General features: G+C 37.1%; 2 protein-coding genes, 1 long non-coding RNA gene, 1 other non-coding gene and 2 pseudogenes across 9 annotated transcripts; 4 read left to right on the top strand and 2 right to left on the bottom strand.

The window, feature by feature from the left end:
• Positions 1-21,954: 21,954 nt before the first annotated feature.
• Positions 21,955-22,428, top strand: LOC105709112 (large ribosomal subunit protein eL29-like; annotated as a pseudogene).
• Positions 22,429-179,939: 157,511 nt separating this feature from the next.
• On the top strand, positions 179,940-865,918 carry FGF14 (fibroblast growth factor 14). 4 transcript variants are annotated; one of them, XM_021677373.2, is made up of 6 exons: positions 179,940-180,879; positions 188,575-188,648; positions 697,436-697,546; positions 703,685-703,788; positions 856,858-857,056; positions 862,774-865,918. In XM_021677373.2, exons 3-6 carry the CDS (start codon positions 697,495-697,497, stop codon positions 862,908-862,910), a joined length of 492 nt encoding a protein of 163 aa, XP_021533048.1. In that variant the 5' UTR covers positions 179,940-180,879; positions 188,575-188,648; positions 697,436-697,494; the 3' UTR covers positions 862,911-865,918. The 4 variants fall into 4 exon arrangements, with proteins under 4 accessions (XP_021533048.1, XP_012296356.1, XP_064227846.1 ...); XM_064371776.1 differs by lacking the exon at positions 188,575-188,648 and adding an exon at positions 522,507-522,564 and having other exon boundaries at positions 180,831-180,879; XM_012440933.3 differs by lacking the exon at positions 188,575-188,648.
• LOC135272987 (uncharacterized) lies at positions 599,576-607,977 on the bottom strand. Its single transcript, XR_010340880.1, has 3 exons — positions 607,765-607,977; positions 606,479-606,585; positions 599,576-599,785 (listed from the first exon to the last, which is right to left on the bottom strand). It is a non-coding gene; the product is annotated as an uncharacterized LOC135272987 (long non-coding RNA).
• On the top strand, positions 803,617-803,781 carry LOC135272989 (U1 spliceosomal RNA). The gene has a single exon (XR_010340892.1). It is a non-coding gene; the product is annotated as a U1 spliceosomal RNA (small nuclear RNA).
• On the bottom strand, positions 852,156-1,129,525 carry ITGBL1 (integrin subunit beta like 1). 3 transcript variants are annotated; one of them, XR_010340881.1, is made up of 15 exons: positions 1,129,269-1,129,466; positions 1,128,105-1,128,322; positions 1,023,504-1,023,650; positions 1,015,346-1,015,468; positions 1,011,466-1,011,606; positions 1,007,366-1,007,506; positions 992,223-992,369; positions 894,909-895,025; positions 878,625-878,771; positions 871,064-871,177; positions 869,979-870,086; positions 867,813-868,943; positions 863,920-864,046; positions 862,660-862,860; positions 852,156-852,296 (listed from the first exon to the last, which is right to left on the bottom strand). XR_010340881.1 is itself a non-coding variant. In XM_012440932.2 (11 exons), exons 1-11 carry the CDS (start codon positions 1,129,364-1,129,366, stop codon positions 869,995-869,997), a joined length of 1,485 nt encoding a protein of 494 aa, XP_012296355.1. In that variant the 5' UTR covers positions 1,129,367-1,129,525; the 3' UTR covers positions 869,204-869,994. The 3 variants fall into 3 exon arrangements, 1 of the variants encoding a protein (XP_012296355.1); XR_010340882.1 differs by lacking the exon at positions 863,920-864,046; XM_012440932.2 differs by lacking the exons at positions 852,156-852,296; positions 862,660-862,860; positions 863,920-864,046; positions 867,813-868,943 and having other exon boundaries at positions 869,204-870,086; positions 1,129,269-1,129,525.
• LOC105709113 (alpha-1,3-mannosyl-glycoprotein 4-beta-N-acetylglucosaminyltransferase B-like) lies at positions 936,684-938,317 on the top strand (annotated as a pseudogene).
• Positions 1,129,526-1,153,433: the final 23,908 nt, after the last annotated feature.

Below are 1,153,433 nucleotides of genomic sequence, written 5' to 3'. Positions count from 1 at the left end.
CTGAGAAAGGTTGAACATTTCCTTCTCCTAAGAAACGTAACATAAATGTCTTTGGCTTTCAGCCTGGAAACAATGCTGTCCACATGCTTTTTAACTGAGTGGTTATCTCATCAATCCATGTTTTCCACAGCGATATGGTTTGACTCCCCACCCAAATCTCATATTGAATTGTAATCCCCACATGTTGAGGGAGGGACCTGGTGGGAGGTGATTGGATCATGGGGGCAGTTTCTCCCATCCTGTTCTTATGATAGTGAGTGAGTTCTCAAGAGATACAATGGCTTAAAAGTGTGGCACTTCCTCCTGCCCCAGTTCCTGCCACCATGTAAGACATGCTTTGCTTCTTCTTAGTCTTCTGCCATGATTGTAAGTTTCCTGAGGTCTCCCCAGACATGTGGAACTGGGAGTTAATTAAACCTCTTTTCTTTATAAATTACCCAGTTTCGGGTAGTTCTTTATAGCAGTGTGGAAACAAACTAACACACACAGGTTTATCATACACTGTAGACATAACTCCAGCACTTTCTGGAGTGGCCTTGTATACACAGGATGATGAATTTCTATTCCTTTTCCAGGATGTACCATACTATTGCTCCACTAATATTAAAGTCATGGCCAACAGCTCTGAACTCATGCCTGAATGAAATTTCTCCATTGGTTTTCATCACAGTCTTCTTGTGCTTAAGAACGCTAGGCAGCACTTCTCCTTGGGGGCCATTTTAAAAAGCACAATTACCAACAAAAGTTCAAAAAACATGCAAAAAAGAAAGTTTGGCATTAAATAGAACTTGAAAAAGATACAGATTGTTTTCCTACTTTCCTTTTCGGAGAGCTTGTTGTGAGTGTATAGGAATGTGACTGGTTGCCGTGAGGCTTGCATATGGGTCTCAGAGTCGTAACAACCTATTTTGAGCTGCTAACACCTTGACTTGAATTGCATGTGAAAGTTCTACATGTTTACTTCCCCTACATTATTTTGTTGATTTCAGATTTTGTATTTTTATATTGTGTACCTATGAGCAAGGTTTTGTGGTTATAGTTATTCTTAATACTTTTGTTCTTCAGCTTCAATACTAGAATTAAAAGTGGTTTACACAGGGCCCTGTGATGGAGATCACAACTGGGATTCAGACAGGCACTGCTACATTTGTGATGCTCATATAAGTGAAGGAAAGAGAGTGATGATGGGCAGCAGGTGGTCTACTATGGAGCTAGAAGGGAGCGGGGAGAACCAATCTTGCAGGTTACATTACGCCTTGCTCAGAGTGGAGGCGGTGGGAGGGGGTGATTTGGCCCATGGATCCCTGATGTGTGCCTGTGTTGAAGAGTTGATGCCCCCACTGTCCTGTCAGAGTAGCCAAGGAAGGGTTTCTGCTTCCAGTGGGAATGTGACATGATGACCTTTATAGTTACTTCTAACTTTCACAGTTTGCACACTGCCATGGTTAAGTGCACAGAGTGGAGCTAGCCTGGATGGGTTTGAGTCCTGGCTCTGTCACCTGTCAGCTCTGTGACGTGGGGCCAGTGACTTAACATTTCTGTGCCTCAGTTTCCTCATCTAGAAAAAAATAGAGATGCTCATCTAACAATAATACCAATTCCATACGGATGCTGCAAAAATTAAATGACTTTGTATAAAATACGCAGAACTATTCCCAGCACATAATGAGAGCACGAAAAGTGTCTGCCTTTTTGCTTAAATGGCTGTGATATTTACAACTGGCCACAATTGATAGTTAACTGCAAGTCTGCATATTGAGAAGCGTGCTGTTCTGATAGTAAACTTTTAAAATATGTGTTCACCTTTACAATGATAATTCCACTATAATTATCATGAGCAGGAGTATACATTTCTTTATTCTTTTATCGATATAAAATTTGATCCAATATTTATTTTGTGTGTATGATTAAATCCTAGAAAATACGTCTTAAAAGCAATTCATTATTTTTTTTTTACAATAGCATTGGTTTTGCAATAGTGCCACCTTGTGGTTGAATTCCTTCTTTACAAGCCAGTATCTTCTCTAGACTCGTCCTGCGCCTTGGTAAATCGTGATTTTGTTCTAGGAGGTACTTGAGTGAGGCATGGTAAACAAGTCCCAGCAGACCACTCCTGAAGACGTTGGCTTGATATGTGATGGAAGATGAAAAAGCATACAGAATGCAGGACTACACAGAGAAAACAGAACAGAGAAGTTATGCCAAGCATATAAACAAACCAACACTATGGATCGGAATGCTGTTTTCTTTGGACTGATCAAGGCTCCTTTGGAAAGATACAATGAAGCTGAATAAATTGCAGAAATGGTCAAATAAAATGATTGTGTCCAAAGACTAGGGTTTTTCTATAGTCTGGAACAAACAGAGCAATGCAGTGTTTCATGACTGTTCTGGAAAAATAATTATGATATTGTGGGGCAAAGGAGACTCTCAAAGTCAAAAGTTATGAAAGATAAAGCCACACTCTACAAATTATAGCAAATATGGGGACATATTAGGGTGAAGGAGAAGGAAAATAAAGTGTGATCATACTATATAGTAGGTATTTTATCTATACGATCTAAATTTAATTATCTAGACAACCATGCCTTACAATTGGTCTTATCATCCTTTCAGATATCAGAAAACAGAAGCTCAAAAAGGTAAGTATCTTGCCAGCGCCGTGGCTCGTGACTGTAATTCCAGTACTTTGGGAGGTCAAGGTTGGCAGGTCACCTGAGATCAGGAGTTTGAGACCGGTCTGGCAAAACCCCATCTCTACTAAAAATATGAAAATTAGCTGGGCTTAGTGGCGGGCACCTGTAATCCCAGCTACTCTGGAGGCTGAGGCAGGGGAACTGCTTGAACCTGGGAAGTTAAGTATCTCAGTCAATTTTATAGAATAATGACAACTGTGTCTTTGACTCCAAAGACTGTGCTCATGTCAATGTACCATATGTTCCCCCATTTTCATTTTATTTTAATTAACTACATAATTTATTTATTTATTTATTTATTTATTTTATTTTATTTATTTATTTTTTTTTGAGACGGAGTTTCGCTCTTGTTACCCAGGCTGGAGTGCAATGGCGCGATCTCGGCTCACCGCAACCTCCGCCTCCTGGGTTCAGGCAATTCTCCTGCCTCAGCCTCCTGAGTAGCTGGGATTACAGGCACGCGCCACCATGCCCGGCTAATTTTTTGTATTTTTAGTAGAGACGGGGTTTCACCATGTTGACCAGGATGGTCTCGATCTCTTGACCTCGTGATCCACCCGCCTCGGCCTCCCAAAGTGCTGGGATTACAGGCTTGAGCCACCGCGCCCGGCCAATTTATTTGTTTTGAGACAAGGTCTTGCTCTGTTGCCCAGGCTGGAGTTCAGTGGTACAGTACTAGCTCACTGTATCCTCAAACTACTAAGCTCAAATGATCCTCCTGCCTCGGCCTCCCAAGTTACTGGGACCACACCACCATGCCTGGTTAATTTATTTTATTTTTTTGTTGAGACGAGGGTCTCGCTTTGTTGTCCAGGCTGCTCTCAAACTCCTGGCTTCAAGTGATCTTCCCACCTCTACCATGCCTGACCTATTTTACTATTATTTTTAAATTTTTAGACAAAGAAGAAAAAAGAGGTAATATGAGCGAATATTCTTTCAGCATTTACTTTGTACTATGCACTATACTAAATTCTTTTACATTTGTGGTCTCAGTTACATTTATTTATTTATTTATTTATTTATGGAGACAGGGTCTTAACTCTCACCCAGACTGCAGTGCAGTGGCGCCATCTTGGCTCATTGCAATCTCCACCTCCTGGGTTCAAGCAATTCTCCCATTTCAGCCTCCTGAGTAGCTGGGACTGCAGGCAGGCACCACCGTGCCCAGCGAAATAAATTTTTTTTTTTTTTTTTTTTAGAGACAAGGTCTAGGCTGGTCTCAAACTCCTGAACTTAAGCAATCCTTCTGTCCTGGCCTCCTAAAGTGCTGGGATTACGGGCTGAGTCACCACACCTGGCCCCCTCAATTACTTTTAAAGTTATTTATTCAGTTACTTTTCCTCGTTGCCTGTAGCCAAAATTCTCACTCCCATCCCCATAGGGTACAATTCTAAGGAGTGCAGTGCAGTGCACTCTTTTGCATGTATGTGGCATTGACAAAATATGTATTGCTGTTGTATGTGCCTTTGTTCTAATTTATGTTTGTTGTATTGTCTTATTTTGTTTCTTTCTTTGTTCACTCAACACTGTTTTAAAAATCTCCATGTGTTGTCCTGTGTACACCATTCGACTACTTCCAGCAACTGGCTAGCGATCTATTATGTGCTTGCGGCTGGGTTTACCTCTCTCTTTCCCAGGATGGCAGAGCTGGGACTGTCCTCGCTTATGCTTCATACAGAGCTGCGTGAGAATTCCTATGAGAGTCACACCCAGGATTCATCCTTGCTAGGCCACAGTGAGCAGTCTACATGCATTTTAACAGGGACCTGTCTGACTGCTCCCCAGAATGGCTGCTGAGAATTGGGCCTAGGGCCACCAGCAGCACAGGCAACCCTATCTCTGTGTCTCTCTGCTAGCAGTGGAATTATCCAGTTTTCTAAGTTCTTCCTGTCTGATTAGTCTAAAATGAAACCTCATCTTTGCTTTAATTTGCAATTCTGATATCCAGTGTTTTTGAAATGTTCTTGATAAATGTAGTGGGCCTTTGTTTCCTCGTCAGATATTTTATCCATTTGACTTATTCTTATTGATTTGCAGAAGAGCATCACATAAGGTACTATTATTCTCATTTTTAGAGATGCAAGAACTCTCTCAGTGAGGTTCAGTGACTTGTCCGAGGACATCAGAGTAAGCAGTGAAGCAAATATTTGAATCCAGAGTCATGCCTCTGAAAGCTGGATATTAGGGGACAACTTGGTGAATTGTCTATTAACCTTAACCTGTCTTTCTTAACCTTGTTATAGGGTTAAAAAAAAAACAGAATTTTGATTGTTGAGAGAGAATATGGCTTAAAGCAAAAGAATGAATTTGTCTTTGATCTGTTTGACACCTCCTTTCCTTTCTCTCTCTCTTCCATATTCTTCTTTAGAAAATAGTTTATTTTTCATAAATTAAAACCCAAAGAAGATTAACCACCCACAATTCTATCAGAGCCAGATAGGTACTACACCATGCCAAGCGCCATTCTCCCTTACCTTGAAAATATGTGTAAGAAGCCGGGTGTGGTGGCTCATGCCTGTAATCCTAGCAATTTGGGAGGCTGAGGCGGGCAGATCACCTGAGGTCAGGAGTTCAAGACCAGCCTGGCCAACATGATGAAATCCTGTCTCTACTAAAATACAAAAATTAGCTGGGCGTGATGGCATGTGCCTGCAATCCCAGTTACCTGGGAGGCTGAGGCAGGAGAATCGCTGGAACTTGAGAGGCAGAGGCAGCAGTGACCTGAAATCGTGCCACTGCACTCCAGCCTGGGTGACAGCGAGACTCTGTCTCAAACAAAGAATAAAAAAATTAAATATGTATAAGGTCTCTAGGATGTGCCATCCCCTGTTCTAGAAACCACGAAAAACAAAGGACACAAAATTTCAGTTCAACAGGAGGAGTAAGTTCAAGAGATCTGTTGTACATCATGGGGTGAATATAGTTAATAACAATGTGGTGTATACCTGCAAATTGCTAAGAGAGTAGATTTTAAATGCTCTCACCATAAAAAGCTAAGTATGTGAGGTAATGCATATGCTAAATAGCTTGATTTAGCCGTGCCTCAATGTACACTTATATCAAAACAGCATGTTGTATATCATATAGATACACACACAATTTTTACTTGTCAATTAAAAAGAAAGGCCACTTTCAAAAAAGGTATTTAAAATTAAGTAATCCAGTAAAGAAAACAGAATTTTGAAAGCATTCTAATATTTTAACGAAAATTTGTTTTAATTTATAATTTTTTCCTCTTTATTTAAATGTTAAACAAAATTTTGAAAAAATCAGGCTCCAATAAGAGCTAGGAACTGTGTTTCATTGCTAATAGCAGAGGTCTGAAATAACAGTTGCTTAAGCAAAATAAAGGTTTATTTTTCTTTTCTAAAACATGGAAGGCCGGGCATGGTGGCTCATGCCTATAATCCTAGCACTTTGGGAGGCCTAGGCACGTGGATTGCTTGAGCCCAGCAGTTCAAGACCGGTCCGGGCAATATGGTGAAAGCCTGTCTCTACAAAAGATACAAATAATTAGCTGGGCATGGTGGCATACACCTGTAGTCCCAGCTACCCAGGAGGCTGAGGTAGGAGGAGGGCGAGGCTGTAATGAGCCGAGATCGCGTCACTGCACTCCAGCCTGGGCAACAGAGTGAGACCCTGTCTCAAAAATAAAAATAAAATAAAATGTCAGTGAGATGTAGTTGGTTCTTACTGGCATGCCGGTATCGGGGAGTCAGGCTCCTTCTGCATTTCTGCTTTGTTCTTCTAAGCACCTGGATATTCATCCTTAGGATTTCTTCCTGGCTGACAGAGGCTGCTGGAGCTCTGGCCTTTTATATCCACGTTTCAAGAAGGAAGAAAGAAGAGAGGAGGACAAAATGGATGTGTCTGCCAGTTGAGTAAATATTTTAAAATAATTCTCTACCTTCTTTCATGTCGCTGACTTCTGTCTACAAGGGAGCCTGGGAGATGTTTAGCTGCTTTCACAGACACAATACAGAGGTTGTTTAATAAGAAGGAAAACTAACTATAGCAGTATCTGGCACAGCTCCTGATTATCTTTTATTCAGCACAAGATCACTCACTGTGAATGTGTGCTTAAATATACTGAATAACACCTTAAGAAATAAAAATTTTAGGCTGGGCACCATGGCTCATGCCTATAATCCCAACACTTTGGGAGGCCGAGGCAAGAGGATCGCTTGAGCCCAGGAGTTCGTGTCCGGCCTGTGCAACATAGTGAGACCTTATTTCTGCAAAAATAATAATAATAAAAAAAGTTAGTTGGGCATGGTGGCTTGTGCCTGTAGTCCTAGCTACTCAGGAGGCTGACGAGGGAAGATTGCTTGAGCCCAGGAGGCAGGGGTGGAAATGAGCTGAAATCATGCCACTCCAGTGTGGGCGACAGAGGGAGACACTGTCTCAAACAAAACAAAACAAACAAACAAACAAAATTTAAAGTTCCAGGTGTTAAAGAAATGTTCAAACCTATGAAAAATCTCTCCATCATACTACCTGATCTCAAAATCTACCACACTCTAGCAATCAAAACAGCATGGTACCAGCATGAAAGCAGACATACGGGCCGATGCGACAGCATAAACAGCCCAGAAATCAATCCCCCCATTTATGGCCAACTGATCTTTGACGAAGTTGCCAGGAACACACAAGGGAGGAGGAGTAGTGTCTTTAGTAAATGGTGTCGGGACAACTGGGCATCCACATGCAGAAGAATGAAACTAAACACTAATGTCACACCACATAGAAAAATAAACTCAATATGGCTTAAAGAGTTAAATAGACAAATGGGATTACATCGAACTAAAAATCCTCTGCACAACCAAGGCAACAATTATCAGAGTGAAGAGACGACGCATAGAAAGTAGAAAATATTTGCAAGTCATATATCTGATAAGAAATTAATATCCAAAACATATAAGAAATTCAACTCAATAACAAATAACCAGATTAAAAAGTGGGCAAAGGACCTGAACAAACACTTCTCAAAAGAAGATAGACAAATGACTAATGGGTGTATGAAACAATGCTCAACATTACTAATTATTAGGGAAATACAAATTAAAACCACAATGAGATGCCATTTTACACCTGTTAGAAACGCTGTTACCAAAAAGATAAAAGTTAATATGTGTTGGCAAGGAAGTAAAGAAAAGGAAACACTTTTACACTGTTGGTGGGAACGTAAATCAGTACAGTCATTGTAGAAGACAGTGTGGATGTTCCTAAAAAAATTAAAAATAGAATGACTGTATGATCTGGCAATCCTACTTCTGAGTATATATCCAGAGGTAATAAAATCAGTGTGTTGAAGAGAGATCTGAACTCCCATGTTTATTGCAACATTATTTACAACAGCCAAAATATGAAATCAAACTAAGTGTCCATCAATGGATGGATAAAGAAAACGTGGCATATATAAACAATGAAATACTATTCAGCCTCAAAGTAGAAGGAAATTCTGTCGTTTGTGACAACGTGGAAGAACCTGGAGGACATTATCCTAAGTGAAATAAGCGAGGTAAAGAAGACAAATGAGGCGTGATCTCACTTGTATGTGAAATCTAAAAAAGTTGAACTCATAGAAGTGGAGAGTAGAATGGTGGTAACCAGGGCCTGAGGGTGCGGGTGGGGGTGGGGAGATCTTGGTCAAAGGGTACAAAGTTTCAGTGAGAAGGAGTAAGTTTTGGAGATCTATTGTGCAGCATGGTAAGTATAGTTAATAATAGTGTACTGAACACTTGAAAACCGCTGAGAGACATTTTAAATGTTCTCACCACATAGTAAGTGTGTGAAGGATGTGTTAGTAAGCTTCATCTAATTATTTGACAATATGTACATGTGATCAAAACATCATGCTGTACACCATATATATGCAATTTTTATCTGTCAATTAAAAAATGCCCTAAAGGGAACCTTTCAATGTACTCTGGGTCTAATTTTCACTTCTGTAGTAGCTGCTTCATGGGGTTGGGTTGAGGGCAGTGTTGGAGAAAGAGCAGGTCAATTCTCATTTGGTCACTCATTCATTCAATAAGCAATATTTAGCACCAATTATATTTAGGCATTATACTGTTTTTTGTGGGGGTAATTACTACATTCTTATAGTGCTTTATAGTTAATAAAGGACATTCATCTGCTTTTTCATATTTAATCCACGTGTAACACCAAGAGACAGGAAGCAGGCATTATTTCCTTTTACTATAAATAAGGACCTTGAGGAACAAGGAGGTTAAATGAGAAGTGCCATTCATAAAATCGGTGTGGGTCAGATCCAGGACTTAAGCTGGGGATTTTCACCTCCTGTGAATTTTCCACTCCTCCGGCTTTAGAAATTGGGTGCTATTGCCAGTTAGGGGACCAAGGCAGTGCACTCTCTCTTTCTCTCAAAATGTGGGGTGTGTGCAGGTCAGGAACTGCCAAAGCTGGATCTTCTGGGCCGCTAGGGCACCTGCTTAGCTCTCTGATAAGCATTTGACTGTAGCCATTTGCATTTATTTAAATCAGTAATTCTTAGCTCCCATCCTCCCAGCCTTTTCCTCCTATTAAGAAGTTAAAATTTCAGACAACTGCCATAATTATACCCAGATGTTCACAAATGTTTCTCCTCCTTTTATTTTGGTAAAAATAATACATTGCAATGATTTGTATTTAATACAGCTATTAAGGTTCAGCGGTAATAATTATTTACTGCTAAATTCGGATACAAGATACATACAATTCCACGACTTCGTCATTCTCTTTCTCCCTCAGAAAAAATTATTATTATTATTATTTTATTTTTATTTATTTATTTTTTTGAGTCGGAGTTTCGCTCTTGTTACCCAGGCTGGAGTGCAATGGCGCGATCTCGGCTCACCGCAACCTCCACCTCCTGGGTTCAGGCAATTCTCCTGCCTCAGCCTCCTGAGTAGCTGGGATTACAGGCACGCGCCACCATGCCCAGCTAATTTTTTTGTATTTTTAGTAGAGACGGGGTTTCACCATGTTGACCAGGATGGTCTCGATCTCTTGATCTCGTGATCCACCCGCCTCGGCCTCACAAAGTGCTGAGATTATAGGCGTGAGCCACCGCGCCCGGCCTCACAAAAAAATAATTAACGGGAGGCCGAGGCGGGTGGATCACGAGGTCAAGAGATCGAGACCATCCTGGTCAACATGGCGAAACCCCGTCTCTACTAAAAATACAAAAAAATTAGCTGGGCATGGTGGCGTGTGCCTGTAATCCCAGCTACTCAGGAGGCTGAGGCAGGAGAATTGCCTGAACCCAGGAGGCGGAGGTTGCGGTGAGCCGAGATCGCGCCATTGCACTCCAGCCTGGGTAACAAGAGCGCAACTCCGTCTCAAAAAAAAAAAAAAGAAAAGATAAAGAAAAAACAATTAACATGAGTGAGAGTTTCTTTATTTTAGGAAAACCTGTTAATTCACTCTGACATGCAAAACTCAATAACTTTGTCACTGCACTGAATCTTCCGTCCAGTCTCAAGATTAGAACCCCCTCCCCCGCAGCCTGCCACCCACTTCTTAAACTGCTCCTGGTGACTTCATTAGGAGCAAAAACTTAATTGAGACAAATCTCACAAATGATCAAGGGAGTTTCCATTGAGACTCTGAGGTTGAGAATCTCTGATCTAAATGTCCTAAACTCAATGAGCATAGATGCACTATTTATTTTCACTTATTCAACCATTTGAAATGTACTGAAAATACCAACATTCTTACAGCAAAGGCCACTAGCGGCTTCCTCAATTAATATCTGGATGCATGAAATTCTTTGTCATACTTTGATACTTTTAAGCAAAAAGGACACACTGATTTTCAATCATGGAAAATAATAAAGGGTGCTTTTTTTTAGACAAAAATGGGTACTGCAAAAGAGTTAACTGATAATTTCTTTTGTTTCTAAAGTTGTTGAATGTCTCAATACAACAAAAGCAGTCAGAGTTTCTGTTGATGTCACTATGAGGCACACAGACTGAAATTTAGTCTTGGATTGATACGTAGATATTAGAAAAACATATTTTTTTCTTTATTCCTTCTTTACATCTGATAACAAGCAAAGCTCTTAAATTGCATGCACATATTTATGTGTCACATGTAAAAACTGTTCATGCATCTGGATAGGAGTCAGTCACCAAAACCAAAAGTAGGTTGGACAGGCCAGATCTGGCGGCTCGTAAACGTAGATTTCCTTCAAAGAACAAGGACCTGAGCCGTGCTCCTAACAAGGAAGAACCTGTAGATGTCTCCAGTTCATCTTCTATATTTGCACTTGTGAGATCTTAGTCAGCGGTATTACTTATCTCCTACACAAAAGTATTTCAAGGTCTGTGGGAGTTTTCTCCATTTAAAGTTAATCAATCTTTATTAATCTCAGTTTATAGCTTCTCAGATGCTTAAGTTGGTGAAGACTTTTTTTTAAAATTTAAGAAAAGAGAGTTCCTTATTTGTCCTCTTTCAAATATTCTCAAAGGTTCGAACTACATGGCTACTAAAAATGATTAACAGAGACTTAGATTTTCATTGAATGTCTCTGAGAAACATCTGCAGCATAGCATTTCATGATACAGTAAGAATTAAATCCTCATGTAACACCAAGAGACAGGAAGCAGGCATTATTTCTTTTTACTATAAATAAGGACATTGAGGAACAAGGAGATTAAATGAGAATTACCATTCATAAAATCGGTGTGGGTCAGATCCAGGACTTAAGCTGGGGATTTTCACCTCCTGTGAATTTTCCATTCCTCTGGCTTTAGAAATTGGGTGCTATTGCCAATTAGGGGACCAAGACAGTGCACTCTCTCTTTCTCTCAATATGTGGGGTGTGTGAGAGGAATGTTGACAGGTTTAGGCTTTGGAACTTACTATGTTTCCCCTGAACCTTTTGAAAACCCATACGCTCTGCACTTTTATACTGAGGCGAATTACAATGTAATTTGTTCAGCTAAATAAATCATTTATACGGGAAGAATAATATTTGTGCTAAGCTCTAATTTACCATAAAACAAAGAGCTAGATTTAATATAATTGTGTTTCTGCATAAAATAAAATCAATACATACATTTTGTCCTAAAAATAAGTTATTAAGGCTGGGTGCGGTGGCTCATGCCTGTAATCCCAGCACTTTGGGAAGCTGAGGCAGGTGGATCAACTGAGGTCAGGAGTCTGAGACCAGCCTGGCCAACATAGGGAAACCTCATCTCTACTAAAAATACAAAAAAAAAAAAAAAAAAAATGGCCAGGTGTGGTGGTGGGCACCTGTAATTTCAGCTACTCGAGAGGCTGAGGCAGGAGAATTGCTTAAACCCAGGAGGCAGAGGTTGCAGTGAGCCGAGATCATATCACTGCCCTCCAGCCTGGGCAACAAGAGTGATCTGGCTTGCCACTACAAATGCTCCAGACCACTAAACTGGATTCCTTTTCTAAAACTGCAAATCAGATTTCCCCACCTTGCCTTGGTATCCTCAGATATCACCTTTGCCAATATTTTCTTCATTATTTCCCATCAATCAATGATGGAACTAATACGATCGACAATTTTTTCACCAGTAAAGGGCACCGTCCACCAGCATTTCTTTGCTGCGTCCTCCCAGGACCCAGGGCCTCGTGGCTTCTGTGGGTTGCTTTCCAGGCCCCCGTCTGGCTCCTGAATGGTCCTGTTCTCTGTGAGCCAGCTAAGGCAGTGCCCTTTGTCTTTGCCCCTGTTCTCCCCGATCCTGTCTCCAGGATTTTTTCTGTTATCAGCGAGTGCCAGCAGTGAAGAATATCGATTTTGATATCTATGCCTGCACTCTAATTCCACTTTGCAGCAAGCCATGGTGTTTGCCTTAACTTAACTTCTATGTAAAGCTGCTTTAATTTTCTTAAAACTCACTACTTACATTTAAATTGATTCTGTCAGTCAACAAATATTCTCTGTATACAGCATTTAAAAGCTTCCTGCAAATGCAATCCCAATGAAGAGTTCAAGTTAAAAGGGGCTTTCAATACACTGTCGCAGGAGACTCAGTGGAGGAATCTCAATGGGATAAAGGCATTCATACACAGTCTGTGGTAATAGTTTCTGACTATGGAGACTTTTCAACATCTTTAGATTAAAAAAACTATATATAAATATAATTTTTTGAATGACTTTCAAGGAAAAAAGAATGAATAATATTTCTGCAGTACTTAGCTTCAAGGCTTAATGGGGGTGAAGTACTGGAGGAGATATTTTCTTTGATACGGTAAATGAATTAGAAAAGTGTCCCTTCCGGGGGCATTTAAAAACCTGGAGATGCAGAAACTTGTAAAGCAGGTTAACAGGTGGGAGTTAGAGACTGAGAGATAGAGAGAAAAAATGAAAGCAGGAGATAGAGCAAGTGTACTTTCATTTTAGTATTTAACAAATATAATCAGGCAGTGCGGGTGACTGCACTGAACATAAGGCCATCATCAGAGTGTTGCAGGATCTTTGTGCTGAACGAGAGGGAGGAGCATGGCTGTCAGGAATAGCTGGAACAGAAAGGTCCCGTATCACGTGACTACCATGCAATGAGACTGGCACGTGTCCCTGTTGTACAAGATCCTTATTAGATAGACTGTCACCCACAGCTCCTGTGTCTTTCACAACTCTTCCTTGCTGAGGGATTGCCCTCCCTCTCTCCCAAACTGAACGATTTAACTGAATTCCCCAGGACGCAGAGGTCCTTAGTTGAGGATGAAGGAGTGCAGCCACGCTCGGAGGCATGCCTTCCAGGGCAGATGTCAACACAGTAAAGACTGTCTTCTTTGCTATTAGGCAAGACATGAACTGTAGTAATAGCTGCTGTGTGTCGTTAAGACATCTTTGATCCAGTAGATTCTCAGATTTGCTGAGCAAACTGCCTTGAGCAGAATAGGTACTCCATAAATATTTATGGTAATACTTTCTAGGATTTCTATTATCGATGTCATCTTTGTAGCTCACCATTCTGGCTGGAGAAATGGAAATTCAGAGAAAACAAGCAAGCAGTTCTGTCTTCCATAGTATGAATATACCTAAAGAGATGAGCTAATCATAAATTTCTTACCAGACTGCAATTTCCCAATTGTTTATGCTGAATTCTGTTGAGCATACATATGTGATGACTGCTCAAACGATTCCCTGTGACACCCCCTCAAACGAGAAGGCATCTGTTTGGTCTCAGTTGGGAAAGCAGGCTAAAAATGTCTCCACTTTGGCATTAAATCAGCTTATTGCAACAGTGTACGGCTCCAAAGTAGATGTTTCTTGCTTTTCTCTTTTAGAGAAGTTATTTCATTTATAATCTATTTTTGGATAATCCAAGGACTTTACACGTTGGATTTGACCTAAATGCCAAGGTAAAGACAAGTTTCTGCTAGTAACAAACGGTAACTTGTTTTTTTTTTTGTTGTTGTTGTTGTTGTGGTTTGTTTCTTGAGACAGAGTCTTGCTACGCCTTGCCCAGGCTTGAGTGCAATGGCACAATCTCAGCTCACTGCAACCTCTGCCCCCTGGGCTCAAGCGGTTCTTCTGCCTCAGCCTCCCGAGTAGCTGGGATTACAGGCATGCACCACTGGGCCCAGCTGATTTTTGTATTTTTAGTAGAGACAGGGTTTTACCATGTTGGCCAGGCTGGTCCTGAACTCCTGACCACCTGAGATCCACTTGAGATCCACCTGCCTCAGCCTTCAGAAGTGCTGGGATTACAGGCGTAAGCCACTGTGCCTGGCTGGTAACTGCTTTAATTATAATATAAGGTGATCAGAAAGAAGAATTTCTTATTGTTTGCAAAGACTCCTGAGATAGAAATCATAACGACACACGGACAAATTAGTTTAGTAGAAAAATCACTTCCCATCCTAAGCCAAAAATATGCCATTTAACAAACTTTAAACCAAAAGGATGACTTTCATAGGTGGTTTTTTAACAGTAAGCTCAAAGTTACTTCTAAGCAATAACTTAAGATTCTCATCCCTTTCTAAAGTAATGAAATCACTTATTTAGTTAGGATAGGTACCACTTCTATGATATGGTTACATTAGACAAGTCATTTTTTTTTAATTATTTTATTTTATTTTTTTGAGATGGAGTCTTGCTCTTTTGCCCAGGCTGGAGTGCAGTGGCGCAATCTTGGCTCACTGCAACCTCCGCCTCCCAGGTTCAAGAGAGTCTCATGCCTCAGCCTCCTGAGTAGCTGGGATTATGGGCATGCGTCACCACACCCAGCTAAATTTTGTATTTTCAGTAGAGACAGGGTTTCACCATGTTGGCCAGGCTGGTCTCCAACTCTTGGCCTCAAGTGATCTGCCTGCCTCGGCCTCCCAAAGTACTGAGATTACAGGTGTGAGCCACCACACCCAGCCACAAATGACATTTTAATGCTTTAGTGACACACTAGAATTTACTCCTAATTGGTAGCAGCAATGCTGGAGTGTAGTGATAGATAAGAGTGTATGCTGGACAGTGTTGGAATAATAGATATCTTCATAGTGGAAGAAGGTCTCTCCCCAAGACAGCCCTGGTAGTCCTTCAATTTTGTTTGCCATCATGAGAACATTTATTACTTTTATACACTAACATAGAACTGAACTCACATTTCACAATGTGGTAGGGGATTTCATGCCCTTTTTTGTTTCTGCCAGATTCAGGGCAGTTACAATTCCCCCCACTGGGCAGCTGTGTTCTCTCAACACCAGATGAGTGGTCATACTGATGAGAGTTGAGATGTGGGAACCATGGACAGCAGAAAGTAAGTGCCCAGGGGAGAAAACAGAGTCATTGGTGAGGGAGGGAGAGTGCGTCCAGACAAGGGGAAGCAGCACTGGAGCCTGTGGAAGAACCTGGGAGAGGGAGGTCAATGTGCTGGAGGAGCTACACTCCAGCAAAAACAACCTTCGCAGCCAGCGGTGCCTTGGACTATTCCTGATTTCCCTGACTCCTTAGAGGTGTCAACATTACGGCAAGACAGCTCAGGATATGCCTCTGTTTACTGAAGTGTGTGCAACAAGGCTGTGTTACTTAGGAGACTTATTAAAGATGCAGTGGCTTTCACCTGATTAGGTGAGAGCTGTCAGCCTCAGAGGTTATCTTCAGAACTAAGGAAGTATTGACCTTCCAAAACTCTATCAGGGAAGAGACAGAGCAGAGTCAGAGAACTGATGGAACCAGGTAAGCAAGTACCACCAGGGCCTTTTTCCCCGGTCTTGACTGCGTGTCCACTCAGTAGGTGGGCTTCCTTCTTCCTTATTTCATGTGCTTTCTGCACATGATGGGACACGTGTCCACTGAATCCTTGAGTTTTACATGTCATGGTTTCACTAATGAAAGACTGTCCTTTTCTTTCTCCATAATCAATTCAAAAGTTTTTTTGGATTTTAATGCCAGAGAGGGGTTAATTTGGATTTCTGGGTCAGATGGTCAAAAATCCCAAAAAAATCGCATTGAACCAGCTTAGCTTAGAAAGCCAAGCCTGTATAAATCAACTGTGGCCAGGGATTTGGGGTCAGTGAGAGCATGGAGCTGCCATTCCAGCCATGGGGTGAGCAGGCCAGCTCCTCGAAGGAGGGAGAAGCACTGGGAAGAGGTGCCACAGATTTTTGGCTATAAGAATAGGATCATTCCATTTGGTCATGAAGTAGCAAGTTATTTTTCGAATTAGGATTATTGCCACATGAATGGTCCCAATTTTATTTTCACTAAATTCTCAGCCCCACCTTTTGTTTCTCTTGTTCTTACCAAAACTCGTAGTGCATAACAGGAGCTAAAAAGATATTTGCTAAATTGAATGAGACTTATTTTCATGTCAACTATGACATACACATATTGTTTACAATTTTCTGTTAAGAATTACAGAAATTAGTATTCTAAATTTTCTTTCAACATCTGTTACAAAAAGTCTTTTTGGTGAGGAGGCATATTCACTACCCTTTGTATTTGCTTTATGTATACCCATGAAGTTTACAGATTAAGGAGGGCATCAGCCTACTTTCTTTTTGACATTTACAGTAAGGTCACCCACAGCTTGCAAAGTGGCTTTTTTTTGTGTTCTTTCCTGCTGGGCTGGGTGGTGGCCCACACAGGGCACCAGTGTCACACGTCAGGGCTTAATGCCACGTTCTATGAAGTAGGCTTTAAAGAGAAAGGAAAACCAAGGCAGAGTCATGAAGAAGAGAAGTCATGAGTTCCCCAGCCCCTTCCACCTGCTTTATCCAGAGAGAAACGTTCCCAAGTCTGCTGGATACACAACAGGGGTTGAATTTCAGCAGCGTCCCTTTTTTATGGGGCAAGAGTGAAAGCATCAGGGGGAAACTCAGCCTTGGTTTGAAAACCAGGCAGTCTAGATTTGGCTGCCAGCGGAATAGAGGAATTTTCTGAGGAAACAAACTGCTGAGAACCTGGTGACTTTGGGGACCTGGGAGAATGAGGCCATCAGAACTACGGGAAGATGAGATTGGGAAAGGCTCTTCCATGGGGAGAAGAGGATGCTTATGCTGCTTGCTTAAACCGGCTCATCATCAGGTCAATCAGAGTGGGACAACCCTGTCATGCTGGGGGCTAGGGAAAATAAGATCCCTTGGTTTAAAAGCAGACTGCTTTTAAACCGAGGGATCAAGGTGCACTGGATATTTTTCATTTACCCATCCAGGTCCACCTTCGGACCTTCTTCATTCTTCTCTGTGTTCTGAGAGAATGACCTTTATTGTCAATGGGTTTCCTTTCTTCCTAGCTCCTAGTAAATGGGAGGCCCTGGCAGAGATGGGATGGAGATAAGACAGGAAGGCCAGGGTATTTATTTCCATTGCTTCGCCCTTCCTGGATTTCTGTGGTTGACTGCATCCTCCCATCCCTTGCTGGTTGTCCCTCTTCTATTGTGACTGTGACTGCTCCCTCTGGCTTCCGCACATTCTCCCTGCCTTTGCTCCTTTGCTTGTAGTGGTAACTGCTGCTCAAGGGGCTGACCCTGAAGGCAGCCGCTGGGCTACAGGTTTCTGATGTGGGACCTTGGTGGCACATTGCCATGTCCTCTGCACCATGTGGCTTCTGCATCTGTATTCTACTTCCCCCATTGTCTTAAAAGTCTTTTCTGGATTAAAATTTCTTTGGTTCTAATCTTAACTTTTTGTTCATATTTAATGATCTAAACTTCTTCTGTAAACCTAAACAAATAACATTTATTGAAGGTCAACTACGGGTCTAATAGTATGTTAAACATTTCCATAAATGGTGTCTTTTACTTTTTTCCACAATAACTATACAAGATGTATAAGGAACCTCATTAGGAGGCTCAGAAAGATTGAACTTAAGACACATGTCTTTTTGACTTGGACACCTGCACGCATAAACACTATGCCATGCCTCTTAAACCTTTCATGAAACAAGGCAAAAATAACTTACTTTAGTTAAAAACAAGGACATAGCTAACTTGGTAGTTTGTCAGTACTGAGCACTGGAGGAAGAATGCCATGGGAAGTCAGCACCGAACAATCACGTTAGAATCAGTGAACCTGAGCTATAGAATCTCATAAAACATTGTATTAGAGTGTTGCAACTCCAGCTTGAGGGTGTGGAATTTAGTGTACTCAATTCAGACTGTAAGAGTCTAAGTTGGATTTGGATAGATATTGCAGAATCTTAATCACAAAAAGCTGTGTAAGAAGTTAGGTCTGCTAAGTTCTTTTTCTGTAAGAAGCTGCTCAGGAAATGGCTCACATGGACTCATCCTGGAAGAAGCTCTCAGCCCTTGGACCTGATATCATAAGCCCAACTGATGTTGCAAGCCCAATAAAGGTAATTCTGCTTTCTTAGTTAAGGGATTAAACTACATCTTGAAAAGGTTTTCAAGTAAGAAGAAATGATAAATAAATTTATAATTTGGTGGAAGTTGGATCCACATAGGTATTATCGGAAGTTCTCTAGCGAGTCTATTTTTTGCCTGTTTTTTCTTTCTCTGCTTTTAAATGTTGAAAGTAGTTAAGAGCGTGGGCTTCAAAGTAAGTCCTTAAACTCCTTAGGTTGCCCAAGACCCTTTCAGGGGATCCTCAAGGTCAAGATTATTTTCATAATAATATAAGTTGCTGTATGTTCCCCCCACCCACTATGTGTTATTTGTGTGTTAGGAGCCTACAGTTTTTTAAAAAAACAACTGACAGTTTTTTGCCAATCATAAAATTTTGGTTTTCTTTTAAAAAAATTATTATACTTTAAGTTCTGGGATACATGTGCAGATCGTGCAGGACTGTTACACAGGTATACACATGCCATGGTGGTTTGCTGCATCCATACCCTCCGTCATCTACATTAGGTATTTCTCTTAATGTTATCCCTACCCAATACCCCCACCTCCTGCTATCCCTCCCCTAGCCCCCTCATCCCCCAACAGGCCTCAGTGTGTGATGCTCCCCTCCCTGTGTCCAGGTATTCTCATTGTTCAACTTATGAGTGAGAACATGTGGTGTTTGGTTTTCTGTTCTTGTGTCATTTTGCTGAGAACGATGGTTTCCAGATTAATCCATATCCCTGCAAAGGACATGAACTCATCCTTTTTTTATGGCTGCATAGTATTCCATGGTGTATATGTGCCACATTTTTTTAATCCAGTCTATCATTGATGGGCATTTGGGTTGGTTCCAAGTATTGTAAACAGTGCCACAATGAACATATATGTGCATATGTCTTTGTAATAGAACAATTTATAATCCTGTGGGTATATACTCAGTAATTAGATTGCTAGGTCAAATGGTATTTCTATTTCTAAATCCTTGAGGGATTGCCACACTGTCTTCCACAATGGTTGAACTAATTTACACTCCCATCAACTGTGCAAAAGTGTTCCCATTTCTCCACATCCTCTTCAGCATCTGTTGTCTCCAGATTTTTTTTTTGAGACGGAGTCTTGCTCTGTCACCAGGCTAGAGTGTAGTGGCATGATCTTGACTTGCCGTAACCTCCACCACCCGGGTTCAAGCAATTCTCCTGCCTCAGCCTTCCAAGTAGCTGGTACTACAGGCACGCCCCACCACACCTGGCTAATTTTTGTATTTTTAGTAGAGACAGGATTTCACCATGTTGGCCAGGATGGTCTCAATCTCTTGATCTCATGATCTGCCCGCCTTGGCCTCCTAAAGTGTTGGGATTACAGGCGTGAGCCACTGCCCCAGCCTGTTGTCTCCAGATTTTTTAATGATCGCCATTCTAATTGGTGTGAGATGGTATCTCAATGTGGTTTTGATTTGCATTTTTCTAATGACCAGTAATGATGAACTTTTTTTCATATGTTTGTTAGCTGCATAAATGTCTTCTTTTGAAAAGTGTCTGTTCATATCCTTCAGCTACTTTTTTATGGGGTTGTTTGTTTTTTTCTGGTAAATTTGTTTAAGTTCTTTGTAGATTCTGGATATTAGCTCTTTGTCAGATGGGTAGATTGCAACAACTTTTTCCCATTCTGTTAGTTGCTGGTTCACTCTAACGATAGCTTCTTTTGCTGTGCAGAAGCTCTTAAGTTTAATTAGATCCTGTTCGTCTATTTTGGCTTTTGTTGCCATTGCTTTTGGTGTTTTAGTCATGAAGTCCTTGCCTATGCCTATGTCCTGAATGGTACTGCCTAGGTTTTCTTCTAGGGTTTTTATGGTGTTAGGTCTTATGTTTAAATCTTTAATCCATCTGCAGTTAATTCTAGTATAAGGTGTAAGGAAGGGGTCCAATTTCAGCTTTCTGCATATGGCTAGCCAGTTTTCCCAACATCATTTATTAAATAGGGAATCCTTTCCCCATTGCTTGTTTTTGTCAGGTTTGTCAAAGATCAGATGGTTGTAGATGTGTGACATTACTTCTCAGGCCTCTGTTCTGTTCCATTGGTCTATGTCTCTGTTTTGGTACCAGTACCATGCTGTTTTGGTTACTGTAGCCAAAAAAACAAAACAAAACAAAACAAAATTCGGTTTTCAAGATAAAATTAGATACTGAAGTCTGTCAACTGTGAGTTTGACAGTTTCTCAGCACTTACTGAGATTAGGGGTGATATTGACACTTTTTTGATATTTTGAAGTAAAATGTGTCCACATTTGGAAGAATTAATTAACTCAATGAACCAATATATTCCAAATGACCAATGTATGATGTTACAAAATCATACTATTTGATTGCAAGAAAGACCAGTGGATTTTAATGTTACAGAGTACAAAAGGTTCATTAATATGATTTCAGATCATTGCAATTAACTTTTACGAAACTATCACTTGTAGAATTCTGGTGTAGTATCAAAGAAGAATAGCCATAATTATTTGAAAAGGTTATTAAAAATACTCCTACCTTTTCCAAATACTTATTTCTGTTAATCTGAATGCTCCTTATATACTTTAACCAAATCAACATGTTACAGTATATTGAATGCAGAAGCAGATATAAGAAACCTAGCAAAGTTATCCTTCAGAAATGAGGGAGAAGTAAAGTATTTCCCAGACAAGCAAAACCTGAGGGAATTAATTATCACTAGATCAGCCTTACAAGCAATGCTTGAGGGAATACTACATTTGAAGTCAAAGATTATATCATCTCTGTTGTGAAAACATACAGAAGTATAAAGCTCACTGATAGAGTAAATAAAGGATAAAGAGAAGAAAAACCCTTATAATTCCAGAAAACCACAATGATAAACAAAAAAATAAGAAAGAAAAAAGGGATATACAAAACAATCAGAAAACAATTAACAAAATGACAGGAGTAAGTTCTCATCTATCAATACTAATCTTGAATGTAAATAAATTAAATCTTCCACTTAAAAGGTATAGACTTGGTAAATAGACTTAAAAAAATGACCCAATTATATACTACCTACAAGAAACTCACTTCACTTATAAAGAAACATATGGACTGAAAATAAAGGAATGGAAAAAGATATTTCAAAAGCAAAAACAAAAACAGAAACCAAAAGCAAGCAGGAGTAGCTGTATTTATCTGAGATAATACACACTTTAAGTCAAAATGGTAAAAAGAGATAAAGAAGTTTATTATATAACGAAAAAAGATCAATTCAGCAAGAAGATACAACAACTGTAAATATATATGTACCCAACACTAGAGCACCCAGATATATAAAGCAAATATTGGAACTAAAGGGAGAGCCAGACTATGATACAATAATAGTTGGGGACTTCAACATCCCACTATCAGCACTGGACATCAATAGATCTTCCAGACAGGAAATCAATAAAGACACATTGGATGCTCTCTTTAGGTTCTAGGTGCTTCAGGAGCCATGGCTTAGGTGCAGATATGGCCAAGTCCAAGAACCACACTACATACAATTAGTCCCGAAAATGGCACAGAAATGGTGTCAAGAAACCCCGATCACAAACATATGAATCTCTTAAGCGGGTGGACCCCAAGTTCCTAAGGAACATGCGCTTTGCCAAGAAGCACAACAAGAAGGGCCTAAAGAAGATGCAAGCCAACAATTCCAAGGCCATGAGTGCATGTGCCGAGTCCATCAAGGTCCTCGTAAAGTCCAAGGAGGTTAAGCCCAAGTTCCCAAAGGGCGTCAGCCTCAAGCTCGATCGACTTGCCTACATTGCCCACCCCAAGCTCGGGAAGCGTGCTTGTGCCCGCATTGCCAAGCAGCGCAGGCTCTGCTGGCCAAAGGCCAAGGCCAAGACCAAGGATCAAACCAAGGCCCAGGCTGCAGCTCCAGCTTCAGTTCCAGCTCAGGCTCCCAAAGGTACCCAGGCCCCTACAAAGGCTTCAGAGTAGATATCTCTGTCTGCCAACGTGAGGACAGAAGGACTGGTGCAACCCCCTGGGTTGCCATCTGCATGGGGCTGGGGTTCTCCTGTGCTGTTTGTATAAATAAAACTGAGACAGGAAAAAAAAATAAAAAAGAAACATTGGATTTAAACTGTACTTTAGACCAAATGGACCTAACAGACATTTACAGAACACTGCATTCAACAGCTGCAGAATACACATTCTTTTGATCAGCATATGGAACATTCTCCAGGACAGACCACAAAATAAGTCTCAATAAATTTACAAGGATTTAAATCATATTAATTATTTTTTTTTCTGAACACAATGGGATAAAACTAGAAATCAATAACAAGAACTTTTGAAACTTTACAAATACATGGAAATTAAACAATATGCTCCTGAGTGACCAACAGGTCAATTAAGAAATTAAGAAGAAAAGTAAAAAATTTAATTAAGCAAATGAAAATAGAAATACAACACAGCAAAACTTATGGGAAATAGCAAAAGCAGTATTAAGGCAATAGTTTATAGCAATAAATACCTATATCATACAGCTAGAAAGATTTCAAATACCTACTAATGCATCTCAAAGAACTAAAAAAGCAAGAACGATCCATACCTAAAATTAGGAAAGAAACAATAAATATCCGAGCAGAAAGAAATAAAATTGAAACTAAAAAAATTACAAAGGATTGACAAAATGAGGTTTGCCTTTTGAAAAGATAAAAAAAATCAACAAACCATTAGCTAGGCTAACCAAAAAAAAAAGAGAGAAGACCCAGATAAATACAGTGTGAAACAAAAAAGGAGACACTATAGTGGTTACCATGGAAAGAATCTGAAGTCCTAGCCAGAGCAATCAGGCAAGAGAAAGAAATAAAAGGCACTCAAATTGGAAAAGAGGAAGTCAAACTATCTCTGTTTGCTGATGACATGATCTTATACCTAGAAAACCCTATAAAGTCTCTGCCAAAAGACTTCTAGATTTGATAAATGAATTAAGTAAAGTCTCAGGTTACAAAATCGATGTACACAAATCAGTAATACTGCTATACACCAGTAATAATCAAACTGAGAATCAAATCAAGAACTCAATCCCATTTACAATAGTCACAACAAGAATAAAATACCTAGGAATATACTTAGCCAGGAAGGCAAAAGATCTCTACAAGGAGACCTCCAAAATACTGATGAAAGAAATATAGATGACACAAACAAATGGAAGCACAGACCATGTTAATGAATTGGAAAAATCAATGTTGTGAAAATGATCATACTGTCCATAGCAATCTGCAATCAATGTAGTTCCTATCAAACTACCAATATCATTTTTCACAGAATTAGAAAAAACAATTCTAAAATTCATATGGAACCAAAAAGGAGTCTGATTAGCCAAAGTAATCCTAAGTAAAAAGAATGACTCTTGAGGCATCACATTATCTGACTTCAAATTATACTCTAAGGCTATAGTAATCAAAACAGTATGCTACTGGTATAAAAGTAGACACATAGGCCAATGGAAAAGAATAGAGAACCGAGAAATAAAGCCAAATACATACAACCAACTGATCTTTGACAAAGCAGATCAAAATGTGCTGGGGAAAGGACATCATAGTCAATAAACAGTGCTGAGAAAATCGGATAGACACATGTAGAGTGATGAAGCTGGATCCTTCTCTCTCAGCATATACAAAAATTGACTCAAGCTAGATTAAAGACTTTAATCTACCACCTGAAACTATAAAAATTCTAGAAGAAAACCATAAAAAACTCTTCTGGACATTGACCTAGGCAAAGGATTTATGACTAAGGTAAAAAATAAATGTGACAAATTAAAGAAATACATAAATGGGACCTAATTAGACTAACATGCTTCTGCACAGCAAAAGATATATATTAATAGATTACACAGACAACTTACAAAATAAGAGAAAATATTTGCAAACTATTCATCTAACAAAGGACTAATCTCCAGAATCTACAAGGAACTCAAACAAATCAACAATAGAAAAATAAATAATCCCACTAAAAACGGGCCAAGTGAAATGAGCAGATAGTTCTCAAAAGCAGATATACAAATAGCCAACAAATACATGAGAAAATACTCAACATCTCTGATCATCAGGGAAATTAAAAGTTAAAATCTCAATAAGATACCATCCTACCCCAGCCAGAGGAACCATTATTAAAAAGTCAAAGGCAATAGATCTTGGTGCAAATATAGTAAAAACGGAATACTCACACACTGCCGGTGGGAATGTGTATTAGTACCACCTTTATGGAAAAATAGTATGGAGATTTAAGAAATATCTAAAAGTAGATCTGTGATTCAATTCAGTAATCTCATTACTGGGTATGTACCCAAAGTAAAACAAATTATTATATCAAAAAGCCATCTGTATGTGTATGTTTATCATCACAGCACTATTCACAACTGCAAAGATAACGGAATCAACCTAAATACCCATCAACTGACAACTGGATAAAGGAAATGCGGTATGTGTTTACAACATGGAACACTACTCAGCCAGAAAATAAATGAAATAATGTCTTTTGTAGCAACTTGGATGGAACTGGAGACCATTATCCTACATGAAGTAGCTTAGGAACAGATAATGAAATATTACATATTATCATTTATAAGTGGGACGTAAGCCATGTGTATGCAAAGGCATACAGAGTGGTGTAATGGACATGGGAGACACAGAAGCAGGGGGAGGGAGTGAGGAATGAAAAATTAGCTATTAGGTACAATGTACACTATCTGGGTGAAGGATACACTAAAAGCCCGCACTTTACCTCTACACAGTTCGTTCATGTAACCAAAAACCACTTGTACCTCTAAAGCTATTGAAATAAAGAAAAAGAAATACAAATAATTATTTGACCTGCTTTGAACAACTATATGCCCACAAATTGGAAAGCCTAGTGGAAATAGATAAATTCCTGGACACATACAACCTACCAAGAATGAACCAAGAAGAAATAGAAAGCCTGAACAGAACAATTAAGAGTAATTAAATCATTAATCAGTAATGAGATTGAATCAGTAATAAAAAGTTGGATAACCATATGCAGAAGCATGAAACTAGACCCCTATCTTTCATCACATACAAAAATCAACTGAAAATGGGTTAAAGACTTAAGTGTAAGACCCTAAACTATGAAATTACTAGAAGAAAACATGAGAAATCAGGATATTGGTCTGGGTAAAGATTTTATGAAGATGACCTCAAAAGCACAGGCAACAAAAGCAAAAATAGAAAAATGGAATTATATCAAACTGAAAAGCTTTGGAGCAGAAGAGGAAACAATCAACAGAGTGAAGAGGCAACCTGCAGAATAGGAGAAAATATTTGCAAACTATTTATCTGAGAAGGGATTAATACCTAAGAGGGTGATAAAGATTATCCCTAATATCCTTGGCCTCCATTGGGATTTATTCCTCTCTAGAATTTCCCTGCCCTTACCAAGGGCCTTGTGACACCTCCTCTTTGACAACCCCAAACCCAAGGATGCTAATTATTGGGTTCTTCCTGGAGACGCTTCTGATAGCTCTTGGCACTTTATTGAAATGTGTCTGTCCTATGTCCTATGCTCCTAACACCTGTTAATGGGTTTTGGAAATATATTTTAATATCTAAATTTCTATTGTGCATAGAAAGGATTACTATGCTTATTTGTGTTGTAAATAACATGTTACTTATTAAAAGTTTAATTTAAACTTTCAAAAATATACCTTTTATTATTTAAATTATTTAAACTCTTAGAACTGATAACTTCAGTAAAGCTTCCAGATACAAAATCAACATACAAAAATTAATGTTTCTATACACCAACAATGAGCTAGCAAGAAGAGAAATCAAGAAAGCAATCTCATTTGCAAAAAATCTTACTATTAAATTTATAAAATCAAACTAGTAAATTCTATACAAAAATATGAACAGTTATCACTGGTTCTTTAATGAATATTCAATTAATTTGTAAATGCAAATCGATTTACCTTAGATAACACTACTTACATACTTCAGACATGTCTTATGATATTTCAATTAACACAGGAAAAAATATGGTTCTCTCAAATACTTCAAAAGACAGAATTACAAATCTAACAAGGAAGATTTTCTGAGGTTCTTAGGAAACTTCTATGTCTTTAATAAATCAGACATGAAAAATATATAAATCAAATTCTCTTAACTTGTTAGTTCTCAGATTTTGGTCTCAGGATTATTTTAACTCTTAAAAAAAAGTATAGAGAATCTCAAAGAGCATTTGTTTTCGTGTGTTTTTTGTATTGACATTTACTGTATTAAAATTAAAACACAAATTTATTTATTTATTTATTTATTTATTTATTTATTTTTTAAATTTTTTTGAGACGGAGTTTCGCTTTTGTTACCCAGGCTGGAGTGCAGTGGCGTGATCTCAGCTCACCGCAACCTCCGCCTCCTGGGTTCAGGCAATTCTCCTGCCTCAGCCTCCCGAGTAGCTGGGACTATAGGCACGCGCCACCATGCCCAGCTAATTTTTTTGTATTTTTAGTAGAGATGGGGTTTCACCTTGTTGACCAGGATGGTCTCGATCTCTTGACCTCGTGATCCACCCGTCTCGGCCTCCCAAAGTGCTGGGATTATAGGCGTGAGCCACCACGCCCGGCCAAAACACAAATTTAAAATTTTTATTTATATAGTTAACATAACCCTAACCCTACTTTTGTAAATATTTTTAAGACTGGAGTTACGCAGCTACAAGCCAAGGACACCAAGGAGTGTCAGCAACCACTAGGAGCTGGAGGAGGCAAGGAAGGATTTTTATCTAGAGCCTTTGGAATGAGTGTGGCGCGGCAGACACCTTGGTTTTAGACTTCTGGCCTCCAGAACTACTAGAGAATAAATCTATGTCATTTTAAGCCACCAAGTTTCTGATAATTTGCTACCACAGCTCCAGGAAGGCCTCTAACATATGGTATTTAATTGCGATAAACTCTTACCCACAATCATATGCCTCTTTAAAAACAGGGTCCTACTTTCAGAACTATATAGATCTGTCACCATCAAAGCTCTATTTAGGAGGTATAGTCTCATGACTCAAGTGATTTTCTTGATATGGATAACAAATCTCTCATAATGGTCTAATATTTAATCAAGCTTGAATGCACATTTTAAATTTTATATCTTCTATATCTGCAAATATTTCAAGGTGGTAATGACATTTTTTTCAAATGAACTGTCAGGTTTTCGATTGGGTTTGATCTCACTTATTTGTAAAATCTACTCATATTTCCTTTTGACATTGATCCCCCTCTTCCTAATGGCCTGTCATTTTTCAGTGTTTGGACTACATATTTTTGGCACATCAATCAAACTTGCTCCTACTTTGTATAAAATATTACAGGTTAGTCATGACTGGGTAATAATAGCTACCATTTATGGAGCACATAGTATTTATGTGTGCTTAATATATGTCATTTCTAAATCCTTTAGCTATAGCAATATATATATCTATCCCTATTTATTTATATAATCCTATTTATATATAACATCTCTATAAAGATGTATCTTATATATCTTTAAATATATAAATACATATTATATAATATATCTCTAGATATATAAATATATATTTGTATATCTAGATATATCTTTCTACATATCTATATATTGATAGATATATCTATAATCTGGGCTTTATATATATTGTATATAAATATATATCTATAGATATATTTAAATATATATTTACATATTTATATTACATATATTATATAAAAATATATATCTATAGATATAAATATATATTTATATTACATATTTATATATCTATAGATATACAGAAATCTATATTTATATATAGAGAGCTATATTATATAATATAATATCTATAGCAAAGTTAACTGACAGCAAATATAGGACAGAATCCTAATTTACTGTCTCTTTGACGTCAAAGTCTCAAGCCTTTCTACCAGGCTATTCTGCTTCCTCAGAAATTTCTGTAAGTTAGCAATTTGAAATTTGAACAGAGAAACCATACCTCCCATATGTTTAGTTAACCTACCTGTACAACAACATATGCAGCCACAGATAAATGTTCACACATGAATTCCAACTTGACTTAGTTGAAAATATCCTCCCCAGTTGGGGCAGCAGAGTTTGGGAACTTAAGCTCCTAATCTCTGGAAACCAACCGAGTTCTCGGTAGGAATTCTTGGTAGGGTACCTGATGAGGTAGGGGCTTACGGTCTTGAAAGACATCCCAAGAGTTTGCTCCCCATTGCCCCCCAAAGCAGTTTGCTACCCAAACTCTTGGCTGGATTAGACCCTGGCCTCCAGACTCTCTTCCTTCTGCCTGCTAACTTCACGAAGAGTTTTGAGGTGCAATGATTTTGTTTGCAGGCTTTCCAGTTCATTTAATTGTTGATTCTGATGGGGATTTGCTTTCCTCTGGTCTACTGCTGAGTAGAATAAAATCTCACAGCTTTTCCTAAATAATTGAAATAAGCACAGAACCCTTTAATCATGTTTAATGATTTCTAACCATAAACAGTTATGGAGAAATACAGGGAGAAACAGGGAAAAAGTAACAACTTAGAAGAAGTCTTACTAAAGCAGCTGCCCTTGATGTTCATTGGATGCTCACTCTCTTAAAGATTTTTCCTTTGCTACAAACTCATCTCTACTTTTAGGAGCTCCAAGCAATCTTCGCTTCCCCTTTTCTTCCAGAATTAGGGGCTCCAGTCTCACTTTCTTCAAAAACAAAGCTCCAGCCCACGTCTTCCTTTCTCAATCGCCTGGTTCTTGAAATTGAACGTCATCCTTTTTATTTTGGAGTTTTTTTGATTAGCCTCTTGGGGGCAGCAATCCCTCAGTACTGAGTGCCATTTTCCTGGACGGATGATGTTAATTCGAGGGAAGCAGCAGCGACTAATTTGTTTTGTCTTGTCTAATGGAGTTTGTTGTGATGTCACTATTTTAATTCTATGCTTCAACCCACTAACTAAAATAGTAAACCTCTGAATCAAAGTCAGATGTCTTCACAAATTAACAAAGAACAAATTTGCATGTTCAATGAAAGGAACAGTTGATAAATTGGCTCACAGCTTAATTTAGCTCACTTTCATTTTTCTGAAAATCTATAGAGTAAAATTCCATTTTTTCATGAAATCACCCAAAGAATTAGATTGTTAACTGTCTTATGTGTTTATTTCTATACCTGACTGTAACCTCCATGAGGCCGAAGGCAGTAAGATATTCTTTTCATTTATTTTTTAACGAGCCCAATGCTCATAAATGCATAGGTAGTTAATAATGTGAAAGCTACTGTCTCGAATTTCAATCTCATTTGTTTGTTTGTTTTAGAAACAAGGTCTTGTTACGTTGCCCAGGCTGGTCTCCTACTCCTGGCCCCAGGCAGTTTTCTTGCCTCAGCTTCCCAAAATGTTGGGATTACAGGCCTGAGCCACAGTGCCTTGCCTCAATTTTTAAAAATGAATATTTAAGTGTCTCTTTTAGGGCAGGCGTAATGCCAGATAATTGGGACACAAAGATAAATAAGATATACTCCCTTTATTCTCAAAGAGCTCACATGTCTTATTTATTTTTATGTCCTAAATCTTTATTATTGACTTGAATCAGTAATAAGGACACATGATTCCAGATGAGAATGATAGCTTCTATTTATGTCTCCATCTAACCCACACTCCCAGTCCAATTAATCCCATTTGGTATCATCTTCACTAATTCCCTGGGTAACATTTTAGGATTCCTTTATGCAGACAGAGCACATACACACACACACACACACACACACACACACTCTCTCTCTCTCTTTTATATTTTCTTTATTTTTCTTTCTTTTACAAAAGCAGGTAAACCATCCTGATCTTGTTTTTCACTTAATATATTATACTCTAAAGATCTTTTTACATCTGTACACAGAACGTATTCCTATTCTATTTGGTAATGGCTGCATAATATTCCATTGTGTGATTGTTTAACCCAAGATTCCTCACCCTCGGTCTTAGTGAGAATTAGGGCTGGATAGCTTTTGTTGTGGAGGCTGTCCTATGTGATACAGGATGCTTAGCAGCATCCTTGGCCTTTACCCACTAGATGACACGAGTGTCCCTCTCTCCAGCTGTGACAACCAAAAATAAATCACTCTTGGTTGAAAACCCCTGGTTTAAACAATCTTCTAATGAGGAACATTTTCGTTGCTTTCAAATTTTTATCATCACAAACTATGCAGTAATGAGTAATCTTGTACACATGTGATTTTGCACATGTGCAGGGATATTTGTAGAATAAATTACTAGCTATGGGATTTCTGGGTTAAAGTGAAAGTGTATTTTTAATTTTGGAAACATTGCAAAATTTCCCCCTGTAGAGATTGTGTCATTCTGTACTCCCATCAACAACGTATGAGATGCAATCACCTTTCTATGTGATAACTGAAAACATAAAGAAACGTGTATGAATGAGGTATGCCAAAAGGTCATTGCACCCCTCTTGGTAAAGAAATCTGTGTTCGTGCTAAGGAAGATTGAATGACATGCAAATTCCGTGTTTTGTACAGGTATCCTTCTGCCTAGGTTTACTCCATCAGCCTATTTAGGGAGAGGCCAATAATAATTTTGGGGCTTTGCCTTCCAAGGATGAATGGGATTAAGTCACAAGGAGGCTTTGTGACTGGCTTTCACCAAGGAGCTGTAATTTCTAGGCTCTCAGTCTTGAAACATCATTAAAAGAAACCTGACTTTCCTCCATTTAGGTACCAAGTGGTGGTTCAATAGATTCCCTGCAGAAGCTGAACTCTAAGCTCAGTAGGGAGGATGTTTCTCTCTACCTTCAACAAAAGTGAGCAGGCAGGACCTCCAGGATGTTCAAACAATTGATGTTTTCCTCCTGTAAACAGAGGGCCTGGAGCAAAGCTCAATATTTAATAAGGAATAAAAGGGTCTAAGGAAACTATGACTAGTTTCTTTCTTTTAGTGTTCTGACATTTCCATTCTTATTGAGATCCAAGGCCTAAAATACACCAATATGTACCCGAGAAAGAGGAGTACATCAAATTGGGCAGATCCCAAAACACTATGAAAAATACAACATAGAGATACGAGAATGAACACAGTTCTAGGGGAACACAAAGAATGAACCAAAAGAGGCTGGGGAAGTGATGAGGGAGAAGGGGAGAAAGACATTCTAGGCAGAAGGAATGGTATCCTCAACCACAAGAATCAAGACTGTTGCACTCAGACACTGAAAGAGGCTCATAGAGAGAGGTGAGCAATTTTTTTTTGAGACAGGGTCTTGCAGTCTCCCTCTGTTGCCCAGGCTGGAATACACTGGCACAAACTTGGCTCACTGCAACTCTGCCTCCTGTGTTCAAGCGATTCTTGTGCCTCAGCATCTCAAGTAGCTGGCATTACAGATGCATGACACCATGCCTAGCTAAGTTTTATATTTTTTGTAGAGACAGAATTTCGCCATGTTGTCTGGCTGGTCTCGAACTCCTGAGCTCAAGTGATCTGCCCACCTCTGCCTCCCAAAGTGTTGGGATTACAGGCGTGAGCCACCACACCCCGCTCAGAACAGTTTTCCATGACAAAGAAGAGGCTCAGGGTTATGATAAAGGAAACATGGCGCTAATAAGAGTTTGTTAGCACAAGAGTGGGGCAGAATAGAGTTTGGTCTGTGTGCAAGACAAAGACAGTGGCTCACTGTCTTTGGAAGAAACTCACCTGAGTGGGAAGAAACTTGTGGCCTGGACTTAGACAGTCATTGCAATGGCCCAGCAGAGAGAAGATGGAGGAGTGGGCTTAGGCCCAGAGGAGCAACCAGGGCAGAATCCTCACGGGAGATGTTTCTCTTCACTCAGCAGGCTCCGTCCTTATTCTTTCTCCATTGTGAGGCTAGAACTTAAGTTGGATCATATCACCTCTCTGCTCAGATCCCTCTGATGGTTCCCATCTCATTTTAAATAAAGACCTAATTGGTTAAATTTGCAGCAGGGCCCTATGTGATTGGCTAGACCTAGACCCTAGAGGGAAACAGGAGCTTTCCAGGAAAGAGGGCGTGTGCACAGGCTTGACCTTCCACCTGCACTGGCTTCTCTCCCTTTCCATCTTTTAGTTACATAGGTCTGGGAAGCACCAGGACTGTTGGTTTCTGCACCAGTCAGGACAGAATTTCATGTGAACTTGTTGGGAGGAACAGGGAATTGGGAATTTGATGTATGTAAATCGTTTCCATCCTAGCCTTTAATGTAAGTGGTAGTGATGAATGTAGCAAATGGGAAAAAAATGCAAATTAATTCTGATACTCTGATAGTTGAGCTCCTTGGTATGCTGTTGTAACTAGCAAAACATATTTTATTCAGACTTTGATTGCCACTAAGTCACAAACGTGTATATTTGCAGTAAGCTTCTTTCCCGGTTTTCTTTTGTGTTTATCTTTTTTCATTCTGTTTGTTTGTGACCTTTTATCTTGGATTGTCTTAATGTGGTAGGATGAATAATGGACTGCAATGATGTCCACATAACCACTTGGGACCTGTGAATGTTACAGGGAAAAGGGACTTGGTGGATGCGCTTAAGGATCTTGAGATGGGGCGATTGTCCTGGATTACCTTGGTGGGCTCAGCGTAATCACAAGGTCCTTATGAAACGAAGGAAGGAGACATGAGAGAAAGAAGGTGATGCGATGATGGAAGCAGATTGGAATAAGGTGCTTGGATGGAGGAAGCGGCCATGAGCCCAGAAATGCAGCAGCCTCTAGAGGCTGAAAACACAAGAAAATGGATTATCTTCTCAGATCCTCTGGGAGGAATCAACCCTGTGACACTGTGACTTTGGCCCAGTGGAACTGACTTCATATTTCTGGTCTGTGTTGCTTTAAACCACTAAGTTAGTGGTAATTTGTTATAGTAGTAATAAAGAACCAGCAACCTACTGACAGCATTTTTTATGGTGATCTACCTAAGAGGTATAGTCTAGTGATCAAAAACATGGCCTTGGGAGTCAGGCTCCTGGCTCTACCATTCACTGTGTGTGTAGATTTAGCCACATTATTAAATCCCACCAAATGCCATTTTCTTCATCTTTAAAATGGCATATTGATTCGTGCTCTACAGAGATTTGTGCAGATTTTGGTCTGACACTTGTGAAAATGCTTAATCCAATATCTAGCGTGGAGTAGGCCTTCAAAAATTCAAAATGCAAGCATTGGAGGAGAATGCTTGTATTGGGAATTTGACGTGTATAAATCAAATTTTGGGCAGATCCCAAAACACTATGTAAAATACAACATAGAGATACGAGAATGAACACAGTTCTAGGGGAACACAAAGAATGGATCAAAAGAGCCTGGGGAAGTGATGAGGGAGAAGGGGAGAAAGGCATTCTAGGCAGAAGGGATGGTATCTTGAACTGCAAGAATCAAGACTGGTGCACTCAGACACTGAAAGAGGACTGTCAGAGACTGATGGAGACTCTATCCAGTCTGCTGTGCATTCAAAATAGGGTTCAATTTATTAAAATTCCATTTTGATTCATGTTATCCAGGACCCAAATAACCTGCAGATGTGATATGTTTTCAAACTCTTTTTAGTTCCTTCTTTCCTTCTTTCATTAACTATGAAAACCAAACATTTTTAGTTTTTGGATCATAGAGAAGTTACAACTTATCGTGGGGAAGTTTTTGCCTCCCTATATGTCATTTTTAATGGCTTAAGATAGTAATCTCACTTGCAATATCCCTTATTTAAAAAACAGAAACATTTAATGGAGCACAGTAGTTTAAACACAATTTAAACGACATCTTAATAATTTCTTTATCAAGTAACAAAAATCTCAATTTAGATAATACAGAAATGAATAATCTCAACATCACAGGACTTCCGAGGCAAGGTAGCTTTCAGGGTTTGGTTCAGTGGCTCAACAGTATCATCAGAAATACAGGCCTTTTTTTTCTCTCTGCCCTGACCTCTTCGGTGCTGGCTTCATCCCCAGGCTGGTGGCATTGATATTGCTGCAGGCCTTCCCTGCAGGCCCCCACAGAGGTCAGAATCCTGAGCCAATGGCTGGCAAGGAGACTGAGATTATACTAAAGACAAGGACGGAGTCAGCTTTCCCTGTGACCCCTGTGGCTGCCTGAAGAAAGGTACTCATAAGAACTATTTTGCAGATCTATTTGCAGATCTATTCGGGAGGAAGAATGGGAGAGTAAATCTCCTGAGATCTTTGGAGAGTTTTTCCCTTTTATTTTTGTTTTTCTAATGGGATCCCTCTGTGGAAACTGCTTCAAGCTTTTCTCAGGAAATCTTTCTACTTGGACACTTATAAATGGTTAAGTACAACTTCTGAAATAAAATTTTTAATCTTTTAATGTTTTTAAATTTAAAGAGACACACATGCTTTTCTAAAATTTAAGCAAATTATTTGGGTTGAAATATACTATAGAAAGTTCATGTGAGAGGCAGATTTACGAATAACTAAGAGCTTATTGAGGAAATATTTTATCACTGTAGATAGAGCACTGATGGTCATTGAATAAAATAACTCCACTATTCAATAAAAAAGTAAAATTTTCTCTGTGCAGCTGGTAAGTGACATGGCAGTGATACACACACACACTCTGTATATGTGTATGCACATATATGTGTGTGTATATACTATATAGAGAGAATATGTATGTATATGTAGATGTATATACATCACTATGGTTTCATTACAATGACAATAGGACTCTGTGTTCTCATGTCGATAAAATGTCATTTACTCTCTTCTAAAACTCTCATATGATTGACAAGTTTTAGTTGTCTACATTGTGAGTTTTTCCTCCTATTTCTTCTGGTTCTACTTGACTACATCCCAAGGCTTGCTCTCTTTGGACCATATTCTATATCTGTTATGATCCTTTTCACTTTATTGTAAAAAGAGACTAAGGAGTTAGCTATATTTCACTCAGAAAAATAATGTTACAATGTTGAGAAATATTAGGAATTGAAGAAATGTAAAATAAAATCATATTTTGGGATCTTGTTTTACTTAACTCTGTTAGCAGCCTTGCAGCCTCAAATTATTCTTTATTTTTCCAAAGAGGGATTGTTTAATTACAATAATTGAGATTTTCCATTTCCAGGGCAATTTAAAGTGTTTGTGAAGGTTTCATATTGACTCATTATTATTAACCTCAGGGAGCAGAGAAATGTAGAGAAACAACGTGTAAGTGGAGAGAGATCTTTAAAGCTGGAGAGACAAACGTATGAGAATATAAGCTATTTCAAAAATAAGATGTTTAAAATAAACAGCTTTGGGAGAGTCATAAACACAGTAGCTTGACCCACAGCAAAGCTGACTCTGACAGGCTTTAAATATTGCTGGGATAAAATTAATATGTTTGAACACACCTCAGGTTCCAGGTTGTCTTTAAATTACTTTGTGTGTACTATCCCTTCTCAAAATATGAATTAGCCATGCCAATATGTATACGTGACACTCCTTCATAATCACTACTGTGAAAACATCAAGGCTAATTACACAATTTTTATATCATACCATTGATCTGAGATCTTTCCCCACCTCTCTATGGAAACCTGACTCCCCTCAGCCATCCATCTCCTCTTAAGAGTACTTTAGGGACCTTCAACTCTGCTCTTAAGGATACGTGGCCATTTTTATATGTAGTCAAAATCAACATCTGCAATGGTTGGCAATTTTCTTGTATGTTTCTTTCGCTTGAACATGGAATATACGAAGGCAAAGTCTGCTTTACTCACTTATATGTCTGTCATGTGCACCATTTATGACACATGGTTTTCAGTCAACATATTGAGGAAACAAAATGGAGGAAGGTATTAAATGCTTTTCCCAACTCAGTTTTCCTTTTAAACACTTCTAGGGTTGTCTTTGAAATATTTGCATATTAAATAGTACTAGATTTCCATGTCACTTTAGCAGGTGCTATAAAGGTGTGGCTGGATCCTTCTTTTTGTTGAATTCCTGGGGTGGAAAGAACGCAGATGTAATGCCTCTCTGGCTGTCTATAACCCCAGTGGGAATTACATAGATGTTTAAGATAGAAAAGAATTCCCCTGAAATATTCAGATGATGGAGTCTTGAGCATATTCAAGCTGTTGTGGAGAGGTGTAGATTAAGCATTATTTGTTTAATTTAGGTTGAATAGAGCGCACAAATGGCTAATTCAAGATAAAGTGTACTTTGGGTAATGTCCAAATATTTTACTTTATTTTGTTATCAAATAATCACCAAGTCTGGTTTCTTTTCTGTTGGGCATATACAATGGAAACCTTTGCTGTTTTTGAGTTACCCAGGTAATTGTTTTCAGGTTCCTTTTATTTTAGATCGATAATTTTCAGGGAATTAAATTCATTTTCTATGACAAAATGGTAACAAGCAAATTGGTCAAATTGGTGAGCTGGTGAGGGGAGAACCCTACAACAGACATTTCAAGAGGAAAAGAAGGAGCTGAACAACTGATGTGGAAACAGAGGTGTGACCCTAGAATGTTGGTTTGTGCTCTTTCAGTCTTTTTGATGTAGGTGTTTAGGGCTTCGAAGTTTCCTCTTAGCACCGCCTTTGCTGAATCCCAAAGGTTTTGATGGATTGTGTCATTACCGTCATTTAGTTTGAAGATTTTTAAATCTGCATTTTGAGTTCGTTTTTTACCCCATGCTCATTCAGGAGCAGGTTATTTAATTTCCATGTACTTGCATGGTTTTAAAGATTCCTTTTGGAGTTGATTTCTCATTTTATTCCACTGTAGTCTGAGAGACACCTTGATATAATTTTAATTTTCTTAAATTTATTGAGGCTTGTTTTATGGCCTATCATATGGTCTATCTTGGAGAAAATTCCATATGCTGTTGAATAAAATGTGTATTCTTCAGTTGTTGGATGAAATTTTCTGAATATATCTGTTAAGTCCAATTGTTCCAAGGTATAGCTGAAATCCATTTTTGTTGTTATTGTTGTTGTTGACTTTCTGTCTTGATGACTGTCTAGTGCTGTCAGTGAAGTATTGAAGTCCCCCACTACAATTGTGTTGCTGTCTATCTAATTTCTTAGGTCTATTAGTAATTGCTTTATAGATTTGACAGCTCCAGTATTAGGTTCATATATCTTTAGGATTGTTATATTTCCCTGTGAACAAGGCCTTTTACCACTATATAATGTCCATCTTTGTCTCTTTTAACTGCTGTTGCTTCAAAGTTTGCTTTGTCTAATACAAGAATAGCCACCCATGCTTGCTCTTGGTGTATTTCCATGAAATACCCTTTTCCACCTGTTTATTTTAAGTTTATGTGAGTCCTTATGTGTTAGGTGAGTCTCCTGAAGGCAGCAGATAGTTGGTTGGTGAGTTCTTATTCATTCTGTAGTTCTGTATCTTTTAAGTGGAGAATTTAGGCCATTTACATTCAATATTAGTATTGAGATATGAGGTATCATTGCATTCATTCGTGCTATTTGTTGTCTGTGTACCTAGTTTTTTTTTTTTCTTTTTAACTTGTATTTTTTTTTTTTACAAGTATGTGTGCTTTATGCTTTAAAGAGGTTTTGTTTTCCTGTATTTCCAGGATTTGTTTCAAGACTTAGAGCTCCTTTTAGCAGTTCTTGTAGTGTGATTTCTCTCAGCATTTGTTTGTCTAAAAAAGACTATCTTTCCTTCATATATGATGCTTAGTTTTGCTGGATACAAAATTCTTGGCTGATAATTGTTTTGCTGGAGGAAGGCGAAGATAGGGCCCCAATCTCTTCTAGTTTGTATGTAGGGTTTCTGCTGAGAAATCTGTTATTAATCTTATAGGATTTCCTTTGTAGGTTACCTGGTGCTTTTGTGTCACAGCTCTTAAGATTCTTTCCTTCATCTTAATTTTAGACAACCTGATGACAATGTGCCTAGGTGATGATCTTTTTGTGATGAATTTCCCAGATGTTCTTTGTGCTTCTTGTATTTGGATGTATAGGTCTCTAGCAAGGCTGGGGAAATTTTCCTCAATTACTCCCCCAAATACGTTTTCCAAAGTTTTAGATTTCTCTTCTTCCTCAGGAACACTGATTATTTCTAGGTTTGGTCATTTAACATAATCCCAGACTTCTTGGAGGCTTTATTCATTTTTTTTTATTCTTTTTTGTCTTTTTTGGGTTGGGTTAATTCAAAGACCCTGTCTTCGAACTCTGAATTTCTTTCTTCTACTTGTTCAATTCTATTGCTGAGACTTTCCAGAGCAGTTTGCATTTCTATAAGTGTGTCCAATGTTTCCTGAAGTTTTTATTGTTTTTTTCTTTATGCTGTCTATTTCCTTGAATATTTCTCCCTTCACTTCTTTTTTTTTTTTTTTTTTTTTGAGTTCCTTGCATTGGGCTTTGCCTTTCTCTGGTGCCTCTCTGGTTAGCTTAATAACTATCCTCTTGAATTCTCATTCAGATAAATCAGGAATTTCTTTTTTTTTTTTTTTTTTTTTTTTTTTTTTTTTATTGCATTTTAGGTTTTGGGGTACATGTGAAAAACATGCAAGGTTGTTGCTTAGGTGCATACGTGGCAGTGTGATTTGCTGCCTTCCTCCCCTTCACCCATATCTGGCATTTCTCCCCATGCTATCCCTCCCCAATTCCCCACCCCCCCGCTGTCCCCCCCACTCCCCCACAACAGACCCCCATGTATAGTGCTCCCCTCCCTGTGTCCATGTGTTCTCCTTGTTCAACACCCGCCTATGAGTGAGAACATGTGGTGTTTGATTTTGTGTTCTTGTGTCAGTTTGCTGAGAATGATGTTTTCCAGGTTCATCCATGTCCCTACAAAGGACGCGAACTCCTCGTTTTTAATGGCTGCATAATATTCCATGGTGTATATGTGCCACATTTTTCCTGTCCAGTCTATCATCGATGGGCATTTGGGTTGGTTCCAGGTCTTTGCTACTGTAAACTGTGCTGCAATGAACATTCGTGTGCATGTGTCCTTATAGTAGAACGATTTATAATCCTTTGGATATATGCCCAGTAATGGGATTGCTGGGTCAAATGGAATTTCTATTTCTAGGTCCTTGAGGAATCGCCACACTGTTTTCCACAATGGTTGAACTAATTTACACTCCCACCAACAGTGTAAAAGTGTTCCTATTTCTCCACATCCTCTCCAGCATCTGTTGTCTCCAGATTTTTTAATGATTGCCATTCTAACTGGTGTGAGATGGTATCTCAATGTAGTTTTGATTTGCATTTCTCTAATGGCCAGTGATGATGAGCATTTTTTCATATGCTTGTTGGCCTCATGTATGTCTTCTTTTGTAAAGTATCTGTTCATGTCCTTCGCCCACTTTTGAATGGGCTTGTTTGTTTTTTTCTTGTAAATCTTTTTTAGCTCGTTGTAAATTCTGGATATCAGCCCTTTGTCAGATGGGTAGGCTGCAAAAATTTTTTCCCATTCTGTTGGTTGCCGATTCACTCTATTGACTGTTTCTTTTGCTGTGCAGAAGCTGTGGAGTTTGATTAGGTCCCATTTGTCTATTTTGGCTTTTGTTGCCAATGCTTTTGGTGTTTTGGTCATGAAGTCCTTGCCTACGCCTATGTCCTGAATGGTTTTGCCTAGGTTTCCTTCTAGTGTTTTTATGGTGTTAGGTCTTATGTTTAAGTCTTTAATCCATCTGGAGTCAATTTTAGTGTAAGGTGTCAGGAAGGGGTCCATTTTCTGCTTTCTGCATATGGCTAGCCAGTTTTCCCAACACCACTTATTGAACAGGGAATCCTTTCCCCATTGCTTGTTTTTATCAGGTTTGTCAAAGATCAGGTGGTTGTAGATATGTTGTGTTGCCTCCGATGCCTCTGTTCTGTTCCATTGGTCTATATCTCTGTTTTGGTACCAGTACCATGCTGTTTTGATTACTGTAGCCTTGTAGTAGAGTTTGATGTCTGGTAGTGTGATGCCTCCTGCTTTGTTCTTTTTGCTTAGAATTGACTTGGCTATGCGGGCTCTCTTTTGGTTCCATATGAAGTTTAAGGTGGTTTTTTCCAGTTCTGTGAAGAAGGTCATTGGTAGCTTGATGGGGATAGCATTGAATCTGTATATTACTTTGGGCAGTATGGCCATTTTCACGATATTAATTCTTCCTAACCATGAACATGGAATGTTTCTCCATCTGTTTGTGTCCTCTCTTATTTCGTTGAGCAGTGATTTGTAGTTCTCCTTGAAGAGGTCCTTTACATTCCTTGTTAGTTGTATTCCTAGGTATTTTATTCTCTTTGTAGCGATTGTGAATGGCAGTTCGTTCTTGATTTGGCTCTCTTTAAGTCTGTTATTGGTGTATAGGAACGCTTGTGATTTTTGCACATTGATTTTGTATCCTGAGACTTTGCTGAAGTTGCTTATCAGTTTCAGGAGCTTTTGGGCTGAGGTGATAGGGTCTTCTAGATATACAATCATGTCGTCTGCAAATAGAGACAATTTGACTTCCTCCTTTCCTAATTGAATACCCTTTATTTCTTTTTCTTGCCTGATTGCTCTGGCTAGAACTTCCAGTACTATATTGAATAGGAGTGGTGAGAGAGGGCATCCTTGTCTAGTGCCAGATTTCAAAGGGAATGCTTCCAGTTTTTGCCCGTTCAGTATGATATTGGCTGTCGGTTTGTCGTAAATAGCTTTTATTATTTTGAGATACGTTCCATCGATACCTAGTTTATTGAGGGTTTTTAGCATAAAGGGCTGTTGAATTTTGTCGAAGGCCTTCTCTGCATCAATTGAGATAATCATGTGGTTTTTGTCTTTGGTTCTGTTTATGTGGTGAATTACATTTATAGACTTGCGTATATTGAACCAGCCTTGCATCCCCGGGATGAATCCTACTTGATCATGGTGGATAAGCTTTTTGATGTGCTGTTGTAATCGGCTTGCCATTATTTTATTGAAGATTTTTGCATCTATGTTCATCATGGATATTGGCCTGTAGTTTTCTTTTCTTGTTGAGTCTCTGCCAGGTTTTGGTATTAGGATGATGTTGGTCTCATAAAATGATTTGGGAAGGATTCCCTCTTTTTGGATTATTTGGAATAGTTTCAGTAGGAATGGTATCAGTTCCTCTTTGTATGTCTGGTAGAATTCGGCTGTGAACCCATCTGGGCCTGGGCTTTTTTTGGGTGGTAGGCTCTTAATTGCTGCCTCGACTTCAGACCTTGTTATTGGTCTATTCAGGGTTTCGACTTCTTCCTGGTTTAGGCTTGGCAGGAGGCAGCTGTCCAGGAATTTATCCATTTCCTCCAGGTTTTCTAATTTATGTGCATAGAGTTGTTTGTAATAATCTCTGATGATGGTTTGAATTTCTGTGGAATCTGTGGTGATATCGCCTTTGTCACTTTTTATTGCATCTATTTGGTTATTCTCTCTTTTCTTTTTTATTAGTCTGGCTAGTGGTCTATCTATTTTGTTGATCTTCTCAAAAAACCAGCTCCTGGATTTATTGATTTTTTGAAGGGTTTTTCGTGTCTCTATCTCCTTCAATTCTGCTTTGATCTTAGTTATTTCTTGTCTTCTGCTAGGTTTTGAGTTTTTTTGATCTTGCTCCTCTAGCTCTTTCAATTTTGACGATAGGGTGTCAATTTTAGATCTCTCCTTTCTTCTCATGTGGGCACTTATTGCTATATATTTTCCTCTAGAGACTGCTTTAAATGTGTCCCAGAGATTCTGGTATGTGGTGTCTTCATTCTCGTTGGTTTCGAAGAACGTCTTTATTTCTGCCTTCATTTCATTGTTTATCCAGTCAACATTCAGGAGAAAGTTGTTCATTTTCCATGAGGCTGTGCGGTTCTGGGTTGGTTTCTGAATTCTGAGTTCTAACTTGATTGCACTGTGGTCTGAGAGACTGTTTGTTATGGTTTCCGTTCTTTTGCATTTGCTGAGGAGTGATTTACTTCCAATTATGTGGTCAATTTTAGAGTAGGTGTGATGTGGTGCTGAGAAGAATGTATATTCTGTGGATTTGGGGTGGAGAGTTCTGTAAATGTCTATTAGGTTTGCTTGTTCCAGGTCTGAGTTCAAGTCCTGGATATCCTTGTTAATTTTCTGTCTCGTTGATCTGTCTAATATTGACAGTGGTGTGTTGAAGTCTCCCACTATTATTGTGTGGGAGTCTAAGTCTCTTTGTAAGTCTTTAAGAACTTGCCTTATGTATCTGGGTGCTCCTGTATTAGGTGCATATATATTTAGGATCGTTAGCTCTTCTTGCTGCATTGATCCTTTTACCATTATGTAATGTCCTTCTTTGTCTCTTTTGATCTTTGTTGCTTTAAAGTCTATTTTATCAGAGATGAGAATTGCAACTCCTGCTTTTTTTTGCTCTCCATTTGCTTGGTAAATCTTCCTCCATCCCTTTATTTTGAGCCTTTGTGTATCCTTGCATGCGAGATGGGTTTCCTGGATACAGCACACTGATGGGTTTTGGCTTTTTATCCAATTCGCCAGTCTGTGTCTTTTGATTGGGGCATTTAGTCCGTTTACATTTAGGGTTAATATTGTTATGTGTGAATTCAATCCTGTCATTTTGGTGCTAGGTGGCTGTTTTGCCCTTTGGTTGATGCAGATTTTTCATTGTGTTGATGCTCTTTACCTTTTCGTGTGTTTTTGGAGTGGCTGGTACTGGTTGTTCTTTTCTATGTGTAGTGTCTCCTTCAGGAGCTCTTGTAGAGCTGGTCTGGTGGTGATGAACTCTCTGAGTTCTTGCTTGTTCACAAAGGATTTTATTTTTCCTTCACTTATGAAGCTTAGTTTGGCTGGATACGAAATTCTGGGTTGAAAGTTCTTTTCCTTAAGGATGTTGAATATCGGCCCCCACTCTCTTCTGGCCTGTAGGGTTTCTGCTGAGAGATCTGCAGTGAGTCTGATGGGCTTCCCTTTGTGGGTAACCCGACCTTTCTCTCTGGCTGCCCTTAGTATTTTCTCCTTCATTTCAACCCTGGTGAATCTGATGATTATGTGTCTTGGGGTTGCTCTTCTAGAGGAGTATCTTTGTGGTGTTCTCTGTATTTCCTGGACTTGAATCTCAGCCTGCCTTGTTAGGTTGGGGAAGTTTTCCTGGATAATATCCTGAAGAGTATTTTCCAGCTTGGATGCATTCTCTTCGTCACATTCAGGTACACCTATCAAACGTAGATTAGGTCTTTTCACATAGTCCCATATTTCTTGTTGACTTTGTTCATTCCTTTTTACCCTGTTTTCTCTAATCTTGCCTTCTCGTTTTATTTCATTGAGTTGATCTTCGACCTCTGATATCCTTTCTTCTGCTTGGTCAATTCGGCTGTTGAAACTTGTGCATGCTTCACGAAGTTCTCGTGTTGTGTTTTTCAGCTCCATCAATTCGCTCATATTCCTCTCTAAGTTGTCCATTCTTGTTAGCATTTCGTCAAGTCTTTTTTCAAGGTTCTTAGTTTCTTTGCATTGGGTTAGAACATGTTCTTTTAGCTCACGGAAGTTTCTTATTATCCACTTTCTGAAAGCTGATTCTGTCATTTCATCACACTCATTCTCCGTCCAGTCTTGTTCCCTTGCTGGTGGGGAGTTGTGATCCCTTGTAGGAGGAGAAGTGTTCTGGTTTTGGGTGTTTTCATCCTTTTTGCGCTGGTTTCTTCCCATCTTTGTGGATTTTTCCACCTGCTGACTTTGTAGTTGTTGTCTTTCTGATTTTGGTAATTTTAAGTCTGCTGTGGCAGAACTCATAAACCCCCTGCTCTTCCCCCGAGGTGTTCTGTCCCAGGGAGTTACTGTTTTCTGATGTTCCCCTGTGCGGTTGCTGTTTTCCCTGCCCACAAGGTGGCAGCCTAGTCACACTCAGGTTGCAGAGGCTTCGCTAAGCTGCTGTGGGCTCCACCCAGCTTCCGTGTGAACTTCTGGGTGTAGTTAGAACTGCTTCCGCTATGTTGGCCCGCCCCTGTAGTGACGGAGTCTCTGTAGTGGCGGATTGCCTTGGTACAGAACAGCAGGGTGCCTATGGAGAACGCCCCTCCTCCACAGAGCTGGACCGTCCCGGTTTCAGTTGTGTTTCAGGTCTTCTTGCTGGGTAAGAGGGGACACCGTCTCATCCGATCTGCCTCCGGAGCCGCTGCGTTGGCTAAAGCCGCGGCTCTGAGATTCGTGGCGCTGGCCTGGCTCCCCGTTTCAGCTCCCCTTGCTGGCTTATAGGGGACTCAGACTCTCTCACTTTATACAGTGAGCTGTTGCCTCAGGGTGCCGGCCCAGCGGCTGCGCCGTTCAAGCCAGCGGCGCCAGCGGCGCTGGCGACCCGTGTGGCTTCTCTGCGTGTGAATCTCCTGTTCTGTGGGCAGTAAAAATCAGTCTGGAAATACGGCGTCCACTCACCCTCTGTGCTTTCTCTCGGAGCTGCATTCCCGAGTTCCTCCTAAGCGGCCATCTTGGATCTCCCCCCTAAATCAGGAATTTCTTCTTGGTTTGGATCCATTGCTGGTGAACCAGTGTGATTTTTTTGTGGGGTGTTAACGAGCCTTGTTTTGCCATATTACGAGGTTGTTTTCTGATTCCTCCTCATTTGGGTAGGATCTGTCAGAGGGAAAGTCTAGGACTGAAGGTTGTTTTTCAGATTCTTTTGTCCCACAGGGTGTTCCCTTGATGTTGTACCCTCCCCCTTTTCCAATGGATGTGGTTTCCTATGAGCCAAGCTGCAATGATTGTTATCTCTCTTCTGGGTCTAGCCACCCAGCAAGTCCACCAAGCTCTGGGCTGGTACTGGGGGTTGTCTGTACAGAGTCCTATGATGTGAACCATCTATGGGTCTCTCTGCCGTGGTTACCAGCACAGTATTTGGGATGTCTCCTGGGTCCTGCAGGAGCAGTCTGCCTCCTTCAGAGGGTCTGTGGTTCTTCTTGGGACTTCAGGTTTGTTCTTGCAGTTGTTCTGGAGCTAAAATTCACAATGCAAGCTTCCACATGCTGTTCTGTTCCTCCAACATGGAACTGCAATCCAGTCCTGCCTCCTGTCCACCATGATGATCTCCTGTTTGCCTATTCAAATGCATCTAGTCAGTTAATTGTTCAGCTTAGACCAAATTGAACCAGAAAATCACCTAGATTCAAATTCTAAAGGAAAATGTAATCAAAATAAGACCATACCTTAATACTAATTCTGTTAACTGTGATACTCTCTACTTTGGTGTTTTCATTTTTTGTTTGTTTTTGTCTTGAGTCAGGGTCTTGCTCTGTCACCCAGGCTGGAGTGAAGTGACACGATCACAGCTCACTGCAAGCTCGACCTCCCAGGCTCAAACAATTCCTGTAGTCTCAGTTCCTCAATCTCCTCAGTAGCTGGGACTACAGGCACTTGCCACCACAGCAGGATAATTTTTAATTTTTTTGTACAGAAAAGGTCTCACTTTTCTATACAAAAAGGTTCAGGCTGGTGCTGAACTCCTGACCTCAAGTGATCTTCCCACCTCAGCCTCCCAAAGTGTTGGCATTTCAGGCATGAGCCACCATGTCTGGCCAAAATTCTCCACTTTGAATCTTACCCATGGCCTTTATATATTTTTCAATTAAAAATAGTACACATGAAAAGAAAAAATTTGCTTGTTTCCAGATACTCCTCTATATAATTATTTAGTTTTTAAAAATTTAGAAAAGTTTAGTATATACAACGTATCATTCATGTACTTCTAATATAACTTAAAACAACATTCGCTAACTTCTGGAATAGGTCTTGTTTTCTTTAGTTTATAAAAGGAATTGATCTTTTTTGTTCAAGTTTTTTTCCATTTAATGACTCTATGTTGAAGAATTGACAGGTTTATCTAGGCAGCATTCCTCATACTTTAATGGGTATGTGAAACATCTGGGACTCTTGTTAAAATGCAGGCTCTGCTTTAGTGGGTTTGGGTTGAGGCCTGAGACTCTGGATTTCTGAGTCTCCCCGTGGTTCCAGGACCACACTTCAAGCATCAAGGACATAGGGAAATGCCTTTATTTGCAAATCTTCAGGTGTTCCAGCACTGCTTGAAAACCTGCTAGCTGAACAGAGTTGTTGCCAGCCTGTGAGAACTGTCCATAAAATGCAGATTATAGGAATTTTGCACCTTGCCTGGACTTACTACTATTTTAAAAGTATTGACTATGAACACTTTCCTTATCATTCTAAATTTTAAAATATTTTAATAAAAGTCAACGCATTCTTTTAAAGAAAAACAGCCTTCATTTAAAAAATCATACTTTCACCTGAATTGCCAAAGCAATCTTGAGCAAAAAGAGCAAAGCTTGTGGTATCAGACTACCTAGCTTCAAAATCTACTACAAAGTCTACTATAAAATTTACTATTAAGACAGCATGGTACTGGCATAAAAACAGACACATAGACCAATGATACAGAATAGAGGACCTAGAAATAAATACAGGCACTTGTAATTAATTGATTTTCAACCAAAGCAGCAAGAACTCAAAATGGAAAACAGACGGTTTTCTTAGTAAATAGTGTTAAGGCAGTTTAATATCTACAAGCAGAAGAATAAAATTAGACCCTATGTCACACTGTAAAAATTAACTCATAATAGATCAACAACCTAGATGTAAGATATGAAATTGCAAAACTACTAGAAGATAACATAGGAGATAAGCTCCATGACTTGGGTCTGGATAATAATGTTCTGGATATGACCCCAAAAGCACAGGCAGCAAAGCCAAAAGTAGACAAATAAGATTACATAAAACTAAGAAGTTTCTGCACAGCCAAAGAAATAATCAAGAGGGAAGAGGCAACTTATGAAACAGGAGAAAATATTTGCAAACCATACATCTCATAAGGAATTAACATTCAAACTTTAAAAGGAACTCAGACAACTCAATAGTAAGAAAGCAAACAACTCAATTTAAAAATGGGCAAATGACCTTAATAGATATTTCTCAAAAGAAGACATGCAAATGGCCAACAGGAATATGAAAAAATGCTAAACATCACTAATCATCAAAGAATGCAAACTAAAACCACAGTGAGATACGACCTCACGCCTATTAAAATGGCTGTTGTCAAATATAAGAAAGATTACAGGTGTTGGTGAGGATGTGAAGAAAGGGAACACTTGCACACTGTTGGTGCAAAGTAAATCAAAGTAAATTAGTACAGCCATTGTGGAAAACAGTATGGAAGTTACTCAAAAAATTAAAAATAGAACTACCATATGATTCAGCAATCCCAGGACTAGGTATATAGCCAAAGGAAATGAAATCAGTATATTGGAGAGATATCTTCACTCCCATGTCTATTGCAGTACTATTTATGATAACGATGGTATAAAAACTACTTAAGGGTTCATGATTGAAAGAATAGAGAAAGAAAATATAGTATATATACACAATGGAATAGTATTCAGCCATGGAAAAGGACATCGTGTCATTTGGGACAGCCTGGGTAAACCTAGAGGACATTATGTTAGGTGAAATAAATAAGCCAGGCACAGAAAGACACATATTGCTGATCTCACTCATATAAACATTTCATAAAGAGTTGTGGGAAGTAAGAAGTACGAGAGATTTCCCACTGAGCAGCATAAGGGTACTTTTTGTTTATAAATAATATTCAAGGGTCAAGTATTAATAATGGAAATCCCAATTCAGCTTCAACTTCAGCTTGGTGGATGTATGGGAAGAGGTATTCAGAGCTGCTGTGCTGTGAAATTTTTCATTTTTGTGTAATAAAATATTTTAAAATGCAAACATATTTTTTATGGATATATTTTTGACTTGGCAAATGGTTTGGCCTATTGTTTCTCAAACTGTTATTCTCAAACCAACAGCATCTGCATAACTTGGGAACTTGTTAGAGTCGCAAATTCTCAGGTCCCTTTCAGAAATTCCAGGGGCGGATCCCAGCAATCTGAAGTTTAACACTCTCCAGGTGATTCTGATGTACGCTAAAACTTGAGAATCACTGTTTAGTTAAAATAAACCTCAAAGGGATGCTTTTACCCCACACTCCCTCCTGGGGACATTTGGCAATGATTGGAGACATTTTTGGTTGTCACAACTTGTGGGTGGTGGTGTAGGGGGGTGCTACTACCATCCAGTGGTTGGAAGCCAGGACTGCTACTTAATGACAACGAGTTCCCCACAATTAGCCGCCCCCAAATGTCAGTAGTGCTGAGGTTGAGAAATTCTGGAATAAATCCTTTAGGAGGAATTTCCCAAAAGTGCCTAAATTTAGCCAACAGAAAGATCGTAGATTAACAAAGGTCTAGAATTCGAATTCTGGCTCTGCTAATTAATAGTTTTGTGGTTTCATGTAAATCCCTTAATCTCTCAGTTTCAGTTGCCTCCTTTATAAAACGGGAATAATTTCTGCCTATTGCATGGATTACTATGAGGATCAAATGAGATAATGTGTATGAACACACATTGTAAACTGTAATGCTAATTAAATCGAACTGAAGGATTTTTCCAGTGGGAGGAAGATATAGACCAGAAGTGGGCGTAGGATGCTAAAAAAGCTTTGAGCATCTGATTCAGCTGTCTGAAAATAACCAGATTCTTTAATGTGAATCTGATTTGTGTTGGAGATTTTTTCCCTCAGTGTTTCTTCCTTTCCTGTAACTACTTCATCTCAGCTTTTTTTACTTTCAGTCACTGCATGATACAGAAATAACTTGCTCCTGGCTTCTCTTTATACTAGGGGTTCTCTAAGTTTAGCCTGCATCAGAACCACCAAAGGATTCTTGTTAAGGCTTGTCAAAACGAAGATTACTGGGTTCCATCCTTGAGTTTCTTACTCAGTAGGTCTGAGAGGAACTCAAGAAATTGCACTTTCTGACAAGTTCCCAGGTGATGCTGATGCTGTTGGTCTGGTGAACACATTTTTAAGAACTACTCTCTGCCCTATTACTAACTGGAGGTCAGAAGATAATGGTTAGATTGCTAATTTCTAATTGTCACTGGCGAGCTTTTGCTATGCACATCTCAATTGTTCACTGCCCAATGTCTTTTGACATAAGGAATAACTTTTATTTTCCTGGCCAAGTGAAACCATTTACCTTATTTATTCCTTGTCTGAAGGCGCATTTATTTCTCTTTCCTATTCTCAATGATGTTAACAATTTTAGCAATTTAGTATTGACGATGGCTTCAGCTTGTTCTCAGTTAATTGAGGCCACTGTGCTTTAACAATCGTATGTAACAGCAGAGGAGGCACACTTGGCTTAAACAAAGACAGGATGTGCCAGTGTGCTTCAGATAAAGAATAGTTATTCAGTGTTTGTCCTCAATCCAGGAATTGCTGCACTGTCAAAAAAAAAAAAAAAAAAAAAAAAGCAAAGCCGTGAAAATGAAGGGACAGGTCTGATCTGAAATCTTTGTATTTGAAATGTACATGTGACCAGTGTGGCTTATATACTATTTGCCTCCAAGTAAATCGGGGTGTTTGTTTAAATAGCAGTTTCCTAGGCTCCACCCCAGCAGTGAGGATGGTAAATATCAGATGCTATAGAGGGTCTCTGAGAAAGGGCCTTGCACCTGCTGTGCCTCAAGGTGGGGAGTACAAAACGCTCCAGATGGTTTGGGGCAGTGATGGCACATGGCACCAAGTGGAGAGTCCTAGGTGACAATGGCGCCATGCCACCACAGAGGAGCCAAGGTGGAAACTGCCGGCCCAGTCAGAAGAGGCTTTAGAGTGTGAAATGTGTAAGGTATTCAGTCCTGGGAGTCTCTGACGTTTCTTCTCAGATGCAGGCAAGCAACCAACAGTTCCTCGAATTCCCAGGCAATAGCTAAGAGACACCTGGCAGACCTGAAGTGACTTTGCCATCAAATAAAGAAACTGCCAAGGGCTGGCCAGAAGTTCGTGCCAGAGGCTGTAGGTTCTCAGGGTGCTTGAATTTTGTCTTTGGGCACAGATGAGCTTCCTCTGGGGGAGGCGGGGGTGGTGCGAGAGCCAGAACACATATGGGCCACCTGGGGACAAAGCCAAGCGACCTGCAGCGGTGCAAGCTGAGAACCCGCATCTAGGCTCACACCCACATTTCTGGGCACACGGTGGACGTGTTGCACTCAAGGCCACGTCAGGATCTGCAAGTCCATGTTCTTACATATTTGAGGAAAAAAATTGATTTGTGGGCAACTTTTTCAAGGTATGAAGTACACATAAATTAGAAGCAAATTTACAAAGATTTATTCTGATGGAGAAGGCATCTTTTGGATCAAGATTATAAGCTCCCAAAAGGGGTCATCAAAGATATCAGCAGCTTGAACATATTACAGATAAATTGTGTATAGATTGAAAGTATCTTACTGGGCTCAACACAGCCTCGTGGGTTTAATGTTCCAGGTGTGCCCTGTTAGGTGTTAAGACCCACTTGAGCCTCACGCACCATAAAGAGGGATCTAAGAGAGAGAGAGAGGGTGTGTGTGTGTGTGTGTGTGTAAGGGAGAGAGAGAGAGAGAGAGAGAGGGAAAATTTCTGTGACATCACAGTTGTCAAGGAGGCGGCAATAGGAACAAAGCACTTTCCAGGTATTGAAACTGAGCTATGAAACTGTGTTGTTCTATTGAAAGCAGAAGGTGATATCAGCAGTTCTGTGAAATGAATAGGTCTGTTACACGGGAGAGAAATGTGGCAAAGTAATGTCAAGTATTCAGTGTGAAATGTGTAAGGTACTCGGTGTGGCTTGTCTCCCATTGTCTTGCTTCCATGACTTTTCTCTGTGTGGACTTTGCAACATGAGGTGTGCACCCCTGGAAATGAGAGAAGGGAGAAAATCTGAACAGACCGATGTGGCCAACAGAATAATGTCCTCCAATGATGTCCGTGTTCTAATTCCCAGAACCTGTGGGCATGTTTCCTTGTGGCACAGGGGACGTAGCAGATTTGCATAAGGATCTTGGCATGCAGAGGTGATGCTGGACCTCTAGGTGGGCCTACTGAAATCACAAAGGTCCTTTTGAGGGGAAGGGAGGCGAGAGACTGAGAGAAGGTGATATGGCAGTAGGAGTTGGAGTGATGTGGTTGCTGATTCTGAAAAAGGACGTAAGGGGCCATGAGCCAAGGAGCGTGGCAGCTTCCAGAAGCTGGGAAAGGGAGAGGAATAGATTCTCCTTAAGAACCTTCAAAAGAAGCACAGCCCTGCAGGTGCCTTAGGCTTAACCCAGCACAGCTCCTTTTGGGTTTCTGACCTCCAGGAGCGTAAGTTGATAAACGTGTGTTGTTTCAAGCCTCTAAATTTGTGGTAATTTGTTACAGCAGCAATGGAAAGCTAACACAACTCAATTTCAACCTTAACTTCGAACTCACCAAGAGTATTCTCTGAATTTGAACAGATAGAGATTTAAAGTGGAAATTCAGTTCATCGATAGAAAACTATCTTGAGAACTCACTTTAATGACACTAATTTATAATAATAAATGCTGACTTGATGATTTAAAATAGAAAATACCAAGCAGGGCAGCAATCTTTCCTTACTTCTTTGAAGGTGTAGTCTGTTGTTAAGTAATTACATTCATTTTCCAGCATGCCTTATCTGTATTCCCGGTAAACTGAATATTTAATAATATATATTCATCCACCTGCAGAGGATGAAGGTATGCCACCACAGATATTATTACATTGTTCTGCAATTTGGAGACTTAAAAAATTATTTTACTTGTTATAGTGCAATAACTAAGTATTTAATTTCACTGACTGTTTAAAATGAACTAGAATGGTACATTAATGGGTGATTAATATTTTCAAAATCATAAGCTCCTCTATGAACTTTTCTGTGATGAGAGCAGTTGTAGGCAAGGTAAGAGTCTATATTTCATGTAACTTTCAAGAACCAGGTTTTTTACCTCATGGCGCCCCTTCCCATATGCTTCTCCAACTTCTTTGATGAATTAATAGAAATTTAGTATTAAAAAATGACTGTTGAAGACCAGCTAACTCATTTTCCCAAATTCATAGTACATGGCTGTGGATTAAGTATCTTCAAGTGTCCCCAACTAGAAGGTAGATATGCCAAGGTCAGGGAAGCTGCCATCTGCAGGAAGAAGCAGACAGCATTTTTCCTGGCACCCAGGTTACCTTCCTGCTTTCCCACAGCACTCAAAGTAGCTTGTCTTCAACATCTTTTGGGAGCAATTTAGTTGGAACTGGAGGCCATTATTCTAAGTGAAGCAACTGAGGATTGGAAAGCTGAACACTGCGTGTTCTCACTTATAAGTGGGAGTCAAGCTCTGGGTATGCAAAGCCGTACAAAGTGGTATAACGCACATTGGAAAGTCAGAGGAGGGGAGGGTGGGAGGCCGGTGAGGGATGAAGAGCTACATATTATGCATAATGTACACTGCTTGGGTGATGGGTGCACTAAAATCTCAGACTACACTACTATAAAATTCATCCATGTAACCTAAAACCGTTTGTATCCTAAAGCGATTCAAAAGTTAAAAAGTAGCTTGTCCTTTCCTCCAGACTTTTTCTTCTTCGCTCCTCTCTATAACCTGATAAATCTGCGTTCTCTGGTGTGCCAGCTGCTCCCTGCGGATCAAGTTCTCTAAGGCGGCATGGCTAGAATGGTATTTGCGTTTTAGGGGAGAGCTCTCAAGCATAGAGCAGCCCTGCTTCTCCTCTCCAGCTTCGTGCCCTATTTCAGGCACTCGTCATCCCTCACCGGTTAGAGTGACTTGGCTTTGCTTGCTTTGACTCTGCCCTGAAAATATATGTTCCACATTTCTGGCAGGTTTTTTTTTTTAAATAATGATAATGGTAGGACCTTTATGTGTTAGACTTGTTTCTAAGCTCCTTCTATGTATGAATTCCATTCTCATAGCCACCCAGTGGAGCAGATTTTATTGTCTCCATTTTATTCATGTTCCTCCTTCAAAATTCAGAGAAGTTAAGCAGCTTGCTCAGGATCACAAAGTGGTTATTTTAGGATTTGAACTCAACAGTCGGACTGCAGAGACTTTGCTAAATTAGCATTCTTCTGCCCCTCTAACTCACATCACTACTCTGCTAAAAAATCCGTGATGATTTATACAGCATCCATTTCCCACTAACCTTGAGGGTTGGAGAGCAGGCTGACCTCACTGCATGTCTGCTCTGTTGCATTTGCTGAGCCACTAAACTGCTCTGTGCTTCTGGATTGCGTCTGTAAAATGGGAGTAATAAAATCCATTTCAGAGTGGTCACCAGGAACTGACCTGACAACACAGGCAGAAAATTTAGTATTGTGCTTAACATGCAGAAGAATTCAACAAATGGTAGTCATTTTAATGCTATAAAATTGCGATTATTTTGTATTTAAAATAATCCACTCTCTACCCCAGGCAATATATTTCCTGCAGGAATGACTCTTCTGCCAGTGTTCCTAATTAGAACTTAGTGTGAGTTACTGGCAATCTTTTCAATTTGGGATAGAGCCTGTTTAACTCATTTCTCAACTGGTATTTATTTGCCTGATTGCTGGGTAGACTCAGTCAACAGTAGTCAAAATTCTCATGGTGTGTTAGATATTTCTAGGTCCAGGTATTATTTATCTAAATTTTGGATGGGTTAATTGATGTTAAGATACACTGAAAGGAAAAAACAACCTTAAATGTCAATCATAAAGAGGCCTATGGAATAGGTAATTTAGGTATCTAATAATCCATTGAAATATATTTTAGGTAGGTAGATTCACTATGTTTTTTTTGAGATGGAGTCTCACTCTGTCACCCAGCCAGGAATTTAGTGGTATGATCTTGGCTCACTGCAACCTCCGCCTCCCAGGTTCAAGCAATTCTCTTGCCTCAGCCTCCTGAATTCCTGGGATTATAGGCGTGTACCACTGCACCTGGCTAATTTTTGTATTTTAGTAAAGGCAGGGTTTCACCATGTTGGCCAGGCTGGTCTTGAACTCCTGGCCCCAGGTCATCCACCTGCCTCGGCCTCCCAAAGATTCACTTTTGCCAAGTACCTTCTCAACTTCCTTTCTCATTAATTTTCCCCATACAACCTAGGCTTAAGCCATATTTAGTTACTAACAATTTTCTAAGCATGATGAGAAGTTTTATGTCTGTCTGAGTCCATGATGTTATTTCTACAAGAAATGAAAAGTCCTGAGAAATCCTCTTCATCTGAAATGTAAATCTGTCTTGCCCCTGCCCTTGCACCCTCTTTAAAAAAACTCCATCTCCAGGCTGGGCATGGTGGCTCATACCTGTAATCCCAGCACTTTGGGAGGCCGAGTCAGGCAGATCACAAGGTCAGGAGATTGAGCATCCTGGCCAACACAGTGAAACCCTGTCTCTACTAAAAATACGAAAAATAGCTGGGTGTGGTGCCATGTGCCTGTAATCCCAGCTACTAGGGAGGCTGAGGCAGGAAGGCAGAAGAATCTCTTGAACCCAGGAGGTGGAGGTTGCAGGGAGCCGAGATTGCGCCACTGTACTCCAGCCTGGGCAACAGAGCAAGACTCCAACTCAAAAAAAAAAAAAAAATTCCACCTCCAGCTAGCACTTATCGTAGCATGGCAAGCATTACATTGGCTGAGTTCAATACAATTGAATCCAATAATAATTCCTCATTACCTGTCAGGCTATGCTAGTGCTGAGGGGACAAAGAAAGACGTGCAGTATCTTTTTCAAGGACGTTTGGAATAAATGTTAAGCAAAGCAATTCCACATGTTGTGATAGATGCACACATACGTTTTTTTGTGGAGATGAAAAGGAGTAAGTAATTCCACTTGTAGAGGCAGAGACAGCTTCACGGAGAAGTGGCACTTGAGTCTTGAAGAATGGGCAGGCGTTTTCAAGGCTCACAAAGACAAGAGCAGTCAAGTTAGAGGGAACCCCTGTCCAGGAGCATGGAGGCACAAAGTAGCTTCAGTAAAAGAAGCATATCTAAGGGAATAGCAAGAGGTGACTCCAGAGAGAGAAGCAGGGGCCACAAACCAGCGATGGGCATCCTATAAGAAACTGAAAGCCATTGAAGCAGAGTGATCTGGATGTGCCTGAGAAAGGTAATTCTGCCAATGGTATGTGGAATGCCTGCAGTGGGGCAGGGTAGAGGCAATTTCAACATCTCAGAGAGAAGTGCCCTGAACAAGGGCAACGACAGCCAGCGTGACGCTGAGATTCGGAAGTAGAATTGACAGACTTTGAGGCTGCTTAGCGGTTGGCAGTGAGTGACATGGCAGAGCCAGGAATAATGTTTAGCTTTCTCATTTGGATGAATGAATGATTGCCATTCATTAGGTTTGAAAATAGAGAAATCAATCAGATTTTAGGACATAAGAATTGAATTTGGTTTCTGCCAGTCTAAGTCTGATTTGACTATGAGATACTCAGGTAGGGGTGTCTGTTAGGCAGTTTGTTGAATGACTCTCACATCCTGGGACCTGGGCTGAGGAGAGTTTTGGAATCATCTGCAGATTATAAATTAAAAAATGCAAATTATGTAAAACTAAGGCCTGGTACATGGCAAACGCTATTACGCATGCATGTAGGTGATAGCAAAATCCACAGTAGGGTATGAAATTCCCCTCAGCCAACAAGGAACTTGCTGAGCAGACTCCAGAAGACCTGTGATATCTGGGGACGACTTTGATGACCTTGGGGCAGCTTGAGATGGAGAAGAGTTGGTCAGAGGGAAAGGAGAATACACAGGAGCCAGGTAAGTTAGACCAAAAAAAGAGAAGAAACATTTTAAGAAGGGAGTGCTGTGTGCCTGCCAGCTCTCTGCTTTTCCCACAGTGAGCTTTCAGGGCAAAAGCATTCTCTCCCTTTCTTCCTCTTCCTTTCTGTCTCAACCTAGATTTCAACTGAAATCCATGGCAGCTGTGTGTTTCCTATAGCAAGAGCTCTGGGAATCGTGTTTGCATAACAGAAGTCCACTTTATAAGCTGCTAGAAGTTCTGCTGGGCATAAACAGTTTGCCCATTATTTTGCATTGTTAATCCTCTGTTTTGTTGTGTGGGACTTTATTCTATATCTCTTCCTTACTGTGATTTATGAACACTTGAAGCCTCTAAAACTCAAGCATAAGAGAAATGATCTGATGTTACAATTTAAATGTTTAGTCACTATTAGCTCTCAATCAGATTTTTGGGGCATCATCTCTAAGGAGAGGAAATGATCTAATGTCTCATTTTGCAAATTAGATTTTTTTTAAGGTAGGAACTCTGAACTGCTTCTTTCTTGCTCACCATATATGTCCCCAGTGACTATATCTGAGCAGGTGATAAATAGTTGAATAAATCAGTAAATTTTGTGTTAAAATAATTTTCTTTTCTTCTTACTAGTATCTTTCACAAAGGTAAGATATGGAGGTCTAAAATGGATTATTTTCCCAGTTGGTGTAATCTATTACAACTACGATTACTATTTATTTATTTTAATAGCTTATTGGGGATATAAATAATATACAAAGAACTGCATCTATTTGATGTGTGCAAAATGTTTAGGTTGGACATATGCAAGCCCCCGTGACTCCGTTACCACAAATCAAGGGAAAAGACACATCTAACACGTCCCAGAATTTCTATACGTTCTTTTTTATTTGTTTTTTTTTTTTAGAGTTACAAACTTAAAATTTTTTATTGTGAATTTTATGTACAGAGTATGTTATATTGGCTCTCTATTTCTGTGTGACAAATTACCCCCAAAGGTAGTGACTAACCAACTTAATGTCTGTGGATCGTGAATTCAGGCATGGCTCAACTGAGTCCTCTGCTTCAAGGCCTCCCACGGGCTTCAGTCAAGGTTTCCATAGTTGTCTCACGACTCAGGTGGGAAAGGATATGCTTCCTAGGTCAGTCTCATGGCTGTTGGCACAATGCTGTTCCTTGTGACCTACTGATTGGAGGCCACCCTCAGATCCTTGTCACAAAGGCCCTGCCAACATGGCAGCTTGCTTTGTGGAAGTATGCACACAGGATGGCAGTAGAGTCAGCAAGATGGCAGTCACAGTCTTATAACTTAGTCAAAGAAATAACAACCCATCACTTTTTTTTGAGACAGGGTCTCGATATCACTCAGGCTCGAGTGCAGTGGCATGATCGTAGCTCATTGCAGCCTCAACTTCCTGGGCGCAATCGATCCTTTCACCTCAACCTCCTAAGTAGCTGCGACTACAGGGCGCACCACCAAGCTTGGCTACAAACCATCACTTTCGCTGTATTCTGTTAGAAGCAAGTCACTAGGTTTTTTTTAATAGTAAAAACACTTAAGATGAGAGCTATCCTCTTAGTAAGTTTTGAAGTGCACAATGTGATTGTTAATTTCGGCACTGTGTCATATGGTGGAGCTCTAAAATGTATTCATCCAGCGTAACTGAAACGTTGTATTTATTGAACAACAACTCATGCTATTTTAATATAAGGTATGCAACGTAATCAGTAATAAAGCACTTTAACTTACAAGGTGTTTGATCGGCCTCCAAAATCAATGAAAGAAGCCCTTGGAGTGTTCCTACCTGGTTTCTAATTTTGTTCTTGTTTTTGCATTATGAAACACATATGTTATCCCACGCCGTCTGTAAAGTTCGCTACAGTAGCCGCCTGTGGAACGTGGAGACAAAGGTGGTATCCACACTTCGGATAGAGATGTAGGGACGTATAAGAGCAGTGCTCAGAATGACAGATAAACGATGTCACCAAGAACTTGCAAGAACTTAGCCTCAGAAACATGCAAGGAAGTGCCTGAATTTCCATTGTCACACAGAATGAGGCTTAAGCTTAAAGGGCGTTAAAGAAAGAGCAGGTGGCCTTGGAAGAGTAGAAAACTTGGTAGTACCGCGGAGATACACGAGAAGAAATTCAAGCGCATGGCATGTAGCAAGAGCGCAAGTGCTCAGTAAGAGGAAGTGATTTAATGCGGATGAGCTATCGCGATGATTCTCCCAAACTACAGCTTGTGTTTGGGTGGCCCCTTGCCATGTACATTGTGATGTTTCTTGCTGTAATCCCCAAATAGCCACGTGGGAAAAGCAGGATTAACAGAATTATCTTGTATTTTACAGATTTTGACATAGTGACTCAGAAGTTGTAATGTAAAAACCATAGTCACCAAACGGTTTCTTTGCAGAGAGAACTCAGAGGATGACCTCCATCTCAATACCCTTAATGTGTTTTAGTGATACATTAATTGAGGGAAATGTGGACTTTTTTGTTATTTACAAGTTCAATTTGAAGAAGGCTTAAACACCCTCCTTGAGGAAAGGCTTGTGTTGATTTTATTCTTGTGGCCTCACTCTGTTTTGTAGATTATGACATAATGTGTATTTGTTGAGTGAGTATTGGTTATATATTAAGGCACATTTTTCATACCTATGCTCTTAAAATGACTGACATTTTAACATGGAAAGCTGTTCCGGAGATCCGTGGCTCTCCCTTATTTCTGATATGGCAAGGACATAGGTACACAATGATTGAGGCATGTGTTCAAGGTCCTACATCAAATTAATGACAGAGATAGAACCAGACCCCAACATCACTACCTCCCATAACATTTTGTTGTCATTTCACGGAGTGTGGACACAGGATACAGTCTTTAAAAATTAGTGTTTCATTATACACTTATGTTTTAAGTAAAGTGTTTCTCCATTTTTAAAGGCCTTAATAATTGTTTTGCAAATCTGTGACCCTTTTCTTTGGGTTTTAGCCACATCGAACTACTCACTTTCAGTCCCTGAACAAAACATTCTCCCACCTCTGTGCCTTTGCTTATGTGGCCCTGCTCCCCAGATATGTCCTTCTTCTCTCCTACTCAGTCTTCAAATCCCAGCTCAGTAAAGACTTCCTGACCTAACCCGATTGATTACTTACTCCTTCCTCTGAGCTCCTGAACATTCCAAATATAATTCTAGACTTGGTTATAGCACTAGTCACCACAGTGTCTGACAGACACCATCCTCTCTCATAGCCTGCTATTGTTAATGATAAGTTGAGGTCTGGAGGGATACAGATGTGCAAATAATTCAGGACCCTGACTCATTTATTTCTTCTTATATAGAACCAGGACGACCAAATTTACCCAAGAGAAACAGATTCTCCATTTTTTTTTTTATGGTTTTTTTTTTTTTTTTTTTTTTTTTTAGATGGAGTCTTGCTCTGTCACCCAGGCTGGGATGTAGTGGCACAGTCTTGGTTCACTGCAACCTCTGCCTCCATGGTTCAAGCCATTCTCCTGTCTTAGCCTTCCAAGTAGCTGGGATTACAGGTGTGTGCGACCATACCCAACTAATTTTTATAATTTTAGTAGAGACAGGGTTTCACCTTGTTGGCCAGGCTGGCCTCGAACACCTGACCTCAGGTGATCTGCTTCCCTTGGCCTTCCAAAAGGCTGATATTACAGGCGTGAGCCACTGCGACTAGCCAGATTCTCCTTTATATTGATATGTGGCATATTCAGGCCATGGAACCCTTCTGGACCTCGGGACACAGTATTTTATACTGGATTCTTGACTCGGCCTTTCTCCTTAAATCCAGCTAGAACAGTATCCAATACTTCGGAGGTATTGTGGAAGAAAATGCTGTTCTTATTATTCAAAAGTCAGAACTTCCAACATTTTGAATCAAAAGCAGATCTTTTCCCATAGTTTCACTGTTTCTCTGGGAGACTGTCACTTTGACCCTGACTCCTGCTTTCTGCTCTAGGCTAGCCTTGAGGAGGCAGAAGGTGGGGCCCATTTCCTGGAGGAGGATGGCTGGAGCCGGGTCTTGAAAAGTTACCAGGAGACATCTAGATGAAGCAGGTGGAAGGGAGAAAAGAACCCTGGTATTCTAGGCAAAACAAAGTTGTACAGGCCTCAAAAAGCATAGCGGGATCTGGAAGCCACAAGAAGTTCAGTATAGAGAGTGTAAGAATCAAAGAGAAGCTGCTTGTGGAGATGAGGGAGGGCTGGTTGGCTGGCACTTGATGGAGGTCTAGGATTTGATCTGCAGATTACTGGCGGTCAAGAATGGACTTTAGGCAGAGAGAATATTATTAGATCAAATTTCCATCTAAGACTTCTGTCAATATTTAGCAATGATTGTAAAGAATAGGCTTTAGTCTTTTTTTAGTTGTGTAGTAACTTTATTTGTTTACTTTTATTTTTTTATTATATATATATATTATTGCATTTTAGGTTTTGAGGTACATGTGAAGAACATGCAAGATTGTTGCATAGGTACATAGTTGGCCATGTGGTTTGCTGCCTTCCTCCCCATCACCTATATCTGGCATTTCTCCCCATGTTATCCCTCCCCAACTCTCCACCCACTGCTGTCCCTCCCCTAGTTCCCCCCAACAGACCCCAGTGTGTGATGCTCCCCTCCCTGTGTCCATGAGTTCTCATTGTTCAACACCCACCTGTGAGTGAGAACATGCAGTGTTTGTTTTTCTATTCTTGTGTCAGTTTGCTGAGAATGATGGTTCCAGGTTCATCCATGTCCCTACAAAGGACGTAAACTTATCGTTTTTTATGGCTGCATAGTATTCCATGATGTATATGTGCCACATTTTCCCTGTCCAGTCTGTCATCGATGGGCATTTGGGTTGCTTCCAAGTCTTTGCTGTTGTAAACACTGTTGCAATGATCAGTCATGTGTGTGTGTCCTTATAATAGAATGATTTATAATCCTTTGGATATATATCCAGTAATAGGATTGCTGGGTCAAATGGTATTTCTATTTCTAGGTCCTTGAGGAATTGCCACACTGTCTTCCACAATGGTTGAACTAATTTACACTCCCACTAATACACTAATACTTTTACACTGTAAAAGTGTAAAAGTATTCCTATTTCTCCACATCCTCTCCAGCATCTGTTGTCTCCAGATTTTTTAGTGATCACCATTCTAACTGGTGTGAGATGGTATCTCAAAGTAGTTTTGATTTGCATTTCTCTAACGACCAGTGATGATGAGCATTTTTTCATATGTTTTTTGGCCTCATATACGTCTTCTTTTGTAAAGTGTCTATTTGTATCCTTTGCCCACTTTTGAATGGGCTTGTTTGTTTTTTACTTGTAAATCTATTTTAGTTCTTTGTGGATTCTGGATATCAGTCCTTTGTCAGATAGGTAGATTGCAAAAATTTTTTCCCATTCTATTGGTTGCCAATTCACTCTAAGTACTGTTTCTTTTGCTGTGCAGAAGCTGTAGAATTTAATTAGGTCCCATTTGTCTATTTTGGCTTTTGTTGCCAATCCTTTTGGTGTTTTAGTCATGAAGTCCTTGCCTATGCCTATGTCCTGAATGGTTTTTGCCTAGATTTTCTTCTAGGGTTTTTATGGTGTTAGGTCTTATGTTTAAGTCTTTAATCCATCTGGAGTTAATTTTAGTGTAAGGTGTCAGGAAGGGGTCCAGTTTCTGCTTTCTGCACATGACTAGCAAGTTTTCCCAACATAATTCATTAAACAGGAAATCCTTTCCCCATTGCTTGTTTTTGTCAGGTTTGTCAAAGATCAGATGGTTGTAGATGTGTGGCGTTGCCTCTGAGGCCTCTGTTCTCTTCCATTGGTCTATATTTCTATTTTGGTACCAGTGCCATGCTGTTTTGATTACTGTAGCCTTGTAGTATAGTTTGAAGTCAGGTAGTGTGATGCCTCCAGCTTTGTTCTTCTTTGCTTAGAATTGACTTGGCTATGTGGGCTCTCTTTTGGTTCCATATGAAGTTTAAGGTGGTTTTTTCCAGTTCTGTGAAGAAGGCCATTGGTAGCTTGATGGGGCTAGTCTTGAATCTGTAAATTACTTTGGGCAGTATGGCCATTTTCATGATATTGATTCTTCCTAACCATGAGCATGGAATATTTCTCCATCTGTTTGTGTCCTCTCTTATTTTGTTGAGCAGTGGTTTATAGTTCTCCTTGAAGATGTCCTTCACATCCTTTGTTAGTTGTATTCCTAGGTATTTTATTCTCTTTGTAGCAATTGTGAATGGCAGTTCATTCTTGATTTGGCTCTCTTTAAGTCTGTTATTGGTGTATAGGAATACTTGTGATTTTTGCACATTGATTTTGTATCCTGAGACTTTGCTGAAGTTGCTTCTCGGTTTCAGGAGATTTTGGGCTGAGACGATGGGGTCTTGTTAATATACAATCATGTCATCTGCAAATAGAGACAATTTGACTTCCTCCTTTCCTAATCGAATACCCTTTATTTCTTTCTGATTGCTCTGGCTAGAACTTCCAATACTATATTGAATAGGAGTGGTGAGAGAGGGCATCCTTGTCTAGTGCCAGATTTCAAAGGGAATGCTTCCGGTTTTTGCCCATTCAGTATGATATTGGCTGTGGGTTTGTCGTAAATAGCTTTTATGATTTTGAGATATGTTCCGTCAATACCTAGTTTATTGAGAGCTTTAGTCTTTAATAGGAGATCTATAGCTATAGAAATAGGAAGACTCATTTTTGCTAAAATGTATGTAATTTATTCTTACTAGAATGTAAGCTATGTAGCTTCAGAAATAAGGAGAATACCTTGCTAGAATGTAGTGTATAGTCTCTTTTTCTCTTGTCTCATACATATATATATAAATTTTCTTGAGGTAGAGTCTCATTCTGTTGCCCAGGCTGAAGTGCAGTGGTACAATCTTGGCTCACTGCCACTTCCACCTCCTGGGTTCAAGCAATTCTCCTGCTTCAGCCTCTTGAGTAGCCTGGCTAATTTTTATATTTTTTAGTAGAGACTTGGTTTCACCATGTTGGCCAGGCTGGTCTTGAACTCCTGGCCTCAGATGATCCATCCTCCTTGGCTTTGCACAGTGCTGGGATTACAGGCGTAAGCCACCATGTCTGACCTCTCTTTTGTAATATTAATGTGTGCAGAAAACTCTTAAGTAAACTTTACTGCTATTTATTAACTATTTATGGCAGACAATTGTTTTAAAAAAATCAATTTGTTGGACTGAGACAACTCTCTTGTCAACCATTGCCTTGTCTATCCAGTCAAATATTTATTAAACTCTTAAAATTTATGAAGAGCTGAAATCAATGAGAAGAATACAACAATGAATATAAGAACAGATTGAGGCTTGGCTGTGTACCTGCATGCACTATGCTAAATGCTTTACATGCACTTTCATTTATTTCATAAAATTAATTTTATACTTTATTCTATATAAATTAATTGTATACTTTATTCTGTTAAATAGCCCTTTATCTACATGCTACTTTTAAACTCACTTAAATGCAAGTCACCTATTTGACTTCTATTTCAACAAAAGTATCAATACATTTCTGAGGACCCTGTATGCATAAAGCATGAAAGTATAATTTCTGACCATAAAGGTGTTATGTAATCTAGTTGAGTAGATAACATAATTACAAACATACAGGTGTTATAGGGCATCTTAACAGTGCTCTATGTACAATTGTTGGAGAAATTCAAAGGAAAGAGATATGCATACCAGATTAGGTAATTCAATTGGTTCTCACTGAGTTTGATAGGCTCCCCAATATCACATTTAAATAATAAAGCTGTAGCCTAGTTAAAGTTTTTCTTCGGTAATATGAGTAAAATATAAACAAACCTTACTTTGATCTATAATCTGGGCCTTAGAAACATACTTTTTATCCCTTGGCCTACCAGGCTTATTTTGGCATTCAAACAGAAGCCAAAGACCAGAAACAGTCCAGGTGGTGTTTGCTTGTAACTTACATGAGGATGTGGGAAGGACAAGAAAAGAATTTAATTTCCTTGCAAAAACATAGAGCAGCTGCTCTTTGCAGCAAGAGCATTGGCTTCAGCAGGCCATTATATGCAGGATGCATTAGGTACAAGACTGAAATTGTAGAACCTTATAATTTGTATGTATGTGTGTGTGCACATGTGCCTGTGTGTTTCCAATTGGCCTCCTTGCTGAATGACACATAGTATAGTTGTTGGGGGGAAAGATGAAAAGATGAATCAGATTAACTAGTTCCTTTAAGAAGCAGTATTTCTACCTATAAATATGCCAGTTATGGAGATTCTCTTTCCTCAAAGCTTTTCCTTCTTGGAAGGAATTCTTAATACCCTGCAGCAGCGCAGGTCATTAAACTCCAGGTGGAGTTTTGAAGAGTTCTTTTGAACCTGGGACAACCTGTGTTTTGTGGAAGGTAAGTGAATGTTTTCAGCAGAGTGAAATAATGGTTCCATGTCCCTGTGATTGGACTAGTTCAAATGTAACAGTCAAGCAAAGTGTTGAAAAGTAGTTGCATCTTGAAATTATTCGTGCTAAAATAAGCAAACTGAATTTTTCTTTTAAATTCCTGTATTTTCTTGTTTCCTAGTTATTTTATACATTATGCTAAATGAAAGTAAGTTTCCTCAAATTCTAATATATTCTAAATGTTCTCATTTCTCTAATGTTATCCTTTATGTTTCATGTTTTTGTTACATTATTACATTATGCATCAGAGATGAGTGAAACTGCTAGTTAGATAATAAAGTTTAACTGGTTTTACATTTCTATAAGTTTAATTTTATAATCAATGATAATGTAAGAATGCGATTTCTTCTATAAACTGTGCTGATATCCAAGTTGTTGAAGAAGATATATGTAGAACATATATATCTTCATACATATAAAAGTACGTATGTAAATCTATGTATTTAAAGATCTGAGTAGCTCCAAGACACTCCTGGATACAAGGTTGTTAACCTAAAGTCCATGAATCACCTGAAATTTTATGTATACTTGTATGAATTTGCATTTTTATGAAAATTGAATTCAAAGCTTTCATTATGTTCCTCAAAGGATTTGTGATTCAAAAAAGATTATGAATTACCATATTGAATAGTATTTAAATGCCTTGATAATGCTACCCGGAATTATCTTAATTAGGAAAATATTTTTTTTCTATTAATGAAGCTGAAGTATTTTCCCCCAAAGTCTGTGTTATAATAAAAACACAATGAAAAATAGATTTGACATTTTCATTCCTTTTCTTCTTACAGTTATGATACCTCTATGTATTCATGATGTGTGCTGACATTTTGTAGATCAGAGCTTCAAGTTTTATGGCTCAGTAGTTAATTTAAAATAGTCTGGATTTATATTCATACATTTTATATCTTTGAATCTACAATGTCCTGTTAGATTCCTCATTATTTAACTATGTTAATGGAAGATGTCTGAAAAATTTATCAGAATTTATATGCAATTTATCTGCTTCTGTTATTAACGTTGCCAAAAATAGAAGACTGACAATTTTCGCTTCAAAGTAAATTTTGCCAATACATAAACTATGTAGTGATTTTTTTCGGAAAGGGATTTTCTTAAGGTACTTTCTTAGCAGAAAAGACATTTGCAGAATATACTTGACCAATTCTGACATTTAAAGATGGTTATAGACAGTAAAAATTTTCTACTTCAAAATATTGAAAGGGTCAGATACTTAGTTGTTTAAAATTTGAGTTCCTAGTGTATTGCTGGGCAGTTTTAGGCACTGAATACTTAGATTAGAGAAACTCAAAAGGTATCTTGCTCCAAATTACCCATTTTATACATAAAGAAATGGAGACTGTCCTAGGATGGTCCTAAGTTAGCCAACAGAATCAGAGATCACCTATTTTGGCTTTCTTTAACCCACATCCATGCACCAATAGATTTGGAGATTTACCACCTGGCACTTATGTAATAAGAAAAAAGTCCCAAATATTTTGTGTGGTGAGTAACAGTAGGAGTGGTACCACCTGTGCAATCCCATCTTTTTCAAGCCTTTGTCATAAACAAGGACACTTGCTTTCCAGACATTCTTCCGCTCTTAAGGGTCTTAGGTCATTATATGGCTATCCCAGGTCTCCATCCCTTCACAATCCCTGCCCAAATGGAACCTAAATAAAACCAGAGTACATCAGAGGCTTCAAATACTGTTGTTTATGAGTTGAGATTATTAGTTATCAGAGTTTCTAAATTTAAGGTCAATGAAAGAACACCAAAACTTCTGCACATGTAATTAAAGATGTTCGGAAGCTTATTTTGGAAAACATTTGGCATGTTAAACATTTAGGTGGCTAACTCACCTCTTTTCAAAATGAACTTTGAGGCAACTGTGTCATAAAATATAATGTTACCACCATGAGAATGAAGGCAGCATTCAGGTAGGAAACAGTGACAGTGTTGGAGTTGTTCATAAGTGGGTTAGAATCCATTTCAGGATTTAGCCTGTTTTTTCATCTGATAAACAAAAAGCTGGGAGTAAGGTTTAAATGGTTCTTGACTATTCAATGGTATATACATTCTTCTACATGCTATATGGAAGGTGTATAACTCATGACAGGTGCTCAGTGGATAGTGACCACGTCTCATTCTATACACTAAAAAGGTCAGACTTAGGATGAGAGAAATAATTCTTTTAACATTTATTTGTATGTCATAAATTAAAATCAAAACTAGAAAGGAAAATCAGACTATTAGACTGGTATTTTTGTAATACTTAAGATTGTTTAAAAGTAACACATGGACTGAACATCATTAGCAATACATCTTTTTAGCTTCTTTTAGAAGCTAGAACAGATTCTCTGTCTTGCTTAGAATTGAAAAATAATAATAGCAGCGAAACAGCCTCACCTTTATTGGGTAACTAATATGAATGTCATTCTACAATGTTTGAAATTCAGTTAGATGTAAACAAAACGAGTCTTTGTAGCCACAGTTCAGCCAGTAAGTAACAATTTGCAGCAGATATCATGACAGGGGAAGTAATAGGAATTGTTGAGACTGATTAAGAATACAAACTCTGTTTTATCATCAGTCCTCCTTGTTCCTCTTCCCTCTTCCTCTTTTACTTCTCCCTCTCTTCTTTCGACTTCTCCTCCTCCCCCTATCTTTCTTCTTCCTCATCTCCTTCATTAGTATTCTAACAATCCAATGTTTACTCAAAAAAGATTATTTTATGCAATTAGACATGTACCTGGGCTCCATCTTTCTAAAATCCAGCAATGACTCTAACACAGTGTCTAGTAGGCATTGAATAAATAGTGTAAAGGCTGGAAGGCTCCTGACCCAGGAAGAGGTGATATTTCCACTCGAGCCTGAAGGCAGGGAAAAGCTGAAGTCCCACCTCAAGGCAGTCAGGCAAGAGGAATTCCATATTATCTGGGGGAAGATCGGCCTTTTGTGCTATTCAGGCCTTCATCTGATTGGACAAGGCCCCCACCCACATTGGGGTGGGCGGTCTCCTTGATTCAATCTCTCCATTCAAATGTTATACTCATCTATAAACACCCTCATAGAAACACCCAGGATAACGTTTGACCAACATCTGGGCACCTCATGGTTCAGTCAAGTTGACACATAATATTAACCATCACAATGACCTTTACAGTTTTAAAGAACACAGGTCAGAGATTTTGTAGAATGTCTTTAGGTTTGAATTTATCTGATGTTTTTCTCATGATTAGCCTGGGATTATGGGTTTTGTGGAGGAAAAATCACAGAAGTAAAGTGCCAGTCTCATTGCATCATGTCAAGGGTATGTGCTATCAACATGATTTATGGAGGTGGTGTTAACCTTGGTCACCTGGAAGAGGGAGGGTTTGTCAGGTTTCTCCATTGCCAAATGGCCCTTTCCCCCTGTTTGTCCTGCAGTCTTTGAAAGGAAGTCACTATGTGCAGCCTACACTTAAGGAAGGAAGAAGAGTTATGCTTCAGCCCCTTGAGAGTAGAGTAGCTACATAAAGTATTTTGATTTCTATCTTCCCCCATTTATTTATTTATTTATTCAATCACTTATTTCTATCAGTATGTACTCATAGCTTTGTATTTCCTACTTTGGGTTATAATCCAGTGCAATTTCATTGATTTTCTTCCTCAAATTTTCCCAAGTTTGTCCATTGGGGATTGTTTTGGATGGCAATTGATTATGTTTTTAACCAATCTGATCTGGGAAAAATATTTTATTAATTTGGGTTTTTCAGGTTACAGATGAGATTGGGTAATTTTCATAGGTTTATTGTTCTTTAGTGTTGTTTCTTCTGTAAAATAATTTTCCATCCTTTGCCCAAATATAAATTTAATTGACTTTATATTTTTAATTCATCGTTTATATATTTTATATGTAGATATACATATATACATGACTTGTGTAATCTTATTTATCTTTTATTAAATATTTTAGAAATATATTATCCTATTTCTTGTCTTTCATCATATAGAAATTGCAAGTTTTATAGTCAAATTTGCCAATACTTTCTTTTATGGTTACTGTTGTTTTTCTTTTTTTTGTATTTAAGATTGTGAAAATGTTCTCATATTTTCTTTTGTATTCTGCTTTATGTTAGTTTCTATATTAATTTGAAATTTACTTTCTTTGTAGATAGGGATTAAATTTTACTTCTGCTTTTCTCATGGATATACCCAGTTGCTTCAGCACTATTCCTTGAAAAGACCATTCCTTTCGCAGTTATTCAGAATGCCATTTTTTTTTTCTCATAGGCTCAACTTTTCTATATACATGGATTGTTGCTAAAATGGCTACTCTATTCTGTGATCTATTCTCTTTAAAATAAAATGGTGTGTATTTCAACTTTGTGAAGCTGAATTAAAACTCCTGTGGCTTGACTTTGGACTGTAGAATTCTTGGCCTAGTTGTTGAATGTAAGATATGGCATATGGAGTCTTTTACAGTAAAAATATTTTGGTATGGTACATTTTAAGATGACACACAGCCTACATTTGTGAATAGCATTTTCCTGAAAAACACAATTATTCTTGGCTTTATTTAGTGTCGGGTTATGTTCAGTCAGGGTTCAGGTGGGAGAAGAAAACCCATGCCAGGAAGAGGAAATTTAGCATAGGAAACCAACTAAGGGGTTAGAAGGGTTGAGAGAGTGAACAGAGGAAAGAAAGGCAGCCCGAAGAATAGCAATTACAAGAAAGGAAAAGGGAAGAGGTGATATTGCTGGAAGAGCTCAAGCTACCCGGATGGTACTGGGGCCACCTGATGGTAATTAGACCTGGGGTCAAAAGGACTGGGAGAAGGAAGCTGGGCTGAACAAGGAGATGCAGCTCCCACTGGAGACTCCTGAAGCGTAGAGAAAGGTGAAGAAATGCTCTGGTTTCTTCACTCCTCTTACCCTTCAGCCTACCATCCCTGAGTATCAGAGAGCCTGTGGAACACAGACCTGCAATGCCAAACAAGCAGGAGAAGGTTGGGAATGGATCCAGGTCTAAACAGGCACTAATCACCAGTGATGGCTACATGGTTGTATTAGTCTGCCTGGGCTGCCACAATGAAAGACTGGGTAGCTTACACAACAGAAATTTTTTCCTCACGATTAGAGGATGGAAAGTCCAAGATCCAGGTGCTGGCAAGGTTGGTTTCATTCTGAGGCCTCTTCTCTTGGCTTGCAGATGACCAGCTTCTCTCTGTGCTCTCACGTGGGAGAGGGAGAGAGAGAGAGAGAGACAGAGAGAGAGAGAGAGAGAGAGACAGAACGAGAAAAAGAGAACTCTGGTCTTTCTTCCTCTTCTTATAAAGACACTAATTTTATCAAATTAGGGTTCGGCACTTAAGACCTCATTTACCCTTTTTGTTTTTTTTTTTTTAAGAAATAATAGGGCCTTCTAAATATACAATCATGTCATCTGCAAATAGAGACAATTTGACTTCTTCCTTTCCTAATTGAATACCCTTTATTTCTTTTTCTTGCCTGACTGCTCTGGCTAGAACTTCCAGTACTATATTGAATAGGAGTGGTGACAGAGGGCATCCTTGTCTACTGCCCTATTACAAAGGGAATGCTTCCAGTTTTTGCCCATTCAGTGTGATGTTGGCTGTGGGATTATCGTAAATAGCTTTTATTATTTTGAGATACGTTCCATCGATACCTAATTTATTGAGAGTTTTTAACATAAAGGGCTGTTGAATTTTGTTGAAGGCCTTGTCTGTTATCTATTGAGATAATCGTGGTTTTTGTCTTTGGTTTTGTTTATATGGTGAATTACGTTTATAGACTTGCATATGTTTAGCTAGGCTTGCATCCCTGGGATGAAGGCTATTTGTTCATGATGGATAAGCTTTTTGATGTACTGTTGTAATTGGTTTGCCAGTATTTTATTGAAGATTTTTACATCTATGTTCATCATGGATATTGGCTTGAAGTATTCTTCCATTGTAGTAGAACCTTTAGTTTTTTTCAGTGTTATTCAGCTCTCAGACTAAAACAAAATACATTTGCCGGTCACCTTTGCAGTTAACTGAGGTTTTGAGACTACATGCCAGTCAATAGGATGTGAGCAGAAATGTCATGAAGCCACTTGTAGTAACAGTATCCCTTAATATACTTAGGATGTGCCCTTTGTCCTTCCCCCTTTTTAATCTCTTCTGTCTTGCAGCCTTCAATTGTAAATGTAATGGATACAGCTTTAATCCTCATCTTGGCAAGGAAGATGAGGGCTCTACCCTGTTGATGTGGAAAGACTGGTCTTGAAGGAGGCTGAAACCCAAAATATTTCTGGAGGAGGGTCATGATAACAATCCTGGACTTTATCATGAAAGAGAAATAAGTCTCTGTCTTCTTCAAGCTACATTATTTTGATCCTTGTAAGTGATAATGAACATAACCCTAACTGGTACATTGCTCTTATATAACACAAAGGTAAACTGTGAAAGTCAAATGAAAAGACGTATTCAAAAGACTTTGAAAAGTAAAACCTTATACTAATCTAAGTGGTAATTATTACAGACTTTAAGTTTTAGCCCTATTATTTTAGAATTTCCTAATAGATTCATTTGGTTCTCTATAAAGTCAGTTTTTCATATATGTATTTTTCAGAGGACTTACTAACATATGTGTCACCCAAGTATGTATTATCCAAGCAGCAGTTGAATATTTTAATCTCTTTCATTCATATTCAGAAGGCAAGAATTTTGATGTATTTCCAAATGACCTTACCCTAGAATTGTTTGGTAACTGTGCATGGAGAGTTATGGAAGAATAGAGACAGGATATAAACACTGGATGTCAGAGCTGTAGTATTAATTAATTACTCATTGTTCTTATTTATTATCTATGTTCCAAGCACTCTGCTAGGAACTCAGGATAGTAAAGTAAATGAAATAGCTCAGGTTTTCATGGAGCTCATATGCAGAGTGTAAGATAGACACTATCCAAGTAATCAGACTGAAAAAAGAAGTAGCAGAGGTTTGGGGGCTAAATCAGCATAAAGCAGGGAGCCCTAATCACATCTCATGGGTCAGAGAAAGTCTTCTGTAGGAAGTGATATTTGAGTTGAGACATTAAGCAAGAGTAAGAGTGAGGCAGTGAAAGACTAATATTTCAGGAATAATATTTCAGACAAGTATTCTAGGTAAGAAAATAGTTTAGGGAGAAGCATCAGGGGCAAAGAATTTAGAGCTCCTTTGAGGAACTGAAAAGTCTTAAGCATGCCTGGATGTAGTGTGAGCAGAATGCTAAGTGTGGGTCCAGGAAAATGTGCGGAGGCCAGACCCTGGAGATTTTTTAACTGTGTGACTATGTTACAGAGTTTGGATTGTGTCTTGGAGACTGTGTGGAGCCACTAAAGGGCTTTTCATTTATAAGAAGTCATTTAGTTAAAAATGGAAAGAATGGCTTAGGGAGTGAGAAGGAGGGGCAGAAGATGGAAGGCAGAGAGAAGAGTTAGGAGGTCATTGTAATCAGTCTTTTACTGAGAAGGATTCATTTATCATTCATTCAGTTGAGCAAGAGGTGCCAGTCTGGAGGAAGTGAGGAGTCAGAGGTAACAGATAAATGAAGGGTTTGACTTGGTGGAATTGGATTGTTTTAGTCTGTTCTCATCCTGCTAATAAAGATATACCCAAAACTGGGTAACTTGCAAAGGAAAGAGTTTTAATGGACTGACAGTTCCACATGGCTGGGGAGACCTCACAATCATGGCAGAAGGCAATGAGAAGCAAAGTCACATCTTACAAGGTAGCAGGCAAGAGAGTGTGTGTAGGGGAACTCTTCTTTATAAAACCATCATATCTCATGAGACTTTTTCACTATTATGAGAACAGCTTGGGAAAGACCCTCTCCCATGATTCAATTACCTACCACTGAGTCGCTTCCATGACATGTGGTAATTATGGAAGTTAACATTATGGAAATTAACAACTCAAGATGAGATTTGGGTGGAGACACAGGCAAACTGTGTCATTCCATCTCTGGTCCCTCCCACATCGTATGTTCTCACATTTCAAAACCAATCATGCCTTCCCAACAGTCTTTCAAAGTCTTAACTAATTTCAGCACTAACTCAAAAGTCCACAGTCCCAAGTCTCATCTGAGACAAGTCAAGTCTCTTCTGCCTATGAGTCTACAAAATCAAAAGGAAGTTAGTTACTTCCTAGATACAATGGGGGTATACACTCATTTCAAATGTTGGCCAAAATGAAGAGACTACAGGCCCCATGTAAATCTGAAATCCAGCAGGGCAGTCAAATCTTAAAATGATCTCCTTTGACTCCATGTCTCACATCCAGGTCATGCTGATGCAAGAGGTGGGCTTCCACTGCCTTGATAACTCTGCTCCTGTGGCTTTGCAGGGTACAGCATCCCTCCTGGCTGCTTTCATAGGTTGGCTTTGAGTATCTGCAGCTTTTCCAGGCACATGATGCAAGTTTTCAGTGGATCTATTATTCTGGAGCCTGGAGGATGGTGGTTCTCTTCTCTTAGCTTCATTAGGTATTACCCCAGTGTGACTCTATGTGGGGGCTTTAATGCCACATTTGCCTTCTGCACTGCCTTAGCAGAAGTTTTCCATGAGGGTCCCACCCCTGCAGCAAACTTCTGCATGGATATCCAGGCATTCTTATACATCCTCTGAAATCTAGGCAGAGGTTCTCAAACCTCAATTCTTGACTTCTGTGCACTTACAGGCTCAACACTACATGAAAGCTGCCAAGGCTTGGGGCCTGCATCCTCTGAAGCCACAGGTCAAGCCCTTTTAGCCAAGCCCTTTTAACTTGGCCCCTTTTAGCTACAGCTGGAACAGCTGGGACCCAGGGCACTAAGTCCCTAGGCTGCACACAGCAGGGTTTCTTGGACTTGGCCCATGAAATCATTTTTTCTTCCTAGGCCTCAGGTCCTGTCATGGTAGTGAGGGAAGGTGTTCTCTTTCCGGGTCCACAAGGGGGCATAGTTTTAAGGGCAAGAACTTCCTAGCACCATGCCCCTCCTCCCATCTTTCTCCATCCAGGAGATTTAACGGTCTCTGTTTTCATTTTCGCAGGCATGGGAAAGAATCAAAAGTCAATCACTCCAGCAGAAGTCCCAAAGAACTCCTTTCATTGGTCAGAGGTCTTAGAGAATGTGGAGGTTCCTCCCAGTTTAAAAGTCCCCTTCTTCCACATCCCTTTGGACTCCATGTTTGGGTCCCCTTCCATGAACACTCCCTTTGTGGAAGCCATCCTTCTCTCTTTTGGATTTTCCCTCTGGGGTCCCCTTCCACACTTTTTGTGGAAGTTTTCTCTCTTCTGCTTTTTTTTTTCTCTTTTCTCTGCCTAAATAAAATCACCTTTCTGCAACACTTCTTGGGTCTGGTATTTACTTTACGAGCTTACTGCACACCTGCAGTGGTCCCCTCTCTCATTCTTGAGATAGCAGAGACCAAGAACCTACAACATTCTCTCGGGGGAGCTGTGCCTCCTCCACACCCCCAAAACCTGGTTACAGTAGGGGCTGCCACGAAGTTCTCTGACATATCCTGGGGACATTTCCCCATTATCTTGACAATTAACCTTTGGCTCCTTGTTACTAATGCAAATTCCTGCAGCCAGCTTGAATTTCTCCTAAAAAATTGGGTTTTGTTTTCTATTGCATCATCATCTGCTAATTTTCCAAACTTTTATGCTCTTCTTTCCTTTTAAACATTAGTTCCAATTCCAAACCATATCTTTGTGAGTACATAAAACTGAATGCTTTTAACAGCACCTAAGTAGCATCTTGAATGCTTTGTTGCCTAGAAATTTCTTCCACCAGATACTCTAAATCATCCCTCTCAAGGTCAAAGTTCCACAGATCTTTAGGGCAGGGGCAGAATGTTGCCAGTCCCTTTGCTAAAACGTAGCAAGAGTGACCTTTATTCCAATTCCCAACAAGTTCCCCATCTCCATGTGAGACCACCTCAGCCTGGACCTTATTGTCCATATCACTAACAGCATTTTGATCAAAGCCATTCCTCAAGTCTTTAGGAAGTTTCAAACTTTCCCACATCTTCCTGTCTTCTGAGCCCTCCAAGTTGCTAGACAGTTCCAAACTTTCCCACATTTTCCTGTCTTCTGAGTCCTCCAAATGGTTCCAACCTCTGCCTAAGTTCCAAAATTGCTTCCACATTTTCAGGTATCTATACAGCAGCTCCCCACTCTATTGGTAGCAGTTTACTGTATTAATCTATTTTCATGTTGCTAATAAAGACATACCAAAGACTGAGTACTTTACAAAGGAAAGAGGTTTAATGGACTGACAGTTCCACATGGCTGGGGAGACCTCACAATCATGGCAGAAGGCAAAGGAGAAGCAAAGGCATGTCTTACATGGCAGCAAGTAAGAGAGCAGCATGTGTAGGGGAACTCTTCTTTATAAAACCATCGGATCATGAGACTTATTCACTACCCTGAGAACAGCCTGAGAAAGACCCTCTCTCATGATTCAATTACCTCTGCAGAGTTCCTCCTATGATACTTGGGAATTATGGGAGCTGCAATTCAAGATGAGATTTGGATGGGGACACAGCCAAACCATATCATGGATGAATAATGGGATGTCAGTGTGAGGATGCAAGATTGCCTCAGATTTGTGACTGTGGTAGACACTGGAGGAGAAGTAGTTGGAAGACTGGAGAGTTGCTGGAGGTAATGCTGATAATAGCAATCAGAACTGCTGAAGGTTTCATATGTGTCAGATACTGTCTAGATACATAACATGTGCAAGCCTATTTAATAGGCACCAGAACCCTATGAGGGAGATGCCATTATTATTCACATTTTATGGTAGGGGAAACTGAGGCACAGAGTGATTAAAGGCTGTGTTCTAGGTTACATAGCTAAGAGGTGTTTATTAGTCCATTCTCATGCTGCTATGAAGAAACACCCAAGACTTGGTAATTTATAAAGAAAAGAGGTTTAATTGACTTACAGTTCTGCATGGCTGGAAAGGCCTCAGGAAAGTTACAATCATGGCAGAAAGCACCTCTTCACAGGGTGGCAGGAGAGAGAATGAGTGCCAATAGAAGAATTGCCAGATGCTTATAAAACCATCAGATCTCATGAGGACTTACTGTCATGAGAACAGAATGGGGAAATCTGCCCCCATGTTTCTATTACCTCAACCTGGTTCCACCCTTGACACATGGGGATTATTACAATTCAAGATGAGATTTGGATGGGGACGCAGAGTCAAACCATATCAAGGTGACAGAACAAGAATCTAATCCAGGCAATTGGTCTAGAAGCCATGCTTAATCTTTTCTAAGTAAATGAATTGCTTTTGGAGTCTGGGTTTGGACCTCAGATTAAACCCAGGGCTGCCTGTGTGTGGATGATAAAATCACAGAGAACAGCTTCAGTCACAATCATAACATTTTAGTTTTTATTCCACCCTTTGGCAGAAAAATAACTGGATGATCTGGGGGAAAAACATGGAACAAAAATATCAAAGAATCTTTGGTCTAATAGTGTCTTACATTTGTTCATAACATTTTGTACTTTTCAAACTGTTTCCATAAATACTATCTCATTTATTTTGCAGAATGACTAGCAAAGCAATGATTATTATTCCCATTTTACATGGATGAAGAAATTTAAGCTTGGAGGGATTAAGTAAACTCCAAGCCCAAATATCTTATAAAGTGGAGCACCCAAATTTAAATTCAAGTCTTCTGATTTCTTTCTGTTCAGGACTATTAGGGAGAAAACTGTGAAGAATGCAATACTTTCTAATCTCAGTTAAAACAGTTAATTCCAGGTAGTTTTCTTCTCGCTAAAATCATCTTCACGTGGCTGCTGTGCCATGTCTACTTTATTAATTGGAATTATAGTCAGCCAAAATAATTAAACATTTCAGTATATAGAAAGGAAACTTATTTATTTTAGAGATGATCAAATCCAACTTACTAATCATGAAAGCCATCTGGACATTGGCGTTCATTATTTTTCTTCTTTGGGTAGATATTTCTAAACTGACTTTAAGCAATTGTCTTTTGGTATGTTTTTTTTCCTTGAGTCAACATTTAAGAAACAGTGTTTGAGAGTGGGCTTTGGCTTTGAATTATAAAGAGAGAGTAAGGGGGAGGCAAAAAGCCTGACTCATTTTCCAGAATTATACATGTTGAGGAGAGCAGCACAATGAGCATACTGCTCAAAACATTCGCAGTGAATGCTGAAGGAAAGGACCCATGGTAGTGCATGCTGTCCACTAAGATCACTGTCATGTTTCAACTGGCTAGAGGCTGGTCTTTTTGTTCTTGATTTCTGCCAAGGTCCTATTTTTGCAACCTGCACACTGTCAATAAACATATATGGAACAATATTAAGAGATAGCAACTTGGCATATGATTTAATGAGAGCTAGGACAGGATTAGAGTGTATTGAAAAATTGAAGATGATAAGGTTGTGAAGTTAATATCATGTGTTTCTCTGTCAACAAGAAGCTGAACTAAGGCCTTAGAATCATTGACTCAAAGAAGGTTTATATGCAAGTGGGTCTCAGAGAACTGATAAAAGAGGTTTTTAATTGATTGATTAAATATTTATCCAACATTTTCTGTGTACTGTGCTCCACGAGGAGCTAGGGAGACAGTGGAATATGACACAGACGCGGTGCTTATCCATATAGAGTTTACAACTTAATGGGAAAGACACACAATTAGACAAGGAAGCATCTGCTTGGCCTGCCAAACCACTGGTTATCCAGCCCTCTCATTGTTCCATCTAGTGACTGAACTATTCTCACTACATAATGTGGTGGTATAAAGCCCAAAATTGGGGCCTAGCATTATAGGTGCCTTGACATTTGGGGAATACTGGGAGAGCCTCAAGTGGCCTAATTGCAAATTCCACTACTTCCTCTACTCCCATGCATGAGGCCCCCTCGTCAAATAACCCTTCTTATCATGGGGACTATGAACAGTGCCTATTAGTCCCTGAGTTGTGGACCTCAGTTCCCTGCCAGCCTGCAAAATTATTCAGACAAGCAGTTACACCCTCTGCCAAAAGTCAGGGGCCACCTCCCCGTCTTGTTACGGCACAGCCTGACACCCATAGCCTCCGGTTGTTCACTCGGTCCCAGAGTGCAGTCCCTGCGTGGCCATGCATGGTGGTGTGGTGTCTTTTTCTCCCAGGTTGTGAGTACATGCAGCTAATGCACTGCTGTAAATCTCATCTGTCCAGTGCTGGGTGTTGTGCGTTTGGTCATAATCCTAGGGTAGGAATCCCTTCCTCAACAATGGGCTGAAGAAGAGGTGATCAAAACAAAGATACTTTAGACATTGGGTTAAAATTTAGTTTTTAAAAATAACATTTACTTATTGCAGGGAATTGAGAAGTGAATGGGAGTTCAGAAAAAATCGACATAAATGTAGATTACTCTTGGAAGTGGTAGAATTCCAAACAAATATACAAAGGGGAACACTTAATATTGCTGTCCCCCTTCCCTCAAAACCTTATTTTCATAAACTCGGGGATGGTTCAATAACATTGAAACTTGTTTGTCGATTAGTTGTATTAATCTGAGATATGAACCAACATAATTTAGGAACATTTTAAAGGGACAGAGATTGAAATTTCATATTGTTCAATTCAAATGGTTGGCTTACTTGGAAGGTTCAATTTTTCGTCTGTCAGTTTTCAATCCTAAGTTTGATTTTACAAGTCTTGCAGAAAATTATTCATCTTTGTGTCAGAAATCTGCTGGGAATGGTTGACACACACTTATAATGCATGTCAGGATAAAAATGAGGGGGCTTATGCCTGTGGCAATATTACCACTTGCTTTCCTGAAGCAATGCTTTCCTGACTAAGGACAGACTCATCACTTGTCTCATCTTAATTAACTTATATTTTCATTGCAGTTAAAAGCAAACACATCGCAGTCTGGCAACCCTGAAGATGAATGCTCTTCAAGTCAGATGCGTGCTGTGTTTGTCTGGCTACATGCCATGGCATCCGTGACGATGGTGGTTTATAATTACCGAGGACAGTTTTTACTTAACTGGACAAACAGTCATTGGAATAAAAATGCGTAACGTTTAAAAAAATAATCAACACAACCATATTGTGCCACAGAGTAAGTAGAGTTGGAAATGGTGAATCACCCTCATTGTCAGCCTCATATAGTCAGTGGCGACTAAGGGTCTTATTGAAAGGTAGTGGGATGACACCTTGACCTCCAGGCTGCTTCACTCTTTGAGTTCATGGATTGTGAAGTTCTACTTTGAGTTGTTTCTACCCGATCCTGGTATCCTTAACTTTAGGGGTATTAGAATGGTATTTTATTAAGGCAATGGATGGCGAGCAAGGAGATAAAAAAGGAGGATCCTAAGGGAAAAACAAGATGAAATTGAGAGCAGGGAGGCTCTAAAGTCAATTTGTACTCACTTTAACAGTCTGTCTGGAGACCTGCAGATAAGAGAAGGGAAAGAAAGGGCAGACAAAAAGACACGGTGAAATTTGATAGGATAGAATAGTTATAGCCACCACTTACTGAAAGTCTGTGCAGGGACAGGCAGTGCACTAGATGTTTACATAGACGGTACTAACTCAATAGGGTTTTAAAGCTTGGCAGCATCTTGGCATCACCTGGGAAGTTAAGAAAACAAAACAAACTGACACTGAGGTTCCCTCCTAGAGATTCTAATTTAATTGGCCTAGGGTTAGGCTTCAGCATCTGGATTTTCAAAAGCTTCCCAGGCGATGCTAATGTTCACCAAAGTTTAAGTACTGCTCAAATTAATTCTCCAAACAACCTCAGAAAATAGGCATTATAATCCAAATTTTAATAGTGTCACAAATAAATAAGATTCAGAAGCTACATTATTAAAAACCAGGCCGCCAAACAGTGCCAAGGCCAGGACTGGAAATCTCCTCTGCCCGACTCTGTGCTTTTCCTGAGGTGATCTACTGCTCTGATTATAGTGGAGGGCAGGGCAGGGAGAGGAAGGAGACCCTGCTTTTGATAAATAAGAGCTGATGATATAGCTTTGCTGCTCATTATTCATTTTTTATATTAGGAGCAGATTGTACATGTAGAAACTAGGACTTCAGCAGCTTAAAAAATGCTACCATCACTTTACAGCCCCATGTTCCTAAGTTAAACTGATTTTTCTATATTTAGAGACATCAGAGCTGAGTTTGGTTCTCTGAGCTCCTTGACTGCAAGAAAAGAAAGGTTATATTGGAATTATGCTTCAAAGATCGAAATCGGTTCTCTTCTGTTTTATGAATGAATTGCAGTGAATATATTTGGCATTTTATAATTTGTCTTACCACTCCCATTATCTTTTTTCTAGTTCACTTTTCAAGTGACAGAGTAATTTATTGACTGTCTTTTAAAAGTTCCATTTCACTGAGCAAATGGTGAATATAAAAATCTGCCACTTGACCTAACAATGACTCAGATATTCAAAAGCTTCATTTGATTAAAAAGAACTCACGGAAATGGAGGCCGATAAATGTGAGAATGTAAGGAAATTGAGAAAATTCCAAGATTTGTTCTTTCAAAAATCAGCAGGAGGCAATCTAAATTACATTTTCTTTTTTTTTTTTTTGAGACGGAGTTTCGCTCTTGTTACCCAGGCTGCAGTGCAATGGCGCGATCTCGGCTCACCGCAACCTCCGCCTCCCAGGTTCAGGCAATTCTCCTGCCTCAGCCTCCCGAGTAGCTGGGATTACAGGCACGTGCCACCGTGCCCAGCTAATTTTTTTGTATTTTTAGTAGAGACGGGGTTTCACCATGTTGACCAGGATGGTCTCCATCTCTTGACCTCGTGATCCACCCGCCTCGGCCTCACAAAGTGCTGGGATTACAGGCGTGAGCCACCACGCCCGGCTAAATTACATTTTCTTTTAGAGTGACCAGAGGCTGGGTTTGCTTATGCCTTGTAAATTACATGTTTTATGTCACATTTTGTCTCCACTGACTTCACCTCAGGAGCCAAACCGTATTACCATATTTCAAGAAACACTCTCAATAAACATAGCTCCTCTATCCCTCCTGCCAAAATTCAGAGCTGGTTACTTGCAGAAGGACTTGAATTTGTAGCTCTAAGCCAAAATTAAACTTCTATATTCTTTTAGGAGTTATGTCATTATGAAAGGTCTGATAGTGACTTATAAAAGCCAGACTGGAAATAACACAAATGATCCTCAGTAGAAGACTATTCTACACTTATAAAATACCTTTACTATGGAATATTATGAAACTTGCATGTTATTTTTTTTAAGTGTGATAATGGTATTGTAATTTTGTGAGACAATAGAAAATTTGTGTTACGAACTCCACAAATGTTCTAGTTTCCATTGGTTTTGGGAAAATATTACTTATAACTTTCATTGCTTAAGGTAGCCAAGGCACTATTTAACTGACATGACTCACTTTAGACTGGTTGGGATTTTAGCAAAACAAGGTCTTGTTATTTTAATTCTGTAAATAACATTGGAAAGGAGATTTTCAAATGTCTGCAAGCTTCTAGAAAGGACTTTCTCCAGGCCAAATTTGAAAGATAGTACCAGTTTGTGTTTGGAAACTTCCTTTGATTCCCACACTATTTGTTTTCATATTCTGCTTCTTCCGATGCAGGGAGCAGTGTAAATTTTGGGGGCACTTACCTGGGTCTACCTCTTCTGTCAGTGCGATGCCACAGGTCCAGGCCATTCAGGACTTTTGTGCTCCTTCGCTACACTCCGTCCTCTTTACTTCTGCTTATCTTTATGTTAAATATATCTATTTTTAATTGGGAGAGTAAGATGTGAAACATGCAATTTGGGGGAGCAGAATTTGAGTCTTAAACTAGGTGACACTGGAAAGGAGCTGAAAGGGTCTTCAGCAGGTCATACCTCTGGCTTGCTGCAGACACAAAACATAAATGCTCTCTGAGTGAAAAAATTCTCAGTCATAGCCTCCAGTATTTCTACAGATTAAGATCAATGAAATACGAGTTTCTATTAATCATATTATTAGATATAGAATACAAAATGTTTATAAAATATTTAACAAAGAGCAAAATTTTAAAAAATCAATGAGGTTATTCAAAAAATGACCAGTAATGTATAAATATAATATAGCATGATAGTTGGGTTGATCTTACATGTGCAATGATAAATGGCACAAACACTCTCTGGAAGATCGTTTGGCTGTTTCTTAATAAAGCAAGCATGCATTTACAATGCAAACTAACAATTACATTCTTGGGCATTTACCCTAGAGAAATGAAAATTTCTATTTACACAAAAACATGTGCGTGGATGTCCATAGCAGTTTTATTCATCATAGCTCCAAACTGGAAACAAGTAAAATGCCCTTCAATGAGTAAATGGGTAAACATATGTACTTCTATATCATGGATCACTATTCAACAAGAGATAGAAACTATTGATGCGTGCAACAACTTGAATGGATCTCAAGGGAATTACGCTGAGTCAAAAATCTAATCCCTAAAGGTTACATTAGGTATGATTCCATTCAGATAATAGTCTTGACATGACCACACTATAGAAATGGAGAACAGATAGTAGTTGCCAGGGCATAGGCAAGGGTTGGGGGGATGGGGAGGAAGCAAAGCTGATGTGGATACAAAAGGGCAGCCTAAGGGATTCTTGTGATGATGGAATTGTTTGTATCTCAAATGTGGTGGTAACAAAAAGCCACACATGGTAAAATTACATAGATCTAAAGATACACAAACGCACGCATGTGCACAAATATGTGTAAAACTGGTGAAATCTGAATAAGATGGGGGAATACTATCAAGGTCAATTCCTGGTTGTCACATTGCACAATGATTCTGAAAGCTGTTACCCTGGGGAAACAATGAAGCATATATAAATTTTTTTGTATTATTTCTTATAATGGCATGTGAATCTATAATTATTTTAAAATGAAAAGATTAATATTACAAAAAGATACCTTTTTACAGTAATAAAAATGTAAGCTATGTTGACATAAATCTAACAAAATACATGCATGTGCTGTGTGGACAAAATTATTATTTTTTTCTGTTGGATTTTTAAATTTAATTTATTTTTTATTTTTGTGGGTACATATTAGGTGAGTATATTTATAAGGTACATAAGATATTTTGATACAGGTATAAAATATGTAATAAACACAGGAGGGTAAATGGGGTATCCACCTCAAGCATTGATAATTCCTTTTTGTTATGAACATTCTAATTGTACTCTTTTAGTTATTCTAAAAAGTACAACAAATTATTGTTGACCATAGACACCCTGTGGTACTAGCAAGTACTAGATCTTATTCATTGTATCTAACTATATTTTTGTAGCCATTAACCATCCCCATTCCCCGCTCCCTCCTCACTACCTTCTCAGCCTCTGGTAACCATTATTGTACTTTCTACCTCCATGGGTTCACTTGTTTTAATTTTTAGCTCCCACAAATAAGTAAGAATACGTCATGTTTGTCTTTCTGTGCCTGGCTTATTTAACTTAACATGATGATCTTCGGTTTCATCGATTTCATTGTGAATGATAGCATCGTAATCTTTTTTATGGCTTAATAATACTCCATTGTGTATAAGTGTTCATCAACAGATGAACACTTAAGTTGATTCCAAATCTTGGCTATTGTGAATAGTGCTGCAATAGACATGAAAGTGTAGATATCTCTTTGATATACCGATTTCCTTTCTTTGGGATATATACCTATCAGTGGGTCATATGGTAGTTCTAGTTTTAGTTTTCTGAGGAATCTCCATACTGTTCTCTATAGTGGTTGTACTAATTACATTCCCACCAACAGTGTATAAGTGTTTCCCTTTCTTAACATTCTCACTGGTATTCATTATTGCCTAATTTTTGGATATAAGCCATTTTAACTGGAGTAAGATGATATCTCATTGCAGTTTTGATTTGCATCTCTCTGATAATCAATGATGTTGAGCACCTTTTCATATACCTGTTTGACTTTTGTGTCTTCTTTAGAAAAGTATCTGTTCAGATCTTTTGTTTAATAGGATTACTAGATTTTTTTCCTATTGAGTTGTTTGAGCTCCTTGAGCTCCTTATATATTCTGGTTAATCCCTTATCAGATGGATTGTTTGCAAATATTTTCTCCCATTCTGTGGGTTGTCTCTTGATTTTGTTGACGGAATGTTTCTTTTGCCGTGAAGAAGATTTTTAACTTAATATGATCCTATTTATCTATTTTGTTTTGATTGCCTGTGCTTTTGGAGTATTACTCAAGAAATTGTCGCCCAGACCAATGTCCTGGAGAGCTTCCCCAATGTTTGCTTGTAGCAGTTTCATAGTTTGAGGTCTTAGATTTAAGTCTTTACTCCATTTTGATTTTATTTTGTATATGGTGAGAGATAGGAGTCTAGTTTCATTTTTCTGCCTATGAGTATCCGGTTTCCCCAGCACCATTTATTGAAGAAACTGTTCTTTCCCCAATGTATGTTCTTGTCACCTTTGTTGAAAATTAGTTCACTGTAGATGTATGTATTTATTTATGGGTTCTCTATTCTGATCTAGTGGTCTATGTGTCTATTTTTATGCCAGTACCATGTTGTTTTAGTTATTGTAGCTTTGTAATATAATTTGAAGTCAGGGCATGTGATTCCTCCAGTCTTGTTCGTTTTGCTCAGAATGGCTTTACTTATTCTGGGTCTTTTGTGGTCCCATGTACATTTTAGGATTACTTTTTCTATTTTTATGAAGAATGTCATTGATATTTTTGTATAACTGCATTGAATCTGTAGATTTCTTTGGTTAGTGTGGACATTTTGACAGTATTGATCCTTTCAACCCATGAACATAGAATATCTTGGTGTGTGTGTTCTCTTCAATTTTTTTCATCAATGTTTGGTAGTTTTTATTGCAGAGATCTTTCACTTCTTTGGTTAAGTTTATTCTTAGATATTTTATTTGTAGCTACTATAAATTGAATTACCTTTTTGACTTTTTTTCAGATTGCTGTTTGCATATGGAAATCCTACTGATTTTTGTATATTGATTTTGTATTCTGCAATTTTACTGAATTTGTTTATCAGTTTGAATAGATTTTGGTGGAGTCTTTACGTTTTTCCAAATATGATTATATTATCAGTAAACAAGGACAATTGGACTTCTTCCTTTCCAATTTGGATCACTTTTATTTCTTTGTCTTGTCTGATAGCTCTAGCTAAGACTTCCAGTACTATGTTGAATAACAGTGATGAAAGTAGGCATCCTTGTCATGTTCCATATCCTAGACTCAAGGCTTTCAGTACCCTCCTCCCATTCAATAGGATACTAGCTGTGGGTCTGTCATGGCTTTTATTGTTTTGAGATATATTCCTTCTACACCCAGGTTTTAGGACCTAGACTGACTTTTAGATTCATTTGGGATGCCAGAGTGCTTTATCCCACAGTGGTTGGGCTAGCTGGAACTCAGACTCTGACTGCTGGGATGGACTATTCTCTTCTGGTTAGGGATGGTCTAAATGCTCCCTTCATGGGTGCCTGGCCAAATTCTGCCCTTTGTTGCTTTCTATTGAAACACAGCAGCACTGGGTTCCAATGTAAAGTTCCACAATCACTTTTCTCTTTCTCCTTCAAGCACACAGATTCTCTCTGCACCTCATGGCTGATGCTGGGGAATGAGGGAAGAGTGGTGTTGTCAGTTCAAGACTGTTATACCTACCCTTTTTAGTGTTTCTTTCCTTAATATCTAGGTACTGTGATCACTCTCCTGATTTTTGGTTCCTATGAAGGTGCTTTCTTGTGTGGATAGTTGTTCAATTTGGTGTTTCTGTTAAGGTGATTATCTCTGGAGAGTTCTATTTCATCATTATTCTTCACCTCCCTCAAAATTATTTGCTGTATTAGGAGACACCATGAAAGATCTAAATAAATGGAGATAAACACATTAATCTATTAGAAAATTTAATATTATATCAAGTCACATTAATAGACATCATACATAAATGAAAACACAAATGGTCAACATTATAAAAAGATGCTCAATCTTATTAGAAGTAGGAAACGCCAGTTAAGACAACAATGAGATACCATTTTATGTTCACTGAACTGGAAAAAGAAAAGTCTATTAAAGTGAAGTGTCAGCAAGGAGATAGAGTCATGGGAGGTTTTTGGACAGATTTTGCACTGGTATAATAATGTACATTACTACGATGCTTTTTGTTTGTTTGAGACAGGCTCTCATTCTATTGCCTAGGCTTGAGTGCAGTGGCATGACCTTGGTTCACTGCAGTCTCAACCTCCCAGGCTCAAGTGATCCTTCCACCTCAGCCTCCCAAGTAGCTGGGACCACAGGCATGCCCCATGATGCTTGGCTAATTTTATTTTTTATAGAGATGAGGTCTCAATATGTTGCCTAGGCTGGTCCTGGACTCCTGGGTTCAAGCAATCCTCCCATCTCGGTCTCCTGAAGTGCTGGGATTACAGGTGTGAGCCACCACACCCAGCCTACAATACCTTGGAATTCAATTAAGTACTGATGCAAGAATGGCCTCGAGAAATAGACCTCTTGGACGCTGAACTAGGAAGGAAGAAGTGTTTTATTATTACAGCCAGGAGCAAGGTGACAATTTGTCTAACAGCCAAGTTCGTTTAACAAAGAGAAGCTCTGCCTTTATATAGGCTTACATTCTAGATATTACATGTGAAAGGATCTTAGGTTTACAGCCTTAGAAATTACATGTGAAAGGGTCTTCGGTTTACAGTTTTAGAAATTACACGTAAAAGGATCTTAGGATGATGAAGGAGTGGGGTGGGGGGTTGATCTTGTTTAAGTAATAACAATGTCTTCCAGAGAGATTCACCCATACCATGCCTGCTATCTATAGGAAGGTGATTTAGGAGGCGCCAGTCAGCCAGGCTTTTCTTCTATTGAAATGCAATGTGGACGTCGAGGGGGAAGTGATCCTAGATGCTTGGATCTCCTTCCTCAGTACTAGCTGGTAAAGTTAAATATTCATATAACCTCTGATATGGTTTGGATTTGTGTCCCAACCAAATTTCATACCAAATTGGAGGAGGAGCTTGGTGGGAGGTGATTGGATCATGGGGGCAAATGTCCCCCTTGTTGTTCTTGTGATAGTGAAAAAGCATGTGGCACATCCCCCTTTGCATTCTCTCTTTCCTGCCACTATGTAAAGAAAGTCCTTGCTTTCCCTGCACCTTCCACCATGATCGTAAATTTCCTGAGTCCTCCCAGTCATTCTTCCTGTTAAACCTGAAGAATTGTGAGTCAATTAAACCTCTTTTCTTCATAAATTACCCCATCTCAAGTAGTTCTTTCTAGAAGTGTGAGAATGGACTAATATAGAAGATTGGTACTGGGAGTGGACGTTGCTGTCAAGATACCTGAAAATGGGGAAGTGACTTTGGAACTGGATAATGGGCAGAGGTTGGAACAGTTTGGAGGGCTCAGAAGAAGACAGGAAGATGTGGAAAAGTTTAGAACTTCCTAGAGACTTGTTGAATGGTTGTGACCGAAATGCTGATAGTGATATAGACAGTGAAGTCCAGGATGAGAAGGTCTCAGATGGAGATGAGGAACTTACTGGGAACTGGAGTAAAGGTCACTCTTGCCATGCTTTAGCAAAGAGACTGGCTGCATTGTACCCCTTCTCTAGAGATCTGTGGAACTTTGAACTTAAGAGAGATGATTTAGGGAATCTGGTGGAAGAAATTTCTAAGCAGCAAAGCACTGAAAATATAGCCTGAATGCTCATAAAAGCCTATACTCATTTGCATAATTAAGAGAAGTGATATTTACAAGAGAAACAGAGTGTAAAAGTTTGAAAAATTTGCAGCCTGGCCATGTGGTGAAAAAGAAAAGCCCTTTTTCTGGGGAGATATTCAAGCCTGTGGAGGAATTTGCATGGGTAAAGAAGAGCTGAATGTTAATAGCCAAGACTGGGGAAAATGTATTCAGGGCATTTCAGAGACCTTCACAGCAGCCCCTCCCATTACAAACCTGGAGACCTAGGTAAGAAAAATGGTTTCTTGGGCCAAGCCCAGGGTCTAGCTACTCTGTGTAGCCTTGGGACATGGTGCCCTGCATCCTAGCTACTCCAGCTCTAGCTGTGGCTTAAAGGGGCCAAGGTACACCTTGGGCTGTGGCTTCAGAGGGTGCAAGTCTCAAGTGTTGGTGGCTTCCACATGCTGTTGAGACTGTGGGTGCACAGAAGCAAGAATCGAGGTTTGGGAGTCTCCACCTAGATTTCAGAAGATATATGGAAATGCTGGGATGTCCAAGCAGAAGTCTGCCGCAGGGACAGAGCCCCCATGGAGAACCTCTACTTTCAGTAGCAGAGGTTCAGTGCAGAGTGGACATATAGAGTTGGAGCCCCCACACAGAGTCTCCACTGGGGCAATACCTAATGGAGTTGTGAGAAGAAGGCTATCGTTCTCTAGACCCCAAAGTGGTAGAGCTGCCATACACTTGCACTGCACATGTGAGAAAGCCTCAGACACTCAATGCCATCCCATTAAAGAAGCTGCGGGGCTTTACCCTGAAAAGCAACAGAGGAAGAGCTGCCCAAGGCCTTGGGAGCCCACCTCTTACATCAGCATGCCCTGGATGTGAGAGATGGAGTAAAAGGAGATTGTTCTGGAGCTTTATGATTTAATGACTACCCTGCTGGGTTTCAGACTTGTACGGGGCCTATAGCTCCTTTGTTTTGGTCACTTTCTCCCACTTGGAATGGGAGAATTTACCTCATGCCCTTAACCCTATGGTATCTTGGAAGTAACTAGCTTTTTACAGGCTCATAGGTGGAAGGGACTTACCTTATCTCGGATGAGATTTTGGTCTTGGACTTTAGAGTTAGTGCTGAAATGAGTTAAGATTGGGGGACTGTTAAGAAGGGATAATTGTTTTCTGCAGTGTGAGAAGGACATGAGATTTGGAAGGGGCCAGGGTTAGAATGAGATGGTTTGGATTTGTGTGCCCACCCTAAACTCATGTTGAATTGGAGGAAGAGTCTGGTGGGAAGTGATTGGATCATGGTGGCAGGTTTCCCCTTTGATAGTGAATGAATTCTCATGAGAGTCGATGGTTTAAAAGTTTGTGGCACTTCTCCTTTCACTCTCTCTATACCTCTCTATTCTGCTGCCATTTGAAGAATTTTCTTGCTTCCCCTTTGCCTTCTGCCATGATTATAAGTTTCCTGAGGTCTCCCAGTCATGCTTCCTGTTAAGCCTGTGTAACTGTGAGTCAATTAAACCTTGTTTTTCATAAATTACTCAGTCTCAGGTAGTCCTTTATAGCACTGTGAGAATGAACTAATACAACCTCTTTGACAGAAATTCCATCTTTAGAGTACATACTAGAGAAACTCTTACTCATCTGTCAGATGTGCATATGAATTGTCTTTACAACATTGTTTGCAGCATCAAAAAGGAAAGTAAGCCTAAATCTTATTGATTAGAAAAAAGATAAACTGTTTTACTTTTTGTACAGTAAAATATGACATAGCAAACAAATGAAATATAGCTACATGCAATAACTTCAATGAATCTTAGAGAAATCATAGAGTGAACAAAAGGCAAGCTATATGAGAGAATCTTTACTATGTCATCATTTTCATAAATCTTCAAGACAAGCAAAATTAAACATTATATTATATTTATTATATGTTTACTTGGTCCTTTCAGGTTGCTATAACAAATTTCCATAAACTGGGTGGCTAATAAACAAAAAAAATTATTTCTCACAATTCTGGAGGCAGAAAAATCCAAAATCAAGTTGTGGATGAATTCACTGTCTGGTGAAGGTCCACTTCCTGATTCATAAGTGACTGTCTTTTTGCTGTGATCTCACATGGCCAAAGGGACAAGAAAGCTCTCAGGTACCTCTTTTATCAGGGCCCTCATCTCATTCATGAAGGTCCTCCCCTCATGACTGAATCATCTCCCAAAGGCCCCACCTGTGAAAACCATCACATTGGAGATTATGTTTCAACATATGAATTTTGGAGGGACATAAAAACTTAGTCTATAACAATATCATTACAGGCCGGGCGCAGTGGCTCAGGCCTATAATCCCAGCACTTTGGGAGGTCGAGGCGGGTGGATCACGAGGTCAAGAGATCAAGACCATCCTGGTCAACAAGGTGAAACCCTGTCTCTACTAAAAATACCAAAATTAGCTGGGCATGGTGACGTGCACCTGTAGTCCCAGCTACTAGGGAGGCTGAGGCAGGAGAATTGCCTGAACCCAGGAGGCGGAGGTTGCAGTGAGCCGAGATCGCGCCATTGCACTCCAGCCTGGGTAACAAGAGTGAAACTCCATCTCAAAAAAAAAAAAAATATATCATTACGATATATTTTAAAAATGAAATAATAAACAATTAAGAGTAATGATTACCTCTGAGTGGTTACAGGAACAGGGAAATGCTGGGTAATAATAATACAAGGAAGGACCATGTGTAAAAATACAAGCTCTTGCAATGTTCTGGATCTTAAGTTATAAGTTTATAGTGTTCTTCATCACTTATGTATGTGTTACATATATTTTCATGTATCACATATTAAATAATACATTTTAAATAGAATAAATATCCCATACGAAAATTTCAAAGACAAGTTCAAATGTCAGTAAAAATTTATGTTCCTACCTCATAGCATAGTATCTATTGACTGAGAAATTGTATAAGGAAAATCTATTGTGATTTTCATACACTTTTTGAACGAATTAGTATATCATCAATCATAACTGTATGTATATATACACATATACATATATATATATTTGAACTGTGACATACAGTTAGCTCCTTATACAGTTCTTTGAGTGCTGAATGAAATAATAGATGTGGAGTGCTTAGAATGGTGGCTGGCACATATTAAATGCTCATTAAATGTCAGTTGCCAGTGTTATATATTCCATTTAAAAACAAAGTTTGGGATACCTATGGGTTCAGCAATTCTGTAAAATCATTCCAAAGTTTTAGCTCGTGTGTAGGGAACCAGTGAGTTTAACTCATCTGTGGTAAGCAGAATAATGGTCCCAAAAGATGTTCCTGTCTTTATTCCTGGCACCTGTAACTATGCTGGATTATATGTCAAAAAGAAGGGCTTGGTTTTTTAAATCTGTTCTTGTTTCCCCCATTTCAAGGTATGTAGCCTTCTAGTCATTTTGAAAATTTTTGGGGGTGCAGGGGAGCAATTGCTTTCAATCTGATATTCACTTTATATGGCCACATTTTTCTCAGGCAGGGCTGAGTCAAATTGCTGACCCAGTGAGTAAAAGAAGCTTCCCTAGGAGACAAGTTATAAAAGGCCATCTGCCCAGGTGCATCTTTTTTTTTTTTTTTTTTTTTTTTTAAGTTTCCATTTCTGTGTTCTAAAATATAGGGATGTCTAGATATAGGCATGAGGGCATTTAGGGCCATTCCCAGTCAAAATAATGAAGCAGAATCTCAAAGCTGTTCAATCTGTGCTTATCCATGTAGCCTCCCTCCTTGCCCTGACAGCTTAATTTTGGCATTTTGGTCCCAGCTCCCTTCCAGTACTGCTGCTGCCTGTACTGCACCTCCCTCCCTCTCCCTGCCCAATTCAGACATGCTCATCCTTCTAAGCAGCCAGGCCCACAGGCTTCCCATTGATTGCCTACATTTTGGAACTTTCTGCTTTGCTTTTCCTTAATTGAGAGTTATATATACATATAAATTGAATTTAATACAACCTGAGTGAATAAAACCTGAATTTAAGTCTGGAAATGTTTCCAGTGTGGAGCTCAGCTGCTTTCTACCTGCTGGAAGAGGCTGCAGGAGAAAGATAGAAGAGAATTTGGGGTGGGTTCAGAGCCCTGGCTTTAAGCATAACCACTGCTAGGAGCAGTACTGGTTACTCCTGTAATTTCTTAAGCAGTCAGGCAAGATTTGCTTGACCTCATGGTTAACATTTTTTAGAAGGGATAGAACAGTGTTTTGGGAAAAGAAGTATTGCACTGTGGTTGAGGGCAAAATTAGGGATGCGACAGACAGAAAGTTGGTCATGAGAGGTAAATGGACTCTTCTTTGTGATATGTTTTCCAAATTTTCTACAATGGATGTGTATTACTTTTATTTAAAAAAAAAAAACAGTAAAAATATTTAGTGGCCGTGTATATATGTCCCAACAATGTGTTGAAGAGTGAAAGTTTCAGAGGCCCATAGGGAAGCCGCTGTGGAAGGGCATCTGGCATCCTTCTTTTTCTAGTTTTCTAAAGTGTACCAAATATAAAGTACTTTTATGTTGAAAAATCAATTTAAAGTTGTTCTATTTGTAATAAGGTTGCCCACTGATGTCCATTTGGAAAGCACGCTTGACAATTAAAAAGTAAATGTGTATGGATTTAGTGATAACTAATGACACATCATGTTGTTTACTTGGATATTAGTAAAGTTCCAATAACATGGTTAAAATCTACCAAGTTTTCCTTCAAAATGTTATATTTATTTCTTCAAAAAGTATTCAAGAAGTCATTTTTTTATTTAAAATTTTTTTTTATTTTCAAAGGTTATTGGGAAGCAGGTGGTATTTGGTTACATGAGTAAGTTATTTAGTGGTGATTTGTGAGATTTTGGTGCACCCATCACCTGAGCAGTATACACTGCACCCAGTTTGTAGTCTTTTATCCCTCACCCCCTTCCCACCATTTCGCCCTGAGTCCCCAAAGTCCATTGTGTCATTCTTATGTCTTTGCATCCTCATAGCTTAGCTCCCACTTATGAGTGAGAACGTAAGATGTTTGGTTTTCATTCCTGAGTTAGGGAAGTCATTATTTTGAGTTAACTTCATAGCACTTTGACTTTATAGTCTTTTTCTTTGGTTGGTCAAAAATTAATTGTGTCATTCAGTTGAAACATTAATATTGCATAAGAAGGCAAGACATTTAGCAAACCTAAAAATAGTTTAAATGTAATTCTTGAGTTGTCAAGAGACTTACTATTAATTATTTAGAGGCTTTTTGAATTTTTGAATTGAAATCTTAGTCATTGTTTAAAATAGATCACTTATATAATTCTTTCAGTTATTCATTTATTCATCAAATATATTTTGGTTCTCAGCTATGTGCAATATATTCCTTGAGCTATGTGAATGGGTGCTTGTCTTCAGAGCTTACAGCCTAGTAGAGGGGATAGGATGCACACAAGGAATACTTAAGAATTAGAAAGTGGTAGGTCCCACAGGAATTAAGACAGGTTAAGGTGGTTGCAGTATGTGGGCAGGATAGGGACAGACATACTAAGACCATTCTTAGCAAGAGGAAGAGCACAGCAAAGGAAGGAAGGCAAGAAACCCGAGATGTGATTTGGGAACAGCAAGTAGAGGCTACATGTCTACAGAAAAACTGCTACTGGCCTCTAGCCACTATGTGTATATAAAGTGAATGGTAAATTTGTAGGTTCTAGGATTCCTGTTTTGTAATAACCTCTAACCTATTAAATATGACAAGTAGTTTTTTGTTTGACCTGGTAGATGTATACTACTGAGGACTGAGTGTCATTGTTTCATTCCCAAGGCTGTCTCACTTTCTCTCATGGTTGTTGATGAAGCAAGATCCTCTTTCTTGGTTTTCATGCCTGTGATGGTCAGCCTTGTGTGTCAACATTGCCAGGCCATAGATCTGAGCTATTCAATCAAATATAAATCTAAGTGTTACTGTGAAGGCATTTCATAGATGTAATTAAAGTTCATTATCAGTTAACTCTAAGTAAAAGGGCATTATTCCCAGATAATCTGGGTGGGCCTGACTGAATCAGTTGAAACCCTTAAGAGGAGAGCTGGCCGGCTGCAGTGGCTCATGCCTGTGATCCTAGGACTTTGGGAGGCTGAGGTGGGCAGATCACGAGGTCAAGAGATCGACATTATCCTGGCCAACATGGTGAAACCCCGTCTCTACTAAAATATACAAAAATTAGCTGGACTTGGTGGTGTGTGCCTATAGTCCCAGCTACTTGGGAGGCTGAGGCAGGAGAATCGCTTGAACCTGGGAGGCGGAGGTTGCAATGAGCTGAGATCACACCACTGCACTCCAGCCTGGTGCTTGGTGACAGAGCAAGACTCTGTCTCAAAAAAAAAAAAAAAAAAAAAAAAAAAAAAAAAATGGAGAGCTGAGGCTTCCCTGAGAGAAAAGAAGTTGGTACCTGTGGACTAGAGCTTCGGCTAGTGTCTTCCCTGCCAGCCTGCCCTGTTGATTTTGGGCTTGCCTGGCTGGCTCCTGTAAGTGTGTAAGCCAATTCCTTTCAATAAATGTCAATGAGTGTCTCCTACTGGATATACTTCTCCAGTTGAACCATAATATAACACAAAGGTTCTTCTGCTTTTTTGAAATTATGCTCCTTGGTTCCCTTTACTGAATGTTTGTTTCCCTTTCCTCGTGGTCTAATATATGTCAAATTCTCCTTTTCTTTTCCCAAGCTTTGTTTATTACTTTCCATTGCTAACTGTTAATCCTCTTGCTTTTTACATGCTTATTTTACTCCATATGTTTAATCTTTACTCCTGTATCAGCCCGTTCTCACACTGCTATGAAGATACTACCTGAGACTGGATAATTTATAAAGAAAGAAGGTTTAATTGACTCACAGATCTGCATGGCTGGGGAGGCCTCAGGTATCATGGAGGAGGGCAAAGTGGAAGCTAGGCACATCTTACATGTCGGCAGGCGAGAGAGAGAGTGGAGGAAAAACTGCCACTTTTTAAAACATCAGATCTTGTGAGAACTCCCTTGCTGTCACAAGAACAGCATGGGGGAAACCACCCCCATGAGCCAATTACCTCCCACCAGATCCCTCTCTCTACACGTGGGGATTACAGTTAGATTACAGTTAGATTACAGTGGGGATTACAGTTAGAGATGAGATTTGGGTGAGGATACAGAGAGCCAAACCGTATCAACTCGCTAGCAATCCTTGGCTCTAGTATGTTCTTCCTCTCTTTCTTTTGGCCTCTCTGTTTCATATATATCAATGTCTGTTTACCTTTAGAAAGTCAGTTCCACAAGACAGGGAGTCTTTGATTGATTCACTGATGTTTGCCAAGCACTTTAGAACAGTGTTTTACACATAAGAGTTGCTTTTTGTTTATGAAAGGATAGATTTTATTAAATTAAATAATCATTAAATGACAGATTTTATTTCCTTGTAAATCTTTACACCTGTACATTGTTCACTGAATGATAATGACAGTGCAGGAAACATTTCTCTCTGCCTCACTGTGGGGTTTGTTGGTGAAAGGCAGTTATTTTGGGGGTTTCTGCTTTGAAGATTCAAGCTCTCCAGGTGTGTAATCTCAATATCCAGACATAGGACCAAGTATAAGGCAGATAGATACTGACTGTACATCTGAGTTCTTCCTTCCACTTCAGCATTAGCAACAGCACAGGTACTTTAACCTCTATCTATCTGCTGTCTGCATTTCTCTCTCAATCAGTTCCAAACTCAGAGACATTTGGAGAGGTATGCTTAATTCTATCCCCCAAATTCTACAACATGTACTGTGGAACAAATCTATTTTTAGTCTTCTTTGGGAAAATAATTCATTTTCCTACTTAAAATTTGTTTTTTTGTTATAGTAGCGCTGCCAGTCCCACAGTAGTCTTTCTTTGTTCGAACATGTGTATGATTGCAAGTGAGAATTCTTCCCGGACAATTTTTTTGAATTGGGATTAAGAAAAGTAAAGCTACTCCTCTCTGGTGTCATTTCTGATATTTTATATTTTACTTTTTTTCATAAAATTAAAGATATGGCCATCTTTCTGCAAGATTAGTTATGAATTTTGGAAAGCCCTCTGAAGGAAATTATAGAGGGAATTGACCAAGCACTCCCTTATACTGTATGGTATTGCATTGGCACCACTTGAAACAAGACATACTTGGTTCAAGAAGGCCCCAGTGTGCATACTTTCATAGGGTTTTCTTCACTAATGCTAAAGGCGTAAGGCAGGGAAGGAAGTTGTGGGGTGGAATCGGATGGAGGCCCCTAGAAAAATTCAGCTTTTGAGTGGTTCAGGTGGTAGGTAGTAAGATATCATTCAGTCTCGATTATTGAGAAAGAATTTGCACAGTAAAATTAATTGACACCAGTCACTGCTTCTTGTGCTCCAAATGCCTATATCTTTGTCTGCTTTCTCAGGTAAACAATCTGTGGCTACTGTCCTTTGAAGTCTTTCTAGAATTCTCACTTTGGGCATCCTGTTATGGCCTCTCGTCCTGGTTCATAAACTGAATCTGACACTCACTCAGTGTTTCCTTAATATTAACTCTTGCAAGCCACAAACCCTGCTGGGTATGTTAATATCCACTTTCTTTTACCAAACGTAATATTACTTAGCTCCTTTAGTAGTTTAAATATTTCAAATTGTTCTCTAGTAGTAAAATAGCACTGCATTTTGGTTTGGGAGAACATAAAGATTTATAGTCTTTTGAAATATTGGGCTTGTCTTACTTTCATTCAATACAATATTTATCACTTTTGGTCATTAGAACATAATGTTCATCTCAAAAAAAGTCAATACTTTCATGTGCCTGTGAACATGAAGTGCTGTTAGATTCTAAAACTGATTCAAGTAGACAATAGAGTGACGAAGCAATGTGAGTTTGCCTCTTTTTTGAAAACCTCCCACTTGTAGAAATTTGTGATTTCTGAGCCAAGCTGAAAGACTTATTAATCTCTCTGGTAATCAGATAATTATAGCAAAGAGTACCATAGTTAGAACTCAGCAGAGGGATATTTGAAGTCAAGTATAGGGCAAAATCAAAGGAAACACAAACAGAACATTAAAATATTTTAGGTAGATGTAATAAAGTTACTTTAGTTAAGAACAATAGGCATAGAAGTGTCACCCGGCCTCATTCCTGCTACCCCTTCTGTTCCTTTTACACTGGTGAACTTTCCAGCAAATGCATTGTCAAGGCAACGTCATTGCTCATTTGTTGAATGTCTGTTGCGTGCCAGGCCCCGTGCCAAGAATTCTGCTAAATATGAACATGAGTAAAACATGGCTTCTTTTGAAGGGGAGCTCACGGTCTCCTGAAGGAGACAGACAGATATGAGGTTTGTTAAGTCAGAAAGGTGTAAGTATGTCTGATTCCACCTTGAAGAAAGGGTAAGCCAGGGTGTTCCATGCCACTGGGAGATTTTGGCCTGCGTGGAATGGGGTAATTCCCTGTTATTCTATTGATTTGCATTTGGGTAATTTTCAGTTTTTGGCTATCATGAGGGAAATTGTGGGGATCGCTCCAGCGTAAGAGACCCCTAAGTGTCTCCGCCATAATGGACCTTGAGCCCAGATGCATTTTTCTCCCCTGGAGGCAGTCGAGCTGAGGGAAAGAAAGAATTGAAAGAAGCTTGAGTTTGCAGAAGTTTATCTCTGGTCCACTTACCTAAGGGCTGGGTGAAAGCTGTGTGGTTTTACTAGGCTTGAAGTACCTGCTCTGGGCTAGTTTTGTGACTTTGTTTACTCTCTATTGATGGGTCCTGTGCTTGTTCCTGTGACTGCTATTTGCAAAGATAATAGGTCTATCGCCTCTCTGGTGCCTTGCATAGATCATTAACATTTTAACTATAGGTTTCCCCACCCTATAATGAGACCCACCTGCATGATTTGATTCTACCCATTGTGTTTTCTGCTGCCTAAGCTTGTAGCCCAATGGCTTTCTCTTCCCTTTCATAAGATAATGGCATCTGTTCCAGTAAATGAGATGGGACAAAGAATGCTTATGTAAATGAGGTGGGGCAAAAGAATGTTTCTGTGAATGAGGTAGGGCAAAGATATATACTAACTATGTGCACAATAAAGTTGCTGGTTTAGGCATTGCTAAATTGGGCAATTGCCTGGCCAGCCCTCCAGACTCCAGCTCTTTCTGTCTCTCTTTTCTTCCATGCACTCTCTCTTCCAGGTATTGGGACCCTCTTGCAGGTCAAGATACCCCAGCAGACGTGCCATTCTCACAGACCCCAACAGGAAATGATTGTAGTAAGTGGACCAGGAGAAAAGCTAAGGCCTGAGTGAAAATGGCTGCAATTGGAAATCTCAATATAGGAGGTAAAATTAGGGGCCAAGATCTGGGGAATACTAGAATATAGTGGGAAGTAAGCAAAATGTCAAGAAGGAGGCAGGAATCTTTAAATATGGCCATAATTCGAGCTCAGGTATCAGAGGCTTTCTACTTTTTTCTTTGTTTAAACAATGTTTTCTTTACTTTTTAATTGAAGTATAACATGAAGAGGAGTACACAAATCATAAAATATATGAGTTGTTCAATGAGTTGCCACACCGTAACCAACCATACCTATGTGACTACTAGCCAGGCATATTAGTCAGGGTTCTCTAGAGGGACAAAACTTATAGGATAGATGTACATACAAAAAAGAGTTTATTAGGCAAACTGACTCACAAGATCATAAGGTGAAGTCCCACAATGGGCTGTCTGGAAGCTGAGAAGCAAGGAAGTCAGTCTGAGTCCCCAAATCTCAAAAGTAAGGAAGCCGATAGTGCAGCCTTCAGTCTGTGGTCGACAGCCCAAGATCCCCTGGCAAACCACCAGTGTAAGTCTGAGTCCAAAAGCTGAAGAACTTTGAGTCTGATGTTCAAGGGCAGGAAGCATCCAACATGGGAGAAAGATGAAGTCCAGAGACTTAGCAAGGTCTACTTCCACCCTTTTCCAGCTGCTTTATTCTGGCCACGCTGGCAGCTGATTAGATGGTGCCCACTCAGTTTGAGGGTAGATCTGCCTCTCCCAGTCCACTGACTCAAATGTTAATCTCCTTTGGCAACACCCTCACAGACACACCCAAGAGCAATACTGTGTATACTTCAATCCAATCAAGTTGTCACTCAATATTAACCATCACACCAGGTCAAAATTCGAACATTACCAGGGCTTTACAAACACCCCTGACCCCCACTATGCATCCCTGTCCATCATTACCCACTTCTTCCCTCCCACTATTCCCACTAGTCACACATTTACCCATTTTTGAAATCTCTTTATTAATATACATATATATATATATTTTTGAGATAGAGTTTAGTTCTGTCACCTAGGCTGGAATGCAGTGATACCATCTCAGCTCACTGCAACCTCTGCCTCCCAGGCTCACACGATTCTCCTGCCTCAGCCTCTGGAGTAGCTCTGATTACAGGTGCCTGTCACCACACCTGGTTGTCTTGTATCTTCAGTAAAGATGGGGTTTTGCCATATTGGCCAGGCTGGTCTCAAACTCCTGACCTCTAGTTATCTGCCCAACTTGACCTCCCAAAGTGCTGAGATTACAGGTGTGAGTCAACGTGCCTAGCCTGTTTATTATTTTGGAACAGTATTCCACAGTACAAATATAAAAATGTTTTAAAAAATGTATTCTATTGATTAGCATTTGGTCAATTTTCAATTTTTGGCCATCAAGAGTAGTACTGCTATCAAATCTTACATGTGTTTTGGGTGAACACATAGGTACTTTATACATTGAGTAAATGCCTAGAAGTGGAATTTCTGAGTCATGGGATATGAATGTTTAATTTATTAGATGATGCTAATAAGTTTTCCAAAATGATTGTAGTAGCTTATACTTCCACCAGCAGCAGATGGAAGTTCCGGTTGCTCCACATCCTCATCAATCTTTTCGTTTGTTTGTTTTAGCCATTTAGGCAGATTGTAGTGATATCTAGTGATCTCATTCTGGTTGCAAATTATATTTCCCTAACAACTAATACAATTGAGCACATTTGGCCACTGACATGTCATCTTTTGTGAAATACCATTCAAGCCTTTTGCTTCCTGCCTTTCTTTTTAAAGATTGGTTTCACTTTTTTCTTATTAATTTGTGTGTTTAAAAAAATGCATTCTAGACATGAGTCCGTCAGTCCTGTGTTGAATATGCAAATTCCAAATATTTCCTCTCCCTATCTGGGTTGCCTTTAACTCTCTTAAATGTGCCTTTTTGAACTGAGTTTCTGTACATTCATAATTTTTAACTCTTTAAAGTTAGCACTTTAACACTTTTTGTGTCTGCTTAAGAAATTGTTGCCTACACAGAGGTCATTAAGATATTCTCTGATGTTTTTGACTAATACTTTATTGTTTTACCTGTAACATTTAGATCTGCAGCCTACATGGAGATAGATGTCAAATTAATTTTTTTCAGGTGTGTATCCAATTGATCCAGTAATAATTTATTGAAAGGATCATCCATTCTCCCCCTACATTGCAGTCACCTATGCCATAATTGCATATGTGTGGCTCTATTTTTAGACTTTCTATTCTATTCCGTTAAGTCAGTTTGTCTATCCTTGCATCAATTCCACACTGTTATACTTCTATATTTTTATAATAGGTCTTAATATCTAGAGGTATAAATTGTCCAGCTTTGTTGTTCTTTAAAACTGTCTTGACTATACTTGGCCCATTGGATCACTATATATATTTTAGAATCGAACTGTCAATTTCAAGAAATAAAATTCTACTGGGTTTTGAATGAATCTATTGTATTAATTATCTATTGCTGCCTAACAAATTACAAATTACCACAAAACTTAGTGGCTTAAGTAACAACATTGATTAACTCACTCTTTCTGTAGGTCAGGAATCAGGGCATGTTTTAGCTGGTCCTTTGGTGCATGGTCTCTTGTAGACTTCAGTGAAGGTATCAGCTGGGGCTGTAGTTATTTCAAGGCTCCACTGGGGAGCAATATTGTATACTTCCAATCTCGCTCCTGTGGTTATTGGCAGGATTCAGTTTCTCGCTGATTGTTGGCCAAAGGCTGACCTCATTTTCTTGCCATATAGGGCTCTCCAGAATGGCATCTTGTTTCGTCAAAGCATGCAAACCAAGAAGGCAATAGAGAGAGAATGCCAGCAAGATAGAAGTCTTTAATGGAAGTCACATCTCATCACTCTTGGCATATTATATTGATTATACACAGGTCAGTAGGTCCAATGCATAATTAAGGGAAAGGTATTTAAAAAGAGTGAGAATAGTAGAAGATGGGGCTCATCAGGAATGTTGTTAAGTTGTAAGCATTTTTAATATATCCTGAATGCTAAACCCTAATCAGATACGTGGTTTGCATGTCTTTTCACATTCTTTTTTACTGTTCTTTTATGCACAAAAGTTTTAAGTATTAATGAAATCCAATTTATCTATTTTTTTTTTCTTTTGTTGCTTGTGCTTTTGATGTCATAGTTAAGAATCTACCAAAACTGAAAAATGTAGGCCCTCCAATTTTGTGTTTTATTCCAAGAATATTTTAGCTATTTGAAGCCCCTTGCAATTCCATCTGAATTTGAAAATCATGTTTTCTATTTGTGCAAAAAGGCCATTGGAATTTTGATAGGCATTGCATTGAATCTGCAGATTGCTTTGGGTAGTATAGACTTCTTAACAATATTGTCTTCTAATCTATGAACAGTAGATGTTTTTCCATTTATTCAGGTCTTTAATTCCTTTCAGTAATATTCTGAAGTTTTTAATATACAAATGTTTTGCTTTCTTGGTTAAATTTATACCTAGGTGTTTATTCCTTTGGATACAATTGTAAATGGAATTTTTTTTTTTTTGCTTCCTTTTTGGATTGTTTATTGTTGGTTATTCTTTTGCCTTTTGAGTCTCATGAGAGCTCTGCTCAATTTGAGCCTCTTTTACAATCTTCAAAGTTTTCAGATGCCTCTAAAGGAAAAGTAGTCCAAATGCTGCACTTAGCACCTTGGCCTTCCCTCATCTTCTGAATTTTGGACCTGAAATTACATGCTATAGAAAAATATGTTGTCAAGTAAGACGTAGGCCGTATGGTATTTGGTTGGGTCAATTGTGGTTCAGACCAAAGGGTCAGACAGAGATAATACAAGTTTAGCACATAAAAAGTGAGAAAGATAGAGCAAATAGACCTGCAACCATCCTGACTTTGTCACTCTATTAAGGTTTCAGTGAGAAGTTTTAAAACCCTTTAAGTGTCAAGTTTGTTATCTGAATGGAAATCACTACCTCATAGAGTTGCTTTGTGAATTAATGATGATAAAATGAGTAAAACTGTTCACAAATAGTAGTTATCATTCCCAATTGCCGTGTTATAGACAGAAAGTAGTGTGAGGATAGACTGATAAAACCAGAGTAGCTCAATTGATCCAATTTGATACGTGTTTTTTATTATTTTATAACGCTGCCTATCCATCCTAAAGAATTCAGCATTTGCCAAATTGATCTAACAAAATTTATTTAAAATTTTAAAATGATGTTATAATTTATAATGTTTTAATTAAAAATATTATATTTGATTACATTAAAAAATAATTTCAAGGTGAAAGTTTCTTTTGAATAAAACTGAATATAAGCAAGTCTTAATTTAATCCTATATACTCAAATTAGTGTCAAATTGGGGACATCCATCAGATATGTGGGCATCCAAATGCTCTATACGCAGCAACAAATGTTTAAAACAAGAAATGGAAGAAAAAAATTAAAAAGAAACATTAGCACTTGATCATATAAGCATGGATTTAGGTCTCAATTGTAATTATGATTTTTGAAATGTTCTGCATATATGTTGTACATTGTGCATTAGAAGTTAAAAAATAAGTAGGCAAGCTGGAGCACAACACTTAAACATTAAATATGGAGATATTTTCTAAAGCCTTCAATTACTTTTTATATTTATTTTTTTGAGACAGAGTTTCACTCTTCTTGCCCAGGCTGGATTGCAGTGGCTTGATATTGGCTCACTGCAACCTCCACCTTCTGGGTTCAAGTGATTCCCCTGCCTCAGCCTCCCAAGTAGCTGGCATTACAGGCATGTGCCACCACACCCAGCTAATTTTTTATTTTTAGTAGAGATGAGGTTTCACTGTGTTGGCCAGGCTAGTCTTGAACTCCTGACCTCAAGTGATCCACATGCCTCGGCCCCCCAAAGTGCTGGGATTACAGGAATGAGCCACCATGCCCAGCCAGCCCTCAATTATTAAACATTTATAAAATCAAAAATTCAAAAAATGACGGTTTTATTTCTATCTCTGCTTCTGTAAATTTTGCCTGTCTCCAAACTTTGCCATCTGTAAAAGTAAAGTCTGACACTGAGCAAAGGAAGGGTAGATGAATTTGCTTATCTCCATCACTACTGGTGGAAAACAATTTTTTTCCCTGTCCAAATAGTTATTATCTCTATTTTCTTATGTAAAAGATAACACATCATTTTTTCATTAGTTCAGCTACAAGCCATTTGAACAACTATTGATATGATTAAGTGCTTACTGACAATTTTGGCCAACAAAATAATGAGGACGTATGTCAGCCTCTGAATATTTGTTGATCAAAAGATCTGACTTAACCATATTGAAAAGAAAGTTAAGAACATCTTTAGAAATGTTTTCTTTGTTACTTTATGATTGAAGTTTTAAAAATAAGCATGATACATTTTCTAAGTTTATTTGAGTTTTTGGTTGTTATTGTTAAAAAGTAAAAGAGGTTTCTAAGGTCAAATGAATTTCAGAACCTTGGAAAATTCAACCAAGATAACATATTTTGTTGTTGTTGTTGTTTTTATTTTTTACTTCAGGACAATGCAAAATTTGTACTATGATAATGTCCACTGTGAATCTCCAGGAAAGTGAGTTTGGGGTGGAACTTATTAGGTATCAGTTCCCAGAATCACAGACTATGTTTCTCAATCTCTTTTCTTGGGAACATTTAGGAAAATTTCTATAAGTACTTGAATTTAAGAGAAAGTTAGCTTAGTAATCAATCATCCATAAATTGATCCACTTCAAAAATTTTGTGCTTCAGAATCTAGCAAAAATGTTATTGAGATGTTTTAATTTAATTTGCCATTATCTGTTAGATTCTGTTATAGAGAAAACTCATATCTCAGGATCCCACGTAGTAAGAAATTCAGCATCAATGTATGATGAAATGATATGCTAAAAATGCCTTTTATTGAATATATTGGCTATGACTCTTTCAATGGCAAGTAATAAAAATCACTTGAATCATATTAAACAGTGCAAAGAAGGACTTATTATAATGATACAAATTTATTCTGTATCTAATTTATTTTTTATCATTATAACCCAAAGACAAGAATGCAGCTGGGTGTCAAGATTGTCTAGAACCATGCTGTCTGATAGGAAAATGATGTGAGCAACAGATGTGGGCATATCTGTAATCTTGATTTTTCTAATAGCTGGATAAATTTAATTTTAACAATATTTTATTTAATCCAATATATCCAAAATATGATCATTTTAATATGTAATCAGCTTGGAGATATTAATGAGATATTTTCTATTCTTTTGTTTTTGTACTAAGTCTTTAAAATGTGGTGTGTATTTTTACACTTAAAGAACATTTTTATTTTATTTTATTTTTAAGGAACATTTTAATTCTAAGTAGTTACATTTCAAATATTTAAAGGCCTTATGTGGCCAGTGGCTACTGTAATGCACAGTGCAAGTTTAGAACAAAAAATGAGCAAAATTTAGAAACCTAGGTAATTCTCTTTCAGGTTTAAAATTTCAGAATAATTTATTCTGATGAAAACATTCTAAATTTATTTATAACTGTTCAAAGACAAGGAATGGCACATGAGATTGAAAAAGAAATGAATCTATATGTTGTTATTTTCAGGAGTTGCACCTAGAATAGAGGACAAAGTTTGAAAAGTAAGAACACAGAAAAAGATTTATTAGGCAAATATTGATTAAACAAAACGGATTAGAATATCACATGACATAGGTTCTCAGGAATAAAGAGGTATGAAACATAATGATAAAGTTTTCAATTCACCAAGAATATGTAATAACTCCATACTATGTACATAACATAGCCTCAACACATACATAGTAATAACTGGAAAAACAAAGACATTCACAAAACAATTGTTCTAGTGGACTATTTAAAAACACCTATTGTAATTGATAGAGGAAGGAAAAATTAGAAAGTACACAAAATATTTAAACAATGCAATCAATGCACAATCTTGATCTAATGGACATATATAGAACTCTGCAAATGACAAAGTATACACATTTTTTTCAAATACACATTTAAAGCTTTCATTTGTGAAAAGGATCAGCATACTACACCATAAATCTCAATGTAACTTAAGAAATGTTATTATACAGAATACAATTCAGTAAAAACTAGTAATGAAAGATAATTAAAAAGTACTACACACTTGAAAATGTAAATATGCAGTTTTAAATAACATATGTATTATAAAAGACATTTTAATGGAAATTAGAAATCATCTAGAACCAGTAATAAATATACTACATGTAAAAACTTGTGTGAGACACTTAAAACTATACATAACAAAATGTATATCCCTAGATTTTTATATACATGTTACAGAAGAAAGGATAAAAATTAATCAAGTCTAACTTAAGAAATAAAAAATGAGCAGCAGAAGTTCAAAGAATCCTGGGAGTCCAATTATAGCAATCAGTTTCCTTTTCTTTCCCATATAAATTTCTCACATAATATTGTTGATTCTACTTTCTCATTTTCTCTGATGAGTCTTTCTTCTTTATTTCCTGTGCTGTGTATAGGTTCAGCCTTCCTCATGGCTCCCTCATTTCACTGGCTTTTTTATCTTTATCACCTGTGTACCCCATGCTTTTAATCCAGTCTCCATAACACCAGAGGATCTTTCTAGATCATAAATCTGATAATTTTAATCACCAGTTTAGAGTTAGTCTTAGTGCAAATTCTTTGTGTATCTACACACTAAAGAGCTTTCCCAACCTGGCTCCGTGGGATTGTATCACGATCAGCCTAATCATGGTCTAATCATAATTTTTCTCCTGTCCAGAGACTGATTAATTCATAGACATATGACCAACTCTGGCCAGATACTGCTGAGGGTAGTCCTCGAGGGGCTTTTGGGAAATATGCAGATCTAATAAATAGGGTTGAAAGAAAATACTTCTTTTTCTTTGATGGACACATCATGTCTACTTGACTTGGGAGCTCTTGCTGCCCTTTGGATTATAAAAAATTGTGCTGACATGCTGAAGATGGCAGGCTGAAAAACATAAGGCTCTCTTGTTCAGTGCCATTTTTCTGGCACTGAATTGTCCTATTTTTGAGCAACTGACCATATTTAAACCACGCTTAGTTGAAGCTTCTGCTACTGGAAGCTGAAAGCATTCTAACCAATCTAGGCTCTCAATGACAGGATAAAGTAGGTATTTCTTAAAACTGTATGTTAAGACCTGAGCAGCCCTATTTTTCCAGCCTAATTTCAGCTCTCTAATTGGTTCTATTGGTCTATTTGTCTGTTTTTATGCCAGTACCATAATGTTTTGATTACTATAGCTTTATAGTCTATTTTGAAATCAGATAGTGTGATGCCCCCAGCCTTTTTCTTCTTGCTCAAGATTGCTTTGGCTATTCAAAATCTTTTGCTGTTTTATACAAATTTAGAACTTTTATCTATTCAAATAAAAAATGCCTTTGGAATTTTGATAGAGATTCCATTGAATCTATAGATTCCTTTGGGTAGCACAGACATTTTACAATATTAAGTCTTTCAATCCATGAACAAGGGATGTCTTTCCATTTGTTTGTGTCTTTTAAAGTTTCTTTGATTAATATTTTGTAGATTGAGTCAATTGATTTTTGAGAAAAGTACCAGGAACACACAATGGGAAAGTGTATCTCTTCAATAGTTTTGGGAAAACTGAAAATCCACATGCAGAAGAGTGAAATTAGACCCTTATCAAATACCATATGTAAAAATTAACTCAAAATGGATTAAATACTTAAATGTAAGACCTGAAACTGTAAAACAACTAGAAGAAAACACAGAGGAAAATATTTATGACATTTATCTGGGCAATGCTTTTTTATATGACCCCAAAAGAACTGAAAAGCCTAAGTGAAAAAAGCAAAAATAGATAAATGGAATAACATCAGATTAAATAGCTTTTTCACAGCAAAGGAAACAATCAAGAGAATGGAGAGACAGCATATGGAATGGGAAAAATATTTGCAAACTATACATCTCACAAGGGATTAATATCCAAAATATATAAAGAACTCAGACAACTCAGTAGCAAGAAAAGATAACCCAATTAAAAAAATGGGCAAGCGACCTGAATAAACATTTCTCAAAAGAAGGTATATAAATGGCCAATAGGCATAGGAAAAAATGCTAAACATCACTAATCATCAGATAAATTCAAATCAAAACCCCAATGAGATATCATTTCACATCTGTTAGAATGGCTATTACCGAAAAAACCAAAAGATGGCAAGTGTTGGTGAGGACATGGGGAAAATGGAACCCTTGTACACTGTTGGTGGGAATGTAAATTAGTAAAGCCATTATGGAAAAACAGTATGGAGGTTCCCCTCTGAAAAAGAAATGGAACTATTGTATCATTCAGCAATTCCACTCTTTCATGTATATCCAAAGGAAATGAAATCAGCATATCAAATAGCTATATACATTCCCATGTATATTGTGGCATTATACACAGTAGTGAAGATATGGAATTAGCCTGTGTCTATTGTCAGATGAGTGGATAAAGGAAATGTGATTATGTATACATCACCCTCTACATATATGCCAAATGTGGTATGTATATGAAATATATATACATATATATACTCACACACATATAATGAAATATTATTCAGCTTTAAAAAAGAAGAAAATCCTGTCATTTTTAGCAATATGCATAAAACTGGAGGAGACCATAGTAAGTGAAATATGCGAGGCACAGAAAGCTAAATATTACATAATCACAATTATATACATTATCTACGAGTTGAACTCAGAGAATTGGAGAGTAGAATGGTGGTTATGGGGGCTGGGGGTGTGAATGATGGGGAGATGTTGGTCAAAGGGTACAAAGTTTATTAGAAGGAATAAATTCTGGAAGTCTATAATACATTATTATTAACTATGTTGACAATTGTTACTAATAATGTGTGGTACATGTGAAAATTGCTAAGAGAATATATTTTAAGTGTTCTTATAAAAAATGTGAGGTGGCGGACACATTAATTAGCTTGATTTAATCATTCCACATGTATACATACATCAAAACATCACGCTGTACAACTTAAATATTTATAATTTTTATTAGTTACACCTCTATAAGTTTGGGGAAATAGTTCTAAAAAAGTTTACTGTGGTGGGTTTTAATATTTTCACATTCTTTATATTAATGGGGAAGTATCAAATTAAAAAAAAACAAAATAAACATTTAAATCCTTGTTCTAGAATTTTCTTTCTCAAGGACCTGGGCAAGAAACACTTTCCTTTTTGGTAGCTGATATGGTTTGGCTCTGTGTTCCCACCCAAATCTAATTCAAATTGTAATTCCCATAATCCCCATGCGTCAAGGGTGGGACCTGGAGGGAAGAGATTGGATGATGCAGGCAATTCTCATGCTGTTCTTGTGATAATGAGTGAGTTCTCAAGAGATCTGATGGTTTTGTAAGTGTTTGACAGTTCCTCTTTCACGAGCTCTTCTCTCTTGCCTGCTGCCATGTAAGACATGCCTGCTTTCCTTTCTGCCATGGTTGTAAGTGTCCTGAGGCTTCCTCAGCCATGTGGAACTGTGAATCAATTAAACCTCTTTTCTTTATGAATTGGGCATTTCTTTATAGGAATAGCCTTCGGCATTTCTTTATAGCAGTGTAAGAATAAATTAATACAGTAGCTTTTCAGATTTTATTTTTCCCTGATAGTGTGGAGTCCCATCACAGTTATTTCCTAGGTTAGGTTTGGTTTTTCTTCTGTTTCTCCTGGTCATACTTAGTGGACTTGTTCCAACTGAAAACTTAGGTCTTGTCATAATTCTTGAGAATCTATGCTTATAGTACTTTGAATATTGCTTCTTCTACATTCTCTCTAGTATTTCCTTTAGGTGTCACTAATAGATGGATATTGGAAATTCTAAAGTCACCTCTTTTATGTCTGTTAACTCTTCCCTCTCACTCTTTCCTTCTCTTTAATTCTGTGAACTGTGTACTTGAGTACTTCCTTGATTTGAGTTTCCAGATAGCTAATTTACTTCTTATGTCCAGCCAGCAATTCATTTGTTGAGTTTTTATATTTAAAGTTTAAACAGTTAGGTATTTCTGGTCTTTTTTATTGTGGTAAAATATATATAACGTAAAATTTCCTATTTGAACTATTTTTAAGTGTACAGTTCAGTGGCATTAAGCACATTCACAATGGTGTGCAACTATTACCACCATCTAGTTTTGGTACTTTTTACCCTAAACAGACAACTCTCCCAGCCTCTGGTAACTTCGATTCTACTTCTCGTCTCTATGCTTATTCCAGGTACCTCATATAAGTGGCTTCATACAATATTTATCTTTTCTTGTCTATGCTTATTTCACAAAGCATAATGTCTTCAAGTTTCCTTTAGGTTGTAGCATGTGTCAGAATTTACCTTTTGTAACTAAATAATATCTCATTTTTTGTATATACTGCATTTTTCTCATCCATTGATCTGTTGGTGGACATTTGTGTTTTCACTTTTTGGCTATTGTAAATAATGTTGCTATGAACATTGGTGTACAAGCATCTGTTTGAATCCTAAACAATTATTTTTTAAAAGAAATATTAGGATATCTAAGTGTTACTTTTCCATGAAAATCTGCTTTTGTTTAATAACTTTCTGTTCTTATTTATTGTTTGACTTTCTGTCTTTACAGTCTAAAGTATACTTACCTTAAATCTTTTGTTGTTCTCTTATTTCTGTTCAGATATAAGTTCTTCAATTCATTGGGTGTTATTTTGCTATTGTGGTTTTACATACATGTCTTTCATGGTGTAGGCATCCCTTATAGGCTTTTTGGTTTTTTTGAGCTCACTTTATGCAATGGAGTTTTCCAACAAGTGTCCTAGTCTGTGTCATTTCAATGGCTTATGTCACAGAAATTGTCTAGTCATGGGGCATTAAAGGCATGGTTTCCTGCAAAGAAAGTGACATATTATTGGGTGAGAATATCCTGGAGTAGTTTGGATTTAGCTCTGAAGCTAATGTATTATTACTTCCTCTGAGGTTGCCACAAAACTTCTGGTGTAACAATTCCTTTCTTTGCATTTTGAAGGTAAGTATGTATTCATTAATGAAGAATTTATACATATATTTTCTTTCTCTAGGTGTAGAGCAGAAAGAGATTTTGCTTCATTCATATCTTCATTTTGAAGCTGTCATCCTTTTGCTTTATTATGCCAGACCTTTCTTGCATTATTTTCTGTTCCACTTTCTTAGTGACTGTATCTTCCTGAACTTTATCCAGGTGTGCTGATTACTCATAAAGTTTCTTCTGAAGTCTGTGGGAATGTGCTTCCAGGAGACTGCTCTTCCCCAGAATCCACAAATTGGATGTTGTTAACCTTCTCTTGCTCTGCAGTATGATTTCATGAGACTCTTGCTTATCTATTTTCATATACTAAGATCTGATTAGACTCAATGATTGTAGACACAAACAAATGGATTGTTCTCTGCACCACTTTCCATTTGTTGATATTCAGATACAATTCTCACCTTAAAGCCCAGGGCTGTGAATGGCAGCAGGAGGCAGACAGATTCCTGGAAGGAAGGGGGAGGGTCCCAGTAAGGCCCCACCTTCAGGCCAGGGAGGGCCTTAAGGCTACTGCTGGGTCTGCCAGTCCCAGTGGACTGGAATGGGGACCAGTGTTATCTCTTCCAGGTTACCCATGGCTGACCTATTGGCATGCACTTCCTCCCCTTTGAGGTCCATAATATCCCCAGGCTCAGCCAGAGCAGGGCAGAGGACAGAGAGGATGGAGAGATGTTTGCAGAGTGTAGTTACCCACTCTGCTGAGAGCTGGGATGTCTATGGTGACCTGCCTGCAGAGAAAAGCCACCCACTCCACGGCCTCCTCTCTGCTGAGAGCTGCAGAGACAACAGAGAAGACCTGCCTACAGAGAGGAGCCACCCTCTCCAGGGCCTCCTCTCTGCTGAGAGTTGAACACTGGATGAGAGGAGCTGCCCCCTGTGAGTCTCCTCTGAGCTGTCCTCACACTCAGTAAAGCTTCTCTTTGTCTTACTCACTCTCCCCTTGTCTGTGTACCTCATTCTTATCCTGGATGCAGGACAAGAACTCAGGCAAAGGCACCACTGGCCACTAGCTAGAAAAGCGACACCCTAAAGATCCCATAACACAATCAGTGACAAACCTTGGGATCAGGCTTGTTACCTAGGGCAACGACAGCCTCGAGTTTCTCTTTAGTAGTGGGTTGTGTGAATGACTACTCTTGTTGACATCAGTTGATTTTGAATTTTCAATGGGCTGTAATGAGTTGCCATTCCTTGTATTCCCTGAGTGCCTGGCTGGTTTACCTTTTAGAGAAGCAGCATAGCAGAGAAAGGAGAATATGTAGGGGACAGGGCTCTCTATCTTCTGGCCATGTGACCTTTAAGAACTATCTCATCTCTCCAATGCCATCTCCTTGCATGTAAAATGAGATTAATAATAAACCCTCCAGGAGATTGTTGAGAATTTAAGTGAAATTATGTAAAGTGCATTCATACATATATAGAGTAGACATTATTGTAAACATATTTTATTTCTTGTTTTAGAACTAGTTATTTTATTAAATTATATTAATACACATTTCAAAGAGATTTCATTGTTGTTTCCAAAGCATGTACTTGTTTCATTTTCTACATTGAACTCATGAGAATGTGAATTTAACGTATCTAATTTTAATTTTAGCAGACATCCCTGCCCATTTTTCAAAAGAGGGAGGAAAGTGAGGTGGTGAGGGTGAGGAGGGTGGGAAGCAGTAATTTACAATGGCTTCAAAACAATAACAGCTGAAGCTGAGTTCTGCATAAACTGGTAACTTCAAGACTGACAGTGAATTTTAATTATTGTTTTTAGTTTAATGTGTGATTTTTTTTTTTCTGCTTGGCCTACACTTTGTGCCATGACACTCTCTGATAGTTACCAATGTATTTCACTTCTTTTGTTAACAACTTTTTCTTCTTCTCCTCCTCCTCCTTTTTTTTTTTTTTAAAGTGACTCTCAAGACACAGGTTGCCACACATAAAGTCAGTGCTCAGGAGATATTTTATTCACCAGAGTTCCTCACAAACACATCCTCAGGGGCTTTGGCTGAGGCCATCTGCAAGTTTTGAAGACCAGATTTCAATATGTTGGTGACTGGACTCGTGCACATTCTGTCCTGTGTTTTGCAGCTCCTCCTACAACAAAGAATCTTCCTCTTAGAATTTAGAAAAAAGTCCAAGTTACACCAGTTCTGCTTTGGCTACATTCCTTTTGTTTCAGCTGCTGCTGTCTCCTGGGTGAGACAGTGAAGTGGACCCATTCTTTCATCATTATTTATTGAGAAATGCAGAAACATTTGTAGAGAAAGCACTATGGGTTCAATAGATTTCCTGGTAGGGAAGTCAGCCAGACAAAGACATTGAAATGAGATGTTATCATGTAGCCAACAACTGCAAATTTCCAAGAGCTCTCAGTTGAAAATGTAATTTTGGCTTTCAAAAATCTCATGAGAAACATCTGAGCTAGAATGATTTTCAGAGGGCTCTCTCAGAACTCTAAGATTTTGCTTGGATGATCTCGGTCAACTCCTGAAAACAAAAATAAAAGTTTCTGAAATATAATAATCTTTTATAATGATATATTAATAACTTTTAATATAAATAACTTGTTAAATATAAAGTATATAATCATATATAAATGATATATATTTCTATAAAAATTATATACAAACTCATATAGATGTGAAAAAGATAAGCTACTATGAGCAAAATAAAGCACATATTACACCATAGATATTTCAGGGTGAGATTGGTCAAACTGCCTCACAGACCAAATCTGATCCACAGCCTGTTTTTGTATTGCCTGCAAACAGAGAATTGGTTTTTGCATTTTAAGTAAACTATATTTTTAAAATAATATGTGACTATATGTGGCTCCCAAAGCCAACATGTTTAATAGCTGTCTTTACAGAAAGTCTGCTGAGAATTCATGTAAAAGGTAGTGTAACTAAAGCAGCAATTATCTATTAAAGAAAATATTATATTTTTCAGAAACATGAAGTAGAAGCTTAAAGATAGCTTGTTCAAATGGGGAAAGGATTCCCTATTTGATAAATGGTGCTGGGAAAACTGGCTAGCCATATGCAGAAAACAGAAACTAGACCCCTTCCTTATATAAAAATTAAGTCAAGAAGGATTAAAGACTTAAATGTGGAACTCCAAACCATATAAACCCTAGAAGAAAACCTAGTCAATACCATTCAGGACATAGGCATGGGCAAAGACTTCATGACTAAAACACCAAAAGCAATTTCAACAAAAGCCAAAATTGACAAATGGGGTCTAATCAAACTAAAGAGCTTCTTCATGGTAAAAGAAACTATCATCAGAGTGAACAGGCAACCTACAGAACAGAATAAATTTTTGCAATCTACCCATCTGATAAAGGTCTAATATCCAGAATCTCTGAGGAACCTAAACAAATTTACAAGAAAAAAACAAACAACCCCATCAAAAAGTGGGTGAAGGATATGAACAGACACTTCTCAAAAGAAGACATTTATGTGGCCAACAAATACATGAAAAAAAGCTTATCATCACTGGTCATTAGAGAAATGCAAATCAAAACCACAATAAGATACTATCTCATGCCAGTTAGAATGGCAATTATTAAAAAGTCAAGAAACAACAGATGCTAGAGAGGATGTGGAGATAATAGGAACACTTTTAAACTGGTGATGGGAGTGCAAATTAGTTCAACCATTGTAGAAGACGGTGTGGTAATTCCTCAAGAATCTAGAACCAGAAATACCATTTGATCGAACAATCCCACTACTGGGTATATACTCAAAGGATTACAAAGCATTCTACTATAAAGACACATGCACACATATGTTTATTGTGGCACTATTTACAATGGCAAAGGCCTGGAACCAACCCAAATGCCCATCAAAGATAGACTGGATGAAGAAAATGTGGCATATACACACAATGGAATACTATGCAGCCATAAAAAAGAATGAGTTCATATCCTTTACAGGAACATGGATAAAGCTGGAAGCCATCATTCTCAGCAAACTAACACGGGAACAGAAAATCAAACACCGCGTGTTCTCACTCATAAGTGGGAGCTGAACAATGAGAACACATGGACATCACACATCGGAGCCTGTCAGAGGGTGGGTGGCAAGGGGAGGGAAAGCATTCGGATAAACACCTAATACATGTGGGGCTTACAGCCTAGAAGATGGTTTGATAGGTGCAGCAAACCACCATGACACATGTATATCTATGTAGCAAACCTGCACATTCTGTACATGTATCCCAGAACTTAAAGTAAAATAATTTTTTTAAAAAAGCTTGCTCAAAGTTGTCTCATTGGTAATAATCTTGTATCTGTGCCTTTAACATTTCACTTCATGTAACTTCTATGAGAGTCAAATAGTGAAACATTATTAGTTCTGAAGGAGTAAGTTGTGACTGATGGGAAAGAGACTTGTAATCTGATTAAAACAAATGTCAGTTCAGGTCAAGAAAATAGCTAAAGTAGCATTGTTAAAGTAATGTATTATGCTCTGGTGGATTGTTGATATTTGGATGAGTTTATAATCAGATATTTTTAATTTGACCATCCACCAAAATGTGTTGATGTAAGATGACAACTCGCTCAGCTCAGCTTGGATGCTGAAGTCAGCAGGTCTCTGCTTCCCACCAGCTGCCCACACTTAACAACTGTCTCTTTCCCCACCTCACTTGACCTCTTTGCAGGACTCCTTTCTTCCTTCTAAAAATTCTCTTTTGCTTTGTCATCACAGAGACTGATAAGAAGGAGAACCACAACCCTGGTTCTCCTTCTACTTATCAATCTCGGACTGTGTAACCAGCTTCCGTTCCTTGACTGGACCTCTACGCACAGGAGTCCATCAGCCTTTGCTCTCTTTCTGCTCATCCTCGCCTGGCTGACCTGAGCCAGCCAGTCTGGTGCATCCCACTTCTGTCTATGCTTTCATCCACTCTTCTCAGCTTCAAATCTACTAACTCTAATATCTAGACCATGTGTGAATCTCTTTGGTGTCTTTTTTTTTTTTCTTGATCATCACTCATATAGTCCTGTCTTTTTCCACATCTGGTAATTTTTGTTGTATGCTTAACATTGTGTATAAAACAAGTTCAGAGGCTCTGGATGACATTCTATCCTACAGGAGAAGATTCTCCTTTCCTCTGTTAGGTAGGGTAGAAGCTTGGTCACTTCATCCCAGCAAGAATTTAGGTGGTCAGCCAGGAGGCTGAGGCAGGAGGATTGCTTGAGGCCAGGAGTTTGAGACTACCCGGGGTCACATAGTGAGACCCTGTCTTTAAAAAAAAAAAAAGAAAAAACTGGGCGTGTGGCATGTGCCAACAGTTTTAGATACCTGAAGGCTGAGGCGGGAGAATTGCTTGATCCTAGGAGGTAAGTCTGCAGTGAACTATTATCATTGCATCACTGTGCTTGTCTGACAGACCAAGACCCTATCTCTAAAAAAGAGAAAAGAAAAAAGAAAAAAAAAAAAAAAGAAAACAGAATTGAGGTGGGTTGAAGCGGGATTGCAGTTTTGGCAAAACTCAGCCTACTTCTGGCTTGACTCCAATTTTAGAGGTTGGTCTCCCAGACTTTATTAGAGGTTTTCAGCTTAGTTCTATAGCCTCTCATTCCACATAGTTCAAATGCTGGAAAATACAATGAGAGGGACTCCAGGTGTGTATTGTCTTCCACGCAGCCCACAGCTCAGCAAATGCCCTGTCGTGCATGTGTTTGAGGCTCCCTATGTCCCAGACATTGTTACTGCCAAACCTTTGCTGAGTTCTTTCCACCATGAGATCTCTTCCTGGATTCCAGACAATCCTCAGTTTATGCACAGAATCGACGAATATCTTTAGAGAGAAAAATTTCTAGAACATGTTAGATTAATTGGAAATGGGTCTTCCTCTCTTATGCATATAACAATAGGATAATTGTCGTTTATCAGGCTTTTTCTCATTGGAGTGTTGTTGCCACGAACACTACATCACTACATCCCACATAGAAGCAGAAAGCTTCTGGGAATGATATTTACAATTTAAACTTTCCTTTTACCTCATCTCCCCACATGCAAGAAATCACCAAGTTCATCAACTTTACTTCCAGTAACTCCCCAATCTGTTCACATCCTTCCAATTTCAATTTTATCACATTGTGCAATGCCTTCATATCCTGTCTGGACTTCTGTAATACTTTCAATAGTATTTCACATCTTCCTTCTCCCTTCAATACGGTGCATTCCTCACTCTTCATTGAGAGGTATTCTTTAAAGTTCAAGCCTTTATGTCACTTCCTTGGTCAAATCCCTTCAGCAGCTTCCTATTCACCAAAAGTCGAAAATCCTTAAAAGTTCCTACTGCTGTGGCATCTTCAAATCTCTAGGGCCTCAACTCACAACTTGTGTCCTTCTCTTTTCTGTATTTTCTTTTTTTTTATTGCATTTTAGGTTTTGGGGTACATGTGAAGAATATGCAAGATTGTTGCATAGGTGCATACATGGCAGTGTGATTTGCTGTCTTCCTCCCCTTCACCTATATCTGGCATTTCTCCCAGGCTATCTCTCCCCAAATCCCCACCCCCCGCTGTCCCTCCCCTATTTCCCCCCAACAGACCCCAGTGTGTAGTGCTCCCCTCCCTGTGTCCATGTGTTCTCATTGTTCAACACCCGCCTATGTGTGAGAACATACGGTGTTTGATTTTGTGTTCTTGTGTCAGTTTGCTGAGGATGATGGTTTCCAGGTTCATCCATGTCCCTACAAAGGATGTGAACTCATCGTTTTTGATGGCTGCATAATATTCCATGGTGTATATGTGCCACATTTTCCCTGCCCAGTCTATCATCGATGGGCATTTGGGTTGGTTCCAGGTTTTTGCTATTGTAAACTGTGCTGCAATGAACATTCGTGTGCATGTGTCCTTATAGTAGAATGATTTATAATCCTTTGGATATATACCCAGTAATGGGATTGCTGGGTCAAATGGAATTTCTATTTCTGGGTCCTTGAGGAATCACCACACTGTCTTCCACAATGGTTGAACTAATTTACACTCCCACCAACAGTATAAAAGTGTTCCTATTTCTCCACATCCTCTCCAGCATCTGTTGTCTCCAGATTTTTTAATGATCGCCATTCTAACTGGCATGAGATGGTATCTCAATGTAGTTTTGATTTGCATTTCTCTAATGACCAGTGATGATGAGCATTTTTTCATATGTTTGTTGGTCTCGTGTATGTCTTCTTTTGTAAAGTATCTGTTCATATCCTTTGCCCACTTTTGAATGGGCTTATTTGTTTTTTTCTTGTAAATCTGTTTTAGTTCTTTGTAAATTCTGGATATCAGCCCTTTGTCAGATGGGTAAGCTGCAAAAATTTTTTCCCATTCTGTTGGTTGCCCTATCGTCTAAACTGAAAGAGCTAGAGGAGCAAGATCAAAAAAATTCAAAACCTAGCAGAAGACAAGAAATAACTAAGATCAGAGCAGAACTGAAGGAGATAGAGGCACAAAAAAACCCTTCAAAAAATCAATAAATCCAGGAGCTGGTTTTTTGAAAAGATCAACAAAATAGACCACTAGCCAGACTAATAAAAAAGAAAAGAGAGAATAACCAAATAGATGCAATAAAAACGATAAATGGGATATCACCACAGATTCCACAGAAATTCAAACCATCATCAGAGATTATTACAAACAACTCTATGCACATAAACTAGAAAACCTGGAAGAAATGGATAAATTCCTGGACACTTGTCTCCTCCCAAGCCTAAACCAGGAAGAAGTCGAAACCCTGAATAGACCAATAACAAGGTCTGAAGTCGAGGCAGCAATTAAGAGCCTACCACCCAAAAAAAGCCCAGGTCCAGATGGGTTCACAGACGAGTTCTACCAGACATACAAAGAGGAGCTGGTACCATTCCTTCTGAAACTATTCCAAATAATCCAAAAAGAGGGAATCCTTTCCAAATCATTTTATGAGACCAACATCATCCTGATACCGAAACCCGGCAGAGACTCAACAAGAAAAGAAAACTACAGACCAATATCCATGACGAACATAGAAGCAAAAATCTTCAATAAAATACTGGCAAGCCGATTGCAACAGCACATCAAAAAGCTTATCCACCATGATCAAATAGGGTTCATCCCGGGGATGTGAGGCTGGTTCAACATATGCAAGTCTATAAACGTAATTCACCACATAAACAGAACCAAAGACAAAAACCACGTGATTATCTCAATTGATGCAGAGAAGGCCTTTGACAATATTCAACAGCTCTTTTCTGTATTTTCTAACCATGGCAGCTAGGCCCTGTTCTGATTCATATGCAGATTCTTTCAAATATGATTTTCCATTTGTCTTGAACACTCTCCCCACCCTGGCCTTTTCTCCTAGCTAATACTTGCTTGTCTTTCAGTCCTACTTTAAACATAAATTTTGTAGGGAATCCCTTGTTAACCCCATAAAATGAACCACATATTCATAATATATGCTCTCATAACACTGTATATGTTTCCATTTTAGAATTTATTATGATTGTAATATATTAATTATGGAAATATATGATCCATTTCTTTAATTTCACAAAGAAAGGAACCATACCCGTGTTGTCCTCCACTAGTACCACTATTACAGGGTATCCAGCACTGATTAGGCATTCAAAAACTCCTGGTGGAATGAGGGAATGAAGAAATAAATCAATGAATACATTCATAAATATTATAGAAACACATCCAACTATATATCAAATCAAATCAACTCGTGGTGATGAAATATATCATTTGAGGGGTTTTAAGAGCTTAATATTACTCATATATGGACAGCCATGTTTGCCAGGAAGAAAGCCACTTAGTCTGTTCCCCTTTATAAAATGCTTCTTCCCACGTCTTCACCTATAATGTCCAATGTACGCACACACACACACCGTGTCATACAGACTGTAAAGGCTGCAGGAAACTCCCTATTCTGTGCTTCACATCTGACTGGCTACCCCGTCACTTCCTCTCACTGATGCCGGGGATCTGTTGCGCTCTTCCTGCTACTTCCTATTTTTGCAGCTGTTAAGGCTCTCCTTCCTCTCTCCTCACAGTGGCCAGTTTTGTATACAGAATAAAAGGAAAGAGAAGCCTTCCGTCTAACTGAATTGTAAAAATCCCCAGTCTTCTAGCTGAATTCCTACAATCACAATGTTAAAAATTGTTGTTAGGCTTAAGAGTCATAGAGTTTAGTGACAGGAAGAAATGAAGGGTCTGTGGTGGAAATTCTGAAATACATTGCTAACAGAAATCTTACCCTCTCTTTGAATGTTTGCCCCAGCACTGATTCACAGCTTGAAGCCTCATAACTAGAGAAACTCACTTGTCTGTTCCCTGTATAAAATATAGGATGAAGAATGTTCTATTTTATTATATACTTGAAAATCACAAAGAAAGTAGATTTTATGTGTTCTCACCATAAAAAACAAGTGTGTGAGGTAATGCATATGTTCATTTGCTCAATTTAGCCATTCCACAATGTGTATATATTTCAAAACTTCACATTGTATACCACAAAGATATACAATTTTTATTTGCCAATTGAAAAACTAATTTAAAAGACTTTCCATTCATGGGATACATTTGAAGGTCTTCTGCCTATTCTCAGATTCTCCATTCTCTTGGCCCATATAGTAAAACCCTCCCCATGTATTATGAAAACCCCGGCCATAAAAGCTATACGTAGGCCTGTCATCTGATCCCTGCCCCTGTACGTGTTATCTTCTATTCCATCTTTGGCACCCATGGCCAATGATCAGTTCAATCTTATTTTTGGTCTTGGCCAGGGTTGTAGACATCTACAACAATGATACATATCACCACTTTCCTCCTCTTTTTAATAATCTGATAGGTAATCACAAATCTCAGTGGAACAAGGAAACTTAAAAAATGCTAATCATAGCTAAATTGAACCTTCAAGAATGAGAAATGTTTCTAATTTTGACTGTCAGAGACTCCTTATATCTCTTGGTCTTTATACATTTAACATTACCAAAATAAATTTTTGAACATTTTGATTTCTTAAAAAAAGTGTCCTGTACCCATGAGCAGTTACTGTCCTTCTTCCCCCAAACTCACCAGACCTAATCAGCCACTAATCTGCTTTCTGTTTGTATGGGTTTCCCTATTCTGAAAATTTTGTGTCAGTAGAGGCATACAAAATGTTGTCTTTTGTATTTGGCTTCTTTCACAGAATAATATTTTCAAGGTTCATCCGTGCTGTAGCGTATATAAACACCTCATTCCTTTTTATTGCTGAATATATTGAATGAACATATCACATTTTATTTTTCCATTCATCAGTTGATACACATTTGAGTTGTTTCTCTCTTTTTCCCCTTATAAATAATGCTGCCGTGAACATTCATGTACAATTTTTTTGTGAGGGCATATGTCTTCATATCTCTTGGATACATATATATATATATATATGACTGGATATTTATATACATAAATATCTACTGTTAGGCAGAGACAATTATCTCTATCTATGTAGATATAGATATCTTCATGTCTCTCTCTCTCTGTATACTATATATGTATATACTATCTATCATCTATCCATCTGTCTATCTATCTATCTATCTATCTATCTATCTATCTATCCATCCATCCATCCTAAGAGTAGAATTGCTGGGTCACATGACAACTCTATATCTAACCATCTGAGGAATTGCCAGACTGTTTCTTTCCTTCCTTCTTTTCTTCCTCTCTTTCTTTCTTTCTTTCTTCTCCTTCTCTTTCTTCTTTCTTTCTTTCTAGGCATCTCACTCTTGTCACCCAGGCTGGAGTGCAGTGGTGTGATCTTAGCTCACTGAAACCTCCACCCATTCAAGTGATTCCCCTTCCTCAGCCCCCCAAGTAGCTGGGATTACAGGTGCCTACCACCATGCTCGCTAATTTTTGTATTTTTAATAGAGACGGGGTTTCACCATGTTGGCCTGACTGGTCTCAAGCTCCTGACCTCAGGTCATCTGCCTGGCTTGGCCTCCCAAAATGCTGGGATTACAGGTGTGAGCCACCGCACCTGGCCCAGACTGTTTTCTGACATGGCTGCACCATTTGACATTTTCACCAGAAATGTGTGAGGCTTCCAGTTTTTCCACATTCCCACCAACACTTATTCCTGAATTACTCTTGTTTACAGCCATCCCAGTGGGTGTGAAGTGGTATCTCATTATGGTTTTAATGTGCATTTCCCTAATGACTCAGGATCTTGCTCATCTTTTCATGTGCATATTGGTTATTTGTATATCTTCTTTGGAGCCATGTCTATTCAAGTCCTTCGCTCATTTTATGAACGGGTTGTTTGCCTTTTTATTGTTGAGTTGTAATAGCTTTTTATATTTCCATATTCTGGATACTAGACCCTTAGTAGAGGATTTGCAAATATTTTATCCCATTCCATGGGTTGAATTTTCACTTTCTGGAGGGTGTCCTTTAAGGCCAAAGTTTAAAATTTTATCTTTTTTTTTTTGTCACTTGTGCTTTTGGTGTCGTATCTAAGCAGGTTTGTCTACCTAATCTTATAAAAGCAGCCAGAAGCAACAACACACTATCTCCCAGAAATGTTTTCCATTTTTGGATATATGTTTCCTTCTTTCTGGCTTCTTGCAAAATTCCTGATGAGGATTCTAATTTTATAGCCCCTATCTTGAAACCTCCTCCAGTATCTACTGCATCATCATCACCCTTCCCCGCTCCCTGTGTGTCACCATGCTGCTAAAACCTCTTCTGTTCTTCTCTTCCCAGGTCCAACCCCTAACAAGTCTTCTTCCAGTCTTTAATTGGCTTCCTACCAATAGTAGATAAACCAGCAAACCCACACAAATCATCTCCCCAATAATGCCATCCTGACCACCAGCAAGGCAACCTTTCCTATTACCTTGAAGAGTCATTTGACTCTTCTTTGTCCTCAACTCCTCTTTCTATACCAGGCTCTGCATACTACTTTGTATAATAAAAATGGCCATTAAGGTATTTCCCATATACCCCACATATCAAAAACCCAAACATTCACTCTTAGAATGGGAAGAAGATGGCAATTTAAAAAATAGTAGTCTAATTTTTTAAAATAGACCACGTGTATTTTGGTAGGAAGGAGGGGATATATGGCAAAAAGAAAGGAGTATTTTTTTTCCCATCACAATAGAGGTGTCATCAGTGTAATGTGGCTTTGATACACTGTCTCATCCACTTAAAAGTAACAGCAACAGGAGAATAGGGCATCAGGCACAGTGGTAGCAAACCTAGTTAGTGTTTTGCAGGCATCATGAAAATCTCTGTAAGACATTTTTATATTTTACCTGAATATAAGGGAAAAATATGTTGGACAAGTTAAAGGAGAGTTCTTGTTCAGAAACGCATGTGAGACACCCGGTTGTAATTTGTAGAAAGAGTTGGGGAGCGTGTGGAAGCAGAATTGCAGATTCTAAATGACAAGTGGGGTCAAAGAGAAAAAGAGGGCAATTTCCACAACACTTCTGAGCCTGCAGATGGTTGGCTTCATGCAGAAGTGAGCCCTTGGATGAAGCTGAGAGGTGGATTGTGGTTATTTCTAATTTAGAGAAATAATCAAATGGTAACTTTTTAATTTTTTATGCTGACTCCCTATAAAACGAAATAAACTTTATAAGTCCCAGGACAATAATTCATTAATTGAATCTGACAATAGCACCTTGCAGAACATATTTATTGATTTCTCAATTTTTTGAAGTACAGTTGCATTTACTAAGATGCTTTCAAGGCAAGACAGAATATTAAAGACTCACAATTGAGAGAACTTACATAAAATTAAATAAGTCAGGTCAGGTGCAGTGGCTCACTCCTGTAATCCCAGAACATTGAGAGGCTGAGGCGTGTGGATCATGAGGTCAAGAGATTGAGACCATCCTGGCCAACATGGTGAAACCCCGTCTCTACTGAAAATACAAAAAAAAAAAAAAAAAAAAAAAAAAAAAGCAGGGTGTTGTGGTGCCTGCTTGTGGTCCCAGCTACTTGGGAGGCTGAGGCAGGAGAATCACTTGAACCCGGGAGGCGGACGTTGCAGTGAGCCGAGATCACACCACTGCACTCTAGCCTGGCAACAGAGTGAGACTCTGTCTAAAAAAAAAAAAAAAAAAAAAAAAAAAAAAACAAATCAGTATGTGCTCATTGCAGCACAGTTTACAATAGCAAAGACCTGGAACCAACCTAAATGCCCATCGATGATAGACTGGACAGGAAAAATGTGGCACATATACACCATGGACTATTATGCAGCCATCAAAAACGATGAGTTCGCGTCCTTTGTAGGGACATGGATGAACCTGGAAACCATCATTCTCAGCAAACTGACACAAGAGCACAAAATCAAACATCGCATGTTCTCACTCATAGATGGGTGTTGAACAATGGGAACACATGGACACAGGGAGGGGAGCACTATACACTGGGGTCTGTTGGGGGGAGTGGGGGGACAGCGGGGCGTGGGGAGTTGGGGAGAGATAGCAAGGGGAGAAATGCCACATATAGGTGAAGGGGAGGAAGGCAGCAAATCACACTGCCACGTATGCACCTATGCAACAATCTTGCATGTTTTTTCACATGTACCCCAAAACCTAAAATGCAATAAAAAAAAATTCAAAAAAAAAAAAAATCAGTATGTGCTATCATACACTTGAACACTTACTAAAAAGAAAAATTAATTGGCATTAGAAGCATTCTATTATTTCATATTATTTTAAGAAAACTGTATTTTGTGTGTGTTTTTGTGGAAAAATAAGAAAAATCCATAGAGCTATAGTCATTCCTATGCACTGACTCAAACATGGGCCAGTTTAGAAGTGTTGTTTACCTGTTACGGCACAAGGCAAATGTTTTGAGTAATATGATCTGTCTTCATTTCTGTCTTACTTTCGTTTTGTGGGGTATTATAAATAAATAACAATTCAAAGTCGAGTGATTCAGGACCCCTGATGGTACCATCTAATTCAGTAGTCACCAGCCACATGTGTCTCTTGAGTACTTGAAGTGTGGCTGATTGAGAGATACATTGTGAGTGTGAAATGCCCTCCAGGCTTCAAAGAAATAGTATTTAAAAAGATAGAAAATATAACATTGATCATATTTTTATACTGATTACATGTTGAAAATATATTGGCTATATGGGGTTAAATAAAGTCTATTATCAAAATTACTTTCACCTATTTCTTTTTATTTTTGTTAATGTGGCTACAAGATCATTTCAGATAACTTAGTGGCTTGGATGATATCTGTTGGGCAGGCTGCCTGCAGGAATGCCAAATGTTTTAAGTATTGTTAGGAACTGGAGGGTGCAGCAGGCCGGCGTGGCTCAGGCGTTGTGGCATCTGTGGGTCCTTCTGCCTCGGTTATTTGGTGGAAAGGAGCTGCCTGCCGATTATATCCACCCAAGCTGTAGATCTGGTTTTATCCAAGACCTTCCAGAAGGGACCAGGAATGCACTGGCTCCACCCCTGTCCAATGGACCAGAACAGGCCACCGTTTGAGGACCTAGATCAGCACCTGCTCAGGCTGCTTTTGCATCCTTGTTAACAGCTTCAAGATGCTCACATCTGGAGGGAAGCCCAAAGACGGCAGTGTTTGCAAGTGAACAAAAAAGCCTACAAATGGACATGTTTGTATCAATCTGAGAAGAATTTTGAGAAGATTAAAGGAAATTATATGTAGAAAATCTAGATCAGGTAATTCACTTTTGATAGCATAGTAGGAAGTATTAGAAACTTTGGAAAAGAGTAATAAAGAATCCTGGGTGGTGAAGATATTGTGAGCTATTCAGTAATGAAGTGATGTTTAATGTATTGTGCAGAGCTGCACAGTCCTTGGAGTTGCTTCAGGAGCTCAGAGAGCCTGAATGAGAGTCTGAAATGGAGAATGAAGGTCACACCTGTGTCAGTCCCAGTGCAACCAGGGAATCTGCTCTTACCAGTTTATATTTTAATGCATGTGGTTTATGGATTTCATCAAATATCAACTAAAAAGTCCTCTGCTCTTTAAAAAGTTGGACAGCCATTGATACCAAGAGGTTAACATATGTATTTGATGTAAACTGAAGTGTGTTTTTAAGTTTAGTAATGTCATTTTGCCTCTTTCTTAATCTCTGGGTGGAAATATTTATTTGAGGATCCTGAAACCTGGCTTTAAAAAGTAAAAGATCAAATGTTTTTACCATAACACTCAGAGAGCATTTTTATTTTATTTTGTGTTAGTTTAAGAAGAAAAGGAGTTTATCTAGGGATAGTTCACAGTTCTTGGGATTTCTGAGAAGTTCTCAAGAGCACAACGGAGGTGGGGTATGTCTGCCCCATAAAGCCTCCAGCTTCTGCCACTCAGGATCACCACCCCCACAATGGCTGCTGAGTGTAGGGTTCTCTGCCACCCTTCCCTGGAGTGCACCATGACACACCCTCCTCCAAATTCTCCAAACTGGCCTCTTGAGCAGGTGTGTCTGCTTGGAGGAGCCCATCCCTGTGCCTGTTGTAGCTGTGATGGAGGTGGGGAAGATACCAGCTTCTGTGTTGGTGACCCGTAGCTCATAAAACAGAGTTGCCCAAACATGGGAGAGGCTTCAAAGCCTTCTTCCATACCCATGAAAGCGCCTTCTCCTCCACATTTCTGTATTTCCTGTGCAGAGCCTTGCTTGCCCTCTGGAGTCCCACAATATTTTGCATGGACCTCCACCACATTATTCAGCAAGCTGATGGTCAAGTGGTCTGCAGCAGTCTGTGAACTCCAACTATTCATGTTTGGATCCTCATTCCAAATAGCATTGTGCCTGGCACAAAGATATTTAGCTAGCGTTTGCCAGTGAACAAAAAAGTGAATTAACTGCAGTAGATTAATTTTCCTAAAGTAACTCTGCTCACTTCACTGTCAGCTTACCATAAAAAATGGTAGGGTACATCAAACAGGTGCTTGGAGAGACGGACGCATTTGTTCACCTACAGCTGCAAAAAGGTTTCTTTGGGGAGATAAGAAGAAAATTCTGAGAAAGGTTGATCATGCTTTCTCATTACTATTTTAAATAAATACACGTATTTCACTATTACCAACATAACAGCTTCCTTGCCATGAAAGGGGTTGAGTCTTAGCCTCTCAGATTTGGCATCTTTCAGGGTCCCCAGTGAATAAAAATCAAGGGAAGAAATAGAACTTTGCAAGTTTCAGACTCAGGGTGGCATCCCCTATTACATGGCCAAGAACGACTAGAATGCGGCCAACAGGTTGAAAGGCTGTGTCCTCCCTTGCCTTCCCGCCTCCTTTCACAGACCCAACCTCTTTCTCTGTACATTTATCTAAAGTTTGGGGAAATAAGAAAGAGAAGAGGAAGCCCCAGTCTCACAGAAAAGTAGCTGAAATGACACAGAAAAAAACCACAAAGCAGTGCTTCGATTTCGTTTCATTTTTAAAAGGCTTTACCTTATGAATATAAAATCTGAAGATGTTTCTCTCCCCAAATTAGAACCCCATGAACTACAGAGATGAGTTATTAAGATTTCTTATTTTTTTATTTTTATTTTTTGAGATGGAGTCTTGTTCTGTCTCCCAGGCTAGAGTGCAGTGGCGTGATCTCGGCTCATTGCAACCTCCACCTCCTAGGTTCAAGTGATTCTCCAGCCTCAGCCTCCTGAGTAGCTGGGATTACAGCTGAGCGCCACCGTGCCTGGCTAATTTTTGTACTTTTAGTAGAGATGGGGTTTCACCATGTTGGCCAGGCTGGTCTCAAACTCCTCAGGTAATCCACTCACCTCATCCTCCCAAAGTGCTGGAATTATAGGCATGAGCCACCACGCCTGGCCGAGTTATTAAGACTTTTATATTTCCTTTAAGCACCTACTTTAATGCCCTTTGAATTTCATATAGAAGGCACAGATTTGGATATGAATACTATATGTAAATATGTAAATATGATGCTGGTTAAATGACACATGATGTGAGGCTTGATGTGCTCCCTTTTTCACTTAATATTGTGTCAGTGCTTTCTAATGTCATTGAAATGTGGTGAAGGCTTCATTCTTAATGCCTGCCTAGTATTTCTGAGTATGAATTCATCATATTGATTTATTTCCCTTTCATGTAGTTTATTCCAAATTTGTCATTGTTAGAAACATTCAGGGATGAAGCCAGTTGCAACCTTGGCTGTAAGCTTTTATGCTGACAGTCAAATCAACAAATCACCATATCCTGAGAAGAGGAGAAAGAACGTGAAATTTCTCACCGTCGTGGCACTTGATGGCTGTAATTATGACATTGATCCCATATCTCATCTCCATTGGTAGATATGGAAACTGAGGCTCAGATTGTTAAGAGAACATGTCCCAAGTCACACAATTAATCAATGGAAGAAGTGAGATTTGAACCCAAGTCTACCTCACCTCAAAATCCACACCTTTTCCTCTGTGGCGTGCGTTCTTGTTCTGACTTAGGAAATTTCCCTCTGTAACTCCAGTGGGGCTACTGAGTGTAAATGGGTATTGTGAAGGAAGATTCATCTTAGAGCTGTGGTCAGTATGCCCTGTTCCACGAGGCGTACAAAACAGTTACCTCCCTATTATTCTCCAAATCAAAGGAATCAGGCCCTCCTCCTACAATCATCAAAGATCTTTTTTTTTCTTACCCCTGGTATTTTACTTCTATCAATTTTCACACCTGGAGCACACATACAAGCACGCACCCCGCTTCCCCCCACACACTCCCCATGACAGGTCAAGAATCTCAGGCTATCCCAGTTGAAGTGTCAATCCCCTTGTCTACCGTCCCTCCTGTAGCCATTGCTGCCACATGGTGTCACTGTTGAAGCATAGGCACACTAGCTGCCCCGGTACTGTCTCCTTTGTCCCCAGAGCTGGGCATGGCCCTCCGTACCTCCATGTCCCCTCTCTAAACAACCTGTCACCTGGGAATCCGATACAATCCCTGGCTGTCTCTGGCTCAGATACTTCTTTCCATGGGGCAGAGTCACCATCATTCATTGCATTTATATACAAGACACACAGGTATGTGAGCTTTCTGTCTCAGGTGTGCAAACTTAGCCCATAGCCTCTTGGACTTTACATACCAGGGATCTAGGTTCAACTTCATCCATTGGTAATGTGGCTACTTGAGTTAAGACAAGTAGTGGGGGTGACCTGCCAAAGATAGTGCTATCAGTATTTTTCTTCCTTCAGCCAAAAAAAAAAAGGTTCTTTTTTGTTGTTGGCTATGTGGAGAGCTAGTTTACTCATTCATATGGAATGAAGGATGAAGATTTTCCCTTAAACCCCTTCTCAGAGAGGGGATAAAAGCCTTTATGTTTTTGGGGTCTAAGTACTACTTTCTTCTAGAGAAGAGAAAAAACATTTCTTTGTGTCTCAAAAGTCCAGGCTTGTCTTGGGCAAATACGTTTACTTTCAGAGAGAAAAAGTTGGTGTTTCAGGGGTTGAAAAGAAAAGCAGCGAATTCTGTTTTGTGAGAAATAAATGTCTGCTGTTTCAGAGACCCACTCTGTGGTTTGTTATAAAATTCCAGGAAAAAGGGCAAGACGGTGTGGATTTTGTTATGGGCAGGTGACATGCATGTTCTGGCACAATAATGCTGAGTGCTGTGCCTAGTGCTGTGGCTGGGGTGCCTGATGCAGGTACCATGTAGGAGAGGAGGCAGAGACACGAGCCATCAAAGAACCTGGTTGCTCTGAGCCTGCAGCTGGTGACAGCCCCCTTTTGTTGTGATTGGGAAGGCAGGTTGCAAAATCAGAGAAAGAAGGGGCTGTAGCACCTGTGGGAGCTGAGCGACATCCAGATATTTCCCTTCTTAGGAGTGCACATTTGGAAGGAGGCAAATAGTGTCTGGAAGCCAGAGGTGTCTGGGACGTGGAAGATATTCCTTTTCTTTGAAAATCTAAGGGGAAGTGGGAGAATCCCCAAGAGTTTAAAAGTGGACTTTGTGTCAATCTGCCATTTGGATGCCAAGCCAGATTAAATTTAAAGTGGAGACATTAAAGTGATGTGAAATTGCACCCCAGTGTTGAGTAATAGTCTGTGGAATTACTCCACATGATACAGCCACCTATCCAGATTCAAGCCTCCACTCTACTGAACAATTTTACCTACCTCTTGTCAGAGTGGAAGAGATCAGTCTCATCACATATGTTCAGGATCCCATCCTGTCCAGGTGGCTCAGGGACTTCTCAGTGATGACCTTCTCTTTCTTTGTCTTGATCTTTTTCCCATCAGTTTTTTAAATACACCCTAGTCTCTTCCATCTTAATACACTTTCATTATTTGCCAAATTATCTTTGCATTAGCCCCGCATTTGTAGCTACGACACGGACCAAAGCCTTCAGGAATGGTCCTGCTCTGTTGTCTGCCAGAATAACTGCTTATGACCTGAATAACCAGTAGCCATATCAACAGTAGAAACGTTTGGGAGCATAATGGAATGCTAGAACCCAAAGCCAATCTGCCTTTAAGACATAATCATCAGTAGCCATAGTATGCCTCTATTCACAGTTTGCTTCGGTTATCCCAGATGTCAAAACCTCTGAGAACATTCGCTACCACTTGATATTCCATTTATGTTCCTCTCTGTATACCCCTAATGTGTCCCAATCCCACAACCTTCCCCATCACCTCAAACCCCATCACTGTGTCTTCTGGAATTCCTGCTCTGTGACTGGCTGACTCCTCCTTGTCTCGGTCAGCTCAAGTTGCTATAACAAACCATAGACTGGGTCTCTGAAACAGCAGACATTTATTTCTCACAAGTTCTGGAGTCTGAGAAGTCCAAGATAAAGGTGCTGGCAGATCTGGTCTCTGGCGAGGGGTCCCGTCCTGGCTTGCTGATGGTTGCTTTCTCGCTGTATCCTCACACGGTGGAGCGAGAGCGAGCTCCAGCCTCTTCCTCTTCTTACATGGACACTAACGCCATCATAAGGCTTCACCCTCATGACCCTGTCTAAGCCCAGTTACCTCCCAAAGGCCTTATCTTCATATATCACCACATTGGGGATTGGGATTTCAACGTATACATTTTGAAAACATTATTTGGAGCACGTACATTCTGAAAAACATTTAGTGCGTAACATTCTGCCCCGGCCACCCCCTCTAATTCATGTCATTCTTGCATGCAAAGTACATTCATTCCATCCCAACAACCCCAAAGTCTGAACTTGTTCCAGCATTAACTCTAAAGTCTGAAATCCAAAGTCTCACCTAAATATTATGAAAATCAGAGATATGTGAGACTTGATGTACAATTCATCCTGAAACAAAATTCAACTCCAGCTGTGAAACCGTGAACCTGTGTAAGTTTTGTGTTTCCAAAATATAATGGTGGAGAAGGCATGGGGTTAGACATTTCCATTCAAAAAGAGTTAAATAGTGAAGTAGATGATGATGGGTCCCAAGCAAGTCCAAAACCTAGCAAGGCAAAATCCACTGCATCTTTAGATGGAGAATAATCTTCTGGTTTGATATCGGCCTTCTCAACCCACAGGAGCCACTGGGGCTGCTATCCTGCCTCCTCAGTTCTGCTAGGGGGCAGGGTGGAGGTTGTGCTCCAAGACTTCCAGCGGCCCCACCTTCAAGACTTCGGGTGGCCACAGTCTGACCTGTTGAAATAGAAACTGAGGAGATTCCCTCCACTCCCACCCTTTGAAACCGGAGGAGGTAGCCCTGATGATCTCTGCAGAGCCTTCATGTTCATTCTTCCCTGGTCTTGAAGAAGGGTACATCCAGTGGAATAGCTCTATGGTCTGTTTCTGCAGGGTCAAATAAGTCGAAAAGCCTTCCTTCATTTCCTCCCATTTTCCCCTCCATCCTCAAATATTTTTCCACTGTTCCTTCCAATCAGGGCCTCTAACAGAAATGTGGCTGTTATCTCAGCACACAACTTCCCCTAAAGCCCTTCAATTGGAGGCATTTTCCCCCTTCTTAATTCTCATCACCACTTCTGAACCATTAGGCTCTCTCTTTTTCTTTTGCAAAATTTCATGCTTATAACATCTGATTGATTCTATGATGGTATCAGTCAGAGACCCAGCTAGGAAACAGATGGCATGCTCAAAGTAGAAAAATTCAAAGAGGGGTTTAATAAAGGAGCATTCACACAGATACAAGCAGGCTATAGAGAAACTACAAGGAATAGTGCAGGAACCTGGAACTAGTAAGAGCCATCACCGCAAGGGAGGCAATAGGGAGTTGTTACCAAAATCTAGAGTAAGAGACCCATGTAGAATTGGCTGCTGTATTGGACTGTTTTCATGCTGCTGATAAAGACATACGTGAGACTGGATAATTTCTAAAGAAAATGAAGTTTAGTGGACTCACAGTTCCACGTGGCTGGGGAGGCCTCACAATCATGACAGAAGGCGAAAGGAGCCTCTTCCATAGCAGCAGACAAGAGAGAAATGAGAGCCAAGCAAAAAAGGAAACCGCTTATAAAACCATCAGATCTGGTGAGACTTATTCTCTATCACGAGAACAGTATGGGGGAAACTGTCCCCATGATTCAATTATCTCCATGATTCAATTATCTCCCCACAGCTTCCTCCAACAACATGTGGGAATTATGGAAACTACAATTCAAGATGATATTTGGGTGGAGACACAGCCAAATCATATCAGCTGCCTGGAGCATTTAATTGTTTCCCCTTGAGCCGGGAAACAATTTGATGCCACCCAGGGAATAAGTAATCAGACCTTCTTCCTTTCAGTGTCCCAAAAGGCTCCCCACTGGCTGAACCCCACCAGAAACCAGGGAGCAAGGGAGCTTTCTGAAGTGTTCCATGGGGGGCTCAGTGGGGCACAGAGCAAGGGCAGAGCTGATCTGATGAGCACACAGACATGGCCCACAGCAGTCATTCTCTTCTTTTCCTCACTGCTGTGGTCTACCGACCTCCCGTTCTAGTAGATATTTAATAATTTATTATTACATTTTAAAACCTTCTTTTCTCTCCTTCTGTCATGTTTTTTGGCCTGGTAAAACCCCAGTTTGTGATGACTCAACCATCCAAGCACATTTCAGTGCTTACATACAGACAGCTGAACATTGCAGGAGGAAATTGATGCGGCCAGGCAGACTCGTGGCTTCCCTTTAAAGTAATCACATAAAAATCCAGGGGCCACTCATCCCTGATTTACAACCCACCTGCATTTTTCTTGTAAGTTGCTTTTTTCACTCTTTAAGTGAACTATTTTCTGCCTTTTCTCCTCAAACTTCTCATTTCTCCTTCCTATACTTTCATCCCTACTCTTAACTTTGCCTCCTGTTTCACTTAAACATAGAAATCGTCAGCTAGGAGTCTCTTCATCTTTATACTTCCAAGTCCAGAAACCTGTCTGCATTTAAATCCATGTCCTTCTCTCTAGAGGGAGGAAGACAGTTTTTATAAAGGCACAGGGCCCACGTTTACCTATGTAACAAACCTGCACATCTTGCACATGTATCCCAGAACTCAAAATTTAAATTTAAATTAAAAAAAGTGCAATGCCTCTACCCTTTCATTTGGGTTCTGAATACCATATCCTTTTAGCCTTCTCACAAGCTCTGATTAGTTCTCCACCTTCAGCTTTACTTCTCTTTCAACTGAAACCATTTCTGCACAAATATTAACAATCTTTTGTACCTTATATCTGAAGGAAGTAGAGTCGGTCTTCTGATTTGCCCTTCCTTCAACTCTAACTTTATTTCTCTACATCACTTCTTCTGAGTTGGTTTTTTTAATAGTCCTCTCCTTGATTTCCTTTCACATAATTGGCAGCTTTTCCTCAGGCTCCTTTCTTGGAATCTCCTGCTCTATCCACCCTCTAACTGGTGGCGCATCCCAGAGACAATCCTGTAATTTCTCTTTTTCAGAGCCCCCATGCATTCTTTTAAATACAGATAGTCCCTGACTTGCGTTGGTTTGACTTAATGACTCTTCCACTTCGTGATAGTGTGAAACTGATATGCATTCAGCAGAAACAGTACTTCAAGCAAACACACAACCATTCTGTTGTTCACTTTCAGTACAGTATTCACTAAATTACGTGAGATATTCAATACTTTATTATAAAATAGAATTTGTGTGAAATGATTTTGCCCAACTGTAGACTAACATAAGTGTTCTGGGCACATTTAAGGTAGGCTGGGCTAAGCTGTGATATTTGGTAAGTTAGATGTACTAAACGCATTTTTGATGTACAATATTTTCAACTTAATGATGAGTTTATTGGGGCATAAGCCCATGGTAAATCAAGTAGCATCTGCATCAACATACCAATGATATTTTTTCCTCTAAGATTATGCAGTGGCACAGCGACAGGAAGGAGAGGAGGAATACATGAACTTGAAAACTTGTTTTCTTGAGAACTTCTGCACACTTCCTGCCTTTCTGCATCCCAAAAGAACCCTCGTGAATGAGGAGTCTTACAAAAATCCAACCATTCTCCTGGAGAGAACAGTTTGCATTCTCATTGGCCAATCTTCATGGCCAAAGGCACAGAGGGCAGACCTGGGTCTCACCTGCTCCCACTCTCTTCTCCCGTCGTGGCAGGCACATGGCAATACTCTTTCCCAGCTAATTGGAACACAGCCGCATAAGCTTTCCCCAAAGAGCTGTCACATCATCACTTCCAATTTATTTAGTCTGTCATACCAGATGAACCTAATTTCCATCCTTGGCACAGTTTCCTAAATTTAATGATCTTTTCATTAAAGAAACTTTCTACTTCTCCAATTTAGGGAGTCCATTGAAATAACACTTGTTTTAATATTATGAGTAATTGCATGGAACATCTCTAATGTCTACATCAACTAACCAGTCTTCTTATTTAGGTTGATAATATGATTTTTTTCTCCAAATCTTTTCCTTTCTGAATGCTTAAGTTCACAGTTTATAAAAATCTATAGCCCTTTCTATCATAAAAGGGGTCAGTCACTGTATTAGTCCATTTTTACGCTGCTGTGAAGGAATACCCGAGACTGGGTAATTTATAAAGAAAAAAGATTTAATGGACTCACAGTTCAGCATGGCTGGGAAGGCCTCAAGAAACTTACAATTATGGCAGAAGGGGAAGGGGAAGCAAAGCACCTTCTTCACAAGGTGGCAAGAAGAAGTACAAGCAAGGGAAGTGCCAGACGCTTATAAAACCATCAGATCTCATGAGAGCTCATTCACTATCACAAAAGTAGCATGGGGGAAACTGCCCCTATGATTGAATCACTTTCCATGGGGTCCCTCCCACAACATGTGGGGATTATGGGAACTACAATTCAAGATGAGATTTGGGAGGAGACACAGCCAAACTATATCAGCCATACAGTATCTTAGTTATGATGTACCAGGTTTGCCTACTGTAAGTCTTAGCATAGCACTAAAAACAATATGCCAGGCGCAGTGGTTCACCCCTGTAATCCAGCACTTTGGGAGGCTGAGGGGGGCAGATCACGAGGTCAAGAGACTGAGACCATCCTGTCCAACATGGTGAAACCCTATCTCTACTAAAAATACAAAAATTAGTTGAGTTTGGTGGCACGTGTCTGTCCCAGCTACTTAGGAGGCTGAGGCAGGACAATTGCTTGAATCCGGGAGGCAGAGGGTACAGTGAGTTGAGATCATGCCACTGCACTCCAGCCTGGCAACAGAGCAAGACTCTGTCTCAAAAACAAAACAAACAAACAAACAAAAACCAAAAAACCCAATAGATCCATATAACCTAAACGACACACAGGTGTGGAATCTTGTTTGCTCTGTTGGATTTCCTTGGAGTAGACGCAATTCTCTATCTTAATGAAGAAATAAGGAGTCTGAAGCAAAAAGTCCAATCTGCTACTTATCTTTTGGGTTATCAAAAATGTTTCTAGAAATAGATTCTAGAAAATAACTTTTTTTCATTTCTCAGCCTCAGATCCTCTTTCCAATTACATAAGAAAATATTCTTGGCAGGGATAATATTTGGTGAGCTCATCAATTTCAGTTAACAAAAAAAGTTCAGGGAATAATTATGGAGCTCTGTCCTCATGCAATAAGAAGTCGTTTGTCTCTATTTTGATTCAATCCCTGTTTTCTCCTTAAAATGGATGTGTTTTAAAACTCTCATTCACTCAATAAGATACACTTGAATTCTTTGGATGCTAGATTTAGTAATTATTGTCTCTTATATTCTAAGCACTTTGGGTCTGAGAACAAAGATGTTTGCAAATCCATATACCAGGATAATAGTGGTAATAGGCTTCCTAGAAATGAATAGGGGTTTTTACTTTACAACTTATATTTCTGATGTCATGGCATGAAAATTCATATCCTCAAATCTATTTGCGTTTTTGTTTTCTTATCTAGCTTAATAAACACTTACACTAGTACTTTTAAAAAAATTTATTTCCCCATAAGTTATTGGGGTACAGGTGGTATTTGGTTACATGAGTCAGTTCTTTAGTGGTGCTTTGTGAGATTTTGGTGCACCCATCACCTCAGCAGTAAAACTGCACCATATTTGTAGTCTTTTATCCCTCACCCCTTTCCCACTCTTCCCCCAAGTACCCAAAGTCTATTGTATTATTCTTATGCCTTTGCATTCTCATAGCTTAGCTCAATGACAATGTACAATGTTTGGTTTTCCATTCCTGAGTTGCATCACTTAGAATAATAGTCTCCAGTCTCATCCATGTCACTGTGAATGCTGTTAATTCATTTCTTTTTATGGCTGCATAATGTTCCATCATAAATATATACCACAGTTACTTTATCCACTCATTGATTGGTGGGCATTTGGGTTGCTTCCACGATTTTGCAATTGTAAATTGTGCTGCTGTAAGTATGTGTGTTCAAGTATCTTTTTCAAATGATGACTTCTTTTCCTCTGGGTAGATACCAAGTAGTGGGATTGCTGGATCCAATAATAGTTCTATTTTTACTTCTTTAAGAAACCTCCACACTGTTTTCCATAGTGGCTATACTGGTTTACATTCCCACCAGCAGTGTAGAAGTGTTCCCTAATCACTGCATCCATGTCAACAACTGTTTATTGATTTTTTGATTGTGGCCATAATTTCAGAAGTGGCATAGTATTGCAATGTGATTTTGATTTGCATTTTCCTGATCATTAGTGATGTTGAGCATTTATTCAAGTGTTTGTTGGCCATTTGTATATCTTCTTTTGAGAATTATCTATTTATGTCCTTAGCTCACTTTTTGATGGGATTGTTTGTTTTTTTCTTACTCATTTGTTTGAGTTTATTGTACATTCTGTAGTCCTTTGTCAGATGTATATAAATTGTGAAGATTTTATCCCACTCTGTGGGTTGTCTATTTACTCAGCTGACTGTTCCTATTGCCGTGCAAAAGCTCCTTAGTTCAATTAGGTCTCAGCTATTTGTTTGCTTTTATTGCATTTGCTTTTTGGTTCTTGGTCATAAAATCCTTGCCTAAGCCAATGTCTAGAAGGGTTTTTCCAATGTTATCTTCTAGAATTTTTATGGATTCTGGTCTTAGATTTAAGGTTTTAATCCATCTTGAGCTGATTTTTGTATAAGGTGAGAGATGAGGATCCAGTTTCATTCTCATACATGTGGCTAGCCAATTATCCCAGCACCATTTGTTGAAAAGGGTGTCCTTTCCCTGCTTTATGATTTTGTTTGCTTTGTCGAGGATTGGTTGGCTGTAAGTGTATTTCTGGGTTCTCTATTCTGCCCCATTGGTCTATGTGCCTATTTTTATACTAGTACCATGCTGTTTTGGTGAATATGGCCTTATAGTATAGTTTGAAATCAGGTAGTGTGGTGCCTCCAGATTTGTTCTTTTCTCTTAATCTTGCTTTGGCTATGCAGGCTCTTTTTTGATTTCATATGAATTTTAGAATTGTTTTTTTTTCTAATTCTGTGAAGAATGGTGGTGGTATTTTGAGGGGGATTGCACTGAATTTGTGGATTGCTTTTGGCAATATAGTCATTTTCACAATATTGATTCTAGCCATCCGTGAACATGGGGTGTGTTTCCATTTGTTTGTGTCAGCTATGATTTCTTTCAGCAGTGTTTTGTAGTTTTCCTTGTAGAGGTCTTTCACCTTCTTGGTTAGGTATATTCCTAAGTATATTATTTTTTGCAGCTATTATAAAAGGGATTGAGTTCTTGATTTGATTCTCCACTTGGTCTCTGTTGGTATATAGAAGAGCTACTGATTTGTGTACATTAATCTTGTATCTGGATACTTTGCTGAATTCTTTTATCAGTTCTAGGAGCTTTCTGGAGGAGTCTTTAGAAAAATTTTCTAGGTAAATAATCATATCGTCAGCAAACAGTGACAGTTTGACTTCCTCTTTACCAATTTAGATGCCCTTTATTTCTTTCTCTTAACTGATTTCTCTGGCTAAGACTTCCAGTACTATGTTGAAGGGGAGTGGTGAGAGTGGGCATCCTTGTCTTGTTCCAGTTCTCTGAGAAAATGCTTTCAACTTCTCCCCATTCAGTATTATGTTGGCTGTGGGTTTGTCATAGATGGCTTTCATTACATTAAGGTATGTCCCTTGTATGCCAATTTTGCTGAGAGTTTTAATCAAAAAGGGATGCTGGATTTTGTTGAATGCTTTTTCTGCATCTTATTGAGGTGATCATGTGATTTTTGTTTTTAATTCTGTTTATGTGGTGTATCACATTTATTGACTTGTGTATGTTAAACCAGCCCTACATCCCTGGTATGAAACCCACTTGATCATGGTGGATTATCTTTTTGATATGTTGTTGGATTCAGTTAGCCAGTATTTGTTAAGGACTTTAGCATATATGTTCATCAATGATATTGGTCTCTAGTTTTGCTTTTTGGTTGTGTCCTTTCCTGGTTTTGGTATTAAGGTGATACTGGCTTCATAGAATAAATTAGGTAGGGTTTCCTCTTTATCTTGTGGAATAGTGTCAAAAGGATTGGTATCAATTTTTATTTGAATGTCTAATAGAATTCTGCTGTGAATCTGTCTAGTCCTGGCCTTTTTTTTTTTTTTTTTTTTTGGTTGGTAATTTCTAAATTAGCATTTCAATCTCACTGCTTCTTATTGGTCTGTTTAGGGTATCTAATTCTTCCTGATTTAAGCTAGGAGGGTTGTATTTTTCCAGGAATTTATCCATCTCTTCCAGGTTTTTTAGTTTGTGTGCATGCAGGTGTTCATAATAGCCTGGAATGATCTTTTATATTTCAGTGGTGTCAGTTGTAATATCTCCTGTTTTGTTTCTTAGTGAGGTTATTTGGATTTTCTCTCTTCTTGTCTTGGTCAATCTTGCTAATGGTCTATCAATTTTATTTATCATTTCAAAGAACCCACTTTTTAAATTTATCTTTCGCATTGTTTTTTCGTTTCAATTTCATTTAGTTGTGCTCTGGTCTTGGTTATTTTCTTTTTTCCTGTTGAGTTGGGGTTTGGTTTGTTCTTGTTTCTCTAGTTCCTTGAGGTGTGATTTTAGATTGTTTGTTTGTGCTCTTCCAGGCTTTTTGATGTGGGCCTTTAGGGCTATAAACTTTCCTCTTATCTGTATTCCAGAGATTTTGATAGGCTGTGTCATTATTGTCATTCAGTTTGAAGAATTTTTTATTTCCATCTTGATTTTGTTTTTGACACAATGATCATTCAAGAGCAGGTTATTTAATTTCCATGTATTTGCATGGTTTTGAAGTTTCCTTTTAGAGTTGATTTACATTTTTTTTTTCCATTGGCATCTGAAAGAGTGCTTGATATAATTTCAATTTTCTTAAAATTATTGAGACTCATTTTTGGCTTATCACATGGTCTATCTTGGAGAAAGTTCCATGCACTGTTGAATAGAGTGTGTATTCTGTGGCTATTGGATGAAATGTTCTGTATATATCTGTTAAGTCTATTTGTTCAAAGGTAGTTTAAATCCATTTTTATTTGTTGACTTTCTATCTTGATGACCTGTCTAGTGCTGTCAGTGGGTATTGAAGTCCTCCACTATTATCGGGTTGCTATCAGTAATTGTGTTATAAATTTGAGAGCTCTAGTGTTAGATGAGTATATGTTTAGGATTGTGATATTTTCCTGTTGGACAAGGCCTTTTACCGTTATATAATGTCCCTCTTTGTCTCTGTTAACTGCTGTTGCTTTAAAGTTTGTTTTGTCTGCCATAAGAAGAGCTACCCCTGCACACTTTGGGTTTTCATTTGACGAAATGCCTTTTTCCACTCCTTTACTTTTTAAGTTTGTGTGAGTCCTTATGTTAGGTGAGTCTCCTGAAGGCAGCAGATAGTTGGTTGGTGAGTTCTTATCTCTTCTGTGGTTCTGTATCTTTTAAGTGGAGCATTTAGACCATTTACATTCAATGTTACTATTGAAATGTGAGGTACCATTGCATTCATCATGCTCTTTGTTGCCTGTGTACTTTGGATTTTGTTTTTTGTTTTTTCTTTCTAACTTGTGTTTTTGTTTTATAGGTCCTGTGTGATTTATGCTTTATGAAGGTTCTGTTTTGCTGTGTTTCCAGGATTTGTTTCAAGATTTAGGGTTCTTTTTAGCAGTTATTGTAGTGGTGACTTGGTAGTGGTGAATTCTCTCAGTATTTGTTTGTCTCAAGACGACTATATCTTTCTTTCATACATGATACTTAGTTTTGCTGGATACAAAATTCTTGGTTGAGAATTGTTTCATTTGAGGATGCTGAAGATAGGGCCCCTATCCCTTCTAGCATGTAGGGTTTCTGCTCAGAAATCTGCTGTTAATCTACTAGGTTTTCCTTTATAGGTTACCTGGTGCTTCTGTCTCACAGCTCTTAAGATTCTTTCCTTCATCTTAACTTTGGATAACTTTGTTGACTATGTGCCTAGATCTCTTTGTGATGTATTTCTCAGATGCTCTTTCTGCTTCTTGTAGTGACATGTCTAGGTCTCTAGCAAGGCTGGGGAACTTTTCCCTGTTTTTTTCCAAGCTTTAGAATTGTCTTCTTCCTCACAAATACCAATTGTTCTTAGGCCTGGCCATTTAACATAATCCCAGACTGACTTCTTGGAGGCTTTGTTCATATTTTCTTACTTTTTTCTTTGTCTTTGTTGTATTGGGTTAATTTGAAGTTCTTGCTTTGAACTCTGAATTTCTTTCTCCTACTTATTCAATTCTATTGCTGAAACTTTCCAGAGCATTTTGCATTTCTAAAAGTGTGTCTAATGTTTCCTGAATATTTGATTGTTTTCTTTTCTATGGGTTTTGCTAATATTTTTATTTTATTGTACTTTAGGTTCTGGGGTGCATGTGCAGATCATGCAGGGTTGTTGCATAGGTACATATATGGCAAGGTGGTTTGCTGCCTCCTTCCTCCCATCATCTATATCTGGCATTTCTCCCTACGTTATCCTTCCCCACCCTCCTCACCCTCCACTGTCCCTCCCCTAGCCCCTGCAACTTAACCCAGTGTGTGATGCTCCCCTCCCTCTGTCCATGTGTTCTCATTGTTCAACACCCACCTATGAGTGAGAACATGAAGTGTTTGATTTTCTGTTCTTGTGTCGGTCTGCTGAGAATGATGGTTTCCAGATTCATCCATGTCCCTACAAAGTACACAAACTCATCATTTATTATGGCTGCATAGTATTCCATGATGTATATGTGCCACATTTTCTTTGTCTAGTCTATCATTGATGGGCATTTGTGTTGGCTCCAGGTCTTTGCTACTGTAAACAGTGCCACAATGAACATATGTGTGCAATTGTCTTTATAATAGAATGATGCATATACCCAGTAATGAGATTGCTGGGTCAAATGGAATTTCTATTTCTAGATCCTTGAAGAATTGCCACACTGTCTTTCACAATGGTTGAACTAATTTACACTCCCACCAACCATGTAAAATTGTTCCTATTTCTCCATATCCTCTCCAACATCTGTTGTCTCCAGATTTTTTAATGATTGTCATTATAATTGGTGTGAGATAATATCTCAATGTGGTTTTGATTTGCATTTCTCTAATGACCAGTGATGATGAGCATTTTTTCATATGTTTGTTGGCTGCATATTTGTCTTCTTTTGAAAAGTGTCTGTTTATATCCTTCACCCACTTGGATGGGGTTGTTTGTTTTTTTCTTGTAAATCTGTTAAAGTTCTTTGTAGATGCTGGATATTAGCCCTTTGTCAGATGGGTAGATTGCAAAAAGTTTTTCCCATTCTGTTGGTTCCCTGTTCACTCTGAAGATTTTTTTTTTTTTTTTTTTTTTTGTGCTGTACAGATCTCATTTGTTTATTTTGGCTTTTATTTCCATTGCTTTTGATGTTTTAGTCATGAAGTCCTTGCCTATGCCTATGTCCTGAATGGTTTTGCCTAGGTTTCCTTCTAGGATTTTTATGATGTTAGGTCATATGTTTAAATCTTTAATCCATCTGGAGTTAATTTTAGTGTTACGTGTCAGGAAAGGGTCCAGTTTTAGCTTTCTGCATATGGCTAGCCAGTTTTCCCAGTACCATTTATTAAACAGGGAATCCTTTCCCTATTGCTTGTTTTTGTCAGGTGTGTCAAAGATCAGATTGTTGTAGATGTGTGGCATTACTTCTGAGGCCTCTGTTCTGTTCCATTGGTCTATATCTAATTTTGGTACCAGGACCATGCTGTTTTGATTACTGTGGCCTTGTAGTATAGTTTGAAGTCAGGCAGCATGATGTCTCCAGCTTTGTTCTTTTTGCTTAGGATGGACTTGGCTATGCGGGCTCTCTTTTGGTTCTATATGAAGCTTAAAGTGGTTTTTTCCAGTTCTGTGAAGAAGGTCATTGGTAGCTTGATGGGGATAGCATTGAATCTCTAAATTACTTTAGGCAGTATGGCCATTTTCACATGATTGATTCTTCCTAACCACGAGTATGGAATGTTTTTACATCTGTTTGTCCTCTCTTATTTCCTTGAGCAGTGGTTTGTGGTTCTCCTTGAAGAGGTCCTTTACATCCTTTGTTAGTTGTATTCCTAGGTATTTTATTCTCTTTGTAGCAATTGTGAATGGAGTTCACTTTTGATTTGGCTCTCTGTTTGTCTGTTATTGGTGTATAGGAATGCTTGCGATTTCTGCACATTAATTTTGTATCCTCAGACTTTGCTGAAGTTGCTTATTAGCTTTGGGAGATTTGGGGCTCAGATGATATGGTCTTCTAAATTCACAATCATGTTGTCTGCAAATAGAGAAAGTTTGACTTCCTCCTTTTGTAATTGAATACTCCTTTATTTCTTTTTCTTGCCTGATTGCTCTGGCTAGAACTTCCAATACTATGTTGAATAGGAATGGTGAGAGAGGGCATTCTTGTCTAGTGCCAGATTTCAAAGGGAATGCTTCCAGTCTTTGCCCATTCAGTATGATATTGGCTGTGGGTTTGTTGTAAATAGCTTTTCTTATTTTGTGGTACATTCCATTGATACCTAGTTTATTGAGGGGTTTTAGCATAAAGGGCTGTTGAATTTTGTTGAAGGTCTCTCTGCATCTATTGAGATAATCATGTGGTTTTTGTCTTTGGTTCTGTTTATGTGGTGGATTGCATTTGTAGACTTGCATATGTTGAACCAGCCTTGCATCCCTGGGATGAAGCTTACTTGATCATGATGAATAAGCTTTTTGATGTGCTGTTGCATTCTCTTTGCCAGTATTTTACTGAAATTTTATGTTCGTCTTGCCCTGCCTCAAATTGCCCTCTTTGGGTTATACCCACTGTCCAACCAGACCCACAAAATGAACCTGGTAACTCGTTTGGAACTATGGAGACTACTTGGCTTCTGTGTCTCTCTTGCTGGGAACTGCATCCCCGAGCTGCCTCTATTTGGCCATCTTGGACTATCCTGTTTTTTCTTTAAGCTATCTATTTCCTTGTATATTTCTCCCTTCATTTCTTGTATTATTTTTTGTATTTCTTTGCACTGGGCTTCCCCTTTCTCTGGTGCCTCCCTGATTAGTTTAATAACTAATCTCCTCAATTTTTTTTTTGAGGTAAATCAGGAATATCATTCTGGTTTGATTCCATTGCTGGTGAACTAGTGTGATTTTTGGGAAGTGTTGAAGAGCTTTGTTTTGTCATATTACCAGTATTGGTTTTCTGGTTCCTTCTCATTTGGCTAGGCTCTGTCAGAGGGAAGATCTAGGACTGAAGGCTGTTGTTGAGAATTTTTTTTCCCACGGAGTGTTCCCTTGATGTAGTACTCTCCCCCTTTTCCTATGGATGTGGCTTCCTGTGAGCTGAGCTGCAGTAATTGTTGCCTGTCTTCTGGGTCTAGCCACCCAGTGAATCTACCCAGCTCCAGGCTGGTACTGAGGGTTTTCTCACAGAGTCCTGTGATGTGAACTGTCTATGGGTCTCTCAGCTCTGGATACCAGTGCCTGTTCCGGTGGAGGTGGTGGAGGGTACAGTGGATTCTATGAAGGTCCTTAGCTTTGGTGGTTTAATGCTCTATTTTTGTGCTGGTTGGCCTCCTGCCAGGAAGTGGTGCTTTCCAGAGAGCATCAGTTGTAGTAGTGTGGAGAGGCATCAGTGGTGGGCAGGTTTCTAGAACTCCCAATATTAAATGCCCTTTTTTTCCACTACCAGTGTGGATAGGAAAGGACCATCAGGTCGGGGTGTAGTGAGGTTTGTCTGAGCTCAGACTCTCCTTGGGCAGGTCTTGCTGCAGCTGCTATGGGGGATGGGGGTAAGATACTCAGGTCACTGGAGTTGTGTACCTAGGAGGATTATGCCTGCCTCTGCTGAGTCATGCAGGTTGTCAGGGAAGTGGGGGAAAGCCGGCAGTCACAGGCCTCACCCAGCTCCCATGCAAACCGAAGGGCTGGTCTCACTCCCACCATGCCTTCCCCAGCAGCCCCAAGTCTGCTTCCAGGCAGAGGTCTATACAGGCTTGAAAACTTCCCTGAGGCTTTCCGCCTCCCAGCTGCAAAAGAAAAGGGCTTCAGTTCTCCCCCGGCATGTGAAGTCTGCATGCTGGATTTCCACCCTCCCCCGTGTTCTGGCCAGGAGGCTTCTTGCCAGTTCAAATTGTTACAAAGGCCAACTAGAGAACTCCTTCTCCCTGTGGAGTTTTACCCCCTGCTCTTCTGGCCACCATCCCAATGGATCCCTCTGGTGCCAGCAGGAATGGGCTGCTTGGGGACCCAGCAAGCTCCCAGTGTCTTTCTGTTGCTTCCTCTACCCCTGTATTTTGCTCGGCTCAGCTCTCTAACTTGACTCAGCTCCAGGTAAAGTTGGAAACTTCTCCAGTGGGGGTGTGTGTTCAGGAGAGGAAGGTCTCCCTTTCCCACTTCTGCAGTTGGGGCACTCACAGTATTTGGGGTGTCTCCCAGGTCCTGCAGGAGCAGTCAGCTTCTTTCAGAGGGTCTGTGAGTCCTCTCAGGATTGCTGATTTGTTCTTGCAGTCTATCTGGAGCTAAAATTCACGATGCGAGCCTCTGCATGCTGCTCTGTCTAGTCTAGTCCTGCAATCTAGACCTGCCTCCTGTCCACCATGATCCCTGCAAATCCCCACTAGTACCTCCTAGTTTAAAATTTGTCTTGGCCATATGAGGTTTAAAAAACAATGTAACCAAATGATTTGTGAATATTCTATTTTATACGCTGTCTTGTTTAGTATGTCAGAATCTATTCTTATTTGCCACTCTTTCCCCAAAGCCTGAAAGAATGGAAGAACAGATTCCACATGGTGCCTATGAGACATACTTATGATATATTCAGTTGTCAATAATGTCTGGCACCAGATGTTGGGGCAGAGGGAGCGAGGCTTCTATAGTAAAGCTATTGAAGAGAGGTAGAGAGAAAAAAAGTGTTAATAAGATTAAGTCAACTTAACTCTTTAATTTCACTTGTTGAACTGTCAGTATAAAGAAATATGGGTCTGACTTGTTAAAGGTTAAGATGAATAGCAACCAGTCTATTTCAAGATCTAATATTTTCATACCAATATTAGAAGGTGAGCAAGAACTGAATACTAGGTAACCTGTAGCATTAATCCTTGATTAGAAAAGATTTTTCTCCCAAACTACCATTCAGTAATAGTAATTTATGTTCATAAATCAATGTGAGTGGTTTTCTTGTTTGATTCATTGAGCCATGTCCTTACGATTTGACACAGGGAGAAATAATTCCAAAGTTTTTCCAGGTAAGGCTTTAATAACAGCAAGGGTTTGTCTAACTATTCGTCTGGTTTTGGACACAAATTAACAATTTCCCCCTTTTAAGATATAAAACAAAAACATTTTAACTTTTTCTAGTTAAATAACACAGCAATGAGCATCTTTGCTTATAAAATCATACTTTGTGTAAATTATTTTCTTGACAGTGTAATTTCAGTTAAAAATTTAAGACAGAAAAAAATCCCACAGGAAAAAATATAGTAAGGCAGGAAAACAAGTAAGAAAAAAACCCAAAACAAGGTGCTATTTTTAAAATCTCATAAAAACAAGAGAAGAGAAAATTCCATGAGCTTGGAAAAATGTTAGTAAAGCTAGCTAACTAATCATTCTTCTAAAATTTAGAAAAATAAAAAGAAACAGTGAAAAAGTATTGTGATAGATCCCATGCTATAACAAAGAGGAAAGAAGGCTCATGCTGGAAAGGCATGTTTAGGAAAAGAAAAAGGAGTGTGTGTGTGTGTGTGCGCGCACGCGCAATTTCTATCTCTATCCATAAAGAGGTCAAGAAACAATGACCAGCCCACTGTGAACACACATCCACAGCATCCAGACTGTGGTCTTAAAGATTGTTTTATGAAAGAGGAGTTCTTGGAAAATTGTGGACAGGGAACATACAAAATGAAACTGGGACATTTTGACATACCAGATCAAAAAGAAGCTATAAAAAGCTACTAGGTTTGTGTCACAAGGACACAGGAGTCAATTCAAAGAGGCTTGTATTCACCAAGGGTAGGAGAATTTGAACCTTAATAAGGATACAAATTTCAATGGGTTAAAACTATCAAATGTTTAAACCTGTGAGTTTGTAATGACTGTCAACAAGAGGATATCAATAATTTATCCTGCCTATTCTATATAACCCCTATCCCTGGGTAACCAAGTAGCAGATGAGGGGAAGTGTCCTTTTACAAAATTATTATAGCCAATAAGTGAAAAAATATGACAGAATTAAAATATTACCATTTGCAAAGAATTAAAATATTACCATTTGCAAACTCCAGTGAATTAAGGGTCCTAGGCAAATGGAAAAGACATAATGTGCCTCTTGATGAATGGACACACCACCACTCTTACCTTGCCAAAGGGATCAAGTTGATTCTGATCAAGACTCTGCATCCAGCTGCCGATGTGCAGGAAAAAGCAACATGTTGCACTGAAGCACCAGTATGCCCTTAGCAAAAGCCAGACGATGGGGAACTACAGCTCACAAGATTAGGCTCTTCCAGCAAATGAGTTAGAAGAGAAGAAAGAAGATAGATTGAAAGGAAGTTAAAGGTATCAATTTTAAGAAATTAGGAGGCTGAACTATAGTCTCTAGGGGTGTAGATTAGGGTAACAACACAATACAGAAATAATGTAAGGAAGTGAGTCCTCTAAAAGCTGTGGGAGTAATTCCTCGTGGAGGAAGAGAGCCGTGGTTGGTCCTGGACACTCTGGGGGAATTCTTGAGTGGCTGGAGAGTTCTTTTTCTTTTTCTTGCTCTTTATCCTTTACTTTTCTTTTCTTTTTTTTTCTTTTTGAGACAGGATCTCACTCTGTCACCCAGAGTGGAGGGCACTGGTACAATCTCAGCTCACTGCAGCCTCTGCCTCCCTGGTTCAAGTGATTCTCCTGCTTCAGCCTCCCCAGTATCTGGGATTACAGGCATGCACCACCATAGCCAACTAATTTTTGTAATTTTAGTAGACACGGGGTTTCACCATGTTGGCCAGGCTGGTCTTGAACTCCTGGCCTCAAGTGATCCACCTGCCTTGGCCTCCCAAAGTACTGGGATTACAGTTTGAGCCTGGCCTTTTTTTCTTACTATGGAGTCTCACTCTGTCGCACAGGCTGGAGTGCAGTGGTGGAATCTTGGTTCACTGCAACCTCAGCCTTCTGTGTTCAAGTGGTTCTCATGTTTCAGCCTTCCAAGTAGCTGGGATTACAGGCCCTGGGATTACAGGTGCCTGCTACCTTGCCCAGCTAATTTATTTTTATTTTAGTAGAGATAGGGGTCTCCCCATGTTGGCCAGGCCGGTCTCCAACTCCTGAGCTCAAGTGATCCACCAACCTTGACCTCCCAAAGTGCTGGGATTACAGGCATGAACCACCGTGTCTGGCCTGGATAGTTATTTTTCTTGATCTGCAAAGTGGGTACAGAGATCTTAAAAGAGACAAAATCAGAAGCAAAACTGGCTGATTTGCAAGCAAGAATGGAAAAGAATAGAGTTAATGTAAATTCAAGTAATTGTAGGATTGAAAAGAGAACTGTTTCTCAAACCTAATCATTAAAAGATAAAATTGAAGTTTTTTTTTTTTTTTTTTTTTTTTGGCTTCATCATCTACCGACTCAGAAACCTAGAGGGATGTTTTGAATACAACCTAACTTTACATCTCAAGGAACTAGGAAAAGAAGAGCAGAGTAAATTTAAAGTTAGCAGAAGGAAGGAAATAATAAAGATCAGGCAGAAATAAAGAGTAGAAAAACTATAGAAAAAAATAAACAAAAATAGATATTTTTTTTAAACTAGGGAAACCCTCAGCTAGACTAAGAAAACAGAGAAGAGTTGTAAATAAATACAGTAAAAATAAATGTGGAGGCTAATTAAAACAGCATTAAGATGAGAATCGAATAAGAGTATGGTTGTCATATTCAAAATTTTTGAACAGATTAAAGTTTTCCCAGTAAATTCTTTCAGTTGGATAAAATGGCTCAAGAGAAAGAGATTAAATATGTAACTCTCCCGTCTCTGTCTTGTAAACACACTATATATGCATGTATATTACGTGTGGGACATGGAACAAGAAAATTGATTGGAATCAAATAGGTAATAAACTACATTTCTGAGAGAATTTTGTTGCGTAAAAGGTCACCACTTGGACTAAAAGAGACTGTAGCTGGTACTTAAAAAGCCACACAGGTACCCATACTTCTGCTAGAAGGAAGCTGGCTAAGAAAGCTGCTCAGCTCTCAAGGAAGGCATTTTCTTTAGTGCTCTCTCAAGCTGTGGTCGAGGAGGATAATGGACAAAAGGAGGACCCATCAGAGAGCTGAACAAAGGTGCACAAAGAACAACGGGCTGGGAAGGTCGTGTCAGAGAAGAGAGCATATCTCACCCTGAATACGAGCCCCCTCAGCACATATACTCAGCACAACTTTGGGATTGTTATTTACTGGTGACTTCTCCTATTTCTGCTCTCTCAGGAGATAGTATACTGGTGTTATCCCTTCCTGTTGCCTTTTCGGAGTGGAGTGTAAAGGGTAGATACCTTGTCTCTAGTTATCGAACCTCCAGATCAAACGCCAGGTCTAGACCCAATGTAGAAGCTGTTGTGTGTCACTTGGAGATCCTGGACTTCAAGAGTAGTGATTGGATGGAAATTTTGGATATGTCCTTTGGGTACAGATTGAGTGTAAATTGCACTGAGAAGGGAGAGGAAAATACATATTTGGCAGGCCCTGAAAAATTACATGATTGCTTATCAGTTTCTGTTTTCTATATCATAGAAGAAATTGCATTTCTTAACTATAGCAAGCTCAAGTGCAGTTATGAGATTTACCTTAGGCAATGTATTATGAGTGGAAATGATGTGTTTTACATTTAAGAGTAAGACTTTAAAGCTAGTGTATGCTTCTCCATATCCTCCCCTCCCCTCCTGCTATAATTATTGAAAATATTCCGATAGTCTGTCATACTATGTTACTGACTGAAGACACAAGTGATGAAGTTATCTAAAAGATATTTTGAGGGAAAAGGTAACATTATCTTCATCTGGAGAGGGTTTTTTTTTTTCTTTTTCTTCCTTTCTGGGAGCATTAGAAACAAGAATTCCTTTAATCAGTTCCAAGACTTGAGATTATCTGCCCATCCAGTTGATCTAAACTTGGTTCAGTCATGCTGACTTAGAGCCAACCCTTGGCTGGCTGGGCACTCTCTGACATTGCCCTACAGCTCTGGGATGTTGCCACAAGCGTGACTCAGTCCATTAATAGCTACGTTTTGATGACAAATGCTTCTAGAGGAAGAGGTGCCATATAGAGAGCTAAAGTCTCTTGATTCTTTTTAATACTCTTGACCTAGCAATTCTTTTTTTTTTTTGAGACGGGGTTTCACCATGTTGGCCAGGTTGGTCTTGATCTCCTGACCTCGTGATCCGCCCGCCTCGGCCTCCTAAAGCGCTGGGATTACAGGCGTAAGCCACCGCGCTCAGCCGACCTAGCAATTCTTTACATTTTGTTATTCATTAAAAGGAAGTTGATTCTACAAAATATACATATTTCAAAACAACATGTTGTACATGATACATAATATATATAATTTTTCCTTGTCAATTAAAAGAATTTTTTATGTCTAAAGAAAGGAAGATACCTTTAGCTGGAGGGTTGGAATGACTTATCTAGTCTTCTGTTACTTTAGCTGAAGCAAACTTTTATTATCTGTATTTCCAAGTTCTCTTGGAGGCACTCAGTATGTTATCCAGGTAATGACTATATTTGGTTTCCTTAATGATCTCCTGTGCTTTATTATTTAGTATAACAAATATTTTTCTAATTTATCATGGTTTTGTTTTTCCTTTGGCTTTCTAAAAACTCAAATTTGAAGCTTAATCACATTGGTCCAACTGAGTCTTCATTGATTTTATACATAATTTTATTGCTCCATATTCTTGCAAGTGTCCTGTAATAAGTTAATTTTAAATACAAAGAGAAAGAGGCAAGGCAGAAATAATTCATCAAAAACACAAGATGCAAATTAAAAAATGGAAATGGTTGATTTTATTTTGAGGGAACAGGATTATACATCACACAAATAAAATGAACATGCAAAACATAACTCTGAATATTCAAGAGATCATTGATAATATTCCAGACATTACTCAATGTCAGGCCTCCATGTGCAAGCCCAGACCCAGAAAGTCTAAGTCCTGCCTGCCTTGGCTGATCATCCCCCACCCCCCATCTGTGTGTGCCATTATCCCTGATAGCCCAGCCATGCTTCCCCTGGTTAAGATGGTTTACCCCACCCTGCCATCTTAACTGTTATTATGAGAATGTGAATATTCCTCACCCCACTCTGCGATCTTAACTGTTATTATGATAATGTGAATACTCCTCACCCCACCATCTTAACTGTTCTTGCTCTGTGAATATCCCTCTGCCCCACCCTACCATCTTCACTACTCTTACGCCTTAACCCACCTGCCATTGCAACTGAACTTATGGTAATGTATATTCCTTGCCCCTACCCCCACCACTGTAACTGATCTTACTCCGTAATGCCCCTGCCCCAACCCCAAAAGATTTGCCCCAACCTGTAAAGCCAACTCCTATCCCACTGCCCTTTGCTGACACCATTTTAGGCCTCAGCCCACCTGCACCCAGGTGAATAAACAGCCATGTTGCTCACACAAAGCCTGCTTGGGGATCTCTTCATTCAAAGCGCATATTTTAACACTCAATATAATTTTTATCTGAGTAACTCCCTAGCTGCATTTGTTTCTTCTTAATTTTTTGAAAGAAAATAGGGAGTTTCTGAGAATACTTTATTAATTTGTGCATTACCTAGAGAAATGAACACTAGTGGTTATCATGCAATCATAGTCTAAATTTTTAGTCTAGATTGCCTAACACTTACATAACTCATTGTCCTATTTGTCTCTGAAGTCAATAGTTCAATGCCAGCTCCAGTCATGTCAGTTATTCCATCTCTTTCATGACTTTGTAAGCTTCTAATTGCCTACATTAAATTCTTAATTCACCCAGAGTGATTTCTCTTTCCTGAATCAAACATTGACTGATATAGTCTTTGTTTCCTCTGAATTTACTTTAATGTTCATTTGAAAGCCATGATGGAAATCTGTTCTTTTGCTTGCCAATACCAGTACTCATTTTTTTAACCCCTTCCCCCATTTTATCCATGTGGTTTGTACGAGCATTGCCATGTTATTAGATATCCCACATCCAAGACTATTTTTAGTTGGAATTTCTAAATTTGGGTCTGGAGAACAAGTCTTGAGTTTTTTCTGTTGGTAAAGCTGTGAGATATAAGACGTAGGAGTTTCCAGCAGCCATTTTTCCCACCCTTGTGAAGGAAGCTGCTCTGATAGAATAAAGCTGACACATTGAGAGGAATGGAGATAAAAGGCAGAAAATTCTTTTGCTTTCAACTTTGAGATCAGTGAAATTTTTGCTCTTCTCAGATGTAATGGAGTCAACAGAGTTGTGTTTCTTATCACTTACAACCAAAAATGCCTTTAATTAAAAAAAAATCATGTCATGTGAAACCACTCGGTGGAAATGACTATTCTTCAGTTGGCCAATATATGGATGCTAGAGTTTTAGGAAAAGGAGTTTATTAAATGATAGCAATTACTAAGCAGTCAGTAGAGATGTTAGAGCTAATATTTTTCATATTAGAAAAAAATAGATACACATCCCTTGCTGCTTCTTCCATTTAATCTTTATTGACAAACACTTATGATTAAAGGTAGGTGAAATTAAAATGGTAGAGTTTAGATGGTTAATAAATATAGCACAGCAAATTACATCTTAAATTATTCTTTCTGTTCCAATCACATGATAGTGATGGATGTAATATAAAAACCAGAAACCAAAAACTACATAGCCACGATAAAAACTTAATATTGAAATATTCACAGACCAGTACAGGATGTGGTGGCTCATGCCTGTAATCCCAGAACTTTGAGAGGCCCAACTTTGTGAGGAACAGTTTGCCAATCCTACCCACACCAAACCTACCCTTGTGCTGACCAAATACCCTTCCCAAGCAGGATGAGTTCCTGAGCACCTGACCCGCCCTCAGGTCAGTGGAATGGCTACATGCTAACTCACAGGACCTAGAAAACAGCCCTGCAGTGCCCCCATACCCTGAAGACATGCCTCTGGACTTCCCAATGGACCTGCACTTCCAATATGGGCCTGAGAAACAGTTCTGCAGGCCATCCCAAGAGGACATGTCCCCAGGATCATCCAAGAGCTAAAAGCCCACACTCCAGATCTGAGAAATAGCCCCATGGGCCACCCTTGGAAGGCATGCCTTTGAGCTGGTGAGCAACCTTGAATCTATGTCTCAGACCTGACAAGCAACTCTGTGAGATACCCCTAGAAGACATGTTCCCAGGCCAGCTGAGCAGCCTTGTGTCTATATTCAGGTCCTCCAAAAAAAAAAAAAAGTGTGAGCCACCCTTGACAGAAACATCTCCAGGACAGCCAAGGAGTCATGCACTTATGTCCTGGACCTGAGAAATAGCCCCCAGGATAACTCCAGCAGACATGTCTGCAGGCTAGTTGAATAGCTGTATATGTATGTCCTGAGCTGGAGGAAATGCCCATCAACCACCCCCAATAGACACACATCAGGCCAGTTAAGAAGTATGTGATTACATTCTGGGACTGACAAACACTCCTGTGGGCTGCTTCTTGCAAATACACCCCGAGGCCAATTGAGAAGTCTTGTACATGCATCCCAGGCCTGAGAACTTCTCTGCAAGCTGCACCTGGCAGGCATGTCTTCAGGTCAGCTGAGTAATCATGTGCCCGTGTTCCTGGCCAGAGTAACAGTTCCATGGTCCTAATCCTAGTGATCTAGACCCTAAGTTGGCCAATACACTGTGTGCTTGCATGTACCCCAGTCTGAAAAACAGCCCAGCCAGCTTGCTCCTGGCAAAGATACACCACCATTGCCACAAGTTCTCTCAGTCTAGGCCACTGAGAAACACATAAATGCCATTAGTTGAGTGGATTACAGCTGAAGATATTACATGAAGACTAACTACTGCATCCACCTAGAACCAATGCCAATGCAGTCCACTGAAGTGATACCCTAAGACCCATTTACACAAATAATTCTTTTCCTATAAAGCCTACTCCATAAAATTGGAAGAGATGACTATACAACAGATGTGTAGAAATCAACATAAAAACACATCAATCATGAAAAAGCAAGGAAACATGTAACCTTCAAAGGAAAACAATATAGACCCCAGTCATAAGGAAATACATGAAATGTCAGAAAAAGAATTCAAAACAATAAACTTAATGAAACTCAGTGAGATACAAGAGAATGAATACAATCAATTCAATGAAATCAGAAAAACAATTTATAATTGGAATGAGAAATTCAACAAAGAAATATTAAAAATAAATCCTATTGAAGAATTCAATAAAGAAAATTAAAAACTACAATTGAGAGCTTCAACAACAGACTAGACAAAGCTGAAGAAAAGGTTTCTGAACTTGAAGAAAGGCCTTTTGAAATCACACAGACAGAGGAATAAAAAAAAGAATAAAAAAGAATGAAGAAAGCCTACAGGACTTATGAGACACTGTTATGTGAACAAATACTGGTATTATGAGCATTCCAGAAGAAGAGGGGGAAAAGGTGACAAAAACTTATTTAATAAAATAGTAGCAGAAAACTTCTTAAGTCTTGGAAGAGAGATAGATATCCAAGTCCGGGAAGCTCAAAGAAGTCCAAACAGATTTAATGAGATCTTTACCATAGCACATTATTGTGAAAAGTCAAAAACAAATAAAAACATTAAAAGTACTATGAGAAAAGCATCAAGTCACGCATATGGGAATCTCCATTAGATAAACAGTGGATTTCTCAGCAGAAACCTATACAGGTTGGGAAAGAATAAGATGATGTAATCTAAGTACTGAACAAAAAAAACCTTCCAACAGAAATATGCCCAGAAAAGCTATTTATCAGAAATGAAGGAGAAATAAAAGCTTATACATGCAAGCAAAATCAGAATTTATCACCACTAGACAAGCCTTACAAAAAACACTCAAAGGAATCTTATATCTGGAAGTGAAAAAACAATAGCCATCATCATAAACACATCTAAAACTATAAAACTCACTGCTAAAGCTGATGCACAAAGGAAAAAGAGAAAGAAATAAAAACTTATACAGAAAACCACCCCACTGCAAACACAAACAATAAGAGAGGAAATAAGGAACAATGAATATACAAAACAGCCAGAAACAATTAACAAAATGACAGGAATAAATCCTCACCTATCAGTAATAACCTTAAATGTAAATATATGAAATTTCCCATTGAAAGATACAGACTACCTGAATTCATGAAAAAAATAAGACCCAATTATATGTTGCCTACGAGTAATTCAATTCACCTTTAAAGATACATATAAACTGAGAGTGAAGGGATAGAAATAGATATTCCTTGCAAATGAAAACCAAAAGTGAGCAGGAGTAGCTATACTAATATGAGACAAAACAGACTTCAAGTTAAAGCTGTATAGACAGACAAAGAAGAACATTATATAGTAATAAATGGATCAATTCAGTCAGAAAATATAGTAATTGTAAATATATATGCGCCCAACACTGGGAACACCCAGATATATAAAGCAAATATTATTAGATCTAAAGGGAGAGATAGACCCCAATTCACTAATAGCTGGAGGCTTCAACATCCCACTCTCAGCATTGGACAGAGCACATAAAAGAAGATCAACAAAGAAACATTTTATTTAAACTGCACCATAGACCACATGGACCTAATAGACATCTATAGATCATTTTGCTCAACAAGTTCAGAATATACAGTATTTTCATCAGCACATGGAACAGGATTACCCAGGACTGACCTTATGTTTAGGCAGAAAACATGTCTCACTTTTTTTTTTTGACTTTAAGTTCTGGGATACATGTTGCAGAACGTGCAGGTTTGTTGTATAGCTATACATGTGCCATGGTGGTTTGCTGCACTTATCGACTTATCATCTAGGTTTTAAGCCCCACATGCATTAGGTATTTGTCCTAATGCTCTCCTTCTCCTTGCCACCCCCCTACACACACAGAGACCTCAGTGTGTGATGCTCCCCTCCCTGTGTCCATTTGTTCTCATTGTTCAACTCCCACTTATGAGTGAGAACATGCAGTGTTTGATTTTCTGTTCCTGTGTTACTATGCTGAGAATGATGGCTTCCAGGTTTATCCATGTCCCTGTAAGGACATAAACTCATTCTTTTTTATGGCTTCTGCACAGTGTTCCATGTGGTCTGTTCAGGTTTTCTGCTTCTTCTTGGCTCAATCTGATGAGTTGTATCTGCCCAAGAGTTTATCTATTTTCTCTACATTTACATGTATTTGTGTATAGTTGCTCACAGTAGACTCTAATGATCCCTTTTATTTCAGTGGTATCTGTTGTGATGTCTCCTTTTTCATTTCTGATTTTATTTATTTTAGTCTTCTTTCATTTTCCTTAGTCTAGCTAAGGAGAAAATATAACTTAAAACAAATCATCTTACTAGGAATAAAGTGAGATATTAATTAACTATAAATGAACAATTTGACAGGAAGTCATAAAAGTCATAAACTTGTATATATCTAATAATAGTCTGTTTTAGTATGTGTTGAAGTTTCATCTAAAGTGTATACAATGGGCCAGGCACATTCTCCCATTCCCACAATCCCAGCACTTTGGGAGACTGAGGCAGGAGGATCACGTGAGCCCAACAGTTCAGAACAGACCAGTCCGAGCAACGAAATGATACCCTATTTCTATGAAAAAAAAGTTTAAAAAAGTTAAATACATATAATAAGAAGGAAACATATACTGTTCTCAAGTGTACATAAGATATATACTAAAGTAAACCACATACTCTCTCTTTATGATGGAATACTAAACAGCAATAAAAATGAATGAACTACTCATTCACCCAACCATGGGATGGAATCCTAGAAATATTATTGAGTGAAAGCAACCAGTAAAAGAGTGTATACTGAGTTAGTCCACATATATTCAGTTTAGGAAAAAGCAAAACCAACTGTAAGTTAGAAAAGTGGTTATTTCTGAGGGCAGGTAATGATTAAAGAGGGCTAAGGAGGTTAACATTCCATATCTTGACTAGGGTGCTGGTTGTGAAAATTCATTGAAATTTTCATTATAATTTGTGCCTTTTATGCATGCTTGTTATACTTAAAAAAAAGTTTACTAAGAAAATTACTATGTACCAAGCCCTAACAGAAGTTTTAACACATCATATTCTCTGAGCATAACACATTTGAATAATAATAATAATAATAAAATATGGTCATCAGAGATAATGAAAATACAGAAATTATGCTAAAAAGATAATTAGAAGCTTATACATTACTGTGAAGAACAGCTTAAAAATAAAAATATACTTAATGATTTCCCCCACAAATTAGTCTAATTTTTAATATACCAATTTAATATTGAACAATGTGAAAGGTGAATGAGGTGTTTTGCAGAGGGCTTGCTAGTTAACTTTCTTAATTTTTATAGTTTTATTGTGGATGGAGGTGGTGGAGAGGAGGTAAAAAAAATGATTTGTTGGCCTCTGGAAATGGTGTAAAAGCCAAACTCCATGGGATTTTACTCAGCTCCATTTTGCAGAAGTGATCCAAACCTGTATCATGTCCTTACATCCCAATGCCAAGGTTTCCAGAGAGACATCAGTGAAAACACTTTCCGCAGACAGCATCATGCCTCTTTTTTTTTTAGATGAGAAAAACAAATTGTCACCGTAGGAAAACTTAAGTTCAAAGAGCTGTGTTTGTGTGTGTGCTCATGCAAGGTACAAGTTACAGGGAGAGAGATGGTCTGAGTTTCAAAACATTCGTTGGTTGGTGTTATGAACTGAATGCCTGTGCCTACCCCAGATTCATAGTTGAAGCTCTGATTCCCAATGTACTGGTATTTGGAGGTGGGGCCTTGGGAGATAATTAGATTAAATGAGGTTATGAGGAGGGGTCTTCAGGATGGGGGAATGCCCTTTATAAGAAGAGACACCAGAGAGTCCTACTCTCACCCAACTCTATGCACCAAGGAAAGGTTATGTGAACTTACCTCAATCACATGCAAGCCAGGGCTAGAACTGTCACCAGAAACCAAATTGTCTGGAACTTTGTCTTGGGCTTCCCAGCCTCCAGAACTGTGAGAAAATAAGTTTCTGTTGTTTAAGCCACCCAATCTATGTATTTTGCTATGGCAGCGTGAGCAGACTAAAATAACTGGTCTCATGTAGACAAAGCCAAAATCTTCTAGAGCCTCAGAAACAGATTTTCTAATACTCCCAGAGACTTGCCAAATTTAATTCTAATGAATTGGCTGGCTAAATATTGGAGATAAAATCGGCAGGCATGGGTGATACAGATTTGCAACATTAAAAAAATTAACTATCAGAACTATTAATTCTCCAATACTTTAGTTACAGATAAGTGTTAAACTCTACTTTGGGTTAAATGCCATTCAATGCTGATTTTTGTATGTTTAAGATAAATATTCTTCACATGCAGAAGATGGCATACCACAGGTTGGAGAAATGTGGTATTTGAGAATAGACTCACATACAAAGAATTTAAAAATTTTCAGTGAGTAGCACCCACTTTTTAAAGAATGACAAAGAACGTATTTAGAATATTATCAGGCACATTATCTGAACTCTATGATTTATCTTCAAGGCTCATCTTTGTAAATTGATTGAAAATAGCTGCTTTATTTAAGTAGCTGCTTCCTTGTGACACCTGAGCACATTAGTGTGCAGACAAATACTCTGAAAGCCAAGTATTTCTCCATTTTCAAAGGGGTAATAAAGAGTATCACCTTTGGAATTTAGTCTTGGGTAGAGTCTCTGCTCTACTTAGATGAGTCACATTGGGGTAACTCTAAACTGTAGTTTTCTTCTCAGTGAGAAAAGTAGTAGTAGTTTTAGTGTTGTTGAAATTTTAAGTGAGAGTTGCATACAAATAACTTACCATTGTACCTGGTACTTAGTAAATGCTCAAAAAGATTTAGTGCTTATAATTTCAACATCATCATCACCATCAAGTAGGAAAGCTCTGAATTACAATAGTTATGTATTCTCCCTTCTGAGTAAGTAAATTTCTAAAATATTAGACACCAAAAAAGTGATATTTAAATATAAAAAACTCCCAAGGCTAACTTACCTCTTAAAAATGATGTATCCTCTTCGAGACATCTTTTCCATTAGAGTAATATTATTAAATTGGTTTGATGAAATATATCTCGCTATTTCAGGTGTGACCACCTCCAGCAATCCTCCATGAACTCTCCGAGAAGACATCAGTTCATTGTACTTACCAAAGGGTCTTTGGGAAAATAACCTATCTTGGACCATGGCTCTTCCTGGGAGCTTTGTTACTTTCCTATTTTGACTTTCGGAGCTCTGCCTCCAAAGCTGTTTTTCATGGCCAGCTGTGTTTCAGAGGCACAACATGCCAAGAATGGTTCCTTCTTTCTTAAGGTTCAGTTAATTCCAATGACTTCAGAATAAAGATTCCAGCATAGGTGCAGGGTGTGGGACATAGGAGCATTATTGGACATCAAGATATATACAGGGTTTCTTAAGGCTTTTTCTTCTTTTTGCTTTTAATTGATTTAATTTTTTGTTTTAGTGTTTAATTGAAGTATAACAAAATCTAGAAAAGTGCTAAAATCACAAATGTCCAGTGAATTTTAAAACATGTATATGTATATGCCTTTGTAACCAGCACCCAGATACCTTTCTGTATTTATTAGTTTTTCTAAGTAAGATATCTTATCTTCTAACAACATCAATTGGTTTTCCTTACTTTGATATTTAAATAACTGAAATTATACAGTATATACCATTTGTGTCTATTTTGTGTTCTTTTGAACATTATTTTTGTGAAATTTACCCAAATGTCCACATTAATATAGTCGTAGTTTTCCCTTGTTATTGCTATAGACTATTCGACTGTGTGACTATAACAAAATGTATTTATCCATTCTTCTCTCGATGGCCATTCAGATAGCCTCTTGTTTTATGCTATTTCAGTTGGCGTTGTTAAGAATGTATTATTAGGTGGTTGGTGCAAAAGTATCATGGTTTTTATCATTAAAAGTAATGACATTAAAAGCAATGACAAAAACCACAATTACTTTTGCACTAACCAAATAGTTGCACATTTCTTTTGGGAGACAAATAAGCACCTTACTTCTGAGTATGTATGCAGGTACGGAATAAGTAAACGATAAGTATACCTATGTTCTATTTTAGCTGCTGCTGACAAGCAGTTTTCCAGAGTAGGGTTTTCAATTTCCACTCCCACTCATTTTACGAATGCTCTAATTGGTATTTTCTCAATATTCTCTGTCTTTTCATTTTCATACTCATATACAATCATTTAAACTATTTTGGGGGGTGTGTACGATCTCAAAGCCCTTTGAAAGCTGAGTAGTTCTTTTGAGTATATTTTCAAATGTTCATTGGCCATTTAGATGTCCTCTTTTGTTAAGTGACTGTTCAGATGTTTTGCCTGCTTTTCTGTTGGGTTGTCTATATTTTCTGTATTGATTTGCAATAATTCTTTATGAATTCTGGATATGAGTCTCTTGATAGGTACATGTTTTGGATATAACTTCTCTAACACTGCCGGCTGTCTTTTCACCCTTAATAGTGAGTTGTTAACAGAAGCTATTATCATTATTTATATTTTTCCCTCATGGTTATTTGTCTTGTTTAAAAAACTGTTGTGTACACCAAGGTCATAAAAATGTTTTCCTATATTTTTTCAGAAAGCTTTATTATTTTACCTGTTACATATAGATTTGCAGTAAATCTGGAATAATTTTTGTGTAAAGTGTGATGTATGGGTCAATATATACTTTTTAAAACATTTATACAGTTGATCCAGCATAATTTTGTGAAAAGATCGTCTTTTTACATTGTAGGACAGTGCCACTTGGTCATAAATCAGGTAATAGTATGACTGTAGGTCTGTTTTTAGATTCTCTGGTTTGTTCTATTGGTCTATTTGTTTATTGTTGCTCCGATGCACCCGTGTCTTAATTGCTATGGTTTTAAATAGGTCCTAATTACTGGTAATATAAATCCTATAGTTTATTATTCAAGATTCCTTGATTATAATTGCCCCTTCATATTTTCACATAAGTTTCAGAATCAACTTGATCATGTTAGTTAAAATCATGCTAAAGTTTTATTTGGGATTGCCATTAAACTTTGTGTAGAATTGACAAGTTTACAATTTGAGTCTTCAATTACATGAATGCAATATATCTCTCTGTTTATTTAGGTCTTTAATTTAAAAAAACTTTTGACATGCTGTGTGTAGAAGTTTTGCACATCTTTTATTAGATTTGTTCCTACATAACTGATCCTTCAGGAACTATTGTAAAGAGTATTGTTTATTAAATTTTATTTTTCATTTTTAAATATATCCACCTTATATTTAGAGACCTTGCTAAAATTACATATTAATTTTAACATCTATATATATGTACAGAATATTTCTTATGCCTTTTATGTGTAATGACAGTTTTATATTTTCCCTGTAAAAGTTTTTCCTTAAGTCTCTCTCTACATTCTACAAGCCCGTAACTAATGCAACTTCCTACTGTCTACTATAACAACTTGCACCTTGTGAAATGCAGCAGGTGCATTATCAGGAAATAGAAGACAAATGAAACTTACAGTGACATCTCTGACCTAAATTCAAAACATTTATTTTGTTAAATGCTAATTTTTTTAAACTTTTATTTTAGGTTTAGGGATACATGTGCAGGTTTCTTATGTAAGTAAACTTGTGTCATGCGGGTTTGTGGCACAGATAATTTCATCACCCAGGTACTAATTCTAGTACCCAATAATTATTGTTTTGATCTTCTCCTTCCTCCCACTCTCCTCCCTCAAGAAGGTCCTAGTGTCTGTTGTTCCCCTCTTTGTGTCCGTGAGTTCTCATCACTTAGCTCCCACTTGTAAGAGAGAACATGTGGTATTTAGTTTTCTTCTCCTGCATTGTTTTGCTAAGGGTAATGGGCCTCCAGTTTCATCTATGTTCCTGCAAAAAACAGGATTTTATTCTTTTTTATGGCTGTATAATATTCCATGATGTATATGTACCACATTTTCTTTCACCAATCTGTCCTTGATGGGCATTGAGGTTAATTCCATGTCTTTGCTATTGTGAATAGTGCTGCAATAAACATTCACATGCATGTGTCTTTATCGTAGAATGATTTATATTTCTGTGAGTTTATAACTAGTAATGGGATTGCTGGGTCCAATGGTAATTTTGTTTTTAGCTCTCTGAGGAGGTGTCACACTGTTTTCCACAATAGTTGAACTAACACTCCCACCAACAGTGTATAAGTGTTACATTTTCTCTGTAACCTTGCCAGCATCTGTTATTATTATTATTTTTTACTGTTTAATAATAGCCATTCTGACAGATGCGGGATGGTATCTGATTGTGGCTTTGATTTGCATTTTTCTAATGATCAATGATATTGAGCTTTTTTTCATATGCTTGCTGGCTGCATGTATGTAAGTCTTCTTTTGAAAAGTGTCTGTTCATGTCCTTTGCCCACTTTTTAATAAGGTTTTTCTTTTCTTTTTTTGAGACAGAGTCTCGCTCTGTCACCAGGTTGGAGTGCAGTGGCACAATCTTGGCTCACTGCAATCTCTGCCTCCTGGGTTCAAGGGATTTTCCTGCATCAGCCTCCTAAGTAGCTGGGACTATAGGCATGTGCCTCTATGCCCAGCTAATTTTTGTATTTTTAGTAGTGATGGGGTTTCACCATGCTGGCCAGGATGGTCTTGATCTCCTGACCTCATGATCCACTTGCCTTAGCCTCCCAATAGTTTTTTTCTTATATATTTGTTTACATTCCTTATAGATGTTGGATATTGGACCTCTGTAAGATGTATACTTTGCAAATATTTTCTCCCATTTTGTAGGTTGTCTGTTTACTCTGTTGGTAGTTTCTTTTGCTATGCAGAAGCTCTTTAATTGGGTTCCACTTGTTAATTTTTGTTTTTGTTGCAATGGCTTTTGGTGTCTTCATCACAAAATCTTTGCCTGTTTCTATGTCCAGAATGGTATTGCCTAGGTTGTCTTCCAGGACTTTCATAGTTTTAGGTTTTACATTTAAGTCTTTGGTCCAACCTGAGTTGATTTTTGTATGGTGTAAGGAACGGGTCCAGTTTTGATCTTCTGCATATGGCTTGCCAGTTATCCCAGTACCATTTATTGAATAGGAAGTCCTTTCCCCATGGCTTGTTTTTGTCAGTTTCATTGGAGATCAAATAGTTGTACATTGGAGATCAAATGGTCATATATGTGCAGCCTTATTTCTGAGCATGAAATAGATTTTGTTTCATTAGTCTATATGTCTGTTTTTGTGTCAGTACTGTGCTGTTTTGGTTACCGTAGCCCTGTAGTATAGTTTGAAGTTGGGTATTGTGATGCCTCCAGCTTTGTTCTTTTTGCTTAGCATTGCTTTGGCTATTTGGGCTGTTTCTTGGTTCCATATGAATTTTAAAATAGTTTTCTCAGTTCTATGAAGAATATTATTGGTAGTCTGATAGGAATAGCATTGAATCTGTAAATTTCTTTGGGCAGTATGGCCGTTTTAATGATATTGATACTTCATAGCCATGAGCATGGAATGTTTTTCCATTTGTGTGTGTCATCTCTGATTTCTTTGAGTAGCGTTTTGTAATTCTTCTTGTAGAGATATTTCACATCCCTAGTTAGCTGTATTTGTAGGTATTTTATTCTTTTTGTGGCAGTTTTGAATTGGGTTGTGTTCCTGATTCGGTTTTCAGCTTGGCTGTTGCTGATGTATATAAATGCTAGTGATTTTTATATATTGATTTTGTATCCTGAAAGTTTGCTAAAGTTGTTTATCAGCTGAAGGTGCTTTTGGGCTGAGACTATTGGGTTTTTTAAAAATGCAATCATGTTGCCTGCAAACAGAGATAGTTTGACTTTCTCTTTTATTATTTGGATGTCCCTTATTTCATTATCTTACCCGATTGCTTTGGCCAGGACTTACAATACTATGTTGAACAGGAATGGCAAAGAGGTAAATGCTAGATATTTTAATTTATAACACATATTCACAACTATCAAAACATTTCCAGACAGTGTCATGTTTTCCAGACTTTTTATTACCAATGGCATTGCTTAGGTCTTTCCATGGGTATATAATTAATAAATGAAACAAAAATAAAACTTAATAAATCTTGTACTGGAAACCTAGGAAAAAGATAGAAGCAAAACTTTCTAAGAAAAAAGGAAATCCAAGGCATCACTAGGTAGATCTTTTTATAGACAAGGAACTAGAGTCTGGTGTATATCATGACAGAGTAGTGGATATGGAATGAAGTCTTCTGCCAATAATAATTATAAGAGCTGGACAAATCCAACTTAAAAAATCTGAAGGCACTGGAGAGCCATGAGATGTGGCAAAACCCAAAAGGAGTACATCCTTAAAAGAATGAGATCTTGGAGACCATCCTGGTCAACATGGTGAAACCCTGTCTCTACTGAAAATACAAAAAAATCAGCTGGGCGTGGTGGTGCATGCCTGTAGTCCCAGCTACTCGGGAGGCTGAGGCAGGACAATTGCTTGAACCCAAGTGGCGGAGGTTGCAGTGAGCTGAGATTGCACCATCGCACTCCAGCCTGGGTAACAAGAGCAAAACTCCGTCTCAAAAAAAAAAAAAAAAAAAAAAAAAAAAGAATGAGATCTACATTTTCACAGATTTCTTTGTGGACACTTTCTAGTTTTGAATGCTGTGAGTGAGTTCAGTGCAATGGGAACAGTTTTTCTGGACTGAGACATAAACAGGAGATCAAGACTGTCAGGGAAGCCAGAAAATTGAAAGGCAAAATTTGCACAATGGAGAAAGGCACAGAGGAAGAAACAACAAAATCTGCATGAAAATTTTCTTCCAATCTTGACTTTTAAGCTACTCAAATACAGGACATGACTGCAAGAAACCCAGTAGAATGCATCAACTTGAAAAATAAATAGCTGAGAAAATATTTTAGCATCTGCCTCATGCTGTGGAAGGAGAGATTGCAGTTTAAGTCCCACAAGTTCTAAGAGGCTTAAAAAATAACAAACAAGGCTTATAGTTTTGACCTCAGAAGAGCCACTCCCTTGACAGGATTAAAATAATCTGCTAGTATTCTATCTGATTTCCAAAATAAAAATACATTTTTTTTTGCAGGAATAAAGCAACAGTTACAGTTTCCCCAAGTTTCTATACAAAATGTGTCATTCAATTAAAATACAAAGCATGGAACAATGCACTTGAAACCAAGAGAAATAACACATTATAGACACAGACCCAGAGAAGGTTTACTTACTGGAGTTTTCAGACAAGTATGTTTGAATAATTATGCTTCATATATTCAATAAAACAGAAGAGAAAAAAATTCAGCAGAGAACTGGAATCCATAAAAAAAAAACTGAAATTCTATAAATAAAATAACTTAAATTTAAATTTCAAGACATGAGATTAACAGCAGTATGAAAACAATAGAAAAATATTTGTTATCTGAAAGATAGGTCAGTAGCAAGTTTTCATACTGACACAGAGAAAAAACATGTAAAATATAGAAAATAATTTGAAAGACACATGGGAAATTCTGAAAAGAAGTAGTAAATCTGTAACAGGAATTCTAGGAGAATAGAAGAAAATTAATGGGGTAAAAGCATTATCTAAAAAATTTTCCAAATAGTTTAAAAGACATCGACTTACAGGTTTAAGAAGCCCCAATCAAATAAATGCAAAGAAAATCACATCTAGTCACATCATGTTCAAATGGAAGAAAATAAAACACAATGAGAACAATGTCAAAGCGGTCACAGAAAATAAAACACATCACCTTTAGGGAAATAGCAATAAGGATATTGCTTACTTGCAAACAAACAAGCCCATGGACCATAAAAAATAGTAGCAACATATTTAAATTGTTTAATGAAGAACTTGACCTATAATTTTATACCTGGCCAAAATATCCTTAAAAAGGAATGTGAGATAAAGACATTTTCAGACAAGGAAAACTGAATAATACAGTGCAGAAAAGAACAAAGATACCTCTGAAAGATAAATGGAAATAAACATTGATTATACTTACAATACATAATTTAAAATCTATGTAAAGGTAAACTATATGCAACATTAGTGCAAAACATGAGAATGAGTTAATGAATTTAAACTGTTATAAGTTTCTTGCATTACTAGTGAAATCTCTAATAGTGTACTTTTAATTCACTTAATTACTTGAAATTGGAAGTAAGTATCTTGAAACAAGACACTGTGTTACAAGTGAATCACTTGAAATTAGAAGTAAATGGGTAAAACTTCTTTTTTTTTTTTCGGAGACAGAGTTTTACTCTTATTGCCCAGGCTGGAGTGCAATGGCAGGATCTCAGCTCATTGCAACCTCTGCCTCCTGGGTTCAAGTGATTCTCAGTAGCACACACCTGTAATCACAGCTACTTGGGAGGCTGAGGCAGGAGAATCATTAATATTATACTGCACTTCAATTAGCTAAATTTGAAGTTCCAAGAAAAAGAAAAGCTAATGTCTGACCTAACTAGACAAAAGCAAAAATATATGTTGAAATTAAAACTTTTCATTATACAAGTGATCAATAATTATTTCACATATTTTAGCATAAATCAACATAAGAATATTTTAATTGTTAACAACATTATGTAAATTGACTTCAAAATCTTTAAGAAAAATGCAAAGAACTTTTTTTGAAATTCATAAATTTAGATTCATCACTCAATTTATGCAATACTCTTTGAATTAAATATTAATAATATTGTATTGACACAAGATTTGGTAAATTGCAAAACACAATTTTAAAACTAATATACTTTTGCTTCAAAGTCAAATCAATTTTTATAGAAAGAACCTCAATAAGTGCTGTAAATGTGAGTGAGATTATTAAAGGAAAATGATTCTTAGTAGTTAATTCAGTTACTGGAAAGTGTTTAAGTATATTTTGAACATCTTGGGTATATGAATCTACTTTTTCAATTGTAATTTTATGAATCAATATAAATCAAATAATTCAGATAAAAAGTTAGCATTTTAAGTGAGATATACTGTAAGTGTGAAACACATCCTGGATTTTAAAGACAGGACAGGAAAAGTAAAATAATTCTTAATAACTTAAAATTGATTTAACATTGAAATAATAATATTTTGAATATATTGTTTCAAATATAACATATTATTAAAATCAATTTCTTTTTTTATTTTGCCTTTTAAAATATTGGCACTAAGATTTTAAAATTATATATGTGGCCTCACATTATATTTCTATTAGACAGTTCTGATATAGATGTTTTTATGACAGTATTAAAGGACTGAAACTAATCAACATTTAGAGAATACTTCACCCAACTACTGAAGAATATACTATTTTTTAATGGGTTCATGGAACACTTACCAAACAGAACATATTCTGAGCCAAAGTCACTCTTTAGATATTTCAAAGGATTCAATCATATAAATGTGTTTTATGGACCAAAGTGGAATTAAACTAGAAATTAGCACCAGAATATAAATAAAGCTTGAAAATTAAATAATATACATATTAATAACCAAAAAATCAAAGAGGAAATTAAAAATAAATTAGCACATATTTTTAAATGAATAAAAATAATATGACTTCAAAAACTATAGGACGTAGGATGTAGGAGATGTCCGTAAAGTGGAATTTATAGCACTAAATGTATATATTAGAAAAGTCAAAAGGTTGATAATTAGTAATCTAAACTTCTCTTTCAGAATATTAGAAAAAGAACATCAAACCAAACAAAAAGGTAAATGGAGATAAGAGAAGAAATCATTGGAAACTAAAAGTTGACCAACAATAAAGACAGTCAGCAAAAATTACTTTAAAAAAAGACATTAATAAAATTAGTAAACCTGTAGCAATAGTGATTTTTTTTAAAGATAAAACTTGAGTGACATTACTAGAAATCAAGTGGGGCATCATTACAGATCCTACAGACAGTAAAACCAGAAGAGGATGTTTTAAATAACTTTATGTCAATTCATTTAGTGTGGAAAATCCCTTGAAAACATAGCAAAACAGAAATAGAAAAATGTAAATAAATGAAAATATTTGAAGCATTCTATATTTGTTAATTATATTGAATCTGCAATTAAAACCTTTTCACAAAGAAAATTACAAGTTTAGATGAGTTTGCTGGTGATTTTTTTTTCTTGCATACTTAAAAAATATATCAATCTTATGTAAATTTTCCCAGAGAAGAAAAAAGAGAGCTTGTTTTCTAATTCATTTTATGAGGCCAGTATAACCTGATACAAAGATTGAAAGATGGTATTTCATTAAAAATTAAGAACTTCTGATAATTAAAATACAACCTTAGAAAACTGAAAAGGTAAGTCACTAGCTGGGAGGAAGTATTTGCAACACATATACGTGACAAAATATGTGAACTCATAATGTAAAGGACTCCCACACATCAATAGTAAATAGTAGACAACCTAATAAAAAACAATTATATGACTTGAAAAGACATCTCATAAAAGAAGATAAATGAATGATTAATAAGCATATGAAAAAGTGATACACATGATTACTCATCAGGGAAGTATAAAATAAAACCACAATGGGGTACAACTACACTAGAATACCTAAAATATAAAAAGAGATTATTCTGCTGTTGATGACAGTATAGAAAAATTGTAACCCTTGTATGCTGCTGGTGGGAATGTAAATTTTCAGAGTTATTTTGAAAAACTGGTAGTATTTGATAAAGTTGAATATATTGCTAATCTGTAATCTAGGTAACTACTCAAAGAAAATGAGTTATCATGCCCACCCAGACATAAACAAGGATGTTCATAATCCTGATATGGAAAATACCCTAAAGTCTATCAATAACAGAGTGGGCAAACAAATTGTGGCATATTCACAACAGAATAGATCACAGCAAAACAAATAATGAACCACTGCTACATGTAACAATATGGATGGTTCTCACAGATAAAATATTGAGCAAACTATGCCATCCACGAAGAGTACATTTATGATTCCATTTGCATGAATCTCAAGCAAATGTAATCCTTGGTAAAAGAAATCAGAATAGTATTTCCTATGGGAGTAAATTTACTGGAAAGGCACACAAAAGAGCCTGTGGGGTACTACAAATGTTCTGTTATTACATGTATCGTGGATGCCCAAATATAAACACATGTAAAAAGATCAGTGTACATTTAATATTGTACACTTTTCTGTATGTATGTTATGCTAATTTAAAAAAGATAAGGATAGTAATCATGCCCAATTTTGAAATTAAAGGAATAAAAAATGCTAACCAAACATTTTTATTCTCAAACTTGGCCATTTACAGAGATATTCCAGTGTGGCTTTTTCAGTTTAGTACTTGCTCTGCACTATACAGCATTCCGTAAATCCATGTAGCTTTTACAATTAAATGACCGTTTTGGGTCTGGCTCTTTTCTCCAGAATCCCTTCCTATTGTGGATTCCTTTGGTCACAGAAGAAAACTTCCACCACATCCTGCCTCTTCCCTTTCTTCATCTCTTTCATTATGCAGCTTTTCTGCGAGGTTACCCCAAGTTCTAAGCAGCTTGCAACTTCCATCTGCTTCCCAGACTCGGAGAACTCATGACTCAAGGACTCAGAGCAGGGCAGCATAAAGGGAGTAAGAACTGTGGAATGAGAGCGCACATGTGAAATTCTGGCCATATCACTTATTGGCTGGGATTCTGTGGGTAAACCTTTAACCTCGTCAAAATTCACTATCCTCAGTTATAAAATGGCCTCCAATTTCAGTTATTGTGAAGTATCAATTTATACTTGGCAAAATGCCTGACATGTATTAATAGTAAATAAATGCTCAATAAATATTAGCTATTGCTTCCTAACTGTGATGTAAACTTGACAACAAGGGAGATGAAAGCTGAAGATATGCACTAAGCAGATCCATGACTTAACAGTTTATGAGGCTCACATGTCAGGGCTCACGGATTATTATGGTTTCTCTGTGGCACAGACTGCCACTTTCCAGGATAAAAATAAGGTCACAATCAAAGCCTATCTTTAATAATGACTAGAATTTTCCTGAGGGTACCTTGGAAATGATCCTTAGTAAAGTCTACTCGGGGCCACCTATGTTATTTCTTTTGCAGCCATCTCGAACTGATCAAAAGAGAGACACAAGTAACCAAGGCTATGCTGTGTTTCCTCATGAAAAGGGATAGCATGTTTCATAACTTTGCATTTTCTGTGTAACGTGCATCCCAAAGTAGTACTTACTGGCTGAGTCTCAACCACAAAAGGGTACTTACTGGCTGAGTGCCACTTTGGACAAGTTACTTAACTTCTCTGTGCCACAATTTCTTCATTTTTGTAGGATGAAGCGTACCTATCTAATGAAGTTATGGTGAGAACAATGTCTGGCACAAATGAAGCCCTTGCTAAATCTATCTGTCATCACCATCATCTTTATTATTGTTATCATCATATCTTGTGACAGTAAAATCCCACACTGTAATTTCTTCTGTTAGCTCTACAGATGTGTTATCCATCTTTCTCTGCTCTGTGGCCCAAGAGCTTGGACCAGAAAGACTCCATCACCTGGGTGCTCCTGTCTTCTATTTTCCAGTTGTGTTTGATAAGGGGAGGCAGTAGCTGGAAGGAAAATATCAGAGTATTTTTTTCCCCATGTCCTCCCCTCCCTGTTCCTCCACTTTGGTCTTGGAAGTAGACTTTTCCCTTGACTCATACAGCTCATAATGTCTGTCTCTTCTACTATTCTGGCTCTCCCTGCAATCCTTGATTTCCCCTTTGAACAGGGTAGGGGTAATGATTTTCCACTGTTGCTGGTGTCTGGTGGACCTCAGCATCACTTGCTGGTTTCCTTAATCCTGCTCATATTGCTATAGATAGTCTCTTCAAAAAATTCTCAGTGGGCAAGCCCTTCTGAATGGAACTGACTTCTGACTGAGATTTATTATGAATATAGTGTTAAAAATAAAACTACTCTGATGTCCCTCTCTCTGCAGCCTCCACATTCAGCCATGAATCCATGGAAAATGGGCCACAATCAATAAATTTCAAACTTCGTACTGTATTCAAAAATCACCATTCCTTGTGAATCTGAGTCTGTCTTCTTTGATCCAGCTTATGTGTCTAAACAATTCTCTGAGGATGGATCTCCTGGGTGTCATGAGTACTTCTTGTGGGCCTCCTTGGCCCACGGGTACATAGCCAGGGAGGCCAAGCATCCAACACTCTATGCAAATTAGAAAAAAAGTCTCTTCTGGAAGAACCAGTTTTAAAAAGGTACATTTTCTAGGTTGACCAATGAGAAAAAGAATATCCTTTGGGCTAACCAATTAAAAATGGCAGCCAGACAGCCACTTTGGGATGCACCAGTTAGAAAATGGCAGCCCCTTTGGGATGAGCCTATTAGAAAAAGATGCTTTTCCTAGCCTAGGCTTTTGCCATCCCACCAGGGCAGTGACTGGGCAAATGGATGCAGGCTGCATTTTAGTTATAATTCATGCCCCGTTGGTCATCTGATGCTTTTGAAGTTTCAGTGTTCAAGAGTTAAACTGCAGTGCTTTGCTGTAAATAGTTGTCTTTTCCCCAATACTGCAGAAAATAAAATAGAAACATTATTGATAGATTTTTAAATTTTAAATTTTAAGTTTTCTCCTAGATTCTACTTGATATTTTGGCACCTGCTGCTGCTAATGTTCATACCAAAATCTGATAGAGATGGTGTAAGTTTTATCACAAAAGTGTATTTAGTAACTTTAATTTTATCCTAACACTATTCCACATGGCTTTATGTTGAGCACCATTACATCCAATCCTCCACTACTTGAACATACTTGAAAACCTTTACTTTAAAATGTTACCTTAATGGAATAAAATCAGACCCAATTGACCAATGGCCTTTAAAAATAGATACATTCCTGAACATGGGAATAAAGCATGTGCCTATTTTAAAGGATAAGATGACGATAAACAAAAACACGTATCTTAATGTGTATCAGAGTTTGAGAAATATATGTTGATTAAGGGAAAGTAATTGATATTGAGGTTAAATATAATTTTTGTCTGCTTTTATTCTAGTGTTACCCGAATTATAAATTCCTTAAAAATAACCTAATATATGGGTCTAGATATCCTTGACTCGTATATATTGTTTATTTTAATATTTATTAAAACAATTAAAACTAAGTTAGTGGTAAGTAGCATTCTGAGTCCTCATACATAGGCGTTTGCATTCTATTATTTATCTCATTCGAACCAGTAATAAAGTAAAAGTGCATTGTTGTCAAGATGCCAATACTACATTAAACCCAATTAATGTTCAAATGCAACATTTTAAGCATTTTTCACATCTTCATAGACAATTCAATTACGTGCATTTAAATCTGCAATATTATAAATGCTCAGGGGTATCTCTCTTGACATGAAATAGGATTTTTTTTTCTCATAATGTAATCGTCTGAATCTGAATTGTTGTGGAAATTAAATATTTTGGACATAAGCAATTAAATGTGTATATATCTGAGATTACTAAGGTGCTGCCTTAAGCAAGTTCAATAACCTTAACTTTTCACCTTTGGAAACTTACTGTCCAACAGACTTGCACCATTTATTTTTTTGAGTATAAACTCTCTCCGAGTTGGCATTTTTCTTCATTAAGTAAAGTGTTACAATATATGACACATTTTTCTGAATTGCAATGTTTACATTTATTTTGAACAATAGCTTTATGAATGACTCATTTTAACTTTATGACAGGAAATGTGAGTTTACAAGTGCAATGATTTTCATGTTTTTTTAACCACTTGTCCTCAAGTTCTGATAAAATGTTTTTCCTAGATTTTCTTATGTGAGAGTTGAATTTGATTTTATAAATCTCTTATTTGAAGAAATATGAGAAATAAATCCAACTAAGTCATTTTCATTCAATTCAAGTGAAAAGTGCTACAGGTTCAACTTGATTCTCTCCAAAACTGGCCTTTTAGAAGCCTGTACTGGGGGGCTAGGTAAGCACTTATAGAAGGAGATAATCCCTGTTTATATGTTTCACAGTGTGTGGTAAAACATGTGCATATTGGATTGAAGGTCTCATCGTCCTACTAGATGTTTAGGGATCAAGTAAACCATTGCAAACTCAAAGCAAATTCGTTATCAGTAAGCTACCAGCTATTTATAATGGCTTAGAACCTAGGCAGAGAAAACACTGTGTATCCATCTGGGATCAGTTAGGAATACCAACGTTACTTGATGTTTTCCGGTTTCAAAGTGTTTTGATGGAGGAATTGGAGACTTAGAACTGTTGGGAAAGCTGGGTAATGAAAGTCAGGGAAACTATCATTCATGAGCTCAGCCTGAAGCACTGGAAGTGGATGCTCTTAAGAGTTAATTGGGAAGTGGATGAGATTTTTGTCTGCAGCAGCAAAGCTATGGTGTTTAAGAATGTGCCAAGAATTGACTGTGAATCTCACACTGCCTTCAGAGAATAATGACTTCTTCTCTTCTGCCACCCAAATCTCTTGTTTGAGGGCCTCTCATTGGAGAAAATGATCCTGTAAACACAAAGAAAGGGTATTCTGGGAGATTTATTCCTGGCTTCTTCAGGTGAGCTTGGAATGAGGTGTTGGTGCAAAATTCATCAACCATGGAATTTTCAATTGTGGAAAACTCATCATTTGGAGGGAGGCTCCTCTTCCATTTAGGTACATATTCAATAATGTTGTTTGTATTCTCCAGTTATCCAAGTTTTATAACCTATTGTCCAGGGTAAATAATATTCTAAATTTTGGAATATATAAATCTCCTCAAATTGAAAAATTTCAGCAGACAAATTCCTCCTGTAATTTAAAAATGATATATCCAAAGTTGTCCTATTCAATGGCTATATAAATTAAGAAACTGGATTCTATGTATGCAAAATATTGTCTGCCCTTAGAATACTTCAAATCACAGTCAACAATTATTTTCAACTGGGCGCATACTTGCCTCGAATAAGGCATCAGAAAAATTTGGATGAGTGGGAAGAAAGTAGAGTGTAGTTTGAATTAGTTTGCAAAAGTGACCATTGCTTTTATTTGGTTTTAGTCAAGGCATTAAAGTCATATTGAAATTTAAATCACATTCATGAAAGTTTAGTAGGTTTATTAATAGGAGGCATGCGTCATAAAGATCTAGAGGCATTGATACAAAGAGATATGCTGCAAATGTCCAGAGATTGTTTAAGGCCAATTCAACTTGTAAAAAGATCCTCTCACCTGCCTCAGAGGATGCAGAGGGTCCTCTGAACTCTTGCTGGGCTGTACAGGGAATGGGGGTTTTATTGTCAGTCATATCTATATAGACTGTGATAAAGTTCCTTTCAGTTAGAAGTGAAGCCTTGTGGAACATTGCCAAGAGAAGCTCATATTTCTGAGGACTCAAGGGAATTCACCTGCTTTTATCTGTATCTCTTGGCAGGTTCTTCACTGTTTTATTATACTTTCTGAATTTAATTGGAACAAAGGAGGATTTTTTTCTTAAATTATTTTCTACTATTTAGGGGTCTTAAGAAGTGCGCATTAATTTTGCCTTTTCCTCCTACTTCTGAATTGAGATTCAATTAAGAAAAATGGCTACACAAATTAGATGAAAATAAAAATATTATTAATATTACTGATAAGTTTTGTTGAGGGCTGGACACTTTCCTCGAGGACAAGAATTTGACTCTCTAGATATTTCTACCACATCTGGAAATTGCAGTGGCCATCTAAGGAAGGATTTGGATTTGGAGAGCAGACACATTTATCCAAAACTCCTGTTGTATCTGTTTAACCTGAAATTTTGTCCTTTGCAGCAAAATAGATGCAGCTGGAGGCCATTTTTCTTATGGGACAGATTATAGTGCAAGTAATTTACTTGGGAGGGAATACAGCAGGTGAGTTGGGAGTGGATCTAGGGAAGAGGAGAAAGTCAATAGTGTGATGATAAGCCAGCTACTCCAGTGGGAGACTGTGTCTTTATCCCCCAGGGAAATTGTGGATGGATGTAACACATGCTTCATCATAATCCCTCCCAAGAGGCAAAGGAGCTGGAATATTTAGTGATGGAGAAATTCTCCTAGGGAGTGTTAATCCCCAGTCTTTTCTTTGAGTGCCTAGATAAAGGGGCCTTCTGTGGTTTGAATAAAAAACCCTGGAGATCAGATGAGATTGGGTGCATTCAGGATGGTATGGCCGCCAAAGCAATTGCAACAAAAACAAAAAACTGACAAATGGGACTTAATTAAACAAAAGAGCTTCTGCACAGCAAAAGAAACAACCAACAGAATAAACAGACAACCTACAGAATGGGAGAAAATATTTGCAAAGTGTATCTGACAAAGGACTAAATCCAGAATTATAAGGAACTTAAATCAACAAGAAAAAAGACAAATAACCCATTAAAAAGTGAGCAAAGGATATGAACAGATACTTCTAAAAAAATATTAGCAGCCAACAAACATGAAAAATGCTCAACAGCACTAATCATCAGAGAAATGCAAATTAAAACCACAATGAGATACCATCTAACACTAGTCAGAATGGCTATAATTAAAAAGTAAAAAACAGCCTGGTGTGGTGGCTCACGCTTGTAATATCAGCACTTTGGGAGGCCGAGACACTTGGATTACAAGGTCGGGAGATCGAGACCATCCTGGCCAACATGGTGAAACCCCATCTCTACTAAAAATACAAAAAATAGCTGGGTGTGGTGGCACGTGCCTATAATCCTAGCTACTTGGGAGGCTGAGGCATGACAATTGCTTGAACCCAGGAGGCAGAGGTTCCAGTGAACCAAGATCGTGCCATTGCACTCCAGCGTGGTAACAGGGCGAGACTATATGTCAAAAAAAAAAAAAAAAGACAGAAAGAAAAAGGAGAAAAAAAGAGAAAACCAAACCAAACCAAAGTTGTAGAGAATGTGGAGAAAAGGGAGCACTTACACCTTGTTGGTGGGAATGTAAATTAGTAAAACTTCTATGGAAAAGAGTCTGGAGATTTCTCAAAGAAGTAAAGACAGAACTGCCATTCAACACAGCAATTCCATTAGTGGGCATATACCCAAAGGAAAGGAAATTGTTTTATCAAGAAGACACCTGTACTCCTGTGTTTATTATGGGACTCTTCACAATAGCAAAGTCATGGAATCAACGTAAGTGTCCATCAGTGGTGGATTGGATAAAGAAAATGTGGGACATGTACATCCTGAAATACTATGAAGCTATAAAAAAGAATGAAATCGTGCCCTTTGCAGCAATATGGATGCAACTGGAGGCCATTATCCGAAGCAAATTAATGCAGGAACAGAAAACCAAACACTGCATGTTCTCACTTATAAGTGGGGGCTAAAAAATGGGTCCACATGGCGATAAAAATGGAAAGAGCAGGCACCGGGGACTCCAAAAGAATGGAAAGGCCAAAGGCTGAAAAACTACCTATTGGGTGCAATGGTGACTATTTGGTTGACAGATTCACTAGAAGCCCATACCCCAGCATCACCTGATACACCCATGTATCAGACCTGCACGTGTACTCCTGAATCTTGGGAGAAAAAAAAAGAAAGAAATCTCGAGCTCAGAGATAGAGCTACTGGCAGTTAGAGATGACTCAACGCTTCTCAAATGGAGGAGCTGAGGCTGAGGAGTATAAAAGCTTCTTGCAGGCAGGAAAGCTTCTTGCAGATAGAGAGAAAAGAAGCGGCTGGGCCCTTAAGTTGTTTCTCCTTCATTGAGAAGTTGGGAGGGGAAGAGAGACAGACTCAAGTTACCTTCCCAGACTGTTCCCTCCAGGAGAGAGGAGCAGAGGTTTTTTACATCATGAGTCAATGTAGGAACATGGGGAGAGGAAGAACAGGGTATTAATGAGTAGTATAGAGATGTGAAATTTAGAATTATTCCTTAAAAGGTGAAAATAATTGTTAGCAGCAAAAATAGAGAAGGAATAATTATGCAAACACCATAAAGCTTCATCTTGTTGAAAAAGGTTTACAAGGAATATGTAGACACTGAGTCCTTATATACACATTGGTCTTCTTTTCCTGTCTCTAGTCCCTTGATGACCAACTCTTTCAATCACTTTGCCCTTCTACTTCTTCCAGTGATCAAAGCTTTTTTTGTCACAGTTATAGGCTCTAAACTGCCATAGGTTTTATTTGATGAGCAGAGAGCAGGGCAGAGAAGGAGACAGGAAAAGTAAAATCTGACAGTGGGATGTTTACACTGGTGCTGGGAGTAAGCAAGGGTGGTTTGCAGGAGGCAACTAAGAGATAAGCAGCTGCTGTAGTGAATGGAAAGAAGAGGGGCAGGCTGTGGATAAAGCCATAGGTGTATGTTATGTACTTACGTTCTTTATTCTTCTAAAATAAATAGCTACCCCAAATTTGTGTGTTGTTATCAACACAAGGCCAGCCCATAAGAGAGTAGAGAGAATAAGCTGCTGTAACAAATTCACACGAAAACACATTGTCTGCTGTGTTGAGAATGGTTATGTTCCCCGAAATCCAGATGTTAAAACTAAATGTCCAATGTGATAATATTGAGAGGTGGGTCTTTTTGGATGTAATTATATCAGGAGGGTGGATTTCTCATGAATGGGATTTGTGTCCTTATAAAAGAGACCCAAGAGAATTTGTCCCCTGCCACCATTTGAGGACACTGCTAGAAGGCACTTTATATAGGAAGCAAGCCCACACCAGACATTGCCGGCGCCTTCATCTTAGTCCTCCTACCTCCAGAACTGTGAGAAATAAATATCTATTGTTACTATGTTACCCAGTTTATGGTGTTTTGTTGTGGCAGTGAGAATGAGCTAAGACAACCTCAAACAAGATAAAAGTTGCTTTCTCTGTGAACTCTGCAGAGCCAGGTTGGCAGGGTAGGTTGGTGTCTCTGTCCAAGGTCCTAGCTTTCTTGAACCTTGATACTGTACCACTCTTGGTGTGTGTCACTGTCCACGCTGTCAAAGCTACTCACTATTTTCTTTCCAGCTCACAGGAAGGATAGAAGAGAGACATGGAAGGCAATAAGCTTCCTTTGAAAAATATGACCAAGAAGTTGAACATATCACTGCTGCTCAAACCCGATTGGTCAAAATCTAGTCACATGACCATACTTAACTATAAAGGGGCTGAAAATTATATTCCTCATCTGAGTACCCATGTGCCCCTCCAAAACTGTAGTGGGGGTGGGGTTCAATACTAAAAGGAAGAGTGCAATAGAAGAGCAACAATTGGAAGCAAATATTAAAAGCATGCTGCAATCGTTTTACAGATTTTTTTGCTGATTAATTTCATGACAGTTCACATCCTACATTAAAATAAAATGCATATGCTATTGTGTCATGAAATTCTGGTAATTACACTTACTTTTAGATTTGTTTACTATAATATGCTGAAGGGAAGTTTAATTTTTAAATGAACTTGTTTATGAGTACTGTGTTTATTTTTCTTTAGCCTTATGAAAACAGTCTTACAGATTTTTTTCTCCTATATACTACCGAGTTTACTATCAATTCTTACTGTTTCAGTGAGGTTTTAAAATCTCATTTCTACTTGTATGCATTTCAAAACTTGCATTTTTCCCCGTAGCTTTTATTTTTGTCATATAATATTGATTTGAATGTAGCATGGCAAAGGGTAAGCAAATATTTTGATATCTTCCAAAACAAACCTTAAATAATTGTCTGGAACTCAGGTCAGCATCATAAGTATTCTTCGAATCATCCCTATCTGGAGTCCCCAGAAATCTGGGTTAACTCTTGGACCACCCTTGGTCTTTATTGTATAACTGAAAATCTGGTTCAAGTTCATGACTTAGTATCCAGCATGGAATCTTGTACAGTTATTTTCACTGAGCAAATGCTTAATAAATATTGGTTGAATGACTGAATTGGCCTACTCAGAAAACATAAAAAATTGAGGGTCCTTTGGACCAAAAGTAACCTGAATTAGTGTTAGTCATCTTTTCCAGACAAAAAGAATTGCTTTTTTGGGGGTTTAATAATGTGAATAGTAGCCTATGTAACCTAAGTAAATAATATATCAATAAATATAGAAAAGAAGTATAGAAGGAGCAAAATGTTATACATTATAAAAAATTTCTCATTCCTTTAAATAGTATAAAACATGAGAAGCAACTAATACCTTGCTTGGCATAATAGATTCTCAATAAACAGTAGTCACAGTTAATTATCTTACATGTTTTTCCTTAGGTCATGAGTGAAAGTTTTCCACCAACATGTAGCAAAGGAAATGATAGTTTTCTGGCAGTTATTCTTTATTTCAATAGGGAACAAATTCACTGTCAGAATGTAGAGAAGAAAGTCAAATTCTGATATTCAAGAAGAGCTGGTTTGAGACATACTGTCTTTATACAAATTAGCATTTAAGAAGATCCAATAATTACAGAACATCTCCCCAAATTTTACTCTACTTGTGAAATATTCCAGGGAACTCAGAAAGTTTTAACATAACATCAGAGCCTGTGAGTTTGGAAGGCCATATTTGTATTTCAACTATTTCTTTGGCATTTGCCGAGTGATAATATATTGGGATATTCTGGAACCCCCCTAGGGGACACCAATATGTTATAGAAACAGCATATGGTATCTGTCTCTGATTGATGTCAAAAATTATTTTCTAATTATTTGGCAATGCTATTCCATTTTTCCTCTTTCAAAAAAGAATTCCACTCTTCAGTTTTTTTTTTTTTTTAAGTCTGTTTCTTCTTAGTAAGTCATTGGCATTAAATTCAGGTCTTTTTAGTATTCTCTTTTTACTTCACAAACCTTTTTAGACCATATTTAAATCTTAGTAATTTTTAAAAGCTGTATGACATGATCCTTTTGACACATCAAGGCCATCACGATATAGCTTTCCAGTGTCTTAACCTTAATAGGATTTACTGGTTTTAAATTCTTCTATCTTATCTAGAGTTGACTGATTCTTCCCAAAAGGTTAGAATATTAACGCTAATTTTAGCATCCTAACTAATAGAAAACCCTAGAAGTGGTAAAGTTGTTGACTCCATTTTCATTTTTTGACAACTGATAATCGAGGAGTTAGTTGATTTTCTTTAAAATCAAATCAGTCTTTTCCATCAATCCTCAACCATATAAATCTACATCTAAGTTTATATACCATGCAATGGAGGCAGTAGTTTTAATTTTTTGAAATTATGATGAAACTTCTAAATATATATTTTTAAATTAGAGTTAAAATTTTTATGTCAATTTACCTATAAAAATAGAAATAAGCTGGCGTAAGTTTAATTTACTTACCTACGGAGAATGAGAGTGGTCAGTTTTACTTCTCTAAATCCTTATCTCACAAAAAAGATGAAATGCTAATTTTTAAGTTAATTTTGAGCAGCGGGTACACTGGAGTTTGTTATATTATTTTTTGTAATTGTATTACGTTGCACATTGTATTTTCCTCCAAATAGATTAAAATAAAGTAACAGCTTGGTCCTAAACCCTTTGATTTTCTGGGCAAGTAGGAAGCTGGTTTACATCTTGAAGAAAATAGAAAATTTGCCTTTTTTGTTAGGTTAGATTGTAGTGTAGGTGAGATGTGTAGATGAGAAGTAAATGAGGGTAAATTTAATGTAGGCTTAATTAATGAGTGCAGAAACATGCAAAGAATTAGGGCGTGATTTAGGCAGGGACTTTCTGCACAATTATTTAAAAGTAATGTGTTGTCTGTCTATAAAAGGCATATATGACCCTTCCCACAAAAGTACAGTTCGCCACCTAGATTTTAGTGGTTGTCCTTTTAATGGCTGTTTCTGGTAATATTTGTTATATACTTAGTTTATATTTTTTAAACAGCCCATTAAGTAGGAGTCCAATAATAAGAATTAAAGGAACTTGAGTTTTCCTTAATGTTTTAGATGCATTATGTGCTGCTTTTGAAAATGTGAAGGTGGAACTAATTTTGGCTGGGTGCGGAAGTTTACCCTGTTTCTCTCTATTTTCCCCCACCTCCAACCTCCCAACATGAATTTTCTAAGGTTTGCTCATTATAATTGTTAATTTTTCTTTTCAAAATTCACTTTCAACAGAAGACTGTTAGATTGGCTCCAAAAGCAAACAGCAGGCCGACCGGTGCTTGGTGGAGGAATGAGAGGGTCGCGCGTTGGCTCTGGGGCTGGGGCTGGGGCTGGAGCTGGCGGGTGGAGAGACTTCAGGAGGGGCCCTAGCCGAGAGACTGCAGTGACACTGCCCTCCCTGGGCTGGTTGAAGCATCTCACTGGTGACGGGTCTGAAAGCACGTGGCTACGTCATGGAAAGCCAGTCTTTTCAATGCAAACTTCAACTCCTCCTCCTCCTCCCTCTAATGCCTGTAACTCACATCCGAGGCTGTGCGAGGAATCCGGAGGGGAGATTTTCCTCATGCTCACGGTTGTTGGAAACTGGAAGAGTGAGAGGAAGGAGGAAGGGGATTTGTGGCGCTCTCTACCTACTACAAGACTGACAAGGGGAGGGGGCAGCTAAATTTGCATCTTTTCTTCGTGGTGATTGAGAACTGCAGGTTCGAACCGATCCCACTGAGCACTGGCGATTGATTATAAAAAAAAAAATCGACCCTGGGAGAAGGGAGGCTCTGTCTTCGGCTGTCAGACTCAATCTCGGAGGTGGTATTGGTGTGTGAGTGTGTGTGGTGGTGTTTTTTTTTCTTTTTTTTTTCTTTTTTCTTTCTTTCTTTCCTTTTTTTTTTTTCCTTTTCTCCTAGGGGCTACACAATGGCAGTCTTCTCTCAGTAAGATGAATCCTGCTTTGCCTTCTGCAGATCCACCCATCCTCATAGCGATCAAGTAAAAAGGCTATGGTTTTCTCTTTGGGGATCTTTTGTGCATTACTGTTCTCCCTGATTAGTTTTGATCTCAGTTGGGATTTCTTTGCTTTTTTGTTTGGCTTCATGCTGAAAAAGGATTTTTTTTCCAACCTTTTGGTAATAATCCGGTGGTGATCGAGGGGGGATAAATCATTCACCCTGGCCGAAAAAAAACAATCACTGAGAAGTCTCAAAGAAATATACCACGTGAGGGGAAAAAACTGGGAGAAGATCCGGAATATTATCGTTTTTCCTATGGTAAAACCGGTGCCCCTCTTCAGGAGAACTGATTTCAAATTATTATTATGCAACCACAAGGATCTCTTCTTTCTCAGGGTGTCTAAGCTGCTGGATTGCTTTTCGCCCAAATCAATGTGGTTTCTTTGGAACATTTTCAGCAAAGGAACGCATATGCTGCAGTGTCTTTGTGGCAAGAGTCTTAAGAAAAACAAGAACCCAACTGGTAAGCAAAACATGCATCGTGTTATGTTTTTCCTCATAATAACCTGTCTGTTGCTCATCGAGCTAGATCTGCATTTCTGCTATGCAGGAAGGCAGGGAAACATACCAGGAACCAGGACAGTGTTGCATATAGAGGTGTTGCATGAATAAACAAGTAACAGCTGGATCGGCGTCTGCGAACCCCAAAACCATTATCAGCATCTCTTGGCTGTGACACAATCCATCACTAGGAGGGAGGAGGAAACTTTTTTTTTTTTTCTAAATGTATTTGGTTGCCTAGGTTTGGTGGAATAGTGAAGGGCTATGGCTTAAGGTTGTGCTCCAGGCAGCTGAAGCTTCGGTAGTTGCCAGGAAAAAGAACCGCGAGCTCTCCTTACTTCTGCAGCAGGTTCGGGGGACGTAGCTGGGTGTTGAGAACCTGCTCTAGACTTTCTGATTAGCTTGCACAATATTCGCCACCACGATCACCTTTATCAAAGTAAAAGAGGCCCCCTCCCTCGCGTCCCCGCTCCTCCGTCAGCCCCCGCGTCCCTCCCCCGTCCAGCTCCGGGTGCCCGAGCATTAACTCATTCCCCCTGTCTGCCTCTGACACATCCTGCCACTGGGAATACTTGAGCAAGGCTTGCGCCTGGAGGGAACCCCAGACTGAGAAGACAAGCCCAGCCCCTCTAATATTTGTAATTGAAGTCCCCCTTTAGAAAGCGGCATCAAAGCCCTGCGTCGGGGTTCCACAGGGCCAGGGGTGGGGGTGAGCCAGGCTGTGGGTTCCTGCTTTTAAGCCTACTGATGATCATGCGCCCCGATTTCAAAGGGCTCCAACAGGGAAACTTGCAGTACATTACATAAGGAATGCAAATGCATCTGATATGGGGAGTCGGATCCCAGGGGTTCCCGTCCCCACGTCTCGGCCTGAGGCGATGGGGGGCGGCCGCGGAGCTGTGGGCGAGCAACCCAGGGGAGGCCAGGCTGGAGGGCTGCATGGTGGTGGCGGCGGCGCTGGAGAGGAGGCTGGACGCAGCCTTCCCCGGAACCGCTCACACTGGCAGCCGGGCCTGTGGCGTCCCCCGGCTCCATCAGGGTGGGGAGGGACCCAGGATTGGGTATTCGTGTCTGGGGTTGTGTTTGAAGGAGGGAGCAGGGAAACCGGCCGTCCCGCAGTGGCAGCCCGGGCTCCCGAGGCTCCTGACGCTGGCACTGCGGTGCAGTAGATCACGGCTCTCCACGGCCTCCCTGACACCCTGGGCTCAGCCGGGGGCCGCACTGGCACCCAGAGCCCCAGCGACTGGGGCAGCAAGTGGCTGCTGCCCTCCAGCCTCCGAAGCTTGCCAACGCCACGTAGCTGGGGTGGCGCGCTCCGAGGGGGCTGCCGCCTGCGGGTGCAGTGGGAGGCAGAGGAGGACAAGGAGGAGGTGTGGGTGGGCGGGGACCGAGGCAGTGGGTGTGGAGGCTGAGACCGTTTGCGGCCACCATTCCTGCAGCAAAGGAGAAACTGCGAGTTGTTAGGTAGTCCAAAAGGGCAGGGGCTCCTGCGCTGGGGCGGAGAAGGTTGCCCCCAGCTGGTACTTCGGGGTGGCAATTGAGGCTCTCGTAGTAGCCTCTGGCTGCTCGGTGGACTCGGTGCTGCAGTGGGCTCTGGGCTCTGCCTCAGTCCTCCTCCCTGTGTTCTAGCTCTTACACCTTTTCTGTTCACCCCGTTTTCTCCTCCTCCGTCCTTTTACCCTTCTCTCTTCTTAACTCCTGAGCGTTTAGCAACTCTGAAACGACACATCTGAGAATTGCCCAAGGAGAAAACAGTGTTGTCACCTTTCCACCCCCATGTCTAATTCAGCTATGAGATGTACCCCAAGATGTACCCCAAGTCCCCGATATCAAACCTGAAACTTGCTGATGCTTGGCTCACACAAAACCAACCTACATCCGCAACACTGTCTCACAGTCTAATGTGAAGACCCTTTTTGCAAGACTTCCCAAAGTGAGACAGGCCAAGGGCTGCAGTGGGAAGGGGAGGCGTCACTGCTTTACACCGTAAAAACAGTGGTCTTTTGAAGCCTTCTTCTTGTGTTCTGTGAAAAGATTTAACTCTCTTCTGAGAAAGGAATACCGTAAAAGCATTTTTTATTTAGATGTGATCATTTGTCTAAGGGACCTTGAAATCAGTCCTTCCCTAGTACTGGAGAGTGGGAAATAATTGAGCACGGAACAGTAAGTTTCTTTGTAGGCCTTCATAATTTTTTTTTTTTGTAAACAATTTTACTGGAAACACTAATTTCTCCCTATACACAATTCACAATCTTTTTATTACACTTCCTTCATCCCATCCACTTTCGTCTCTCTGGAATAGTTTTTCCCCCCTTCCAAGGCATTTTTAGAAACTGTTGAACAAATGACAATTTATTTTTAGAGCAATTTATTTTGCAGCTTATGAATGCTAAAGTATTTGGGTATGAATTGATGGGTTAACTCAAAGTGTATCTAAGAACATCACCAACTATTCTAATAGGATAATTTAGTCTTAGATAACCAGGGATATGGGTTCTAACCTGGGAGTTGGTGCATGTAATATATGATATATGAGATATATATATATATATACACACACACACACACACACTTATAATATATATAACAATGTATATATTACATATATTTAAATAGAACGTTGATGCACCACATTATTTATCTTACCTTCTAAAACTTTTAGCCTGTTAAGTTTGAATCAAACCCATGCCTAGCCATTCTCTTTCAGTATTTTACATTGTGAGTTCCATTCTCCTGCTATTAACATGAAACCTAAAACCTTTTGCAGGTTTTTGATCCCAAGATAGCAGTAGAACTAAAAAGTTAATTGGGTAATGAAAATAAAACAAACACGAAAATTCTCTCAACTATTACAGCCAAAAGGAATAGATTGACTACTACCTATTATGTTATCTTAAATTTAAAAAGAGGACAATTAACTGGTTTAAAACTAAGGAACTTGGGAAAATACTGCCAAATACCAGTGAATTTGGTGTAAAGCACCTAGTATTATTTCAGAGATAAATATTTGGTTAATTTTGCTTCCTAAACCTTTGAAAGTTATGAAATAACTTACTGATTATTTCCAATTGTTTAAACTGTCAACAAGTGTAAGTAATTTGGTCAGGCGTTCCTGGGAGGAATTTCAGAGCATTGCTATATAATCAGGTTGGCGTGAAAATAAGCAGATAATAGAGTTATGAATTTAAGGACAAAGTTATTCATCTACCCAAAAGTTATTGATTAGCTCATTATTAATACTTAAATAAGACACATTCATTAAATAGTGCTTTGGGCTTGTTTTATGTAAAATTTAACTGGAAGAGAACATGAAAAATGTGCTCGCACAATATATGCTTTTAAAAATAAATCGCAATGGCTTAAAAGTCCTGGATATAAAGTAAATTTGCTATCTTCATAAAAACACCCAGTCTAACAACTATAATCAGAGAACACACACACACACACACACACACACACACACAGACACACACTCTTGAATGTCCTACTTTCCTAGCAGAACAACAGCTATGCATTTAGAATAAATGTTACCTGCTTCAACTTTCACTGTATGAGTCATGCAAGGTGACTGTATTTTAGGCAAATCATTAAATAGGGAATACTAAGTCCAAGGCATTTATTTTGCCTGAAGGATATTTCATAGGTTTCTTTAAACCAGTATGATAGTTTGGATTGACCTATGTCTATAATAGGCCCCTTTTGGAAATAATCTGGGTCACTGCACTTTAAGCCAAGGGTACTAAGGAAAGAAATGTGGTTGAAAAAAGAAAATACACAATAAAGATAAATACTAAGGTCACGTCATCGTGGTCTCTTCAGGCACATAATGTAAAACAAGCAAAGGAAGCCACAGACCCTCAAACAGATACACCCACACAACCACACACAGGACCCTCAAACAGATACACCCACGCAACCACACACAGGATACCCCCAAACTTCCATGGCTTGATAGGATTTTGGAAAGCACAGATTTTAAGATAAATCATGATCTAAGAGGATTTTATTGAGTACAAATGTCAGTGCCAAGTGTTAGTACGAAGCAGATGCCCTAGACCCAGTTCTGCACAGCACACTGAGAACATTCCATAAACTCTCTTTTTCTGAACTCAGTCTCCCGCTCTATCTTGTAACTTTGAGATGGAACATGCAGGGCTTGGCAGGACCCACGATCATTGTCTATTTCCTACTTGTCTGGCTGTCTTTCAGCTCTGCTTTTGCCTTTCACTAAGCTGTTTTAGGTGCCAAAACACCTGGTATGCCCCTGTTACTCATTTAAATATATGTTATTTTTAAAAGCTACTTGCTTTACATCTAGGGCTGCCATGGTGTTTGGAAGTGAGAAAATAGGAAGAGAGGAAAGAAGAGTAAGCACTTTTTACTCCTATACCTTCTTAGCCTACCGACTCATCCTAGGTTCCAGTAGAGCTCGGTGAGCCACACATGGGCCACAACCTCTGCATGTCTAAACACTGACTATATTTCAAATGAAAACATCAAATTCAGACTGCACGGCTGAAACACCAAACAGATGTAAGCTGCTTCTTCTAACATGCTTGGCTTTGAGTGGGATTCAATGTAGTATGAGTTGGCCTTGGACTCCATCCAGGAAGCTTTAGTTACTGAGGTAGCAAAATGGGTTTTGCAGAGCAGTGCCACTCCAGGAACCAAAGGATGGCATTTTAGGTAGGCTTCCAAGTACTTCCTTGTTGGGAGAGTGGATTTTTCTTTTTTGAAATGCATATCCCAGTTAATAAGTGTAAAATTCAATGCGTGCTAATCTAAACTTAGTTTTAACAATGAAGATGACTTTGGCTGTACAAGTTGTTCTCATCTTAGCATCCCTAAGTGAGAAAATTTGTTCAAATGCTGCATTGCTTTCTGAAGGTGCTAAAGCTAATTCTATACTATACTTCACATTTCCCACAATGAACCATTCCTTTAAAATGTTCAAACCCAGTCTTCCATGTTTTAGCAACACAAACATTGGAGACTTTTGTGAAGTGTTTTTATACATATGGTAACAAGGACAACAACCAATGTTTTCACTCCTTTGCACATTTTGGCATCATACCTCACTCAAATTGACTCACAAGCTTTCTATAAATACCACGTAGATGTCTCAAAATGGAAGCATTTATTCAAAATAGTTTCTTTTGCCTTAAGGGGAAACAGTTGGGATATTTGAACAGTCTAACAGGAGCTGTTATTGAGTGTTAAACAAGTCATTGTACTGTGCCTGTATTTTTAATAAAACCTTTGAGCCCAACTCAGTATTATCTCCAGGAGGAATTGTGGGACAGGGAAACACCGATGTACACATCTGCCTGCTCAGTGCCATAGCCTGCGTGGTGTTCCTTTGGACTTGCATACCATGTACCAGGTTTAGTTATGTGTTTAACCTGGGTATGAAGGGCAGGAAGTTTTCCGAGAGAGACTTCTCAGTTCCTCCGTATACCTCTAGAGATGCAATAGCTCTTTTGTATCTGGACCAACTATGTCCTGATGTTTTTTTCTGTGTAGCTCTCTAGTTGCCACTATTTTTTTTTTTACTTTGGTCAGAATGTGCAAGGTAGGATGATGAAGAGAAGGGAACAAAAGGAGGGATCCTTGGGGACTTCCTAAACGTGAAGGCAAAAAAGGATGAATATCGCAGACAGGTTTTACAGGAAACAGTGAAGTTCTTGTTTGACCAATCTAGTAACATCATGTAAGAAAGTCACCCAGGAACTGCTGGGCACCACTCTGTCACTGTGTCTTGACAAAACCTCTGCTCATGACACATGGGAGGTTTTCAATATACTTTAATAAAAAGTGAAAAATAGGTGTCTCTGGGAAAGTGAACTATGGGACTGCAATGGGCAGGACTATACATTTTACTTGGTTAAATTCGCTTAATGCTTACTCCTTCTCCAAAGTGCCAACCAAGAATTTGACTACTATAAAATGTAAAGAAAAAAGCTGTTAGTGGCTCTTCATCCGCCAAGATAGGGTGCCCTGAAACCCGGTCCTGCAGACATTCCCTTGGCCCACATTTTATAGCTTCCTTCTCGGTCTCAAGTCTTAGTCTACTCTTCCCTCCCGAGCTTCTCGCAAAATACACAAGCTCAAAAGCTCATGGCCTTCTCCCCATCTGGCACTCTCGGCCTCAGAATAGCAAACATTAGGGCACCATTAGGTTCACAGCTTCACCATTAGGCAGACCCTTCATTTTCTTTTCTAATCTTTAATTTTCTTCTCAATAAGGAAGACATTCTGCAAAGAATAAACTGTTCCTCTTTTGAGGAGATCCTTTCTCTGAAGATGGTAACTGGGAGCCTCAATCGCAAAGAACCTCGAGTTCCAGTTGCTTTGGAAGGAGTTTCTGGCTTAGTATTTTGTTCTTTCCCAGTTCGAAAAGCAGTCATTTTCCAACCTCACAGGTTCCTGCACTCGCGCCCACCACCCTCATCTATTTCGCTTCTTCCTTTTTGGTGCCACTTTAAAAGGTGCAGGGTGCTGGGCCGCTGTGGCCTCGGGCTGAGAGGCGGGGAGTTGCTATCAAGGACCAGAAAGTTTGGCAAAAGCCAGGGCCGTGGGCCCAGGCCCTGGGCTTCTAGAGAAGTGTGTCATTATTTGTTTTCTGCAAAGCCGCGAGTGGGGCCATGCTGCAGCTGTGCCTCCAGGCCTGGGGCCCCTCGGTAATCGGGCTGAAGCTGGCTTCCGAGTCTGAGCTGCTTTGGCCCTGAAAAGCGGGGAGCCCAACGGGGAAAGCGGGCTTCCTCCTGGTTTTACCCGTTGGCCCAGAGTCCCCGGTCCTGCCGCCGCCCTCTGCTCACGGGGATCAGCCATCATCGCGCTCCCAGCTTTGGAGCGCGGGGGTCTCCGCTACGCAATGCGGCGGAAGCGGCCCGTTGGAGCCGCCGTACCGCGGGAAGTTTCCGTTGCCACGGAGATGACCTCTGACCCTAGGGCGTCTCTGGGACCCGGCAGCCGACAATGTTGTTGCTATGGAAACCATGGCGGCCGGAAGCCGCTGCGCGGGAGCGACTTGGCGCGTGGGTCTGGGCTAGGGCTCCTGCCCGGGCACTCTTCCCTGGTGGCCGGCAGTCAAGCAGTGAGCGACCAGCTCTACCGCCCGCGGGGCACGCGTTTGCAGGTCACTCCGTCGGCGTTGACGCGAGGGTACCCCGTGTGCACTGCTGGACCTGAGGGTTGGAAAAGCCACAGGTGGCTGCCTCTGCCCGCCCCGTCACGCCTCGCGCTAGTAAGCGCCAGCTCTGGACCCGAGACCGATCTGAAGGAAAGGGAAAGGAGCTGGCGTTTCTGGAGATTTTGCCTAAGCTCAGGACTGGGAGAGGACGAGCCGAATTCTGGTCTCAGCTTCCCCACTAGCTACTGGGAGACCCTGGGCGGGTCCTGAAGTTTTCTGGGGTTTAGTCCCCTCGGCTTCTCTAAGAAGGATATTGATTAGAATAATCCCAGATCAGCCCTAGCTCTAATATTCTAGGTTCCTATAACCTTCACACCCAGTCCTGATTGTAAGTGAACTTCCCTCACCCCTTTCCTGTATCTCTCCCGGACTGTGTTGACTATGTTTAAACTGTATTCTAAATTCAGAGACTATCAGAGATAGAGGGTGACCTTAGCGATCACAAACAACCTTTTCCCTTTACAGGTGTGGCAACTCCTTCCCAGTGGAGGAAGCGACTGTTCCAAGACCGAGTTTTGGAATTGTAGGCACAAACACAGGTAGACACTTTGAGCCTTGGGTGAAGAAACACGTATTTTACTGGTGACACTAGGAAGAGCTCCTCATGCACTTCATAGAATTGTGTGGTTGGTGCTGAAATAGATGGCATTCCATTTATCCATTATATCCCCCAGATATCTTTTCCTTAGAGAGTTTTTAGATTTTTCGGGGTAGGGGAGGGTGTCTCCACTGGTTTGTTTTCCCTTCTCATCTCCATGCTATTGGGAAAAATCTCTTTTTTATAAACCTCATTTGTTGTAAATTAAGAAGTTGAAAAGATTATTTTCAGAGCTTATTACAACTCTGAATTTATGAAGTATTTCTTTTAGGACCACATGCTCTTTATCACTTTGTCAGTAACTACAATCTCTCTTTAAAAAAAAAACAAAAACAAAAAAAAAACTTAGTAAACACTTAAAAAGTGCTACTGTGTTTGAACTGTTGATGCTGGAGATACAGGGGTGAAGAAGAGTTCTTCCTTCAAGGAATTGGCAGGAAAGACAAAAAACAGGATCAATTATGATGTGAACAGTTCTGTGTAGGTGGACCAAGGTGCTATAGGGCCAAGGAAGAGGGGCATGGAAAGGTTTCTGGAGGGAATAAAACTCAGACTGAGTCATGAAGAATGACTAAGAGTTAGCCACGTGGAAAAGGCAATGGTTAGGCTGTCAAGGAAGAGAAAAAAGCATACTTTAAGCATTGAGGGCGTCAGAGATTGTGGTGCAGGCTGAGAATATCAAGTACAACTGAGAAACAGAGGGTGTTTGTAGGGAGTGGCAGGTAGTGGGGTTGCAAGGTAGTGAAGCACAGATCGTGAGCTCTCTTCTGTGACGTGATCATACCTACCCTTGAGACAACCATTATGACTACAGTGTGGAAAACAGCTTTGGGTTGGGCAAGGTTGAAGGTAGAAAGGCCAGGGAGGAAGAGCAGTGAGCAGTGGTGAGACGTCCAGAATAAGGCAGTGACAGGCACTAGGGAGGAAGTGAAGTCCATTTGTCTTAGTGGCCAGTTTAAATTTGGGAAGGAAGTTGAAGGAGGAGTCTGAAATTTTTTGATTCCAGGTTTTTTATTTGGACAGTTCCTGTTGAGCTAGTCTTCTGGCTATTTGCCAACAGAACACTTCCATCTCCTTGAGACATGGAGTAAAAACTTGGCTCTCTTTTGACTGTTTGCATTGAGGGGCTGAGGTAGCTTTTAACAGCAAATAGGAGACTTAGACAAGCTTCTCTTTCTAGATTAAAATTTAAATGGACAGTTCTGGGAGAGTTACCATGGGATAAAAAGTTCATCTTGATTTAAAACCTGAAAATCCTAAGGACTGGGAAAAAATGCTTTACAATAAAGATAAGCCAAAATGATTTTTTTAAAAATGATCATATACAATTCTTTGTTAATGGCAGATTTTTTATGCACACGATACTTTGTTTAGTTTGAGGAGTCAAGTAGTGCAATTAGAAGCCAAGTTTTCAGATTAACTATTCAGGTCTGGCAAGTCAAAAGAGAAGGAAGTGTGAACTTTATTGAATTTACATATGTAAGTGTGTGCACCTGCTTTTTAGATAGAATGAATGTAGTTGTAATTAAAATGCCTTTTTTCCCTCTTGTAACATTTTGTTGTCTGCACAATTACAGTGGATCACTGAAGTGTGTGGTAACCTTATCTGTAATGCTGCCTCTTAAAGTGTAGCTTGGGAGGGATTGTAATATCTGTTCCTTCCACTTCCTGTGTGAAGCACATGTTATAATATTGTACTTAAAAAAATTAGAAATGTGAAAATAAGAAGCGTTAAAGACAAAAACAAAAATAATCTCTTAATTGTAGTCTTTTTTAACAGCCATTTATTTGAAGGCTGAAACTCATCATCTTTAGTCGTATTACTGCCGTATACCAGATGCTGTAATTTTTAAGCAAAAAAAGGACCCTGTTTGCCTTAGACCTGAGTCACATTTCTATGTAAGCACTCAGTAGTAACCATCATTTGGCCACAGCATTTTATTGTTGGAGCAAATTGAAAGCAGCAACTCAATATGCTCTTTCCTCCTTTATTGCTAAATGACTTGATTAGTTTCCTGAGAATTTATGTTTCTCGTTAACTTGATTATTCTTCTTAGATCTTTAAACTTTTTTTCAACTCACATGACAAGTAACATAAGATACCTCACATCTCAGACAAATAATAATGACTGCTAAATATTGAAATACTTTTAATAAAATTGATAGTAAATATTAGAAGTTTTTCAATGATACAGTTAAATCTGATATAGGATACAAATTGTACATCATTGCTTATTATTATCTCTCTTATAATTTCCTTTTAAAATGTTGGGAATAATTTTAAAGAACACAGTGCTGAGGCCATTCTGGTACATGTGTGGCAGATGTGCCTCTGTATGGGGGATACAGTGACATGAATGCTACAGAGAGTGTGTGGTCCGATATGCAGCCATAAAGTCCACCCAGCTTTGTCAGACCCTTGCCCTTTGTTGTAGCAAAGTGCTTTTCCAGCACTGATATTTCATCCCTTTTTCTCCTTTTCCCTGTATTTGTACTATCCGATTCTAGATTTTATCCCTTTACATATTTTTTTTTGTCATGTTTTTCAAAAATTTTGTCATCAACTTACTCTTCAGGCAAGATCGGGATTAGTGTTCAATTGGATTTACCTCCTTTACATTCATTATATTAGGAAAATAGACCTAAAATAGTCGTCACAAAGTAAATGAGAAACATCTGTCTGAACTTGAAACATTAACCCAAAGTGATGTTTATTTGACTTAAGTTTTTTCTTTAGGTACTTCAGATTCACAACCAGAATGTGATGTGAATCTGTTGCTTTGATTATATAATTAAGTGACTTTTGGGCCATTATAAATATCCCACCTAGTTTTCTCATTAATGAATGTATATTCTACTTACTAGATTTTTAAAATTATATTACTCTTCTGCTTTAACAGAAATGTCCTGAATTATTTTGAATCCTGTGTTATTATTAGTTGGTAACAACTAATCTTTAGAGAATGCTTCTATATACTAGGCACTCTACCTATACTATCTAATTTCATTCTCAAAATCACATATAGGAAATTCTTTTATACTTCTGTTAAAAGTTATGAAGCCCAAGCATGAAAAGATTAAGGAAGTTACTGGAGAGAACCTAGCTAGTAACTGAAAGATCTGAGTATAAAACCAAGTAATCTGACTCCACAATACATACACTTAAATTCCTAAATCGCAGCTACCTCTCTAGGAAAGATGTTGAACAGAATGCTTGTGAAAGTGATCAGTATTTCTGCTAATGTTTTTATGAATTATTCTGTCCTGAAACTAAAATGGACTGTAACATATTCAGTGTTTAGCTGTCTCAAAGTTTTAATGCTTTCTTATTGAGATATAATTTATACACATTAAAATGCACAGTCTTAACTTTATGGCTTAATGTATTCTAACAGTTGTGTGCATCATTGTAACCACTACCCTAGTCAAGATATGGAATATTCCTATCACCCCCCCCAAAATTTTCCTTATTTCCGTTCAGTTCCTACCCATCCCCACTCAGAGAAGCAACCATTATTTTGATTTCTCTCTCTTTAGTTTAAGCTGTAGTAGAACTTCATATCATTAAATTATGAAGTCTTCACACTTTTGAGTTTGCCTTTTTCGCTCAACATATTGTTTTCGGGATATGACATTGCATGTTAGGTATGTAGAATTCAATGTGGTAGCTTCTGTTTTATTTTGTAAACTGGAAACCACTAACATCTAAAAATTGTCGGGAACTACCAAGGGTCCCAGAGTTTACCCAGCTTGCTAGTCTGCCGCAGTTACATGATGCTGACAGAAGACAGGAGACTCCTGGGTCAGAGACAGGCGACTTTATTATTCAGAGCATAGCAGGCAACATGAGCTTCATGTGCTTGTCAGTTCCCTGTATGTCCCCAAATCCTTTCAGGGGCAATGCTGATTGTCCCAGGTGGATGCTTGCTCACAGTGGATTTGTGTCATAGCACAGGAACACTGAATTTAGGAAATACCCAGTCTTTTAAGGGACTTCTAGCAAAGCTGCCCAATCTTTCTCTGCAGGGAGGTGTTATCTTTATCATCCTGGTCACGAAACAAATCTGTCCTCTAACCTGGAATGACGTACCATCTCTAAATGACAAGGTGGTTTGCTATGCAAATATTTTTGCAAAGACAGTCTGGTACAAATGCGGTTAGAAGACAAGCAGAAATGACATGAGAAAATTCTTATTTAAATCTCTTTCTGCAAGGCAACTGTTTTTTCCTTTTCTATTTCTCATGGTACTGCCACACTTACTGCTCTATTGATGTATTTACTCATTAGAAAAATAATTGTTATTTGGAAATTATCTTAAAAGTGATCATGAAGTTTTGAGAAGATAATATACAATCGTATATGGTAAATTTCTCTCCATTTATTAAGTAACTAATATGTGGTATGTTAACATCACATGTTAGTTACTGAGAGAGATTTAAAACATTCTATAAGGGTTTGGTCTTTGACCCATAAGTAATAAAACTAAATTTATGGAGAATACTAGACGTGAGAAAGAATTCTGCTAGAAGACTCATCTGGGATAAAAGGAGAAGAAGGGGAAATATTTTAGAGAAGCATGACCTAAGTTGACTCTTGAATGTGTGTTTCCTTTGGTAGGAGAGAGAAGCATATTTTTGGCAAGGGGAGTAATGTGAATGAAAGTCAAAGGCTGGGATTATTTATTGATAGAGTGAAAGGTACATGATGGGGGATTTGTGGGAAGTTAATAGAATCATATTTTAGAGGATTAGTGAAATCATATTTTAGAGTCCAAAAGCCTTGTAGAGGAGTTAGCCTGGATGTGGTGAAAATTAGTGAACTAGGGAACTTTTCCAAAAAGAGAAGTGACGTCTTTGAGAATTGCTCAATTATAATTGGGGAGTGTAACTGTGGGGAGGGACAATACTAGGAGGAAGGAGGGATTTTTGTATAAAGAAAGCAATCAAATGAAAATGTCCTTATGTTAGTTTGAAATGCGAAATGGGAGCTTGGATGAAAGGATGGTTCTGGGTACGTAATATGGGCAGGAGAAAAATTGCTCAGTAATTAGGAAGGGATGAATTGAAGGCATACGTTGAGAAACTGTGGGCCAGGAAGAGCACTGCTTGGTTGGAATGTAGAAGGATGGGTGAAACAGAAAGTGTAAATGAGAGACGTAGGAGTCACTGTGGTCACTGTGGTGCCTCATGCGAGAAAAGGCCTCCATCGACACTTGGAAGTCATAGATAGTTTGTTGAGAATGTGAGACAGGAAATGTAGTTAGCAGCTACATTTATGTTGTTGTTACGTGTAGTTGATAATTGCCTGAGCATATAATATAGATCTTTCTATACACCTTGAGCCACTTTGCAGTCTTAATTTTCTTATGTAATTTGAAGTCACTTTGCTGACCCTGGTGACTTTATTGGTTTTCTAAATAAGGGGAGAATGGCTTTGATTACTTTCTTCAAGATGTACTGAACAACTTTGTAGTACTGACATGCTCTCCTTAGCAGCATTTTATTTCCCTATAAAATGATGTTTTCTACATTGAGTACACATGGACACAAAGAAGGGAACCACAGACCCTGGGGACTACTTGAGGGTGGAGAATGGGAGGAGGATGAGGATCTGAGGATGAAAATAGTACCTGTGGGGTACTATGCTTATTACTTGGATGACAAAATAATCTGTACACCAAATCCCAGTGACACACTATTTACCTACATAACAAAATTGCACATGTACCCCGAATCTAAAATAAAAGTTAAAAAAATGTAAAAATGAAAGATAATGTTTTCTAGTACAGCTCTGCAACTAAGAAGGACTAAAAATGTTATAGGCTATTTGGAGATTATATATATATATTTACCATTTTGGATCATATTTTCTGTAAGAATTCCAGTATGCTGCTGTGGCTCTAGTATTGATCATACGTTTTAGTAACCTTTATGATCATTGCTTAGAGGAGATACGCATTAAGGAACAGTTGGCTAAAAGCACAACTTTTAGAAATAATTTTTGGTTTCCTACTCTGTTATAAAATTTGAATTTGTGTTTTAAGGGGTCAGTATCTGTCTCCTGGATGTTTAAATGCTTAAGAATGACACAAAATTTATCAAGTGATATTTTAAGGAAGATAACTTTTGTGAAAGTAAGAGCAATTAAATTCTTAATGGCTATTCAGACTTTACAAAAATGTAACCAATAATGCCTTATTCTCAGCAGTTGCAGTTTTTTTGATTTAGAACTGGGATCCTTATTAGAAATCATAGTTTATAAGACTGATATTTATAGGGCCACAAGCATGATTCATACAAGAAGGGGAAGGGTCCATTTTAGGTGTTGATAGCAGTAGTACACATACTGTGGTCGGAGCAAATTGCCAGCATAGATGCAAATTCTATCATTTTAGTTGGTGAGCGAGTAGTGATTTAATCAAACTTTTTGCAACTGAGGGTGAATGCAATAGACAGCTGCATGGTACTAAATCCTGCAGCATTAAGTAAAAAGTTTGAATTTTGTATGAACATAGCTTTGAATAAAAAAGTAAAATGTATACCCTTTGCACATAAAGGTGCCATTTTGGAGTCCCAGGCCAATCTGTGTCATATGGAAATGTGCACACTTTCCTACCCAGCTTCTCTGGTGCCAATTAACTTGTATCTGTGAGAGCCTGAGGAAAGGAAGTTAGGGTCATTCAGTTCACTCTGTGTCTTACAACCTTTCTCTCACTTTTATTATTGAAAGCAGAAGGAGGCATTATGTTTGTGCATCTTGATAACAATTTTTGCTTAACTATGCTTTTTCCTTTCAGTGTTACAGTTTTGTTACAAGACAAATCTTTGACCATTTAAAAAATATATCCTTTCAAATTTATATTTGGTAGAAATACTTTTAAATATTATTGTAGGGGCTGAGCGTGATGTCTCATGCCTATAACCCTAGCACTTTGGGAGGCTGAGGTGAGTGGATCACTTGAGGTCAAGAGTTCGAGACCAGCCTGGCCAACATGGCAAAACCCTGTCTCTACTAAAAATATAAAAAATTAGCCTGTCTTGGTGGCACACACCTGTAATCCGAGCCACTTGGGAGGCTGAGGCATGAGAATCTCTTGAACCTAGGACGTGGAAGTTGCAGTGAGCTGAGATTGTTCCACTGCACTCCAGCCTGGGTGACAGAGCAAGACTCCATTTAAAAAAAAAAAATTGTATATTTTGTTAGGAGCTATTCTTGTCTTTCTCCCCTTTGGAATTCAAGAAAATTAAGGAAAATTATAGGAGTTAGTACTGTTAATAAATATGCCAGTATAAGTTCAAGGAACTTTAAAAATTTTGTAAAAGTGATGTTCAGATAATATACATCGTATTTATTTCCTAAATGCTATATTACATTATGGCAAAATGCTTGTATTTTAAATAATTTCACTATTAAGCCTGCTAAATAGTGAAATAGTGCTTTAACACAGTACTTCACAGGTTAAATTGTGGTTTGAGTTTTCCCAATTTTAAAGGCAAATACAAAGCAAGTTGAATGTATTTATGGGTGTGTGTGTGTGCTAGACATTTAGCTTGGGATGATATTCTAAGTGTTTATGCACTTACTCCATCTGTTGGCCATTAGAATCTTTCACCCAAGAGAGTCACTCAGAAAGGATTGATATTACCAGTAGTTTGAAAACATAAATAAATAGCTCAGAAGTGGGTTCAGTACAAAAATAACTTTTCATGTTTTAAATTTGTGATTTTGAAAATAAAAATGATATTTCATATTCATACCAGTTCATTTCATGGATTCAAGTAGCTTTTGTTGAGATTATTTTAAATTAAAATTTAGATGCTGAGATCTATAGCATAGGATGTAATTACAGAACAAGACATTTTTAAATATATCAATTTCCTATATCAGGCTTACTAGTCAGGCTTCTTGGTTATTGGTATTTATTTATTGGTACAGTTTAACCAGCACTTTAAACTTCTCACAAGTAAGTAAGCCACATAGACAACTTAGAAGTAAGAATTGGAATCTTCAAACGTGGTATATTTTAGTCACAGTATAGGTTCTTCTATAGGATCAGGGTTGTCTGATAGCGTGATTTTTCTGTATACTAAAAGGATTTTTAAGTTGAAAAGATAGTAATATGAGGAAAATACTAATAGCTGTTACAACTATAAAGTCGGTTATGACTGGAAATTGATTTATTGTCCAACAAAGCTGATTGACAATGCCTTTAGGATCTTTGTGCAGTTTTTGTTCTTTTTAAGGTAGAAAATAAGATGCAAAAGAAAAAATATCTAGTCAATAGGTCTTTAGGCTGTTCAAAACTTCAAAGGGAGGAAACGGAACATTCTGAATAATTCTGTTGGCTGCTGTCTCTATATGGTCTTTGCAGGAGTTTAACATATCCCATATAATTGATTTCCCTTGTATGTGGTTAGACATACTTCACAATAGTTAACGAATACTTTTACTTTATAATCTCCCAAGAACTGCTATAACTCTTCCATATCTCCTTATTAATCTTTTATCTAAAAGAACAAAAGGTAAAAATCTCTGGTTTAGGTGCTGTCCTACATTATGTTTTGTTTATTTTGTTTGTTTGTTTGTTTTTAGTTTTCCTTTAGATAATTTGTAAGCAGGGAGGAGATTCCAAGGCTTTGCTTCCAAGGCTTCCTTAAAATTAATCAACTTGTGATCACTTTGAGAGCTGATCTCCAAGTTGATATGTAGACTTGTGGTGTGTATCTGTAAGGGTAACATTTAACAATTTTTTTTTCTGATTGATATTGTAGGGTACAGTAATATCATAGAGTAATCTTTAATTTCTGTGGCTCTGACACTATAGGGCCCAGGAAGAGGGCATGGCAGGCTTCCTGCAGAGAATAAAATTCTGACTGAGTTACGGAGAATGACTGAGAATTAGTCAGGTAGGAAAGGCACAAGGTAATTGTTCAAGGAAGAGAAAGAGTAAACCTTAAACATTTTTAGGGCCATGAGAGATTGTGGTGAGTAACAAGAATGACAAGTATAGATAAATGAGGCATAGGAATTTGAGTTGATTTGCCTTCCAGTAGACATAATGGTATGTGAAATCTGAGAGTTTTACCTTATCAAGAATATTTATTCTTTGTACCTCCCAAATATACCTGTAGTACTCCTTCGTCATATAATGCAAGAGACAGATTTTCAGCCATTTTTAAATTTACCACACATGATAGATAATATTCTCATGTCTAATACACTTTCATAAATATGTTTTCCTACCCACGAGTTTTAGCTTCCCTTTTTCTCTACATCTCAAAAATAGTATTATAAATCATGTAACAAAAACATTACTAGAAGAATAGTTTCAAATATATTTTGATTATAGAAAAAGCAAACACTGAAAAACACTGGAAGTTTTTTAACAACTTACTTGCATAACATTGTGTCTGAATATGGCATGTGAGTGATGGGACACCATGACTGAGAACTGGTATTAGATTTTAACATATGAATGTTAAAGAAGACCAAGTTCTTTAAAAGAAAATTAAAATTTTTTGTAACATTTTTAATGTGTGATATCCCATTTCAGAATGTGTGATATCCCAACCCTTCCTGAATTCCTTCTACATGAAGGATGGGTGTGCTTGACCCCATGGGTGATACATGAATAAGACAGGATCTTAGTCTTTCCAAGGGAATTAGAGGCACCAAAAAGTTGGATAAAGATGAAAGAATTGTTGGGGATGGTCAGTCGTGGAGCTAAAGCAGTGATTGATAGAGGTGGGAGAATAAATGGATCCATCCTCCTTCCCTTTTTTCTCCCATTCCCTTTCTCCCCTTGTCAATGCCAGTCATGTCAGGAGATTCTACTTATTGGACCATATTAGAAATAGATTTGGACTGGAATATTCCAAACTGAAGTTGAGTACATTTTTAAGTTGAAAAAATAGTAATATGATAAAAAATAGTAATATGATGAAAATAGTAATAGCTGTTACTACTATAAAGTAGGTTATCACTGGAAATTGGTTTATTGTCCAACAAAGTTGATTGACAATGCCTTTAGGGTCTTTGTGCATTTTTTGTTCTTTTAAATATGTTGACCACAGATAAACATATTTGTCTGAATAATAAGACAACTTTAAAGAACTTTTTTGTTATATAAGGAATCTAAAATAATTTGTGGTAACAATTCAATTATAGTTGTAATTACATTTCTTAAACCCAGATTATGACTTATAAACCTCACTTTTATAACAGCTTTATTGAAATATAATTCATATACCATAAAATTTACCCTTTTAAAGTATACAACTCAGTAGTTTCATATGAATGGAATAATTCAATATGTGGCTTTTTTCATTTAGAATAATGTTTTCAAGGTTCAAGCATGTATAAATATTTCGCTTTGTTTCGTTATTGTGTAGTATTCCACTGTGTGGATATACCCCTTTTTTGAATTCATTCTTCAGTTGATGGACGTTTAGGTTTTTTCCATTATTTTGCTACTATAAATAGTGCAGCTATGAACATTTATGTATATATTTTTGCATGGACATATGTTTCAGTTCTTTTGGGTATGTAACTAGCAATGGAATTACTAGGTCAGATAATAATCTATATTTAACATTTTGAGTGACCACCAAATGTTTATTGAAACAGCTACACATTTTACATTCACTCTAGCAATGTATGAGGGTTGTAATTTCTCCATATCTTTGTCAACACTTATTATTATCTGTTTTTTTTTGATTGTGCTAATGTTGGTGGATGTGCAGTATATATTGTTTTGATTTGCATTTCCCTAAGGACTAATGTTGAGCACCTTTAAAGTAGTTACTTACTAGTTGTATATCTTCTTTAGGGAAATGTCTACTCAATTTGTTTGCCCATTTTTAATCAGGTTGTCTTCTTCTTTTTGAGTTGTAAGAAATCTTTCTGTATTCTGTATACAAGTTTCTTATCAAGTATATAATTTAGAAGTATTTTATCCCGTTCTCTAGATTTTCTTTTCACTTTCTCAATGGTGTCCTATAAAGCACAAAGTACTTAATTTTGTTGAAGTCCAGTTTATTTGTTTGTTCTTTTATCACTTACATAGTTGGTATAATATCTAATAAATATTTTGCTAACCCAGGATCCTAAAGATTTGGTCGTAAGTTTTTCTCTGAGAGTTTCGGCCCTTATATAGGTATGATCTATTTTGAGTTAATTTATTATATGCTGTGTGAGGTGAGGGTACAACTTCATTCTTACACTTGTAGACATCTAATTTTTCAAGGAACATTTGTTGATAATCTCATGAAGCATGTAAATCTCATTTTGAATTGACATATAACCAAAATACCTTTTTACCATTATTTGTTTTACCAAAGAACAATCTAAAAAGGTCCTGGTATTTCAAAGAAATAAATTATTATGTACTGCATGAAATGATAATAGACACTGTAAACATTTTTGTTAACAATGCATGCCTACTTTTACTGTAGCTTAGCTTAGAACTTTTAAAAAATTAATACTCTTGTGAAACATATAAGCACTTTCATGAAATTAATACCCTCCTGAAACTGGAACATGTTTAGCCCATTCAGGGCCCATTCTAAGGAATTGATAACAAAATTCCTTAGACTGGATATTTATTAATTGCTCATGCTTCTGGAGCCTGAGAAGTCCAAGATTAATGCACCAGCAAATTCAGTGTCTGGTGAGGGCTTGCTTTCTGCTTCAAAGGTAGTGCCTACTTGGTGCATCCTCACATGGCGGAAGGGAAGAACAAGCTCCCTGAAGCCTCTCTTACAAAGACACTAATCCAATTCCTGAGAAGAGAGCCCTCGTGATCTAATCATTTCCTAAAGCCTCCACCTCTTAATATTAATTATATTGGAGATTAGGTTTCAACATACTAATTTTGGGGGAATGTAGACATTTAGACCACAGCAAACAGACTATTTGTAGATAATAGTGAACAATTTTTATACACAGATGATTCCTGACTTAGAATGGTTCGATTTACTATTATTCAACTTTACAATGCTGTTTATTTGGTATTCAGACTGCCCATACAACCATTTTATTTTTTGCTTTAAGTACAGTATTCAGTAAATTGCATAAGATATTCAACACTTCATTATAAAATAGTCTTTGTGTTAGATGATTTTGCTCAACTGTAGGATAATACATGTTCTGAACATGTTTAAGGTACACTGGGCTAAGGTAAGATGATTATTAGGTTAGGCATATTAAATGGATTTTTGACTTATAATATTTTCAGTTTACAATAGGTTTATTGGGACATAACCCCGTTATTAGTTGAGGAGCATCTATATTTATCTTTGATTAAAAATTGCTCTGAGTCTTTATCTGTGTTTATTTTTCAAAGCATAGGCATTTCATTAATACACTGACAATATGGTGCTATATTTACTTTTAATTTGTCTACTTAGTTTTAAAGTTAAATGTAATGAAAGTCAGGATTCACTATGAGATGTAAATTACACTTCTTGTATTTAAATTTACTCTGGTTTCCTTATTAAATATCTTTTGCAAAACGTAAACATTCCTTGATTTGAATGTCATCTAAAATTGTAACAGACCAGCCTCTCCTGCTGCAGTTCTCTGTGCTTTGTTAGGAAAATACCTGACTCAGTAGATTAAAGCCCAGTTGTCATAAGTAGGCAGAGCCTCTCCTGAAGTAGGTGGACATTCTCAGGCTCAATCTTGTGAGGAGACTTGCAGACATGATCTTGAACCTCAAAAGTGGGAGTAAACTAGATAGCAAAACGGACTTCATGCTCTATCTCATATATTTCTTGGGTTTGGATATTTAAGTTGCTAGATATAATTGGGCATTTGGGGCAGGTTGGAGCTGAATAGGGAGGCACTTATGTGCTGAACTTTAAACTGAAAACAGGTAAACTATATGCCAGATTATTCAGTTCCATGACTTTCTATGTTTACTTCCTTTGTATTATATCCAAATATTTGGTTAGCTTGTATTTAAAAATTTCACTCTTGCCTTGGCTGTGCTCTGAGAAATTAAGAAAAGGGACACTTACCTTTGCTTAAACCAGATTATTAAATACAGAGAGTATTAAATTCAGAGCCTCACTCAGTCTTCTCTCTTTTGAAGCCATCATTGGTGAGCTATCTAAAGGGAAAGATGAATCTCGGGAGGCTTGAGCAAGGCTTTCAGAGGCCTAGCTGGCTTTCCAGTGAAAACTTTGGAGGCTCTTGGTTTATTTTCTTAAGGAATATGGCAGTTTTTCTCTTCAAAGATGAATCTTTTGTTTTATGATAGCAAAAATATTTTCTTTTCAATTACATTGCCAGAGAAAAGTACAATTATGTGAGATGACTTTTGCTTTACCTTTCTTGTTTACTCATTAGCTAAGTAAACAAAGTTTGGCCTCAAACTTTAGAAGAGGGTAGATTTGTTAACATGAACATGTTAGCATGTTGGTGTTCTTTTTGCCTTAATCTATATGCACATGTTACAATCAGAAACATTACACATGTTTGACCATTGAATTATCTCTCTCTCTTTGTATGTTGGATGTCTATGTGTGTGTGTGTGTGAACTAGAGAGCAAAAGGTACTTCATACATACATTCATATGTACATATATATACATATGTATATATATGTGTATATATATAAATGTGTGTGTATATCCATATTACCTAGGTGTACAGGTAAATCAAATGTAGAGAATAAAACATATTTACCTTTGCTGTTTCTTTTCCTTTAGTGTCAAGACATACTACTTGATGCCTTGTGGGTTTGCTGAATGAATATAGTTAGAGTAAGATTGATTTCACTGAAAATTATAGTGGCATGTTTCTAATGCCTTTAATTTAGATATCTCCAGCCCAAACTTGAAAGTAGAGCTCTAAGTGCAAATAACCACTTTATAGAGATTTTTGTTGATATTATTATAATGTTAAAAAAGAAAATGTTTAAAGTTGGAATTTTGATTTACCTGGGTATTTCCCTTTAATAGAAAACGTCCTCTGGAATGAATGAAAAGGCTCAATCTCTTATGTCCTTCTTCATAGGATAGATAGAACTTTTGGTACGACTCCTAGACGGATGATTGTATCTTCTTTTGGCTTGTACTGGTTGAAGTGTCCCCAATCCTATTGATATAGATGGGCCAGTTTTGTGTAACCCTGTCTAAAGGCCACTAAATGCCTCTGTGTTCTTGTCTTACTTTGACAATTATTGTTAGATAGTTGTCTGTTTTAAAAATCAGTTTTGTTGCTGTTATTTTTCTTATTGATAAAGACAGAACTCTATGAACTTTGGGGTTGAAGATGAAAATCCTAGCTGTGATTTCTCTGTGCCTCAGGATTGTTTTTGTTTCATTTGTTTTTGGTAGTCTTTTAAATATGTTGTGCTTAAAAGAGAAAAAAATACACACACACACACACACACACACAGACATATATAACATTAAGTATGGTTATTTAAGTTGTTATATATATAACATACTTAATGCAATGCCTAGAATGTAGAGATTTATTTATTCTTTCCTGTTCAATTCCTTATCAGAAACAATGTTAGTTTCTTTCCTTCATTCTCTGGTAAATGATCTATGCTGAAAATTAATATTTTAATTAATTTATATAGTATTTAAAGCTTTTACGTCTAGCTAGTGGTATAGGGTTTATAAATCAATGAAGTTTTTAATTTTTAAAGACTTAATTTTTTTGGAGCAGTTTTTGGTTTATAGCGAAATTCAAAGGAAGGCACAGAGATTTCCCGTATACCCTCTGCCCTCACAGACGCATCACCTCTCCATTACCAATACACCACACCAGAGTGGTGCATTTGTTACAACTGATGAGTCTACACTGACACATCATCAGAATCCATAGTCAGAGTCCGTAGTTTACATTAGGATTCACTCCTGGTGTTGCATGCTCCATGGGTTTGGACAAAAGTATAATGTATTCACCATTATAGTATCATGCAGAGTATCTTCACTGCTCTAAAAATCCTTGTGCTTTTTAAAAGTGTCCAAGGTAAGGTTGAAGGTAGACGTATTCAGAGGCCTAGTAAGAGCCTTGTTCTGTCACTGAATCTTTTTTTGTATTTTATAGGCCTAATCAGTTCCTGACTTGCAAGCCTTTAGGACCTAAAGGGGCTTAGAACATTTTGTGTTTTGCCTACAGTGAGACTGGCTATAGACAGACAGTTCCAAAGTCTTATATTTTCTTGGATTTTAAAGAACATTGTCAAACATCTGTGATAGAATATTAAAATGCCTGCTTGTATGTACTCGAGTATTAGTCATGTGTATATGCCAAAATGGATATTTAAAAATATTTTCTAGGCTTTCAAAATATATGTATTTCACTTAATTTTTATTATTCTCTTCCCTAATTATTTATACCTAAAAATAATTACCTCAAAAACTTTGAGGTAAATTTTATAGTCATTCCCATTCTCTGATGCATTTTACTCTAGTTATAAATGAACAAAGCACATACTAAAGCAGCCTAAGTATTTAAGACTTAGCTTTGCTATTGGTGATTCTGCTCACACCTGAACACTATAAATAGTCTGTCCTGTCAATTTTTTATATTCATGCAAATTGTAGCCTTTCCTTTATTCCTACTTGGCTACTTTGTGCTCTGTCATTCACTTCTTTTTCTTAGGAAAAAAAAGTGACCTAGATATTTGAAGTCTAGCTTGAATTTGCCTTTTTCAAGGACCTTGTAGGAAACTCTCTGCTCCATAAATAAAGCATCCTGTCTTGGGTGGTAGAGAGGTTGGGTCCAATGAGCACATTTCTCATTGCAGGCTTCAGGTCACTGGGGCTGTTCCTCACACCTGGCACCAGTAGGCTTGTGCCAGTGACAGTAAACAAGAAACTTCTCCCTTTCTTGGGAATATTGTTGGAAAACATGGAATTCCAATGTGCTCGGAAAATATGGTTTAGAGAAACTTGCAAGTGAAGATGACCTGATTCAAAATGTCAGTCAACTAATTAAATAATTGATTTCCTATTGAATAATATCCCAGCAGCAATTAAATTTCATTTAAAGTTACTTCATACTTACTTGGATACTTTGTTTCTTTAGAATGTCATAGAATTACAACAACAGTTTTCTTTTTTGCAGGACAGGCAATGGGTGAAAAGAAATGTGGTTAAGAGAGCTGTGCACTAGACCATTGTGTATGCAACTCAGAGAGGAGGCCTGGGGTATAAAGTCATGGTGATACCATCAGTGTCTGACTGATAATTGAAAACTTAGGAATGAATGAGAGCTTGGAGGAGAGGCAGACAGTGGAAGGAAAAGAGCACAGAACAGGGTTGTGATAGTCTGTTCTCACGTTACTAATAAAGACTGGGTAATTTATAAAGGAAAGAGGTTTAATTGCCTCACAGTTCCACATGGCTGGGGGGGCCTCACAGTCATGGCAGAGGTGAATGTGGAGCAAAGTCACATCTTACATGGTGGCAGGCAAGAGAGCTTGTGTAGGGGATCTACCATTTATAAAACCCATCAGATCACCTGAGATTTATTCACTACCACAAGAACAGTATGGGGGAAACTGCCCCTTGAATTAATTATCTCCATCTGGTCCTGCCCTTGACACATGGGGATTATTACAATTTAAGGTGAAATTTTGGTAGGGACACAGCCAAATCATACCAAGGGTCCTTACGGATTCCAATATTTAATGAAATCATAGGCCCAGCCAGGCATTTTTATTGACAGTAGAACCAGCAGATTTATTCCTTAAAATTTGAATATCAATGTAGAGATGTACTCTTGATACTACAGCTTCAAAATTAATATTTTTTTTTCATTTCAGTTAGGTTTGAACTCAATAAAGAAGATACATTCAAAGAAAATAGGTATTAGTACATCCTATTGTTTTGGTTATGATTTTTGATTTTACATGTACAGTTTTAAATTTGTTGTTGATCTTTTTAAGGAACAAGATTGGAAAAAAACAAGACAGATAGCTTTTATTGATACTTTATTTGCTGATTTGGGGTTGGGCTCTCTTGAGACTAGAATTATTTATCTTGCATAAAAAGAAACTCACATGAGTATTTTTCCTTACTGGAATTTGGAAGATATAGCCTAAAATAGAAACTAAAGTTTATTTTTAAAATTGTAGCCTCTGATATAAGCAGTCTTATTTATTGAATTTCAAGTATTTGTTTTATTTCACTCAGAAGGTGGGTTTTTATATGTATAATTTTTATTTTTTTATTTATAAAGCCTTGCCTAGTCTTCTACTTCATTATTATTAAATAATGATAAATCGAGTCAAAGAGTTGATTTCCCGTCATTCATTTACTCCAAAGTCTTATACTTTGAGTTAAAAACATTTTATTATTTGTATAACACTATGTGCTGGCTGATTTTATCACTGCTGTGACTTGTACACTGTGCTAGAAATTAGGGTACAGGACCACAAAATACTTAATCCTGGCTCCAGCTGAGCACCTGCCCCTAGATCGATCCTGCTTAGTAGTGAAGATTAACTAAGACAATATGGATATAGATTTCATTTGTGAGGTGTAACTGGGCAGCAGGGGTATTACTTTTTGCCAGTATGAATGACCTTTCCTAACACTGGATGTTTCCAGTTCCATTTGGGTACAGTGAGCTGAAATGATTGGCCAGATGTTATGGCTTATTTATCTAAAGTCTCCCTTTAACTTTGGTTGTGTTACATTACTCTGCCTCTTTAAACTCTGTTTTGTTTAGTTCAAACAAAGAAAAAGTTTAACTGCCTGAAGCAGAATTTAGTAAATATGTATTTATTAATCGACATTCTCTCACATCTCAAGTATTCTTTATCTTGCAGAATCAGCATGATTCACTGGCAAGCTTGTATTTTTATGAAATTGCTTCAAGTTATTGGAAATTTAAATTGCATAAACTACCAATATCTCTTGAATCACTTAAAAATTTACTTTAGCCCTTAATTGAAAAACTGCTAGAAGAAATTGATTTGGTTTCATATAACATAATTCCTTTTGGTAAATGTTTAGTGAGGCTAAGGAATCTGACACATATGCTTTCTCACTTATATATCTTACATATACATACACACACATATATATGTGTATATATATAAGATATACATATTAAAATATATGTAAAATATCACCTGAAACTTTTAAATTTACTTTGATGTTTATTATTCTTCAATAAAATGAATAAGATATGGACTTTTGCACTGATAAAAAACACATCTGCCTGCCTTTCTCCTTCATAGCTGAATGTAATCATTTAAATGAACCATCATGCACTTAGACTTCAAACATACCTTCCCTACTTTTGTAGTACAACCATTTGTGCCTATTAGATTGTTAAGTCCCCCAAAATTCTGGGACTCTGGCTGACTCATTAATAAATGTCCAGTACCCACAGGAGTGTTTTGCTGACAGTTGATTCTCAGTATATTTTTAATAATTGAATTGATCAAATTGTTTATTCTTAAGGTCTCTACAATAGACAATCAGAACCTGAAAGAGAAGTATAAATAATAGCTGTGTCTTCTTTGTACTTTGACACTACATCTAGGAAGAAGTATGACTGTAACAGTGTATTCCTAATTTGCATATTCAAAGACACTTCAGGTCTGTTCTAGTATGATGTCATAGTAAGGGTCACACACAATCAAACATAGACTCTTAGAGTTGAAAGGATCCTGAAATGTCATTATTCCAGCTTTCCATCCAATGCTTGAGTTCCTTCTGTTGCACTTGTTCTAAACTTTTGCTGTGTATTAGAATGAGTTTGAAAGGTTTAAAAATCCCAGTGGTCAGGCCCCACCTCAGCCCAGTTATATAAGAATTTTCAGGGGTGAGACCTAAGTGTTGAATTTTTGTTTTAGAACCCCATAGGTGATTCCAGTGTGCAGTCAAGGTTGACAGCCATTGTTCTACAAGATCGCTACAAAAATACTTTTCCAATCTAATTGAACTTCTTTGAAGATGAGCACCTCACTACTGAAGTTAGACTTGTGTTTATTCCATTTATTCAAATAGTAACTTAATTATAAGAGTGTTTAAATTATAAGCTGGTTAAATTAAAGAACACAAATCAAGCTCACCAATTTTAATATTCAGCTGTTGATAAACAACACTGAAGAGTGACATTTAAATTTGAACTATCTTCTTTGAAGTAGTATTGCAGCACTTTTGAATGACTTCCAAAAGGCTGATCATAAAAATCACTTCATTCATTTTCAAATTTTACTTTAGCAGCAGTGAAGTTATTTGGTATGACTCAGATGAACATTCTGCTCTGTCTTGGAGTTATTATGGTCATTTCATTTTCTGCAACTTGGAGAAACAGAGAAGTGAGGAGCAGACTTGTTTTTACTTGTAACTTGCTGATTTACCTTACAGTGTTTATAGTACAAAATTAGGTAGGCACTTTTAGAAATGTGCTAGCTTCACAGGAAGGTAATTTGCCATGTAGAAAATTTCAAATATACTGAAAGAATTGAGTGGAACAGTGAAGGCTTGGTTTTATAAAGCTCTTTGATTTTAGAGAAGAATTTTCAGAGAAAGCGCCATGTGACCACATACACAAACACACAAACCTGTATTCTTGCTTGGGAACAACTTATCTGTCCTGAGACCATCCACCTGTATGTCAGCTCTTCTGAGCACCTTTACCTTTCTTTTGGTTCGTTAGTAGGACCTGGCTACTATAAGTCAGTATATAACATCACTGATAAATATTTAAGTAGTTCTAGAGTCAGAGCTGTGTTTGAGTTTCACCTCCTTTCCTACACATGGTGTAGCCTTGGTCAAATTATTAATTTTATCCTTAATTTCCCTATTTTTACAGTAGAGAGAATGCCATATATCTTTTAGGAATGTTATGAGGATTTATAGTAGTCATGCATATGAAGCTTCACAGTAGCTTCTGGGTTATAGAAAGCGTTTATAGACTTAAATTTTGTAATATATTGGTATATCAGCATTGCTGGGCAGACTACAATGATGATAAATTTTCTGTTTTTTCTGACAGTAGTAGGAAAAAATCCTGAGGCTAGTTCTGTGGAGAACATCATCTTTTTGCTCCTTTATAAAAAACTATTCTGAGAAATGATCTAAGATTGTTCCTTTACCAAAATGAGTTTCCTTTTGGAAGTCCTAATGCCACAGCACATGAGTACGCATGAGTGTCTTTGAGGATGTAGAGGATAGAGGATGGTTGAAGCCCCTAGATTTTCTCTGGGGAACCAGGAAAGCTAGCTTTTATAGTAGCATGTGTCAATCAGGACTTTCCTAGCACGTCTTCATTGCTAGTCTTCTTGTCTGCTACCTTGTAGAGTTGCCAGATAAAATAAAGGACAGACATTTAAATTTGAATTTCATCCTAATAACTAGATTTCTGTTAGTATAAATATGCCTCAAATGTTGTATGACTTCTGTATTTATACATTATTTATCCGAAATTAAATTTTAATTGAGCATCCTGTAGGTTTCTTATTTTTTCTAAATCTGACAACCCCTACCATAAGCTATGTAGGAATTTGGGGGTTAGATGTTGGGCAGGTTTTACCCTAAAGTAAAATATTCCTATTTTTGAATAGAGTAGAGAGAAATACTTCTTAGTAAGTGAAAAGGCTAAATTGTAGCATTAAAATGGCTTCATTTGTTAAAATACTACAAATATAATTATTATAAATTAATATTAATAAATAAAAGTAGACAATGATGATCCAGATAGAAGAACATCTTCCTAGTTATGTAATCCCAAGAACTTAAGGGAATCTTGAAAAGTGTCTTCCAACTACATATTTAAGACATGTGACAGAGAATGTGTGATAGTGTAAGTGTATCCTTTTTAAAGGAAGTTTGAAATTAAGAATGGTTGAAATGTGATTGTTCTTTACTTTATTTAAAACATGTATAAACATTTTACATATATTTTACATATATGTTAATATGGCAATTCCTAATTACTCCATAACCCATTGAATTCTCCCTTCTGTAAACTTGTAGAGCATTTACTTTGTTATGTATTTATTCACATTAAGTAAGCATCTTCTCTATGTGCCAAGAATTATGTTTAGTGCTAAAGATATAAAAATAAGAGCAAATCTCTGTCCATGTGGAGCTCATCATACAGCTCTGGAAACAGATACAATGTTGACATTGTGATGCAACGTGAGGAGCTATGAGAATGAAATCAATTGCTTCTAAATCAGAAAAAGTAGACTGACAGAGACTTCACTGGAGAAGGGACATTTAGACTGGATTTTCTAGTATGAATAGAAGTTTGCTGGGCAAGAAGGGAATACGTCTATTTAAGGCAGAGAAGGAGAGAGAGAGAGAATGAGTAAAAATGAACCAAAAAACCCCCAAACGCAACAACCCAGCCTGTGAAGGAATCTGTTGTAACTTGGAACTAGTAAGAAGATGGCATGGGGTGGGGTACCCGGGAAACAGGGTAGAATGTATAGAGTTGGTGATTCAATTTAAAGACAGGCAAGAGGAGCCTGTGAGGAACATTTTATATCAGGTTATACATTTTGATTTTATTGTATAGTCAACAGGGTTTTAAATAGGACTGAGGCTTTAAGCAGTAAGGCCTAATTGTTTTGGGAATATACCTGGAAAATGAAATAAGATGTGGCCAAAAATTGTTGCAAAATTCTTGGGATACATGAGGATAATAGGAATAGTGTAGTTGCACTAGAAGTGGAGAAATCTTTAATGTGAGGCATTTATAAGTTAGCATTAATAGGATTTGAACAACTTTTTGTTGTTGGGTTTTTTTTTTTTTTGGTATGAGGAAAAAGATGTGAGGATAAAAAACAGTTATAGTTCATGTATTGTGTGTGTTATTTCCCTAAGGCCTTAAGGTCATTAGAGATAGGGTCTGTCTCCTAATAAACAGTACTCAGTACATTCTTGTTCAATTTAAATAAGAAACATAAAATGTTTAAGATGGGTGTATTTGTATGTCTGTACTTCATTATTATTTTGACAAATCTATTCGGTATTAGAGGAAAAATACAGGATACAAAGTAGCAAATCCATTATTTTATCCCACTTAGTTAAATAAAATAATCCAGTTGTCTGACTCATAATGATTTTATCGAAATTAACCTTTGTCTTTGATAACTTCTGCCCTCTGATTCTTATCATTTGCTTTATAATCATGGCCAGGTGTGGTGGTGTATGCTGATAATCCCAGCTATTCAGGAGGCTGAGGTGGGAGGGTCAAGACCAACCTGGCAACATAGTGAGACCCCATCTCATAACAAGCAAACAAAAATGTTTGTATCAAAACATCACATGTACCCCGTAAATATATATATATATTACCCATAATAATTAAAAATTTAAAAATTAAATAAAAATATGATGTATAGTTCTTTTCATTTTTTAATGTGTCAATAGAATTTTCTTTGGGGCTGGGCATAGTGGCTCACATTTGTAATCCCAGCACTTTCGGAGGCTGAGGCAGGAGATCACTTGAGGCCGGGAGTTCAAGCCAGCCTTGGCAACATAGTGAGACCCTGTCTCTACAAAAAAATTTTTAAAATTAACTGGGCACGGTGGCATATGCCTGTCTTCCCAGCTACTCAGGAAGCTGAGGTGGGAGCATTACTTGAGCCTGAGCGGTTGAGGATGCAGTGAGTTTTGGTTGCAACACTGTCTTAGGCAACAGGGCAAGACCTTGTCTCAAACGAACAAACAAAAAGATTTGTTCTTTCTGTTTGACAGTTAAAGAATTCAATCTGGATAAGTCTGAGACAGACCAGATTATGGACTTTGAATTCGTAGTTTTAGCTTTGTCACTCAACATTAAAATCATAAAACCTGTGACAAAGAAGCAACAAGCAGTGATGCTTTATATGTAAGCTTTGCGTGTGGGGACTTTCTTGTTCCAAGAAATGTATCACTCTATACACAATGTATTATTTAAATGTAACATAAATTATATATTTTTCTGTATTATTTTTATATTTATGTATAGTTTTATATTCAAAAATGCTATTTGTGAGTTGAGTTTTACATGGGCGTATTAAGGTAGGCATACCAGTTGATGAGGTCTTGTGTGAGGTCTTCAAACACATACAGATTATAAGGCAGCAATGGGTAACCTTGAACAGGTAAGGAGCCATAGGTGGCCCTATGGTAGGGAGGGAGTGCGACATTGTAGCATCCCTTTGGATAATGTCTGCAGCCAGATCCTGTGTCACCATGACTCAGCACCACACAGACATCAATTGCACAGCACAGGGAACACACAGAAGGCAGAGCTGCTCTGTCACATGGTGATTAGTTGGAGATACCACACCTGTATTCCCACAGCGCATCTCATTCCCCCGTATCTTTGGCTACCACGGACGAAAGCAGAATGGATCTGGGCAATTTATTGTCTTTTGCTGAGTTGAGGGAGAGCAGGAGAAGGCATGCTGTTCCACTTTTTCTGTGCCACAGTGGGCATGTTGGCCATTGCTGGGAGCCTTTCAAGGAAAGACAGTGACAGAACACCAAAAAGTGTCAGGAGTTTCCACGTGGCTGAAAAACCACATTCCGTCAGCCAGTGTTCTAGTGTTAGGCTATGACTTGGACATGTAACTGGGCGAGCGATTCCAGTTTTACATGAAAAGGCACACATGATTAGTTTTTCAGTGAGGAAGTAGACAAGTTGCACTAATCTGTTGACTGAGAGCTTATAATATACTCATGATGAAATCTCCCTGGAGCAAGTCCTGTGAAACAGTGTAATGACTGTTGGCATAGGATGGCTGGATTCTCTTTAAAAAATTCTTGTTACTCATGTTTATTTAGGTCCAAAGGATCCATTGTACTTTAGCTTTACATGCTATTAAATTTAGAGATGACACAAGTCAGGGCACATCTTACATAGTTCTTTTGGTGGGACAAAAGACCTGCTAGAATAAGGTGGCATTTATGGGCCTGTAATATTAACATTACAAAAGAAGGGGAATTGCATTTTCTGTATATGTAAGAAAATAATGACTAATTTAGAGTAATTCTCAAATGAAATCATGGCATTATTGCCAGGATTGGTAAATCTTTTAATTAAGTTATTGTCGTTCCTTTCATGCAGCTGCATTTAATGTCTTAAGCAGGCAACATGATATTTTCACAGGAATTATCAAATAAACTCAGTATGTTAACTTCCCAGGGACTCTGAAGCTTTGAATATAGAGGAGGAGGAGGTCTGATGAGGGGAAAAAGACCTTCTGAACCCCCTATGGTCACAATTCAGGGGAAAGAAGGAGAAGAAACTTAAATATTTATTAACCCCTTACTATCTGATAAGAATTTTAATGTATTCTCTTTATTTTTGAAAGCAAAATTAAAGAATAATATTATCTTTGTGAGTTGAATATTTCTGTGAGTTGAATATTATTTCAATTTTTTTTTTACTAATGAACAAAGCTCAGAGAAAGTGAACAGAAACTGACGTATTAAAGTACCTACCTTGTAGGTACTGTGTAGGAAGTTAAGATGTGTATTTTCTCATTTAATTATCGAAATAAACATTATTTCATGTATGTGAATTAAAATAGGCTAGATGATACTTTGGTAACAAATAGACCCAAAATCTCAGTGGCCTCATAAAGGTTTATTTTTCACTCACACGAAATTCACTCTGATGCCAGGGGACTTCCCAAGCCAGTTCCTCTCGGGGTTCCTTGGCAGTCGAGGCCAAGGGAAGGGAAGTAGGACCATAATTCGGTCACACTCCCTGGAATGAGGACTCCTTGCTTGTTGCTGCAGGGCAAAGTGACAGGAGAAGTGTGCACAGGTTCTTAAGGCCTCAGCCTGGAACTTAAGCATGTCCTCTTCCCTCTTAGCCCATCCTCTGCGGTCTAGTCACAGGGACTGACCACGCTGTGGGCAGGCTGGGAATTGTGAGGGAGAAGATGGATAGCAGTGACCCCAATTGGCTCTGCCACGGCACCGTCACCCCCATTTAACAATGAGAAGACTGAAGTTCAGAGAGGTTAGATTATGTTCCTTGATCGCCCACTTAGCAATCTGTAGACTTAGTTCTTGAAACTAGATCTTTCTCAGTGCAGTGTCTGTTTTTATGCCTTCTACTTCATCTCACCCCACACACACTCTGAGTAAGTTGGTGGTTTGGAGTTAGGTATGGGTTTGTGGTTGCCAGCCTTCAAGATGGCTTCTGTCATCGTCGCCCCCTGGGGTTCACACCCTTGTTGTTCCCTCTGTCAGTGAATAGGGCTGACCTGTGTAACCAGTATGGTATTGCAGAAGAGACAAAGTGTGACTTCTGGGATGAGGTCATAAAAGACAATGGTGTTTTCACATGTCAGAGCTCTCTGTTAGATTACTTGCTCTGGGGAAAGCCAGCTGCCATCAGGTGGGGACACTAGAGCAGCCGCAGGGAGCGCCCATATGGCAAGGAACTGAGGCCTGCTGCCAACACCCAGGACCAGTTTGCCATCCATGAGAGTGGACCACCTCAAAAGTGGGTGAGTGAACCCAGGGCAGCCTTTAGATGGCTGAGCTGAGGCCAACATCTTGATAGCAAACTCATGAGAGACCCCAGGCCAGAAACACTCGACTAAGCTACTCCCGAATAATTCTTGCCACTCAGACATTGTGTGAGATGATAATGCTTACTGCCATTTTAAGAAGCTAAGTTTTGGAGTAATTTATTATGTGGCAGTAGGTAACAATACAAACGTTTTTGGATTATTTCCTTTCTTTGTGATTTTCCCTCAACTCTGGGACAATTCCTACTTTTAACAGTGAGTTTTAAATTTAGCTAAATGAGAAAGCAATTGCCATACAATACAATGAAATTTTAGTTGAATGCACATTATTTACTTTAATCTTGTAGTTCTAGGCAAGCTCTGTATGAAGGTCTATACTAAAAAATGATATACTTTACTAGTTCAGAAGGGAAAAGTTTTGAAATTTACTTTCCATCAAATGTATATTTTTCGTTTTTAAGATATTATCTGCTTGAGATTATTTTATATTTTAAATTACATTGCAAAGTTTGAGAAAGAACAAGCCAAGTACATTTTTAATAAGAGTTTATTGTCAGGAGGAAGACAGAATCTAGAAGTAACTGCTTGATTTTGGCAAGGAGAGTGTTGTCAGTGTTTCAATCAGTGCTTGCTGCTGAGGCAGGGGAGAACGTGTATAAAGAGGTGGCTCCCGCAGTGCAGGACAGGAAGCCACCACGTAAGCACCACGTCCACGTGTAGGTCGCAGGCTTCATTACGTCCTGAGTGCCGTGCCTCAGCATTTTATGTGATTGTCTATTGCCAATACTTAGATTATGTTTACAAATATAATGGTTTTAAGGAATATTATAATTCAGCATCTTGACCACTGGTACTAGTATGACATGTTATAATATACTGTGCCTTTAAGTTTTTCAGTCACTCATGATTTACTCTTTAATGTTGCACAATCTTTCCAAAATGGTCTCTAAGCTGGGGATGCTTGTGTTTCCCTGGGAACCAGGAGGGGAAGACTGGGTATGAGTCAGTAGTCTGTGAACTCCAGTGAAAGGCAACAGAATACTATTTCTATTCTACTTAACATTCTCTTAATATTGCTGTTTCAATAACCTTGTGTTGGATGAGATAAAATTTTCTTAATGAAAACCTTTTCACTAACTATTGATGCCTATTTGCCCCCTAACCCCATTAACAAACAGTTCCTATATATACACTCTAAACTTTCTATCTTAGCTTACTTTTTGCCAGTTGGGGAAATGGTAGTGGAGAGAACATCGTTTAGATCAAACAACATATTATTGTTGGAAATATGGTTGTCTCATGGAAACTTAGCCAAGTCAGGGGAATAGTGACTATATATTATATTCATATATATAAATTTTGTATGATTACATATACAAAAATATAGACACATGTACATTTTCACGTATAACTATATAATTATAACTATAACTATATCTATATACAGACACACATATACATAAACAGGTGGAAATAGGGGATCCCCAAGGAAGTGGGGACTGAAATTCAGACATGAGGACCTTAGCAAGGTGGGTGAGACAGTGAGAACTGATGAGAGATTCCCTGAAGGAACATCTAACAGATTTTAGTGGACAAAGCAAAACAAAGAATCAAAGATAACACAAAAGTTTCTAATAATAAGTCATACTTTAACAAGCATAGGGAAATATAATTACAGAATTTTGATATACATAATAATTTTTATGAATAGAATCCAGAGAGGTGGCTACAGCAGGAATTAATATCACCACTTTGTAAGTGAAGAAACTGGCTCAAAGAATTTTAATTGACTTTTTTAAGGTTCCATAGTTAGTTGAGGATAAAGCCAAAATTGGAATCTGGGGGTTTTGATTTCAGATCTTTTCATTTCCATGGATTCCTCAACTGGAATTCCAGGCATGGCCCTCTAGGTTCCATGCAGTGCTATCTTGTCATGCACAGGCTGTGTGTGTATGTGGATTTTCCCGATTAGAGGACCCAGACTTTGAGATTCTCAAAGGGGCTGTGACTTGATAGAGCTTAAGAACAACATATCTACAACCATCCGATCTTTGACAAACCTGACAAAAACAAGCAATGGGGAAATGATTCCCTGTTTAATAAGTGGTGTTGGGAAAACTGGCTAGCCATATGCAGAAAGCAGAAACTGGATCCCTTCCTGACACCTTACACTAAAATTAACTCCAGATGGATTAAAGACTTAAATATAAGACTTAACACCATAAAAACCATAGAAGAAAATCTAGGCAAAACCATTCAGGACATAGGCGTAGGCAAGGACTTCATGACCAAAACACCAAAAGCATCGGCAACAAAAGCCAAAATAGACAAATGGGACCTAATCAAACTTCACAGCTTCTGCACGGCAAAAGAAATAGTCATTAGAGTGAATCGGCAACCAACAGAATGGGAAAAAATTTTTGCAGCGTACCCATCTGACAAAGGGCTGATATCCAGAATTTACAAAGAACTAAAACAAATTTACAAGAAAAAAACAAGCCCATTCAAAAGTGGGCGAAGGATATGAACAGATACTTTACAAAAGAAGACATACATGAGGCCAACAAACATATGAAAAAATGCTCATCATCACTGGTCATTAGAGAAATGCAAATCAAAACTACATTGAGATACCATCTCACGCCGGTTAGAATGGCGATCATTAAAAAATCTGGAGACAACAGATGCTGAAGAGGATGTGGAGAAATAGGAACACTCTTACACTGTTGGTGGGAGTGTAAATTAGTTCAACCACTGTGGAAAACAGTGTGGCGATTCCTCAAGGACCTAGAAATAGAAATTCCATTTGACCCAGCAATCCCATTACTGGGTATATATCCAAAGGATTATAAATCATTCTATTATAAGGACACATGCATACGAATGTTCATTGCAGCACTGTTTACAATAGCAAAGACTTGGAACCAACCCACATGCCCATCGATGATAGACTGGACAGGGAAAATGTGGCACATATACACCATGGAATATTATGCAGCCATCAAAAACGATGAGTTTGCATCCTTTGTAGGGACATGGATGAACCTGGAAACCATCATTCTCAGCAAACTGACACAAGAACACAAAATCAAACACCGCATGTTCTCACTCATAGGCAGGTGTTGAACAAGGAGAACACATGGACACAGGAAGGGGAGCACTACACACTGGGGTCTGTTGGGGGAAAATAGGGGAGGGACAGCGGGGGGTGGGGAGTTGGGGAGAGATAGCCTGGGAGAAATGCCAGATATAGGTGAAGGGGAGGAAGGCAGTAAATCACACTGCCACGTATGCACCTATGCAACAATCTTGCATGTTCTTCACATGTACCCCAAAACCTAAAATGCAATAAAAAAATTAAAAAAAGGAACTTTGTTTCTTCCCAGTGACTGCCTGGCTCAAGGGACCAAAAGGATGATGAAATGAGAGGGATGGTCCTACTTAATAATTAGATCATGGAAAAGTACCTTCCCACAATGGAGAGACCTAGTGGTGTAAAGAGTTCTGATCGTGGAATAAAAAAGAGCAAATGTGTTGGAATTTAGGTAAATGTTTAAGGGAAAACTCTTACTTGGGACTGGGCTAACTCTGCATCCCACTTAGGAAAACAGGTCAAACTGAACAGTTTAGGCCATGTGGATGTTGTGATTAAGCAACAGTTTTCAGCTCAGCCATGTGCAGGAGGTTACTGGTTTTTTGGACATTTCTCCCATAGTTGTTTTGTGGACACTTCTCCCATAGTTGTTTTTGCACTCTGTTGTGTGCTGATGCTCAACTGCAGAGGAACCGAATGGAGAAGTTTGGAGAGTCTGTGGTTTCTGACCACTGGCTGTGGTGCTGTGGATGGTTCCAGTGAAGGGTGGATGCCTTTTGTTGAAAACTAGCTTATATTTTGTCATAGAGGTCTGTCTCTGCAATTTTATAGTCTAAAGTCAGACCTGTTTATACTTCATAAGTAAAGTATCATTGGATTTAATTGCAATATAGAAATGTCTATTGAGAGGTCCTTCAATTGCCATAATTCATTTTTTTCTCAGGAGTAGTAAGTAGGAAATATTCTTAAGCATGAAATAGTGAAGAACTAAAGTGGAAGGGCTGGAATTTGAAACTACCTGAACAAACTCAGCCTATAGAAGAACCCAAGTTACTGTGAATATGTGAGCAACCTTCTAAGGTTGAATTGAGTCCACCATGAGGTTGTGGTCTGTTATACAAATTTCAAAACCATGAAAACAAATCGACATGAAAATAGTGTCATGGTAAAGCATCCTTGGTTGCTTTTAAACCTCAAGCATCGTGCCCGGAAACATATTTTAGAGCACAACTGCTTTTGATCATTTGAGTGTTCACTAGGAAATCAGTGCATCGCATTAATACTGATGCGCACATTTATCCTGTTGAAATTAAAAGTTTAGTGCAAAATCCAGTGGCACTTACAGCATTATAATGAAAAAAGTTGCAATAACAGAATTTCCTTCAGATCAACAACTACGTACCTCGGTACCCAAATGATCTAAAACTGTTAGCTCTGCTTCCATCTCAAGTGCAGACAAGGAAGCTTAAAGTGTGTTTTGGGGCTGAGATATTAAAATACGACAAAATTATAGTCAGGATCTTTCTTCAGTCAAAGATCCATTGAATGATGCCTGACAGGATCCTGCAGGGCACTGAGTTCCATTCCCCTGAAAAATAGAATTATCTCCCTGTTTAGTGTTAGACATGAAGGTAAAGAATCTTGCCTATATGTGGGAGCAGATAGAGAAGAAATCAGTCAAACTATTCAGAGTGGCAACAGGACAAATAAAAGAGCTCACGACAGCAGTCACAGGCAGATGATGAAGACATCACATTAGAAAAATAAAGAATAATATGTTTTCTCCGGTTCAAGAAATGCCTTTTGTTTTTCCTTCTGGCATAATAATAATAAACATTAATCTTAATGGCAGAATCCTGCAATGGGAAAAAGAGTCTCTTGTCACAGAATTCAGTGGCGGTGTACTGGAACACATAGCGTTCTAGTTGAGCATGTAAGGCACCTACATTTTTAGAGCACTTTACAAAGCTCTTTTAACCCTTATTATCTCAGCCAAATAGTCTGGAATCCTACTTCTGATTTCCCAGTTGACCATGTGAAATACAGAAACTTGCTCAACCTCTGCCAGAATCACTTTCTTTTCCTTGCAAAATGAGGAAATTATTGCCATCCCAAATGAGTATTTTCTTTTCAATTCTGAATAAGAGTATGTTTTCCCTATAAATAAATTAGCAACTCTAATAACTGAAGGTCGTAATTAACTGATCTAAATGTTACGTCGATTAAATATTCAGTTTGAATTTTGGAGTGTGTTAATTTTACCTGTGATTGGTGCAAAATTACTGTGGATTTTGATTTCTTTGTTACTTAAATATTTTTCTTTTACATGTATATATCTCTTAAAACAAAAAATTTTATTGTATTTCATGTTATCACAATGAAATATTAAAGTCAGTTTTTATGCTTAATGGTTCAGTATTCTTAACATGCTCACTATTTTTAATTCGTTTTTTCCTATAGAAAGTAAATCATTCTTTTTTTCAACACTTCAATAAAGTAACCTGTGTGAATTTAATTAACATTTAAGTTTTTCCTTTATAATATGATTAAAGATAATTCAGTATTATTTTAATCTGATTTTTAAAATTTTATGCTGCAAAATCATTATTTAAAATTTGACTTTTTTTTCTATACTTGTATGGACTTTAGAAATGAATACCAAAATAAAATCCTTTTTCTTTCTTCTTTTGGCATTGAATAAAATAGTGGTGTGGGGACTGTGGGTTCTGTCCCCATTAAACTCATAATTTGACGGGAAAGAGAGACACAGATTTACTGAACATACAAGTGCTATATCAACAAAGTGCTACTGTATATAGAAGTAAACAGCTGATTTTGCCTGCAGGCAAGATTAACTTTCCATATCATTCTGTTTATATTATAATTATCCTGTTGATAAGGTATTATAATGAATAAAGTTTCCATCTCATCTGCTAAATATTTAACCTCTTAGAGCAGAAGCACTTTTATTTATCCCAGTATCTCCATTCCTTACCTTGAGTTATGCTCAATAAACATTTACTGAATTCAGTTTGGTGGAGAGAAGTTAGAAGAGCCCATAGAGGAGATAACATTTAGCAAATGAGATAATACTCCACATAGGCTTGAATAATAATGAGCCAGGAAAAGGAGAAAATAGAGGTGAGGAGAAAAGTACAGTCCCAGCAAAATCACGAGGGAATGAAAGCTTGTAAAGTATTTGGAAAAGGGTGACCTAGTGTTAAGGAGTGGCTAGAAATGGAGATGAAACTGTTAGACCCAGGCCATCATTACAAGGGCCTGGACTATCATGGCAATGAATTTAGAGTCTTCTGGAACAATCAGATCACATCCGTTTCTGGCAGTAGTGAGGACAAGTGAAGCCTGAAGGAGACTGGTTTATTAACGCCATGAAACCACCATGTCAGCCCTGGACTGCTTTACATGTCCGCTGTTCAGAGATTAAAAAAATTCTATCTTTAGGCAAATGCTATTAGGTTCTCTGTTATTATTAGTTAAAATCATTACCTAATGAATACCAGGAAGACATCCCATGGTTCAGTTTGGAAGATGTAAAATCTGAAGTTGTTTTAAGAGTCTAGAATTCAAAATAGTATTCAAAGGTAAAGATAAAATTTTGGAAATGAATCCCACATGAATTCATAGCTGAAACCATGGAACTGAAGAACACCAGCGTTTACAGGGAAGGCAAACAAGGAGGGAGTAGCAAATGGTACATAAAACATCCAGGGAAAAGAGAGCAGCATTTCTGGAAGTAGATTCTGTTACAAATCCCTGTAGGACTGGTCTGTAGGTGTGCTATGAAAGAAAATTCACAACCAACACACAGCTCGGCTGGAGTCTGAGGCCTAAAATCCCCATGGCCAGTCTACATCTTAGGCACCATTTCCTAAGACATTTTGGAACCTGAATGCTTTGAACATTTTGAGCATCAGGCTTTGAAGCCAGTTTAACTTCCTTTCTTCTTCATGCTGTCTTCCCCAACTTGATGTTATTCAAGTGAATAATATTCTGCTTGTTCTTGGCTCACTTCCTCTCCTGGACCACAGACAATTGCAGCTGAAGAGTGCTGAGCCTCTGATGTGCTGTTGATGGTGACATTTGCATTTCTGTCTTGAAATGAGATGCTTGAAAAAGAGCATATCAATTAATACAGCTGTGTTTTATAACTTTTTAATTTATGATCAAGACACTGAGATACTATTTGATTAGTAATTTTTACTTGGAGATCTTGACACGTACTCTTTTTTAAGTTCTCCAATTTAGACAAGGATATAATTTGATGGGAGATATTTTAGAATTACCTTCAAATGAAACAGCAATCTAATCCCTTCTTTGCTTTATAAATTATGGTCTTCTTTGCTTTGCAATTTATGGCTCATGTGAGTGTGTGTGTGTATATGTGTGTGTGTGTGCATGTATGTGTACTGTCCAGCATTTAGAATGGAGTATACAGTGGGAACCGGCTTGGCTGAGACATGAGAACATAAGAATTATATTCTGACTGAGGATAAAAGTCCATCTAGGAGAAGTGTTCTCAGGTGTGAATGGTTAGCTGGGCAGTATGATAATTTTGCTTCTTGAAATTGACTTCGAAAGGTGTTCGTACTCTTTTCTCTAATTTTTCTCAACTTACTGTGGAGATATTACCTGTGATTTATGTAAACTCCAATTGAGTGTTTGTATCTTCATCTTGTAATCCCTCTTAAGGGTAATCATTTTACCAAGTAACCAGTATTGCATGGAATAACATTTTATTTGTCTTAAAATTATTTCCTGAATATTTAAAGGACACAGGTAAGCTCTGTCATTTCTTTTTAACTTGCTCTACCTCATCCATGACAAGTAAAATTTTCAGTCAAGATGCTGCCATCTAGACCAGCATGCTTGGGTTTATTTACCTTTGAGGAGATGTAAGTAGCACACATTTTTGGGCAAGTAATTTAATGATTTTGTAGGCTAATTTTCAAATATGTGGAATGTTCCCAACAAGATCTTCTGGAAATTGTATGTTATGCCATAGTTTTAAAATCACCACAAGCTGATGAAAGGCATGATCTTGATCCTTCTTCAAATGAAGATTTTGCACATAGCATATACTTTTTGTGTATATGCCAAGATAGTGGCTGTAAGTAATATTAACTATTGCTTAATGAAAGTAAATTTAGAATGGCTGAAGGGGCAAATGAGTAATGAATCCATATTTTTGTGTTATAGCTACTTTTGATATTTATAGCTTTTTAGCTTTGTTTTAAATACATCATCATTTTTTTTGTTTGAAATTATATTTTTATTCAAAATCCAGTCTACTCATTCTGTGGTATTCTATATACTATAACATTTTCTTCTGTTATTTGTAGGGCTTAGAAAAAAATTCTAAACACAGCAAGTTACTTTCCCTGTCGACTGTTTTTTTTTTTTTTTTTTTTTAAACATAAATTTGATTTTGGTTTATTTTCTCTTCTAAACCACTATAATATTTTCCCAGTGCAATTATGTTGAGATTTTCAGAAAGTTAACATAAAGGAAGTGAATTCTCTTTTTCCTACTCTACTTAATGCAAAATTTCACTTAATAAGATAATTTCACTGAGATATGAAGTACTAAAAATGAAGTTGTTATTTGGAACAGCAGCTTGTAACTTTAACTAAACCACTGCACATTTTCAGATGCACTGTTACTAATTTTCAAATTCATCATATTATTTTGCCTTAGGGAAACTGAATGGTGGAAGAGCTGCCTTTTAGCTAGTGTTACCCAGAAAGAAATGCAAAAGTGAAAACTAGCAAGATGTATAGTAGATGTATTGCTGCATCTACCAATCTGTTACCTAACTCCCACTTATAAGTGAGAACATGCAGTGTTTGGTTTTCTGTTTCTGCATTAGTTTGCTGAGGATAATGGCTTCCAGCTCCATCCATGTTCCTGCAAAGGACATGTTCTCATTCCTTTTTATGGCCGTGTAGTATTCCATGGTATATATGTACCACATTTTCTTTATCCAGTTTGTCATTGATGGACATTTGGGTAGATTCCATGTCTTTCCTATTGTGAATTGTGGCGATGCACATTTTCCTTGTGGCTGGCACATATCAGGCGATTAAAATCTTATCTGAATCTGACTAATGAAGATTTTCCAAGGGTTTAACTCCATTCATTATAGAATTAATCTCAGATGAGCATTTAAAACATTTGAAAAAGAAAATTTTATCATCTCAAATCTTTTCAATATCTTTATTATCTTTAATTTTTGTTAAGAAACGTATCTTGTGGTCCATGCAGAGAATGGTTTTGTGTTAGGAAAGTAAAAACAAAAACACACTATATTGTGTTTTCAGGTGGAGGACAGGTCAGACCACACACATACACACACACGCACGTGCACAAACACACACGTACATGATACTACTTGTACATTAACTGATGACCAGCTTGTGCAGTCTTCACTGTACTCTCGACCTTTGCTAGTTTAATGGTAGCAAACTGTTTTCAATCCTCCTAGGAAGACAGTATGTAATTACAAGCTTGTAAGTTGAGAAACCTCATAAGTTCACTGGGATGTATTGGAATATAGAATCTTTACAACTGTAGTAGTGTCAATCAATGTCTACTAAGTACAAAAAATGGCCCTCAGTGAAGGTCATAGACAGTGATGATAAATTACTTGTTTCATATAGTTAATGTATTCCTGAAAATATATAAATGAAACATATTTTTGTTAATGATTCATATTTCAACTGTTTATATGCAATAATTATTTAGAGGAAACCAAAGGTTTAAAAAATTATGTTCTATGATAATTTTCAAAGGTAAATAATTTTAATACAAAGTTCAAGATTTTTAAATATGAAGTTCAAAATTTTGTCCATTAAAAATAAGATTTTCCTGATGTGAGGTCAAATTGGAAAAGACTCTGGTCAAAATGGAAATAATTAGATTGCTGTTGGTCAAAAGTCTTTTCTTCTGATATCTCTGCCCATACAATTGTTTGGTATGTAACTGCTGGTATAATTCCTGTATATCTACAGATATGTACATTTTGCTCCAGAGGATGGTAAGCTAAACCTTGAGGGTTAGTGTGTGTGTTTTTCTGTGAGTGTGGCTATCCTGAGTCATATAGAAAGTAAGTATAATCAGTGAACCCATTTTCAATAATAATACCTTGCCCACCAGACAAGAACATTGGCAAAAAGTGACATTTAATGAACACATCATCCTCCAGGCACCATTTTAAACACTTCATTTATACCAACTCATTTAAACCCCACAATGTCCCTGTTATTACTGTCCACATTTTATAGGCTATGGAATTGAAGCATAGAGAAATGATTTAATTTGCTCAAAGTCCCCTAGCTAGTATCTGGTGGATTCAAGATTCAAATTTAGATAGTCTGACTGCAAAATATACTGTTTTAACAGCTACATTGAGTTGCCTTTTTACAGGGAGAATAAGAACTCCAGAATTAAATATGTATTCTTTTATTTCTGGACCTTGGCTACTGCTATTGGCAGAACTTCCATGTATCCTAACAGACATATTGTCAGTGTCCTCATACACTCTCCTCTGGGGCCCACTCCAGAAAGCTCTAGAGTGTGCATGCAGGTGTGGCTCCTTCCTCCTGGAGATCTTCCATGGTACACCTTGAAGGACCATGAGGGACATATGATGTATGATGCACGTCGTACACCCTCGAAGTGTGCAACCTGGTGTCCTTGATGGTATGTGAGGAGTTTACCACGATTAAGAGCTCAGATGCTTTCATTAAAAAAACATAATGGAAGTAGCCTGTGTTAAAATCAAACAGCTTAGGTTTTATGATTTAGAATGTACACTGGTCCCTGCTCCTCCAGCACTTTCTAGAGATAGTCTCTTTTAACAGTGTGAAGTGGAACTTTCTAGATATTTAAGAAGTATTTACAGATATGAATATCTCTCTCTATATATATCTATATGCATTTTATAGATTAAAATCATACTTTATATGTTGTTCTGGCATTTTATTTTTTACTTGATAAATTATAATTATCTTCCAATCAGAAGTCCATGTAGATATGGGAATTAGCTCATTTTAAAAACAGCTGCTGGGTATTCCAGAATATAAATCAACTCAATGTAAATAATAATGTCATTAAAAGTAATAAAATAATTTATGTAACCAATGCCCTACTATTGGAAATTGGGTTGTGTCCCAGTTGTGTGATTCAATGGGACAATAAACAATGGGACTTAGACACTGAGGGTAGAGAGGCATAATCTTGCCCTCAGGCATTGGTGCATTCCTGCCTCTTAGCCCATCAGATTTTTATCCATGTAGCAAATTTTCATGGTTTTTCATAATAATAATGACAGATTTTGGGTAACATATAACTTTTTGGTAAGAAGCTTAATGTACTCTATGTGGTTGATTGACTTATGAACTTTCACTATATTTTGTCAGGCAAGAGGTAGGAATTAACTTTCTGAATCCTATATTTTTAAAGCAATTACAAGAGTTTCACACCTGAAGTTCTAAATTTATGTGTGATTGCTTCAGAGTTATCATCATCTTGCAAAGAACTCTTCAATGTTGTTTAAAGTTTCATAGTTGGGTTTTAAAAAGTTTTGCTCTCAGTAAGGAGCAAAGAGTTGTATTAAGGAAGAAGTGATGTTTTCTGGGTCTGGCTTTACATTCAGCGGAGATGTTTTAAGTGTTTGTCAGCAGGTAATCATTTAAGTCTCCTTTCTTTGACCTTTGTTAAAATGTTTATCTCTTTTTCTCGAATTCTCCACTTAAAAAATCTGTTATAACCTAATATTAGGTAGTGAAGCCATTTGGTGAAAAGTTCTGAAAATAATAATCCTGAGCAAGTGACTTCTAAATGGCAATTAAGTTTAGGTCCGGGAGAGATGGAGACATTGTGCTAACTCAACTGCTACTCTTTCTGTGCAAAGTTGCATGAGGTTTTAATAGCATAGGTTGTTACCTGAGATGGAAGAAAATCTTAGACTTGAATTAGTGCTAAGATGATCTATAATTGCATTATTTTGTTGAATTGGTATGAATACTTTCTGTAATTTTTAGAAAAATTAAGGAAGAATTATTTTAAATATATTCACATACATTATATTCAAAGTATGCTGCACAAGGTTTTCAGAGTATGAAGACACAAACTACAGTGGAGACTATACTGTTGTTAATAAATTATAATTTTGTTAACTATTTGAGTAGAGTTACTCAAAATTCTGTTCCTTCTACAGAATATCACTGTAGGAGGAAGGGCAGATTGTGTTATTTGGGGTAACGATTTAATGCACCTTGTCTCATATGAGATGGGGAATTTAGACTGTCCTAAGGCAAACATTCCCACTGTGTCAAAACTACAAACTTCCAGCCAGCAGCACATACTTAACTTTCCAGGAATCACCATCTGGAGGAGGCCTCAGTAATACCACAATACCTTGTTGGTTTGGACATATCTCATTGACTCATTCTTTGGAATGTGTCACCAGCATCCAAGCAACTTTAGATGGAGGCCTTCAGTATTGTGAGTCCAGGGATATCTGTGAAATATGGTTGTGCAAATTTCATTGAACAGTATGTTAATGTGACCTACAAAGCCTAATGCATTTGTTTTTTGTCATCACCTACGTTAAGTCCACGCTTTATTGGAATCTGTGTTACAAAACACATCAGTCTATTATTCCATCCTTGTTACTGAATTTTTCTACTTCCGTCATTCATCCCTCACTCAACAAACATTCACTGGGTACCTTTTAAATAATAGGTATTACATACAGAAAATACAGCAGTGAAAAAGACATACCTTTTTCCCTCAAGACTGTCACAAAGGCAAATAGTTCCTTGACAGTGTGAAACAGGCTAAAAAATATGTAAGAATATGGGTCTTGATAACACAAAGAAGGGTATGACCAGCTGCAACTGAGGAGTGAGAGGAGGTCAAAGAAGTGTTACAAATAAGGTAACTCAAGGTAGGTCTTGAGGGATTAGCAGATTTTACCAAATAAATAGGAAGGAAAATACTTTCTCTCCAAGGAGAGAATAAGCACAGAGGTGTGTATTTAACACATTATGTAAGGGGAAATGCAAACGATTCTTTTGAACAATATTGATGAAACTGTGAACCAAAAGTATCTGAGATGGGACTTAATCAATTTAGAAGTTTATTTTGCCAAGGTTAAAGACACACCTGTGACACAGCCTCAGGAGATAAAAAAGTTACATACCTCCCACACAATTTGCCTACAAGGAAATTCCCTGTGGGCCTCAAGATGATGACATGTGCCCAGTGTGGCTGGGGTACAGGTTGGTTTTATATATTTTAGGGAGACACGAGACATCAATCAATATGTGTAAGATGTAGACTGAAAAGGTGGGACAACTTGCAGTAGGTAGGAGGCTTCCAGGTCATCGGTTGGTAAGAGACAAGCAGTGGCATTCTTTTGAGTCTTTAATCAGCCTTTTGCAGAATACAGAATTTACATGTGATAGAGGAGATAGAGGAAGAGTTACATTTGTCTTAGTCTGGCTCAGTGAATCTACATTTTTATATAAACAATAGGTGAGAAGAAACAATCAGATGTGCATTTGCTTCAGATGAGCAGAGGGATGACTTTGAGTTCTCTCCTTTGTCCTGTACCTTTGAAGATAAGCTATCAATTTACATTACCAGGGTCCAACAGAACTCTTTTAGGGTAAAGATCTTGAGTCCCAAAAGGAATTTCCTCATGGGCAAATTGTGAGGTAGGTATGTAGGTTTTTTAATCTTTGTTGTTATCTTATTTAGGAATAAAATGGTAGGCAGTTTTGCCTGATCAAATTCTCAGCTTGACATTTCCCTTTGGCTTAGTAATTTGGGGTCCTGAGATTTACTTTCCTTTCAAAAAGTATATACTCCAGACATGATGAATGTAGACTAAGGGTGGGAAGCTTCCAGAAGGGAACCTAGAGAAGAAATGAGAATGAAGTCAAAGTAGGCTTCCCATAACTATCAAAATGAACTTAGAAGAGCCTGATGGTTGAGGTGGAAGCCACAGAAGGATTTTAAATAGGAGACTAATACAGTTAGGAAAAACACTCTGCAGGGTGGAGAATAGATTTGAGGGGTCGAGAGTGTAGGAAGGGAACAGTGAATGAAGAGACTGTTGCAATCAGTAGTCTAAGTGGGAGGTAGCAAGGTCCAGGAAGTGAGGATGGATTGAAGCAATCCATCTACTTTGCAAGAAGGCAGAGTGTGGGAGTACTGGGGAGTGATTCAATTTGAGAGGAATAGAGGTGTGAAAAGGAAGCTTGAATTATTGCATGATTGTACCAGGAGGCACCTGAGGAGGAACTTCTGTGGAGAAGATAATGCTTTCAGTTTAGGACATTGTGGTAAAGCTTTTCAGTAGGCAGCTGGGTATCTATGTCAGGAGCTTAGAAGAGGGGCCTAAGTTGTGGGCACAGCTTTGGGGTGATCACATTGAGCTGGTATTGAAGCCACAGGGGTTGATGAGATCACCAAGCATTTTAGATGAGAAGACAAGAGACGATACTCAGAATTTTGGATGACACCAATAGTGAAGACTTGGATGGGGAAGGGGAGCTGGCAAAGAGATTGAGGGAGAATGCACAGAAAGACAAGAAGTTTATTATCAAACTGAATATATTTTCTTTATGCCTCCCTCCTTTCATGGCTGTGTCTAGTATTTTTCCATGAGTCCAATATATATTTTTACTAGTTATATTGCTTTTATTTTTAGATATAATGGTTTTTTAATTCCTTGTGACTTGACACTGGATGCCAATTATTTTAGACAAGACACTTTGGAATTTAAACCATATACATTCACATAGTGTTTATAGAGGATGAAAGACACTTTCTTTCAGGACAGGAGAGATGCACAAAGGGAAAGGGAAGAGGAGTGAGAATTAGAGAAATCTATTGTAAGAGAGGATATTTTGAGAGGAAAATTTTCTCTCCTAAAGACACATTGTTTTCTTACTCACTGTATCCTTACATCTTAAAAGAATCCCTAGTTTATGTAATTGCTGATGGCTAATGATGGACTTGTCCTGGTGTATAAATAAATGTAGATAAGGTTTATGAGCCATTTATTAAAATGACTTGCCACCTTAGTAGCTAAAATTCCCCCCATGTTTTCCTCAAGGAGTCATCCAATCCTGATGTTTTCTATGGAACCCAAAGCTATTCTGTAGGTATTTCAGTTTTCAAATGAATGTTGCAGATGTGTGTGTGTGTGTGCGTGTGTGCGTGTGTGTGTGTTTGTACATATAAATACAGATATTCTGGTTGTTTGGGTGCTTTATAATGGTGAAATCTTTAACTTGCAGCTTTCAGTAAGTTTCAAAGGCTCAATAATACACCATAATGTTTGACAGCTTCCCAGCCTTATTCATATAATATGAGGTGTATCTACTTTACCAAAAAACTGCGTTTCAAACATTTGCTTGCAGTTAGGTTGCAGAACACTTTTTCCCCATGGAAATAATGTCAGAAGTGGGACTTGCATTCAAGCCCTGCTTACTGTGGTTGTTTGAAATATGTTCTGAAACTCTTTGACAAAACCTTCAAATGGTGGAGCTAATTCCTCTCCCTTCAGCATGCGCTGGATTTAGTGACTTACTTCTAACGAATAGAAAAAAAAGCAGAGACGACTGAATGTGGCTTCAGAGACTAGATGACAAAAGGCACTTTAGCTCTCTTTTCTCCCTTTCTCCTGGATCCCTTGCTCTGGGCCAGCCAGCTGTCACATCCTGAGGACACTCAGACAGCCTGTGGAAAGGCCCCCATGGTGAGGAATGGAGGTCTCCAGCCAAAAGTCATGTGAAGACACCAGCTTGGAAGTGGACCACCAGTCCCTGTCAAGCCTTGAGAAGACTGCTGGCCTGGTGATAACCTCACTGCACCCTCATGAGCCAGAACCACCCAGCTAAGACACTCTGCATTTTTGACCCATGGCAACCGTCAGATAATACAGCTTTGTTGTCTTAAGCCACTGAATTTTGCAGTAACTTTCTACTCATAACTAATACACCCACAAAAACCTGTTTAATTCAATTTAAATACTCTCAGATTTCCAATGAAAAACTATTAAAATATAATCTCAGGCAGAGGAGACACTGTAAACCTGAATAAAGAATATAATATGAAGACGTGTTTAAGGGGAAAGAAAGCACATTTAATTAGAGAATGGTGAGGAACAAAATGGGGATTTTTTTTTCTTTTTTTTTACTGTTTGGATTTAGGTTTCAAAGGGAAATTCTGGGTTTTTAATGGTATAATTTTATTATAACTGTATTTTTACAAAATTTTTGTCTTTTTTGATTTACAAAGGAAAGAAATATAATGACAGATTGAGAAGGGAGGAAGAATAATTTTCCTGAGGGAAGAGTTGGAAGAGAGGTAGAAAGGGCGATGGGGAGAGAGTTCCGTGAGGCCTGAGAAAGGAAGTGGAAGCTCTTAGCAATCGTGGTGAGAAGCACGAGAGAGTACCTGGTGCTGGCCCGCAGGTCTGAAGAGGAATAAAGTGGGTATCGTGGTGGATACTTCCACCCCCATAAGAGGAGAATCTATTGCTCCCCAAAGCTGGTTAGGTTGGAATGACCTGGAGTTTACAGTGCTGAGAGGGAGGCAATGGCCCGTGACCATGCTTACATAGAAAGCTTGCAGGAGTTCAATGGACAGTTGAGGGAAACTTGAATGAATATGGCTGCATCTTAGGCCATTCCTTACTTCAGTGGCAGCTCTGTCATTCCCACATAGCTTCCTTTGAATTTCCATATCATCACTTTACACCTGAATACCTGGACGGTTGTCAGGAAGTACAGTACTTGTCAGACTGACTGCTCAGCCCCTTCTTGTGTTCTACATAAAGGCCATGGCTTTTGCCGTGTACAAAGCTTGACTTTTGCAAAGTACAAAGAGTACTTTTATTGTCCTAAAAAGTTCTGCAATTTGCTAAGGAGGGTATGTGAATGAACCACACAAGATAGGCAGAATTGAGAGTTGGAAAACGAGACCCATCGGAGTTTCTACATGGGTAGGAAACGTCACGAGGCATCTGCCTTTGCTCCACTTAGCTGGAAGGACACTTTTGTGAAGCCAATAGATTCTTTCTTTAAGCCTGTTGGGAGGTGATTTTTTTGAGAGGGTTTCACTCTGTCACCTAGGCTGGAGTGCAGTGTGATGACACAATTGTAGCTCACAGCAACCTCAAACTCTTGAGCTCAAGGGATCCTCCTGCCTCAGCCTCCTGAGTATCTGGGACTACAGGCATGTGCCACCACACTGGCTAATTTTTAAAATTTTTTATTGAGACGGGGGTCTCACTATGTTGCCCAGATTGATGTCAAACTCCTGGCTGAATTTTTGAGATTAAAGTATCTGCTTCATGTTATCATACAAGGATCTGGTAAATATGTTTTAATGTATTATTAATGAATGTTTTCACAAGTGTGTGTTTTTAACAGCTCACCATAGTCCATATTCACTCTTACCTCTTCCCCATTTTTTTCTCAGGTTTGCATTTGAAAGCAGCGGGGCATAATTCAGTGTGTGCGCACATGTGTATATATAATTTTTCTCCCTTAGTATCAGCTTTATTCTGAGGAGAAAAGTGGGGTTCATCGATTCCATGGGACTACTGATTAGTGAAAATAATATTTTAAAAATATGTATAGATTTGTTGCACCATAATTTCCCATTTAGTGAAAGTACAAATTCCCAGAATTTGTCCTAGTTTAACCTAAACGCATGGGTTCATAACATGTTATATTTAGGTAAAACCAAGGAATCAAACATACTCAGGGTTTTTATCTTTCTTTCTAGAAAAATTCAGTTCTCAGCCTTTTGGCTTTGAAGTTTCTATGGATAAAAAGAAAGTTAAAACTGTTTCTGGAGAGATGAATTTTTATTATATTTCTGGAGCTAAAGTTTGCAGATTTTTATGACTCCCGATCAAGTGGCATTATTATGGAAACTCTCTTAATATGCTTGTGCAACACGCTCAAGTCAGAAAACATGAACTGCTAATAACATGACATCAATTCTGTTTTCAGGTTTGTAAGCAATAAAATGAATATGATATTCATCATTGACGTGGAGAATGCAGCTGAGAGGGTTGTGTTGCCCGGGAAAAGCCACGTGTAATTAAATTGAGTGTATGGAGAGAAGACATGAAGAAGTTTGGCTATAAGTGGGAATTGACTATGTCAGCACAACCAGAATTTCACAAGTGCTAGTGGAACCCATTTGGGTTGGAGGAGTGGAGGAGCAAAGAGATGATGGATGGTGTGAATTAGGTTCCGGGGCAAATGATCTGGATCATGGTTTCTGAACAGTAGCACTAGTGACATTTTGGGCTGGAGAATTCTTTGTTCTGGGGAGCTTTCCTGTGAATTGCCTAATGTTGAGCAGCATCTCTGCCCTCTACCCAATACGTGCCAATATCGTTACTCCACTCTCCCAGTTTTGACAACCAAAAAGGTCTCCCACTTTCTCATATGTTCCCGAGGGGCAAAATGGCCAGAGTGGAGAACCAGTGTCTAGTAAAACCAGAGGGAAGCATTGGGATAGAAACCTGGCTTAAGTTTTCAGTAAGAGAAGATTGCTGAGTAAGAAGTAACTTTTTCCTAAAGGGATGCAAATGATGTTAGAAAAAGAATTGGTAAAGGAAAGTGACCCTGTGTCTGATGTGGCCTCCTACAAACCCAACACCCAGGTAACTTGCTCAGCCTGGGCTGGGGGAGGATTCTTCTTCAGTTTCCTGGTATCTTGATGTCTCTGATTCATTTGATCCCAGGTGGAGCTGAGAGAGATTTTATATTTCAAACTGTGGTTTCCAGGTGATGCTGATGCATTGCAAGGACGCCACATTTTGAGAACCACTGCTCTGGAATAACCACCTTTGGTGCTCTCTGGTGTTAGAGTTTTCTTGATTATGTTTGTGATTTTTCTCTATGCCCAGGCTTGCTACCCTTAGGTTTTCTTATGTTGGCTCCTTCTGTTTCATCTTTGCATTGCTCACTTCCTGCAGTCCTTAACTGTCTTGCTTAATTCACATTCTGCACTCATGGATGAAGGGAGAATGACTCTTCTTTCTTTTTCATCTCTCACTGGGTGTCTGTTTTTTTTTTTTGCTTCAAACTACAGGAGACTCAGTTTCCCTCATGCTGTATCCTGTAGCATCTTCCAAGGCTGCTCATCTTTTAGGAAACTGGTTCCTTAAGGCTAGGCTTACATATACCACGGTTGTCAATAATGTATGGTTCTTAACATTTTATATGCTGTTTTGACTGTAGTAACACATTTTTAAGGAATATCTGACTTTTAGATCCTTTTCTGAGCTGCAACTGATTTCTTGGAACTCATTTTTCTACAGGGGACATTTGAATTATTTTGCATAAATGAATAATTTTACACTTGCCCACATCAAAGCTTATCTGCGAATTTCTTGCCCACTCACACATCCTCATGAGATGTGCTTATCAGATTGCATGTTTTTTTTTTACCCAGAAAATCTTACTCAGGGTCCTATGCATTCTTAGAGATATTGCTGTATCTATTGTTTCTTTCTTATTACAATGGTTTTTTGTGTGTTTGTTTTAGAGAGAGATTGACCCCTAGGAGATCATCACTGTTTATATTTTTATAAACATTCCCTTTGCTACATGTTGTTAAAGGACTCCCTATTCATGACAAAACAGAATCATAGGATTCCATTCAAATTTCAGGTTAAAAGTAGACTGTTTCCTCTCTAGCATCACCTAGAGTTCCGAGGCCTGATTTCACTTCGGAACTGACCCCAGTGACCCACTGTAAAGCTGACAGTTCTGTCACTCTGGATCTTGCAACATGCTCCTGTTAGGTGTGTTTCATGGCCAGGGCAGTTGGGATTGCCAGAGCCTTTAGGAGTGATTGCTTCTTATGCAACAGCGCAAGAGGACTTCATTGATTTCTGCAGCAGGCCTTACTTCCTCCCACTCTGTACACTTCCTAAAGCCTCCTTCTGCCTTTACAGACTCAGCCCCCTCCTGGCCATGTCAACTCCTGATCATGTGTCAAGTGTCAGCTTGCACACGTCCACCTCACCAGCTCAGGGGGGTCTTCTGTGACACGAAGGACAAGCCGCCATACTGGGTGCTCCTGGAGCACCTGCATGTCTCCTTTAGGACACTTTGTACAGTACTATTGTTTAATTATTAGCAATAATGTGATGAGTTACTCACCCGTGAGTTCTCTGTGGGCGGTGACTGTTTTTTGAGTCATTGTAAATGCCTGATGTCAAGCATAGGGCCTGGTGCCTAGAAGGACCTCAGTACTGACTGACTGGTGGGTCTGCTTCTCCTGTCCACTCTCTGGAATAACACTGAAAAACCCAGCTTCTGAACTTTGCCATTTTGACTGACCATGGTCATACATCTCACCCTGTATTTCCCCTTTGTTTTCGAACTCTGCTCGGTTCCTTAGCTTTTCTTCACAGGACGTGGTCTCCAAACCTCCTACCACCCTGGCTATCCACTTTTGGATGTTCTGTTGGAAGCAGTGTTCTGTGCATCAGCACAAGACACATGAAAGTGGTTTTCTCCTCCATTAGACTGTGGATGTTCTTACAAACACATCAGAACTGCTTTAATGATTATAGCACCTAAGTCACATTGTTGACTAATGCTAAAATTCTGATTATTGCAATGCTTCAGCTATGCACATGATGCATTTTAATTATATAAGCAGTACATAATCACTATAAAAACTAGAAAAATCAGATGAAAAATAATACCTTAAAACCAGCAATTAATGCCACCACCCAGAAACATCCAGTGTTGAAATTTTATAACCTTAAAGACTTTTCCCATGAGCTATCTATACTGATATATATGCATAAATGTTATGTGTAATGTGTTTATGTATATGTATGTGTGTATATTCTGAGCTTATATGTTCTGTCTCTCTCTATATAAAAATATGTATGGCTCTGTATGCTGCCATATATGACAAGGTCTCTATGTTAGTAAACAGAGTTCTGTTCTGTCTTGATAATCAATGTGGCATAGTGGATACGAATCTAGGATTTGAATTCAGGTGGATGTGGGCTGTATCTCCCACTGCTTACTAATTATATGACCTGGGATGGGTCTTTTCTAAGGTTCAATTATGTAGTTATTTATGGTTAGTTATACAGTTATATAGAATTAGGTAGTTATGTAACTTATTTATAATAGCTGTCTGGTTTATTTAGCTGTATAGTATTTCATTTTATGAATATACCTATTTACAATGTCTTTAAATTAGGTCTACTCCATCCTACCATTTAATTTTTGAATTCTGAAATTGAATTTTTTTATTTTTGTGCTTGTTAAATTTTATTTTATTAATTTCAACCAAAATACTTCAGGATTTGGGATAATTTAAAGATACTTTTCAATCTTTATCTTTTGAATCTATGTGTTACTCCACATTTCATAATCAGACATTTAATACAAATTATAGACAAAAATGTTAAGTGTGGTGAAGAGCTATATATTCCATCATTGTTACCATTATAGTAACCCTCCCCATTATTGTCTTAGGGATATGAATACACTAATAACCAGTACACTTTGATTAATATTATTAATTGGCTATTGAATCTATCCACTGGTTGGTCTGCCCCTTTTCCAGTCCTACAGGAGAGCAAGAGAAATCCTGCCTGGAGCCCTGAAGGAAAAGAATATATAATCTTTGTTGTACTCTCACAATTTACCTCTCTAAGAAGAGTTTCATAAAAGTAAATAAAGTTAGTTTAGTCTAATACATTTTTGGTGAACTCACACTCCTCCCTGAAATTTTCACAGCTTTCTTAATAAGGTAGGAGCCATGGTCACATGGGTAAGATGTCAACTCTTCTAGAAAAGAACAACCCAGGGCAACAAATCTATACCAACATATAAATATGAGATAAGCGTTTATCTGGCTTTTTACTTTAGAAAGGGATGGGGGAAAAGGCATGCTTTGTAGGGAAAAAGGAAAGAATGGAAAAAAAAGGGTTAGAGAGGATGGAGAACATTTTTCATTTTTATTTGCTTTATTTGACTGGTGGGTCTGCTTCTCCTGTCCACTCTCTGGAATAACACTGAAAAACCCTGCTTCTGAACTTTGCCATTTTGACTGACCATGGTCATACATCTCACCCTGTATTTCCCTTGGGACAGCACTGGTTTGTTAATAAAAGAAGGGGAGGACATGCCGAAATAGTGCTATGTTTAATAAACTCATCATAGCATTTCCTCCATGTAAATACATGCTATTCACATAGGCTGTAAGATGTATGTGCTTGCTATTTCTTGTTCGCCTTGGGTAGTTCATGTGATGCATAATACTTATTATTAAAATGACAATACTCTTAAATAATATTGTGGTTATGTTCTCCAAATCCTTTTTACTTCTTCAATATACCTGAGTAGGTAGGTAGAGTATCTCTTAAAGGGGAAGAGGGATGTAGAAAGACTAAGTGATTCTCCCCAGATGTTCATAGCAAGTTGATATTGGAATTAAGACCATAAACCAGAGGTTATATTATAGGGCCCCTCACTTGAAATTCAGTAAAATTTTTCCCCATCCTGCCTTAGGAGAGTGAGCCAGCCTCACGTACTGGTTCCAGAAGAACATCCAGGCCCAGGCCTTCCCTACTTCAACATCCACAGCTTCTCATCCAGGCGCATCAAGCTTCCTAGTAGTTGCTCCTTGCACCAATGCTGCCCCACACCTTTGTATATTATTTTAGGCCATGTAGATTCATGTAAATAAAATGCCCTTTGCACCTCTCTTTACCTGGAAAATTATTGCTGTGTGTCAAACTCTAACTTTTCTTCTCCAGAGAGCCTTCTTTGAACCTCATGTGTGTGACTGTGCTAGCCCTGGACCTTGTGAAGCCCTGGACCTTTTACTTGAGAGGGCAGTGATCTCTTACGTGCCTCTCTCCTTCCTTACTGCAAATCCTTTGTATATCCAGAGACTTACAGGTAGTGAGAGCTCAAATACTGTGAAAGTGGGCTAAACTGACAGGTTGTCTTATATTAAATAGGATATGAGAGCAAATCTCAATCAACGAACAAATAAATACTCTTGGACTACATTCTACTTAGAAGGAAATTTAGTTTGATTTTTAAAAACACATTTTTCAAATGCTCTAGTAATAGATGTTGTGTTGTTACACATCTAATTAGTGTTTTGCCCAAGTGGTCAAGCATAGGTATTCTTTATCCAGAAGGAACATGTGTTATAATCTCAATAGCTAATAGGTTTAGTAAGGTTCTTTAGAGAAGTGGTTCTATTTTAATTCAGATTCCTTAAGAAGTTGGAGGATCTTTGCCAGAGATTGTAGCATTTTGACAGTATCTATCTTTTAAAAAATATTCTGACATCTAAGTGATTTGATTAATTTAGTTTTTAATAGGTGTGAGGTAATTTAAAAAATATTATAGCTGCATGATAATTTATTCATGTAGGATCATTTTGTAAGTGATTGGGTTTCATTTCTTCTTTTCTGGTAGAAGTAGAAAAAAGTACGTGGATTGCTGCTAACTTAATAACTTTCTTTTTTTTTTTTTTTTTTTATTGCATTTTAGGTTTTGGGGTACATGTGAAAAACATGCAAAGTTGTTGCATAGGTGCATTCATGGCAGTGTGATTTGCTGCCTCCCTCCCCCTCACCCATATCTGGCATTTCTCCCCATGCTATCCCTCCCCAACTCCCCCCCCGCTGTCTCCCCCACTCCCCTGCAACAGACCCCCGTGTATAGTGCTCCCCTCCCTGTGTCCATGTGTTCTCCTTGTTCAACACCCTCCTATGAGTGAGAACATGTGGTGTTTGGTTTTGTGTTCTTGTGTCAGTTTGCTGAGAACCCAAATGCCCATCAATGATAGACTGGACAGGAAAAATGTGGCACATATATACCTTGGAATATTATGCAGCCATTAAAAATGAGGAGTTCGCGTCCTTTGTAGGGACATGGATGAACCTGGAAACCATCATTCTTAATAACTTTCTTTACTGATAACTAAGAATGGAACAGATCTTGCTGTGAATTATATAAGCAGCTTTAAAAGTGATCCATATTCTTTCTGTGACAGAGTATGAAAAACACAAAGCAGAGAATATGGTTATGAGAATATTTTTCTGCAAAAGCTTAACCACGTTGTATTTCATAGTATAGTCAGAGAAAGATTGGGTTAGAATAATCATAACAGTTGCTGAAAAAAATGTATCTTAATGTCAGCCTTGAATGGCTTTTCTTTTTCTTGCTAAGGAAATCTAACAGGATATTAAAAAATATATTAACCTTCAAAATGTGTTTAGATTCTGCTATGCTTCTAAAGAGGCAATATGAATGTGAGAGCTATGTTTAGTAGAAGTTTTGACCCATAGAATTTGTAGAAAGGGGTCACTTAAATTTAGTTTGGAAGCCAACAGTCTCGCATATGACTGTCTCTAATATCACACTCTTCTAATCCATTCTCTATGCAGCTGGTACAGTTATCGTTCTAAAAGCAAATCTGATTATGTGATTCATCTGTTTAAAGTCCTTTAGTGGTGAAATCTAGATGCCTTAGCTTGGCAGACTAGGTTCTGCTTGAGCAGGCCTTGCAACAACTGCCTTAGAAATCCATGCTTGAGCTATAAGGGGCAATCACAATGCCCAGAATTCCTCAGCCAGTGGCTACTTATTATTTTGCAGCCATCCCTGTCTACCTGAAATGCATGGTCTCTGTTCATCCTCCTCAGGAATTGACCAATCCGTCCTTTGCACCAATAATCTGCCCCTACATCATGGTTCTTTCAAGCCACTTTTAACAATTTGTGTATTCAATAACCCTTCCCTCTTAGACTCTAAGCTCTTATTATCTCTGTGTGATCATTACCCTTCCCTCTTTGACTCTAAGCTCTTATTATCTCTCCGTGGACAGGGCCTGCTTGGCACTTAGTTGAGTTGATTTATAAATAGATTCACTGATACCCAAGACATATTGACTATGCCTACTCTCAAAAACAGTATCCTTCATGGAAGTTTTGCCAACAATTCCAAAATAGTCTTCATCTTACACTTACTGATTTTGTATTAGTGTTGTAGTTGAAAACATTGGAGATTAGTTGCTTGGGTTTCTAATTTTGATTCATACTCAAATACTTCTATTCCTACAGAAGAAAATATTTTAGGCTAAGGAAATCAGCATAGTTGGCAAAACTCTCAATTTTGAGCCCCAACCACCCCACATTTTATCCATGAAAAAGTGCCTGTTGACCCATTTTGCCCTCCACTGGTGTTCCAAGATGGGTTTGCAATTGTGTGGGAAGCATATAAAGGAAAGTGACATCAACATTTTTTGGCTAGATTCCTGTTTGCCTTCCTATGACTATTACGATTGGTTCTATGTTATTTTGTTCCTTGAGCCATCATTAATCTTGATTACTAGATTATTGTTATTCCTGAGTTACTTAAAAAATGTAGTCATATATTAGTATGTTCAGTATTATATGTAGTAATAGAATTAGTCACTGCTATTGCTGCAGGCTTAAAACTAATTACCAAAGTAGACACCATCACTGGAATGTAGGTTGAATCAGAGAGTATTAACTTTTTCCATTTTTCTTTCTTTCTTTCTTTCTTTTTTTTTTTTAAGTTTAGAAAGCTCAGGCCCAGAATCTTAACTTATATAGGATTTCATGGCAAGTTAAAAATAAAGTCCTGAGTCCCATGCAAAGCATTTCCAAAATGCCTTCCTCCCCTTTCATATTTGAAAATCATTCCAGTAGCACATTAACGTAGGAACTATTCAGGAGTCATTAGGCTTGGAGCTAGGAGTTATGCCACTGCTTACTTTCCATTGCTTTTCATTGTCCCCCTGCAGAAAAGTGCCCAGGATGATAAGTCCTCAATGAACTGAGAGATCAAGGCACATAACTCCCTTATAAGTTATGACTTTATCTAAATGGTTTTACACTTGTAGGTGTTGCCTTAAAAGTATCAGAAAAGATTGATTTTCTTCTTAAGTCAACAGAAACTTTGACTGCATGAGTGATTCCCAGTCTGTTATTACTTGTGTTAATGAGTGGACTTGTTGTTTTTCTATAGCTTTGGAGGCTTCATATCAAGCAGGTTCAGTTTGGATGACAGCATGGAGCTATGGAGAAGCTAACCACAGAGGCAAGGGAGAGAAAGCAGTCTCAGAGACAAATGCAAATAGTCTTGGGAATCCTTTCTGAATGTTAACTCATTAGTCTCTTCAGGGCACCTATCCGGTATTTTCCCTTAATAGGTCAACTATTGTTGCTTAATGGCTTTAATCATTTTGTAGTTTCAAGTGAAAAGAAGAGTAATACCATAGCTGTGTGTCAGCTTTCTGTCTTATTCATAGGAAGAAGGAAATAAAAAGTTCTTGTTAATGCCCTGTCTTGGAAACCTTGAAATATGGTAGCCTTCTTAATCATACAAATATTTCAAATAACAGCTTTGTCAGCCTTCCTGCTTTGAGCTCACAATAGGGACAGTAGGTAGGCTGGGGAAGGGGAAAAGAACAGCCTTTAATTATACATCAACAGCCCTTTCAGGGAAGGAACTATATGTTTTTTGTATTCTTCAAAGCCTGCTATTGTCTTCAGCCCACAATCTGCACTTTGAAGCATCTGCTGAATGAATGGATGGGTAGATGAGTGAATGATGGATGGATATTGTATATCTACCTTCTGTTATTTTGAATGAGGCAGGATCTCAAAATAAATTTGTCTCCTCATAATGGAATGCTTTTTCTTTCTTTTTTATTTGCATAAAGAATTGTCCTCTTACTCTTCTCTAGTCTCATATAAAAGCATTTTCTCTTCTCTGTAAAGCTATTCACCTTTATTCTGGATTACATCCCATCCTACTTCTTTTTTTGTTAGAAAATTATCAGAAACAAAATTTTCCAGGCTAGGGGAGTCTTTTTTCCCCACTTTTACTTTTGTTAATTTTGCCTTGAAGGTACAGTGAAAGCAGCATCTTCTCCTTGAAACTTCTGCCTTACTAAGGTTATTCTACCTTACTCTATTTCTATTTAACACATATTTAGTTTTCTTAGCATAATTAAACAGGCAACAAGTGTAAGAGCACATATTTTACTTAATAAAAATCTCAGCATCAAATTCAGTGATGAGCACATAGTAGTTGATTAGCAAATCCTTCTTGATTGAGTAAACTATTACTCATGCATGGGATATTCTTGCTCTCTTGAGTAAATCTGATTGCCATTTTATTACAAACTCTGAATGCCCACGAAAGTACATTCATCATGGAAATTTAACTGATTGCTTGCCTTTAGCTACTGTAATAAGAAGCCTTTTGCATTTTATGACTGCCTTCTTCATCCACATATAGATTTTAAGTTTGGACACTTTCTCTATTTCTTCTCTTATTTAAAGGTCATTCTAGTTGTAAGTTATTGTTTCAGAATCAGGAAATATGATTGCTGGACAAAAGGACTGATGAGGTAATATGAAATCTCTGATGGTAAATTAAAAGATATTTTGGGATGCATCACAAGGTTTTGGGGTAAAAGGCTTGTATATTTTGTGAACCTTCTGGAACTGATGAACACTCTCCTTTGGCGTGTGTGTGTGTGTGTGTGTGTGTGTGTGTGTGTGTATGTGTTTGTACTGTGGCAAGGATGTGCAGGCAAATAATTGCTAACAATCCTAGATGTAACTCAAAAGAGAAGCAAGATTTTTACAGCTGTGCTTTTCCGTCTTAGTTTCTCTCAAAGAAAAGTATATTTTGATGTGAAATGCAGTCGCTTCTGATTCTAAACTACATGGCTCCCCTCTAAGGGATTCGCCAAAATGGCAAAAGATGTGGGGACAGGGGCAATTTGAATATGAAAACATTGCAACTGGAAAGAAATTCAGGGCTGTGCACTACCAGACAGAATTGTAAATGAGCTGAATTTGGTTGAATTTTCATTAGTCTAGTAGGAATCTGAAGATACTAATTACTGTGTTTTTTTCTGTCTCTTTTTTAAATGAACTAGACAAGTCCAAGTGCCTTTGAAATTCTATTAATCTTGTATCCAAACCCTATGGACTCCTTCTTTATTCCGTGTGTCATTAACCTCGATTTTGCCTCCAGCTGCCTCCTACCAAGCTAGTAAAAATGGAAAATGGAAAATGGAAAATGAATTGTGATGAGTGCTTAACTCACTTTATATGGTGTGGTGCTTTTTTATTCTTGTTTACTGTGAGTTATGTAGCCCGTGCTATCATTTTGCAAATTTCTTGAACCTATTTTATGTGGGACCTTCTGTCTCTAGGATCTCCTATTATCTCTCATCATGATGACTTCTTGGTAAAGGAAGAAAATATGTGATATTGCATGTCTAAAAGTGTCTTTTTCTATCCTTCTTTTCGATTGATAATTTTGCCAGGTGCAGACTTACAGAATAAAAATTGTTTTCCCTTGGAATTTTGAAGAAATCACTGCATTATATTCTAACTTTCAATAATATTGAGAACTCTGATGCCACTTAAAAAATCCTTTGTATGCAGCCTTTTCTCTCACCTCTGCCCTTGGAATTCTTAAATATATGATGTAGATATTTATTGATTTTGTTAGACATTTTTAAGGACTTTTAACTTGAGAGATTTACATCTTTCAGTTGTATACATATATATTTTTAAATTATGTCTTTGATAATTTCCATACCTAATGGTTTTGTTTGGTCTTTCCTGAAACTCCTGTTAGATTTTGGGCCTCATGGCTTTTCTAAATCATTCCTTTACGATTTTTTTTGTGTGTGTTTATAAGCCCTTTGTTTATCTTTTTGTTCTTTTTTGGAACACATTTCCTTGCATCTATATTTTTTAATTTTTACATTTTTAATTTTTGTGGGTACATACTAGGCGTGTATATGTATGGGGTACATGAGATGTTCTAATATAGGCATGCAGTATGAAATATGCACAGCATGGAGAATGAGGTGTCCACACCCTCAAACATTCCTTGTCTTTAATCTTCTAATCTTCTTATTGGATTAAAAATTACATATTTATATTTTTATTTTCAGGGAACTTTTCTCTTTTTGAGAGAGATTCTCACTCTGTCATCCAGGCTGGAGAGCAGTAATGCGATTCAGCTCACTACAACCTCCACCTCCCAGGTTCAAGCCATTCTCCTGCCTCAGCCCCCTGAGTATCTGGGATTACAGGCATCCACCACCATACCTGGCTAATTTTTGTATTTTAGAGGCAGGGTTTCACCATGTTGGCTAGGTTGGTCTCGAACTCCTAGCCTCAAGTGATCCACCCTCCTCAGCCTCCCAAAGTGCTGGGATTACAGGCGAGTGAGCCACTGCACCCAGCCCCTTTCTTATTTTTTTGTTGTTGCTTTTTATGATATGTTGTTCTTAATTCATGGATGCAACATCACATCTTTGATGATATCAATGGTAGGTTATTTGAATTTTTCATTTTTGTTTCTTGCTTTTATTTCCTATGTTATCTATTTAAAATTGGAGGCTTTTCTCAAACATGGTAATCCTTGCATTTCTACTCATGTTCATTAAATACAGATGGGAAGCTTTGTGAAAAAGTTACATTAGTTCATTGAACAGCTTTTCTGTAACCAGCCAGATCATTTTTGGTTGGGGCTCCCCAAATGTCAGTCAGCATGTGCACATTTTCCCCCACTCTCTTCAGAGCAGGATTCTCCAGGCTCCTTTTAAGGAAGCAGAAACTTAACTGTTCACATCCTATAGCTGGGCAGAAGGAGGGGCATGGATGTCAATGTTTCTCACCCTCAGCCTTCAATGTTCCTAAGATTCTCAGGCTCAGTTTCTCCAACAAATATTTCTCAATGCTCCTGAAGGAAGGAGCAACAGGTAGTCACGTAATAGGTTATGTTGGAAGTAGGGAATGCAAGAAAATAAATGTTCCTTATGGAGACTTTAAAAATATCCCCTTGTATGCATAGCTCATCTAGTTCTAAAACAACAACAACAACAACAGCAAACAGACAAAATATTACTATGTTTTCCAACCCTTTCCCTCAAATGTACAGGCATACCTTGGAGATATTGAGACCACTACCATAAAGTAAATGTAGAAATAAAGTGAGTCACATGAATTCTTTGGTTTTCCAGTGCACATAGAGTTATGTATACACTATACTAAGTCAATTAAATGTACAAAAGCATTTTGTCTAAAAAGCAATGTACACATATTAATTTAAAAATACTTCATGAGTAAAAAGAAATGCTAACAATCATCTGAACCTTCCATGAGCCATAATCTTTTTGCTGATGGAGTGTCTCACCTTCATGTTGATGGCTGCTGACTGGTCAGGGTGGTGGTTGCTCAAGGTCGGGGTGGCTGTGGCAATTTCTTAAAATAAGACAACAGTAAAATTTACTGCATCAGTTGACTCTTCCTTTCACTAGAAATTTCTCTGTAACTAATGATGCTGTTTGATAGCATTTTACTCACAATAGAACTTTTAGAATTTGACTCAATTCTCTCAGACCCCACTTCTGCTTTTTCAACTAAGTTTATGGAATATTCTACACCCAATATTGTCATTTCAACAATGCTCACAGCATCTTCATGAGGAGTAGTTTCCATCTCAAGAAAACACTTTCTTTGCTCATCCATAAGAAAAAACTCTTCACTCATTCAAGTTTTATCATGAGATTGTAATAATTCAGTCACATTTTCAGACTCCACTTCTAATTCTAATTCTCTTCCTATTTCTGCCCTATCTGTAATTACTTCCTCCACCGAAGTTCTGAACCCCTCAAAGTCATCCATGAGGATTGGAATCAACTTCCAAATTGCAGTTAATGTTGACGTCTTGACTTCTTCCCATGAACCAGGCATATTCTTAATGGCATCTGGAATTGTGAATCCTTTCCAGAGGTTTTTAATGTACTTTGCACAGGCCCATCAGAGGAATTACTATCTATATTGGCAATGGCCTTACAAAATGTAGTTCTTAAAGGATAAGACTTTAAATCTGAAATGCTTCCTTGACCTATGGGATGCAGAATGCATGATGTGTTAACAGGCATGAAAACAACATTAATCTCCTGTACAATCCCCATCAAGGCTTTTGAGTGACTAGGCGCATTGTCAATGAGCAGTAATATTCTGAAAGGAAGCTTTTATTCTGAGCAGTAGGTCTTAACAGGGACTTTAAAATATTCAGTAAACCATGGTGTAAACAGCTCTGCTGTCATTCAGGCTTTATTGTTCTATTTATAGAGCACAGGTACATAATTCTTAAGGGCTCTAGGATTTTCACAATGATAAATTAGTATTGGCTTCAACTTAATACCACCAGCTGCATTAGTCCCTAACAACAGAGTCCGCCTCTCTTACCTGACTTTGGAGCTCTGAAGCCAAGCATTGACTTATCTTCTCTCGCTATGAAAGTCCTAGATAGCATCTCCTTCCAATAGATGGCTGTTTCGTATACATTAAAAATATGTTGTTTAGTGTAGACACCTTCATCAGTGATCTTAGCTAGATCTCCTGGATAACTTGCTGCAACTTCCACATCTGCACTTGCTGTTTCATTTTGCACTTTGATGCTATGGAGATGACCTTTTTCCCTCTAAACCTTATGAACCAACCTCTTCTACATTTTTTTCTTCTGTGGCTTCTTCACCTCTCAGATTTGAATGGAACTAAAGGGAGTTGGGACTTTGCCCTCGATTAGGCTTTGGCTTAAGGGAATGTTGTGGCTGGTTCGATCTTCTATCCAGACCACTCAAACTTTCTCCATACCAACAATAAGGCGGTCTCACATATCATTCATGTGTTCACTGGAGAAGCACTTTTTAATTTCCTTTAAGAACTTTTCCTTTGCATTTACACTTGGCAAACTGGTGCAAGAGGCCTAGCTTCAGCCATCTTGGCTTTCAACACACGTTCCTCACTAAGCTTAATCATTTCTAGCTTTTTATTTAAAGCAAAAGACTTGCAATTCTTCTTTTCACTTAAACACTTAGAGGCCATTAGGGTTCTTAAATGGCCTCATCTCAATAATTCTTGAATTTCAGGAAATAGAGAGGCCTGAGGAGACAGAAAGAGATGGGGGAGACAGAAAGAGATGGGGGAACAGCCAATTGCTGGAGCAGTCAGAACCTATCTCATTTATCAGTGAAATTCATGGTCTTAAATGGGCACAGTTTGGGGTACCCCAAAACAGTTATAATAGTAACAGCAATGATCACTGACTACAAATTACTATAACACATATAATAAGAATGAAAAGTTTGAAATATTGCAAGAATTACCAAATTGTGACACAGAGACACAGAGTGTCTTGGAAAAATGGCACTGATAGACAGGTGCGACACAGAGTCCACAAACCTTCAATTTGTAACAAAGCACTGCATCTGTGAAGCGTGTTAAAGAGGGGCACAGTAAAATGAGTCATGCCTGTATTCCTTCCTTTCATTGTATCTGGTACTTACAACTCCTAAGCTTTTTTTGGTTCTTCAGGGTAAAATGGAGTGTGTCTTATTGGTCTCCTTCTTTCGTAGGTACTTGGGTTTTTCCTTCCTCTTTTCTATGGTGTTTTCACTGTATTTTATTTCTTGGTGGAATGGGGTTTGGTGGAATTTTTGTCTACTAAAATTACTTGATCTTAACAAAAGACTGCTTTTATTGAAAAGCCTTATGGTTATTTATGGAATAGGCCAGTGCATAGATATAGATGCATAGATAGCAATTAGAAGTAATTTAGGAAATCCACGAGGTCCAAATCTAACAGGGGTTTCAGTAGGAAAGAATGAACAAAATAATCCTATTGAAATGATCAAAGAATAATGAAATGAAGGCTAGTGTGGCATGTTTGTGTATCTCGGAAAATGTTGCTGTCTCTCTTTCCAGTAACTTCAGAGATTGGGCCAAGTAAAGCAGGGAGTCTAACTAGGAATGCAGATAAATAAACTGATATGTAATGTATTAACAAGTCACCATGAGCTACCTTCATTGTACAGATACGCAGAAGGAGCCCTGAAGGAATATGGATATGCAATTATAGGAAAGTAGGTTTTGATGGAAGAGGGTAGAGATAGGAAAAAAGCAGAAGATACGATGATGGTTCTAAGATGTGGCTTCTAGTCAGTGAGGGTCTGCTTGGTCACTTGGGGTCTTACTCTATATTGAAAACAAGTCCTTTCTTGAGAATAGAGTGGTGCTTCCATCAAAATAACTGCCGAAATGGTCCTAGATCCCAGGAATTCTCTTGTTATCATAACGGGTTATTTTGAAAAATCTAGGACATCCTTCACATGATCATCTCAAGGATAACTAAAAATGCAAGACACGTTTTAGGGTACAAAAAGCAAAAATTCAAAACATCTTAGAAAGTCAAATTATTTCTAGTTGAGTTCATAAATACTGTGCACATAACATGAAGTTAGAATTCTGATCACAGAAGCCTTATACGAATACATTCTTTTATCCCAACTAATCTGTAGTGATTGGCAGTTCTTTGTAATAGATCATAAATCTTGGTGCAATGTGAGGATGATCTTGAGGCCAAAGAGAACATCTCATTTGTTTTATTTCACTGAGTAGAGAGCTACATGACACTGCTGTTTCTGAAGAGTAGCCATCATCTGCATGCCTTGCTGCAGAGAGTTTTTCTGGCTGCAGTAATTTAGGGGCATCAGAAAGCCAAGTTTGAAGATTCACTAACATACCATCAGGCTAGTGCTAAACATGTCTTCTGAGGTGGGTTTTATTTAGTAGGTTGTATGCAGCGTGCATTTTTCTTGACTTATGGGATCTGCCTATCTATATGTCTATCAGATAGGACTAAACCACAGATGTTCAAATCAACTTAACATTTGCCTAGGGAAATAAACTTAAAAATAATCATGTCTGCCCCAATCCATGACTTGATTGGACTTGGCTGCTAACACAGAAGATGAATGGGTGGGCTGCTTAGGCTGAGTCTTCCGGTTTACTTTGGGTGGCTCATTAACAGGGCTGAAGCACACCCCTTTTGACGTCATCTTTCTGTGCATGTTCGGAGAGACTGAGACCTGAACAGATGGCCTCTATATGGGCTCCCATGACTACCAGGCATGCCAAGCAGGCAGATGAGTGATCTGGCTTGTTCTTTCTCTTTTAGATTGCTGTCAGCCAGGGAAAAGTGGTGAAAATAAATCAATGGCTCCCTCCTCCAGACCCAGCGTGTACCCTTCAGTCACCAAAATAAGAAACATCCTGTGGTGGCTTTTGGGTGATTTATCTGGTGGGAGGAGCCCTTTACACGCTGGAGATTACCATAACAAATGACCCAATACCTTTTTTTTTTTTTTGTCCTGGACCAAATATTGGCTCTGAATGGCAGCAGCGGGTTTGGAGTCAGCATCGTTTATTCACTCCTAGATGCTTTACATCCTTTCTGAATGAGCTCAATATTTTTGGTGACCGGTTGATAACTGTTTACGTGTCCCATTATCAGAACACAGAAATCATAAATAAGAACCATGCTGAACGTCTCTGACATTGCCTTTCTGTTCCTGCTGCACCGAAATTCCAGGGGCCTCTTCTTGTGTAACACCCATGGTTTTGACTCTTCAGTGAGTCCATAGGAAACGGTATAGCAGGGAACTCAGTTTAAAACCAATGATATAAGCTTTACATCTTGTTTGATCTTCAAACAACTAGTTGACACTGGGCTGGACTGTTTTATGGGCCAGCTTTCTTTTATTTAGAATAAAGACCTTCCTACCTTGCTTGCAAATCTGTGACTCATATTCTCACAGACACACACTGATTTTCTAGTTATAAATCATGGACATTTGATGTGTTTTCAAACAATGAACATTTCGCATATGTGAGAGCCACGTTGGGTTAAGGTAGAAGGGAAGTTTTACTTTTTGGCATGAATTACATATATATAACCAAGAGGCTTTTCAATTTTGGAAGTTTCATATGGCCCGTGGGTGGCATGTTGGATATCCCAAGATTTACTTAGTGCAGTATGATAATCTAGTTCCCAAATTTTACATAGCTTAACACATAGAATTTGTAATGTTTCTAGAAATACCGCATATAGAAATATCTTCATAAGAGTTCTATGTTGTGATCCCCTTTGGTTATTTCTCATTAGTTAGCTAGAAGCATTATGGAACAGTCAGGTCAAGTCAAGTCCCAGTAAAAAAATGGAACTTCTGGTCTTAATTCTGATTTGTTTATAACTGAGCTATTTCTTGAGAAATAACACTTATCACGTCTTTTCACTGATGCTTAAAATATAGATGCAAAATAGAGCTATCTGACTTGCAAGGCTTTTGGAGGGCCTTCTTTTATAAATGTTAAGAAACTTATAAGTAAAAATTATTATTAATAACTGACATACTTAGACCTGTCAAGAAGGATGATAACATTTCAACCAGCCCTTGAGAGGAGACAGGTCTGCTGTGAGTTAGTCATCATCTGTGGATGATGTATTTGAGGACATGATGCACAGAAGTTGAATTTATAAAAAAAATGTTGGTAAAGCTCTTTCTGGAGAAATCATGGATTGCAGCCTTAAATTCTGGGAAAATGGAATTTTCCTTTAGTTTTACAAATGTGGCAGGAGGGATCCTCACTCTTGCATTTTTGGATTCTCATTAATGTTTCATACACACACAGAATTAATAAAATCTGTGATAATTAAAAATATAATTTTAGATTTAAGATATATTTTTGAAATGTTAAAATATAATGGTATCTCACGATAATGAGTGTTTTACTTCTACTGCATCAATCGTGCATTTTCTTTGGGGAAATGGACAGTCAACTCTTTGTTCAGACTTACTCTTTTTCAAATGTTTATTTTTTATTTATTGAAATAGAATGTGATCTTTAGGCTCCACTGTCCTAGCACAGCCCTGGAAGTCTTAAAAAAAAACTTTACAAAGTTTCTCTTCTTTTCCTCTTCCTACAAATTACAATCAGCCACCTAACATGCCATGAAGTCACTGGAACCCTACTGACTCTGCTGTTTAGTACAAAGAGGAGAAAAAAGGAGACCAAGAAGTAAAGTTACTTATTCAAGGAGAATTTGGGCAGAGCCGCAACCAGAATTCAGGTCACCACACCCTTAATTCAGTTCTTGCACAAATATTTATTGTGTTGGGTGCTGTGCTGATTGCTATTTCTGTGTCCTTTCTATTCCATTAAGCTGCCTGTCTGTCTCTGCTATGGGGAATTTACTCTAAGGGAGTTTTTCCTTTCCATGAGGAAGCATTTTCTTAATGCCTGTTCTCTTCACATAAACTCAGTGGATCTCCTCACTTTCCTCGTTTTTAACATGAGGATGCCGTACTACCAATTCTAAACTTTTATGATTCTCTTTTCACCGATTATGTATGAAAAATGCATTGGAACCCTGAAAATCCTTCACTGTGCATTTCATGTAGTTTGTGTTCATTGTACTGTGTTTTAGTTATTTTACTTCATCTTGTTCTTAAAGACGGAATGAGAAATAATACTATAAATCAATCCCCTTGGAGATGCAGTGCTCAAAGGAAGAGTGAAGTTATTTTAATCGGATGTTGACATTTTGCTTTAGGTCTCTTCACATGATTGTAGTGGTTTTCTGCACTTTGCCGGGTGGTATGTGCACTCACATGTTAAGAGCATTGTGAACTACTGTCCTCAGGGCCTAGCACAGTGTGAATGTACAATAATGAGGCAAACGTTTAATGAATACATGCAAGCTGATGATGCACACATGTGATGGAGTAGAACAGCATTTCTAATATGGGCCCAAACTATTGGGATTATATCAATATCCATGTTAAATTGTATAAGCTGAAACTATGTCTTTAGGGACCTTGGGATATTAAAATATGAGAAAATGGAGCAGTTCAGGTTTTAATCGTTAAAACGGCTTTCTACCTTTTGTTCTGAGACAATGTAAAAGTGGCCATTCATTTGTTGGTTGTTTTCTGTGTTCTGAGGAATTTGCTGACTGCTTGATATATAACATTTATTTACTTTAATAATTCTATGACATAGTTTATTATTCACATTTTACAGTGAAGAAAACTGAATTGCAGCGAGGTTGGATGACATGTTTAAGCCCTCAAACTGCTGTTCAAATGGAGGATGGCCTGATTCCAAAGCCCTGCTGTTAATAAAGCACTATGCTATAATTCTCTCACATCCATTCATTAATTTATTTACCACATATTTATTGGCATATTGCTGTTTTAGATGCCAGAAAAATAGCAGAAAATAAAGTAGACAAAGAATCCTGATTTCATGGCACTATCCTACTTGTAGGAGAGAGACAGATAGTGAAGAAATAAATACATGCATGGAATGTGGCATGGTAATGGGAGCTTTAGAGGACAATGAAGCAGTGAAGGGAGGAGGGAGTGATGATCAAGGGTGTGGAGCTTGCAGTTTTGAGTAGGGTGGTCAGGAAGGCCTTGCCAAGAAAGTCACCTTGCAGCAAAGGCATGAACAGAGGTATAATTAAAATGGGAGTGGGTGTGATTGGAACTTTATTGTAGATAGCTAAAGACTAACTGGAAGAACTGGAAGGAGCAAGAATACAGGCAGCATTTTGGAGTTAGGTGTCCCAAAATTAATCCTGTGTCAAGCGAGTGTGGGATTTTTTTTTTAATTTTATAAGACTTGAGGTATTATAGTATGATTAATTGGTAAAAGAAAAATCGGTGGTGCAGGAGAGAGAGTTGAGAATTGCTTCAGCAATGTTCTTGAGTACGTGAGATGGGATAGGACCCAGTACAAAAGTGTGGGATTTGATCTTAGATGAGAACAGAGAAAATTGGTTCACAGTAATAGGAAGGAAGGCAGAGGATAGGAGCACAGATGCTGGTAGGTGAAGAAATGAACTTGTGGGAGTTGAGGGCATTCTCTTCTGTTTACTTCTGTTTTCTCATTGTAAAGGCAAAATCAGATCTTGAGCTGAGAGCGCAGATGGGGAGGCTCTGCTGAAAATCGGAGGGGAGAACAATAATGAATTGTCCTTATAAGAGGGTTAGAGTGACAGAAACACATCTCTGCTGGTTCCTTGCCTGCCAGCATTAAGGGTCCACTTGGGGTTAGAGGTTGTGTGATCAGCGTGAGAATAACTGGTGTGATTGTGGGTTTAACTTTGGGGGAGTGAACATGATACTCAAGTCAGGTTCAGGATTCACAGATTAGGTGGTGAAAAGTTAGATTTAAATGTGGTCAGGGTGTTTCCAGAAGAGTGTAATAAAGAGATAATAATTATGAAAAATAATCTGGGAAGGTGGGAAATAAGGACATAAGGTGGGGGCGGGTGAGGGCCATGGAAAGGGTGAGGAGATGAATGGATTGTACAGCATGGTGGGGTTAAGAATAAAGGAGCAAGGTGGAAAACAGGAGGTGCTGGTCTGAGCGGGGGTGCTTGATAATGAGGTTATTCAGGAGATTCAGTCTTCTTGGATACAACCATGGGTCTGAGCAGCTGAAGTTGAACAGAGCACAAGGTTGGAGGAAAGATCTAGGGAACTGAAAGGCCATCATGAGCTGGAAAGAGAAATCACCAAGGATTATTTTGAATACTCTTGGAATGAACTAAAAGTTGAAGAACTCCAACAGGGAAGGGAGTGGCCAGGAGGTGGTTGCAACATGGAGCAAGTGGTTGATGGTTTAAAGGTCGGTTCACATTGAGTCCTGCTCACAGGCAGTGCAGAAGAGCTGTGGGTCTTTTGGGAAGGGAAATGGAGAGACATCTGGCAAAGAAGGACAAGGAGGCTTTTGGCACTACTGTTGGGGTCATGTGAAAAAAAGCAGCCTTCACTCATAGGGCTAAGAAGCAGCTGAATCTTCAGAGGAGAGCCATGTCTCAGCCTTGGAGCAAGACGCTGAAGGGTGGAGTCACAGAAGTTGATCAAATATGGGGTTATACTAATAACCATGAGCTTTTGTACTAATAGCCATGAGCTTTGATAGTGCAACCCTCTATTTGCTCAACTGAAAGTTGAAAGTGAAAGAACTTCAGCAGTGGGGGCATGGTGCATAGGGCCAGGGAGGAGGATGTACAGAACCCTATGGGATGACAGTCTGAGAGGTCAGGAATGAACTGGAACTCCTGGGCTTCTTAAAAATGGAAAATAAACTTAGGCTGTAGGTGGTCTAGACAGCCTATGTGGTAAGGCTTGACGTGATGAGGGGAGAGGAGACTGGGGGCGTTTGCCAAGAGCATATAGGGCTTCAGGATTTTCCTATTCCTGCAAATGATGGTATCATTTTCACTGGAACACAAGAATATCTGAAATACTCTTATAACTCCTTGAATATGAGCAGTGTTATGGCTCCATCTTAATTTATACAAGATATTTATACAAAGGAGCTCATTTTCTTTATTTGTGAGAATGCTCAGCTATGGAACTAAGGATTTTTTTCCCCTTTACCAGTCTACATTATTGCTCCTCCTTCATGTATCACACGATACAGCTATTCTAAGCATCCACAATGTACCAGGCAGTGCTCTAGAGCTTTAAGTGTGGGAGTAGGTGGGAGCTCCATGAATGGATAGAATCCTTGCTTTGAAGAGTTCACAGTCTAGAGGGGCAGACTAATATTCTAGCAAATAACTATAAGGGGGATGGAAACCTGTGATTTACGTGGGTTAATGGAGGAGGTAGAGACGTGCTTAGGTGTCAGTTTTTCTAGCAATGTGGAAGATAAAGTATTCTATCTAGAGGACAAATTTCACCCATTTTAGCCAGACCATTCACAGAATTTTACAGCTGCTTGCAAGTAATTTGATTTCTGCCCAGTTAATGCTTGGCACAAAGTTTAGGCATAGTTCATGTTCAGTTTTTTTGATAAATAAGTGAATAAATAAGAAATGTACTTATGAAAAATTTCAACCTTCAAAATGATTAACTTGAATAAGTTGCAAATGTTTGTTTATGTCAAAATTCAAGTACAAAATGAAACAGTGAGACTTGACTGCCTTTCATTCCAGAAGGGAGAATGGAGAAGACCATTTGTCCTCTGGTTTAAGATAATAGGAGACTCGTGAGTTTAGGCCACTTTCATTTTTTTTTTTTTTTTTATAGCAGTGAATAGGAGACTCCTGTGATCCCTAGTTCACATTCCAGCATTTAGTCTCATTTTTGTTGTTTCTGATACTTCCAGGTTTCTTTATCCTGCCTTTTGCTTATAACCTATTTTCTTTTTTTGGAAGCAAGTCCATTCTTGATATATGTTGTTGTTGTTGTTGTTGTTGTTTTTTGGAGACATGGTATTAGTCTGTCAGGTTAGGGCGCAGTGGCATCACTGTGGCTCATTGCAGTCTCGACCTCCCAGGCTCCAGTGATCCTCTTGCCTCAGCCTCAAGTAGCTGGGACCACAGGCACGCACTACCATGCCTGGCTAATTTTTTGAATTTGTTTTTGTAGAGGCAAGTTCTCACTATATTACCCAGACTGGTCTCGAAGTTCTGGCTTTCAGTGATCTTCCTGCCTTAGTGTCCCAAAATGCTGGAATTATAGGTGCGGACCACCACGCCCAGCTGATCTCCTCTGTTTTCATGATAGTAGTACTGTTGCCTTCTGTTAGATAAAAGAGATTTATATAAGTGATTTGGCCAAATCTATTTATTTGAATTAAGAGAATTGTTTGGAGTTGGAGGCATCTGTTAGTCATTCAATGGATGTTTACCCTTGCATTGAAGATTGATGTAAGAGCTTATGTGAGATAACCATATTAATTAGTGCTGACTTTTAAGTGGTTTTATGTTGTTGTGCATGGACTTGACCCCCTACTCCCTGCCATGTCACCTTGGATCCTCACAGATGTGTTACAAACCAGCCACATGGGAGAAGCTGTGTTTATAATTTTATATTAACATTAATGTTACTGAAAGTAAAGAAAGAGAGACTTAAATAGTTTGTGCAATTTGAGGACCAGAAATCCACCCCAGACCATAATGACTGGCAGACCATTATTTGCATTTTTGAACTTTATTTTGATGAGGATGCCTTGAAATGTGATCATAGTTGCTGGGAAATTCTATTTATTTAACTTGTTTTAATTTGAGCTTTTGGGTTTGTGCTGTGTTTATTCTATGCTAGGTTGAAATATTATTACAGTTTAACACATGAGCTGAACAGAACCTTCCCTTTCAGTTTCTGTGTGGCATAATTAGGGTTATCTTGATTGTTTCAAAATCATATTCTACTAGTTTATATATTTTAGTTTTAATGATCCCTCTTTTTTAGTCACAGTCTCCTGTATCTGAAACATTCATTTGCTCATATGCATTTCCTTCTTTTCTCTGCCTCCCTCCCTCCCTACCTCCCTGCCTTCCTCCCCTCCCTCCCTCCTTCCATCCCCTCCCTTCCCCTCCTTCTATTCTCTCCCTCCTTCCTCTGCCTTCCCCTCTTCTCCCTCCCTCCCTCCCCTCCCTCCCTTCTTTTCCCTCCCTCCCTTCCTTCCTTCCTTCCTCTTTTTTGTTTTAAGCTATTTTCTTGTGTGCATGTTTCTTCTATCCCCTAACCCCATTTCATAACCAACTTATAAATAGATAAATACTTTTTTATTCCTTCAGTCATGAGGAAGTAGTGCTAAATATTTATGCCATTCATTATTTATTTACCAATCATTAATATGTCCCAAGAAAATAGTTTATAAGGCCAAGGAAATCATAAGCAGAGGGTCAGTATTCTTCTTTTGGTTTTGATTTATTTAAATTGAACTTAGGCTATATAATAATCTGTATAAGTTTGGCCTAATTATACTGATAGTTTTATTTGCATTGTGTAGTTTGTCACTTTAGCATATTTAATGGCATTTTTAAATAAAATGTTTTGCTGACAAGTTTTCAGTCAAGAAATTTATTGCATTCGCATTTGATGCCTGCATATGATGTTTTGATTATTATTTCTGGGCTTCTGGGCTTGCTTACTCTTTACAAATTTCATTTAGTCATTTTTTGAGATTATGCTTTGAAATTTGAATTGAACAATGCTCATAGTGATCTGAATTTATCTCACATTTCAATTCTACAAGTAACAGAGATGATTAGTTTTCCTTTACTCTTAAAAATGCCCAGTTAGAAGTGCTTGGCTGTTTTGTTTTGTTTTGCTTTTAAGCATCACCTATGTCCATTGGAGAAAATATGAAAAAATTATAGGCATTTAGGATTTATTAAACAAACACATTTTGTTTGTTCACACTAGTCACAGTTTATATTCACCAGAGTACATCAGTGGACAGATGAATGAAAAACAAACACAAATGAAGGCACAAAAATCTGTGTCTTCATTGAGCTTACATTCATTTTGGAGTAGGTAGGAGAAAACAGACAAAATAAAAGATGAACATGGTAGAAAGGTAGAGCATATAGTGTGATAGAGGATGGTAATGTTAGAAAAAAAAATAAAGCTTAGGTAACTGGGATCAAGATTACTGAAGTGTGGGTGAAGTTGCAAATTTAAATTTAAAATTTTAAGGACAGTGCAGGCCTCTTGAAGGAAGAAAGGGCATTACCCATGATACACTCCAGATGATAGAATTCCAGGCAGAGGAAACAACCTGTTAGTGTGCCTCTTTGCACATTCCAATAATATCACAAGGCCAGGATGGCTGAGTGGTGTGTACAAGAAAGTGTGATAAGACACAAGATCAGACAGGAAATGATTATCAGAAGGAATTACAGTGTTTGAATGGCCCAAAGCAATATTGTAAGGACTGTAGGTATTGTTTCTTGTTAATAAAAAGAGAGAAAAATAATTTTCTAATAATGCTTGTCTAAATTTTTTTTTCTTCTGTTGATAACCTTGATCTAATTGGATGCTCTCTATTTCTTTTCAAAATTATCTGGAAAAAAGTAATTCCAAGTTTGATTAAAAACGCAGTAGAATTTTTTCATCTTTCCCTTGGGATCCTGTATTCCTTGTTTCTGTAGGGTGACATTTGAGAGCTGTTTGTAGAAGTCTGGTCCCATCTCTTATTTTCAGGTTCCTTCCATTTCCTTTGAGCATTTTCTCTTTGATGTGCTATGATTGCAAGGATCTTTTCCTCTTTTTATAAAAAATCTTTTGATGGTGCTGTGTGTGCATGTGTATGTGTATGCTTATGATATTGGATTTAGAATCACAGTAAAGTTTTTAAAAATTCACCTTTTAACATTTCCAAAATTATCAAAAGAAATAACAACAAATATCCATTAATGGTTAGCAGGTGATATGGTACAGTGAAAAGAGAGTGAGTTTTAAGGAGTTCTTACTTGAATGTATTCGTATTTGTATCATGTTTTGAACACACAGATCTTCTCATATAAAAATGCAGTATTTGTCTTTATTAGAGAAAAACAAACTGCAAGTGGGCCAGACACTTCACCTTATTAGCCTTAGTTTCCTAATATGTAAAACAAAGTTAATAACAGTTACCCTATTGTTGTAGAGATTAGAGATCATGTCACCTGACGCTCGGTGACAATTATCCTCCCATGAACTGACGTTTTTTGAGGGCCTGCGCTGTTCTAGCCACTGTGTCAAAGACTTTGCATGCGTGATCTAATCTCACCCTCACAAGGATGATTAGCATGAAAACTCCACGAGAATGGGAAGGAATCTAGGTATTGTTCACTGTTGCATCTCAGGATGCATAGTGCTCAGCATGAATTAGACACTCAAGACCTATTTGTTGAATAAGTAAAAAGAAATGCCCATTTTACAGATGAAGAAACTGAGGCTTGGTGGGATTGGATAAATGACTCAAAGGTCACATTGACTAAATGGTAGAAACAGAATTTGAACCCAGTCAGTCTAACCCCAGAGCCCAAGCACTTAATCACAACACATATGATGCTCTATTATGGTGTGGGGACACTAGGGAGAAGCTTCTCTCCCTCCATTCCTTAAGCCCACAGCTGCTTCTCTCCACTTTTATCTTAGAGTTAGGATATGGCATTAGACACACTGAATTCTACAGCTATGATTATTGTCCTTGAGTGTAAAAATATTACCATAGCTCTCTTTTTCCCATAACATCAGACAAGGATATATATGGTAATGCCTCCAGATGTGTGCCTGTGCTCACATACAGCAGCACATGTGCAGCAACTCACACACACACACACACACACACACACACGCATATTATATGTTGGGACCCTTTGAAGAGTCATCTGATATCTGACATTCTGTTAAGCTGCAATTTGAAGACTTAATGAAATAATCACTGACCTGAACTAAATTTGTTTCCTTTAGTTGTATATTGCGAGTGGGAGAGCAGCAAATTAAATTTCAAAACCTAAATTCAGATCTCTCATGAGTATGACTTTTTATTGCTACTAAGAGGTTAACTTAATTTCAATTTGTTCTTAATGATTGATAGAATATTGTAGGTTGTTTATCTTTTCAAGGCTCAAAGGTTAAAAAACAGAGAGAGAAGTCTGGTAAAACCTTACTGCTATATTCACAAAGGAGCCAGTAAAGTTTTTTGAAAAACAGGACTCTTAGTAAATTTAATCTTGATTACTACACAAATAATCATGATTTCAATTTGGCTCTGAGATAAGCTTTTGATCTTTACCAATGTCATATCAATGTCTTTCAAATGGTGAAACCAGTCTTTTATGTATTTATTTGTTAGACAACTTATATAAAAATTTTAAAACAAACTTTAATGATATTGAATTAGCTAACTTCATCAATAACAAAGACAGGAAACAAAATAAAAAGGAAGTTAATGAACTATAGAAAATATGATTTTATAAATCCTTAATAACTACATATAATCCTGATTTAATTTGAGGACTCAGAATTCCAGGTATTCTTAGAGAAATCTGTGACTAATGCAGCTTAAAAGGTCTCAAACTGACATGAAACAATTTTCCTCAGTGTTTCTCATATACTGGGATGTGTCAAATGCTGACACAGTATTAACAATAATTTATAAATTGACATTGCAGCAACTTTTTTAACCTTACACTTGGGGAAAAATGGAAAAAAAAACCCATTCGAGTCAATACTAACCGAATTTACATTACGAGCAGAAACCACAGAGCTTCTATTTCACCTTTATGCTGTTTGCCAGTTTAAGAAATGCTAGCATAAGGATCAATTTGTGAGAAAAGCAAGGATCAAAGAGATTAAAGTAGAACATTTATTTAGCTTATAATTTGTTTTCAATATCACATGGCAGCCTTTTAAAAGAATATTAAGTTTGGTAACAGACTGGAAAGAGGTAGAGATGGGACAGAACGGGAATGGATGCATATTTATTCCTATAAGAGGCATGTAGAATTAGAACATATATTATAATGCATGTTTTAGGAATAATTTAGACACTGTATGAAGCTACAAATATATGAATCCTCTGAAATTCTAAAAGTTCCATGCGGCCCTGTATTTTACGTTGTTTTTGCCAAGTTAATGATAATAATTGTACCAAAAGGAAATCATGCAGAAGACAGAGAAAGAGCTACTGAACCACAACTTTATTTATAAGTATGAGAAGACTTCGAATTTAAGACAAAGTTTTAGATAACTTTTCTAGGATTATATGCATCTTAGGAGTCCAATCAATAGTCACCGAAGTGCTCTATCTTCATAAATGCCCGTGACTCACCACCAGCCATTAAAATCATGGCAGTTACGGGATCCCCGAAAGCCTCAGGGATAAATTACACATTGGCATTGTGACAGACAGGCCTAATAGGTCTTTCCCACCAGTAATAAATACGTTCCTGCACTCTATGCCAAGGTACATTTTATTGACTTCCTCTGATACCATGGTGAAGCTTCAGTCTTGGGAGTAAAGGAGGTTTCCATTTAAAAATGCTTCCTGGCAAGTATTAAGCCACTGAGTTAACTGCTCAAGAAGTTCATGGCAATACTCTGCACATCTTAGCATGGCATTTCGAGAGCAATATGTAGGTGTGTTTAGTAAAGCAGTGCTTAAGCTGTTCCTAGAAGGCAAATCTCCAGCCCATTAGTTTTTCATTACAGTGATTGCTGGAAGGAAAAGGGCTTGTGAACCACCCCCTTGTGTTCCAGGGTTTGGGTGCCTCTCTCCAATCTCACCTTTCCTAGGCTCAATCTAATCCTGTCTGGGTCAAACCACTCTGGCTTCGATCTGACTTAGGAAATTTGGTCTGCTGCCAGTACAGAGTAGAAAAAGGTTTAAATGTAACTTTGTACCTTTGGATTTGAAGACGGTTAAAATGTGACATTGGCAGGGGGTACTAAATTAATCTGAACCAATTAATTAGGATAAACCATGATTCTTTATTAGTTATGAAATCACAAACTACTCAGAATTGATAGAGTAATCATATACTTAATACTCCTGGTTATGAACCAGATGTGGAATCTAATTTTGTTGTATTTGGTATGCCCTACCCAAGTTTAGAAAACACATTAAGACCCAATCAAAATTAGTGAAATGTAAGCACATTTTGGCAGTAGCTCCCTATTCAGTTACCTTCGCTTGTAATAATCTCATTACACACAAACATGCTTTAAAAAATAGAGTATGGAAAAGTCTACTAACAAGAATTTATCAAAACTTTCCAATCATTAGCACTTTAAAATATATGAATAAATGAAAAGTTGTGTTCATAATAACTCTGGGAAGCATTACGTTTCAAATTCATTTAAAAATTGTATTCTATATGTTGCATTGCTAAACACTTACTTTTTGTATTATGATTCTTTCAGAATTGCAAATTATATAGTAACTCCATATATGGAGTATATGGAGTTACAGGTAATTTCAAGTTAACCAAAATGCCATACCATCTTATTTATCTACAACCATGGAAATTAAAACAGTCCATATAACTTGAATTTCTAGCACTGAATTGAAACCTTTTTAGAGCTATAGCTTTCAATTCAGTCGTTTTATTGATAAAAAATGTGCTGTATAGCAATGAAGGGGTTTGTCCAAGGATATATAGAAGTTTTGCAGTCAAGGAGACACCGTGTTCTGGTCTGACTTGCAAATTGGTACCCTTACTTCTACAACATGTCAAGCAGGAATCAGACATTCCAATATTTTTGATTGGGCTAAAATTTCTCTACGTGTAAACTATACCAGCTACCCAGGTTATAAATTGAGCTCATCTTAGAGAGAGGCTATTTTGAGTATAGCCATACTGGTTCAATTGTGAGTCGATTTTATGTAGAGTTGTCTAAGAATTTACTGTGAAAGATGAATGGAAGGGACGAAGTAATAGGAAATGAGGTATTGCTCCATAAGAAGTTCACAATGAACACTCACTATTCGTTCTCCTATCTCATGTTGCTGTTTTCTAGATTTTGGCATAACATGCACCATCTTTAGCCCCATTCAAGGGAACATGTAGGTGAATAGATAGATGCTGCTCAGCTGTTTCTCCATGTGCCTCTAGGGAGTCCTCCCAGATTGCCTTTCAAAGAGCACAAACTCCTAGGGGAAATACAACTTTGCCTCCAACCTTTAATTGTGAACCAGCAAACCAGATCCCTTTCCTTTATGACTGTATGACAAAATAAGTCTCCAAAACAGGAGGAAACGGGAATGAAAAAGACCACTAAAGAGGAACTTGGTCTACCTGCCATTTTCCCTAGGATAACTCCAGTCCCACAGCAGAGACTCAGGATGCAATCATATGGCAACTCCAGAGCAGCACCAACTGAATGCATGCCAGGGAGGTGCCCAGAAATTTTTGCAGGGTCAGGAGGTATCAATCATGTCTTTACCTGGAGAACACAGGGTTGTCTGCAACTTTTACCATTGATTTTTACCTTTGCTGACTTGAGAAGTCTCATGAGTGTTATTATTTTTTTTTTGTAGTTTACAAGATTCTTTCACATAATCTCTTTCATTTCACGCTCATGCTTTGGGTAATAGAACTCATTCTTTCCCTTTTTGATCAGTGGCAAGACTGGGACTCAAATCTAGGACTCCTGATTATCTCCTGAACTATTGTTCTGTCAGTCCCCTGCAGCTGCTGCTTTGAGAGCACACACACGCACACAGAGGCACATGCATGCATTCTGAAAATGGAAACTATACAGGTGTGTATCTTTCTCCAAAAATACTGTGGTAGGTACTCTCAGAAACAACACCAACAATATGCTCCATAAACTTGGAATCCGTAGTCCAATGGTGATTTGGGGATATCAGCAAAGTGGCTTTCGTCAGTATGCATGTGCATATATATATATATATACACACACACACACATATGTACATATATACATATGTGTATGTATAGCATTTGGCACATCTATGTCTATATCATCTCTATTATATATTTCATCATCTACATATCAGTCACTATCCTTAGCTAGTGCCCAAGTTCTCCAAAAATTGCACAGTTGCTATCAGCAAAAGCCAATAGAGCTAATTGTTTTAGAGTTAATGGAAGAACACAAGCAACCTGTCATTTGGCTCAAGTACTGAGAAACTTCTTTACATTCAGACTTTCCCAACACTGCTTACGTTTAAGTAGCAATTATAAGATCACAGCTAGGTTTGGCTCCGAGCAGTGACAACAAAATTGTTATTGTATCCCCTGGCTGCATGATATATGCAATCCATGGCTTCCCTCCCACTGGCCATGCCTCACCATAGGGCAATCATGCTGTGGTATCTGCACTGCTGTGTGCTGGTGAGGGCAAATCCCAGAGAGGGATTGGGGAAGGCATGAGGCATGGCATTTACAGGACTGTGTTTCCAGGTTTTCTGGGAAATTTTCAGAGGTTACTGATGGTGTCTGCACCTAAGCAGAGCAGGGGGCGCGTTCCCAGTCCAAGTGTGCAATTGCCAACCTTTTCCAACTGTGATTAGACATGGATTCATGCATCTAAATTTAGTCCATCATTTGCATATGTAATTAATTATAATATGGTTAGTTCTTTCTGGTCTCCCTTTCCTATAAATTGAATTACTCAGGGACTCTCATATGATACTAAAATCTTTTTAAAAAGTACATATGACATTTTGAAGGATAAGACTAACTGCTATTTATAGCACTCCGACTGCAAATTCAGAGCCTTCTGCTGTGATCAGACAGTGAGGAGTGCCTTCGTCTTTCAGCAAGCAGCCTCAGAAAGCTCGCAGCAGCAGCTTCTCTCCTCAGAAGTCTTCAATGCTCAATGGTGATCATGAAGATCGCGCCACCCCAAGTCATAGACTTCACTGGCACTTGGAAAGGATGATTCACTCATGCATTCATTTATTCAACTAGCATGTGTATTGAGTACCAACCTCCTGTGTGCCAAACCTGTCTCAGATAATCTACAGGTAGCCATCAACGTCACTCCTGGAGTTATGGGTTGAAATATGCCCCTCCAATTTATGTGCTGAAGTCCTAACCTCCAGAACCTCAGAATATAACCTTACTTGGAAATGCTGTTGTTGCAGATGTAATTAGTTACGATGAGGTCATACTAGAGTAGGGCAAACCTTCATCCAATGTGAGTGTGTCCTTACACAAAGGGGAGATTTATACACAGATAGGGAATCAGGGAGAATGCCAGTTGAAGAAGGCACAGATCATGGTGATAATTCTACAAGCCAAGGAAAACTGAAGACAGGCAGAAAAAACACTAGCAGCTGGGAAAAGGCATGGACCAGAGTCTCCCTCCCAGCCCTTGGAAAGAATCCACCCTGCTAACACCTTGATCTCAGACTTCCAGCCTCCAGAGCTGCGAGACAATACATGTCTGTTGTTTAAGCCACTTGGCTGATGGTGCCTTGTTATGGCAGCCTAGGACACAAATGCATCTGCGTGCCCAGTTTGGGTTGGGTGGGTACTCTAAGACTGAGGATTCGCAATTGGGACCCCTGGCGCCAGCAGCTCCCTATGTGGATAGGGTTCAAACTGAATTCTGGCTCCTTCCAGGGGTTTAGATCTTCCCACTGCTTGGCCCTAAATGCCTGCAGGAGTGCTGAGGTGTTGATCCTCTCATCCTTCAAGATACCTGGGAAAGACCTGGGTGACTGGGGCCTCTAGCTCCCTCCATTTACTGAAATGCCAGATATTATTATCTATTTTTTTCAGATGTGATGGTAACATAATGAATAAACCCTAGTCTAAGCAACCAAAAATCAAAAATCAAGCATGACTGTGGCCGATTTTGAGTTTCAAGGCCCTTGGATGAGGGCCCAGGCACAGGGTACTGTCAGACTTTGACGTAGCTGAGGTCTGTGGTCTTGCAATTGTTGTAGTAGGCTAGATTGTGGAAGGCGGGGATTTATCTGAGTTGGACTCTAAATAGGGCAACTTACTGAAAGGTGCGGGCAGGAACCAAGCAAAGGATTCCATGTGGTCAAACTGGACTTTTGCAGTCTGGCTACTGCCCAGTGTGTGGGAGGGGGACAGGAAATCAGGTTCTCAACAGAAGGCCAAGCAGGCAAGTTGCCACGTTTGGTAGAAGCCAGAAGGGGTGGGATGTTCCCTCCCCAGTAGTGAAGGGAGCGCAGGTCCTGGCCAGCACTGAGGGATCTGCTGCTCTCCTGAGTCCTCAGCTTACTCAAGCCTCTCAAGTATGTTAAAAATTTGGTCCTATATTTTGGGAAGTGTTTAGAAAAAAACAAAGGGTTAAAAACCAGAATGTCTGAAAGCTATAGAGAAAAAATGCATTCATTTATATTTAAGAGATAAAATTTATTACAGAGACAGGAGCAGAAAACCAGGAGAAAGGATGAACATTCTTTTTTTTTGAGATGGAGTCTCATTCTGTGGCCCAGGCTGGAGTGCAGTGGCACCATCTCAGCTCACTGCAACCTCCACCTCCCAGGTCCGGTTCAAGCAATTCTCCTTCCTCAGCCTCCCAAGTAGCTGGGATTACAGGCACGAGCCACCATGCCCAGCTAATTTTTGTATTTTTTAGTAGAGATGGGGTTTCACCGTGTTGACCAGTGTGGTCTTGAACTCCTGACCTTGTGATCTGCCCGCCTCAGCCTCTCAAAGTGCTGGAATTACAGGCATGAGCCACCACACCCGGCCTGGATGAAACATTCTTAACTCTTTCTTCAGTGTGTATAAAGGAACAAGTAACATATCAATTGGTTCATAATATCCATATATATTTAATTCCTCTTGTTTATGGAGATCTTTTTTTTTCTGATAATTATCACAATACAGAACGCGGGTGGAAATAAAGGAATAACAAAAGAATACAAATTGCTGAATCAATGCTGCAGATGTTTATGTAATGTTCAAATTCTTCAACTCTAGAAAAGGTCTTAAGATTCTTACTCATAACCTTTTTGCTCTTATTTTATTACAAAGCTAGTGACTGTGTTGTGTGAATTAATGGTTTCTTGCAGATTAAATGTAGCAAGTGTTAGGGTAGGGTAAATGCATCCGTGCTAGAGGCAGGCATACTCATATCAGTAAGGTATCTATCTATATCACATGTCTAAGAAGGTAAATGATGGAGTGAAATGAATTAATGAATGGAAAATGGCCTAAAACAGGATGGAGAGCAGCCATACAATCAAGAAACAATTCACCATCATGAGTATCATGAGGTGAATCTACTGCATGTTGGAGCTACCCTGCTACATCTCAATCATTCTGAAAGATGCCAGCATTTAATATCAATAATCACAATGATTACTCTGAGAATGGATTACATTATTTTTACTATAATTTCTCAGGTGTTTCAGGGGTTGTGTGATTAACTGTGCAAGAAAGTAGTTAATATTTTCAAAAATTCTGATTTTTAAAGATATCTGTTTTAGACATCTGAACAAAAATGTTAAAGCCTACAATAATACCATGCACAAAAACTACATGTCAACATTTGTAATATTTTATATGCATATATATACACACATACACATACAGAAATAGTTCAAGGGAGCTATTCCAAGTAATTTGTAAATGTGTTTAAGTTGTCCTAAGTGATTCTCAATGTTTTAACATGTTTAGTTTCATAGTCAACTTGCATGATGTATGTGATTTCTATGTGCAAGATATTCTCCCTTTTAAAAACGTATTCATTTATTTTTAATTGATAATAATTGTACATATGTATAGGGCACAGTGTGATGTTTTGATCTATGTATACATTGTAGAAAGATTCAGTCAAACTAATTAACATATTCATCACCCCACCAACTTACCATATTTTTGTTGACTGTTCAACCCTTAATGTGCATGTTGAGAGACTATTATTGGTAACATTTCTTTTGACATAGCCCACAACTGATTGTAACAGGATAGTGTGCCATGAAAACTGGTTGAGTACTGTGGCAGGAAGGTCAGGTGTTTAGGATTTGAGAAAACTAAATTTTTCTCCAGGCACAAAGCTTACCCTTCTGCTAATTTCTGTTGTTTTACAGTCCACTGGGTTTGATATAGCACTCCGGGGGGCTCCTAGTTTAGACCCGTGCCTCCTGGCAGGACATATTTTCCGCTAATGAGACAGCACTGGCCGAATGCTTTATTCTTCTCTACACAGTGTAGCTGTGGGATTGCATAGGGCTCATTATGCACCCAAGTAGTCATGTCCTAGTTTCTGCTCTTTCACAGTGCTGGTATATTCATGAAAGAGTGTAATGTAATATACAACAGGTTTTTTTTTTTAATATCTTGGGATATTGTAAAAAGGAGTAATTTTCTAGAAAAGTAAGAGGAGGGAATTAAGGCTTCAATAAATCTGTGTTAGGCTCACTGCTTTGCTGTATTTGAGGTCTTACCTAGTTTATTTCAAGCTTGGGATTCTCCCTAAGGAACAGAGTACCCAAGCTGCTATACTTTAGATGCAATCATATTTGGGACAGAAAATTCCAACTCTTGTTTTGTGAAATGTTAGGAGATCCTCAACTTTTTCAAGAAGGAGTACAAGACAGCTAAAAGGAAAATGCATTTTAAAATTATTTTAATAAACAAACCCATGCCACTGAGTCCCTTTTTTGCAATATTGGGGTATGACCCAAACTGTGCCAAATAGAAGGCGTTTAAACACAAACGGTTGACAGTACTGGCTTTCAGGGAACTTAGTCAAGTAAAAGAGGCCTGCAAAAAATGCAGTGAAATGTTACAGGCACTGCCTACAGGGGAGGGTTGAGAGAAGTGATAGTTTTTGAACTTGAGGTAGGGCTTCCAGGGACTGCTCTACCATCCACTGAAGGGGTGCAGGCCGGGAGGCACCTTGGAGGCAATTTCTTCTGTCTATAAAAGTGTGACTGACGCTTAGAGCAATATGTGTTTCTTTTCAAAAAGATCACTTTTACAGAAAGGGTGAATGGCAGGTCTTAAAAGATTTTTTCCTTGCTACTCATGGTCTTTGACCTATTTATTAGATAAGGTGTGTGTGTGTGTGTTTATGTGTGTGTGATATAACAGTCATACAATATACATATATATTGCCACATCACCATATACAAACATATATACATGTTTGTACATATATATGTATATCCTATGTATATATGCATATATGTATACACGTTTGTATGTGTGTATGTAACATGTGAATCTTTTATTATACATTAATATATTATTTATAATAATGTATATATTATATATTAATATATGTATAATTTTGTATATATATTATGTATTTTTATATATAAATTTTTAGCTAAAGATAATATAAATTAGATCAATAAAACATTATATTTACTCCCATGTCAACAAATACTTAACCCTTCTGGCAGGTATGACCAAGTACTTGCTTTTAGAGCTTGGTAGGAAATTCCTGAGTTAATAAAAAGATGATTTTTTTCTTCCTGAAAACAGAAATTAACTTTCAGAATAAATACAATAACTCTTGCGTAAACAACTTTGAAAAAGTGACTGGCATTTGTTTAGTTGCATGTACATCTACCTGTTCATTCACCAAATATTTTCTGATTGTTTACTATGAATAATTATTTTGTGAGTTTCTGTGATAATAAAACTAGACTGTCAGCTCTCTGAGGGCAGGAAAGCTTTTTCGTTAGTTGTTGGATCCTTATGTCCAGCACAGTATCTGGAAAACGCAGACATTCCATATAGTATTAATATTTTTGGTTTGTTGAAGTAACCTATACTGTAAAGACACATGGAATGGTCCTGTCGGTTCAGGAAATATGTATAGCACAATTGAGGACATATTCAGAAGGAACTAGTAAGTAGTCAATATAGAAGGTATGTTGCTTGATTTGTGCATGCAACATATGTTTTGGGCCATTGGTGGAGAGAAACAATTCCAGCTGAATAAAACATGACTATACACAAGTGAATATACTTTACTGATGACTTCAATTTGCAACATTACCAGGTCAGGCAAATCACAATGTTGCTAACTGACTTCAATAAATTTTGATTGTACAAGCAGCAGAAAGAAATTTCTGTCTCTGATTTTTCAACTGATCTCTCAGAAAATTAGCCATTTTTCTTTCAATATGTAATGCCTCATGAAGATGGCTTACATGGCCGAGGTGCGTTTTCTTAAGTGGACTAAATATCTTGGAAGTCTGTGTGTTGTCTGTGTCTTCCTGCCTCAGCCTGGCAGAGTTGTTTCAAAATGGCTGCATTTTCTGCCCGAGTGATGAAAAACAGTTTTGGTAGTTTTAGAGAAAAGAATTGGTATTTTAATTTCTCTGTCTTGAACATGTAAGTACTACTTTGTGGAGGAATTTGTGATGTCATATTGTTGCTTTCCATTTGGACTGTTGAAGAAATCATGAGGGTTGATGACTATGAATGATTTTCCATAGACATGAACCTGAACAGTTTTGGTGAAAATCTTCTTCAATGAAAAGAAAAATATATTTCTTTTTGGGTTGGGGCTGAAAATAGACATTTTAATGTTATGTTATCAGTTTAAAAATCTATTAAAACTAACAATGTGAACTATTTTGAGCTCTTAACCCTGCCCCCCTACCCCTTAAAAGGTAAATGGAGTACTTCTGAGAGAGCTCCCAAAGAATCTCTCGTTTGGACCACCAACTACAATTTTCATTCTCACTTTCTCACCATTTCCTGTAAAATCAGGACCGTTTCTTCAAGGATGGTCTGCATTCTCATATGCTTTTCCCTGAGATGAGAATGCCCTTCTCCTGGCTCCAAAGAACAACTTCTGCTTTTCTTACAAGGTTGACTTTAAATTTTACCTTGTGAGACTCAGACAGTTTCTGAGTTCTCCACTTCTGTTGTAATTGATAAAGAGACCAAGCACATAATTGTAATTCAGCCATTTCCACGCCTGCTTTCCCTGTGTGTGAGTGCCTCCAGGCTCAGGATTGGGTTTTATGTCACGTGGTGCCTTCCAGGAGCAGTGCCCTGCTCGTGGTAAGGTTGAAGACACTGTGGAGTTGATGGTTGGATAGCTGAATGTGAACCTTGTAGGGGAGCCTTGCTTGGCCTTGCCTTTTCCCCTGGAGAACTATAAGGCTATCAGTGCTTGGAAGGTGATCTATTGTCCTTGAACTAAATGTCTGCTCCTGTGGCCGTGGCTCAGGAAGGAGCAGGCTGGTCCGCCACATGGGGAGGAGAACTCCCTTGCTTTTGTCAGGGTTGCATCTCCTCTCTACCTCACTTGACTTTTTACACAGCTGCTGAGTGACTTCCCGTGGAGTTGTGGACCGAAAGCGATATCGGGCTGTGGACGGAGACCAGAAGCAGTACTTGGATGAAAAAGCTAAACATTTCTTATTCTTCATATGTTTCTGAGGACGGTGTTGATAGCAGAAAACAATCAGCAAGAACTTCCTGCTATCAGAAGCTTTCAAATCCATGCCCTGAAAAAGAAACAATAAACCTCCTTCTCCTATAAGTTCTCATTTCTATATTTTTCCTAGGGCTAGCACTCATGTCTGTATCCCTTTAAGCCATCCAGGGGGCAGGCAGTTGGAATTCCTAACCATGCTAGGATTAATAGTACAGTGCTATAATGCCATTCATAAGTGTTTGTGGGGAGTAGAATTTCTAGTGGATTTGATTTTTTTTATAAAACATACAGACATTTTAAACATTGACCTAAGTATCAGTCCTATTTATTCTTTTAAATGACATTATTTTGGTGACCTTAGATCTGAATTTCTCCTTGGTAAACAGTAATAAGTATTAGCCTCAAAAGTTTGTTGTAAGAATGAAAGATAATTCTGTAAATGAAACCTCTTTGAAAATAGTATTTTTGAAAATTGGTGTTGTCCAGATGTAGGTTGCTAATGTAAGTTATCTCCCACTTAAGATTTTTTTTCTGTTTTCATTTAAATAAGCAAGCAGAGTTTACCTTTTTTTGTTTGTTTGTTTAGGTCTTATACTTGTTCATTATGTAATATAATGGAAAGTTGGAGAGCACAAAAGAGAGGACAATAATGGTTTCATAAATCATGAACAACCTTAAAGAGAATGGAATGCTTTAGCAGATAGGGAACTGAAGTTCAGAGTAGGTAATATACCAAACGTCAAACGGTTCTTAGCAGCACAGCTAAACTAAAACTCAGGTCACTTGGTTCCTAAATTCAAATTTTATTAATCCATAAATATGAAGCATTAAAATGTATGAGCTAAGTTAAAATGTTGGAAAATATGAGACCCTAGTAACATGCAGATACCATTTCCCTTTGGCTTACCTCAGTATTTGAAAGAGACTTTTTAGCACATCGGTAAGTTGTCTATTTATTCTTATGGCAAATGTTGTGATACGCCTTCTGCATTTCCAAGAACTATAAAGGGATGGAGATAACTTGTTCTGCTCTCATCTATGATCACAGATATTTGAGAAGTGTTTGTAGTTGTGCCTTAAAATAGCTCAGTTCTTGTTCGTTTTAAATATCCTGTGTTACACACTGTCTTTTTAAGCCCTTTACTTCTCCTGACCCTTAATCTCTTCAGCTTATTTTCCCCGATCTCTCCTTTCTATGGCTTTATTTTTGGTTCTGATAGTATGACAGCACTTCTGAATTGTAATGGGAGTGTTTTTCCACACCTCCAACCTGTCCCAAATGCATGAGGTGACTTTTAAATCGGCCCGATTCAGCCGTGGGGAAGGATGGACTCTTGCCAGCAGGGGCATTGTAGCTCGAATTAAAGATACTGTTCTTTCTTGGGGAGAATCATTGACAAAATTTAGTTTTATTTTAAAGAGCTCACATAGAAAAGATGTTTTCTTCAGCACTAATCAGATAACTGCACCTAGTATATCATAAAGCTCAACTCCCCAAGGCCCAGAAACCAGGGCAAGAGAAACTCCTAATGCAATGTGATCTGTTCATGACCTTCTTAGAAAAGAACATCTTCGTTCTCCCTAAGGAATGCATGTCCAAATGCATCTTTCTTCACACCCTTAAGAAATAACCTCTTCCCTTGGACCATGCTGAACGTAATGAATGGAAGAACACTGAATGAGGGTGCAACGGAGCAGTCTACCCTAGTTAATGGCTGACCAAATCCTTTTTAAATTGTGTGTGTATGTATGTGTGTGTAAATTTTAATGGAAGTGGGCCATATGGGGCACAGCTGGTCATATTAACAGAGGCAATGCTGGTTTAGTAGAAGGACACAGGCTCGAATTAGGTCATGCCCTGGATGCAGTTCTTAGCTCCTGAAAATGAGACCCTGGCAGTGACTTTCCGCCTCCAAGGGGGAACAATCTGGTCTGGAATCTGGCCCCAAATGATTAGTTAACTCCTGAGACCAGGGACATCACACCTGGTGAAGGCCAGGTCTTCTTTCACCTAGACCTTGGTGCTGGTTACCTTATAGACAAAGGAAGGGGGAGTTTTCTAGCAGTTAAACACAGACACACACACGCACACGCGCGCACACACACACACACACACACACACAGAGAAAGGGGGTGTGGGTGGAGAGAGAGGGGGTGGGGGGAGAGAGAGAGAGAGAGAAAGGAAAGGTTTTATTCCTTGCCTTCCTCTATCTCCTGGCCCCAGAAAGGCACTTTTCAGTCCCTTGTGGGCACAGACTCTGAAGACAGATACAACAAAGATGCATATGGCAGCTCAGCTCCTACTTGAAGCAAAAAGGCTTCATTCTAATTTCAAAAAGTAAGTTCTCTTCTCCTTTCATATGTATTAGTTCCATTCATTCCTTGTGCTCCTCAAGGTCACTTCTATTTTGAAAATTTGGGAATTCTGCCTCTTAGGAATTCTCACTTTAAATCATTGGTGATCCAAACAAACAAACAGTAACAAAAAAGACTCTAAGTGAGGGAAGGGGGAAGGGTGTGTGTGTGTGTGTGTGTGTGTGCACACGCACATGTGTTTCATTTTAAACAAGACCAAATAAGGCAAGAGTAAAACTATGCTCTTGTTTTTCCTTCTTCTCATCTTCTGGGCTTGTTAGAATTAAAGGCTTTTCAAAGTTTTCCCAATTCAAAGCCAAGCCATTTAAAGATAAACTGATGCCAGAATGACAGAGCTATTATAGAAGGAAGGAAACCTCCTTTTATAGGGTAAGAAAAGGAGCTCTAAACTGGTGAAGTGACAGCTTAGAGTCACACAGAGATGTTTGTGGAAGTGAATGCATTATATATTTTTAAGAGATATCTTTGTAGGGGTAAAAAAAAATTAAGAGGTCATGGAGACCCTATCAGAGGTTTCTATCCAGATGAGTTTGCTAGATTCAAATATAACTTGTCCAAGAGTAACTGAGAGTCAAGGCCTAAAGCAAATGCAGGATGAAGATTGAGAGAGGCTTCTGCCATCATATATGAAGAAGGAAGGGAAAAGAGCCAGGATATGTGCTCTAAGAAGATTTTAAATTCTGAGAATTTTCATTCATATAATCCCTTTGATGGATAAATATGTAGCTGCTAAATCCTTTGCAATTTTATAATATACAGCACTAATTTTAGCATATTGTTTATTAAACATTTCAGTGCTCACCTGAGTTTTGCATTTGATTATTGAATTTACTTTTTCTTGATTCTATTCTTTGTACCCAAACTGTTATGATTCTTTTGTGCAAGAGAAATCACTTGTGGGCAATAAAATGCAACTTTCTCATCTCTTTGATTCTTTCTTAACAGATCTAGGCAGAATCCCATTTGCTCTCTGGTACTCTGCAGTACCAGAGACTATGAAACTGCATGTAGGCTAGTGCAGGCTGATAGCCCCGTCATTTCAGCCAGTTAAGTGAATGCCTTTACCTAGCTGATGAAAGAATGGGGCTTTGGAGACATTCCAGAGCCTCCTTTATGCTTGTAGGAAAACGTGGTAGCGTTTCCAGGCATGCCGTGTGCTCAGTGAGTTTGGTGCAGTGCAGCAAGCTTGTGTAATAGCACCCGTGTTGATTGGCTCAGTGCTCTACTTGAAGGACTGGGAAGCACTCACACGTTGCTGTGCGAGGGGATCTGTGTGTGTTATATGCATGTGTGCATTTGTGTGGGTGCATGTTTACTTTTCATTTAATCCTATTAACCAAGTGTCAAGTACATCTGCCATTACTTACTTAGCAAGGTTACTATTTCTGGTGTCCCATTTTTATTCAGGTCTTGGAAAACTCACTACATTTCTGCTGATACTTTGGAGTGCTCTTTTTCTAGGGTCTGGTTTTTTTTTTTTTTTTGTTTTGTTTTTCCCAATAGGAAACCCTCTTAGTTCATATACAGGTGGCTCTGGAGTCTGGATATTTGCCCTCTTCGGCCCCCAGTAACACCCCAGGTACTAGATCCCACCCCAGTCTTATTGTTTAGCACATTGCCAGACTATAACCACTCTCTTGTGTGAGGACAGACTGGCAGATTTCAAAGAGCAGAATCATAGAACTCAGAAGACATCTGTTATATTGTAGACTGATCCTTTTATCTTATAAGTGAGGAAATGAAGGCAGACATGTAAAATGACTTGTTCAGGTCACTCAGGTAGAGCTGGGGCTAAAAACTAGATCTGTTACCTTTTAATCCAATTCTTTTTTTTTCTGACATATTTGCATTGAATTTTACTAGAACTTTATAAGAAGTTGATCAGACTTCCCCCCCTTATACATCCTGTAAATTTCTTTAGGGCCATGGTGTTACTGAAGCCCTTTAAACATCTCTTCCAAGTTGTAAAGTATAAATCAGTACCCCTGGAGAAATTATACCTGTTTCGATGTTGGTGCTCATTATCCTGATATCCTCGCAGTGGACCTCCAATACATGTTGAGTCAGTTTTGTAATCAGGATTGAATTTAAAAAGTGGGAAGATGATTGAAGCTTTTTGTGTAAACACAAATATCCTCAGTTGTCCACTTGGCAAATGTGCAGTCCACTCTCTGCCAATGGAGACGATCTTGAATATCCTTAGGGAGACATCTGGCTTGATTTGACTGTGTGGAAAGCTTTTAGCTGAAATAGTCCTCTGAAGGTTCTTAGGGAAAGGACATCTTCAGGTAGCAACACATTGTTGATGCCAGCCCAGGCTTCTGGTGTCTCGAGGACACCCTGGATGGCTGAGAGGGCCCATTCTGAGGTCAGTTCTGGCTTTAGCAGCACTATTTGTTCATTGTGAAATACTTCAAGAGTTATTAAACTTTCCTAGGCCTGGGGTTTCTTATCTGCAAAATGGGGTGGTGTTGAGGTATTAGTATGCTAGTTAAAGGGAAGTACTTGGGCTATTACCTAGGACATAGTATATTTCTAATAAATGCTTGCTCCTGTTAGAGAGCTACAATGGGGTTTGAGTGACTGTGGCACTTTATGGATATCCTTTGTGTCTCAGTTCCCTCATCTGTAAAATGGGAATGATAATAGAAGTTGCTTTATAAGAGTGTTGTAAAGATTAAATGAATTAATATCTGAAAATGATTAGTACAGTGCCTATCACATCCTAACATACATGTACATATGCTAAAAATATTGATTATTATTGCTATGTGAAACGTTTAGTATGGTAATTAGTACATGGTGTCTTCTCAATAAATGGTACCTCTTATTAGTCTTATTTTTACTTCTTCTGTTTCAGAAGAACTAGTTCATAAAAATAAGTGGTACCAACATTTCTGGATATTGCACAGAATATAGTTTTATAAACCCAAGGTATAAGCCAGTTCTTGTGACCCCATTTTTAAGTGTCAAACAGAATTTGTGTATTAGTTTCTTAATGCTGCTATAACAAATTCCCACAGATTTGGTGGCATAAAGCAGCACAAATTTATGATCAAACCATTCTGCGGGTCAGAAGTCTCCTATGGTTCTCACCTGGCTAAAATGAAGGCATCAGTGGCCTGCATTCCTTTCCGGAGGTTCTCAGCAGAGTTCATTTCTTGATCATTTGGGTGTTGGAAAAGTTAGGTTCCATGTGGCTGTGAGATCGAATTCTCTATTTCCATGTTGGCTGTCAGCTGGAGGTCTCTCTGATTTTCTAGAAGCCTCTCTGCCATCCTTGCCTGTGGTCTGCTACATCTCAGAACCAACAATGGGGCATCAAATTCATGTCGTGCAGCCACCTCTTTGACCACAGCTGGGAAATTTCCATTTTTAAGGCCTCTTACGATTTGGTTGGCCCACTTTATACGATTAGATTGGACCCAGAGAATACCTGGGTCATTCAGGATACTCTCCCCATCTCAAAGTCCTTACCCTTAATCACATCTGCAGTGACCTCTTTGCCATGTATGATAAAATGGGCACAAATTCTGAAATTAGGATGTGGGCATATTTGCAGGGGGTGGTCTGTATTGTGCATACAAGTTAGAATGTGAAAATATATGACTCTGGCCTTTTTCTGATAGATTGTGGATAATTCAAATTAAGTATGCCATGCACTCCAAATTTCATTTTCAGAAGGTTAAAAGGTCTGAACACATTGAGAATGGGTATGCTAATTTCTTTCTTCATTCTTTTGGCCTTATGGACCCTTGAGACATACTTATTTGATTATTACTTTTTAAGCAATGTTTTTGGCACATGGTCTTATTTTGCAGAAGCTCCAGCTTGGTGGTGTAGAGACCCCTCTTACCTTGTCAAAAGCCGACTGTCCATTGATGAGCTTCTGCTAAAAGATCAAATTCCAAGGTCATAATTTTCATGACATCCTTTTCTGTAGTGCCCTGTTCAGCCTGTTTAATATCTGACTTTTTCCAGAAGGCATGTTTCTTCTCTTTGTCTTCCCCTCCATCATCGGCCTTGTCTCCATCATAATGTGTTTTCCCTGCCTTGCAATGTGTATGTGTGTGCTTATGTCTCCCGCCGACCATGAGCTCCTCCATAGCCAGGATTGTTTCTTAAACCTCTTTGTATCCTTAGCACCTAATACAGTGGCTGGTGGAAGATAAGCATGCAATGTGTGTTGGTCATATTCCAGTGTACTGATTAAAAGATGAGTATTTGTCTGATCTGTCACTCAATAGTGATCTGTTGGCCAAAACCAGGATGCAAAACTTGGGGCCAGAGGCAGAGCCATAAATAGACACAGTTCTGGTACCCTAGGGGTTTACAGCCTAATTTCTAGGGAAGCATAAAAGCGGTACATCTCTGACAAAATGAGTTGTGCATTCCCCATTAGGGGATGAATGCTAAATGCTTCATTTGAGGGCAGGGCAGGCCATTGAAATTATTTAACTTTTATCTCCTAAATGCTTCCCCAGAGCTTCAAAAGAGAAGCCAAATATTATCCTTGTGTGTGCTGTCTTCAATTTTAGATTTACAACGTTTCTTTTTTGTAATATGTGATATATCAAGACCAGAGTAAATATTGGCAACATTAGGTGCATCTATAATTGGGTATACCCTATTCATCTGTTTACTGGAATATCTGAAAATTGATTGCAGTTGACAATTTGGGTTCACTTGGCTGAGTTCACTCTCTGTAATATCACTCCAAGGAAGATGTCGTAAATCAGGAAGAAGAAAAATTAGTTTAGAATGACTGAACTCATATGTGGAATGATTTATGTTCGACTTTCTAGTTGGTTTAGCAAACTTACATAAGAAAGTAAAATACTGAAATAATTACAATGCTATTCTGATATTAACACCAAGCTTTCATCCTTAAGGCAAATATTTGTGTTTTAGTCCTGGTCTTGGTATTTTCTTTCATAGTCACGCCCTGACATTGTCTTTAAGCTTCTGTATTGTACATCTGTTTCTGTCCTAAGCAGTCCACATTTGATTGGTTATTACTGTATTTTAAATCAGGGATCTTATATTAACCACAGAAAATTATGCTTCTTATTTTTTCCTAAAGTTCAGGATTTAAAGTTTAAAGTCATTGGAGCTCTGTGTTTTTTTAAAACAGGCATTTGTGCTATTATACAAATTTATTGAAATACTGATATTTTGGGCTCTAGTGACAGAAGAAAAAGTCAGCTAAAAGCTTTTCATAAAGACTCACAAAACTCAAAGCTTTGTAGAAAGACAAAACATTACTTTTTCTGTTTTATATACCCAATACATTTTCAATGCTGAGTTGAATTTCTACACAATTTTCTTTGTCACAGACTCATGACTTTTTAGGTTTCCTTTCCTTACAAATGGATTTTATATGCACACTATTTTAGTTATTTTTTGCTGCATAATAAATTTCCCCAAAACTCAGTAGTTTCAAACAGGAATAAATATTTATCATTTCATACAATTTCTGTGGGTCGGGAATTCAGGAGTGTCTTAGCTGGATGGTTCAGGCTCAGAGTCTTTTGAGAGGTTGTGGTTAGAGTACCAGCGGAAGGCACAGTCGCCTGAAGATTGACTGAAGCTGGACCACCCTCTTCTAGGTTGGCGCCAGCACTTGGATGGCAGGTTGGTGCTGGCTGTTGTTAGGAGGCTCCAGTTCTTCGCAAAGTAGACTTCATAGGGCTCCTTTTGTGTCCTCACAACCTGATCACTGGCTTCTTCCAGAGAGAATAATCTAAGTGCAAGGCAGATACCCCAGTGTCTTCTATGGCCTAACCCCAGCTACACAGGTTATCCTATATGATATGAGCGGGGCCCATAAAAGATTGTGAATGTCCAGAAGTGAGAATCGCTGGAGTCCCTCTTGGAGGCTGGTTATGACCACTGATTCCTTTACCTTACTTCTTAGGCCTATCTGGCTGAGTAATGATGATTCTGCAAAATTTGAAAGTATAATTTCAATTTATTTAGGCTTGAATAGAGAGCCCATGTTAGGAAGCATCAGGAGCTGGTAGAGCGTAGGGTTAACAGTATTGGATATAGTAGGGCTGAATTCATGATTAGAGTAGCAACAGGAATCTGGGGCAGGAAGACAATTCCAAATTAAAGTAGGTATTGAACCAAGTAGCATCTCAGGGTAGCTGCTTCCTGTAAGCAAGAAGTTCATGGGGTGCAGTAGGAAGACAGGACTCTAGAGACTGCATTTCAGAGAAGGCAGGTATATAACTTGCTATTTATCTTTAGAGAGAATAATGTAATATGCTTTTCTTCTTTGTGTGTATGATGATGATTTGGGTTCAGCAGTGACTTAGAAAACTGATTTTAATAACTTGAACATTTGCATCAATAAACACCAAGCAACTTTTGAGGGCTAAATTGAAGATATGCAACTCCAAAGTCACAGCATCCATTTTGCAATGAATAATAAAGACATACTGCATGTCTAAAATCACTGTTGGTAAATTTGTTGCTTAGCAATCTACACAGCTTTTTGAATCTGTTAAGTTGTCATTCAGTGTTTTACCTACTGTGTGCAGTTTGGATTTTAAAGACACTAATTGCAGATGCTTATTAAGTGTTTAATGTACACTAAGGCTATTATCTAGGTTTATGGCAGCGACACAACTATAAGATACATAGAATAAATTTATAAAAACAATGAGATGTGAAGTGAAACAGGCTTGAGTGTCTGTCTCAAGTCTGCCACATACTAGCTACAGCTGTGGGACATTTGGTGAGCTATCTGATTTCTGTTAGCCTTAACTTTCTTATTTATAAAATTAGGGTTTAAAAGAACCTACCTCAAAGATTATAGTGAAGGTTTAGTAGACAGTACCTGCCAAATACTGAATATACCTAAGAGATGGTGAAAACTCAATAAATGTTAGATCTTATTATTCATATAAATACCTTTTTAAAATTTCAATTCAATCATTTATTTGGCAATTCTTTATTGATTTCCTTTTATGTACCTTTCATTTACAGTTTTGAAATCTGTGAGGGAGAACTGAAAAAAATGGTAAATCCTCATCCTAATGGTGTGTTTACAACCATAAAGGAAGCACAAAAATACAAAGTGTTTAAGATGGTGATAAATTCTATAAAGAAAATAAAACAGAAAAGGAGGAAAGCAAGTGCCGTCAGGGAGCAGTTGCTGTTTTGTGTAGGATGGTTAATGAAATCCTCATTGACATTCGCCCAGAGGACCGAAAGAAGCGGTGGAAAGAGCATACAGGTGTCTGGGGAAGACACTCCAGGCAAAGGGAGCAGCCAGCGCAGAGGTGCCGAGGTGGGAGCATGCTTGGCTTTCGTAACATCAAGGAATCCGCTTTGGATGGAGCAGAGTGAGTCGGGGAGAAAGTGGTAGGAGGACGACATCAGAGAAGCAGTGCTGGGGGCAGCTCATTTAGGGCTTTGTAGGGCATAGTGAGGGGTTTGCCTTTAACTCCTACAGGACAGAAAGACACTGAAGGGTTTTGAGTGAAGGTGTAGCATGATCTGACTTATGTTTTATAAGGACCACTGTGGCTACCATGTAGTAATAGATGGCAGCAGCCAGATTTAGAATGAAATATTAGAGATTGTCCAGGCACAAGATAATGGTTGGGTGGACGAGGGTGTTTTTGGTGGAGGGAGTAGAAAGAGGTCAGATTCTGGGCATATGCTGAAAGTAGGCTTGACAGGAGTCAAAGATCATTCCAGTTATCTTGGCTAGAGCAACTGGGCAGAGACAGTTACCACTTACTGAGTTTGGGAGTTTGTGGGAAAATATCTGACCATCAGGAGCAAATATCCAGGTTCAGACATGCAAAGTTTAAGAAGCTTTTTAGAGACGTCCAAGTGGAGGTCATGAGCAGACAGTTGGATTTCTGAGCCTGGAATTTGGGGCACAGGGTGGCGGCTGGGGATGTAAATTTGGGAGTTGTTAGTAATTGAATCCATGGCTTCACCTGGAAATCAGTGTAGATAGTGACGAGGCGTGGTTTGGAGCTGGGCCATTGGGCATGCTGATGTTTACAGCACAGGAATTTGAGGAGGAACCTTGAAGAACCTCTGTTAGGAGGAAAAGCAAGAGTGATTCCTGAAGCCACATGGAAGAATGTTTTAAGAAAGAGGGGAAATTTGTTATATCAGATGCTGCTGATGTATCAACTGAGATATAACTGAGGATTAACCACTAATGTGTCTTCATCACAGTGAACTAGGTACTCCGTTCAACACTCTGCAGAAAACAATTAAATATGCTAGATATAGTGTTTTAAAAACTTTTTGCATTCTCCTTGAGCTGGCAAGAAAGCAAAGAATACTCAAGGAGAGAAACTGCTGTGGTAATGCTCTTGAACAGGCAGTGTGAGGAAGGATCTGGGGTAGAGGTGGAGGAGGAGGCCTTATCTAAAAGTCTAGACATTTTGACAAAAGTAGCAGAAAGGAAGACAGACTGTCTGGGTGCAGATGCAGGTGGCTGTAAGATATGGCGGTGGGAATGTGTAGTGTTCTTACAATGACACTTCCTGTTTTTTCTCAGTGAAGGCAGAAGTAAAACCATTATCTGAGAGTAAAGAGAGAGAGAGAGAGAAAGAGAGAGAGAGAGAGAGAGAGAGAGAGTGTGTGAATTACTGGAAGATTTGAGAAGAAAGGAGGTATAGAATAATCTCCAGGGAATATTGTAAGATTGCCTTCCAGCATGAAAGGCCCACTTGAGGTTGGTAGTACCACTTGAGGTTGGTAGATTGACAAAAAGTGTGCCTGTGAAGCTGCATGTTTCCCCCAGGTGTGCATCTGCGTGCCTGCAGAGGCGGAGTGGGCCCTGACTGGTAAGTCCAAGTTCAAGAGGAAATGGGGAAAGCAAGATGAGAGAGCAAGAGGGAGAGGACAGAAGCTCAGATATCTAAGCCTTCTCTTTTTCTTCTTTGTCATGGATTATAATCCACCTCCTTTATTAATTTATATTTTTCTCTACCTCCCCCAGTTGCTGAGGAGCCCATGTTTTATTATTCAAGGTTTCCAACATACTCTTAGCAGGTTTTATTGTCTCCAGCATAGAAAATCCATAACTGTCACTTGAATTGTGTTTTCCCATTTTTCTTAGTCATTATACATCAGCTACATTATGTGAAATTTTGTTGAAAACTCTTTTTAAAAAGTCAGCTCCATATGCATATGTATAACGAACTATTCTGTTCCAAAGTGCTGCTTTTGATTATAGATATATCAGCAAGGTTGAGGTAAATTAAACTTTTAACAGTATGGCCAATTTTTTCAATTAAGTAGATGGATGAAACTAAATATTTCAATAAAGCATTTGGCCTGATCTATTTCATTTGACTGTTTATATTTTATCAAATTGACTCATCGCTTGCCAATTTTCCACTTTATTTTGAGGAAAGCCTAGAAGATGAAAAAAAGACAATAGCCTGATAGCCTTTTTCTTTTAAAAATAATTTCTATATAGCGATTATCAATTGAAAATTTTGTTAAGGTTAAAGAGGTGTGAATGTGTCTGTGTGCATATTGGCAAGGACGTAGTAGATTCAGGAAAATGTGGACTATAAACCAATTTAGATCAATGTTCTGTGATGGGCAAAGGATCCCTAAAGACCCTCTCATGTGTGATTATGTGAAATATAAAAGGCTAAGAACTAAAATAATTGCCTTTAGATATAGTAATATATAACCTTAGTTAACAAATATGCACTGTATATCTTCTTGTGCCAGGTATGGTACTGGGAACTGGGTACAGCATGTCAAACAAATGGACAAACGAGTGTAATATTCTTACCATTATTTAGTTTAAAATCTGATGGGGTTGTAAATTATAGTCCTTAAGGAGATAGACTGGGCACACTTAGGTAACTGATTGGGGTTAGGGGTTAGGGAGAAAGGGTTATAGAAGATGATACAGAAGTTTTGCTCTTGAGCAACTGAGAGGATGAGTTTGATGTTAACTTCTTTAGGGAACACAAGAGGACTGTAAACTCTGGGCAAAGATTCTTTTCAGACATGAATAATTTGCTGAGGGGTACATACAGACATTTGTTTAGAAATGCCCAGCAGGGATTTGGTGAGATTCCCAAGGCATAGATTACATTTAACATGACAAGGCAGATATGTATAATGATGCTGTAGTTTTCAGCTGGAGAGAAGGGAAGATTTGAGGAAGCAACAAGAAGGTTGGTGGGAGAGAAGAGTTATGAACCAGGTTCTAAAGAGAACGATGCTTATTGTTGCTCATTTATAAAACAATCAGTTCTGGTATATTTTAGGTATATAGTTGATTCTAAGCTTTGAATATGAGGTTTGTATTTTCTTCACACAGCCGATTTTAAATTATATGAGAATGTGGCAGAAACTAGAAGTGTACTTTAAAACTATGATTTTGGTGGTAAAACAGGTAGCTTAAAAATATCAGTTAAATAAAATTTAATTTCAAACACATGAATGATGAAATACACATATCCCAGAAGTTTGTTTAGCGATAAGATCAGCAAACTTTTAAAGATTCCATTCAATTTTTGTGTTTAGTTTACATATATGTTTTTCTCTCATATTTGTTTTTACTCATATTTTATGTTACCCAAGTTGATGTGTTCTCAAAAGTCTAACCTTCCTAGGGCCTAGAGAATTTCTTCTGTGATGTCCAACTCATCTTTGCTTCTTTCCTCATATTGTGCTTTTAGTCTCAAGGTTAATGCCTGTAGGAAGCAAAGAAGGGAAAAGAAACAGAGCTTTTGCCTCTGGGGCCTCCTCCTTCCTTCTGCCACCATCCCTTTCCCTCTCCACCTCCTGCTGTCCAGCCAAGTCCTCTTGCCGAAATTGGGAAAGGTGCAGGTAGAAAATCACGCAGCCCCAGTGGTTCTATTCCCGTTTGATTTTCCTCGTGATCTCCTGCCTGCTTGCTGGCTGGGATTTCTGACAATAGTATACTCACAGTGGAAACAGAAAAGGTCCATCCAAACCACAGGCTGAAATTCTCCCGACCTTTAAATGTGCACATTGTTTTATCCTAAGAAGCACTGCTTTCGGATTGTTTGCACTGCTTTCTATTCTTAAGGTTTGGTTGCATCCATTTTGACTTCCCTGGATTGGTTTCTCAAGTATAATTTTCATAAATACCCTCTTTAAAAAATTACTTCTCCAAACCTTACTTCAGGCTTAACCACCCTAATTTTTAAGAAGCTTTTTGTTTTCAGGGAACAGCTGAATTTGTAAATAGCCATTGAATTTCATTCGTTGTATCCTGGGAGCATCTTGCTCTTCCTTTGCTTAGAAAATTCTAACAGCTTGGAACTATTCAACTTTGAATAGGATCAGTTTTCTACCGACGTGGAAAAAACTGCTTTACCGCCATAATTGAGAAAGATAGACTCTGTTAAGGAAGGTAAAGTATGTCTTAGTGATCTTGCTTTCAGCATAAAATAAGAAACAGATTCACATCTAGTGTAATCTGTCTAGTGCAGAATTTATTACCTAGAAGCCAAGAGAGAAGCACATCACATTTATTCAGTTCTCATCTTTACTCCTACTTAGAATTCTTAGAAAATAGAGTCACTTAATTTTGAAGAAATGATGTTTTTTCAGACACTGGATTTAAACAAATAAAACTTTTTTTTTGAGACGGAGTTTCGCTCTTGTTACCCAGGCTGGAGTGCGATGGCGCAAACTCGGCTCACCGCAACCTCCGCCTCCGGTTCAGGCAATTCTCCTGCCTCAGCCTCCTGAGTAGCTGTAAAACAACATTTTTAAGTTCTTTTGTTCTCGGGGATATTTTTCCTCCAGCTTTCACATGGCACTTTGCACTTCATCTAAGAAGCCACTTAACTAATTTGCTTCTTGTAAGCAGCACAGTATAATTAGGCAATCACCCTTGTGTCTAGAGTCCGCCAGGGAAAAAAGGTGACAGAAGCGCACAATGCATTTATTATAAAACAGTGCAAAATAAAAACCGGAATTTACCAAATAAAGGAAACACAGCCAAAGACAAACTGTAAAATATTAACACATAAAAGGTAAAATGAAAAATCATCTTTAATAGAATGGCTTTGTTAGTCAATTAGGATCAGGAGCAATGGGTTAATTGCAAAGACAAATTAACAAAAATAGAGAGTAAAACAGGACAGTTATTAAAAATGATACACACATACCTTAAACATCTCATTTTACATTAAACATATAAATGCTCATTCATCAGTACTTTGAGATAGCTCCACCGTGTGTTCTTTGATTAGGATTGAACTGATCTGAGTTCCTGCAGAAGTCACTCCCACGATCTATGATTTCTAATTTTGGTGTTTTTAAGTGGAGCAGAACTTGAAGAACATACGCAAGCTGAGTGCAGCATCCTTCTTGATTTCCATGACATTTTTTTCCCAATCTTTTATGGCATGAGAACACATAGACTTAAATAAATACTCTTAGCCATTTGTCTCTGCCAGGTTTTGCCAAATCAGCCAATCTATTTTTCATAGAAATAACTCTTTTGCATTTATACTTGTGATTTCAAAAATTCTTAACTTGCATAATGAAAATAACAGTACTATGTGTATAAATAAAATTAGGGCCATGTGCTGTTGAGACTAGAACTTCTCTGCATGGACAGTCTGTGAGGGCATCCCAGCCATGATGGCCAGCTTTCCATGGGCATCATCACATTGATCTGTAAAACAGAAGAAATAAAAAATAGTTTTAGTTAATTTAATAATACAATCATTAATGACTTCCTGGGATCAAGCAATCCTCCCACCTCAGCCTCCTGAGTAGCTGGGACTGCAGGTTCACATCACCATGCCCTGGTAATTTTTCGATTATTATTATTTTTTAAATAGAGATAGGGTCTTGCTATATTGCCCAAACTGGTCTCAAACTCCTGGGCTAAAGCAATCCTCCAGCCTCAGCCTCCCAAAGTGCTTAGATTATAAGCATGAACCCTTATGCCTTTTAAAATTTGTAATAAACCTTTTAATTCAGAATAGTTTTAGATTTACAGAAAAATTGCAGAGAAGGAGTACAGAGAGTTCCCATTATATCCCACACCGTTTCTTCTTACATAGCCTCTTATGTAAGTATGCTGCATTTGTCATAACTAATGAACCAATATAACTAATAACCAGTATAACCAATATAACGATATAACTAAAGCCCGCAATTTACTAGGATTTCATTAGTTTCCACCTAAAGTCCTTTTCCTGTTCCAGGACCCCATATAAGATACCATGTTATGTGGAGTTTTCTGTCTTTTTAGGGGTCCTCTAGACTGTGACAGCATTTCAGACTTTCCCTGTTTTTGATGGCCTTGACAGTTTTGAAGAGCCCCAGTTCAAGTATTTTGTAGACTGTTTCTCAATTTGAATTTTTTATATATTTTCTTCATGTTTAGAAAAGGATTATGGGTTTTGGGGGGAGGGAAATCCAAGGTAAAATGCCAACCTTGTCCCGTCACTTGACGGTTAGCTACCAATACTATCAATATGACTTATCACCATTGATGTTGACCTTGAGCACCTGCCTGAGCTAGCGTAGTCATGTTACTCCACTGTAAAGTTACCTTTATTTTTTGTTGTTGTTGATTAAATGATTCTAGTAGGTAGATCATGTTTAAGATAACTTCCGCTGTATTTCTGTGATTTTTATGCTGGGGTAATTTACTATACTAAACTGGGAACATGTAAATTATTTCAACTATGTTCCCTCCATGATAGAATTCAAGAGTTTGGCCTCTTTATGAGGCTTTCATGAGTAGATGAAAGGAGTGCACTTAACATTGTCTTAGCACTGCTACTGAATTCTCGTTTCCCTGGGTTGTTTCACATTTCTTGAGCTCTGCATCTAACTGATGTAAAGACAGTCTCCAAAGCTGCGTGTTTTGGGGGAAGTGGTTTGGAAGGAAAAATGGAGCACTGTGGATGCAAAATTGTGCTTCTACAGTTGTGTGATTTAGGTCTTCAAGCTCAAGACTAAATATGCCATTCTTTGGTTGAGTTTTAGTTGAAGCTGTGGTTAGCATTTCGATGACAATTTAAATTTTTTCTTACTACTCTTGAGTGCACTTAGCAAAAATTTACTTGCTAGTTGCCTTGCAGTACATCAGGGGATGATCAAGGCCAATCAAGTGTCCATCAGTCCATTGCCCTGTTCTGCAGACTGCCCCGAAAATACAAAGTGATTCCAACGTGGTGTAGAGAGGGATTTTGTGCACCAAGCTGCGAACCATGATAACTCATAATCTTATACTTTTCAGAAGAAGTTGCAGAAAAGCTAAGGAACAATTTTTTAATGAAGAGCCAGACTCCTACACTATGTCAATCTATTGGAAAACATTTTAATATAGAACACAAAGAGATCTCTAGAACTCAGAGACCATCTGTTGTCTTTGTGGGCCTGGGAGACATGATGAAAAATGTCACACCAACTTCGTTTTACCTAAATATCTGTGAAGGGGATGCAAAAACTTTTCATCGTGGAGTTGAAATTTACTTACCTTACTTAAATAACAGTGGTTTTCTAACCTTCCTACAGGAACTGAAACAGTGGTTCTGACAGTTTAAACTCAATCCTCTACCATCAACATTAAGGCAAAACAAGACTGAGGCAGATTCTTCTGTTTTTTTTTTTTTCTTCTATAGTTCAAAAGGACTTTATTTTTCAACTTCAACTTAGGTGGATAGGGAACTCAGGAATCTATTTTCTCAATCTCTGTGTCATCTGGATGGCCTCAGTGTGAACTTGACCTAGAGCTGCTGAATGTTGTAAATGTCTTACCGCCCATTCAGACATTATTTTATCATTTCTGTCATTGTCTTGGTCTCTGCCTGTTGTTGAGGTATTTGCTTCCACTAATAGGGTTGTATGAAGCAATGTGTTTTGAGGGAGAAGCAACATGGTGCTGTGAAAACACCTTTGGAAAGAAAATCCTACGACTTGGACTTTATGTTTCTCTCTGGTACGTCTAATTCTACAATCCCAGGCAAGATCCTAGCCTTTGATTCTCAGTGCCCTGGGGGAGAATGAGGGAAGAATTATGTCTGCTCTACTGACCTTTAGAAAGTTAGTTTTAGGATCTATTGTGTAATAATGGTGCAAAGATATCACAAAACACACTGTACTGTACAAGTCAAAGGACAAGAAAAAATTTAAAGCTGCTAAGAAGGGTCAAGGAAAAGTCTAGAGTAACTGGAAGAATCCTCTTTGTCTACACCACGAACCATTAGACATCACAGTGCATGGTGGAGTGAAGATCTATACTGTTCAAAAAATGTTGATGAGAGGGACAGAGAAGAAAGTGAATTTGTAGATACTGTTGAGAACATCTCCATGCCCCAAACGTAGATAAAAATGCACTCCAGTGGCACCAGAATCCACGAGAAGTACAAATAACGGAGTAACAAATGCCTGGTGATAATCATGATAATGATGATGAATGTACTGTAGAAGTTGGACAACATGGTTTGTTTTTTTAAATTATACTTTAAGTTCTGGGGTGCATGTGCAGATCTTACAGGATTGTTACATAGGTATACACATCCCATGGTGGTTTGCTGCCTCCATACCCCCGTCACCCACATTAGGTATTTCTCCCAATGTTATCCCTCCCCAATCTCTCCACCCCCTGCTATCCCTCCCCTAGCCTCCCATTCCCGCAACAGACCCCAGTCTGTGATGATCTCCTCCATGTGTCCGTGTGTTCTCATTGTTCAACATCCACTTATGAGTGAGAACATGCAGTGTTTGGTTTTCTGTTCTTGTGTCAGTTTGCTGAGAATGATGGTTTCCTGCTTCATCCATGTCCCTGCAAAGGACATGAACTCATCCTTTTTTATGGCTGCATAGTATTCCATGGTATATATGTGCCACATTTTCTTTATCCAGTCTATCATTGATGGGCATTTGGGTTGGTTCCAAATCTTTGCTATTGTAAACAGTGCCACAATGAACATACGTGTGCATGTGTCTTTATAATAGAATGATTTATAATGCTTTGGGTATATATCCCATAATGGGATTGCTGGGTCAAATGGTATTTCTATTTCTAGATCCTTGAGGAATCGCTACCCTGTCTTCCACAATGATTGAACTAATTTACACTCCCACCAACAGTGTAAAAGTGTTCCTATTTCTCCACATCCTCTCCAGCATCTGGGACAACATGGTTTTTATGGTTCTTTCTAGTTTTAAAATCCTATGGATGGCCAACTTAAAATAATCAAACCAATTACTTAAAGTAATCCATAAATTCATGGGAGAAAAACAAATCAAAGTAGGTATTTTAAAATATTTTGGATAATAGCGTTCACAATCAAATCACTTCAATTTTCAAGATGAGAACATTAACACAGAGCTTACTCTGTGCCAGACATTGTTTTAAGTGTGATTATAACTCATTTAGTCCTCACAGCAACCTTAGGAGGCAGATCAGGAAACTGAGGCATGGCGAGAGGCATCTTTGGATGACAGAGGTCACACAGATGGTTCTGAGGGAGCCAGAACTTGGACAATGGCAGTCTAATTATGTATACTAAGGAAAAGTGAAACTAGAAAAATTTCACTAATATTATCAGAAGAAAACAGCTATTTTGACCATTGCAGAAATAGTGGAAATAAGAAAGGAAGGGAGGGCAAACAGAAATTGACAATCTAGTTATAGCAACTACTCAAATATTCAAACACAAGTGACAGAGTTCCAGCCAAGGGAATGCTATGGAGTTAAAATAATGCCCTTGGAATTAATATTTGGAATGTATTTATTTTTAGAGATAATATGAGATAATTTCCTTGCTCATATTGAAACTTTCTTTTTTTTTTGAACAAAGCAGTCTTGTAGTTTTCCTGATCATTCAGGATGTATGTTTTTTTTGGACCAAACAGTCTTCTAGAAAAAGACAGCAGAAGATGAAGATTAAGCAATGGAGAAAAGGCCTGTTATTTTAAGAAAATTAATTGTTAAAAAGTCATAGGAAAGACATTTTATTCGAGTAAGTATGTTTTCCCATTGACTTGAGTACTTTAGTTGTACCAGAACATTCATAGATTTATGCCATAAGATTTTGACTAAAGAAGCCTCTTGTATTATGATTGCATAACAACTGCTGTGTTTCATTTGTTAATAATTTTTGCTTGGTATTTGTGGATGTAAGTGTTTGTCCATGTTTTCATATTCCATATTTCAGGTTTCTACTTCTACATCTCCAGCCCTGAATACTCATGGAAAATCGCTGTACCTATGACAGGTTGCATGATTTTTCCTCCTCTGTGCACTCAATTTGTGTATTATTGTATCAGATGACATTTTGAATCAAGTGCTGCTAGTACCAAGCTGCTATCATCAGCCGATGCCAAAAATATTCGTTATAACACTTCTCAGCATGCAAGTGAGAGCACTTCAAATCACACAGACAGAATTTCCAGCCATTGTTCTTTTCTTTTTTGCTTATTATATAGCAAAAAGAATGAAAACAAAAGGGGATTTATTAGAAAATAAGGCTTCAGTAAAATGTTATAAAACATGAGATTTATTGTTTGTGAAGGTCGAGTGAAATTCAGTACCACATCATAGATAGGCCTCAGAGGCCTATTTGCCCCTTCTTTTCTCTTTTCTCAAATGTTTCTCAAGTGGCATCTTTTTTTCAGTCTTTGATTACATTAAGGTGCAAACTTTTTAGCCATCTGGAAATAAGCAATACTGTCAACAGAGAACCAGAAAATGAAAAGTGCCGCCGGCCATAGGCCTTCTCTACGGCCTCTTTATGTTACTGTGCCGATCAGGACAAATGCAGTGCTCACGGTAGCAGCAAGGAGAGTGAAAATCTGTGTTCTCCAAGGGAAGACAATTAAGAGACAAATTCCATCAGGAAGGTTCGTCACTTTCTGATATTGAGAGTGCTGAGCCTGCACCTATTAGCAAATTTCATATAAATTCATTCATTTTACAAAGTGAGCGCTGAAACTTGGAAGCCAACTGACATGATGCCAGGGATGGCATGGCAAGGAAGAGAGAGCCTTCATGGCAATTTTGAATACCCGATTTCTTGCTTTCATTGTCTTCTCCAGGGGAAGAAACCCGGAGCCTGTTAGTTGGGGGGTAAGGGGCAGGAATGGACACCAGAGATGGACCGTGGGATGGTGAGAAGGGAGCTGCAATTTGCTAATCTTTTTACTCCTACTGACTGTCAATCATCTTGCTTTCCTTATTCATGGATCCTGGAAAGACTTTGAGCAAAGGGCTGGTGGAGTCATGCAAATGTGATCTTCATTTCGGCTTGATGAATACATACCAAGTGCTCTTTAAATCTGTGGTTCCTGCACGATGTGCTGTGACCTCAGGCTAATAGAGAGGTCCAGATGTCACGTGTGCCAATTGGAAAGAAATGAGGACCACCTCTATGGCCCACTGTGTTTAAAAGAGACACCAAAACAACCCGTTGGCATTCATTGCTGTCTAATACTTGACCTGTCCTTTTCTTTATTAAGGACTGGCTTCATATTTTAAAAACTGTATTCATAAAAAGCTATTTCCCAACCTGCTGAGTCTCAGGCCCATTGTTGTAGGTGAGGTGGTTTCTTTTGTTTGGTATATAACATTTTGCTGACTTTCGACTCGGAAATTGCAAAGGCTTACCCAAAACCCTGAAGGAAAAGCTAAGAATTTATATTTATTAAGCACTTGGTAGGTGTCTGACGCTGTAGTAAATATATGTGAGAGCCCAGAACAAGCTGATGTCCATGTACATATGTTTAAAAAACATAATGATCTAGTCTTATCTGTGAAAACTGCTTCAGATACTGATCTCACTCTTTCCCATTACATCTGAAATTCTGGAAGATAATATCCCAAAAGATTTATTCTCAAGAATAACAATACATTAAAATCTCCTGCTTTGAAAATGCTTTGAAATTATTTTTTTTTTGTTATAGAGTATAAGTTAGGAAATGTCTGGCAGGTAAAATCAGACTTCCTCTAAACCCTGTCAGTTTTTGTCAATCCATTCTAAATTCCCGAAAAGCAGCCCTTTTATTAACAGTGACTATGAAGCCCCACCAGACCTGGGCTTTCTCGAGTGGCATATAATCAAGCTGTTTTCAAAAATTTAACAGCAAATATCTGGGATGATGTAAGATAAGAGAATGAGAAGGCTGGTTTAGTACTGACCCCTGGTATATGTTAAATCATGAAATGCAAGCCAGAAGAACAAATTGGCAGGGGCTCCGGCCAGCCAGCCATTCTGCAAGCACTTGGGATTGGTCAAAGTGAGAGTCCAGGTCACAGACAAGGCCGGCTCTAATCCAGACAACTGTGGAGTCAGCATTAATGTGCTGACTCACTGCAGTGACTCTCAAGCATTTCTCTTATCCTTTAAATGCCTCCAAGTTTTGTGCTTGTGGGCACTACAGGCATCATGTGGGCAAGAAGGAGGGTCAGCCTGGGGTCCTACAGTAGGTGATAGGACCCCAGGTAGTAGGACCCCATTGCACCTTCGAGGTGGTAAGAACCAGAGCATTGGAGGAGTCAGGGCAGAGGTGCAGACACCTTCCTGGGACCTGTTGAATCCTTTCAGGTATACATAGCTGCTAAACTCTGAGCTCTTTTTTGCCAGTCTTATTCTTAAGATATGATTTTATTTCAATTAAGTCTTTGACATTCTTTCCTTGGTTTCCTCAGTAGAGCATACCCCACAGCATGGCATTGTGTGGGAACTCTCAGCTCGGTGGATGCTGATTTTTCTGGTTCTAAGAAATTTTATTTATCAACCCATCATTTAAATTTATACCTATGCAGTTATTTATTTACTTTAGTGACTAGAGAACTGATTCTTGACACAGGGAAGAAATACAGTCCTTTAAGCTTCTTCTAGCACCACTGTGAAAACCTCCACACTTCTTTTCCTCCCAAAGCCTATGAACATGTTAGCAAGTTCCTCTCTGCCTTCTGCTGAGAACTCAAAATATAGTTTCTCTACTCTGAAGGTAGGACCAAACCCAACGTCTAACATTCCCAGGGTGATATTTGTAAAGGTGGTTTCAAAAGAAGAAAGGCTTAATTGTAACTTGTAAATGATGGTTCATGAAGGAATGTAGGTAATTTTATAAGATTGTTTTGAGTTAGTTGGTAGAAATAATTTCAACAACGTGTGGTTGAAAGTTAGAAAATTTACATCAATGTTGCTTTTTAGCAAAGCATCTTTTTACTGCTTTTAGAGCAGTGCACAAGAAAAATGCAGCATACCACCTATAAAATACTATTGCTCCATTTAAATGTTTTCTTTGGATTTTTTCTTTTTATGTGAAAGTGATACAAAGTGAATAAGAATAACGTCGTTTTTCAAAATATTATTGTTACAGAATTTGTATTTGGTTTCTGCAACATCTTATGCTCCCCTAAAGAACAATTTAAACTACACAGGTTTTTATAGGTCCATAGAGTAGGTCTCACAAAGACAGAGTTATCCTTTGCCGTTTCTATGTCATTTTGTAGGCATGGTAGCTATGGCAAGGGCTGGTGACAACTGTGTAGGGTGAAAATGACTATGTGATTTAAAGGATTATGGAGGGACGCAGCAATAAATCTGCTCTGGGGGGAGTGACAGTAGCCCTGGACCTAGCTCAGGGCTGTTACCCTATCACTCACTCCAGACTAAAGCTGAAGACCACAGCCAAGTCTTGCATATGCAGAAGGACACAATGCTACATTGGGACTGGGCTCAGGCACAGCACTAGAATTTAGTGGAAAAGTTGGTAGTTGGCACCAGAACAAAGTAGATCAGGTCCAGAGAGCCAAAGATGTGTTTCTCTCAATCTTAGAGACTGTTGACTGTTGCACTCAGACTGCTCCAGGAATGTAGCAGTGACAATTTTGATAATGTGCTATGTGGCTTGTTTCCATTTTGTCTTAGTCTGCTCAGGCTGCTATAAAACATACCCTAAGATGGGTAGCTTATAAGCTAAACAGAAATTTATTTTCCAGTTCTGGAAGCTGGGATGTCCAAGATCAAGGCACTGGCAGAGTGGGTGTCCGGTGAGGGCTCACCCTCTGGCTCATAGACCGTGCCTTCTCCTTGCTTCCTCAAGTGGTGGAAGGAATAGGGAGCTGTCTGTTTCCTTTATAAAGGCACTAATCCCATTTGTAAGGGTTTCACTCTCATGACCTAAGCATCTCCCAAAAGTCTCACTTCATAATCCCATCACCTTGGGGATTAGACTGTCAACATGTGAATTTTGGAGGGACATAATCATTCAGTTCATTGTACCATTTGAATTATTTAACTGAGCTTTTCTTTGAAAACTAAGTCCCTTTCTAAATATCCTGAACTTAATAGAAATAATTTACCACTTTAAGTCTACCATGTTTTGACTTAACTAAAATCTTAGAGAGATAAAAAGGGAGAGAGAGAGAAGGGGGTGGAGAGACAGAGATAAAGAGAGAGAAAGAGAGAGAGAGAGAGAGAGCACAACAAAATCATTCACACACAAACAAGGTGACCATGTTATTAAAAGAACCATAAATTATTTAACAGTGATTCATCCTCTAAGCATGGGTTGAGCATCTGCAGTGTATAAAGCATTGTGTAAGGCCTGGACCTATGTTGGAAAATTGAGACATGACATAGAGTCTGTTCCTATAGGTATGAAAGTCTAATACAGGGGTCAGTAAACTACGATCTGCAAGCCAAACCTACCTGCTACTGGTTTTTGTACAGCCCACAAATTAGACTGAAAAACACCCAAAGACTAATATTTTGTGTTATATAAACAATTATGTGAATTTAATTTAGGTGTACAGACACTGAAATAAAATTTTATCAGAGCATAGCCATCCTCATTCTTTGACATATTGCCTATGATGGTTTTCATGTTATAATGTCCAACTTGAGTAGTTACATCAAAAAACTTTTGGTAAACAAAGCCTAAAGTATTTAATTTTAGCTCTTTACCAAAGGAGTTTCAATGGGTTTTCTAATGGGCTAGAAAGCCACTAATCAGATTATCACATCATTAAAATTAAGACTGTAGGAAAAGCTGGGAATGAATGGTGTATAAATATATGAATGTGTATAATGAGATCTAGAAATATAGTTAAGGCAAGCAGACCCATGGTGGCTTAAAACCTTCATCACTTTTTGTTAATTTTTTACAGGGCTTACAAGAGACCACACTCAAGGAGTGATGAACAAATTGTAATTGGTAACGTAATTCTAGTAATACTAAGTGTTGAGGAGTTTCTGACTGAATCCATACTTCTCTGATGTTGAAGGTGTTATAAGGCAAATGGTCAAGAAATCAGTTTAGTGACATCGTATAATACCCAGGCTTTCATTGGCTCACTTTGGCATTTATTGGTTCTCCAACTGAAAAAAAAAATACAATTTGACAAATTCAGAGAATATAGAAAAAAATGTTGAAGGATACAAGCTTTTAAAAATGAGAAAAGAGGGGCAGGTGTGGTGGCTCATGCCTGTAATCCCAGCACTTTGGGAGGCCAAGGTACCAAGGTAGGCAGATCACTTGAGGTCAGGAGTTTGAGACCAGGCTGGCCAACATGGTGAAGCCCCATCTCTACCAAATATATAAAAATTGGCTAGACATTGTGGCAGGCGCCTGTAATCCCAGATACTCAGGATGCTGAGGCAGGACAATTGCTTGAATCCAGGAGGCAAATGTTGCAGTGAACCAAGATCATGCCATTGTACTCCAGCCTGGGTGACAGAGCAAGACTCTGTCTCAAAAATAAAAATAAAAAATAAATTTTAAAAATAAGAAAAGGCATCACATGTATGGATACATAACACTATAGGAAATGTATTTTACTCCACAAATAAGCAAAAAGTGTATGCTTTAGCGTCATGAAAGGACTTTTTAAAATTTATGAGAGTGATGTTGTTTTCTGAGAGATTCAAAGTACTTGTTTTGTTTTAATTCTATGAATATTATGGAATAGTGAAAAAGTAAATCTCTTAGGCTGCACTTAGAATTAACACAAAGCTAACTCTTTGAGCCAGTTTTTTTGCTAATTATTGTGAATAACAGGATATGTGAGAATAAGGCTGTCCACTCAGTTGTGACAAATTGTTTTCACCAGTTTGCAATATACTTTAGTTCGCATTCGCAATATTACATAAACATGGCCACTTGATTATGATTGAGGATAACAAAAAAGCTAGATAAAATGAAGTCATTGTTTCAAAGTAGTATTGATATAAAATAAACTGTCATAGTCATATAGAAGAGCCTTTGAATTTTTAGACTCTTAGACAGATCCAGCTTCAAAGACCTCTGTATTCTCTGATGCAAATTCTTTTTATCATTCATCCTCAAAAGATATGAGTTCATTTGTGTGGCTTCAAAAGACTCTCATTTATTTATTGAAACAACTGCGGAATGCCTACTGTGTGCCAGGCACTGCATCTGATGTTTGGAATAACAAGACGATTAGAGAGTTTCTGCTGTGCTCAGGTACTGGGAAGACAAAGGTAAAAAGTTGGACTCCAGTGGCCAGAAAATTATCCCCTCCTAAGTTAAGTCTGTAATAAGATAAGGGGTTTAGCATGGAAGTAAATGGAATAATATTGTATGCATACATTTTATCTTTCACTTTTAAAATTTCATTTGATGTCTTAGGTCTTCTTGGGCCTTAAAGATTAAAAGCAAGAACATTTAAAAATTGAACATTCAGTATTATAAATTTGATCAGTTAAGGTATTTTCTCGTTGTGGAGCATAAGTTACTATGTGATCTGCCCTACTGTTCTGGTCTGAAATTTAAATAAAACAGAAGTCGAAAACATTTTAGAGAGGAGAAGAAACAAAGGCAGGCATAAATACAGATGTTATCAGAAAGAATTATCCTCTAAATTGCTTGTCTATCTTTTAAACAGTTACTAGGAAACAGATGTGGTCATAGTGATTATAGTGATTATATCCAAATAATGTCATAAATGAAGGTGGCTCTGATATTTAATCTCCAGTCACATTCAATTTCATACTCTTAGTATTACACCAGATACAGTACATGCAAGAATGTGGTGTACATACATATTAACAGAATGGTCAAAGCAAAACCAAAGCCACGGACTGTAGCCTTAAATTACTAGACTTCTTCCTAATTACTATCACTATTAAAACTCAAATATCACAACCATTATCAAGTATATGTGAAAGATAGGGAGGGATTGACCAGGGATGCAATGTATTCTCACTAGGCTTGAGAGAAGAAAAATAATGTTTGCCTTCTTTAGAAATGAATCCCAGAGATTAGTCCATAGTGTGGCTTCTGTAGGATTACACAAAGTACCTTTGACACATATTATGAAATATTATTTATTTTAAGTAACTAGTACTGGATTAGGATTATGATCTTTTGTTGTAATACTGCAAACAATTTCTGACTCAACAGTGAAATAATTCATTAATCAATAAGGATTTCTTAAGCATTTTTCATGTACCACAAATAGTGGGTTGATGGAAGTCATGAGATTCATTGATACATTTATTTAACAAGTATCCATTAGGCAATTTGTATAAGACAACACCAGATGAGCACTCTGAGTGAAGTGATACTCATAGATAGAGAGAAGTAATACTACATGGTCACTGGCCTCAAAGAATTCTCTGGTGAGTTACTTATGCAGAGAAGCAAAAACATTTCAATGACATCTGTGACTGAGTGTAAAATACAGATGACAAATGCTGTAGCTATTTAGGTCTTTAAGAGGAACGGGGGCATTTTGTGGAAGAGGTGGAACTTGATCAGTTGCTATGTGATGAGAGCTTTGGGCAGCAAGGGATTGCTTTCTGGGGAGGGAGAGGGGGCAGACTGGCGGGCTGGGGAGAACGTGGTCAGGGAAGTTGGTGCCAAGGAATTAGTGCTCATAATGCAGGAGAGAGCTTGTGGACGAACCTGGTAAGAATATTGCAGATGATCTCTTAAGAATGCTGGCCCCTAAATAAAAACATTCATGAATGAGACGACTTAACTCCCTTTACAAAATCGGAGCCTGTCGTGAACAATGAGTGCTATTTTGCTCTTGGAGGATGTTTTAGGAGCCTCAGATCAATGGTTCTGCATATAGAATCCAGTGAATTTTCCTTCCTTCTTGATGCTGCTTTGCTACTAAATCCTGTTTCATGAGGGGTTCCCTCTTCTTGGTTTTCCTTACCAGTCCTCTATCTTGTGCTATGATCCTTGCAACTCTGCAACCCTTTGCCTTGAAGTATCGGCCCTGACTTCACGCCCTGTGTTACAAGCTGTTGTGACCTTGGGCGAATTACTTTCCTTCTCTTTGCTTCCATTTTTCATTTGGAAAATGGGAATAAAAATATTACCTACCCTATTGTAAGTTGTAAGGATTTAATATATTTAGAACAGTGCTGGGAACTGATTAAGTGCTATTGCTGTATTAAAAGCCATTAAAGTATTATTTGGCTAGTTCACAAAGATTTGTCTTGTTCATTTGCTGAATAAACACAGATCTAAAAGAGTAGAGAGTGTGCGAAGAAGAAATGTTGGAATATAGTGCGCTCTCAAATAGTTTAATATCAAAATGTAAAAGAATTCAGGGCAGAGAATTTGCGGTATTCTTAGTGTAACCTTCCAGGTTATTGATGAACCAACCTTATTGTTGATATGATAAAAGTCTCAACTAGCATTTATCCCATCAACTGTTAGTTCAATCTAATTCCTGAAATTCATGGATGTAAACCATTTTAAGAAGGTGAGTTTTCTATACTTCTTACTATCTCTAGAAAAATAGCTACCAGAAATACATTCATATAACATCATACATTCCAGAAATTCTTCTTAATAAAATAATTCTTCACTTTGAAGCAGAATACATAACTGAAAATTTGTATTAATCTCAGTACCAAGAACATTAATTAAATCACCAAAGGGATTTATTATGGAGTCATGAGTATTATCCTTTGCTCTGTAAGAAATTTCCTCTGACATTAGGAAAGTAGAAGTAGGTGTGTTCTTGTGGCTACAATTTCTAAATGAATAAATATGTTAAATCATAGGGTCCTCCAACATTCATTCTTTTTCTGTACATTTTATGTTTTTGGTGACTCTTCTTTTCATCCTTTTTGAAAAATGTGATGTATACAGCTGAAAGTGGTGAGAAAGAGAAAGGGAGGTGGGAGAGAGAGAGAGAGAAGGGAGAATGACAGGGTGAGAGAGAGCGAAGACTAAAACATTGATTATTTGCAATAAGAACCATTGAGGGTCTTCTTTACTCTTGAGTAAGAAATACCATTTAATTTTTTAAATGTAGGGTTGTTTGCATCAAAACTATGAGTAAGCACTTATGTTTGATATTCCTGCTGGAATGCTTTAATTTTGTGTGTCTATTATTTTATAGCTGACTGTCAAACTCAGATGGCTTTCTATGCTTGTACTTAATGCATAGAATTGTATTTAATCTAAAAAAATTTACACTGAAATTAACATTGCATATTTATTAAAATTTTAGAGTACAAAAATATCTTAAGAGAGCATCTAGCCCAATTTCATTATTTTCTAAATAATATTTTTTTCATTGTTTAATGTGAGAGGTCATTGCACTGTTTATTCCTTTATTATTCATATTATGCAAAGGTTAAACTTCAGCCAAAGTAAACTTTACTAATGAATTTTTTCATTAAGACTTGGCTACATTTATCATTAGGTTCTGCCTTATTTATCTAGCAACCTGAATCATTCCTGTAGTCAACAAATTTTATTGAGGACTTCATAGAGTCCTTGATGAGGGACAGTCCTTCATAAGATCAAGATAATCTTATGAAGTTTTATAATTGATTTTGTCAGAGTTGAAATTTGGAGACATTCTGGCTATGCCATCTAAAATATGCTTTTGTGTATGCAAGATCTATTTCCTAGACTTTGAGATGACATCAAGAAAGCTGCTCTCTCTTGCGGGGGAAAAAGCACCAGTTTACTCCAGTGTTGCCTGAAGTTCCAGTGCCAGCACTTCTTCTGCATTACTCACCCTTCACTATTTTTTAAATCACAGAAATGTAGAATAGTAAAGATCATCTAGTTATAATACCTACTTTTTGCCTGTGAAAGCAAGTGCCAACAATGATTGACTACTTACCACATACTGACATATGTATGCATTATTTCATTTGAACCCCACAACAGTACTGCAAAATGCATTATTTTCATCTGACAGAAGAAATGAGACTCAGAAATTGAGACTTGGAAAGATCAACTGACCTGCTTAAGGTTACACAGCTAGTAAATGGCAGACCTGAATTTAAGGATTAGGGAGTGAAACAAATTATTTAATGTAATTTATTGTCTCCCTTTTGCACACACGCTTTAGAGAAAAGAAATTTTGTTTGCATTTTTTCAGTGAAGTATGGTTGGACAGTGAGTTCAGAGAAATAATTTACTGTAAATCACTGAAAATATTAAAAAATGATTTAATAAAGGAATTTTCTAAGAATGCTTGGAATTTACACCAAATCCAAAAGGTATGGTGAAATGAAATTGATGGCAAAGGACTGTTTTTCAGTGTGAACGTTTGAAGATGTTAGATAATTCTGGCAAAACACTTCCTTCTAGACCACTTAATATGCGTCTTCCATAATCTTACTCACATTCATCAGGTCTTTAGCCCAGCAAGTCCAAAAAGGGGTTCTGGAGCTTTCATAGCAGAAACTACTAATTATTCTTTATTCTCTATTCTCTTCTTCTTTTAAAAATAGTAACAGAGGTTTCACCTGAGCATATGATCATGTCTCTAAAGACTACATTTCCCAGCCTCCCTTGTAGCTTGTTGTGATCATGTGATCAAGCTATAGCCAATGGAATTTTAGTGAAAATTGTGTGACCAATTCCCAGGTCATTTGCTCAAAATAGAAAATGCAGTATGTCCCCTTCTTTTCTTGTCTCCATTGAGTGAAACATGAGTGTGATGGCAGGAGCTGGACTGTCATGGATGAAAAGTTGCCTTTGCAGGACCACTGAGCAACAGGAGAGGAAGGAGCCTTGAAACCATCATACAAGCTTTGGGCTGCTTTTGTTCTCTCAGAGAAAGAGGTAAATGCCTACCTTATCTAAACCTGTTTTCAACATAGACAATCCAAATCCTAAACTTTTTCAGATATTAATAAATAAGTTTTGGAAACATTTACATTAAGAAGCTAGAGAGGTTTCTTTTTTATTGCATGACTTCTTAGAACTTTTATTGGATAGCCATGTGATCAAGCCTTGGCCAATGGAATATGAGTGAAAATAGTGTGACCTAATAGTGGTTGAAATGAATCTCGAAGAAGAGGTGTGAAGTGTTTCTAATATTTATTTGATTATGAAATTTATTTTTAAAATTGAACTTCCTATGGACTGCACAGATATGTGGAGTGGATTTTGAGAACTGCAGCTTTAGCAAGTACAACTTTAGAAAGCTCTTAGTGGCTGAGCTTAAGATAAATGTTGAAGGCAGATGTGGGCGTGAGGAAGTTGTGATATAGAGAGCCATTCAATTCCACATATCATTGTGGAGCACTAAGTGTTGAGGAGATAAAGATATATTTTGTTGGAAAGAAAATGAAATCAGTTATTGTTACAGATACTCAACTGACATTAAGACTAATGAAATAATTTCTGAATATGAAGTGGCTCAGGTTCCTTGTGTGATAACCTGTGAGAAGTAGGGATAGGAGAAGGGGCAAGATCGTCCTCTGTGGCATCTTCTGAATTTACATATGTGTGGGGCTTAAAAGTCATATAGTAGAAGAAGTTGCTGGATTTGTAGTGCAGACATATTATTTTCTTTCTTTGGTATAGTTGTGAGAGGTGCCTAGCAGAAAAACAATAAATCTTGACCAGGTCATCTCTCATGGCCATCACTGTTTGGGGCACATAGATATTGAGTTATTTACTAAGATATCTAGATGGACATGTACTGCATGGTTTTGGAAATAGAGACTTGAAGTTGGGAGAGATGAGAAATCTGGAGAAGTGTTTTTGGAAGTCCTTTCAGTGCCCCTGAACTTGTACCTCTAAACTTAAAGTTAATTAAAAAAAAGCAGTTAGGATCAGAGCAATAGTGGAATACATAAGAAAAACAGAATCAAAGATTCCAAGGTGAGGTGAGTAGTTTTTGTGACAAGGCTGCATTTAAGGAGCAAATGTGGAGAGAAGGAAATGAAGGGAAGATTGCTGGTTTTGATCATTAGGAGGTTGTTGGTGATCGTGGTGGAGCAGAGTCAGGTCAAAGCAATGTTTGCTCTGCTTTGAAGAGTGGATAACTCTGAGGAGGGAGATGAGGTAGGGCCAAAACATGCTAGAACACTGATGAGACATACCCTCTCTTTGCTGGGCTGATGAATAGAGTTTTCAGGGAGAGGGCCACTCTTGCTTCCTCTTTACTGGACATTTGTTAATCTAGAAAAGCATTCAAGGACCGATGGCAGCACAGGCTAAGGGACAGCCCTTACTACCTCCTGAGCTTACTCAGAGCCTGCATCCAGGTAACTCAGTTTTGGTGCTACTCTATTTTATAACCAGTAAAAAGAAAGTGTTACTTTTCATCAGAACAATGGCTTGATTTCATTTAGAATTCCTTAAAATTATTTTATATTTGCCTTTGTGAAAATATTTATACTGAAACTCAAGCATGTGGGGAAAAAAGGAATAAAAGAAAGTAGTATTTTAAATGAATGAAATCTAAGTCCAGTTCTCCAAGAAGCTTCGAAAGCACCTCTTTATCCTGTTTATTTTATATTTCTCCTCTAGGGATTGTGTCTCTTCATTCATGGAACTATGATGTTAGGTTCCCTTGAAATGTACATAGAGTTGACTCAAACTCCCAACTTCATATTCTGTAGGAAGCTCAATGTCCTCCCCACGATTTCTGGTGTTTCCCAGGGGCACCTGTTCTCATGTGCACTCTAGATCTGTTTTCATATTCCTACTAAACTCTAGATCTTGTTTGTTTGTTTTTTCAAATCTTAGCTCCTGGAGCTTTTCTTATTTCTTTGTCTCAGACATACTCCAAAATAAAAAAAAGAAAACACCATTCAAAGAAGGCATTGGTGTGTCTAATGGCTTCACTGAAGGTTTGCAGTGACTAAGTTTATCTTGCAGAACCAAACACCCATTCAGCTGTTGTGCTGCATTGCTGCCACTGTAATTTTTAAAATTGACCTCCTTTTCTCTATGATCAAACATCCTGTTACGTTGCTGGCCACTGCCCCCTCCACTCTCCCTGATGGCTTGCCCTCTGTCTTTTTTTCATATCTTCTCTGCCCTTCAGATCCTATGAACATCTAATGGAGCAGTCAGCATCAGTTGGTTTTGCAGTTTTTCACATAAAACATTTCCTTGGGCCATAATCCCCCACTTATAACAATCTCTTCAGGTATTTTCCTAAACAAAGGCGGTTCTCTCTCTTTGGGAAACTCTGGTACCAGCTGTTAAAATAACATTTGTTTCCAACCTGCTACATAATTTTAAAAAGTTAAATATGCTATTTATTCTTCAGTAGCTGACATGTCTGGATAATGCTGAAATAATTGCCTATTTTTCCTGCAGCATGTGGTCTGAGTAGGGACTATTATTTGAATGGAGTGAAAAAAGAAAGGTAATTATTATTTAATATGTACAGAACTGCATCCATATTATGCTTAAATGATATTTGTAATTATTATTTATCATGTATAAAACTTCCTCCCTGATATATTAAATCGTGCACAGAATATAGCTTTAGGTCTGGTCTCTGGGTAGCATGTCTCCAAGTCAGTCTGTTTCCAATAGATTTAAATGTGGGAAATAATCTGTATAACATTAGAGAGAAGACTTGGAAGGCATCTGTGCATTCAGCAGGGAGAATTAATGGCCAGACATTTTCCAGGGGAGCCTAGGTGTATTTCAAATAGAGTTCCCAAAGGGTTTTATTCTGAACAAGATGTTAATGGTTATATTACAAAACTTAGACTTTTATACTGTGTTGTTTCCAGGAAGGGTTCAATTTTTATTAACTTACTTTTTTTAAGGGGAGCAAAGCTGAGGAAAGAAAAATATAATTTAGTATGCTTTGGGCACTGTGCCAGCTATTTTATGTGTAGCATTTGATTTTGTCTTCATAATAATGTAGAGACATAGCTTAATGTCCATGTTTTCAGATGAGAAATGTGGCACTGAGGGAAGTAACTATCTGTACCACAGTCACATTTAGTAAAAGGGTAAAGTTAGGATTCAACTCTAGTCTAATCACACCGTGATTGTTCAGAACATGGAAATCTAAGTCTCCATTATTCACTTCTTGAACTTAAGACGTCCTGTTCCAGTCTTTCTTTTGAAAGATATGAGCACAACACTTTGTAATTCTGTAAGAGGTGGGGCAAGTCAAATGTCATTTGTCGGGAGAATAAAGCTGTTGCAATGAAGAAGTTGAGTCACTATGACTTTTTCCTCTGTATGTTGTTTTCCTGTTTGTTACACATCAATATTCCTGTTCTTACATTATCTTTTAAAAATGGGAATTATGTTAAAATAACATGCAATAATAGTCATACAATCTTGTTTTTTAGAGAAATGGTGTATTTAAGTGATTCAGAGCAGGGCCCCAGGAGTCAGACTGCTGGATTTGAAAGCCCAGTCCAATCTGTATTTACTGTGTGACCTTAGGAAAATGACAGCAGGTTTTCTGCATGGCTTAGTTTGCTTTTTTTTTTTTTCCAACTTTTTATTTTCAACAAATTTAAACCTACAGAAAAGTTGAAATAATGGTACAATGAAACATTTAATTTCAAAGAACACCCAGATTTCCTTCACTTAGGTTCATCAGCTTTTAAAATTTTGTGACAATTGCTTAGATTTTCTATCTAAATAGATGGATAGCTAGACAGATGTACATATATGAATCTACTATATCTGAATAGATAGGTAGATGTAGGATATGATTATTTATTCATACACCTACATATGCTTACCTCTTTTATCTATTTAAAGTAAGTTATAAACATCACTGCACTTTATTCCTAAGTAGTGAAGCATGCTTCTCCTGATAAAAGGATATTCTACATAACTGCAACGAATACATTCTTATTGTTGAGTTTTTAAATGGATTTCAGTGGTTTTATTATATTTTTGTATTCAGAATATCCATACGTCTTATCAGTCTTGTCTACAAACTTAAGAAATAAGATTTAAGCCAGTACTGGTATCTTTAAAGATGGTAAAAGATAACAATAGTATTATCTCATGAAACTACTGTGAATATTAATATGTGGAAATATATGGAAAGTGCTTAGGACAGTGCCTGGCATAAGTTTATTAGAATTAGTGTTACAAATTGGTGATCAACAATATAAAAAATGAGGAACAAAATAATAGACACAAGTAATATATTAAAAAGACACTCACATAATATGTAACTCACAGTTGGAACATGAAGAAGCAAACTCTGGCAACTGAATTAATTGAATATAAGTGCATTTTGTTAAAATGTTGCTAGTTGTAGTGTTAGTTTAATAGCCAAAAGGCAGAAATAACCTGAACCTTCAACATTAAGAAATAGTTAACAGATAAGCTAACATATGATGATAGCTACCAAAATGTCATGTTTTCCATAAAACATGTTTCCATGTAAGCATACTACTTGGGAGAAGAATGAAAACATTGTATAAACCTTAGTAAATCTATCATCTATTTATCTATCTATACAAACATACATAAATATATAGCGGTTTGGAAGAAAATATAGCTGTATGTTAAATAATCTCTTGATGGAGTGATTATGTTAATTTTAATTTTTAATTTTTCCAGTTTTCTTCCACTAGTTCTCAGTACCTTCACAGTCATAAAATAACATTTAAATAAATTAAAATGAAACAATCCAGTTCATATATAAGTCAAAAATATATAATATCACTTTTGCTTTTTGTGACTTTTATATCCAACTGGTTTATGTAAGTCACAAAATATGTCACATCATGTTCGTTTCCTGGGCACTTTTTGTGCAGGGTCACTACGGGGAGCTCAAAATGCGCTCAGTGTTTATACTTCATCATTACATCCTCGGCAGATGGTACCAGACTTCTGTATTTGATGGAATTTGATTTTCCCTCTCACAATTGCTGTTTGCTTTCAGTCATTTAGCTTGAAGTGTAACAAATGAGCATTATGATAGCAGCAGAGAGGAATTTTTCAGAGTAATGCATATACTGGAGCTAATTATATATATTTACACAAAATGTATGTAGAATGAAGCTTTCTTTTGGGGTCACATGTCTAAAAGCCTGAGTTTTAGAGTAACCTGATTTTGTTTCCAGAGGGAATGAGGCATTTGGAACTTATGCTCAATCACCCTCTGTTTCATCTACCCCATCAGCTGGTGAAATGCATGAGTTTATAGAAGACTAACTTCAGGAATGGCCATGGCTGATGTCAGTACATACCACTGTATTGTTTGCGCTTAGCTCGAAGCCACATTTCCAGCTTTCAACTTGTCTGCTGCTTCCTCTGTGACGGGCAACCCCAAGCCTCAGGAGATGGCTGCCAATTAGCTCTAATTCTGCACAAACCGTTTTACCTCACTGGGCATCCGTTGTGTTTTCATATGTGAAGAAAGGCACTCTTCAGAACCCATAGCCTGTGACTCAGTGCCTCTTTTAATGGGCTGTGGATGTGAGTGGGATCATCTAAAGGATTTTAGCTACATTTTGTGTCATTTCATTAGAATTCGATTATGGAAGCTGGTAGCAGAGCCACTTCCACCGAATAGTAGGTGTGTTCCCACCTTGAATGCGGTTTTAATGCGGGTGTTTAAAGACCACAGTCCAAGAGAAAAGCATGTACTCTAAGGATCGTATTTGATTCTGGGCCAATCATTCTCCAAACTGAATTGAACAGTTATGATCCCATTTGTGCACAATTTGCAGTCTAATCCATGTAATAATGATTTGGACAGGGATATTAAGGATGTAAATTAAACAATTGCACATTAAATTAGGTCAGTTACAAAAGTAGGCTAGGAATGCAGGAGCAGTTTTGTGGGTTCACTATAGTGGATGTCCACATGTGGCAGAGAAGGGTTTGAATGGCTGTAAAATTAGTGTAACAAAGCAGAGTTCAGTAGTTGGCTTTCTTCCTTTTTCTCAATAAGATCTGGTAAATGGCTGAGCTTATGAAAGGTCTTCCCTCTCCTGGGATCCTCCCCTGCTTTGGATGCTGTCCAGCGGGGTAATGGGAGGCTGCAGAGCAGAGCCCAGGGCTGGGCTCCCAATCCGCCTGGAACTCCTCCAGGTCCCTCCCCTGGGAAAGGGAATAGTGTCTGCAGGCTCCAGGTTGGGTTGGTAAGTTAAGCTAATGAAGAATCATCTAAATGATACCAGTGGGCATGCATTGGGGCCAGTGTGCTGCTGTTGCCTGGGAGGGAAGGCACTGGGTGCCCTGCACACTTCCCAGAGAAACCTGAGAGGCGGACAGTCTTTCCTTTAGGACAGTGAGTCATGGTTTTCCAAGTTTTGAATAACTTTCAGTTTAAGCTCAACTTTGGAATTAATGAGGAATGTGCAAATTTAAAACAAAGAGACACTGCAGTTGTTTCGATTAGGAATATAAAGTGAATAGTGATTTCTAAAATAGATTTTCCTAACAGTCATTCTAAAATAGATTTTCATCAACCACAATCTCTGGAATCTGTTTAAAATAAGGTGGGTAAAAAACTGGCCATATTCTAGTAATATAGCAGTTGATAAAATTAATCTACAAAATATTTGAACAGATAAAGGAATTACAATTTAAAATGATAAAAGTTAGGCAACATATTAACCTTTCCATCATCTTTCTAGGCTGACATGCTTTTAGCAAGCACCCTTAGCTTCAGAGTCTATGCTTCTTGGCCTCTATTAATTTTAGATAGGTGACCATCAGCACAGATACCTGTTAACATACTACCAAGTTAGTCAGTCACTTCATCCTATTATTGTTTGCAACACTGAAGCCTCATAATCTCTAACTCTTTGCATAATTTACTGTCAACTTTAAAATGTCATGTTATTATAGTAACTAAACACATCATTCTTGTGTTTCTGGTTGCTTATATAAGATGTTGCTTAAATAAAGAATTCTCTAAAAACATTAGGGCTCAAACACACATCTCTTTGTAGTTTGTTTATACTGTTTCAGAAAGAAGAGTACGTATACCATGACAGTTATGTGTTTTGTAGGCAAGCTGAATAATGCACCAAAGGCTTTGAAACTTCTTAAAAGGAAAAATAATTCTTTGAACTGACAGTGAGAAACCTTTTCAGAGCCGCAGAATTTCTGTTTGATAGCCTGTGTCAGACACAATGAACATGAAACTTTCCATACATCAAATATGTCAGTAGTTTGGGGATTTTAAGAGGTCTTTGCTGAAGTGCTTTTGATTTCAGAAGTGATGAGCCAATAATGTATATATACACACATACATATATGTATGTATATATATTTCCAAGTTAGGAGGATGGAAATTTCCGGAAGTCTCTAGTTAGTATTTTTTAGTAGTTAAGGTAAAAGCACTGTTAACTGAGATTTTATCTGTGCACTGGTGTTATATTATCTCAGAAGTATGCAATTCTCAGGCCAATCTTCAGCCTCTATGTAACTAATGGCAAAACTAAGTCTCAGACTGAACAATTTGCTGAAAACCATTTCATAGGGAATGACTCTAACTTTTATAGTCATTTCATATCCCACAACACTGCCTAAAAGTAGAATATTCCACCTTAATCTTTACAGTAGTAAGATAGTAGCTCAAGAAGCGTGTATGAGGGAAGTTTGTTTTGTTCATTAATTTTTACTGTTCATTGCTCTTAAACTCAATTTAAGATTATGTTTATTTTATTATTATGTTGCTGAGACCAGTCAGTGGTCTCATTCTGTCTTGTATCTATATTTCATTTCAAATAACGCTTCCTTTTTGCTACTCTTGGGAAGATTGTAGAAGAAGTTAAATTTGAGCCTGAGTAGTCTAAGCTAAGCAGAGGTGGCAATTGGGAAGAAATATTTTCTTGGAGGATCCATAAGTTTTTGCACTCACACTACTCACAGGACAGGACTTTAGAAGTCCTATTTGTGTTCTGAAATCCAGTTTATCAAGCATAAAAGTCCGAGACCCAGATTCTATATCTAATGTTCTTTGCAAGGATCCATGTCAGGCATTGGGATTATTGGTAAGTTATTTCCCAATGGAATGCCTTTATGGCTGAATACTTAGCTCTTTACTTTCAAATTCATTTTTATCATCTTTTTCAAACATTTTAAATGTTATGTTTGATGTAAAGATTAGAAGAGAAATCCCTTCAATTTTAAATGCAAATTTTCAAAGGATGTAAAAAATGTAATAGCCCCTTGTCCAGACATTATGATTTAAATTCTTCATTAGATAGTATTTTTGGCATGTTTTTTAATTTATAGAAATACCAAAACAAAAATGAACCCTTTGTAGTTTTAGAGTGGCAGAGGGAAGAGAGTGAGTGCTGCCTACTCTCAATAGGCAGATTAGTAGCTTCTGTAAAACATTACAGGAAGTATTACCCACAAGGTCAAAATGCAGAGAAAATCGTTAATCTCTGTCATTTGCTATGAAGATAAAAGGACATGATTGAATGCATGCAGGAGAATATGCTAAGATTCTGTCATACGCAAAGTATGATCCTGGTATGTTCACAGAAAATCAAGATACACTTAATAATTTTGGAATTTATAGGTACTTATGAATTGAATGCTATTACTACTCTCTAAGTAATTTATTATATAATGATGAGTAAAAACAAAACTAAAACTATATTGGTTATAATACATATAGGCATGGTTTCTATGTTCCATAGCTGAGGCTCAAAGGCAGAATAGTTCAAGTCAGACATAACCAGAATATGGGTTAAATCAGTGGATTTCAATATTTCTTCCACCAAGGGCCAAGGGCTTTTTTTAGTATAAATGTGTGTGCATGCATGTATGTGTGGGTTTGGACCCTTTGTTTGGCAGGCTTTTAACTTTCTAAACAAGCTACATTCTTTAAAAAATATATTAGATATATGACTGTAAATCAGAACTTCTGAGCAACGTTTCAGAAAATTGGCATTTTCTTCTTCTTTATTGTTCACTTGCAACCTGCATTTTGCTGGACACAGCATTCAAAATCCAAACACACAGCATCCTTGTTTTCATGAATATTAAAATATGGGTGTGTGTGGGTAGGGGTAGGGGACAAATATATAACTCATAAAATTCCAGATCCATTAGAAAGCAAGCTGACATTTTAGTTAGTTTGTCCAAGGTTGCCACAGACACATGCAACATTCCTGTACAACTTAATAAAGTGAAAATCTTTCTGACATTCAGAGTTACAGGTGCCCAGGGTGGGATTCACTATGGGATTCAGTGATGTTACTGTACTAAGTATCCAAAAAGCAATGCTTGAAGAGAATGAATGATACAAGGAATTGCAGAATGCGGTGGGAGCCCCATGTGTAGTCAGGCACAGGCAAGGGATAGTGGCAATGGCAGATCTGCTATTGAGCATTTGCTACGTGCCAGTAGCTTTCCATGTGGTATCTACAGCTCTCAGCAAAACCCCTTAAGGTGACTACTATTGCTGTCAGTTTCCTTTTTCTTTTTTTCTTTTCCTTTTCTTCCCTCCCTCCCTTCCTTCCTTCCCTTCTTCCTTCCTTCTTCTTTTTCTTTCTCTCTTCTCTTTTCCTTTCTTTTTTCTTGAGATGTCTCTTTCTTTCTTTCTGTTTTCTCCTTCCTTCCTCCCTCCCTCCCTCCCTTCCCTTCCTTCCTTCCTTCCTTCCTTCCTTCCTTCCTTTCTTCCTCCCTCCCTCTTTCTTTCTCTCTCTCTTTCTCTACTTCTTTCTTCTTTCCCTTTCCTTCCTTCCTTCTTTCTCTCTTTCTCTCTTTTTCTTCTTTCTCTCTCTCTCTTTTCTTTGGTCTTGCACTGTTGCCCAGGTTGGAGTACAGTGGTGCAATCACAGTTCATGGCAGCCTCAAACTTCAGGGTTCGAGCAATTCTCCCACCTCAATCTTTTCAGTAGCTGGGACTACAGGCACTCATCACCACACTCTGCTAATTTTTGTATTATTAGCTTGGGTCTCACTATGTTGCCCAGGCTGGTCCTAAACTCCCAATTTCAAGTAATCCTCCCTTCTTGGCCTCCCAAAATGCTGGAATTACAGGTGTGAGCCACCACGCCTGACCTATTTTCACCATTTCTCATATGAGAAAATGAAGCCTGAGAAAGTGGGTAATTTGCTCAAGGTTCCATGGGTAGAAGTAGCAGTAACTGAATTAAGATCCAATCACACTGCCCCTTGACTGTATTGATATTATGTAACTGAAGTTATTAGGAATAAATGGGAAAAATGAAGGGGAAGAAAAAGGCAAAAAGAAAAAAAAAAGAAAGAAAAAAGAAAAAGAAAAGAGTTCTTGGAAAGAAGTCTTGAAATTGGACCCGTAGAAAGAGAAAAGAAATTAAAGATTTTTAAGAGGAAAAAAGCATTTACTATGAATTAGGAAAGCAGCTTGATCATTTAAACAAACAAGAAAAATCACTAATTTCTGCTTATGACATTTCAGGTGTTCTAAATTAGTACACACACAAGCTGTTACTAAAATTAAATTAGAGAATGTAACTATTTTTTACTTCATTCTTCTTTAGATCACAAAATTTACCTTTCAGCAGGCACAATGCTTATTTTTATCATGAGGCGTAAATGAACACCTTTAGTCATTTTGATGGTAGGCCACTCTAAATCTTCTAATAAGCAAACCTCTGAACAGGTGGTGAGTCTTCAGATTTCCTCTTGGTGAAGGCTATGCACAGGAAGGAAATTACATGTTGTGGATTAATTCTGTCTCATGCTGCTATGTCTTTTTGTCGTGAATTCTATTTCCTATAAACACAATTAGTTGACGGATCAGTGGGTTGCTATTATTAACTAGGTTAGGTCTATTTTTTTAGTGTCCCTGTCCAAAAGTTACTCAGCACGGGCTTGAACCACACCATATGTCCAGCGTAGCTACGTTTTTGTCAAAATAATGCAATGTAGTGATGTCCCTTATATGCCCTTCAGCTAAGGGGGAAGTCTTTGCCTTTTTCTAAGGACAGACATTGGAATTAGCTGTCATATCACTGGTTTTTATTTGTTTTACGACAGGTCATAGGATGTGATTTCAAATGCCAACCTAATCTGCTTTATTTTTAAAAACTCTTCTTCTTTGAACTCATGAGATGTATTTGTTTATTAAATTAAAATACATTTGAAACTATCCTTAAAAATCTTATCAATGAATTTCTCTCCTTATTTTAAAATGAGCTGTACATAGTACAGTGGTTAAGCAAGTTGGGTCTCATGTCAGTGTGACATAATTCAAACTCTGGCCTTATAATTCAAACTCTGACCTATAGATTAGTCAATATCTATATGATCTTGGGCTAGTTATTTCACATCTTTGTACCTCAATTTTCCTATCTGTAGAATTGGGATAATGACAATGACTACCATTTCTACTACAGAGTTTCATGTGTGTATGCATTTTTATTTAAAATAAATAAATTAACGCATATGCAGTATTTAGGACAGGACCTTGTATGCAGTAGTCATTCAATAAATATTAGATATTATTACTACCACCCCTGCTGTCACTATGTCCTCATTTAGGAATATTTACTTTGCACCTGCTTTGTGCCAAGCACTGGACTTACAAGGGTGAAAAAATTATGGACAAGGTCTCTTCTATCTTAGAGCTTATATTCAATGGTGAGATACAAGTAATCATAATTTTTAAGCCAAAAAAGTCAACCATTAGAAATGCGTGAATTAATATAGAGTGAAATGATTAAAAGACAAAGGGGTTCATTAGACTGAGTGGTCCAGGAAAGCTTCTCTGTGTTTGTGACATTTAAACTCAAATTTCATGATAATAAAAAGCAAGTTAAGAAGGTGAAAGAGGGAAAAGCGTTGAATGGGGAGGGAACCGTCAGTAACAAGGCCATGGGACGGAAAAACCTAAGCGGTGTTTGAGGAAAAGAAAAAGGTCAGAGTGGCTGGAGAGTGTGGGCAAAGAGGAGGGAGTAAAAAATTCAGCCAGGCGTTGGCGCATGGACAGTGTCTGGACAGGCTAAGGAGTCTTGAGTGTTACTTTTTGTGCAACTGGAAGCCACTGCAGAGGAGAGACAGATCACATGTATGCTTCAAAAAGATTCTTCTGAGTCCTCACTGGAGAATAGAGTATTGGGTTGGGCAAATGAAGAAGCAGAGACTTAGGTTAGAAACAATGTGAGAAATGATGGTGGCCTGGTCTGAGGAGGTGGGAGCCAGGGTGGAAAGAAGAGGAAAGGTTCAGATTAAATTTTTGTAATTATTTTTGTGCCACATTATCTACTTGACCACACATCAGACAGGCACCCAAAAGTGCCTGATGAGAGCAATCGTCATTCATAACATTTATTGCAGACCCAGACGCTGTACTAGTTATCAGGAATTTAAGCTTATAGTCTTGTAGGGAAAATGGACATATGAAAATCAAAAAAACCCAATGTGATATTAACTCCAGTGAGCATGAATAGATGGTACGAGTACTCAAAGGAGCTCACTCATCTGGGGCTTTCCAAAAAAAATTCATGGAAGAAATAATATTTGATTTTAGCTTCCAATGACGATGGGTTGAGGTTGGCATGTTGGGAAATGGGCAGAAATGCACTCTGGACAGAAAATGGAGGTGCATGGCTCAGAATTATAAATGATCATGGAGTATTTAGAGAAAATGACATGAATTGCTGTGACTGGAACACAGCAAATGGACAAGACTAAGAATGATGAAGAGAAGGATGAGTATGATGGAGTTTTATTTTGCAGGAAGGAGTGCTGGGGAACTGGCAAACCAATATGAGATATAAAAATTGTTAAAAATTTGGCAAAAATTCAGAATTTAATTTCAGGAAAAATTTCACTGGATACCAAATTAACTAAAAACTGTATGTCATATTATTAATTCTGATAACTACCACAAAACCAAGGACATTCACTAAATCACTCCTTCACATAGCAAGATGAAACTAATAGTATCTCTGCAGGGCATGCAGAATAACTAATATGATTATAGAAACTGTGACTTTTTAAAACCATTTTACTGCTTATTGTATAAAAGTTCATTCATTCATTTCTTTCAGGAAACAACATAAGCAAGGAAATACTACTTTAGTGCATTTATTCAATGGTAACAATGATACTTGCTTTAAATCAAATTTATCTGACAACAAATTTTAAAAGCACTTTACACAGAATATATACCCAGACATCAGTTGCTACAAACATGACAAAGGACTAATATATTTGCTCTATCATGAATTCATAATAATCAATTAAAAAACATTAAGACAAACAAATAAATGACAAAGAGTTTGAACAGACAATTCAGCAAGAAGGAAAAACAAATGCCCAGACCCAAAATGCAATGCAATGTATAATATGTATTTATATATGTCTACATATTTATGCTCTCTTATAGTTTAAAGTGTGTAAGTGAAATTCAACTTATATTGTTTACAAAAGTAAATTCTTGGCAAGCAGCTTGACAATGTGTATAAAAATTCTTAAAATATTTGGCAAATAAAGATCCTTGTATATTTGGTAAATAATTCTGTTTCTATCCTAAGAAAACAAACTTAAGTAAGTAAAGTGTTACAGTAATGAAAACAGCTGAAATTTCTATTTATAGAGAAATGTTTTGAGATTCAGTGGTAAAATCACTTCATATAATATTATATAGATTTTGAAATATGATTTAATAAAATATGTAATAACATAGGAAATGCTTCCAATATGGCATAAAATAAAAATCAGAGTTAAAATTATGTTTATGCTTAAAATACATGAAATACCTTAGACACATACACACACATGAGTGTGCACACACACAAACATACACAGAGAGATTGAGAGAGATGAAAGACATTTACTATGTGAATGTTTTTAAATGAAGGAATATGGTTCTTTTTTTTTCCCTGAATGTTTCATATTTTCTTGAAGCAGCACATATGTTATAACATCATTTTACTTAAAATTTTATAACTTTCTTGTCAAATAACTGATTAATTCTATTTTAAATTGTAAAAATTTAAGACCAGATAATATTTTAAAACTTGCTCAGGTACAGTACTAGGTACTGGTGAAATAATAAAAAAAAAACTGGTCCCTGCATTTGAGTAGTAATTCAGCTGGGTGTGGTGAGATGCAAAGCTCCTTCCTGGTCAGGCCTCTAGCTTGTGGACATCATCATAACCAGGCATTCCAAACAGATGGTATCTGTCCACTGGTTTCTGATTTTTTTTTTTAAAGGGTAGGTCTTGCTATGTTGCCCAGGCTAGCCTTGAACTCCTAGGCTCAATTGATTACTTTGCCTCACTCTCCTGAGTAGCTAGGATTACAGGTGTGTGCCACCACGTCTGACTTCCATCAACTTGTGTTACAGATTGCCAGGGTGGAGCTGGGTGTGATGGCACACGCTTGGCAGTCCTAGCTACTTGGGTGGCTGAGACAGGAAGATCACTGGAACCCAAGAGTTCAAGGCCAGCTTGCAACATATTGAGACTCCATCCCTAAAATAAAATAAAATACAAAATAAAATAAAGATTGCCAGGGTGATAATTTAACTTGCCCAAGAACTTCACCAAATCCCTATTTACATCTGAATAAAATTCTCTATCATATAATTTTTCTTAATACTGTTTTTATAAGAGATGACAAACAGTTGATCACCATTCTTTATATAACAGCCTACCTAACATTAAAAGTAGAATTACGCTTTCTATGGTCTTCCCTAAACAGTCTGCCTGTGCTATCCATGCTGAGAGATTCTTTCAGAGTTAACACAAAGAACTTTGTTTTACAATTGTAGTCTATTGCTGGTTATGAAACTTCTGATATATTAGCAGAAATTGCCTTGACTGTTGAATTCCTGTATGTCAGCTGGTCTCCACCTAGGGCTTTGGGACTTAGGCTTTTCCTGATGAACTGTTTTTCACTTTTCTAATATTTGTGCCTAACAAGTCATTCAATGCCTGTTTCAGACCACATTTTTCTGTATCACCAAAACATTAAGCTTGAATTATGTTTTTCTCAGTCAGATGTTACTTCACCATTTGATGAGAAGGTTGTATCTCTCCAAATTGCTAATTGTTAGGTGACATGGTACACAATCTAAATCTTATTTTGCAAGCATAAATAACATCTCTATTTTCTCAGTAACCTATTGAACCACCTTCTTGTTATAGAAGCAGATAAAATTGGTTTCCATGGTGAGCTTATCATTAGACTTATCATAAGATTAGTCAGTCTTTTGAGGGAAATATTTTTTCTTAATTTGTTTCTATTTGAATAATGTAGCATGTTTTCCCCTAATGTATTTTAGTGACTTAACTTAAAAGATTAAATTTTTGGCTAGAAATTTCCAGGTGACATTTGTAGTCTTTATAAAGTTTTGATTTATAGAATTTAAAGTATAAAACCACATTCATTATATAAAATTAAAATATAACAGATAGGTCAGGAATGAGAAGTGAAATTCTCTTTCTCCCATCATTCTTAGCTTATTTTATTAAAACCTTTGTTGAGATTTTCATATGTATTTATATTTATATTCATATGTCCTTGCTTATTCTAGACATTTTCCTGTATCCACAACATTATATATGTATATCATGCATTATAACTTACATAATTAATCTATATATTTTGGTTTTACTCAAATGATACCAGAGTATAACATTCTACAGTGTTTTCACCAAAAATGTCATGCGAAAATGTTCACATCACTCATTTTTACATCTTCCTTATTGTTTTCACAATAAGGAAAAAGATTTTTACAACTACACATTATTTTTGTGTGTGTATTATTATGAATGATTTCACTAACCCTTAGTGAGTTAGTCAGTGATACTGAGTGCCTGCAATGTGCTTGGACTCATATTGGATGCCAGGGAGACAGTGGTGAACAAAGACCAAGCCTTTGTCCTCAAAGTGCTCACAGTTTTGTGTCCTTAAGGTTAAGATTTTTACTATTATGGCAGCTTTTCTATTCAGAATACATTTTATTCCATTTACATTTATTGATTTTATAAATGTGTTTGGTCCTATTCTGATGTCTTAGAAGACTGTATTTCATGACTTACTGCTTCCTTCTTATCTATTTATAGCTGAATTGAATGTACTCTTGTTTTCTGTATTTTTTGAGGCATAAAAAATGTCAGCTGAACTAACCAGCTTCTTTTAGTAGTTTTCTCAGTATCTTTAGATAATGCATTTGAATAACTATTTTTTGATTATTAACTTTATACAATTTATGTCTGCTTTGAAACTTAGAAATCACTGTTTGTATTTTCTTTTACCCCCTAATGTTAGTACTTCACACGATTGTTTGTAAAATATGAAGGATTATAACATTTACATTCTGCTCTGTAACCACAATTCTCTTGTTTATTTAAATCTACTTTTTCATTTATATTGATCTAGCAATAGCACTCATCCTTTATAGAGAACACATTATTTAAATTTATCTCTTGCTTGGAGATCTCATTCTCTCTCCATGTATATGCTTCTTTCTCAATACACACACGCACACACACACACACACATATATCTTTCTCTCTCTCTCCATATATATAGCCACATATAAAACCATAGCTATGATACATGTATCCTTTACATGTATGATACATAACTTTAAAAATGGCCAATATATTCATATGTCCTTGAATGTTCCAAAAAATTATTATTTTTGTCTGTCTACTTGACTGAAAATCTTGGCTGAGTATACAATGTGGAGTCATTTATTTTTTTCTGTTAGAATTTTGCCAGAATTTCTCCACTGCATTGGTCCTTGGAAGTTGATATCTGAAATGCTCCCAGTTTGCTTTTTCTTCATCACACTGTGCCTAGTGCAGTGTTCTGTGCTGGAGGCAGAAAGAGGGAAAAGTCTCAGATCCCTCCATTGAGAAGCTCCCCGATTAGGGTGTGGTTGAGCTCCAAATCAGTCATCTGGCTCATGGACATAATTCTAAACCAATAGTTTTGAATAGAAAGTTCATCCTTTGTCCTAAGGTCCAGTAACTTCACTAGAATCTTCAGTTGACTTTCCACATCATTTCTTTGTAAATACAGTGTGATTCTTTAACTTCATCATCTTTTACTTTAAGAAAGACTTCTTTTGTTAAACCATTGAACTTTTTTCTGTTTCTTTGTTTTTGTTTGTTTTCTTCAAGAATATCAATTTTGACCATTTGGTCACTTTTTGTCTTCTGTAACTGTTGTTTTCTGTCTCCAATGAGTTTATATGTTTATTCCTTTATTTTTGTGTAATTTGCTTTTCAGGCTTGTCTTTTACACTGCTTACTGGTTTCAGCAATATATATTTCTCTCTTTTCTTTTTCAAGTGTAGTTTTCATCTGAAAAATGATTATACAGATATTTTCAATTTATTTTCTGAAATTGGTGAGTTCACATTTATCTCTGTTATTTTTGATCCCTCTTTTTTATCTTCAATATCTATTTAAAATTCTTTACCCAGAATCCATGGTCCATGTTGCATGTTTTCTTTAGATTCTTTAAGATTATCATTTGATATAAATTTGCTTCTGCTTATTGGGAACAATTCTTTTATAAAATGTAGTATTTATCTGATCTTTGCTTCTTTCTCTCCCTTTCTCTTTCTCTCCCTCCTGTATTCTCTTTTTGGGATGAGCAGATCATCCACAAAGAGGATGAGGCTTGTCGTAACTCGATGTTTAAATTACAGCTTTTTATTTTGTAATTTAGAGTTTGCTTATCACTGATCTGGTGACCTTGGTGTGCAATTACAAAGACGGAGCCTCCTCTCTCTTCAGCTCTTCTAACTCCATATAGCTCCAAGTTTCTTGGTGTTAGGAGTGTTAATGGGAAAAACGAAACAAAAATGGCCAATATTTGTCATTCATCTTTAGTCAGCCTCTTCTACTGTTCTGAGAAGTAAAAGTTAAGCCTATTTTTTCCCACCCCTAGTAAAGGATCACTAATTAGACCTTTTAGAATTTACCAGTTACTTTTAAGAAATCTGCATCTCAGTCAAGATCTAGAGAGATGAGTTGTCCCTTATTTCTTCTCTCATTTTATATCAATTCAATTGTATTTTGCAACAGTCTTCTTATTGGGGCTGTCATAGCTTCCTAATTTTGTTGCATTTTTAATTTTATCTAATTTTTAATTATTTTAATCAATTTTTAAATGACGATGCAGAAAGTAAACAAATATTTTTTCTTCTTATATTTTACAAGAAATCTCCATTAGTATGCTTCAAAATAAAGTAATCAACGTAAGTATTTGCATCAATTTAAAATATATTTTTATTGATTTTTAAAAAGAAGCACTTTTCAGTGTTTTCGGTTCTTAGGTAAAGTGTTTTCAGTTCTCAGGGACAAATGTATTCTGGAATTCTAATTTTTATTTCTTCACTTACCAGCTGTGATTCTTCTATTTAGTCATTAAATTTTTCTCAGTCTTAAGGGGATAAAAATTCCTACTTACCTCACAAGGCTATTTGGTGAGAATCAAACAGAATAAGACGTGAAAATTTGGAATGCTACCAATTTAATGCAAGTATCAGGTACAGTCAATATTTACATTTTACATATGGAAAAACACTTCCATTTTTACATATGGAAAAAAACACAAGTCATAGCTTATAGAAGACCGTAATAGATTCTGCTTTTTGCTTGAGTTATCTTCAGATGAGTTATTTTTCACCAAGTCTGATGGAGATTGACAAGAGTGCACATCAGCGTGTCTGTGCTTGCAATTACTTCCCTTTATCCTCACCTTCCACCATGCTTGCTAAAAGAGATAACGAACCTGTCAGTTCTGTTTCTGAGCATTTGCAAAGCAGAAATGGGTATGGAGAGTTAGGGAGTTTATACAAGAAAGAGCCAAAACTTACTTACACAAAAGCATAATGGAGAAATAAAGGGTAGTGGAAACTTCGTTTTGGATGGAAGTTTTGATGGAGGATGAGAATGAGAAAGGAAGAGAGAGGCCAAGTTAAAGAGAGAGGAAAGGCATTTTCAATTGTGTTTTTGGTTATGAATTGAATTTCTTTTAATGTTTTCAAAAGATACGAGAGAGTATTAGAACTATTTTTAATTACTTTGGGGTAAAGGACTGTGTTTCTGTATTTATGATATGGAATGACATAGGACTTACATGGGATGCCTCCCATTTTCTCCTGCTATCTACTCTCAGCTCTTCTCCATCCTGTGCTGTGCTCTGGGAGACTGAACTTCACCTTTGGCCAATGGGCTGCATAATCAAGCAGCTAGCAGGACAAGAGTGAAATTGGGGATTTCATCCTAATACCCTCCTCCTGACAGTTACTGTGGACCAGCTGTGTCCCTTGACCACAGGTCATGGTCTCTCTGAGGGAAATTTCTCTGACTCCAGGTTCAAAGAACCACTCCCCTCTTGCCCTTTTTGACTCAGGTGTCGTAGTTTCCCACCATCTTTAGCTCCCAGGTAGTGTTACTATCCTTTGTGGTTTCCGTACAACCTGTATAGATTCATAAATAATTCTGTTGTAAACTCCCTGCTCAAGCAATAAGAGTGTGTTATTTTATGCTAGAACCCTGAACCACACAGGACAAATGAGGCCTTTAGACTTATTTGGTTTGTAGAAATATGTTCTAAGTGTATATTATTGTCCTAGAAAAAACACAGATGATCTAGTGGCCATACAACTCAATCAGCTGAAATGGCCAGAACTTTTTTTTTTTGTCCAGTTTTCATGCTTTAAGTGGGAGCCTACCAAGTCAGATAACTGGATATATGACTTCATGTCATTAGTAGATGTTAATTTTATGGAGAAGGAGGAAAGAATGCAAACCTATTTTGAGCATCAGCTTTCCATTGATGTCAGTGTTCAGCATTTCATTGTCCTATATAATCCTAATATGAATATTATAAGAAAGGTCTATTTTTGCTTCATTTTAGAGATGAGTATCATGAAGGTTAGACAGCCTTAAATTGTTTCTCCAACTCACAGGAACTCTTTTAAAAATGCAGGTTGTTAGGACCATCTAAGATATGCCAAAAAAAAAAAAAAAACCAAGAGAAAAACCTCTGGGGGTTCTAGATTTGGAAAGGTTATATTAGCCCTCACCCCTCACTTCGTGATTCTGATCTGCAGCCAGTTTGGAAAAACTAAAGTTTCCAAGTATTTCTTGCCCTATCCATGAAAAAAAGTTTTCCCAACAATGTGATACTAAAGATCAGCATCTACTTTATGACATTCACATCTGTTTGCTCAGTGGAGTTTACCCTGCCCTCAGCCACAGCTACTACTGAGTGCATCCACAAGCCTACTGCTTCTAGGGAGAATCACATGCCAAACACCTGACTCAAATGGACCCTTTTCCTCCATGTGTCCTGATACAGTTGCTAATAAAACCATTCATCCCATCTGTAAAGCATTTGGGTCATCACACCAAACAGGCCATGGACAAAAAGGCTCCTACACATCCCCAGCTCAATAAAACCTACTGGGTACCCCCTATTTTATTTTTAGAGTAATAATTTCTTCTTTATTTAAAATTAAATGGGAAAAATCATTTTGTCTTTAAAACCTTACGAAAATCTTTGAAAATTAGACTAAGCTTAATTTGAATTCTAGGAATGTACTTTCATATTTCCTTATGTGTGATGTATTTTTACAGAAGATATTGGACACTCAAAGCTGATAGCCACCCTTGTTAGGAAGGAATCATTTAGTCATTATTTCTGAGGCCTGCTGTCATCCTTCCTTCCTCAGTTTGGGAAAGAGAGGGTAGTATAACGGGTTATTTTGGAATATGCAAGACATGTGCTGATGAGCTATAATTACATAGTGACATCTTGGGAACTGCTATTTGGATGCTGCTTCCAACTAATTTATTTCTTTAAAGATGCTACATTCACATTGGTTTTCATTTACTTTCATTTTTTTTTCCCATTTCTTTAAAACTGGGAGCACTGCTATTGGCTTAAATATCTCAACAATTTTCTTCTACAACATCCAGCCAAACTGAATTAAAACTTGTTGTAACAGCCAAGAAGCTAAAGGTAAAGCTCCTTAAATATTTTCTAAAATTATCTAATTGCTTCTTAAAAGACTTTTCCTTTGTTTTTGCTGCCTTGTTTTATCCTGATTATCAGGCAGTCCAAATGGATCTTACCAGGATCCTATGGTCTTTTTGCCCTTACTGGGCCTGATGTCATTTTCTGTAGACATTGATCTAAAATAAAATTACATGAATTTGTTTAGATGAAACAATTTAAATTATTCACTTTTCAGGTATCTGAGTGTCTCCTATGGACACAGTTTCTGCCCCCAGTAGCTGACAAGTTTTTGGGACAGGGACAGGGAAAGAGGTGGTCACAATAGTGGACACAATGGGAGTGCCTCTCTGGAGGAGTTAGGAAAGGCACTGGCAAGTAACTTCTCTGTTGAGACATGTGGTATAATAGGCGTCATTCAGAGAAGGGGATAGGGCAAGGAAGAACACTTTAAACATGGAAACAGGATGTCTCAGGAGGAAGTGCGAGCGAACAGGCTACACTGGGGGTGTACTGCAAGTTGCTGGGTAGGATAAAGTTTCTGAAGGCAAACCCAGCCCATTTACAGAATGTCTTAAAACATGGCCAATTAGTTTTCTCTTGGTCCTGATACCCATTTTGCTTCTTGGCATCTTAACAGCAAAATGAACAGTAGTCAATGTGATAGAGATAGCAAAGTTGTCTCTTTAGTCACTCTATTAGCATGTTGTAGTGAATTGGAGAGGAGAAGCAGCTGCAGGTTTGCAGAGGACATCAAAACACAGCAATTGCTGATACTCCCCATGGAGCCATCATGAAAGCTCAGCACGGAGGGTCTCTAGAGAGCCCAGCAGCCTGAACCGCTGCTGTGCCAGTGCCTGGAGGGCATTACTTTGCTTTCCACTGCATTTGATCCTCAGTCTTTATTTGATACTGAAACAAACTTTCAGTAAAAAAAAGTATGGTTGGGTATCCAAGATGATTGGTGAACTGATCTATTTTATACTTGAGGTAACTTGAGATTTCATTTTAACTTGATATAAATATCTGAGAATTTGAGTATCAGTTACCCATTCAAAAGATAACTAGATTTCAACTGTGTCCCAAGGAAAATTTGCATAAAATTATTCTCTCCACCCCTCCTCTCCTTTCTCTTTTCTTTTTCTCCCCTCCTCCTTCTCCTCCCTCTTCACTTTTTCATGTTCTCTTACTCCTCCTCCTCCTCTCTTTCTCTCTTTCCTGAAGATCAAGGGCTTCACTTAGTGATGTGCTCACCTTTAACCAACATGCAAATCATGAATCTCCTCAAAGGGGATCAGGAACATGGGAAACAGCTCCCCCTGTCCAGTGAGGATTGAAGAAGTAGTATTTATACTTACGTTTTTAAAAGATGCAGAAAAAAATGCTCCTGCTTTTTTTCAGAGCTAAGACAAAAAGCAATGGATGTCATAAAAATAGTTACTGGAATCAGAGGCAGATTCTTCTGACTCTGTCACAGACTAGCTATGTAGCATCTTGGGTGAGCTGTTTTATCTAAAAAATACAATATTTGAGCTGTATGGGATGTTCAGTGCTTTATCTTTATCTATAACCCTGCTTCATTTGTTCATTCATATAACAAACATATGTGGAGAACGTAGAATGTTCTAGGTGCTATGCTGGGTTCTGGGGAATGTGAAGGTAAAAAAGTCCCACCTTGATAGATCAAAGACTGGATGGGGGCAAGGCTTCCACAGGAGTAATAAATCCAGAGATAAGCAAATTTACAATGATAGTCGGATGAGATACATGCTATGGGACAAGTGGGCATGCGTATCAACAAAAACAAGGAGGAGTGTCACTTAATAGGGACTGGGAACCAAAGTTGCAGTCAGGGAAGTTTTTATAAGAGAAGGGATGTTGGATCAACAATACACAATGAAACTCTTTCAAAAAACAAAACAAAACAAAAAAACAAAAATAAAATTATTTAGGAGAGACGGCGATGGGGAGTGTGCTCACAAAGGGAGTGTAGTCTGTTCAGGAGCTGTGAGGAGCTCAGTTTGTGTCCACAGGGCAGGAGTGTTGATGACTGGTGGGCATGGACCTGGAAGCATGAGCTGAGGCCACAGCCCCACGCAGCCTAGCATGTCATGCTTTGGATCTCATCTGTAGAGTGGTGGGAGCCACTGAAGTCTTTCAACAGAGGAGTAAGATCATTATATTTGCATTTCAGGACTACCTCTTTGTGCCTTGGTAGCACCCTTCACAAAATGAGCAGATGATTGAGGAGATTATTTCTAACTTTTTCAGATCATGTTCCTTTTTTGAGAATATTAAATTTTTCTCTAGAAAAAATGCACATATGGGTAAAACTGTCCATTAACTTCCTGGGGGGCATAAAGAGCCCCTGAAGTCCAACCCATGGATCACAGGATAATCAGCTCTCCATTGTAATGGTCTTTGTTTACTTTTCATATTAGTTTTTCTTGATGGTATTTGTCCCAAGCCTACTTAACTGATCCTGACATTTTTTACATTATTGTTTGTATGCTCCTTCATTCAGTTAATGAAACCAAGAGCACATTTCTCACAAAGCTCATGTGCAGCCCCTCTGACGTTACCCACAGCACAATAGGTGGAATCAGTGATTCATTGAGGCAGCTATCATTCTAGAGAGCTTGAGGTCAGGGATGGTGGAGTGACCTATCTGCTTCCATCTGCTGCCATATTCTTCTTATGGGCTCCAGTCCCCAGACTGAAAGTATGGGGGCAAGAAATAACCACTCATGTAGGTATTTGGCAAGCAATACCCATGCTCCCAGAGTCCTAGGCAGGCCAATGTCTAGGGTGAGGCAGTCCCAAAAGGGAACCAAGACAGAGAGCCTGAGCCAATTGTGGCAGAGGGCAGAGGAGAGGACATGGCGGGCCTGGGCAAGCAAGATGGGGGGAGGCAAGCACCCTCCATGGCCGCTCGGCCTCCTGGCCTCACCGTTGTGTGGTGCACAGTACAAATGGCTAGTCCCTCACACGAGGGCTGAAGCTGCCACTGTGCTCCTAGCTTGATATGATTTGGCTGTGTCCCCACCCAAATCTCATCTTGAATTGTAGTTCCCATAATTCCCACATGCTATGGGAGGGACCTGGTGGGTGGTAATCGAATCATGGGGACAGGTTTCCCCATGCTCTTCTCATGGTAGTAAAGAAGTCTAATGAGATCTGATGACTTTATAAGAAGACACCCCCTTTGCTTGGTTCTCATTCTCTCTTGTCTGCTGCCATGTAAAACTCCCTTTCACCTTTCACCATGATTGTGAGGCCTCCCCAGCCACATGGAACTGTGAGTCCATTAAACCTTTTTTTTTTTAATTACTTAGTCTTGGATGTGTCTTTATCAGCAGCATGAGAACAGAATAACACACAGGTATGGTGGAAGTGGCTGAGGAATTGGGCCAGAAAGGGACATTGGTTAGTTCAGCTTGAAGAGCTGGGAAAAGAAAAGAAAGAAGACTGAAAGTGGCCCCTCCAGGACACTGCAGACTATCAGCCTTGTCAAATGCTTGGATTCTTGCGTGAAGCTCTCCTTTTCCTTGTGGCTCAGTGGCAGCAAGTACGAAAAATAGAAGTATTGATGGAAAAAATACACATTGTCAGAAGATGGGTAGTTGGGGACTCTATTGGTTAGAAATGCACATGCATGCAAAAAGGAAAAAAAGATGTGGCATTAAAACCATCAGCAAACTATTGAAAGAATTTACTTCCAGAAAATGTCTGTATTCTTGGAGGTAATACATTTCTATCTGTGGTCGGTATGTTTTTTTGTTTTTTAATAGGTAAACCATGTATATCTACCATTATACTCTGATGCTGTTGTCGTGAGAAAAATGCCAATTTTAAGCTAGCTGAGCCTTAATTTTGTAATAATCTTACTGTCCTTATTATGCCAATTATTATGCAAGCCAATTCTCCTTTTTCCTTATATACCAGATCAAGTTCAAAACAAGCCACCAAATTCAGATAGAAACATGTTAATTCCATGTGAAAAGTGAAGGCAAATGGATATTGTTTTATTGAGCAAAAATATCATTTATTTTTTCAACACATTTTCAGTTCATGATCAATTATTTTAATTCAAACTACTTAGATTTAATTTATAAACCCGATATTGCATAACATGTAACTTAAAGTCAAACTGTTCTACATGGACTACTTTTATTGTTTTGTCAGTGTCAACTCTTAATTTTAAATAATGCAATGTCACCCATTTGTTGAGCTTCCCTTATGTTCTAGCATGAGCAATTACTAGTAAGTTATATAATAATTTAGGACAGATCTTGTGGAGGAAGTAAGTTCTGCTTAAAATGTGGGAAAGTCTAGATGTGTTAACTCTTTCGAGCGTCTAACTCCGTAGTTCCGAAGGGAAGTTTGAGAAGCGTTCCAACAAAATTTGATGAGTTGCTAGGCACCTCTTCTGTTTTAACTTCTACATTAACTATTTTTTTCTTTTCTTTTCTTTTTTTCTTTCTTCTTTCTTTCTTTCTTTTTTTTTTTGGAGACAAGGTCTCACTCTGTCGCCTAGGCCGGAGCGCAGTGGCATAATCATGGCTCACTGCAGCCTTGATCTCCTGGTCTCAAGTGATCCTCCCACCTCACCTCCCTGAGTACTTGAGACTACAAGGTGTCCCACCATGCCTGGCTATTTATTTTTATTTTAATTTTTTGTAGAGATGGGGTCTGTCTGTGTTATCCAGGCTGATCTTGAACTCCTAAGCTCAAGCGATCCTCCCACCTCAGTCTTCCAAGATTCTGAGATTACAGGCATGAACCACCATGCCTGGCCTATTAGCTACTTTTGAAAGACTTCTTGAATGTATGCGACCTGGGTTCTCAATCTTCTTTTCATTTTTCCTTCTCTTCCATCAACTTATACTATCCCTTCATGTTTCCAAATCAAAACACTGCTTAGTCCTGATTTATAGTTTGAGTTATTGCTGTGCCTCACCTGTTCCCAAGTAGAAACTGAGTGGTCTTGGATAGTTTTCTGATCAATGAGTTATTTTTTTAACTGATAGTCAAGTTCAAGTTTATTTTCTAAAACCTATTTCTCCACCAGAATCAGTCCCACTATCAAGCATGCCTTATAAACGTTTCCTGACATTAAGTTTAGAGGAAGATACACTGAAGTCCCAAGGTTACAGTCCTAAAAGCAGTGTACTCAGTCACAATTTTAGCCTTTAGAAGTTAGGTGACAGTGGGTGTCGTTTTTCCTCTCTGTAGATCTATGGTCTTCACTCAGGTAGACATGTACAAAATCAGGCACTAGTAGCCTTTTCTCTCCCAGCAGAAATGTCTGAGACAGAAGAAAGGCTGTTTTTCTTCATCTACTTGCCCCCCAGAAGCAGAATTCCTTGATGAGATAATTACTCACAACTTACCCAGGAAATTACATTACTTTGTAATCTTGCCTCATTTATAAGCAAGGGTAAATCTTCCATTACAAGACCTTTCTGACTGTATCTCTGCCTGTGGGTTAATAAGACAACTGATTATACATGACAGTCTCTTTTCTTTCCTGATTATAATTCTTATTTATTCCTTTAAATGGATCGCTTCCCCCTCTCATCTGCTTTATCTTTTCTTTATTGTGTGACAATCTCATGTAAAAAGCAAAGGCAAATGGATGTTATTTCTTTGGGTAAAAATGCTATTTATTTTTCGACAATTTTTGGTTCATGTTTTGTGACTGACTGAGTAGTTTTCCTATCACTGTACTTGATACTGAAAGATGGTTGGACACTTGTGATTTCCTCTCTGGCCTTTCCTCTCCCTTTCAAGATCAATTCCTGCTCAAATTTAATCAGAATAAGTGGCCAAAGGAGCAATAGATTATAGAAGAATCATTTACTCTCTCTGGAACTCAGTGATGAAAGAGGGAGATTTTGAGGTGATCTACAGTATATTTCTGGCGGATGAGGTCTAAATAATTCAGTGTTGATTCATGGACGCAGCACTGTGAACAGTGACCAGAATAAAAGGGTTTTCAAATTTGACTTTTTGTCCTAAAGCAAGAATCATTATGGTAAACTGACATGCAACTGTCTCAGATCAGTGATTTAGAGACATCACCTAGCTAGTTCCTAAAATAGTCTATTAACAATTAATTAAAAAATAAAGCAAGTTGGTGAGAAGAGTCAGTAGCCTGAAATCTCTATATTTCCTCCAGGCCTCCAGGACTTCAGCTATGGCAGTGGTTCTCAACTGGGAGCCATTTTGCTCCTCAGGGGAAATTTGGCAATGTCTAGTACATTTCTGGTTGTTACAACTGGTGGATGGTGCTACCTGCATTTAGTGGGTAGAGGCCAGGGATGGTGCTGAGTTTCCTCCCATGCACAGGACAGCCCTCCACTACAGAATTCTCTAGCTCCCCAAATGTCAAAAGTTCTGCTGTTGAGAAACCCTGATCTGTACCAACGGCTAGGACCACGTGGTAGGTCTTTCTTACAGATAGCCTCAAACAGAGGTCTTCTAGAGACTTCTGGCCATCAGAATTCTTAGGAATCTTAATGAAGTGTAAAATTGCTTCTGAGTCCAGGGTTACTTGGCATGGCAAAGAGACTCCAGGACTCTCTTGGAAGCTCCTATTAACCCAACTGTGAGGACCTTGGTTCAGCCCCTGAGCTCCACCTGTAACTTATTTTCAGCTATGACCTCAGATCTGATCCAGATCTCTAGTAGATCCCTCAGGCTGACTTTGCCTCTCTAACACTTTGGGACAATGGCCAAACCCTCCCAGATACCCTGCATTGTGAGTTTGTGCCAGAGGCACTCACTGTGAGATTAACCAAAACATTAACCAGGTTAACTTTATAAAGACCACTATCCATGTTATATTTTTGAAAGTTTGGGGATTGTTTGAGGTTGTTAACTTAGTGAGCAATTTTTCCAAATAATGGAAAAATTCACCATCATCAGTTACTCTTGCCCTCTCTTGCTGGGGTGGAAACCTTACTGCTCTTAGGTGGTGTCACCGTATGCTGTGTTCCTTGTCTGCCTTCACTTGACCTATATTAGTTTAAAATCACATGAGGTGAGGGAATAAAATCTTCACCTTTACTGAGTGGAGGGGACAGGAAAGAGACTTGTGTCAATGAAATGGAAATTTTCCTATACCAGGTTACTTCTAATCACAAGGGTTCCATATTTAAGAGGGTTATATAGCATTTACAGTTTGTTTGTAAACAGTACGGTTTATAGTTTCAGCACTTTCACTTCCAGTCAGCTTTCTGTATTCGATTCCACATCCCAATCCAACTAACCACAGATTGAAAATATTTGGGGGAAAAAAACCCATATAGAATAAGAATACAATAAAAATACATGTAAGAATGCAGCATAACAGCTATTTACAAAGCATTTATATCGTATTAGGTATTCTCAGTCATCTGGGGATGATTTAAAGTATATGGGAGGATGTGCCTAGGTTATATGCAAATACCATGCCATTTTATAACAGGGACTTGAGTATTTGCAGATTTGGGCATTTGTGGGAGGTCTTGGAACCAGTCCCCTCAGTTACGAAGGTACGGCTGTATTTCATGAAATCCTCGCCTTGTTAAGCAAGTTACTATTATTACCAATTCCATTTTATTGATGAGGGAACTGAAGCTCAGCAAAGTTGTACAGTGGTTAAGTGGTAGAACCTGAATACTGCTTTCGCTCCCTGAAACCAGTGAGTTTCCCACTCTATCTAGCAGGACTAGACTTTGCCTCAGTGACCTCAGCCATGTAAAAAAGTGCATGTCAACCCTTAGGATGTGTCCTGCTCCAGTTCTTCCCATGCAACCTACATTTGGCAAGTAGCTCATTTTTTTCTATTTGGTTGCAAAATGTGCATAATGCCTTTCCCAGCTATCTTCTTTCCTAACATGGTCCAGACAGATTAGATTAGCCACATAGATATACAGGTGTCTGGGGTCAGTAAAATATTGTGACTGGGCCAGTACAGCATTATGTTGATAATTTTATCAATTTGTGGATCATAGCCTGTGTAGACTGAAATGCAGAAAAACAAAGAAAATGAGTTTGTGGATTTATAAATTTCATTTCATATTTATCAGTGATAATTAAATAATGGTGTACTTTTGTCAATATAGGGATAATTGTTTGGGGATTGAATGAGGCTTGGTAGAAGGAGAGATTTGGTAACATCATTTAGAGGATGCAGGAAGAGAAGTCTAAAAAGAGTCATGTAAGGGGCGAGGCATGTGATTTCCTCTGAAGCACCAGGGAGGCTGGGTTCCAATTGCCCTGACAAGAATTTGGAAAAGGTGTCTCCTCTGGTTGTGCAGAGCATAGCTAGTAGAAAAACCAATATCCCATAGGCTCAGAATGGGATGGCTAGCATCTCTACCAGACTTTAACCCTCCTCATCCCTGGTTTTCATCCTTTATGCAGTGTGCAAACTTTACTGTCTGCAATAGCCCTCAGGACGAAAGAAACGCTGTTTCATCATGAGATCCTGTTTCTTGACATTTTAAAAGATTGAATTTGGAAGTGAGTAAAACAAAATCCAACAAGCCAACAGAAAATGTTCTTGGGGAACCAACAAAGCTTTTACAAAGTACAGAGGTTTAGAGTGCCATAAAAACTCACAGCCCTCACTTAGAGCCTTCTGAATTGGGTGCAGCAGCTGACAAGTGGATTGCAAGACAGGAAGTAAAAGGAATTTTCAAACATCCAGGCCTTAAGAATTCAGCAGCCCAGAGGGAACCTTGTACTGCTATCTCCATAGCTCCCAGAGACAAAGCTATTATACCAATGAGTAGTGATTTGATGTCGCATTCATGTTTACAATGAAAACACTGTGTAATAAAAATCTGAATTATGTTGATACTTTTAAATGTTAGAGTTTATAGAAGAAAGCTCTGGTTATCCAGAAAATTCACATATGTAAGATGCTTAATTTCTCAATGAGGTTAGCTAAGCAAAGGTATGCAGAAAAAGTACTCTAAAGATATTTTGCTATAAAATTTATAAATAAAAGAATAACATGAAACAGATCCCTCTTTGGAATAAGTCATTATGTACATAAGTATTCCTAAATATGTTTTAGGGGATAGAGATTTAGTAATATACCAAAAGTCTAGAGCAATGATTTTCAAACTCTGTTTAATGAAATACTAATCTTAGTTTATCAGGATGTTAATCAGCATTCTCTGAAACAAATATTTCTCTTTAAATAAATTTGGGAACTATCAGGATTAACAAAGTGAACAGGCTTCTTTATTGCAGGATTTCTCAGGGCTTTTAATATGTCACAACGCACTGTGGTTCCCCAGAAGAGGAACGTAATATTCAATGTCAGTCACTCTTACGTCTAAACTCATTAAAAATCAACTCTTCTTTGCCTACCCTGTTCCTTTACACATTGGTGGGGGTGATCTGCTTTTCATTTGGAGGAGACTTGGATGAGGCCAGGATAGTTGATCACTTTCAGATAATGAAATTCCTCTTGCTATAAAAACAGACTTAATTCCAAAAGCATATGCACAATATACTGTGCAATAATTAAGATTCCAAAGAAGTGCATTAACCTTGGACTTCTCCCAGGTCTGAGGAGGTTCAGATTGGAAGCCTGTGTCCCAGGGAAATTGTGGCTGTCCCCTCCTTGCTCACTTCCTCCCTTTGGCAATTGCACTTAGCTTTTTGATAGGGTATAGTGTTGGTAAGAGGCTAGGCAGGAAGACAGTTGTGACATAGCTCTGTTGCTTTTTCTCAGCTTGGCCGATGGTAAGGCTCTCTTCTTCCATGATGGTGCTTTCAGGGGCTTCCTCTCCAACAGTTCCACTGACAGGGAACACATGCTTCTTTATACCCTAAGGGTGGTCTTCTTACATAAGCAGGATCAAGACCATCTCCTCCTTTGTGGCCGGGCCTGGTGCAGGGAGAAGTACTCAAGCTTCCCCTCCTCATGCAGTCTGGAAGTGCCTGATGCTCTTAGTCCACTGTCAGAGAGGTTGGTCAGTCCTCCCTCCCAGCCCATAGTAATTGGTTCTAGAGTCCATGAGAGATTTCTCATGAGGAGGAGGAAGAAAATGCTCTGGACTCGCTAACTCTGAAGAAATCCTTTTTGTATCTTTGAATTGCACCAAGGAATTCAAGAGATGTGAAAGAGTTTCCCAAGACTGTTGCTTAGGAATTGGGAAACAGGATGGTAGTGCTGTCTTTCACTCGGATATCTGAGGATCACCAGATTGGCGACCTGGTTGAAATAGACACAGGTGAAATCTATTCTAATATTCAGTGTTACATATTTCAACACAGAAGCTAACAAAAGATACCCCCAAACGTGCATGTGCCTGTGTGTGTACATGTGTGCGCGTGCGCGTGCGCACACACACACATACCCCTCTCAGTACCATACTGTAATTCTCTGAGCTGTTGGCGACTCTCACACATAGTCTGCATTCCGCACTCCCTGCTCTGTCCATGACCCTCAACAACAGCTACCATCATTTCTGCAAAACTGCTGTCTTCAGGGCCAACCCTTTCTTTCTGATTGTGGTCCATTTACATTTTTTCAGTACTCATGCTCTCTGATCATTTTAGGAATTTTCCTTTTGATTTGAAAAACATTTTGCTATCAAAGTTCTATCTACTTTTCTAACCAGTTCTTGCTCACTGTATCTCCTTTTCCTTGTTCTCAAGTAAGGGAGTAACACAGGGATAAACCCCCACTCTATCCTTTTTGGAAATCTCATCCATTGTTGAAAATGCTCTTAAATCTTCATCTTCAGGCCGTGACTTCCCTCTAGCCTCCATTCACATGTTTCCAGGTTCATATGTCTGCAATGAGCATTACATGGCTCTACAGAGATGCCCCATCGTACCTAGAACCCATGTATCCCAAACTACATTCTTTCTTTCCCAGGACGTCACTTCCTGCTCTTCCTTAGTCTATCAGTGGCACTGTTATTCTCCTGATCATCTAGGCTCAAAATTTTGGGGTTTGGACTCCTTCTGCTCCCTTGCTTTATATGTAATCAGTCATCAAGTCTCAATGGTTCTTTTCTTTTAATGCTTTTTTATCTTTCGTTCTACTACCTGTTTTGTTCAGCTATTTTTCACATCATGAAAAATGGCATGCACATTTTTTCCTCCCTTCACCTTTTCTTTCTGCATGTAATATGTTTTGCATATTTCACCTGAAGTCATCCAGAAACATGGCTTTCATTCTATTAATCCTAGTACAAAATACATGGCTCACAATTTCCTGACAAATTTAATCCAAACTTAGCCCAGAATCCAAACCTGTTGGTAATCTGGCCCCAATTTTCCTCTCCCGCGGTATGCTCCACTTTTCCCTTTATACAAACACTGTGCTTGAGTCAGACTGGTCTCCATATTTTTATACTGAACACATCAAGTCTACTTCCCACCCCTCTGCTCTTCCTGGAGTGTTGAATATCTCAAATAAGATATATGTACTCTAAACCTTTGTAAAATGCATGTCTGCAGCATTGCCTCATTTTATTTGTTTCCTCATTTTACTTTACTTGGTAAAGAAGTATACACTAATAATTTCTAAAAGAGAGTCAAAAAGAAATGGACAATGTTTTCTACTTCCTTATATATTCCATAATGCTGAAAACCATGCCTTGCAAGCAAAGTATATATTTTTAAAAAGCTTTTATTTTAGGTTCAAGGGTACATGTGCAGATTTGTTACATAGATAAAATTGTGTCATGGGGGGTTGTTGTACAGATTATTTTGTCACCCAGGTACTAAGCCTAGTACCTAATAGTTTTTTTTTTTTTTCCTGTTCCTTTCCCTCCTCCTACCCTCCACCCTCAAATAAGCTCCAGTGTCTGTTGTTTCTCTCTTTGTGTCCATGTGTTGAAGTGAGAACATGCAGTATTTGGCTTTCCATTCCTATGTTAGTTTGCTAAGGATGATGGCCTCCAGTTCCATCCATGCTCCTGCGAAGGAACATGGATGTGTAGTATCCCATAGGATTTTATGACTGTGTAGTATCCCATAGGATATATGTACCACATTTTCTTTATCCAGCCCACCATTGATGAGCATTTGAGTCCATATCTTTGCTATTGTGAATAGTGCTACAATTAACATACACATGCATGTATGCCTTTATGGTAGAAGAATTTATTTTCCTTTGGGTATATACCCTGTAATGAGATTGCTTGAGTTCAATGGTAGTTCTGTTCTTAGCTCTTTGAGGCATTGCCACACTGCATTCCACAATGGTTGAACTAATTTATACTTCCACCAATAGTGTATGAGCATTCCTTTTTATCCGCAACTTTGCCAGCGTCTGTTATTTTCTGACTTTTTAATAATAGCCATTCTGATTGGTGTGAAATGGTATCTCGTGGTTTTGATTTATGCTTTTCTAACAATCAGTGATATTCAGGTTTTTTTTTCATATGGTTGTTGGTCTCACATATGTCTTCTTTAGAGAAGTTCCTGTTCATGTTTTTTGCCCACATTTTTATGGGGTTGTTTGATTTTTTTCTTGTAAATTTGTTCAAGTTCTTTACAGATGCTGTATACTAGACCTTAGATGTATAATTTGCAAATATTTTCTCCCATTCTTAGGTTGTCTGTTTGCTCTTGATATTTTCTTTTGCTGTATAGATGCTCTTAAGTTTAATTAAAACCTATTTGTCAATTTTTGCTTTTGTTGTGATTGTTTTTGGCATCTTTGTCATGAAATCTTTGCCATTTCTTACGTCCAGAGTGGTGTTGCCTAGATTGTCTTCCAGGGTTTTTATAGTTTTGGGTTTTATATTTAAACCCTTAATCCATCTTGAGTTGATTTTTGCACATGGTATAAGGAAGCGGTCCAGTTTCAATCTTCTGCATATGGCTAACCAGTTTTCCCAGCACCATTTGTTGAATAGACAGTCTTTTCCCCACTGCTTGCTTTTGTCAGTTTTGTCAAAGATCAGATGGTTGTAGGAGTGCAATCTTATTTCTGGGCTCTGTATTCCATTCCATTCGTCTATGTGTCTGTTTTTGTACTGGTACCATGATGTTTTGGTTGCTGTAGCACTGTAGTATAGTTTGAAGGGTTACGTGAAGCCTCCTGTTTTGTTCTTTTTGCTTATGATTGCCTTAACTATTTGGGCTTTTTTTTTTTTTGGTTCTGTATACATTTTAATGTAGTATTGTCTAGTTTTGTGAAGAATGCCATTGGTAGTTTGAGAGAAATAGCATTGAATCTATAAATTGCTTTGTGGAATATGGTCATTTTAAACTAATTTGATGTTGATTGATTGAAACATAATGAAGCCAAGCATTAATTGTCTAGCAAACCTGGATATAAAATTTTCTCATTTTCCCCAGTGAAAAACAAGCATTTGTGTTTCTTTCTGTTGAAATTTGCTTTGCCGTCTCTGTCAGTGTCAACTCCATCTCCTTTAAGTGCTTTTGAATGGCATGGGGATATAACCTGAGGTTTTGCCGTCATGCTTTCAAACCAACTCACCTTGATTTTCAAAAGGTAGCATAGACAGTTACATCTGTGTAGCATTGCTTGATTTCTTTTGTTAATTCAACATTTGAAGACTGATTGGCAATTTGAAAATCTTAACATTATAATGACTGCCAAATGCTGTAACAAGTTTGATATTGCTGGTAATTTGCTTTATCAATTTTCATGTTTAGTATGATCATTCTTAAACTTTTTGAGAATACTATAGCAAAAGCAGTAGTCTAGAGGTAAAGGAGAAATGAATCATGTGAATATATTTCCCAGTGGCCTATCTGATATCTTTGCTAAATTACTTGAACTTTCTGTGCTTCACTTCTTTTCTAAGACAAAAGAATATGAAATGTCTACCTATCACAGTTTTAGAACGAAAGGAATGAAACAAAACATTGATAACGTTTTATTTACCATGATCAATTGCAAGTAAAGTTTTTCAAGTGGTAAGTAGGAGAAATGAAGGCATCCGGTTTATACCAGATTGTAAGCTGCTAAGTTAATGTTTTTCTTACTATACTTTAAAATTGCTTGCAGTCTACATTGATCTGTCTTGCACACAGATTTGTTCCTGAATATTGAGTAAAAATTTACATTTTAAATATCAAATGGCCCTTTAAAAATAATCTCAATTCTCATATTTATTTTTTGAGGGTAATAGAAGCCCTCAATACATGCAGTATGCTAATTAAATGAGATAATGCTGAGAGGTGTTTATTTAGTCCAGAGGATAGTTTGTGTTCAGTAAATGCTATCATCATATTAAAATTATTTTTCATTAAGTCCTTATAGCAATTAAAATCTAAAGGAAATTATATAGAAATATAAATGGTAGCTGAATTTGAGTGTACGGATAACTTTTTTCTACTTCTAAGTTACCATTACCTATTTAATAAATTTACTCCTTCATTTAGAAACCTTTCCATTGAATCCTTCCTATATGCCAGGCACTTTGATGAGCCCCAGTCATGAAAATATAAATAAGACCAACATGATCTTTCCCTGGAGAAACTTGATCTGCATTTTTAAAAGACTCATCATAAATACTTTAAAGCAATTTCAGTAATTGTTCTCTAATGTTTTCTAACTACCAGATTCTAATAGAAGTGTTTATATTTACAAACTGCTATAAGCATAGAAAGACACACCTACATTATTCTTTTGGATCTGAATTCTTACAAGTAACTCTTTAGGAGAGGCCGTCTGTGTACCTTGTCTTTTTATAGATATGATCACATGACTCCCTCAAACTCAGGTACGCAGTAGATGGCATTTGGGATTATTTAAAGAAGGTGTACACATAAAGAGCTGATGTGTCCACTGGTTGGGATTTCTGAAAGAATATGTGATAAATATATCTGCTGGCATTCCCTAAATGAAAAGCAACTGCTTTGCTTATCTTTTGATGTTGATTAGAGATAGTTGGTAGTTTCTGCATTTTATAAGAACAAATTGGTGGTTTTTCTTCTACCTTACTGAAGGGCTATTATTGTGAAATTATATCATTTCCAGGTTTAGACACATTAAATCTGTTTTCCTCTATGTAGTTATGTGTGTTAACAGAAACATCTGTGGTTCTTCCTTGGAAAGGTATCCTAGGATGTAATGGATCCATCCACATGGCCTCTGCTGGCATGGAGCACAGCTTCCTTCTCTGTGCTTGACCAGGCACATTTCATTTCACTTTCAATATTCTTTACTTGAGAAGAAGATATATTTGCCTCAGTTGTGTGACAAAGTGGCACCCTGATTTTCACCTGATTAAAATATTTAGTTTGTCGTATGCAATGGAATGAAAAACCTAAAGGACTTGAGATAATTTGTATAGATTCACATGACATTTGTACACTTGGCTCTCATCCGTTGTTTCCACAAAAGCCTTCAAACTTCTTTAATTTGATAATAATATAATTTTAAGGAAGAACTTTTAAGATTAAAAGTGCTGTGCTTATTTATTTATTAGCTCATGCAATTGTGCATGTGAATTGTTCAAAAAGTAGAACCCTAGGAAACCAGAGAGGATGTGGGAGCTGTGTGGAAACCATGGCATTCCTATTTCAATGCATCAGGGATGAGGTTTTTATTGTACACCCAACTCGCAAATTACATTTTTCAATGAAAGAAGAACTCAGGAGAAATATAGAACTCAAAAATGCATAATTCAGACCCAGCATGGATCGACAGTGCTCCACAAATTCCAAGAAGATCCAGTCTCAGAGTAATAAGTACCTGTTTAAATTGTGTAGGACACATGGAGAATGCAGACCTCCTTTGTAGTACTCTCACTAAAAACTTAGAATTTAGGGGAAACTTTGAAGGAATCACACAGGTAAAGAATTAACACTTACTAAATATAATGATGGGGGGCTTCTATAGGGGGAAAAGCATCCCAGTGCAAAACAGTATGGGATGAGAATAGTAAGAGATTCTAGAGAGCATCTGCTTAGTCTAGACAACCCAAGAAGAGAAACCTGAGCGGGACTTGAAATGAAAGGGTTCTCATCAACATAGTTGCCAAAGGATTTTTCAGTGAGAGGAACTGTTCTTTATAACTGTAGTCTGTAAATATGTTCATTAATTAAAGCTCTACTGCTAGAAACTTCACTCTTGTGACCACCTATTTGCCAGTTACCAGGCTAAACACTTATTTTAGCATCATGTGCTAGATTGTCATACTCTCTTATTATATACATTTCATCAAGGGCCAGAGAATTGTAAAAATATGCCAAAAGTCACATAGCTCTTAATTGTGAGACCTTAAACTGAAACCTTGGTCTTCCTGCCTCCTTTCCATTTTATCATACTTTTTATCACACTGATAACCCAACTTACTTTATATCAGTACTTTAAAATTAGTTTTTTTGTTGTTAATTGTTTCAATTGAACAATTCAATTATGTGTGGTCATAAACAAATTTGGGCTTAGATATTTATCACCAAGGACTTGGGCTCACACAATTAGATAATCTATTTTGGACTTTAAACATTTTTAAATTATCAGGATTCCATATTCAAATGGAGTTACTACTGGGAAAGGTGGCATTAAGAGGCAGAATATGGTTGAACAACTCAATTTCTTCTGTATTTGTGATGGTAAAAGCTAAGCTTCTATGACAAAGAGACAGTCGCTTTAAGAAGATAGAAAGTTATTTTTCTCTTATTATAGTTCAACCAATTTAGTCTGACAGAGTTGCTCAGCTTTGTTATGTCATTCATAGACCCAGGGTATTTCTATGTTGCTCTACTATCCTTTAGGGCTTTGTTATAGCTGGCCAGCATTATGTTCCTGTTCTAGCTTATGAGGAAATGAGAAAAAAGGAATGGTGGAGTATATAACTGAGGTTTTATGGCCAAGCTTTGGAAGTAGAAGACACCGTTTTTACTCAGTTCTGTTAATAAGAACCTAGTCACATGACTAAGCCTAAAGGCAAAGGAGGCTGCAAAATGCAGTTCTAGCTGTGCAGCCCAACGCATAGGGCAAGAGTAGAGAACCGATTTTGAGGGAAAGCCTGTCTGTCACACATTGGAAGGAGTAGTATTCTAAAAAGACAGGACTGGTTAAACAAATGGAATTCCTAGCAAAATACTGTGAAAAGGACAAAGACTATACATAAAGTGGATCTCCCCAGAGGAGATAATGCATGTGCTATGGCTTGAATGTGTCCCCTCTAAAGCATATGTTGGATACTTAATCCCTAATGCAGCAGTGTTAACTGGTGGGGCCTAATGAGAGGTGATTAGGCCATGAGGGCTCTGTCCTCAGGAAAGGATCAATGCTGTTATCATGTGAGTGGGCTCATTTTCATGGAATGGATTCCTTATAAAATAACAAATTTGGGCCCCTTTTCTCTCTATCTCTCTTGCTCTCTCTTTGACTTTCCACTTTCTGCTATAAGACGATACAGCAAGAAAGCCCTTGCCAGATGCTAGCCTTGATCTTGGACTTGTCAGCCTCCAGAACCACAAGCCAATTAATTTCTGTTCATTATACATTACCCAATCTCAGGAATTTTGTTACAGCAGCAGAAATAGACTAAGATACCATGTCACTTCTTAGTGTGGTCAGGGCTTGGCTCTTCCTGCCAGTCAGGGCTTTGCTCTTCCTGCCTTTCTTTTTGTCATATTTACAACCTAAGTGCAACTTAAATGTAATATTTTCTGTATTGCCTGAGGAATATTCAAGAAAGAGGGAGTTAAAAGTAGGATGCCTTGGGATCTCTGTGAGCTAATAACTTATTTACACAGTTTACAAATCTTTTACATGTATTTTATTTTATTTTAGTCTCCAAAACTAGGTTATTTTGATAAGGCTCATTATATAAATGCTTTATACTTGAAATTCAGACAATGACTTAAAGGAAGAGGGGTTTAATTTCAAATCAAAAGCCACTGTACCTTTCATTATCCTCACTTTGGGGTTTCAAAGCCAAAAGAGAGCATTTAGTTGATATTTTTATTTTCAGGTTGCCAAGAATAAAGATTCTTTAAATTTTAAATACAAAGCAAGCAGAACTTGCATGGCTTGTAGAAAATTATTTCCTAACTAAAAATAAGACTTCCTGGCAGGAGCTATTTGCTGGATCAGAGCTTTAGGGCTTCTCACTGGCAAAACTTTGTCCCCAGTGGTTTGTCTATCCTCATTGTACTCTAAACAAACTCTTTCTTCATTAAGTGGATGGCTCTTTAGGTAATGGGAGGATAGGTTGGCTGCTACTCATGGAAAGGATTTTTTAATAATAGAAAAAAATAAACTGTCTCCATGCTCAAGTTCCTGAGCCCAAATTAGCAAAGCAGGTGGACAGATCATATTTTTTCTCTAGCATAACTCCAGGAGGATTCTGAGCTGTCTTTGTTAGCTGTCCCAGTTCCTTTTGACTGATATTCAACAAAGAAATCTGCATCTTTTAACTTTATTGTTGTTTCTTCTAAAGAGTCTTTTTTACAGTGGGGAAAGAACAAGGCTGCTGTGTTTGACCGTATGGATTGTATGGGGTACAATTGCAGAACAACTTGGGAAAGTGAAGGCATCAAGAGACCCCTACAAGATCTTGTTTACTAGGGTAAAGGGATATAGGATTTGAAATTATACTCCTTTTTTTTTGTTGTTATAGGTTGTTTCATGCATACATGGAGTCTGTCCTATCTATGCAAAAGGGGGAAAAAAAAACCAGGAATTGGATTGCTATTGAGATAGAGTCTTCTAGCTAGAATGTTCAAGAGTGCCCCTTTCTCTACAATGGTCAAACCATCCACTGTTCATTATCAACCCGGTGGGATATATAGAGTCGAATACTTTTAATTTGTATTTTTCTGATTCCTGGTAAAGCTGAACATCTTTATTCATGTTCATTTGACATTTGCATATTCCCCCCACCCTCTGCCACCCCGAGAATTATCTTTTCAGAACCCTTGTCTACTTTTATGTTCGATTGCTTCCTTTTCTCCTAATGATTTGCAGAAGCACTTTTCATGTTATGGACCTTAAATATTTCCTATTGTGTATTTTGATAATATTTTTTTCTAATAAGAGGGGACAAATTTTTCTCTTGTATTGTTTCTCCTAATTTTGTTTTTTCCATTAATGTTCACATCTTCAGTCCTTCTGGATTTCGCATGTTATTCTATGGTAGGTATTTTTAAAACTATTAAAAAATTTTTTAAAAAAATACTTCGGTTCCTCAGATTTAGATTGGGCATGAAATTATTTTATCAGTTTGAAAATCTTTTTTTAATTATTTACTTTAAGTTCTTGGGTACATGTGCAGATTGTGCAGGTTTGTTACATAGGTATACATGTGCCATGGTGTTTGCTGCATCCATCACCCCGTCATCTACATTGGGTATTTCTTCTAATGCTATCCCTCCCCTAGACCCTCACCCCACCCCCTGCTATCCATCCCCTAGTCCCCACCCTATTTTTAAAAAATTTATGGGTACACAGTAGGTGTGGATATGTATGGAGTACTTGAGATATTTTGATGTAGGCATGCAATAAGTTATAATCATGTCAGGGTAAGTGGGGTATCCATCTCTTCAAGTATTCATCATTTCTTTGTGTTATAAACATTCCAATTATACTTTTTGGTAATTTTTAAATGGTAGGTATTTATCTTTCCTCTCCTGTGCCTGTTTCCTCCAGCAATACTTATTGAGTAGTTCATAGCTAAGGAGAACTGGCACTGCAGTAGTTGGACTTACAAGTTGTGTGTTTTCCAAGAAAGGGTGTTTTTCTATGAAAGAGAGAGACTATAAACCAGAAATGGTGAGAAGCAGAAAAATTGGTCTATTATTTTGAAAGATGCAAATGTCAGCTCTTGAATTTGCTGTAAAATATTTATTTTAGTTGAGCAATGTTAACAGTAGAGGTAGGAAAGGAAAGCATGCTTTGCAGAGTGAAGGCATGTCTTTATTATATAATGTGTGAGCTGGGGAAAGCATTATTTTATAGAGCAGGGAGTAGCAAAGATAACAGAATGACTGCATTTGGTTGGCCATATGCTTTATATTCTGTTTTGAATTAAGATCGCTATATATAGAGATATTTTATCTGTACCTTCTAAACTCCTGTTCATAATCTTGCTAAGCGTTATGTATGTTATCTGTAAGAAGCATTTTCTCCCTGTGATGCTGATAAAAAAGTAACAATGCAGGTGCAGGAAGACAGCCAGCATTTCTGGTAATATTCTTGAGATAGACTGTGCTATGAAGTGGTAAAAGCATTGTGTTAAAATTTCCATTGTAAAATAACACATTTTAGAAGTGTGGCTTTTAAAGAGAGCCTTTCCCCAATCAGAACAAAATGCTAATATATCCTTTGCATTTATCTTTTAAAATTACATTCTAGATTTCTTGATCCTAATTACATACTTTAGATGATTTTCCTGCTTCCAGTGACATTTGTTGAAGGTGTGTTTTCTTAAACTTTGTGTTGAAAAAAGGACTTTCTGCTCCTCTTTTTAGATGAGGAAATCAGAAATAATTCAGACAATGTCAGAAGGATTGCAGTAAGAAAAGTAAATACTAAGTCATAAAACCCAGGAAAACTGTCCAGGTTTTCTTGGTCATGTAGTGGCTCCATTCATTTGCAGAGCTCCAGAAATCAAAGGGACCACTTTTGGTTAGGGGCATTATTTCATAATCATTTTTTTTTACTTGTTAGTCACATGTGCAGCTAATGCTATAAATGCTTATGCCCCATTTAGCAGTTTCACCAGCCTCATTCAAATCCCAAAGCAGAACATTGGTTGGAGTCTTCCATAAGCTTTGCTACTCAGTGTGGTCTTCACATTAGAAGCATCAGCATCTCTTGGGAGCTTGCTAGGAATGCCCAACCCAGAAGCATTGGGTCAGAATCTTCATTTCTTACAAGATTAATATTTGAGAAACACTGTTCTTTAGCACTAATAGAACACATATAATTTGGCATTTAATTTCTATCATCTTTAGTTCATCTGATAAGTAAGCTAGACCTTTCTTTCCTTCCTTCCTTTCCTCCCTCCCTCCCTTCCTTCCTTCCCTCCTTCCTTTTTCTTTTCTTTTCTCTTTCTTTCTTTCCTTTCTTTCTTTCTTTCTTTCTTTCTTTCTTTCTTTCTTTCTTTCTTTCTTTCTTTCTTTCTTTCTTTCTTTTCTTTCTTTCTTTCTTTCTCTTTCTTCTTTCTTTCTTCTTTCTTTCTTTCTTTCTCTCTTCTTTCTTTCCTCTCTTTTTTTTCAGAGTCTCACTCTGTCACCCAGGATGAAGTGCAGTGGCGTGATCTGGGCTCACTGCAACCTCTGCCTCCTGGGATCAACCAATTCTCTTGCCTCAGCTTCCCAAGTAGCTGGGACTACAGGGTTGTGCCACCATGCCTGGCTAATTTTTTGTATTTTTAGTAGAGACGGGGTTTCACCATGTTAGCCAGGATGGTCTCGATCTCCTGACCTCCTGATCCACCTGCCTTGGCCTCCCAAAGTGCTGGGATTATAGGTGTCAGCCACTGTACCTGGCTGACGTTTCTTTAAACACAAAACAGGCAATATAAATAAAAAAAAACCAGTTTGGCCACAGTGTGATGAAGCAGAAAAATCTGTACAGTAATTCGGTAAAAGAAATTTCCACAATGCAATTGCTACTTCAGGGCTTTGGAGTCTGGCAGATGTGGGCTGGGATATTGGGGTTGTCATTTTCCAGTTTTGTTACCAGCAAGTTATTGAACTTCTCTCTCTACCTCAGCTACAATTAAGTGTTCTGCCTCTGAGTTCCAAAGTCTTTTGAGTTCATCATGCCTTCCACTACATTAAGCAGATGGGCAACATAGGTCATAGGTTTACAGAACTATATTCAGTCCTGCTATTCTTTTCAACAATTTACATTTTATTTTATATGTACTACCTTTCTAAGGACAGACACAGAAACCAGACACATAAGTCACATAAATGAGCAAGAGGTAAGGGAAAATTAGGGGAGATCTGTTTAAAAGCACTGTTAGTTTATTTTAATAGTTTAAATAGCATTAATAAATCTCTAACTAATTCCGTTAATAAGTCTCCAGCTAATTTGCTCTAAAAATGAATCAATGATCCTGGCTGTCTGCCATATCACCGTCTATACTTCAAATCTGTCTTCTTGGCTTTAACAACGTGGAAATACTTCCGGTGAAAATATAATGCCCTGACTCATTGACAAATTGTAAATACGTACATTATTATAAACTGTGTTCATAAAATACATCTTCAAGAAAGAGGGAAGTTCAGTTTCTCTTTGAAATATCATCTGACTGAGATGCGAGATAAATGACTTTTAATGGAAAGAAAACAGTGTCAAGCATGCTGATGAAGTGTGTATCTTCTACAATTTAGAGTAACATTCCAAAAAACAAATATCACTGCAATAAAAGTGCATCTTGAAAGGATGTACAAGACAGATTGGAAGATGGAAACATTCTTTATATTCTACACATTTTAAATCATCTCTGGAAAGGTACTTGCAACCTGTCTTATTTTGAATTGTGGCATTTGTTCTTGGCATTTTTAATTCTCATTTTTTCATTTTAATTTCATTTTCTTTAATTTCATTTTTCTCATTCTCTTAAAGCCATCACTTTATATATTCTTGTTAAATTCTTTCTTTAATGTATTTTAGAATATTTTGACTGAGTGCAGCCTTTACAATACAAATTTCTTATGTCCTAGTTATTTCATTTAGTTAGCATGCCAATTCAATTAAGACACAAATTCAATGATAATAAAGAAAATATTTCCCATTAAGCACATGCCAGGTACATCAATGGTAACTAACTAGATTTGGGGAAGTATAACTAGCTGCATAATTAAAACTTAAATAGATCTTAAGAACATGATTATTTAGGTAACATGTGTCCCTAATACCAGTCCAGAGTGAATGCTAAGACAGATTTCCTCAATAGATCTGCTCCAATAATCTGCATGTCTATAATTGTAAGTCAAATCACTTCTTTCTTGAAATCAATGCCTCACTTTAAAAAGGTGCTTTAGATTTGTTATTTTTAACTCATAATTACTATTTGTTAATATACAGAAGATTGAGTTTTCAGGGATTAGTTCTACACTGTAAGTATTTTTCCTTGAAAGTCTGAATATAATTTTTTAGAAATGTATTTAATTTATGGCTTAGATAACTTAAAAGTTCTAGTAATATCAAAAAATTTTTAGCTTGATTTGAATCAGGTTTGTAACTTTTTTTTTTGGAAATGTAAAAAACCTTAAGTAGTTTAGAAACCCAGTGCAAATACTCCTTCTGCTGAAACAGGGTTTGCACCAAAGCAACAAATCTTAAATTGTGAATTGTGACATTCACTATTCCTCAAGGGGATGGGCGTGCATTACTCACAGAGGTGAGGGGTAGGCTCTATTCCCAGGGATTTATTCTCTTCCAGAGCCTCCCCAGGGCTTTTGCTGGAGCTGGAGAAAGACATATCCAGCCCAATCCCCTCTCCTGTGCAGAGGGTGTCCTGTTGCCTGGATGCAGGGAACCCACCTCATTTCTTTCAGATGTTCTCAGAGAAAGAATGCTCCACTCTGAGGACATGTGAGTCTCTAGGGTTCCTAAATGTGGGCAAATGTGTGTGGGAAGGTCTCAGGTGAGTAGGAGTGTGAGATAACACTCTATCAGAAAGTTTTCCTTGTGATAGATGACATCAGCTGAGCAAACAACAGAGAAGATGGGAGTCCTGCAGCCCCCAGTGTTCCTGGCAGCCTCCTCTAGGCCTGATTTGCAAGCATTTACCTGTGAGGCATGATTAGACAGGAGAATGGCATTCTCAGCACCCAGTGTGGCCCCCTCTGTGGCCCCCTCTGTGGCCCCCTCTGTGCTCCTGGCAGTCCTGCGCAACCAACTCTCAGCACTCTAGTGCCTTACAGTCCCTTCCTGCTGAGAGGCCCTCGGAGGGCTCAGCACTCTCCGGTCTGGCTTCTCTGAGCCTTTCTCACCAATGAGTTCTGCATGAGTGAAGGAAATCACCCTGCACCTGCTCTGAGCCAGTGGTGCAAATGAGGGTTCCACATCCTATGTCCATGTTGACTTACTAGACACTCACTTTTTTTTTTTTTTAAATTGCATTTTAGGTTTTGGGGTACATGTGAAAAACATGCAAAGTTGTTGCATAGGTGCATTCATGGCAGTGTGATTTGCTGCCTTCCTCCCCCTCACCCATATCTGGCATTTCTCCCCATGCTATCCCTCCCCAACTCCCCCCGCCCCCCGGCGATCATTAAAAAATCTGGAGAAAATAGATGCTGGAGAGGATGTGGAGAAATAGGAACACTTTTACACTGTTGGTGGGAGTGTAAATTAGTTCAACCACTGTGGAAAACAGTGTGGCGATTCCTCAAGGACCTAGAAATAGAAATTCCATTTGACCCAGCAATCCCATTACTGGGCATATATCCAAAGGATTATAAATCATTCTACTATAAGGACACATGCACACGAATGTTCATAGCAGCACAGTTTACAATAGCAAAGACCTGGAACCAACCCAAATGCCCATCGATGATAGACTGGACAGGAAAAATGTGGCACATATACACCATGGAATATTATGCAGCCATTAAAAATGAGGAGTTCGCGTCCTTTGTAGGGACATGGATGAACCTGGAAACTAGACACTCACTTTACCAAGAGGCTGCAAGAAACTGTGCTTACTTTAGCTTTCTTCATTCAGCGCGAGTTGTTTGACCCCAGGCACATTTCTAACTTCTACTTAGAGGGTGGACAACGCACAGCCCTGGATGAGGGGAACCAAGCAGTACCCAGAGATCAGGCTCTTCTTTCCATACCCTGGAAAGCTCCACCCACTTGTACTGTTTGGCTTCCCGGGGCAGTGCACCTTGTTCTTTTCTTGCCACCAATTGTTTACTCTTCTAATAGGGTCAGGCTTCTTGTTTGCATCCAGTGAGAGTTCTCAGTCTGTCAATCAGTCATCAGGCATTGATGGGCTATTTACTGCAAGCAAAAGTCTTCCTGAGGCTGTCGGAGGATTTTCCTTCTGGAAGGGCCTGTAATTTTAGGCCATTCTTAATTATTTCTTCCTGTTTTCATCCCTTATCTGCTGATCCTGTTACCAGAAAGTGTTCCTGATCCAGACCCCAAGAGAGGGTTCTTGGATCTTGTGCAACAAATAATTCTGCAAGTCCACAGAGTAAAGTGAAAGCAAGTTTATTAGAAAATTAAGGGATGAAAGAATAGACAGAGCAAGGTGTTCCCCAAAGCAAGAGGAGGGACACACTCATCTTAGGTTTGATGCTTGTTTACATATAAGACAACAGAGCAGGCCAGGTGCGGTGGCTCATGCCTGTAATCCCAGCACTTTGGGAGGCCAAGGCGGGCAGATCACCTGAGGTCAGGAGTTCGAGTTGGCCATCAGCCTGGCCAATGTGGTGAAACCCCATCTCTACTAAAAATACAAAAATTAGCCGGGCATGATGGTGGGTGTCTGTAATCCCAGTTACTCGGGAGGCTGAGGCAGGAGAATTGCTTTAACCCAGGAAGTGGAGGTTGCAGTGAGCCGAGATTGTGCCATTGCACTCCAGCCTGGGTGACAGAGTGAGACTGTTTCAAAAAAAAAAAAAAAGGGATAACAGAGCAAAAAGTCATGGGGGAGGTGTGCTCTACTACAGTCTCCTGACAAAGGATTGCTAAGCTTTGTGTAACTATTGTCTTCCACAAGAATCTATGTTACCATCTTTAAAACGAAACTTACTCCTAAATTATGAATGCTTTTGTTTTTAAGATATCGAGATATCAGGACATTTTCTGGGTCTGTTAAAAGTTCTGAGTCTATTCAATAAATACTATTAATCTGTTCCCTTAATTGTAAACATCCTATGACTAAAAATGCCTAACCTGGGAATGCAGCCCAGCAGGCCTCAGCCTCATTTTACCCAGCACCTATTCAACATGGAGTCACTCTGGTTTCAATGCCTCTGACAATCTCAAAGTTATTTATTTATTTATTTATTTATTTATTTATTTATTTATTTATTTTTTATTGCATTTTAGGTTTTGGGGTACATGTGAAAAACATGCAAAGTTGTTGCATAGGTGCATTCATGGCAGTGTGATTTGCTGCCTCCCTCCCCCTCACCCATATCTGGCTTTTCTCCCCATGCTATCCCTCCCCAACTCCCCCCCCGCTGTCCCCCCCACTCCCCTGCAACAGACCCCCGTGTATAGTGCTCCCCTCCCTGTGTCCATGTGTTCTCCTTGTTCAACACCCTCCTATGAGTGAGAACATGTGGTGTTTGGTTTTGTGTTCTTGTGTCAGTTTGCTGAGAATGATGGTTTCCAGGTTCATCCATGTCCCTACAAAGGACACGAACTCCTCATTTTTAATGGCTGCATAATATTCCATGGTGTATATGTGCCACATTTTTCCTGTCCAGTCTATCATCGATGGGCATTTGGGTTGGTTCCAGGTCTTTGCTATTGTAAACTGTGCTGCAATGAACATTCGTGTGCATGTCAAAGTTTTAAAGACAGGGATCCTGCATCAAAATATCCACCTGTCTTGAAGAGACACATTTTTCTCTAGAAAATATGTTTACAAGCTAAGAAATAAGGGATCAAAAAAATAAACAAATGTTCTTCTTTGATCCTGATCCCTTTTGACTATAAATGTGGAACGTGTGTATTGCATATCTTTATATATCCCTAGGAAGTTCTTCTCAAATGTTAAGGTGCACACAAATCACCTAAGGATGTTATTACATGAGATGTCGGTGGCGCCTGGGGTTTTCTACCTCGAACAAATTCCCAGGTGACCAGGGCACTGAGGACCCACAGATCAAACTTGGAGCAGCAAAGCCCAAAGCAAAAAAATTATCAGTGAAGAACTGTATTTGGTTATATTGATAGCTGAGTGGAGATTAGATCTCTGAATTATTCATAACTTTAATTGATTCATTTGTAAAACTTTAATGACACGCTAGAATTTTAATATTATCCTACATGATTAATATATCATATTGTTTGGAATGATTAAACATTACAGAAAAATATAAATAGATCCCGAAATTTAATTTCCAAAGGAATAAATGCTGCCAAATGATTTTGTGTTTTTTTGTTTCAGAAATTCACTGGGCATATATGCAGTAGACTTTGTGAGTAAACCAAATTTATAAATCAGATAATTTTCAAATGATACATTGATTTGACCAGACAAAAACAAACTTGTTCTGTGGGTTCTCTCAGCATGACAGATAGTGTATTCTATGCGGAAATCTGACATACAGCTGCATATGAGGCAAAGTTCGTGTTCCTCTTCTCCTACCCAAACAGTGCTTTAAAGCATCACTCACCCATATAGTTTTTTCTACACGAGACTTCTCTATACATAGAAAGTAAATGGAATTCCAGGTTCCACTGTATCATAACTCATACACATCATTGGGGAAATAAACATTTATGTTTCAGAAGCTCAGATATCATTTATGTAATATAAATTTAATGTGTCTGACATATATATGTGTATATATGTGTATTAATGAAATATGTACAGAACTTGAGAGAATAATTCTGAACACTTTGAAGATAGTAATATAACTCAGCATTTCAGAAAAAATCTTGAAAATTGCCTATTATTTAAAAAATTATTTTACTTCATTTTTAATTATGATAAAATGCACAGAACATAAAATGTGCCATCTTAACCATTTTTAAGTGTATACTTTCATGGTGTTAAGTACCTCCACATTGATAGTGGTGATGGTTCCATCTCCAAAACTCTTTCCATCTTGCAAAACCCAAACTGCCTATTAAACCATTCCACATTCTTCACTTTCCCCAGTCCCTGGCAACCACTCTTCTACTTTCTGTGTCTGATTTTGACTAATCTAGATACCTCATACAAGTGGACAGTTGTCTACCATAAGTAGTCAAATACGGAAGACCATAATTTATTTTACAGTTGAAGATAGATGCTTAAAAACTTGGCAGGTAACCAATTAGAAGCACATTAAAAGTCAGCATGATGCAAATAGAGGCTTCAGTTTCTCACCGATCTCATTCTTTAGTGCATCAACAACAATACACTTCCTCAAAAAGTGGCTGGATTTTCTACTAATTTATGAAGGCAGTATAATACCATAAAAGACAGGGAGTCACGTATTTCATCTACAGAATTAGGGAGTTGCACCAGAGATGATCTTCCAAGTTCACTCATTTGCTTAGCAATTTAATTTGAGCTCTTCCTGGTAGCAGCTCTGTTACAGATGCTGAAGGTACAGCTGTGAACAAAACAGCTGAAACTTTCTGCCCTGGTGGAGCTTGCATTTGAGTGGGGGAAGCTAGACACACAACAAAAAACAAGGTAAATTAAAAAATGAGGCTGGGTGCAGTGGCTCAGGCCTGGAATCCCAGCACTTTGGGAGGCTGAGGTGGGTGGATCCCCTGAGGTCAGCAATTCGAGACCAGCCTGGCCAACATGGTGAAACCTCGTCTCTACTAAAAATACAATTAGCTGGGCATTGTGGCACATGCCTATATTCCCAGCTACTCCTACTCGGGAGGCTGAGGCAGGAGAATCACTTGAACCCAGGAGGTGGAGGTTGCAGTGAGCCAAGATCATGCCACTGTACTCCAGCCTGGGCAACAGAGCAACACTCTAAGAAAGAAAAAAAAAAAAAAAATATATATATATATATATATTAGATACTGAGAAATGCTTTGTTAGAAAAATGAGCCATAAAGGTGGGACCAGAGGATGCTGCACTGAGAAAGTGAGAGGGGCGAGACCTCAGGGGAAGAAGGGGGGAGTGCACGGATGTCTCAGGCAGAGCAGGCAGCACCGGGAAAGCTGGGGGCACCAGGCACACTCCTTTTGCACCACCATATAATTTGGTTAAAGCCTCTCCTGTTTCACCTAACATATGATAAGCACATTTCAAGATAAAACTACTTTTTATTGCCATCAAATGTAAAGTCAGGCTTTCTTAATATTCATCTTTAAAGGCATTTCATTGCCACATGGCATGTGTTACAGTGTTTAACTTAAAGCAGTTGTAAAAGAAAAGTCTGAAGAAAAAAGTCTACAAAGATTTGCATCATGTTTATTTTTGTGTCTAAATATATGTTAAAATATAGATTGATTATACTAAGGAATCAAGAGAAGATCATAATTCCTCTCATGACTTGGAATTTAGAATTCTTACATTTTCGCATAAAAATCAACTTGTTAATTCATAATTTTATGTTTTATTTCTATATGTCAAAAGAGAAGGGTTCACACTGATATTTGCAAACGCTTTTCTGAAAATAACACATTGTAGATGTGGTAGTTTTTATTCGCAACAAATAAGAAAACCTAACAAAATATAATTGTCACTGAATGTTTGCCTAAAGTTATTTCTTTTTTAAATTTCTTATGATAGCTTGATAGGGCACATAGCATTGCAACTTACTGTTCAGGTAAAGTTGTTGTTGATGTGCATGTGAAAGTTAATTTTAGTTTTATTCTCATCAGCCTGTAGCTCCATATGACTGTGATTTTTTCCTGCTTCTAATCACCCAATAGCTAAAATAATATGTTAAACAGTGTTAACAGTAGTTAGGTTTGTCCAACGTATGTGTAACGCATGACTTTGGATACTTAGATGTAAAATTTTGTGAGATTCATTTATTTAATTTCATGTTTATAGTAGTCTGCTTCTTTTTTCCACCCCCTGAGTTGGAGCCTCGCTCTGTCACCCACGCTGGACTGCAGTGGCATGATCTGGGCTCACAGCAACCTCCGCCTCCTGGGTTCAAGTCAGTCTTCTGCCTCAGCCTCCCAAGTAGCTGGGACTACAGGCATGTGCCACCATGCCTAGCTAATTTTTGTATTTTTAGTAGAGATGGGGTTTCACTATATCTGCCAGGCTAGTCTTGAACTCCTGACCTCGTGATCTGCCCGCCTTGGCCTCCCAAAGTGCTGTGATTATAGGCGTGAGCCACTGCACCTGGCCAGTAGTCTGCCTCTTTCCATTGATTATCAAAACAAGTGGGAAAAAGGATTAAAAATAATAATAATAAAATCCCTCTGTAAACCACAGCACATTCTAATATGATTTGCACTTTAGTCTCAGGGCATTTTCTCTATCACAATCAGCAAAAGATAATAATAGTATTAGTTAATTGAGCATTTTTTATGTGTCAGAATTTTTGCATGCATTCTTTTGTTTAGTCCTTGTAATGACCCCAGTAAGTCAGTAGGAATTACTGCCATACTGACTAACTTGCAGATGGAGAAGCAGAGTTTTAGAGAGCTTAGGTAATTTGCCAATGTGTTTCAGTCAGAAAGAGGTGGAATCAGGTATCTGAATTTAGACTGTCCTCTTGATATCACTGATTAATGAGATCTTACTTCTCTGTGCTCATTCTCTAGCAGGTTCTCATGAGTAATGAGATAGCCATTGGACAGATCGCAGGAGGGAGGACATAACATATGCTGTATTTGGCTGGTTTGTCAGTCATCAAATGTTTCAGAAGTAACATAATTCGAAAACAGCATAATTAGCATATTTCTATTATATCTCAATAATTATGCCTTACAGTTCTTTAATTCTATCTATGAAGCCGTTTACCCCATAGACCCTGCCTTCTGCTCTTGCTTTAAATGATTTTTCTCATTTCTAAACATTTCTAGTTTATTCTTGTAGCCAACTCACCTCCTGTCACTGCCGTTCACAAAGACTGTTTTTCCAGATTCACAGGATGCCAAAAGGTGAAGGAGATTACTTTTTAAAGACATAAACAGATCAAAATGCAAAGCAGAGCACTTATCTTATGTGACCTTGATAAGCTGTCGATTTGCAACCTGCTGTTCCATGTAAACAGCTCTTTCACCATTAATTTAAAATTCCGGACTTAAAAAATGATCCATATATCTCACAACATATTAAATCTGTATCCTAGAGAGAGAAACTGAGACAAATATTTTTAGTGGTGACTTGGCTCACCAGATTGGCAGATATCAAAATATGATATTGTAGAAGAAAAAGGGAAGGGAAATAATTTAGTGGAAATAATATATTTTGAATCAAGATACCCAAGGTCAGATTCCATCTTCTCCACTTACCACCCCTGAGACCTTGAGTATGTCGTTTTAACTCTTTATGTCTGTTTCTTTGCCAGGTGAATAGAGATACATTTTACCCCCCATTAGTTTGAACATTAATGATACCTATAAAATACGACTGTATCCATCTATAACTATACATTTATTTAATAAAAGTTTCAGTAGTATTATTGCATATTTTTTCAATGCTCTTTACAGGTATTATGGCAGATTACAAATAAATATTCAGAGGGTTTCCATCTACTCAGTCTTACAATTGAGATGGGTTAAGGTCTTTCAGGAATAAACAACACAAGTTTTTTCCAGAATAACTAGCACCATAATAGAAGTATTAGCAAAGTGCACACATATCTCCTTTTTTCTGAAATGCTCTTTACCCTTTCTACCTGCTACTGCTTGCAAAGTCCCCTAGAGTCATGTCCCTCATGAGGCCCACTCCCCAGCACTGGAACTGGGCTAGAAAGGGGGAGCTGATATAAATGAGCCACTTTTTCTTTGTACTCCCAATATACCTTTTATGGAGCTCTAATATAGGACCCTTTTTATTTTAGTTTGTAATTGCAGTATTTGTTTATACCTTTCTATTCTCTGGCGGACTGGGAGTTCCTTAAGGACAAATATCATGTTCTTAACTTTGGTATCTGTCTTAGTCTATTCTTTCAGGCTGCTATAAGGAAATATCATAAACCCAGTGGCTTATAAACAACAAGCATTTAATTCTCACAGTTTTAGAGGCTGGGAAGTCCAAGCTCAAAGCACTGGCAGATTCAGGGCTGTGTGATGAAGGCCTGGTCCTCACAGACAGTGGCTTCTAGCTGTGTCCTCACATGGTGCAAGGAACAGGCTCCCCTGGGCCTTCTTATAAAAGCACTAATTCCATTTATAAGGGCTCTGCCCTCTTGATATTATCTCCTCCCTGAATTCCCACCACCTAATACCATCACCTTGGGGGTAAGGATTGCAGTATGTAAGTTTTGGAGGAACGTAAACATTCAGACCATAGCAGTATATCAGCGATTAGTACAGTGTCTGGAATAGAATAATCATTCAATGAATACTTATTAAATAACAGAAGGCTATTCAGTTTGAGGAAGGCTTCCACACCATGCTCAAATAATTCACCCTAAGTTCACCTCTGATCTGTCCACTGTCACAATTCAGAGTTAATCTGGAAAATTTGGAATTAAAACTTCTTTAGTGTTCATTAAATTCTAAATCTCCAATCACAGCCATTGGTAAGCACACATTTAGCTGTTGGAATTGTAAAACTTATTTTATTACACCATGATCAAGTCCTGAGAAGGCTTGAGTTGGATAAAGAAGGAGAATCTAGAAGAGGAGGCTGAGAAGGAGGGACTAGAAAGAGAGGAGGACAATCACGAGACTGGTGTCTTCCAAGTCAAGAGAGCAAACCATATTCAGACAATCCTGATTAGCCACAACTTTAGGATCTTTTATACCTTCCTAGTAGCAAGAAATAGTGGAAAGAATAATGAACAGTGCCCACAAAATATAAGTTCATTTCTCCCATTCATCACCATCTCTCTGCACAACACATCATCTGTGAAACAGGGATAATAGTCGTTCCTAAGCTGTAAGCTTGCTGTGGGAATGAAGTTGTAAAAGTCATATGAGATTCCCTGCATGGAGCCCTGTGCACGTCTTAAGTGCTAAATAAACATTAGGTATTAGTACTCTTGTTGGTTGCATGATTTAAATGAAATTAGGAAAACAGAGCATAATGTAATCATGTAAGATTTTGGAGTCTAGCAAAAAAAGGATATCCATAAAACTCACAAAGTCTCCTGTGAGTGAGAATTCCCAGGCAGCATTGGTTCTTCTGGGTCTTCTAAGCTTTAGGGCAAGGTTGGACTCTCATATTACCTGGGTTGCATAACCATTCAGGATGCAGCCAAGAAAAACAGATTTTCTGCTTCTTCAATATAGAAGGAAATGAGAATATGAAATAATGGAACATTAGAAGAAAAGGATATTAGGAGGAGAGAAGACCACGTTCAATAGTCTTGAGAATTGTATTTTTAAATCAACCCAAAATATATTTGAGACTGTGCTTAAAATATACTTAACAATGGAAGAGGAGGTTTTATATTTTAATATTCAGCTTGCATAGGACAGAGGTGTGCTATGTTTAGAAGACAGTATAGCAGAACTGTTAAGAGCACACTTTTAGAATCACTAAAACAAAAATTCTGGCACTAGCTCTTATTTACTGTGCAATAACAGGAGGATTCTTGACTTACCTCAGCCTCAGCTTTCTTATCTGTAAAATGGGAATTCTTATAGCTAATTCTTTGGGATACTTTAAAGATGAAACAGGATAATGTTAACAAAAAACTTAGCAAAGGGTTTGGTGCCAAAGAAAGGATTAATGAGTACAGATAATGTTAGTATAATTGAATATGATAGATGAATGAATGGATAGGAGGACATTATTTTCCATCTCAGGGAAAAGGATATTAAGTATTAATTAGGCAATTCTAGTGTCAACCTTCTTTAATCATATGTTATTCGATTAATACTTCTGAGTACGTTTAGGGGCAGAGACCACCTTCAGTGTTAGAAAGGAAGCTCATGAGATTTTGATTGACTTTAGGATTCTATTTGTTTTGTTTCCACCATTTCCTAAATGGCTCCGTGTACCACATAGGAATGTATCTTAACTTTTTAAGCTACCATTGAGAAACTAGAAAATACATTTTGTGTTGGTAAAGAAAAACTGTCCACATACCTGAGGGTAACTATAGTAGGATAAAGTTAACATCATTTATTTTTGATGAAAATAAATCTTTGAAACGGGGAAAACTGCCATGAGGAAGAAATCAAAAGAGCACGTTTCCATTTTGCCATTTCACAGTTAGCAAACATGAAAGAAAATGTTGGTCAACATGAACGTTCAATAAGAAAAGTTGGCTGTTACTCAATGAGGAATGGAGAGTATCATATGCAGTTTCCCTTGGTAAACATATTTCAAATAAAGAAATCTGGAAGTGTCTGTGAGTCAAAAATGTGGTGCATGCAATATATGATGTAAAACAAAGGCGGGTGGTTTACGTAGCTCAGCAGACAAGACGCCAGATGGTATGTTTGCTTGATTGAAAGTACCCACCTGTTATTCTGTGAACACAATGGGCAGAATCCTACATTTTCTCATCCCCTTTATTGAAAGGACTCTTATTTTTTCATACTTAATATTTTTATATTACCTGTATCTGTTATTCTTGGTTGCAAGAAATCCTTTTGGGAAGGCAGAGTATAAATAATGTAGTTTTATTAATACATAAATATCAGTAAAACTTTGCATTAGAAGATGTATGACTGATGTTGGATACACTTGTGTGATGTAGACTAATATTCGTGGTGGTAGACATCATATTATGTTTGCCAAACATGAATACCTACTACATGTCTTTGTGAATGATGTCAGGGTGGGGATGCATAGAGGACAAAAATGTACACAATTTTGTGTCTGCCTTCAGAGAGATTACATAGTAGGAGAGGAAGACACAGTATTAAAAAATGGAATAAAGGCAAGCGCCTCAAATCTTTTGTCAATTTTGACTGGAAGAGAGGCTTAGGAAAGATGAGACATTTAAGCATTGCATGGAGGAAAGAAGAAGTAGGTCTTCCTTGGCAGGTGGACATTCCAAACTGAGGAAAAAAAAAAAGCAAAATACCATAAAGCAAGAGAGTATGCAACAGTCCTGAGGAGCAGCCTTTAGGATTCCCTAGTTGGATGGAATGGGAGGTAGAAAGAGATAGGGCTTGAATGTTATTATAATAATATAGGCTTTGTTTTGAAAAAATAGGAATCCATTAAATACTAAACTGGGAAGAAAAATGGCCAGGACTAGACAGGCAGTAATACTTGAAAGTAAGCTTCAGGAATTTGAAATGATAGAATATAGGAAAATTGGCTCTTAAATGTATATTTGGGGAGGAAATGGAGTTAAATATGGTTGTAATGTTCCCAGCTTGGATAGCAAGGTTAAAAATTGGTACCATTAACTAAGATAAAAAAACGCAGGAAAAGGAGAGGTTTGAAAAGGGGATGGAGGAAGGAAGGTAGAATGTGTGCTTACACGGATAAATTGAATTCTGGTGGCTTTTCATGAGAAAAATGTGCTGACAGCACTAGAAATAAAGACTTGGCTTAAGTGGGCTGGCAGACATAGATTTGAGAATCATCATAATCAAAGAGGTAATTGTAAGTATGAAAGTAGATGATGTTCCCTGAAGAGATCAGGTACAATGAGAACAAAAAGGCCAAAAGCTGGAAGAATAAGCAGATTTCAGAGATGAAGATAGAACTTATAAAAGGAGACTGAATAATGTTCAGAGAAATAGGAGGAAAACCAGGAGGAAGTATTGTTGCTGAAGTATTGAAGATGAAATGTTGAAGAACATTTCAAAAATATTACATTCCAAAATATTACCTATTGTCAAAAATTGAATAGATTAAGAAAATAAGAGTATTGAAATAGGCATTATACAGACAGCAGTAAGAATAGTTTCAGGAGATGAATGGGATAAGTTTAAGATTAGCATAGCTAGCTATTATTTATTGAGCCCTTTATTTGTTCCTGGTCTATTAACCAGAATCCTCACAACACCCCAATGAGATAGGTCTCAGCATTAGTTCATTTTTCAGTGGAGAAAACAGGCATGGAAAAGTTAAATAGCTTCCTCAAGATTACAGAGCTAATGAATGACCAAGTTCTGATTCAAACCCAGGTCATCTGGCTGCAGAGCCCACCTTTGAACCACTACACATAGCATCTTAGGATGAGAAGTCAGATGCCTTGCCAGAAGTGTGCTCTAAGGGATGGGCCAGCTGGCAGGCTTCTTGGTGGACTATTATTTGGAGGAAATTGCAACACACATGAACCAGAGTATAATCGTCCCAATGTCAATTCAATGTCAATGTCAATGTCAGTTGAAGTTGACAAGAACTTTAAGTGGACAAGTAAAATCTCTTCCTAGGATGCTTTCACAAATGCAAATAATGAATAAATATGCAGCCATGGCCTCAACTCAGGGACTATCTCAATGACAGGTGCTGCAAGTGGTCAGTTACAATTTGTACATCCTATAACCGAAAAGATGCATGACAGAATCTTGTTTTCAAGGAAAATATAATTTACTTTATTATCTAAATGTTAATTGTTTTAATATGTCTCCAAGAAGTATTCTGGTTTGTGATGTTGCAATAGAAAACCTAACATGAGATATATTTTGCACAGCCAAGAGTCAAAACAGTTTTTATAAATATTTTTGAAACAGCCTTTTAATCTGTAGTTTTCTTCTGCCTTTAGTGTATACCCAGGGACACTAATATTATCTAGTTAGAGGTAATTGGAAATGAGCAAAATGAAGGACAATTCTAAATCAGTTAACCTGTTCTAAATATCTTCTGCGTTTAGTGTATACCCAGGGGCACTAATATTATCTAGTTATTATCCTAATCAGGATAGATTTAGTTCATGAAATAAATCCCTTATTGAACTGATAGAGAGACATACAATTTGCATTCATAAAAATTGTCTTCTCTAGCACAGCATAAAATAAAGGAAGATAAAATAATGGTTTGAAAGGGCTTGAAATAATTAGCCTGTCCAGAGGACTAGTCTGGTTCAGCTCTGAATGAGCAAGTAGTTAAAAGTGGAAGCGTAGTTACCCTGCCTAGCAATGTCACATTGAAGACGTAGATATTGAAGTACTGAAGATTTAGGGGAAAGTCATGGTTGAAGGAAGTTTTTTTGGAGTTCAAGGGCTTGTCCATGGGCTATGGGGAAAGGCTAGTGAAGAGAGGAGAGAGAGAGAGAGGGATTGAAAGAGGAGCTGTAATCAAGGAAGCAGCTTTCAGAGCTCAGAAGGCCTGGGGAACAAAACTTACAGGAGGAGCGGCTTTCGTGGAGGAGAAGAGCTTTCTGAGTCAAGAGGGAAGACAGGGCTGAGACGTGGGGGAAGTGTTTGCTGTGTTGGGGAGAGGCTGTGACTGTGACCCTCGGAAGGGCTTCTCTTCAGGGAATTCTGCTGGGAATTGGGGGGGTTGGCACAGGGAAGATATTTAGAACATTTCTATGAAGGAAAGGAAGCAGAGGGTAAAATGCTTATGGCTCAGCATTGAGGATGAGGTTGCAGTTCAGTGCACCAACTAAGATGACACTGTGTTAAACATTTCCTCCTCAAGGCATCTTTTAAGACAGCCATGATTATTGATTATCAACGTATTTGCTCAAAGGGATAAAACTAGAGCTAATGTTTGAGTAATTATATAATGTCTTAGATGGAAATTTATTATGTAGTGTAGTTTCATTATGCTCAGACACATGAGGATACTTAGCAGCTTACTGAATAGTTTAAAATCTATTTGGTATACATTACACAAGTTAGCATCTAGAAATACTGTCTTCAGCAATTTTTGGTACTTTTTAAAATTATTTTTTATCAATTTCAGTTGGATAGAACCCTGAACGTTGTCCTCTCTTTGTCCTAGGACACCTTGTGGAAATGATAAATGGGATCTATTAATTCAACATAACAACATTCGAGTCTATAATATGATGGTGCACCAAAGAGTTGACACTCTCTAACCCTGAACACAGGGTTGTACACAGTACAATTAAATAACTTCTTACTAAGGAAAAGACCACTTCTCTACCACAGAAGTGATCCTGAAGTAATATTTTTATAATACTAAAAGTTCCTTTAATGTGGTATTTCTTTACAAGCCTTACAAAGACCCTGCCAATGTAATATAGGAGAGAGCTCCTCTCATCCAAGGGCTGTTGGAATGCATAGAAATGTGTGAGAACATTTTGGAGATAAGTTTTTTTTAATTTTTATTTCAATTTTTTCTATTAATGATAGGGAAAAGTTATATAATGAAAATAATCTTGATAATGTTTCACAACCAAATATCGTTATTAGTTTCAATATGTTTACATATGAAAAGAGAAGCCAAATGACAGAAATATCATGCTGTTTCAGAGGCTGTAGAGACGCATCTCTCACCATCCTGATTAACTTGTAGCTCAGTACAAGTTCTCATTACCATTGTTATTCTGTCATTTATATAAGAATGAAAAATATAATACCATTTTAATATAATAATATTCTGGCCGGGCGCGGTGGCTCACGCCTGTAATCCCAGCACTTTGGGAGGCTGAGGTGGATGGATCACGAGGTCAAGAGATCGAGACCATCCTGGTCAACATGGTGAAACCCCGTCTCTACTAAAAATACAAAAAATTAGCTGGGCATGGTGGCGCATGCCTGTAATCCCAGCTACTCAGGAGGCTGAGGCAGGAGAATTGCCTGAACCCAGGAGGCGGAGGTTACGGTGAGCCGAGATCGCGCCATTGCACTCCAGCCTGGGTAACAAGAGCGAAACTCCGTCTCAATAATAATAATAATAATAATAATAATAATAATAATAATATTCTAAGGTAGGGATTTTTTTTTTGTTTTGAGACAGCATCTTGTTCTGTCATCCAGGTTGGAGTGCAGTGGTGTGACAATAGCCCACTGTAGCCTCAAACTCCTGGGCTCTAGGGTAGAACATTTTATAAGTTATGCTGATAAACTATGGTTGCAACGTTTGGGATAGATATTGATAGAGATTGGAACAGATAGAATAAATGTGAATTATGACAGTAGATTGAAAAGATAGGCAAAGACCCTGATGATTTTTAAGTGTTTTAAAAGTAGAGTAAAACCCTTCAGAAAGCCAGAGACCATAATACATGACTGTCACCATGCAGAGGAAAAAAAGCAGAGTAAAACTATCATATCAAAAGTAGATAAGAGGGGGCCTAACACAATTCTAGTCCATCTTAAATGACATTTAAACCACAAAACTCACAAGAGTACTTGCGGTGGTCCCAGGGCAACACTGAAAATGGAATTAATTTGGAATATATACAAATTAATAATTTTGGTGCCTTTTTGATCTTCAGTAGACATGACAGTTTTTACTCTTGAACTCACAAGCTCCCAATTTCTGTGCATTGCCCTCTCCCCTAGCCAGGTGTCTGTCTCTATGTCTAGTTAGTCATCGATGTTGCTTCCACGTAAGGTGGTCTTGCATAGACCCTTACTCCCACTTATACTAAATTTTGGTTAAAATGTGAACTTGTGGCTTTAGCATTTTTCTAGGGTGATTTCTCTCTAGATAATTTGAAACCTATATTTGGAACTGTAGAAAATGAGGTTTTAAACAAAGTGAAAGCTAGCATATTCCAGGATAGTTTAACTGACCCAAATAGCATCCTGATAGATGATGAAAGACTTCTATTGAGAGCTGATTTCTAAATAGTCTCTTAAAATATGATTTCAATATATTTCCTCCATTTTCTCCTAAGTAGGGTCTTGGGCTGCGTTAATGGAGGCCTTGACCTGGATTTTGGTATGCAATCAACACTTTGGGCTGGACAGAAGCTCTTGGAGGACTATGTTCATTTCTGATGCTGTATTTCAATTGATTAGAGGAGTGTGTGTCCATGAAGAATGATCAGGATAATCACAAAGACCACTCAAGGAGAATGGGATGCTTAACCTGGGGAAGTAACATCCTGAATGAGACAGGATTGCTGACCTATATCTTAAAAGAATATCCTCTAGAAGTAGTAGAACAAGCTATTCTGCATTTTTCTTAACAAAGTTAGAACCAGTGGGGAGGAGGTACAAGGAAGATGATTTCAGCTCAACAGATAATTCTTTAACAGCTAGGGATGCCCTTCTCTATAATAACTAGGATTGTCTTAGGAGCTTGTGACTACTGGCGGTATTTAAGCTTGGGATGGCAAACTATTGGTCAAGATTTCTTAATTTGATATAAGGCTGCAATGCATGTCTTTAATAATGCCTTGAACTTTCAAAATTATATACATTGCCAAATATTTGTTGAGCAGATGTCTGCCAGATACTGTGCTAGTGCAAAGCTGAATATAAAATGAACCCTGCCAGAAGGTCTAAGCAATTAAATTAGGGGAAATGGCATGTATAAGACTAAGTGTTTAATACATATAAGTGTAAGTTATGTAATAACAGTGTAAGCAAAAACCCTAGGAATAGCAGTGGATGCATTCAGCAAATACTACATACCTACAATGCTGTAGAAAGGCATTTTGCTATGTTCTGTGTTCAGTGTGTGACTGGGCTTCATAGTCTCTGAAGACTGCATGGGGTAAAGAGGATTTGGAAATCTATAAGTTTCAAAATTGTACCAGTTGTTGAGCATCAAAAAGTATTATTACTAAAGATAAACAATTTCTGACTTCTAATCATTTTCTAATCTGTGATAAAAATTTCTAGTGTCTACAGAATTAAGTGCTATCAGACAATCAGCTGACATTTATTAGATGCCAAGTTTATTTTAGTTAGTATTGGAAATATAAAAACATAAGACAACCATTTTACTTTCAAGGAACTTGTAGTCTAGTTAGGAAAGTAACAATGATATACAATAATTAATATTTTTAAAATTTGACAAATGTTTATTGCACCATAATTCTACATTTGCAATTGAACTTCAGCATGACTTTCATCCTACCTTTTTATAAATTATCTGTTAGTTCAAAGAGCTTGTGATCACATTTTCACTTATAATCTCTGTGTGTGTGTGTGTATGTGTGTGTGCGTGTGTGGTATCATTCCTATCAACCCAGCCCTCAAACATATATTCTGAAATGCTGAAATGGCTGTGCATGTTTCTATTATATGCGGTCTCCTTTTAAAAGAAAATTCTACCTTTCAGATACTCAGCTCCTTAAGGACAGGGATTCTAGCTTGTTTTTTGTATCCCTTTCAGTGGAGCAGTGATAGAAAATGGATTTAGATTTATCATGTTATCAAATTAATTTCTTCTTTTACTCAGTTTTCTTAAAAGAACAAATTTTCCTAAATTTAACCTTCAATTTTTTTTTTTTTTTTTGCTTTTGGAGGGTTTGGGTTCATTAGATAATTGTGGCTTCAAATTTATTTCATTAAATTTCCATCTGAAAAAAAAATCATTTAATCCTCAAATTTAGTTCTCTTTTGATAAGAGTTGTCTCCATAAAACAGTTTGCCTAAAATCACATAGGTATGTTTGCAAATATTCTCTTATTTAATTATTTGCATTGTTAGAGTACCTAGAGTTAGTTGGACATTGAAGACCAAGCAAGGGCTCTTGTGAAAAATTCTTTCATAGAATCTGTTGTATGTCTGCTCTCCCTCTAACATGATGAATGTTAATGCTACCATAACCTATTTACAGAGTGCTCTTAAACTGTCATTCACTTTTATACCTGTTCTCTCAACACCCCTGTGTAGTGCATTCCTTACTTTACAGACAGGAAGAGGAATGTCAGGGAGATTAAGTGATTTGTCCAAGATTATACAGCTAAAGAGAGGCTGGGCTGAGACCAGCATGCCCATCTCATGAGCATGAGTAAGAGCCAGGCAGGCTGATGTTAACTTGTATATTCTCATGCTCTGGAAGGTATTGTGCATGCCATGAATTCAGTAAGGAGCACATTAGTAAATGCAACTTGCAGGCGTGGTGTGAAATGGCTGTTGATGCCAGGAGAAGGTACAGCAACCTAGAAAATATGCTTTTGAAAAATGTATATAATGCCTTTGAAAACTCTGTTATTTTAAAGCAAGAACATGATCAAATATTTTACTTTTGTGCATTAGACAGGGAAGACTAAGGAGAATGATGGCAATATTTTAACCATCTGCAGTGATTTAAATTATATGTTGGTGAGTACAATAATCAAAAATATATCTGATGTCTTGGAAGTTTGAGATATTTAGTCGTTCTGCTTAAATTTCTGTGTTTTTAAAGTAATGACTACATAAAATATCCTGTTTGGGATTTTATGTGTAGATCTAGAGTTTATCCTGTTGATGACTAAAAGTGAGACTTATTTAGAAATGTTGTCTTTAAAATCTATCTTCTTAGTGAATTGCTTATATAACATTTTTATTTCCATTCTTAAATGGCAAATATAATCACATATTTTTGTTAAGAGAATTACTAAAATAAGATTACAACTTAGATGCCTCTTCTCAAGTAAAAGCACTTTTCTCTTACAGGATTGGGTCATATGAGCAGAAAAGTTTAGAATTCAAAAAGACTAAATATAAAAGACATTTTAGAAATTCAATTTTCATCCAACTTTTAGCTTTTATGGAAGGGAAAATGGAAATCCAGAACTCTAGGGTCACTTGGCTGGAATGTTATTATTCATATTAATAATTATCACATGAAAACTACTTTATATGGAATTATTACATCAGTTACATCACTGTTATTATATCACACTTAATGTTGTGTTATACTTAGTCTTATACAAATGTAGTTTTCCTATGATAATAGTTAGTATAAATGCTACTGTTAACAAGATTAAATTGAGCCATAACCACACTGTAAATTACAAGTAATGTCTCTGGGTTAGGTTTCACAAATACATATTTCTTGAGAAGCTCTGAACATGTCTCAGGCTTAACTAAAAGAAACTCTTTTGCCTTTTAATTGCCATTATTGGCTTCACTTTGATCATTTTATAGAATTCAGAACTGTGAATTGTGAAGTGGGGCTTGAGATATATAAACTGAGTATATTTTAGTATCAATTTCAACAGTTGAACACCACCAAAATGGTAATCCAGCCTTCCAATTTCAGGAGGAAGTTAAAAAGTAAACATTGTAAATTTCTGCCTGAAGCATATTACTTTTTCTTTCATGGTTGGAAGTGTCATATATCCAAATTCCAAACCAATTTCCACAAGCTGAGAAGGTTCAGCTCTACAGTTAACTTTAGCAAGATTTGAAATGGAAGAATTTCCCTCAGCAGTAGATACCTAGGGAGCAGGGGCTGATGTCAAGTTCTAGATTAATAAGTCCTTCTTCTGTCTCTGGGGTAACCATTGCATGGAAGTAGCAGCCCCAGGAGTTAGGACAATGAAATGCACCTCCACGTAAGCAGGCAGTGGAAGACTCCTGAAATGCTAGGAATGGATACAACACCCAAAGATCAGCACAGGAAACAGAATGTCTTTTATCCAACCAGCATAGCTACTTTGAAGCAAGAGAAAGAACTAAAACAGATTTACAAGAAGAAAACAAACCCATTCAAAAGTGGGCGAAGGATATGAACAGACACTTTTCAAAAGAGGACCTATATGAGGCCAACAAACATATGAAAAAATGCTCATCATCACTGGTCATTAGAGAAATGCAAATCAAAACCACATTGAGATACCATCTCACACATGTTAGAATGGTGATCATTAAACAATCTGGAGACAACAGATGCTGGAGAGGATGTGGAGAAATAGGAACACTCTTACACTGTTGGTGGGAGTGTAAATTAAGTTAACTATTGTGGAAGATAGTGTGGATCTTCCTCAAGGACCTAGATACAGAAATTCCATTTGACCCAGCAATCCCGTTAACTGGGTATACACCCAAAGGATTATAAATTGTTCTATTATAAGGACACACATACACTATGTTCATTGCAGCACTGATTACAATAGCAAAGACCTAGAACCAACCCAAATGCCCATTGATGATAGACTGGACAAGGAAAATGTGGTACATATACACCATGGAATACTATGCAGCCATAAAAAAGGATGAGTTTATGTCCTTTGTAGGGACATGGATGAACCTGGAAACCATCATTCTCAGCAAACTGACACAGGAACAGAAAATCAAACATCTCATGTTCTCACTCATAGGTGAGTGTTGAACAATGAGAACACATGGACACAGGGAGGGGAGCATCACACACTGTGGTCTGTTGGGGGGGCTAAGGGAGGGACAGCAGTGGCAGGGAGGTTGGGGAGGGATAACATGGGGAGAAATGCCAGATATAGGTGACAGGGAGGATGGAGGCAGCAAACCACATTGCCTTGTATGTACCTATGCAACAATCCTGCATGATCAGCACATGTATCCCAGAACCTAAAATACAATAAAGAAAAAAAAAGAAAAAGAGGACAATTTGAGATAGCACAACAGAGTGATTAGAGTCAACAGTAATTTATTGTACATTTCAAAATAACTAAGAGTATAACTGGAATATTTGTAACACAAAGAAATGATAAAAGCTTGAGGTGTTGTATACCCCATTTTCCCTGATGTGATATGTGATTATTATGCATTGTATGCCTGTATCCAGATATCTCATGTACTGCATGAATATATACACCTATTATGTATCCATAAAATTAAAATTAAAAATAAAAAGAGGACAATCTGAATATTATGCAGACATGAAAATTGATGAGTTAAAAATGAATTTGCTCTTAAGGGAGCAATTTATAATCTTAGATTTGTAAAAATAAAGAGAAAAGAGTATACAGGTTTATATTACTATATATATACATAAATATATATATTACTATATATATAACATAACATATATATTTTACTATATATAACATAATATATATATATTACTATATATAACATAACATATATATATTACTATCATAAGAATCAGGATAAAAACACCCCAAGGTAGTGACATTAAATGGATGTGCCGTAGGTGCATGTGAAAAGAAAAAGATAAAAAAGAATGAGAGTTATGGCACCTAGCTTAATTTGGTGGCCCTTTAACATAGAAATAAATATGGTGGGACTGAATGATGGGAATCCCTGAATGATGATATTTTTCCTCTAATATTTAATATTTTCTTCCTTTTAACTTTTCTTGCAACCACTCAGATAATTGAGTTCTTCACAATTAAACTAGGATTTCTACCTATTCCTGTTAAAGTTTTCAAACCAAAAATTGCTTTCTCCTCTTGAATTCTAATTTCCCATGACCAGCTTTTCTCTCTCATCTGCTGCAGGTTCGGCATGGACCTGGCAGGCTCTCTTCTTGTGGAGTCAAGGTCTATTCTGACGTAGTCAAAGCTCTAGCTCTCAGTGATATTTGCTGAACAAATCAGATGGAAGGAAACCTCTGCTTTGTGGTCAGGGCTTTTTATTCAAGCAGAGCTCTGGCATTCAGGAGAAAATAGGGATTTGATGAAAGATCTTCTTTCAAGCTGAGATCGATTTCCTCTTGGAATCAATACTGCATTTGCAGAGTTGGGCAAAGCAAAATTGATGATGGTCCCAAGGCAGACTGTGCTAGTAAAAAATGGAGCACACAAATACTTGAGAGAACTCTCTCTTGAAACAGGGGCAGAATTTGGCTTCTGAGGGGAATTTTCTAAACCATTTTAAATGCTAATTTTTAAATATATGTGGGTATTTGTTACTGTGCAATATGGGCTTGATCTGCACAACCATCATGGACTTGGACTGGTCCTGAACCCTGCGACCAGTGTTCCGGGCCTTCTCAGCTTACTCTGGTTAGCGGTTCTGCACCAGAGCATTGCCCTCATCAAGGCAGCACTTCATCTAGGCCCATCTCACCTGCAGCGCTTGCCGGGGGACCACACATTTGCCGCGCTGATTGCATGTTGCTCTGCCTGTGGAGTTGTGTGAAAAGGGGGTGACTTCTGACATCCTTATTAATTACGTTTCTTTGTCTGAGTCAACATCTTCTTTCTCTGATTCTCATGTTTGCCACTATTCTGGGAACTTAAATTTAATCACACAGAGTGGGCTTTTATTTGATCCCCATTAATAATTATGAAACATAATTTCCTGAGCATTGAAAGGACTATTTATCTCATTTTTGACAAATGATCTTTAAAAATATAAAAATGATTTTTAGCTGATAGTAAATTGAGGCATTTTCTGCACATTAGTTGTAACACTGAGACTGGGTCTGTTAAATTCTTGACTACTGTTTTCTTTAGAACAGAAACGTCTCTGAAGATTTTGATAGTGACTTATCCTTCTCCTTGGAAAAATATAGCAGTAAAACTATGTGTGTATATATTTTATTTTCTTACTCCCAAAGTATCTTAGAATTGCAGTGCTTTAAACTCTTCTTTAAAGAATATCAAGTTTTCTTTTCTGGGAATTAGTGGTTAGCTCATAAAGTTTTAAATTGCCATTATATTAAGAATGTTCTCTACTGGGTGTATATGTAAAGGAAATGAAATCAATATATCAAAAAGACATCTGCACGCCTATGTTCATTGTAGCCCTATTCACAATAGCCAAGATATGGAATCAACCTAAGTGTCCATCAGTGGATGCATGGAAAAGAAAATGGGCATATACACGGTGGAGTACTATTCAGTCATAAAATAGAATTAAATCCTGTCATTTGTGGCGACATGAGTGAACCTTGGAGGACATTATATTAAGTAAAATAAGCCAGGTTTAGGAAAACAAATACAATATGACCTCATTCATGTATGGAATCTAAAAAGTTGTGTTCGTCGACTTGGAAAGTAGAGTAGTGATTGCTAGAGGCTTGGGAGGGTCGGAGGAGAGGGGGCTGGTGAAAGGTTGGTCAATGGTACAAAGCTACGGTTAGGAGGAATAAGTTCTGGTGGTCTGTTGCATGGTTGAATGACTATAGTTAACAATGATGCGTTGTGTCTTGGAAAATAGCTCTCAGAGAGGTTTTAGAATGTGCTGATCACAAACAGTAAATGTTTAAGGATATGCTAATCACCCCAATTCAACCATTACACAATTTACACATGTATCAAAACATCATTTGTACCCCACAGATATGTAAAACTATGATGTGTCAATCTTACAAAAATGTTTACAATTTAATTTTCTTTTACTATTGTTAAAATGTTTTATCTCCATTACTTAGAATACTGTGCAATGTGATCATAGAGCCTCCCACATAACATTCGCTAATGCATTTGCTTCTTTACATCTGTTACCTCAGTGCTGCTATGAATACGTGATTGTCCTCACTTTTTTTTTTTTTTTTTTGAGACGAAGTCTTGCTCTGTCGCCAGGCTGGAGTGCAATGGCGCAATCTCGGCTCACTGCAATCTCCGCCTCCTGGATTCAAGCGATTCTTCCGCCTCAGCCTCCCGAGTAGCTGGGACCACAGGCAAGCGCCACCATGCCCAGCTATTTTTTGTATTTTTAGTGGAGACGGGGTTTCACCATGTTGGCCAGGATGGTCTCGATCTCTTGACCTCGTGATCCACTCGCCTCGGCCTCCCAAAGTGCTGGGATTACAGACGTGAGCCACCGCTCCCGGCCCGAATGTCCTCACTTTAAGGATTGTCCCCACTTTGAGGAAATGGAGTTTGGGGAGAGTTGATGATTTGGTTAAGATCATCGGGCTCGTAGATGGTGAGGCTAGGTGCAGCCCATTGTATCTGGTAGAATGATGTGGCTTTCCCAAACCTCATCTTGTATTAGCTCAGAGCTACTCAGAGGTCTAGAATGAGGCACATAGATTTGGGCTCTGGATTGAGAGACTGACATAGCACCTGCAAATTCTGTTTATATCCCAGCAATGTGAATCTCCTTTTCTTTTTTTACCACACTCTCATAGGGTTTTTCGTTTTTCTTTCTACCACTGCCTAACTGTATGCACCCTTTAGTCTCTTGGCTCTTCTGTTAAAATTGACTTTCTCAGTCTGGGCATCTTCTCTTGTGGCTCCATTTCACATTTCTGAATCTAGCTGCACCTCTGTCTCTTACTTTTCTTTCTCCCACTCCATCTGCTTTGGCCACTTGAAAATTACAAAGTCAACTTCTCCTCATCAATGAATGAGAAGAGGAGACATGTGGCTAAAATAATGTACATAGCATCATCCCTATTCCCTTTTCACTCAGAAATAAAAGTTTTCAACCAGTGTTTATTGAGTATTGTATTTAAATATTCAATACTGAGTATTTACTATTAGATTAAATTAATATTTTAATTTAATATTTAATGCTGAGTATTAATGTCAAATAATATTGAGTATTTAAATACAATACTCAATAAATGCTGTTTGGGAAGAAGAGTTTTAGATAATTCAAAAACTCACAATCTACTTTTGAAAAGCATATTAGGAAGGATACAAAATGTTCTAATCAGAATTATATAAACAGCCTAAACATACACACACAGTAGCATGGATGGTAAATATGTTTGTGGGTTGTGGATAAGGGGCTCAGAGCTCAGATAAAAGTTCATTGGTTTAATCTGGATGTTAGGATCAAATATCACTTAATTAGAAAAGCTTGATGCAGGCATAGGAATTGGAGATGATTTTTATTTGGGAGCATAGGCTGTCTAGGAGAGTTCTTTTTACCTTTTCTGAGTTCTGAACCAATTTGCTTGAAACATATGTCACATTTATATTTTATTTTTAAGAAGTACAGAGAAAAAAAAATAAAGGAGTAAAAAGCAGTGCCAGCTTCTGCTTAAAAGATTATTTTTAAAAAGCTGGAATCAAATCAGTGAACTTCAAGTACATGTGTTATGTTATCAGTTATTCTAACGCAAAACCCATGATATGCTGATGTCTCCAGTGCCAGAGCAGGCTGACCTCGGAGGCTCTCTGGCTGCTCTGTACTCCCTCTGCCTCAGCTCTGTGCAGCTGGACCAGAAGAGTGGGAGCAATTAACCTGTCAGCGTCTCCCATTTTTAGTACCTTATCATTTGCATATGAACCAAAAGAAGAGGTAAATTGTGAAATTTTGAACTTAATTTTCCTAGAAGAGTGAATAGTGATATGCTTCTCCTTCATAGCATGTGGGTGGTGACATTCAGTTCCCACCAAAAAAGAATCTGTTTCCCACTCCTTTCTTCATAGGTGAGTTGTTCTTTCAGGTTTTATGGGAACTCTTCAGGCTGATGAGTAAATGGCCTTTTCATACCAAATATGAGCAAATTAGGCAAGATAAAACCTCTAGAACAAGCTTTCTCAACCTTGACATCATTGACATTTTGGGCTGGATAACTTTTTATCTGGGGGGCTGTCCTATACATTCATAGATGTTTAGCTGCATCGCTGGCCCTACCCACTTCATACCAGTGGCAGACCCCAAGTTGTGACAATGAAAAATGTCTCCAGCAGTAGCCAAATATCTCTGCCAGTTGCAATCTCTTGATCTAGAAATATAAATTATGCATAATGATCTTAACAACCCAGTGAGAGGAGATCATTCCAGATGGTTGCCTGGCTTCTGTAGGGAGTGGTGAGGGTTGAAACTAAATGGTATTCCAGGGATTGTGACTTAAAGGATGAATTTAACACACTTAATGAGTATTTTTGTTATGTTTATTGTGTGATGACCAGTTCGCTCACATAGTTTCATAAAAGGGTGTGGATCCTTCTTGGGGCTACCAATGATGTATTCTGAGGAAGGAAAACCTATACACATTTGTATATATATATTTTTAAGCTTCTGAATCTTAAATCTTAAATGGTGGATCAGAGTCTCAAAGTAAGAATAGAAGGCGACAATAAAAATAACTCTGCATGATTGCTTAAAAATAAACAGAACTTTTTTTTTTTTTGAGACAGTCTTGCTCTGTCACCAGGCTGGAATGCAGGGGTGTGATCTTGGCTCACAGCCGCCTCCAGCTCCAGGTTCAAGCGATTCTCCTGCCTCAGCCTCCCAAGTAGCTGGAAGTACAGATGGATGGCACCACACCCAGCTAATTTTTTGTATTTTTTAGTAGAGACAGGGTTTCATCATGTGGGCTAGGATGGTCCTTCATCTCCTGACCTCGTGATCTGCCCATCTCAGCCTCCCAAAGTGCTGGAATTACAGGCGTGAGCCACCACGCCTGGCCAAACAGAACTTTTAAAAATGACAACACATCATCATTTGGCTGAAAGTAATTAATGGCAAAGGAAGGGAATTAATGAGCAAGTCCAGGGAGTGAAAGTTTCTTCCTAAGGAACAGCAATGGACCAATATCGTTAATTTTGCAAGTGCAGACAACTCAAGTATTAGAAGTTATGGAGTGAAATTCAAGACAGTAAAGGAAAAGGTTAGGCTAAGGCCAAATACCATGCTGCAGTGGATGGACTCGATGCTTGTTTCCCACGGGTCAGTCATTTCAGGAGAGGGGCCACCTTGTCTATCGGACCTGACTCCTGAGTGATGATCTGAATTCTCACCCAGAGGCTTTCTCAGGCCAAAGGTACCGTCAGTTTTCCTCCTTCTTGAGGCTGGAGCATCTGAGTAAAACCTGTTAGCACCATAGACTGAGATGTCTCCTAGTTAAAGGAGACAGGAAGACCTACAGGCTGTTTTTCATTAGTGCCGTCTAAACAGGCTGGTAACTGATGGCTGGGATAGACAGAGAGGGTATATAGTGTTTTCTCACTTGGCTTGGCTGCTTGCAAGCAGAAGCAAACACTGTTGAGGCAGCTTGTTGGGGAGGGAGGAGAAGGAATGATTCCATTTAAATTGTTGAGTCTGTTTCTCCTCACTCATCAGTGCCACCTCCCTGATTTATTGCTTTTTTCGTTAACATTGACAACAACAATAATTATCTAAATGTATACAGTATTTCAAGGCTTCCAAAGGGCTTTCTTCTTTGGGCTTTGATTTATTGGCAGCTGCTCCAACAGATTCTTAACTTTAAAGTCACCTGATGAGTCCATTTCTGTACTCCTGAAAAATCGACTTGAGATATATGCTGTATGACATTCATTTCACCTACCATTTAGTGATTCTTTGATCCTACTTCCAACCCTGCCTGTAGCTGGGGAATGCAAAGTGCTTTGACAATCACAAGCGAAAGGAATGTTCTAGGAGAAATTATGTTATTTTTGAAGTTACGAGGTTCTAAACCCTTTCATTTATATTTTTCCCAATGTAAATTACTGTATTAACATATAGTCCCCCTTAGTGGAAAGAAGTAAAGCTCTGTTAATATTTATTCTGTTTGTAAAAGGTAATGGCAGAAATCCCTGGGTCGTTCACTTCATTTGATGTATACTGATCCTGAAATTGCAAGGCAGACGGGACAAGTGCTGGCTGCAGGCATGAATCTCCTGCTTAGCAGGCTGCCTTAGAGCTGTTTTCTAAGAAATCTCCATCTTTGTTATTCTTTCTTTCAAGGTGTTGTATAATTTTAAAAGTGGCAGTTGCAACAGTATGTAAAAAAGGCTGACAGCTGGCGGCATTCGGCTTACTTTTCTGTCCCTTTTGTAGAAAGCTAAGTGTTTTGCACTGTGGGGGGTGGGGAAGTAGTCACGTACTTTATTTGGATTTCGTTGCAGCATACACCCTGGTTAGAATAGACTCCTACTGGAGCAAAGCTTTTTGTAAGCGATGCTTGGCAGTGCCGGTAGAAGCCCATCTTAATTCAACTCACTTAACATGTGTTGAGATGCCTGTAATGTCAGGGTGTGTGTAAATGTTGAGGAGGTAGATAGTTATTTGCCCTCCTCAATTGTCAGTCTTGTAATTAGTTCTTGTTAATTTGATAATAATGTTAGAAGCATAATTCCTTGTTTTCTTCATTCAATGCATATTTCCAAAGCTGTGCCAGAGTATGTTATATGTAGCTCTGAAGTTGTTAAGAGGAGAAAGAGATATGGTTCCTCACCTCCAGAAGCTTAAAAATAGAGGCAGAGAAAGGCAAATAGTGAAATGAACAGAATAGCTGGAGACAATGCTGCCCAGGGAGCACCATACCCTCAGAGCTCTCCTGTGGGAGGTGAAGGGTGGAGGTCGCGGGAGATTCAGGTTCAGGGATGCTTTGAGATCCCTTTAGTAAGTTTCTGAAACTATTGCATTTTTAAACTTTACTATGTTTGATGAATTTGTGTGATGCTCAGGGTTGATACTCTCCATCCATTTGCTGATAGCCTGGAAAACAGATTGACCTACCTTAGTGCTTTTAAAAAGCATGTCATATTAAACCACAAACAAATGAAAAGTTTTGAGGGAGGCCTGAGACGGCAGAGAAGGAAGTCAGTGGGAACGAGTATGGAATAACATGCATAAAGGTCACCTATTTGGGCAGACCAGTTGTGGAACTGGTTGGGGAGTTGGAATCATGGTCATCTGTTTATTCCCTAACATCCTCTAATGAGAGAAAACGTGGACATGAAAAGACTTCTAAATGCTCTTTCAGAAAACAACTGAGCAACTGTGAAAGGGAAATTTAAGCAAACTCAGAGAGCTTGACTTAACAGAACAGAAATTTACGATTCATATGGGAAAAATTGAGCAAAATTATGTGCATGTCAAATTGAACCAAGAAGCTTTACTAATAAACCTAAGTCTCAGAGTTGAAGTCCTCCGATGAAAAGGGACCTAGAGTGCTCGCCCAGCTCCTCTGCTCTGCCTGGCAAATTTTTCTGGGTATGAGTAAAGCTGTCTGTAACTTCGCTGATCTTGAACTCTTGTTGAGTTAGAGTTTAAAAGAGCAACCAAATCTCATTGAAAAAGTATTGAACAAAATTAAAATGTGAAGTAGATTTGAGAGCCAGCCATTTCTCTGGGCCCACCGGTGTTCCTGGCGTACAAGGGTCCAGTGTGTGTTTGTTGCAGCCAAGTGGCAAAAGATGCATTAAGCAGGGAAAAAAATGTCTGTTGGCTTCCCCTCCCACCACTTAATTCTAACTTCAAAAAGTTTTGGAAGTAATTCAACCAAAGACCTGATTAATTTTGAGCTAAAATGAAAGATGCAAAAATAATATTTGAAAGTAACAAAGAGATCATCTGAACACATGCATATTGATTAAAATGAGGGGAATAAGCACGTTTACACTAGGGCAAGACATTCTTAAAATGCTGTTGTTTAAAACATTCTTTAAAATGTTTTTTTAGATAAGAATGGGGTAAATCACACATATTATCAGTAAGTTTTTTTTTTAATAAAAATAGATACAGGTTTTTAAGAGTGTGTTGTTAATTAACTCTTCCTTCCTGTAAAGCTATTTTGACCAATCTGTCTCTTGTTCTTGGTAAAATAATGAGTGATTTTCATGTTGTTCCCTTTTGCAGTATTACTATAATATTTTCTTTTTTACTAAGATGGGTTCTTTAAGCAGAGAGATGAGAAAGAGAAAAAAATGAAAATAAAGGGAGGAGGGTCAGTAAGAGAAGTAAGCAAAGATGGTCATAGCGGTTGCAAAACAGAGAGAATCCAGGGGTCTTGCCTCCCAAGTGGTTGTTCACTGCCTAAGACAAGAATTGTCTCATTACAGTCAAAGCAATACTGCATTGGACTTACACTACAATTGAGACTATGATTATTTTCACTCAATACAATACACTATTTTGCCCTTCTAGATTTTGGTGAGTTGGATTTTTCTCTACCTTGAAAACCCCTCATTTTCCAATATTATCTGTCCTTGGTGGTTTTAATGTGATCAGTTTTTGTTCTTTTACCATTCTAAGTAGGATTCTTAAGATGCTTTCTTGACATTTAATTAAACATGTTTCTGCTGGTAGTTCTGAGGTGCTGGATAGGCAATCGTTTCAGGCCCATGAGAAGCACACCATTTATAACAATACATAGCTGAGATTTGGGAAGGGACTTTAAAACAGGGGCTCTGTCAACTGTTTTGCTTTTACACTACCGACCCCAAAAATAATTTTGGAAATCTTTCTGTCCTCCTGAACCTTTTTAAATGAAGCCTACAATTTATATCATACGTTTAATGCTACCTTCCCAAATTGTGTAGTTTTTAATGTAAATGTTTCCGTTTTAGAATAAAAATGTTACATCTCTCTTTTAAGGGTATATGATTATATCTGGAAGCTACTGTGATTTGTTAATTACTGCTATTCATTTAAAAATACATAAATAATCTCTTTTTTAACATATGGAAATTTTTCTATTCTTTCCTTTCCCCCATGAACTCGTATTTCCATTTAACTTTCTTCACAGAACTTAAAGTAATGTAACTATACCTCAAAGGCTTTTTATTGATCACTCTTTCATACCTCTCTATAATGAAAATATTTATATAAACTTAAAAATATTTTTTCTGAATTAGATTTTCATTAGGATCATTGATAAAAAATAACCTAATTTTAGATGTAGATAAATTTTTAGATTTGTTTTAAAATACCTCTCTTAATGAAACAGATGGGCTTTAAAATTTTTAATTAGTCATTCACTGGGGTGACATTATTTATTATTAAATGAGAAAAAGGCTCAATATTGTATATTTTAGTTTTTTATTTTATAGTTTTAAGTGCTGAGAACAATTGTTTTTATAAATGAATTGATGAGAAAAAGATATATCTATCTTTCTTCTCTTCCCAGTCTTTAATCAAAAATTTGTTTATTCTCCTTTTGTTCGAAAGGTGCTTGCTTTTCATTGGCTAGGTATCCTTAATCTATTGTAGGTGTTAAAAGTTTGAATCAAGATTGCTCTAGCATGAAATTGTACTTGGTAGTGCGTGCTACAACTAAAAATTGCCTTTGTAGGGATACTATGGTCCTTTTCCTAGCTCCCTCCTTCAAGTCAGAAGCATGATTCCAAATGCTGAGAAAATGGGCAACTGATGGCTTATAGCTGCCCCTCTTTGGGGAATTGCTGTCAGCCAAAGGGAACTGTGTAGCCCTAGGTTAACATGCAGGTCTACAGCCATGTCTAGCTGGTGCAGAGGTACAAATGCCTGGATTCAACTGGGACAAATCTTTGTTTTTTAAATGTACGTTCATTTATTGTATAGTGCAGAAAATCCAAACTTCATGAAGAACGTGCATGACAAGGAAAAGATCTCCTATCCACCACGCCCACTCAGCTTCAGACACCAACAGTTTTTGACTGTTTCTGTTTACATTTATTCTGATACAAATCTACAAAATTCTAAATAATATGCCTAGAATGGCTCTTTCTGGATGCACGATTTCACGGAAGTGGAGGATTTGGCTCATTACCAGTATCCCAAGGTTTGTGCTTCAAATGAACCTGTCACCCAGATAGGGGACCTAGGACCCAACTGGGAACAAAACTGCAGGGTTAACCCAGCTCTAGAGCTCCTTGCAGAATTGGCCTGAGGCTTCTTTTGCAACCACTGAGCTTTCCCCTCCATCCAGTCTTGCCTTCCTCATGTCCTCACAGGCATGTTCTTAGGATTACCTCTCATAGCTCTTTTCATCTCCAAGTCTGTTCCCAAGAAACTCATTGTAAAATCCCCATTCAAGCAATCACACTACTGGGGTGTGACTCTGCTGAAGGGAGTTACAATAGCAATAGCAAAGACTTGGAACCAACCCAAATGCCCATCATTGAAAGACTGGATAAAGAAAATGTGGCACATATACACCATGGAATACCATGCAGCCATAAAAAAGGATGAGTTAATGTCCTTTGCAGGGACATGGATGAAGCTGGAAACCATCATTCTCAGCAAACTGACACAAGAACAGAAAACCAAACACTGCATGTTCTCACTCATAAGTGGATGTTGAACAATGAGAACACATGGACACCAGGAGGGGAACATCACACATTGGGGTCTGTTGGGAAGTGGGGGATAGGGGAGGGATAGCAGGGGGTGAGGAGTTTGGGAAGGGATAACATTAGGAGAAATACCTGATGTAGGTGACGGGCATATGGATGCAGCAAACCACCATGGCATGTGTATACCTGTGTAACAGTCCTGTAAGATCTGCACATGTACCCCAGAACTTACAGTAAGATAAAAAACATTCCAAACCATTAAAAAAATCATTTTAATTTGGGTAGAAATAATACAGTGGGCCAATTTCATATATTGTGGTTAGTTTTGGTAGCATGTTTTTATACTGTTTGTGTTATGAAATATCTGTACTCAACAGGGGGACAGCTGTTGAAAATATGACCCACTCTTAATAAATACTCTCTTTGAATTTTTGCTAATGAGCCAATAATATTTCGGTTATGTCTTGGATGATCTTTCATTCCCAAGTGTGAGGTAGGATAAACTCAAGTGTGCAATATACTCACATTTTAAAATGTGATAATCCTCACATTTAAAATGCCTCAACATAAACTATGTTGTAGTTAAAGATGTGGTTTTTAACAGGGAATATATACACAAACACACATATTCCTTAGTAGCATGGAGCCAAGGGAAAAGCAAACTACAGTTCATGAATAATGCAGAATTTTTCTGTTTATGCAATTTCCATCTGTTGTGTGCATGGTATTTATGATATTCACAAGATAAACTGATAGGAGTGTGTGATCTACTAATATGTATATTTCAGAAGCTTTAATTACTGTTTTTATGGAAGCATGATGCTGTGTACTTTGACTCCAGGGAGATGAAAATTAGAAAATAAAATAGCAACACAACCAACACAAATGCTCCTGAATATCAAGCTTTTTATTTTTAAATGAGTGATACTTGATTTGTGTCTTACCACACTCCAGGATCTCAGAGGGCTTGCCAACATTGCTTTCTGATCTCAGGTTAGATGAAAAAGGAGAACAGATTTGAGTGGAATGATTCTGTCTTTCCCTATGCAAATCTCTCACCGTACCTGCTTTTTGATGACTATGCGCTGCTTTAGTTGAATAAGGAGAGGTGACGTTTATGTTTTTCAAATGCTATATTAACCTTGGAGATGAACTTGGATAACTTATCTTGGAAATTAAAGTTTTAATGAGTGACAGTCCCTAGAGAAAATTACAGAAAAACATATTTTTTCCTCTATAAATCAAAGGCATAATCCTACCAAAAATGTTTGTGAACTCTATAGATTTATGAGCTGATGTGATTTAGTGGCAAGTAGTGAAGACAGAAGAACTGGCTTCTTCTATCATTGGGTAAGAAAAATCACTGGTTCACTGTGTAGCTATGAACAGATTTTTTAGCCTCTTTGAACTTCGCTATTGTAATTAGAAAAATGCAATGTTTGGGCTAGACATAAACATTTAGCACAGACATTTTTGAAAATCCTATATGCACTTGATTTTCACCTTCAAAACATTCATTTCAGGCTACTATGTTTGAAAGAGCTTTTAGGTCTATAAACACTATCTTTTTTTTTTTTTTAATGAAAATTGACCTTTTTTTTTTTCTCAAGGACAGATATTGCAAAAGTTGTTAAAATGTCCTTGTTATTTTTTTTTCCAGACAGCATTTTTCAAATGCTTTTCAGGTACTTTGACTCTTCCCCTCATTTGTTTTTTAAAAAAAGTTTAGTAAAAGAATTTGGAGCCTGCCTCCTCTCATTTTTTAATAAGCCTGGAAAGAGGTTAATTTGCTTGTTTATAAATATGGCTTTCTTTGCTGAATATTATCTGTCAATTTCCCTGAGTTTAGAAACTTAGAGGTGTAAAATGACTTCTCAGAGGTCCTTGCATTAACTAAATTGAGAAAATGTTAAATCTAAGGTTTGGAGGGGAAAATTTACTTCTGACCATTTCATCAAATACAGCCTTTTATGAATTATTAACATTTAGATAGTCAGTGGTGTGATGTCAGATGAAATAGCGCCCCACATATTTGTCTTTTACCTGATAAAATGACGTCCTAATTTTTACCTGATTTAAATATTTAGCTTGTTGTACACAATGGCATGAAAAACCTAAAGGATTCAAGATAATTCAAATTCCTGTTGATTCACATGATATTTTCACACTCAGCTCTCTCATCTCATTGTTTCTGCAAGCACCTTCAAAACACTTTAATATGATTATATATATATATATTTGAGACAGGGTCTCACTCTGTTGCCCAGGCTGGAGTGTAGTGGCACGATCTGGGCTCACTGTAACCTCCACCTCCTATATTCAAGTGATCCTCTCACCTCAACCTTCTGAGTAGCTGAGACTACAGGTGCACATCACCGTGCCAGGCTAATTTTTGTATTTTTTGGTAGAGATAGGGTTTCACCATTTTGGCCAGGCTGGTATCGAACTCCTGACCTCCACTGATCTGCCCAACTCGGCCTCCCAAAGTGCTGAGATTGCAGACATGAGCCACTGTGCTTGGCTTGATAATAATATAATTTTAAGGAAGATTTTTTTTTCATTTAAAGTGCTGTGGCTTATTTATTTATTTATTAGCTCACAAAACTGTGCATCTGCATTGGTCAGAGTAGGACCCTAGGAAACCAGAGAGGATGTGGGAGCTGCATAAAATTCATTGCATCGGTATTTGTATGCATCAAAAAATGAGATATTTACCGGATGCCCAACTGGCTCTGAAAAGGGCCTCTGAAGAAACAAATAGCATGTAGCCCCCTGCCTCGTGTGTGTGTGTGTGTGTGTGTGTGTGTTTGAAGACTGAATAGCGTGAATTAGTTAAATGCTTTATTTCCATTCCAACACCTACATGAATTTACCTGTAACCCTTGTAGCCATAATCTATTGCTTTTTGTGTGTGTGTGTGCCATAGGTAGGTTCTTGAGCTACTTTCTGGGTTCTGGGGGAAGCCAAATGAGTTTATCTGTAACACTTGTAGCCATAATCTATTGCATTTTTTTTGCCACAGGGAAATTCTTGAGCTACAGTGACTGGTCCATGTTGCCCCAGCTGGATAGTCTAGTGTGTGATGCTCCTCATGGCTTCCACTGGGAGTGTGTGAGTCGCTGCTTGCCTGACCTAATTTCCACTTCCTATTTTGAATGTGGGCTCCTATTTTTTTATTTGTAGACATACTGGATTACGGGGGAAGTTTAAACAATTTATTTGTGGACATTTCTTTTTGTCTCTCAACCTTTCTTGGAGGAGACATGGCAAAATACTTTCATGAGTATTTCCCTTTCTGAAGACAGTTTATACCACTCCAGTCTAGTATTTCCCAATTGGAGAACTCTTGCCTTCTGGAGAATATATTCCAGGTTATCAATTTCTTCCTGTGGTTTATTAATTCCTCCCCCTCTGAACCTTGAAGGCAAATTGAGATCAGGAACCATGTTATACTTTATAGTTCCCACAGCACAATATTTATGACATGTATAATGTCTAATGCCCACATACAGTACCTGCAGGTACTTTAGTTAATTGCTTTGTTTCCATTTCAACCAAGTCCAATTATTATTATTCACTATAATAATAGTAATAATTACTATTAAGATTTTCTTGAGTGTGTGTGTGTGTGTGCGCCTTGTTTTATGTTAAGCATTCCATGTACATCATGTCATTTAGACTTTATATCAGTTTTGTAAGGTCAATATTAGAAATACTCTCCATTTTATAAATGGAAAAACCAAGGCTCATAGAAGTTAAATAACTCTCAGGTTAACACGTGTGTGTTCATATGCACATACACACATACACACCGAATGCCATGTGCCAAGGCGCTTCTTCTGTAAGTTTCTGCTGGCTCTGTAAGCAGGAGAGAAGAAAGCTATTCTTAGAATAAGCAGGAGAGAAGAAAGCTGTCTTCAAGATGAGGCCGAGTGGAGGTGTGCAGAGAAGGTAAATACATATACTCTGATTTGCGTCAGTTTTCCCCTGAAGTACAAAATCAGCCTAACTTGTACCAAGACATTTTATCTCTTTTTGTAGAATGCTCCCAGATTGTCTACTTTATCTCCTTGTGTTTCATGGCTTTGATCTTATACCTTGTGATATAATCATTTTGGCCATTTGTCCTTTTCCTGCCTTAAGTTTTATTATAAAGATTTGCCCCAAATCAAATAAAAATGTTTGAACCTGCACCAACCATATGCATGGGTCATGCCCAACTCACTCTGCCCTGCCTTCTCTGCTTTCCTGGCCACTGAAGTGAGGTTTGGCACAGAAAGGTGTGATTGTGCTGGGTGGGAGATGAGGTTGTCCAGTTTGTCCAGCCCAAATCATAGCTTAGATATCTGAGGTGGGAGAATAGGAGTATGAGGGAGTGTGTGTGCATTTCATCCTGGGAAAATTGAACTAGGTGGACTGAAGACAAGCAGTTTTTGAGCAATCATTACGTATAGTGGAGGCTCAGACAAGCTTGACTGAAATGGGTCAGACAGCGGTGTGCTGAACACAAATACTACCTACCTCCCTGTTTACCTGGGTCCTGTGAAACCTGCCCGAACCTGAAGCTGAGTCAAATCACAATTTTGGATATTGTTGGCATGAATTCAGTTTGCACTGTGGTAATTGAAAGTTTTAATTGGAGCACACATTCAAAATCCACGTTGTTCTGCAAGACCTTGGCCGTCTATAGTACCTGGTCACATAGTCTTTCCCACTGAGCTTAAACTGGTTGTTCTGACAGAAGCCACTTATCTAATTAAGTGAACAGTGCACAGAAGGTAACAAATAGGCTTTAATTAGCAGTTGTTTCCAATTATACAGTCCAACTTTAATGGGGGAAGGGGCACATGGTCTCATTACATTAAATTGTATTTGTCCTAATGCAAATTGGTGTCAAAACATGTGTTAATTGGAAGAAAAACATGAAGTCTGTAACTTCATTCCATAATAAAAAATTAGGCTTCATGAAGTACACTTAAAAGCAAAGTAGAACAATGTTTAAAATTAACTGTTTCAATAAAATTTTATTTTTTCTTAATAAAGGTTTTCCAGATATGAATATTCTTGATTTTAAATATAATAAAACACAACTAAATTTCACTAATGTCCTCTTATTGGTCTCATTTTGCATTAAAATCAAGGAATTATGTAATTTACTTTCAAAGAGGTCATAGATGCACCGTACTAAATTATAACTAGAGGATCCGAGGGCAAGGGCTCTGTGCCTGCCTGTTCTTGGGCGACCCAGTGCCTCTCCCCCGAGGCAGTCGTTCTGTAGTTGTTCTAATATCTTCCTAGGGTTATTCAGGATTTTATTCTTTCTTATAAAAATTACAACAAAAGTCTTCATATACATCACTTAGTTCAGGAGATTTATGACTGTGTATTTACAAAGCAGATAAAGCAGATACTCTTTTTTTCTTTGGAGGGGCTGACATTTAATTAGTTGTTGATATGCACTTGGGAGATGCAAGCTAATTTATTACAGCATTTACGCAAATAAAACATAATTAAGAAGACAAATATACTGCTATCAAAACAAAGGAAAAACACGTACTGCAATAAAACATTGAACTGGAGTAGAATTTGCCCTGTGCTTTAAATGGTGGTGGCTGTGGCTCTTCGTAATGCTGCTGGAATAGAGTTTCCTGTCTTCCATGCCCATCTCTGCCTTGGACTTCTGTAAATCCTGATCTGGTTATTGGTTATCTACCCTAAGACTGAAGGTTTGGACAGCCCTACCTCCTAAGCACCAGTATCGAGGTCTGTGGGTTCCTTTGCCCATTCTCCACTTCTTAGAGAGTTTTGGACAGTGCATTAAAAGCACAGCAGTATTGCAGTATTCTAAGTCTGAGTTCTTTTCTTGCTGGTGGTTAGAATAATGCCGTGGAACTCAGAAAAGGAGATTTTACCAAACTGTCTACTATGTAAGGATAGCACTTCTCTGCAAATGCTTTTGAAGGTATGGAAAAAAGTGAAAAACAGTAACTCTAAGCACACCAGGCCAGACCTTTTCTAAGATGAGAATGCTCTCATTATGAGGCTTCAAACTGCTAAGATGAGTAAGTTTAATTCTGTGAAACAACTACAAAGAGCTATTTCCCCCCAGTATGGCATTTGTCATAAACATCTGGCATAAACTGAATGTTTTCCATGTTATACGAACAACAGGCTAGTGGTGATGCAAAATGTTCTGTGATTCCTCCTGCTGCCCTCTGGCCATTACCCTCACTTATCTAAACCTTTCTCTGTAGTATCATAACCTTGCTTCCTGCTCACGGGTCACCTTTTGTGCAAGGGAATGAGAACAAGTGTTATCAACTCCATACCATTTCTTCTCATCAATGGCTGCATCCTTACAGTCTCTTGGCATTAACTGACTGTTCCCTCACGATGATCATCTTTCTTGGGGTCCTGGCTAATGGGAATGGATATTAGTCGATTCTTGCATTGCTGTAAAGAAACACCAGAGACTGCATAATTTATAAAGAAAAGAGGTTTAACTGGCTCATGGTTCCGCAGGCTTTATGGAAAGCATGGTGAAATCTCCTTCTGGGGAGGCCTCAGGGAACTTACAGTCCTGGCAAAGGTGAAGGGGGAGAGATTGGGGGAAGTGCCACACACTTTATACAACCAGATCTCATGGGAACTCACTCACTATACCAAGGGGGCGTGGTGCTAAACCCTTCATGATTCCATCACCTCCCACCAGGCCCCACCTTCAACACTGGGGATTATAATCTGACGTGAGATTTGGAAGGGGACACAGATATCAGGGAGGTACTTTGTCCTTCTGTTCATATCGTCCTTCCCTGAATGACAGAAATGGGGAAGCATTATTCTTTAGTTTTCAATCCTTGCCTCTCTCCAGAGGAAATTCATCCCTCAGTATTCTCTTCAGCTTCAGGATCACAACAGTGCCAGATTAATGTTTTTTTCAAACATTTCCCTCTGCTATCCTCTTCACCTTGTCTTACACATCACGCTTAGTAGGTCATCATTCAACTTCTGGACCATCTAAGGTGTTGCATCCTCTAAAATCTTGCTAAAGAATCGGATGCATGTGCTCAAAAGCGATTTCATTATCTGCCTTGGAAATGATTTTCAGTGAAACAAAAGAATTAAATTTGTGATTTTTTTCAGCCAACCCCTGTACTTGGGGAATTTATAATCATTTTGGAGGGATTTGAAAAAAAGATGGTAGCTGCTTTGCTTTCTACACGAAGGGCGTTTCTTTTTCTCTTTTCCTGTGAACTCTACATATTCACTGATAGATTTTTAAAATCCCTTGGGACCTTTATTATTCTCTTGCCGCTTTCTCCATGTTGTCTTTACTTGTCATGTTGGGGAATCCTAAAGTAGAAATGGATTTAACGGAAAGTAAGTAATAGGAACTAACTTGAGGAGATTGCCCACTAGATCTTAAATTTTAGCATTCTCATTTCAAACTTTTCCTGAGGAGACTTTTGATAAAGAAGACATTAGTCTTTTTGTTTTTGATGTGTGGTCTTCTCACTGCTGTTGTTTATATCTGCCACGTCTTCAAGTTGTCAGGGTGCTTTCTGGTTGCAATGACCCCTCCAGATGAAGCTGACACTCCACCTACTTGGTGCTGCCCACAAATAGTAAGTACAGTCTCTGAATGTCATTAGTAAAAATGAACTCCGATTTATTAAGGAAAAAGCTAACAGAACAGCCTGGTTGAAAAAAAACCTCAAGTGGGAATTAGAAGATCTGCATTTGCCAACGGCTACTTGGCTGGCCACTTTCTTGCCTTCACATTTTTCTAACATATAATATGGGAATCATGATTGCTCCCTGGGGGTCTTGGGAATGTTCTTACTCAAGTATTTGCTGAGCATTTTTTATGGTATATAACACCTTGCTAGAACCTGAGAAAGAGAAAGATATAAATGAAAAGGATTGCTGTCCTTTAGGAATAAAAAATACAGTTGAGGAAGCAAAATATACATACTACGTAAACCAGTTAAGCACCAGTGAGGATTATTTACCTCTTTAGAGCATTTTATAGTTTTCAAAGCTGTAATATGTGGATATACAAAATTATATTTATATATAAGTGCATATATATTCATGTATAAATATAAGGATTAAAGGAAATTCTACATATATGAAAGTATATGCATATAAATATATACATATATTTGTGTGCATATATATGTGTGTGTTCACAATTTCATTTATCCCTATTAGCAACCCTATGCAGCAGAGAGTAATGATTAATGATTCCATATCACAAATGACAACACTGAGGCTACATGATATTAAGTAAAATACAAGTAAAACAGGATTTTAGCACCTGTCTCTGGGTTCTAAGCCGTGTGGTCTTTCCATTGCGCATACATTATTTTCTTAATTCAGGATAAGGGTGCATTCCCGGAGTGTAATATGTCCAGTAAGTGCTCTGGAAAGCTTGATTGGAGGAAGTGGGCTTAGGAGAACCTTGGGAAGTGCAGAAGAAAGGGGGGTCTCAGACAGGGAGAGAAGCACACACTGAAGTCTGGCCTGTGGCACACTGAGAAGGAACGAATTGTGAACGTGAAGGATCTGTGAGTTTGGGTTTTTTTCTGAAGGGTTGGATTACATGAGTGAATATATTGCAGTAGATGAGATTGGGGTGTAGACTGGATGTGGAATGGGGTCAGAGAGGTGGGTTAAAGGCCTTTTGTACTCCTCAAACATAAAATGCCTATGGGAAAATATGAAAAGAGGCTGGAGAGATGGACCCTTTGGAAAGACTGTGTAATGAATTCATCTAGTCTAGTGTTAAAGATTGGGTTTCTCGCTCCACCACTAACTAGGTTTGATACCTAATCAAGTTGTTTATCTTCATCAAGTCATAAAAGTACCTGCCCCTTGGGTTGTTGTGAAGATAAATAATCCATAGAAAGCCAATCTTAACTCACCACCTAGCATTTAGAAAACATTCATTAAATGTTAGCTAGTTATCCTACTAATAGAGGTAAAGTGGTAGAAGGAAAGATATAAAAAGATAATATATTGTATGAACGTGTTTTAATTCCTTGGAAAAAAGACAAACACTCTATTAAACCAAGGCTGTAGACTGCTTTAACTAAAAAGCAACCAATATCAGTCTTCTCTGTGGACAAGATTTATTTTAGTTTAAATGGATAGTTTCCACTATGAAGCAATATTAGTGACTCACGGCAAAGATAATAAAATGGAGAACCACCTACACATCTTTACAAACTTTAAACTATTTGTAATAGTGAAATAATAGTGTTTCAGGTTCTGATTTATATCAGCTTAAGCCAGTTCCTTGTATATTTCAAGTCCTTCATTGTCATTGTGACATTCAGACGTAAGAAAATAATTTGGGGTTTCACCGAGGCAGTTGTAGTTTTAGAGTCTGACAAAGAGTGAGGAGTGAGCACTTACCATTTGTTCCATGAACTTAAACATTTGATCCCTATGGAACAGCTGAGGATGTCTATAAGCTGTGTCGGATACCACATGAGGAAGGCGTTGAATAAGGGGGAAGGCTCCACTCATCCCACAGGGTTAGTATTTTACTGAATCTTTAAAGCATTTGACTAATCAAATCACTTTGGCAGATTTTCCTTTCAATATTTAAATGACAGTCAATTCCAAGTGCAATATTTAAAAAGTCCAAAAGGATACAGAATTTATCAGGTGGAACATAAATTTTCTCTGGTCTTTAGAAGGAGGACTGACATTACCACACCCTTGTCTCCTTACTCAGAAGAACGCTCTGTTCAGTTTTCCCATAAATTACCTGGCTACATTTTCCAATTCAGTCTCCTACGACTTCCTAAAGGCAATTTTAAGACTAAGCAGCTGCCAATAGAATATAGTTTTTGTGGAAGCAGAAAGGCCCACCTGCCTGAAATCTTCACTCAATGGCTAGGTCATCCTCTCTAGAAGGCTACAATTAAAATTAATGTGTTATATTTTGCATTGGTGTATATTCATTTGTCTGAGAATTCTATAGTCAGAAGACACATTGCATACCATTGTAGTCTAACTTCCTTTTCCAGTTGGGACAAGAGACCATCAGCCCCAGGAGATCAGGTTTCATTCCTCTGATTCTTGCCTAGCACTGTGCCGTGGCTTCTGATGGTGCCTAAAGAAAGCATCCCTGTTTGATGCTGCCGCTGCAACATCTACCTCCAAGGGGTGAGGTACAGAAACAGCACATTGGAAGGGAGTTCCAGAGTCAGAAGACAACTCTGCAGGGTGGGTGGGGAGGGCTGGTGGAAGGGTGAGTGGGGGAAAGGAGAAAGCTGGGAGAGGAGGAAAGAGCTGGTGCCCAGTTAAAAGAGGACCATGGCTAGATAGTGAAAGAAGAAAAAGTTGTTGCTTTGCTGTAGTTTCTGAGGCTATTTCTACTCAGACAGCATGTTTCAAAATATTGGTTGCCCTCTATTTAGAGATTTCTCATTGATTAATGCCACCTTAAATCAGGAGTGGTCTACTGTGTACCATGAGGCTTTTCTGTGTTTTGATTCTGAGACCCTGAAATAATTTTGTAATGATCCAAAATTCCTTTGGATGGGCTGTTGGGAGACTGTTTCAAAACACTTTTATCTTTATAATATAAAATTCTTTATATATTTTGTTCATATAGCATATGTATATCTATATGTGTGTTATGCCATATATGTTATATATAATTACATATAAAAGATATCTATATATGTGTATATTTATATTTATATGTATTGCTTTATGTATAAATATATGATTATGCATAAATAGATGTATTTATTTTAAAGGAATTGAGAGATTTATTTCATATGATAGAGGCATCTAAAATTGCCAAATTTTAAAGATGCAAGAGAGCTCAACCAGTTCATCTTCCTTCTTTTATAGGTAAAGAAACTGAGAGAGCCAGGAAAGTCAAGTGACTTGGCCAAGGTTTCAAGAAAGGCAAGAGCCCCAGCTAGAGCTCAGTTTGTTCTTTTCAGACCAGGATACCCTCCAGTGCACCCCTGGGTCTAGGGCAGTAGCACTTGTGCTGGTAAAGGCGTTGGGCTCTGGGTCTTGAAATTGTTCCCTACTCATGATTGTGAGATGCACCCCCTCATACTTTGACTTGATATCCCCTTTAGAAGGACCAAAAGGAGAAATGTGAAGAAGCCGTTGGCTTAGAGAGAATGTGATAAAATCTCAGTAGGAAAACTAACTATGGTTGATTTGTACATTCATCAAATGTAAATGAATACCTGTTCTTAAAATGGAATGCCTTTAACTGTGTCTTGAGAACTCATCCTAGCAGATACCATTCACAAAAATAGGTCTTTCCTTTCTATTTTCTCTCCTAATCATTGAGACCACTAGAGTCCATCTTGCTTTAAGTTTATATGGTAAAAGCAGAAAAAACAGTCTGTACTCATGTGTAGACTCTTTTCAAAGATAAACCACTGGTCACAGTCATTCTAGTCTCCACCACTGATTTATCTCTGAAAAGGGCCTGATGGAGGGGGACAGATGGAAAATGGGGAGATGTTGATCAAAAGGTACAAAGTTTCTGGTAGACAGGAACAGTAAGCTTTAGTGATCTTTCACACAAAATGGTGACCATAATAAATACTATGGCATTACATATTTCAAAATTGCTCAAAGAGTAGATTTGACATGGTTTTGCCACAAAAAAATCAGATGTGAGGTGATGAATGTGTTAATTAGCCTGATCTAATCCACATTGTACATATATATCAAAACATCACCTTGTACCCTGTAAGTAAATACAGTTATTACTGGTCAATTAAAAATAAGATTTTAAAAAAGATGAACTACTAAGAGGCTGTTTATCAGATGTCCTTTAGTACCAGGCAAACTGAGAACCCTGCTGTTTGGATAACGTTGCTGCACCGGAAGGATATTTTTTCTTTCCTGAGGCTTTTTGTTTGAATCCTAATTTCTTTACAATTGTCTCATTCCTTTCTCCCAACCCTGCCTACTTCTGTTAGCTGTTCTGGGAAAAACAGCAAATGACTTTAACATTTTCACCCAGTGGCTGGAGGCCACAAGACCAGGACACTTAATATGATATGGTTAGCTTTGCTTCAAATTAAAATTGGAACCAGTAATGTCTTAATTCTCTTGTCTAGACGATTGTCACGGCTGTAAATTATCATCATAATGGCCATTGTATGGTTTCTAATGACTTTACAAAAACATTGTTTGCCAATCCTATACACTTTTTGAACATGCTGTTTAGTTTATCCTAATTAATCTATTAAGAGGTGACACATACATCCTGCTTCCTCTCTCCAAAGAGACATTTGTGAATTTAATTCCTTGCTTATTGCTAATACCACTTTGTAATCTCAATACTGATCTAATTCTGTCTTCTGTCTGTCTGCAACAAATTTAATCAGAAAAATCATTATCCAAATGTGATGTTCTGTGTCAATATAATTACTGATAAGGTAAGCTTTACATCTGCCATTTGCCACATGTGAGTTTTTAAATTGTTGTTTTGATTTTTTTTCTTTTTTTTTTTTTGAGACAGGGTCTCACTGTCTCTTCCAGGCTTGTGTGCAGTGGTATGATCTTGGCTCACTGCAACCTCTGCTTCCTGGGCTTAAATGATCCTCCAGTGTTAGCCTCCAATTAGCCACCATGCCCAGTTAATTTTTGTATTTTTGTGCAGATGGGGTTTCACCACGTGGTCCAGGCACATGTGTTCTGTATGTCTTTCTTTGTTTGTTTCTCTCTTCTTCCGTTATTTTCTTCTTTTATGCTAAATAGATGTTTTCTAGTATAACATTTTAATTCTCTTAATGTTAATATTTTTTATTGTATTTTACTTTATTTTATTAATGGTTGCTCTGAAGATTATAACTAATCTCTTAACAATTTAGTTTGGATCAAAACCAATCTAATGTCAGTAGTATACAAAATTGTGCTGCTACATAGCTCTACTTTTTCTCCTTTCTATGTGCTCTCATACATTATAAGAATAAATATTTACAGATTATAAGTCCATCAACACCATTTTATAGTTGTTGATTTGTATAGTTTCCTTTTAAGTAAACAGGGCAAAAAAATTACAAACCAAGGGTATATTAATACTATTATTTATGATTATTTATATTGTTGCCTCTACTGGTGCTGTTAATATTTCCTCATGTGGGTTCTATTTAGTGTCTATTGTTTTTTCTTTTCAGACTGAACAACTCCATTTAGCATTTCTCATAGAGTAGGTTTATGAGTGGCAAATTATTTCAATTTGTTTATATAGTAATGTCTTAATTTCTTTTTCATTTAGAATTTTTATTTGACAATATTTTTCTTTCAGTACTTGGAATATGCCATCCCATTGCCTTCTGGACACCATAGTTTCTGATAAGTAATCCACTGTTCATCTTATCAAGGACCCCTGATTATAACAATTTGATTATGATGTGTCTGGGCACGGATCATTTTAGTTTTAGTTTATCTTACATATATTCTGTGTTTGTTTTATGTACACTTTAATGATTTTCAAATGAAGTTTAGAAAATTTTGGTCATTGTTTTCTCAAATAACCTTTCTACTTTTTCTCTTTTACTTCTCTTTCTAAAGTTTTCATTATGTGGATGTTGCTACACTTGATAGCATCACTATTTATAGTATTTATCCTTAAACAGTATAAGAATAAATATTTACAGGTTATAAGTCTGGTTTCAAAATCCAGGAGCTGGTTTTTTGAAAAGACCAACAAAATAGATAGACTACTAGCCAGACTTATAAAAAAGAAAAGAGAGAAGAATTGAATAGATACAATAAAAAATGATAAAGGGGATATCACCACCAATTCCACAGAAATACAAACTACCATCAAACTACTGTATGCACATAAACCAGTAAATCTAGAAGAAATGGATAAATTCATGAACACTTACATCCTCCCAAGACTAAACCAGGAAGAAGTTGAATCCCTGAATAGACCAATAACAAGGTCTGAAATTGAGGCAGCAATTAATCGCCTACCAACCAAAAAAAGTCCAGGTCCAGATGGGTTCATAGCCGAATTCTACCACATGTAAAAAGAGGAGCTGGTACCATTCCTTCTGAAATTATTCCAAACAATGCAAAAAGAGGAAATCCTCCCTGACTCATTTTATGAAATCAACATCATCCTGATACCAAAACCTGGTGGAGATACAACTAAAAAAGAAAATTTCAGGCCAATATCCATGATGAACATAGATCCAAAAATCTTCAATAAAATACTGGCAAACCAAATACAACAGCACATCAAAAAGCTTATCCATCACAACCATGTAGGCTTCATCCTGGGGATGCAAGACTGGTTCAATATACACAAATCTTTAAATGAAATCCATCACATAAACAGAACTAAAGACAAAAATCACATGATTATCTCAATAGATGCAGAGAAGGTCTTTGACAAAATTCAACAGCCCTTTATGCTAAAAACTCTTAATAAACTCCATATTGATGGAATGTATCTCAAAATAATGAAAGCTATTTATGACAAACCCACAGCCAGTATCATACTGAATGGGCAAAAACTGGAAGCATTCCCTTTGAAAACTGGCACTAGACAAGTGTGCTCTCTCTCACCATTTCTATTCAGGAAGTGATAAAATTGGGTACTTAGCTAAGGAGATAACTAAGCGGAGTGTTGAAGGAGAGGCTTGGTTCCTCCTGTTTATGGTAAAATGTGAAAGGAGAGAAAGTTCAAGAAGAAATTGTTAAGCAAAAAGGAACCAGAGTCGAAGATTTGGAAAGTTCTCAGCCTATTCATATTGCAAAAAAAGAAAAAAGCTTGTTGTGAAGACAACATGAAGGGTGTGGTTGAACAATTATATGATAAAGAGAGCATGGTAATGACTCATGGACTGAATCAGCCATCTCAGAAGAGGCCAGGAATAGAGATCAATTATACAAGCAAAAATGCTGTCAGTTGGAACTAAGGGGTCAAAAGAAAATGAGATGAAATAAAGGCTGTCAGACTTTTAGATCCTACAAGAGCAGACCAGAGGGCTATTGGGCTGTAATCTTGTGCTTTTTAAGAAAATGAAGTAGTGACCCCAAAGGCAATTCAAAGATCATCAGGGTAGTGTCCTTTGGGGCAAAGGGTGGGACCATTACCTCAATTTCATAGGCCATATGGCCTGTGACTAAAGCCTTGAGGGTGGAAGCAGGGCTATGTAAAACCATGGAGGCAGGATCCACTATCCCTGTAGGTCTAGAAGTGATGGCATTAAATGAAAAAGAGGTATCTTGAGCCTTAAGAGTTGATGGAATTTGCCTTGCTTGGTTTTAGACTTTCTTGGGACCTGTGTCTTGTTCCCTCTTTCTTATTTTTTCCTTTTGTAATGGGAATGGCTATCTCATGCCTATTCCACTATCTGTTGTAATTTGGAAGCTACATAACTTGCATGATTTTACCAGTTTACAGCTGGAGAACAATTTTGCTTTGGGATAAGTCTTGCTTATATTTGATTTAGATACTATTTAGATAGACTTTGTACTTTAGAATTGATGCTGGAATCTGTTAAGACTTTTGAGGCTGTTGGGATAAAAATAATGTATTTTGCATGTGAGAAGGACATCTTGAGGGTCCTGGGCAGAATGTATGGACCGAATATTTGTGTGGCACTCAAAGTATGTTAATACGGTGATATTCAGAGACGGGGCTTTTGGGTGGATAAATAAGGTTAGATGAGATCATGTGAATGGGAACTCATGATGGGATTAGTGCCCTTAAAAGAAGAGATACCAGAGATGTTGCTCATGTCTCTGTGCATGTGAACCAAATCAGCATAAAGTGAGAAGGAAGCCTGGGAAAGAAACTTTACAAGAACTTGACCATGCTGGACCATTCTAGCCTCTAGGACTGAAAAAATAAATTTCTGTTGTTCAAGTGATCCATCTCTGATATTTTGTTATGGCAGCCCAAGCAGACAGACCCTATGGGCAGCTCAGTCACCACATTTTCCACGTAATGTTTTGATCAGCTTCTCATTTGCCCAAATTTTATAGATGTTTCAGGCAACTATGATGTTAAGCAATTATCATGGATGGTTTTTAACAAATTCCTGGGGAAAGGTTGTTTAGAAGGAATGATCTCTGAGTCCGGTCATGTAGAGACAAGCCCTGCTTATAGAGGTTTCCAGGAAACTACCAGCCAGGTCAAATAATAACAACAACTGGTAAGGGAAGCTTTTGAGGAGCTTCAAATCTGTTCTTCCCTCTCCATTGGTTGGTAGCTACTGTTTTTTTATGGCTGTGCTTATCACTGCTATCATGTTTACCAGGCTGTTGGTTTTCAAAGCTATTGTGGAGATGAGAAGAGAGGATGGGAGTAGGGTGAGTTAAAACGCCAGAAAGGTCACTGTTCTCATTGAAATGCAGCTGTTTCTTCTTTAATAAAGAGTCCTTGAATTCCTCTGTTGGTTAGTTGACAGAGTTCTTAAAATGTTGATTTTGATAGTGTTGCTAGTGTTTTTATTGCTATTATGGAGGAGCAGATATTTGGAAATATTGTACTGCAGCATTCTTGGAATGCACCCACACCCCAACTGTATTAATTTTTGTTGAGTATCATTAATTTAATGGACTTTTTGTTGTCTCTCTAACATTGGTTTTATCCTTATCTATTAATGTGAGGTTGGATTTGTAGCTGAGCCCACACTCAGATCCAGGGATGACCTCCAGTTGTTCAAAGCCAACATTCTCACTCTCAACATGATTGAAATTTTGAGTCCAATACTCCTGTGTTTTAGGGGGCTGTTCTGTGCATTGTAGGATCTGTAACAATATCCCTGGACTCTACCAATTAGAGACCAGTAACACTGTTGTAGTTGTGACAACCAGAAGTTTTCCAGACATTAGCAAATGTCTCCTGCAGGACAAAATTGCTTCAGACTGAGAATCACTGTTCTAACCACATTAATATAGTTTTATTATTTTAAACACAAAAATTGATTCAAGTAAACAATACTTACATCCTAAAGCATATGACAACCCCCTGCTCACAGTTATTGGTTCAGAAATGGAAATGTAGCCAATTCAAGCCAGGGAGTTAGGAGGGAAGGTTGCTGGAAATAACTAAAGGAAGTTTCTTTTTTTTCTGTTTTTCAGTTGGGTTGTGTGAGGACGTGAAATCCACTGGATAACCAGCCTTAAAAGGAATCTAAAATGACACATAACATGTGATATGTTTTGGATGTGTGTCACCTCAACATCTCATGTTGAAATGTGACCTCCAAAGCTGGAGGTATCTAGTGATCTAGGAACAGCACCCTCATGAATGGCTGGGTGCCATCTTTTCAGTATTGAGTGAGTTCTCACTCTATTAGTTCATGCCAGAGCTAGTTGTTTAAAAGAGCCTGGCACCTCCTCCCTGCTCTCTTGCTCCATCTTGCCATGTGATCTGTGGGCTTCTCTTATGCCCTCCAACATGATTGTAAGCTTACTGAGGCCTCACCATAAGCTGAGCAGATGCTGGTGCCATGCTTGCCTTAGCTGCAGAACCATGAGCCAAATAAAACTCTTCTGGTTTATAAATTACCCAGTCTCAGGTATTCCACTATGACAATGGAAAATGTAGTAATACAATGTGTCTGGCACAGAGTACATATTTATTGTCATTATTATGCACAGATTGGGCTTATGGCATGACCTTCGCTCTTCCTATGAGACCTGTTTTATTCAAACTCTTTGAACTTAAAGGTACTTCTAAATGTTCTAAGGGATTCTACCTCCATAATACCTCTTTCAAATTCAGTTCTTCTTTTTCATATCAACATTCTAATTCCATTTTACCTCTTAATTCTTATTTGGTTAAGTGGAATTCTTTTCATAAAATGTTCTGATTTTTACCTCTCTCCACCTTATCCTGCCAATAGTGCACCTCTGATTTTATCATGGCTCTGTTCAAGATGTTTCAAAGATTTTCTTACTATCTACACATTAAACCCTTTATCTCAGCCTGTTTCTCAATTTGACTAAAACCAACCAGCCTCTACTTTTCTTCTATGATCTAATCTTTTGACCAAATGAGAATGCTCACCATTTCCAGAGTAGGGTCCTATGTTTCTTGTCTCCTTCCTTCCTTCCTTCCTTCCTTCTTTCCCTTCCTCCCTCCCTCCCTCCCTCCTTCCTTCCCCTCTCCGTCCCTCCCTCCCTCTGTTCCTTCTCCTTTTTCTTTCTCTTTTTCTTTCCTTTCTTTCTTTCTCTTTCTTTCTTCTTTCTTTTTCCTTCTTTTCCTTCTTTCCTTTCTTTCTCTTTCTTTCTTTTTCTCTTTCTCTTTCCTTCCTTCCCTTTCTTCTCTCTTTCTTCCTTCCTTCCTTCTTTCCTTCCTTTCTTCTCTTTCTCTCTTTCTTTCTTTCTCACTCTTTCACTCAGGCTGGAGTGCAGTGGCCCAATCTCAGCTCACTGCAACCTCTGTCTCTTGGGTTCAAGTGATTGTCCTGCCTCACCCTCCCTAATAGCTGGGATTACAGGCATGTGCCACCATGCCCAGCTCATTTTTGTATTTTAGATTAAGAAGGGAGTTTCATCATGTTGGCCAGGCCGGTCTCAAACTTTTGGCCTCAAGTGATCCACCTGCATCAGCCTCCCAAAGTGTGGGGATTCCAGAAGTGAGCCACCGCATCTGGCCTCCATTCATTTTCTTATGTTCTTTCTGGCACCAATACATTAAAGGTAGTAATTATAGTGAAAATGCATTGCCTTTATTTAGCACTAGCCCTCTGCCAGGTACTGTGCTTTATCTCATTTAATTCTCCAAAACAAAAACAAGACAAAAGAATGTGTTAGGTACTTTTATTGAGACTGCTGGAACATAAGAGGAAATTACAGCTTGGAGAGGTTAAAAAATTTCCCAAGGTCACATGGATAATTGAAAAAATCTGAAACTTAAACTCAGATCTTTCTACTTCTTCATATTCTTGTTCCTAGCCAAAATGCTATATTACTTTCACTTTGCTTGTCTTTGTTGCCTCTCTCTGTTATTATCTGTTGAAATTGTTTTTTTTCCCCAGTCTGAATTTTTATGTTATTCATAACATGTGTTCTAGTCTTTTAATCCAGAGACATTTTTTTATTGACTCTAAGCTCTCACTGACCCCAACAGAACACCTGGTACTTCATGATAGATGGTCAATATATGTTTTAAATAAAGGAGATGGATTTTTAAGTTGGAGCATAGGTATCTGGTTATTTTATTTCACAATTGCTGTAAAGAGAGAAATAAAAATTGTTCAGTATTTTGCAGAAAATAGGCACTGTATAAATATTTGTTAAACTGAATGAACTGCTGAAAATTCAGTAAATCAGCCTCTTAGGGGTCTACTTCTCTTTCTGCTGTCCTTATTGTAGATCATAGCTATATATGTAATAGCAAAATGTCAAATCATTTACTCAATATACGTGGGATGCCCAGTACTTTCCGTGTGAACTGTGCGGGTGAGCAGACCGCAGGTTCTATTTGTTCTGTAACTGATAGCAGAAAACGGCCCAGTCTTAAACGTTTGCAGGGGAATTCAGAATTTCCAGCTACACAACCAGCTGTAACTATGGCTTCCCTGCCACAGAGGTGCTGTTTTATATGCTTTCAGACTGAAAACAAATCTGTTTCATGGTATGTCTGTTTTGTCTGTCCTCAAATGTGCATGGTACTGAAGAAGAGCAAGGACAGGGCATGAAGGTGGAAAAGAGAGGAGAAGCAGCAGCAATGAGGAGAAGATGAAGGGCAATGATGGAGACTAGATTAAATTAAATGCCACAGCTCCCAATCCTTGGAGGCTATTGTGGATGCTGTCATCCTGAGTCAGCAACATGAATCAATAAGTCAGAGCTGGCTGAACTCTGGTGTCCCGCAAGTTCTATTCAAATGAGGAATTCTAGGATTCTATTTTATTTAAAAAAATTCAAAATTTTGGATATAAGTCATTTTATCAATAGCAGAGTTTCTCAAACAAGAGTATGTGAACCTTTTCCCTATGCCTGTGTATTCTCCAAGAAAATGATCAATTTTATAATTATATTTTGATCATAGCTCTAAAAAAGTAATATATGCATGTCAGGGTTATCTGGGGTTCCTGATGCAGTTTGATCATGCGATTTTTGTAGCACACTTTTGATGAATTAATAATCTGATTAGACTGAGGCAGTGCTATTTATTTATCTTGAGTTAACAGGAAAAGACTAGATTTGTCTTCCATATGGAGTTCAGGCATTACTTGTGTATCCCCTACAGGTACTCCACCTGAATAACTCAGGCATGTGCCTGTTAGTGCTCCATATGTGCACCACATGTATAACTCAGGTGTGTGTCTGTATGTTTTCCATGGATTATGTATAAAACTCCGACGTGTGTCTGTTTCCTACGTGCGCTGTGTATCTAACTTAGGTGCGAGCCTGTCAGTGTTGTGTATGTGCACTGCATGTATAACTCAGGTGTGTGCCTGCATTGATTGCATATGTGCACTATTTATATAACTCAGGTGTGTGTACGTGTTTTCTATGTTCACTGCATGTGTAACTCAGATGTTTGCTTGTTTGTGTTTCCTATGTATGCTAAACATGTAACTCAGACATTGCTCTTATGTTCTCCATATGTACACTACAGATATAACTTAAAAGTATCACACCACTGGTGATTTTATAAAAGTTGGAATAGACAAAAACGTTGAGAAAATTATATTTATAGACATGTCAGGCTTTACATATGCATGTATTTACATATTCACATTGAGAATTATAATTTACTTTCAGTGAAATAATGTGTTTATTTTCATCAATATTATTGATTTTCACAGTACTTAAAAATTTTGATTGCTTTTAATTTACAAATTAATTTTAGTTTTATAGTTGTTGCAAAAGAACCATGAGAATAGGGCAGGCAGGTCATACCTAGTGGTATATGTTGATATTGTTGTAAAAATAATTTGTCAACATTGGCAGTCAGTGAGATCTTTTTCCTTTAAAAGAGGTCTTTACATTACTAAGTTGGAAAAGAAAAAAAACTATACTGTTTGATTTTGAAAGTACATATAAATCCTAATCTGTTGACCCCAATGAGCTGTTTTAGAGAAAATGTTTGTTACCTAGGGAAACACTGAGCTTATAAGTGGCAATATTCCACTTTCTATTAGAGTAGCTGCCCTCTGTTGTGTAAACTATCAGTTCTAGTTGTTGAATCATATAGAATTTTTACCTGGAAAAAAAATTACATCATGTTAATGCTGGTGAATTTTTGAGCTGTATTCAAGGAAATGTGTCCAGGCAATGAACTGTGTCCAGACTGGGTCACCAAATCTAGTAAATGTACTTTTACTATTTTTTTATTTGAATAAATACAGCATGTTAATAGAATGAAGAGGCTCTATCAAAGCCCTTTTTCCTTTTTTGGTGTGAAAGGGCTAAACAGTGACTTCACAACGTTGCACTCATTTCTAAATGTATTATCTCTTATCATCGCAGTAATGCTGTGAAGATGATGTCATCTCAGTTCCACATGTGACAGATTTGTGAGCCAAAGGACCAAGTGAATTGTGCCAATCATAAATATGGTGGATCCAGCTCCAAATACAGGTGTTCTAACTTCAAGCCTTGGGCTCCTTTCACTATATCATGTGGCTCCTCTAAATTAAATTTAAACTGATTTCCTGATAGACAAATTTATCTAGAGAAGGTGTAATATTAACTCATATGGAGATCTTTAAGAGATAAATTTCACATTCTGGCTCTGATATAGTTTATTATTGTGAGTATGAAATATGTATATATTTCTGCTGACTGCCAGAAAAGATTTAGATAAAACACAGAAATATAAAACAGGTCTTTAAACATGGATTAAATGCAAAAGTCAAGTAATAGAGGAAGAAAATATGGAGAAAATAACTTTTAAAAGATCTTTGCTGAAAAAGTTAAAAGACCACAGTATAAAATTTTCACTCATAACTTCCTGGGAGAGGAATTGAAGAGCAAAACTTTTATAATATAATTGGAAATGAAAGCTTTGGTAGAAAGATTTTTCTTTTCTTAATGTACAAGAAATTTATAAGAGGTGAAAAGACTTTAAGAAGCATCTCAGAGGAGAGCATGGCCAGGGTATATTCTAAAATTTTAATTCTATTATATATAACAATTCAATTAAAATGAAAATGAAAAATGCCACATTATGTGGCATTTAATTTGTGGAGAGGTTTAAAATGTTTCTTCTCCTAGAAATGGCTCCCTCTTCAATAATTTATGTCACCATATCTTAATTTCTCTTTCCACTGTCTCGTGGCCTTTCCAAAATCAATACAGTATAAATAAAAATATTGTTTTCCTGCAAATTTTCTTATCTTTCTTCTCATGAACATAAGGCCTCAGAACTATGAAAGAAAATGGATGAGAACAATATATATTTTTTCTTTTTATGATGATTATTTTATATATTTTTTCTTTTTATGATGATTATTTTAGCTTTATGTTCTTTCTGAGCTTAAAGATGAGGCATGTGCTTTGTAAAGAATTTGGAAACATATGAAGAATTAGGAAATGTGTTCATTATTCCAGCAATAGTAATTTCTTAGTGTATTTTTTTAAAATAAATCTTTAGTTCACCTGAGAACATATGCTTTCTTTTCTTAACATTTTTAATGTTATTAAATTTCCCCATGTTATTAAAAAGCTTTTTTTTAAATGGCCACATATTGATATATTCTGGCTTATTTAAGCATCTAGCTAATGTTGAATACTTGAGTGATGTCCAATTTACCATTGTTATTATAAACGCTGCATGTCTGTGGATAACTTTTGTGGGCATTTTGGCTTATGGTAGTTTCTAAGAAGAATTAATAGGCCAAAAGATATGAATATTCTAAATTATTTTGATACACATTACCAAATTTCTTTCCAAACTCTCATACCAATCCGCGCCCCTATCCACAACGTCAGAGTGCTTGTATTTCATGGTGCTCTCATCTACATGGATGTTCTTGTTAATTTCTTTCATTGATAGGCAAATGCTGCATCACATTGATTTAATTTACATTATTTAAAAAGTTGAAGTATTACTGCTCGTATTCACTAGTCATTTCTATTTATCTTTTGAAATTGTCCAACTAATCTTCTTACCTCTCCATTATCATTCATCACCACTCTACCTCAGGAGAACAGAATCGTGAAAATGAAAGACATTTAGAGCTGGAATGAGCATGATCAATCCTCACTATACATGTGAGTCTAGAAAGATTCAGGGACTGGACCATGAGCCCGTCCCTGGGATACTGAGTGACTGAGCAATACGTGCTTCTAAGCCTCCTGCCTGTCTCCATTATTTCCTCCTCCTTCTTTTTACTGCCCACCCCTTTCTTCCATGCACCCTTCCTTGTCATGGTGTTCTCACCTCAATGTAAATGTTTTGAAATCTTTGTAGTATCCTGGGTTAGTAGGCTTGCATGTGAACCTGGAAATGGAAGTCAGTACTGGCCTGTGTTCCAGGTTGTCTGATGTCCCATCCCCACCTTTTCTTACCCATGGCTATTTGTATGGCTACGTGTCAGTGAGTACAGCAGGGGCTCCATTACTGGGTCCTCTGAGTGACAGAAACCCAGTGATTTCTCAAGACTCCTACAGGATGTGCAAAGAAGCTGAGTGTTCCTTTCATTGTATATCTTGATATTTACTCTATCTCCTAGAAAGACAGTCATGGTTAAAATGTACCCAGCACCCTGTATGATGAGCCAACTGAGTGAGCATCTGTGTGCTTCCTGGTCAGTCCTCACAGCAACACCACGAAGGAGATGCGATGGTTCTTACTTTACATCTGAGCCCTAGGAAACTGAGTCCCACATCTTAAACTATTTTCCCACCATTACATAGCTAATAAGGAGAGAGTGTTTGAATCTAGGTCTGTCTAATTCCCAAGTCTCATATGGCCTCTTTGCTATAGTTCTTTGTCAATTTGGCAATGGGTAAGGACATCTTAGCTTGTACCTGTTCTATGCGAATGTGACCCATAGATTGACTCACATAGTATGGGAGCAAAAGTTAAATGCACCTTCCATTCTGACGGCAAATGACTGAGTTCACTGAGGAGCAGGGGCAAGGCTAGGGTTCTCATTCTCAGCATATGGTAGACATTTAATGATTTGTTATTACTGAATGAAAGATGATTTTCATTAAGCGACCTGATTCTCTCATATAAAAGCAGGGTTAACTAGTCTGTATGGCAGGGACAATCTGGCAGTACTTATCCTGCTTTATAATGACTTGATAATGTCTTTCTTTAGCAATTGATTTATGCTTTCTTAACTTTCCATTCTTCAAAATGAGGCTACCAAACTGCAAGTCGTGTGATTAAGATGAATATGTTTTGAACTCATAGAAAAGGTGATTAATTTAACTTTATGGATAATATAATAGAAATTTTGAATTCTAAAAAAATCCTTAGGGTACAAATTCTGAACATATAGGTGAGTCTTATTTTTTTAAATGGGAAAATATTTATTTTTCCAGTCTTGCACATCCCTATCAAATGTGATTTTTATATAGTGCTACATAGGAACAGTGCTATGAAGCGTCTACCTGCAGTCAGGCGGTGTCCTGTCCTTCACTCTGGGATGAGCTGGCTTGCTTGTATTCTGGAAATAAAAGTCAGCACTGACCTTTGTTCCAGGTTATCTAATATTTCATTCTGATCCCATACTTAGCATGCATTTCTTGTCCCAACTGTGCCATGGTGGCACATGATGAGCTTCACAAATGAATTTTTTAAGTGCATGAGTACAGTCATAGGAAGAATGGATATGTTTCTTTTAATTCTTTTTGAGATCTATAATTATACAAGTCTTTATAATCAATGTGCTTCTCTAATCTGAACTTCAATGAACTATTTGGCAAGAAATGTAGTATTTATAAATAGATGAGCCACATTAAGTATTTTCCTTTCAACAAACTTGAAATTTGCTAACACTCAAAACCAGACGTCAACACGTTTTGTAAAGAACCAAATAGTAAATATTTTAGGCTTTGTGAGTCAGGATGCAAAATCAAACACATTATGTAGGTACTTACTGAACAAGAGACACAACAAATTTTCACAAAATTCAACAAAGTTAAAGTAAAAAAATTAATAAAGAACAGGGTTTTTTTTTTTTTATAATACAAACCTATTGTATTAGTTTTCTATTGCAGCCATAACATATTATCAGAAACTTTGTAGCTTACAGAAAACAAATTCATATTATTTGGTACAGTTTCAGAGGTCAAAAGTCCAACACAGTTCTCACTGGGCTAAAATCAAGGTGTCAGCAGGGCTCTGCTCTTCCAGAGGCTCTGGGGTAGAGTCTGCTGTCTTGCCTTGCAGATGTTAGAAGTTGCCTGCGTTCTTTGGCGTATGGCTCTTCCCCTCCTATTCAAGGCCAGGAATGTAGCGTCTCTGCAAACCTGCTTCTATGGCCACATTTCTCTCTCTACTGCAGCCTGGAAAGGCTCTCCAGTTTTAAGGATCCATTGATTACACTGGGCCCACCTGGATAACTCAGGATACATTTTGCAATGCAGAGTCCCAGAGTTAGTTTTCCAGGGTTCTCGTAACAAAGTGCCACAAAATAGGTGGATGAAAACAATGGCAGTTATTGAAAAACTTTTTCACAGTTCTGGAGTCTAAAAATAAAAAATCCAGGTTTCAGTAGGGCCATGCTCCCTCTAAGATTCTGAGTAGGATCCTTTTTTTTTTATTATTATTCTTTCTTCCATAGATGCGGTAGGCAGAATAATGGTCTCCAAAGACCACCATGTCCTAATCCCCAGAACCTATGAATATGCTACCTGACATGGTAAAAGGGATTTGGCAGCTGTGACTAAGGTTATGGACTACTGTGGGTCCGGTGTAGTATGTACAACATAGCAACAGAGTTTCCTATAGCATAGATTTAAATATATTTTAGAATCCCTAAAATATAAAGAAGCCGACCAACCATAAAGACTTTTTGAAAAGGGATGAAAGAGCTGTGCCCATCAATCCTTGGCATTTCCTGATTTGCAGCTGCATTGCTTCAACCTCTGCTTCCATCAGCACAAGGCCTTCTCTCCTCCTACGCCTCCATCTCTTCTCCTTTCCTTATAAGGACATCAGTTATTTTGGATTAGAGCTTACCTTGATGACCTCATCTTAACTTGATAACATCTACAAAACCCCTTTTTCCAAATAAAGGAACATTCATGGGTATCAGGGATTAGGACTTCAGTATATCTTTGTAGGGGACATGGTCCAACCCATAATAGTCCATAACCTTAATCACATCAGCCAAATTCCTTTAACCATGTCGGATAACATATTCATGGGTTCTGGGGATCAGGCATGGACATCTTTGGAGACCATTAGTCTACCTACTGCATTTAATAATAGGAGCACTGAAAATCTTTTAAACATTTTCTTTTTCTTTTTGAAATAACATTCTGTTTAATTGAGATTCAAAGTTAGCATTCTTTATCATCAAACTGATTGCAAACCTGGAAAAATTATTCCCAATTATGGGTCGAAGAAAAACAGGTAGAGAGCTAGATTTGGCCCACAGGCTGTAGTTGGCTCACTCTTCCTCTAAACAAAATCTTATTAGGCCTAAACCTATTAGAGTGTTACTTGAAATGCCATTTAATATAATGTAAACATACTTTAAAAAATATATTAGAAATTAATCCCAGTTGGGCTTAATATAGTTCTAAAATATATTAGAAATTAATCCCTCATATGTGGGAGTGAACCACATGATAAAACAGACCCTTTTGGGTAATGTGAACAAGGTTTGCCAGATTTAGGACTCATAATATATATCTTTGATTTATTTCAAAGAAATACTATTATCCTACTACCTGTGTATATTTCTCCAGGGTAATATGTACAACCTAGCCACAGAGTTTCATATAGCATATACATTCTTCCCAGGTAATTACTAATAACAGAATAATAATACTAGGCTTCTCACTTAGGAAAACACTATTTAATTGGTAAAAGCATATTTTTAAGATCTAAAATAGCTTCTCTTGGCTGGGTGCAGTGGCTCATGCCTGCAATCCCAGCACTTTGGGAGGCTGAGGCAGGAGGATCACTGGAATTCAGGAGTTCAAAACCAGCCTGGCCAACTTGGTGAAACTCCGTCTCTATTAAAAATACAAAAATTAGCTGGGTGTGGTGGCAGGCGCCTGTAATCCCAGCTACTCGGGAGGCTGAGGGAGGAGAATTGGTTGAACCCAGGATGCAATGTTGCAGTGAGCTGAGATCATGCCACTGTACTCTTACCTGGGTGACAGAGTGAGACTCTGTCTCAAAAAAAAGTAAAAAAAAAAAATAAAATAAAAATAAATAAAATAGCTTCTCTTACTCGGTATTACAAATTTCAATATTTGAGCAGAATTATAGCATGGAGATGATAGTAAATAGTCCTAATGATTAACCTACATAGTGTCTCACAGAAAAGCATCATCAATTTTATGTGATCTGTGACATTTAACTAGCTAGTCTATTGTCTTGCCTTAGAAGTCAATGTTAACCTTTCTCTCCATTGATTTCCACAGAAACTCTCTGTTTGCCAGAAACACATTAGATTTTTCTTTGCATTAGCAGTGAGACATGAAGTTAGTGGGGTGTCTAGTGGGGATGGTTAAGTGGTTAGGTGGGGATGAGGAGTAATCACATGTGTAGATATGATTAAGTTTCTCTGGCAAATATATTTTGGAATTCATATAATATAAAGAATCTGACCAACCATAAAGATTTTTTGAAAAGAGATAGAAGAGGTATGGTCCACTTAATCCTATTCACAAGGAATAAGATTGGAAGAATTATATACTTCAAAATTTTAGTTATGTATTTGGAGTTTTAAAGATTTATTATTGACCAGGCATGGTGGCTTATGGCTGTAATCCCAGCACCTCACCTGAGGTCGGGAGTTTGAGACCAGCCTGACTAACATGGATAAACACCATCTCTACTAAAAATACAAAATTAGCTGGGCGTGGTGGTGCACACCTGTAATCCCAGCTACTTGAGAGACTGAGGCAGGAGAACTGCTTGAACCTGGGAGGCGGATGTTGCAGTGAGCCAAGATCATGCCATTGCACTCCAGCCTGGGAGACAAAAATGTCTTCACTTGTGAGCTTTAGCTTAGAATAGTGATAAAGAATGTGGTCTTTATCACATTCAAGTGAACATACAAGCGTTTAAATTTGGGATATGTTACTTCACAACAGATCGCTTAACCACTGTAAGTCTCAATTTACTTCTCTGAAATGTGTATAAAAGTAGTACCTAAGTATAAAGGGTTTTGCAAAGTACCTGGTGCATAAAAAGCATTCAATAAGTGTTATTCATCTGCTTGTTTAGTATGATTACTGATGGTGGTGGTGGTGGTGTTAAAAGGTACCCTCTATTCCTGCACATATCTGTTAAGGAATGTGTAGGCCTAGGGCTGGCAGAAGATTGTATAGTCCCCAAACCATTAAGCAAGTGATTAAGTAGCTGAGAGACCCCAGTTTATGATGGAAACACTTGCACCAGGAGTGAACAAAGTGGCTGAAGAGGGGGTCAGGTCTGGGACCATTTCTGGGACGGAGTATGTGAGGTTGTGGTAAAGGCAGAGATGGGGCCATGCTCTGCTGACACTGGGATAGCATTGATTCTTGGGAAAAACTGGATGATTTTTCATTGTACTCACCTATTTCTTTACCACTTGCTGCAGGAAGCCCAGGAAAGAGTGGGGACTTCCTGTTACAACGCCACTTCTCTGCTATTTGGTATGTGGCTGTGCTATTGCCATGGGTTGCATGACTGAATCCTGTTCTGCCAACAACACTTGAGATTACTTTTACTTTTCATTCCTTCATTTTTCTTTTTACTTGTTTAATGTCCTTATTCCCTGATTTCTTCAGTGTCTCTTCCTCATCACAGTTTGCAGTTTATACAATATCAGGCTCCCCAGTGGATATACATGTAGCTCCATGATTACAAAAAGTGAATAGACAAAGTATTTGCATTTGAGTTTAAATTACAGTGGTAAATACAATTTAAAATTTGTGTATTATACACACATTTATATATATATATATGTCATTTTTTGTGAGAGGCATGTATACACAACACAACACATACAATAGATTACTACTCAGCTGCACACAAAAAAATAAAATCATGGTTTTTGCAGCAACATGGATGGAACTGGAGGCCATTAAGTGAAATAGCTCAGAAACAAACAGCAAAATACCACACATTCTCGCTTAGAAGTGGGAGCTAAATAATGTGTATACATAGACATAGAATATGGAATAATAGGCATTAGAAACTTGGAAGGGTGAGCGGGGATGACAGACAAAAAATTACTTAATGAGTACAATGTCCACTGTTTGGGCAATGGTTACATTAGAAGTCTAGACTTCACCCTTATGTGATATATCCATGAAATAAAACTACACTTTAACCCCTTATATTAATGCAAATAAAAAATAAAATAATTAATGTAAATATTCAAGAGTTGTATTAGAGATCTAGGTGATTTGAGTGAAATTGGTGACCTAATTCAGCAAAGTCAGTTTTTAGTAGCCATTGGGGTCACGTTTTATAGGACGTGAAGATTATTATTCACTTTAGAAAGTTTTGGTTTTGCAACCTTCTGAGCCATAATGGTGTTCCTGTAATTCCCACTGTCAGTGGCTTAGGTCTCCTTCTCTTCCCCAATCTTCATTTTATTCTCTCTTCAAGCTGCCGAAGTAGGGCAGGGCACTGGGATTTGAGGCAGCTGGTGGAAAAGACTTTGGCGCTATGTTTGTGCTGGACGTGACGGTGTGATGCTGAAGGATTTCTGTTTAGGATGTTGCTGTGAGGTGCTGCGGTGCTGTGGTCAGGGGAGGTTTGGGCCGTGCACTGAGAGAGACGTGTGCTATGTGTTGAATGATGAATTGATATCATGGCTTGTGGTATTTTCATGTATACTTATTAAAGATATAATTAAGGATTTGCATATATGCTTTAACAACAAATTTAAAAGAGCATAGTGATACCAGGTTTTATATAAAAATCATTAAATGAAGAGAACTATTTTTGAAATGCAAGTTTTTTTCTTTATAATTTCTTCCATGTCACACTTGCCTCAAATAGCTCTTGGTAATAGACTTCCCTTTGGATGAATGCAGGATTTCAATGAGCCATAAGGTTCCTGAGAAATCACTCGAGCAGATTTTAAGATTTTTGCATTATTTTTCTGGGAATAACTTGCTGACAAAACATTATAGGATAGATTTGGCACACAGACATCAGCAGATGCAAAATTGGAAATAGGCAATGCAGAAAAGGAATGATATTTCTGAAAAGTAATAGACACTGTGGCACATATTAATTGAAAAAGATGATTTTCTTTGAGAAAAAGAAAGAAACACTGAGTGTTATTCTGTAAGTAAAATCAGGAGTCTACGATCTAAAGAAATGAGAGACACACGATCAGACAGTTTAAAGGACACTAGGGCTGAAACCATTTGAAGTCATTGTTCTTTGAATTTATCTTGGTTCCTAGTAGACACCGTGTTGCTTCCAGATGGATCTGGTTACCCAGACTCAAGTTCTGGCTGTCTTTTCTCCACTCTGAATGAATGAGAAAAAATCAATTTTCTAGAAAATTCACATCTTCCAAATTAGTTGTTTTATTATTGAATGCTAAGCTCCATGCAGACATATTGCACATGGGATCAGGCTCTAAGCATCAATGAATGTGTTTTGTATTTGAGTTAAGTAGATCCAAGCACTTCAGCATGCTTCACCGTGCAGTCATTCTTTCACCATCTGAACCATTGTTCGGTTGATTGATGTTTTCATGAAGGAGTAAAGGCCTTGGCCACAGCTGACTCCTGTTTTTAAAGCTGTATAGAAAGCAGCATGTGGTAAGCACTGATCTAATAATGAGGGACAACTAGTATATTACAGGTTCATACAGGCATTTTTTAAATAACTTTATTAAGGTGTAATTGATACCCTGCAAGTGTTTAATGTTTACAATTTAATGAACTTGGCCAAATGCATTTACCTATGAAACCATCACCATGATCAAGATAATACACATATACATCACCTCTAAAATTTCCTTGTGCCTCTTTATTTTTTCTTTGTGTTTTTCTGTCATTGTGGGAATACTTAACATGATATCTATCCTCTTAACAAATTTTTAATTGTGCAATACATTATTGTTAACTACAGATACCAGAGATCTCATGAACTTACTCATTTTGTGTAACTGAAATTTTATTACTATTATTATTTGTTTTTTACTTCAGATTAAGGGGGTATATGTGCAGGGATATTGCATGGATATATTGTGTAATGGTTAAGATTTTGCTTTTAGTGAATCCGTAACCCAAATAGTGAACAGTGTATCCAATAGGTAATTTTTCAACTTACACCCTTCTTCCACTCTCCCCAGCTATGGAGTTATCAGTGTCAATTATTTTCATCTTTCTGTTCATGTGTATCCATTGTTTAGCTCTCACATATAAGTGAGAACTTATGGAATTTGGTTTTCTGTTTGAGTTATTTCACTTGGGATAATAGCTTCCAGCTCTATCCTTGTTGCTGCAAAAGACATGATTTCATTCTTTTTTATGGCTGCATAGTATTTCATGATGTATAAACACCACATTTTCTTTACCTAATAAACCAGTGGTGAACATTTAGGTTGATTTCATGACTTTGCTTTGTAAATAGTGCTGCTATAAACATATGAGTGCAGATGTCTTTTTGATATAACAATTTCTTTTCCTTTGAGTAGGTATCCAGTAGTGGGATTGCTGAGTCAAGTGGTAGTTCTGTTTTTAGTTTTTGGAGAAATCCCCATACTGTTTTCTATGGAAGTTGTACTAATTTACATTCCCACCAACAGTGTATAAGCATTCCCTTGTCTCCACATCCTCGCCAACATCTATTATTTTTTGACTTTTAAATAATAGCCATTCTGACTGGTGTGAGATGATATCTCATTGTGCTTTTAATTTGCATTTCTCTAATGATTAGTGATAGTAAACATTTTTTCATATGTTTGCTGGACACTTGCATATTTTCTTTTGAGAAGTGTCTATTCATATTCTATTCATATTTTGGCTTTTTTTCTCTTTGATCTGTTTGAGTTCCTTACAGATGATGGATCTTAGTGCTTTGTTGGATGCATAGTTTGCAAACATTTTCTCCCATTCTTCAGGCTGTCTGTTTATTCTGTTGAATGCTGCTTTTACTGTGTAGGCACCCTTTCATTTAATGAAATTCCATTTGTCAATTTTTATTTTTGTTGACATTTGCTTTTGAGGACTTAGTCCTAAATTCTTTGCTAGGCCAATGTCCAGAAGAGTTTTTCCTAGGTTTTATTCCAGGATTTTTTATAGGTCTTATATTTCAGTCTTTAATCTGTCTTGAATTAATTTTTGTATATGATGAGAGATAGGAGTCCAGTTTCATTCTTTTATATATAGTTAGCTAGTTTTCCCAGCACCATTTATTGAATAGAGTGTCATTCCCCATTGTTTATTTTATCAACTTTCCCGAAGATCAGTTGGTTGTAGGTAGGTGGCTTTGTTTCTAGGTTCTCTATTCTGTTCCACTGGTCTATGTGTCCATTTTGTACCAGTACCATGCTGTTTTGGTTACTATAACCTTGTAGTATAATTTAAAGTCACATAATGTGATGCTCCAGCTTTGTTCTTTTTGCTTAGGATTGCTTTTTCTATTCAGGCTGCTTTTTGGTTCTACAGGAAATTTTGAATTGTTTTTTCTATTTCTGTGAAAAATGACATTGGTAATTTCATAGAATGAATCTGCAGATCACTTTGGGCAATATGGACATTTTAACAATATTGATTCTTCCTATCTATGAGCTTGGGATGTCTTTCCATTTTGGCTACAATTTCTTTTTTAATTTCAACTTTTATTTTAGATAGAGGGAGTACATGTGCAGATTTATTACAAGGGAATATTTTGTGATGCTGAGGTCTGAAGTACAGATTCTGCCACCCTGATAGTGAGCATAGCACTTGATAAGTTGTTTTTTAATCCACTTCCTCTCCCCTCACCCTTCAGTAGTCTACAGTGTTTTTGTTCCCCTATTTATGTCCATGTGTGCTCAATGCTTAGCTCCCACTTATAAGTAAGAACATAAGGTGTTTGATTTCTGTTCCTGTGCCAATTTGCTTAGATTTATGGTCTCCATTATTCAAGATTTTTTTCATCAGTGTTACGTAGTTCTCCTTATAGAGATTTTTCCTCTCCTTGGTTAAATGTATTCCTGGGTCTTTTACTTTTGTGTGTGGCTTTTGTAAATGGAATTGAGTTTTTGATTTGGTTCTCAGTTTGTGTGTTGTTGTTATATAGAAATGTAACGGGCCAGGCACGGTGGCTCATGCATGTAATACCAACATTTTCGGAGGCTGAGGTGGGAGGATCATCTGAAGTCAGAAGTTCAAGACCAGCCTAGCCAAAATGGTGAAACCTTGTCCGTACCAAAAATACAAAAAAAAGAAAGGAAGGAAGGAAGGAGGGAGGAAGGAAGGAAGGAAGGAAGGCAGGCAGACAGAAAGAGAAAGAAAGAAAGAAAAGAAAGAAACTAGCTGGGCATGTTGGCATGCACCCGTAATCCCAGCTACTTGGGAGATTGGGTAGGAGAATTGCTTAAACCTGGGAGGTGGAGGTTGCAGTGAGTTGAGATTGTGCCACTGCACTTTAGCCTAAGTGACAGAGCGAGACTCCGTCTCAAAAAAAAAAAAAAAAGAAAAAATCCAACAGATTTTCACAAAATTTGTTTTGTATCCTGAAACTATATTGAAGTTGTTTATCGAGTTTAGGAGTCTTTTGGAGGAATCTTTAGAGTTTCCTAGGTATAAGATTATGTTATCAGCATACAGAGATAATCTGACATCCTCCTTTCCAATTTGGATGCCTTTTATTTCTTTCTCTTGCCTGATTGCTCTGGCTGGGACTGTCAGTACTATATTGAATAGGATTGGTGAGAGTGGGCATCCTTTTCTTGTTCCAGATGTAACTGAAACTTCATACCCATTGAACAACTTCCTGTATCCCCCTGCCCCCAGCTTCTGGTAATCACCATTCTAGACCCTGCTTCTATCAGTTTGACTATTTTAGATACCTCATCAAAGTGAAATCATGCCATATTTGTCCTGTGATTGGTTTATTTCACTTAGCATAATGTCTTCCAACCTAACTATGCCTTAACAAATGGTGGAATTTCATTCCGTTTTAAGGCTGAAAAATACTCCACTGTATGTCACATTTTCTTTATCTATTCTTCTGTTCTTGGACATTTGGGTTGTTTCCACATCTTGGCTGTTGAGAATGATGCTGCAATGACCATGAGAGTGCAGATATCTCTTCAAGATACTGATTTCATTTCCCTTGAATTAATAAGCAATAGTGGAACTGCTCGATCCCATGGCAGTTCTATTTTTGATTTTTTGAGGAACCTTTGTGCTGCTTTCCACAGTGGCTGTACCATTTTCATTCCTACCAACAGTGTATAAGAGTTGCAATTTCTCCATGTCCTCACCGATACTTTTATTCTATTTTTTTTGTGACAGTCATCATAACAGGTGTGTGCTGATATCTCCCGGTTGCTTTGATTTGCATTTTCCTGATGATTAGTAAAGCTATTGAACACCTTTTCATATGTCTTTTGGTTATCTGTATGTCTTTGGAGAGATGTCTATTCCAGTCCTTTGCCCATTTTTAAGTCAGGTTATTTATTTATTTTGCAGCGGAGTTGTAGAATTTTTAATATATTTTGGATATTAGCCTCTTATCAGCTATATGGTTTGCAAATATTCCAGTTTCGCATGTTATCTTTTCATTCTTTTAGTTTGTAACCTGATATGCCTGTTTGGCCATCCTGGTACTTCACAGACAGCCAAACAGACTGTTGGTTTCTGTGTCAAACTGTTATCAAACATATGGAATCTCACTTAGATTTGGTAACTGGCTTAACAAGAGTCCAAGAAACTTGTCCAATGACACTTCAGTATCATGTGATAGGCTAACCAGGTGTGCACCTGGGGTTCCCCACCTCTCTAATTCTGTCCCATATTAGCAAGATGATCTCCAGTTCCAGGTTAAAAATACAAGAAGTATTGATGGAAAAAATATTTTGTGTGTGTGAGCAGACAAGGGCCTTAAAGACTAACACTCTTCATTGTGGGCTCAATACAGTTGAAAGAAATATGAACAGAGTTCTGAGTGAATATGGTGGCGTCCACAGAGCTCATGCTGATCACATTCACATTCTTAAGGGATGAGGCACTTCAAGGGGAGAGTGCAGTCTCCCCAGAATACTAAGTGCAGTCATATTAGGAGGTTTCTGAACATTTTTTCCAGAATGATTCTGATTCAGATTCAGGTATGAGTGAAGTGTAAATGTACATCACCATGTTACCGTTACCGGCTAGACTAAGTTACCCTAAATCCTCCTTCTTTTCTCCAGCAAAATACCCCAAATCTATGTTAAGTATTGCCTTTTTGGTCTTGTCCCCACCCTTCCCTTCTGCCCCTACAACTTTCTAAGGGTTTGTCATCATTGGCATGCTAACGAAATAGTTGGAGAAAGGTGATTTCAAACTGGACTGGGGAGAGGCTGGCTTATTTGTGTGGAATACAGTTGTTTTAAATTGTCTTGTGTTTCTTAAGAGGATAAGAGCTCTCATAAAAATACTGGCATTAAAAATGTTTTACTGACTGACAACATAAATCTTTGCCATTTTTCAATTAAAGAACAAATAATTATTTTCAGAAAAAAGAATATGCTGTCATTTGATAACAACTTGTTGCTTGCAATGATTTTATTTTTCATACAAAGAATTAAATATTTTTTCCAGAAGATTTAAGTGAGAAATGAAAGACATTAAGTCTTGCTGTTTTATTTTCTTCTACTTATTCACATACTAAAAAAAGAAAGGTAGGCTTTTTGTCTCTTCCTGAAAGATTTTCCAAAAAAGGGAAAATTAACCCAAAAGGAGAGACTTCCTTTTATACCTAGATGAAGAATCTAATCTTAAAAGCGACATTATCATTTGTCATTTCTAATGATTGTAAGCGTGTATGCACGGGAATTTTTTGTATACAGTAGTAGCAAATCTATTTCCTGAATGCTTCATATTGCAATCATTTGTCGACCAGCTCATTGCTGTTCTTGGGAAAAGTAAGTGCCTTTCTCACAGCTGATAGTGGACTCCTCCTTGTTTAGGACTGACATAGGAACAGCACATGATAAACACTGGTCTGAAAATGCAGGATCGATCAATACATTAAATCTTTGTGCATGCATTTTTGAACAAGGTTGTGTCTACCTTGCCTCAAATATTATATGTTTGTATCTCCAGTTTTTGATTTTTTTTTACAGGTTGCTTTAAATTGATATTATGCTATAGTTTCATGTTTGCTAAAATAACTTTAACAAAGTCAATTACTTCTTTAAATTCCTGTTTACAATTTTAAACTTCCATTGTTAAAGATTTTAAAGCAATGTTTTACATTGTTTTTTGTAATTCACTATGCTTTGTGAGATATTGATATTAAATCCTTTTGCACCAGAAGTGGTTGAAAATGTAGATGCAAACAATCCAGAAGTTAGAACAGAAAAAAATATTATTAGATGCAGGTATAAATTCACTATTAAGAACACAGAAGAAAAACAGTTCCTACCTTCTGCCATCAAAAGGGTTTACCTTTGGTTTCCATGGTTTAGAATAATATAGTGCTGGGTAGCTGAAACGTCACTGCAAGTTTTCTGTGTTGTTTTTTAATGTTTTTCCATGTTGTTAAAATGAAACATTGCTGAGGAACATCTCGGGCCACCTATAGTTTTATAAGCACAAAAGCTGCCTTGTGTTCTTGATCATTGTGGGCCTTTCACCAAACTGCAGCACTGAACTGACTGTAAAATACATGCTTCTGTGATGGGAGATGAGTTTAGAAATGTCACACTGCGCTTCTGTTGCATTTGTCTGTAAATGACTTTCTCTCTAAGTTAGACCACGTCAGCCATCTGCTTGGGTGTAGGGAAGAAGTAGTAGCCTTGCTATTAAAGAAACAAGAGGAAGAAGAGTAAGAAGTTGAGAAAAAGGAGGAGGAGGAGGATGAGGATGAGGACAGGGAGAAGAAAAGGCAAAAAGAAGAATTGATATTTCCTATAGTAGGATTTTTGTGCCCTCACAGAGATAACAGACTTGAAAGTTAGGATTTATTGAAACAGAAAACGCTTAGTATCTAATATCCTTACCTCCTCTTTTAACATACCAGGAGCCAGCCACATTGCAGAGTTTTCCTGTATGCCCCATGTTGGAAGAGAGTAAGCCCCACAGAAGGGATGGAAAACCAGGCGTTGCCTCCAACCCAGCCACTATGATAAGATGAATGAAGACAAGGACTTTGCCGCTCTCATGTCTTCCTGACTGTTTTGGCCACAAACTCAAAGGAGCACCTGTCATTTATAGTTGTGGGTTTCAATTCCACAGCCACTGGCCACATGTGGCTATATAAATGGTAATTTAAATAAGTTAAAATAAAACTTAAAAAAAAGTTGAGACCTTCAGTCTCAGTAGCCCCATACTTCAAGGGATCCATAGTTACATGTGCCTAGTGGTTGCTGGACTGGATGGTGTAGCTATAGAACGTGCGCATCATTGCCAAGCCTAGTGGACAACAACTTCCACGTGGAGACTGAATCCCTGAAAGAACTTTCAGTAACTGGAACAAAACTCATCCAATTAAATTGCTTTTGAGTAGAGATTTTAAGCAGATTTAGATCAGTTAACAGGAAACAACAACAAAAACACTTCTTTTAGGATTTGCACATCTTCGTACAGTCAAATAAATTTGCAAATTTGGTTATATAATTTTAAATAATGGAATCTTTTTTTTCCTTGCAGAGGGGTTTTTGTTGTATTACTTTTCCTTTGTTGAATGTTTTAGGGAATTATACTGATGATTACCTCTTTTTTGATCATTTCCCATCTGGAGCTTCTTCCTTTACACATGGTTCAGAAACACACACAAAACTTTGTCTGAGGCTCTAGTCTGGGTCCTGTCCTCAGGGCCATGAAGGAAATTGGCAGCCTGACCAAGCACAAGTGTCTAGGGAGCCACGGGGGATAACCAGGTGTTAGGTGGAAGGGCTGAGTGGGAAATTGGAAACGGAGTAGAAATCAAGAGCTTTTGGATTGAGAATATTAGGAAAATGTGGTGAAGTACAAATAAGGCCAAAGGGCTCCACAGGTGAGACTGTGAAAAGCCGAGCCTATAAATGAGAGCAGCCTTGCTGACTTCAAAGTATAGACCCTTTGGTATAATCTCGTTGCCTAAAGCTTACAGATCTTACAGAGTTTCATAAATCCTTCGGTGGGCTCTCAAATTAATGACAGACTCAGTGCTCTAGTCTCAGAGGATGGAAAGAGTAAACTGTGAGTACTTTTATTTCTTCTCTGTCTCCTTGTTCTGGATAAAATTTAGCGTCTAACTGTGTTCTAATTCTCCATGTTATTTTCTCCGTGATGGTATCGTACTATCTCAAGCTCGAGAATCAGCATTTTGCAATGCTCCCTCTCCTCCTTGCCACAGGGCAGCTCTTCAGTGTGTGTTTGTTGACTAAAACAGTTCGGAGAGAGATTCTACCTCTGAAGAACATTTTCATGGTCTGAGAAAAAGAGGTGGTAGTCAGTTCCTGCCTAAATCAGTTTTACGTCAGATTTCCCCAGCAATAAAATATTAGTGTATTTTCAAGAAGTGGCTTTTGTGCCTATGGTTTATTATAAGAAGTTCAAAATAATGAATCCAGTGATTATTCTGCTACATGTATTGGATTTTTACAAGGCTATTTCTTGAAGTATTTTTCAGTTCCTACAGAATGTTTCACCACATTAAAGGGTTATCTGTGCTCTAAAATCCACTGTTTAGGGTCAGTAGGGTCTTCGTATTAATATAGTACCAAGAAAAGAATTAGGTCAGGGGTGGAGGCTCACGCTTGTAATCCCAGCACTTTGGGAGGCTGAGGCAGGCAGATTTTCTGAGGTCAGGAGTTCGAGACCAGTCTGGGCAACATGGCGAAACCCCATCTCTACAAAAAAATACAAAAAATTAGCCAGGGATGGTGTTATGTGCCTATTGTCCCAACTATGCAGGAGCCTTAGGCCAGATAATTGCTTGAGCCTGGAAAGTTGCGGTGGCAGTGAGCCAAGATTACACCCCTCAACTCTACACTCCAGCCTGGGTGACAGTAGAGACCTCATCTCAAAAAGAAATTTAGGAAGAATTAATTGCACTGATGGTATGCCATCTTTTGCCCCCCAGTTTGGAAGACTTAATGTAAATATGCTAATCATTTGTAAAAAACAATAAAATGAAGCCTATTTCTAGCTCCCTTTTTACATCATTTTCCCTTTTTTCTTTCTTCCTTTTTTTTCCTTTGATAAAGAACGGAGCTACTTTTTTTTTTTTTTTCCATGAAAGCAAATATATCTCATCTTATTTTTTTTCTGTCACTCATGTTCTGGCCTTAGTTCAGTAGTAGGATGATAACTATTGATTATTCAAGTTGATCTTCGACTGTGAATATTTCTGTTGCCAGATTAACCAACTTAGATCTTCAGAGTATGTTTTGCACAAGCTCCTTTGAATGCAAGGTTCTTCTTTAATAGCATAATTCTCAATCGAGAGAACAATATTGATTATTAGAGCTGCAGTCTCTAATTCAACATTTTAAGACAATGGTCTCCACAAAATTAGAGGGGTGTGTGTGTGTGTGTGTGTGTGTGTGTGTATATACCTGGCTCTTTTATTTATGTGTTTTTATTAATCCATTACCTAAAGATTATATGAATTTATTTTTCTCTTATGAATTGACTCCTCCTCAAATATGTTTAGCATCTTTCAAATCATATTTCTTTTAAAAAAAAGACCTGGCTGTAATCCCAGCACTTTGGGAGGCCGAGGCGGGTGGATCACGAGGTCAAGAGATCGAGACCATCCTGGTCAACATGGTGAAACCCCGTCTCTACTAATACAAAAAAAAAAAATTAGCTGGGCATGGTGGCGCGTGCCTGTAATCCCAGCTACTCAGGAGGCTGAGGCAGGAGAATTGCTTGAACCCAGGAGGCGGAGGTTGCGGTGAGCCGAGATCGCGCCATTGCACTCCAGCCTGGGTAACGAGCGAAACTCCGTCTCAAAAAAAAAAAAAAAAAAAAAAAAAGACCTGGCATGCCAGTTTCTAATGTCTTAATGAGGATTCTCTAATGGATTTTTTAAATCTCAAGGCTTTACAGGAACTAAAAAATCTCGCTTGTATACTGTTCTTGACTCAACAGGTTCAGCGTATTACTTTTCAGACTTCCTGTTGTCCAACTATTCAGGCAGCAAAATAGAGTAAAAATTAATCTAGCTGGAATGATTCACATAGAGACACAGAATTTAGAACTCCTATACTTCCTATGCCCAGTGTTTTTTTTAATTATTATTAAAAAATAAACTATTGAAAGGATTGCTTGGATTTTCAGTAGATTAAAATAAAATAGTCTGAGTAAGCAAGCCAGAAAATCCAGTCATAGGTGGCTTCTTTCCAGTGACTATGAGCAAATCTTATGCTTTAATTAAAAGAAAATTCTGGTCTGGAACTTGGTACCATGTTGTTTCATGCAACCTGAGGTAACAATTAATTTGTTTGTCTTGTTTTTTTTTTTTTTTTTTTTTTTTTTTGGAGACAGAGTGCAATGGCACCATCTCGGCTCATTGCAACTTCTGCCTCCTGGTTTCAAGAGATTCTCTTGCCTCAGCCTCCTGAGTAGGTGGGATTACAGGCACCTGCCACCACGCCCAGCAAATTTTTGTATTTTTAGTAGAGACGAGGTTTCATCATGTTGGCCAGGCTTGTCTTAAACTCCTGACCTCAGGTGATCCACCCTCCTTGGCTTCCCAAAGTGCTGGGATTACAGGTGAGCCACCGTGCCCAGCCAATTTGCTTTGTCTTTATTAGCCTCTTAGTTCCCAGCTTCTGTTTTATCTCCGTTTGCAATACCTCTTCCCCAAACAGCCAATTCTTGGTATTCATGGCAGTTACGTTCTATAAAGTCACTGAAAACACTGAATTAGCAAATACTGAACCACTGTGTCAAGAGGAAATACAGGGCTAAGTTCCTGTGAACCTCTGGTCACAACATTTTCCTCAGCCAATCAGTACAGAACCCTGTTTTATATGTGTTTCTATTTGAAGACACTCTATTTTAATACATATTGTTGATGCGTTAGCATTGAACTCATGGCCAACAACACTATAACTCATGCCTGAACAAAGCCATATCTAACCCATGCATTTCCTCTGTAAGGCACAGCATGGCTCTCTTGCACTTAGAAACACCAGAAAACACTTCAGCACTATGCTTGGAGGCCCTGTTAAACAGCATCACCGACTCCAAAAACTTGAAAAATGGCATGAAATAAACTCAAAAAGGACATTTGTTCATAGTATAAGAGCTTAAACAAGAAGGTAGGGTGTTGCCATGTTTGGCTTCAGCTGGGAATGCATGTATCTGTAGACGACTGGCGTTTTCCTCAATGGTGGACTTGTCTGTTAATGACTGAGGAAGTCCTGCGAGTATTGATTTGGGGATTATAAAATCTATTTAGTACACTAAATTGTGAAATTTAATAAAGTAATAAAATTAAATATAAAATAAAATTAAATTAATTTAAGTGAATGGCAAATTTGCAAATACAAACTCTGCAAGTGATGAGAATAGACTGTATTCCTTTCTTTCTATTCTTCCCGTCACCATTTTGATCTAGATCATTCAATTCTGGGTTGCTGCAAAATCCCCTCACTATCCTCCCCTCCAGCTGTGTCTCATTAATTATCCCTTCTTGCTAATACTAATCTTTTCCGTTACTTTCATGTGGTCACTTTAATTCTTTTGAACTTTTAAGTAAAATATCCTGACATTCAAAGACTCCCTGGTTCTTCATATTTTCTTATTTTATTATCTTACTTCTCTTAGACCGGCACTGTCCAATACAACTTTCCGCAATGATGAGATGCTCTCTGTCTTCAATGAGCTAGCTGTACACAGCTGGTGAACACTTGAACCGTGACTAGTCAAACTGAGGAACCAGTCAATCTATTGGACAGCACAGACATTACTGATTAAGAATAACTAGCTCTTTCTGTCCCAAAGATGATGTACAAATTTCTCCTTTCTTGTCTTTGTCTCTATGACTTTGCCCTCTTTCTGTTCCCCATCCTGGTCTTAATAGCCTACCTGTTTCATTTTCCCCTATTCCCATTCCACCCTGTGGGAAACCATCTATGACCCATCCCATTCAGGCAGAAGAAATTTCCATGCTTTCTGAATTCCCAAAGATATTGTTTGTTTAATGTCATCACTTCCTGGCATGATGCAAGGTCTCTAAGGGGAAAAAAATTGGTCATCAGTAAACATAGTGTCTAATATTCAAGTAGATGCCTAATAAATATTTATGGATTATCAGCAGTGCTTTTCACCACAAGAAAATAAGAAAAATGCACACTATTTTGGAGATTTTAGAAGTCACACTAAGCTAAGAACAAAAAAAATCCCCAAATCTCTGCAACATTCAAAAAGAAAGATTTATTTATTGCTCGTGTCCTATGGCACTATGACTTGGCTACAGCTCTGTTATTTCAAGGCCTTGGCTGATTGATCAGCTTCTTAAGATTTCTACCTGTAAGTGACATGACATTAGACAAAGCAATAGGCCTCGTCATTGCTGAGGTCAACAGGGAGCAAAGACATTATCCTACTGCATGGAGGATATCAGGACATGTGGCAAAACATGATAATCTACAACAAGAATCAGATTTTTAAGTTAGGTTTTCACCATTTCCTTTTTATGGCTGGAATGGCTTCATTAACCCATCTTTCCAGGTTTCTCTTTGTTCTAGATTTTAAGTGGCCCCCAGAATGTTTTCTAGAAGTGCGAGTCTGATGATTTCATTAACTTGAACCAAAGGCTTCAGAGGCTTCCCATTCTGTGTATGAAATGCCTAAACTCCTAAACATGGCACCTGTGAATCTTCACAATCCAGGCTCCCTTGGTTACTTCCCCACCATACACCCTATGCTTTCGTGCTCCTCAGTTGCCTTTGCAACCAGCCGGATCACCTCCTCGAATACTGGTCCCTGATAACCATCTGCCCAGATCAAAGTGATCTCTGAGAACCCACCAGAGAGATTTCCATCCTCATTGGTGCTTGTCTAAGACATAGTACACACCTCTTGTTATAGAGTATTTTGTAAGCTCATTGTATTCATGAGTTTACACGGCCTTTCTTCCACTTGCTGTGAAGTTCCTTGATGGCAGAGCCTCAGCACTGCTTTCCTCGCCTTTGTAACTCGGGAACTCAGTATGGTGTGTGTCACAGCTGGTGCTTAATAAACCCTTCCTCTGTGGAAGAGAAATAGTAAAACCCCTGTTCTGGTACCACAAGACATGGCATGTGGTGTGTCATACCTTTTTGCTAGAGGATAATTTACAAAAGAAAAGCAGAAGGGCTATGGTAGCCCCAAATTATCCAGTAAGTGTTTGTCATCACAGGTGTAATTCATCTATGACAGCTTATTAATGGAATTGGGCAGAAAATGTTTACAAGTATTCACATTTGTTGAGAGTTTGGCTATGTTTAGAAGTACTGGAACTTTTTAAAACAGAAAATCAAGTATTTCCTATCTTTGAGGAAACTTATGAATCCCTCTATATGAAATATGTGGCTGTATTTTTACAGCATGTTTGTTTAGAGGCATTTTCCAATCAGATATGTTTCTCTAAGGATTGGAACCATCTTTCATTTCTCCCTTAGTGTCAGTGCCACTAATCTACGTACAGATGAGGGGGACACTGCTAACCACTGCTAGTGACCAAAGGGAAAGCTACCTGGATTTCTCATATCCTCCAAAACAGGCTTTACTGAACATACAATAGAAAAAACCTGGCAGCTCATTTCAACACAAGGCTGGGGCACATTTTCCACAGCATCAACCCATGGGAGAAGCCCAGAGAAACAGAGCTGTGGCTTCTTGTGTAGTTTACTATCTCTGTTATTTCTATTTATAAATCAAAGTTCACTCTCAGTGGACACATAATGACATCTTTTGTACTCTGAAGGATTCCATAAGCTGTATTGGTTATATTTTTAAGATCAGGTCGTCTGTCTAGTAATGCATATGATAGTAATAATATTATAAACTTGATACTTTAGACCCTTTTAGTTCAAACCTTTGTGATACTTTTGATGATGCAAAGTGCTCATTTGTAAGCCTGGATATTAGTCTCTTTTTGCATCTCATATAAAAAATTGATTTTTTAAAATGTGATGTTCATTTGTATTAATTGCTTTGGAAATTTGCTCTGTGTGCTTCATAATGACAAAGACCAGAATAGCTCATAGTCGCTTTTGCCAAAAATCTGTTTTTCTAAAAGCTTTTTCTTCCATTGCTTTTCAGTAAATGTATTCCTGTGATCCATTCTTATAATTTATTACCAAATGCCTAAAATAGCAGGCTTTGTTCAGCCTTTGACCGAGAGATTCTGAGTTTGCTGAGACTTCAGTTGCCATTGAGAGGGCATCATTTGGAAGCATGGTCCAATCACCCCCCAGTTAGCTGCAAGTTTCAGAAACTTGTCCTAGCCCCTCCTCTTAGCATCTCTTAAAAACCAGGAGATAACACCTACAAAAAGCTTGTTAATTCATAAAATATCTCCCAAGTGTCAGATTTTTGTTGTTCCATTTAGATCCTAAGTTACAGAGTAATATTAATACATCTGAAAGACTCATGGAGGTGTTTCTTGAAACCCTACTACTTACCTTTAGGATAAAGAAAAAAGACATAATTTTCCTTGATAAAGAAATTAAATGAAGGTCCATATAGTGAGCAATGTCATTCACTCATTCTCCAGTTTTTGTTTTTGTTTTGTATCTTCTAGGTGCACTATATTGGGGACGATGAATTAAGCAGCTCCTTCCCACATACAGCTTAGTCTTGTTGAGGAATTCTTAAACACATTTCTATTCTTCTTTTTGGTGTACTGTGACTAGTAGAAAGTTGGTTGTATAAGGAATATTGTGAGTTTACAACTAAGATAGAGCTTCCCTTCATTTGCAATGGCGAGCTTACACTGACTGTTTCTATCATTTGCTCTCTAGAAGTGTTTTCTGTTTTCCCATCTCTTTAGCTAACCGACACCAGGGATACAATGGTGATAAGACAGTCACAGTTACTCCAGTGGCAACTGGAACAGCAGGTTTAATTTTCCCTTGAGAGTGATTAATAATTTCTTATTTAGAGTGAGGAAAATCTTCCACAGAACACGGATGTGAAATTTTGACAACTGCGCTTCCTTTTCTCCTCTTTCTTTCTCCTTTATTTTTTCTTTTACTTATGCATTAATCTCTTCAAGACGTTTGCTTAGCACCTGATACATTGCAGGTGTTTTCACATTAATGATCCATGTAAATTTTATGAGAAACAGCTTCCCTTTACATTCTGCCTTCCTCCATTGTTTCTTTCTCCCTTAGGAATTCTTTATTTTCCTCTCTCTGTTTTCTATGTTGATTTGAACTATCAATATGAATGTTAGTATTTTCTAAGCAAAAATGCGTGCATGACAAGGTGGCTTTAAAGACTAACTGAAGTGCTGAGATTCAGTTGTGATTTCCTCTGTTGAGTAGTAATTCAACACTACATTTTGAGCTAAAGCTGAATGGAAAAGTTGGACGAGGAGCTTCATTCATTGTTTTGCCACGTTGCAAGCACCTTTTTTTGCCACCAAAAATAGATATGGCCAACCATGAGGATTCAGTCTTCTTCTCCAAGCCCTACCATCTCTGGAATTCTCCTTTCTCCTATTCTAGGGATTTTTGGGTTGCTGATGAGGGGATTCCAGTACTTTTTGTTGAAAGGGAAGTCCCCTTGTTTTCTATGAAGCAGGTTTTTTTCATCTTCCCAAAACCGGGTGAGTGGTGTTCCAAGAGAAGCTATTATCAGGTATAGGACATCTGCCAAAAGGGGGAACTTTTATCTTGTTTTTCAGTTGGACATCAGATAAGGCTAAGATTTGCCCATGTGTCCTTAAGTTTCTTTGAGATGAAGGGCCAGGACAGAAAGCTGGATGTGGGAGAAGATCAGACTTAGAGAAGACAGAGTAGTGAATGTGGCAGCCCTTTCCTGCTACAGATGGTTTGGTGGGGCTGCTGTTTCTGGGTGTAGAATATAGCTGGGCTTGAGCTTGTTCTAGACTATATCTAGGGGGTTGTCCCTGGGGGAAGAGACCACAGTATCCAGTAACAGCTGGATGGGCCACAGGAGGCAGAATCTGAAAAAGAGTGGAGGAGGCTGGGAGGCACCAGGAATCCCACATCATGTGCTGTCTTTGATTACCTGCAGGGACCAACAAGGAAAGAACCAAAAATGTACCCTTGTTTCCTTCTCTTCTTAGAGCCCCCATATTGGCACCTAGGAGAGTAAAGGGGAGGGTGTGCCAGGGCAGAGCATTCTGTGCAGAGAGGAGACAGCCTTGAACAAGAGATAAGATTGAAGCTGTAAATTGACCTAAGTTTTAACAATGAAATATTCTACCTAGCAGGAAAAAAAAATTGATGTAGCATATTTAGGAGTGCTAATTGGAAAAAATAAAACTGTTTTTCAGTGGCATACCTCACTGAAATGAGATACTTAAGTACACTGGTTACAAATGCTAATTTTCTTAGTATGTAACCCAGATAACTTTTAATTGTTAGATTTCTTACAGAAAAAATTTAAAAGAGGAAATAAAGCCTCATTAGAAATTCAGCCAATACTAACTGTATGTTGTAATTTACCTCTTAATTAATCAAACGCATGTTAAATTCTACTGTGGGTCAGGTACCACGCAGGGTGCTTAGCTCACAAAGATAAATAAGGATCTCATAAGGCAATAAGCACACAGTTGTGCCACAATTTGATAGGTGGAACACAGAAGAGGGCACGATGAGCTCTGCCTCCCACTTTCTTGTTGACATGTCTTCTAAAAGTCTTAAATTCCACTGGAGGTGTGGTTTTCCGAAAGCCCACTTAATAACAGTGGAGAAGAGTTGGCATTTTCCTTTGAGAACTATGTAAGCTATAATTAATGAGGAATTCTATCATCTGTCTCCCACTTCTGTACTCTGTACTGATGCCGTGTTCGTTCTGCTATCCCATCTCCCCATTTGGAGAAAACATATTCATCTTTGAGGCCCAACTAAAATGTCCATGCCATAAAGCTTTGCTGGGTGGTGGCAGATTAAATTAATCCATTCTTTTGGTCTTTATAATCATTTGTTTGTATCACTAATGATTACATTTGCCATATTCTATTATGGCCAGCTTTTCATATGTTCGTGTGAAAACAGATGTATGAACTCCTTGAATTTTCCTTTTTTTTTTTTTTTTTTTGTGAGATGGAGTCTGGGTCTGTCACCCATGCTGGAATACAGTGGTGTAATCTCGGCTCATTTCAACCTCCACCTCCTGAGTTCAAGTGATTCTCCTGCTTCAGCCTCCCAAGTAGTTGGGATTACAGATATGTGCCACCACACCCAGCTAATTTTTGTATTTTTAGTAGAGACGGAGTTTCACCATGTTGGCCAGGCTGGTCTCGAACTTCTGACCTCAAATGAACCACCCACCTAGGCCTCTCAAAGTGCTGGGATTACAGGCGTGAGCCACCGGCCACTGCGCCTGGCCAAATGTTGTTAATAGTAGCAGCTAATAGTATAATTGTGACTGCTGTTAAATAATTTATAGTAGTTTTCTGGTCTATTTGCTCTGATTTCACAATGCAAAAGTTATAAACCAATTTGTAGCTCTCCAGATCTAATTTTGGAATCCTCAAAATGAAGCCATTGGATGAGCTCAAAGATTTAACTATATTTACATTGTTGTTATTCCCATGGACACCACATAGCATATGAGCTAAACTCAGAGTTACTGAAGTTGGATAACCCAGAGACAAAGCCTACCTTTGACTCTTAAACTCTTTAAACGTTGGTTTCCTTGCAGCTGGCATAGAGAGAACAATGCCTATCTCAAAGGATTTTGTGCAAATTAGATAAGGCCATGTTTATAAATTGGTTAACATAATGCCCAGGCATAGTAAGAGGTTATTAAATATTAGTTATTTTAATTGCATCTGTGATTACTTGTGATTCCTCCTTCTCTCTCATTCTCTGAGATTAGGTGGATTTCCAACTAGAGAGAATAGAAATATATTGCTAACTCTGAGAGTAGAATGGTGGTTACCAGAGGCAGGGAAGGTAAGGAGAGAGGGAGAAATGAAGAAGAAAAGCAATATAAATGCATTTGCTACTACTGAACTATACATTTAAAAATGATAAATAGGGTAAAATTTATACTTTTTTTACCTCAATAGAAATAAAATTTAAAAAAACTTCTCAAAATGGTAATTGTTTAGTTGCATTTCACATACTGTACCTCATTTGATCCATACAAAACCTGTAAAATAAGTAGGCTGCAGTGAGATGAACATTCTGTTGCATGAAAAAGTCAACCTCAGAGGTGAGCAGTTTGCCCAAGGGCATGCAAGAAGTAAATGCCAGATTTGCTGATATAAACCAGACTTTATGAGCCAATAATCCAGTTCTTTCTATTTCTATATCATGCTGTTATTCTCTAGATCAATTGCGATCATTTTTATTTCAGAGAAAAAATAAGTACTTATATCGGGGGTATCTACATATAAAAATTCTAGTTCTTTCTCTTTCTCTATCAGAGCAACGGAGCAGCACCTAACCTTGGCAGTTAGTTCTGTTCTCTCTGATGTTCTTTCTCCTCCAGCCTCCCTTGAAATGTAAAAATGTCAGGTATGTCTACAAAAGCTCTGTCTTATTTGAGATAATGTTGAATTCAGTTAATCGCTTCATTCTATAGGGGAACTCAGGTTAATGCACCTGGAAAGGAGGAGAGCAGCAGCCTCGCAGCTCCCAGCAGCTCCACCCAAGCTGTGCACAGCCTGATGCTAGCAAGGACCTGGGCCTGCCACGGTGTAGGAGGGAATGAAGTCATGTAGAAAGTCAAAAAGTGGTTTCCCAAGCAGCCAAAAACAGACCTCTTAAACAGCCCCCTCACATCTTTTAAAATTAAATGTTCAGCAGAACTTGAAACATTAGTAGATTAACTTGTCAATACATTTTCCACATCACTGCACAAAGGTAAGCTCTAAGAATAAAATGCAGTGTTTAGGTATTTTTTTAACAGATATAAAAATTATAGGTAAAGCAGAACATGGCATAACTCTAGAAAGATCTTTCTATTTGGGTATTGAGGGTTCAGTTATTTATGGAACCCAGATCTGAGCTCTAACAAATTTCTTGACACCAGTGTTATGAGATGAATTGGGTCCCCCCAAAATTCATAGGTTGAAGTCCTCACTACCTATACTCCAAAATGCAGCTGTATTTGGAGATAGTTATTAAGCCAAAATTAGGTCATTAGCATGGGCTTTAATCCAGTCGGACTTGTATCCTTATGAGAAGAGATCATGACACAGACACACACACAGGGAAGACCATGCGAAGACCCAGGGAGAAAATGGTATCTGCAACCCAAGGAGGGAAGTTTCAGAAGACATCAGCCTTGATCTTGGACTCTAACCTCTCATTTGTGAGAAAGTAATGTCTGTTGTTTAAGCCACCCAATCTGTGGTACTTTGTTATGGGAGCCCTAAGAAACTAATATGACCAGCAAAACCTTTGCTTTGATGTTTAGGAACTTTGCCAAGTCTTAAATTTCTAACGAAATCATGATGAGAGGTTGTCATCAGTAGCAAAAGTTAGCCTTGATAAAGAAAACCACCATTTTCACTTTCAGGTGTAGAAAGCCAGCATTTGTGTTCATGAGTGTAGGGTGTGATGAAATACCATAAATATGCATGCTTCATATTGGGTAGAATGAAAAGCAGCCACTTGGGGGTCAGGGGCTTGAAGACCCTGTGAGCCTTGTGAACATCAACTTCCTGGACGTTTCATCAGCCGTAAAATGGGCTAATAATGCATTGTAATTTTTTGTGGGAAATAATTGAGCTAATGTTTATGAAATACTAGGTTATATACAAGCTGTAGAGTTATATAAATATAAATGTTTTATAAGTATTATCTAATGTGAGTCATTATTTTACATGGACTGTTTACTTGAAGTAAACATGGAACTGGAGGTATATGAAGCTCAACTCATCCTCAGCATATGATTTGACATTAGTAATGATGTTAAGTACTCTCCTTATGGTTGGAGGGTGCCTATGAAGATGATGGAAGCCTCCCAGCACAGATGAGAAAAAACAGGCATCGCAGGCTTACTTTGGGTATGCTGGATCCCCCCAGCATCACATAATCAACATGGCACACAGCTGCTGCTTCCATTTGGATTTAGCAATTTCTCCATGAAATATATGTCATTACAGTGTAAAAGAATCAAAGAACTTAGACATTAGCCCCCCTGCTGACTCACTATCATAATAAAACCTCAAACACAATGAAGTTTTCCAATAGCATTTCTTCCTCTGCTCTACCAGATAGTTGGGGAAAAAATTAAAAGTAACCTAAGTTCACTGAAAAATCTTAAAATGCAAAAGTGCTAAACAAAAAGCATAATCTTCATAATCCTGTTACCTACTGTAGTTTATCCTTTTTCTTTACATTCCCAACACAGACTTTTCTTTGCTAAACTGCCTACTTCAATTGGGCCAGTTTCTCAGCCTCAGCTCTACTGATATTTGGGGCTGGATAATTATTTGTTGTAGGGGCTGTCCTATGTACCCCGATCTCTATCTACAAGATGCCAGTAGCCCTCCCAGACCCTTAGCTGTGACAACCAAAAATGTCTCCAGATTGCCAAATGTTCTCTGGCAGGCGAAATCACCAGCAACTGAGAACCACTGGTCTAGACCAAGAGAAAGATGTTTTGAGGAATCTCAGAGAAGAATGTGAGAATGAGATGAGCAGGCTGATGCTAGAAAAACCTCTGTGTTCACCCTTCAGTTCTCACCTTCCTTACTTTCTTACTCCTTGGGTTGTCCTGTTTAAAGGAGGCAAATAGAGTCAGGAATCATAGGACAAAGACGACCACAAAGCATGGAGTGAGAGTTGTGACTTGGAAGGATGTAAGGGAGAATGGTGGACTTATGAAGAATCCATTGCAAACGTGGCCATGCCTTAGAGAAATAATGGAACAATTTACATTTATGTTGTTAGTCTTTTGTATTAAATTCTTATATAAGTTCTGTCAGGTTGATATTATCATCCCCACTTTATATCAAAATGTTTACTGCTGTTATTTTAAAAAATGCTTAAAAACACGGATATACAGAAACCACTCTAGAAAACATAGACTCTTAGGACTTTACAGATTTTAGATCATCCAGCCACATCTCTATCTTCGCTGATAATCTCTGTGAGGTTGAGGTTCAAAGATGCTAAGAGACTTGCCTACAGTCATGCAGCTAGTTGAACTGGGACCAGAAACACTTCCTGGTTCCCTGATCAATGCTCTTTCCACTGTCTTACTCTTCTTGAACTAGGGCAGAATTTCCCCTCTATTCACATTATAAGACACACCCTAAAGATCCTGGTTGATATCTTAATAAGACTGTTTCTTCTACATGTTTATAAATATATAATGATTTTTGTCTTTGAGTTTGTTTATAAAACTGTGCTGTCATAGCTAAGTAGAGGCTATAGAACAGGGGCCTGTGATTGTCTATTGTCCCAATAAAGGAAAGAAGAGATGGTTTAAAGGAACAAGCATGTCCCAGTAGGGTTCCCTGTATCACCCAATTCCTTAACTTCCCTTACGAGGCTCCCCAGTTCTGCCCTGGGCTGCTTTTGCTGCCTGATCTCTCTCCACTTACTTGCCCTGCCTGAGCTCTGTTCCTTTGTCCCTATCACTCCCCGCAACTCCAGCTTCCCCTCCCTGCCCATCAATCAAGTGGAAAGTCTCCTTTCAAACAAATTTCATATCTAATCTCCTTAAGGAATATTTTCCACCTACCTGACACTGCCATGAGGTTGCACTTTGAGTCTTTGTATTAATGTGTTCCAAGGTGTACTCTGTGTGTATCAGGTTGAAGATGGGCTCTAAGACGTTGTGTGTCCTTGCATGAGTGTGATGTCAAGGTCTTTAGTCTCTCTCTCTTTCTCTCTCACAGAGTACCACGTGTAGTTGGTAATAAAGGCATTAAGAAGTGCTATGGCACAGAGGCCTGTTGACATGTTTTATCTTATCCTTTCTTAAACTTACTTAACATGTATTTTTTTAAGCAATTCCTATTTGCCGTCAAAGAACTTAGTGTTTCTTAGAATCTGCCTTAGGAGATGCCATTTTACATCAATGAGTGTTTCAAACATATATTTATTATTATTTTAATAAATATAAAAAGCAATTCATTATTTAAAAATAATTATATTTTAATTATTAATATTATTTTAATTAATGGCATGCTGCCTTAGACGTTTCTGTTTTGACCAATCCAGATAAAGCACTTAGCATATAGCTTAATACATAGTAAGTACTAAATAAATGTGAGCCATTATTGATAAAAAGTTACAATTTTGTGTCTCCCTGACAAATGTACGCCTATCCTAATATGTATAAAAGTGTGTTTGTGTGTACATGTGTGTGGCACTGCAGCACATATTGTTTATTCGAGACATATGCTGGCCATTGCTCACAAACAGGCTCACCATCTATCTCCCAATTTAGAATCTAGTCCAGGTAACCAATGAGTATGGATTTTTTTTTCAAATAATGGAATGTATTTTAGACAGAGTAAATTGAACCTCAGGAGACTTTGGTTTAAAACTCTATTCCTAATACAAACTTGATCCCTCACTCTGTATGATGTGATAACTTTTTCATTTTTTAAAAGGCCAACATTGATCCAAATTATAAGGCAATTAAAATGTATGAGAAAATATCATGTTAATTCAGGTTCAAAGATTCTTGTATATAACCAATACAACAATTAAAGTAATTTTATAATTATTTTTGCAAAAATTATGACATCCCCCCCCCTCAAATTACATTGAATTTAAATAGAAGATTTTAGAGAGTAACTGCACAGAAGATAAATGAGCATTTATGTAGGATGAAACGTTCATTTTCAATGCAGGGACCATTGACATATTATCTATTACAGGCTTGGAGGCACTATGCTTGGCAAAACATTTTAATTCAGATTTATTAAATAAAGATTTTGCTAAAAATTACATACCTTCCAGGTCTGGGAGAATGCTACATTTTGGACATTTGCCAAATATTGAAGAGTAATTATTAGTTATATCACGTGTGTGTGCATAAGAAGTTCTTAAATGCATGGCCTGACATACAGAATAAACTAAAACCTGCATACTTTTTCCCTATTAAGATTAAACAAGAGAACCATTTTTAGCATGCAAAACCTTCCTCTGAGACAAGCCCGAGATCACTGACAGGAAGGTGCATTCACTGAAGTTCAGCTTTTTCAGTCCTTTCAGTCCCTTTCCTAACACTCCCCTTTTAGTGAAGCAGGCAGACCAGCCACCTCCTCCCCAGGGACTAAGGGCTCTTATGCTGAAATAATTGCATTTCAAAGGTCTAAATAGGTAGTACCAAAAAGTGGCATTTTGATGACATTTTTGACATGTACAAGAGAGATGGTTTTTAAAAGTTGTCCTTTTAGTAATCTTTCATATCTCTCCACTGTCATAATATTTAACATATGACAATGAAATAAGTTTGTCTGCCTTCCTTTGTGTCACATAAGCTTTTGGAAAGTAGGTACATCTTATTCATCTTTGCATCACATTCTCCACCCAGTGTCAGGCATACAGAAATGCTGAATAAATGGTCTGCACTATGAACACATATACCTGCATATTCATAAGGCCTGGGCTGCCTTCACAACCAGCCCATGAATCTTACCTGGTCAAATTCAGGACAGAATCAATTTGGACCAAGAGTTAAGAAAACCAGAATTTGAATCATGTTAGTTGCTTCCAGGATCCCTGGGTCAGTCACTTCAGTCTGATTCTCACTTTCCCCATCTGCTAGCAAAGGGTCTTGACACAAGTAAGATTATTTCTATAAATATTTTCAACAAATATTTATCCAAGAGTGGCCTAAAATAATTCAACAAAATACTTTATACCTACTAAATTGTACCATAATATATTTGTAGGGTTACTAGTGGATGCTATTTATTAAGTGAGCTTTGAATAATAAGCATCAATGGTAACTCTTTTGATGTCATAATATAAGCTGCCAGCCACTGGCAGAGGCTAAAATGAAAACAAAGATTGATCATTAAGTTTCCATCAGCACTTACTCTTTTCCCTCATGGTCCTTGTTATTTTACGTGATGTCTTCCCTGAGTTTTCTGCAATTCATTCTCTATAGTGCTCTTTATGAATGTGTCAGATCACTAGGGCTGGTTGAAAAAATTGTATCTTTTTAAAATTTGAAGCTCATACTTTTTTCTCAGTTTAATTAAACACAGGCAGGTATTTGGAAGATTTTTATGTTATCTAAGCATCATGATGTAGTTGAAAGAGTGGTGGCCTAGAAGTTAAGAGATTCGAAACTGAGTTCTGTTGCTGTCAATAAATACCTGTAATAGTGTAAATTTCTTTATATCTTTGGGCCTCCATTTTCTCACTTGTAAAGACCATGGAAAAGAGTGTCTTCTAGCTATAATATTTCTTACTCTGTAATGTCATTATAAAGACAGTTTCAAAAGTATTGGTTAAACAAATTATGAAAGTAATGACATATTGCTATACTTAATTTCTCTTGCACATGTCAAACATAAAAAGGGGCCACTTTATGAGAACCCATGAGCAAATGGCATTGTCATGCTATACTAATGCTTATCTTAAAATGAATATGACTTCGTTGCTCATCCCACAAAATAATTTGCCAGCCACCAAAATCAACACTGACCTTCATCAGCTAGTTACTTCTTCAAGGTCCTACCAAGAGCCACTAACATCAGTCTAAGGTAACATGTACTGCATATAAATTACATGTTACACTGAAAAGGGTAAAATAGAACACAACTTTTATTTTCCCCACTGACACTGATAGTCAATGTGAAGTGACTTTGTACAAGCAACCATGAAGAGTTTTATGACTCACAAGAACAAGACTTGCAGAATGTACAAGTTCCCGAGTAATTGTTCTCAGTAATTTGCTTTGCTTATCAGAGTGCTAATAGTTTTGATCTGCTCTTTTGTGATATACTCACTGTTTTCTCCTAATGCACAATTGGAGCGTAAGTAGAATGCTATTGAAAAATAGGAATGATCTTGCAAGGATGTAGTCTGGTTTGTTTCTTTCATAGTAAATGGATTTCATATCTCTTGCACTCAAATAAAATAAGGTTTATGTACTTCTTTAAGTACTCTCTCTCCCTGTAGGAGGATTTCTGTGCTAAATGCATTGAGATACCCAAATGCACTGGTTAATTTTATTAATCTACTGATAGTTCCTAAAGTGGTTTGGGGGCCTAATGTAGCTGTTGGGAAGGAGGCATATATATCACTTTTGCTATTGTTATGCAGCATAACAACTGCAGTGATTTTGCTGTATAAAGACTATCATTTACAAGTGTAACTGGGACACTGAAGGAAAGTGCGTATTTAAAGTAGGCATGGAGTATATGATTTAACATACTGTCAGTATGAGAAATCAGAAAACACAGCTAAAATATTCCCTACCTCCATGAATTAAAGGCATGGAGGTAGGGAAATTCTAGCGTTGGTTAATTCAGCAGCTCACTGACATTCATCTAGGTTCTATTTTTTCCATCTTACCACTCTGCTACCATGAGTATGTTGGCTTCGGCCTTATGACTGCAAGACAGCTTCAGCAGATCCAGATGCCACCCAGCAATGTCCAAAACACTCTCCTTTCCTAGTAGAACTTCTTATACAGCTTATTGGCTAGAATTGGGTCCCATGCCGATTTCTAAATCAGTCATTGCCAACAACTACAACAAAAAATTCATGATTTCATAACTTAATTAGAAATCACATAGAAGTGCTAAGGAAGATTCATATTTCTACCCACAATACCTTGAACAAAATTGTGGTTCTGTTGAAGAAAGAAAATTATACCTGTTGGCAACCAAAATCATTCATCACATTGATCAAATAGCATAACAAAATTCAGGGATGTTTATTTAGGAATTCATGTATCAAATATTACTAAAGTATTACATGGAAGTCTATATTCATTTTACTTAAAAATATATAAGTGGACAGGTAAATAGAACCATATTTATTTTTAAAACGATTTAACTTTTCTGATTTAGATCCTGTTTTTAGAATCTTTATTGCATTTATGTTTATGTGATGTTCTTTCAGATGAACATTATTTGAAATACATGTACTTCTGATGACTTAGGCTTTATGTTGCATGGCATCAAGAAGAAAGGACAAAGTATGTTTTACTCAGCATTGTAATGATATTAGAAGGTGTCATTGGGACTTACTGATAAATTCTGCACTTATAGATACATGAGGTTATCTACAGGGTGCTTAGGTGAGCATAGGATAGCAAAAAATGGAAATTAGTATGATTCCATATTGACTCTTTAATGATCATGAAAGTCAACATTCACAATCTCACCTAGAGGTTTTCAGATTATGCTTCAAGTGATAACAAAATTCTGAGGAGATGCTTCAGGAATTCTGATAACAATGTGTTTGAACTTGATTTGAGGTATATCTTAAAATCTATTAAAAAGCATATTAAATATCACATACTAATGTATTATCAAATTTTAACAAGTTGAAGATCATCAACCTGTCCTGCTAGTTAAATTATTTTGGGGGGCAAACCTCTTAATGAATCACTCCAGACATAACTACATAGAATTGGTTTTCTTATAAACTGTGATTTATTATAAAAGTTGTAATTCTACACTGGTCTCGCTCTTCTTGGTTTAGGCTTGCACATGTACATGTGTGAACAATGGTGCTATTGCTACTACTGTGTATGTAGTTTTTGATTAATTTAATCCCAGGCAAGGCTCAGGCACTTTGTGGTACAGCATAGCTCGTGCACACATGATGAAAGTATTGCAGTTTAGATGGCTATGTAATGAGTTAAGGGTTTAGGTACTTGTCTTTTGTGTTTAAGATGTTGTGTTAGTCTGCCAGGGCTGCCATAACAAGATACCATAGACTGGGTGGCTTAAACAATAGAAATTTATTTTCTCATAGTCCTGGAAGTTTGAGATCATGGTGCTGGCTTGGTTGAGTTCTGGTGAGGGCTCTCTTCCTGGCTTGCAGAAGACTGTCTTCTTGCTGTGTCCTCAAATGGTGGAGAGAAAGCACGTTCCCGTGTTTCTTATACAGACACTAATCCCATAATGAGGGCCCCACCCTCATGATCCTATCCAGCCCTAATTGCCCCCAAAGACTCATCTCCAAACATCATCACATTGGGGGTTAGAGTTCCAACATAAGAATTTTGGGGAAACACATTTAGTTCATAGCAGGTGATAAAAGATTACACCAGATGAGAGGTACTGTAATGGTTCAATTTTTAGACCAAAAAAAGTTCCTGTCTGCCTTCTCTTGGACTCCTGGATCAATGTAATTGAAGAATATTTCAAAGCAAACTGTTAAATTACCATTCACAATTACTTGAATGATTCATAATTTTTCCAATTCTCTACAATTAAAATGTACTACATAAATAAGCTAGGGAAATGACAGAAGGACTATAATTATTTCAAATTTTTGTATAAATATGGACTCTGTTCTTATTTACTTTATAAATAACTATCATATAATACATTTCTATTAAATAAATGATTTACTTTATAAATAGCTACCATATATAATACATTTAATATAAATACATTTGCTATAAATGTGTATGTGATAGCTATTTATAATTAATTTATTTCACTGTAATCATTTTTAGGTACTTCACTTCCATTTATTTCTTTTGAATAAGCAGTTCAATGTAAAAATCCTGATCTAATCAAAAGTTTTAGAAGGAAAATCATGGAGAAGATGCATGCAGTAGTACCGTTCAGAGATTAGGTTGTAATGTATGCCTGGTGTGGATTATTATTTTTTAATCATACTATTTATGGTGGGCCAGATACAGTAGCTCATGCCTGTTATCACAGCACTTTCGGAGGTTGAGGTGGAAGGATCACTTGAGCCCAGGAGTTAGAGAACAGCCTGGACAACATAGTGACGCCCCCAGGTATAGTGGTGTGCACCTGTATTTCCAGCTACTCGGTAAGCTGAGGTGGGAAAATCACTGGAGCCCAGGAGTTTAAGGCTGCAGTGAGCTATAATTGCACCACTGCATTCCAGCCCGGGCAACAGAGAGAAACCCTGTCTCTAAAATAAGTAAATAATATTCATGGTGCATAATATTTTGGCTTTAAGATTTGAGGGCATTTCTCATGGTAATTTGGACAACTTCTACTTTGTAGGAAAGTCTATAACATTGCTAACTTAGAGGGCCTACGTGAGTCTATGGAATCTGTAAACTCAAATGCTCAAAGTATGACAGCCAGGAGAGAGGAGGTACAAACATCCCCCAGGCTCTGGAAGATCCACTCCACCAAAAGGAAGCAATAGTTTTAATTTGCTTGTTTATTTATTTATTTATTTATTTTGGACAGAAGTCTGAACAGTGTCTTTGTGTCTTTGGGGTTAAATTAATTTTGAAATCAATTTGACTCTATTAATTCAGTAGAAACATGAGTTAAAGCTTGAATATCTGATTCTCAAATCCAGCAACTACTGGGAACATGTAAACCTCCTTTGGTCTCTACTCAATCGTTCAACTTCTTAGACTATTAATGTGCAAGGTGAAAAACAAGTGTGTATTTTTCCCCCTCAGGGAGGATGAATTGGCAATATTTTAGTAGATGGTCACAATTAATTTCAAAATGTTCACCATACCTCTCACTGTTACTCTTGAAGGCTTTGTCGGTGTTAATTGGGAAGACATACGTGTGTGTGTGTGTGTGTGTGTATACATACACACTAATATGTACTTATATATGTTACATAAGCACATAGCACATATAAACACATACATATTTGCAAAAAATGAAGAGCTGTGTAGAAGGGTTAATAGTTCCTTTGCCACATGGAAGCAGTTTGGGACAAAGCATTTGAAAGTATTTGGTAGAGAAAACTCTACTCTTAGGCTCAGACCAAGACAAGCTGTTTCTTAAAAAGGATTCTTATTGCTACATGCATGCCCATCAATGGGAGGATAAGTGGGTATCTGTATCATAATTGCCATTTTCTTGGATTCAGCCATGTATGGGGATAAACCATGGTGAAATCTCAAGTTAGCATCAGGAGGGAAATGACAAAACCTAAACCAGGAAAGGAAACAGGATTGGACGAGAGGAAAACGTCTATAGAAGGTGCAGAAGGTGTGCAGAATTTAGTGGAGCATTTTTTTAAAAAAACAAAAGAATATATATTTTTAAAGGAAACATTGGAAAGGACTAAGCTGAATGACTGAACATCTGTTAACTTCCTGTGTATAACCTTTAAAATTTGTGTTTTAGAGAAATTTTAATAAAGTGAAGACAATCTACATTTTTATACATTCTTGATGCTACCATGAATTAGTGATGGGAAACATCAGGGGAAATCAAGATGCTAAAGGTATCAGAGCTACCAACTCATCACTTTTATCCAATTCGCTGCAGCATTTTCACTTTCCTCACTGAAGGCAAATCATGCCATTCACCTTGCGACCCTTTCTCTAGCTTAGAGGCATCTCAGCAGACTTTGAGCTTAGTTTATTTTGGCTTTATTTCCGATAGAATCGTTGGCTCTCACAAGGCCCCTTTTCATCAACGTAATAATAATAATAAATCCTGAAAACAAATCAAGGGAGTTATCAAAACCTAGTCACAGTTAGTAGCACTTGTCAGACATCCAGGCTGACAAGATTAGGGACTGTTTGCTTATTCTGAAGAAGTTGGGTTTTTTCCTTTTCTTTTTTTTTTTTTTTTTTGGAGTAAAACAGCTGTTGCAGATGGAGGTATTCTGCAAGCGTGACTCAAGCACAGTATTGTGTGAAAATGCAACCAAATCATATCCTATTTTTACCACAGTGCTACATTTGTTAAGAAAAGATGCAATATATACCTAATATTTGCAAGATTTGGAATCAGTTTTGTGAACTGTATTGTGCTTGGTGATTTAGGAATCCTCAGATTCCAAGTGTGGTGTAGACAAATATGAATACTTTTACTAATTTGTGGCATTCTGCCATGTTGCTCTAGCAATATTTTTTGTTAGTCTATTTCTTGATAACCATTTAACTTTATTTTATTTATGTCTAAATTCTTATGAACCATTGATATTTCTTAATTCATGAATGTATACTTTTTGAGAGAAAGAGAGGGAATAGAACAAAATGGTACATGGTGAAGTATGAGTATGTTTTGATTTTTCTTCTCAGATTTAAAGAAAACATGCATATCTACATAGCTTAACTCAGTCACCGTTCCAAAATACGGAATTTTGTCATTTTTAAAACCTTTTCCCAGAAAACAGCCTTATTTGTGCCCTCTAGTGGTGGATGCATAAATTTATGCAGTAAGTCAGAAAAAGCTGCCTCTTTTTGTTTGGGTGCATAATGATTCAGCATTCAAATAACTTAACAGTGTTAACCCATACCTATATACTTAAAGAAAAAATCCTATGTCATTGAGCTTAATGTATTTTCCAAATGCATTTCAATTATATATTGAAGGAATAAGCCTAGTACTTAATCTAGCTAGAGAAAGTTCTAAGATTACAAAAGTACAACTCCTTATGATTTTTAGGTTCCATTTGTCCAGCAAAATGCTGTTTTTCTTTGAGAAAAAGTAAGCACATTTTCCACAAATGCATTTTCTCTTCTTGGCATCTATTTTTTAAAAACTCTTCTAAATTGCTGCATTAGTTCATAAACTATTTCTTATTTTTGTACTGATGAGTGTCACTAGAAAGCTACGTGAAAGAGAAAACTGTCTTGCTTAACGTAGCAATAACTGACCCTGATAGAAAAGGCCCAAATAGAAATGGCTCTTTAATTCATGGCTCCACTAACATTTACTGGATGGATAATCAGTTCTGTGTCCTGTCTCTGAAATAGCCACTGCCTTCATTCAACACGTCTATTTTCTCATGCAACGAAAGTTGATTGGGCCAGGAATGGACTCCTTATCCAAACCAAGCCAACTAGAATCCTCCCCTGGGATTTCTGAAACTAGCATTGAGAAAGAGAGTAAGTCTATTTCTAGTATAGGAAGCCCTACAATATATTTTCTGAAAAACTGTTGGTAGTCACGTTTACTGCTAAATGGTGGTGAGTTAAGAATGGGAAAGAGAACTTCAGTGGCATCCATGCCTCGGGTTTCTGTTGCTGGGATCCAGCTGTCTGCCCTTCCTACAACCCCACTTTTCTCTTGCTTTTTTGGTTAATTTGTCCTTGGATTTGGTAACACAATAAATTGTTGTTTTCTTTTGTTTTGTTTTTTTGAGACAGAGTCTCATTCTGTTGCCCAAGCTGGAGTGCAGTGGCACGATCTCTGCTCACTGCAACCTCTGCTTCCTGGATTCAAGCAATTCTCCTTCCTCAGCCTCCTGAGTAGTTGTGATTACAGGCGTGCATCCCCATGTCCAGCTAATTTTTGTATTTTTATTAGAGACAAGGTTTCACCATGTTGTTCAGGCTGGTCTTGAACTCCTGACCTTGTGATCCGCCCTCCTCGACTTCCCAAAGTGCTAGGATTACAGACTTGAGCCACTGCACCCAGCCACAATAAATTCTTAGTATGCATAGGTTAATTTGAGTTTGAGTTTAGTTTCTATCACTTTTTGCCAAAGTAATACGACAATACAACAAGGCATGTTGTCAGTTTTTATTCTTGAATTCTCTCATAACCCAGTTTATAGATTGAGTATTGACAGAGAAATCAGAGGCAGAATTTCTGCTAAAGTGTCAGGGACTTTCCTTAAAAAAATTAGGACCTCTTTCATATTTATCTTGAGGTTTTATTAAGTTCAGTTTCTGCTACTTTAACACTAATTAGAGGTATCAACTCTCTTTCTTTAAACACCTTGATTTTCCTACTTTCTCACTCCCCTTACCCAAACAGATAATCATAAATCACACTCACACTGGAGTTCCTTCATAGCTATCTGTTACCTCTTGCAGGTAGTTTTCAGCCTTTTATCTCTAAAATAGTGGAATAATACACTGTCTCTTTTTGAAGTAAAAGTTGGAGAGAAAAATATAAAAATCTCTGGGCGGCTTGACACACGTCTTTTGAATCTGAAATGATCCAACATCAAACATTGTGCCTAGTACATAGAAAGCATTGAGTCTGTTTTGGTGAAATATAATGGCAAAACTAGTTAACATTTATTGAGTATCTACTATATACCAGATATTGTATTGGGCAGTCATTTTATTTATGTCCAGTTAAAGTTTTAACTTTTACAACTTTTTTGAGCAACTTTCAAAGCCCCTATAATTATCCTCACTATAAATGAGCAGAGTTGGAGGGCTTGCCCAAGGCCACGCAGCTCATAAGCTATTCATTCTCCAAATCTTACTACACTGTCACCATTTTTCACCCAAGCACCAAACATGGATGTGTTACCACTTTAATGGGTCATGAAGGGTTTGACCTAAAGCTACTACCGTAAACTTGATATTATATTAAAGCTAGTACAATAATGATATTTATGTGAAATTTTCAATCCACTGTGTTTCATGCAAGACAATTACACGACAGTGAAAATATCTGGGATATCAGGCACTCCTGGAAGGCGTGCTGTTCCTGCCCTGGCTTCGTTTGTAGCACGCTGGCAGGTGGAGGGGTTGAGTGGGTGAATTTGTTCCCATAGCTCTCCAGCCCACAGCACAAAGCTGCTGAAAGCTTCTTGGGTTAGAAACACCTCAGTCTTTCCTCATTTCTTCACATAACTGACTGCTCTGATTTTCTCACTCCTGGGCCCAGTACCCGCTAATTCTAGGAATTAAGTGCCTATTCTAGCTTCTCCTTCCATGCTTAACTAGAATGATCTCTTCCATGCCATCCCCACCTCCACAGTGATTCAGCCATCATCCATGGAGCACTGCTCATGGGGCACATGAGGTGATCAGTGTGGACCCATTCTTTGGATTAATAACAATAATAATAATCATCATCTTATCATTAGCTAGTCACTTTTGCTATGCATTTTATGTATTTTATCACTAATCATTATATCAATCCTACAAGACATATGATATTTTCCATTTTTCTGTTTTGTTTTTTTTTTTGTATTTTTTGTTTTTGTTGTTGTTCTTTTTTTTGAGACAGAGTCTCACTCTATCACCCAGGCTGGAGTGCAGTGGCATGATCTCGGCTCACTGCAACCTCTGCTTCCTGGGTTCAAGTGATTTTCATGCCTCAGCCTCCCAACGAGCTGGGACTACAGGTGTGCACCACCATGCCTGGCTGGTGGTATTTTCTATCTCGTAGATGAGAAAACTGAGACTCAGATGAGTTATTAGCTTTCAAACTCCTCTGAGCTCTGATGTGGAAGACCCAAGATTCACACTCAGGTCTGTTGATCACAGGGATTATACTATCTTGACAAGGGCAACCATTTCTGCCTTCACAAAAGGCGACAGGGATGCTGGAATACATTGTTTAGATGGAACTCGTAGCAAGGCTGTCAAAGGGAATTCTGCATATTGGGCAATACAAACCATGACTTTTGCTTTAAAATGTGCACAGTGATAAATAATTAAAAAGCACATAGTACTCGGAAAACTCATAGCTTTTACATTTGATTATAGATCCCAGAGCAATTACAAAGTAAGAATTGAAACACTAAAACACAGTTTTACTGTGTGAAAACAATACCAAGTATGATCATTTATGTAAGCTGCTAACCATTTGTGAACAGTTCCCATGTTGCACAATAACCTCGCTTTATATAATGGCACATTTATTGCTAGAAATTAGCACCCTTTAATTTGCCCAGCCCCTTCTGTTCAAGAGCAAGTGCCTGGCGTCCTCTCCTCTGTCCTGTTCAGGACACTGAAGGGCTTCCTCAGTGGCTGAGGCATTGGATGGACTGACGCCTCACACCCTCCCCTTCCCTGTAGGCCACTCATGTGTTGCCACTCTGGCCTTGGATGGCAAGATCTAGCTCTGCCCACTTTTCCACATTTCCCAGGCGACTTGTCCTGGACTATCATAGATACTGTACTATTGTGTTGTTTTCTTTTAGGGCCGTAAGTTAGGTCACATCCTTCAACTGGGTAAGGCTTTGTCTGAAAAGAATGATGGTCTCATTGCCAATCAATGAAAAGTATGAGTCCTGAGATAAAACATGGTGATATAGGAGGTGGGCCTCAGGCCAGGTCAATGGAGGAGAAAAGCACTTGCCCTAGGACTGGGATTTTTAAGTGGGACAGTCCACTTTCCCTCATAAGGATGGTCCACTTTCCATCATAAGGACGGTCCACTTTCCATCATAAGGACGGTCCATTTTCCATCATAAGGACTTATTGGTACTTCAGTGTCTGGGTCCACCTGAAATCCCAGTCCTAGGCCAAGTAGTTTTCTCCTCCATCGCCCTGGCCGGAGGCCCAAGTCCTGTGTCACCATGTCTTATCTCGGGACTCATACCTTTCATTGATTGGCAATGAGACCATCATTCTTTTCAGACAAAGCCTTACCCACTTGAAGGATGTGACCTAACTCATGACCCTAAAAGACAATAACACAATAGTACAATGTCTATAAATTTCCCAAGGTTTGTGTTATCAGACTTGAAGGGTACAGATGTATCATGACTACAGTTCATTCAAACACAGACATTTTGAGAGTAAAATGAAGAATTATTCGTTATTAAGCCTGGACAGTAAACAAAAACTAGGATGTATGTTTCACCTACAAATTCGGGGTGTTGACAATGTAGAACAAGTTGCTTGGATTGCACCAAGCTTAAGTCCATTTCTTTGCAAGGACTCCTCATCTAGGTTTATAAATTACCAGGGTCCAGTCTTATTTGGGACATATCAGACATATGACCAAATACCTTGGTTGCATATATTTTTTTTTTATTATGGAATAATCTACAGCCTAGACAACTATGTGTAGTTTTGAGATACTTTTGCTCAGATGATTTTATATGCTTACCTAGAATACATCTCTAGGAGAGAAGTTTGCAGTTAGTTTTGCAAACTCAATAAACAGTACTTAGTCATAAATTACGGCTTTTAACCTTTGTCGATTATCTTGTTTTGGTTACCAAGAGGGGTAGATGTCTGAGATGACGTTGCTTCAGCCTGAATATATTGTGATCACTGGAAAAACAATGAAAAGTTGGGTTTATTGTACAGTGCCCGGTAAACAGTGTTGAAGGCATGGCTGTTGTGGCTGTATGAGAGCACAGAGAAGCAACCACACTACATTAGTATCCAAACTTTAGCATAGTTTGAGTGACCTCATTGCTGTTTCTAAAATATAATGAGCAGAATGGCCTACTTTCAGATTCTTATCACTGTCACAAAGTTTGTAAATGTTGTTTGACTAAGTAATCTAATGTCCCAGGTTTCCTCCCTGTCTTGATAAAAGCTCCATGATTGGTTCATTAGCCAAGTATGGGAGAAAGGCAGGGCATGGCTGTGGATCATTGTTTTGTTTTTTTTTCTTTTTTTATCTGGCATAAATCAAATACATACAAGCTAGTTAAGATAAACATGGAGAAGAAGTTACTGCTTTTATTTTGCTAACTGAAAACAGTACATTTCCATATTCAGATCAGTCATCCTTACTTTGGATTATTTCCTATTTCAAGCCTATGGACTCACTTTATTGATCTCAGGTTGTTTTTTTTTTCCTTAGAATTATTTAGTCTGTGGGCTGCTTTACAGCTAGGCTTGCCGCCTATGTTGATCCTAGAACTAATTCTTCCAAGAGGACCATTGTGGTTGCTATAGTGCTTTTTGCAATTAAAGCCATTTGAATCAGGGAGCCCATTTTCCAAGCAATGCTGTGGGTGTGTTGGAGCTGATTATTTTCATTGTTATTATGGGAGGCATGAGCTCAAATCTGTAATGAGACTACCTGAGTCCAGTCTTTGACTCTGCCACTTAATGTGTGATCTTGGACATGCCTTCTAAACTTCCCATCCCTCAGCTTCTTCATCTATAAAACACAGATAATAATTATGATAATAATACTTACTTCACAGGGCTGCTGTAAGGATTCCATGATTTAAAAGGCATATAATTGATAAACTAGTACTTGGAGTCTAATAAGTTCACAATAAAAAATTTGCATTCTAGATATGAATAATATTTTTATTGTTAAGGTGTAAAATGACACAGAATGGAGCATTACATTTTAAAATTTTATCATTATCATTAAGCTAAAGAGTTCTGGGTCATAATATTATATATTATTTCCAAATATCTTACTTCTTTTAGGGAATATAGTTCTGCAAAGCTAATGCATCAAGATACGTAAATTAAGTAGAAAGATTTACAGTGAAATTCTTATTTAAAATTTCACTGGGACCAGGCATGGTGAGTCGTCTGTAATCCTAACACTTTGGGAGGCCAAGGCAAGTGGATCACTTGAGGTTGGGAATTAGAGAGCATCCTGGCCAACATGGTCAAACCCTGTCTTTACTAAAAATAGAAAAATTAGACACATGCCTGTATTCCCAGCTATTGGGGGGGCTGAGGTAGGAGAATCACTTCAACCTGGGGTGCAGAGGTTGCAGTGAACCGAGATGGTGCCACTGCACTCTATCCTGAGCAATAGAATGACACTCCATCTCAAACCAAAAATTTCATTGGGATTGCGCTTCAAATCCCACATGTAGAGAAATTCTATTTACAGACAGTTTTCCAAATACTGTAAACTCCATTATAGAGCTGTTAACCAAAGTCCTAGTATCTTATTCATTTTTAACTCTGTGTTATTTGTAATAAAAACAACCAATTAAAAAAATTTTTAATGAGAATTCCAAGTTTAACTCGGATAAAGCTTTCTTGTGATTGCATTCCTGTAAATGTGCTATTTGTTCGTATGGGTTATAGAAACTAAATGCGGCTGAGCTTTCTCATAGTGCAAGAGGACTTTGTTCCACGTAAGTGACTTCATACCAGATCTTAGTTGGAGCACGTTGAGGGATTTTAAGAGGAGGTAATGCTGTGTTCATCAAGTAAATTGTCACATTTTTCTAGTGTGTAGACAGTTTCTATGACTTTTCTCCTGTGTTTTTCTTTGTTTGTTTGTTTATTGAGATAGGGTCCTGCTTTGTCACCTAGGCTGGAGTACAATGATGTGATCATGGCTTACGGCAGCCTTGAAGTCCTGGGCTTGTGTGATCCTCTTGCCTCAGCCTTCCAAGTAGCTAGTATTATTGGTGTACACCGCCACACTCAGGGGTGTGTGTGTGTGTGTGTGTGTGTCTGTGTGTGTAGAGACTGGGTCTCCCTATGTTGTCTAGACTGGTTTTGAACTCCTGGCCTCAAGCAATCCCTCTACTTCGGGCTCTCAAACTGCTGGGATTATAGGCGTGAGCCACTGAAGCTGGTTGATTTTTTAGTTCAAAGAAACTTAGCCTGAGGCTACGTTGAAGAAGTTTGGTGTAAGATTCTAGAGAGAACCAGAAAACATTTGTATTGACAGAGACTTTTGTTATTTAATTTAAAAATCTTTAATTAAAGCTACTTTGTAAAATGATAACTAAAAAATCTCAGTTCAAATTCCTCCATCTCAGATGCCATATCAGTCACTGTAAGGAACACTCTTGTCGTTATGTTATTGAGTTTCAGCATGGGGCCCCAGACAATTAGTCCAACTTGTCACTTGGGAGGAAAGCTCTTTGCCAGTTTACATAGTGACTTTTTTTCTCATAATTTCTATACCAAGTTGATTCAGATTAACTCTATTGTGTGCAAAGGCACAAATGCTAAGACAGTCTACATAATATTTGATGCGCATCATTACTTTCGTTACTGATTCCCGTGGAGGTGTAATATACATGCATGCCTATATGGGACTGCCAATCATAGCACTGATTTTCCATCCAGGACAATTGATTATTTCAAGGTGGGCAGAAACATACCCATATCGTTCTCTTGAGCATATTCAGGACAAGCACACAGGTCTGGTCAAGCAACACTGCTTGGGGATGTTTTTCTCCAAAGCAATGGGAAGACTAAGGAGGCGTGAAAAATGGAACTGAAACAATCTAGAGCCTGACTGAAGACTCTTCTCTCTCACAGGCTTTTTTCTACCATGTCCTTCGTTAGAATGGACCTGGTATAGCACCTGCATTTATCTGAAGAGATTTTAGTCTTCTTACAGGCAGGGACTATATCTTATTTGTCTGTTCGGTACTCAGTGTCTAGGCCACTGCCTTGTTCAAGGCATATATACAACATATGTGTTTTAATGTAAGAAATACTACACAAAAAGAAAGATGACAAAATAAATTGAAGTGTTTGTTTATTGATTTTGTTTGTTGGTGTGTTCAGATATTTGTTTAATTTGTGTGCTGTATAGAAAGAGATCAAGAAAAGTGAAGCATGTGAGTTTTCCCAGAAGAAACAGCAGGGAAACGAGTTAACAGTCCATTCCCCATGCACACTGCTAGGCTTTTGGTGCTCATGATATGGTATTAACCTCCACTTGCAGAAACTAGGGAATTCTAAACAAGGTAGCCCATGCTCAACTCTGTTGTATGACAAATAGAAGCTAAAAACATGACTTTAGGAAGCACAAATGAAACTATCAACTAATCCACCTGATGGAAGCCAATTATCAGTTACAATTGGTCTAAAATGTTGGGACTATTTTAAAAAGATTTGCAACTTAGCAAATCATGACTGATAGATTAAAACAAATATTTTTCTCTTTCCGTGGGGAATGTTACCTTCTGAATTTCCATTTCTATATAAGTCTTTTACTTTATGTATTATGCTCTATAGAAATCTTTTACCATATATTTAGTCTTCTATGATATATATATACACACACTTCTATAATATATATACACACATATATTAGAGAACTGATTTAGCATGATCTAAATTATAGCACATTTTAATAAGACATTCATAAGTCTGATCTTCTTTTATTCCTGAAAATGTAAACAATCTTTCATATACACCTTTTATGTACACACTTGTTTAATTAGGAGAAGCTATTCCAACCTGGTTGTTCTAAATTTTATGTAATAACTATAATCAAAAAGCTATTTGGAATAGTTTGTAAGATTAAAATCAGTGCAGACCTAGAATTATAGAGGTAAAAATAATTATTTCACAATAGCTCTTCCATTAAATTTCATACTGCTGTGCTGGTGGGAAACTGTTGATAAAAAATAAATGTGTTGAGGATAGAAAGTAATGGCCAGCAATCCATTTCAATATAATTGTAGGAGATGGAATAGAGGCTTTCAATTTTGATGGTTTTGATAGCAGATGTTCCAAAGCTCCCTGCTGGCTATGTTTTCAGAGATAAATGCAACCACTCAAATGGAAATGTATTCAGGTTCAACAAAACACCTGAAAATCTTTTTAACAATTCTGCTCAGTGTTTCATCGCTCACTTTTGGATTTAATTAAAGGATAAGTAAAGTTATCTTTAGTCAAAAGAAAACCCACTAAGTGCTAGGTGTAGGGGCTCATGCCTGTAATCCCAGCACTTTGGGAGGCCGAGGCAGGTGGATTGCTTGAGGTCAGAAGTTTGAGACCAGCCTGGTCAACATGGTGAAAACCCATCTTTATTAAAAATACGAAAAATTAGCTGAGTGTGGCTATGTACACATGTAGTCCCAGCTACTTGGGAGGGTGCGGCAGAAGCATTGCTTGAACCTGGGAGGCAGAGGTTGCCGTGAGCTGAGATCATGCCACTGCACTCTACCCTGTGCATTCTGTCTCAAAAAAAAAAAAAAAAGAAAAGAAAAAAAGTAAACTTAAGAGACTGAAAGCTGCCTATAACTTTTACAGGACATTTCCTAGAGTCTATGTATCAGCATCTGTCTGTCATTAGCTTCTTTAGTTTGGACCTCAGATTAGTTAACTATGCCTCTAACTTAATACTCTATATTGAAATTGGTCTTTGCAATGTCCCTAATTTATCTGCTTATTGTTTTCTCCCTATTGTACACATCACATGCCTTAAAAATGTACTAATATGTAATGTTTTGTGTGCCTATGTTTTAAATTTACAAAAGTAGTACCGTGGTAGAAAATATTTTGCATTTTCTTCCTTCTTGTAAGGTTATGTGTGTAAGATCTCCCCATGTTGTCTCTCTCTGCTGCACATTATTCTGCAGTGTGCTTGCAGTATGTTTCACAGTTCTCCTCCCCTATGGACCCTGGGGCGACCTCTAACTGCATTCGCACACAGGAGACCGTGGAAAACGTTCCCATTGTGTCTGCTGATGGATGTTTTGAGAATATCTCTGGGATATTCTCTCTAGGAGAGAGTGTGTTGTAGCTCAAAGCAAAAAAAAAACCTTATTTTCCCAAGTCCTGCCAATTTGATCCAGAATGGCTGCACAACTTCCTATCTACAAGGACATAAGAGTACTTAATTACTCATATCTCTAGTCACAGTTGGTAATATTGACTTTCCTAATTTCTGCCATTTCAATGGATCTCACATGTTATTTGATCATTTCTCACTGTTGTACTTTGTGTTTCTGTGATTACCAGTGAGTTTGAACATTAGCTTCTGCCTTAAATACAGAGAGAATTACAAAACAAGATTTGGGATGCCATCAAATAGAACCTAGAACATGTTAGAAGATTAGGGGAAAAAAACAAACAAATTAGGTTGCAATCTCAGTGGCATTAAATAATACAGAATTTTGGAGTGTTTTATATTAATCTTGAGTTGTAATATTTGACCAAAGCTTCATAAAGAAAATGGTATTCCAATTTATCCTATTGAGATGGTTTAGAGAAAAGGCACGATTTCAGGCCAAATAACAAGAGTGAGACCATAGAGATGAGAATGAGTTGCGTCTACGGCTGAGACGGTGGACCAGGCTGGGGAGGGCAGAGGATCATGGAGGAGGCACCGTGAGCTCATCTTAAGCAGGAAGGAAGAAACCACATCACAGAGACAATTAAAAGCTTTCATTTGCACTAATTGGAAAAAAAAAAATGCGAACTGCTGTGGTTTCTTTATATAAAAGCATCAGCTGAAATAGAAATTTAACTTGCTCTACCTCTTCGGGTTAAAAAGACGACTAGTCACGTGATGGATTTCGTTATTGACACAGGAGATACTTCACAAGTAGCAAGTATGCCATAGCATATCCCAGTCTTTCCGCTCTTCACTTTCAGAGATGCAGCCTTCATTGCATACTGCTTTAGGGAGAAACGCAAAGGAGGGAATTCATGTCTATAACGGGATACCAGAAACACATCAGTTGGAGATTTTTACTTTTCAATTGGTTTTGAGTCACCCTCTTTAGGTGTGTTGGCTGTCCACATTGAAAGAATGCACCAAGTTTTGCTAACCATCTTTATGAGATAGTAAGTGTTAATGTGAATGACAATAGTAATAATGTTAGCCAGCAACTACTGAGCTCCTAGTATGGGCTACTATACAAGGGAACTACCTTCTTAACAACCCTAAATATAAGACACCAGAACTATAAGATAATAAATTGGTGAAGTTTTAAGCCACTACATTTGTGGTGATTTGTTACAAAAGTGCCAGGAAACTAATGTAACACTCTATTGGCCCAAGGAAAGCACATTTTATTACCCAATAGAATAGATCTGCAATGGAGAACTTTAATTTGCCAGGTTGGCTCTTAATTCTTTATCAGTAAGAATTTTTTGAAACTCGTGCTTTTTTCTTCCCAAAGATAACTAGCATATTGTAAGAAATTGAGGAAGGGAAATACTCATGTAACACATATTTCTTTATTGGTGTCAAATAGAGACAGAAATCTATTCCAATAGTGATAAATTTTAATGTCAATATTCTTTCCAGGTTTTGCAAGAGGAGACAATTGATGCCAGGTTCAATGCTTGACCACTATGTGGAATTCTTCTAAACATGTAAAACTGTATCACAATGAATTTATTAATGAACTGCTGTGATTCAAAGTTTAGTCAATGTCCTCAAAAATAAGTTTGACATGGAGTGAAAAATATCCTTAAAGGGAAGTTTTTATTTTATTTTGTTTTATTTTGAAATGGAGTCTTGCTCTGTAACTCAGGCTGGAGTGCAGTGGTGTGCTCTCAGCTCACTGCAACCTTTGTCTGCTGGGTTCCAAATAATTCTCCTGTCTCAGCCTCCTTAGTAGCTGGGACCACAAGTGCATTCCACCACGCCTGGCTAATTTTTGTATTTTTAGTAGAGACAGGGTTTCACCATGTTAGTCAGGCTGGTCTTGAAGTCCTGACCTCAAGTGATCCGGCTGCCTTGGCCTCCCAAAGTGCTGGGATTACATGCGTGAGCCTCCTTGCCCAGCCAAATTTTCAAATTTTAAGATAAGTCAGTATTACTAAAAAGCCTGCCTGTTTCCAAAGAGAATGCCATTAACCTTTTCCAAAATAAATCACTTCTCTTCAGAAAAGAGCACCTTCTTTTCACGTACGTTTGCCAGTGACCTACAAGAGCTTCATGCTTTGTTTCTCATTGTCTCTTGTTTGCTGTGACTCTAGAATTACAACAAATGTTCATGGGAGAATGAGGGTGGGGTTTTCTAGAATTAGCACACAAATTAGAGTGGGTCATGTGGTTAAAAAGCCCAGTAAGTTTGATTTGCTAGAACAAATTCAAACTTCCTTTCAATAGAATGGGGGTTCAGAGCCAAACGGTAATGATAGAATGAACTTCAGCTCTCTGTTAACAGCAACACCACAGGGACCTCCTACCTCTGCTTGGTCAATCCACTTGTCAGGCATGGCTATATTTGTCCACCTTGTTACTGGGGCTGGAGTTCCTGAATGGCTAACATTTCCTGGGAGAGAGTAAGTGTTAATGATGAAAGTAATGATATTAGCCGATAGCTACTGAGTTCCTAGAATGAGTTCTATTTAAGGGATCCACCCTCTCAACAGCCTTATGGATTAAATGCTTGCTTCTATCATCATCCTTTTATAGATGAGGAAGCCAAGGCACAGACAAGCAATATGTCCAAGGTTTTCTTGGTAGTAAAGGGCAGAGTCAGGATTGGATATCGGGGATGTGGAGTGAAGACTACTATGACACTGAAACGACTGCCTCTCTGAGAGAGCTGGAGCAGGCGGTGTTTGCAAGGGCGTCCTCTCTCCTGGAAAGGGCAGGTGCTTCCCCACCACTGCAAGATGGGGATGGAGGGACCTGTGAGAGCAGAGCAAGTGTAGGTGAGCCCTGCTCACTTGTTCTGTCATTTATAGCTAGAGACAGCTGATAGCTGCCAGCTGAGACTTCATGGCTAACGTGATGCAAAAGAGTCATTGTTAAAAAATCTGTAGCACTTCTAACAATCTCATTGTGGACACCACTCATATGTTAGTTTATTCACTTCATTCAAGTCATTGGCATTGCTCAGCAGTGAGGAATTTCTCCCATTTTGCCTTTCCTAGAAGAAATCTAGTATCAACCAACATTTCCTGAATTTAACACTTGTAACAAAAAGAACAGAACATTAAGACATTAAAATTTTAAATAATAAAATCATAAGCGTTCATGATTCTGATTTATTGTTCATTATGTTTTAAGTGTGAGAAAAAGTTATACCAATCCTCTTTTCATCTGATTTTCTTCCTTATCATAGATAACTCTTACAGAATAAGAAGAGTTAACACTATGGACTTTGAATTTGGGCACATTGAGAGTTAAAGCTTCGCATTACAACTTAGTGGTTGTGCACACTTGTCCAAGTTCTTTGATTTTTCTGATATCTGGTTTACACTTCATACAGAAAAGGGAAGTGATAATAATACTTAGCTCATAGATTTATTGTGAAGTTAAGATAGTATGTGTAAAACATTTGGTCCAATGCTTAGTACAAATACATTATTCCATAAATATTACAGGTTTATTATAATTGTAATGATCTTGGTCTCCAGTATTACTTTTTTCTTTTTACTTATAAGACAAATGGACTTCAGTTTAAGAGTAAATGTGAATTTGTAGAAATACGATGATCACGATACTGTCTTATATATATAATATGAGTCAGACAGGCAGCCGGGTGCAATGGAAGAGCTAGGCAAGTCATTAAGAAGTGAGTTCTACTGTAACTCTGCAGTTCTTGTGACCTGCAGGGACTTACTCAGCTTGTTACCTCAGAGCAAATTGTTCTAGCCACTGTGGCACTGAATCTACCTGTAAAAAGACAACAGTAAATTCTTCTTTAGGTATTTTATACAGACAGAATTTACCTGCCAATCCCATCCACCACCAAATGGTTTGATTTTTCTTAGCCTCAGTTTTCTCCTTGGTAAAATGGGGCTAATGATGGTAACTACTGTAGAGAATCACTGAGAAAAATTAGATGAGATGCTGGCATATAGGAAATGCTCAATAAAAGTTAGGTACTTTTATGAAAAAGATTACTATTGGTATTTAATTACTAAATTGTTATAGAAAATTGAAGTATGGTTGCAAATATGTTTTAAAACAATTTTACAGTTTCTCAAAAAAATTAAATACAAAATTACCATATTGCCCAATAATTCCACTCCAAGGTATATACTCAAAGGAACTGAAAGGAGGGATGTAAACAGATACTTGTTCTCCAGTGCTGATTGCAGCATTATTCACAGTAGGCCAATGGTGGACAGAAACTAAACGTCCATCAACAGATGAATTAATAAAAATGTTATATCTACATAAAATGGAATATTTGAGAAATGACATTCTGATACATGAGTAAAGTTCTACAACATGAATGAACCTTGAAAACATTATGCTCAATGAAACAAACCAGACACAAAAGGACACGTATTATATGATTCCACATGTATGAACTTCCTAGAATAGGGGAATTCATAGAGATCTAAAGTAGATTAGAGATTATCAGTAGCAAAGGAGAGGGAGGAAATGGGAGTTCTTGCTTAATGGGTAGGTAGTTTCTGCTTGGGATGTTGGAAAGGTGATGGTTGCACAACACTCTGAATATGATTAATGTCACTGAATTGTATCCTTTATAATGGTTGGGATGAAGGGAGAGAAAAGAACTAAGGCCTCTTTAGATAAGCAAGTGAATGATGGTGGTGATCATGGAGACAGGAAATGGAGAGAGAAGAGCTGGTTTGGGTGAGAAGTAAATAATCCCCATGCAGGCTTTCCCCCCAAATTTGATAATTTTAAAATTACATAGCTTCCCAGTTCTTATAAGATAGAGCTTTCATTTAAAATAAAAGTTTCCTCTTCTATATCCACATCATCAGTTGCCAAAAGGAAATTTAGACAATAAATATTTGTTGAAATAACTGTTGTGTGTTTTATACCATGGCACACTATGCAAAATGTATTTTTAAAAGAAACAGTTCAAATCAATTGAATGCTATACCAGAAAATAAAAAAAAAAGAGTAAACAGTTTTTCAAGTGCTTTTTTATCAAAAAGGCAGAATGCAAAATGGCTTTTTTGCCTTGCTATCCAGGAGTCTTCCTGAGAGAGGATATGTCATCCCATATCCCCAGAAGAATAGGTAGTATCCAACAGTTGATGGAGGCACACATACAGCAATAGTTACCATGAACCAGAATTTTCTTTCTACCTATGTTAATTCATGGGCTAGTTTTTATATACCAGTAGGTGAAGTGTTTTGTCTGTTACTCTTGAGAAGTGGCTCTATGATTCTAAATGATGATGTATAGCAGAATGTTAACAATGGTTATCTGTAAGTTGAGATATTTTGAGTGACTCTTACGGTTTTCTTTGTTTTCTTTTTTCTATGAATAGGTATTTTTAAATAATATAAATGCATGTGTAATAGGAAAATTCAATAAAAGCTTTCTTATAAAAATAAAAATAGAATTGATTAACAAATTGGAGAACTCGCTTGATAACCTCAGCAAAAGAAATTTTCAATGGAAATGCAATATGAGAAAAGTTGATCAAATGTACACATTAAACAATAATATCTGTGAATTTAGCTTACCAATAGATGAAGCAGTCCACAGTTTAAAGTTTTTCAAGAGAAAAACAGAAAACAATAACAGTGTGTTGTGAAACCATATAGTTATTTGAATTATTGGAATTTCATGTAGTTTGCTGAACTTCAGAAACTTAACCTGGAGAAATTGAGGTATATTCTGAGTAGTAGAGTAGTAAAATAGTATTTCTAAGAGTAAAAGGTAAAGAAATTATTTTTCAATATAGAGAGAAGGAGGGTAAAGATAAGAATTGTATATATCATCATAACCCTTTGTTCTTAAAATGAATAACCAGTGTTTGCTATGAATATATATAAGTATCAGAAAGATGAAGCAAGAACAAATAAGCTCAAGAAGAAGCCAGAGATGCTAGAGAAAGACAAAAGGAAAACACTGGAAGCCTCAGATCATTCAAAGCAAGACATGTGCTAGACCTCCTGCTCCTGGATGAGGAGATGAAAATCCATCTGGCACATCAGAGGACTTGAACTCATGGCCTGTATAGTACATTTGCAGAACTGCATCCATAATTGTGCATTGTAAGGGTAAGAGACATCGGACATTCCTTTTGTTTAAATCTTTAATTTTAGTGAATACCAAAAAAAATTCCATTACTATAGAAAATTTGTCTTGTTTCTTCTAATTTTTAATAGCTGCATATTCCACTGTCTTGCACTTTTGCTGTTACAGAACCCCAATATGGCTACATCTCAACATTTTCGTCTTATTGAGAGTATAATCATCTCCATTTTGGTGGTCAAAATTAATGCTCATTTTGAAAACTCCATATAGCTTTCTATTCTATAAATTATGCTTTCCTATGCTACCTTTTGTCCCAGATCCACACTTCACAGTAATTTTTCCTCTTTTAGTAACCCAGTTAGTAGATTCAAGTGGGATAGCTTTTTAATTTTTAGTCATTATTAATTAATATTGCTTTCTATTCTTTCCTCTCTTTAGAGCACTACCTTGTTCCTCAGAATTTACCTGAGCATGGACAGTTCTCATTCTTGCTTTTCATCCTCAAATTATTTTCATGGCACTGTTCTTCTTTCCCATTGCTGTTCTGTTGTTACTCTTTGGATTTTGGAGAGTAAGGCTGCAGAAAATCTTTTATTCAAAAATGTAAATCTACATCTAACTCTAAGCATACTTTGCATTCTGGAGAAGTGCTGAATGATCTTAAGCATGGCAGTATTTCTATTAATTAAGATCATTCATGTGTCTGTTTTTAGGCCCAAAACACTTCTAATATAAAACATTTAATTCATATAAATGACTATTGTTTCAACTTATTCTATGGAGTTCCTTACCAGTAGCTCTTTAAATTAAACCCAACATAAGTCTGAGCATGTAACTTAATATCTGGTTGGGGGTCAAGAATCACTTATTTTTAAATCTGTTAGTGATATACATTATCTCTAATACAAAAACTTTGAAGATACAGAGCAATATGAAAGTAGGAAAGTAATGGGAAAATGGCAGAGCCATACCTAAGGACTTTGAAAGCTTTATAATATTGGAATTTAGAAAACTGAGCAACATTTTGATCACCTGGGTGCAAAAAAATTTATTTAGTACCATTTCTTTTTTGACCACCTCTTGATATTCTGGGTGTTATTGTCTTGCAAGAAAAATCAATTTTTACTTAATCTTCCTGTTACCTAAATTCCTATAGCAGCAGAATTATATGCATTGTAATTAATTGTTCGAATGCTTTTCTCTAATATCTTAAGCAAAAGTTCATTTTCTAACTTAATTTAGTTATTGATTAACCTTTCATTCCTCTTTCTACCATCTTTGTAATTTTACTTAGCAACGTGCTTAAAAGAAAATGTAGCTTCTTCTCAATCTAGTAGCAAACATGGTTGGCTGCATATGACCTAGAAAATTCTGTTCCAGACTTGATTTGATAACCTCCAAGTTCTTTAATCTTTCTGTGATTTGTCTCTAGTATACCAACTGATAAGCTACTTCACATGGAGGTGTCTTAATCAGCTCATTCTTACCATCCATCTATCTAGTTGTCTCATCGTCTATCTATAAATTCTTTGTAATGCTGCCCATCTTAGAATCAAATCTCAATTAATCGGGTTGTTTGATATGTCCGGTCAAGTGAATTTTACAGTTAACTTGGTAGCATTTGGTAGGTAAAGGGCAGGCTCAGGCATCTCGAGATCCACTTGCCACGTCTGCAACCTAGAACAATTTTATTACACTTTTCTCTTTAGCATCTGTAAAATGGAGAGAGTATAAATGCCCATCTCAAAGAGTTATTTGGGGGATCAAATACTTTAATAAATATGAAGTATTTAAAATAAATCTTGGAATATTTAAGTCCTCGATCAGTATTTGCTATTACTGATATTATTGAAATATATCAAAAATCTTTCTAAGACCAAACTACTCATTTTCCTGCCAGAGAAAAAACAGTGTAGGGTATGTAGCTAAATATTTCTATCAAAATCAAAATGCTTATAAAAATTTGCGTTTTGATTTTCAGAAGTGTAAAATGCTGCCAAATAGTCATTTGGCAGTCATATAACAACTGAAAGATACCCACTGGCTTTAACAACAAGATGAAGACTGGTTATTTTGGAGAGAGCACTGTATATGATGAGCTACTCCCGCTGTCATAAAATCTATGAAAGGAGAAATGATGTTTGTGAGCACATATGGGCCAGGTGCTTGTTGGCAGGAAGCTGTGAGATGAAAGGTCAAGACACTTAGTGAAAGTCAGAAGTGGGGTGGAGGGATAGGAGGTGATTAGGGTTTCAAGAGAATCCAGTTTAACAAGCCTTTAGGATAATAAAAGAATTTCAGCTAGGATCAGAAGTCCTGTTACTAATATGTGGGCTGAGTATAAAAATACCAGCCTCATATACTACAGGGAAATTAGCAAATTCCTGAATGAATAGAAACCTTCAGTATGTTGGATGGCATTTTTTTTGGGTGAGTTTGTGAATAAATTAAGTTGCTTTCTGATCTGTTGCTTTTAAATGCAAATACATCCCAGGAGAACAAAACTCATGACTCCAGTATATCCTGTGAATTTGTGCAATTACAAACAATATTTCAATCATTGATGGTTTCTTATTTTGTCTTTGTCAATTTACATTTGATTTCATTCAATTGAAACGTAACTTTTAAATGCCAGAATAAGGTTTCCTCAGCAGAAAGCTGTTTTCTTAGGCTGCTCCAAAAAAGCTAAACTGGTATTTTTGCTTATGTTAGACATCTTGCATTTTATGTTTAATTGCCTTTAAGTCAGATGAGGCAAACCTTTGATTAGGAGCTTGATGAATTTACACTCCATTAGCTTTGTTCAGAACACACTTGATATAGCAGAAATGGTTCCATGACATTCCCATCCTCAATTTCAAAGACACACTCCCAAATCTTACAGGAGCATTTGGGTATATACAACATATACACTTTAGACCATTTTTAGAGCAAAATGCAAGTGTGTATAAATTGACATAAGTAAACATTTCCACTTGGATCAAGTCTATAACACATAGTTATCGGCAACGAAATATTATTACAAATAAAAACTTAATAATGTTCATGGGACATAAGGTTTCCAGGGTCAAACTTTTTCTTCTGCATTTGGTTTTATTATGCTTATTAGTGGTACATGATGAATGAAATAGAGTTATTTTTTTCAAAATATTTAGTAATGTTAACTATAAAAACTAATTTTTAAAGATACACATCTCTTCTGGAGATGGATGGGATAAAAATGGTGAAGTGTATGGTTCCTTGGGCAAAGGAGACTTTGCCAACACCAAATACTTTGAATCTCCCTTTGATAAGATTTTCCACCTGTAGGCAAGGCTGCCCTGGGTAAGATTTCTGACCACTGAGGAGTATAGATTTCCTCTGTGAAGTGAGAAGCTTATTTGTGGAAGGAAGTTGTTAGCAAGCAGATTCCGAACAGGCATCCGACCTCACAACAGGGCCTGGCTCAAGCAAGTCCACTGTAGGAAAATAGGGACCAAGGATTTGGAATCTGATCCTTAAATCATTCTGGCCTGAGTACCTTGGAAAGTGTTTCATATGCTCTGAGGTACTAAGTCTGTAATTTAAATATCGCTTTTCTATGATAGATAAGCCACAAGGCCACGCGGTGTTGCACTGTCAAATCTCTTACAGGTTTTGGACAATTAACCTATTTTTTTGAAAAGCTGCATTTCACCAGGGTTCTGGATGAAGTCTTTGTGAGAGGTAGGGGAGGCAGAACAGCTGGGGACATGCATCAGTGCTGAGTCCAAAATTACTTTCTCTTGTAGTGAAAGCACTGGTATCGGCCTAAGCCTATCTACTTATTTCCTGTGTCCCTGGATCCCAGCTTTTGAATCCCTCAGACAAAGTTCTCTCTAATAGATCTTCTCCCCATTTAAAACTACTCATGACACTGACATGAGTAAATCCTAAGTATGACCTCACAGCTTAGCCGTACTTTTGAGACTCTCACTAGAACAGCTTTCCACTGTCTTTCCCTTTTTCCCTAGGTCTTTTCATTGAGTTGTTTCCTGCTTTGTTAGTGTCGCTGCTTCCCATTTTAAGCCCACATCTTCCCCTGTGTTTCACAGTTGTGTGCATTTGCAGTTTTCCATGACACTTCTCTTTTTGATGAATGCCTTCCTGATGGGATTTTGTTTGGCCATCCAAAAAGGCCTGTATAGTGAGTTGAAGAAGTGGCTCCCCAGGAGCCTTTACACAGGGGACTCAAAAAGGCACCAAAAGCTCTGAGAAGATGTCTGTAGGGCCAGAAGATGCCAGAATTGAGTGAGGTTGGGTGGCAGGAGGGTGGAACATAATGGATGAGGGCAATGTTCAACACTGGCTATAGATGGACATCACATGGAAGTTTAATAAAAGTATTAATGTCCAAGCCCCCTCCCGGTTAATTTGAATCTCTCTGGATGGAGCCTGCTCTCTGTACTTTATCTGACTTTTGTGATGAAAATGTTCTAATATACAGAAACATTTAAAAACTGGAACAACAAACATCCTTATTCACTATCCAGCTTCAATGATTGTTAATAGTTTGTTACATTTTGTGTGCATGCACAAATGCAGGGGAACACATATGTGTACACACACATATATAACATACTTTTATGTGTGTGTGTGTGTGTGTGTGTATAAAAGCAAAAGCACCCAGACATACATATTTATTTCCCTCAAAACCATTTGAAGTTAAGCTGCAGATATTATTTTACTTTACCTCTAATAATAAGGACTTTCACTGCCATAGTCACATATCATTATTCTCCCTAGAATATTAAAAAATACTTTCTTAGCATAGTTTAGTATTCTGTTCATATTCAGATTTTCTGTTTTGTCTTCCCTAGTTATTTTTTGATCCAAGATCCAATCAAGGTTATTGCGTTGCATTGGTTATTATGTGTCATCAGTCTCTCCCAATCTAGAACAATCTCTCTCCCCATGATACAGCTTTCTTAGAAGACTCAGCCAGTTGTCTTGTAGAGGACCTGTGTTCAAGATAGATCTGAGTGATTTTTCAGTTTTGTCGACTTTGTTTATCTATCTTACTTTCTCTGGAAAGAGGAAAGTAAGCCTAAATGCTTGAAGAGATTCGGCTCGATTCTTTTGACAAGGATGCCTCAGAGAAGATGTTGTAGACTTCATATTGCAGCATTGCAGGCCCATGGGGTCACTGTTATTGGTACTCAAGTTGATGTTGGACAGATCCCCCTGTTACAAAGATCCTAGCGGCCAATGATGATGCTTGCAGGAATCAACAGTTTTACTGAATTCATTAGGGGTTGTAGAAGTCTATGATTCTTCTAAATTTAATAGCTGGGAATGAACTGCACTTACTCCAAGAACATAATGATAAAGGCATAATCATTGTCATTTGACCACCACTTTTTTAGAGTAAGAATTATATAACAATTGCAGCTAGTAAATTTATTAATTTTAATTTATTTTTTGGTATAAGTGTGAATTAATATACCTATTTATCCTTTGTAAACAAATATGAAATATCTTCAAATTTATTTTTTAAGTGACATAAAATTGTATTTAATGTACACAGAATGATGTTTTGAAGAATATATATATATATATACACACACACACACAATAGAATACTATTTAACCATAAAAAGAAGGAAATATAGTTAAAAATCCTTTTTCCAAACTTTCAAAGTGGGAGTCCCTGTAAGTTTATTTATGAGTTCTTCTGAAAACCCACTGTTAATTTTTGAGCAATTATTTGGTTTCTGGCACAATATGTCTCAGGCTCATCTTGAAATTTTTCTAATATAGATGGACCACCATTTATCTAAGGAGTGCAAGATCCTTTGAGTATGAAATAGTCTGTAGTAACCAATACTTGGGTGATAGAGGCTTTTATTGTCACTGGGGTATTATTTTTTTAGGCTCTTTAAATTTTCAAAGTTAAAAAATTATTTTTAAATCAAAATTTAATACTTTAATATTATAGGGTTTTCTTAAATTCTTTATTCCTCGCTCTCTTTTTAACATTAACAAGCTTGGTTCCTAATAACAATATGTTTATTTGTCCTATACAGTAACTATGATAATGTCAAAATTATGTATTTATTCTATACAATAATAATTTCAAAATTAAAATTTCAACATTAGTACTAACAATAAAACTATTGTTAAAATTTCACATTAGATTTTCCTTTGTCCTGAATATATACACAGAATTCTATGTTTAAAAGTCACTTGAAATAATTATGTTCTCTTGTGATTGGGTGCCAATTTTGCATATGGTTATTGTCATTATTGTAGCTTTTTATTTTAAATAGGTAAAATATCTACAAGACTCAAAATTGAAATTAAGTAAAATGTTCACATAGAAAGTGATTTCTTTCCCTAGCCTCTCTACCCATTGTTTTCTTTCTACTTAGTAACCATTTATGTTAGTTTCTGATTTATACTGCCATTGTTTCTTTTTGAAAAAATAAGCAAATACACATACTCATGTAAACATGCATTTTTTTCTTAGTTTTCCCCATTCTTACCAAATGTAGCATACCATATATTACCATTCTACACATTGTTTTCCTTTTTTCTTCTTTTAAAACAACTTATCCTTGGGATCACTCCAACACTGCTGTCTTTCTTCATTCTTTTCTCTGGCTGCATGGATGTGTGTGCCACAATTTAATCAACCAGTACCCTATGGATAAACATTTAAGTTGGATCCTGGCTTCTGCTATTATAAACAATGCCACTTATGCATGCAGTATTTTGTACTCCTGGAGATATGTTTTCAGGGTAAATTTCTACCTTATCACAATTTTTAAAAGCTCTCCAAGTGATTCTTCTATGAAGCTGACTTGAGGCTTCCTGGAATAAACTCAGGATTGTGAATTGGCTCACTTAAAAGTCAGGTGCTTAGAACAAACACAGAGAAGTTTGTGTTTCAGGTCTGACAGGCCCAGAACATGGTGCAAGTCAGGACAGGAGGAAACTAGAGTCGGGCTACGTGAGGCGGGAGGATGAGTACAGATGAAGGGCAGAAGCCAAGTAAACAGACAAGAAATTTGGAAAACCCAAATACAGAGAGCTGAATATTCCCTGCAAAAACTGGGCCAACCACCAGCACCAGAAAAAAATATTATAGAAACCAAAAAGGCAAGCTAGGTAAAGAGAAAAACAGATACGAAGCTCCAAAGAGTTGAAAAGGACTTGGGGATCAGAGGCAAAATGTAGGCTCAGGTGTTAAGAAAGTGAGAGACCCCAACCTGGCTGGCATGAGGTTCCCAAGGACAGGGGAGTGGGAGCCTGTCTGTGGGTGGAGTGATGGGTGGACTTCATTCTGCAGCGAAGGTCATGACTCCAAGTGGGATGATCATTCACACTTGGTGTTGAGAGGTGTGGCAGGGCCCTATGGACCTAAGAGGAGCTTAACTGGGCTTTTCTTTTCCTATTGGAGTAAAATACTTGTATGCATAACATAATATTTACCATTTTAACCACTTTTATTTTTAAAATTTAGTGGCATTAGTTACATTTGGAGTATTTTGCAACCATCTCCACTATGTGTTTCTAAAACTTTTTTATCATCTCAAACTCTGTACTCACTGAGCAATAACTCTCCATTCCCTCATGCCCCTGCTCCTGGCACCCTCTGATATACTTTAGGTCTTTATTAATTTGGTCATTCTAGGTACTTCACATACATCAAATTATACAAGATTTGTCCCTTTGTACCTGGCTTATTTTAGTTAGTATAATATTTTCAAGATTCATCTATATTGTGACATGTGTCAAAAGTTTACTTTTTCTTTGTGGAAGAATAACATTCTATTGATATGTTATATGTATAATTGTAAAATATAATTTGTTTTATATAGACTATTGTATATTCTAGGTGTGCATATATACACATGCACACACATATTACACACACACTACACACACACACTACACACACACACACACACCCGGGAGTAAAATTACTGACCATATGGCAATTCGACGTTTAATTTTTTGAGGAACTCTCAAACAATTTTCCATAATGGCGATATCATTTTACATTCCTACCAGCAAGGCACAGGATTATAATTTATCCACATCCTCAGAATCACTTACATTTTTCTTTTTTAAAATTATTATAATAGCAATCCTAGTGATATGAAGTGGTGGATTGTGTTTTTTCTACTTTTATTTTTTGGTTCAGTTGCTACATGTGTGGCTTTGTTGTATGGGTAAATTGTGCATCACTGAGGATTGGTATACAAATGATCATGTCACCAAGGTAGTGAGCAAAGTACTCAATAAGTAGCCTTCTGAACCATGCCCTCCTTTCACCCTCCCCACTCAGGCAGTCCTCAGTGTCTGCTGTTTCCATCTTTGTGTGCATGCGTCTTCAATGTTTACCTCCTGTCCAGAATCCATAGAAAATTTAAATCAGCAAGCAAAAAACCCCAATAACAAATGGGCAAAGGACATGAACAGACACTTCTTAAAAGAAGCCCTACATGTGGTCAGCAATGATAAGAAAAAATGTTCATCATCACTAATCAGCAGAGAAATACAAATCAGAATGGCAGTGAGATACCATTTCACACCAGTGAGATACCATTTCATACCAGTCAGAATGGCTACCATTAAAATGACCATTAAAATGATCATTGCTCATTTTTGAGCAGTGGTCTTGCATCTGATGATTGCAATAAGACTGCAGTGGCATGGATATGATAAAGCCTTCCTGTTGTAAGCACAGAGAAGGTGGGGACAAGTGGGGAAAGGAAGGAAAACCATAGGGACAGCTGTGCCTCTGTGTTACCTCTGTGACAAAACCTGTTTCCCCTAGGGTAACCTCTAACACGAAGGCTCCTATTGTTCCCATTTATGTGTAAGCAACTGTGCTGTGATCGCCAGGAGAATCAAGGAGGAAGCAGCCCTCTAAATCACTTAACCTGGTGGGCAGGGATTCTCCACTCTCATTCCTCCAATATTCTCCTTTACTGTTAGTCCCATCTGTCCAATTCAGCCTTTTAAAAGGCCGTACAACAAAACGTTTAACTTATTTTATTTTACTGTAAGAGGATGTAACATGAGATCTACCCTCTTAACAAGTTTGTAAGTGTTCAATTTGTAACTTTTGACGATAGGTACAATGTTGCACCACCAATCTCTGGAGCTATTCATCTTACTTGACTGAAAATTTATGCCCATTGATTAGTAACTTCTCCTCTCCCACGTCCCTCAGCCCTTGGTAACCACCATTCCACTCCCCAATTCTATGAATTTGACTATTTTAGATACTTTAGATAAGTGGAGTTGTGCAGCGTTCATATTTCCATAAACTGATTTGTATCACTTACCATACTGTTCTTAGGGCTCATCCCTGTTGTCACATATCAGAGGATTTTCTTAAAGCTGTATAGTATTCCATTGTGTGTATGTACCACACTTTCTTTATCCATTCCTCTGTTGATTTACGTTTATGACATCGTAAATGCTGATGGACATTTATTCTGTTTCACAGCCTAGCTATTCTGAATAATGTTGCAATGAGCATAACAATGCAGGTATCTCTTCCAGATTCTTATTTCAATTATTTTGGAATTGACACCAAAAGCTCAAGTAACAAAAACAAAAATAAACAGTGGGGCTACAGCAAACTAAAAAGCTTCTGCACAGGAAAGGGAACAGTCAATTGAGTGAAAAGGCATCATACAGAATGGGAGAAAATATTTGCAAATCATATATCTGATAAAGGGTTGATCTCTAAAATACGTAAGAAATTTCTAAATTCAACAGTACCAAAAATAAATAACCCACTTAGAAAACAGGAAAAGAACTTGAATAGATACTTATTCAGAAAGACATTCAAAAATCAATAGGTATATGTAAAATACCCAATGTCAGCAAACAACCGAGAAATGCAAACATGACACAACCTTTCAGTTTCATTTTCCTCCTTGGACTGGATTATTTGCACCGCTCTCCTTCCCTTGTAGTTTGATCTAATGACCAATCCAATATTGTGATATTGTCTTTTGCCTCTTGATGGTTGAAGGATCGGATTTGTTTGGCCTGGACTAGCTTCCTCTCTCATCTCTAGGTCAAACTAGCTGTGTCCACAGTGAGGTGTGAGCCTCAACATGGTGGCCTTGGCATCGGGGCATTTGTCCTGCCTTTTCTTGAATTTCTGTTTCTTGGAGTGTGGTAGCCTAAGTAGTAATAATTCTCCCCATCATTTTATTCCTTTTTCTACTTGCAAAATTGGAAGGTATATAAACGAAAATTGTTTTCTTCTGTGTAAACACATCTTAATTTTAATATCGGCATGTTCTGTTTATGATTCTGACGGTAAAGGGTGGGAGGGCAATCTCCCTTTGATCACTGCTTCTCAAATGTGGCTACACAGTAGCACCCTCCATTAGACTTTAACAAAAACAGTAATGAGATTTTGAACTAGTAGGTCTGGGAATAGCCTTTGATGTGTGCATTTTGAAAAAGCTTCAAAAGTAATTGACTCAAATTTTAGGGAGAGTCAATGTAGAATATTGATATATTCACAATCGAGTGATAAAATACTTTTCATGTAGTTATATTTTATAGTAAATAATCCCCAGGGACTTTTGTGGTTTGAAGAAGGGTTTTGTATTCTGCTATGCGGTCTTCTGGGATTGCTGCAGGGTTTGATTGATGTCGTATCTCTGAAAAATGTACACAAGTCACAGAGGGACGGGTTAGGAAGGAGAGAAAAAGAAACGGATGAAGAGAGAAGCCCTGGTCTAGGATCCTAATAAATACAGAATCCAAATCAAGCAGGAAGGTGGCTCCTCTTGCAAACTGATTCTGATCTTTTATTTATTTATTTATTTATTTTTATCTGAGATGGAGTCTCACTCTGTCATCCAGGCTGGATTGCAGTGGCGCAATCTTGACTCACTGCAACCTCCACCTCCCAGGTTCAAGCGATTCTTCTGCCTCAGCCTCCCTTGTAGTTGGGACTGCAGGCACACACTGCCACGCGCAGCTAATTTTTTTTTATTTTTTATTTTTAGTAGAGACGGGGTTTCACCATATTGTCCAGGCTGGTCTTGAATTCCTGACCTCGTGATCCACCTGCCTTGGCATCCCAAAGTGCTTGGATTACAGGTGTGAGCCACCATGCCTGGCCTGGGCCTGATTCTGATCTTTTAACTTTTACACCAGCAAATCCAATTCAGTTTATCTGTAGTACAGCTTTCAACAGAGAAGCATGCTATTTAATAGAACTTAGATATTAAAATAAGTACATGGTGAAGTACTTGTCTTGAGATCTTTTCATACTGCTGATTGAATTCGCTGTTAAAATCCAAACTAATTGTACTCCACGAAGATCACCTTCTGATCTAAGTGGATGTCAGTAAGGTATATAGCTAAATGTCTGACCTTCTCTGTAGAATTATGACCTACTTTTACAATAGCACAAGAACTATGTCTCATAGTGCATTGTGACCCCAATCTTTGGAATACTGAACCCCCAACTTGTAAGACTTCAGTCTTAAGAGAACCAGGAAAAAATTGCTCAAGCTTGATAAAACTATATTCTCATCTGTAAGGAATGTTATATACCTACCCTGCAGAGTTACTATGAGGCTCAGAAATTAAAGTGTAAAGTACGGAAGCTATAAAGTACTGCATATGTTTTAAAGTCAAATAATTTTGTAAATTAACTTATTGTTATTACTATTAAGGATTTTATTAAGATATCCCAGAACCATTAACTGTTTAATCACATCATGCCCCCAAGATAATTTGAGCTATGGCTTTATTTATTTATTCCAAATGCCTGTAGCACAGAAGACCTTCAATAAATGTTGATTGATTCAGTGAATGAATAAATGGTTAATTCAAAACATGGGTTTTGAAAGAGAGTTAATATACTTTTCAAATGATCTAAAAATCTTTAGGAAAAAAAATCAGTATAAAACTTATGGGTGATGTGTGAGAATTCCACGCGTGAGATGTGACTCAGATTTTAAACAGTTGCTTGGACAGCTCTTTGGGTTGGGGGATGGCAGGTATGGAAAGGGGGGCCTAAGCTTCTCCTCCCTGCCCCACCTGTATAGATTCATGTCTAGTTGCTGTAGCACAGTGCAGTCATGACCAGCCTGGGCTTATCAGATGGACTATCTGGGCTTCTATTCTACTCTCTGCATCAGACACTACTTCTGTGTCCTCGTCTCTAAAAATGATACCTCGCTCAGAGTTTTGGGAGATTAAATCAAATAGTAAGTGTGAAGAACTAGAAAAATATTGATGCTTAATAAATAAATGCTCAATAAATGCTAATAATTATTAATTGGGCTTAAAGTATGTTAGATTTTTTTTGAGATATGGTGAGAGATGTGTAGACTAACCTACGGAACTGAGGATAGCATGAGAATTAAGTGGGGACAATACAAATTAAATTTTAAAAAGCATAGAAACTATTTCTAAAGAAAATTTCAGTTCTTGCATGACACAGGAGACAATTAACTACAAAGGTGGCAAGAGTAAGGTCAGAGTGTGACTATAAGCTCCTGGGGGACTGGTTTTATTTTGTTTCTGTTTTGCTTTGTTTTTTTTTGTTGGGCCTATGAAATTCTTTATACATGAGACTATCTTTTTTTTTTTTTTTCTTTTTGAGACAGGATCTTGCTCTGTCGCCCAGGCTGGAGTACAGTGGCATAATCTTGGATCACTGCAGCCTCTTCCTCCTGGGCTCAAGCAAACCTCCCGCCTCAGACTCCTTAGTAGCTGGAACTCCAGACTTGTGCCACTACACCCGGCTAATTTTTGTATTTTTTGTAGAGATAGGGTTGTAGAGATAGGAGTTTGAGTCCTGCCATGTTGCCCTGGCTGGTCTCAAACTCCTGTGCTCTTGTAATCTACCTGCCTTGGCCTCCCAAAGTGTTGGGATCACAGGCGTGAGCCACCATGCCAGGCTTGTGAGACAATCTTGATATGTAATAAACACTCAACAATTGCTGGTTGTGTTATCCTTCACTTAACTCTACCCAAGGCACTATGCCAAGTGTTGAGGCTGTCAAGGTACATAAAAGAGTTCCTGCTTTGGTGAGCTTAACTCTAGTAGTTGAGGTAGAAAGGGAACCTCAAAACCAGCATCCACCAATGGAAGGGGATATTCAGTTTTTGTAGACAGGAGGTGGTGATGTCTGAGGGTTGTGGAGGAAGCAGTGACAGCTGCAGATGGAGGAGGCTGCAAAAGGCCTGACTGAAAGGGAGACATTTGGGGGCAACCTGAAGCAAGGGTGGGCAGGACTTAGGCGGTAGAAGAAACAGTCTTGAGGGGCATAGAGGGCTGTCTGTAAGAGGATTCTGTAAATGAAGTTCTCAGGAACAGATTCTTCCAGACCTCCTATGTCAGGATAAAGATTCTAAAGATTTTTTTAAGGCATATGAGAACCTTTGTCAGTGTATAGCAAGAGTAGCTGGTAATGGTATTTCTGGAAAAGTAAATTATTATTTTCAAGTGGGAAACAATGAGGCAGGTTAAGCAAAGAAGGAAACAGTTGCAACAATCCAAACCCAGGGTAAAGAGGAACTGAGCCAGTGGTTAAATGAAGAAAATGGAGGGGCGCTCAAAATTCTTTCCCTAGAAGGCTTGGTGACTGTGGGATCTAAGTGGGGAGGGGACCGAAAGCTGAGGATCACATAACAAGCGTGTATGACAGACACTGAGAAATCAATGAATGTCTAGGGTGAGGATTGGCACACTTGTTCTGTAAATGCTGGTTATAAAATATTTGTGGCTTTGTGAAACACGTAGCTCTGTTGGAAGTCTTCAATGCTGTGATCCCAGCCCAAAAGCAGCCATAGACAATGAAGGAATGGGTGAGGGTACACTCCAGTAAAACTTTCCTTACAAAAACAAGCTGCGGCCATAGTCAGCCTGTGGTCTGTGGTCTGCAGGGCACTGGAGATCCTGCAAACATATTCATTGTTATAAATGGAGCTGTGCATTAATTTTCGGTGGTGGGATTTATTAGAACTAGATCCAGTAGGTAATTGTAAGGAGATTGTCACAAAGTGTGATGGAAGAGCAACCCCTGTTGGCAAACACTGTGCACAGTTCCATGGAAAAAAACACTGCTTTCTACCAGAAACATTCCATTAAATGTCATTTCTTATAACAAATCTCATCATGTTAAAGCAATAAAACAAGAGTTATTTGGAGCTATTAAAAATTTTAATATTAATAGGAAATATCTTTATCTTAGCAAGTAGACTTAAGAGAAAAGCTTCAATGTTATGATTACAGAATACAGAATAACAATTTAAGTTAAAACATTGTGGATTCTGATCCACATCTATTGGATCAATTTATCTTTAATCTATTTGTCTCTTCAGTATCTATTTATGTTAATCTTTAATAATGCAGTGTTTGCAATCTCTAAAGAGCACTTATTGGCCAGCTGTGATGGTTCATGCCTGCAGTCTTAGTGCTTTGGAAGGCCAAAGCAGGTGGATCACCTGAGATTGGGAGTTCAAGACCAGCCTGGCCAACATGGAAAAACCCCGTCTCTACTAAAAATACAAAAATTATGTGGGCGTGGTGGTAGGTGCGGGTAGTCGCAGCTGCTTGGGAGGCTGAGGCATGAGAATCACTTGTACCTGGGAGGCGGATGTTGCAGTGAGTCAAGAACATGCCACTGCACTCCAGCCTGGGTGACAGAGCGAGACTCCATCTAAAAAAAAAAAAAACAAAAAACAAAAAGCAACAACAACAAAAACTTATCAAACACTCTTGAAGTTCCTAGTAAAAATTTCCAAAGAATTATTATATTTTTTATTGACAAATTACAATTGTATGTATTTATGGTATACAACATGATATTTTGATATATGTACACATTGTGGAATGGCAAAATCAAGCTAATTACATGTGCATCAACTCACATAATACTTTGTTTGTGGTGAGAACACTTCAACTGTATTCTCTTGGTAATGATCAAGTATAGGAAACATTGTTATTGCTACAGTCATGTTTTACAATGGATATCTTGAACTTACTCCTCCTGTTTACCTGAAATGTTGTATCCTTTGACCAAAACCTCCCAGAACCACGCCCAGCCAGTCCCTGGTAATCATGTCTGCTCTGCTTCCATGAGTTTTTCTAAAATCTTGTGATTTTAACTTTAATTATAATTGAGTTTGAATCAAAGCTATTTAGGTTCACACATAGTAAACAAACCCCTACGGACTGTGATATTTTTGAGAATGTGATGAAAGACCTTCTCTCTAGAAATATATTTGCACATGCACGCACACACATATTACTTTACTTACATGTTTATATGTACATGCATATATACAATTTGAAAGGATTTATGATCATCCATGAAACCTAGCTGAAAGCCTCTGTGTTTTTCCTTGTTTGTGATCTAAAAGATGAGTGAGATTGAGAGGCCTTTGACATTGTACATGTAAAAGATGAGCTAACATAATGACGATATGTGTTAAATTGAAACATCTTACTGTGTGACATGTTCTGAGTCACGTAAGTTATTATTTGAAGCCAACAAGGGGCTTCTCTTTAAAACTCTTTATCCTATTTGTTTTTTGGTAAACCAGATAGGTTATAGAAAGTTAAATCAGCCCGCTAAGAATGGTAAAACTTCACATCTATGAACAAGGGCTGTTCAATTAAATGTGCAATTATCCATTATATTTCTATACATGAACTTATATACACACCTGTGCATCTATGCATATCCACCTTTACATGCACGCAGATTTAAATATACACCTAACCATTGGGGGGATTAAGACATAAAACTTATTTTCAAAGGCTAAGAATCTTTAGAAAGAGCCGACACAGTATCTTAACATGTTTCAGAGAGATCCAATCTAACTCTAGATTTGACTTTTTGAACACAGATCTCCTCTTAGAAGACATTTCTAATCCTTTGCCTGTTTGACCGATATCTACTACTACGTAGTTCCTTGTCTTTCAGGTATAGGGTCAGGAATACAAATATATGCAAGATACAGTCTTCAGGGGCAAATCACTGGGAAGTAATAAGTAGGAAAATGTGGGTGGTTTATAAAGAACAAAGTTACACATGCAACACAGGGTTATTGACGTGGAAAGAAAAGACGTAAAAATTGTACTGATTTTCTCCAAAACTGATACAATAAATAAGATCAAAAATTAATCTAGAGTCCAAAGATAATTTTGATCATTTTCAAAGATGAAAAGTATTGCATAAACTAATCATATTTAATAAATTCCTGTTTAGTGGCTATTTCATAAGTTATTAAATATAATTCAATTTTATGCCATTATTTAATCTAAATAATTTATAAATGTCCTGAAGAAATACTATAAAATATATTCACTTTATTTATTAAACCATTGAGAATAGTTTACATAGTATGAATTTCCAAATGAGACTAAACATCTTTTTGATAAATACATAATATTCTATATTGCTAAGGAAGTAAAATTTTCCCTCTATATCTAGCATGCCTATGATAGAGTCAAGCCATATGACTGCCTGTTTCCTGAGTATGACTTGCAGTTTCTGCCATGAGTGTGCCTTTGCTCATGCAATTCCATCCGCCCAGAATGCCATCCTTTTCTTCTCTGACTTCTGAATCATGCTATCCTAAGAAAGTTGCAATGCCAGGTACTTCATTATGACAGCATTGCTGCTCCCTCTGCACCAGCTACATGCAAACACACAAGACCAATTACATCTCTCTTCTTGTTGCCCAAGTTCCACACTGAACTCTTGTTTAACCAGTTTTTTTTTAAAATAGGTTTAGAGGATACAAGTGCAAACTACTTTTTATAAACTTGTCTCTAAACCACATCTCATATAAAATATGGCTAGTCATTAAACTGAAGTTCAAATGAGCCCAATCATTCCATCGTGACTCATGCTTGGAATAGTGTCTAGGGCTTAGTAAGTGCTCAATAAATACTGGCATTTTTCTTGTTTTTATTCTCCTCCACTTCCTCAGGGTCCAGTCTTGTTTTATTTTTCACCTTTGAATATCTCACCATGCCCTTAATGTATATTGAATTGAATTGAATTTTACTTACTATGAAAAGTATAACTGTCAAGATGCAATTGGATTAATCGAATCAAAAGAGACTTGCTAACTTTCCAGGAGTCTTTCCTTAGAATTCAAGTCTGCTTCTTCAGTATGTTTTTATTACTTCTGACCCGAGCTTTAAATATTGTGTAATTCATTTAAATTACATAACAACCTGTCAACAGTACTTGGAACCAGATTTCCAAGGGGTCAGTAACTAAGTCCCATAATGAACTCTGTTTAACCAGTTTCTTTTTTTAAATAAGTTTAGGGGATACAAGTGCAAACTAGTTTTTATAAATTTGTCTCTAAACCACATCTCATATAAAATATGGCTAGTGGTCATTAACCTGAAGTTCAAATGAGCCCAATCATCAAAGAAAATCAACAGGACATTAGTTTGTGTTGCTCACATTCTGAAACAGTCCACACTGTAGATGATTTTCTTAAAATGCTTCCATGAGCTATCAGACTGTCCTCAGTCCAGGTGTGGACCTCCTGATTAATTTTCCTCATTCACAAATAGCATTTACTCTAATGGAATGTGATTTAGTTTAAGGAAATGTGAAGTGAGTATGCAGTTAACTGTTTTATTTATTAACTACAAGCCATAGTATATTTCTCCTATGTTCTCGGGAAAGCACATAAGCATATTTTCTCTTAAACCAGCCTTCTTTGAAATATGTGAAGATACTGTTTATAAACACAGATAGAAATATTTGCACACAGCTGTCTACCTTGTGATCATGTCCTTTGGGGTAAAGGCTTTCAGTTATTTTTCTTTCCTTTCCTTTTTTTTTTTTTTTTTGAGATAAAGTTTTCCTCTTGTCATCTAGACTGAAGTGCAGTGGCACGATCTCAGCTCACTGCAACCTCCACCTTCCTGGGTTCAAGCAATTCTCCTGCCTTAGCCTCCCAAGTAGCAGGGGTTACAGGCACTCGCCACCATGCCTGGCTAATTTTTTTTGTAGTTTTAGTAGAGACAAGATTTTACCATGTTGGTAGGCTGGTATCGAACTCCTGACCTCAGGTGATCTGCCCACCTTGGCCTCCCAAAGTGCTGGGGTTACAGGGGTGAGCCACTGCGCCTGGCTAAGGCTTTTCAGTTATTAAGAGTGAATTACTGTTAGATCTTTTATATTTAAAGCAAAGTACATGCAAATTCGTGTGGATACTTTGGTAGCAATCACTCAGTGCTACATTGACTTACTGCACATAAAAATAATCAAATTAAATTTTATTTTATAAAAGAAATATGTTTATCTGGGAAAAATATTTTTCTAGCTAAACCATTTTTGATTTCCCTTCTGTGGTCCAGTGTGAACATATGTTGATCTTTTTTAATGTAAATGCTATAGGTGGGAACCCTGTAATCAATGATATGTTTATTACAGCCTGTAACCCACCACCGTCTTTGGTAAATATTTATTGAGTATGCAAAATATTGATTGCCATATGTTGAAATGTATGTTGGCAATTGATAATAATTAATAGATAATGTCATTGATAATTTAAAACAAACACATTATGCATTAAATCCAATATCTCCTGAGATTCTGGTTACCTAACTCCTTGGTTGAATGTGCTGAAATGCTCTGAAAATTGAGTTTACAAAATAACAGGCAGTTCCTATTTAATTTTTTCCACTGAAAAAGCTACTGGTTCTGAATCACTGAATATATCACAAGAACAATGTGTCAGCCGAGCCCTATTGGAAGAACAAAATAATTGAAACAGTTTTCATGTCCCACTTAGCTATATTTAACATTGTAATATTTCATGCTTTTAGAAATCTACCCTCCAATAATGCAGAAAACTCTCCATTGAAGATACTGATTATCAGTGATAAAAATGCCCCAAGATGCCCCAGAATTTCCACAATTAGGGATTTATAAACATTTACATTCAAACTAGATTTTCCCCCTATTTTGTCAAATATTGGAAGGCAAATGGAATAAAATAGGTCAGTGTTTCCTCACGAAAAAAATATAACTGTCACCGATAGAGGTCAACCATGGTCAATTAAATAATCATGGGAAAATGCCTAATTATTTCTCTAGACCTACTTAATACTGGCAGCAATTTTCTTCTTTTCTCTTAAGAAAAATAAGGATTTTTGCCTGAAACAATGGAAAAATACTTTCAGTCAGAATGTGGAATTCTAACCTCCATCAGCAGATCATAATACACTGCCTTCATTAGTAGTGAATGACACACAATCATTAGTTTATTGACATTAAAAAAAAAAAAGAGCCAACTAGCCAAATTTTTCTCTCTCTTAGTAAATGTCCTCTCCACCAAAACAGTGAGACAACCATTTAGTTGGAGCAGAACCTTCTTACATTAGAAATTTGATATTTCCTTTGCATAAGTCATATTTTACTGTGTGTCCTGGATTTGGTTTCTGGACACAGTCCTTGCTATAACCTAATCTGGATTCTGGAAATATATTTTATTCTTGATTTAATCTCTAAATACCCCTGTATATTTGTAAAGAGGGACTATTGCAGGGATGGTGATTTCAGGGGCAAAGGAAAACCTTCATGCTAGTGGCTGCTGAAATTTTACCAGGTACTCCTCTTCTCCTAAGACTTGTTATTTTAGACAGGGTCTCGCTCTGTTGTCCAGGCTGGAGTACAGTGGCAAGATCAGGGCTCACTGCAGCCTTTACCTATAGGGCTCAAGTCATCCTCCCACCTTAGCCTCCAGAGTAGCTGGGACTACAGGCATGCACCACCATGTCTGGATAAATTTCTTTCTTTCTTTTTTTTTCTGGATTTCTTGTAGAGATGAGGTTTCCCCATGTTACCCAGGCTGGTCTCCACTCCTGGACTCCAGTGATCCACCTATCTCAGCCTCCCAAAGTGCTGGGATTATAGGCATGAGCCACTGTGCCTTGCCTTTCTGACCTTTAAGATGGCTAGAATGCCGATACCTTTGGCAGACAGAGTTCTTAAATCATTTATTGTTTAGAGCTGGAGATAAGTGAATAAATGCCACTAATTGTGTGACCTATGGGAAATTACACAGTGGTTTTCTACCTCCAGTGTTCTTATGTGTAAAATGAATGAATGACAGAATTTTGTATTATGGTGAGTTATTATTCTGAAGAGATTATGAGAATTAAATGGGTAAGGTGCTCAGCACAGTGTCCAGCAAGTCATGCATGTTTAATAGATGTTGATTGCTATGGCTCTTACTGTTACTGAAACTTCTTTGCAACTTCCGTACAAGTCGCTGAGTATAATGATAGTAGTGGTGCTGACAGCTGGTTTAGGGGACAGAACAGAACCAAAAGGATCCTTAGTCCTTGGGGATACTGAAGATAAATGTACTACTTTACAGTTTTGACTTAGGTCCTACCTGCTTAATATCCTTTTTTAGGGAGTGAGAGTGTGTAAGTGAGGGAAGGGGCATTGCAGGGATGGCAAACAATCAAAACATAGTGTGAAGTGAGAAGGTCCCTGAAGCAGGAAGTTGGAGAAATAAAACTGAGCCTCAGTCTCTGCCACTAACCTGGTAGATGACCATGGCCAATGTCCCCAGGTTTTGATCATGAAGAAGGACCCTTCTGGCACTTAGAATCCTTGATTCCATGATGGTAGTGACTTCTGCGTTATTCTATGGCCAAGAATGGAAGATAGAGTCCAAAGCAGGGTGGGGCCAGGACCTGAAATAAAGCCTACTCAGGTAAAGGACCTCTATAACAGTACTACTCAGACAGGGTACAAATGGACTGCCTGGAGACCCGGTTAAAATGCACATTACTATTGAGGAGATCTTGCTGGGCTTTGATACTTTGCATTAGTAACGAGTTACACATGCTGTTGCTTCACTTTTGCTGGTCATGCCTATAAACAGCAATGGCTTGTTAATAGGAGCAAAATAACATCTGGAAAAGAATAGGAATATTATTTTACTTATAACGTGAGGTACACTGCACTGTTAGACAAAAATATCATGGGTTCAGTTCATTAAAAGCAAAATCTTATTAATATCCTAACAGAGTATCAGAGTACCAGCGCCTTGGTTTCATGAAAATAGTCAAAATACTTGAGTATATCTTAAGATATGTTTTTTCCTTCTATTCTGTAAGGTGTGTGATCTAAAATGACACGGTTATTTTCATTACCCACTGAGAAAGTTGAGGTTTCTTTGCTTCCAGAACTTTCATTTTCTTTCTGGGCAGAGATATTTTTAGCAGCTCTTAACCTGTGAGCCTGTGACTTATCACTGGTGTTCATCCTCTTACTTGGTTACTCTACAGAGTTGAATCAGGAATTTTTACTTATTCTTTCTGTCCTCCCCGCTTGTTTTTCTCTCTCCCCCTCAGCAAATTTCATCAGGTTTTAAAGGATGGCAAGTTGTTAGAACTTCAATGTCATTTCTGAAAAAATTGACTTTTTGAAGAAATAATATTTTGCCAGGCAGATGTCACAGACTCTCTTGTGATTTAGATCTTTTCCTGGAATCCTTTCCTACTGGCTGTGTACTAGAATGAGGATTTGTAGGCTTGGAAGCTGGCCCAAGTATCCCTGAGTATACTACAGGGAGAAAGGTTGCTCTCTTTGAGATTCTACAGAGACAAAGTCCTTTACTTGGATATGAGTTACTTGTCTGCTACTGTGTTACTCTCTGACCATCAGTTACCCCATCTGCAAAATGGAATAATACCTGTTTTACTTACACAGGAGGTTAAAAGGATACCATGAAAAATGCATATGGAAATGCATCATCAATACATAGACAAATTAATAATCAGTCGTGGTATTTGAGTTACATGGGAGATTCTGTCACCCTCAGACTTGTCTGTATTATTGTGATATTCAGTGTCAGAGCAGGGCTCCATAGAGTCTTCATTGATGTTCAACACTGATCGAGTCATTGGTAAAATAGTGGCCTTCTGCCCCTCAAGGTTTTCCCTGATGAGGAGGTTGAGCAAAAGCTCCTACTCCCCAACTCTGCTGCTTACAACAAATAAGAGGTTTTATACTTTCCGTATTAAGCTGACAATATAATTCTCAATAAAGAGCACTTCCATTTTTCTGACTTACATTGACATTGTTTGTTAGACTACCATAAGCATTTTATTAAGCATCAAGTCAGGAACCATCCAGAATGGTAAGGAACCCACTTCTAAACTCATTATTTCTTGGTGACTTTTGACAAGAAACTGCCTTTCATTGCCATTTTTTCTTACACCTTATTCTTGCTACTACTGGGATAGAGCTCCCTTAAAATGGTTTAACCAGGGACACTTGGAAAATACCTGATACATGTATTATAATTTGTACAAAATTAATCACTCATACCAACTTTATTGGATCAGTTTTCAGTAGAGTTTGTCTTTTGTTCCTTGAAGGGATGCTCAGTACAATAAGTATTTGGCAACTTCGTTCTGTTGCAGGGTGTCTTTCATAAAGGAAAACTGGGCCGGGCATGGTGGCTCATGCCTGTAATCCCAGCACTTTGGGAGGCCAAGGCAGGTGGATCACTTGAGGTCAGGATTTTGAGACCAGCCTGGCCAACATAGTGAAACCTAATCTCTACTAAAAATACAAATATTGGGCCGGGCGCGGTGGCTCAAGCCTGTAATCCCAGCACTTTGGGAGGCCGAGGCGGGTGGATCACGAGGTCAAGAGATCGAGACCATCCTGGTCAACATTGTGAAACCCCGTCTCTACTAATACAAAAAAATTAGCTGGGCACGGTGGCGCGTGCCTGTAATCCCAGCTACTCAGGAGGCTGAGGCAGGAGAATTGCCTGAACCCAGGAGGCGGAGGTTGCGGTGAGCCGAGATCGCGCCATTGCACTCCAGCCTGGGTAACAAGAGCGAGACTCCGTCTCAAAAAAAAAAAAAAAAAAAAAAAAAATACAAATATTAGAGAGGTGTGGTGACTTGCATTTGTAATCCCAGCTACTTAGGAGGCTAAGGCAGGAGAATTGCTTGAATCTCTGGGAGATGGAGGTTGCAGTGAGCCAATGGGCAACAGAGTCAGACGTCATCTCAAAACAAAAAAAAAAAAGAAGGAAAACTGGTAGAAAGTTGAGTATTCATTGGTACTCCTGAGAGTGTATGTTGTACACCTAAGTCTTATTTCTCTACATATTTTTAGACTCTTTGGAAATGCACTTTGCTTTGGAATGAATGCAAAGTTTATTTGAGATAAAGAATGAGTACACTCTATTGCCTTTTAAAAGTTGTAGCATAATTATGTCTGGCAGACAATTAAAAAGGACATAAGTGGTAAATTTGGCCTACATCTCTTTTTGTCGCATGTGCCCATGAATTATCTGTTTGCTCATCTTTACCTTTGGGTTTCTCTACATTCAAAGGAAATTATCTGGTTATTATATCATATTCTGTTGAATTACAAAATAGTTATAGGGAAAGGCCCAAGTATGTAAATAATTGTAAATAGTTACATTTATGACATATTTCATAATGTTCCCAAATAGCCATTTTTCTAAATAAAAGGTCATTGCTAAAAAGTCAGGGACTAAGTATAAGGAATATTGAGGAGTTAAGTAAAAAGGTCATGAGAGAGCCTAGGATATAATAGAAAGAACAAGAACACGAACGCTAAGCTGTGTGATTTTGGGCAAGTCACTTCACCTTTTTATTTTCTTGGCAGGGGAGGAGATGGAGTCTCCCTCTGTCACCCAGGCTGGAGTGCAGTGGTATGATCTCTGCTCACTGCAACCTCTGCTCCCAGGTTCCAGTGATTCTCCCTCCTCAGTCTCCCAATAAGCTGAGATTAAAGGCACCCACCATCATGCCCAGCTAATTTTTGTGTTTTTGCAGAGATGGTTTCACCATTTTGGCCATGTTGGTCTTAAACTCCTGACCTCAGGTGATCTGCCTGCCTCGGCCTCCCAAAATGTTGGAACTGCGTCCGGGTCATCATGCTATACTTTTCTCTCATGATTGTCTTTCATGAAATAAGAAAAACCTAATTTTTATCTTCTGCTAGCCTCATCCCAATTCATCAAGCATGTCTATATTTGACTAAGCCTCAATTTAAGACATGAGTCTAATTTTTGCTTTCTTCAGAAGACTCCTCCGCACCTAAATAAATCCATAGCTGTGAATAAATATTCCAGGGAGACGAATTACCCTGGACATATCTGAATATCAAGTATCCCATTGCTAGGGTCCTATTAAACCTAACTATATATCATTATCATTGTCATTATTATTTTATTAATATTATGGACAAATGATTATTAAGAATTTTTTAGTAAATAAATACTAATAAACACATACATTTATTAACAGATAATAATAAATAGTGCAATTTATTAACAAATAAGAGTTTGTGTTTTTGAGGTATTTATAATGAATTGGAGAGAGTTTGAGCTTTGGAGCCAGAGTAAGCTGGGTTTAAATTCCTACTTGCTACTTGCTTATTATATGACCTTGAGCCTGTTTTGAACTGAAAAAAAAAAATGGGGCCAGCAGGATAGTTGTAAGAATTAGGTGATATAACCATAAACCTCCTTGCACAGTGTCTGCTCAATAATAGATGTTTAATAAATTGGCCCTTTTTAAAATCACTGACAATCTGGCTCTAAGAACTCTTGTGTGGTTAACAGGCAGTTGGTTGGGGATTTTAGAAAGTGGGATGTGGAGAGACGTTTAGAAAACAGTGGTTAGTGGTGCAGGACACACTGTTTCTCTGCACGTAAATACCCCATTTTGCAAGCACTCTGTTATTTCTGTCCTCTTTCCACTAATTTTGGCCCTTGTAAAATATGCATTGCTTGTCTTTTTCTATCCATTTATCTTCTCTCTGTGTCCATTCTTTTTCTCCATGAAAAATTAGGACTTTTAGGATCATATAAATATTGTATACGTTAACTGGAGAAGACCCTCAGCTGAGAAGGGATAGGGAGTGGGAGGAAAAGGGGAATGAGCATACCCCTTGGCAAAGCTGTGAGGCGGCTCTCTCCAGATCCCTGCCCCTCACTGTTCCATCCTTTTCATTTTCTAGAGGCTTCCTTTCTGCCTGCTTTGCATATGGCAGTCAATAGTTTCCTTCCCTCTTCTAGGAAAACTGAGAGAAAATAGTTTTCTGTCCTTTACATCTTAAAGTAGATTCAAGTCAATCTGTTTTCTCTCCTTGGGGTGTTTACATTTTGAAGTCTAAGTTTAATTTGATATAAAAGCTTTTACCTCTAGTTAAAATCATTTTAGGCCACAGGCCCATTGGAGGTCACCTGGCTGCAGGGGAGAGTTTTCTGTCCTAAAAGCACACTAGTCAATCCACTGATAGGTCCTCTCCAAAATGAAGGAATAGGGACACACCCGGAGCACACAGACCTCAGGATTTAGTTCATACCCTGTTCTGACCTCTAGTCTCAGCCATTTCTAATAACAGCAACATTTTAACATCTCCTGCTTTCTAAACAAATGCTTGCTTATTTCACAGCTCAGTATCTAAATCTAATCAAGTCAATTATCATGCACAATCTATTTGTATAAATATTTTAACAAATGTAGCAAGAGTCAATTGTTAATAGCTGTACATGGAACCTCTTTCTCAACTGTCACACGCTGCCTTAGCGTAAATACCAAAAACTTATATATGAATTACTTAAAAAAAAAAGAAACAATTCTGAAGATTTTGCTCACAAAAAAAAAAATAAATCCTTTGTAAGATATAAATCTTAGGAGATTGTCTAGGTGTTACACCTGGGTATATCAGCTAACTCATCATTCTAATTATAAATATCCAGGGACATGACTTTCTAGAAATGGAGTACTAAATAAAAAAGCAAACTAGTAACAGATTGTTTTCTATATAGACTCAGGGTGCTTGAGGTGGAAAGGAAACTTGTTACTGATGGTGATATGCAGAACTGGCTGGTGGAGGTCTTGAGACGGTCTCATCAAATGTGCAGAATTAGGGAAGGTCCAGTCACAGGTGTCCAGGTAATGCTGGAGATGGGACTCAGTCCACACCTGAAGAGGGAGAAGCCACACACGACTGTGCTGAGGCAATTTGGGCTGCACGGTGAGCTCTAGTGTATTCCAGTGAGTAGCAGGTCTCACAGACGTGGGCTGAGGCTCAGCAATTTTACTCTGGTTGCCTGCTGATAGTGACGAATGGGAGCAAGGCTCTTGGCTCCTGGTTTTGACACCCATGTGCTCTCACAGATCTCTTCAGGGAGCTTTACATGCGTGGTAGTTGTTATTTTCTGATCGTCTCTGCTCTGTTTACACAGAGCGGCTTCAAACACTCCTGAGTATTGTCTGACAGATGTGCTCTGGGACAAATATAATTTTCCCGTGTGTGAAGGAGGCGAGGCTCCTTGGAAATGGAAAAATGGCAAACTTCTTCAGTCATTTTATACCAGTCAGGGAGTTTTTGTGTCCCCAGTTTGTCCCTCAGCTCCAAAATTACTTTTGTGCATTTGAGTGTTATTGAGTCAAATATTTTAAACTCTTGAATCACTTGGACCTTGGAGAATATGGCAAACTGTCAGCCAAGTCTATCTGGGAGACAGAATTGCTGCCTGTTAAAAGGGAAGGTGATAAATATGTCTGATTTGTTACTATGATCAAGTAGGCAAAAGAATTCATTAAACCATAAATTTGTCTAAAAGCATATTGGAAAACGATTTGTTCCAGACAGATTCACCATGGGATAGTATATTTCTAACATTGTCTCTGACCAAATGCTTTTGTAAGTATGACCGTTCCTAGAAATATGGGAAAATGTCAAATTCTGGATCTGTCTGCTCTAAAAACCTTAGTCATTTTAGAATAGGAGGCACATGAATATATTTTGAAAGAGATATGCTGACCAATTAGAGATTTGACATCGTCAAAATTGTGGAGTAATGAAAGTTTATCTTAGGCATTTGTGGTAACCACCTAGGATTTTTTACTTCTACCTAGAAGGGATTTTTTCAGGAATATAAGGTTTTGTTTTTGTTTTCTTATGAACTAACACTACAGTGCTTAAAAAAAAATGTTCTCCAGTCATTTGCCTGAAGCAGACCGAGTTATTTCATTGCATGTATGGGGACTTATATGAGTGCAGACGACATGCAAATAGGCAATAATAGTGGCTGGCAGTGGTCATAAATTAGTGTGGTTGAAAACATGTCTTGTGGATAATTTCTTCTCAGTAGTTTTTGGAATTTCCCATTGTTTAAACAAAGTCCTAGCTTATATGTGGCCCAGTTTCTTTTTCTTCCTGACTGTATAAAAAAATCTATGTTTCCTGGTTAGTTGTATTTTGTGCCTACTCTCTCTCAGAAGGAATATTCCAGGCATTCTGAGTGGCAGCTTGAAATCCGATAGCTGTGGGCTGAAATCCTGCCTCTGACGGTTGGAAACTGTACATCCTTGAAAAATTCAAGCACCCTCTCTGAGTCTCTGGGAATCCTAAGATGTAAAACAGGGCAAATACAATCCCCTTTCTTGGTTGTTACAAGTAAATACAATCACGTATGAAAATTTCATCCTAGTGCATGTTAAGTGTTCAGTGAAAGTTACTTGTTCTTATCAAACAATTTTTCTAAGTTTTCAAGTGAGGGTAACCGTTATCCAAATTAGTGATTTTTTTTAAAAGAGTAAAGTATTAATAAACACCAGGACAACAGGCAGACGTCAGACTCTCCTTGGCATACTAGGATATTGATCACCATTTTTCAAGGAAGTCTAATCCACAATTCTAATGAGTAAGTGAGATTATAGCTTCACTGCTAGTTAACTCTGCTCATCATCTGAATGTCAGCATCATCAGCATTTACAATTTTTTTTTTTGGTTGAAACTTCTCACTCTATAACTTATTGTTTATTCCTAATTTTATGGATATTTTTATTGACTGATCTTTGCTAAAAGTCATTATTTCTATTTTAACCTTCTTTTCTTTGATATACTGGATATATAAGGTAAAGTATACCAACTCTAATAATTTTGAATAAGATACAATGTCCTCTTTATGTCAAATAAACAAAGATCTCTCTCTATACATATATATCTATATGGATATATTTGTATCTCTATATATCTCTATATAGATATAGATATAGAGATATATAGAGAGAGATAGATATATCTATATATAATCTAGATAGATATAGATATATATAGAGATAGATACATTTATATCTATATAGATATAGAGATACAGATATATCTATATAGATATATATATAGAGAGAGAGATCTTTGTTTTTTTGACATAAAGAGGATATATATACACACACATACAGAAACTGTATTTAAATATGTACAGTTAATTGATGAACAGTATGAAGGTTTGGGGTGCTGACTCACTCACAGTAGAAAATTCATATATAACTTTTGAGTCTCCAAAAACTTAACTAGTAACCATTGATTGAGAAGGTTTACTGTTAACATAAACAGTTGATTAATTCATATTTTGTATGTTATATGTACTGTATACTGTGTAGTCTTACAATAAGGTAAGATAAAGAAAAGAAAATGTTATTAAGAAAATTATAAGAATAGAAAACATATTTGCTATTCATTAAGTGGAGGTGGATCATCATAAGGGTCTTCCTCGTGGTATCTTCACGCTGAGTAGGCTGAGGAGGAGGAGAATGAGGAGGGGCTGGTCTTGCTGTCTCATAGGTGACAGAGATGGATAGGTGGAAGAGGCCATAAAGCAAGCAGGAGCGGCAGGCACATTTAGTGTTACTTTATGAAAATACATTGTAATTTCTGTCTAACTTTTTGCTTTTTCATTTCTTTAAAAATGTTGCTATATGGTACCAATTCTTCTTCCATCATTTTCTTTGGTTTCACGGGTCTCCTGTCTCATAGAGGGGCCCATGTTGTAAAAGAAGTCAAAAGGAGTCTTGGATAATTGGAACTCTTCTGCCAAACTCAAACTGTCTGGCCCTGATTCAGAAGCACTCGTCTCCATCAAGTCATCTTCTGTTAATTTCTCTACTCTGGTGGTCTATTAGATCTTGAATTTCTCCAAGATCCATTTCTGAAACCCTTCACCCTGACTTTTTTTCCCCACTATCCACAATCTTTTTAATGATTTCCTTGATGGACTCTGTCATAATTCCTGTGAAGTTATTCCTGGACAAAGTTTTCTCCAGTAGGCATTTATGGTTTCAGACTTGATGGCTTTCAGGGCATCTTCTGTGACAATGACATCATCTCCAATGGCAGAATCCTTCCAGGCTTTCATGTTTCTCTATTTGAGCTCTCTTTCATAGTGTTGATACCCTTTCCATAGAGTACCATGTATAATGAGTCTTAAAGGTCCTTATGACCCCCTGATCTAGAGACTGAATTGGGGATATTGTGTTTGGGGGCAAATAGACTGCTTCAATGTGTTTGTTGTTGGGGTTCTAGGTGGCCAGAGCATTGTCCAGTATGAAATAAACTTTAAAAAGCCAGTCCTTACTGGTGAGATACTGCCTGACTTCAGGGGCAAAGTCATTGATGGAACCAATCCAGATAAAGCATTCTCCTTGTCCAACTCTTCTTGTTGTACAGCCAAAAGACTGGCAGCTGGGGTTTACCTTTTCCCTTCAAAGCTTGGGAGTAAGCAGATGTATAAAAAGGGCAGTCCTAATCAGAAATCCAATTGCATTTGTGCAAAACAGTAGAGGTAACCTATCCTTTCCTTCCTTAAATCCTAGTGCTTGCTTATCTTCCTTACTGAGAAATGTCCTTTGTGAATTCCTGCCCGCCTTGCCCCAGAATAGAGTACTTTTGTCTGCATTACAAATCTGTTCAGGTAGATATCCTTTTTTCTCTCAATGATTTTCTTAATGGTGAATGGGAACTCATCTGCTGCTTCTTGGTTGGCAGATTCAGCTTCCCCTGTTATCTTCACATTTTAAGAAGAAATCTCTTTCTAAAATTATCAAACCATCCTTTGCTGGCATTAAGTTCTCCAACTTTAGATCCTTCACCTTCTTTTTTTTAAGTTGTCATACCTTGACTTTGCTTTTTCTTAAATCATATTAGAGTTATAGATACACCTTTCTTATGACAATCCTGCATCTACATAAAAGCTGCATTTTCAATTCAAGATTAAAAGATATTTTGCAAAAAGTGCAAGATTTTCATGCCTGCTGGCATAACTGCAGCAGTGGCTTCATGAGTTCCCCTCCCCTCCTCTCCCCTCTCCTTTCCCCCCACTTTTTTTTTAAACAATGGTTCTTACACTGGATTCATTTATCTTGAAATGAGGGGAACCACAGCTGCAGACCTCAATCTATAATGCATACCAAGCAATTTAACTGTTTCTTGTAATGCCATGACTTTTCTCTGCTTCTTTCTGAGCACCTACAGCATCACTAGTGGCACTTTGTATGGGTCTCATGGTGTTAGTCAAGGTTTATGGTATTACATTAAACACGTTAAACGATACACCAGAAACATGAGAGATTACTTTTTACTGTGATATGGAATTTTCCAGAGTTATGACCTGCTCATGCAGACATGAAGCGTTACATGGCATTTTAAGTGGATACTTGTGACACTTGAGCTCACTACAGTGGCAACAGGAGGTGGCTATGACATTACAGTAGTACAGTATGTGCTACAGTTAATTTTATGCAGTTATAATTTAATACTGCACCTTTATGTTTGTTTACATTTTTCTCAACTGCAGTTGTGCCATGTTTGTAAGTATATGTATAAATTTTGGTATAATTTACCTTCTTATAATAGATGTATATAAATTTTATGGTAGCAGATCATCAAATGGACTTGTATTGATATATATTTTATACATTCCTGACACACTTAAGAATATTTTTTTGATATTTCTAGGCCACATGGTTTCTCTGAGTGTTTTTGCAAATTATCAAAAATCTCCACAAATTTTTCTAATATATTTATTGAAAGCACTCCACATAGAAATAGATGTGAACAGTTCAAACCCATGCTGTTCAAGGGTTAACTGTATATGTATGTGTGTGTGTGTGTGTGTGTGTCCACACCAACAGGTTCAAAAATAGACATGTATATCAGACATGCATGTGTATTTTCTCCTCTAACTTCACCTGAATCTTGAGGGCTCTCTAATCCTAACCTTATGCTTCATGCTGCCTTCTTCTTCATAAAACATTTGTTGTATAACATCTTTACTAAGATTTAGAATCATTATCTTTCTTTTCGCTTTTCTTCTCAAATCATAATTGCCGCTCTGGTGTCTTGTGTTAGCGTGCTCCAGGGTGACTAGACTGGTAATTGTGTTCACTCTGTGTGTCTAATGTAGTTGTGCCAATGCATTTATATAATAAGATTATGCACTAATATTATTACTATTGATATTACATATAATAGTTTTCTTTCTTTCATGTTAAAATTAACATATTGATTTTAAAATGTGTTTATAGGGGTTAATAATTTCTTTTAGTATATTATCCTTCTCAGAAAATCTATCTTCATTGTAACTTAGACTTTCAGACGTTTGTCAAGTGGAAAGAAGCATTAAGATACTCTGTCAATGCAGAAGACCTGTGGGATGACTTATCCTCAACTAAATTCATAAAGGAAGTCACCTCTCCTGCCTCTGCCTTATTTTATTCTCAACAGGTGTGGCATTACTCTAAGACATGATGTGAGGGCAGTTTTAGTCACCTGTAATTGGGAAGAATGCAATGGCACTTAGTGGGTAAAAGTCAGTTTTTAGACAAATAGAAATGCATAAGACTGTCCTGCACAATGAATATCTTCATATCTTGCATGGCATGGCTATATTTTACATAAAAATACAAAGTATATTTTAACCATTTTAATGTGTGTTAACTTTCCCAGGTATGAAACTACACTACAGGGCAGACTGTAGCTTCTTTACGGTACATCATCAAGATGTACTGGACAAGAATAACTTTTGATCTGTTCACCATTTTTGAACATAGCAATGGCAACGCTGCTAGTGGCTTCTCAGCCACCAATGTGTCATCCCCACATCAGTCAGTACCAGTAGCTGTTGCATTTATGATGATTTTATGCATTTATATAAATTTATCACCAGGACTTATTTCAAATATCCTGTAAAATGTTCATCTCAATAAAGAAATAATGTTGACAATATTCAGTAGAGGTAGTGGTCAGAGTCCACTCTGGACACGGAAATGATACCAGCTATTTGAACAGAGAAGATTTAATACAAATACGACTTAATTAGTAAAAAGTTGTCAGCTGGTAACTTAAAGGCTAGAAGAAGAAACTCTTAAGTTATTGTGGAAGTAGCAACTTCAGGAAGCAGCTACCTCCCACCCCTAGGATTGTGGGGAAAAAAGGAAAAAATAAACTTAGAGGGAGGGTCTGGTAAAGCTCAAACTCAGACCTCTAAGCAAGGTGTGGCTTGACTGGTGCTGGTATCTCTGAGCTCAGAGGAAAGACTCATGAAGCTGGGATCCAGACTTCTGAGGAGGACCCATGGCTGGCTGGTATTTGAGGGAAGAAGGAGACAATTAACCTGGTTCTCCAAGTGTTGAACAAAATTGCAAACCGTATTCAGCTGCTACCACAGTAGCAGGGTTAACTGTATATGTGTGTGTGTGTGTGTGTGTGTATATGTGTGTGTGTCCACACCAACAGGTTCTAGAACAAAAATACACATGTATATCAGACATGTGTATTGTCTGGATGCTCACCAGATCCTCGAGCAGCCAAGAAGCTCCCCTAGAGGGACACAGGAAGGAGGAGCAAGTTTCTTGCGCCTCGTCCAGCTTTAAAGCCTCTAGTGCTCCTAGTGGCAGATCCTAACAGAGAGAAACTTGGCAAAGCAAAATGTGGTTTGCAGGGTCTCAGCCCAAGCAGCACCAAGCAGAGCATAGAAGAGCAAGTTTAGAACCGAGAGACAGAGTAAATAACTGGCACATTTGCTTACTGTTTTACACTTCCTACATCCAAAGGTATTCATTATAACCACATCATCTGGTACAGTTGTATCTAGGCATTTGCATATGATATACTGCTACCACTCTATTTTGTATATGCTAATCTCTTACTGTTGTCTTTTATGTCACTATTGACATATTACATTGATTTAAAATTCTTATAGGGAGTTAGTAATTTCATTTTAAAATTACAAAACAGACATTAAAAAATATTTGTTAGAAAAAATGAGTTTTGAGTCTGCTAGAACAGAGAGCCACTAAGTTGATTTAGACAGTGTAATACATACTTAGCCTTTAGACTACTGGCTCCTAGCTGACTCAGTGGCAGTGCCATCTGATCTCAGCCTCAAGGCTTGTATACACAAAGGATCTCATGTACTGTTAGATTCTGACTTCATTGAGGGAGGCATCTCGCGGTTGGCATACGCTGATCTTTTTTTGGAATGGGCAGGCATTAATGGGAATGTGAATCCCAGCAGTCGTTCTGGCTGTCCCCAGCTTTGTAGCCCTATTTCTGAAAGCAAAGAAGGCATGCAGAGGACGTGGCCTACTTGACCACTGCCATCTGTGCCCTTTCAGTGGCAGAACTCTGAGTGACCATTACAGTCAGAGCCTGGGCTTTTAGTGAAAATTCTACTTAAACACAGTGGTTACCAGTGGTTGAGCTTCTACAGCAGTAAGCTATTCTAATAAAGGTTGTAAATGCAACATTTCCATATAGTAAATAACTTCGTTTTATAGATATGGTGACTGACTGCAGAGACCTAAGACACACAGCAAGTGAGATAACTCACTCTGCCTCTTTTCTATAACCTAAAAGCCATTTCCACTCTTCCTTCAAATAGTAACACAGGAGACAAACTCATTATTTTTTTAGGGGATAATTTTTGCAAGTAGTACAATTATATGACAAATTGATTAACATTGATTACTTGAAAAATTCAATAAGTCTGTAATATAAATGTCTGACACATATTAGTCAGTAAATATATGTTGTGTATATGCTATGAGTATGTATTCACAACAAATATTGTGTGATAATTTTCAAATTGGTCCATTTTGATTCTGACCTTTTTATCTAGGTAGTTTTTCTAAAAAGGTATTTTGCACATATAAAGCTAATCACCTAACACTAGAAGAAAATCATTTGACAGGGTCTCTTGCCATTTGAGCTTCGGGTATGGCAAATGGAATTTCACAACACAGGAATGACAGAGAAAAGGCCTTACAATGACAATTCTTCCCAGAGAGTTTCTAAGTATAAACCTGGGGCACAAAATAGAGTGCTTTCATATCTACACAGTGCAGAAAATAACTCCTGGTAAGAGAAAACTAATTAAAATGATCTGAAGAAACTGTATGATTGATAAACCACTTGTCTCAGCCACTCAGGAAATCAGACATCAAAACCATTATTCTTTTCAATTTCTGTGTCTTAAAGTTTTGATGAAACAGAATCATTCTCAAAAAGTCAATGTTGTGAGGCACAACATTGTGCCTGGTTCATAGCCCCATTACATACATTGTGTAACTGTTGACAGAGCTTTCATAACTGAATGCTAAATAATGTAAACTTCCTTGAAAGTAAATCTTGGGAAAAATGTGGAAGCTTCAGGCAGGAATATTGACTAAAAAATGCAATCTTATGCCAGCTTTTAAATTAGCTAACTGCTAAAAATACTAGCATCAATTTCCAAAATATGACTTTATCCAGGTATATTAGTATTCCTTACAGTCACATTGCTGGACATGAATGGAAGCCCATCTTGCTGAAAAGATACTTGTTACATTTGAGCTTTGCTTCCCTCTGTCTGAAATATCAGATATTGAGTTGAATACCTGCCAGTGCCCTCTTCTGGACAGAATGTAATACATTTATAGACATTTTCCACCCTTTTTACATAGAAGTGAAACATTTTCTCCTTGACCTCAGAGAATGGAAACAATTGGTAATAGAACACAGTCTGGTTATATTGTGATCAGAAAAGATATGCTATACTCAAATGAATGCAAACAAATATTTAAAATAGGTTACCTTGGTTCTTAGTTTTCCCTATACTCTGGAACACCCCAGTGGAAAATTAAGATTGTATTCTGAATATCTGTATCTATGATGGCAGAAAACTGGGTTTTTAAAAATATTTTCAACAGGTAAACCAAAAGGTATTTGACTTTCCTTTTACAGAAGCACAATCTTTGAAATCATAACTTGGCTTCAAATTCTGGTTTGGTGCCTTAGTTTCCTAAGCTACAAAGTGGATCAAGAATGTACCTACTTTATATGGTAACTTTCAGGATTAAATGAAGTACTTTATATGTAATGTACTCATCTTCGTATCTGACCTATGGTAAGCATTTTCTATAATATTTGCTGTGATATGAGTTTGTATGACACAAACATGTCTCTTTTAATTTAATATAAAGTGCCCAAATTTGAAAAATGAATTATTTGATTTAGGATATCTGTTTCTAAATGTTAGATTATAGAATTTTAAATCTACATATTTTTTCAGTTTAATACATATTTGTACTTTCCAATTGTATATGTCAAATACCTTATAAGTTGACTTTGATTTCTCAATTAGAAAATATTGCAGTGAAGTATTTTTTACTATGAAGGTTGAAAATATCCAATATTTTTGACCTAAATATTATTTCATATCTTGATGAATTAAAGAACATTACATTTGATATACTTAATTACATAAATTTCTAAGTTATACAAATGGTACATTGTAACATAAACTTTTAAAAAATACATGTTACATATGATGTGTTCCATACTTTAAGATTCATTTTCATTAATATAAAAATAAATAATTCTCTCTGATTATCACATTTACCATTTTTATTACTTTTCCCAACTTGGCAGTTACTGTTTTTAAAGTGGTCTTCATTAAAATATAGCATTTCTAAAGCGACAAAACATCAGGAGCAACTTAGTCTCTGACTGATTGCAGATTGACAGTTGAGTACCTTTGTCTCAAATGTGTGTCATAGAGAAACTAACCCAAACAGCAACAGAAAACTAACCCACTTACTAAAAAGTATGATTTCTGCACTTAACCTTTCTGGTTGTAGTTCCTGTTACGTAAGATAATAATTTCAAATTCATGGGTTAGATATGAATATTAAATGACAGAACTGATACAAAGTAAATGACCATGATAAGTCATTCTCAAAATTATTGTTACATACATACAGAGAAGTAGAAAAGCAGTGAGCTTTAAAATCAGACAAACATCTGCATAAATATCATCTTCTATACTTATTTCTGGAATTTACATTTCCTACCTGTAAGATGGTGGTTGTGAGTATTAAATCAGTTGATATACAAAAAGTGTGGTATCTGACACAGAGAAAGCACAGAGGCGGTAAAACTAAAAGGACGGACTGGGCGCAGTGGCTCACGCTGGTAATCCCAGCACTTTGGGAGGCTGAGGCAGGTGGATCACAAGGTCAGGAGTTCAAGACCAGCCTGGCCAAGATGGTGAAACCCTAACTCTACTAAAAATCAAAAAAAAAAAAAAAAAATTAGCTGGGCGTGGTGGTGGGCACCTGTAGTCCCAGATACTCAGGAGGATGAGGCAGAGATTTGCTTGAACCCTGGAGGTGGAGGTTGCAGTGAGCTGAAATCATGCCACTGCACTCCAGCCTGGGTGATAGAACAAGATTCCATCTCAAAAAATAAAAATAAAAAAAAATCTAAAAGGACAATGTCTAATACCATTTTTGCATACTACCTGCTTTATGCTAGGCTCCATGTTAAGAATTACAGTCTGTCTTTTTTACTATTTCTGGGCAAGGGAGACATGAGGAATCTTGCCCCAGGTCCCATTGCTAGGAAACCCTTAAATAGCAGCAGTTCTCTTTTCTTCCTTCCTTGATGCTTCACTTACTTTACTTCAGTCTGCCTGCTGCTTCAGGTTGCATAGATCTTCACACTTTAGGGAACATCACAGTATATAATTTTGCGAATTGCACAATGACCTTTCCTAACTCGAGCCCCATCAACTTCTATCAGCCCTGAGCCCTATTTCCCAAACCAATTAATCGAATGAGCTAAATTATGACAGGATTATTTTTGGATCTCTGTGTTCCTCCTGACAAATGACAGATTTACCTCCTAATGACTGGTTTCTTGGCCTCACATGCTACAAGTCAGGATCATAGAAGAGCTTCCAGGTAATACAGAAAGATCAACTGAGCAGTTTTTGAGGAGTGCTATGGCTCCCAATTCACTCCACATCATCAGACCACTTCCTGTCTCAATTGCCCTTACTCTCTGGAACTCTGGAAAGTTTTAAAAGCCTAATGCACAATTCTATGTGTTGCCAGCCCATCTTCAAAGAAGTGATTGTACATCCTGAAATTCCATCACACATTAAGAAAAATGAATATCTTTCCCTTTCTTTTTTTAAAATTGTACTTTAAGTTCTGGGGTACATGTGCAGAACATGCAGGTTTGTTACATAGGTATACACGTGCCATGGTGGCTGGCTGCATCCATCACCCCATCATCTACATTAGGAATTTCTCCTAATGCTATCACTCCCCTAGCCCCCCACCCCCTGACTGGCCCAGGTGTGTGATGTTCTGCTCCCTGTGTCCATGTGTTCTCATTATTTAACCCCCACTTATGAGTGAGTACATACAATGTTTGGTTTTCTGTTTTTGTGTTAGTTTGCTGAGAATGATGGTTTCCAGCTTCATCCATGTCTCTGCAAAGGACGTGAGCTCATCCTTTTTTATGGCTGCATAGTATTCCATGGTGTATATATGCCATATTTTCTTTATCTATTCTACCATTAATGGGCATTTGAGTTGGTTCCAAGTCTTTGCTATTGTGAACAGTACAACAATAAACATATGTGTGCATGCGTGTCTTCATAATAGAATGATTTATAATTCTTTGGGTATATACCTAGTAATGGAATTGCTGGGTCAAATGGTATTTCCCCTTCTAAATTGGGTAGATTACTTGGGCCTGAAGTACAGATAAGAGGAAAGAAAAAAGTAATTCTTTATCTACTATATATCCATTCTAGCATATGTGATCTTCAGATTCTGAGATTTAAAAATCTGAGTTTTTTGTTGTTTTTTAAAAATTTTCTTGAGAAAAATTCTCATTTGGAAAATGAAAGGCTTTGATAAAATAAGGTCTAAAGCACTTCTTAACTCTAAGGCTATATATGTAATTGGAGTTGAAATTAATTAGAAAATTGCATTAAAAGTTGAGAGTAACTATAGACCAGGAAGTTAGGTTTGAAGTAAACATTGTTTTTAGCTTTTAATCAAGACTTGTCATTCAGCATAACTTGGTAGCTAGTGTCCTTCTGTTAATTAATCCCTACATGGGTTTTAAAAGCAGTAGCCTATTTAAGTATAATGCCTGGCATGTACCTGGAGCTGAATAATTTTGTAGCTCAGCTCTTCCTTCCTGTCCCTCCCCCACCAATGCACACACATAGGAGGTGGGGGAAGAAAAAGAGAAAGAGAAAGAGAAAAACCTAGCTTTAATCTAAATAGAAGTGAATTTTACTGATTGGAAAAGTATGTAGAGGCTGTATCACACAAACGGGGCGGAGGAAAGGTTGTAAATGCTCAGGTCAATCATACTGGTTATTAACTTCCGTTGTTTAACTTTGCTTTGTTTCAAATTTGATCAATGGTATTTCCTAAGATAATTTCACATACAGTCAAACAATAACTGTTGGGAGTTCTGGGGGAGCTTTTTACTTAAAGAATAAAGACCAAAACTTGTGATGGTAGGAGGCATTGAAAATCTGTATTAATAAGGGCTTTGGAAGCCATTTCTGACAGTTTTGCTTTTTGTAGTAAAGAGTATCACAATTATTTCACTTAACAAAGTGCTCCATCTGCCATGCTAATGAGAAAATTCACACTTGGGCAAGGAGGCTCTGCTCCATCAATGCATTTTGCTTGTGCTGATCATAAGCTATCTGGAAATACCGCTTCAAAGTCTTCCCGTTGCTGGGATTTCTATTCTCTTTCTTTCTGTGATTGCCTCAACAACTTGCTTCATTTGACAATGTGTAATTTGTATTATTATTATTATAATATTTATTTCTCAGTGCCAGAACTGACCTTAATTTTGTGCCAAATCCTGAAATGATGAGCAGATAACACTAATCATTTTAATTGTAGGTCACACCGGTTTCCTCCCTGAATCTCTATTATAAAAGGCAAGGAAAGTATGGCATGAAAAATGTCTTCTTAGTAAAAAAGCTAAATGAAAGAAAGAAAGAAAAGTAATTTATTCCTTTATTCATTGAATTTTTTTGAACAAATATTTACCAGTAGCTAGTTTTTTTGTGCTGGGGGATATGTCTGTGAACCAAAATAGACCAAAGCATCTTACCAAAATAGAGTTTATATTCTAGTAGGGCAAGAATTATTACAATAGAATATGTTAAAAAAATCATGAGTGCAAAAGAAAAATAAAGAAACAGAGTTAGAGGTTAGGAAATGTGTGGGAAGTTCCATTTTAAATAGGGTGAGCCTCAGTAGGAAGATAATATTAAGTAAACATTTAGCAATTATAAGGGACTTCACCTTCTGAATATGAGAAAAGCACATTCCAGGATGAGAGGTGCCTTGAGCAAAGACTTCAAGATGAGATATAATTTATGTGGGAAAAAAAGGCCAGTTACAAGAGAGAAAAGTAGAGAATTAGGAGATGAACTCAGAGATAAGAGAGAGAAATCTTACAGAGCCTTCAAGGATACAGATTTTGGCTTTTACTTTAAGCAAAATAGGACACTATTTCTTCAATTTCATAATTTTCAAGACATAAATGACGAATTGCCTTAGATTTAATGATGAAAAATCCAAATTCTGCCAAAATATTTAAAGAGGTTTATTCTGAGACAACATGAGTAACCGTGACCTGTGGAAACAGTTTTAAGAAGTCCCAAGAATGTGTGCCCGTGGCAGTTGGCTTACAGTTTAGTTTTATACATTCCAGGGAGATTGCAAATGCAGGTAAAATCATAAATCAGTACATGAAAGGTTTACATTGGTTCAGCCTGAAAAGGCGAGGCATCTTGAAGCAGGGGCTTACAAGTTGTCATTGGGTTTTAGGGATGCTTTTGTTGGCAATTGGTTGAAAGGGTCAAGCTTTGTCTGTCAGTAGAAAGGAATGCTTAAGGTAAGGGGGTCTACCATCTATCATATGATGCTATACCAGAGTCAGGTTGGAAAGTAAGCCACTTTATATTGGGTTAATTAAAAAAACTCAGTACTTAATGAGATAGTATGGTTTGTAAGGCAAACCTTCCCCAGCCCCCTTAGAAAGAAATCTGGGCAACAGGAAAAAAACATTTGTAGTTCAGTCCTCAGATCTTAAAAGGGTACAGAGTTGAGAATAGGCTCAAGGAAAACAAGGATGGAACACAGAGACCACGAAGCTTTTGCAGCCAGCCAGATAAAAGATAATGGAAGTTTGGGCCAAGGTGATAGCGCGATGGTTGTGATAAGTAGCTGTAAGATATTTGAAGGTAGAGCAGACAAAATGTGCTGATGAATTAGGTGTGAAATGGGGAGACAAAAAGATATCAAGGAACATTCTACGTTTCTTGGCTTTGTTAGATGGATGGTTGTGGAAGCTGATGAAAGAACCAAAGCAAGTGATTGTATAGAAAAATTTGTTCATTCAAATTATTAAATGAGTTACTGAAGTGCTCTTTAGAGATAACCCATTAATTTGAACTTGGAATATTTTACTTATTCAAGGTACCACGGGAATGTATGCATCTATTTTCATGTTGTATGTTGGCCCCGTTTTAATTTTTTTCTTTCTCTCAGTTTTGCATTCTACGGGGTTCAGAACACATCATTTAAGTCATTGTTTATTCATGTTTGTTGCCATTGTTGATTTTCTGGTTGTGACTATGGTTATTGAAATTAATGAGAACTAGTCTTTGGGAAGATGGATTAAAGTCATTTGGAAAATGCCAGTTCTACGTTATCTGTTATCACTACTTTCTCTTCTATAATGAATACAAGCTCACAAGAGAAGACATGGCTTAGAGTTTTTATAATGCTAAGGAATAACTGTTGGAGAGCTTGTCAAATTCCAACTGAACTAAAGTACACTGTATTTTTTTTTCATTAAGCCCCTTCTATGAGATAATTGAGATAATAGAATTTCACGATAATTCACAGTTATGTATAGCAGGACCTCTTTGGAGTGCTGTTGACAAAATGTTGTGGTCTTTTTTTTTTTAATTTTCTATTTTGAAATTGCATCATACATTTCTTAGAGGTAATTTTAAATATAGTTCCTTTATAGTAATGTCAGAATGGGTAAATTCATAACATCCTGATAAGGAATTTTTGGCTTCTCTGTTTTGACTGGTTAAATAATTAAAGCTAATTTTAAAAATTGTTACTTAAGAGATTTAAGTTGAAACAAAATATTGCTTATTTGTATGATTCCATTTATAGAAACTAAATCGGAAACATTATAATTTTATACTTGAAAACTCATTCCACTTTTGCTTTTACAATTTTTACCATTAATGTTCTCAATTAATATAGATGTCTGCATAACAGTACCTAAAAGTTTTGGTGCATTTTAGCAATCAGGTATTATCCCTAGATATAAAGAGTTCATAGTTAAAAAACACATATCATAATAATGTAAATAAATTAACATTGCACAAGATAATTACATAACTAATGAGAATCTTAAAATCATAAAATGTCAGAGGATGAATATCTATTCAAATTGATAGGCCACAGTTGTTTTTTTTTTTTTTTTTTTTTTTTTAAGTGCAGGGATGAAAAATTGCATTAAGTGAAAGATTCTGGAAATAGTAGAAAATATCACTGGTATTTTGACCAAAGCCAGTGGGGATGTCGAAGAATGCTCAGTGGTGATGACCAAAACATCACAGTCAGAGTAAAGGCAAAGGAAAATGTTAAATGTCTTGGACATTTATTGGTATCCTCCAACATTTCTTTCTCACTAGTTGATGCCTACATTCTGTAACCAGAGTGTTATTCCTTTACTTGAAGTTTCTACTTGGAGTTTCAAGGAATCTGTGCCAGAAGGCAAGATGACACAATTCTCTTTTACTTGGTTTAAGGATTATGCTTTGGCTTCATGAATGGCCAAGAAGAGCAATCATCTCACTTTGGCTAAATAGAAGCAGAGGACTTCTTCATTCTCAAGTACATTAATTCAGATTTTTTTTATGTTTCCTTTATTCATGATTTACTATTTTGCCTCCTGCTATTTCAGTCTTCTCTTTAAAATGTTTCTAATGGTCCTTGAATGTGAGAAGAAGGTTTCAGGCAGAATACATTTATTAGAACATCCCAACATCCCCTCATGCAAAGGAATGGGTCATTTCCTCCAAGCTGGAGGATATCCTCTGTGGTCTTGGTTGCCTAGTGGCTTCCCCTGGGTTGCCTACTGATGCTGGGTCTCCATTGTTTTCTGCTGAGAGGCAAATGTTATTTCGCCTTTAATTGAGTGGCACAATATGACAAATCTAATAAGTGTACTTTTCAAAAATGTGGGTAAATTAGATGATTCCCACAGAACATGATGAACTCTTCTGGAGCCCAGCTAATCCCCATTCTGCTGTCTACATTGACAATTAATTCTGGAAAGAGGAAGAGAGGCCTTGTAGACCAAACACCAGTGTTTATCCTTTTAGGTTGTAATCACTCGCAGCGCTGTTAAAAATAGCTTGTTTTTCCCACACATTTTACACATTTGGAAGTGGATGGTTGATTGTTAGAAGAAGATGGGGTAGAGAATCTAGAGAGTGATAATTAAATGTCCTCATCTTAAAAGGAGAAAATGGCTAGCAGGAGAGCTCGTAGTCAAAGGGTGAGAAAGCGTATTTGGAGGAATTGAGGATGGCCCCAGCAGACTTATCTAAAAGATGTTAAGCAAACTGGAACACCAAACCTGGGAATCATCCTTGACATTGCCTACATCCACCCTGGTTCTTTCAGCAAGATCTGTAAACATTTCATCAACACATAACCAAAACGTCACAACTGCTTACCACCTCCACTGCATAACTCCAGCCCAAGTCACCATCTTCTCCTGGATTATTGCAAAAGCTTGCTAACTGGTCTTTTTGCTTCTACCTTGCCCTCCTACAATCTTTTCTCTAAATAGAAACCAGAATGAGCCTGTTAATACTCAAGTCCAATGGTATCAGGTCTCTGCACATACACTCCAATGGCTTCCCAAGTCCATGAAAAGAAGAGGCAAGTCTGTATGATCTTCTTCCCTTCCACCCCTTCCTTGCCCAGTGATTCATAAATGCATCTCCCAGATTCTTCTTCTTACTCACTCTGCTCCAGCTATTATGGTCTACTGACCATGTGTCACATCTTCCAGGCAAGGCACCACTTATTGATCCTACTTCCAGACTACTTTTCTCCCAGATATCTGTGTTTCCTCTGTTACATTCTTCAGGTCTTTGCTCAAAGGTCATCTTCACAATGAGGCTTTTTCCCTGGCACACTGTCACAATGCCTTCCCTCTTATTATCCTCAGACTTAATATATGTTGACATATCTATCTATATGTATGTGTGTTCATGTGGTCTGTATGTATGTATAATGTGTGCATGTACAGAGTCTGTTTCTTCCCTGAAGAATGAGCTCAATGGACACAGACTCTGTATGTTTTGTTCACTGCTGTGCCCCAGTATCATGGATGGTACCTGGCACATAAAAGACTCTTGATAAATACTTATTGAGTCTGGGCATGGTAGCTCACACCTGTAATCCAAGCATTTTGGGAGACTGAGGCAGGAGGATCACTTGTAGTTCAGAGTTCAAGACCAGTCGGCAACAGAGTGGAGTGAGACTCTGTCTCTAAAGATAAATAAATAAATAAAGTAAATAAAATACATAAATATTTACTGAATAGATCAGTGAATAACTTATTTTTTATCTTTAATATTATTTCCTCTGGGAAAGAAAATGTGTAAACTCTCTTTTTCCATGGCTCCCTGAAAATTTAGGGTAAATTATATTTTATTCTGTAGAAAAAGCATAAATTTTAAACATGAACTTTTGAAGAGCACTAAGTTGGTGCTAAGGAAGACAGAATTTAACAAAAGAGAGAGCACGGTAAGACAGGAGCCAGTGGCAGAGATCCTATGTGTCTCTGGGGAAGAGACTCATGGTGAAAATAAAACTGGCCACTAAAATTAACTACCTAAGGGCTCCCTGGGAGACTATCAGCAAAGAGTTCAGCTCTGAGGAACAGGAGGACAGAGATAGCTCCAACTGCAACCTAAATCCCACACTATCTGAAGAACTGCCAAGTCTGTTGGGTTTTTCTTCCTGACCATTTCTATATCCTCCACTGTTCTCACTGCTACTTCCCATTGTCTGCAGGACCTCTTACCCAGATTCTAGGCACCATGTTTCTCAGACTTCAGCCTTGCCACTTCTTTCTCCACATCATGACTGTAGAACTCGTTCTGAAAGGTGAATGTGATCATGTCATGTCCTTGTTTAAAACTCTTTGATAGCTTTCCCCATTTAATCTGAGAGAATGAAGTTCGAGTTCTTAATATACTTCAATAAGGAGTTTCAAACATCATGGCTCACTATTCCTCCGGCTTTTCACACTCTGTAGCTGTGTCATGTTGTCTCCAACTGCTGTGTCTTTATGAACTTCCATCGCTCTGCAGCCCCAAATCCTACCCCTCTGTTCATCTTCCATAGTGCAGTTGGATGAGAAGCCTCCCCTCATACCTGCTTCATTGGGCTAGATGTCTTCGTAAGAGTCCTGTAGCATCCTGCATTACAGTACAGACTGCCCTATTCATAGTATTATAATCACACTTATTAGGCTTTTATTTATCATTCTTTCCTCTAGACTCTAAGTTTTTTCTTTTTTGTATTGTTTTACTCATTTTTAGTTGACAAATAAAATTGTATATTTTTATAGTGTACATCGTGGTGTTTTGAAATATGTATACGTTGTGGAATGATTAAATCAAGCTAATTAATATCTGCATCCTCACATACTTATTTTTGTGATGAGAATTCTTTAAAATCTTTTGAAATTTTCAAGAATACAATACATTGTTATAAACTATAGCCATACTGGCCAATAGATTTCTTGAATTTATTTTTTCTTCCAAGCCCCATAATCTTCCAAGCCCCCACCCCCTGCCCCTGGAAAGCACCATTATTATGCTCCCAACCTCTGTGAGTTTTATTTTTTAAGATTCCCATATGAATGAGGCCATGCAGTATTTATTTTTACAAACCCCACTTATTTTACTTGGTATAAATGTCCTCCAGGTTCATCCATGTCATTGATAACACAAGATTTCCTTAATTTTTGAGGCTTAATAATACTCCATTGTGTATATATACCACATTTTAAAAAATCCATTCATTTGTTCATGGGTACTTAGGTAGATTTCATATTTTGACTATTGTGAACAATGCTGCAGTAAATATGGGAGCACAGATGTCTCTTTCACATACCGATTTAATTTTCTTTGGATGCAGACCCAGTAGTGGGATTGCTGGGTCATGTGATAGTTCTATTTTTATTTTTTGAGGACCCTCCATATTGTCTTCCATAAAAGCTGTATTCGTTTACATTCCCTTCAACACAGTGTGTTTTCTGTTTTGTACATCTTTGCCAACATGTGTTATCGTTCATCTTTTTGATCACCATTTTAACAGGTATAAGGTGATATGTCACTGCGATTTTAGTTTGCGTTTTCCTGATAAGTGATGTTGAACATTTTTCATATACCTTTAGCCATGTGTATCTCTCACTTGAGAGATAACTATTCCTATCCTTTACCCATGTTTAAGAATTGTGTTGTTTTGTTACTATTGGGGTATCTGAGTTTCTTGTATGTCTTAGATATTAACCCCTTATCAAATGCATGGTTTACAAATATCTTCTCCCATTTCACAGACTGGCTCTTCACCCTGTTGATTGTTCCCTTACCGTGCAGAGCTTTTTAGTTTGATATAATTCCGTCTGTCTACTTTTGCTTTTGTTGCCTGTGCTTTTGGGTTTAAATCCAAAATGCTGTTGCCCAGCACAATGTCACAGAGCTTTTTTAAAATGTTTTCTTCTAGTGGTTTACAACTTATACATTTAAATGTTTATTTAAGACTTATTAGATTAAGTCTTCCATTTTGAGCTGATTTTTGTATGTGGTGTGAGATAAGAATCTAATTTTATTCTTCTGCATGTAGATATCCAGTTGTTCCAACACTGTTTATGAAGAGACTGTTCTTTTCCCATTGTGTATTATTGACATCTTTGTCATCAATTGACTGTAAATATGTGGCTTTATTTCTGGGCTCTGTATTTTATTCCATTGATCTGTGTGTCTGTTTAGTGGCACAGGCCTATGTAGTTAAGTTCAACCATCGTGGAAGACAGTGTGGTGATTCCTCAAGGATCTAGAGCCAGAAATACCATTAGACCCAGCAATCCCATTACTGGGTATATACCCAAAGGATTATAAATTGTTCCACTATAAAGACACATGTACACTCATGTTTATTGCAGCACTGTTCACAATAGCAAAGACTTGGAACCAACCTAAATGCCCATCAATGATAGACTGGATAAGGAAAATGTGGCACATATATACCATTAATACTATACAGCCATAAAAAAGGATGAGTTCGTGTCCTTTGCAGGGACATGGATGAAGCTGGAAACCATCATTCTCAGCAAACTAACACAAAAACAGAAAAGCAAACATTGCACGTTCTCACTCATAAGTGGGAGTTGAATAATGAGAACACATAGACACAGGGAGGAGAATATCACACACTAGAAACTGTCGGGGGATAGGGGTTAGGGGAGTGATAGCATTAGTAGAAATACCTAATGCAGATGACAGGATGATGGGTGCAGCAAAGCACCATGGCACATGTGTACCTATGTAACAAACCTGCATGTTCTGCACATGTATCTCAGAACTTAAAGTATAATAAACAACAACAAAAAAGAGACAAAAAGTGCTTAAAAGATCTAGATAAATGAAGCAAAATTTCCTGATTCATTGCAAGTGGGTATTTTTATGTGTTTGCCTTTCAGTATTTCCATTGTTAATTTTACAAGAAACAAAGCGTGTTTTATGTATTGTCTAGGATGACAGGCATTTTGAGGAAAATTTTAACATAGTTGAGAAGAATTGACACAGAGGAATAAAATTAACTCTGCGGATGGTGTTAGGGAAGGAATTTCAGGGTGGAGATGACAGCATCTCTCATATGCACAAATTATGCCATATTTCTTTAGGAAAGGTAAAACTTAAATAGTGGTTATATTTGGGTGATGGCATTGGTGGTCTACAACTATATTTTGTAATATAAATGAAATGTATCTGTACTTATTAAGCCTATTTGTCTTTTAGAGAAAAAATAATAAAGTGCATAGTACGGTAAATCCATAAGCCAGTTGTATAAATAGTAAATCCATAAGCCAAATAGCAGCTGTTTTTATTATCAAGTATTATATACCATATATATTGTATGTGTTATATTTTTAGATGACTGGCAGCACAGTAGGTTTGTTGACACCAGAATCACCACAAACACATGAGTAATGCATTGTGCTATGATGTTATATCACAGTTTGATAGGATTTTATCAGCCTAATTATAATCTTATAGGGCCACTGTCTTATATGTTTTCTGTCATTGACCAAAATGTTGTTGTGCAGCACATAACTGTATTTTATGGGTTTTTTTGGTAGCTATTGTAAGTGGAATTGCTTTCTTGATTTCTTTTTCATATAGTTTATAGCATATAGAAATGGTACTGACTTTTGTATATTGATTTTGTATCCTGCAATTACACTAAATTATTAGTTCCAACAGTTTTTTGGTGAAGTCTATGGAGTTTTTAACATTTAAGAATGTGTCATCTGCAAATAGGGATGATTTAACTTTTTCATTTCCATTTTTAATGTCTTTTCTTTTCCTTGCATAATTGCTCTGCCTAGGACTTCCAGTACTTTGTTGAATAGAACTGAGGAGAGTGGGCATCATTGTCTTGTTCCTGATCTCAGAAGAAAAGCTTTCAACTTTTTCCTGCTGAGTGTGATATTAGCTGTGGGCTTGCCATATGTAGCCTTTTTTTGTTTTGAGACATTCTGTCTATATCTAATTTATTAAGAATTGTTATCCTAAGAGAAGTTGAATTTTTTCAAGTACATTTTCAGCATCTTTTGAGATGATCATATGGTTTTTATCCTTCATTTCACGGTGGATCATGTTATGTTGAACTATGTTCACATTCCTGGGATAAATTGCACTTGATCATGGTGAATGATCTTTTTAATGTGCTGTTGGATTTGGTTTGGTGATATTTTGTTGAAGATTTCTTGCATCTAGGTTCATCAGGGATATTGGTGTGTAACTTTCTTTTCTTACAGTGATGTTTTCTAGATTTTATATCAGGATAATGTTGGCCTCGTAAAATGTGTTTAGAAGTACTCCCTTTGCTTCAATATTTTTTGAAGCTGTAGACTAAATCTATCTTGTTTACAGTTGTGTTTTCAGTGTCTAACATGACACCTGCCACGTCTTGGGAATTCAAAACTTGTTTAATGAATAATTGTATTTTTCCAGTTGTCAATATCTGAGAGTCGTGGTTCAAAAGAATACTTCCCAGGTAGGAAGTTGGGTGAAAAAGTAAGATATTTTTTTCCCCAGGAACAAATATGTAAACCTGGAACTTATAAAGAATAGCCCTGCTGGGCATGGTGGCTCATGCCTGTAATTCTAGCACTTTGGGAGGCAAGTGCAGGAGGATTGTTTGAGTCCATGAGTTTGAGACCAGCTTAGGCAACAGAGTGAGACCCCCATCTCTGCAAAAAAAAAAGTTTTTTAATTGCCAGCTATGGTGGTGGACACCTGTAGTCCCACCCACTTGGCAGGTTGAGGTGATAGGAATGCTTGAGCCCAAGAGGTTGAAGCCACAGTGAGCATGAACATACCACTGTACTCCACTGCAGCCTGGGTGACAGAGCAAGACCCTGTCTCAAAAAAAAAAGATAGCTCTTCCTTCTTGTCGGAACTTTCTCAGACTTTTGTTGGTAGAGGCAGAGAGAGAGGGAGAGAATGAAAGAATACAAATATTATTCCCATTGGAAATACCTGGGAAATATTATTTCCATTGGAAAAAGCTGTCATCAAGATCTTCCCTTAGCTCCAGGGAATCCTTCATTCCCATCCCCCTCAGATCAAGGCCTTGGTCTTTTCTTTTTCTATTTGTTTTTACACAGTTCATGTTCAACTATAAATACAGAGTTTTAAACATGTAAATGCAAGTATAATCAGAGGCCTTTGATATAAAAATTACATGACAGAAAGATCTTCCATTTGATTGTTATTGCTTTTTCCCAATTAGCATGAAAGACTTAGTGAATTAATAAAAGGTTTAAGGAACAAATAAGTTATTGATCTTAAATGTATTGAAAAATTTCCTCACAATGAAATTGGCAATAATTTCTTTCTATACAGCTTTAAAAGGGGAAATATGTTTTGTTGGATAAATTTAACTTTCTTGGCACAATGTCCCAATTATACATAAATGTTGGGCTTTATTAGCTGGCACCACTGGAATAGAACAAATCTTGTGATTATTTTAATCCATCATCAAAGGTGATCCTAAATTCCATGGGAAGCATATGGTGAAGACTGTGACCAGCTGCCTGCTGCCTATTGGAATAGGTGTGCATGGGGAGAGACAGACTCAGGGACCACTGCAACAATGTGCTGTCCATGATCTGTTTTTAAATTTATTTTATTTTTATTTATTAATTTTTTTGAAATGAAACTTTACTCTGTCACCCAGACTGGAGTGCAGTGGCACATCTCAGCTCACTGCAATGTCACCCTTCCAGATTCTCGTGATTCTCCTGCCTCAGCCTGCTGAGTACCTGGGTCTACAGGTATCTGCCACCACACCTGGCTAATTTTTGTGTATGTGTGTATTTTTAGTGGAGATGGCATTTCACCATGTTGGGCAGGCTGATCTCGAACTCCTAACCTCAAGTGCCTGCTGCCTCATACTCCCCCAAAGTGCAGGGATTATAAGTGTGAGCCACTGTGCCCAACCTGCCCATGATCTTAAAGTCCCTGCTGAGCTCAGGATATGAACCAAGAAGGAAAACTCAAATGTGTTTTCGTATCAGAGGCTGAGAAATGATGCTCCTCTGGCTGAGTGGCGGCAGCAGATATATTTTCAGCATTTGCATTTCAAAGCCTTTAGGTGAGACATGAACTCTTCAGTTTGCCACAAATATCACCACTTTTTATTGCCATTCATCAGCCAATTTACATGTTTATATTACTAGCCCTCCTCCAGTAAGACATTTGATTTTGAGACCTCAGTTTACAACTTCTATCTCTCTATTCTCTACCTTCTTTGTTTTTCTTTTTCTATCATTTGACTGAGGCTTCAAGTAATTTTTACAAAAGCGTAAATGAATAATATGCTGCCAGGCCTTTCTTATGTAAAATAGTCTTTGTTTTCCTCACATGTTAAAGCAACTTGGCTGTGGGAACATTAATGAGTTGTAAAAGTCTTTCCTTAAAACTCAGCACCTCACTCCCTTATCCTGTATTACTTGGTTGACAGTCCTGGTAGAATTTTGGGAGGGGCTATCATTAAATTTGTTTAGAGCTTATAGGGCCCTGTATTAAATGATTTGTATTATTTAAGAAATATTTCTTTCACTGGGCTACGAATTACTGCTTTCGTTCTTGATGATTCTTTATTAATCCTATAATTCTGAGAGTGATATTTTGCCTTCCATCCTTTATTTATTTATCCTCTTCTGTTTTATTGTTTAGAAATCAATTGTTCTTGATTTTTAATAACTTCTGGGAAAGATTAAGGTTTTCCTGTAAATCAGTGATTCAGTTTTCCCCAAGAGTTAATATTCTCCAATGAGAATAGTAATTTTGTGTCCTGAAATTCCATCTCCTCTCCCCCTTCTATCTCTGCATCTTATAATGCCTTTATATATTGCCTTTTCCTGCTTTGTGCTTTTCTGTTCTTCTTTCCCAAAGACCATATTTACTTGCATCCTTCTGTAAGGCCTTATCACAGCAGTGAGCTCTGCCTCTCAGTTTTCATGATTTCCCTCCTTATTCTGTAGTAGTATAAATAGAATCCATGCTATTTATATTTTCCATTTACTTTCTGTATGTGGGGGGTTGGAGGGGAACGGCTGTTCTAGCCCCGATAGTTTTGCCAATAGTAAGTCTGTTCATGAGAGTGTAATTCCCACCACTCCCACAGCAGATTTTGTCTATTACAATTTTTCAGGACTAAAATTGGACTTCCTCCTATTCCGATTGCCCAGATCTCTATATAGTTACATCTCGAATGATGAAAAACAGAAACAACTGCCACTATATCATTACTCAATAGGTATCTCCTAAGGAGGAATGAAGAGTAGAGAAATATAGGATGTGTCTGTATCTAGTTATCTGCCATTGATGGAAAAAGAAGTGATGCAGAAAGGAGCAAGTAAATGGATCACTTTCGATTACATCTGGAAAAATTGCTCATACAAATGGACAACGATACATCTCAGTTTACTGTTGCTTTTGAAGGAAAGATTTTTGCTCTGTCATTTAATCTTAACATGATGATTTTAAAAAATACCAAGAAGGAGGAAAAGTAAAATAAATAGTAAATGGGGAGACCAGTATAAAGCAAACTGGAGGCAAGTTAATAGATCAGATAGATGACTGTCATCAGTCTAAAACTGAATATCCCCCAGAAGATAGCTGAAGCGTCAGATCATCAACCAAAACTTCCCTATGACACATTTTCCTATGATTTATATGTATAATGAAAAAAATGGCTTTGGTAGTGTCTCCTTTGCTTATCCACAAAGACACTACATTTAAATCTGCCCTGCAATCTTGATCTGGTTCTCTCTGCCTTGTCGTGCTGTTACTCTTCTACCCACTATGTGCTTCTAAGGGCAGCAGATAACTCTTATTTGGTTAGTTATTTTTGAAACATCTTTTTCTCCTTCTGTGATGTTTACCTATGATAAAAAGAGAAAGTAGTTTGGCTGATTTTCTTGCTGGTGTAAACTCTTAACTTATTTCTATGATAAAGTTGTTGGATGGCTGCCTTTTTCCTCAGATGAGCTTAGAAAAACTTGCAGGGATCTGTTTTTATGTGTGTTTTTTTGTTGTGGTTGTTGTTGTTTTTTCTGGCAAACAAGACTGCAGTTCTTAGAGAACCAGTTACCAACTGGATTTAACCTTTGTTGTAGTTTTGCCTTCATGGCATTATTCATGAAAATAGAAAATGAAAACAGGTCTTCGTACTATAGTCTACAGAAGAAACATTTAAATCTTGTTTAAAAAACATGCTTTATTTAACATAAATATCCCGTATTTGGCTTATTTTCCATGAAAACTCACTGATATAGTTCAATTCCTTTGTCAAAATATTGCTCTTAGAATTTAAATGTGTTCATATGCCATATTTTCTTTGTTCATTCATCTCATGATGGACACTTAGATTGCTTTCAAATCTTGGGCATTGTGAACAGTACAATAAACATGGGAATGCAGGTACCTCTTTTATATACTGTTTTGCTTTCTTTTGGGATTACTGGATCATATGGAAGTTCCAATTTTAGTTTTTTGAGGAAACTCCAAACTGTTCTCTATAGTGGTTGTAATAATTCTGTGTACAGGGGTACCCTTTTCTCCACATCTTTAGCAGCATTTGTTATTGTCTGTCTTTCAGATATAAGTCATTTTAATTGGAGTGAGATGATATTTCATTGTAGCTTTGATTTGCATTTCTCTGATGATCAATGATGTTGAGCACCTTTACATATACCTGTTTGACATTTGTCTTATTTGAGAAATGTCTAATTAAGATATTTTTCCCATTTTGCAGTCAGATTATTCACTTTTTTCTTGTTGAGTGTTTTGAGCTCCTTATATCTTCTGGCTAATCCCTTGTAAGATGGATAGTGTGCACATATTTCCTCCTAGTCTGTGGGTTGTCTCTTCACTTTGTTGATTGTTTCCGTTACTGTGTAGAAGCATTTTAATTTGATGTGATTCTATTTGTTCATTTTTGTTCTGGTTACCTGTGTTTTTAGGATATTACTCAAGAAATCTTTGCCCAGATGAATGTCCTGGAGAATTTCTCTAATGTTTTCTTTTAGCAGTTTCAGGACCTGAGGTCAGGAGTTTCACCTGCCAGGTGATCCACCTGCCTCAAGTGCTGGGATTACAGGCATGAGCCACCGCACCCGGCCTGGTTTGCTCTTGCTTTTCTTCGTCTTTAAGATACATCATTAGATTCTTTATTTTCAGACGTTTTCTTATTGCTTGTTAATGTGATTTTCTTTGGGATTGAAGAACTCCCTTTAGCATTTCTTATAGGACAGGTCTCGGGTTGATGAAATCCCTCAGCTTTTGTTTGTCTGGGAAAGTCTTTATTTCTCCTTCATGTTCAGAGGATATTTTCTCTAGATATACTATTCTAGGATAAATTTTTTTCCTTCCACACTTTAAACATGTTATGTCACTCTCCTGTCCTGTAAGGTTTCCACTGAGAAGTCTGCTGCCAAATGTATTGGAGTGCTATTATATGTTAGGTGTTTCTTTTCTTTTGCTGCATTAGGATTCTTTCTTTATCCTTGACCTTTGGGAGTTTCATTATTAAATGTCTTGAGGTAGTCTTATTTGGGTTAAATCTGCTTGTACTCAAATAGTGATAACTTTTTCTAGGCTTGAGATGTTCTCTGCAATTATCCTTTTGAATAAACTTTCTACCCTGATCTCTCTGTCTCTGTCTCTGTCTCTCTTCTTTAAGACCAATAACTCTTAGATTTGCCTTGTTGAGGTTTTTGTAGATCTTGTAGGCATGCTTTATTTCTTTTTATTCTTTGTCATTTTGTCTCCTCTGACTGTGCATTTTTAAATAGTCAATTTGATTTTCCTTGGGAGGTGTGCTGGTCACTGACATGCTCTATTCAAATGTCTTGTTTTCACACTAAATGAATCTTTTTTTGTGTGTATGCAATCACCCAATTAGGAGTTGAGAAAATGGGAAACTCAATAGATTTTTCCTGAACAAGGAAAGCATCTCCGTATATCCTATTCATCACTATTATCAATGTTTCTAAATTATTTACATAATATAAAATAATAAAAAAGTGGTATTTCTGTGAGGCAGAATTTTGGTTTTGATTTGTCAATATCTGTCTGAGTGGTCATATACAAATGACTCAGTTACCTTACCATGCAACTAAATACCCATAGTTATAAAATGAAAGAACTGATAGCTCTCAAATGGCCTTTTCATGATACTGTCAGTTGAAATAAATCCAAATATCACATACATATTGCTTGCTTTGTGTGAACTACTCTTGGAGATGTGGGGGAAAATGTGACTTCATGAGCCCTGCTATGCTCCAGAAATGGCGTTTAAGAAGTGAGGTGGAGACAAGAGCTTTAGTTTGTAGCAGTAGGAGACACAGTGAGAAGGTAATCTAAGGCCTGATTGTGGAAAGCATTGAATTCAATTTTTTAATTTTCTGTAAGCCATGGGGAACCATGCCACTTTTGAGCAGGTACATTTCATGATTCAAGCATAGGTTCTGTGGATGGGGAGAAACTGGAGATAGCAGCATAGGCCTGGAGGTTCATGGACAGTCTAGGTATGAAGGGAGGAGCTCTTGTTTTAAGAGGAGACAGGGGTTCTGCAGATTCAGGAGATATTTCAATTGAAGCATAAGTAGCATTCAATAGTAATTATAGCTTAATTAGTGAAAGACACTCAGAACTCCTAAGAACAAGAGGAGAGATGTATGTGCAGAGAAATATTTCCTTGTTAAAACTTTGGAAACACTGTTTGAATCTATCATTTGGAAATTCAGAAGGCTATTGGAGGGAATAAGCATTGTGTTATTTATTTGGCTCTATTAACGTATGTAGTGGGAGCTTTGTAGACATGAATTTAAAGAATAAAATATGTTTGATAGTGAAAAATCCATGTTGGTGTCCTTACTTTTCATTGTCTTTGGTAAAATAGTATTGTTACTGATAAGGTAATTTAACTGGTTCTTTCATTTTTGAGTGCCTAACTTGTACCCAGTTGAAAATTAAGAACCTGATGCAAATTAGATGTCAGAAAAGCAATTGCTTTTTAATGTATTCTCAAATCATATGCTACAGTAACAATGATAAAGAACCTTACTTACATAGTAAGGCACTTATTAGATAGCGAATTAAGATTCATTTTAAAAATAATATTACCATTATAAATTATCCTCCTAGTTTAAATTCTGGGCATTCTACCGTAATAATTAGTATGAATTCATGATACATTAATAACCTCCTGCTTAAAACTTGGATATATTTTAAGCCAAATGTTATTATTAATGTATTACTTAAGTGTATTCTTTTGTGCTGACATTCTTAACTAGCTAGATATGAAATATGGTAAAATAGAGCCAAGAGCTGTGTCTACTATTCAAGATCTACATCACAAAAGTGAATTGGAATATGTTGAAAACAGAACTGTCTAATTATGCTTTTACTAGAATATATATCCACAAGTAATGATTTTTTAAATGATTAATGGTTTATTCATTATGTTATTTGATAACCTGGTAAATTTCTGGTCAAATAAAAATGACTTTTATATTTTATATACATATCAACTGTCCATGTTTAGACAATTATATGTTAATAAATATTATAAATATATAATATAAATTAACATATATATTTGGACAATTGTCTGTGTTTGGACAGTTGTATATTAACTGCCCATGTTTTTGGTTGAATCTGCAGATGCAGAATCCAGGGATACTAAGGATCGACTGTATTGTTAAAAGACTCATTTATATAAATTTAAAATGTGTGCTATAGAAAATGCCTTAATTTTAAGGCTACCATGTGTATGTATATATGAGGTGCATCCTATTTCTTGCTCTTTTTTTGTATTTAAAAATAAACCATGTTATCTTCTGTAATCTTCCTTATACTTCTGGAATCAGTTTTCATAATTGTAGGGATACCAATGTACCAGAAATGTCCTGGAGTATTTTAAGCTTTGAGTGTACAGTGGACATTCAATCAACGACAATGCCCACTGTATACTCAAAGACCCTGTAGGCATTGTTGTTGATTGAAATAAGTTACTGGAATTGGAAGAGCCAAGTGTATTGGGCTCCATTTGACTTCAGCTCCTAGGAATGTAGCACAGTAGATTGTATATGAATGATTTGCCTTGAGCCTCAAGTTGATACTATAAACATTCTAGTGACATATAACGCAGGAAGAAAGCAGTATATCCATACCAGTTACTTCTAAAAGTACAGCTTCCTTTCTCCTGGACATGAAATCTATCCAGGCTTTATAGATGATGATGCATCTGGAGGCTAGGCTGAAAGAGATTAATTGTTCCAATAATAATAGTATTTGGAACAAAGAACTGTGTTTACATTTTTGGAATTTTTAAATGGAAGCATTTTCATGTTGAAGAGAGAGTGTCATTATAGATCTGATATTTATGATAAAGTTTAGCATTCAATTTTCTTTTTACGTTTTATATACAGTCATCTCTCAGTATCTTGGGGGATTTGTTCCAGGAGCTTATATGAATGCTAAAATCCAGGGACGCTCATGTCCCTGATACAAAATGGCCTAGTATTTTCACATAACCTATGCATATTCTTCAATATACTTTAAATCATCTCTAGATTGCTTATAAAACCTAACACAATGTATACACTATACAAATTGTTGTTATGCTGTATTGTTTTTACTTTTATTAATTTTTATGATTTTTAAAGTATTTTCTGTTCATGTTCGATTGAATCTGCAGATGCAGAACCCAGGGATATTAAGAGTCAACTATATTGTTAAAGACTTATATAGATTTAAATATATATATATAACTATATATAACAACTATATTGTTAAAGATATATATATATATATAAAAACTCTTTAAAAGCTGTCTTGAAAAAGGACCTCAACTTGTATTAAATGTGATACAAGAAGATGCAACATAAAAGTGGATATTTTATGACCTTAGAATCGAAGTGTTCATGTGTAATGTTCTTGAAATTAACCTAACCAATAGACCTTCTTTGAAATTTTAGGAGCATTCAAACCACTTCTAAGCATGGTTTGAAGCAAATTGTCTTCAGACCACTGACAAAAAAGGCAAGAGTCAATATCTTTTTAGGCTACTATTAACTGAAACTCACTTTGCATATGTCTCAAGAGCACAAGCGTTAAGCTTTTTCAGTTATGTTGGTGATCAGTTCAGTATTCTCTAACTAGGAAACCATCTAAAGGCTCATATATCTGTCTTTATCTAAAGGCTCTTATATCTGTCTTTACCTCAAATTAAAGATGTTTTATTTTTATACCTTGCTTCAGCTTTTACTTTGACTTCTGATAAGACAATAATTTTTTCATGAGAAAATACTGTTCAAATTTTATACCTGGTGGTACCTTAGTTCTTTTCTAAGACTCATCTCAAATATCATTTCTTTCCTGAAACCATCATTCATTTAGCTAACATAATTCTTCAACATCCTTCTGCCAATCTGGGTGACTGAGTAAATTAAATGTTCTTTGCTCAAATCATTAACTCTAGAAAAGACTGATTTTTAAAAGAAGAATGACTTCAGTTTTGCACATTCATTATTTGTATTACAACAACTAAATGAAGATGTTTAATAAGTAATTAAACATATTTGGATATACCATCAAATAAACAGATGATATTTGAAGTCATTGATGTGAAAAAGACCATATGATATATATATATATAGTTGAGTAGAACATCAAGTGGGGACTCTTGGACTATTAGAATAAATGGCTAAGTTAAAATATTAGTAATAAGAAAAGTAAAAGTTTGATTATACTAAGAATATATGCTCCATTAAACCACTTTCTATATTTTCTGTATTTTCCATACCTGCTATAAACCAATTTATCTTTGAATTGAAAGAATAAAATTAGAATCACCTCTAACATCATGAACTATAGATGATCACTATTTCATTTTATTTATTGTGCTTTCTAAATGTGTACTTTTAAAAAAACTTATAGCAAGTATAATTCACTAATTTTATTTTACTTAAATGAAAATGTGTCAGAAAATTCTTTAAAAACATTATTGCCAGTAAGCTGCATAATAGTTCGTCACATGACATGTCAGCTTCATTGCTGACATAATATACTATCTATTTTTTAGTTGATTCTCTTGCTTTTAGGGAAGTATATAGGCCTATTATCTGCAATTATCACTAGTTTATCCACCTTTTATAATACTTGCATATCTTATTCATGTTTCATATGTTATTGCATTACCTGTATCTTTAAATCAGAATAAAATACTAATGATAAAATATATTCTTTTTTTCATGATTTTGATGGTTTCGAGTTAATGTTTTAGCATTAAGAATGGCATTGCAAAATTTTTTTCTTTTGAGACAGTCTTATTCTGTTGTCTAGGCTGGAGTGCAAGAGCATGATCTTGGCTCACTGCAACCTCTGCCTTCTGGGTTCAGGCAATTCTTGTGCTTCACCCTCCCAAGTAGCTGAGATTACAGGCGCACTCCACCATGCCTGGCTAATTTTTTGTAGTTTGAGTAGAGACAGGGTTTCGTCACATTGTGCAGGCTGGTCTCAAACTCCAGAGCTCAGACAATCTGCTTGCCTCAGCCTCCCAAAGTGCTAGGATTAAAGTGGCGTGGCCAATTTATAACACCACTATTTATATTACAGAACTACCTATTTATATTATTATGTTCAGATGTTATGAATAGGAATATATCAATGTTAATTTCTGGATTTTGACATATTTTGTATCTATGTTCATAGATAAATTGATTTATAGCACCATTTTCTAAATTTTGTCCTACGGTCATTCATTTCACTGTGTTATAGAACATTAATAATACTCTGTGAATACAAAGCATATACAGTAAGGAAGGTTTGGAAGCACTGATTTCTATACCCTTGGAGATGCATAATCCTCATAATTTTATTATAGATTCAGAAATTCTATAGTGCAACAGCAACAAATACCTTTAAAAGCAAATTTCCCAAATTCTTAGCAGGGAGCATATTTTTATTCGACGCAGATGTTATTATATAAAAACTACCGCTTTGATTAAAATTTAGGAAATGCTGTTGGTTTTAAGCAATACCTTGGTCAAATTTTTGAGTGAAAATTATAACAATTTTGCACAAAAGTAGATAGCTTTCACTTTTTAGCATTGCTGAACACATTTTTTTTCCCCCTTATCATTGAGGTATATTCCGTAATGGTTTGAAAGAGTTCACAACTTAAAGAAAAGACTGGCTATGGAACAGATTGTGTAAGTTGGCATAATATTTTACATTTCTTCTCTTCAGGCATTCTACTCCTTGAATAAATTGGGGAAATTGAAATTTGTTCCAAATGATTCATTTCATTCAAATGTTTATATTCACCTGCTTGTTTATAATAATTTTGAAAATAGTCTCTATGTATTCAGCAATGATGTTATTCTTCATTTTGATATTTTGTTTTTCATTATTTTTTATTGATTAGACTTGCAAAAGGGCTTTTTGGGGTATAGTGTAGAGAATTTTTTAGGTCAGCTTAGTAACTGTTAGTTTCTGTTTTACTAGTCATATTTTTGCTGCTATATTTATTAAATATTTGTTCTTTTTGGTTAGGCTTATTTTATTATTTTTCTTTTTTATTTCAATGCTTCACATAGTATATTTTATTCTTTGATTTTTGGCCTCTTTGTAATTTTATTTTGGGTATTTATTATTAGCTAGTAAGTAGAGTTTTCTATTTTCACTCCATCTGAGTCTCTCTTCCAGTTGGTAGGTGTGTTTAAATTAATTTGCATTCATTGTCACAACTCTATTATTTGGTATTTTATTTATATTTTATGCTTTCTGTAGTTTAATTTTTTATCCATTCTTATATTTTTGCTTCGACTTTTTGTTGTTATTGTTAACTGTTATCCAGTTATCTATTGCTACCTAACAAACTACTACAAACATTGTGGAGTGAAACAATTTTTTTTCATTATATCTCACACTTCTGGGTGTTGACTGGGCTCATCCAGGCCTTCTTGCTTTGGGTATTCATGAGTTTGCAGTCAGTCTGTGGTTGTGGCTAGAGGGTTCTCAGATGCTTCTTCATGTGTCAGAAAAGTCATGGAGGATGTTAAGTGAGCAGCAGTGAAGTTTTCAGCCAGGATGCCTACCTGTGATCTCTCCGTGTGGCCTAGGCCTTTTCACCGCTTAGTGCTTGGTTCCAAGAATAAATGTTTCAAGAGAAGCAGGCAGAACTGGACAGTACTGCCTTCTGTGACCAAGCACTGGAGGCCACATGTATCGGGTCTGCCTCTGTATTCATGAGGCGATCACAAAGACCTTCCAGGTTTTAGAAGAGCATGTGGGCAGGAAAATGTGGTCGTTTTGGGAAATGCCATGATAAGCATTGTTACCAGTGGTTACAAAGATTTGTCGGACAGATACTTAAATATATATCATTATTTGTCTATAAAAGTGAGTAAGCTCCACTATTTTTGTCTTTTTGGAATATTGGAATGGGAGGAGTTTTCCCTTATCCCCCTCGCAGGGCGTGCCATGGGGGTGTGGCTCGTTTCTTCTGTGCCCCACGCTCAAACCTCTAGGAGGAGCATGCGGATGGGCAGGTCGCAGGGCCCTGACCCTACGGCAGCATCTAGAGTTGAGTGTTTACAGCTCCCGAAGCCCCAGTGGGCACGTGTCACTGTGTGCTCTTTCAGTCTTACCGTCCGCAGGGGGCTTGTGTTAATCAGCTCAATTAGACCTCCTGCCTTATCGCAAGGACAGAGGGCTTTCTGTATACTAGCTTCTTGCCCTAGTGAACTGGAAAATCGGGTCACATATGCGCTTGGAGAATGAATACAAGGTTTTATTGAGTGGTGAAAGTGGCTCTCAGCTGGTGTATGTGGAGGCAGAATGGGGATGGAGTGTGAAGGTGGTCTTCCCCTGGAGTCCGGTCCTTCAGCTCCCGGGCCCTCCTCCCATAGCCCTTGGCCGAATTCCCCTCGGTGTCCCCCTTGTTCCAGCTGTTCCATCATCAATGGCCTGCTGGCCTCTGTCTTTGTGTTCTTCTGCCCGTGTGTTCTTCTTGAGGTCTGGCTACTTATGTACCCACTAAGGTCTTGGGTTTTTTAGGCACAGAATGGGGTCGTGGCTTGCCAGAGTGGTCTTGGAAAATGCAACATTTGGGCATGGAAACAGGAGTGCCTGTTCTCACTTAGGTCCATGGGCACAGGCCCGAGGGTGGGGCCCTTGCCAGGGACCCTGCCAGTCTCTACCCAGCACTTCCCTGCCCCTCTCCTGTATCAATATCAAGGATTTTTACCGATTTTAACAATTTTTTCTTTTTAATTTAAGGTGATCAAAACAGCAGTTAAAAAAATTGAGAATAGCTATCAAAAATGTGAAGCAGTAATATTATAACCCTTTAAAACATGTGTTTAGATTTATTTTTCTACAGGTTCAGTATCCCTTATCATAAATGTTTGGGACCAGAAATGTTTAGGATTTTGGATTTTTTTTTTTTGAATATTTGAATTATATTATACTTACCAGTTGAGCATCTCTGATCCACAAATCCAAAATTCAAAATGCTCCAGTCAGTATTTCCTTTGAGCGTGACCTTTGAATGTCATGCTGGCACTCAAAAAGTCGAGAATTTTGGAACATTTTGGATTTCAGCTTTTCCAATTAGGAATGCCGGGCTGTATTTAACTGATTTTTGTACTTGATAACTTAATTTCTTCATCATTTTTATACTGACTCTTAATCTTTTTCTCTTTTCTTTTTTCTTTTCTTTTTTTTTTTTTTTGAGATGGAGTTTCTCATTCTGTTACCCAGGTTGGAGTGCAATGGTACGATCTCAGCTCACTGCAACCTTTGCCTCCTGAGTTCCAGCAATTCTCCTGCCTTAGTCCCATAACTGGGACTACACAACCATGCCTGACTGATTTTTGTATTTTTAGTACAGTCCGGGTTTCACCACATTGGCCAGGCCAGTCTCGAACTCCTGACCTCAGGTGATCCACCCACCTCAGCCTCCCAAAGTGTTAGGATTACTGGCATAAGCCACTGCACCCTACTTTAATCTTTTATTATTCTGGCATTGCTCATTGATTGGATTACTTAGAAGACTTGCATAGTTCCTTCATTTCTAAGTCCTTGTCTATATTTGAGTGCTCTGTGTTGCTTTTTACACAGCCATACTCCAACCTGGCTGTTGAAAAAGGCTGTGAGCTACAGTGTTTTCCTTTCAGAGACACATGCCTTGCCTGCTGGTTGGTGTGGTCAGTCATGGCAAGAGTGAGTCCTCTGTCTTTCAGTGCGATTGGTGCACTCTAAAGGCCGTTGGCTTGCAGGGAGGAAAGAGATGCCATACTTGGTGCTGCTATTGTTCTGAGAACTATTCCCCTGTCTTGATCCAGTTGATTATGTGACAATGGGTCCTTCCACTTGCCTCCTAGACATTCTAGACTTTCAGAGGGCATTTTCTTCTCCAATCTCATTCAAACTGCTCTAGGTCTAGAAGACATTCTTTATTGGTTCTGGTATGTCAAGTAGTCTCATTATTTTCTAGAACATATACAGTCCCCACTCTCAATTTGGGAAAACTGGTTTGTTACTTCATTGGAGATTTCATGAGATGGAGCTATATACTTGTGGCCACATAGTCATCTTGTTTCATAAATCTGGTTTGTTTAGCAATGTGACTATTGTAGAGTAAAAAACAGTTAAGAGGTATAGCAGCTAGAAACAACGTGTGATCCCTCATTGGATCCTGACACAGAAAATAAGCAGTAGGGGAAATTTCAGGGCAAATTTGAGTAAGAATGGTTATTAGATTACATAAAAAAATCATTAAAATGGAGATATGGGCATCCTAACTGAAAATTAAAAACTAGGTATTGCATTATCTTATTTTGAAAAAATGCAATTCCTGTGAATATTTATTGGGGATGACACACTAAAAGGTAATAGTGATGTGGAGAATGTAATTGTTTTATTTTCTACCCTTTATATTAGTCTACTCTCTACAATGCAAATATACAACTTTGTTATTAATAAAATGCCAGTTTCATTTTTTAAAAAAAGAAATTATACACATTATTAAGTTCATGGGCTAAAGTAAAACCCCTTGATGCAATTACTTTTCCTCAAGAGGGAAGAAGGACATAAAGACAAATATTTAATTCTTATCTGATAAAAAATGAGTGGAATTACTGAGAAAATCCAAATAGATGTCTTCTGTGTGGGAGGCTGTTAGATTTTATTTCCATGTTATTCAGTTTCTGTAGGTGTAAAGAAAGTCCTTAGAAAGCCAAGAAATTGTTAATAAAATAGTCCTTTTTTTTCAGTATATGACTAAAATCTCTGCTATGTCAGTAGCCATCACATTCATATAAGCAGGATCCATGTTGTGGTGGCTGTGGCTGTCACAAAGCCTTAGCTTCTCTGTAGCAGTGTTTAATTATAGAGGCTCATGTCCTTTGTTACAAGTGCTAATGAAAAGAAGAAAAGCTTCACAGATTTCAGGTCCATCTGCTTTGAACATGTTCTTTGCAAATTACATGTTCTGAGCCGGTGGTTGAGACACAACAATAATAAGGTAATGTGATTATCAGTGGAGAAATTTCACAGGCTTCCACAAATTAACCCCAAAATATGCTTAGTGATGGAGGGAGGTGATCCCAACATTCAGCATTTGGAGAAACTAAGAACTTCAGTAATTAACCCAAGGTCTAAAATATTCTGTTAATTGAATAGGTAATAAACTCCTTAGAGTGGCTAAATGTATTCAATCACTTTATCTATCTATCTACCTACCTACCTATCTACCTACCATCTATTCATTTATTCAAGAAATATTTTTCAGTAGAACTGAATTATGCATTAAGAAATTACTGTCAACAAAAAAAAATTCATGGCCACAAATAATTATAATGCATTATTCATGCCATAAATAGCTATTTACTCAACAAATATTTATTACATGCCCCCTGTGTTTCAAATATTGTACTGGTCACTGAGAATACACTGTTAAAAATATATATATGGTCTTTGTTCTCAAACCAACTATATTCTTGTTAGGGAAGATAGACTTTATTAATTTCATAAGAAAGTATTATTAATGGCAGAATTACTCCATCCAATAGTGGGGCCTGAGGTAGGACTGCAAATGTAGACCACAAGCCATACACATAAAGAGCTAAAGTTATCAATCAAACTCACCAACTGTTGACTGAAATGTGTTCTTTCCTATCCTCACAAATTTTTTTTTGTCATAAAAACTTTTAAAATCTTCATTAAACTATAAGATTTTTATGACTAAAAGTCAGCAAAGTACTAAAGGTGACTGAATTTAGTCATTGCTTATTTTTTCATATTCTGTTAATAAGTCAGTAATCTTCTGTTCATAATATAAAAAAATTCACTTTATAAGCATTATATTGTTATTCCTTTGAATTTATTTTTCCTGCTTTCATTTTAGCAAAATCACTAATTCAGCTACTATAATAAAAATGGTCACACAAATCATATTTATTTGGCAGCAATGATATAAAGAATTCAAAAATAAAATGTAATTGTTTTCAAATTGTATAAAATTTAAGTGTCATAAAAATGTCAAAGCAAATTTTAAAAGTTGAAAAACTAAAATTATTTATATAATATTCTAAGTCATTACTTTTCTAAAATTCAAAATTGCCTATTACAATAAAAGGGAAAGTACTAGTTGTAATACATTTCTACTGAAATTATTTTAAGATTTCCATTATATTTTATATGAGTATAAAAAATTCATTTTAGTTTTATATTTATATCAGTATTCTATTTTACATATTTATTAATAATACAATTCTGATATTCAATGTTGAATCACTGTAGGATCCTGCTTCTCATGTTCTATCTAGACCTATTCATATTTAAATTTAAGACTAAAATACATTTTTTAATACTACAAAATGTTTCTTAGCTGTCAAATGCAACTATTTCATGTAATTTGCTGCATTGTGAGTATTTATGGAACCACAAATGAGAACATGAAAAGAAGTAGGAAAATGGGCACTTTGCACTTTCGAGAAATTATGTTTTATTATGTAAGTGTCTACTGCATCCATATTCTCTGAGAGGAAGGATTTGACAAGTTAATTAATGGATCTTTTTTATACCAAAAACACAGAAGTGTTAATCTCTGCTGTTGGTAGTGGCACGAACTGAAAACCTTTGCACCAATTGGACAAAATGTAGCCCTTGTTTTGAAAACAAAGGTAAACAGTTGTTGAAATATGTTTCTTTGGGCCTAAATATAGGTACTCTCAAGGACAGATATTTAGAGTTATAGGCTGTGTCAATGGCTGGCAAATTTTTCTGTCATGGACCAAATACATTTGGCTTTCTGGGCAATTCTATTTGTAACAGATACCCAACTCTGTCATTGTAGTGCAAGAGCAACTATAGACTATATATAAATGAATGAGCACATCTGTGTTTCAATAAAGCTGGTATGGTTTGGCTGTGTCCCCACCCAAATCTCATCCTGAATTGCAGCTCCCATAATTCCCACATGTTGTGGGAGGAATCCAGTGGGAAATAATTGAATCACAGGGGCAGTTATGCTGTTCTCATGATAGTGAATAAGTCTCATGAGATCTGATGGCTTGTTTTTGTTTGTTTGTTTTTTTGAAACAAAGTCTCACTCAGCTGCCCAGGCTGGTGTGCAATGGCATGTTCTCGGCCTTCTGCAACCTTTGCTTCTCAGGTTCAAGAGATTCTCCTGCCTCAGCCTCCTGAGTAGCTGGGATTACAGGCGCACACCACCACGTCCGGCTAATGTTTTTTTGTATTTTTAGTAGAGACGGTTTCACCATGTTGGCCAGGCTGGTCTCGAACTCCTAATCTCAGGTGATCTGCCCACCTCGGCCTCCCAAAGTGCTGGGATTACAGTCATGAGCCACTGTGTCTGGCCTGATCTGATGGTTTTATAAGGGGTTTCCCATTTCGCTTGGCTCTCATTCTATCTTGCCTGTTGTCATCTAAGATGTGCCTTTCACTTTGTGCCATGATTGTGAGGCTTCCCCAGCCACGTGGAACTGTGAGTCCATTAAACCTCTTTCATTATAAATTACTCAATCTCGAGTATGTCTTTATCAGTGGTGTGAAAATGAACTAATACAAAAGCTTTATTTGCAAAAGTAGGCAGCCTGGAACAGGCCCATGGAGCTGTGGTTTGCCACCCCCTGTGTTGTGCTGTGTCCCCAATGAACATTGAATTCTAAGTGGCAGAAGTACCCATGTCTCCTTTAATAAATGTATTGTGGGTGTAGTATTGGTAGGCGGAAGTTTGGGGTACAGGACTGAGGCCCGACTGCCTAGTTCTAAAGAATGATCTGTTAATAGAACAAGGTAAAGGGTTTAGATTTTATTCCAAATAGAATAATAAGTCTTTGAATGGTGTTCAACAGGAATAGCATAAAATCTTACTTATGTTCTAAAAATATCCCACTGACTTCTGTTTGGAGAACAAACAAAGTACTATGAAAGCACAAGAAAAAGACAGAGATTAACCCCTCTAGAGGAAAGCAATAAACGTTTCACAGGGCAGATGAAATTTGATCTGAGTCATAAAGGTTAAGTCGAATTTTGCCAGACAGTAAGGCAAGGAAAGGCATGTCAGGCACAGGGAATAGTGTGTGCATAAGCAGACAATTGTAAGAGCCTCAGCATATATTGAAGATGATTTAAAAATTCAAATTGACTGGAAAAACGTGTATATGAGGCATGTGGCAGGAAATAAGACTGAAAAACTAGGTTGGATTTTTGTTATACTACAAATGGGGCTTTGAACTGTGAGAAACAATTAAGGAACTGGCCAAGTCTTTAAGTGGATATGGTGAGATTTTATTTATAGTTAGAAAACTGGGACTGGAGGGTGGATAAAGGACTGGAATGTGAGACATGGATGGATACATGAATGTGCAGTAATTCTAAAAGATGGATGATGAAAATCAGAAATGAAGACATGGCTGCATGGCTGTGGAAACAGAAAGTGAGGGTGATAGTTTCAGGGGATACTTTGGCAATAACACTTACGAGATTTGGTGAATGGTTCCATACTGGGAATGACTAAAAGGAGGGATGACTCTGATAACTACCTAGAAAATGTAGAAGCAACAACATCTTGCTCTGTGGTGGAGGAGAGGTAGAAAAGGAGAGAAGCATAATGACTTGTGTTTTGGACACTGTAAGTTTAATTTGAGTTTAGACATCCAGAGGCAATGTATAGTAGAAAGTTGAAAATAAAGGATATGGAAATACTTGGGGAATACCTGAGAAAACCCAAGGAAAGACTGAAGACCTGACGGTGTAACTAAAATAAACATTAACCAATGGAGGACAGACTGAGAAGAGGTTAAAAAAATGGACACTTTCTAATCCTGATTGTAATTCTGTGGCTAAGTATGCTTCATTCATTATAGAGGAATAGCTAAGTATGCTTCATTCATCTTATAGAGGAAGTGGCCAAACAGGTATAGGAGGATCTTCCTGACATTACAAAATAGCTTTAGTTAAGTGTAATTTGAATGTATAGTCTAAACATTGTGTCCACTGTAAAAGAGGAGATAAAATTCTAGGAAAGACCTCCTCTAAATATATTGATTTTTTTAAAAGTGCTGCTTATGATAGATTATGCCACATCAAAAAGTGTGAGAAAAATTTAATCAAGATTGTGGTTAACTATTATTTCTCAAACTGTAATATTATTCTTTACGTTATATTTTTAAACAGTAACTCAGTATTCTTTCATATCAGTGACTACAGCTTGGTTTTCCCTGCCTCAAATTTAGCCCATTCTGGCTTGCATTGTTCCTAAGGATGCTGAAAAATCTGTAAGTAAATGTCCATAGCAATGGTGACATATATCAACATATATCAACCATAAAATAAATATTGCTCACCTGCCTGTGATATAAAGAAATTTGAGAAGCAAAATCTCCTTCACTAATTGATTTAAAACAAGTTGAATGAGTGCTATGTGCCAGGAACTGTGTTAAATGTGAGAGATAAAATGGTGAAACCCTTTATCAGAATTTGCAGTCCAGTAAAAGCAAAAGAAATGGAACACAAATAAAGTAGAATTTAAGATCTATTTACTTTTTATGTAGTGATATAATCATTTCAAAATCCCAACTCTGCAAAGTACAAGTTCTAAGCCATTATATATGTCTGTTAATTTCTTTGGTTTTTCCTCTGGGAAATTGACATAATTTAGTCTACCCCAGAGCTTGTGTGAGACTTAAACATTTATAAAACACTAAGTAAATAATTAACATTTAGAAAGCTTTCTTATTTTCTTGATGTAGGCATTTGTTGCTATATATTTCCCTCTTAGAACTGCTTTTGCTATGCTCCATGCATTTTCGTAGGTTGTGTTTACATTTTTGTTTTTCTCAAGACATTTTTAAATTTTACTTTTAGTTTATTCTTTAATCCATTGGTTGTTTGGGAGCATGTTGTTTAATTTCCATGTGTTCGTGAATTTTCTGAATATTCTTTTGTTATTCATTTCTGGTTTCACAGTATAATGGTCAGAAAAGATAATTTGATATCATTTTTCTTAGATTTGTGAAGGCTTGCTTTGTGAACTAACACATAATCTATCCTGGAAGATGTTCCATGTGTAGTTGAGAAGGATGTGTATTCTACTGTGGTTGAATGAAATGTTCTGTGTATATCTGTTAGGTCCATTTGGTCTAACGTGTAGTTTAAGTTTGATGTTTTCTTACTGATTTTCTGTCTTGATGGTTTCTTATTGCTGAATGTGGGGTACTGAAGTTTCCTACTATTATTATATTGCAGCCTTTCTCTCCCTTCTGTTGATATTTGCTTTTTATATTTAGATGCTCGAATGTTGGGTATATATATACTTACAGTTGTTATATTCTCTTGATGAATTTACCTCTTTTTCATTATATAATGATCTTCTTTGTCTTTTTTAGTACAGTTTTCAACTTAAAAGTCTATTTTATCTAAGACAATTATAGCTACCCCTTCTCTCTTTTGTTTAGATTTGCAAGGAGTCTCTTTATCCATCCCTTCACTTTCAGTCCATGTACGTCCTTAAAGGTGAAGTGAGTTTCTTGTATGCAGCATATTGTTGCATCGTGTTCTGTTTTGTTTTCCTTATTCCTTCAGCCACTCTATGTCTTTTGATTGGATAATTTAATTTCTGAATATTTAAGGTCATTATTGATATGTAAATACTTACTGCTGCTATTTTTTCAATTGTCTTCTCATTGTTTTATAGATCTTTGTTCCTTTCCTGCTGTCTTCCCTTGTGATTAGGTGATATTCTCTGATGTTTTGCTAAGATTCCTTGCCGTTTATCTTTCATGCATCTATTATTGGTTTTTGCTTTGTGATTAACATAAGGCTTACATAAAACATTTCATAACAATCTAATTTAAGCTGATAACAACTTCACTTTTATCAAATAAAATAACTTCACACTTCTACTCCACTTCTTGCCCCACATGTTACATTTTTGATGTCATAATTTACATTTTTTATGTTGTACATCAGTTAGAATGTTACTGTAGCTCTTGCTATTTTTAAGAGTTGTCTTTTAGTCATTATACTAAAGACATAAGTGATGTACACACCACTATTACAGTATTAGGGTACTCCAAGTTAACTGTGTACTTACTTGTATTTATGAGTTCTGTACTTTCACATGTTTTCATGTTACTCATTAGCAGCTTTTTCTTTCAGCTTGAGAAACTCCCTTTACTATTTCTTGTAAAATAGGTCTGCTGATTATGAACTTCCCCAACTTTTGTTTGTCTGAAGAAGTCTGTATCTCTTCATTACTAAAAGACATATTTACTGGATACAGTATTCTTAGCTGATAGTTTTTTTTTTCTTCAGAACTTCAAATCTATTATTTCACTTTCTCCTGGCCTATAAGGTTTCTGATGAAAAATTCACTGCTGCCTTATTGAAATTCCCTAATATATGATTTGCTTTTTTTCTCGTTACTTTTATATACTCTCTGTTTTTGATTCTTGAAAAATAAATTACAGTATGTCTTGGTATAGTCTGGTTTAGAGTGAATCTGTTGACCTTCTTGTACCTGGATATTTATTTTTTTTTCCTGGATTTGGAAAGTTTTCTCCTTTTTTTTAAAAAAATAAACTTTATAGCTCCTTATCACTCTCTTCTCTTTTCTTAACTCCCAGGCCTGAAATATTTTCTCTATTGATGTTGTCCCATGCATCCTATAAGCTTCCTTTATTCCTTTTCATTGTTTTTCTTTTCTGACTATATATTTTCAAATAACCTGTCTTTGAGTCTACAGATATTTTCTTCTGCTTGATAAATTTTTCTGTTGATTCCCTCTATTTCATTTTAATTTCATTAATTGTATTTTTCAGCTCCAGAATTGGTTTAATTTTTTAAATAATTTTAATTGGTTAAACTTTTTGTGTTGGTAATTTATTGTTTTCTTGATTAACTGAATTTTTTCTCTATTTTCTTGAAGTTCATTGAGCTTTCTGAAAACAATTATTTTGAATTTTTATCAAGCATTTAATGTATCTCCATTTCTTTCTTTCAGCTACTGAGAGATTATTGTGTTCTTTTGGTGGTGTTACGTCTCTGGTTTTACAAGCTTTTTGTTGACATTGATGTCTATGTATTTGGTGGAGTATTCACCTCTTTCAGACTCTATTGGCTACGCTTGCTGTGAAAAGATCTTCCTTTATGGGAGAGAGAGGATGAGAGGATGCTTGCTGATTGGAGTGCAGTAGCTGTGGTACCACTAAGGGTGCCACTGTAGTGTCTTTGTAGCACTATCAGCTAAGGTCAGAGTTGTCAAAGATTGCAGGGATCCTGGGCAGCCAACACTGTGCTGTCCTTAGTGGTAGTGAGCACTGGTAGGGTATTCATTGGTGATGGCTGACAAAGTCCTCCTGACCCCTTTTCTCACAGTGCAGAAGTTATGGTTCAGCAGGTGTTTTGGGGCACTAGGTCTGGCTTGTGGATTCACTTGAAGTGGCAATGGCACCTGTGTCTGATGTGTGGTGCCTGTGTATCTGAGGCCTGAAGCGCAGGCATGCACAGAGTTTCTAGGGCTCTGGGATCCAGGGAAGTAATGGCAATGATGCTCAGGGTACAGACAACCCCCACTGCCATGCTGGTAACATAGTGTGAGGCATAAATACTTGTCGAGCAGCAAAGAGATCCAGAAATGAGATTACAGATGGGTATAGAGTTAAAGGTTGGGGTGGGGCCTAGCTGTCTATGGCAGCTGAGCCAGTGCCTGGAACATGGGCACGTGGAGTGAGATGTTTCACACTGTGGGCCCCAGAGCTAAGTCTTCACTCCATGTGCCTGAGACATGAGTGGGCTTAATGCAGCCACCAAACCTGGGCCTGTTATGGGGTGGGCACTTGCATATTGACCACACTCTGAGTGGTAGCTAATTTCCTGAAGCAACTTAATATGGCTGTGCAGCCATGCCCCTCTCCAGGGTTCCACAGCAAGAATGGCTGTTGGTTAGCTCGCTGGCAAGATATGCCAGTGTCCTCTGCAGATTAGACCACTGGCTGATATTGATAGTGTCCACCTTTCTTCTTTGCTCCTAGCAGTCTCCTGGTGTCTCAGATATGCTGATCTCACCAGTGATCCTTTCTGTTTCAATATTCTCTGGTTGGTACTTTTTTCTCTCCATTGTATTGCTGCCAATTTTTTTCATGATCCCCTTGAGCCTCCTCTGGCTTTATCTAATTTGTGAATAGCTATCTACACTTTTTCTTTTTTTTGTGTGTGGGATGAACGCTCGTCTCTTACTCTACCCTGTTTGTGACATTTTCTTGGTGACATCTTGGTGACTTGGTATAGTCCACCATCTACACTGAGTCTTAAGGAATATAAGATTTGTTAATTAGTTTTATTTCTCAATCCTCATGAGTAGACAGAACATCAATTTATTTCTAAGAAATATGTGGGAGTTTTAAAAGCTATCCATTGTTGAATGTTTACAGGGTACTAGGTGTTGAATGTTTGTAGTTGCTACAAGTTCTAAAATGATCTTTAAAAGTCAGTAGTTACGGTGATGGAAAATATGATGACCATAAAATGTGACTCTGAAACTATATAGGTTTGTTCCTTTGCTTATAAGAGCTTCCCCAACCCCTAAGGTGGTTTTATGTATAATATAAAGTTTTAGTTTAAGAGTTTATTAATCTATTTATACTGTTTCCTGATGCAGATAGAGAGATAAGTACATCCTAGAAATTTCTCATTTATTTTCCTCTTAACACATTTGAATCATTCAGCCATGAAAGAAAATAAACTACCTTGGACTTTGCCTTGTTCTTTCCATGTATTTTTATAGCTTTTAGAACTAAGAAATGGAACACCAAGGCTCAGCAGCATGTTTTTGAAACACCCTCAGTGCATTAGTTTGCTAGGAGGGCTATCATAACAAAGTGCCCCTAACTGGCTGGCTTAAGCAGTTGTTTCACAGTTGTGGAGGCCAGAAGTCTGAGATCTAGGTAGGAGAGGAGTTGGTACCTTTCAATCATATAAAATAGAATATGTTCTATGCCTCTCCCTTAGATTCTGGTTGTTTGCTGTCAATCTTTTTTGTTCCTTGGATTGTGGACAGCTCTCCCCAGTCTCTTCCGTCATGTTCACATGACATTGTGTGTGTGTAAATTTCCTTTTTTTGTGTGAGGATTCCAGTCATATTGCATAGGGGCATATTCTCCTCCAGTATGAGCTCATCTTAATTTAACATATTATATCTGTAATAATCTTTATTTCCAAATAAGGTCACATTCTAAGGTACTGGTGGTTAGAACCTTAATATATGAATGAGGAGAGTAAAATGCAAACCTTAGCACTCAAACAAGCAATGTTTACTGAATAATGATTTTGACTTTTGGAAATCCAATTCTGTCTCCTAATTTTTTGTTGTTTTGACATGAACACATTATTAGAAGACTCAAAATTAGTAATTCCATTCAAAACAAAAAGAAGGATTTCACAGTGACAGTGAGGCCCATTGATACTGGGTGCTCAGACCTGGAATATTGATTTTAAAGTCAATAAAAATTAGATTTTCAGATTTATTTTTGTTGAGAAAGAGCACATTTATTGATTGGTTAAAACTTGGAATGTAGAGGCAAAAGAAAGGGCATCAAATTGCGCAAATCAAAGTTTGTGTCTTTTAAAATTATATATGGCATATAATGATTTTCTGGCATGTTCAAAATTAATGTCCTTTCATATTTATATTGATTGTATTTTGCCTCTAAAACTTTTCTTTAAAATTGTTGATTGGAATTTCTTTGACTATTTGAATTTTTACGTTGTTTTCTCAGGATACATACATCTCAGTTTTTTATTTTGTATCATAATTTTTGCCCTTTCTTGGAATCTAACTTTTTCTCCCATTTTCAGCTGAAGTACAGCAATATCAAAGACTGCTGTTTTAGGAAGATAAGTTACTCAGATTTAAATAATTAATGTGAAAGTATCTGAGGAATTAGAGTTGGAATCGAGAGTAATGAATAGGAGAATCCTCTTTTTCTCCATAGCTGGAGAAGCAAAGGCTAAATAATATAAGGAATGTGCCTGAGTGAAGACAGCCTTAGTTCTGGAATTTGGCTGAAACTCTGTGTACTATAAGTTTCCAAAGGCCAATGCCACTCTTCCCCTGGAATTGTCTTCCCATTGAGTTATTTCGAATAGAGTGAGCCTGCCCCTTCTCACACAGATGCAGCATCATTGTTCCAGCAGGTAACACCTACATGGTGCCAAGCATTGACCAGGTAGAATGAGGAGTGGAAAGTTAATTCCGGATTTGGAATTGGAAGACTTTCACATCTGTCATACACGACAGCAGGCAAGTCACTGAACTTCTAAGCCTTAAGTACTCCAACTCTAAGCCGGAAATTATAATTTATCTCCCAATGTTGTCGGCGTAAAATATGGAAACTAAAGTGAAAGATGTAACAAAAAATGAGAGTTACCATATACTAACCACAGGATATCAGGTACTCTACAAACTGTTTTTCATGTGTCCATTATCCCATTCGATTTTCACAGCAACCATGCAGTACAAGTATTTATTATTCCCTCACACCCTCTTTTTTAGAAGAAAAAAGTAAGACTGAGTACTTTTCTTAAGAGCACAACAGCTTTTGAGCAGCAGAGCAAGGCTATGACCTAAGAGCCATGCTGTTTCCTTGTCTACCACATTAAACAGCTTGAACTGGACCATTCAGCCAAAAAAACCCAGTCATAGAGGCCTAGAGCAAGTCACTTAATGGAATACAAACTCTCTTGATCTCTTCAGAGTAAACTTCAGTTAAAAAATGAAAACTTCGTACCAGTGGCTGCTTTTTATTTATTTTTTAACAGCTAAGATAATAAACCAGGCTTAAGAAAGTCTCCTCCTAAAGGAACTGGCACCATACCAACTAAAAGGGTCCATCCTCTTTTCTCATAAAAATATACTTTTTACTTCTAAATATAAGGCAGGAAAAGCAAGGATTTAAATTTCTTTTTTAATGTTGAGAAAAACTACTTGTAAAGATGATGTTTAAAACATTTCAATCCTTATTTTGTGCCGAACAGGCCAGTAATTAAAAAAAAGTATAGCTATGTCTCTCTCAAGAGCAGAGATGATTACAATAACAATCTTTTAGGTTTGCATTATCATCCTAATTATTCTTAAAATAAACCCAAATTTTGAAACTGCCAAGATGTATGTATGTGTGTGTCAGGGGAGGGTAGGAAGGGGATAAAATGGCTAATTTTTTATATAAAGCAAAAATGACCTTTTTGGGTGACATTTCCTGCTGTCCATATGTATTTTACTTCTCATTTAAATATTTTATTCTCTTCTTATTTAGGCTACAACCAAGAAAAAATATAGTATTTATTCCTTTTTATGTGTGAATTTTCCATTTGGATATGCTTCTCTAATTTATATCCGAAGTTGTATGATTTTGATTCTCTGAATACTATAAAATAACCCACTCTTAATTTTGTGCTAAAATGTAACACAAACCTGACCCCTCCCCAATACATCCATCTGCTGGTTTGGTGACCAATTAATAATTTTTTCTTAAGTAATTATGACAGCATTGCCCATGAAGAAACATTCATTATAGGGGTAGCAACATTTATTCTAAACTAAATTATCAGTGTAGAAATTTTGCTTCAAATATAGCAGATGAATTTATTTACATTTTTAAAATAATCACTTCCTAATGGTAGAAAAGAATAGGGCTTTTCATCTATCCACCTGCACTTTTCAACAATTTTCTGATGTTGTGATAAAATAATTTCAATAAACCTTTTTAATATATTCCACCTTTTATTGGATATCACAGTCAGTGCTCACAATTTGTTAATTGTGTCATTTGAGGTAGGAACAATGAAAGCAAAATGGTAGTTTAACAAAACAGTGCATAAAATTGTCAAACATTTATGACTAAGACCCCAGATTTAACCCTGGGCATCTATACTCACTTTTCATATTTGCCACAACATCATACTCCTGCTTTTTGTGGTTCCTTATTCAATTCATGTTTCTTTAAAATAGTAATAACATGTGAAAGCTGTTCTCTTAAAGTTCCTTAATTAATGAAGCTCAAAAATATTTTCTGATAATATGCATTAATTTTCCCACATCATTATGCACAAACTTTAACATTAATAATGTTTATTTGTAGGTGCAGTTAACTACAATCGATCTGTGTTTATAATTCTATTGTATTAATATGTGGTTTTCATGTTAATAATTTTAGTGGAATTATCTTCCCAGAAATCAACCTCCTAGGAATTGACTAGAGAGAGGCTTAGGAAAAAGGAGTTAGGGGGTTGGGTAACTGGAGGGTCAGGGTCTCCTGCCCAGGGCAAGAATAAAAGGCATCTCCTTTTTCTTGTGGGAGAAATGGGAGTTAGAGTAGTGGTAAATCTCGATGTTGACAAAAATCCTAAAGAATCCGCCAAGGATTTTTGTCAGTGTCAGGATTTACCACTTCTCTAACCCTCATAAGACCAATCACTTGGTAATTGCTGAGTTATCACAGCAGTTACCAAGTGATTGGTCTTGTGAGAATGCTTGTTCAGCTCTTCTAGCCATTCCTTAACGTGGTTGTCAGAACCTGGGCCCTTCTGCATGATGCCATGTTTAATGCTGTACTGCCTGGTCCTAGTAGCTACCAGACAGACTAACCTATAGATGGCAGAGCCAAGGTTTTCAGGCTGAATTAAGTAAGATGCTTTAATCACACAGATGCTTTGCTTAACTTAAAACTTACAACCAGAATGAATGGAAAAGAGACGTATATATTACACATCTCTAAACTGTATCAGGGGTCAATATGATTACGAACTAGATACACACAATTTGTGCTTCTTCCTTTTCGAGAACCTCTGTGTACAACACATCATGTTCTGCATTCTATTTCCCGTTATTCTGCCACTGCATGATCTTTTAATTTTTTTTCTAACTTGTTAAGAAATTTTCATGATAGAGATCACAGTTGCTGCACAGTAATAAAAAGTATGACTGAGTTGTGCTGATGGTTTCTTTGTATGTTAACTGAGTCATTCTACCACAGCCTTCTGTGTCACTTTATATTTTATCTTCACTCTTTATGAAATTCTAAAAACCTAATATTCATGAAAGAGGTCAAGCATTCCTGTTTCAGGCATCCTGTGAAAATTGAAACTTCTGTTTATATTTACATATATTTAGATCTGTAGTTACATCTTTTTTTTCATCTGCACAGCAGTTTTCTTTTCCATTGTTCCTAAAGGATGTATATTTAGCTGATGTTGTGACATTTTAGGTCTACCTATGTGTGCACACAGATGTTTGATGGGTGTGTCTGAGACAACTCTTGAAACTTCATTCGATAATGTATATTTTAACTACCTAAATTGAATATCAAAATTATTAGGTGAGTAAAATTCAGTTGATACTCTCAGGCTCTAAGGTCAGCTTAACAGACATGGATGAGGAATGTCATGAGGTTATAGACATGTTTTTGCCACTGTTGCTGTTCTGTTCTTGTTTAAGAATGAGGATGAGTATACACCTCTATTTGCCGGCTATGGTAGCAAATCAGAGTACACCAACATTGGCAACATTTCTCCAATAGATCTAGAGTATTTTGCTAGACATATTTCAATATTTCCATTAAACTGTAAATGATTTACATGCATCTGGTCAAATAAAATGCTTGAGATTTTGTGTTGGAAAGTTGTGGGAACTGACGATGCATGCCTTTCTTCTTCTTGAGTGGTGGAGGATAATGATAATGGAAGGTAATTTGAGATTATGTTTCCTCCTGAAAGTGCCTTTTAAAACAATTAGAGTAGCTTTGAGAGATCATGGGTTTGGAAATAACTGAAATGATGATCACTTTAAGGCAGTTTTTAAACTGTGTTTAACTCAATGCTTCAGAGTATCTCCACGCCACCTGAAACTTATAGAAAATTTTGTCCACTTTTTTTTTTAAAGAAAGAGGAGCCTTTGCTTTTATTCCTTTCTCAAGAGGTCAATGATCTGGCAAACAATTGCCCTTAGGATGCCCATTAGGATGAACATGTAGCACAAGATTTTATGGATTACTACTAATTTATTTACACAGGTTCTTCCAAAAATTCATTTCATAAAAGCAGTTTTTTATCATTGCAATCATCTTTTGCAGTTTGGGAGATAAGCAATAGGAAAGGGATCAGTTATCTTTTAGGGGCAATTACTAGTTAGGACAGCATCTGCCAGGAGGAAGAGAGTACCTGTGTGAGTCTGATTCATTTGGAAAGTGCCTTGGTTGCAGTTCCCTATGAAGTCACAGGGGAGGTCAGTTGCTGGTCAGCTGGCCAACTTGGTTGTGACCCCAGGTGAGATGAAGTGGAGAAAAGCACAATTGTTCCAGCTATATTTTCTGTGCAAATAGATTTCAAGACAAATTAACATGGCTGGCCAGAGCCACTTCACTTTGGACGTCGGCATTCACGTCCCAATGTCATTTCTGTGCAGTTCCACTCATAGCATCCCAGAATTAAAGCTCAACAGAACTTGAGCTCTGTAATTTCAGAGATCCTTCTGATTGCTGCGCTTGTACAAGAAGAGTAGGTAGGACATGGTAGCCACACTGATAGTCCACATCCAAGCCAGTTAAGCTGGCTTTTGGGCTGGAGATGCTCTAAAGTGAGACCCAGAGAGGTTAAATGGCTTGCCCAAGATCAACAAGCTAAACAGTGGAACCATAGGAAGGAAAGGCCAGATTTCCTAGTCCCTAATATAGTTTCATGTTTCTCATACGGCCCACTGTTCCGGTCAGGTATTTGCTTTTACCCTGTTTTGCACTTTACTGGCCTTATTTGAGAAGGTTTTCCATTTTTTCCATTTTTCTTTTTAATTTCTCCCTGAAACCTGCTTTTAGAATTTTAAGGCCTTCCTTTTCACCCCCAGTTTGATCTCTCTAGGTGAAAAACGTTCCACTTTCATCCACTGTCAAGTACTCGCTCCTCTAAAAAAAACACAAATTGTTCAGAGGTTTAGCCTCAGTGATTTGCAAAGTCTCTGGCATAGAGTAAACATCGGATGAAGCCTATTGTTTGACAGTTATTAAACAATTGTGATTTAATGCATCAAGTTTCCAATTGGAAGAATAAATCATCTGAGCAGTTAGTGGCTTAAAGTGCAATTGAGGAAAGTCCCAAAAAAACAAAAACCACTAAAATATGAAGGTGACCTTGGGTGCTTCATTCTACTTATCTGGATTGTGTTGTTTAATAAAGAAAGAAGTCAGTAGCAACACTAGTTTCCTGCAAGGTTGTTGTAAGGATTATATGCTCATGAATGGACATGACAGATTAAAAGAGCAATATAAGACATTAATTATTTCTTTTTTAATATCAGCACTAATTCTATTTGCTAGAATGCAAAGATAAATATGGTCCAGACCTTGTCATTCATAAGCTCATGTTTTTCTCTTTATCCATTTGACTGTCTGGTAAATTTGCATTCTTTAGTCCAATGATTCTCTTGGCACAAATGTCTGAGATATTTTTGTCTTCACTGCTGGAGGTTTGCTACTGACACTCAATGGTATTGCACATTCTACAATACGCAAAGCCCCTGCAACAAAGAATTGTCCAACCCCAAATATCAATAGTTTTGAGAGTGAAACACGCTGCTTTTTGAATAAAATTGTCTGTAGTATCTTGACTCACTAAAAACATTAGTTCTATGTTTTCTGTATTCTCCTAAGAATATACACAGACATGTATTGGCACATCATTAATATTAGAGAGATTATGTTCCATTTAACTGCAAATCCACAAGGGCAGGGAGTTTGCCTTTTTTACCTTTGTGTTTACATGATATTCACACATATTGGACACATAATTCATTTGTTTATTCATTCATTCTAGACATTTTTGGTTTTGAGTGTCTGCTATATGCCAGGCCCTGTTCTAGATTCTGAGGATATATTACTGAATAAAAATGACATGATGGAAATTACATTCCAACAGGTGGATGTACTTATTATGAAGGGTGCCTCTTAGAGTTAATATTAGATACAAGAATAGCCAAGGTCACAGAGGAATAATGATTATGACAGTCTAAATTCACTGAGCTAGACTGTAGTGACTCAGAAGTGAGAAACAGCTGAGTAGATTGTACTAATTTGTTGATGGTGATATGAATTTGTGTGTATCTCACAAGTTAATGTCATATATGAAAGTACCTGTTTTACTAAGTGACACCATATTTGTATAAGCATTTCTTGTCAGCTGTCATGCAGATGCAGACTACCTCATCACCATCCTTTATGCCACATAGGAGTTTCTATCATGTTCTAGGTAGTAGGTGAACCAGATGTGAAAATTGATTCTGACTTTTAGAAAAGAATTTAGGCATAAGGAAATAACTAAGGAAGAAAAACTTACTCTTCTTTATGTTTGTTTGTTACCAAACATATTATGTGTTGAATAGTGAGATGAGTCCTTTAAGTGAAATTTGGCTGGCCTGTCACAGTATTAAGATGTGCATTCTCAAGCAATAGAACTTAGGAGAAATGTGAAGGAAATTAGAAATTTCATTGGGGATGCTGATGGAATGTGAGAAAATCAGGTCCAAAGCCAGGGTCTGCAAGAACTTTCACCTAGAATAGGTAGTTCTCTCACCCCACTCCCTAGGAGACAGTTCTAGAAGAAAACAGGGAAGCATTTCTGGCTTTTGTGAGGTTAAGGACCTTCCGCCTTCCAGATGTCTTTAAAAGTGAGAGACAGTTCTGCACACAGAAGTCATTACTCTGCATACTCTGACTTTCAAAATCCCTGTTCTAGTTCAAGTAAAGGAAACACTTGTTAATAAAATCCGCCCCCTTTTCTCTCTTTTTTTTTTTCTTTCTTTTTTTTTTTAAGTAGAAACACAAAGTAATTTTTGCATGGCTAAACACTGATTTTTTTTTTTTTTCAGGAATATACCTACTGTGTAAATCAAAAGGTCATACTATTTTTGTTGAGAATTTTACTAAAAGTTCATCATTTTGAAAAATCTTATCACCAATAGCAATACAAATAAAACATATATATATTAGCTTGAATTTGTAACTGTCATGGTCATAATGACACTAATTTCACACCAATTACACTCCCATTTTTCCAAAGTTTATTCTATTACAACATATAGTTTACGAGGTATTTGACTATTTGTTATTTATTTTAGGATAGTCAGACTTGATCATTTATATATTGAGATACACATTCTTTCATTTAAAATGATTATGTTTTTCTCGTTCCTTTATATTATAGTTAGGGCATTAAATTGAATTTTTTAAAAATATATGTGAAGTGAAAGTTATATAAATTTTTATTTCAGATTCGCAAATAGGTACAACATACAATATTTGTTTTTAAAAGGAGGGACTGTGGCTGCTAGATTAGAAATCACAGGCTTGAGTGGAGGAGTTCAATTCAGTTTATTTGTTGAGCACCTGCTGGGTATGGTAGGGTGGGTAAGTAAACATTGTCTCTACCTCAACGAGTACATCAATCTGTGGTCAGGTAAGAGAGGTTTTATTTTCGAGAATGAGAAATATCATAGCTAAGACCTCAGTCTTAATGAGGAGCCAAGCACCTCATAGTCTTTACAAAATGAGTCAGAGCATACATTAATCAATAGAGAACCACTGGACCCAACAGAAACAGCAGTCAGGCACTGTGATTTTCCCAGGTCCACCCAAACTGATTACCCAGAAAGATAAAGTAACCAAAATGCATGTTTTTATTTATGTGTTTTGGCCAAGATTTAATAACTTTCAACGCTTTAACACACTGAAGCAGAATTGGGAAATTAACACATTGACAGCCAACAAATACCCATTTAATTTCCCATGTCCAATATATCCTACAAGGAAGTTTTCCCAGTGTTTCACTGTATTTTTATGACATGATTGCAAGGTAGTTTTTATTATCTACAGTTTACAAATGTGTAAGTCAGGGCTCAAAGATACAGAGTGACATAAGATTCTTCATTGCTGTTTCTGTAGCAACTGTCACTGTGAAATGCAAAATTTTCTGAAATTTTTGACGGCATAGCTGTCAATTTGCTGAACATTTAATCAGTACCCTCTATGTAAAAGGTATTGTATACCTGGAGATGTGAGAGAAAAAAAGACAAATATAATTATTTGCTCTGCCTACAACTATTAATATGTGAGCTAATAAGGAAGAAATGCTTGATCATGGGAATTATAGGGCAGAATATAAAAAGCTCAACCGTACAAAGGAAACAACCCACTAGGGAGCAGAGGAGCAAGAGAGACAATTTTAGAGTAATGGGAGAATTTCACAGAGATCACAATTTAAAAGATGCTTGAAGAATGGATAGGATTTTTGTTGCTGTTGATGATTGAAACAACTCACTGGTAACATTTTCAGAGAGGCCGGTAGTTTGGTTTGACTTTGGGAGGCCTGGAATGTGATGCATGCTGAAGGAGGAATCTTTTTTGTTTTTTTTTTAAACCTGTAAACACAAAGTAAGTATTTGCTTTGTGTCTCAGTGGCAGCTTTTAGGTTGCAGAGTAATGAGCCTTGAAGCAGAATTACAGGAAGAAAACTCTAGAGTTTATGCAGAGGATGGATTTCTCTGACTGGGGAAGCCACTCAAAGGATTAAAGCCCCCAAAGTATCACATCCTCTTTTCAGAGAATTACATCCCTAAAGAGAGATATTGAAGTCCTTGCCTCTGTTACCCACTAATGATGTGACCTATGTGGAAATTGAGTCTCAACAGATGTAATCAAGTTAAGATGAAATCATTAAGGTGGGCCATAGTCCAATATGACTGGTGTCTTAATAAGAAGAGGGACATTGGACACAGGCACATCAAGAACAGCACACACTGACAGAGGTAGAGACAGGAGTCCGTCCCATAGGAGCCAAGGAACACCAGGACGGCCATCAGCCTCTGAAGTTGGGAGAGGGGTGTGGGATGGATTCTCAGAGGCTGCAGGACCAACCTGCCGACACCTTGATTTTGGCTTCTACCCCACAGAACTATGAGACAGTGAATGCTGTTCTGAGTCACGTGGTCTGTGGTACTTCCTTACAGGAGCCCCAGGAGACCCACTCGAAAGCTATGGGCTTTTTCTCCTCCTAGGATGAGATGGCACTCCACAAACTCAATTATTTTCTGTCTGGTGAAAGGAAAAGAAAGTTATCTTGAAAGAGGAGAATGAGTGGGAAAATATGAGTAACTAGGAAAGCTTCTCTTTAATTACTGACAGCAACATAAGTGAAGTGAAGATATCATAATGTGTGAGTGAGAGATGGACTTTAAATCTGAATTGAATTCAAATTCCAACTCCCCTGTTGTACCCACTGTGGGACCTGGCTGTGTCATTTACCTGAGTCTCTTTTTCCCTTTCTGTTACATAATGAAGATAGAACATATCTCAGGTGGCTGCTGTGTGAATTAAAGGAGCTAATCCATGTCATACCAGCACAGCACCTGGTGGTTTAGTACATACTAAGCAATTGGGATCTAGCAGTGCTCATGGGAGCATTTGTACTAGTAGAAATAGTATTTATGGGACAGGAAAGTTTTTCTTAGAAGATTAGGAAAGAGCTACAGGGCCTTGTATGGACCAGAAGATAAACATATGCTTCTGGTTCGTTTGATTGAAAGTGTAAATAAGAGAATGAGCACAATTTTATGCTAGGAATGGCCCGAGACCTCCATCCTTCTCTTACTTTCAATCTGTTGCATCAGATTCTCCCTCTAGCCCTGGAAGGGCAGATGATGAGCTCTCTCTCCCTGGTTTCTATGAATCTCTTCTGCAGAGTTCTAGGCTAGACTTATTTTCTATGTGAGCTTCTTTTTTTTGTTTTTCTTTTACTGTAAGTTTCGGGATACATGTGCATAATGTGCAGGTTTGTTACATGGGTATACACGTGCTATGGTGGTTTTCTGCACCTATCAACACATCATCTAGGTTTTAAGCCCCTGGTGCACTAGGTATTGGTCCTAATGCTCTCCCTCCCTGTGCCCGCCACCCCCTCACAGGCCCCAGCGTGTGTTGTTCCCCTCCCTGTGTCCATGTGTTCTCATTGTTCAACTACCACTTAAGAGCGACAACGTGCAGTGTTTGGTTTTCTGTTCCTGTGTGTTAGTTTGCTGAGAAACATGGCTTGCAGCTTCATCTATGACCCTGCAAAGGATATGATCTAAAATTTTTTTATGGCTACATAGTATTTCATGATGTATATATGCCACATTTTCTTTATCCAATCTATCATTGATGGGCATTTGGGTTGGTTCCAAGTCTTTGTTATTATAAATAGTGCTATAATAAACATACATAATAAACATATTTATAATTCTTTGAGTATATGCCCAGTAATGAGATTGCTGAGTAAAATGGTATATCTGGTTCTAGATCCTTGAGAAATGTGAGTTTCTTTATTTTTCCTAGTTTGCTCCGACCTATGACTGACTCCTAGTGTCTTAGGAATTCTCAGTCCATTGCCACTCTTTACTGGGGTGCCCATTTCTTCCCAAACGTGCCTTCTTGTCTGGCCTGCTTTGATCTGTGGATGATCCATCCTAGTATTGCATATATAAAAGAATGCTTTTAAAGGAGATTTTGAATACACTTTTTATAATGACCAAGGCCTGTGCATGATTTATGATATTGGATTTGACCTCTCTTCCTTTGCTAAGTCCAGGCACTCAGGAGCCCAGGTCTGAACTCACCTGCCACAGCTTTGTGCACAGAAACCCAAGCAAGCAGAGGCTTGGCTTTAGGCTTTGAATTCCTCTTTATTTGGATGTATTTTTTCAAGTATAGACTGACAGTTTGGGAACAAGTAATGACTTACATGGAGTTTTTTTTTTTTTTTTTGGTTTTTCCCAAAGCTCAAGATAGTTTTGGTAAAACTATTAAATAGTTTTCTGGGCAAAATAACTGTTTTTGATTCTGTCCTTTTGCCCCTGGTGTGAGTCCCCTAACAGGAGGCTGGACTGTAGTTTCCCTTTCTGTAGTTTTAGTTATATGCAATCAATCTCTGTCTAAAAACATTAAATGGAAGATAACAAAAAATAAACAGTTCATAAGTTTTAGATTACATGCTGCTCTGAGTAGGGTGATGATGAACTATCATGCCATCCTGCTTCTTCCATCCCCCTCCATCCCATGTGGGGTGTCAATCCTTCCTTTGTCCAGTGTCTCCATAGTATCCATTAGTCACTTAGGATCCTTCTTAGTTATCAGAGCATCTTGGTACCAAAGGGCTTGTCTTCAGATCACCTTTATTTTACTTCATAATGGCCCCAAAGTGCAAGAGTAGAGAGGATGGCAATTTGGATATGCCACAGAGAAGCTATAATGTGCTTTTTTTAAGTGAAAAGGTGAAAGTTCTTTACTTAATAGAGAACTAAAAATATATGCTGAGGTTGCTAAGATCTACATTAAGAACAAATCATCTATCCGTGACATTGTGATGAAGGGAAAAATGAATTTGTGGTAGTTTCACCATCACATCTCAAACTGCAAAAGTTATGGACACAGAATATGATAAGTGCTTGGTTAATATGAAAAAGGCACTCAGTTTGTGGGTGGGAAATATAAACAGAAACATGTTCCAGTTGATAGCAATTAGTTTTACCATTCTCTGTGGTTTCAGGCATCCCCTGGGGGCTTGCAATGTGTCCCCAGAAAATAAGGGAGAACCACTGTATTTAATTTTGCAAGTAGCCCATTATGGTGGATGGGTCACCTCCATGAACGTTATTTCTCACTTGCTTAGATTCAGGAGATTTTGGCCACATCTTGAGGAAGCTTTTCTATGGACTGAGGAAGGCTGTTCTAGGGAAGGCTCAGCAGACCAGTTTCCAATTACAGAAAGAGGTAGAAATTTTTATTATCCTCAGATTCTCTATGGTTTCTGCCTTTAGGCTTAAAAACTCAGTGCTGGCATGTAGGGCTACCAGCAGCGGTGCTAGGTCTGAACTGCAGGAGCAATCTCTAACATCACGATGATAAGATGAGAGTACATGCCACGATGGTTCTAGATTCCTCAGTGAGAAGAGAGGGAGGATCTGGAAAAGGGAGGCCAATCACTCCCTGCACAGGCTGAGCTTGCCCGACGGGTGCTCCAGGCTTAACCAATTCGATTGCTCTGCAAGAATGTCATCATTGAGGATGACACCGACTATTTCATTTATTCGTTCATACTTTTTGAACCGACTTACCTTTTTCTGCCAGAGTTGGTGTAAATCAGTAGTCCTTGAACTTCCAGAACATCATCATCACCAAGAGGTTTTATGAAAACACAGATTGCCAGGCCCAACCGCCAGAGTTACTGATTCAAGAGATGTCTTAGTCCCTTTAGGCTGCTTTACAAAATGCCATACACTGGGTAAGTTAGAAACAACAGAAATGTATTGTTCGTAGCTCTGAAGACTAAGAAGTCCAAGGTCAAGGAACCAGCAGATTCAGTGTCTGATGAAAACCTGTTCCTCATAGATGGTGTCTTCTATGCATTTTCACAAGGTGGAAGAGGCTGGCTTGCTCTCTGGGGTGTCTTTCAAAGGGCATGAATCCCATTCAGGAAGGCAGAGCCCAGCAATCTGTGTTTTAACAAAACCTCCTGGTGATGATGATGTTCAAGGTTCACGGACTACTGATACACAATAATGCTGGCAGAAAAAGATAAGTTCATTCCAAAAATGAATGAATTAATGAGGTAGTAGGTGTCACCCTCAGTGATGGGATTCTTCTCACAATCTAATCACCTTCCAAAGGTGCCATCTTCTGATGTCTTACCCTGGGTGATCAGGTTTTAACATACACATTTTGAGGGACACAAACATTCAGACCAAAGCTAGCAGGCGGGTGAAGGGCCAGAAATGTGCATCCTCCCATGGTCCCAGGTGATGTTGATGCTGCCAACTTGGTGATCACATTTTGGGAAGGGTAGCTATTTAGACTGTCATTGTTTGTTTGGTTTTAAATGATGTAAATACCAGGATAGAAGAGTTTAAAACTAGTTCGCACGAACATTCTATTAAAAAATACATGATATTGCCAAAAAGAAAAATATCTTGCCAACCCAAAGCTAGACATTATAAGTCATACATCTGCTAATACAATATTTTAAAAACTTGGCTTCTTGAAATCAAGTACTAATAAATAAAATTTTGATATAATGGAATATATGTTTCATTTAATCAAGATGTAATGTTAAAAATTAAAACTTTCACACTGGGTCAAAATATCTTGGCTTTATTTTATGAATGACATAGAAAAATCTCTGGATCTGACTGTCTAACAGTCACTCCCATCCAGGGGTAGAAATCCAATGCATATAGAAAATACAACCAACTAGAGATTAGTATGATAAGAATAAATAAAATTAAGAACTTATTGCAGGTTTGGAAACATCCCAACTCCCTACTTCATACATTTGTTGAAAACAAGTTATTCATGATGAATGTGGAAATTTTTGGTTCCCATTGTAGAAGTCAGAAATCAAGGAAATTGGAGATAGAAAAATGTATGTTCCCAGCTGCTCCCTGGAAAATATTTCTCCTGTTGATTTATCAAGTTTTACATGCCCTAGGAGCAAGGCTTCAGTCAGTCTCTTCTGTCGTGTGTGTAATTCTGTGGTCAAGGACATTAACAGTTCCTCAAAACTCACTAATAACAAATATTCCAAAACAAATGGTTGCACTGAGTGATACTATTCCCTTTCCATTTTTGAATAAAAGAAGTTAAGAAACTTTTAATGGTGGTTAATCCAAACCTATTCATATTTGACTTTAGAATGGATTTATGAACATACAGTTCAATATGAGCATTTCATGCAAAATAATGAAGTTTTCCTTTGGATCCCAGCCTAGAGGTATTTAGTTGACGCTTAGGTAGTCTCTGTAACTATATATTATTTCCTTCTGAACCTCATCTCTTCTTACACCAAGGCAAGAGATCCATTTTACTTATATTCATGTCTCATTTACATTGTTTCTCCTTTCTTGCTTGGTCACCCTGGAGGTATAAAATGGGAGAATTAACATGGAGTTTGAGATAACATTTGATATAAAGGGAAATCTGTGCTTTATAGGGAGTACTGAAGTGAGTTGACTTGCCGTGCATTGGGCAAGCATGGTGTCTATCAAGCCTGAGGACAGGAATCAGGCCCAATCCATTTGGATACTGGTCTGCAACATGGTTGATGTGCAACTGATTAGCTCATTTTCTTCAGTAAATGTTTATATAGTGATTTTAGAACAAGACATTTATCAACAAATTTACCAAATTGCTACTTTCGATGAACAGAGAACCAGGCACCCACTAGGTATTTATTTAGTGTTAGTAGTTGTTGTCCTTTTCATGATCTTTTCCCCCATTCCCTTGTTTTCTCCTGTTGGCAAGAGGGTTTTAAAGATGTGATTATGTTAGGAACATGGATATAGGGAGATTTTCCTGGATTATCCAAGCAGCTCATTATAATTAGGGTTATGGGCCAAGAAAGAGACGAGTTTATGGAGGAAAAGCACAGAGAGATGCAATTTTGCTGGCTTTGAAAATGGAGCAGAGAGGCCATGAGCCAAGAAAGACAGGCAACCTCCACAAACCAGAAAGAGCCTCCAGGAAGGAACACAACCCTGATTTTAGCCCAGTGAAACCTGTGTTGGATTTTGGACATACAGAAGTGTAAAACAACAAATTTCTGTAGATTAAAACCACTAAGTTTATGACAATTTGATACAGCAGCAACAGAAAATTAATACAATGTAATAAGACTATAGGATATACTTTCATAATAACAACTAGTTAAGAGTTATAGTCTCTCTTTGAATCCATGATAGTAATTAGTCACCAACAAACTCTCAAAAACTCAAGAGATAATTTTCTCAATTGTGCACTGAAGAACATGGTTATCCATTAGGGTGATGACTAGATAGAATTTGGAGAGGATGCTACTCTGAAAATATGCTCCCTGTGTATTTTGCTGTGATCATTATAAGATTTGTGATTGTCAAGCAGGAAAAATTTCCTTCCTTTCCTCAAGCTCATCTTTCCAAGAATTTTAAAATATAAGAGCAAATATTAGCATTCCTTTATCTTTCTCCAAGTTAATATTCTTCATTGCTCTCAAATTGGTGACATAGAATTCTACATTTCTCAGAAGCTGAATGCAGAAATTCATAGCTTTGACCCCGGGTGTGATCTGTTGTTTGTTGTTGTTTTGTTGTTCCTCCTCCTCCTCCTTCTCTTTCCTCTTTGATACAAACTTTAATTTCTTATTGCTTCCTTATATCTTCAGAAATGTGGTCTTAATTTCATAAGTTATGATATAGCATCATGGAATGCTCCTAGTGACATCGTATGATGTTGTTTCTAAAATTGTTTCTGCTTACCACAACCAGCCTAGACTGAGCCTGAGCTGCTTCCCTCTCTCCCATTTCAGGAGCACCCTCAAGTGGTTGGAGGTAAACTTTGTCCCTCCTTTTGGTTAGAGTCTCAGTCATGGGACAGATTAATAGTTTTGTGTCTAGCCATCATGTGAACAGGAGGTGTATCCTGCTTAGCACATTTTAGGGACATCTGTGTTGGTGGTATACATAAGACTGGCTAGCATATCCTCTTTTACCAAGAACTCCTTACATATAGTTTCCCACTATTGTTTTGATGTTGACATAAGAAATTTAATGGACGTATCTTTAAACAAAGGCATTGACACTGTGCTTTAGCCCAGTGGTTTTCAGGCTTCAGTGAGCCTCAGAGTCATTAGAAGAAGGGCGTGTGAAAACACATTTCCTGTGTCTGTAATATCTGGGATAATGTTTTTTCCTCTATTTCCCCACTCCACATTCCCTCTCGAGCTTACAGCCTGCAGCTGTTAATCTTTTGCTCCTGTTAAAAATTTACCTTTCTGTCCTTAAATCATAACACATGAAGGATTTCGCTTAAGTTGATCTTCTCTTCCCCAGGCCTTGCTTTCTGATCCATGTCGCCTTTATGTGCTCCACACATTCTGCTTCTTCGATCTTTTCCTTTAGCACATTTTCCTGGACCTATCAACATAGCACTTTAGAGCTAGAAGGAATATTGGTGACCATCTGGTAAAGCAACTGCCTTGTTACCTGAGACACAGATGGAGAGTGGCATATTCATCCTCTGACTCCAGAGAAAGATACTGGAGTAAAAAGCTTAAACAATTTTGAAGTACTAAAAGTTATTAAGATGTTATTACACCTTACTCCTAACCACAATCCTGTTTATAGATCACGGACATGGCATGGAGGAATTTTCCCAGGAAGGCATTGTTCTTGCTCAACTGCTCAGACCCCTACCTAGTCACATCCCCCACGCTTGCCTAATCGATCACAACTCTCTCTCGTGTGCAGCTCTTAGATTGTAAGCCTTTAAAAGGGCCAGGATTTTCTTTGTCGGGGAACTCAGTTATTGAGGCTTGAGCCAGCCGCAGCTCCCGGCCAAATAAAACTGCTACTTCCTTCCCCCACCCCCCTAAAAAAGATGTTATTACAAAAATATAGCTTTCTTCCTCATGAAACTAAAAAGAGAAGCTAAAAATAACTCCAGCAGTGAAAAAGTAAAAGTTAGCAATGCAATGCATTTGAATATGCTAAATTCAGGTCCAGGAAAAGCTGTTGATGGACCAGCTGTCCTGAGTCAACCAGTGGTAGCAGTAGTCATATCTACTACAAGGCCACATGTGACTCTTCCATATACAGGCTGGAGCCCAAGAGCAAGTAGCTAATTGGTATTGAAATGTGTTGTAGGACAGGAAAGATAGGGCAAGGGTTGAGAGGCCCTTTCTAGAAACTTCACATTTAAATGAAGCTACCTGGCTTCTCTGTGCTCATCTTCATCCAAACACATGGCTGCAAAAAATGAAAAATAAAAATAAGTAAACACAAAAAAAGATCCATACAGTTTCCCTTATCTCCTCTTTCTATGCCTACAACAGATTTCACCCCTGCATATCCTTAAAACCTTATTTCAACGTGTACCACAGAACCTAAAGTACAATAAAAAAGAAAAGAAAAAAAACCACACCTCATTTCTGATATGAATTTTGCTAACAGACTCCTATACTGAGACTTAGGACTCCTTTTAGAAGGTGACCAGTTGTTTAATCATCAACTCAGGCATCAGAGAGCCTCACTTGATTTCTCTGTATTATTTCAAGTCTTTAGAATAAATGAAACAAGTCTTAGGATGAGTTTCTTTGTTAGTGGATAATGGCACGATGGGGTGGAAACAGCACAGAAGATTTTATTAGACATCCAGGATTCAATTCTGGCCCAGATGCTTGACTTTTAAGAACATCAGGCATCTTATATGTAAAATGGAACAATAATGGCAGCCTCAAAATTTTACAAGAACAAGGTGGGATCCTGTTTATAGAGAGTCTGGCACCTTACACATACTCCAGCAGGTGCTCAAGCATAATAGTGCTCTTTATTTGTAAAGTTTTGTGGCATAGCCATTATCTAATGCCACCACCATCCCTGTGAGGGGCAGGGCCAGGACTAGGGTAAGGAGGGTGAGCTGAGTGGTACAGATGTGGGATTGATTTTTGTTTTTAATTTTAAAATGTGGTATTTTTATCATGGATTTTTTTGCGTTAATTTTCATTAAAATAACTCTTGTATTGGAATATTACCTTGGTGACTGATGTTTGGCACCTCAGTACGTTTTGTGCCCAAGGCTAGTGCCTCACTGGACTCACCTTCATTGCAGCTCTGATCAGGGGAATAGATGGGAGGAAGATGTCTTTCTTATTTCGCAGATAGAAAATCCAGATGCAGCAACCAGTGCTGCCACTGTCATCCTCTGTTGGCCTAAACAGCCAGTATCATGAAGAAGTCATCTATTTATACAAATCCCTTGCTTGATGGCTATGCTTCTAACTCTTAAGAGCCTTCTCATTCATTGTTCTCTCCACAGAATGAGAAAACATTGTGACTCCATCAGATGTTCTGGCTGACTTGTAATGTGATGACTTGTCATGCTCCATTGAGTCAGCTCTCTCTCATTATGTTGTATTCCAGAGTCCTGGGCTTCTGGAGGGTACAATCTCTAGGAAAATTGAGTTGTAGCTTCTGCAGTAACACTCTCTCCTTTTGTATCTGCTGCCACATTATACAATCTTCTCCTTTCCTGCTGTTAGATAAAATAGTGCATTGATCCCAGAAAGAAGGGAGGCACAGCTGTTGAAATCATGGCAAACACAGAGTTTGCATTTTCCTCTGCTGTGCGGGCCTCACTTTTCTAGGCTCATTCTCCTGAGATGCAGCATTTTGCAATGAATGACTTTTCAGGCAGACGGCGTGCTGACATCCTGCAATATATGGGCCCCACCTCTCCACATTGTACATCTCCACACTGTGAGCTGAGCTGATAGAAATTCTTGGTTTCAAGTGCGTTGAATGGCAATTGTGAAATTTTTTCAAAGTGCTTTGCTGAAACCAAATGATTCTTTGCAAATAATCCTTAAAATTGATAAAAATGCTTTAGAGCCAGTGAGCATTCTTGCTGAATAGACACTGCATCCTAATGTAACTCGGTGCCAGGCTCTCCTCTCTTTGCTTAAGCATATGTTTCAGCATGGGTAGCTCAGATCTTGTCCTAGTAATGCTGAGGTGACAAGCCTAAGAGTATAAGCGTTTTAACTCTGAGATTTATGGTGTCACTGCATATGAGTGCATTAAGTGTGTGTGTTTGTATGCATAGGCTGAAATATTGATTTGGATGGGTCTGTTAAGCTTGGTGTTCTTTAAAAAGATAGAACACTTCTTTTTCTCCCAGGAATTGGTCTAACCTAAGCCTTTCCCTGGTCATGTGCTCAATTTTAACCACCACTTCTCATGATGATTCTATTGTAGACCTATTGGATTTTATTTGTTATTTTATGTTATTTGTGTTCTGGTATATGTCTTTGTTACTGTTTGAAACACCGTGATTTTCCATGGTTAGTTACGATAAGATGGAATTCAAAATGTTCTGGAAATCAGAATACGCTTGAGATGCACTGAAAAAGTAACTGATCATGAAGGTACTATAAATACTGGCATGTGGATTCATGGAAAGGGATTCCAGCTTACAAAGTTTATGGGTAGGGTATTCAAGGATTTTCTTATTTCAAGGCATTTTTCTTGTGTGTGAGTCAATTGCACAAAGTGAATACACAGTTGTGGTCAAGTGAAGTTTTGATTGTTGTCATTAAGTTTATCCTCTGAAGAGTCTTGGACCACAATTGGCCCCTTGTGAGCTCCTTGTCATTGTTCCTTCTCAGGTAGGTTTCCTGAAGAAAAGTCTCAGGGAATAAAATCTTGGTTGCTTTATAGCTAAAAATCCAGAAGGGATGAGTAGGACATAGCTGGGATTACTGCTGCCTTCCCCATGGTGTTTTCCTCATAGACGGCCTCCGTATGGTGTCATCCTGGTATGACTGTGACAGTGCATCTGCAAGGGTCAGTGTTGTTCCTGGAGAGGAACAAAAAGTCAGTGACAGTGTTTGTCCCCTGCCTGGCTCTCCCACAAACTGTGCCACACTTATACATTAGGGCCCACATAGTGTAGCCCTATTGGGGTGTAAGCATTAAAGAACACAAACCAAATACAACCCTGAAACAAAGCGTGCCTCAAAATAAGTCAAATTCTATATTGGAATTTCTCAAATGCCATGGGAGGGTAAAAAACTACATTGTTGCTCAAAATACCTTAAGACCCTATTAGTTTTCTCTCCCATCCACTAGGTTTACCTACCGTGGCTGTTCTTGCACCTTTATTTGAAGGCTTTTTATTTTTCTGTAGAATTCCTCCAGCTCCCATCCCTTTGCCTCTCTCGTTGCCCATCTTCTTTGTCTATTTCTTTCTGACTGTGAATCACAGAGCACAAGAACTAGTCAGACAAATTAAGACCCTCTTTGCAGAGTTGGAGAAGGAAGAGGCTGAAAGCCAAATAGAAATCCTATTTAGTGGGTAGTGGAGAGAAAAGTCTGAAAGCACTTGCATTTCAGTAATTTTGATTCCATCATGGATGTAAACTCCTGCTGGGTAAGGTTCTGTGCTGCAGACTGTTTGGTCTGAAGGGAATGTGGCGCGGCTGGCCAGCAGGAGTTTTGGAGTCAGTCATCAGTATCTTCACATTGAATGTCAAGAGCAACATATTTCTCACCTTCACATGATGTTATAAATTCAACATCCCTGCATCAAATGATTCCTGTGCCAGGAGGCTAATGAACAGATTTGTAATGTTAGAAAAGTACAGCAATGAATGTTAATTTTGTTGTTATTCTTAAAGCCTGGATGAACAAATAAATAGAAACCTCATCACCATTATTCCTTAATGTTTCTTTATAATTTTTTTTTTTTGAGATGGAGTCTTGCTCTGTCACCCAGGCTAGAGTGCAGTGGTGCAATCTCTGCTCACTGCAACTTCTGCCTCCCAGGTTCAAGCGATTTTCCTGCCCCAGCCTCCCAAGTAGCTGGAATTACAGATGCATGCCACCACGCCCAGCTAATTTTTGTATTTTTAGTAGAGACGGGGTTTCACCATGTTAGCCAGGCTGGTGTCAAACTCCTGACCTCGTGATCTCTCTGCCTCTCCCTCCCAAAGTGCTGGGATTACAGGTGTAAGCCACTGTGCCCAGCCCTATAAAATGTTTTATTAAGAATTCATATAAACAGGTTTGACTATAGATTTCTGTCATGGGTTATACGTACCCTTTTGGCCTTAAGAAAATACATTTCTAAAGGTCTTATGGAACCCATTTATGGACTCAATGCTCTTCAAATATCCAAAATGAAGACTACCAATATTGTTATGCTTTTTTGCTGTCTGATGTTTTCATTTTATCTTTATTGGGGTCTTAGCCATAATTCAATCAAATAAGAAAATACAGATTTTTGGTCTTTAAGCCCTGGAGGAATATTTATGATTCTAATATCATAAGGAGTGTTGAATGTTTCAAACTTAACTGTTATCAAATTGGGTATAAGAGAAAGAACTTTTAGTAAAAAAAGCATGGCTTCATAGTAACTCAAATCTGAATTCTAATCCCTAGCACTAGCTGTACAAATGTGGGCAAATTATTTAGCATTTTTGAGCTTCAAATATCATAAGTGCATAAGGAAATCTAACGCATTGTGATGAATAAGTGATGTGTAATGTGTGGCTAAGTGCAAACCATATTCACCTCATTATAATAAAGAACAATTTCAATTTCATTTTTTTACAACAAAAATAGTCTGTACTTGGATCTTTTTCATGATCAGGCCTCTAATTATAAATGGTACAAAATAAGTATGCAGAAGGGGAGAAAAATTGACCACTGTATATGTTCTTTGTGGGTGGTTACATAAGAGGACAAAGCACAAAATACTTCATAAAGCATAAATGTAAAACATGAACATTTCTGCCACTTCTGATTTTTATGTAACTATAAGGGAGGCATGGAAACCAATTTTATTTTGACTTACATGATAAAGCAGTTGCCAAATATCCTGTGTTTAAGTCATGTTTCAGGGGGAGACAGCAATGCCTAGTGCATTTCTATATAACATGGATCTTGATTTTTCCCTGTAAGATCAGAATTACAACATGATTTCATTGAAATTCATACTGAGTATTCACTTATACCATATATTCTATTGTGGATAACCTCAGGGGTCTAGATTGTTATGGGAACAAAAGTAACATAATTACTCCGAGGGAGAGAGCTGGAGGGAGGTTTGTAGCTGATTCTCCCACAGTCATCTTTCCTTCAAGCTTCCCTGGAGTCCCTGTGTAGGACTCTGGCTGTGCCCTGACATTGATGAGATAGGGACCAACCCAAGACATCAGTGAAGTCATACACCTGAACTCTTCTTGAAATGGACTCCTACTGTTCAAGATTTTGCAAAGATCAGAAGTCATCCTAAGTCACCTTCCTGTGCTGAAACCATGATGTTTATGTGAACGTTTCCCCTGAATATATTTATCAGCCTTCTTTCATTGCCTGGTGACCGTCTCAAGAAACTGACCTTTTCCTGTGCCTTGGTTGCCCTTTCTTTCTGCTGAAGATTGGCTGGTTTTTTGCAGCTATTTCACAATAGCGATGCTCAGAACCATATCTGCACAAACTGACCCCATAGGGTCCCTGCTTCATCTTTGAAGGCATGGTGGGGTGTGTCCTCCCTGAGACATTGATCTCTGGAACCTAGGGCAGACTGATTAGAAAGGCATAGGCTGGGTGTGGTGACTCGCACTTGTAATAACCCAGCACTTTGGAAGGCCGAGGCAGGCGGATCACAAGGTCAAGAGATCAAGACCATCCTGGCCAACATGGTGAAACCCTGTCTCAACTAAAATTATAAAAGTTAGCTGGGCTTGGTGGCAGGCACTTGTAGTCCCAGCTACTCAGGAGGCTGAGACAGGAGAATGGCTTGAACCCTGGAGGCAGAAGTTGCAGTGAGCCAAGATTACACCACTGTACTCCAGCCTGGTGACAGAGTGAGAATGTATCAAAAAAAGAAAAGCATATTAAATTTACCACCCAAGAAGTCTTTACAAAGTACGTTTTTTTCTTGGCTTTCAATAAAATTATCTAAAAACAAATTATCCATAGACAAATATGCTTCTTTTACTAAAGAAGCATATGTCATTGTAGGAATGTGGGGGCTCAATAAATAATGGTATTATGAATGAAAATATCTTATACAGTGACATAGGATTGCTAAAAATCATATAGTTGAACACACAGAGTACTTTTCTCTCCTAACAAGAAGAGTCTGTAATTTATATATTTGTTAACTTGTTTGTTGACTGTCCCCCATGCAAGATTATAAACTATATGAAGACAAGAATGATCATTTCTCTATTGCTTACTCCTATATACTTAGCATTCAGCATTGAGCCTAATGCATAACAGGGGCACAAGACACAAGATGTGTTAGATAATAAACTGAATAATCCAGAGCCTTTTCCCACCATTCTTATTAAATGGTTATTCTTGTCTCCTAAAGAAAGTATCAGTTCTGTTTCCATTTGGGCCTCCATTCTATATAGCTAAGTGATGGGAGCAGAGGGTGAAAAAATAGTTTTGTTTCCTAAACTATATTATTGAAAAGATTTTAAATTTTTATCATATAAAATCTCAAAGTCAAATTTTTCTGTAGCTTCTGCTTTGGGCTAGGTTCCTCAAAATCACAGCCTGGAGGAGCTGTAATGGGCAGTAGAGATCTCATAGTTTAATGTGGCTTAAGCTTTGAATTATTTGTAATGACATAGTGTCAATCCACACACATGATGCTATAGTGGCTCAAATTGTTTTATTTTTCAAATGCATTTATTTCAAAATATTTTGTTCATTGGGTTAGCTCTAGTGTAAGATGAAATATGTGTTGTAACTATTTTATTAACAGATAGAGGAAGTTTATAGATATGGGGATCTAGTTAATGAGAATGAGATGGAAAAAGTCTTGCATCCTAAGTTATATCATTATAAAAGGAAAAATATCTAATATTACACATAGCAATAGTGAATTAACCAAATCAGCTTTTAAATCATAGGAACATCTGCTCTAAGTAGATCTGGCACTTGACTTTAAAGAAAGGCACACACATAAGGCAACATGAGAGTCTCATTTTGCCCTCCTTTTTGAAGTGCTTGCTAGTTGATTTTGGGATGATTTCCAAGCCAGCGAAGTTACCATGTGTGCTGTGACAATCCTGTCACCATTGTTTGTATATAAATCAGGCATGTTTTATTTCTGTATGGATGAGCTGTGGATTTCTAGCATGCCCAGAGAATGTGTTCTGCTGAGCTTCATCTTCAGCTGAATGCTCCTTCCCCTGTGAAAAGAAAAGGCACATTCCTACCTTATAGCCACTAAGGCTAGTAAGGCAGTAGACTTGCAAAGCTCAGGAGAGACGTGGATGCCGTACACAAGATTAACAGGCAGGGAAGATTTTAGATAAAATGATTCACTAGGTAAAAAATTAATTTGTTTATGACTCCCTTTCTATTTGAGCCTCAATTATTTTAAAAGAAGGGCATCTGTTATTTAAAGCTTAAAAAAGGAGAAACAAGAAAAACAAATTCCCTAACATGAAGACTTGGGGTCAGTACAATACCCAATTTTCTCAGTGGCTTTCTCAATGCATAAAGTACGTATTTAAGTGCCTAGAAGCACTTAATAAATGCCTATAGAAGTGTAAGCATCTGGTAAATAGTAAGCATTTGATAAATGCATTAGTCAACTCAGGCTGTTATAACAAAAATACCATGACCTGGGCACTTACAAATGACAGAAATTTGTTTCTCATGGTTCTGAAGGCTCAAAAATTCAAGATCAAGGTGCTGGCATATTTGATGTCTGGCGAGGCCTACTTTCTGAATCACAGATGGCGCCTTCTTACTTCCAGACTCACAGATGGCGCCTTCTTACTTCCACTGATGGAAGGAATCAAATCAGCTCCCCTGGGCCTTTCTTGTAAAGGCTCACTCCAGTGAGAATACTAATTCCATTCATGACGGCTCTGCCTTTGTGACCTGATCACCTCCCAAAGGCCCCACCTCTTCATACCAGCACATTAGTGACTAAGTTTCAATATAAATTTGGGGGAAGCACAAACATGCAAACCATTCAGAAGAAAGGGAGAAAAAGAGAAAAGGCATCAAAACCTCTTTCTTCTGAAAGACACACTTTCCTTTCCTTCCTCCCTTCTTTTGGGGTTTTCTAACAGTGACAGTTGGCAGAGTTGTGTTGTACCATGAAGAACAGGTAGCAGAGAGATTTCGGTGTGAGTGGGGTGAAAGGACACCAAATCAAAACCCAGGGGTGGCCATACTCTGCCAATAAAGGGTGATGAATAATCATAGAGCATAAACTTCTATTAGTTTCTCTCTATATAATAAGAAAAAAAAGCCTCCCTAAGATTGTCACCTCCTTCGGTGTCACAATAATAATAGTCATCGAGAGACGTTGCTATGGAAACACATGCAGGTTGGTCTAGAATAAATACAGGTAAATCTTGAAAGGGTAACCCATAGGCCCCAGTCAAGCAAGAAGACACACACATACACCCATTTCCAGATTCCAGCTGTGTCCTAAACTATTCTCTTCTCTAAAAGGCTATAGTTAGAAAATAAGATTATACCAAGTCAAGCAAAGGATGGAAAAATCAGATAGCCATAAGCTAGAATTTCCTAAAAAGTTTTGACATTTCTCATAGATTTGAGAAAACTCACTTGCCATTTTTAACACTTCTTTTATGTGTGGAATGAGTAAATCAGGGGAATTCAAGATAGTTGTAACCTTTGCAACATGGCAAGCATGTAAAATATCATTAGAATTATCTTTCCTGCTAGCCATTTAGGATAGTAGAAAGGGTATATATTAGAGGAAATTTGTTTCTATATGCCCCTTTCTCTTCATTTAATCTCCATTTATACTGAAAGAAGAACATGTATGACTTAAAGCTTAAAAGAAAAAAAATCCCCTGTTGAACTATAATGATTATAATATATAGTCATCTATGTTATATGTAATATAGTTAATGCATATCATACTTATACTGTTTTATAAATATTTGTGTGTGTATGTGTGTGTGTGTATCTGTATTTCTTAATTTCTTAAGTTGAGTGAACCCCTGCTAGAGAGAGAGATGGTTTGCCCATTACTCTTATTAGAAAGTCTGATTTTAAATACAATCTTGACTTGGGAATTGGCTACACAAAAGGAGGAAAGATAGCCTTGCCTGAACACTCAACATATTCATAATTTACTTTTCAAATTCTAGTTATCCTGATTCCTCGGACAGCCCATTTAGGTTTATGAGCTTACTACAATGAGTAGAAAGAGCTCAAATTGTCAACCTATTAATAGAATCTAAGTCAAGCTATTAATAGAATCTAAGTCAAGCTATTAATAGAATTTGTTATAAAAGTCTTTCACTGAGTTCAATTCTAAGTGAAATCTGGTTGTGTTATATAGTGAGGAACTTCTTTTCTCACTTATAAGTGACCTTTAAAATTATTTCTTATATAAATAATGGCTCAGAGTAAGAAAAACATGCAAAATGAGGGAAAATTAAATTCTGAACCCTTTATATGTACTGCTCTACCCAGTGATATGAAAATGAAAAATAGTTTTAATAATGAGAGCCATTTTTTAATAATGAGAGCTATTAAGTGCTCTCATTATTCTTGACTACTTTGACTGGATTAAATTTATTAAGAACTATAGAACTTATAAACAGAATATAGACTTAATAATACAGAATACTAAACTCAGTTCTATGAAAAGTAAAATGACCAAAAAGCAATTTTTTAAAAAAGGCTTATTATAAAAGAATTCCACTTAATGCATTTAAGACTTTTGAAGAAATAGAATAGGAAGAAACACTTCCCAATTCTTTCAATGAGGTCATTATTACTCTAATATCAAAATAAAAGTATATTACAAAGGAATAAATATATTGATCAATATCCTTCATGAATATAAATGAAAAAAAGTTAATGAAATATAAAAAACTTGATCTAGCAACATATAAAAAGAATATATACCATAATCAAATGGAAATATCTATCCAAGGAATGCATTGTTGTTGTTATATAAATTCTTCAATTTAATATACAATATTAATAGAATAAAGAAAAAAATATTGCATGCTCATCTCAATCAATGAAGAAAATTATTTGATAAAATTCAACACCTTTTCATAATGAAACCTCAGCAGATTAGTAACAGAGGAGAACTTCAATAAAGGACATCTACCAAAAAAAAAAAAAGAACATCAGACTAAATGATGAAACACTGAATGATCTCCCCCTAGAATCAGGAATAAGACAAAAATGTCTCCTCTCGCCACTTCTATTTAACATTATATTTGAAGAAGTAAAATTATCTCTATTTACCAATGACACAATCCGGCATATAGAAAATGCAAAAGAATTCACACACACACACACACACTCACACACACACTCTGCCGGATGTGATGACTCACGCCTGTAATCACAGCATTTTGGGAGGCTGAGGCAGGCAGATCACTTGAGGTCAGAAGTTCAAGATAAGCCTGGCCAACATGGGGAAATCCCATCTCTACTACAGGTAGTAGCACACACCTGTAGTCCCAGCTACTCAAAAGGCTGAAGTATGAGAATCACTTGAACTCTGGAGGCAGAGGTTGCAGTGTACCAAAATCATGCCACTGCACTTCAGCCTGGGTGATGGATCTGTTTCAAGTTCTAGTTATTCTGATTCCTCCGACAGCCCTTTAGGTTTATGAGTTTACTACAATGGATAGAAAGAGCTCAAATTGTCAACCTATTAATAGAACATAAGCTATTAATAGAAATTTTTATAAAAGTCTTTATACAATTGTATTTCGATGTGCTTGTTCACTGAAAGCTACAGAACATCATCAAAATAAGTTATATAATACCTATGTAAATAGAAAGACTTCCCATGTTTATGGACTAGAAGACTTTCTTAACATGTCAATACTCACCAAACTTCACTACAGTTTCAATTCCATTCATATCAAAATCCCAGCTGGGTGGCCGGGCATGGTGGCTCACGCCTGTAATCCCAGCACTTCGGGAGGCTGAGGCGGGTGGATCACAAGGTCAGGAGTCTGATACCAGTCTGACCAACATGGTGAAAACACTGTCTCTACTAAAAATACAAAAATTAGCTGGGTGTGGTGGTGCATGCCTGTAATTCCAGCTACTCAGGAGGCTGGGACAGGACAATCACTTGAACCCAGGAGGTGGAGGTTTCAGTAAGTGGCAATTGTGCCACTGCACTCCAGCCTAAAAACAGTGAGACTCCGTCTCAAAAAAGAAAAGAAAAGAAAAGAAAAGAAAAAACATCCTAGCTGGTCTTTTTTTTTTTTTTTTCTTCAGAGTTTTACAATCTGATCCTAAAGTTTATATTTCATTGAAGGGACTTTTAGCCAAAACAGTCTTGAAAAAGAATAAAGTTAGAGGATTCACATTTCCAGATCTTAAAAGTTACTACAAACCAAATCAAGAAGTATGCCAGTATATATGGCATAAGAGTATACATAAAATATATATCATATAATTATATATGTGTGTATATATATGTATATATATGTTCATGTATATATATAGATTCAGTTTTATGTGTGTGTGTGTGTGTTGTGTGTGTGTATCAGTAAAACTGTATTGAGAGTCTGGAAATACATCGTAACATTGATGGTCAATTGATTTTTGGAAAGTGTACCAAGACTATTCAGTGGGGGAAAAGACAGTATTTTAACAAATGGTGCTGGAATCACTGAACAGCCTCATGAAAAAGATTGAAGTTAGGCCTTTACCTCACACCATATATAAAAATTCAATCATGGACCTAAACTATAAGACTCTTAGAAGAAAAATAGGTATACATATTCATGATAGTAAATTAGGCAAAGTCTTTTCTAAGACACCAAAATCACAAGTCACAAAAGATAAAACAGATAAATTTAACATCATTAAAATTAAAAATACCTATGCTCCCAAAGTAGACTATCAAAAAAATGAAAAACACTTCATGTTATGAAAGGAAATATTTACAAATTATGTATCTCATGACAGATTTGTTTTCAGAATATGTAAAAACACAGACCACACTATAAAGAAAAATAAGCCAATTAAAATGGGCAAAGCATTTGAATAGACAATTCTCCAGAAAAGCTATATAATTACCAATAAACACAAGAAAAATGCTCGACATCATTAGTCATTATGGAAATGCAAATACAAACTACAATGAGATACCACTTCCCACTCCTAGAATAACCAAAATTAAAAGTCAGACAGAAATAAGTGTTGGCAAGAATGTGGAGAAATTAGAATCCTCATTCATTGCTGGCGGAATTGTAAAATGGTACAGACACTTTAGAAAGCACACACAGCTTTCTAAAATGTTAAACATAGAGTAACTCAGGAATTTTATTTCTAGTAAAATTTTTATATACCTAAGAAAATTTTAAAAACATGTTCATGTAAAACGTGTACATAAATTTTACAGCAGTATTATTTATAATAGTGAAAAATTGGATGCAATTCAAATTCATTAACTGATAAATGAAGGAATAAAATGTGGTATATCAACACAATGAAATACTACTTTTCAATAAAAAGATATTAAAATATCTTGATCTGGGACCACAGTTATTCTCCCTTCAGTGTTCTTGTTTATCTTTCCCACTGGGACCTCATTTAGATTCCCATGTTTATTGATATCTTGTTATTTTATTCTCCTCTTATGCATTATTTCAATGATCCTTATGCCAATGTCCTAAACTTGCCAACTGAGACCTAATGTACCTGTCAGTGTACCCTGTTATGACATAAATGAACCTTGAAATTTTTTCTAAGTGAAAGAAGACAAATATAAAAGGCCATGTATTGTATAATCCCATTGATAGGAACTGCCCAGTATTGGTAAATTCATAGAAAAAGAACGTAGATTAGTTGTTGTCAGGGCCTGGGGTAAGGGGAGATTAAGAAATGACTGATAATGAGTATGTAGTTTCTTTTTGTGATGATAAAATTTTTTAAATTAGAGAGTGGTGACATTGCACAACTCCAAGAATATACTAAAGAACACTGAATTGTGCATCATAAAAGGTGAATTTTATGGTATATGAATTGCATCTCAATAAAACTGTTATGAAAATAATTTATTAAGAGCTTTATACCCTGAGATGTCTAATCTCACTATTTTCAATCAAGCATATTCTTCCCATTATTAAAAATCTGTCACACTTTAGCTGGTAGCACAGTGGAGTAAATGGAGGATCAAATTTGACTTTAAGTTCAAATATTGGTTTGCTTCTTACCAGGTATATAACTGTGAATAATTGCTCTAAATTCGTTTACTTACCTATCAAATAAGTTTTGAAAGGTTGATATTAGGGTTAAACTGTAACACTCAATTTTCTTTAGTAGACATCTGGCAATCAGTTAGACACTACCTGGCAATGGTAATCTGTTATGTATTTTGTGTTTGTGTGACTGTGTGTGTGTGTGTGTGTGTGTGTGTTTGAAAATATTTTACTACTTGTGTACAGGCTTCCTACTTGGCTCTAAATTATTTAAAGTAGAGGCCCTGCCTTGCATTTTGCCTCTTTCCTAAGGAGCCCAGCACAGGGCTTCACACAAGGTGCTTGCTCTGATTTGTTAATAGACTGAGAAATTTTCTTAAGATATAATAATGGGAAATTTACATGTAAAGTTTAATGTACATGGTGAAATCTAACACATAAAGCACTTACACAGAATTCAATATTCGTTAATACAAAGGCTTTATAGAAAGATACTCTGTTTTTTATAGTTTAAAATGGAACTGGCATCTATTTCATTTGAGTACTATTTTACAATGATATAATTCTTAACATTTTGTGCAGTTTCAAATATTTTAAATAAGTGGCTTTTTTTGCCTTTCATTTGGCTATTAAACTGAATAAATTTATTGGCTACCTGAGACGGTGTCATCTATTTATATTCTCTGGCATCCCTCCCATTAATTTATAATTCTCCAGCAGTGTTCTTACCAATTCAGCAAGATTGGGTTCCTCTGAGCAGATGGAGTGAGGAAAAAATAAAACAGCAACAAAAAAAGGGAGGTTGATAATGCCATCTCTTTGAGCGAGTTTAGCTTGTCATCTCAATGATTCCTTGCTCTTATGACTCCAAGAGACTGAATAGCTTTGCAAACTTTGTTTTTCAAGGCCTGTGATTAGGAAATCTTCCAACTGCTCCTAATTTGCTCCCTCTCCTCTCATTTTCATTTAAAGAGATGAGTTCTTCAAATGATACAATACAAAGTTGTGATGCCTGGTCGTCATTTTTTGGAGTGCCAGGAGAGGCAACTGGCTATGTCCTTTAAAAACTAGAGGGTTATTTCTTGCCCAGATTTAAAAGGAAGCTCTTTTTGACTGTTTAGTAAGGCCATTGAGTGAGGTGGGGCAGGGGGGCCTGCCTAACAGTATTCTGGAAGTTTGTGGGAGGGGATTTATGAAATAAGGTAGAATTAGGCAGGGTATCTTCCCAAGTGGAAGTAGAGTAGATACCACAGTTCTATCTGGGGAATCCTGTGAATCATGACATCACTGATCCTGGGAACTGGAATGGTAATTAGTGATCATCTAGTTAATTCTCACTCATGTTCTAGGTGAGGAGGCTGGGGTTTGGGGTTGTAACTAGTTGCTCACAATCTATTAGTAGAAGAACTAAGAATAGAAGTCATGGCTCCTGCTTCCTTCTTTTACATGATCTAAAAAGAATATGCTGCCTTGTGTGTCAGATACATGCATTAGGCTTTGAGAATGATGGACTAGGGAAACAGTTTGGTATTTCTGGCAGTGACTATAAATTATCTCATCGTGGACTCTTAGCCAAAGTAATTGCTCAGCAAATATATGTTGAATTTAATTGATCAACTGTTTTCTCTGCTTGGTACAGAACAAACCAGTTTTCCATATCTTTTGCTGATTGCCCTTCCCTTAACTTCAACTATGCCAGATACCTGGCATCTCTGTTCTGTGACTCAAGGCTGCTGCTGGGTGACAGGCAATACACAGCTACTTATAAAGGGTGCCACCAGGAAAGAGTAAGAGTTGGGAAACCTGAGTTCCTCTACAGTTCTCCCAAAGGGTTCTTTCTTCTCTCATCACATGTTCTCAGTATTAGGGAATGAGTTGTTCAAGATGTCCACCTTGAACTTCACTCCCACAAGAGCATGACTCCCTTGCTCTCTTTTAAAAAGCTTCTACTCTTTCAAGAATGTTGCCATAGAAATATATCATTGTTCCTGAACCCAGGAGGCAGAGGTTGCGGTGAGCCGAGATCGCGCCATTGCACTCCAGCCTGGGTAACAAGAGCGAAACTCCACCTCAACAACAACAACAAAAAGAAATATATCATTGTTTCACCCTCCTATTCTCAGACCTATACAGTATCCATCTTCCACTCTTTGTATATCCAAGACTTTGGCACCACACTTCAGTCTTCTTCACTCTATGTCTGCTTCCTCTGTAGTGATGCATAATCTCCTCTACTCTCAGCCTTCAGTTCTTTGGTGCCCTTATCTCCGATATTTTTCTTCCCTCCCCTTGAGCCACATACACCCAATAGTCATACCCTTAGCTTGTCATCATCAAAACTATCCACTTCCAAAACCACTAATCAAATACCTTCTGCTCTGACCACAACCTCTTCTCCCTCCAACCTTCTTGTTTATCATCTCCCTCCGAGGCCATTCTTCAGCCTTTTTTTGGATCCCTATGTTCTTCGACATCTTGTTTTCTCATTCCCTTCTTATGTGCCATTTCAATGATCATCATGCTACTGCCCTAAACTAGCTTGACTCTGAGTATACATTGTGTTTGTCAGGTAACATCCCATCTCCATAGTGACCCAATTGTTCACGTTCAGTGTTCTTGCACTCTAGTTGCTAAATGCTGCTAGAGAAAGTCACAAACACTGGGGAAATGTTAATTTGCTATGACCAATCTCAGTTGTACTCTTGGCAGTACCCAAAATCCTGCTCCATTTTTCTAATCATCTTACTTTATGCTTTTCTTTCACTTTTTTTTTTTTCTTTTGAGATGGAGTTTTACTCTTGTTACCAAGGCTGGAGTGCAATGGTACAATCTTGGGTTACTGCAACCTCTGCCTCCCAGGTTCAAGTGATTCTCCTGCCTCAGCCTCCCAAGTAGTTGGGATTACAGGCATATGCCACCACACCCAGCTAATTTTGTATTTTTAGTGGAGATGGGCTTACACCATGTTGGTCAGGCTTTTCTCAAACTCCTGACTTCGGATGATCTGCCCACCTCAGCCTCCCAAAGTGCTGGAATTACAGGCATAAGCCACTGCACCTGGCCTAGTATCTCACTCTCTTACCTCCTAGGTCTCCTTTTTATTACTACTGAAGCTATAAACGTAGACATTTCTGCAGCCACTCTTGTGTCCCTCCCTCCAGTAAGCCCATTCCCTCCACACTCCCTCCAAATCCCATCTCTTTCTCAGAAATTCACACTAGTATGCTTACACTATTCACCATGATCAACATCATGATCATCAAATGACTGCTTTATATAAATTAATGAGTATATTGTGCATGGTTTCCCTAAATATTATATATGATGCAGTCTTTCATGCTTTTGTTTTATTTTTGCTACAGGCAAGCACTTGACAAAAATAAAATTACTTTTTTGTTTTGAGCTATGTTTTGATGCCTTTCATATTATCTCCTATGAAAGGCATCCATAATGTTCAAGTCTGCACTAAATGGAATAACCCTCCTTCTGGGCAAGAATACAAGTCCAACTCTCATACTTTTAACAGAAGAACAATTCTGCCTCTTCCAGCTCTGTATTTAAAGTGTGCAGTTCTTACATAAACAACAGAGCATACCTTCAGTACAAGTACAACATGAAGAGAATTTAATTATGAATGTCTCAGGCTTCAGCACCTGCCAAAGGCTTGCTTAGAACATCTCATTTTGGGGAGGAATGTCTAATCAGTATGCTATCAAAGTAGGAAAAGTGTGACCTTTAGAATCAGAGACCTGTTTGAGTATCTGCTCCATTATTTACTACTAATGGGAATTTAAGCAAGTTATTACTTCTCCAAGGGAGAGGCAGGAACATCAGCCTCAGAGTTATCCAGGGAAAGACGGGATGTTTATCTGTCACAGAAATCAGGGAAGTTAGGCACAAGGCTGGCACTGGAGAAGCTCTTGAATGGGGCACCCAGGACCCTGAAAGTCTTAACTAGTAGGGGAAGGCAAGTGACTAGACACAGGGGACGTCCTGATTCTGCCCGGAAACAGGTCAGCAGAACCCACATGAATCATGACACAGAGGAGCAGAAAGCAATTCTTAAAACCCTACTGGCTGGTAGGGCAAGAGTTACTGATACCCTCTTCTGAGGAAAGTTAGGTGGACCCCAATTCACTTAGAGCTCAAAATGAAGATCTGGGATGGTTAGGATGTGAGGATTGTGTATGACCAACTGACTATATTCTCAAAACTGTCATGACTATTAGGTTGGCTCATCACAAAGCTGAGCATATTGTCATGGTGCCTTGCAAATATCTTCATTGAGTTGAAACTTGGTGATTTGTATTTATAGAAGACTGATACATAAGGAAGTGCTTTGAATGTGGTAGATTATAATGATACATATTCTCAGCCTTGATTGAGCATGCAACTCATTGTGGGTATTTGTAAAATGTACATGTGCAAGCCCCATACTTGAAAGTTCTGATTCAGCAGGTCTGGAATGTTATCTGGTAGTCTGTAAGTTCCACATTGATTCAGACGTAGCACATTTAAAAAGAGCTGCCATATTTGAAAAGTATTACTATGTAAAAAGTTGCTAAGCCAGAGGAGATGAACAACTTAGAGACTTAAGAGGAAGAGCCTTCTGAGCTAGATGAGCTGGATTAAGAGGCCTTAGGGATGAAGGACGATGGGAAAGAGACCTCAGGTCTGGAGGAGGAGGCCTCAAGGATGGAGGAGGAGGAAGAAGAGGAAGAGGAGGAAGATGCCTCAGGGCTGGAGAAGGAAGAGGAAGAAAGACCTCAGGGCTGGAAGAGGAAGAGGAAGAAGAGGCCTTAGGGCTGGAGGAGGAGGAAGAACAGACTTCAGTGTTCTATAAGGAACAGGACTCAACCTTTCAGGGTCATACTTTGGTAGATGCAAAGCATGGAGTTGAGATAACCAGTGATGGCATGGAAACTATTTTCATTGACTCATTAGAGGATTCTGAGCCAGAGGAGGAAGAGGAAGGAAAGGGCTCTGAAATAGGAAAGGTAAAGACTACCTACCTGACTGAAAAAAATAAACCTCATGTAGACAAAAAGAAATTCCCTTTAGTTATTTGGTTGGGGACTCTGGGTAGAAAAAGTCGGTGAAACACCAGGTGGTGCACAAAACTCAGGAGGAAGGTAAACGGCTGTGCCCACAAGTCAAGGAACTGGTACACCCTTTCTGACCTTATGTTTGGCCTCTCCCCCAAAGTCACTAGAGATAGGTTACAATAAATGTAAAAAATATTCACATACAAATTTGAGTATTTCAACAGGAGTCACCAAACTTTTTAAGAAAACAGAAGAGGAGAGACACAGAACTCTGCAAACAGAAGAACTAACATCCGAAGAAGCAGACTTAACACAGGAAACAGAAGAAGACTTGAGAAGTAGTGTGATTAATAGCATCAGAGAGATACAAGAGGAACTAACATCCGAAGAAGCAGACTTAACACAGGAAACAGAAGAAGACTTGAGAAGTAGTGTGATTAATAGCATCAGAGAGATACAAGAGGAAATAGGAAATCTGAAAAGTTCCCATCCAGGTGTATTGGAAATTAAAATTCAATAGATGATGCATGATCTAAGTAGCAGAATGGACATACTTAAAGAAAGAATGAACATTCTAGAAGATAAAATTGAATAATTATCTAAGAATACAGTGCAAATGACCAAACAGATAGGAAAAGAGATATAGAGAATAGATCCATAAGCTCCAAGATTCATTTGATAGGAATTCCAGAAAAAAAGAGAATAATGAGAATGGAGCAGAGGACGTAATTAAGGTAATAACTGATGAAAACTTTGCAGAACTAAAGAAAGGTTCAAGTCTTGAGATTGTCAGTACTTGCCGAGTACCTAGTAAAATTGATGAAAAGCACTGACTCATAGACATATCTTAGTAAAATTTTGGAATTCTAAGGATAAAGAGAAAATAATAAGGGCTTCTAGAGAGAGAAGAGAAATAACCTACCAATGAACAAGAATCAGATTGACAGCAGACTTATCACTGGACAAACTGGATGCTAGGAGTAAATGGAGCATTATCTTTAAAGTTCTGCAGGGGAGAAATGCCAGATATAGTTTGTACCAAAAGTTAAATTAAAAAAAAAAATTTCTGCAGGAAAAAGGCTTTAATCCTAGAATCCTATATCCAGCCAAACTGGCATTTGATTTTAGGGATACAACAAAGGTATTTCTTGATATTGAAGAATTTAGAGATTATATTTCACATATGCCCACTTTGAGAGAATTATTGGAGAGTATATACATCAGTAGTCTAGGGTGACTACAAACATAATATGCTTCCCTCCCCAGCACGCATCCAAAAATCAACAAGTAAAACTGGAAAATACACTTCCATCGAGAAGGATGGACTGCTAACAGCATACTTGGGGATGAGGAGCAAGGAACATTACAGATATTATCTAGATGATAATAAAGTTTAAAGGTATGTTTAAAAAAAATAGGTTGATCTGAAGGTAGTGAGTTATTTCAATTGATTGTTCACAGTCAGTTACAGATAGAATTCCTTCTTCTACTTTCCGTCCCCATCTCACTACTGCAGTTGACTAGTCTTTTTAGGATTTATACTCTCCTAGCTTGTCTAAGAGTAAACTTCCTATACTACTGGGGAGGGGAGCACCTGTCACATTACTCCCTGTTTCTTCTAAGCAGTCTTGTTTAATTTTTAAATTTTAAAATATTAGTTTTTAATTATATTTAAAAATTTTAAAAATCTTTTCAAATTATCCTGATAGCAGGTTAGTTAAAATGTATACATACATATAGCCATATATATTGTGGTGCAGGAAAAGAAAATAGTTTGTTTTTGTAATTTCTGTAAACCACAATTTTCTCAACTGTAAAATGGGAACTATATAAATTACAGTTAAACTACCTCCTAAGGTCATTTTGATGACTAAATGAACTAAAATACTTAAAATGATGCCTTGGCTTATATTGGCCACTCAAATGCAAGTTATTATTCATGAAAATAATGAATTTTACTATCATGTATTGAGAAGGAGTATTATGCCAAAATTCATACAATTCTCTTCCAAAGAGACAAATAATATTACTTTAATCTATCAGCTTAGTATTGAGCACTAATAAGCTAAATTTTGGAGAGTATTTATATTGGTTGTTGTAATTTTTTTTATAGAGAGCACAAAACATACTGAAAATGCTATTGAAGCTGAAAAAATAAATTTAACTAAGACTATTTCCAGAGGGAGAAATGCATTTTGTGTTTTTCAGTAGAATTTTTTTTTCTCTTTAGGTAACAGCATGCATTGAGCTTTCCCCCACCCCCACCCCCTGCCTTTTTTTTATTATACTTTAGGTTCTGGGGTACATGTGCAGATCATGCAGGGTTGTTGCATAGGTACTTACATGGCAAGGTGGTTTGTTGCCTCAATCCCCCCATCACCTATATCTGGTAATTCTCCCCACGTTATCCCTCCCCAACCTCCCCACCCACCTCTGTCCCTCCCCTAGCCCCCGACAATAGACCCCAGTGTGTGATGCTTCCCTCCCTGTGTCCATGTGTTCTCATTGTTCAACACCCACCTATGAGTGAGAACATGCCGTGTTTGATTTTCTGTTGATGTGTCAGTTTGCTGAGAATGATGGTTTCCAGATTCATCCACATCCCTACACGTGGTTAGGAAGAATCAATATTGTGAAAATGGCCATACTACCCAAAGTAATTATTATAGATTCAATGCTATCCCCATTGAGCTTTTAATTTTATTAAGAAGTTTGCTTTAGGGTCTTTGGAAAAATAGCACAGAAGGAAACAGTTTTGTTCTACCACCCTATCCTCTAGGTCTTGACGCCATGGGGAGTTTGCAATCTGGACATGACACTGATGCATTGCCTCTATGTTTGATGGTTAGAAAGGAATGTGTGATGATTAGTCCACATATCCTATCAGGGAACACTTAGAAACAACCTACAATGAATTTTCTTGAAAAGAATTTATTTTAAAATTCTCTTTTGCATAAGAACAATGGTAGATTAAAAACAATTAATGTATAATTGATAGTATACATTCTTATTGCTAGTCTTAAAGGTAATTGTTTCTTGAATTCATTTTTTCACTATGAATCTTTTGACAATCAAGCATTTGCAAGCATACAGCCTGTGATAATGTGAAATAAGTTAACAGATTTAAAAGATATATATTATTTTTATGATACCAAAGCAGAACTTTTTTCTATTTGACAGATGTGTGGTAAATAAAAGTATCGAGAAATGTAAACAAAGTCAAAATTCTGCTGGTTTTTCTCATAAATTTTAGCAGGCTGGGAGCAGTGGCTCATGCCTATAATTTCAACACTTTGGGAGACTGAGTCGTGTGGATCACATGAGGTCAGGAGTTCGAGACCAGCCTGGCCAACATGGTGAAACCCTGTCTACACTAAAAATACAAAAATTAGCCAGGCGTGGTGGCACATGCCTGTAATCCCAGCTACTTAGGAGGCTGAGGTAGGAGAATCACTTGAACCCAGGAGATAGAGGTTGCAGTGAGCTGAGATTGTGCCATTGCACTCCAGCCTGGGCAACAAGACTGAAACTCTGTCTCAAAATAAATAAATAAGTAAATAAATTTTTAGCAGAATAGAAAAATACTTTTGACTGAATCTAGACTTCACATTTTACACATGTGACTTTTTCTTAATTCTGATGCCCTCTTTCCATTTTATTTGTGCAACAAAAAACCATGGCAATTTACAATAAAAAAATAAGTTTGCGATATTTCATTTATTGTATTTTTAGCTGTTCTGTATTATGAAATAATTATTTATGTATGAAATGAATGACTGGAGTAAAAAATCGAAGACTTGTGTTTTTGAATAGTCAAAAGCCATTTTATGTCTTTTTAAAATTCAAATTACCAACTATTATGAACTGAGAAAAAAATTGGAGGTAACTCTTATTTTAATTGAATGTAAATCACTTTTTGATAATTGGTTCCTCTTCATTGCTTATCATTTTTGTCTGCTTCAGTTTACTTGGGATCCAAGTCAATGCACTTGCAATGATACTTAAAATATAGGCACAATCTTATGATTTCCTGGCTATTTTTTATACTTAGTGTTCTACATATACTATTAGGATTATGCCTGGTTCTGGTCAATCTATACATATATGAAATTATACTGAATATTATAGAATTGTTAAATGGGTAGAAAAAATATTCATTTAAAAATTGAAAGTTGCTTTTTGCATTATATCTATATTAGTCAACCAAAATTTTTAAGAGTCACAGAAGAAGAGATAAGAGAGTTTTTTAAGATGCTCACTATTTATTTGTGATTTCCTATTTCCACTCATAGGTTGGGGCAGGCACTCTAAGTAGTGATTCCAACTTAGCCAGGCTGCTGTGGCTCAAGTCTTAGCTCCGTCATTTACCTGTTTGACCTTAATGTTCCTTAACTACTCTGTGCCACATTCTCTTCTTATTTAAAATGGGACTTTTATAGATTTTTTAATTTGTTGTGAAGATTAAATTCATTAATACATTGAAAGTACCTGAGTTAGAGAAATCACTCACTGAATATCAGCTATTGACCTTCCTTTGTGCTCTTTCTATTGGAAGACCTCTTCTCTAAACCTGATTATGCCTCTTACACGCTGTTAGACTCTAAGCAAGTCCTGTCATCTCTCCATAAGGTATCCTCAGTTTAAAAATAAGGATAAAATGCTTATTTGACACAATCGTCCTAACAATGAAATAAAATGTCATGTATGACTGAGCCTAGTAGGTAGAAGGAGACTATGAAACAAACAGACATGAAAAGTAAACACTTCCAGGCAATCTTGCACTTCTGACATTGGGAGGAAGCCTAATTAAGCCTAGGAAATCACTCATTGTGTTTAAGTTGTCAAATTGTGCAGCCAGTGGATTCTATTATTCAAGAATTTCACAATTCCTTTGGGTTTATGAATCTGTTTATTTATAAATTTATGTCTCAGTGGGGAACATTTTAAATGGCTCCATAGCAAGACAGCAAATAGTTGGTGAGCACCTCAAAATTTGTGACAGAAACCTAAAATATCATTTGACAGTGTTTTCTTCCAAAAAGATAATCCTTAGAAAAAACGTAATGTTTCTTAAAATGTCTATATTTTTAACATTTATTCTCATGGTTTTCTCAGAAAAGCTTATGATTGATCAAATTTTTAAAATAAATTTTAGCATACCTGAGTAGTAAATACTATATGTGGAAGGCTCAGAGTGCATTTAATTTTTACATCATTTTTTTCTTTCTCTTTGTTCTTCTCCTTCACCTCTCCTTCTTTTTATCTCTGGGTTTTTTTTGGTTGTTGTGTTGCTCATTTGTTTGTTTGCTTGCTTCGTTTTTTGTGTGTGACAGGGTTCTGCTCTGTCATCCATGCTGGAGTGCAGTTGCATGATCATACCTCACTGTATCCTTCACCTCCTGGGCTCAAGCAATCTTTCTGCCTTAACCTCTCAAGTAGCTGGGACTTCATTATTCTGTTTTAGTATCTCTCTCTTTTTTTTTTTTTTTCTAAAAATGGTGATAGATGCTTTGAATGGGTAATTCATCACCACATTAGCAGTCACGAATACCCCAGCTTGTTTCAAATCCATAGTTGATTCTCTAGCAGAACTGCAAGAAAAAAAAATTCCATAGTTGATCACTTGGCATCACTTTATGAGAATAAACAGATATGAGATTAATAAGGGGGCTCACTCATCCAGAACAGGCGGGTTTCATGTGCGAGCCAGCACCGGGCATGGATGGAAAGGCTGAAAATAGATAGTGAGGCAGTGCCGTAAGAGAGCTGCTCTCTATCCTCACAAGCCCCAGCATGGGAGGGGTTCCTCTTCTCTTACCATCTTCATTTTGTCAAAGTCCAAAAGCTCAAGATATTACATGACCACACAGCTTTACTTTTTTCTATTTAACTTGTTTTGTTTGGTCTTGAGACTGTTTCATTTTACTGCAAACAGAAATCTGTGAAATACCTTAATTTTTGTCGCTGTCTTTTATCAGCTGCCTCATGTTTGTCTAGCTATATCCTGCCAGTGACTAAAATGACCCCTAGATGACAAGCTTTGGCAGGAGCATGTGTATGAACCTTTCACACATAGACAAAATAATCTAGAGTAAAATCCCCCAAAGGCCTAGACATAACAAAGCCCTGCTAGGAGATCTAGATTTTTACCAGAGAGTAACTACTTGTCACCGTAGCATCAAAGACTTCAGTTTCTCTTTCCAGATCAAGTACTGGCATGAGAACTCTTATGATTATAATGAGATTTTAATTTTCATAATATTCATGGCTTGTGTAGCTAAGACCATAATCTTTTCTTCTCTGCCCCTTCACCCTCACCTGCTCCTTCTCTTCTGTCCATTTCCACAAGGCATTGTCAGGTCACTAGATTGGCAAATTGATTCGTTTACATTTAAAATTTAGAAACTGTTTGAAACTGAATGTGACATCTCCCTTAGTGGCAGTATAATAAGGGACCATGATATTTTACTCCTGTCTCTGGTTTTGGTCTCCACGCTAAACCTAGACAAATCTCAACAAACGATCATATTTGGGTAGGAATAAAAGAATGCATTTATCACCACAAATTACTATGCATGAACAAAACCATGAGTGGTCACTGCAGATGGATGATTTGGTTCGTCTGTCTTTTAGTTAAGCAGTTCTCCACTTAATTCACATGCTGGGAATATATTTCCTTGGCAGATGGGTGAACTGGAGATGGGTATTTATAGAATCATCATACCCTGTCACACTGTTGCAGAGAACACTCTGAGAGATGGATGACCATAGACTTTGCACTTCTGTGGTCCTTCCGGAAACAATCTTCTAAGGACTGCCACTCCCTGGGTGGCAAAGCGTCTTCCAAAAAGCATTCTGAAGTGATCCTACCCAGGTTTGTCTGAGCTGCTCTCTATGCTCTCAGCTATGGATCAGCTTAATACTCACACAGCATTAGGAATAGACATTTAAGTCTTACCTTTCTCATAGGTATAAAGAAAGTAAGAAAAGGGAAGGAATATGGATTGTAGGTCAGTTTTTTAATAGATTGGGTACATTTTGTTGGAAGTTCCAGGAGAGAAGGATCAAAGTTTGTCATCATAGTACTTCTCTCCACATAGTGTTTAGGAAATATAATAAAAAAGTCATTTAATAAAATGTTATCATAGCAATGCTATCCTAAATGATTCCCAGAGGAATGCAATATAACAAAAACAACGTCTTCAAGCTTTTAAAATCATGTTCCCATGGAGATGGGACGTTCATCTTTTCATAAAGGGCACATCACTAAAATAATACACTAAAATGAACAATGGCATTATTAAAAATAGAAAACCTACTCTAAGTATATTCACTTCTTAAATTTAGCATATTCTGATTTATGTATGCAATGTTAAGAGAACAAAAACTCACTTTCATTTTCTTAAGTGTAAGTTTCTCCACGTTCTCTCATCCTTCATCCCTACCCACAGATGATTGAAATTGAGCAAGTGACTGTCACTCTGATATACTGCCCTGTTATTTCTTATCTTTCACCATTCTGCCATTTGCTGTATGCGTTATCTAAAATACAATAATCTGCTCAGGAAAGCATTGTACTCATCTTTATTTCACAGAAGAGGAAGCTGAAATCCAGAAAAATTAACATATCCTAGTATTACAGCTGGTAAATGATGAAGCAATGTTTTGGACTTAAGTCTCTTCAACTTTAAAATCTAGATTTTTTCAGAAACCCAGCTATGATCACTTCCCCAGGATCAAGTTTAGCATCGACAACCTAAGGAGTTGTTTTAAGCATTTATTAAACTTAAAGAGTGTTTAATAAATGCTTATTGTGCAAATGAAGAAAAGCATATAATATTGTCTCATAAAAAATAAACTTTCTTATTTTTCTCAGTGGTTACACAAAAGACCAGGAATTAGACTCTGGGCAAAGCTAATTAGTTGTGTTAATAGTCGTGTCATCTTCGTGGGATAATCACATCTCAGTGCTCTAAAATGTGGACCAAACCAGGCTAATGTTGTGCTGGAGGCTTCTTCTCTCCATAGAAACAGCTTAGCCTTTATGCACTGGTGTCATATGTGCCATTTTAACTGTTTGGGTTGATGGTTTCACATCAACTTTATTTTCTGTTTCAAACCTGTTATATAATATAAGACCCACTGTGAGAGAATGTTCTGTTTCTAAACTAAAACGAAGAGTTATGCCATTTCAACCATGCACCTAGTAAAAAGAGAATGGCTCGTTTGAAGTGTGAAAATAACTAAATAGGGCCCCGAGGTAGCAGCAACACCATATTCATTTTCTCTGCTCTACTGTTGCTTAATTTTAGAAGGACCTGAGTCTTTCCTCTATTTCTCTCTAGGTATATTATTTTCATCGTTCAACATTTGAGGAAATTTTAGATCATGAAATTTAATAGTCAACCTTGGCAGGGTTTCTATGAATATTTGAAAAATATCAGGATTCTTTGTATCATCTCTGTATGACTTTGGAAGGCTTAACTAATAACCTCTATATTTCTAAAAACATATGTGTTGGGAAGGAGAGGAAAAGAGAAGAGAGAGTACTTTTACTTCTTTAGATTATTTCCTTTGGAAATCTGGTAACCAGTCTGTAGTTTACCTAGTTATAAATGATCTGGATCTCTTATGAAAATTATTAACGCATTGAAATGTTTAAACAAGAAATAACTAGTTTTTCTCCAAAGATAATGACCAGTAATTGTGAAGGTGTCCAGAAATTTTCAACCTCATATCATCATGGTAGATATTTAAATTGGTGTAGAGTTTTTGATGGACAATTTTTTAATCCTCATAAAAATATTCAGAAGAACATATATTTTGACTAAACTTTTTATTTCTAAAATCACATTGTAAAATAATTTAGAATGTATGTATAGATATCAATACAAGTATGTTGATTACAATGCAGAGTGAAACCACAAACTCAGGCATATCAAACTGGTAAAAAAACAAATTCCAACCAATCAACAGTAAGAGATTGATTGGAAAATTTGCCAATAGAGTGAAATACTATTTAGCCATCAAATATTATATTGTAAATATCTATTATCTATTTATCCATCCATTCATCCATCTAAACTTTTTACATGGAAAGATGTTTGTAATATATTACTAAATAAAAATGTGTTATAAAATATGATTTCAAGTATGATCTTATAGACACACACAATACACACAAGAGCAAATGTACATGACAAAGTCTGAATGAGTATACAAGGTGTTAAAAATGTAAAATATGTGACTTTTTCCCTAATTTAAAAATCTGTACTCTCCATTTGTTTTCTTCAAAGGACATGTATGACTTTTATATTAAGGGAGAAAGTGTTTTTAATAATTTCCCCATAACCAACAAATATGCAAGTTGACCTACATTTTTAATAGTCTTCTGTAAATCAAAATGGATATATTTGATCTTTATTAATGCTACAATACAGATTTAGAGTTGGTAAAATTAGGTCCTAGAACTAACAAATGACACTTTCCAATCTTTCCACCCAATAATTAAGTTGTGTTGTGATTACACATCAGTTTCACTTTAAGTCCCCATTGAAAATGTTTTTAAAGTCCCCACTGAAAATGTTTGATTTATATTAATAGTTACTGTACCAAGTTCAGGAGAACAGCTGCTCATATCCTAGAAAATATGAACATTTACATCCATATTCATACTTTTGTTGTTCAAGAGAGCAATCAAAAAACACATGGACAGAACTGAGAAATATACCAACCATCTTGTTATTTAAAGACTGTCAATTATCCAAATGTGTGACCTAAAGGCAATGGAATTACATAACATTACATGACTGAACGTCAGTATCATTGCACTTTCCCAGTGTAAGATGCCAGGTCTTTTTAGTGTCTGACCTATAATATCACAGTTTAATGGGAAGACTTATAGAACCCAAAATACAAAGATACCTTAGGAAGTACATAATAGCACTATACAGTACTGAGTTCTGTTCATCAAATGAACAATCAACAGAAATGATTTTAATAAGGTAGAGTGATTTGGAGGGGTCTTTCCTTACATGGGAAATAATAAGAAATTCAGTAGCTATGGATCAATATGTTTTCAAGGCAGATGTTTGGAAAATCATTCCATTGCTTTCAGGTAGTAAAGATTTGTGCCAGTCTCCAGCAGCCCATGCATACTTAATAGATACACACCAACTAGGAGACAGTTGATAATCTGATTTTCCTTTATTTTTCTCTTGGTGATCATTATAGTGTTGTCTAATAAGATGGAATTAGAGGATCTCTAGAGGATGGTAATTTCTACCTGAATTACAAATAGGGATGCAGTGAAATAGGATGATTCATTCTTACCTGTAGCCTCGTCTCATCCTTGCCTTGATTCTCACTGCAATCTAAAGCTTGTTGTGTTATACACCCATTCCCTGATTTCTTTATGCTTCATCTACTCCACTTTATTCCAACAAATAACAAAATGTCTTGGTGCTGTAGAAACTCATTATAGCTTTCTCATTATTAAATTAACTTAAATACATCCCCAGGAGAACCACATCTTTTAAATGTGGCAAGGTAGAGTGAAAAGTTAATAACTCCCGGTCATTATTTTGATAAAATCAGAGGTATTTTTACAGCTCCTCCATCTTCAGAGTGAGCTCTCACAGGGATGAACTCTTTGGCAATTGATATAAAGAGTTTGCTGAACATCGTTTGACAAAGAGATGGAGTCACAGAGTCCGTGAATGTCACCACCTATTGGACAGTGTCAGAGCATGATGGGACTCACCTCTCTTACCTACCCAGGCTTGATTCGTGCTTTATTGCTCACGAACTGGGAGTCCAGAGATGTGCTCATAGTTCTACACTCTGTTTACTTTTGTTTTTATCTTATTTACCACATCTATAGAGTAATGCATTCATGTCTTTTGATTATGAGTCACATTTATCTGAAAGTAGAACTTGCTGACAATGCCTCAGATTTATTAATACTTGAACACACACACTATACATGAAGCATTATATTTAGTTTAGACCATTTCATGATTCAGAGGGCGATCATCATAACTGAGGTCATATCTGAGATCCTCATTATTCATGAAAACCACTACCTCCTTTTCTTTTGTTTTCTCTAAAACAAATTTAGAGGACCATGCCAATTAAAATAGCTGCACTGGGGATTACAGTTAAAAAACCTTTGTTTATAAATGTGTTATATCCTTTGTTTTCTAGAAAATTGACTTCTTTCTGATCTATTGGTACTTGTCCCACACTCTTAGAAGTAAGATTTTTATGACTCATATTTCAGTTCTTGGTATTTTTCAAGGCTTTTGGTTATTTATTTTGACTTATTGCAGGTATTAAAAGTCCTGTGTCTTTCAAAATTCAGTTTGATTGCTTTTGGTGCTTCGGTGGAACAAAAAGGAGTCACCTTTTAAAAAAATGTCAGGATTTTCTACAAAACTTCTATGATATTTTGTGGTATTTGTAAAATAAGTTTGCTTTCATGGTCTCACTATATAATGACACCAGATTTTAAATTGGTGGCCTCACACTGAGGCAGTGATTTGCCAGATCAACCTTATGGTTAACTGGATGGCTTATCCCAACACCTCTAGTACTCACCATCAGAATTATTGATTGACAAATAATTAGAAATGCCTGCTGTTCATCTTCCTCAGCTGTCTTTATTTATGCCTTATTGCTTTATAATTACAAATAGATATGTTTTAATTCATCAATAAGATTTTTGTAACAATATTTTAAATAATTTGGTGTTAACAGGAAAGTTGCAAATAGACTACAGTGGGTGCTGTATACACTTCCCCAGCTTCTCCCCTTGGTAACACTTTCCCCAATAAGAGTTTAAACTTCTTGATGACAGAATAGGTCCCATTTGTCTCTTGAACCCCTTGTAGCACTAAGAACTTGTACCTAGTACTTACTGATTGTATTTGAATAAATTGAGGGTAGATAGACAATTGGAGAAGTGATTTCAGCTCATGCACATTTTACAAATAAATAAGAGTGGTGGTTGTATTTATTACAAATATAATATAAACACCCTATATAATTGCAAGTTCAGGAAGAATCTGTCATTTGTTTTAAATTTCTTATGACTTTTCCAAATGATTATCATGATGGCTTTAGTTATGCAGAGGCTTTGTCTAATTTAACTCAGAAATGCTTGAGAGATCAAAATTGGTCCATTTCTCCAAACTTATTACAAATTACATCAGGAATAATATTTCAGGAAAGATTGATATTTATTTCACATATTATATCAGGTATATGTGTTTCACAAGCTAGTTTTATAAGATTAATTTATATCATGGACCTTTCCATGTTTGATTAATGCTGAGAAGCCTTTGAAAACGTGTCATCTAATGTCCTTTTTCAGATGACTTTGGAACTCTCAGGGGTCATATTTGTAAATATCATATTTGCTTGTGCTGATGTGCCCTGAACTTCAAAAATCAATCAGAGACATTTCTAACATCAGTAAGAAAAACATACGTAGCATATTGGAGAGATCCATGAACTGGCATTGTTCCTGCTCTGTGGAAAGAAAGATGAAAAGCAATAAACCTTGAAGCCTAGGCCACATTAAATGTTTTTTATGGTGCTGGCATTGAACACAGAAATCTCTGTGCAAGTTTAAAAACTCTGATTTGCATAGAGAATGCTATAATTCAAGAGCAAAATAGACATTTCTTGGGCTTATTTGCATTTGATTATGTATCCATGTAGGGATTTTGATAACAGCATCACTGAATGGATATGATAACTAAAAAGAAGTCCTTTCAGTGGAAAACAGATACTAAAGCAAAACTCACACAATTTGTATTAAATTTTGAATTACTTTCTCAGAATAAATCCCAGGAATAAATGAAATTAAATGTCTAAATGTCATCCATTGACTGACATTCTGAATGCAGTCTCTTCTTTGGAAAGGAATTGATGCCTTGACAGAAATGCCTGTGTATTAGTTCATTTTCATGCTGCTATGAAGAAATACCAATGACTGGATAATTTATAAAATAAAAAAAGAGATTAAATTGACTCACAGTTCTACAGGGCTGGGGAGGCCTCAGGAAACTGACAATCATATCAGAAGGGGAAGCAAACACATCCTTCTTCACATGGCGACAGGAAGGAGAAGAGCCAAGCAAAGAGGGAAAAGCCCCATATAAGACCATCTGATCTTGTGGGAACCCACTCACTATTACTAGAACAGCAGCATGGGGGTAACAGTTTCCATGATTACATGGATCACTCCCATGACATGTGGGGATTATGGGATTCAAGATGGGATTTGAGTGGGAACACAGCCAAACCATATCAGCCTGTTTCTCCAAAAGGAACTCAGTCAAGATAATTACTAAGGAATGAGATAACCTCACATCCAGTTCCAGTCTCTAAATCAGGTTCATTGGTGCATGGAGGGACCATAACTAGAGGGAGGCATGTTGTCATGGAGGGAGATCATCACTAAAGTTTTCACACATTCCAGTAAAGATCAGGTTGCTTTGCTACAGAAAATACTTTGGCTAAAGGGTCTCTGATTCCAGAAGAAGGCTCCCAGTCACACTTTTGCATATGCCATGGTTTAGTCTATGGTATGGTGAACCTAGTACATTCCAGTTTGGTCTTATGGAACAACTGTTTTCTACTGCTGCATTGAATTAAGTAAACGTAACATTCTGAAGTGACTCATCTCTTTTCTCTCCTCAAACATAATCAAACTAGCAGAAAATATCTGGAATTATTTCTAGACCCTTTTCAACTAAAAGTCTATTAGAAATTCTTTTTCCCTCTCTTCTAAATCCACTATGTACTTTACCATCCAACCTGATGAAGCAAATACTATCTTGTTTTATTTTTATTATTTTGATTGAATAATGCTAGTCAATGCAGAAGTATGGGCTACAAGCTCCCTGCTGAAATCCGGGACTCAGCAGCACTTCAATCAACTTGGAAACTCTCCTGTCAGTGGGAATAACATAGAGATAACTCTCTGGGGAGCTATGAAAAAACAAGAGGGGACACTTGAGAAAACAACAAAAGCACCAGGGAGCTGAAAAGCTGGGATTGCGTCTCCATTTGATCACTAAATGAGTGGTGTCTTCTGGTTCCTTGTTAAGTTCAATGTCTATTTATTTTGGCTATATATATATATATGGGCATTAGAAGAATTTAAAATATCTATTAGTTCCAACTAGATGATGCCATCTTTGAAAACAGAAGAAAGCTGTCAAAGGAAAGGGCAAACATTGCTCCTTCAGGTATTTCTTAGTGTTACGTGCATTTTCTATGTAAATTGCCCCCAATGCCCATATTAAAAAAAAGCCAACCCCTTGCAACAAACAAGCAAACAAAACAAAAAAACACCCAAACAACAACAACAACAGCGAAAACTAAAACATGTACTTGATTATGACATCCTTGATGTAAGAAACTAAGCTTATCTTGTGGCCTATGGTCTCAAAATGGGAATGTCCTCAGCTTAGCATTGCATTCCCATAGAAATAGATATGTGGGTCCTGAGACAGCTCATGCCCTACACTGCCCTGCCAACTATTAGGCACAGAAACACACACATCTGTAATCCAGTCAGTCTCATCAAATTTTTTTCAGTCCCTCAAGGTGAATTTTTTTTTTAATTAAAAAATTTTATTTGCTCATTGAAACTCTCAGCATTAAAAAATTTACTTGGAATCCCGGGTTCCCTTTATTCACGGGGAATATTCCATTTCCTCTGTAGTACATGGTCTTCTTGACATATTCTAAGCAATATATTTCTTGGCACAGTAGTTTTAACTGGATAAAACTTACGGGCAATAAGACTTGAATTTAATTTGTTATACATTTCCAGTGACAAAGATTAGATGCTTCAATATTACGGATTTTAATTCTCTCATTTTTTACATCTATGAATACTTTAATTTTCCAAGCATGACTGTTCATATAACACATGAAAATAAGTGTCTATACTAAATTTTGGAGCTTTTCCATATATCTACTCCAAAGCCTGTCATTCTGTGACTTTGCTGTTAATTTCAGGAAACAGTATCTCATCTGTTGGGTTTATTAATTTAATTCGATTATCAATTTGATGATAAGCAGAATATTCTGCAGCAGTAGCATTCAGCAGTACTTTTAGGTCAGAATGAGATCCTTTTCCAAAAGATTTTTAGCTAAGTAAGGTATCTTAGTAGTTATATTGCTCCTAATCACTTGATAAGGGCTCTTTAGCAAAGAAGACAAGAAAAGTCCTATTAATGCTAGGTAATAAGGTGCAATAAAGTGATAAACAGTCATCTAGCCAATCTTAGCAGCTGTTCCTGAGGTTTTAAAGTGTTTGTCAAGTAAAGGGTTAAATATTTTGGTAGCCTGAACATTCCATTTGGGTTGAACACCATTCAAAGCTCTCACAGCTAACTTCAGATTTTCCATTGTATCGTATTTGTTTGGGGTTATAAGGAAAGTCAGTTTGAGATTACCCATATCATAGTAGGCTTCTCCTCCCCCACTTCTCCAGGCCGGTTTTCTACCTTCCCTCATCAGGTTCCGGTTACACTCCTGCCGAGGATTCTGATGCCTATCAATTACAGCAGCAGTAGAATTTCTCCAAACGGAAAAAACTGGCTTGTCTTTTAGATTTATATGGGCGTGGATCCAGTTTTCTATGGCCAGATTTTAGTAAACATCATTGGAAATTAACTGTGAAATGAGTTAATTTTTTACTATGCTTTTAAAGCCAGCTACTGGAATCTTGAGAGGTTACTAAGTAACTGAAGGCCATTCTCCATTGGCAGTGGGATCAACAGTCCTGGGTATGTTTTATTTCACCTTTTTTCGCTCTCAGTGGGTGTGCACACACCTGGCATCCACAGGTTTTGTATTTTATAGCCTCCCGTGTTGGGAATAAACTGTTCCTAATCATGAAATTGGATCATCCCAAGAGCTGAGTGTAAGCTGCCATGCCTGTGGCACCAGCCAGGGATGGTCCCAGGAGGTGTACACCTGGGACCTGACCTCAGGGTCTCTGGTTCCTGCCTGCCACCTGGATGACAGGGCCCAGAAAATAGCATACCTCCCTCGGAATTAATCATTTTGTTTTTCTCTTTCTCTGGTTTTCTTGGAGTGCTATTATCTTTATTCTTTATTCTGTTGACAAACCCACTGGTTTTTAAGTTAGATGTTATTTCCTTGACAATCATTCCCGATCTACTCTAGATAAAATTAGGATTTTGTTTTAAGTGGTTCTATAATCCCTTGTGATATCCGTAGCATAGGACTTAGGTCCCTGCAAGGCATTACAATGTAATGCAATGTAAATGGTATATCTCTTTATCTATATTCTCAATTTCAGAGTTAGTGTTAAGGGTGTGGGATGCACCCAGGTTCTTGCAATGGGCAGTGGACATGTGGATCATTTGATCCTCTTACCCTCAAGGGTACTTGGCAGAGTTTAGTGTCGCATCTCTTTATTCCAGTAAAAATATTGTTTTCTGGGTGCTCAGGTGTGAAAGTACATGATCCAAATGTCTCTTTGAGCCTAATTCTTGCTGGTTTTCCTGTCATAAGGCTTTCTTAGTGAGCATCCGTCACTCAAAAATTCTGTTCCTGGATTTTATCCCTCCTCTGAAACTAGGTATTTTGCTTAGGATGGTTTTCCTTACTTTCAATCATAAAAGACAACATATCAAAATGTTTTTAGTGTGTCCTTTCCCCAGAATTGTTCTTAAACAATCAACATAATATTTTTCCTATGAATCCTTTTAAATGTTTTCAACTTATCTTTAATTGTTCTGATCCTGCTGCTAGATATATCATAGCAACTTTAGTACTCTAGATCTTTCTTCTTGGTTTCCATGACATCACTTTTTGCTATTGTTTTTCTCCCTGTTTTCTGACTGTATTCTTCATTCCAACCCCAAATGGTGACTCTCTCCCTACAGTTTAGCCTTGAACTTTTGGTCTCTGCCCTTTAAGGATTCCTTAGCTTTGTCCTCCAGTCTTTTCTATCTCGGTAAGTAAATGACTTTCCACCTCATCTCCAGCTCAAGCCTCTCACTTATAGTTTCAGTTGATTATAGGACATTTCCACTGGCATTTTCTATCACAGCCAAATTATAAGAGTACAAAAAGGAGCATTAGGCCCCTTTGAGATCAGAGGTGTAGTGAGAAGGTGAGCTGAGATCAGTATGAGCATTTGCATTTGGGAACACAGTGATAATGGGAATTTGCGTTTGAGAATACAGTGATAATGGGAGTCAGAGAGGAAAATTTAGGGTTACAGAAAAGCCAGGGATACAGGGAGAAAGCCAAAAGCAACGGTATGGAAAAAGGCAGCTCAGACTATTTACTTGCTGAAATGTTTCTCTGCTATCCATGTATCTTTTTTCTTTTGTGGTTACAAAAATAATACATATTTTTGAACAATAGGTGGAAATCAGAAAACTATAAATGAGACCAATTTACCTGCAATATTAGCACCTAGAGTTAATGGTCATTAATATTTTGGTATATATTCTTCCATATACTCTCTTTACATTTATAAATATTTGCATCTTAATGTACCTACTTTTTGTACTCTGCTTTTAAAACAATATATCATAAGCATTTTCATATGCTGTGAAATATTCCAGAACATGACTTCTTAAAATGGATATACTATGCTTCAGCATATAGGTTTTATATCATATATTTAGAAAAGTCCCTATTGTTAAATCTCAGAGTTAAAAATAGCTTTGAAGAAATCCAAGGAATTTGAGTGACCTATAGAGAAACCCCCTTTGAGTTGGTCTTTAGTGGCGGAGAAGAAATAGTGCGAACTGCTAACAGAAACATAGCTTCAAGAGTCAGAAGATAAGGACCTGGCACTTCACTTATTGTATATATGACTGGATACATCACCTCACGTCTCTGAGCCTCTTTTTATCTATAAAATTAGAGTCTCGGGTTAGTTTACCTCTTAGGTCTTTTCAGCTCTGACATTTTTAAAAGTCACTGAGGATAATGCATGAAGAACAGTTAAGTGCACGGCATCGAATTCTAGTGGAAGCAGAAAAATGTAGAATTCAGGTCAAAGCTCCTGAAATGGGAATAAAGATTGTCCTATTTCCAAAGCAGCCACCCCCTCATGGATTCTTCTGTCCTCCCAGTCCCTCACCCCTATCTCCAGCAGGCACATGCTTTCACCAAGAAGAGCTACTTTGCAAAATAGTTTGCTGCTTTTGGAGACTCTGTTTGGTAAGAGGAGAATGGAATAAAAAAGCTATGAAAAGCAGAAACAGCTGGTGCTCAGTGACACTGTGGGTGACCCAGCCTACCATACCATAGCCCTCTGGTCTTTAACCCAGTCTCTACACGTTGCTTGATTTTTTCCATTTTATTTTGACTCTCATCCAGAAATTCAACTCATTAATCAATTTCTTTCAGTGTTTCTCATCACTTATAAATCTATATCACCTTTGATGAAGATTTAAAAATGCACATTCTTCTTTAATGTCAAATTATAAAATGAATACTGTGACTACTTAGGTAATAAGGTTGAAGTTTTCTCATTGATTGCCTTCTAAATAAATTATGCTGCAACCTGCCTCTCCCTAGTCTTAGCATTTGTTTTTCACTTGGAGATTCTGAAAAGCATGGTCTGAAATCATTTATAGTTAATAAATTAGGCGAACCTCTTAGAATACTAGGGTTAAGTTTTTTGGCTTATAGACATTTTAGAAAGTATTTTGGAAAAGAAAAATTGGGTATTTAATAAGCACATACTGTAGACCAGACAGTTTAGGTGTTTTGTGCTGTGTGTGTAATTTTATTGGTTAGGTATTACTCTTCACCACTCACCCCTAAGGAAACAAAGGTGCAGAGCGATCCAAAGCCACACAGCTGAGCTGGCCTGCAAACTACATTTTGACCACCTACAAAGTTCTTCCTATTACATCATGATCATATGCACACACCAACTGGGAGCCTCCAATCTATTTGCAGATGTGAAGATTTTCAATGTGTGAGAGTAGACGGGAATGCAGTCTGAAGGTCTTGCACAGAAACTGTAAATAAATTTCAGATGTACTTCAGAATCACAAAAAACCAACTAATAAACAACAGTCTTTCAAGAACTGATTTTAACCTAATATAATTTTCTAACCTGCCTAGGATAATCATACCCCTTTGGATAGTCCTATTTTATAACTATTAACCAACTGAAATTAATAGCACCCCATTTTCTCCCAAAGTGTTCTGGTTTGTATGATAAACAACATGAGACTTCTATTTATATTATCTTTAATCATTAACGTTTTTATATTCTTAGATCGTAAATCAAAAAGCGCCCAGGAGATAGCATTTAAAGAGAAAATTTTCAGGGCCTTATACTGCATAATTATACCAAGAAATGTTCCAACATTCTTTAGTGTTGTCTTGAGAGTAAGCAGAAGTCCTATGGTACATTCTCCTTCTAAGCATGGCTTTCATTTTTCCATTAGACCATCAATACTATTTTAATATGAATTTAGGGTTTTTTTGAGAAGTATATTGCAGCGAAATGAAATAGAATATGATATCCTAACCCAGTTAAAGGATTATATTCAGAATTTTTGCTAAATGAGTAAATTTTAGGTACTCTGGGCACACACACAAAAAGGGGTGTGATAATAGATATAGTAATTTGCTTCACTATCATAACTGTTTTGCTATCTATAGATATCCCATAACATCATGTTATGTACCTTAAATACACACAATTAAATTAATGTAAAAAAATGTAAAATATAAAGATAAGAAAGAAAACTTCAAAAAATGGGCTGAAAAACTACAAGCCTTGGGGACAGATGAACAGTGATCTCTTCCATTAGAGGCCTAGTATTTTACCAACAAAATGCTGCAACTTCTAAACTCCCTAAGTCTGTAGACTTCTCTCATGTTTATGCTGCAGTTATGTTATAGCTGTAATGCAGTGGTTTTCAGTGTGGTCCCCAGACCAGCAACACCTATCACTTGGGACCTTGTTAGAAGTAAATTTTTGGACCCCTCCCAGATCTACTGAATCAGAACCTCTAGACCTGGGGTCCAGCAATCTGCTTTAAGAAGGGATTCTGATACATGCTTAAATTTTAAAATGACTGCTATAATGCCAAAAATCTATAAAATCAGTCATCTCCATGAGCCTAGCATTAGTCATTTTATTTAAATGTAGTAAGTAAGAAACGACCTAGTTGTCTCGTGATTGAGAGTTATACATGTAGTAACCAACCAACTTGAAAACTCTTGAAACTAGGATATCTGATAGCTCTGAGTCCAAAATAAAATCAGCATCCATTCATTTAATTTTTATTTAAGACTCAGTGCATAGTGGGCACTGTTCTAGAAGCAGATGGTGTAGCATTGTTTGTAAGCAAAACAAAGGCCCTGCTTTCATGGAACATTTTGTTTTCTACTGGGGAAAGACAGACAATAAACAATAAATGCACACATGTTGAGTAGTGTATAGTATTAACACTAGTGGTGAAAACTGCTAGGAAGTGCCGTGAAGCCTAGTAAATGAGTGCCCAGCTAAGAGAGCACTGCTAATTCAGCTGGCTGCAGAAGCCCTTTTCATCAGAGGGCATTTACATAAAGTGAGAGTGAGTGGTGCCCTTAGCAGAGGGAACAGCAGGTGCAAATGCCTTGAGGCAGGAATGTGCCAGGCATTAGAGAACATCCTCCCTACACTTGTTTTATAATTAGGGTGCTGGTGGATTCCATTGGTTTCTGTTGCTCCCTCTCTTATGTTTGGGAGGTAGAGAAAATTGTTCCATGCAATAGTAATTTTGTAAACCAGCTTCCTTGATGTCATTTATAAGTTTGGAAAGAAGAGCAATGAAAATCTAAAAGAGGATCACTTGAAGTATCAGGAGTGCTTTTTATTTACTGACCACCAATTCCTAACCTACTTAAAACTAAATTTGTGAGGGAGCTACTACATGAATTCCTAACACTCAGTTCTTTATTCTCAGATCTTTCTCTCTCTATGTTCCATTTCAGGGACAAGATTTCAACCATACCAAAAGCCCAAACTATATTTGGTCTCATCTTTTTCTTTATTCACCCCCCAAATCTAATCCAAGTTTATCAGCTACATCTCTTAGATGTTTCCATGATGACTTCTCATTGTCGCCTCATCATTTTTCACCTGAATTACTTTACCAGCCCCTAAACCACTGTCCTTGCCTCCAGTCTGTAAGTCATCCATTTTGCTACTAGACTCTGATTCCAAAAACAAGGGAATTAGTCCTGACCCTCCTCAGAAAGTTCCTCCATCAACACAATGCTCAACACCATCTACAGAGCTCCGAAATCAAGGTATTCCATTATCTGCCTCAAACTCCTTTTCCACTCTCATTTTTCACATACCTGGCAATTTATACCTATTCAAAACATAAAAACTTCCCTTTTCTTATTTTAATATATGGTTTTATTTATTTTTAATTTTAATTTTTATGTGTACATAGTATGTGTATACATTTATGGGGTATAGGAGACGTTTCAATACAGGCATGAAATGTGAAATAAATACATCATGGAGAATGGGGTATCTATCCCCTCAAGCATTTGTCCTTTGAGTTACAAACAGTTCAGTTACGCTCTTTAAATTATTTAAAAATGTACAATTAGGGGTATTATTGACTATATCACTCTGTTGTACTATCAAATAGCAGGTCTTCTTCATTTTTTTCTATTTTTTGTACGCTGTCACTATCCCTACCTCCCCAGACCCCCACTACCCTTCCCAGCTTCAAGTAACCATTATTCTACTCTCTGTGTCTTCAATTGTTTTAACTTTTGATGCAGTTTTCAAAGTCTCTTTCACACTTCAAGGCCCAACTCAAATGCCAGTCCGTCTATGCAGAATTCCCTAATTTTGAGACTAAGGGGATTGCTCTTCTCTGCTCTTCTGTGGCACAGTAGGTTTACTTTTATTTAGTACTCAGCCTTCCATTACAATTACATGTTGGCTCATGTTATCCCTCGTTAGATTCTGATCTGTCTTAAAGTTAAAAATGAGCTTTAGTCATTTTTATATTGGTAAGGTAATGTAATATAAATTGGTAAGATAATGTAATGCACTTAGGTACTTGTTAAATTGAGTTAAGTATTAGAAGTTGACATAGTGTAGGTTATAAAATAAACACGAGTTGGCGCAGCCCTAAGCAGAATATTTGACTCACCACCACACCCCTGTTTTATCAAAGTTGAAAAACAATTATTTCCCCTTTCCTGAATTGCATTACTTGCATACTTCTGATTTTGTGGTAACTGAGAAATTTTATCTTTTCCTTAAAATGACCTTTTGGCTTTAGGGCCATGCTATATAGAGAATTTCCTCACATATCCATCTTATTTTGAGTGGCACACACATAAAACATATGTATGCAAATACAACTCTTTCAAAGGGTGATGGAAAGCAAAAACCAAATGAGGCTTTCAATGAATTTTAGAAAATTACTGCTCCTCAGATACTTTTATGACGATTTACACATGACGATTGATAACAGACATTATGATCCTTTTTTAAATTTATTATACTTTAAGTTCTGGGGTACGTGTGCAGATCGTGCAGGTTTGTTACATAGGTATACACATGCCATGGTGGTGGTTTGCTGCATCCATCACCCCATCATCTACAGTAGGTATTTCTCCTAATGTTATCCCTCCCCAATCTCCCCACCCCCTGCTATTCCTCCCCTAGACTCCACCCTCAGGCCCTAGTGTGTGACGTTCCCTTCCCTGTGTCCATGTGTTCTCATTGTTCAACACCCACTTATGAGTGAGAACATGCGGTATTTGGTTTTCTGTTCTGTCAGTTTGCTGAGAATGAGGGTTTCCAGTTTCATCCATGTTCCTGTAAAGGACATGAATTCATTTTCTTATGGCTGCATAGTATTCCATGTGCCACATTTTCTTTATCCAAGTCTTTGCTATTGTGAACAGTGCCACAATAGACATATGTGTGCATGCGTCTTTGTAATAGAATGATTTATAATCCTTTGAGTATATGCCCAGTAATGGAGTTGCTGGGTCAAATAGTATTTCTATTTCTAGATCCTTGAGGAATCACCACACTGTCTTCCACAATGGTTGAATTAATTTACACTCCCATCAACAGTGTAAAAGTGTTCCTATTTCTCCACATCCTCTCCCCCATCTGTTGTCTCATGATTTTTTTTAATGATCGCCATTCTAACTGGCGTGAGATGATATCTCAATGTGGTTTTGGTTTGCATTTCTCTAATGATCAGTGATTATGAGCATTTTTTCATATGTTGTTGGCTGCATAAATGTCTTCTTTTGAAAAGTGTTCACATCCTTTGCCCACTTTTTTATGATCCTTACTTTAACAATACATTATTTTCAAATTGCTATGATTGTTTTTTATCTTGTGGTTAAGAAATAATTTAAAGTAGAAAAATAGGTGTTTATAATGGCGTTGCAGTTTTACTAGTGTATTTGTAATTATTAGCTGTATAATATATTGCATAATTATTAGCCATATAATGTGTAATATACATTATATATATACATATGTAATGCCTAATTACATAACAAAATTCATAATAGGACTATAACAAGTCTTTTGATAATGTTTGGAATATACTATAGAATGCAAGGCATATTTAAATAACTAGGAAATTAACTCAGGGGCTTATATTTTTAATAAGGAATAGCATAAAATCTAATTGTTAACTTAGCAAAATGTGTTTATATAGCTCATTTTAAATTTCACATGCTACTAATTTTATTTCCTGAAGTTCCTATAAATCTCAAATTACATATAATTATACAATTATATTACTCAGGAAATGAAATAAAAGTTGCACAACTTCTAATTTATGGATTTATGTGACTGATAGCTGATGATTTGATAGTCTCTTGAAGACAAAACCAACTTACAATGGTATTCTGCAAATTGGAGTAAAAAAATCTTTGCATGTCAGATTAGAAACTGGAAGTCCATAATTTTTCTGTTTCAGACCCAGGAACTAATTAAGGGCTACACATTTCAATTGGTATTGTTAGCCTGTATTCTTCTTAATCTAGCAACAATCCAACTGAATTCAAACTTTTAAAAAAATGTCATTGCCATTTCAATTACGGAAATTTTACATTGATTCTATCAGATTGTTTTCTTATGGAAGAGACATCCTTTGGTGATATTGAAAAATAAATTCAAGAATATATTAAGTATTTGGTGGTGATTGTTACACAATTCAGTATTCTTAAAAAATCATTGAATTATGCACTTTGCATGAGTAAATTTTACATAGTATGCAAATTTTATCTCAATATAGTTATATTTTAAAGCATATATTGGATATATAACAATTCTTGAGAAATTTGTTTTCTGTGAAAGATGCAAAACAAGTATTTCAATTGCAGGGTTAAAGAGGTGCATTAGTATAAATAGGGATACCTTAGTACTGTTTCTTTTCACTTAAATTTAGATTCAATTGTACTAGATGTTTGGCTGATTTTACTTAAATTGCCTTTATCAACCCTCATGACAATTTTATGGAGTATGTTTTATTCTCTTAGTGCTATATGTGAAAAACTGAAATTTCAGGAATAACATAATTAAGATCACATGGCTCCTAACACATTAGCATTAATTTAAACCATTTTTCTCTGATTATAATATTATTTGTAGCCTATGGATGTGATTGCTCCCCCATTTCTAAGAAACCCCAGAGGCCTATGCATAGACAGCCCTGTGCCCAGGCCTGTGCATGAGCCACCCCAGAGCCCCACATTGATGCAGTGCTGGAGATGGCCATTTTTTAGACTTCATGGTCAAGTCCTCCCTCAAGGACAATTATCCTTCAAAGTCAAATAACTTTGAGGCAGTCAGTAAGTAAAACTGTTAATATGTAATTGGACATAGATATATAACTGACAATTAGGAAAAAATGTTGAGTAAACATAAAAAAGAGTTTTGATAGCCACCCATTCTAAAGTGTTTAAAATTGTTAAAAATCATGCCCTTTCTTAACTGCATGGGCCTGTGCCACTAAACTCTAATTCAAGGTTCCAATTCAGGAAGAGCAAGCAGAATTCACCTTGTATGAAAATTCAGTAAATCTATAGTTGCTGCCTGTTGTTCTCTGTAAAGGATTGTAAGGGCAAAAGAGGTCAGTAACTGACGAACCATGTCTGCCATGTTTGGAGTAGGCAGTGGCAGCACTCAAGCTCTACGTCTGCCAGCCCTACTCAAAGTGAGACCACGAATCATAAAATGTGGACGTAGATTCAATCTGAGTTTTTTTTGTTTGTGTGTTCTGAGTTTTGACTCATATTGTTTTATGAGCACCACAGCTCATATGATTTTGGAAAGTTATTTCCAAACAAAAAGTTGACAAAAATATTTGAAGAAACGGTGAGACAGAACTCTTTTAGGGATAATTTATTAATTTTATAATAAATCTGACTTGCACTTGGAATGAGTAATACAGAAAACTTGGCAAGAATTTACAGTTAGAAGTTCTCGGTGAGACAGCTTCAGGATGACATTCAAAAGGATTAAAAACAATAAGTTCAGTGAGGTCTCTAATTAACTCCTACAAAGGATGCCATACTAGAGAACCTACTTAAAGCCCCATAAATGATAATAATGTGGAAGAAATGAAAGTCTTCCTTACCTCTTTACCAAGCAATTTAAGACTAAAACATATTTATTAATTAAAAATATTACTAAATCTATGAACCTATTTAATGCATTTGGAAGCTTTAAACCAACAATTATATATCTATATATACAAAAACATATATGCATGGCTCTATGGCACAGACCATGAAAGCTTTATTTATTAAAAGAATTGCAGTTAATTATCCCTGTCAAGGGATTTAGGAAGTAGTCACTGTGAAATCGACCAAGAATAGTACAGTATTTATGAGGTATAGAAAACAGTTATAATGTAGGAAACCAAATGTACATTATCCTTCTTTATGATCAACATAGAATTCTCTATAGTCTTTCAGAAAAGTGAAAACTCATGGATAATTGTTTTGCATGTGGGAGGGGAAGATGAAAGGTATAAAAGCCACTTAAAATTATATTTGTGAATTGGAGCTTTTAATAAGTGCAAATCAAAATTGTAACTTTTTGCAGTTTAATAAAATAAAATTTACAAATAACAATACCTCCCAAACAGAGAGGACAGTAAATTACTTGATTATTTCAAAGCCCATTAATTCTCTCGAGCCTAGACAGTTCTTTTGAAAAGTATATCTTCAGAGAAATAACCGATTATTAAAAGATACTTTTTAAATTACCTTTAGTGCCATAAAGATTGAAAAACTGATGAAAACTGGCGAGAGTTATCTGATAGGCATTTCTCAAGCAATCTGAAAGCTCAGGCTTTGCTTGACACTGGGGGATCCGATCCATTGTGATATATCCAGATCCTTAAAAGCAATTATGTTTTATCTCAGGGTTGAAGTCTTTAGGTATAAATTGTCTGTTTAAGGGGGGGATAAACAAATAAACAAGCAAACAAAAGAAACCCCACCACATCAAAGCATTTATTTGTGTTGGGTTGAACATATCGAAAAATATTGCTTCATGTAGCGCTATCCATGGTGCTAGCCAGTTACCCTTTCTTCCTTCTCCCTGAACTATTTTGACGGACCTGCCATCATCCCGTGCTTCCTTCAGCTTGTTGGCTTCTTGGCTGTGGTTGCCATCTGTTTCTGCAATTTCAGTTTGCTATGTTTTGTTCATTAACATCAGTACTAACATCTGCTGATTTGATCACCATTTGTTTCCATCTTTGCTACAACTAAGACCCTGATTCATGTGTCTTTGCTAATAATTCAGGAACCTTTTCACCTTTCTAAAACTAAATTATTGTATTTTCCTATATAAACTTCAGTGTCTCTAAGAGATTTGCTTATGGCTTCCTATGCAAGAAATATTATTTTTCTATGTATTTCATTTGTGATTCTAGAGTGGTAATGAACATACATCAGAGCTATTTACTCAACACTTAACAAATGTGCCAGGATCAGTTGTGGGCACTGACTATATATATACATAAACATGATAACATGTATCTCTGCACTTGGGATCTCTTGTTCTAAGGTGGAGGGAGATGATCATTTGACCAATGACTCCGGTGATGTCTACTGTGAATTTTCCTTAAGGATACTAATGTAAACAGAATTAAAGACATCTTAGAAAAAAACATATTAAATGTTGTGTTCATATTGGTTATTTCAGTCATTCTCGATTGGACACCTACATGCAGAACGTTTCTCTAGATACTGAAGATAACTATGCAAAACAAAAGAGAATGAAATTATCTTCTCTTGGAACTAATATTCTAACAGAGTGACATAAAATAAACTAGTAGGAAGATAAACTTTCTTATATCAATTATGTGATTAAAAGAGAAAAAAGATACATTTGTAAAATTAAGTGGTAAAACTTGCTATATTTTAGGAAAAGGGGCAGGGAAGTGATGAAACAAAAACTTTTCGATTTATGGGGGTAAGGAATAGCCTCTCAGATAAGGTGACATTTGAGCAGAGACCTAAAAGAAATGAGAGAAGAGAAGCAAGCATCATGGGAAAGGGAGAGGTCTGGACAAATGCAGGCACCTGAGCAGGAGCACCGTGGTGTGTTCTCAGAACAGGAAGGAGAGAGCAGCAGGGTTGAGAGAGGAAGACTGATCAGAGAGGAGGGTGCTGTAGCTGTCATAGTGAGAATGTGACATCTTTACCTGGAGTTGAATGGGAAAGTATTGGAAGATATTTTTATAGAAATGTGATATAATCTGAACCTTGTTTTTAAAAGAAGATGCTATGTAGAGATTAGAGGGGGCAAGAGTGGAATCAGGACAAGCAGTTAGGGGACTTACACAATAATCTAAGCCAGAGTCCAATCATGGCTTGGACTAAGGTGGTAGCAGTTGAAGTGGTAGGAGGTAATTAAATTCTAGGTATATTATGAAGATGGAGCTGACAGAAATTCATGACAGACTGGGGTGTGTGTGTACGTGCATGCAAATGCATGTGTGTGTATACATAGAGAAAGACAGACAAAGAGACAGACAAGGGTGTCTCTAAAATCGTTGACCTGAGAAACTGAAAAGACATTATTGGAATCCAAAGAAAAGGGGGAGGTTTAAACACGAATAGATTTTGGTTGGGGGATATCAAGAGTTCAGTTTTAGACAAAGTTTTCACATGTCTATGAGACATTCAGTGGAGATTTTGTGGTGCACAGATGGATATGTTTTCTGAAGTATCTTGAAGATACTACTTGCTCCTGAGCAAGGCCTGCCTGCTTTTATTAAAAATGTTTTCTAAGCCTCATTTTTAAAATTCTTAGAAATTTGGCAATAAAAACAACAGCAAGACCTACTTAACTTTGACTCGTTTCCCTTTCTTATTTGACTCAGAACAGTTTTTTTGGGGGGTTCCTATAAATATGTAATCAAATATCAGTAATCCATGGGGCACAGCTTGGATGTGCTGACATGGAATGTTAATGGAAAGATATTCACAACTCCAGTGTAAGATTGCTGTAGATTCAATATATAAGTTATTGAACTATTATGATGTCATAGCTCTTCAGTAGATATTGCCAGGAAGTAGAGTACACCATCACAAACCAGAAAGCTTTTCTTTTATTCTAGAAAAGGAAGCAAAATAAACTCAAGTTGAAAAACTTGTGCACTACTGGTATTATGGAAAATCCTCATGAAAAACTAGAAAATAATAAACAATGTCCAATAATGATTTTACTTTTCCCAAGTAATAGTGGTTAATCAATCTTATAATGGACCTAAATAATAGTCAACTTGACATTAAAACAAACAAAGATCTTTAAGTATCAAATTGAACTTACAATGTTTTTTTCTCCAGGCACAACTAATTTCCTAACCTTGAAATTGGATTTTCTTTCTTTTTTTTTTTTTTTATTGCATTTTAGGTTTTGGGGTACATGTGAAAAACATGCAAAGTTGTTGCATAGGTGCATTCATGGCAGTGTGATTTGCTGCCTCCCTCCCCCTCACCCATATCTGGCATTTCTCCCCATGCTATCCCTCCCCAACTCCCCACCCCCCGCTGTCCCCCTCACTCCCCCGCAACAGACCCCCGTGTATAGTGCTCCCCTCCCTGTGTCCATGTGTTCTCCTTGTTCAACACCCTCCTATGAGTGAGAACATGTGGTGTTTGGTTTTGTGTTCTTGTGTCAGTTTGCTGAGAATGATGGTTTCCAGGTTCATCCATGTCCCTACAAAGGACGCGAACTCCTCGTTTTTAATGGCTGCATAATATTCCATGGTGTATATGTGCCACATTTTTCCTGTCCAGTCCATCATCGATGGGCATTTGGGTTGGTTCCAGGTCTTTGCTATTGTAAACTGTGCTGCAATGAACATTCGTGTGCATGTGTCCTTATAGTAGAACGATTTATAATCTTTTGGATGAAATTGGATTTTCATCTGTCTTCTATGTGCACATAGATCAATCATTAAGAATCAGAAATGTAAACCGTGATCTTAGGTAGCAGTTCGATGTTTTCTGAACACTTGCAGATTTGGTAGGAGGGGTAAATATGACATAGCCTAATAAGCCGTTTTGAGAAAACTTTTTTAAGAAAATGGGAAACTGAAAGATCATTTTATTCTACTTTTAAATATTTAAGTTGCATCAAAGTCCCACAGCTGATTCAGTTTAAATTTTGGGTAATTTTTATTACAAATGAAATAGCAATTATTGTTCACACATATATGCATAGCATTTTACAGGATGTCAGTAGGAGCTAGAAAAACAGCCAGAGATAAAGATAAAAAACATGTATGTTCAGGTTTCTTTATTACAACTGTAGACTTTTTTACAATAAAGAAAAAGCCATTTCCTTAGTAGATGTTCTCACACCATGAAGGACAGTACTAATGCATTAGGAATATGTCATCTATGATTAATGCTGATGATTCAGTGAAACACAGCAAGATACTGAAATAATGGGATTTTTCTGCACTTTAGGAATGCAATCATCTTAACACACGGTCCATGGAACATTTTAATATGTGTGCTATCTTTTTTATTTTTAGTAGTTATTTAACATCATAATATAATAAGTTCTGTATAAATAATTAAACACACATATATATAAAACTTTATTTTCTAAATAGAAATCACACACACATATGGAACTTCAATCAGTTTATTTAATTAAACTAACTTAGAAATTGCTAGTTGATTGGGAGCTCCCTCCATACCTTAGTCTTCCATGCAGGGTTAAATTCCTTTTTGAAGATGAGAAAAGTGACCTGATGGTCTGCTTCTATAGGATCATAAAAACTGTTTTCAAAACCAATTTCTGAAGTAATTTTTGTTGCTGTTGTGCTAAAAACAAACAAACAAACAAACAAAAAAAACCCTTGAATTCATGGCCAGGTCTTTGTATGCTCATGACAGTTCTTATGGTTTTATGATGTAGTTATTTTTTCACATTTTAGGTGCTTGTCTTTTCTAATCTTATAAAATCACAGAGTTTAAACCATAGTCCAAGTGAGTCTTACAAAAAAATAGATTTTCAAGAATATTTTTGTGCTTTTCTTATTGTTGATTTTCCAGATTCTATAATGCTGCCTGCATATAACTGTAATATTTTCACAACTGAAGCCTGCTTCCCCAAAAATATTACTTTTCTTAAAATTTTAGGAACCAGTGTCTTCAATGTAATTTAGTAGTGATGATTTGTTTTTCACTTCATGTATGTATCTTTGGGAAATACAGATCCTACCTGCCTCCTAAAATAGGCTAGTTCTATATTTTATGGAAATTGATAGTTCTGATGGACTTAAAAAATAATGTTGGTTAAAACTGGTTAAATAAAAAAGTAATAATGTAGAATTGAACATATCCCTTCTTCAAGTATTCTTAAAAATTGCAGTTGGAAATGAGTTTTAGTAAAATATATTTTATTCATTTACATATGAACAGCTTTCAAAGAAGAGTAATTTGGTGGGTTCCTCCATCTTATTAAACAGATTGAAAATCAGTATTAGATTTTTTTAAAGCTAGTTTAAAAAATAAAATTTGATTTATCAGTATTGTTTACTGTTCATGGTTACAGTAGATGGTTGAATTAATACCCAGTTCTTAGAAAATTTAAGACTAGTAAAATGGATTATATTTGCATTTTTTTTTTGCATTTTTTAGTGTGAAACACTTATGGAGAAGATGCAAAATGTAAAAGCATCACAATGCCAATCTTGGGATTTATTTACCGGGTCTTTTCTGACGTCAATATAAAAGACAGCCACATTTTTGAGCACATGTTCCATGGCAGTTACTTTACCTACATCATCTTGTTTTGTCCCCACGGCATTGGCAACAGGAGGGTGATATTATCTCTGTTACATGAATGGATAAATGACAGGGAAGGCTAAAAGAGAAGCTAAGTAATATATTAAAGTTACAGAAATAATAAGTGGAAAACCTGAGTTTTGAATTCAGATCTGACTCCAAAATATAGATGGGAAACTATGACCAGTGATCCCAGCTCATCAGGAAACACTGTTGCCTGTGTAGCCACTTGCCCCCAAGCTCTCCTCTTAAGGGAGGCCAGTTGGTAAAGCAGTCCTGTGTGGGTGCCATCCAAGTGAGCATTGACAGGCCGTTTTTATCCAGGCCTGAGTCCTTATCTTATTTTTCAGGTAGTTGATACCTGCCTAGAAATGCCTCAGCATGGCTCTGGTTGGAGTCTTTTGAAATATTTATTTTGTCAATACTAGCTCAAGGTCACTGGTGGAAAACATGAGGGTAGGTTCTTGATATCATAAAGATAAACTATTGCAACTAATCTAGTAACTAAGGCCAGGAAAACAATGTGAATTCTATACACAAAATGTGCAATTTCTACCTTAGTGGAAGGATCCAGGGCTAATAATCAGACATGAAAATGTTTTCTCTTTTTTCTGGGTTTGGATTCACTACTTACTGTATTCCAATTCATAACAAGGATTTTATTTGCTTTAAATATTTAAAATGAGCCTTTGATACATTGTTGAGATTGGACCAATAACCTGAATTTCAGTTGTACAGTGTTGGAAATATTTTAATAGTAAATGAATAGAATATGTCACAAAGACAATTCAGAATTTATTGGAACCCTTTATAATTCTGATATAAAATATAGAATTAACTCATGTTCTATAGGTTAATTCCTTTGTCAGGAATCCTGAATGCTTTATCAGGAATACTGAGTGCTGATTTGGAGAGATACAAGGGTACAAATGATCTGGGTAATAAGCAGCTGCACAAACGTTTATTTATAGCCTAACATGTTAATTCTGAAAGCCTCTTTACCAGTTCATTTATTTATAACTCCAAAGAGACAATACACAAACAGCCATTCATATCAACTGCTGGCAGTAACCGATTGAAATGCTTTTGTTCGGGCATCTGGGTAGATTGTTTCCATGAGAACTTTTAAGTAGAAAGTTCATGCATAAAGGAGCTTCTACATAGCATTAATGTATCCAAGCTTTTCATGTTTATCTTGTCTCTTAGGTAATATGGGTTTGTATAAGAAAACATTCTTTCCAGTTTTTCCATTTGTTTGATGGAAGCTTAACTTGGATAAAATGATGCAGAGCCTTTAGAGCTGTCTTCATATTTATGCAAGATGAAATATTTAAGTCACACAATAAATAAGATTTTATTTTGTTTGGTTTTTCTTTCTCCAGGACATAGAGGTCAACTCTTTTCATTGGGTACTTCTAGCAAAATGACGATAGGGCTTTTTGTCTTTATAACCCAGTTCCTTAAGCTTTTTTGAGCCCCGGCCTGCCTAGCTACCTATTTAAAATGCAAATATGCACTTTTAGATAATAGATGAATTGTTGTGATCTATTTTCTAAAGAATATTCTACAAGTTAGACATTCATATAAAAGATGTTGCCTTTTAATTTATCACTCTGCAGGGTGGCAGAATGTGCACACCTTTATTCTAGAGTGTGGAGCTATTCAAAGCCTTGCTGGAAATTCTCTTTTATGATTCTTACCCTACAGCATATTTTAAAGACTTTTCATAGTGTCAAACCTCAACATTTTGAGAAAGAACTTTTGAAAACAATCAAATACTTTTAGATCTAAACCTGCTGTGTAAAATAGAAAAGCATAATTTAAAACCATATATTAATTAGAAATATATATTCAGTGTGTTCTGTAACTGTGATGGAGCAATTTATACCAATAAGCATTGGGATTAGAATAATTAGTCTAGCCTTTTTATACCGGTCGTTCCACCATAATTATTACTAGCATCACTTATTAAAATGGTTCTCTTCGATTGTCAGATTCTGTGGTCACCCTACTAACTGGTGAAATTAGAGAAAATCTTTGGTTACCACTCATTTTTCACCCAGTCACTACACTGGACACTAACTAGGGTACATCTTTGTTTTTTTTCCCCCCTTGAGACCCACCCCATAGGCAGTATAAATGACCGTGGTAGCTAAGTCTATGGAACTCGGGGTGGTCTCCTTCAAAGGTTGGCTTTGCTAAACTGGCCTGATATCTTCCGCTAGCTTCCCTCTTGCTGTTCATCCATAGCTAAAAGTGGAGCTGATTTGTTTCATCTGTGCTCTTCTCAGCTTGTTTCACCAGGAGTCTGAAGAGTATGTTTTTCTTTCATGGAGCCTTCCTAATCTTCAACAGAGCCCTGAATACCCCAATTTGAACTAAGCTTGAGAATCGATGGTTTATATTTCCTCTTCCCACCCTAATATAAATTTTGAGGTTTTTATTTTGTTTTGTTTTGTTTTAATTACAGCTACTTTCTCTGGTATGGGTTTCATCTTCTGATCTTTCTCAAACCTACAGCCCTTACAGTGCTGGCTCGCTTTACTAGCATATGTTTAGACCCCACCTGACTTTTCCATCTCTGGCACATGTCGTCTTCCTCTATGTGGGCTGCTATAACAAAATACCCCAGACTGGGCAGTTTGTAACTATTTATTTATTTATAACAACTATTTATTTCTCACTGTCTTGGAGGATGGGAAGTTGAAGATCAAGGTGCTGGCAGATTTGGTATTTGGTGAAGGCCCATTTCCTGGTTCATAGATGGCACCTTCTAGCTGTGTCCTCACATGGTGGAACAGGCAAGGCAGCTGACTGGGGCCTCTTTTTTATTTTTATTTTTATTTTTTGAGATGGATTCTGGCTCTGTTGCCCATTGCTGGAGTGCAACAGTGCAGTCTTGGCTCAATGCAACCTCTGCCTCCCAGGTTCAAGCCATTATCCTGTCTCAGCCTCTGGAGTAGCTGGGATTATAGGCACTGCTGCCATGCCCGGTTACTTTTTCTGTAATTTAGTGGAGATAAGGTTTCACTCTGTTGCCCAGGCTGGTCTCGAACTCCTGAACTCAGGCAATCCACCCACCTTGGCCTTCCAAATTGCTAGGATTACAGGTGTGAGTCACCACGCCTGGACCCTGGGTGCTCTTTTATAACAGTACTAATTCCATTCATGAGGGTGGAATCACCTCTCAATGACTCTACCTCCAAATACTATCACACTGGTGATCTGATTTCAACATTTGAATTTGGGGCAGACATAAACAACTCAGTCCATAACACATGGCTAGATCTGTGTTCAGGATAGATAGACAGGTTCTGGATAGACCTGTTCCAAAATCTATTCCGTCTGAATTTTGTCCTGTGCTGTGAAACATAGATGTAACATTAGGGGTTATGCTTTAACGTGTTAACCCTCCTTGATGGCTTGTTGGCACTTGCTGAGGGAGGGACAGTTGTCTCTAGAAGATGCTTTGACCCACTGTAGCGAATGTATTAGAATATTGCGGAACCCATAAGAAATGTTTTTGAGGAGGCAGCCACCTCTTACAAGGCCCTGAAATATTTAAACAAATATAAATCCACTCACAGAAATTTTGTCCTTACCAACTGCTTTCTAATAGAAAATTTATCGAAATCATTATAATGCTCTAGTTTAAATTTTATTATTTTTTCATTTACAATACACTTCTTTTATATTACTTCTCTTACAAATATGTAGAGACTTTTAAAAACACTCTCATCATCAAAAACCTTAGAATGCTTCCTAGCCCTGGGTTTTTTTTTGACATTTTCTCTAATAAATAATATTATAAAACCACTAAATCCACATAAAGTCCAAATAAAAAGACTAGCCTTTATCTACAATTTTTATTTAGGTGACTTAAGTTATTAGAACAAGTTACCTCATCGTTTTACAATTTTACTTAATTAAATTAGACTTCATTGCACATTTATCTGTTTATGAAATAACAGGGTGTTTTATCTACTACAGAATGCCAGAAGTAATGAGATGGCTTACTTGTAGATAATTAATCCTTTCAGTCTTTATAAATAGTAGCAATAACAGCATGAGTCTTGGCACTTCTAGGTAGTAAAAAGTGCTTAAAAATGGTATTGGTTGCCTCACTACTGAGAGTGGGCAGCTGTTTTCCTTGCAGCAGATAATTTAATGTTGACTGGCAATTTAGATGGGAATCCAGTATTTGCATTTCTGATGCCTTTTCTGGTTCTGCTTTGCCCTTTGCCTGTAGTAAATGGCTCTGTATTGTCATTCAAGTAAATTTCTACATTGTGCCTGGTTTTCTTGTCATTTTCTTTTCCTCAGTAATCAGTTCTGTGTAAAGCTGTTTTGTTTTCGTTTTTCCATGGGGTGTACTAACTCTGATTGTATGATAGAAATGAGAGGGACCATCCCCTTTTGCATTCAACCTATTTAGGATTTGTGTTTATCTGCTGTATTTTAAAATATCTTCTTTCTATTTATTTAAAATATGTTCTTTCAGTCCTTTACCATTCTATCCCAGGTTCTAGATATAAGGTTGTGCAATGGAAAAACAAACAAATAAACGACACATCAGGTTTGAGAATGATGGGGACCAGATGCAAATCATGGTGGGCAGGGGAATTTACTTAAACTCCCTGTCCCTTGGTTTTCTCTTCTGTAAAATAGGGCTAATGATAAAGTCTATTTTGAAGTTTGTTAAGGTAAATTCAGTGAGATAAAGGAAGTAAAACATCTGTTTCTCCTTTGTGGGAGCAATGAAAAGGACAAATGTCAGTAAACAGCCATAGTAAATGTCAGTCCCATTTATTTGTTTACTCACCAAATGTGTATGATACTTAATAAATATTGTTCTAAGCACATTACAAATATCAACCTATTTAATTTTCATGCTACCCCAAGAATTAGGTCCTATTCATTTCCCCATTTTTATGCTTGAGAAAATGGAACCACGTAACAGTGAAGCGTCTTGGTGAAGGCCGTGCAGCTAGCAGTTGCCCAGGTGGGACTGGATCCAGGGAGTCTGGCTCTGGAGCGCATGCTTCCATTCATATCAAAACCTCTCCTTGCTGGACTTGCACTCCTTTATTCCCTGCTCACGGAAAGGGTTTAAGGTGACAAGCTTTCTTGTCTGACTCGCCCATGGCTGCTCTCTTGGCTACTAGTCCTTTCCTCTGTTTCTCTGCTTTGGTATTCCATCACACCTTGGCCATTTCTCCAGGATAGTCTCCATCACTTTGTGGCAGGTGTGGTGTGTGATACATAGCAAGAGCTAGCCTTTGCAGAGCTGAGAGAAATGAATTCTCCTCTTCCAGGGAGGGCTCATCCATTAGAGGTACTGTCATGCTGCTGGAATCACAGTACCCCGTGGTGGCCTGATAAGAGGTAATTTACTCATTTCAATGGAGATACTCTGAAAGTAGAACTGGCATTTACTGGAATTACCATTGTTTTCCATAAATACCTAACAAATTTAAGTGATGTTATCGGCATAGTAATATTGGAGATGTATCCCTAGTCTTTGTACTTATCCTATTTTAATGCTTAGAAAACCCATTTGGTATTTAATTTAAAAGCCATCTCTTTGTTTTCGCCACAACAAATGACCTCATTTTTTAGAAGAATGTCATTTGCTTTGGCTTTTTAAAGGCATTGGCAAAAATGTCTTTGATAACAGTGTCTTTCGGATGCTATTTAGTGACCCTTCTGGCTCCATGCAGTTATGATTAAACTCGGAAACTAGGATGAAATATCAGGTCTCCTATGCAGATTAGGCAGAGACAATTAGAGTGTGATTATAGTAGGCTAGAAATGTCAACAAAATGCCACATCAAATATCACCATTCTGCACATATTATAGGTACGTGGAAAACTTCATTAACAAGACAAGGACAGCCAGGAAATTTTGCTTTGAAAACGCAATGCAGTTAAAAGAGAATATTTTTCTGCTGCATCTGGAAGGTTTCACTAAACAGAACAATTTAAAAACATAAAAAAAAGCACCCCAGTTTTTGTTAACCTGTTTAAATCTCCCTGTTTTGCAAGAGGTACGAGTGGAGTTAATCACAGAGTCCTAGAAAGATGAACCAATTATTGCAGAAGCTGGCTTGGCTGATTTTTCTCTCAAATGGAAATTTTAGTTCACTAGCATTTTCTTTCCTGTTGGGAAAATTATATGCTACTTTTTTTTTTTTTTTTTTTTTTTTTTCATTGAGAAACGGCTGTTTTACATTACTGAAGTTTTCAGTTAGCTGATATTTAGCTGATCTTATGATTTTAGTAAGTATGTAAGTTAAAGAAAACCCAAATTCAAAGGACTTATATAAAATGGGAATTTATTGGCATATATTAATATAGAGTCCAGTGATGATTCTGTGGTTCTAAGATGATACCAGGGAACATTTTTTGTTTTTGTTTGTTTTCCATTTTTGCCAATCTGCCGTCTGTGATGTTGGCTGCATCCCAGGGATCGCTCGGTTTCCATTTGCAAGATTGTGCCAAGAGTTCCCAGGGTCATTTGCTCTCTTGTCCGGCTCAGAGACAGTATCCTATTAAAAATATAAAAAGAAAGAAAGCAAAGAAGGAAGGAGGAGGAGAAGGGAGGAAAATGTTGGGCCGTTTCTCTGTCTGGGTCATCTTAGGTCATTTGACTACCATGGCCAGGAAGTGCTGTGGCGCGACTGGTTTAGGTTGAGATGACTAGTCCACCCTTGAGTCTTTAAACTAATTTGAAATCCATCTGCCAGTCTTCAGAGCTGCTTCACAATGGGGGAGAAGTACAAAAGGTGATCAGGAAACAACCATTTTTTTCACTGCAACTCAAAAATGGCCCCTTGGCCTCCCAAAGTGCTGGGATTACAGGCGTGACCACCGCCCCTGGCCTGTGTACAATAATTTACGTGGAGTGTAATGCTTATACCCAAGGTTCACAAGCTATGCACTGAGACACTGCAGGGTACCACAGCAAACTCATAATGATAGCATGGGCTAGATTAGAATTTTGAAGGAAACACAGCAGTATGCAGCATCTGCTGTTCATTGCGTAAAATGCCAGTTTGGGGTAGTTTACAACTTTTATATGAGATCATGCTGTCTTTTCTTCAATGATGTCCCAACTTTACTAATATTTTGTTGTTGTTGCCATTGTTGGCGATTGCTGTGATAAAAACCAAGTACTGAATGAAAAATCAGGAGCAGGACATGAGGGTGATATCACAGTATCCAATATGATTCTAAGGTTTAAGAAGTTGTGCATAGACACTGCAGACTGCTAGAGTGGGGAAGGAAGGAAGAAGGCAGGTGTGAGTGGAAAAACAACCTATTGGGTGCTGGCTTACAACTGGGTACAATATACCCATATAACAAACCTGCACACACCCCTTTGTATCTAAAATAAAAGCTGAATTCGTTTTTTAAAAAGTAAGTTGTGCAGCACCCAATAGGAGCACACAGCCCATTTGTAATTATGGTTATTGAAGAATAAAATAAGTATATCATAGTATTTTTTTCCAATGGGCTACTAAGTTGCTGGAACATCAGTGCTTATTAAGTTGCTTAAATAGAACTTATTAATAAGTGTAGCTGTTTGCAGATAAGCTATAGAGCAAAAACTTGAGACATTAATAGTGCTATGAATTGAGAAACTCTGGGAATCACTGGATTATGCTATTTTGGGACTGATCAATTACCTTTCACTGTTTGAGTACTGAAAAATCAGGTCAACAAATTAGTGAACTAAAAAAAATCAATGACATATTGTATCATTCTCTGCTTTCTAAAGCAGAGCACAGTTAGTAAATGAAACATTACCATTATAACCCAGCTTCATTGTTCTGAACACCAGAATCAATTCCTCAAGTATTTACTTATTAATAAGCATTTTTACTTATTTAATAAGTATTTACTTATTAAAGTCATCACCCTGGACTTTAATGCAGGCAAATGCTTAAAGTTCCAAATGCTTCGTGTAGAACCAGGCCATGATTGGCAGGCCGTGTGGCTCTCCTGTGGCTATGGACATGAATATATTTCAGGCTAGTGTTTTCTACTTTGTCTAAGTGGATTTTGTTTTCTCCTCTCACAAAATCAGAATAGAGTCATGGAAGGGTCATGAGCTTTTAGAAATCTGTGCTAGAATTCTGGTTTTAACATCGGCTTTTTTATTTTAGTAAGTCCCCTCTCTGAATCTCAGCATCTTTACTATAAAAAGAGGCCAAGAAGGCCTATGTTTCAGTGTGAACCACTTTGCAAGAAACCTGGCAGATGACAGACATTTGAAATCCTGTCAATACAAATATTTATGATGTAACTCATCTGTGCTTAAGCCCCTGGAGGCTAAAACATGATTAAGACACAGCCCTGTGTTTAAGAAGCTAAACCACATAACAGAGGGAGTTGGACTGTCCTGAAATAACGAGGCAGGAAGTGGAGGACGGTGTTGTGGAGGTTTTGAGAGTGATGAGAACAAGGGGGAACACAGAATGACTTCTGAGTGAAGAGAATGGAGAATGTGATTTGGAGAAGGTGATGCCCACAGTGGGGTCAGGCATGAGCGAATTTCACCAGGTGAAGGTGGGGCTGAAGGTACTCAGATGAGGCGTAGAGGGAGTTAGTGCTGGCTCCCGCTGGTGGGCAGCCCTGGGGAAGCAGCCAGGCCCCGGGGTTCACAGCACAAGGCAGCAGGTGAAGAGTATCATATGCAGAGGCTGGAAACACAGCTGGAGCACAGGAGGCTGGAGTTTGGGCTTCCGTCTGTAGTGGAGGGTTCTGGGCAGTGCCAGGGAAGGTGTCAGTAGTCATGGAAAGTGAACGCCCAGACAGGGCAGCCGGGAAGCCAGAGCCACATCAATCGACGCCTCCCTTTGTCTTCCCTCGTTCTTTTCGCTTATTATTTTCCTCTTCCCACCTCACTTCCCTGCCTCTCCGAGCTCCTCATCTTTAGGCGCATTTCTTGGACACTTCTCTATTTCTCAGCTTTTTACCCATCACACTCAGTGAGAAATCTCTTATTTCTGATCTGGACCTGGACACACATTCATTCAACAGGAATTTCTTGGATATCTGTGTGGTACATTATTTGGGACTTTGATTTTGCCAATTATCCAAAGGAATATTCTTTTTGTACTACCTGTGTTTCACCAATTTTTTTCTTTTTTCCACTGTCCATGGGATTGTTTTTAAACTGGTTTATCAGAAAAGCCTTGTATCACCAGGGCTGTCAGAGCGGCCCTGGAAGCTCTGAGTGCATTGTTTCAAGAGGGATCATTCCTGCAGAATGTGACGGGAACAGTGGCCCCTGGAGTTGTGCAATGTGGTAGCTCTGCTTCAGACAGAAGAGATATGTTGTATTAGGATAATTATATTTAAAATATTGTTATGCTGCATTGCAGTTGAGTATAGAAAATTTTCAGTCATTATAGGTAGTTTATATTGATATAAACTAGTCAGATACCTAGTTTAAATATTTTTTGCATTTGTTGACGATCTAATATGAGAGGTATGCTGCATAGTCATGGTCCTGGGGAGTCCCAGTTCTGCCACTTATTAGCTGTGTGACCTTGAACAAGTTACTTAATCTCTCTGAGCCTCAGCATCCTCAGCATCCTCAGCATCCTCATCTGCAAGATGAAGAAAACACTACCCAGCTCTAAGAGTTTGTGCCAAGATTAGCAACCATAGATGGGTTCTAAGGGCATGACTCTAGAGGATCTTCAAATGGTTAACAATTCAAACTTTACAAGAACTAACTTATTTCTGTATTTCCTTTTCTAGATATAGGCTTATTCTCTCTTGATTGAGTAGAAGATGCTAATACAAGTCAAAATGGACGAATAAGAGACATATAATTTATTAACTAGATTTTAGGGTTGTCAATAATACATCATTCAAAGAGTGCAATTAATTATATTGCATGAAATATTTCCATTCTAATAAGTAAAATAAACATCAGACCTTTAAAGGAAGATCTAAGGAAGCTAATATAATGACTAGCAAATAAACTGAACAACAGCAACCATCAAATTGGGATTTCTTCATTGTGATGGTTAATACTGAGTGTCAACTTGTTTGGATTGAAGGATACAAAGTATCAATCCAGAGTGTGTCTGTGAGGGTATTGGCAAAGGAGACTAACATTTGAGTCAGTGGGCTGGGAAAGGCAGACCCACCCTTAATCTGAATGAACACCACCTAATCAGCTGCCAGTGTGGCTAGAATGTAAGCAGGCAGAAAAATGTGAAAAGAGAGACTGGCCTAGCCTCCCAACCTACATTTTTCTCCAGTTCTGTATGTTCCTGCCCTTGAACTTTGGACTCCAAGTTCTTCAGGTTGGGACTCAGACTGGTTCTCCTGGCTCCTCAGCCTGCAGACGACCTATTGTGGGACCTTATGATCCTATGAGTTAATTCTTAATAAAGTCCCCTTTATAGATATATCTATTCAATTAGTCCTGTCCCTCTATAGAACATTGACTAATACATTCATCCAGTTTAAAAGGGAAAGTAAAATAATTACTGTGGCAAAGGAGAATATCTCCAAGCCACCCTGCATTATTCCATAAAATATTTATCTTTATACATGATGTTCAAGTTTTCCTTTGAAAGAATGGATATATTTTATTTAACGGTATTAGCAGGTTTCCATGACTACGACCTCTGGAGGAAGGGGATAACTTTTTTTAAACCTTCCTGTGTACTACTCAGTTCCAATTATGTACCAAACCAGCTGGTTCAATGCATTCTCAAGAACTTTAAACATAGCAATAAAGGGAAAAAAAATGAAGCGTACTTTCTGATGTGCTGTCAGCTAGAAACAGCTATGAGAAAAGTGAAGAGAGTTTTCTTATTTTTAAGTGAAGGAGGCTATGGTACTCAGTGGGATTTGTCCAATCCACAAAGCAAGTCAACAATGTTTCTGAAAACAAATCTCAACCTCCTGTTTATCACTTTCTTCATCAAGCTTATCTCTTTCCATAAAATCAGCTTTTTCTCATTTCAACTGAAACTCTCCCCCAGCAAAGGAAAATCCCTATGCAATAAATTCTTGGGTTTGGTTTCTCTGAAAAAAAAAAAAAAAAGCAAAATAAAATACAATTTTAAAAGAAAGACTTTATCAATAAGATTGAAATGAGTCATGAGGGTGAAAGGACACTCTTTTTCTGAAAGTGAGAAAAGAGAAACGTGGATGCTATGATCTCTCAGGCCACTTGCACTTCCAAATATTTCAAAATTAGAGAAAACTGGAAATGGAAAATCTGCAGATGAGTCAATAACAATTTGTTTTTCAGATTCTACTTATGCCAAAATATTGTAGCCTCCAACAAAAATGTGCAGGACATCAGGTGCCAATCCTCACATAACTACAAAAATGAGACCTTTGTATTTATTTTAATATTTTCAGTTTGCTACTTTGAAACAGCCTGAGTCAGGTAGTTATTTACTGTGCCTCATGAGAATCTGCTGTGGTACCAGCCACCTCTCTCTGCACTGGGCTTGCAGGTGACACAGGATGGGAATGAGCTATGCTGTCCTCACTAACACAAAATCAGAGCGCCCTGGAAAGCACGACCATGTTTATTCAAAGCATGTAATCTTTCATTCATCTGCCATTGTACTAAGTCTGATTCATATGGGAATTGTGCTGGAAACTTAAAAATCACATTGGTAGAAGAGCAGAAACATGTGTTTAATTCAATGTGTTCCTAGTATATATTTAAAAGTAATTCTCCCAGTGCTCCTGGCTTCTCCCACTTGTGTTCCTCAGCGTTGAGCTCCCATTTGGGTCTCTCCGTGGCAAGCACAGTGGTGAGAGGCATGGCCCAGGCCCTGCCATATAGAATACACATGTGTGAAATTTCAAACGTTTAGGTATTGGCTGCACTGTGCTATTACTAACTTGATTTTATAAGGGACAGCTACTATATAGTGGAAAGTAACTTTCGTGTTTTACTGTCTTAGATTCAAATACCAACTCTGACATATCCTAGGTAGCCCAAGTGGTTTATTTCTCTGGATCCTATTGCTCTCATCTGTGAAATGGAGTGATAGTAACTACTTCAAAGTTCTATGCTGAGGCTGGGTGTACTGGCTCACGCTTGTAATCCCAGTATATTGGGAGGCTGAGATGAATGGATCACCTGACCTCAGGATTTCAAGACAAGCCAGGAAGACATGGCAAAACCCCATCTTTACCAAAAATACAAAAAATTGGCATGGTGGTGCTTGCCTGTAGTCCCAGCTACTCAGGAAGCTGAGGCTGAAGGACTGCTTGAGCCTGGGAGGCAGAGGTTGCAGTGAGCCGAGATTATGCCACTACACTCCAGCCTGGGCGGCAGAGTGAGACCCCATTTCTGGAAAAAAAAAAAAAAGTTCTATGCTGAGATCTTGAAGAGATAAGTGACGTACCTGGTACTTAATATACATTCAATGAATGAGCTCCCCTCCCCACTTTTTCACTGAGACAGCTTGTGTTCTTCAAACTTAGAAGTGTTATGTAGCTTTAAAAACACTGAACAGAATTAAAACTTAATTTTGTGTACAGAAATTTCTGTATCTCCTATTAGGTAACTGGAAACATCACTGCAAAAAAAACTATGGAATCAGTATTTTATTATTTTCTTACCTATCTAGGACCTATAGGGGTGAAGCAAATTTTCCACCCATCCTCTGAAGGTTTGATCTCTATAATAAACTTGATAACTTGATAGCAGTGAGATTAACAGGAGAAACAGCATACAAATTATTATGTGCATATACATAGGAGTCCCCAAAAATATGAAACTCAAAAAAGGGCCAGATGGTTGACTCTTAAATACCATTTTGAGCTACAGAAAGAAATAGGGGCTTCAAGGCTCCTGGATCCTGGAGGGTAGTGGTGACAGGCTATGGAGGGTTGGGGAAGAAATGCATTGTGAACAAAAGTTGTCTTATTGTGCATGCAAAGTCTCTCAGGCAGCAGAATAGATGATTAGAAGAATAGATGAAAAGTCTGTCTGCATGCAGTGTTTTGGGTGTGGAGGTCTTTAATATGTTCTCCCAAACCTTCTCTGGTTTAGATACCAAGAAAGGGGTTTTAAACAACTGAATTTTTTCTTCTGGTGGAATTTTCCTTATAGTTACATAGGGAAACTCCAAAGAAATCCCCTTCTTAGACTTCAGGAGAGGCAGAGGGGCAAAAGACACAGGACAGGAGAAGGTCAAATCAACCTTGATTCAAAGGCAGCTTCGTTAGTTGAAAGTACTCACCATGTCATAGAGGCATGCCTTGGGGTGTTGTTTTCTGAGCCCCAGCAGATCCCAGGATCTGAATATTTGATTAATCTGCAATCCTGAATAGTCACTCAGGAGATACTCTAGACAGAACAAATTACAAGAGAATCTCAAAAGTGTTTTTGGTTGAAGGAACCATATGCAAAGAATAAAATGTATTGCATATAGGGGCAATTACTTTTAAACCCATACTGGGAATAAATTAAATTGAATAAATATTTCCCATTGTACTGAAGATAAAAATAGACTTTCAGTTCAAAGATCTGCTTTCAAGGTCTTAATCTCCCAGGTATTGTCTCTTAGCCAGCCAAAAAATATGTAGCCTCTCTGAGTCTCAGGCCCCTCATCTTCAAAATATGATGCTGAAGTGGGATCTCCCCGACTTGATAACCAATGGAGTGAATTAGCAAAAGCTGTCACACTATTATTCATTTTGAATAAAATAAAAGACAAGAGAGATTAAGAGATTGCTGTAAGGCAGATGACAATAAAGCCAGAAGAAAAAGCATCCCAAATGTTCTAACCTATAAACTACAAACGTTTGTATGAATAATTAAAAGAAATGAACACTCAGTTTTTGCTCTTTGATGGCACTTCCTTGTCGGGATATGGGGTGTTTTGTGAACTGAAAAAATAGAGCAACCCCACCCAATCCCTTCTTTCACCCCAGTCATCATGATCAGGGCCTCACCAAATAAGAATTTCTCTTTTTCTTGTATGCCTAATTGGATCCCACTTTTCTACTCTAGGCAGCAAATTTTTCATATAAAATGTAATATAAGCCAAAATTCAAAATTGCTAGAAATATGCAAACTTTGAGTTCAATTTAAGGTGAAAAACAGTCTTAACAAGCAGTCATGTGGACATAGTGTGTGCAGTGATAATAAATGAGGAGGGAAACCACAAGCCTATTGCACAGGATTTCACAAATAACTCATTAGACCCCTGTTCCTTCACTGAATTGAAATGTAATGTTTAGAAGGCATCAGGAGACTTCAAAGGCAGGAGTATTTTGGATTTACCTGTGACTATCCACAGGAGAACAGCCAGAAACACTAGACTATATCATTTCTTATCCTTCAGTCCAGAGTCACAGGACCAGATGAAGTTGTTTATTTGGTAACTTACCCACCCATGATAAGTGATGACTATGAGCTAAGTACTGGCACAGGCAGTTATGAAGACCTAGGCACTCCACCCTTCACAAAGGTCGATCTATGCATGTTTCCAAGACATGGAGTCACTGGCCCGATTTCCCTTACCTCCTTTTCTGTTGGCCATCCTTGTTTCTTTCAACTAGTGAGTTCCATGCTAGCTGCAGGCTCTAGGGATATCCTTGTCTTCTGTCCATAACAAGGAATTGTGGATGGAAATTTGCCTGGTGATAAAAATCCATCTTCCTTAAAGTATCTTCCCTGCTTCCAAACTCCCAGCTCTTTCCAAGTCAAATAATGTCCAGATCAAAAAAAGAAAAAAAGTCTGTTGATGGAATGCATGATTATAGAACAAATGAAAAGTGAGTTAAAGGATATGTGGAGGAAAACTTAGTCTGGTAACTGTGATGTTTTTGTGGCTCTGACTTTTGTGACTGAGGCATTCTTAAATATAAGATACAGGAAATATTAAGCTGTATTTTTTTAAAATGTGTTCAGTAGCTGTTAAATTAAGATTTTGTACATCCAACAGTTAAAATATTTTGTTACTGTTTGGTATGTAGCAAAATAATATATATTAGACTTCTTGTCAGGCTTATTATGACATGCTTAATAAATTAGGCATAGCCATTATGTAGCAATTTCACTTTTATTCATTTACATTAACTTATCTTCATTTCTGAGACAAGATTTATCTACTTATAACTGCATTTTCACTCGTTTGAGTAACAGAGGCTGGTTGTAGAATGTAATCAATTATAGATTCCCCTCCAAGTCTTTAATCTTGCTAATAAAATGAAGACAATCATTTTAAAAATATTTTCAAGAGTTAGCAGAGAACTACAAATTTACAGCATGACCACTGACCCAGTGACTCATCTCCATTACAGTTATAGATGAGCTTGCAATTTGGAAAAAGAAAATGTTATCTCTCTTACCAGCATGTCCAAGCCATCACCCCATTTTATCCCAGGAGTATTCATGTACTGGATTTTCCTCCTTCTGATTAGGCAGCAGGAATTTATCGGGTGTTCAATGTGTCTAAGCCATGCAATAGGTTTTGTAGCAGATTCAATAGAGGTTAAAAAGACATCAAGAGCAAAGACATGGTCTCTGTTCCTTTCCATGGATTTGTGTTTTACGACCTACATGAGACTGCCCAAAGACTTTTCAGTATCATGGAGGTGGTAAAGCATAGATGCATGAAAAATTCAATGTGTAAGGTATCTAAAGAAGCACCTTGATTAGAGGAATCAATGACAGGAGAACATTTAGAAACAGATGTGTTTACTTATGACTTCCAGTGTTTCCATTGTTTTTCTTGCAGTTTGTTTGTGTTGGCATGAGAAGGAATTAGAGGTTCCTTCCAGACAACATGAATGTTCTCACTGCATGACCTTGAAATAATCATGCTTTGCTTATATTGCAGAAACTGATATTGGCACACATTTAGCTCAACAATTTTCACTTTACCACAATCAGAAGGAAAACATTATGAAAATAGCCAAGTAAATATAGAACAGTGGTTCTCTTAATGTATACAACAATTATCTATCTGAGATTAGTTTAAAAATGACTTTAGACATTCTGATTCAATAGAACACTCCACCCTCAGACATTCGTATTCAACAGAAGAGGTTACTTTGATTCAGTAGGTTTGGGATGGGCCCTGAAAATCTGAATTTTAAGGTTCATTCTAAGTGACTCTGATGCAGGAAGTCCAAAACCATGCTCTGAGATGTTCTGCTACAGATCCTAATGAATGTCACAGAGATGCTAGCTTCGTGCTGTTTTTCAAAGAGCTAACATAATATCATTATGTCAGTGCTGGGGGTTCATATTAAAAAACTTGGTTTAGCTAACTGCTGATGTCAGTTTAAACTCATGAACCAAATTCTTACACTCGTAGAGTAATTTTCTTAGTCATTCCTTTACATTTCTTTTATCATCTGAGCAGGAGTCCAGCTATATCTTGCCAAACAATAACCAACTGTTTCATGATCCTTCTGTCTTCTGTCTTTCTAGGTCAGCCCTAAGAAAGCATCAACAACTGGGTAGTTTAAACATAATGATTTATTCTCTAACAATTCTGGAATCTAAGTCCAAAATCAAGGTTCTGCAGAACTGTGCTCCCTCCAGAGTCTTTGTTAGCCTCTTCTTGGCTTCTGCAAGTGGCCATTGATCTTTGGCAGTCCTTGACATTCTTTGTCTTGTAAATCATCACCCCAGTTTCTGCCTTCATCTTTGCATGGTGTTCTTCTTGCATAAATGTTTTTTCTCTGTGTCTGCATTTCCCATTCTTATGAGAACCAGTCATATATGGTAATATAGAGTCCACCCTAATGACCTCGTTTCAACCGTCTTACATTTCTGAAGAACTATCAAATAAGTTTACGGTCTGAGGTAATGGAGTTTAGAACTTCAACTTATCATTTTTTAGGGAGTGGGGACAGTTTAATTCATTTTCTTCCCCTTTATTATGTTGTTGGATCTATTTTAGCACTCAGAAAAAGGTAGCAGGAATATAAGTCGATTGTGGTTCTAGAGTCTGTGATGTGTGTATACGTCTGGCTGACATAAAAGTATAAAGTTACCAATTATTTTTTCTTTATGGAGTGACACTTTTCAGTTGTATCCATGAAAAATATTTGGATTGGGCTGTGTTAAATGAAGAAAAGTTGCTGTGACCTCATTCCGGGGTTAAGTCAGTTCCTTAAAATTGATTGCCTTATATTTTCAGCATTCATTTTTCTCCACTTAAAGTAGATTGATGTTTTCCTATCCATCTTTTCTTTTTCTTTAGGTTTTTGGTTTTTTTCTTTCATGTTACAAAACAAAACAAAAAAACTAACACGAAATCCTTTTTAAGATTTCACATTTATCCTAACATGAGATCCTGGAAAACAACATTTTATTCTCTTTAAGTATTTGGATTAAAATAAAATTTGCCAAATTGTCAAGACTTAAAGGCAGAGCTTCTGATGATTCTGTCAGTTGTTCTTAATCCCTTGATTATTAAATATTTTTAAATGAAATCCAAGTCACAAAGTTAAGAATTTTTAAATATTTGATGTTTAGTAAAATTTGACAAAATTTAAATTGTTCATAATTTTATATAGTGAGCGAGCAGACTGTGAAGTTATTCTGCCATGCAGTTTTCACACAGCATTGACTCATGGAGATCTTTTTGGAAATTACTACCTGTAAAGACATGTATTGGATTTGCAATAACTTCACTCTGTAGTTAACCTAAAGAGGAGGGGATTTTTGTTTGTTTTTGTGGGTTTCTTGTGTGTGTGTGTATGTGTGTGTGTGTGTGTATGTGTGTGTGTGTATGTGAGGGGGAGAGAGAGAGAGAGAGAGAGAGAGAGAGCGAGAAAGAGAGGGAGTCTTGCTCCATCACCAGGCTGGAATGCAGTGCTCCATCTTGGCTCACTGCAACCTCTGCCTTCTGGGTTCAAGGAATTCTTATGCCTCAGCCTCCCAAGTAGCTGGGATTACAGGCACCCACCACCACACCTGGCTAATGTTTTTTTTCATATTTTTAGTAGAGATGGGGTCTCCCCATGTTGGCCAGGCTGATCTCAAACTCCTCAAGTGATCTACCTGCCTCGGCCTCCCAAAGTGCTGGGATTACAGGCATGACCTGCTGTGTCCAGCCATAAAAGAGGAGGTTTTAAAGGAGAGAATATGCACAAAAGCCAGAAAGAGAACCAGAATGAGAATGTGCTCAACAAGAAAACAAAAAGCTAACCATAACTATTGGGAGTTTCTCTGTCAGGGAAAATGCACAACTCTTTGTATCCTGAATAAACGGGAGACATTGGCTTATGAAGCTTACCATTGAAAAGAAAGAAAAAAACGAAAGTGGAAAAGGAAAGGGAAATAATATTCTTTAATTGCTAGAAAAGAAAGAAGGAGAATTACAGCAGAGGAGATGCCATCTAAAGAGTAATTATGTTTATTAATATGGTACTTCTCGGGCCGTCAGCACATCAAGCAGTCTCAATTCTTTTTCTGGGCTCAGTGATACTCTCTGGATGATGGCTTATGTCATCACATTCTTTTGTTCATGTTGTGGGCTGTGACCACAATGATGAGGCTGTGCTCTAAGAACAGGTGGCAGGCACTGTCACAAAACAGGACTGAAATCCTCAGCCCTCTAGAAGCAGGCTGTTCTTCATGGGCTGGATAGATCCAGCTCCCAGATGTGTAGATAGAAATCCTGTTTGGCAAGTCATTAAACATTATCCTTAGGAATCTGTTTGCGTTTTGTATCCAGTTGTGGAGATATATATTTATTAGAGTAAATAATATATTTTTCTCAAACAAGACATGAAAACTTTTAAATACCCAGGTTAAAAAATATTTACAACTGAAAAGTCATTGGGATAGCAATAGTTTATCCAGAAAAGAGAAAGCCATAATTTAATATATTTAATACATTGAACTTTCCCGATTATTAAGTACTCTATTTAAGTGTCTAAAACCAGACATCCAACTTTTACCTTCAGTGGTCTTGCTGAAGAAATCGTAGTTTTAAGATGGTCATGTTTCATGATAAATTCCCTTACAACTTTGTGGCTTTAAAAAAAGCTGTTTTTGAAAACCACTTCAGCATTTGTTATTGTATCTCTTTATTACTATGTATGTTGTTTTTCCTCACACAAAGTGTTTTGACTCCTCTTGCCTCAGTACATTACACGATTTTACTATAAAACTGAATTTGTGACATTCCTGCCTTATACTAAATACTTAAAAATCCTCATAATCTCAAATTCTCTACAACTGGAAATGTCTCTGTATCTCCCATGACTAATACAGTATATAGAAGGTAGCTGATGTTAATTACATGTTTGTTGGATAATAATAATAAAGTAATTTATTATGAACACAGAATGAGTTCAATGATGCTATTGAAACCAATATGGCTTCCAACAAGCTTATCCATACAGAAGGTGACAGAATATAAATGCATTCATATAATGGATATCCTTGAAAGCCATGGTCAGGAGCTCATGCATTTATCTGTAGAAAATGGAGAGCTATTACATATTTTTTTTACTATTGTATCTTAGAAAAACAAGGAACTTCCAGCAGAGTGGGGCACAGTTAAGGATGGGAATGAGCATGAGTTTGTGACAGCTCTTATCACCACCACTTTTCAGATAGGGAAACAGAGCAGCAAGCTGGATGCAGCTTTCTAATTATTGTGCTCTTCATTCTCCAAACAGTACATGTAGAAAAATAAACATGTTACATACAACTGTCATCATAAAGTCATCACAATTTTTTTATTCAAAATATTAAAAAATTAACTGGAGCTATCACAAAGTACAGAAGAGCTCTGTATGATTTGTTTTACAATTTCAGTAAAAATGAAATTTATTCTAAATGGATTTATGGCAAATTATCTTTTATCTATTTTTCAGTAGTATGTGTGTTTTTTTTTTTTTTTTTTTTCTGATTTACCCTTGAGTGCTTTTGGTTTTGATCACAACTTAGTCATTCTGTGGGTTACTAGGACCCATAAGTTCAGTTTACATTTCCTAATATTACATAAAAATTATAATCTGATAAAGGAGACACAGGATACAAAATCAATATACAAAAATAATAAGCATTCCTATACACCAACAACAGACAAGCAGAGAGTCAAATTATGAATGAACTCTCATTCATGATTGCTACAAAGAGAATAGAATACCTAGGAATATATCTAACAAGGGAAATGAAGCACATCTTCAAGGAGAACAACAAACCACTGCTCAAGGAAATCAGAGAGGACATAAACAAATGTAAAAACATTTCATACTCACGGATAGGAAGAATCATTATCTTGAAAATGATCATACTGCCCAAAGTAATTTATAGATTCAATGCTATACTCATTAAACTACCACTGACATTTTTCACAGAATTAAAAAAAAAAATATTTCAAAATTCATATAGAACCAAAAAAGAACCTATATAACCAAGACAATCCTAAGCAAATAGAACAAAGCTGGAGGCATCATACTACCCAACTTCAAACCATACAACAAGGCTACAGTAACTGAAACAGCATGGTACTGGTACAAACACAGACTGTATTAGTCCATTCTCACACTGATATGAAGAAATACTTCAGACTGGGTAATTTATAAAGGAAAGAGGTTTAACTGACTCTGTTCCACAGGACTGAGGAGGCCTCAGAAAACTTACAATCATGGCAGAAGGGGTAGCAAACATGTCCTTCTTCAGATGGTAGCAGCAAGAAGTGCCAAGCAAAAGGGGAAAAGCCCTCATAAAACCATTAGATCTCCTGATATATCATTTACTATCATGAGAACAGCATGGAGGTAATTGCCCCCATAATTCAATTACCTCCCACCAGGTAGCTCCCACAAGTGGATACTATGGTAACTACAATTCAATATGAGATTTTGGTGGAGACACAGCTAAAGCATATCATAGACCAATGGAACAGAATAGAGTACTCAGAAATAAGACCAGATACCTACAACCACCTGATCTTTGACAAGCCTGACAAAAACAAGCAATGGGGGAATAATTCCCTATTTAACAAATGGTGCTGGGAAAACTGGCTAGACATATGCATAAAATTGAAACTGGACCTCTTCCTTGTATCTTATACAAAAATTAACTCAAGATGGACTTGAGTTAATTATAAAAACGCTAGAAGAAAATCTAGGCAATACCATTCAGGACATAGCCATGGACAAAGATTTCTTGATGAAAATGTGAAAAGCAATGGCAACAAAAGGAAAAATTGACAAATGAAATCTAATTAAAGAGCTTCTGGACAGCAAAAGAAGCTATCATCAGAGTGAACATACAACCTACAGAATGGGAGAAAACCTTTGCAATTTATTTATCTGACAAAGGTCTAATATCCAGAGTGTACAAGGAACTTAAATTTACAAGAAAAAAACAACTCCATTAAAAAGTGGGCAAAGGATATGAACAGACACTTCTCAAAAGAAGACATTTATGCAGCCAACAAACCTATGGAAAAAAAGCTCAAATAAAGTAAATGTCAAATAGAGTATGAACAAAACACTGAGAAGAAAGTGATGGACTTTGACCAGAGAAATCAGAGAGATTTGCTTGTGGAATTTAACCTGAGCTTTTAGAGGTAAACAGGGTTTCAGCAGCTGAGAGTCAGGGGAAAGAAACTCCAAGCTGAAATAACAGCTCAGCACATGCAGCGTTGTGAAAATATAGTGCATGTTGAGGAAATACAAGTAGTTTAATGAAATGAATCTGAGACTGAAAATTGTGAAACAGAGTCAGGGAGAGCATTGGAGATCACATTGAATTGTTAATGCTCTTCACCCAAAGACCACCAAGAATACACCTGTGGTTAAACACATTTTGTTTCTAAGCATTGCAGCGAGAGAGAACCCACACCATGGGGAACTGTGGAGTCTCTTGGTAGCAGGGTGCTAGAAGGAACCTATTAGAGGAGGGGTCCCCACCCTGGTGGCTTGTTAGAAACCAAGCTGCACAACAGGGAGTGGTGGCTGAGGAGCGTGACCACCTGAGCTCCCCGTCCTGTCAGACCAGTGGCCACACTAGATTCTCACAGGAACACAAACCCTATTTTGAACTGTGCAAGTGAAGGATCTAGGTTGTGCGCTCCTTACAAGAATCTAATTAATGCCTGATGATAGGCGGTGAAACAGTTTCATCCTGAAATCATCTGCTGCATTAGAGGATTGGGGTTTTGCTTGAGTAGTCTGAGGAGGGCCTAAGGGGTGAGGAGGTGGGCTCTGTATGCTGTCAGAAAGTAAGGGCAAATCTCTGATCGGGTATCTCAATAAGTCTTATCTATAGGGAGGAGTGACTAGGTTGAGAATAGAAATGCAATTGGTAAAGCCATAGCAATTGCTCATTTTGGCCAAGAGAGGGGACTTTTGGTATTTTGGTGGAGGCACAGTGACCTTGATTTTGTCATTGCTTAGGCAAAATTATAAAGTACCTTTGCTATGTCTCACTTTATTATGGTTTCAGAGTGAGTTTTATCTGAGGTGTATGTTCTGAGATTGTTTATATGCAAGAGAATATCTGAGTGCCAGGCTGATATCTAAATGACAGGATGTTCTTTTCTCTCTGTGAAGACTTATAGTAGCATTCTGTACATATGAGTCGAAGACTTATGAGATAAGAATTAATAGCTTCTGACTTCATTGTGCTTTGAAGAGCAGCAAGTGAAGCCTGGAGAGAACACAAGCTAGGAGAGCCATTGCAACATTTCAGACAAGAAGCAAGGCAGTCTGAACCAGACTGAACAGACAGCAGGACCACTGGGATCCGGGGGGATGCACAAGGGCTTTGGACTCAGAAGTGGGACAGGAAGAAGTAAAGTAAAGGAGTGATGAAACGAGTTCACACTTTTTGCTGGGGGCTGGCACTCCTACATGCTTAATGTTTTCAGATTCCCTGCCGACACTGGAAGCTGCCAATCATGGGTCACTTTTGGTTAACTTCTCTCCTCCAAGCTCATTCAGAGCATTGCTTCTGAAGGAATAGAGACACCTTTCTTTATAGATTGCCAACCTTACAGACACAGAACGTGCTTTAGAGATGCTCTCTGAGTTTAGGAAAGCTCTCAAGTTCTCTGAAAGTCAAGTAGGAGGAAGCCGTCATTTCCAACAATTAGGTGGCCAGGTGAAAGTTGTTTACAGATGTTAACACGTTTGCCATAGACAATGGGTTGTATTTACTATAATTTATAGTACATTTTATTATATCTTAAATCATTATTTTCCTATATTACTATATTTTATTTACTATATTTTAATTCATTATTTTGGACCCATTTGGTCCTCCATTCCATGTTCTTCACCAATTGTTTTTCTTGTCATAGTTGGATGGATAAGAAGTAACCCTATGAAACACACATGTTGTCATATCATATATAATGTGGATTAAGAGAGTGATAATGGTTTCCTTAAGTCATGCCACACATCCTCCTTTAGAGTTGAGCCTCATATGTGTTTTTTGTATATAAGCAAATAGTAGGCCTGTGTAAATGGATAAGGATTACCTATGGGACATGATTTTCTGGTTATGAGGCATTAGGGTGGATGGAAAAGGTGAGCTCTAATCATAATAGACCAAAATGGATGGCTCTGAGTTAGATCTGCTCAAATGCTAACATGCATATGAGTCACTTGGAAATCTTATTAAAATAGAGAGTCTGATTTGGTGGGTTGAATAAGATTGAGAACCTGTGTTTCTAACAAGTTACTGACCAGTGGCAATGCTGCTGGTCTGGGGACCATACTTTGAATAGCAAAGTTGTTTGTCTTTGCATTTACTTTGTTTGTTAATTATATACTACTCTGTGAGCTCTGGTCCAGTTTCTCCTAAGGTTCTGTGTTTTCTTTCTTGTCTCATTCCTCTTATCTTTGTCTAACATATGTAGTCTCTCTTTATTCCTTTCTTCTGCTCTCACCTCTGCTTGTCTTGCCCAAAAACAACAACCTTAGTAAATTCACTTACTTTTCTACTTTACACTTAAAAAAAAAAAACAACCCAAGTTTGGAAATTAGACAAGAAAAGTACAGCATCAAGGGATGTTGATTTATATATCTGTATTGTATATTCTGTTTTGTATTATACTTCACATATCTCAATGCAAATCTGAGTTCCTGGAGTGAAACTTTGGGAAGATAGGCCCTCCTTGGGGCTCAGTATCTTCTTTATAACCTGGAAAGTATCTGCATTCATGAGGCAGGTTCTTGATTACATTTCTACATATTATCTTGAATATATTGATTATATTTAGCTATGGTCTTGTTATTCTCTCAATTAAATGTGCCATGGTAGCAAGAGTTTAATTTTCTATCTCTAAAATAAAATAATGATATCTGTATATGAGAAAGAGAGAAAAAACAAAAACAAATGTGTTTCATCTCTTTTTCTTCTTTCCTGGGAGCATCTCAGCCACATTTCTTTATAGTCTTGAAGATTTTCAATAAACATACTTTTACTTTTTCTTTTCTTTTTTTTTTTTTTGGTAAAGTGAATGATATCTGAAGATCAGGGAGCTTTGCATTTAAAGACCACCAATAGTGGCTCCTTTTGCAAATCAAACAATAGTTATAAAAGTCACTCTATATATGTTACTGTTTTTTAATATATGTGATTTTGCTTTTATAAATTATTTTAATTTTTATTATACTTTAAGTTCGGAGTACATGTGCAGAATGTGCAGATTTGTTACATAGGTATACATGTGCCATGGTGGTTTGCTGCATCCATGCCCCCATCATCTACATTAGGTATTTATCCTAATGTTATCCCTACCCAATACCACCTGTTATTATTTAAATACCTGTGGATATTATATTTTTATCTCATTACCTCTAGCAGATATTTAGGTCCAGCCTCATTGTTGTTTGTATATTGTTGAGAAACTAAGACAAATTGTCCTAGAGAATCTACCCAGAGAGTGAGAAAGCCAGCAATAAACTGCTAGTCTCCAGATACATTCCAGGCCTTGTATATTTCACCTCATGGAATGATCACTTCCTAACATAGATATTGGGCAAATTGAGATTTTTTTCTATTTGACTTAAAAAATATTCACTACTATGCTAGTGTAATCTAAAACTGGAGAGGAGTTACATGGTAATATGAAATGTCACGTGTGTGGTATATAAAGAGAGATGTTAAGATACATCTATCTATATGTCAATCTACCTAAAGTTTAACATTCATATCAACAGTGCAATTTATCACATGAATTTGTGAACCAGTGGGTCATTTTTTTACTTAGGTTGTGATTTTTCATGCAGCATGCCGCTCATGTCTGGGAAACTAGTGGAATCGACTTGCTCCCTCAGGGAGTTGCAGACGCTGCAGGAAGTATTTTGAGATGATGAAGTTACAATATTACTATGGACTTCTTTGTTTCTTCCTTGTATTTTTCTCTGGGTGGTCACTAATGAACCAACTTGTCAAATACTTAAATGAAAAGTGAAAATGAAAACATTGGACTTGCCTTTCTACTTTGTCTGGGTAATACTAGGCAGCAATTGTCTTTGGTTTACATACCCATCTGAGATTTATCTTTAAAAAAAAATCAGTTAATGAATAAAAGGTAATGTAAATTGCTCTCTTGGATATCTATCCAAGTGTTTCTTTATCAAATGTGCCTTTCCTGTTATGTTGGAGCAAAGGTCTTGATTCCATGTGAATTTGTTAAGAAATGTGTTACCATAATAATTTCACCAAAGAGAAAACCATTGAAATCAGCTGTCCACATAGTTACTGGTTGGTATTGGACATTCATGTCTCACCTTTTCCCTCAGGAGACTTGCGTGTGAAGGTGGTGTGTCATGCACATCCAATGCTGTCATATATAACTTTGACACCTGCCTACCTACACATTTAAAACCATTTTCCCATTTTATTGACAAGAAGCAGTAAAATAAGTCACGTTGAAAGCTAATTTTCATGTCTTTGTGAGCTTGTTTTCTAGCATCAAGAATTGTATCCCTTTGTACTTTCACAAGGAACCAGCTTCTCCATGGCTGACACAAGCCACAAATCATTGCCCTACTCATGAAGGCGGAGGGCCTGCTGGCTGTGAGAATCACTGAAGCCATGTTAGATTAGCAGTTTAGAAGCTAAACGCAATTGCAGTGTAGAATGATTTAAAGGCAATTGCCTCCTAGTTCAAAGAGATTCTTAAAAGTGGGTTCCATTTGGAAAACAAGTTTGTGTTTCTAAAACTTTCAGACAACTAAAATGAAAGTGTTCATTCTGTAGTGATCATAGCTCATTTTGGCTGTTAGATCTACCTACAGCCTCCAACTGGGAATGCCCCTATTCACACTATCTAAGAGCTAGAGGGATCAGTGCAGGTGACAGCTTTGTTCAAATGAAAGAACCAAAAACAGCCTAACAGTCGGTAAAAGCCCCAGGAAGAGTCTCTCTCTAATTTTTATTTTGAAAATAGTCTTCATTTCAGATTTAACTTGGACGATGGGTGGTTATTAGTCCATAGAGACCATATTATCTAATCTGTTCCTCCTGCCTAAGACACTCTCCTCCAGGCTAAATCTGTTAGCTGAGATGCTTACCAGCCACATTCAATACTTATTTCCTTCAGCCTCTGAACTCTCAAAGCTGCTAGAGCTCATACTGCTATTTTGTTACCTCTTATATTTGCTTATCTTATGGGCTGTGCATGTGCAAACACACCTGTGCACATGCACATACCACAAACACACAAAAACACATACACGCACACACACACTTTCAGTGAATTCAGAACTGTCTTCTGCTGAGTTCCCTCAGGGGTCATGGGAGCATAAATCAGCCTACACAGGTTTTATATATTGGACTTTCTCATAGCCTTTTACTGAAGAAAGGTCTACAGCTAACAGAAGGATGAAAACCATTAATGTGTCTCAGATCTTTATTTTTAATTTTTCGCAAGTATAAATGAATGTTCTCAATACTGACCATTGGGCAGTAAAACCTACTCTGGTCTTGCTTTTACCTGTTTCTTCAAAAATTTAGAAAAGGGCAAGTCTTCTCTCAAGCCCATAGTGCTTAATGAAATAAAACTTTAAACTAGGAGCATTATTTGGGCAGGCTTTAGTTATTCCCTCAAATTCAATTACCAACCACCCTTCCCCAGTGCCTCATACATTGTTCATCTCCAAAACTCTTCATGGAGTAATTTTACTGAACAGAACAAGTCAAGGTCAGGTTTTCTGATGGTGCGGAGATGAGTCTGACATCATCTGCTTCCCTGGTGATTAGTTGGCAGCTTTGGTTCTATAGGAATGTTCTCAACACTGACTACTGAGCTGTAAAACCTAATCCGGCCTTGCATTTACCTGCTTCTTCCAAAATTTAGAAGGACCATCTTCTGTCAAGCCCACAGTCCTGTCATGAAAGAAATGTTAGACTATAGACATTGTTCAAGCAATCTCTAGTGATTCCCTCAACTTCAATTAGTCTTTCTTCTTGAGACATAGGCAGAGGGTGATGAATACCTTGGTCTAAAATTTATAGTAATAGGTTTGTAAAAATCTAGAAAGCTAGCAACTGACCAAGTGACATTTCAAGCAGTGGAAGGAACCTTTAGAGAAGGGTGGTCCAGGAGTGAATATGACATTGGATTGGCATTCAGAAGCCACCTGTCACTTTGCTGTGCCATTCGTTCATCTCTGTCCCACCAGAACAGTTCCCAGATCTCCCACTGGGTTAAACACAACAGAATGTTTAGCTGAGTAGAGAGAGTTGACAACTGTGTGCAGGTGGTGGAATTAATTAAACAGGAAAAGATAAACAGAAAAAAGTTAGGAGAATATAAAACCGTTGGTGCACAGATGAACCTGAAGAAAAGATGGCTTTCAATCTGTGCAAACCAAACAGGTGAGGGTAGGACTGAGATGTTGACAAACTTCTCAAAATGGCATAGAACAACTGTTGACACTTCTGAGATTGTAAAACAGTAAAGCAACTCTGGCCAAATAGTAGAGGGAGGGTAAAAAAATGGGCTATCTATGCAACTTTTCAAGACATTTTATTTATTTAGAGATGGAGTCTTGCTCTTGTCGCCCAGACCTGAGTGCAACGGTGTGATCTTGGCTCACTGCAACCTCCGCCTCCCAGGTTCAAGCAATTCTCCTGCCTTAGCCTCTCCAGTAGCTGGGATTACAGGTGCCCACCACCATGCCTGGCTAATGTATTGTAATTTTAGTAGAGATGGAGTTTCACCATGTTGGCCAGGCTAGTCTTGAACTCCTGACCTCATGTGATCCACCTGCCTTGGCCTCCCAAAGTGCTGGGATTAAAGGCGTGGGCCACTGCATCCAACCTCCAAGACATGTTTAAAATTTTATGTTGATGCATTCATCAGAAATGGCTTAGGAATAGTCTAGATGAAGTTTATTTTGGTGTCAGATCTACTTGATAGATATCATTGCCTGTTCTTTGCCATATCAGGGAAAAAAAGGTAGTGAGAGCTCTATGAAGGCAGGTACTTGATATGATGCACTTAACTACCTATGGAAACAGCCACAGAAAAGTTATTTTTGCCAATTGTGTTGTTTCATCATTCAGATTTATTATTCTTATGCAACAAACTAATCACTTCAGATAAAACATTTTTTTCTTGAGACTTTTTTTCTTTTATACAATAGAGACAGAAAAAAGAAAGAGAAAGAGTATACAAAAATGGGCAAAGAAGCAGCTATGAAGACAGGAATAAAATAGGAAAACAGGATCTAGAGAAGTCCTTGTTTTAAAATCTAACTTCATGGTGTGTAACAAAGGGAAACATCTAATGATCATAGTGGGTGGCAAACAAGCCAGCCTTGAATTTGTAGTGAAAAGGCGTGGTATCCTGTCCAAGATCTGCTGCACTCTTGGAGGACTGTGGACAAATCATTTTCTTATCCTTCATTTTCTTATCGATGAAGTGGGATAATAATGCATGGTTTGCATGATTATTTCAAAGACAAGGTGAACAAAACATCTTCCAGCATTTAAAATAGTAGGAGCTTGACAAAGGTTGACTAGGTTTAATTAAATTGTATCACATTTATAAAGCACAAAGTATTAAACCAAATGGGATCGTTTTGTTAACATAATTGGAAAATTCAGTAAACACTGGAGTTGATATATTGGCCATAGTCAAATATTTGATAGATGATTCCAAGAAATTGAATATGATGTAGTATTCTCCTTCCAGTATTAACAAATGTAAGGATTGAAAATAGTTAGAATAGTCTGGGTTATTAATGTTATTATTAACCATAAGAATGATAAATGATGATGATGATGATGCAGTGTATGCCGTGAGGACGTGACCACATAATTATTAATTGGATTTCAATTTGGAATTCTTGTGAAAATCCTGATTATGATTTGAGAATGACATCAAATTCTACACTGGTGAATCTGAAGGTTTAAAATTGACTAGTCTGAAAATCAATAAGCTCAAGCAGTCATAAAAAAGACAAAAAATATTGACATTCATCCCTCTTAAAGAAAAAAGGAATATTAATCTTCTTGGGAAATATAATTTGAGTCTAATCTTCTACCTTGTTCCTCAGTGTTTCCAAGCTTCTAGAATCCATTTAATATATAAATCAATTAGTTGCTTCTCAATAAAATTTCTAAAATTGTCCAATTTACAGATTATAGTTGGTTCTAGAAAACAGAAAAAAAACTAAAGGGATTAAATTACTTCTCTTCCTCTTTCCACTGCTGTGCCCCATTCTTAAACTTTCATCACCCTCTTCTTAGACTGTAAAACCTCTGAACCTGTACTCATATTGCTAATAATATCTCTTCCATAGTGCAACTTTCTACAACATGCATCAAATCATATAAACATAATTCTTTGACCACAAACCATAGACTATTTTCCATTTTTGTTCCTTAATAAAGGACAATGTTCTTAGCCTGATTTGTAGGGTCTTCAATGATATGGTGTCAAATAGCCATTTATTACTTTTGTAGTAAAAATTTCACCAAAAATTCATGCTGTTGCTCTAGCTATTTTCTTTAGTTGGAATTCTCATCATTCACCCTCACGTTAACCCAGTATATGTTTTACATACCAAAAACCTACCTACTTTTCAGAGCACAGCCCAACACTTTTCTTTAAAGAGTAAGTAAGCATTTCAGGCAAAAGTAACTCCTTTTTCTTTCTGGTATTCAAAAGTAACTCTTTTTCTTTCTGGTATATCATGCCATGTTTTTGATTTGACCACTTGAGCCACGATTTTCATTTATCTCTGCAAACCTGTTCTTCTCCCATTAGTTTGAAAACTCCTTAAAGATACACACACACACACACAAATATGTTTCCTGTTGAATAGGACGATCACATTTTTAAATTTGGCATTCAAATGCAAAACCTGCTGAGAGCTAAGGCCTAGTTTAACTAGCTTTTCCCTTTGAACAAAAAGGTATTTTGAAGTTGTGACAGCACAAACCTATCTTTGAGAGACTGGTTGCAGTGATCCTAAATTGTTTGACATTACTGGGACATTTTAATTGATTATTTCTGAAGCATCTCACTCTAGGTGCCATGTTTAGAGACAAGATATTAAAAGAGAGTAAAAGGCATGCTTTCTATCACTAAGGACTTTACTAGTAATGAAGAAGATTAAAAGGACACACATCGACACAATCGAGTACTGCCGTCCACGGAGGTCCTGAGTTAAGCTTCGCTAAGGATAGGTAATGTTGCTTTTTATGCACACCTAGAAAATACCTAAGCATATCAATTAGGATACATTCAGCTACATGTAACAGAGTAGCCAACTACTCGCAGCTTAGTTTAGAAAATTATGTTGGGGTTTTGGTTGTTTGTGTAACTTGGAATGTCTGGAGGGAGGTCATTATAGGCTTATTGAGTGGCTCTTTAATGACTTAGAAACTCGGGCTTTTTCTATTCTTATTGCGCAGCTGGTGGGGACAAGATGACTTCCATAGCTCCAAGCATCTTTTGCTTATAAGGATGTCCCACAGAACGAAAGAGGCCAGGCAGAAGTGGATTGTCATTTTATCAAGGAGGAAAATGAAAAAACAAAAAAAAAGAAAACTCTCCTAGCACTTCTTTACCACATCCTACTTCCCACCACCTGCCCAAGACCTTGCTTTAAAAAGCAACTGGGTCCAATAGCTGCACATATCTTCAAGGAAAGCAGGGGAAGTGAATTTCTAGAAAAGGGAAGCAGGCTAGCCACGGTTGGCTTAGAGCAGCTGTGTTTTATTCCTTGGAGTTGAGCACGTTGCCACAATGAATGAGATCGAGGGTCTCTCGACAAAAATGGATGCAAAGCTGCTTGGTGAAAACTTAGTGTCTCCCACACAAGTAATTCAAAATCTTTTACTAATACTTCTTTAGCTCTTTTTCAGTAAGTTAACATCTTTCTGGGGAAAATACAGGCATTTGGGAATACGCATGAGCCCTCTTAAATCTCCATAGTACAATAACTAAAGGCTATGCATGTCTAAGAACCAATATGCCTTTACTCAATTTCTTTTCTGTTTACTTTTCAGCACTTGCCAAATTAATGGTGTCTGCAAATGGCATCCATTTACTAAATAGTACTCCAGTGGCCCCAAAGAACTACTAGTTCAGTCCCTCAGGTTTCTGCAGTCCCACAGCCACGCAGCTGTGAGAAGCACTCAGGAAGAATATTAAAGGAACTTTCTAGACAGAAAGGACTCCAAGCAGTAGTCATCAGAGCTGTGTCACCATGGAAGTCCACACTGGGCAGTGATCGCATTAGAAAGTAGGACAGAATTTGAGTTATTACCAGGAAAGGTTCCTGGTAGAAAAAAAAATATTGGGTCACCTTTTCAGTTCTGGTCAGATTTCAGTCTCCTTAAAACACAGTTTATTGACCATTTCATAGAGAGAAAAACTGAGGCACATATTTAGAAATATTAACCTAAACGTAGAATAGACAAACCACTGGTAAGAGATGCTTTGTGCCGTTACCTTGTTCTTCATCACCCAATTCTTGTTGCCGCCCATCTCCCCGCCCCCGACACGCCCATACAAATGGAAAAACGATACGAAAACTGTCTTTTCTAGAAACCTTCAAATTCATACAAATGAGACCATCATAGTCACTTGAATTGGGCTTAAGAGTATAGAGCACTGATTAAAAAAAAATAAATAAAACAAGACGAAAGACAACTTTTGCAAACTTGAAGAAAGATTATGTTTCTATTTCAAAATTTCAAGGCAAAGTTGAGCTGGCATGTCTATTCTAAAAACGTATGATGATTGTATTTATTTTTAAAACGTTGGCAAATGTGAACATTCTGTGCCAAAGTTCTTTTTCTTCATAATAATAACAAGAGAAGCCTTTTTATTTACCACTAACTTTTGCTTCTTTGTCATTAATAAGGCTTATGCATTGGGAATTCATTTGCTATCATTACTAATGAGCTCATTTTAATATCTGCATTTATGATTAAGCTGACTTCTTTAGAGAAGCCTAGAAGTCTGCCGTTTCCGTAGTGAAAATGTAGTATACCTATTCCAACCACACCTATTCCCTCTTCTCTCTCCCTCTTTCTCTTCTCTGTTTTTCAGTGGTTCCTATAGAATTATTTAACACCATAATTCTCAATTTGCATTTGGCAAGCTATATATTGGGCAAGGAAGCCTGAGCTGTTTTAAAACACATGTTGATGACCCTTTATTACTAATAAAAAGATAAACTCTAAAAGTAACCTATAATATGCCCTACAAAGATATGACCACATGTCTTTGCTTCACCTTAACATTTATTATGCATCATTGCATATCTTCTGACTATAACTCTAAGAATGGACAAAAGACAAAATGGTGGTAGAAATACATGCAGATGGCCTACTTGGACACCATCACCTCTCAGCAAAATTTTTCTTTCTTTAAAACGTGAAACTTTAAATTTTATTTGAATTAATATTCTTGTCGTGAAAAAATTGGTCTATTTTTAAAAGCCTTATTTCTACCATGAAGTTATTCTACATATTATTATCGACTTTTACATATTGCTTTAATTTTTGGAAATGATGATTTTTTTCTTCAACTTTCATTTTAGACATAAGGGGTACATGTGCTGGTTTGTTACATGAGCATATTGAATGGTGCTGAGGTTTGGGGTATGGATCCTGTCACCTAGATAGTAGGCACAGTATCCAGTAGATAGTTTTTCACCCCATGATTCCTCCCTAACCCTTCTAGTAGTCCCCACTGTGTGTCTTTCCCATCATTTTGCTCACATGTACTCAATGGTTAACTCCCACTTACAGGTGAGGATATGTGGTATTTGGTTTTATGTTTTTGTATTAATTCACCTAGAATAATGGCCTCCAGCTGCATCCATGTTGCTGCAAAGGACATGATTTCATTCTTTTTTATGGCTGTACAGTATTCCATTGTGTATACGTATCACATTTTTAAAAATCCAGTCCACCATTGATGGGCACCTACACTGATTCCATGTCTTTGCTATTGTGAATAGCACTGTGATGAACACACAAATCATGTGTCTTTTTCAAAGAACAATTTATTTTCCTCTGGGTATATACTTAGTAAGGGGATTACTAGTCAAATGGTAGACTGTTTTAAGTTCTTAGAGAAATCTCCAAGCTGCCTTCCCCAGTGACTGAACTAATTTATATTCCCACCAACAGTGTATACGCATTCCTTTTGCTCTGCAGCCTCACCAACATCTGTTATATGTTGATTTTTTAGTAATAGTTATTCTGACTGGAGTGAGATGGTATCCCATTGCGGTCTTGATTTGCGTTTCTCTAATAGTGATGATGAGCTTTTTTTCTTCTGTTTCTTGGCTGCTTGTATGTATTCTTTTGAGAAGTGTTAGAAACAACTTGTGTTAAAGAAAAATTTATCTTTTGGATTGCTTTATCAGAGAATCTCAGCATTAAGTGAATAAAAACTCTGGGCACTAAAGAGTTCTTCCTATAGATATATAAATATAATAACCTCAGCTGGGTGCGGTGGCTCATGCCTGTAATCCCAGCACTTTAGGAGGCTGAGGCAGGTGGATCACGAGGTCAGGAGATCAAGGCCATCCTGGCTAACACGGTGAAACCCTGTCTTTACTAAAAATAAAAAAAAGTAAAAAAATAAATAAATAAATAAAGCCGGGCGTAGTGGTGCATGCCTGTAGTCCCAGATAATTGGGAGGCTGAGGCAAGAGACTCACTTGAACCTGGGAGGTGGAGAGGTTGCAGTGAGCTGAGATATCGTGCCACTGCCCTTCACACTCCAGCCTGGGTGACGGAGTGAGACTCTGTCTCAAAAATATATATACATGCAAAATATGTGTGTGTGTGTGTGTGTGTATATATATATATAATATAAATATATAATAAAATATATATAATAAAAATATATAGAATAAATACATATTTATATAATTATATATTGATATATAAATATATTACATTAGTTTATATATATAATATATAATAATAAATATATATAATACCTTCACTGGGTTCAATATTGTAAAAATTATTAAATCTCAGGCAGCCAAGTGCCTCAGGAAATGATCCTACCACCAAATCCAGAAACAAGCCTCCACTGAATTTATCTAATATAATCCACCAGTAACAGACTTAGCATCATGGGACCTGGTACAGGACAGTGAACGTGGAGGACTTTGGAGAAAAGAGTTTATATTCTTCAAAAATAGTCCCTGGGAGAGACTGTTTTCTTCCTGGATGTTATAGCAACTGTTCATGGTGCCAGGAGCTGTTGCAGTCATTTTGCTATTAGCCTGAGGAGGAGAAACTAACTCCATAGATGGCAGAACGGGGAAATGGGTAGACCTGAAGGGTGATATTTGAGAACACAGTTGAATTGCTGGATCAACCATGTGGACTGCATTGCCTTTGGACTTACTGCACATTCCATAATGCATTTTCCTATTGTTTAAGATGGTTCGATTTGGAATTTCTGTTATCAAAAAACATCCCAACTTCTAGAGGGGTACTTGGGACTCAGCCTCTTTTTCTTTTTTTCATGAAGGAGCAACTGCTTTTATTAAATGAAATCAGAAGGGCAATAGGACAGGAAGTTGGGTAGATGTGGGACAACAGAGAGATAGGGCAGGGCAGGACTGCAGATCTGTGGAAACTCTCTGGAAGAGTCAGCTCTAAGGTGTGGGAGTCCTGAGGGTAAAAGAGAAAAGAGAAAGACTGCCCTTTGATCATATGAGGCTGAAATAATGAGATCTTAAACATGAGTGAGAACCCCATTGCCCCAACCCAAGGTGACTTTAAATCCAAGGTATAAAAGATTAGCATGGATATTAGTTTGAATAAGGAGAATGAGAATGATTTCTTTGAGACCAAAACAAAAAAAAGAATTGATTTTTGATTAAGAATTGATTAAGGCTGTACAATGATTCAGAGTGTATGGATGAGAGACAGAATAAATTCCCCAGTGACCCGTGTATAAAACAGGCTATAAACAAGAGAATGAGAGTGGAGGTCAGTGAAAGGTCACCTTGCTCATGCCTCCATGCTACGTGGGCATTAACAAACACTGCAGCCATCTATTCCTTTCCATGTTGAAAAGTGTGCAGCGTCACAGCAGCAGAGCTCTCTGGGCTTTGGCAGGTCAGAAACACCCATTGCTAATGCAGTGGAAGGTAGGGATGGGGATGCTGGCCCTGGCTTTGTGGAAGTGCAGAAGGAAGGCAGAAGGGAAACAGGCTGCTGGGGCAGTGCTTGTAATATGAGGTGACCATGGGAGGGCAGTAGCAGACACAAGAGTTGCTTTATCAGGCCAAAGTGCAGGCCCAGAGGTTCAGCCTCTTACCACAGTCCGACAGCATCCCTGCCAAGACAGACGTCTTTCCCGATTCCAGCAGCAATTGTGTGTGGCCAACTGTTATAGCAGTTCTTATAAAATACAACAGGAGTAGAGCAATAGTGAAGACTTACTTGTTTGTTTGGATTTTTTCCCCCTTTTATTCAATTATTTTTTTCTTAAAATTGTGTTACAATATGCATAATTTAACACTGTAACCATTTTAAGTGTACAGTTTTATAACACTAAGTACATTCACATTATTGTGCAACCATCACAGCCATTCACCTCTAGAACTTTTTTCATGTTACAAAACCAAAACTCTGTACTCATTAAACACTAACTTCCCATTCATTTCCCACTCCATCCTTTGGCAACCACCATGCTACTTTCTGTACCTATGAATCTGTCTATGTTAGGTACCTTATAAAGGGGAAATCATACAATATTTGTTCTTTTGTGACTGGCTTATTCCACTTAGCATAATGTCCTCAAGGTTCATTCATGCTGTAGCATGGTTCAGAATTTCCTTTCTTTGTAGGGCTGAGTAATGTTGATTTGCATGTATATGCCACGTTTTTTTCATCCATTTATCTTTTATGAACATTTGAGTTGCTCCCACATTTTGGCTATCATGAATAATGCTGCAATGAACCTGGGTATAAATAGTGATCTTTAATATGGTAATTAGTTTTAATCTTTAATATGTATTTGAGAGCCCAAATCAGGGATTGGCAAACTGTGACCCTCAGGTCAAATTGAGCCTGACATCTGTTTTAATAAATAAAGTTTTAGGTACCAGAACAAAATTGGATTTGGTTTGGAAAGGAAGGAATGCTATCTGTAGAGAGTAGAGTTTGCATACAAGATAGACCAAAAGTAAAAATAATAATACGTAGCTACTGCCAAGGACAGAAATAATCACTTTTAGGGATGTGTTCTATGTCAAACATTACAATGAAATAATTGCATTATTTCATTTAATCCTGAGGAAGACCATAAAGAAATTCCCTATCTCATTCCAGTTTTTCTAATAGATTAAGAAAACTGGGCTTGGAAGGTTTAAGACTTCATGGCTCTTTGACCATAAAACCTTTGCTCTTTCTGCAGTATGGTACTGTCTTTGAAAACATGCAGAAAACTTCACAATCTAAAAACATTTAATCCATCTCACAACCATAATTGTCAGGTGATAGTGGTTTTGTTTTTTCTACTTTTAAGGGAGGAGATTGAGAGGTTTAGGGAGTTTATGCAGATGTCTGAATGCATGCAATGGGTAAGTGGCAGAGCCAGGGTTCAAACCCAGCTTCTCTTACTCTGCAGCAGTTTTTCTCAACCCCTGCAACTATTGATGTTTTGACTTGGATAATACTTCGTTGTGAGGGGCTGTCTTGAGCCTTGTAGAACGTTTGGTAGCATCTCTGGCTTCTACCAACTAGATGTCAGTAGCACCTCTTCCCCCTTGTAACAACCAAAACTGTCTTTAGATTTTGCCAAATTGCCTTTAGGTGTGGGAATCACTTGAAGTTGAGAACCACCGGTTTATATCCATGCCGTTCCACCACACCTCTCTGATTTTTTACTTTGAAGCAATTCACAATCTAGTAGATGGCAACAGATACACAGTTAAGTCTAAAACAGGACAGTATTATACTGAGAGATGTATGGAACCCAGAAGAGTAGAACCTAGTAGTTTTAAGAGTATAGGCTTTCCAGCTAGACTGCCTAGGAGATTCAGATCCCACATTTACTAGTTGTTATCCATGGACTAGTTACTAGTGTTCTGTACTTCTGTTTCCTCATCCATGAAATGGGAATAATACTAATACTTGCTTGACACAAAGTAAACAGCATGACTATGGCAAGTCGAGGCCCCCTGCTGTGCAGGGTAGAAAGTGGGGATTAAGAAGGTTTCTATTTTGAGCCCACTGCCTGGTTTTCATTAGCTCTGCCGATTGATTTTCATAATGCCAACCCTGAGGGCTGGAGCCTATGTTTCTGGCCTCATTAAGGAAGGAATGGCTGTTTTATATGGTTATTTTCTGGATAGAGATTAAACAATTAACACCTTACCTGATTATACAAGTGTAGCAAAGGTTTATAGCTCTAGTCTACCCTGGGAGAGTAGAAGAGACACAGACACCAGTATAGGAGTTCTTGGCCATTTTCTAGTTTAGCTACTTCCTCTGCAGATAGGAGATAATTAAGATCAGGGTAAAATGATAATCTGCCCAGAATTAGAACTAGTTTCTAGGAAGCCAGAACTGACCTGGACCTCTGATTTTTAGTTCAGTATATTTCTTTCACTGATTATCAATGTTTTCTCACAAATATGTAATTTGCAGATGCATAAGATACACTCGAGATTGATGATGATTAGCTATTCTGTAGCTAGTAGATCTATAAATTATAAAAAACAAAATCAAATGAGTACTAAATTTTTAAGTGTGAAAATTTATTTCTTAATCATATTTGTGTGTTCAATAATAACACTAGTATTTTTTTTTCCTAAAATTTATTTTGTTGTTTTTCCAGAAGAGTTGCCTATGTTACAGGCTTCTGCTCTATCTAAGGGAATAAGGAGAAGGCATTTCCTGAGATATTAAACAGGATTTTCCCTAGTTACTCTGTGGTGATAACTAGAGTAACAGTGTCCACTGCTGGCAAATCAGATAATTGCACTGCACTTTACACAGTTACTGTATGTGAAGAATAACATTTTACTTTCACCAGGATGCATTTTCAGGTAAGGGTTTTAAGGCACACAATCTGAAAAGATGCCATTATTGTTTAAAAGAAAAATACTCGTTTTATATTAGCCCAATAATTAATGATTGATAAGCAATCAATTTGCCTCTCTAAACCTAAGATTACAACATAGTAACAGTTCCTATTTTAAGATGGTTGAGGCTTAAATATTGAGAGTAAAAATTATAATTTTACAAAATAAGATTTGTACTTAATGCTTCCAAATAAGCAAAATCAATGATTACCATGATGCAACTAAGTTTTTTGATCATTTAAAACAATTACCAAAAATTTATCTGGGTTTATGCTTTTCAGGACATTCATCATAGGCTTGGAAGAAGAAAGTAGAGGACTATTGGAATGGGAATTCTTCCTTATTTTATTTGAAATACTTAAGGACATTTCAATTTGTTAAACCTTTGAAGCACATTTTATAATCTAAGAATTTAATTTATTTAACTAGACAGCTGGACAAAAGCCTAACTAGAAATGGCCTCTTTTGCAAGATTTCTGTGTGCTTTAGAGAAGCTTCCTGGGTTCAATGCCAAAAACAGGCGGCAGAAGACCCAGCAAATGTAACTCTCGGGAGCCTTGCTGCAACTCAGGACAGTTTGTTACTCCTCTTTTCAAATTTCTCCTTGAAATTTGTACCTGTAAATGGTGAAAGCTGTATTTTTTTTCTTTGCCATAGGAAGAAAAAGTAACTAGAACACACAGATAAAATGTTCTTGTTGTTATTATAACTTATGGAAATCCACAAGTAGCAATTTATTCTAGTTATAGAAATATAGCTTGGCCAAATAAGAGCTAGTGTGGCATCTTGCTGTTTACTAGCTTTGAGATTGGGTAGTTACAGCTGTAGCTGGGAGCATACACTACACAGGAAAACTGTGCATATCAATGACGATTGCAACATTATGTGCAGTGGTGGTGACTCCATCTCTGCTCAGTGTGTCCTCGCTTTGTGATAAATTCCATTTTTTGTGATTTGGAGCTGTAGGATCCTATACATCAGGACTGAGTATGCTGAAAACATAAATCTCTCCACAGTGCTGCTCCTTTCAGCTCACGTGTTTATCCTTCTGTGGACTCTTCAGGTTTTCCCTTGACCTTGACCTGCAGGATCAAGTCTTGTTTCCTTTCTAAGTCTTAGAAGTGTTTCCAGAAGACTCTATCTGTTCTTAACATACTTTGTTTCCATTTTCTCTCTTCTAGATCCTCCCACCTGCAAATTTTATTTGCAGGATTTCTTACTCATTTTTTTTCATTTATTCTTTCAACAAATATTTATTGAATTTTACTGTGCCAGGAGCAGGAAATAGAACAATGAACGAAACTTAAGGGGCCCCTGATCTCATAAAATTTACACTGTTAGGAGGAAGACTAATCATCAAATGTATGAAGACAAAAATAAAAACGAGATATTACACTGACGAAAGATTTGAGCAGACAAAGAAAATAGGTGAGGTCTAAAGAATCCAGGTGGTTGCTGTGGATTGTCAGTTACTTTAGATTGGATGGGCAGGGAATACCTTTCTGAGGAGGTGATATTGGAGTAGAAACCTGAATGAAAGGACAGAGTCAGCCCTATCAAGTAGTTCAGGTAAAGAAAGTAATTTGTACAAAAGCCTTAAGGCGCGCACAAGCTTTTCACGTTTGAAGAATGGAAAGTAGGCCACTCTCTCTCCTTGTACTGTTTCCCATTCACCTTGGAAAGAACAGGTGCACACAGGGAATATTTTTCTCATTCATCTCCCACGGGAGAATTATGGCTCCATTGAATGCTTGAGCCTCCCCTCCTCTCCCTTGTCTATCACCTTTTGCATACTTCCAGAGGAAGAGGTGACCTCTTTTGGGAGACCTCCTCATTACCACTTCAAAACACTGTTCTGCACTTTATCCTGTATTCGACTTGTATTTGACAGCCTGCCTATTCCAGTGTGTGATCCTGGAGTGTCTTACTAGCCAACCCAAGGATGGATACAACTAGGGATTTACTGCTTAGAGCCAGATCATTCAAGAAAAGCCACTTTTGCAGGTCCAGAGAGGTGACCTGGCCAAGGCTATTTTGCCAATTTAAGGAGAAAAGCGAAGCAAAGGATTCTGCATTCCACCCAGAGCTCTCTGAATTACCTTGTTCTGTCCCTCGTAATACAGCCCTCTACCAAATTTTATTGTTTTCTCCAACTACTTTTGTTTTTCCTTCTTCTCTTGGATATCAGGGTTCCTCCACTTTCTGATCCTTTCATTCATGCGATTTCTTTCTAAAGCATGCCATTTCTTTGTCTCATTTTTATTTAATAGGAGCTACTGGTGGTTTTTGTCTTCAAATTTTTTCCAATAAAGTAGATTAAATACAGAGAATGTACATATTGAATCCTCATAGTGAGACTACTTCAGATGGATAATGCAGGTATACAAAACGGATTGACATTTATAGTCTATGAATTACAAACAAGGAGGAGAATAGATGACTGCATATTGGTAAGATTTTTATAGAACTTTGTTACTCAAGATGCAAATCTAACAACCATGGTCAGTGGCACATTTTAGGGTCTTGCATTAATCCAACTCCCTGGGGCTTTCTGACCTAAGTCTAACATCTTCACTCAACCTTACTCAAGATAGGAGTTAAGCTTACCATAAGAGATAATGGACAGCGAGGATGTGCTATGATTCTTGGGACCATGGAAAGTCAGACAAAAATAAAGTAAGAAATGGACTGAGATTGTTTAGGAAGCTGCCTATGGCTTACTAAGCTATCTCTAATCATCATTAAAATGAGTTTGTGTAATGGTGCTGTTAATAACTTTAAACTCATTTTTAGGAGAGCTGAATAAATTCTGCCACTAAAGCTCAGACAAAGGAAATCAAGAACATCTATGAAATGCACAGAATTATACTGAACAATTGCTTCTCTGGAATGATAAAGTATAACACAGGAAAAGTTAGAGATCAATATAAAACCTGAAACTTTTCAGGTTTCTTCATTCATCTAACATTGAATGTTATTCTGATGTTTCCAATCTGCTCAATCCACAGCAGGGCTCCTTAACCTCAGCACTATTGGCATTTTGAGCTGGTTAATGCTTGGTTGTGGAAAGGGCTGTGCTGCGTGATGTACAATGTTTCGCACATCCCTGGCCATCAGCGCTCCTCCCCACTCCACTGTGGTAACTAGAAAATGTCTTTGGACATTATCAAATGCTCCCTGGGGGGCAAAAAAAAATACCCTCAGTGAAGAACTACTCTCCTGAGTGAAAGTATTCCCTTTTCTAAAAAGGGTAATTCTTAATTATCATTTAGGTCCTAATTCCAGCAAAGAATTGAAGAAGCTTATGAAGAAAAAGCAAAGTTTGGTACATTTGTTAGTTTAAATACTGAAGGTCAAATGAAATGTAGTGGTGAGGGAGACAGACATACCCGGTATCTAGGCTGAGGACAGCAATTATAGTTAAAGAATGTGCTTAGCTGTGAGATCCAAGAGGATATATTTAGAAGGAAAAATAAGTTGTGTAATCCTCATTAATTAATGAAAGGGAAAAATAAATACTAATTTTCTACCACCAAAATTTTCTCCATGGCATGGGTTTCACTGAGGCAAATTTGGCACAGTAGTATTTTGGTAGCCCTTTTTGTTAGGAACTTAATCAATGTTCCTCCCATGTTCATGTCTAATATTAACTCGAGATAAAAGCTGAGGGAAAAATTATAAACATTAATTTCACAAAAATATTCTCTACCAGATGTTCCTCATAATTAATGTTAACAGTACTTGAAAGAGAAATCACTCTTGGTTAAATACACATGACAGACAGGCTTCTCTATGCCAGTGGACTTTTTTGTTGTGTATGAAGCAAGTGGTCAAAGGCAATCGTTGCCTGCAAGGAGATGGTGCTTTTTATTCATAAGTAGATTTAGTCTCCAAGAGAGTGAAATAGGAAGTGAAAGCTTGATGGGTGGACTGTTCCTACACCCACTGATGTTGATGCAGCAGTAGGTGGCTGGCAGAACCCGGTAAGGACCTGGCCTTAGTGACGCCGTGTTTGAAAGCCTGTGTAAAGCCATTGCTTGTCTATTCAGTGCGTGAAGGCAGGCCTTCTTGATTTCAGATTTTTTTCTTTTAACAGAAGGGTGAGTTCATTTCCAAATAATGTATTAGTTTTCTAGGGCTGTCATAAGAAAATACCACAGACTGGGTGGCTTAAATAATAGAAATGAATGTTCTCATACTTCTGGATGCTAGCAGTCCACAATCACGGTGTCAGTAGGGTTAGTTTCTTTTGAGGCCTCCCTGCTGGACTTGTCCATGGCCACATTCTCGCTGCGTCTTCTCATGTTTTATCTCTGTGTGTGCACAACCCTGGGATCTCTGTGTGTCCAGGTTTCCTTTAATGTGACCACTAGTAAGATTTCAATAGGACCCACCCGACAGTCTCATTTTCACTTGATCACCCTGTCTCCAAATGCAGTCACATTCTGAGATACTAGGGATTAGGTCTTCAACATATGAAGTTGGGAGGAACATACTTCAGCCTGCAACAAATAGCTTCCGTGTTAATACCATGTATTACTGGGAATTATTCTGATACATTCATTATTCTCAATTAGTTCCATGAATCCATAAAAAGACATAGATGTAAAGAGAGAATTTTATCTTCAGTGGCAGTGGGTTTCAAGTCTGAAATGTGTTTCAGGGCTGAGGCAGGCTTGGAGATGCTATGATAAATTAAAGCGCCGTCCTTTTTAGCAAGGGGAGTTTGCATATTTCCCAGAGATATGAGTTGTATAAAATACAGTCTTCATTCTGTTGGTGTTTCAGACACCCCCATCTCTACCCTTTTTTTCTGACATTTTAAAACTGATTTGCTCCTATATACTCATTAATTTTTCTGTCTAGGAAGAGAACATTCATTTGCAAATATCTTATGGATGGTAAATTAAGGCTTTGTAGCAATTGATTTAGTATTCCTTTCTGAGCATATTCTCTCATTAATTCAGTCATTCGTATATTCTTTCAGCACATATTATTGACCGTATACTCCATGGGCTCAGTATTGTCGGAAGATAGTGAACAAATAGCATTCATTGCTTTGCTCTGGCAAACAGGAAAAATAAGGGAACTTCAGGAAGAATGCAGCTAGCTCCCAGAGGATAGATTTATGGTGCTGAGTTAGCATGGTAGTCCTACATTCTAGATCTTTTGGAACAGGCATTAATTAAAATATGTCTTCCTGTGATCCCCACAAACTATTGAAATGTCCGTGAATGCCAGTTTTTTCCTATCCACAGTCACCTGCCTTTCACAGTTACAAGGCTGGAAGGCTAATACTGACAACCGGTGTTCCTGACTTGAGATCTGATATCCACAGTGACTGTTACTCAGCAATGTTTAGGGATATGAGATGTGGCCTTTTTAGGGTACCCGAAGGCAAGTGTCAGGATTCATGCATCCCTCAAAACTCAACTCTTCTCAGTAAACCACTAAGAAATCAACTATGAGCTCTTTTCACTTCTTTACCATGTAAGTGCTCACAACCTTCAGGGGTCAGACATTAAGAAGAAACCCTGAACTGGTCTCAGCAGACTGCAAACAGCATGACCCTACAGCAGTACACAGGCTGCCTCATCTGGACAATGGAAGGGGGACTTTCTTCTTTATAAAACTGTCTCAAGGATTAAATAAGTTAAGGTATGTTAAAGCCTGCTGCCGTGCCTGGCACTCAATACGTGTTAGTTTATGTGTGATGTTTAAGATCATGGAAAGATCCTTTCTATGACTACCTTCAAAATTTCCCCTTCATTGACCTGCCCTAGAACCACCAATATATTATCCTTTTGGGATTTCATACTATATTTAGAAATCTCTTATCAAGGATTAAGGCATCTCACCTAAGCAGGAAAAGATGATACATTTAATGAATCCTCAGTTAATCGGTCACAGTAGCTAGATGACAACTTAGAAAGTCTGTGGAGAAAAGAGACAATTTGCTGGATGGACAGAAAATCTGTGTATGTTTTGTTTTGGGGGGTATATGTTTCTTGGGGTTTGGTTGGTATATTAGTCCATTCTCATGCTGCTATGAAGAAATACCTGAGACTGAGTAATTTATAAAGGAAAGAGGCTAAATTGACTCATGGTTCCACATGGCTGGAGAGGCCTCAGGAAGTTTACAATCATATCAGAAGGCACCTCTTCACAGGGCAGCAGGAAAAGGAATGAGTGCAAGCAGGGAAAATGCCAGACACTTATAAAACCATCAAATCTCATGTGAACTCACTATCACAAGACTAGCATAGGGAAAACTGCCCTCATGATCCATTTGCTTCCCACCTATTTTTCCCACAACATGTGGAGATTATGGAAACTGCAATTTAAGGTGAGATTTGGGTGGGGACACAGCCAAACCATAGCCGTTGGGGTCAGCTTGAGAATCACGACCAAGAAGCACCTAGCTGTTCTGTTAGCAGAATGTGAGAGGTAAAACTTGCCTGGTTAGTAAGGACTCAACAGTGGGTTCTAGGGGTCCCAAGTAGCTGCTGCATGTAGCCCTGAAGGGACAGAAAGGAGGATACTGCTCTCACATCAGCTTGCTACATTGGCCTAAGTCTCATTTTAGGAAATGATGAGCTTCCCTTTATTATTTCAACTTTAGTAAGAAATATTTTATTAAAATGGCAATGTAGAGTGAGGGGCATACGGACTTACAGAGAATCTGTGTGCACTCAAATTATGCATGGGATTGATGCTTCATTTGAGTTAATGGGCTTTTTTGATGCTCATTTGACTTAATGTTATTTGTTTATTTTGAATAGCACTATATTGAGGTCAACATATACAAAGTAAATAACTTAGGTAAACAGATCAATGAATTTTGACAAATGTATAATCTCTGTAACTATTACCTACATCAATGCAAATATTTCCAGCACCCCAAAAAAGTTGCCTCTTGATGCTTTCTAATCAATCTCCCACCTCAGAGACAAAAATTCTTCTCATATCTATAGAGACCACATTCCATTTTTAAAAATGGAATCACGATTGTGCTCTTTTGTGTCTGGCTTCTTAACTGCTCAACATAATGGTATTCAAGTTTACTGTAGTTACTGTGTATTCCAGTGATTTGGGCTTTCTTTACTTATAGGTAGTACTAAAATGTATGAATGTACCACTTTGTTTTACATTCTCTTAGAGATGACACTTTGCTTTGTTTCTGTTGTGCTTTGAAGAATCAGCTGCCTTCACCTGCCACCGCAGCTTGCAGACTGCTTTCTGATTTAGCAACAACCACATTTATTTACCAAATCATTTAAATGTTTCTTATATTCCCATTATTTCCTTGCTAGTAAGAAAAGTCATCACTTAAAAATAGCAACCAAATCAGATATGAGAGTTGATAGTTTTATGCTCTGCCAACAAGGACAATCCAAAAGAAACTGTGAAATTAAAATTTTTTTCCTGTTCTGAATTATACATTTATATGTATGTGTGTGTATACCTATATAAAACACAAACACACTCACATATATATATGAAGTATGATTTGTCAAATATATATACATATGAGCAATATTTAGAATATTTGGCTAAATTAATGTAAGAAAGATTAGAATAATATGTAAAATTTGAGACACGGATTAATTAGATAAATATATCAATACATTATATATAAATATATAATATATATACATATGTGTGTGAATACACACACACACACGTATATATATATATATATATATTTTTTTTTTTTTTTTGAGACAGAGTCTCACTCTGTCACCCAGGCTGGAGTGCAGTATCATGATCTCAGCTCACTGCAACCTCTGCCTCCCGGGTTTAAGTGATTCTCCCACCTCAATCCTCCTGAGTATCTGGGACTACAGATGTTTGCCACCATGCCCAGATAATTTTTGTGTTTTTAGTAGACACAGGGTTTTACCATGTTGGCCAGATTTATCTTGAATTCCTGACCTCAAGTGATCTGCCCACCTCAGCCTTCCAAAGTGCTGGATTTACAGGTGTGAACCACCATGCCTGGCCTACCAATACATTATTAATAACAGTAATTCAATAGGATTCAACACAATTCACAAAGACAATTTGAAAATCTTGTACTGGACAACTTCTTATTTATTACTCTCAAAGCATTTGTTCTATGAACAGTGGAAGAATCTCTAACCTCTCATCATTCATAGAACAAATGGGAGTTAGAGTTATACACAGAATAATGTCTACAAACACATGCAAAGTGGCCAGGAAAAGGGGCGTCGATAACTTTGGTTAGTTTTCATGTATTTGTTTGAACTTATTTAGAAGGATTAAAATAATTAAGTTTTAAAAATGTTAAGAACAGAAATTACAAAATATCACTAACTTCACTGATAATAATCCAGTAATTTTCGTATTATGATCAAGTCTGAAAGATGGAGATGAATAGAATGAAAAATTATGACAAAAATAGATTATTTTAAAAAGAAACAGACCTAGGAAGAAATAAGACTTCAGGGTATCACTGTAATTGTTAGCTGGTTCCATTTTGCCCTTAGCTTCTATCTCCCATCTCACCGAATTTGATCTCAAAATTCACTGGATTGGGTTTTTATCTTTCTCTAAACTTGTCCACCATGTTAAACACTAAAGCCAAATATAACTTGGCCTTAGATTTCAGAACCTGCTTCTTGTCCTTATAATTTTTTCTAAGTGCTTTTTAAAAAAACTTAATTTACTGTAATTTCAAAAGGGAGAAGGATTACTCAAAAGTGTGTAGGGGCAACCGATTAACAAATGAACTCATTTTATGAAACTTGCCTATCTTCCAATATGACTCAGCCCGTAGTTATTTGTGGCTCAAGAAACAAAGCTTTCCCAGTACTACCCAAGTAATTCTTAGATTTTATTATTGATTTTTATGTTTTGTAATTTTTTTTTTTTTTTTTGAGATGGATCACACCACTGGAGTGCTGTGGTGTGATCTTTGCTCACTGCAACCTCTGCCTCCCAGGTTCAAGTGATTCTCGTGCCTCAGCCTCCCCAGTAGCTGGGATTACAGGCACCCACCACCATGCCTGGTTAATTTTTTTTGTTTGTTTTTTTGTTTTTTAGTAGAGACAGGCTTTCACCATGTTGGCCAGGATGGTCTTGAACTCCTGACCTCAGGTGATCCACCCACCTCGGCTTCCCAAAGTGCTAGGATTACAGGCATGAGCCACTGTAGCCAGCCTATAATTTCTTTTTAAAAAGCAATGAAAAGAACACCATACACCTCTTCCCATGGGCTCAAAATAAGGGCCAGACTCTCTTCCACTAAAGAACTCTGTTTTTAACAAACTAAAAGGAAAATTGCAGAGCGAGGCTACTGGTCAGGATATGAAAGAAAAATGTTTCCACAAAATCTTTGAAAATATATTGTCTTAATTTTAATGGAATGCCTGATCATTTATGTCATACTTAATATTTGGCATTGATCTTGGAGAGTTTTTAGAGGAAGTTCTTATAACTAAGACCCACCCAACCCCAGAGAATCTTTTAAAAGTGTCCTATTTGATTCCAATAGGCCACTCTTTGGAGCTTTGCTGGAGTCAAATAATCAACTAGTTTATAATAGGAAATGTGGTAAAGAAGACTTAGGAGTAACATGGAACAAACTGAAAATGGGTCAATAGCATTCTTCAGGAGCTTTGCAAGGTGCAGATCCATTGAAATACTTATACCATCTTCCCTGTGCTATGCATTTCTGATGTGAGGCTTTAACCTGGTTGTCAGTATCCTGTCCAGCTCACCCAGAAGAAACCAACCTTTCAAAGTGACTAAACAGCTTTAGTTCATTGAATTGCTTCTGTGGGCCAAGCACCATGCTAGCCTCTGAGGGTAGACTGGATGAGCAGTGAACAAAACAAAGTTCCTGACTCAGGGAAGCTGAAAATCTCTCATGCCTTTCAAACATGGTGGAGGAGGAGAGAGGGGAGCAGCTAGTCCTGAGGTTTTCAGAGAACTGAGATAATTGCAGCTTCATTTTGAAGTCTCTTGGTGTTGTGACTAAAGAGAACATCAAAATGTGTATTCTGAAGAAGTGCCAAAGAAAGCAAATGCAAACTACTAACTAAATTGCTGGTGAAAAACCAAAAGACAGAAAAACGAGTGAAGACTTGGAACTGAGACAGTGTGAGGGAGAATGGAAGGAGCTGGGAAACCAGGACCAGGAATAGCAAAGAGGATGGGAAGGGCTCCTTTGCATTCCAGAGACAAGCAGAAAAAACCTACAGGATTTGTGCGATCTCCACAATAGCTCTCGTGGGTGGGTCAGCGTCAGTGAGGTCTCCTGAAACTAAAGGGATAGAAATATTTAGGGTAGGTTTTGTCATCAAATATTTCAAGACTGTCACATGGAAGAAGGATAAATATTTTGTTCCAGTGGGCAATAAGTGAAAGATGACTGGACATTTTAGAAAAGCAGGCTTTGGGGCCAATTCTGAGAAAAGCATGCTAAAACTCAAGCTCTCTGAAAAAAGGAGAGGGGTAAATTTGTTGGACTCTAAATCACTGGACTGTTTCAGTGGAAAACAGACATCCTCTTTACAGGGTTGTTAGAACACTATAGGACCAGATAATTATAAGGCCCCTTCCTACCGAACTTTGAGCAGAAGAACAAATGTGGATTGAACAAATTATCTTCTGAAACTCTATGTGGAAGCAGTTATTTTTATTTTCTTTGACATACCCAGAGGGACTAGCAGTATTAGTTTAACTCTGTGTGTAACAGTGTGTGTGTATGTGTGTGTGTGTGTGCACGCGTGTGCATGTGCATGAGCATGTTTGAATCTACAGTGATGTGCAAGGATTGCTACAGTGTAAAATAATTTTATTCTGTGAAGAAAATGAAATTGAACTGTTCATACTGAGTACCCAAGGAAAGTTGATGGAAAAAACTTTGCAACTAAGTCCCTCTAGGCTAAAAAGAAAATCACTGAATGATTGTGTAACCACATAAGGAATGTCATGAAAATAAAGTATTCCAGTGACAGAGATTCATTTCTGTGTTTGTCAATACAGCATTAACACTAGAATATGGGGACATGAGTGTACTATAAATAAAATGAAGTATGTTTACCCAGGAGCCAAGGTATGACCATAAAGAAAGCAATATTTTATTGCAGGAAATTGATTTTCTGTTTTTGACATAAGACCTTATAAAATACTCTCAATTCATGAATCATATACTCATATCTCTAAAAAGCTCTATTGAAGTTGTCTCTGAGTTTGCAACCTTGATTTTTCAAGGAAAAACATTTTGTTATTGGTTTTGTTGGGTTTCTCTTTTGGTTTGTTTTTTCAAATGATCTTATTGGAACAGAACTATTTCATGTCTTGGAAACAGAAAGGGAAGGGAAAAAATGTGCTGTTTAAGAACTCGAAATGCAAGACTTTTGATATCATATAAATAGAATAGGCTGTCACCTTAAAAGGAGCAATGGGATGAATTAAAATTTAGAAGAAAAAAAAGCTCTCTAATCAGCTAATGAGTATCTACAGCTCGCTCCGCAGCTAAAGACTTTTTCCTTCATGTATGCATTGCCCCTTTCTTCTCTTTTCTAAATGAACATCTATATTAAAAAGCAAAGTCAACCTTCTATGATTATGCAGGTCGCACATGCTCCTTGTGAAAAATCAGGGGAAATGTGCAAATAATACAAAACATAAAGGGCTACAACCCACCACCTACGATAAACACTGTTTATACACCAGTCTATTTTATGTGGATGTGTGTGTGTATCTGTATATGTGAATATATGTATTTAATTAATGACATACACGCACATATATAAAGATGCCATATCATGTGTACATTTTTAAGTCCAATGACCATATCTCAAACATTAATAGAAAAACATGGGAAGAGGTGAGCATGAGAATAGTGAGATGATGTGACAAAGTCAGTTAATTGAGTGGGTCATATTGCAAACCTATATGGAAATTAGCTCTTCACGAATTATTATTTGAAGTTTATTAGGTCAGCTGGTTCTATAGCTGGTATGAATGTCCCCAATGCCATCTAAAATTCCTAATTTGGTCACTGACAGGCTTTTTGTATCCTTTCCTCTGACACAGATTAGGTTTTTTCCACTTACCTTCACAGATTAAGCTGTGCTTGTAACTCGGGGTTCCTCTATGTTGACATTTTCTGACTGCAATCCCCATACCCGCCTTGACTAGCTAGTGACTATCTCCCATCTTTTAAATCTCAGCTCCAGTGGTTACTGTTTCCACGAGACCATTCCCAACCCATACCAGGTGGAGCTGACTCTTTCCACTCTTCTTGCACGAGCTTCGCACACAGCGTCTGAGACGCTTAGGCGCAAAAGCCTGTGCTGCCATCTTCCCCACTGAGTTCTGAACCGCTCGAGGGAGATGCCTGAATGCCAGGTCAAGCACAGTGGTGCAGAGTTAGTGCTCAATCAATGCATTAATTGAATGAATTATTTGATGATGAATTAAGCCTTTCTGAAAATTATGTTTTTATGACTATATTGACTAAGGGAGGCCTATTTTGCAAACATCAGAGGCAGTAATTCATATCTAATTCAGAGTATTTAAGAGTAGTATGTATATCTGCATAGAAAAAAAATTATGGACTGTGCTTAACAAGAAAAGAGACAGGATAGCCATGTTCCAGAAATGCTCTGGAGAGAGTTTAATGACCACACTTCTGCATTGTAGCCAAGGTCTTCTGAGAAGTACAGAGCTGTGATGGAGATGTCCTGGCAGCCACATCAGGAGAACAGAATTCAGGTTGGGAGCTGCTGCCAGGTAGCCGTGAGCTTAGCAAATTACCTAACCTCCATGGACCTGAGTGTGTTGATCAGTAAAATGGGATTATTAGCTTAAATCATCTCTAAGCCTCCTTCTTGTTCTAACTTTTAAAGACAGGGAAAATAAAATAACAAAGTAAGATTTCAGTTCAAAGCCATAAATGATTACAATTGAGAAATATATGAAAATATGATTCTTATGTACAGTGACTTTCTCTGTTGATTAAAGGTAGCAAAAACGACACATAGACACACACACACACATACACACCCCATCGCAGGCTTAGAACATTTTAAGTATACTGTCTCAAATTTCAAATTTTATTAGTGTTCAGTTATTGAATAAAAATGGTCCTCAATAATTACGTTAATATGTACTAAAATATGTCTTTATTTTCTGACTCATTATTATCAATGAAGCAGAGAGCCTGCACTTGGTTGACTTTCTTCCTTTTGATTTGCTTATGCCATTCCCTTTTATTAAAATCTCCCAGGCAGCAGACCCTCCGCTTCCTTCCACATACAGCATATCCAGCTCGTGGTCATCCAGAATGCCACAAGTCTCTGCCCACAGGGTCTCTTTTAGTGCTTCAAGAGTAAGAGTAGCTTCTTCTAGAGAGGGACTATTTTTTAGATACTTTGAAAAGGTCTAAGGAGATGAAAGTGGAAATGGGACCGAGGGCATGTGTGTCTTACCATAGGGTGGAGGATTAAAGACATCAGGAGCAGTCCAGAACTTGGAACTGTTCCTTTCTGATTCTCATCCTCCCTTTGACAAACACTGAGTGCCTGTGGTAGGTCAGGCACTGCTCCAGATTCTGGGGAGGTGGAACCCCTGTGATCAGGATGATCAGGAGCTGTGTGTTGAGAAGGCCAGGGGTGTGTAGAAGCCAAAGAAATGATCCCCAGAGAGGTAGGGAAGCTGGGAGCGTGTGCACATCATTGACTCAGGGAGGGTAGAAAGACCCTTTAAAGAGGCCAGAAAGGGGCACTTCCAGGTCCTGGAAATAAAAGCTATGACAAAGAGCTGGGAATTAGAGAATTTGAGTGTCAGCCTTGACTCTTGCAGCAGGCAATAAGGGCTCAGATTTAAACTTTCTACAGTATAAATATGCTAAATTGCTGTCTCCTATCTGTACTCAAATATCCATGACATAAACTAATCTGAAACTTGTCCTGCTAGAACTTAATCTCTTGAGAGGATCATGAAGCCCATTTCATGGAGAAACGAACACAAGCCTGTGAGCATGGCCAGCCCAGGCCTCTCCTGAGCACAGCTGACTGCATCGATTAGGTGTCTTGAGGAAAAGAATTCTGTTTGGACAGTTTATCCCTGCCTGTTGGGGAGAGATTCATTTGCTGATATGTCTTTGTGCTTTCAAATATTTTCTGTATATATACAATATATATAAAGCAAAATCTGTCAAGTGCAATGACTGCTATCCTGACTCACAGCCAAAGACTTCTTTTAACCATTGGGTACCCTCATCCCTGAAAGCTGGTTTCAAATCTCTGTAGGACCTCAGAGAAGGGTAAAGGGAGTAACAATACAAAAAGGATAAAAGGGTGAACGAGTGAGCAAAGAAAAATTTGGTGAGCAGGGCTTGTCTTGGGACCCTAAAATTTGTTTATTTAAAAATCTCCATGATGTTCTCTCTGAAATAATTCTGTTTCCTGAGGTTCCTCTTCCTCTTTCCACATAAAGCTCTGGGAAACATTTCTGATTTCTTTAAACATCTTTTGCATAAATGATACCTTTCCGTTTGCAGTCAATGTCAACCTATACGATTAAGGCAAATTCTTACCTAAGGACCTAATCTAAATTTCTAAAAGGAAAGAGCAATTATCTACTTCCCCTATAGCTATATAAAAATGAAAATGGAGTTGGGAAAAAGACTTGCAGAATCTATTTCCTTCATTTGGTGATAGCCTTAGGCCCCAAATCTCATTTTGTAAAGCATCACATGTCTAGCTTTAGTTTTATTTAGCTGGATTCTATGGCCTTAAATTTCGTGAAAGGCGTGTTATAAACTCAAGAAATTAAATTCTTCATGGATTTATGTGGGGCTCAGAAAATGCATTTTCATGATCCATGGGGGAGCATAATGGCCCTGTCTCCACAATCACTGAGAATTGCTGTACATTTTTTTTTCTGAGATATGCAATAATTAAAGTCATAAGAAATTCAGGTAAGCAGGTGGTACTGGAGCAGTCCAGCAAATGATAACACGTAACGCTGAGCAGCCAAGGAAGCAGGAGCAGGCAATTATTAGAGATTCAATCAAGTAAACAGCTGGTGTTTAAAAAATTGTATTGGTAGGGAACAGGACTCTCATTTAAAAACTGGCATTTGGAAGCAGCTATTCTGTCCATCAGAGTAGGGTTGGGTGGGTGACTGTCAAATGCTAGGTAGGATTCTGTTTCTGTGTGTTTTGGATACAGGGTGTGTGTGGTAGACTTAATGACTGCCTCCCCTAAAATCCCCATATCCTTATCCCTCTGCACCTGTGAGTATGTGAATATATTAATTTACATGATTTTGCAGACGTGATTAAGTTAGGGATCCTGGGATGGGAAGATTCTCCTGGATTATCTTAGTGGGCCTCAGGAAATCACTAGAATCTTGAAGAGGGAGGCAGGAGGATGAGAATCAAGAGCAGGAAATGTGACAAAGAAAGCAAGAGGTTGAAGTGATGCAAGACATGGTTTGTGAGCCAGGAAGGCAGGTGGCCTCTGGAAGATTAAAAAATAAATCAGGGAAACGGAATCTTCTCTCAAAGTCTTCAGAAGGCTCTGCAGACATCATGACTTAAATCCAGTGAGACTGATTTGGGACTGACTGTCTACCTGCAGAACTGTAGGAGAATAAATGTGTGTTTTTTAAAGCAACTAAGTTTATGGTAATTTGTTACAGAAGCAATACTAAACTTATACTGTAGGTTACTGAGAAAGACTCAGGGGAATAATTTAAGAATCTGTATTTTTAGCAGTTACATACAAAGTGGAAACTAGGCTCAGGAATAAGGCATTAATTTAAAATTATAACATTCCTGACATGCATGCACTGTGGAAATTACTTTCACTTGCATCTTTTAGAAGTAAATTACAAGATAAGAGGCAGATTAATAGAAACTTTGCAAGAACCCTAAGGCTTCTGGTATTTAACTAGACTTTCGGAAACCCTGCACACTAACGTACCAGTTGTTCCCAGAGATTAGAGCATGCGGAACCTGCAGGAGGAAGTGCTCTTTTAGTTGTAGAGTTTTTGGAATAGTGTAGAAGTAGTCCCTGACAGACTTTTGGGTCATATAATTACAGTGTATGATCTTTGATGCACTGGCTTTTACCACGTTTGTGTCTTCTCAGTCACCAAACTGGACCAAAAATATGATAGCAAATTCGCATGTAAATAATGTTCTAAAAAAATAATGTTTTGAAAAATATATCAAAAAGTTTAAATGTTGGGATTAGAGGAAATTTTTATTTATCATTTATTTTTATATTCTAATTTTTCCTTAAGGAGAATGTGGTACCTTTAGAGTCAGAAAATGTAGAATTGGATATTGTGTTCTCATTCTTTCTTAACCCTCCACTACAGTTGTGGGTTCTTACTCTTGCTTTGCTCACAGATCTTTTTAACAACTGAATGAAAATTGTGAATGCTGGTGTTATCCACATGCAAATGCACACCTTTTTTTTTTTAGCATAAATTTCAGGGGAATCACAGATAATCCTACACCCATCCTTGGAGCTGCTGGGAGTCCTTGGCTCCCATGTAAGAGTCCTTATTCTGCACTGGTCACTATGTCAGATACTTATATTTCAAAAGCTGACTACTGCGTGGCAGATAGTGTGGTAGAAAAGACGTGTTCTTAAGACCTAGCTGTGTAACTTTGGCAATCATTTAACATGTGTGGGTCTTGTCTCTTCTATAAAATGGAAATCATGACATCCACTTCACTAGAATTCAAAGCTTTTCATAAACTATTATACACATATTATTTGGATATTTTATAAGCTGAGAGGCATACTTTTGTTCATATTTAAATAATTATGACTGAGATATTCTCTAATTTATTATTAATTTCCACATAACTATTATCCAGAAAACTTTCAAACATGAATGTAAAAGTTCTATACTGTGAAGGTAGTAATAAAAACAGGTTTCTAAGAGGTGTGAACTGGGAGTTTGAACATTGCTTTTTTTTTAAAATTACTATTTTAATTACCCTTAACAAGTCAGAAATTTAGCTGTATGTTTTGGCACACATGCATACAAGCATGTGTGTGCAGATGTACAAATTTACATATATGTTTAACTCATGTATGCTAAATGCAAAGAACATAATCCAGCTTGCTTATTTCCTATGATGTGGTCATTCTAGAAATTATTAAAAAGAATCATTACAGTGCTAAATATGAAAAAGATTATAAATGTGCACATAGACTCTGTTTGCACTGAGATTATAAATGAACTTTCTCAAACTTTCTTGGAAATTATTTTTTTTTTCTGTTGAGATATTCAATAGTGTTAGAAAATTCACTGATCTAGTATTAAAATGGTTGGTATTTTAATCTCCCACTACTGATTTAGAGTAGGAAAAGGTATGCCAATATTCACAACTCAAAAATGACTTACATGCCCGTGTTGGATTCACTTTAGTATCTAAGGCTGGAAGCTACTGAGAATATTTTTTTCCAACATATTAGCCAGATTAAAAGAAAATCACTAAATTTGTAAAGCTAAACCATCTGCTAGTATCAATCTGGTATTGCTTCTATAGGAAAGAATGTTCACAAGTTTTTAGTATCAATAGTTTCTACTTTTCCTTTATTGAATCAAAACATTAAGCAACAATAAAATTCCTTCCAGTTTTTTAACAGATAGAAATCTGTTGCCTAGTAGAAATAAATATATCTAGCAAAATCAATCAGTAATACTGTTATAACATTAACACAGTCACTTGGTTTTTGAAAACCTAATTTAGAATACTTTAACATTCCTAGATTATCTTTGATTCTAAAATAAAAGTCAATAATACTATCACTGAAAAAATGAAATGTCATCTTGAACTTAAACTGTAATGAGTGGATAAGTGGTCTTAATTAACTAGTTGAAAATTTGCCCCAAGTGCATACTAATATTACTTTTTAAATATTCTTCCAAATGAGTAACAAATGAAAAGGGACATCAATATCGATTACCTTTCTGGAAGTATGTCAAACATTTTCAAATAGAACCCATTTATCGAGAAAAGAGATTAAAACAAATGCCGATATACATCATATATAATTCCCCTCAAGCTCACCCCAAATTAGTTAATAATTTAATTGTGGAAAAAAATAATGTTGGACTTTCATATTTTATCTTTAATTTGGGAGATGTTGAAAAATGTCAAAAGTGACTCACAAAGGAAACCACGTGACAAAACGGAGTGAGTCACTTAATGTATGAAAATCAAGTGCATGTCATATTTTAGTAATTCTTAGATGCAAATACTTTTTATGTATAAACACCTCAAGTTCATATGCATATTATAATCTATGAAATGACGTAGCTTAATGAAGTAGTTTTTTCTTTCATTGCAGTACCTAAAATAATCTTAAAATTAACAGCTGCTTAAATTCGACAAATTTAGGAAAGGCGGAATAGTGACTGTGGCAATGGCAGAAATGAAGGAAAAGTAGTCAGATTGTTATTTGAAACAGTAACATCATAGAATTTAACATAGATATCAATGTACAAAATATGTTTTCTGGATTATTTTTTGTTCATTTAAAGGTTAAATTTAAAAACACCATGCACTTTTTTTTTTAGTAAATCGTATCAAACTTACCTAGTTGGAAGGCGAACAATGTATGCAACAGTCATCCAGAACATAATGAAACTCGGAAGGCAATAGGAAAATATATAATAATAAATTCAACATCAGTAAGACTGTTTCTTGTTTCTATACTTTCCTCACTTCGAGTTTATATACTTTTATATTTATAGATAACTTTAAGAAATACATTTATCTGTTCTCAAATTCCATGATGGATTAGATGTAGCAAATTTGAAAAGGGGCATATTGTCAATTTATTAATTGACAGCCTGAAAACAAGGAAGCAAGATAGAAAAGTGTGTGTGTGTGTGTGTGTGTGTATGTGTGTGTGTTAGGAAGTGTGGAGAGGTGGTGAATCATAAATATCGGAAGTCCTTTTTGATTCAAATGGAATCAGTCTCGCATCCTTCAGTAAACCCCAAGAGAGTCACTGTTGAAATTCAGAACTCAAACTACTTGTCATGTTTTGTTGAGCCCAGGACATCAAGCAAAGGCTAAAGTATTTTCTGTATATCCTATTTATGGAGTTGAGATTGTGTATAATCCAGATAGAATTTTGGGTCTCTTGGTGCCTAAAAGAGATCAAGGATCTCTTTAGGTACCATGGGCTACTTCATCCTTGACAGACTGGGCTAAGCAAGATTTTCTGTTCCTCTTATTTGGTATTAACTGCTTATTGTTCAGATATCCAATGTCTTAATCCTTTCAATACACAAATCTTTATTGAGCATCTACTTGCTTGACACTATTTTAAGCACTGGATATGTGGCAGTAAACAAATGAGACAGTGTTACCTTTATAGGCTTATATTTTAAAAGGGGATGACAGCCCAAATAAGGAACGTATAGAGAAATTTTAAAATTTGTACATACTATGCAGAACCCTAAAGCAGGGAAGCCATAAGAAAATGTCTGTGTTTATGAGTTGTAATTTTAAATAGATTTGTGAGCAAAGATGTGAGGAAAGAATTGAAAGAGATGAGAGTCAGATGAAAACAGCAAGTATAAAAGTCTTGTCATAGGAGCCTGCCAGGTGGCTTGAGGGACAGCAAGTGGTAAGTGAAGGGAGATAAATAGAGATGATGTCAGAGAACAACTGAAGGCAGAGATGGGGCACAAATCACATGTGATATGGCAGGCCACTACAGTGGGGACTTTGGTTTTGACATATAGGATTTTTAGGTTATGATTGTAGTATTATTGCCCAAAAGATGATGGTGGTAGATAGTAGTGGAGATGGTGAGAGTGATCGTATCTTGGATATATTTTGCAGGTAGATAGAATAGAGCTTACATGAATATATATGGGCTATTAAAGAAATAATGACATTAATATGGTACTAAAGTTTTCATCTTGAGGAATAAGAATGGAGTTGCCATTTCAGAAGTGGGGAAGGTTGGAAGAACGGGTTTAAGAAGGAAGAACGGGTTTAAGAAGGAAGAACAATAGTTCGGTCATGGTCATGTTAAGCATGAGACACGTATCAGATATTTTTGTAGAAATATCAATGTATATTTTTCCTTATTTAACAATTGTTAAGTGTTAATAGAGGCATTATGAAGTTTTTAGAAGGAACCCCAGATTCAGCGTTAATTGGAGGTAGGTGGTAAGGTAGAGAAGATATCTAAACTATAAGCTCCATCTAGGCATAAGCTCCATCAAGACAAAGCCAAAAAGTCTCTATTTTTATTTAAAAATCTATTGGCCAGGCATGGTGTCTTATGCCTGTAGTAATCCCAGCATAAGAGGCCATGGCAGGCGAATCACTTGAGAATCTCAAGACCTGACTGAGTGACATAGACCCTGTCTCTATAAAAATAATAAAAATTAGCCAAGTGTGGTGGTGCATGTCTGTGGTCTCACCTATTCCAGAGGCTGAGGTTGGAGGATTGCCTGAGCCTGGGAGATCGAGACTGCAGTAAGCCATGATTGCAGCACTGCACTCCATTCTGGGCAACAGAAATAGACCTTACTCTAAAAAATAAAATAATAAAAGATAAACAGCATTTGCCTCCCCTACTATAATGTTGATATGTACATAGTAAACACTCATAAAGATATGATCCTTGAATAACTAAAGACTTGAGTGCTAAAGAATTAAGTGATTACCAATAGCCACTATTTATTCATTTAAGTGCCTGGCACTGCTTTGTTTTACATACATGTTCTCATATAATTCTCATTAAGGCTATTACTTTATTGTATTATGACAATTTTATAGAACAGGAAACTGAGACTTGGAGAAGTTAAATTAATTGCTCAAGGACAATTTGCCTTACTCTTTAGCCACTGTTTTATATCACCAAGAGGAGTATGAGGACAGGACAATAGAAATTGTCCAGGTAGAGGAAACAACATACTTAAAGTTGGAGGACCAAAGGGGCCGTAGCATCTGCAGGAGACCTTCAGCACAGTGTACAGTGGACTAATCACCCTCCTAACTGGTGTTCTTATAGTACTTGACTGTTTTTAGAAGTACTTTATCACAGACCCCCAAAATAGTCTTTGAAAGGTAGAGAAATGTTTTCATCAGCAGCATTGAGTTGGTATGAAAGTAGGCTTATGGGACTCAGTTCACAAATGTAGTCAATAATAACTAAGGTTTGAACTTGGGACTCATTTTACCAAAATATAAAATAATTTCTTGCATTTTTAAGTATTTAAAATCTTGTCAGGAATCCACTGTGGGGAGGGGGGATGAGGAAATATACATGGAGGATGCATATATTTTGATATAAAAAAATGGAAACTGCAAAAGAATTTACAAGATAGAAATGAGTCATCGTAAGGTGATGATAGTATAGTCATAGCTGTCATTTTCAATCACTTAGGGTGTGCCAGATGTGGTACTAGGATCTTTACATGTATTCGTTAAATTTAATCTCACAGCAGTTGAAAAGGAGGTTCTGTTTTCATCTCAGTTTGAGAGATGAAGAAATTGAGGCTGAGAGAGACTAAAGCAACACATTGGAGGTCATTATACAGCTAGGAAGTTGCAGAGTCAAGAAATGAACCAAGAACCTCTGAAATGAGAGTTCAGGCTCCCAATAGCTTGGTCAGGAGCTACACCATCTGGGCAGTACTTCATTTTTCTCTTTGTAACGTTAAAGGTGAAATTAATAACTCCAAGGAGGTTCTGATGAGTGAGAAATTATTTTCTGAACCACAGTAACCTTTACATTTGTGTTTGCCGGCCCTGAATCGGTTTTCACCCTAGCTTTGCACACTCTTTTATCACAGCTTAAGACAGCAGATGGCTCTCTTGCGTTTTCTTTCACTTACCTCCATCCGTAAACAACTAAACAGCGTTTTGGGGGAAGTAAAATGAAAATGCAGGGATTAAGCTAAAAGACCTTGATTATCCCAATGCTGCCCACCTCTCCAAGCTCCCTTAAGATAGGAAGCCACGTAGAAAAGAAATGACCGCTTGAGGCTCCTGAAATTCACAGCCAGAATAGATGCCTGGAGACTCCTGAGTCTGCTATTCCATGCGCTGCGCCAGGGGTCTGAACGCTCAAGAAAGAGAATATCTCTCGGTTTTGGAAAAGCTGAAAGGCTTTGTGCCCCAAGGTGTGTTATTAATGTCGGTAGAAGCTGTGAAGGTTAATTTCCTTCCTACCTTGAGGGGGAAAAGTGAGAAACTGCTTTTAGGGGAGGAAAGTGTCAGAGACCCTCACAGCCAGCACTTTTCACAATCAGAGAACTTGCATCTGCTGGAAGAGGTTTGACTGGGGCGGGATCCCTGTCCGAGGTGCTGAATGTCAGCCTGTTCTGAGGCTGCTGAACAATGAAGGGAGGGCTCTGAGAGAACCAAAAACTGAACTCCTGAACTCCCAGTTTAAGGATTTGGGGGAAAGACTGCAGTATAAGAAAATGCCTGCAAAAATATAAGCACAGCTATAAGAACAAGAAGCTTAATGTCACTCTTTTCAAATTAATATAGTTGGAACATGCATCAAAAGGCTTAAAGAACCTTTAAAAATAAACTAGGTGTGTTGGTTGGGGAGGTCATATTAGATTTAAGAGGTCATTATACTTAACATTTTACTTCTTTGAAACACTCACTGCAAGAAGCCTTAGATAATAAACCTGGATGCTTTAATCTTACAGTCACTTGTAAATTCAAATCTAGAACTTCTGAAATGTACAAATGGCCTTTTTTCAGTAATAGAAACCAGGAGTAGTCACTCTTAATGTTCTGTGGAACTCATTTCAGTGAATTGAAACAACAGACACACTCAATAGCCGTTTACTTAGTTATTTTCATCTCCCTATAGACGTCTTTCCCTTTTTAAGCAGGACCACAGCAACCCAACACAAATACACACTCAGCAAAAATGGAAGAAAAGAGACATATGAAACAGAAAATAAAGAGGAAGAGGCAGAGAAAAATAATTAGCATGCCCTTTCCCCTCACTTTTGCTGTTTTATGAGTGACTAGGGATTGCAGGTTTCTAGCAAAATCACTCTGGCATATTCCTTTTAATAACTGTAGAATTTGTTGATGTAACATAGCAAAGTGTGGAAAACAAACTTCCAGAAGTACATGTTTTAATATTAAATAGGATATACCCCATCCTAAAGCCAATGATGCCTGCCTTATATCTAAATCTACATACTCCCATTAGGTTGCATTTCCTTCCCAAAAGGAGACTTGTTGGTAAATATGGAGTGAAGGTAGGAACAGCAGCCCAGCAGTGGCTGCTCCCATGGAGAAGCTGTGGATCCATTGCTTAGAGCAGAGAGTGCCCGGCCTCCCTGTAATCTTCTGCACTTCCCCCGAGTTGCCTGGTGGCGAGTACTTTACTGCCTATTCCTGAGACAAAGAGAAAGTGTGTTTTGGCTGAGAACTGCTCCCAGGGATGCCTGTGTAGTGTGCCTGCCCTCTTTCCACCTCTAAAGCAGTCACTGGAGAAGAAGGTGGTTGCAAGTCTCTTGATTACCAGATGAGTCTTCTTTCCCCCTTGCTTCACACTGAATTTTGAGAAGTCTAGTTTGAGCATTTCTTTTTCTTTAGCTGCCTGAGCTGATAGGCAAAGCAGTGTAAAGGGAAGGGGAGAAGAGTAAGAAGCCTGGAGCAAGAGCTGCACTTGGTTCCGCCACTCTGGTGTATCCTAGAAACCACGGAGCCATGTTCATCCAAGCATGAAGTGTCTGTCTCCCACCCTCCCCCCCACTTTGTTTTTTCGGGTGCCCTCCACTGCCGCCCTTTCTCTTGGAACCTCACATTTTCAGTTATCCAAGAGAGAACCACTGTCGGGACACAGACAGAAAATCAAGGGGAGGAGACGGTGGCTGTTGTATTTGAATTTGAGACACAGTTCAGATGGCTTTGCTCTCTAAGAGAGCTTCTCTGCCCAGGGACGCCAGAAGACGACAGCTCAAATTGGAGTGTCCTATCTGGCTGCTTTTCGCTGTCACTGGAATAGTGTGACACCCTCCTCTGCCCCTTATATTTCTGCCCTGACTTCTTCAATATTCTCCTGGGCGTTTATCCTACCCAGCTGCTGTTCTGTAGCAGCTACTGCGGCTGTCATCTCCTCCTCCCAGGGCTGGGGAGCAGATTTGGGAGTGGGGTCTTTCTATCTCGCCTGATCACATCTTCTCTCCTTCCCTTCCCTCCTTTTTGCTCCGTGTAGCTTTTCAAAATGACAAACCTACCCTTCCTGGCAGCAGAAGGGAGGATCCTGCAAGTTTGGGTGGACTAGGTGAGGAGTGGAAGCGCCTCCCTCCTCTCACCACCCAGGGGTTGGGGGTGGGGGGCATTGGTGCTGGAGGGATTAGCAGGGAGGGCGGAAACCACCTCGCCCTCCAACCGCTGCTGAGAGTTTCTGTGCACCAGGAACCAGGTTAAGACCAAGACGCCCCAACCAAGCCGCGGAAGCCTCGGGAACCAGCGAGTTGCATCTAAGAAAAAGCACCCCGATGTTCCTGCAATTCCACCTGCTTTGGCTCAGCCTCTTAGCACCCCACCCCTGCAATCCATCTTAGCTTGCTTATGATTTTAAAATCATTATTATCTATACGTTTTGTTTCTTTCTGAAGAGGTACATCAGGAGGGGGACCACATAGGTGGAGGGGGTGTAGCGGGGTGGGAACAGAGCGTTTGATTAGAGATCTCAGGGGAGAAGATTGGTCTCTCCAGATGCTGATTTCCAAAGCACTTGACAATCACCGGCAGAAGCCCAGAGCGGGCGGCGCCGGCGGCCGCACCGGCCCGGGGGCAGCTGGAGCCCGGCGCTGAGTCCTGCCCAGCGCGATCCGGACCGAGGGACGCGCACAGAACCTGCCGGGACCCGCCCTCCAGCCCGCCCGCCCAGGGAGCCGGCGGCCCGCTCTACCTCCCTCCTGGGAGGCGGGCAGGGCGAGGAGGCAGCGGGAGGGGCGGTGGCGACCCCCGCGAGGGCTCCGGCGACCAGTGGTGACCGGCGGCGCCCAAAGCCGCGGTCCTGCTCTCCACTCGGACGCGGCCAAGCGGCGGCGGCCACGACCTCCGGCTCCCCGGGATCGTCCGGCTGCGCCCCGGGCGCATCTGCGCGCCTGGCTCCGCGCCCTGAGGAGAGGGCGATGGGTCCCAGTCGGGACTGAGCACCCCTTCCCGTCTCCCCAGCCCCGCCTGGCGCCCCCTCCTCTGCCCCGAGGGCGAGCCACGGTCTGCACCGCAGCCTTCCCCTCCGGTGCCCCAGGCTTGCCTTCCTCCCGCGCCCTCCCTCCCCGGACCCGTTCCCGGGGCCACCATGGCCGCGGCCATCGCCAGCGGCTTGATCCGCCAGAAGCGGCAGGCGCGGGAGCAGCACTGGGACCGGCCGTCTGCCAGCAGGAGGCGGAGCAGCCCCAGCAAGAACCGCGGGCTCTGCAACGGCAACCTGGTGGATATCTTCTCCAAAGTGCGCATCTTCGGCCTCAAGAAGCGCAGGTTGCGGCGCCAAGGTCTGTGGGGGTCACGGTCGGGAGGTGCGCCTGGGGTCACTCCCTTCCCGCATGGACTGAGCTTCCCCAGGCTCCTTCTCTCCCTGGGTCACCCCGTCCACCCCGGGCCAGGCCTCTCTTCCCAGCACCCTGGGCGGGCGCCGTCTTAGGGACCCGGGAGTCCGCTGTGGGGCAACCTGTAGCGGCCGAGAAGTGCAGCCGCCGTAGCTGACAAGTTGTCTGCTAGTCGCCAGTGGCTCCTGCCTTCCACGTCCCTGCGGGCTGAGCTCTGGGAAACCTGTTTCCACTGAGTCTCAGCTTCCCCGGAGGACGGGGTCTGGCTCTGTAACGCGGGGCACCCCTTCCTGCCACACCGGGGGTCGCGCCACCGCTCCTCGCAGTCTGATCTGAGCTGGCGAGGGTTTCCATGGGGTGGGCCTCACTTGGTCTGGGGTCTCCTGGAAACCTCCCGGGTTCCCAGACTTTGGCCAAGTGTGGGGATCCTGGCGGTGCCCCCAGCGGGGGTTGCTGTGGAAGGAGTGGAGGGTGTGTGAACTATGGCCCAGTCTGCTGAGGTTTAGCAGTAGATACCTTAGTGCGCAGCCCCCGGCTCTGCAGCCCTTCAATCAAAGCCTGGGATGGGGACAGGGGCGCAGGGAGTCTGAAGAAAGAGTCTGAATTCTGGCGAGCAGGGGGGCAGAGGTAGAAGTCCCTAATATGTGTCAGTTATAATTGAAAAACTGGCGAATTGCCTGAGACATAAGCCGCTACTGTATAAAGGTGACTAGAATAGTTACCTTACTACGGGTATTTGTTTGAGAAACTAGTACCTAGGGTGACCTTCTTTCACTGCCTTTGAAATGCCAGGGTCTGAGAAGGCGTCCTACTCAGGAGCCAGGCGCTTATGTCTCTCTCTGCCTGTCTCTGCATCCAGTTGCTAAGGCTGGTTGTTTTGAGAGCGTGTGGCGTGTTCGGTGGGGGAAATAGACATTGCTGGCTTTTCATAACCAAGTGGGGTTGGTAGGAAACACTGAAGAATATATTTACGTTAATGGGAGTACATGTTTGTCCAGCACATTACATTCTCGGCTCCCAGCTGTATTTGTTTTAAATGCCCTGTTGTTCCAAAGACCGGGGGATAGAAGCATAAGCGATACGTGTGTTTGTGAGTGAGTGAGTGTGTGTCCTTACATTTGCAAATTGATGACCAAAAGTTTTGATCCTTTTTATTTGTTGTTGTTGTTTAAAAAAAGGCGAATGCTAAATATTTTAAAAGGACAATTGCTTGTTGTCACATTTAAGAAACTGGAGATTATTTGCTCTTACTATGAAGCTTAAAAGGCAAAGACAGGAAGAAAACCAGAATGGAAGTTCTGTTAGAAAAATAAAATAGGGACTTCTTGTTGGAGAATTTGGGGTTAATCATATTTTCAGACCAGTGCCTAGGGCCTTATCCAGTCCACCTTGGTGTCATGAGACCAACTCGACTGCCTTAATCACTGTTGATAGATGGAGGGTCAACCCATTATGACTTAAATTGTGCTTTTCCCCTTATGTCATCAAACAGACTCTCTTAGAATATGGTTTCCACCACATAGAGCTCCAAATTGGCTGTCTACTTAAAGTAAATTAACACACTATCTACTAAATAAGCTTATTTTAATATAAACAATGATTAAAACTTATTGTGTATATTCCTTAAGAATATAGTCAGTAGATTATTTTATAAATATGAATAATAAATGTTTTGTGCCATATTGGGTGGTAAAGGAGGATTTGCTTTACACTTGATGAATTTTAAGTTGGGGGTGTACTTTTTTTGTCAGTATAGAAAGATATCTGAGTTTTCTAATAGTCCATTTCTCTATTTTCAACCCTGACTGCTCTCTTGGTAGTCCTGATTTTGAAATGATAAGCAATCTTCAATGTTCTGTAAGAAAAATATATTTGAGGTCATTTTCCTATCTTACTTTTGACGAAAATTGAAGAGAAGATATGTTATAAGGAAATATGATGAGAATTTTTTTATTCTTATATTTCTTATATATAAATATATATATTCTTCAGTGGAGAAAAATACAGGTATATCTCTTGAGTATCCAAAAAGGATTAACTTATTAGCATCACTAATTTTAAACAAAACGAACATTAAGACTTTATGTTATATAAATTATATATTGACATATAAAGATGTGCTTTCATATTATTATATGTAACATTTATTTAATTAAATATTATTTTAGGACATTTTTAAAGCATATTTACCTTCTTCTTACACAGTCTTTACATAGGGAATTGCCCTCAGAAAATTTTAAAAATCATATTTGTTAATGTAAAGATACAACTTTTAAGTCTGATGGGTTTATATGTGTTTAGAGTTGAAAATAATTAACATAACAATTATCGAATCATTACAATCTGTTAGGGTCTGTTGCAGGTATTATACACGTACAGCAGTGAACAGAAGAGTTGAAGTTCCTGCCATCAAGGAACTCACAAACATGGGGTAGAGAGTCATCACCTATGGAAAGAACAAATTAATAAGAAATTATAAAATTCAAAGTTCTATAAAGCATGGAGAGAGCTGGGATAAAGAATTATTGGGGAGAGAGGGCTGCGGAGAGGGATCTAATTAGATAAAGTAGTCAGGGTGGGCAACACTGACATCCACAGGTTGAGAGCTGACAGGTAAGAAGGATGCAGAGGTTTTATGAGGAGGTGGAAGGAGCAATGTGTGTGCAGAGACCTTGAGGTGGAAAAAATCTTGTCCCATTGGGAGAAAAAAAGAGGCATAGAAATTTTAAGCACATTATCAAGTAGAATATATTTTGATATACTTGCAAACAGAATAAAGAATAGCTCCACATTTTATGTTTTGGGGGAGGGTAATATACATTTTTTAAATGTGGGGTTTTAAAAAATCATTTATTAAGTAGTAATTTATTTTAAATGTAGGGCTTTAAAAAATCCTTTATTAAGTAGTAATTAGGTAGTAATATGTTACTTCAGTAGTAAGTAGTAATGAAAAGAATATTGAGTTGGAGCCCTATACCCACACACATTCCCATCTCCATCACCCCTACCCCCATAGAAGAGTGATGTTTATACCAGTTGACTTGCTCTTACGAAGAACAGAAATTTGCAAGATGGCTATTAATGGTGTGGTAGATACCATGACTGTAGCCCACCTTTCTGAATTCAGCTCCGTCTACCCTCTCCTGACCTCCACAGATTTCAAACACAATTCAATCCCGTTCCCCCTCCCCCTGGAAATTAGTCATATGCTTTTATATCCTTGTCCTTTTGTGCCTGCTTTACTGTGTGCCTAGCATCTTCTCCTCACTTCTACATTCACTTGTTGAGATTATGAAATTAGTCTCATTTTTAAAAGCTGAGAGAAAATGCCATCTCCTCTCAGAGGCTTTCCCTTATTGGATAGAATTAAAAATAATTCTCCTGTGGCATTTTATACCTCACTGTTGTTGTTTATACCTGATCATAATTAATTCAGTATGCATATTCAACTGATTGTAGGTAAGAAGCAAAGTCTGCATTTTCTGCATCTTCATAGCCTCTCAAATCTTGACAGAGTCTTTGCCGTATACTGGGTTCTCCTCATTGCCCTTGGATTGGAGTGAAATAAGGAAGGTCAACAGGCCCAAGCTAAAAAATAAAGTATCCTTGAACCAGAGTGATCTAACTAGATAATTTTAGACATAAAAATACTTTTCAAATTTTATACATTTTTTACTTTCCCTAAATAAATATAATTATACCTTTTTACAAAGAATTAGAGGAATTACATATTTGTGGGTTATTTATAAGTGCAAGAATATAAACAACCTCATTTTAAAGCTTAATTAATATAAGAACATAGATATGTAGAACATATATTGATTTAGTCAAAGAAAGGGGAATTTACAAGGAAATCAACAGTTTGCAAATAGTTTTATTATTTGGAGTCTTAACAAAAAATGAAAACTGAAGTAGAAACTGATTACAAGGATGTATAATGAATATTGTATCCCCAAAAGTATTATGTTTTTATTATGAATTTTTCAATCAAACAAGAACCGTAATTGTTCACAAGATAAAAACCTTTCTAAATCTTTGGCATGGCTGCTAATGCAGTTGTTTCTCGACATTTACTTTTTTGGGGGCTGTGATCATAAGAGCTATGGCATTAGGTGCCACGTATGTTTAATCAGTAGGTGCGTGGGTTTCTTACTAACATTTTAATAAAATAAGTTACAGTATGAATAAGGAATGGAAAGTGAGATACTTAAAATGTGTTTTCAAGTTAATGCATAATATAAAATACAGAAATGTATGTACACCTACATAAACAAAACTGCTTTGCTCCAGTGTGATAGTGAAACTCATCAGTTATCCTAAGATAGTGTCCTTCCTTCCTTTTCATAAGATGCTGTGTAAGGAAAGAAGTGTCCACCCTCTCAGAAAATAATCAACAGCAAATAGTCATCAAGAAACCACTGCTTTTGGTGCTACTGTTTCGTGTCACTACCATGTGCACATACAATGACCACGTGCTTGTTTATTTTGGCTGTTTAGGTTAAACTAAAAGAAGGGAACATTTTTCTTCAAAGTCTTTTTTTTTTTTTTTTGGAAGGTATTTTCTCTTTGGTTTTGGTTCTCTAAGGTCATACCCATTGGAGTCACTATACATTAATACCTACACATTAATAACCGTCACTAACTTTTTGATAATTATAATTTTATTATGTGTTGTATTAAGCTTAGATCAAATTGTGGTATTCTAAATTAAAATGTTAAGTTTTTTTGTTTTGTTTTAACAAGAGGCATATTGTAAATGCTGTTTCTTAGGGGGAGCTCTTATGAGAGTATTACTGGATTGATCAATGAAATAATGTTAGAGACAAAAAGGTATTCATTGTTTGTTTATACATTTTTTCCTGTGGCTTAATTATTATGATTTCACAGTCCATGTTTGCAACAGGTTTCTGAAAATGTTTAATACCTCGGTAGTTCAATAAGTAAAGTGTAAAATAGTGTAGCAGGTTAGGTATAATGTAATTAAAAACAAATAACATGCTTTGCTTTCGGTTGAGTTATATCCATAGATTGAGTTGAGTATATATATATATACCAAAAAAAAAAAAATACTTAAAAATCTATGGCCAATTTCTTTACCAATTTCTTATAGTGAAGAAATCTATTGGCTTTTCCTAACGAGATTTCAGATACACCAAACCTTCTGTCCCAAATTTACCATAATCAATTATAGGTTTCACTTTACATTTTGAATTTGAATCCTTTTACATTTAGCCCCAAACTTCTGATTTTTGTTAGTAATTCCATTCTCTATGTTACTGTGAGAAAAAAATATTTTCAAATTCAACAAGAACCTCTCTTCTCTTTGGTGTAATATTATTTCTTCTAAATTTTATTCACATATTTTTTTAAAAAATGGAAGAAATTTAAAAGGAAAGCTTTCTAAATATGATTTACCTATTTAGTTATGGAATTCTATGTTTTTCCTAGATATAATTTTTATTAATTTATCCCTAGTGAGAAACTTTAGCCAAAGAGGACTATGATATTTAGATAATACAAATGTTATGTAATATTTCAAATATTGTTTTAGCACCCAACAACTAAAACACACACACACACACACACACACACACACACGTGAATCCAAATTTGTAAGAGACCATTTCAGTACGCCAATGCAATTTAAAGCCAGTTACAGTGTTTGCATTAGAAAACAATTAATTTAGTAGTTTTTATCTATAGTGGTCCAGCATTCACTTTAAGAAACTCAGATCACATGAAAATGTCACCATTTGATGTTTACTGGGGTGACAGGGTAACAGCAGGGATGGATAGAAATCCGGACAGTGTCTACACCATTTTATAATAGTTACTACTTTGTCATTCAGAAAAATGTCTCCTTTCATAAAATTGTATTTTGTAATTTCTTTTGTGGAATGTGTGTTTCTCCCTATGATTTTATAGTTTTTGATATTGGGATTGATAGGAACCCATATAGTATCACCATAGGGAATGGCCACTTCAAAGTCTTTGTCTCACCAGTACGTGGTGTACAACTAACACTTCACAAGTGCTTGTTGAATGAATGAAACATACCACATTTGTCAGGACATACATGCAACAGAAGCACAAAATACCGGTTGAGATCAGTGAACATATAGCAATGGCTATAATTGGGTAATTATTAATGCACTTAACAACTACCTGCATGACACTCTGTGTCAACTGAGTACTATTTAATCTTCACAACAAACCCATGTGGTAGGTACACTACATTATCCATCTCTTAATACACTAAATTATTATCCAGTAATGGATAATACACTAATATTATCCATTCATTCATTTTACAAATGAGGAATCTGAAACAAAATATAAAGCTTGCATAGCTTTTAAAAAGTGGGGCTGGGATTAGGAGAAGGTCAGCTAACTGGTTAGTCCAACTGCCTGCCTACTATTTGCCTGCACTTACACAGCTGATTTTGGCTAAAGAAAAATACACAGACACATTGGTCCTACTTTAAATTCACAGTCAATAACCACAGGGGTCCCTTGGTACATTTCTTTTTTAAAATCCATTTTCATTTAGCTAGATCGTATGTCTTACCTTCTCTTCAAATATCTTATGTCTTCTCTCCCATTTCTACTCTCAGCTATGTCCTTACTTCTATTTGTCTGAGAAAATAGAAATAATAAGAAATATATTCACACACTCCACAACTGCTTTTATATGCCTATCTGCAGATCTGTCCATTTACTCCTCTTTTTATTTTTTTACTGAACTTGGGGATAAACTCTGAGTGCTGTAATCTAAGATCAAGACCTCCTCAAATTTAGCATTAGATCCTCTCTCCTATTCAGGGATATCAATCCAATAATTTTCCTTTCTTCTGCATCATCCTATTATATTATCCCACATCCTCCTGTATTATCCTCACCAGCATTTAAATACCTCTAATATTTAGAACATCTTGAATAATTATCCCATCTTAAAAAGAATCGCCTCTTGATCATGCATTTCTCTCTAGCTATTGAATTAATTGTCTGTTATTGGCAAACTCTTTAAAAGAGAAGTTGCAACTCCCCTTCTCCCATTCTTTCTTGGACACTTTCTAATCAGGTGTTTGTCTCCACCAACAAACTGATCTTGTCAAGATGATACATGAGCTGCAGATGATCAAACTCAATGTTCTGTTTTCAGTCTTTATCCTACCTGTATTTAGCATTCAAATTTTCATAATAAATTTGTATTTTTTACTATAAAGTGGTAAAGTTAGCATCGAAACACTATTAACCTACCATTTACCCAACCAGTACTCTTTAAGTGGTCATCTTTTTAGAGTGACAATATATTTGGGTTTCTAATTGAGTGTATTAATATGTTAACCATTCCATGTGACTTGATGTTCAGCCAAACACTATTAGTACTCAATTGGTATTCAGGTACTATTAGAAGGCAATGCTTGGTGTTTGCTTACTTGGGAAGAATATTCCTTTCATTACATGTATTTGTGTTTGGACAGAGTGACTTGTCTCTATAAAACAGAAGATGAATGGTCTTTCTGAGAATTAGTCTTTACATTCAAATATAATAGATTTGTGATTAAGCAATTGCTGTTTTTCAGACTCCTTAATTACTATCATAGCAAATAATAATTGGCAATTTAAAATATTGGTTAATTTGCTTAATGATAAATATCACTCAAGTTCAAGCATTATATAGAAAGAAATAGTTATAAACTTTCGAAGGGCCATTTACCATAGTTCATTTTCTCTACGTAGAATGTTTTCATGGATACATTTGCTTCTTATTTTTATTCCTAAGGGTTTCAAGTAGTGCTAATATGTTCTACTTCTATATTTACCTATCACATAGAGATACATAATTAAGGTAATGTTTTTGCATTTGTGATTTAAGTTTTTCTATGTTAATTTTTGTCAAGATTACCAACAGCTTCTAAGGTGTAAGCAAATGGCAAAGAGCTTGCAGTTAGAGTAGAGGAACAAATTTACAGAGTAATATTACCTCTTCCAGTGAGATTTTCCAGGGGTACATGTAACTACTGGGCTCAATGACTAGACACAAATGCATTATCTTTTTTCAGGAAACTCTTGAATGATGGATAGGTAGTTGCTTGTTTGTTTTCTTTAGAATCCAACAATTCTCTTTCTTTAGAAAAGGCCTTGAAAATAGTCCAAATCTCATTGCTTAATGTGTTTTTATTCTACCACATGCCTCATTTTTTCTCTTTGAATTTCTGTAAATATTTCCTGCTTATTCTCAGATACATCATGCCCTTTAAATATTTGTTCATGGCTTTTTTATTCTTCTTACCATTTGGCCAACTTACAATTGTTTAACTCTATTAATCTTTCTGCATAAGTAAATGCCACCAGCACCTTACTCATTTCTGTGGCTTAGATTGTTCAATAATTACCTTATCTGTATTCCAGCAAATGAGATGACTGCTGTTTTCATGAAGAGAATTTCATGCTGAGGCCAAACTTGGGGTAGGGAAGACTGAATGCATTTGCTGTCTCCCTTCTCTCTAGGGTGGGGTCTGATTTGAATACAGGGATGAAGATATTGGACGAATCTATGCTAGGTAGAAGCAGTCTTACTGGTTTCATACCTGATGAATTAGAGGAAAATGTAGGGAAAGTAACCAAACATCTTCATTGTGTCTGCTTGGATTAGAAGTGTTGTATACCACATCTCATGCTTCTCCCAACAACAGGGCATAGTTGGTATTATTTTCATTTCGTGGATGAGAGGAAGTGAAGTAATTTTTCCAGGAATTCATAGTGGTCAGGGGTATATTTGAACACAGATCTGACTGAGATAGGGTACAGTTTTAGAATTAACTAATCCTAAATCATAAAAAAGATCAGCATTAGATTCTAGTGTCTTCCTGGATGCACCCCTAGAATGGGCTAGAATGTCAACTACAAGGTTTCCTCTGTTCATTCCTACAAATTTAACATGAGAGAACATGAGGCAGAAACTGGGACAGTAATGTTACAAATGATGACCACTTTGCAGAAAAGAGCTTTCTCCAGCTCTGCCTCCACTTCTTTCTGTTCAATGCTTGAGACACTAGTTTAAAAAGCTGCACAGAACAGCAGAGTTCAGGCACATCTGTTCCGTCATCTCTTAGACTTTCCTTTTAGAGTAAGCCACTAAAGAGGGTGAGGCAAGGCTGAAGTTTTCCTATAAGATTTCGAGTGTTTCATGTTTGTCCAACTTTTATTTTTGACATCCCAATGACTTTGCATTTTGGAAAATTATAAAAGTTACAAAAGTTGCTGAAGTTTTGAGAATATGGCACTAATGAGCAAAGGTTTCCTGTTCCCACACTACTGCTGCTGAATTGACACAATTTTTATCATTAGAAATGCCCCTGGTGTCCAAACACTCCCATAAATGTTACCGATTTTACTTTCTGCATGGTTTATTGTTGTGTAGTCAAGTGAAACTGAGATGCAGAGTACACTGTTAAGTACTTTTTGCAACTTTCTGTAGTAACAAGTCAGGCTACCTTAAAGGTAAAGATACAATGTTTGTATCTGTGTGGGATTTTCTTTTGCCCCATGGTAGTAGTTATAAGGAATTTTTCAGCAGAATCTCCCCAGGAACCCTAGTTTACAAGCTAAGTATTTCTATTTGTTCACTTTTTGAAAAAGAAAACAGCACTTTGCATCATCCATTTTTAAGCACTAACTAGTGTCATCATAATTGGCTAAACTCATGTTGCTATTCCTTTTATTTTTTAAATTTTCTACAAAATTCTCATTGGCATCTCCTGAGATAGGCCTGTTAATTTTTTTTTCTTAAAAAGTGAATGTAAGAAAATACCCTAAATCTCACCTGCATTGTGTCTCACACATTTCCATCAGTATTATTCACCACTATCCTTACTAGAATCCAAAGGTCCACACACAACTGCCACCATCCATGCTGTGGTGGGTGCTGGAAAAGCCCTGTACGCAGATACTGAACACTCAGGGCCTCATCCTGCCACAAACTGGCTGGAAAACTTGGACAGGTCTGTCAACACGCAGAGACCTCTGTGCAATGACTCCATTGAACAAGACAATTTGAGAGACACCTCTCAGCTTTAAATTCTTCTTTTGCACACTGTGTAGAGTCCCTGATGAATTAGGTCTTAGAATATTGAGGCAGAAGTGTGTTTCTTTGCCACAGGAATTACGTGTTACATTAAAAGGCCATCTACATTGTGGTTTTAATTTGTAGGATGGACACCTTAAAAGCCCTGACTTCAACGCTATGCAATCTATGCATGTAACAAAATTGTGCCTGTACTTCATATACTTACACAAACAAACAAACACAAAAGGCCCTCTGGAGATGAGAACTGTCCTCTGGATGGCGATAGTCTATGTTGAGTGTCTGTCTCCCTGTCCCTGCCTCACCCCCTTGCTTTAGGGTTGGCTTTGACTCCATGCTTTCTGTTGGCTGCTCATTAAATGCAGCCTGAAAATAGTTGGTTAATCATCTTTGTATTTTCTATAGATTCTATACATTTGTGGCACACAGCCCTCCCTCCTTCCCTATAGTCACCCTACTCTATATTTAGGCATATAAAAGCTATAATTTTCCTACTTTCACAGATTTGAATATTGAGACAGGGGGAAAAAAAGCCTACCCAAGTCTCCACTGAAAGTCTGTTTAATGCCTCCTAGCATTTATAGAACTCAATTCTTCCAGACATTTTGTTTTATCTTAACAAGTCTCATTATTTTCTTCTAGGGTTGGAATCAGCACAGAATTATTTTTTAAAAACCTACAGCTTATGTACATAAGAGCAGTCACACTAGGTGCAAAGTTAAAACCCATTTAAAGAGAATAAAGCTTCAACAAGGAAATATGGAAATAATGACAAGCCTGGGAAAAGAGGTCTAATTAACGTGAATGACCACACACGTGCACATGCATGCATGTGCACACACACACACACACACACACACACACACACAAAATTAGAGTCCCTACAACTCTGGTCTGTAATTTAAATGAATATCAAATTGCCTCATAGCAATTTCAGATCTTCAGTCTGAAGTTCTGGTAGGTCATATTGAACATATTCCTCAACACCAGCATGCCATGCTCCTAAATAGCCACTAGAATTCATTTGAAAAGAGCAATACACAAACAAACAAAAAAACCCAGAAAACTGGCAAGCTAATCTAGATGACACTGGATGAACTGGAAAACTGAGACCATTGGATGCTAACCAATTTGAATTATCAGTAGCAACTAGCTTCCTTTGGAAGAGAGGAAGAAGCACTAAAGAAGTGAGGTTCTCAATTTTAATAAGTTGCATTAGTCAAACATAGGACTAAAGCTATTGGATTCTTATTAAAAGTGCCTCTTTTGAAAGAAGGCTAGACTAATATGTTTCTGATTAGCAGTCAACCAGTGAAATTTCAGATTCTCAAAACCATGACAGGATTTTGAGCAGGAAAAACATCCCTTGGTAAAACTCTCAGTAAATAGTAATTTTCCAAGTGAAGAAAATAATTATAAGTCAAGAGAATTGCTTTATGGCTTTAGGGAGTTGGTTATTCTGCACTTACTGGCACTTGCATTCAAGGTGATTCCATTTAGAATGTATTACACACGGATGATTTGATTAAACATATTGAGTTAATAGTGGCTGTATCGAGATTGGCTGCCTCAGATTGGCTGCAGGCATCTTGTTTCATGAAGAAAAATGGGGTGGGCTGTATGCTGCATATCTTGACATGGTATTTAAAATTCCAATTAAGAAACTATATAACACACACAAATATTTGATATTTGTCTGTTGGGTTTGTTCTTAAGAAATATATGAGCCTCTTTCATTTAAATACCTCTGGACACTGTAAAGAACCTTAGACACAAGAAACATCAAGAAGCTTAAGAAAAAGAGCATAAGGAGAGAAAATAATAATATAATAAAAACAGGGACCAGGCACAGTGGCTAACACCTTTAATCCCAGCACTTTCAGAAGCTGAGGCAGGTGGATCATGAGGTCAGGAGATCGAGACCATCCTGGCCAACATAGTGAAACCCCAGAGGTTCAACCTCCACCTCCCGGGTTCAAACAATTCTCCCACCTCAACCTCCTGAGCAGCTGGGATTACAGGTGTGAACCACCACACTTAGCTAATTTTTGTATTTTTTGTAGAGATGGGGTTTCACCATGTTGGCCAGGCTGATCTTGGACTCCTGACCTCAGGTGACCCGCCCACCTGGGCCTCCCAAAGTCTGGGATTACAGGTGTGAGCCACCATGCCCCACCTGAATTCCCCATTTTGATATGACTGCCTCTTCACTTGAGGTCTCTTTGACAACAAATAAGAAAAATGGACAGACAGCTAGTTGCAAGAAATCAAGTTTGGAAGTCACTACTTGGGAAGTGGGAGGGAGATATCAAGAATTATGGCTTTAGTTCATCTTCTCACATCCCTTTCTCTCAAATGTTGCTATTTTAATAATAGTGAGGAATTCCACCATATTTTTTCATAAAGATTCTCTTTATATTTTCTTGTTTCATAAAATTGGAAAACCATAAAATCCAGGAGGCAACCTAATAGAATAAATGTTCTTCCCAACATTTGGGAAAACTTATAATCTTTCTGTCCATTCCTAGCTTTTATTTCTCTTCTAAAAGGCATTTCTTTTATTTTGATAAGAAAATCCTTTCAGTATTTCTCAAGCAAGACTACAGTTGAAGATACAAAAAATTCCTAGAAAAAATATGTATATATACATATATATATATATATATTTTGCTATTAGTATAATAACACCAGCTTTCTTTGGTTTAGTATTTGCATGGTGATTATTTTTTGTGTTTTTAACCTTTTTGTGTTTTCATATTTAAGGTGAACATCTTGTAAGCACAGATTTATTTTGTTTTGGTTTAGTTTTTATTTTGAACTCACTCTCATAATCCCTGACTTTTAAGTGAATTATTCAGTCTATTTACATTTAAATAAATTACTAATTTCATTGAGTTTAAATCTACCATCTTAATATTTGTTTTCTATTCGTCCCATCTCTTCTGTGTCTATTTTACTTTGTTTTTATCGAGAATTGTTTTTACTATTTTTCACTATTATTACTTGTGACTTCAAAATGTTACAATATACTTTAGCAATTACCTGGAGAGTATAACGTTTAATATTGACAATAGATTCTAATATAAATTTGAATAGTTACCACCTTGTACGAAAATATTGGGACCTTTGTATACTTTGTCAGTCTCACTAGTTTTTGTCCCTTATCGCCAGCCCTGCTTTTGTTTTTATGTATACATAAAACACATCATAAATTATTTTTAATGTTTAATACTACATTTAATACTTTCAATATTTATTTAGTTATTTACCCTTTCCATTGCTTTTTATCCTTTCTTGCATTTTTGTGTTAACACTTGGGAGGTTTGTTTTTTACCTCTGTTTAAATATTTATTCATTCATTCATTTTAGTGCAGTCTACTTGTTATGAATTCTGTCAGTTTTGTTTGTATGAAAATGTCTTTATTTGCCTTTCTTTTGGGTGGATTGAGATTTTTCCTGGGCTTGGAATTGTAGACTGAAAGTGTCATTCCTTTGTCCTCTGTCTTCTTGGAAATTCAGCTGGAATCTTATTGTTACTCATTTGAAGATGGTACATGTATGTGTTCTTTTATCCCCTGGCTACTTTTATGATTCTCTTTTATCTTTTATGCCAATAATCTTATCAGCATGGTGGTTTTATTTGTATTTATCTTGCATGAGGTTTGCAGCAAAGTCTAAATCCGGGATGTAAGGTTTACACGTCAGCTTCATGATTTTTTAAAATGTCTCCAAATATTCCTTCGCTATTACATCACTTCTCTCACTTTTGTCGTTCTAGACTTGAATTACATGTATATTAGTCATTATCATAATGTCCCACATGTTTTTACTCCCTTTTAAAGCTTTGGTACATTTTTTATGTTCTGTGCTTTAAGGTGGCTATTTTCAATTAAAACATTTTAAAATTATTTATTCTTCTCTTGCTGTTGAACTCATTCATTGAATTTTTCTTTTAAGTATTATATTTTTTCCAGTTTTAAAACTTCCTTTGATTAATTCAGTTCTTTGGTTATATCTCCATCATTTACTTTATTTTCTTGAACATTCTAATTATAGTTATTTTTAAATCTGTGTCTGTTAACTCCTATATGTATTTATTTTGTTTTTTTTAATTGTTCCTTTTGGTATCTTTGGCAATTTTAGTATTTTTTAATCGAGTATTGGACATTTTAGAGAGAAAACTATAGAAGCTATGATTTTATCTTCTTTGAAAAGGTTTTTTTCTTTTAATTACAGTAGGAACAGAAAATTCCAATTTACTCTAGTATGAAATATATTTGAAATTGGCTTTCATGTGTATGTGTGTGCTAGCTTGTCTATTTCTAGTTTGGTTTTTGGCTAATGTATAGTTTATAGGGGCTCCAACTGAAAACCTGGATGTTTACCAAGGCTACTCTTTATTGGCAAGCCCTAAACTCCAATTTTTGTCTCCTTAGCATTGTGGATTGCCAAAAGCTTTGCTCTGATTCTCAGCTTTTTGCCTTCCTCCACTTTTGAAGTCGCAAATCCTTGAGAGAAAGAGTAATGTACAACACAGTGCTCATCTCCGTATGTTTTCCTTTTCTTCCAAATGTTGGCCCCTTAAGTCCTGGTTGCCTTGGAAGCTCTCCAGTGGCGTCAACCGATTTTCTTTCTTTTCTTCTTCTTCTTCTTCTTCTTTTTTTTTTGAGACAGAGTTTCACTCTTCTTGCAGGCTGGAATGCAATGGCACGATCTTGGCTCACTGCAACCTTTGCCTCCTGGGTTCAAGCGATTCTCCTGCCTCAACCTCCTGAGTAGCTAGGATTACAGGCCTGTGCCACCAAGCCCTGCTAATTTTGTGTTTTTAGTACAGATGGGTTTTCTCCATATTGGTCAGGTTGGTCTTGAACTCCCAACCTCAGGTGATCTGCCCACCTTGGCCTCCCAATCTTTTCTTATTTTTAAAAGTATCTAGCTTTCACATTTGGTAGGAGTGTTGGTCTTATGCTTAATAGCTGGTTATAACTAGCAGTGAAAATTTTAAATCATAACTCTCAGAGAAACTGGCTATTAGGAAATGTTATTTCCATTTTGGGTTCCTATTTTTTTAAACATAGAAAGAATATCAAATATATTGACAAAAATAGAGAGGATTTTTTTGTCATGTAAAGCTCATGACCAAGTCTTCAGCTCCAAATTTTTATGTAAATTCTTTGGTATTTTTGGAAGAAAAATATTGGCTAGCTTTATTCTTTGATTTGATCTTTCAGAACATTATCCTCCCAAATCCATATTCCATTCTAATTTTTAATAAAATCTGGGACAAAGATAGGTATTTTTGTCAATATTCATTTCTGGTTATATGTGTGTGTGTGTGTGTGTACATATATATATATATATATATAAAATATGTTTTATTACAGGTTGATTGTCTCTTACCTGAAGGGCTTGGGACCAGAAGTGTTTCTGGTTTCAGATTTTTTTAAAATTTTGGAATATTTGCACTATTCTTACTGTTTGAACATCCCTCATCTAAAAATCCAAAATTCAAGGTGCTGTGGCTCATGCCTTTAATCCCAACACTTTGGGAGATTGAGGCAGGTGGATCACTTGAGGTCAGGAGTTCAAGACCAGGTTGGCCAACATGGCAAAACCCCATCTCTACTAAAAACACAAAAATTAGCTGGACATGGTGGTTCACACCCGTGGTCCCAGCTACTAAGGAGGCTGAGATGGGAGGATCATTTGAACCCGGGAGGCAGAGTTTGAAGTAAGCAGAGATTACACCACTGTACTTTAGCCTGGGCAACAGAGTGAGACTCTGCCTCCAAAAAAATAAAATATAAACTAAATTTAAAATAAAAAAATAAAAATTCAACATGCTTCAATGAACATTTCTTTTGAGCATAACCATTGAACATCATGTCAGTGTTCAAGAAGTGTCAGATTTGGGAGCATTGTTGATTTCAGATGTTTGAATTAGGAATGCTCAACCTACTACTAATACTCCAGCTGGAATTATTTTAAGACCTTTGTGTTGTGTTGTAAAAATTGGGCTATTCTTTCACTTTCCAAGTTCATTTCCTGTCAGCAACATAGTTATAGATTATCAAACCACCTTTCAGAAGGTTAAAAACCTATGGCCTTACCTGAAAAAGTGCCTTATAAAGATTTGTGTGTGATCTACTTCTGACTTAGCTTTTGAAGTTCACAAGAGAGGTTGAAACAGCATGTCTCTTACTCCAGCCTGCTGTAACTCTGAGCAAGAGGTATATTCTTACTCGTAAGCACCCTGCAAAGACTGGAGTAGCCCTAACAATAAATGTGAGTATTCTTTCCTGAATCCCGTAGTTCATTGTGATGCTGATGCTAGCATAGGTCATACCCCAAATAGGCCTCTATTTGCAGAGCTCTTCCACATTAGTGCTGTGTGCTTTTCAATAAGTGACTGTGTGCTTTGGAATAAACTGCTCTCATCATAATATCCTTATTTCTCAAGTAAGTTTATAATTCTATCTATTCTGCTTAACTCACAAATAAAATTTGAATAAGATAATGCATGTGAGAGTGTTTTGCAAATTGTCAAACTCTACGCACATATAATGAGAGGGACAAACCCAGGACCTAGGTGAATCTTTCCATGTGTCTATTGATCAGAGCCATTTTCTTCTCCTGTACACATAATCACATATATCCTAGCACACCATGTTTCTAATTTCATTTCCAGGAATATTCATATAAATCAGTTTGGAAATGTGAAAAAAGATAAAAGTTATTCATTATTTACTTCCATGTTTCTTTATTTATGCTTTATATGTTTTCTTACGTCTTGCTTAGAAGCAATTTCAATGATTATTAGTTCACTCATCTTATTTTATAGATAAAGTTACCCCAAAACATAGATAAGGCCCAAAATGGTGAAAACCCCTATTATGGTCTCATAGTGAGTCATTGTCAGAGCCTGATGAGAAATAACTCTCCGAATTGGTTTTATTGATTACTGTTGAGGCAGCATTGCAGCATTGCATCACTGTAGATGAAGCACACACACAGATATACATGTCGGCCTGCATGCTCATAGGTACACATACGCACTCAATAAATAATTTTTCTGAGGCTGTAAGAAAGGATCTATTCTATTTTTCGTCTCTTCTTTCATTCCTAAGTGACAGGAAAGAGGGGATTTCCTTTCCACTCAGATTACCCTCTGTTAAAGCATTATTACTGTTTTCTTTTTGGAGGCTTTTGCTGCCTCTCAGCATGTTTTTCTCCATCGTGGAGTTGGAATTATACTACGAGAAAATCTGAATATTAGAACACAAGTCTGAAGAAATGACCCATAGGTTTGCTGAGGAGTGGCGTAATGGACAGGGAGTGATGCTAGATGAGAGGTGGAATGTACGGAGTGGGGAGCATGGCAAACGGAGCTATGGAGTTCAAGCAAATGCAATGCAAAAGCCACAGCACCTTAGTGTGAGTGCCGTCATCTGAAACTTTGTCCTCGGTGGTGTGGAAAGCGTTGATTTGGGGCAAGCAAAAGGCAAGATATTTAGTCAATAGTGACTTGATGATATAAACACAAAATGGGAAAAATGTTCAGAGACTGTTTCTGCTCCACCTTAACAGTAAAAAGAAAGGGTCTGCTAGCTAGCATACTTTGCAAATAGAAATGGATACCCTTGGAGAACCAAGCAGTACATAGGGCTGAGAACCCATAGGTATATCTTTATGCAGTATCAATTTTAATTATGGCTAAGTAATTTAAAATATTTGATATCAAAGCAAACAGATATTTAGTAGAATATAATTGTCAGGATATTTGAGTAGAATACAAAATTCCAAAGAAATTCCTGATTACTGGATGCTGTTTGAGACTCCATCCTACAGGCTCACCAGTAAACATGACCATTTACTTTCCTCTACCATTGAAAGTACTTACATAAAAAAATACCTGAGACTGGAGCATTTTTGTTATAGAATACCTCTAGGCGCTCCATATAACTCTCACAAATTCCTCCCTCCATTTTTGTCTTTTGAAGAACAAAAAATAGATGTTCCCTTTTTAACTTTCTAATGCAAAATATAGAAAGTTGATTTATTGCAAACTGATGCATTCTTATCTTACATTTTATCTTTTTAAAGTTACTTCTCTCAGGCAGGTGTGTTTGCACCTCAGTGACCCTTCTGATGAGAGTAATTATCTTTCACTTGGTTTTAAAAGGCTTTAAAATTTTGAGTGATTCTTTACTTAGTGTGAGACAACATGCTACATTCATGTCTAGAATAAGAAGTGTTTTTATTGTACCAAATTAACTTTGAATGAATGAACAGAAGTAGGAAGTAACTGGAAGAATGGAGAAGAAATACATAAAGTACTTTGCCTGGATTTATATACTGAAATTGACATCCTTCTTTGTACTTACAAAGGACTAAAGGCATTTGGAAGAACATTACATTATCAGACTTCAGAAACTGTTGAAGATCCAATTTCTTTAAAAATGTTACTTATTGTACTTTGTAAAATGATCTTTCCCAAACAGTCTTTAGGAGTTTCATGGCATGTAAGCTCTCTGAAACATATACCCACATTAAGATTACAAGAAAAGGATGTACACCTAGACCTTTATTTAAGGAAATCCAGAGATGGATATTAATACAGTCTCAAAAGTGGAATTACTGAAGATATATTCAGCAAATAATTTAAGAGTTCTAAATTTAATGATTTGACACACATCTCCATATTGGATGTACTAATACTCTTTATGTGATTCTCAAATGAGGGCAAAAAACTTTTTCATCTATTTAATTTTGTTGTCTAAGATTACAGTAGAATTAATATTTTTTCCTTTTTCTATGCTAGGCTTCTCGATGCAGAAGCATATTGTGCAGGAGAGGCAAGGTTGAAGGTGACTAATAAACAGCAACAATATATTTGTCAGTTTCAATTACTGACACCGTTGCTATTAAGTAGATTTCTCCTCATCTTCCTTCCTTCTTTTATTTCTTTAATCTTACAGTGAAGGAAAACCTTATTATCTGTCCCAAACCATTATAGGAAGTTAGAGAAGCTGAGTTTCACATCTGATACTCACTCTACATTAATTACCAGTAAAATTTGTCAGTGGGTATATGCTAAGCAGTATGATCTGCTATAAAGAGCTTACTGGCAGAAATAGTAGGTTAAAATGGAAGTGGAAGTTTGTCAATTTTGCAGCAGTAGCACTGGGTTTGGGGCAGGACTTTGTGTTTTTGAGACTGCTTCTTTGTACTTAGGACAAGGATGAGTCTCAGTCAGTTCCTCTGATGTCGGGGGAGGCGCTCATTGGGCTAATAGATAATTCCTAAGATGCTATCAACCACTAATATTTTATGTCTATGGCCCATACAAGTGGTGTTTCTTCATTTAAAAGCACCAGCAAGCTAAACAAAGTATAATGACAATAATCACACAAAGATGAATTTAAAGTTTTCCATGTACTCTCATCCAACTGTTTTCATTTTTCTATCTTCTCTTCCATATTTGTATATTTGTGAGTTATTTTAATTACAATGTAGATACAATCCAATCTTAGCAGGCTTTGTTAAATCTCAATCGAGTTAAGGTATACAAAATCACCTTTAAAACTCTAAAGGGCTATTCCAAATGCAAAAGAAGCCTATTATTATCAGCACTTTTTCTTGAATATCTTTCCATATCTCTACAAGAGAAAAAGTGCGTATTAAAAAAAAAAAAAAAAAAAAAAAAAGCAGCAGCAAGGAATGGTTGCGTTGGGCTGTTGTGTTCAGTGAAAGCGCTTTCACTAATACAGAGGACCTGCCCTGTGATGCCTCTGGGAGTCCAAGAAAACACAGGCCCACCCCTTGAGATGCTAACAATCTTGTCAGGTGTATTTGTTTCTCACTGCTGCAACAACAAGTCATTACACACTTAATGGCTTGAAAAAACATAAACCGATTATCATATAGTTCTGTAGGCTAGAATTCTGACATGGATCTTGTCAGGCTAAAATCAGCTTGTCAATAGGGCTCCAATCCTTTTTGAAGCTCTAGAAAACAATCCATTTATTTACCTTCTTCCATTTCTAGAGGCCAGCTACATTCCTTGGCAACTGGCACTTTCCTTGAACTTCAAAGTCAACAATGTTGCATTTTTTCTGACAATTACTTCATAGTCACATCTCCCTTCTACTCTCCTTTTAAGGACCCTGTTATTACACTGGAAACACCCAAATCATCCAGGATCATTTCACCATGCCAAGGTCCCTAACTTAATCTTGTATGCAAAGGGGCTTTTGTCATGTCATGTAACACAGTGACACACTTAAGAAATAAGAACTTGGGCGCTTTCAGGGAGCCATTGTTCTCTTCACCTCAGCAAAGCAATCACATGGACACATAATCACAATAAAACATGGTTAATGCACTTGGCTGCAAAATATTATGATGGTATAACATGGGCTGACTTCATGCAGCTCAAGGTGAAGGAGCAAGAAAAAACTGCTAGAGGAGATCATGGACAGAGATGTGATGATAGGTTGGATAGCAAATAGCCATTTGAAAAGGTGCAGAGACTGGTTTTCAATAGCAGGCAGCCCATGCAGAGAGCAAGCCTCTATTAAAATCCTACCATCCTGCCTCCTAAATTACTCTCGCAATTATGTCCTTGTCACTGTCCAGCCTCTGAGAAAGGATCTGGATCTGGCATCTGCTGCAGGGTCACAGGTATGGCATCTTAACTGCGTTCATCATTCCCAGCATCCACTGACCAGAGCAATACTTCGCCTATCTACATAAGATCCTCACACTACCTGCTGTAATCTATTGACCTAAAATATTCTTAGGATGCAATTCATTTTTTATATAATTAACAGACCACCTAAGATTTGGACACTTGGCCATCTTTTTCCATCCTGATTCTATGACAATGGTCTTCGCTTATCTAAAATAATGTAGGAGATTCATACAGCATCCTGGGCTGTTAGTTGTCCAGATATTGGTATGTTCATCTTTCTGAGAAATTCGAGAGGCTATGACTTACATTGAACCACATAGCTAATTGGCAACTGAACCCCACTATTTTCCCAACACACTGTGGGGAGGCCAGCTACTGTCAAATGTTAGATTTTGTTCCTGGAGATTTCAGGATGGATTTGGGACAAACTACCTCCCTGTTCTCTGCAAATTCATTTTCCCTTTAGCCATGTAACACTGGGTTTTGGGGTATCTTGGGGACACGGTAGTGAGTCATAACAAGTTTAATTCCTTTTACTTCACATGTTCAATGGCCCATGTAATTACAAGGCACAGGGATTTCCTCTCTGCTGTTAAGAGAATTATCAAGTTAAGAATGTCTTGATCTTAATTAGCTTTTGCTAGGCCTTTCTGATGCCCAGATAATATATGTGGCTAAATGGTAAACAATACGGATGGGGCCCACTTTCTCTTGTTTCTAAAACACTTTTCAAAGAATGTTCAGTGGGAACCTACATGGAAATCTTCATCTCAGATTTTTTTTAGGTAATATAAGGTACATTTTTTTAGGAGGACATAAAGAGTTTAGATAAGGGACACATTTTTAAATAAATTAATTAAAAAGATGCTTCTTTTGCATCTTTGGATTGGGTTGTGTTCAATTCCCTATTATTTTATTTTCCGTGCTATGCAAACTCCAGACATAATGAAAATTAGCTATCGGTAACCTTATCGATTTTCCTGTAAGTCTGCCAAGTAATTGGATAGCTTCTCTTGTCTTTGGTTACATCACATCTTCTTACCTCTAACATGCACACTCTCACTTTCTGTATTTATACACAGAGCTCTCAACCCTCAACTTTCTCTCATTTCTGATATTCTGCATCTGAAGCATGTATCGGAAGTTCTCTCTGTGATTGGAGGAATTAAAACTGTGTGATTATTTACTACTACATTCAGCAGCTTGGATCAAAAACCTAGATTTACAAGTTTCTAACTCTGTGAACATTGTCAAATTTCTGATTGGGTTAATTTTCTAAATATATATATGTGTGTGTATATATGTATATTTATGTATGTATATGAATATATATATAGATTTATGTGTGTATTTACATAAATAAAATTAGTAAAGATTTTCATGATTTTTATTATTTGCATTAATAATAGATTTGCATGATTTTCAAAGGATGATGTCAAGTAATGTTTATAAAATTCTTAGTAGTGTGCTTGACAAGTGAATAATGGCTAAATGATCGCTGTCATTCTTATTACTGTTGTCACTACAACCAGCATGGTGACTGCATATGGGAAGATGCAGAGCGGACTATGAGGACCAGAAAGAGAAGAACGCATTCTTGTGTTATTACCAGGCATTAGGTTGCTTTTTGCAAGCTGGCAGCTATAAAGTATTCTGGGATGCCACTATCTGAATGCTGAGGGCCAAGCACCCATCTCCAGAGGGCACATCTGCAAGTGGGTTATATGCCACACAACTGGAGAGAGGGAATGCCAATGCATTGTGAGGGCCCAGGCATTTGGAGCAAGGTAACTGGACTGCAGGGGCTCCTGTAGAGGAAGAGGCACAGAGCACAGGGTAGTGAGTCTTCCCACACAAAATACTCACCTCTCTGTATTATGGTTGCCAGGTTCACAGAAGATGTGAATTACAAATTCAAATTTAGTTTCCTGTCAAAGGTACAGTGAAAATAAATAGCAAAAGAAGAAAACATTTTAATCTCAGCTTAGCCTCTATTACAGGCCAGAAAAAAGTTATGAAACCAGCAACCACTGGATCTCAGTGATCCTACCTTGATGAGGTAGACGTTATTCCCTGGTCTTCTTATCAATGAGCTAAAAAAGACTCCTGACACCACTTATTGAACATGGAATCCAAAGCAGAAACTGGACCCCTTCCTGACACCTTACACTAAAATTGACTCCAGATGGATTAAAGACTTAAACATAAGACGTAACACCATAAAAACACTAGAGGGAAACCTAGGCAAAACCATTCAGGACATAGGCGTAGGCAAGGACTTTATGACCAAAACACCAAAAGCATTGGCAACAAAAGCCAAAATAGACAAATGGGACCTAATCAAACTCCACAGCTTTTGCACGGCAAAAGAAACAGTCAATAGAGTGAATCGGCAACCAACAGAATGGGAAAAAATTTTTGCAGCCTACCCATCTGACAAAGGGCTGATATACAGAATTTACAATGAACTAAAAAAGATTTACAAGAAAAAAACAAACAAGCCCATTCAAAAATGGGCGAAGGATATGAACAGATACTTTACAAAAGAAGACATACATGAGGCCAACAAACATATGAAAAAATGCTCATCATCACTGGTCATTAGAGAAATGCAAATCAAAACTACATTGAGATACCATCTCACGCCAGTTAGAATGGCGATCATTAAAAAATCTGGAGAAAATAGATGCTGGAGAGGATGTGGAGAAATAGGAACACTTTTACACTGTTGGTGGGAGTGTAAATTAGTTCAACCACTGTGGAAAACAGTGTGGCGATTCCTCAAGGACCTAGAAATAGAAATTCCATTTGACCCAGCAATCCCATTACTGGGCATATATCCAAAGGATTATAAATCGTTCTACTATAAGGACACATGCACACGAATGTCCATTGCAGCACAGTTTACAATAGCAAAGACCTGGAACCAGCCCAAATGCCCATCGATGATAGACTGGACAGGAAAAATGTGGCACATATACACCATGGAATATTATGCAGCCATTAAAAAGGAGGAGTTCACATCCTTCGTAGGGACATGGATGAACCTGGAAAACATCATTCTCAGCAAACTGACACAAGAACACAAAATCAAACACCACATGTTCTCACTCATAGGCGGGTGTTGAACAAGGAGAACACATGGACACAGGGAGGGGAGCACAATACACGGGGGTCTGTTGGGGGGAGGGGGGATAGTGGGGGGTTGGGGAGTTGGGGAGGGATAGCATGGGGAGAAATGCCAGATGTAGGTGAAGGGGCGGGAGGCAGCAAATCATACTGCCAGGTGTGCACCTGTGCAACAACCTTGCATGTTATTCACATGTACCCCAAAACCTAAAATGCAATTAAAAAAAAAAAAAAGACTCCTGAAAAATGAGGCACCTTGTCCAACTCAGGGGGCTGGTGAGGGAGCAGCTGGCTCCACCTTTGCCCCTACTTCAAGTTCTTTCTTCCTCCACTCCCAATCCCATCTTACCCGGAGTCAGTGCTGCAGATGTCTGAGTGAGGCCAGTGGAATAACATGTGGCTCTGGGCCTGGACGTCTTGCTGTGTGTGGCGTAGCCAGGGAAACACTCAGCTACAGGACGCCTTGACCTGTCTGCCTCCATGAATGTACAGAAGCATAAATTCTGCTCTCCAACTGGGAAACATTTTGTTCCCACATGGAGGTTGTGTGAGAGTAGAGCGTTGTTGATACGCCCCATATTGTTGTAACCTATTTTCTTCTGTCCTCACCGAGATCTGAGGATTTTTATTTAAAGTTCTGCTTTTCTGGGATGACCTTAGGTGCTATAGATTTCATTTTCCTGGAGAGACTTAGAGGAATAGAAGCTGCAAATGGTTCTCCCTGGCACACTGCAGTGCAAAGCAGACAGAAAGGTTTTTACAAGTCCTGTGCAGTCAGCATTAGTCCGTTTTCCAAGAACAATGTTCTTCTCAGGTAAGACAGGAAATGCTTTTCACGAATTTAACTTAGAGGTGGGATACAAGTGTGGACTGGTTAGGAAAGAAATAAAGTCATGAGACAAAAGCACCCAAACCTCCCCAGCAAGGCTCTGAAGTACGCAAAGTAGTAATTCCTATCTTGTATCGAAGCACTGGTTTAAGTCAAAAGTTATATCAGAATTTAACTGTTATATTTTTTAGTATAAAGGAGCCATGCCTTTTGTTTTGGTTTTGTTTTTGTATCGTTTAAATAGAGTTTTAGAACTCAGCAAAGATGGTTTTAAGGTATCATAATAAGGGAACACAAAGACCTGTTCTTAACAGGAAAGATTAGAGACTTTTATAAATGGGGATATTTAAGCTAAGCCTTGATATAGGGCAGTGTTTCGACAGGTGTGGAGGCCTAGGAAATTATTTGAATAAAGATGAATATGATAAAAATGCGTGAGTATAGGCAAAGCAGCACTACAAAGTATTCTCAGAGCCCAAAACATGTAGAAATTAGAATCAACTCTCTCATTAGGCAGATGATGTGTGTTCTCAGACTCAGATTTTCTTCATATATTATATGGGGTAGGTTAAAGATGGAAATAATAGACATTTGACGTTTCTTGGTTAAAAAGTACATGGTAAAGTTTTCTTACTCTTTCCTTTATCTGACAAAACATCAGCTTGACCATTTGCTTTGACCAATGGTTTGCAGTCTATTTCCCAATGTGGAGATGGATAGATTTATTCAGCTGTAAGTTTATAAATATGTCTTGTTTTTTTTTTTCATGTTTATATATCACATTAGTAAAATCAGGAGTATCAAATAGCTCTATAATTCCTTTAAACTTGAAAATCTAGAAAACATATCATAGTACTTTAATGTTGAGACAGAGTTTATATCAAATTCCTTTCTTCAAATACTTTAGTGAATGAGAAAAGACAACAACTATCCTGGGAGTCAGGCGTTACAGCTCAGATTTTTCTCATCATTAGCTTAGTCCTCCGAAGTGAAGGCTGTTTTGTCTCTAAATTGGTGAATGTGACAGTTGGACTTTATTTTTTTAATTGGCAATTCCTCTGTTAGTCTGTTGGGGCTACCTTAACAAAATATCACAGACTGGGTGGCTTCAATAACAAATGTGTTTTCTCACAGTTCTGAAAGCTGCAAGTTCAAGATCAAGCCATTAGCATGCTTGATTTCTCCTGAGGCCTCTCTCCTTGGTGTGTAGACGCTGTCTTCTCCCTGGGTCTACGTGTGGGCTTTTATGTGTAGTTGTCTGAGATACTAGTCTCCTCTTCTATAAGAATACCAGACATATTGGTCTAAGGCCCAACCTAATGACCTCATTTTAACTTAATTATCTCTTTAAGGGCCCTGCTGCAAATGTAGTTCATTCTGAATGTTAAGACTTCAGCATATGAGTTTTAGGGAGACACAATTCATTGAATAATATTCCCTTTGAGGCTTTCACACCATCAGACACAGTAAGTAGAAATGTATCTTTGAAGAAATGTTTTGTTGTGCTCTATCAGAAAGTAATCTTGAAAAGACATCGTCCTTTATACTTGTCTGCCTTTGAGTTGATCAAGGAGATGCTCATGTTCGACGCATGAATGCATTTCAGAAAAATGTTGACAGGAACTTAAAGCTTTGCTATTTTCTATTAATGATCTTGTTATATCATCCCATCATAAAGCAACAGAGTAAGCTTGATTAAAAATTATTTAAATGAACCCCTTGTGGAATTGTCAGTAGGAATCATATTGAATTACCTACAGTCATAGAATTTTTTAAAAAGCCTCTCAATTCTTGAGCACAAACTTTAAATTTTACACACACATGCACACACACACTTACATATATATGTTTATGTGTACACATGCGCACACAGAAAATGCTACCATTCTCCACAGAAAACCTTAAAATTTCAGAATTAGAAATATAGAAACACAGTCAAGCACTTATTCAGGTTAAAATTTTAACATTTATCTTATCAAGCATCTGTTGTGTGAAGCATAGGTTGCCCCTATCAGCAGTTACCAGTATTCTCTAAAATGCGACTTCAATGGGTTGCTTTTTCAGAAAAAGCTGAGAAAACAGGTTTGCTGTTTCTCTCATGTTCAGTGTGCAAACTTTTAACTTGAATTTATGTGTGCCCAGAGCTGCCTGCAGACTGCCGTCAGCCTTACCTACCATTATCCCCAAAGCATCCAAACACATCTGTCTTCAGAATGACTTTGGAATTCCTCCTAGGAGGATATCTCCTACCTGAAAAAGGTACTTCATTCCACCATTCACATCTGGGCTATCTCTGACTCAGTTTCATCTCACTTCCTCTCCAAAGCCTTTCATTAACCACCTGGATCAAAATGACCAGATGCTAAGATTTGTATCTATAGCAAGCATTTTTATTGTTAATTTTTTGATACATAATGATTGTGCATATTTCTGAGGCACATGTGATATTTAGATACATAACTACAATGTGTAATGGTCAAATCAGGGTAACTAGGATATCCATCGCCTCAGACATTTATTATTTCTTTGTGTGGGGAACATTCCAAATCTTTCTTCCAGCTATGTTGAAATGTACAATAAATTATTGCTAACTGTAGTCACCCTAATGTGCTATCAAATACTAGACCATATTCCTTCTATCTAACTGTATTTTTGTGCCCATTAAACAACCTTTCTTCAATATTTCCCCCATTCCTTCCCAGCCCCTGCTAACCACCATTCTGCTATCTCCATGAATTCAACATTTTTAGCTCCCATAAGAACATAAGATACCTGTCTTTCTGTGCCCAGTTTATTTCTTAAATGAGGTCCTCCATTTCCATCCATGTTGCTGCAAATGAAAGGATTTCACTCATTTGCATGATTTAATAATATTCCATTGTATATTATGTAAATTCCAATATATATGTGCATGTGTGTGTGTATATATATATACACATATATAATATATACATTTATATAATATATACATTTATATAATATATACATATATAATATATACATTTATATAATATATACATATATAATATATACATTTATAATACATGTATTTAATATATACATATGTAATATATACATTTATATAATATATACATATATAACATATTAATATATATAATATATAATACATATATAATTACCACATTTTCTTTATTCATTCATCCATTGATGGCCATTGACCCCGTTTTGGCTATTGTGAATAGTGATACAACAAACATGAGATTGCAGATTTTTTAAAAATATACTTACTTCCTTTCTTTTAGATATGTACTCAGCAGTGGGATTGCTGAATCATATGATAGTTCCATTTTTTATTTTTTGAGAAACCTCCATACTGTTTTCCATAGTGACTATACCAATTTACATTCCTACCAAAAAGTGTATGAGGGTTCCCCTTTCTCTGCATCCTCCCCAGCGAATGCTATTTTCCTCATTTTGATAATAGCCATGTCAACTGGGGTGAGATGGTATCTCATTGTTGTTTTGATTTGCATTTCTCTGATGATCGGTGATGTTGAACATTTTTTAAATATAACTGTTGGCCATTTTTATGTCTTCTTTTAAGAAATGTGTATTCAGATCTTTGCCCATTTTTAAACTGGGTTTGTTATTTTGTTGTTGAGTTGTTCAAGTTTCTTAGATATTCTGGTTATTAATCCCTTGTTTAGATGGAGAGTTGACAAATATTTTCTCATTCTGTAGGTTGTCCCTTCACTCTGTTGGTGGCTTCCTCTGCTGTGCAGAGACTTGTCAGCTTGATATAATCCCATTTATTTATATTTGCTCTTCTTGCTTACATTTTTGAGGTCTTGCCCCCCAAATTCTTGCCCAGACCAATGTCCTGAGCAACTCTTTAATGTTTTCTTCTAGTACTTTTAAAGTTTCAGGTCTTACATTTAAATCTTTAATACATTTTCAGTGGATTTTTTAATATAGTGAAAGATAGGGATCTAGGTTCATGCTTCTGCATATGAATATCCAGTTTTCCCAGCACCATTTCTTAAAGAAAGTGTCCTTTCGCCTAAGTGTGTTCTTGGTCGCTTTGTCAAAAATGAGTTTGTGAACAAGAATGTGTGGATTCATTTCTGGCTCTCTATTGTGTTCCATTGGTCTATGTGTCTGTTTTATGCTGGTATCATGCAGTGTTATTTATTGTGGCTTTGCAGTATATTTTGAAATCAGGCAGTGTGATGCCTCTAGGTTGTTCTTCATAGCAAGGATTTTATAGTTAGTTGTAAAGGATGATCATCTTCCTTGGCCAGTGACATTATATAAATTACTAGTAAGTGTTTTTCAATGCTCACCTGTTTTCCATATAATCCAGCCCGATGGCCACATAAAACTATAAATATTTTAAGGAAGAAAACAACTTACACTTTCTAGTAGAGTTGGATCTTAACATTGTCTTTTCATGGAGCTGAAACTAAATGAAGAGTTTTTAATTGGTTTTCACACACATATCCTGAAGCATTAACCTGAAATTCTAAAACTGGTTTAAAATGTTAGATTTTCTATCCCCTGCACAACTGTATTATAAAATTAAAGAAAACCAAAACAGGTATGGGCATAAATATTTAGGTGGTGTTCCTGAGTGTGCTTAAATTTTAAAGGTTTGCTTTTTAGTTTCCTCTTGGCATTAACTTGAAACCAGGCTTATTGAGGTCTAGCTGCAAACCTTCCAGATTTTGTCCTTCTCTGCAGCTTCAGGTTTCTGTGGCCTATGGTTCCCCAGGACCCTGCAGTTTTTGTTCAGAGGCCTGTGTCAGATGAGTTACACACAAAAAAATGGCTTTTGGATAAAGGAAACCTTCATGTACTGAGCAGAGCAGAAAGGTGAATGTAAAAATAGAGAACCCCTGGGGATGAGGAATTCGGTGGTTACCTATGTCATTCTAAAGGAGTGTGGCAAAACGTGTACTGAGTAGTGCCTTTCTCTGCATTTTATTTCTTTTTTTAGAAATTAAAAGTATGGCTCTGATGCCAAAGCTACAAACCATAAATCTAATTGAAGTGAAGGACTTAAATGTACATTTGGGAGAGCTGGGGGAAAGCAGAAAGAGGATCTGTTTCTGAATCACCTCGCCTCTTTCTCTTCCTCCCTCCCACCCTGCACCCTGAAAGCATGTCCACACCGTGGGATTGCTTGTTAAATTAGCACACGATGACTATGTAACTATATTTGTGAAATAGAGTCAAATTAAAATGGAAAGAAAACAACTGAAATACAAAAAATTATGAAAGTAAAGTAGAATCCATAATCTAGTGCAAATGTTCTTCCAGCTCAAACTACCTCTAAAATAGTCTTGGCCTGCCTGTAGCTCCACATCTCACAGTTTGCTTTATGAAATATCAAAACATTCTCAAACTTTTGACTGTGATAGGTTTCCATGTTTTAAAACTTTTGCTCTAATAAGCAAGGTCTGTCTGTTTGCTTTTAAGAATTTAGTCAGAAATTGTTTCCTCTTCTCCTCTCCATTCCTTTACTTATGTCCACCCTTCCTCACTTACTAATTATTCATGGTCCAGCCCCTAAGAAGAAAGGCGCAGTGTTTTCTGCATTTTACTTTGTGTGTGTGTGTATGTGCGTGTGGGTGGGTGGGTGGGCACGCACGCGCGATTGTGTGTTTGTGCGTGTGCACGTGTGTGTGTCTGTGTGTGCACACACACGTGTTTGTGTTTGGTCAAGATGAGGTAGAGAGACAGAAATACTAAAGTAGTCCTTTTCAAATGATAATAAATTTCTACTTTTTAAATAAAGTATGCTTTTTTCTCATGAATTTTTTTAAAGCGGCAATTCCCTTCCCAATTCCTGCAGCAAATAACCATCCAACTTCTTCAACACTTTTAGTGACAGGGAACATATTACTTTGTGGGAAAAGTGATTCTTTCACAGGATAGCTAAGAGTATTGGATATTTTGTTGTCCTTTTTGATTTATTTATTCATATATTAATCATGTATTTATTGAGCATCTACTATATGACAGGCTCTGTTCTAGGCACCTGGAATCTAGCAGTGACCAAAGGAACAGCAGCCACTGCCCTTATTTATGTTCCGTCTTGGTATCGCTCTACTTATTTGTCCTAATTTTGTCTTCTGAAGCAAAACTAGATAATTCCACTCCCCTGTTTTCATGACAGCCCCACAAATTTTTAAAAATGATATTTCGCCATCTTCAGATGAAACATTTTCTTACACGCTTTTCCTCAGGCCGACCCTGTCCGTCACTTTCCTCTCATCTGTCAGTGCCTCTTTGTTGTGTGTTTGTATCAGGGTGGTCTGAGAACACTGGGATCCCCACCTAGAGCAGAGCTGAGTGGTACCTGGGCAGCATGAGAGGCCAGACCTCGGGGGCCTATATATTTACACCATCATTTCCTTTTTGTGTTGCTCTTGCAAAAATCACACAGTGACTCTCTGCCTTCATTTCCTTATCTTTTTTTTTTTTTTTTTTTTTTTTTTGAGGTGGAGTCTCACTCTGTCACCTAGGCTGGAGTGCTGTGGTGCAATCTGGGCTCACTGCAACCTCCCCCTCCCAGGTTCAAGCGATTCCTGCCTCAGCCTCCCGAGTAGCTGGGACTACAGGCAGGTGTCACCATGCCCGGCTAATTTTTAAATTTTTAGTACAGATGGGGTTTCACCATGTTGGCCAGGCTGATGTTGAACTCCTGACCTTAGGTGATCCGCCAACCTCTGCCTCCCAAAGTGCTGGGATTACAGGCGTGAGCCACTGCACCCGGTCTCATTTCCTTATCTTTAATGTGAAGAAACTAATGCTAAGTAACTCAAAAAGTTGCTGTGCATATTAAGTGAGTTAGTATTTCCAAAAACAGCACTTAGAGTCATTTCTGGCCCAAAGTGTATGCTCAGGAAATGATAACTATTATTCTTACTATTGTTATCATTCGTACTGGATATTAGCTTTCTGTTTATACAGCCTAATTGTTTTAGGACTCACATCATGCTGTTGGCTTACTGATGATGTGGACAATTGACAGCAATCTGCTTTAGCTGTAAATTCCTCTCAACTCCTAGTAAAACTCTTGGGACAAAGTAGATGCACAATAGGCCAGGCATGGTGGCTCATGCCTGTAAGCACTTTGGGATGCCAAGGTGGGTGGATCACTTGAGGTCAGGAGTTCAAGACCAGCCTAGCCAACATGGTGAAACCCCGTCTCTACTAAAAAAATACAAAATTAGCTGGGCATGGTGGTATGCGCCTGTAGTCCCAGCTACTCGGGAGGCTGAGGCAGGAGAATTGCTTGAACCAGGGAGGTCAGAGGTGGCAGTGAGCCGAGATCATGCCACTGCACTCTAGCCTGGCGACAGAGTGAGACCCCGTCTCAAAAAAAAAAAAAAAAAAAAAAAGATTAATTAAGGGTGATGTTACAAACCGCCTTTCTAAAATTGTAAGTCTTAATAGATAAAATTGGTGAAGTGGCTCCACTTCCTGGTGATAAAATATGCAGAAATATTGGGTTTTAGAGATTCCTATAACTGGTTGCAACTGAATTCAAGACTAAATGCTACAGTATCCTTCATGAAACTTTCACACTGATTTCCAGGAGTATTATATTTTATTTCTTTCTGCTCATAATATCTGCTTTAAATGTTTTTCCTGTCTAGTTAAAACTTACATAAAATGCTTGGATTCATAGCTATTATATCTCTGAATGCCCCCACTTTTCTTCTCCTTACCTTACTGCTTGGGAGATTCTGTAGGGAGGATTGAAAAAAAAAAAACCTCTTATCACTCCCATTTTTATCCAGAAGCAGCTGGAAGACAAATGTCTGGAAAAGAAACTCAGAAGGGAACAGAGCTCAGATGTTTGAACCTTTTTTAAAATGGAAGTCGCTTTAAAGTGTTTATCATTGGCATTTCCAACTATCTAACCCATTAGGTGGGGGTCTCTAAATAGTTCTAGATATGAACAGACAAAATGTGTGATACACGTGCTCCAAAATGTTACTTCTTAAATATACCAGTCTCAACTCCGAGGGAAGACAAGATCAGTCCTGCTCATGAGCAGTTATTTTCTTAAATTCATCCACTGCCTCTTTTTCTTTTTAAACATAAAACATTAAAAAAAATGCTTCCTAGCTGTAAAGCAAATGTATGAGAAAAAAAAACAGAAAATAAATTTCTTCAGATAAAGTTCCCAGTTTACTGCTCTACTCTTTGACTGAAGAAAATTGATAAAACTGCACATCTGGTGTAATTCTTGTTTTCATGGTTAATGCAGTATCCTGATGGCAATATAACTTTCACTGAAAGGCTTTTGATTGTGAATTTTATTAAATAGTAATGCACTTTAATTTCAACAGATGTCTTTGGTTCTTTAACATTATACTTTTTGTCATACTAATTCTATATTTCAGACAATGTAATGACAGCCGAAGAACAAATTAATGTGGTCTGCTATAGGTTTAACTGGCTGTGGAAAATTCTGTGAATGAATCAAACAGCAGTTGTTCTTCAGATTCCTTAAATTTAGGGAATCCCATTTCTAGCTTCCGAAAGGAGAAGTGAATCATTCTTCATAGTGATTTAGCTGAATATGTTAAATCTATGAATTAAGTTTAACATAATACTGTATCTACCATTGAAAAATGAACAGTATTTAGGTAACAATTAAACTGAACTGTCTCATATTTCCTTCTTTAAATGACAATAGCGTTTAAAAACTTACGTAAAATGCTCTTTGCTTAATAATCTGGGAAATATTTACTCTCTCAGCTGGCAGCCTAGTCCTTACTAATGTTTGTGTTAATTGAAGAATACATAAAAGTTCCTCAAAGTACCGTGTCTTTTAGTGTTTGGTGTCATTGACATATTGACAAGGAGTCTGAAGATGAGTAATACACCCGCAACTGTCAATGCCGCAGATGCCACTGGGGCGTCACACAAGCACACCCAGAAAGAGCACACAGCTTCTTTGCCTGCGCGCTTGTGTTCTGGGATGGAGCAAATGGAATCATTCACAGATCAGGAATCCCTGGCACAGTATAAAATCAGGAAAGCTTTTTCTAGATGTGATTGTAGTGATGGATTGACTTGGATCCAAATGTTGTCCCCAATGATACATAACTTTTCTTACTCAAATATGCACAAGAATTTTGCTAATTATTGTATTTTGCAATTACATAATTGATATTTAGAAATAAATTTTAAAAATATGTAATTACAATCTAAAAATAATAAATTAATAGGCCAAAGCACACGATGTTTCATCATACAATTATTCATCTTTGTAAGTGATGAATGACCAAGGTGGGACAATAGATCTGATATTTTGGCCATTTTATTGTCCATTTCTGGATTATGTGGGTCATGAGAGCTCTAATGTGCCTCTGTTATATTAGAACTTTGTGATGAGAAAATTTCATAGTGTTGGAAAGAGTGCTTTTGTGAGTTCCAAAGATTTCCTTCCTTCTGTAGTTTATATACACTGGATATTCAAAAAGCTAGTGAGAGTTCAACCGTGTGCTAGGAATCCCGAGATGTTCCTATTAGGGCTGCTCCTCAGAGATAAGGGTCAGGTATTAAGCGGGATTCTTCCAGTCTCCCTTCCCTTTAACGATCTCTTCAAACACTTTTCCCCAGAAAAGTCTTTGCCCACAGTCATTCTCTTAATATACATTACCTAGAGGAAATCTTTTAGCTACAATAGTTTTGGGGAAAAAAGCTTAAAATTATTGGTGTTTCCGTTTTGAAACTTACATTTATCTTTAGCTCAAGCATGCTTTTCTCCAACTCTTAAATACAATACAAAAAATGCATTTTGCCTCAAAAACCATTTAAGACTTATGTATAGATGCTTTAAAAAACAAAACAGTAAATTTGGTTCAATAAATAATAGTTGAGTGTCTGTTCTGGGGAAAGCACAGTGAGAGGTTATTTTGAGTAATATGCAAATTATCAAGGGATTTATCACTTATTTGCAGAGCAGAAAGACATGCAAACCCACTCATTTAACACATGGCTAATTGACATAAAGCCATATTGTAGTTTCTCTCCCCTCCTCAATAAACAGCAAACCCTTTGAGGGCAAGAGCTATTTTTTTTTTTTCTTTTTTTTGGTTTGGTGTTTTTTTGTTTTTGTTTTTGTTTTTGTTTTTTGAGACAGAGATTTGCTCTTGTTGCCCAGGCTGGAGTGCAATGGTGTGATCTCGGCTCAACACAACTTCTGCCTCCCAGGTTCAAGTGATTCTCCTGCCTCAGCTTCCTGAGTAACTGGGATTACAAGCACATGCTACCACATCCGGCTAATTTTGTATTTTTAGTAGAGACGGGGTTTCTCCATGTTGGTAAGACTGATCTCGAACTCCTGATCCACCTGACTTGGCCTTCCAAAGTGCTGGGATTACAGCCATAAGCCATGTGCCTGGCCTGTTTGTTTATAATGCAAGATGCTATCTCTAGTGCCTGCAGGCATAGGATGCTGATAGACAGAGAAGTGGTGGAGGGCTATTCTAGTCTGTGGAAGCAGTGTTAAAATTTAACACACATAGTAATACATTGGATTGGGACGGTGAGTTGGGGAATCACTCTGAAGTAACTGGATCTAGGTTCCTAGAGGGAAGGGGTTCTCGAGGTAGCATTGGGTCAATCCATGAAGGGAATTGAATGTAATCTTAAGGGATAAACAGGGATAGCAAATTTTCACATGCCTTTAGTTTTATCTATCATTTTCCTTAGTGTCCCTATCCCACCTTTATTTTCTCAGTCCTTTGGAAAAGTTCCTGGGCAGGGTTTATTTTTGTGGTTGGATTATATGATAATGTATATCTTTAAGCAAATTATTCACAATACTATTTTCTGCTACTGGGAGTGCCAAAATCTAATTAGATCTGCCACATTTTTTTCTGCCAAAAAATGTGTATTACAAAAGTTGTTTTTACCCTATAAAAATGTGTGATTTTCCATAGCTAATAGAAGAGAACCTACGTTTAGGAACCTACACTGATAACCAATTAGTACTGAGATTTATGTGTATATAAACATAGTTTGTATGATGTATATACATTAATGTATTTGCTACAGAAAAACATATGTCATAGTGTACATTTTTCCATTTAAATCATGATTTAAAATACATACACCATTTGATGGGTTATCCTGATTCTTCTTTTACCAGTCTGCACATTGCATGAAAATCATTTATGACAGTGATTGATTTAATTGAACCCGCTTCTGAGAGAACGAGTGTTTTAATTAAAAGTGTTGGGTATTTTCCCCCTGAATCTGAAGGCAGTTGGGCTGATTTGCATTTCTTTCAGTTCTGAGTGTTAAGGGTAATATATTATGGAACATCTTTTTTTCTTGATATGTATGCACATTAGTTTTCATTATTTCTATTTTAATTAACATCAGAGATCATAGTTTTTTGCAAGGAGTATCTTCAAAACATTTTAAGTAAAATTATCAGGCACACTAAATAGAAAATAAAAGACAAAACTGGAGGAAAAGGGGAATTAAGACAGGCAAAGAAGAGGGACTAAGTTTTTATATTTTCTAAAGCAGAGTAGATATTCTGAACCCAAATGTTTTAGAAGAGAATAAAGAACTCTATTAATTTTGAGTTAAAAAGTGTTTTGCATTTTTGCATGCCTAGCTAAAATATAAGTATAGGACTTCAGATATTTATTCATTTTTCACTTATTCATTGGGAACCTGTATTATAGGAGTTTAGGGTACATCAGTATTTAAAACAAAAATACTTGTTCTTGTAGGACTTATATTTAACATTTCTAGAAAAATATCATGAAAGCCTTCTTATTCCATCAGTTTATTGAAAGAGCATGTACAGTAACACGTTTGTCTCACAAATGTAATATTTTCACACTTTTATATCTGAAGGTATGTGCATTTAGGATGAAGTTTCATTTTAATCACGGTAGCAATATTTCAAGTTGTCTTTACATTTTCGAACTCCTTTGCCTGATTTCATGTTAGATTTCAGTAGTTCATCTTTTGTTTTTATTACTAGTTTTTGTACTTGTTTTTAACCACATAATCCATGTAAGAGAAAAATCTCATCTTTGTTATTGGTTTGGTGTTTATTTTTGCTTAAATTAGTATCATCTCTAATCCATATTATCTCTATGGGATTTTTCCCCTCTAAACGATTCTAACTTCAGTTAAACTAGATAATATAACTTATAAATCTACTTAAACAGGAACACATAAATTGCTACACATTCACCTATGATACCATAAAATTGTCTGAAGGAAGAATCTGACCTTGTCTGAGATTTCAGGAAAGCACTCTTGAGGAAGTGGAAGTGTTGATAGGAGAGTGGGGAGGAGGAAAAGGAGGTAACTGGAAAGGTGTGTGAGTGTGAGTGCATACCTATTCAGATGTGCAAAGGGGCATTTTAATGTAGGTGGCCATATCTGAGACAGATAAGGTTAAGAGAACAAGACAGATGTGGGAAATTATGGAATATTTGTGGGTAACCCAAGTGACCCAGTTGAAGCTACTTGCAGGGAATGGGTAAGGGCTGTAGTGAGCAGAGCCATCAGATAAGGTAGGGTCTTACTGTGGTAAGGTTGTACATAATTCAGTGGGCAGTGAAGAATCACTGCATATTTCCAGATCTGATGGATTTGAACATACAAACTGCAGATGGGAAGACCACGTAAGAGAGGTAATGAGGGGCTGGCAGTGAAAATAGAAAAAAAAAAAGAGTGAAAGATATTGTGAAGATGCATCGAAAGGAATTGAGCAACTCGTGTTTTAAACTTATGGTACTCACTAGCAATTTTGGTAAGGTTTTAACAGGACAGAGATTTATTGGAAATGTGGCCAATAGAAAAGTGGGGTGGATCCTTTTTAAAGATTTTTGATCTTTTCTAACCTTTGTGTTCCTACTTTGTAATCACAAATTCAGCTCTGGGTAGCAGGATTTGGGTTTAAACACAGTTGTGGTTAATCTTCAAAATACAAGTTGGTTTTGGTTTTTGAAACAGATTGATTTGCATTTTATGTTTAGTGTTGAAGACATTTTAGTTCAATTGTTCCACTTGTAGAGGCTGCATCAGGTAGCAGTTAAGTGGGCAGGGCCCAGAGCCAAGTGCTCAGACTCCAGCTGTTGACTTACTAGTTATGTGCCCTTTGTCATATTATTAATACTTAATTTCTCTATGTCTTGATTTCTTCATCATCCAAGTGGGCTTCTATTAAGTAAGGTCATGGTGAGGATCCAATGAGTTAAAAATAGCATATGCTTCTAACAGTGCCTGGCACCTGAGAAGAACAAAATCAATGGCGTTATGGTTTCTAAAAAGGAAAAACATCTAACAATATGTAACCAGATAAATCAAAATCAATTTGTTTGTATTTTCTTGAAGTTGAAGGAGAGCTCAAAAACATAATTTTACATTTTATTTGTGCTCCCTCATCCAAAATGAGACATAATCCCAAAGGACTCTCTTTGTGTAAGTGTGAGGGCGTGAGTGAGTGGGTGTGTAGGTGACTTCTCACTGCCTTGCCTGATCTAGTTAATTCAACTCCAGAAGACATAGTAGCTCAAATAGGAGATTGCTTAGAAATAAGTGATACCAGAACATAAAAGTTTTACAGAAAATTGTGAATCACTAATCTCAGTATTTTTTCTTGACAATTAAGAGAATAATACAAAATTATTCCTTTTTTTACATTTTTTACTCTTTTTGCTTTTGTTCTCTTCTTTTCCATGCTACTTATTTTCAGTGAAGAGCGTAAATAAAATACAGCAAACTAAGAAAGAAGTCTTTAGTACTTAGCCCAGTCAAGTATGCTGAGTAATGTGCAGACTAAGGCACAATAGTATTGTTGTCGACTAGTGCCTATCTTAGGATTATGTGATTCTGGAAGTTACATGCTACAGAATAAGGAACATATGTAACACAATCCAATAGTCACCTAGATATTTATTTTTAAAATCCTAGTCTTTTAAAAGCTTTCATATTCTGATATGGCTAGTCACACTGATGTTGTGATGCTGTCCTGTTCGTGCACTGTTTTCCAATATTATACCATCTATGAAGCAAATATGTGTACAGTGGAGTCATGTCTTAAATGATCAGTTATAAAAATGTGCATAGAAATAGATATTGAAATTCTTTGTAATGTCTTCGGGACTAATAAAGAGCTTAAGAATAGTCTGTTTTTGAATAGCATTTATTTTTTTGCATTTTTTTTGGCTTTACCTATTTGCAAGACCACAATTTTTTCTATAGATTACAAGGTGCTAGGTTTTATTACTCAGTAACGTCTATTACTCAGCAATGGCTGTTTTGACAGCCATTGCATTAGCATGGCCCATTCAGCTGTTGCTGAGAAATGCCAGTTGCCATGGTGAAGATTATGATGTCCCACATCCAATCTGTCCCTGAGATGGGGATGGCCTTTGCAAAACCACATGCAAATATTTGTTTTCAAAGGTACAACTGGCTCTTTGTGAAGCACTGGATTACTAGAGTGGTTGTCTTTTCAATGAATCATCAAATGAGGATCTATTACTGCATGATTTCCCTTTTCATTTAAATAAACTTCCACTGCCCTCTATCTCAGTGCCCATAGACAATCAGATTTCTTATTGTATAATTTAACTGTCCTTTTTATTTATACAAGTTAATGAGTTTATCTGTTTAATTTATCTAATTTCTCTATTTGATTGCCTCAGAGCTGACCTCACATGCATAGGGTTTGTTGAGTTTCTCCCTGAACTCACAAGTAGAGTTTTCCATTTTCCTGTGGATCATGTCCAAGCACCACAGATACTTCCATGGAAGTTAAGAATGACCCTTTGAACATCAAGGGATGTTCTCCAAATTGGGGCTTTTCTTAAGAATATGTATCAAATATTAGTATGAATGTTTTTAAAATATAGATTGTTTTGTTTTGTTTTGATTTTAATTTTGGGATTACTTGTCAATTTAAGTAAAAGGAGAACTCCACTAAAAAAGCCTTTAATAAAATTTCTGAGAGTCACCAGTTTGCAAAACTCTTGCACTACCATCGTGAATGGTAATATTGCTTAATTAGTTTATAATTTATAATTTAAACTAATAATTAAAGTGACAGTTTAATTAGTTTAATAGTTTTAACAAATAATTTAAATATGCATATACTAGTTTTATAAAACAGCCTGTTTCTGTGGCTTACTACTGCATTTCCTTTACCTTCTATAAATAGTATACTGCAGGTTTGATAAAACACAGAAGAATCTGGGAGACAAAATAAAATGTGCTACTTGTATAAAATGTCCTCTTCTGAAAGAGAAAGAAAAAGAAACAAAAGAAAAAGGAAACTATGGTGACACATCGTGAGGCTTATGATAACTATGTTTGCCTTTCAGATCCCCAGCTCAAGGGTATAGTGACCAGGTTATATTGCAGGCAAGGCTACTACTTGCAAATGCACCCCGATGGAGCTCTCGATGGAACCAAGGATGACAGCACTAATTCTAGTAAGTGACAACCACAGGCCGCCAGTTACACACTTGGTAGAAGATAAACTGCTACTTAAATGACTTTTTAAGATTCGTTTGCAAATGTTTGGTCATGTTGGTTCATCTTTACAAATGTTACACACTAGAATGCCATTTACAATTTTGTTTAAACTACATGGATGAAAATATTCACGGGACAACCAAAGAAACCTGTGATTTAAAGATAATTATGTTACTATTTTTGTTTTTTATTCAAACAATTGTCATACCCAGAAAATTACTATTACTTTTAATCTTATTATAAAAGTTAAGTAAGTACACTTGTGTATTTAGGCAAAAATTGATTACATGTTTTCTTTGGATGTATTATTTTATCGGGCCCTGAGGTTCTTAATGATGCCTGTGAAAATTCAAAAGCTACAAGGAATCGTTTTGGTTTTTTTTTTTTTTTTTTTACATAATAGAAATATAATTTAAAATTATTTGCATTTAACAAGAAAAATAGTATCTTTCTTAGAGGAAAAAACATGAAGATTGTGTACCTCTAAATTCATTGTGCAAAAATGTCTAACTACTTTAGATAATTGCATCTGTGATAATTTTTAAGTAAAAAGCTACACATCTTCCATGGTATTAATGTCTGTGTTTTTTTTCCTATTTCTTTATGTATAACATTTCTCCATCTGGCGTCTCTCCTTACTCAACTGTCTGTGTTTTGCTCTCCCATTTTCTGTTTACATTGGCATCTGATTCTTTTTTAATTAAGCATAGTAGTTCCAAAATAGCATACCTTTTACTGTTTGGGGGAGTTAGTAAAATGCGAAACTGTTTTTATTAGAAATATTTAATAATAAGAAACATTATTAGTGGATCGAAAGTAGATATGATTTTTTTCATTTATGTATCTCTTATTCTTCACATAAAAACATCGTTCCATGAAAAGAAGTGTGGATTTGAATAATACACATAATCAAATCAGAAGAGACTTCCTTTTAAATTTATTTTTATTTTATTATATATATTTTTTATCAGCTCAATTTAAGATTTAGCACTTCCTTTTTAAAAATCTAATGATCAAATTGACAGTAACACTGATTCTGAGAGCAGTTAGTGATGTAAAACAGGTTATTTTTACAGGTAGTTTTGCCATGTGGAATACCATTATTTTTCTAGTCTCTGTGTTTCACTTTTTATATTTTGTGCATTGCTTCACTTTTTATTTTTTCTTTTTAATTTTTGTGTTTGTCTGCGTTTTCCTCATCAGTTTCTAACCTCTTTACTCTCTTTGTGTCTCATATTTCTTATTTTTAAATTTTTCCTTTTATATTTGTTTATTGGTTTATTTTTGCTGTATTTCCTTTTTGATATAGGAAAAGAGAAGGTAAAGCAATTCAGCGACAGAGGAAGGGGAGGCATTTTATGTCACGCATCTACTTGTGCAGCTTTTGTTATTAGTTTGGACTTTCAAAGATTTTTGGTACTTGACTATCTTTGACCAACAAAAAATGTCAGCTTCTTTTGGTTCAGGCTCATACATGTATCTCTGCTCTGTTTCTTTTCCCCTTTAACTCCTTACTTATTTGTTGACAAAAGCCACTTTCTGTCTCTTCTGTCTTACTGTTCTGTAGGTCACAGAGTTTAGGGATTCATAATTTCTGATGTCTTCATTGTTCTCTGATTTTGTTTGGCCTGAGAGTATTAGAACATGAAAACTGGTTTTCTATAACTCTGATCACTAGATGAGCTATGACACTCTGAAAGATTCATAAGACTAAAGACTGATGCCATCTATTTTATGACAAAAGTTTTCAAGACAGGACATACACCAAAGCTGCATGAACATATGGCTTTATTGGACTACTGGAAAAAATAATTTCATTCAAACAAAGGTTTTGTGTGTTTTTTCTCTAGCTTTTTAAATTTGTGTATGTTTTTGTCATGCCAAACAAATTAGTTACCTTAAAAACAGGAATCAATATCATTTTGAGAAGTGTCTATTAGACATTGCCTTTTAAAAGCATACTGCTTCAGAATTGAATAAGCACTTTCTAATTATAGAAGTGCAGATATATTATATGCATACATACAGGTCTGGTTATCTGAATAATTTTAAAGACTAAACTGGAAAGCTGAGGTACTAAAAAACACTCCACCTTCTGTTCTCTAAATGTATGGGGTTTTTTTCTTCTTTATCTGAAGTAGAAGGAGCGAAAAACTCAGAACAAGTCTTGAAATTTCTTCTGATACCCTAAATGCTAGTGAGAAACAGTCCTGAGAAGGAAGATGAAACAGGATCCCCTTTAAAAGCAAATCAGAAGAAAATCATAATGCCCACACTCGAGGGACTCAAATTCCTATGCAAAGACATGCTCCACAGCTTTTCTGAGACATTATATTGCATTGCACGTGCACTGTAAGCCAGTTAGTTTAGTTTGTTACTATTTCAACATTTGCAAAGAAATAAAGAAAAACACAAGGTAAAATAAATGTTCCCTCTTTTTGAGGGAACATATACAAATTCTATTACTATAAAATTGGCAGGGTTGTAACAGATTTATAAAAGTAATGGAAATTACTAATTTATTTTTATGTCCTATGACTTATATAAATTGCAAAATGGTGTTTCTTAGGATGCATTTAAAGACATTTTCTTTTCTCTGGTTCATTTCAGTAGTCTCATGAATCCTAAGAAAAATGTAAGCACTGAAAAATTCTTTTAAAAGCAGGATGTGCTTTAAAAAGGCTGACAGGTCCTACTTAGAGTGCAGCTCTTTTGTTGTGAGGAGGGAGGTGATGCAATAATGCTTGAATCATTCGTAAACATGTCTCTATTTGTTTATAAGTCCCTGAATGCAAACCATGGGTTAGTTATCCGTAACTAGGAAAAACAATAAGAAGTAACCTAAAACTCACCCAGATAGCACTCTAAAAGTCACTAACAAAATTGAAGACTTGAACTTTCATATCTTCATGATTTAGGTTCAATACATTTCCCACACTAAATATAGAATTATTTAGAATAAGAAAAAGACAGAACCATCCTGCTAAACTGCCTTTGTTAAAAATTTCAGATGAATTAAGAAGAGGAAAAATAGGCCCACTGGTAGGCGAACCTTGGCACCCCTGTTCTCCACGGTTTCCAGTCTAAGATCTATAGATCTCTGGGAAAGAAAAGTAGCAAAAAAAATCATTGATGATGGGTAAATGGTTCTAGTGGAGAAAATGCTGTAGCAAGTTGACTACTTATTATTGACTACCATGATAATGGAAAGATCTTTCACAAAAGGAAGTGAGCACCTAGGTTACCTCATTGCCACTCTCATTTAAAGAATTTCTTTAAAATTCTTCTAAACCTGAGAATCCCCATGAATGATGGTATTTTATTAGTGGGTGATTTTTCTTTTCCCCCAGTTTGCTTTTGGGGATGCTATGGATTTTTTCTGTGCTCTTAAAATTCATTGTTCCTATGACAGACAATAGATACTACAAGCAGAATAGGACTCTACAGATATCAATATGCGATAAACTATGGCAATGTTAAAATCTCAGAAGTCCCTCCACCTTAGAAATTCTCAACCTGGTAACTTGATACGTAAAGTATTTCTATCACTCAGTGGCTACCACCCACAGGCTTTAGGATGGCAGTTTTCACCTTGGTTGTATATTAGGGCCATTTGAGGAGCTTTTCAAAAAAAATTCCTTATGTCCTAAACCCATTTCCAGAGATTGTGGGATTTAGTAGCTATGGGGTTGAGCCTGGCCATCCTGTGTTATGAACACAGCTAGTTTTTATATGTGGTCAGAGTTGAAAATCACTCTTATATGAAGAACTAGAGTGTTCCACAAATGAACAAAGTTGCAAAAACATCTTCATTATTCTTACTCCCCTAGGCTTTGTGACATTGCCTTAGAGTTATATAAGAAACAAAGAGATTGGAGAAATAGAATTATGTCTCAATTAATGTGGGTATCTGTGGTTTTAATTAGCACAGTTCTGTCTTGGCCAGCTCTGAATGGTTCTCCACATTTTAGTGCATATAAGCATTCACTTTCTACTCTCATTCTGTAAATTATGATACCTTGTATTTTATAATTCAGATCCCAACCAAAACCCAAGGGAAAAAAAAACTAGTATTTTTTCAATATGATCACTTTAAATGATCTTATATAATTTTTCTGTTTCCCATAACCGCATCATTTTGGTGAATTCATGATCTATTTGTTTTCTAGAATTATACTACCTGGCCTATATAAAATATATGGCACCTACAAATACCATTCGGCGTGTGTGAAAGTTAGAAGAGGAAAGTTAGAATAATTAACTTTGAATTAATTAGGTTAGCGTAGCTTGCATGGACAGGCATATGGTTATGGTTTTCCCGCTACAATTTTGTGCATAAATCAGGAATTATTCTATGGTGCCCATTCTTTCAAGATGTAAGGGAGATGGTTCAGTTCAGATATTCTAAACAAGAGTGAATATAGCCAATTCCCACCAAGAAGGAATACTGAGAGTTGCCAATAGCACAGCTATACCTCCCAATACTTAACAACTCCACATCCAGATTTAATATTAAGTAATGGAAATGAGGGAAAAAACCTTATTCTTTCATAAGAATAACATAATCCCCTAAAATCCTATAGCAGAAAATCTGATATTAATTTACATAGTGAAACTAATATCCAACTAACCATAGATGCCCCTGAGTATTCTACCAGTGATAATTATTCATGGCCCTGGCCTGAGGTTTTCCTTTAATATTTGTGTAGCACAGACATCTCGGGATCTTGAGAACAGTAGGATGTAATAATCAGAAGAGATGGTGCAATTTTCTTCACCCTATTAAGAGGAAACATGTCCCTGAGAATTAAATAGAACACAATTTGTAAAGTTTGTTTTTAATTATGTAATACTTAGACCCTTGGAATGAAGTCCAAATTGCTGACATTTTTCAAATGATTTGGCTTTGTGCAATACAGTTTAGAGCCTGACGTTGGAATTGTACTTACACATTTATGTCACTATTTTAGTACTTTCAGTTCCTGTTCTGTCCTGCTTAGAAGTGGAATTAGTTAAAAAGGACTTGAGTAGGAGCAGATAACCTCACTGTAAATAATTAATAATTCTCTTATAAATGTATCTATAATAAAATTTCCAAAATCATCAAGCAGTTATTGTTAGGAATTATGTGGCCAGGCGTGGTGGCAGGCGCCTGTATTCCCAGCTACTTGGGAGGCTGAGGCAGAGAATTGCTTGAACCCGGGAGTTGGAGGTTGCAATGAGCAGAGACTGCACCACTGCATTCCAGCCTGGGCAACAGAGTGAGAGTCTGTCAAAAAAAAAAAGAAAAAAAAAAGAATGATTCTGAAACACCCACTAAACATTCAATATGTAACACTGGCATGAAAATGTGTTAAAGGGATATTAATATTTTTTAATGTTATAACATTGATATCTGTACCATGTAAAAATATATAAAATGCTTTTAATGCTTTATCAACAGGGAAGAAACAAAACATGGAAACATAAATGAGTAGTCTCTCTGACATTTGCGTGCCATTCAGTGTTGATTAATTCTTTCTAAATTTAGCTCGTTGGCAGGTGCACATCTTTTCCGGGCTTTGCTGGCATATCATGTTGGTTCTACAACAGTAATTTAGTTTTGGAATCACCTGTTTAACTTCTGGCCTGACCTCATTGCAATGACAAATCACACCTTCTGTGTGAAGGGTTAGAATCAACATTCAACTTGGACTTTTAAAATTCTGCTCTTGGAGAGTCTTCACAGTTGATTTCTTTTGGTATCTAATGGTGTCAGAGACTACGTTTCTAGAGGCATGATGACAGGCTTGATTCAGTTTATTATCACATCACTTCTTCAGAATGCTGTAAGCAAGACTGCTAACAAAGGTTGAAGCTGAAGTACTAATTTTACCCACAGCAGAAACTTCTTACTTATTAAGCGAAATATAAGTTATTTAATTGCAAAATGTAAGTTATTTAAAAGCGAAAGATAAGTTAGTTTAAGTAATTTAACTTCTTAGAAAGTATCGGCAAAGATGATGTTTCTTGAATAAAATAAATCAGAAAGAAAAAATTACACTATGCCCTGCTTCTTCCCGCCCATTCGTGACAGACCATGTTTATCTTCACAGCGCTCTTCAACCTCATACCAGTGGGACTGCGTGTTGTTGCCATCCAGGGCGTGAAAACAGGCTTGTATATAGCCATGAATGGAGAAGGTTACCTCTACCCATCAGTAAGTAATATGCCAAAGATCTTGGCCATTCGTTCAATGCATGTCAAATAACAATGGCAGCAACAACGAAAAGAAAGCTCTGTGTCTATTGATTCTGCCGGTTTTTGCCTTAGTATTTGATCTTTGAGAGAATGCTGTAGAAGCTGTTTCATCAATGTTTAGTAATATGAGTATATCTAAAGGAAGCGTAATACTATGTCTTAAATAGTGCTTTTGCTGGATTTTAAAAAAAAAAACCTAGTTTACACGTGAATCTAATCTTTTATATTTCTAGTTAGAAATGCACTTCTCTTAGAGTTTCTCCTAAAACTCTTTTTTTAAAGAAATAATATGAATTCTAAAAAAAAAAAAGAAAAGAAAAATAGCAGTTTATTTTTAACATAAGAGTTTAAATTGTATAGATATTTTACTGAAAAATAACTACTTATAATATTGAAATGTGTATGTTTTGCAAGTCTCTGTGTTTTGTGGTAATATTTATTGGAAGCTGAGCTCTTTTCAAGCCATATGGCCTCTTCTGAAATATTTTCTATTTACAACTAATTTGCACTCAGATGTGCCGTATTCATGCATATAATGTAGTTAGAATTTATTTCTGCCACAGGTTTAAGCAATAAAAATTTATATAAGGGTGCTTCTTTCCATTATGCCTCGAGAAAAATTGATAGAGTCTTAAATGCATTAAAATATGCTCTTACATGTCAGTCTCATATATATTCTTTAAAACGCTGTCATTGTTAAATATTACCACCAACAAAAGAAATCTATAGGTAAACATACACACATATTGTGTGTGTGTGTGTTGGTATGTGGTTGTGTGTATCTTAAACAGAAACATTCCCCAGGGGGCCTCCCAGAAAATGTAATCTATTTACTTCAGTCAATTTGGGAAATCCTATCACAGGGAAGTGAGATCTGAGCTGTGAATACCCTTTATGGTGAGTTCAAAAATGCTGGCTCTTTTTACTCTTCAGCCTTCAATCTGAGCTCTCTGAACTGGTTCTCCCGCACACAGAACTGGGTCCCACATTATGCAAATCATGTTCTCTAGCACAAGATGAATATGCAGCAGATTGCCAGCAAGATCAAGCTAGAATTCCCCATGCTCCCTTTAGAAAAAACATTAAATACAAAAAGGATCACTTTCTAGAGATGCCTTATTTTCAGATACAACTCAATCTTGTTGATTGGAAATTTGCTGTTATTTTTGTTTCTTTATTTTCCTCCCAAGTCATCTTTCAGGGGCCTTAATATCATTAGATGCAGTGTCTGCTGTAGCTTCTAGATCTATCTTTCTGTTAATAATTGCATCGCATTGCTGTACTTTGATACATATGTTGATGATGGGAAATTGAAAGGTTTATCTTTGTGCTGCTAAGGGAGTTGCTTTTTATTTTTATTTTGGTCATGAGGTTGTAAATGTATGCCATTCTTTTTTAAAGGTAGGGTATATCATTTTGAGTATGTGTCTTAGCCTAAAATAAAAGTACTGATTATGCTTGGTGCTGTCTAAGCAGCAGGAATAGAAACAAGAAATGCATTAACTGCCAAGTCCAGTCCCCTGCATTTTAAATACAGTTTCCGCGTGTAGGAATCAGATCTCATGAAGGTCACTGTGGGAGATAGCATTTGCCCAGGGTGAGTCCCGGTAACAATTTCAGGCTTATTACCAGATGCATCGTTTTCTCCTCTCCCTCCTTCCTTCTTGTTCTCCAGTGGCTTGGCTTCCAGGCCTCCCCTTTGGTGGCTTTATTCTCCGGCTTACAGATATTGGTTTGCTTCTCTTCCCATCCTTGACTCTTTGTTCTGAACCCAAAGTCTGGTAAGAGTCACAGTTCTCTCAGCCCCTACCCTAAGAGATCTCTGCCAAGGCCAGGCCCCTGTACTCCTTAGCCATCTTTGGGAAGAGAACTTAGATAAAAACCAAAAGCAATTACAACTCTGTGTTAATACTTCCTAAGTAAATTGCTCTGTTTATTTCAACGTAAAAAAAAAGTGAATGTCAAATATTTCAGTATAAATAATGTTTATCTGCAAGCGTTTATTTCATAATTTGTTACTGAGAGCCTACTAAAATAAAAATATAGACTACAATATAACAATTTGTTGTCCTATATACTAGCTCTACCTATACAATAACAGTAGTGCTGATAATTTGTACAGTTCACCCAGCCTAGCACTGGTCTAAGCGCTTCACCTGTATTAGCTCATTTAATTCTCTCAATAACCTTTTATAAGCAAATATTATTAAAATGAGGACCCTGATATACAGAGAGTTTAAGAATTTGCCCAAAGACATTCAGGTAGTCGATAGAAAAGGTAAGATTTGAGCATAGTTAACGTGATTCATTAGCTTACATTTTTAACTGTTTTATTACACTGCTTTCATGCGCCAGACATTTTTTCATAATATGGTCTGACACCTTTTCTAACAAGAAGTTACAAACACATTGTGATGTAATGAAAATCTTTAGGGAATTGTTACCTAGGGAATAAACTGTATTTCAGTGCAATTATTGAGATGTATAATTTCAAACATAATCTGTTTCCTTTAAATATTTTTAAGTAAAAATTAAAATTTTAGAAAGTTACATTTGTCAAGGAAAAATTTGGTATTATATAAGGGATATTAAACATTTTTGATCTTTAATGCATTTCACATTTGAGCTTTAAGTGTTTTTTGTTTGTTTGTTTTTTGAGGTGGAGTCTTTCTCTGTTGCTGGGCTAGAGTGCAATGGTGTGGTTCCGGCTCACTGCAACCTCCGCCTCCCAGGTTCAAGCGATTCTCCTGCCTCAGCTTCCCAAGTACCTAGGTGGCACCCACCACCACACATGGCTAATTTTTGTATTTTTAGTAGAGACGGGGTTTCACTATGTTGGTCAGGCTGATCTTGAACTCCTGACCTTGTGATCCACCTGCCTCGGCCTCTCACAGTTTTGGGATTACAGGCATGAGCCACCGCGCCCAGCCTCAGCTTTAAGTTTTAAAAGCTATGACAAATGTTGTTAACCCAGCTAAGAAGTTTTTAAATAAGATGAATAAATTTTTGAAAAGCTTAGATTTACAAAAAGAAGTTTATGAAGATTTAAATCTAAGAAATGAAGTCATCCATTTTAAGCTTATGCCTACTTTTTTTAAAAACATTAATTTTTGTGCAGTGTAAACTAGTGTCTAATATGGAATCAATATTTTTGAGGATCCATAGGTTTAGATGTTGTCAATAAAATGCTCAGGTCATTCAAGTTGAATTCTGGTAAACAAATATCACAACAGCGATTTGACTTGAGGTATATCTTCCTCTATTTTTATTTCAGGAAGTAACTCTCATAATCCCTTTGCTATTCAAGTAAGATATTTAATGTGTCAGATAATTCCACCTTCTGGAGACAGTAAAAAGGTACTTGACTGAGATGTAAGTTCCCATTTCCAATGCTAAAGGTACCTGTTCTCTGAGGGATCTTTTCTTCAATATGACAATAGTTATTTCTTTTGTGTCCTAATGATTGCAGTATGGTACTTGATACTGTGCTACAAGAGATGTAATGTCAGATACAAGCCATTTGATTGAAGGTGCAGTGTGGGCTGCAAGGACACAGAAAAGAACATGGCAGAGTAATAATTCTGCCAAGAAATTAGACAGTTTAAAATGATGTTTATGAACAAAAATGTGCTTTCACCACCTGTAACTATTTCTAGTGCTGAGAGAAGCAGTCAAGTTTTTTGTTTGCTTGTTTGTTTTCTGAACCTGTGACTTCGAAAGACTAAGAAAATCCTCCATAGAAAGCCAAGGTTTGGAGTATAAATTCTAAACAATAAGAAATATCTGGGAATGAAAGGAAAAGCATCACTCATCATCAGAGCAGTGATAAGGGATTGTTGAAGTGAGAATGTGTTTCTAGCATAACAAAGATGGGGAAGAAAAGGACGGAAAAGAGACTGATGATACAGTGAATACATCCCTGGGCTTTATTCGGAACACCTGGGTCCTGAATCTGACAACTAATACCTGTGTTAAAACTTCCCAATCTCTCCTGGTCTGTCCCTTCACCTGTCAGATTATAGGATTTCTCTTGAAGCCTCAAGATAATCGTGGGGTTTAGAATTCTGGTTTTAGTCTGATTGATTTTGCTGAATAATAAGATAATTTTTCATAAAATACATAAAGATTCATTGCTGCTATTTTTCACAGGCTGGCATTTATGAGAATATTATTTTCCTCCTGGTGCTGTAAACGCTTCCATGATCTAGGTGCAGGCATCTGGGCAGTCAGTAAGTGCTGGTGTTCTCCTGAAATTAGCAGCTCACCTGAGTCTCTTAACCAGATTGTAAAGTGGAGAGGAAGATAATCCCTTTTCTTGTTAATTTTTAAAACAAACCAGGAAAATGTACTACTACCACGTTTTGCAAATATTAGGGCTCAAGTGAATTACCTGGAAAGCCAAGAAAAGTGCAGATTCCTTGGATCACCCTCTAGATATTTTAGTTCAGTGGGTCTAACGGGAGGCCAAAGAATCAACAGTTTGTGGGGATCACCCTCCCTCACTTTTGCCCTTGGACAACCACCACACAACAAGCATTGCTGCAATGGTCTCTGGGGAAGATGGTGATAACATTAGACCAAGGTGATGAGAACAGAATTGGTGAAAATCAGCGAATGGTCTACATAGGCACTGAAATTAAATATTTGGATCTTCTGACTTTTCTACCACTAAGCCAAAGTTTACAGAAGTTTGAAAGCAGATCAGCATACTTCTTCACTTATGCAACAACCCGGAACTTCTGGAATAGGGACTGGTCACCTCTTTGGGCTGACCTCCCCTCTCCTACCTATCAGTACAGGATGAATATGTATGTATGAATGTTCTTTAATCAAGGAAAGCAAGATAAATGCTATGTATTCTTCAATAGGCATTTTCAAGGTTCTCAAAGTCTTATCTACTCTACTTAAGATAGTGTTCTGATAACATATCTTTCAGGAGCATTTTCAAATGAGCCTCTTCTACAAAGGTGGTTTCACCTGCTCTCCTCTGTGCCAGCAGGCATCTCTTACTGATATGTCCTGATTTGTGTTTCTATCTGTCCTTGGCTTTCCAAGGGCACCCAGACATGAAAGCATCCGAGCTACCCACCTCATCCTTCCATGAACTGTACATCTTCTTGCAGGATCCACAATTCTACAAAACAAGGTGGAACAATGTTATTTTCCTCTTGACATTTATTCCTCTGTCCATTGCTCAAGGTTAGCATATAGAAATACAACTGCTCTGTTTTATCAGTGTGATACGTAGCATCCTTTCGAGTCTTTATATTCTTCCCTAAGAATTGCACACCCAAAGACATACCTGTCCCTCACCTGTAAGTATACACTCATGGAGTATTGCGTGAACTCATTGCCCATCCGTGGCACCTGTCCTGTCTCTGAATAACACCTTTACATGCCTATTCTCATATAAATGTCCACTATCTGCTCAGGCGTTGGCAAGCCTTCCTAGTCTTCCTCCTCTAGGATTTTTGTTTGTTTAATGTTGTTGTTGTTTGCTACCAGGCAGTGCATGTGCCTAATCAAATAAACTGAGCTCCAGTGACCATCACTGGCCATCAGCATTCATTGCAGGCAAACCAAGGGCCTTGGCAGCATTTGAGGGTTGCTCACCGTGGGGAAGAGCCTTTCATTCTCCCTGGGAGCACTGAGGCAAAGCTATACCAACTTCATCTAGTTACACACAAGTACCCCTTCAATAATGGAAATTCTTCTATTCTTCATCTTTCATTCATCATCTCTCTGAATAGGCTGGTTTCTTTATCATAAAAAGTGTATTAAAGTTGAGATGATTATTAATGTCTCCAGTTATTATAACAGTCTGTGACACTATGCATGTTTTTCTGCACAAACAATATCTACACTTTTGGGGGATATATATATACACATAAACACATGGATATAATTCTTATATGTATGTGTATGTTTCATTGGAATTATGCACCTTGCTCAAATTGTATATACACATATCACGTGATTCTGAGTGTTTCTGTTTATATTAATAAAACGTTAAATGACAGTTTTCACATTTGCACGTATTTTAAATCTGTACTTGTTATGCTTTAGAAATATATTTTTTCATCAAGCTTTTCTGTGACTCCTTTCTCATGACAGTTCAGTTGGATCTGTCTGCCAGGTTGAAATGGCCGTTATCCTTTCTTGGTATCTTGGCTAAGATAATTTATAGTAATAATAAAGCAAGTATGATACTTCAGCTAATTTTCCCCCTAATGATAATTTCAACATCCAGCATTCATGTAATTCCCATGACATTGAATATTGTCGCACAGAATGCAATTGGTTATGTCCAAGAATGCCATTTTCTACCTAGGGTCGCTAACTGGAACAAAAAAGAATTTGAGAAAAAAATACAACTGGTAAACTACACGTAACTAATTATAAATCATCTTTTGGACAAGAGAAATTATGGAACATCCATTTTTTTTTTTTACTTGTTAGGTTGAAGGTGGCTAACAAAAATAAATGTACTTTGATACTATCCAGATTCCAGTGACATTTTATGGAATATAAAGAAAGACATTGGAGTGGAGAGTGAAAAAGATACTGAAAGCCTGAGAAAAAGAAGACAAAAAAAAATAAATATAAAGAAAAGGAGATAATAGAGTGGCAGCGGTCAGATGCTTTGGCAGCATTGTAGAAAGAAAAGAGAAAAGAAGAGAAAGGAGAGAGGATGGGAGGATGAAAAAGGAAGGAAATGAAGAAAACCCATCACAGGAAGAAAAGGAGACCTTGTTTTCCACTCACTCCATTGTGTTCCTGGACTCCCTCTGACTCCTGATTCTAACTTTCTATCATGGTGCGGAAAAAACAAAACCATTCCTCTTAAAGCCCACCCCAGTTTCCTACCACACCAAAATTACCTTACCTTCTCTAGCGCCTTAGCCACATTCACCTATTTCCCCTTCCCTACAGTCCTCTTCTGGAGCAATGGCTATGCTTGGTTCATGGGAGTTTCAGGCAAAACAAAAAACACTCTATGATCGTAGTTAACTTCCAGAGGATTTCACAAGTGACAGTGAGAATAAGTGGAAAGGGATATCCGAGGCATCTAAAAATCTGCAAGCATCCAAATGAGGATACTGAAAGCATGATTTAAGAAAGCAAACTAAACGGCTTGAAAACTACACATTTGCCATTTTGTTTTCTTATTTTTGCATAATGTGCATATGTTGTGGGGGAAGGGTTTCTGAATGCCTTTAGGTGAGATATGCACTCCACTGTGGACACATGGTAACTACTCCTTTATTTTAGAAAGGAGACACCACACACACAGGCTCCCTTGTTTCTATGCATATGCTGACTTTGTTTATGTGCCTACAGACACTGGTGTCTGCAACCCCTGAATTAAGGGGCTGGAAAAAATGAGAGATGTTTTAAAGTGTTTTCTGAGGAACTGTGGCAAGAACTTCATGGTTGTCTGGGTATGGAGACAGCAGAGTCACAGCTCACCTGCTAAAACTAGCTTAGAACTAGGTAAACTGTAATGCTTTTCACTAAGAAAACAAAGCCCAGAAGCAGGACAGGGTGGTTGGATGGAGAATGATGCTGCATTTGGTTAGGGACCTACTTAGGTTGCCCATGGGATATCCAAGTGGATTACAGTCATGAAATAACTATTAGATGATCATGAAGCTCATTTATCCTAGAAGGATCACGTCTCAGGGCCGTCTTGGGAAAGGTGTGCAGATAGAATCATTCTGTGACAGATGGCAATTGTTTTTCTATTCTTCCTGCATGTGAGACAAAGATGAATACATGGAGTCAGTGACATCATCATAAAGTTTGATATTACAAAGAAGTTTACTAAATAGCATGAGGTCTTGAGAAATCTTTCTAATGTATTTTGATTCTTAAGTATATAGAATCTGCATGGTTACTTTTTGATACTGGATAATAAAGCAGAAGACTAGCTGAACTAAATTCAAAACTTGTATTTCTATAAAATTGATGCTAATAATATATGAAGGGAATATCAGGGCTTCAGATCCTCTCATAGTGGTTCACAAACATCAACATCTATAAGACTTATTAAAATGGTTTTGCAAATGGCCTCATCTTAGATATTAACAAAACAGAATCCAAGACTCCAATTATGTGGTTTCAACATGCCTCAAGAATCATAATTTTGAGGGTCAGCACAGTGACTCATGCCTGTAATCCCAGTGCTTTAGGAGGCCAAGGTGGGGAGCTAGCTTGAGTCCAGGAGTTCCAGGCTGCAGTGAGTTGTGATCACACCACTGCACTCCAGCTTCAACAACAGAGTGAGATTCCATCTCTAAAAAGCAAAAAAAGGATTGATAATTTTGAATATGTATCCCAGGCATGTCTAGTGCTGGGGACTGAAGGAGAGTACTCTTTGCTAAACAAAGTCTAAACTGCTTTCCCACCAATCATGACTTTGCAACTGCCTGCTTTTATATCTACCATTGATTAGTGTCATTACTATTATTATGACTTACAGATTTCTAGTTCAGTTCAAGGCCCTTGAAGTAAGCAGAATGACACGACCCATGACCATACGCAGAGCTCACCTTTTCCATTAACCAGATGAGTTGGCCTTTGGGGAGTGCACAGAGAAAGCTTCTGGTTGTGGTTGTTCCTCTTAGTCTGTGGAAAGAAAAGGACAAGAAATGTCTCCTCAAGCACCAAGATGATATAGGGAAAGACAAGACTTCTGCTGAGGCTTGAGAAAATGAAATAAAAAAAGATAGAAACAAAGCAAGACATTAAATTTCCAACCAATAATGGCTGGTTTGCAATCCTGAAAAAGAGATGTAGTCTACGCCAGGTAAAGCTCAAGGGAGAAATCAGCCTGAGACCATCAACAACAGGGTTGGCAGGCGCCTGCTGAGCTGAAGGGCGTGACAAGAGCATCCTATTGGAGCAGGCTGTCAATGTCAACCAGGCTGGATTGCTTCAGAAGTGGTTGCTTTTTAGATTTAAAAACTACCAATGAAAATAGATATAACTATGTTTACTAAATTGCTTCCTTTCCCTAGCCTTCTGTTTTCTCTGAGGCTTCATTTTGTTTGTATCTAAGCAGAGATTTTCACCCAAGTTCCATTTCTGGGTTACAGGAGATGTCTTTCTCCTTCCGGAGGTGATCAGCAGTTACATCAAGGTGCTCAGTGTGAGACAGAAGTGGCTTATTCTCCATGTCCTGTGTGGTCAGTTGTTCCCATATGCGCCCATCATAATACACGTTTCCAAACTACAACCAAAACCGTACAACCTACTTAACAAATATTAAACACATATATCTACTAACAAAAGGGTTTGCAAGAAATATATGGAAAACCATTCTACTTAGAATAATTACTCATAACTTAAATATATGCCAAGGAGCAGAGCTCTTGGTATGAAAGTGTATATTAATGAATTTATTTATCTGCTCTTTCAGCAAGCCTTTATTGCACTCCTTCCATTGTCAGCTATTGTACTGCATGTGCCAAGACTTCAAAGATAAGTTAAAAAATTGTGGTTTAAAATTGAAACACAAAACCTGAAAGTCCAATAGAAAACAGTTAACCATTTAAGGACACTTTGACTAGATGAATTCTAAAACTTCTATCTCTTCTCAAACTCTGTGATTCCATCAAAATATTTGCCCCATTTTCTCAGTAGTGACAGCTATGTGGAAGTTTTTAATCTGTAGTTGATTGATTATTGTTAAGGTGGAACCAATTTTCACATTATATTTTATTAATTCCTTGAGTGGCCTCATGTTCGTGAAATTTACTGTGCACATCACTTATCTTATTTTTCCAATGAAGAATATTCAGTGTCAGCAAAGAAGATATGCCTATTTCTCAAGTTAGAATTGCAGAAAAGTACTTATTTACCCACCACTTTGCCGAAAGAGCATGATAAATCCATAGACACAGAGGGAGATATTCAAGGGCTGCATTCTAATATGGCCATATTTGCATTAATGAGATGTGTGGTGATGTCATCTTTAACTTAAGAGAGAATCTCAGGGGAGAAAAAATAAACCCTAATTTTTAGTAAATGTTGCTACCACTTAAACTTGAACGTTTTAAAGCATGAGTATTAATAATTATAATTAGAGAAAGAGTTTTATTATTTCTGCATATTCATAAAATTTCACAAAATACTTCGGTAAGCAACTTCAGCAAAGTCTCGGGATACAAAATCAATGTGCAAAAATTACAAGCATTCCTATATACCAACAATAGAGAGCCAAATCATGAGTGAACAATTGCTAAATTCACAATTGCTAAAAAGAGAGTAAAATACCTAGGAATACAATTTACAAGGGATGTTGAAGGACCTCTTCAAAGAGAATTACAAACCACCACTCAAGGAAATAAGGGAGAACACAAGCAAATGGAAAAACGTTACATTCTCATAGATAGGAAGAATCAGTATCATGAAAACGGCCATACTGCCCAAAGTAATTTATTGATTCAATGCTATCCTCATCAAGCTACCATTAATTTTCTTCACATAATTAGAAAAAATCTATTTAAATTTCATATTGAACCAAAAAAGAGACTGTATAGCCAAGAGAATCCTAAGCAAAAAGAACAAAGCTGGAGACATCATGCTACCTGACTTCAAACTGTACTACAAGACTACAGTAACCAAAACAGCATGGTACTGGTACCAAAACAGATATATAGACCAACGGAACAGAAAAGAGGCCTCAGAAACAACACTATGTTTGCAACCATGTAATCTTTGACAAGCCTGACAAAAACAAGCAATGGGGAAAGAATTCCCTATTTAATAAATAGTGTTGGAAAAACTGGCTAGCCATATGCAGAAAACTGAAACTGGACCCCTTCCTTACAACTTATACAAAAATTAACTCAAGATGGATTAAAGACTTAAATGTAAGACCTAAAACCATAAAGACCCTAGAAGAATACCTAAGCAATACCATTCAGGACATAGGCATGGGCAAAGACTTCATGACTAAAACACTGAAAGCAATGGCAACAAAGGCCAAAATTGACAAATGGGACCTAATTAAACTAAAGAGCTTTTGCACAGCAAAAGAAGCTATCATCAGAGTGAACAGGCAACCTACAGAATGGGACAAAATTTTTACAACCTATCCATCTGACAAAGGGCTAATATCCAGAATTTAAAAGGAACTTAAACAAATTTACAAAAAAAAAAAAAAATCAAAAAGTGGGCAAAGAATATGAACAGATGCTTCTCAAAAGAATACATTTATGCAGCCAACAAACATATGAAAAAAAGCTCATCATCACTGGTCATTAGAGAAAAGCAAATCAAAACCACATTGAGATACCATCTCATGCCAGTTAGAATGGCGATCGTTAAAAAGTCAGGAAACAGCAGATGCTGGAGAGGATGTGGAGGAATGGGAACACTTTTACACGGTTGGTGGGAGTTTAAGTTAGTTCAACCATTGTGGAAGACAGTGTGGCAATTCCTCAAGGATCTAGAACCGGAAATACCATTTGACCCAGCAATCCCATTACTGGGTATATACTCAAAGGATTATAAATCATTCTACTATCAAGACACAGGCACACATACGTTTATTGCAGCACTGTTCACAATAGCAAAGACTTGGAACCAACCCAAATGCCCATCAATAACAGACTGGATAAAGAAAACGTAGCACATATACACCATGGAATACTATACAGCCATAAAAAATGAGTTTGTGTCCTTTGCAGGGACGTGGATGAATTTGGAAGCCATCATTCTCAGCAAACTAACAGAACAGAAAACCAAACACCACATGTTCTCACTTATAAGTGGGAGCTGTACAATGAGAACACATGGACACAGGGAGGGGCCCAGCACACACTGGGGCCTGTCGGGGGGGTAGGGAGATAGGGGATGGATAGCATTAGGAGAAATACCTAATGTAGATGATGGGTTGATGGTGTAGCAAACCACTATGGCATGTGTATACCTATGTAACAAACCTGCACGTTCTGCATATGTATCTCAGAACTTAAAGTGCAAGAATAATTAAATAAAAAGTGCTTTGGTTTTATATTTTCTTTTAGCATCAAAGAAGAAAATCGTAAATGTTACTGCAGTTTTCATTTTTATCCTGATTTTCTCTGGGGTGGGGGGTTAAACTTTATGAATTACTGTAAATAGTAATGACATTTATATTGATCAAAATATTTCCAATTTTGGTTACTTATATTGGTGGAGGGTACATAGTAGGTGGTAGATGGTGAAAATAATTTTTATATGTAAGAAGTTTCGAAGATTATCTAAAACTTGAAGTCCTAAAACAATAGATGAAACAATATTTGAAAATGTATTGTCTCTTTGTTTTCACTCTCCATATTACAAAAATGGCAACAAACTACGTAAATGCCAAAAAGGCCAATATATCATACAGTAAATGACGAATCAACTTTAACATTGAAGCAAAAATTAATAGCTGTTAAAATTTGAAGCAAAATTGTACATCTTTAAAAGTTATATGCACATGTGAGAGAACTCATGACTGAAATCTCAATATACCATTATCCAAGTAGAGTTAACTTATTTTCATTTTATATTCCTTTTAGGTAATTATTATTCTTACTACTTCTGGGAGGGAGAATGTGTGGGAGCTGTCTGTTAGGCACTCTGAGAACCCTTGTTTCTGAACAGATATTGAGTATTTCTCTCAGTTCCTCAATGCAGCTCCAGTAATCCAATTTCTTAATCACTTTGGAATTAATAAGAAGAACATTTTAGGAATTTACAAAAATATGAAAAACTATTTTTCTTTTTTCCAGAGGAAGAACTTGCTTATCAAAAAAGCCAAACTAGCCCTTTTTCATCACATGTCGTATACTAAAAATTGGCAAAATAACGCCCTCAGTAACTTCTATTGTTTTTTCCTTTTATGCTGTTTGTGTCTATTGATTTTAAAATTGTAGTTTTAAAACTATAAACTATTGAAATAATAGTGTTCATTTATTTGGCTGAAAATATTGGCCACATTCTGATTCTAATATTACCTGTCAACCAAAATTGATCTAACACATGCTAGGGCTTAGAGAAAAATAATGTGAGAAAGGTAGATGCAACTGCAGTCTCTGGGACCTTAGAATTCCTACAGATGTGAGTTCCATGCACAGTCCATTTTAAATCTGACTTCACTGCATTATGGAAAGACGTATTGTGTTCTGTGCTATTTAGGGTTTCACTGAATGTTGGTTGTTGGTTTTAAGAAAACTCATCCAGTCTGGAATGCAATTTCATGGAATGGGTACACAGTGTTCTTTTCAGCAGGAACATATTAGATCTCTGAAGAGTTTTATCCAGGGTTAGACGTTGGTTTTAAGATTTGACCACTCCACTATATTAAATAAAGAGACATGAGTCACATGTTAATAATCATGTCCCAGCCCATATAAAAGCATCATAATTAGTTGCTATTTGCTGTTCCAATTGAGGTGGAGACTGAATGGGAACATACTTTTGTGAGGCTGAGGCATAACTAGATTTGTATTCTCTGACAAGGCGGAGATATTTTATTTGGTCATTCATCCTGGCTCCTAGCTATTATTTAGCGGAAATCATTATGTGGGCAAAAAGGAAACATTATTCTACTTCTTTTGGGCTGACACTAGTGTCTAATGGTGCTAACCTGATAAATGGTGAATATTGGTTGATTCCACGAGAAAAGCATTTGTTGATGTTATGAAATAAATTAACTGTGTGTGCCCTTCACGAGGAAACAATGACAAAGAGTTGATACTTAATGACTTCCCATTAATGTAAACATCTAACGGAACTCATCTGCCTTTCAGTTATGGACCTTTTTATAATACTGTTTCTATTACCTACACTTTAGACCATTTGCGTAAGAGATGCCTGACACAACAAATTCTTTTCCATGGTAAGCAATACTGTGTTATGATTCAGAAGTATTGGATTCCTAGGCTGTATTTCGGACATAGCTTTGAAGAAATCAGTATCTTTCTTGCTTATAGGTAATGAAGAATAAAATTGTGACATGATGATATATTACATTGAGAGTTGTATAGCTTTTTGTTATGAGAAACAACTGTTTTATTAGAAGTCAGGTAAAGTGTTTACAATGCCAAGATGCAAATTTATTTGCAAATGCCTTCTTTGTAATCAAAATGTGCTCATATTCTTACTGTTGTGTTAAATGGTAAAATAATTGTAACAAAATTATACAACTCTGGAAGAAGTCATGGCATCTGTCACATTATTAAATATTACCATTTAACATTTCGCTTCCTGTTTTATAACCATAAGTGGTTATTAATAGAAGTAATGGAATCTTTGTATTAAAAATTATCAGTAATTATTTATTAAATTCTTTCTCTTGGTGTATATTAATAAATAGATATTGCCTTTTGGATAACTCTGCCTACCATTTAATGGTAGCCAGTATGCCTAACTTCTACACTATTTTTCAAAATTATACATGAGAAATCTGTATTTCTGGCTATATTAATAACAGAAAAAATCAACTTTTTTAACTATTCAAAAGCTGTCAAAACAGTTTTTACCTAGGGATGAAATAAGAGGCATTCTTTTTATGTCCATGGAGAAATAAACTCTAACTTGAAATATCATATTAAAATAATAAAAATTATTTATTTATTTATTTTAATTGTACTTTAGGTTTTGGGGTACATGTGCAGATCATGCAGGATCATTGCATAGGTACACACATGGCAATGTGGTTTGCTGCCTCCGTCCCCCCGTCACCTACATCTGGCATTTCTCCCCATGTTATCTCTCCCTGACCTCCCCACCCCGACACTGTCCCTCTCTTGCCCCCCACCGACAGGCCCCAGTGTGTGCTGGGCCCCTCCCTGTGTCCATGTGTTCTCATTGTTCAATACCCACCCATGAGTGAGAACATATGGTGTTTGATTTTCTGTTCTTGTGTCAGTTTGCTGAGAATGATGGTTTCCAGATTCATCCATGTTCCTACAAAGGACATGTACTCATCATTTTTTATGGCTGTGTAGTAGTCCATGGTGTATATGTGCCATATTTTCCTTGTCCAGTCTGTCATCGATGGGCATTTGGGTTGGTTCCAGGTCTTTGCTATTGTAAACAGTGCTGCTATGAACATACATGTGCATGTTATAATAGAATGATTTATAATCCTTTCGGTATATACCCAGTAATGGGATTGCTGGGTCAAATGGAATTTCTATTTCTAGGTCCTTGACGAATCACCACACTGTCTTCCATAATGGTTAAACTAATATACCCTCCCACCAACCATGTAAAAGTGTTCCTATTTCTCCACATCCTCTTCAGCATCTCTTGTCTCCAGATTTTTTAATGATTGCCATTCCAACTGGTGTGAGATGGTATCTCAATGTGGTTTTGATTTGCATTTATCATAATGACTGGTGATGATGAGCATTTTTTCATGTTTTTTGGCCTCATATATGTCTTCTTTTGAAAAGTGTCTGTTCATGTCCTTCAGCCACTTTTGAATGGGTTTGTTTGTTTTTTTCTTGTAATTCTGTTTTAGTTCTTTGTAGATTCTGGATATTAGCCCTTTGTCAGATGTGTAGATTGCAAGATTTTTTTCCCGTTCTGTTGGTTGTCAATTCACTCTAATGACTATTTCTTTTGCTGTGTCGAAGCTGTGGAGTTTGATCAGGTCCCATTTGTCTGTTTTGGCTTTTGTTGCCAATGCTTTTGGTGTTTTGGTCATGACGTTCTTGCCTATGCCTATGTCCTGAATGGTTTTGCCTAAGTTTTCTTCTAGAGTTTTTATGGTGTTAGGTCTTATGTTTAAGTCTTTAATCCATCTGGAGTTAATTTTAGTGTAAGGTGTCAGGAAGGGGTCCGGTTTCTGCTTTCTGCACATGGGTAGCCAGTTTTGCCAACACCATTTATTAAACAGGGAATCCTTTCCCCATTGCTTGTTTTTGTCAGGTTTGTCAAAGATCAGCTGGTTGTAGATGTGTGGTGTTGCCTCTGAGGCCTCTGTTCTGTTCCATTGGTCTGTATCTCTGCTTTGGTACCAGTACCATGCTGTTTTGATTACTGTAGCCTTATAGTATAGTTTGAAGTCCAGTAGTGTGATGCCTCTCACTTTGTTCTTTTTGCTTAGAATTGACTTGGCTATGCGGGCTCTCTTTTGGTTCCATATGAAGTTTAAGGTGGTTTTTTCCAGTTCTGTGAAGAAGGTCATTGGTAGCTTGATGGGGACAGTGTCAAATCTATAAATTACTTTGGGCAGTATGGCCATTTTCACGATACTGATTCTTCCTACCCAAGAACATGGAATGTTTCTCCATCTGTTTATGTCCTCTCTTATTTCGTTGAGCAGTGGTTTGTAGTTCTCCTTGAAGAGGTCCTTTACGTTCCTTGTTAGTTGTATTCCTAGGTATTTTATTCTCTTTGTAGCAATTGTGAATGGCAGTTCATTCTTGATTTGGCTCTCTTTAAGTCTGTTATTGGCGTATAAGAATGCTTGTGATTTTTGCACATTAATTTTGTATCCTGAGACTTTACTGAAGTTGCTTATCAATTTCAGGAGATTTTGTGCTGAGCCGATTGGGTCTTCTAAATATACAATCATGTCGTCTGCAAATAGAGACAATTTGACCTCCTCCTTTCCTATTTGAATACCGTTTATTTCTTTTTCTTGCCTGATTACTCTGGCTAGAACTTCCAATACTACATTGAATAGGAGTGGTGAGAGAGGGCATCCTTGTTGCCCATTCAGTATGATATTGGCTGTGGGATTGTCGTAAATAGCTTTTGTTATTTTGAGATACGTTCCATCAATGCCTAGTTTATTGAGGGGTTTTTAGCATACAGGGCTGTTGAATTTTGTCAAAGGCCTTCTCTGCATCAATTGAGATAATCATGTGGCTTTTGTCTTTGGTTCTGTTTATGTGGTGAATTACATTTATAGACTTGCGTATGTTGAACCAGCCTTGCATCCCCGGGATGAAGCCTACTTGATCATGGTGGATGAGCTTTTTGGTGTGCTGTTGCAGTCAGTTTGCCAGTATTTTATTGAAGATTTTTGCATCTATGTTCATCATGGATATTGGCCTGAAGTTTTCTTTTCTTGCTAAGTCTCTGCCTGGTTTTGGTATCAGGATGATGTTGGTCTCATAAAATGATTTGGGAAGGAGTCCTTTTTTTGTATTGTTTGGAATAGTTTCAGAGGAGCGGTACCAGCTCTTCTTTGTATATCTGGTAGAATTCAGCTGTGAACGACCTGAGCTTTTTTTGGTTGGTAGGCTATTGCTGCCTCAACTTCAGCCCTTGTTATTGGTCTGTTTAGGGTTACAGCTTCTTCCTGGTTTAGGCTTGGGAGGGTACAAGTGTCCAGGAATTTATCCATTTCTTCCAGGTTTACTGGTTTATGTGCATAGAGTTGTTTGTAGTAATCTCTGATTGCAGTTTGTATTTCTGTGGAGTCAGTGGTGATATCCCCTTTATCGTTTTTTATTACATCTCTTTGATTCTTCTCCCGTTTCTTTTTTATTAATCTGGCTAGCGGTCTATTTTGTTCATCTTTTCAAAAAACTAACTCTTCGATTTATTGACTTTTTGAAGGATTTTTTATCTCTATCTCTTTCAGTTCTGCTCTGATCTTATTTTTTGTCTTCTGCTAGCTTTTGAGTTTTTTTGATCTTGCTCCTCTAGATCTTTTGATTTTGACAATAGGGTGTCGATTTTAGATCTTTCCTTGCTTCTCTGGTGGGCATTTATTGCTATAAATCAACCAACAGGCAATAATAAAAATTATTAAGAAATTTTTTCATGGGTGCCGTAAATGGTTTAGCTAGTTTCCTAATGCAGTTTGAGTCATTTGAAAGACTGTTTTATAGAGTTAACAAAGCCAAATCTATACCTAGGATAAGTAGCAGTGAAACTTCATTTTATTTAATTTAAAATTATATTACACAAGAAGGCTTGTACATTGAAGTGGATAGACAGAAGAATTGCCTTGGGCAAGAGTTCCTTGTGTTCTAAAAAAAAAAAAAAAAAACCTTGTAGGAATTTGAATGCATACAAAGTTATTATTAATTTTTATGCATCATTCATGAAATAACAACAACTACCACCATAAAAAGAAAAGAAAACCATGTCAGCAATACATAGTTGTTTAAATGCAAAGTATGTTCGATTATATTCTGGTTCTCTGAGCCACAAAATCCAGTCTTCATTTTACTTTATGCTTGATGTTCAGTCCTTCAAGCCAATTAGAAATCCCTCAGACTTATCAAACCATGAACTATCAGGTCCAAAATATGATGTTATTTTAAATTTTTTATGAATAACTTCATTAATGTTATATTTCTAATAGTGACTAGGAAACACTGCTGAATGTGGCACATAGCAGGACTTAATTTCAATTATCAAACATTCCAAAGAAACTTGCCCACGGGTCTGCTGAAACATTGTATGTCTGGGAAATGATTAGTGTATACTAATTTATACAGTGATAGAATGTTAAAATCAACTTAACCATTCTGTTCAATGTCTAATTGCATTTTCTATTGATGTCAGTTTTTTACCTAGAAGCATTTGATACTTTAAAACAGTTCTGACTTTTAAAAAGTGGTATATTGCATTCTTGATTATGTGAAGTACATTAAGAACAGCAAGATGAAGATGAAGACACACAAAGCCCAGGTTGTGCAAAGGCAGAAAACCCAAAGCCCAAAGATATTGCTAATATATTAAGAAATTACTATTGTTAATGTCACTTCAAAGTGAGTTTGTTAAAGGTAAGTCTATAACCTGAAGGGGTGACTGCAGAATACATAGGTATGTTACTACTAGAGGAAAGTAGAATTCGTTTATTAAGTGTGTTGTGTGTATGTGTGCATTTGTTTACAATTATTATATAATCATGATCTTCTAAGACATAGTCTTTCCTACACAATGAAAAAAGTACACATGTAAAATTTGTTACTCTGACATACACTCATAAATATTTTTCTCTTTGTTACACTTTAGGGACTTTCCTACACACTCATTTGTGGAGGCTATGAAAATAAAATTCATCCTTAGGGCTATTGTGTAAGATCTATAATTCACAACTTCTGATACTTTTAACTCTTCAAAGGCAAGTGACTTCTAGAATTTGTTTCTTAGACAGGCTACAGAGTGGGATTGATAGGTGGATAGGTATCATGGGAGGATAAAATGCCCAGCTCAAAAGATTGAATGATAGCTGGCAATAGGACCAGCACTTATTTAAGCATTTGGGCCTCTGAGTGACCTTGAGAATTCTGAATGACTTTTTACAACATGATGATGGCATTTGAAATGCTTTCCAAGAAATGCATGAAACACTCTATTAGGTTTTGTTTAATCTTCAGATATTGTGATTACATTCTGGCAGAATGGTGGAAATTCATTATGCTAGGTCAGCAGTCATCACCATGTTCATCATATACACATGAGGAACAAGTTAGAATTTCACCAGCTGTGCAGTAAGCCGGGTGGGGATAGTGCCCTCAGCAGTATTCTCCTCTCTCTGACAGTTCTTATACCACAGAGAAACCTCAGTCATGAAGCATCACTTTAGTAGGGAGTTAATGAATGCTGTTCCTATTCTCTTACATACTTTGGGATCTCTCTTAGAAATCTTAGGAGGACTAAAATTTTGATAACAGCAATGGACATTTATATTTATGCATGAATGTGTATACATACTTGCTATAATCTCAAATAAAGATTACATCCAAACATATGACTCTTCTAAATTTTACTCACAGTTTGAGTATCTGTGAGCTATCTGCAAATGCAGTTACATGTGATAATTTTTAACGTTGTGTTTGCTTGCACAATGGAGCATATCTCAACAGGACTGCAATGTAGAATAGTTTAAATGAGCATTTTTATCTCCATACCATATAATAGTGATTCAGCAAATATGATGGTTGTGCAAAGATGTTTGAGACTGAAATCAAAACAGAGCCATCAATGCATGCAATAATTTTGAGGTCATATAATGAGTTTGAAATAAAATTAATAGAGAATCATTTTCTTTTGATGAGGAGTTAAAAGATACACAATGAATATTTGACTATCAGTCTGTAATTTTTTTATTCTCCAAAGTGATCAGTAGTGAGGACTATAATGTGTGGAAACATTTAAAATATTTATATAGGCCATGCACAGTGGCTCACGCCTGTAATCCCAGTGCTTTAGGAGGCTAAGGCAGAAGGATCATTTGAGGACAGGAGCTTCAGACCATCCTGGGAAATACAGCAAGACCCTGTCTCTACAAAAAATAACATTTTAAAAAATTATCCAAGTGTGGTGGTGTGCACCTTTAGTCCTAGGTATTTGGGAGGCTGAGGAGGATCCTATGAGCACAGCCGTCAGAGGTTACAGTGAGCCATGATCATGCCACTGCACTCCAGTCTGGGAGGCACAGCCAGGCCCTGTCTCTAACTAAAATAAATAAATAAATAAATAAATGATACATTAAAATATTTTGTGCAGATTTGTCAGATATGTGTATTGTTATTGCTTTCACTAGGAAGAGAAAATTTGCTGATTATAGGCTAGTGTCAAAGTTGCTTCTTTTGATGACTATCATTCCCTTTCCTTGCCATTCCCAATGGGGTGAAGAGGTCAGATACTTCCCCATGAACCAGAATAGACAGTGGGGGTGACATAAAGGTCATCGTGGAAATAGAATGAGAGAAACAAGGTGGCTGGCCAAGGTTGGGTATCCTACACATCTCCCATAGTTATTTTGATGTCTGTTGCCAGCCATCCTGCCTGTTCCCTATGCATTCTCAGGTGATCACATGACTAAGCAACCATCCCTTTTATTGTGTCTCTTATATACCTGCATCAAGTGAGGTGTCCCTAAGTCCTAAATAGTCTAAATAAATAGCACTTTCCAAGTATCAGCCTAATTCTGTACGATTCCCTTGAAGAAATTATTAATTTCCTTACCATAGTAATTAATTCAACAGACATTGATTTAGGGTAAAATTTGCTTCACTTACTGATATTTAAATAGTGACCTAAATGAAATTGTTAGTTTCCTATCAATATAATCAAGGACACCAAGATCTCTGGCGTTTAAAATATTTCAATTATTATCCACAGAGCAAAACATCTACTTGCATGTGATGTTGGGAAAAATAGATATCTGTTATCATAGGTCCTTGTCTTGGGAGAGGTGGATCAGGTAGGGGCAGAATAAGGAGTTATGACATCAAGCATTCTTCCTGTATGTCATTAGGCCTGTTGTGGATCTCTCAGCCCTGATTTTCTGTTCTGACAAAGGCTTCTACTTTAACAGAGTGTCATAAAACTTAAAGTATGTATATAAAAGCGCTTACCCCAAAATCCATACTCAAGTATTATGACTGTGCAGATAGCCCCACATATGCAAATGGTGTTACTGTTTGACATTGTCTTGTCATTGACTTTTATCAGCAAGTAACTTCCCCCTTCAAGACAAGGATAAAATAGTGTTATGTATAAGAAAAACCCCATATTCTTCAATATGGAAGGTTGTTTGAAAATTCTACCATTAGAAATATTGTCATGCTTGTGGGTAATTAGGAATTATGATATGTATTAATATCTTATTGAAAGGATTACAATGATATGAATAAGGTTGAAATACATAGACCCACATTTTCTTGACATCAGCTTTTCTTGGAATACTCCTGTATTTTGATGGCTGGCATTTAAGAATTGCATCAATATTGATAGATACAGCAACCAGCCTGTGATATAATTATTTTAGTATAAGGACACCTCAGTAGCATTCGTGTAATTTCAAATGTTACTTTATTTTTGCTTCTAATCTTCCTCTGGGAAAGTCTTTTCTATGCTAGCAGATTATCTAAAAAAAAAAAAAAAAAAAAAAAAAAAAAGCAGAATCCGTTCCTTGAGAGCCCCAGTCCTAGGCTAGGCTGACCTGATTGAGCCTCTGAGTCCACCACCTACAGGCTGTGTGACCATGGGAGGCCACTTTACTTTTCTGTGCCTCAGTTTTCTTTGGTTTGAAGTGATGGCTTTAAATTGTGACTATTGAGTGGGTTAAAAGATTATAGTACTCAGAATTATGCCTGACACTCAGCAAGGGTTCTTAGAAGTTAGTAGCGATGAAGACAAAAAGGAGGAGGAGAGAAAGGCGAGGCAGGAAAGGGGATGAGAAGGCAGAGGGATAGGTGGAAGTCCCTTTCTCTTGAATTGCCTTGTTTAAACCTCTCTTAAATCAGTTGCGATCACTAGATAATTTTTAAATTTTATATTATTTCCTTGTCTAGATGGTAAACTGCTTAAATGCAAGTGACTGGTTGTAGGAGTTTGCTAGGACTGCATTAACAGAGTACCACAAACCCGGTGGCTTCACTGACAGAAATGCATCATCTCATAGTTGTTGAGGTCAGAAGCCTGAGATTGAGGCCTCAGCAGGGCTGGTTCCTTCTGAGGGCTCGGAGGGAGAAATCTGGCCCATGCCTTTCCCATACTGAGTTTGCTGACAATCTTAGGCATCCCTTGACTGGTAGAAGCACCATCCTGACCTTGCTGTCATGATCACATGGCAGATCCTTCAGAACTAGGTAAATCTCCCTCTGGGCCTCTGTCTCTATGTTCATTGTCCCTCTTCATAAAGACACCAGACATATTGGATTAGAGCCCACTGTAATAGCTCATTTTAACTTAATTAAAATGAGTGCTGTGTCAAGCATGGTTCTGAGTACTGTAACGTCTCAACCCACGTTGAAGACTCTACCTCTGAACACAGTCACATTCATTTATAGCTACTAGCAGTTCGGAGTTTGATGTCTTTTGGGGAAGCACAGTTCAATCCATAATGCACGTCTTATTTCACTTCCTTTTCCTCACAAATGACATGTAACACCTTCTGCATCTCAGGGACTCAAAAACATATTGAAACAAATGACTGAATAAATTAAACTGTTTTGGTCAGAAAGTTGCAAATAAAAAATGAAGAAAGGTAAAATTATTCTCATGACTTAGCATTTCAGATTGAGCTAAAATCTATCAGACTGTAGTTCCAGATATAGAACACACACACACACACATACACACACACACACACACACACACACACACACACACATTTTTTTTTTCTTTTGAGACAGAGTCTTGCTCTGTTGCCCAGGCTGGAGGGCAATGATGCAATCTCAACTCACTGCAACCTCCATCTCCTGAGTTAAAGTGATTCCCCTGTCACAGCATCCTGAGTAGCTGGGACTACAGGCGCCCACCACCAGGCCTGAGTAATTTTTTTTAGTATTTTTGGTAGAGGCAGGGTTTCACTATGTTGGCCAGGCTTGTCTCAAACTTCTGACCTCAAATAATCCACCCATCTTGGCCTGCCAGAGTGCCGGGATTACAGGTGTGAGCCACTGCACCCAGCCAGAACACTTCAACACTACATCCACTTGAGTTTGAATTTATTTTGCTTACTACATTACATTTAGATAATGGATTATTTGACCCTTCCTTTTCTCCCTGCCCTCCTCTCCCTCTCTCATATTTGCTTCTTACAAATCTCATGTTTTTTTTTTTCTCTTTTCATTAAGGAACCACATTTATAAAAAAATTCTAACTTGGCCAGGTGCAGTGACTCATGCCTGTAATCCCGACACTTTGGGAGGCCAAGGCAGGCGGATCATGATGTCAAAAGATAGAGACCATCCTTGCCAACATGGTGAAACCCCATCTCTACTAAAAATAAAAAAATTAGCCTGGCATGGTGGTGTGAGCCTATAGTGTCAGCTACTCAGGAGGCTGAGGCAAGAGAATCACTTGAACCCTGGTGGTGGAGGTTGCAATGAGCCAAGATTGTGCCATTGTACTCCAGCCTGTGCAAAAAGAGTGAAACTCTGTCTCAAAACAAACCAAAAATTCTAACTTGCTTGTTTAATTTGGAATGGCCTACAGTTGTCAGAGCTTTGGTGGTAGCCTTATCCCACATCTTCCTTGCACTCTGGTGAATATCCCAGAGGAGCTGAATGTGTTTCCCAAGTTCACTCAATTAATTAGAGGGAGAGCTAGAGTTTGACCTGGTGCTCCTGACATCCAGGAAGATCATTTCCAGGAACTTAATTGCCTTTCAACCATGTAGCGATCAGGCATGAAATTCTACACCATCCCTAAAAGAAAGCTTGGCCAGAATAAGCCTAAACTCTGCTTAGGTGTGTATCTCTCTCTCATCCATTTCTTTCTTGGATCTAGGTTTGTCATTGTTTAACAATCATGTTTCCTCATATTTATCTAGATTTTTTCGCATAGGTAAGTCATATCTTTTATGTAAAGATCATTAAATTTTTGTTGAAAGATAGAACAGATTGTAAGCATAAACATCCGGCATCTTCCATATCAGGGCCCCTGTGCCTAGAGAAGGAAGGTGTGAAGAAGTTTAAGTTGGAGACATTCCTGCTTTTTGTGCACAAGCACCTGCACATGTTTATGAAAATTAATGGAAGAAAACTAGGGAGTTAACGCAGTAAAACAAAATGTTCCTCTGTTTACATAAAACGATAACCAGACACCTCCTGATTCTGTTATTTGTAAGCATTTGGTTTCAGATTGCTTATGGTGATTTTGTGTCCCTTACAGTCCTCAGAAAACCCCCTTTTCCCACTCTAGATGCTGAACGTGTCAGGAGTCAGCATAAACTCCTCAAAGCTGCAATTTGTTAAAAGTATAGATGTGTTAATATGTTTCTCCACACACGGAGACAGAAAGATTCTAACTAGTAACACATGTCACATTCAAATAATCAGCACTACAAAAATGTCCTAGTTTAAAATACAGGCTGGAAGAACTGAGCAAGGAAGGAAAAGAGGAAAGGAGGACAGAAGATACTAAAGACAAGAGAGGAAGCAAAAGAAAAATACAAGTCCAATATGCTGGTTTTTCATTTATACCAACATCTTTATTTTTTCAGCTTAGTTTGCAAAGTAAAAATACTACTAACATTCAGAACATTTTTTGTATGAGTTTCTTTAAATTCTAAACAGTTTTTTTTTTATTTTTATATGTCTTCAAACTTACAGAAAAGTTGTAAAAATATGGAAAATAACACTTGTATACCCTTCATAGAGGGTCACTAATTGTTTAATGTTTTGCCACATTCACAAACACCTTTCCCTCCTTCTCTTCCCCTCTCTCTCTCTTTCGGTTTATATTAGTAATATTTTCTCAAACCATTTAAGAATTAGTTTATTATTCCAGCCCAGAATGACCTTCATGTTTGTAATCTCTCTTTTCCTGTTATCTGGTGACTGGAAACACCACCTATAGTTTCTGGATTTACCAGTCATCTCTAAAATGTACAACAAATCTAAATCTCATTCTCACTGAAGGAATGTGTCACCCTTGGCAGTCACTCATTTCTTTAGCCACCCCCTTCCTCTGGTTTTCCGTACTAAATTATTACATTACACATTTTTAGGTTTTTGAAACTTGGCATTTTACTAAATGGAAATGAAATGGAAAGACAACTGGAGTTGGAGTCTATAAAGTTATGTTGTAATTCTGATGGTATATAAGATTACTCTTACGTTTTAACTATTTTTTTATTTCTCCTTTGGTCAACCTTTAGTACTCTTTAAGAATCCATTTATTCAGTAGTATAAAAGGTAAAGTGTGTATCTTGACAGGGTTGATGAAAAGATAAAATGGCATAATATAAATTTCTGGGTATTAAATATGCTTTATTTCCTTGATTTTTAAAAAATGTCCAAAGGATTATAAACCGTTCTATTATAACGACACATGCAGACGTATGTTCATTGCTGTTTACAATAGCAAAGACCTAGAACCAACCCAAATGCCCATCAACGATAGACTGGACAAGGAAAATATGGCACATATACACCATGGAATGCTATGCAGCCATAAAAAATGATGAGTTTGTGTCCTTTGTAGGGACATGGATGAATCTGGAAACCATCATTCTCAGCAAACTGATACAAGAACAGAAAATCAAACACCAGATACTCCCACTCATAAGCAGGTATTGAACAGTGAGAACACATGGACACAGGGAGGGGAGCATTACACACTGGGGTCTGTTGGGGGAACTAGGGGAGGGACAACGGGGGGCAGGGAGGTCGGGGAGGGATAACATGGGGAGAAATGCCAGATACAAGTGAGAGGGGCAGCAAATCACATTGCCATGTATGTATCTATGCAACAATCCTATATGATCTGCACATGTACCCCAGAACCTAAAGTACAATAAAAAATATATTTTAAAAATGTGTTCATAAATCTTTCTAACTGTCTAAACCATTTTAAAAGTTCTTAACAAAGATGAGAGTTCCCTGCTTGCTTTGAAAAACAGACCTGTTTTCCTACCACATTTACTACTGATTGTTTCCATTACTCTACTAAATGCAAGGTAGACTACATTTTACTCATAACTTTCTTTCTCTCCGTTCTTTGTACTTTACGTGCTCTGTTAAACGTTTCTTGTGATTGGAAAATGTCTTAATGTTTTCAATAGGCTTTAAATTTCATTGTATTTCTTCAGTCTGAGATCAACTGAATTCTGCTTATTATTATATGGGACTCCATTAAAGAGAGATTCTTCTTAAGGTGAAGCCTAAGAATAACTCTGTAGATTTGAAGATGTATTAACAAGAATTGGAGTTTCTCTGAAAGGGCTTAAATGTTTTTTTCATTCAATTCATAGAGTATGGCATGGAGTTTTCAATAGAAACCTGATTTCCATCAGTCACTCCAGTACCTGGCTAATTATCATGTTTTTGTCTATTTATACAGATGTGCTTAATCACAAACATGCACATGATCATGATCATAACAAAAAGAGGCAGTTGTTTCATTTTTAAAATTCACTAGTTTATTATCTACTACATTTGTTCTCATTTCTGATTCAGAGAAAAAAGAGGTAAGTTATGCTTAATGTTAACACCTAAAATTCTCCTATAGCTCATATAAGGGAGGAAGAGAAAGTTGACACAGATGGAGAGTCTCAGTGGACTATAGCTAGGAGGGTTTTGATAGGCATTCAACTGCCTTCAGTCAGAGGCAGTGATCGCTGACAGTGACCCCAGGCATATAAAACTACAGCTTCTTTGTGAAGATCTCCAGAGAGAGGGATAGTTTTACAAACTTTCTCAACCCAGGTTGAGTGTTTCTTCTTTATTTCTAACCTAAATTCTAGTACTGTTTTCCAGGGAGGTCATTTTCTTTTGTTCTGTCTCAAAGTTGGCTGGGTAGAAGTGTTGAATTTTAGAATGGAAAGAAACACAGATCAAATGTTTGAACTTCTTCAATTGATGTATGAAAAATCTGAGGGTTAAAAAGGATGAGGAATTTATCAACGACCCAGTTGAAAAGGCAGAAAGAGAATTCGGATTTATTTTCCATTATACTGCATGACTTCTTCTCCTGATTAATTGACTATGAAAAGTCCACCTGCCAGACTTGGCTCCTCTAAGCCCTTCTGTCTTCCCACATAATTCTTTTGTAATGCTTGTTTTCATTCTCCACTGAATGAACTCAATTTCCCATACACTTTTGAAGGCATGGACTTACACTTACCTGGATGCCTTTAGAGACGACTTGGCCAGGGCTAAACACATTGATATAAGAAATTCTGAAACAGTCACTCTGGCTATCCTAGTATGTAGATATACGTTATGTCATCCCATCAGGGAGAAATCTGAATTTTAAGATCAGTTTAGCCATGCTGAGGTCATCCTATGTGCCCACTCTTTTCATTCTCCGTCTTAGCCCCAGCACCACTGGAGAAATCAAGGAGATTAAATTTCAACAGAGAAGAGTGGAACATTTAAGAGTAGGCAAAAATGCAGCGAATTGAGGTTGTAGTCAATATAGACTGCATGCTTTCCATTCCAGAGAAAGAGTCGTTTTATGTTGCTGTAAAATGTCTGCATTTTTAGTAGCTCTTAATATGCTGACATGCTGCCAAGTAATTCACAAATTTTTCTGGTTTTCCAAGTTTCATAAAGGCTAAGGACTTTTTTTTTTTCAATTGTACTTTGGTCTCTGGGGTACATGTGCACATCCTGCATCCTGCAGGATTGTTGCATAGGTACAGACATGCCATAGTGGTTTGCTGTCTCCACCCCCCTGCACCCACCCGTCGCCTACATCAAGCATTTCTCCCGGTTTTATCCCTCCCCATCATCCCCTCACCACCCGCTGTCCCCCCACCCCCCCCTTCCACCCCCCACCACCTAGCCCAGTGAGTGTTGTTCCCTTGCCTGTGCCCATGTGTTCTCATTGTTCATCACCTGCCTATGAGTGAAAACATGCGGTGTTTGGTTTTCTGTTCTTGTGTCAGTTTGCTGAGAATGATGGTTTCTAGATTCATCCATGTCTCTACAAAAGGACAGAAACTCATCATTTTTTATGGCTGCATAGTATTCTGTGGTGTATATGTGCCACATTTTCTTGTCCAATCTATCATTGATGGGCATTTGGGTTGGTTCCAGGTCTTTGCTATTGTAAACAGTGCCACAACAAACATACGTGTGCATGCGTTCTTATAATAGAATGATTTATAATCCTTCGGATATATACCCAGTAATAGGATTGCTGGGTAAAGGCTAATGACTTTTTAAAAAAAGATGGAATAATTTTTTAATGTAGTATTTCGGTTAACAAAGTGACATGTGCATAGGAAAAAATAATCTGGAGTTTTGTGGTCAAAATATTTCTTCTTTTCTCTTCCTTTTATTACTATTATTTTTTTAAATTGCATTTTAGGTTTTGGGGTACATGTGAAGAACATGAAAGATTGTTGCATAGGTACACACATGGCAGTGTGATTTGCTGCCTTCCTCCCCACCACCTATATCTGGCATTTCTCCCTGTGCTATCTCTCCCCAACTCCCCACCCCTCACTGTCCCTCCCCTATTCCCCACCGACAGACCCCAGTGTGTGATGCTTCCCTCCCTGTGTCCATGTGTTCTCATTGTTCAACACCCACTTATGAGTGAGAACATATGGTGTTTGATTTTCTGTTCTTGTGTCAGTTTGCTGAGAATGACAGTTTCCAGGTTCATCCATGTCCCTACAAAGGACACAAACTCATCATTTTTTATGGCTGCATAGTATTCCATCTTGTGTATATGTGCCACATTTTCCCTGTCCAGTCTATCATTGATGAGCATTTGGGTTGATTCCAGGTCTTTGCTATTGTAAACAGTGCTGCAATGAACATTTGTGTGCATGTGTCCTTACAGAAGAATGATTTATAATCCTTTGGATATATACCCAGTAATGGGATTGCTGGGTCAAATGGAATTTCTATTTCTAGGTCCTTGAGGATTCGCCACACTGTCTTCCACAATGGTTGAACTAATTTACACTCCCAACAACAGTGTAAAAGTGTTCCTATTTCTCCACATCCTCTTCAGCATCTCTTGTCTCCAGATTTTTTAATGATCTCCATTCTAACTGACGTGAGATGGTATCTCAATGTAGTTTTGATTTGCATTTCTCTAATGAGCAGTGGTGAGCATTTTTTCATATGTTTGTTGGCCTCATGTATGTCTTCTTTTGTAAAGTATCTGTTCATATCCTTCGCCCACTTTTGAATGGGCTTGTTTGTTTTTTTCTTGTAAATCTTTTTTAGTTCTTTGTAGATTCTGAATATTAGCCCTTTGTCAGATGGGTAGATTGCAAAAATTTTTTCCCATTCTGTTGGTTGCCGATTCACTCCAATGACTATTTCTTTTGCTGTGTCGAAGCTGTGGAGTTTGATCAGGTCCCATTTGTCTGTTTTGGCTTTTGTTGCCAATGCTTTTGGTGTTTTGGTCATGACGTTCTTGCCTATGCCTATGTCCTGAATGGTTTTGCCTAAGTTTTCTTCTAGAGTTTTTATGGTGTTAGGTCTTATGTTTAAGTCTTTAATCCATTTGGAGTTAATTTTAGTGTAAGGTGTCAGGAAGGGGTCCGGTTTCTGCTTTCTGCACATGGGTAGCCAGTTTTGCCAACACCATTTATTAAACAGGGAATCCTTTCCCCATTGCTTGTTTTTGTCAGGTTTGTCAAAGATCAGCTGGTTGTAGATGTGTGGTGTTGCCTCTGAGGCCTCTGTTCTGTTCCATTGGTCTGTATCTCTGCTTTGGTACCAGTACCATGCTGTTTTGATTACTGTAGCCTTATAGTATAGTTTGAAGTCCAGTAGTGTGATGCCTCTCACTTTGTTCTTTTTGCTTAGAATTGACTTGGCTATGTGGGCTCTCTTTTGGTTCCATATGAAGTTTAAGGTGGTTTTTTCCAGTTCTGTGAAGAAGGTCATTGGTAGCTTGATGGGGACAGTGTCAAATCTATAAATTACTTTGGGCAGTATGGCCATTTTCATGATACTGATTCTTCCTACCCAAGAGCATGGAATGTTTCTCCATCTGTTTGTGTCCTCTCTTATTTCGTTGAGCAGTGGTTTATAGTTCTCCTTGAAGAGGTCCTTTACGTTCCTTGTTAGTTGTATTTCTAGGTATTTTGTTCTCTTTGTAGCAATTGTGAATGGCAGTTCGTTCTTGATTTGGCTCTCTTTAAGTCTGTTATTGGTGTATAAAAATGCTTGTGATTTTTGCACATTGATTTGTATCCTGAGACTTTACTGAAGTTGCTTATCAGTTTCAGGAGATTTTGTGCTGAGCCAATGGGGTCTTCTAAATATACAATCATGTCGTCTGCAAATAGAGACAATTTGACCTCCTCCTTTCCTATTTGAATACACTTTATTTCTTTTTCTTGCCTGATTGCTTTGGCTAGAACTTCCAATACTATATTGAATAGGAGTGGTGAGAGAGGGCATCCTTGTCTAGTACCAGATTTCAAAGGGAATGCTTCCAGTTTTTGCCCATTCAGTATGATATTGGCTGTGGGATTGTCGTAAATAGCTTTTATTATTTTGAGATACGTTCCATCAATACCTAGTTTATTGAGGGGCTGTTGAATTTTGTCAAAGGCCTTCTCTGCATCGAGATAATCATGTGGCTTTTGTCTTTGGTTCTGTTTATGTGGTGAATTACGTTTATAGACTTGTGTATGTTGAACCAGCCTTGCATCCCCGGGATGAAGCCTACTTGATCATGGTGGATGAGCTTTTTGGTGTGCTGTTGCAATCAGTTTGCCAGTATTTTACTGAAGATTTTTGCATCTGTCTTCATCATGGATATTGGCCTGAAGTTTTCTTTTCTTGCTAAGTCTCTGCCTGGTTTTGGTATCAGGATGATGTTGGTCTCATAAAATGATTTGGGAAGGATTCCCTCTTTTGGATTGTTTGGAATAATTTCAGAAGGAATGGTCCCAGTTCCTCTTTGTATGTCTGGTAGAATTCGGCTGTGAATCCATCTGGACCTGGGCTTTTTTTGGGTGGTAGTCTCTTAATTGCTGCCTCAACTTCTGCCCTTGTTATTGGTCTATTCAAGGTTTCGACTTCTTCCTGGTTTAGGCTTGGGAGGATGCAACTGTCCAGGAATTTACATTTAACTCAGTTCATTTCATTGATAGACATTAGTATTTCTTTATCTCAAGCCTCCACTAATTATACCATTTTTAAAACTTCAATGTTAGGTATCAAGATAGCACCATTAAATGAATTTTATACATTTGACAAATACATCAGACTCAATTTCTATGAAAGTAACTGTCCACTGGACTTTGAGTGAACAATGTGGCAAAATATTGGAAATACATAGTTGCATGATGGCCAGATTATTGGCACTTTCACCAGATATGCTCACTATACTTATCATTATAGTTATATACACTGAGCTCTGCCACCGCCCACCCCCTGCAAAGGAAAGTCACGACTCTTTTCTCTGGAATTGAAAGCGTTCTGTCAACATCATCTATGAAGCCATTCATTCCTGTCCCACTGTCCCTAATCCCACTGAATCTCAAAACAAAGAATGACTTTTCCTATTTTTTAAACACTCCTAACATGTTACAGTACCTCATTAGTGCCTCTGGTGCCAGTCTTTTTTTGCTTATAGGCATTTGTTTACAAACCTGAGATTATCTCCTAACTACCCTTTTATCTGTCACCTTCTCTTTCTCTCTTATACTTCATTTTATTTTTCCTGTCTCTCTCAGCATGCCTTCACTGTCGTATCTCTGTGTTTTTCTGTCTCAATGTTGTGCCTTCACCAGTAGTCCCAAGTCATAATCAGTTTCTGCCACTGGATATTTTCAAGTTAATCATTCACCTTTATGTTTGCCTTTGTAAATGGCCACTTTAGAAGTCTGTTCTTTTCCATGCCAGCAGAAATTCTCCCTATCCAGCTGTTATAGCTAGAAGAATTGCTCCCCAAGTTTTCATATCAGATCAGAACTGTTATCTGTTGTTTTGCAAGGTCTGTGTGCATAAAGACTTATTAAGCAAAACATGTATGGTCTAGGATTAGAAATGCTTCTGACATGCAAACATAGACGGTGATCGCTGTTGTGACAATTATTGAAAAACACAGCACATTTCTAAATATCACCTAAAATGTAATTATTCAGAAAATTTTGCTTCACCAATGAAGGCGTATTTTATTATTGTCTATTTTCTGAGTTGCTGACATTACCTGACATTTGCAAAGTACTAACAAAGGCATGACATGGTGATTTATATCTTGGAGGACAGGTCCTTCCAGGCTGAGAGTTCACATCTAAAACAGATTATGGGGATTTATTATTATTCTACCAAGTACTAGAGACAATCAACTGAAATGAAACATTTTCTGGACTTAAATCCATCCCCATAAATGTCTACAGTGTCAGGGGACACGGGAGTGTTATTTTCTGCCATTTGCAGTGTCGTCTTCTAGACTCTGCATCATAACTCTTTGCTCCTGGTTAATTGTTTTGTATTTACCAAGTTATGTGTGTTCAAGAACACATGTATCCCTATAGACATTTTTCCTAAGCAAATAGCTGTATGTGATATAGGGAAATTATATTTTTCCAAAATATCAATGAAAATGTACATTAAGAATGTATGTAATTATTTTATCACTGAATATTTGGGAAATATAAAATGGGAAAACTGCACTTCCCATGCTAAGCCCACAGTATCATATATTATAAAATTGGTGGTTCTGTTCTGCAAGGGATAAAAGGATAAAGGCAAAGGATTTAGAAAAAAAAAGTTCAGCCATACTGTAAGAGAACTGTAAAATAGAATTAAATATGGTTAAATAAAATGTTAAATCCTGTAATTATATGGTTATTATGATAAACAGGCTTTAAATATACGTCCTTTATTTAAAGGACTTCAAAGCAAAAAAGTTTCTATGGAAGGTGATGCTCTTATGCATGGTCTTCAAGTCAGTTTCAAGGAATGATGTCTTGTTGTGAGGTTGAGAGTACAACAAACGTGTTTTTGAACAGTGGGACTATGTTGAAGTAGTATAATCTCAAAAATCACTGATGACACTACTCTTCCATTATCTGGTCTTCCTAGTTTTAGGAAACCCCCCAGTTGCTGGCAACGCAAAGATGTATTTTTCGTGATTTTAAGACTGTTTCATTTTAGAGGCTTCAGTTTGTGTCCTGATGTTTATGGCAATAAATAGAAGACAAACACACAAAAAAGCCTTTTTGTAGTTGAAAGACTTATGTCTTTGAAAATAACTCTTGTCGTTTAACACATTTTGTTTAAATAATCATTTTTCTATGTTGTCCACAGAAGGCCTTTACAGTATGACACTGTGGATTAATTTTATGTCTCCTATTAGGGTTCTTTCTTTCTCATAATTAAAAATGAAAGGTGTAGAAAACTGACAGTATTTGTTCTATGTCTCATGTTCTTACTGTAAATCCCACAGAGTTTGACAGACCTCTTTTTACGTGCATTTCACTGTCTTTCAATATGCTCACCTCTCTCTCCCCAAGCCACCATTCATGCATTCACTGTCAGGAAAACTATTAATTGGCCATAGATTATGACAAAGTCCACATTCACTGATTCCCCAGAAGCAGATGTAGTCATTACTTCTTCCTAGTACCTATATCTAGTTACATAATCCTTGTGTTCCTTATGATATAAGGATTTATTTATGTTCCAATCTTTTTCCTATAACTAGAACTACTCAAGTTAAGTATATATTTTAATTTTGAAAGTAGCCTCACATTATGCATAAGTTACTCAAAGTCAACCACACATATAGACTTGAAGTGTTTACTAATGAATGGTGGCAGAACATCTGAGCATGTGCCTAGAATGAGCATCAGTGGGAGGCATTGACCTGCCCTCCCCTGTCAGACTCAGCTCTATCAATCCCTTGCACAGTGACTACACTTTGCTGTAGAGTAGATGTAACCATATGAAATTGTAATGCACATCATCCCCTAAATGTGTGTCTCCTACTTCTTCTGAAATACAGTGAGGTGGGGGCAGAGGTTGATTGGTTTAATGCTAGAGGAAAAACTAGATCTGTTACCTGTGTTAAAATGATACATTAATCTTCAAAAATTTTATAGGCTTAAGAAGTGCTCAAGAATATTTTTGACTACATTTAACTTCTGGCTTGCTAATTTTAGAACCTGGTAGCCCCTCATTACATATGCAACTCTATTATATACTCAGCCACACTACAGGTGCTTAATACGTATTTGTTGTTGAAAGCCTCAGTCTTGTGTATGTTTCCATGTAGATGAACAGTCATTAGGATGATCATTTGTCCTAGTTTGGCCAGGACAGTTCTGCTTCACACAAGTTGTTCCGGTATAAATATTAATAGCACCCTCTTTTATCCTCAAAGGTGTCCCAGCTTAGAGGATAAGTTATATAGTCACCCTAGTTATAATGATATTTGAAATTATTTTTGTAAGTAGTTTAGGGATTGGCGCGCATAATGTAATAAAAATAAACGATGCTTCAGGCAAAAGACTAAAACCATGATGAAACGTGCTTAGTGATGCTCCTTTCTTTCCATGTCATGCTGGTCAGATCTGCTGACTTGACCTCTGTTCGCTCCCTCTCCTCAACTGTCTTCTTTCCTCTTACTATTACTCTTTGCACTAAAATAAGACTCTTTCTACAGTCCCTTGGTTTTCTCAGAGTAGTTTGAACATTCCTACCCAGGTGTCCAGTAGCACACACCTTTTGGCTTCCTCATGGTCCTCACGTGTATTCACCAATCCTCTTTCTTTTCTCAGTGTGAATTTGACCTGTTGAAGCCATAAGCACTCAGGCCCTGTGGGCTTCTGTGTTGAAGAGGATCTTTATTGCTCCATTTACCATTTTTAAAACTAATATTGTACAGGTAATAACACTGACTAGTGAAGCTTGACCTTATAAAAAGGACTGCTAATGTGCCTAAGGGAGGGAAGTCCTAGATATGTTATTAAGGTAAAGAGCAGAGGAAGCGAGAAGAGGCACAAAGGTGAAATGAGGATGTGATAGCAACCACTGATGCCTGCTTTCTGAGGGCAGAGAAGAATACTGGGAAAAGAGCAGGAGACACTTGGCACCCGACAGAGCTTAATTGCTTTTTTTCTATTACCTGTATCTAAGATACGTCAGCAAAGGTTAGCTGTAAGCCCAAAACCACACCAAATGAGCAGTAAATTCTATAGCTGAGTGATCGTGAATAGATCATAACGTTGACAAAGAAAATTTAAAATATTTTAAAGCTGAATACATTTAATTACATGCAAATGAGTTATATCCTGCATGATAATTAGGTGGGTCACATAAATGATTATAGTGAGTGAGTATTCTTTTCACGTGCAGGCAAGGTGAGCTGGGGGGCACTGCTGTGGAAAAGGTGGGAGGGGCGAGGAATGCTGAAAGAAGCAGGAAGTCTTGCATTTGTAATTCTGGGACACGGACACGATGATCAAAACAGCTCACTGGTCCAACAGAAAATCTGAGGCATGATTCAGATAGAACATTGGCAAAAAGACAGTTTGTGTGTTCTACGAAAAGACGCCTGGCCACCCAGCAACTGCTCTAAGGTCAACCACTGATTTCCTAGTTACTATCACCATTCCAGCGTTCAGTCAATGCTGGCAACTGCTTTCTACCTCTGAACACTGTTCTTGCTAGTCATAGGTTTTAGGACTTCTGTGAGATGATACTGAATTTGTTTGAGTTAACTATAATGGACTTTTGCATTGCGTATTCTCAATAGTAAATAATATATGTGCTTACTAGTAAATTATTTTGGGAAAATGCCTATTATTGCTACAATTTAACTTAGGCTAACTCAAAGTTTCTTTGACTTGGTAAGCAGTTTAGACACTGGACAAAAAATCAGTACAGATTTCTGACCTGGAACCCAGCGTAAGAGTATATACAGATTATTTTTTTCAGTTCAGTCAGTGGCCAATTGGGTGATTTCCTGATAAACCACTATCTCCTTATGCCATGTTTACAGTGTATTTGGAGTGGAAACGTCATGCAATGAGAAAAAATAATAAAGTAAGAAATTTAAATAGCTTTTTAATTTTTATCTCTTTATTGTATATGCCACTTAAGATATTCTTAAATCAAAGGATAACTACTACCAATGACAGAAGTATTAGTTTTCATCCCAATACCAAGGGAATGCAAAACTTGGACTTCCCTGGTTTCATAGGTTCCACACAGGACAATATAATTAATCCATTATATTTACCAAGGAGGACTTTTCCACTTAAGCTCCACACTTGAGATTGTAAATATTCCACTCGGCAGTGTAAACTCCTCATTACAAGGAGACCTAGAGGATAATTGTCCTGACAATGATATCTTGGTACAAGTTTATGTAGCCATAAAAAGTTTAAAACTACTGAACTCAGTTAGACTATTATTGCATTATAAAAACACATATTCTTGATTTTCTCTAAATATAAATAGGTTTGAATAGCTAAGGTTACGATAAGAAAAAAGCATGTCATTTTAGGGGAAAGGGCTCTGTTTTGTGTGCATGCTGACCTATGTGTTGCAACAATTTGGTTGTTATACATGCACAAAATATTACATTTACAACACTGCATGAATGATTTAAATGCAAGTGGCAGTGCCTTTGACTTCAATCTATGATTTCTTTCAGTATTATTTCAATACGATTCTTCTGAATGCCTTTTAACTATAAATTTATAAATATGAATCTTGTAGCTATCAAAGTTATAGAATAGGGCCAGTCAAATTACTATAAAGTATATATTAATAATTAGTGGATTCTTCTGAATACCTTTAAAGTATCAGTTCATAAATATGAATCTTGTAGCTATCAAAGTTATATAATAGAGCTAGTCAAATTACTATAAAGTATATATTAATAATTATATTAGTGGATAAAGGAGCTATCTATATATCACTGAAGGAAATAAAATAACTGACACTAAATATATCTATTTTAAGTAACTGAGAAATAAGAAAAAGTTGTCTTCAAATAAAAAGTAAGCTATGAGAAATTATGGATTGGTTTTTCATAATGTATTTTAATTGGGGGAAAATAACATATAAAAAATGGCCACAACAATTTTTGTGAATTTGATAGAATAGGCTAGAAGAACTGAAAATTAGTTTATAATTGAAAACAAATTTAGAATCTTTTAAAATAAATGTACTCAGTATTTCCTTTATAACAGCATATTTGAAATATCAGCAGGTATCCATTTTACATTGGAATTAATTGAACTGGTATTTATATTTCAAAATATTTCTCATTTGCTAAGAAGAGATTGAGGTTTGTTTTACCTTCAATAATATCTTCATTGGGCATTGAATCACAGGTATTTATTAAACTGCTGGTGTTAAAGGGTCACAAAAGCATATCAGCCCTTCTTCCTGAGTAAAATTGATTTTATTTTCTCCTAGCTCTGTTCAGGAGAGTAGGTTTCAGCCCTGTTTCTTTAGGCAGAAACATCCATGGAGTGAAAACAGACTTCTAATTTGGTTTTCACAGCATAGAGGATGCCTTACATTTTCTTCATTTTGAGTCTGTATACATGGTGTGATCTTCAAAATGGTATCATTAATCTATGGCTTTCTCAAATATTCCATTAACTATAATTCAATTTCTGCAACAAAAAGAGCAATTGGATAAACACCATAGACATAATCTATAAGGAAACTCTATATTTGAATTTTGATACCTCATTTCCATGATGTGGTTATTATGTATTACATGATGCCTGTATCGAAGCATCTCCTGTACCCCATAAATATATACACCTACTATTTAACCCACAAAAATTAAAAAGTACATATATACATTTTTTTGAGACTATCCCAAACCTCCCTTCTAGTTTTCTGTTGCCTTTATTAAGCCAGGAGCACTGGTAGTATTACTTTTTCATGAGAGTCATAATTGGCCCAAACTCAATCTGTCTTTTTATTTCTAAATATCACCTTCAAATACTAAATTCTATTTTTCCTTAAAGTCAAAATCCAAGACTTTCTCAGGATCACATTTGTATGTCTATAAATTAGACTTCACATGGGCCATGGCAGCTAAAAGGAATCAAAGAGATCCTAAGTTTACATTCAACTTAAAACTCATAAAAGGTCTTTGAAAGGGGTATATTAAAATCGTATATTTCATCAGACACAGAACAGTGCAGTGAAATGGGTGTTAACATTATTATGTTCTAGATATAAGTAGAGATACACCATTTGTGTTATCACATCTTTCATGTTAATTTAAAGAAGTAGATTTTAGCCTTGATTACACCTTGGGCAACTTTTAAATTATACTGATGCCTGTGAATTTGATATAATGGTTTGGGAAGGAGTCTGGGAATCTGAGAATTTTGAAATCTTGCTTGATATTTGTAAGAGATACCCTGGCTTCATCTACTTATAGCTCTCAGAGCAGACAAAAACATGGCATAAAAGAAGTGGATAATATAAGCTTCTGCCTCATTGATTACTGCTGTTCACTGGAATTTTTGCTTGGCACTAATTACTTATCAACTTTTTCATTATTTGGTAAATTTAACTAGGTATAGCTTATTTGCACTAGTTGCTTCTCTTGAAAAATTGTGTGTGGTTTTTGATTTTTTTTTTTTCCCTCAGTTACCTGCCTAGTTCAAGCTCATAAAGCAAAGTTGATTTGCTTGAGGACTTTGTTACTGGTCTACTTTACACAGTGCCGGAACTTCTTGCTTATTTATGTTAGATCCTTATAAGAACCACAGGGTAAAAAGTACATTTACCTTAGAAGAGTTTTTTCGAAGGTTATGTGATTACCAAGTGACAAACATTCTTTGCATACGCACTCAGTTCTACCATCAATTCTCTTTCACATATAAATTTTAATCTTTGAATAGTGACTCCCATGCACATTTTGGCTTCAGGATGAATCACTGTGCCTGAGGCAAAAATCTTTGTTAAGGATGGAGCCAAACATCCCAGAGTGGCTGGGAATCACAGGGGAGCCCTTTGCCTCCAGGTCACCTCTTAGGGGAATAACAGAACATCACAGAACAAAACTGAGGGCTGCAGGAAGTCGCAGGGTCACAGATGAGACTTTTTAAAAATATATATATATGAACAGGGTAAGAGGAAATCCCTATTGAGGGTTGTATTAGTCAAAGTTCTCTAAAGGGACAAAACTAATAGGATAGATGTATACATAAAGGGGAATTTATTAAGGAATATTGACTCATAGGATCACAAGTTGCGGTCCACGATAGGCTGTCTGCAAGCTGAGGAGAAAGGAAGCCAGTCCAAATCCCAAAGCTGAAGAACTTGGAGTCTGACGTTCCAAGGCAGGAAGCATCCAGCACCATGGGAGAAAGACGTAGGCTGAAAGACTAAGCTAGTTTAGTCTTTCCATGTTCTTCTGCCTGCTTTTCTTCTGGCTGCACTGGCAGGCTGATTAGATGGTGCCCACCCAGATTGAGGATTGGTCTGCCTTCCCAGACCACTGACTCAAATGTTAATATCCTTTGGCAAACTCACAGACACACCCTGGAACCATAATTTGCATCCTTCAATCCAATCAATTGACACAATATTAACCATCACAAGGACAATCAGAATATATTTCAGGATAAATTGAAAATTGTGAAAGTGATTGCCATTAGATTTTTTTAAGGAAGTTTGATTTAGGAGTTCATTAGCCATAAACCTGGATGTATAAGCTAAGGGACCTTAGAGTTTAAAAAGTTGTCTTTCTGAAAAGAAGAATTTCTCAAAGATCAATATAAAAGCCTTTAAAACATTATTGTTGTTAGATATACTTTTCATATACAAATGCCCTGAAAGTGTTTATGATTATAGCCATCATTTATTCAGCACGTTACGTGTCAAATCTTCTTGTAAGTGCTTTCCATGCATTTTCTCCTTTCATTCTCACAACAAACCTTATCTTTTCAAGAGTCTGAGACATAAGGGAAGGTCGCAGTTCCCTAGAGTTCACACAAGTAATGACTGGCATAACAGGGCTCACATTTAAACTCAGATACATCTACATTTTTTTAGTCAGGTCTGTTTTTTCATAGGCCAGAAGTGGCAAATCTAACAGATAATGAGAAAATAACTAGAGAATATTAAAATGTAGGTAGCCATTCTAACAAAACATGACTAAGATGACGCGCACACATACACACACACACACACACACACACACACACAGTACCATGCCAGTCACATTTGAAAAATTCAAAATAAAATATTAGCAACTAACTCCAGTACTTGATTAGATAATTAACATGACTTGCCTAAGTAGAGTGTCCTTGACGTAGTGTAGCCTGTTATACTAAAAACATAAAGGACACAGTTCCTTTCATTATATTCATAGATGCTAAAAGAAAATATCTAAGAAATTTCTGCTATCAATTCTAATTTAAAAATTATAGGTGAAATTGAAATATGAGATCTATAAACATGAACTATTTATACAAACTATTTATACAAAAATCATCATTAAATATTATATTAACTATAAAATGCAAAATCCAGTGGCATTAAAACAGTGAACTAATCAGGCGTGATTTCTCTTCTGTCAACTCTCAAAAATCTTTTGCTGGTTCTATTTAATGCAATAGGACAATAAAATAAAATAATCATTATGAATACTAGAAATTAAAGATTTAATTGTATATGATACTATCATACACTTGGAAAAGATAAAATCCTTAACAATAACAAGGAACTAATAAGATATATGAATACAAGGCAAATATACACAAACTTGTAGTTTTTATAATTTAGTTTGGTAAACAAGTTCGGTCTACAAGGATGAATTTATAAATCAGCCTTCTTCTTCTACTCCACCTCCAATTGGCTCTACAAACTCACTACTGACTCCTTTGGTTGTTACCTCAGGTAGGTCCTTACTTTTTGTGCTTGTTCAGTCCCAAAAACTTCCTGACATTTAAAATTCTGGTCCAGTATAACACTAAATTCCAAATTCTTATTGCAACCGAAACATCTTTTTTCATCTAACTTGGGCCTGTCTAGTCATTGCTGAGAAACCTGTAATAACTAGCTGCTATTTTGGGTGGAGGAAAGACGAGTGCATACAATCAGGTAGAAGCTTATTTGACTTAGAGCAGTCATAATCTCTTAGCCTTTTGTTCATGGCGGATGCACATTTACCAGCTTGTTCTCTCCAGTTCCCTCACAGGAGACTTCAGATTGCTCAGTCTTTTACAAGCAAAGTGCTAATGCCACAGTCATGTTCTGACTTACCATCGGCCGCCTCAGATTAGGGTAATTACTGCCTGTTTTAGAAACGTATCACTGCACCAGGTCACTATTCTGCTGCTTATCACTATTATGGATTCTGCACCTGGTTTATGCAAACCCCCCATTTTTACAAGTACAACTGGCTTCCAACACAGCCCTCTCTCTCTTTTGCATTACACTTCCAGGCGGCCTATAGCCTTTAGATTTCTTCTAGCAACAGTCAGACCCCATTGCTGTGGCCCTTAAATATCCAGGAACATATCTTAAGCTTTCTGTCTTCTTGAAATCTTGCTTCCTGCTTGACTTTAAAGTAAGGGAGGCGCATCCGTTCATTCGTCTGATGGCAGGAGTGGGTGGCCACAAGCACAGCGCCCTCATTCTCTCCAGAGACCTCCATCTTGCTAGTCCCTCCACGTTACTCACAGGGCTGGTTTCTGACACCCCTCCACATGTCCTGTTTAGGGGTTTAGCAATGCACATTAGGACACGGGACCATTCTGGGCCATTTTGCCCTTGATATTCAGCTACAACTGAAGTCATACCAAAAAGAGTCATATGGATGACCTTGCTATCTTGGCTATAACAAGATATAGTCAACCAATAAAATTGGAAAAATAAAAGAGCAAGACACTGTAAATGGTATATAAACATATTCAGGGAAATGAAAACTAAAACAATAAGATAACACGGTTTTTGTCCTTGAGGTGAGCAAACATTAACCATTGGAAAAAAAAGTGCAACTAAGTGTCACCAAGTTTGTGAGAAATAGGATATTGAAAAAGAGAAACATAAATCTCTTTCTCTCTGTCTCTGTCTCTCACTCACTCTCTGTCTCACACACATACACACACACACACACACACACACACACCCCCTCGAAAGGCTGAGCAGAAGCAGCATTATTACATTATCTTCAAAGGTTATTTCCAACCCCAATGTATCAATCTAAAGAGTAAATTTGAAACCTTCTTATTTTGAAATAAGAGAGGTTGAATGTAGATTTATCAAAAATGATTTTAAATGCAGTACTTTGCTTTGTCATGATTTACAGAATTCTTTCTCTTATTTCCAGATATCCATATGCCATCATAGTTAACCTCTGTTTCTTCTTGTGAACCAACAAATATGTTATGTCTTGTCCATGTGTGGCCTGTAAATACAAGTAATATTTACAGAATTTATCATATTTACTTTGGCTTGGTTAAGATTAGTAAGAAACTTATGGTACCAGAACATCTTAACCAGAATATTTAGGACCCTAACACTGTATTCCTCATATATAACTCTTGTGCTGGTTAAATGTGAACTCTCATTCATGTTCATTTATTTGTGGCTTATCACTATTGACATCTAGAAGGCTTTGCGCAACTAAGTACCTTCACCAATCTGTTTTCCAACCTTTTTTTTTCTGGACTTTTCTGCAATGAAAAGGAAGAATTGTATCCCAAATGATCATCCTGTTGAGAATGGAGATTTAACAGTACTCCGTTCTTTTCCCAGGTCTCCCCTTGAAATCCTATTTTAGAATGATACTCAGCCTTCTTATTTCATGTTGAGAATAATAACACATACTACCGGCCACTTAGCACATTTAAGTGGGTGTTTGGAAGAATCTTTTGACTGCATTTAATGAATCAATGCTGAATTAAGTAAAAGCTTGTGTCTTTTTCTCAGGTAGTGACTCTCTATAGGTTTGGACCACCACATATTTTCCATCCCTTTGCTGATGGTTTGATTTGGAATGTGTCATTTCATTTGTAAAAGGAGACATATTCAAGGTACCCATGTGCTCAAGTGCTTAGATTATAACAATGCTTTGATGCAAATGTGCAAAGACTCAGACATGAGCACTATGGATTGATAACAGGCCATAACAAAATAGAGCAAATGAATCCTCTGAAATCAGAGGGAGTGCATCAAATAAACATGTCCCACCTAAAGTGTAAAATCTACTAGGAGCACTTTGACATTTCTGTTCAAGTTCTATTGTGTTTTACATGTTTTCAACCTCAATTGTAGTCTCACTTGGAGGTGATTGCTTGATCACTAGAGGAATATGATATTATTAGTTTGAGAAATGAAGCAGTTATGCTGTTCTCTTGTGAATAGTACTAGGTATGAATTAGGGTTATGATCTTGTTTGTGTAGAATGTTTCATTAAATTTCAGATATTTGTGTCAGGATATAACAAAGTGCATTCATCAGCTTAGGAGGTTTGCTAACTTCAGCATTAAGCATAAGTTTAGTTACCCCAAGTCTACAATTAAACAAAACACAACAACAGGCTTTGAATTTTAATGGAAATTGGCAAGATGCTGAATTTCAATTAAACCTGTGGAGATGAAGAATTAGTTGCAAATTTGAACTATATGCAAACTAGCCAACATCAAGCAAATTGGTTTTATTATTTCTATATATGTATATACATACATACAATTGACCGGAGTTTGTGAGAAAACCACAGGAGAATGGCAACACTGGAAGCTCTTTATAAACATGTAGATTCCAAACCCTTTTATGAATAACTCAAGTCCTTCTTTTTATTTTAATTTTGTAATATAAACTCATCCCACACTACTCCTAAAACCTTTCTTCAATAATTCTTATGTCTTCCTATCTAATTACTGTTCATTTAAAATTTGTGTCCTTTTCACTCCATAATATTATCATGAAGCAGTGGTCCCATTGCCAGGGTAAACGGAAGTAGGATAGGGAGGGATCATTTCAGTCTCAGCTGCTGCCTAAATTCTACTTGATTTTACTTCCACTTTGTTCTTGGGTTCTCTCAATTCTTGGGGTTGAAAATGCTAACCATGAGGTTAGCTTGGTATTGTGTCTCCTCCACCAAGTCCAGCTGATCTCTACAATTTCTTCAGAAGTGACTAACTCAAGCTTCTTCTTCCTAGATTTAATGACGTTCCTTCCCTTTAAACATCTGATTTGCCCCACCTTTTTAATACTGCCAGTGTGAGTTTCCCCTGGCTGTAGTAACAAATTACCGCAAACTCGATGACTTAAAACAGCAGACACTGATGCTCATGCATTGATGCTTCTCCAGGCCAGAGGTCTGAGATCAGTTTCAGTCTGTTCAAACCAAGCTGCTAGCTGGGTCATGCTCCCTCTGGGGCACTTAGAGGAGAATCAGTTCCTTTCCTTTTCTGGTTTCAGGTGGTTTCCAGCATCCCTTGGCCTGTGGTCACATCACTCAATCTCTGCCTCTGTGGTCACAGTGCCTTCTCTTCTGTGTATGTTGGATCTCTCTCTCCCTCTCTCTTACAGAGAGACATATGTGGCGGAACTTAATACTTACCCAGATGCTACAGGATAATCTCCTGATGCCAAGATCCTTAACTTAATTGCATCTATAAAATCTTTTTTTATCCTCATATGGTAACCTTTACTGGTTCCAGAGATTAAGACCTGATATATTTGTTGTCCATTATTCATTCTACTTTAAACCCCAATCAAGCACTCTCATGCCCGATATTGGTAGCTGATTTCTACCAGTCCTTCTCCATCAGCACCAATGTGCTGTCTGTTTCTCTGCCATCTTAGATTTTACTCTAGCACAGGCCAGTTCTGCCTCTTTGAGGTTGACAGAAGAATGCATTGATAATTGGTCTTATTTAAAACCAGGAATTGATCTCCCAACTTTCTAGCTCATTGACAGGTGAATTGAGACAAAGATCTATGCAGAGTCTGGTACAGTTGAAAAGTAAATGCTTACTATATGAGTGAATAATGAATTCTGAAATTCAGAAAATCCTTGAGACACCAAAGCCATGGGAAATTCACTTTCCATTGGTTTAGGATTGCAGTTTGGTCTCAGACCTACAGAATCTCCCTGAATGTACATTGCAGTGTTTCTGTATCCAGAGATACTGGTAGAGCCTGGGTTTTCTACAATAGGAAATATTCATGACACGTATGATAGAAGATGCAATTGAATGGAATATCCTGTAACTCTCTGGTGAAAATTCAATAGTAACTGACAGGTTGGGTGTGGTATCTCATGCCTATAATTACAGCACTTTGGGAGGCCAAGGTGAGAGGATTGCTTGAGGCCAGGAGTGCAAGACCAGCCTGGGCAACATAGTGAGACCCTGTCTCTATAAAAATAATAAATAAATAGTAACTAACATATATAATATTTATTATACACCTGGTACTTTTCTAAGAGCCTGACATGTTTCATTTTATCCTCAAAAAATTATATGGGATGGTGAGGTAGGCAAAATAATGTCCCCCACCAAAATGTTCGCATTTGGATACCAGAACATACCCTATTACTATGTTACCTTATGTGGCAAAAGAGATATAACATATTGAGTTAAATTAAGGACCTTGAGATGAGATTAGCCTGAATTCTCTAAGCAGACCAGATATAATCACAAGATTACTTAAAAGTAGAAGAGAGAAGCAGAAGAGGATCAGTGTGGTGAAATGTGATTTGACTGCCATTTCTGACATTAGAGATGAAGGGAGGAGCCACAAGCCCAAAGAATGTAGGCAGCCTCTAGAGCTGGAAAGGTGAAAAGGTGGATTCTCCCTGTAGAGCCAGTAAAAAGGAATGTAAGTCTGCCAGCACCTTGATTTTAGCCAGTGAGACTGTTGATAGACTTCTAAACTGCAAAACTGTAAGATAAATTGGTGTTGCTTTAGGCCCCTAAGTTTATGTTACAATGCTAACAGGAGTTAATATAGGAAAAATTAGGAAATTTAGAAAATTTCCTAAAAATTAGGAAAATGAGTCACAGAGAGAGGAAGTGACCTACTTACGGTCAAAGGGCTAGGAGGTGGTAGAAGCAGGGTTCAAATGCAGGAAGTTCGCTTCTTGAAGTAGTGTTCTTAACCTCACGTTAATTTGCATCTCAACCCATGTACAACCAGTAACTAAATTTAACTCCTGAATGTAGTTCTCTATGTCTCATACTGGAACAATTTGCTGCCAGCAGTAAAATTCCAGCCTGATAGAGACCTGCACTTTCTAGGGCACCTGGCAAATGAAAGAACATCTGGTGCTGCTGACATAAACTCTGTGCTTTTTCTTCTTTCTATCCTTCATCACAATTTCTCTATTATTGCTGTCCCCTCTCCCAGTCCCAGGATAACTATAAGAGCCTCTCCTAAGATAATGATAATGATATGGAAAAAAAATAAAATGGTTGCTACAAGACTTCTCTAGAGCTACATATGTGATTTCCCGGGTTTCTGCTGCAGCCACTATTTCATTTAAAGCCCTGCAGCTCTATTCAGTAGGCAGGTATGGTCCTGTTATATACATTTTACATGCAAGAGAACTAATGCTTCAGGAGATTCAGTCTCCTGCCTAAGGTCTCCCAGGGAGTTAAGTGGTGGGAATAATGGCCAACCCTATTCTTGTCCAGTGCCTGCGCCACAATGAAAAGGTCAAAGGTTTTGATGCTTATAGACTTGGTTTGATTCTAAGTTATAACACTCAGAAATGTCACTTAAATATTTTGAGCCTCGTTTAAAGAATCTGAAACATAGCAGTGAAAAGCCCACCTCATATATTTGCTATGAAGACTACACCGTGGGCTGTAAAGTTTGCCTCACAGTGAAAATTAATGGAATGCTGATAGACTTTTGAAATTTTAACCTCTAGTATTCACTAGAATCTACTAGAATCATCTAGAGTCTCCTGTGAGTCCCTGATGGGGTCATGCAACCAAGGCAGCTATTTCTGAAATTCTTCCAACTCTAACAGATCATGTTATTTACTTTAGCCCTGGGTCATCAGTTTTCCTAATGAACCACACATTTTTTTTTATGATGACTATGCTAGAAATGGGTTTTAAATAGGGTAGATAATGATCATTATTTTTTAAATAGGGTAGAAACTTATTTGTTCCCAATGCCTTCAGAATAGCTGAAGAGTGAACACTTTAAAGAGTGATTGGCAATGTTGACTGGCTAGTGTATTCCTAGGTGGTGCAATAGCAGTGTAATTCACTACTTTTTACACCACTATTAAAACTCCTCTTTTCAGGCTTTCAATGTTTGTGATTTATGCAATTGTTATTCTCTTATTGTGGTTGCTGCTTCTTTGTAAATTAAACTCAGGAGAAACCTCTAATAGCACATTATGATATTGCATAGAACTGATTTCACATAGACTCAGTCAAAGTTGATATTCCCTACTTGTCGACATCTGCATCTTTAAAGGTGCCTCTTCCATAGGGATGTATAATAACCAGGCTAGCTGTGGGCTAGCTGGTTTCTTTCTCAACTTTATGCATGCTTTCTGTAAAGACTTTTGGATGAGAATAATATTATTTCTTTACTCTGCTTTTCCCTTTTCCTGGATGTCAGTGCTCACCTGCAATTAGCTGTATCTCGCAGCCCAGGGATAAACAGCAAAAACTTGAATCTGGAAACACCAGAAACACAGCAGTTACAGACCCTGAGGGGCAGAAACCACAAATGAGTTTCCCTGACCTTGACTTTGTTTGCTACCAGAGGTACCTAACACCTAGGGTGACATTGGTAATGAGATTCTAATGAGAAGACAGGAAAGGTGTGAGAGAACTAGGGTGGAGCTGGTTCTCTTTGCTTTCCATCCCTGAGTACATATATAAAAAAAATGCAACCACAGCAAATCAGTAGAGTTTTTTTAAAAAAATATGTTCCTTCTTTTTTAAAGCAAGAGATATTTTTATCTCGACCCAGCAAGGATACTTGGAATAAAATTAGAGCATGTATGGAATTGAATTAATCCATGGATTAAACTCATTCATGTGGGAGAGCATGGTTATTACTGATCTAATCTAGCCATAAATGCTGGCCCTGTGGATATGTGGAACTCAGTGCTGTATGAATGCTAAGAATACAGGATGCCCATTCAACCTTCAATTTGGAAACTTCATCATGATAACATTGATTATCAGGTAAACTCAGAAGCAGTACAAGGCATGCCTTCTCTCATCTCCTTGCAAAAAAAAAAAAAAAAAAAAAAAGTCTTTTATTTTTAAAGTATTTGAAATAGTTCTATCAATTGTTTGACAATTAATGATTACCATGTGGTCACAGAAATAGTTACCAGGGATGAGCATATTCATTTTAAGTGACTTGGAGGCAGGATCCAGTGTGCATATTCAATTCTCGATGAGCAGTCTTACAGAAGTGATTTTCCTGCACTTTATTGACTTAGTCATGTAGAAGAAACTTATTGGCATTTTGGACATATTGGGGTCTACAAATTGACTTGCAATAGGTAGTTCAATTATTTTGTTACAGGAATTGCTACTCATCTATTCATGGGTCTTGTTCTTTTTAAAAGAGTCAGAACAATATCCATATGTGCGTGTGTGTGCGCGCGTGTGTGCGCGTGTGCGCATATGTAAGATATACATGTGTGTGTTTTATTTGTAATGCATAAATAACTTATTTGGATGACTTATACTTGGGGGATTAAAGTAATCGATTTCATAATAATTCAGACATGATCCTGAAATTTATATCCTGACATACCTAAAGTGAGCATTGCAGTGTCCCACATTTTTTTAAAGAAGTTAGCCACATTTGAAGTTGACTTGCTTAAATTCACCTCTAATAATTTAGGTTAATGACGCTGAGTAGTTGAAGGTGTCTTATGATGGTAAAGATCTATGTTGGCATGATTTCATTAATGAAACTAAAGTGAAACTGTGATTTGGTTTTACTTCAACTAAGTGAGCAGTGAATAATTTAATGTTTCATAATTACGCTTTCCATGAATAGTCTTAACCTTACAGACTATCTGGGTTATAAAAAAGCCTAGGGCAAATAATGTTGTTTTAATTGTCAAACATTTCTTTACAATAAACCACAAAAATAATTGTAATACTGAATTTTATCACATTTTCACAAGTACTTTTATATATACCTTATGAATAGACTAACTCTTTCTTGAAGTAAATAAGTATAAAAAGCATTTATAAGGAAATTTATGAACAATAAATCTTAGATTATTTTAAATAAGAATGATACACTATTCTTTAAAATATGAATATAAAAACTCACATGTATTTTGGAATACCGAACAATGGGAACAGTGGGAGGTTGATATAACATTTTATTATCCTTACATTATTTAAGAAGTGAATATTTGGCAATATACTACCTCTGGTAACTATTTTGTCAATAACACCAAGCTTTGTGCATTTTAAATATAAAGAAGGTTATTTACACCAAGCTTTGTGCATTTTAACTATAAAGAAGGTTATTTTCTAGTGCTATACAAAATCCATTTTCTTTCTTTTTTTTTTTTTTTGGGGGGATCCATTCTCTTTATTGTCAGGGTCCCCTCCCTGTATTCCCCCCACCCACCCCCGCCAAACCTATAGAAAAACCCCAAGCCTGGGAGTGTCCTGGGGAAAGGAGGCAGAGTGTGGGGAAACCCCTGTGCTCTACCCTCTGGCCTGGGCAGTGCAGACAGGGAGGGTTTATGGGAAAGGAGTAGGCCAGTAACTCCACCTGCAGAGGACACGGCACTGGCTGGGATGCGTTGGGGGAGGAGGCGCCTGCTGCCAGCTTTTCTCTGGTACCCGCTGGGGGGTGGCATCCAGGGTTGGGTGCCTGACTTGAGGCCTAGGGCAGTGATGCCCTTCTCCTGCTGGTGGCCATTGCTCCTGTCAGGCTGCTTACTGCAAGGCCCCATCATCCGCGTCTGTGTCCTGGCTGTGTTCCAGCTCTTCCTCACTATGTGTCAGCAGCCCCTCCTCATCGCCGTCCTCTCGAGTCCGTGCTTCTCCCTGGGGCAGGCCTGCCTCAGAAGTCGTGTTCTCTTGGGGGACTGGTGGCCGGCTGCTGCCACTGCCACCACCACTGCCGCCACCACCATCACCCTTCTTCTTGCCATCTGGATTGGCCTTTTGCTCCGCAGCGATCTGCTCCAAGCGGCTCAGCAGGGCGTCGATATTGGACTTGATCTGTGTCAGCTCCGTCTTGATGGCCTGAAGCTCACTGCTCTTTAACTTGATCTTGACTGAGCTGGTGGTGATGGCTGTGGAGCGGGCAAAGAGCTTGACAGGTATGTTAATGTTCAGAGTAGATATCATATTTTGAAAATGGATTTTGTTAAACTAACTAACAAAATCCATTTTCAAAATATATCTACTCTGAACATTAACTCTCTAAAAGTTTGCATTTAAAAGTGAAATTTCTATGTATGATTATATTACATATTGACAAAAATAGAAATTTCTTTCTTGTCTACCTGGAAGCTGTCATGTTCTTAAGGATGTAAATTAACATATAAGTATATACTTTTACTTCCTACACAGTAAGATTTACTGTTTTAATAAATGTTCACAAGATTAAGTTACTTCTGTACCAATAGTGTCTTTATCTAGTAGTTGTTGCTGTGACTACTGAGGCAATTGGTTATTTCATAAGCTAAATACTTTGAAGTCTTACATGTCAGAAGAGCCACAGTGAGCACTACTCTGCATCATTCAATTCAATTCTCAATACATGAGAATTATACATATTGCAAATATTTGCAGATGACTCTGTTACATAAAAATTTCATATTTAATTTTTAAATGTAGGCTAAATGTAGATTATTTGTCTGGCATCAAATTATGTATACCATTTTAGGTCCAACTACTAATTAATAGATTTTACTATATAAGAATAGAAGACATTTCTATTTATTTTAATTAGAAACAAATCAAAGATGGTCCTGTGTGCTTTTCATTCCACATACTACATTTTCATGAAAAGCAAATTGAGAGCCTTGGGATATGGGAAGTTTGGGGTGATGAATTCTCTGAAGTCAATATTAGTTGACCAATAACATTTGAGATGTAACTGTGAGAACGATTTCATTGGTTATCGGTTTATGATCTGGCTACTCACAATTTGATTAATTTCAATGTGGATATTTAGTGATAGGATGAGACAAGTGAATCAAATTATACTCAGCCTCGTAAATTTCTGTAGAATGTGACTCAGGATAAAGCTTTACTGCTAGGTGTTCCTGTGGATCAGGGGGGTTTTCATGATGAAAGAGTATTTATGCGTGGAAACATTGAGAGAATGGTAGAAAGGAAAAGACTAAAAGGTGAATATATTTATGGCTACATGTTTTAACTGTGAGAAAGAAAATTCTAATTTTTGAAATGTATAATTTCTATTTCACTTCCTTTCAAAAGGCAATAGAGAAGCGCTCAAAATGAAAGATATAAATTACACAGATATGCATTTGTATATAAACTGAATCATAATTTGGTAAACAGGATATATCTTACAAATATATGATAAAGACATTGCATAACAGATTGACATGGTTTATAAACCAATGTTAGAGAACTCCTTGTATTATCTTTTAGGGATATATATGATAGGATTCTTATTTCTTAAAACTTTTTATCAGGAAATATCAAAATCTATCCCCTTAAAATTCTCATGGGATACTTCTAATGTGATTTATGTCTTGAGTGGAACTGTCTCAAGTTAAGTGCATGCCCACCTTACAAATAGCTTGAGACACTTGAATCTATATCTATCTATCTATCTATTCTTTTTTTTTTTTTTTTTTTTTTTTTTTTTGAGACGGAGTTTCACTCTTGTTACCCAGGCTGGAGTGCAATGGCGCGATCTCGGCTCACCGCAACCTCCGCCTCCCGGGTTCAGGCAATTCTCCTGCCTCAGCCTCCTGAGTAGCTGGGATTACAGGCAAGCGCCACCATGCCCAGCTAATTTTTTGTATTTTTAGTAGAGACGGGGTTTCACCATGTTGACCAGAATGGTCTCGATCTCTTGACCTCGTGATCCACCCGCCTCGGCCTCCCAAAGTGCTGGGATTACAGGCGTGAGCCACCGCCCCCGGCCGAAACTTAATATATTTTAATAGCACCTTCCCCATCTACTTTAGGTTTTGTGAATAATGCATAAATATTTATTTATATTTTATTTATCAAATAATATATTCTGATGATATTTACACCTCAAAATCTGATTCAGAATGCGTGCTTCATATCCGAGTGGATTTTTCTGTAGCACTAACTATAGTGATGAGAGTATTATACCATAATATCTGGTAAGATAGGAGGTATCAAAATCTATTCTAGATTTCTTAATAATTGGCAAAGATTGAAAATGTGGAGATTAAAATTAATGGTATTTTTTAAATAGCCCTCCTATTTCAAGAATAGCAGTTCAGTAAAAGTTACAGACTCAGGATCAGGATTGTATTGAAATCCTTAAGTAATAGGAAGAAACAAATCATTTCTTCTCTTACTGTAATCTCAAGAATCTTTACTTCTGACATCAGATGTGATTTTCTTCACACACCTCAACTCCCCATTGGACACCAATGGGGAGATCTATAATTCAATTCAATTCAGACACTCTCTGCCTGGAGTTAGTGTCAGATCTCACAGGTTAAGGGTTCAGTCCCACAAGACTGCCTCCCGCTTTGGATGCTAATTGCAAGTCCAGGCCTCTGGAGCTGCTGACCGACCAGCTATAAACTGCGACCTCAGGTTCCATAATTTGCTAGAGTGGCTTGCAGAACTCAAGGAAATGCTTTACTAACTATGGCTGATTTATTACAAATGGCGTTTTTAAAGGATACAAATTAAAGCCAAATGAAGAGATACATAGGGTGCGTTTCAGAAGGTTCTCAAGCGCAGGAGCTTCCGTCCCTGTGGAGTTGGGGCATGCTACCCTCCTGACATGGGGATGTACCCAGCAACCTGGAAGCTCTCCAAACATTGTCCTTTTGAGTTTTCATGGAGGCTTCATTTCGCAGGCATGATTGATTAAAATTATTGGTGATCAATTCAGCCCCTCTCCTCAGTTGGAGGTTAGGAATGAGGCCGAAAGCTGAAATCCTCAAATCACGTGGTTGGTTCCCCTGGCAACCAGCTCCCATCTTAAGACTATACAGGAGGCTTCAGCCATCAGTCACCTCAACTGCCCATAAAAAGACATCATTTTGGAGATTTCAAGGATTTTAGGAGCTGTGTGCCAGGAAACCTGGACTAAGACCAAAGATAATTTTTATCAAAAATCATATCTCAATTCTCCAATCATTTTGGTTTTAATATCAAATATTTATTTACCTTTGATGAAAATGGCATAGTAATTTTAAAAATCAAATAAAAAGTGACATTATCTAAAGAAAGGAGAGAAAGAATGGAGAAATAATCAATGAAGAGTCTATTGCTGAGCAAGCTAGTGAAAAACACTTACAGAAGAAGTGTGATTCACAAGCTCAGAGAACCGCGAGAAGGGTGTGTGTGCACACACACACCCACCCCCAACACACACACAAATTAAATATCAGCCCACTGTATTCAAACTGTTGAAAACCAAGCAAATAGAATTTCTAAAGGCAAACAAAAAATTGCAAAGGATGAATAATACAATTTAAGCTGACCTTACAATAGAAAGTATGAATCCTGAAGGAAAAAAAAAGAAAGTCATCACTAAAGTGTTAAAACAGAAGTCAGTCTGTAATTCTATAACAAGCAAAAATATCCCTCAAAATTAAATTTTAAATACTTTGCACAAATAATATCTGAGGGAATTCTTCACTAGTAACTCACCACAAGGTATATTAGGAAATTCTTCAGAATAAATTTATCACCAAATGTAAGCATATAACAGAGCATAGAATTATGTAGAACACCAGATATGTTAAATGTATGCATAAATATTATAATCGATTATTGATTATTTAAGAAAAACAAGAGTAACAATGCCATATAGGATATATAACATATTTCTGACAGTTATATGTACTAAATATATATACTATATATATTTATGTATTATATATATACTATATATAAATATATATAGTATATATATACTATAAATATAAATATATATACTATATATATTTATATTTAGTACAATTATATGTACTAAATATATATACTATATATATAAAGATACAGGTGTATATGTAGTATCTATATTTATATATACTATGTATAGTATTATCTTGTCTAAGACGTCATTATACATATATAAAGATATATGTTTATATATAAATATATGCAAAATATGTACAAAATATATGTTTATAATATATAATATATAAAATATATTTATAATATATATACAAAATATACTATTTTGTTCATATATATACACAGAGAGAGAGAGTAAATAATAGCATGAAGAGTCTGTCAATTCCTCAATGAAATGTAGAATTGCCATATAACCCAGCAATTGCACTCCTACTAGACTTTTGCCAAAAGAGATGCAAACATATATCCACACAAAAACTTGTATACAAATGTTGATAGCAGCTTTATTCATAATAGCCAAAAGGTGAAAACAATGCAAATGTCTATGAAAGGATAAATGGATGCACAAAATGTAGTATGATGCAATGAAATATCATCTAGCCAGAAAAAGAAGTGAAATGTTGGCACATACCACACTATGTTAAGGAAAATAATCCTGACAGAAACCCAAATATCACATGTTGACACAAATGTGTGGGAGCCTAAAAAAAAATCTAATGTAGGTGGAAAGTAGAATGATGGTTACCAGTGGCTGGGAAAGGTAGTTGTGGAGGGAAAGATGAAGAAAATTAATTAATAGATAGAAACATATAGTTAAGTAGTGGGATTTAAATCTAGTTATTAGTATAATAATATGGTGACCATACTTAAAAAAATTTATTGTATACTTTGAAATAACTAGAAGAGTGGATATGAAACGTTCCCAACACAAATAAAGATTAATGTTTGACGTTTGATGAATATTCCAGTTAACCCTGATTTGATCATTACACAACGCATTCTCATATCAAAATATCAAATGCACTCCATATATATGTACAAACATGCCATGATCATGAATTGGAAGACTCAATACTATTAAGACATTATATCTCTTCAGATTAAAGATTTATTAGGATCCATGTCAAAATCTCAGCAGGTTTTTTTTTTCTTTTTGGTAGAAATTTACAAGCTGACTTTAAAATTTACATGGAAATGTCTGTGTTATTGAAGAAGCAATCTGAAGGACTTACACTAACAGATCTCAAGATTTACTATGAGCTGATGTTGCCATAAGACAGTTTGTGCTTTTGGTACAAGTATAGGAAAATTTAATATTGGAATAGACAAATATATTTTCCTGAATTATGGTAAAGTCTTCCTGCAATTCAGTGGGCATGGAATGGCCTTTGCAATAAAAAGGTGCTTAATCAATAGTATATCTATGTGGGAAAGAAGGGAGCCATAATCCCTACATCCTATTATATGTATATACAAATTTGAAGTGGGAACTTAAATGCAAAAAGTAAAATAAACAAAAAGCCTCTAAAAGACAATACAAATGCCTATCTCAATAACTAGAGAATAGACAGTTTTCTTACAGTATATTAAGTATATTTCTTATAGTATATTACCCACTTAAAAAATAAGTGATCAACTGAACTTTCTTAAAATTCAGAACTGTTCATTACAAGGTGGCATTATGAGAGTGGAAAGAAGATATCTGTGTACTTTTATCTGACAAAGAACTCATGCCCAGAATATTTAAAGCATTCCTATGAAACAAGAAACGAGACTGACAAATTACTTAAAAATGGGCAAATAAATAGCACTCCACAAAAGGAGATATGCAAATAGCCAATAAATTTATGAAAGGCTGCTCAGAATCATTACTCATTAAAATATCACAAAGTGATAGCATTTGACTCCCACCAGAATTGCTACAATTAAAATGGCTGAGAATACTTAGTGTTGGTAATGTTGCAGAATAGAAAGAACACTCATATATTGCTATTGGGATGTCAGTTGGTATACCCATTTAAGAAAACATTTTGGGAAAATCTAATGTTAAACATACTTACACATTAAAACATAGAATGTCCACTCCTGGGTATATAGCCAAGAGAGATGAATGTTTCTACTAAAAATTCATGTACAAATAATGTTAATAACAGCACTGTGAATAATGGCTCCTAGACCCAAACAATTGAAATTTCCATCAGTAGTAGAATGGATAAATAAATTATAATATATTCATACTGTAGAATACCACACAGCAGTTAAAGTAACACACTATTGATACACACAAGAACTCAGATGGATCTCACAGACATAACAAGGAGCAAAAGAAGCCAGATACAAAAGAATAAATGCTGAATGATCAATATGTGTGAAATTTAAGATCAAGCAAAATCTTATCTTCTACGATAGAAGTCAGAATAGTGGTTACCTCTGGGGAGAGACTGTTGACTAAAAAGAACCACAAGTGAAGCTACAATGCTAAACATGTTTTATTTACTGATGTGGTATTGGTGTGTGCGTTGTGTGTGTGAATACTGTAGCTGCAGCTATAAACTTAATACTTGGGCACTTTAGTATGTGTAAGTTGTACTTCACAAAGCAGAAAAAAAGGGATATAATCATAACCTAAAAAAGCACTTTCAAATTTGCTTTTCACAATTCCCCTTGCATAGCCATAGATAACTAGCTACATAAAGGAAAATGTGTATATATATATGTGTGATTGTATTTGATAAACTTTTATAGGAAAAACATGATATTTCTTTAATTAAAATTAACTTTTCTTCTTAAATGTTAATTATGACTTTGATGCACACATTCAGCCCAGAAACACAACCTGAATGTAAAGGCTAGTTTTCATCCTGGATATGTTCATTTTAGCCTGATTTCATAATTTTAATTTTGTTATCAACCAATGTTTATTTCATTGTAGTCAGTTTTCCATCAATCTTAATTGCAAAATTATTAAAATTATACAAAATTAATCTATTCGCTATTGGTGATATACATGAAGAAATCTTACTTCAAGTAGTATATCTGCTGAGAAGTGTTTCTTCTTGTACAATCTCATTACAGAACACAACATCATTTATTGCTATAATGTGTTTTGTCAAGTATCAGAAACATTTGGTTCATTGATATATTGCTGCCACTGTTTCTCTGACATTTTATATCCTTTGGGGCCAATGAGCAACTCCCATAGGCATCTCCCTTGGTAGCATTATATCAGTGTAATTAATTCTCATCTTAAATCTTTTTACCTGCTGTCAGCCAAGAAATAGCAAGGAAAACTGATTTTCCAAAAGCTTGTCGATCTTAGATGACAAAAATGATGAGTGTAATGTTGAGTCTCATGTACCATCGTTTTTTCTAATTACACAGTCTGTTCCCTGAAATATCTTTCAGTCACATACATCAGGGATGCCCTCAACATCAGAGGGTGAAGTGCATGCCTGTGCAAACGTGAGGATTTAAAGTCCCAAGACAGAAGACATAAAGACATGTTTTCTCTCTTATCCTAAGACATGTACTTGCTTTATCATGTACCTTCAAAACTATTCTAAAAGTCCATATTGTAATAACTTTGGGAATGAATGAGTATCAATGCCAGAAAAGATGAAATACTTTTTTTTCTGATGCCTGAAATAAAACCAAGCTGATGATTGATGATGAAGTTATTTTGAAATAACTTGAAAAATTCAACTTCACATTCTTAAATATTAAGTACCAAAATAGTGCCATATAATTCCTTTTTATTTATTTGCAATTTACATTTACTTTTACATTGTTGATAGGTAGAACATAATGGAAGATAGCTATCTCCTTACTAAAGCTTGAATCTCCCTCCTATTCACACTGAGTTTGTGAACCCAATTTCGGCGCAAGATGCCCCACTGCTAACATGGTTATCATAGGGATCTCTGAATTAATCCATGCTACATTCTGGGACTTTCAGTTGAGTATATTTGATTTTTCATATGAAAAATAACTGCCTTATAAAGAAAATAATCTTGACCGTTTCTCTCTCCTTACCCTTTCCATCTTTTCTTGCTACCATTCTTTAGATGATTTAATTTCTCACAAATTAATTTTTAAGACCTCAATTAGTTTAAGTCTTCTGAGGTATTAGTGACTTCTCTAAGTTCCCTGAGCTTTAGTTTTCTCTACTGTAAATTTGGGATAAACAATCTCTATCTTGTAAGCTTATTATGATTTAATGGGTACAAAGCACTTGGTATATAGTAAATGCTCAACAAATGGATGTCACAGTTTTGCTTTTTGAAACTGGTGACTGCTCAAGAGCACTCAGGTTGCCACCTGGGGGGTGAGCTTCACGATAAGGGAACAGAAGAAATAAAGAAAGAAGTAATTTTTCACCAGGAGTAATGGATGAGTAATGCATAGATGAAGGGATGTTGGGAAAAAGTAGGAAAACTGGAAATCCTATTAATAAAATCATATTAGGTGGGCTTAGCTCTGTGTAGGGATTATTGCCATTTTAAAGGTTCATGCTCTGCTTCCTTTGGTAAAATAGACCTTTGTTTATCTTAAGTTAGTTAAGTTGTGTTACTCACTGAAGGCTTATAAACCAATTTGGAATCATTAGAAATGTAATTCACTGGGAAACATTACTGACAGGTTGTAATTCTGCTTAAGATACCTATTAATATCTATTAACAGAATTCTCCAAACCATCCAAACACTGAAGCATATAGTTGTATTACCCCCCAAAACCACAAGAATTTCAAATTTATGTTATGATTGTGCAGATAATCCCCATTGGTTTCAGTCTGGCTTCAGTTGACTATAGCACATATATACATATTTTTCAATGGCCTTTCACAATTATTAGAAAGCTGGAGGATTAGCAGAAGCTAGGAGGGAGCATACTACCCAAAATATCCTACATGGCACGAGGAAGACCTGTTTTGGCAGGCATCCAAGCTCAAGTCCTTTACAAGAGACAAAACTGATGGCAAAATGTATAGCATGCTTGAGAATGATTTCTTTATCAGAATTTCTGAGTTTAAGTTTGGTCTAGAAATATTTCCACCTAAAGAAGATTCAAGAAAATAACAAGAGAAGCAACAACGAGTCTTCACTCCTGACAGTATGACACAGAATATGTTTAGTGGCTTCAGGCTTCATGGAGCCTCTGAAGGTTTCATGTGTCTGCAGGTATATCACTGGGGGAGAAATCTCCAAATCATGGTTTGTGTCTTAGCCACCTTGACTTTCCAAGAGTCTTTCATACAGTTCCAGGTGTATAGTAAGCACTCAATAGATGCATCAGGACTGAGTGGATAAGTGAGAGAGGGAAGAAAAGCGAGATGGCATACAATTTGTTTAGATTGCTTCTGTTGTACACAGTTGTACATGGTAACTAATATTTTTACGATCTGTATTTTTCTTGTTTTGATCATCAGAACCATAACTGACAATCCTCTAAACAAAGGATAGAAATGTTTCTCAGACTATTACTACTGCTAGGAAAATTTCACACATTTTCTCTGTTTTATATAAACTCATGCAGCAGCCAGATCCTAGTGGCACCCTGAGTGTTGACGAGGTCCGGAGAAGAAAGGCAGTGTCACTTGGTACAGTGCCTTCACCCAGAACTCCAGAGGCTGAATGTAACCTCTTTATTTCTCCAACTTTTCACCAGTAAAAGGGCAAAAGTGAATTAAAATAAAAAATCGAAGACTAATTTGAGTGCCTTTTCAAAGAATATATTGCAAAACCAAGTAATAGCATTAGAGATGATGAAATTGTGTACCTGAAGGTATACTGGATGGAAAGGAAAAATGCAGCCTGACTGTGCTTTTCTGAATAATCTGCCGCTTTTTTATTTGAAGATAATTCTCAAAAATAATCAGTATTTACATTTTAGAGCAAATTTTGTATTTAAGATTTATCCAGGGTTTTATTTCTTGCTGCTTCAGGTATTTCAAAGATTCTTTGTTAATTAATTGTAAGACAAACTTCATATCTATGTACTAAAGAGAAAAACACAGGAAAAAGAGGGAAATTTTCTTGAGTAATGATTGTAAAATAAAGGAGGTATAGCCTGAGCATTCTAGTATTCCAGATGCTCATTGAGAAACCAGGTCCCATGATCCTGGAAGATTGTAATAGTAGATTAACTTGTGTATACTTTTGGAAATTAAGTTTTCAGAACAATCCAACAAGAGTGCTCTGTTAGTCCTCTCACACAATTACATAAAGAGGAGTGGAACTGGCAGGTGAGATGTGGCCTGAAACGTTTCTTTTGAAAGAAGAAAAAATTATTTTACTTAGCTTTCAAAACCTGCCTGAAATTGATTAAAAAAAAGTAGCCAAAATTGAATTTTTTAAACTAGAGCTTAGCAAAGTAACAATTATGCTTAACATTACAATAGAGAAAATTTCCCACTGGTAACAGCGAGTATCTTTCTTTTGTAGAAATAAAGTGATAATGATTTTAAAATTTACATCCATCTGATTTTATTTTCTGGTAAAACTTTTATTTTCTGATACAATAAATACTATAACAATATTTTAGATTTCTCCTTCGTTTAACCCAGAATTTTATCATCAGCTGTCTATATAATAGAATTGCATTTATGCATGAGGCCATAAGAGGGTTAATAAAGTATTTAAAAAGCATATTTTTTATTTTTATTTTTTGAGGTGGAATTTTGCTCTTGTTGCCCAGGCTGGAGTGCATAGGCACAATCTTGGCTTACTGCAACCTCCATCTCCTGGGTTCAAGCGATTCAGCCTCCCAAGTAGCTGGGATTACAGGTGCCTGCCACCACGCTCAGCTAATTTTTTTTGTATTTTTAGTAGAGACGGGGCTTCACCATGTTGGCCAGGCTGGTCTTGAAGTCCTGCCTCAGGTGATCCGCCCACCTCGGCCTCCCAAAGTGCTGAGATTACAGGCGTGAGCCACCGTGCCTGGCCCACATTTTTTATTAAAATATGCAAAAATCATGATAAGATGAGCTGAACTTTTTGTATCCAGTCCATGTAAATTATTGCTTACGATGTGTAATTTTTTCAGATCTCTGTAGCTATAGGGCTTTTCATATAATTTTGTTTCATTAAATCACAAATCAAAACAGTGACCCAGGTAATTATATTTTAGGGAATAAGTTGCTATTTTGTTATTTGTTAGTCAATTGTATAATTTCACTTCTAGGTGAATTTTTAATCCTTCTCTTTCACCATGTTGGCAGGGTAGGGAGAGCAAGAAGTTCCAAAAGTTAGAGAGGTAAACATTAAATAATACATTTAAACCTTAAATCTCCCTTTAGATTTCAAGTAAGCCAACTTTTTTTTTTTTTAATTATACTTTATGTTCTGGGGTACATGTGCAGAACATGCAGGTTTGTTACATAGGTATACACGTGGCTTGGTGGTTTGCTGCATCTATCACCCCATCATCTACATTAGGTATTTCTCCTAATGCTCTCCCTCCCCAATCCCCCACCCCCTGCTATCCCTCCCCTACCTCCCTCACCCCTTGACAGGCTCCTGTATGTGATGTTCCTCTCCCTGTGTCCATGTGTTCTCATGGTTTAACACCCACTTATGTGTGAGAACATGCAGTGTAATTGCCAAAAATAATCAAAGTTTGAATTTGAATGTTAATTCAGATGAAATTCTCCTTGTCTCAGGCTAAGAGGACTTATTCTTTCTCTTGCTCGTAACCCATCACCCACCTGTCAGCACTACACTCCTCAGTTTCTCCCTCATATCATTCTTGACTTTTGCCTAGTCAGGCACTCAGAACCACCCAGTTACTTCTTGATAAATTAACTTTATAAAATTTAGGAGAAACATTTTATCAAGAAGTAACTATTCAGCTTCAAAATTTGAATAGTTATAAACTATTCAACTTCAAAATTTGAATAGTTATAAACTATTCAACTTATAAACTACACTTTATCAAGAAGATAACATTATTATCTCAGTGGCTACACCATCCTCTTCCAGCTGCAACTGGTTATCAACGTTGGGTGAGCTGAGTAGGAGATCCCTTTTAAGTCACTAAAAGGGAGGCCGTCACTAGTGACGGTGGCTGTGGTGAAGTACAATGAAGCCCTCACTTAGCTTTATTTATACTGCTTTTTGCCAAATATCTCCAGTCTGCCCTTCACCCTTCTCTTGTTTTCAGTGCTTCTTAAAATATAAGGTTAAGGGGAGCCTGAAGTACCTGGTAGCCGAAGCTTCATGAAAGAATTCCAGGCAGGCATCAACAAGCTGTTGGAAGGTTTCTGTGATTGGCCCTTTGGGGGTACCATATTGCCCAGGCAATGAGCATTCTTTAAAGACCTAATACTTGACCACTCTGAGTAAGCCTTTCATCTTAAAAGTACCTCTTGAATGCCTTTCCTCCTCATTTGTTTCCCAGGCTTAATCACACACTCCACCCTCCACTTAACCTCTCCCATACCAGTCCAGTTGTCCAGTTATTGTAATTTACAAAAAACATGGATGCTTACTGTAAACTTCATCTTTTCTTTCTTTCCACCAGCTCAGATGTCAGTATCCAGTATCCAAGTGTTCTGCAATTCCACAAGTCACTCTTCCTCTAACCCTCTTGTGGAATGCAGAACAGCATTCTTCCTTCCACTTGATAGCACGAGGCTCCCTCTGTACGTGCATAGATGCCCACTTTGTTGGCACATATATGCATGTTACCAGAATAATCATCAGGGGTACTAATAAGTCTCTTTGGGTCTCTTATTGTTGTTTACTTTTATTTTATTTACATGTTACTTGTAAATCTGATTGCTAATTAATACTTTTCAAAGCCATTGTGGAAATACAAAGACTTATATGCAAATGTTTATGGCTGTATTATTCATAGTAATCCCAACACTGGAAACAACGCAAATATCCATCACTTGGTGAATGGATGAATAAAATGTGGCATATCCACAGAATAAAATGCTTACTCACTGATCCCTATAGGTTTACCTCAAAAACATTATGCTAGGTGGAAGAAGGCAAGCATGAAACACTAAATATTATATGATTCCATTTATATGAAATTTCCACAAAAGACACAATCATAGACTCAGAAACCATGTCAGTAGTCACTTAGGGGCAGGGATGAAAGTGAGGATTGGCTACAAAGAGGCAAAAAGGAATTTTTAAGAATGATGGAAGTGTTCTAAAACTGAATGTGGTTGTGATTGCATGATTGTATAACTTTATTAAAAAACTCATTGAATTTTACCCTTAAAATGTGTATTTTATGGTATAAAATTAAACCGTAAGCTGTTAAAAATTGTGAAGATATATTTTTAAGGCCACATAACTGCTTTTGCATAATTTCATTTCACATATTTTTCAGTTACATTCTCTTTCTACAGTCTTTTACCCGTATCCCAACTTTTTCTTTTCAGCTCCAGTGTTCTTTGGAGGGTTCTTAAACCGTAATGTGCACATTAATCACCTTGGGATCTAGTTAAAATGGGATTCTGATTCAATAGTTGTGGGGTGGGAACTGAGTTTCTGCATTTCTAACCAACACTCAGGTGATGCAGATGCGTTTGCTCTGGAGTCTATGCTTTATGTAGCAAATATTAGTTGTCTGTCCACTTGATGAACCTGTAAGAGTAACTTGATTTCCCCTCTGAATAAGTGGAACCGTCCATAATTTCATCCAATAGCTTATGACATGGAAATAATCTGTTTAATGAATACATTCCTTAGTTATGTCAGTACTAGGTTGTTTACCCTTTAAAATAATTGTTTTTGTACTGCTCAGTGGCCATTTACATTAAGCCTAGTGATTGTTTTGTTTCCTCAAATTCCCTATCAAAGGCATGTCGTTAATATGGTTTTAGTAGCAACTGTCTCTGAGAACAGAGTGTTCTGAAGGAGTTTACCTACATAAACTCTTCCATTAGAGGTAATGCAATTCAAAATACCTGATGCCTTTATTTTAATTTTAAATACATCTGTTTCTGGAACAGTTCGTACTTAGCCAATTTGAAATACTTTTTTTCCCTGCTCATACGCTGTTTGACGTTCAGATACCAAGGGCATTGTAAATGGTGACTGTCTTGATCTGTTTGTACTACTATAACAAAATACCTGAGACTGGGTAATTGAAGAACAGAAAATCAGTTTTTTCAATTCTAGGGGCTGGAAAGTTCAAGATCAAGCCACTGGCATTTGGTGTCTGGTGAAGGCTTCTTGCTGCATCCTCTAATGGCAGCGTGGGTCAAAAGTACCAAACAAATACTGTGTCCTCACGTGGCAGAAGGGTGGGGAGAGGCAACCCACCCCCTCAAACCCTTTTACTAGAGCCCTAATTCTATCCGTGAGGGCTCAGTCCTCAGTAATCACCTCCTAAAACCCTCACCTTTTAAAATTATCACATTGGCCATTAAGTTTCAACAAGGGATCTTTGGAGGACACACTCAGACCATAGCACTGAGTTGGAGAGAAGGCATGGCATGGTGGAAAGCACATTGGTTTAAAATTCAGGCGATCTGGAGGCAGGCAAAGATTCTTTGGTTACCTCCACGTGCTACTGTAAGGATGTCACCATCTCTTATCACCTGTACACAAAGAATGCTTTTGCCATACACTTCACCTCTTTGGCAGTCTGCTTAAGTCCTTGACTTCAACATTTAAAGAAAACATTTTGAAATGCACAAAAGTATAGGATTGCTAAGGAAAGCAATTATATTGAGATACAGTTTTAAAAATATATAGTCATATATGTGCTTTTTGAAATGAACACATTAAATAAAATCTAGTGGCAAATCTAAGTGGTGATGATCATAAATATTTTGAGATCTCTGCAACAACTAAATATATAAAATATCTATAAAGTTTATGGATAACAAAATGTTAGACTTTGACAATATCACTGTCATTTGTTGCTTATGTCTATAATTGAAAGAAATGCTAAGGTTTAATAAGATATTAGAGAACATAAAGATGTATTATTTCCGACTTTAGTTTGCACTTCCTCTGAACCCTGTTCACTCACAGCTTGGGGGTCTGTGGTCCTCAGATTAAGAACATCTGCATCAAAAACTCTCTGAGGTCTAAAATTTAGCAATTAACTGATGATTTGAGTAATAATTTAAAGTTTCCAATCCTGTAATATCTTTAAATAATTTAGAATGCTATCTCATATCTAATAGGGAAGAATGGCATCTTTTCATGTCTTTGTTTTTTTATAGATGAAGGAACTTAGATGTAATTTGAAGTAGCTTGACAGAAGTCTTCTGTTTTGTGATAAATTCTTTGAAATCAGATATGACAGTTTCTGGGATTCTTTTTCACATCACCCTTCAATTTAGGAAATTAAATAATAAAATTACTTGTTCATCTTTCACTGTGTAATTTAAGCCTTACAAAATTACTTGTTAGAGACCTTCAAACTTTATACCTGCAAGATAAATATTTAGGCCAGTTATTTCTTGTTACAGATGAACCAGTGATGCTCAAACAACAATTAGCTACAGTCAAACAACAATTAGCTACCACTACACACCTATTAGAACAGTCAAAATCTATAACACTATCAATATCAAATGTTGTGGAGCAACAGGAACTCTCAGTCATTGTTGGTTAGGATGTAAAATTTTACGGCAACTTTGAAAGACAGCTTGGCAGTTTCTTTCCAAACTAAACATAATGTTGCTGCACAATCAGTCCACCAATCATGTCCCTGGTGTCTATGCAAAGGAATTGAAAATGTGTACACACATAAAAATTGCACACAGATGTTTATAACAGCTTTATACATAATTCCCAAAACATGGAAGCAACCGATATGTGCTTCAGTGTGTGCATGGATAAATAAGTGGCACATCCAGATAATGGGGTATTATTCAGCACTAAAAGGAAGTGACTTATCAGGCCATAAAAACACATGGAAGAATGTCAGGTGCGTATTACTGATTGAAATAAGCCAATCTGAAAGGGCTACATACTGCGTGATTTCACTATATGACATTCTGGAAAGAGCACAATAATACGGACAGTAAAAAGATCCATGGTTGCCAGGGGTTGTCAGGAGGGAGAAATAAATCGGTGAAGCACAGAGGATTTTTTCAGTTCAGTGAAGATATTCTGTGTGATACTATAATAGTGGATATATGTCATTATACATTTTCCCAGACCCATGGAATGTGCAACATCAAGAGTAAACCCTAATGTAAAGGATAGACTTTGGGTGATTATAATTTGTCAGTGCAGTTTTATCTATTGTAGCAAATGCACCACTCCAGTGAGGAATGTCAATAAAAGGAGAGGATGTGTGTGGGGGGGAGCAGGAGGTATATGGAAAATCTTCATGCCTTTCTCTCAATTTGGCTGTGATCTAAAACTGCTCTAAAAATTAAGTCTTTTTTAAAAAAATAAGTGAAACTCATAAAGATTAAGTGTCATACCCAAGTTAAGACCCATGCTTTTCCACTTTTTTTTGCCTGTGGCATCTTATGAAAAGAACAGAAATCCAGGATTTCTTTGAAAATCCAAGACAATCAGAAATATTTGAAAAAGCAGAATATTTAGGAAACTAAATAAAGGCCTTCCTTTATTCCTGTCTGTAGGAATGGATTGTGAATCAGCCTAAAGAAAGAGCTCCCTTGAGGTTTGGTTATTGATGTCAAAAATGTCCTCTCAGCTTTGGAATGCCAAGAAGAGGCTGTAAGACAGAGATTACACAAAGGCAAGATAAGAGAGGGCTTAAGTGAGGTAGAAGACTGGCAAGGACAGAGTCATCCAGTCCTGCATGTCAGTGAAGCAGGAGATCTCTAAACAGCATGACATGTAGCAGTGATATGGTCGTCAGCATTAGATTGCCCACTAAGCAGGCTTCATCTAATGCATTGAATAGAGTGTAATGCGAATTATGGTATTATCCTCTTGATGTAAATGATGGGAAGGTTGGATCTATGACTATTCTAATATGTACATTCTGGAGGTAATGATGAAGTAGGAGTTTTGAGATTGTGTTTTAGTAAAATTGTGTACAAGGACTAAAAGTCACTAATCTGTAAATACTATAGGAACACAAAAATGATTAAGATGTAGATTCGGTTTTCAATATCTTAAGTAGTTATGTCAAAATCTTGATTCAAATCCAAACTCTTCCAATTCACTAGCTAATTATCTAGTTGTGTGACCTTGGGGAGTCTCTTCCTCCATAAGATGTGAATTATAATGGGAATAAAATCTTATAGGGTGGTTGTGAGAACAAAATTAGTTTACTGGATAGCTGGCTCTGTTTGTTGGGTTGACATCTATCAATCAATCCCATAACCCATTAGACATGAGTTAATCTATACAGTATTGAGAAACTGCAAAATTGAGGAGTCCTATACAAAGCTGTTTCATGCTCTGTTATATGATAATCCTTTTATCAGTTACGCACTCTGACTAGATCTTTTGCCCTAAATCCAGAGTGGGAAAATGTGGTGAGCTGGTTGCTGCTTTTCTATTCGTCTCTTTAGGTGTTGAAATCTGCCAGCTTGTGTCCTGTCAATTGGTAATGGCCCACTGTGCACTTTAATATTAATGTAACTGTTTAGTGAAGCAGCAAAATGGAGTCCCATTTAACTTTTGTGAGTTTTGCTGGCTTTAGATTTTATGGTAAACTCTTTATAGCTTGTACCTGGGACAGCCAGGCAGTGTGATAACATCTGCAGATAGGACATGAGACTATTGACTGTCACTGTAGTTACTGGCCATCAGTAAAAGGAATAAGGTTAAAGATTTTTAATAATGTGTTCTGAAAACAAAAATAAATTCCTGGAATCAAAATTATTTTTCTCTACATAAAGCATTTTTCTAAGTATGTACATGTTTTTCAACTTATCTTGACATATTATTTTACCGTAAAACATACAAAAACAGGTAAAAATTATTGCTTGAATTGTGAAAAAATAAGTTTTGCTGTCACACTCTTAATATAGGACATATATTAAAGTGATATAGTACTGGATCATTTCCCCAATTTATCAAAAGTTAAGAACTCCTGGAGATTTAAAAGCATGCATTCAAATGTTGACTACATCTTGGGAACTAATTAGAGTGGAAGAGAGTAGAATGAATTCAACAGCAGAGTATTCAGGAGCTGCACACAAGGACTTAAAATATATTTCTCACATGATATAGAAAATTAGAAATTACATTATGCACTGAATTACTACATTTTATGAGTGTTTTATGTATTAATAATAAAGTTTACAAAGCATAATTTACAGATTTTTCTGTTTCATATCTAGACATTGCCAACCTCATTTAATATATGCTTAGAGTCTTTACCTGAAAAAAATTCTAAAGTAATACATTAGCTCCATTTCTTATCTGCTGGGACTCCTGTCTCTCAGTAGTCATTTCCAATAAATAGCAGGGTTTTAGAACCATGACTATCTAATAAGAGAGAGATGCCAAATTATAACTCCCAAGCCATATTTTCATTACTAATAGCTCATTTTAGTTTTGTTAGCAAAAGCTGTCTTGTCATTCCTTGAATTGAAGGTGAAGACAGTATTTCTTATAATTTATTAAGAAATCACAAATGAATTTACTATTATAATTTTTAAAGATATGGCAAACATTAATTCAGAGTTTTAATATTGAGCATAATATAATTTTTATTAGATTAAAAATCATGCATCAATTTATTTCTAAATGATGATTAGCAAATGGAGAAATGGTATAGATAAAGAAGCACAGAAAGAGGAAGATGGAAGAAAGAAAAGAAAAAAATGAAAAGGATAACAGAAGGAATAGGAAAGAGAGAAAGCAGAAGGATATTTAATAGATTCACAGATGCATGTAAGTTACAATAAATGAGTTTATCTTCTTCAATTACTTAACACTGCAAATCATTTGAGCTATGAGTTGCTATTTGCTACTTTTTTGGAAATGTGTATTCCTTAGTTTTCTCATTCCATAGACATATATTGTACCTCCTGGACACAAAGCACAGAGCTAAACCCTGTGTGGGATAACAATATATAGTATATTTCTTGCTTATTAGCTGTTATTTGCATCTCTTCAGCTGCTCCAACCTTTCAACCATTGCATTATCCACCCAGACACAAATCATTTCTGGGCTCTACTAGTGTTACGCAGAATAATATCATTTCTGTACCATATACAACCCTGTTGAGGGCCTGGGAATCCAGCATTCTTCTTACTTCAATGACATCTTATTGTGGAAGTTATTAAAAGTAAAACTGTAAGCTCAGATCATTAAAATATCTCTCTGACGTGGCAACATGTAACGATCTTCCCAACCAGCCTCTGTTTAAATCTGCAATTCCAGCCACTTCCTTTCCACTCACTTCTTTGTTTCCAAGTGATACGAATTAAGTAGATCTTTCCTGTTATAGAAGTTGTATATACGTAGCAATTGTTTTCCCTGGCTTGAGGGTCAGGGAATTGTACCTACCCAGAGCATTTTTTTTGTCCAAATTATAAAATGTTAGGTGAGAGAAATAATGTTTTAATTAAGAGCTCAACACAGCAAAATGCACATATAATCTAAAAAAAGGTCTACTTAGTAGAAGGAAGTAAATAAATATGTGTATTATATTGCTTTGATACCTTTTCTGGGTTCCTGAGAGGCCGGCATGTCTGCCAGGGACTCTTGGCCAGCAAGAGGGTTCTGACCTGAATAGAGCAGTGTGCGGAAAAAGAGAGGACAAAAGAGGGGTCTGGAGGACTGAGTAAGCAATTGCTTAAACAGCAAATTTATTTTGCACACACTTAGTATATATATCTTTGTCCTACTTCATTTGCAGGAACAGGCACCATTATCTCATACATCAAAGGGAACAGAAAGTCCTCCGGATACAAGCTTAGGAAGCAGATAACACAATAGTAAAAACAGATACATAATCGGATACTATCAAGTCGTCTAAGTGGGTCTCATTATCAGGTTGGGGAAACCTAAAGTGAAAAAGTTAACTATCTATGCAAGGCACCAGAGAGACAATAAGCCTGTTATCTATGCAAACAGCAGTCACAAGAACAGACACAGGACCCAGAAAATGGGTAAACAAAGTCATAAAATGCAGAAACAGAAAATAAACACAATGTCTTCTCAGACCACATAGGTATTACCTCATCGTCTAGCAAAGTTGTTTTTAGATATCCTTTGATCTCAGTTTAACTTTCCCAGATCTCGACTGCCTCCAATGGGAAACTGTATCCAGGCTCAAGCTCACCATGTGGTGAGGCCCAATTCCGAGGGGCTTCACATGGGAGCGATCCCCACACCTTTTAGCTTTCAGAGAGAATATTCAAAGTGAGTAGTCTTCATCCAATTCCAGGAAACACTGTAATGTTATGAGGCCACTGAGCCTTTCTACTTTAGTAGAAAATTATACTCAGCAGAATTAGCAGCCGGAGGAGCATTTATGAGTTTGTGGATTTGCTCAAGAAATGAGTTAAAGTATTGATGCAACTCTAATTCTTTTCAGTGATCAAAATGGGAATGAGTAGTGATTATGTCCAGAAACTGATTAAAGAATATAATTTATGCTCAGCATTGGTGGCCAGTCCACTAAAAGTGATGCACTGTCTGGAGTGAACTGAGAGAATAAGGTTATAGGCCATACTTTTCTTCATTTTATTCTCATTCTTTTTCTTGCACCATCCCTGCCCTTTTTGTTTTTCGTATAATCTTCTCCACTTATTCTGGTTTTTGAATTTAGTGTGCTATGTTAGGCTAGAGAGAAGCTTGCATAGAAACTTTTAAGGAGATTTTATTCCAGAGAAATGAAAAAAAAATCACTCTAAGACAGTATTCAATCTAGTTATGTTGAATTCAGAAGCTCTATCACTGTGATGGAACCCCAGGAGTCTTTTCAGGAACAATAGTCTTTACTCCCCAAACATGACATCATTAGGTCCCTTTTATTCCAAGAGGGGCCTAATGATGCTATTTGGTGATGCTATTAATGATGCTGTTCATGTTACAAAGAAAAGTCTAGCTAGTTTTGTTTTTAATACTATGATACAGGCAAATTAAATAACATTTTTAGGATACTATAGCACAATTTTATAAATTACTGCACTCTAGTGCCTAAATGATTCCATTAAACTAGATTATTTTAAAGTTGTGTCTCTTTTTCACAAAATATGATTTGTCATTGACTCCTACATTTATCAAATATTTGAATGCCTAATAAATCCCAGATGCTAAGATGACTTTTTAATTATTTTTTGCTCACATTTTGACTTGGAATGAAAATAATTTATAGATTAATATATGTGTGCATGTGTGTGGGTTTACACACATAAGAGTGTATAAGTGTTATCCCAAGGGCAAGTATTATGATAAATGCAGGCATAAACTTATTCAAAACTACATTTGTGCCCATATTTTATCCAAAAGTTCATGTGGATAACCTATATAGTTTAATGTCCTATAAGAAAGTGGCTATGTGTTTAAAAAATATCAGTACCCTATACCTTGCCATGTAACAGTGAATAACAAAATGTATGACATAAAATTTATTTTAAAGATTTTTTTGGGGGCCGAGCATTGTAGGTGACACCTGTAATACCAGCAATTTGGGAGGCTGAGGTGGGTGAATCACCTGAGGTCAGGAATTCAAGACCAGCCTGGCCAACATGGTGAAACACTGTCTAAATACAAAATATTAGCTGGGCATGGTGGCAGGCACCTGTAATCCCAGCTACTCAGGAGGCTGAGGCAGGAGAATCGCCTGAACCCAGGAGGCGGAGGTTTGCAATGAGCTAAGATTGCACCATTGCACTCCAGATTGCACCACTGCACTCCAGCCTGGGCAACAAGAGTGAAACTCCATCTCAAAAAATATATATATATATTTTCTTCTGAATGTACATATACATATATTTTTTATAAATGATTTTACATATTATATACTTACATACCTATGTGACACATGAATTATATATGTATATATATTATATATTTTATACATATGTATATGTATATTAATACACAATAAAACTGATATATGTATATGTATGTACATTTTTATATACATCTATACATTTATATACCTAAATTTAACACATATATGTCATGTATATACATGTTTAATATGTACTAATAAAAACTGATGAATTTGCCTTGTTTTAGGATAATTTTTTAGAACTCAATTTGGGCTTTTGTTTTGTGAAATAGTTTTATCGAAGTGTTCTTTGACTTGAGTTGTATTGAAGGTGGCATCATACATAGTAACAACTTTACAGAATAACATTGAAGTTAATCTGCTTTTGGGGAGTGGTCAGAATTTTATATTTATTGTACACTGGTTGTCTATACAGTTTTGATAATAAGGTTGGTCACTCAAAATTTTTCTTTAAAAGAATATTATATAGTCATGTTTCCAATTAGCAGATACCAGAAGCTATTGCTGTTATACAAATCTTTAACTTCTCTGCAGGAAAATACCACTGCTTGTATGGTGCCCTTAATGACCTTTCATTAGCTCCTAGAATTAGCTGTCTGAATTTGTGTGTCTGACATTGGATAAAATGTTTGTGTTTCTTACCTGGGATAAGCTCGGAAACACAGCAATGAAAGTGAATTTCATAGCCTTTAGAACCAAATTACAGCTATCTATAGCTTTTATATTTCTTAAGTTTTAAAAATACAGACCACCATTAATAGAAATGTCTATAACTTTTTAGATATAATGATTTACCTATGATAAATACCTTTGTTGACCCCCACACATTTTCCTTTTGTATTTTCAACCTTTGTTTTTAAGATCTTCTCAACAAGGCAACCACTAAGAGAGCTGTTTTTACTTACTGTAGCCGAGTGGTTCTCAACCCTATCAGGCCTCGAATACACTTTATACAGCAAACATTTGAGACTGTCCCTTTACTATTTTGGCATGAAATTCATAGACAATATCACCTGCTTATAGTCATATTTTTTTTAACTGTAATGTAGTACCTTAAAGCAACTTAAAGAAAATATCGTAGGAGATATTTCCAAATTTAAAATGTATGTATTTCAGCATGTGAATTCTCAAGTTTATCCACACAACAAGACACAATGATGCCATATGTGTCCATCTTAGGTAGAATCACTATGTATCCAACAGTTACAAATGCAGATTGATGGAGGTGTGTTGCGTTGGGTATTCAGGCACGATTCATGAGGAAGCCATCAAAGATGTGATTTTCTTAAATGCGAAACAATTCTTGGTAATGGTCAAGTAAAACAAAAGATAATCTTTCTTTGGTTTACATGGTAGTTGCATTTTTGTAAGAACTAGTGTATAGAATATGGCTTAGTGTATGTGTGTATGTATATATGTATATATCTATAGATCTGTATTTTGTATGTATAAGATACAATTACAATTTAAATGTACAATTAGATAATTTAATCTGCCTTCTCCACATAAGCATATGTGTGTATGTGTGCTTGTGTATGTCTAATGGAGTTGTGATTTAAGTGCAGATGCTTATAAGTAGGTTTTTCATCTACATGAATATCCCATGAGGCATGGAAAATCTGTACAGCCTGCAGGATAACTCCCTTCTTGTGTGTGGGACTATCTTCTTGTGTGTAGGAGCGTCTGTGACTTTTGTATGCTAAATACCAGCAGTACTTACCTTTACACACCAACAAATTTCCGAAATTCCTTTAGGATGCATTGTGATCCCTCTTCGTTACCATGGCTGTAGTTTTTTTCTTACTATATTTCATTCCGTTACTTTCTGTCTACCCTGTAACCCACTTTAATCTGGTGTCCACTCTCCTTACCCATTCAGCCCAAACTCAAAGAAGTGTATTGAAACCACTCTCACCAAGGACCCTTAGTACTGCAAGTTGTTAAATGCTCATCGCATCTAACTTTTAAGTAACTGTAGACATAGATTCCCCATCTGGACCACCTCAGTGATCTCCATGGTAACACACAGTTCTCATGCTCCTTCTTACTCTCTGGCTTTTTTTCCCCTAAGTAATCTTTAAATATTGTGATTCCTTCTAACTTGATCCTATGCCCTTTCCAGCCTCACACACATATTCCTATGCCTAAAATTTTCAACTAAATGCAAATGGCTTCTATATATTTCTAGCTTAAATTCCTCTTCTGAGCTCCAAACTTGTATATTAATTCAACTGCCTACTCAAAAGTTCCATATCGATGTCTCACATGCATCTGAAATGCAGTATGTCTGCAATTGAATACATGTCCTTCCGCCCAAAACCTGGCTTCCTCCAGTGTTTGCTGGCTCAATAAATGCAGCAACATCTGCCAAGTTCCTCATGCCAAAAGCCTAGGTGTCATCCAGGACACATCTACAGGATCATATAGTCAATCTGTTACTGAGTTCTATATAGTCAACCACTTATTCTTTAAAATGCATAACTGTTTATTTAACTTTACTGTTTATTATAAACTTCAGCATTCTAAACATGCAAAAGAAACAATAATACAAATTATGTTTAAGAACAGAGGTTCTTGAACTTTGATTGATGCAGCAGCTCTTCCCTTTGCTGACAACGAACAGTTCTGCAATTTGTTTAAGAACAAAGTTTCAGCGGGTATGATGGCTCATGCCTGTAATCCCAGCACTTTGGGAGGCTGAGGTGGGAGGACCGCTTGGACTTGGGAGTTCAAGACAAGCCTGGGCTACGCAGTGAAACTCCCATCTCCATAGTGACTTTTTAAAAAATTAGCTGAGTGTAGTTATGTGCACCTGTGGCCTCAGCTGCTTGGCGTGCTAGGGTGGAATGATCCCTTGAGCCTGGGAGGTTGAGGCTGCAGTGAGCTATGATCATGCTCCAGTCCGCGTGACAGAGCAAGACCTTGTCTCAAAAAAAAAGTTTCAAAATGACTGCACTTAACTAAAAAAAAAAAAATCCAAACAATTTTCATGCCAGCTGACCCCCTGGGTCCAGAGCAAAGAATGGCAGCAGAATACTATGTTACTATATACAGAAATAAGACAACCAAAGCTAAATGGATGCCCATTGAAGCGGCAGCAGGTCCAGCCTCACAGTGCATGCACCGAGCTCCAGCTTCTCCAAAAGCCCTCTTCCCCTACAGCCTCAACACGATGCCAGGAGCCTCAGGAGTTTGTCTGTATTTTGTTCTTTTCACAAACGATATATATGTACAGTTGACACCTCAGGATTTCTAGCCCGTAGCCATATAGTAAACATCATCATACACATGTTTTTAAATGCCAGAAACATCTTTAAATGCCTTATCACACAAACAGCAAAGTGCACAGAGTGAAGAAAACACAAGATTGCCTTTTTATTTTTAAAAATGTTTGAAAATACGTATAACCTTGACATAGTTTCAGGATGCTCCAGACACCCACAGCCACTTGAGGTAAACCACTCTCAATTTCTAGACCACTTTGAAAAACTGCAATATGATTCTGATCAGATTCTTTCATTGAATCTAGTGAGGCCAGTAGATACTTCTCAAATAGATGTGTCAGTTACAGTACTCCCCTCCTCTAAGGTATTCTCAAAGAGACAGAAAAAACAGGTGTTTTTGTTCATCCTCTTCCTCTCCTTGCTCTTTGTCCTCCACGTCTTCTTCATCTTCCTCTTCCACCTTTTTCCAGGCAACGTTAGCAGGGCGCTTTGAGCCGTCAAACTCTCCTTTACACTTACTGTCAGCAGCATCCTTCTCACCCTCTCTTTAAGCTTCTCCACCTTAGTGATGTCAGGCTGCTTCTTCTTGTCACTTAAGTGATTCCACATCTCACCTGGTTTTTTGCTACGGATGCCAGGATTTGCAGATTTGACCTTGAAGTGGACTTCTGAACAGAACAGAAAGAATCCAGATGGCAGCCTTTTTGAGACCTTCGAGGCCTTCTTCTTGCCTCCCTGAACTGGTCATAATCATTCATTTCCCCATCAGAGCCTACTTTTACAGCCTTTGCCATTTAATCAGATTTAGACTTATCTTTCCCAGACACTGTCTTTCACCTCTCAGAGCACTTCTTGAAAAATTCTGCTAAATTGACAGGGATCTCTGGCTTTTTCTTTTTATGTTCTTCTCTGCACATCTGCACAAAGAAAGCATAAGCAGACATCTTACCTTTTGGTTTCTTGGGGTCACCTTTAGCCATCCTGACCGTATTGTTTGCTAATCTGGGCCGTGCAGGGCATGATGCCTTGGCTCAGTGCTCTCCAGCGTCAAGCTAGCTGCCACCATGAAAGGTCGCTGTCTACCACTTAAATAGCTCTTACATCCATCAAATATTCTCCATTTCCATTTCACCATCAACCCTGAAGTCTGCCAAACTAATCCTTGGTTCTTGCTGGGGCCTGTGTTTCAAACAAGTTCTTAATCAACCTGTTTTCTCAGATACTCTCACTTCTTGCAATTACCCTACTCTAAATAGATCAGTCAGAAGGAGCTCCTAAAAACACCCAAATCTAAGCACAGGGGTCTAAATGACCCCTGGGCCAAATCTGGAAAATCACCTATTTTTGTAAATAAAGTTCTATTAGAACACAGCTGCACACTTTTTAAAGTAATATTTTCTATGACTGTTTTCACATTATAGCAGCAGAGTGAAAAGTTGCAAGAGACTTCATATTCCCAAAGCCTAAAATCTATACCATCTCTTTAGAAAAAAAATTTGCCAACATCTGCATTGAGTATATACTGAATATGCAGTAAATGTTTAATTAATTGTTTTATTTCATATTCTCCAAATGCAGCATAGCTCTCCTTATAGTCCCTAAGACCCCATATGGTTCCTTATAGTTTTGCTTGTAGAGAAAGATCTTGTGTTTTCAGACTGTGTTCTGTTCAGATTTCAATCATGTGAAAAAAGAATTATTCATTTAGTATCAATAACAGCAGATGCCAAAATAACCATTTGATATAGCGTTCGAGTGTGTGCTCTTTGAGAGCCAGCTTCTAGGTAGCTGTCCCAACACCTGCTTGCTGGAACCCAGTTTTGATATTCCTCTTAAAGAGAATGTCAGAGCATTATGTCACAATTTATAACAGTTTAACAGTACCTTCTCCAGGCAGATTCATTATTAAGTACATAATAATATGAAGGTTCAGGATGGCCTGTCTTTTGATTATGGTTGTGAAAATTTCCCTACTAAGTTGTGAACTCTGTATCCAAAGCTCCCTAGTACGAGGTAAAAGTATTCTCTATAAAGCTGAGCTGCACTTCCTCAGATTGTCTTGCCATCTGTCTCCTGCAACAAAATTGCCAATTGAAGGTGTCCAGACACACATAAAATAGGTATTCTTGATACATTTTACTTCATTTTTTAAAAATAGATACCTATTCTATAGATGGAAACTTTTATTGCATTGTAGTTAGAAGAAGTGCTACAATTGGTTGCTGTTTTTGAATAATTGAGGACCAGATTTTTAGATTAATGCAAACAACAAATGGATAAGTCCCGTTTGGTTTGACACATTTTATGTTTATTATAATAGCCACTGTTATCACTATTATTTCATACAGACATTATCACATTGTTACATATGTAACTTATGATGATCATACTTAGCAGTTAAATTGGAAGACTAGATACAAATTCTCATTTGTTTTTATATTTTATATTAGTTTTTATATTTTATATTTCCATATCATTTGTAAGGATATGAAATAGTCTTTGAAGTATAAATTACTTGAGGGTAACTTGTTCTAAAACCATTTAAGTGACAAAGAGGAGGGTAGTCCCACAGGAAAGTAAAATAAATTTTCAGCTGACACACAACCCATAATGATTTTCAGATACTCAATTTTTATTCAAGGCACCCTTTCTGTCTGCACATTCTAAAACGCTAACTCATTAAAATAAAAGGCCATTTTTTATGTCTCTATGGAGACGTGACTCTGGAGAAGTAGGTAGAGAACATTCTTTAAAAATTGACATTCCTTCTATGTAAAGTTTACCTGAAAGATAATTCATTTGTCTGCACTAGATACTAAGTCTGATAAAATCCATATACAGTCTTCTGTATATGTTATCATATAACCCCTCCTGTAATTTCCATGAAATCGTTACTGTGGACAATTCTGAAGACTCTTTTTAGGTGTCCTCTTCCCCTTGAGTTATTCCTTTTGAGCATTTTTATAAAGTCCTTTGTTCCCAATGTTCATTTATATCACTGTCCTTTCCTTGATCGTTTTGCTTTGGGTAGTCTTCCAATTATTCTAAGAATAGTGCACTTTGGGAAGGGAGTGGGAAGGGTCCGCTGGGTAGACCAGAGTCAATGATGCTCAATCAAGACAGTGAGAAAGAGTAATGACTATCACAGACTAATATGTGCATACTAGATACTTATCAATTCCCCCCAAATGGTTGGCTGCTATTTCTGTCATTGCCACACATTATTTAAATTGACCTAAAGCCATGTTTTGCTGCCTTAAATCCTTTATTTCCAGCACTAAACTATGCAAAGAGATCTTCTGTTGTGGCGAATCACCTCAGCAGGGCATTTGCCTATATTGCTTGCAGGCTCCCCTCTGCTTACCAAGAGAACAGCAGCTGAGTCTGGAAAAGAGAGAAGACAGGCTTCTGAAATATCACATCAATGTCACATGAAGGCACTGATGTGACTTCTCTATCCTTTGGGCTCATATATCCTATGAAACTTCAGGTTAGAAAGACAAAATGAGTATCAGAGAGAACAGCATGAATTTGAAATAAGAAAGATCAGACAGGAAGAAAACAATGTCTCCAACCTCCCATTCCCAAATGGACTTCAGGTAAAGAAAAGGTCAAAATTATGATGAGACTTAGTAGATGTAGAACAATTTTGTACACTCATGTTGCATTAAAAATTCACTGGAAGTCATTTATATGCAGCAAATAGTTATTTTGTGTTTTCCATATATGTGTGAGGCAATCTTTACCTTAAATTAACTCATTGTGAAATGATTAATGCTCTAATTATTTATACATCTGCTGAGTAGCAAAATACTGTATAGTTTTAAAAAACAATACTTCAAAACTGCAGTTAGCTCAAAATTTTGCAAATGTCATGCCAAGGTTGTTGATGAAGCTGATTTTCTCATTGCTTATGCCAACCTGAACAGTCATAAATTTAGTATACACACACACACACACACACACACACAAATATATATCTCACTTCCTAATCTACATTTCAGTCACTTATATAAGCACCTATCTAAACAGCCTTCCCTTAGAAACAGGCAAATACAACCCATGCTTACACATAGCCCTTAAAATGGCCATTTGCAAGACGTACACATTTTTAAAATTGTATTAGCTTACTCATAGCAAGATTGTTCATTGGCCTATGAGTATATTCAATGTTGAACACATGCCCTCCAACCTCACCCACCAAAAGACCAGTTAGAGATCTGAGATGCGGAAGAATGCTCTTCAGTTTAGATATTTCTCTCTCATCTATTATTTTCTAGATGAACGGTCACGAGTTAAAATGTCACTAAGGCCACCTGTTTATGATCAACATAATTGAGCTATTTCAATCTGAAACTATTTCATCATAAGATAGTTTTCAGCTCAGAGGCTGAGATAAAGACCCAGCAAGTTTTCCAGAACACACATCATTAATTAGAAAACAAATTCTTACCTCATTGTTTGTTGGTTTTACTTACATAAAGGAAACATCTCTGTGGAATGAAGTTGCCAACTACATGCTCCTAATATGTTTTGCTTTTATGCTTATTCCAGGAAAAACTGTGAAAGACATGTTGAGACTAGGATTTATTTGTTTTCTTCTGATAGAAAAACATAGCAATTCAAGTCAGCTTTTGTCTTTCATGAGAATGCAAAGTTCCTTAAGACAAATATGAAAAAAATAGTAATTTAAAATCACTGAAAGGATATAAAATGAACAATGAATACTGTTAGCAAGTACTTTCATAACTTTCGAATCTTACCATTTACTGATAAGCATCATGAATTTTCCTATTTCATTCTTGTCGTCTTTATGTCTTTGAACAAAAGACTGCTTTTTGAAACAACTTCAAGACAATGTTTATTGAACAAATGATTATTTGGTTTTTTGAAGGTTCCTAATTTCCAAGATAACGTTTTCTTACTGACTCTAACCATCTTTGTTTCTATGGAGGTTGAACACACAAACATACATACACACACACACACACACACACACACACACACACACACACACAATTCATGACATTCTTTTTACTTTGTGCCCAAGGTTGAAAGTCTTCATTTTCTTAGGTAAGAAAATACATTTTCATGATAAAGAAATGGAGTACAATTTATTTCTAAGGCCAGTACATAACACTGGAAAGAAAAGGCTGAAATCAAAGCTTGGTCAGTCCACTAACATGATGTGTTCTCTCTTGATTTATCACCTACCAATAAATATTTGTTCTGTTAACTTTTACTGTGGCTCCTCCCTCATGCCCGACGCCACCATTTATATTCTGTAGATATTTTATGAGAAAATTGACCCCTGTCCTGTGTGTCATTCCAACACCAACAAACATTTTTACAAAGGAGGTGCAATTACATGTGGCAAATTAATTGGTCATTTCATTATTTTGTGTCCAGAAAGTACTCTTTGAGGAACCATGGGGCAAGAGCTGTCCTGACCACCCTGTCTAGAAAGATAAATAAACTTAACCCATGTACTCTAGTATCCTGCTACCTAGAAGGAAAAACCAGAAGCATAAACAATTAAAAGTGATATAGTGGCCGGGCGTGGTGGCTCACGCCTGTAATTCTAGCACTTTGGGAAGACGAGGCAGGTGGATTATGAGGTCAGGAGATCCAGACCATCCTGGCCAACATGGTGAAACCCTGTCTCTACTAAAAATACAAAAATTAGCTGTGCATGGTGGCGCATCTGTAATCTCAGCTACTTGGGAGACTGAAGCAGGAGAATTGCTTGAACCCAGGAGGCAGAGGTTGCAGTGAGCAGAGATTGCACCATTGCACTCCAGCCTGGTGACAGAGCAAGACTCCATCTCAAAATAAATAAATAAATAAATAAATAAATAAATAAATAAATAAATAAATAAATAAATAAATAAAGTAGCATAGAGCATGTTGTAATTCAAGAAAAATGCATTCAATCAGTTTACAAAGAAACAACCGTGTTTGCATGTATACTGTCTCATGTTGTAAGGTGGGTATTATAATTCTAATTTTAAAGATGAGAAAACGAAGGCTTGTGAGATGATAGCTGATCAGCTCCCAAGTTGGTAGGCAGCAGAGTTGGGTGCTGGGTCTGGCGTTTGTGATTCCAGCCCCAAGCTCTGCACCATAGAGAAGAGAGGACTTAATTATCCCTGTGGAGGGCGAATTTGGAAATACTTGGCCAAGGGGACCCTGATTAATCTAGACATAGAAAGTGAAGCAATAGTTTGAATAACCTTGCAGAAGGGGACAGCAGTGAGGATACTTGTGTTTGCCAGGGCTGCCGTAACAATGTACTACCAACTGGGTGGCTTAAAACACAGAAATGTATTTTTTCCCACAGTCTTGGAAGCTGGAATTCTGAAATCAAGGTGCTGGCAGGATTGTTTCTTCTGAGGCCTCTCTTCTTGGCTGTCACATAAGTGGCTGTCATTCCCTGTGTCTTTTCATGGTCTTTCCTCTCTGAATGCCTGTGTACAAATCTCCTCTTTTTATAAGGATACCAATGCTATCTCATTAGAGTATGTCTTCACGATTGTGTTTGTCTTTAATTGCCCCTTTAAGGTCCCATTCTCCAAATACAGTTGCACTCTGCAGTACTGGGAGCATGGATTTCAATATGTGAATTTTAGGGGAATATAATTTATCCTATAACTGAAGATAAGAAGCCACAAAAACTAAATATGAGGGCATAGGACCCTCAGTGCATGCTCAGCCTCTACATTAGAGCAGAGTAGACACAGAACAGGATGGAAAGTGAGCACCAAGATAAAAAGAGACACGGTAGGCAGGATCAGAGTGGGGAGGTCTGGAGCTACAACAAAGTGTTTTATCTAAGGAATTATTGCAGGTTCTTGCTAGAGAGTGATAATTGAGAGTTTAAACAGATGAATTTGGTAATGGTTTTTGGCATAATCTGTTTTCCCTATATTAAATGATGTTCATATAACTTAAAATATTAATTTTAACATTTACTAAAGAAAAATATGACCACTCAGTGAAACTTTATATTTTACCATTTCTAAAAATATTATAGGTTATTTTTCTAGGAATTGCTAGTAATTTTGGCCATCACTGCCATATACTTTGGACATACATAAAGTATTTTTTGGTAAGTGTCTGAGATTACGTTCAATATCTACACGTAGCTCACTTTACACAAGCTGAAGTCCATCGTATTTGGCATTTTTTCCTCCATTCAGCCATATTTTCAGAGAAAACACACAAGATTACAGAGCTATTTCCATGCTTAATAGAATGCTCTCTAATGATTTCTGCACATAGCAAAATCCAACTTTTATTGGCTACATGTTCATCACCCACTAAATATTTGCAACATGAATTTATCTGTGACTCTCTTGATGTACAGTGATTGTGTCTGCATCCTAAGAAGTGACTTCTGTACAACGGCTGAGTAATTGTCTTGGCAGGTTTGCCCCTCCAGCCTTGGCTTCTTGTTTTGCTTTGTGCAGCTTTTCTCTGCGATCTAGGCTACCATTGCTACTTTTATTCTCTACTTCTGATGGTTCAGGAATATGAAGGCAAAATAAAAAGAAAATGTGTGTTGCCTTACTGCCACTCTTCTATGGTAGGAGTCAGGGGTATGGAAAAGCTGAACTGTTAAGGAGGCAGCAAACCTCATGGTTTTAGGGGATTTAATTTCCCACCCTCACGTCCCAGAAGATCTAAGTTACTAGTTACGTTAAATAAAAGAAATAATTACACAATAGAGAAGACACTATACAAAAGTTTTCCTTTTATTTTTAAATATACTTCTTGTATATAGTCTTAAAAGGACTTTCTCTCTTCTTATAGCTTCACAATCAAACAACAGCTTAGGGCAGCATTTGGCAAACTGTAACTGCTGGTTAAATCCGGCCTGCCCCCTGTTTCTATAAATAAAGCTTTATTGGAATGCAGCCACACTCATTCATGTGAATGCATACTGTCTGTGACTGCTTCCGCAATAGTGGTGGAGCTGAGTAATTAATACAAAGGCTGTTTAGCCTCAGAGCCTAAATTATTTACTATCTGGCCAACTCACTTTTTGGTTTAAGGTAATGAAATTTTAATTGCACACAATAATGTACATATTTTATATGTGACAATAAAGGTTTTGCTGCATTTATGCAGCACATTTTTAAGATTAAAAATAAACTTGTAATAGAAATGTAATTCTAAAGTGTTTCACCAGCTTGTAGATTTTTCAATGACTTTTTCATATAAAATCAATACATCTTTATAGAATAGAATATTTTAGAATCTGTCTGGTTCATAGGAAATAGCATAAACATCTATTTTGATAAACTTCCACTAATAAAGACATACCTTAAACACAAACTATTGTTTGGCATTTGCCAACTTTTCCATTCCATAATTGTACCAAATTACTAGAGATGGCTTTTTAATCAAAGACGTTACAATATCCAGTCGAATATAACATGGGTTTGGGGGGCATATTTTGGTTGTTGTAGTGGTGGTGGTTTTTGTTTTTAATTCCCTGTTGCTAGGTAGCACAAAATCTCCAAGGAACTCAAAGATGAGACACAGAAAAAAAAAAAATCAGGCTTGGAAATACTGCTAAAACATAGAAGCACTGCCCATGTATTAGTTCATGGGTCAAAATGCTCGCTATTTGGCCCTAGAAAAAGGGACTGCTGGCAGTGTTGTACATAAGTGGCCCTGATTGGTTTGCCCATGTGGCATTTATCTTAGTCCCTTCTGATTGGGGCCAGAAACTCTATTCAATAGGAACATTCTATATTGAGTAGTACCTGACTACTGACTGAATTGGATGTTTTCCTTTGGTAGATTCATGAACCACAAAGAAAGAGAGCTGACTGCAAAGTGCTAGGAATGACTAGAGACTTTGAGAGAGAGCATAGATGCTTACAGAGAGTCTCAATGGTTATTGGCAGGAAAGAAAACCAGGAGGAGAGAGACAGTGAGCAAGAAAGGGAGGAGAGAGAAAGATGGAGTGGAAATACAGTAGAAACAGATGAAGCAAAAAAAGAAATTGAGTCAGAAGAATGACAGAAGGAATATGGTCAAAAGCCAACTGCGCCCATGTATGAGGACATAACTGTTTGAGTTGCTGATGTAACAGTGGAAGTTTGTGTGTGTGTGACGCAGTGGCATTCCAATTTTCCCTGAAGGTATTTACCTGTCTCCCATGTATTTCCATGTATCTTCAAGAAGCCTTATCACCTATGACAGAGCTACAAATATAAGAGTCTCAGTAATATTAGCTAATTGATCATTTTCAAAATAAAATCTGGGGGGAATGAATCACACAACAGCCCTATTTATAGTTCAGCAAATGATCTCAAACTCACATGTTGAGGCGGTCAGAAGCATCGATGAGTCAATCAGTTTGGGTGTAGGAAGTGATGGGCCATGTTGAGGGACAGAAGAGGCTGTGCATTGCTGGTGGGACTGTGAATTAGTGCTGCCGTTATGGAAAATTGTATGGAGGTTCCTCAAATCACTAAAAGTTGAATTGCTGTATGATCCAGCAATCTCTCTTCTGGATATTTACCTGAAAGATTCGAAATCAGTATGTCCAAGAGATGTCTGCACTTACATGTTGACTGCAACATTGTTTGCAATAGACAACTTATGGAATCAGTTGAAGTGTCCATCAGTAGATAAATAAATAAAGACAATGTGGTAAATATGTGTACACCGTGAAATACCATTCAGCCTTAAAAAGGGAAGAAATTTTGTCATTTGCAGTAACATGAGTAGAATTGGAGAACATTATGCTAAGTGAAATAAGGCAAACACAGAAAGACAAATACCACATGTTCTTATCTAGGAAAGTTTTCCTTTTCTTATCACTTATATATGGAATATAAAATACTTTTATTGTCACTTATATGTGGAATGTAAAACGATTTCACTCATGAAAACAGAGGGTAGATGGTGGTTACCAGAGGCTCAGAGGTGGAAGGAATGGAGAGATGGTAATCAAAGGATACAAAGCCTCATTAGATAGGATAAATAATCTTCAATTATTTTTATAGATCCAATGCACAGCGTGGTGAATACAGCTAATAACTGAGTAATGTACATCTCTGTATCACCAAGAGAGTAAATCTCAAATGTTTTTGTTGCAAGAAAATGTCAAATATTTGAGGTGATGGATAAGTTAATTAGCTTGATTTAATTATTCCTCATTGTCTTCAGAAATCATAACATGGCTTTGTACTTTATAAATATATAAAACTATAATTTTTTAGTATACAATAAAAGCCAATTAATTGGAAAAAATGAAAATAGGCAGGTTCTACTCAGCTCAAAGTGATTGTTCTGTCCAGGACTATAGGGCCCCTTGCTAAATCTTCTGATTTTTCAAGAGAAGCTAGAAATCACAGCTTTATGTGAATTCTCTTGGTTTTTAAATGTAAAGTTAATTGGTTAAAATAACAAAAATGATGGTATGAAGGGCAAAGAAAATACTGATGCACAAGATTTGTTTTGTGTTGTTGGATTTACAAGTAACAAGAATTTTTACTTTTTATAGCCCTCTTGCAATGGCAGTCTATTTGGGGCATAAATCAATAACTCTTGTCTATGTTTTTTCCTCCACAAAAATGGCCTTGATGCTAGCTCATCTTGTGAAATGAGATTTCACTGTGTTGTTCAGAGTTTTCATTTTTTTGCTGGAGACTTGCAAGACCCATATCCTCAAGATAGGCAGTGATGAGTTGTGACATGTATCCTGTGCGTCAATTGTCAGCCTGAGTGACACTAAAATGAAGAGCTGTCATTTTGTACCAGAAACCTCTTAGCTTTATTTCCTGTTGTTTCAGCAATCCAAGGCAATGGTGGTGTTTGGGGGTGGTCCAGGGCCCTTTATCTCCAATCCAAGGATTTCATCTGACAATAGGAAAATAGCTATCATTCACTGTAATTGTTAATCTTTATACCACTCTTGCCAGTTTTGTTTTTCTTTCTTTACTTATTCTACTTGCATTTTCCTTAAACTCTACATGTTAAGAAGGTAGTCTCTTCTTTGAATATTATTTCCTGTTGACAATATAGATCTTTTTTTATTGTAATCGTTTAGATTTACATATATTTTCTCACTTGTCACAAAGACCAAATAAGTCTTCAGTAACATTTTATATTTACCTTCATTAGGTAGTACATTTCATTGCATCATTCTCTAGGGAAAGTTAGCACTGTGTTAATTTTAAACTCTAATGCCAATATATAAACACATCTAGCTTGTCATCTGATATCCAGGGAACATTACTTTTCAAGTGGGTTCTCCAAATTCATGGGTTTGACTCAGTCATCTCTTTTCCTCAATGCACACAAATTCTTAGACACATTTTACACTGTGGGTTTCAGTGAACATTTGTACACTTTACTCATACACACTTTATAGTTTCATAGAGTTAAAAATTAACAATAATGGGTGGAAGTGGGGTAGGAAGGGCAAAGATCATCTTGAGTGATCTTGGCTTTTAGAAATCTGCCAATCTGCTGTGCCTTAGCAGTTCCAGAAAGCCATGATTGACTCTCTCCCTAATAATAATGTCCTTGCTTGTAAGGAAGCATTGGAGAAAGGAGTTGAAAATGATGTTAGGAAGAAGACTTTACTGATGAGTAGGGATGCTTATAAAGTCCCTCACTTGAAACATGTACCAAATAACTGTCCTTTGTTGACTGCTGTATTTTGAGAAATTCTAGAGGAAATAAGGTGAGACTTTAGAACTTACAAAAAAAAAAGTAATATAAAGGTTAGGGGTGGTGAGTGTAGACATGGGAGAATAAAATTGTCAGCTCATTAAGGCTATAGAATCCAGCATGCAATGCTTCACACCCCAAAATGTTAATGCCACCTATATTTCATTCCCGTTAGAGCATCTTATAGTACGCTTTCCTTTGAGCCTCACAACAACCCTTTGAAGTAGAAAGTGCCATTCACAGAGTATACTCAGAGGAGACACACCATTAAGAGGTTTTGTGTTTATTCAAGGCCACCCAGCTGTAAAGGGGAAGCAACAGAAATGGAGCACAAGACTTGCTTGCACACCAAGTGTTCCTTCACAGCCACTCACAAAAGAGCTAATGCGTGTGTGTTAGCAAATATTTTTCATCAACATTTCGCAAATTCTTTACTTCATCTGACTTATTGACAGGACAAAAGAAAACACAGCATGCACTTTCAAATGCAAGAACCTATATCTCTGGCACAAACGTCAATACCAAATCCACATTATAGTTTGTACATATAAAAACAAATATAACAAATGGCAATATTCTAAAGACTTGAGGCTCTTCCCTCATTCTTCATCTATATTTATCATAATGTGATCCAAGATCAAGTTGCATCAAAATCACCCAGGATCCTTACATAAAATGCACATTCTCCAGCATAAGCCCAAAACATTTAACTAACACCTCTATGGTGAACTCAGGAACAAGGCTTTAAAATTTTTCCAGAAAGGGACAATGAGGCACACTGAAGTGTGAAGAATGCACCCAGCTTTATGGAATTCTGGTGTTTAAAGTATAGGTGGTGTGTTTATTTAAACAATGTACACTTAATTATGGAACACACATAGATAGTTAAAAGCAAACAAATAGTACCCAATGGTAGTTTTTTAACCTTTGCACCTTCCCTCCTTCCCATCATGCAATATACGCATTTAACAAACCTGCGCATGTACCCACTGAATCTAAACAAAACAAATCTAAACAAAAGTTAAAAAGAAAGGAAATGAATAAAGCCAGCTAGTAAATCTACCCCACTCTAGTTCCCTTCACTCAAATATAGTTGACTCTGCTCTAGACATTATTAGGAAGCGCTTAGGTTCTTACATGTTTATGGCAGTTACTCTTATAGGATATAATTAGATACAGGAGGGAATGCCTTGATTACAAATTTTAAAAAAAAAGAGTGGTAGAGTGAATAACAGAGAGTGAAAAAAAGTTAATATTTTAAAAAATAAAGCTTGGCAAAAATGAGATTTGGGGGAAATTAATGGAAAATGAATAAACATTATTAGAATTGGAACCCCACTTAGGGAACAAACTGAAATGATTATAAGATTTGATGATACAGATGGGACCCAGAGGTAGAATCTGAGGTCCTAAAATCAGAAAGGCATTTAACATCTGTTTGAAAGCCAAAAGCAAGGAGAAGAACCTTCTTTCAGTATATGTTATTTGCAGTAAAGACAAAAATAATAATCATGTAAGGGAATTATTAATAATATAAATAATGTAAAGACATTTAATTAAGAGGAGATTCTGAAAATTGAGGCGCATAAAAGCTTTTTAATAATAAGTCCTTATTATATAAATGTTATTGGAATATTTAATATACTTTTTATTATTTTTTATCTTAGAAAACTAATATTATCTGAGTTTCACATATTCATTTTAAAATTAGTCTTCTCACCCTAGTTTACCTCGGGATCTTAAGTCCTGAGATCTTTGAATTTTATTGGAACCTTTTAAAGTTGGAGAACCCATGAAATCCAGGTGCATGACTGCTTGTGCTTTACATTTTGAAGTGATCCAAATGATTAGAAAAGAGTTTAGAAACTTATCTGAATCAACTTTATGATGGCCAGAGAATCTGTGAGATATGTTTTAAAAAGAGGATATAATTTGACAAAGAGTAAGGAGCATGATTTTTCAGGGGAGTCACAAATTATGTTTTCAGCTGGGAAATGAAGACCAAATCTCACAGGACTAATCTGAAGATCAGAAACTGGGGCATGAAGGCATCTTTTAATCTCTGAAAAGCTGGTAACGTTAGGTACTTGGTGACCTGTTGAGAAAGAAAGAACCCCCAATGGTTCCAGAATCACAAACCTGGAGACACAAAGCAGAATGTGAGCGGTGGAAAGCATGAAAATAAGGGAAAATGATGTCTTAAGGAAGAGGGCCTTATTCCAGACATCAATTCTAGATATTAAAAAATCTGAATGGAAAAATTCCCAGACATGTTCAAATACACCAGTGAAATATATATGTATGTGTGTGTGTGTGTGTATGTTCTCTGTGCCTTTTTTGACTATATATACACATACATATAAAATGTATATATACATACATATAAAATATATATACATATAAAATATTTTTGATTGTATATACATACATATATACATACTGTATATATACATATATACATACATATAAAATATATTTTTGACTATACATACAAAGTATATATATACACACATACATGTATGACTATATACATACATATATACATATAAAATACACATGTCTCTATATATAGTCAAAAAAGGCACAAAAAACAATAAAGAATTAGGATTTCCCTTAAATCAGGAAGCATCCTGGGAAAAAAAGGGCAAATAAATATCCAAAATCCTAACAAGTAGGGCTGTTGATGCTTCCAGAACTGAAAGGCAAATTCTTCTGGTTAATATCACGAACGCAAGCTAGGGAATTACATAGAAAATACACTTTGAGAAATCCAGTTAAATGCCTGTCTCTCCCCCTTGTATCTAGTTTTGAACTTGATCACATTCAAAGTAAGCAAGGAAGGCAAGCATGTAATGTTCAAGTCACATTAAAAGAATTGATTTCGTCTCTCTTACAACATGCTTTGGGTTCATAATAAATTAATTAATCCAGCATTCTATCTCAAAAATGCCTCTTTTTATTGCACTAGTAGATATTTCAAGATTTTCTTCCATGCTTACACATGTGTACGTTTCCTGGAGGGAAGATGCTGATTACAGTCCCTAAAATTAATTTTCGCATGCACAGTCTTCATTATCAGTTAATTGCTCTAATCTGACAGAGGCAGTCTGGACAGGGAAGTCAGAAAGCAGACATTTCAACAACCTCAAATTAGCTGGGTGGTTATCCCCTATCACTGGGGCACTCAGCCCTGGAATACCTACACTCTATGTCTTGCTGGTAGAGCCGCCCTGTGATTTCAGAAAGAAAAAAAAAAGAGACAGGGGTCAGGTACAGTGGCTCACGCCTGTAATCCCAGTACTTTGGGAGGCCAAGGCAGGTGGATTACCTAAGGTCAGGAGCTTGAGACCAGCCTGACCAACATGGCAAAACCCTGTCTCTACTAAAAATACAAAAATTAGTCAGGTGTGGTGAGGCATGCATTAATCCCAGATACTCAGGAGGGTTAGGCATGAGCATCACTTGAACCTGGGAGGCAGAGTTTGCAGTAAGCCAAAATCATGCCACTGCATTCCAGCCTGGGAACAAGAGCTAAACTCTATCTCTAAATAAATAAATAAATAAGTAATTGAAAACAGCCTGGCGAACAGAAAATCAAACACCACATGTTCTCACTCATAATATTCTCACTCATAGGCGGGTGTTGAACAATGAGAACACATGGGCACAGGGAGGGGAGCATCACACACTGGAGTCTGTTGGAGGGGGCAGGGCAGGGACAGTGGGGGGGTGGGGAGGTCGGGGAGGGATAATATGGGGAGAAATGCCAGATGTAGGTGACGGGGGGATGGAGGCAGCAAACCACATTGCCATGTGTGTACCTACGTAACAATCCTGCATGATCTGCACATGTACCCCAAAACCTAAAGTACAATTTAAAAAAAAGTCTAGAATGTAGTTTTGGATATTAATACCAACATCACATTTGGCTAATAACATTATACCATAATAAAAAAAAAAGAAAAAGAAAACAGCCTGGCATTTCTGTGTGATTTAAGCTTCTTAGTGGACGGAGGTGAGTAACAAGGTGAAAAGAAACGCCAAACCCAAGCACAGTTCCACACATTGCTGGGATAACAGCAGAAGAGACTGGAAGTATGCTTACATATCACTATGGTTGGGTGGAGGCTGGGAGGCACCTAGGAAGAGGACAGAAAAGAGGACAGGATGTCTGCTACCTAGAAAGAAATGCAGCTGACATGCTCTGAGGAGAGGCAGTCAGTCATCACAAAGCACAGCAAGTTTCTCCTAAGAACCACATAGGGTTATGCATTGAGGAAACAGAGCTGCTTGCATGGGTTTGTAACCCAGTGGGAAAACAGATGAGTCAAATTACAATTAAAATATGGTATAAGGAACACTGTAATAAAGGCAAGTGAAGAGAGTTATGAGATCCATAAAAATGACAACTAACTGAGTTTAAGGGATAAAACAGCGGGTCATCCATTCATTCATATGACAATAATCATAAAAATGGACAGTGACAGCTACTCGATATGCTTTCAAAGCACGTTCATACAGAGTTTAACTTTATTACAACAGTATTTGAAATCAGGGAAAGTATTGTTGACTTAGTTTTACGATATATTCTTGGACAATGTGTTGAAGGGTACATTATTAGTTTGTAACATGGATGATGTTTTCTGAATTATAGTCTAGTTTTTTTTTTTTCACATTGCTTATTATATAGTTTGAATGAGCACTTGGAAATAAACAGCAGAATTAGCCTTGGATTTTACATCTTAGATAATACATAGCAGAGTGGGATTGGGAAGATGAGATAGATTGTATATTAAAAGGTCGGACAGGATTAAATAGCTGCCCGATGTGACTCATCAGTGTTGACCTCCCTAGCTTGTATGTTCAGAAAATCTATCATGGAAACAGTTGGTTCTTTTTAAGTTTCTTAAAAGGTACAACACCATCCAACTTCCAGCAGCCTATATAAATGCTGTATGGTTTAATTGTCAGCAGCCATAAGAGAAAACTCAATAATCAGATTAACTGGAAAAAGAAAAGCATTGTGGGTTGAATTCTGCCTCCTTCCCTTGAAATCACTGAGGCTATGTTGAAGTCCTAAACCCCAATGTGATTGTCTTTGAAGATAAGGCCTTTAAGAAGGTAAGGAAATCAAAATGAGTTAATTAGGGTGGGCCCTAATCCAGTTTGACTGGTGTTTTTACACAAAGAGGAAATTAGGACACAGGCATGTACAGAGGGGAGACCTGTGAAGATACAGGGGAGGATGACCAACGAGAAGAGGAGAAGGCTCAGGAGGGAACAACCCTGCTAACACTTAGACTTCCGTAGACCTTAGACTTTCTTGGACTGTGAGGAAATGTACATTTCTGTTGTTTAGTCTCCCCGCCCCCTACCCCTCCCACTGTGATATTTTATTATGACAGCCCTAGAAAACTAATACAAAAAGTATTTTCTCTTCATCGTCAAGAATCATCAGAAATCTCTAGGCAAATAATTAAGTCTTTGCCTATGTAAAAATCCCTGTTCTCATAGATTAATGGGAGAAAACAAAACAGAATAGGTAGTTCATGATGACAGACAGACCTAGTGAAGACAAGTTCATTTAGAATTCTGTGAGATGAGGTAGAAGATGTGGTCTAATCTGTGAGCTGGTGCCTTATTCCCAGCACATCAGACCAGCAATGGGCACTTTGGTGGTTGTGAGCAGCCAGCTCTGATGGTTGGTATAGAGAAAGGGTGACATCCAGTGGCTGGTTCTATCTGCTAGGCTCCTGGACACCGACTCAGGGTGTGTGCCAGATGACAGAGAAGGGTCTTTAGGAGCATGGATTAATCTTATGTCCAGTTTAGTTCCTGGCAGGTAACAATGAAACTTGGGCAAGATGCAGTGATCACTTGATGCTCTAAAACATGGGGAGTAGGGTCCATGGAGTTATTATAGAACATTAAGAATACACTGATAGCAGAGAGGAAGTACTATAAATTAATCTTCAATATTCCTTACACTTGATTCTCTCTACCCCCTAGAAAAGACTAAAAAATGATTTATGGAAGGGAAAAAGCCCTCTAAACACATATAATACTATCAGGCCAGTGACCTTGATAATAGAATAAGGTTACAATACATAATGTATCTTATTTTAAAGATAGATAGATATTGATAATAGATAGAAAGATAGATAGATAGATAATGTATCTTAGTTTAAACTTAAAGTTTAACTTGTAATACCCAGTTACTAATATCAAGAATGGCTTAAAATGACATTTAGAGCTGCAAAACCTATATACATCAAGTTTCCTAGCACTTAGATAATATTGTTTTATTTTATAGTTTCTCATTGCTTTTGCTTTATTTTTTAATTTATTTTTGTTTTGTGTTTAACTTCGAGAGAAGGTAGGCTTTGAAACTTTGGATATTTTAATAGAGGCTGTCATCATCAACTGGGGTTGCTAACCCTCACCGCAAATATTCTCTACAAAGCAGAGAGAAGGCATGCTCTCTGCCTTTGAATAATTTACATATCTATATATAATTTTTAAAATATTAAAACTAAAGATATACCAATGTCACATCCGTGTATGCATTGTATTTGGAAGAGGTGTGCTTTTATGTGTCAGATTTAATGACTGCACCTCTCATCCTGCTCAAATAGAAAGAGTATCTAGGAGACAATGTGAGAAGACACTGAACACATTTTAGCAGATGTGGGGTTGGTTGTTTCCTCTTCATGTGGAACAGCATAAATAAAGCTAGAAGTGATCCTGGGAACTATGCATGAACTCGATGGCTGGAGCCCCTTTCATGACCTCACTAGCCTACTGTTACAGCCACCTTAGCATCTGATACGTCTCTCTTGGTCCCATAGATTGCATGTACAATGATATGAGTGATGTGCCAAAGCAAAGATCAAGTCTAATTCTTCAACACTGCATGCCTATTGTCTTAAACAAGACAAGACACATAGCAAGTGTTTAATAAATACATGCTGGCTCTGAAAAGCCATGGGTAAAACTGACAATTGTGACAAGAGAAAGATTAGATGGGAGTGGACACATAGGTGGGGAATGGGAAGATTATATTCAGTATATGTTACAATTCAAACATTGAAAGGATTAAATAATCTTCAGAATGACATCAATTAAACTTTACATAAGACTGAAATCTAAATGGAAGAAAGGGTAATATTAGAACGTAAACAAGAAATTTGCTCCCTGGAGCACAAATATGCTAATGGTGTTTCCTGGAATTGAGCAATGTGGCAGCCCAATCAGAAATGGCTTCATGAAGGTGGGTCATAAGCAGAGCCTTGTGGGATCTGAATAAAACTGAGAGAAGAAGAAACTATATTCCCCAAAATGATCATAATGTAGAAAATGTTCTGGCAGCAAAAATGAGTAGGACATATTTAGAAGACTTCTCTGAACTGGAAGATGTTAAAGAATAGTAGAAGTTAAGATCAAAAGGTCTGTTGGGACCCCATTGTAGATAGCTACTTCCAAGCTGTGGTGTTAAAACTTTGAATGTGGGCATGACTTGCTGAAAAAACTTTAAGGAATATCAATTTGGTACTAATGTACCAGATAAATTATAATAGGGGAAACAAGAAACAGAGAGATCCATCAAGAAGCCACTGCAGGGTTACAGTAACCAAAACAGCATGGCTTTGGTACAAAAACAGACACAGAGACCAGTGGAACAGAACAGAGAACCAGAGATGAGACTGCACATGTACAACTATCTGAACTTTGACAACCGTAACAAACAAAAAAAGTAATGGAGAAAGGATTCCTTGGTCAACAAATGGTGCTGGGATAACTGGCTACCCATATGCAGAAGATTAAAACTGGGCCCCTTTCTTGCACCATATACAAAAATTAACTCAAGATGGATAAAAGACTTGAATGTAAAATGCAAAAGTGTAAAAACCAAAGAAGACAACCTAGGCAGTACCATTTAAGACAGTGTCTGCAAAGGCAAAGATTTCATGACAAAGATGCCAAAAGCAGTTGCAACAAAAGCAAAGATTGACAAATAGGATCTAATTAAACTTAAGAGCTTCTGCCCAGCAAAAGAAACTATCAGCAGAGGAAACAGGCAACATAGAGAATGGAAGATAATTTTTGCAAGCTATACATTCAACAGAGGTCAATATCTAGCAGCTATAAAGAGCTTAAAAAATTTACAAGAAAAAAATGGCATTAAAAAGTGAGCAAAGGACATGAGCAAACACTTTCCAAAAGATGACATACATGCACCGACAATCATATGAAGAAAAGCTCAACATTACTGATCATTAGAGAAATGCAAATCAAAACCACGGTGAGATACCACCTAACAACAATCAGAATGGCTATTACTAAAAAGTCAAAAAATAACAGATGCTGGCGAGGTTGTAGAGAGAAAAAATGCTTATACACTGTTTGTGGGAGTGTAAGTTAGTACAACCATTGTGTAAGACAGAGTGACAATTCCACAAAGACCTAAAGACAGAAATACCATTTGACTCAGCAATCCCATTACCACAGGGATTATAAATCGTTCTATTATAAAGACACATGCAGGTGTATGTTCATTGCAGCACTATTCACTAGAGCAAAGACATGCAATCAACCTAAATGCCCATCAGTTGTAGGCTGGTTAAAGAAATGTAGTACACATACACCACAGAATACCAGGCAGCCATGAAAAAGAATGAGGTGATGTCCTTGGCAGGAACATGCATGGAGTTGGAGGCCATTATCCTCAGCAAACTAATGCAGGAACGGAAAACCAAATACCACATGTTCTCTCTTATAAGTGGGAGCCAAATTATGAGAATTCATGGACACACAGAGGGAAACAACAGACACTGAGGGGAAGTCAGACACTGAGGCTTTTCAGAGGGTGAAGGGTGGGAGGAGGGAGAGAATCGGAAAAAGTAACTAACGGGTTCTAGTCTTAATGAATACTTGGTGATGAAATAATCTGTACAACAAACCCCCATGACACAAGGTTACCAATGTAACAAACCTGGACATGTACCTGTGAACTTAAAAACTAAAAAGCAAAATAAAACAACAAAAAAGCAGCTATTATAGCATTTGAGGTGTGAGTGCACATGTATTTGAAATATACTGGCAGTGAAAATAGTAAATTTGATATAAATACAAGATATAGGCAAATTTAAGAAAGAATTAATAGGATATAACAATTATTTGGCCACGTAATTAAATATGGCTAATGCTTAGCACCTGGAAGTGAAAATTTAGGACAAGGAGCCAGATGGGGACACAGAGTAATATTGACTTTGAGTACATAATAAAAAGAACCCAAAGTGAGAATATTCACTAGACATTTGGAGACAGGATGGAATTCAAACTGAAGGTCAGTCATAGAAATGCAAAATTAAGGTTATGAAGTCATCAAAAAGAATAAGCTCTTTATAGACCAAAAAGAACGTGTACAGAATTTTAAGGGGTACCTTTATCCAAGGGAAGCTGGAAAGACAGAGAGCCAGAGAAAAATGTAAGCATAGTAGGCTTTATCGAGTCAATTGCAGGTTTGGCTCTTTGCTTATGTAAACATTCATTTAATTATTTCTCTTGTCCCAGCTGCTGAATCAATTACCTTGTAATATTAACCACTTAACTAAAAATCAGCAAAGTCTATAAACTCTCTAAGCTTCTTTGAAAACTATTTTACATCTGTGTTATGTAGAGACAAAATTATCGAATTTGGATTCTAAAACCCAGGGCTTAAATGCTGGCAGTCACTTTCTAAGTGTATATCTTTAGATTAGACAAGTTTAGAGTGGGCAATTTAAATTCTAAAATCAGAGGCTTCAGCTCTAAAATGAGAATGAAAGATACTCCATAATAATAATTAAATGAGACAATACAGTTAACAGAACTACGTCAGGGCTCTGCCACATACCATGCTAGTTCCTGACTCTTTCCTGTTTTTTTTAGAAAATATAACCAGGGAGAGTCCACTATTCCATATATGCGTGACACTCATGTGTTCATTTAGTCTTTGGGTTTCTATCATGGTTAGGCGCTGCTCTGATGCTGAGAATACAGTAGAAAAAAGACAACATCCAGTCTTCCTGAGGCCAGAGACTAGTGGAAGGAAGACTAGTGGAAGAAACCCTGAACTGAAAATACACAGAAATTCAGGCAGTGATAAACTCTTTGAAATAAAATAGAGTAGAATAAGAGAATGGCAAGATCAATTTGGTAAGGCTCAAGGGGCACACATCCTTGACTGAAATCAGTGACAGAAAGAGAGAGAGCAGGGGGAGCAGGGAGAGCATGCCATGGAAGGACGCTTGGGAATGGAAAACATGTGGGGTGGACAGCAAGTGTAAGAACCATGAGGTGGCCATCAGTGGCATATGTGAGGATCATTAGGAAGATGGACACGTGTAGCTGACGTGGCACACACACAGAATAGAGGCAGAGTGGTCGGCAGTGGGAAGGCCATGCAGGTCTACTGGCCATGGGAAGACACTGGAGATCTTAGAGCAAGGAACCCTCTGCTTTGGAGGAAAGTAAGAGTTCCTAAATTCAGTTAAAGAAATGCTTGTTAAACCCCTGCATTGCGCTTCTCCGTGCCCTTGATCTCCCCTACCCCATAGCCTGTGTATCAATGCTGTGCGATGAGTTGTGTTTTGGGTGAACTGCACAAAGATCCTTCAAAGTTTGAAGAAAGTTGGAAAAAGAACTGTCTTAAAGGTTTAATAAGGATTTCTTAAAGAAAAAAAGAAAAAGAATAAAGACATGTCAAGTGCACCACCCCTTTCCCCACCCGACTTCAAAGAGAAAATCCCACTGTCTGTCATTATACACAGTGTCATTTAGACAAAGACACGGGCCATGGCAAGCCAATGGTGGAGATTTTGACTTCACGTTGAAGAATAAAAGTAGCAAAGGCGTTAAGTTGTAGATTGACATCTTTAGATTGGCATTGGCATAGTGAATTCATTTTTTTAATGCTGCCAGAATTTCTTAGAAAAAAAAATTAAAGCATATGGTGATTCACAAGAGCCTGCTGGAAAATTATAAAATCAGCAGCCGTATTTCTGGCTGCTGAGATCCTCTGAACAACAACTGCCTTCAAAAGATAGAGGGTAGCAAAGGAACCAAGGGTGCCTTTCTAATGCTACATGGTTCGTAGTATTTTACAACTTGTTTCCCTTTAGCTAGTACTGGCAGTTCTAGCAATCCAACAAGCGAGGCACCTTATTAATAATTATTTATTTTAGCCATATTCCAACTTTAAATAGTAAGTATTATACCACCACCACTCTATCCATTCCAGATACCCAAACTGACACTCAGGGATACTGAGTGAATTGCCCAGTGCCACTCAGTTAAGAAGTAGCTGAATCAAAACCTGCATTTGGGACCATTGGATTTCAGAGTCTATGCCCTTGATACCTTACCATAGAACCACAGAGAAAGGAGGTTTTTCAGGGCATGATACTTACTGAAAATAAAAAGATACAACTTAAATTTGTGCAAGAAAAAATTACTAGAGGAAGACATGATCCATGCAGTTTCTCTCAGTGATTCTATATAACATTATTTCCTAGAAAATAGGGCGCTAGTTGTTCCTTTTGTAAATATAATAGTCAAAACGTTTTACCATTGGGACACATTAAAAATGTCAAATTGGCTAGGCATGGTGGCTCACACCTGTAATCCCAGCACTTTGGGAGGCCAAGGCAGGTGGACCACCTGAGGTCAGGAGTTCGAGACCAGCCTGACCAACATGGAGAAACCCCATCTCTACTAAAACTACAAAATAAGTTGGGAGTGCTGGCACATAGCTATAATGCCAGCTACTCGGGAGGCTGAGGCTGGAGAATCGCTTGAACCCAGGAGGCGGAGGTTGCAGTGAGCCAAGATCGTGCCATTGCACTCTAGCCTGGGCAACAAGAACAAAACTCTATCTCAAAAAAAAAAAAAGTAAAATTACCATTGGACCTTATATGAACATATTAAGATAATAATGATAGTAGAGTTTTCAGTGCAATATTCAGATCAATAGTTTAAACCCCAAATATTTATAGCTTCAGATTAGATGTATGCAGATTCATTGAGTCATACATCATTTATGTGTTGTTTACATTTTGAGAAATATTTCAAAATGGAATTTATATAAATTTAAACATGCAATGGTTTTACGTAAAAATACTGTTAAATCACATTTTCCCCTTAATTGTTATTTCCTGGAAATGTGTCTGAGTCACCGAAATATTAATACCATGAAAGAAGTGAACCTTACTAGGCTTTCAGTATCAGGTTTGCTGTTGGTTTTTGGCTATTGTGAAACTATATTCTGATTTCCAAATTAGGAAGGAACCTGTATTATAGTTAATATGAACACGTGACATATTTGTCTGCCTGACTTTTGATCCCAGCTGCACCCTCTGGCCTTTTCAAATGATTCTTTATTATCACATAAAGATAAGGGGAGGTGAGATAACTAACAGAAGTAATTCAGGATTAGGAGGCCAGGGAGGGCAGATAACATGGTGCTTTGACATCTTCTGGGACATTTCAGTCACTTACTTTGTTAAGTGATAGATCTCACTAGAAGTGAGGTAGAATATAACAAATCCGTGTTTGTTGGGCATATTTTATGAAAACAGTGAAATTCACAGACTGGTCTTACCTGGCAGGGGAGATGGTGTGATCATGAAAGTGGTTTTTCCCAGGGTGAGCTTACCCATTACATTCTGTTATGCCGACCCCCATGATTTCCCCAAATGTGGGAAACTCACTCGGCTGCTTAGTGTGTGGTAGTGGGGACTGTGTCATGCTCTCCCCGGATGTCAGTTTTTTTTATAAAAACGAAAACAACTGGTCTCAGATATTTTGAACGAAACAAGTAGAAGCTGTTTTCTTTAAAAAATTACAAGCAGTGTCTATCTATAGATACATATATATTCACACATGCACGTAAGAACACACAACCATAGCAAAGCCCATGCTATCATCTATAAACACTACTTAGAGAAGGGGAGAGATTGTGTGGGCCAAAAGGGCCAGGTGGGGCAGAACCTAAGAGGACCTTGAGCATGACAAACAATTGACCATGGGAAGCAGGAGAGGAGGAGGAGGACGTTACAGTCGGTGACCATAGCATAGGTAAAAGCAAAACACGTGCCAGTGAGCGTACTGTATACATCATTCAGCAAGGAGCCCTGCCTGACTGCCAGGAAGAGGCTGCCTGCAGGTATGGCAGAGAAGACCATCAGTTGCAAGCTGAGGCATGGCAAGGGAGGTTTAGGCTTGCTCCAATAGGTGAGCTACTTACACAAGGAGAGCCATGATGGAAGTGCTGCTGCGACATTCACATGGTGTGGGTTGTACTGGCAAGAGGTGGACAATAGGCTGGCTTAGTGATGGCAATGGGTATCTTCAGATGAGAAAAATGTGAGTAAGATTTCAAAAAAAAAAGATCAACAGAAATGAACTGTATTGAACACTAAGCTAGTCTAGGCAGACAGTGCCAAATGGGTAGAATAACATTAGAACCACATAGTAAATAATTTGGCAGCCCAGACTTTATTTGCCTCATTGACTGAAGGAAGTATCCCAACCATTTGATTTACCAGGCACGCTAATGAAGTTGCTCAAGGATATGCTTCCCTGCATATGTTAAATAACAATTTCATTGCAGTGTGCATATAGATTCTTCCCCTCTGGGTGTTTTGTTTTGTTTTGTTTTTTGTTTTGTTTGAGACAGAGACTTGCTCTTTTCGCCTAGGCTGGAGTGCAATGGTGCGATCTTGGCTCACTGCAGCCTCCACCTCCCAGGTTCAAGCAATTCTCCTGCCCCAGCTTCCAGAGTAGCTGGGATTACAGACACCTGCCACACACTCAGCTAATTTTTTGTATTTTCAGTAGAGATGGGTTTTTACCATGTTGGTCAGTCTGGTCTCGAACTCCTGACCTCTGGTGATCTACCCACCTTGGCCTCCCAAAGTGCTAAAATTACAGACATGAGCCACTGTGCCCAGGCCAGATTCTTCCCTTCTGGGGTCTTATAGGGCATTTGGGGTTTAAAGGAAGTTTAAAATCTCTCCCTAACCTTGAGATTAAAATAATGTTATTTTATATTCAAAACTTTCTCCTGCACATAGCAGATAATTAATGTAATTGAAAGAGATTTGATTCCCAGATGTTTATGTATTTGTGATCCCAAAGGCTTCCCTCGGGGAGTCATTCTCATTTGCAGTTAGCGACACAATGAAAGGACAGCCTCAAAGCAGGCAAACAGTGTCAGTTAAATTCAGATGTCAAACCTGGGTTTTGGTGACAGTCCTGGAGTGTAACATAGTTATGCTAGCTCTCACATCATCTTCTGAATTTTGCCAATTATGATATTACCAGACTGCCTAACAAAGGCTGGCATCTTAACAAATGATCATTCTTACTCTTACTCCATTACTCACTAGTGGCAGAATACAACCATTTGCAACAAAAGAAGTTTGCACTGACTCCCATCAAGAGAAGTCTAAGTAGAAGAGGGGCTACAAAAGATAAGACAAATGCTAAGTGCTTGCCAAAGGCCCTGTCTTCTAATACCACCCCCTTCGAGATTACTATTACAACATATGGCTTTTGGGGGAATAAAACATTCAGGTAATAGCTCTATACAAAGCCTGAAAAGACACACTTTTCCTTTTGAAATAGCTGCAATTAGAAGCCAAATAGCAAAGGTTTTGGGAGGTGATTAGGTCATGAGAGTGAAGCCTTCATGAATGGGATTAACAACTTCATTTTTAAAAAGACCTGAGAGACACCCCTTGCCCTTTGCATCATGTAAAGACACAGCAAGAAGGCATTGCCTATGAAATGGAAACCCTCACCAAAACCTGAATTTGTCAGTGCCTTGAACTTGAACCTCCCAGTCTCCAGAACTGTGAGAAATAAATTTCTGTTGTTTAGAAGCCACCCAATTCACAGTATTTTGAATTTACAAAGAATACCAAATGTACTAAGACAGTATTGCGTAGAAATGACCAGAAGACTCAAAAGAGTAGCTATAGAACATGTTTCGTGTGACCAGATCTCAGCACTGGGATGTGCTTTGGAAAAAGCATGGGTTTTGTTCTGCAGCTGGGATTTTCTTATGCTCTTGTTGCCTTTCTATGACTCTGGCTGGAGCTGTGGCCTTCTTCTACATTTTGAAGGAGACAGCCTCAAAGGCTGCCTTTTGCCAGCTGAGATCTGACACTGATTTGATAAATTGAAAGGGGATTTAGCCTATTGTCCCAGAACTGAGGATGGAGTCCCTGAATGGCAAGCTTTAGAAGAAAATACAGTTCCAGCGATTATCCATGTGTGCCCTGTATGCTGCCTTGAGAAATGCATCCTAACGATTATGGCTTCAAGTTAAGGTGGTCATCATAACATCAGGCAATTTTCATTTTGGTGTTTCACAGGACATCTACCTTTGCGGAGGCCAGTTCTAAATTTTAATAGCTTCACGTTCTGGCTGATTAGCTGACAAATGCAGTTAAATAACAAGCTTTCACTCAGAGAGAGATGATGCAGAAAGAAAACTGCCCTCTGATATTCCCACTGATAATAATGTGAAGTGTGGAAGGCCTCAGGCGTCTTTTCTGGATACCTGTGTGTAATTTTCATCTATATTAATGGAACTCATAAGTGCAGCACATGAATAAGAAAATGAATCTGTAGAAGGTAGTCCCTGTTGACTAGACTGGTTGTGAACTTCAGAGAGTGTGTAACGCTTTCAGGAATTTTTCTTTATGTTGGAAAAACATTGCCATACAATATATTTTATAATTACTTTCAGATATGTAGTGTTTCTAATTGAGAAGTTTGTGAACGTGGCCTGAACATTCTAGCTCACGTGTATAATTGATAGCAATGAATTATTTTAAAAGGTAAAGATGTTTCCCCCTTGGCTCAGTGACTATTAATATCAAATGAAAGCACACACTGGCATCAGGGGAACGCAGCCTCCTCACCTTCCCAATTTCATTTCACATTACCTACCGACTCCCAGGAAATCCTTCAGGCATAATTACACTTTTCCCCCAGGCTCCTTGTCTTCCCTTAAGACTTCCACTCTGCTACACTAACCTGCACAGGACAGGGAAATAACTCTAAGTGCATCTCTTTCCTTTCCTAAGTTATGTTGCTTAAATGTAAGGGAGAACTACTTGGCAACTCCACACACACACACACACACGCACCCCAGAATTTCTCGGCTCTTCACAAGAGTGTGTTTTCTCCTTATGGAAAAGTTGGTATGGTTCCATTTATAAAAATAGCAGCTATTTAAATGGGAAAAGCTTTTTCTCATATCATCTGCGGGCCAAATGTTTTTCTAAAAACATACATTCTCTTTTTCTAGCAGAGAAGACAGGTTCTAAATGGATTCAAGGTTCATCAAATCTCTGTTTTCTGTAGGTTAATGCATTTGACAATCAAGGTCACACAAGTGCCAAAATGAAAATAAGTAAATTAATAACTGTTCTATGTCATTTCTTTATGCATTTTTGTGTGTGTTTTCATGTATATGCATTATATTTATAAACTGATGTGATTAATATATAAACAGTGTGTTAATCTGCAATTATTTTTACTTCCTACAGAGAATTTTATGTATTGATTTTTATGAAGTTGGGACACAGAGTCAATATAAATCGTAGCCTAAACTCTGTTTTCTCTACTTCAGGGAAGCAGAAAGAGGAGTTAGTATCTCTTCTTTAAGATCCTTTTCTTTTTATTTTTATTTTTCCTTTTTTGAGATGGAGTTTCATTCTTGTCACCCAGGCTGGAGGGCAATGGCATGATTTCTGCTCACTGCAACCTCTGCCTCCCAGATTGAAGCAATTCTCCTTGCCTCAGCCTTCAGAGTAGTTGGGATTACAGGCACCTGGCACCACCCGTGGCTAATTTTTGTATTTTTTAGTAGAGACAAGGTTTCACTATATTGGCCAGACTGGTTTTGAACTCCTGACCTCAGGTGATTCACCTGCCTCGGCCTCCCAAAGTGCTGAGATTACAGGCAAGAGCCACCACGCCTGGCCCTTTCCAATCCTTTGTAAGCTCATGTATTCATCATCACCTTCAAAAGTTCCCATTTCTCTAGCTTTTATTCAGTTGAATATGACCTTGAAATTCAAAGATCCACTCTTTATCCAATGCAAGATTCCATCATGCATATTCACTACTGTTTAAACATTTCCACTAGTGATGACATCAAAGTATTCAGGGGATGGGGTGGTGCAGGGGTTGGGTAGGCAGGGCTTCCCAACCAACATGACTTCCTTCACTCCTCTGGCCACATTAAATACCTATAAGAGCTAACTAAAGCATTGAGATTGCTATGTGATGAATTGGTTCAAGATTAATCCATTACCCCTCCCCCCTCTAGCACCCAGGCTGCTCTAGGCTTTAAACCTCCCAGTGAAAGACTCTGGATCTCAACTGGTTTCCAAAGATAGAGAGAAAATTACAGGATACATTCTAATTATTAACATTATAGATGGTGTCCTTATATTGAGACACATCTGTCTGGACAGTGGTCACCATCTGCTCCTCTGGAACTACATACAAAAATGGGTCCAATCTCTTAAAGTTCTTCAAATATTTGGAGACAGCACTATTCTGCTAATCTTAGCTTTCCAGGCTGAGTTGTTTCAGATTCTTTAAGTATTATTGGTAGCATTTCTCAATGACAGTAGTAATTGCTTATATTTCCATAGCACTTTGGAGTTTCCAAACTACTTTCACAACAGTAGTTCCTTAATTTTATAAATGAGGAAACTGGGGCTCAGAGAGGATAAGTTACATTACCTTAATAATTGATTTAACAAGTATTAATTGAGTGACTACTGTACGTCGGGCTCAGCACAAAATCCTAGAATATAGGAGAGAATACAGCAAGAATGGCGCCACCCTTATCGCTCTTACGATCTAGTGTTGGAGGAATACATTTTTAAAAATCACAGATGATACCCAGATAATACTCGCAACTGTGTCAGCATTAGGACTTTAGCACAAGTCTTCTGTCTCTAAACCAAATGAAGCAGACCGTTACCTTCAATACAGCAGACACTGAGCTTGGATTCATGAAACCCACTTAAACTATTCTTTTCACAGCTAGTTGCCCTTGCACATGCTCTTCATAAGATGGACCTTCTTTATCCCATAGCTAAGTATGTGAGGAATCTGTGCATGTGTGATTACGTTGGAGGAGAATTCTGTACCTATGTCTATTAAATTTTATTTTGCCATTTTCTGTCTCTCTAACTTGCCAACCTTCTTTGAACTCTTATTTTATCATTTCTAACACATTAGATCTTCCAGTTTCTGTTCATCTGCAAGTTTTATAAAATTGTGTTCACCTATATCACTGACAAGAAAAAAAAATGCCCACAAGTGCTTGGTGTGAAAGAAAGAGCACACATTTGTCATTAGTCGCAAATTAGATTTCCTATCAGCTAAGTGACCTTGGGCAGATAACATCCTCTCCCAGAGCAACTGATTACTCATCTGTGAAATGAAGAAATCAGGCTGGAGAATTTCTGAGGGATTTTCCTGTATTAAAAGTTTTATAATTCAATATGTTTTAAAATGTGAAGCTGAGTTTTAAAATTCTTTTCTTCTGAGTGTGGAGAGAAGGAAATGGGAAATGTATACTGATATTTACTGATAGGCATCACCTCCTGCTTCACTAATGTAGGAAATAAATCAGCAAACATTGATGCAAAATTCATACAACAGGGGCACTTAAGCAGAATAGTTACCACACCTTTCCTTAATCAAAAACAATGGCTTCGTGAAGTCCCTGATAGTCTCTTTTTCTATCTACATATGTTTTTGTATTTAGAAATCAACAATGAATAAACTGATTGTATATAACTAAGACAAATAAATTATTAAAAATAATTCATAATTTGGAGTCTTCAATGAGTCCTCTTTTTCTCCTCTGTGTAGGAAAATTATCTTTGATTCTATAAGTGGTAGCCCTCAAAGGCTTCTTCCAAAAATTTGCCTAATACAAGAGAATCCTTATTTTTTAATTTAACAGAATGCTACAATTTATTTTAGTCTTTGAACTTGAGTAAGTGTGGGGTCTTCTTTCTTAATATTGCTCCGTTGTCACATAATATATCTGTTTTACTCAGCCTTATTTGGGTTACAATATGTGCTATAATTTATTCCTGTCATTGTTTTAAACTTACCAATTAGAGTGAATTCAAATTTAATTAATAGAAAAATTCACCCACATTTAGCTAGAGATAAATGAGGAGTAATTATAGAAACCAAAGCTCTTCTAGCCTAAGAGAAAAGAAAATAAAGAGGGCGCCCAACCCAAAACATAATTAATCATCTCTTCTACATGGGAAGTCTGTCCTAATACTATGGTTTAAAGACAGACTGTTCAAAATGCATGTCTGTGTAAAGGAATGTTGCAACTATTTTATTTTCTCATTCAAAGACAATTTGATATTAATTATATGAAACCCTATGGTGGCTTCTTTGCAGGCAGCAATGGATTGGCTTTTAGATTGTGCAGTTAGAAAATTCTGGCACTTTTCAGTTTCTAACTTTAAAGCTAAAATTTATTTTTGTCTTTGAACTTGAGTAATTTGTGGGTTCTTCTTTCTTAATACTGCTTCATTGTCACATAATGTATATGTGACATAACATAACTGTAGCCAAATTTTCTCTGGTGTAGGAAGCCTCCCTAGTGTCCTCCTGAACACAGTAATTCATGGCCTATTTCAGCAATGCTTTTTCTTTCCTGTGAATGTGAATGGCTGTTGTATTTGAACATACTACTTATGTATCTTATTGAAATGTATCAAAAGCAGGCAGAAAATAACATCTGTTTGATAATATTTTATACATGTATATGCACGAGAAAGGTGGTACAGGTACTTAACTTGAGAGTTTGTATGAACTCTAAGAGAAAATTTTAAGTTCTCTCCTTTAAAGTATGTATATTTTTATCTCAAAAATCATGAAAATGTGTTTCAAAAAAAGAATCTAAAACCAAGCATGCAGAATCCCTAGAATTGCACACAACTCAAGTTGGAAAAACTTCAGAAAGTTTTACCTAAAAATGTTGTCAGTCCATTTCCTGAATTCATAGATCAGAGAATCAGGCTGTATATTATATGTCATGGGACAGATTAATATTCAACATTACAACAACCCTGACTGAGTAAGCATCCAGATGTGTATTTGTCTGAAGTCTAAAATTTACTGTAAATATAATTTTATTGACGCTTTCAATGCCATAAGTTTTCATTTTAGTTGTGTGCATACGCATAGGCTTACTTTTTAGTAAAATTGGTCCACGTGAATGATAATAATCTGCTAATGCTTTAATCCTGATTTTTTGCCTAGCCATAATGGGAAGAAATCTTTTCTCAGGTCAATACTTGGATGGGAAGGCATTTTTCACATTGATGATTAAAGCCTTGTACCATGTTAAATTAACCTTTCATCATGTGTCTCATTAGCCTCAGTGTATTTGCAAAGCTTTCTATCCTATTTGTGGATGTAGAGATAGAATGCTACCACACTGCTAATGAAATATGGTACCAAATGGAGCTAACCCTGTAGGAGCTTGAATCTTTCCATGGGAATGAATATGAAGATCCATGCTGATTTGCACTAAAACATCCTTCTGCACTATAGATATGCTAAGATTTTAAGCATCCTCTAAAATAGCTTAGATTAATTAACTCAACATTTATTATGCTAGTTTGAAAATATTCATGCATTGTTTTAATTTAATTTTTTTTTTTTTTTTTTTTTGAGACAGAGTCCGTTCTGTCACCTGGGCTGAAGTGCAGTGGCGCTATCTTGGCTCACTGCAACCTTCTCCTCCTGGGTTCAAGCAATTCTCCTGCCTCAGCCTCCCGAGTAGCTGGGATTATAAGCATAAGCCACCACGCCCTGCTATTTTTTCTTTTTGTATTTTTAGTAGAAACAGGGTTTCACTATATTAGCCAGACTGTTTTCGAACTCCTGACATTGTGATCTGCCCACCTTGGTCTCCCAAAGTGCTGGGTTTACAGGCATGAGCCACCGCACCTGGCCAATTTAATTAAATTTAACATAGTTTAATATAATTTAATATTGTTTTAAATCTGTATGTTTTGTTTAATATAGTTTTAAATCTGTGTGTTTTGTTACTATTGGTTGTATATTTCCTGAGTAAGTTCCTTGATAGTTCTATGTCATTATTTGATTCCAAATAGCGTTCCTAGAACACTGCAATAGAGCTTTGAGTACTATTGATCAGGTTGTTTAGAAATACAGTGTGTTCTATCAATTTGCTCCAAATTAACACTTTTTTAAAAAGCATCAGGTTTAGTATCTAACCCATTTTAGCTTTTTTAGGTTTTTACTTTGTATTTTACGCTATGCAATTTAACAGGAATTACTCGTTGATATATAATTAACATTGCTTTCTTGTTCTGTAGTTACAGTAATGTCATATGAGATAACAATTAGATGAGTGTTTTGTCTTGTTAATAACTTAAGTACTTTCAACTCTGAGCTGAGACAATAAAACTAACACTAGTATTTCAAGCTATTCTTTTTTAATGCAATATTTATTTTACTAATCAGTAAATGAAATTTAACCTGTCCTTCATTACCCAAATGCTTGTTTTAATGAATACCACCTATAAAACAGTATTTAATGTTTCAGTTAAAATGTTTGAGTGTGTTTTTTAGTCTCACTAATATACACAATCATGAGATAAAGATACAAATATATAGCAAACATGAGGAAATTAGTAACAACATTAATGTAACAACACACATTAGTCCACAATAAATGGTTTGTATGAAAATTACAATTAGACCCAAACAATTCATAAGTGATGCTGCCATTATAAATGCTGGAAAATTCACAGGAATGAAATCTTGATATGAATGTATTTTTAAAAAAGACTTTATGTTTTTACAGCACTTTTAGATGCATAGAAAAAGTGAGATGAAGGCACAGAGATTCCCCATATGCCCCTTGCCCCCACACATGCATAGTCTCTCCTGTTATCAACATCCCCCCACAGAGCGGGCATTTGTGACAATTGATGAACCTACATTGGCACATCATCATCACCCAAAGTCCATAATTTAAATGAGAGTTTATTACTGGTGTTATACATCTGGTGGGTTTGGACAAATGTATGATGACATGTATCCATGATTACCCTATCATACAGAGTATTTTCACCACCCTAAAAATCCTCTGTGCTCTGTTCATTCTTCTCCCCACCCCAATTCCTGGAAACCACTGATCTTTTTGCTGTTTCCATTATTCTGCCTTTTTCAGCATGTCATGCAGTTGGAATCATGTAGTATGTAGGCTTTTAAGATTGGCTTCTTTCACTTGGTGATACACACTTAAGTTTATTCCATGTCTGTTCATGGATCGATAGCTCATTTCCTTTTAGAGATGAATAACACTTCATTGCCTGGATGTTCCACAGTTTATTTATCCATTTGCCTACTGAAGTCCATCTTGGTTGCTTTCAAGTTTTAGCAAATTATAAATACAGCTGTCATATATAATTGCATGCAGGTTTTTGTGTAGACAGAAGTTTTTGGCATTTTAGGGTATATATCAAGGAGTGTGATTGGTGGATCATGTAGTATGAGAATGTTTAGTCTTGTGAGAAACCATCAAACTGTCTTCCAAAGTGGTTGTAGCATTTTTATTCCCAGCAGCAGCGAATGAGTTTCTCTTGTCCAGTACTTTATTGTCAGTGTTCAATTGTGTAAGTTTTCTGGATTTGAGCATTCCAAATAGGCATGTAGTGGTTGTTTTAGTGTGCATTTCCCTGATGACATATGATGTGGGACATCTTTTTGTATGTTTATTATTTGCCATCTGTCTATCTTCTTTCGTGACTTATCTGTTAAGGTCTTTGGTCCATTCTTTAAATCAAATTGCATTTTTTAAAATTACCGGGCTTTAAGAGGTATTTTTATATTTTATTTCAGATATTTCTTTTGCAAAAACTTCCTCCCAGTCTGTGGTTTCTCTTTACATAATCTCAACAGTCATTTGCAGAGCAGAAATTTTTAATTTTAGTGAAGTCCAGTTTATCAATTATTTCTTCCATGAGTCATGCCTTTGGTGTCATATATGAAAGTCAGAGCCCACCCTAAGTTCATCTAGATTTTCTCCTAGGTTACCTTCTAGGATCTTTATAGTTTTGCATTTTATATTTAGTTATGTACTCTATTTTAAGTTAATGTGATGAAGGATGTATGATCTATATTTGGATTTATTTTTTGCATGTGGATGTTCCAGTTGTCCCAGTACCATTCTTTGGCAAGACTACTTTTTTCTTTTCTTTTCTTTTCTTTTCTTTTCTTTTCTTTTCTTTTTGAGACAGAGCTTTGTTCTTGTTGCCCATGCTGGAGTGCAGTGGTGTGGTCTTAGCTTACTGCAACATTCACCTCCCTGGTTAAATCGATTCTCCTGCTTCATCCTCCCAAGTAGCTGGAACTACAGGCACCCGCCACTACACCTGGCTAATTTTTTTATTTTTAGTAGAGATGGAATTTCACCATGTTGGCCAGGCTGGTCTCGAACTCCTGACCTCAAGTGATCTGCCTGCCTTGCCCTCCCAAAGTGCTGGGATTATAGGCATAAGTCACCACGCCTGGTCTGAAGAGACTACTTTTTCTTTGTTGTATTGCCTTTGTTCCTTTGTCAAAGATCAGTTGACTGTATTTATGTGGATCCATTTCTGTGCTCTTTCCTGTGTTCCATTGATCTATTTGTCTATTCTTTCACCAATACTACGCTGTCTTGGTTATGGTAACTTTGTGGCGAGTCTTGAAGTTGGGTAGTGCCAGTCCTTTCACTTTGTTTTTCTCCTTCAATATTGTGGTGGATATTCTGGGACTTCTGTCTCTCCGTATAAACTTTAGAATCAGTTTATCAAAATCCATCAACTAAGTCACTGGGATTTTGATTGGGATTGCATTGAATGTATAGATCAAGTTGGAAAGAACTGATATCTTGGCAATAATGAGTTTTCCTACCTATGAAGATGGAGTATCTCTTCATTTATTTGGTTCTTCTTTGATTTTTTGCCATTAGAGCTTTACGGTTCTCCTCATATAGATCTTGAAAGTGTTTTGTTAGTAAATGTACTTTTAAACCCCTTTTCTTTCCACTGTTTTATGTGGACATTTATCAAGCTTTTTTTTTTTTTTTTGGCTTGATTCAGTCTTTTCAAAGTATAATGCTTTAAAGGTATGCATTATTTAAAAAATTGCAGATATTTTATCTTATGTGCAGGTAGAGACCTCCCTGTTGATATTAAAATGTTTACATGTTGATTTTTATGGTCTCCTTTTATGTTCATTTTAGAAACAATGCCTGACTCTAAATATGAAAACAATGAAATACAAATATGGGATTCAAAGAGGAAAATGAGGAAACTATTTCAAGCTGTCAAGAATATATTCTCAGCTCTGTATTCAAAAGTACTTCATTTGTATAAAAAATTAAATTCAAATCCACACTTTAAATTGTTTTTAAAAAAGTAATATAACTGTTTCTGTCAAAATACATATGGTCAAATGACCATTTTCTTCCTTCTGTTTAGTTGCTTATTTCAGAGAGTTTTGTCTCAACAGGGTAGCAGAGAGATAATGATTCTACTATTGTCTTTAAATCCTTACCCTCTTCTCTGCCGCTGTCATCGAACCACTCTCTCTACCCCAAACTTGATCTTCTCTGCCCCAAATGGATGAGATATTGCTGTCTGTCTGATGCAGGTTATATTCCATTATCTTATCTTCCCCAGTGTGCATTGCAATAATATTGGGGTAAAAGATGGCATGGGTTTATAAAAGGGATTCAGTAAAACACAAGCACACATTTAGAGCTTGTTCTTGGATTTTATTTGCATTGTCAATTTAATGCCTTCAGGAGTCATTTCACATTATTTGCTTTAGCATATCTGCTTTTAGTATAAAGCTTTGCTCTGTATTGGCAGCTTTCAATCTGCACTGCACTTCTGAAACCCTAGAGAGCTTTTAAAAAAAGAATGATCTCGTATCACACCAGACCAATTAAATCAGAATCTCTGGAGGCTGGCATTCTGGCATCAGTACTTAAAACAACTCCCCAGGAGATTCTCAAAGGCACCGATGGTGGTAAACCACAGCTCTGTACAATAGAACAGACTACTCCTTTGTAATTATTAATCATAGTGTATATTAACTCATCATCACATATGTGGCTAGAAAAATTTTGGAACAAAAGGATATGTGATATGTAAAGACCTACAATAATTCAGGCTACTTTGAGGATAGCAATTATTTTATTGTTATTTTATCTTTTGTCAATGTAAATTGAGAGAATAAACAGAAAAACATTACAAATGAGTGATAAATTGCATTTAAAGCCTAGTTAACACTATTTAAGACTATTATGCATAATACAGGAAAACTACCTTTATTATTTATAGTTGGTGCCTTTTGAAGGCTCTGAAGAAGAACCAGTTCTATGCTTCTCTCCTTGTTTCCGGGGGTGGCTGGCATTCCTTGGCCTGTAGACGCATCACCCTAATCTCTGCCTCTGCCTTCACATGGTGTCCCCTCTGTGTGTATGTGTGTTTGAGTCCCTGTGTGTCACCTCTTTTTATATGGATACCAGTCATAAGATTTAGGGCCCACCCTAAACCAGTATGACCTTATTAAACTTAATTGATTACATCGGCAAAGACCACACTTCCACATAAAGTCATATCCTGAATTCCAGGTGGATATGGATTTTTGGAGGACACTCTTCAGCCCAGTACTGCACTCATATTACTCAACTTCTCCACTGCCTTTGATGCTGTTCAAAACTCTTCCGAGAACTCCTTCCTCCCATATCTTCTGTGTCTGTCTTGCCTGTTTTGCTCCCTTCTGTCATAATGCCCCTAACAGCATATTGCAAGAGTCTGCTAAATAAATACCTGCTTCCTCCCAAGGTCTGTGCAATCCTGGAGGGCTGGGGGTTGACTTATTTCAGTCTGTATGTGAACACCAACCAGTTTTTGGCTCATGGAAGCCCTTAGTAAGAATTGGAAAAAAAAGGAAGAGAGAAAGAAAGAGAGAGAGAGGGCTGCAAGTTCTGCCTCCAAGGGCATCATCAGGAAACACACATGTGCCTTGACTTGATGGACCTATACAATTCATTTTTTAAAATATTGACATTTCTCACATCAAATATCTTGCACCTGAATGATATCATGCCAGCTAGTACAGTTTCTAGTTATAAAATCATAGATCAGGATTAATGATTATTGAGCCCTGTTTTCCAAATTATTGACCCTCACAATTTTGGGAAGTGTGATTTCCATAGATTTGTTTAAGAAGTAAAAGGCTTCTATATACACAGAGGATTTATTTTATATGTTGATTCTCCTATGTGATCTTCATTCCACAACTATATGAATCTTTAGCATGAAATATATATTTGGCAAGTAGAGATTCTATAAAAGAAAGAGTAGGAAGGTGTAACGAACCACTTCTGAGACTTCCCTAACCAATCAGTTCACCTGCTTGCCTCCCTGGAAACCATCTTTGTCTTCTAGCAAAATTTGTGAGTGACAGTAAGGCATCTTTTTACCACTATTAACCTAATCTGTGGCAATGTTCCCAGGGACCACCATTGTCAGTTGTAATGTCATTTAGAGGCTACATGGGTTTACAGTTGCAGCCAAGCAAGGGTCTGCATTGAATTGGTACAAACAGGAAATTTCCAAGTAATTTCTCTGTCTTTGTATGTGTGAGTTTTTTAGTAGTCAATTCCATTTTCATTAGCGTGTCAACTCTAATATCTGACAACTGAAAAATAAAGTAGGGAGGGAAAAGAGAATTAAGAGAAGGAATATATGTGCCAGAGGCAGAGTAAAATCATCATCCTGATGTAGTCACGATGCTCTAAGTCACCCTTTGCTACTGCCTTCATATAAAGGTTGTAGACTATATGAACCAGATCAAAATGGGACAAGGAGAGCTGTTTGCTCACAAAATGCCTCCGATCTATTGTGTGCATGAAGCATCACTTTATGACAAACACATGGAGACTCTAGATGGGGGAAGTTACAGTCCATGAGTGATTTTCATATTGAACCCAGTGGGATCACTATCATTTAGTGGTATATTAAAATGCTAATTCTCATCCAAGGTCAAATTCAACTTCATACAAGCTGTTTTAAAATTCAGAATTAGCTGCTTTTTGAAAGGTCAATTTGGGACTATTTGGAAATAAAGACTATTTGAAAAATTTCTGGCTTCCTTAACTTCAGTACTTATTGTCATTGAGTCAACCACAATAAGCTTGGTGGTGGGGAGGGAGACACTATCTTATGGGTAGATACCAGGAGTCTCACTAAGTCTACAATATATAGGATAGCCTTATGACAAACAATGATGTGGCCTAAAAGGCCAGTCATGCCAGGCTTGAGAAACTTCTCAGAATAAGCAGGGAGAATGAAGACGTGGATGCTCAAACTAGTGAATCTCATTTTGTTGTTAATTGCCCCTTTCCTGCAACACTTTTGGGTTAGGGAGAGTAATTCTAAAGCTAGAGCAAAGAGAGTTGGAATCACCAGTGAGGTTCAATTTTCCATCACTTCAGTCTGCTCCACACCTCAGATAATCATGTGCTTAACTGAGCCATTTGCTTGACAATTACAGAACACTTTTTCGCCCATTACCACCTTTGATCCTCACAATGCTGTGGGGTAGTAGGAGCAGGTGCTGAAATTGCTGTATGCAAATCAACGAACTGAAGCTTAGAGACCTCCAGCAGGGATGGAGGGTCAGTGGAAACTATCCCAGGGTTCAGCCAACAAGAAAGTACTTTGGAATCAGAGTATTAAAATAATAATAAGAATAAAACCAACTAAAATTTACCATGCTTTTTATTTCCACTCTGTGCCAATAATTCTGAACAATGTCAGTGACGGAACCCTATTCCCCAAGGGACAGACTTCTCACTATCTTCTCCCGCCTTGGTCAGCTGCTGCTCTGGGGAGGTTAAGTTTCTTACCTCAAATTAACGCTAGAGAACAAAAGGAAATGCATAAATATAGGACCGAATCTCACTCCTGATGTCTTTGCACACAGAGGTCCTTCACCATGCCAGTCTCAATCTTGTCATTAAAGTATTGTTTCCTTATTAGGAAAAGAAAAACTAGGTCCTTAAAATACTGTTCAATCCATCCCATGGGTTGAGTACATTATATATTGACAGTGGTACATTCCAACCACCCGAGACCACCAACCTTTTAATGCCAATCACTGCTACAGAGAGCTCTCCTTGCCTTACAGTTGACCTGACCACAGCTGGGGACAATTGACTGGAGAATGTTGTGATCTTTGACTTTCTCACAGGTAAAATGGTGTTTCTAGCCGTAATCACAGGTCTCTGTGCTGTGCCTTCCATTTCATCACACTCTATTCTCTCCAATTCCAACCCTGCCAAACTCATTAGGCCAAATTTGCTTACTTCTGTGCGTTTTACACACTTTCAACAAACCCTGTGTTTGCCTTTCCTTGTGATGATAAAGAGAAATGGCAGTTAGTGGTCTGAAAGATAGCCCCTGACCTTTTTATGATGGGGCTGAAGGCTGGGTGCTGGAGGCAGGGTGTGTGTTTGGTGTAGCACTGAAAGAGATTCCCTATGGCTGTGTCAGAGCCTGCCTGAATATGACCTACTGACTAGCATGAAAATATTCCTCTGGGCAAGAGGGAAAAATATGACACCATGGGAGGTAGGCTTTGACATGATACAGATTTGGAAAAATGAAATGTGACAATTGCTAATTCCATACAGTTCAAGGAAAACTGACACATTTTAGGTTCCCAACAGATATTTAATATTGGAGTGTAAAGAAAGGTGGCAAACTTAAAATTATTTTGATTGTACTATGGTTAACTCCATTCAACTAAGAGAGCATTTGCAGCAATGCTATGGCCTAGCTGATTTGCTTTTGCCATATTGTTTCATTTTTTGACCCATGTTACATAATACTCAGACCAACAGCAGCCGACTGAATTGTTATTATATTTATATGTATTACCTAAGTTTATATTTTCTGCTAGTCTTTCAATGGATAGCTTAAATCAGATAGAGGAGGACAATTATGCCTTCGCTTGCTTTACTTGAACATAATGCCCCTGACTAAAGTATTTTTGGTATAATACATTGGTGAGTTTCTTGTTTAGAATCTTAAACTCGGTCTGAAAGTCTGGATTTTGCACAATGGAGTTACAAGAATTCACTGAAAAACTTAATCCAGCTGAAGGCATATATTGCCAATTTCATATTTATGGCTTCCCATTTCAAAATACTGCATTCCCAGGCAAGATTTAATGCAGCATTCTGTAGCTCAACCCTCTTTCACATAGGCACGCATCCCTCTGAGCTTTTCCAAAGCATGTTTAACAGTGCTATTAGAAATCAGACAAAATGCTCCTATCATTTGGATGTTGGCTTTACCAAGTCTATTAAGTCTCTGTCAATGGAAAGGGCTACTCACAGCACAGCACAGTACCTCACGTGGTTGCTACACAGATCATCCACATATACTGTTTAGTATTCAAATATCAAATAAAATCAGTAGGCTCAAAAAGTGTTGGGGTTAGCTGGTTCCCATCCTAGTCTAACTCCTTGGCAGCCTCTCTCTTAGTGACTCTTGCTTGGTTTGGGTTCCCAGAGATAGGAGTCTTTAATTGTGATTTTAAGCCATTGGATTATGAACAGAATAATGGCAGAGAAATACCTACCCAATTGCCACTAGGGAGGACAAGAGTCATTTTCTTGATAAAAATTGTAATTGTTTAGTTTTTTTAATTGACAAATCATAATTGTACACATTCACAGGGTACATAAGTGATGTTTTGATATGGATAATGAACAGTGGTCAGATCAAGGTAATTACCCAAGCCCTCATCTCTAACATTTATCATTTCTTTGTGTAGGGAACATTCAAATTCTCCTTTGTGCTCTTTGAAACTATATAATATGTTATTGTTATCTGTAGTCATTGCTGTGAACGTGACAAGAAACCTAAATAAGCATTTATCCATAATTGACCTTTCTGCATGCCTCAGAACATGAGAAGGGGACATGCTGACAGAGGCCCACAGTCATGTGGGTTCCAAGTTTTGAACTTTCCCCTGACTGACCAAATGACAGGCAGTAGTCACTGTGGTCTTTAAAACACCCCAAAGTAAAACATAGATCGTGGTATAACTTTCTCATTTGAGTTTTTCAACTAGCAAGAAAATCTCTATCCATGTGTGTCATTATCTCTCATTTTTCCTCATTTTTAGACAGTACATGAGTTAAAAAGTCTGGTTTGCGTTTTCCCCTGCATAGTCTGTGATTTATTTGAAGGTTCACAAACTATATAGAGCTAACATTTATTTTTAAATGTAAACTAAATGGAATCATATAGCATTATTTTGTTGTTTCGCTATGACAAATGTCCCTAATTTAAGACATTGGGCTTTATAACCTTTGTTATTAAATGGAATTGGAGAAGAAGTGTGCCTAATATTAAGGTCTTAAAGTAAGATTACTGTATTAGAGTTTTATCCAAGGATTAAATTTTTAATAAGGGATTTAGGTGAAATAATACTTTTGTTTTAATCCTTCAAGAGAGTAATTAAATCTACAAAATATTAAGCATGCTAACTTTGAATATTTTTAAAATACTTTAGATTGATTCAATAAATGTTCATTGCCTACCTGCTGTATGCTACTGTAGGACTTACATTCTGTGAAAGAAGACAGATCATAGGCAAATAAGTTTTTAAAACTTGTGGGTATCGGGAAGAGAAAAATAAAGTAATGGAAGCAAGATGGGGAATACCAGGGGTGAGAGGATGGGACTATTTTTTAAAGAGTGATTTCTAGAGCCTCTTTAGTAAGGGGATATTAGAGCAGAGACGTGGATAAAGTGAGTGAGAAGCACAGTCCTTGTGAATACGAAAGGAAAAGCATCCCAGATAAAGCAAACAACAAATGCAAAGGCCTTGTGGAGGGAAAGTCCTCCAGATGGATGGGAGAGGGGATAAAGAATGAGCAAGGGGCCTTTGGGCTCAAGAGACTGGCGTGACTAGAGTAGGTTAAATAAGGAAGATTTGGTTCAGGGTGAGGCTAAATAATCAGCAGGGCTCTAGATCAACTTTAACCAAGAATATTAACTTTTTGTAAAATGGAATCTAATAAAATTGTTGGCATTTTAAGTAAAGTTTATAATATAGCATTTCAAGGAGATAGATTATTATAGTGAAACTGAAAGACTTAAAAGTGAAATAAAATGACATCATATTAGCATTTTGTTAAATTTCCATGATTTTATTCTGTTCATATTGAAATTATGGTCATCAGAAAGGACTCCAAAGGTATTCACCAAATGATTTACGTCTCCTTTTTAATACATTGATGACACACGGTTTTCTCCCTTGTAATGATAAACTCTTACCTTCCTTGATTCCACCTTGACTTCCCATGCTGTGCCAACCTCAATATTCTTATCACAATCTGTCAATCTTCTTGAAAGAAATGATGAGTCTGAAATGATTTATTCTGGTATCTATATTCTAGGTTTTAAGACTATTGACTCCTTTAATTTTCTCATAAACTATAATCAATTTTAGATTCTTGTTCAGAGTATCCATTGAAATAACTGGCCTGTAGTTAAAGGATCTATTTTCTCTCATTTCAAAATGTAAAACTATCTTGATTTTTCAAAGCTATCATCGATTTCCACAGATCCACAGAGATCAGTGAAAGTAAGTTTAAGTTCTTCCTCTGGCAAAACAGAAAACTGTTAACAATTTAAAAAATAAAAAATCACTTGTATTTGCTACATTTTTCCCAAGGAAATCATTATAGAATTTAATAATAGGAAAACTATTTAATGATACGAAATCATATTATTAAAATACTAAGTGAAATTAAACATGATATTGTCACTTGATATTTATTGGTTGTTACTTGAATTTTTAAGAGAGTTTCTACAGTTTGTTGGAGAAATTGGTTTGAACAAAATATATAAAGTACATAGCAGGATTTTGGCTTCCTGTGACCCTGACTTTTAGTGTTTTGTTTTGTTTTGTTTTTTTCTTAATGGGTGTAATATGTTATCTTTACTTTCATGGATAACAGGCATAACTTTTCTAAAATGACTTTTTAGGAATTACCTTTATAATTCTATCAACCACTTTTCATTTAAGAAAAGAGGAAAAGTCAGAAGATAAGGCTATATGGTGTACATTGAAAGAATTAAGATACAGAGGAATAACTTATTTGATAATAGAGCTATCATTTCCCTAATTCTTGCCTTAGCATGAGTGGAAATGATTTTTCAAGGCACCTAGTTATGAAACAGATTTTGCAAGCTACCATTTGCAAGCACTGTGCTAAGCCTAGAGTTTGTAATTCAGATGTAGAGATAAAACATATAGAGCGGTAAATGTGACACAACTCAAAATATGGCTGGTTTTAGTATCCTGCAATTATAAGCGCTATCCTTGGAGGGGCAGGGGAAACAGAATTTTTTATTACAGGTGAGACATTGTAAATGAATACATGGAGAGGTACCATTGATCTGAGGCTTGAAGGATTGTGATTGTCAAAGACAGAAAAAATGAGGGGTGTTTCATGTGGAGGAAAACATGGTAAAAAGAAGGAAGGCACCATGTGCTATGGCTGGGGTGGGAGGGAGGCTGGAAGGAATAAAAGAAAATATTGTATCAGGTGATTAGCATGCAGTAGATGCTCAGTAGTACTTGTTAGCATTTGACTGAGTCCATGGAGGGATGAGGTGGTTGGTTAAGGCAATTTCAGCATATCACATACCAAAAGCAGTTTAAGGGGTGAGGAGCCACTGATGGCTTTTGATCAAGGGAACAGCATGAACAGTTCTTTGAGCACCTGAAACACTGGAAAGCCATTTTGAAAGTGCACTTTAAGCTTACTTTTCATCGATCTTGTTGCCACTTTAACTCTCCCTGTGACAGTCTTTGTGACTCTGAAAATTATCATGTGAATAGGCAACATTTAACAATAGGTATTGATAGGGTGAATATTAAGGCACCAAATAAGTGGAGGTTTTAGACAAAAGCCTTTTTAATAGAAGGTGAAAGCTAGACAGGAAGCAGTGAACACAGAGTCAGTCCCAAATAGATAGATTTTATTTCCCAGACTCCAGGAACTGAAATGCTTTCAAAGAATGTGATAGGAATAGTCTTGCCTTTCATTCTCAGGTACTGGTTCACATTTCACTCGGGCTTGATTCGGTAAAAAATAGTTCTATCTAAGGATACTTTGTTACCCTATGTTGTATGAAAAAGTAGATTTTCTCTTTAGTTGCTAGTACTGTATTCTGTGCAGAAAGAACCATTGGAGTCACCCCTATTTTTTGCAGGCTCAGGGGTGGGTATTAGATGAAGAGACACGAGATTTCTCTGTCAGTTGGGAAATCCTTTTTCCTCTTAAGAGTTTATTAGGTTTTTTAAGCTGCCACTAAGTTTAGCTTATAAGAAGACATGCAAGCAGCCTCTGAAACTTCCAGGCTGATCCTTTCATTTATCTAAATTCCATTTCTACCTCTGCAGAAAAGGGCTAGATAATAAATCTGATCCTCTTTTCTCCACAGTAATAGCTACCACCCAAAGACTATTATAAGGCTAAATAGGACAGGATCCTAAGGACCGAGAAGTGCCATAGAGATCATTTTCTCCTCCCTCTTAATTTTACAGCTGAGCAAACGGAAGTCCAAAAGATTAAGTTATTTTCCCATAAGTCACATCAGTAGAAAGGTCATATATAAAATTAAAATAGGTGAGACAGTTATTCATTGAATGATGTGAACCTGTCTTTTCAACCTAGGGATCAGAGGTTAAGAATTATAAGAATGGGTTGGCAGGGTAAGGGGCACTCAGAGAATCTGTATAAATGTCGGGCAACCAAGTTACGATGAGAGAGAAGAGAAATAGCCCGGCCAGATCCAGTCTGCATGGGCTGTACCATTGGCACCACCTCTGCTAACTGCTCATTGCCCACTGATGGCATTATGATCTTTAGCAATACCGATCACTCTTGGATTCACTACTGCAATCTCTACTCCATCCCAGGTTCCCTAATACATGTACACATATATAAGTGCCCCACCTCCTCAAGATGCAGACTCCCAGGTGACAGCATCTGATTGGCCACATGACATCATCTGCAGTTCCCTAATTGCTGGGGTTAGTGGAAGGGGACAGAAAAGTCAGGGATAGGCCCTTATCTCTCATCTGTCTTGTGACTCTACCCAAGTCAACGTGTGTTTGGATGCAGAATTGTCAAAATGACAATACTCACGTAGCTCTGTTCTGCATTTGACTCAGAAAGCAGTCATAGTCACAGTTCTGGCATGCTCTGAAGCAAGATTTGGCTAGAAATTTGATCTCTTATGGAAAAGGTGCTTTTGTTATTATTGTTACTGTTTTTCTCATGCCAGAAGCAACCAAACATCTGTTGAAAGTCAGATTGTCTCAAAGCACGTTGGAAACACCAGCTACATCAGAATCATCCAGGGTGTTTATTAAAGCAGATAGCTCTTCCCCCAACCCAGGACTGCTGAATTAAAATTCATGGGGCCCAGATGCAAATGCACACTGAATTGTGAGGACTATTGATCTATACTCGGTCACTACATATGTTCCTGTAAGATGTTACATCCTTTCGTGGACTTTTTCAATTTGTTGCCATAGAGAACTAGAAAATTAGGTCCAGAAATAAGAGAAAGTGTTAGCTTTAGATTCCTGGGTGCCAAGCAAGCCCTGCAATTATTTAGTTGTTGTGTCTTTCCGGTTACTATATCTTTATTGTTACTAGGTCCACATACTTACCATGTTATGCTCTACAAGGGCAGAAAAGTAAAATATATTAAGTTACTAGCAAGTGCTCATCACACTCACACTGAAGGAATTTGCTAGCAAAAGTCGTATTTGCATTCTAACTTGGTGCAGTGATTTACGGAGTGTGGTCCCCAGGCAAACAGCATCAGCATCACCTGGAACTTGTTAAAAATGCAAACTGGCTCCTACTCTGTCCCCAGACGTATATTTTAACTAGCTTTCTGAGTGATTCTGATGCATGCTAAAGTTAGAACTGTGGCTGTAAGCTTCCATTTCCTTGTCTGAATAAAATAATAGTCATTGATCTTCATAGTTTTTCTTTAGATTATTTTCAGTTGTCATTATAAAACTAAGATAATGTACAAAAAGACACTGAATTCAAGGTAAGGTCTCAATAAATAGTAAGCATATTATTGAGCTTATATTTAATTTACAGACATTGCTCTTATTTTCTAATTGTTTAATTTCAAGGGAATCCACAGGTTGCCTACAATATAAGCAGTCATGTTAGGAGTTATATATATAAGTTCTAATTGGGATCCAGAAGTTGTAAAATTGTGATACTTAACCAGAGAAATGGCAGTTTTTTATTCTTCCATTTTAGAAATTAGAACAAGGCTATTTACTTTTCTACTGTCATTTAAAGCCACTTTAAGGTATTCACAATGACTTTAACATGACATTAATAAGCTTAGTGGGTCTTTGAATGTCTTAATCCCAGTTTCTTGGGGCTAAATACAATAATCTGTATCACTTCATCTTTGACACGCCGATAAAAATCCCTGAACCCTGGACTTGCATTTGGTTTTCAAAACCAATCCTTATGCTACTCAAAGGCAAGGCAGTTGAGTGAGGTTTGATATTGAAATACATATCAACCCCACTAGAGGGTGACCTTTATCTAAGTCAGGGTGCAGATAAAGTAAGGACATCTTCTGCAGCCATCTCATACAATTGGATTGTATATCTGTTTACTCAACGTGAGGGAGAGGCTGAGAAGTGACTCCTACACGAATAAGGAATGACTTTCAATTTCTCAATAATCTGGTAGTCTTGTGAGAATATTTAAAACCAAGCTATTGCAAATTTCTCAGTTTGTATTTTAGGATAAAATTCCTTACTAATAAATTCAGCTCTGAATTTTAAAATTATCTTTTTCAATTCCAGTTCAAAATATATTTCCCCTCTCTTCTCTCAAAAGACACACACAACTAAACATATGAGAAGATAGAACCCTAAATTTTTTTTATAAAAACAAGCAAATGAAAGGCTATAGGACTTTGTTAAGTTTTATACAGTGATTTAAATATAAGACAAACATATTCTCTAGAGACCAAAGAAGAAGAAGACAATCCAAATGTTCAGATAGTAATTAGAGAACTCAGTTTAGGTCAACCTTAAGAAATTAATGTTGAATACCATATTTGGTTTATCTTTTATAGTTCAGATTTAGAAAGTGAAATATTTGTGTTATAACTCCTCTGCTAAAATCTCTCCGTTAGATATCAGAGTTCAATGTTATTCTTAAAACCACCTCAGTAAATATCTTTTTGTAGTATTTGAAATTTCAACTCAACATTTTGCAACACAATGAATACTAGTAATATTTATGTATTCTAAGCACTTTATGTGCTAACCTCGTTTTTTAATTTGATTTTTAATAATTATTGACATGAAAAATCTGGGCTCAGGATGGTGTCAATTGTATGCAAACATGTAGATTCAACTGATATTTGCTTCTTTTCTTTTCTAGGACTTTTTTTGTTTGTTTATTTGGTGAGAAGGAGTCTCACTCTGTCACCCAGGCTGGAGTGCAGTGGCACACTCTTGGCTCACTGCAACTGCTGCCTCCCAGGTTCAAGCGATTCTCCTGCCTCACCCTCCCGCATAGCTGGGACTACAGGCACACACCACCACGCCCAGCTAATTTTTGTATTTCTTGTAGAGATGGGGTTTCACCATGTTAGCCAGGAGGGTCTCCATCTCCTGACCTCGTGATTCACTCACCTTGGCCTCCCAAAGTTCTGGGATTACAGGCATGAGCCACCATGCCTGGCTCTGAGACTATTTTAAAGAGTGTTTCTAGAACACTGAATGGATATCTTACAGACAAAAAAATCAGTTAACCTCATGCAAAACAAGACTACAGCAATTAAACTTGGGTTCTCAGATACGAAGGACTTTCATTTTTATCTACCTCTACAAACCAGAAAAATACCATATTATAAAAATGCATTTCTATTAAAACACAAAGAAAGGTTTTATGTGGCATGAATTAGTCTAAAGTAAGTTTTTAAATTTTATCTAAGTTCATAAGGAGATATTAACTTTGGAAAAAGGTAAGTCTTTGAAGGATGGGTGATTTTATTATTATATTTTTAAAGGAAGATTGCAGTCTGAATTGAAATCTTTCTTCCAAGAAAAATCAGTCTGCTGTGCTCTCATACTAAAATAGTATCTGTACAATGGTGTATGATTTTTATATGGCATTGGGAAGATCTACACTAATAACTTTTACAATATCTCTAGTTCATGTATTATTTACCTGAGAATAGCTACTCCTATCTTTAAGATTAGGTATTTTTTCCATTAATTAAACAACTCCCATTTTAAAACTATAGAAGGCGTTCTTGAAAAGTATATGTGGGTTAAGAATAAGAATATACTCTTATCACGACCCCAGCCTAACGCTGATGAGGGGCTAAACTTTCCTTTGCAAATTAGAGTTGAAAGAGACAAATGCAATTCGATTACTTCATGAGGAAGCCACTCAGACTTTCCTGCCGGTTGCAGACTCATCAGATGAGGAATATGCCTAATTGTCTGTCAGCTGATAAGATATGACAGTAGTGTGCATGTAGAGAGAAACAGTTCAGGCAGTTTCTTCAATTCCCTTTCCAGTTTGAGGTCAAATTACCCCAATTTTTCTGAATTCTTTGAAACTTTCAACTCATTGATTTATTTTTAGCTACCTCTTTTGATCATTATTTTTTATTTACTCATTTTTTTTAAGAAATGTGGTTTTACTCTTTCACCTAGAGTGCAGTGGTGTGATCATACCTCACTGCAAACTCAAACTCCTCAGTGTAAGTGATCCTCCTGCCTCAGCCTCCCAAAGTGCTGGGATTACAGGCATGAGACACCATGCCCCACCTCTGGTTCTTCATGTGTAATGTAAAGTTTAAGAGGCAATTAACAGACATATAGAAAGTTGGGAAAGAATATACAAGGATTAAGAGGGTGGAAAGTGTGTAGTGAGAATTGCCTCATTTTATTTTTATTTTGTTCATCTTTGTGAAAAAATGTAGATAACATGAACTATTATAAGTATTTCTAAAGTCTTCTCTGCATTCTTTTGAACTAACCTCAAAAGTAATCTTAACCCAAACTTTTATATTTTCAGACATTGTTATGATTATATCACATATATATCACATATAGTAATACTTTAATATATACTGTATGTAGATTATAAATCACATATAGCCATGCTTCTGTAGTATTGTTTATGTAAGTTTGTACGTACATACTTGGCTATTTCTTCCTGTTTTCTTCCAACAATGTTGATACATGGCATATAAGTTCTTAGGCAGGAAGATGTATCCCTTAACTTCCAGCTTTTCAAGGAAATGTATTCTACTTAGCATTTTAACCATAGTTTATAGTTAAATGAGAACTGATAATAATTTTTTTCTCCAAGTTTAATAACTGTCATCTTTCTCTTCATCATTATTATGAGTATTTTGGATTTTCAGCTTCTCCATTTATAGAATGGAAATCACAGGAACTGTTCAACTGTTTTTATCCATCTTTTTGAGATGGAATCCTGCTTTGTCACCCAGGCTGGAGTGCAGTGGCATGATCTTGGGTCACTGCAATCTCCGCCTCCCAGGTTCAAGCAGTTCTCCCACCACAGCCTCCCAAGTAGCTGGGATTACAGGTACATGCCACCACATCTAGCTGTTTTGTGTTTTTGTAGAGATAAGGTTTCACCATGTTGGCCAGGCTGGTCTTGAACTCCTGACCTCAGATGACCCACCCACTTCAGCCTCCCAAAGTGTTGGGTTTACAGATGTGAGCCACTGTGCCCGGCCATTTGTTATTGTTGAAATGAACGTATACTCTAGTGATGTGGCTTAAAAACATTAGAACACTGACAGAGAGGGTGACAGGGAAAGATATGTCTGAGCAGAGCTCTGTGATAACTCTTGGCAGCAAAGAAGAAGCTGGCTTTTCTCTACTTTTTTATTATGGCAGGAAGAAACACATGGGTGGATGCGTCCTTTGTCACCACCATCTGCACCATCAGCCCCTAAAATTTTTAGCCCCTGTGGCTGAGGCGCTTCAGGGAGCCAGAGAAACAGCCGAGGAGACACCTAACCCAGCTCTAAACTAGGAAGATGACAGCATTCATCCTCAAAACATTCTTAAGAGTAATCTAGCCAGCACAAAAGGCAAAGAAACAAAGCTATTCCAGGCACACTGACATGCAGGGTCTCCAGACTCCGCTGCTTTCTTATTTTGTTTTGTTTTTGTTTTTTTCACGCGCAGTGCTCAATGGCCTTATTTGGCTACTTTCTTCACACATAGGTCTCCCTGCCAGGCCTTTAAAGGATGTGTTTTTAGCTTTTACTCAATAAAGAGTACCAGAAATTCTCCTACACTCTTGAGATAAACAAGGAAATTTTAACAAGAAAAATATTGGTTTAAAATTACATTTTCAATGACAACAATAAAAATTTGCAAACCACAAAAATCCAAAAAAGCAATCAATATTTAGGAACAAAATACCTTAAAATCTTAAGTTGAGAAGGTGGAACTAAAATAGAATTTAGGTCATCTTTTACCACCATTCAAATTATAGACCATGCTCGTGTGTGTGTGTGTATGTGTGTGTGTGTGTGTGTGTGTATTTGGGTGTGCATATGTGGATGTGTATTTGGTCATACATAATATGTTACCACTATAGATCAGATTGCAAAAACCTTCTCCAGAATCATCTCTGCAAATCTCATATTCTCATAGGGATGTGTCCAAGGATGGAGTGTTTTGTTTTTTGTTTTTTCCCTGAGAAGGTTTCTACATCTCAGCATTTTTTTTTTATAACATTAGGGAATCCCATGAATGCCATACTTAGCCAGTGCAAACTAGAGCAGGAGTCAGCAGACATTTTCTGTAAAGTGCCAGTTAAGTGTTTTAGGCTTGTGGGTCAGATGGTCTCAACTGCTACTCCTCCACTGCAGCTGCACCTCAAAAGCAGCCTTAGGCAATATTTAAATGAATGGTCTTGGCTGGCTTCCAGTCAAGCTTTCCTTAAACAGTTAGCAGGCTGTACATGACCTAAGGGCTTGTAGTTTTCTCACTCCGGACCTAGAGATTCCATTTTTGCTTTGTCAACCTGGTCTTTCAGATATGGTTCTTGAAAACTTTATGTATCTATTTTCCCTGATGCATAATTGCTGAGAATTCCTGTGGAACTTACTAAGATATTAGTGCGGGAGCCTTTGCAGCACCTACAATAGTTCTGCCTCCAGACCAACATCCTCTTCCACCCTGAGTCAAATCTCCTTTCTCTTTTAATTTTTTAAATTAAACTTTTAAAGCAGTTTTAACTTTACAGATAAATTGAGCAGAAAGTAGAGTTCTCATAAACCCCTTTTGCTGCCATCTCTCCCTCCACCAATTTCCCTTACTATTAACATCTTACGTTAGTATGGTACAAATTTTATAATGAATGAGCCAATATTGATAAATCAATATAAAGTACATCGTTTACGTCAGAGTTAACTCTTGGTGTTGTACATCCTATAGGTTTTGTCAAATACATAATGACATGTACCCACCATTATAGTAACATACAGATAGTGTCACTGCCCTAACTGTGTTCACTTGTCATCCCTCCCTCTCACCACCTTCCCACTCTCCTCCAGACCTTGGCAACCACTGATATTTTTACTGTCTCCATTCCGCCTTTTCCAGAATGTCATATAGTTGCAATCATACAGGCTTTTCAGAATGGCTTCTCTTACTTAGTAACATGCATTTAAGGTTTCTCATGTTTTTGATGGCTTAATAATTTTCCTTTATCACTGAATAATATTCTGCTGTCTGGAAAGTAAAGTTGTATGTTCACCTATTGAAGACCATCTTGATTGATTTCAAGTTTTAGCAATTATGAATAAAGCTGCAAGGAACATTTACATGAAAGTTTTTGTGTGGATGTAAGTTTCTTACTCATTTTGGTAAACACCAAGAATCAAGGTTTTCTGATCATATGGTCAGTTATCTTTTCTGGTGACCATACTAGCCCCATCACTCCCAGTCATTGTTTTCATTTCTGTGTCACGTAACAGTCACTCCTGTTATTCAAAACTTTTTCTTTGCCTTCACAAAGACTTCTCCAGCATAAAAGAAGATGGATGAATACCATTCATTCATCCCTCAAAATTGGAACCTTTCCTCAAAATATGTTTGTGTATATACTGCTACTTTCTAAAAAATTCATAACTTGCAGGTTGTTTTCATCCTTAAAGGATATTGTCAGTTCATCCTGCATTTGTCATCCTGTATGTATAGTGAAACATAGTCAAATGCTCTGTATCAGTAAGTCCAGAATGGTCCATGCTGGCAGTTATATGCTGGGCTACATAATATTATTGCCCAAACCAGAGTCAGTGTAGAGATTGCTGTATGTTATTTGCACCCTGTCCATAGACATCATCTTACTCTATTCAGGCTGCTACACCAAAATACTCTAAACTGTGTAGTTTATACACAACAGAAATATATGTCTCACAGTTCTGGAGGCTGGGAACTCCAAGATCAAGGTGCTAGTAGACTTGGTGTCTGGTGAGGGCTTTCTGGTTTGGGGACAGTGCTTTCTTGTTGTGTCTTCACTTGTTGAAAGGGGAGAACTCCAATATCTTCAGTCCTTCATAAGAACACTAATCCCATTTCAGGGGGGATTCATCCTCATGGCTTAGTCACCTTCCAAAGCCCCGCCTCCAAATACCATTACATTGGGGAATAGGTTCCAACATAGGAATTTTGGGGAGAGTCACAAACATGTCAGATCACAGCAAACACAGGCTTTAGTAGTAATCTCTTTAATTATTTCACAATAGTTTATAATTTTTTTAAATATCTGAAAGGAAGCTTTCAGTTGGACTGAATATTTCAAAGTCCATGTGAAGAAAGAGCAAATAAAACTCTGGTTTGAAAAGTAACAAATGTTGTCAGATGCAACGTTTGCTAAACTGCAAATCTTTATATAGATTTACATAGACAAAGAGTCAAACATGTCCCCGAACCCCAACATACATGTAGAGAACACATTGGATTCTGAACATGGAGGCTGTAAAATAGGGCTTATTTTCCTTTCGAATACTTAAAAAATTTAGGTGTGATAAAAAATATAAAATGTACCATCTTAACCATTTTTTTGTTCTCTATTTCTATAGTTTTGTCATTTCAAGAATGTTACATAGATGAAATAAGACAATGTGTAACCTTTGGGGTTGACTTTGTTGTTGTTATGCTCTGTATAATTCTCTGGAGATTTATACATGTTGCTACATGTAGCAATAGTTCATTCCTTTGTATTACTGTTGTATTCCATGGTATGGATGTACCATAGTTTGCTTAATTACTCCATTTTAAGTGTACACTTGAGTATTGTCAAGTATATTTATATGGTTGTGCAACAGATCTCCAAAAATCTCTCCCTGCAAATCTGAAACTCTTTACCTATCAATTAACTTCCTTTTCCTCCTCTCCCTAGCCACCAGCAACCACAATTCTAATTTGTTTCTATGAATTTAACTACTTTAGTTACCTCATATAAGTGGATTTATATAGTATTTGTCTTTTTGTGACTGATTTATTTGACTTAGCATAATGTTCTCCAGGTTCATTCATGTAGCATGTATCAGAATTCTTCCTTTTAAAAACTGAATGATATCCCTTTGTAGGTAGATACCACGTTTTGTTTATTCATTGATGGACATTTGGGTTGCTTCTATCTCTCAGATATTGTGAATAAAGCTTCTATAAACATGGGTGTGCAAATATCTCTTCAATTCCCTGTTTTTAGTTCTTTGGGATATATGCTAAAAAATGCAGTTGCTGGATTATATAGTAATTACATTTTTTTTATAAACCTCCATACCATTTTCCTTAGTGGCTGCAAGATTTTATCATTCTGCAAACAATGCACTCAGACTCCAATTTCTCCACATATTAGCCAGCACTTATTTTTCTTTGTTTTTTTTTTTCTTTATATACTTTAGGGGCTGTACAAGTGCCGTTTTTCCTTCTTTGTTGTTTTTTACATGGCCGTATTGTGCAGTGATAGAGTGTGGGCTTTTAGTGTATATTGTACCCATTAAAAAATTTATCTGTCATCCCCCTTCTAGCCTCCCACCCTTTCAAGTCTCCAGTGTGCATTATTCCACACTTTATGTCCATGTGTACAGATTATTTAACTCCCACTTAGATGTGAGAACGTGGCATTTGGATCTTTGCTTATGAGTTATTTCACTTAAGATAATGGCCTCTGGTTCCATCCATGTTATTGCAAAATATACTATTTCATTTTTTTTAATGGCCGGGTAGCATCCCATGGCGTGTGTGTGTGTGTGTGTGTGTGTGTGCGCGCATATATACATATATATGTAACATTTTCTTTATCCAGTCATCTGTTGATGGACATTTAGGTTGACTACATATCTTTGCTATTGTGAATAGTATTGTTGTAAACATAAAAATCCACGTGTCTTTTTTATATAATAACTCCTTTTCTTTTGGGTATATACCCAGTAGTGGGACTGTTGCATTGAATGGTAGTTCTATTTCTAGTTCTTTGAGATATCTTCATACAGTTTTACATAAATACTCTACCAGGTTAAATTCCCACCAACAATGTGTAAGCCTTTTCTTTTCCTCTGCATCCAACATCTTTATTTTTTGACTCTCTAATAATAACCATTCTGTCTGGTGCAAGATGATATCTCATTGTGGTTTTAACTTGCATTTCTCTTAATGATTAGTGATATGAGCAATTTTTCATATGCTTTTTGGCCATTTGTATGTCTTCTTTTAAAAATTGTTCATATCCTTTCTCCACTTTTTAAATGTGGTAATGTGTTTTGTTGTTGTTGATGTCGTTGTTGAGTTGAGTTCCTTGTAGATTCTGGATATTAACCCCTTGTTGGATGCATAGTTTACAGATTCTGCATGTTGTTTTTTCACTCTGTCGATAGTAGCCATCATAATGGATGAGAGATGATATCTCATTGTGATTTTCATTTTTATTTCAATGATTAGTAACGTTGAGCATCTTTTCATGTTTGTTGGTCAATAAAGTGAGTTTTTGTCCTTTTCTTCATCATCAGCGTCATATAAGTTTCCTAGTCTACCTGCAGTATCATCTGTTCCCTTAACAATTAGGAGAGTCATCATGTAAAGAACTTGCCAAAGGTAATTAATTGGATCTATTTGAATTTTTTAATTTTCAAACTAGCATTTTGCAACTTTTTTTTCTGTCTAAATTTCCCAGTAAACATCACTTCCTTGAGGGCAGGAAATTATATCCTCTTCACTGCTGAATCTCAGATACTTATTAGAGAGCCTGCCACTTGATGGGTACCTAATACTTGTTTGCTAGATGAATCACAGTCTTGATGAAAGACATTTTTTTCCCAACATCTATCATGTACTCATTAGCAGAGCTCAGTCACAAACTGTCTTTACCAGAGGCTATTCTGAGGCTTCTTTCTTTGGCAGGTACTCATCTATGTCTTATTTGGGGCTCATTATCTAATGGAGAAGAGCTTCAATATCACCAGCATTGACAATGCCCAAAATAGCACTTTCCTGCCACAAAATGCTCTATACACTATAGAGACTTTAGTTACCAGGCAAACCTAGAGGCAAATATCATAGTTTAGATGGTTTACCAGAATGAAATATATTTTCCAATCTAATAATCTAGTGTTTTCTGAGAGTCACAAGGTATAGAATGCTGTTCCTTGCTGTAACTATTGCTAGTTTTTGGAAATGAATACAATTATGTTTATAAAGTATAACAGAATTATGGCGAGAAAACACATTATGATAATTTTAGGGGGGTTACTATGTGAATATCACATGATAGAAGGGACATCATATTTCACATTGGACAATATTGACTGCTGAAAATGTAAATAATCACTCAAGTTTAGTGATGCACACTCCTGGCATTGATGATAAAGTGCCTTCTCATGCTCCTGCCTACCTAGTGTTTATCATCACACAAACTCTACCGGGCACTTTATACAGTTTGCCTCTCTCTCCTAAAAGAAAGCAAGAGAAGGGAAAATAACTACCTTCATCTACTTACTTAGTGACTTAGAGCAATGATTCTTAAGTGCACTCTCTAGGAGTATATGAACATATTGAAATTGCATACGACATTGTATGAGTACTAATGTTTTTGAAAGAACCACCACTAAGCTAGAGTTTTCAGTATTTTCTAATAATAAATACTGTCTGTATAGAAGATGATTGAGAAGCATGCGAACTGACACTGAGAACAAGAGAGAGAATGCTGCCTGGTGATTTGGGGCATAGGTGTCTACATGCCTTATACATTATTACTTTTGAGAAGTTTCTATCTGAACTCAGCATCCCTCTTAGCATAACTCAATTTCTAAGTGAATGGTTGTGAATTAGTGTCTAGACTCATAAGATGAAGAAACTGCATGAAACCTACTTATTAAGTTTTCAGATACTTAATGTCAGCCACATTTGAGAGAGTTGGTCTCAAAAAAGTCCAATGTAATGATGTTAAACATCTCTAATTGCAGGACATTTAATATTTCTGTAACATCCAAATACCATACACTGTAACTTCACTTTTTTTCTTCCTCCATCTGTCCTGCACATCTCCACCTAATTGATCTGTTCTTTCTTTCTATCACATTCTTTGTGGGACACTGCAAATGAATCAGTCTGAACTCTACCTCTTTTCCACTTTTTTCTAATTGCATTTTAGGTTTTGCATGAAGAACATGCAAAATTGTTGCATAGGTGCATCGTGGCAGTGTGATTTGCTGCCTTCCTTCCCTTCACCTCTAGCTGGCATTTCTCCCCATGCTATCTCTCCCCAGCTCCCCACCCCCAGCTGTCCCTCCCCTATTTCCCCTCAACAGACCCCAGTGTGTAGTGCTCCCCTCCCTGTGTCCATGTGTTCTCATTGTTCAACACCCGCCTATGAGTGAGAACATGTGGTGTTTAATTTTGTGTTCTTGTGTCAGTTTGCTGAGAATGATGGTTTCTAGGTTCATCCATGTCCCTACAAAGGATGAGAACTCATTGTTTTTGATGGCTGCATAATATTCCATGGTGTATATCTCTTTTCCACTTTTACCTCCATCTACAACCTTGTGAACACTGCCCAAGCAAACTGTTTCCATCTTCATTCCTCTAAATGTGTCCTCAACATTCCACCTCCACATATAGTTTCTGAAACCCACCTACACCCCACACCACTCTTCTCTCCATATAAGCCTTATTCTTCAAGACATGGTCAAACCTACCTTCTTTGAAAAGTTCTTCCAAACCATCTACATTTAAAACAATATCTGCTACTGAGCTATCAAGCCATGAAAAGAGAGGAAGGGAGCTTACATGCATATTGCTGAGTGAAATAGACCTACTTGTAAAGGCTACATACATTTCCTCCCAATTAAAATAAACCTCTACAGAATTAGGAGCAGCATATGATTCTTTGTCATCTCTGCTGTTCTAATCATAATTCTGACCACATTCTGGTGTTCAAACATTTATTTGATGTTTGATGCCTTCTTTTTCTCACCACTGAAATATAAGGTCTTTGAGGGCAGGGGATTCAGATTATTTTGATTATTCATGAATCCCAAACACCTAGAAGAGAGTCTAGCACAATTAGCCACTTGATAAATACTAACAAAATGAACATAGAAGCATGTATTAATAAGTAAAATGAAATATACTAAAGCATCAGTTTTCAATAAAAATGACATGTTTTTTGTTTTTCAGCTCTAGATCTTAAAAGTGTACAACAGAAATATTTACACCCCCTAGCTCTTAGATTTAAAAGCTATTTCTTTTAGGCTGTATTATCCCAAATAAAATTCTGGATGCTCAGAGAGAACTTTTTTTTTTAAAACCATGTACTTATTCATTCACTCGCTCATTTAATACATGTTTATTGATTATCTACTGTGCATTATTCTAAACACTGGAGACTCACAAAGGTGAGTGACAAAGTTCCCACTCTTATGACATGTAATGTATTATGCTAAAATGAAAAAAAGGAACTCATAAAAATAGGATGAATAGTGATTTCTGGATGTTGAGGAAGGAGATTGGGAACCTACATAAGCCGGATGGTCAGGAATTATGACTATGTCCCCAAGAGTTGTATGACACAGAAGCCTTGAATTAGATGGTAACGGCCCTGAGACAGGTAAAGTCTCACTGGAGGTACATCTCTAGGGTTTTTATAAGGATTTATAGCCAGGCTCTAGCATGAGACTTTTAACATATACAATAAAATCACATACAAGCCCCCAATCAAAGCATAAAGCTGGAAGTTTATATTTCTAGTGTGCACTTTAATACTTCAGTAAATGCAAAGGATTGTGAAATGTTATTGAATTAATCCTCAACCATTTTAGTGGTCATGGGAGCATGGCCACGGGTTGCCCACAGAATCATTTCAATTTTACAATGCTGCATTTCCTTAATATCCTTAAGTCTTACTTTGCAACTTTTATTTTGGTGTCTATTCTAATTTCCTGAAACATGTGCAGTATATTTGTGAACAATTTTGAGGCTAATACTATATTCAAATGGAGGGCTGTAGCTTTTAAATACTTGATGTGATTATATATATATATATATATGATTTGTAAACCCTCTTTAAATATGGTTCAATTTTTAAGAAAATAGTATATCTTAAAAGTTTTAATAAGCTTATGATAAAAATAGCTACAGATGTAAATATATTCAATATTTATTTTCTCTTTCAAAAGAGCATCAAATTTAAATATAGACAAAGCACAGACAATGCTTTGTTGTGTGTGCTTCCTTATCTGAACAGTTCATCATTGACAATGTGAAGTCAAGAAAAGTCAAGAGAAAAATCATTTCCAAATGATTTTCAAGTGACACCTGCCTTCTTTATCAGTTCTTCAAAAGAACAGGGATTCACCCTCATTCAATTTTCATTAATACTTTGCTGCAAATTAAGCAATCACAGATGACACTGTTTTGATGATGGTTATATATTCCATTCATAGCAACTTCCAGCAAAGCAAAAAAAAAAAAAAAGTGTCTTAATTTACCTCTTTAAACTATAGGCTTATGTTTCCATTTGTAGAATTCCATGGTTGGTAAACAGATCTGAATTCACTTTATTGATCTCCCTCACAGTTATGTGAATTCTGCCAGACATTGTTACAAATCTCTTCATCTTTAGTCTCTAAACCAAAAGGTATCTGAGACAGGTCTCAATCCATTTAGAAAGCATATTTTTCCAGGATTAATGTTGTAACTGTGACAGCCTTGTGAGGTTTTGAGGACATGTGCCCAAGGAGGCTGGGGCAAAGGTCGGTTTTATACATTTTAGGGATACATGAGACATCAATCAATATATGTAAGATGTACATTGGTTCAGCCTGGAGAGGCAGGACAACTTGAAGCAGGGAGGGGACTTCCAGGTTACAGGTAGGTAAGAGACAAATGGTTGCATTCTGTTGAATTTCTGAATGCACAATTCACAAACTTTCAGTGAATGCACAATTTACAGAAATAGTCACTTATGCCCTAGTCTGGTTTAGTGGAACAGCGGGGCGGAGGAAGCATTCAGATACGCATTTGTCTCATGAGAGGGATGACTTTGACTTCTGCCTGTCCACATGGAATTTCCTTGTGAGAAAATTGTGAGTGAGATATGTAGCTTTTTTATCTTTGTAACTATGTTATTTAGGAACAGAATGGGAAGCAGTTTTGTTCTTCCCTTTGACTTAGTGACTTTGGGGTCTTGAGATTTATTTTTTTTCCACATCTTTTAATCATAACTATGGCTAACATTTATTGAGGGCACACTTTGCACCAAAAACTGCCAATTCTCATGAAATTCTGTAATTCCATAGAGGTAAATAATTTATTTTGAAGGTTATATGATGTTTCTGAGATAGTTATTAGTAAGATGCTGGGTGGGAAGCAAATCCAGGTCTATTTAGTTACTAAATCTTCAATCTTTTTATCTTCTAAATCTTTAATCTTAACATTTACACTATGCTTAGGGTTAGCCATACTCAATAATTATCACTGGTTTTTCATCTGTAACTTTGTCTTCTTGTTCATTCATTCTTGATGACTTTAATGAAACTACATATTTATTTATTTATTTTACTTTACGTTCTGGAATACATGTTCAGAATACGTAGGTTTGTTACACAGGTATACATGTGCCATGGTGGTTTGCTGCATCTGTCAACCTGTCATCTAGGTTTTAAGCCCTGCATGCATTAGGTATTTGTCCTAATGACATGGATGAAGCTGAAAGCCATCATTCTCAGCAAACTAACACAGGAATGGAAAACTAAAGACCACGTGTTCTCACTCACAAGTGGGAGTTGAACAATGAGAATACATGGACACAGGGAGGGGAACATCACACACCAGGGCCTGATGGAGGCCAGGGGGCAACTACATTCATGTTTATTGATCTCTAACTCCAGCTACTTCCTGACCCCTCAACTGATTTCGTTTTCTTTCTCTGCATTTTTCTCTTATCCTTAAAAGTGTAGCGCTTCAGGGACCACTCCTTCCCCCAGGGACAGGCTCAGGGCAGCTATGTAAAAAGGTGTGCTCATACTTGCTAATTTAGTTTCAATTTTTCTCTTTAGAGGGCCCACCTTTTAGTTGGCCTTTTTAGTTGCAGCAGCAAATTGAACTGACCAAATGGATGGAAGAACTAATCTATGAAACCAGATCTGAAAGATTACACAATTTAATTTGGAAAGCTAAATGTGCCAAGAATAGAATCAAAGTATATACAATAATAAAAGGCAGGGAAGTGCACTGATGGAATTTTCTTTTTCTTTTCTCTTACTATAATAAAATGTGAGCATAACAACTATTTTTAAAGGATTAGATGAATTCGTAAATGATGGATTTGCCCTTGATGTCAGTAAGAATAACCATGTCTCATATATCATCCTGAAAAAATTAAATATTTTACTTCAGCAGGTTTTTTTTTTTTTTTTCCATCTTTTACTGATGTGTTTAATGAATTCATTGACTGGGAATAGAATGGTTTCCTATGGAAGTAACATTTCTATTTACTACTCACCATTAGTAAGCTGATAGTCTCCTATGATAGTACTGCTTATGAGAGAAAGCTTTTACAGTTTTTTTTTTTTTTTTTGAGACAGAGTCTTGCTCTGTCACCCAGGCTGGAGTGCAATGGTGCAATCTCGGTTCACTGCAACCTCCACCTCCCTGGTTCAAGCAATTCTTCTGCCTCAGCCTCCTGTGCTTGCCATCATGCTGAGTTAATTTTTGTATTTTTAGTAGAGACAGAGTTTCACCATGTTGGTCAGGCTGATCTTGAACTCCTGACCTCAGTTGATCCACCTGCCATGGCCTCCAAAAATGCCGGGATTACAGATGTAAGCCATCAAACCTGGCCCCTTTTTCAGATTTTTATGCCCTCAACTGAGAGGTCTATCATGGCCATTGTCCTCTGATATATTAGTGGTGATGTGTTAACCACTTTACTTACTGACTGGGAACTTTTTTATACAACATAATACCGTAAGAAATTTAAGGAATTTTTTCCCTCAAATTCCAGTTCTTTATCTTTCAACTTTATTTGCTCTGCAACTAACAATATGTGATTTCTCTTTGTTATTGGAATGCATAAAGATTTCTGAAGTAATTTGGTACAGCAAAAAAATACATACCCATGAAAAAATAAAAATAAACAGGTTTCTAAAAACTTAAACATGCATCATTGTGGAAAATTACCCTATAGATATTTGAAATAATATTCTGTAAAAGGACAGAAAGCACTCTGGAAACTTATGTTACACACTTAAGCTTTATTTTGCCCAAGAATCCAAACCTGCAATATTTGACCTTTCAGAAGCAGCAATGAACATAGACCAAATGTCATCCAGTTCCACACGCTGGAAACCTGCACACTGCTTGACACTCTCTTCCTTTAGCTGCCATATACAATTATATAATGCTGACCTTCTGACCACCTAAATATTTCTCCAATCTGCCATGTTTTGTCCACCTCCACTGCCTTTGCCCACACAACTGTTATTTTTTTTCTGGTGCTATAATAGACAAACCAGAATTCTTTTATTATTATTATACTTTAAGTTCTGGGGTACATGAGCAGAATGTGCAGGATTGTTACATAGGTATACACAGGCCATGGTGGTTTGCTGTATCTTTCCCCCCGTCATCTACATTAGGCATTTCTCCTAATGTTATACATCCCAAATTCCCCTACCCCCTGCTATCCCACCCTCAAGAGGCCCCAGTGTGTGATGTTCCCCTCCCTGTGTCCATGTGTTCTCATTGTTCCACACTCACTTATGAGTGAGAACATGTGGTGTTTGGTTTTCTGTTCTTTTTTTTTTTTTTTTTTTTTTGCATTTTAGGTTTTGGGCTACATGTGAAGAACATGCAAGATTGTTGCATAGGTGCATACGTGGCAGTGTGATTTGCTGCCTTCCTCTCTTTCACCTATATCTGCGTCAGTTTGCTGAGAATGATGGCTTCCAGTTTTATCCATGTCCCTCCAAAGGACATGAACTAATCCTTTTTTATGGCAGCATAGTATTCCATGGTGTATATGTGCCACATTTTCTTCATCCTGTCTATCATTGATGGGCATTTGGGTTGGTTCCAAGTCTTTGGTATTATAAACAGTGCCACAATGAACTATGTGTGCATGTGTCTTTATAATAGAATGATTTATAATCCTTTGGGTATATACCCAGTAATGGGATTACTGGGTCAAATGGTATTTCTATTTCTAGATCCTTGAGGAATCACCACACTGTCTTCCACAATGGTTGAACTAATTTCACTCCCACCGACAGTGTCAAAGCTTTCATATTTCTCCACATCCTCTCCAGCATCTGTTGTCTCCAGATTTTTTAATGACAGAATTCTTATATCCAAATTGGCTCTTTCATACTTCACATTTTGGCCAGAATAGCCTTTTCAAATTTGTACCTGACTGTGACATGTTCCTGCTTAAAACTTTTAAGATCTTCCTATTGCTTCTAGAGAACGATGAAAACCCTTATTGTGACCACTGGATTCACTCATGCCTAATACCCAAGTTCCAAATCCTACTACTCTGTTCACATTCTGCATTCTGATTTCGCTGTTTTCTCTTTTTTGTTCAAATGCCTTGTCTCTCCTCCTATCCCAGGCCCTTTGTACATGATATCACTCCTGCCAGGAATATCCTTCACCCTGCTCTTAGTCTGGTTAACTCATACTGGTGTTTCAGATCTCAGTTCAGAATTCAGTGCTTTTCCTTACCACCCTCACTCGGTCAGATTCATCTATCTGTTCTCATAGAAGTCATTCCTTTTCTAATAAGAACCTTTCTTAATTATGCAATAATACAATCATTAGTGTAAACATTTGTCTCTCTTATTAGACTGTATTCTCTAAAAGGTGATAAACTATGTCAACTTTTGCTTATTCTAACTTCTCAAGATCAAGAGCAGTGACTGACAAATACTAGGAGCTCACTAAATATGTACTGAATGAATGAATGCATGAATTTTAGACATCATTAAGTAAAGAATAGATGGAAATTTGTTTCCATGTGTTAACAGTACTCACACTTTTGATTTGTTATTTAATATCTGGGAGATAAATTTTAGTGTTTATAATAGTATATATACATACCATTACAATGGGGTGTGTGTGTGTGTGTGTATTACATTACATCATCCTTAGTATACATAGTATATATATAGTATAGAATATATATATACTATATATAATAGGCATGATATAATGTAACATATATATTAGTATATATACACTAGTATTAATAGTGTATGTGTGTATATACATATAATAGTATATATGTGTGTGTATATATGTATACTATATGTATACAGGTGTGTATATACATATATACACACATATATACTATTAATACTAGTATATGTATTGCGTATGTATATTACATCATATCACCCCTAGTATATATAGTATATATATTACATTATACATTATATATATCATCATAGTATATATAACATATATATATATACTAGGGGTGATATGATGTAATATATATATTATATATATACTAGTATTAGTATATATGTGTGTGTATATATATACATGTATATATGTATACTATATGTATACGTGTGTGTATATATATAGTATATATGTATATATGTGTGTATATATGTATGTATATATACAATAATGCTGTGAAACATGCTTTAAGAAAACATGTATATATGTATGTGTGTATATATATATACACACACACACACAATAGATATACAGATAAATAGATATACACCAATTGGTGTATACTCACACACATACTGCAACTGGTGTGTGTGTGTATATATATGTGTGTGTGTGTGTGTGTGTATACAGCAATTACAAATATTATGATTCTTCCCACTTCATAGTCTCACACTTTCAACTGACAACTGGAAAGAAATACCATATAATTCATTAATTTCTATAACATTTCATAATATAATATGAAAATTCACTGCTGATTTCTAGAGTATACCATCTATAGCATGGTGAACTTGAATGGCTTCAGCTTTATCCATTTTTAGAGTGATTTAACCCACAGGCTGACATTCTCCCCTCCTTAGTGGCTTTTTCCCCACAAGGTATCTCTTCTTTTCTTGCTTCCCTGGCCTCCCTGTTTGGCGTTCCGTGTTTGTCCTTTTGTGTTAACTTTTGGAATTATCAAACTAGTTGTTGCCAGAATCTAGGGACTCATGGCCGATGTGTTCCCAGCTAATAAAGCAAAATCAAGAGAAAATAGTCCTCAGCATTGCATTTCAGAACTATGTGGGCTTCCTTTGTATTCCACAAGTTCAGTGTTGGTGATTCTTATCAGATACCTAATTTTCTCATATCCTAGTAAGATGATTTATTCGGTGCCCTGGGGAAAAAATTCAACTCCTTTATCTGTTTTGTATTTTCAACATTGTAATTATTAATAAATATTTACTAAGTAGCAGCATGATGTAGGTGAAATATCTCAGGAGTAGAAATAAATGTATCTTAATCCATTGTGCCCTCTAAGACACAAAATCATCATCTATGACATGGAGATGATACTGTTTTTCTTCTTAAAGTATGTTTCATGGCATTATTGTATCAAATTAAGTATATGAGAATTGTCTTTGAAAATCATAAAGCTCAATCATAAATTATTATGATTTGAAGAACATGGTATTTTAGGAGAATGGTAGAACCTGCTTATATTTCCTTCATTTTTCTATGAAAGTTTTCATTTTAAAGGTTGGCTCAACAGGTACTTTTGATGCTTTTGTTTCACTTCTATTTACATAAATAAGTGTTTTTGATTGGGTATGTTTTTCTTAGGAAAAGTTTACAACACATATGCTTAATCTAAGTGTTGGATATAAAGGTCTAATTTAAAACGAGGTTGAAAGAGAAAAAAGTAGAAAAATCTTCTATATTCCTGTAGACATAGGTGTAAAGAGAGAAGCATATGTAATTGCAAGAATGTTATTAAAATACAATTCAAAGAGTTATGTGTAGGGAAAACGTGATGAAAACAAGTGGATTTTTATTCATAGACTCCAGCAGAGGGAAAGTCACAAATTTCTGATTTTTTTTTCAAAATACGTCATTTTGTATTCAGTTACTCAAGATAGAATGGGCTGAGAAGTACAAGGAAATGAAAGAAAATATTGATAAAGGAAAATAAAGCAATGAGACTAGACTTTAGTAGGATACAGCAAGACACAAAATTGATATATTCTAACTACATAAACTAAAATACCTAATTTTTTCACAGTAAATTCTATTCTTGTTTTGGGTAACAAAAATTCTGTTGGAGTAAATTAAAACCGTGATTATATCACTTTTAGTTGGCTATAAAGGAGCTAAATATTTTCCATAGCATTCATTCCACTCAGGAGTATCTTTCTTGCATCTTCCCTCACCTCCACTCCCGTGATAATCACCACTATTAAAACCGTTATTACTAAGAATACAGGTTTTTGTTGTCTATTTCCAGATTCTTGAAGTCTCTTAATTACAAAGTAATTTCGTAAGTTATACCTCCCTTTATCTTTCCTCTATTTTGGCATATGTAATCTCTAACAAATCTAGACCAGGTAGGCTATCCACACCAGGTCATATCCTAGTCCCAACCCAATGCTTATAAAACATTAGTTTGGCCAGGCACAGTGGTTCATGTCCGTAATCCCATCACTTTGAGAGGCCGAGACGGGCAGATCAAGACGATATCGGGAGTTCAAGACCAGCCTAACCAACATGGTGAAACGCCGCCTCTACTAAAAATATAAAATTAGCTGGGCGTGGTGGCATGCACCTGTAATCCCAGCTACTTAGGAGGCTGAGGCAGGAGAATCACTTGAACCTGGTAGGTGAAGTTTGCAGTGAGCCGAGATGGTGCCACTGCACTCCAGCCTGGGAGACAGAGTGAGACTCCGTCTCAAAAAAAAAAAAAAGACATCAGGTTATAATAATGAAATAAGGTTAAAAAATAGAATAGTCACTAAGACTGATAACTTTTAGAAATAATTTATTTAAACAAACTAAATAATCTTTTAAAAAATTGTGGTTACCCTTACTGTTAAGCCACATTTCCCTCTTTGATTTCCTTTTAGAACTGTATTGGTTTGAGAACTGGTATATTAGTGATTTAAGGCTCAGACTTAGACTCAGGCTGGCACTAGAACCTGCTGTGCCACTTGCTATACAGACCTCATCAAGATACTCAACTGCAGCATCACATTCTGTTAAAAGGAAGGCAAAGAGATAATGTACGCATAACCTTTAGCATAGTGGTTGTCTTATACCGATAAGTAAATACATATTAATCATCACTAATTCTCACCTTAGCTCTCCTTTAATTAGATGTATATTCATATCCAAACCCGTGTATAACAGAGCAGTGGCCCTCAGACTACATGTGGTGAAGGAGAGAGCTTTTTTTAATTGCCAATCTTTTCTTAAAAGATATCAGAAAATACAATAAAATCCAACAGGAAATGTAAAAATAAACAAAATATAAGCCCAGAGATTTTATTGTTATATTCAACAAATATTTTAAAAAACACTGTTAAATTTCTATAGAAGTTTATAAATGTTTTCACACATTTCCGTACTTGCTTTATTGCAGAGGGGAAATAAAACTTGTAGACAGGCACTTATTCCTGGATCATACTTTAGGTAGTTCTACTATGGAGAGTGTATATTTTACTATTTTTCTTTTGAATAAGATAAACCTATTTGTAAAATATTCAAATGTTCATTGATGTGGTTATGTATATATACACATATATATACACACGTAACAATATACACACATATATATTTGGCTTAATATGATATTTGTATTACAACAAAAGTATGAACCACTAACTGAGTCTGAAATGTCCTTAAAATGGAGGATGAGGCGAAGCTGACCATATGCTTTTGAGACATCACTAATCTCTACTTTGATGCCTGAGTATTTGCCAAACAAAGAAACGTTTTGCATATTACTATGTACATTTGTTTTCTGGTGACATTATTTACTCAAATAATCCAGAAATGTATAAAAAACTCATGGCACCACTTTCTCTTGATTTTGTACATATGTACAGTTTTATTTCACTCATGTAAAGCAATATCAGTGTTACATTTTTCTATTAGGCAATATTCTATACAGTTAGTCTATTACCCTACACACATCTGAGAAGTGTACCTGTGAGAAGCTGATGTGTGACAAGACACATTTGATCTTAGAGCTCAATTTTCACTCATAGCACCACCCACTTTGATACCCTCATCCCATTCTAGCCTTTTCTAGGGAGTTCATAACAACATTGAGCTTTGTTTTTTAGGGGGATAATTGGCAATCCAGAAAAGCCAACCCAATTTCTATTTTGTTCACTGTTTCTTTAATTGATGAGTGAGGGTGAAAAGGTGGATACAGGTTGCACGAAGAGGAGGAAAGATTCATTTTGAGTGCCTATAAATTTTTTGGTACTTTAAAAAAACTTTTAGAGGAGGCTGAGGCAGGAGAATTGCCTGAACCCAGGAGTTGGAGGTTGCGGTGAGCCGAGATCGCGCCATTGCACTCCAGCCTGGGCAATAAGCGAAACTCTGTCTCAAAAAAAAAAAAAATTTTTAGAAATCTGCTTTTTTTTTCTTTACCTTTTTGCTCCTTTTAATTGTATTTGTTGCTTCTTAGACATGTGTCACCTCTGCTAGGGTGATAGGTTATATAATTCCTTGCTGCTTTTATCTACGTATTTTTTAATCTGTAGGTGTAGAGGTAGATAAAAATCAGCAGTATAAAATGCATATTTTCTGTGTTTAGTTGAAAGGGTGATTCAGTGAAACTGGTAATTATCTGTATCAGTTATCAATTGCCTTAATGATACTGTAGAATGAACCACCACAAAACCTGGTATAAAACAATAAGTGTATGTATATTACTTGTGAAACTAAGACTAAGTGGGGCTTGGCTAGGTAGCTCTGTAGACCTCGGCAGGACTTGATCACCTCTGTGAATAGGTTATTTTTCACTGAATCTACCTGGCTCTGCTCCCATCTCTCTCCTCCAGCCAGGGTAGCCCAGGCAGGTTCTCAGGACAGTGAGGAGGCCCAGAGAGAGGGCAAACCCAGCTGCACAAGCACTAGTGAAGCCTCTACTTTCTTTATTATATTATTATACTTTAAGTTATGGGATACATATGCAGAACGTGCAGGTGTGTTATATAGGTAAACACGTGCCATGGTGCTTTATCTTTGTTCTTAGTGAAAGGATGCTGCAAATTACATGGCAAAGGTCGTTGGTTGGGAGGAGGAGGATGAAGAATTAGGACCATTTTTGCAATTGATCACCTATCTTACAAAGTAAATTCTTTCAGTTTAACAATATGATAAAGGAGTAGGAATTGTTAAATAATTATATTTATCTTGATGAAAGTAATGTAATTGGGCAAGTTACTTAAACCTTCTGTGCCTCGGTATTTTCATTTCTAAAATGGGGATAATAATAGTGTCATCCCATAGGATTATAGTGAGGTTTGAATTAGTTGACTGTGTAGTGTTTAGAGCAGTGCTCAGTACAGAAATATGCATAATTTAAATGTTAACTGTAGTTATTAACATCATTATTATTAATTGAGGCAATCACAGTTAATACTGACTAATGTGTAAAATGATATATGGTTGTCTCAATACTTTCTTGAACGTATTTATTTTGTGAATTTTTGGCTAATATTTATAGCACTGGTACCATCTGTTCAACTTACAAGGATTATTATTTTAGGAGTTTATACATGTCTAGATTTCAGAGAAAAAGATTTTACATTATAGAACCAGTTGGGACATATTTTTATTTATAATCTTAAAATGTCTTACTTGTAGACATACTGTAAATACCGCAGATTTTTCTTTCAATTTTCTTGCTTTTATAAATTTTGTACTAATGTTAAGAAATGGTAGCAAACTTATGAGTAATGTCAATTTCATTGGTGTTTCTTAAGATGTTGTGATCATTAATTGATTTATACTATGTAGTAATGAGAATATATGCCAATGCATCCCAGTCTTTAAAGTGCATACGGTCACCTGAGACCTTGTTAAAAATGCAGATTTTGATTCTGTGGGTCCGATGTGGGCCTGGAATTCTGCATTTCTAACAAGCTTCCAGGTGATGAAGTTGCTACTGGTCCCCGAATACCACATTTTAAGTATACGTGCACGTGCACACACATGTGCACATACATACACACACACAGAGACAGCTCCTTATGTATATTTAAAAATTATGTACATGTATATATAATACATATTTTAAAATATATGATACAAATTTATATTGAATAAGTGAAATATGAATCATTTGATATTTCATTATTAAAATAAATGTTATAAAATGTAATATATAATGAATCAAAGTAACATATTTAATATATAATTGATTGTATCTAATGATGCATTAATCTCTAAATGTTGAGAAATATTTTTACTGGCAAAAAAAACCTTTAATTTACAATTTTGTTTCCCTGGAAACTACTGAAGTAACAGCATTTGGCCCTATAAATATAAGTTGCTGTTGAGACTGCTTTGTTGGCAGAAATATACTTAAATTCCCTGGGTCCTGTAATCAGGATAAAAGTTGTCTCTTAAACTCATGCATAATAATTATTACACACACAACCAACTTACTAATTTTTTTTCTTCTGTGGCCATTAGTTACAGCCCAATATTATAAATATTTGATTATATACAATTTTATATGAATAAAGTACGTTAGTCAACTTAATTTTTTGCTTTTGAGTGTTAACTACAAATATTTTGTTTCAACTTCAGGAGTGCAAATCTTTCTAAAAGATCGCAGTATTCTTTTTTTTTTATAAGTAATCTTAAGAGTGCTCTGCATTTTTTTTTTTTTAAAGAAATGGGTAGTGTCAGAACAGTAGCATTAAAGAATACAATTGATTTTAAAACTGTAAAAGATGAAAGAGATTAGGATAAATCTTTGCTGACCTTAGGATAAACTAGAGACAAAATCCTCAAAAAAATAGAAAAGGGAAAAAAAAATTGAGAATTCAGATTAAGTGGATCTGAACATTAGAATTCCCATCCAAAGGTATGTCCAATTAAGTTGAAATCTATTAAGAATAATTAAATAACAGCCTTGTTCATAACAATCAACATTTGAGTTGCACTTTCAAACTCAATTTATAGTTGTAGATATAACTACAGATTACAACTTAATCTATAGTTCACAAATTATTTTTCACCTCTCTTATTTGACATTTATAAGAAACCTTTGTTATTTAATGTTATACTCAAAGTACTTGGACTTTGAGACCTCCTCCTTTTTTAAATTTAAGCCACCTCTGAGGCTTAAAGTTGTCTTTAACTTTACTGCCAAAAAATCCTTTAATTTACAATTTTTCTAAAGAGTCCAGGATAAGGATCGCTATTGAGCTGTTAATGAGAGGGGACTGAATTTTTGGATGACTCTGGAATATAGAGATTAGCAAAATATTAGTAGCTATTATTTATCATGTGTTTATCATATACTGTTTGTTACTGTATGTCTAATATCATTTCTCTGTTTTGTCTTTTTAATTTATTTTGGAATTGTCTAGTACTCTAAAAAAATATTGTAAATGTGTTCAGAATGCACATTTTATAGTTTTCCCTTAAATGATGTCGGTGGGCAAACTTGAAGACATTCACAAAAACATAATTTTCATTTAGTCTTAGATAACACGAAGGTGACACAGTAATTAAGTGGAATTGGTGGGCTAATTCCTAATGGAAGCCCGGGCTCATAACAGAACATAAAGGCTTTTCCAAGGATGAAATGCTGGTGAAGCTTCTTCAAGTTGTGTATGTTTGTATATGTGAAAATAGGTACGATCCAAGTTTAACTCAGGAATACTTAGCGCCTCAGGAATTTGATATTGGGTTAATAACTCTTCCCTCAATTACCAAGGTTGGAAAGGCCTCAAATTTTACCTTAGATCAGGATTGGCAAACTTTTGGCAAAGGACCATGTAGTAAACATTTTAGGTTTTGTGAGCTATAAGATCTTCTTGACCACTCAGCTCTGAAATTTGTAGTGTAAATGCAGACACAGACAATATGTAAACAAATGAAAGTGTCTGATTTCCAAAGAAATCTGGCCAGTTTGCCAGACCACTGGGTTAGATTCTCAAAGTCACTTTCCATTCTGAGGTTATGGTTTTGCCAAATTGTCTGAGTTATTCATTCCTCATGAGTTATGGAAGGAGAGCTCCTTTCATCCTGAAACCAGAACTCTCTCTTTGTACATGCAAATGGCCCATCAGGGTATTTGCCTCAACAAAGGCATTTCCCTCAGAAGAGGAATTCTGCTGCTACTGTTAAGATAATAAGTACACCACAGATGGTGCTTTCATTTCAAAAACAACCACAACATAAAAAAGATATAACATTTCTGTTTAATTATTGCATTTTTCTCTCCTATGACTTGATGATTTAGTTCGGCAGTGATGCAAATTAATATTCAAGCTTCTGCTGGAACTCATCTGTTGTTGATTTTGTTGTTGTGATGGTGATGATTCTAAACATAGGCAGGAGGCAAGATGAGAAAAAGATACGTCAAACTCCTCATCGATCTCCTTTTGGCAGATTCAAAGAGTTTTTATATTTAAGCCTACATTTAAATAAGCATTTTCATATTATCACTGCCAGTTTTAGAGTGTTTCACTGGCACAATCATCATATTAGCCAACTGTATAGAAACTATCAATTAGAGTAGGACTGCTTTGATAAGCAAAGTAGGACTCCTCTTTCTTTGGTTCTTTTCTTGCTGCTCTACATTAGAGGTCTCATACTGAAGGCTCACAGACTTCCTCGTGGCCCCTGGACCCACTCAATGTTGAAAAACAAAAACTAAGAAATAGTTGCCAATGTTTAAAGGAGATTTTAAGTAGAAACTTAGATTTCTTACTTCCTTCGAAAATCAGATCTTCTAAAGATCCAAGGTTTTTATTTTCACAGGAGAACCATGTGAGGAACAGCTGCTTTTTTTAAAAAAAAAAAATTGTTTCTACCACTGTCTGCATCTCCCCACCATGGAGCCTGTGTCAGAGGCCATTTATCCTCATTATGCTGCCATGATCATGCCAGCTTGCTTCACTCTTGTATCTACCTGGTCATTAGAGGCATTTGAGTTTGTGGCCCGTGCTGTGCACATCATCCCTGGAGATCTCATCAATTACAATTATTTCCACCTATTGGACTTGAAGTAGTTCTACCTATTGGACGTTTTCGATGCAATCTGTCTTCCTAAAGCATACTGCACAAAGTGTGACTGTCCAATTACTCTCAAGAGCATTTTTGTTTATATTAGTTAATGTCACTTTTTTAGGTCACTTATAAGGAAGTCCATGCTAAGAAACTTTTCATTTTCAAAAAGGAAAATATTTTTTTTCCTGAATAACTGTTATACAGGCTTTCTCTTTTTGTCCTGGCTACCAGAAAGTTTTCAGAACTCAGTGTGTCATAATCCTGGTAGTATTTCTCCCCTTATTTTGTGTGTTCTTGCTCTCTGTAATATTAATGCTAACTATTAAAGTGAACACACACATACTCATGTTCTACAAACAACTTTTGGGTTCATTTTGTGAGAGATTAGGCTTGAAAACCTCAGTATAGACATGTTCTTAACCTTTCAAAACCATCCTCCACAGTGACAATCAGATTTGTATTTATAAAATACGAATCAGGCCACATTATTATTCCCTTGCATATTCAGAGATTCAGTATGTCTTTGTCTCATTTATAAGAGATCTAATTTGTTTATTAGAGTGTCCAAGACCCTTCATTACATTTCTCAAACCTATGTTCCCATCCAGAACATTCTCTACTTCGGTCCCACAAAGCTGGTATCTCAGTAATGAATTACTTCTAGTTCTCCAAATGTACCAGGGTATTTCCTACCTCTTGTCTTTCACAATACCATTGACTCCCCCTATAGTCACTCCAGTATTTTATAGGTAAGTCACTCAAAACAAATAATATTACATTGTTCTGTCATTTTAAAATGAAATGAACAACTACTCTTATTTATCTTGTGTTTCGTGCTGTACCCAGTATTTTGTGTAAAACTGTATTCATTGACTAATTATGTAGCTAGCTTTTGATTTGGTGAGATTTTCACAACATTGAAATAACTTATCAGGATGTATTTATGACTATAAATAATAGGGAAACTTTTAAAGAATAATTATTGAGTGCTGACTGTATGCCAAGTTATCTTCTAAATATGTAATATGTATTTATTCACTCAATCATCTCAGCTACCTTACTGCCTAATGATTTTTGTCCTCATTTTAGAGATGAGGAAACTGAAGCCCAGAGGGATTAAGTAATTTTCCCAGTAATACATAGCTAGTAAGGAGTGGGATCAGGGTTGAATCCTAAGATCTCCTCCACAGGTGATGTTTATCTGCTCCATTACTTTCTATTACATGTTGAAAGTATATCACTTATGACACCAAATAACAACTAACCTCAACTTCCATTAGTTCTATCAGTTCAACAGGAAATGCTGGGGTTATTTGAGACTTCAATTTTGTAGGAAGAGATTAAGTTCTCAAAAAGTCTTGAGAAAATATATTTTAGACAATAACATCTTTGAATTAATGTGCATGTGTGTGCACATCATTTAGCCAGAAATAAGAAAGCTGAAAATGTACCAGTCTCCACTTTCACAAGCAATTGAAGGCAATAGTTCTCAGTTATGGAAAACAGAAAGAATCACCTCTCTGCGAAGTCACAGGCACAACTCACAGAACGGTGCTGTGGAATTGACTTCCTTAGGGTCCTACGATGCAAACATTTCATCTGAAAAGATGTAGTGTCCCAAGTCCTTAAGGTATCCGCCAAGAATAAATTACATCCTTTACATCAAGCATCTTCTTCTCTTTCATATTCAACATAGTGAATTCAGAATGGAAATAACACATCCCTAAGCTGCTGATGGTGTTGCAAGCACCATTCACTATGTTTTGAACATGATAGCAGTGATGATCAGAAGACAATGAGAGTTACAGTATCCAGTGGACCTACATTTCTGTAGCTGGAGGCCCTGGTGTCTGTAGCAAAATGATGAGCAGCAGTGAGCCAGGTCCTGGGCGCAGAGACACCTGAAGACCAGAAGGTGGTGGCAGGTTCCTCTGACTTCCACTAAGTGACCCACTAGTTCAGCTCTTACCACATCACTCATAGCCGATTTTGACATACGTTTTTAACTAGTAAACAATATGCTTAGATACCCTGGCCTATCTCAGTAAAACGACAAGTGAAATGCCAAAGTCTTATCCTTTTGTTTTAGAAAGTAGAGTTTTAACCGATATATTTGTTAGTTTCTTGGAGAAAAGCTAGATTCCTAGCATTCCATTTTGTTTTAATCAACATGAATGTGTGAACATGTACTGTTTTCTCAGTCTTATTTTTCTGGCGCATGGTCTGGACGTTGACTCAGTGAGATTCATTTATTAGTGAGAAAACTAATAGGAAGATATTCGGAGATGCAGAACTCAGTGGAAAGCCAGACCATTTTTTTGGATGAGATCTTATTCTAATAGGAGGTAACATCACCAAGAAGAAATAAAGATCTATATAAGTTGCTCCAGGAGGGGGCTAAACCTGTTATTTGGCTATTGCGATTTCATCAAATTGATCATTGTAACTGTCATCTTTGTCTTGAAAAGCATCTGCCACTAACAAAGCCTCTTCCCCATGGAAAACTATTAGCTCTCAGTGAATTAGTTAAAATTATGTAGCTCACTGAACAAATTGACTCTGGCATAAGAGCATTTGATTGTTCACACTTTGATGGGAAATATTGAAAGGCAACTTCTACATGCAATTAGGTCACATGAAGTCAAGTTAGCATGAAGTCAAGTCTTTAATGTTTTTATTTTTTATCCCCTAAGGAGTATTTTCTTAGAAGAGAAACAAAAGTTACTTATTTTCTGCAATAATAAAATCTGTTAAAAATGAAAACTTTGTAGTTTTTAGTACAGTGATATTGTTAAAAAGATATTTTTTACAGTGATATTGTTAAAAAGGACAATAAGGCTCTATTTTCCATCTATATTTTATATACATATAGAATAGCACAGTGTTGAACCTATTTAAAACTAGCTAAGTGTCTTTCATGGTCTATAACCAGACAGGTTGAATTTAAAAATGCAGTAAAGAGCTATCAAAATTCATATGTAGGTTATACACTTGCCAATTTTTATTAATTTGGCATGGCATTATATTCATTATTATTCATCCCAAAGTAAGAAGTATATAAAAATCATCTATGAATAATTCTGCCATTAATCTTCGTGCTGCTTATCAATTAATATAGACCATGACATTAAGCATAATGGTTTTTAACACACTATATATAATTTCCAAAAATGCTGGGTGGTTTTTCAGTTGGAGCAGCTTTTGATGTTTATCTTCAAGAGTTCCAGTGGGGCTCCAAACCTTGAAAATAGATTTGGGGCTCCATGAATTATTTTCAACTCCTGTCACTATGACCAGCTAACATGACACCTGGCCTCAGCTGGTTACGCAACAATACCTCTAGTGGCTGGCGTGTGAGCCAGCTGATTGTCATGGTTGTAGTTTGAGGTTTCAGTTTTTCCTAAGTAAGATGTATCACCCTATGATTTGAGTGATCCGAACAGCCACTGGCAACTGTTAGAGTAGCATATCTCAGTTCCTATGGAAACATGTAAAATGGATTATAAAATATTTGCAACATATATTTTGTTGACTTTATTGTGACTATCTGATGCTACTTTAATGTTTCCTTTCTGATTATACTCTGGTTGAATGGTCTTCTGTTTAAGTGAAATCTTTAGTTTGCTCATGTCTTCGGTTTTCTTATGATAAACTTTTGCCTCTATATAGTCTCAATAGTAGCAGATTATTCTCAATTTGTTGTATATTTTTAAAAAATGTATAGACGATTATTGTTTGCAGGAAGGGGTATATCCAATCATCCATGCCAATGGACTCTTTCACCATGCTGGAAAAGTTCCTAGAGAATGAATTGAATGGATAGTGAAGATCAAGTTCCTTCCTCTAACTTTTGTTTTCTTTTCTCTCCACAGGAACTTTTTACCCCTGAATGCAAGTTTAAAGAATCTGTTTTTGAAAATTATTATGTAATCTACTCATCCATGCTGTACAGACAACAGGAATCTGGTAGAGCCTGGTTTTTGGGATTAAATAAAGAAGGGCAAGCTATGAAAGGAAACAGAGTAAAGAAAACCAAACCAGCAGCTCATTTTCTACCCAAGCCATTGGAAGGTTAGTATTATGTATGCGTCATTGTTACATAGACTTATTACACATTTTATTTTTCAAATTGATAGATCTACTATGGCCATAAAAAACCCTCAAGAAGTCCTGGAAATGCCATTTATTTTATCTGGGTGATGGTTACACAGATGCCTACTTAAGTTATTCATTTAGAATCTGTGCCCCTATATACTTTATCGTATTTGTGTATGTATGTGTACCAGGAAAAACTTCTCTGCCACTTCCAATGTCTCAAATCCTCACTGCTACAACCACTCTAACCCTTAATTTAAATTAATTTAAAACAATTTTGAATCTGTAATGATACAAATCTATGATGATAAGAATATTAGAAAAAGATGATAAGTATATTAGAAAAGTAAGTTTTGAGTGTAGAATCAAAAGTATTTTCCATTTTGATATTATCTAGGTGAAAGTAATTACATACTTGTGAATTATTATAATTACAGAAAATTAAGAGATAATAGCTTAACTCTTAAAGAACTTGCTGATCTTACACATCTCCTTTCAAATTGCATAACTCTTCACTGTATACAGTTGTAGAATTACTTCTGTTACTAAAATAATTTATCCATATTCATTTATAAATAATGGTGACTTCACATTTACTTAAATCAGATGCCCAAAGAACAGGCCACAAAGTTTTTATAATTAATCAACAACATCTGCACCTCTCTCATTAATGATTCTGCCAAAAGTGTCATTTACTTTTATCTATGTAACATTTGAGAATTACAAAAATATTTGATTGTAGGCTATTCACATGCACTTTCTATTCAAATACTTTTGTTTTCTCTTTTGCAGAAGATCAAACCTATAGTAACTCAGTAAATACTTTAAACCAGCTTAGACAGCTCAATTTTCTTTTTGTTTTTTTATTCCTATAGGAAAGGCTTAGCCATCAAGAGAAAATGCATATTGGTTTCATGATGCATATTCTCTATATTGAAATAAAATAATTTTGAGCAATCAATTCTTCATTATCTGTGAGTGTATAATTTTCAGTTTGCCTAAATTCAGAAAAACCACTCTTATTGGCTAATACTACTTTTATAATTTCAATGAAGTTGACTTACTGTCACTCTTAATTATATTTGTCTGTAGAACAATTTATCGAAATCCAAACAGCCACCAGGGCCTATGCAGGAAATGACAGATTATTCTAGAGTCTGAAATATTCTCAGTATATGGTAGATAGAAGGAAGATTAGAGTAGAAGGAAGTTAGAGGATTTACCTTTTCTTCCCAAATAACACGTCCATGATACACTTTCATTGTTTTAAATGAATTTTGGTAACATGAAAACTATTGTTTCCTTCTCATATATATATACATACACATACACATACACATACATATATATACACACACATACATATATATATACACACATATATATATGTGTATTAAATGAATTTTTGGTAACATTGGACTCACCAATATTTAAATGCAAATAAAAAATTAAAAACTAAGGCCACAGAAGCTCTAACAAGACCATGGTGTATTCCACCTTACGTTATCTCTTTTCACTCATTTTTCCAAACAGTTGTTAAAAATTGACTAAATATTTAAAACCTTACCTTTTAGCTGCATAAATGTAACAAAACCCAAACGGGGTTTTATGTTGTTTAACCGAGGTAAAATTTGGGAACCAGTTGTTTTGTATATCCCATAGCAAATATCTGAGATAATAATGTGGCATAGAATGATACTTGGTATCTCACTCATGTTTTCAATTGTTGTGTGTATATGACTGTATATGTGTGTATATATATAACTATTGTTTCCTTCTCATATATATATCAACATACACACATATACATACACATACATACATATACATACATATATATGTATATATATAACTATTGTTTCCTTCTCATATATATACACATACATATATACACACACATACATACATGTATATATACATGTGTATGTGTGTATACATGTATATACACATGTATGTATATACATACGTATATATGTGTAAACATACATATGTATATATGTGTATATATGTATATGCGTATGTATATATAATACATGTATAATACATATATAATACATGTGTATATATAATACATACATGTATTATATATTATATATGTATATGTGTGTATATATGTATATGTATTAAACATGTATAATACATATATATACATATGTATTATATATACCTATACATATATATTATATATACATATGTATTATATATTATACATGTATTATATATACATATGTATGTGTATATATGTGTATATGTATTATATGTACATATATACATGTATGTATATGTATTACATATACATACGTGTATTATATATACACAATACATATAAATGTATATATATTATATATACATACGTATGTATACATACATATGTATGGGTGTACATACGTATGTATGTATATATATGTATGTATGTGTATATGTATGAGAAGGAAACAAATTATATATATACATATATATATGTATGTATATGTGTGTATCTATATGAAAAGGAAATGTTATATATACATATATGTATGTGTATATGTGTATATATACACGTGTGTGTATATATGTATATGTATGTGTATATGTATATACATGTGTATACGTATACATGTATATATGTATATATACGTATGTATATGTATATACATGTATATATGTATATATACGTATGTATATGTATATACATGTATATATGTATATATACGTATATACACACATATACATACACACATGTATATGTACATGTATATATATGTATGTGTGTATATATGTGTATATATATGAGAAGGAAACAGTTATATACATACATATATATGTATGTATATGTGTGTATGTATATATATGTGTGTATGTGTAGATATATATATGAGAAGGAAACAATAGTTAGATACATACAGACATATACAATCATATACACACAATTGAAAACAGTGAAATACATATATACATATATACATGAGTGAAATATATGTATACATATATTTGTATGTGTGTATATATGTATATGTGTATGTATATGAGAAGGAAACAATAGTTATATATATGTATGTATATGTGTGTATGTATATATGAAAAGGAAATGTTATATAGATACATACATGTATATATGTGTATATATGTATTATACATATAATACATGTATAATACATATACATACATGTGCATATATAATACATGACATGTATTATATATACATATGTAAGTATACATACATATACATTTGTATATACATACATGTACATATACATGTATACACACATACACACATGTATATATACATGTATATATATAGTATGTATGTATATATGTATGTGTATATGAGAAGGAAACAATAGTTATATATACATATACGTATGTATATATATGTATATGTATATGTATATGTATGTGTGTGTATATATATATGAGAAGGAAACAATAGTTATATATATACATATATATGTATGTATATATGTGTATGTGTATATATGTGTGCGTATGTATATATATATATGAGAAGGAAACAATAGTTATATATATACACACATATACAATTATATACACACAACAATTGAAAACATGAGTGAGATACCAAGTATCATTCTATGCCACATTATTATCTCAGATATTTGCTATGGGATATACAAAACAACTGGTTCCCAAATTTTACCTCAGTTAAACGACATAAAACCCCGTTTGGGTTTTGCTACATTTATGCAGCTAAAAGGTAAGGTTTTAAATATTTAGTCAATTTTTAACAACTGTTTGAAAAAATGAGTGAAAAGAGATAACGTAAGGTGGAAATACACCATGGTCTTGTTAGAGCTTCTGTGGCCTTAGTTTTTTATTTGCATTTAAATATTGGTGAGTCCATTGTTACGAAAATTCATTTAATACACATACATATATGTGTGTGTATATATATGTATGTATGTGTATATATATGTATGTGTATATATATATATGAGAAGGAAACAATAGTTTCCATGTATTCAAAAAATTCGTAGAAGTACTCTAAAAACAGTTAAGCGGGTAGGTACTATAATGACAGAGGCTATCACACTGTTTACTTGATAGAAGAAAATTAATTCCAAACTTTCAAAACCCATACTGGATATAAATTACGTTATTGGAAATGTTAGGACAAATTAAGTACCTGGTTAATTATTGATAGGCTAGAACATTCATCTCTCTGATGAAACTTCACTACATAGAAAAGGTCAGGCTGGGTGTAGTGGCTCACGCCTGTAAGCCCAGCACTTTGGAAGGCTGAGGCAGGCAGATCACAAGGTCAGGTGTTCGTTTGAGACCAGCCTGGCCAACATGGCAAAACCCCGTCTCTACTAAAAATACAAAAATTAGCCAGGCATGGTGGTGAGTGCCTGTAATCCCAGCTACTCAGGAGACTGAGGCAGGAAAATTGCTTGACTCTGGGAGGCAGAAGTTGTAGTGAGCTGAGATCGTGCCACTGCACTGCACTCCGGCCCAGGCAACAGAGCAAGACTCCGTCTCAAAAAAAAAAAAATCAAGGTCAATGCTTCCTGCTTTTGTCTCCCTAATTTGGTTAGCACTAGGAGTGAGAGATTGGAATATGCTTCCAGGATGTGCGTTAGTTTCTTTTGCTACCTTGGCAAGTCATTTAATAGAAGTCTTATATACGTTTGCTCTTTCAAGTATGTGTGCTGCTGAAAACTCAGATGATGCATTCATGCCAAAGGCCACATTCTACCCCCTTGAACATAGGAAATGCATATGGTAGTTCCTCTTAACTAAACCTAAGAACTCTTCATAAAATACCTTAAACTTTCAAAAACCTAAAAAGCAGTTTGGGCAGCCTTAATGCACTTGTATTTCTGATGACAGATGACTTTAACCCCTAGTTTCCCAAAGCACCAGTCACTCTTATATGTCCTTTCCCAGGACTTCCAAAAGTTATTTTCTAAAAAGCCACATGAACTACTGTGATTATGCCACCAAATATGATTCAGATAATTCTTCAGGCAATTTCACTTGCTTTCTTGCCATTATGTTTCTACCCCTATATCAGGTCAATTATTAGATTTTTTAATAATGTAGCAAAAAACAAGGAGTTGCCTTCTGCTGCTCAAGGGTCTCTTTCCATGATTGTAGGAAATGAACATTGAAATGAAATCTCCTGAAGCCTCTGGCTTATGGGAAGAGAGTGTGTGTGTAGCTTTGAAGTTGACACTATATGACTATGTTGCTTTTGAATCAGATGAGAGAAAATAATTTAGTGTTCTAGGATGCAAATATCATAGCTCACAAAGACTGATTGAGGTGAATGAGAAGTTCAAGTGTTGATATTAGTGTATAGTCAAAGGGAAGTCTGAGTTTTCCTTTTTGAAAATTAAGTTAAATGCTTGTCATTCTCCTACAGTGTGTGTGTGTGTGTGTGTGTGTGTGTTTTACATAATGGACCCACAAAGAGGCCATAGCTCCCATTTAAACTTTCTGTCATAGACAAAAAGCCATACACGCTCATGTACCTGTTTTAGGTATACAGACCAGACAATGTGAAAGGAGTATTGTCTTCCGTGGGCTGGAAATGATTGCTTTACAACAGGAATTCCTTCTCAATGGTATAGCTTTACCTCAGGGAAAACAGAAGTGGGCAAACTGCAGCGGTCTGTGCACGTACAGATGGACCGTTCTCGCACCTAACCAAGCACTGTTTCCTTTTCCTCCTCCTCTCTTCCCATCACTAGTTGCCATGTACCGAGAACCATCTTTGCATGATGTTGGGGAAACGGTCCCGAAGCCTGGGGTGACGCCAAGTAAAAGCACAAGTGCGTCTGCAATAATGAATGGAGGCAAACCAGTCAACAAGAGTAAGACAACATAGCCAGATCCTCACAGGTGTTGTGACTTATTTGTCCTGAGCACAGTTGAGTAATTTATCCTCACCAGACATTCCTGCTCTGTGGCTGAAGAGCAGCTGGAAGTAAGCTAACGCTTGCTCTTTGCTGTCTCTGAACTTCTCTGTTGCAAGTGGATAAATTTCAACCTGTTGCGCCCCCCACAACAAGAAGACACCTGGATAACCAGCTAAACTCAGACCATGGAATGCCCTACCAGATATGGAATGCCTTTTTAATATCTTTTCTGTGACTGTGACACTTCATGTGAATGACATACTTCACAAGTACACTCGATACCTTGCCTGCTGACAGCTACCCATAATCCTTTTTGAGTCCTGTTTCAGCGAAATCTATGTGTTTAAGTTCAATTTTGTAGCACACAAATAATATTGAGTAATTTCTAGTTAGACGCTGTAAACCTGTGCTATTATGGATTTCTCTTCTTCCCATTTTTACAGGGCTGCTCGCTCCACTGTCTGTGACCTTTTTGCAGGGATTTTGTTCCTCTAAATCTTAAATGTTGCAGTTGGCTTAGTTCAGAGAGCAATCAGGGAATCAGGAAGCCTTCTAAACCTATTATTACAAATTGCATCTATCAAGATTAAGATTGTTGTCTCTGGCTCACACTATCGATTAAACACACATATACGCTCTATCCAGTAGCAGATACTGTGCTCCCAAGGTTGGCGTTGCCTGGGTGGGAAATGGCTCAAACACAATCCAGGGAAGCTCTCTATGATGATGTGTGTTTGACATCCCCCTCTAGTTTCTTTGTGTGTGTGTGTTTTATACATATCACAAGCTTACTGGTAATGGTAACATTTGCCTTGCCCAGCGAGCAAGACCCACTGGTTTTTGAGAAAGTGGGTCCAATGATTTCTGTAGGCCTTGTAGGCCTGATTAAGGTTCATTTTTCATCTATTAATTCTCATTATTTGGAAAAAAAAAAAAAAAAGGAAAATCAATAATTACAACCTACAAGAATCGCGCTACCTAAATCCATTTCAGATGATATACTCCGTCCTGTTTTTAATGAACCAAACTTAACGCCATCCCCGTTTCTGGCTGCGTTCCCCTCATACTCAGCAGAGCATGGGCAAGACGGCTGTTGTGTTCTTTCCTGCAGCAGCAATGCAAACGTTAGTTATAAATTAGACTTTAATAATATTTTTGGTGTTTAATGACAAGTTTTTAAACTGGACATACTAGGAAAAAATATTTTTTTTAGCTCAGCATGCTGAGTCCGGTACTGTGTATTTCACCAGTACATGCCTCTAACTCAGCATTTGGGGCCCATGCTGCCCAGTGGCTGGGTTAGAGGTGCCTTGCCATGATCTCAGAATACAGTCTGTTGAATTATCCTAGATGAAAATAAAGGCAAACCAACATATTCATCCATTAGGATTTTGGTCCATTCTGTTTATTAATTACCTTTTGTTTTATTTTGCATTCTTAATTTCCTTTTTAATTTAATACTGTTTGAACTCTGAGCTTAGGGAAGACTACTACCGAGAAAGGCCAGGAGCAGTTGACTACACAGTGAAGATCCCATGCAAAATGTTCAATATTGGATCTAAAGGGTTTCAAAATGTTTCATACTAAACTGTTTGGGAATATATTTGTTAACTCTGTGTACACCTAATAAAATTCAATGTTTTCTTCTCAGAAGAGTTCATTGAGACCAAACTGAACCTCATTTATTGAAAATTATATGTGGGATCAATGTACTGGCCTCTTGTTATTCTTTCTCTGTGGGAGGATGACCCGGTTGTCATTTTCCCCATCTGCACTGTATTTATTGGGAAATTATTTTGTCATTGCTTTCATAAATCTTCATGACAGCCCTTGCCCAGCATTGAAAAATTCTGGCCTGCTTAGCTGATTAAAGGTTTAGTATAAATTTAACTGTTTATGCTTATTTCATTTTCATATTGGATTCTACTTGAATAAATAAAAAGTTAGCAGAACGTTTGAGTAGATTTATTGTCAATGATGCTAAATTACAAATACAAAAAAAAAAATGATTCCTTTGGTCATTTCTGATTTGGTGTTATGTCATTTTGAAGGCTATTGTTTTTAATGGGATCAGTTAAAATATATTAGATAAAGTCTATTAACCAATTATTTTCAGAAAACATATACCCCATAATATGTGGCAAACTATGAGTACTTTTTAACTTGTAATCCAATCGAATGGGCTTAATAGACAGTACTTACAGCATCTCACACACACACACACACGCACACACATGCACACAGCAAACAACCCCATCTATCTGTTATTGATAATCAGCCCTACTTGCTGGTTTCTTTTCCCCTGCAAGTCTGTTTATTGTTTTAAATTAAGACAAGACTTATTTTTGTAAATGACTGAGATTTATGTAAATGTGTACCTATGTTGTTTTATATACGGGGTGTCTATAAGGGCATTTATCCCTATAAAGGATGTCAAACAGTTTCTTCTAATATATGTTTAGACATAGTGCAGAGGGGTCCTTGTTATTTGTAATTTAGTTAGGTCATTTACTTTGTGTCTGGTCTCACCTGTTGCATGGGAAGAGGGCAGCACTGACGAACTGCATGTAGTAGGTACCTGTGTATCAAGAACTGTTGGTATGTATTGCTAATTTGCATACAAAGAGTTTGTCTGCATTGTACAGTTTCTGTGTTTAATAGCATTTGTTGTATTCACAAATACAACATATTGAATAAACTATATGAAGGCATATTAAACAACATCAAACAACTTTATGTAACAAAATGGCATTGCATCACCCACCAATATATAGAAATGTCATGTAAATAAGTTGGTAAACTCAGTTTTCCCCTTTACCATGCCAAAGAAAATTTTAGCTCTTTGATGATACCTCTCTTGCTATTTGTTTGGGATAAGACTTCACCACTTTTTTCCCTCAGAAATTAAGTTTGCTGTTATTAAGTAAGTGCAATCTGTCACTACTGATGTTCCGTATAGTAAATCTGATGGAATTCATTTGTATTTAAAGACCGTGTGTTTTGTACCTCCATGTGCATATGTCCATTGTATCAAGTCTCTAGAATACTCCATTCCTTCTGCATGCATATCTGGGGTGGGAGGGTTATTTCTACTGATTTGTTAGAGTAGCTGATTGCTTTGCCAATCCCTCAACAATGCCCGGAAATGTGGTTTTGATATTTCAAATGACAACATTTTTGTTTTCTAATAAGGTTGCTTTTTAAAACATTTTGCTACCACTTTACTTGGAAAAATTAGAGAAGACACGCAAGTTCTCCACCCTATTCAAGGAGCAAAATGGAACTGAGCATTATTTCATTACAAATCCTGAAGAATTTGGAGATTCTTGCTCTAAATGTTGGCTTGTCCTGAATGGTTTTGGGTAGGGGTGGCTTAAAGAGATCCACGATGGGGCCAAAGGACTCCTGCTCCAGTTCTTCTAATAGTTTGCCTCTTAGGGAGCAAGCAGAGGTTCTTTATTATACCTGGCCACTTGCTTAGTTAATGCTTTAAGCACCGAAAGAGTTATTTTTATCAGGATGAACAGTATCAGATTTGGTTTTCTTTAAAAACCAAAAACTTCTTATTTTTTACGTTAGACATCTATCACTTCATTTAAAATTATCTCCCTAATATTAGAGATAATTAATGTTTGATACATATTCAAGAAGAGACCACATTGACTAACATCCAGTTTAGAAAGAAGATGAAAATAATTGAAAATTATTTTCAATTTTAATTCAGAACAAGGCTATATCAAGAGAAAGCTATTGGGCTAAATCCTCAATTATTTTTCAAACTGCAGGCATGTCAAAATCCAGGATGTACATTGTGCTACTTTGAGTGAAATGTAAGTCATAGCTTAGGTTTCTTAGCCTACAATGTGAAACTCTTGACTCTCTTAAATATTGAATAGAGTTTCAAAGTGTTGATACTTGAGTCTGCAAACTAAGGATGAGTTGTGTTTCAGTTTTTTTTCTTGATTTTCACTAAGTCTAATTCCAATGTCTACTGGCAGAGATTATATTTGCATTTGAGGTGGTGGAGGCCATTCCTTCCAAAGTGCTACTGGAATCCAGATAAACTCAAGGAGCCTGGAAATGCAACGGGTATAATGTCTCTCCTCTTATGTCTTTGCACTTTAGTTGACTTTTTTTGGAAAAGTCCCCGGGTGGAATTTCTCAGTGGTGATTTGCCAAACAAGCAGGGTTAGTGCCAATACTTTCTGTAAACTTCTTGCATCCCTTCCAATTGACATGAATCCCACTGCAACTTCCTCAAACCAGAACGAGCCAATCAGATTTGCTTATTTTCTCCCACCTGTTATAAGTTTGTTCCTGCCCTGCTTGCTTTTTAGAGGGAGTTTCTATCACAGAGTTGGAAAAGTACAAAATCATATTTAAGAAGGAAAAAGTTTATGTCTTTACATGTAATTATTTTTTTCCAATCTAAATTCAATCACTTCTTAATAGATATATTGGTGTTTGCATTGCTGGCATCAAAACCACACATATACACACAAACACACACACATACACACAAAGAAATATAGTGAACAGAAATAAGTAAAAATATTTCTGTTTTCAAAGAAAAAGCATTCCTTAGAGTTTAGGTATCATGTAACTTATAATACATTTCCAGTACTATGGTTTCTAACTAAATGAACACTAGAACAGAACTGACCATATTTTCATCTTTGTCCAACATTTTGAACTTTATGGTATAACTTCTCCAATATCTAAATTCTTTTTCTGAGAAAACAAATGCTGAGAACATTTTTGACACTGTTCTTACATAAGACTATGAAAAAGAGCAGCACTTTTGTTGTAGTTATTGTTCTTAATAAAAAGGATAATAACAGAGGGTTATAAAAAATAAAAATAAGACTCACCTGAGGTTTTGTGATGAGCCACAGAGAATCAAGGGCAGTTCCAGTGGAGCTGAGGCTGACAACATACTGTTCAGTTGCCAGCCAAATCCACCCTTAAAATCTGTTTTTGTATGGCCTGGGAACTCAGAAGGAATTATTTTTTTACAGCTTTAAAGTAGTAAACAGAAACAAACAAAGAAGAATATGAGACAGGGATGTATGTAGTCTGTAAAGTTTAACTTTCTGGTCCTTGACAGGAGGATAAACCCTGTGATAGGAGAATCCAAAGGTCATTTGTATTAGGATGGCTAGATCATGTGATGAATTCCAAAGTCTGCGCAACAGCAAATATGTCATCAAAATTGCTACAGAACAACAATAATAGGTTGTTTGCAGTTTAAAATGTTTAGGTAGTGAAGAAGAAAGAATATAATCTACATTATTTATTGACTACTTATATTGCCCTCATTTTACAAGAGAGAGATATCAATTTACATACTCAATCATAGAACTACAACATGGTTGCACTCAATCTCAGGATAGAGATAACAATTTTATAAATGTATTACATTATGAGAACCTTATTAGTACTATAAAAATCAGCATCAGTTAAATGTTCTCTTAAAATAATTTTCAATATTAAATTTTTAAGTAACTCAGTGGATGCATATTTTCCTTATTTTTGGTAATTTGACTTACAAAGTTCAAGCCATGACTCTAGAATACTTACATCATTAAAATAAAATTTCCAAGTAAAAATTTTCATCTTAAAATAATATAGAAATGATTTTGCTACATTATAGGATTTTACAAAATAACTCACCTTTAGGAAAAAAAAAAGGTTTTTTTAGCTCTAAATAACTAAAGATTGCCTAATGTGTATAAGTAGATTTACCTGTAAATATATCAGGGAAGTCCCAGTTATTGTACATTTTCATAATTCAATGTGAATTTCATACAAAGCAAAGTTTCACCATTAAGAAAATAAACATTTTGTTCCTATCACTGAGTGAATATTTGTAATTTCTATTTAAGCCATTTCTAGATTTTTTTTTTTTGGGTCCTTTTGTGAGCTTCTGAGATTGGTGCCATTTTATCACAATATTTCTCTTCTTGATTCTTTGCATGAACCCAGGTTTCCAGAAAGGTATCCTTAGAAAAAAAAAAGTATTTTAAGGGAAATGGACGCATACTTCAGTCCCATTATATATGTAACTGAATATTGTCTTTTTAAAAGGCCACATTACCATGGAATAAATTAAAATTTAAAAATCCAGTTTCTTGTACACATAACCCCTGTCCAGTTTTTAAAATGTGATCCCTTATTTCTAAAAACCTAAAATGGATATCCCTGAATAACAATTCATTTTTAAATTAATTATCAGTAGGTAAATATATGCTGACACAGAGTATAAACAACTTCTGTCACTATTTATTTAAAATGTTACATTGTACATTTTTCATAATTTGAGAATCTTCTTTTAAAGTTTAAAGTGAGAGTAGACAAAGTACTTACTCATTTAGTGTTTAAATGATTTAATGACAAATAACTTAATGACTAGTCTTTGCTCTTGATCCAGCCCCAGTTTGACTTTCTACCTCCTGTGTGTTTCTCTTCATTGTCCCCATATGAAAATGCTGACTGATAGGGAATTCTGGAAAAATCTGATCCATTGATTAATGTGAATATGCTTGTTTTCCTTAGATTCTAATATGGTCTTTCTTATGTAAGAATGTGGATTTCTAATAGCCATGCAATTCAGTGTTTCTCAATTCGGGCACTATTGACATTTGGGGCTGGGTCATTCCCTGCTTGGGGGTTGTCCTGTGCACTGGAGGATGCTGAGCAGCATCCCTGGCCTCTACCCACCAAATGCCCACAGCATATCTTCACACCCCACCCCATGTGACAATCAAAATTGTCTGTAGATGTTGCCAAATGTCTTTTGGGTGGAAAAATTGCTCTCATTAGGAACCACTTATGTTAATTGTGGAAGAAACATTTTTTTTCTACTGTTATTTGCATCTGAATTTGCATAACTCATTTCTAATAGGTACTCAGATTTCATTCGTAATTCAGAAATAGAAAAACATACAATGGTCTTTTGAACCTGTCCTAGTGGTGATTATACATGGTTTCCCTTGCATTTATATGTTCTAATGGCCTAGTAAAATAAGAATCCAGACCTCTCTCATGTAATTGTTAAGGATATTCTGCGCCAAGCCAGATTTCACATGCATTTCCATTCCATCCATCCCAGCATTCACAGTTTCCACAGCTACATATTCCATTCCCTGCAATAAAACACACGAGAATCATGATCACGATAAAAAATGTGTCAAATTTAAACATGCTATTATAAATCATAAGTGTCCGCAATGAAATCATTTCATTCATCCTTGGTAGAATTTCTTATTGTGCAACAATATTATTATTATATCTTATTAAGCAGCTGTGAGATGTCTAATCTTTCAAAAAATTAGTGGCATTTACTTGGTGCCACCATTTACTGATCAGATAGTAACCATCCTGTATCACTCCGGCTAGGCTTTTAGGTGACAATTTTGTTTTCCCTTAGAGAGCAAGTTATGTCTGACTTATGAATAAATACTGAAAAACAAGTTCTTTTACATAACATGAGGCAGGCCATGTAATCAGCTAGAAGAGTCTTACGTAGTAGGGATGGTTGGGAAGCAAGGGTCTAACTTAATGACACACTCAGCCAGAGCTGAGGAGGACAAGTATACACAACTCTGTTTCCTCCGTAACTTGGCTAAACAAATGAATTTATAACCCATTATGAGGACTCAATAAATTAGGGTAACAGTGGCCATGACACTGCTGAGCCCTCCTTACACATTTCCCCCATACACAACCAGTTCCCTAAAAGCAACCAACACATCAATGAGAGGTACCCAGATTCTGTTTAAAAAAATATTCCATTCCCTGTACCATGTTCAAAGTAAAATTGTTGCCAAGAAAATTCTGTTCTGTTTTTAATATGTAACTGCATACACGTGAGTTTGAAGAGAAAGGTTACTTTTGGGAAGTACCCCAAATAATCACAGAATTTAGCTTCATTCTCTTGTATTCTTCTATGCCTAGGAATAATGTGAGGGCTTATTCCCAAATGCCCACTTCCCCCTTGGTAGTTACTTCATATTTGCAGTTGGCCCTCTTGGTCCAGCTACCTAAAGCATTGCATGACGAGTGTCCCTTGGCTCTTTAACAAACTGTGGCATAGAGCAATTAGAAAAGGTTAATACTGCACCTGTACAAATGAGACCATCATGTTTGTCGCAGTCTCTGTCATCACAGTCACAGAATTCCCCAGAAATATACCACTCTTCAGCAGAACAAATGCACTTTCCACAATGACAAGAACCTGAAATTACAAAGGCTATTACTTGCCATCACAAAATAACTAAAGGTTTCCATCTTTAATATCATTGACACACTGACAACAGGCTTCTAATAACCTATCATCCAAAGGCAAAAGTGTATTGAATGGTTGGTTTCTCAGAGGGGAGCTTTACTTACTGTAATTCATAAAGGTCATCCAGGAAAGCCTTCATTATGGATCTAGACAGTTGCAATTAGCCTTGAGCAAATGTCCTATGGCCCAGTCTGGTTGAAATGTCAGTGAGAGCAGAATGGGGCTGATTCTTATAGATGGTCTTCCAAAAAGGTATTCAAAAATAGATTTTTCCCCCCCTAAATTGAATCATGTTTTTACAGTGCCTGTTCTTTAAAGGAATGGAATAGGGAATTGTATTAAATTAGGATGCATTTCTAATTAAAATAATTACTAAATTATTGTGCTTATAATTTTGGATTTTGTTTACATGATTTCCTTGTAGTAGCACACCTGCATATTGGGTGGCTAATTAAAGCGCTAAGAATGCACACAATCACTCAGTATATCTGCCTTACGAGACCTCATCTTCAGGATTCTCTGTCATAATGTAGGATAGCTCAAATGCTCCCAAAGTACATCCTTTATGAGGCTCTGGATTCAACTCTTTTCCCCTCCACTTCACCCATTTCTCCTCCTATGTAATTAAAAACCTTCCTCTTTGGTTATTTAAAATACCCTCATTTACTGAGTAAAAATTTTATTAGTGGTATATTTAAAATCAAAGAAAATAAATTAGGTAAAGGGTATCCCAGACGGAAGTAAGTTCTCTCAGTATAAACAGCTTTCCATGACAAGCTAAAAACCCTTACATGGAAAAATTGCCTCAATGACAGCAGGAAAGACTTTAGAATGAAAAAGAGACAAATAAAAAGAACTTCCTCTTCCTCCTATTCCCTTGAGGTGATTTTTCTTTCCAGATATGACTTTCTTTTACTAAAAGATGGCTATCGCTAATTGTTTAAGTCAAAACCCACCTTGAAAGAATATGCAGTTGAAAAACGTATTTTGGCATATTTAACAAAACTGTAGAATTGGTAAGTTCAAAACATATTGAAAAGGTGCAAGAATCAATCATTAGTGCTTCTTTTAAAACACAGTGATTAAAAATGAGTTAACAGCCGGGGCGATTAAAGTGATTAGGGAAAAGGAATTGTGGTCATCACAGATATTATTAAAGGATTCAGGTTTATGTGTCCCAAGCATGAAGTACTAAGTGATATTTCATATCAGGGAAACTGGTATATGCAATTTAGCTGCAAAAATCCCCAAAGGCCAAATTAAATGTTTGCCATTTCTTGACACACTTCTCAAGGTAAGAGAGCAGTCAAAATTAGTTCTATTGTGACAGTTGTGTTTTCATTTATTTTTAACTTCTTGCTTAGCTACGGCATAATTCCATTTAGTCCTGACTTTTTTCCTGACGGTCCAGGTTGATTTGCATGCTCTTGAACAAAATAGACACATCTTCTCAGTTTTGAGTGACTGACAGCCCAGTGGTGTCTCAAGACCCGGGATGCTGCTTCTGTCAAGTCAGTCTGCAAGAAATGCTGGTCCTCTTGCGGTCTCATCCAGGTGCAGAGTTTCCTGATTTTAGAAACATTTTAATTCTAATTTTAAAGACTTTCTTTCACATTTCTAGGCATAAAAATGTTCAACACCACTGCTTGTTTTACAAATGTATAGTGACAGATACCTGCCCACAAAGAACATATGAAGTATTTAACTATCAGAGAAGTTTCCTCAGAAGGCACCATACTTAGCATTTTATTTCCATGAGTAGAGGAAGATTAATTATTTGAAGAATTTGACTGTTTTTAGTTGTTTCTAAAGTAGTGTCTGATTTTATATGTCCATAATATTCATATATACACCCAGCATATCATTTTATGTATGTTGCAATTCACGAAAAGATCTTATCTTTCATCTCAAACTTATCCTCTGGTCCTGGAACTATTCTAATCGCTGCTCTTGCTTCTCGAGTGCTTAGCTTCATGCCATAGTAAAGCACTTTCAGAAAACTGGTAAGCTCAGCTAAAGTTAATATGGCATATACAGATCGAGCATTTGATGAGTAGATTCCAGTTCCAAAAGTCTACTAGTCACTGAAATACTTAGAATAAAAAATGAGGATTGATTTTGTATGTGTCATGAAACAGTAGCTTTCCTAGGTCAGCATTTTCCCGGCTGTTATTCTTTCTCGTTTGTCAATGCTCAATGCATCTTAGAGGTAGGAAACCCTTCTACTGCTTGTGAAACTAGGACTAGAGAGCATGTAGTAATAACACACCGTGAATAGTTATTAGTACCTATTATAGCACTTTTCTTGTAGAATGCTCTGGCTGTCTGTTTTCTTCCATAACAGGGGTCAAACTGTCCCTCTCTTAAATGGAAACAAACAGGGAGAGGATTCCATGTAGGCTGCACGATTACCAAGAGGTGAGAAATGGTTCAATGCAGCTGGCCAAGACCCATTCACACCCCCGAGACCCAGCCCGGCCAGAGAACAGCCGGCTGATCTTGGCAGGAGTTCTAGGGCAGAAAGTTCATCACCATAACACCACTAATCCATTCATTTTCATTCTTAATATTAGGACCGTTAAGAATGTTCCCATATCCCTTCTGTGCATTTTTGCTGGCTTCCATCCCTGTGGAATCAGCCACATTTTCTCATAAAGACTCAGAGCATCTTAGGACATAAGAAGGGGAAAGAAATGAAACGTTACCTTCAAAGATGAGAATGGAAGTCAGTGAGCATAAAGAAATTGCCCTGGACCTCACAGGCAATAAACACCAGTTAACTGAAGACTTGACTGATTCAATCCACTCTTCTTTTTAGTGACTATTTGTGATGTATCTCCCAGCAAAAACTCTCATATACAGTAGTTTAAAAAATTAGCTGTGTGTTCCTGCAGGTCTGACTGCACAGGCATATTGAGGGAGGCAAATTGAACACCGGGCTGAGGCTGACTTTGTGAAACATCTTTTACTCTTTGTCTTTTCTGGGGATGTGGAACAGGCACGTGGGTGGAGGAATGAGTGTGTGTGCTGGACTTATTTGGATAATGTGGTACCCAAGAAGTTTCACTGTGAGAGTTTAAGGAGACATTTAATGACATGTGGTTTATAGCCATTGTCACACAACAGCATCTATAAGAAGACTGGACATGATTATCTGGATCTAGCTTGAAGTAATCGAGGCAAAGATATAATTGTATAGTCTTGGATCCAAGTAAATAATCCCCAAATGAACAAAACATCCCAAAGTGAACTATATCATGTACTTTGCAAAGGTAGCTAAGCTTAGGGGAGACCCAGCATGGCACTAACCTCATCTCTCTTGGTTATTCACAAAAAAGATTTCAGTCTAAGGGCAAGGCACCTTTGTCAGCTGCCCATTCCATTACTAACATTGGACTTTATTTTTCATGCAAGCCTGATGAAATGCTGCAACCTCACATCCCAGCAGGCAGTTTTCACTATTGTACTAACTACTCCATCTGTTATGAAGGTCACAACAATGTATCTTGTTTTAAATTTTTCTATGGAGTGATTTATTGTCTTGGCTATAAATTTGTAAAGAAATAAAACGCTATTTCTTCATCGTCTCCTGAGGTGACAGCTTTATTCACAGCTCACGGGAAATGCATGTTTCAGCCTTTTGGTGGGTACGGGCCACGAAGCGGTGTGCCATGGTGACCTCATGCCCACTGCTCAGGTCTGTCCCATAATCAAATAAAGGAGGACTCCGAATATCTTTTGTGACCATCAGGGTGAGGGGCTTTCATTGTCAAATTTGAGGAAAATGATAGGAAATTTGGACAAGTCCATGAGATTGATCAAGGATACATGACCCCAGTCAAACATCTGGAAACAGGTTTCTCTTTTCCATCACCATATTAAAGTCCCTTAGTATATTTCATGCATTACTCTTCCTGTGGTTCCTGGGGTGGGATGTGGGGCAGTGCTCCCCACTGGAATCCGGAGTAACTGTGGCATCCCCATTATCCTCTGTGCCTACCATAGATCACAGTTCCATGATCCTGTTTTTTTCCCCTTTCTTCATCCCTAATCCAGCACTGATGTCTCCATAATAGGAGAAAAGAAGGGAGACCACAATCAGCTGCTGCCGAGTACGAATGCCCATCCACTAACATGAATGTCAGCCTGTGCAGCCTTGGGCAGCTTTCCTATTCCCTTTCAAGTTTAAAGACTCCAAGACTCTCTACCCATTGAAGGATAAACAAATAGTTTAGACAAATATGCTTTCAGCCCTTCATTAATCCCTGAATATATTGCCACCATCCAAAGCAAACAATTTGCAAAGGCGTTAGCTAGAGAGACTTTTTGGCTTTGTTTTATTTTGAGGAAATGCCTCTGAGTCAGTATTTAGTCAATCTATTTTCTTCTTTGTAGTTTCTACATTTATGATGCCAAAAGATGAGAATCTTTCCTAGGGTTGTAATGACTTTAATAAGAATGTTTATTTCTTGAAAAGAGACAGCTTTTGTTGCATGACATCCAGTTTAGGAAATGGAAGACTGCTGTTCGTTACCCTGGAGAGTATGGCTTTGTGTGTTCCTCCTCAGCTTGGAGTTGGACAGGTCTTAGGGAAGACCTGCTTATGGACACGGTTAATGATTCAACAGCAAGTGTAGTAAACACATAAACACAAACAATAGCTGACTTTTAAAATAAACAAATATAAATAAGCACACTAGTGTTTTAATATGCATGGGTATCCTCATTCAGCAGAGCTTCTGTGAAAAGCTTCTATTCTTATCCCAGTGACAATGCCATTATAGAAAACCAAGTAAAAAACTATCTAAACTTAAGTGCTCTATGTCTGAAGCAATGCTCAGAGAAAAAAAAATCTAATTTACAAACTATTCACTCTCAGTATCTTTTTATATACAGATCATGCTCCTGTGATCTGAAACCACCTCCTTTCGTCCCTCTTACTTCTCTCTTGCAGTTTAATTCCATCCCTGCCTGCTTTCCTTCTTTTCTGCATTAATCTTTCTCCTCACTTCTTTCCCTTGTTCTCTTCCTTTTAAGCTTTCTTTTTGGTTCTCTCAACACAGCTTGAATTCAAGGTAGGTGTTTCTAGAAACTGAGGTCCTTTGAGAACAGAACTGGTAGAATATTTCTTTGAAATTAGATTAAATTAATGAGAGAACAAACAAGTCACAAAGCAATTGCTTTAAGCTCGTTTTCCACCTGCCTGCTGTAATGCATTAGGTTGAAGACGTGGCCTCCTTGCCTGAGCATTGTAAACACAAGTTTTGAACACGGAATTCCCGGAAACCAAGGACACTGTTATCTATTGATGTGAACACGTTTGCATCCATTTTCATCCGCCTTCTTGACACCACAAATAGTCAAAGCATCTATCCTATGTCTGAAGTTCTGCCAAAAAGTCTTTTTCATAGCATTAGTCTTGCAGATGAGGCAAAACAAAAGCTACTGTTTAGAGGACACATGGCACATCTTGCTTCAGGGACCTCCTTCCTTTCTGTGTGTGTGGTAGCCTCACTGGTGTGGTTCTTTGACAATAGGATTCAGAGTCTCTAGCACACTATGATTCACTGTCTTCTTCAGAAACTTGTTTGCATGGTCATCTTGACCAGCACAGGTGTTTGAGGGTAAATGCGGCTTCAGCCAGGGCTGTGCCTTGTCTGAAAAAGAAAGTTGTGTCTGTTGTATAAGGACGATACTGAGCTGAAGAGGAGAGCTGGGAAGGCCCATAACTTCTGCTTCTTTGAAGGGCTGCTACCCAGACATGAGGTGAGAATCTTTCAGGCTCCCTGTGTCTTCCTAGTCACTAGCAAAAAAGAACACAGCAGCTTTCTAGATGATGCCATATGCACTACAATGGCAGGATTTTAAAGTCCCTTCAGGAATAGTTTACAGAAACATCAAAATTAAGGTTTTCAAAATTTAATCTGTTAGTATTCTTTACTTAGGGAAAATCTGTCTCTGTGTGTGTGTGTGTGTGTGTGTGTGTGTGTGTGTGTGTGTGTGTGTGTGTGTGTGTGTGTAGGATGGGAGATAGGGAAGGCTTGCTTTTTCCTTGAATGTGTTTCTGTGGCAAATGTTTTATTAGGTTGGTGACTTCTATTCAACCAACTTGTAGGTTATAACCATTTGGCAGGCTTTTTTTTTTTTATTATCACTTTTTTTTTTTTTTTGGAGATGGAGTCTTGCTCTGTCACCCAGGCTGGAGTACATTGGTGTGATCTCGGCTTATTGCAACCTCCTCCTAGGTTCAAGCTCTTCCCCTGCCTCAGCCTCCCAAGTAACTGTAATTACAGATGTGAGCCACAATGCCTGGCTAGTTTTTGTATTTTTTTAGTAGAGTAGATTTTTGTGTTTTTCATCATGTTGGCCAGGCTGGTCTAGAACTCCTGACCTCAAGTGATCTACCTGTCTTGGCCTCCCAAAGTGCTAGAATTACAGGCATGAGCCACTGTGCCCAGCTGAACAATTACCTATTTGATTATATCAGGCTGAACGTGTTTACTTGGAACAATTGGTGATTTTTAGATCAAAGAAAATTACATCAGATTTGTGAGATACTACCCACCCCCATAGCTTTTCTTTCCTTTTTAAAACATTAAGCTCAATTAAACTAAATATTTCATCTCCTTTTATGTCTTCTCACACCTTCAATCCCTCCCTGCTCCATACACAGCTAAATAATTTTGCCCCAGAAGTTCCCAAGGTCATATGTTTTGGTAGCTCAGATGCTTGTGATTACTTTTCCACAGCTCTGAGCCGTGTTGTTTTAGAGGTAAGCTCAACAATCATTCTTTGGCCTTTTTTCCCCTTTTGTGGGTCCATTTAGTACCCAGTATATTTTGTTGTTCTAATTTCTTTATATAAGTATTAATTCTATATAATTCAGCAATAACTTCACTTACAAGGATATTTTTGCATGAATCTTCTTGCATGCATTTCATTTCTTAGATTTAAAACTTCAATTGGTTGGGAGGCCAAGGCAGGTGGATCATGAGGCCAAGAGATCGAGACCATCCTGGTCAACATGGTGAAACCCCGTCTCTACTAAACGTACAAAAAATTAGCTGGGCACGGTGGTGCGTGCCTGTAATCCCAGCTACTCAGGAGGCTGAGGCAGAAGAATTGCCTGAACCCAGGAGGCGGAGGTTGCGGTGAGCCAAGATCACGCCATTGCACTCCAGCCTGGGTAACAAGAGCAAAACTCCGTCTCAAAAAAAAAATACAAAAAAAAAAAACTTCAATTGGTTAATCTTCAAGCTTCAAGTTGGGTACAGCAGAGGACACAGTGGTTTGCTTTCATGCAAAGTTCAGTCTGGGAAAGACAGTTGCTACATGCTGTTCTACAAATCATGTGTCAGAACAGGAATCGAGTCCAGGCTCCAGCAGAGACACTCACCCTTCCCCGAGCACAATATGCCATCTGCTGATTCACACAGATTCTTGCTTTGTTCTTCCGTCATGTTACACTTCCGCGGATGTTGGCAGAGCTTCCCAAACCATCCTCTCTCACAAACGCAGCGACCACAGGAACATGTGCCGTGGCCTGTGAAGCAACCACAGGGAGGGAGTGAGAGGAGAGGATGGGGACATAACCAGCTGAAGCAGAGGGTTTTAAGAAAGAAATGTATAAACCATAGGATCTTACTTCCCACCCAACACATTTTTTCTTTATGCATAGTCAATTTGGCATGCAATTGTTTAAAAGAACTTACAACAGAGTTCTAGCTTAACATAATAAATTTGAATGTAGCATAGTAGATAGACTTGAGGAAGAAATCTCGCAATAATTCAAAATAGAATTATATCATCCTTTCTTGATAGAAAATACTTCTTCATTTGCATTTTTATCAGTATGGAGTCTTCGTGCTATTCTTCATTGCACACACCATGCCGTCCAGACCAATTTATAAGGCTAGTCACATTACCACTGCTGGCAGTATTTATTGATTATTCTCCTATTGCTTACTAATAAAACAGAAGGTTAACTTTCATACGAATGGCATTTAGCACTATATTACTTTATAGTGTAAATCTCTTCTTACTAAGACATAAAAGTGGAAGTCATAGTGTCTCTCTATTATTGCATAAAAGTTAACATCAGCTTGGATTCACATTTGGCTCCCTTTTTTTAGTTTGGTTCCTGACATTGGTTCCTGGTTTTTAAGTTGTTTATCTTTTGGTATATATGAAACACTGTATTTGTGACAGCTATAAACCAGGATGAACACTTGTTTAGTTGCTTGCCACCAACACACCATTAGATTGCATGATATTCCATTTCAATTTCTTCCATTTCAGTTTCCACTCAACCCTTTCTTCCTTTTCCTGATACGTGCATTGTCTTACAGCAGGGTCTCTCTGAATCAACTATTTGCCTAGCAAAGAGCTACTGAGTATCTATTATAAACAGAGCATTTTGCTAGGCACTAAGGGATACAAAATCAAGCATGATGGACAAAGTGGTCCCTGCTCTTCTCCCAGGGACAGACACATTCGTCAGTCACACTGATTAGCCTCTCTGAAGCTGTTGACATCATTCTCTGTTGACCATTCACTCTGGCAGGACCCTCAGGAGTGAACCTTGCTCCAGCTGCTTCCCCTCCATTCAGCTCTGCACAGGGAGGATGAGTTAACCAATGCTTAATGGTTTGCAATTAATTATTATAATAATTTTTTGGGAGTAATAGGATTTTCTTGAATTTCTATAGAAATCCCTCTAGAGGGATTTCTGTACACCCATCTATTTAATGGATGAATGTAATCGATGGATGTGAGAATTGGGAGCATGAAAGTGAGCAGACTGGTGGAGAAGTCCAAGTTATGGCATGAGAAATATGGTGATGAAAAATGCAGAAAAGTAAGTGGAGTGAAGGACACTTGGGAGAATGAGGGTTGGTAGGAGGTAGTAAGTGACTGTGGTGAAATGAAGGTTTTTGATCACTGAGAGGTAAGGAGGTAAGTAGAAATCTCCTGGAAAGGGTTTCTTGGAAAACTATTTTTTTTAAATAAATATAAGAGATTTTCCCTGGGTCATACCATGTCCCTGCCTCACGGGCTATGCAACAAGTGCCTCCCAACAGCCAGAGAAGGTCTGGGAGAGCAGTTTTTAAATCCAGCATATTTTGCTCCCCTGGAGAAAACTGGGGTCCTGAAAGAAAGGCAGGGTACCAGGAATGTCTAACCTTCTTTTAAAGAATTTGTTGGGAAAAACATCAGACACCAATGGGATACTACTAATTTGCAAGAAAAATGTCGCTGCCATACCTCTAACATGCACTCAATCAGCATGTGCTCTGGCACTTTCTAAGGTTGATGACTGTTCGTCACACAGGTTAGCAAAAACGGAAAAAAGTAAATAAATGAGGTAATTGTGGTCTTTTTCACTTAGCTTAAGTGAAAAGTAAAAACAAACAAACAAACAAAAAAACCCTCAAAACTGAAACCATGAAAGTAAAGTTTAAAAGTAGTATGTATGTAAACATGTGACTGATAATTCACTCAGCCCGAGAAGCTAAGGGAAGCCTGCAACGTGAAAGCCTACTATGCAGGGTGGCCCAGCTTTGCAGAAGATGAAATAAAGGTATAAATGGAGGTAACGTGGTGATGTTTTAAATTTATTCTCAACACAGCCTCGAAGTCTGGTATTAATCCCATTTTACAGTCAGCCAACTGAGCTTCAGAGAGATTCAGTGCCATAATTTCCTCTCAATCACATAGTTCAACCACACAGGATCGGTACTGACTCCACTTCCTCTGATTCCAAAATCTACACTCTTCCCAGTGTGTTGCTTTGGCTCTGTATTTCACCTCAGAAAGTGAGTCACAGCAGACTTTTCTTAATTCCTGTCTCTTTCAACCACTACATCATTTGAAGGTGTATATTTGAGATTCACAGCCGCTTTCTCCTTACAAGTCTCTTCTCTATTGGCATGACACAAGATTCTTGTTGCCCCAGTCAACACTCCTCCTTTGTCTCTCTTTATTCTTCTACTTTTCTTTTTAACTGAACCAGTAAGTGTAGGTATTCACCCAATGTTTATCTTTAATCATCTTTTAAAATCTCTCCATAATTTCTCCATTATCCATTTATCCATTAAGTTGTGGGCTTTCAGATAACTGCCAAGACCACAGGGCTGTATCTCCAGCCCTGATTCTCTCCCACATTCCCCTCTCATGATTCCACACTTTGTGTTCTATTAGCAACCCCACTTAATATGTCCAGAGCTACATGTATGATTTTTCTTTCCAAAAGCTGATTTTTTGTCTTTCTCATTCTTTTAATGGAACAGCTATCCTTTCAATCAACCAGTTCAAGATGTTTTCAGTCACATTTGAATTTCCCTTACTGCCCCCATCCAATGTGTTGTCAAGTCTTGTTGAAACCACCTCCAACATTCCCACTTATATCATCATCATAACTTTGGAGAAACCTTCCTATCATGTCTCTCCAATACTCTTGCTCATAGATTCCTACAGCACAACTTGATGCTCATCATAGCTTTGATGTCTAGTCCTGTACAATTCCCTAATGCTCATGGCATAGAGTTTACCTACTCTCACCTTTGTTATGTTTTATCTTCATGAAAAACAGAGTCCCAAGCTACATTTCCAATCATGTTCCTTCTCTTCTTCCTTTAACCAAACTGGCCCATTCATTGTTCCCTGCACAACTGTCATGCTTTTCTGACACCATGTTTTTTCAGAGGTAGAAATGCCTTTCCCTTACTATACATATTCAGGTTCTGAGTGATTTTCAAAGCTCAGCAGAACTAAGTACCCCTGTGTGAGGACTTTCCTAATATCCCTAAGGGGAACTTATTGTCTCTCCTCTGAATTTCTATACTATCTTATTTTTTACCTCTTGTGGAACTTTTTTGACTTCCATCTCATGGTATGTAGTTATCTGTTAAATGAATCCACTACTCTAATGTGAATTTCCTGAGTAGGAATTATTTCTGTCAGCGCTAGTCTTCAGAGTGTCAAATGCAATGCCTGAGACACAGTGGGTCTTCAAAAACTTGGAGGGGATTGAGATTGTCTTTATCAAAACATCTTTCTCATTTTTACCCACAAATCAAACCGTAGAGTAGAGCCAAGTTAGAAAATTGGCACCCCTTAAGAGCTATCTACTCAATGAATAATTATTAAATTGAGTACGTCTTGACTTGTTCATTAAAACCAAAGTCCACTTAAAGTCCAGATCTCCTTAAACAGTTAAGTAAAAAGTTGTCTGTCTTTGGAGGCAGAGAATCTGTTGTACAAGAAACCAAAAAGAAAGAGAGAGAGAGCTTCTAGTACCAGCTCAATTGGGCTATGAACTTCTCAAATGCTCACGTTTCTTGCTGACCCTAGGTTGGTAAGAGTTATCAACAATTTGACATAACTGAAATAATTTAACCTGTATTGTGTAAAAAAAAATTAACTTGTTTTTTTCAAATTTAATTAGTTCATTATAGAAAATGAAAATACATCTTACAAAAATTTGTAGGATGCAGCAAGAGTTATGCTTAGAGAGAAACTTACAGCATGAATGCAAACATTAGAAGCAGTGAAAAATATAAAATCAGTGATGTAACCTTTCACTTTGAAACACTAAACAACAGCAATACAGAACTAAATTGGTCCTGAAAAAAGAAATAGAACCAATTCCATGACAAATCAATAGACTTGGAAATAGAAAATCAACAGAGAAAATCAATAAAACAAAAGTTGGCTATTTGAAAAGATCAATAAAATTGTTAAATATCTGGCCAAGCTAAACAGGTAAAAAGAGAGAAGACACAAATGTTTAATATGAAAAGTAAAAGAGATCATATCTTACCTCATGGATATTAAAAGGATAATAATAGAATATTATAAATAATGATTTGCCCACAAATCTGATAACGTATATCAATGGGACCAATTCCATGAAAGACCCAAACTATTAAAACCCACATAAAGAGAAACAGGTAATTAAAGTAGACCTATAGCTACTTTTTATTTCTGCAATATTTTTTATTATGGTAAAATAGATATAACATAAAATGTACTATCTTAGCCATTTTAAGTGTACAGTTCAGTAGCATTAAGTATATTCTCACTGTTGTACAACCATTACCACCATTCTATTTCTAGAACATTCTCATCTTCCCACATTGAAACTCAGTACCCATTAAACAATAATTCCCATTCCCTTCTCTTCTCAGCTTGTGGAAAACACCTAGGTACCTATATAAGTGAAATACATAGTGTTTTTCTTTTCATGACTGGATTATTTTATTTGACAATGTCTTTAAGATCCTTCCATGTTGTAGCATATGACAATTTTCCCCCTTTTAAAAGCTGATATTCTGTCTTTGATTTAAGATATTATTGAGAATAATTTTATGGCTCCTCACTGCAAATAATATAAAATTTATATGTGAGAAAATAGATGATTTTTATTATTAGTTCTTTTATCATATCCTTCCATGAAGTTAAGTTGGTATCTAGCTCATGCAATCATCAAAATGCATTAATATTTAAATGTTTTGATTTGTTGTTTATATAACTTTAAGAAAAAAACAACTTTCAATAACTTCTTTTTTATAAACTCTAATAATTTAGTTATCTCTTCAAGAAATATTTTCTATTCATCAGGAATTGTACTATCAGCTTAGAATATAACAGTGAATAAAATAGGCATTGGCCCTGTCTTCATGGTAATTATCGTCTACTAGGGAAGAAAATAACATTAAGCAACATTTGAGTAATAGAAGACAAAAAGAAAACGCTAGGACATTCAACAGCGAGAACACGGTTAACTAGGATAGTCAGGGAAGGGTTTAGTGACAGCCAAGGGATGAAAAGGAGCCAGCCAGCCAATGTTCTAGGAACAGAGCCTAGAAAAACGAATGAGAAGTCCTTGGGACAAGAAATAACTTGGCATGTTACAGGCAGTAAAAGAAGGCCAACGTGTTTGAAGAATAATAAGCTAAAACCATTGAATAATGAAGGTGTAGAAATATTCCCTTCTCAGAAATGAGACCCAGCAAATGGTTTTACTCTTGGTAAAAAAAAAAAAAAAAAATCTAAATTTATTTTAAGAAATTGAGAAATGACAGAAGGGTATTAAGGAAGCGAGTGATGTGATGATAGGGTTTACACTGTGCAAACTCATTTGGCAACTGGGTGGGATAGATTAAGGTATGATGGGAGGAATTAGTATGGAGAAGTTAGAGGGTTCTTGCTGTTTTCCAAGTGAACTGTGACAGAGGCTTAAAGGACAGTGGTGGCAGTGGAAACCTAGAGAATTAGATGGAGAATTATTTTGGTGATGGAGCCCATACATGTGGGATACAATGTTAGATTGGATGTGGCAGGTAAGGGAAAGAAAAGACAAGTTTTCTAGCTAGAAGAAATAGTGAGAATAATGATGCTATTTACTGGGTATGGACACTTGAGGAGAAAGAGATTGAGGGCAGAAAATCAGCTCTGGTTTGAACCGCTTGTGTTTGAAATACTCTTAAGACAATGAGATGATGAGGTCAAGTAAGCAGCTGGGCACAGGTTGGTGCTCAGAGAACAGGTTAGTGCTGGCTCTAGGCATGTATATGTTGAAGCTTACAAACATAGATGGCACTTAAAGCCCTAGAACTGAAGCAGCTATCCAGGAAGAAATTAGTCTTAGAAAATGCCAATATTTAGAGCTAGGAAGCTAGAGAAGCCAGACAAAAAATTCCGTAAGGAAGGAGAAAAATAAGATTGTGTTGTCTCATGAGATGACAAAGGAGAGCGTCCCATACTGGAGGTCTACTGAGTGGAAGTTTCCTGGAAATTTGAGTTTTAAAAATAAGAAGTAATTTCATTTATCTTTGTCTCACCAACATGAGTGGGTTGTCACTTGGGCCTGTGAGAGGAACACTCAGGGGAGGCAGAACTGTTGGAGAATTGCCTACATGGACCATTCATTGAGAACGACATCTGTGTTTAGTGGTACCACTGGGCCTGTGTGGTCCAGCATAACACAGTAGACACTAGCCACATGTGCCTATTTAAATTTTTTAAAGTAAAATTTAAAAATCAGTTTCTCAATCTCACTAGTCACTTTTCAAGTGCTTAATAGTCGCATGTGGCCAGTAGCTACTATGCTGAATAGTGCAGATATAGAACACCCCCTTCATCTTTGAAAGTTCTTTTGGACAGCACTGATCTAGATAAAGACTTTCCCATGCAATCCATTGGCTCTGAGGCACATTTCCTTAAAACACTGCAATAATAGGTCTCAATTAGGAAACTGACTTATGAATAGATACTAATTCAATTAGATACTACATATTGCCTATCCAATATCCTCCCTCCTTCTTAATAATAAACAATTCCTCTTTTTTTTCAGGGAAGGGATAATATGCCTAACTGGGAAGTGACTACCCAGGCTTCTTTTGAACTAAAAGCACCCATATGACATAGCTCTAATAAATGAGAAATAAGAGAAAATCTCCTGGGTGAGATTTCCAGGAAAATGCTGTCTTCCAACAGAAATGGGACAAACTCAGCCAGCATGTCCTTTGCCCTTTGTCCTATTCCTCCCTATTTCTTCTTCACTGGAAGAAGGACACAACTGGAGATTGTTAATGAACATGATAATTGTATTAGTCCATGTTCATGCTGCTGTAAAAACTGCCCAAGACTCGGTAATTTGCAAGGAAAAAGGTTTAATTGACTCACAGTTTTGCATGGCTAGGGAGGCCTCAGGAAACTTACAATTATGGTAGAAGGGGAAGTAAACATGTCCTTCTTCACATGATGGCAGGAAGGAGAAGTATGAGAGTCCAGTAAAGGGGTAAGCTCCTTATAAAACCAGATCTCATGAGAACTTACTATCACTAGAATAACATGGAGAAAACCACTCCCATGATTCAATTACCTCCTGCTGGGTCCCTCCCATGACACCTGGGGATTATGGGAACTACAATTCAGATGAAATTTGGGTGGGGACCCAGCCAAACCATAACAATGATAAATGTTATACTGGAAGAGCAGAGCAGAAGGGAAGAGAGATGGGGTTCAGGGACACTGTGGTACTCAGCCACTCACCTCACTGTCCATCTATGGAATGACAACCCGAACACTCAGTATTTGTGTCCATCACCTTCAGCCAAACACAGGACTAACTGATCCACTTACAAATTCAGGAAACAGGTGTGCAATTGACATAATTTGGAGACAATCACACCCTGACTGTATTGTCCATTTAAGAAGGGATTATTCTGAGTGTGAGGTCTGACCTCTTCCTCAATACGAGAAATCCATCAGTGCCTGGGAGTCACTGAATTCATACTCTCAGGTGGCATGATCTCCTTCAAATTGCGGCAGTGAACTAGAGAACTCCCTGAAGAAACATGAACTGATTGGGTAATTAAGAGGTGGCTCTTCATTATCCCTTCTTGTTTCTTAAATTGGACTCATGGGTAGCTATTCCAGGAGCATAGATGAAAGAAGAAAAGCAGTAAGCAGTCTAGTTCTTATTCTCACCCAGGCTATATGGCACACAGGAGGGAAATCTCTGATTTAACTTACATTAGGCTAAACAATTAAACACACATGTGTTTTAATTTTACTTGTATAATCTTAAAATAATACATCAATAAAATAAATAAATCTTAGGAACTATCACTCTGGACAAATCACATTTTCTTTAATAGAGACTTATCTGGTAATAAATCCATGCATGCATAGGTCACATAAATTTTTCCTTTAATAAAGATGTTTTGAGAACATCCACAGTCTATGATGATTGAACATGACTCACAAGTTAATTAAATGAAGAATGATCTCACTTCATGCTGATTTTCTTTCTGCTAGTCATTCTCATGATTCTTTTTCAGGTTGTAATTTTGATGTAATTAAAACTGAACTGTAAAAATTATGAAATTAGTTATATTCACTTTCAGGTACGACTGCTAATTTATCCAACCTATCAGAATTGGTTTAATCATCTTTAGTGTTATTGGTAGGAAGGGGGATAAACACATTGGCTCTTAGTTCTCATGCATCTGCTGATTAGTTATGGTTCTACTAACTAACGGTTTTGGTTTTACTTATTTGCTTATTTGCTAAAATTTTAAGACAGTCCCTCAGTTTGGAGTCAGGAACCATATTTTACTCTCTGGCCACACGTTGGATATACAGGTTTTATATCTTCCATGTGAAAGGCCACAGATCTTATGGCTTAGTGTCTGGTGGAAAACTAAACAAATTACCCAAATGAGTGACTCTCAATTTTGTTCTCCTCTGAAGCCATAACAGAGGGATGATGTCTATGTGTTTCACACTCTCATATTAGTAAGATTTGTTCTGCACTGGCGAGATGATGGGGGTGACTAACTGCCTTGGAAAAACCAGCTGTAACTCCCTCCCCGAGGTACAGAGCTGCTGATTTGTGTGAGTCCAACTTCCTTCCAAAACACTCTCCAGCTAGTGCTTCCAGGTACCTGAGACAGATGTATTATTCTGTTCTGTAATGCAAATAGCCAGTACAACATTTTATTTCCATTACAGATTTAGGGCATTCATCAAATATCCACTGGCACATAGTACCAGACACATTTCCTTCTTTATGTCTCATTCTTACCATAAAGCCAAATGGATTATTATCCTTATCGTATATAGAAGTAAACCGAGATAGAGAGGCCAAATAAATACACAGGTAACCAAAGCAGAGAGGACAACCAACCTGTCCAAGTCACTACAATAAGGAGGAAATAGAGCCAGAATTAAAAGTCTGTCTGAATACAAGGTTCCCATTCATCTCGCTGCATAGCACAGCCTCATTTAACTCCAGAGAAAACCGATATTTCTACTCCCTTAAATCTTACATGAGAAAATGCAACAAAGTGCACACCATATACACTAAAGCAACTGAGCATACCATACAATGTGAACTTTCTCTAGACAAGATATCAAAATACTCAAAAGATTTGTGAATGTATATTTTGAAAATAATTTTACTCCTCAGAAATAAAACCTAGGAAAAAATACAATATAGCCTCATCAGATATTGTTCTAGGATGATCAATTAATGAGTGATTTTTATTTTATTGTTTCCATTTCTCTCTAATTATTTTTTTAATTTTGAAAACTAAAACATATTTAGATATATTTTTAAAGACCTGACACCTAAAGATGAGCAAAGTATAATAAATGAAGGTGACATAATGTATATCACAAATGATAAATGAGTAAGTAATATGCGAAAAAAATCCTTTCTAAGGCTAGGTACAGAAGCATCTAAGAGCTCTTGATGCAAAAAAATAAAATCAATATATTCCTTCAATATCTAATAAATACCTTTTCACCTGTGCGCTTTTGCTCAGCCTTCCCAGGCCTAAAATGTTCTTCACATCCTATTTCTGCACATCTAAGTACTAGTTGTTCAAGATCCAAGTCAAATCCTCACTCCAACTTGAAGAATCCTGTATCCAAAACTGGAATAGTTCTTCCTTTCTCATTCTCCTTAACTTATTGTGAATCCTTTACTTGATCATTTATTCAAATAAAAATATTGAACATTAACCTTTATCCTAGCTTTGAGCATATGATAATGAGAGAGAGACTGAATATATCCATGAGAATTGCAGACTTGAAGAAAAGGCCACAGGGACACTCTCAACACAATGTCATCACGCTACAATGTGGGTGGTGCAGTAAGAGGAAGTAGGAAGTCATTTCAGAGAAGCTTCCTAAAGGGAATAATTTGGAAAGATCATGGACGAATAGAAGGATGGTAAGAAGTTATTCACAAGGAAAAGTGACAATCAGGACTAGAATGTCAAGGAAAGGAAGCAAACATATCCAAGGGATACGTTCCAAAGAGAGCAACATATCCAAGTTTCTCCATCTCTGCTGCTCTCTGTGAAGAAATCATTTTTTCAAGAAATGGAGACAACTGGTCAAGACAAGCATAGTCTCCTCCACCATTCAATGGTTCAAACCAGAAACCTGGCATGATCCTTGATCCTACCCTGCCCTCAGTATTGTGCAATTATGAATTTCCTTATATACTGCCTGTACTCTGAGGAGGGAGCTCTAAGTTTCAACTAAGCTCTCAGGCTGATACTTGCCACCAGTCTCCTTCGAAGGATATGTATGAGACAGGAGCCACATCTTGCCAGCAGGCCAGTGTCGGGCACCAGGATACACCCATGGGAGTCCTTGCAGCAGTTCATGAGGATGATTTCATATAATTGGGGATTATTTTATCTTGGGATAACACAGCCCATATGCACAGAGATGAGATCCACATTGCACAGATGTTGAGGCTTCTCTGGCTTTAGAAGAAGTTGCACACCCAACAGGAGCCAAAATCTTTCCTGATGATTCCATAAGCATAGCTTTCAGAGAGCCCACAAGGGATAGGACTGTTGGTAGAGTTATGATAGTTATGGAATCCAAAAGCATGGTGTTCCCATCAGCTGCTTATAATTCAATTAATCATCTCTTCCAATGTAGTTGAAACTTATTAATCATAAGTCATCATTACTATGAGCAATGTTGCTTGGTAACAGTGAAATGCACCATCTTCATCTGTTCCCAGAGCTAGGAGTTTACTGGACTGCTGGAGTCTCTTGCAGCAGGGTGAAGGGGGTTGTTAGCCTGTTGACCATACTACTTCTAACACATTCTCCAACACATTCAAGATCCTCCATCTTTAATGTTTTCCATCCAGTTAAGGCACCTTTGTCTCTCACCAGGGATCATCTCTTAACATCCAGATTCACCTACCAACTCACAAACATGCATAATCCCTGGAGCAATCCATACTCCTCCTGACATCCAGAAGTACTTTTTAAAATACCGTGATCATATTTAAGCTCTGTTTAAGCCCTTCCTTTGGTTTCCTGTCGCTTTCGGAGTAAAGCCTCAAGTCATTAACATGGTTTACAAAACAAGTCACACTCTTTTCCCTTTTGTTTTCTAATCGGCAATCACACAGGGTTTTTCTCTGGTCCTCAAATGTTCCTGGCACACATCACACACTCTATTTTCCCCACACAACTGAGCACAAGCTGCTCTCTGACTGTACCCCACTTCCCCTACCTGGCCAAGTTCTATGTATCCTATTACTACCAAGTATGGTTGTGATGTGTAGTTAATACCTATAAAGCACATAGTCTGCATTATATAGTTGTGAAGGCCTTAGAGAAGCCTTTCTTAGCCTTCAGCCTGTGTTAAATCCCCCTGTTATGTATATTCCCATTGAATCAAGTCTCTTTTCAGATCCTTCAACTCCTTTTCATTCCTTTCTCTATGTCCTCCCTTCACACTCAACTATAAGCTCCAGGAGAGCAAATGCTCTGTGTTCACCACTGAATCTCTAGTGCTGGCAAATAGATGTTCAATGAATATTTGTTAAGTTAATGAAGAAATAAATATTTACTCCAGCTTCAACCATGCATAATTTGGAGGAATTTTCATATGAAAATATTAGAAACTGAAAAGAATCTAAAACCAAGGATGACTGATGCTGAGAAATCATCTTGAGAGACACTGACCTAAAGATGAAAGTGGAAGAGACTGAAATTACTCCAAAGCAACAAATAGCAGGCAGAAAAAACACCCAAAAGCCATTTCTGGCCAGTATCGGTGGCTCAACACCTGTAATCTCAGCTCTTTGGGAGGCCATGGGAGGAGAATTCCTTGAACCCAGGAATTCAAGATCAACCTTGGCAACTTAGTGAAACCCCCATGTCTATAAAAAATAAATAGCCAGCTGTGGCAGTGCATGGCTGTAGTCCCAGATCCAGATACTCAGCAGGTTAAGGATGGAGGATTGCTTGGGTCTAGGAGTTTGAGGTTGCAGTGCGCTGGGATCCCACCACAGTACTCCATCCTGGGTGACAGAGTGAGACTCTGTCTCAAAAAAAAAAAAAAAAAAAAAAAAAAGTCACTTCCATGGAAATACTAAGATATATTATATGGGCTGGGAGATAAACAAGAAAAAAAAATTATTATGAGAAAAGTTACAGAAGAAAGGAGTGGGAAGGTGTGCCTGAGGCCCAGGAAGAAGATTTCATGGAGATTTCATGGAGGAGTAACTACAACCCTTTGCCAAAACATAGCAATGTAGAATAGGAACTGGAAACCTTGTAATTTGAGTGATCCTATGACTGTGAGATATGGTGATGTGGCAGGGGAATTAATGCATCCTACAAGCAGTCCTTAACTGACAACTGCTGGATGTGTTAGAAGAGTGTGAGTGTGTGTGTGTGTGCGCGCGCGCACGTGCGCATGTGCTTTGAGACTGAGTCTCACTTTGTTACCCAGGCTGGAGTGCAATGGTGTGATCTTGGCTTACTGCAATCTCCATCTCCCAAGTTCAAGCAATTCTTTTGTCTCAGCCCCCAGAGTAGCTGGGATTACAGGAGCGTGCCATCACGTCCTGCTAATTTTTCTATTTTTGTAGAGATGGGATTTCACTATCTTGGTCAGGATGGTCTCGATCTCTTGACAGCGTGATCCACCCACCTCCACCTCCCAAAATGCTGGGATTATAGGCGTGAGCCACCACGCCCAGCCAAAATTGTGTGTTTTACGTGTATGTTCATTGCAGTACTATTCACAATAGCAAAGACATGGAATCAACATAGATGCCCATCAATGGGAGACTAGATAAAGAAGCTGTGATAATATATCCTATGGAATACTATGCAGCCACAAAAAAGAATAAGATCAGGTCCTTTGCAGGAACATAAATGGAACTGGAGGCCATTATCCTAAGTGAACTAATGCAGGAACAGCAAAATAAATACCACATACTCATACATCAGAGCTAAAAACTGAATACACATGGACACAAAGGAACAACAACAACTCTGGGCCTACTTGAGGGTGAAGGGTGGGAAGAAGGTGATGATAAAAAAAACTACATGTCAGATACTATGCTTATTACCTGGATGACAAAATAATCTGTACACCAAAGCCCCGTGACAGCAAATTTACCTATATAACAAACCAGCACATGTACCCCGAAACTAAAAGTTAAAAAAAAAGAATTGTATATTTTATACAGGCTCCCAAAGTTTTACCCTCTGCACTGGGATGAAGCTCCAGTTGGCAATAGCAGGGACCAGATTGATCACAAATGTTTATAGGTTGTCTTCCCTTTCCTGCCACGCTTTCCAATTCTCCTATCAGTCTTTCCTTCACCTAACCCTTGGTCCAGGATCTGATCTCCTATAGTTTTTTCCTATAAAGAGCTCTAATGCCTGAGGCAATATTCATTGCAAATCAAGTAATTGGTGTCCTGGTTTATATCAGTTTGGTTCAGTCTTTTACAGGTTTGAGTCATGAAAGTCCCTTCCCCTAGGGCACAGGTAACTCAGTGTAGATGAGCCAAGAATTGATCAAACAGGACCACTTCCTGAGATGCTTTCTCACATTCCCAGGAATATTTGGTCTTATCTAACAGGCAGATAGATAGATCTGTTTCCTTCTTTGACTTTTCCCTCCAAAGTTGGAGAAAAAGAGAGACATTTACAGAGAGAAAAATATATAATTTAATGCCAATAGAGATGTAATACATTTCTGCACTATCAACCATTTCAACCAAGTCACCAAACAAGGTAGGTAAGGAAGCCCGGGGAGGTTGACTGTGCAAGTCAGAAAAAATGACAATAAGGTCGGGTACAGTGACTCATGCCTGTAATCCCATCATTTTGGGAGGCTGAGGAGGGTGGATCATTTGAGGTGAGAAGTGCGAGACCAGCCTATTCAACATGGTGATACTCTGCCTCTACTAAAAACAAAAAATAGCCGGGTGTGGTGGCACACACCTGTAATCCCAGCTACTTGGGAAGCTGAGGCACAAGAATAGCTTGAACCCAGGAGGCAGAGGTTGCAGTGAACCGAGATCACACCACTGCACTCCAGCCTGGGTGACAGAGTTAGACCCTGTCTCAAACAAAACAAAACAAAACAGAACAAAGAAAGAAAAGAAAAAGAAAAAATGACAATGATAACAGGAGAAGAGACACGTAGATGGCACTTTCTAGGGGCCAGGCAAGCTTTTTATACATGTATAGGTATATGTACATATACATACATACATATTGCTGTGAGAATTAAATGAGTTAATGTATGCCATGCTTTTAACAAACAAAAAGAGTAAAATCTACATAGCTCTTTCTGGTAACTGATACCAATGAAGGGAGGATTTAACCTAAGAATAATATTGACATATTGTGAAAACACTTTGGTGTCACTCTGGAGAAAACTGTGGCATAAGGAACAATCTGTGAACTGAATATCAGAGCTGAAATTCTTGGTTGGCTATATTTTAGTTATGGGGTGTTAACTTCTCCAACCTCACTCAATTTTCCATTTTTGAAAGAAAAAAAAGTAGAAACAATCCATGAAAAAGGCGTAAGATAAACTACCCAGCACACAGATATTTTAAGAATATATGCCTGGTGTTCCATTATTGGATGCTAAGCATGTGGGGGTTATTCATATCCTACTTCTCAAGGTCGTCACCAAGGTCTGATTGCAAAAATTCAAAAAATTCCAAACTCAGGCATCAGTGGGTTAAAAGTGCTTTTCCTCTCAACTCACAGAGAAAGGAAAAAAGAAAGTATTTATTGTTAGGTTGCAAATTGTGTATTTTATACAGGCTCTTCTTGCCATTGGTTAGAGAGAGAACGGGTGAATGATTGATGATTGATACGGATTGATAATAGATATACAGATAATAGATAATAGGTGATCGACAGATAGATAGATAGATAAATAGATAGATAGATAGATAGATAGATATGATGGATGGTGCCTCAACCTTCCATTAAGACACACATTCTACTATCCATTAGTTATTTTTCCTAATCCTCTTCCTCCTCCCACCCTCCACCCCCCAATAGAGTGTAAGTAATAAGCCTGTACATGTACCCCTGAACTTAAAAGACGCACATTGTTTGTTTCCCCCAATAACAGTGCTCAATGCCTCAAAATAATTATCTTGAAAAGATACAATTATTTTCTCGTAATGTGATTCCACGTCCATATCACTTCATTTATACGGGAAACACGGAAAGATCTGTAATTCACATGCATCAACCTCAGCAATATGCATTTTTTCAAGAATACAATAATAATGTTGACCCACGTTCCTGGCCATGGAGGTGCTCAGATCAGCATTCTACTCCTGGGACTCTCATTTTTGTGGGTTACCTCTGCTCACTACCCTCTATCTGCCTCATTCTTTCCCTGGACAGTTTATCAATTCCCGGAAGCTCTTGTTTGGGTATGAGAGCCATTATGGAATCTGAGTGTATACATCTTGTGATTTTAAATGTAATCTTGCTGCATTTTTTAAGTTTGTGGGTGATATTATACTTTCTCCTACCAGTGTTTAAAGTAATGAAAATCATGTTAAAATGCTGACTTGCTACAAAACCTTTCACACTCATAAAGTATCCTAGTATTTAGATTTGATGATCTTTATTGATAGCGTACTGTGTACTTTCACATGCCTGCTAAACCAACAGTTCGGGGAAATAAAGGTCATTACAAACCTAATTGCTTATTGCTTTTAGGTTCGATGATATATTGCTTTCTGTTTATCTTATTTTTAACAGCAATTGAAAAAGGAAGAGTCAATAGAATAAGAAAGGCAGGTAAAGCAAGTTGCATGCAGGTAGCATACAGCTATGAGAAATGCTACTACCTCCACAGACCACACCATCGAGGTCTTCACAGCGGCGATCATCACACTCACAAGTCTTGCCATACACACGATGATCTTCCGGAGGGTAGCAGGTGCATTTGCCACATTCACATTTACCTGAAAAGTAAAAAGAAAGTGCACACTTATGAGGAGGGTCAAAGAATCACTAAAGGTCTCAAGGAGGCAGGCACACTATTAAACCCAAATCTCCTAGAACAGTTCTAGTCTGTGCCTGATAATAGTTACACAAATACACATTTCCAACCTCCCTAAGCTAAGGTTTAAGCATAAATCCCATGGTGGTCTGGAGTGGAAGTGGCGTTCGCTGGCTCAGGAGTCATTCACAGTTGCTATTCTCTAGTTTTTGTTTCATTCATTTTTGAATAAATCCATTATAAAACTCTCTGGCTATTTCATATTCAACTTAGCTTGATGATTGATTCTTTGAACATAACTTAATACATTATGTATATATATATTGACATAATTTAGCAGAATGTGGTCATTTAAAACTACTTTAATCTTGGGTCTATCTTCTCCATGAGAAACAAAATGATCATAGGTATATTTCAATGTGTTATTTTACTGATGTTTTTGTAGTCAATTTTATAGTTCTTATAACTCATTTTAGCATGGAACATATGTCAAAGCATATAACCTAAATATCTTTATTATCCTTGTCTTAAAATTTAAAAGTATAAATATTTTTTGGAATGAATTTGGTTCTTAGTTTTTGAACCCCTTAACTAGTCCCATTATGCTGAGTTTCATCAAGATGTCTTGAGCAGTAACTATGTGTCAAACACTATAATTCCCTGCATGCCATCATTTCATTTTCAAATACCACATATTGACTGGAATCATTACAACCATTTTACTAAACAGGAAACTGAGACACATTAACGCCAAGTGACTTTTCGATGGTGAACCAGCTAGGAAGAAACAGATTCAAAATTGACATTCATTCTCATTAGCCTCAAAATTTGCGCAACTTACCATTAAACCACATTGCATCTTAATATGCGTGTAATGCAGCATCAGAAGGCTATAGGAGAAAGTAACTTTCTTTTGTTTGAGGAATCGCTACTGGCTTGCCAGAAATTCACTTGGGTGACAGTGCTCTGAGACATCTGTTACTCTCTGTCATTAGCCCAACCATCATAATTACACACCCACTGAAATAATCACAAGACGCTTCAGGGCTGACCTTGCAATGTTGTTAGTCACTCTGTTGCTGAACTTGTATCTTGTTAAAGAAATTCTGAGTTGGTGGATGATGGAGGAAAGAAAAATTAGTATTTAGGATTATATAATCTCAGAGCTGTAATTCAAGATAATCTAATGCAATGATTCATAATATTTTCTGGCTGACATGATGGGGTCATGATTCCTTTGAGAATCTGGTGAAAGATTTGGCAATACAGTGTTGTGGTGGCTGCCCTTCAACTAATCTCTCTACTTGGAGATAGTCCCAAGTTCAGCAAGGGGAAGAGGCTTCCCTCCTTCAATAATATTCCCTCTTCCTGTACCCTGGCAGCTAGAACAGGGACACATCAGACACCCTTGGTCAGGGCTTTGATTCTTGAGGGTGAAAGCAAAGGCACAGCACCTGTGGGCAGCGTGGCAGTGCAACAGCACAGCCATGTCTGGGAGCTGTGAAACTCAGCATGCAGTGGCTGACATTCAGAAGTGATGGCAGCAGGAACTGGTTCTTGGCAGTGTCTTGCTTCCCCAGGTTGCTGCAGAAGCTAATTGTTCAAAGTTTCATTCTGAGCCTAAAGCCTTCTAATAAAATCTTTTTTTTACCCCATTTAATGAAGTTGGTTTCTGTTGTTTGCAATCAAGAACCCTAACTGGCAAAATTCAAATCTATCCCTGGAAAAATATACCAATACATATTTCTTTTGGTAAAATGTCAGAAAGATCCATAACTTCACTCAATTTATTTAATAGATGAGGAAACTCACGCATGCTGGGGCTAAATTATTTGCCCAAGGCTAGCTGTCTATTAGAAGTGTTGGTTTTAGTAACTAGATTTTCTGAACTCCAGTCACCTTCTGACATGCATAAATGCTCTAATCTTTTTCATGGGTGAACGTGCAAATGATTCCAATAATTCAGGCTGTGGGGAAAAAGAGCCAAATTGTGGTACCATCAGCAGTGTAATCTGGTTATGGTGAGCTGTTCCTTCACAGACAGATGTGGGAAACCATGATCATCAGTTGCATTATTCCTGAGAGGCAATGCATTCCAGTTACATAGACAGAATCAGATTCTACATTTCAGGGAATACGTATTTATGATGACACATTTATTCACATTTTGAGGCATATAGCAATTTTCCTGAATACACATTATTGGTTTCTGTGCTTCTTCAGAAAAGATGAACTAAACATTAGCATAGGGGTTCAGATTTCAACATTCCATTGTTTTCATTGTGGATAATTTCTGTTCTATATTTTTGTACAAAGTTAGATAATAAAGTGTTAATATTCTGGGGTAGGCACATTTTCTTTCCTGACAAATTACAATTCACATGGCTTTTTTAAAGCTCAGAGGATATATTAACCAATTTCCAATTCTTTTTTGCAAGGTATCTATTGGAGTTTTAAAATGACTAACATTAAGACAACTATGAGCCGAATTAACTTTTTGCATACAATTCTAATATAGTTTATGAGATACAATGGCTTCTGACAAAAATCAAAAGTAGTGCATTAGGATGGGCACAAAAAACAGAATTAGACATACCATTTAGTAGCAAAATAGGGTGACTACATTCAATAATAACTGAATTGTATATTTTTAAAGAACTTAAAAAGTGTAACTGAATTATCTGTAACTCAAAAGGATAAATCCTTGAGGGGATAAATAACCCATTCTCCATGGTGTGCTTATTTCACACTGCATGCCTATATCGAAATATCTCGTGTCCCCCACAAATATATACACCTACTATATACCCATAAACATTTTTAAAAATTAAAAAATTAAAATACAATGCATCGAGAAAGGCTAATTTATTGCAGATAGAGAGGTAAAAAAGAGTAAATTCTGCATGCACTCCATATTTTAAAGTACATTATTTCACTGCCTCAGTTCACAACTTCTATGTAGCCACTACCACAAGTCACTACTAATTTTGTTTCAGTCACTATCATATACCTGTCAGGTAAATTTCCAATCATTCTTCAAGGTTCAAAGAGAACTTCACCAAATCTGTGACATTGGCACCCTCCTACTCACAAACCTTCACAAATACAGCAGAATTAACTATGCTTCTTATATGTCCTCATAACAGTTTTTTGGGGGGTAAGTGGGGCAGAGTCTCACTCTGTCACCCAGGCTAGAGTACAGGGAATGCAGTGGTGCAATCTTGGCTCACTGCAACCTCCGTCTCTTGGGTTCAAGTATTTTCGCGCCTCAGCCTCTTGAGTAGCTGGGATTACAAGCATGCGCCACCACACCCAGCTGATTTTTTTGTATTTTTAGTAGAGACAGGGTTATGCCATGTTGGCTAGGCTGGTTTCGAACTCCTGGCTTCAAGCAGTCTGCCTGCCTTGGCCTCCCAAAGTGCTGGGATCAGAGGTGTAAGCCACCTCGGCCAGCCACTATAATGTTTTGAATCAATATTTATTGAACAGATGTATTAAACAATAATCGTATATACTTTAGAAATATTCTCACAATACATGAGCATTAACGGTAGGACTTGAATTTGAAACAGTGTATCTCTCCCAGACTAGATATTCATTTCCAATTACCTGAATACCTTCATTTGTGCTTTCCATGGTTAGATCAATTAAATATGTCCCATGGCAAATTCGTCACCTGTATTCACAAACCTACTCCTCTTCTTGGGTCTTTTGTGAAATTTCACATAATCCACTTTCTTAAAACATACATATGATTGTGGAATTCTCTTGCACAAAACCCTCTGATAGCCCCATGTAACCTTCAAAGCAAAGACTAGATTCCTTAATAGAGTTTTCCCACACATAGTCCAATTTACCTTTTCAAACATATATCCAGCAATTATCGTACACTCATGTTCAGAGACTTTATGTTCCCTATTTCTTCCCTCTGTGGTGCATACCACCATTTTCTCTGTAAAGTCCTACTCAGTGTTCAATAACCAGCCCAAATCTAATCTCTTCTCTGAAACCTTCCTTGCCATCCCTGTTTGGTTACCTGGAAGAATTACCACCTCTCTGATCCCACGACCCTTTGTTTATACCCCTAGTAGAACACTGAATGCAAAGTTTAAACTAGATAAGTAAGTGCCTCAACCTAATGGTAAGTGATAAAGTCACTATGGTCCAGACTAATGGTGAGATTTGTATCTTGTTAGCAGCCAACTAAGTTCTCCCTTGATGTAGTAGAATGACACTGACGTGCAGGTTTGTTGACTTGATTTCAGATAAGAAATTGAGTCCAGTTTTTAAATTTTGTTTACTAAAGGATATTATTACTATTTCAGTGATTGTTTTAATGTTATGGAGATATAACTGTGGCTTCTCAAATAACTACCAAATTAATATTCTTATACATGAGAAAGAAGGAAAATGGAAATCTACCTTTTTCTAGCACTGTGCTATTTTATACAATATATTTTAAAGAAAATCTAAAAGAAGAGATACCCAAAGAAATAAAAATAAAGCAAGTAATTTGCAGGAAGACAATTCAGAAACAGACAGAAAGGAGCATAGAAATAACTGAGAAGAAATTAAATTCAGCCAAGATCATCAATGTCATCCAACCAAAACTTATCTGAAATTTACTCTACATTGAGTCTGCATACTCCTATTAAGTTTTAATAAGACAGATAATCTTTAGGCACATACAAAATCATCCCAGTGATATTTTATAAAGAACTGCAATTTTTATGAACGATATTTTAAAGCTCATTATAAGCTATCAAAGAAGAATAATGAGCTAAGGCAGATTTTCAGAAGTTCTGATCAAAATAGATTTTACTTAAACCAAACAAGTTCAGACTCTGAACTTGTATAATACACAGAAAAAGAAAATTTCAAGTCAAGATAGAAGCCAAAAGCCCAATTCATAGCTCTATGTGAAGCTAATTATTTTGATAAAAACTCAATTAATTTAAATCTCTTTATGTTTTTCCACAATAATTAAGATATAAGATTCAGATAAAGTGCTTATCGTTGCCTTACAGTACATTTTTTATAAGACCTAGATTAAATTGTGAAAAACTTGATTCGCTTACTCCAAAATATTTTATGTAAAATTCAGCAAATATTTAAGAATCTGTTTTGTATGAAATACATGACTAGATATGGGAATACACTGTTAAATAACAGATATGTGTAACTGTAATTCTATAGAATTTATCTCATTTTACTGCATATTGACTGCCAAAAAACGTGGAGGAATAATTATGTCACCAAAATTAAACACTAAATATTTTGACCAGCATTAACTAACTTTATAATAAAAGAGTGCTATTAGTAAAAAACTAAAGGTCACAATATATTTAGTAATTGTTTTATAAAATATATGGACAGTTAAAATTTACTCGGACATTATGTAATTCTAACCTTAAGTCCAATCTTCTATATAACTATCTCAAAATATTTAAAGTATTCATTTAAAAAAAAGTTTAAAATTTCAGAATGTTACATTTATTTTTGAATAGCATTTTGTATATTGAATATATTACACATAAAACTAATTCTGGAAATAGAACTCTGCTCTGGGTTTACAAAATAGTCGGCACTTGAATATTTGTCTGAAGCCCTTCCAGACCTCACCTATAGACCAAGCACCCTCTCCCACTAACAATGAACTGACTTCAAAAATTATCTCAATATAATACAAATTATCTCATTCTAACCTTAAACTCAATCTTCTATATAACTATCTCAAAATCTTTAAAGTATTCATTAAAATGGAAGCTTAAGATTTTAAAATTCTATGTGTATTCTTGAATAGCATTTTGTATATTGAATATATTATATGTAAAAATAATTCTGGAAATAAAAACCTTGCTCTGGATTTATAAAATAGTCGGCACTTGTATATTCATCTGAAGTCCTTCCAGACCTCACCTATACAGCAGCCTCACCCACTAACAATGAAGTGCCTTCAAAAATTATCTCAACATAATCCATGAAAAATACATCACATCATCTTTTTCTCTTTATATGAGTGGCATATATGAGAGATTAAACCTCAAAGGCAGCTAAAAGGAGAAGCAGGAGAATGAGGAGGAGGAGGAGGAAAAGGAGGCTTAGCTAGAACTGCTTCATTCTATTAGGGGAAAGCCGTGGTGGTGGTGGTTGCTGGGAGGAGTAACATAGGAACTGTGCAAAACATAGATGAGTAAAAGATAGAAAGCACCTTGTGTTGCAAATGCACAGCAGCAAAGTACAACTCAAAGTGAACTTCTCAAAAAGATGGTTACTGTTGTTCTCTTAACTGCAGTCTCATCTCAACCCAATCCGATTACCTCAGGACACTGCTATGTAACAGGTACTTCTTCAGCAAGGTCTCTGATGACCCTATTCCAGTGGCCAATTCTCTGTACCATCTTATTTAATCTCTCAGAACCTTTTGAGAGTTGACCCTGTTCTTTTGGGAAATACTTTCTTCTACTAGCTTTTATTAGATTATGGATTCTTCTTAGACTATGTTGCTGATTCTCATCTTTACACAAATATCTAAATCTTGGATTGCCCCAGGCTTGGCCCTCAACCTTCTTTCCTTTATATTTTCCAAAATTTTATGCTATCCCATGGATTAAACAACTGTCTTACATGATGAACACTCTGAAATACATTATGGCCTAGAGTCATCCTCTGAGAAGACGCTGTTCTATAAAATTGTTTAAATAAAAATGCCAACAGGTATGTATAATAATCCTTTCAAATGATATCCAACATTATGGTTAACAGGGAGTGATCTAAGTCAGAGATAGAAATGCTTATAATAACCATTGTTGGCTGGGTGTGGTGGCTCATGCCTGTAATCCCAGCACTTTGGGAGGCTGAGAAGGGTGGATCACCTGAGATCAGGAGTTTGAGAACAGCCTGGCCAACATGGTGAAACCCTGTCTCTACTAAAAATTAAAAAATTAGCCAGATGTGATGGCCCATACCTGTAGTCTCAGCTACTCAGGAGGCTGATGCAGGAGAATCACTTGAACCCAAGAGGCAGAGGTTGCAGTGAGCTGAGATCATGACACTGCACTCTGGCCTGGTGACAGAGAGAGACTCCATCTCAAAAAAGAAAGCCATTGTTATAGTTTAAGTGCAATTTAATAAAAATTAGACAAAAAAATAAAATAGAGAAAGAGTCAAGATCATTATTAGCAGATGGTCTGTCTTTATGCCCAAGATTTTAAAAATTACAAATGCATTTAGAGTAATAAAACATTTTGGCAAGGTGTTTTGTTACCAAATAAACGTACAGACATGAATAAATTTTTATGTGCCAACACTAACCCAACTTAATATAATGGAAAATTGTTTCATGTACAAAAATATCAGCAATGTAAAATAAATGAACGTATAAAGCATTGCACTATAAAGTCATAGTGAAGGCCATAAAAGAAGACTTAAAATTTTAAAGAGAACATTCTTATTAAGAAAAAAGTTTGATTTTTTTCTGAAAAAAATCAATATTGTACCAATCAAACTCAATGAATGTTTTCAAATTGATGAAATGATTCTCAAATTTGTCTGAAATAATAAGTATGGTAATAATCAGAAATACTTTAATAAACAGAGTCTGTGTGCATCTTAAGAAGGTATGTGGAGAAACGTCATAACAGATAAGTTAAACTATGTCAAATGACTTTTTATAAGTTAAAAATGGTGAGATGTCATCATAAATGACACATAAAATGACCTCTAACTATAGTAAATAGAGTGTGTTACTAGTGAAAAAGGAAGAAAAGAAAGAGGAAGAGAGAAAAAAATGTTAAAGAAAATGTATGCACTATAGCAGGCACAGTGGTTCACTCCTGTAATCCCAGCACTTTGGGAGCCTGAGGCAGGTGGTTCACGAGGCCAGGAGTTTGAGATCAGCCTGGCAAATATGGTGAAACCCCATCTCTACTGAAAACACAAAAATAAGCTGGGCATGGTGGCACGCACCTATAATCTGAGCAACTCAGGAGGCTGAGGAAGGAGAATCACTTGAACCTGGGAGGCGGAGTTTGCAATGAGCCAAGATTGTGCCACTGCACTCCAGCCTCGGCGACAGAGTGACACTCTGTCTCAAAAAAAAAAAAAAAAAAAAAAAAGAAGAAAATGCATGCACTTAATAAATAATAATAATTGGTCGGTGCTAATGGTAAACATTTTAAAACCTTCTATTTAGTTTAGGATTAAGAGAAAGATAAATTTCTCTCTACTTCTGTTCAACATTGCACTACATATCTTTGTCGGTAGAATATGGTAAGGACAAAAAGATGACAAAGAATTGAAAGAAGGAAACAAAAATTACTTAACAGAAAACTGCACGTAGACAATCAAAATGCTACTAACAAATAATATGGATTATTAATTGCCATATAGCAAACACATATACAAAAATGAATTGCATGTGTATATACAGCGTTAGACAAATGAAAGCTTTGAGATTTAAATGTGAAGAAATACTGCATGTTTATCATTCAGTATTATTAAGATATCAAACATCCCCTAATTGATCTATAGCTTCAATGTAATTGCAATCAAAATCTTACCAGGATCTTTTAAGGCTTGAAAGCCAATTATGACATTTATACAGAAATGGGAAGCACCTGTCTGGCTTGGGGCTCACGCCTGTAATTCCAGCACTTTGGGAGGCCAAGGCAGGTGGATCACCTAAGGTCAGGAGTTCAAAACCAGCCTGGCCAACATGTCTACCCTAAAAATACAAAAAATTAGCAGGATGTAATGGCGGGTCCCTGTAATCCCAGCTTCTGGGGAGGCTGAGGCAGGAGAATCACTTGAACCCAGGAGGCAGAAGTTGTATTGAGCCGAGATCACATGGGCAACAGATCAAAACTCTGTCCAAAAAAAAAAAAAAAAAAAAAGAAGCACCAATAACCAAAATACTGATGAACAAGAAGAAGGTAGAAATACCTTTTTTAAAACAGATATCAAGGCTCATTTTAAAGACATAGTAATTTTAACAATTTGAATTATAATTAGGCGCTTTAGTACATTAGAAAATAAAAGACTGAAAAGGTGAGCCACAGAATGAGAGATGATATCAGTGACAGACATATCTGACAACTGTCTCATATCCAAAATATTTAAAAAACTCTAGCAATGACGACAACAACAAATACGTACATTCCATTAAAGACATGGGCAGGAGATCTGAATGGGCACTTCAGCAAATGGGATTGTATGGCCAGTAAATATATGAAAAGATACTACTCCTCTTATTCCTATGGGAAATGCAAACTAAAACCACAATAAGATTCTGCCCCAAACCCAATCAGATTAGCAAACATTTAGAAACTGACCATAGTAAGCATTGGCAACGGTTTAGAAATACCAGACAAGTCTTTTGCAGAGGGTGAGAATATACATTGGTAGAATATTTTGGGGGACTGTTTGACGTTATGTACTGAAGTTGGCATGCATAATCTAAGAATCAGCAATTTAATTCTTGGTTAAGTTCCCCAGAGAAAAGTATACACATGTGCACCAGGAGATATTCCAGAATAATCATAGCAACATTATTCTTAGCAATTTCAGGGGAGAAATGTCCCAAATGTTCATCAATTATGGAATACTTACATAGCAGCTATATGCTTAAATGAAACACTATAGCAATTAAAATTAAGAGTCACAAATACATGGAATGTAGTGCCTGAGTCTCAAGAACACGATGTAGAGTGCGAGAACTCAGTCATAACAATGCATGCTGTTTCATTAATTCCAAAATAGGCAAGTCTAACTATCACACTGTTTGGGAATATATACCTAGGTGGAAAACTTTAAAGAAAGATATAGAGGTGATTACCATGAAAATGAGAATAAGGGTTATCTTTTCAGGAAGAGAGTATGCTGATTTCAGAGAAGTGAGAATGAAACTTTTGGGATTCTGGCATTCTTCTATTTCTGGACCTGGGCATGTGATTACTTTATAATGATTCATAATGCTATAAATTTATGTTATATACTTTTCTGGGCATAATGGATTATTCAAAAAATAAGTTTGATAAAGTTGGTGAGTCATGTTCCAAAAATATTTAGTACCTTTACTTAACTTCTTACAACTAAATACATTTCCAGTGATTTCAACATTTAAAAGTTTAAATCATAAAACTAGACAGGAATCTAAGTGAGAGTTTTCATAACACTTGGATGAGAAAAACTATTCTGAACATGACACCAAATCAGAAATATAAAGGAAAACATTAATAAATTTGACCATATTCAATATTCAATTTACATAGAGCAACAAATAACCTAAGCAAGACTAAAATATAAACAATAAACAAGGACAAAATATTTGTACAAATAAGATAGATGCTAATAAAACATTACTATATGTATGAGCTAAAATAAAAATAATAAATTAGCAAAAGAAAAATAAACCAAGGACAAAAATGGGTTATTCACAATAGAGTTAATATATGTTGATCACTGTGAACATCAAATTATTTTTATCTTTTAGTAAATACCACGGAAATCAACTACAAACTTGAAAGCATTTTACTTTTTGGGAAGTTACCATGTTCATTGAAACTTTTGAAGTATTTGTTACTAAATTTTACTGGATATATCCTAGAAGAAACTCTCACAGTTTTTTTTTTTAATTTTTTTCCATAAGATAATGCAAAATTTATATAAACAAAATGCCAGTAATTTAATACTACAAAGACAAAGTCAAACTTTTCTTCTATTTATAGGGTAAGTCAGTAGAACTAAGTATCAGATCAAATGAAAAAGAGTAGCTTGTGACCTTTATAAAATGCAGATTGCTTCATTTGCATTATTACAAATAGAAAGATTAAAACTTTAATAATTTCATTGGTTCACATCCTGATTAATTGCTGCAGAGCAGTTACAGTAGAAATAATCATTTAATTATTTCACAGGATTGGAGACTGTTAGAGATAGAAAAGTAATGAAGGGTGATCAAGCCCAACTAGCCCCACAATCGATAGATGTGGAAAATGTAGTTCTGAGAGTGAGATAATATGTGATTTGCTCAATATTAGAGAGTGAACCAAAGATGCTTAGGTCATCCCTCAAGGTCAGAGGGTAAGGGAAGAAATGGAAAGGTCATCTCTCACCCCTCAATTATATATTTAACTATTGTCTGTCTTTTTTTTTAATAGTTAAAAATCCTTGGATGACTCATGTCTGGAAGCAATGCCTTATGGAAAGGTGTCAATTTCTGGTAGAGATTAATTTTCTAAAACTGGTATAAGGTAAACATTGTGAAGTTGTGAAGTTTGTCATTTGTATTTCAAGCTATATTCCTCTTCCTCTTTTCTCTCCCTCTCTGTCTCTTCTTGATCCTCTACTCCCTCCCTTTCCCCTCTATTTTGTACACACACACACACACACACACACACACACACACACCCTTCACTCCTTCCCTCTTTCTTCCAGGTTTTTCTTTTCTTCTTGGATATCTCTTTTTACATAATCTCAACCACGACCTATATCTCAAGCTTTGACATCTCCATGCCTCACTTTCTTTGATTTTCTCCTTTTAAGGTCTCACTTCCACAGGACACAGGCTTCAAAACAGCAGTGACTAAGTCTCTAGATCCTGGATGGGGAGGCAGGAAGAAGGACAAAACAGACAGAGCTGCCCCTAACCTCATGGATTAACAATCAAGAGAGTGCTCAGATAAGTATAATTCAGGAAAGTCATTCTTTATTCAGGACCAGTTACAGCTCTTCTGCATGACCACTACTAACATTTTTGTACATTTGTGAAAAAGTGAAAATCTGGAAATCCAGAAGCCACAGGGTAGATACCTGGACTTAAACTGCTACTGTTAAAAACTGAAATCATCTCCAGAAACCATGACTGAATATGCAACATGAATACACACACACACACACACACACACACATTTCTTCCTTATATGGTCACATATAGGGAAGGCACAAACACACACAGGAGCACACACACACAGGCATTTCTTCCAGATATGGTCATATTTAAAGTGTTCAGCTGAAGAATACTAACCTCCTTCTAACTATGCCACATAGAGAACACACATGTTCTTGCTCAAGAATAGGTTCAGCAGGCTCAAAATCTGAAATGTCTGCATTACTTTGATCATTCCCTTATTCACTCAACAGACACATTTTGACTATCAACTATGGGGCAAGTATCATGCTAGATATTGAGATACAAAAGAAAAAAAGTTGTTTACACACTTTTAATGGCAGGGGAAATGAAGGTAAAATGAATGTGCACACAGGGCTTGCAGGGCTAGAGAAAGTTTCTGGCAACGATAATGTGGGGTTGAGTCTTAATGTATTTGTTTAAGTGTCAGAAAGGGAAATACATTTTGTGGCACAGATACAATTAAAAATGTGAGCTCTAATTTTAATAGGTCTGATTTTAATCTTGGCGCATACATAATTAAATGTGATTCCTTGGAAGAAAAAGTTAAACTTCATTCACTGTGGCTGCATGATGGGAGTAAAAATAATACCCATAGCACAGGATGATTGTAAAGGCTAAATGTTGTAATGTGTACAAACTACACAGTACAGGGCTTGGCACACAATAAGTGTTCAACAAATATTAGATATTATTATCATTATAGTTTAATAAATAAAACACAGCTGGGAGGCTTGGAGTTCAATTACTCACATACAATTTGTTCACTTCCTTTTTCATTGTACTTTTCTATGAAAACAAAAAAATACGTGTATTTCCTGACCCAGATTGAGAGGATTTCAGAAGAGCTCTGTATCATCAAATGCACCTGCCAGTATGGTAACAGCAGGCACGCTCTCCATGACCTTATTTTATTTTCACTTTTTAAAATGATAAAAACCACACTTGCAGTACATGTTCAATAGTTGGGGAGTAATTAGAGGCTCACATAAAACAGAAAATAGATTAGCACTTTACTAACATAGTCCTTCTTTGCCTAAAATAATAGGTTTGCCATAGCAACCTGATTGCACTAGAAAAAGCGCCTGCCAAATGCATCCTGAGTTCCCTTGCAATTTCTGTGAGAAGGAATTAAACACTTGAGAACTATAATATTCTGTGCCATTTCAGCTAAGTACAAATATTTTTGTGAGAATAAAGTAATCTTCCTTCAGACATTTGAAAGTGAAGAGGCACCCTCACCTTCCATTTCAAAACAGGCAGTAAAACTTCATATAATGCAAGTCGCATTGACATTACAGATCGATCGTTAGCCAAGAAAAAGTTGCTTATGACTTTAAAATACAGATAAATGTCGATCCTTCTATTTGTGCTTAGTACACACGGATTAAAGTAATCAGTCATGGACTATGTGAGGAACTTAGACATTTAAGCAAATGCTGTACTAATATAATTTTCTCTCTCTGTCTTAGAATGTCTAAAATTGAAAATGGGAAGAGAAGCACCAGGGCACATTCATCTCTAAAGGTTTTCCAAACCATGGAGCAAAACATCACAGAGGAGGTCATTTAGTACTCTAACAGGTGATCTCATTATTTGAAACTTAAGATGGTTTCTACAACAACACCGAAAACTATTCAAATTCACTTTTTTTTCTAACAGAATGCCTATAAATTAGTGAGTAATATACTCACATATGAAAGTAACTCTGAAACTGAGTAACAGATCCAAGTTTAAGACATCAGTGAATAACTGAGGTAGGAAATGTAGAGCTTAAGTTCTTGACCAGTGTAGTCCACCATGAAGCAGCCCATGTAAATCAGAGTAAAAATCTCCTTTTCTCTAGCTGGCAAGACCCATTGATTGGTCATTAGGCAGTGCCTTGCTTCTGAAACACAGTTATGGATTTCTTAATACCTAAATCCTATGAAATACTGGCTGATCTTTAACATTGACTTTAATTATTTCATTCCAGATCGTAAACAGACACACTTAACTTTAATTCACCATAAAATTACTTTATGAGATAAATGCTGAAGAACACACATAGGCCACAAATGCCATTCACCAGTGAAAGAAAGTGTTGTCATTGATATAATCAGATAAAGGTTTCCATAGAAAATATTTCTTCAAGGTGAGTTTATTTGGGTAAAGGTGGAGTAGTGTGGAATCAGGTCCTAGTCACTTTGAACTTCTTGGTACTGACACTTTAGAACATTAAAACATGGGCTGGGCACAGTGGCTCATGCCTGTAATCCCATCACTTCAGGAGCCCAAGGCGGGTGGATCACCTGAGGTCAGGAGTTCGATACCAGCCTGGCCAACATGGTGAAACTCCATTTCTACTAAAAATAAAAAAAAGTTAGCTGGGCATGATGGTAAGTGCTTGTAATCCCAGCTACAGAGGAGGCTGAGGTGGGAGAATCACTTGAACCTGGGCAGCGGAGGTTGCAGTGAGCCGAGATCACGCCACTGCACTCCAGCCTGGGTGACAGAGCAAGACTCCATTAAAAAAAAAAAAGTGGGGGGAGATCCAAGATGGCCGCTTAGGAGGAACTCGGGAATGCAGCTCCGAGAGAAAGCACAGAGGGTGAGTGGACGCCGTATTTCCAGACTGATTTTTACTGCCCACAGAACAGGAGATTCACACGCAGAGAAGCCACACGGGTCGCCAGCGCCGCTGGCGCCGCTGGCTTGAACGGCGCAGCCGCTGGGCCGGCACCCTGAGGCAACGGCTCACTGTATAAAGTGAGAGAGTCTGAGTCCCCTATAAGCCAGCAAGGGGAGCTGAAACGGGGAGCCAGGCCAGCGCCACGAATCTCAGAGCCGCGGCTTTAGCCAACGCAGCGGCTCCGGAGGCAGATCAGATGAGACGGTGTCCCCTCTTACCCAGCAAGAAGACCTGAAACACAACTGAAACCGGGACGGTCCAGCTCTGTGGAGGAGGGGCGTTCTCCATAGGCACCCTGCTGTTCTGTACCAAGGCAATCCGCCACTACAGAGACTCCGTCACTACAGGGGCGGGCCAACATAGCGGAAGCAGTTCTAACTACACCCAGAAGTTCACGCGGAAGCTGGGTGGAGCCCACAGCAGCTTAGCGAAGCCTCTGCAACCTGAGTGTGACTAGGCTGCCACCTTGTGGGCAGGGAAAACAGCAACCGCACAGGGGAACATCAGAAAACAGTAACTCCCTGGGACAGATCACCTCGGGGGAAGAGCAGGGGGTTTATGAGTTCTGCCACAGCAGACTTAAAATTACCAAAATCAGAAAGACAACAACTACAAAGTCAGCAGGTGGAAAAATCCACAAAAATGGGAAGAAACCAGCGCAAAAAGGATGAAAACACCCAAAACCAGAACACTTCTCCTCCTACAAGGGATCACAACTCCCCACCAGCAAGGGAACAAGACTGGACGGAGAATGAGTGTGATGAAATGACAGAATCAGCTTTCAGAAAGTGGATAATAAGAAACTTCCGTGAGCTAAAAGAACATGTTCTAACCCAATGCAAAGAAACTAAGAACCTTGAAAAAAGACTTGACGAAATGCTAACAAGAATGGACAACTTAGAGAGGAATATGAGCAAATTGATGGAGCTGAAAAACACAACACGAGAACTTCGTGAAGCATGCACAAGTTTCAACAGCCGAATTGACCAAGCAGAAGAAAGGATATCAGAGGTCGAAGATCAACTCAATGAAATAAAACGAGAAGGCAAGATTAGAGAAAACAGGGTAAAAAGGAATGAACAAAGTCAACAAGAAATATGGGACTATGTGAAAAGACCTAATCTACGTTTGATAGGTGTACCTGAATGTGACGAAGAGAATGCATCCAAGCTGGAAAATACTCTTCAGGATATTATCCAGGAAAACTTCCCCAACCTAACAAGGCAGGCCGAGATTCAAGTCCAGGAAATACAGAGAACACCACAAAGATACTCCTCTAGAAGAGCAACCCCAAGACACATAATCATCAGATTCACCAGGGTTGAAATGAAGGAGAAAATACTAAGGGCAGCCAGAGAGAAAGGTCGGGTTACCCACAAAGGGAAGCCCATCAGACTCACTGCAGATCTCTCAGCAGAAACCCTACAGGCCAGAAGAGAGTGGGGGCCGATATTCAACATCCTTAAGGAAAAGAACTTTCAACCCAGAATTTCGTATCCAGCCAAACTAAGCTTCATAAGTGAAGGAAAAATAAAATCCTTTGTGAACAAGCAAGAACTCAGAGAGTTCATCACCACCAGACCAGCTCTACAAGAGCTCCTGAAGGAGGCACTACACATAGAAAAGAACAACCAGTACCAGCCACTCCAAAAACACACGAAAAGGTAAAGAGCATCAACACAATGAAGAATCTGCATCAACCAAAGGGCAAAACAGCCACCTAGCATCAAAATGACAGGATTGAATTCACACATAACAATATTAACCCTAAATGTAAATGGACTAAATGCCCCAATCAAAAGACACAGACTGGCAAATTGGATAAAAAGCCAAAACCCATCAGTGTGCTGTATCCAGGAAACCCACCTCGCATGCAAGGATACACAAAGGCTCAAAATAAAGGGATGGAGGAAGATTTACCAAGCAAATGGAGAGCAAAAAAAAGCAGGAGTTGCAATTCTCATCTCTGATAAAATAGACTTTAAAGCAACAAAGATCAAAAGAGACAAAGAAGGACATTACATAATGGTAAAAGGATCAATGCAGCAAGAAGAGCTAACGATCCTAAATATATATGCACCTAATACAGGAGCACCCAGATACATAAGGCAAGTTCTTAAAGACTTACAAAGAGACTTAGACTCCCACACAATAATAGTGGGAGACTTCAACACACCACTGTCAATATTAGACAGATCAACGAGACAGAAAATTAACAAGGATATCCAGGACTTGAACTCAGACCTGGAACAAGCAAACCTAATAGACATTTACAGAACTCTCCACCCCAAATCCACAGAATATACATTCTTCTCAGCACCACATCACACCTACTCTAAAATTGACCACATAATTGGAAGTAAATCACTCCTCAGCAAATGCAAAAGAACGGAAACCATAACAAACAGTCTCTCAGACCACAGTGCAATCAAGTTAGAACTCAGAATTCAGAAACCAACCCAGAACCGCACAGCCTCATGGAAAATGAACAACTTTCTCCTGAATGTTGACTGGATAAACAATGAAATGAAGGCAGAAATAAAGATGTTCTTCGAAACCAACGAGAATGAAGACACCACATACCAGAATCTCTGGGACACATTTAAAGCAGTCTCTAGAGGAAAATATATAGCAATAAGTGCCCACATGAGAAGAAAGGAGAGATCTAAAATTGACACCCTATCGTCAAAATTGAAAGAGCTAGAGGAGCAAGATCAAAAAAACTCAAAACCTAGCAGAAGACAAGAAATAACTAAGATCAAAGCAGAATTGAAGGAGATAGAGACACGAAAAACCCTTCAAAAAATCAATAAATCCAGGAGCTGGTTTTTTGAAAAGATCAACAAAATAGACAGACCACTAGCCAGACTAATAAAAAAGAAAAGAGAGAATAACCAAATAGATGCAATAAAAAATGACAAAGGGGATATCACCACAGATTCCACAGAAATTCAAACCATCATCAGAGATTATTACAAACAACTCTATGCACATAAATTAGAAAACCTGGAGGAAATGGATAAATTCCTGGACAGCTGCCTCCTGCCAAGCCTAAACCAGGAAGAAGTCGAAACCCTGAATAGACCAATAACAAGGTCTGAAGTCGAGGCAGCAATTAAGAGCCTACCACCCAAAAAAAGCCCAGGCCCAGATGGGTTCACAGCCGAATTCTACCAGACATACAAAGAGGAACTGATACCATTCCTACTGAAACTATTCCAAATAATCCAAAAAGAGGGAATCCTTCCCAAATCATTTTATGAGACCAACATCATCCTAATACCAAAACCTGGCAGAGACTCAACAAGAAAAGAAAACTACAGGCCAATATCCATGATGAACATAGATGCAAAAATCTTCAATAAAATAATGGCAAGCCGATTACAACAGCACATCAAAAAGCTTATCCACCATGATCAAGTAGGATTCATCCCGGGGATGCAAGGCTGGTTCAATATACGCAAGTCTATAAATGTAATTCACCACATAAACAGAACCAAAGACAAAAACCACATGATTATCTCAATTGATGCAGAGAAGGCCTTCGACAAAATTCAACAGCCCTTTATGCTAAAAACCCTCAATAAACTAGGTATCGATGGAACGTATCTCAAAATAATAAAAGCTATTTACGACAAACCGACAGCCAATATCATACTGAACGGGCAAAAACTGGAAGCATTCCCTTTGAAATCTGGCACTAGACAAGGATGCCCTCTCTCACCACTCCTATTCAATATAGTACTGGAAGTTCTAGCCAGAGCAATCAGGCAAGAAAAAGAAATAAAGGGTATTCAATTAGGAAAGGAGGAAGTCAAATTGTCTCTATTTGCAGACGACATGATTGTATATCTAGAAGAACCCCTCATCTCAGCCCAAAAGCTCCTGAAACTGATAAGCAACTTCAGCAAAGTCTCAGGATACAAAATCAATGTGCAAAAATCACAAGCGTTCCTATACACCAATAACAGACTTAAAGAGAGCCAAATCAAGAACGAACTGCCATTCACAATCGCTACAAAGAGAATAAAATACCTAGGAATACAACTAACAAGGAATGTAAAGGACCTCTTCAAGGAGAACTACAAATCACTGCTCAACGAAATAAGAGAGGACACAAACAGATGGAGAAACATTCCATGTTCATGGTTAGGAAGAATTAATATCGTGAAAATGGCCATACTGCCCAAAGTAATATACAGATTCAATGCTATCCCCATCAAGCTACCAATGACCTTCTTCACAGAACTGGAAAAAACCACCTTAAACTTCATATGGAACCAAAAGAGAGCCCGCATAGCCAAGTCAATTCTAAGCAAAAAGAACAAAGCAGGAGGCATCACACTACCAGACATCAAACTCTACTACAAGGCTACAGTAATCAAAACAGCATGGTACTGGTACCAAAACAGAGATATAGACCAATGGAACAGAACAGAGGCATCGGAGGCAACACAACATATCTACAACCACCTGATCTTTGACAAACCTGATAAAAACAAGCAATGGGGAAAGGATTCCCTGTTCAATAAGTGGTGTTGGGAAAACTGGCTAGCCATATGCAGAAAGCAGAAAATGGACCCCTTCCTGACACCTTACACTAAAATTGACTCCAGATGGATTAAAGACTTAAACATAAGACCTAACACCATAAAAACACTAGAAGGAAACCTAGGCAAAACCATTCAGGACATAGGCATAGGCAAGGACTTCATGACCAAAACACCAAAAGCATTGGCAACAAAAGCCAAAATAGACAAATGGGACCTAATCAAACTCCACAGCTTCTGCACAGCAAAAGAAACAGTCAATAGAGTGAATCGGCAACCAACAGAATGGGAAAAAATTTTTGCAGCCTACCCATCTGACAAAGGGCTGATATCCAGAATTTACAACGAGCTAAAAAAGATTTACAAGAAAAAAACAAACAAGCCCATTCAAAAGTGGGCGAAGGACATGAACAGATACTTTACAAAAGAAGACATACATGAGGCCAACAAGCATATGAAAAAATGCTCATCATCACTGGCCATTAGAGAAATGCAAATCAAAACTACATTGAGATACCATCTCACACCAGTTAGAATGGCAATCATTAAAAAATCTGGAGACAACAGATGCTGGAGAGGATGTGGAGAAATAGGAACACTTTTACACTGTTGGTGGGAGTGTAAATTAGTTCAACCATTGTGGAAAACAGTGTGGCGATTCCTCAAGGACCTAGAAATAGAAATTCCATTTGACCCAGCAATCCCATTACTGGGCATATATCCAAAGGATTATAAATCGTTCTACTATAAGGACACATGCACACGAATGTTCATTGCAGCACAGTTTACAATAGCAAAGACCTGGAACCAACCCAAATGCCCATCGATGATAGACTGGACAGGAAAAATGTGGCACATATACACCATGGAATATTATGCAGCCATTAAAAACGAGGAGCTCGCGTCCTTTGTAGGGACATGGATGAACCTGGAAAACATCATTCTCAGCAAACTGACACAAGAACACAAAATCAAACACCACATGTTCTCACTCATAGGCGGGTGTTGAACAAGGAGAACACATGGACACAGGGAGGGGAGCACTATACATGGGGGTCTGTTGTGGGGGAGTGGGGGGGGACAGCGGGGGGGTGGGGAATTGGGGAGGGATAGCATGGGGAGAAATGCCAGATATGGGTGAAGGGGAGGAAGGCAGCAAATCACACTGCCACGTATGCACCTAAGCAACAACCTTGCATGTTTTTCACATGTACCCCAAAACCTAAAATGCAATAAAAAAAAAAAAAAAAAAAGTGTCAGTGAATCTAGTATTTCTTTAATACACATTTTCAGGAGTGTTAATTAAACTGATTTGAAACAAATGTGGACTTTCTTCCTAAATCTGGGATAATTAGCAAATATATTTTACAAATGGAACAATGAAATCAATAGAAAAATACATAATATACTTTCCCTCAAAAATATGCTAATCTTTTAAAATAAGAAAATTCACCATAAAACAATAGTTTCTTCTGCTTATTTTTTAGTCTTTGTTTTTGACTCTACCGAAATATACTTTCCTAAGTCGCAGACATTAGAAAGAACATTGCACGCATATGAGTTTACACATATGTGAAAATGTATGTGTATATGTACATATGAATTTGGGATGATGCAAATTCATGTGAGCAACTTATTCTCAAACAGTTTGCGTAAAAAAGCTCTTTGTACTATTCTTAAGTCTTCTAAGTTTGAAATTATTTCAAAATAAAAATAGTTTATAATTTAAAAATATATAAGTAAAACTCTATACATAATTTATGTAGCTAAATGGTATTTTCAAAAATGAAGTCTTATCAATAATCATGTATACACCTACTCACACATTTTATACCCAATTTTGGAAAGTGGTTTTTAGCATCATATTCAGGATTTAAGCCATTTTTATCTATGAAGCCATGTCAAACATATGCAGAGCCTGGGAACTGTGTAGCCCAAAATGCCAGAAACATAATAAGCTTAAAGTTTAAAGATATAGTAAATTTGCTTCAACATTGCCATTTTACAGCACATTCATTACAGGCAGGATTAATAAGAGCTACAGAGAAGTAGAGTTTAACATACTATAATAAATAGGATTCTATCCATCAGCGTAGTCCTGAAGGGAATGGATTAGCATAGTGGGGAATACATTTCTCTTCCTGGATGGAAGAGAAGCCAAGAAGTTTGTCTTTCCTAAAGGTTGAATGTTTGTGCTCTGGAGTCTCAGAGACCTAGGAGAGAATCCCTATCTACCACTTCTCTTATAAGCTCTATAATTTTAGGAAATAATGAACCCCCCTATTTCCAAAAATTCAAAATTAAGAGTATCTACATAACTACCTTTAAAGAGGTTGAAATAGAAATCTATTTTCACAAGTATTATCATTTGAATTTTCTTGGTACCACTGTGAGTAGAGGTTGTAGTACAGTGTCCAAACAGTTTTAAAAATTCAAGAACTATATCACTTAAAAAGTAAAAGCCCTCCACAAATAGATCTACACATATTATACATTTTTATATATGAAAGTGTTACATGGTTTTTTCACACCTAATATGTTTCTCACTCTAAAATGAATTTCTCCTTTCTTCTTTTTTGCCTCTGCCAGCAATATGATTCAGATAACTTATGGTTTCTCTATTAAGTAATGCTAATTATTTATGTATATATTTATTTATTTAGAGATAGAGTCTTGCTCTGTCACCCAGACTGGAGTGCAGTGGCATGATCTTGGTTCACAGCAACCTCCATCTCTCAGGTTCAAACAATTCTCAACTCGAGTAGCTGGGATTACAGGCATGTGCCAACATGCTAATTTTTACATTTTTAGTAGAGATGGAGTTGTGCCATGTTGGCCAGGCTGGTCTCCAACTTCTGGCCTCAAAAGATCTACCCACCTAAGCCTCCCAAAGTGCTGGGATTACAGATGCAAGCCAGCATGCCCAGCCGGTAATGCTACTATGCTAATTAATTTAATGCTAATTTAAATAACATAAGAATATCTTATATCGACATTATTTTTCAACAGACTCCTTTTGCACCTTAAAGTCCTACTGGAATTTTTGTCTCTGTTGTAAGAAATAATTTTTAGATTAACAAAAATCTAACAGTATTAAGTAAACCCAAAGGCAACCAGGATTTAAGTAGCCAAGATACTAGAGAAAAGAGGACCACTGGAAAGTGACTGCTACCTTCTATGCAAATCATCTCTTTGATGCATTTGTTGACTCTGAAACCATCTGGGGCAAGAGGTTGAAATGCCAAGCAGAAAACAATATCTACAATATGAATAAATTAGGCATAGCTTGTGACTTCTTCATCTTGCTGCAAATAACAGTAATTGGAACACAGCAAGAAGGAGGGTACTGATAAACATTCCATGAACAACACAGATTTTCACTTCAGATAACATCTCAATTCCTGATTGGCTTTATATATATATATATATATGTCTGCTAGAAAAAAAAAAAGTATATCGTCTCTCAATGAAGATCATGTCATTTACAAAATTCTACAGATTTTGATAAACAATGTTTAAACATACCAAAACAAAACAAAACAAATAGGTATGTCAAGAGACAGGACAGATTCACTAACAATAAAAGAGAAAAAAAAACAGATAATAGAAAGAGATTAAAAAAAGATGCCAGTAACAAACATATCATCAGTCATTGACTAAAATATTTATGATTTAATATGTTCAAAAATTATATTGCTGTGTGGACAAATTCACCAGACAATTATCTTTAAAAAATAATAAAGTGAAAATTCTGAATTTAAAAATACAGTAACTAAAATTAAAAATTGAATAAGAATATTCAATGTCAGATATGACACAGAGGAAAAGAGGATTAATAAACTGGAAGATAAGATAGTAGAAAATAGCCAGATTATAGAGAAGAAAAGAATGGGGGAAAAGAGCATAAGAGATACATTGGACTTGAAATAGTACCTTATTCATCTAATTGGATTCTCAGAAGGAGAAAAGATAGAATGAGGCAGAAAGGACATTTGAGGAGATAATGGATAAACGTTTATACTGCTATTATGGAATGAAGTGTCCTATCCCTAAATTTATATGTTGAAATCCCAGTTACCAGTACCTCAGAGTGTGATTATATTTGGAGATAGATTCTTTAAAGTGGTAGTTAATGTTAAAGATGATCATTGAGGTGGTGGTAATCCTGATGACCTTACAAGAAGAGATTTGAACACATACATTAAAGAGAGGAGGTCATGTGAAGACACAAAGGGAAGGCTATTCACAAGACAAGGAAAGAGACCCTTGGAAGAAATCAACCTTGTATAAATCTTTGTCTTGGATTTCTAGCTTCCAGGACAGGACTATGAGAACTAAAATTATGTTGTTTAAACCATTCAGTCTTTAGTAATTTTTTTTTGACAATCTTTACAAACTAATACAAATGTCAAACTAATTCAAGCTACAGATTTGAGAAGTTCCATGGAGCATAAAGAGAATAAATAAAAAGAAAACCAACTAGAATTACCATATTCATGACAAAGTCAAGACAAAGATAAAGAGAAAAAATTTAAAAGTAGTAAAAGATAAAAAGATGCATTACCATCAAAGGAAAAAGCAATAAGACTGATAATTGAATTACCAAAACCAATGATCAAACCAGATGATGATGAAATGGCATTTTAAACATTCTGAAAAAAATTGTCAAACTAGAATTCTGTGGATAGCAAAAATATCCATTCAATTTGAAGGGAAATTGAGAACTTTTCCAGACAAACAAATACTAACAGAAGTTGTGACCAGAGGAGCCTATCAGAAGAAATGTTAAAGAAAAATTTCTTCACACATTAGAAAAAAGATCATGGAATACTATTGCAGCCATAAAAACAATGATTTCATGTCCTTTGTAGGGACATGGATGAACCTGGAAACCATCATTCTCAGCAAACTGACACAAGAACAGAAAATCAAATACTGCATTTTCTCACTCATAGGTGGGTGTTGAACAATGAGAACACATGGACACAGGGAGGGGAGCATCACACACTGAGGTCTGTTGGGGGGAACTAGGGGAGGGACAGCGGGGGGTGGGGAGTTGCGGACAGATAGCATGGGGAGAAATGCCACATATAGGTGAAGGGAAGGAAGGCAGCAAACCACATTGCCATGTATGTACCTATGCAACAATCCTGCATGTTCTTCACATGTACCCCCAAACCTAAAATGCAATAAAATATTTTAAAAAAGAAAGAAAGAAAAAAGATCAAAAAGAGAAAAGAGGAACACTAAAGTCAAGAAGAAAATACAGAAAAACAAAAAGCAAATATAGGGTAAATCTAGGTTAAAAAAATTCTATAAAAATAAGATGAAGTTAAACTAAATCTAGAATGTAAATACTATGATGCTAGAATAGCAGGGATACAGAAACAACATAAAGACATTAGAAAAAGGAGTTTACAAATCAATCTCATGAATTTTGAACCCAGCAATATATTTTTAAAAATTATATAGTGAATTTAATCAAGGAATAGAGTTGCTTCATCATTTTAAAATCAATATAACAATAACAGAAAAAACATAATTATCTTTATATACTCTATATTAGACAATATTTAAAATCATAAGAAAGAGACAGTGACTTACTTATTTTGATGAAGGTAATCTAAACTAAATTTATACCAAACTTCATATTTAGAAATATAATATTGAAAGGTTTCAACTTAAATAACAGAACAGGGAAAGGTTCTCCAAAGACAGTAAGTTTATTCAGGAATGAACACTGCAATGCAGAACCATGTCATAGTAAACTATGGAAGTATTCAGGAAGGCAAAAGACCAGGGTTTTTAAAGGTCGAGTGAGGAGGGTTACATACGTTGTTTTGAAACAAGTATCCTTAGTTACGAGGATCAGAAACAAGTCTGACATTAGTTCAAGGTTTAGACAAGCAGATATCCTCACAGAAGCGTGTGTGTGTGTGTGTGTGTGTGTGTGTGTGTGTGTGTGTGTTAGGTTGCAATAGGTTTGTATATGATTGCAATTTTTTCAGTCTTTTGTGATAGTCTTATTATCAGGTGATTGTGTATGAAAACACTTTCTTCATGGCCTTTCCTGGCTTCATTTTGTCAGTGTCTGACACAAGTGACTTCATTTTGATTCAGACAACTTTCACATTTCCTTCTTTTGATCAAAATAGGTCTCTAAAACCATTGCTGATTAACCATTCTTTGGTTAGATTTTGATCTTCCATCAGTGCCAGATGAACTTGTCCTGGGTTGCTCTGATCCCATATCAGAGGAAAGTGATTGCTGATTAGGAGTCAGTGTCAAACCCTTCAGCCATATTTGAGCACCAAGAGTTCTGTGGGGAGTGGCTCTACCTGCAGTTCATTGTTAAGTCAGTTTCATAGACATCAGTTTCATAGACAAGGACTATCATCTCAAAACTCTGAGCCAGCATTATTCTGTCAGGAATTGTACTCTGGAGAAATTTGACAAGCAATAGGTACAAAATTTATAAAGGAAAATGCAAAGTAAAATTAAGAGTAATAAGATAATCCTAGTTGACATAATAGTTTTGAGCCATGAACCTAGGCTTGAGAGCAACTGACTGAATCAACCAAATGACCATGGGGTATTAGGTAAGTCCTGTTGTAACTATGTGGCCTATTTTCTTGAGTATTTGCATTACAACTTGTGCAAAGGGATTTATCCAGGTACAGTATGTATTATTGGCAATAGCACAAATATCTTTTTATTTAACCAATAGATAATCTGGAGCAATTCTATCATTTAATACCTCATGGCTGGGTTAAACGAAAGTACAGAATGAGCAGCAGTTGTACTAGAGATGTTGCTGAAGTTACCCATTGGGCAGGCTAAAGGTTCATCTGTTAGTGCATGTAAATATTTAGGATGGGCATGACAGATCCAACATTTTGTTAAGCTTCCTGCAGAAGCTACTGATTGTGAAATTTTAACTGTACCACTATCCTGCCAAGCAAAAAAGGTCAGCATAAGCCAGGAAAAATTAAGAGGGGCAAGAGTCTCATTATGATAAGGGATCTTATTTCAATGTCTTGAGAAGAACTTTTCACAGCATGAAGTTGTCAACCTCTCATCCTGGTTTGCAGTTTGAATGTCTCTGGTTACGGCATTGAACAGTTTGGTGAACTTGCCCTGTGGCTCAAACATCAGGCACAAGCCTTGTCCCTTGAAATTCACATCAAATTGTCTAGCTTCATTCTAGGGGAGCTTAGAAAAGGGTGGTTTCGTTCTCGCTAATTCCATGGGAGAAAAGTGGATTGGAGGAACCTAGAAGTGAGGCAGCATCATTGTCTGGGGTGAATACCCAGGGTTCATCACTTTGTGCCAAGATGATTAACAACATGGACACGCACACATGGAGTGGGTTAAGGAGTGGAAAGTTTAATAAGCAGAAGAAAGGAGGGAGGAGAGCAGCTGTCTCCAGCAAGAGAGAAGAGCTTTCTGAAAGGAAAGGCCTGCTCGTGGCAGAGGGCACTGGATTTTACAAGCAAGCTTGAGGCGGTGGAGTCTGATTTATGTAGGGCCCACAGATAGAGTTGATCAAGTGTGACATTTACATCCTGTGTGGTAAGGTTAGTTGCCCCACCCTAATCTTATTATGCAAATGGGCTTTCCACTTGGCCAGCGCTATCTTGTTTTACTATACATGTGGCTGGTGAAGAGAAGACGAAGCCACCATTTTGAACATGCCTATTCCACAACAGCTGGCAACAGGCTGCTTTTTGTAAGAACAAAAACGATGAGTTCGCGTCCTTTGTAGGGACATGGATGAACCTGGAAATCATCATTCTCAGCAAACTGACACAAGAACAGAAAATCAAACACCACATGTTCTCACTCATAGGCGGATGTTGAACAATGAGAACACATGGACACAGGGAAGGGAGTACTACACACTGGGGTCTGTTGGGGGGAAACAGGGGAGGGACAGCAGTGGGTGGGGAGTTGGGGAGAGATAGGACGGGGAGAAATGCCAAATATAGGTGAAGGGGAGGAAGGCAGCAAATCACACTGCCACGTGTGTACCTATGCAACAATCTTGCATGTTCTTCACATGTACCCCAAAACCTAAAATGCAATTAAAAAAAAAAGAAAAGAAAAGAAAATGATTTGGGGGCTGCTTTTCATTAAAAGGAAAACCTTACTGAGGACTCCTATATTCTCACTATCTGCCTAAGTAACTTCTTAACTCCTAATATGAGAAGAATTTAAGATCCAGTCTAGTCTACAGATAGATGATAAAAACTAAATAACAATGCACAGGGCCATCATCTAACAAGTACATTAGAGTTTTTCTTTAGAAACATACTTTTTCTCTCTACAGTCATCCCAACCTTTACTAAAGATGATGAGAGTAAGACTAATTTGTTTGTAAAGTAAGTTTAATTTTGTCAAATGTGACCTAGTTATTTACATAAATGCAGCAAGAATAGTGATTGAACACATAGTAATCTCAGATTGGACCCTTAAATATCTCTTGAGACTAAAAAACCAAACCAAGGCAGGCTTCAGGTTTTGTCTGTAAGCAACTGAAATATCACATCTCAGTCAAAACCTTTGTAATATAGCCAATGTTTCCTATCCTGTTATAAAGAAAGCAGACTCCTATTGAAATTATGCAAACAGACATATTGCTATTTAAAAAATAAGAATAACCATGTAGTTATTTTGATGGTATCATTTAGTAACAAAAAGTAAATTTTTCCACTTTTGTTTATAAAGGTATACTCTACCAATTAGCTGTAAACCATAGTTAGCTTAAAACAGCAAGTTTCCTTAAATCTGGAACTGAAACGTTCAAGAACCAATGTTTTAAATAAAAGCCATAAAAACATTCTCTGCATTAGCTATTTCACTTCATGTAATTAATTTTTGTTCTGTGTGATTTTGGTTAGCAGCTTCATGAATGTATCAATTTCTTTATTAGCATTCTGGAAATGTTTGCTTGGCCTACTGAGTGCAGGGTTATCAGAAATTTGTAAGCAAGAGTAGTTATTGGAGTCTTTTCCAGGCATTTGAATGCAGCTGTATTTAGAGAAGAAACAAAAGTGTAACTGTAGATGGCAAACACTTAGAATAACTATGGTTTAAAAATCTCATGAATTTGAACTCTGCAGAGTTCATTATAATAATGACACAATAGACAAAGAAATTCAGTTATTTCTATTGCATATAACATTTTAAGATAACAACCAGAATTATGGTTGACAGCATCCAATCAGAGCCATCAGACTTCTATAAATTTTACATTATCTTTAGAACATTCACATCAATAAAATATTCATATAAATATAACTTGAAAAGGATTTAGCATCACTCTGTTATTTGACAATGCTTCCCAGACAACCCAATGTACTAAATAAGCCTAATTCGTTTAATAACTCTTTCATAAAGTGAGAGACACATCCTTCAGAATTTCCTGACGAGAAATTCCCAAAGTTAATTTGAAGTCAAAAAGACTTAATTTAGAACTTTGATACTGGGGAAGCCTGCCAAAGATGTCAAAAGGTTTAAAACATTTAATTAAAACAGAATCACATGTCATTGTGAAATAATATTCACTTAACTATACTGACAAAAAATGTCAAGAATAAATAGAAAAAATTACAAGGATGTAAGAAAAATAACTCTTTCAAAGCTCAGTTTTCCTCACCAATGAAAAACCTAATAAGACAACATAAAGCACAGGGAATTATCTTTATAAAACATAAAATATTTGTTTCTTAGGCCCATCACCAAAAGGTTTAAAAAACAAACAAACAAAAACCTCCTGCAGTGTAATTGTGTCTCTCTATGGAAGTCTATTTAAATAACCTGGAAGTTGAACCCAAAGAAAAGATATCAAAATTCACTAAGACACTGGAATTGTCTGTCTGAGATTATGAGTGCACTTCATATCATAGAAGTAAACAAGAAAACTAGCATCTTCAGCAGGGTAATATGTGGCTCTTACCAAAAGTAAAAGCATGCAAAATTGCCTCTGACACTTCAAGAAAAGCCAAGAGAACAGAATCAAGTATCCCAGAGGAAGACGTTGCTCTTCTGGGTCTTCAAGACATTTTTCAGCATCAGACCACTATGTTAGAGTAAGAACTAGAAGGAAAAAAAAAAAGGGAGTAGGAGCTGACTGAAAAGTTAATGGAGAGGGTCACAACTTTAATAGTATGAAAAGATGTACGCCTGCAAGAAGAAAAAGAGGAAGAGCTAGAGGCAATGATGCATGACCTGCAAATTATGTGCAGTGAGATGCAGCAAAAAGTTGAACTTCTGAGACATGAAACTGAAAAGCTTTAAGAGGAAACTCTATTTTGTGAAATTAAATTGGTATTTTAAATGAAGAACATAACAATTTTAATCTGAATTGGAAAAAATAAATGGAAACTGTAAAACAAAAAAGATGCAGTTCAGAAAATCATTGAAAATTAAAAGAAAAAGGTTTTACAATTAAAAATAAAAACTTCCTGCAAATGTCACTGAGAGCAGATCACTACTCCAAGAAAACTGTTTCGCTTTAAACACAGAGGACTAGATTCTGGTTTTGTATCAGTGTATAATGTTCCATTTTAGAAAGAATTGTAAACAATTCTCTTCTAACTTAAGCCAAGTTGATTGCATACAGATTCATTTCATAAGATACATCCTTTACAAATGTTTGTATTTTCCTCAGACCTTTTACAACTTGATTGAGCCTTCAGTTTTCTCCTACGTTTTCTTCTTTTTAAATTCTACTTAAGCACGAGCATTTATTTTTCTTATTTCCCTTTCTCATTCTGACCACACAACAGTATTTTTCATATTATTCACTTTCTGCTTTTACCTAAAAACACTTCCTTATAACTTTGAGTTCCTTTCTCTCTCTCCTAATTACTGGCTTCTTTTGTCTTGTTATTACTTCTTTTAATACTTTAAGACAACCCTTAAATTAGACAAAATTATTCTTCCTTCCCAACCAAAATTTAAATATTTCTCATGTTTTTAATGAAAAACGTATCTTACTTCTTTGTACAATTGACATATAGAATCAGATATATTAAAATGTTTAACTCTTTGTAGCTTTCATTTCTAGTTAAAGCCTTAGAAGTAAGCATTTTGAACTATTTGTCATATACCAACAGCTTATAAATATACATCTTAAAACTTCTAGAAATGTGTGCTTTCTCATAGAACAAATTTCAATGTAAAACATGATATATTTTTAATAGAGTCAAATATATTATGTCTTCCTATAAAATGTAAAAAGCCAAAATTAAGCAAACATTAACATTTGATCAGAAATTAATGCTTATTTTATCCTATTTGAAAATAATCCACTTTATGAATATTACTTAATTTAAAATAACATAATTTTAACATCTGAAATTACCTGAAAAGTTCATTTACACACATTTATACCATTTACATTCACTGAACTTATTTGTTTTAAACAACTGCACCAGATTACGTATGAAAACTGAGATATCAGACAAAGCTAGTTCTCATTTCGAGTTAATTCTCTGTTAACTATTTTTGTAGCCTGTGAATATCAGGTGTTCATCACCCAAGTAAGAACCTAAAATATATGGGTATTTTGCCAGTAACTGGGAAAATACAGCTGTTTTTCTTAAACCCAATATTAGTCTTATTTTTCAAAGAGCTAACAAACAAAAACTTTTTTGCTATTAAGCTGAATTTATTTTATTTTATTTTATTCTATTCTATTCTATTTTGAGATGGAGTTTTGCTCTTTCACCCAGGCTGGAGGGAAGTGCCATGAGCTCGGCTCACTGCAACCTCGGCCTCCCAGGTTCAAGTGATTCTCAGCCTCCCCAGTAGCTGGGATTACAGGTGCCTGCCACCACACCTGGCTAATTCTTGTATTTTTAGTAGAGACAGGGTTTCACCATGTTGACCAGGATGGTCTCGAACTCCTGACCTCAGGTGATCGATCCACCTTAGCTTCGCAAAGTGCTAGGATTACAGGCATGAGCCATAGCACCTGGCCTAAGCTGAATTTATAGTTTTATGACTTTAAAACATCTAACAGAGATAAATGTAATCCTGTCTAACCAGCAAACCCAGGCCAAAAGAAAAAAAATGTAAGCTAACAATTCTGAACCAAAGTTTTATTTTATCAACAAATTTAAAACCAGTTTATTTATCAAAGATTCATTTGAATCACATGCACTAAAAGGTATTTGCATTAAATCTTTTTTTTTTTTTTTAAGTTTTAAGTGTCATTTACATATCTTATCTTTAAGCCAACTTGAAAAGAATTCTATAAGGGATTTCTGGCCATCTATGCCAGATTTTATGATGTATATACAACTTACAACATAACACATGTATATATGTCTAAACACACAGAAACACACAAAGATCTTACAGCTTTCATTTAAAAATTTTAGTCATGAGACAGTAAAATAGTAATATAAACTTAATAGTTTATAAGAGGACAATTGAATCCAAATTAAGTTTCTGACACGACGGGAACTGTTCACATGACTAAATTTAAGATTTTCATTTGTCTGATAGGTAATATTTTGAAAACTGTGCACCAAACTTTAGATAAAGCAGTTTCTTTAGCAATGTTTTAAAAAAATAAATCCCTTTTACTTTCTTTTCCTTTTTTTTTCCCCAGTCTTAAATTAAACTAAGGATTAATTTCTTGGTGTTTATGTTTCATTGGAATACCATGAGAAAAATAATCTCCAAGCAGGCTTTGACCTATTTTTGTTTCAAGGATAATTGCAGCAGTGAGTTTCTATTCCAATATAGGCAAAAAAGTTAGTAGATTTAACAGAGGCAGAGATAAAAATAGAAACCTAGCTTAAAAGACTACACGTTAGCCCTCTAGTTGCACTTTTTAAATTCATTTCTTAGAAAAACAGGCTTGGGAGGCTGAAATAATCTCCATATTGGCCATTCATTATTCTTGGTGAAATTTTTCCATCAGTTTAAAAAAAAATGTTCATGTGAATGGGCCATAAATTTTGAATGTATAGCAATCTGAGATTTTGGCATGCCTTAGAATTTCTGAATCTCATTCAGTTTCTTACTAATCTCTGGAGAGCAACAGAAAATCCTAAAGCCCTGACAAGGAATTTTAAGGATTTGGGCAAATCGTTTTGCTTTCACAGGTGTATGTGGCACAAGATTTCTTTTTTTATATACTTGGCAGATAGCTTGTGCTCTAATTGTTTGACCTGTGACCAATTTTCCTTCATTGTATAGAATTTGTCTTGAAACTGACTGAGCTTCTAGAGGTGATCTTGTCTGTTCATAACAGTTTATCTTGACATGGAAGACTTTTACTTTGAGATTCTTATTATTAAGGTCCCTCACAGATGGTGGTGACTGCTGTAATATCTTTCAATTTGCCATTCCACACCCACTGTTTAAAATACCTATTCTTGCTTTCAAAAGATGTTCCTAAACAAGAGGGAGAAAAACAAAATTGCTAAATCATTTGTAGACACATGTAACCAAACAAAAATGAAATATCTGTGCTCACAAAAATTTTAAGCCAGTGGTACAGATGAAACAAAATATTAAATCAAGTATGCAGTGAAAAACAAAAGTGAATTTACCAGAAAACAAACAAACAAACAAACAAACATGCCTTACAAATAATATAAGTTCTGCAGAAACCCAAGAACTTTCCGGAGAGACACCTGTCCTTCTATTAAAAGAAGCTTGCCAGAGAAGACAGGCTCATAGTTCTAAGAGGGATGAAAGATCTTCTACTCAAGGCAATCTGATAGCCCGGTGAAGTCCCAAGTAAAGTCAAAAGAACTTACTAAAAGAAGGAAGTCCAAGAATGTAAGAGGAGAATCACCAGGGCAGAAAAGGTGACACCTGGAGGCAGAGCGTGCAAAGGGTTCAGTTGATAATTGCGCTTGCTTCCAGGGGCTACCCAGCGGTTCCAGGTGAGCTTACTTGGGTCCCATTTCTTAACACCAGATTATGTCAGTTATAATCATGGACAGACAGACAGACGTTCTCCAAAGATAATAAGTTTATCTGGCAGTTGGCCTTACAACATGGAATAACATAAGATAGTAAACTATGGACGTATTCAGGGGAGGAAAAAAAATGACAAGGGTTTTTGAAGGTAAATTAAGGAGGTTACATAAGTTATTTTGAGATAATAATCCTTGGCTACAGGGATCAATAACAAAGTCGGCATCTGTCCAAGGTTGGGCAGGCAGTTGCTGGGCAGATATCCTTACATAAGTATATATATTTTTGTGTGTATGGCTGTGGTTTTGGCAGTCTTTTGTGACTGTTCCTGTTATTAGGCAATCCTACATAAGAACCCTCCCTTCATATTTCCCACCTTATTTTGTCAGGGTTTGACACAAGTGATTCCATTTTGATTCTGATAGCTTTCACAAAGCATTTTCTCCAAGATTGGGAGCAAGACAAGCATGCTCACGATCACTATACTTAACTAACATTATACAGAAGCCATAGCTAATTGCCCTAAAGCAAGAAAAAGAAATACAAATAGTACAGAAAGGAAGAAATGCCACAGTAATTATTCACATATGACATGAGTATGTGGGTAAAAAATGCAAAAGAAGCTCCATATAAGCTATTATAATTAATAAGTAAATTTAGCAAGGTTCCTAGATACAAGTGCTTCATAATTTTAAAAATAGTTATATTTTTATATAGTAGCAACAAACATTTAAGACATTAATTTTTTAAATCATATCATTTATAACAAATACAGAAAATAGGAAGACTCATGAAAGATGTAAAGACCTCTGTATAGAAAACTGCAAATAATTGAATTTAAAAATATATAAAAAAGGCTATAGATTAGAGTATCAAAGCTGTCAATTCTCTGATAATTGATTTATAGATTTAATGCATCCTCATCAAAATCCCAACAGGTTTCATGTTAAGAAAATTCACAAGTTTATTCTAAAATTTATACATAAATGCAAAGGGATACAAATAGCCAAAGTCTTATTGAGAAAAAAAATAGGGAGACAGATTTCAATATCAGATTTTAAGACATAATCTAAAGCTACAGTATTTAAGAATGTAGTGGCCGGGCATGGTGGCTCACGCCTGTTATTCCAGCACTTTGGGAGGCTGAAGCAGGTGGATCACCTGATGTCAGGAGTTCAAAACCTGCCTGGCCAAATTGGCGAAACCCTGTCTCTACTAAAAATACAAAAATTAGCTGGGTGTGGTGGCGGGCACCTGTAATCCCAGCTACTGGGGAGGCTGAGGCAGGAGAATCACTTGAACCCGGGAGGCGGAGGTTACATTGAGCCTCGATGGTGTGAGATAGTGCCATTGCACTCCAGCCTGGGCAACAGAGTGAGACTCCATCTCAGAAAACAAACAAATAACAACAACAACAAAAACAAGAATTTATTGCTGGTGCAAGATCAGACAAATAGGCAAATGAAACAGAATAGAAACATCACAAACAGATTCGCACATATACGGTCACTTGATTTATGATGTGCTAATATTACAGTGCAGTGAAAAAAGTTTATTTTTAAATAAATTGATCCTGGATCAATCATATATCCCAATTAGATTCAAACAGCATTTTTAACCCTTACCTTACATTATAGACACAAATGAAAATAAGTAGAATTAAACAGTATTTATACAAGAAAGAGCATATAAAATTTTTCAGAAAGTTATTGCTGCTCTTTACAATTATTAGAGATCTCTCAGGTAACTTGTAAATAATGTGATTCAATATTTCCCAAAATAATACATTTTTAGTATTATTTATTATGGAGGTCCCATATATTATGTCAGTGTAAATGGACTAATTGAATGATGCTTTCTGATTTGACATTCTATAACTTTATATTAGGTGAATAGAAATGTTAAGCTCTAAATTATCCTCCTAAAAATTCTTCCTGGAATCCAGTTTTAAATGTAACACATAAAACTGCTCAGTTAGTTCAGTCCACTTATTTTCAAGCCTTTGTATTTCACCAATAACACTCTTTAGAATATTAATTTGATAAAGGGCTGCTACCACACTACCATTTTATTGTTCATGTGGTTAATTTTTGATATAATGATTACACTCGATCTGCATGTACTTTCTATCTGCTGACCTCCTCAAGAACATTTTAAAATTATTATGACAATAAATCTGCTGTTTCTCAAGAAAGACAAAGAGAAAAATTTTTAAACAGCATTTCCTCTGTCTCTTTCCCTTAGGCCACTTTGGACATTATTGTAGTTCAAGTAAAGACAATATTTGGTGGTGTTCTTTTTTGTTCATGGTTTTTAAATTGTTTTCTTCAATTACCATCAAGTTTTAATGTAATGTTCATTTTACATTTGTAGTAATAGAAACAAATTGCAAAGTGTACACACTTGTTTCCTTCCTGGAGGCAATTAATTAGAGAATTTAAATACATAACTAATGCCCAGGATGCCTTTGTCTCAACCACTATCTTATCTGCTTCTGATTGGGAAACGTATGAAGAAAACGACCTCAAAATAATTTGGATTATAAAATACAAATTTCATGTTTATTGTAAGGATATGAACAAGAAAGGGTGGACTGAGTGCAATATACCCAGGCCTTCTTACAGGAAAGTAAGAATTGACACAATAGTCAACGGTTGATACGGGCCAAGCACTGTGATGGCAGCTGGAAGACCCATTTTGGTGACAGTTTTATTATCTAGCCTGGATAAGCCACTTTTGCTTCTCACAGATTTAGTTCCTTGTTTTCTGCACAAAGAGATTGGATAAAGTGATCTCTAAAGTGTCTCAGTTGTAATAGAAATAGAGATTCATAAATCTACACCAGTTGTAACTGCCATTCCTGTTTTCTACTTAAATGTTCCAAATATGTGCAGTCAAATTTTATAATCTATTAGACTTTGATAGCAACTATCATGGTATTATTTGCATTTATTCCCAAAGACATTTACTATTATTACTCTGTAATGCAGACATAAAAATCATACTCATTTATTCAACCTCTATTTAAATATTACAATTGTGGTCTTCCATCACAGAAAGAAATCAAGCTGCTTGTGGTTCCCTTCAAATCATCTTTTTTTTTCCTAAAGAAGCTAAGTACAGAAGTACAGTTCCAAATAATGGAATTTACTGGGGGAATAAGTGATCCAGAACTAGGGAAATTAGATTTGCAAATGATATTCCAATGAATATTTTCCACAAAGGCAAAAGTGAACAGTCCAAAAGTCATGGAAATAGTTCAGACACTGTGGGAAGACATGAAAAAAAAATTATTGACTATCTTTTTCAGTATTCCAAGATAATTAAAAACGTAACCATAAGAGACCAGAAACTTTCAAGGACAAACTTAGTTACCTAGAAAAACTGAATGATAATCAAATAAATTAGGGTGCCCCATTTTCCTCACATTCTACCAGATAGGAGGAAATATTCCACTTTAATAAGAATATCAAAGTGGGAGGGATGGAGACGGAGGAAGATAGGGAAATATGCTTCCAATTACAGTAAAGAGAAAGGGAGGGAGGCTATTGGAAGAGTAAGAACAACCAAATGAATGTGATTATGTCTATATTGGCAATGGAAAAACATCAGAAAATAGAGGCATTTGATATGCAGGTCCTCATGCAAGCCCTCATATCTCCCTGACTATAAAAAACATAGAATAAATAGTATTTACTTTGGCTCTCATTATATGAGTTAAACTGTGCTTACGTTTCACTCATTGAAATCTTCAATAAAATCAAAAGAGCGAATATGGAAGAATATAAACAAAGTAAAAATTTAAAATCACATGTAAATGCTAATTGTCAAGAACATTCTTGCCATTTTTGGAAAGCAGTGTCTCATTGAAGCAACAGGAAATTGCCATGAAATGACTTTTGCTTTCACCTGATGTTATCAAAAGAAATAGACTATTCAATCAGTGCAAACAGCGATAGTTAACATCATACTGCAAAAGCTGTTCAGGCAATGAAATGAAGGCAATAAAAGAGAACAAAGAATGCCTAAGCAATTTGATGCTTTAAACAATGATAAACTCTATGTCAGGTAAAAAGCACTGTTCGAAGAACTGGATTACTTTTGTCTTGAATTATTTTAGGCTTAAATACATCTGATTGCCTAAGAGTACAAAGGATAGATTGCTTGCCCATGATGTATTATGTAATGAGTCACTGCATTAATTCCACTGGGAATTTTAATTTGCAGATTCATTTTTATCTGTTCAGAAAATGACAACTGCTTTTTCGTAAGTATAATTAATAAACTTTCTAAACCTAGCATTATTCTAAGTTTCTTGTTTATCTTCCACTTCATTTTTACTTTTGAAAAAAAATATTTGGGGGGTGATGTGATCTTAAATGTCAGCTTTTAGTATTTGTCACATTCTGAAATAGCATGATATGTTACAATGAAACACACAATATATGGGCTTTAGCTTCCAGCAATGCAAAGACCAAATAATCTATTGTACCACATTTCAGTTGTTTATTACTGAGCTTATAGAAGTAATGCAATCCTTCAGGAAACCCAAAAACTGGAACTATAAGCTGAAGCAAGAGCAATAAACCATAAACTCACATGAAAGGAGTCCTGAGGATAAAATCCTACATTAGCACTTCAGGTAAGTGGTACCTACTAACCAGCTTACTCAGGTAAGGTAATAAACTGGTTAGTAGGTACCACGGAATAAGGACTGAAGATGTGCAAAATTAGTAATATTCTTCTCAAAAATGAACAAAAATGTTCATTGAAGAAAAGTGTCCTGAATTTAGGTTTCAAGATATTCCAGAGTTTAGGATAAGCTCAAAACCAAAGACCAAAAAATACACACACAAGGAAGCAAACCACCATGAGTGAAAGCCAGCAAAAACAACATTCTTTGAGTTATCTGTACTGTAGACTGGATGTTGTCCAATTACTCATCTTGCCGTTTTTTTTACTATGTTTGTTATAGCTATTTAAGTATCTGTATCTGTTAATTCCTAATAACTGGGTCATTTATGCATCTGCTTCTATTGTCTGTTGTTGTTTCCTTAGTCCTGTTTCATATTTCTTTGATTGAATGTCAAAAGTTGTATGGAAAAGATTATGGAGCATCTAGATGAAGTGTGCCCCCCAGAATGATTCACCTCTTGGTAATAAATAAAGCAGTGCTTTGTGTTTCTCAATCCCAGACAACCTCCCACCCATCCCAACCACCTGCACACAAAATGCCAGCTTATAGAGCTTACTGAGCTTAAAGTAATGCAATCCTTCAGCAAAGGCATTTGGCAATGTTTGGAGATATTTTTAGATATAACAATAGAGAGGTCCTAAAACTGCACTTACAAAATTATGAAAGTAAGAAAACCTGACATGGTTGAGTTCATCTTGCTTCTAGCCTCAAGGGTGGCTGTCTTCGCACATTTTTGGGCATGAGCAAAGTTAACTTAGGAAGAAATTTATAGTGTAAATGATCATAGCCCTTCCCAAAAACTAGACTGCCCTTGTAAAACAAATGAAAGGCCACCAGGTTAGGGGGATGAGAGGGGCCTGAATTCTGCTAAGATGCAAACATAGTTAAATAATTACCAGCCATTATTCCAGAGGTCATAAGATTTGCAACTTCTCCATTTCTCCTGCAGATATCATGACTATTGTAGAACCTAAGGTTGGCCTTTTGAGATGTCTTTTCAGGATTTTGCATTTCTGAAAACTGGATGGACCCACCAGTGTTTGCCAACCAGTCCTGAGTCCTGTGGCCCCTACCCAGGAACCAACTTGAGCAAGAGAACAGCTTTAGCTCCCTATGATTTCATCTCTGACCCAACCAATCAGCACTCTCCACTCCCTGGGCCCCTACCCACCAAACAACTATCTTCGAAAAAAAACCCTAACCTCTGAGCCTTCGAGGAGTTTCATTTGAGTTATAACTGTGAATTATTATTAAATTCTTTATTTATAATAATTCTTCATTATTAAATTCTTTCCTTACTGCAATGCTATGGTCTCCATGAATTGACTTTGTCCGGTAGGCAGGAAGAACCAATAAAGTGGTTACAGTGTTACTAGCACCTAAAGGGTGGAGGTCAAGAATTCTCCTAAACACCCTACAATGCACAGAAGAACGGTCTCCACAGCAAATAATTATTTGGTCTAAAACGTTAGTAGTGCTGCTATTGAGGAACCCAGAAATAAATGAGGGCTGATTACCCAGTCAGTGATCGAGCTCATCTGAGGCTGAGTTGCATTTATCATTTGCTTACCCTTCCCTTCCCTAGAGGTCCAAACACATTGGCATCTGCCTTCTTACACATATACATACACACCTATGCACATATACATGGTTACTTAAAAATTACCTCATCAAAATTTACTTTTCATCTTTTAAGACTTATTTTCACCTCCTCTAAGAAGCACCACCTGTCACTCCCTCAGCCTCTGTAATTAATCACCACTCTAAGGCCTGATTAGGGGTCACTATAATGTTTAAGATAGAAACTTGGTAGTGCTGTAATCTAACAAATATTGATGGATCTAAAATGGTGTCAAAGTTTGTTTGATATATGTATATTTTTTATTAAAGATTTTGACTTATTGTTTATGAATGTTAATTTTTTAAAGCTAACTTTCAATAGATGCTGGTGAGGGAGATGCTCTGCTACTTGGGAAACCCCAACCCACAAGCAGGTTGCGAATGGTTTAGCACCAAGTTCCTCATATTTTTTAATTTAAGCTGCTCCATTGCATCTTTCATTCAATGCTTGTGACAGGTCATTAGCACTTTTATGACACTACCTGAGACTCCCATCCGCTACACATTTTTAAAATTTATTATCCCAGTTTAAAAAATAACTTCCCTAATTCCCCATTCAAAATTTTAATATAAACTATGACAGATATGCACATACATGTATATGCCCTAAAATCACTGAGTACCTTTTACATTTAGATAATAATTTAACTGATTTTAAAAATATTATCAAAGCAGTCATAATATTAAAGCAATACATGATAACTTTAATTTTTTTTAAATACGTAAGTAGAAGGCAGAACATTCCTTATTATACATAGCTTTAGGAACAAATATTGTTAATGTTTCAATTGATTTTCTTCTAGTATCTTAACTACATCTATTTTTCCAGATATGAATAAACAATGCAATATTATTTCACCTAAAATTATAACAAATATTTTAGTTAGAAACACTTTGACCCTGATTTATTTTAATTAAGATCATTCTCCCAGCAGCCTTTTTCATGACTTAAATTGCGGTTGGACTTCACCTCAAAACATGGTATTATTTCTTAAAAGGAGTATATATATCTGGTACCAGACAAAGTACAGAATTGAATTCTTTCTACTGACAGAATTTCAAAGGTTGATTAATTTACTTTAAGCTTAAGACTCTGGTACAGTGTCTGGTTAACTAAAACAACACCATTTGACTAAAAATGAGCCTGAATATATATTTAAGATGTATTTTATTGATAAAAAGGGAAATAAGTGAATAAGGAGGATGCAAAAATAGATGATGTAGACTTGGAGCTGCAATTGATGTATTACATACTCTTGAAAGACATGTTTGATAAAGGTGAAGATTAGTTATCCATAAATGAAATAATGGATAACTAATTGGCCATTCTTTCCTAGTGGAGAGAGAATGTAGATGTAGTCACTTAAATCAGTAAGTAGACCATTTTCAGGTTAAAAACATCCATCTTTCTACAGAAGTCTTTAAAAATTGCTCTGAACTCTCCCAAATGGGCTTCTTTGTCTTGGGTGCTACTCAAGAGATAAGAAGAGCTGTAAGGGCAGGGGATCCTAGTTCTGCCTGCTTCATTCAGGACTGCTGTGATGCTAGATTATTAAAGAGAGGTCATTTGTTCCTTGCTTTACTACTTGTAGAGACAATCATTAATATTCATCCACGTGTGCAGTGTTCTAGGTATTTTACAGAACATGTAGAGTGTTCAAAATGTAAATCAGTAGAGTCTATGCATACTGATAACCCCATGGGGGGAATATTACCCTCCAGTGTGAAGTCCAGTTTCAACAAGAAGAAACCCAATCTCAAAATATTCTGTAACTTTAAAAAACAAAATCAATGTGCAGAAATCACAGGCATTCCTACACACCATTAACAGACTAACAGAGAGCCAAATCATGAGTGAATTCCCATTCAATTCACAACTGCTTCAAAGAGAATAAAATACCTAGGAATACAACCAACAAAGGATGTCAAGGACCTCTTCAAGGAGAACTACAAACCACTGCTCAAGAAAATAAGAGAGGACACAAATGTAGAAATATTCCATGCTCATAGATAGGAAGAATCAATATCATGAAAATGGCCATACTGCCCAAAGTAATTTATAGATTCAACGCTATCACCATCAAGCTACCAATGACCTTCTTCACAGAACTGGAAAAAACCACTTTAAACTTCATATGGAACCAAAAGAGCCTGCATAGCCAAGACAATCCTAAGCAAAAAGAACAAAGACGGAGGCATCACACTACCTGACTTCAAGCCGCGCACCAGAGATGAGGCTCCGCAATGGCACCTTTCTGACGCTGCTGCTCTTCTGCCTGTGCGCCTTCCTCTAGCTGTCCTGGTACGCGGAGCTCGACGGCCAGAAAGGCGACGTCGTGGACGTTAACCAGCGGGAGTTCCTGGAGCTGCAAGATCGGTTGCACGCAGCTGAGCAGGAGAGCCTCAAGCGCTCCAAGGAGCTCAACCTGGTGCTGGATGAGATCAAGAGCGCCGTTTCGGAGAGGCAGGTGCTGCGAGAGGGAGAGGGCAATTGCACCTGGGGCCGCCTAACAGAGGATCTCCGATTGAAGCCCTGGAACGGCTCGCACCGGTAGGTGCTACACCTGCCCACTGTCTTCCACCACCAACCACACCTGCTGGCCAAGGAGAGCAGTCTGCAGCCCGCGGTGCGCGTGGGACAGGGCCGCACCGGAGTGTCGGTGGTGATAGGCATCCCGAGCGTGCGGCACGAGGTGCATTCGTATCTGAGTGACACTCTGCCTGGCTCATCTCTGAGCTGAGCCCACAGGAGAAGGAGGACTCAGTCACTGTGGTGCTGATTGCTCAGACTGACCCACAGTACACTTCGGCAGTGACAGAGAACATCAAGGCCTTGTTCCCCACCGAGATCCATTCCGGGCTCCTGGAGTTCATCTCACCCTCTTCCCACTTCTACCCTGACTTCTCCCGCCTCCGAGAGTCCTTTGGGGACCCCAAGGAGAGAGTCAGGTGGAGGACCAAACAGAACCTCCATTACTGCTTCCTTGTGATGTACGTGCAGTCCGAAGGCATCTACTACGTGCAGCTGGAGGACAAGCCCAATTACCTGAGCACCATGAAGAACTTCGCCCTGCAGCAGCCTTCAGAGGACTGGATGATCCTGGAGTTCTCCCAGCTGGGCTTCATTGGGAAGATGTTCAAGTCGTTAGACCTGAGCTTGACTGTAGAGTTCATCCTCATGTTATACCGAGACAAGTCCATCGACTGGCCCCTGGGCCATATTCTGTGGGTGAAAGTCTGCAGCCCCGAGAAGGATGCGAAGCACTGTGACTGGCAGAAAGCCAACCTGCGGATCCGCTTCAAGCCGTCCCTCTTCCAGCACGTGGGTACTCACTACTCATTGGCTGGCAAGATCCAGAAACTGAAGGAGAAGGACTTTGGAAAGCGGGCACTGTGGAAGGAGCATGTGAACCCAACAGCAGAGGTGAGCACAAGCCTGAAGACATACCAGCACTTCACCCTGGAGAAAGCCTACCTGCGCGAGGACTTCTTCTGGGCCTTCACCCTCGCCGCGGGGAACTTCATCCGCTGCCGCTTCTTCCAGCCCTTGCGACTGCAGCGGTTTTTCTTCCGCAGTGGAAACATTGAGCACCCAGAGGACAAACTCTTCAACACACCTGTGGAGGTGCTGCCCTTTGATAACCCTCAGTCGGACAAGGAGGCCCTGCAGGAGGGCCTCACCGCCACCCTCCGGTACCCTCGGAGCCCCGACGGCTACCTCCAGATCGGCTCCTTCTACAAGGGAGTGGCAGAAGGAGAGGTGGACCCAGCCTTCGGCCCTCTGGAAGCTCTGCGCCTCTCCATCCAGACGGACTCCCCTGTGTGGGTGATTCTGAGCGAGATCTTCCAGAAAAAGGCCGACTAAGCAGAAGGCCTCTGAGGGTACACTGTGGCCAGCCCTGAAGCCCACGTTTCTGGGGTATTTCATCACTGCCATCCCCAGAGGGCCAGATATGGCCCTGCCCGACGGGTTCTGCCTGGCACCAGGCTCAGGACCACCTGGGATCCGCCGCTGGTCAGGAGGCTCCAGAAGCTGGTGCTGTCCCCTCCCACAGGGACGTGGAGGAGGCAGGAGGCCCCCACACTGTGCCTGAGGCCCGGAACTATTCATACCTGACCTGCCCCAGCCAGGTCGTTTTAGAAGAGCTTTTTCTTGGGTGCCCACAGTCTCTGGCCCAAACACTGGGATGCATATACTACTTTATGTGCTGTGTTTTTTATTCTTGAATACATTGATTTTTTCATGTAAGTCCACATATACTTCTATAAGAGTGTGACTTGTAATAAAGGATTAAAAAAAAAGTCTACAGTAATCAAAACAGCATGGTACTGGTACCAAAACAGAGACATACACCAATGGAACAGAACAGAGGTCTCAGAGGCAACGCCACACATCTGCAACTATCTGATCTTTGACAAACTGGACAAAAACAAGCAACAGGGAAAAGATTCCCTGTTTAATAAATGGTATTGGGAAAACTGGCTAGCCATGTGCAGAAAGCAGAAACTGGACCCCTTCCGGACACCTTACACTAAAATTAAATCCGGATGGATTAAAGACTTAAACACAAAACCTAACACCATAAAAACTCTAAAAGAAAACCTGGGCAAAACCATTCAGGACATAGGCATAGGCAAGGACTTGATGACTAAATCACCAAAAGCATTGGCAACAAAAGCCAAAATAGACAAATGGGATCTAATTAAACTCCGGAACTTCTGCACAGCAAAAGAAACAATCATTAGAGTGAACTGGCAACAAACAGAATGGGAAAATTTTTGCAATCTACCTATCTGACAAAGGGCGAATATCCAGAATCTACAAAGAACTAAAACAGATTTACGAGAAAAAAACAAACCCATCCAAAAGTGGGCAAAGGATATGAACAGACACTTTTCAACAGAAGACATATATGAGGCCAAGAAACATAAGAAAATATTCTCATCACCACTGGTCATTAGAGAAATGCAAATCAAAACTACATTGAGATATCATCTCACACCAGTTAGAATGGTGATCATTAATCTGGAGACAATAGATGCTGGAGAGGATGTGGAAAAATAGGAACACTTTTACACTGTTGGTGAGAGTGTAAATTAGTTCAACCATTGTGGAAGACAGTGTGAATCTTCCTCAAGGGCCTACATATAGAAATTCCATTTGACCCAGCAATCCCATTACTGGGGATATACCCAAAGGATCATAAATCATTCTATTATAAGGACACATGCACACTTATGTTCACTGTAGCACTGATTACAATAGCAAAGACCTGGAACCAACCCAAATGCCCATCAATGATAGACTGGACAAGGAAAATGTGGTACATATATACCATGGAATACTATGCAGCCATAAAAAAGGATGAGTTCGTGTCCTTTGTAGGGACATGAATGAATCTGGAAACCATCATTCTCAGCAAACTGACACAGGAACAGAAAATCAAACACCTCATGTTCTCACTCATAAGTGGGTGTTGAACAATGAGAACACATGGACACAGGGAGGGGAGCATCACACACTGGGGTCTGTTGTGGGGGACCAGGGGAGGGACAGCGGAGGGGTGGGGAGGTTCCAGAGGGATGACATGGGGAGAAATGCCAGATATAGGTGATGCAGGATGGAGGCAAACAAACCACATTGCCATGTACGTACCTATGCAACAATCCCGAATGATCTGCACACGTACCTGAGAACCTAAAGTACCATTAAAAAAAATTTAAAAAAAAAAACAATAAAGTGGAGGGAACCAACATAAAAAAAATCTATTAACAACATCATTAGAGTTTGGGCATAGTTAGCTAATTTGTAAGGAGAGTCAAATGTAATAAAACAAACCAAAATCAAAGAATGGGACCTGTATAAAATGTAGAATGGGACTAAGAATGTATCAAAATGGCTATTTAAAAAAAGTGTGTGACGGGCACTTGAGTAGTCAGGTGGAATTTTACTCTCCATATATGTGTTACCATCAGACCACTTATCTAGAGCTCGCATAGCACCATTGAGTACAGAGGTAACATGTTTGATAAAAGCTTAAAACAATAAAGTTGAACAAAATATGAATAAATCATTTTATCAAGAAGCAAAATAAATTTTTCTACAACTTGAATTAAAAACTGATGATACACTGGGCTAAGCATAATAAAAGTTCATTGATTTAATATAACACGTGTAGTAATTATATTCATATTCAAACTTAAGACACAATGCACATTGTATAAGCTTCATTATGTTTAAGGCCAAGTCACACCACTTTCCTCTCTGCATTTGGGCTCACCTTCTATAGAAGCAGTACTGGGAACACAGTCAAATTAACTAAAACAACACTATTTGACTAAAAAGGAGCCTGAATATATATTCAAGATGTATTTTATTGATTAAAAGGGAAATAAGTGAATGAGAAGGATGCAAAGATAAATGGTGTAGACTTGGAGCAGCAACTGATGTACTGCACACTCTTGAAAGACATGTTTGATAAAGGTGAGGATTAGTTATCCACAAATGAAAGAAAAATATTGCCACCTATTACAAACAAATTAGAATATGATTTTGAAAGAGTAGAGTGTTAAGTGGGTGGTCCTTATATATCTTTTTATGAACATGCATCACATTCTCTGGATATTAAGGACTAAGCTCTGATTTTTTTTTTAATCTTGCTCAAGTTTCTGTTTAAGTGTTCTAAAAAGTCATGCCCGCCAAACCATAAATTCTCATCAGATGGGTTTTATTTAACCCTATATATCATGGCTTACTTTCCAATCTGACTCTGGTACAACATTACAAAACAAGGAAGAAAATAAAAATATTTTACCCCAAAACATGTTTCTGTGCTGTATCTTAAAGTAGCCCCGCAAAGCTGTTCTTTGTAGGGAAAATCTGCATCTCTTAACATAGTTAGATCATTTTCTCCCAGGTCCTCCCAATCCTGAAGAGATTAACTAAAAGTCGAGTACCTTTTAAAGATCTGAATAGGAAACCTTTGGCATCTTTTGTCTCTAAAGGCAGCTACTATAAAACTTCAAAAGAACATTGGTCTCCACAATCTTTTATCTTAATCCGAACATTTCCTTCATTTCCTTTCTATTTATTCAAGACTTTAGACAAACTCAACCAATGGTCACCAGAAAATGTTTAAATTTACCTTTAGCATGAAAGCCCCCCTCCCGGCCCCTGCTTTGAGTTGTCCCACCTTTCTGAACCAAACCAATATATTTCTTAAATGTATTTGATTGATGTCTCATGCCTTCCTAAAATAAGTAAAACCAAGCTGTACCTTGGACACATGTTCCCAGGATCTCCTGAGGGCTGTGTCATGGGCCATGGTCACTCATATTTGGCTTAGAATAAATCTCTTCAAATATTTCACAGAGTTGGACTCTTTTAAGGCTTCCATAGCATCTCTTCAGGCTTTGCCAATGATTACTCGTGGGAATGGCCAGCATCATAAGAGCTGCCTCCACTCAATCAGCTCAGGTACCACCACACGGCACATCAGAGATCTGTGACAACCCGATTTAACATGGAGAAGTACATGAATGTTGGCAGTAAGAGTGGATGTTTTAAATGCAAAGCAGTAAGATGTAGCATTAGCTTCATAGAAAGGGGAAGTGAAAATTGGGTTTACAAACAGAAATACTAGAAAGCATAGGAGAGAGGAACTTAAAATTTTCAATACTTCTTTTCTTTACACCAGGTTGTTCTCAATCCCATTGCTGTGGTTCCCCTGTGTTATCGATGCTCTAATTACACTTGTAGAAATAGGAAAATAACTACAACGGAGATTTGCATTTTCTGAAAATAAATTATTAATGCATAAATTTGACTAAATTTATCTTGTCTATCACCTCGCATTTCAGAACATTTAAATGTGCATGTCTGCAAATTGCTTTTTGCAATATGTCTACTCCTCCCACATAAGAAAATAGAAAGATAAGATAAAACAAAACACTCATTCTGTGCCATCAGTCTAGTTTCAATCTAGCAGTGCAGTGAGATTTCAAGGGCAGGGTGCTTTCATGAATTCATTCTCCTCTTTGCCAAGATCCCCGCCTTCATGGCACACTTTGCTTTTCAGCAAGTGTGTCATTTCTTGCATCACTTTCACCTCAGTCATTTTCAGAAATCCAAGTCTCCAGACCGCACACCACCAAAAGGAACTGCGTCACTATTCTGCGCTATTCCTCATGCCCCTTCTCCTCTTCACTCCTTTCCTGATGTCTGTGAAACTTAATCTGTCATCAGCAAGGTTATCTATATCCATACGCCTTCTTCTCCGAACATTGCTTTAATCTTCTTGCTGTAACTGAAATCTGCCTGTTCCTCAGCACTGCTTTCACCCTTTCGTCTTGGTTTCCAGGTCTCTCCTCCCAGACTTAGAAAAGTTGCTTTGTTCCCAGCCATTCCCATAACTTTGTAGACTTTCTCCCTGGGTGGTTGCATCCAGGCCCACAGAGCTTTACAACAATCTGCATTCTGAAGATGTCACATCTATGTATCTAACTCAGACTTCTCTTGTGACTTTCAGACATGTGTATTGAACTTCTCACTTTGTATCATAAGCACCTCAAATGTAACATGACCAAAAGAGAACCACTGATTTGCCCACACCGCCATCAAATCAGCTCCTCAAGGCTTTCTGTTTCTCTGTTAACGACATGACTCTTCACCTAGTAACTAAGATCAAAAATGATCAGGATTCCTCTCTTTCACTCATATTCCAAATCTCAAATGCAAATTATGATACCATTTCCACCGCTCCCATCATCTTCTACCTGAACTCCTGTTACGTTGCTCAGTTGGCCCTTGTCCCCACCTTTGGTATCCAGAGGCACCCACCACACAGCAGCCAGAGGGGTTTCTCGAAGGAAAGAAAAGTATGTCACCTTCCTCTTCTAAAAATCTTCCAATGGCCTTTATTAATTTAGAATAAAATCCAAACTTGGACTTCAGGGCCCTACATGGTCTGTCTCAAACAAGATGTAAACTCATCTCTCTCTGTTCCTCAGCCTCAGTTATGATCATCTGAACACAGTTATCCTTTTCATCCCTGAAGTCTGCAAACTTGGCATTTTTGTATTTGAGATTACTTTTACTTGTAAAACATTCCCCCCAAATTTTGATCACTGTCTTGTCATTTATTTCTCAACACATACTTCATCTTAAGAAGCCCTCTCTACCACCTGTATTCCTTATTGTGTTGCCACAGTTCATCATAGCACTTGCCAAAACCATGTATTGTCTTGCTGCCTATTTACATGTTTTTGGAGCCCTCTCCTTACTAATTAAAATGTATGCTACTTAAAGTCAAAGATTCTATTTTGAGCATCAATGTATTTCATATATGTATCTAACATATATTTGTTGACTGACATGTTGATTGATTTTGGTCATATTTTTAGTGCTGCATTTACTTTTCCCATTTATTCTGAACTCTTTTCATGATCCCAGAGTTCCAGTTTTCTTCCTTCTTACTCTTAATTATAACAAATCTGATAAAGTCAGTGACATCCCAATATTCACCTAAATTCAGAAGTATCTCTTATATGATCGATCTTCTTCACCTCAACACTAGTAACGGACTTTTCCATCATGATACTGGCTTCAGTTAGTCAATAGCTGAAGTTTCTTATTCTGTGATGGTCACTATATTGAGGTAACTTTGGTATATCTGTTTCTTTCTTACGCATTTTGGTGTTTTTGAGGAAACACTTCTGGAACCTTTTTCCAGTCTTCCCCATGTAGAGGTTGGTAGGTTTAAATAATTGTAACAAAGCACTGGTAAGGGAATAGATATTCATTGATACCTTCATTCTTCTTAGACAAAAAAATTTGGATTTTCCACATATGGGTTCGAAGTCTGGGACTTCTGAAAATGTCTTAAAACTACAGGTATGCAAGAAATAGGCCTGCTCCAAAGCATCTGTGTGACTATGACCAGTCAACCAGTTTCCTGGCATTATACTAAATATTGCATGTCCACCATTTGATTCTTCTCCACCATGACCCCATACAATATTTAGTATGTTTTTATTAATTTTTCAGATGAGGCACATGGACTTAGAGGGTTTAGGTAACTTACTTAAGGTCACATAGCTACCCTGTCACAGCAAAAATTTTTAAAAAATTAACTAGATGTGGTGGCATGCATCTGTAGGCCCAGATACTCTGGAGGCTGAGGCAGGAGGATCTCTTGAGTCCATGAGTTTGAGGCGGCAGTGAGCCATGAATGCACCACGGCACTCTAGCCTGGGTGACATCACTTCTTGGCCTTTTGGCTAAGATCAAGTATAGCCTGAATGACAGAGTGATATCCTGTCTCAATCAATCAATCAATCAATTTTTTAAAAAGTCACATAGTAACCAAAACACATGTCATTGGTACAAAAACAGACACATAGACCAATGAAAGAGAATAGAGAACTCTGAAATAAGACTGCACTCCTATAAACATTTGATCTTTGACAAACCTGACAAAAACAAGCAATGGGGAAATAATTCCTTATCTAATAAATGGTGCTGGGACAATTGGCTAGCCATATGCAGAAATGGAAACTGAACCCCTTCCTTACATCTTATACAAAAATTAACTCGGGATGAATTAAAGACTTCAATGTAAAACCCAAAACTATAAAAACCCTAGAAGAAAATCTAGGTGATACCATTCAGGACATAGGCCCAGGCAAAGATTTCATGACAAAAATATCAAAAGCAATTGTAACAAAAGCAAAATTGATGAATAAGATCTAATTACACTAAAGAGCTCTGCACTACTAAAGAGACTATCATCACACTGAACACACAACATACAGAATGGGAGAAAATTTTTGCATTCTATCCATCTGACAAAGGTCTAATATCCAGAGTCTACAAGGAACTTAAACAAATTTGTAAGAAAAAAACATTACCATTGAAAAGTGGGCAAAGGATATAAACAGACATTTCTCAAAATAAGACATTCATGGGGCCAAGAAACATGAAAAAAAGCTCAATATCACTGATCATTAGAGAAATGCAAATTAAAACCACAATGAGATACCATCTTGCACCAGTCAGAACAGCCATTAAAAAGTCAAGAAACAACAGATGCTGGAGAGGTTGGAGATGAAAAGGAACACTTGACACTGTTGGTGGGAGTGTAAATTAGTTCAACAATTGTGGAAGAGTGTGGCAATTCCTTAAAGATCTAGAAGGATTAATACCATTTGACCCAGCAATTTCATTACTGGGTATACACCTAAATTCTTCTACTATAAAGATAAATGAATGTTTATGTCCATTGTAGGACTATTCACAATAGCAAAGACATGGAATCAATCCAAATGCCTATCAATGATAGACTAGATTAAAAAATGTGGTACATATACACCATGGAATACTATACAACCATAAAAAGGAATGAGATTATGTCCTTTGCAGGAACATGGGTGGAGCTAGAATCCATAATCCTCAGCAAACTAAGGCAGGAACAGAAAACCAAACACTGCATGTTCTCACTTATAAGTGGGAGTTGAACAATGAGAACACATGGACGCATGGGGTGGGGGTGGAAACACACACTGGGGCCTGCCAAATGGGGGCCATGGGAGGAAAAAGATCATCAGGAAGAACAGCTAATGGGTGCTGGGCTTAATACCTAGGTGGTGGGTGGATCTGTGCAGCAAACCACCGCGCCGTGGCACGTTTTCCTATGTAAAAAACCTGCATATCCCGCACATGTACCCTGGAAATTTAAAAGAAGTTGATTAAAAAAAAAAAGAAGTCACCTGGCCAGCAGATGGGGAACTAGAACTTGATCCAATATTTGTATTTCTTAAAATTTACATTTTAAATAACTAGTGATGCTTATTTTTTATTTTGAACAAATGCCAAAGAAAAGTAATTAATACTTTCAATTACCATAAATATATTCATGTTTTTCAAAATTAAATAAGGGTCATGATATAAAAATTATTCTCAATCAAAGGAAGGTACTAGGAAAGTATATAATACAAACATTCAAGTATTTACCATAAGGTACAAGAAAAAATAAATGTATTTCATCTCCTTACAAACACATTTACAAACCAGCTAGTTCATTTAAACACAAACTAACCTAATATTTTCCCCAAAAGAAAGAAAGTAAAGCACATCTCCTAATGCTATTAGTATATATCTGACAAAATATAAAACCATGGTTCAGGGCAACAATTATATTTACTTTAATCAAAAAGTTTTTGGGCATTTGAGGATCTGATGAGAAAGTTGAGACCCAATAGTATTCAGGAGCATTAACAGGACAATGCATTTTTAGAATAAACAGCTAATTGTCTCTCTCAGTCTCACTTTTGCTTTCATTCTTACTCTCACCCCTTCTCAGATGTCTTACACTTTATTGGGCAGAGCACATAAATAATCCTACACGTTATAACAGAAGGAAATAAGAATGTGAGAAATGTAACTAGATCACAGATATCTGATTCCAGCCCTAAGAGCTTCTTGAAAAAGGTGACACTTTCACTAAGGTATGAAGTTAAACTAAGAGGATATGGGAGAGGAAAGGAATATAGACATGTCCTAAAGCCTTAATAAACCTTAAGCTGAAAAATTAGAAAATCAAATTTTGGCCAGATTACCTTGACAGTAGTGTGGTGAACACATAAATCAAAGTGTACAAGGTGAGTAATAAGCTGCTCAGTAAGAGCAGCTGAGAGGCTCCTGGGCAATACAATTTGGGAGGGATGACGGTCCTTGCTAAAGTTTTGGCAGAAGCATCTCAGGGGTCAGACATTACCTCATTGGACTGGAAAAAATATCTAAACAAGTATAGATTTCCATAAGAAATATCATCTGCAGGTCCATTACCTTAACAATATTTTTAAAAATCTCTTTCTAATTCAAAAGATAGTTCTGCTATTCACACTTTCATTTTTTAAATTACTTATTTAGGAGCTCTACCTACATTGACCTTATAGTCTAATTGAGAAAGACAGAAATCCACAAGTAGAAAAGGAAATATTTAATATAATTTCTTATGTAAATAAGCCACCAGTGCGAGTTGCTGATTTCAGGACTTTATTGTACTTCCTCCTCATAAATAATAAGAAGACACATCCCTTGTGTTTTGAATGATTTCTCAGTTCACAACTGTCTCATTTCAGACTTGACCATAAAAATATGAATCAGAGAAACAGATGTGTTTTCACATTTAAATTTCAATAAAAATTGAATATCTGTGAACCACAAAATTGAGCAGATGTTTAAAAGCTAACAAGACTCTAAAACTAAAATTACTAATTTCTTGATTCATATGTATACTCCTCTTTATTAAGAATAAAAGTGTGTTAATCATAATTTTTATTATGGCTCTTGTTACCACTCTTAAAAATCTTATGTAGATGTCTCATATTCCTAGTATGTCAATCTTAATAGCACTTATCAGGCATATATATACAGATATGCACAAATCATGAATTCATGACTCAATGAATTGTCATAAAGAGAACAGATCAGTTTAACGCCCAAGTGAAAAAAAATGTTACTAACACCCCCGGATTTCCTCTTCTGTCCCCCACCAACTCAACCACCAACTTAGCTTCTATTACTATACATCAGTGTTCGAAATTTTGTAATTGGAATTATGCAGAATATACTCTTATGTCTAGTGTTGTTGCTAGGATAGTTAAACAACTAATTTTTTCTTACATTCTTATTTTCTATGAACTTTAATAATTTTAATGCCTTGCCAGAAATTACTTTATGTCCTTGGTGAGCAATAGTTTATTTCTTCCCTTCCATTTGTTATGTCTTTTTAGAATTTTCCTGCCTTTATGTACTAAGTTCACCAAAACAATGATGAATAGAAGTGGTGCTATCAGGCATCCTTGCCTCGTTCTCAATCACTGGTAGAAAGCTTTAAATATTTCATCATTAAATGTCTATATTTTATTCATTTTGACTGATCCTCTCTTCTATTATGCCCAATCTGTGTTAAACCTACTACTTTAGTTCTCAGTGTTAGTTACTGCATTCTTTTATTGATTCTAAATATCTTTTGAATTCTACATCTTGTCTTCTCTTTCCTAAAACATAGATCACATATATTTGATAATTCCAATATCTGTCTCACTTGTCTGTTTTTATTATCTGTATTTCCTAATAGCCCTAGTTTGTTGTCTATTTGTTTTGTTTGGACATATTTTTATTGAACGTAGGACACTGTATAAACTCTGAATAGTGTAACAATTCTTCTAAAATAATTTATCCTATTCTCTGGCAGTCATCAAAATTAGGGGTAGATCTCTCAAGTCCAATCAGTGACTGAGCTGACTTGGTAGCTCAGTCCAGGTAGGTGGGAATCTTTGCTAGGTTTGATCTCTCTGATTCACCAATACTTCCTGAGCCTTCTGTAAGAATATGAGGTCCACACTCCTTCGTGGATCTTGAAATTCAGTTTTTGTTTTCCAAGCATCCGAAGGCTCCAGCCAGTTCTAATCACTTTGTTAATCACTTTCTTCTTGGCTTCTTAGTCTCTAATCTTTCACTGTTTTTGAATTGGCAAATGTTTTGGAAAAAAATACTAGAGTGGAATAGTTGGCTCACTTTTTGCACCTCCCTTGTCTCCAGGGTCATGACCCCAAAGGGCTGGTGGCTTTAAAAGTCTCAACCTTCTATGTTTTCTTCCATCCCTGTAAGAACCCAGAAAGTTCTAACATCTTCTCTTCTTATATCCAAGTTATCTGCTGAACTTCTCACCCTCTTTCCCTGCACAGGGTAAAATTCAGCAAATGGTCTGAGAGGGAAGCATTGTACACCCAAATTAGCTCCTGTCCCTATGAGATCTGGGCTTCTCAAGCACTGGCAGCCTTACCAGTATTCCCATTCATTCAAATGATTTTTTTTGTTGTTGGTGTTTAATACAGATTTTCTTGTTGTCTTTGGCATCAGCATTGGTCTACTAAAACTGTTTCATCATAATAAGAAATTGAATCACATATTAATCTTTAAAATGTGTTAACAGTAAATTTTTTCAATTAAAATCTTGTATTATAAATGAATTTTAGACAAATGTTTTCTCATCATAGATGATTCTGAAAATGAAAGATATTAATTTGGATAACTATTTCTATTACTACTGAATTACTTGCTTAAGGTTAATTTTTATAATTGTGGTAAACAGAAGCCTAAAAATCTATTCTCATAATTATGTGGCATTTCTGCTCTCATCTGTCCTAGAAATTGGCTTCAAATATTTCAGTAAATAATAAACATCAAACTAACCAACATATTTAACCATATTTTAGTGACTGAATAAATATAGATTCACTGTGTAAAACTGGAAAATAAAGGAAGAGAAGGAAACAACAGTAATACATAATTCTACCACTCAGAGTCTATTACTTTTACATTTTTGGCCTATTTAATTTCTATTATTTCTCATCAATGGATTACACATGCTATATATTGTATATAATCCACGATGGATTATATACAATATATATTATAAAACTTCAGGATTTAGCTTATTTTTGAATTTTTGAATTTTTTTCTCCCACTGAAGTTCTCTTGTTTCTTTGAATCTTATTTTACATATTATATCATGAACATGTCATGCCTTTCAATATCCTTTGAAAAGTTATTTTTCCTTTTGTTTTGCTTTAATGTGGTTCAGCCTTCTTTTTATTTAACCATTTAATTCTCTTATTAGATTTTGAGGTTGCTTTCCTTTTTCCCACTATTAGAAATTAAATTTCAAAGTGTATATATATGTATATATATGTATACACACACATACACACACACACACACATACATATACTCCTTTGCATTTTTTAGTATTTGCTGAGGTAGACTGCAAAATAAAACTATTGGGCAAAGGGTATAGATTTTTAAGGCTCTTTAATTCACACTGGCCAACTACTACACAGAAATATTATGTCCATGTTATTCATGGTGAATTCTTATCAAGCCTGAATGTCACTAAAAACATCCTTCCAATTTATATGTAAAAAAGGTTCATATTTCCAATTTAATGGAACTTTTACATATATATTTTTAATTACTTTTTTTAAATCATTGGATAAGTTATTTCTTAAGGTTCTTTGACCATTCTTTTATGTAATTTGCAATCTTCATATATTTTTAGGCTTTTTCACATTAAGAATGATATTTTGTTTTGCTGAAATACAACAAGGTAAAATAATTAACACCTAGTGGCTCTTGAAAGGAAGCACCAATTACTGTAAAAGAGCTTTATTCGTAGAGAAACTCGGAGGCATGGTCGAATATGTGGGAAACTGGTGGACGACAACAAGCAGCATGCCGTCCTCAAAGTGGTGCTTGCAGTTCACGCCATTGCAGATGCAAAGAAACAGTGGAGGGTCAAAGCCAATGGAAACACATCCATCAAAGGTGGATACTGTCCAGCAGCTCTGTTCCTCCCTCTGAACACACACTCTTCGGCATTAATCATTATTAACTGCTTTCATTAGGCAGAGAACGGCAATATATTGCTCCTACAGCAAAATTAGAGACTGTTTCTGAAGTCAGGTGCAAGAGAAGTTCAGTTGGAGAAAAAACAATTCAAATATCAAAAGCTAAATAATACTGGGTTTTTCCCCCACGTAATTTCCATAAAACAAAAATAAATCATCCCAGAAAACAAAATATGAGAAATTAGAATTTATAAGACACACCTAAAGTCAGTCTCCTTACTCACGTGCCCCTCCTGCATGAGGCAATTGTGGGATGTGAACCTCATGCTACGCCCCTCCCTGAGCTTTTCATCTTCAGCTCTCAGAGCCTGTATTCAGATTCCCTGCCTTACTCCATGGCTGCTTGCCTGGCTCACACCAGAGAAGGCTTTTGCATAGAACCTGCAAACTATGCCTCAAGGTATTGATTTTACTTACTTTCCTTGAATGAGAGAAAAGCAAAGAGAATGCTAGTTGCTTATACCATATAATGAACCCCTTATTTCTTAGGGTACACACTTTTTTTTCAGGTTTATAATGTACCCAAATACAAATCTCTATTCCAAGGCTCACTCACAGATAGGCATGCCTGTGTAATCTAATGCAATCAAAGCCAGTGAAATATAACTGAAAAAGAAACAGAAGCCACTGAGTGGGTTCCTGAAAAGGTGGCTTGAAAGGCGTCAAGTTCTTTAAAGAACAAGCAATGTTGTTTTGCTTTGTTGTTTCTTTTGGCATTTTACCTTCTTCCTTCTGAGACACAGGTATGAGTCTAGGGTCCCTGCAGATATCTTAGAGCATGAATGCAAGCGTGGTTCCATCTTACAGACCGCAGAGCCAAAGCAAGCCTGGGTCTCTGATGACACATTGCACAGCAGTCACACCAGCCGTAACCTGCCTACCTTTACACTTCCTCAAAATAAGACCTCCCTCAAAATGTGTTTAAACTGCCATTTGATTGGGAGGAGGGGTGTCTGTTATTCAGAGTCAAAAGTTATTCTTGACTGATGCAATTCTCTAATTTACCTACCTGATCTCCATTTTCCATTGCTGCTTATTTTGACGACATTCTCCTATCTAAAATCTTTTTATCTGAAACTGACAATATTTTCTCTCCCAGAATCCAGTTCTTAAGGTATTACATGAATTAAAAATCCTCACTTTACAAAGTCTAATATTTTCATCAGGTACTCCACAATATCTAACTTACTCTTTTGTCAATTGCTCATTCACATAAATGATTATTACTCATCTAAAAAAGTTACTGGATTTTTACTAGACAAAATCAAAGGCATAGTTACATTTTATTCAAAATGGTTACAGTGCATTTTGAACAAAATATACATGTTAATATAAAGATGACTTTGCTTTTGAAGTATTTGCTGAATCCCTAAAGAGGAATTTGAATCTTTATTTGGCAGATTTTGCTTACTTTTTTCTAATGTGAATTTGATGAATTTCATTTTCCTGCTGTAATCTCACTGTGAGTATAGAGTAGTTACAAATCTGAGGATATCCTACTTAATATCTTCAAGGCAGCATCAGTGTCCATAGGCATCACAATCTTTTGCTCTTACCATTACCTGAGGTAGACATTAGACACCACTTCTAATATTTGCACTCCTCATTGTCCTCTCCATGAATATCACTCAGATTCCAAATGCAATGAAAAGCATAAAATTAACCCTAACCATCTCCCTCTACTTTATACATAAAACTCCATTGTTTTATATTCTGGTGGGGAAAGAACAAACGCACATATCTACAATGACCAAGCCCATTAATTTTTAGTGAAGGTGCAGAGTGAGTGTTTTATTCTCCATTAGACTGTACTCAATAAGTATGAGGGTAACTGACAGGTGCCACTAAGGTTCAGGTAAGGGAGCAACAGGGAGTATCAGGGTCAAAGGGGCAAGCACGTGTCCTTCAAGGAGAGCAGCCACTACTTCCCCAAGGTGGCACGGCCAGCCAGGGATCTGGGCCAATGTTGCCAGATCTTCCACTTTTCAGTTTCCAGAAATCTGGATGTTGGCTCTAGTTTGAAATGGAGCTAACATTGTGTAGGCCACTCTGGAGGACCACCAATTTACAACCCCAGAAAGAAAAGAAAGAGCTTGGTATTTATTGAGAAGTTGTAGCACTTCTCATTGCAAAACCAGGAGTGCTGAACACAAAACTCCAGGGCACACCCTGGAGTTACTTATTCATAAGAACTCAGCTGAGGGAATAGAGAACCGAAGAGATCAAGCGACTCTCCCAGCCCTATAGTGAATCCAGCTGGTTCTCAAATAACTCCCATGTACCCTGTATTAGGAATTTGAGTCGATGAAAGCAGCTCATTCTCATTGGTGACTAAAGATTACATATGAGAAAATGAAGTCTTAGACTTAATTTTCCACAAACTGTGTTCCATGATCACGTCGGACTTTATTCCAACACAGTAATGCAATGGAGAAAGACACATAAAGGCAAGTTATGAAGAAGTATGCCCCAAAATTGAGAATAAAAACCACAATGACATAAATAGACAACCAAAAAAAATCAAAGAGGCTTTAGAAAGCCACATTTTAACTCCTTTGTTATGTAGACAAAGAGGAAATAATTTAAAATACACAAAAAATAAAAAGAAACATGTATATTTCTTCACCTTATTAGCAAACTGACTGGCACATTATTATTACACTAACAGTATTGTTTTATATTCTGATGAGGAAATAACAAACTCACATATCTACAGTGACCAAGACCATTCATTTTTTGTGAAGGTGCAGACTGTGTGTTTTATTCTCCGTTAGACTGTACTCAGCAAGTATGAGGATAACTGGCAATTGCCACAAAGGTTCAGGTAAGGGAGCAACAGGGAAGATCCGAGCCAAAGGGGCAAGCATGTGTCCTTCATGGAGAGCAGCCACTACTCCCCGAGGTGGCACAGCCAGCCAGGGATCTGGGCCAATAAAAGCTAATGCATTTATTTAACAACCATCACTGGACACCCACTATTGCACCCAGACACTGACTCATCATTCCTTCATTGCACACATTTACCCTCCACTGCTAATCTATGTCAGCCATGATAGAACTCAAAAGATGAAGCTATTGCAAGTTCCTGCCATTGGCGTGTTTGCATCCTAATTGAGAAAAAGGACTCATATATACACATGACACAACTAAGGAATAATCACACTCAGAACACAGGAATAAAAAAAGACCCATGAAGTCCTGCAGTGCAGATTTCAAAACCTTTAGTCATAAGCGCCATGGTAGTAAAAAATGTACACTAATACTAAATAAGTAATGATGGCTACTTTTTATTCCTTCAGTGTTAGCCATCGGCTATTAGGACACTGGAGTACTTGATATGCTAATGTACTGCTCTGGGGTTCTCACGTATAAGTGGGAGCTAACCATTGGGTACTCATGAACATAAAAATGGCAACAATAGACAGTGGGGACTACTAGAAAGGGAGGGAGGGAGGGAGGCAAAAGCTGAAAAACTACCTATTAGGTATTATGCTCACTGCCTGGGTGACGGGGTAATTCCTACCCCAAACCCTGGCATCACACAATGTACCCACGCGACAATCCTGCACATGTACCCCCTGAATCCAAAATAGAGTTGAAGGTGTTTTTCTTTTTTAATAAAAAGAACAAATGCAAATTAAAAATAAACTTTAAAGACCACAAAGGTAAATAAGAAAAGTGTGCATTCTTCTGTAATTTTTATTCTAAAAGGTGAAATAGACTTCTAGAAGTAAAACAATATACAGTGAGATTTCAGGTAGTAAAAAATATACCCAGGTAGGATATACAAGGGTGTGGGATAAACCAAGAGAGTGCCTGGTATGCTCTAAATTGAGTGGTCTGGGACTTTGTATTCTTCTCCTAAAGTGAAAGTTTCATTCTCTATCAAACAGATTACCGAATTTTAAAATTGAACTTTAATCCAAGAAAATTTATATCTCAGTAAATGAAAGTGTTATCATGAATAATTGATTTTATTCAACTTGTGATAAACAAGTAATAACCTTAATTTGTGATAAACAAGTAATAAGTTGAATTCTTAAATCCTGAATGCTTTATTCTCGGAGATAAATTCTTTCTCAAAAGCAATCGAGTACACTGATTTTCATGGACTTCTTGTCTTTCTGAAAGTTGATTCAAAAATTAGTGTGTAAAGTTCTTTCTTGTAAGTATAATCATTTTCACTTGTGAATATGGGGAGGGAAGATTATAAGTTGTCAAGAATTTCCAGAGCTTCTGCCCATGATAGAATGATGGGTCCACATGCCGTATTTAAAACCCAGCTGAATGGATAAAAATAGTATTTAACTTTCATAGTCATTATGAGCTGAAGCAATTTATTGAACCCTTCAATCAGCAAAGAAACAAAAGACAGGAAATGGGTGAATGACTCACTTCTTCATGTGTTGTCTACATAGTGCTATTCTGATAATTGGATGATCTAAAGTTTAAACGAAATTGCATTAAAGCATTTTAGAGGAGAGACAACCACAAAATATTTCAAAAACAAAACTAAAATACTCTAAAATGCTGAGAGAACCCGATGAAACATGAAATTGGAAACACACAAGATTGTGCATAATGCAGAATAATAAAGGCATAATAAAACAAATTAAAAATTAAAAGTAAGAAAGACAGGTCCTACTTATACCTAAAGACCCAAATTGAAATCTTGTAGTAAAAATCAATGTAGTAAAATGTCTTGTTTTAGAATAAATCTTAAAAGTAAATATTTAATTTCTTCTTAAATATATTTGAAGGAATTGCAATTTCAGAAATAACTGTGGGCTGTAATTTAAATAACGGATTTGATTATATTTCACATGAAATAACTTGGAGATGACTTACCCAGTTCCAAATGATGATTAGATGTGTGTATTTTCAATTCTTGTGCACCATTATCTGTCTTTCCAAAAATTGATTGTTCAAGCAATTTTATCCCATGAATTTCAGAACAAAAGAAAATTTTCTCAGTGAAATATTGGCCATGAGTAGAAAATATGGTGTAGAAAATCTATGAGATACCTAATTTTTAAAAAATTTCTAGAAAGGATATTTAAAGCAAATACTCTGAATACTATCTTCCAAATGTAAACAGCTATTTTAGGTCTTGACTTCAGGAAGTAAAGATTGATGTGTAGATGTGGGCTCCTAGAGGTAAGATAGGAGACAGGACTGGGGAATTTCTAAGAGAAAACCATATGCTGTAAACAACACCATCTACTTGCCTATAACACTGTTCATTTCCTTTCTCTTTTTTCTTAGTTGTTAATTTTTACTGTTTCAAAAATTTAGTAATAAATATAGTTAAAATATGTAACACTATGACTGATCATGATTAAAGGGCAAAATTTTTTTACTCAAAACAAAATACTAAATAATATTCATTTAAACCTCACTTTGCATTTGATAATAATTACTCCAAATAATAGTGATATGATTTGGCTGTACCCCACCCAAATCTCATCTTGAATTGTGGCTCCATAATTCCCATGTGTTGTGGGAAGGACCCAGTGGGAGATAATTGAATCATGGGGGCTGTTTCCTCCATACTGTTCTCATGGTAGTGATTAAGTCTCATGAGATCTGATAGTTTTATAAAGGGAAACTCCTTTCACTTGATTCTCATTCTTTCTTCTCTTGTCTGCCACCATATGAGATGTGCCTTTCACCTTTCACCATGATTGTGAGGCCTCCCCAGCTATGTGGAAATGCGAGTCCATTAAACCTCTTTCTTTTGTAAATTGCCCAGTCTTGAGTATATCTTTATTGGCAGCATGAAAATGAACTAATACAAATAGCTTATTTTTTTAAAGAAAGAATGTAAATATTGAAAGCCTAACATGTGCCAAACTGTGTCGTGGCTCATTTAATCCTTAAATCAAACTGAGAGGTGGAAGGGTATGCTTTTTCCTTTGAACTTGAAGTGCTGTCCCTTAAGGGTAGCAGCAACTTACCATGCACACACTGTATAGCAATTACAGAGGCCATGTTTTTGCTTTTATATGGCATTAATTAACTGTAATTCCTATAAAATCCTCTGTAAAATAATGTCATTGACTCTCTTTGAGGAGGAGGACTTGAGCTTCCAAAGCATGAGAAGTACCCTTTCATTGGAGCCTCTGAAAAATCTCTGCAATTGTGTCTAATGACATGTAAAACCTTATTTGATATATTTTATAACAGATTTTTCCTTTCTTCTACCATCACATAAATATCTGGTAATATATTTTATAGTATAACAGGAATATTCCTTTCAAGTAGAGTATTACTTTATAAGTGTTTATTCTTCATAATCATTAAATGGGGCAACGGAAGTTTCATTATAGATCTAAGCCTTACTGCACAAAATCAACTCAACTCAGTCACAAGCTGCCAAATGACCTCTAAGGCTGAGTGTTAGCATTGCTGGACAATGTGAAAGTGTGCTACTGACTCCTGGAGAGTTTCTCTATAGCCAGATGTGGTATGCCCATGTAAACCCAGGGTAAAAGAGATACTTGGCTTAGAGTGATGGAATTATTTCTGTTGGTGTGATGGCAGCCAAGATACGACTTTGCTGTACCCATCACTGATTTAACCTCAAAGCAAATGCATGCACATGTACCTTTCAAAGAGAATGTATGGTTACATACATACACAACTTTATTTGTGTATATAACAAACATGGAGTTGAGGTATGCTTCTAATTATTTTATTTGAAAATATCATCACCTCCAAGTCATTGAAAGTGCCTACATATACAGAAAATTAGTAAAGTTTGTTCTACCAAACTTTGATGAATCTTCTCATTTTGTTATTTTTTTGGTGATACACACATGAACATTTTATAACTGTAAAAATAAATTGTCTAAATAATATCCATAGAATTTTCTAGATGGAGTTGGTTCAAACAATCAGCCCCAGTGAAGAGTTGATTTCAGAATTAAGTAGATGTGATATTTTGATATAACATATAAAATTAATCTAATTCCTTCATAAAAATATTTGATGTGATGAGCTAGAACAAAATTTATCAAAGCAGTAGACCAAGTCTTTGGCATCCAAATAAATAATATGATATAATATTTTCAGAATAAGATATAGCAGTATCAATATTAGAAACTTTAGAGATGACAGAACATATTTCAGTATTAAAAAGCACCAGGACCAGTGTATTACACAGTGTAAGTAAGGAATAATTATTTTCTCTAGCTTCTCCTTCCCAATTCTGCAAAGCACAAGCTGTAGCTATTTTTAAGTAGTTCATTGCTCTTAAAAATCTTCTGCTAACCTAAGAGTAGAAGTTGGTGTCTCCAATAAAAGTCAGTAAAAAGGTTCCAATTAATTTTTCCACAGTTCTGTTCATAAAAAATACTGAAGAAATATAAGTAACATATTGACAGGCCTATAGTCTATAAGTGTTTGAATAGGCTTCTAATCAGATATGGAGATTTTATATTCATCCAGAATGCCAATTCCTCCTGTTAGCCCTTGATTAAACATGTCATAAGTTTCTGATTTGTTCAGATTGAAAATTAATATTATGATTAAATGATAAATTAGGGTAACTTTCCCACTAAGTGGATATATGTTTGATTATTAAAGGAGTAGGTGACTCTCTTGGATCCTTGCCACTGGCCAATTAGAAAGTATTTTTTCTTCCTGAAAGTGTCTGCAGTAGGTTGTTGGTGCCCAAAATCAAATTTTTGGCAAATGTTTGACTTAAACATCCTTCTATTCTGAATTACCATTGCGAATCTCTAACGAATATAGGGACAAACTGAAGAAAGAAACACATTCTGAAATCCCAAAAGTGTATTGCATTAAAGAATGAAATACAAGGAAAAGTATTAAATATGGTCTGTTAGCCTTTTGGGATAAAAAAATTCTCATCGCTGAGTAAATAATTAATTTGTAAAATTTTTTATGTTCTTTAATTTCAAATAGTTTTTTGGAAATTAAGTCATTTAAAACAGATATAACTTTGTTTTGTGGTATTACTGGTTAGGTAAACAGTAATTGCTTCCTCTCAGTTTTCTTTAGATACTGATTGAAATATGCCACAATTAAGTTATGGTGGCTCACACCTGTAATCGCAGCACTTTGGGATGCTGAGGAGCCTGTAATCCCAGCTATTAGGGAGGCTGAGGCAGGAGAATCAATTGAACCAGGGAGTTGAAGATTGCAGTGAGCCGAGATTGTGCCACTGCACTCTAGCCTGGGTGACAGAGCAAGACTCTATCTCAAAAAAAAAAAGTTATGGTAATATAATATAATATAAATGGTGGAGGCAATTTATGATCTGGATTTTCTTCAGTTCCATATGAGAGTAGAAAATTAGGCCAGATACTCTTTAAAGTATTTGAAATGACTTTATATGCCCATCTTTATGCATATATAATGACTACCTCCTTTATGGTTTGGGTCTACATTAGTTACTGGAGTGAATTCTAATACACGAATTTCTGCACATTTAATATACAGTAGCTGAGTGCATGTGGATTAAGGAACGCATCTTCTGTCTTCACCATGGGGATCAGCAAGTATTTACACAATAGCACTAATTGAAATATGGCCACATTTCATATATTTCTGACCATATGAACAAATAACACAATTGTACTTCCTTTAATAAGCTTTGAGACTGATTTTTCAAACCTCGCATAACTATGTGACATGTAATAATATCACTATGACTAACATGAGTAATTTGTTTATGACTAAATTGGAGTTTATTTCAAAGAGATTATATACTTATTCATTCTATTGAAATAGATGCTATTTTCAGTCCTTTTCTTTGGTTTATTATGCTGATATTTAACATGTGTTTTATTTCCTTCAGTATGAGATTCTTTTTGGAGGGCAGGCCAGGGGTGGAAATAACCCAGTGACTAAATCTTGCTCCATAGGATATTTTGTGCCACAAAAGCTTGAGGGCCTCTTATTTGCCGAGGCAGCACAGATAATTTAGGCAACCAATTTTTTTTTTTCTACAAGTCTGCATGAATGATAGGAAACCTTCCCAGATAATTGTACACTCTCATTTTCTTTTGAATATATAATATACAATTTAACATGATCCCAGCACAGGTGTTACAGTTAAGACATGTCCATAAAACTAAAAAAAAAAAGAAATTCAAATTGAAATTGAGCATAATTGCATATAAAACTAAAACTAATTATTTAAAAGGAGCCCAAAAATAGAAACACACACACACACACACACACACACCCCTTTTGCTTATATTGAAAGTATATATATGCTTCCTTAGTTCATTCAGGTCTTAGATAAAACATTGGTTCTTCATCAGCTCCCTTTTCATTCACCCCATCTGCTCCGCTTCCTCTTGCAAATACTATCCTTGCCCCTTGCAAATAGCCACACTCAAACCCTTCTTCCTTTATCATTTTCTTCATGCACTTATGATTTTTAAAAGGAATTCCTTTGTTTCTTGTTTATTTCTCCCACTGAAATGTAAGAGATCTGTGAGAACAGAATAATTTCCTATTCACTGCACATGACATGCACCTGGCACTCAGCACGGAGTAAGTCCACTGTAAAAATGTATTTAAGGAATAAATGAATGAAATATTTAAGAAAGCTAGTCTCAAAGGACTAGCTCAGAGAATTCTCAAAACTTTCCTCATATAACATTTTCATCAAAAACTTTCCCATCTTGATGGAAAAGTATCTTACTTTGTATATCCCTAAACTTAATTTCTTCATTAAATCCAGGCTCCTAAGCACAAAACTTGGATGTCAAGGCCTTTATTATGTCTCCTATGAAGTTTTCATTTTCTGCCTCATTAGCAACCAAAATACCAATGATCTGTTACATTATCATGCTGACTTACTCAACTAAACACTTCTTAACAAGGCTAAGGTCATATCCCCATTGGAGTCTATCATCTTCCACTTTCAAAGATCAAAATCTCAGTTCATTTACTCCAAGAAAGCTAATTACATTGTATTCCAAGTTTTGCAGAGTGGAAATTTTTAACTGGAACATTTTGCTTTCAGTTCTTAAAAATATATTCAATTGAATTTGAATGAGAAAATCAATTCTGGTGAAAAGGAGTTTCTGTTATTGTGTATAATTGCATTAATTCTGCCCACTGATTAAAATATTAGAATTAAAAGGTTAAACTAATACTATTTATTAATAACTTTTCTCATTATATTATACAAAATCTTATTTACTCATGTTTCATAATTTTATGCATCATCACACCACAGTACAATTGAAATAAATCTTTTCCCAGAATTAGTGTCACCAACTCTCTGTAAACCTTATTTTCTCTCCTATAATTTCAGAAAAACTATGTAACCATTATTATGACAACTAATGCAAATAAAATATATGATCAATCTAGCCCAATACCATATACCAGGTATGAGATACAGATTATTTGTGGATTTTTTTTCTAGATTTTGCCACAATAATAACCCCAAAGTCTCACTGAAAAATAACACTTATTTATTTCTTGCTCAGGTTACGTGTCAGCTGCAACTCTTCACATATTTTTCTTACTTTGGCTGAAGGATCAGTCATTATCTGTAACATGCCATTCTTACCACAGAAGGGAAAAACCAAGAGAGCTGAGAAGCCACCAGAGGCTCTCAGAGCTTCTGCTCCAAACTGTCAGACTCACATTCCACTCAGTTTCCTTGGCCAATAACTCACGTGAATTTCACAGCAATAGAAATTACAGGGCAAAATGCATGGATGGAAGAACTGGGCACAGTCATGAAGCCACTACACCATTCTACCTATTTCAATGAATCAACAGCATGGCTTAAGAACACACTTTTTAGAACCCTTAATGCTAGGTCAATTAGAATATGCAAAATAATATGTGTACCCTTCTTAATCTAGTTCATCATTTCACTATTGCTTCTCCTCAGGTCAAGTAGAAAGGAAAACGGTCAATTTGGGGCAAAAGTAGATACATTCATTATGGAGGTGGTTAAAATGGCTTAAAAGGAACACACACAGTGGCCCCATCTGTGATATGCCTGAAAGGGCAGGCTTCACCATGCTCTGATATCCATTACTCTTTGAAATACAAATGGTGAAACTCACCATTCTTTTCATCCCTTCAAATTTCAACAGAAAGTTCATTATCCAGAGCACTCATCTGTCCTGGACCAGCAGTGCCAGCATCACCTTGGAACTTGTGAGAAATGAGAAATCTTAGGCTCTGTTCCAGTCCAGTTAAATCCAAAACTCCAGCAGACCCCCATGCACATTAAGGTTTGATAACTTCTGCTTTGGCATTAACAGCAATTATCAGATCAAAGCAATATTGTCAGGTGAAATTAAACTGAAGGCTGGACTTAGCCTGTGACTCAAAAGTTCTCCTCTACTGAAATGATGTTTTAGAAGACTAACATTCTTACTTCTAAACTTGATAACCTGATGGTCTCTTTCAAGAAACACTCAGGCAAAGAAAGAAAATGTGTATCTTTCCCCCAAAATAAGTAGGGATTTTTTGATAAATGGAGATAAAATACAAGCTATATAAATAAATCCATATTGTTGTCTTTATCAATAATTTGTTCCTTTGTATTATTAACATTCCATTTTATGAATGGAATATTTGGTAAGTGGTGGTCTACTTACCAATACATATTGTTTGCAGATGTTTCTCTTGGGTTAACACCTACGTGACATTGCTGGGTCACAGAGTAGGTGTCCACTTTCCCCAAAGCAGGTGTTCCGTTTTATACTCACAGCAGCAATGTGTTATGACCTTTACAGCCTAACCAACATATGGGTGTTTTCAGGCTCTTTAATTTTCTAGTTGTTGTGCAGGGGTAACTCATTGGGGTTTTAATTTATATTTCCCTGATGATGATATTGAACATCTTTCCATGTGATTACTGGCCAACCATCTATCTTCTTTTGTGACATCTGATCAAGTCCTTTTCATATATAGTTGGGTTGTTTATCTTTTTATTATTTAGTAATAAAAGTGGTTTACATATTTTAGGTATAGGTTATTATCATATTTATCTCTGACTATATGTATATATTTACACTGTATACACACACACACACACACACACATATATAGAGAGACAGTATTTTATCCATGTGTCAATGTGTGTCTTTTTCATTCTCTTAATAGTGTCTTTTGATAAGCAAAAGTTTATTGCATTTACTATAAGAAATTCAATCAATTTTTATGGTTTTTGGTTTCTTTGTGTATCCTACATAAATCTTCATCAGCCCAAAGTCAAAAATATTGTTTCTTAGTTTCTTCTAGATTCCAGTTTAGATTTTTACATTGAGCTGTGTATGCTGTGTGGACGGGGTCTACTCATTCTTTTTCAAATATTTATATTACGGCTCCAGTACCATTTGTTTACATTTTTTCCTTTACTTATTAACTTGCCTTGGCAACTAGCTATAGTTGTGGAGACCCTCTCTACTTTCATTTTTCAGATACTTTTATGCAAACATCTTTTCATATTCTATGTAGCTATAAAATAATGGAGCATAATTTTCATGATACACAAAAAATGAGTCATTGACACTTTGCAATAACCCTCTCTCACACGCAGATTTCTTCAATTAGCAAACGTAGGCAAAAATGTGACTTCACATCCTGTAATTAGTTCATTTGACATCTTTTAGTAATCCCTTACAAAATTTAAACATGATCTATGGTAGTAGGACAGTGTAAATGTGTTTGCACTTTCCTTCTGCAGTTTCTCTGTGTGGGTGTCTGAAAATGTGTCTATATAAACTCATTAAATGCCTTTCCTCCTCATTTTAAAGAACTATGAGATATACATTTAACATCTATAAATCATTTTTACATTGCAAGAAAAAAATCACTGGGAAACTGCATTACAATTTATTTTCACTTGCAAAGAAACTGCAATTATATAGAAAATCAAATAAATTAGCCTTAAAGTGAAGATGAATATTAGTATATAATTATAACAGTGAAAGAATTCCCCAAGATATTTACTAAGTATAAGATGACATATTTTAACCACTAGTGGTCAAATACAATTTCATGAAACAGTAGCTTGGTAAGATGTTTCATGGGGAGAAAAGTTCCAGGATCAATTAATTTCAGGAAATATTGGTTGGACAGAGTTAAAGAGTTTTCTTACTGCAGGATATATCAGAGCCTTTAACTAACCAACAGGTGCTGAACATCTCCAAGAAGAAGATAGATTGGTCAACATAAGTCTGATCAGTTGGAGCATAAAGTAGAGCTACCAAACCAGCAAAGCAACCATTTGAATTTAGAACACATGCGTCTAAAATTATTTTAACAGAAACACTAAAAGAAGTCTTTGTCTTTACTGATTGCGGTAAAAGATATAGCTTCAATTAAACAATGACAAAAATGCCACACAGAGACAGAGAGGCAACTAAGATTACAAGGGAGCAGGGGCCGGGCACGGTGGCTCATGCCTGTAATCCCAATACTTCGGGAGGCCAAGGCAGGTGGATCACGAGATCAGGGGTTCAAGACCAGCCTGGCCAATATGGTGAAACCTCGTCTCTACTAAAAATACAAAAATTAGCTGAGCATGGTGGCATGTGCCTGTAATCCCAGCTACTCGGAGGCTGAGGCAGAAGAATCACATGAATCAGGAAGGTGGAGGTTTCAGTGAGCCGAGATCACACCACTGGACTCCAACCTGGGAGACATATTGAGACACAGTCTCAAAAAATAAAAGAGAGAGAGAGAAGGTAAGAAACAAATAACAACAAAGAAATAAAAGTATGCTTGTAAAATTAAATTTGCCATAGAAAACAATGCAGATTAACACTTACAAGGGGAGATCCAACAATCATTTGGAATACAAACTGAAAAATATTTCAAAAATGCAGGAAAAATCATTGGAAGAAGATGATAGATATAGAACTATCCCAGTCTAAGAGTTATGGGTCTTCTCTAAGAAAAATCAGGCACAACAGTACCAGAAGTGATGCTGAAGAAACTATTGAAGTATTACATTTTGAGCCTAAAACCAGATCTCAATGTGAAGTTAGAAACAACTTACCATGCTCCATGGATGGCTCAATTAAGAGATTCACATTATGAACAGAATTTAAATATACAAGTGGGAAATACACGTAGACCACCTACAAAGGATTAGATTTTTTACAATTAAAACAGAAAAAAATGGAGTAGAGAGAAAATAATGTCATCCAAAATATTGAATGTTTTGTCATTTATTTTCAAAATAACTATTGAATGGCAATAGTTATTTTGAGCATTAAAGGTAAATTGTGTTCATGGTTAGGGCAACAGAAAAAAATAATCTTAGGTATTCAAGGTTTTAGAAAAAATAACTGCTCAAATAAAATTCTTTAAAAATTTACTTTGAAATTTATAATAAATATAAACAAATAAGGCCAGGCATGGTGGCTAAAGCCTGTAATCCCAGCACTTTGGGAAGCTGAGATGGGTTGGATGACTAGATCAGGAATATTCGAGAACAGCCTGGCCCACATGGTGAAACGCTGTCTCTACTAAAAAATACAAAAAACAAAAAATTAGCCAGGCATGGTGGTGTGTGCCTGTAATCCCAGCTACTCAGGAGGCTGAGGCAGGAGAATTGCCTGAACCCAGGAGGCGGAGGTTGCGGTGAGCCGAGATCGCGCCATTGCACTCCAGCCTGGGTAACAAGAGCGAAACTCCGTCTCAAATAAATAAATAAATAAATAAATAAATAAATAAATAAATAAATAAATGGGCTCAAAATATGGAAGAATTGGAAAGTGGGACTGATTATATTACTGTAATCAATTTCCATAGTAGTTAGATTTAAGGACCACTATAAATATGGTTATACAACTCAATGGAAATGTCAAAATTAATGCTTGAGACAGAAGCACTATAAAATTGTCAATATTTTATTTTATTTATCTGGTTATAAAAAGTAAAGTTTATACTAACAATTTCCATCGAGTAAAGATGGGAGGAAAATAAAGATGCTAGATCTTTCATTTTAAATAGATGACGAATAAATGACACCATTAAATTTGAGACCTTGATATAAAATAAATACTGACAAAGCTTTTAAAATAATATCTGGTTACCAGTAGACTAAATAAAAAATATATTTATTTACAAAGGCTTGAGTATTAAACTATATGCAATGTATTTTATAAAGGAATTGAAAGAAGACACAGAAAATTAAAAATGGCATGAAGAAAGGACAAAATAAGTTGGCAGGAATAAAGTCAAATATATCAATTACAATAGTAAACTCAAATGTTTTAATCCCTACCCTCTTACAGCAAAGATTTGTAGTTTTAGGTAAAAAATAAAATCAGAAATCAAAGTGTATGCTGCTCACAAGAGACAAATATGACACAAAGGAATGAAGAAGAATAAAAGGTAAAGGATTGTCAAAGATTTATCAAGCATGTAGAAAAAAATGCATGGTAACCTAAATTTCAGATCCAGCAGAATTTAACATAAAACAACTAAACAAAAGAAAAAGTTCTTATGATTTTCTTTTTCTGTAATGAATATGTGAAGGCATAAATTTTTGGCCAGTATCATGTATTATCAAGATATATAACATAAAAACTGTTAGAAACAGATGAGAAATCAACTACTGTTATGAGAAATTCTAAGCAGTATAATATAGCATCAGAACAAAATAATAATTTATTTAACATGTCAACTTGGCCTCTTAACTCTAATCAACTTTCTCTAAACTATCCACAGAACATTTATCAAAATTGGATATATCCATTATATACCAGATCATGTAAAAAGGATTGAAATATCAAGAGAACACAAAGATAAGTCATAGACAAGGAGAAAATATTTGCTAAAGACATATCTGACAAAGGTCTGTTATTTATACAAATGACTCATAAAACTCAACAATAAGAGAAAAGCAATTTTAAAATGGGCCAAAGATTTTAACAGATGCCTTATCAAAGAAGATATACAGATGGCAAACAAGTACATAAAAAGATGTTCCATATTATATATTATATGTCTTTAGGCAAATGCAAATTAAAATGATGAAATACCACTACACACTTATTAGAATGGCTCACATCCAGAACACAGATAACACCAAACACTGGCAAGGATGTGGAGAAAACACAGACTTTCATTCTCTGTTGGTGGGAATGCAAAATGCTACAGCCTCATCAGAAAACACTTCAGCGGTTTCTTACAAAATTAAACATACTATTTGATTCAGCAATCACACTTCTTGATATTTACCCAAAGCAATTGAAAATTCAAAGTCCACAATGAAAACCAATGTTTATAGCAGCTACTTTATAATTGCCAAAACTCGGAAGTAACCAAGACGTCCTTCAGTAGGTGAATGGATAAATAAACAGTGGTACATTCAAAGAAAGGAATATAACTCAGCAATAAAAAAAAAAAAAGTGAGCTCTCAAGCCATCAAAACATACTTACAAAATTTAAGTGCATATTCCTAAGTGAAAGAAGCCAATCTGAAAATGCTATACACTATATGAAATTCTGGAAAAGGCAAAACCATGGGGACAGTAAAAAGATCACTGCTTGCCAGGGATCGCAGAGAGGGAGGGATGAACAGGTGGGGTACGGGATTTTTAGAGCAGTGAAGCTACTCGATATGTTATTATCATGGTGTGTACGTGTCATTATAAAATTTACCAAACCCATAGAAAATACAACACCAAGAGTTAATCCTAATGTAAATTATAATAATGACTTTGGGTGTCAGTACTGTGTCAATGCAGGTTCCTGACTTGTAACCAATGGACTACTGTGGTGGGGTTGGGGAGGATAATAGAGGAGGTTATGCATGGGTGAGGGCAGGGAGTATGTGAGACCTCCCTGTACTTTCTGCGCAGTATTGCTGTGGACTTAAAACTGTTCTAAAAAATAAAGTATATTACAAAATGGGCCAGGCGCGGTGGCTCATACCTGCAATCCCAGCACTTTGGGAGGCCGAGGCGGGTGGATTGCCTAAGCTCAGGAGTTTGCAACCAGCCTGGGAAACACTGAGAAACCCCTTCTCTACTAAAATACAAAAAAATTAGCCTGGCATGGCGGTGTGTGCCTGTAATCTCGGCTACTCAGGAGACTGAGGCAGGAGAACTGCCTGAACCCAGGAGGCAGAGGTTGCAGTGAGCCGAGATCGCGCCACTGCACTCCAGCCTGGGCAAAAGAGCAAGACTCCAACTCAAAAAAATAAAATAAAATAAAATAAAACAAAACAAGAGTGTATTACAAACTACATTGAAATATCATAATGTATGTTTTCTACAAGCTATGTTCTGCAGTCATAATTCCAAAAAACTTGTAAGAAATATCAAAACATTTAAATGAAAGAGGAATCTTATACCTCAGACAAAACTTTGAAAAGCAATGAAAATGGAAGTACAACATGAAACCTGTTACAAAAATGAGCAGAACAGAAAACTCCAATTTTTAATCCTTATTTAATTCTCACGAGTGTTTTATCTTTATTTGCAGACAAGATATAGGAGACTTCAAAAGGTTAAGTGACCCATGAAAGTCATACAGCCTATAAATGTCTGAACCAGTGAACCAGGATTTCACTCAGATCATCTGTCTCCTATTCCGGGGCTCTTTTTAAGATATACCACTGCCTCCCTATTGAATAAACACTAAGATCAGAATTGGAAAACATTTAATTAGCCAATCCCTTGACTCTAAAATGTGGTTTTTATATTTTAAGGTTTCTGAAATTAGGATGGATTTTAAAATAATTTCTTTACAAAAAAAATTTTATTCACTTACAATGACATTTTCGAAAAAATTAAAATGTCCACAAAACTCATTCCTTTCTGGGCCATTACATTGTAGTATAATTTTCAAGGTGCTTAATAGACCAAAGATTATGAGAAAGGCTATGAAAATCCATGGGTGGTAGTGAGCCTTATTTTAAAATCGTAAAAGCATTCCAGAAAAGTCTGTAGATGCTGTCTATGAAGAACACTACAAGTCACCTGTGATCTCTTTAGAATGCAAATTCTGATTGAGTCTGAAGTTGTGCCTGAAACATAATTTGATGCTGATACTGCTAGTCTAAAAACCACACTCTGAATAGCAAAGGTACAATGGTTAAGAGGCCCGTGGACCCAACTGAGTCAAAGCCCTACCATTTATTAGCCATGTGATCATGTACAAGCCATTCCCCGACGTTCTACTTCTCCCTGGCTAAAGGAGAGTATCTACTGCATTTTTTAAAAACATTATTAGATTGATGAAAAATGTAGGTGCAGTCTTTAGAACAGTGTCTAATACATCATTAAGTGCTCAACAAAATTAGCCATTACTGTCCGGGCATGCTGGCTCACACCTGTAATCCCAGCACTTTGGGAGGCCAAGGCGGGTGAATTACCTGAGTTCAGGAGTTTGAGACCAGCGGCCAACATGAGGAAACCCCATCTCTACTAAAAATACAAAAAAATTAGCTGGGCGTGGTGGTGGGCGCCTGTAATCCTAGCTACTCAGGAGGCTGAAGCAGAAGAATCGCTTGAACCCAGGAAGCAGAGGTTGCAGTGAAGCGAGATCACACCATTGCACTCCAGCCTGGGCACAAGAGCGAAACTCAGTCTCAAAAAAAAAAAAAAAAATAGCCATTACTATTATTAGAAATAAATACTGAGTGGAGCCTGATGAGCCCTTGCAATACATTGTAGTTACACAACTATCAGGCTACCACTGTAACCCTTAACCTACAGAAGAAGCAATATCATCCCTTGAATTCAAATTAAGTCTGTTACGTGATTTGTTCCTGGCCAGCTGACTTTTCATTGGCAAAGCAAAGACATATGAAGTCTTAACTGGCAGGAATATAACAAATTCAGAATTCGAGAAGGTATATCAAGTATCCACGCTTTTATAACTAAGAAGTTCCTCAACGGCTAAGGTTTGTTGCAAGAGTGTTTACTAAGTCAATCTGTACGCAGCAGGGCTACTGTCACTGGGCTTATTTCTGTCACTTTGTGACACCAGCACTCCATCAGGCATGATGATTAAATCTACAACCTTTCATCTAGTAAAACAGGGAAGGTAATTGCAAGAGCTGCAATTGCATCACTGAATGTCTCTTGCTTTAAAAAATAAATATACTGTCTTTGCCTCTGCGTTTATCTATCGGCAGGGGACCATTATACAGTGACAATATTCTGTTTCAGAAGCATTATCTCTGAATAATTACCTGTTTCTTGTCTCCATGGAAAGCTGTACCGCAGAACCTCTTTTAATTTGGTATATGGCAGGATTCACAGATTGTATTTTATTACTATAAAAATACTTTTCTCCACCCCCTACAAAAATGAAGGTAAATACTAGCCGCGTTGTGAGTGATGCTGCAGTTTGGGATGTTTGCAGCCTGCTGATGGGGAGGTTCTCCCTCACCTTCTGGAAGCACTCATCAACAAAAGGAATCTGCAGGAGGCTCCAGCTGGTTGCAGGGATCAGAATTTGAAGGGAGAGGAAATCCCTGATGCTGGGGTCTCCTGCCTGATTCTCCAAATGGTTACAGGGATAAAATGCAGAGGGGTAGTGAGCCAGTCAGGACTCAGCAAAGAGAAAGCACAGATGTTCACTGAGTTCTTCACCCTTTCATTTTATTTTATCTCTGTTTTTCTTTTGGTCTCAATCCATGAGCAACCCCAGGTCAATCTGTATACTGAGTCCTCACTCACCTCCCTCCATGGACAATTACTTCCTTTCCTTTGGAGTTACAGACTATTTTAAAATGCTTTCAGGAGAACACTTCAAGGCTCAGAGCAGGGAAAATAAAAAGAAGTGAGTTATTGGGGCATAGAACACAAATGTTTGTCTAGAGAGGAGTGGTTAAGAGGGAGATGTGATTCAGGAAGTAATGGTGTTTTGCTTTCGCTAAAGCAACAGTTTTCACATTTGCACAACAACAGAAAGAAACCAGCAGAAACATCTTATTCCAAATGAAAGTATTAACAGATCCATGCTAAATAAAACATATGTAAGTGAATTTACCCAGAGGAAGCAGGGGGTGTGGTAGGTAAAGCTCAACAAGCCCAGATTTTTTCTCACTCTCCAAAGCAACCTCTCTAGTATACATCTAGGAATATCTCCAGGAATCCTGGTGGCTTTAGGTCACCCTGTATAAATCACTAAACCACATGAATATAAGAGATCGTATATATTGTGAAATGGGCAGGGGGAGTTGTTTAGTCAGTCCAATGGAATGCTTACAAAATTTGTTCTTTTAGTTTTAAGCAATGGGTTTTTTTTTTCAAATGGGATTTAAAATGGGCCAGGAGGCCAAAAATAGGCCCAGAAGGCTAGAGTGTATACTCAATAAAACTTTCATTCCCGTCAGATGTTCTACAATCAGACTATTTACAACATTGCCCTGATGATCTCACCTAATGTGAAGGAGAAAGGTCATTTATTAATTGTCCACTTTTAAATCATGAGTCTCGCTTTAAATCTGTGCTCTGTGAAGGTTAACTGTGAGTACAACAGATTTCTTTACATCTTTGAACTACAGTGACTCACGGTGAACCCACTGCCTGTCCTCAGATGAAAGTCAACAGGAGATTTGCGTTTTATAATTTTATAGAATCATCTTGTCAGGAACCTGTATAGGAGCCATACGTGAAGAAACTACTGTATTTATCAGCCTTTTATAAAAATAATGACATAATGTTTCTCCATGTGTAATGAGAATTAAAATGAGAACTGTATGTTAGAAAATTGTGTAGGAATAAGAAACTAATTTCAGTATACAAAAATATGAAACTTGATTTATTTCACAAACATTTTAATGACTTTTAGAGAAAAGTGTAGCTAGTTTCATTCCTGTAGACCTTAAGAGGTAATCTCTAAACATTTCTTACAAGTGATTGATTATATAGTCAATATTAGGCTAACTCTGTCACAGGATCAAGCTAAATTATAAACCCCGGGCTGCATTATTATATCAATATTTAGTATTTTAACACGTATACTAAATTATTTTTAAAAGAAAAGATTAAAACATACAATTTAAATAGAGAATAATATTCATCCTAATAACATTAACACATATCAGTGATTTCCAAAAATCACATCATTACAAATTTAAATTGCTTATCTGCAAAACAGAAATATAATCTAATCTCAAGTAGAGAAAAGAAGCATGAATAATGAAAAGTTCTCATATTATCTGTAATTGTCTTTGGTATTCAGTCACAACTACAGGAAACACACACACACACACATACACACACACACAAACACACAGACACCAGCCTCATTTCAGATTCAGTTTTCTTTTCCCTTCCAGATCACTGCTGCGGAACCTAGAACTAACTGAATACTAGGCTAAAAGCCTCGTATTAAATTAAATAAAGGTTTTCTGTTCATGGATCTCTAACTACATAAGAATCCATGCTTAGAACCAGTTCTTTAATTCCTGGTACATGATCATTTATTTTAAATTAGAAACACTGGATACATCTGTGTACTCACGCAGTCATTTGTTTCATACTCAATCATTATACTTTACTCTGAGTCAAATATTTGCTAGATTCTAGGTTTTAGAAATACAAAGAAAAACAACACTACTCATGGAGCTAATAATCAGAGAGACCAACATCAACAAATCATTATACTAAATGGCATATGCAAAACTAAATGTGTACACAGGTTTAGCTGGAACATGGGGGAAAATGTGATTACAGCTACAGGAGAGGTTTTATTTTTCCGAGCTTACAAGGTATCAATGGTTATTCTAGACAGAGAGAAGAGCAAAAGCAAGAACCTAGAATGAATTGATATTGTTGGAAGCAGGAATGACTAAATTTATATAGTCAGAGACAGACACTGGTGGTGTTACTAGCTGTGTAGGGATAATCATGATACTACCATCATCATGAGGTTGATGAGAGTATTAAATGAGATTCAAACATTTAGAACAGTGCCTAGAACTATGTAGGTACTCATTTAATGTTAACTACTATTACTCATTAAATCTTCCATCTAATATTGGAAGCATTGCTTAAGAACAAAGGTTTAATCATATAGATGAATTTTTGCATATGGAGAAAAGTTAAGTCAATCAACAAGCTTCTAGCAACATACTGAGGCCCTGTGCAGGCAAAGGAAACACAAGAAATAGAAACCCCTGCCTGCTTATGTACATACCATCATCTTAAATGTATTTAAACATTTCCTCCCATTTCTTTTTGTTCTATTATTTTTCTTTGCTCCCAACCAGCCTCAGCTCTTGACCTGAGGGTGCACATCTTCACTCAAATCTATGCTGCCTTTGGCTTATTTCCTTGTCTGATCCAGGCTTTGGGGATAATCAGCCATACTCTTCCATTTCCTTATTTCAATTATCCCCTCAAACTTTAATTTGTCATTGCCAACAGTCTCATTTCCTTTTGACTAAGATAAAGGTCTGCCTTTTCCCAAGAGAAGTCCTTTTGAGACTAACATTTTTGAAAAAGCTTTCTTTTCATATTATCTTCATTTCAATGCATTAAGACTGGAAAATCTCCTGTCTCGAAGGTCTTAAGAAGAGATGGACAAGAGCATTTTAAAAGGTAGAATAAAAATTCTAGGGTGTGGGAACTTTTTTCAATGGGTATGCAAAGCTCATGTTAGGCTTAGCAGCAATCTGGGTGGGTTAGTTTCTTTATCCCTTTTAAAGTGGGTGGAAAATAAAAGGAGGGCTTTAACTCTGAATTGGTATAGCAAAAGTCTAGCTTTTCATGGACAGTGAAACTAAGGCTCAAGGTCATGTTTTCATTTTGCTGGAATGTCTGCGAGGGGTTCAGGTGAGAAGCAACACTCCGTATGACAAATAAACAAAAATGGGAACACTGAGGCACCAGGCTACACGCTTCTTGATTTTTTAAAAGTGAGTCTGAAAACTGATAAAGTGGTAGATATTTCTAACTCCATACACACCCAGGCAGTGGAAGGATGTCTGGGATGGAGATGCCCTCTTTGACAAAGCTATTTATTCAAACAAATATTTTCCTGTTAATATTTCAGAAGAATGTGTATGATATTGACATCATTCACCAGAAAGCTGACTAGGTACAAAGTTGTCAACAGTCCTTTGGGAGACCATGATAAACTCAGGCAGGCTTCACCTTGTCTAGTGATATAAAGAAAGGCTGAACCACAGCACCTGCTCCACCTTCACAATTGATTTGCTTGTTATTCTTTTGGAGAGGAAAGGTGGAAGATCAATGACAGTCATGACACAGAAACCCACTGTTCTTTACTTTGGGTAGAGCCCCAGGTGCAGTTCTTCAGTATCCATCATCAAAGAAACAGGCACATTTACCTTGAAACTAATAGCAATTAATCTTCTGATTTCCTCACTGGTGGGGGTCCCTGACACTGGGAAGGACCCTGACATAGATGACATACATTTTTAAAATTTCTCCAAAATAAGAATTTTGAGTGAATTAAGTTGACTGACTCTCTATTTCAACTTCCACTCAGCCACATTTCCTCTCATGTCCAGTGGCTCTGGAGTCACTCCAGGTACTTCTGAGATTCAGCGAAAGAACAGGTGACTTGAGGACACATTCATTTTGAGATTATTAGGGTACCATCACTTCTGTGGCTTTTCAGGGTATAGAAATGTCTCCTAGAAAAATTCCTGTAGCCCTCTTGGGTCATGACAATTTAAGACCAGAGATCAAGTAATAAAATTGTATGCATACTATAATGCACAGCCCAGATTTAGGAAGTTAAGAAGGAACAAGTTTTGAAGTATACAGAGCTACTTATAATAGATGTGTAACATTATAATCACATATCATAAATCTTGTGAGGTTTATGGTATTTGTCTGCTATAAAAATGTAATTTGTATTGATTGCCTTTTCATCCTGTTAGTATTCACCTTAACTAACATATGATTTTGAATTCATTTTATTAAAAGGACTCCCAAAATGTAATCCCTGCAAAATGTGAATTTACTTATCTATGTTAGATAAAGATGTGCATCCCAAATTGCAATGTAGAATTACAATGTAAAAATAGTAAAACAATTTAGACAATAATATTATAATTATGTTCATAGATTAAATAGAGTAATTGATTAAATGATGGGATATGATGCATATTATGCTTGGTCAAAATATCTTAATATAATGTATAATCATTAAAAACCATATATCAAGATTATATTACAACAGGAAATAAATTGTAAGACCTCAAATAGTGCAACAGGCAAGCTATAAAGTTGCACTTTAAAACTAGTTATAAGAGAACTGGTTTCATTTTAACATAAAGCAAGGAAAAAGCCAAGGAGAGAATCATATCTCAAGGAATCTGTTTATGCTTATAGTTGAAATACTCTTGGTAAAAGAAATAATCTTTTATACATTATTCTTTTTCAGACTTTCTGTAAAAATGTTTTTCAAAATACATGGGAATACATAATCCAGAAACAGCTTCTGATGCATGTTCTGTTGACCACACCAAAGAATATGTCCAAAGATCACTGTATTGGTTTCCTGGTCCTGCAATAACAAATTACCACAAACTATGCTGAAAAACAACACACATTTATTATCTTACGGTTCTCGAGATGGAAGTATAAAGTGGTTTTGCTAGGCTCAAATCAAGGTGTCAGTCGGACTATATTTCTTCTGGAGGCCGTAGGATCTCTTTCCTGGCTTTTTCAAGCTTCTAGAGACAGGCTGCATTCCTTGGCTATTGGCTCCCTTTCTCTATCTTCAAAGGCAGCAGTGGTAGAATGAGTCCATCTCATACTGAATCACTTGATTCTGACTCTTCTGTTCCCATGTCCACTTGTAAGGGACCATGTGATTATACTGGGCACACCTGGATGATCCAGTATACTCTCTTGATTAGCAATCATGAGTCCCCTTTGCCATGTAATCTAATATATTCACAGGTTCAAGGGATCACATGAGTATCTTCAGCTGGGGGTAGTATTCTGCCTACCACAATCATCAATGAATTGCTTTGTCTTCTCCTCCTGCCATTTGGTTATAAATCTGAAAATAAACTACGTATCATCCTTGTAACACTAAGAAGGCTCTACACGTAATCAATGATTCTCAAGCTCAATATCAACCTGAATGCAGGTGCATCTAGTGAAAACTCTGGTCCGCTCAGAAGGGCTCCTTAACAGTCTCACACCTCATTCCCCCCATTCCCCTGCCCCCAGTGGTGACCCAAGTTTAGAATGCTATCATCCCTCTAACATCAGCAGTTGGCTCAAACTTGACCATCTGGTCCAAGCAAAGTCAATCAGAGTTTCTTCCCTGAATTTTTTTTCTCCTTTAAACTGTTAAAATCTTTGATCTTTCTTGGACAGAACATAGCAAAAATATAGCCTTAGATGATGCTAAAATACATCATGGATTTTCCACTTGTACAGAGAAAAATCCATCTGCAGTAGACAAGATTCAGATTAAAGGGCTGATAAAAGCAGAAATGTGTGTGTCAGGGGCTGCTGTGTAAACCCATGTGTATGTGTGTGTACATGGGTGTGGGTGTGATAGAGATAGTGAAAGAGTGAGAAAGTCCACACCTGTAATCCCAGCACTTTGGGAGGCCAAGGTGGGTGGATCACAAGGTCAGGAGTTCGAGACCAACTGGACCAACAAGATGAAATCCTGTCTCTACTAAAAATACAAAAAAAAAAAATGATGCCTGCCTATAATCCCAGCTACTCGGGAGGCTGAGGCAGGAATCTCTTGAACCTGGGAGGCAGAGGTTGTAGTGAGCCGAGATCGTGCCACTGCATTCCAGCCTGGGTGACAGAGCAATTCTCCATCTCAAAAAAAAAGAGTGAGAGAATCTGTGTGAGGTTGTCTAAGTCACTCTACCATCCTTCCCAAAGGTCATCTTTACCCCTATCCTTTTTGGTTTGTGAGCACATAAATCATTTGTTTGCTCCTGGTTGCTTGAATAGGGATTCTATCATTTTCACCTAAGGACTTTTAACTAAAATAGATGCTGTATAGTTTTGTTATATGCTCAGCACTGTAATTAATGACAAAGGATTTTAAAACATAATCAAGAAAGCTAAGAATTCTTTCAGGACATAGAAAACAAGAACAACTCTTTGTATGTCCAAAACTGGAGATCGCTGCTAAGTGTCATCTGGTACCAGCAATGCCATAGTTTTTTGTTGCTAAGCCTTTGATCCATAGTAGGCATCAACCATGGTCTCTTAAACACTTTCCTAATCTATTGCCTACATTGAACAAATAATAGCAAATATTCTTACTAAACATAATTTCCCCCCATGTAGCTAGTTAATAGCATAGAAACAAAGTCTGAGGATTCAACCAGAAGCTATAAGCAGCACATGGAGACAGGTAAATAGCAGCAACCCAAATTATTTCATTAAAGTAAATACCAGGAAGATTCTCTTGTCATCTTATATTGCCAGTGTAACTAATCACATTGAGTGAAAGATTATGTAAATGGATATACTGTGAAAAAATAGTTCTAAGCCCAGGAGGTAGGCCCCAGATCATTCAGTATCAATAAATCAGTTACTGCTGCTTCACGATCTGTTAATACTCTTCACTATTGTCTCCTCGGGTTCTGGGTCCTCTGCCACACTGAAATTGTCTTTGATCATTTAGCCCTATCCTACACATTCACAAGACTCATATGGATATTTACTAGCCAAAGTTAAAACAGTAATAATATGGCTAAAGGTTGATTTAGTCAGTCTATAAACTGGCTAAATATTAGGTTAGAGTCAGGTAGGAATTGCAAAACACCAATTACATTTTTTATTAAACTTCTATACTTTTAATAAAAGACTGCATTTTTACATAATGAGATGGGTCTGCTTAAAACACTTTCAAATGAAACTTGATTAGCATAGAAATTAAAATGACTTCTCTTCTTGTTCCGATATTCCTTTTATTTCTGGAATGCCAGGTTACACTCATATGAGCATCCAGCACGCCACATTTACTAAGCAGAGTAGAGATCCTTCTCATGGATACACACTAAAACCTAAGGCATTATAGAACAAAGGCTACTCTCTTCTGAGAGTAAAAACAGGAGAGGAATTTTTTTTTCTGCTTGAACTTTTGCTTGTTACCAATTATCCAGAAAGAAACTTCAGTGACAAATTAATGTGCCTTAGAATAAAATAATTTGGGACTTGGTTTATCTTTTTATTTTAATTTTTAAAGCAGAATCAAAAGCTATAAATAAAACTGGATATCACGAGGTACTTCTTTGTTTGATCGCCTTTTGGATAATTTAGTAATTTACTTAGTAAACAATATAGTACCTATTTAAAGCATAGGTAGCTCAAAATATGTTCCTTAATAATCAATTGTGACAGCTAAAAGTCTTTGTTTGATTTTATGCAGATATGTCTAAATCACGGCCACCTTTGTTGATATTATGGAGCCCTTTATAACCTGGCCAAAGAAGCTATGGACTCTTTCTGCACAAAAATATTAAAAGGCAAATATAATATATTTGTGCTATTTTAAGAGGTTCTCATCATCTGATACCCAACCACCCTCCAGAGTTGCAAGAATTCTGGGCTAAGAGTCCCTGGAAATGGCATTCCCCAAATCCCTCATTACAATGCAGATTATTCTGGCCAAGGAAGCACATCAGAGAGCAGCTCTCAGAAAACTAGATATGGGCTGGGTGTGGTGGGATTATCCGAGCACTTTGGGAAGGCAGGGTGGGTAACTTGAGGTCAGGAGTTCAAGAACAGCCTGGCCAACATGGTGTAACCCCGTCTCTACTAAAAATGCAAAAATTAGCTGGGCATGGTGGTGTATGCTTGTAATCCTAGTTATTCAGGAGGCTCAGGCAGGAGAATTGCTTGAACCTGGGAGGCAGAGGCTGCAGTGAGCTGAGATAGCACCACTGCACTCCAGCCTAGGTGACAGTGAGACTCCATCTCAAAAAAATAAAAAATACATAAAAAGAAAAATAAGGAAAACTAGACTAGCTATGAAGGCAGAAAGCAGATCTCAGGGATCTGAGTAACTGGGAACCACAGAAGGAAATTTCTATGAAACAGATTTATACCCCCAGAATTTATGCCCAAATGCTTCATAATCACATTGGAGATCTATTTAAAAATAAAGACTCCCATTCTACGTTGGATATACATAAGCCAGATGAAACAGTGACCTGAACCTATCATATTCTTTCATCTTCCTGGGCTTTCTGATGAGATTTCCTATCTCGGACATATTCTTCCCCATTACTCCAGGAGCAAACTTCTGACCATTCAGGACCTCCCGCAACCCCAGAGTCCAAGAGCCATATCTCCATCAGAGCACTGACTACATACTACTGTAACGATTTCTGTTTTTCTTTTTCTTTTTTATGCTGCATCTAATTGAACTTTGATACTTGTCTTAGTTCATTCAGGCTGCTATGAAAATACTATAGATAAGTAGCTCATAAGCAACAGATATCTATGCCTTACAGTTCTGGAGTCTGAGAAGTCCAAGATCAAGGCACTGGCAGATTCAGTGTCTGGTGAGAACCTGCTTCCTACACATAGATGGCACCTTCTCACTGAGTCCTCACATGGTGGAATGGTACAGCTAGCTCTCTGGGGTCTATTTTATTATTTATTTTATTATTATAATTGCTTTTAGAGACAGGATCTCTGTCACCCAGGCTGAAGTACACTGGTGCCATCATGGGTCACTGCAGCCTCAAACTCCTGGGCTCAAGAAATCCTCCCACCTCAGCCTTCTGAGTAGCTGGGGCTACAGGCAGGCACAACCACACTCTGGGTTCTCTTTTGTAAGAGCACCATTCCCTTTCATGAGGACTCCACTCTCATGAACTAATCACTCCCTTCTAATATCAACTTTGGGGCTAAGTTTCTACGTGTAATTTTTAAGATGGGTGCAAACATTCAGACCAAAGTAATATACACAAATCAGCAAATAAAGTAGTATATGGTGGATAAGACATTTATTTTCTAAATACATATGTCTGGTGGAAGCAGGTTTGAATTACACTAAGAGGGTAGAATCAGCTGAATAGTGTTCCTCAATATTCATGTCCACCTAGGATCTCAGGGTCTTTGCAGATATAATTAAAGACTAGAGCTGAATCACCCTGGATTTAGGGTGGGCCCTAAGTCCAATGACTATTGTACTTATTGGAGAAAGGAGAAGGAGGCGTAGACACACAGAGAGGCAGGTAAGACAGCCATGTGAAGAGAGAGGCAGAGAAGGGAGTGATGCTGCCACAAGCCAAGGCATGCCAGAAGCCACCAGAAGTTGGAAACAGCAAGGGAGGATTCTCTCCTAGGTCCTTGCGGGGATCCTGACACTTTTTGATTTCAAACTTCTGATCTCCAAAACCGTAAGAATAAATTTCTGTTGTTTTCAGCCACCAAATATGTGGTCATTTGTTTTGGCAGCCCTAGGAATCTAACCTGGGGGCGGGGGTGGGGTATACCTCCACTGTGGATCACAAGGGGTCACCTGCAGCTAAGAGGGAACAGGTGTTTCAAAACTGGGCTCTTCAAAGAAGCACTGTGCATATGAAGGGTTTCTGGGAGGGCATCTGAGGACAGCCTAACTTTCTCTGGGCTATTTCCCAGCATTGGTCCTAAGGAGCCTCTCTGGACAATGTGCAATGGTTTTACTGCTAACCTCACATTGGCTAATTTCTCCCCTGAGCATGCGCCTCACTTCTCAGAAGTGTGGCATTTCACCGTAGCTGAAAATCCCAACCAAAAACATGGGGACAAAGCAGACAAGGAGCCAGCTCAGCAGCGGGCCACGTGGAAAGGATGGGCAGGGAACAGATGGCAGGGAGCTGATACGAATTTGCTGGTCAGTTCTTTGATTAAATAGAAAATGTGCTCAAACTGAACCTACTCAGATTCATCCACACAAATCTTAGTTTCATTGACAAGGAAAATATAATTCTGGGGAATGCTTCTCCTCGACACACAAGATAATATACACAGGAAAAAAGACAACAGGGAAAACAATTAGTACTCTTGTGGTCACAGAACTAAATAGTGTTTCAGTATTAAATAATACTATGGCTATTCTTGGGAAAAAATGACTAAATACATTCCTCCATATTTATCAAAGCAGAAATTACCTATGGTAAAAATTCAAAACGCATTTTTTACAATGTCCCTTTTCTGGCCTCTTTGACATTTCTATCTATTAAGCCAGTTATGTTTCATATAAAACAAATAATCATTGTCCTGTATGCTGCTGGTATTCAAATGTGTCTAAGGTGTTGTCTAAATGTCTAATTGTTCAAGATCTCATCTCTTTATTTTCTCTACGCCCTACCCTATTTTCCCACCCCTCTTTCCTTTGACTCACTCCTTTCCCTCCTATCCCTATTCAACAAAGCTTTGGGAAAGGACATCACACAGCAATAAGTTTTGTGCAGCTTGTAAGCACTCCCTAAAGCCCTGTTTGCTCAGTGGGAAGTAGGGCAAAAACTAAAGTGTCCATCCTTCTGCTGCAGGACCGTGCCTGTTACACAACCCTGCAGAGTGGTAAGTCTTCATGTGGCTGCACAGCAGAATCACCTGGGGGAGCTTTTAAAATCCCGGACGCTCAGGCCACATCGCAGATAAATTAAACCACGTGGGAACTCAGCACTGGTATTTTAAAAATACTTCTGCAAGCTCTCCAAGTGCCCTCATCTCCTCTATGAATTTTTTAAGAACAAAGCCCACCTGACTTACATCTCCTTCCAGAAAACTTTACCGCTTGAGTCTGAAATTGTTTTCCTGTTTCCTCTGCCATCTTCCCTGAGTTGTCATTTGGCCCACTTTCAATACTCCAATCTGGCCACATATGACTTTCTCAGAGAGGTTACCTGCCCACCGTATTTAGAGCAGCCCCCAGGCCTCGTCTTGGCCAGTCTCTCATGTTATCTTGCTTTCCCTTCTCGTAGGGCTATCTGAAATTATTTGTTTTCTGGTTTAACTTATTTTCCCAAACTCTATGACATCCGTTGCCTTGCCTAATTATTTTCAGCAGTGAGAATGGTTCTGGGAACGTAGTAGGACCCCAGTAAATATACAGTGACTGGATGAGTGAATGAATGAATGAATGTCGACCTTGTTTTCTCTATTAAATTGTATGCCCTGGAGGTCATTTGTGTATCATCTATTTAAAACCCTTGTAAGCCCTTACAATTGTATATTAAAGTTAACAAAGAAGTGTCACATATACTGTTTCAAGTATCTCTCACAATAACATTTGAGAGAAAACATGCCATTTTAATAGATATATTAAATGTTATAATGCCATTTTAATAGATAACAAAATGAAGGGTCCAAAAAGTTTTTTAAAAAATGCAAAACTCTACAGAGTCGCACAAATAATAAGTGGTGTGAGACGTCAGCTCTCTGAGGGTGTCATGCAGCCATGGGGCCATCTCTTCCATCCCTGCCCCCTGAGAGGCACACGCCCTCACAATGGGAGGCTGACTGCTTTGATAAGCTACGGACGCTGAGGGAAGGCATGGCATTGGCAGCATGTGTGTCTTTCTATCCAAACAGGAAACTGATGTCTGTTGATAGTGTTTCCAGGGACCGTGCCAGTGAAGAGAGGAGGATCACTTATGAACAGATGAGCAGGGGTGAAGCGTGTCTGCATGTGCTCACCCTGTCATACCCTGTGTGGTTACAAGACACCAGGCCTCCTAACGCATCCCAAATCTTATTTACTAAGAAGCCTAACATGAAGACCACACTCCCTCTGGATTTTTCTCTCTATGTAGAGTTATCCAGAAGAATAGATCTAGACTCAAGCATAAATTATGTCACTTGGATTTTGCTACCACTGTTTTTTATAATTACATTAAACTACATTCAAGAGAGTGAGTAGTATTGTAGTTTACCATTTCAACTATAGTTCAACAGTATTAACCATACCCAGACTTCCTGCAAATTAAAGGAAGCAGTACAAGAGACATTTCCTGGCACTGCATACTCCATATTTTCTTATTTTTTTCACATTCCTTTTAACTTCCTTTAGTTGACTATTATACAATAAAGGGTTCTGGGAAGAAATCTTGGAAATCTTGGCAAAGTAGTTAACATCCTTATAAAGGACTTTATAAACGACTTCAAAATATTTGCTGTTTCATCCTAGAGACCATCCAAACCTTAAGCAGGTGAACCCTGCATTCATTTTGCAACTGTACCATCACAACTGTGCCATCCCAGGCCGTTTGGTATTATTTACCAGCATCTACATGGCATGAATGTTCTGAGCATCAAAGAGCCCAAAACTATTTATACAATTAAATATGAAGCCAAAGAATCCTGCCTTTTTGCCTTTATCCAAGTAGTAGGCAACACATGAAAAATAAATATTTATGGAGAACCAAAATCTCATCCATCTTAACTGTTATATTCCAAATGAAAGAATGCCATAACTGAGGAATATATTAGTTTGAATCCCAAACAGATGCTTGGTAGAAAGCAGAGTCTGAAAGAATGGTGGGGTAGTCACATGGTTCTCATGAGATGTAGTCGGATCTTTGTCTAGTTTGTTATGCAAAACCGGACACAAAGTCTGCTATGAAGGTGAGTCAGAAATGACAGGCATGGTGCCCATGAGATTAGGTATAAAATCTAGGAGTCCCGATGAGTCAGAACACAGTCTCAAGTTCACTTACTGCAAAGAAAGGTGAAATGGAGGCAATGCAAGCTTATGGAGCTAAGTTCAAGGTCACTGAGAAGGGTTTTGCTGCCAGTCCAGCATGTGACTTGTTGGGTCATACAGCTGGCTAGTGACTGAACCCAGACGAACTCAGGGTCTACTCATCTCTATCCCACTAGCCTACTGTTCAACTAACTGCTGCAATGTGTTGCTTTGCCATTTTAAACATGTAGGCATCTATACATATACCCAATATCTAGATAATAGTTATCTCATTCTCAAAATACAAATCTGACTGCTGACAGTTGTCATTTGAATACTTTGCCAATAGGAATGACTTTGAATAAAACCGTTTTGGATGTGTGCTTGTTTTCCCATCTTCTGTCAGTAGATAAGTAAACATGATACGAGGTGCAGAAGGGCACATGGAAGGATGCTAAAGTGTTTGTCTTGTTCATGGAAAAATTTGAATCTCAGTAAATTCAGTTACATAAATCTTGGCATTTTATCAATGGTCCAATGGATGGAATGAAGCAACATTAACCTGGCATTTCTATGACATCATTTTGCTAACCTCATAAAACAATTATGACATAGAGAATTCTGCAAAGAAGTGGCTTTTTCTGTCTGAAACCCGCCAATCACACAAGGAGAGGTTGGGCGGGGGAAGAGAGACATATTGCCCCCCAGGATGTCTCCCACCATTTTCTTATTTTTTTCTAAATCATCACAAGTGAGTATATTAAAAAAAATATATTATCTGGCTATGCTACTCATCTCTGCAGACACTCACTAGGTTCACTCATTTCATAAAGCCATATTTGCACCCAAATTGAGCAAATGTCATCTTCCTCTGATTCTCAAGACACTCTATCCCTTCTCCCAACATATTTGTCACAGTTAACACAAATGCTTAGTCAGGGGTTGCAGGCTTTTTCTGTAAGGGGTTAGATGATAAATATTTCAGGCTTTGTGGGCCACGTGCTCTCTGCGGCAACTACTCAACTTTGCCATTACAGCAAGAAAGTAACCATCCATATGTAAACAAATGAGCATGGCTATGATCTTATAAACCTTTATTTGCAAAAAGAGAATGCAGGCCTAGCCCTAGTTTTCTGGCCACTAGCTTAGCCCAGAGATACATGGAGGTAAAATCAATAAATATTAGATTGATTAACTATGATAAACATCATTTATGAAAACATGATGTACATGTTGTCTATGCTGTGACTATAGAGTATCTGCATTCATTTTGCAACTATAGCACAATGACCAGCCCTATTAATTTTTGTGTATCCTAAGAGGGGCATCACGGGTTCTGATCAGCTATGTGACCCTGCAGGCCACACAATGGGATAGCACTCTGCCTCATTGGTTTTCTATTAGAAAGAACATCTGTTGAGGCAATAATTCTAGGAAGATTATGGCTGATAACCAGAGCAATTGTTTCCCATAAAAGTATCTGGTTTTCCTGTTTATATTGAATAAAATCAGGTAAGTAACTGCTAAAGCTTTACACTACAATCTGCACTGTAATTTTAATGTTTTAATAGAAATAAATATATAATCACAGTAGCAAAGTTGTCATAGCTGTCACATATTTCACTTTGAGCTTGCTTAAAGAAATCGGAATTAAATCCAACTCCAATTTTCTATTTTCTTTTCAAATAGATTTTGACAATATTGGTTGCAGTCTTTACTAGGAAGTTATTGTAGCCAAAGAATTTCACTGGTTTTCAATTTATAACATGAAAATAATGCAAAATGTAATGAAACTTGTCTATTTATTTGGATCAATTCCTATCTTTAATACAAAATGTTCTGTTGCCATAGATAAAGATTGTTTATTTAGAACAGGAAAAAAAATACTCTCTCTAACTTGGTAGTAATACAGTTTTCTGAACTATTGGTTAGAAAAACTCCAGTTAATTAAAAAATACTATGTTTATCATTTTCCATTGAATTATTTTCTACCTTCTCTTAAAAATAAACAAAACTAATAAATTCAGCTTCTGGAGTCTTCTTTACTCTCTGATCTGTTGAATATAAAAATAGCAAGATGGAAGGCAAGATCAAACACAAGAGGAGAAATAAGGAATATAAATATCCACTGCAAAGGGGAGTCCCTGAAAAATCAACTTACATGAGATCCTCTCTTCTATTCAGCAGGGCTCTTTTCCATTCCCTTTAACGATTTCCTTTCATATATGCAGATTATGTCATTAGCTTAATAAATGCTGCTTCATCAGATGACAGAAAGATTTAATACTGAATTTAACTAGGACCTTCAAGTAGACCACTATTGTTAGCACCTGCACCTTTGGCTATATCTATGAGAATACACAATGTCCCAACAAAGAAAAATCCAAGTGCATCATGAAGATAGATAAAGGATGCCAGAGTTGCCCTATTTAATTCTCCCTGTTTCCCAATCTTCTCATATCAGTACTATCCTTAATAACATCATAAGAAATAGCAATTACATTCCTGAGGTGTTGTGAAATGTACGATACATGTACAGTTTAAGATATCATAATGAGTACAAAGAAAGCAAATGATAAACTCTTCTATTTCTATATCCTATTACGATTATGGGCTATTGCATGGTAATAGAACATATACAAGCCACAACAGTGGGTGTTGTCAGTTCAAAGCATGCTCAAAGATGCATGGAAGACTCCCGGGTGGTACACAGGCTTATTCTTGTCATTTAATGTCCATAACATGAGAAAGTCCAGGACTTTGCTTCTGATATGATTCACCAATTCATTTATATTTCTCCTCATTTGATGCACACTAAAAGCAGGACCATTCCTCTTGTTTAAGAAATAGTACATAAGTTCATCTTATAGGGTCATTTATTTATCATCTTTGGCTACGGTTTATAAAAACTAGGTTTCAAGTGCATGAGTACTCCAGGGTCCTCTAACACTGGCAGAAATAGTCAATCAATCTCTCAGAAAGCTCACAATAGAGTAATCTGAATCCCACTTGCTTTCCCAAAGTACTACTAGAAGAACACATAGGGGTTCCCTTGTCACCTGAACACTCAGCACACTTCCTGCAGCAGTTAACTTAAAATAAGATAATTAGGCCACGAAGGATTTTAAAATATAATCAGAATCACTATATACAGTATGATGCTTAATTGAAAATGTTTGGAGGACTTCCAATTTTTTTAAACTTTCTCTTTGTTCCAAATAAATAACCTCTCTGTAAATAGGAATAAAAAAGGTAATGATGCAGTTGTCCAAAATTATGTAGAGTAAAAAGCACACAGGCCAAAAAAAAAAAAAAAAAAAAAAAAATGAAAGAAAGAAAACAATCATCCTGAAAAGTTCTCTGAAAAATAAAACTGGAAATTAAAGATGGGCTTTGCCAACAAAAGGGAAAGATAAATTGTGACTTCATTGAAAAATATCCAGATGGTGAGAATTTGGCATGCTATTATTCTTTGAAATATGTTCCTAGGTAAGGGAATTGAAACAATTTGCTTAATTCATTAATTAAAGTATGCTAATTGATAAAAATGAGGACATGGTTTCTATTTTCTAGAAGTTACAATATTAAATAATGGGCCTCCATCTACCATTCCTTCTCCATTTCACACCTTCCTTTATGGGGGTGTATGGTTATGTGTTTAAGGAACTAAAACATATGCAATATCTCTTAGAACAAGTCTGATAAAAGAAAACCAAAGGGTAAACAGGACAGACAAGAAAAGCACATGGGATTGCAGTATCAAACAAAAAGATGACTTAGACACAAGGACAAATGATGATCAAAGAAGGCAAATGCTGAAAACACAAGCCTCTGAATAATAATGCCTGCAGATAGATCATTTCTTTGATGATTCTAGAAGTCAATGAAACAAGTTTGATAAATGGCAAAAGTTTGTTAACACTGACAGCAACATACATTGAGAAGAGCTAACAGATTATTTAAATTGTCACTGGTGGTGGGTGAAGAGGACTTTTCTTATGCCCCAGGCAGGAGAGTATAGCTGTATAATTTATTTTAGAGATTATAAATTGTTTTGACTTTTTTTCCTTCAAAATACTTCACCAATTTTTTTATTTAGATCTACATATTCTTCTATGAGAATATAAATCATGGCATTTAGAACTTGAATAAAATAAGAGAACATATAGATATCTAATAAAAAAGGATTGATTATTTTGCTGCAACCATATAATGGAATGTTATGCAGCCATTTCAATGATTCTAGAGAATTATATTTGTAACGGGAAATATGTTAAATATATATTGTTCAATAAATTGGCATGTAACAAGAACTTGTAAGTTATCCAAAACAATAACCCTGGAGTCAGAGAACATTATTAATCTTTTTTATTAAACTTGCACCACTGGAATTATGTAAAATGGCAAACTGTTCAAATATCCAATTACTTTTTCTGCAAAAAGAATAATAATTATACGTCTTCCTACTTCATTGTGTTTTTAGGAAATTTAAAAAAATGTATGCAATGTTCTTAGCATTTTACCTGTTCAATAAGTGCATATAAATGCTGTTGACAGAATAACATATACATCATTTTGTAAAATATGTGCATGTTTATTTTGGTTTAGACATTGATACTGACTGCATATACATATAGTCATAAACCCCAACTATTTATATGCTTATCTCATTAGGTGTAAGTGTGATTTTTGTTGTATTTGTTTATCTTGGTTTAACCACATTCCCTAAATTTTGTATGGGGAATTGAGTATCAGTCAGGTGTTCTGCAACAACACCTCCCTCCAAAATCTCCCTTGTTTAAAACAACAGGAATTCCTTTCTCACTCATATTATAGAACCTTGGTAGATCACAGAGGTTTTTGCTACTCATCCTCATTCAGAGACCCAGGCTAACGGGTCAGAGACCATCTCCAGCGCTGCAAATCCTCAGGCCTGAGAGAGAATGGCAGATTTTTCACTGCCTCTTACAGCTTCTGCTCAGATGTGACACAAATCAATTTTCCTCACATTTTTTTTAACCAAAGTCAATCTCATGCTCAAGAGAACATCGATAATAATAATAATGTATTTTTAAGTCAGGAAGAGTGTAAAACTAATGCTTATTCTATCATAATCCATTACAGATTTTGAGCAGAACACTAGGTGACTAGAGAAAGTGCTTTCCCACCCTTAATCCCAGGAACCAAAATTAAAATGAACGTCTTTAGATCTATACTGGCTATACGAGATACATCTATTTACATGAAAATATATCTACAGGCAACATGGTATAGAAACCAAGGAATCATAGGATACAGAATTTAAGATATTATCTAAGTTATTCTGCCTTCAAGACATAATGATCACACTTAGTCACCACCAGCAGAAACAAGTAATCTAATCTAATTTCTGGTAAAAAGAAAAAAAAAATGCCTTCATCTTCACCTGGTCCCTGATGAACTTTGGTTTCTCCCAGCTGGTGAGCTGATGAGGCTCTCAGGCTTGAGAAACTGATGGGTCTTATCATTGCTTTCCTAACTCATGTTACCACAGCTGCAGTTTTCATTCATAAATTGCAAAATGAACTCTTTAAAAGTTTTCATACTGGTCATTTGCTTCAAAACAATCAGTGCCAATGAATTTGCAAATGTAGCACTATGAGAAAGAAAGGGTCCCTGACCTTGACCAAAAGCACTGAACTGACTGTCATAAATTCTTGGATTTCATTTTCAAAAATCTTACACATTGTCATGATTCCCTGTGAAATCACTTCGCTCATATAAGGAAATGGATGAAGCTTATTTAGTTTTAAAGTACCTCTAGAGACTGAAATGAATTAAAAATAATTTTAAAAATCATAATTCTATACAGTTATTCAACACCTTTTTAACAAAATAAACTTTAAATCTACTCCATTGCTTAAAAAATATGGTAGCTAAATAAGTTAGTGAATCTCGAGAAGGACAGGAAATATGCATGTTTGAGGAATAAACTAGTGGAGTTTGTTAAAGATCAATATATTAAGTCCACAATAATTTTCTTTCACTTGTTCTACATATTAAAAAATTTTAGGCAGGGCGCAGTGGCTCACATCTGTAATCCCAGCACTTTGGGAGGCCGAGGTGGGTGGATCAGGAGATCGGGAGATCTAGACCAGCCTGGCCAACATGGTGAAACCCTGTCTCTATTAAAAATACAAAAGTTAGCTGGGTGTGGTGCCGCATGCCTGTAATCCCAGCTACTCAGGAGGCTGAGGCAGGAGAATCGTTTGAACCAGGGAGTCAGAGGTTTCAGTAAGCCGAGACTGTGCCACTGCACTCCAGCCTGGTGACAGAGGGAGACTCTGTCTCAAATAAAAAAAAAAAAAAATGTAGAGACAAATGAAAAACTATTCATACAAGTATATACTTAGAGTGATTTTCTCTGTTTGAGAGATATTTTGTATACTTTTCTTATTTTTCCATTATGTGATTTGACATTTTTAGCTTCAAAATATAAAAGCATTTGTTAAAAAGTATACATTTTGTTCCTTTTTTTGTTTTAAAATATAAACACATATCCCTATTGTTTCTGTTCTATGTACTCCTACCAGTGACATAACCATTTGGAGTTTAAATAATTTTACTGAATGTGAGCCCTTTAACTTAATGTTTTAAGATATCAGACCTCCCTTTGCTTTGTTTACCATTTTAAGACAACAGTAAAAATCACTGTACCTAAACTTCTCTAACATAAATGTAATTGAAAAAGTATCCTCAAGATCAAAAATCTATTTGTGAAAGAAATTCATTTCCTTTCCCTCCCAAGGTTTTCCATTTGAAATGGAATAGTCCCCAGGATTATAATATATTTTTGAAAAGACGCACAGATTTTTTTTTTAAAGACACTAATTAGCCTTCCTATTTTTTTTTTTTTTTTTACATGGCTGGGCCCAATAGATAAAGCTTTTTGTAAATGTAAAATAATAATATAAAGTTACATTTTGCTGTAGATTACAAATGTTGGTAAAAGCAGTAGTCTGAGGGATACAGATTTTAATCTGTTACTTTAAAAGCACGATGGCTTATGCAGCATTATAATGAGAATATTATGAATGCAGATAGAACAATGGTTCTTGTCTGAGATTGCTGGTGAAACATAGGGCTGGTCAAAAATACTTCTGAAATAAATACAGATATTCTACCCACATCCTACTTCTCAACTTTTCTACTTACAGTTAGGGGAAAATACTGGATATGAGAAAATACCTATGCTACAAATGATCTGGGAGACTTTATGGAGTTTTCTTTATCCGGAATACTCTAAAGAATCAAAAAGACAGACAATATCGAGAAATGGTGAGGATGTAGATGTAGAGAATCTGGGACTTCCACACACTGTTGGTGGAATGTCAAATGGTATCACCATTTTGAAGACAGTCCTGCACTACCTCAAAAGGTAAAACATAGAGTCATTCTATGATCCAGCAATTCCACTCACAGCTCTAGACCCCAAAGAAATTAAAACACATGCCCACCCAAAAACTTGCACATGAATGTTTATAGCAGCATTATTCATAATGCCCAAAAAGTTGAAACCCCATCTCCGAAAGTCCATTAACTAATGGAGGGTTAAATAACTGTGGTGTTTCCAGACAACAGGATATTATTTAGCCATAAAAAGGAATGGGACTGACACATGCTACAACTTTGATAAAACTTGCAAACACTGATGCTAAGTGGAGAAAAGCCAGATGCAAGAAGATCACATATTTTTTGATTCCATTTGTTTGTAATATTCAGAATAGACAAGTCCACAGAGACAGAGAGCCAATTGGTGGTTCTAGGGGTTCTGGGACAAGAGAATGTGGAGTGCCTGCCATAGGGTAACAGTATTTTAGGGTGATAAACATTTTTTTGGAATTGGACAGTGGTGATGGCTGCATAATTATGTTAATATGTTAAAAATACTGGGTGGTATGTGAATTTTATGGTACGTGAATTACATCCCTATTAAAAAGTACATTTTTAAACAAGAAAAATGCAACACAAAATTAAATATCTGATCTAACGTTCAAGTGAAGAAAGTCTGTTTCCTCTTTCTGGAACAAAATTGTTAATAGTGTCAATCACCAGTTCTTCAAAAGCATATTTCATATTAACTTTGCTATTCTCATGTGAGAAGTGAAATTGTATTTCTTATTTTGATAAATCAAGAGGAATGGAACCCATGTTCTTCTAAATGAATTTGTCCTTCTCCTCTAATTTGTTCTGATCTGATACCAAGAACACACCTGAGGCTACAAGCCTTCCTTCCAAAACGACAAAAGCTTATTCGTAGCTATTTGTTTATACAGTGAATTTCCAAAAGCCAACACTGTCCTGAAAGTAATGTTGCTGGGTTTCGTAAATGTCAGTGGACAATTAGGTGGTCTCATTCAGAAAGCTTTAAGCAAACATCTAAACTGTGTTCCTTTTTCTAATGTAACATTGAACTGAACTAAACTGAAATTGAACATACCTCAAGGCTAAAGTAGACGGACAGTGAGTGAGAGTGTCTGTGTGTGAAAGATATATATAGAGAGAAAGAGAAATATATTTCTCTTTGTACTTCCATTCATGGAAATTGGATTTATTATTAGTTCTAAAAAGACTAATAGTCCCTCATCCAGGGATCTCAGCTGTTTCTAATATTAAGATGTGTGTGCATTGAATTCATTTGAATAATGATGGACAGGCCTTGGCAAGCCCTGAGAGACCTCACTTACCCCTCCCAGAGCAAGGCAGATCAGAGCTTCCCTGGCATCTCCTGATGCTCTCCTCAGCCGACAGCGTGCAGGACTGTGGGTGCTCACACTTCTTCCCATGCCAGCCTGCTTTGCAGTCACATCTTCCGCAATTACACTGCCCGTGACCTTCACAGTGACAATAGCAAACAATAAAAAAAAGTATATAAAGTTAATGAAGTCGGAATTAGTTTTCATTCTAACAGCAAATGTCACAAATGAGTCAGGATCTTGATGAACACAATATAACACATTAAGGCAAAGGCACATTTTTCTCCAATTCTTAAATAACTGATTTATATGAATTGATCTTGAGGGGCAAGGAAAAGCAACCACTACAGATAAGATAAACAGTTTAGTAAGGCAGTAAACTTGAATCTGTCAAAATCCAGGTGCATGTGATTGTATTGGTCTCCTGGGGACTAAAAGGAGTATCTGGGCTGGGTGCAGTGGCTCACGCCTAGTAATCCCAGCACTCTGGAAGGCCAAGGCGGGTGGGTCACGAGATCAGGAGTTCGAGACCAGCCTAACCATCATGGTAAAACTCTGTCTCTATCAAAAATACAAAAATTAGCCAGGGTGGTGTGCACCTATAATCCCAGCTACTCAGGAGGCTGAGGCAGGAGAATTTCTTGAACCCAGGAGGTGGAGGTTGCAATGAAGCAAGGTCACACCATTGCACTCCAGCCTAAGTAACAGAGCAAGACTCCATCTCAAAAAAAAAAAAAAAAAAGGAGTATAAGGAATATTTGGTGGATTTGGCAATTAATTCACATTTGCATGGAAGGGAGACTTAGGAAAGGGCAAATAATATATTTTTGAAGCAGGATTTTTTTTTTTTTTTTGCTTTTTAGACTCAATTTTTTATATACAAATGCTCCTTTCTCTGTAATTAATGCAATAAGTGAAATTAAAATCAGTATGGATGTAGAAAAATTGACGTTAACAGCCAAGTAGACTTAATTAACATTTACAGAGCATTCTATCAAACAATATGAGAGATAGTACATATTCTTTTCTTTTAAGACTTAGGGTTTTTTTTTTTTAGAGCAGTTTTAGGTGCACAGCAAAATTTAGAGAGGTGCAGAGACACTCCATATGCCTGTCTCTCCCTCACGTGCATAGACTTCTTCATTATCAACAATCCCCACCAGAGCTGTACACTTGCTATAACTGATGAGCCTACATTGACACATCACTGTTATCCAAAGTCAGTAGTTCACATTAGGGTACACTCAATGTACACTGTGTGAGTGTGAGTAAATGTATAGTGACATGAATTCACCACTGTAGTATCATACAGATATTTTCACTGCCCTGAAAATCCTGTTTTCTGCCTAGTCATCTGTCCCTCTCCCACACCTTTCCCCAGTCTCTGGTAACCTGACTTTCTCACTGTCTTCCATAATTTTGCCTTTTCCTTACTTTTATATAGTTGGAGTCATACAGTACATGTAGTCGTTTCAGTTTTGGGTTTTTCTTTTTTCCAGTTGGTAATATGCATCTGAAATTCCTCTATGGATAAATAAACTGTGGTACATCCAAAGAATGGAATATTATACAGAGTGGGATTGTTTGTAATGAACCATTGAATGGATCTCTGTTATTAAGGTCTCACAACCACAGTCAAATTGGGGGCCACAAACTGACAAAAAGCATGAAATCTAGAATTCAGAAGAGGTCCCTCTTTTTTTCCCCCAGATTTATTGAGGTATAAGTGACAAAAAAAATGTAGATACTTGAAGTATGTAACATGATGGTTTGATATGCATATGCATTGTGAAATGATTACCACAATCATGATAATAAACACATCCACCATCTCACACAGTTATCTTTGTGTATGTGTGTGTGCAGTGAGAATAAGATCTACTCTCCTCATACATTTCAAGTAGACAATATTATAAACTATAGTAATCATGCTGTGCATTAGATCTCCAGAACATATTCATCTTATAACTTTGAAAGTTTGTAAGCTTTGATCAAAGTCTCCCCATTTCTCCTACCCCTCAACCCTGGGTAACCACTCTTCTACTCTAAGAGTTTGACTTTTCCAGATTCCACATATGAGTAAGATTATGCAGTGCTTTTTGTCTATGACAGGCTTATTTTACTTAATAAAATGTGCTCCAGTTTTATCCCTGTTGTGGCAAATGAAAGGATTTCCTTCTTTTTAAGGGATGAATACTATTCCATTGGAGATATATATATATAAATGATATATGTATCTGTACGTATCTATATATAATTTATATATATATAATCTGTGTGTGTGTGTGTGTATATATATATATATATATATATCACATTTTCTTTACCCATTCATCTTACAAGAGACACTTCTGTTTTCATATTTTGGTTATTAGGAATAACGCTGCATGACCATGGGAGTACAGACAGCTCTTCAAGATTGTGATTTCATTTCCTTTGTACCTATGTCCAGAAATTCCTAGATCATATAATTCTCTTTTTGATTTTTTAAGAAAACTCCATAATACCTTCCATAATGTCTGTATCAATTTACATCCTCACTAACATGTAAGCTTCTCTCTTCTCCATAGCCCTGCCAAAATGTATCTTTTGTCTTCTTGATAACAGTCATCCTAACAGGTGTTAGGTGATATCTCATTGTGGTTTTGATTTGTATTTACCTGATTCATGATATTAAGCATTTTTTAATACTCACTGGTCATTTGCATATCTTCTTTGGAAAAATGTCTTCAGGTCATTTGCCCATTTTTTAATTTTTAATTTATTATTATTTTGCTATTGAGTTGTATGAATTAGATATAGTTTCAATGTTTGACCTCTCCAAATCTCATGTGGAAATGCAATCCCCAGTATTAGAGACGGGGCCTGGTGGGAGGTGTTTGGACTGTGGGGGCAGATCCCTCATGAATGGCTTAATGCCGTCCTTTTGGTGATGAGAGTGTTCTTTCTCTGGTAGTTCATGTGAGATCTGGTTGTTTAAAAGAGGTGGCACCTCCTCCCACCCTTTTCTGTTCTGTCTTCTCTCTTGCCATGTGACTCACCAGCTCCGCCTCCACCTTCTGCCATGATCAGAAGCTTCCTGAGACCTCACCAGGAACATGCTTCCTGTACAGACTGTGGAAACGTGAGCCAACATAGACTTTTTTTTTTTTTCTAAGATAGAGTCTCACTCTATCTCCCAGGCGGGAGTTCAATGGCACGATCTCGGCTCACTGCAACCTCCATCTCTCAGGTTCAAGTGATTCTCATGTCTCACTCTCCCCAGTACCTGGGACTACAGGTGTGTGCCACCACGCCCAGCTAATTTTTTTTTTAATTTTAGTAGAGATGGGGTTTTACCACATTGGCCAAGCTTGTTCACAACTCCTGGCCTCAAGTGATTTGTCCACCTTGGCCTCCAAAAGTGCTGGGATTATAGGCATGAGCCACCATGTGCCTGGTCCCAAACAAATTTATTTTCTTTATAAATTACCCAGCCTCAGGTGTTTCTTTGTAGTAATGCAAAAAATGGACTAGAACTCATACATTTTGAATATTAACCTCTTTTTATATATGGTTTGCAAATATTTTCTCTCATTCCATAAATTGCCTTTTCATTTTTGTTATTTCCTCTGATGCTGTAGAAACCTTTTAGTTCAATGCAGTCCCATTCATTTATTTTTGCTTTTGTCATCTGTTTTCTGGTGTCATATCCAAAAAATCATTGCCAAGACTAATGGCATGGAACTTTTCTCCTATGTTTCTGCAAGTACTTTTAAAATTTCAGATTTTACATGTAACCCTTTAATTCATTTTGAGTTGATTTTTATAAACATTATAAGACTCTAATTTCTTTCTTCTTTATGTGGACATCCAGTTGTCCCAATACCATTTATTGAAGAAACTGTTATTTTCCCTTTGTGTGTTCTTGGCATCTTTGTCTAAAGTCAATTGGTTGTAAATGTATAGGTTTATTTCTATGCTGTCTATTCTGTTCCATTGGTCTATGTGTCTGTATTTATGTTAATACCATACTGCTTTAATTACTATAGTTTTGTAATATAATTTGAAATCAAGAGCTATGGTGCCCTCAGATTTGTTCTTGCTGAAGATTGGTTTAGTTATTTGGGGTATATTGTGGTTCTATGTGAATTTTAAAAATACTATCTTTTTCTCCAATGTTAATGTGTATTCTTAGCACTTTTGTTGAAAATCAGTTGGCTGTCAGCCATGGGACTTTTGACAGGGATCACAATAAATCTATAGATCACCTGAGGTAGTATAAACATTTTGACAATATTTATTTTTCCAATCCATGAACATAAGATATCTTTCCATTTATTTGTGTCTTCAGTTTCTCTCATTAATGTTTTATAGATTTTGATGCAGTGATCTTTCACTTCCTTGGTTAATTTTATTCCTAAGTATATTATTTTTGACATGACTGCAGATGAGATTGTTTTCTTAATTTCTGTTTTGGTTACTTCACTGAAGCAGAATGTTTTCTTATGGAGTCTCCACACTTCATTTTCATGCACTCTTTAGCAAATAATACATGCTTAGCCTAGAGATCCTTAGAGTAAAACCAATAACTTACATGGAGTTTACAATCCTTGAAGATTAGCCTAGTATATACAAAAAAGGTCAGGAAAGATATTAACTTTTTTGACACATGAATATACAGTTTTCAAAGAGTTGTGAGAAACAGTGGTATGGTTTAGCAAAAATCAACCTACATTATCAATAAAATAATGGGTTCAAATCCTGGTTCTGCTGCATACAGAATGGGGCTGGTCAAATGACAACCTCTGAGTTTCAGTTTCTTCATTTTAAAAAGTAAGAAAATACATTATCAATCCACATTTACTGGGAAGTACATTACATATTTTAAATGCTACATAAAAAGGAGCTACTGTTATTTTTATTCATCAGATCCCACATTATAAGCGAGTAGAGAAAGCATAGCTCAATTGAGCATTTCTTAATTCCTAATAAACATGAAGCTACTCATCACTGCAGATGCAGAATGAAGATTTCTATAATTGCTGCAAAAATGCATGAAGAATTTTAAAAGTGGAATTGCACTTTTTAAAAGTACATAGAAATGCTAACGGATGAAAACCCATGCTATTTTATCTTTAGCATATGAAATTAATGTATATCATGCAATATGAAAATTGACCTCCAGTGAAGACTAGACCCTTTTATTAATATTCCCTGAGGTTTGTGGGTCCATCTTCTGAGTTTGAAGAAACTGGATAATACACATATGTAGAAGCTTTTCACCATTTTCTTAATCGTTTTTTTAATTTAAAAAAATTACAAAATCATAGATGAAAGCGGAATGAGACATTAGGAATCACTGAATTTAAATCTCTCATCTAACCCCAAATTTAATTCAATTCAGATGCTCATTTGTTGAACATCTGCTATGTTTGAGTCTATTTGACAAATTGTTGCCATAATTATCTGCCCTGGACCTCAGTTGAAAGGAAAAGAAAATTGTTATTACTAACAAACAGACCTGACATATGAATGTGATTATTTAGACCTTAAAATATGGGAATTTTTATAACAGTTTATACTAATTAACAATTATATTTCATAGATTGTTGGGTTCTATGGCTTTTGCCATTTATTCACCCAGTTTAAGAAGTTCCCACTGGGTGTAGTGGTTCACGCCTGTAACCCCAGCACTTTGGGAGGCCAACACAGGCAGATCACCTGAGGTTAGGAGTTCAAGACCAGCCTGGCCAACATGGTGAAACCCCATCTCTACTAAAAATACAAAAATTAGCTGGGCATGGTGGCATGCCTGTAGTTCTCGCTACTTGGGAGGCTGAGGCAGGAGAATTGCTTGAACCTGGGAGGCTGAGGCAGGAGAATTGCTTGAACCTGGGAGGCGGGGGTTGCAGTGAGCCAAGACTCCACCACTGCATTCCTGCAAGGGTGACAGAGGGAGACTCTATCTCAAAAAAAAAAAAAAAAAAGTTTCTATCTTTCCAACCCTCATGTAAGGTTAAGGACAAACATTGCAAACAGATCTACGTTGGAAATGCATATATAAACAATGGTTTTAACACATAAATCTTTAACATTAAAAGTACAATCAATTCTTTTGTTGTATAGGAGCCAATGGCTTTGAAATTCTTGGAGACAAGTGGTTTTATTTCAGAGACAGTTAGATCTGCTGTGAGGAAACGGCAAAGTACAGAACATGTTGACATTTGTGAGAGACTTATTGATGCCCTAACAATAACACTGTTTGTTGACACTTTAACAGAAACATTGAAAACGAGATTGAAGAGGGGAAAAAAGTTTATCTACTCTTGAAAGTTTAATGGCTGTAAAGGTTAGAACATCTAGCAGATGTGGACACCAGGAAGTCCCTAACTACCCAAGAGAATGTCATCTGCCACTGTGGCCCACCAGAATTCACAGGCAGTGGCATGCCCCACAGGAGAATCTCCCTCTCTGGAGAGGGAGAATACAGTACAAACCCTGGGGCAAAAGCAGGTACAGAGAGACCCATGACTGAGGGGAGAACATTCTTATGTTGCATAGTTGGAATCCATGCTTAAAAGCAATCATTATTTTCTATCTGAAGTTCATTCACATGTTGACATTTTTAGAAAATTGTGGCAGAATAAAATCCTAAAGACAGAATTTATTAGAAAGAGATTCTTAAAGTTAGAATCTGATCCAATAAATATCAAAAGGTCAGGTTAGCTGTAGAAGCCTTAATTTTTAAAAACAGTTCAGATGCTCTAGACCTGCAGGAAGAAATCTCTGGCAGTCTTTTACCTTTATTGTCCCGTATGCACGTTCTGTTTTCTTGCCATTTTGTTTTTCTCAGTTTATAATTCTCTAAACCTTTTTCCCCTAACATAATTCTATTATTGCAGCTTTATTTTTATATCCCATTGCTATTTCTGATGCTCATCTACAAGCATAAGAGGGAAAACAGAACCTATACACTCCCACACCTCTTTTCCTGGGCACTTAATTCAGCATCATGACATTCTCCAGGATCATGCCTCTAAATTTGTGCTTCACCTCCAGGCATTGCCAACTCTAAGCAAAGCTGGGAAGAATATATGTGTGTCCTCACTTTTGCCATGTGTGTGATGACTCCTCAATAACCTTCTCAATAGCACATCTGCAGCCAATTGCATGCACATTGGGATGAATTTAAGAGACTGTGTCATTGCTGTGATTGACTGAGGGATAAAAGACCTTAGCCCTAAACAGGAATGTATCAAAGTGGGAAAATATCGTTTAGTTCAAGATGACCAAGGTTCCTCCTTAAATCACCCACTGATGTGTCTTCTATGCTTTACCACCAGCATCTGACATCAATTGAACAAGCTCAAGCTGAGGAAAGAAGAGGTATTTAAACATGAGTGGCATACATACGCCATCCATAAGAACGAAGTTCCTGAGAGTCAGTGAATATATAGGAACCAGTTTAAATGACAAAGTAGTGGCACAGAATATGTTTGACGGTTTTATTGTTTGTGGGGAGAACTGGTTTTACTGTCTGGGGAAAGTAGAATTTTCTAAATAAGATATCCCACTGTATATCATAGAAGAATCAAGTGTAAAAGTATGAATAAAGTTTCTATAATTCAAGTATACTATAATGAAAAATAGTATTGACAATGGTATTGTCTAATTTAAATGTTTACTACAGATTGACAGAAGTTAAAACATAAACATAACTTTTGCTTTTTCAGTAATAAAAATTATATCCTACATATTTCAAGAAGCTAGTCATGTGCTGTCAAAAATATTAGAGATCCCACTTTAAATGAAACATTTCCTACAAAATCCATCGTGATACTGAACTGGTAGAGTTTAAAAATCACTCAGAAATTTCAGGTACTGCTTCCAGATTCTCAGGCAGGTACTGAGCTTTTCAGATAAGACAGGAATTTATGAAGCAAAATTGCAATTTTTCTTGTGAGGTTACCAGTTTCTCAATTCCAATTTTAAAAGTTATGCCAAAGAAAGAATCATTTTGTAGAGATAAAGTCAAGAAGATGAAAATGTTGGGTTTTGCTATATAGAAGAGTTTAGAGATAATGATATCTATTTAGTATGAAAACCTTTAGACTGCTGTAACATTATATCAGGATTTTTTTTTTTAATAGACAACTAGTGAAAAGGTTAAGAAATCAGGATACTTGTGTTCTTGATCTAGATGTGCCACTATCTTTTCTGGGCTGTATCTCAAATTGCTTTATCTTTCAAATGAAAGAACTTAAAAAAAGATACATTTACCACACGGATCTGAAATGTAATGCTTCCATGCTAGTTTGTCAAATTTATGTATATGTAAAGCCTGCAGGTTTTAGTTTCATTGCTTCTAACAGTATTCCTTTAAACTGTGTAGGCAGAAGATCAATGAAATAGAGATGAAAGATACAGAATGGTGCTGTTTGTCCCTGATAGCAAACATCAGAAGAATTCAAATAAGATAAATGCTCTCTAAAGACCTCTATGTATGTATACACAGACAGACAGACAGACAGACAGACAGACACACACACACACACACACACACACACACACACACACACACACGTTGGTCTAATCTGCCTACCATAAAAATGACTGCAGCCCAAAATACCAATATGAAAAGGAAGGTTTGCAGCAAGACCAGCCACCTAGCAGCCCTGAGGCATGGCTGGGAAGGCAGGAGTTATTGAGGCTCTCAGGTCATTTATAGGAAAGGATATTAACCAAACCTTTTCTTGTTTACTTGTAACTACTGTGTGCTTTTAAGTTGTGCTATCCAAACTCCAGAAACAGGTGCAGTTGTTTCAGGACAAGTGCAATTGCATCTCTTCCAGACAAACACTTCTCTGTTTTAGAGGATATTTCTTTCTTTTTAAAGGATCGAAAAGTGCCCATGAATTTGAATCTGACGTTTACAAGTCACCGCTTACAAAGTAATAAAAAAACCATCAACAGGGAAAAGCTTTGGGGAATAACTTAGATCTAAGTAGTACTTACTATTTTTTTAAATTTCATATATTGATTTTTCCTTTCAAGAAAATACAGGTATAACTTTTAAAGATTTATCTAACCCCAACATGCCATGGTAAAAAGGAAGTTGACTTTTAAAAAGCTACAAGTTGTTCTTGAAAACAGGAAACAAATACACAAATAAACATGTAATCATTTTCAAAAAAAAAAGAAAATCCGGGTGGAACATACTTAATCATTTCCTTTAGTTTCTTTTCTTAATGCTTTGGCAATCCACAGGGAAAAATTTTACTACATAATATGGTTCTATCAAAAGATTCCATTTTCCAAACTAATGTAACTGTAAGCCCAAACTCTCCTTATATTTTTATAATTTTCTTAGGCAGGGGAAGCTGAACGATACAGTTTAAGGTCACATTGCAGTGTATTTTTCCAGTTGTGGGATTTGGGGAAATAGACCTGACTGGTAAGCAGCCATTAGAAATAAAACAGTTATATTAGAATCAGAAAGTAAATTGGGTGTGACAAACAGGACAGTTGGTACATGTCAGGATGCCCTTTCACGCCCTGAACATTTCAGTCACACTCCAATTGTGTCAATAGTATTGTTTTTGAGGGGGTATGTGTGTGTGTGTGAGTAGTAAGAGTCACGGTGGTTTATGGGTGAATAAACACACACACACACACACACACACACATATTTTGTGGATGACGAACAACTGACAGGATTGAAAGAAGTAAATAAAATTGATTTACTTGGTGGGGATAGGGACCATGTTTCAACATTTTGTGTCCCCTATCCCACATATTTACATTTAAATGTATTATTGAATAGATAAATGGACAGAATGGGAATGAATATAAAAGGAGAATGTCAATTAAAAGAGCTAACTTAAACTAATCCATCCAGAGATTTCCCTTGGACTTAAATAAGACCAACACTCTCAGGATGGCAAGAATAGAAGCTAAAACTAAAATTTCACTTCATCTGAGCCTTATTATATTCTAGACTTGCATGAATGACTAGAGAATATTGATGTCATTGGGTTACTTCTGTCTCATAACACAAAGGTATTAACATACTCAATAATCAACTATATGGCACTCCGTACACTGCAACTTAGACTGGTAATTAGGAAAAATTTAAAGACTAATAATTCTCTAAGCACAATACCATACAGAATATAAAATTCTACAGATTTTATAAAAATGATGAAATACTCCAGAGATTGATGTCTGTTCTAGATCATAATGATGTTCAGAGAATCTTAGTTTTATTCAAAAAAAGAATCTGAGTACCCAGAGGACAGTTTTTCCTCAGAAAAAAATAAAGTAAAATTTGGAGAATTGTATTTGCATCACTGGAGATTAAGTTACATGAGTAGTCAGGCTATATGTGTTTTCAGATGACACTTGATTGGCGGTGTGAACTTTATCAAGTTACTGAATTTCTCTGAACCTATTTCCTCTTCTGCTAAATAAAGAAGCCAAGCACGTGTGTCTGGGGCCGGCTGTCCAGCCATCAGTGCAGGTCTGCGGTCACGATGAGGTTCTAAGTCTCAGTAGCTCTGCTCGCCCAGGGACAGTGATCTCGTCCCTGGCACATAGTATGCGGGAGAAAGAAACGGGAGAAGGGAGAAAGGAAGGCTCCTGCTCTTCCAGCCGCTTAAAAAATCATCTTAGTGGTTGTCAACTTGACCCAACATTTAAGTTAAAAAGAAAAACAAGTACACAAAGGAGGGAAGGGAAAAGGACCCAGGGAAAAGACCAGAAGTCGCTCTCAGCAGGAGCGCAGGCCCCGCCTGGATCCCAGGCTCGACCTCACTTGAGAGACGAGATTCGAAGATTCGTACCAGAGTTTCCACAGCAGCCCAGGCTGCCCGACCCTAGCTGGGTGCACAGCTGAGCTGTGGACTGCGGGGAACTGGAGGGGGCTTGGGCCTCTGCACGTGCTCCTTTGCAGCCTCTCAGCCTCTCGGCCTCCCTGCTATGTCTCCTGGGGCACCACCTGCATGAGCTTCTGACACAGGATGGTGTGGAGAAGATGCCCTGGAGAAGCCACTTGAGCTCAATTCCTCAATTCCTCATTCTAAGTGTGGGAGTCAAGCTGCAGAGGGCTGGCCATGTTCCATTCACTTCAACCAGCAAATGATAAAATCACAATAACAGACTGATGTCTTCTTGCTCAAAACACAGCCAATTGTGTCATCACCTCTTCCCACCCCTACCTGTCCATACCCACTGTGTGGAGTCTCATAGGGTACAGAAGAAAGGAAACTGTGAGAAAAAGAAAAACAGGGAAGAAGGACTGGAGGGGAATAGGTGAAGTGGAAAATTAGATTCCAGGACAGCCTCCTTCATGACACTTCACCTGCTCAGCCTGGAGTAAGCACTCCGAGCCTAAATGACACACTGCAGGAATTGAAGGTCACGCAAGGATTGAAATGTCAATTCAGGAGTCATTACCCATCTGTACCCCACGGCCCCACTCCCCCACAGTAAGAGGGACTGGCTCACAGGACCCTCAATTATCACTATAATGTAGTTAGTTTGAATTTTTCAACCCCAGTCCAAAATCAGGATCAACATCAGATCATGGATTTCACAAGAAAGGGAATACCCATGGGAAAAAAAGGGCTGCATATCAGCAAGTCACATACTCACAATTTTTACTTATAGCCATTTATGTATCTCCCTTATTTTCTTATTTTAAATTGTGTCAATTCACGTTTATCTCAAAGGCAACCTTAAAATGACATTGTCACACCAGTTAGAATGGCAATCATCAAAAAATCTGGAGACAACAGATGCTGGAGAGGATATGGAGAAATAGGAACACTTTTACACATTGGTGGGAGTGTAAATTAGTTCAACTATTGTGGAAGGTGGTGTGGCAATTCCTCAAGGATCTAGAGACAGAAATTCCATTTGACCCAGCAATTCCATTACTGGGTATATATCCAAAGGATTATAAATTGTTCTATTATAAAGACACGTGCACCTGTGTGTTCACTGCAATACTGTTTACAATAGCAAAGACCTGGAACCAACCCAAATGCCCATAAGTGATAGACTGGATACAGAAAATGTGGCACACATACACCATGGAATACTATGCAGCCACGAAAAAGGATGAGTTCATGTCCTCTATAGGGATATGGATGAATCTGGAAACCATCACTCTCAACAAACTGACACAAGAACAGAAAACCAAACACTGAATGTTCTCACTCATAGGCGGGTGTTGAACAATGAGAACACATGGTCACAAGGATGGGAAACATTACACACTGGGGTCTGCTGGGGGGGGCAGGGGGCTAGGGGATGGACAGCAGGGGGTGGGGAGGTTGGGGAGCAATAACATTGGGAGAAATGCCTGATGTAGGTGACAGGGGGATGGATGCAGCAAACCACCATGGCATGTGTATAGCTATGCAACAATCCTACAAGAGCCGCACATGTACCCCAGAACTTAAAGTACAATTAAAAAAAGACACCGTCAAATGGCATTTCCTAAATGCCAGCATAGTTTTAACTACCAACTCTATGCTTACAACTTGAAATTCTCTCGGTTTAGCCCTGACTCTGCCTCACATATCCAACAGGCTGGAGAAAAATATAAACTTTGGCTTACCCTTTGTCTTCTATGTTGGAAATGTCTAGAAACAAACTTGACAGCTACCTTCCATATTCCCCATTTCAGTAAATGGCACCAACATTTTCCCAGACACTCAGACTAGAAATCTGGTGACTACAGCACTCTACTGCCTAAAACCATCATTGGCTCCTCATTGCCTTTAGAATAAAACCTGGGTCTGCAGGACTGTAAAAAGCCCTCAAGTTCTCATTTCTCCACCAACTTTACCTTTTACCAAATCCTTCCTTACTTATGCATCTGGTGATTTCAAACAGAGTCTGGTCCCATGCACAGATTCCGTCCATCTGTTCCTTCTGTTAGGAATGGCCTTCTCATTTTTCTTTATCTGCAAGCCTATTTTTTAGGATCAAACCCATGCACAGGTCAGGCACAGTGGCTCATGCCTATAATCTCAGCACTTTGGGAGGCCGAGTTAGGCAGATCATGAGGTCAGGAGTTCGAGACCAGCCTGGCCAGCATGGTGAAACCCCATCTATACTAAAAACACAAAAATTAGCCAGGGATGGTGGCATGCGCCTGTAATCCCAGCTACTCAGGAGGCTGAGGTAGGAGAATCACTTGACCCTGGGAGGCGGAGGTGGCAGTGAGCCAAGATCATGCCACTGCACTCTAACCTGGGCAATAGAGCAAAACTCCATCTCAAAACAAAAAAAACACGAGTATTATGATCCAATTGCATGAGGCCTACATCACCACCACTGCGAAGAGCCACATCACCCTAATTAAAATGTCCGGCAGACCTCTCCCCAGCGTTCTCATCATCTGTTTGGCACACAGAGGCCACTCACTAGTCGTGAGCTCTTTTATTACCACTGTATTGGTAGCGATGATAATGAAGAACACAAGCATGTATAATGAATAATAGAAAAAAATAACCTCAAGAGAATAATGTTCACAAAATATTTGGGAAATCCTCTGGAGCACAAGAGATTATCAGAAGAGGGAAATCCTTCTGCAATGGGAATTTTTAGCAGCAGGCTTTCCCCAGTCAGTCTGCAGAAGCCTTTGAAGTTGCACAGTCATAATTAAATGGGGCAGCTCTCTTATCTCCCTTTGCTGGCAAACTTTCAGGAGACCAGAGGAGTTTCTATCCATCTGCATGCACCAATCAGGCAGTCAAGCTTAACAAGATGCATATGTGTGTGTCTCTACCTTATGGATTATCAAATAGAACTGGATTGAAAATCTGTAACTCCATTTTCGCTAAATGATACCTTTCAGATAGATTTCTCACTGCTTTCTTTTTCTTTGTCCTATTACATTACGCAACTTATGCATTGCATTTAGATTGCAAACTCCATGAAGTCAAATATCATGGTTGTCTCCTTCACTGGATAGAACCAGGAGCCCAGATGTCACTCAGTCCCTAACAGATAGTATCTGCTCCATAGTGTTTACAGTCAAATTAATTTATTTATTATTTATTTTTTATTAATTTTTGAGACAGAATCTTGCTCTGTCGCCCAGGCTGCAGTACAATGGCACAATCTCTGCTCACTGCAACCTCTGCCTCCCAGGTTTAAGTGATTCTCCTGCCTCAGCCTCCTGAGTAGCTGGGATTACAGGCACACACCACCATGCCTGGCTAATTTTTGTAATTTTAGTAGAGACAGGGTTTCACCATGTTAGTCAGGCTGGTCTCGAACTCCTCACCTTGTGATCCACCTGCCTTGACCTCCAAAAGTGCTGGGATTACAGGCGTGAACCACCACGCCCAGCACAGTCAAAAATTTTTGAATCTACTAACTGATATTCAATTATAGACTATACTGCAGAATAAATTTAGTATAAAGCCTATCAAAGAATTAATGCACGAAATAATGCTGCACACTGTATTACCCTGTTTCGTAATAGATTAATATAGCTGTCCTAATGGTAACTGTTCATTGTCGACAGCTCTGCTAGTTTTGTAGTCTGAGTTGAGCTGAGTAGCTCTCTAGAGCTAATGGTTCTCCCAGGTGAGGAATTACACCAATTTTAAAAGAGTGGGTGCACTCTTGTCTCTAGTCTTTGCCAACTTTGTGAATTCTCTGGAGGTTTTCCAAGTTACTAGTAGGAGCACTGCAAATATAACATACTTTAAAATGCACATTCAGTTTCTTTTACAGTGTCTGTGAGAATTAGAAATCTTGAAAACAGGGAAATAACGTATTTTTTTAATTTTTTATTCTTTACTTTTAAAATTTTTGTGGGTATACAGAAGATCCATGTATTTATGGGGTACATGAGATGTTTTGATACAGACATGCAATGTGAAATAAGCACATCATGGAGAATGGGGTGTCCATCCCCTCTCTTTGCAACACAAAGCATTTATCCTTTGTGTCACAAACAATCCAGTTATACTCTTTACATTACTTAAAAATGCACAATTAAGTTATTGACAAGTTACCCTATTGTGCTATCAAACAGTGGGTCTTATTTATTCTTTCTAATTGCTTTTCTTTTATCCATTAACAATCCCCACCTCCCCCTCCAGAAAAACAGGAATTGAAAGAGCCCTTACCTGAACAGAAGTCATCAGAATATCGGTCATAGACAGCTCTACAGTCCCTTTCGTCACACTCACAGGTGTCCCCATGAATATCTCCCCAGTCCCCAGTCGGATCAACATCGTGGCAGGAACATTCACCACACACACAAGTCCCTGGGTGGGAAGAAGAATTTTGAAAGAATCCAGTCAAGAAAAATCATGAAAGAAAGCATTTCACATATTGCTTATCATTTTCTGTTGCTTACTTTGTACTTGAAAAACACATATATTCAGATAAAAATATTCTAAAAAGGAAATACACCATCTGATATTGATAGTAGAGATTCCTTAATAAATAAAACAAGTTATTATCTGTGTCTATAAATATGTGAGTTGGTGAAATGTGTCAGCATTGTGTTAGTTTCCTTCAAAGATAATACTAAAACAATTTATATGAGTTATAATCCTTTCCCTCAAGAAGCTTGCAATCTATTTGGCAAAAGGAAAGCTAATTAGAAAGAAAAATGAGCAAACACTAAAAACAATGTGCTAACATTTTGTAAACTAAGACATGAATGCTATAAGAATTTGGAGGAGAGGATCAATGAGGGTTGGAGCAATTAGCAGTGGATGGACTGGATATATAGGGATTCGAGGAGATGTTCTAGGAGACATTGGAGGCAGAACTAAGGGAAAGTCAAGGAAACAAGACTAAGCACAGAAGGGTGGGGATGGGCATAGGGACCCTGAAGTGCATGTTAAAAAAAGACTAAGAAGTCAGGTTTGCTAGATCAGATGAGCCCAGATTATAGAGGAGATCAGATTGAGAGATATAAACTTGGTCATTTGCAGATTTGCAGAGGGAAATGCCCAACTGTAAATCATATTTACTTTGTGTGGATTATTGGTAACTGTCTTTAGGGCAACCAGCTAATCATTTGATAGAAACAAAAGGTAAATCCTTTTCTTACCTCTTATATCAAAATAAGTATCAATTGGATTAAAGATTTAAATGTACAAAATAAAACCATAGAATATGAATTAAACTCTTTTTATTCAAAAACACCAAAACACAATTTGGATTAAAGATTTAAATGTACAAAACAAAACCACAGAATAAAAATTAAACTTTTTATTCAAAACCTCCAAAGCACAATTACTAAAAAAGGAAATTGAAAACTTCCATAAAAGTTGAAAATTTTGGTTGGAAACAAAACACTATAAAAAAAAAAAAAGACTGATAAAGGTGAAACAAGTAGTTTGTTTCTTGATCTGATTTACCTGGCTGTGTTCAGTTGGTAAAAATTCAAAGAGCTGCATGATTATGTAGACTTTTTTTGGTATTCACACAATAATTCAATAAATTATTTTTAAAATGTAAAAACAATTTAAAAAGACAAAGAACACTTTCAAAAACATATAAATAAGTCTTAGGATCCAATATATAAAGAATTAATATTCCCAATCTGAAATAGAGAAAAGCAAAGAACAATAGGAAATTTCATACAGAAATTATGATAAACATGAAAAATGTTTATCACTCAATTGACTACTACTAGGCAGGTAGCAGTGGGAGATCTTCAAAACAATTATGATTGGTAATTATTTTGTATGTCAGATTGTCAGAGGTGAAAAATATTGCTTGAATCCAGACTTGGTAAAGGTGTGGGACAATGGGCATTTTCTTGCTCTGAATACGAAATGGTACAACTTTCTGGGTAGTGATTTTACAATATGCACTTTTTTTTTTTTTTTTTTTTGAGACGGAGTCTCGCTCTGTCACCAGGCTGGAGTGCAGTGGCATGATTTCGGCTTACTGTAACTTCCGCCTCCCAGGTTCAAGCAATTCTCCTGCCTCAGCCTCCCACATAGCTGGGACTATAGGCATGCACCACCACGCCCAGCTAATTTTTGTATTTTTTAGTAGAGATGGGGTACTTTTTATATCGGTGTTAGTATTTAGCTTTATAGCTCACTTTATTAATGTACCCAACAGAAAGAAAAAGTACACACAAGTATGTGCTCAGAAATATAAAATATAGTTGTATTTACGTTTTTAAAAAACTACTAGTGACTAAAATATTGATCAATGGAGAACGAGCGCAGTAATGGTACACACATATCATGGACTACAACGCAATCACTGAGTAATAATTAGGTTTTTGCTCCATAAACATGGAAAAATAAGCAACATATATCATGAAATAAAAGTGTAAAATTACAAATCAGCATGTACAGTATGATTCAATTTTTTTCTTTAATAAGAAGGAAATACAGGGATAGGGCAGCCACACAAGTGAATTTTAATAAATAAATACAGACTGAATGCTCATGTACCAAAATGTAAAAGGAGGTTATACCTGGATGTTAGGCTTATGGGCCATTTTCTTATTTTTCTGTGTACTCTACTTTAGTACCTAGATTTTTGAAAATGGATATGCATTGTTTTCATAATAGGATAAATGGGTTTGGTCAGGAGGAATAGGGACTAGGAGCCATGCAGATATGACAAAGCAGCAGCTTCTCAGCCACGTGTAAAGGGGTCCAATATGAAACTCAGTAACCAGGTGGGCATGGAGGACATTTGTTCTATTAACAGTTGTGTCTGCAACATTGGTTTTTTGGTCCTTGAAGGTGGGGATCAAGGAAGGCAAGATAGGTGTGTATGGGGACCAGCGTCTTTCTGTTACCTACGGATGCAATGATACAGAAATGCTTTCAGGGTAGAGAGGAGCATCACCTTTTAAGAAAAAAAAAAAAAAAGACTCATCTCAGCGCCCACTTCTGCCCTGTCTTCATGTATCCCTGATTCTCAGAAGCTGAGAGCTTCACTTAGGCAAGACGCTTCTCATTCTGCCTCTGCCAGATCTCCAGGTCAGAATGCTCCAAGTACAGGGAAGTGGGAGGCAGGAGGCTTAGAGTATGTTTCTGAAGGACGTGTCTCCAACAGCCAACATAACTCTGCTGCAGAACTTGATTTAATCCACAGCCCAACCAATTCCATTTTCCACCTCTCTCTCATTGACAGCTGAGTAGTCATTTTCCACAGTACCACAGTTCAAGCTTCATATACTTACAAACGTGAGTGTGAACCCTACTGCATCAAAAGGACTTAAGCAGAAAACACATCCTTATATATGAAAAGAAAGCATAAGGTAAATTAGAATGATATATAGTAAGATTTAGTCCCCATAAAGAGAGGACTTTATGATTTTGCTCCAAGTTCCTGTATTTTTTAATTTATTTTCTCTATGTAAAGAAATGTGGCACATTTTACTTCTCCATGTCAATTTCTAAAAGATGGTATGCTATGGTTATTAAAATGCATCATTCATTTATAGAAATGAAAAAAAGTTTTCCAGCTATCTAGATTTGTATAGTTTTAAAGAAGAAGTATATTCACTTTTTAATTTCATTGAATAGGCAATAAAAAGTTTAGGATGGCTCTCTTTATCACTACAGCAAAGGGAAATTTAAGTATCTTCAAGGAATTTTAAAACTGTGTTTAATCCGTTTGATTTGATATCAACAGTTACTTAACTACCTTTAAGTTACAGTTTAGCAGTATTACTGTATTTGTTAAACTCCTTTGTAAAGTCAGTCTACATTTCATATGGCTGTTGGATACATACTTTCCATAGCTATTGTGTTCAATATCACAGTTTTATTATTGCATACAGAAGTTAAATTAGTCCATATCAATTCTGCATTTCAACCAAGCCTTCCATTTACTCATAATTAAGACGAGGGTTTTCTGAATGCTCTCTGGATAATTAGATGCTCATGCTGTAGTTGGTTCTGTTAGTCAAGAGACATTTAACAGAAGTATCCGCAAGAATTGCCTTTTATCTGTACCGTGCTATTTCTGGAGGGCCGCCAAAGAAATTACAGTCCCTAAGTTAACTGTTCAGTGAAGCTTAAAGAATGACAGCAAGTTTCTTATCTTTCTCTCCTCTACTCAATAAAAGACAAGACAGAAAAGACTGTTGGTATAGTAAATGTTGATTTATATCAAAGTAAATGATTAGAAGACAACTTCCTCCCAACTAGAGGAAATACAGAGAAAAGAAGTGTTAACAATTAAAAGCTTTGTTTGCCTCCCCATTATGTAGTAACATGTATGAATGACACACCTCTGTTACTGCAGATTTTGCCATCTGGAGATGTGCATCTTCGCTTGCTTTCCCAGGGGGTGATATCGCACTGGAATTCACATTTATCTCCATGCCAACCAGCCTTGCAGTAGCAGTTTCCACAGTAACACTTCCCATGGCCTTTACCCAAAATGAATTTTATACAGTGAGGAAAAAAGCAACTTTCACAAGCAGAATTAACTTTCTATCTCTTTGTGATCATTTTTGCCTTCTGAAATAATGTCAAAGCTCTACATTCCTTGCCTAAAATAATCAAATTATACAGTTTCTCCAAACACATCATGGTTGTGCTTATACCTGCTTAATTATACAAAAAGAGCAAAGTGCCCTTTAACTTGGCCTAGACAGGGAGCTGATTAAAAGTATTTTTAAAGAAATGACATGAATGACCATGAGAGTCTATTACTTTTCCATCTCAAATGCATGCATTGAACCCAAATAGATGTGAGCATTCACTCTAAGGACATTTCTTGAATTTGTTATTAAAATATTTCATTTGAAATCAACTATTGAGAAACCAGTGGTGCATATTTACTGAGATACACATTATGAATGGTCAAACAACTCTTTAAAGTGGAAGAAGTATTTCATCTTTTCCCTCAACTCTCAACTGTGTCTCACAAGCTATTGTGTTCCACCATGTGAAAGAGACAGGTTTTCAGCCTAGTCCATGTTTAATCATCATTTAGACAAATAAAACACCACAGACCCTCGTCTTCACAATCAAATTCCCATTCTACTTGTCAAGAGGATACAAATGACAGGTAAGGACACTCATCATTTTGTGTCCAGATGCCCTCCTTTCAGCTCCCACCTCCGTGTAACCTGTTACCTGCTCATCTGCACTTGCCTCCAAGCCATCTGTAGTAAATTATCACATCAATGCTTTTCTCATCCATGTCTAGCAATCCTTCTGCAAATTCCCCAAAGGTGGTATTTATCCCAAAATATCATCTTTGTAGTTATATCACCTAAGCATAAATGTATGTCCTTGCTCTTGTTTTGTTTTCAGTCTATTCTCTCTGTGTTACAGGAGTTTGTGTTTCATCAGTCTATGGTTAAAGTCTTTTGTTCTTTCCATCTCTCTTCTCTTAAAGCCAAAATTCCCAAAAGACTATGCAAAACTGATTACGAGACTATTTTTCATTATCTTCAAAGTATATTTATCATTCTAACACTATGGTATCTCTGGCCAATGGCAAGAACATCATTAGGACCTGTAAAACTCAAATAAGAAGCAGGAAATACAACAGAATATTCTGGTCTCCTATGCTATTCATGTCCAGGAGATGAGACTTCCATCAAGAAGGCATACCTCCAAGAGACAGAGACAGAGAGATGAACAATGAACAGAAAGAGTGCTATAGTGAGACAGAGAGAAAGAGACAGGGACCCAGTGCCATGTATTTTGTCTCAATAAGTTATAATTGGGATATTCAAAGAAAATCACTTCTTAACCTAACAATCAATGACCATTTCCACAATGAATTTAAACTTTAAATTTGTTTACTTAAGCAAATACAAAGGCTGCCAAGTGATTTAATTAGCAATTTAATCTATACATTTTATTGATGAACTTAAAATGGTGTCTACTTGCACACACAATTAAATCATATCCTAGTGATATAACACAGGCCTCAAGAACTCAATGATTACACTGAAAAAGAAGCAATAATGTATACTGATTGCTTTCTTTAGGAGTCATGTTTGTAAGACTCAATCACCTTTTTAGATTACAGGATTTATTTTCTCTGTAATTTCGGAAAATTTATACAGAAGGTGCTACATATGTAAGGATTACTATATTAACAAATGATCAAAATTCTATATTTCTCACATCCAAATTCTTTAAATATTTATACAATTCAGTATTGAATTAGGGTTTTACTAAGAAACTTTTGAGTTAGAGGTAAATAAGGAAGCAAAAATTATGTAACAATACACCTGTATGCAGATATGGAAAATTAAACAGATATCCACATAACTCAAACAAAAATACTGAACAGGACACATCTGAATAATTGAGATTAAAATGTGTGCTTTAGGACGATACACATTCCAGATAATAAACATAATTCTTTGCTTTGTGCAAACTGATAGAGCAAGAAAATCTCTATTTGTCCTGCTTCACTGATGAACTGTAGAACCATCTCTCAGCAGATTGGTTTCATGTGAATGACACATGGAAAGATTTACAATCCCAGGCAATGTCACCCCCAGAGGGTGTTTACTGGAGAGCTGGTGTCCTTGGTCAGAGACTTTGCACCATGAAATTGCTTAAGCCTCAAACAAATGGAAATGACAGCTAGAAAGGTTGAAAGTTAAACAGTTTCTGTTGTGTTGTTTCAAGTTACATTTTTCTATTTATACATGCAAATAGACTCCGCTTTGGTGGTGTCTAAACCACAGACTGGCCCTAAAGTATGCTCCCTTCCTTTTTTTCCTTCATCTGTAGTAATTGGAAACTAAACATCTAGAGAACAAATACATAATATTTGTGGATGAATTTGTCTAACTGATCTAATTATTTTTGGACTGATCCCTTTAGGAGAGAATTACCTGAGCAGCATCTAGCTTAGGTCATTGACTTGGAAAAATGAAAATAAGATTTCGGTGTTTGGTTTATCCAGGTGGGTTGTGCATCCAGGAGACCAAGGAGGAAGGGCCAACCAGGCCGAAAATAAATATATTTGGATGATTCAGAGGAATGGAAGCTACAGATATGTAAACAAAGGAAAAAGCTTGTCATATGCTAGTCACACTTTCTCAGGGGTCTCTGGTTCTACCTGGCCCCACTGGGCTCTAATTCTTCCAGAAAAGCAATACTTCCAAAACTGCCATTTCTGCATGCAGAGCAGTATTCCATCAACAGGAATCCCATCAGATAGGAGTAAAATATAAGTTTAATCATAGCAGAGAAGAATTTACCTAAACCGAGTGATTCTCACTACTTTCTACTTTCCTTTTCCTATGCCAGTCAAGGTTGCAAATGGAAACTCCAGGCACAGACTTGCAGGTTGGTGAGCAGAAGAGATGAAAACTGCAAATGTTGAGGAGAGACTCCTCTTGTGGAGCTCTGAGCTCCAAGGCACTGATGCAGTCGTGAGTGGTGAAGCATTAGAAACACAGACTTTGGCGTCACATAGACATGAGCCTAAATTCTACTATCATTGGTGAACTGAACCTGGGTTCGTAACCTAATTTATCCAAGTCCCAGGTTCCAAAATCTGTCTATATGGATAAACACAATTCTTATCCTAGAGTGAAATTATGAAGCAAAATATAATGAATGTAAAGCAATTATTGCAGAATTTGTCACCAGCAAATATGCAAGAACTGGTACAACAGAAAAATGAATGGAGTAATGGTGATACTAGAAAAGGAAAATGTTATCTAAATATGTAGGGACAGAGATGAGGAGGTAAACTCTAGGCTAATAATCCTGTTGACCTTCAATGTCCCCAGTAGGACATGAGACTACCTAAAGGTTCATGTTTTAGAAAGGGAAAAAGAAAGAAAGAAAAATATACACTTAAGAGAGAAGGAGAAAGGAGAATAAAAGTGGCTAAGGTGAGCAGAGGAGATGGTATTCCACTAGGACTACTTCAGAGCTATGCAGTTGGCCTCTTGCCAGAATGACACAGCTCTCCTCTGGGGACAATTTGGCTTTGCATTTAAAAAGTACTAGTCTACCCTTAAGGCCACAGTCTCACCTTCCTTATGTGAAATATTTTTCAGATAAACATAGGTTTAAATTGAATTAGTACATCTAGCATAGAAATTGATGTATAGATAGAAGAACAATGAAATAGGTGAAAAACCAGATACTTTTATTAATTTCTAGAGTCAGTATACATACCTCCACACATTTCTTCTGTTTCATCATCTATGCATTCTCTATCATCACATTCGCAAAATTTACCATACACAAGTCCACTTCCATCTGAATTATCACACTTACACCTGCCACAGTGACATGTACCTAAATCATTAAAACAAAAAAGATTGTTTGTTACATGCATATAAAATTATAATTAATGAATTTTTATACCATCTCTAATATTTCAATTAGGTATTTCTGTGTGCATGATGAGGTAAAGCACATGCTATTCTTTCTTGAGGCTATTTTAGCATGGCAATTGTATTTTATATCACACAGCTATTATTATTGACCTCTAATCATTTATTGAAGGTAAATTTGACCACTCCTAGTGCAGAGCTACTTTACACATAGCCATCCAACCAATGCACGAATGTCTTCTGATCACACCTGGATCTGATGTGAAATAAAGCAGGAAAATCTAAGCTTTGTAAGGGAAGAAACCATGCTTATCTTCCTTGCCAGTTTTTATTCAATGCTTTGTACAATGTTTGAACATACTATTTATGTAATAAATATTTATGGAAATAATTTATTGTCAAATGCATAAGTAAAAATCATATATGCCCCAATAATTTCCCCTCCTCAGCATTAACTTATACTGATACACATGTCTTTACAATAATGGGACCAGAGTGGATTTCCTTAGGCATGGATTCCTGGGACCTTACCAGATTCTCAGGGGAACTCGGAATTAGAAAGGTACTGTAGTCATCTGGTCTACTCCAAGCCACATAGTCATCCAAGTCTGAAGATTCTACTGCATCCCCCATAAGTAATTTCACCAATATTAATATTGTATTCAAGTAACATTGAGAGATAGAATGCCCACTTGAGAAACTTTCTTTTTCATGTATATATTTTGAGTTTTAATGTTCATCATAGCCATCAACATGTCTCAACTGAGACTTGATCACCACGAGAAACCACCCTGGACTCTGAAAATCCAACAGGGATGACATCAGCCATAACCTTCCTCTCAGAGTTTTATATGAGTAAAAACCAATGTGATAAAATAAATACAGAAGTGCAAAGTGTTGCAGAAGCACATAGCAAGGGGATTTAACTGAGACCAGGAGGTCAAAGTCAGAGTCCCTGAGGAAGTAGCTGAGAACTGAAAGCCAAGTGAAAAAGCATAGCTAAGAGATGTGAGATGACGAAGAGGCTCACTTCCACCACGAGAAAATAGACAGGCTCAGTGAGAAAAGAGGACGTGAAGGGAAAACATCACATGGGATCGAGGTATACAGAACAGCGTGAAAAGTGGCATGAAATGAAGAAAGCAACTCAAGGTGCAGTTCATGGAAGTCTTACAGGTCATGTTAAAGATTTCCAGCTTTAATCCAACAATAATTGGAAGACACAGAAGCAATGGAGGCCGGTGATCAGGTGTGATTTTTTACCGAATTACTCTGGTTGTCATATGGAGAATGAACTGAAATGAGGCAAAAGTGGATACAAGGAAATAAGTTAAAAGGCTGTTAGATTTATCTGCAGGAATGAAGTCAGTGGCTAGACACATGAAATGATAAGTTTATAAAGAAACAAATACATTTGGGGATATTTTTAGGAGAAAGAGTAGAGGGCATTTGGTGACTGACTGAGTGTAAAGGGTGAAGGATGGGGAGGAACCAAAGATGCTGTTGATGATTTGATTTGAATTACTAGATATTGGCAAATCTATATGTGATGTATTAGAAAGAGCATGAACTTGTGACTAAGGTAGAGCTGTAGCTGAATTCAGAAGGTTTTTTTGTTTTTGTTTTTTTGTTGTTGTTTTATTTTTTACTTTTTGAGATGGAGTGTCACTCTGTCAGCCAGGCTAAAGTGCAGTGATGTGATCTCAGCTCACTGCAACCTCCACCTCCCGAGTTCAAGCGATTCTCCTGCCTCAGCCTCCCGAGTAGCTGGAATTACAGGTGCATGCCACCACGCCAGGCTAATTTTGTTACTTTTAGTAGACACAGGGTTTCACCATGTTGGTCAGGCTGATCTCAAACTTCTGACCTTGTGATCTGCTTGCCTCAGCCTCCCAAAGTGCTGGGATTACAGGCGTGAGCCACCACACCTGGCTTCAGAGTTTTAATTCTCATGAGCTATGCATTTTTAAGGGCATTGATTTCATTTCTAATTCCCAGATTCCTTATAAGCAAATCATCTCTGCTTCATAGAACTGCTGCCAGGACTAAGTAATGAATATGTCCCCAGTCATGTTTCTAGAAGCACTGCTGAACCTAGTACATAGGACTTGAGAAGATTCAGGGTTCTTCCTCTTATCTCATTAAGATACAGAGTAATTAGTCATATTTCCAAACATTTAATCCAGGAAATGTATTTATGGATGCTGACAATATCCTTGTTTTCATATCCTCTGCATGATTCTGTTACCCAGATCACTTGCAACTCACTGTTATCTATAAATTTTTCTCTCACAGTTACATACAAATGGTGATTTTGCAGAACTTGAGTTTATTTTTCTACTTTGCAAATACTCATGAGAATTTTCCTGTTATTAAACTTAATTTTCTTGTATTTTTTTCTAAAAGCTATCTCAATTCATAAAAGTAATTTGAAATCTAAGCTATAATTTATGCTATTGCTTCATATAGTTTTTGTTCTCTAATTATCATCCTTCTTTTTCATTTTCACATTTATTCATTCTGTCTCCCAGCCACTCACATATCCAACCATTAAGCTTTCTTGTTATCTATTATGTTATTGGCAAGGAACTAGGTGCTATAGAAAATAATGAGATGCTTAAAATTAAGTAAATCACAGAGCAGGAAAAAGAGATACCTTATCAATACATTTTGTATAGCATTTGCCACAAGTCTATTGCAAAAGCCTTTGTGTCATATGTTTTGTTTTATAAATACAAATATAAATCCATATAATATATATGTAGCCATATATAATATGGGCCTCTTATCTATAACATGAGAGCAAAAAGTCACTTGGTTAGGGCTGTGTATGGGAAAGGTTTTTCAGGAAAGATGGGAAGCAACAGCCTCTGCCTCTGAAATCTACAACTCCTCACTGAAGTCCCCCACAGGCAGCTCTCTCTCATCCACACATCTGAACCATTCCTGGCTGATGTGGGAAGTTTACAACAGCTCAGAGACTTCCTGTCTCACCCATCAAGCAGAATTCACAACTGAGCCTCCAAGACATGGCATATGGGCACCCAGGCAAAAGCTCCAGAATCCTGTGCTCATGCTGTGACACACGGCTTCTCTCTCTTGGTTGCCAGTTAACTCAGCCTCTAGGATTGGTCTTCTGCCTTACACTAGAGTATTTTAGCTCTGATTCTTCATAGTGCCCAATAGACCTGACTCTTTCTAGGATGACTGACCAGACATGTACGCCAGCCCACACCCCTGTGCAATGGTGCCAGGGCCTCATCCTGCTCTGCACATTGGACCTTACCCTTCTAGGTTTCCCACAAAGTTAGCTTCTGGAACGCCTTGGTCCCCAGCTCTGTCTCATCCTGCCCTTCAGTCCCATTCCCCAATCCATTTAACTCCTCTTTGCCTTCTGCTCCAAACTACTTCAGAAAACCACATTGTGATATGAAAGGGAAAGATTAGTAGAAAGACTCCATAGGCTGATGCAATTTGGGGGAAGTGGTGAACTTGGATGGTGGAAGTGAGTATTAAAAGAAAGACAGGTGAGAATGAGATTGCCAAAGTAAACGTGAAAGGCTTAGATATTTATACAAGAGTAAATGAGATGGAAAAGATTAAATGTAACACTGAATATAAATGTACCTTTTGGCCAATTGCATTTCTGGTAATTTACCTTGAATATACACCTCCAAAAATATAAAAATATGTTCGCACCAGATCATTCTGTGCAGTATTATTTACAATCCAAAATATTGGCAACTGTCTAAATGCTCAAACCTAAGGGATAGATTGAATAAATTTACATTGCATACATAGAATCCAGTCCTATGCTTTTGAAAAAAATAGCAAGAAGGATTTCTATGAACTGATTTGAAGTGAATTACAGGAGATTATGTTGAGTGGTAAAAGCAGAGTACAAAAGAACACTTGGAATGCACGACTATTTTCGCAGGAAAAAATTGAGAAACAGTAACACACAAATATGTCTATTTGCCTTTACGCAAAAAGAAACACATACACAAAGAAGGCAGAAAGCAAAAAGTTGGTTATCTGTAAGATGAGGGTAAGCATGGTGCAAGATTTGATGAAGAGAGTGAGGATTCTCCCCGTATACTTTTCTGCATAGTTTTGACTTTTAGAAGTATGTTAGTGTTCTATGTATTATAAAATATCTTAATACAGATGGGAAGGAATTATAAAACCTAAAATTGAAAGTGATCTGAAATAAATAAACTAAATTGTATTTCAAATGAGTACCATTACCACACTAAAAGAGAAGAAAATAAAAGAAATCTGATAACTTACGAACACAGTATTTGACTACATACCTCAATCTTGAGCATGACTAAGGTACAGTGAGATTTGGGAAGTGGAGAGGGGTGGACTGCAAATCCTGATCTCTTTTGGTAGATTTGCTTTGTCTAGGTGTGTCTGCAGCACTTGTAAAAGTAACTAGAAATGTAGTATAGGATTGAGCAAATAAGTATATATGTTGGTGATACTGGGGGACAGGGTTTTCACTGAGAAAATGGAACATGCAAATATGGAATGGGGAAAACAAGAAGTGATTCTCTAAGGATGGACTGAAATTAGATGTATTGATGTAAATCCATGATTTCTAAAATATGCATGTATGTGTATGTGTTCATGCATATCTGTGTGCTGGTATGTGCATAGGTATTTGTGTATATATGCACAGGCATATATTTACTAGTATCAAAATAAATAAAAATGGAAATAAGGCCTAAAAATTCCCTGAGAAGACTAAGCCAGTTAGGTCTCATAAGTGATCCTAACCTTGCCTGATATGTAAAAATAAGTGAAACTTACCTTAAGTTATTTCTTGTAAATGTCTACATTGAAGAAAAACAGAGCTTAAGCTATACCAGTCAGAAGCAACCAACAAACTTATAATTATATAACTAGGGACTTTCCAACAGGATAGATCAAATAAGGCAACTGTATAACGTTAACTAATCAACTATTTTTCTTTGCTTTCTTTTTCTGTTCATCCTATAAAAGCCTCCCACTCACATTCCCTCAGTGAAGCTCCTGAACCACTTCTGATTTGGAGCTGCCTGATTCATGAATCATTGTTTACTCAGATAAAATAAAAATTGCACTGTGCTTCAATCTACCTTTTTGACACGAACCTGTTTGCAGAAAGGCCCAAGAAGCGAATATACTTCAGTGGAAATAAGCATCCCTAGTGCTCACAATTTTTATTCAAATATCATTTTCACTAACAGGAATCTTTGGATAATATATAGAACACTAACATACTTCTAAAAGTCAAAACTATGCAGAAAAGCATAGAGAGAATCATCATTCTCTTCATCAAATCTTGCACCATGCTTACCCTCATCTTACAGATAACCAGTTTTCTTGCTTTCTGCCTTCTTTGTGCATGTGTTTCTTTTTGTGTAAAGGTAAACAGACATATTTGTGTGTTATTGTTTCTCAATTTTTTCCTGCGAATTCCTTACTCTTTGGATAAGTGGCTGATTTCAAAGGTGCAGTGAAGGTCTAGTATGACCCTGGAATATGTTATTATGCCAACAAGTAAAGAATTGCAAAAAAAAAAAAACCAAACAAACAAGGGAGGCATGTCACAATAACACAAAAGCTAGCCTGATGGGCTCTAACACCTAATCTGAAAAACTCTGTGCACCAGAATAATTACATACAGAAATGAATAACAAATCACTGAAATAAGAATTGTGCTTCTAGATGATAATGAATCACTAAGTAAATGAAATATCAAATAACTGGTAAATGAGAGCTAATTCCTGTTTGTGATGGAACGCTGAGTGCCAACTAGTCAATTCAGAGAGAATGTTAAAGTTCATAAATCATCATTTTCTAATCATCATTGTCAATACTGCGTTGGGTGATTGTCATCAACGGATGATAAATCTAGGGTAATTTTAGTGAGGAATGTGATACATGTATGGTTTTAAAGTGTTTCCTCATCGAATGCACATTTGTGAATAGGGTAAGTGAGAAATAACACAGCTGAGACACCAGACAACACCTTGACCAGCTCATCAAAACTGACATCACCAATATGAGTAGATGGACATCATGTGCTTCCAGATGGAACATTTCAAGAACACAAAACCATTTCTCTAGTGTTTTACCTAAGAATGTGTATTATGAATCAAATCATGGGGAGGCATCAGACAAATCCAAAATAAGTACAATTTTCTTTTTAATAAAATGGTGACAATTTTCTTCACAAGTTTCAATGCTCTAAAGCCAAAGTCTGTGGAAATGGTCCAGAATAAAGAAGACTGAAGAGAGATGTAAACTTAACATTTTCCATAGACTGGATCCTGTAAGGAGAGGACAGTGCTATCGAGGACATTATTGGGTCCCTTGACTAAGCCAGATTATGAATGACAGATTACATAAAGGTATTGCATCCATGCTTAAAAAATGATAGAGTACAGATGTCCTAGAAAAATCAAATATGTTTTCTCATCTATGGAAACACTTCTGTATGTTTTCTCCTTTGAAATATGTCAGTGTAATGAATTACATGTTTAGATTCCTTAATATTAAACATCTTTACCACATTTGATTTTAATGTTCTTAAAAAAAAACGTGGATTTACAAACAATAAATAAATACATCCCCAAATAGATTTCAAACCCAAGAGAATTCAAATCTTGTTACTGAAATAAGTTTGAAAAGAATTTTTTTTCAAGATGAAAGAGACTATGGGGTGTGTGTGTGTGCGCGCGCGCATGTGTGTGTGTGTGTGTGTGTGTGTTTGGAGGGGTGGGTGTTATGAATTAGAAATTAAAAAATCCTACTAAGAAGAAAGACTGAAGTGCTGGAGAAATATGAGAACACCATGACACCATGAACACAGAAAGGAACCTAACTGCTAAGACCACTTCTCATGATCGCTGACTGATCCACTCACACCTGGCTTTGGATACAGTCCTGACTCCTATCAGCAAAACACCTTAACTGAGCTCAGTCTAAACCTTGCAATTTGTTGAAATCAGACTGTGGGAAATTCCCAGCTCTGGTTAGAGATGGGCCCTACCAGCAATGTGAGCTTCAAGAGGAAAGATACTCATTCATGTAGTCAAATGCTCACCTGTAGCATTTAGAGCAATAGGTCACACACTCGATCAATACTAAAATCACCTAGAGAGCTTTAAAAAAACCCCACAAAAGTCTAGGCCACACATCAAAACAATTGAAACAGAACCTCTGATGTACTACATGAGAACTGACATTTTGTTACATTCCCCTTGGGATGCTGATGTTTAACCACGGTTGAGAAGAACTGATTTTGAGGCTTCACGTGCTCAAATGTAAAAAGAATATTTAATTATAGTAACACTCACTAAATACCATTGAAACCTAAACTGCAACTCTTTTATATGACTTTGCTACTCAATTTTAATAGCATCTCTATAATCTGGAAAAAATGTTTTCAAATAACTTCTATGAAATAAAAAAAATTTTGATCCAACAAAAATCTTGTTGTGACTATATCCTTCAATGAGCTCTATAACCAGTATATCTGAAACGTCTATCAAATTTAAAATATTTCATTCTATTTTGTGAAGGTAAAAATTCAAAGCACCCTTGATCTGTAACAGAAAATAATTAAGTCAGTTTATATAAATCCTTTTTAAGAGATTTAATCCAGTATTCAAAATCATGGTTCACAATTTACATGAAACATTTTTGGGGGGTTATTTCCAATGAACATCCAGCTAGAAGGAGGCATTTGGAACAGCTAGAAAATATTAAACTTGCTAGTCTCAACAAGATGGCATTTTTTTCTATTGATTCATCTGAATTTCACTTCTAAAAAACATATTCAAAAGTAGACTCACTCAGAGGTTTGACATTTTTCCATGCCCACATATTTCCATTAAGAACAAAATTTGATTATTTCACTTAAGAATTTTCACAGAGTATTCAAAACACAATGCATAGAGGAAAAAAAGAAGAAGAAAAGAATTTTTACAGAGTATACTTCTTACCTGCATTAGAGCAGATGATGTCTTGTGAATTCTTGCACATTTGGTTACTTTTCTTCTTTGTCAGGTCACAATTAGTTGGGTACTGGCAAGCGTCCCCATACCATCCCTGGTCACACTTGCACTTGCCACAGTTACACTTACCATGGCCTGGGGATTGAACAACATCTAGTCAGACTCAAATTGTTTTCCAAAGATAACCATTATTGTAATATATACTCTTAACAGTGACAGTGATTTCGGACTGAGCTATAATAAATTTAAACTCATGTATATCACAGTGGCTGAGGGGTAATGCTATTATATACAATGCAATGGAATATAAGAACTTTATTTCAATAATCAACTGATAAATGATTATAAAAACATTAATTTCTAAAGACATTAGGATAATACATAAAAATCCTAATAAATCACATGGTCACAAAATTCAGCACTGAAAAAAATATTCTATCCAGCATCTCAGTATTTAAGAGACAAAAGTCCAGTAAAAAATATTTCTACTTAACTATATCTGATATAACACATTAAACCACAAACTTTGAGTAAGGGCTCTTACATGAAACTCTCCTAAACACCAGCCTTATAGTTACTCAAATTAAGAGTGTACTTAAAGTTATGGACATATTAAATAGTAACTTCAGTAATATTGATATAAAATATATATCTATTTTGTTTCATATTCATCCACCTTCACAGAAATTTCTCAATCTTTAATATTCTCAATAGTCATTTTGCCTTAATGCATGTTTTCATTGCTGTGATCAGTAATGTTATTAAGTCCTGCTTGATGAAGCCTACTAATGTTTTTATTAATTGCACATTAGTCTGACAGAAGTGCAAAATGTGCAGTACTTGGTCTTTGTCCTCAAAGAACTTACAGACTTCAAATAAACAAAATAAACAAAGAAGCTGATGTGATTGTCAGCCAGAAGTGATTGTCACCTAGAGTTAAGTTGAGCAATACAGTCTATGACCTATAGACATAAGAGCGGAGACTCTCTGGACTTCCTTGACTGTTAACTGGCCCTTGAAAACTGAACAGATTTTGAATGGGTTACAGAAGAGTAACCATAGAAGAACTATGTCTTAATGCCTGAAAGTCATAGGCCACATGAAATGAAATTGATCTGATCCAACATGGTAGCTGAACTCTAAGGGATGAGGTCCAGATGGTTGGTCAGTATGAATGGCTTGGAGGCTGCCCATTTGGGCACAGTCAGCAGAGCCTGAATCTGTGATTGGCTGTGACTCTAAAATTGCTCTTTATGTGGTCCAGTCCATAAAAGTTTTAGTTTCTATTTCTGTTGCATTTATAAAAAAAATTATTCTATGTTATAAACAAAACTTTGCAAGTATCTTAATTGGAATTCATTCCATTCAGTGCACATTACTCTGTCAAATTGATTGCATCATTTTGCATTCCTGCCTGGCCCTACAAGATACTGTCAATCTTGGCCAACTTGGTATCATTTATAAGCATAAGTGATCTCTCCTGTCAACTATGTAGCCTATTTATAAAAGCATTAACCCAAATTCTTGCATTGGCTAAGGCTGTTTTTGATAAATCAACCATCATGGAAACTGTGTTGACTCTTTAATAACATCAGTGTATTAGGTTGAAGTTTATGAAATTGCCACTTTCATAAGTTGAATATCAGCTGTTTCTTATGGTTCCACCCCAATAAATCGGCTTCATATCAACAGTAAAGAAAGTAGAAGTGATTTAGAAGATAAAGCATTATGGTAGTGGTGATCTGGTGACTCAAGAATAAAAGACTACTCAGTGTGATTTTTAAAATTTTATATTAAATAGGACATCTTAGATCCTAAAGTATACACAGTAGAGATGGGAAATAATTTATGGGTCAAATGTAACATTTTTTTAAAGGTGAGAGGCTTAAAAATAGAAGAATGGCTGAAAATAAACAAAATGTATACAGAATAGGTAGAGATCCATCCCTTCCAAACTGGCCCAATGAAGCATCAGTAGAAGGAATATTCTAAGTTGCTTCTCCCCTGAAGTGAGAGGCTCAGTTTCATGAAACTGTCTTCACAGAAGATTCTAGGTTAAAATAAACATGGAAAAGAGTCTGCTATATTCTGTTTAAATGTCTCATGATATATATCAGCTGATGAACCTCATATGTCCTATCATAAAAATATTTTTATTTAGCTTAGAATCTGCAAAATTTTAGCTAGGAAGTCCTTTTTCTCGTAACCAATGTTAGCATCTTAGGCACATGCTTAGACTAACACTGTGTCGAGTGTTTTCAGCTTCTTCTTCAGCAACCTTTGGAAGGCAAAGATGACAGCTAATATCAGACAGGGTCACCTGTCTTTTTTTTCTTTCTAAGCTCTATGCCTGGTAAAGTTTCCATGATTCATTTTCTTCCCTTTAGGAAAGCTCATTGAACAGGAATTGATTTCTGACTGTCATGAATTATCAAATAGCCTGTGTAACCTTGTTTAAAGATAAATATATATTTAAAAAATAGTATTCAGAATATTTTTTACAATTTTTTTAAGGTTAGTAAGAGCTTTAGCAGACCACAGGGGATTAGGTTGCTATATTATTGTAGCAAGGTAATCTCCATTACAGTGTCAATAATATGGCTTCAAAAAACACCCATTTTTCAAAATAGAAGAATGTTATTTGTTATATGTTAGTTTCCTGAATCTTCCATAACAAAGTGCCACAAATTTGGTGGCTTAAAAAACCAGAAATTTATTCCCTCACAGAGATGAAGGCTGGAACCTGAAATGAGGTTGGTTCGTTCTAGAGGACCTGAGGGAGAAACGGTTGTGTGTCTCTCTCTTGGTTACTAGTGGTTGCGGGTAATCTTTGGCATTTCTTGGCTTTGTGGGAGCGTAACTAATCTGATGATACTGAATATCCTTTCATAGGCTTATTTGCAATACATCTATCTTCTTTTCCCCAATTTTTGCATTGAAATTTCAGTTTTATATATATGAATATATATACAACATATATAATTATATATACATATATACATATACACATACATATATACCTATATTTCTATATATATATGTTTATAAATTTATATATACATATATATGTATGTTCATCCTGGATGCAAGTTGTCATAAATATGTATATATAAAAAACATATATGTATATCAACATATATATATACATGCATGCATATCCAGGATAATTATATATGTGTATATATACATATATATGTATGGATGCATATATATGTATATAAATTGTCATATATACATATTTATGTACATATATCCTAGATAGAAGTTCATTGTCACACATGTAATTTGCAAATATCTCTCCCAATTTGTGACGTGCTTTTCTTCTATTAACAGTATCTTTTGAAGAGTAAATGGTTTTGATCTTAATTAAATCAAATTTATCATGTTTTTTCTTTAATAGTTGTTTTTGTGGCATCTACTTGAAAAACCTTTGCATAACTCCAGGCTTATTTTTTTGCTACTACCACAGTTTTGATTACTGCAATTTATAGTAAGTGTGGAAATCAAGTCTTCTGAGAACTCTAGCTTTGTTGTTTTTAAAAATTATTTTGGCTTTTGTAGTTCCTATGATTTTCTATATAAAGTTTAGAATCAGTATGTTCACATCTGCAAAAAAGCTTGCACAGATTTTCATAGGGATTGCATTGAATCTATAGATAAAAGTAGAGAGAATTGCCATCTTAACAATATTTAGTCTGTGAATATAGTGAAATACATCGGTTGATTTTTTTTAATGTTGTACCAGCCTTGCATCTTGAGATATATCTCATTTGGTTGTTAAGTATTCTACTTTTATGTATTTCCTTATATATTGGATTCCATTTGCTAATATTCTACTAAAGATTTGGCGGTCTAAGTTTGTAAGTAATATTGGCATGTAGTTTTGTTTATTGTAAGGTATTTGTCTAATTTTAGTATAAGAAAAATATTGGCCTAATGAAATGATTTGAAATGCATTCTGTAATTTCTAGTTTTTGGAAGAGGTTGTATAGAATCAGTACTATTTTATCCTTAATAGTTTGGTAGAATTTGCAAGTAAAATCATCGGAGCCTAGAATATTCCTTTTTACAAATGTTTATGATTCACTTTGCTTGACCAATATTGGGCTATTCAAGTTATTTATTTTTGATTGAATTTGGCAGATTGTGTCTTTCAAGGAATTAGCCCATTTTATTTAAGTTCCTGAACTTAACAGGCATAGACTTGCCAGTATCATAAGCTTACTATCTTTCTAACATGCATAGTGTTGGATATTATGTATGTTATTTCATGCTGATGCTGGTAATATTTGTATGTCCTATATTTTTCTTGATCAGTCTCCTTAAAAATAAATCAATTTTATTGTAATTTTCAAATAATCAGCTTTTGTTCTTGTTAATTTTCTTGTTTTTCTCTTTTCAATTTCACTAATTTTTTCTCTAATCTTTATTATTTTCTTCCTTCTCCTATCTTTGGATTTAAGTAGGTCTTCTTTTTCTATTTTCTAGGGTAGAAGTATAAATTAATTTTAAAGACTTATTCTGTTCTAATGTCAACATTTAATTCTGTATATTTTTCTCCAAGTACTGTTAGCTACTTTCCACAAATTTTTGATATATTATATTTTTATTTTCATTCAGTTCTGAGTATTTTTAACAGCCCTTGAGATTTCCTATTGACCTACAGGTTATGTAGAAGTGTGTTGTTCAATTTTTTTCAGCTCTGTTTCTGTAATTTTTAGTTTGATCACATTATTATTTGATAATATAGTTTCTTTGAAATTTCTGAAGGCTTATATTATGACCCAGAAGATGATCTATCTTGTTTAATTTTCCTTGTGCATTTTAAAAGAATCTATCTTCTGCTCTCTATAAATGTCAATTTGGTCAAGCTGGTAATAGTTTTGTTCATTTTCTGTATCTTCACTAATTTTCTATATACTTGTTCTTTCAATTATGAGGAAGGAGTATTGATATCAACTACAATTGTGGATTTTTTTTCCTTTCAGTCTGTCATTTTTAAAATTTATGTATTTTGAAATGCTTTATTAAGTGTATATATATTTAGCATTTTTAACTTAGGACATAATTACCACGTTTTCACTGTGTAATCTCTCTCTTTATCCTGGATATTATTTCTTGTCCTAAAGCCTACCTTGTCTAATATCAGTATAGTTAATCCCATTTTCATTTGACAGGTGTTTGCATAGAATACCTTGCCTATTTATTTATATTTCACCTGTCAATGTCTTATCTTTAAACAGATTTCTTATAAATTAGTCATATCACTTTTTTATACAATCTGACAATCTCTATCTTTTAACTGGTGAGATTAAAGAGATCACATTTAACATGATTTTTTTACATTGCTGGATGTAAATCTACCAACTTTCTAAGCAGTTTTTATTTGCTTTATCAGTTCTTGTTTTTTCCTTTTGTTATTCTGCTTTCTCTTTTATTGATCATTATATTTTTATTTTATTTCGTCTACTATTTCTATACTTTAATTTTTAGTGGTTGTCTTACTGTGTACATTATACATCTTTAATCAATCAGAGTCTATATTCAAATAATATTATACCAGTTTACATATTTTAGGAACTTAAAACATTAAATTCCCAACTCTTTCCTGTCATTCTTTGTGTCATTTTAGCTTTGCATAAACACACACGCGTTTCCTATAAACGATCTACTGCCATTAATTTTGTTTCAGACAGTCAGTTGTTTTTAGAGCAACTAAAAATAAAACTATAAAGCTATTATACTTTATTTCATTGCTCTTCATATCTTTGTGTAGACTCAAGTTTGTTAAGCATCATACTCCTTTTGTCTAAAGAACTTCCTTTACATTTCTTTAGAGTAGGTCTGCTGCAATAAATATCCTCATAAAAATCCTTAACTGTTTTCATGTTTTGAATATACTTTTGCTGGTTATAGAATTCAATGTTGCCATGTATTTCTTTCAGGTCTTCAAAGACATCACTCCATTTTCCCCAAGCTTGCATGGTTTCTGACAGGAAGTCCCCTGTTATTATTATCTTTGTTCCTCTGCATATAATATTACTTTTTCTGTAACTCCCTGAAAGAGTTTCTGTTTGTTTTTGTGTTTGGTAATTTGAATATGATAAGTCCACCTCTTTGTTTTTGTGTGATATGTTTTCTTTCTTATTTATCTACGTCGAGCTTTCATTTATTTATGTTTGTTTCCTTCCCGTAGCTGCCATGGATACTCACAATAACCCAAGAGCAAGAAGATTTATTACCATTCCCCCAAAAGTTAAAGATTTTGTTTTATAGGGAAAATAGGTACCAAATGTCTAGATAGTTTCATGACCATCCTGGAGGAGTTGCTACTCTCTTCTTGAGTTGCCTACTTCATGGATCTGTTTTAAAAAGCATCCTCCAGTCTTTTCTGTGAGAGCTCAGTGAGGTTTATAGGTAAAAATCTGAGGAGGGTGTGGACTCTCAAATTCTTCAGCACCCAGGGGCTTCATGATCATTTACCAGGGCGCACTTGGCCACTACCAACTTTCCCACCACCCTTCTCAGTGCCTAAAGGTGTCTACCCAGCTAAGCCTGAGCTTACTTCTCTCTCTCCCTTCATCTGCTTGTCTAACTCCAGATTTGGGGTCAGTTGCTTTTCCTGTGACTTCAGATTTTGGATGAATTCAGAAACACATGGGGATTTTTAATTTGTCCCACTTCTTCAACATAAGAACGGGAATCACACTTTGTAACTTTCTACATCCCTAAGTGGAAACCAGAATCTTATAGCCACTTTGCAAATAAATTCACCAAAGGTAAAGAATAATTAGAACTCACATCCCCAACACCTGTGATGCTACATGGTCCTGCATTTAAATGTATATTGGAAATAAACAATTATAGCTCAGAGATTGTAAACACAAAAAAAGGATAACTTGAGTTACTTTCATTTGTCTTTTTAACCACTTGGAATGTTTATTTGTTTTAAATTCTAAAACAGCATACAGAGGGATGTAATGTGTAACCTTTGAGGTAAGTGCAAATTTTTATTCATGTATAAATTATTTAACTGAATTTTATAACATCTTTTAAAAGTGAAATGTAATATTCTACATACCTTGTTACTTGTTTTAAGACTAAGAGGCAAATTAAATTTTGATTGATAATTATCTTTTCACAATTACTATTGGCAACAATTTTATCATATAGAGAAGAAAGGATATTAAAGATTTATTTTTTCTGTGCATCAAAAAAGCTAGGTGTACCACTGCTACAGCCTCATGTTAACCTTGAAAGAGGTATTTTAATTTGAACACTTAGTTGACTCTGCCAGCTAAAACCCATTTGCTTTATTCAAATATGTAAATTCCCAAAACCTGTTTTGTGTCCTATTTTCCAGTGTATTCAGTTATGCTCGGTTTATAATAAACTCAATTTTTCTCTAATCATTTTTGAGCCACTGTAGATTCCTAAGCCATCTCTAGTAATAAGAAACAAAAAACTATGTCACATCTAGAATTCTGAGAAAAGATTGTGAAATAATTCTTTATCTGATATTATAATTATTTCATGATTTGAGATAGAAACTTGACCATTTTTAAGACAGGGGGACGAGCCCATGGCTTGCTTCTCAAGCTGAGAAGAAAAGAAAAACTCCTTAGATATTTCTGCTTTTCATTTCTGAGAACATTTTCATGTGAGCAATGGAAGAAAATAATATAGAGGGTTCCACTGCCTAGAAATTAAAAGGTCTCTACTCTAGTCCTGCCTGGACACTAACCATGTAATCTTGATCAGGAAAATATAAAAGAAGAGAAAAGAAAGGGAAACTAATAATTATTGGCTTCCGGTACTATGATAAGTATTTTATGCAAGCTAGTCTGATGTTCATAATGAGCCAATGAGATGGCTTTGTTTTTCCATTCTACAAGTAAGAAGACTGAGCAGAATTTAAGTAGTTTGGTTTGGCTCAAGATCCCATAGATGGTAAGCTCAAAAGCTATGTTTTCCCATGACAGCCAACATTATCTGTTTAGTTCTGGAATGCAATGGACTTGAAAGGACTGTTTTGCTCTAGGAAGTGGGGTGCTAGGTTGGAGTGCAGTAGCATGATCTCGGCTCACTGCAGCCTCAGCCTCCCAGGTTCAAGCAGTTCTCCTGCTTCAGCCTCTCAAGTAGCTGGGACTACAGGCACGTGCACCATGCCTGGCTGATTTTTGTATTTTTAGTAGAAATGGGGTTTCACCATATTAGCCAGGATGGTTTAGATCTCCTGACCTCATGATCTGCCTGCCTCAGCCTCCTAAAGTGCTGGGATTACAGGCATGAGCCACCGTGACTGGCACCTCATGGGGTATTTTATTTAAAAGTATCTGTTAGCATCAGATTCATCAAATAACAGAAGCCTCTCAAGCCTGAGAACTTAACATTTATCAAATTATTTAACTACATTTTGTAACATCTTTTAAAAGTGAAATGTAATATTCTACATACCTTGTTACTTGTTTTAAGACTAAGAAGCAAATTAAATTTTGATTGATAATTATCTTTTCACAATTACTATTGTCAACAATTTATCACTATTTATCACTTCAATGGAAGTGAACTTGATAAAGAGGAATCCAAGATTCTTGGAATGTTGTAACCAGAATAGGAGACCTGAGATTAGTAAAACCTCCCCAGTTTTACTGAAAAAAAAGATGCATCTTCACAAATCACTCTTACAGGAAACTATGTCACATCTAGAATTCTAAGAAAAGATTGCAAAAGAATTCTTTATCTAATATTACAGTTATTTCATGGGTTGAGAAACTTGACCATTTTTAAGACAGACACAAGGAATCTGGTTAAATGAAGAAATACACATGCACATTTATGTGTGTGTGTGCGTGTGTCTATATTCACATATGTATGTAAGTATATACACAGGAGATCAGCAAGACTAAACTTTATCTTTTAAATGGCGACCCAAAGTAAATGTACTGCGTGATGAGATTATATTTAACATTCCTCCCAGTATTGAAAATGTTTTTCAAAACTTTTTGAATGTGCATCTCTGATAAGCATTAATAATATTCTTCATCTGACAGTGCAGCGCTCTTCATCCTAAGCTCCACTGTTTGCCTAAGGAGCAGTCTCTTATTCCCCATGCCCGTATTCCCCATGCCCCAGCAGGAGCTGTGCATCAGCATGGCGTTGCTCTTTCTAGCCCGTGAGGAGGGATAAGGCAGGGCTGTGGAGTGCAGTCTCCAGTGACAGACTGCCTGACTCAAATTCTGCTTGTACGACTTCTCACTATGTAACTTCAGGCAACTATTTAATCCATCATATTCGCCTCCTAAGAACTGCCGGAACAAAGTCCCACAAATTGGGTAACTCCAGACAACAGAAATGTATGGTCTCCCATGTCTGGAGGTCAGAAGTCCAAAACCAAGGTGTGAGCAGGACCCTAGTCTCTTGAGACTCTGAGTAGAATCCTTTGTTGCCTTATCTTGGCTTCTGGGAGTGACCTATGTTTTTTGGAATGTCTTAGCTCACAGTTGCATCGCTCCGATCTTTGCCTTTCCAGTCACTCCAATTACATGGCCTTCTCCAGTCGCATCTCTGTGTCTCTTTTCTTCTTCTTTTAAGGATACCAGTCATACTGGATTAAGGGCACACTCTATTCCACTATGATCTCATCTTAATCAATTATCTCTGCAAAACCCTATTTCCAAATAAGATCACATTCTGAGGTACTGGGGGTTAGAACTTCAACACATCTTTAGGGGGACACAATTCAACTTGTAATACCTCTCATTATCTCTGCTTCTTCCTTTGTGAGAAAGGAGCTAATAATAGCACCTCTCCCATACAGCTATTAAAGGTACGGAATGAGTCAGTACCACGAAGCACTTCGAACACTGCTTATCAACAAAATGCTAGCTATTACTGTCCATACTTAAAGTGTTTGGAGAGCAGGTTGTCCTAACACAACTGTCCTGGCCATCACAATCCTACTTAAATGAAGAAGTACTTTTGCAGAACAAAATAAATGACATTAGGTGCAAATTCTGAGTCTGAGTCTTTCTGTCATACAGCACACAAAAATCCCTGATCAAATACTAACAGTGCATCTGGGTTACAGAGATATGAAATTTTCCTGGAGAATATCCATAAAACTAACAGACAAACCAATAACAGATGAATTCAAAACCAACTGGAGCCAGATAACAATTTAAAGACTTTAAAGTGCTAAACAATGTTTTCTCTCTATAAAAATAAATATACACCCACACACTTAAATATGTGTGTGTATATACACACAAACATATGTATAAATACTTAAATACACGCATATATATTTTCTGATGTGTGTTATCTGTGTATTATTTAAAGGTTCCTAAATACCACACCTTCCCATATCCATATTAGACCTTGACATCAACTGCCTTTGGAAAAGCAACAGAAACATAACTGAGAGCAAAAAATTCATTTCTCTGTGTTTTTCTTCAGAGCAAAGGTCCTGATACAAACTGGTGGTTTCTAAAATGTAGGGCCCTCAGTGAGGGAGTACAAACAAAATATTTGGGATACAAGAAGAAAACACTAGAATTCATACTTATCCTTATTTTTGTTTTGTCTTTAAAAATGTTTATTTTGTACATTTTATGTGCACAACATATTGACGTAAAATAAATACGCCTGCATAAATTATAAATGAATATGAATATATACATGTAAGTGCTACTTTTGATGTATAGTCAAAAAAGTTTTGAATTGATGTAAGCATAGATTTGCAAAGCTATAGAAAAATTCCATTTTTTAAGCTGGGTGAAGACACAATATTAATATTGTTATTTTTATACTTCATGATAATATTTCACTCAAACATTTTAAAAAGAAAAACAACGTATCTTAGAACCAATGTTTCTATAAGCAATAATGTTCACGACATTGTTTAACAATGATGTTGTTTTGGGACTTCAGTGATATCGAGAGATGTTACAACTCATAGTATCCTGACATATTCATAAGTCACTGCCTGGGGAAGACAGAGTAATAATAATCCTTGCAACCTGAGGGTCTATAAAGACCCAATAGAATGTAATTAATGACTATTTAAATGAACAGGACACTATTATTCAGAAAAATGTTACACCAGTATGAGAAGTGCACAGAAAAGCTATGAATTGTGTGGCACACCACGAAAGCGTCCTGTCCCTGCCCCACCCCAGTAGAGGTGAAGTACAGATGGGGAGACATACAGCCTGAGGTCCAACCTGCACATCCCTGGAGAGGATCTGCATATTTTCTCTGGATCAGCCCAGAATAATTTCAACAGAATAAGCCTGGCTGTTAAGGCCACAAGTGCCTGGCACAGGCCACCAAGTGTCCCACAGACCCAGCATGGCTCAGGAGAGCAATCGTAATTGCTTCAAAGGAAGGTTGCTGGCCAAAGAGGACCTATGGTTAGAACAAGGAGATGGGCCCACAAGGACCATCAACCATTCACCACGTGGGAGATACAGAGGTCATCGTGTAAGATAGCAACTAGAGAAATGAGGCATAAGCAGGAACCAGGCGACAGTGGCAATGCCCTGTGAGCTGTGAGCAGTTTACCCCCAAGGAGCATCGTCTTGATGCCAGGGAAAATTCACATTGACTGAGAGCAATCTGAATGGAATTTAATAACATTTTTATCATCAGTGGACTGGGAGCTATTACGGGCTAAGTTGTGTCCCCCTACAATTCATATATTGAAAACCTAAACCCCAGTACCACAGTATGTGGCCTTATTTGGAAATAAGGTGGTTGTAGATAGAATTAGTTGAGATCACACTGGATTAGGGTGGGGCCTTAATCTGATATGACTGATATCCTTATAAAAAGGGGAAATCTTGGTTAGCCAAGGTGGCTCATGCCTGTAATCCCAGCACTTTGGGAGGCCAAGATGGGTGGATCACCTGAGGTCAGGGGTTCAAGACCAGCCTGACCAACATGGAGAAACCCATCTCTTACTAAAAATACAAAATTAGCCAGGTATGGTGGTGCATGCCTGTAATCCCAGCTACTTGGGAGGCTGAGGCAGGAGAATTGCTTGAACCTGGGAGGCAGAGGTTGCTGTGAGCCAAGATTGCACCATTGCACCCCAGCCTTGGCAACAAAAGTGAAACTCCATCTCAAAAAAAAAAAAAAGAAAGAAAGAAAAAAGAGAGGTAGGGGATTTGGACGCAGCGGCAGGCACATAGAGAATGCCTTGTGAAGATGAAGGCAGGGATTGGGGCAATGTGTCTATAAGCCAAGCAACATCTATAAGTCAAGGGTCATCAGCCACCAGAAGCTCCCAAGCAAGAGTGGAACAGAGCCTCTCTCATAACCCTCAGGAGGAACCAAGCCTGCCAACACCTCGATCTCCACCTTTTGGTCTCCAGAATGGTGTGACAAAAAATTTCTCTAATTCAAAACCATCCAGTTTATGGCACTTTGTTACAGCAGCCCTTGCCAACTAAGGCAGAAACTCAAGGTAGAGTCTTCAAAACTTACAGGAAAATGGAGGTATATCATTTTGCATTTCTGATTCTACAGTGTCAGGAAGTAACAGCCACACATTGACATATTCAATGCAGTTTAATCTGTATGTTTAAGATGCAACTTAATAAATGATTGTTGAAATTTACATGAATCTTGGGAGAAACAATTAAATCTGAATATTGTATCTGGCATATCCAGGGCCATCCTGAAAATTACATCAGAAGGCAAAAACTTCTGAACAAAAGTATATATTTCTCCTTGCTAACGGGTGTCTAAAGGCAGTAGGGAAAAAAAAGCAATAGTAATCTCCCATTGAATGAAAAACACAGCTGAGGCCATCACTGAGTAACAAGCCAAATAACTCTCCATGTCTTCTCTTACTAATTCTACTTGAGATTCCTCCTCTCCCAAAACCTTGTTGTCTAGAAAACAAGACCACTTTCTTTGTCTGGAAAAAAATGTCAGGCCTCTCCTATTATCAACATTGCATTACTAAATTCCAGAGGGCTGTGTTAAGAATTCCCCCTACAAAGCTGACGAATTATGCCTGAGGAGTAGATGTTTCAAAGACAAAGAGAACATTTTTACTGCCCCTTCAAATAAATCTGAAATGGTTAAATCAAAGGTTACCAGTAATCACCTTATGATCTACAAATGTTATCATCAATCAATTATTTGGAATGTTATTTTCTCCTCACCCAACTGAAAAGGAGAAGATTGCAATAATTTATTTTTCTTTCCTTTTCACTCAGTTCAAAATTAACAAACATTTAAATTTTGAGTCAACTTCATTGTAAACCCTCTAATTGCAATGTCTTTTCTATTAATTCTAACTCCCTATGGAACCTCCACTGTAAGCTGTTATAAAGTGGGTAGTCTATAAACATTATTGACAGTTTGCTTGATCTGACTTAAAACAAGTAAATCATTCTTTTGAAAGCCAATAGAAGAACTTGAAGGCACGAGTTTTTCCACAAAACAAGATCAGTTATCAGAAAAACATCTGCAATTGGCATGGAAATTAAAGTGAGTTCATTACTATTTATTCTTAAAAACTTCATAATTCATGAAGTAGCTCACAAGATTTACAAAGAAATTCATGGACAAAGGAAAAATAGTTCAAATGAATTGTCACTTTTGAGTCTACTTTTAAAGAAAACACCTAGATCAGTAGACAGAAAAACCAAATTGAGAATCAATCCATAGGGCAAGCAATATTTTGCAGGATATGACACACTCACTCTGCTCTGATGCCCCTACTTCATTTCTTGAGGACTAAAAGCTGGCCATAGTTCATTCAACAAGTAGAACTCTCATAGAAATCATGTATTTTGGTAAAGGGACCACAAACTGTACTTAGGTGTACATTTAAGAAAAGGTTTCTGCGGTAGCCAGTATGCACAGCTGTTCTGAAGCCATTTAAAGTCAAGGCACTTGGAGATTGGGGAAGGAGCATAGCAACAGTGGTAGCAATCACTCCGACAAAAATAAATATCTTACCATGGAAAATATGATCTGTTCAGAACTCACCACCCCTATCAAGGCTGTCCTCCCTGCTCTTGACCCACGAGCTATATCACTACCCATTCTGAAAGTCTGTCATGAAAGATAATCTTCACTTAGTTTTACATTTATAAAATAACTCATTTTTAATCATTCTAGATAACACATCTTGCCTTCCTTCTTGCAATGGCATACCAGTATTGACTTTGGAAAATAGCTTTGCCAAGTTTACAATGCATAAAATAACATAAATATATGTTAATCTTCTGAGCTACAAATCACTTTGACTTGCAAAATGGCGTGAAAAACAGAAAACAAGATCATCCTAACTTACAGAAAAGGAAATTCTTGGGGCATGTCTTTTCATGATTCCTCTAAATTTTTAGCCAATCAAGTCACTTACCCAGCTCAGGGACCCTGGAGCTGAGGAGAAAGACAGAAATCCCCTCCCTTCCTGATCCACCTTGCTGCCTTTTCTCCAGCCCTCAAGGCCATGTCTAGGTCCATTCCTTTCAAGGGGTCTTGACTTTGCCTCTGGTTCTTTGGGTTCCAAATTCCTCTATTTTCTCTATTTCAGTATCAGATTCATTATTGATACCTCCCCTTATACACAAAATTGAGCAATTATCTCCTGCTCTTTACAAAATATAATCAGTACTGTATTAGGTGAAGGTAGGTTTCATTCCAAGTCTCACCTTTTATTTACAATTGGATTTCATTCCTATTATTCAACTGTCATTTCTCTAAGATAAACTAATATGCTTTTCACTGCTTAGTTCAATTGACTGTTAGATTCTTATCTCATTGGTTGCTTCTCTGTCTTCTGACATCTTCTCCTCTTTCTCCCATCTCCCTCATCCTCCTCTACATCTTCACCCCTCTCCATCATGCCTACAGAGTGTCAGCAAAATCTGTAGGCAAAATACACCCCAATACACCCCAATGCATGTAAGAAATGATGAAGCAAATAAAAGATCAAAAAAATCCCAGGACTTTGGGAGGCTGAAATACTTCAGGCAGATCACCTGAAGTCGGGAGTTCGAGACCAGCCTGACCAACATGGAAAAATCCTGTCTCTACTAAAAATAAAAAATTAGTCTGGTGTGGTGGCACATGCCTATAATCCCAGCTACTCAGGAGACTGAGGCAGGGGAATCTCTTGAACCTGGGAGGCGGAGGTTGCAGTGACAAGAACAAAACTCCATCTCAAAAAAAAAAAACAAAAAAGAACAAAAAGACTGGAACATTTATTCTGAAGAAAGTTAATTAAACCTAAAGATATTCTTCACATGACTGAATCACACTAAGTTTTAAGTAAGCTTGAACTAAATTATGTTTTATTAAGTTTTGTTCTATTTTTTTTTCCTGGCATTCAGTGAGCAGTTGGAAAATAGAAAGAAAGCTCATGAGAAACATCAGAGAAAATAGAAAGGAATTAAAAGAAATATTTCCTTTGCATATTCAAGATAAAGTATATGAAGTTTAATCTTCCATAAGCACAGACTTATCAGTTTTCTTAAATTTAGTACTCTACCATACATACTGTTCTGAGCCTTGATTTATTTTTCCACCTAAAATATATCTTGGAGAACTTAAGTTGAGAACTGTGAAGGGGGATTGAGATTAGATTTCACCTTAGGTTCAATCTAACAAATTAACCTGCCAGAGTTTCATGGATTCTGGCAGAAGATATGAGACTCTTGAATCAGCATCAAGGGGCTTTATTACAGCAAGAGCAGTAACTGGAATATCAATTTGAGATAGTTATGGAGCTTCACTTCCCACAGGGCAACACAATGAGAACCAAGTTGTGTTTGCACATGCAGTGGGTCATGTTCCAGAAGAGGAACTCTCAGGATAGGGGGTCCCCACTCTTTCACAGTGGGCATTAAGCATGCCTGACCACTGCCCCAGAAGGAGACATTAGTTTATTATATTAGGCTATGACCATACTCTTTTCTCCAGAGGGAGACACCATGTCTATCTTCCCAGGCTGTTCTCTGAACAAACAGCCATGGAAAGATAGTCCGGAACAAAATTAGTCAGGGCCTATGTTGACAAAAATCGGCAAACACGAGGCCCATGGAGAATTTTTCTCCCAATGCCTAACAATGTCTATATCCCAGCTCATAGAAAGAGACTTATTCTTTCTAATAGATGCATAATTTGTGACTATAGTATATAGTCATAATCATTGAGCGGTGCTTTACTAATGTACATTTAACTAGTTTTTGACCATTTACCACTACAAATTATGTAATCATAAGTATTCTTCCTTACACTAGCATCTTTGAGCAGAAGTATGAACAGACCTCCGGGAGCAATTATTATAAGTAGAATTTACAGATGAAAGCATATGTATATCAATACATTGTCAATAGCTATAGCCAGATTTGTTTTCAAAGTTATATTAAATTAAATATATTTTCATGAACAATGTGTAAGGATACACTTAACAACACATAACAAAAATAAATTACCAAATAATTGTGTCAATCTTGGCATTAAATACTACACTGGATGTTTTCATTAACATGTGTCAACTGTGAATAAGATTCAAAATCTTTTCATTGGTTTATAAATCATTTTTGTTAGTTCTCCTTATATATTTGGCTTATTTTCTATTGGGCCTTGAACATTTTCGTTATTTGTATGAACGTTCAATTTTATATGTTGTTTTCAGCCTTTTACTTCCATCGTGTTGCAGCTACTTTTTAGTTTATTTTTGATCTTTTGACTTTTAATAAATGGCATTTTTCCATAAAAAGTTTAATATTTATGGCATGAAATTATTTCATTTATAAATTCTAAGTTTTGTGACATATATAATTTCTCACACTCCTAAATCATATGATCGAACTCTCTTACACTTTCTTCTTAAAAGTTTGATTTTATGTATAAATCTGGAATTTGTATACTGTAAGAAATATGGTCACTGTCCATATTTATTGTTTTCATATGGCTAGACAGATTTTTGAAATACCATTAATGAACAACTTATTTCTTTCTCATTGATTTAAAATGCCATCTTTTTAAAATACTACATTCCTGAATATTTTTCTTTTTCTCAACTCTGTATAATCTTATATTGATATCTATCTCAGTTTATGTGTGAATTCATGTGTGAATGCCAAAATTTTAAATGTTCAAGTGTAATAATGTATTTTTTAAAAATAATTGGTAGGTCTGATGTACCTTTTGTATCCTTCATTTTAAGTCTTTATCTTTTGACTCAGCTTATTTAATTCCAAAAATGAATCTTGGAATTTCTTGGAAAGTGTAGTTAATCACATTAAACATAAAGATTAATATAAGGCAAATTCACAGATATACAATAATTTATAATATAGGAACAGTTTGTCAATTTCAATAAATTGTCTACTATATTTTCTTATTACAAGAATTCTTTTGTTCCAGATATGTTGTTTTCTTTTGTTTTAGCTGTATAATAAGATCTTTATCGAGTTAATGATGGTTAAATAGTTAATTGCTTACTTATTTTGTTATTTTGCCTTCTACATATAAAATAATGTTTAAAATGATAACTGAAGTGAATATATGTTTCTTATTCTTCACTTAAATGCACTAAACTTAATGCTACTTTTTTGGGGGACTATGATATGTATTCTTTTCATTTTAGTTTATTGTCATACATTTAAGGCATAAACTAAGTTAAATTTGGTCAAATAGCTTTTCAAGCTCTGTAGAAATGATCACATGATTTCTAAAGTAGATCGACCTATCAATATGGAAAAATGATATTAAAAGATACTAAAATTAAACCAGCCTTCACTCTTTTGTACTGACACCATTGGTAATAGCATGGTTTCCTTAAACATGCTGTTATTTCTATTTGCTGATACAGTATTTAAATTCTTAGCAACCCATTGAGTTTGGTATAGAGTTTTGTAATGTCATATTTATCTGGGGTTATTATCAATGTTTTGCAGCCTTGAAGAATAAACTTTAGAAGATGACCTTCTTTTCTACATTCTAAAAATATTTAAGAAAGAACTAAACTTATTCTTAAAAGTTTTGTAATATTTATATGTCAAACACTTTGTCTTGTTTTGAGCACTATGTAGTGATAGGACTTTTAAACATCTAAAACTGTAACTATGGCTAACAGACCTCTTTAGAGTTTGCTTCATCTCTTCGTGTGTGTGTGTGTGTGTGTGCATGAATATATCTATACATAGATATATACATATATTTAATGTAAGAATGCATTTTTTTCTTTTTAATAGTTGTGGATGTAAAATAGGTATATATATTTATACAGTGCATGAGATATTTTGATAGAGGCATACAATGTATAATAATCACATCAGGGCAGATGGGGATCTATCACCTCAAACATTTATCCTTTCTCTGTATTACAAACAATTCAATCTTTTAGTTACTTAAAAATGTACAAATTATTTTTGACTGTAGTCATCCTGTTGTGCTATTAAATACTAGATCATATTCCTTCTATGTAATTATAGTTTGTACTAATTAACCATCGCCAGTTCCCTCCCCACTACCCTTCCCAGACATCCATTTCATCTAGGCTTTAATATTTACATGCATAAAGAATTTTTATTTGCAACACTCTCAGATCTTTTTGTATACTTCCAAAGAGGTATTAAAGAAAAAAATCTATCTTCTTAAATATTTTTCTTACTAAACAAGAAAGAATGTAATAAAATTAATCTTTTAATTAAAAAATAGTCATTAAATATTAATTGTTAGAAAAGGAGAAGGATTAAAGATGAAAGCAGAAGTTAATAAATTAGAAAATAATCGCACAAATAAGTGAGCTTAATAAATCCAATAGCTAGTAAAATGGCAAAGTCATTAGCTCTCAGAATAAATACAAAAAGGAGGAAAATAGGTATCAACAAACAAGAAAAAAATTAGCAATAAATTCTAGGAAAGGAATACAAAGTGCTAAGTAAGTCCATAAAAAATATAAATATATAGGTTATACAGCCACACACAAATTTCTGGTATTCAGGATTTTCATTATTTTTGTAATCTTGGTGGTCTGCAGTCTGGCTTTGACTTTTTTTGAAATATTTCCAAGAGAGATTTTTAATAATTAGCAGATTTAATAATCCATATTTTGTGTTTTATTTTCTCTGGTTTTATTATTCTTTTCTTTCTAAAATTATAGAGATCTACTGATACTAAAATATTTGAGAATTATTTTTCTTTCACATTGCTATACTCTTTTGACTTCACTTAGTAGCATCTTCAGATACTACCAAGATACTGAAAAGAGCTATGATTTAAATAAGCCGCCTTATTTAGTTCTCTTTTTGAATCATATTAAAAAATATTTCTGGGAAATTGAGATTCATCTAAATTTATAAGCTAGCTGGAAAAAGTTGCTCACTGTATTCTTAATTCGATGCTAATTCTACAGTTAATGTATACAGTTTTATTCTTAATATATTACCCATTATTTGCTTCTTTGTTGTTTTTCTGTTAGTTTGTTGCTTTTCATTTTTAAATTTGTTAGTTTTAAAAATTAAGTTTGTAGGAAGGCTGTACAGTTTTCAAAGACTTAACATTTGAATTTTTATTCTATCATTTTTGTTTGTTTTCATTAACTTTCTTTACTTGTTTGGTTTATTCTGTTCTTTCTCTTACTTCCATTTTGAACCCTTAAACTGTTTTCATTTGTTTAGTTTCTGCTATGTGAATTGTTTTGTTCCACAGTATTATCAACACTAAAGTGTATATACAAACCCTACTTATGGTTTAACACCTAATAATGAAAGAAAAGTCATGTAACCACCACCTGCACAATGAAAACCAAGATCACAGTGAGTACCCCTTTTAGCCCACAGTAATTGCAACAACCACCCTGAATTTTGTTTATGATTTCTTTGCTTATTTTTTTTACATTTTTATTGCATTTGTAAATATGCATAAGTGACCAGATCAACTTCACATATGTTCTAACCTTCATAAAGGAATCATACTACATGAACTCTGTCACTCAAAGCCATCATTTTTATCATAACATTTTACCCAATATTACATTTGCAATACTTAGAATGTTGTAAGATTCATCCATTTTGTTCTTGTAACTGTATTTCATTTCTCTTCACCTTAATATATTTCACTGTATGATTAATTTTAAAAATTATTCTTTCCTCTGCTATTGGACTTTGGGGATTATTTTCAGTTGTTGCCATACCAGAAGTTTAACTATAAACAGATATAATATTCAAAATATTTAGAAGTAACCAATCTAAACATATGTCAGTCTGAGACTTGCTGCTTTGCTCTGCCTTCACTCTTTAATTGTTGAATCATAGGCAGGTCCATGAGTCCCAAGGGTGGGTCCCAGTGGACAGAAAGGCTGAAAAATCTTAGAAAACATGGGGCAGCATCTTTTCACCAACTGTTAGAGAAATATCAGAGTATTAACAATATTATAATTAAATCAGCACATAGCTGAATATCACCCTGGCCAATAAGCATTCTTGAACATAGTCTAATGTTTCTATTCTCTAATTTATTTTTCTCTACGCCATTATACAACTAGAATACTAGCTCAATGAGAACCAAGACACTTTTGTCCTGTTAACTGTATCTACAATGCCTGGGAAAGGTGTTTATTAAAGAGGCTCATCTGTTACTTCCTTGATAGAAGCTTTTTCTCTCATGGTTTCCCCCAAAAATGCTCTAAGTAGGATATTCTTTCACCTCTTTCATGTGTAAAAATATCTCTTTTGGGCATATACCTGATTGATTGATGGCTGTTGTTATAGTTCCCCAAACAAGATGATTTTTTTAATTGTTTATATTTAGCCTGGTTCTCCCATTAGCTGTTTTCAAATCCACTAATCTTTCAAATCCACTAATTTTACCATGGAAGATTTTCCTGCTGAATTATCTGGGTTTTTTTATGTTTATTTTCCCCCGGGACATATTTTTTTCCTTTCTACAGATAAAAGTGTACATATTTTCAACAAATAATCTTGAATTAGATCTTTGAAAATTACCCTATGTTTTCTGTTCTCTTCAGCAAGTGCCCCAATTATGTTTATGTTGGATCTCCCTTTTGCCCTTCTTTCTATGTCATTTTCTCTCTATCTGTTGGTGTAACACTTGGTTACTTTTCATTCAATTCTTCTAATATTTTTAAGCCTGTGTTTCTTGTTCTCAAAGGGCTGGGTGCATCTATTCTTCCTGTCGCTACATTCATTCTAACATTCTTCATTCTTACAGTATATTTATTTTTTTCCCTATAGTTTCCTCAAAAACACTGCCAGTTCACCTTGCCATTTTAGAAGCAGCACAGCATAAATCTCAAAGTCACGGACTCCACAACTGTACCTCTGATCGCAAAGCTCCACTATGTGGATTTGCTGTGTGAACTTGAGCAAGTTATTTAACATCTTTATATATCACAGAATAAATACTCATCTATAAAATGAGAAAATGATAGTATTTGCATTATAGGATTTCTATGTAAAATAAAAATTACAAAGTGCTAAAGAGTGCTTGTCACATAATAAATATTATATAAGTATTTCTTAAATTGTTTTAAAAAAGAATTTCTCTCTGCTTTCATGTAATTTTCCCTTATGTGCCTGACATTTCTTCTTTGAGCTCTTAATTTTTAGAAGTACTATATCCATTAGCTTCTTAGAATAAAATACTTTCTTTTTAATTTTGTAACATTAAAAAATTGTTCATAATTTATAGCTCCATAGTGAGATCTTTCAGGTGCTGTTTTTTCCTCTGAGTTTTGCTCATTATGTTCATGTTCTGTATTTTAAAAAATTAACTTCTAAAAGTAAATTTAAAAAATCAAATCTGTATATATAAGTTTAATAGATATGGCCATAAAGTTCTTTAAAATGGTTATAAGCAATTTTCATTTCTACCAACAACTGTAAGCCAGTGTTTCTTCTTGACTTCTTGTTTACTACTTGAAAGGCTTCTTGATCCTCAAATGGGAGAGGAAACTTTTCTAGACCCCCCAGTATGCCTCCTCATATTCATTACTTCTAGTCTGTTATCATCTCTTTACATGCCCCCCAACCCCAGTAAACTGTTTCCTTCTTTAGAACTAAGAATCCGTCTTCTTTAGAACTACTTTTTTATGGGTACACCACTGAGGAATAGCAAAAGTAGAATATAAATCCAGTTCTTCTTTCTACAAATCCAATTTTCTACTATACATTTTCTTACTTATACCAGAATAAATTTTAAAACTTGAGTCTAGGTCAAAACCTGTTTTACATACATGAAATTATAACTATCCTTCAAATGACTCTTGCAAATAACTTATTTATTCTAATACTGATAAAATTATGATGTATGTTTGCATAGACATTAATAATAAGCTTTAATTAGTGTGAGACTTTAAAGCATGATCCAAACATAGGTTTTATCTATATAATCAAGTTTGAATAGGATTAACAGCCCTTCATAAAATTATTGTATAATTCTTTAAGTTTATTAAGCTGCAACTAACCACCTGTCAATAATCATGACTAAAACTCAGTTGATCTTCATGCAAACAATCTTAGAATCCATTAATAAAAGCTAAAGATATAGACTACCTGTAAAGTTCATTCTAAGGTAAGAATGACTGAGAGCTGATTCAAGCAATTTAATATACATTGTGATCCACATGACAATTTTAATTCTCTTTAATTCTCTGGGAAACAAGAGGAACATTTTTGCTTTACATAAAAATGTGTGTTTAAAAATTAATAATTTAGTTTTATTGAGATGATTGAATCAACCTTGAATCTAGGAAGTTTAGTGAATTTACCATACTGCTCTATGCTAAGTGAAACAAACTACCTGTCATTTAAAATGTATACTTTCATTTTATTTTTTTTTTTTATTTTTTTTTTTTTAATTTATTTATTTATTGCATTTTAGGTTTTGGGGTACATGTGAAAAACATGCAAGGTTGTTGCATAGGTGCATACGTGGCAGTGTGATTTGCTGCCTTCCTCCCCTTCACCCATATCTGGCATTTCTCCCCATGCTATCCCTCCCCAATTCCCCACCCCCCCGCTGTCCCCCCCACTCCCCCACAACAGACCCCCATGTATAGTGCTCCCCTCCCTGTGTCCATATGTTCTCCTTGTTCAACACCCGCCTATGAGTGAGAACATGTGGTGTTTGATTTTGTGTTCTTGTGTCAGTTTGCTGAGAATGATGGTTTCCAGGTTCATCCATGTCCCTACAAAGGACGCAAACTCCTCGTTTTTAATGGCTGCATAATATTCCATGGTGTATATGTGCCACATTTTTCCTGTCCAGTCTATCATCGATGGGCATTTGGGTTGGTTCCAGGTCTTTGCTATTGTAAACTGTGCTGCTATGAACATTCGTGTGCATGTGTCCTTATAGTAGAACGATTTATAATCCTTTGGATATATGCCCAGTAATGGGATTGCTGGGTCAAATGGAATTTCTATTTCTAGGTCCTTGAGGAATTGCCACACTGTTTTCCACAATGGTTGAACTAATTTACACTCCCACCAACAGTGTAAAAGTGTTCCTATTTCTCCACATCCTCTCCAGCATCTGTTGTCTCCAGATTTCTTAATGATTGCCATTCTAACTGGTGTGAGATGGTATCTCAATGTAGTTTTGATTTGCATTTCTCTAATGGCCAGTGATGATGAGCATTTTTTCATATGCTTGTTGGCCTCATGTATGTCTTCTTTTGTAAAGTATCTGTTCATATCCTTCGCCCACTTTTGAATGGGCTTGTTTGTTTTTTTCTTGTAAATCTTTTTTAGCTCGTTGTAAATTCTGGATATCAGCCCTTTGCAACGACATCCTAAAATTGCCACATAGCATCAGGCTTCATGGCTGAATTCAAAGCCTTCCTTGAAATGTTGTGTTTTTCTAAAGATTAAGTTTCATATAAAATTATTTTAATCTCATCTATTTCTGTTACTCAAAATATGTATATGAGATTATAATAAATTAATTTGACCAGAAATCATCCTCTGTGTTGAAAGGTATTATTTGCTAGTGAGATAACCATAAGAAAATAATAGAAGGCTTGCATCATTTACTCAGAAGTCTTTATGAGCCAGATTTTTAAAACCTGAGGGTAAGAAAAGGGTACATATTGTACCTTGGTCCTGAAATTTATTAGCACAATGAATTATTGACCACAACCTTATGAGTTGAGAATGAGAAAGCCAATGTTTAGAACAGGGAGACCAACTGACTTGTCTCAAATCATAAATTTGTACTCAGTCTTAATATCCATCATCTTCTCTTTTCTACTATACTACTCAACTTCAAGAATTGCCCTCAATTTGGCCTCTTCCCAATATCACTTTCAAGAAAGTATATGCCTTCATGGTTATTTAATTTTAGAATTATATATGTTCAGAATTTAGTTGCTCTGGGGAAAATGGATGTTGTTTTATGTATTCCCTCTTCTGGAAACTGAAAACTTCTGGAAGTTAAAAAAAAAGTGCAACTTGTTCTATTACTAAGCATGACTTAGTAATAGGTAGGGATAGGGCACAAATACTGTTTTTAGAGGAAACACTTATAGCCTAGTCTTTTATTTGCCAGGCAGAGTCCTTTTAAAAGAAAGGGGACACCAACCTTCCCCAGATATTTATATTTAAGGTAAAGAGAATAAATTGAGGATCGAATGCAATATCTATTCCAAAGCTAAAATTAAAAACAAAAACCATGAGAAATAAACTTTAAAAACTCTATTCTGACACAAACTAAGCCAATTATCAATGTTCAACTTATAGTTCCTAAGGACCATATGAAAAATTTTCACTTGGACTTTTAAGAATGATTATGAAGAAGACATTTTAATTGGGAATCCTTGCAAGGAAAAAGTTTTTGTAAGACTCTCCACAAGTTTTGGAATCAAATCGTCTTTGAAGAACATCGTGGAACATGTTGTTGTTGTTATTGTCACTGTTGTTGTTTGTGAAGATTATGTCAGTTAGCTTTAACATGCTTTCATTTCTGAAATACGAACTCTAAACTTATCCTTAAGGAAAAAGTCTGGACCTAGATTAAATTTAGATAAAGTTTCCACAGAGACAAGCTCCGAGTCAGCCTAGATTTCATCAAGTCAGAGGAAATTTAGAAAACTCTCCAGTTATGATTTTAATAGGGATTCAAAGATGTTTTGAGAAAGGCTGAAAGTTCAAACTAAAATAATTTGATGTCTGCCAGCTAACATCATATTCTGTAACTAAGGTCTAGCATTAACTCCAAGCACTCCCAGAAGAGCACAGCCTCCCGGACCTCCAAAAGACTGGGTGAAGCCTCATCAGAAGGTAATTTCTGGGCAACCTCAGAGTATACCTTTGTTACTTTTCTGCTGGAATAGGTGAAATTTTGCTTTTTTGAGTTAATAAAAACATACTTAAGATTCCTAAAATACCATCTGTGTAGATTCACCCTTAATAGGGTGATATATCAAGTAGATATATTGAGCATAACGCAGCTAAGCACCAATGACAAAAGGGAAAGAAAGATTGTTCTGGCCTTTTCTGGGGTCAATTCAGCAAAGCCAATCCCACGTGGCGTAAAAGCAACAATGCTTCTGAAGAGACTCTGAAGGCAAGAGGAATATGACAAAGAGAGCTACAGAATGAAGGCAAGAAGCACGGTGGTCATAATCATCTTTGACAAATGCTCCTTTTGTTCTTTCTGTAGCACCACCAGAACAACTTATGTTACACTATTTTATTTTATCCTGGATAAATTTCACAATCTCTCCTCTCTACCTGGATTAATAATTACTGCTGGAAAAATAATCACACCTATGTGCAGATTTGTGGAATGAAAACGATGGTCTCCAGATTTCTCTGAGCACTCAACACAGCTTAATAAGCCTTTTATTGCCTTTTAAAAAAAACCCTCCAACGCCTTCTATCAATTTTTTGACCTTTATGAACCTTTAACACCCTCTTCCTAATCTTCATCCTTTTCAGTCCTAACAGACTGCCTTGTTTTCTGCTTCATCAAGAAGATCAAGGCCATCATGAACTAAAATTTCCTCTCACTGGTCCTGTCAGTTAAGACTGTCCAACCTCTGCACTGACTCTGTCCAGGGCCTTTCCATTTTTAGAAGAAACAGGAAGCTGCCTGCTGATTCGTTACTGATTTATCTGAATCTTGGAGTCCATCTTCTGTTTGCTCCTGGATTTGAAGCCATCTTCTCCTACACTTTTAAATTGTCTTATCTTTTAGTGTGTTGCCATCAACCTGAAACCACGCCTATTTATCTCCTCTTCTAAAACACAAAGGCAAACATGAAAGCAACCTTTCTCAACTCTAAGAATTGTGTACCCGTTTCTTGTTTTATCCTTTCCTTCCCAACCCAAGCTTCTGGAAAGAATAGGCTATGCCTGCTCTTTTTCCTTCCTTGCATCCATAAATGGTTCTTCCCATTCAAACTTTTGCTCTCATTACTCCCTGAACCTATTCTTTTCAATGCTGACAATGACACCTGTGCTGCAGACACAAACATGATAGTCTACATTTGTATGATTAGACTGTGCTGATTATGATGCTGTTGACCAGTTAATTATTTTTTCTTTGAAAAACTATCTTTGCCTTCCCTGACACACTATTTCCTGAATACCCTTCTATATCTGATTATTTCTTCTTTGTTGCTTTAGCGGCTTATTTTTAAACTTGGAAAATAAGCAAAGACTTGAACAATTGGACCATTTCCTACTTCACTAATTTTATGTTATTAATGGAATATTTAATCTTCTTTGATTTCAAGTTGTCCAAAGTAGCAGTTAAAGAGATTGTTTTTTATTAGAAAAGTAAGTTTTATGAATTTTATTAGGAAAACATTGATGTTAGGCCTTAGCCAAGATGCTTAGCCAAGCTTTTTTATTGTATTTCATCATTGAAAATCATAATACTCAGACACCTGCAGCAAAATCTTCTCTTTATATAGTTTAATATGATACAAAATCAGTTTCAGAATGTGAGTAATATGAACAAAACTTAGTGTTTAGATTTACACTTAACTTTTAATCAAAAAGTTTTAACCATTACATTTAACATCAAATACAGGGAAGAATCCAGACTTTAAGGATTATGTTTCTCAAGCGAATGAGTAAAGCATCAGGTGTGTTTGTGGAAAATATAAGATATCATGCTACAATTTTAAGTCTGCTTCTAAAAAATATTCAGAAAGCATTTCCTACCAACACTGCACAGAGCTTTGTTTGAAGACAGTGTGTCCAGTCCCTGGTTGTAAAGGAAGTAAAGCATTACCTGAATCAGTTTCTTTGAGAGAAGAAGAAAAGCTTGATAATGCTACTTCAACATGACCATTAGCAGTAAGCTATACCGGTAGAGGTGGGTCTGGCTCTTCCAGAAACCCAAGTTGAAAGTCGATGTCCCTTGGGAATAGCAAATGTGCGGCAGGGTCATGGCAGAAATAATCACATGGCAGTGCAGAGGAAATTTCACCCTACATCACAATGCCATGATTTTGAAAGTTGACCATAAAAACTTTTAATAATAAAATTAATATCATTAAAGTATTAGTCACTTTTGGATATACTCTTGTAATCCTAGAAGTGCCCTATGATGATGATATTAAGCTTTGGTCTACAGTTTAGCCAAATGTTGATTTTAACACCCAGCCTTTGGAAATATGGCCCCTCTGTTATGTTAATTGTGTTTCCAACAGTAGTTATTTTCTATTCCAATAATCCTAGGTTAGTTTAATTGCATGTCTTCGAATTACCACGCAATACAAATTGAACCTAATATTAGGAGTTAGGATCTAATGCTCCTAGGCTTCCACTGATAATTATAATCATCCTCATGACAGTGAAATGCTATTAGAGTTGTTACTTTGATCAATCTTTTCATTTTATCCAAATACTGTTATGCAAAAAAGACATCTGCAAGGTAATGGTTTAAAATTCCTTTGCATATGTACAGTTTCATTTGATAACTTCATGTTCAAAGAAGAAGTTCGTTTGTTCAGTTACTTGCCTTTTTTCTTTCTAAAGTACCAGAGAGTGATGAAGAAGACTTTACCAGCAGAAACACTATTTAGAAAATATGCAATAGGAATAATGTTTATAATCCATGGAACTTACATTTTAGGAAGAAAGATTAATTTGCAATTAGCATCTAAATATACTCATACTGAATTCCAAAATATACATTAACATATATTTGGAATCTGCTAAAATATAGTTAAGCCTCTATTAAGCAGAACAATTATGAATTTGATGATTTTTAATCTGTGATGAATAAACATACTACTTGACAGATGACGTAGTGAATATTTACTCTGTGCAGGTTCTTAAGATAGAAATTACCTTCTTAGATAAGGAGAGAATTACTGAAAATGATTTTGTGTACTTCTTCACATATTTTGTTTTAAATATTTATTCAATGGCACTCATTTGATTAAAAATAATCTCTTCAAATAAGTAACTTACTTTTAAGGAATAACTTGGAAAAATAGTTACTCAAATAGAAATATACAACTTATTTTAAGATGTGTATATTATTTGTCTTAAATGTTATAAATTAAAAAGTATAAAACCTTCAAGAAAAATCAAAATCACTAATAAAACACCTAAACTATTTAATTAAGTAAATTCTCAAAAAAAAATATGTAAACACTTGAAGTAATTGGGTATGGCACGTTCCAGAAACCAACCACCCCTGTTTTTCAGTGCAAATATCTTACTTCCAATTGTGCAAAAGCCTACTCACTGACCTTGACTTCACACTATATTGTTAATGGCTAATTTTTTTTATCCTTTTCAGAATATTGCTTTAAAACAGCACAATATCTAACCCACAGAAGTAGCAGGACCTGGATAAATATTTAACAACTAAATATGTGGATGAATATTAATAATTAACAAAAACTGAAACTTTAAGTTACAGTCAAGTTATATTACAGTTCAGTGGAGCAGTAGCAGAACTATCAGAGCCCTGAAAACATATCATATAAACAATTGTTTATTTTTTCCTATTCCATAACTTTCAAAGTCACTTAAATTATATAAAGTAATATTTACAATCTGATTGGAACCAACTATTATGAGCTTTTTTAAAATCAACAGTTACAACTAAATATATAGGATGCACATTTCAGTTAAATTTTATAAGCTTAGCCATTATTGAAAGTTTATCCTATATACCTCCACAGTTTTTAAAATGAAATAAAATTCTCGAATATTTCTTCCTATGTTGCAGCTCCTCTACTAGTTCAAAGAGAGAACACAAGAAACCTCCTTGGACTTTTGAACGTGATTTTATTTTTCTTAGTTTTTTTCTTTTTTTTTTTTAGAAGGAGACTCACTCTGTCACCCAGGCTAGAGTGCAGTGGTCCGATCTAGGCTCACTACAACCTCTGCCTTCTGGGTTCAAGCAATTCTTCTGCCTCAGCCTCCTGAGTAGCTGGGATTACAGCACACACCACCACGCCCAGCTAATTTTTGTATTTTTAGTAGAGATGGGGTTTCACCATATTGGCCAGGCTGGTCTTGAACTCCTGACCTTGGGATATGCCCACCTCAGGCTCCCAAAGTGCTGGGATTACAGGTGTGAGCCACCGTGCCCAGCCTTCTTAGTCATTTTTTAAGATAAATCTAGACCAAACCAGACACTAAGTAACTGTATGGTTCGCCCTTCAAAAATTTGAAGTTGACAGTCAGTCCAAGATTTCACTGGAAACTGTTGCTGCTCACATACGACATATCCCAAAAATGTGTTTTTAGGTCAATAACCAAGCTAAATAATCAAAATCTCATCAGTGTAGACAGAAACCCATACCTATATTTCTAAAAAAATTATCTAACTCATCATGAATGTTCACGATGTATGCTGATTTATAGATTAGATAAAATTTAAGACCTAATTCTTGTGTTAATTTTTGGTAAACTAAAGGCTATATATGTAAATTATCAAATATATTCAAACAAATTTAGATAAAATATATAAAATATCATGATGTGAAATAAAATAATACTGATTTCTATTACAAGAAACATGCCCAGGGGGTACACACCAGCACAAACTAATTTTACTTTCAGTCCTGGTTTTGGAAATCTTTAACCAAAAGGGAAGGGTGAGAACACTAGGAGATATTGGGAGAAGCATTCTTAAGGGAGAACCCATCTATGCAAAACCCTGGATGGAGAAAAGGATCACCCTGATACATGGCATCCAGTTATGCCTTCTCACAGAAGCAGCAAGGCAATTACTAATATCATAATTACTCTTAGTTGTGATAAACTAGTAGACATCACTACAGTATATTATTTTATTTAAAGTGAAAATATAATTTGATTGTCCAGCAATACTCTGTCTCTGTCTCCCCCCATATATATATATACACACACATATATATACACATATATACGTATGTATAATTATATTTCATACTTTTACCCATTAAACTGCATTTAGTCGTAGTTCTACACTAAGATTTGTTCTAGTCTAGTCTTCATACTAAAATAAGACTTGTCAACATAAGTAACTATGTTTTTAATGCTTCCCACCAGTGTTTAATGTGTACCACCCGTCTCTTCTCTCTAGTCATTTTGGTTGTTTTAGCCTATTTCTTTATTAGATTACTCAATATTCTCTGAGTTCTTGCTAATAGATAACAGATTTTCTATGCCTTTTATACTGCAAGGTGATTTTTTTAGATATAAAATTGTTGGCATACAATTTTCTCTTGATTATCTTAACTGCTATTTTAGTTCATGTTCACACTGCTATAAAGAACTGCCTGAGACTAGGTAATTGATAAAGAAAGGAGGTTTAAATGATTCAGTTTCTCATGGCTGTGGAGACCTCAGGGAACTTACAATCATGGCAGAAGGGGAAGCAAAACAAGTCTTGTATGGCAGTAGGAGAGAAAGAGAGAAGGCAGAAGTGACACTTTTTTTTTTCTTCAATTTTTTTTTTTATTGCATTTTAGGTTTTGGGGTACATGTGAAAAACATGTAAGATTGTTGCATAGGTACACACATGGCAGTGTGATGTGCTGCCTTCCTCCCCATCACCTATATCTGGCCTTTCTCCCCATTCTATCTCTCCCTGACTCCTCACCCCCCACTGTCCCTCCCCATTTCCCCCTTACAGACCCCAGTGTGTGATGCTCCCCTCCCTGTGTCCATGTGTTCTCATTGTTCAACACCCACCTATGAGTGAGAACATGCAGTGTTTGATTTTCTGTTCTTGTGTCAGTTTGCTGAGAATGATGGTTTTCAGGTTCATCCATGTCCCTACAAAGGACATGAACTCATCATTTTTGATGGCTACATAGTATTCCATGGTATTTATGTGCCACATTTTTCCTGTCCAGTCTATCATTGATGGGCATTTGGGTTGTTTCCAAGCCTTTGCTATTGTAAACAGTGCTGCAATGAACACACATGTGCATGTGTCCTTATAGTAGAACGATTTATAATCCTTTGGAATATATACCCAGTAATGGGTTTGCCGGGTCAAATGGAATTTCTATGTCTAGGTTCTTGAGGAATTGCCACAACGTCTTACACTGTTGGTGGGAGTGTAAATCAGAAGTGCCACTTTTAAACCATCACATCTCATGAGAACTCACTCACTATAATGAGAACAGCATGAAGGAAACCACCCTCATGATTCAATCACCTCCCACCAGGTTTCTTTCTCAATACGTGGGGGATTCCAATTCAAGGGGAGATTTGGGTGGGTACACAGAGCCAAACCACACTAATGACATAGATCACTGTCTTCTGGAGTAAAGTATAGTTGCCAAAAATACTGATGCTAACATAGTTTTCTTTTTCCAATGTCACTTACTGTTTTTTCTGGATGCCTAATTATTAGTTTTTCTTTCTTTTTCTTTAAAATCCAGTAGTTTTATTAGAACATATTTTGGTCTTTGTTAATTCTGGTCAATGTGACATTTGGTTGGTGTGCTCTTTTAACATGCAGTTTAAAATATTTTTCATCTTTTTTTCACTGCAGAAACTTTTTTTTAATTATAGATTTCAGTATTGGTTCTTTCCCTTGCTTTTGTTTTCTTCTTAAGAGATGCCTATTATCCATATTTTAGAACTTCTTTACTCATATTCCACGTTTCAATTTCTCTCAAATTATTTTTCTTTCTTTCTGAATTTCTTTCTCCTTCTCAATTTTTTTCTACTTTCATCTTTGGTTTTTCTTAAAGCATTGTCCATGTGTTTATTAGCTCTTTTGATATTTCTAGTTTAGTCTTCATTTCTGACATTTTTTTTTCTTCTTTCACTTCTATTTTTCCTTACATTATAGTGCCTAATATTTCAGTTTCTCTAATTCTGTTTTAGAATGTTATTCCATGTTTTGCATTATTTTTTTAATGTCATTTAGCTAGTTTTGAAATACAAGTGAAATTTTTATTTATTTTATTTGAGTAGTTTTTATTGCCTCTAGGGATGTCATTTGTTTCATTCTTTTTTGTCTTATAATATCTTACTATGGGATTTGGCCTAAATATTTTGCTATGCTGATCTTTATAGAAAATTACTTGATCCCTAACTTTGAAGTTCAGAATATCTCGTCCACCTTCACAAAGCTCCCTCTTCTGTTATTTTCATTCCCAGAACTACTTAATGACATTTACAGAATATTCATTATATACATTTAGTATCTGGAAAACAACTTATTTCTAAACAAACCATAGGTAAAACAAGGCAACACAATAAATTTTAAAATATTTTAAGCAAAATAATAATAAAAATTTTAAAATGCTAAAAATCAATGATCTCAGAGTTCTCCTTACGAATCTAGGAAAAGAACACAACATGGCACAAATAAATTAATAAATACAAGGACTAAAATAAAGGAAATTTAAAAAGGAAACCACAGAGAAAAATCAATGAGTCCAAAAGCTGACTCTCTGGAAATATCAATTAAATTTATAAACAATAATGTACACAAATAATTGTGTTAAAAACACAAATAATAAACAAATCAAATTACAATATTCTAAGTTAGAGTGAGCACAACTAGAGATTCCTTGAATATTGTAAGGGCAATAAGACCATATTATAAATAGCTCAATGCCAATAAATTGAAAACTTAGATTAAATGGATAAATTGATTGAAAGACAGAAATATAAAAACTGATGAAGAAATAAAAATATGAATAAACTTTTATATAATAAAAACAGTAACTTTGTAATGAAACATTTTTCAGGAAGAAAATAGCAGGTTGCTTATATAGCAGGCAGAACACATGAAACATTAAAGAAAAAATCTAAAAATTGGATTTTAACAAAATCATAGACATTTTATCTTCAAAACATATAGTAAGAAAAGTAAAAGGCAAGCTATGGAATGGGCAAAATTACTGGCAATATATGTACCTGCCAAAGGATTCCTATCAAGAATGTATGAATGTTCTTCTAACTGAGTAATGAGAAGACAAATTCCTAAATAAACACGACAGAATCTGAACATTCACTTTCCAAATGAATATATAAATGGCCAATAACCATATGAAAATATTCAAAACATTGTTATCAGTGAAATTTGATACCAGTAAAATTTAACTGAAATTTGATATCAGTGAAACTTGACACAGTATTAGAATGGCTAATATTAAAACTCCTCAAAAAAAAAGTGTTGGCAGATACAGAGTAACCAGAACTCTCCGACATTGCTGAGGATTATGTAAAACTGTTTTGCGGTTTCTTCTAAAATTAAACCTATTATTAGATTCACTGAAGAGAAACAAAACACATGCCTACATGAAAACTTAGGGATGAATGTACATCATAGTTTTATTCATAACAGCCCCAAGTGGAAACAACTCAAATGACCATCCATAGTTGAATGGTGAAGGAAATAGTGATATATTCATACATGTAATACTACACGCAACAGCATGGATGAATCTCAAAAACATGCAGAGTAAAAGATGTCAGAACAGAAGAGTACGAAGTACATTATTCCTTTTATATTCCTATATTACATTACAGGAAATGCAAACTAACTTTTCACAACAGAAAGTATCTCAGTGGTTGCCTATGGGCTGATGGAAGGAGAGATGGATAGCCATAGGGCACGAGCAAATGTTTTGGAGATGATGCAATTGTTTTGTATCTTGATTTTGAAGGTAGAATCAAACACACATGTATGGTCAATATTCACTAAAGTGTATACTTTAAATGGGTGTGATTCATTGAATTCAAATTTTATTTTAACAGATGTGAGTTTTTTAAAAAAGAGACTAAAGACACATAACTAAATAGAGTGTATGAAACTTGGTTACCATAGGATCAAAAAAGGAATTTAGCTTTAAAATATTTTGAAAACAATAGGAAACTTTTACTTTAATTGGTATTATATAAGAAATTATTGTTACTTTTCTTGTGTGTGATTATGGCATTGTGTTGATACAAGAAAATGTACTTATTTTTAGTAGATGCAAGCTGGAGTTTGGGGGTAGAGTGCCATGATATGTGCAACTTATCAATAATTCAGAAAAAATTATAAGCAGATAATACATAAATCGATGACAGTATTATAGACAAATAGACATTTTAAAAGTAGAAAAATGCTAACTAGTGTTTAATTTAGGTGCCAAAGTTGTTTATTGTACTTTTCTTACACACACACACACACACACACACACTCCAATGCTGATTTTTCAGATTTCAAAATCAAACCAAAAGAGTGCCTAGAAACTAGCCTTTAGCTTTCCATTCCTGTTCATTTGCTGAGAATGATGGATTCCAGCTTCATCCATGTTCCTGCAAAGGACATGAACTCATCTTTTTTTATGGCTGCATAGTATTCCATGGTATATATGTGCCACATTTTCCTTATCCATCTATCATTGATGGGCATTTGGGTTGGTTTCTAGTTTTGCTATCGTGAATAATGCTGCAATAAACCTAAGTGAAAGCTGAACAATGAGCATACATGGACACAGGGAGGGGAATATCACATACCTGGGCCTGTTGGAGGGTGAGGGGGCTAGGGTAGGAAGAGCATTAGGAGAAATACCTAATGTAGATGATGGGTTGATGGGTACAGCAAACCACTATGACACGTGTATACCTATGTAACAAACCTGCAAGTTCTGCACGTGTATCCCAGAACTTAAAGTAAAAATAAAGAAAAAAAGAAACTAGCATTTGGCTCCTGAGTTCTTATTGCCACAATTTCAAATAAAATGTTTGTATTTGAAGGTAGAACAATTTAAAGGTAAGAGTGAAACTGACTTCTTGATGTGAAGTAATCAAAATAGGGTTATTTTTCAGAGTAAAAATAAACAAGTACATCAGAAATATATATAAATATATACATATATATACGAAAATGCAAAATGTATGATTAACTAATACTAGATTAGAAAAATTCAGAGAAGAGAGTCTTGAGGTACCACATAACAAAACCCCTAAAAACAATGATATATGTACATATGCATATATATTTAAATGCTTAATAATGACTAGAGGTGCTACTGCTTACAGAGGGCTTTAGTTTTACCTGTAGTACTTTAATGTTATACAATGAGAATGTTTTCATGTGTGCACATATCCCCAATTTTTATAATAAATAAAAATGAAAATAGAAATAGTAACTATAAAACATCACCGATTGCAATTATTTGTGCTTTCTATGGGAGCGATGCATTTCTCCTCAAAATAGCTAACGTTTATTAGAGTAATCTAAGGCCAGAATAAGGGGGTCAAGCAAGAGGTAGGAAAAGGAGCTGAAGAAAATGTAGGTTCAAGTCAATTTTATTTTAGTTACAATAGATAGGGTGATCCCAAATTACCTTTTTAGAGTACTAATATTTTTCCACAACAAAATTCTTTCTTAAAATTAAGAAATAATTAGTTTCAGCCATTTGTTTTAGCCATTTGTAATTAGCATTAAGCATTAGTTTTAGCCATTTGTAATTAACAACTAATGGACTTCTGTGAACAATGCTTGAATGAAAAGGAATGAATCCCAAACAAGAAAAGTCCATTAATGAGGACATAAATTATGTAAAGAAGGTTGTTCCTTTATATCAGTCATTTTTCTATATACAGTTATTTTAGTTTTGAATAGTAAAGTGTGTATATGAATGTATATCAGCTCAATAAAAGAAAAAACTTTCTAATATTCAAGACTGCTTAAAACACATGAACACCCTTACGAAGAAAAATTTTTCTCTATAGCTAGAGGTGCTCCAAAAAACTTGGACAAGCACTATAAAAAGAAATTGCATGAAATTTCAATTATAGGTAGTTATTCATTCTTTCTTTCACCAACAAACATACAAATGGGGTGCCAGCCATGGGCCAAAGTGGTGTGTGGCCCTCCAAAAGCAGTGTTGAGCTGACACATCTGTGATTATCTCTACATTTAAACATTTTGACATTTGGAAGTCATCTGCATCCTTATACTACAGTAGAAGAAATAGATATTAATTAAGTAATTACACAAACAAATGCAAAATTACATCAGCAATGACAGCTCTATAAATATGTCAGTTGGTGTAATGACCATCAATATCTTTCGCAAATTAATGTATATTCATTTTTTTCACAGTCTACTCTAGATATCAACCCCTGGTGTCATTTTTTAAGTTTTGTATTCAAGAATAATTACCAAAAAAAAAATGAGAATACATTGAGTTTTACAATTTATCTCTCACCAAATAAAAAAGAACTTGATTATTTCTTTTATAAAATAAATGAGGAGAAGGGCAATGTGAGATGATTACATATGTAGAATCTGAAGTATGTCAGCAGGGGCATTATTTTTTGAAAGGCTATGCTCCTAATGATAATTTTCAGCAAAGGAGCAATTGTTTCTTCTTTTAAACTTCTGCAGAAAAAGTTGTTTTAAGTTGCAGCATAGAGGAGAGCTAGTTAAAAAAAAAAAAGTGTTTTTCCCCTTAATCTCATTAAGAAGACATGGATTAATCACACTTCACTGCAGTAAAAAATGGTTCTGTCACCTCTGTTTCGCCCACTTACAACCAGGGAATGACTCCTAATTTGGCCTTAGTCCACGATTCTCTCAGCCATCTCATTTTGTCTCTACAAAACAGACTTGGTCTGAGGATCCGTGAGTGAAGCTTTTGGAAAAGTCATCCTGGACCACACAGCAGTTGCTCATGGCAGCGTGGAATGTCCGTCCCTTCTACCAGCTGGTCCTGAATCACTGGAAGTGACACACGCTGCTTCGGGGCCAACACTGAGGGTGACTATGATGGAGCAACACATGAGCACATGATTTGATTTTCTTTCTAGAGTAACAGCCACTCTGAGAATTGTCTTGTGTGCACACATTTTAAGTTCAAAGTGTTCTCAAGAGAATAAAAATAAGTTATCCTAAATGTCAACAACATAAACTACTCTGGCGCGTAAGCCAAATGTTTGGTTTTGACGTTTTGGAAGTCATCTGCATTAATAACAAGTCTATGGATTTTTTTTAACATGAAAAACAAGCAGTCTTGGATTAGCATTACTCCAGAGCAGAAGCTTCACTGTCAATAAAGGTACACAGTATTTTTGTCAAAAGACACCATTTAGATAGTAAAACCTCATGAATTTGACATTCAGTTGGCAAAAATACATTCAGCTTATAATATGGTGGGTGGCGAACTACACGCTCCAGGACAGCTTCTAATCCAACTTCGAGACAGACTCTTATAAAGAGGATGGTTTGCCAAAAAAAAGAAGTCATGGGAAGAATGAAAAGCCTTCTATGTTTGTCATCCAGGCCTGGCCTTCTCTTATGAACAGGTAATTTGGGATCATTCACAGATTACTGAAACATGTCCAGCAATAAATTGAATTTCCTAAGAAATCTGAAAGCTAGAGCGAAATATTTATTTCAAGGACAAATGGAGCTAAGATGGACAAATAACTTTTGTTTCATAGAACAGATATGAGCTAAGAAAGGCAGCTAAAGATTGAATTTTCATAAAGCAGCATTATTTCCATTTGTTCACATTTTTAATTTGCATAAAAGTAAAAACATCCCTGAGCGATCTGAAGTGAAATCTTTGGTCGAGAAAGGAACGCATTTTGAGATGTCTGTCCATTGGCATGATTTTGCCTGCAGCTACGTAACCAGGGGCTGTCTTGTCCTTTGTAGACGTTGCTCCATTTTCCTAACCCCAAGACTTTACTCCAGTCCTACTCTCTGCTCTCGCTCTTTGCCACTTCTCTGCCTGGATCAAAACAATGTCATCTTGTGTCTGGGCTTAAAGCTCCTCAAGACTCACTTCTAATCATTTTCATCAAAGGCAAATAGCATGAGCACGAAGAGCCCTGACCTGTTCCTGGCACCCAGAACTGTATAAATGTGTTACAGTAGATACAGGCACATCATAGACACTCAGCAAATATGCGCTGACTGAGGAGACCTCTGTCTATGTCCCACTTAATAGCCACATTGCATTTTTCTTAGAGCACTCTAAACTCAACTGGGTTAGTCTCCTGTCTCCCAATCTTCCTACCTCCATGTTTATCTTCCTAAATCATGGTTCTGATCAAGGTATATTTCTTCTCAAAAGGCTGAAATGGCCCCTCATGGCCACACTCAAATTTCTCCATGATATATGTTAAGAGTAACAGAAATCATAACCTCCAGGGCTGGCCCAGTGGAGGTAAGTTAGAGAGAATAGTAAGAATGTCTTTCTTCTTGTTCTTTTAGTGTAGCTTTTTGGATGCAAAGTCGCCTGTAAGGTCTTTACTAGCATAATGTACAGTTTTTTTGTTTTGTTTTGTTTTAGAGATGGAGTCTCACTCTGTCACCCAGGCTGGAGTGCAGTGGTACGATCTCGGCTCACTGCAACTTCCGCCTCCCAGGTTCAAGTGATTCTCCTGCCTCCGCCTCCTGAGTAGCTGGGTTACAGGCACGCACCACCACACCGGCTAATTTTTTTATATTTTTGGTAGAGACAGGGGATTTCACCATGTTGGCCAGGCTGGTCTTGAACTCCTAACCTCAAGTGACCATTGGCCTCAGCCTCCCAAAGTGCTAGGATTACCGAATATAGATATTTTTTAATGCTACAATTTTAGTTCATATACTACTATGGGCTAAATTGTCCCCCCAACATATGTATGTTGAAGTCCTCACTTCCATTGTGACTGTAAGTACAGACAAGGCCTTTTAGGAGACAATTAAAGTTAAATGACATCATAAGGATGGGGGCCTGATCTCATAGAGCTGGTGTCTTTATAAAAGACACCGAAGCGTTCAATCTCTCTCTCTCTCTCTCACTCTCTCTTCTTCTTCTCTTCTCTCTTTCTCTCCCTCTCTCCCACCATGAGCATAAAGACCATGTTGCCAACACAGCAAGAGGTGCTGTCTGAAAGCCAAGGAGAGATGCCGCACCAGGAGCCAATCCTAACAGCACTTTGATCTTCAACCTGAGCCTCCAGAACTATGAGAAAATACATTTCTGTTGTTTAAGCCAATAAGAAAAAAAGTAAAAAAGAAAAAAGAAAAGAAGTAGAAAAAGAAAGAAAGGAAAAGAACTAGTCTAGTGCAGCAGCTGTTGCGATTTTACTTGTGCGGATTGCAAACGGATACGTCAGGAAAGGCGCAGGACGCTGTTGTGCACTCCTGTGGGGATCATACAGGGAACAAGGCCTTCTCTATGCTGCCTGGGTGGAGAAGCAATCCTCCTCTGTCCAGGTGTTTGGGCTGGTTCGAGGAGCCTCCACTACATCCTCCGTCCCCGCCCATCGCTCCTCTGACTTCATCTCCTCCCACTCTTCCCCTCATTCCCTTCAGTCCAGGCACACTGGTCTCTGTCTTGTTCCCTGGACACAAAAGCGAGATCCTTTGAATCTGTAGACCTGCCCTGGCCACCCAATTTAAAATTGCCACTTTCCTCAGCCCAGCGATCCCTGATCCTCCCTCCTGTGTAACTTTTCTGTAGTATTTATCGTCATCTAGCCTACTTTATTTTTTGCTTCTTTTCTTATTGTCTGTTTCCCGTGTTACAATGACAGCTGCATGTGAGCAGAGATTGTATTATATCTGTTGCTATGACCCCTGCTTCTAGAACAATGCCTGGAAATGAATGAAGAAGTGAAATAATGAGTGAATAGAAGGATGAGGAATAACTTTCCCCGTATTATCTCAGACTCTACGTCCCAAGCACAGCTCTTACTTTAGCAAAGTTCTGTTCTTTCAAGTCTCCCCAGAGTTTGTAAACATACTACATATTCTTCCATTCCAACACTTTTTATCGCTCTTTCACTTGGTAACGCTTTATTATTTTCGTCAAAATCCTATCTCTCAAGTGGCATTTTGATCTAAAACAGGAATCAGCTACAAAAGGACTATGTCCAAGCCGTCTGAAGGAAGTGGGTTAATACTCCATCATCCCGCTTGTGACTCATCACTACTTCCTTCTCAGGCCCTTGCCACCAGTGGGTTTGAATGGAAGCACATCTGGCCTCTAACATGCTGCATTTCCATCTCCTTTAGGCCCCATGGGTTTGTGATGTGCTCAGCAATCCTCTGGCTTCTCTCTTCTTGTTCTGGCATATCAGCAAATCACTTGCATTCTCAGCTTAAACGTGCTTTCCTTTCCTAGCATTTGCTAAATCCCTTGGTTCCAGTGAGGCAGCCTTGCGGTGTCTCACATCGTTCCAGCATTCCCCACGGAATGAGCGGGATGCCCTGAGTAGAGCAGTGGTTATCCTTTGAGAACACAATTGGATCCCATTACCTGCATGGAACTATGGCAACAGTGAAAGGTGGAAGCTGATACATGTTTTGTCCATGCTGATACATACTTGCTGGCCAAAAGATTACTTCTTCAATTTTTATTCCCTAGGAATACTGGATTTTCTCTATCATTGGCTAATAGTATTGCACTCATTTAAAAAACTGGGCCTGAAACTCTTGTATTGCAAAGTTAAACAAAATAAATGCCACTCTCTAAAAAGCATTGCTAATAATTAGTTTAAAAAGAGATGTAAAAAAGAATTTCATCTGAAGTTATGATTGTACTCAAACACCAATTTTAATATTGATTTATTTTGTATCAAAAAAGCTTGATGAAATCCCACAAGATTTATGTTTTTCATTGAATCTTAGAGTCATAGTTTTTGATGGGATCTATAACACAGAAAGAGAAGTAGATGGAAAATGAAGGCAGGAACTTGAGTACAAATTCTATGTGCTCTGCAGCAAATCCCTCTCACTGGATTTTGATTTTATTACTAGTACCACAAGCCTAATATTTCAATGCTATATTCAAAAAGCATGTGGACATCCTCATACACACATGGCTTTATTGATAGAAAATATATTATCAATAAGTAAATATCTTTTTTTTTTACATGAGGCACTGATATAGAAATGGTGACCTCCCTCTATCACATTTGCTAAATGAATACAGCATTAGTAACAGTATCACCATCGCCATAATCATTATCATCACCAATAGACTGTAACAGTATCACCATCGCCATAATCATTATCATCACCAACAGACTATCATTTATAGCAGGTCTACTAGATGCTTTACATATATTATCTAATTAGTTTTAAAAATTGCCATAATAAGGTATTTTCTTATTTGTCTCATTAATCCTAAAAATAGTGATATAAGTAGGCATCGTTATTTAGTGTTTACACTTAAGAAGGAAAACTCATGCATTTACTCAGATTATTATTAAGAAGTGAACTTTCATTTGTCTGATTTCAAACTTTATATTTATTCCCTTTACTTGGAAGGAAGGAAGAAGGGAAGGCAGGCAGGCAGGCAGGCAGGCAGGCAGGCAGGCAGGCAGGCAGGCAGGCAGGAAAGAAAGAAAGAAGGAATTGTGAGAGTACAGGGAGAGAGAGAAAGAAGCAAAGTAAGTACAGATTAGCCTGCCCTTTGCAATACTGTAGTCAATAGCCACATATGACTACTTAGATTTAACTAATTAAGATCTTAAAAATTAAAAATTTAATTTTTAATTTACACTACCCTTATTTCAAGTGCTCAACAGACAAACCATATTGGGCATTTCAAATAAAGAACATTTCCATCACTGCAAATAGCGGCATCAGGCAGCTCTGGGGTAGACTAGGGTACCCTTAGTGCAGTATTCTCATATCAAAAGCATTTTTGCAGAGGCCTGGGTACCGTCTCTCACATTACCCCCACAAACGTTTATTTCCAAAATATTTCCAGGCTCCCCTTGATATTCCATTATGGATTTGAACATATGTATTTTTAGTGCATACCATGCCACTAACTTTAGTTTTGAAGTTTAGTACCTACTGGAGAAAGGAGTATTTTCTGCATGTGGGTGTGCATGTATCTGTCTTTACAGATACATTAATTTAAAACATCAAGAACTGCCTTCAACTTGTATGTCTACATATAATGGCTAAAAACACAGTGCAAGTCCTAACTGTGGTAACTAACCGATTAATTGGAAAAGTGATTTGAGCAGTTTCCTCAACTGTAAAATGGAGATAAAATAGTAAATATCCTCAGTAGATTACTGGATTAAACAAGATCATGTTTATAATGTACACTAATATGGTCTCCAACACACAGTAAGAACATACTTAATGCAAATTGTTGTTACATTAATAAAAACATAAATGCCATTATTATTTGACTTAGACTTTGTATGGCAGAACTACATTTTAAGATCAATATTATACATACCTGGGGGGATCACTCTTTAAGACAAACTGAGCTGATATACTCAGTAATGGTGCTAATCAATACACTGTTCTTTTTCTCCCCTTGAATTGGCTTTAAATGTTCACCAAGTAATTAATCCAAATCAATAATTAACAAGCTATTGTGAATGACAGGAGCAATAACACTGATAGTTTTAAGACAAATACTCTGGAGTAGGCATCAGTTGATACCGTTTTAAACATGACTCTTATTCTTTAGACAGGTGACAAAAGTACCGTAAGAATAGAGAGATGAATTAGATTTATCAAGCAACATAACAGTGTATGCATATGAACACTTTATGTATTATGTATCTTAACATAACAATTGACGGTAATATACTTTTTGGTTATTATGTTTGATCAAATTATTGCATTCTAAAAAAGTTCTTCGGTACAAAAAGGCATGATTTTATGGTTCCTTATAAATGAAAAAAGGAATTTATAAGCTTTTGCTTTAAAAAGAGAGGAAACATTGGTTGTACTGACCAGGAATCTCAGTTTAATGATTGGTTCCTTTCTTTTCTTTTCTTGTTTTTTTTTTGAGATGGAGTCTCGCTCTGTTGCCCAGGCTGGAGTGCAATGGCATGATCTTGGCTCATTGCAACCTCTGCCCTCCCCGGGTTCAAGCAATTCTCCTGCCTCAGCTTCCTGAGTAGCTGGGATTACAGGCATGTGCTACCATGCCTGGCTAATTTTTTGTATTTTTAGAAGAGATGGGGTTTCACCATGTTAGTCAGGCTGGCCTCGATCTCCTGACCTCAGACGATGCCTGCCTTGGCCTCCCAAAGTGCTGGGATTACGGGCGTTAGCCACAGCGAGATTGGTTCCTTTCTTAACACTTTCATTTGAAGTCACACAAAATCTCTGAGAAACAGTAAACATGTAGTCATTTCGCTAAGTATGGGGAAGACTGAAGAGGAAAAAGTTTTTAGGGGCACTTCACAGCAGATGCATGCCGGCTCACTTCATGCCATAACATGGAATGGGAGAAGGAAAATGGCCTGTAGGTGGGGTAAAGGGGCAATGCCGCAGGGACTTGGGGCACCACTGACCCACCCTGGACAGATGCATTGGTGCACATTTCAGCAAGGCTGGCACAGGTAAGTAGCCACCTAGGACAGAGTCCTCTCCAGCCCAACCCCCAACCACTGTATCGCCCTCTAAACCCACTGAAATTCACTTGCAATCTTAGGGAAAGAAAGAATCCTGAATTGGTCAAGATTCACTCTCCACCACACTAGCTGAATTATAGAATTTGGAACATGCAACTCATAACAACCTGTATTTTTAGAACATCTGGATTAGCAGTCTAAGATCCTTACCCTTTCATATGTCTGGATGTATGATTATGGTATCATTTAGTGATCCTGGTTTACAAGACAATGGTTCTCAAAGTTTGAGTGCTTCTCAACCCACATTGTAGTCAGTCATAGGAGAGAGCTTACAAAACTACTGATGTCTAGTTGAATACCAGTCATTCTGATTTAATTGGTCGGTGATGCAACCTAAGTATTAGGAATTAAAGAGCACCCCTAGATGACTGTAATGTGCAGCCACAATTAAGCACAAGTATTCTTAGTTAAATTCTATGTTTTGTTTTTTGTTTGAGAGGTCTTAAAATATTAGGGAAAAAACATAAGCATCAATAGCTTTAGATAGAAAGGTCTCTGGGTAGCATTGGTGGCTTTAGGAAGAGGTACTGATGTAGGATTTAAGAGCTGGGTGATGCAAGTCCTCTCCCTCACCACTGTCTCTCCATGCTGGGAATTCAGTTTTTTTGGTCTTTTGCCTGCAATGTAAATATCAAGTATTGCTAGGGGCAGACAGAGAGGCAAGGCAAGGTTGGCATATCCTCAAGTCATTCCTTTCTTCTCATACCCAGAATCAGTGAAGAGAAAAGCTACATTTCTCCCTGGTGACCAAGGAAGCTTAATGTCACCTTGAGTGAAAGAATATTGGCCATAGAAACCTTTGCAAATAAATGTCAGGAGAAGATTTTAAGCCACAGTTTATACTCTGCCAATTTGATTTCACACAGGCTAGATAGGAATAAACTTTCTCTCTAAGTGGGAAACACATACAGTTGGAGTGGTATTAAGCATGCTGAATTTCAAAGTTAGAGCAATTATTCAGGAAACTTAGAAACTCAAATCACTTTACATGGAATTGTTTGAACATATTAATTAAAACATTTCCAGGTATTTTTTATTCTTAGTATATACTTAGAAATAATATGACAATTGACAAATATGTTTCTGAATAAAATCTATCTAACCCAGAAAATTTGCCTTGCTTGTTAATTCAAAGACTTCTAACAGAAACATAAAATAAAATACAATTAGTGGGCTATGATACTATCCAGTCACTATCAAAATTGGTTGTTGCTTTTTTTTTTATCTTTTCTTTTGCTTATGCATGTTTTTAAAGTGCAGTCAATTACTAGTTGCAATATTGTGGATTTCCTTGAGCAGAAATAGAATGCAAATGCCTGGTGAACATTGTCAAATCAAAATCCCAGTGAATCATCAGAACAAACTGGGCTAGATTTGTTACTATGTGATTCTGAATAAAACTATTTGAACTTCCAAAACAGATTGTATACAAAGATAGTTTTATAACCACGTTTCATTTAGACATGATAATCTAACGCTAGAAATTAGAGTGCTTTTTAAGCACAATTGTCTTATGAAGAGAAAGCAAAGGATGGGACAGAAGAGGATTTAAACAAAGAAAGCCTGTTGTTTAAAATCACAGATCAACACATAATTCAAAACTCTGCTTTAAAACTATTTCAATAAATACAAGGTACACCAAAATTAGCTCATTTTTATTCTCTTTCTCTGAAGAAAAAGTACAATCAATAATTCTCAGACCAGAATAACATAATGGACAAAAAAGGGGAATAGATTGTTTTATTTTCTTCTGCGACACAACATTGCAGTCTCACAGTCAAAGAGACAGCATCTAGGTGTGGGTGTATAATTGAGTTAGTTAATCAGGCCTTCCATGTTCTTATCCTCTTTGATGACATTTAAGTGCAGAAATAATAAGTAATGTGTTCTAGAAGAAAAGCAACTGAAAAAGGTAGAATGGCTAAATACCATTTTTGGTTACTGAGGATAAATGAATTGTAGTTTTAAAAGTATATCCCGGAGAATATCAATCTGATGACTCATATGAAGTGTTTCACCTAGATTCAAAGAGTTCCTAAAGAAACTTCAAAGTTTGTTCCACTGTTAATTACAACATTTTCAGTATCAGCTAACCCTACCCTCTACTGCAAGGCAGAAATATGTCTGCATACATAAATATTTTGGTCAGCACTTCAGTACAAAACCAAACAAATTACCCTCAATAAGAGAAGAAGAAAAAATGGCAGATACCTATGCTGCTTCTAGAAACCCTGAGAGGTATCCTGGCATGTCTCAGTCACTGCAAACAGTTTCAGCTAACACAACTCAACAAGAACTAGTGGAAAGACTCAAAAAGGAAGCAATCCTTTGTTCCTCTCCAATGGAAATACTTCTTACCACCAACACACATTTAAAGAAATCCTACCATTGGCTGGGTGCGGTGGCTCACGCCTGTAATGCCAGCACTTTGGGAGGCCAACGCAGGTGGATTATGAGGTCAGGGGTTCAAGACCAGCCTAACCAACATGGTGAAACCCTGTCTCTACAAAAAATACAAAAAAATTAGCTGGGCATGGTGGCATACACCTGTAATCCCAGCTACTCAGGAGGCTGAGGCAGGAGAATCACTTGAAGCCGGAAGGCAGAGGTTGCAGTGAGTCAAGATTGCACCACCGCACTCCAGCCTGGGTGACAGAGCGAGACTCCATCTAAAAAAGAAAAAAAAAAAAAAAGAAATTCTACCACCATCTTGCTCTCTAAAGTTTTGTGTACTATCAAATGCTGGGCTGAAAAAATAAAATACCCAGAGTTTTAACTGAGGATTATTTATATAGCTAGCTTGAGATTAAAAAAAAAAATTGTACTCCAATGACTAGAATCAGTTATATTTTACATCATTCATATATGAATAATGGATTTACATCCAAATTTACTAACATAAATATTTAAAATATGGAATCACCAATTATTTTTATAAGTTTTACCATAACCTTCAGAAACAAAGACAAAACTAAACATAATTTAATAACTTTGTTTTAATGAAAGTATTAAGTATCCCAAGTTTGTTCATTCAAAGTATGTTGTATAAGAACACAGTAGGTTTGGAACATTTTTGCTCTAGAGATAACTGTATCATAAATTCCTACAATACTTTCTATTTGATGGTAAACTTTACGTTAGTTGCACTTCGTATTTTCATACTTAGATGGAAGGGATATGGGAGCCCTCTGGTGGCCAATATTAAAGTGCTTATTGGTAAAACCCAAATTCCCCAAGCCTGGGACCTCAGGAGCAAAGGTGGATGGAATGGAAGTCATCCAAGTTTGAATAAGTGAGGGTACACACATATCACACCCATGTGTCTTCCAGTTTTTAAGGCAATATATTTAGTGGTCATTTTAGGTTCAAGGTTAAACTTTCATACATGAGGGATAACAAAGGAATTGAAATTCAGACAATAAATAGATGTGATTTGGACAACAGCTAGGGGGAGAAATATGGAAATTTCATAATATTAACAGATAAGGTTATTAATAGACATAATTAACTTGCTTTTATATTTCTCATAATTTGTAATTACTTAGCTTGTTAATATCTCTCACTACACAAATGACATTAAAGAAGAAATGAGAGATTTTAGGAAATAAATTAGCTCCTAAAAATGATTCCTAACCAAAAAATAATAATAATAATTAGATGGCATTCATTAAATAGCACCTTTGTGACTTAGAAGAGTTTATGCACTTCTAAAGTGATTAGTTTTTTCCAAAGGAGATAATTATTCCCTCTCAGGTACTAAGTCATGGCAATTTCAATGATGGAACTTAGCAAATTTTTAACAACTCCAAGTTTCCCTTTATCTTTCATCAAGCAACGAATTTACATCTAACTATTAAGTTTGCATACGCCACCTAACACACCTCCTCATACAATGCAAGCATATGGAGACGTTTAGGATAGAATGTTTAGAATATAAGTTATTTTTGTCTCATTTTAGAATGTGTCTTCATTTACGAACTATCAAATGGAAACACAGAATATGTGTTTAGAAATGTTTTAAATATCACAATACAAAGCCATGATAATGTAGAAGATATTAAATTTAGGGCATTAACTTCATATGATGAAATTCACATTGAATAAACTAATACTAATTATATATGCATTTAATTCTCAGTTATTGCAGAAAAATAAAAATAATTACACATCCCTAAGTTGCGCTTTGAGATCAGAAGCATTACATGTATGATATTTTCTAAGATCATTTAAGTCTAGAATATTATTGGTACAAAATAATTACTACAGATGGGAACAATACATCCTTATTAAGAATTCATTACTTGTAGGTCAATTTCAGAACTTGATTTCATGGGGTCAATGGTTCTTCATTAATTTGAACTACAATCACTGCTGACCATTTTAAAGGCTTCAGACTTAGAAGTACAAGAGCATTACAAATGCAGACGAATTCTTGCCATACTCCAAGTAATTTTGATTAATGAAAATAATTTTAATGAGTATATCTTTCTCTATTAAAATTATAACATTCTCTTAAAGATATAATACATTGGAGAAAATTTTTGGTATTTTGTCTTACCATGATCATTATCATCAACAACATTGTGGCACCATGTAATAATTTTCTTAAATTTCAGTGTACACAGGAATCACTTGGGAGGCATATTAGATCCCCAAGCTCCATATGCAGTAACTCTGATTTAGTCTTACTGTGTAACCTGCCTTATGCCATAAGCAGTTGCATACCTACCCAGACTCATCAATATCACCTTCACAGTATAGCTCACATCTGTCACATCTGGGAGGCATTTGCTACATACTATGGGGGCAACACTTTTTCATGTTTATTTTTAAATATCCCTCTTCACCCTCTTTGGAATATCAGCAAGTCCCAGGTTCCATTTAAAAAAAAGGAATTTTACAAAGCCATTACTCATAGAGGGTTCCTTAGGGGTGTGTGCCATAGTACTGTCCACTCAAAGGCTGTTCCTTTAGAAGTTCTTATTGACAATGCCTAAATAGGTGGACCCATACTTTCTGCAAGTTAAAGTTGTTCACAAAATGCTTGCTAAATGAAAGAAAGCAAGACTTTTAGCAAAGAAAGAAGTCCCAGACAAAACAAATTCACCAGTACAAACAAAAGTATTTCCTGCCACACAAATGGGCAGGATACGAAACCACTGCTATGTCCTGGTGCAGGGAACACCCAAGTGACCTTTATAATCTATTCTGTTATAATATATTCTGAATGCCAGCTTTGGAGAATGAGGCACAGATGCAGGACCTGGGTGAGGCTTTGGCATGCAGATTGACTCAAGGGAAGATAATCATAGATAAGAATTCCTGTACCTTACAGCATCAGAACAGAAAAGGCATCTTCTGGTCAAAGAATAACTAAATTTCCTTGCAGTACTCTGACTTTCAAAACAAAGGGTCATACATCCTATGGGAATGGTCTTTGTGCTCACTAACAACCTATGAATGATACTCCCACAGTCCTAGATCTTGGATGAGGTATTTAAATACAGTCTGTATCCAATTACAATGAAAAACTTCATGTCCACTGAAGGTTACATAACCATTTGTTCACTACTTCTCACAGAAAATAAATTTATGAAACATAAATCTCACAAGACAAATAGACCTAAATCCACATTTCTAAATATGAAACATCATTCAGAAAATGGAAATTCTTAAGTAGAGGTAAATCTTAAAAGAGAAATGGAGACAGAAATTTCCTGGATGCTGAGTGGCCTAAGGAAGAGCATGAGTAGATTCAGAATGGGAGTGAAAAGGGGAATAAAAATAGAAATAAGAGAGAAGTGAGGAAGAAATATACAAATAAACAGGCAAAGGCAAATTAGAAATAACATGCAGAAGAAGAGATCAGATCGTCAAACACAAAGGCGAGTGGAAGAGGGGTATCCATCTTGGAAGTGAAATGACTTTAATAAGAATAGACACAATGGGATGCGTAGTCAAATGACAAAGAGACTCAAAGTCCACAGGATTAACTGCCACTATTAGCTAGAGGGGTATTATTTCAAGAAAACTCTCTGACATTTTTATCAGTGTCCCTTCATAAAAATAGTCCCCAAGGAAAGAAGTACAAAGAGTACTATACCAGTTCTTCAGATATGAACATCATTTCAAATTAGAATTACAACATTCAAACTAATCTGCAAACTGAAAAAGAAATTGCATATTTTGGTATGTCTGAGAGAAGGAATTTTTCTTCCCTTAGCTGATGACATCAAGGAGACTTCTTGTTTACATTTTCCATCGCAGCCTAACAAATGACCACAAACAAGTTGCTTAAAGTAACATCTATTTATGATCTTGCAACTTTGCAGATGAGGAGTCTGGTCACAACTTAGGTGGGTTCCCTGCTCAGGAGGCTGACATTAAGGTGCATATCTGGCTGCATTCTCATCTGGAGGCTTGAAGAGGGAAGCCTTCACCTCCCAGCAACCACAGGTTATTTGTGGAATTCATTTCCTTGTGGCTGTAGGATTTATGGCAACTTGCTTCTTCAAAGCCAGGAAAGGAGGGAGACAGTCTCTGCTGTTTTGAATCTCTAACTTCAGGGAAAGTCTGGCTTTTCCTTTAAAGGGCTTACCTGATTAGGTCACCCCACCCAGTATAATCTCTCTTTTGATTAGCTCAAGACAACAGGATAGGGACTTACTACGTCTGCAAAAATTGTTTAACCTTCGTGTATAAGTTAACAAAATCACTGGAGTGGCATTCCATCACTTTTGTTGTATTCAACTGGCTAAAGGCAAGCCCCAGGTTCCACTCAAGAGAAAGGAGTTATACAAGGGCATGACTCATAGAGGGCTCCTTAGGGGTATGTGACACAGTCTTGTATCCTCAAAGGCTTTTCTTTAAGAGTTCTCATTCAATGTTTCTCCATCTGTTTGTGTCCTCTCTAATTTCGTTGAACAGTGGTTTGTAGTTCTCCTTGAAGAGGTCTGTGGGGAGGGATAACATGGGGAGAAATGCCAGATATAGTATGCACCTAAAGTAAAATAAAAGAAAATAAAAAAGAGTTCTCATTGATAATGCCTAAATAGGTGGACCCATACTTTCTGAAAATTTAAATCATCTCCCTTTCTACTCCTGAAAGGTTTTCTTTTTTTTTAAATTGGTGTAAAAGAAAACACTTATTCTAAGAAAAAAACAATAAAAAATAAATTAGGAAAAACAAATATAAGACCTCAAACTATAAAATTCCTAGAAGAAAATCTAGGAAATACCCTTATGAACATCAACCTTGGTAAAAGATTTACGACCAACTCCCCAAAAGCAATTGCAACAAAAACAAAAATTGACAAGTGAGATCTAATTAAACTAAAGAACTTCTGCACAGCAAAAGAAACCATCAACAGAGTAAACAGACAACCAATAGAATGGGAGAAAATATTCACAAACTGTGTGTCTGACAAAGGTCTCATATCCAGAATCTATATAGGAAACTTAAATCAGCAAGCAAAAACCAAATAACCCCATTAAAAAGTGGACAAAAGACATGAACAGACACTTCTCAAAAGAAGACATATTATGTGACCAACAAACATGAAAAATGCTCATCATCACCTATCATCATTGAAATGCAAATCAAAAGTGCAATGAGATACCATCTCACACCAGTCAGAAGAGCTAATATTAAAAAGTCAAACAAAAACAAAAACAAAAACAAAAACAAAAAAACGAAAAACAGATGCTGGCAAGGCTGGCAGGAAAAAGAGAACTCATAAACTCTTAGTGAGAATGTAAATTAGTTCAGCTACTGTAGAAATCAGTTTGGTGATTTCTCAAAGAACTTAAAACAGAGCTACCATTTGACCTAGCGATCCCATTACTAGGTATATACCCAAAGGAATATAGATCATTATATTACACTCATATGTTTGTTGCTGTTCTGTTCACAATAGCAAAAACATGGAATCAACCTACATACCCAATAATGGTGAACTGGATCAAGAAAATGTGATACGTATATACCATAGAATACTACACAACCATAAAAAAGAATGAAATCATGTCTTTTGCAGCAACATGGATGACACTGGAGGCCATAATCCTAAGTGAATTACACAGGAAGAGAAAACCAAATACCACATGTTCTCACTTACAAGTGAAAGCTAAACATGGAACTAATAGATGCTGAGGATTACTAGAGGGGGAAAGGAGAGAAGGAGCACTGGTTGACCAACTACCTATTAGGTACTAGGCTCACAGCCTGGGTCCAATATACCCATGTAACAATCCTATGCATTTGCCTCCTATATCTAAAATAAAAGCTGGTATTTAAAAATAAATCAATTAAAGCTGAAACTCCTAAAGAAGAAAAAAAAAAGAAAAAAACTGGATTTCTTTTTTGTAGTATATTTTGTTCTTTCAAGGTTGCTGCGTAAGTTATATGTAGGAAGGCACACTGTTGACTTAAATAAGTTAATTGTTATAGTAACCAATAACGTTTTTAAAACATTGGGGATTTGAATTCTGACATGAAGTTAATAACAGGAAACTTGAGAAATGGTGTTTTTCAAAGAAATTAGACTAAATTACTTCATTTGATGGGTTAAAACTTTACAGGGACTATGGGAAGTACTTTCCGTTCACTGTGGAATCAGACATGGAGGATGACTGGCTTTGTACATCACTAAAACCAAATTTTCCCCATTCATCTTTGCTTTGGGAAGTGACTATGATCAGTTTCAAATCTGAAATAAGGTCCATGTACAAACCTTACTATCCAATAATGATATTGAATAATGGTTAATATTGAAACAATCACAACATGTGCTAAGTAAACCAGGTCCAATGGCATTGTTCAATTTAGAACCTGGATAGAATATTAATTTATGTTTGCAAATAAAATTAAAATTAAATGAGGGATGAGTGTTTGACTGTGATTTACAGACCTGCTTACTGCTGGTGCAAGAATAAACTGATATAAAAGATGATATGGTCTGGCTGTGTCCCCACCCAAATCTCATCTTGCATTGTAACTCCCACAATTTGCATAGATGGAACCCATTGAGCGGTGATTGAATTATGAGGGCAGGTCTTTCCTGCATTGTTCTCATGATAGCGAATGGGTCTCATGAGATCCAATGGTTTTAAAAATGGGAGTTCCCCTGTACAAGCTCTCTCTTTGCCTGCCGCCATCCACAGAAGATGTGACTTGCTCCTCCTTGCCTTCCGCCATGATTGTGAGGCCTCCCCAGGCATGTGGAACTGTAAGTCCATTAAACTTCTTTCTTTTGTAAATTGCCCAGTCTTGGGTATGTCTTTAACAGCAGCATGAAAATGGACTAATACAAAATATATAAAAGTTTTAGTTTTCTTTTCTTTTCTTTTTTTGTCAGTGATTTAAGTTTGGTTCCTCAGCCAATGTTTTCTATTAATATGAGCCAATGTTCTCTACTAATAGGAGCCAGTTTCAAATTTGGGAGAAGAGAATTCTTTAACCCTTAAAATATACTTTATTATGATAAATTTGATTTAAAAAGTTTCTCAAAGAGTTGAAATATTGAAAACATCAAAGAACCAAACATGAAATGTTCATCTGAGCTCTGGACAAAAACTTTCCTAAAAATGAAAGAAATCATAAAGAAAAAATCAATTGATTTGACTACATATAAATTTAAGACTTCTAACATAGGATGAAACAATGTAAGTTTTATATTAAAAAATATGACCAAGCATAAATATCCATAACTTAATAAATACTCATCAGAAAACAAACCCTCTAAGCTTAAATGAGAAAAATAAGCAAATATGAAAATATTCAATTCCAGTGATGATGAGATAAAGTGGAATATCACACTTCGCTGACAGGAAAGTAAATAGAACCATATTCTTATAAAGCAATTTGGCAAATTATAAGACATAAGATGTTCCATACCTACCAATTCAGTAACTCCTATCAATCTATCTTATGGAAATTATCAGAAATGTAGACAAATATTTTTAAGTAAAGATGCTCATTGTTGCAGTTCTTGTAGTAAATTGGAAAGAAACTAAATGTACAACTTTTGGTGAATTGATATTACAAATATGTATAAAATACATAAAGCCCTGGCAAAATGTTAGGTACTGGAGATACAGTATTGAAGGAAATAGACAAAGTTATTGCCTTTACGGAGCTTACATTCTAGTAGCAGAGACAGCCAAGAGATATAACTAAATAATTACAGATTGTCAGAAATGCTACAAAGAAAATAAACTGGGTAATAAGGTAGAGTAACCGGGAGAGGCAACCTGTGAGTCAGTGAGCACATAAAGTTTCTAATCAGAGGTGACTTTTAACTGAGACTTGAAATATGTCAATAGGTTAGTTGTAGAGCCAGCTGCAGAAACAGAGTTCCAGACAAAAGAAAACTACAAAACTCAATACATAAAAAAAGGTTTGGTGTGTTAAAAACTACATTTCCCATTTTCCCTTGCAAGCAGTGCCCTATGTATAATCTAAGTTTTATGAAGCCAACTTGGAAAGAGAATAGGATAAATGTGAAGTTATTTCCAAAAGCTCAGTCTTAAAATCTCTTCCTTCAGTTGTGCCAATGGCTCTGTAACCTCATTATATCCATTTTGCCCAAAAACACCAGCCAGAAATGATGCTGTATAAAAATAATGTGTACAAAGAAGACTGGAAAGACTACATGAAAGAATTAACAGTTTCCTAATGTTGATGATATTGTGGGTGCTTTCCGGACTCACATTATTCTGTATTTTTAAAATATCAAATAATTTATATATTTTTATCATTAGGAAAGGTAAAGAAGAAAGCATTCTAGAAATAGGTATTATTTGAAGTAGGATGATATGCAAAGAAAAAGCTTTTTGTTCAACACAATAACAAAAACAAAAGCATTTATCTGTAAATAAGTAAGTCGTTTATTTGTTCAAGTATTTTCTGGATATCCTCTCTACCAAGCACTGCCCTTGGTGTTGGGTAAAGCAGAGAATAAAACAGATGGTCCTCCTTTCCTCACAGAACTTCTGGTAGGAAAAGCAGAAAATAAATAGCTCCAACTTCTCAATAGATGAATGAGGAATCACTATCTTCCTGAAGATTTCATGAGGTTGCATGGAACAGGGTTGATTCCACATATGATGTGGGAAGACTTTACTGGGGCATAGAGAGGGAATCTTCTCTGCATGTATTCTTCTTTCTCACGAGTGTCCTCCAGGTTTTTCTTATTTCCTCTTCCTCCCCTCCAGCAGTTCCTCCTCTCCCAGATCTTCCCAATGTCTTTACATTTCCTTTCCTCATACACAAAACCTTACCTCTTCCAATGATATCTTCAAACCCATCATCTCCACTGAACAAACGAATGACTTTCTTTAAAATCCACAGTTCTTAGAAATTGGAAACATATTTTGTTTTCATGTCACAATAGGTAATCAGTTTACAGTCAAGAGAGATCTCAGGAGACAAGAATCATAGGATCTAGTTGTCACACAAGACAACTTGTCACACAAGTCAACGGAAATCAAAAATAAAATGCAAGTCACAGGAAAAAATAAAAGGAAGTCTTTAAGCTGAAGCAAATTTTATCTCAGTTACAGTACCTTTCGTGTTTCCTCAAGAGTCAGGAATCATTCCTTGTTTGGAAATGTGTGTAGCCTACAGGTGACGGTGGGTAGAAGTATGGAAGCAGAGCAGGGACAATTCTGGCTCTGCCTACCTCGCTGTGCCCTGATTGCCCATTTGTGCACCTGCTACTTCACCCTGAATACTTGGCACATCTTCTAAGCATTTCAGTACCTTTCTGCATGTGATCTTTCATGGTTACTATGAAAAAAAAAATGACTCCCATCAAAACCCCATTGCTAATCTGATACACATGACTCTAGAAACCTATCCCAAAATGAACAAAATAAAGAAATTATGGCATTGTCATTGATGCATTTTAGTGTTGTCTTTAGCAATCCAACAAGCTTAACATTTCTTCCATCTTCAATGTCACAGATGCTAGAAAAATGTAGAGATATGCCTCCTGGTATTTTTTCCTAAATCAAAGCAAGTTCTAAAATTCAACACATCAGGAATGTCTTGTTTGGCTCAGCAGTGCATTATCACATTTTAGGACATCTGAAGTATTCTTGAATGTCCTTAGGTTAGTTCCACAGTGAGCGCATAGTAGTAGGCTTATCATCAAAAGAATATTCACTTGGTAGGAAAGCCCACCTCTTCAGAAGTAGCTGAGTCTCTTGCTAATAGATCTCTTTCTTATGTCACCACTGCACTGTCATCCCAGGGCCAACATGCAGCCAAAAAAGGGAACTCAGAGGCTGGTGCTCTGCTGCTGAAGCAACTTTCAAATCTGCAGGCCTAATCCCAGCAAGTTCTGCTGCTTCTCTGTTGCCAGTTTAATAGTTTCTGAAGAACTGGAAAGCTGCCACCCAAAGTTGTCACTATCCTCCTCTTCAGTGGCTAGTTCAAACAGTGGTAGAATTGCTTTGGGAAGTATTAGAAACAGGAAGAGGAAGGGAAAATCAGCTATAGATGGTTTGTCAGGTGGAGAGAAAGCTTTGAGCTCGTTGGCTGGCCAGGAGGGTAGAAACCTCAGACCTTTTGCAGTTCTTGATGCTGCTGTCTTGTCACCCATGTATTCCTAGCACCAAACACAGTACCTGACATACACCAAAGCAATCAATAAAGATTGAATAAGATAATAAATGCTTCACTCATTTCAATAAAGATGGAATAATATAATGAATGCTTCATTCATTATTACTCCCCTATATCCTCCAGGCAGAGTTAGCCACAACCTGTTTAGGGTCCCCAGGGTAAATGAACCCCTTTCTCTCCAACATTTTATCACATTCTACTCTATGGATTTCTTTATTTATATCTTCTGCTAGATTATGAGTTCTTCAAGAACATGCACATCCAGTCCAGAGTAGGTACTCAGTAAGTGTTCATGAAATAGGTTAAAAAAAATTCCATTTACATGCACACTTCTACTACAGGAATCTTCATCATTCTGATTATCAAAGCCAAATGACTTGGAGAGAAGCACAAATACCCTTTGAGACAATTCCACTGACGATCCATCTAACAGCAGAGAAATCTCATTGAAATACATTTTCTTTGTGTGAATGCACTCACTGTTAATTTTGGCCTTTTGTAAAGGTCTCAGCCTTAAATGTTTATAATAAATAAGTAGGCAGGCTTGAGAGTTAGTAACAGCTTAAAGCACAGCACGAACACCCAAAACGCCTCAGTATTAAACACTTCCTGGAGAGAAGACCTGCTGAATGTTCTATTTTGCCCTTACCTTCTTCCACTTAGGGAGAATTATCCCTAATTGTACAAAAAGGCTGTGTGATGCTGTTTTTTCCTTTGACATTATGTGAAGATTTCATTTTCTCTAAGTATGGTGCAATGCACATTAGAAGGATTTGCCAGGTGTATTTTCACCCTAAAACACAGACAAGACAGAAACAGCAGCTACCGAAGCAAGTCAAAGCAGTGAGTCAGTCAGCCAGCTATCATTTGCACAGACTATTTTAGCTTCTTTGAATTCTCAATCCACAGAATAGGTACAAAAGGCTAAGGAGAAACGCTCATGCAACGTTCTGACTTCACTATTTTATTAATACTTTCACATAAAATGTATATACTGGTTGTGTTTCAATTTATTAACCTAAAATTAATTTATTAAAATGTTGGTTGCAAATATTAACGTAAAGATAATAGCATTTTCATGTTCTTGATGAATAATTTGTTATAGATATTGAAGGAAATGCACAGAACATCTGCTTTATTAGTGAATGCTGTTACACTTGGCTATAAACATATGATGCACTCTTATTATGATCTTATTTAATCTTCCAAGCAATTCCGGGAATCAGTGTGAAACAGTAGTTAAGAGCTTGGGCTTGGGCATCAGATGATCATTTTCAGGTTCCTTGCTGGATCGTGACTCTGAGAGGGCATGATTCCTTTCCATCCATTTTGTGTCTCTGGTAGCATGTGTCAAGCTCGGAAGGAATGTATAGTTTTATAAGAAAAACAGATCTTTAACTTTTTGAAAAAAGTGTATCTATCCTAATTACAGTGCCTCTGACAGCCCTCCTGGAAATCTATGTTTATAAAGCAAAATAGTTATTTTTAACAATTATTCCAACATTTATCAAAAATATGTTTTTGTTTACAGTTTATTTTTTAATTGCCTTTATCTTTTATAGATTGAAGGACATGCCTGTGTTTTAGCCACAACCTAAATTTTTCATGTGCTCTTTGCTTTACCAGGTCAAATTAGCCCAAAACCATCAAAGTAAGAATAATAACGTCAGGGTTTACAGAAAGCCAGACTTGTCTTCCTAGTGACAACCTGCTCCAGCCTGTCACAGGCTGCTGTTCAGCTATTGGTTGCTCTGATGTCCCAAGACATCATCATCTTTAATGGCATCCATCATCTATCTATTCCATCGTCTTCAACAGCAAAAAAGGAAAGTCTCAACTCGATCATTCACCACTTCCCCACGGTTTTAGCTATTGAGACTGAAGGAAGATTTTCCCCTTCCAGGGACTAACCCCTCTCCACAAAGAAAACCAGTTCTTTCTGTATTAGTGGCTCCTCATTTTTTGGGAAATTCAGGGTGTACTCCCCTAAGGTGTGTACTCTAGGTCATTCCAGGGGTGTCCATCAGTGTCACTTCTAAAGGCATAATCTCTAATAATTATGAACGAGTGAGCTCTGCATGGATCCAGCCCAGATGAGCTCTTGACCCATCTGGGGGCCCTTTCTTGATTCCAGCCCCCAGGGTAGGAATGTGGTCTCTTTTCCTTCATTATTTCAGAATAGTGTTTCCCATTCCTGGAGGCTGAGTCTTCAAATTCTTGTTAGCATTCCTTCCACAGGTTCAGCAGCCCCTTCTGTGGAATACAGCATACCTCCTGAACCCCTTACTTAAATGCTCATGCCAATGACAGCCTTGCTCCCTGACCCTGAGTACAAACAGTCTGAGGAATAGAGGGTTAGGAAATATGTATACAACACTAAGGGCACAACCATATTTCTTCAGGTGATCCAGATCCTTCTGCCTGAATCCTAATTTTACCTCCCAACATTTCACAGTATACGAAGACTGGAGGACTTTAAAATTGATTACCCCATATTTCTTTTACCAAATATGACATCTGGCTGGTGGAAAATAGCACTTGCTTCAAATTTTGTGCCAGTTTGAACAAACCACTATCAGATTAATGCCATTTTATTGGGTACACATAAAATAAGTTCCCAGGAGCACTGCATTTGAATTAGAGGGAGGAAATTGTTGGAGGGCACAATCTCGTTGGAGAGACATAATGGAAAAAGACTAAGGAACAACTCAATTCATCTTGACTCATTCTCTCTTCTCTCCAAGGGAATGACTAGTGTAGAAAAGAAACATCCAAAATCTCTCTCTTTTTTTTTTCTTCCTGGAACCAGGCACATGAGAATTTAGGGGAAAAGGGCCTCTGGAATTCTTACTAGTAACACTTCCTTTGCATTATCTTTGGATAATGTATAATCATTGTAGAAGCAAAGATTGTGGTTTACTCATATCTCTCATAATTACCAAACAAGGTATTAAATATTCAAAGTTAGCAATAAAAGTAATTTAATTAGTAAATGGATGAACCATCCTACCTGTACCCAAGTAAACTTAGCAGTCATGTAACTTGCACTTTTTGAGAATGAATTTGCAGGCCAGGAGAATAAAGTTAATTTAGAATGATATCTCAGATATCTAAAAGGCCATTCCGAATGTTTCAGATGGAAAAGCCTTGATATATGCCAGGTACAACATAATGCTTGTCGAATAAATGAATAAATAAATGAAGGAATAGACACCAAGATAATGATCTCTTTTGAAGAAAGAGAGTGGAAACAAACTTAGATTGGGACATGGGGCTCCAGCATGGCCACAGACTTTAATTTCTTCGCCTGAGTAGTGGGTGTTAAGAATTTAATCTTCTGATAACTAATTATATCGTATGTGGTTCTGTGTGGTTTTCTTAATCTGTGTTTTATTTAACAAAGCAAGCCGGGCACGGTGGCTCACGCCTGTAATTCCAGCACTTTGGGAGGCCGAGGCGGGTGGATCACGAGGTCAAGAGATCGAGACCATCCTGGTCAACATGGTGAAACCCCGTCTCTACTAAAAATACAAAAAATTAGCTAGGCATAGTGCCGTGTGCCTGTAATCCCAGCTACTCAGGAGGCTGAGGCAGGAGATTTGCCTGAACCCAGGAGGCGGAGGTTGCGGTGAGCCGAGATGGCGCCATTGGACTCCAGACTGGGCAACAAGAGCGAAACTCCGTCTCAAAAAAAAAAAAAATGTTTTAAATTGGAAAATAAAAAATAATAATTTACATAAAAATTAAAGACAACCGCTTAGACTGTTTATCTTACATAAGATTTAAGCTATCAAAGCGCATTAGTTGCTTAAAGTGTGTACTTATACCTATGATATCCATTCAATCCCCAAATTAGGGTGTCTGCCTGGGGGTCAATGCACATTCTAACTTTCTGTTTTGTTCATATCCTACTAGCTTTCACTGATGAGGCTCACCCAAAATGACCTTTCAAGTGAGAGAGAAGCCTCTGGGGAGAAGGAACTGGCTTATATTCGACCCTCTGGTCCTCAATTTCTCCATCTGTATGATAAGGGATTCCCACAAATTCAACCATGAGCCACTTCAAGAAGCTGGTTAGGGAGTATGTGCTGTACCCCCCATAGTCTGTTCACCACTGAACCACTGATCCAAAAGTTTACCTGTTAGGACAGACCTTGGAGATGTACTAACCTTATGGGAACACAGCAATCAACATTACAATATATTTTGTACAACAAAACTGACCTTGCAGGGCAGTAGAGCCTAAGGTCATATAGCCCTTACAGATCTTTCTGTCAGAAAGTAGGAGTGGTGAGGGAATTTAAGGGCTATCGTGGGGCATTACAATTCTCTGGAACATTGTGATTTCCTTGCTGGGTAATACCTAAGAGTCATTCTTCTTTTTCACAACACTGCTTTTCTGTTTACTGCAATCAATGTATTTCAAGTGTCATTGAGGATGTCAGTGTCATCCGAATTCTCAACAGGAAAGCTCTTCCTTGGTTTTGCCTGGAAATTGAATTGACAAGGCACTGCATGCCAGTACTCCATTCTACTGGGTCCCTGAGAACCAGCAGTTAAGTTGGCAAAATAAGTCTAGCTATGCCAGCAACAAATAATAGGACAGTCACTCTCCATACTATGATCAACCATCACTGCAAGGATTCTGCAGAAGAGTGTGATTCAGGGAATTCTGGAAGCCTGGGCCACCAAAGAAAGATCAGGAAGTATAGAAGGAATTCTTATCATCTCTTCATTTCACCCTTCCTTTCCTGAAGAAAGGTCATCAGATTTAGGCTACTGGAATCCTTCCTAGAACAGATTCTGGAACCTACAATACAGGCCAGACAGCCTGTCAATAATCAATCAAGCCAAATAGTAGGAGCCATAAAGGGAACCACTCATCAAACTAAACTCTACCTACTGTGAAGCAGAGAAGGAGACACACTGTAATAATCAGAATAACAACCACTAAGATATATATCCCTTTACTGTTTTTAAATAATTGTAATTATTATTTCATTTACTGTCAGGAGGAAGCAAGAAGAGCAATTAGGTTAGATAGACTTTGAGTACATTCAGCTAGGTAACAAAGTTGGGAAACGAGTTTAATTTGCTTTTGTCCTGAAATGGTTCAAAGGCACCCCCAGATTAGATATTGCAGTAGACTCTGATCTCTCCTCTAGACACAAGACTCACAAAGGACTTACACGTGTGTCTAAGTAGTTTTCATTATTATTATTTTGGGAAAAAATCTTCTTAAAGGCTGTAAAATCCTACTCCCCACCAGGATGCCCTTCTGCAACTATGACTGACTTACATGAAAGTACAGGAAAAATGCAATTGAGTGGTTACTAACCAACCCAATATCCGAGAACGGGCAGTTTCCTTTACCAATAGGTAAATCTGCTAGAGTTCTTTCTTTTTCTGAGATATTCAGGATTAATTAGTAAATGATTTTTAAATTCTATGTAATTTGAAGGAATAATAATCTCTGAAGAATTTTGTAGCAGTTAGTTAATATTCAGAAAGAACATTTCAGTCCTGAGAAGAAAGGATTCACACAAATATAATAATATAGCATAATGAACCTCACTGACAAAGAGCAACATGACATTTTTAACTTGGCAATGCTTTAATTGAATCATTATAAGTGAAACTCTCATTTCCAATATCAGTCAGCAGGAATTTCACTACATTAAACTCCATTATAAATGGGAATCCAATGGACTCCACTCATAACTATTCAAGAAAACAGTTTATAAAGAGATACTGAATAGCACATTTTATTGGATTTTTTTTGATGGCTCATTGAAGAAGGCAATGATCAAAAATGATCCTCACCATGAGGAATTAAATAAAGGATATTCTGGACTTACTATCTTTATCCTTAGGTGTTATTTTGTGAGACCACAGAAAACACAAGGGTCTAGTGACCCGTTTTGATAAAGACAAACTGATGGTGGAAGATAAACCTATGGCCTTCAGTAGGGGAAGGAATGGAAGGAAAGTAGTGGTGACAGGCTCAAGACCAGCCAGCGGCCACACCTGGAAAGCCACACTGAGGTTCAGGAGGTTGAAGAGCCAGTGGCAGGAGGCTCATGCCATAGAAGGCAGGAATGACCTTCATCTCAGGGGCAAATTAGGGGATGCAGGCATCTAAGCCCTGAGCTACCTTTCATTTCTTGTTTCTCTTTTCCCCAATTATTTTTATGAAACATTTTAAATATAGAAATCTCTCTCCTTTTCTAAAGTCAGAGTCATCCATTAAAGATTCCTTTGGGGATGTCTGATTACAAATAGAAAACTTGATTGCCAAAGTCTGTTCATTTCTATGTGACTTACACTAAAGGGGACAGGAAAACATGAGATATTTATTTGCCCAAGCAAGAAGCGGCAACTCTAGATCACTTCTCTTGTTCCCTTTGCTCCAGTTCCAACATTGAGTCAGGGCATTTTATAGTGAAGAAAGAGTCAAGAGGAATGATCTTAAGGAGAAGAATGGAGATGAATATTTGAGTGCTAGCAAACAATCTTCTTTCTCCATATAAAGTCATTAAAATGTGTACTGCCTTCTACCATAAGGCAATCTCTGCAGCCATCTATGCTGCTGATACAATATATTTTTTCACGGAGTACTTCTATGTAATTGCACTGTAAAGACATGAGGGAGGGGTTGACAGAATAAACGAAAAGCAAAAGCCAAAGCAGAAATATCCAGCAACACCTGGTCTTTGATAAGTGGGATAAAGGTTGTAAACCATCATAAAAGGTTATGTGGCAAATGCGGGAGTTTGAAGCTGCTCTTTATTATTTATTTTATTTTATTTTATTTTTGCAGATACCCAGGAAACTATCAGCATGAAGTCAGAGCACAGAAAATGCTAGGCAAAATTGTGCTTGAAGAGGACATTCAGAAACTGATATGGTGTGGCAGTGTCCCCACCCAAATGTCACCTTGAATTGTAGCTCCCATAATTTCCATGAGTTGTGGGAGGGATCTGGTAGGAGGTAATTGAATCATGGGGGTGGTTTTCCCCATACTGTTCTTGTGGTAAGTGAATAAGTCTCATACAATCTGATGGTTTTATAAGGGGCTTGGTTCTCATTTCTTTCCTTGCCCACCACCATGAAAGACAGGCCTTTCACCTTCCACCATGATTGTGAGGCCTCCCCAGCCACGTGGAACTGTGAGTACATGAAACCTGTTTTTCTTTATAAATTACTCTGTCTCAGGTATGTCTTCATCAGCAGCCGGAAAACATACTAACACAGAAACCTATGTAAAATCTCCATCTGTGGCCATTCATGCTATTAGGTTCTAGGAGGCAGTACTGGACATCATACCCCTGTACACAGGTACACATCTAAACAAATTATTTAGGTCATCTGTATATTTTTTAAACTGAATGATTGATATTTCACCTCTTCCTATTTTTTTCATAAAATCCTAAAACCTTGAACAAAAATGACTTGAATCCTAAATAAACCATAATAAAGATCTCTAGATGTAAGCTGACACAAGTATCACCCTTTACCATCTGGCCTGAATAAACAAATATTAGTTTGTATTCAAGCTAATACAAGAGAATGATTATAATATGTATTTATAATTAAAAATATGCCACATATTTCTACTCCAAGACAAACTATTATAGAAGATTATTTTAACAGTCTTGGATATACATCTTATTTGAGAAGTTAAAAATAAAGAGCTTCTTCACATCTGCAAAGGAAATACATTCTCATCAGGCCATGTGGAAAGTCAGGCCATTCACTCGGATTTCAAAGGAAATGGAAGTTTGAAATGGAGACAACTCCCAATAGAAGCTATATGAAGTCTTGGGTAGAGAACATTTTTTTTTTTTTGATACTAAATTTTAAAAAAAGGAAAGATAAAGTAAAACAAAAATTTAAAGTGAAGGGTCAGACATATTACATTAAGACACGCATACCAGGAGTACCAAATCATAAAACTGAACGAAAAACCTTACTGAGTGAAATCCCAACACAGAACCAGACACGACTATCAGAAAAACATTCTGATCAGAGGTTGGCATCAAAATCTCCCCCAACCTCTGCTGAAATTGTCGAAGTATTAAACTTTGCAGAAGGAACACTCATCTTTGAATCCAAGAGCAGGGAATATTGTAGTGACTCGAAAAGAAAAAAACAAATTATCAGCTTAATTACTGTACTGAGAAAAGAAGACACAAAATGCCATTTGCCTCAAGAGCCTCTCCTCGTCAGAGTTAATTTCAGAAATCTTCCCTACAGGCCATTTGGTCATCATCTGCAGACTGCCCTTAAGAGTGTGACATGGTCACCTGGGGAGTAAGAAGCGAGAACTTCCATCTCAGAAAGGCAAGTACCACTGGAGACAGTGAGCACCTTTGCTCAGGAACTCCCTATGGCCAACTTACATTAAAACACCCCAAGGAGAATCAAAATTTGTCTTTCACTTCCAGCTTCACTTTTTCACTACTTTGCCCCATTACATAGAACTTTTCAGACTCTGCCTCCACGGTTTAAATGTCCTGGTCCAACTACACAGGAAAAATTGACATTGCAATTATTTATTTTGGGGAGGGTATAAGGACTGTGGGGTAAGTAGAAGGGAAAAGAAAATGTCATCTCCTTGTGTCTAAAGATAGTTCCATTGCCTGCTACTCATGTGTCTGGGATCAAGTTTTCAAAACTCTCTAGTACTTAGATTATCAACCTACAATTTAGGGATTCAAAAGGATTTACTTAAAAGGAATAATGTGAGGAGTTAAATCATCCTCTTACAGTACTTATCACAGTTCCTTGCACATTTGTAATGGTCAAATAATGTTAGTTATAATAATAAATATGACTGTCAGACAAATTTTCTTACAGAGCCAGAATGGTACTTTAGAGGGCCTTAGTTCTAGCTTCTCTCATTCTGTAAGGCCATCTCTTTGTCTCTTTTCCCTCTGACCTCAGAACCCCAAGGTGGGTCAGCAGGCCCCCAAGCCTCTCTCTGTGGGCTTTGCCCTCTATTGTGCCCATCCAGGTTGCCCGGGCTGCTTGATGTTCCCTTCACTGTGATCTACATGCCTGATACTACAACACCCCAGGCTGTCCACAGGCCCCTGTGAAACAGATCCTGTTTACCTAATTCCTCCATGTTCATCTCTGGATTTTTAAGGACACTTTTGTTCAGGACATGGCAGGAAGCTTCCACAAAAGTATATTTATTGGATGAAAATGAAGGATATGGGAGAAAGGATTGTCTACCTGAAAATCAGAACAGGAAGAATTCAGTTGTGCAGGAATTAACATTCAACATAATGGTCTCTAATATATGTGTGGATTTGTGATCACAACCACTACAGTAACAGAGAGCAATGGCAAGAGGCAAGTTGAGGATGGTAAGGGTCAAAGTTTCCAAGGGAAAGTCAAAGGCCAACAATCCTGATTATTGATATTTAAAAAACCAATAAGATGAGAAGTGGAAAGATTTAAAAATAGATTTGTTCTCTCTAGGAGTAAAACTAATTACAGCCATTCACTGTGCCCTAATTATCACGCAAGCACAAGCACAATTATGTGTATTGTTAAATATTAAAGACATAGAACCAGAATTTTCAATCTTGGAGAGACTTTTGAGATCATCTAGGTCAAGCCACTCCTTTTACAGTCAGGGAATTTGAAACACAGTAATTCAAATGATTTATATGATCAGAGATCTGTGTTCTGGCAGAGAAAACCCCAGCCCAAGTCTCACTATATTATGAAATATACAATGTAAGATATATCAGTTTCTCTCTCAATGAATTGCTTTTACCTAGAATTATGGTATTATTTTTCCTGTCTTGAGATACAGGGAAGCTACACCAGTTATGTAAACTATAAATTTACCTGCAGAAATGGGAAGGATTATTCCTTACCATGTCCCAGACAGACACCATGAAATCTCATACACCTCCTTTGTAACTCTAACTAAAGACACTTCTTAACCTTTTTCTACCTCCCCTACTCATGCCAATCCTTATGGGAAGTAGACTTTTCATACAGAATGATTGGAAATGTACCAAAAATCATCTACTTAAAAAAATCTCCCTTTTGCTAGTTACCTCTTTGTTTTCTTTTTTTTTTTAAGTATGATCTCAGCACTTTGGGAGGCCGAGGCGGGTGGATCACGAGGTCAAGAGATCGAGACCATCCTGGTCAACACGGTGAAGCCCCGTCTCTACTAAAAATACAAAAAATTAGCTGGATGTGGTGGTGCACACCTGTAATCCCAGCTACTCAGGAGGCTGAGGCAGGAGAATTGCCTGAACCCAGGAGGCGGAGGTTGCAGTGAGCTGAGATAGCACCATTGCACTCCAGCCTGGGTAACAAGAGCAAAACTCCGGCTCAAAAAAAAAAAAAAAAAAAAAAAATGTATGACCCAGAAGATTCCTATACAAATAGCAATCCCACTGTTGAGGAGCTGCACCCGTACACTGATTAAGTCCGGGGAGTTAGTGAGGTAGAAAGCCAAATCTTGAGAGGGCGAGATGAGAACAAGCACATTTTCATGAGACAACACTAGGAAGAGAACAGAAAAGTACATCTTGTGGGGGTGACCACGTGTCTGTCTGTGGGATAGAAACAGCATTATCTGTGTGGGGCCTGGGAAGCTGACCAATGGTCAGCTCAGATCCCACCATTTCCATCACTTCCACATCAAACATTTCTAAGTAATGAACACCAGGAGTTTTGTCCCAGCCACCATTCCTGTTACTTATATATTTCAGAGTCCATTTAAAGTCAATAATCTTTCTGAATTAATTCCAATTAATTTGAAATATAAACTACCATAAAAGTTAAAAAGGGTTGGCAACTTCCATGCCCTTGCTGATCAGTTCACGAACCTGAAGACCTAACTGAGAAGGATTCTAAAACCTTCTGCCATCAATTAAGCATGCCAATCATGGGAAGTAAAGAAATACAGCATTTGTGTCATATATCACCATCACTCTTTGTCTAATGCATTTCTATTCTTTGGCAGTGGATATCATACTATTGTAATCATGGTGTATTGTGGAACCAGCATTAACTTACAGAAAAATTTAAAAGTAGAAAAGCACTTATAATATCATCAACCTAACACTAAGTATTTCATAGAATTTTACATTTTGGTCTATAGGCATGTATACATTTCATATAGTCGAAAAAAGTGAACACAGTGGTTTTGGCTTTTTAAACTTGAGTGTTTATCATATTTCCACATATTAAGTCTTCATACTCACAATTTTAATGACTGTAAATTACCACATTAGTTAATATGCTATCATTTATTTTATACTACTGGATACACAATTTGCCTATAACACTTTGCTATTATAGCCATCAATGCATTAAGAAATCTCATATGCATGGCATTTTTCTTCTTCTGGATTATTTTCTTAGGATAAATCTTAGGATGTGAGAAAATGCATATGAAGCATATGTAATAATATATATATATTTATTTGTATAGAGGTGTGTGTATCTTCATATAGTTATATATTCTGACTGAAGTATTATCATATTTTTAGTCCTTTTACAATGTTTACTAAAAAATAATTTTCACAACTTTTTAAAGAATTATTTGTTAATCAAGGAATCATATAAAACCTGAAGAATAAACGGTCACCAAAACTTCAGCGCTGTAGCTGATCTAGAACTTGAAGGCAAATTTCATTTGAAATATGAGCTCATTTTGAGATTTTAAGCGCATAACCTCTCCGGGCTTCAATTTACTTATTTAAAACCAAACAAAATAAACAGGAGCCTCTAAATCCCATTTGCTTTTTGGCTGTCTGTTAACAGGCATTTATTATTCGATAACTACCAAATAAACACATGCTGCATATAATTTCTTATCACAGTAAGCGGCAGGTAAACAACATGTCTCCTCAAAATGGCTGAATAGTGGAGTATTCTGATAAGTAATATTGAAAGAACAAACCTAAGTATGTGCTCTTGGGTTAAGTACAAAGAAATAGAATTAGTTAAAATGTCTATATAAATGTAACCTGGCAAATCTCTTAAATGGATCTGAAATTAGAAACTAGCAACAGATGGCAACATACTTTGCACAATGCCAAGTTTGCTATAACCTTGAAATTCTGAAAAGTCCCCAAAGAAGAAACATCAGATAGGCTCTTAGCCAGGATTGTCCTCAAGACAGATGAAGTTAATGGACTTGTGTCAAAAGAAAGAAAATGAGATCAATGTTCTATAAGCTTAGGTCCCCCAGGTGCAAGGATATTTTGTCATCAGGCATGTGGAATCAATCTTCAGGTGAATGGGAGGACAGATGTGGAAAATATATTGGCAGAATGAACAGGTGATGAAGGCACAAGTCACATATCACTCAGGAGGAGAGTTGTGCAGCTGAAACATGTTCTGGACAAAGAAAATCTTGATGCTGATGATATCACTCCCTGTATAGATCAGAATCACTCCAGACCATTAAAGCGAGTGTAAAATGTAACATTAGTCAAAGCCTCGCAAAACACAATTTACTGCAATATTGAGAATCGTAATGAGACTATATGACATGAGGAGTATTAAAACTATGTAATAGGAAATGGCTTTTTTTTTTTTTTTCAACAAGTGATGCTGTTGGTATCTTCTAAAAAGTGTCCCAGCCTTCATTGGGTTCATCATCCTTCAAAAAGTCTTCAGGATAGAGAGTGAAAGACAAAAAGGCAAGAAACTCATACAGTTCAGCTGGCCCTTTATCTATGAAATACTAGAGGTGTACCTAAGCTCTAAATACCAGCTCCTTGAGTAAAATTTTGATAACTCCAAAGATGATTTGAAATCTACCCATTCCACAAAATCTGTCGTTTCCACCTCCCCTTCCGTTCATTAGCCTATGTATTTATTTACACAATAAACTTTGTACATCTACTATGTGCTTAACAGAGGATTTACTCCCAGAACTGTTCTGTGTAAAGGAATTCTTCATAAATGCATTTATCCTTAGGCAGCCTGAAGCTTCTCCATTTGAACTTGGAGAAGGAAAGGTTTTGAAGAAGTTTAGAATTATTTGACAAGCAATGCAAAGAGAAAGACTTAATATCCAGCTTTGGAAATTCAAAAGAGGATTGTACAGTGAGACAATATACTTGAAAGCCAAGAGAAAGGATTGTCTAAATTCCTCTGGTAGCTACCATTTATTCCATCGACAGCTGAGGCTGGTGAATTACATAATGGAATTCTAAGGAGGGCAGCAAGGGGAAGAAAATCTCAGCCTTTCAAGTTCTGGGGAATTCAGGAAAAGAAAGGCAAAGGAAAGAGGGAACAGAGGAGGAGAGGCAGAGGAGTAGACCCACAGAAGTGAATCCAGACCACCCTCTCGGGGCACAGCTCCAGCTTCCATTCCAGCTCCACAGAAGCCTTGGTAGAAAACTTGAGCGGGAAATTAGTATCCACTTTAAATTATAAAAAGGTCCTAAAAACTGCAATAAAGTGTGTCAGCTCCGCTGAGCCAAATGGATTTCTGGACTCTAAAAGCAACCACATTTATTTCATATCCCTGTTCTTAGAAAATAGCAAATCACCTCCTAAACGAATAACTGCTGAGCAGGACCACAAATACAGTCACATATTGACTTGAAGCCTTTGAGTTTCCAAAAGGAGCTGTTATTTATTCCAGATACCTCTGCAAGAAAGCAATGCTCATCCAGGTGACTCAGAATTTTTCATCTTACACATCAGCTAAAAAAAATCATCAGAGGGCCGGGCGCGGTGGCTCACACCTGTAATCCCAGCACTTTGGGAGGCTGAGGCAGGTGGATCACGAGGTCAAGAGATCGAGACCATCCTGGTCAACATGGTGAAACCCCGTCTCTACTAAAAATACAAAAAATTAGCTGGGCATGGTGGTGCGTGCCTGTAATCCCAGCTACTCAGGAGGCTGAGGCAGGAGAATTGCTTGAACCCAGGAGGCGGAGGTTGCGGTGAGCCGAGATCGCGCCATTGCTCTCCAGCCTGGGGTAACAAGAGCGAAACTCCGTCTCAAAAAAAAAAAAAAAAAAATCACAAGAATGTGTGGCATAAGAAAATGACAATGTGTGATGGAGGAAAAGTTGTTAAAATTTGGGATGCCACACGGGCCCTCTACCATAATGTGTCAAATTATAAAATCCCTTTAAAGGTAACAATCTGAATAAAACTTCACTACTTATACCTGCTAGATAAAGTTGCTCATAATGAGAAAAATTTTTAAAGTGGGTTAATTTGGAAGCTATCTGCTTTACTGAGTAAGTTTTGTAGTGATGGGAATAGGGAGAAGGTCTAAGGAGGTTCTGCAGATGGAGTCTTAAGAGGGTGCTAGAAGTGGGCCCTTACAAACCCTCTTTTGACCTTGCAGAGGAGAATACAGGACAAAAAGACCAATGCATTTTATTCATAATATTTAATCACAGACTGAGAACCAGCGTTTCATTAAGGACAAAATTATTCACAGTAATTTACATAGTTGCAGGTTGGAGATATATAAGCACTTACAAGTTATATTGCAGAAAAGTCATCAGAACCTTAAAAAACTACTTCTATAAACTTTTAAGTGGTCCACCAAAAACAAAGAAAGACATTATATACAATGTATGTCATACCACTTATTAACAAGGGGACCACTCTGAAGATGTTTTAGAGGTTCTTTACTAAATGCCAATATGTATCTGTGGCCCTTGGGTAACCCTAGGGATTCCCAGCTAATCAAGGGAAAAACTTGTTATTCAGCCATGATTCCTCAAATGAACAAGAAATGCGCCCCTTCTCTCTATAAATCCGTCACACTAAAATCTGATCAGGAAGATAAAAAGAGCCAGAACTACTGCATGTGACCTTGCCTACATGTGTTAGAGTTGGCATATTTTGTCATAACACTTATTTGTAGTTTAGCCTCTTCTCTGTACCCATTTCCAGTTTCCCATCCTCAGAAGCTATACCATCTCAAGGCTACAAATCCCTCTCATTCTTCGAGACTCAGCTCAAACAGCACTATCCACAAGATAATCCCAAGCAGAATTAATGTCTTCTTACTGTGTGTGAACAACACATTACTCACAGCCCTGTTAGTGATATTATTTTAATGAGTCTTGTCTTCACTGGCTTCAGAGTTAGACTGTTCTTTATTGGTTAAGAGGACTCTGTGCACAGTAGCTACTTATCAAGTGTGTCTTAGCTAGGGCTACTACAACAAAAATACCATAAAATAGGTGGCTTAAACAATTGACATTTATTTCTCACAGATCTGGAAGCTGGGAAGCCCAAGAACAAGGTGCCGGCAGATTCACTTCTTGGTGAGGGCTCTCTTCCCACCTTGCAGACGGAAGCCTTCTTGCTGCATCCTCACATGGTGGAGAGAGAAAGCTCTTGGTGTTTCTTCCTCCTCTTATAAAGGTACTGATCCCATTATGGGGCCCCACCCTCATGTACTCATTTAAACCTAATTAATTCCAAAAGGCTCAACACCTCCAAATACCATCACACTGGAGGTTAGAACTTCAACACAGAATTTTGAGGAGAAACAAACATTCAGACCATAACAAAATACTAATAAATTTAATGAAAAACATTATTTACCTTTATTAAATACTCCCATTACTGCAACTAAATTCATGAGACAAAGTCTAAAGTATAAACATTTTGTTTTCCACTTGTTCTAAAAGCTAGCAACCATCACACCAAGACCTTCAGTCCACCTCTCACTGGTTTCTATTTTTCACCAATGAGTCAGACAAACTGAATGCTATTTTATCGGTTTGCATCAGTATCACAGCATCCTCTGAAATCAATGACCTCATCCCTAGCAGGACATTTGGTTGCTTTGTTTTGTTTTTTTTCCCATACTGTGAAAAATAAAATAAGTTCCCTAACTTTCTTCTTTCAGAAAGGATTTTACCAAATGTTATTCAAAAGCATGCTTCCCTGACATTATTTACATTGACTCCCTTCCGAAAACTAATTTTTCTGCTACGGATGCTATGCAATATTTTTCTAACCCTAAATCTGATATATATTCCACTATGTCAGCTGGTCTCTCCAAATCACATACCAAAGCATTGAAGGGGAACTAAATTATACTGAGCCCCTCCTCTACGCCATGTATTAATAGATGGGGAAGGGTTCCATAAAAATTTAATGGGTGTACTGAGGTGAAAACTGTCATTTCAAAGTTATAAACAGTTTACATCTCAAAAGAAGTAGAATCTGATCCCTACTTTGAAACATGATTTTTGTTTGATTTTTAAAACCACCTGATCAGATCTCCATCCTTCTACCCACATATTTATCCATCTATCAATCCTTTATTTCATATTCTTAGAATAGACTGCAATGCCAGGGCTATATATGAAGTAAAATTTTATCTATGTATAATTTTAGTAACCTTTAATTGTTGTATCTGTAGATTGACATGATGAAAGCTGCCTTGTAACACATTTTAAAAGAGTAGTAGTCATGATTGTATATCTAGAAGACCCCATCATCTCAGCCTAAAATCTCCTGAAACTGATAAGCAGCTTCAGCAAAGTCTCAGGATACAAAATCAATGTGCAAAAATCACAAGCATTCCTATACACCAATAACAGACTTAAGGAGAGCCAAATCAAGAATGAACTGCCATTCACAATTGCTACAAAGAGAATAAAATACCTAGGAATACAACTAACAAAGGATGTAAAGGACCTCTTCAAGGAGAACTACAAACCACTGCTCAACAAAATAAGAGAGGACACAAACAGATGGAGAAACATTCCATGTTCATGGTTAGGAAGAATCAATATCGTGAAAATGGCCATACTGCCCAAAGTAATTTACAAATTCAATGCTATCCCCATCAAGCTACCAATGACCTTCTTCACAGAACTGGAAAAAAACACCTTAAACTTCAGATGGAACCAAAAGAGAGTCCATATAGCCAAGTCAATTCTAAGCAAAAAGAACAAAGTGGGAGGCATCACACTACTGGACATCAAACTATACTACAAGGCTACAGTAATCAAAACAGCATGGTACTGGCGCCAAAACAGAGATATAGACCAATGGAACAGAACAGAGGCGTCGGAGGAAAAACAACATATCTACAACCATCCGATCTTTGACAAACCTGATAAAAACAAGCAATGGGGAAAGGATTCCCTGTTTAATAAGTGGTGTTGGGAAAACTGGCTAGCCATATGCAGAAAGCAGAAACTGGACTCCTTCCTAACACCTTACACTAAAATTAACTCCAGATGGATTAAAGACTTAAACATAAGACCTAACACCATAAAAACCCTAGAAGAAAACCTAGGCAAAACCATTCAGGACATAGGCGTAGGCAAGGACTTCATGACCAAAACACCAAAAGCATTGGCAACAAAAGCCAAAATAGACAAATGGGACCTAATCAAACTCCACAGCTGCTGCACGGCAAAAGAAACAGTCAATAGAGTGAATCGGCAACCAACAAAAGTGGGAAAAAATTTTTGCAGCTTACCCATCTGACAAAGGGCTGATATCCAGAATTTACAATGAATTAAAACAGATTTACAAGAAAAAAAAAACAAGCCCATTCAAAAATGGGTGAAGGATATGAACAGATACTTTACAAAAGAAGACATGCATGAGGCCAACAAGCATATGAAAAAAAGCTCATCACTGGTCATTAGAGAAATGCAAATCAAAACTACATTTAGATACCATCTCATGCCAGTTAGAATGGCGATCATTAAAAAATCTGGAGACAACAGATGCTGGAGAGGATGTGGAGAAATAGGAACACTTTTACACTGTTGGTGGGAGTGTAAATTAGTTCAACCATTGTGGAAGACAGTGTGGCGATTCCTCAAGGACCTAGAAATAGAAATTCCATTTGACCCAGCAATCCCATTACTGGGTATATATCCAAAGGATTATAAATCGTTCTACTATAAGGACACATGCACACGAATGTTCATTGCAGCACAGTTTACAACAGCAAAGACCTGGAACCAACCCAAATGCCCATCGATGATAGACTGGACAGGAAAAATGTGGCACATATACACCATGGAATATTATGCAGCCATCAAAAACGATGAGTTCGCATCCTTTGTAGGGACATGGATGAAGCTGGAAACCATCATTCTCAGCAAACTGACACAAAAACGCAAAATCAAACATCGCATGTTCTCACTCATAGACGGGTGTTGAACATTGGGAACACATGGACACAGGGAGGGGAGCACTATACACTGGGGTCTGTTGCGGGGAGTAGGGGGAGACAGAGGGGGGTGGGGAGTTGGGGAGAGATAGCATGGGGAGAAATGCCACATATAGGTGAAGGGGAAGAAGGCAGCAAATCACCCTGCCACGTATGCACCTATGCAACAATCTTGCATGTTTTTCACATGTACCCCAAACCTAAAATGAAATAAAAAAAATTAAAAAAAAAAAAGAGTAGTAGTAATATAGCCACTCATTATAGCTTCTACACTTAAAAATACACTTGAGAGTTAATTAATCAAGTGTCTTCATTTGGAGACATCAGCATTAAGAAATTTATCTTACAGAAAAGGTAAAATAACCACACCTCCTAGCTTCTTTAGTGTGCTGTGTTTTGGCTTCTACTGGAAAACAGCCATTAGCATCCACAGCTGAGCCACTTCAGTGGGACGCAGGCAAAATAGCTTCCTGAAAACACCAAAAGATGAAAAGGAACAGCCATAGGTAAAAGAAAAGGAATATAACTCACTTTCTTTGAGAACTAGGAACCTAATATTGGCATGGCTTTAATCTTTTTTAATCCTTAATGAATCTAATCTCATTATCACTGACACATAAACAAAAAAAATCCATGAGGAAGTGCTCAAGTATTGCTGTTGTCAGAACATAGCACATGTCTCCAAAGGTTGTAGTGAGGGGTTCATGAACAAGACATAGGGTACTTAGCACAATGCCTGAGCACATGGTACATGCTCAGTAAATAGTGCTTTCTATGAACATGTTCTGTTCTTTATTTTAGACAAGGAAACTGAGGCTCGGGTGGCTAGGTAGCTTTCCTCTGTAACAGCTCTCTCAAGGTAGAGTGGACAGTCAGCTTAGGTCTTTCTGGGTTCAAAGCCTGTGACCAGAAAACTCTTCCAGTGTCAATTCCTGAAAGCACTCCAGTTTTACTCCCTTCGAAACAGTGAACACGGGAAAGCTAAGTAGGCATATGCCTTAATCCACTTAAAGGTAAAGAAATGAACTTGGAAATGCCATGCAGCCTTCTCTGCCATGATAGACAGTCAGTTAAATATATCTATCAGGCTAAAAACTAGACTCCCTTTAAAATGATAATAGTGGATGAACAGATTGCTTTGAAAAGGCCGTACCTTTAATATAAAAAGCAATTACTCCTTTGTCTTCAACATCATTTGGAATTGTACACTCCCTCGAATGTCAATGCTAAGCCTGGCTCCTTCGTTAGAAAAGCACAGGGTGTGAAATCCAAACATCCTTCAAGAACAATCAGTATCTGTTTACTGTAGGTCCCAATCCTTGCCATCCTCCATCCCTTCTCTCACTTCTCATCACAAGGGAGGCCCATTTGATCTCCTTGAACATCAGAACCCCAGGATTTTTACCATCACCACCTCCTCAGTCTCAACCTCCCCGCATGGCTGTTTGCAGTCAGGCCCCTTGGCCAGTTTCACACTGAGCACAAACCTAGTTAACGCTTCCTCTGTCTTGAAAGCACCATTTGAGTTAGGAAGATTGACCCTTCTTTCTGACCTTAATGAACTGTAAGGAAATAAAGCCTACAAGCTGAGACTGAACATACTTCTGTGAGCTCTGTATCCACTTCCTTGAAAAGCATAAGAATTCCTTACTGTAGGCCAGTGTGTTGCCCGTATCTCTGAGCGGGAGATTCACTGAGGACACTGGTTAAACTGCACATCTACAGAATGCACTGAATTCAGAAAAGGAGATTAGGAAACCGTATTGCAGAAACACACCACAGGTGATGCTTGTGATCACCCAAGCTTGCAATGCATGGGTTTGGGCCACTAGTGATAACGCTATATAGTCCTGAGGTAATTTAACTAAACGTCACATTGATTTATTTTAAATAATTATTTTGTCAAAGATAATTGCCAATTTCAGCTAAATTTTCGCTACCAGGATTTCAAAAATTACAACCATATTTTTTTAAATATATATATATTTTTATTGTATTTTAGGTTTTGGGGCACATGTGAAGAACATGCAAGATTGTTGCATAGGTACACACGGGATAGTGTGATACAACCATATTTTTAAATCCTAAGTTTCTCTTTTTAATGACATTCGTGTAAAACCTCCAATGTGGGTTTTACATTTAAACAAGAGGGTTGGTAATATGGCAAGTTTGGTATTATTTTAGGTCACAGGACAAGGACAGGCTGTTACCAACAGGCTCCATATAATTTCCTGTGTTCCTCAAACATCTCCCAGCGACAGACCTGATATGATTTAAAATTAGCCTGAGCAATTTGACAAGATCACAACACCTGCCCTGGAGCTATAACTCCACATTTCTCTTGTGAATTTAATATGCCTGGTAATGTGCTAAGCCTGAACATTTATACCTAACAAAGATACAGTAACAAACAATAAGATAGGCTATCAAAATCACTGTGAGAACCTAGAACCAATAAAACAAATTCAAGGTTTATGAAGAAGTATTACAAAAACTTTTTTTATTATTGACCTTAAGAATGTATTTAAGTAGTTCTTTACACATTTTTATAATTTTTCCCATTTGACTGATGCAATTTAGAAAGCATTAAAAACAGGAGCTGACATTTAATACCTACATAGTAATTTTGGGGTGTATGAGATTAAACAAAATAAAATATGGACTACCAGATGTGTGCTTAGGTTTCTTCTAGTGCTAAACAAACATGCATTGACTGAATAAATGAATAGTAATATAGCCACAGAGAATAGCAATTAGCATTAATGATTAAAATTACCATTATTTACAATACTAAACATGACATTTAAATAGCATCATGAAGTTTTAAAGCTGCGAGAAGTCTAGACTCTTAAAATATGAAACCTATGTTGCAGATTTGCATTATTTACCATTTTTGCCCATTTCTCAAATAGTCTTTATATCCCCAGTAACTTACTCTCCTGTGTTTTCTCCAATATCTTTTGTCACTTATTTTTTGGTAAGGGTCTTATTTGTAGTCACATTCCCTCTGACCTTCTCTTTTTTAATTTTAATTTTTATTTCAATAGTTTTTGGGTAGCAGGTGAAGTTCTTCAGTGGTGATTTCTGAGATTTTGGTGCACCTATCAACAGACCAGTGTACACTATAACCAATGTGTAGTCTTTTGTTCTCGCTCTGTCGCCAGGCTGGAGTGTAGTGGTGTGATCTTGGTTCACTACAACCTCTGCCTCCCAGGTTCAAGCAATTCTTCTGCCTCAGTCTCCCAAGTAGCTGGGACTACAGGCATGCACCACCACACCCAGGTAATTTTTGTATTTTTAGTAGAAACAGGGTTTCACCATGTTGGCCAGGATGGTCTCCATCTCTTGATCTCATAATCCGCCCGCCTTGGCTCCCAATATGCTGGGATTACAGGCGTGAGCCACTGTGTTCGGCCAATGTGTAGAGTCTTTTGTCCCTCACCCACCTCACACCCTTCCCTCTCCCAAGTTCCCAAAGTTCATTATATCTTTTTTATACCTTTTTGTTCTCATACCTTAGCTCCCACTTGTGAGAACATATGCTATTTGGTTTACAATTTCTGAGTTACTTAACTTAGAATAATGCCCTCCACACAAGTTGCTTCAAAAGACAGTATTTCGCACCTTTTTATGGCTGAGTAGTATTCCGTGGTGTATATATATCACATTATTTTTAATCCACTCATTGTCTGATGGGCACTTAGGTTGGTTCTATATCTTTGCAATTGTGAATTGTGATGCTATAAATGTGTGTGCATTTATATTTTTCATCTAATGACTTCTTTTCTGTTGGGTAGATACCCAGGAGTGGGATTACTGGATTGAATGGTAATTCTACTTTTAGTTTTTGAAGAAATCTCCACATTGTTTTCCACAGTGGTTGTATTATACTAATTTATATTCTCACCAGCAGTGAAAAAGTGCGCCCTTTCACCACATCCCTGCCAATATCTATTGTTTTTTGACTTTTTAATTATGGTCATTCTTACAGGAGTAAGGTAGTATTTCATTGTGGCTTTAAACTGCATTTCCCTCATGATTAGTGATTTTGAGCATTTTTTCATATGTTTATTGGCTGTTTGTATATCTTTTTTTGAGAATTGTCTATTCATGTCCTTTACTCACTTTTGGATGCAAACTTCTCTTTAAAAGAGATGTGAATAAAAGAAAAATGCACCATATATATTTACCCATGTAATTACCATTTCTAGTTCTTTACATGACTTTGTGTAGATTCATCATTCGACTTGGTATGATTTTCCTTATGCCTGCATAACTTCCTCTAGCATTTCTTCTAGCTCATATCAACCAGTAATGATTTTTGTTTGTAAGCCTGAAAAAAGTCTTAATTTCACATTTGTTTCTGAAAAAAACATTTTGCTGAATTTAGACTTCTAAGTTTACATTATTTTCTTCAGTCCTTTAAAGATGTTGTTTTACTGTCTTTGAAATAAGAGAAATCTGCTATCATCCTTATTTTTGTTCCTCTGCATGCAATAAACAGTTTTTTCTCAAGATGCTTTTTAATATTGTCCTCCCTATTAATGGTTTTTAGCAAATTTAATTATGGCATGCCTCAATGTAGTGTCTTCAGATTTCTTTGTTCATAGATCAAGTTTATTGAGTTTCTTATGCTTGTGGGTATACAATGTTCATCAAATTTGAAATATTTTTATTATTATTTCTTCAAATATTTTATCTGTTCCTGTCCTTCACAAACTTAATTATGTATCTATTAGATCATTTAAAATTGTTTCACAGCTAACTCATGCTCTATTCATTTTTAAAACCTATTTTCAGAATAGTCCTGGGAGATGATTACACTAAAAACTCAGACTTCCCTACTGTACAACATATTCACATAGCAAAACTGCACTTGTAATCCTAAAATTTATACAAATAAAAAATATTTTTCTGTTTTAATTGAAATAGCTTCTAATGCTTTGTCTTCAAATTCACATTTTTTTTCTATGATGTGAATCTGCTATTAATCCCATATAGTATTTTTTCATATCAAATATTATGGTTTTCATATCTAGATATTCAACTTGGGTCAATTGACAATGTTGGAATAGAAAAATGACCGAGAATTCTTAAGAATTAAAAAACCATGACTTTTTAGATAGAAACACTATACATAATCATTGATAGAATAAACCTAAGTCCATGGAAGAAAATACTTGCAACCAGATATCATTATCATTCAGCTCTAGGTATTTTCTAATTCCCTTTCTGTGTTTCTAGGGCATTAGATAAGTAAATTTTTTATGCTGATGTGTTTTTACCTATCCCTTTTAACCACAAAAATAAAAATAAAAGTTAGAAAAATACTGGGGAAAAATTAGCTAAAATATTTCTTCTGGAAGTGTAAATTTTTTTTTTTTTTTTGGTATTTGCAAAGGTATCTACAATAAGCAATATATAACTAGTTAGACAAAAAGCAGGGGAGAAAATATGCCATCTACAAAAAAAAGTGAGGATTTATGAAGAAAAATCATGATGGAGTTCTACAGTACCCAAAGTTTGAAGCACTGTTTTTCCCATTCAGGAATATCTGCCATATCTGAGGTCCTGCTGTGTGAACAGAGGATTTCTGATTAAGGCTAAGCTTCCTTTTAAAAAGTTAATTGATACTTTAATTATCTTAATAATGACAAAGCCTTTAATTATCCTCTAATTATCTGCGTTAAGCCATTCCACTTAAAGAAATATGTGATAACAATTAGATTAGATTTCAAAAATATGTAATAAGATAATAAAATGAGGAGAATTTTTATATTAAGAAGAAATGAAGTTGAATTTTAGAAGTGAAAACATATTCAGATAAATTTTATTTTACTAGCATCAAGGCTATATTCCACACTAGCCCAAGTAACCCAGTATTAATAGTGTAATCAGGATTATGAAACTAAAATTGGCCTCTAGGTAATAGGACAGTGAAAAATGGGACTATACATTTTCTGTGCAGGTGAATATTTTTCTCCTTTAGTCAAGTGATTGACTTCTAGAGTATCTCTGAATTTTTTTTTCATTAATAACTTCAGTAAAATAAATTTTGGCCTGAGGTTGTCTTCTGAAACAACTGAATCTTTGCTGTTTGTGACACATTGCCAATAATGTTCTACATCTTCTTGTCCTTCTTGTGGCAATGCCTCCATACTAAATTAATTGCAACCTTGGAGGTAGATAATACGACTAGGCTAAGACAACTGGAACATCCCACTTACTCAGCATTGAGATTGTCTGAGGGATAGAGATACTCCCTGAGTCAGGCTACCCAGGGACATCAAGACTCAATTCCAGGTGAGATAATTTCTCTGTCCACTGGACAGGGTGCTATGATGATACGTATCTAATGCTGACATTAGCCACTATGTGAAGCCTGAAAGTGGGGCTATCCCAGTGCCTAGCAGAGTCCGCATTTAGATCCTGGTGGTATTCTTTGAACTCTAAGTTGATTTGCACCCAAGGATAGATCTAGCCTTACACCAGTGTTTCTTAAACTCGACTATGGAAGCATCAGATGCTGGAGGGCTTGTTAATGCACACGCTGTTGAGCCCACAGCCAGAATCTCTGATGTGGTGAGTATGAAACTGAGATTTCACATTCTTAACAAGTCCCTAGTTGATGCATGTGCTGCTAATACAAGAATCACACTTTGGAAATCACTGTCCTAAGTACTTCAATTAAGTGGTCCAGTGAATTGTAATTTTTTTCCCTACACACACTTGGGTTGGGTCTTATATGGACTCCAAAAAACATATTCTACCTGATACACCTATGAGTATTTGAAAAACATCTGCCTCCAAAATTACCCTAAATTACTTTACTTTATTTAGTGCCGATATATGGAAAGTATATGAGGAAATTATTATGCAGCATAACATAAACTTGATGGTATATTTAGGGTGTTTTCCATTTCATACTATGCTACAATTAAATTTCATTCCATCTTGTAATCAAATGTTGTAGTTACATAAAAAACTAATACTTAGGTTTCTTTTCATTATACAAGAGAGTAGGTTTCTGATATTTTTCATGAGCTATTGTATTATTCACAAATTTAAATGGAAACTATTTTTACAAATAAATATAATTAACAAGGCAGATAGGTATCATTTTACTTCAGATAGAGGGAAAAAAACCCTATACGCAGTGTCACAACCAGTGTTTTTAACATGCAATCTATAATTTTATTTCTCATTCATCTTTCTCAACCCTAATGAGAAAGGGCTAATCCACATCTAAAGGGTCAAAGTGCCCTAGGCAGACACCCACAGATAAAAATACTAATTTAAGTAACTAGAAAAATATCTGGATGCAGTATGTTAAAGAAAATGTGTCTCACTCAAGAGTCAAATATTTCAAGTCTTCTAATACATGCTCAATATATAATAAACTGGCAATCTTTGAGAGTTGATGTATTCCTTGGCCCCCACTTTCCACCTTCAGATTGTCATTTCATGAACAACTTCCCCTTATTCTTTGCCTCCCAGATGTTGCCTTCTCAATTTCCCCTTTCTAGCCCCACCATATTCCCCTTGACTCTCCCAGGTACGATAAATGTTTGGGGTGATGGATATGCTAATCACTTTGATTTGATCCTGATACATTGTATATACATATTGAAATATCACTTTGTATACTACGAATATGTGTAATATTAATTTCAACTAAAAATACATAGGTAAAAATAAAAATATATACAAATCAAAATAAAAAAGAGACTAACTCCTGTTAGGAGTGTAAAGAGAGAGAGAGAAATAAGTGAATTTTTAAAAATGTCACCAAGAATGAGCAAAAGGTATAAGTACTTAGCATCCGAGCATGGTGGGAGTGGGGCGTTCTTCCAGATATTCAGGGTTTTGACCTGAGATTCAAACCAAAAAGACACTCAGATGTGTATCTCTGGGATGGGGTGGGAGGAGGAGGGGTTGCAGAACTTGCAATATTTGAGAGCCAGAATGTCCATAAAAGCTTACATTTACTAAATTGCAGCCCTGTCTCCACCTCCTGATCCAGTCTCCAATTCCTGTCAGTTCTATAATATCACAATCTGCCTAGCATCATTCTTTCCCTTTTCTTCTTATAGCCACCCACAGAATTTTAGAATATTAGTTTCACTAGTAACTATTAAAATAGATAAATAGCTTTCTCCTTGTTCTCTCCATTTGAAGGCTTTTATCTTTTTCCCATTTATCCCAAGAGTTTTGTCCCAGAAACTCCTTTCTAGAAAAGCCAATTCTCTGCTCACATTGCCTGCCAAGGGCATTCACAGTGTCTCTCTCTCTCATTCATACACACACACACACACACACACACACACACGTATACACAGACACACATATATACATATATATATCTTCCATACATTGATATACATATAAGATATATATATATATCTTTTGGCATCAAAAGGATTCCTATGAACTGCTCCTACTGATCTCTGAAGGTTTCTTTCCAACAACATCTTTAAAAGAACCCACTGGCCTAGGCAAGCAAAATGTCCGTGATGTCCTACCTTAACATTTTCTTGTTTGGCTGCAATGCAATTCTTCTCATACCTACTAGTCAACGTCATGTTCATTTTCAAAACAACCCCAACTCCTCACATATAAAGCACTTTGTACTTCTCTAATACTGCATTATGCTATATCATAAACCTACTACTAAGTTTCTCAAGGACAACAATCATGAGTTTTTACTCTGAATTTATTTTATTCTTTTTATGGGTACGTGGTAGATGTATGTATTTACAGGATGTGAGACATTTGGATACAAGCATAGAATGTGTAATAATCACATCAGGGTAAATGGGGTATTTACCTCCTCAAGCATTCATCATTTCTTTGTGTCACAAACATTCCAATTGTATTGTTTCAGTTATTTTTAAATGTACAGTAAATTATTTTTGACCGTAGTCACCCTACCTTCATCTAGTATTTGTGTTATTGAACGGAAAAAATAGCATCATTGTGCTAACACATGCCAGATCTTATTCACTGTATCTAACAATATTTTTGTACCCCTTACCCATTCCCACTCCCAGCCCTCTGCCATTCACTGCCCTTCTCAGCCTCTGGTAACCATCATTCTATTCTCTATATCCACTAGTTCAACTGTGTTAATTTTTAGCTCCCATAACTTAGTGAGAACATGCAAAGTCTGTCTTCCTGTGCCTGGCTTATTCACTTAAAACAATGTCCTTCAGTTCTATCCATGTTGTTTCAAATGACAAGATCTCATTCATTTATACCCAGCAGTGGAATTGCTGGATCATATGGAAGCTCTATTTTTAGTTTTTTGAGGAACTTTCAAATTGTTCTTCATAGTGGCTATGCTAATTTTCATTTCCACCAACACTGTGTGAGAGTTTCCTTTTCTTCAACTCTCATACATTGTTGGTGAAAATGTTACTGCCTGTCTTTTGCATAAAAGCCACTTTAACTGGGGTGAGATGATAGCTCATTGAAATTTTGATTTGCATTTCTCTGATGATCAGTGATGTTGAGCACCTTTTCATATGCCTGTTCGTTATTTGTATGTCTTCAAACATATCTATTCCAGATCTTTGGCCCATTTTGATTGGATTATTAGATTTTTCTCCTGTTGAGTTGTGTGAGCTTCTTATATATTCTGGATATTAATCCCCTGTTAGATTAATAGGAAATATTTTCTCCTATTCTGCAGGTTCTCTTCACTTTGTTGATGGTTGCCTTTGCTGTGCAGAAGCTTTTTCACTTGATGTGACCCTATTTGTTCATTTTTGCTTTGGTTGGCTGTGCTTGTGGGGTATTACTCAAGAAATCTGTACCCATACCAATGTTCTGGAGAGTTTCCTCAACTGTTTCTGTTAGAAGTTTCCTAGTTTGAGGTCTTAGATTTAAGTCTTTAATACATTTTGGTTTGATTTTTGTACATGGTGAGAGATAAGAGTCTAGTTTTATTCTTCTGCATGTGGATATCAGTTTCCCCAGCAGCGTTTATTGAATAGACTGTGTTTCCTCAATGTATATTCTTGGTATCTTTGTCAAAAATGAGTTCACTGTAGATGTATGGATTTATTTATGGGCTATCTATTCTATTCAATCAGTCTATATGTCTTTTTATGCCAGTGCTATACTGTTCTGGTTACTCTAGCTCTGTGGTATAATTTGCAGTCAGGTAATATGATGCCTCCAGTTTTGTTCTTTTTACTCAAGATAACTTTGGTTATTCTGGGTCTTTTTTAGTTATATAAATTTTAAAATTACTTTTTCTATTCCTGTGAAGAATGTCATTGTTATTTTAATAGAGATTGCATTTTATCTGTAGATTGCTTTGGGTAGTACGGATGTTTTAACAATATTGATTTTTCCAATCAATGAACATGAAATCTCTTTTTTTTTTTTGAGTCCTCTTTAGTTTCTTGCATCAGTGTTTTGTAGTTTTCATTGTAGAGATCTTTCTCTTCTTTGGTTATCTCATTTTATTTGTAGCTGTTGGAAATGAGATTACTTTCTTAATTTCCTTTTCAGATTGTTTACCGTTGGCATTTAGAAGTGCTACTGATTTTTACATGTTGATTCTGGAATCCTAAAACTTACTGAATTTATCAGTTCTAATAGTTTTTTGGTGGAATCTGTGGGTTTTTCTAAGTATAAGATCATATCATCTGCAAACAAGGATAATTTGAATTCTTTCTTTCCAATATGGATGCCCATTATTTCTTTTTCTTATCTGATTGCTCTATCTAGGACTTCCAGAACTATGTTGAGTAACACTGGTAAAGGTGGGCATCCTTATTATGTTCTTGATTTTCAAGGAAAGTCTTTCAGTTTTTCCCTTTTCAGTATGATACTAGATACAGGTCTGTCACATGCGGCTTTTATTGTGTTGAAGTATGTTCCTTCTATACCCAGTTTTTTGAGGGTTTTTATCATGAAGTAATTGTGACTTATCAAATGCTTTTTCAGTATCAACTGAAATGATCATATGGTTTTGTCCTTCATCCTGTTGATATGATGTATCACATTGATTGATTTGCATATGCTGAACCATCCTTGCATCCCAGGGGTAAATCCCACTTAGTCATGATGAATGATCTTTTTAATGTATTGTTAAATCTGGTTTGCCAATATTTTGTTAAGGATTTTTGCATCAATGTTCATCAGGGGTATTGGCCTATAGTTTTCTTACTTTGTTTTTGTCTGGTTTTGGTATCAGGGTAATAATGGCCTCACGGAATTAATTTGGAAGTATTCCCTCCTCCTCTATTTTTTGAAATAGTTAAAGTAGGATCGGTAGTAGTTCTTTAAATGTTAGGTAAAATTGAGCAGTGAAGCCACTGAGTCCTGGACTTTACTAGGCTGGGAAACTTTTCATTAATTTACAATAAAATATGGCTTCAATTTCATTACTTGTTATTGAACTGTTCAGGTTTCAAATTTCTTCATGGTTCAGTCTTGATAGGTTGTATGTGTCTAGGAGCTTATCCATTTCTTTCAGGTTTTCCAATTTATTGGCATATAGTTCATAGCAGTCTCAAATGATCCTTCGAATTTCTGTAGTATCAGCTGTAATGTCTCCTTTTTCATCTCTGATTTTATTTATTTGGCTCTTCTCTCTTTTTTCTAGTCTGGCTAAAGGTTTGCCAATTTTGTTTATCTTTTCAAGAAGCCAACTTTCCCTTTGGTTGATCTTTTGCATTTTTTTCAATTCAATTTTATTTATTTTGGCTCTGATCTTCACTATTGCTTTTCTTCCAGTAATTTAGGGCTTGGTTTGCTCTTGCTTTTCTAATTCTTGAAGATGCACCACTAGGTTATTTATTTGAAGCTTTTCTACTTTTTTGATGTAGGTCCTTATTGCTATAAACTTTCCTCTTAGTATTGCTTTCGTTGTATTCCATAGGTTCGGGTACATAGTCTCTCCATTTTCATTTGTTTCAAGAATGTTTTAAATTTGTTTCTTAATTACTTCATTGACCCACTGGTCATTCAGAAGCATATTGTTTAATTTCTGTTTGTTTGTATAGTTTCCAAAGTTCCTCTGGTTACTGATTTCTTGTTTTATTCCATTGTGGTCAGAGAAAATACTTGATATAATTTCAATATTTTAAAAATATTTAAGACTTGTTTTGTGACCTAACATATAGTCTATCCTTGAGAATGATCCATGTGCAGAGTAGAAATAAGTGCACTTTGCAGCCATTGGACAACATATTCTGTAAAAATCTATCAAGTCCATTTGGTCTGTAGTGCAGATTAAGTCTGAGGTTTCTTTGCTGATTTTCTGTCTAGATAATCTGTCCAATGCTGAAGTGGGGTGCAAAACGAAGTTCTTCCCACCATTCCCTCTCCTTCTGTCAGGCAGAAAGAGCTTCTATCAATGGCCACCACCACCCAGGGTCTGTGGAAAGTACTCCATGTCTACCACCAATGTTCACTCAAGGCTCAGCTTGTGGTGAATGCTACCAGGCCTGGGTCTCTCCCTTCAGTGCAGTGGGCTTCCCTCTGGCCCAGTGTGGGTCCAGAAATGCCATCCAGGAGTCAAGGCCTAGAACTGGGGACCCCAGGGATTCACTTGGTCCTCTACCCCACTGGGCCAAACTGTTGCCCAAGCTGTAAGACAAAGTTCCCTTTACCCTTCCTCCTCCTTTCTTCAAGCAGAAGTCTCTCCCCATGGCCACCACAGCTGGACACATGTTGGATCACACCTGAATCTAACATGGCCCTGGTCTCGCCCAAGGCCCACAGCAAGTTCTGCCTGGGTGCCACTGGTATTTATTCAAGGCCTGGGGGCTCTTTAGTGAGCAGGCGATAAATTCTGTCAGCACTGGTCCTCCCCTTCAAAGTAGTGGGTTTCCTCCTGGCACAAGGAACTAGGGCCTGGAATGGGGACTTCAGGAATCTGGTATCCTATTTTATTGTGACTGAGCTGATATCCAAGTTGCAAGACAAATTCTTCTTTACTCTCTCCTCCTGGAGCTATGAGCTGCACTAGGGTTGAGGGAGTGGTGATGCACACACTCCCTCGGCTGCCTGGCTGATGTCTCACACGGTCACATGCATCCCACATCCACTGGCTCCAGGCCCAGCACAGAGCTAGGACTTGCCCAGAAATCATAGCTTGTATGGTCTAGACTGTCTTTCAAGTTAATTTAGGACACCAGAGTACTTTAGTCCACAGTGGTGGTGCTAGCCAGAACTCAGATTCCAACTGCTGGAATGGATGATACCTCTCCGGCTAGGGCTAATAAAAATGCTCTGTCTGTGGGCATCAGCTGAATTCTGCTCCTTGTTGTCTTCCACTGTGACAGGGCAACACTGAGTTCCAATGCAAAGTTCCACGATCACTGTTTTCTCTCGCTCAAGCACAGAGATTGTCTCTCCACACTACATGACTGCTGCTGGTGAATGGGCGAGGCATGGTGTAGTGATTCAACACTGTCTTTCCTACCTCTTCAGTGCCTCTTTCTGGTATTAAAACCAGGTACTGTGATCACTCATCTGGTTTTTGGTTCTCATAAAGGTGCTCTCCTGAATGGATAATTGTTCAATTTGGTGTTCCTGTGGGGCAGATGATCACTGGAGGGTTTTATTTGGCTATCTCATTCCACTTCCTTCTCAAGAATCGTATATTTTAATCTTCATAACCTCTGCAACTACTAATGCAGCATCTTATCAATAGTAGTTGCTTAATAAATACTGTTGATTCAACAACATAATTACACACACACAACATGAATATATATGCTTATGGAAATAAATTAATATATAAATCCTTGGTTCTATATATGAGAAAGCAGTCCATTTTTAGAGTTTTAATTCTTAAAGATTGTGTCTATTTGATATGGATAAACTTTCTAATAATTGCACACGTTTCTCAAATGTATTTATACAAATATGGACATCAAACCAAAATGTATTTTAAATTTCAAAATCAATGAGACTTTATAGAAATATTAGTTCCTAAAGAACTTAAATTTTCTCATTAGAAAAATGAAACAATACTCTGCATTAAGTTAACAGACTTCACAATACCATTGTCATTTAATTTACTATAGTTCACTGGTCACCCAAGTCTATGTGACACCTAACATCATTTAAAACCATTTATATTTTCCTTTCTTCTTCAGTTGTTATATTGTTCAAAAACCTCCCAAACAGAAATCTGAATAATAAATATGTTTACTGCTTCCAATACTCTTGAAATTCTCAAGAAATTCTAAAAGTAGCTTATCCAAAGATCTAAACATATTATCCTACATAAAATACCATTTTAAGGTAGAAAAAGCATGAAAATTAATGTAACAAAAATTAGATAAGTGGCTTACTGAATGTGCATAGAAGACAGACAACTACTGAATCTGTCTCGTGATTTGTACCAATAATTTGGTTGTTACCTTTGCTGTGCTTTACGGGATTTGGAGCATACATTTACACTAGTAGCATTTGGAAAATGCCATAAAGTGCTATATTGGATATATTTCAGTGCAGTGTTCTTTAACTCATAAGACAGTAAGCCTATATTTAGGAAATAAAGGATTTTTTTGAAGAGAAGAAAATTTTTTTTAAAGTAAAAACATATTCAGAAATTAATAGAGAGTTCATATCAATCTCATAAAAATGAATTCCCAAATATAGACCTAATGTCTTATGATGTCAATATAATTTACTACGTAATTGATTAATGTGGTTATACTTAAAATATAAATAAAATGTATTTATTTCCAAATTAATTTAAATGTCAGATACTTACAATCATGTCAATAAATTAATTTCACTGAATATTTGAATATCCATGCTAAATCCCACTGATGGTATTATTGCTCTCAGCTCCTTCCTCACTCCCACCATGCCACCATGCAGAGCAGAGATATCTGGCTTGGCCCTGTGACTCCTTTTGCCCAGTGATATTTGGATATATAGTGCAGGTTATTGTTCCAAGTCAAAGCTTCAAGAGACCTCAAGCATTTCCTCTCGCTTTCTAGTGCTCCTGTGATACACAATAACAAAAAATAGCCTGGGTAGCATAAGAATAATGTGCAGCAGAATGCAGCCAGCCTTCAGCCTGATGGCCAGTCTCGCCTAGCTGCATTGTAGCTCATTTGCACACCCAAGAGTGAGAAATATATACACATACACACACACATATACACACATATATATACACACACACATATATACTTATGTTGCCTTTTTGTAAGCCATTAAATGTTGTGGTGGTCTGTAATGAAGCATTCCTGTAGCAATAACAACAAAGACCTAAGAGAAAATCTTATAGAAAATAAGATACTATTCTTGCCCTTGAGGAGTATATAATATAATCAGAGTGACATGGGAATGGCCTGATAATATTGATAACAAAAGAGAAGCTGCTGTTGAGTACTTACAACCTGCCAGGAAGTTTTCTGAATAAAAACACTATGATAGGAGGAAACAGAGGCACGAGGAAATCAACTAATTCCCAAAATTGACAGTTCATAATAGGCAAAGCCAATTTTGGAACCAGTACAGTCTTTCCCCTTCAATCTCCTCACCGTTCTTCCTCTCATACTTTCACATATAAAAATGACATTTAATTATTGTGGATTAATACTGCATGTGATAATTCAAAATTGCAGAAAAGAGATTTAATACTTCTTGGGGCATCTGCTAGCCAGTGTCACGGTGCTAACTGATATAACTTAATAACAAAGTGATGGATTGCATAGTTTTGATGTCAGACAACATGTGATCTTAAACATTTAATGTAATCTTTTACAGGCTCAGGCTTTTATTTTTAGAATGGTCATCCTGCTATTGGTTTATTGACAGAATTTAACACCACACAAGAAGCATATAGCAATTCGAAATAAATGTTAGCTCTATTATCATTACCTTATTTCAAATTCATAATAAGCATATGGAATGCATTATCATAATTAAATAGATTTTTAAGGACACTCCATAGAATGTTGTCCTACTAGAAAAGGAATTTGTTTTCCAGACTATTGCTATTCTCTTCTAAACAACCCCCCAACGCTCCCCAACAAATGTCATTCATTAGTTGTTCTTCAAAGTCCTGGCTCTCTTGCAAGGTTGCCTTTTTGACTGTCATATAAAGGGCAGCAGTGACTATTATGGTTTTTGATAACTACACACCCAGAGGGTAAATGTTGAGATGCACCCAAATATCATTATTTCATTGAACTTTAATGGACTGTGTGCAGATAGTTGAGGAATTAAAGACAAATACCAAGTCTACTTTATAGAATAGTAATGCCTATATTATAATACCTTTCAGATACTGGACATGCATTAAATAATTACTTATGGATATGAGAGTTCTCAAATCCTCAAGGAAAGCAGAACTTCCAAGGTTACTAAGGTAACAGAATATTACCTGCTTTAGCAGTCAACTATAAGAAAACAAAATCTTTCCACCCTTTTATCAAATCTGCAGTCTCTGGATTCAGTTGCTGTTGACTTCTGATGGCTGAATTCTCACAGCTAATGAGGCTAGGTCTGATCATAAGATTTCCCTGTTCTCTAGACATCCTTTTGGAGACATTTAATAAGTGCCTTTTGAATTTAATTTAACTGAGGCTCAGAGAAGTTACGTGATTTGTGCAAGATCACACAGTCATCAACAGTGAAGAAAGATCAAACAACTTTTGTTTTTTAATTCCAATTCCCAAGCAGCTTCCAGAGCATTCTGCCTCTGCATTTTCATCCTACCCAAACCTGCCTGCTTAGTTTTTCCAGGGAAAAGATTGTTGCATTCCGTAAAGACTATCTCTTTTAATAAAAGATCAGCACTTTGCCACTCATAGGTCTTAAAATTCAGTATCTGGTATATTAACAGAGATATTTGAAATACAGAAAGACCAGAATATCCAGAATCCCAGGCAGGCAGGATGTCCCCATGTCCTTCACATTATGACCCAAGGTTCACCCATTCATTTCCAAGGTGCAAAGTAAACCTACATGATGATCCAATCAAAATGGTTCAGTTTTCTCTAAACACCTTTCTTTTCTCTCTTTGCAGTGTTGTTGGTTCACATTGCTTTGATCTCAAAAAGGCTATACATATATTAAAAGCTGCATGCATTTAAATTTTTGGAGTTCACTTTATAAAATTTAATTTTATAAGAACAAAAGAGAATCTCCGGTGTGACTTATTCATAATAGCCAAAACATGTAATACACAAAATAATTTAAGGTAACATCCATGAAAATGACAAATATGTAGACTCAACTCTCCCACCTACATTTTCTTTCACTTTTATAGACAAGAAAAATTACAGGTTATGGAGGAGTTTTTTCAAATGCTGACTCAGGAGGATCCTTCTTATTTGGATATAGTTGATGCTAAATGTAATCTCTCTAAAAACTTCAACTACAGCTTAGAAAATGCTCCTTCTCAGTACAGCAAATAATTTTGTCCCGATGATTTCTGTTATTTCAACTTTTTTTAAACATTAAATACATAAGTTCTTTTGCCCAGTACTTTCTTATGATTTGAGCTGCTACATGCACTCTCTAACATAAGACAAAGATAAGAATCAAAATCTACTTTTCCAAGAAAAAACTCAAAAAAAGTTACATTTGTAAATGTAAATAAAGTTTCTGAAAATTATGTTTTTATTTCAGTACTCGAAACTTCATAAAGAAATTATCCCCACATATGTGGTTTTGGATAATTTTACTATAATGCTGAAGAAAATTGGTTTGGGGTGGGAGGAATTTCTCCTCAGGCTTACTCAGCACAACAGTTGGAGAATAATTGTTTTGACTACCTCTTAAAAGTTATTATAAAAATTGAATGAATTCATATGTATGAAACTATTTTCTAGTATAGCATTCTCAAATATAAGTAGATACTTCTTTTATTTGTATTACTAATATAGCATTAATTTCAAGGCTTAAAATTAACCAAGCAGGCAACTGAGAAAAGTCTCTCCAGTACATAGTTAACAAATCAAATATTTTCTTTCTTGAAACAAATGAATTATTTCCACGTCAAGACAGCTCTTAGAGCTTATATAACTAATGATGTTGGCCAGGAAAGGAAAGAAAATAGTCTATAACTTGTCTTTTGTATTTTGGAGAGGAAACTATGGCCAAGTCACTTTGTTTATAAAAATAACTAGTTTTGTCTAACGATTTTGCACAGCAGAAAATGATAGCTCTGAAGGAGCAGTAATGAACAATTAGGAAATGCATTTACCACATTTCCATTTTCTGATTTTGGCTTCTTATTCTCCCCCGCATTGACTAAGTCATGAATTTACAGTTAATACCTTGCCATAAGAGAAGTTTTTAAGCAGTGTCAAAACTCACTGACCTCCTTTTAAAAAAAAAAAAAATTTTTTTTTAGCCTGCCTTTCCCTAGGAAGTTTCCAGATAAAATAACAGAACAGGAAACTAGAGTGGGTAAGTATTCACTTAGAATAATTCCATATTTGAACTAGTGACTATGTACAAACAATTACAACGATAGGGCTCTTGGCACAGGGACTGATTTTATCTTATAACCTAAGAGTGGGGTCACACAAGGTCAAGTCAGTAAGCACCCTTATAAAGTCTTATTTTTCTTTTCCCTTTATAAAGCCCTCATTCTTCTACCCAGCCTTAAGTAAGATGATTTAGAGTAGACCGAAGAATGACTTCTATTACAAAATATAGTTTCTTATTTGCCAGGAAATGTGATTCTTGGAAACACAAAGTACTCCTTTTCCAAAGAAAATGAGATTTGCAACCTCAGTGTGGCTCTCTATCTTTATCAATTTAGAAGTTAATAGAAAATACCTTGAGAATTTACCCACATGGATCCCAAAAATGCCCAGTAAATTCCCCTGATACTTTCAGTCTAGCAGTACTAGACTTTTCCACCGTCTTAGACGTGACTCTTGCCTTTAAATCTCAGACCAGGTTTGGAAGCTAAATTTCCCAAAGGACAAAGGTTTCAATATCCCCGTCCCACTGATGTGAGGTTTCCCTTTGCCAAGGTCAGCTAGTAGACCAGCTGCTATGATGCAAATATTGAACCATATGTAGAAACCTAATCCCCAATAGGACAGTATTAAGAAGGTGGGTCTGTAGGCGGTGATTAGGTCATGAGCACTCCACTCTCATGTGTGGGATTAGTGCCCTTACAAAAGAGGCTTGGGGGAGCCTGTTTATTCTTACGAACATGTGAAGACACAGGAGCTATCCTGGAAGCCGAAATGAGCCCTCACCATACATTGAATCTGCTGGCACCTTGATTCTAGACTTCCTAGCCTCCAGAACTGTAAGCATTAAATTTCTGCTGTTTCTAAATTACTCAGTCTAGGGTATTTTATTACAGCAGCCTGAATGGACTAAACCATCTACCCTGCAACAAATTCTAAAGGAAGCCCTTCAGGTTGACATAAAAGGACACTAGACAGTAATTCAAAACCACACAAAGCAGAATTCCAGGAAAGATGGATCTGTACTGTTTACTCAGAACTGTTCCAAATATCTTTTTTTGTGCTAAATTTTTTTTTAATTTCCAGAAAAATATGTGAGATAGTGCCAGTATTCAGAGTATTCAACATATTTGTGAACATAAGAAACACATGAAATCGTGAAAAATGTGTTTGGAATAGACTGTATTAAATGATGGTGATATTAAGATATAACCAGAGTTGGGAGCACACAAGGTGAGGAAGACGAAAGAGGATCAGCATGCCATTAAAGGGGAATCAGATTCTAGAATGTCTTAATAGCCAGGTAGATTGGAAGTCAAAGTTCAGATTTGATACCTATAGTATATACCCTCAGTGTGTGTTCATGAAGTGAATCAAAGCAGGGGTACAGACTAAGTGGCCAGTATAAATGGTTAGAATGATCTTTGAAGGGAATTTGTAAAAGCACAGATACTTGACAAAATGTCACTTATGGCAATTCACCAAGTGGCAGTATACAGGAAAGACGGGAGGGAAGACAGCCTGAAGCTTGAAGTGTGATAAGGACGTAACAATTATTATTAATATTCCTTGTCAAGGGAAATGAAGACTAAGCTAAGGCACTAGCAACAGAACTAAATTCAGCAGAAAACTAAGTAAAAACATTAGCAATATTGGCAGAATATGAGAGCAAATGAAGAGGATGAGTCAAAGCTGGCCATGGTTTACTTGGATGACTAAGAGAATACCCTCCCCTCCAAGTTTTCTTGGCCTTTCTGACTCCACGTTTCATTTTGGTTTGCTTGTCAACTGTTTGTCAGTAACATCGCTACCTCTGCTCTTAGTTATGAGTGTCTTCATCCTCTGCTCTCTACACGAGTGCCACCATTCTCAATTATGAATCTGTTCAGATGCCTTTACCTAAATATTTATTCCAAGCCATCATGGTAATTTAAATAAGTTAAATCTCATTTATTCACTGAGCATATATTTACAGAGCCCCTACAAAGTGCAAATTATTCATTGCAGGGTTCCTCAACCTCATACCTTCCCTTTGAAAAAGTCAGAAGTGTTATACCAAATATACATGGGTGGCTGAGGCTTAGGTGGATATTTTTGTTATTTGCCAAGATCACATAGTAGATAAGTGGAAAAATGTATAGTAGGGCCTGTTTCTCCTGTCTCCTAATCCAGTTATCTTTCCATTAATGCAAGCCGCTGCTTAAGGTAGAGGGTCTTAAATCCAGACAAGTCTAAAGCTGATTTATCACATTGTTTTATTTATTTCCTTTCTTCTTCTTGCTGAGATGTGACTAGAAGATTCAGAGTAATTTAGCAAAGAATAACGTATCTGTTAATAGAAAGCAAAATTTATTATTAGAAGCAAAATAACATGAGAAGCTATTATTGCCTCTAAGATGCAGAAAACTTATCAATAGTTTTATATTTTTAAGCCTATGTCTTTCAGAGGACAGCTATTAGAGAATCCTGAGTTATTTTTGTCCTCCAACCCTAGACTCAAGGATTTCCAATGAAACCTAATTTTGGTGACATTTCCAAATTCTCCCCAAAAATACATATAGCATTAAAATATATTGGTGATAAGAATGGCACTACTATTTATTTTGAAAAAAAAAAAAAAAACTGTTTATCTCTTTTCCATCTTTGCACAGTTTTAGTATAACAATAAGAGGACCATTTACCAAATATTAACTGTAATTCAAATGTGACTTGAATAGCCTAAAAGCATTTAATAAATTCCACAGTGAAAAAACAATCCAATTACGAATCACCCAAATGATATCTCATTATTTTCACAGTATTCATTAAACAGAGAAAGACACAGAAGTATTCCACAATGAGATACTGATTTCCAGCAGGTTTACACATGTGGGATCAATCCCAAGCAACTTTTATATCAACAATGTCAGCATTACAGAAATCTGAAAGTGGGCTTGACTCCCATCTGCTAGTAGTCTACCAGAAAAGGCTTATGCATGTATGTCCCTGAGTATAACATTTACACTCACACACACGTATCCAAACATACATATATGTATGTTTGTGCACATACTTACATATTCACATATATATGGTATATGTGTATAAAATAGAGTATCAAATATGTGTGTATACATATGTGTGTGTTTGTGTGTACATATATTATTTATGCTTGTATAGGCAACGAAAAACATATATATATACCAAATATAAATGGGTAAAATATATATTTTTATTGTCTATACAAGCATGAATAATATGAAGAGACATATATATATATATATACACCCTCCTTGGGTCTTCTCATTTATGTACACGTATACATACATATACATATACTCATTATGTATACATATATACACACATATACATAAACCAGGATGTAAATATATATACACACACACACACACACACATACATACAGACACATGCATCATGCATCTATGTCTGTATCCTTAATATCTGAGGACATCAACACCTTGGGGTACATGCCAAGACTTTAGAAGCCAAGAATGGGCAAAAAATAAGATGACAGAAAAAATAACTAAACTCCTTGTGAAAAATCAACATTATTTGAAATGAAATTTTTAAAAAAGAAATGTGATGAGAAGGAGGGGTTCAAACAGGAGAAAGAAGAGAGGCTAAATACGTAACAGAGCATTAGGAGTTTTAAGAACTAGAATGGGCTGGGCGCAGCAGCTCACGTCTATAATCCCAGCACTTTGGGAGGCCGAGGCCATTGGATCACCTGAGGTCAGGAGTTCCAGACCAGACTGGCCAACATGGTGAAACCCCGTCTCTATTAAAAATACGAAAATTAGCTGGGCATGGTGGCACGCACTTGTAGTCCCAGCTACTCGGGAGGCTAAGGTAGGAGAATAGCTTGAACCTGAGAGGAGGAGGTTGAAGTGAGCCCATATTGTACCACTGCACTCCAGCCTGGGTGATAGAGCAAGACTTGGACTCAAAAAACAAACAAAAAAAAAACCAAAACTAGAATGACTCCTATTCAATCTTTAGTTGTTTGCATTCTTATGATTAAATAACACACAACCCAATGTCTCCAGAACATTCAGTAATGTTTACTACATATTTTTAAAAATCTGTGAGTTATTTTGATTTTGTTTTTTATTGTGTTGCTTTCTGCATTTTTGCAATTGAAGAAGCAATTTCTGGGATCATCCTATTTGGGATCAACGATTTAGAGGAGATCAAGGAACAGCTTAGAAATAAAAGGAATCTCAGACGGAGGAAGAGTCAGAAGCAGAACTGTACTGACGGAGTAAAGCCCTGGGAGTTTGTAGATGTCTAAAGGTTTCCAGCAAAGAACGAAAATTCCAAATTCAAGGACTAATTACACAGTTCTGAGGGCAGGATTCTGGAGCATTCCATGAGATCAATTATGATGGTATAAATCAGGGTACAGATTTCAGGGACAGGAACACAAAAGGCAGGTTCTGAGACAAAGACAGATACAAGACTCAGAAGGCTGGAAGTGTAGTGATTTGGGGCATGATGCGTAAGCTCTCAGATTCCTCACGCTGGCCAGGGCTGAGGGCACACCCAGCCCTGGCACTATGGAGCAGGCAAGCTGGCTGGGATAGAGTAGTTCAAAGACTACCAGAGTAATTTCAAGACATGAATTTAGTGCTGGAGAAAGATATAACATGGAAAGAAAATTGCTTATTTGAAAATAAATATCTTAGAACCAGGAATTAAGCTAGGGTAGGAGAGGGGTGTCTCGCATACGTAAGCATAATAACTCCAGTGATTTATTAATCACTCACATGTATTTGGCACTGTCATTATCCCTATTTGGTACTATTATTGCCCTCTTTTCAACCATAAGGAAACAGAGGTTATAAACTCTTGGGTAACCTCCCTGTAGCGCCACAGCAGGCAAATGGCAATGTCAGGCACTGAACTCAGGCAACTCTTGGGCTTTAAGTCTCTCTTCGTGTTTTAGACAGACACCTAGTGTTAATTATCAAAAATTATATGGAAAAGGCCAAGTGCCATGGTTCATGTCCATAATCCCAGCACTTTGGCAGACCAAGACAAGCAGATTATCTGAGATCGGGAGTTGGCCAACATGGTGAAACCCCATCTCTACTAAAAATACAAAAATTAGCCAGGCATGGGGGCGCACGCCTGTAGTCCCAGCTAATGAGGAGACTGAGGCAGGAGAATCGCTTGAACCCAGAGATTTTTGAAGTTTGCAGTGAGCTGCTAATATCCAGAATCTACAAAGAGCTTAAACAAATTTACAAGAAGAAAAAACAACCCCATCAAAAGTGGGCAAAGGATATGAACTGACACTTTTCAAAAGAAGACATTTATGCAGCCAACAAACATATGAAAAAAAGCTCATCATCACTGGTCATTAAAGAAATGCAAATCAAAACCACATTGAGATACTATCTGATGCCAGTTAGAATGGCATTTTTTCTTATGTTGAATGATTTCCCTCCAAGCCTAGTTGCGGATTCACTCAGGGTTTTTTTTTAGTCTTTTTCTATTTTCCAACTTCTCTCGCTTTCTTCAATCCTCATCCTGTCTTCCTTGCCCGCTCCTTTACCTCTATCTAGCCCACCTTGGATTTACCAGTAATGGATCGCTGGATCAAATGGTATTTCTCGTTCTAGATCCTTGAGGAATCACCACACTGTCTTCCACAATGGTTGAACTAATTTACATTCCCACCAACAGTGTAAAAGCATTCCTATTTCTCCACATCCTCTCCAGCATCTGTTGTCGCCTGATTTTTAATGGTTACCATTAATAGTCACATATAATTCCCATACTATTTACTTAACAGTATAAAAGTCAAATATCTTCAAGAAAAAAATTACTAATTTTGACATATTAAAAATGTTTCAATGTATTCTAATTATTTTATATTATTAATATTTGCACATAAAAATCAGTATTTGTAAGAATGACTTATGTTCATTTATTTAGCTTTTTGAAACAGGGCCTCCCTCTGTTACCCAGGTTGGAGTGCAATGGCATGATCATGGCTTACTGTAACCTATGCCTCCTGGGCTCAAGCCATCCCCCTCTCTCAGCCTGCCTAGTAGCTGGGACTACAGGTGTGCACCACACCCAGCTAATTTTTGTATCTTTGGTAGAGACAGAGTTTTACCATGTTGCCCAGGCTGATCTCAAACTCCTGCGCTCAAGCAATCCCACCTACCTCAGCCTCCCAAAGTGCTGGGATTATAGGTGTGAGCCACCATACCCAGCTAAGGATGGCTTATAGTCTCAATAAATGTAGAAGTGTATAAAGGATATGAATATTAAATAAATTTATACATATATAATATGAATCATGCTCAATGTCACACAGAATATAAGGTTCTTTATATCCATAAGGATATTGTAGCAGAAAAAGACACTAAATATCAGATAAATTTAAAAACTGGCTTAGGATTAACAACACAAACAAGTTAACCCATGTCAACAGTTCAGACAAGATTCTCGTCCTGCCCCAGATGTGTTGGCCAATGAAATTGGAATCTCCTTCTGCTAGCATTAATTTTTCATGTTCTATCAATTCCAGATAAAAATAAGAGTTCTTTAAAAAGAACTTTAAGTCACGGATTTGGTTATCTGTTTCTTTCTTGAGATTTATTTATTCCATCGGTTCCATCACACTTCCAATCTCACAGACTTAAGAACCCAGCATGAGTTTTAATTCATCTTACTCACCCTTGGGCACTAATTCACATCGATTCTGCTTTTAAATGGACTTTAAAAATAATAATGATTCTGTTCTTATTGCCTCTCCCGTGGAGTTCCTTCCCATTGGTTCTCCACTTTAACTTGCCATACCTTTGGGCACCATACAGCAGGCCATCTGTGGGCTCCTCATTAGCAGATTAAAAGTATGCAGAAAAAAATAACAGTGTAATACAAAATAACAGTGTAATACAACTAAGATACAGTATAACAACTATTTACATAGCATATATGTTGCATGAGGTATTAGATGTAATCAAGACGTGATTTCAAGTTTACTGGGGGAGGCATATAGGTTACACGCAAATACTATACAATTTTATATCGGAGATGGGAACATCTTTGGTATCCACTGGTGGGGGAAGATTCCCTGGAATCAATCCCCAGCAGATACAGAGGACTGACTGTATTTCTTTCCATGAATCAGAGCACTAATGATCACTCCCATCTTTGGAACTCTTAATAGCTCTTTTATGCTGTTTAATCAAGAACAAACTCTCCACAATATGATCAACTGTAATTCCCAACATATCCTTTATTACTTTCCTTACAGCTCTAAGAACGAGCCCCGACAACCCTTGTAGCCCTCACTGTTCCCCAAACATCCACATGTTTTTCTGCCTCTACATCTTTGCTTAAGATTGTCCTTATTCAGAATTCCAACAGTCCACCTTTTGGATTAAAAAATCTCCCAGTACTTAAGTGCTTATGTCAAATGCTACCTCTTTCTCAAGAACTTTTAACCATAATATATAATCCCTAGCTCAATGGAGCCCTCATAAAAATTTGTACAAATGACATCTTGCATTACATTATAGATATCTGGTAATTCTCTGTGTCTCTCTACTCAATGATAAGCTGCCTTCTATCCCTCATCTTTATACTCCCTTCAACAGGAGAGAGCCTAGAAAATATGCAGTACTTCACAAGTGTTGCTAAATTGAATCCAATTAGCCCTTTCTAAATTACTAAAACCAAAACTCCTTAAGTGACATATTTCAACAACAATTTTAAAAGATTTCTAAGAAACCAATATATTATTTAAGTATCATTATAGCTGGTCATGGGGTCAACCAGGAATCAACTGAAAGTTTCATTCCATGCAATCAAATATTTTGCCATTTTTAAAGACACATTCTACCAAAATTATTTTATGCCTTAATAGACCATCACATCCACAGGAACACTCACTGGGCTGGATCTTTGTGTTATAAAAGTCTAAGGAAGATGCATGTGCCATGAACCAGTGGACGCTGGAAGAAATAGACGTCTGATGGCAGGAGCATAATCACTTTGAACCAGCTCAAACTATGATAAGTATGTTTCTTATGAGTCACAGTATCATAATCCCAATGGACTTAACTTTAAAAGGGCATAGTGTATCTAATACAGCTGCTCTGAGGCTGGGCCAAAACAGTTATCCTTACTTGACCTTTTGGGCCTTGAATCAATAACAGGCCCAGACTACATGAAAAGAACTAAATTGCTCTCACTACATTAAACGCCCGACAAACATCAGGCCAGCTGTCTATCCATCTACCATCTCCATTCACCCATCCTTCTATCCATACTGGCCCCCCTCTAATGCGTCACTGTAATGATATTATGTTATGTATATATATATTTTAATATGTACTGAGCACTTCATGTCAGACACTAGTCTAAGTATTCTACATATGTTAAACCTTACAACTGTTCTATAAGGTAGGTACTGTTATTCCCATTTTACAGATGAAGAAATCAAGACTCAGAATGTTTAAGTAATTGCTCAAGTTCATACAGCTATTAAGTAGTAGGACTGGGATCTGAATCCTGGAAATTTTCTCCCAGAGTCCATTCCTTTTTTTTTTATTTATTTTTATTTTTTGAGAAAGCATTTTATTCTTAAGTCTTGCCAGGCTGGACTCACTGCAACCTCCACCTCCCAGGTTCAAGCAATTCTCCTGCCTCAGCCTTTCGATTAGCTGTGATTACAGATGCATGCCACCACCACCGGCTAATTTTTGTATTTTTTAGTAGAGATGAGGCTTCACCATGTTGGCCAGGCTAGTCTTGAATCCTCACCTTAGGTGATACACCTGCCTCAACCTTCTGAAGTGCCGGGATTACAGGCATGAGCCACCACACCCAGCCTAGAGCCCATACTTTTAATCACTCCATGATACAGCACTATGAGAGAAGGATTTTTTTTTTCTTCTTAGAAGTTGGAGAGGTCTCTGAAAGTTACCCTATTTCTGGAAAGGACCTACAGGAACCTGTCAAAGAGGTAAAGGCACAGGTGCACATAAACATAGGAAACCTGCTAGGTTTCCATATTACAGTTATACAATTGGAACTATTTCTTAAAAATAAAATTGAGAAGCTAAATTTGAAGCATAGAATACATCAGCGAGCTTGCAAGGCAGCCCTATGTGCTACCGGTAGGGATCTCTGCATGGACCGCATAAATGTGGTCAGGGCAATTGCCTGGACAGATTCTGCTCAAGGCCCTCGATGGGCATCAGTCAGCAAGGTGAGAGTGAGAAATGAACTTCATTATTCCATTCAGTCTTAAAAAGAAGCATTTGGTCTTCTACAGAAATGGAAACATAACCAAACAAAGCCATGCTTGACTCAGTCCTGTATTTTGTACCAGGAAGGAAGGAATGCAGTGACTAAGATGCTATGAATAAACAACAAATCATTTTCTATGGGAGGGAGAAAAGAACGCTGTCTACCACAGCATTCCTTCTTCATAATTTCACCAAAAAAAAAAGCACCAGCCTCGGTTCTTCAACAGGGAAAGTGAACCTGAGGGCACTCACAACTTTCACCAGCGAAAGGCTGCATCTTACCTCTTACTAATAAAACAACAGTAGAAAAAGCCCTGGAAAATGTGTTCCAAATTCATGATATTGAAGAAGGCTTGCCAGAGGCCGTAAGTCAGAGAAGCCAAGTAACAGTTGAATTTGGAATGAATTATTAGACAATATCTTAGCTTTCATTCTGAAGGGCTACCCTTAATAACACTGCAGCTTGTAGGACTGACGAAGTTAAATAACAAGTCGTGGCAGTCAATATTTTATTTTTATTTATTTTTTGAGATGAAGTCTCACTCTGTCACCCAGGCTGGAGCGCAGTGGCTTGATTTCAGCTCACTGCAACCTCCAAAGTGTGACAATGCAGTAACTTAATTGGCGCTAATGTGAAGGGAAGTGTGTCCCCACCCTTCACTCTTCTAAGGAGTGGCAGAAATCCCAGAAGAGAAACTCTGACCTCCCTAGGGAGGAGACAACGCCATCCCCTTACCTGCACAGGTGCTTCCATCATAGGTCTTGCACACCCACCTGTGGCACTCACACAGGGGCCTGAAGAACTCCCAGGTTCAAGTAATTCTTTTGCCTCAGCCTCCCAATTAGCTGGGATTACAGGCGCACGCCACCATGCCTGGCTAATTTTTGTATTTTTAGTAGAGACAGGGTTTCACCATGTTGGCGAGGCTGGTCTTGTACTCCTGACCTCAAGTGATTCGCCTGCCTCGGCCTCCCAAAGTGTTGGGATTGTAGGAGTGAGCCACCCCACCCAGCATTTAGTATTTTTAAAGGGTTGGTCTGCAGCCTTCACGGGGAAAACAAACCAAGTAGATGCACCTGCGCCCTTCCAAATTCCTTCTCTGACTATTTTTTGCATTGCCAAGCAGCCTGCATGTTAAGTAATCTCACTATACACTCCTGGGCCCAGGTTCCAAGAAAAAAATATTTTGCTATAAACTAATTTTTGATCTTTCTGTGTTAGCGTTGGCCGTCTTATTAGTCTTAGCTACATTGAGGGTAAAATAAGTGGCTAGTTTTTCCTATGAATTTGCCAGGCTCTGGCTGGAATGTATTGTGTTGTGCTTCCACAAATGGAGTTCTGTGTCACTCACAAGGCACTAATTGAAGCTGTTGGCCTTAAGTAAAATGACACATTTATCTGAAACAGGTAAAGAGGTGAAGGGTGTTCTCTGGGAAGGAATTTTTTGACCCTTTCCAATATCAGAAACTGAATCACTCCTTAAAAATGTGCAAGGAAAATGAATGTATTTTCACTCCACCCTTACAAAATACCAAGTTTCATTGCAACTCAAAAATTCAAGCAGCTAAAACACTACAAGAACAGTCACCTCTAAGTATTTTTTTCCTTGTTACAGTTTACTGATATGCACTCCTACCTGTGAACGATATTCTAATGATGAGAGGACAAATCAAGCTTCAAAGACAAAACCTGCCTCCCTGGAATGGAGGAAAATAATACATTCCTCCTCCCACTGTTTCCTACGTAAAATAAAACACAGGCCTATGATCTGCAAATATTATGATTAACATTCTTGATAGGGATAGAGTCCAGTAACATAACTCCATTTGTGAGGACGTTATGGAATTTAGTCTGTGATAAGGAACTTTAGTGGCAAGTGAGATTTCAGAATTAAGCAAATGAAGGCCAGGTGCAGTGGCTCAGGCCTGTAATCCCAACACTTTGGGAAGCCAAGGAGGACGGCTTCAGCCCAGGAGTTGGAGACCAGTCTGGGCAATATAGCAAGACCCTATCTTTAAAAAGAATAATAATTACATTAAAAATATAATTGTGTGAATGATTTTTTAAAGTATTACTTCCATTCAAGTTTGGAGCCTGGGGGATAAAGTATTGTGATAAATGATGCCGGAATTAGCCAAAGTGTGTCAACTGCAGTGACTTAATTGGTGCTTGTGTGAAGGAAGGAGTGTCCCCACCCTTCACTCTTCTAGCGAGTGGCAGAAATCCCACAGGAGGAGTTGCGACCTCCCGAGGGAGGAGCCAGCGCCGCCCTCTTACCTGCACAGGTGCTCCCGTCGTAGGTCTCGCACACCCACTCGTGGCACTCACACAGGGGCCCGAAGAACATGCCCGGCTCGGTCACGTGGCAGATGCAGACGCCGCAGTCGCAGCGGCCCCGGCCGTGGCACAGCGCGGACCCCGGCGGCTGCCCAGGTGCGCGGCAGCGGCGCTCGGACTCGGCCCGGGACAGCCTGCAGGCGGCGCCCGGCCAGCTCCTGCGCGGGCGACAAGCAACAGCCAGGCGGGGTCAGACGCGGACGCCGCCCCCTGCTCCGAGCCCACGTTTCCTCCCCAGCGTTCCTTCCAGGTGGAGACCTACAACCCCAGGAACCGGAAGCCTGAGGCCCACGTCTCCCTGGGGTCCAAGCGCTGCCTGGGAGGGCTGTATTTTCCCAAGCAAACAGGTACACCTGAGACAAGACCAGGGCCCACAATGTGTAAGGGGCGACCTGCGCCCCTGGTCACAGGTCCTTCTTCCAGGTGACACAGGCGATCTGCCCTGCTCTTTGGTAATTTGTCTCTGAATCTAATATGCACATTTAGATTAAATAGAAAGTAATCCAAGGTACGGCACTTTGCTGACTTTTCAGTTCTTCTTTAAAAAATCGTCCCACTACTATCTACTGGCCAGTGGGCACTTATATTATGGAAAAGAAGAGGTGAATCTATAGAAGGAGTTAGCTATATTATGATAGCATCTGGCGTAATTTGCATTAAGCAGTCTTTAGGACTTGAAAAAGTTTAGTTTCAATATTGCAATGTGCCTCAAAGTTTCTTTCAGAATGTGATACAAATGTAACACAGACCTCCTGTTGGTGCTGTCAGGAAACAGAGCTCATTCTGCTTTATAGGTTGCAAGAAGATACAGGTACCCATAGAACTACCTTTAACTCATAGCAGAAATTCCTCCTGATATGTATTTGCAGAAGAGGAAATGATATTTTTATTCAATGATTGCATTTTCCCAAAGGAAAAGCAAAAGGACAGACATGAGGCAGTTCACAGTGTTGATATAAGGAAAGGAAAAGGAGCAGGTTGAAAACAGTTTATCCCGTGTTCGATTTAGTAACAGCTCTTGGCTTAGGGCAGCCGTCCTGCAAGCTTGAGCCCTGCCACATAAGCAGGGCAGGTCTGTCCTGAAGAATAACAAACCAGACTTACCTCAGAGATGGCGAGAAGCTTTGAGGAACAGCTGACAGCCCAGCAAAGAGAAGGGAGGACGCCAGCAGCAAGAAGTTGCTGAAGCCGGGGGGACGCATGCTGAGCTCCTGGGCTGCTCGGGGGGAGCAGCACTTCTGCAAGGTGGGGTTCAGCAGGGGAGGCAGCAGGAGGGAGTGGTGCCACCAGCAGATGGCCGGGCAGACGGACCCACGGACACCCAGGCGTGCAGGTCCGGGGCTCCAGCCGGAGTTGCAATTGCAGCGAGGATTTGGGCAGCGGCACTGCTCTGGGCCCGGTGCTGGTGCCAAACCCCTCAGTGGAGAGTCTAGGCAGGGAAGTAATTAGAAACAGTTGTACAAGCAGATGGTTTATTTTGACCAAAAAAAAAAAAAAAAAAAGTGTCCTGTTCACAGATTTGAGAAAATCGTCTCTTTCTTCAAGTACAGGCCCCAGAAATCTTTGACAAGAGAATATTTGGACTGGCCGATATTAAAGAGACCTTTAAAATAATCCCCGAGTTGTGAAGAGGAAGGGTGAGACCAGTGACAGTCAGTGTGAACACTTGGGTAGGGGATTACTTTCACCACACACTTTGAAAGAAGATACACTCTTTGGAGTTTGGGTTGTCGGGGGGCAAGGAAATCTAGCAAACACAACTTTTTCCTGCATTTATTATCCTTTGATTTAAACTGTGGCTATTTCATTTCTTTAGTCTTTAAAAAGTGTGTCACGCTTCCAGTAGTTTATCACACCACATTTTTTTCTTGACTTGGACAGTTTAAATTGTAGTTGTCCCAAATTCACCCCATTCTCTCCATATATTAAATGTGAGAAAAGAATATTAAATGTTTATTTATAGCATAAATTGCACTGAAAAACAATTGGTGTCATTTACTAAGCACCTACTATACGCCAGTCATTTCGTGTGTTTTCTCTAATTATGGCAATAATCACACATTTATTTATGCATTAGCAAATGGGGATTTAGCATCTCTCAGGTGCCAGGTTTTGTGCAAGTTCCACTGCTATCTACTGGCCAATGGGCAGTTATATTATGGAAAAGAAGAGGTGAATCTATAGAAAGAGTTAGACATATTATGATAGCATCATAAATATATGTTATATATTTAGGAATAACAGGGAATATAGAATATATATATTCTATATATATATATAGAGAGAGAGAGAATATAACAGGGAACTAAGGAGGCATGATCTCTGCTCGCTCAGAGTCCAATGAGCTAGAAAGACATTAATCAAAACAAAACCACAAAAACAAGGACAAACAGTTGCAAGTGCAATGAGAAGTTACCTCCAGATGAGATACAGCACTTGATCTAATCCAAGACGGTAGCATTCGAACAAAAAAACTGAAAAAGTCATAGAATTAAATTAGGTGGAAATAAGAGGATGGCATAGAACAGGGAAGCATCCTTACTCCCATTTTAAAGATTAAAAAAACTGAGGGCAAAGAGGTCAATTGACTTGCTCAAATTCACACAGGAAGTTAGTCATATTTCAGCTGAAATCCAAAGCACATACACAATCCCCTACATTTGCAGTCATCTGGAAAAAGTGTGTAGAGGGTTATATTAAAAGGAGGAAAACATTTTTCCTTCATCCTAAGAAAAGCACTATAGCTGCAATGCTTCCTCATGAAATAGAACCGTCCAAGAATCATCTGTGGTCCTGGTCCCTTAAAATCAGAGATGAGCCATAACAGGGTAGGATTTCTCCCTGTCATTTACGTGAGTATCAGGGCAAGACCACCACAATGCTTTCTGGAGCAAGAAGACAATGAAGGTCCTTTAATCACAGACCATCCCTTTTCCATTTCTACCCTAATCTCCATCCTGCACTAGGAGAGGTTTTTCATGGGGCACACTGTGTGTCCCTCCCCAACCCCTACCCACACAACTTAACCTTTTTCAAATAGCTGATTTTCTGGCCACCCTTAGTTACAGGTGTGTATACACTGGTGGAGTCTTCTATTGCAAGGACAGACTGGGGACAGGTATGCACAGTTTTGGGAGGATGTCTGGACAGGGAATCCTGGGGTCTTGGATACCCAAAGTGTGTCTTAGAAAAAAAAAAAGAACACAGGTTCTGAGTTGGCAAGTTCCCTAAGTCACAAGAACTTTTCCTGTGGGGAAGTGTCTGTCTAAAAGAGAGACAGAATGGGAATTACTAAGTCAATGGTTCTCAAAGCATGGTCCATGGACTGGCAACATCAGCATCATTTGGGAACTTGTGGAAATGCAAGTTCTCAGGCCCCAACTCTAGCTCTAAGGGATCACAGAGTGTATTTGAATAATATCCTAAGATGTCTGTTTGTACATAACAGCTTGAGAAGCCTGCAAAGCACAGGGCGCAGGGCTGAGCCTGAGGGTGCCTGGATCTAAGAGTGGAACTTCCACCCACCTTTAGTACAAATTCTAGAGTTGCATTTTATCCTGCCCACATGTGATAGTACAAGGACATAGGAACAGGCTTTCCTGTCAACATCCAGATACCTAGTGACTCAGAGAATATGGTAATTGTAGAAGGGAAGTATCTATTCCAAAGCCTGACTAGGAATTTGCAATAAAAACATGGAAGCTTTAATAAATGAGTCATGTATTGTTTGCTCCTTGCATATTTTCTGAGGGGAAAAAATCATTATGGAATAGAGACCTGAGGTTTGAACATTTTTAAATGGATTAAAGTGATTTTGTTTAACCTGTAGTATTTTCATACAGTGTAGTATTCGATGAGCAATATTATCTTTAATATATTATTCAGTTTGAAGTGAAGACAGTATGTACTAGGTGACTGAGAGGATATAAATGTCCAGATCATTATATTACTATGACTAAGAAATAAAATTCCTAGTCAGTTGAAATAGTTATATTGTGGCTGACTTGGTGACTCAGTCAGAAGTCTTGGATCCACAGAAACTGTGTCGAAATGAAAGGGTAACTTTAAATTTATGCCTTTTAGCATACTTACTTTTTCCTGCCAAAGTATTGAATGCCTTGGAAACACCCACTCCCTCCATTTTCCCAGTTTTCAGAACCTCAAGGACACACATGTGGCAAGAAAGGTCCTGAATTTCTCACTTCTGCTGGCTGGGGACCCAGCAGTGGGTTGGATGCACGATGAAGGATGCCTGAAAGGACCTGGTGCATCTGGAACTCAACTCAAAGAGATTGAAAACACCCTAGTACTTGAATGCAGTCCTTCAGTTCTCAGGTTACACAATCAGAGAATTTCAGCATTCAAGATATTTTTTAAAGGTTGTCTAATTCAAAACTAAAATTGTTGATAACATACTGTATATTTGCCAAGCAATTAGGTGGCCTTGGTAAGAAAACAAAAAATAAGAGGACCACATTTTTTTTCTGAGAATTGCTCTAAAGGTTTGACCCCTTGATTCCGGATCTGCTCTAAGAATACATTTAAAATAACATACTAGCCACAAACCTTGAATCAAATATTCAATGATAATAGTATATTCCCCAGTCTACATAACCCCAAACAATTCTACACCTCGTAAAGATAAATATTTTCATTTCCTTCATCTCTTCTTTATGTATTATAACTTTAAGCTTTCAACGCCCTGATTTTCTGAGTGTTTTTGCTTCTTCTGGGATGGATGCCTTTTGGAAAGCATGATATACATAACTGAAACCAATCGGGTAGGTGTGGCCTAATGGATGTGGAACCGATCAGTCCTTTCAGCATTCTTGTTTCATATGGTATACTTTTACCAATAAAACTGAAGGTCATATTCACTTTTTTGAGTGCCACATTGTCCCAGTTGTGTGCTTTTATAAGTGTATTTTTCCCCAAACACAAATTGATATTTATCTTTATTCTTTTTCATCTAAGCTCAATTCTTTTATCCAGTCAGTAAAAATAATTATGGTTACTGGTTTTATATTTCTTTTACCCTCCCAAAAGTAAATATGATGAGCACACATTCTGTACCTTTATCCAAATAATTAACAAGATAATTGAAAAAAACTCAGGCCTGAGGACCAAGTTTAGATACAACCTTTCTTTAAGACAATGTTAGCCCCTTAGTCAGCACATACTGAATAGGCCATCCAACCACTTGCAAATGTACTGAGTTGTCTAATATGAGCCTATTTCTTCAATTTGCTCAGAAAAATATTATGAAAGATCCCATCAGTTGCTTTACTATTTTAGTTTACCACATAAATAGGCTATCACTCCTTTTTTCCCTCATCTAAAATAGTGCCCAATATATATTACATATTAAATGTATATTTATTCCATAAATAAACTGAAAATGATGTACAGGGAGAATAATAAATTTATGACTCAACAAAGGATACAGGTGATATAGTGGATCCTGGATCAGTTGTCAGATGACATTTTGGCCTTTAGTATCCCCCGACATGACTGTGAATTCAACTTGAATCTATATAAGAACAGATCCTTTTCCTATATTCCCAATTTTTGTTAATTATATCATTTTAACTTAATCCCTTTAGGCATAATTGTGAGAGTTATCTTTGGTTCCTGTCTACAATTCATCTGGATTTTCTGGTAATCCCTGAATCACACTGAGCCCACCTCCTAGTAATCTAGCCTTCCACTTCAACATATATATTTCAGATCTTCATCTTATATCTTGTACCCTATTGCCATAGCCACCCAACTGGTCTCTGCATTTATTCTTATCTTTTTGTGTCTACATTTACCCTTCTCCCTGGGATATCTTTGTAGCATGCAAATTTCATCATGTCCATTCCCTATTGAAAATATTTTAGTAGCTCTCCATTCATAGCATAAAGCCCAAATACTCTATGAGTTCATATAAGATACTTTGTGTTTGGACTCTGACTGTCTCCATAGCGGATGTTGTGGTTCCTCCCAGACCCCCTCTCTAGAGCCCATGACAGTAGTAACTGCTGATGACTCACAGCTGCCCCTCACTGAAACTTGCCCTGTGCATAAGGGACAGGCTTCTTGGAGGCTGATCACTCAGATTGAGATAATTCCCTAATGCCCACCTCCAACAGTATTGACATCATTAAGCCTCTCATATTTGGAAACTGTAGAGCTGGACAGCTCCATCATTGTGCTTCTGTCAACAATGCAGAAAAGACCCAAAAACTGAAAGTGACAAGATGTGTAACAAGAAGATTTGTATAAATACTTTTACAGGAGAAATTTGACCTCAGATCTCCACCTATGACCCATTCAGATAGGAAGTTACCGCTTTCCCAACCCCATTGAAACTCTAGGCTTTAGACTCAGGAATACTGGACACAGCTGAAGGTAGTTATGAAAGAAAACAGGAAAATTAAGTGAAACTGAACCATCTGAACAGTTATAATCCAGCCTGTTTTCTTTTTTTTTTGAAACAGAGTTTCGCTCTTGTTACCCAGGCTGGAGTGCAATGGCGCGATCTCGGCTCACCGCAACCTCCGCCTCCTGGGTTCAGGCAATTCTCTTGCCTCAGCCTCCTGAGTAGCTGGGATTACAGGCACGCACCACCATGCCCAGCTAATTTTTTTGTATTTTTAGTAGAGACGGGGTTTCACTATGTTGACCAGGGTGGTCTCGATCTCTTGACCTCGTGATCCACCCTCCTCGGCCTCCCAAAGTGCTGGGACCAGCCTGTTTTCTTACTTGGCCTATACCAGTCTTATTTCCCTCAGGAGCTATGGATTAAATTGTTAGTTTTTAGAAACTGAACATATATATAAAGTAACAATGGTTGTGGATGTGAATATTTGAGGCTTTCATTAAAAAAAAAAATAGCTCTGGTGAAGTTCATCCACAATAGATCCTATTAACATACTATGAATTTACACTCTGATTTTGAAAACCACATTCTTTTTTTTCCTATTTTTTATTTGTTTATTATACTTTTAGTTCTGGGGTACATGTACAGATTGTGCAGGTTTGTTACATAGGCATACATGTGCCATGGTGGTGAAAACCGCACTCTTAATAAAAAGATCACTAAGGATTACTAGGCACCAGACCTTCAAGGAGCCCTTCCAAAATAAAAGGTCTAAATCAAAACAAACAAGCAACTAAAAAAAATGCACAAATGAAAGAAACTCAGATGACATAGATGATGAAGGCAACAGGAAGCAACTTAAGTAAGAAAGTATAATCCCCTTCCTCAGATGTAAGAAGATCTGGGTTTGCAGAAATATGCAGCCAGATGAATAGAACAATCAAAAATAAAGTGCCCTAAAAAAGTGAATTATAAATTAGCTGGAAAGAAGACACTAAAAGCATTGAAAAATTAAAATGAGGACAAGTTTCCTAAAAATTAAAGCCAAAACAGAGATACAAATAAAGACTAAAAAATTAAATGCCTTATCTGTGAGATTTGACATCTAACTAATAAGAGTTCTGGAAAGGGAAAAGGAAAAATAATAAAGGGGATAAAATTATTGAAGAAAAATTCAAGAAAATTTCCCCAAACCGAAGACCATGAGTTTCCATATTGGACAGTCTCACTTAACAGGTAAAAAGATAAATGAAAATTATGGAAACCAAAGAACATTTTGGAGACATTTCAGAACAATAGGAAAGTATATTAAAAAAAAAAAAAAAAACTTTCCAAAAGAGAAGAAATGGTCACATACAGAGAACCAGGAACTGGAATGATATTGGATGCTTTAACAGTAACATTGGAAGCAGTTTTTTGAAATTCAGAATGATGGCGATTTTCAGCCCATAATTCTATTTCCAACATACATGCTAATTAAAACATTTTCAGATATATTGGTTTTTAACAATGTTTCGTCCTGGCCCCTTTCCTGGGAAGCTGATAGAAGATCTGATTCCCTACTCTCAGGTCAAAAATCAAGAATGGGAAGACATGGAATCCAGGAAATCAGATAAAACTCAGAAGAAAGATGAGAATAAGAACAAATAATGGTCTATGGCCATACCACCCAGAACACGCCTGATCTCAAAAGCCAAGCAGGGTCAGGCCTGGTTAGTATTTGGATGGGAGACTGCCTGGGAATAACGGGTGCCATAGGCAAAAAAAAAAAAAAAAAATGAAGTTAAGGGGAATTTCAGAGGCAAGTTCTGTGTTGCAGAACAACTAGTCTCAATTGCTATATAACAATGTGAGGCTTTAGAAGGTAGATCCTCAAGAAAACAGAAAATGGACCTACCATATTTGACCTGATAAATTTGACAAGAAGCAGCATTGGACTAAGAGGAAAACATAACCATATGTACATAGACAACCCAAAAAATAAAAAACTGGTAATATCACCAAATTGGGAAGCAGAGGTACAGAGGAAATGGAATGGTAACATGAGGAAGCTAAAGTCTTTGCTACCATAAATCGACTACAAGCAGTGCAAACACATATTTAGAAACATGAAGATAAATGCCATTGGGCCATTGGGGAGAATGGCACTGCAGTTGATTTAGGGTAGAGAAGCTGAAGCCTCTTGCTTCAGGGAAGCCTATTAGTGCATCATTTGGTTTTTTTTTTTTTTTTTTTTTTTTTTTTTTTTTTTTTTTTTTTTTTGAGACGGAGTTTCGCTCTTGTTACCCAGGCTGGAGTGCAATGGCGCAATCTCGGCTCACTGCAACCTCCGCCTCCTGGGTTCAGGCAATTCTCCTGCCTCAGCCTCCTGAGTAGCTGGGATTACAGGCACGCGCCACCATGCCCAGCTAATTTTTTGTATTAGTAGAGACGGGGTTTCACCATGTTGACCAGGATGGTCTCGATCTCTTGACCTCGTGATCCACCCACCTCGGCCTCCCAAAGTGCTGGGATTACAGGCGTGAGCCACCGCGCCCGGCCCTCATTTGGCTTTTAAAACTGTTTTCAAGGATCATATTCCTTTAAAAATAATGCAGTTCATATGTACACAAAGGCCATGAAGTGAGGAGGGACGATCCAGTTCTTAGGGCATGAAGTTCTATTCATTAAAGTCCTCACAGGGCAGGACACTACCCCTACCTCTTCTCTGACGGGGCTGGGCTCTTCTTCCTAATACCACCCAACAGTCTCTTGTCTACATGCATCAGTTAATAAACTCATTGTGCAAACATCCCCACTACAGAAAGCATTCCCATGACGCTTCCATTTCAGGGTCTGAAATGCAAGCATAAGATGGTAAGTTTCCTCAAGATTTGAGTAGGAAATGACTGGAAATCTTGGTTTATAAATCCCGTTTCTGTTTCTTCATTTGTAGTCATACACTTCTATTCATCATCTGAGATCAAAGCTCTTTCTAAGCGAAACCCTTTCTTTAATTATGGCTTGTCTGGATATAATCTCTCCTTTCTTTTACTTTAAAGTGATGCCAAGCTTTAAAGGCAAGTTGAATTGTGAGATATTAAGCATTATTATTATAACTTCTCCAGTAGATTCTTTGGAAGAATATGACAGTTCGACCTCCTTCAAGCTTCTCCAAGAACTGGTCTGAGTCTGCAGAAATGTAAATATGAAGCAACATGACAGCAGTTCTCACTGTTCATCAAAATGTGGGTGTGAATAAAGATCTCCCCAGGGCTAGGAGATCTTAAATGATCATAACAAATCCTGTTGTTCCCCTGTTTGCTTTATGTTTTATTTTTTGACACCGACTTGGTTGACCAACACAAACTGGTTTGGTCATTCAGAAAGATTTTTGGTAACATCAGCAGCATCAGGTGGTTCCCAAAAGAAGGACAAAAGAGAGCTGTAAGTTTCTGCCCCACAAACTATTTGGCACTTGTCGCAAGGAAAGCGAGCCTCAGACCTGAAATAGCCAAACACGTCCGCATTTATTAGCAAACATGCAAGAATGGTCATACAGCCTATCTGGAAAAGTAATATCCATCCCCACACTTCTGTCTTCTGATATAACAACCTGAACTTTGTATAGAAGCTTCCCTCTGAATCCCCTGAAGCACATTCAGTGGCATTTTTACCACCCATAGGATTGGCAAATCTCTTGTCATCAAGGTCTTTATGAATAGAACAAGAACCCATGGCCTCCAGACCTCATGTACCTCAAAGCTGGCAAAACTGATGGGCTGGCTGGTTTTAATACTTTATACAAGAGACTCACTCCAAGCCAATCCCTTATCTTAAACACCATATATCCCACCAATTAAAAAGTGCTTCTAATAGTCATTATACTGATAAAGCACATCTAAAGTATGATACAATTAAGGATCAATGTATGCACATACACACCACACTACACATTATACACATGTTGAAGCAATTCAAAATAACCGTGAATACAGATAGTACTGGTTAAAGCAGTTTCCAATGTGTGTATCTCCTTTGAGAAGTTGTTTCTGTTTTCCAGCTGCCCCCTCACCTATTGTATTACCTATACCAAGGTACACCATGCTCTAACCATTACTACCCTTGAAAAAGAATATTCTTGTCCAATCCAGTTCTACGTACCTATAATTTCTCTGCAAAATCAGCGTTTGTGTCTTTACACAGTATCTCCCTTCCTTCTTTCCTTTCATCTCCCCTCCCTCTCTTCCACTGATTCTTCCTCCTGCTATTACACTGCTTCATAAATTTCTGTTGATCACTTACTTCCCAAGTCCTACAAAGCCTTACGTGATGTGGCCCTGTCAGTCTGTCTAACCTCATCTCCCATTACTGTTCCCCTTACTCACCACACTCCAACCATTCAGAGACTTTCTGTTTCTCACATGCTCCTAGAACATCCTAAGCTTGTTCTTTGCCTCAGTGCCCCCTTTGCAAGGATCCCTCTTCCTCAGTTCATGTGCTGAGTGGCTTTTCCTTGAATGCCACCTTCTCAAAGAGGAGTTTGATCCCTGATTGATTGTGGTGTCTAAAGTCACTCCCCTATCCAAGCACCCTTTATCCCATTTTATTTTATTGATAGCAGTTACAAGGATCTAAAGTTATTGTTTCCATTTCTTTATGTACTTGTGAATAATCTACTACTCCCCCATTTCAGTGCAAGTTCCATGAGAGCAGGGACCTATTTTCTCTTGCCCTTTGCTGTAACTCCAGTATCTTGCACAGAGTAAAGCCTCAACAAGTATTTGCCGAGAGAATGAATTAAGAAATAAATGAATAAGTAAATGAAAGGTTTTAAAAATTTGATACATCGTGATTAAACTCAACGTTTTGAATGGAAAGAGAATATTTCAAGCTTAATGGAAGGACAAACTGAACATGCAGTAATGAGATGAATTTAGGCAACTAAAATATAAAAATCAAAGAAAATTCTATCTATCATGAAAAACATCAAATAAGCTAATCTAGAGTTAGATAATTAACAGCACCTACTGAACTCTCCATATATGTGTGGCACTAATTGTTATAATCACTTACAGTCAAGTTTGAAGTAAAAAAAAAAAAAAATCTCAATTTCACTCAAAACCCACTTGAATCATATTTTCACCAAAGGCACCTTCTGGGTTTTCAAATAGTAAAAGGAACACCGAAGTTTTCAGGAAGGCATTTAGTTCCCAGGCAGCAATAAAAATAAGTTTCCACTTCCAAGAAAAAGAACTTCTCAGCTGAGCCAGGTCTGTGGAATTAAAAGAAAAAAAAAAAGTGTATACTTAACATCTTTTCCAGATGTTAGCACAGAACCAGAGGGCATTTTTTCCCTCCCACATAGCAAAAACACCTGGAAATATTAGGAGTCTCTGAAATGAGAAATATTCTTTCACTCTTCTGAGTATTTCTGCAGTTCTGGTTGATGCTAGAAGGAAATTTTAGGGAAAAAAATCTAGAAGTCATTTTCATTGACTTTAGGGGAAAAGAAATTTATCATGTAAATATTATTTTATGCCAAAGAATTGACTTTTGATTCTTAAAGTGGTATTCAACTGTTAATTAATAAGCAGGAGGACATAACTAGGCACACACAAGTGGCATGGAGACTTCACTGTTCAGAGATGGATTCTGCTGCTGGCTTTGTCATCCGATAGCTGATGACCAGGCCAGGTTTCTTAATCAGCTGAATTCCAGTTTCCACAATGGCATGCTTGAAGAGAACACCAATTTTCTCTAATGCTTAACTTCCGTGATTATATTTTCCTTATGTATTTGTCCACAATGTCTTCTAGTAATAGATGAAGAACAGATACACATACACACACATATGTAATACATATGCACACATATAAACATACATATATGTACATGTTTTATATAGTATATATGATTTATATATAAATATATATAAATATTTCATTTCCAACTCATGTATGTAGGTTTTATATATGTATATATGTTTTATATTATACATGTGTAATATAATGTACTTTATATTTATATTAACATATATAATAAAAATATAATATACATTATACAAAATATATATCATATATAACAAATATATAATATACATTATAAAATATATATTTTTTAAGTTTTTTATTTTCATAGGTTTTTGGGAAACAGGTGGTATTTGGTTACACGAGTCAGTTCTTTAGTGGTGATTTGTGAGATTTTGGTGTACCCATCACCCAAGCAGTATACACAGAACCTCACCCCATTCCTTTGCTTTCTCCCCAAGTTCCTAAAGTTTATTGTATCGTTCTTATGACTTTGCATCCTCATATCTTAGCCCTAACTTATGAGTGAGAACACATGATGTTTAGATTTCCCTTCCTGAGTTACTTCACTTAGAATAATCGTCTCCCATCCAGCTTTCTGCAAATGCCATTAATTCATTCCTTTCTATGGCTGAGTAGTATTCCATCGTATATATATACACCACAGTTTCTTTATCCATTCATTGATTGATGGGTGTTTGGGATGGTTCCATATTTTTGCAATTGTGAATTGTGCTGCTGTAAGCATGTATGTGCATGTACCTTTTTCCTATAATGACTTCTTTTCCTCTGTGTAGATATCCAGTAGTGGGATTGCTGGATAAAATGATAGTTCTACTTTTAGTTCTTTAAAGAATCTCCGCACTGTTTTCCATATTGGTTGTACTAGTTTACCTTCCCATCAGCAGTGTAAAAGTGTTCCTTGTTCACCACATCCATGCCAACATCTATTATTTTTTAATATTTTTACTGTGGTCATTCTTGTGATAGTAAGGTGGTATTGGATTGTGGTTTTGATTTGCATTTCCCTGATCATTAGTGATGTTGAGCATTTTTTTCACATGTTGGTTGTCCATTTGCATATCTTCTTTCAATAATTGTGTATTCAAGTCCTTAGCCAGTTTTGATGGGACTGTTTGCTATTTGTCCTTGGTCAGATGTATAGATTGTAAAGATTTTTCTCCCACTGTGTGGGTTGTCTGTTTACTCTGCTGACTGTTCCTTTTACCATGCAGAAGCTCTTTAGTTTAATTAAGTCTCATCTATCTTTGTTTTTGTTAAATTTGCTTTTGGGTTCTTGGTCATAAAATCTTTGCCTAAGCCAATGTCTAGAAGGGTTTTTCTGATGTTATCTTCTAGAATTTTTGTAGTTTCAGGTCTTACATTTAAGTCCTTGATCCATCTTGAGTTGATTTTTGTATAAGGTGAGAGATGAAGATCCAGCTTCATTCTCCTCCATATGACTAGCAAATTATCCCAGCACCATTTGTTGAATAGGGTATCCTTTACTGCATTATGTTTTTGTTTGCTTTGTCAAAGATCAATTGGCTGTAAGTATTTGAGTTTATTTCTGGGTTCTCTATTCTGTTCCATTGGTCCGTGTGCCTATTTTTATAAACAGTACCATGCTGTTTTGGTGACTATGACCTTATAGTAAATTTTGAAATCAGGTAATGGGATGCCTCTAGATTTGTTCTTTTTGCTTAGTCTTGCTTTGGCTATGCGGGCTCTTTTTTGGTTCCATATGAATATTGGGATTTTTTTGGAGTTCTAGGAAGAATGATGGTAGTGTTTTGATGGGAATTGCATTGAATTTGTAGATTGCTTTTGGCAGTAGGATCATTTTCACAATATTGATTCTACCTATTTATAAGCATGGGATGTGTTTCCGTTTGTTTGTGTCATCTCATTTCTTTCAGCAATGTTTTGTAGTGTTCCTTGTAGAGGTCGTTGACCTCCTTGGTTAGGTACATTCCTAAGTTTTCTTTTTTTTTTTTTTTTTTTTTTTTTTTTGCAGCTATTGTAAAAGGGCTTGAGTTCTCAGGTTGGTTGCTGTTGGTTTATAGCAGAGCTACTGATTTGTTTACATTAATTTTGTATCCTGAAACTGCTGAATTCATTTATCAGTTCTAGGAGGTTTTTGGAGGAGTCTTTATGGTTTACAATATTATAAAGTAGGTGTAAAATATTATCATCAGCAAACAGCGACAGTTTGACTTCCTCTTTACTGATTTAGATACATTTTATTTTTTTTCTTGTCTGACTGCTCTGACTAGGACTTCCAGTACTACGTTGAAGAGAAGCAGTGAAAGTGGGCATCCTTGTCCTGTTCCAGTTCTCAGAGGGAATGCTTTCAACTTTTCCCCATTCAGTATTAAGTTGGCTGTGGTTTTGTTATAGCTGGTTTTTATCACATTAAGGTATGTCCCTTGTATGCAGATTTTCTTGAGAGTTTTAATCATAAAAAGATGCTGGATTTTGTCAAATCCTTTATTGAGATGATCATGTGATATTTGTTTATAATTCTGTTTATGTGGTGTATCACATTTATCGTCTTACATATGTTAGATCATCCCCGCATCCCTGGTATGAAACACACGCAATCACGGCAGATTATCTTTTTGATATGCTATTGGATTCAATTAGCTAGTATTTTGTGAAGTATTTTTACATCTATGTTAATCAAGGATATTGTGTTAATCAGGAATATTGATCTATAGTTTTCTTTTTTTGTTATGTCCTTTCCTGGTTTTGGTATTAGGATGATACTGGCTTCACAGAATGATTTAGGGAGGATTCTCTCCTTCCTTATCTTGTGGAATAGCATCAATAGGATTGGTACTTTATTTATATACTGTATACAACATATAAATAAACAAAAATATATAACCTACATATGTATTAGAGTTGAAAATGATGAAAACTAGTATGAGTCTTCTGTTTATAGGCATTCATATTGAGTTATTTTATATAGCATAGGTTTCCAGAAGTTAAAAATATATTTCATTCATGTGTATTTTGATCTGAACTCTGTGCCAAGAGCTTTCTTACTACACAGCCTGGTCCACTAGGGCTACACTTGGGAACTACAGGTCACAAACTAAATACAGGTTCTGTAGGTAAAGAGAGATGATCATGAGGTTGTGTGCCAGTGCCTGGGTCAAGAGTCTCCGTCCTGAGCTATCTAAGATAGCTAAAGTGTTATGGGAATAATAACCACAGTATAAAAGCCCATATGAGAGCCAAGCATTTTCCCATAATAATATTCAACTTATAAAACTGACATTATATGGACTTCGATGTAATTTCTTTGACCAGACAAATTGCCATAAACATTGCCTTGTTGTGATTAAAATTGTCCATAAAACTTTTTCATTTTCGTAAATAGAAAATGAAATTCAGTCATAGAAATTTTTATTTGGTATAACAATCTAGATAAATACTAAGAGTAAGATATAAATTAAATTTCTTTAAGAAAAAAGAGGGGGTAAATAAGACTAGTAATAAAAAACGAAACCAAAAAAAAAAGAGTAGCTTGAGTGAGAAAGGTGTTAAATGATAAAGCCAGTTCTTCAAGGGACAGCAGCTTGTTAACCTCCTCTGTGGGTAGCCCGGCTGATGACCACTTCTCTTATCACCTTCTGCTCTCCTCTTCACCATGCAACACAATAAATTACACTTTCAAGCTCCAGTTGAAATGGTCAAGCAATTTGTTCCTTTAGTTACTTCTGCCTCTAAATCTAGTCAGTTTGGCATTGTACAGTCAAATGAAGCTTCACATTACATGGTTCTTGAAAATCTAAATATTCCTAGAAGTATCCTGGTATACTGAAAGACTATTTCATACAATAGAAAGAAAAGCCATTCATTGTATTTTAATTGCCATGTTTTAAATTAACTGTTCTGCTAGGTCTATTTATAATTGATTGGGTATAACAGCAGATAAAGAGAGCATAAACATCTTTCTGTTAATGAGAAAACTATAGTATGGAACCAGAAGACATTAATTAGATGGTTTATATTCTATATTTTTGTTTTCATTGTGTTTGTTCTTCTAAAGAATTCTTTATAATGACTTACCTAAGTTCTTTAAAATTGGTGAAGTAATAACTAATAAAAAAATCAAGTCCATTCACTTTCATTGAGAACTTATGATGTATCAATCACTTTCCATGCCATAGTTCATCAAATATAACCATCCATTGAGAGATTTTTCATGTGCCACTGTAAAAGAAAACAAATGTGGCCAACTAAACTATGACAGAAGTTCTCATCAGTTAGATTTTAATTTTACATTTATTGAAAGAGATCTTTTAGGCTTATTTAGAAGCAAATTTATTTTTGTCAAATCTCCCTATTACAGTTTTGCATTGCTTAACAACAGGGATCTTCTCTGAGAAGTGTATCACTAGGCAATTTCGTCATTGGGTAAGCATCACAGAATGTACTTTGACACACTCTGATAGCCTACTATGCACCTAGGCTGTATGGCATAACCTATTTCCTCCAGGCTGCAATTCTGTACAGCATGTTACTATCCTGAATACTGGAGACAATTGTAATACAATAATAAGTATCTGTGTATCTAAACATATGTAAACATGGAAAAGGAACAGTAAAAATATGTTTTTATAACCTGAATATAATCTCCATCTTAGATGTGGTTCCTTGTCTACCAAAACATCATTATACTGGCATATTATATAGAAATAAAAAGGAAAGCTCAGTTGAAATAAATTGATTGAGATATTCCTAAAATTCCTTTGAAGAGTCCAACTACTCACTTTTCAACTTGGAATCATATTACTGTGTTTTTCATAAAATATATCATACAATATATCATCCTTCTTTTACAGGTTGTTTTTAAGTTAAATTGCATCAGCTGCACTTACGGACAATATACTATATTGTCCTTATATATAACACTGGCTTCTTGATGAGAATATACTATATTGTCCTTAAGTGCAGGTGATGCAGTTTTAGTTAACCCATAAAAGAAACCAAATCCCTTTGGTGTGAGTTCTTTGTCTATTTCTATAGCTGGTCAATTTTTGATTCCAACTTCTAGAAGTTTACTGAACTCAGCTGAGTCACCATGGCCCACCCATGCTCAACACACTCACTTGCTCTGCTACTGTCTCGGAGTTTTCTTGCAAGTTCCTGACACCACTATTGCAGATTTCAAAGTCCGAGCTTTGGATGTTTGTGCATCATCACAACTTACCAACAGAGATTGTAAGATGCCACTCATTGCTATTGATCCAATTTCAAATTTGTCAAAAATGTAAACAAAACAATTGCCTCATGGAATAAACAAGATGTGATTTTTTTTTTTTTTTTTTTTTTTTTTTGAGACAGAGTTTCGCTCTTGTTACCCAGTCTGGAGTGCAATGGTGCAATCTCAGCTCACCGCAACCTCTGCCTCTTAGGTTCAAGCAATTCTACGGCCTCAGCCTCCTGAGTAGCTGGAATTACAGGCACGCGCCACCATACCAAACTAATTTTTTGTATTTTTAGTAGAGACAGGGTTTCACCATGTTGACCAGGATGGTCTCGATCTCTTGACCTCATGATCTACCCGCCTCGGCCTCCTAAAGTGCTGGGATTACAGGCATGAGCCACCGTGCCCAGCCCCCAAGATGTGATATTTTGTCTTATTTAACTCACACAACAACTTCATGAGGTGGAAACACAATGCTCACAAAAGTCAGGCATACAAACCAAGATCCTCTTGCTAGTAGATTACAGAGAAAGTGTTGTGCTTACAGTCAATTGCTTCTTTTGGAACAGAATTAGCCTTAATTCAAAGAATAAAGATGGTAAAATTTATTCTGCACCCGTCTGTTTTCCACTTCAGTTACTTTTTTCTCCTTCCCTACCTCGTGTTTTCAGGTAGTTCAGTTTTCTTTGATTCAGCCGGAAGGGCTCATCCCCATACCCTTCCCACAGCAACAAGTATGTGCCTAGACTCATTCAGTTATTCATTCAAAAAACATTCAGTATGCATCTATTGAATGCTATCAAAGATGACACCAGATGTGCAACACAGTGAGAAATACCCACAAGCAGGACAGACTCAAGGAATACTTCTCACAATCTATAATAGTTCTTATAATTACCAAGGTGGTTTCCATTCTATTCCAAATAGTCTATGATATTGTCTCACAAGCATTCATAATTTGTGACATTTTGCACTTAGCCAAGAGTACAAAAATAAAGCTATATCGCATAGAATTCCCTTCAGAAAAGTATTTGTTAACCAGCTGGGAGGAGTGGGGTAGGCTGGAAGCCACAAGCTGTTGGCCCATTCAAAGACAGGTTTGAGCCAAGGTCATGCTATTCTCAGGATGGTCTGTCTCTGACTGTACAAAGCAGTGATCCAAGGGTCCAGCCATTTTAGCTAAACTTAGAGTCCTCTTAGGGCAATCATGGATCAAGGGCCTGCCATCGGGCTGGCACAGAGTCAATGTCAGGTCTGCACAGAAGTCTGATGGCTCCCCCTGCCCAATCTTGCTTCTCCCCTTTCCCAGCAAACCTTGTGTACTACTAATTCCATCTCAACACTGGCTTCTTGATCTTCAAAAATCTTGCTTTTGCATCCACTTGAAATGCCCTTTCTTCTCCACGCACTTAAATCTTTCACATTTTTAAAGACCTATTTAGTTCAATGTCTTCCATATGTTTGATGTCATTCAGCCCATATGTATAATCTTCAGTCTCAATTTATGTTGAACTTATAATGACAACGAGTTAATTCTTGCACGGTACTGTAACTGCTTCATATGTGTCGGCTGTATTTTCTCAGCATCTTGAAGGCATCTGCCATAGGTAGCAGGCATGGCTGCTGCCTTGTGCAGGTCCCCTGAGATTCACAACTTCTGTTGGTGTAGGTGGAATACGCCAGCTTCTGCAGGGCTTCAGGTGACTGCCCTCAGACTATCAGAGCCACTTTGTCCACAAACACAGAGTCAGAAGTGACTAAATATGTATTTTTATTCCACCCTCCCTACGTACCCTCCTAAAGCTATTAACTAATGACTGTTGGGTGAAAAACTGCAAATCTGCCTTATATTTAGATAACTTGGAGGTGTAAGTTATAATCTAGAATACCCAAGCATAATCATGCTAACTCCCAGTCCCTGTGGATCTTGTGCCTAAGGCTGATTATTTCTCTTCTCTACCTTCCTGTCCTCCTTCTACTTCCATGTTGGCTTCCCCTAGGAGCACTTGTTTTAAAATTAATTGCACACAAATATTCATAGCAGAGTTTGCTTCTGGGAAATTCAAACTATGATGAAATATCAAATAAAAAAAAACCATTATTTGAGTCCAAAAATTTAGTTACAAAGATTTATTACACCAATTGTTTGATGTTATAAAAACATAAAAATCAGATCATGTCTGTAATTTTTATTTTGTTATACAGCATTATGAAAATTTATAGCTAAAACATTTTTATAAAATAGTTTTCACTGAAGATTTTTATTTAAGAAAGGCAACAATATTTTTGGTATGATTTAGTTATCATTCTGCCTGGAAGTAGATGATGAAGCCAACAGCCTCTTACGGGTTTTTCCAGTCCTACAATGTGAGAATGTTTTGAAGGCTAATGAGGACATACTTATTCAACATCATCCTCTATTTTATTTTCACACTAAAATAGGAAGTTCTGGTTCCCTGGTGGTTTCATAATTAGACATTATCCTGGCTGTGTTTTGAGATTGATTTCTGGTCAGAGAATGGAAAATTTTTAGTTCCTAATATAAAAAATATTTGACTGTCTCCCTAAAAATATCCATTGCATCAAAGGGAGCATTATCCATACAAAGCATTTAAATCTTGAACAATTGAATTTGTGAACTAATTGGTAGCTAATTCATTAAGCAAATATTGATTGAGCTCCTTACTGGGTTAAAAAAAAAAGTATAAGACACAGAAAAATAGACTATGTGAAGGCTTATAAGGTTATATTACTCTTTTTCAGGGCCTTAAAATCTGAATAAGAAGATAAGAAGATATATGCTAATTATCATAAAAGACAGTATGAACCAAGATGAGACCAAATTGATCCTTTGGAAAATATTAATGTAGAATAATGTATCCAGCCAATCAATATATTTCCCATATATTTTTATAAATTTTTCTCAACCACTTTTACTCTTTAATAGACTTATGTTTTAGTAGAAACCAGCTGTAAACATCTCAAAACCAATTCTGGAGGTTATTACTGACGTTAATGAGGTTGAATAGTTTTGGTGATAAACCAAACATAATGGTTTTGGTGATAAACCGCAATGCATATTTCTTAAATAAACCTTTTATTTACTTGATATGGTTCCAAATGGCTCAGTCATTTATTCCCTTGATGATACATCTTTTCATTTTTTTCATCTTTTCTCTGAGGATAGATATCTTTCATGAGAAGAAGGGCTAATGGGTTCTAAAAACTCTATGCTAGCACACGATTCATTGACTTGAGAAAGTCACATGAATCTGACCTAAACTTCTTATGGGAAACACTGCCACAGGAGACATTGCCACAATAGCACTGGACTTGAAGATTTTTGTATTACTCTCCAGGCCAAACCAAAATCCTGAAAAAAACAGATTGCATCATCACATTCACTCACATAACTGAGCAAGGGTAGGAAAAAATGTACATGTCTTGCTTTAAATTCATAACCAATTATTTAAAGTGGGTTCTTCTTTTTTATTTTTAATTATACTTAAAGTTCTGGGGTACATGTGCACATCGTGCAGAATTGTTACATAGGTATACACATGCCATGGTGGTTTGCTGCATCCATACCCTCGTCATCTACATTAGGTATTTCTCCTAATGTTATTCCTCCCCAATCACCCCAACCCTGCTATCCCACCCCTAGCTCCCCCTGATCAGCAGGCCCCAGTATGTGATGTTCCCTTCCCTGTGTCTGTGTGTTCTCATTCTTCAACATCCACTTATGAGTGAGAACATGCAGTGTCTGGTTTTCTGTTCTTGTGTCAGTTTGCTGAGAATGATGGTTTCCAGCTTCATCCATGTCCCTGCAAAGAACATGAACTCATCCTTTTTTTTATTGCTGCATAGTATTCCATGGTGTATATGTGCCACATTTTCCCTGTCCAGTCTAACATGGGTGGGCATTTGGGTTGGTTCCAAGTCTTTGCTATTGTAAACAGTGCCACAGTGAACATACGTGTGCATGTGTCTTTATAACAGAACAATTTATAATCCTTTGGGTATTTACCCAGTAATGGGATTGCTGGGTCAAATGGAATTTCTATTTCTAGGTCCTTGAGGAATCGCCACACTGTCTTCCACAATGGTTGAACTAATTTACACTCCCAACAGTGTAAAAGTGTTCCTATTTCTCCACATCCTCTCCAGCATCTGTTGTCTCCAGATTTTTTAATGATCGCCATTCTAACTGGCGTGAGATGGTATCTCAATGTGGTTTTGATTTGCCTTTCTCTAATGACCAATGATGATGAGTTTTTTTCACGTTTGTTGGCCTCATGTATGTCTTCTTTTGTAAAGTATCTGTTCATATCCTTCGCCCACTTTTTGATGGGGTTGTTTGTCTTTTTCTTGTAAATTCATTTAAGTTCTTTGTAGATTCTAGATATTAGCCCTTTGTCAGATGGGTAGATTGCAAAATTTTTTTCCCATTCTGTTGGTTGCCACTTCACTCTAATGATATTTTCTTTCACTGTGCAGAAGGTATTAAGTTTAATTAGATCTCATTTGTCTATTTTGGCTTTTGTTTCCATTGCTTTTGGTGTTTTAGTCATGAAATCCTTGTCTATGCCTATGTCCTGAATGGTATTGCCTAGGTTTTTTTCTAGGGTTTTTATGGTGTTAGGTCTTATGTTTAAGTCTTTAATCCATCTGGAGTTAATTTTTGTATAAGGTGTAAGGAAGGGGTCTAGTTTCAGCTTTCTGCATATGTCTAGGCATTTTTCCCAGCACCATTATTAAATAGGGAATCCTTTCCCCATTGCTTGTGTTTGTCAGGTTTGTCAAAGGTGAGATGGTTGTAGATGTGCAGCATTACTTCTGAGGCCTCTGTTCTATCCCATTGATCTATATCTCTGTTCTAATACCTGTACCATGCTGTTTTGATTACTGTAGCCTTGCAGTATAGTTTGAAGTCAGGTAGCGTGGTGCCTCCAGCTTTGTTGTTTTTGCTTAGGATTGCCTTGGTTATGCAGGCTCTTTTTTGGTTCCATACAAAGTTTAAGGTGTTTTTTTCCAGTTCAGTGAAGAAGGTCAATGGTAGCTTGATGGTTCTTTTTAAATATTTTATTTTATTTTAAGTTCTGGGATACATGTGCAGAAGGTACAGGTTTGTTACATAGGCAAACGTATGCCATGGTGGTTTGCTGAACCTGTCAACCCATCACCTAGGTATTAAGTCCCAAATGCATTAGCTATTTATCCTGATGCTCTCCTTCATGGCTTCTTAATATATCTAGCAATCATCCACAGTCCAATCCAGCTTCTCCTCCATTCTCTTAATTAACTATTGCACAACCTTCTTTTCCCCAAACCTCCAACATATCTTTTCTCAATCCTCATCCTCACTTAACGAGTTTCTTCCTATTTCACTGACATTAAATAAAATCAATTAGAAGAAATTTTCATAAGCTTGTGTCAGTTAACTACCCACTCCCTGCCTTTAGGACTTTGCACTCTGTCTTCTTTCCTGCTAATATGAGTGAATGGATGAATCACCTGCCTTCTAGTACAGGCCAGCCCTCCTTTTTCCACTGGATCCTATCCCACTCCTCTCCACAAAGGCAACGTTTGCTTTATTTACCAGTCTCTGCATGTTTTGCCTATCCACCAGATCAGCATAAAATGTACTGTTATGTCTCCCATCTGTAAAAGAAAAATTGTCTTTGAGTCATTTCTCCTTCAATTGTCACATCATTTCTTTCTTCCCATTTATAGCAAAACTCCTTTAAGGAGTTGTTTACACAGAGTGTCTCCATTCGCATCTCCTTGGCCTTGAAACTATCGTATGCCCTATGCTCTGCCATAGACCACTTCTCTTTTATGTTTATATATAGAAAAGAGACCTTCTAGGTGATTTTATCCAGTTTCTTGGATTTAAACATAACTCTATGCTGAAGACTACCAGATTTATAACTCACATATACTCCTATATATTTCTCTAAATGATGTATTCATATATATGTACACACATTTATCTTTTGTGATATGTCTATCTCACAAATGCTACTCAAAGTTTTCTCTTGGAGATCTAACAGGCATCCAAAGTTTTACATGTCAAAACCAAGCTCTTGTTTTTCCCCTACCCTACATCGAAACCTGCTCCACCTACAGCCCTCCCCATCAAAATAAATGATAACTCCACTTTTCTCTAGAGGCTCAGGCCCAAAACATCAGGGTGATCTTTGACTTCTCATAGTCCATGTTCTCTCTAGTAGCCCACATTCTATCCTTCAGCGATTCCTGTCAGATCCTTTGGAAAATATTTTGCATCAGAGCACATCTCACCATCCACACCGCTCCCTCTGCAGCTCAACATCTGCTCTTGCCCGAATAGCAGGAGACAGCTAATCAGGTCTCCCTGCTTCTGCCCTTATTCACCTTAGACAACAACTTACCCAGAATGATTCTTAAAGCATTGTTAGACCACTGCACTCTTGCTGAAACCCTTTTCTTTTCTTGGGGAAATATAACAAAGTTTTTTGAATGACCTACAGTCATTCCACGACCTGCACCTCACCTGCTTACCTTGGCACCTCATCCCCTACTCCTCTCTCTCCCTTGTTCACCTTATTCCAATCACTTGGAGCCCTTTACTCTTCCTTGAAATTGCCAGATGCACTTAAATTCAAGTCCTTTGCACTGTGTTCTCTCCACCCAGAATGTTCTTTCTGCAAATATCTATAGACACCCTCTCTTTAAAAGCATATACAGTCATTTGTTTCGTTTCAAAGAATATAAGACATATAAATAAAACAAAAATGTCTTTCTTCTTAACGCATTAGATGAGGCTATTTATTTCATCTAAGTTTACGTGCACTTCTAAGTCTCATTTGCATCCATTGGCTCACAGGGTGCATTTAACTGCTGGTAATTGAAAACCTAGTAAAAGATGGTATAAAACTATTTTGCAACACTGTGAGTCTCCAGGCAGGGAAATTTCAGGTTAATTTTAGCAGCTCACTGTTGACATCATGGGGCATAGATTCCTCCTCTGTGTTTGCCCCTCATCCTCAGGCTGTTGGCTCTCATCTCAGACTGGTCCCTTCATGGTTGCCAGATGGCTCTGTCCAGTCCAAACCTCACCAACTAACACAACTCACTCAGAATATCCTCAGGGAAGTAAAGCATGTCTCTGACTTAACATTCCTTTTTAAGAGTGAAAAAAATCTTTCTCAGAAGATCCAATCCCTCTGCCTCACAAGTCTTGTTGAACAACATTATGCCATATGCCTAAGCCTAACACAACTACTGAAGGTGGAAAGAGCATTAACATGACTGTTCATTCGAGTTGGTGATTGGCCCTTGCCCTGAGCACATGACCAAGAAGAGAGAGAACTAATTGGTCAGACAACCACCAGTGTCTACTGGGTATTTTTAAAGGGAATTTTGGATAAGAATCTTATTCTAAATTCCTAAGAATGACTTCTGCAGGAAATGTGTGAAACCCATATAAGAGAAAATACATCAATGTAGTGCAAACTATCAAGTTAGTCTTCAATGAAAAGGACTGTGCCATTCTCCTAGACAATAACAAAGATGTTGCTTACAAAGTAACTCAAATGTTTAATGAAATACCATTCAAAATCTTAAGAGTCTTATCAAGAATTCCCTCTAAATACACACTAGTAGACACTGCAGATACTCCAAAGCCTATAGATTTGTCTGTATCAGGCTATTTTTCTCCTATGGACAATTTGATTTCTCCAAATTTTTATTCAACAACAATAAACAAATAGATGTTTAGTGCTACTATTTTCTAGTCCTATACTCTAGGTTCCAGGGATACAGAAATGAACAAAATATGTCTCATTATGCCCTAAAGGAACTGACATAAGTTGAAAACTTTTTTAAACCAGTGATAATTTTTACTGATTTTT

The sequence above is a fragment of the Aotus nancymaae genome, unplaced genomic scaffold, assembly GCF_030222135.1.
Source record: "Aotus nancymaae isolate 86718 unplaced genomic scaffold, 86718_ANA_hifiasm-v0.15.2.pri h1tg000161l, whole genome shotgun sequence".
Classification (NCBI taxonomy): Eukaryota; Metazoa; Chordata; class Mammalia; order Primates; family Aotidae; genus Aotus; species Aotus nancymaae.
The sequence above is the reverse complement of the archived record's forward strand: the minus strand, read 5'-3'. Positions and strand labels throughout refer to the sequence as shown.

Coding starts and splice junctions, on each gene's coding strand:
- ITGBL1 (XM_012440932.2), bottom strand. CDS start 1,129,366: ATGCGTCCCCCCGGCTTCAGCAACTTCTTGCTGCTGGCGTCCTCCCTT. Junction 1,128,323..1,129,268: donor AGCTTCTCGCCATCTCTGAG/GTAAGTCTGGTT, acceptor TCGCCCGCGCAG/GAGCTGGCCGGGCGCCGCCT. Junction 1,015,469..1,023,503: donor CATCATCTGCTCTAATGCAG/GTAAGAAGTATA, acceptor TTAATGATTTAG/GTACATGTCACTGTGGCAGG.
- FGF14 (XM_012440933.3), top strand. CDS start 180,672: ATGGTAAAACCGGTGCCCCTCTTCAGGAGAACTGATTTCAAATTATTA. Junction 180,880..697,435: donor GAAAAACAAGAACCCAACTG/GTAAGCAAAACA, acceptor TTTGCCTTTCAG/ATCCCCAGCTCAAGGGTATA. Junction 857,057..862,773: donor TCTACCCAAGCCATTGGAAG/GTTAGTATTATG, acceptor TCCCATCACTAG/TTGCCATGTACCGAGAACCA.